Raw genomic sequence first — 1,153,356 nt, 5'->3', positions numbered from 1 at the left:
AGAATCTGGTGTGAGCTGCAGTGTTGGTCACAGATGTGGCTGGGATCCCCTGATGCTGTGGCTGTGGTGTAGGCCTGCAGCTGCAGTGCTGATTAGACCTCTAGCCTGGAACTTCCATATGCTGAGATTGCAGCCCTAAAAGGCAAAAAAAAAAAAAAAGAGGAACTCATTGAGGAAAAGATTAATCCCAGAAGCAAGAATAAACAGGGGCCATTTTAGTTAACGGAAACATTTGATTCTTATTTTTTTCCTTTTTTTTCTTTCTTAAGGTCACACCCGAGGCATATGGAGGTTTCCAGGCTAGGGGTCAAATCCGAGCTACAGCTGCCGAACTACGCCACAGCTCACAGCAACGCTGGGTCCTTAACCCACTGAGCAAGGCCAAGGATGGAAACTGCGTCCTCATGGATCCTAGTCAGATTCGTTTCCACTGCACCGCTATGTCACTGAAACATTTGATTCTTATGCTGAATTTGCTTTGGCATCATTTTGTGACTTTTGGCATATTCTCTAATGCCCTGCAAATAATAGTAGAATAAAGCATAGAGGTTATACCTTTGAAACTATTAGATGTGCCTTCTTGCTGGCAATTTATATAGCATGTTGGCCACCGACAAATACCTGTATGGCTTGCAAATCTGAGTTTATCCAGTACTGTTTATTTGAACTTGGAAAAGTCACTTTATCTCTGTGTTTCACTTTCTCCAGTCTGGGCAGGTAATAGTTTAAGCTATATTAAATTGCTGATAATTGACTGTTTTTTCTTGAGTCGATAACTAAGTGTGGTACTGCTGTCCTGAAGGGTGTGCGTGTTTTCTACTTCAATAGATAGAATTTAAAATTGAAATTGCGGAGTTCCCGTCGTGGCGCAGTGGTTAACGAATCCAACTAGGAACCATGAGGTTGTGGGTTCGGTCCCTGCCCCTGCTCAGTGGGTTAACGATCCGGCGTTGCCGTGAGCTGTAGTGTAGGTTGCAGACGCAGCTCGGATCCCGCATTGCTGTGGCTCTGGTGTAGGCCAGTGGCTACAGCTCCGATTCGACCCCTAGCCTGGGAACCTCCATATGCCGCGGGAGCGGCCCAAAGAAATAGCAAAAAAAGACAAAAAAAAAAAAATTGAAATTGCATTAAGCCCACTCCTTTCCCTCCACAATTCCCGACACTGAATATGGTCAATCCTTTCAGTTTTTGTCTGGCTGATGGGTAATACATGGTATCTCAATAGTCCTTGATTACTAGTCAGATTTTTATTGTTTTATGATACATTATGACCATACTCTGTATAATTTTGCATCCTTTTAAAGTTAATATTGTATGGTAACCAGTTTCCCCATGTTATTATACTGAATTATTTTCTAGTCTCTGTTAACAGACAAGAATATTGCTAATTCTTGAGGCGTGGGTTGGTTTCTGTTTTTTGGGGGTTTTTTTTTTTTTTTGGTCTTAGAACATATTTAATCAAGGCAGCTCTCACACATCTATTGATAGTATGTAACTTTTTGAGACAGACAAAGTTTTAGTAAGAGGTGATGTAGACCTTTAAAAAAAAAAAATCCACAAGGGAAGTTTCTTCTCTCTTGGGTCCTGCTTCTGTAGCAATTTTATGGAGCATGTTAGATAACATTGCATCCCTACCTTTTCATAAAGCACTGGAGGCTGTTATAAAGTTATCTGAGTTAGTGGTCTGCCAATGAGACACAGACTAGAGGGCCTCACAACTCTAGAAATTCAATGCTATGTTATTTGATGACGTCCTCTGGGGTGGGACTCTTAAATTGCCACTCAATCGACAGATTCCTCCTAGCATGCCTTCCTGTAGAACATAGCCTGGAAGCTCAACCCTGTCATTCATTCTCAGAATCCCCTGCAAGCTGTTATTCTAGGTACACCTTAGATCACGTAAATTCCATGTACTTGTTTTGGATTTCAAAGGTAGGAGTGCAGTGGAGGGCATCTTCCTGCAATCTCGGCTTCCCAGTGTGCCAGCCTAAAAAGGCGTCACAGGAACATTCAGCACAAAGAAGTTTGTAACAGCCAAAAAACTAAAAACAGTCCTAAGCTCACTAAGAAGGGTTGTTCACAGGACATAGAATTACATGACAGGAGTTCCCGTCGTGGCGCAGTGGTTAATGAATCCGACTAGGAACCATGAGGTTGCGGGTTCGGTCCCTGCCCCTGCTCAGTGGGTTAACCATCCGGCGTTGCTGTGAGCTGTGGTGTAGGTCGCAGACGCGGCTCGGATCCCGCATTGCTGTGGCTCTGGTGTAGGCTGGTGGCTACAGCTCCGATTGGACCCCTAGCCTGGGAACCTCCACATGCTGCAGGTGCAGCCCGAAATGGAAAAATAAAGAAATCAATAAAAATTTAAAAGTAATATATATGAATATCTCAACTCGGCATCTTCTAACATGGACAAATTTCTCATTATCTCTCTGAGATTGTATATCTCATTATACCCCTATTTTAGCTCTGAATTTCAGCCCTCATGATAATAAACACTGGAAACTTTGCCTTCGCAGTTGCCACTCAGAGTTCTTTTCTGGCCAGGGAGCCAGCCGTGGGAAAAGAGCATCATCCAGTTCAAGTCCCTTCACTTCACCGACGAGGTTCTGACTGCAGAGAAAGTGCACAGCTTGCCTAAGGCCCCTTCGCTGCTGACCGTCTGAGCCCCGGCCCTGTTGCCCTGCTCCCTGGACCCCTGATTCCCCAGCAGCAGGGGTTTCTCCAACCCCTTCAGTTTTCTCAAAGGCAGTTTGTCCCTTAATGGCAAGCACGTTGCTGCGACTTTAGTCGGTGCCTGTCGAGATGGAGGCATCGTTGGAAACGGTTAAGACAGGGTCTGGGTTTCCACCTCCCACTGCACACTGCTGCTCAGACTGGCTGCTCACCGTCCACCAGTCCCCAGAACAAGCAGCCACGGTTTCATGAAAGCCCGAGGTCGGCTCAACACTAGCTCAGATTTTAAATATAACCTGTACAGAATTAGCAAGTATCAGCAAGTTTCAAATGCATTTAAAGGTAATTTCTTTCATCCTCGAGAATTTCTTCAGGGATTTTAGGTGAAACTTTGAAGAAAGCAACCAACATACCAGAGACTATATGAAACGACGTTTAGAAATAACTAGAACTAAAAGCCAGCAAGTACAGTTTTCTTGCCAGAAACTTTTAGAATCCTTGTGCCAATAGTCTTGTTGTTTTTTTCCAAGTAAATCATGCAAAATAAAAAGGGGATTTATCTACTTTTATGACAGTATTTATTGAGCTATATATGCCATACATTGTGCTAAGAATTGTATACGCATCTTCTCATTTACATAATGACTATATGACTTGGGTGCTAGAATTACTTCCATTTCATAGAAGAAAAACTGGGGCTTCAAGAGAATAAAGAACTTACGTCAGAGTCACAGCAACGCGGGATCTGAGCCACATCTGCAACTGACACCACAGCTCACTGCAATGCCAGATCCTTAACCCACTGAGTGAGGCCAGGGATCAAACCCGACACCTCATGGTTCCTATTTGGATTTGTTTCTGCTGCGCCACGACGGGAACTCTGTATACATATTATATTTGGGATTGTCAAATACAACTGTCTAGTAGGAATTAAAAACTGGCAGCTGTGGACAGCCAGGCAGGTTATCTTGGTGTGGGAGTGGGGACTGGAAATCTACCTTTTAAACAAGTCTTCCAAGGGTGTCCTAGACTCACTATAGCTTGAGAACCACTGGTCTTGGATGTGTATTTTCTCTGACATTTGATCGCAGGACAAGTCACTTTGTGAAGGGGTCCTAAGTTATTTTGCCCAGCATTTCTTTTTTAAGAAATATTTAATTATAAAAAGAATGAAATTTTGTCACAGAACATTTGTAATATGCAGAAGAGTAGAAAGAAGAAAAATCATTTATACTACTCAAAGATACCTACTTTTCTTTTTTAAATACATATTTTTTACATGACTCCTTCATACTCAACAACTGTCTTCCTTTTCTCTCTCTCTTTTTTTTTTTTTTTTTTTTTTGTGCTATTTCTTGGGCCGCTCCCACGGCATATGGAGGTTCCCAGGCTAGGGGTCCAATCAGAGCTGTAGCCACCGGCCTACGCCAGAGCCACAGCAACTCTGGATCCGAACCTCATCTGCAACCTACACCACAGCCCACGGCAACGCCGGATCGTTAACCCGCTGAGCAAGGGCAGGGACCGAACCCGCAACCTCATGGTTCCTAGCCAGATTCGTTAACCACTGCCCCACGACGGGAACTCCCCTGTCTTCCTTTTTTCAACTTAACATGATAGCACACATTCCCTCATGTTATTAAAACTATTTTAAAGCATCATTAACATTTTAAAATCAGCATTCTTCTTATGACGAAGTTAATATGTTTATTATAGAAAGAGATAAAAAAGAGGGCAAAGTGCATAATCCTACCATCCAAATGTCACCATGGCAACTATGCTGTATCACTGTCTAGAATTTTTTTGCATTTAAATGATGCATATTTATTTTTAAAACGAAACATGAACATATTGAGTCGTTTTCTAATCTGTTTCTATTTACTATATTGTGACTATTTGTATCTTAAACACGCATAACACAGAATTTTCTATGTATTCCTGACAACGCTGATTAGTAGCATTTCTTTTATTCTCGGGGACTTAAAAATGGTCTTTGAATCCTTCTTTTGTCATGTAATTCTATGTCCTGTGAACAACCCTTCTTAGTGAGCTTAGGACTATTTTGCGTTTTTTGGCTGTCACAAACTTCTTTGTGTTGAATGTTCCTGTGACGCCGTGTTAGGCTGGCACACTGGGAAGCCGGAGAATCGTTTCTTAAGAGTGAGTTCACCGGAATACCCACCGTCAGTGTTGCCCACTCACCCTGTAAAGCTTGTTACCAGTTTACATTCTCACCGACCCGGGACTGAGAGGGGGCTTCTGATCGCCGTCACCCACACCAGATGTCCATCTGTAACTGCCAGTCTGATGGGCCACGAATATCTCCCTTGTGTCTTCATTTGCATTTTCCATATGAATAATGCTGCACTTCGCTTCACGGGCTAACTGGTCACGTGTCCATGGTTTCTGAGGAGCCTGTTGACACCTGCTGCCGTAGACCTTCGGGGCTGCTCTCATGAATTACCACAGACTGGGGGGCCGATCAACAACAATCTCACAGTTCTGGAAGCTGGGCAGTCCAGGAGCAGGGTGCTGGCAGTCAGGGCCTGGGAGAAGCAGCATCTCACTTATAGGTACCCTCTTCGTCCGTGTTCTCACGCGGCAGTGGGGCAAGAGAGCTCGCTGGGGACTTTGATGAAGGCAGAGACCTAATCACTGCCTGAGATCCCACCTCCTTTTTCTTTTTCCTTTTCTTTCTTTTTCCTTCTTTTAGGGCTGCGATGGAAGTTCCCAGGCTAGGGGTCCAATAGGAGCTGTAGCTGCCGGCCTACGCCACAGCCATAGCCACAGCCACAGCCGCGCCAGATCTGAGCTGGGCCTTCAACCTACACCACAGCTCAGGGCAACACCAGATCCCCAACCCACTGAGCAAGGCCAGGGTTCAAACCTGCCTCCCCATGGATGCTAGTCAGATTCGTTTCCGCTGAGCCACAATGGGAACTCCAGGCCCCACCTCCTAATACCATCACATTGGGGATTAGATTTGGACCAGCAGGGTGGGGGGCAGACACAGCATTCTGTCAATGGCACTTGCCATCATCATATATTGATGACCCTCCCACTGGCAGGGGAGTCTATTTACACAACCGATTAAGGTGACTTGATAATAAACTGTCAGCAGAAGAGCAGAAAATATGACTGAAGTCTAACAAGTGCTTGGGTGGGGGGAGTGTTTGTTGGTCTCCAGCCATCGCTGCAAAAAGAATATGCCCTGGCCAGCCTGTGGCTGGCAGCATGAGAAACACACGGAATGGACCTGGTCCCCACCTGCCACTTAGTGCAACGCCTACACGACTTTGTCAACTTGCATGACGTAAGTGAGAAGAAATGAGAATAAACGTTATTTTACACCATTGAATTCTGAGCCTCTTTTTTTTTAAATTTAATTTTTATTTTTTTATTTTTAGGGCCACACCTGTGGCATGTGGAAGTTCCCAGGCCAGGGGTTGAATAAGAGCTGCAGTTTCCGACCTATGCCACAGCCACAGCAATGCAGGATCTTTAACCCACTGAGTGAGGCCAGGAATTAAACCCACGTCCTCATGGATACTAGTCAGGTTCGTAACCCGCTGAACCACGATGGGAACTCTGGGACTTTTTATTATTTTTATTTTTATTTATTTTATTTTTTCCGCTGTACAGCATGGGGACCCAGTTACACATACATGTATACATACTTTCTCCTCTCATTGTTGTGTTGCGATGCAAATATCTAGACATAGTTCTCAATGCTACACAGCAGGATCTCATTGTAAATCCATTCCAAGAGCGATGGTTTGCATCTGTTAACCCCAAGCTCCCGATCCTTCCCACTCCCTGCCTCTCCCCCCGGGCAGCCACAAGTCTATTCTCCAAGTCTATTATTTTCTTTTCTGTGGAAATATTCATTTGTGCTGTATATTAGATTCCAGTTATAAGTGATATCATATGGTATTTGTCTTTCTCTTTCTGACTTATTTCACTCAGGATGAAAGTCTCTAGTTCCATCCATGTTGCTGCAAATGGCAGTATGTCGTTCTTTTTTATGGCTGAGTCGTATTCTATTGTGTCTATATACCACATCTTCCTAATCCAGTTCATCTCTCAATGGACATTTGGGTTGTTTCCATGTCTTGGCTATTGTGAATAGAGCTGCAATAAGCATGCGGGTGCATGTGTCTTTTTTAAGGAAAGTTTTGTCTGGATATATGCCCAAGAGTGGGATTGCGGGGTCATATGGTAGTTCTATGCATAGATTTCAAAGGTACCTCCATACTGTTCTCTATAGTGGCTGTACCAGCTTACATTCCCACCAGCAGTGCAGGAGGGTTCCCTTTTCTCCACACCCCCTCCAGCACTTGTTATTTGTGGACTTAATGATGGCCATTCTGACTGGTGTGAGGTGGTATCTCATGGTAGTTTTGATTTGCATTTCCCTAATAATCAGTGATGTTGAGCATTTTTTCATGTGCTTGTTGGCCATCTGTACATCTTCCTTGGAGAATGGTCTACTCAGGTCTTTTGCCCATTTTCCATTGGGTGGTTGGCTTTTTTGCTGTTGAGTTGTATAAGTTGCTTGTATATTCTAGAGATTAAGCCCTTGTCCGTTGCATCCTTTGAAACTATTTTTTCCCATTCTGTAAATTGTCTTTTTGTTTTCCTTTTGGTTTCCTTTGCTGTGCAAAAGCTTGTCAGTTTGATTAGATTCCATCAGTTTATTTTTGCTCTTATTTCTGTTGCCTTGGGAGAATGACCTGAGAAAATATTCACAAGGTTGATGTCAGAGAATGTTTTGCCTATGTTCTCTTCTAGGAGTTTGATGGTGTCTTGTCTTATATTTAAGTCTTTCAGCCATTTTGAGTTTATTTTTGTGCATGGTGTGAGGGTGTGTTCTAGTTTCATTGCTTTGCATGCAGCTGTCCAGGTTTCTCAGCAATGCTTGCTGAACAGACTTTCTTTTTTCCCATTTTATGCTCTTGCCTCCCTTGTCAAAATTAATTGACCATAGGTGTCAGGGTTTATTTCTGGGTTCTCTATTCTGTTCCATTGGTCTGTCTGTCTGTTTTGATACCACTGCCACACTGTTTTGATGAATGTGGCTTTGTAATATTGCTTAAAGTCTGGGGAGTTATGCCTCCTGCTTGGTTTTTGTTTCTCAGGATTGCTTTGGCGATTCTGGGTCTTTTGTGGTTCCATATAAATATTTGGATTGTTTGTTCTAGTCCTGTGAAAAATGTCATGGGTAATTCTGATAGGGATTGCATTGAATCTGTAGATTGCTTTGGGTAGTATGGCCATTTTTACAATATTAATTTTTCCAATTCATGAACATAGAATATCTCTCCATTTCTTTACATCTTCTTTAATTTCCTTGATTAATGTTTTATAGTTCTTGGCATATAAGTCCTTTACCTCATTGGTCATGTGTATTCCCAGGTATTTTATTTTTTGGGGTGCAATTTTTAAAAGTATTATATTTTTGCATTCCTTTTCCAATATTTCATTGTTAGTATACAGAAATGTGACTGACTTCTGAATGTTAATCTTATATCCTGCTACTTTGCTGAATTTGTTATCAGTTCAAGTCGTTTTTATTATTAATCATTTTTATGGCAGTAGCTAACTGAACACTGCCATATCCACTTTTCCACTGTTTTATTTTCTTACTGATTTGTAAGTACTAAGGATATAATTGCTTTGTTAGTCTGAGGTCACATGTAATTTCCCCTTTTGGTCTTTTGCTTTTAGTTTTGGTTACTGTGTATTGATTCATTGAAGCTTCTTATTTCTTTGTAGACTAATCTGGTATTCTTTCCCTTTATGGCCTCAGCCTTGGGTATGATGCTTAGAAAGACCTTTCCACCTCAAGATAACAAATAATCTCCCTTTGTTTTCTTCTAGTACTTATATTTCTCTGGTTTTTACACTTAATATCTATTCCATTTGTAATTTTATTGATAAAAGATACAAAATAGGTATCTTCTGGTTCATACACATACTTAGGTCTAGTTTTTAAAATTGAGATATAACTGACGTTAGATTAGTTTCAGGCATACAACATAATGATTTAATACTTGTATATAATTGTGAAATGATCATTACAATAAGCCTAGTTAACATCCATCATGATACATAGTTATAATTTTTTTGTGATGAGGGCTTTTAAGATCTACCCTTCAGCAACTTTGAAATGTGCAATATAATATTATAAACTATAGTCTCCATGCTGTACATCTGTGGGACATCTTTATTCTTTAGGAAGTTTGTATTTTTTACCCCTTTCACCCATTTCTCTCACTTCCCATCTCTACCACCACACTGTTCCCTGTATCTATTAGTGTAGGTTTTGTTCTGTTTTATTATTTTTATATTCCACATATGAGATCATATGGTATTTGTCTTTATTCATCTGCCTTATTTCACTTACATAATACCCTGACGTCCATTCATGTTGTCACAGATGCCATGATTTCATTCCTTTTTTATGACTAAATAATATTCCAGTGTGTGTGTGTGTGTGTGTGTGTGTGTGTGTGTGTGTATCACATTTTGTTGGAACTGCTGGATCACACAGTAGTTCTATTTTTAATGTGTGGGGTTTTTTTTTGTTTTGTTTTTGTCTTTTTGCCTTTTCTAGGGCCCCTCCTGCAGCATAAGGAGGTTCCCAGGCCAGGGGTCTAATCAGAGCTGTAGCTGCCAGCCTACACCTCAGCCACAGCAATGCCAGATCTGAGCCATGTCTGTGACCTACACCACAGCTCACGGCAACGCCAGATCCTTAACCCACTGAGCAAGGCCAGGGATCAAACCCATAACTTCATGGTTCCTAGTTGGATTCGTTAACCACTGAGCCATGATGGGAACTCCCTATTTTTAATGTTTTAAGGAAACTTCATACTGTTTTCCATAGTGGCTGCACCAATTACATTCCCACTCTCGGTACACATGTCTTCCCTTTTCTCCACATCCTTACCAACACTTGCTACTTCTTACATTTTTGATAAGTCTAACGGGTGTGAGGTGACAGCTCATTGTAGTTTTGACTTGCATTTTCCTGCTGATTAGAGACGTTGGGCATCTATTTCTTTTTTGGTTGTGGTGTGCAATGGTTTGATACGGGCATCTGAGTTCCCAGACAAGGAATTGAACCTGGGCCACAGCAGTGAAAGCCCCAGACCCTAACCACTAGGCCACCAGGAAAGCCCCTGAGCATCTTCTCATGTGCCTGTTGACCATCTCTCTGTCTCCTCTGGAAAGAATGCCCATTCAGATCTTCTGCCCACTTTAAATTGGATTCTGTGATTTTTTTTTTTTTTTTTTTTTTTTTTTTTTGCTGTTGAGTTGATTGAGTTCTTACATATTTTGGATACTAACCCCTAATTAGATATGACTTGCAAATATTTTATTGTATTCATTAGGCTGCCTTCATTTTATTGATGATTTCCTTTGCAGTGAAGCTTTTTAGTGTGATGTAGTCCCAGTGGTTGATTTTTTTCTCTTGCTTTTGCTTTTAGAGTTAGATCCAAAAACTCAACGCTAAGACTGATATCAGTGAGCTTGATCCATATGTTTTCTTCTAGGGGTTTTATGGTTTCAGGTCTGACGTTCAAGTCTTTAATCCATTTTGAGTTAATTTCTGTGTCTGGGGTATAATAGTGCTCTGATTTCGTTCTTTTGCATGTGGTGTCCAATTTTCCCAACACAACTTATTAAAAAGACTGTCCTTTCCCTGCTATATATTCTTGGCTCCTTTGTTGTGCATTAATCGATCATTTATACGTGGGTTTATTTCTTGACTCTATTTTATGCCAGTGGCCTGTGTGTCTGTTTTTATGCCAATACTGTACCGTTTTGATGACTATAGACTGGCTCTATTTCTAGTCTTTCAATTCCCTTCCATTGACCTGTCATCTCTCCAGTAGCACATTATCCTGTTTTAAAAGTTTCTTTTAATTACCTTAATCTCATGATTTCACTTATATTGACAAAGCTACACTGTACCATCCAGTTGAGGCTGCATTTGCAGATGTTAAAAGTAGAAAGTATAGGAAGGAAATGGCAGTGACACATTTTAGGAGAGTGGGCACTTCTGAGAGCGAGTTCTGATAGTGAATCGGAAAGCGCACACATCTGGTTTCTGCGGGGCTGGCAGCATTTTATTTCCTGACCTGGAGGCGATTCCACAGGGGTTCACCTTATAATAATTCTTTAAGCTGCCCCAACGTGTTTTACTTTTTCTATAGAGGTAGGTCGCACACCTTGAGTGTCTTTAGAAGTTCCTACAGTACTCAGGCTACCTTTCAAGCACGTGTGCAGAGAGGATTTTAAAAATATCTGGGGAGTTCCCGTCGTGGCTCAGTGGTTAATGAAGCCAATGAGGAACCATGAAGTTGCGGGTTCAATCCCTGGCCCTGCTCAGTGGGTTGGTGTTGCCGTGAGCCATGATGTAGGTTGCAGATGTGGCTCGGATCTGGTATTGCTGTGGCTGTGGTGTAGGCCGGCAGCTACAGCTCCGATTGGACCCCTAGCCTGGGAACCTCCATATGCCACAAGTACGGCCCTAGAAAAGACAAAAAGACAAAATAAATAAATAAATAAACAAAAAACAAATATCTGGGTGTGCAGGTGGGTCCTGATATGTGGGAAGTTTAGATACCATTGATATAAACATTACTTTGGCAAAGTTCACAGTTCAGAGAAGCTGGGGTCTGTAAGGATGTTTGTCCCCAGTCTCCAAACCTCCTCTCCCGTAACACATTCAGTCTTTCAGGGCAGGCCCCTCATCTCAGTACCTGCACTCCTGCGGCGGCAGCACTGCCCTGTGCCTGGCTCCCTCCACCCCCTGCCTGGCCCACGCTGACTACCAGCTGAAATGCCCTGAATGTTGCCGACTAGTAAATAAGCAGCGAAGCCATCACTCTGTCACTCCCGTGTTCTCACATACAGCTGCTGATCCAGTAAGTCCCCTTATCAGCCACTCCCAGGGGCTCTCCCTGCCCTGTGGGCAAAGTCCAATTCTCCAGAAGCCCCCACCTCAGGCTCCAGCCTGCCTGTGGCTTCCTAGTCACACCCTACACAGAAGGCAGCTGGACTTTGTGCTTTTCCTCATCTGGGCCATACTCTCCAGCCTCTGTGGCTTAGCTCTTCCTTCTCAGCATCCCAAATAGCCCAATCTCTAAGGCCAACCTCACACAGAATCTTCTGCACAAAGCCACCCTCACCCCTGTTCTGCTCCACGCTCATGCCCTTCTCCCCGGGGCATGATTGGCTGGCAGTCTGTCTGCTATCCTCCCACTCCCTGATGCCCCATGTCCTTCTCTGCTCAGAGTCCCTTCTGGGATTGCCCGTGACCTCCATGGTAAAATCTAACCAGGGTTAGGGCCCTGAGACCCCTCCGGTCCTGCTTAGGTCACTTCCACGTGTGGACCCTATGCTCTGGCCGGAATCACATCTTTTCTAGTCTTGGAACACCTGGTGGTACCCATGCCACATCTCAGTCCCTTCTCTCCCTCCAGCCAGCTGTCCTGTCCTTTATCTGCTTGTCCCAACCCAGATCGTCCTTTTCCACTAGGCGAAGACGGTGCCTTTCCTCCATGAAAGGTGTCCTCATTACTCTGCTTCAACCTTCTATTTCCCCCTGAACTTTTGTGACATTTAATTTCTATTGACATTTGTCACATCTGTGCTTACATTCTCATTTTGATACTGGCTTATCCAGCCAATTAATTATCAGCTCCTAGAGCTGATATTCTACTTCTTAGACTTTTTCGATTTTTACGGTCTCCCACGGTTTTGAGTGCTGTGTCTCAGGGTAGTAAGTTATTTGGTGAAGACATATTGATTGAATGAGAACCATGTACCTAATTCATTCCTGAGTAATTGCAGGGTTCCCCAGCTTGGGAATTGTACATTTACCTGGGAACTGTACATATATATATAGTTACATATAGTTATGTATATATAGTTATATATAGTTATATGTAGTTTTACATATATATATAGTTTTTTTGCTTGCAAGATGGTGATAATTTTATTCCAGAAAAGAATGGATGGGACAAAGCTAAATTGGACATGTGCTATTTTTCAGTGTTGTGTACTTTTATTATTACTTAAAATGAATTTGCTCCCTAATTCAGATGTAATCGAGGAAGCCAGTGTCTATGGGGTGTGGCCCTATTCCCCCGGTGAACTTTGGTAAAAGCTGGTAGCGTTGGATTTTACTAGATATCTTCGGGAAAAAGGAAACCGCCAACACACAATTTCAGTCGAGTCATCCTACTAATTAGAAGCCTCAGAGGAGAAAGCTACAACAAGCTTGGTTATGCAACCAAGACGATGCCTTTTCCTTGAGAAGTTAAAGCTGAGGCACATGCCCAGCCTGTGTTGTGGGCACCGTCAGACCCTACACCCGTCTCCCCTCGTAATATCTCCACTTGGAGGACCTGCCAGCACTTGAACTCCTGGCAGCTGAGGCTGGCTCCTCATTTCTGTTCTGAAATTCTTCATCCCACGTGGTGGCACTACCTTTCAGAGTTCCCAGGGGGAGGGGGGGACCGTGGGAGTCAGGGGAGCCCTCCTGTCCTCTTTATCCATCCCACTCCTTATGCTGACTGTCCATCTGAAAACCCCCGCTGTCTTCCACTCCTGCTCTTAGTCGCCTCGGTTCAGCCAGGGCAGACGCCTCTTCACGGCGTGAGTTTCCCCGGGGCCCCTGGCCGGTCTTTCGTGCCTGCAGGGGAGCATCTTCACCTCTGCTGGAACCTGTTTCTGCTCTCTCTGAGTCAGATGCCCTTCTCTCCTGTCCGCCTGGAGGGAAACTCATCCTTGGAAAGCCCGTGTCTTTGGTCTTTTTCTTTGGTGTCTCTTCTGCTGGGCCATCTTTGATTCTCCCCGCGAGTGGAGCTGTCCCCTCCCCTCCGCTTGTGTCAGTCCCTCGTAGGCCCAGAGCTGCCGTCTCGCACTCGCTCCGCTTAGGGTTTCCAGGCTGTTTGCTGTTCTAGACCGTGAGCCCCTGGGATGACGGAGTGACTTCCTTGATTTCATAGCGCTGTGCCCGGCACCTGAGAGCGGATGCGCAGTGACTGTCTGCGGACTTCTTTACGCACGCAAATCGTCACAGGCTGGTGATCCAGCAGAAGACGGGATACGCTGTCCTCTCATTTAAATGGGGCATCTTGGAGCCCCCATCACCGCCCTCCACTCACGGCATGCCTTTGCCGGCTCTGCTGTCCGTGCATTTGACAGGCAGCTCTCCTCCTCTCTCTCCTCCTCATCAGCCACGGCCCAGCGTCAGCGAGCATGTTTCCCCGCCATCTGCTGGGAGCAGTGGAAGAGTCACTGAATTTGGAGGAAGTAGACCTGGGAACTCATCCTGGCTCTTCTATGTGACCTTGGACAAGGCAAGCATTTTTTCTCAGCCTTGTTTTCCTTCTGCACAATGGCAGGGCCAGGGCAGTTAGACTACAGTGATTTGAGGCATGCTCGGGGGTAGGGCAATAGCTGCAGGTGGGGCTGGATCCTGCCTTCAGTCAGCACAGTGGCTCCATCTTGGTGTGGTTTTTTCGTTTATACATCTTGGTGATATTTAGGTTGAACGAAGTATTCCTCAGTCAAAACCTACTTGAAAATCCCCAGCTTAAACGAATTCTGAAATCCCTTTTCTTCTTCTGTTATCTTAGGAACCACATTGGCTAAGAAGAAAAAGGCTGTGATGGGTTTCTGCACAGAATTATTATCAGCTAGGAAGAATTCTCCCCCTTTAGTTTTCTTAAAATTGAAAACTAATCATAGGTGCAGCTGGTTCTCTGAACTGACTTGACTTGTCCAATCCTGGCTGGTTTGTATCTTTGTCTTTCCCACCTTCGTTCTCAGTCCTGCGGAGATTTGCCAGTTGACTATGAAACACGGCTCTGCAGTGAGGTCATCTTGGAGATGAGCTTTCTGCTCCAGGAGATCAGAGGCAGGCCCAGACTTGACTTGTTGTGAGTTGGGTGGAGAGGGAGCCACTGGGCACTGGCAGGATTCATTCAGTGCCCACCATTTAAAAAGTTTTTTTGGAGTTCCCATCATGGCTCAGCTATAATGAACCCGACTAGTGTCCATGAGGATGTGGGTTCGATCCCTGGCCTTGTTCGGTGGGTTAAGGATCCCGCATTGCTGTGGCTGTGGCTGTGGCCAGCAGCTGCAGCTCTGATTCGACCCCTAGCCTGGGTACTTCCATGTACTGCACCTACGACCCTAAAAAAAAAAAAAAAAATTTGAGATGCAAACTTTAAAAAATTCAGTGCATTCAAGTATAAGAGATAAAAGGCATTAGCCAAATAGCTGCCACACGGAAAGTGTGCCAGGGCGACGTGGGAGGTGGAAACAAAGACTGGGCTGTGTCTTCTCTTCTCGAGCCTGCGGACCAGAAAGCGTTCAAGAAATGATTCCATCAACCTAAAAATTCCAAGTTCAAACATGTTTTTTTCTTACTGAAAATAAAAAGAGAACTTAGGAGCGACCGTGACCGTGTTGGTATAACCTTCCAAGATGCCTTGAGTTCAGACTTGCTCTTGGTGATCTGAACCTGAATTCTCCGTGGTTTGTACATTAATGGTTCAACAAGGAGAGGGCGCATTACAAATTTGTAATAACTGTTACTCAGTGACTGACTTACTGTTTGTTTTATTTTTTTTTCATGATGCAGACTCACCAGAGAAAGCATGGACTTTGGCCTCCACACCTTTCCACATGCTATGCCCGCAATCTAGAACATTCTTCCCCACGTCCTCACATCTCCTCACCACGGTTGACTGGTTCTTTAAGTCTCGGTTTAGCATGTGGCAACCCTTGGGAAGCCCTCCTAAGTCTGGGTTTACACACCCCTCTTGTGTCCTCTGAAAAGATCTCGTACTTACCCTTGTTATCGAGGGCACTTGGAGTTGATGGAAGCAGCCCGTTCCATTATCACCACAGTCTGTGATACTTGTATGCAGCACTTACTGGCCACTAACCATAAACATGCTTAGCAACATGCGAATCCACTTAATCCTCTCGTTGCTGTGAGGTGTGGACAGCTGCCATCACCATGGCAAACATGGGCCTAAGTGACTTGCCCACAGGCACAGAGCCAGCACGTGGCAGAGCTGGGCTTCTACGCCAGGCAGTCTAGCTCTAGAGTCTATACTCTTCAGCGTGATGCCAGGAGAGGCTTGCTTGCAGATATAACCCAGGGCCTAGCAATTTGCTGGGCACGTGGGAGGCAGGAAGGCATGCGTGTTGGAAGAGCGGGTGAAGCGTGAGCCTCATCTCCAGGCACGTCCTGCCTGGTGGCCTGGTTGCAGGGAGCTCTAACCTGAAGTCAGGAGCGGAGATTTCAGGAAAGGTGTAGACCCACAGCTGCGGGGGGAGAGACTCTGTGGGAGCTGGGGCCTGACCATGGGGGCCCAACATTCCCCCACGGGAGGCCGGGGGGGGGCCACCAGGCAGTGACGGCCCTTTCTGGTTGAATCAGGACAACCCAGGATGTGCCCTGTTCTGAATCTGGAACTAGTCACCCCAGATGACCGCAATTTTAAGAGAAATGTTATGTATTTGATTTGCAGAAGTCTATTAAGACAAACCCAAACATTTTCTCTCAGTGCTAAGCAGCAGAAACATTAAACCTGCAGGAATCATCTGTGCAGTGGGATTTGAAGGCACAAAGAGAAAGCAATTTTCTTCCTATAAGAATTTTGAGCTTAAAGAGCTTGCGTGGAGGAAGCTGCTGCGCGCCTCCACCGTTTGCAAAGCCCCAGGTACACGGAGGGAACAGAGGTGAGCAGAGGCTGGCGGAGGAGGAGGGGTGGGCGGACGCATCCCTGCCTGCCCTCATCCTGAGTGCTTGCTGCTAAAATTGACAAGGGTTTTAACAGTGCTCATTTATATTTTTTTCTGTTTTTGTTTTTTTAGGGCCGCACCCGCAGCATAAGGAAGTTTCCAGGCTAGGGGTTGAATCGGAGCTTTAGCTGCTGGCCTATGCCACAGCCAAGGCAAACCGGATCCGAGCTGCATTGGAGACCAGTGCCAGATCCTTAACCCAGTGAGCGAGGCCTGGGATGGAACCTGCGTCCTCACAGACATTGCTTCAGGTTCTTAACCTGCTGAGCCATAATGGGAACTCCAAGTTCGAGTAGGTTATAATTTATAATTAGATACATTACAGCAGGGATGTGAGAAAGTTTGCTGTAGCAAAGTCTGTGCTTGGTCCTGGCCCTGCTTCCCGAACATGCTGGACTCCTTCCCAGCACAGGGTCCCGGCTCTTCCCCTGCCCTGGGACCCCCTCTAATTCCTCCCTCTTCCACCGAGGCTTCCCGACTGCACTGCTCACTAATCTCTCAATCTGTGCATCTGTGCTAGAACTAGGCACTGGTGGTCAGATGGCAAAGGCAGTATGACATGAGACCCTCCCGCCTCTGGTCCTCTCTGGCCTGGTGGCGTCTCAGAAGTGACCTGGGGGTGGAGGTGGTCTTATCACCCACCACATATGCAGACACAGGCACAGGGACTGAAGCTCTACTAATGGTGTCTGTGTCCCTCCTAATGGGAAGCATCCCTTCTGGGCTACAGAATAGAATGTGCTGGAGCAGCTTCATCACTGGCTTATTTGTTAACCAACTCAGGGAGAGCTTGGCTGAGGAGTCTGACTTATGTTTGGGGCATTGGTCTTTATTAACCTTATTGCCTGTCTCATCTTGATCCTCTGGTTTTATTTTATGTTTTTAAAGGAAACAGAAGCCAACCCAAAAAGAACAAAAAGGTTTATCGCCCCAGAGCTGGCAGAGTCACCTGGGGGCCCGCCTCTCAGTTCTAGGTGCCATCCCTTACCATGTATCTGAGCCGTGTCTGCGACCTACACCACAGCTGATGGTAATGCCGGATCCTTAACCCACCGAAGCAGGCCAGGGATCGAACCTGCATCTTCATGGATCCTAGTCAGGCTCTTAATCCTCTGAGCCACAACAGGAGCTCCTGGAGTTCTACTTCCGACTCTACCCCCAGCCCCCGAGACTGAGGACAGATCCAGATCCCTTCCTGCCCAGGCCTGTCCCAGAAGGAACCTCTGCGTCATCCCGGCTCAGCCCTGAGAGCGGAGGCAGGAGAGGAGTGGACCAATGTGAAACGCACTCCACTGGGCTCCCATCAGACTTGACCTCAGCCCTGGATACAGCCCAACCTGACTCCTCCTGCGGAATCTGAGCTCTCTTCGCAGCAGACATTCAGTCTGGGGCACAGGGCAAGAATCTCACCAACGCCCTTGCAGTTGGCACTGTTTTCAAACAAGCCAGTCTGGACTGGCCTGGCACCTGTCCTGCAAGGGGAAGGACACAGGCCTCCTCTCATTCCATGTCCCCGGGTACAAGTTTTACTAAGACCTTCTTTTTCCCAAGACCAGGCAGTCACCAGCCCCAGGAACTGGGTTCTGTCACCAGCCTGGGCCTCCCTCCTGAGGAGATGCTGGAGGCAAATCCCTGGCCCCCTGCGAAGTGCTGGCATTGGGGGGCTACTGACTGTCTCACAAGGAAGAGGGGAACAGGCCTGTTCCCACTGACCACACTGAGCTGGGGGAAAGGAGAGCGTTTGTTATTTTTCCTCTATTCTGCTAAATGCACAGGCTTGGGCAGCAGTCAGACCTGGGTTCAAGTCTCAATTCTGCCACTTTCTAGTTATTTGCCTTTGGGCCAGCTGCCCGCCTCTCTGCAATTCTGTTTCGCATCTGCAGAGTGGGGACAGATGCCTACCTTGCAGGGTTGTTATGACGATTAAATGAAAAAACCTCCGGCAAACACACAGCAGAGGGCCTCACTGCTTGGCGAATGTTAGCCGCTCTCAGCCTAGAGTGTCTCTCAAGAGCAATGGGACTTGCATTTTAAGACAACGTCCCCACGAATCATGGTCAGGACCAAATCCTGACCCCACAGCCCAGAGGCAGGTCTTTCCATGCCACCCCGCTCACCGCCCTGTGGCGCCAGCTACTTTTGATTGAAAAACTGAGAACTGTAAAAATGAAAAGCCCCAGGCAAAGACTGGCCTGTCCCTGACCACAGGGGCCGACCCAAACCCCAGGAATCTCTGGGCTCAGATCTGCTCTTTCTGCCCTGGCAGCATAGCCCTGAGATCAGGATGCTCAAGTTCAAGGTACTGACTTTGAGGCTGCCATGCCTCCACCCACTGAGCACCGAGCCTTTGCTTACTCATAATGAGACCTTCAGAAGAGCTACTTCCTAATCTCCTGGAAAATCCTGCGGTCTGCTTAGCAGAGGAGTGAGTACCAGGAAGTCGGGGCTGTGATAAGAGATGGCATTTAGAACTGAGAGGCCCCCAAGTAACTCTGCCGGATCGGGGCAGTAAATGTGGGGGGTTCAGATACTGTGTTGCTGTGGCTGTGGTGTAGGCCCCTAGCCTGGGACCTTCCATATGCTGTGGGTGCGGCTCTAAAAGGAAAAAAAAAAAAAGAAGGCATTTGGTCATCGACTTCAGTGCCTCATTTTATTTATTTATTTATTTTATTTATTTATTGTTTTTGTCTTTTTGCCTTTTCTAGGGCCGCTCCAGCGGCATATGGAGGTTCCTAGGCTAGGGGTCTAATCGGAGCTATAGCCGCCAGCCTACGCCACAACTCACAGCAACGCCTGATCCTTCACCCACTGAGCAAGGCCAGGGATTGAACCTGCAACCTCATGGTTCCTAGTCAGATTCGTTAGCCACTGAGCCACGACTGGAACTGTCAGTGCCGCATTTTATAGATGCAGGAATTACCCAAAGATACTGCAGAAATGATTGGGAATCAGGTCCCCTGACATCTTAGTACTTTTCTCCATCATATTGTTCCATCCATATTATAATTTTATGCTTAGAATTTGGGGTTAACTATATTTTTATGAATAAACATAAGGAGTAACTCCTTTCTCTTTGCTAAGAACCCTGACCCTCGTAGGGGTGAGCCCTGGCAGCCGTGTCTCTTCCAGGTAAGCCTGCTCCGTAAAAGCTGGACTAGTCAGAACCATTCACTTCTCATTCTGAGACTCTGGCCTGATTACATGACATTGGGAATTGGGTCATGTAAGCTGCCTCAGCTCTAGAAGGAAGGTCTTTAAATTCCTTTGCTGAGGTTTTACAAGCTGTCTTGCCCTGGTTCATGGATTTCATCTTTCCAATCAAACCCGTATTTATTGGTACTAATTCAGGTTTCTGCTATTTGCAACCAAGAAAGTCGTTTTTTGGTTTTTGTTTTGCCATGCCTGAGGTATGTAGACCATGGCATGGGGAGATTCCTAGGCCAGGGACTGAGCTCACACCCTAGCAGCGATGCAAGCTGCTGCAGTGACAGTGCCGGATACCTAACCTGCTGCACCACGAGGGAACTCCCACAACCAAGAAAGTCTCAACCAGGAATCTTAGAGGCTAAGAACAAACCACATCTGTTACTTTCAGGTCTGAGTTTTAGATTTAGAAGCCATGATTTTTTGGATGGAGGTTATGACAGCATTGCTATTTGGGGTGATGAGGCTTATGCGAAGGCTTAGTCTACCTGGAACAATAAAGAGGCTGAACAGCACCCGGAGGGGCTTGTCCTCAAAAACACTTACTTTCTTTTGTGTTCTCTTAAGAGTCTTGACTTGTGTATGAATAATACTTACATGATACAAGGTGGGAAAATGCTTGCATTCCCGGAGGGCAAACTCATTCCAGAAGCAACCTCTGTTGCTTCACCTGTAAGGTAGCCATAATAATACCTTCGTCGTCATGTGAAGAAGGATGAGTTGTATTAAATGAAATAAAATGAGATAGCATGGGTGTGAAGAGAGGCAGATGAATTCCAGCCCTACTTTGCTTCTCAGTAACAGTCCGAGTTTGGCAGATCGCAAATCTCCCAGAGCTTGAGTTGACCTCATCTAAAAAGCGGAGGTCGGAATAAACGCGTCACATGATTATTGGGAAGCTTCTGGCTCCTAACGGGAATCTGGCAAATGTTAGGGTCCCTCTCACACCCATTGTGTCCTCTCAGCTTCTGTGTTTGCCACGGGCGGCTTACAGAGGCACGGCCTCTGCCACGAGGATATCACCGCCGGGGTTGTTGGAGTTTATGAACAGAGATGACAGTTTGAGAACAAGAGGTCTCAGCCCAGCGCATCTGAAATACAGCCTCTGAGAGGAACAGCCAGGTGCACACGAAGGCTTCTACATGGCTGTTAAGACGAAGGGCAGCCCAGCTGGGCGTGTGTGTGTGTGTGTGTGTGTGCGTGCATACAAACAGTGGTCCCCTGAAACTCACTTTTGTCATTTGGTGTCTGAAAACTCATTGTGTATTTCTGAGTAGTATCTCTGAGTTGAGGGCTCTGGGAAGGGTGGCAGCGTGGCAGTGGCCCCCCCGATATTTGATTCTGGCCTTAATGGCACTGTATACATGTGCCAGGGGGCATCCTGGGCCAATAGGCCACACCTGACTAATAGGTAGAGTTTTGTTGTGATTTTTGTTTACAGCAGATAGAAATTCTTTTTTTTTTTCTCTCTCTCTCTTTTTAGGGCCACACCTGTGGCATATGGAGGTTCCCAGGCTAGGGGTCCAATCAGAGCTGTAGATGCCAGCCTACACCAGGGCCACAGCAATGCAGGATGCAAGCTGCACCTGCAACCTACACCACAGCTCATGGCAAATGCCAGATCTTTAACCCACTGATAGAGGCCATGGGTCGAAACTGCGTCCCCATGGATGCCAGTCAGGTGTGTTAACCACTGAATCCACTTAGCCACAACGGGAACTCCCGAAATTCTTGACTGTAAGGCCAAGAAACAGCTCTGTCATCCAGAAAAGGCAGCCCCGCCAAGTGTCATAGGTATGATGCAGTGGAAAGAACACGGGATCGTGGCAGACAGATGGGGGTGGATCCCAACTCTCCTACTTACCTGTTATGTGGTCCTGACCCTCCGAGTCCTGGGGGAAGCCTCTTAAGGTTGGGAGAGTAATATCTAGAATTAAATGGCATAAAATAAATGTCACGTATGTGGCAGTGCTGGACATATATGTCCTTATTTTAATAAAATAGCCATAATATGACACAAATATCATTTTGAAGACTACTTAAAAGTCCGTTTTAATCGAAATAAACCAATTCCTAGATCTTAAACTTCTCTTAAGATTTCAGATCTCTTTATCCCAGGTCAAAAGCGGATGTTGACAGGGCACCCCAGCTGCCCCGCCCCCCCACCCCGGTCCCCAGACATCATGGGCAGGGGAGAGACCATCATTGCTGGAGTTCGTCCAGACCCCTTGGCCTCTGTACCAAGACATATGGGTCCTTGGCTGTGTTTCCCTAACGCCAGCCACTCGAGGCCTCATGCTAACGAATGACAATGACTGCGTGACTGTAGTTCTCTAGAGTAGAATACTGTCCTTGTTGGCCATCTCTTCAAGTTCTGAGCATGGTGTTCAAAGTTGATTATGGCTCTCCTGAAACTCAATTGTAAATATTTTTGATGCCTATGTTGGAACTTATTGTTCAATTAATAACATCAGGTTGGGAGTTACTGTTGTGGCTCAGCAGGTGAAGAACCTGACGTAGTGTCCATGAGGATATGGGTTCGATCCCTGGTCTTGCTCAGTGGGTCGAGGATCTGGCGTTGCTGTGAGCTGTGGTGTAGGTCGCAGATGCAGCTTGGATCTGGCACTGCTGTGGGTGTGACACAGGCCTGCAGCTGCAGCTCCAATTTGACCCTTAGCCTGGGAACTTCCATATGCTGCAGTGCATCCATTTATATACATACATACATACATACACACACATATATAAATATATATATCAGGTTGGTGTTTCTTAGATTTTTTTTTTTAAGGTGTCAACTACATACTCACAAATGTCATGAGATTACACACGCACATGCACACATGTTTAAATGTTTATGGCCTAAAAACTAACAGACAATTTGACATAGAAAAGCTAAAATGCTTGAGGTAGGCCCCCCGTAGCTGATTTAAATGGAATCATCTCCTAATGGCTGTTGAAAGCACATGACCAAGACTATTTTTCCATTTTTTTCTCTAGATCTTCAGTGGCGTCTTGCCCGATAGTCAATGAGGCTCGACCCCAGCAAATACCAGTCAGGATTTGGCAGGTAAAAGGCAATCCTGCGAAGCATAAGCCAAAGAAATTATCTGGGGAGTATGCAGGAAACAAATGTCTCAGTTCAGAGTCTGGCGATCGGGTGGTGGCAGAGCAGAGCTGTTAGCCCTTTGGCCAAGGGCTGAATGTGAGGGCCCAGCCCACCCACAGAGAGCCCCCTTGGTCATTTCAGATCGCTCATCTGAGTAGCTGCTTGGTGCGGGGAACAGAAAAAAGAAACCCGAGACATAGCTCTTGGGCTCTGGGATTGTAGACTATGAAACAAAATGTTCCAGCCCACAGCGCTGTCTACCTTCGGGAGAGATGCCACTAGCTGTGGAAAAGGCACCGAGGTGGGACAGGTCTGGGCTCTGAAGGCTCATCGGGCTTGGATCTTGGGGTGAGCATGGGTGGTGAGCTACGGGGAACAGCACCCAGCCTTCATGCCATCAGCAGCCTGGATTTCCTACCATGGTCAGAATCACGAGAGCATAAGGCGGCAGTTTCTGCAGGACTGGGCTCCATGGATGAAGCAGCTCCAGGAACCGAGTGTGCGGGCTCTTGGTTGGAATGTCACTGTTGTCGTCATCACAAAACATCTATCAATGTGTTTATCATCGTTGGCTGCAAGACGCTAGGCTGTGCGAATCAGGTCGGGCTCAGTTCTCTGAGACGATGTAATTGGCATTGCAGAGGTAGAGAGCTGACGTGGCCTGCGCCCAAGTCGCCCGGGGTCTTTAGTAACCCAACGAGCACAGGTTCTGGCCTGTCGGGAGCTCCTGGAGCCCCGACTTGACCAGACATGGATCTGCTCCAGGCTCCCATCCCCAGCAGAGCCGGGGTCCTCCGGCATCCGCAGGGCCCTCAGTGGCCTTGGGGCCCCAAGGCTTTCATGCTTACACAACCAGCACCCCTCGCTGCCCTGGGTTTGAGGGTTTGAGGCTACAGAGGGTCCAAGACCACAGCCCGGGAGCCCTCAGGCCTAACTTTCCCAGGCGCCTCTCTTCTCAGGAGACTGTGTCTTTTGGAGCCCACACTGAGCTTTGCAGCCCCGGGCGACAGAAGATTAGGAAGGATTATCAAAGGATTAGGGGGCTTTGCTGAGCGAGCACGTACGGGGTACTTTCTGCCAGAGTGATTTTTCTGAAACGGCTCTGGTCACGCCACCCTCTGTGGCCCCACGTCTCCCGAAGCTGCATTGGGAAAAGCGTTGCCAGCCGTGTCTCTGCAGCGGACTCGCCCAGCAGAGTGGCTGGTAAAGCGCAGATTCCTGGGGCCACTCCCTGACCTGCTGAATCCGAATTTCTGTGTGCAGGCTTCAGGAACCCAGTTAAAACCAGCTCCCCCGCCGATTCTTACGTACGCTGCCGTTAGGGGACCGAAGCACATCACCGGGTAAAGTCCAGGCTGCCCGGCCTGGAGGACCAGGCCCCGCCAGATGTGGCTCTGCCCGTCTCCACCCCCACTGCTAGCCACACCGGGGCACCTCACAGTGTCAGGGTCTCCCTCTCATGCCCACGATGCTCCTGCTGGGGGCGCCTTCCCACCCACCCCCCGCTGCTGCTTCCATTCCTCAAATCGGCACCTGATGGTCTCACGGACCAGACTGCCTCCCTGACACACGTCTCAGCGGCGCCCACCCTGGCTCGTTCGGCCCCTGTCCGGCTCCCCAGGGGACGATGAGCTCCGTGAGATGGGCCCTTGCCTTGTCCTGGTTTCCCCGGGTGTATGTACCATGTCGCTGGCCCTTCCTAGAGGCTCAGACACAGCCGGGAATAAATCACGTTTTCAAGTTAGAGGCCCCAAAGCCTTGGGTCGACTTGGGTTGAGTACACCTTCTTAACAAAACCCAAATACTGGCAGTGGTGCTTGTTTTTACATTCTGGTCTCTTAAAGACGACGGCAAGAATATTAAAGAAGTAACAAACCCAAGCCATGAGGTTGACACCTTACTGGAGATTGCTAGGCATGTACTATATGCAACACCCTCCAAACAGAGGTACAATCACAGTGTGGCTCTGTCCCAACTCAGCAAAGGCACACTCAGGGGGCTGCAGTTAGATGGTGGGTGTCGGATGGGTGGGCTACAGCTGGGAGTTGAGGGACCCGGGGGCTGAAACTAAGGTGAGGGTTCAGGACCTGCCAGGGGAAAGGAGTCAGGGGACTGGGTCAGCACTGGCAGGGGAGGGAGGGTTGGCACTTCCAGGGTGAAGTAACCTTCCTGGCTGCTGAAGGCAGCAAGCTGTAGAGCCAGGAACACCAGTCATTTAAGAGTCAGGAGCTGGACGAAGCTGGGCTAGGAATGGTGAAGAGTTTGGAAGAGGCAGGCTAGCCCTGCTCTCCAGGAGCCCTTGGACAGCGAGGCAGGCCTCAGGGACGGGGTTTTATATGGAAGGCCTTGTTCTGGGCAACTGAAGGTGGCTGTGGGCCCTGGGTGCGGGTCCACGGGATCATGACACCTGGGAAGGTAGGCATCTGGACCCAGACAGGAGCCCCTGATCAAATTCTTACCAGGCTCCTCTCTCTCCCTTTAAAAAGACATAGTAGCAGAGTTCCCATTGTGGCTCTCTCAGCAGGTTAAGAACCCCACAGAGTGTCCATGAAGGTGCAAGTTTGATTCCCGGCCTCGCTCAGTGGGTTAAGGATCTGGCATTGCCGTGACTTGCAGTGTAGGCCGCAGATGTGGCTGGGATCTGGTGTTTCCATGGCTGTGGTGGAGGCCTGCAGCTGCAGCTCCAATTTGACTCCTGGCCCAGAAGCATCCATATGTCACAGGTGCAGCTGTAAAAAGAAAACAACAACAACAAGAAACAGTAGAAATTTATTTCTCATACTTCTGGAGTTTGGAAGTGTGAGATTAGCATGCCAGCCCAGTAGAGCTCTGGTAAGAATCCTCTCTGGGCTCACAGTCTGTTGACTCCTCAACATACCTCCCTGTGGCCGAGAGCAGAGGAAGGCAGCCAGCTTCCTCGTTCTCTGACTCTGGCACTGACCATGGCTTTTGTGGTTTCAGAAAAGGCCGCCATTCCTCTTCCTGCTCCAACAACCGCAAATGGTGACGCCTTCGTCAGTCTGCCACCCCCAAATGAGGTCATTTGGTGAAGTGGTGAGCCTCTGAGTCTGCGTGTTTGAAACTTCTGCAACACTCTGAGAGCTGCGGTCCTTTTGCAGTAGGCGTCTCTGACAGAAGACGCGGGTCCCCAAACACTCGCTGCCTGCTTCACCTCTGCACACCCTTTTTTTCAGCCTTGCCCCGAAAGGAAGCTCATGTTTGGCCTCCCTGGATTAACCCAGTCTCTTCCCAGACCCCCAGGGGGCGTCAGCACAGGACAGTTTATTCTAAATGCCTCACCGCTTATGCTTCCTTAGCTTTCTCGAGTCCTTCTGACTCTCCATTTCCCGTTTGGCCAGTATCTGCCATTCTTTCCCCCTCATCAGGAGGCTGAATGAAGCAGTGGTGTTCACCAGACTGCCCATGGACCATGCTGCTGGGGAGCATCGCAGAGGCACATTCACTGTTTCTGTGTCCCCCAGCCTCTGTTCTGGGCCCCGGGCTCCCTGCTTGGCTGTGTCCACGACCTTGGGCGTGTGCCCACCCCCAGCTGGGGTATGGCCATCCTCCCCAGCCCTGCCGCACACAGCGTCATCATAATTTCAACTCCTTTACCATCCAACCCCGCTGTTCCAATCCCAAGGTTTGTTTCTCCTGGTGTTTTATTTATTTATTTATTTATTATTATTATTATTATTATTATTATTATTGTCTTTTTGCCTTTTCTGGGGCCGCTCCCATGGCATATGGAGGTTCCCAGGCTAGGGGTCCAATCGGAGCTGTAGCCGCCAGCATACGCCAGAGCCACAGCAATGCAGGATCCGAGCCACATGTGCAACCTGCACCACAGCTCACAGCAACGCCGGATCCTTAACCCACTGAGCAAGGCCAGCAATCGAACCCACAACCTCATGGTTCCTAGTTGGATTCATCAACCACTGAATCACAATGAGAACTTCCTCTCCTGGTGTTTTAAGCACGGCCACGCTCTTTGGTGGTGATTCTGGAAGTACTGTGCTTTTGAGAAGAGGGTCTGACAGGCATATACATGCAATTTTTGGCCTTTGCTTGATACTGGCCTGGTTCTCTGGTGCTGTTTTTAATTAAGAGGGAGGGAGGTGTGAGTGTGGGCTGAAGACAGGACTGGGGCCGTCAAGACTTGAGCCTGATCATGTCTCTGACATTGAGTCTCGTCTCCCTCTGTCCTTGGGCAAATTCCTCAACTTTTTTTTTTTTTTTTAAGATTTTTATTACTTTTTTTTTTTTTTATTATAGTTGACTTAACAATGTCCTATCCAAGTTCCTTCACTTTTAAAGAAAATTCTAATGAAGGATCCAGGACGTTTCTTGGGGATACATTAAATATTGTGGAAAATACTAATTACTAAAAATATCTTCTCAACTGCACAGCTGCCTCCTTTGGCAAATTCCAGATTTCTTTTTTGTAAGGTTTAGGGTCAGATACCCTGGTTTCCCTCTGATTGAGCCCCATCAGATGGCTGGTCCATTTTTTTCTTCCAAGTGGAACACCAGGCATGGACTTTCATTAATTGTAGCTATTTAAAACAAACTCCTGAGCAAATTCAAGTAAAATATAGCTATAAAAGCTAAGGCTTGTTGGCAAAGAAAGAGATGTGTGTGAGTCTGTGTGTTCCTGCTCTGGGCCACATGCTGAGTTATGTCACATCTGATCCTTGGTCCCTGGATGCTATCTGGTGACAGGCTGGTTGGACTGGGGGCTAGTGTGACTCGAGGGCTGTCTGTAGCCTTGCTGGGAACTTGGTGACTACGGAGTTTTGCTGCTGCCTGATCAACAATTCCTCCCCCTGGTCCAGCCGACTCAGCCCAGCTGGTTCTCAGGGCCAGCGATCTTGCCCTGTGTCTCTGCAGAAAAGGCTCTGAAGGTTGGGGAGGACCCTCTGTGGGGCTCAGGGCAGCCCACCCCAGGCTGGCAGGAAGGGTGTCGGGCCCTGGTGAGGACCTCTCTGCTGTGCAGGGGTCTCTAGGCTTTTTCTGGCAAGGAACCTTAACATCCTAAGCAGCTTGGGAGGGAGCACGTGTATTACCTCCCCCTCCAGGCCAGGCTCCTTCCCTGGGGTGGGCCCAGGGCCCGTTGCTGCCAGTACACGGGGCCTAGGAGACCGTGACAGCATTGGAATTGTCTAGAAGGCCTTATTTTTGGCTGTTGGGTGACTGAAAAATGACACTTCTATCACATCTCTTGTCAACCAAGCTAGGCTGCAGTAATGTGACCAAGATGCAGACTGATTCGAGCCACCTAATGGTCGTGGGAGTGTGCTGCACTGCTGGGCGGCTCTGCTCCACACACACACTCAGGGACCCAGAGTCCTTCCATCTGGTGGCTCTGCCGTCCTGCATCCTTGAGCTTGTTTCCATGGTGACCACAAAGCCAAGTCCCAGTCAGCAAAGCTGGGGACCAGAGCACCAAGGGAGCATCCAGTGTCACCTCCATCACTTCCACTCCATTCTGCTGAGGAGAGCTTGGGGACCAGGCCACACTTACCACAAGGCTTGAGAAATGCCATCTCCACCTGGGCAACTTTGCACTGAGTCACTACTGGTTATTGTGGAAGAGGGTCCTTAAGCCACTGAGCGAGGCCAGGGATCCAACCTGCATCCTCGTGGACATGAGTCGGATACTTCATTTCTGCTGAGCCACCATGTGAACTCCTCTAAACAATTTTTTTTTTTTGTCTTTTTGTCTTTTTGTCTTTTTTTTTTGTTATTGTTGTTGTTGCTATTTCTTGGGCCGCTCCTGCGGCATATGGAGGTTCCCAGGCTAGGGGTTGAATCGGAGCTGTAGCCACCAGCCTACACCAGAGCCACAGCAACGCGGGATCCGAGCCGCGTCTGCAACCTACACCACAGCTCACGGCAACGCCGGATCGTTAACCCACTGAGCAAGGGCAGGGACCGAACCCGCAACCTCATGGTTCCTAGTCGGATTCGTTAACCACTGCGCCACGACGGGAACTCCTAAACAATTTTAAAATAAGTCCTTGTTTTGCACAGAGCCTTCCAAAGCTATGTAGCCGGCTCTGCCTGCCATTTCCCAAAGTAGCATTTTCACGCTACCCAATTCAACATTTACTGAAAATCTGCTTTATGGTAAGACAATCATGAAAGAGCATAAGAGGGACGTGAAGGTGAGCGAAATTCAATACCTGGCAACTTAAGATCGATCCAGCTCCAGCCGGGGTGAGAGCAGTCATCGGAAGCGTCTTCCGCAGGCTGCTGTGAATATTCAGGGTGCGGGGTGGCCTCTGATGGTGGGGGCGGGGGTGGTGCTGTCAGGAGTCGCGAGTGGTGGTGTAAGATATCGGCTCTGGGAGGGTAGTTTTTAGATGAACTAGATCAAGCCTACAAAAAATAGAGAGAGAAATCATACAAATATCTACGTATCTGTAAGAATAACTTGATCCCTATGCTGTACAGCAGGGGGAAAAAAATCTATGTATCCATCACGTAGTTTTGTCAAGTCTTAATATGTTACCTTGTTATTTCAGCTATATATATACATATATATACACACACATATATACATATATATATTTATTTATTTGTTGTCTTTTTAGGGCCACACCTGTGGCACATGGAGGTTCCCAGGCTAGGGGTCAAATCAGGGCTGTAACTGCTGGCCAATGCAGAAGCCACAACAACATGGGATCTGAGCCACACCTGCAACCTACACCACAGCTCGTGGCAATGCTGGAGCCTTAACCCACTGAGTGGGGCCAGGGATCAAACCCACGTCCTCATGGATACTAGTCGGATTTGTTTCCGCTGAGCCATGGCAGAAATTCCCTCTTCAGATATTTCTAGGAAATAAGGGAGTTCCCCTTATCATACCTACAGCTGAGCCTCCTCTGCGTCTCTCCGTGAATCACATCCTGCTCCCCCGCCACCCAGAAGCAGTCAAGTCCTGAATTCAGTGCTCATCATCTCAAGCATGTTTTTTTACTGTATATACTTGTATCTATCAATCATCCTTTGTACTTTCTCGTTTTAAATTTTATAAAAATCGGAGTTCCTGTCGTGGCGCAGTGGTTAACGAATCTGACTAGGAACCACGAGGTGGCGGGTTCGGTCCCTGCCCTTGCTCAGTGGGTTAACGATCCGGCGTTGCCGTGAACTGTGGTGTAGGTTGCAGACGCGGCTCGGATTCCACGTTGCTGTGGCTCTGGCATAGGCTGGTGGCTACAGCTCCAATTCGACCCCTAGCCTGGGAACCTCCATATGCCGCAAGAGCGGCCCAAGAAATGGCAAAAAGACAAAAATAAATAAATAAATAAATTTTATAAAAACGGCAGCATGCTCTATTCCTCTGTTAACTCACATGTACTTACTGAGTAGTCACTATGGCCAGGCACCAGCTCAGCACTGGCGGGGGGTGGGGAGTATGGCTGGCTCACCCACCAAGCGGACCATCACCATTGCTGGCACGCTGCTGTCTTGTCACCGAGTGTGCCAAGCAGATTGGCCTGGTCACGCTGGAGATGCTCTCCCCGTCTCCACGATGGAGAGCCATGACCATTTTGTACCAGCCTGTGCCAGACGGCTCCTTAATCATCTGTGAGGGCGGCCACGTTCGGTGCAGCGATGCTGCGGGCGGCCCCCTTGCCGTCCATGACCTGGGTCCCCCACCTCCAGATGCCTACTCAATCCAGGGACAACACACCAGGCCTCCACCCTGTTCAGCTGAGCTGGGCCAGGTGGCAAGACCACGCCTTCCCTTTGCCGTGATGCACAGTGAAATTTGCCAGAACAAACGCCCGCTTTCCAGAGATAAAAGGCTCTTGGGCGAGACTGGATGCATTTAGTCAAACCGACCGTGAACTCGCCATTCTAAATAGCTTGACAGGCTACATGGTCAGGCACCGAGGCACCAGCATTAAGGAGATCTGCCAGAGGTCCAGGGCCCAGATCAAAACCGCCAACCCAATGCAAGGCTCTCCCGGTAGGAGAGTCCTATCCCTGGTTCTTTGCCAGTATTCACCTGGCCCAGAGTCTAACCAATGCTAGGCTTTCCTGTGAGAAGAGCGTGGGGTACAGCTAGAAAAGCATAATTTCCCTCATAACCCCTTTATGCTGTTTCTCACGATCCAGCTGTGTAATTTCTGGCCAATGATTTCCAGGTTTTAAATTTTTCCTAAGAGTTCAGTTTCTACATGACTTTATCATCCCCTAAGAATTTAAAAATTACATTCTCTGTTCAGCTATTAATTTGGGACTTCATGCTTTCGTTTTATAAACTTTTCTCTGTTTCTAGTTTAGTTTTGGTGTTTTGACTCATGAATTTTCTTTCTGTTTGTTGATAGGAACTGTGAGAGTAGAATGTTGAATTGATTTAGTTCTATAATGTCAAGAATTTAAACATTTTAAAATGGATTTGTTAACAACAACCCAAAAAAGTAAAGAAAATGAACAAAAGCTGCTGCCCTCATGGAGTCTGTAGTCTAGTTGGACAGACAGAAAATAAGCAAGAAGAGTAAGTAATGACAGCCACTATGTTAGGTGATGATAACTGCTGAGATATGAGAGGAAGCAGGAAGAGGGATGGCGCCAGGATGGGGCAGTTGATATTTTAGGTTGAGCAGCCAGGGAAGGTCTTGCTGTCTCTGTCCTGCTGCCATTAGATATTTTTGCTGTTAAGTTCTGAGATTTATCTATTTTGAAATATGTAATTTTAATGCATTCACTTCCACTGCTCCAAGACAGCCATTGCAGGAATTGGACACAATTCATTTATTGACTCTCTGGCTGATCAATATTCAGATTATTTCTTGATATTTTGCTATTAGAAATCAGGCTATGGGAGTTCCTGTCATGGCTCAGCCGTTAGCGAACCTGGCTAGCATCCATGAGGATGTAGGTTCAATCCCTGGCCTTGCTCAGTGGGTTAAGGATCTGGTGTGGCTGTGGTGTAGGCCAGCAGCTACAGCTTCAATTAGACCCCTAGCCTGGGAATCTCCATGTGCTGCAGGTGTGGCCCTAAAAAGACAAGAAGACCAAAAAAAAAAAAAAAAAAAAAAAATCAGGCTACAAAGGGCACACCTGACTGTGTCTCCGTGGGCACGTGTGCAAAGTTTCTCTACTACGGAGTAGTCCTGGGAGGACACGGTTGGGCCAGTGGACGTGCACATGTCAGCTTCGTTAGGAGTCACCAAGCCACCGTTTAAATTGACCAGAGCCACGCGCCTTCAGCAGAAAAGGGTTAACATGGCAGGCCTGAACCTGCTGCCTTGGAGAGTGGCTGGCTGCTGGGTGGGCCCTTGGCTGGCATTGGGGATCTCAAACATCTGGGGTGTTCCCACTGTTCTTCAACCGATAAGGCTGGTTTCCTCTGCCTCGACCGTGCAACCATCAACTCTGTGGTTTGCGCAGAGCACCTGCTTTCCTTCTGGGAGTCTGGAATGTGGCAGCCTGCTAGTTAGAATGTGCTTACGTGACACAAGAGAAACCGCAGGTGCCAAGTCTCTAACGGGCTTCCTGGGGCAGAAACATCACGAATGTGTTGCTGCATTTTTGCTGCTGCAAAATGACTTTTCACTCTGGATTTTCATCCTTGATTGAGCGTCTTTTCATATGTTCAATGACTATTTGAGTTTCCTGTCCTGTGATGTGCTTACATGGTCTTTGCTCACTTTTCTTTTGGGTTGTTTGTCTTATCTTATTGAATCATAATCCTTTATGGCTGGATACTAACATTCTGTTCATTATGTGCATTTAAAATAATTTCTTTCTCTGGGTCTATCTTCATTTTTTAGATTGTGTTTTATGGAAGTTTTTAATGTATTCAAATTCATCTTTCCCCCTATGGTAGTGTTTGTGTGTGTGTGTGCGCGCACACATGTGTTTGTCTTATGTGGTTTTTTTGTTTGTTTGTTTTGTTGTTGTTGTTGTTGTTGTTGCTATTTCTTGGGCCGCTCCTGCGGCATATGGAGGTTCCCAGGCTAGGGGTCAAATCGGAGCTGTAGCCACCGGCCTACGCCAGAGCCACAGCAACGCGGGATCCGAGCTGCGTCTGCAACCTACACCACAGCTCACAGCAACGCTGGATTGTTAACCCACTGAGCAAGGGCAGGGACCGAACCCGCAACCTCATGGTTCCTAGTCAGATTCGTTAACCACTGCGCCACGACGGGAACTCCTCTTATGTGGTTTTTGAGAGGTTGTTGTGGTTAAGAATACAGGCAGTGGAGCTGGACTATGTAGGTTTGAGTCCCAGCCCCTCCACTTACTGTTCTGCTTAGGTTAAGTCAACCTCTCTGGGCCTCTGTTCATTCATCTGTAAAGTGGAGATGATCACAATTCTTGCTTATCAGGTACTTGTAAGCATTAGATGATTAAAGAGGCCAAATGTTTAAAACAGTGCCTGGCACAGAGCTGGTGCTTGGAGTTAACAACCAATATTAATGTTCAAGAAAATGTTCTCATTCCAACGTGGTAAAGACGAGTGTCTTATGTTTTCTTCCTAAAATTTTCAAGTTTGGCTTTCAACAACAAGTATTGAGTTACTCTTCCTTTTCCGTTTCCTTCCTTTCCTGAACAATTCTTTTCTTTTTTTTTTTAAACGGCTGCACCTGCGGCAAGGTAGGGGTTGAGTCAGAGCTGCTGCTGCCGGCCTACACCACAGCTACAGCAATGCCAGATCCTTAACCCACTGAGCGAGGCCAGGGATTGAACCTGTGTCCTCATGGACACGATGTTGTGTTCTTAACCTGCTGAGCCACAACAGGAACTCTGCACCCAGATTTAAAAATTCATCAGCCCTACTGACTGTGCCATTATGCTTTCATAGAGCTTCTGGGTCAGCTGGGGAAAACCACGTGGAAGTTCAGAGCTGGGCCTCAAACACCAGTGGTTTAGGTCGGAACGGAGGCTACGTCTAAAGGCGTCTTGTTGCTTGAGGCGAGTGGGTGTGAGCAGGTAAATCAGGCTCAGGTACACCGTGGCTGCTGCGGTTGGAACACGAAGGATTGCCTTGTAGGCTGGGGCATCTGTCAAGACTGGAGATGGGAAATGATGGTTTCTGAGGCTGAAATCATCTCCATTCTCTGCCTTAGACTTGTCCTTGCACACCTGCTCTCCCAGCTAAACCGAGGTTACTGAAAGTCCCTGCCCTAAGGCAGAGGACAGGAGACGCGGGTCTCGAAAAAGCAGTCTGAAGCGCTCTGGCTCTTCCTCTAACTCCGCCTCCTCACTACAACAGAGGCGGGCACAGGTGCGTGGGCCCAAGCCAGCGGGCCCCTTCCATAAAGTGTCTTCTACAGCTGCTTTCAGGCTACGACAGCCAGGTTGAGGGGTTGCTACCGGAGACGTCATGACCGGCAAAGTTAAAACATCCGTACGATCAGCCCCTTCGGAGAGTGTGCCGACCCCCCTCCTGCCCCCGCCCCCCACGGCAGGAGAGTGTTAACACCACGCAAACATGGGCTTTGTCTTGTGTGCAGCTCTCCTCCCAGATCTTTCTGCCCCTCCCTCGAGCTCAGTGTCCTCCCCCCTCTTCTCCTACCCCTTTGCTTCTCTAGTAGCCACAGCAGGATCGACTCAGCTGCCAGCATCATTCAAGACCAAAGAGACTGCCGGGTTCTGGTGGAAAACCCGTAGCATCATTGCAAAGCAGGGAGGGAGCCTGGGAAGCTGTGGACCAGGTGCTGTGTGTGTGGTGCTTTGCGGGTGACACATGCCCCCCTGACTGTGGGATTTGGCTGCGAGCAGCTGTGGTCCCGTAGGAAAGCCACTAATGCCCAAAACCAAGAGGGTGACTGGATTGGCCAAAGCTTGACTCATGGCACATACATGTCCCAGCCTTGCCATCAGGCAGCTGCTCAGAAAGCCGAGCGTGTGTCATGGTGAGCTTTGGGAAAGGCTCTGAGGAGACCACGTTTTGGGGTCCTCATAGCATATATGTCTCAATTCTTAAAGTAGTAAGTTAAGCTAATTATGGCCTCCCTGATGACCCGCTCCGATTTCAACTTCTTGGCTTCCGGCTTTGGCCGACGGTACTGCAGAGCCAGCTTCCCTGTCGTTTAGGCCTCTTTTTTATCCCTTTCCTGCTTTCCCAAGGGGCTGCATGTGCCATGTGCGGCTTGGGTCTCTGTGGTCAAAGGCCCTAGAGGCAGACGCTGGGCCAGCCGGGCAGGGAATTCGGGGTTCTGGGTCTGGTGGGCATGTCCTCAGACACGGGAGTGAAGCAGCCCTCGGAGGACCAGACGGGGGCCCCAAGGAAGCCGGGATGGCCGGCCAAGTGATTTAATCCCTCTGTGACGTGGATGCCTTTTCCACTGAAACAGTCAAACTCACAATTACCGAAGGGCTTAGCTTTTGAGCACTGAGCTATTTCTCGCTCGACAAGCCCGTGGGTCTATGAGTCTCGCAGTGCCTGTGCCTCCCCAGCTTGGTGAACACCTTGGACGAAATGGGGCAGTGATTCCACCCTGGGGACACCAGGCGTCACGAACGGTTCATCTCAGAGGACCTGCTGAGGTACTGAATCTCCACATCGAGGAAACCAAACGCTCCACAGCCCAGGCCCATGGGCTGCGTCCCTTTGGTGCCTGGAGCAGCTGTCCCGGAAAGTTCCTGTGGCCACTTTTCCGGGGGGAAACCTCCCTTTCCCCACAAGCCCCCAGGCCTCGGGGCAGGCCGACCTCCTCGCTGGCCCGGCGCAGATACCTCGGCTGCTCCAGCGACCCGGACTCCCGAGCTCAGAGCTCTGCCGGGCTGTTTCCTTTCCTTAGGCGAGCCCGGCGGCAGGAACACCCGCAGCTCTCCCTGAGCTCTCCTCGCGTGTAACAGAGCGTCTCTTTTGATCGCAACTGTTCCCGAACCTCCAGTTCCCCAGAGGCAAAGGAAGGCTGGAGAATCCGGCAGCACGTCGCGCGCCTGGAACATCTCCTGAGGTTTTCTCAACTCTCCATTTTTCTCCTTCTTTGTAAACATCCCTTCTTAAATCAGATTGGGAGATTTTTCTGAACATGGATTAACAGGTTCTCAGGAGATTTGGGCCAAGTTTCCAACGTGAAGGTTCCTCAGACCCAAGCAAAGCATATGGACCTGCTGCCTCCTTCTGAGTGTTCCCTGCTTCTGTTTTGTGACTTGCATTGTTTTAAAGCACAGCATCCCTGCGGTTCTGCCTGCCCTTTGCTGCTGCCTTCAGGTCTTTGGCTCCCCGCCTGCCCCCCCACCCCCCGCTTTTGTTGAGATATTTTTCTTTTTTTTTCTTTTTTGGTCTTTTTAGGGCTGCACCTGAGGCATATGGAGGTTCTCAGACTAGGGGTCGAAATGGAGCTGCAGCTGCCGGCCTACACACAGCCACGGCAACTCCAGATCCAAGTCTTCTGTGACCTACACCAACAGCTCATGGCAACGCTGGATCCTTAACCCACTGACGGAGACCAGGGATTAAACCAGCATGGATACTAGTCAGGTTCCAAAACTGCTGAATCACAACAGGAACTCCATGCGGAGCTTTTAAAGTGTTCAGTTCAGCAAGTCTTTGTTGACTGTTTTCTCTGTGTCAGGAGCTGGGCAAAAGGATGAAAAAGACAGCCCTTTACCATGGAACAGCTCAGGTGCAGTAGAGACAGACAACTAAACTGAGCTTCCCTCCATGACCCACAGATGGGCTTCCAGACAAGCAGACTTGAAACCCAATAATACCCAGCTGACAATGGATAAGGTCTATTTACATGCGTTGCTAGTAGGGTGTTTTCTTCAAACCCTCTTGAAACTGACAGCACGAATACCCTGAACCCAGCCAAAACACAGACTGGGACTTGAACCCACGGTTTTAAATTCGAGTTACTCACCCTGTGTCTGGACTCACTAAGCTTCACGTCCTTCATGCCTCTGTATAGAAGGAATTCAGCGAGAGGTTAAGTGATAAGTAACAGAATTATTAGGACAGGACGCTTGTGAGAGATGCAAGCCGACAGGCAAGGAAGCTTTTATCCTCCAAGGGGCGTGGGGGTTGGAAAGGCCCGCCTCTTCTTTTCCGGGAGGAGTAAGTAGCTCCTCCCTAGTATCCGGTAAGTCTGTATTGAAATCAGCTGAAGGGCAGACTGCAACCCGTGGCCCTGGGTCTGAATCTGAATGCAGGCCTCATCCCATCCCCCCCGCCCCCATGACCTGAGGCAATTCTCGCACCTCCCCCAGTCAAGCAAGCCTGCCTTGTGCTGATGACAGTGGCCGCCCAGCGTCTCCAGGGGTTCCCTCTCTATCTATGATCCCCTACTGGGACTCCTACAACCACCTGTGCCTACTCCATCCCTACCCCTACGAAGCAGAGCCGACAGAAAACCAGTCCTTGCATTTTCACCACAGCTTTGCAGAATCTTGCCGACGCGCACTCCTGTGGCAAAAACTCTCACCGAAGCTCTCGCCAGGACAGGAAGCCACACAGGCACAAAGAAGGTCTAAAACGACGCCTGGCGGAGTTCCCGTCCTGGCTCAGTGGGTAACAAATCCGACTGGAGCACCACGAGGTTAGGGTTCCATCCCTGGCCTTGCTCCGTGGATTAAGGATCCCGCACTGCTGCGGCTGTGGTGTAGGCTCCCACATGCCGTGGGAGCGGCCCAAGAAATGGCAAAAAGACAAAATAAACGCATAAATAAACGACACCTGGTGGTGCGCACACGGAGATCAATGACATCGGAGAGCTGGGATCAGCAGCTTGCGTTTTATTTACACATTAAAGATAAAACACACACAGAAAAAAGTAGATCCACTCGAAATGAGGGCAGTATGAGGCCACAGCCACCAGGAGATGAACCCAGATTTCTACTTCTGTGGATGAGAAGGGTTTGTGCTTAGCTGGCTGGGTCAGTTTCACCCCAGATGTTCCAGGCCAGCGAGTCCTGGTTTCCTTCCAAAAGAGCCCATCTGGAGTTCGCTGTATACCCCGCATGCGTTTGTTTCTGATGCCGAGGGATCACTTATGTTGGCCGATCCCAGCAGATGACCACGTGGCAAAGGTGCCGGCTGTGCTAGCTGCCCTGGGCTCCTTTCCGCTGCAGCGGTCAAGCACCGTGGAAGGCGAGCAGATGAACGGTCCTCAGGTCCTCATCAACGTTTGCTGAAGGGATGGCGGGATGGCTTTGAGACTTGAGGTTCAACAGCTGTCAATCAAGCTCTGAAGGAAGCTCAGCAGAGGGCGCTGGTCACCTAAGCTTACGGGCTATGCTTGTTTCCTCGTCGGTGAAAAGGCTGGGCCAGATGATCCCACAGGTGCTCTGACTCTCCAGCCCCGAGGTTTTAAAGGGGGCATGGGTCCCTGTGTGCACACCTGCTGGCATCTTAGAGGGCATCTACGCCCTCTGTGCCGTGTCCAATGGCTGTGACTGTGCCTAAGAAAGTTATCATGCTCTGCCTTAAAAGCCCAACAGTCGTCATTTAGGTCATCTCTGAGGCGCGGGATTGCCTTTGTCCACTTCCTACGGAGGAACATTATTTTAAAGTGGGATAATGGGAACAAGAAGGCAATTATTATTTTTCAAAGCACTCATTAATGTACTGCGTTACGCAGAAGAATTTTTGCAAACCTTTATGAAGATGGTATGTGCCACAGAGTCCGAGTTAGGTTTTGAATCGCAAACTCATTATAGAAACTCATTTAGTTCTAGGAAGCACTTTTGCTACCCAATTACATATTCTGAGTTATAGCAGGGATTTATAACGGCAAGTGGCTCTCAAAGGATAATTACCTATTGGCGTAAACTGCAACTATAAGATTTATAAATGAGAAAGAAATCTCAGCAAAACTCTTTCCGTGGACAGGTGCTTTTACTTAGTTCTTTCGGGGCCAGGTCAGCCTTACCAAGTAGTTTTTAGGTCTCCACTGGTCAAGAGAAAAGGGGAGAATTCACAAGTAGCGCCTTGGAAAGAAGTGTTTCAATCATTGCCTGTACCTGGTTTTTCTGAGAACTTTATGGGAAATAAGACTTTACATATCTTTTCTTATTGGGAAAATGCTCTGGTTGTGATTTACTCTCCAGCGAGGTCAGGAGAGAATGGCTGCGTTAACGTGAGCATTTAACACCCCAGGCTTAAGCCAAGGCACCTGGGCCCTGGCCCCCCCTCAGGTACCTTCTCCAGCTCCTTCTCTTGTTCTCTTTCTGGGGAGCTGGGACGAATGTGCTCCGTACATGGGGTGCTGTGTCCGGGCGCGAACCTGGAGGCACCTATCCTAAGAGCTATCACAGGCCATGATAAATACCTTCTATTGTTTCTCCATCCATCATCTTGATATTTCTGTAAAGAACAGAGAGCCCTCTTCCTAAAACAGACAATAATCCTTGATCCAACCAAGTGAGTCCATCATTGAAATGACTGCCAGTTCACTTCCTTCCTTAGAAACCCAAACACAGGACCAGACATCTATGTCCAGTACCAACAACCGAAACGTAACATTATCTCTTATCTTCCCTGCTGATTACCAAAATCCAAGCTTTTTGTTTTTTTGTTTTTTGCTATAAGCAAGAACATGTGGGAAAGTTCTGTTCAAAAGCTCTCTTTACCATATCATCCAAAGGTTTCCTGACTATAAGAGGAACCCACACAACTACGGACTGAAGAGTCCTTCAGCACAGAGCAGGTGACACATGGCAGGAGGAGGAGGGGGCTGGAAGCGGGGGGCTTTCTGCAGGAGGCACGTCTGGGCCTTGGGGACCAGCTGGGTCCCTGAGCCAAGGATCTGCCTCAAGCAGTGTTCAGGCAGGAGCAGCAGGGGTACCTTGGCCTGTCGGCTGGCTCCAGCCGCTCGCGGGTGCAGAGGGAAGTCGTGCGTCATTTCAGTCTGCTGTTTAGCAAAGTTCACAAACACCTGGAGGCAAGAGAAGAGCAAGAGTAGGTAGATGCTTCCAGGAACAGCACCCTACACCCACCCGCCCACTTTGCTCCTGCTTTTGCACAGGTGACATCCCGCCCTGCGGGAGCAGCTGCTGTCCTGCGCAGGGCACAGGGCTTTTTCTTAGACCTGTGAGCTAAGCCCAAGAAGCACTGTGGGAGGGTAAAAGATCAACGAAGCAAGGCAGCTTCTCAGGTAGCAGCATCCTCGTAAAGCTCTAAAGGAGAAACAAAAGCCTCCAAAACCAAAAAGCAGGAGTGAGTCCCTTTTCTGTTCTCTAGTCCACGTGCAGCATGACCAACTCCTGTCTCTGCCTCCATCTGCTTATGCTGCCACGAAGATGCTGAGAGCCAGCCTCAGAGCGTGAACAGAGGCTTGCCTCTTTCCATTGCTTTACTTTAAGGAAGTCTATTTTAAAAACAAACAGACAAAAACCCAATAGGGAGTTCCCAGATGGCTCAGTGGGTTAAGGACCTGGCACCACTGCAGTGGATCAGGTCACTTATTTAAAAAACAAAACAAAGCAGGAGTTCCTGCTGTGGCACAATGGGATTGGAGGTGTCTTGGAAGGGTTGGGACACAGGTTCAATCCTTGGCCTGGCACAGTGGGTTTAAGGATCTGGCGTTGCCACAGCTGTGGCTTAGGTTGAAACTATGGCTTGGATCTGATGCTTGGCCCAGGAATTCCATACGCTGCAGGGGCAGCCAACAAACAAACAAAAACAACCAATAAGACCAGAAACAAATCTTTCTACAGATGAAGAGATACACAAAAGATGGCATATACATACAACTGAATCTTATTCAGCCTTAAAAAGGAAGGCTAGTCTGACACAGGCTAACACCTGAGCAAACCTTGAAGGCATTAGGTTAACTGAAATAAGTTAGATACCAAAGAACAAATACTCTATGAGTCCACTTACAGGGGCTTGAGGAGCAGCCAACAGAAAGTACAGCGGTGGCTGGGGGTGGTTACTGGGGAGTACTGCTTGATGGATGCAGAGTTCTACTCGGGGAAGCTGAACAGTTTCTGGAGACGGTGGTGATGGTGGCATAATGATGTGAATACACTTAATGCCACAGAGGTGTAATGCCACCTGAAATGCTCAACCGTGCGACATATATGAGTGTAGATGTCTGTGTGTGTGCGCGTTTTCCCACAGCAGAAGAGGGATCACACTAAAAAACCTGACACGTGGCACACACACTGATCAAAACTCACTGACGTGTATGCTTTCAATGGGTGCTTTTTACTGGATGGAAATTACGCATCCGTAAAGTGGCTTTGAAGAGAAAAAAAGGGGGCCGCCGCCACCAACCGGGAAGGAGAAATACCGTCCTAGGGTGGCGGGAAGGATGAGGTCAGAATGACCACCGAGGCCTGCGGATGACTAAGAGCCCTGAGGAAGGACTCTGCGACACCCCAAGCCCGGCGGCGGCGGCCGGGGGACGGAGACCCAGGGCGCGGGCCCGGGCGCGGTCCGCCCCGCCCTCCCGGTCCGCCCCGCCCACCTGCGCCCCGCGGCGGCCGCCCACTCGCCTGGTCCAGCGTGGTCTGCGTGACCGAGTACTCCTCGACGAGCAGGCTGTCCTTGTGCGAGACCAGCAGCCGGAAGATCCTGGCCAGGGAGGCGGAGGCGACCTGGAACTGGAGCATGTTGTGGTGCCGCTCCCGCAGCACGCTGCCCGGGAAGCTCCCCCGGAAGAACTGCTCCACGGCGCCCAGGTCGGGAAGCAGGTCGTCCTTCGGCGACTTGATTTTCATCGTGACGATGTAGCCGTCTCCAAACCTGGGGGACGCACACAGTGGCGTGGCCCAGGCCCGTTAGCAGCCGGGTCCCAGGCAAAAGCCCAGAGGGAGGACCAGACTCAACCAGAGCGCTGCGGGTGAAAGGCCCTGTGCATGTCTAAAACTCGGATTTAAAAAACCCCGGCGGTTCCTGCAGAAGTGGTGTGATAGCGGTTTTTAGAGGTCTGGGTGGTGAAATGGGCCTCCTGGGTCCACCTCCCGGCGACGCGGCTGTGCCCTGCTCCTTTCCCTCTAACACACTGCTGCAGGCACAGGCGGTTCCAGCCCTGTGCGGGGGAGTCACAGGCTGCCCCCCAGGGCGCGTGGGGCCGGCGCTCACTCAGTGGGGGAAAGACAGTCTGGCCCTTTAAGAAACTGGCCAGGTGGAGTAAGGGCTTAGGACCTGGAAGCCTCCAGACAAATGCAGCTGCCTAGGAGGGGCTTCCCTCCTGCCCTCCCCAGGCCACTCCCTTGTGAATAAAGACTGGTCCACAGAGAGGGAGGGCCTGGCCAGCTGGCTTGCCTTCCCCCGTGGGTCAGGGTGCACAGATCCAGCGCTCCTTCTGCGATCAAGGGGTGTTGCCTCTGCAGTAAAATGCCTTTACCTTTCAGCCCCGGAAGACTGCCCATCCTACATTCCCTCTCACCTGCTCTCCCAGGGGGCTGTTGAGGGGGGAGGAGTAGGGAGCACCCATGTCTCCAGCAGGTGGACACTGCAAGTTGCTGACACACGTCTGTGTCACACGCTGAAGTGTCCCCCCACCCCCCGAGATCTGTGCAGTGTCCAAGCCATAGCTGCTCAAGAAGCCATGGATCAAATGTCCAAATGCAGCTAATTTGCTAGCCCTTTCTCCGTCATTTGTCCCTGTGACGTCTCTGAGCGTGATGTGTACCGTGCAAGACTGCCCTGGGCACATGGAGGCAAAGCGTGAGGTAGGGCTCTTCCTTTCACCAGCTGGCTCGGTGACTTCTCTGCTCTGGGCTCTCAAAAGTGTGTTTGATAAATGAATGATAACTCTAAGTCCACCCTTCCTGTCCATAAGATAGACCATAAGACAAGGGAGCATAGCATTATTATTAAAATCATATATATATATATATATATGTAGGGCCGCACCCATGGCATATAAAGGCTCCCAGGCTAGGGGGTGGAATTGGAGCTGTTGCTGCTGGCCTATGCCAGAGCCACAGCAAGGCCAGATCCGAGCCGAGTTTGCGATCCATACCACAGCTCATGGTAACGCCGGATCCTTAACCCACTGAGCGAGGCCAAGGATCAAACCCACAACCTCATGTTCCTAGTAGGATTCGTTTCCGCTGTGCCACGATGGGAACTCCCAAAATCATATTTTAAGTCATGGTCCGCTTCGGCACACGAACTGCCGTTGACAGCACGTTATTTACAGCAGTTTACACTTTGCAGGGACAGGGTAGTCCTTACTGACCTTGCTGGTCTGTGATTTATTACATGGTTGTTCCTCAAACTCAAAAGCATGAGCTACGCCAGAAAGGAAAACCGACTGCGCAGGCTGTTGGGTCTCCAACTCCTTCCTGAGCTGGTTGAAGACTCTTATTAAATAAAACAGGTCATGGGGGCTGCATCTGGTGCCAAGAGGCGGGATGACCAAGCCCTGGCAGTGGCCTCCCTCACCCAGCCGGGCTCTGCATCTGTCCCCATCAGCATCTGCATCTGGAGACACGGGGACCCTCCAGCCACAGGCGGAGGGCCCAGGAGGGCGGGCCCGACCCCGCACTTGGGTTTTCTCCATTTGCGGTGGCAGAATGAGGGCCAGACTCCTCCGCCCGAGGGTGAGGAGCAGAAGGACTCTCCCACGGGTCAGCAGAGAGCACAGGGCCTGGCCGAGTCCCCCCTTCCCCCCGGAAGGTGACAAAGGCCACAGCTACCACGTCCTTACTTGTACTTGAGGTGCTGAGTGGTGCCCAGACACTGGAAGGCGCCCTTCACCATGATGGCCAGCCGGGTGCACAGGGCCTCGCACTCCTCCATGCTGGGGTTGGGGGACAGCACGTCAGGGCTGGGGGGACAGCAGCTCAGGGACCCCTGCTCCACCCCAGCCCCCGGGAATCTCTTGCCTGTGGGAGGTGAGGACCACAGCTCTCCCTTCTCTGATGATGCCCATGATGGTATTCCACAGCATGCGGCGAGCCTGGGGGTCCATGCCCGTGGTGGGCTCGTCCTGGGGGGCGGGGGCAGAGAGGGCAGGGGCCGCGCTGGGAGCCAGCCTCTCCTGGGTCTGGCAGCCTCCGTGGCTGACTCCCTGGGGCAGCTCTGCTCGCTGGCAGATGATGCACAAAAGTCACTCCCCGGTGGGGAAGACCGGAGGCCGGCGCAGGGCAGGGAGGGCAGGAGGTGAGTCAGGAGGGTGAAGAAGCCTCGGGCACGCTTCTGACCCGTTCGCCCACGAATGGCTTAAGGTTGGTGAGGGCCACCATGGAGTTATCTTAACGAAAGGAAAAATTCCATACATAATGTTCGCAGGGAGGCAGGAAGATAGCTCAGGTGACTTTTCAGGGTCCCTCCAATCTGGTGGCCTGTGCTCTCACAAAGCCCAGACTGCAGGGGCCTCGGGCCTGGTCCAGCTGTGCTGAGACCCCCATGAGCCTTTGCTCCAGGAGGGCTCCTGTCCAATTAGGAAATGGGCCTCCTCGGGCAGTGGTCAGTTTTGTCTGGACACCGACCTTCTGCAGAGGGGCTGACTACCCTGCTGCGCGCCTGCGGCCCCACAGGAGGTTTCCCAGGAACTGAGGGCGGGTCGTGACTCCAGCTGGGAGCCAAACACGGGGCTGACCTGCTCAAAACGAGCAGTAGAGGGAACAGAGGCGGAGCGCTGCGTTTTCTAAGTCTGCGGGTCTAATCACAGAGATGCAGCTCTTGGCTCCTGCTGGCCCTGGGGGCCCCGTGGTGGTCCCCTCACCAGCAGCAGGAGCGGCGGGCAGCCTATCAGCGCGATGGCTGTGGAGAGTTTCCGCTTATTGCCTCCGCTGTAGGTGCCGGCCAGGCAGTCTGCGTAGAGGGACAGGCCCAGGCTCTGAATACTCCAGTCTGTCACCTGGGGAGGAGGAAGAGATCCCACCTGGGAAAAGCAGACAAGCCAACACACCAGACCTCCACTAACCCACAGCCTTGAGCTCCCAGATGTCACACCTTCAGGACGACAACTCAGCAAGGCTGACACAGGACCGCCTGCTGGCTCACGGGGTGGCTGGTGGCCTTCAAGGCCAGAGTCTCCTTGGCTCTCTGAGCCTTAGATCCCAGAGTGGTTCGGTCAGCTCTGTACCCCTGGGGTGCAGCTCCCCGAAAAACGGCCTCCAGCTTCTCAGCCGGTGTCCTGGACTCCGGCCAGGAGTGGGAGAGGAAGCACCCCAGGGGCTCTTGGAGAGACGGTGGGTGCCAGACCTCATCGAGGCCGCACTAGGCGTCTTGTGGGCACATCTGGTACACCCTTCCTGAGCACCTCCTCCGAGCCAGGCACTGTACTGGGTGCTGGACTTGGGGGCTTGGGGGTGGTGACCGATGACCGGATACACAGAGGGATGGCAGATTAGAGCAGTGCTTTGAGGAGGTCACCAGAGACAAGCCCACGGTGCTTCTGCCCTCGGCACCTCTCCCGGAATGTTCCCCCCCGCCCCAGCCCCATGACTCTTCCTCTGCGAGCTGTCCCTGGGCAGCCGACCTGGACGTGCAAACCCCGCCCCAACCCCTGCTTTGTTTTTCCCCGAGGACTTTTTATTCTTGCGTATCGTACACTTTATTTGTTTGTCTTTTCGGTGTCTGCTCTTGGGCCCTTTGCTCTTTTTCACTTCACAATATCGCCTAGAAATAACTCCGTATCGGGTCACAGAGATTTTGTTTTGTTTTGTTTTTATATCTGCATAGGATCTTATTGTGTATATTTGTCATAAGTTATTCAGCCAGTTTCCTATGGCTGAACATTGAGCTAATTTCCAATGTTTTATGACTAAAACGCAGTGAATCACTTGTGCATAAACGTTGTCAACTGTGGGAGGTGTCTCCAGGGTAAAATGCCCAGAAGTGGCATTGCTAGATCAAAGGGTCAATACATATATCATTTTTTAGATATGAAGACAGGAATTTTTTGTCTGTTTTGTTCACTGCTATACCCCCGTTTTCTAGAACAGTTCTCGGCACACGGCAGACACTCAGTAAGCTTTTGTTGGATGAATACATGGGGATGGCTGGCCCCAGCTTTCCCATCTTAAATAAATACGCTCATGAAACAGGCTCACGGTTTACAGACTCCTGAGTGGGCACCACGGCCATGTTTTACCCTCTTGATTTCCTCGGCTGGCACACCCCGAAGCCGTGCGTAAAGGTGGAGATGTTCTCGCCCTGTAAGCAGGTCGTCGATGGCATCAAACTGCGGACAGTAGCCCATGCTTTGATGGACGTCAGCAATATTGGTTAAAATACTGCAAGAAGAAAAGGCAGTGAGCAGGTTTCCTTCCAAAGGGGGTGCCCAGCGCTCTGGGGCTGGAGGGGTTGCTGCCAATTAGAAAAGAAAGCTGGAGTTCCCACTGTTGTGCAGTGGAAACGAATCCGACTAGGAACCACTGTTGTGCAGTGGAAACGAATCCGACTAGGTTGCGGGTTCGATCCCTGGCCTCGCTCAGAGGATTAAGGATCTGGTGTTGCTGTGAGCTGTGGTATAGGTTGAAGATGTGGCTTGGATCTGGTGTTGCTATGGCTGTGGTTTAGGCCAGCAGCTGTAGCTCCGATTGGACCCCTAGCCTGGGAACGTGCATATTCTGTGAGTGTGGCCCTAAAAAAGCAAAATTAAAAAAAAAAAAAAAAAGCTGCCCTGCTCTTCTATTTTGCTTTAGAAACATGCATGACATTTAAGAATCAAAGCAGGGGCTCTTTAGTTAGACACTGATTAACTGATTAACTCCAGGAGTTGTGAGCTGTGAATCCAGTCAGATTCCCCCAAGTTTCCCTGTTTATGATAAACTGAGTACCTGTTACCCAAAGTCAGCTATGCTTTCGGATTGGGTCACCTCCCCTGTGGTTGAAAAACAAAGGGAAGACCAAATTTATGAAAATGACCAGTGGCCTTTGATCCCTTTCAAATATTTGGGAAGTAGCTAGAGAAGACACATGCTTCTCAGTGGAAGTATATTTCTCCATTTGTATTTCTTGGCAGAGACACAGTCAACAGAAGAAGAACTAATCAGATCACCACTCAGAGCGAGAGGCTGGCAGCAGAGATGGAGAAATGAAGTGAACTGAGGTTTGTCCACTCCCTTTGACCAATACACTCTCCCCCACTTGAAAACAGACTGCCCTGATGAGAAAATGAACTGTCCATGGGCTGGTCTGATTTCTTCTCCCTCCCCTTCTTGCTTAGGGTCTATGAATAAAGGATGGCTGCAACAGGCTGGGCCACAGAGGGGCCCTCCAGTTCCCCACTGTGCTGAAGCCACTTAGGTAGGGCGGGCCCATCAAAACCATCCAGGGGAGCAAGGAGGCTACTCCACCCAATTCACAGGAGCTGCCACTCCACCAAAGAACCTCAATCCTGTGTCTTCTTTTTTTTTTTTGCTTTTCAGGGCTGCACCTGCACCACAGCATATGGAAATTCCCAGGCTAGGGGTCGAATCGGAGCTACAGCTGCCGGCCTACACCACAGCCACAGGCAGGCTGGATCTGAGCAGTGTCTGTGACCTACACCACAGCTCACAGCGATGCCGGATGCTTAACCCACTGAGTGAGTCCAGGGATCGAACCCACATCTTCATGGATCCTAGTCAGGTTCGTTGAGCACTGAGCCACGAAGGGAACCCCCCGATCCTGTGTCCTAAAGCTATAGTTCCTTTCTAGCCTCCGTCTTGGTTTTACCTTCTGGGCATCGGACATGTCCCACGTGAACGCTGCCCTGAGGTCTCATGGTAAATCCCACCGCGTCCCCTTGCCCTCCACCCCTGCCTCTCCCCTTCGGTTTCCACCAGGAAGGCACGGGCATGGCTGCAAGCTAGGCTGGATCTGAAGGTGAGATAGACCTGGCCACGGCCTGGCTTCACCTCTGCCATTTCCTTTGCTCTAGACCCAACAGGGAAGGCTGGGGAAGCAAATCATCCCGTCCGAGCCAGCGGAGGATGCTCGGGCCTCCCCTGCGGTAGCATCGGGCCACACTGAGGATGGCTTTCTGGTGAGGCACAGAGGCCCCGGTCAGGCTGCAGCTGGTTAGATGTCAGCAGGGCCCACCTCTGCGTTACAGACCAGGGCAGAGTGTTCTCTGGGCATCTAGTGTGTGTGAGCGCTGCTGTCCAAGGAGCAGCCTGGGGAGAGGCAGACAAGTGCCAGCTTGTGTCCTCTGTCCTGCCCCGTCTATTTCCATGCTCCTTATGACAGAGCCGCAGGCGCCCTCCCGCACTCCAAGGGCACACGCCCGTCTCCCCTTTATAAAGGAACCTTGACCTGCAAGGCCGAGCATCGGTGTAGACGTAGCCAATGCAGAGCAAGGGCGCTGAGGGTCCCTGAACCAGCCCCGTGTAGAAACTCAGAGAGGATGCTTCATCACAGGAGTCTGAACCTGGGGCCCAGGGGTTCCCGTGGGGTCAGAAATGTGCTTCAGCGCTCAGTAAATTCCCAGAAACTGTTTGCAGAAATGTCTGGAGGGAGGAAACAGGAACCAATGGTGTGTTTTTATAGGAAGGAGGTGCGTGTGCGCCTCAGATGCTCAAAGGGTCGGATACTAATAACACACAAAAGACTAAGAACCACTGATTTGGTGCTTCCCAGAACTTTCTGAGAATTCAGGCTAACAGTTCAATTTTCCAGGAGTCTGCGTCTCAGACTTTTTGGACCATGTTCGCTGGGCGGTCCACCCTCGGCACAGGCCTCTCAGGCTCCCAGGGGCAGGGCGGATGCTCCTCCTTCCTACGTGGGACAGGGACCGGCCCGGGTCCTGGGGGAGAGAGCCTGAGACAGGATGAGCAGGACACTCACCTCTTGCCTGCTACGGTGGCATCTCCTGAGGTCACTGTGGTGTCCCCAGTGAGCATCTTGAACGTGGTCGTTTTGCCAGCTCCGTTCACTCCCAGGAGGCCAAAGCACTGAGGGCGGACACAGAGGACGGGCCTCACCCGAGAGCCCGGCCGGCCCGCAGTGTCAGGCCCCAGGGTGAGAGTGTGTGTGTATGTGGCGGGGGCAGGGGGAAGATGGCCTTTTAGACCTGTGCTGCCTTTTGGTCGCGAGCCATGCATGGTGCCAGGTGGCCGAATGTGCCCTTTCGGCAGAAGAAGACTTGGGGCTGAGGGCAAATGAGGAGAGGCAGATACGTGAAGAGCTCTCTGCGCCCCCCCTTTTTGCATCAAAGCAGGACATGACGTTACGAGCTGCTCCCCCTTCCTCTCCACCCAGACGGACAGAAGCTCATCACTGGAGACACCTCAGAGACCCGTGCCAGCCTGGAGGCGGCACCGGAGAGTCCGTGTGGCAGACTTTACTGACCGTCCCCTACCACTGGTCTCCCACCCGCTGGCCCTCCTGCAGCTGCCCGCCCTGGCAACTGTTCCATTGCTGCGTCTTGTGACCTCTCTCGAGCTGTCGTGGTCCTTTGCTAAGACGCTGCCCGAGCCCGCACTGTAACCACCCCCTCAGGTCCGGCAGCTCCCCGCGTGTGTGCGACGCACGGGCTGACAAGCTTCTGTCTTTCTCTTGTGCATCTGGCTTGTGTGAGGCCAGTTCACAGAGTCCCGGCCCAGCACCTAAGAGGCAGTAGGAGTGGCAAGTTTTCTTCCTCAGCAGCGGCTGCTGTGCCCTCAAATGCAGCTACGTGTGTGGTAAGGCAGGACACACACTGGATTTTGAAGACTTAGAACCACGACAAAAAGAGTGCAAAGTATCTCACGAATAACGTTTTCTATGAGTTACGTGAGGACGTGATACTATTCCAGGTATACTGGCTACAGTTAATGATTGCGATTAACTTCACCGCTTTTGTCCTACGGCTACTAGAAAGTGGACAGACCAGCTGGCCGGGGCTTTGTGTCTGCTCACTAGCTCTGTTTGAGTGGAGACGAGATGCATGCGGGAGCGGCCTCTGCGTGCAGGGGGGCCTGCGGACCACCCACCTCTCCGGGCCGGACTCCCACGCACAGCCTGTCCACCGCCGGGCTGGACGCGCCTGGGTAGATCTGCAAGAGCCAGAGAAGGTGGACTGAGTGCTGAGACGGGTGAGAGCGGCAGGGCAGAGGGTGGTTCAGGTGAAGGTGACACAGCGACACAGGTGAGCAGAGCGGTGCCGTGGGCCCCAGGAGGTGGACCCGCTGTGCGGAAACGCACAGAGGAGCCTGAGCGGTGCAGGTCGCTGGGGCCTGAGTCCGGGCCCAAGACGAGACAGGAAAGTGCATTGCATGAAGACAGGTCACAACACAGATGAAAGCCCCCATAAAACAAGAGAGGAACTGCCTGCATAAGCGTATCGCCTCTTCTCCAGAAGGCAAGTTACAACGTCGGCCTGCCATCTCTGGTCCAACTGGCACCTCCAAACGAACAAGCCTGCATCTAGCCCCTTACCTTGGTTAGTTCATTTAGCCTTAAGATATCAGTTTTAGTTCCCCCACCGATAATTCTTTGTCTTTCTTCAGCCACATCATCATCTTCATTGTCGATGGGCTCCGTGGCCGGCTCTGTCGTCCTGGAGGAAGGGAAGAGGACAGCGCAGGCGGGTGTACCTCGTCCTGGGTGCTGTCCTTCTCATCTCAATTCGAAGTCCTCTCCCTGGCTTCTGCCCCCGCCTGGCCCTCCGTCCGCTAAGGCTTGAGGCCCCAGACGACTCCCCGCAGGAGAGGCACAGGGCAGCAGGCAGAGAGCACGAGCGCTCGGCCCAGGGTCAGCCCTGGGCTCCAGTCCCGGCCTCTCCTTGGGCCAAACCTCCCTAACCTCAATTCCTTCAACGGAGGAAGGGTTCCTCGATTCCCCCCACTCGGGGGTGAGGAGAAGAGAGGACCTGCCAAACAGGACTGCGGTGGAGACGAACTTGGCACAGTGGCAGACTGGAGACTCAGAGCCTGGCAGCTGTGACTGCTATAAAGCCCTTGCTCTATGGTGAGAACTCAGCAAATGGGAGTCACTAGCACAAGCCTCCTGCTTCTCTTGGGGTCTCGGGTGGTCTCCTGGCCCCGCAGCAGTTCTCCATCGGCTGTAGGTTAAGGCCCTAACTCGCCGCTGGAAGCCAGAGCCCGGCAGTCAGGCCCCACCTGCCCTCCCCATCCGCTTGATCTACCCCCTCCACCCCGCCCTCTGACCTACCGTGGTCCCCAGCCCATGCTAGCCTCTCCCAGCTCTGAGCCCCTGTGGGCACTCCCTGCCCTGCCACGCGGAACCCTCGTCATGCTTAAAGCCACAGCCTCTCCTCTGAGCCTCCCGACCACCCCGGCCGACGTCTTCCCTCCCTCCCGCCAGTCCGTGACTAAGCCTTGTCAAACGAACGTCCCACTCCTTCTCCAAGCGGCTTACTCGACTCCGTCTGCTCCTGGCTTCGGTCCTTTCCAGGCTACCACTGTCTCTGGCCCGGGTGCCAAAGTGGCTTCCTGTCTGGCCTCTCTGCATCTAGTCCTGGCAGATCATGTCGTTCCCCGGATTAAAACACCCCAACAGGAGTTCCCATAGTGGCTCAGCGGTTAAGAACCCAACATAATGTCTGTGGGGATGCGGGTTCTATCCCTGGCCTCCCTCGGTGGGCTAAAGATCCCGAGCTGCCGTGGCTGTGGCGTAGGCCAGCAGCTGCAGCTCCTGCCACTCCTAGCCTGGAAACTTCCATGTGCTGCGGGTGTGGCCAGAAAAACAAGCAAACAAACAACAAAATGCCCCAACAGCTTTCTGCTGCCCTCAGGCTTAACTTCCAGGCCTCGCAAGGTGAGGGGTCGCTGCTGTCTGCCTTGTCTCCGGGCCACCCCCTCCCCGCAGACACATCCTCTACCGAGAGCGCCCTCTCTTCCTCCCTCCTCGTCCTCTCTTTTCCTGGTTGCCCCTCGGGACCAGCATGGCCGGGAGCGCCTTGAAGCCAGACTGTGGAACGCATCTCTGTCCTCTTTCAGGCCTAGGGCGGTGGGCAGGATGCAGTCAACTGTGTTGACACAGAGTTAGAAGCTAATGAGTCTGCCCGGGTCAACCACTCCCCCCGCCGCCTCCTGCCCAGGCTCCTTAGGGGGTCTGCAAAGGCTGAGGGTCCCCTGACCACCCTCTGCCGTCGCCCATCCCAGAACCACTTTCTGGTCATTATTCTAAGTGTGTTAAGACCCGCTATCTCATTCTGTCCTCATAACCCCTTTGTGTGGGGAGACAGCTATGATACCCACAACTCAACTCCCTGGGGATCAGACCTCAAGACAGCCCTCTGAATCCGTATTTCCGCGTGACCACCGTCAGCCGGAGAGGATGAGGGGTTAAGAGAAGACGCTGCCCAGGAAAGCTTGTTCCGAGCGCCCAGGGACTGGCAGGCCCAGCTCTGGGCTGAGCCCACTGCACGTCAGCCTGCGCTGCAGCCGGGCTGCCTTCTGGAAACCTGAGCACCCACTTAGGAAGGAGGCAGGGCTCAGGCAAGAGCCCGGGGAAGACAGGCACAACTAGAGGGGTGAGGGTCCCCTTTCCCTGCAACCGCCAAGCCCCAACCCCTGCACCTGGCTGCCTCACCTCAGCCACCACCCATACTGTCCCCTTCCTGCCCTGTCCTGACTCACACATCTCGTGAGCACAGGGCCTGCCTGGTCTGTTTTCTTACAGTGCATAAATCTCTGTGCTGGTGCTCCGGAGAACCATCAGCCATTATCCTTTGCTAGGCTGTGACCCAACTTAATATGCGTTAATGAACACGTAGGATTAAATATGAGTGACCGAACTTCAGAGCATTGTATTTTAAACACTCCAAAGTTTGTTTATTTATTTGGCTGCACCTGTGGCATGTGGAAGTTCCTGGGCCAGGGATCAAATCTGCTCCATAGCAGCCACCCAAGCCACAGCAGTGACAATGCTGGATCTTTAGCCCAATGCACCACAAGAGAACTCCTTAAACATTTTAAAGTTTAAATCCCTCACAAATTCTAATGTGCCTCTTTTTTTCTTTTTCTTTTTGCTTTTTGCAGCATATGGAAGTTCTCAGGCCAGGGTTTGAATTGGAGCTGCAGCTGCTGGCCACAGCCACAGCCACAGCCACAGCAGATTTGAGTTGCATCTGTGACCTACACCACAGCTCATGGCCACACCGGATCCTTAACCCACTGGGTGGGGCCTGGGATCCCACCCATGTCCTCGTGGATGCTAGTCGGGTTCTTAACCCACTGAGCCACAACGGGAGTTCCCTAATGTGCCCATTTTAATGTGTCTCTCCTTGTGTTATTCAGAACAAGCTCGGCTCTGAGAACGCACAGAACTTTGTGGAGCGGGGCTCATGCGTAAAGGGATGACCACCTGGATGTGAAGGCCGTCCCCTGACGGTCCCAAGGAGCTGGCCCCGGCACCCTCAGAGCAGCAGCAGGAGCTCACCATCGGCGGAAGAAGAACTGGTGCTGGATGAGGAGGGTCAGGAGGAAGTACACCACCCCTTCTGCTGCCATGGCAGCCAGGTTCTTCCCGATCAGCTCCCACTGGAAGGGACTGGAGGAGTGCTCCTCACCTGGGTTGAGTTAGACGCGAGGACAGGAATTAAATCCACTTAGCTGCCTCGGCTGTCCCTAAGGAGCTCAGCCCAAGCCTCGGCTCAGCTAGACCAGGCTTATGAAAGGGACGACGTCACAGCCATGCCCGCGTCTCATCTTGGCTCCTCAAGTCAGCGTGGGGAAGTCAGGAGCTACGCACCCCTCCTGGGCCCCCAGCCATGGAAAGGGGGCTCCCGATAGCCAGGTGCCCCAGCCCGAGGTCTGTCCTTGGAGTTCCATCACAGCCCTCCCGGCCTTGGGGGATCCAGAACCACCTGACTGCTACCCACCAAACCGGGCATAGACGTCTGTCACAGCCTGGCTCAGCGCCAGGTCAATGAGGCCCCGGCCCAGGCAGAAGTGGGGGAAGATGATGAGCAGCTTCCTCAGCATGGCATTGAACCTGAGCAGTGTCTGAAATACAGAAAAGCAGACAGGCAGCAAGGGGGACCAAGCCCACCTGCCCCCTCCTAAGTGCAGTGTTGGGGGGGTGGTCCTGGACACCCCTATGGGGCAGAACCAGAGGGGCCCTAGTAGTGCAGCAGATAGGAGGCTTTGGACTCCTCACGAGAGGTGCCTCTAGCCGGCAGCCTGCCTGGGGAGCTTTCACTGAAGCCTTTGAAATGACACAGGCCCTCCAAGGCTTATGTCACCAGGTGAGGCAGCTGCTGTGAGCCATCACTGGGGATCTATCTTAGCCCAGCTGGTGCCAAAGGGGAGTGGGGCCCTGAGCATCCTCTAGCTCTGCTTCTCAGCGCCTACAGGGCAGCTTCACCTGTCTGCACCTGTTACCAGTAGGAAAGACGGCCGGAGACCCTCCCTGGTGTCTGGGTTGAGGTGGCAGGACTTGTTTTCAGCTGGCAGACTGGGCTTGCTGCCTGAGCCTTGAGGGTCAACGTCGGACAGAGGGGACACAGAGGGTGAGGCTGACCCACTTTTCTGGCCCATCCCCTGCTCCAGCACGGCCCTCCCCTCCAGCCCGCACCCTTAGCTTGCGTTACCTCATCTTTTTCTCTGCCTCTCCCCATGCTCCCGCACACCCCTCCCGGAAGGCACTGTGCTCTTTTGCCTCTGGGTCTTTGCACCTGCGGCTTCTATTAACCATTGCTGTTAGCGGGAAAGAATGCCCTTTCCCTGCCTGCTCTCTGGCAGAGTCCTGTCCTTTTCTGGGAATCTGGCTCGAATAGCCCTTTCTTTCATGAGCCTCTCCAGTTCCCATGGTAAAATATCCAAGTCTCTTTTTCAGCACTTACCACATTGCCATTTTTTTTTTTTTTAAATGCCGCACCCATGGCATATGGAGGTTCCCAGGCTAGGGGTCGATCGGAGCTGTAGCTGCCGGCCTACACCACAGCCACAGCCACGCCAGATCCAAGCCGCATCTGCAACCTACACCATAGCTCATGACAACTCTGGATCCTTAACCCACGAGCGAGGCCAGCGATCGAACGTGCATCCCCATGGATACTAGTCAGGTTCTTAACCTGCTGAGCCACAGAGGGAACTCCTAATTATTTTTTTACCTGCCTATTTTCTCCACTAGCCAGTGGTCTCCAGAGGGTGGGAACTGGGTCCAAGTTATTTTGGCGTCCCTCCTAAACAGCTTGCACAATGACGAGTGCACAGTAGATACTTCGTTATGGATTTGATGGGCTACTAAAATTCTACTTATTCTAGGCCAGGCTCAAAGTGAACCCCTCTAGGAAGACCCTCCCGACCCCCAATCCAGCTCTTCGGCCCACTCGGGTCTGTAGTCTTTCATCTATCTGATTTCTTTGCTGTTCTGCCTCACGCTGCCTAATGGGACATTGTGTGGGGGTTTCCATCAGCTCCTAACTTGGGGCACAGGTCACTTCCTGCCTGGGAGGGGAGTTTCGGGGCAGGACACGCGGTCCCACGTGTTTATAGGTTCGTCCCTCCCAGGGTGCTGACCTGGTGGATGCCGTGTGACTGGGGAGCCTCCTGTGGGGTCCTGGGAAATTCTGCAGCATCTGTCTGTTCCACAATATGTGTGAAAGCTACTGGCTTTTATGCAGGGAAGGTGCTGGTGCTCAGTCATTGGCTGAATGAGCGCAGCCCACAGGAGGGAGGAGGCTCTGAGTTGCTTTAAGCTGACTTTTAAATTATTCTGATGTAGCACATTCTCCTAAGACTTAGTGGGCAGTAGCTGGTGACAAAAACAGCTCTGAAGAGCCGCATTTTGAGTCTGCTGGGCTGCCCCGGGCAGCGGTGGGGTCTGTGTTCCTGTCCACCTCCCTTCTGGGGTCTGACTGTGATGGGGCATGTTTTTGATCAGTCATGGGACAGACGGGTTTTGCTTCTTGCTTAGTAACCACAGAGAGCCTTCCAAGGTCTGGGAAGAAGCCACTCCCAGGAGGTGCGGCCAGGGGTCAGTGCAGGTCTGCTCTGGGTCTTCCCAGCAGGGCCCAGAGGTGGGAGTGGGGTGGGGCCACAGGGCGACGGGCAGGTGCACTGGCTGGTACCCACCTTCCGAGGGAGGGAAAGGCTGGAGAAGCGCAGGGGACACGGGCACACGGGGAGAGCCCACCGATCCCTGGGGGTGTCCCCAGGCCAGCATGGCCAGGCCTCAGACGCAGGGACTGGGAGAGGGGGTGTGGAGCAAAGACAGCCCTGGAGCCACTGCCACTTTTTAGGATTCATTCTGGCCGGTTCTTTCTGGGCAAGGATAAGTCTGGAGGGGGTGGATGGGACACCGGACTTCACGGCTCATAGAAATGAGCCATTCAGGGCTACAAATTCCTGACCTCTGGACTAAGCTTCCTGTGGAGGAGGACATGCAGTGCTCCTACAATATGGGTAAGAAATGCGGAGAAAGCGTATGTACGTGTCTGCTCATACGTCTCCAGAACACGTAGAAACTCAAATGAAAGTTGCCTCTGGAGAAGGGAACTAGGCGGGTGGGGAACAGAAACAGGATGGAGACTTTTATGGCTTCGTGCTTTTAAACTTTTGAAATCACAGGAATGCATTATCTGTGTGTGTGTGTGTAAAATCTAAACCCAAAGTCCCCAAGGAGAACTTCCTGAAGGAGTAAGAAGATCTAAAAGCCTAGGCTTATGAAAGGTCATTTATAACCTGCAGAATGAGTTCAGGAAACTATGATCCCCAGAGCACACAAATGAACAGAGAAAGAAAGAAAGACAAAGAAAGACAAAGAAAGGAAGGAAGGAAGGAAGAAAGGAAGGAAAGAGGGAGGGAGATCCATGTAGACACAGGATTGCCTCTGGCTCTGCCCGACCATCACATCCTCTTTAGAATCCTAATAATCAAACGAAGAAGCCAAGGAAGTCCTGCTTACCTGGTTATTCTCAAATAATTCCAAGACGAAGGTGATGGCACTGCTGTTGATGCCGATGAACAGATTAGCACAAGCTAAGGCCACGTAGGCTGTGCTGGGGACGTCAAAGAGGAAGGACGCTGGGTACATCATGGGAATGACCGCCCACCTGTGGGGGTGACACAGCTCAGTGGGCGGAGCCCTTCCTCCCATCCGTCTGCTGCTCCCCGGGATATAATGCGTTCTCCCCCCGCGTTTGACTGGTGAGAGTCCCGGGGGAGCCAAAGACATGGTCCTTCCCTTGATCTCTGCTCCCCTTCTCTGCGTGGATGTAACAGTGCCTCCCTGGCCACCTCATGGGGTTTTGTGACGAGCAGATGAGATGGCAGCTGTGAATGTGCGTGTCAGTTCCAGAGCCTTGCACAGGCGTCCGGGGTCCTCTACCTGCAGCGCTTCCCACTCCAGCCTGGATCAGCAAAGCTGGACTGAGGTCCCAGCAGGCTCGTCTCTACAGTTAGGTCCCTGGAGCTGAGGTGTCACGGTCACTGCTTCCTGAACTCCGTTTCCAAACAGACGAATGGAGGCCATTGCTCCAGCAAGACTACTGGCCCCAGAGGAAGGGCCAGGTGTCACCAACCCCATTTTACGGAGGAGGAAACTGAGGCCCCAAGGGGGTGGATGACTTGTTCACAGTCACATACATAGTAAGTGTGGGCTTGGACATAAGTTGCAAGCTTTGCTCTGTAATTCTACCGGATTAACCCCTGCATTATTCTCTAGCCCTGACCCAGGAGCAGCTTTTCTGCTGCAATCTTTTCCTACGTGCCAGTAACTCTTGGCCGGTCCAGATGGAGACACTGAAATGGACAGGGCAGCCACAGGTATATCAGCTTCAGAGCTGGGTGAGGAGCTGGGCAGTGATGGATTTCCAGACTTTGGTCAGGCCACAGTTTGAGTGGGACGAGATTAAGATTCAGGCCGTGTGGGGTAGCCCACTGTCCCTGCATGGACTGGGCTGTAGGAATCCTTGCATGCGTGGAGTCGAAACAGAAGGCAGGCAGGTTCCTGGCCAGCAGCTGCAGCCCCTGCTGGAAGCTGGAACCTGACTTTGCCTCTGGAAAGCCCAACGTTGTGTCAGAAGAGCAGGCCCCTCCCCGGGCTTCCCTCTGGCAGCATTAGCTCAGGCCCACAGCTCACCCGTACAGCAGGAGCAGAGCAACCAGGGCGGGAAGGTTGTCCGGGGACGTGTAGGCTTTCTTCTGAAACCCGACGAAGATGCTCACCACCAGCGCGGCGCTCACAGCGTAATTCATCTGGAGGCAAGAGAGGCGAGGGGCTCTTAACCTCCCGCACCGATGCCCTGTTTCGCAACACCTCTGGAGGAGGGCAGGGCCAGGCTCCTGCAGCGCTTTTGTTCTGAGAGTCTGTCTGTCTGAATGGGTCTTATGTGTTACTGTCCTGAGTCCTCCTACCCCCTGCATCTCCCTGCCCAGGGCACTTTCCGGGGTATCTGGTGAAAGAACGAATAGAACATTCCGCTTAGGCTCTCCTTCTCTCTTTCTCATTAGTCACAGAGTTCTGTTGATCCTACTTTCTAAGCAGGTCTCCAGAACTCAGAAAAACTTACGTCCTTGGCCTCACAGGTCAAATAGAGGAAACCCTGTCATCACTTCTTCCCTTCCCTTCACACACGACTGGGTTCTAAAGCCATCAGGATGGACAGGGACGGTGGGCAGCCAGGGCGGGGGCCAGGGAGGAGTCCCGGTGGTCCCCAAGCAGAATGAGAGCACGTGAAGGGCGAGGGGACAGATGAGGGGGCGGGGGCAGGCTGGAGTCTAAGTGGGGTCAGGAGGGTGCCTTACAGGGGGGGATGTGGTGTGGGGTATCGGAGCCAGAGCAGAACGAGGAGGACCTCCCCCTGCGGGGGCAGCAGGGGAGGAGAGGATGAGGCAGAGTCAGGGACGTACCACGTACAGGTGTGGTGCTCAGGTTGGTACATGGCTCAGGGACAAAAGAAACCAGCTTCTTGCTTGTGGAGAAGGGAGTTAAAAATATGGAAAGAAGAGTTCCTGTCGTGGCTCAGTGGTTAACAAATCTGACTAGGAACCATGAGGTTGGGGGTTCAGTCCCTGGCTTTGCTCAGTGGGTTAAGGATCTGGCGTTGCTGTGAGCTGTGGTATAGGTCGCAGACGCGGCTCGGATCCCACATTGCTGTGGCTGTCGTGTAGGCCGGTGGCTACAGCTCCAATTGGACCCCTAGCCTGGGAATCTCCATATGCCGCAGGAGCAGCCCCAGAAATGGCAAAAAAGACAAAATATAAAAAAATAAAAATAAAAAAAAAATATGGAAAGAGAGAAAACCAGAGTGAGCCTGTGGTGCTGGGTTGGAACCAGTGGTTTTGGGGAGTGTTTCGTTCGGTTGTGTTCAGGGACCAGATGGAGAGGTAGAGATGCAGGTCTAAGAACACGATTGCGTATTTCACCGCGTCCTGTCTCCTGAGAGGCCCGGGAGCCACAGATCCCCAGGGGCGGTGAACAGAGCTAAGGCCCAGATCCTGGTATGTGAGGGGCAATTGCCACTGCAGGGAACCAGAGCTCCTGGTGGGGAGGGCTGGCTCCAGGTAGGGTGGGGGAGGAGCAGGGTGAGCTGTGGCAGGAAACAAGGAGCCTGGGGCCCAAGTCAAGGGCCCTGGAGCTTGAAGGCTCCCCTGGCCAGAATGGATAATCAGAGCACCAAAATCAGCTCGAATGGCATCACGGAAACCACGACTCCAAAGGTAAATACTTGATTAAACGGAAAGTCTGATAACAAACAAGTGACCCCCCATTCTTATTAATTATAAGGAGGGAAGAGTAACTTTATAGTGAAGAAGCTTAGCAGACACCACCTTAACCAACTGACCGAAGTGACACCATCAGACCAGGACAAACTGAAATCAGAGCTACCTGGTAGGGACAGTGAGAAGGAGAGAGCACATCCCTTCCTAAGACTGCTGCACGGCCTTGATCTAATCAAGAGGGTACATCAGACAAACACAAATCAAGGCACATTCTGAAAAATACCTGGCTATCATCTTCAAAAGTGTCAAGGTCATGAGTGTTAAGGAAAGACCGAGGAACCTTTCCAGGCTGAAGGAGACTGAAGAGACAGGGCAGCGAAGTGTAACGCCTGATTCTGAGCTACGTCCTTGTCTATAAAAGGCATTATTGGGGCCACTGATGAAACTTGGGTGAGGTCTGAGGATTCGATGGGGTGAGCCTGCGGTGCTAGTTTCCTGGTGTTGGCGGGTGTGTTGTGATTGTAGGGAGTGTGTTCTCGGTGGTACGAGGCACACACCAGGGGTGCGGAGGGGTGGTGTGCGTGTGTGAAGCGTGTGTTGAAGGGGCATCTTGTAAGCAGGCTCAGGAAGAAACTGTGTGTACAGTGTTTCTGTAAGTTTGTGATTCTTTCTAAATTTAAAAGGAAAGAAAAAAAGATGATACATAAAAAAGTAAGAACTTACATCCCATGTGTGCCAAGTGAATGATGTAAGCAGTAATCGTTTGCTCATTTATTCAGCAATGACCCCTAGACCAATGTCAGTTTGTTTTTGTTTTTGTTTTTGTCTTTTTCTAGGTCTGCGCCCGTTAACCACTGCGCCACGACGGGAATCTTACATTCTTTTTTTTTTTTTTTTCAATGTCGTTTTTTATCACTGGCTAACGAGGGTGCTAAGCTGCTTGAGTTCACATTCCAGACCAGCCTTAAAGTTCTAGAGCATCAGCAAGCCTGCTGGGGCCATATTCACCATCTCCTACCTCTTCATCAGCTCGCCAAGTGACTGCCTCGCCAGCATCACCTCCCATTCAGACCCCCACTCTGTCCTTCTCACCACAAATTTCTCCTTGGGCTCAGAGATTTCTGGAGCCAGGCACAGGCAGGGGTCAGCCCCAAGGGTAAATTTTATTCCCTTTCTTTAGAAAAAAAAAAAAGGAGAATGCAAAACACAGCTTTTCAGGGCAGGGGAGCCTCGCCCCTCCTCTCACGTTTAAAGCGCAGGGCCCGAACGGGCGCCTCAAAGTCGCATTCTTGTCCCACGTGAGGCTTAGGGGCTCTGACCGCCTCCCCGTGTGTTCGTAAGAGTTTCCTCGTGTGGACAGAGAGGGAGGGACGATGAGCTGCCGCGGGTAATTTCCATGGTGGTGTCACTAAGCGATGGCAGCTTAGTTAGTTGAGTAGGATGAAAAAACCATGTCTTCGTAAACCCTAATATTTGCCGTCGTTACTAAAGCCACGGTGGAGAAGGCCGTGGGTGTTGTCTCCGTCCCGATGTGTTCACCCGGAGACGCACTGGTCTGAGACTGTCGGGACGAAAGTTACCCAGGACGCCCGGAAGAGACTGGAGTGGGTGTCCCAACGACCCCCTCCCGCCGCTGCAACCAGGCCTTTGCCATCGCCTGGTTTTGACGCTGTGGCCCGTCATCAAGTAACCCGTCCTGAGCGCCCTCTTCCCCCTGACCCTGATTGGGAGAGCGGTGGTAGGTAGTCTGCTGCTGGTTTGACACATAAGGTTTTCTTCACCTTCCCTAAAGTGTAGGTAATCCGATACAGTGAAGACCCGATTCCTTTGGGAAAGCAAAATCAGGCCACTAGGTAGGGTTGCCAGACGTAGCAAAGACACATATGGAAACGCCCAGTTAAATCTGGATGTCAGATAAACAACCAATAAATCTTTTAGCCTAAGAATGCAGTATGGGGGGTGGTAGGATTTACTTTAAAAATTGTTCCGGGAGGTTCATTTTTTCCCCTTGGAGGGTGGGACAGGATTTAAAAAGAGGACATGGGTGAAGGACTGACCTCTTGGCTCCCTCTTCAGCTCCAGGCAGGCAGGCCCAGGAAGGCCAGCCTCAGGCCTGCGGGGCAGTGATTATGCGGTGGGTCGAGGGCCCCTCCGTGCAGGGTGAGCACAGCCCCCCTCAGCAGTTGCCAAGCTGAGTGCCGCGCCTTGCCCCAGCCCCGGCCCTTGGCACAGCACCTGCCAGCAGTGCCCCTCGCCGGAAGCGTCCCCTCAGTCAGGGCAGACTCACACGCCAGCCCGTGGTGGGAGCGCGGTGCTGGGAGCTGACGCTTACCATGTCCCAGAGGAAGCTGGTCAGCCAGTAGGTGGTGGGGCTCACTCCGCTGACAAACTGGAGGTGCTTGGCTTGGCTCACCCTCTCCTGGATCAAATAGAGGACAAAGCTGGCAGGGATGAAGGACATGGCGAAAATCACGCAGATGGCCACCGCAGCGTCCACTGAAGTGGTCAGCCTGCAGAAGGACGGGGGCCACAGGGAGAGAGGAAGGGGAGGAGGAGAAAGTCAGGCTCTGAGAGGCCCCACCCAGCCCCAGGGACCCCAGCGACCCGTCTCCAGAATCCCCTTCCCCAGCCTGGAGCTCATCAGCCCGAGGCGCGGTCTAAATCAAACTGGGTCAAGGTTAAGCGGATATTCGTGGGTTTCCTGTTCGAGGTTAACATTAAATGTTCAGGTTAATAGCGAATGTTGTTCCCTGTTAGTATAAAAGTCTAGATACATTTTCTTTTTATTTAACTTTCTACTTATTTGTTGATGGTGTATAGAAATGGATTTTATGTTAATCTCCTATACTATAATGCTCTTACTAGTTCTAATAATTTGTCTAAAAAATTCAAGAGTTTGAATTTTTTTTTTTTTTTATATTAAATTTTATTTTATTTTCCCACTGTACAGCAAGGGGGTCAGGTTATCCTTACATGTATACATTACAATTACAGTTTTTCCCCCCACCATTTCTTCTGTTGCAACATGAGTATCTAGACATAGTTCTCAATGCTATTCAGCGGGATCTCCTTGTAAATCTATTCTACGTTGTGACTGATAAGCCCAAGCTCCCGATCCCTCCCACTCCCTCCCCCTCCCATCAGGCAACCACAAGTCTCTTCTCCAAGTCCATGATTGATTTTCTTTTCTGAGGAGATGTTCATTTGTGCTGGATATTAGATTCCAGTTATAAGTGATGTCATATGGTATTTGTCTTTGTCTTTCTGGCTCATTTCACTCAGTATGAGATTCTCTAGTTCCATCCATGTTGCTGCAAATGGCATGATGTCATCCTTTTTAATGGCTGAGTAGTATTCCATCGTGTATATATACCACATCTTCCGAATCCAATCCTCTGTCGATGGACATTTGGATTGTTTCCATGTCCTGGCTATTGTGAATAGTGCTGCAATGAACATGCGGGTGCATGTGTCTCTTTTAAGTAGAGCTTTGTCCGGATAGATGCCCAAGAGTGGGATTGCAGGGTCATATGGAAGTTCTATGTATAGATTTCTAAGGTATCTCCAAACTGTTCTCCATAGTGGCTGTACCAGTTTACATTCCCACCAACAGTGCAGGAGGGTTCCCTTTTCTCCACAGCCCCTCCAGCACTTGTTATTTGTGGATTTATTAATGATGGCCATTCTGACTGGTGTGAGGTGGTATCTCATGGTAGTTTTGATTTGCATTTCTCTTATAATCAGCGATGTTGAGCATTTTTTCATGTGTTTGTTGGCCATCTGTATATCTTCTTTGGAGAAATGTCTATTCAGGTCTTTTGCCCATTTTTCCATTGATTGATTGGTTTTTTTGCTGTTGAGTTGTATAAGTTGCTTGTATATTCTAGAGATTAAGCCCTTGTCAGTTGCATCATTTGAAACTATTTTCTCCCATTCTGTAAGTTGTCTTTTTGTTTTCTTTTGGGTTTCCTTTGCTGTGCAAAAGCTTTTCAGTTTGATGAGGTCCCATGGGTTTATTTTTGCTCTAGTTTCTATTGCTTTGGGAGACTGACCTGAGAAAATATTCATGATGTTGATGTCAGAGAGTGTTTTGCCTATGTTTTCTTCTAGGAGTTTGATGGTGTCCTGTCGTATATTTAAGTCTTTCAGCCATTTGGAGTTTATTTTTGTGCATGGTGTGAGGGTGTGTTCTAGTTTCATTGCTTTGCATACAGCTGTCCAGGTTTCCCAGCAATGCTTGCTGAATAGACTTTCCTTTTCCCATTTTATGTTCTTGCCTCCCTTGTCAAAGATTAATTGACCATAGGTGTCAGGGTTAATTTCCAGATTCTCTATTCTGTTCCATTGGTCTGTCTGTCTGTTTTGATACCAGTACCACACTGTTTTGATGACTGTGGCTTTGTAGTATTTCTTGAAGTCTGGGAGAGTTATGCCTCCTGCTTGGTTTTTGTTTCTCAGGATTGCTTTGGCGATTCTGGGTCTTTTGTGGTTCCATATAAATGTTTGGATTGTTTGTTCTAGTTCTGTGAAAAATGTCATGGGTAATTTGATAGGGATTGCATTGAATCTGTAGATTGCTTTGGGTAGGATGGCCATTTTCACAATATTGATTTTTCCAATCCAGGAACACGGAATATCTTTCCATTTTTTTACATCTTCTTTGATTTCTTTGATTAAGGTTTTATAGTTCTCGGCATATAGGTCCTTTACCTCTTTGGTTAGGTGTATTCCGAGGTATTTGATTTTGTGAGGTACAATTTTAAAAGGTATCGTATTTTTGTATTCCTTTTCTAATGCTTCATTGCTGGTATACAGAAATGCAACTGACTTCTGAATGTTAATCTTATATCCTGCCACTTTGCTGAATTTATTAATCAGTTCAAGGAGTTTTGGGGTTGAGTCCTTAGGGTTTTCTAGGTATAGAATCATGTCATCTGCATACAGTGACAGTTTGATCTCTTCTCTTCCTATATGGATGCCTTTGATTTCTTTTGTTTGTCTAATTGCTGTGGCTAAGACTTCCAAAACTATGTTGAAGAGCAGTGGTGAGAGTGGGCATCCCTGTCTTGTTCCAGATTTGAGTGAGAAGGCTTTCAGTTTTTCCCCATTGAGGATTATATTTGCTGTGGGTTTATCATAAATGGCTTTGATTATATTCAGGAATGTTCCCTCTATACCCACTTTGGCGAGGGTCTTGATCATGAATGGATGTTGAACTTTGTCAAATGCTTTTTCTGCATCTATTGAGATGATCATATGATTTTTGACTTTTTTTTTGTTAATGTGGTGTATGATGTTGATTGATTTGCGTATGTTGAACCATCCTTGTGAACCTGGGATGAACCCAACCTGGTCATGGTGTATAATTTTTTTGATATGTTGTTGGATTCGGTTGGCTAAGATTTTGTTGAGAAGTTTTGCATCTATATTCATCAATGATATTGGGCGATAGTTTTCTTTTTTGGTGGTATCTCTGCCTGGTTTTGGAATGAGGGTGATGGTGGCCTCATAGAATGTCTTTGGGAGTATTCCTTCTTCTTCAACCTTTTGAAAGAGTTTAAGGAGGATGGGCACCAATTCCTCTTTATATGTTTGATAGAATTCACCTGTGAAGCCATCTGGTCCTGGGCTTTTATTTGTAGGGAGTGATTTTATGACCTCTTCAATTTCATTTCTAGTGATTGGTCTGTTCAGTTGGTCTGTTTCTGCTTGATTCAGTTTTGGCAGGCTGTAAGATTCTAGAAAATTGTCCATTTCTTCCAGATTGTCAAACTTATTGCCATATAGTTGTTCATAGTATTCTCTTATGGTTTTTTGTATTTCTGCTGTATCCGTTGTGATTTCTCCTTTTTCATTTCTAATTTTGGTGATTTGGGTTCTTTCTCTCCTCTTTTTAGTGAGTCTGGCCAGGGGTTTATCAATTTTGTTCACCTTTTCAAAGAACCAGCTCTTGGTTTTATTAATTTTCTCTATTGTTTTTTGAGTCTCTATTTTATTGATTTCTTCTTTGATCTTTACAATTTCCTTCCTTCTGCTGACTTTAGGACTTCTTTGTTCTTCTTTTTCTAATTCATTTAGGTGGAGGGTTAAGTTGTCAATTTGGGATCTTTCTTCTTTTTTGAGAAAGGCCTGGATTGCTATAAATTTCCCTCTGAGCACTGCTTTCGCAGCATCCCATAGATTTTGAGAGGTTATGTCTTCATTATCATTTGTTTCAAGATAGTTTTTAATTTCCTTCTTGATTTCCTCATTGACCCATTGGTTTTTTAGTAGCATGTTGTTTAGTCTCCATGGAGTAGGTTTTTTCTCTTTCCTTTTCCCATGGTTGATTTCTAATTTCATGGCATTGTGGTCAGAGAAGATACTTGAGATAATTTCTATGCTCCTAAATTTATTGAGATTCGCTTTATGTCCCAATATGTGGTCGATTCTTGAGAATGTTCCATGAGCATTTGAGAAGAATGTGTATTCTGATTTTTTTGGATGTAGTGTCCTGAAGATATCAATTAAGTCTAACTTTTCTATTGTTTCCTTTAGGATCTCTGTTGCTTTATTGGTTTTCTGTCTAGAGGATCTGTCCATTGATGTGAGGGGGGTATTTAGGTCTCCTACTATGATTGTATTCTCATCAATATCTCCCTTTATGTCTGTTAATATTTGTTGTATGTATCTGGGTGCTCCTATGTTTGGGGCATATATGTTGATGATAGTAACATCCTCTCCTTGGATGGATCCCTTAATCATTAAATAGTGTCCTTCTTTGTCTTTCTTTATGTCTTTTGTTTTAAAGTCTATTTTGTCTGATATGAGCGTTGCAACTCCTGCTTTTCTGTCATGTCTATTGGCGTGAAATACTTTTCCCCAGCCTTTCACTTTCAATCTATATGTATCTTTTGTCCTAAGGTGAGTTTCTTGTAGGCAGCATATTGAAGGTTTTTGCCGTTTTATCCACTCAGCCATTCTGTGTCTCTTGATTGGGGCATTCAGTCCATTGACATTTAAGGTGATAATTGATAGATGATTATTTATTGCCATTTGATCCTCGTGTTCCAGTTGATTCTATGGTTCTCCATTCTTCTTTTTTTTTTTTTTTTTGGTTGGATGGTCTCCTGTTATTATCTGCTTGAGTGTATTTTTTTTTTCATTTTTTGCAAATGCAATATTTGGTTTTGGCTTGTGGTTGCCCTGTTTTTTAAGTATGCTAACCCCTTCCCATAATTGTGTGTTTTAGCCTGATGGTCCTGTAAGTTCAAACACTTCATTATTATATTAAAATTAAGAAGAGAGACATACATACAAACAAAAAGGATTATTTACCTCCTAACATCCCTTGCCCACATTTTATGGTTTTGATGACTCTTTTATTTTTTTCTTTTTAATTTTATTTTGTTTGAAGCATGTTCATGATTAAATCTGTATGCTGGCTTATTTGAGTGACTGCTCTCTGATTGTATCTTCCTCAGTCCTAGTTCTTCCTCTTCTTCTTCTTCTTCTTTTTTTTTTTTTTTCTTTTCTTTTTTCTTCCCTTTCCTTCCTTTCTTTTTGGTTTAGAGAAGCCCTTTCAATATTTCCTTTAACCTGGGTTTTGTGTTGCTGTATTCTTTAAGTTTTTGTTTGTTGGGAAAAATTTTTATTTCCCCTTCTATTTTAAATGATATTCTTGCTGGATAAAGTATTCTAGGTTGCATATTTTTTCCTTTGAGCACTTTAAATATCTCTTGCCATTCCCTCCTGGCCTGTAGTGTTTCTGTAGAGAAATCAGCTGATATTCTTATGGGGGTTCCCTTGTAGGTAACATTCTGTTTTTCTCTTGCTGCCTTTAGGATCCTCTCTTTATCACTAACTTTTGCCATTTTTATTATGATGTGTCTTGGTGTGGGTCTGTTTGGGTTCAGTTTGTTTGGGGCCCTCTGTGCTTCTTGTATCTTGAATCCAGTATCCTTTAGATTTGGGAAGTTTCCAGCGATAATTTCTTCAAATATATTTTCCATTCCTTTATCTTTTTCTACTCCTTCTGGAATTCCTATTATGCGTAGATTGGCCCGTTTTATATTATCCCATAGGTCTCTTATATTGCTTTCCAGTTTTTTTATTCGGTTTTCTGTCTGTTGACCAGATTGAGTGATTTCCATTATTCTATCTTCCATATCACTGATTCGTTCTTCTGCATTATTCATTCTGGTTTTTACTGCCCCTAGTTCAGTTTGCATCTCTGCAAATGAATGTTCTAGTTTTTCTTGGCTCCTCCTTATATTTTCTAGCTCCTTTCTGAGGGTATCTGCATTGCTGTTCATATCTTCTCTTAATTCCTTCAGTATTTTCACTATTTCTCTTTTGAACTCCAGGTCTGTCAGACTGCAGAGATCAGTTTCATTGTTGACTGTTTTAGGTGAGTTCTCCTGTTGGTTTGACTGGGGGTGGTTTCTCAGCTTCTTCATCTTGCTTGTTGTCTTCTTTCTCCTGAGGGAGTTGTACTCTCCGTTATCGGGTAGTGTTTGCCTTGTCACTGCCCTGGAATATTTCCTGAGGGCTGTCGTTGTTGGTCGATCTTTTTTTGAGGCAGTGTGGCTTTTCTGGAGTGTTGATGGGACTAACAGTGTTTCTTTGAAGCAAAGGAGGACTTCCTGAGGGCAGACAGGACTGGGAGGTCCACCCCACGATGGTAGCAGATTTCACTTGGTTCTCAGCACCCCCTGGGGTCTTGGGCGGGTAGCAGGGCCCTTGGAGACTCAAGAGGTTCCTCCCCAGGGCAGCCCGATTCAGAAAGACCGTCTGAGATCTTTTCCCGATTCCGCCAGGCTTGTTGCAGCTTTTCTGGGCTGCAGGGGGTCCTGCCTGGAGCTGGCAGTCCTATGCAGCTGGTCCACTAGGTCTCAGCACCCCTTGGGGTCTTGGGCGGGTAGCAGGGCCTTTGGAGACTCAAGAGGCTCCTCCCCAGAACAGCCCGACTCAGAAAGACCGTCTGAGATCTTTTCCCAAGTCGGCCAGGCTTGTTGCAGCTTTTCTGGGCTGCAGGGGGTCCTGCCTGGAGCTGGCAGTCCTATGCAGCTGGTCCACTAGGTCTCAGCACCCCCTGGGGTCTTGGGCGGGTAGCAGGGCCCTTGGAGGCTCAAGAGGCTCCTCCCCAGGACAGCCCGACTCAGAAAGACCGTCTGAGATCTTTTCCCGATTCGGCCAGGCTTGTTGCAGCTTTTCTGGGCTGCAGGGGGTCCTGCCTGGAGCTGGCAGTCCTATGCAGCTGGTCCACTAGGTCTCAGCACCCCCTGGGGTCTTGGGCGGGTAGCAGGGCCCTTGGAGGCTCAAGAGGCTCCTCCCCAGGACAGCCCGACTCAGAAAGACCGTCTGAGATCTTTTCCCAAGTCGGCCAGGCTTGTTGCAGCTTTTCTGGGCTGCAGGGGGTCCTGCCTGGAGCTGGCAGTCCTATGCAGCTGGTCCACTAGGTCTCAGCACCCCTTGGGGTCTTGGGCGGGTAGCAGGGCCCTTGGAGACTCAAGAGGCTCCTCCCCAGAACAGCCCGACTCCGAAAGACCGTCTGAGATCTTTTCCCGATTCGGCCAGGCTTGTTGCAGCTTTTCTGGGCTGCAGGGGGTCCTGCCTGGAGCTGGCAGTCCTATGCAGCTGGTCCACTAGGTCTTAGCACCCCCTAGGGTCTTGGGCGTGTAGCAAGGCCCTTGGAGACTCAAGAGGCTCCTCCCCGGGGGAGCCCGTCTCAGAAAAACCGTCAGAGAATTAGGTCGATCTATTCACGGCCTGGCTAGGCTTGTTCTAGCTTTTCTGGGCTGCAGGCCTTTTTTAGGGGGCTGGTGGTGTTTGGTGCTGCTCTGTGGAAGTGTAGCCCCTCCAAAGGGCAAGCAGGCCTGTGCAGGGAGAGCCCCTGCGGTGGTAGGCTTCAGGCAATTGTTGAGGCCAGCCCTCCTGGATGGCAGGCAGCCCCAGGTTCGGCGAGAGCGTAGGGGGTGGTGGGGGTGGGGGGAGGGAATGCACTGGGAAGCACAGCTTTCTGCTAGCTAGCGGGCCTGTAAGCTTGTTGTGGCGTGGGGGGTATTCTATGGGGACCCACCCCTTCTTCTCTCCCCTCCCCAGCACTGGCGCAGACCAGGCTCTTCTCCCAGGTTCCCTCTGAGGCGGCTTTCCACTTCCCCGCCCCTAGAGTATTGCTCCCTTCCTCTGCGACAGCTTTGTTTTCTAGTCTCCCAGGCAGTCTCTGCCCCGTCAAATGGTTTAGAGACCTCCCAAGCAGTTTCCGCTCTTCCCCGCCCCCCTAGCCCGGGGACTAATCTCTGGAGCCGAGGTCTCGGTGCCCAGCCCCCCCCCCAGGCGTCCCCCGGCCCTTTCTTGGGGACTAACCTTCGGAGGCGAGGTCTCGGTGCCCAGCCCCAACCCAGGCGTCCCCGGCCCCCTCTCGGGGACCAACCTTCAGAGCTGAGGTCTCGGTGCCCAGCCCCCACCCAGGCGTCCCCCGGCCCTTTCCCGGGGACTAACCTCTGGAGCCGAGGATTCGGTGCCCAGCCCCCACCCAGGCGTCTCAATTTTTGGTGACTGTGCCCGTAGTTCAGATGGTCCGTTGGGTTCTTGATCGTTTTTCCGTACTCCAACTTACTGCTACACTCTTCTCTGCATCTGGAGATTCCTCCGGTTCGTTTGATCTTTCGCCCGGTAGGAGACTTTCCAGGGTGCGGGATCCCTTTCCCCTCCGCAGTTCCCTTTCGGGAGCGCCCGTCCCGCTCGGATTCACCTTCTCTCACTCTCCTCTTTTCTCCCGTTCTGCCCAATAATGTCACGAATTTCTTGCCGTTATTGGAGATTAGGTTCCTCTGCCAGCGATTGGTTGTTGTTCTGTGCGAGTCATTTCTTCTGTAGATGTGCTTTTTTTGTTGTGTTTGTGGGAGAGGGCGAGCGTGTCCCCCTACTCCTCCGCCATCTTGTCCTCTCCCAAGAGTTTGAATTTTTTATGTCGATAGCTACATGGTCTGTGAACAGAAATACATTTCTAAAAGAAATAAATTCTCTTGTTAGATCACGTTTTCAAGAAACACATCATAACACGGGGAGACGTTAGGTTATAACCTAAGTTTAAGCGCAAAGGGAAGAGGCTGGATACACAGGAGCTTGGCTGAGTTTGCTCTCTCCTGGATCACAGCGAAAGCCCCCAGCTACGGGGCCGGCGTGCGCTGAAGTCCCAGCCGACCTCCGCACGCAAGCCGGGAGCTCTGATGAGGGCCAGTGCCCGCCTCCAGAAAGGAGCATTTTCCTAATTCCCACAAAGGCACCACACCTGCCCTGTTGCGGTCACTGCCTTGTTGAAACTCGGGAGAGCCGGATCCACACACGTAGTTAAGATCAGAACAAATAACTGGAAGGAAACACCCAGAAGTGTTTAGAGGCAAGACCCTAAACTGTGTCAGGTTATAGGTATTAAGTTCTTTTTTCCTTTTTTTTCTTTTTAGGGCTGCACTTCCGGCCTATGGAAGTTCCTGGGCCAGGGGTCCAGTAGGAGGAGCTGCAGCTGCCAGCCTACACCACAGCCACAACAATGTGGGATTTGAGCTGTGTCTGTGACCTACACCACAGCTCACGGCAATGCCAGATCCTTAACCCATGAGCGAGGCCAGGGATCGAACCCACATTCTCATGGATCCTAGTCGGGCTCTTAACCTGCTGAGCCACAGTGGGAACTCCTAGATGTTAAGTTCTAAAACCTCTATTCTATAAACTTTATTTCATGAACACATACTGTTTTATACGCTATCTCTAGAATCACAAAGGCTCCTGTTCCCTATTTAAAGGGCTTGGCAGGCGGCACAGAAACGTGGGCGGAGGGAGCACATTGGCACAATCCCTCCCCATCTAGGGCCTCTGAGGGTGCCCGAGGAAGGACCCGCCCAAGCCATGACCCTGGGCATGTTCAAGGCCAGTATTCAGGGCACTGGGAGCGTAACTCAGAGTAGACGGGGCCCCCTCACGGCCTTCCAGAAGCAGTATGCACTAACAAAGGCGTTCTCAGCAAATACAGGCCCCGAATAAAGCAAACGTGCTACGAATTGCACACGAGTGATGCTTTTACTGCCTGAAGCTGAGCCTAGGCTATAGGAAGGTAAAGACCTGTGGACATGTCCACAGCCTGGCCGTCTGGGGGAAATGACCGGAATCGAAGAGAATTTCTGCGGGGCGATGAAATGTTCCTGAACCTCCCCGATCCCGACCGGCGGTTCGCACACCGGAAAGAGCAACATCTGCGTCTGCAGCTCCGGGAGCACGTGTTATCAAGCGCCAAAAGGGAACGGACCCAAACCCATGCTTACTTTCCAAATAAACATGAGGAGGAAGAAGAGCTGGGGCGGGTGGCGCCCGAAGGCATACATTCGAGGATGCCTCCTGAGGCAGCAAGCCTGCTGTCCAGCCCGGCAGCTCCGGGGGCGACAGGCCTCTTGGGGTGCTGGGGGTGAGAAGGGGACCGATCAGGGGCCCAGGTGGCTTACACTGTGATCTCGGAGAGCTGCTCCTTGGTCAGGTTCAGGGGCTGGCTTATGACGGTGATGCCGTGCTCCTCGGGGCTGCTGGCCTCGCGCAGGCTGGCCCGCAAGACGGCGTTGTGGGCCACGTTGAGGAAGCTGACCAGGGCATGCCAGCCTTTGTTGTTAAACCACACCTACAGGGCAGAGACGCGCCGGGTCAGGTGCTGCTCCTCCACAGGAGCCTCTGCGACGGCAGCTGTTTAAAGAAGAAACGGGCCCCAGGACAGAGAGTGGGAGGAGGAGGAAGGCAGCTGGGAGACACAGGAGGAGAGGGGACCAACTAAGGTGGGAAAATAAAAATAAAACGACCAGCTCACGTGAGCTCTCAGCTCCAGGGCAGATGACGCGGGGCCCCTACCTTTATGTTGTCTTCAGTTTCCAGATGTTTAAGGAAAGCAGACATTTCTGTAGAGGCTTCTCTGGTGAAAGGGCCCTGGAAAACCATAATAAACAAGAGGGCGGGCTCCCCCCGTCCCCTCTGGCTCCTGGTCACTTCTGTTTCATGACCACTGGCGAGGTGAACGCCCTCCCAGATCTCCAGTCTGTTTACATACCGCGCTCACGTTCATTAACTGGCCAAGGTCGCTTAAAAACTCAACCAGTGCTTCCGCAGTGATGGGGGGAGGCGGCAGCTTTCCTCCGATGGAAATTCCTCCGTACCTGACGAAGGAACAAGCAGTCCTCAGATCTGTGTCGCGAACCAGTGCGTGGAGCCTCAGGCTCGCCCCAGCTCTCAGGCTCTGCATTTTTGCAGGAGTTGTCTGGACCGGCTCCACTTTGCAAACCAGCCTCCACCAGCTCCCTCACTGCCTCCAGGGGCCCGTTCTTTTTTTTTTTTTTTTTTCATCTTTTTGCCATTTCTTGGGCCGCTTCCGCGGCATATGGAGGTTCCCAGGCTAGGGGTCGAATCGGAGCTGTAGCCACTGGCCTACGCTAGAGCCACAGCAACGCAAGATCCGAGCCGCGTCTGCAACCTACACCAGAGCTCACGGCAACGCCGGATCGTTAACCCACTGAGCAAGGCGAGGGATCGAACCCGCAACCTCATGGTTCCTAGTCGGATTCGTTAACCACTGCGCCACGATGGGAACTCCCAGGGGCCCGTTCTGATGCCTGCTGAGCTCGCCGTCCTCGCACCTCTCTGAGGTGCCCTCCCCTCCACGCCCTGAGTGGTCCCCGGGGTCCACGTTGCCTGAGTCCCTCTGCCTGCACAGGGCTGCTGGCTTCCCTGAGCGCCTCTCCAGGCCCCTGCCCTGTGCTGTCTTCTCCTGACGTCTTCCTGACTCCCCCCGACCCTGGCCAGGGATTCCGGTTTTGTGCTGCTTCTGAACCTTGCAGGTACGTATCATCACCGAATCCGGCCCAGTCGGCCGAGTCGCTCCTTCAGCCCCTCACCCACCCCTGCTCAGGCAGCCCCTCGCCACCCCGGCTGTGACCCCTGCTTCCACCATGAACTGGGAGCCCAGCCTTGGGTCCCTCGCTGTGACCCATCTTCCACGCTGCTCTGGAAGGCTCAAGTGACGGGGCTCAGACACGGGTCTGGGCGTGTCACTCTCTGCCCCCAAGGCCTTCGACGGCAGCAACATGCCCACAGTCAAACTCCTCCACAAATTCGCTGATGTGGTGGGCAGGTGAGGCAGAGGGGGAGAACTTTATTTCCCGGGGATGCCACTTGTCCCCCCACCTTTCTGCTTCGGCTGAGGCCCCTCCCTTCCCTCTGGGGAGCGATTCTCAAAGCTGAATTCCACGTTATGGTCCAGAGTCTGCCCAGGAAACTGACATCAGTGCTGCGTTCCTTCTAGAGGCCCTGTTCTGGAGGGCCCAGAGGCCGGGCCACTCCAGCCTAAATCTGAAGGATTCTTAAACCCCAGGAAGCACCTGAGCCTCTGGGAAGCCTCAGGAGTGGGGTGTGTCTGGGGCTGGACCAGCCTCCTGAGGCAGAGAAGGATTGGGTCAAGGAGCCCCAGGGCTTGGGGTACATGGCCTCCTGCTCTAAACTGCTGCTTGCTCAGAGGTTCTGGAGCCGTCTTCAGGGTACCACCTCCCGTTTGCGTCCTCCAAGGAGACCTGTGGCCGAGCATCTTCTGGGCCCGGGGTGTCCACAGCCTCGTACCCTCAAGACTTTGTCTTATAAATTCCCGAGCACATTCACAAGAGCCCGACCCCTCGGATTTTGAGGTGTGGCTTATGCGCAATTATGTTCAATAGGTCATTCTGAGGTTTTAATTTCTTACAAAAATAGTCTCTTACCTCTGTTCATTGACCCAGAATTTACTCTTCAAGCTGAAAGCCAAAACACATCATACCATGAATACCACAAGTCTGGCAGTGGTGTGAACTCTCTTTCCCAAACCCTCACTGGGGTGTCCTGGTCTGCAGGGCAGTTTTGCATTTCCTGACATCTAAGCAACGCAGAAACTTCCCAGCCCAGGAGCCGCCGGGATACACCTGGCGAGAAAGGATGGGTGTTTCCCACCCCTGGCTCTCCAAGTCACATTCTGCCTGCTGGGCTTTTTGGGTGGCCATGCTGTCAGATCACCTGGACCTAGAAAATGTGGCAATGACCCTGCTCGGTGGAGTGAAGGCTGCAAGTCTCCCCTCCTCCACTCTCTACAAGCGAGACTCCTAATCAGCTGCACACTGTGGGAAGGTCGGAATTATAACCACAGCCCAAAGTTAAGAGACTGACTTCCAGCCAACTAGGGGCAAACTTACAAGACAGGAGACACACAGGCACCAGCTCTGGCCCTCAGAGGTCAGGCCTATGAACTATCAGCATCATCAAGCACAAGATCCAAAATTCCATCTGGAAGATTTGTGCTGAGAGCAAAGTCTGGGGTGGCCATTGTTCATTGCATTATTGACTAAATCCTGTGCCCCCTGCTTTTACTTTTGTGTTTGGACAGTGTTCTTCATTTTGCAAACTTCTGGCCTGGCACTGCCTTCTCAGGCGCTGCTTCGGCATCTGCAGTGCGCTATAGTTCACTGAGTTCCTGTGTCCTTCGTTCAGGGGCGGGGAGGGGAAGCAACTGACAATACTCCTAGAAGTAGACAGAATGTTTTATTTCAAAGGTCGGAGATCAGGGGGCCTGGGTCAGGGTCCCTGCTCCTCCTGTCATGCTGCTTGCGCTGATGGGGCTGCTTAGGCTGGCCCAGCCCCGGTGGGGCTTGATGAGAATAGCTGCGGTGCTGGGAGGGCTTCCCTGGCATTGGAAGGGCAGTGATACTGACGACGAGTGGCAGGCAGAGCATGGCAGGTGCCGTCAGCTGGACCACCTGCGGGCTCATGCATTAGTTAGCCCACCGCCTCTCACCTCTCTTGGCCTAGATGTTTCCTTTCTCCTTCGGCTCCATACTCGTCCCTCTCGCTTTTCTCTTTTTCCTCTACTTTCCCCCCTTATTTTCCTTCTTCCCTCAGAACTTCATCTCTCCTTCTTAATGAGTGAAAATAGGAGGCTGTACTATTGGGCAAATGCTATACTCCCTCATTTTACTTGCGGGTTAGACTTTGACTGCTTGGCCGAAACAAAACAAGAGGACGAAACTAAATCGACCCTAAATTGCACTTTACTTGTCTGCGCCTCAGTTGCCTTTTCTACTGGATCAGGCCCTCAAATTAGGAAAAAGAAAAATTTCACTGCCCTGATTGTCGATAAAGCATGAAAAGGACGTTATCTTCTGTTTGTGGTGAGCGTTTCCCACAGGATGGAGCGAGGATGAAAGGTCTAAAAGGGTCTCTTCTTACCTGCTTCGTATAAGAGCAGGATACGTTTTTACCAAGAAGTCGGAGATGTTCCTGCCGGTGAGGTCTTGCAGAATTTCGGTGCTGCGCTGGATCCTCTGGGGAACGAGACGTGTGCGTTAACTACTGCGGAATGCCAGGCGAAACGTCGAGGCCTTCTCCAAAGACTATTTACAGACTCAGCTGCAGGGAACATACTGAGTAAGCACCGACCTCTCCCTGTCCCCATAGCAGCGACGTGGGGTCACCTTCGAGCCCACTCTTTTCTTTAGTCCATTGACGAGATCGAAGGGTTCTAATTTCAGAATAAACCTCCAGTCCACCTGCATCTCTCCAGTTCTACCACTATCTCCCTAGTCCAAGCCTCCCCCCAGAGTCACCTGGGCCTCCCCAGACCCTTCTGAAGGGGTCTCCCTGACTCCCCCCTGACCCTCCACAGACCATTCTCCACTCAGCAGCCAGACTGAGCTTAGAAACGTCAATCGAATGCCCCAGTTGCCTTGCACTCCGCACTCCAAGAAACCCTGGGATCCAGTCCAAATGCATCACCCAGGCTGAGCCCCCTGCTGCTGCCCGCCTCTCCCTCCTCCTCCCCCCAGGGCCCACCTCTCACTCCCCCTGCAGCTTTGCACCTGGCGCGGCTCCCTCTGCCGGACCGTCTTCCCTGGACAGCCTCCGTGGCTAACTTTCCTCATTCAAATCTCTCCGCCAAGTTTACTCCGCAGCGGAGCAGTTTCCAGCCACATGCTGCAGAATTAGCTGCACACCTTCATCTCTCTCTGAAACTTTCTTTCCAACGAATCTGTTTGCTTGTTTTGGTCTGCCACCCCGTATGATACAATTGCTGTGAGAGCCGGGACTTTCTCTGACTTGTTAGCTGTGGCGTCCCCAGCACCCAGAGGAGCAGCTGGGGACCTAGGTGGCTGACACAGTAAATTGTGACATGAATGAGAGAATTCGAACAGGGGCTTACCATTTCCAAATCACTTTCAAAATGTGTCTAGAACTGAGTGGGTCAAAAGATTTTAGAGAATTCAAAAGTGCATGAGTTTGGCCACGAGGTGGCAACACTACTTTGAATCTGGGACGATACAGTGTTTAGTTTCCGGTCAGTCATGAACCTGGGGTGTCAAGGGTGCCACCCAGCAGCAGCCGAGGAACTTTCCGGCAGGGTTGAACCGCCGTCCTCACACCATTCCTTGCATTTTGATGAGGTTTCTGTCCTTCCCACCCCTCCCCACCTCACCCCCTTCCTCAGTGCACTTTCTCCACCTTGCTCCTAACACTAGGGGGAGCCCTAGCATCTCCTGAGCTGCTTGCTGTGAGCCAGGCTCTGGGTCAAAGGCTACATACAGCATCTCCCCTAATCCTTCCCTCCTCCGGAAAGAGGAGTTGTTCCTTAACTGACAGACAACCTGAGGTGGAGGAAGGGCGGCTAACTTCCGCCCGGGTGCGGACCTGGTGGGTGATCACCTAGGATTCGATCTGCATTTGTCCGACTGCGCAGCCGGGCTCTCTTCCCTCAGTCTCGTGCTTCTTGGCTGAGCGCGGCCCCCAGCGAACTGCCCAGCTCCCCCCGGCGGACTCTAGGCTGGATGCGAGGCTGGTGCCCGAGAATTTATGATCCATTATTTTCTAAGAGTTCTGTCCCGTGAAATAGTCCCACAACTTGATTACTGCAGAAGGCAGGCATGGAGCACACCCGCCCTCAGGACCCGACACCATTCGAAGAATGTCAGCAAGGGAAGGGGACTGGAGACCAAAGCCACCACCCCATTTCCAGATGAGGACAATTTCCTTCCTGGGAACCAAGCCCAGAACAGGCCCTCTGGCCCTATTCCAGGCTGAAGGAAGAGTGTGTCTGAGTAAGTGTGTTGCGTGGGTGTGATCACGAGTGTGTGCACGCACGAAACAGAGAGAGGCACACGGAGCACACCCAGCAGCGTCTGTGGGGACGCCTCTGCAGGTGCTCCCAGGAAAGCAGGAATGACAGCGAGGAAAGGCTGGATGACAGAAAGTCACAGGAACAGATGCGCTCTCTACCCCGGCTGTCGTGGCCTGCTCCGTGTTTTCTTCGGGGACCAAGGACCAGCCACTGAAAGTACATTCCTAAGTGAGGCGAGCAGCCTTAAAGTTAGGATTCGCTAGGGAACAAGTCCTCGTGCAGCCGTCTTGGCCTTTTCTCCCTGTTCTAACCGAGAGCTCGCTGCACTGGGTCACAGCCTCAATGCCCTGACACGGGATGTATTTGATAGAAGTAGCCACACGGCCCTCAGCAGACCTTACAGAAGCAAAGCTTCCTCAGGAGTTCCCTTATGGTGCAGCAAATTGAAGATCCGGCATTGTCGCTGCAGTGGCTCAGGTCACTGCTGTGGTGTGGGTTCAGTCCCTGGACCGGGAACTTCAACATTCTGTGGGCAAGGCCAAAAAAAAAAAAAAAAAAAAAAGCAGCAGCAGCGAAGCTTCCTCTGGGGTACAGAGAATTGGAACAAGCCCCCACCTCCCTCTTTTGAGATCCCTGTGATGCTGTAATGGACAAGTTCTGATTCAAAGGGAAAATGTATTGCTTGAGAAATAGAAAGGCAATGCCTTTAGCATAAAAAAAGAAAGAGATAAAATGTTCATAAACACGCAATCACTTACAAGCCAGCCAACTGGGACCGATGCTCTGGCAAAATTTAGCTGTCCCCCAGTGCTGCTCTGCCCTTCTGCCAGATGCCACAGGAAGAGACTTTTTTGTTGGGCACCAGGCCACCCAGAGTCAAGACCAGAGGGCCCAGTCTCCTTGGACGTTCAGCGCTGGCCTGTGACGTACACATGAAAGTGCTGTGTGGTAGCGCCTGGAAATCTTCCTTTAAAGATGGTGTATCCAGGAGTTCCCACTGTGGCACGGGAGGTTAAGAATCAGCCTGTAGTGGCTCAGGTCACTATGGAGGCAGAGGTTCGATCCCCGGCCTGGCACAGTGGGTTAAAGAATCCAGTGTTGCCACATCTGTGGCTTGGATTTAGTCCCTGGCCTGGGAACTTCCATATGCCATGGCTGCAGCCATAAAAAAAAAAGAAGGAAGAAAGAAAGAAAGAGAGAGAAAGAAGCTGTATCTCATCTTATCCACTGCTAGTGTGCAGCTGCCATCACTTGAGTTGAACCCATTTCTAAATACTAGTTTCTTTACCCACATTATTTCACTAAATTCTCATAATAATGCTAAGAAATAAGTACAGCTGTCCCCAAATTATAAGCGAGGAAATTACGGCTCAGAGAGGCCAGGTAGCCAACGCACGGCTCTCTGAGGCCAGTGCCGGCGCTCGCCCCACCCGCCATGCGGCCTCTCCAGAGCCGTTCATTTGCTCATCAGCAGATCAGGAGAGAGGACCACGTAGGTCCCAGCCCTGGGCAAGGCCCGTTACCAACCCGAGACCGGGTGAGACTCCTCTGGCCCTGATCAGTCTCCCAAACCCCCGGGAGAGGCTCACTGTGGTGAACTATGGCGCTCAGAACCCCTGAGGGAAGATCCTGCTCAGAGCCGAGACCGCTGATGTCCCTGAAAAGCATGGGTGTGTGGGTGTGTGTGGGTGTGGGTGTGTGTGTGTGTGTGTGTGTGTGTGTGTGTGTGTGTGTGAATTACACAGCACATGGCAAACCTCTTTTTTTTCCTCTTTTTTTTGGCCACCACCCCGAGGCATATGGAGTTCCCCGGCCAGGGATTGGATCTGAGCTGCAGCTGTGGCAAGGCCAGATCCTTAACCCACGGTGCCAGGCCAGGGATTGAACCTGTGTCCCAGAGCTTCCAAGACATGGGCGATCCCCTTGGCCACAGCAGGAACTCTGACAAACTTCTTGAGATTGCTAATAACTGTGTTCAAATAAGACACTACAACACCGTCTTTAACAGAGAAAAAGTGAAAGCCCGTATGTCCAGCAGCAGGGATTAAAGTAAATCCAAACAGCGGGACAGTGTGCAGGCTTAAAGACGATGCAGCCCGTGTTTACTGACATGGGCACAGGTTCCTGACATGTAATTAAGCGAAAGAGCAGGTTTCAGGACAGCATTTTGACGCAACCCTGTCTGCACGGATAAAGACCCAATGTTATTCGTGGTCATCACCAAGGGACAGAGGGACGGTTTTTGTTCTGACTTCTCTGTATTTTCTAATTTTCTGTAAAGAGCATGCATGGTGTAGCATTTTCTCAATATTCGAAGCTATTTTCTTACTAGACTGAATAGGGAGTGTTTGGCGGAAATGCAGCTTTGGGTCAGGGACCTTGTCCAGGGCAGGTGGCTGTGACTGGGCCTCAGGGAGCCTCTGGGAGAGGACCTGGATTCTCATTCAGTCCCTCACTCGAGTGTTGGAAACGCTGGCTGACTAGCAACCCAGGAGGCACAGGCAGCTCAGGGCCCCGGGGGAGGTACCTGCGGGGGCGGGAGCCCCCCTGCGCCCTCGGGGCACTCAGGGAGCATGGTGAGCTTCTCTCTGGTGCTGCACCTGCAGGCCGGCGAGGGCTGGTCTGCTGTCCACTTCTGCTTCTGGTGCAGGTGGGTGACGTCCGGGGACACAGAGGGAGTCTTCCAGGGGGTTGAATTGCCACAGGGGAACTCCCTCATGGAGACAAGAACACAGTCCACCATCAGCTCCAAAGTTGACAAGAAATCCCCCAAATGAGAAAGAGCAACAACCCTCTCCTCCTTCACCTGCCCTCCCTCTCCTCAACCCAGGCATCTCCGTCTACACTCAGTGGTTAGTAACTGCTCAAGGAAAGTCAAGACTAGAGTCTTGTTGATTGACGAGGTGTAGGTCAGTGGGATAATTGTCTTGCATGCGGATGGTTCTATCTCCCTTTATCTTCTGGCAGCTCTAGCTGTTCAGAGAACAAATACAAGAGGAATTTGAAAACAGTCTATTTGGGTCCTTATCCATAACTGAAAAGGACTGGATGAGAAAGGCAGTTAAAATGCTATTAAATGTTTTGAACTCTTGGTGGATTTCAATGGCCTTCTAGAATGCCCTTCTTTATATTTAAAGCAATAATTGAGCGTTGGCCATATTTGTAACTAAATCCACTCCGGGTCCATCACAGCGTAGCCCCCATCTCCCTTCTTCTCCTCTTCAGATTCCTTTCAAATAAGTTGAGATGCAGATATCAACTCAGTATGGAACTTTCTATGTGGAGAATGACAGAAGTACAGAGCTGGCAGTGATGCAGGGGCTCCCCGAGGGCTAGTGAACAGCCTTGGCACACAGGTGCCAAAGGAGAGGCAGGTGAGTGCTGGTCCAGGGTGTGGACCAGAGCAGGATCGTGTAATACAGAGCAGGATCGAGGTGGGCCTCTCCCAACCTTCAGGGTCTCCCAGGACAGCTGCTGGCATTGGGGCAGGGGTAGGCAGACTTACGGAAGCCACTCTCCTTTCAGGCAGCGGTTGCCAAAGCCTGGTTTGTTCACGAGGACGTCTGCCAGTGTCGCGAGCAGCTCACTGTCCGGCTGGTCCATGCTGGACAGAGTGAGAGGGGCTTTCACAGGATGCACATGTGACTGGGGCGGAGGGATGCAGCAGCCGACGTGCAACTCAACACATGTCTATGGAGTGGGCACGGTGACCAGACACGCGCACAAGCACAGGATGCGACCTTGCGGGGGCTCCTGGGAAGCGGTAATTTACCCCCGCACACGTGGTGGTCTGCACCTCAAGCAGAGCTTCCACCCCCCCCCCCACTTTCCTTTCGCCCTCCTTACTCCTGGCAGTCCTGGGTCCACTTGGGGGCACCCTTCCCAAGGGGCAGGAGCATGAACTTCCTTTCGGAGGGCAGCCCGACGACACCCAGCACACCGGTGACTGTGCCAGGGAGCAGGAGGGTCAAGGCCTCACCAAGCAGCAGTGACCCCGGAGCCCCAGAGCGCGCGGAGGAGAATGAGAACTGCTGGGGGCGCGTCCACGCACCTGAAGAAGGTGTACTGCTGCCCATACATCCAGGGGTGAAGGGTCAGAGCAGGATAGTCACCGAAAGGCGGGATGATGATGGAGAGCATGAGAGCCAAACACACAAAAGTGGCTGGAAGCACAATCTGTGGGGAGACATACGTGGCACGTGTGGTACACCACCTGCCGTCTCTGCCCCACAGTCATGCTGCAGCCTCATTACTGGGCCCTGGTGGAGAAGGTCCGTCTTCCGGGGAACATGATGGGAGGATGAGCCAAGGCAAGTTGTGGAGGAGAAAAGAGACTGTCCTGGTACCCTCTGAAGGGTGGCGGAGGGGCCAGCATTGGTCACTGAGGTAGGCCAATGCTCCGCCAGAGGGGAACCAGAGGTCCTGCTTCCGCACAAAAAGAAAAAGCAGGCAATGGGCTTGATAGGTGGGTTCATCGCAAAAATGAGTGAAAACACGATTTTACCCTTCCCTGTAAAAATAAACCCCGTATCAACACATTCACTATCACTCTAGTTTCTCTGCTAAGTGAGGTTGGATACCCACTTACAAAGAAGCTTTGTGTTGCTAAGAATCAACACAAAGTTGGCAAGGAAGAAGTCAAGCTGGCAGAACCCAAAAAGGGGGCTCCTTGCCATGTCTGATGCCACGTGCAGGAGAAAGCCTGGGAGAGGACGGGGTGGCGGGGGAGGGCCTGCAGGCCCTGGTCACCAGCAAACCGGCTCAGCCAGAGAGCGAGTGATAAATACCTGGGCCAGGAAGTCCCTGCGGCTGCGGACGGTGTGGTGGAACCGCTTGACTAGCAGCGCCTGCACGTGCTGGGCCACCAGCCGCGCTCCCGTGTTGAGCCGGCCGTGCCCCTCGCCCCCCAGGGGAGGAGCCGGCTCCGGGCAGCCGCCGTCGGTGCCCTGGGGAGTCTGTCTCGCTTTCCCAGGAGGACCCGAGCAGGGGTGTCGGAGGCTGACGTCTTCTTTGTTCTGCCGAGTGCTGCCTGGTTTGGGAGATGGAATTAATAATTCAGAAAAAGTCATAGGGTCTGGACTTCACATGTTGTATTTTTCTTACTGTGTGATTTTCCTTTCATGTAAGTCAGCAGCAAATATCAGGCTAGGAAGGTTAGTAAACTTAAAAAAATTCTATTTTCTGATATACATCATCTATAGACAGAATTGTCTACAGTTGCTTAAAAATCCTCTACAGAAGACAGAGAGGCCCAGAACATATACATTGCAGAACAGTAAGCGGATTAAGATCCTATTTATGTTAGAGGCACAAACATCCAAAGAAACACATTTTATACATACACCTCCACCCACAGTGTGCACACACGGGCAAGGCTCTGCATGAACAACGGTCGTTAAAAGAGGTTACCACTCCAGGGGTAGAGCTGGATAAGGTGCAGGAGAAGAAGTGGGAAGGGCGATTTTAGCCTTTTTTGCATTATTTGAATTTAACAACGGAATATATTCATGTATGATGTGTGTACATAAAAAAAGTAAAAGTCAGAATGGACTTAGTTCTTTCCACATTTTTAGAGGCCACTGAGTAGTGGAAAGACCAGTGAGCTAGGCGTTAGGAGACCTCGGCTTGAATCCTGACTCTTCCTAGAGGCGTAAATCTGGCTCAATGACTCAACCTGTCTGAATCTGAGTTTGCTCCTCTGTACAACGAAAGCGAGAATGTTTCAAGGGTTGTTATGAAGATGCGATGAGCTAACGCATGTGAATGTGCTAAACACCACTGGAGTCAGCGGTCACGTTGAAGCTATAGTTTGTCACCCCTGACTAGTATTCGTAGGCAGAACATGCTGCACACAGAGAACCCGGAAGACGGCGGGTTGGCCCCCGGGTGATTTCTGCTGAAGTTCCCCAGGACTAGAGCAGCTGCAGAGGGAGCTGGGTCAGCGGGGTCACCCTCCCAGTCAATGTTCATGGGCACCTGCGGTGCACCAGGCCCGCAGCTCAGAGGGAGAACTTCTGCAGGCTCAGGGGCCAGCGTCCCAGGCCTGCCTCCCTTCTTCTGATCTGGTTCAGATTTGATGTCCTCCGTGGCCGGCCCTCCCTCTGTTGGGACTTCTGCTGCCTCTGCTCATGCCTCTGCTCTGAGCTTTGCTCTCTCCCGGATGCCCCATCCAGACCAGAGTCCATGGCTCAAGCCAGGCTTGAGGGCTTCAGTCTGGCTTGGCATCAGTTTGTCCCTGGCTCTCTGCTGCCCTCTAGAGGCCACTGGCAGTGAGCCACGCATCAGAAATGGCGTGAACAGCTGCTACAGACAGGCTCCTTCAGACTCTGAAGACAAGATCAGAAAAAAGGCCGTCCTTGAAAATGGAGCCTACTCAGTCATCTCTCTGAAAAACAGGGGACCGTGGGAGTGTGTAATTGTGGGTCCTAGATTTGAGTGCTGAAACCAGGGAATAAGACCCTGAAGCCTGTGTGATTTTAAGGCAAGTCGTCCACTGATGTGAGCACACCTATTCCCCAGAGAGGGCCACTCCTTGCCACATGGCCTCATGAGGTTACAGCGACAGTCACATAAAACCATGGGTGTGGAGTGCTTTGTAAAGTGTACGCTAGGACTGAATGCGTTGGAGGAAAGAGAGATTTCCCAGTGTTGAGGTCATGGTGCTGCTGCCTCATAATCAGAAACTGCGTGTTGTGCTAAGACCTGTTCTGAATCACTTAATCCTCTCAGTAACTTTAAAAGGTAGATGCTCTTATCATCTTCATTTTGCAGATGAGGAAACTGAGGTACAAAGACGTTAAGTATTAGCAGATGCTAAGGACAGAATGTACCACATGATAAATATAACTAACACTGCTGCATGTTACCAATGAAACTTGGTAAGGGAGCAAACCTTAGGAGTTCTCATTAAAAAAAGAGGTTACGTATTTATCCAAAGCCACTCAATTAGCACATTATAGAGGTCAAGTTCACTGTTTGGTCGTTCGAGAGGCTGTGCTCTTAACCGCTGCACTTGACTGTCTCTTTGGAACACCCTGGTCTAGGTTCAGAATGACCCATCTTCTGACGGGTCATTCATTCTTCTAAGAGACCTAATTAATAAGAAGGCGCTTTCTGTGCAGATTAATGGCCCCAATTCTTGAATCCATCACAGCTTCTAGTACAAATTAGCATGTTGTCATTTTTGTCTTGGTTCACATAAGTTTTTGCCGGTGGATGAGCTGAGAGACTTCAATTCCTGTGTCTGCGAAGCTGGAAGAAGCTGGGCCCTCTGATGAGCTGCTCCCATCCCCTCAGATCACGGCCCTCTCCTCCTCTCCGCCTGGACCGCCGCTTCTCCAGGCGGCCACACAACCTACTTGGAGCATGGTGCTCATCTGGGCGGATATGTGTGATCATTGGCAGTTCTAGGTCTAGCTGGGAGCATTTATAATGTGAGATGAAAACCGTAACTTAAGGGCTGGTAGCAGAAACGAACAGAGGAAACAGTCGCTGATCAGGGCAGTGCTGTGATGGCCACACTGGGCAGAAAGAGGCAACCAATGGCAGGTGCCCAAGGCAGCAAAGGAGAGTTGCCTCAAGCTTTGCCCATGACCAGGAGAGAGGAAAGTGGCTCAGACATAGAGAAGAGAAACCCCTAGAATCCACAGCAGCTGTGGTCCCCAGAGTTTCGAAGTTCCAGAGGGCACTAAAGGAAGGCTCAGGATACTTTTCTCGCCATCACAAAGGGGTCAGGAGGCCCTAGCTGGCATCTGGGTTGTATTTAGTGTCACCAATATCTCTACGAATGCTGCGAGCTGTCACTCACGCAGGCAGGAGTGGATCGGAGGCCTGGTGGGAATGAGAGGAGACGAGGATGGTGCTGTGGCTGGAACAGGAGACCAGGAAGGGGATGAGAAGCTTGGGGTGGCGGCGCTCCCAGCCTGACCTCCTTAAGAACCCTGGTTCTTCGGGAGTTTTCCCACCCAGACCTAATTCCATCTGTCTTCCATCTGCCATGCAAAGGAACCAAGAACACAAACGATCTTGGGGCTCAGATAAATACAATGGAGGAGTGTTTGCCTGTTCTGTTGTTTCATGAGTCTTTCCGTAGGCTTTCAGGATAGAACTTGGGGTGTGATGACAGAACAAAGGACACACACGCTAGGACAGCGTACCTGCAAACAGAGGTCCTGGGCCAGAATCCTCCGTGACCTTCAGAAAAATCTGTCGAAAGGGAAAAAAGAGAGAATTTGGCTTAGGCATTCCCACTCTCAAAAAGATCTAACCCAAGCTCAGTTTGGTCGGGTACTGCTTCCTAATGGGAAGGAAATAACTACGACTCTTTATCTAAGAACATGCTCTTCTCTACGTACAGAAGTGTGTGCTCGTGGTGACCCCAATTACGGAAAGTGTGTGTGTGTGTGTGTGTGTACAAAGGCAGGCGGAAGTAAAGCCACTCATGAAGATAGTTGCTATGCTTGGGTGAGAAATTATGGCTTTTTGCCTTCATAAGACCTCCCTTCTGGACTTTGGTGTTAGACTTTGGCAAAGAACTATCTCTTCTGGTAGCTGACAGAAACCAGCTGGGGTCTCTGCCTTACCTCTTCCAGGGGAGTGTCGGAAATTCCAAAGCTGCTGAGCCCCAGGTCAGCCAGCGTCTCCTCCAGCTCCCTGAAAAGGCTGGCATAGGCTCTCTGCTTGAAATTCTTACTCGGAAGAAGGAAGATAAGCTCTTGACCAATGCACTCCACCAGCTTCGCCTCCGGAACGTGGTGGTGAACCACATCCACCAGCTCGCTCACGTCCCCTGAGACAAGAAGAAAGGCTGGCCTCAGCTCCACTTTCCGGCACCTGGGGGACTGTGAGCTCGCCTAGCGCTCCTACTCTCTTCTGCCTCCATCTGGGGAAGGGGCATTTCCTTCCTGTCTGCTTTTATTTTGGATTTGATTTGATTTTTGTCTTTTTAGGGCCGCACCCGTGGCATATGGAGATTCCCAGGCTAGGGGTTGAATCGGAGCTGCAGCTGCTGGTCTATACCACAGCCACAGCAACATGGGATCCAAGCCGTGTCTGTGACCTATACCACAGCTCACCACTGAGTGAGGCCAGGGATGGAACCCGCATCCTCATGGATACTAGTCGGGCTCATTACCCCTGAGCCATGACGGGAACTCTCCCTTCGAGTCTGTTTTTAGATGAGTTGGCCCCGTGACAGGCACTGAGATGGAGACGGAGGCCAACTCCTCCCTAACTAGCTGCGCAACCTTGGGGAGCTCAGGTACCATCTCTGTGCTGGTTTTCTCCTTTGCTGGGTGAAATGTTCTGTTCTGGACAATCAGGGTAACACCAGGCAGGTCACACCCTAGTTTTTCAGCTGCGAAAAGGGAGAAATAATGGCGCCCAACTGATTCTTATTTGTGAGGCTTGGATGAGTTAATATATGCCAAACCCTGAGAGCGATGCGCCCACGGATAAGCGTGAGCTGCTGCTGTCACCATGAAAATTATCCCGTCAGAAAGCTCCTGTCTCAGTGTCGCTCATTCTTAATCTCCACAAGCCTGAGGGCAAAGTCAAAACTGCTTTCCTTTTCCTCGTCTGGCCCCAGGTATGGGGGCTTGCCCAAGGCACACACCAGGCCCTGGTGACAAGGCTGGAGGAGAGCGCCTCTTCCTAATTCACACCCGCAGGCCTGCTCTAACTTTCCAGAGCCCTGGGCCACTTCCCTTGGGGTTGCAGCTGCCTCCTCAAATGAGCAAACAAAACATCCTTATTCCCCGGCCCACAGGAAATGCAGAAGCGGGTTGGGAAGCTGTGGAGGTGGCCCCAGGGGCGGTGTGTGGGCGCACAGCACTGGGCCCGGCAAGCATCCACCTGATACCTTCACACGGTCACAACAGAATTTTATGCAGAAGCCCGTGTTACCTTAAAATTAGAAGTCAGATTAAAAAGTTTAAAGCATGCCTGTAAAGACGGCTCCCTAGCACGTTATCTGAGACGCAGGTCCAAGGCAAGGGACTGTGGGGACTCAGACCCCAGCTCTTCTAGGGTCCTCTCGTGAGTCCTTTTCTCTCTTTGCTTTAGAAACGACTCCCGCAGAGGGATTTCATGGCTTTCAACCCAAACCCTTCTGCCCCGCTGGACTGGACATCTTGTTTTATGTCAAACATGCAAGTTAGACTCAATTGTCTTCAGCACGAGCGGACTTCAGGCAGGGGCGGGAGGCTCCTGGTGGGAGGAAGCGTCTCTGCCCTGACAGCCCTCCCGGGGCCGGGCTCATTGTTCTCGGAGGAAGGAAATCCAACCGAAGCTGCTGGATTCCCAGGAATTGTGTCTCAGGCGCGCGGTGTGTCAGCCTTTCCAGAAGCAGTCCTTCGGGCCAGCCGGGCTTTCGGCGTCTGGCAGGGAGGTCCGTGAGTGTGTGTGTGCTACGTGGGCGTGTGTGAGCAAAGGCCTGCCTTCCAGGAGCTGGCGGGGCGTGCAGGGACCTCCCTCCTCTCATTCGGGGCACAGCTGCCTACTGGGCCTCCCACCGCTCCCAGCATCCCTCTTCTAGTCAAAGAAAACAAACTGCTCTTTAGAAGTAAAGTAATATTTAAGAGATACTTGCTGTACAGTAAAATGTGACAGAACATGGTAAATCAACTATAATAATTTGAAAAAAAAAAAAAAAAAAAAGATTCACCCCAGCCATTAAGCTGTTGCCAGCTTGATTTTGGTGCACAGCCGTAATTAAAACAAGAAAAAGCTGTTTTCGGAAAGCAGGGAGGGGCCCACAGCAAAGCAGACCAGGAACAACACCCAGAAATGTCAGCGTAAAAAGACGTGGCCGTGTTCACCACAGGTTCCAGCAGCGCAAAGAGAGGGTGAGGGGGTTCCTGGGGTGCGACTCTGGCCCGTTCCCCTCAGATTTCAGGTGCGGGGCATAGACATGGTCTCGTTTCCTTGTTCCACCAGATCGGAGTCAGCAAAGCATTCGTGCTGCGGGGAGACTGTCCTTTCTTCGCTGAGCAGGACTCTCTCCCCTTCACTGGCTTGCGTCCGTACATAGGTCTGATTTTGCCCCCCTCAGGAAGAGGGGGCGTGTGCTATTCCAGCTGTGGGGACACCCCCAGGGGCTGGACGACGGGACCATTCATGGAGAGTGGAAAGAGTTGTTGGCAGGCACTCGGGGACCAGGCGGTCAGGTCCTGTGGGACAAGTGCTTCCACTGAAAGCCTCTGTTCGGCATCTTCCTGGAGGAAGAGGGGCCGCTTACGAGGTTTAATACACCCTAATCTGAGCAAGAGTCTCTGGAAAGTGGGGAGTCTGAGGGGAATCTAGGAGTGTAAAGGGATGCGTGATACTCCAGAGAGCTGCCATCCATGCCTCCGCACCCCACGACCTGACTCGGCAAAAGCTCTCGGCCAGGGCTGGGCGTTGCCAGGGCTCTACCCAAGCGCTCCGCCTGGCACATTGAGAAGCCTTCTCTCCAGACCCTGAGGAATGTGGCTTGGCACCAGGCAGGAGGACCCCAGGACCGGAGGCTTTGTATGGGCAAGGGCGAGGAGTGAGCAAAGACTGGATTCCTCATTAAGGGAGAGGGCCGGAGGGCCCCCGACTTTGACATTCCTTTGGGATGGAGGAGGAGAACGAGGCTCCAAGAAGATGAGCAACCACATGCCTGTGGGCTTGAGAAGCACTCGGAGGGCTGTCTCTGCTCCCACCAAAAGGCATGGCAGCCACACACCCACAATACCCAGAGATGACCGCCAGATAAACACCGAGGTACGGCCTGCCCCAGTCCTCACCGTCCAAGACTTGCTCTGGAGTCATCTCATTGACACAGGCTGGACACCTGCCGGAGACGCCCTTAGACGCACAGCTGCAGGTCCCCTACAACAGAGGGCATCGGTCATTTCTACAGCATCTTCTCGATGCCCATGGCTGTCACCATTTACACTTTGTTTCTCATGCTAAAAGTGGTCAATGTATTTTTTTTTTATCATCTTTTTAGGGCTGCACCTGCAGCGTATGGAAGTTCCCAGGCTAGGGGTCGAATCAGGGCTACAGCTGCCAGCCTACAGCACAGCCACAGCAATGTAGGATCCAAGCCACATCTGCAACCTACACCATAGCTCACCGCAGTGCCAGATCCTTAACCCACCAAGTGAGGCCAGGGATCAAACCAGTGTCCTCATGCGTACTGGTTGGGTTCGTTACCACTGAGCCATGGTGGGAACTGCCAATGTATTTTTCTTTACTGTTTTAATTTATGATTTCATCTGAACATTTGCAGAGTGTGGCTGTTTGATTTTATCTTGGACAGTGTGTGAATCAGGCAGAGAGAAGCTCAATGACCCCTTTGGCTTGTCATTACGTATGTGACAGCTGTAGGTCTGCCTGTGCAAGACATTCTGCTCCTCCCGCCCCAGGGATGCAGGCTGGGCTGTGGGAAGCTGCATGGGACTGGACGACCCAGAAGCAGCCAGACACTTCAACTGATGCTGCAACAAAATAAGCGTGACAAGACAACCTGAATGGGAGCAGCACCTTTCTCAAGGAGGCCAGGGGACACTTATCTTGCTTTATCTCCCTTATCTTCACCACATCCCCAAGAAGCTGAACAGCAATTATGTTTCATTTTCTATGTGGGAAAAGCCCAGCCACTGTGAGGGACTTAGCAATTTGCCTAGGACGACACAGTTTGTTTGCTTCACAGCCCAGCCTTGAACCTGGACTCCTGACAAACTGAGATGTTCTCTGCTGGTCAGTGGTTTTTTAGCTTCATGATTTTTAGGTTATAGTTTGCAGGGAAGCCTTTTCTTGGCTTTCAGTTACCAGTGAAACTTGGGTTTCATTCAGGAACATACATGTTGGAATGAAAAAGGAATCTTAACCAGCTACTGTCCTTTAAACAGTGGAACTTTGCCACATAAAAGTCCCTCCCTCCTGGTTGTACCAAACCGCGCGTGTAGTTTAGCATTCTGACCGCTAATAATCTTACTTAAAACTCGTTGTTTTAATTAGGGTAAAGGATCTCTGTAGGAGAATTCAGAGTGTCCCTTTATCAAAATCTACAGATGGTCCTGGAAACGCAGAGGTCGACGCTGTTGGCTAGAAGCTGACTTCCGTGGACGTGTGCGCCACGGTCCTTCCCACCCAGACGGGCTCCCTCCCTGGACGGACACTCACCGCGCAGCCTCTGCCATGGCTCTGGACGGTCTTCGTCTTGCGCACCAAGGTCAAGTAGAAGCCGGTGCCAAAGCAGCTCTTGAGGAAGAGCGGGGTGCCGGCGCAGAAGAGCCGCCCCTGGGCAAGGATGGCGATTCGATCCCCGAGGAGGTCGGCCTCGTCCATGTGGTGAGTGGACATGATGATGGTTCTGCCTGCAGGGGCAGCGGTCAGGGGGTCACCAGGCAGGAATGGGCCGCGTGGGGGTGGGAGGGAGTACTGCAGCCTCCCGCTGCGTGGGTTGCAAAGCCGGGAGTTGATACACAAAAACAAGTATTCTGCAATAAAGTCTAGGACATTAGAATACGAATGATGACAGCTAATATTGTATATAGCGTCCTGCATATTGTAAATCACTGTTTCACAGAGTATTTCTTCACTGGACAGAGGACCTGATGCAAGGAAATCACCATATATGAGACATGTATAACTGTCATTCAGCATCTATTGAGTTTTATACGCAATGATCTCTGGATCATTAAGTACTGTGTTTATAGTCTTTGCAAAGAACACACACAGACACACAGACACACACAGACACACACACTGTAATACTAACCGGGGATGTCATTAAAGAAAATGAGGATTCCAGGATGGCAAAGCAACCGCGGGATTAACCCCACTGTCACTTTTATGGCACTCGGCTCTGACTGCTGTCTCTCCTGGATCTGCCCCACTTTGAGACACCTGCCCCGCAGACGTCCTCTGCAGCGCTGCGTACAGGCTCATCACCCTCGCAGCTGGCTTCTGTAAGTGTCTCGGGTCCCCTTAATCAAAGGGGAATTTCACCCAGAGCTGCCCCAGTTGTTCCAGACAGAAAGGCTGCAGATTGGGAACTTTCTAGAGGATTTTTTGGAAAGTAGGCTGCTTCATCAGTAACTCCCTGCTTATATTTGCGTTAAAAAAAAAATCTCAGGAGGCTTCATGGGGAACTTAAGACTCCCTGAAGCCAGTGCTAAAGCCCCATGTGAGTGTCGCTGTGGCTGTTACTACACTGATCTGCAAACTGCCGGGGTGAGAGTGTGGAGAGCACACGGAGAGCCTTGGTGAGAGCACAGGGCCTGCGCAGCGGCCGCTACCTGGGCGATACTTCAGGAGCAGGTCCCAGATTGAGCGCCTCGAGTAGGGGTCCACCCCGGAGGTGGGCTCATCCAGAACCACCACCTTGGCATCTCCCACGAAGGCAATGGCAACCGACAGCTTCCTCTGCATGCCACCTAGAGGGGCAGGGAGGCAGGGTCAGGGGGCTGTGGAGGACACGGGGAGGGCCCAGGCTGGCTGCATGGAAAGGGTCTGAGATCCAGCAGCAGCTTGATGCCGCCTCCTTAGCTGTTCATAACACGTTCAAAACCCTAGCGGTACAGCCCTCATGATGCTGAAAAGAAAATCTCTCCTAGGATCAGACCATTTGAAAACTACTCTCTCTCTTTTTTTTTTTTTTTTTTTTTTTTTTTTTTTTTTTTTTTGCTTTTTATGGCTGCACCTGTGGCATACGGAAGTTTCCAAGCTCGGGGTCAAATCAGAGCTAGAGCTGCTGGCCTGCACCACAGCTCACAGCAATGCCAGATCCTTAACCCACTGAGCAAGCTCAGGGATCGAACCTGCATCCTCATGGATAGTAGTTGGGTTCTTAACCCACTGAACCACAATGGTGGAACTCCCTATCAACTTCTACTTCAAAGACATAAACATCGGAGCAAATACAAGCCCAGGCTGCTGTAAGACAGCGGGAAATAATCCAGAGGTGGGCTGCTCCCTGATGCCCAGAATAACTTTATAGAATGTTCCCACCCGCAGGAGCGCTCCCGTGGCAGCCTCAGCGCGCGCGCACACACACACACACACACACACACCCATGCTTTTCAGGGACATGCTTTCCCCTGAGCGTGGGAAACACCGGGTTTGCCAGCTGCAGCCCTGACTTTCTTCAGCCCCAAGCACCTGACAGATGCTGCGCTTCTTCGTTCCTCTTGTGGTGGAGGCCTGTGTCCTCCAGCATGGCTTCCGTCTCCAGCTGGGCCTCCTCCCAGGGCTTCCCTTTCAGCTGCGCGTAGAACAGGATGTGCTCGGCCACGGTGAGGCTACAGGGACGGGCGGCGAGAAAGGCAGGGTGCTCAGCACGCCCACTTCTAGCACTTTACCTTAGAGACGTGATCGAGGGCCAGCACAAAGCTTTAGCGATCACGATGTCGTAACAGAAAAAAACAAGACCAAAAAATCTGACCTTGCGAAAATATCTACGAGGGGACGGCTTAAATATCGCATCATACAACGGACTGGTCTGTATACATCAACACGTACTTTGTAGAAGAAAATGTAATAGCATGAAAAGGTGTTCATGATATCTTAGGTTAAAAAAAGCCATCACGTTTTAAAAAATAGCAGGGTACATACAGCATATACACAGAGTTTACTCGCCTTTATAATTTTAAAGATATATGTACATCTACACATGCGTAACAGAAAGGTCTGAAAAATTACACATAACAGTGGTTCTCTCTGGGGGGTGAAATTAGAGGCGACTCTGTTGTTGCTGTAATCTATATTTCCTTCCTCTCTTCCCTCCTTCCTTTTAGATAAGAAACGCATTTTGGAAAAAAGCCACTGAAAAGCTTCCTAAAAGTCAGTGCGTGATGTCTCCTCTCTGATCCCGAGAGGGACCAGACTTCTGGGCAAGACGGAGCAAGAGACCCGGGACCCGCCTCCCCGACGCAGAGATGGCAGCATCACTCTCGTGAGCAGGAAGAGCCCCGGAGGCACAGTCCCGTGTTCTAAGGGACATTTTCACCACAAGCAGGATAGGGGACCTTGAATGTGGGGGACAACAAAGAAGAGTGTCGCCTCCTGCCCCCAGAGCGGGCATCCCTAAGCTGGGCCCTGGAGCACCTGCTGCTGAGGGCAGGGTGAGGGCAGGGCATGTGGCGGGTCTCACTCCCACCCCACTTACTGGTGGAACAGGATGTTGTGCTGTGGACACAAGCCCAGGCTCTGCCGGATGGCATCCAGGCTGGTTTCGATGTCCTTTCCCCCAACGAGCACGGTCCCGGATGTCGGTGGCAACAGACCTGTCATGATGGACCTGCCACATGCAGGAGTCAGTGACGGAAAGGATGGCCTTGGGATAGCAGCCTCCACCCCAGAGTGGGTGAGGGCCCTCAGCGATGCCCGCCCGTGCCCCTCAGTGAGCCAGACCATCCCGAGCTGCAGGAACCGAACGGCCTGCGTGGGACTCGGCCCCTGTGTGCACGTCCAGGCCCTTAGGCCGTAACCACATCCACCCTCCTCTGCCTCACTTATTCCTAGTGCTCGCAGGCAGGATTCCCGGCTGCGCAAGGCTCGCTTGCCCCGGAGATCCCTCCCCCGCTCAGCCGTCACCGCTCCCAGGGCTGCAGGGGCTCCGGCAAAGGCAGTCAGACACGGGCCGTGTTTTGTCTGGTGTCACCACGTCAGGGGGCAAGGCCTTGGTGAGAAGCCCAGGCGTCCAGGGTGTATTTGTAGATTAACAGATTGAGGCCAGACCTGGGGGTTCCCACCACGTTTTTCTGGTAAAATGAGAATGTGACTCTCACCTCATGGGGTGGTTGTGAGGGTTAAACAGGGCTAATACGTACAAGGCACAGAGAACTGTGCCCGCAGGAAGAACAACTCAACACCACCATGCTACGTTTATGAAACATTGTGTTTCAGCCCCAGCAACACTGCATTTCACGGTCATGAAGCAATGTGTCTGCCTCGGGGTCCTGAATGGGGCGTCGGGCTCTCTGACCGTGTTAGGTGACAAGGAGAGAAATTAGCTGGGTGGCGGCTGCCCCTCCCAGCCTGGCCCGAGGTCAGACACCCTCGCAGGCCCTCTGAACTTGTCTGCTGATCAACCACTAGAGGGAAACAGAAGCAAGTGTAGTGGCCCAGCCCCACATTCCACTCAGAGAACATTCCAGTGCAGGGTGGACACCGCTGTTCCTTCCTGGGGCTCTGTAAGAGGCGTTCACGTGGGTTCCCTGACCCTCGAGGGGGCCCCCCCAGCTGCGGCTTGGGAAACCTTGGCTGTCACGTTTCCTTCCAGCAGATGGCGCTCGGCCCCTTCTAAAAGCAGAGGGGCTTCTGGGGCTGAGGTCTCCCCCACAGCCCCGCTGGAGACTGCATCCCTTAACCTCCTCCAGAACTACCACCGAGCCTTCTGGGTGCGAAAAGCAGCACTCTTTGAAAGTAAGGAGTGCTCTGTAGCTGGAGGCATGGGATGGTGTGGCCACGGCTTGACCACCACCACGACGGCAGGGCTGAAAAGGCTGGAGTGGGGCTGGCATCAGAGACCAGAGACAATTGCGGGAGGACCTGGCTCTTGTCCCCGCAGAACCATTCCAACTTGGTGACCTTGGGAAAGTCACTTCAGCTCTCTGGATGTCCACTCCCCTGGCACACAAAGGGGGCGATAACCCTGCGACGCCACCTCCCGCTTCAACTTCATGTGACCATCAAAGAAAAGCAAAGGTGCCTGTAAACGCTGAAAACTGCGGTGAGCCTTACACTCTCCTGGCGCCCAGACGTCGAGCGCATTTTCATCACCGAGAGGCAGTGCGAAAGAGGAGACGGCGGCGCACAGAGGAAGGATGGAGCCAGAAAACAAGAGACTCACTCACAAGGTGGTAGTTTTCCCCGCTCCGTTGTGGCCGAGGAAGGCGGTGATCTGGTTTTCGTAGAAGGTGATGTTCAGGCGGTCCACGGCCGGCCGGCCATAGGGCTCAAAAGTCTTTACCAGATTCTTCACGCACACGCCGGGGACCAAGCCCGGGAGCTCGCGTTCGAAGAAGCACTCTTGTTGGAAAAACGGACATGGTGTAAATACACCGTTTTAATGAACACATCCCCAAGGTTCTTTCTTCAACCTACTGTCTTGGGCCCCCACGGCCCTAGGTCTTTGTCAGAAAGACTGAAGAATGATGCGGATAATCACGGCTGCCATTTACTGAGCAGTTACTCAGCCAGGCATTGCTTCAAGTGCTTTGTATGGATTTCCTCATTTCACCCTTAAAACAGCCCTAGGGAACTAGATAGCCCTATGCCCAGTTCTACAGATGAGGAAACTGAAGACTGAGGCTTCAAGAGGCCAGTCAAGGTCACGTGGCTTCTGAGTGGCAGCGCTGGGATTCATGCCAACCCAGGGTGCGCCCTGTCTGTGTGGGGTCAGCCCGAAGCTCAGCCTTCAGTCCCAGGCCCTCCTGTCTGAGGCTGCTGGGCCTTTCCTGGTGGATTTCTTGTAACAGCTCAGGTTTCTCATCGTCCTCCCCAAGCAGTAGTTTCCTTCAGACTCTCCCATGCCCACTCTCAGAGCTGCCTTTCTCTGAGCCACCTTGGCCTAAACCTCTGCGTCAGCTCTGACGGTGACGGCTCGCTCCTCGGAGCTCCAGAGTTTCGCCCGTTAACTGGGGAGGACAGTCCACGCTTCCCCCTCATGTCCCTCAAACTGTCCCTCCGCTACTCTACTCCCGCAGCCCTTCCCCGAGCCCTGCCTCACCGTGCAGGCCGCTTCTCCCTGACTCCACCTCTCCCTCCTGCTCGCCCCACATGGCCCTGCTTACATTTTATACACTACAGTTCTGAGCCCTCACTCGCCCCACACAGCCCTGCTTATATTTTATATAATATAGTTCTGAGCACTTACTCCCCTGCAAAAAAAAATCCCCCCCAAAACAAAAAACAATGCTTCCTCTCTCTGTGCCTCCTGGCCTCACGGTGGGACCAGCCCCCAGCCCCCTGATTTCGGTCTTCGAGTCCCGCTCTGGGTGGAGGGTCTTCCCACAAGCTCTGCGGACTGGAAACCAGCCCCTGTGGGGCCCCAGGGCTCCGACCTCAGCTTTGTGAATGGCACCTGGGGTGGGCGAAGGGCATGGAGGCCAGACGCAGCCCAGCGGCCTACACCCAGGGTGAGGCTGGCAAGAGCATTTTAGCACCCAAGGGTCAGTTCTAGAGGAAGGCATGGCTTCAGGAAGAGAGCACATGGGAGAAGAGCAGGACTGAGAAGTGAGGACGCAAAGGCCAGGGAGCACTTGCAAACTCGGCCCTTGAGATGAGGAACCATTAGGTGACGTCCATGGCCAGGAGGGGCTTTGGATGGCTTGAATGAATGGCCTCTGGATCTGCAACCACGACTGGAGTGCGGTCAGCTCCCCTAGACCCTTCCCGCCGGGCGCAGAAGCGTTTATTTTTGTCTTTCCTTATAGCTCATATCCGCTTTGAGTCCCAGTGACCCGCGTTATTGTTCTTGCTAAATCCTCGGAAGTCAGCACGTTTGTGCAACTCCCTCGGGGTTTGCCTAACAAGGGCACAAACACACCACACACTTGGGATGTGCTTTCTCCAGGAAGCATGCGTTCACGTCTGGCTGGACCATTCAGTCCACACACGTGCAGCTGGCCCTTGAGAGGCGACCAGGCTCAACCTCCGTCAGCAGAGACGGTCCTCCGCCCGGGGCCGACTTGCCCCCAGCCACCAGGTGTTCCGCCCTGGCCTCTGCGGGGCTCTGAGCCTCCCCCGCCTCTGCTCTGCGTTCCTTACAGGGTTTTTACCGTTTACTCCCTCCGGGTGCTCCGGGTCCTCCATCTCCTCCGTCACAGGTTCTGTCTTCTCCAGCGCCCTTTCTTCTCGGGTCGAACACCCTGCCCCAACCAGAAGCCAGGGTTACTCTCCCGCTGAGAGTGGAGACTCAGGCAAGGCAGGGAGGGAGGGAGAAGAGGGGTGCGCAGAGCTTCCTGCCATAGCTGGGAGCACAGCCCCCACCCCGAGTCAGCATTCCCGGGACCAGCGGTGGACGTGGCAGCCCTTGCTGAGCCCGGAGGGAGCTTTGTAACAGGGTTTTACGCCTCGTCTTTACATGCCAAGAGGGGCCCCCAAGGTCAGAAATTGTGATTTAAAAAAAAGTTTTTTTTTTTTAAATAGGAGTGACTTGAATTAATTCTCTTTAGCGCACCAGCAGGACTTCTCACTCCAATCCCAACCTGATCAAAGTCATGGTGAATCTGAGTACATTCAAGCCGATTTGATGAGCAGCTGGCTTGAGAAACTGTTTACCTGAGAAATCGACTTTCACAGGCATTCGGGTCTTCGGGGAGTAACACCAGCATTGAGCCTGGTTAACGCGCAGGCTTGCACAAATGGTGAGTTGTGGTGTAGACACACACACATAGCCTCACACTCACACAAACTCCCCCCCCCGCCCCCACCCTCTCCCCATCTCCTGGGCACATTCTGTAAACTTGGCATTTGGTTTAAAAGGACAGCAGGACATTGTGAAAGGGGAAAAGAAGCAGCGAGGGAGCCAGCCCGAAAGGAGAGAAGGTGGCACGGGCAGGACGAGACCATGTCGTCAAGGGCACACACATGAGCAGGGCGAATTTGGGGGCGGGAGGCGGGAGGGCTGTGTTCGGGGCAGGTCAAAGTTCTCGGGCCAGGGATTGAACCTGAGCCGCAGCAGTGACAACACCAAATCCTTGCTTCACCACTAGGCCATCAGGGAAACAGGGCGAACTTTTTAATGCTGCAGTCAACCAAGGCCTCCCTCTGTCCGCACTGCCATCTGTAGGTTTGCAGGCTACACGGTGGAGTGGCCAGAAACGGGCCAGTGCTCAGGGACCCGCCACCTCCGGTACTTCTATTTCCACTGCCTGAAGGACGTTTAAACCTAGTGCCCACCATTCCTTTAGTCACTTGACTAGTTGTCTCGCTGCTCTAATGTGTAATCACAAAACAGCAAGGGGAAATATTCCAGTCACCGGAGCGAGCTCCTTGCCAGGAAGCACGTGTCCCAGTTCCAGGTTTGTGCCCAGTGAGCAAGGGGAACTGGGGAAGACCCTGGATGTCTCTCGGCTCTGTGTCTTCATCTGTGAAAGGAGGGGCTTTAGGTGGAAAGACTCAGCTCTTTTCTGATTTTAGAGAGATTTACGAATCTGCTCCAGTCTAGCCTGTGAAACAGGTAGAAAACTCTTGGCTACTCTTGGCAAAAATAAAATGGGACTCATTTTTGAAGGAGCACATTTGACTTAAGTTTCTTTCTGTTTCTTTTCTCTTTTTTTAAAGGTAGAGTATCTGCTGCGATTGTGGAGGGGAAAAAACGCCCACAAGTCCTGATACTCGTTGAAATTAGAAACATTCCAAGAAAAAAATTCTGTGCTGAAAATTCTCATTTATGAAGGGTTAGAAATTTATTGTAGCAGAAACTTAAAAGTTTACAGGTAGACAAGACAAACTAACGCGATGGAAAAACAAAACAAAACAAAATAAAACTGAGCTATAGACGTGCTATTTGTTTGAACCACTAAAAAAAAAAAAAGCAACTACCCCCACCCCTCAAGCCTTTCAAAGGCCCCAGGCTAATCCCCTAGAGAAAACAAACATCTATCTTAGTGCTTAAAGGATAAAGCCTGGCCCAGGCTCAATAAAAAAAGAGCAGGTAGCTGAGGGACAGAGAGTGGAAAGCATCCCCTTTGCTTCCAGCCTCTCTCAGCTCCAGGGAAGTCCCCAGCTCTCAGCCCTGGCGTTTCTCTGCCTCCTCCTGCCTCACCAGACTCTGGAGTTTCCCTCCACTTGGAGAACTCTCCCTCGGCCTCTTGGCCTCTTCAGGAGGAAAGGTAAACCTTATCCATGATGCATTCTGGGCAAACGGCCTTTCGGCCCTCTTTCCCAACCAGAAGAAAGGACAGTCCTAAGACAATCGGGAAGTATATGCCTCGAGGATCGCAGCTCTGCCCCAGCCTCTGGATGGGCCCTTACCTTGGGACAATAAATTCATTTATATTTGAAAAAGTGGAGAGGAATAAAAAAGCAGAAGAGGGGAGACAGCAGAAGACGAATGCAAAGGTTCCTCTATGGGTCTTTGGATCCATTTGCTTTAACTGAGACATTGCAGCACTCATTTGTACCCTGAAGTGGTCTGGCCTTCTTTTAAGTTTAATCCCTCTGGGCTCAACCAGGACACAAGGCTTTATCAATGCTCAGCCATCACCCTGGCCCAGTGACTACCAAAATGTGGGCTCCCAGAGCCTATGCTGCTGCACCAAGAAGCAGAGCCCCAGCAGAGAGCTAACTAATGAGGAATCTCACACGCCATGTCAGGGCCACCTCTACAATGCATGTATAGCCCATGCATAGCCAAAGGAGCTAATTTCAAACATTTAAATAGTTTTTCATCTTTAACTAAAATTTTTTAAAATAACTCACCTTCACCACCAAGCCAATAAGACTCTTGTAAAAGAAAGTACCAAGGAAGTGGAGTTCCATAGTCCCCTAAAAATAGAAAGGCAAATAAAGTGACAAGGCCTAGTAGTTCCATCTTCCCACAATTCTGTAAGATCTAGAATTCATCTACCTGAACCTCAGATTGTAGCTCTAGATATTTACAGTCACAAGCATTACATGTTCATCCACATGATTCCTCCAAGACTACTCAAATGTTTCAATTTAAAACGTCTTTTCTTTTTTATTTTTTGGCTGCACCCATGGCATGGAGAAGTTCCTGGGCTGGGGACTGAACCCGAGTCACAGCCATGACTCAAGCCCTTGTGGTGACAACACCTGATCCTTACCCCACTGTGCCACAAGGAAACTCCCAAAAGGTCATATTTTGGGGGTAAAACTAGAAACATGAAGACTGATGATCTTGGCTGACTTGTTTTCCAAGAAAACATTTCACTAAAGAATTCAGGCCTGCCCTTTTTAACAATTACCCAATAACAAGAAGGATGATAATCACTAACATTCGTTGAATGCTTTTTCTGTGTCAAACATTGCAGTAAGCACTTCCATGTGCTAAATAATTTAATTCTTAAAACGACACTAGGGGATAGGTAGTATTACTATTCTTGTGACTAATGAAATCAAGGCACACTGAGTTTGAAGCATCTGCCCAAGGTCACAGCTAATTTGATAAAGGTGCAGGAATTCCAACACAGGTAGGCTGGTTCTAATACTACTGATCTCAACCACCTCATTCTGCTGGATCTATCTGGATTTCAGGGAAAAACTCCCAAATTTCTAGTCCAGTTCTCTTAGCAGGCTTTGCTGCCTATAAATGTTGATTCTTCAAGAACACTCTTTTGCTTGTTGACTAGTTATCCTGTGTTTCATGGCCAATGCTAGACTGTAAGCTCCCCAAGGGCAGGCTTGTGTCAGTCTTTCCCACTTCTCTTTTCCCAGAACATGGTGCTGCTGAGCCTAGCACAGAGGTGCTACTCAGTACATAGTGGTTGAACAATTGAAGCTTTAGTTAGGTTTAAAAAAAGCTTTTGAAATATGTACAAATTTTACTTTCAATCGAATTAATTTTTACTTATTATACCTCCTTCCAATGGCCCACTGAGATGGGAAAAATGAAGGCTGAGAAAGGTCAAGTGTATTTCTCAAATTCACCATTATAGGTTGAATGGCATCTCATGGTCGCCCTATCCCACCAAAAAAGATATATTGAGGTGTGTGGTAGAATACAAAATAATACAGACCAAGTATTATTGGACACAGGTTGGATCCCTGGCCTGGGCACAGGGGGTCAAGGATCTGGTGTTACCACAGCTGCAACACAGGCTGCAACTGCAGCTCAGATATGATCCCTTGCTTGGGAACTCCATATGCCATGGGGTGGCCAAAAGAGGAAAAATAAAACCAAAAACACTTGGTCTTCATCCCCAGTTCTTGGCACAGAGCTCCTAAAACCCTTGGACTTTCCTAAGTGATAAGAGAGGCTTTTGTTATTCAAACAGTTCATGTGTGAAGAGATGCAACAGATTTTTGTGTATGTTAGTTGTATCCTGAAATTTTGCTGAATTTTTAATTAGTTCTAACAGGTTTCTTTTTTTTTTTTTTTATGGAGTCTTTAGGGTTTTCTATATATAAAATCATGTAGTCTACAAATGTGGCATTTGTACTCCCTCTTTTCCAGTTTGGATGTCTTTTATTTTTCTTGTCTGATTACTGTAGCTAGGACGTCCGATACCATGTTGAATAAAAGTGGTAACTGGGTATTCTTGTCTTGTTCTTGATCCTAGAAGAAACGTTTTCAGCTTTTAGTGTTGAGTATGATGTTACCTATGGGCTTGTCATATATGGCTTTATTATGTTGAGCTGTGTTCTCTGTTTACCCACTTTGTTGACAATTTTCATCATAAATCGATGTTGAATTTCATCAAGTGTTTTTTCTGTGTCTATTGAGGTGATCATATGATTTTTATCTCTTTTTTTAAAATGTGGTGTATCACACTGATTGATACACAGATGTTAAACCATCCTTGCATCCCTGGAATAAATCCCACTTGATCATGGGGTATGAATCTATGTATTATTGATCTAATTTGCTAGTGTTTGTTGAGGATTTTTGTACCTTTGTTCATCAAGGATTTGGCTGTTAGTTTTCTTTTTTTGTGGCATCCTGTCTGGTTTTGCTGTCAGGGTAATGCTGGTTTTGTAAAATGTGTTTGCAAGAGTCCCCTTTCTTTTTTTTCTTGGTGAGTCTAGCTAAAGCTTTGTCAGTTTTATCTGGAACCAGCTCCTAGTTTCATTGATCTTTTCTATTGTCTTTTTAGTCTCTATTTCATTTATTTCTACTCTCATCTTTGTTATTTCCTTCCTTCTACTTTGGACTTCTATTCTTCTTTTTCTAGGTTCTTGAGGTGTAAAGTTAGGTCGTCTATTTGAGACTTTTCTTATTTCTTGAGGTAGGCATTTATTGCTATAAACTTTCCTCTTAGTTTTATTGCTATGAACTTCCCTCTTAGAACTGTGTTTGCTGCTTACCATCAATTTCGATATAACATTTCTATTTTTTATTTGTTATTTTTTTATTACTGTGGTTTCTTCCTTGACTCATTGGTTATTTTAGCATGTTATATCATCTCCATATATTTGTGAATTTTCCAGTTTTCTTCATATGATTAATTTTTAGTTTTATACCATTGTGATCAGAAAAGATGCCTGATGTTATTTAAACCCTCCTAAACTTATTGAGACCTGTTAATGCTTGATATTATTTAAACCCTCCTAAACTTATTGAGACCTAATATATGACATATTTTGGAAAATGTTCCATGTGCTCCTGAGAAAAATGTGTATCATGCTGCTTTGGATGGAATGTTCTATAAATATCTTCTAAGTTCAATGGTTTAACATACCCTTTATGGCTAATGCTTCCTTACTGATTTCCCATCTGGATGGGCTATCCATTAATGTAAATAGAGTTTTAAAATTCACTGCTATTATTGCATTGCTGTCTATTTCTCCTTTCAAGTCTGTTAATATTTGCTTTATGTATTTAGGTGCTCCTATGTTGGGGACATAAATATTTACAAATTTTATATCCTCTTACCAAATTAACCCCTTTATCATAATTCCTTTATGATATATTTGCATATTTAAAATTCTTTTTTCTTTTTGCTACTCTGATTGAGTTCCACCTTGTCTTCTTCTTTTTTATTTATTTTTCTTTCAATGATTTTTATTTTTTTCCATTATAGCTGGTTTACAGTGTTCTGTCAATTTTCTACTGTACAGCAAGGTGACCCAGTCACATATACACATATACATTTTTTTTCTTACATTATCATGCTCCATCATAAATGACTAGATATAGTTGCCTGTGCTATACAGCAGGATCTCATTGCTTATCCATTCCAAAGGCAATAATTTGCACCTATTAACCCCAAATTCCCAATCCATCCCACTCCCTCCCCCACCCCACCCCCCGGGCAACCACAAGTCCATTCTCCCTGTCCATGATTTTCTTTTCTGTGGAAAGGTTCATTTGTGCCATATATTAGATTCCAGATGTAAGGGATATCATATGGTATTTGTCTTTCTCTTTCTGACTGACTTCACTTAGCATGAGAGTCTCTAGTTTCACCCAGGTTGCTGAAAATGGCATTATTTTATTCCTTTTTATGGCTGAGGAGTATTCCATTGTGTACACATACCATATCCTCTTAATCCATTCATCTGTCAATGGATATTTAGGTTGTTTCCATGTCTTGGCTATTGTGAATACTGCTGCAATGAACATACAGGTGCATATGTCTTTTTCAAGAAAAGTTCTGTCTGGATATATGCCCAAGAGTGGAATTGCTGGGTCATATGGTAGTACTACATATAGTTTTCTAATGTACTTCCAAACTGTCTTCCATAGTGGTTGTACCAATTTACATTCCCACCAACAGTGCAGGAGGGTTCCCTTTTCTCCGCACCCTCTCCAGCATTTGTTATTTGTGGACTTATTAATGATGGCCATTCTGACAGGTATGAGGTGGTACCTTGTAGTAGTCTGGATTTGCGTATCTCTAATAATCGGTGATGCTGAGCATTTTTTTCATGTGCTTGTTGGCCATCTGCAGATCTTCTTTGGAGAATGTCTATTCATGTCTTTTGCCCACTTTCCCATTGGAAGGTTGGCTTTTTTGCTGTTGAGTTGCATAAGTTGTTTGTATATTTTAGAGATCAAGCCCTTGTCAGTTGCATCGTTGAAACTATTTTCTCCCATTCTGTAAAGTGTCTTTTTGTTTTCTTTTTGGTTTCCTTTGCTGTGCAAAAGTTTGTCAGTTTGATGAGGTCCCATTGGTTTATTTTTGCTCTTATTTCTGTTGCCTTAGGAGACTGACCTGAGAAAATATTCAGGAGGTTGATGTCAGAGAGTGTTTTGCCCATGTTCTCTTCCAGGAGTTTCATGGTGTCTTGTCTTACATTTAAGGCTTTAAGCCATTTTGAGTTTATTTTTGTGCATGGTGTGAGGGTGTGTTCCAGTTTCACAGATTTACTTGGGACTCTCCAGTTTTCCCAGGACCACTTGCTGAAAAGACTGTCCACCTTGTCTTCAAGTTGACTTATCCTTTCTTCTGCTTCATCTAGTCTGTTGTTGAACTCCTCTACTGTATTTTTCCATTCAGTTACTACATTCTTTTGTTCTGTGACTCCTATTTGGAATTTTCTTGTTCTCTTCCTGTTCATTTATTCTTCTCCCCAGTTTTGGTGATCAGTATTTGACTATTACTTTGAAATTGTATCAGGTAAATTACTTATCTCCATTTCATTAAGTTTTTTTTCTGATGTTTTATCTTATTCTTTCATTTAGAACTTTTCCCTCATTTCTTCATTTTGCTCTACTCTCTGTTGGTTTCCATACAGTAGATGAAGCAATCACTACTCATAGTTTTGAAGGAGTGGCTTCATATAGGAAATGAAATTTTTGTTCAGTCTGACCCAGCTCTGGTTGTCCCTCAAAACTCTGTGTTTGTTCAAGCAACTTATAATATTTTTAATAGCTCCCAGTAGTTGAGCATGTACCAAGACCTGTCAGTGTCCCAAAAGGGAGGATCTCAATACTGAGATGCAGGGTGACTGGAAGCCAGACCCTCAGGCGACAACTTTTTTTTTTTTTTTTTTGCTTTTTAGGGCCACAATCATATGGAGGTTCCTAGGCTATGCGTCCAATTGGAGCTATGGCCCCTGGCCTGTGCTGCAGCCCCAGCAATGCGAGATCTGAGCCACATATGCGACCTACACCACAGCTCACAGCAACACCAGATCCTTAACCCACTGAGCAAGGTCAGGGATCAAACCCCCATCCTCATGGATCCTAGTCAGGTTTGTCAATCACTGAGCCATGAAGGGAACTCCCAGGCAACATCTTTTAAAAGTATGCAAATATATACAGTCCTAAGGGATCACAAGCATAAGCTTCACTGGCAACCAGAGCTAGATGATCTGAGATGTCCTCTGAGATTATCACAAAATCACAAAAATCTAGGCTCCCAACAAGTGAATAAACCCCTTTATGGGAGATACTGGTGACCTGGAGCAGGGCAGTGTGAGAGTGCCAAGTCTATGTTCCCTGAGAGCAGTTCCAAGGCCACTAAATGTGTTCCAACTTAAAGCTTCCCCCTCAGTCAGAAGCTCCAGGACAAGTGATCTCTTCACAGAAATACTCATGTGTACTTCTCAGTCCATTGTCTGTGCAGTGCCCTGGGGGTGGTAGCTTGCCAAGAATCATTCCTCTGATGGCCACAGTCCTATGGGACCTAGGAACCCAAGCCTCTCCAGCCATCAAAGCCAGGTAATCAAGAGATGCCTCCTGGATGTTAGCTGCAAAAATCAGGTACCAGATGCATGTAAATCTCTCTTCCAGAAGACACTGGTGCTCTGGAGTAAGGCAGAGAACAAAGATTGTGCACACACCCCAAGGTCTCTGGAAGGGATTACATTTAGCCCCTAGATGTCTGTTTAATTAGAAGCCTATCCTTCATGCCACAATCATGAGGATTAGCTAATAGGCCTTCTTCACAGGAAGACCTAACTCCTGAGTCTATCACCCTGGGGATGGTAGCTGTTTAAGATCTCTTTATTGATTACAGTACTGGGGGATACACCAGCATAAATCCCACTGGCCGCCAGAACAAGGAGATGCAGACATGTCCCCAGATAGCAGTCACAAAACCAGGGTGTTTCGTAGATTGCTACCATCTTGTGGGTCTCAGGATATGAACCCTAACGGTTTTTCAAATTAGATGTTTAGGGGCTCTTCACTCAAGTGTATGTCTTCAAAGTTAGGGTACCCAATGTGGGGTTTGCTCTTCATGGAGAAGCTTTGGGTTCTGAGATCCCTCCTGGTTGTAGATTACTGTGCCAAGGGTGGGGCTTATGGTGAGACTCTGTCCTAGACTCTCCTCCCTGCTTTGCTGTGTTTTCTCCTCATTTGTCTGGTGTGTAATCATAATTCAGCCAGACTTTAGGTTTTTTTTTTTTTTTTTAAAAGAGGAAATTGTTCCATATGTAGCTGTACAGTCAGTTGTCTGTGAGAAGAGGTGAGTTCAGGATCTTCTTAGATTGCCATCTTCTGAAGAATTTGAACAGAGGGTTGATACCATCTGACCCAGATTCCAAAAGACTCTCTCTGAATATAGTGTGGAGAACAGACTTGTATGAGATGATGATGGAAGAAAGAGGCTTGGACTGGGAAGATTGTGTAGAGGTGGTGACAAGGGATCAGATTCTGAATCTGTTTGTAAAATTGAACCAACATCAGTTACTGGTGGATTTTTGACTCCTGGATTTAAGTTTCAAATGCTGGTTTTGAGAATCTAAGTTGAAAGAACTTAGAAAGAATAAGATTTTTAAAAATTGAAGTATAGTTGATTTAATGTGGTAGTTTCTGGTGTACAGCAAAGTGATTCAGTTTTACACACACACACTCTTTTCCACTATGGTTTGTTAAAGGATATTGAATATAGTTCCCTGTGCTATACAGTAGGATATTTTTGCTTATTTATTTTATATATAGTAGTTTGTGTCTGCTAATCACAAACTTCCAATTCTTCCCTTCCCTACTCTTTTTCCCTTTGGTAATCATAAATTTGTTTTCTATGTCTATGAGTCTGTTTCTGTTTCATAAATAAGTTCATTTGTGTCATATTTTAGGTTCCATATAGAAGTGATATCATATGGTATTTGTCTTTCTCTGACTACTTTACTTAGTATAATAATCTCTAGGTCCATCCATGTTGCTGCAAATGGCAATATTTTATTCTTTTTATAGCTTAGTAGTATTGCATTGTATATATGTACCAAATCTTCTTTATCCATTTATCTTTTGATGGACATTTAGGTTGCTTCAGTATCTTGGCTATTGTGAATAGTGCCGCTATGAACATTGGGGTGCATGTATATTTTCAAATTACAATTTCCTTCAGATATATAACCCAGGAGTGGGATTCCTGTCATATGGCAAATCTATTTTTAGTTTTTAAAAGGAAACTCCATACTGTTTTCCACAGTGCCTGATCCAATTTACATTCCCACCATCAGTGTAGAAGGGTTTCCTTTTTTCCACACCCTCTTCAGCATTTGCTATTTGTAGACTTTTAATGATGGCCATTCTGCCCATTGTGAAATGATACCTCATTGTAGTTTTGATTTGTATTTCTCTAATAATTACTGACATTGAGCATTTTTTGGCCATCTGTATGTCTTCTCTGGAGAAATGTCTCTTTAGAACTTCTGCCCATTTTTTGAATGGGTTGTTTGGTTTTTTTTTTTTTACTGAGTTGTATGAGCTATTTGGATATTTTGGTAACTGAGCCCTTTGAGTTGTATTGTTTGTAAGTATTTTCTCCCAGTCCATAGGTTGTCTTTTCATATTGTTTATGCTTTGTTTCCTTTGCTGTGCAAAAGCTTATATATTAGATTAGGTATAATCTTGCAGGGGTTTTTTGTTTGTTTGTTTTGGGTTTTTTTTTTTGGCTGCCCCATGACATATGGAATTCCTGAGCCAGGGGTCAGATCCAAGCCACAGTTGCAACCCAAGCTAAAACTGAGGCAATGCTGGATCCTTAACTGACTGTGCTGCACTGGGCATTGAACCTGTGACCCAGGGCTCCCAAGATGCTGCCAATCCTGTTGCGCCAGTGAGAACTCCTGTTTATTTTGCTTCTATTTTCATTGCCTTAGGGGACTGACCTAAGAAAACACTGGTACAATTTATGTCAGAGAATGCTGTGCCTCTGTTCTCTTCTAGGAGTTTTATGGTGTTATGTCCTATTTAAATCTTTAAGCCACTTTTTATTTTTGTGTATGATGTGAGGGTGTCTTCTGACTTCATTGATTTATGTGTGGCTATTCAGCTTTCCCAAAACCACTTGTTGAGGAGACTGTTGTATATTTTTGCAACCTTTGTTGAAAATTAATTGACTGTAGGTGTGTGGGTTTCTTTCTGGGCTCTGTATTCTGTTCCATTGATCCATGTGTCCGTTTTTGTACCAGTACTACACTGTTTTGATTCCTGTAGCTCTGTGGTATTGTCTGAAGTCTAGCAGCATTATGCCTCCAGCTTTGTTCTTTTTCCTCAGGACTGTTTTAGCAATTCTGGGTCTTTTATGGTTCCATATAAATTTTAGGATTATTTGTTTTAGTTCTCTAAAAAATGTCATGGGTAATTTGATAGGGATTGCATTAAATCTACAGATTGCTTTAGATCACATTAAATCTATAGATCCATCTATAAATGGCCATTTTAACAATATTAATTCTTCTAACCCCAGAGCATACATAGGATATTATAAAGAATAAGATTTGAACTAGATGAAAAAGGAGGCTGGGATCTGAAGAACCTAATTACATTTACCCTATGGAGGGGGATATTTACCTGGAAAAACATGGTCAAGATACCAGGCAAGCAAGCCATACAGAGCAGCATCAAGAAGCATCATCTTCATGGACATGAGAAAACTGAATTCATCCCCTTCCATGGGACTATTCCCGATGTTGCTCCACTGCAGCCCCAGGCCTTGCTCCTCGAAGCGAACCAGGTACTCGGTGCCAAATCCAAATGCCACAGGTGATAACAGGCTCTGCAGTGGGGCAAAACGGGCATGAGAGACTAGCAGAAAATCTTTCGTTCAACCAACAGAATCCACAGGTAGCGAGAGGGCCAAAAGAGAGTCCACATTGTATCCAGGTGGAAGGCCACCCCAGAGACAGTCTCCTATAGGAAGATGTTTCTTGGGATGCCTCTCCAGCCTCAGGGATCCCCACCCAATTCCCACTGGGCCACCTCTCACCTGTCCAATGGAACACAATAGTGTACTGGGGAAGACAAACATCACTAGCATAACACAGCAAAGGACCAAAGTCCTCATGCTATCTCCATACCTTTCCCCTTTCTTCCTACCACTTCCTTAAAATCTCACAGTTCTTGGTAGAACGAAGATGCTAACTTGAGCTGCTTTGTAAGAATGCCATTACAAGTGTCCCTAAAGTCATCAGTGTCCTAGGGCAGGCTAGAGGGCCCGGCAGGGGGTGGCCTCATGACCTCCTGAACTCTATCGGGTCCAAAAGGCCTCAGGTTACACTATCACCCTTTCCCATATTCAGACGGGGGACAATAATTTTCTCAGGCTTCCTGTTGAGCGCGCCAGTCACTGAATAGGTGGCATGCAGAAGGAAGCCTGAAGAGGAAGTTTCCCAGCCATACCCCCATGGGTGGTCCCTGGCATGGCAGAAAGCACATAAATACATTCAGAGGGATGAACTATTCCCATTTCCTCTGCTGGGAGGTCTCCTTATAGTTTGCAGGACCCAGGCTGGGATTCAGAGTGTTTCTCTGCAGAAGAAAGGGGTTCTCTAGCTATATGTTCACAAAAAGCTTAAAAAAAAAAATTACTCTCAACCCAGCCCTGATCCACAGAGCTTCTAGAACTATAGCTTCTGGTAGATCTGCACACTCAAGAAATGAGTTGTGGCTTCAAAGTACCAGCCGTCTACTCAATATACCAAGACAGCCAAGCTCTGCCCACAGGCTGAGTCCTAAGGATTCTTGCCCATTGTGATCATGTTAGAAAATTGGGTGCCATGAAAGACAGCAACGAATTCTTATATAACATGGGAAATAAAAGGCAGATGCCCTGGAAGAACTAGAGCCAAGTAAGTTTTAGTTGTGAGATCAAGTTTGACTTAGATCTTCCCCAATGAGAGGCAGGTGTGGTCCTTTCTCAACTGCACATCATGCAGAAGTGTGGATGGGGAGATTCTGGAGGGCAAGAAAATCTGCACCCCATAGGGTCCAGAAGCTACCTAGCCTGGTTAATGAGAGGGTGTAAATGGTTCATTTGAAAACAATTAGAGAAAAAGACAGTGTCTCAAGCAAACAAAAGTCAATTTCTGGAGACCTCTCCTGGAAAGAAGGCCTGACGCTGGACTGGCTCATTCTGTACCCTCTCTAAGTGCACTGGCAGAACATGATAAAGAGATAGCAGAGGTGCCTTGATTCAGATCTTTGGGAAAGAAACAAAAACTTTTAATTCATGGAAACATCTTTCTGGATAGAATAGATAGAGGGCAAGCTCCCTCCCTTATGAATCTTGTCAAAAGCTAGGAAAAAACCCCAACGAAATGGGTCCCGCTAGTCCTCTCTTATGGATACACAAAGGGACCCATGGCTGAAGTGGTCTTCAGTTACTTCTCAGGGCAGACTAATCAGGCAGGTTTGGTGAGGAGGAACTGTCAGCTTGCCCATGGTGAAGACTGCTCCCACTTTTGTACATGTTTGTTTGTTTGTTTTGCATGTGGGCCAGGGATTGAACCCAAGCCATAGCAGCAACCTGGGCCACAGCAGTGACAATATCAGATCCCTTAACCCGCTAGGCCACCAGGGAACTCCTGTACGAGTTAAATCTTTGTTCCTTTAAACCTTGTGTTCTTTAAATCTTATGTTCCTTTGTGCCAAAGGGCAAATTGTGAGCCAGGCCCCTCAGACTGCACCACGCCCCTTGGGTGGAACGTATCTATGCTAGGGGTGGGCCCAGGGCCCCTCACCACAGCCATCTTCAGGTCGGCGGACATCCGGTCCTGCCAGGCGAAGCAGAGAATGTGGGGCAGGTAGAGGGTGAAGTAGATGACGCCACTACAGGCTGCTGCAAGGTTGGCCCTGGAGAAGCAGGTGCTGAGCAGGAAGCACTGCATGATCGTAGCAGTGGAGAAAGCCAACAGGAACAAGAAGAGGATGAACGGATTGCTGTAATGTAGGATCCTTCCATGCTGAAACAAAGAGGCCACTTGAGTCAGTAATTTCTCCCTGTGTCCAGGGGCGCCACCCCTCTCTGGAGCGACCTTTGTGCTTTGATGCTGGGGCCTTCAGAAGCCCTCTCTCCCACCAGCCTATTGTTAGCATCTAAATGTCCCCATTTAGAACTCAGTGTGTTGAGTTCCTTTAATTTTAAAGACGTCATTAAGCTCCCTGTCAGAACAAAGTAATTACTATGTGTTTAGTAAGAGAATCTTTGGTGGGAAGGGGACAGTGTAGAGAAAAAAGCCCAGACCAGGGGAGGAAGGTCTGAAGGGTGGGTCTTAGAAAGAACATCAATAGCTCTTGGGATATACTGAGTAGATGTGGGGGGGGGGGGAAGAGACGGAGGTGGGGGACCGCCCAGCAAGCTTTACCATTTTGCCTGGGGCCTGGCCTCCTGACTTAATCATCCCTGCTTATAGTCTAAGATCTGCCTCTCACCCAGGCGAAGACGTCAGTGATTAATGCACATCACTTGGAAGTGGGTTAATCCACACAACCCATAATATCATATATTTCATAGAACCTGGAGGCAATATTCAGTATCTTTCACGTTAACTACCGGGTCAGTCACTCTGCTGTGCAGAAAATAGGACCAAACTAGCTATTTTTCAAAAGGGAGCTGCTGCCCAATTACATGAGAGGATAAACTGAGATGTTCAAATTTATTAAGCCTTCTTGGTTCTCTTTCACTATGGGCATCCTATGAAGATTTTTACCCGTTGCACACAACTCCAAATACAGACAGGTCATCCTTTTCTCTTCTCGGGAACATAAAGCTACAAGCTGGTTTGCCTCTTGAACTGTTCTGATTAACTGGCAGTGGTGCCCGCAAGCCCTGGGTGAGTCTCTCAACAAAAAAGAGAGACTGAGGAGCGATGTGTGCGAGGGGTCAGGTGGGATGCGAGTGGGACCAACGTGCCACTTTTCTCCTGCTACCATTTCTCCGTTGCACACTCACCCATGCTTGCCGGGCTCTGACGCAACAGACCGAAACATGGAAAAAAAACGAATGGCAAAGGAAGTGGAAGAGAGACATGCTTAATTAGAAGCAAACTGAGGAAATCGAAATAAAAGTTGAGATGAAGACTCGGAGTGCCTGCACAGACACGGCGGGCAGACCTCTGGCTGCCACGGGGGAGGGAGTGGGATGGACTGGGAGTTTGGGGTTAAGAAGAACGGATAAGCAATGAGATCCTGCTGTCCAGCACGGGAAACCATATCCAATCACTTGCGACAGAACATGATAGAAGACAGCATGAGAAAAAGAGTATACACTCTTTTTTTGTTCAAATTTATTAAGCCTTCTTGGTTCTCTTTCGCTATGGGCATCCTATGAAGATTTTTACCCGTTGCACACAACTCCAAATACAGACAGGTCATCCTTTTCTCTTCTCGGGAACATAAAGCTACAAGCTGGTTTGCCTCTTGAACTGTTCTGATTAACTGGCAGTGGTGTATACTCAAAAAAGAGTATACACATATGTGTATACACATATGTATGACTGGGCCACTCTGCTGTACAGCAGAAGTTGACAGAACATTGTAAATCAACTGTAATAACATTTTTTAAAAAAAAGACTCAGAGTTCCTGATTTTGTGTGAAAGAACTCTCCACCTCACCCTGGAAAACTAAGTCCTTATCCCCAATCATACACGACTTGAGAAAAGCAAGTCCGTGACTGAGCAGATGCGGCTTTTGGCTGGAAGAACTTTAAGGTGGTTGTTGCTAGTCTCAGAAGAATGACATCCATTTATTATCCCAGCTCAGAGCAACGTTCTACAAACTTCTAGGCTATATATACAGCTCCTCCTTGACTTAAGGCAGAGATGAAAGTCATTTGGCCGACCTGGCAATTTCATTGGCCTTGGCTTCTTCTAACGGCCACTTTTCTTTTTTGTTCTTAATAACTGAAATAGCAATGGAACCTTTCCATTGTCCTAGCCTCCAGCTTCTTTCCTGCATAGTGGAGGTGGGAAGGAAGGACAGGGGAAAGATGAGAGCGTCATTCAAAGGAAAATTCTTTTTTGTTGTGGAAAGCTCTGTTTCCGCCGTCGCTGGAACAATGTCCTGGTTCCCACAAGGAGAAACTCCTTTGTGCAAGAAATTTCTCAGTAAACATTCTTTACCTCACGTCCTAAAAGCTTTGAAGTCCTGATGCTCATTTTTAGGGAGGCATATCTCAGTGCTACTCATCAGCAGAGTCTCATGGCTGTAGCCAGACGGTGTACGTGTTCATGCACTTTGCGTAAGTCAGATGCTCATGCATTTTGACTGCTTTCATTCTGAGGGCACAAAATGTCCTAGCAGCGGGGAAAGGAGCAGACTGAAGAATGGGAAGGAACAAGGGACCCCTAGAGGAAGACAAGTTTCTCAGCGCCTCCCCTCAAATCTGTGTTAACCTGGGACAACAGTGTGTGTTTGAAGCCACTTCTGGGTCCAGTTAGACTGGGCAGACAGACCTCCACATCAGCTGGTTTGGGTAGGCCTCTAGGACAGGGTCTGGCTAAGGCCACAGCTCACAGAATCTCAGCGAAACACTTACACCCAAATCCTCCAGATGTCATACATTTTACTGCAAAAAGAAGGGGCAGGATTTGGCTTAACTGGCTATGGGCTGGTTGAACAGGGTATGTAGCGGAACATTCTTGGGTCAGGTAGGCACCAGGTATGGTGCAGCATAAGGCGGGACACACTTAACCTGAATCTGTGTCAACACACAGAGCGGTTAGTGCAAGGAGCTCTGAACATGATGATGGTACAGAGGCAGAACAAGCTTGATGACACTGTCTCAGAAGCTTGCAAACCCTGAAGTCTAAGGCTTATACCAAATCCCAAAACTACCTGTGTTTATGTCCCATCATTTAACAAGCACAAAAGACCACCTACTGTGGAAGAGTTCAATATGAAGCAGAGCAGAGTATTATGGAGTAATGTTTTGTTTCCAAATCTAGCTTGTAAGAGGGCTGCAAGTTTGCAGAGGATGCTATCTGTGCCTATACAACTGTAACTGAGAAAGGATGGACTCCGAATTCCACGCTTTCAAACGGTGACGTCTTAGGTTGTAGGCAGCAGAATGTTCTCTGGTCAAGTCATGGATGGTGTGACCATGTTGGTGATGAAAGAACAGACTGGATCTCCTCTCCTAATGCACTGAAAAGGCTCTCGACGTTCCCACCCCAGCTGGTGGTTGGGACAGTAATCCCAAGAAAACACACTTGGGATTCATTTCTCCTCTGTTTGAAGAGAGAGAACCCTTTGCACGTATAATCGCCCTCTGCTGGGCTCTGCTGACACCCGCTTCTCCGGAGGGCTCATCTGATGGGGTTGGGCCATCTATGCAGATTGTGCCTCCAAAGGTAGGAAGTGGGAGCGGGGAAGATGTTATGATCCAGTGGCTCCTTGGGGAAGCCTCTGTCTCTCCCAGTGTCTTCCGCCTTGGCCGAAATGGCCAGGCAATTACACGTCATTCTCTCTTTGGTGCCAGATAACCAATCTAGGCAAGATTTCATTAACAAGAGGAAAAGTGGGAGCAACAAAACTGTTCACGATTTTCTGGGCCTTCTCCTTCCAGCTTACCATGATGAAGAGTGTCAGGAGGCAGATGCTCATCGACATGATAGAAAAGCTGTCCAGGAACCAGGTGCACCAAATCACGGCATTGGAGACACCCTGGTTTTTCAAGGTCTCCTTCAGTCGCAACTCCTTCTCCAAGACGATGCTCTTTACGGTCATGGAGACGGAGTAGATCCAGGCCAGCACCATGAAGACAGGGAAGCAGCGGTTCAGGATGATCATAAAACTAAAGCGAAAGGAGAGAAGCAGAACAGCAGATGGCCTTGCACCTGGTGGAGGTGCCGCAAGTGTTTGTTGAATGAACGTATCAAGGACAAAGCCCAGGGGGAGGGGACAGCAAAAAAATCCCCAGGGAGTATTCAGTGGACTTGAGTCTTTAAAAACATCGCACTAGGCTGCAAGGGATTACTTTTTCTTTAGAGTAAGATGGTAGCCTTTTGGTTGGCCCAGGCGAAAGCTCTATGCGGAAATGTGTGGATAAAACTGTACTCTGCATGTTACGCAGGACAGACATTCTTCCCAGATCTCAGCTAGCGTTTTGGTTAGTTCAGATGAGTGGCCTCTGAGTGTAATGCGTAAATAAAATTACACCGTGTCTGTGACTTGGCACAGACCTTCTGGGAGTATCTCCCAGAAAGGACGGCAGACTGTGCTGGGGGAGGTGACAGCAACAGGCAGATACATCAGATTGACACTGAGGCCCAAGCCCACGGACTAAGGGAATGGTGGTGGTGAGGTCAGAAACCGGGCTCCCCGGTGAAGCACTGTCTACCTTGGAGGATTGAACCCGTTACACAGGAAGAGGCACAAGATAACTAGTCAGAGTGGCACTTCCAGGAGGCGACTGACTCATCAATAAATCGATGGTGATCCAGAGTCACTGACTCCACCAGTCGCACCCCAGTGGAGTACACCCAGGGGTCTTCATTCCAGCAAGCAGGGTGCATTGGATATTCTGGAATTACTGCACTGTGAACTTTGCGCATGTTTTCCAGGTGCTTGATGTGCTAATAAAGCCCTTTAGATTATTACCTATTGAAAACTGTTGCGTGTCACAGGAAGAGCCCAATTTCAGCGTGGGAGGGTTTCACTCAAGATGGCCCCAGGGGGAGAACCATCAATTATCCAACCTGCCCTTTGGGGACCTGCCACCAGGGGGCTCTCCCACACTGAACGCCCAGAATCCCTGCTGCGGCCTTATGGTCAACCCCACTTCCCCGCCAGTCACTCCTATTCTGATCTTAAAAGTGGAAAAGGGCTTTTGCCACTGCCTCCACTTCCCATCTCTGCCTACTGTCCAAACCCAAACTGACAGCAGAACAGCTCCCATTAGCTCCTTGGCCTGCTGTAGAGCAGAGGAAGGAATTTGGGAGGTTACACCCACACTGGGCTTTATTTTACCGCCTGACCAGCCGGCAATTCGATCCGTCCTTTCCCTGGGCTGTGCTCTCTCCTCCCTGAGTGACCCCCCGCCACACACACACACACACACACACACACACACACACACACACACACACTATGGTGAGCGTCCCAGTTTGTTCCTAGAAGTTGAATCCTTAAGGCCGTCGCAAACCTCTTGCTGCTAGCTGGGATGCAGAGTGCCCATCTGCCATGGACGTGAGCCCTCCCAGCCCCTCTCCCGCTCCGTCCCCTTCTACCACCCCTCAAATGCACGTTCAGAAAGCAGCAGGCTACTTGCTTGGCCTGCTACTGGCCAGCAAAGGCACAGGCCTAGGGTGGGAGTGGGCGGGGTGGGGGGGGCTGGGGGGGGGGACCGCCCAGCTCATGCAGCACATGTCTCCACCTTCTCAGGAAGCAGACACCGTGGGAATGCCAGTTAGGGAAGGCGCAGCATTATTCCAAGCCTCCTAGGAGCCGGACCTACTTGTGATGCAGAGTCCTAATTGCCGATTTGGCAAATCCCTGGGCAAACACTCTGACCTGAACCCTTCCACATACCAAACCTGCTACGTAGTGGAAATTTTCAAAGCCTTTGTTCCCTCCCCCGACCTCACTTCCCCGGCCTTCATTTTCACCTTCCCTTTTCCACCCACCCCACCAACTCCTCTCTCCCATGTGGCCCTGCTTGGAGCCAGGGAGAGGCAGGCTCGTCCAGCAGAGCTCCGTTCTCCTCGGCTTGGCCCCAGGACCTGGGTTTTCCCCCAAAGAGACGGAGGCCTGGGGAGCAAGGCCACCCGCCCTGCCCCAGCAGCCTGGTTAGCTCGTTCTGGAGGGGTTGGGACCTCGGACTCACGCGTCATCCACGAAGCAGGGGTAAGGCATTTGCTGGAGATAGATGCCGACGGGCACCTCGGCCTGGGCCTGGCTCCTTGTGATCCCCTGTTCAACCATGTCCTGCAGGTAGGCAAACCCTCCCCAGATGTAACGGAAGTCTTCCACGGGGTCGGCTCTGGGGCCAGAATCCCAGTACCTAGGAGAGACCAGGAGACGTGAGGATGCTGACGGACATGGACAGCTCTCCTCAAGCTCAGGACTCCTCCTCGACGCCCCCCCACCCCCAACTTCAGTCCTCAACGCCCCCCTCCTTCTCCGCATGATCCAATCCTATTTCCTAGTTCATGGTCTACATCTGTTGCCAGGGTTAGCCACAGCGTGGCTTGTAATTGCTTTCATTCAAGGACTCTACCCTGAGCTTTACACATATATTATTTTCTCTTATCTAAGCTAATTTTACTGATTTATAGGCGGAGTCCTATCTCAATCCCCCACTCTGTCCCAAAAGTAGTTTCCAGTGACTGTGGGGAAACACCATTTGCAGAAGTTCCATGTTCATCACCAAATTGCACAAAGGCCATCCGGGGACACGTGCTGAGTTGAGGGGATCAAGACAGTGAGGCTGAGCCCTCCTGGTCCCACAGAAGAGCAGCCCCAACTGGCTGTCTTAGTTCTCTGATACCAAAGCGCTTCCAGGCCTTTCCGAGTAACCCTTCTGCCCCAGGAGGGGTGGGTGGCTCGAGCCCACAGGAGCCCCTTTCCTCCCCACACATTGTCGGGGATGCCCGGGGCCTTCTGCGACCTCCTGAGACATCACCTGTCTTTGATCTTGTTGGTTTTCTCCACCACATCTATGTCCATTCGGATCTTGTACCTCACGTGGGGTGGCAGGGAGCTGGTCCAAGGATACAGGTCAGGGAATACCACGCCAGCCCAGAACCTGTTTTCCTCCAGCAGAGACAGAGCTCGTTGGGTGAGCTGAAATTCATCATCGTAGCTTTCAAACTTATCCAGGATCAGGCACTGCGGAAAATCACAAACACTGAGAGAGGCTGAGGAGCACCCACTGCAAAGCAAGGTAGAGAATCGGGGCTGTGCTCCCGAGGATGGGTCAAAGGCAAGGAGGCCCTATAAACGTGATGTGTGCTTTACTCCAGAGTCTGGTGGCAAGTATTCGGTGTGTCTAGATTTGGGGTGAAAGGGGGCTTGGAAACGCTGACTCGCTCTCATCCCTGCAGATCTGGCGAGGCCCACGCTATCAGGCTGTCCGAGGCTGTGCAAACATGCACGTCGTCAAAACGACAAAAATACCCGCAGCTCTCGCTCCCCAGCATGGGGACTCAAGGGAGAGGGGTCACCTCGGATCCAGGCTGCTTTGAAGATCACAAAGCCTGCCAATAAAAGAGTTTTAAAGAGAGAGAAACGGCCCCAGCGGTGAACCTTCCTGCCTCTTCTCACACACACACACACACACACACGGATGGCCAGCTGAGGGAAGGACCAGGATGAAGGCGGAAAACAGCAGACAGCCAACAGGATCTCGCCAGAGAAATCATTGCCTACGACAAATTTATCACGGGTAACGAGGAAGGAGGAGGAATTTCTTAACATGTCTTTTTTCTCCTCATGGAAGAGAAAAAAAAATCATTATCAACAAGAGAGCACAACTCTGAATTTCATTTGATGTGAATATTGGGTTGCCGCCTGGCATGGTTTGTTCCAGGGTTACCCTGCGTCCCCCGGCTGGCATTTCCCTCAACCTCCTGCGGTGCCGGTGCTCCAGGGTGACTGCGTCCTGTTTCCTTCTTAGAGTGTAACTCACAAGAGTTCAGCTGGCTTTGTCTTGATGAATCTGTTCGGGGGGACTCAGAGCCTGCAGTGTGCCAGAGCCTGCTTGGCTCCAGGGATTTAAGGAGGAAAGATAAAAATCTCTTCCTGAAAGAAACTCCAGACCTAACGAGGAAGAGAGCGGGAGTAAACCAACCGTCAGAATGCAGAACGTTCAGGTTCTGGAGAAAGCCAGCCCAGGGTAGTCTGAGAGCCCAGCAGAGGGATCTGGCTAAGTCTACCTGGAGGGGTCCTGGAGGGCTGCGTGGAGGAAGAGACTCCTGAGTGGGACGAGGAAGAGCTGGAATTCGCCAAGGGAAGAAAGCAGGGGAAAGGTCAGCCCGGGCACAGGGAACAGCTCGCCAGGGTTTCTGGAGACCTGCGAGCAGAGAGCAGTTGGTCCCCTCCCTGGCTGTGCTTTAGAACCACCACGGAGTTTTAAAAAGACAACGGTACCCAAGCCCCACTGCAGATAACGAAATCAGAGTCTCAAGAAGCGGGGCCAAGGCACCAGCATCTTGCCAAAAGCACCCGGGTCCTTCCGGCCTGCAGGGAAGCACGTGGGTGAGCGGAGGGGAGAGATGAGAGAGGCCGACTGGGAAGTGGGGGCCCGGGTCCTCCGCTCCACCTGCTGGGTTCGCAGGTGACTGACCGTCGGAGGGCCTTCTGAGGGCGCAGGGGTCTCTGTGCTAAAACCTGTCATCCTGGCACAGCCTAAAAGCCACAAGAAACCACCGCTGGGTCTTAGGCGGGGCTGTGACATACGGGATCAGGTTGTGCTTCTGAAAGATCACAGGTGGGGGAGGTGGGGGGCAGGAAGCCTGGTTAGAAGGCTGTTGATGTAACGCAGGCGTCAAGGACATGCTAACTTTCCCACAGAGCCTGCCAGGTACCTGGAATCCTCATTTTACTGAAGAGCAGACCTGCCAGAGGTCACGCAGCTCGACAGTGGCAGAGCCTGGCTTCTCTCCCCACTTGTCAACTCCAGGCCCAGGCCTCTTCCCCACACCAGCAGCCACAGCTACAGGCTGGCCCGCAGGCTCTTCACGCGGGCACGGCTGTCCCGTCAAGTAGGAGACAACAGCTCTCACTTGGCCTCACTCTGCAGCCCGGGCAGGAAACGTGGGCTCAGAGGCTGATTCCCCAGAGTGGTGGGGCAGGTGTCCCACCGGCAGTTCATCTGATCCCACAGTGATTACCGGGGGGAAGAAAGAAGCGAGAAAGGAGGACAGAGCCTAAGGACTTGCCCAGAGACCCCTGCTCCCGCTGCACAGTGAGGAGCAGGCAGACACAACTCACTCACCAAAGCCCCTTCACCGCTGAGTCCCATCCGGGGGCATCAGAGTGTGAAGCCAAAGCCTCTTTTTTTAGTGAGGAGCTGAGCTGGAACAAAGTGCTGCAAACCCTCCCGACCAGCCTGTCCCGCCCCAGGCTCCATGTGCTGGGAGCGCATTTCGTGTAACAGCCTCAGTCTTCCCGGTAAAAAGACAGAAAACAAGGGAAACTGTTAGCTTTCCAGCTGGTGTGGGAAAGAGGAACACAGGTAATGAGAAAACCTAGAGGGCCGAGGCTTAAGTGGACACCATGCTAAGAAGACAGTTATTTTAAAAGGAAATGGAATTGGTATTGCTTTAAAAACGAGTTAAGGGAAATGGACAATTTTCTTCACAGCTCTTCTTCCTCTTCCTCTTCCGCTTTTTTTAGGGCCACACTTGCAGCACATGGAAGTTCCCAGGCTAGGGATCGAATCGCAGCTACAGCTGCCGGTCTACACCACAGCCACAGCAACATGGGATCTGAGCCACATCTGTGATCTACACCACAGCTGACGGCAACCCCAGATCCTTAACCCACTGAGCAAGGCCAGGGATCGAACCTGCATCCTCATGGATACTACTCGGGTTCTTAGCCTGCTGAGCCACAACAGGAACTCCTTCACAGCTATTCTTTTGCAAATAGGCATTGCCCAGCCTAACACTGGCCAGTCTTTTAATGAGATGAAAGACTTAAGTACCTCAGGACACAAAATATCCTCAAGTAATGTTCCTTTTTTTCTGGATGGATATATCATAGGATTTACTATTTTTTGATTTTTTTGTTTCCTTTTCTTTCTTTTTTGTGGTGAATCTAATATACAGACTTTAGACTAATACACAGACTCACCACAGTCTAAGACCAAGGGCCCGGCTCCCAGTGTTTGCCAGTACTCAACCACACTGCCATGGGGACAGAGAATTGGCAGCCTGCTGCTTGGGCAAGGAGGCATTAAAATTGAACTGCTGGAGTACATAACAAAAAAGAAACACATTTAAACTTCCCTTAGGGAGACCTCAACACTCCACAAAGATAAGCAATAAAATAACCTCTCTATTTTTTTAAAAAGTTTGTTGAGTTTAGTATTGATAAATAGAGTCAATTTGAAATGCAGTTTCTAAAATGAAAAACAAAATTATTTGGGGAGATGGGAATTTTTGCAGTTTCTTTTAGCTAACACACACACACACACACACACGATTATTCTACCAATTCCCTCATAGTGCCACAGGGCATCTGGACAGGAGTCACAGTGGTCTTGTGATCCGACATGCTTGGTTTATGAATGAGAAAACTGGCATCAGATGCGCAACGCGTCTTGCCTGAGGTCAATATAGGTTGGAAGCAGAATGTGGACCCACATCTTCAAGCATCAAGCCTGAAGGGTAGTGTTGTCCCCTCGTGTTGCTCAGAGAGCAAGCCACGCTCTAACCACAAAGTTGGAGCAGCAGGATTCCGGAGCAGGAAGACCTCTTGCTCTGTCCAGTCCACCAGCACTGTCTCGCAGCCTTCTCTGCAATGAGGGAAACGGTCCATTTCTGCCCTATCCAACCAACATGGTAGCCAGGAGCCGTATACGGCGACGGAGCCCCTGACACGTGGCTAGTGAAAGGTGGGCACTGACTTTTTAATTTAAACTTAAATGGCCGCATGTGGCTACTGGTTACTGTATAGGTTGGCACAGTCTAGAGACAGTAAATCTCCAAAGGCCAGAGCCATGTCTTGCTCATTAGGTCTCTGGAATAGTATTTCCTCATGAAAGGGACACAGTTAGTGTTTACTGAATTGAATTAGTCTAAACTTAGAAGTTCCAAATGCTGCAAGAAAGATACTTTTACGACTGTGTGTTTTGAACACAATACTGCGAACACAACACAAAAAAACACTTAGTTTTTCAGATGATAAACTAAGAGAAATCGCTGAAAAGGGAATTTTTGGTATAATGTTAAGAAGTGCCCCTCTCGTTGAAGCAAGAGGGCTAATCACAACAAATACATTTTAATAACGCGCCTTTCCGAGCACTGCGGCCTGCTCTCTTTGAACTCTCCCTTCGTGTCTTCAAGGGAAACCTATACTGGAACGAGCACTGGGGTTTTCAGCGACACTGCTGAGCCTGCAAGGACGTGGGCGCCATCCTGGCTGTTTCACCAGGCTGCTGAGTCACAGTCCTGTTTCCTGCTGGGTCCCCCAGATTGGTACCCTGATACTCTCTGGAAAAACAGAAGCGACAAGCTTCTCAAATACTCGTCTCTACCCTGAAACATCTGGGCCGCTTTCAAAGCGGAGTGGTCATCTTGGGACAGGGGTGCAGGGTGGCGTTCGAACGCCGTCCCCTCTGCTCTTTGCTCAGCGGGTGGCCTCCCTTTCCCGCTGCACGATGGAGACGCGCCTACCTCGGAGGTGTGCTCTACGGATCACACACGCGTGTGTGGGAAGGGCCAGCCGGTGCCTCCTGCTAAGAGGAAAAACGGATGCTTACAGAAGGCCCATTTGCCCAAAACTGCCCTAAGGGCCTTGCTTTTATTAACCCCTTGAATCCTCCCGAACACTTTATGATTATCCCTCCAAGCTCTTGTAAGAGGCATAATGAGGCAAACTTCCTCTGGAGAGAGTCTTTTTGTTTATTTTTTGCTTTTTAGGGCCACACCCACGGCATATGGAATTCCCGGGGTGGAATTGGAGCTGCAGCTGCCGGCCGACACCTCAGCCACAGCAACGCAGGATCGGAGCCACATCTGTGACCTACACCATGGCTCACAGCAACACCAAATCCTTAACTCACTGAGCAAGGCCAGGGGTCACACCCGTGTCCGCATGGACACTAGTCGGGTTTGTTACCGCTGAGCCACGACGCGAACTCCCGAGAGTCTGTGTTTTAACCATGCAGGGTACTGAACCATTTCACAGACGGTGAGGACTCAGTGAACATCAGTCTTGTTACTGTTTTTGCAAAGTATCTCGAAAGTCAAAAGACCTAGTGGTGTTAAGCCCCTGTCAGATTACCCTTCATGACTAAGAGCTTTGTCTGGGGAGGAAGGCAGTCATTTTTTAGAAAGTAATACGGCTAGAACACAACCCATCCGGAGCTGATCTACAGCACTTCATCTGGTTAGAACAATGCTATGAACAGAAGCCAAAGCCCCATGTCCACCTGGGCAATGGGGGCAACGGTGGGGTGAGATCATCAGCTTCCCCACGGGCCTTAGATGTCAGTCGGACAACGCCACCCACAGGAAGGTCTTACGAAGCTGTTCCAGAATGTCTTCCTCACCAAATCTCTCTGAGGTCAAGGCAGAGCAATGGCAGATGCTGCTGTGGACATGAGTCAGAAGTCCCCGGCTCATCCCGAGGTGTGATTCAGAAGGCACCCTTGTGTTGTCCTGGGGCGGCCACCTGCCTCACAGCCCATGACCTCGTTCCCTACGGCTGCTCGCTCTGGTTCCCGAAGTTAAGATCCTGGCGGCTGAGCATGGATATTCATGTGAGTCTGGGCGTGAGTGTGTCTGGGAGGCAGTGATGAATGACCAACCCCTTACCACGTCTGCTCTGGTCTGAATAGCTTGTAAGTTACACCTCTGCTCCGGTCTGAATAGCTTGTAAGTTACAACATAGCAGGTCCTAAGGAGGCTGAAGCCACAGAGTCTATTTATAAAAGCTGTTTGGTTCTCCACAGAGAGAGACAGTGCGAGCATGGCTGTTAGGGAAGAACCCTGCAGGTGGCTGAGAACTGGCTAGTGTGGAGGCTCAGCATAAAGAGAACCACCACTGGGGGGAATCTTCAAAGGGCCTCTTCAGTGATTAAGACAGTGTCTTGCGGTCTCAGAAGATTCTGGGCAAACTTTGCAACCAGAGTGCAGAATCTCAAAGAGAATCCTTAAAATGTCTCGTGAAAGTCAAGGGCAGGAAGGCCAGCAAAGAGGCTCCCTTGTTCCCTTCAGCTGGCAACTACTGTGGCTGAAAGCCAGGTGGCAGAGCGACCACCATTTAAGTCCACGCACATGCTACAATTCCTTGCTGGCCGTTTGCTGGTACCCCGCGGGAAGCGGAGTTCACCCTGGCGGAAGCGGTGTGGTCCTCTCCAGGGCAGGCAGCTGTGCTCAAGACCTCTGGAGCATGCAGTCATCTGTTTACACAGCGAAGACAAACACCACCTTGGGAGAAGCAGCTGCAGTAGCAGCAGGCTTCCTTCTTCAGCTGTGGCCTCACCAACTCTAATTCGAACACACCAAGTAACAGATAAATGGAAGGACCTCTTCCGTGGGAAATGTCCAGAGGAGGCAGAGAGAAAGACTCTCTCTTTTGCCTGAACTTGATAGTCGAGGCGACCGACACTTCATGCTGACCTGTTTGGACTGACAGCCCTGTGAGTCTTTGGGGATAAGAAAGCCTGCACCCTTAGAGATGGTGGCTCTACAGTCCTGCCTCTTAAATCTTTAGCTTCCACACTCAGAACTGAGAACACCACGGCTGATGAGTGCCAAAGGAAGCCGCAGGCGGTCCTGCTGGTGTTAATATAGACACTGGGGTTGCTTTTGAAAAATGCCGGTGGATGTGGGCAAACATCCTAGAGTGAATGTCCTGGCAAATCTAGACCTTAACACTCCAGCTGTTTCTCACCACATGGGAAAAGCCACTGGATAAAATAACTTTGGGCTGTTGGAGGTGGTTGGGATGGTGAGGCAGAGGCCAAAGACACCGCAGTAAACTTTATCTAAAGCTCTGGACACTATAAACATACATCTGAAATGTTCAACTACAAAGACTGAGGAAATGCACCCCGACTGGGAAACAAAGGCATAGGAAATGCACGGCTGCTAAAAAATGTCCGTTTCTAAAATAAATAAATACCACAATGGAGCGAATAAAAAGGTCAAGTTGAAGTACAAAGACACACGAGGGCAAAGCTACTAGGTAATGCTTCCTGAGTAGTCAGGTTCAAGGAAAGACAGAACAGCCTGGCTAACAACTGCAGGGGGCTTAAGGTCTCAAAACTTTCTTTTTCAATCGTTTCAACAATTTGGGGAGGTGAGTTTTACCATGATCAAAACATTTAATAATGAACAGAGCCAGGCATAGTCCATCGAAGGCACAACCCCGTCACAAACTCCCAGTCCAACACACTGGTGAACGTGGCCCTAGAGGTAGCTTCAGTTTCATTCTTATTTTGCAGGCAGTGGAAGAGTATTATTGCCTCAAATCACAGAGCCCATAAGGTGCTAGAGATGGTACCCTGTTGCCTTCAGGATGAAGCTGTCATAAACCAGGTCAGTACAGAACCATCTCTGGAGGCTACTGCTCCTCCTCCCTACCCACCCCCACCTCCCCTGATGCTATAGCCACACACACCTCTACCAGACTACCTGCCATTCTTGAACTCGTCTCGCAGGTTCACAGCTGCACTTGCCATGTGCTCTTGCTTCTGTCTAGAATTAACTCTCTGCCTAGCTTAGCAGGCAAATTTGATCCTGAAGGCCCAGCATAAAAGTATTTTAGTTTTAATTTGGCACACATGGGTGTCTATTTTAGGCCACTGCAGCCCCACAAAGGTAAGCAGAAAATTAAAAGATAAGATACTTGCAGCCCTAAGGGGTTCAGGTGTGTTGGGGCAGGGGGAAGTGTGTGCAAATCATCACCAAGGGCTCTGATGGAGGAACACAGAGAAAGAAGAAGGCCTGAAACCCAGAGCTGAGTCCCGAGTGGGGCAAGAGGTCAGCCTGTACAGCGTGCTGCCCCTGCAAGGCGGAAGCGTCCTAAAGGCACTAGATGGACTGGGCGTCCCCATCACAGCAGTGAGGAGTCAGGGGGCGCTCTGGGCTGGCATATCACGGTGGAACTGGGGTTTCAGAAAGATCTCACTGGAGGCAGCATGGGAGCTGAACGGAGGCAGCGTGAGATCAGAGGCCCGGAGACCAGCTAGGAGAGATGGTACAGGCCCCTGCAGACAGAGGGCGCACAGGGAGAGGCTGAGGAAGGGGGACTCCAGAGATCAGCTGGAGGACATCTGACAGTCCTTGGGATAGATATGACCAATCCCTAACCCTGGAAGCTTATATGCTGTTGGAAGAGCTAAGCTTGTCATTAAATAAGGCCTTAGTTGTCACAGCTCAAGGAACTATTAGAATTCAATCTGATGGAGGAGAAACAAGCTGCACAAATCCAAATTCAAATCAGAGTTCCTTCTGGGGCTCAGAGGAAATGAATCTGACTAGGATCCATGAGGACGCAGGCTCCATCCCTGGCCTTGCTCAGTGGGTTAAGGATCCGGCATTGCCATGAGCTGTGGTGTAGGTTGCAGACACAACTCGGATCCCTTGTTGCTGTGGCTGTGGTGTAGGCCGGCAGCTGCAGCTCTGATTTGGACCCCTAGCTTGGGAACCTCCATATGCTGCAGACGTGGCCCTAGAAAAGCAAAAACATTAAAAAAAAAAAGAGTGCTCAACACAATGGCTGCCTCCCAGGAGGCACCAAGACAAGTGCCTTCCACCCATGACTCGAGCCCCCCACTCCCACCCACACTCTCCTTCCTTGGCCTGGTTCGGTCTCTGAGAGACTGATGAGGCATAAAATAAGGTAATTGCCCAGGAGTTGCTTCTGATTCAGTTCGTGGCTCTTGAAATGACATTGCTCTCGTGGTGCAGATTGTGTACCCTCTGACGTCCCCCCCGACTTTGCCCTGCCCCTCAACGCAGTTGGAGTCGATGAATAAGAGAAGAAAACTAGAGGACAGATATTACGCAATATCTACACACCTGACTCTAAAGTATTACAAGATCAGTAGCCCTCTCTTCCTGATCCTGTTTTTAGGTAGGCTAAACTGAAACATATGCTCCCTGAGCACATTCTGGTTGGGTGGAAGTGGCATGTGGCCAGGAGCATGCCGAGTACAGAGGAAAAGTAGTCCAAAACCCCCCCTACTGATAATTAATTCATCAACCAGATAATCACCATGTAGATAATATATCGAGTTATGGGCATATATCAACTATGTTGACATGCACGTAAAAGCAGACAATGAATATCTGTTTTTGCAAGACGTAGGGCAAGGTGGCTGTACCTGGCTGAAGTACAATTTTATGCCTTCATTGGAGGTGTTTTCTTATTAAAATTTGGCTGAATTTAGCTTCCTGATGTGAAATTCAAGGCCTGAAATTCAAATACACTGTGAACTCTAAATAATATTCCATCTGTGCCAGGCCTAACCCTTCGCTAAACAAAGAAATCAAAGGGGAGGGGTGTGTATATTTGTTTTAGCTAAGTGGTAAATCAAAGGAAAAACTGATTCATTTTTCCAATTGTGCTTTTCCCCAGAAGAAAAATATACGTGAATAAGACACATAAATTACAAATGTTAAGAGTACACACATACCAGTTAAAGGTATTTAACTACATGAAGACTCGCTTGGCCTCAGTCTCCTTGGATTTGGAGAAGAGGGTGATCAGAAGGCCTGTAGAAATGAATACTCCCCCGTGTTAGAGACCTGAGACTCCCCAGATGTCACCATGACCCCTTTCCCTAGCTGACCTCTGACCAGAAGGTCTGCCTTTCATTCATGGATGCCTGATGTCTGCTGGAGGGCAGGGACCAGGGGAGGACAGAGCATGGTTATGGGATGAATGAGCGCCTCGAAGCCCCTTGTTAAGGAGGTGCTCTCAGGACACAAGGAGATCTGGAGCCACCGCATCATCGTCCACACAAGGGCTGGGAGGGCCCAAGCCTGGCCTTCCAGGGAGGGGCTGAAGATCCTGATTCCGAGCCCGTTCTCAAGGATACCATGAGCAGTAGCGCTCTCACAAGTGAGTCTACGAAAATGTACACTCTTCACGCGGTGTGTGGTTCTGACCGGATGTCCTCGTGGTTCATAGAGAGGGCTGCCAGGCAACCTAGGGCTCTGCTGTGTGCCCAGCCCCCTCACCCTTCATCCTCACAGCCCACCTAAGAGATGAGGGATCCGGGGCAGAGGCCACACACTCACTCACACACACACACACACACACGCCTGACCAACCAACAGCGCAAACCCGCTGAGCGCCCTGCACCCCTCTCTCACTTTATCCTCAACAACAACTCTCCGAGGTCTGCTGTGCTCGTATCTGGATTTGACAGATGAGCAAACTGAGCCTTAGCAGACCAAGTGGCTTCTCCAGCATGATGCTGCTCATCCACGGAGATGCAGGCCCATTGATCCTCTCTGGCCGGGCGAGGAGTTTCCTCCAGCAGTGGCCTCGCGTGGCACAGTCACCAGCAGGAAGGGGGCCCTCCCCCGGCTCCTCAGTGGAAGGTCCAGGACCTAGCGCCTCGCCCCAAGCAGAAAAAAAGAGGATTTAGCCTTTCGAGAGACGAAGACAAAACCTATGGAAACACTCTCCTTGCCTCTGAGGACAAAGGGCTTAGAGGTTTGCTCTCTGTCCCTGGAGCTTCTGTGGTTCAGCATCACATCTGAGCACCACGCTGACCCGGATCAACAAAACTTACACTCAGCGCGCTTCTGATGAATCTTCCTAAAAAATGATTTTTTTCTTTTTGGGAACAGGCAGAGAAGTGAGCACTGAGGCCGCCCAGGAGGAAGTTCTCAAAGCTCTTGAGTGAAAGTCACGTTGCTGAAAGGAGGCGCTCCGTCGAGCCTTAGCCAGTAAGGAACCCGCTTGCCGCCCTGTCCTGGAGAAGCCCTCAGAGCCGGGGTGGAGAGGGGTCCGTGCCCTGCCTGCTCTGAGGAGTTCTCAGGCTGGGAGCTGGGGGGACTCTGAGGCTCCCCCAGAGCCCCCAGAACACAAGAACAAAAGCAGAAAGTCCCAGGACTGGTTGCAAAGATGGGATTCTTCCTCACTGCCCGTGCCTCCCGCCCCTCCTCGTTTCACTTCTCTCCCGCTCACTTTCCTCCTCCCTCCACCCAAGGGCAGGAGGACCTGAGACCTCAGCTTGCTCTCCTGCTGGGCTTCTGCGCCATCAGAACCCCTCTTCGGAAGCCCTGGGGCGGGCGTGGCCACTGTGGCCTTTGCTGAGGGCGTTCGGCGGTGCTCAGAGATTGCAACGCCCCAGGGGAGGGTTGGTGGCTGACGTGAGGTCAGCAGATCTGGGTTTGTATGCAGGAATCTGTTTTGTAAAAAGCACTCATCATTCTTGCCTTCAGAGAGTTTGGAACCACTTTGTAAGGACCTGAACTTTGGTAGTGCTGCTGCCACACCCAGCCCCTTCCGAGGGGCCCCAGGGAGCGGGCTGGCCCCTCCACGGCTCTGCAGAGGGAGCTTCACGCACGGGGAAGTTCTGGCAGCACGAAGGACAGCAGGGAGTCTTCCAGAGCACTGCGTGATTGACGGAGCCAGGCTTCTTCTCAGTAGTTAGTTATCCTCAGGGCCAAGGAGGCGGGGTGGGGGCCTGCTCCTGGGGGCCACTGGCTTCCTCCCTGCCCCTATTGGCCACAGCACCTTCCACCTGCTGATGCACTTATATGATGTGACGCCCACCGGCAGGTGTGATAAGCCCGCAGACGAAGATGGTCCCTGGGAGTCTGAGGTTGAGAATTTGAGGATCCCTAGGATGAGCTCCCTGACTCCGAGCTGCAGCCTGCTGGTCAGCCAGAGATGGACACGGAACAGCTAACTTGACTCTAACTGCAACGGAGTCCAAGGAGATGTGACGAGAGGGCTGGGGAAGCACAGAGGAGTGAATGACTAAACCCACGTTGAAGCAGAAGTGGCATTTGGTTTTGGTTTTGTTTTTTTGTCTCTTTAGGACCGCACCTGCAGCATATGCAAGTTCCCAGGCTAGGGGTTGAATCAGAACTGTAGCTGTCGGACGACACCACAGCCACAGCCATAGCCACACGAGATCCCAACCGTGTCTGTGACCTACAACACGGCTCATGGCAACACCGGATCCTTAACCTGATGATGGGGGCCAGGGATCACACTCCCGTCCGCATGAATACTAGTTGGGTTTGTTACTTCCGAACCACAGTGGGAACTCCAGAAGTGACATTTGAGAGCTGAGTCTCAAAGAATAAATGAAAAGACACCGAACAGATGGGGAAGGAGACGGCCTTTCAGACGTCTCCGCCGTGCGTGTCTTTTTTTGGGGAAAAGCCTCCTCCCTTGGCAATAATCCTGCTCAGCCCACGAGATTCAGATGAAGCGAATCCGCTTTCCTTACCGGGTGGTGGTGCACAGTCCCCGAGGGACTGGGGGCAGGTGGAGGCCAGGCCAGTGGGAGACCGCTAGGAATATTGTTTTTGTGCTACGGGAAAGCCATGCCCTCTTTCTGTGGTGTTTTGGTGTCAACAGGATCACTGAAGGCTGTGAGCAGCTGACACACTACGACACGGAGAGGGCCTGGCCAAGTTCAAGGCCAGGCCACTGCAAGCGGAAAGGTTAGTTGGAGGGACACGGTATCCTTGGTCCCTTGAACTTCCAGGTTATGTCAACCAATAAATTCTTTTTTGGTTGTTTAAGCAGAAAGGCTATAATAAATAGGCAAAGAAGCAGCCGTTTGCAAAGGATGAAACCATGAGAAGCCAGGGTGGGCCTGAGGGTGGTGGAAAGGCCAATGGAACAGAGCCGGAGCTGTGTGCAGGGCAGAGGCTGGGAAGGGGCTGGAGCAGGACTGGAAGGGCCTTGTGGACCCCGAGGAGGCGTCGTTAAGGCTGTAAGCGTGAGAGTGACGTCGGCAGTGTAACTCTGGTGTTGGCATAAGCAGTGCGGACTGGACCTGGCGTCCAGGGAGGGGCGGTTAGAACAGGCTGGTGGGGAGCTAACAAGGCCTCTGGGGTTCAGAGAGCCTGGAAGGCAAGAGGAGGAGTTGAGAAATACTTAAAAGATGAGGAGACAAAGCTCAGTGAGTAGATGCGACAGGGGCAGTGGAGGAGCCAGGACGGCAGGCTCTGAGCTCAGGCACACCGGCTCTGCATCCTGTCTGCGCCACTAACGGCTGGGAGTCAGGATCTTATTTAGGCTCTTTAAGGCTCAGCTTCCGCATCCGTCAAGTGGGAACGACAGTGCACACTTGACGGAGCTGCTGGATGATCAAAGGGACTGGGGTATGTAGAGGCACCTAGCAGAGCGCTTGGCACAAACTTCCATACTAAGTGAGAGCTGCTGTGTGGAAGGCGACTCAAGGGTGACCCTGAAACCCCTAGCTTGAGAATCTGGAAGAACACAGAGGACCAGGATAGGTTTTATGGGGAGGGAGAACACAGATTTGGTTTGGGACCCGCTGAGTCTGATGAGCCTGCAGACCCTGGGGTGGAGCGTCCAGCAGGCAGGGGGACCCCGGAACTTGAGCTCTGGTGGACACTGCAGGTGACGGCAGGCAGGAGACACCTGAGGACAGCATGGACACTTTGTGGGCTACAGGGAGGAGGAGCAGCCAGGGAGGAGGCAGGAGAGGGGACGAGGGACCTCTTTCCATTGTGGACAAGCTGTTTGTGTGAATAGGACCCCGCTCTGTCTGGGGGCTGTTGGGATTCTTCTCTCTTCAGTGGGGAAATGAGAGCTGAAGCCCAAGACCACCTGACTTGCTAAGGGGTCTCTGGCTCCACCTACAGGGCTGGCCTGGGGCGGGGGGCAGCGTGGCCCTCCAGGTACCTGCGGCCCTTACCTCCAGGTACTGATTAGCCAGGCGCAGGGTGCGATCGGTGACGTTAAATACATCCCTCCAGTCGAAGCTGGCCACGTCGTCGGCCCGGCCCTCTCGAGGGCCCCTGTAGAGGAAGCTCAGAATGGCTTCAGCAGTAACACCGCCCTCGCCAAATTGCCTGTTGAAAGCGGCTTTTACCGTCGGGTTCTCCAGGGAGTCCTTGGAAAGAAGAATACAGTTCACAGCATTTAGAATGCCACGGGATCTTTAGTCAATTTTTAGGCCATTTCCAATCTTTAATGAACAGGACAGACTCTGTCTAGTGGGTTTGCTTCCATCATCATGAGGCCTATCCCATTTCTCCCCAGCATGCAGTTCCCTTTAACAGAGGGAAGATGTTTACGTGGGCGTCAGGGAGAGAGACAGGAGACGCTATTATAGGATGCTTTCTTTCTCTTAAGGATCTTTTGGGTTCCCTTTTAATTGTCCCGCCATGTAGGACACTCATCTGGTTTTGCAAAGGAAAATGAGACCGGGGGGACACACTCAACCATCTTCCCAAGATGGCTTTCTTGGGAAGAAGCCCCTTTGAATCCGAGGCCCTTGGGGGACTTCCGAACAGTAAGAAACCTCAAAGGTCACTGGTCTTCAGGCGGTTTTTACATTTCCCCAGAATTTCAGAAACATACGCCCCACCCCAGAGCAGTGACTCCACTTGAGGGCTGCTTCCTGAACTGGTGCCTGCTATGTTTTGATCTAACTCCAGGGGCCATTAACCCTCTACTAGGGAAAGGAAACCCACAGAATGTTCCGGTCCCTTCTGCCCCCTCCCTCCCTCCCCCTGCCCCCACAGTGCCAGGCATACTCTGATCATGGCCATCGGCGTGCTTTTGTCAAAGAAGTACCAGATCTGGGGCCCTACTTCTTCCCAGGCTCTGACCAATGTCCTGACCCGCTCCAGCTCTTCAAAGGTCGAATTGGCCTAAAACCAGACAGAGACGGAGACAGCCAATGACCAGAGAGGAACACAATGAGAGAGGATCTTAGGTGTTGGCTTTCCTGCTCCTGCCACAAACGCTCCACGTTTAGGAAAGGCTTTTCAAGCACGTGTCTTTATTTGCTCAGTCGACTGCTAGTTCCCAGCACAAGCAGCTATTTCCCAGCCTCCCACACTGACAGAATCTCACGTCTTAGCCTCTCAGAGGTACTCCTGCTATGGACGATGCTGTGGTCTCAGCACCTCATTCAAGCTGGATTTGGACTCCCCGTAAGCAAATGTTCTCCTCCCTTCCTCCCCGCCTCTGTCTGTTCCGGGCAGCCGGGACTCAGAGAACTGTGACCCTTCCCTTGGGGGTACAGCTCAGGCAGCGGAGAGAAAACCTCGCTGTGGGCTGTGCGGAGACGGGAGGGCGGCGGGGCACTGGGGCAGAGCATTCCAGTGATGGCTGCGGATGGGGGAGGAACAAGAGTCCACTGAGCCGCACCCAAACACGAGGCTCAGCACCAGGAGGGCACGGAAACACACGCACACACGCGCCCTCTCCTTCCACCCGGCAGCCAGCGCCGGAAGGGAGCAGCCCAGCTGGGACCTTACGTTCTTTAGGATCCTGCGCGTTGCGGGGGAATCTGGCGTAAAGAGGATTTTTCCCATCAGCAAAGGCTTTGCTGCCCTCCAGGCTATTTTGGTGAGAGGGTTTGACTCCAGGCGCTGGATCAACGCATTACAAAAGGTCGCTGTCAAGAGAGAGGGGACAGATTTTATAGAAAGTCCCCGTTTCTCCGAGCTAAGCAGAGTCAGTAGTGTGTTCCAATCCCATGTCTCGTTCAGCTGCGTGCTGCGGGGGTTGACAAATACCCTAAATTAATAGGCTGCACCCTGCCAATAACGAGCTCATCATTAGTAAGTAACGAAATGCCACAGTGCATCTCAATAAAGGCCTCAGCAGAGAAACAAAGGATGGGGCTGGCCCTGCGGTTTTTCTGCTCTGGAAGAAGGTTGAGAAGCCTGCCTGCCGTCACTGAAAGGAGCAGAGGCCATTCTCAGATGAAAGGGACCGAGAGGCCAAACAAGCCCCCCCCTTGGAATCTCGGCTTTAGTTTCAATAATTTCCTTTCAATTAGCTGCTTAACTTCTTTGTTGTGTGTGGCTATCTTAGGGGCCAACTGCTTTTGGTGGGTGCCTTGCTGCCCTTTTTTTTTTTTTTTTTTTCAATTTTTAACTAGAAGGTCCCCAGTTGCATTTTGTCCACCCCCCACGCTCCTTGACCCAACAGGAGCCAAACATAGTAGTGAAAGGTGGGAAAGCTGACTTGCCAGAAACTTGCCATTTGGAACGTAACTCGGTACCACGCACACAGATTTTCAGTGCGCTGTGTGTGTCGCAAGCTCCCTCAGCCGTGCTGACTTGGCAGGGCCCTTCTGACCCCAGTTCTCTTGGCCTCCTCATTTACCTTCCTCTTCTCCTGGAACTTGACCCTGGTTCAATCAGAGCAGTGGGAAATGTCCCCTTTGTTCCCTTTCCAAGTGGGTCTCGGTTTTTTCCGTGGCTCACTTCCAGAATTCTTTGTGAGCCCTGTCCCCTTCTTCCATAGGGAAAGGGACCTTCTGGAGGGAGAAGGCTCTGTGCCCCAGGCCCCTCATCAAGACCCAAGTCAACCCCAGGATTAATTCCACCGGGAAGTGTTAACCCATCAGCTTCACCAACATCGGAAGCCAATTTAGACGCAGGACTTAGGAAACTTACTTGTTCTTTTGTCGTAAGAATAGACTGGGTCTTTCCTTGTGGAGTCAATCCCCAGGAAGGCCTTATAGTTGTTGTCTTCGTACCAGTTGAAGGAGAACACCCGAGAGCCTCCTCCCTCTGGGTAGCCACACAGCAGGCCAGACAGGCTGTCCATCAGCTGGGTAAAGGTCTCTGGACCGCCAGCCTGCACGAGCGGCCTGGTCACCCACAGCAAGTCTTGAACGCTCGGCCGGTGGATAAACTAGGGCAATGCAAAGCTTTGGGTTATTCCAAGGCAGAGTCACGACCCACTGTGAAGCCGAAGATCCAACGTCTGGGGAGACCTCTGCATCTGTGCTTGATTTCCGCATTGCAAAGACAACATGTATTCTCAGCAATCCTTCACCCAGCTGTGAAATAAAACCTACTGCCATCCACACAGCCTAGGAGGAAACTAGGATGAGCCTTAAAGAAAATAAGAGTTACCCTCCAAAGCATTTCGGCATTACTTCTCTTTTTCAATCCATTCAGTAATGAATTCCTTGGGAATGTGTCCTTGGGAAAATATAAAGATTACTTCTCTGTAAGTCAGTTCTTAGGTTCTGATACCTTCCCTCCGGCCCCCACCCCAAGACAGGGCCACCGAGGAAAACTGGGGAATAAAATGGGGGAGTAGCTCTGCCCTAGAAAGGCAAAGTCAGAGCAAATTTCTTTGGCCAAGTGGTTTAGAATTTAGCTTCTTAAATTTGGAAAATTATCTTCTTATTAGTTTGGTTTTACCAAATGTGAATTTTTCCATTTCCCCGAAATGTGTGGTGTGTGGTTTCTTTTACTCCGTATATGGATGTATGTGTTTTAAGATCCAAGCAAATATCGAACAGATAAAGCCTCCATTCTTGGAAAAACTCTGTTTAAATTCTGCACCATGCTAAGAAGAAGCCGGTGGTCTTCTCTCCATAAGGACCCTCGTGGTGCCCCCTGGCCTCAGTCTCAGAGGCAGACGGATCACGCTGAGAATGGAGCCGAGGGATGCCAGAGTTGCCAGGGCCTCGTTCGCGTGATGCCATTTATTCTACTTTAAAGGAAAATACAAAATAAAAAGCATGCTGCTTTTATTCCCAAAATACACTTGGTTACTTATTTTCAAAGGCTCCTGGGAATTTAGAAAACCATTAGGCTTCAGTCAAGTGAGACTGAAAGCAGTCCCCCTGCGGCACTATGCGATGTGTACCTGGCATCTCCTCTCCGTCCACATGCCAACACCTGCCCTCTGAAACTGCTGAGTACCACGGAGAAGAATCCGTGTAGTGAGTCAGGCCTGTAGTCACAGTCTAGGTTTCCATATTAGAGATGAAACCTCAAATTGCTTCAGCCACAGTCAGTCTTAGGACAGTCTCGGAAGGGGTTATTACTGTCTTTATGTTGCTCATTTAATCAAAGTGGTCAGAGAGGAAGGGGCTGTTCCAGGGTCAAACGGTCTAGTGTCAGTAATATAAACTGGGCCATCTGTTCCCACCCCATTCATGGATGCCAGCCTCGCTCTCGAGACAGGCAAGGAAACTTCTGGAACTCCCACATGGAGTTAAGAGTGTGATACGCTTTGGGGAGTTAAAAAAAATTCTCCATCAACTTCATTACATGGATATGAATTTTTTAAATGCTTACGAAGAAAAGAATGTCAAACAGAGACTCCCACTGCAGCAGGGGGCCATCAGTACAACGGGCCCTTCTCTAATTTGCCCTGCGCTGCCCGGCCGAGCCGAGCTCAGTTTGATGAGGACAGATTCCAACCGTGCAATGTTCTAGGCTGGCAAAGTTCAGGTCAGCTGAGAACACTGGAGGGAAAAAAGCTTGGGAAGAATCAGGCTTCCCCTTTTGCTTCTCTTTCACAATACTCATTACACGCCAAGGTCATTGTTTATTTCATATCTCTTCCCTGCTGGAATGTGCGTTTCACGAGGCAGTGACAGTATCTGTCTCTTCGTCATGATGACCCTCGCACTTCTCGTCTACTGAGTGCAGTATCGTGTTCTATGTGGGCAAGGCTTGTGCAACGAGGCACTGATTAAAGTGTGCACATTTTTTACAAAATAACACGAAAAGGCCACTCTCTTTGTGATGAAATGAATCCATCTATGTAAGACACTTAGTGCCTGCAGGCACTCTAAAACTGTATGGCTATTACTATTAATGCTACAGGTTTATGCGAATTTTCAGAACATAATAGAATATTGGATCATATCAATACTGGACAGATTTAGAGTCCACTGTCAGTCCTCTGATAATCTGCTGTACCACGTGAGATGGCCTTTCTTTCCAGGGTGAAATTAGACGAATGCTTCCTTTCTTTCTTCCTCCTATCCAGGGACACGGTTCATTTAGGATATGAACAGATGTTATGAGATTACTAGATGGAAGGATCAAATGTATTTCTCCTTGAACAGGTCTGAGGTACAATTAAATTATCTGACATAATAAGTGTGATAAAACGGTGGACAGCTAAAATGAAATTATGTTTCTTTCATCCAACCACTTACTTCTTGAATTCTTGGTGACATATCAGATAATATTCTTCCCCAGGACCTCAGATCGACACCCTGAGAACCGCCGTCTACGAGTCTGGGAAGCTGTAATCGATAGGGAAAAAAAATTTAAATATATACATACGTACGTATGTGGTTCCACATACACGCCTAGGTGCCATCCGAGCTCATGTGTGCGTGAGAAACATTTCCTCCCTCCCTTTTGATCAGAGGCCCTCTTCTGCAGGATTACATTCGGAAACAAACTTCTTTTGTCTAATTGAGAATATCAAAGGGTCTTACTCCAAGGCACCCCGCTGAGCTAGTCAATCATAAGGAGTTTCATGGTGACATTAAATACACCAAAGTGATTCTGATTGCTGGTTTAGAGACACCAAACAAGACTCCTGGAGGAAGGAAAACAGAGCACAGCTGCTGGGGTGGAAACGAAGGCCACGTGCAGATGCCCATCTGTTCACTCAGGCTTGGTGGACACTCAGGCTTCCTTGTCATTGTTGTCCCTTTATGGCCTCTCTAGGCAGGTTGTGTCCCTTCCTCTGTGCAGTAACACTCTCTTAGGGAAGATGTGCCCAACTCCAGCACCTCTCCTTTTAAAGATGCTGCCGGCAGCCTGAAGGAGATAGAAGTTCTTTGCAGACTCTAGCTGGTGCTGGTATTCTAGTGACCCCCAGGCCATGTGGCAACACAGAGCTGTGGGTGCCTTTTCCATCATGGTGGAAAACGTGGATGGTCACAAGTTTGCAAGAACCACATCCCAGAGCTTCATATGATCGCCTTGTTTTCCAGAAATCAAGTTCAAGTGATGAATGAATGACTTCATTCTTTATAGTTTCAGAAGTAATTGAATCACCAATTTTCTGGCTGTTAGGACTGAATTCTAACTTTTAAGATGGCAATTTTCAAACTCAAGCGTGCATCCTGAGTAGGTCTGGAGGGGATCTGAATTTTTGTTTGTTTTTATGGTGGCACCTGTAGCCTGTAGAAGTTCCCGGGCAGGATGGAACTCACACCCCAGTTGTGACCAGAGCCACATCAGTGATAATGCTGAATCCTTAACCCGAAGGCCACCAGGGAACTCCAGGATCTGCATTTTCACAAGCTCGACATGTAATTCCGATTCATAAGTGTGGTCCACAAGCCACAGGCCTTGCTTTATTATTTGCCAGCATGGCTCCCCTAAATGGTGGGTGGCCCGATCCACTGGGGCAGAGCAGAGAAGCAGTGGAGTTAGGCTTTGAGCAGCCCCGCCTCCTATTTCCAGCCGTGATCCTGCCTCCCTCTCTTCTGGGTAGGGTAGGTACAGGGGCCCTCATATTCACTCTGCCCCTGAAGTGAAAAAAAAATGTATGTGCTCTTGCGGAGCAATGGCATTTCAGGGTCACTTTCTAACTGTAAAATGAAAGAGTTTGTTATGCATGAGAATTCCAAAAGAGAACGAATTTTCCAGTGGAAGGAGCAGCAAAGCCACTGTGGAAATTGTGCCACTGAGCAGTGTCTCCTCTCCTTAACCTTGACACTGAGCCTAGGCTTTGGTCTTGCCATGACTACTTTTCCATCTCCTTTTTGAAAATAGCTTCACTGTATGCTGGGTAAAGCGCTTTAATTCCTGTTTTCCCCTGGGAGGAGGGGGGCTAAGAAGAGAGGTAGGAAGCCAACAGGTAAACGTGTGTCAACGGCAAGTTAACGCTCAGTCCTGTCGATTCTCCCTCCTAACTCTACCCAGTAAGATCTATCGCAGATGAGAGGGGATCTAAGAGATACCTCAGTAAAATGCCATTATGGACCTTTTGATCCATACCTGCTGTAAACAAACCAGCTGTAACAATCAGAGGGAAAGTGAACATAGCCGGGTATTAAGTAATATTAAAGAGTTAACGCTAATTTTGTTGGATGTTATAATAACATTGTGGTTTTGTTAAAACAAGCAGGTTTTGGAGTTCTCTTGTTACCCAGTTAAAAATCCAGTATTGTCACTGTGGTGGCTTGGGTCATTGCTGTGGGGCAGGTTTCAGTCCCCCGCCCAGGAATTTGCATATTCTGTGAGTGCGGCCAAAAACAAACAAACCAACCAAAAACCCCACCCACACAAGTAAGTTTTTATCTGTTAGAGATACACAGGGAAGTATGTAAGGGTGAAACGTAACTTGTCTGTGTTGTTTTAAAAGGCTTCAGGGAAAATAAGAAACAGACAAAATAGGGAGAGCCAAATGTTGATAATAGTAGAAGCTGGGTGATGGGTACATGGGGTACACGGGGGTTTCATTATATTATTATTACAGATTATTATTATATTATTCTCTCCACTTTTATAGTTATTTCTACAATAAAAAGTTTTTTTAAAAGGAGAGGCTTTTTTGGTATGCAAAAATAAATGATTAAAAACTTCCAAAAAACAAAAGCCCAGGACCTGATGGCATCACAGGCAAATTCTATCGAACATTCAGAGAAGAGCTAACACCTATCCTTCCAAAACTCTTCCAAAAAACTGCAGAGGAAGGAACACTCCCAAGCTCATTCTATGAGGCCATCATCACCCTGATACCAAAACCAGAGAAAGACACCACAAAAAAAGAAAATCACAGGCCAACATCACTGATGAACATAGATGCAAAAATCCTCAACAGAATATTAGCAAACCAAATCTAACTATACAGTAAAAGGATCATATACCATGGTCAAGTGGGATTTATCCCAGGGATGCAAGGATTCTTCAATTTCTGCAAATCAATCAGTGTGATGTACCATATCAACAAATTGAAGAATAAAAACCATACGATTACTTCAATAGATGCAGAAGAAGCTTTTGACAAAATTTAACACCCATTTCTGATCAAAACGCTCCAGAAAGTTGGCATAGTGGGAACCCATCTCAACATAATAAACACCATATATAACCAACCCACAGCTAGCATCATTCTCAATAGTGAAAAACTGAAAGTATTTCTGTTAAGATCAAGATTGAGAAAAGGATGTCCACTTTTACCACTGTTATTCAACATGGTTTTGGAAGTCAGAGTCATGGTAATCAGAGAAGAAAAAGAAATAGAAGGACTCCAAATTGGAAAAGAAGAAGTAAAACTATCATTGTCTGCAAATGACATGATAATATACCTAGAGAATCCTAAAGACACTACTATAAAACTGTTAGAGCTCATCAATGAATTTGGTAAAGTTGCAGGATACAAAATTAATAGCAGAAACCTACTGCATTTCTATATACTAACAATGAAAAATCAGAAAGAGAAGTTAGAGAAACAATTGCATTTACCATCATGTCAAAAAATAAAATAAAATAAAATAAAATACCTAGGAATAAACCTACCTAAAGAGACAAAAGGCCTGTACTCTGAAAACTAGAAGATGCTGATGAAAGAAATCAAAGACAACACAAACAGATGGAAAGATATACCACGCTTTTGGATTATAAGAATCAATAGTGTCAAAAGGACTATACAACCCAAGGCAATCTACAGATTCAGTGCAATCATTATCAAGTTAACAAGATATTGTTCACAGAACTAGAACAAAATATTTTAAAATTTGTATGGAAAAATGAAAGACATGATAGCGAAAGCAATACTGAAAAAGAAAAACAGAACTGGAGGAATCAGGTTCCCTGACTTCAGACGATACTCCAAAGCTACAGTCCTCAAAACATTAAGGTACTGGCACAAAAACAGAAATATAGATCAATGGAACAGGGTAGAAAGCCCAGAATTAAACCCAAGCACCTGTAGTCAACTAATTATGACAAAGGAGGCAAGAACATACAGTGGAGAAAAGACAGTCTCTTCAATAAGCGGTGCTGGGAAACGTGAACAGCTACATCTAAAAGAATGAAATTGGAACATTTTCTAATACCATACAAAAAATAAACTCAAAACGGATCAAAGATGCTATAAAAACTCCTAGAGAAAAACATGGGCAGAATACTCTTTGACTAAATCACAGCAACATCTTGTTTAATCCACCTCCTGGAATAATGACAATAAAAACAAAAGTAAACCAATGGGAACTAATTAAACTCAAAAGCATTTATGTGGCAAAAGAAACCAGAAAAAAACAAAAATGAAAAGAGAGCCCACAGAATGGGAGAAAATCTTTGCAAACAATGCAGCTGAAAGGACCTAATCTCCAAAATATACAAAAAACTCATGCAACTCAACAACAACAACAAAAACAAACAACCCTGTTGAAAAATGGGCAGAAGACCTAAGTAGATATTTCTCCAAAGAAGACATAGGGATGGCCAATAGGCAAATGAGAAGATGCTCAACTTCACTAATTGTTAGAGAAATACAAATCAAGGCTACAAGGAGGTACCACCTCTCATGGGTCAGAATGGCCATCGTTAACAAGTCTACAAATAACAAATGTTGGTGGGAATGTAAGTTGGTGTAACCACTATGGAAAACAGTATGGAGGTTCCTCAGAAAACTAAATATAGGACTACCATATGATCCAACAATCCCACTCCTGGGCATATGTCCAGACAGAACTATAATTCAAAAAGATACATGTACCCTTATGTTCACTGCAGCACCATTCATAACAGCCAAGACATGGAAACAACCTAAATGTCCATCAACAGAATGGATTAAGAAGACGCGCTACACATTCACAATGGAACACTACCTAGCCATAAAAAAAGAATGAAATAATACCATTTGCAGCAACATAGATAGAACTAGAGATTCTCATACTAAGTGAAGTAAATCAGATAGAGGAAGACAAATACCATATTATATCACCTATATATGGAATCTAAAATATGGCACAAATGAACCTATCTACAAAACAGAAACAGACTCATGGACATAGAGAACAGACTTGTGGGTGCCAAGGGGACGGGGAGGGAGTGTGACAGACTGGAGTCTGGGGTTAGAAGATGCAAACCATTACATTGGAGATGGATAAGCAATGAGGTCCTGCTGTACAGCACAGGGAACTATATCCAATCACTTGTGACAGAATATAATAGAAGATAACATGAGAAAAAGAATGTATATATATATATGTAAAACCGGGTCACTGTGACGTACAGTAAAATCTGAGACCACTGTAACTAAACTCTAATTTTAAAGATTAAAATAAATAAATGAGCTGCTGAATGAATGAATGCATGAATACCTCGGCCATACGCTCTCCTCGCGTTTTCCTTCCTCCCTAGACGGCCTCTGCTCAGGCTCTCCTCGCTTCTCCCTCAGACATTTTACCCGAATGGCCTTCCTGCTGGGCCCTGGTCTCCTTCCTTCCAATGCACCTTCCACACGATCGCCTGCGTTACCTAACAGGCCAATCCCATTCTGTCGCTTCTCCTGCTCAGATCCGCCTTTGCTCCCTCCCACGTCCAGGAGAGCGGGTCCGTATCTGTGCTGGACACACATGGCCTCTGGTGAGCTGGTGCGTGGCCCCCTCTCGAGCCTTCCCTCCTGCTCCCCCTCCATCGTCCAGACTTCTTTCACCTCCCAGGGGGGCTGCTCCCTTTCTCAGGCCTTCCGGCTCTGCACACGGTTCCCCACACCCTTCTCCGCCTGGTAAGGTCTTCCCCACCCTTCAAGTCTCGTTCCTGACACCACCATCTGTGTGAAGGACAGTGTGCCCGCCATAGATTGAAAGAATGGTTCACGTTTTGGGCTTCGTTTTCTTGCCAGCAGTTCCCTGTCTTCCACCCTCATCATCCTACTCAGAATCCTGTTTTAAAGTCTAATGGACGCTTTCGTTCTTGTCTTTTCAGACCTCTCCACTCTTGACTTTGGGTCATGTCCTTTCGCTCCAAGACACCCCTCGTGCCGGGTTCCTCTGTTCCTCGCTGCTGCTCCCACCAGCTCTCTGCCTCCGCCCTCCCCTCAAGGGCCCAGGTTCCCGAGGACCTCCGCGCCCTCACCCCTCTCACTCTGCAGGCCCTTTATCGTTTCATCTGTGGCCTCTTCGAAGATGACGCCTACATCTGCATTTCCAACCCTCAGCTCTCTGGTGGACCTTTGCCCAAATCCAACTTGTCCTCCATGGATGACATCATCTTCCTCAACCAGGGTCTGCTCCTGGACACCCTTCCTCAGTTGGTGGTGCTGCCTCTTGCCCTCCCCATCAGGGCTTCTTCCCCATCTCCAACCCACCGTCAAAATCCCCAGCCTGGAGGCGCATGAGCTGGTCCTGGGTCTGCGGGTGGGGGCCGTCCGAGCCCTTAGATTGCAGAGAGGAGCCAAGAGACAGGTGAAAGTCTTTCCCGGGAGGAAGCTGGATGCAAGGAATGGAGTCTAAAGAAGCTGTGCGGAGAACAACAAGCAGGGTCCAGGTGATGGGAGGCATCTGAGAGGGACCAGAAGCCCAGAGGCACAGAAAATAAGCGGCTGCGTCCAAAGAGCAATCCATCAGTCTTCGCCTCCCAATGCTTTTTCACCTTTAACTACTTTCTCTTCTTTGTGAGTCTGTCGTCTGTTTTCCTCACTTGACTGTGGGCAAGAGATGATCTCTGCCTGAGTTTGGCCTAAGTGGACATCCCCTTTCATCCCCTCTCCGTTATTTCCTCAGGCTCTAGGCACACTCTGGCTTTTAATCTCCCTTCTGCCGCAAATTCAACACATTAAAAGACACATACTGTGTCTCTACATCTGCATGTATCTATTGACATACACACACATTTTTTAAGGCTCTTAATTTTGCTTTCGAAGTTACTTGGCCTTGACTAATTCATTTAATGATCTGGTACAATTTCTCAGCAATCATTGCACATACTTAAGAATGTGTGTAAAGGGGGAAAACTTGAAGTACAACCAGGTTTGTTTTTTTTTTAATTTAAAATTCATGAATATTAAATTTAACCATAAAGTTGAATAATACTACCTTTCTTAAACATTCCATTTAATGTTTATCAATTGTAATACTGAAGCTCTTTCTGCATATTTCAGATCTGTAATTTTTATGTGTGTGTTTTTAGGGTCACACCCATGGCATATGGAAATTCCCAGGCTCGGGGTTGAATCAGAGCTGTAGCTGCCGGCCTCCACCACAGCCACAGCCTGTGACCTACACCACAGCTGACGGTAACGCAGGACCCTTAACCCACTGAGGAGGCCAGGGGTTGAACACGAGTCCTCATGGATACTAATCAGGTTCATTACCACTGAGCTACAACAGGAACTCCTAGAGCCATATTTTTTTATTTTCAGTTCTCAAACATTTTCATAGGCCTCTGCAAATCCTCTGGCCCTGAGATATCATGACTGTCACTTTAGGGCCTAATAGATAAAACAGCCAACTGGCTCCATCCCACCCCATCCTCTCCCTCCCAGCTGCTCCTACAATCCTCAGTGCATTTACTTGTCACTCTATATTGGTTTGCTATTTTTTTTATTTCCTTCTATTACACTGCAAATTCCTTAAGCATAGAAATAGGCTTTATTTTGCTTTTTATATCTTTTGGGTCTGGGACACAGTAGATGCTCAAAAAATAGGTGTTGTATTATTGACGAGAAAATAAATGCAACCTAGTGGAAAAGAGAAGAGTCTACTAAGGTTTTAGGTTCCATGAAGATGTCTTTACAAGGTATGAGGATGACTTACGGGAAGGGAGCCATCGGTGGGGGGCACCTGGGGATGGGGAGGGTAGCACCTGAACTGCTGTTTCCAAGAAGACGCGGTGATGATCACGAGGAGGAGGACAGTGTTTGTGTGTAGAAGGGAGGGCCAGGAATTCCAGGCGGAGGGAAGAATGCAAGGAGTGACGGCAAGAGAGACTGGCCAGCCAGCCAGATAAGAACAAGACCAGAAATTTGGGGGAGAGGGAACAGGAGGAACAACAGCTTGAGATGCGTTTTTGCGTCTGGGTAACACTTTCTTTTTTGATCTTGTTAACAACGGAACAATATTCATTATTCACATATTTACTCAGTTCCAGCTGTGTGCCTAGTGCCACAGCTGCAATGCCTCTCGTCGCTTTTTCCAGTGGGGATGGCAAATAGTGAGGGTCTAGACCCACACCTTCATTTTTAGGTGCCACCTACATCCCAGTACAGTGCCTGCCCTGCACAGGACACAGTTCATATGTATCTGGTCCCCAATTATCTGACTGATGTTGCCCTAAATTATAAATAACTTTCCCAGGGCTCCCCCCACATCTATTCAAATTCACATGGGTTGTTCTTGCCAAAAGAATCGGAAGGGACTGTAAATTTATTTGAACGGAAATGTGAACACATTTCTGGAAAAAAGGTCACAGACCAAAATGGCAAGTATCACACATTCTCTCTCTTCACACACACACACACACACACACACACCACTGCTTCCTATGCCAAACAAATTATCTTAATTTTCCAAACAAGTAACCCTTCTATGTCACGAATGGCCTCAGCAGGGCCAACTCAAGTTCGAGGCCTGATTAGACGTTGTTTAAGGAAGACTAGGTATATAAACAGGGCTATGGAAATCTCTATCATCTCCCATCAGCTGTGGTTGGCCTGAGGGGTTCCCGGGCCTTGATCTAGTACTTACAAGATGGATACAAGGTCCTAGCCAGCAGCCAAGAAGATTCTGGCTACACGAGGTCTCTGTTTGGGTTCTCAAGAGACAAGATGTATGCCTGTCCTTTGGGACAAGATATACATCTGTCCTCTTTTCTTAAGGCTGAATAAAGCGTCACAGGTACAAAAAAGTCTTGTTTGCACAGTTTTTCTGATGCTTGGGATCCAGTAGGCTAATCAAACAGATGCCAGCACACAAAAAGAATACTTATGAGTTGAATTTTTTTACTTTCTCTGATTCAAACAAGGCCATCTGGAAATTATATTGATCTCTAAGTGAAGCTCTACCTAACACAAGGGTAAGTAGGGAGGCTTAGGTTCCAAGGGTCTTTACAGGGGTGATGTGGCCTCTGGGGGCCAGGGGAAGGTTCTGGCAGGAGGGATAAGCTGTGGCCTTGAAAGCGCCCAGGCAGAGGTGAAAAGCAGATGAAACAGAGGACAGGCAGTGAGGGGCCCACGGTGTTGAATTGTGGGCCTCTACAGGAAATCCAGATTTATCCGGGAGGGAAGTTGTTGCTAGGCAACCGGAAGAATGTAGATTTGAAGCATGTTTGTTGCAGCCTGACAGTTGTGAAGCATCAGATGAAAAGAGAGGAAGCTGGCTTCAGTGGTGAGGGGCAACCAGGGGGGACACCCTGAGTACCAGGAAATGCGTCAGGAGGGGAGAATTCAGACTAAATCACTCAGAGCAGGGGGAAATGCCAAAGTGTCCCCACTGGGAGAGGCCCCAGAGACACGCCGTCTCCCAGGACTAGGGGCGCCGGGAGCATCTGATGAGAGGGTGGGCTCTGAGGATGTGAACAGACAAGTTATGAGACTCTCTCTGGCTTAACAGAAACTCCGCCTTTTTCTCTCCACAGTGACTTTAGTCCCAGTACGTGTGGTTGATGAAACCGAGTTTGGAATCTAGGGGCAGTCAAAAGATCGCTCCAGGAGATGGCCTTCTTCCTAGAGTGAGGGTCTGAGGAAGGAGAATTTCCCACCTGTGTGCCTGAGGAGGACACTTCTGGGAGTGGAGCGGTGAGCAGGGCACTGCAGGGCCCTCCAAAAAGCAGTTGCATTTGTGCACTTTTTTTTTTTTTTTTTTTTAATCTTTTTGGAGCCGCACCTGCAGCATATGGAAGTTCCCAGGCTAGGGGTCAAATCAGAGCCGCAGCTGCTGGCCTACACCACAACCATAGCAACACTGGATTCAAGCCATACCTGTGACCCGCACCACAGTTTGAGGCAATGCCGGATGGATCCTTAACCCACTAAGCAAGACCAGGGATCAAACCTGAATCCTTACGGATACTAGTCAGGTTCATTACTGCTGAGCCACAATGGGAACTCCCATTCTTGCTCTTGTAAGAGCAAAGATGCTTTTTGTTTCAGTGCTTTTCCATCTCTTCTCTAATATGAATTTCACCCCTGGATCCCACAGGAGACGTGGCGTATGTCTGATTATCTCAACTTTACGGATGGGGAGGCTGAGATCCTCCAGGAAGGAAGGGGCCAGTGCAGAGCCAGGACCTGCTCCCTGACCACCAGGAGATCTCTGTGGACACTACCAGGGGCTGCACACCCTCAGTCCTCTGGCGATGGGTCCCATGATCAGGGGGAAGCTGATTACTTGGTAAGGAGAGTGAAGGAGAATCTGCGGCTATATTGAGCCGCTTTAGGAAAGGACATATATTAGTGGTACGGAGGAGAGAAATTTTAATGCAAAAGCTCTTAACTTGGGATCTGACTTCAGAGGCTCCAAGAGCCCCCATCCCTGTGAGTTTGAGCTTACAGTTTCTCTGGGGACGAGGTTTAGAGCTGTTGTCAGGTTCTCCAAGGCAGTCCTAATCCATAAAGAGAATAAGAACTACTGGAGAGATAAGAAATGTCAGAGGCCAAGACCCTTCCTTAAACCAGTTTACCTTAGAGAAACCCGATGCCTAACACGCTGATGCTGAATCTACACCTGCTGAGTAGCGGCCAGAACCCAGGACCCAAGAGCAGCCTTTGCAGGGACTTGAATTTTGACTTTTCAGTCTTTTCTTTTCTTTTAGGGCCACACCTATGGCATATGGAAGTTCCCAGGCTAGGGACGGAATCAGAGCTACAGCTGCCAGCCTACACCACGGCTCACAGCAACGCCAGATCCTTAACCCAGTAAACAGGGCCAGGCATCAAATCCGCATCCTCATGGATACTAGTCGGGTTCTTTACCGCTGAGTCACAGCAAGCACTCCCAGTCTCTTCTTTTAAAATTCATCAAACAGTATCTGAGCTGTTACCACAATAAGCCCTGGCTTATTCATGCCTGGAGCCTAAAAGAAGCCAAGGCAGGGCAAGGGCAGTCCAGACCCGGGGGCCTAAGGTACACCCACGTTCCTATCTTCTATTTCCTTGGTATTTCTTCTTTATCAAAATCAGTCTGCCAAAGATTCCTATAGACACACAGTTTTATAGATGTAGGAAGAACAAAAACTAACGCTGTAAATCAGCTCCACTGGCTGTGGCTTAATCATTTTCCCCAAACCGAGAAACCTATTTTCTGACTTGGTTTTGTTTTCACTCACAGCTCTGCTGCATCTCCCTCCAGGCTGCTGGCTCCGGGTCCCACTCCTTTCTCCTCCTCCCTCCCCAGACGCCCACACAGAAATGGGAGAAAGGTGACAGGCCGGAGATTCAGAAATTGGAAGGGAGAGGAGATCACGATGTCAGGCCATGACCGGGACCTCACTGTAAAATCCTGGGGACATGGGCTTTTCCAGAGAATGTGGACCCAGCAATCTCACTCCCAAACTGAAACACACAATGGAAATTTAACAAACGGCAAGGCATGATCCGATCCCAGGGCGCAGACACCGCGGCCAGCTCGCCCTGGGCACGGGCAGGCCACCCGCCCTTATTCCCCATGATTCAGGAATTCAGGGAGCGGAGCCAAGACCAGAGCAGGGCCCAGAAAGGCCCCCGCAGCGAGCACCCCCACGACCCGCCTTTCTTCCGCGGAACTCAGGGTTCCGCTGCCCCGGAGTCGCAAAGCCCGGGGGGAAAGGAAGTCAGGAAAGTAAAACCGGGACCGCGGAGCCGTCGAGCGAGAGGAAAGAGGGCTGAATCACGTCGTCGCGCTGGAAGTGACTGCGGAGGGGAAAACCGCGGGCCGGGTTTCCTCCCTCGCCGGCCGCGGAGGAGGGAAGGGAGGGGACGCCCATTTCCCAGCAGTGTGGCAGCTTTTGGCCCCCGCCGCGGTCCCCCTGCCGAACTTCCACAAATAAACACAGCCAGCCGAGGGGACAGATTTGCTTCTCAGCAAGATTCCAAAGCGGTGCCCCGAGTGGAGGGAAAACAGGAAGGAGCGCAGGGGAGGGGGCGGCGCGCCCGGGGGAAGGGCCCCGCCCGCCCCGAAACTGGCGCATGGCCGGTCCGGGGTGTGAAGCGTGTCGGGGGTGCGGGCGTCCCGAGCTTGGGCCCAGGTCCCTGCTGCTGGATTTCAAGCTGGGGGCGTCAGGCCCGAAAAGGCCCGGTGGAGGCAAACCCTTTCCAGCTGTTTCAACCCAGCTGAGACCAAGCGGGACTAAGTCTCCTGGGGACAGTGCAGCCAGGTGGCTGCTGGTTTGTCGTCCCCAGCCCGCCTGGGTCCCTGGGCAGCATGCGCGGGAAGCCTGGGGGGAGCCAGGCGTGGGTCCTGCATGCGGATTATTTGAGGATGACAACACTCCCTTCCCATCTCCAAGGGGCCGAGGAAAAACACAGCTGGCCCCAGTTGGTGCCGAGTCCGCACCCCCGCCCCCTGGCTCCACGGTCCTGAAGTGGAGGTTACACGCCCACCCACACGCCCAGGTCCTGACACCACCCGGCCAGGTGCTGTCGCAGAGGCTTCCTGAGCTGGCCCCTCTCTCTTGTTAAGGAGCACCAAGCTGGCATTCACTCCGTCTTCACCTAGACGCTGGGGTACGAAGCACGAGCACGAGGACCAGCCCCGGAGACCAGGAGGCGCAGCGCTCGCACCCCCCCTCCACCCCACACTGGACCTAAGTGCCGCGGCGTCTGCCCCCTGCCTCAGAGCTTCCCCGGCCTCGGAGTGTCCCCGTCCGGCTGGCCCGTGCCCCTCTGAGAGGGTCTGAGGGTCTGCCCTGAGCCTTTCTGTGCCTGCCTGAGGGCTGTTTTTCTAAAAACCCTCAGAGGGTGGGTATAGGAGCCGTAAAAGCACCCCCCCCCCCCGCTTGATGCCTGCCATTCTTTTTAGGTTTCCTTCTTAGTAATTTTTTTAAAAAAGTTTAGCCCCTTAGTCCATCTGTCAGATGGAAAAGCACTTTCCAAGAGCATCACATGGGATGTTTTTCCTCTTTGCTGGGGGCGCCGGGCGTCCTGTGTGGGTCAGTCTCCCCTACAGAGACAGCCCAACAGGCAGGAGATGCTGGGGTGGGCAGCACTGTCTCCTGCCAGGGGCGGCGTCTGGGGCTTTGTTAAGAGAACAGCAGGAGGCGAATGCCTCTGGACAGCACCCTGGTCTTAGGAGAGTAAAGGAAAGTGCTTTGAAGCCTTAGGGGCACCATCCAGGTACTATTATGCTTGGTCTACAGCAACTGAGACTAAATCAAGCTCCTACGTCATAGGGCAGAGATTCTCAACCTGGCTGGACATTAGAATGATCTGGGAAGCTTTAAAAAATGCCAAAGGCAACTGAATCAGAATCCACGGGATGAGGAGAAGGGCTTGCAGTTTTTAAAAGCACCCAGGTGACTCTGCAACCAGGCGGGGAACCGCTGCCCTAGGGGCCAAGTGTGACATGGCCTGTGGTCCGAGGCAGGGTAACTGGGAGTTCAGCAAGCACACGAAGGCCATGGTGGGGCCCTTGGCCTCAGTGCAGTGCCCAGCAGAGTTCAGGGCTGAGTCACAGACACCTGCACATGGCTGGGGAGCAAGCACAGAGCGTCCGTCTCACGTTGGGGAAGGTGACGAGCCAAACGTCTCCTCTGGTTTCAGTGCCTCAGACAAAATTGCATGTTAGAGCAGAAGGAAAGGCATTCTGGCTTTTCTTATCCGATACGTAACAGTCTGAAGCCAGCAGCCTGAGTTATGGGTCCAGAGCCTGATGAAAACTTTTGCCCCGGTCCTTGTTCTCCTTCTGTATCCAGGCTGGAGGCCGGCCCCATGCCCCGAAGGTCCACTTACTAGACCCGTAGCCAAGGTGCTTCAAAACGAGGTGCAGGTGACCAGAGACTGCGCTAGTGACCAGAGACTGCGCTGTCACTGTCCCAGCACTCAGGGAACCTGTCACTGCTCTGCAAACACAGGTCCTGGTCTCCAGCTGTGCTGCCCCCGTATAAGGATCTTTATCACCTACTCACTCATCTGTGCGATTCTAAAAACAATCCAAGAAGTGTGTCTGAAATCAAGTTCCTCTTGGAACTTTGGACAGAGAGTTTTGAGACGCGTGGATTTTTAATCTCCTTGCAGAGACCTTCTCTGGGGCCCCAGTTCTCGGGGCTGGCGGTGTGCAGAGTCCGAGCCCTTGGATGAGCTGGGGAGATTATGGAGTAACATATGCCAAGGAAAAGTCACACCCAAAGGGATGAAGTATAAACTCTGCCAGAAACGGTGGGGTCTTATTTTGTTTCGTTTTTAAAAATCTTCTCTGTGCTTTTAAAGACCAGCGGAGAGCAAGTTTTCTGGGACTTGAGAGAGCAAACTTTTTTTTTTTTTTGGTCTTTTTGCCTTTTCTAGGGCTGCTTCCCGAAGCACATGGAGGTTCCCAGGCTAGGGGTCTTATTGGAGCCGTAGCCACCAGCCTACGCCAGAGCCACAGCAACGCAGGATCCGAGCCGCGTCTGCAACCTACACCACAGCTCACAGCAACGCAGGATCCTTAACCCACTGAGCAAGGCCAGGGATTGAACCCACAACCTCATGGTTCCTAGTCGGATTCGGTAACCACTGCACCACAATGGGAACTCCGAGAGTGCAAACTTAAAAAGGCAAAATAAATTCCTCCTCCAGGTCTTCAGTGACTGACACTCCCCGCAACATAGTTCCAGAAACTCAAACACAGGCAAGAGAAAAAACATGATTCAATGCTAGAGAATTCATCTGTTACCTTCTCTGAAGGATTCTAATTTTGAGTGTTTGTTTGTTTGTTTGTTTTCTGGGCTGCACCCTTGGCATATGGAGATTCCCAGGCTAGGGGTCGAATCGGAGCTGCAGCTGCTGGCCTACACCACAGCCACAGCAACACAGGATCCAAACTGCATCTTTGACCTACACCACACACAGCTCACAGCCACACTGGATCTTTAACCCACTGAGTGAGGCCAGGGATCAAATCCGAGTCCTCATGTGCCACAACAGGAACTCCTGAGTGTGTTGCAGGCGTGACCTACAGTGACCTCCGTCAGAGTCGCCTAAGCCCCAGGGAGGCCTCCGGCTGGGCCCAGGGCTCCCGAGTCAGCCCTCGGAGCGGGGATTTGGAACTCACGCCTGTCGCCAGCGTCCCTGATGATGGTCACGCCCCCTGAAGTGTGAGAACCCAAGCTCAGCAGCCCCTTTGTGAAATTCCCTCCCCTCTCACCCTTCTGGTGAAAAACGAGATGTGGTCAGGTCCCAAGACATCCGTCCAGGATGCAGCGTGAGCACAGTGTTGAGCTGGGTCAGGCTTTGCAGATTTGGGGAGATGTTCTGTGACATTTTCTCTGCTATTTTCTATCCAGAAACGGGAACCTTTGGGGTCAAGAGCAGACCCAGAGAAGGGAGTACGAAGCACTCACTTATTGAAACTCAGGAGATACTCTGCCTGCGTGTTTAACGTGTCTTTCCTACCACTCTACAAAGTATCACCCTTGTTTCGCAGGTGAGCCCTGGGAAAGGTTAACCGTCTAGCCCACGACCTGGGAAGGTGGACTGGGGGTCACACCGGGCCTCCTCCTTCTTCCCACACTGATGAGGGCTTACCCCACTTCTGGGTGGACCCAGACCCGCCGCCAGCCCCTCTCTGATGGTGAATTTAATGAAGACTCCTGGGTGCCTGGCCCCTGCTCTGGAAATGCTATCAGCCGACTCTTGGACCTTCGGAGACTCTCTTGTCTTATCTTGAACAGGGACTGTCTCGAACACCAGGCCCACACTGATCCCTGAGCCCCGAGGGCTTTCGCCCCCAGGCCCTGCTGCCTCCAGGAAGTACCTCCGGGGAGAGCAGCCGGATGCTGCCTTACCACACGGAAGAGCTTGAAGACGTCCACGTTGGCGTACAGAGTGTCTTCCATCCACTGCAGGGCCCCCTGGGAGAGGGGGCACAAGGCCTCTCGCACTGCTGGCACCCCGCGGCGCTGCGGGAAGATCAGGAAGCGCTCCAGGAGGGCCTCGCTGCAGGCGATGTCCCTCAGCACCAGGTCTGGGACTCCGTGAGCAAACTGCAGGGAGGAGAAGCAGCGCTGGCAACTGCCGTGGCAGAGAGCACCGGCCCCCCAAAGCTGTCCACGTCCCCACCCACAGAACCCATGAAGAGGTTACGTGGCACGGCGGGGGCAGTTAGGATGGGGGTGCAATTCAGCTGGCTCATCTGCAGACTTTGAAACAGGGACATTATTCTGGATTGCCTGGGAGACTCCAATGTCATCGCAGGGGTCCTTTAAATGTGGAAGAGGGAGGCAGAGGCCCCACAGTCAGGGTAGTTCCGTGTGGCTGAGACTGGCCAGGCCACTCGGCTGGCCTCGAGGATGAAGGGAGGCTGCCAGCCAAGGAAGGCAGACAGTCTCTTAGCAGCTAGAAAGGTCAGAAAATGGATTTTCCTCTAGATCCCTCAGTACGGACTTTCAGATTCTACCTCTAGAATCATAAAATAGTAAATCTGTGTTGTCTTAAGCCATGAGGTTTGTGGTAATTTGTCACAGCGGCCATGGAAAACAAATACACTCCCAAACCTCATTTTAACAGAGAGGCTTTAAATTTGAGCCAGCCCTTCTTAGCTCATGATGCTGAGGGACCATCCGGACCAGCTCCCTGCAGCTGACGTGGAGGAGTAAGTAGAATGCATGTGGGGTGACAGCAAATGACCAACCCCGTCCTTTCTCACCAGATTTAGCAGATGAAAAGACTGGATGCCCAGTTAAAGTTGCACTCCAGATAAACAGTGAACAAATTTTGGTACAAGCATGTCCTAAATCAAGTACAAATGGGACATCCTTAAGCCGAAAAATTGTTGTTTATCCAAAATTCAGATTTAGCCAGGCCCCTGTATCTTCTCTGACGACGTGAACCCCTAGAGAGCCCACGGCCTACAGCTCCCGTGGAACATGCGGACGGTGACGCCCGAAGCACGAGCCTCAGAACGGCCTCCAGAGGCTGCGGCGGCCTCGGCCCTGGCCAGCGATCCTTGTCCACCTGGCACGGTAGCTGGCCTCCCAGAGTCCTGGACCCCCAGCAGCGGACAAAACCCTAAATGCCATGAACAGAACAGGGTCACACGCTTCCCTGGCTCCAGTCCCACAGCTTCTAACGATCCTCGGGCTGGAGAACAGAGTGAGGAGGGGCCGCCACCCCTGCGTGGCAAGTGTCCAGGCCACACCCGGAAGCCCAGTCCCTAAGAGAGGCCCGGGGCACAGCTGACGGGGGGGGGGGGGGGTTGGAGTGGACTCTGTCAATCAGGGGCCTGAAATGGGGCTCAGGCGCCCACCCAGCCTTCCTGTTCTCTTCATACCTCACTTCTTATCTCCAGGCAAAACCTCACCCCAACTCTACTCCCAGAGTCTAAGGCGCGTTGAGGTGGAGGGAATTAATAAGCTCATTTCGTCCAAACCGCTAACATCCCCGAGGAGAGGAGTGATGGGGGAGGGCTTAGGTGACTTGAGAAGGTTACACAACAGGCTTGGGGGGTGGGGGGAAGCTGGGACACCACAAAGGTGCCACTCATTCTCTCAATGCCCGGTCACCGGGTCCCCATTCTGCAGGGATTAGGACAGTTACCCGGGATACAGAGAGAATAAGATGAATTTTCTGCCCTGCGAATAGCTCACAGACTAGCTGGAAATGCAGGCACTTCAAGAGCAGTAACTGCTAGATTGAACATAGTGAAACCAGAGCACAGAAGAGGGAGTGTTGAGAATTGCTAGTAAAAATCACTGGTATTTATTGAGTGTTTACTATGTGTCAGGCACTATTCTGAGTGCTTTAACTCTTTTAAGCCCCACACTCTCGTCTGTGGTAGCCCTTCCATTATCTCCGTTTTACAAATGAGGGAGACCGCACAGAGTGGTTAAGCAGCTTGCAGTTACCTGTGGGACCCTGCTGAGGTGTGTGCTTAATCCTTACCTGTAGGGGAAGGGAGGGGCGGGGCCAAGAAGGGAAGGTACAAACCCTTGCTCGGAGGAGGGACCACGTGAGCTGGGCCTGGGGCGAAGGGGCGTGGTAAGGGATGGGCCCGGGAACTGGGCCCCTCTGCTGTCGAATAATTCCCTAAATGGGGAGCGGGTGGTGCAATTCCCTTTGGTGCTGTGCTCAGACCCACTCCAGGCAGAGGACTAGCCGCCAATCCGGAGGGTAAAGTACCAAACCCTGGGAATGATGAGGATGGTCAGTTAGAAGGCTGCAAGCCACAGGCAGCTGTTCAAGTTTAAAGTCATTGAAATTAAGTAACTTTTAAAATTCAGGGCCTCAGCTGCCCGAGCCCCATTTCAAGTGCCCACCAGCCATGTGGGGCTAGCGGCTACCCTACAGACAGCACAGAGAGAACGCTGCCATCACGGGAGGAAGTTCCAGGGGACGGTTCTGTCCAGGAGTCATGGAGCTGGATGAAGAGAGGTGGAGACCAGGAGGAAGGCACTCGGGCCATCAGGCTGAGAAGCGGGGAGGGCACGAGGCGTGGAGGGAACCGGGTCCACGTGACTGGCCTCTGGAGTGAAGAAGCTGGGCTCCCTCGTAAGCGCTGTGTTTTGCTGATCAGAGAAGCATCAGCTCATCAGAGCCAGTACCACTAAACAGAGGCACAGCCCAAGGACCCCGGCCCTGTCTTCTGAACATGAGAGGCCTCGGCCCCGGTGCCAGCCACGCAGCCACTAGAGGTCCAAATGTCACGTAGATGAGGCCCTGGAAAGAAATTTCCCCGAAATTCCTGCCCTTATCTCCATCTCCCTTTTATTACCAACTGGAAGTCATTGCAGGCATTTCCAGGACTTGAGTTTTATGAGCTCAAGACAAAGCAGAGGGGAAAGTGAGCAAGCAATGCTGCCCCCCAGGGTTGGGGCGGGAGGGGAGCCAGGTGGCCTGAGCCCAAGGGCGAGGTTGGAGTGCACTGCAGCCGGGCTGGGCACCCCTGGGGCCAGGCACCAAGGGCCTGGACGTGCTTCCTCGGGGCCGAACCTTGGCTCCCCTCATCTAGTTTCGGAGAAAACCTTTTCAGTGAAGCCAGAAAAGCAAGTATGGGCTTCTCCACTGCTGGGCAGTGAACAAGCTGGAAAACCCCCACAAGAGAGCCAAGCTTCCGCGGGCAGGCAGGTACCCTCCCTTCTCTGGGCTCGGCCAGTGTCCCATGAGGCCTGTGGCTTGGGACCATTCTGCTTCCGTCCCTGTCTCCCGAGGCGCCTGGAGGAGGTGCCTCCTGGCCAGGAGAGGCGGGTGGTGTCTGAGCTACACCCCCACTTATCATGTGTCCCCCTGGGCTCCTCACTCTGGGACCCACCCCCGGATGCTGGGCCAGGAGCCTCTGCGGCTAAGACGGGGCCTGAGGATCTGCTCTGGTCCCTGCCGATGCCACCGGAGAGCCGCCGAAGGAGGGAGGAGCACCGGGCCAGGAACGCGAAGCCCTGGGCTCCGGCTCCGACGGTCCGAGCGCTACCTCAGGGCCAGGCGCTTCGGCCTCCCCATCTCGGGATTCACGTGAGGAGCGCGGGCGCTGGCAGAGGTGAAGGGCGTATGTTGGTGGAAGAAACCTCTGGAGAGATACAGATCATGGAAACAGGTGACATCGGTGCGGTGGGGGCAGGGAGAGAAGGCGTTTGCCGAGCGAGCGATGAGAACAAGCGGCCCAGGAAGTCGGCGGTCAGGTCTCCGCACAGCCCTCACCAGGCTCTGCGACCCCGCAGCCAGCTCGGCACGTGCCGATCCCCGGCTTTGCCTGTTCCCTGGCCAGGACGCTCTCTCAGGCACGTGCTCAAACGCCATCTCCTCGGGAAGGCCTTCCCTGACCAGCACACTTAAAACGGCCCCCCAGTCCCTCCCTGACTCCCACCCCCAGACTCCCTCGCAGCCCTTCCACAACCTGCAAGCGCTCGGCACCCCCCGGGGAGTGTGAGCTCCTGGGAGGCAGGAGCACCCTCGTGTGGGTGCGTATTCTGGACGCACCACGCCCCTAGGTTTTGGGTGAATACACGAATAAACCTCAGCCTCCTCTGCTATAAAAGGAGCTTGAGCCCCGGGATCTCTAAGGTGCCTTCCAGTCCTAAACGTCGGAGCCGTGTCAAGTGGTGCCCGGATCTGTGCCGCTTCAGAATCCCGAGATGGGAGGGCTCAGTGTCGCCCCCCTGCCCCGTGACCCCAGGTCTTCTCCTGAGTGTGTGGCATGAATCACGGGCTCTAATGAGAAAGCACAAAGGGCAAAGCCCCAAGGCCGCCCTGGCTTTCTCAGGCTCCGAGCCCACCCCTCCCTCCCCCAGGGACCACTCCCCACCGACATCCCACCTGCTCTGGATGGACTTGGGAGTTGATGAGAAGGTCGATAACCGAGTCCGACAGGCCGATGTTCTTCGTGAGAAACAGTGTCAGGGTCTCCTCGTCTTTCAGGACATCCCGAATCCGTATTCCCCGTCCTACGCATGCATGGAAGAAAGAGCAGGGTGTTGAATGGGAGCCGGGGCACGAAAGGGAGACCGTCCAGATCCAATCTCTAACTTGACTCTCGCAAGAAGGCTCTGCCCTTGGGTCCCCTGGCTCAGGCCCCTCCCGTCGGCAGCCGCTCCGGAAGCAGATGGGCAGAGGCACAGGGCGAGAGAGCACAGGGCAGACCAAGCTGGCTCAGGGCAGGGGGCATCAGAGGCTTTGTGGAGTGGGATGTGGACAATGGGGGTGGGGGGAGCAGTCATTTTGTCCCCCTGGGAATATGTGGCAACGTCTGGAAACAATTTTGGTTGTCATTAACTGGGAGAAGTTCTAGAGGGGAGGGGACCAGGGACATGGCCACGCCGCCCTCAACGCACAGGGCCACCTCCCCTCCCTGACACAACAAAGAACGGCCTGGCTCAAGTGGCCAGCCGTGCTGAAGCTGAGAAACCCTGGTGCAGAACTGGAGGAGACAGGTGTCCTGCCCCGGGACTGCTGCCACGGGGTGTTCCTGTCATCTCAGCTATGGCTCTAAGCTCAGGACATGGACCTATGGGGCTGTCTGGAGCAAGAGAATCTTCAACTGGGGAAAGGGCGGTGGCTGATGCGTTGCCTGGGCTTGCAGTTTATGCCCTGATCAGCCCAGGCACGTTCTTTCCAGCTCCACTCAAAGCCCGCTGGGAGGAGACATTTCTTTATAAGGAAGCACAAAAGACCCTAACAGTGAACCTGACCGTGGGGCAAGGGCCTGGACTTCTGCCTCCCAGAACGGTGGTGGGGAGGCGGGTGACTTGGGATAAGCAAAGTTAAGTGCTTAGCTCCCAACTCAAAAAATGCATTAATATTAGTCTTACCCGTCCCAGGAGACTCACAGCCACCCCTCTGCCTGCGTCCAGGGCCAGCACAGCCTCAAGTAGGCCACTGCTACAGTCCATGAGGCACCAGCCAGAGAAAATACTTATGAAATGATTTCAACATGAAGGAGAAGCATTTGGGTTTTGTGAAAATGCTTATTTCTATACCCCAACTTCTCTGGGAGGCTGGTTGCGTGTGTGTGTGCGTGCGTGTGTGTGTGCGTGCGTGCGTGTGCGTGTGCGTGTGTGTGTGTGTGTGTCTTTTTAGGGCCGCACCTGTGGCATATGGAGGTTCCCAGGCTAGGGGTCGAACTGGAGCTGCAGCCGCTGGCCTACCCACAGCAATGCCAGTTCTGAGCCGCGTCTGTGACCTACACCACAGCTCATGGCAACACGAGATGCTTAACCCACTGAGCAAGGCCAGGGATCGAACCTGCCACCTCATGGTTCCTCGTCAGATTCGCTTCCCCTGCACCACAACAGGAACTCCTCTTAGTTCTTCTTTATAAAACGCTGATCATCAAATGCCCCCGCCCCTCCAGGTTCTGACACCACAGTGCCCATCTTTCCCTCCCCAAGTTCTCCCCTCAGCGGGCGGTCAGGAGGCCCAGCCCCCTGAGTGCTTGACAGCCTCTCCTCATGGTCAGGTTGTACATGCTCTGTCCACCTCGATGCTGCTGCTACTTTCCTCTTGAAAGGGGACGGGCTAACCAAAGGCCTGCCCGTGCCGCTGGGGAAGGGGAACCAGCCCCGGGCCTCTCCTGCCACGCTGGGTCGCCCTCAGTGTTGTTCCACCAGCTAGCCCGGTATCACTAACTTTGGCACAGGAAAAGCCCAAAGCCTTAGGGGCACCTGACAACAGAGTCCCTTTATCTTCGGAGGATGCAACATTCCAAGACACCCAGCGGAGGCCCCACACCCCAGATAGCACCAAGCCCCATATAGACTATGTTTCTTCCTATACATAAAACTTATAAATTAGGCACAGTAAGACAACATCCAAATTGCCAGCATCACTAGGCTTGCACCTTGGGGCCATGACTAAGCAAAATACGGGTGACGTGCACATAAGCACAGCAATACTGCAACAGGTCACCTGGTAACCTAGACGGCTGCCAAGTGGCTAATGGGCAGCACACCGGCCAGAGGGATGCTTCCTGTCCTGGGTGGAAGAGCGTGAGCTTCCATCGTGCTGCTCAGAACAGCGCTCAGTTTAAAATTTAGGAGTTATTTCTGGAACTTTCCATTTAATATTTTTGGACTGTGGTTGACCTCGGGTACCTGAAACCGCAGATCAGGTGGGGCAGGGGGACCACCCCACGGGAGGGGGCGTGGTTCTGGAGGGGGGCTGCTCTCTTTCCTTCTTGCCTTCCTGCCTTTTTGATAATTTAAGTCCTTTTGTCTTCCAGCCTCGGCATCCATTCTCCTTCCCCTCGGGCACCAGCTCAGTTGCTCTTCTCCAAATCACTTCTTTGTGTACAGCATTCTGCTGTATCCTCTGGCCTCCGGCAACACAACCTCCAACACATGCGCGCGCGCGCACACACGCACACAGAGCGTCTTGAGAATAGGGGGCTACTTCTTATCCTGCTTTTACCACACACCCCATCGCGCTGAGCAATTGCCTGGCAGTTTGGGGCACAGAGATGTAAGCCTCCACGTCACCTCTGTCTGACGCCCAGCATGAGGGCCTGACATGGCATCAGGGCCTTGGTGAGTGTCTGCAATGACAGGAGACACACAAGACACCTGTTGGCAGAGAGTCAGGGCCCCACCTGGCTGTTTACCCCTCCGTTGGTCTCTCACTCCCTCCCCTGACCTTACAAACACATGCCTCGCTGGGCAGAAAGCACATGAAACAGGGGAACCTGGGAGGGACTTCTCACCCAGGTGGCTGGGCTGCCTGGCCCTGGGGAGAAGGGGCTGGACGTGCTGTCCCACACACCTGGGGGTGGGGCCCCCGAAGGAAGAGCCTGCCGCCCAGGGTGTAAGCAGTGGCCGATACCAGACAGAAGCTCCCCTAGACTCCCGAGGGAGAATGTGAACTGGGGGCCTGAGGAAAGAAAAATAAACGCCGTTTAAAATGCGGTTCTTCTTGTTCTTTCCTGGGAAGATGAGAGGCTGGGGGAGCTGGGGGAGCTGGGGGAGCTGGGGGAGCTGGGGGAGCTGGCGGGAGGGGAGGGAGGGGAGCCAGGAGAGCGCGCCTGGGGCTCAGGGGAAGAAGGCGCTTGAGGATGATTGAGAGATGACTGGGAGCCGGCGGAGCTGGCTCGGGGGGAGGGGCGCGGGGCTTCGCGCTGCTCTTTTACCATTAATCCTCCTCTGCCGAGAATGCAGCACGACAGGTTTGCTCGGAGAGGAAAAGGCCCTGGGTCACTGCTGGCACACCTTCCCAGGTGACCGCGGACAACAGGCAAAGGCACGCACCAGCCACAGCTGCCCACCCCACTTTCAGGGCTTAATCCTCTGCTGCTTTTGATTTGGGGCTGAGGATTCAGTGACCCCCCCCCGCCCCCGCCCCGTGTCCCCAGGACAGACTCTGTCTCCAGTGAGCCCCCCCAGGTGACCCCAGGACAGGCTCTGTCTCCAGTGAGCCCCCCCCAGGTGACCCCAGGACAGGCTCTGTCTCCAGTGAGCCCCCCCCAGGTGACCCCAGGACAGGCTCTGTCTCCAGTGAGCCCCCCCCAGGTGACCCCAGGACAGGCTCTGTCTCCAGTGAGCCCCCCCAGGTGACCCCAGGACAGGCTCTGTCTCCAGTGAGCCCCCCCCCAGGTGACCCCAGGACAGGCTCTGTCTCCAGTGAGCCCCCCCCAGGTGACCCCAGGACAGGCTCTGTCTCCAGTGAGCCCCCCCCCCCAGGTGACCCCAGGACAGGCTCTGTCTTCAGGGAGCGCCCCCAGGTGACCCCAGGACAGGCTCTGTCTCCAGTGAGCCCCCCCCAGGTGACCCCAGGACAGGCTCTGTCTCCAGTGAGCCCCCCCCAGGTGACCCCAGGACAGACTCTGTCTCCAGGGCCTACAGGCTTCGGTGCCCGTCTGGAAGTCCCTCAGAGACTGTGTCCCTTTACTTGAGGAGGTGCCCTTTCCCCCTCACAGCCACCAGGTCAGGACTTCTGCCGTCTGTGTTCTCAGCCCTGATCCGTGCAGAGCCTGGTTGGCCTTCCTGGACCCCAGCTCCCCAGACCCCGAAGCTGCTCTCAGGAAGGAAAGGCTCCCCCCGGCCTGAGGGCGGCAGAAGGAACGTCCGTGCGACCCCTCAAAACTCGTCCTGGGTGGCGCTGGCAAGGGGGGATCTGGGCTCCCACGCGCAAGCTCCGAAGACCACAGAGAGCGTGTGGTTTGGAAGGACTTCGTCCACCCTTCCTCCCGGCCGGACTCCGCGGGACCGGCAGACGGCAGGAAGTGGCCGCGGGATGAACGGGCTAGACGTCCTCCAGGGGAGGAAGGCCCGTGTCCCCGTCGGCTTTTCCGACCTCGGAAACAAACGCTTCCCCACCTTTCTTTCTTTATGATTAAAACGCGGACCGTGTTCACACCACACAAAGCCCTTCACGCTTGAGCTGGATAAACTCGTCCAGAAACGCGAAGAAGCTAGTGTGTGCGGCCTGGGGTTGCTGCGTGAAGCACACGCATTGCTAGTTCTGAGAGAATCAGGCCGGAGGGGAGCAGTCGTAAGGCTCCCCGCTCCCGGCCTGTCTCTCATCAGTCCAGCGGGAACGGGGAGAAGGGGGCGCTCCTGTCTCTTTGACGCCTCCCTGCTTCCCTCCACTGGCCCCCGGCACGGTCACTGTTCCCTCGGTCCTTCCACTTCTGCTGGGAGCCCCGGGGGAGGGCACCGGTCTCCCCATCTCTCTGTGCCCAGGACCAGCACCCTGCCGGCTCCCTGGGCACTCACCTAACTCTGCTGCACGGTGGGTGAGGAGCCCTGGTGGCTGGTATGTACCCTTCTCCCTGAGCAGGAGCTGCTCTGTCCAGCCCCTCCCATCCCCTAGGCCATCCCCTCCCTCCTCCTCCTCCTCCAAGGTCATCCTGATGTCACCTCCCCATCTGTATCCTAGAGCAGCAGTACACCCCTGCCTTCACAGCCTCTCAGCCCCAGCACCGAACCACCTCCCCACCTGGCAGCCTTTTCCCCACGCCCAGGACGGCAGTAACCCTGGGGTCCTGGCAGGCTTGTTCCCTCCTAGCTGCACATTTGCCCCCGCAGGGGGATGGGGGGCTGCTGTCATGCCAGTCTCTCCGGCCACCTACAGAGGAGCCTGTGGTGCAGGTGAAAACCACTCGACATTACCTTTGCTCTAAAAAGAGATGCTGGAGGTGTCCTCCTGTGGCCCAGCGAGTTAAGGACCCCATGCTGTCCCTGCAGCAGCTTGGGTCACTGCTGTGGGGCAGGTTTGACCCCTGGCCAGGGAGCTTCCACATGCCATGGGTGCGGCCAAAAGATAAGAATAAAGAGAGAGGGGGGGGGGATGTTGGAGCAGTTCCTGGGCTGGGTTTTGCTTGTCTCTGGTCCTTCCCCTGGGAAGGAGGGAGCTCCCCACCTGCCCTCCTCCCCTCTGGCCTCCAAGGGGCTCTCCCCCGACCCACAGCCTCAGAGCCCATCCAGCCTGGCCTCGAGGTCACCTCCTACCCCCAAAACCTCAGCTCCACTTCAACCCCCACGGCCACACCTGGGGGCTTGTTCTCATCCGTCCTGTGTGCCTTTGAAATCCTGAGTTCGCTTCGCACATTTCACGTTCTGACCACGGCCGCCGTCAATCTTTGCCTCCAGCTCTATTCTCGGCCCTTAAACAGGGTCACGGAACCCTCCGAGAGCTCTGTGCTCTTGCCCCGCTCTTTTCCCCTGGGCAAGGGCAGTGCTTCTGGCGTCACGTCCGTCCTTATGCAGCCTGGACGTGATCTGCGTCGTCCAGTCACCACCCTCACCCCCTGGCCTCCTGGGCCCGCTGAGGCACCTCCCTGCTGTCCCCAGCCCTGCATCCCCTACTCCGCACCTGTCCTGCCTCAGGCCCTGGGATGCTGGGTATTGCCAGAAGAAATCGAACGACTGTATGTATTTATGTCATGAGGCACATGTGCTCCGACCTCCCCGGATCCTTACTGCTACTTGGCATTGTTTCCACCTGGTCCTGGGCAGCTCGCTCTCGAGGACGCTGCAAAATTGTTCTGCACCTTTCCCATGCTCCACAGCTCCACCCTGCACCCACCCCGGACCTGGCCTCATACTCCCTGGGGCATCGTCTCCTCCGCATTCTCCTTCTGTCTCTGGACTTACGTGGATGACACCTTCCCTGCCCTCCTTGCCAGCTTCCCACCTGCAAGTCCGGCAGGAAGAGGAGTTCTCGCCAAGGGAAGCCTCTCGATCCCATCCCTTCCTACATCCTCTTTTCCCACCAAATGTCCGCACGCTCTCCTGTATCTTCAGTCTCTGATGGAGCAGGCCATAGCTTAGAGCGCGGAAGCCCACCTCACCTGCAATCCTCTCAGGGTGCGTCCGGAGGGTGTTCATGAGTTGGGACAAGGTGCGGAGTTCTGTCCAAACCTGGCCGAGGTGCTGGCTCTCTGGTGCTTCTATGAGGAGTTCTTGAAGATCTCGATATACCCTTGCCAAGCTAGGAGAGAGACAGAGCCTCATCCGTAAAGACATAGCTGTCCTTCTAGTAATGATGACGATGATGACAGTAAAAACCATACTTTGTGTGATTTTTTTTTTTTTTTGGTCTTTGTCTTTTTTGCCTTTTCTAGGGCCACTCCCGCGGCATATGGAGGTTCCCAGGCTAGGGGTCGAATCGGACCTGTAGCCACCAGCCTACGCCACAGCTCACGGCAACGCTGGATCCTTAACCCACTGAGCAAGGCCAGGGATTGAACCCACAACCTTGTGGTCCCTAGTCGGATTCGTTAACCACTGTGCCACGACGGGAACTCCCTTTGCGTGATTTTTAAAGATGCCACCTGCTTGACCTAGCAACTACATTCTTATCCTCTCAATGCTGCCAAGGCAGAAGGAGGAAGACATTTTCACTTCTTTATACGTGCAAGATAACAGACGGGGGCAGTTGGCAATTTGTTGTCAAGAGTCTTCCAACTTTGCAGCGACCCCATCCTCTTGTATTTCCCATCCCAAGAAGCCTTAACCAGGATGGTACCAGGAGATATTATTGGAGGCTCTCCTCGACAGTACCCAGTTCTCTGGGACCTGCCCTTCCGGCCATTTGCGCTTGATCCACGAGGTCCTCCCTGCACCCGTGCCCACTCACATGCCCCCACACGTCCCCAAGGCTGACTGGACAAGGGAATGAAGCTGGACCAAGCAGATTTGCTGCCTGGAGTCGGAACGGTATCAGGGATGCTCTTCTGATGGCCCAAGCTGAGGCACCATGACCTGGGTAACTAGCGCCAGCCCAGGCACTGAGAAGCAGGGGGCACTGGTCCATGGAGAGAGGCAAATGGAGTAGATGCCCAGAGGAGGCAGAGAGGCTGGACCTTACAGGCTCAGGTGGGAAGGAGCAGCTCCCGAAGGCTCTGCAGTTCTTGTTCTGTTCCCTGAGACCTGCCTTGCTTCTTGTAGCTTTTTAAGAAGGGCTGGTGTCCAAATCGCCTCTTTCCTTCTGAGGCTTAAACTTGTTTAAGTGCATTTCTGTGTCATGATTGCAAATGAATCTTGAAAAAGCCAATGTTGCACTATAATGTGTGCATGAAACATGGAGCCCAGATTTCCTGGTTCAAACGCTGCGTAAGCGGGAAGCCCTCTCTCCTACCCCGCTCCTCCCTCCCAACCCACAGACACTCCAATCCAGTCCCACCACAGCTCACAGAGCCTCTGGGAGATGTCTCCAAGGCCTCCCCCGATCCCACTGAGTGACTCATGGGATTGCTCAGGATGGGCAGATGTTTCTCTGGTACCTCAAGGTGGCTCAAGCTTGAAAGTATGATTATAGGTTAAAGCTTCCAGGTGGTTGGTGTTTGCAGCCATGGGAGCCCAGCGAAAATGTCATCTGCTGACTTTCTCAGGAAGACGAGGGTTCTATCTTCCTAGAATCCAGGGGTCAGCAATCACAGACTTGTGGACAGCACTGTCTCTGCCACCACTACTCAACTCTGCCACTGCAGGGCAAAAGCAGGTGCTGTTTCTTCCCAGTGGGAGAGATGGCCTCTGAACATTGGGCTGACCTACCGAACATTCTTTTCCTTTCCGTCAAAATGCAGTTTTGTCCTGGAGGAATTATATCCAGCTCTCCTCTAAGGGAAGACCTGGAGAAACCAAGTATCTCAGTTTCCATCTGACTTGATATTTATACAAGCAGGTGAGGCCTGCTCCCTAACAAGCCCTTGTTGGTGACCTTGCGTGTAAGCTACAAGCTGTGGTTCAAGGTCATCCTAGTGAGTGAAGGACAACCCTGTCCCTATCCCTGAGACTCTGTCTATAGAACATGCTACATCAAGTCCTCCTGTCCTGCTCTGACAGGGATTCCAAAAATAGATCCACTTCTTATGGGATTTGACTTGAAATCTGACCAGAGGTTAACCTGGAGTCCACAGTCCCCTGAAATCACATGCACAGTCTAATAACATTTGGTGTGTGGGGGCGTATGTGTGTGTGTCCATTTTTCCTGGGAGAGGGGCCATCAGCATCTCAGAAGGTCTCCACCCCCCAGATTAGGAACCACTGCCCTCAAACAACATCCTAGGATTTTGCCCACCAAGAAGACTGGTAGCATGTATGACAGAGGATTTGGAAATTATCTCTTTCTTCCATGAAGCCAACTTCACCTCGTAAACCTTTCATTCCCGGACATTTTTCTCAGCCTTTAGATGTCCAAGAAGGCTTTTCAAGGCACAGAGATCTGTCAGAGTTGATCCAGGGTGGAAAGGGATAGAAGAAAACAGAGAGGGAACTGCACAAGCAGAGGCCGTGGACACACCTCCGCAGGGTGCTGACATCAGACTGCAAGTCACACCCTGGGGATACGAGGACCAAGCACCATGTGGCCTTAGTTTGAAGCTTTTTCCCCAAGTTCCCTGACAGATGATAGAATGCTGCAGAGAGGGAACACGCCCTGCTCCTTCGAGTTTAAGGTTTCAGCAAGCCACAAAAACACTCATTCGGCCTCACATGCTCTGTGTGCACACACCTGCTCTCCCACATGCCTGTTCTCCCACACACCTGCACTCCACACACCTGCTCTCCCACACACCTGCACTCCCACACACCTGCTCTCCCCAGCAAGAATAAGGGGTGTACAGCTTCCTCCCCCTGGGGTGGGAATCTCAGCACTTACATGGAGTTATTATAGTTTGACACAATTCCAGGAGATTCTCCTGGGGTGGGACTTTGAAAACAAGGATTGTTCACATTGCAGAAAATTCCTTGGAGCCATGGCAGCATTCCTGCTGAGGGCATCGCCTTGTTGGGAAAATGGCCTTTAAGACAGGAAATGAAGACCAGGAGTTAGTCACTGACACTAAGTAGGACCCAGGCCCTAGGAGCTGGAATAGCTGCAGGAAGGAGTCCCCCCACCCCCGACCCCCCAGTGCTTTCTTCATTGAAGAAGCCAGAGCATCTCATGTACGCCAGGCCCTGTGCTGGGTGCCGGAGACAAGGTCTCTTCTCTAAGCTACCAGCAGAGTGGGGAGTCGGACAAATGCTCCAGTAGAGCCACGGACAAAAGTGCGAAGGGGGCACAGAGGAGAGGCACATCATTCGGGGGGCGGGGAGGGGTGGGGGATGTTAGCTCAAGAAGCCACCATGAATTGCGGAGGCTGGAGGAGGAGAAGAGGTTTATCTCTGCCTTTGACAACTGTGTACCGAGCATCTACCCCCAAGCAGACAAGAGGGGTGCAGTTTACGGGCTCCTTGCGGGAAGGGGTAAAGAAGCGAGAATTTGATGGACAGAAGGCTGATTCAGAACTTGAGGCCCCAAACTCATGAACAAGAGGATGAGGAACAAGAATAGGGGACCAAGCAGCTATGCGTAACTCCTGGGGCCCCCACATCAGCTGCCTTGAGCCAGAAGATGTCATCCTGGCCAGAAACCAGATGAGGGTTTTCTCTGAGGGGTCTAGAGGAAGAGAAGCACTCGCAGGCTCCTCCTAAGGCCCAGGACACCTCTGGGGTCCAAGAAATATTATATTATTAACATATTATTTTGTGTCCCGCCTCGTTTTTCTTTAGCACCATGTCTAACATATCCCTAGACTGTCTCCAAAATATTTCAAAAGGCTCATCTATAATCTGCTCCCTTTAAAACTAGTAAGAGTGTAGGTACAGGAAAAAAAAAATACTCCAAAAAACAATTAAACAATTTTTCAGTGACGACATGCAAGTATTTGCATAGAATATACAGAATTTAAAAGTTAGTTTGCATAATGCCTTTGAGTCTATTTTTTCTGCATTGTAGGCATGACATGATGATGAGCAGATCCAATTCTGGCACCCCCAACCCCCCAAATCCCCAAAACCTTTCTAAACAAGCAGATAGGCCTGCCAAATCTCCTCCCACCTCCAGCCCCCGTTCTGCTTACATTCGTGTTGGCTGTAGAGCGGGTTGACATTCCTTAACCAGATCAAGACCAGAAATAAAGATAAAGGCCACACGAGTTCCACTACAAAGCGAATCTGGAAAAGCAAAACAAAGAGAAAGACCAGTGAAACCTTGAGATTAGAGGCAGTATCCCCAGAGCATATACACTTGATCTCAGTGCTTGTCTGGGCCACAGGACTTCAGTCATGGGGGGGGATTTACCTCAAGGACCTCTTTCTTTCATCCTGTCTCCCACACGGCCTCGACTCTGATACACTAGACTGACAAGACTTGGTGTCCTTCTGAGCTCCTCTCTGCCTCTAATTTAGAAAATTGCCCCAGCACAGGACCTTGGCCAAAAATCAGTCAGATACATGCTTCGGTGCTTTTCAGGTGTTGCCGTGCCCATGAACGCAGATTCCGATTCTATACGGCCCCGTCGGATCTCACGTGCCCGCCAAGCTCCCAGGTAATGCTCATGCTGCAGGTGGTAAAGGCCTCCTTATGACCTCTCCTTCTGCAGAGGAGGAAACAGAGGCCCAGGGAGGGCATGACCTGTGCAGTGTCTCCTCGGCAGTGACAGCTTTGGAAGCCAAATCCAGGCTCCTGTCTCCAGGCCCAGGGCTCTGCCCTCCCCACTGCCCTGTCTTCTTCTAGTGCATCTCTGCTGACTCTGCATATGTGGCCACTGAATGAATGAATGAAGGTGCAAATGCCTCTGTGAAATACTGTGATCCACAGCCAATTCAACAGAAATCTGGGTAAACCAATGTTTTCCTTCCACAGATTGTTGTTGCTTAAAGAAACAAGAAAACAAGGCACACTGCCAGGGGATTTCACAACACTGGAAGAGGTTGCCGATACCAACATAGGATTGAAAACCGGTATTTAAATTCAGGTTCAATTTATAGTTTACGGACTCTTGAGTCCAAAGGAAGAAGGAGTTGGTTGCTGCAGCCCACACTGAGACATGGCCCATGAGAGTTGGGGGGGTTATGGTGGGGGGGAGGGCAGATATGTGTTGGGGAGTATCACAGTTCTTCTAGTCAACCCCCATGCCAGGGACCTTAGGAGGAAACTCTTAAGATTTAAGGGAGAATTTAAGCAGATGGCTAAGAATAGAAACGTGAGTACATATAGATCAGCTAGGGGCTATTCACATGGTTTTTAATTTAATCTTTGTTCCTTTCAAAGAAATGCTCTTAAACTGTCAGCAAAATGGTGGACACCTTAGCAGGTGCTCAATAAATATTCAGGTAGGTGGCGATCATGCTGTTGTAACTTTTTACGAAGTGTTTTATTCACAAAGTGTCTAGGGAGGATGTGTTAGAGGGAAAACTCACACGAACATTATGGGAAGAAGAATAGTGGATTTTTCCCTAGGGCGCTCATTTTCAGGCCTTGCCCTACACATTCTCCCACAAAAGGGCAGAACGCCAATACTGGACAAATCCCATCTGGTGTTAGAAGGGCTGACCCCACGCATATTTGATGGCCGTTCCCCCCCACCATGCAACGCAGGCAGGAGGGCAGAGGCTGTCCCCAGCAACCCTACCTGACTGCTAACAGCCTCAGCCTGTCTCGCTGGGCACTCGGCTGCCCCCGCAGCAGCCTGCACTTCCCTGTCTCATCACTGACGTCGTTTCTCCTTCGTGAAGGTGCACCCCTCCCTGGCTGTGAGCTTCCTGAGGGCAGGGACCACGTCTAGCCTTGTCACTACACCCGACACAAGGCCAAGCTTACACAAGCTTCCAAGTGCCGGGTAAATGTCAGCGGGATGAGTGAGCCTACGTCAGGACTGGTCTGGGAGGCTTCTCTGGAAAGCCGGAGGTGACTCAGGCTCCAGTCACCTACAGTGTGCAGACTTCACAAACCGCCTCCCCCAGGGACATGTATGCTGGCTTCACCTCTTCCATCCCAGGTCCTCCCTCCAGTGGGTAAGGTCGGGGAGCAAGTTCTGCAGGAGAGCAATGTGGGGTTAGGCGCAGGTGATGAAACCCCAGGTTGTTGAAACCCCAGGTTGATGAAACCAGTCCAGATGCTAGACCCTGGATCCTTCCTAAGACAACTGCTTGCAACACTGGCTTTTCCTCTAGTAAGTCAGCCACCGGCTGCCATGGAGCCAAGTCTATTTGGGAAGAGTCGGGCATCGTTAGGTGTGGACGCTGGTTTGGGAATGGGAAGACCTGTGTTAGGAATCACTTTGGGGCTGCGTCTCGGGTTTCTCATCTGTAAATGGAACTGTTTGGTCCTACAGCTTATACTGAAGGTGAAGAGTGTGTTGGTACCAGGGGTTCTTAGCCGGCTCTGCTTCCTATTAGCTGCCGTATGGCCTTGGGGAACCCCTTCGCTGGCTCCAGGCCGCAGGGTCTCATCTGCACAGCAAGAGTGACGTCAGGACCTCTCTCTGAGTAGTCGTGGGGATGAAGTGAGTTCACTGCGTAAAACGTCTAAAGCAGCATCTATGAATATGAGCCCTTTATCACTGACCTCGTGCCTCACGAGGGTCACGGGGCAGAGCAGGTGACAGCACGTGGCAGAGGCTGAAGAGCAAGGAGTGATAAGAAAGATGATCTGCCAACTCCTGGGCCGGCCCTTCCCTCACACTCAGGTTTCCTCTCTTCCTCCCTTTCTGGAGTCGGAACGGCTCTATGGCCAGTTTGGAAACGTGGGGATTCCTGAGAAAACCAGCTACATGCTGTTTGCTCCTCCATGTGTTAGAGGAGCTTGGAGCAGGGCAGCGGCAGCCAGCCTGGCCCACCTGCCCCCTGGATACAATTTCCAGACCCCAACGGGCACACCTCCTCCCTTTGTGCAGTGCGGGTCACACGCTCTCATCCACCGGCCCACTCGCTCGCTCCTGTGGTTTGGAGGTGTCTGGCCTTCGCAGGTCCACTCGTTAAGGGGAGTCCAGACCAGCCTTTTCCTTTCCTCTTTGCCTGGCCCTAGACCGGCCCAGCTCTGCAGGCACTCCTCTTCACCACATGTCTGAGTTACGGCTGCGGTTTCCTGCCTCTGGTCCCTGCCTCTCAAATGATCTCCTTCGGTGACCTGGGTCTGCGGGTTCTCGCGGTTGCACGCAGGAATCCTGTGGGGAGGTCAGGCCATGCCTTTTATCAACTACACCAGGATGTCTGGCCTTGGGGCAGCAGTTTGGTGGGTTTTGGTTTGTTGGGCTGAGAGCCACTGGCACAGGCAGGGGTGGGTAAGCTTTGAAAAGCATTTATGGAGACGTCGGTGTCACTGCTCCAGCTCTGGAAACGTTTGTTTTGGAAGGGCCACCTTTCACGCTTCAGCCCTGCACAAAGATCACCGGCCCTTCTCTGCTGGCCTGACAAGTCCTCAGGGCCGTCCTGCCTCCCTCCCCCAGAATCCTGTGCTCGGCACCCTCACCCGGAGCGGCATCTTTGTCCGTGATGCTCAACTGTGCACAGGCATATACCCTAGGGAGAAATTCCACAGTGGAATTAAAAACATGTTTTCAGAGCAGCTCTGACTCCCCACACCCCTTCTCTTTAAACACGTCTGTAACTTTAATTAAGCCCAGCCGAAGCTCAGAGGGGCTGGTGGAAAGTTTTTTTCTCAAACTGGTATTTCCTTGTTCGCTCTCTTCTTCTTTTTTTTTTCCTCCCCTCCCCCTCTCTCCCAACTACTCAATCTACTTGGGGCAGGAGGGGTCAGAGGGAAGGGCAGGTCCTGCTGGTTGTTTTTAATCGTGGCCGGTTAGGTTTTCTTCCCTCCTACTCTGTTTTCAATTTGAAAGCGGGTAGCCAAGGCTTGGAATGAGTTGTGTGATTCTCCCTTCTCACCGAGAGCCCAGGCAAGGTTCTTAGCCTGGATGAATAGGACCTAGGTCCTGGGTCTGCTTGGAGCTGACTGCCCAGCCTCCTGATCCCTGCCAGCTTCTCCTAATTCTGGGCCCCAGGCCAAAGGTCACAGCTGTACTGGGTGCCCAGGTCTGGGGTCCAGGAAATGGCAAGCCCCCTACTCTCATGAATCCTAGGCTTCCCCAGATATCCTGCCCTGATGTGGAAGCTGGGACTGGGGAGATGACACCAAGAGACCCTAGACTGTAGCTCTAAGGGGCAAGAGACACCTAACAGTCCTGTAAACCCTCCCAACACAGTGCCTGGCCCATTGAAGATACGGGTCGACGTGGGTTTGTCCCCAGCAGTGGGAGAGCTCTCAGCTCTGGAAATGCACGCTCTGGGCAGTGAGCTCATGGGGCAGTCTCCTCTCACCCCTTCCAACCCGGCTCTCCTCTGAGCTCCCAGCCCATCCTCATCCCTAGCCCAGGCTCCCTTCCACTCAGCTGTCGTACTCATTCTTCTGCTCAGTGATTGTGTGTAGATGCCTGCTTCCACCTGAATGCCATGGGGGGCCCTGCCTAACTCACCTGGCCGTAGAGGACACAGAGCGTGACCAGACAGCCCCGTGTGCCTGGTCTGGAGCCAGTACACAGCTACTGTCCTGCTGCCAGTATTAACAGTGCCTCCTTTCACCTTTTAAATTGCCTTGGATTGGATGACAGATTAGGGGGTCACCCTATCTTTGCAGGCTTCCTGACCAGCTTACTTGACGGAGCTTGATACATGGGAGCAGTGGGGGCTAACGAGCCTGTCTGCCTGTTCTGGAGTCCTGGGTCCAGCCCCAGCAGTCACCAACCTCCTCTGGCACCTCAGTGACCTCATAGGTACCCATGGGAGATAAGAGCGGTAGTTCTCTCCCAGAGCCAAGGTGACACTTAGTGCAGAACCAGGCACCAATACTACTTGATCAACGTCAACAGAGGAAGAGAAAAAAAGAGGAAGGAAAGCAGAGAGCTGAAGACTTTCGTTTTGTGCTTTTAGGGATTAGGCGAGGAGGAATACAAGCAGTTGGTCTCTTGTTTTTGCTCTTGTTCTTGCTCTGCTCACAGTAGTAGGCACCCCGTACTATGGGAGCTAAACCTAGGAGCTGGGTCACGGCTGGGTATACTTGGAGTCACCATTTTGTGAAGGCAGAAACTTCCAGAAAAACTAACAGTTTACAGAAGGAGCCACAGACTGCTCTCAGAGCTGCTGGGGGCTGTGGGGATGTCTCCATTATACCCAGATATCCTAGAAATTCCCGGAATGTCACAGAAGTGGGGAAGCTGGCTGGAGGCAGAGACCTCAATTGCCAGGCCATCAGGATGGCTTCAAAGGAATGTCAGCCCCGACTAAGTGCATCCTAGGAGATTCCCCAGTCAAGGTCCTCAGCCTGCACAGGGGCTGACAACGTGCCCCGTCCCCCAGGACGTGCACTGTGGAGAGGTCAGGGTCCCTGGCTGAGGACACCTGCCAACGCCAGAGAAAGGAAGCAGAGATGTGAGGGCCTCAAGGCCAAACCTCGTCTTTAAAAATAGAGTTATTCCCTGTAACAGCAACAAGCTAGCCACAGGAATGGAGTCATTCCAGGCTGGCAGCGATGGTCCTTGGGTATATTTTTTGAGGACCACGAAAAGCATACTGAAAGTAAAACTGAGTGAGAATCTTAGTTTCTCAGCATTCCATAAACACCACACAGACAGGGGCCGTGACAGCCTTGTCACTGTGTACCTAGCACCCGGCACAGGGCCTGGTGATCACTAGGGATTTGTTCATTGAAGGAACAAATGAATAAGCGAATGGATTTAAGAACGAGTCTTGTTTCAGTTTTTTCTGTTTTCATTCCAGAAAGGAAGCGCTTGGAAATAAGAGATGGCGTCTCTGGTTACCGTTAGCACTCGACTCCCGGGGTAACAGACAGCTTCACTGCTCCCTGGAAGTCACACCAGCTCTGACGAAGGAGAGCAGCCTGCAGACAGCAGGGTCTCCCAGGAGCAGGGGTCCTACTTAGCTTAAGTCCTGTCCAACACACACAAGCAGGAAGGGTCCTCTGTCCCCATGCCCGGATCATGTCCCTCACTGCTCCCGTTGGGGCCAGTTATTGAGCCCCTGCCCCCCAGCTCCAACCCTCTTGCCAACCATGGTTCCCTCCCCCGGGTCGGGCTCTACACGGGGCTCAGAGACCCCCAGCTGCAGCCCCATTGCGTCCCTTCCTCAGAGGTCTGAGCTTCAGCTCTGCTGCCAGCTCTGTGCTCCTGAGACCTCGTCATTCCACCGCCTCCCCGGGGTTCTCTCCACTGCGTTTTGCAGTTGCCGCCCCCACGTCACCGGGAGTTCTTCCACCCGCTCGGTTGCCAGCTTTGCACTTAGCTAACACCTCCCCGTGTCAGACCCCCTCCCTCTGGGCTGAGACCCCCGCTGGAGGTCTTCAGACGTTCACCGGTTGGCCCGTCCTTCTCCAACCTTCTTTCCAACACCCATGAAGAACCCCGTCCATACAGACCCAGTCTGAACTGAGGCTTGAAAGAGATCCCAGCTCCTCTTCCACAGCCCCTGTCTTGTCTGTCTCCTTCCATACTCTCCTGCCTTGCCAGGTTCCCTCCAACCCCAGCCCCGCTCTTACTCCTCTCAGCACCTTCAGTCAGCTAGCATTTCCACGCCGAGCCCACAGCAAAGTGCGTTACTTCTCTATAGTTATACACTCACTCTTGACCCTTTTGCAAACAAATTTACAGAGACTGGGGGGGTTTACATGCACACCCCTGGGGTCCTTTGATCTCCTGCGGCTCCTGCCTATGCTTCTCAGGGACATCTGACCTATGCTCCTTTTTCTTGCTCTTGGTATTAAAACATACTTTGGTTTTTCCCAGCCAGACGAGAAGTGAATCCAGGCTGGGATCTGTGTCTTTTAAGTCCCTGGTCCAGCCCAGTCCCAAGTGTTCTCACTAGACGTCTCAGTGAATGCCTGTGATGGTTGAGAAGATATTTTATCTCACTGAACCTGAGACACCATCAGTTGTGAGATGCACTGTTATTTTTGGCACACTGAAAAAAATAGGTGTCCCTTGACTGTGAGCTACAGTTTGATTTCAGAAACGTGGAAAGCCAGTGTGCCTTGTAGGGCCAATGAAATTTAGTATCGCTGGACTGGGGAGACCCTGGAGAGCATGGGTTTTTTTTGAGCCTGATCTTCAGGGCTCAGGGCTCTTCCTGGCACAGAGCATGGGTGTACCAGGCATGCGGACAGCGGGCGGGTTTAAAAAGCAGGGGCAGAAGGATGGGCGGGCGAAAGCAGACTTTGTAACGTGGCCATGCTGGGCTGTGGGTGGGAGGCGGCGGCCTGGGGACAGAGAGGCCCATCTTGCTGGGAAGGACTCTTGGGAGAGAGGCTCGCGGAGCCGCCAGTTAGCCGCTGCTCCAGCGAAAGGAAGCCGCCCCGCTAACCTCCCCTGCCGGCTCCACCCACCCTGGCGGCTGTCTCTTGGCTCCGCGGCTCACTTGGAGACTACGGACTGCACCTCCTACCTTTTGCCTTTTGCGCAGGGTCCAGTTCTTCCAGAGCAGAAGCCTGATCTGCCTGGCGAAGCCCATGCTGGAGACCACGGAAGACCGGGAGGTCAGCGGCCCTCTGTCTACGGCCGGGGCTCAGGGGCCCCAACAGGCAGAAATGGCGCCCCGAGCACCTCCGGCTCAGGCTGCTGTGTCCTTCTCTGGTGATTAAAGGCTAGTTTCTTCCTTCAAAGCATAATCCCTTTTAATTACACATAAGCCCCTTGTGGAGGAAAGCAGGCTGGCATACTGTTGGCTCCTTTTTAGGGACACACGAGTGGCTGAGCACTAAGTGAACTGAGGTGGGGGCATTTCATAGGAAGCCAAGACCTTCTGTCACCCTCCCCATCAAAGGGGTTTCTGGGGGTCCTGAGGGGCTGCCTTTGGGAATCGCAGACATTTCAGTTTGGGACAAAATCGTTTTGCATAAATATAGGGTTGGCAGTGTCCTCTGCAATAGCCTGCGGTGAGCCAGCACCTGGGGATTGATGGCTACTTTGAAGTCCAGCCAGCCCACTTGCCAGATCTGGAGGCACCCCTTATTTTGTAGCCCTTTATCTTAATCTGTAGAAACTTTAGACCAGCTATGTGGAGGCATCTCTGAGCTTAGCTGATGGTAAAAGGGTTTTCCCTCTTGTACTGAAATTGATCCACCAGCCATGGCTACTTGGAGCTGTGTTGGAAAAGTGGCTGGACGCCTCCACGCTCAGCAGGTCAGAGCCTGTGATTGACAGGCCAGGTCTGACACAGGTCAGCCCCGAGGAGAGGCAGTGCAGGTCAGTCACCGTCACTGCAGCTCGCAGTGGGTGGACCGGTCATTTGGAGGTGGGTCCATGGTCCTGAGGGCATCTCAAACTGAGGACATCCTCCTGCTTCACCACTGGGAACTTTTAGTCTCCACCTCTTCAAATCTTAGAAGCTGCTTTTCTTCAAAAGACTCTAGACCCTTGAGATTTTTTTTTTTTTTTTTTTTTGGTCTTTTTGACTTTTTAGGGCTGCACCCGCGGCATATGGAGGTTCCCAGGCTAGGGGTCTAATAGGAGCTGTAGCTGCTGGCCTACGCCAAAGCTACAGCAACGTGTGATCCGAGCTGCATCTGCAACCTAAACCACAGCTCATGGCAAGGCCGGATCCTTAACCCACTGATCGAGGCCAGGAATCGAACCCGAAACCTCATGGTTCCTAGTTGGATTCATTAACCACTGAAACACGATGGGAACTCCTAGCCCCTTGAGATCTTGATGGGATGGAGGAAGAGCCATTGAGTAGGAACGGATGCTCAGTTCATGGGGCTTGTGATCCGGCTGTAGACATGAGCTAGGAACTTGGATAAATTAAGGAGTGTGATGGAATCCATGAGAACATTTGGGCTGAATACGGTGATGCTTCCAAGAGGAGGATGGTTTCTGCTTTAATCAGCCTATTTACAAGGCTTCTTGGAGGTGGTGGCATTAAAGACAGACGTTGGTGAATTTAAAAAATGATACTGTACGGCATTTTTATGGTTTACAAACCACTTTTGCATATGTTATTATATCCTCACTACAATTTTGTGAGGTAGGTATTTGCTCTACTTTACAGACAAAAAGACTATTGGGATTCAGAATTTTCCTCAGGGTCACATATGACAAAGCTGAGTTTCTGAACAAGTCATTTAAATCCAATGAGAAGGTAGGGAGGCAGAAAGAGCTTGTCCTGCCCAGGGAAACCACCAGAGGTAAAGCACAGCTGGAGTGGAGGGTATGGAGAGACGAATGCTGAAAGGGAGGGCTAGAAAGGGAACCAGAGACCAGGCTGAAGAACTGATGACTATCATGGGCTGGACTGAGATTTACTGAGTACCTGTGAAGAGATCCGAGTGGCCCCCAGGTGCAGGGCACACCCAAGCAGAAGCAGGCTCGGTGCAGAATCATTACGTCATTGCTACATACTACAGAGTATGGGTTTCATCTGTAGGAAGCTGTTGTAGATTTTAACCCAATGGCTGCTAAGAGTAGTGGTAAATTCACTCTGGCAGCAGCATGGGCCAGTGGGGGAAGCCAAGGTCTGAGCAGAGGCGGTAACAGAGGAGGGACCGGAGTGATACAAGGAAGGAGACGGCAGGGTGGCTTACTGGAAGTGGATGATGAAGAAGAGAGAGAAGTCAGCCAGAATGGCGGGGCTTTAAGCATTGCCGGCTGGATAGTGGTGGTGGGGTGATGCTCATGACTGACAGGAGAATGCTGGTGGCGGGGGGGGGGGGTGCCTGGGGAGTGGGGGGAAGTGGAAGAGAAGATGGGCTTGGGTTTGACAGACTGACTGTGAGGTCCCTGTGATGATATGAGTGGAGATATTTGGGAGGCAGCTCTGGGACAGACACAGATTTGGGAATCATTGGCATATAGGCAGAAGATGAAGCCCTAGGAGTGGTGAAGTACATTCCCTAGAGAGGACATACTTGGAGAAAGGGAGGGATTGCTGTGGGGAGATACAGCTGGGGAGGAAATGTGCCCCTTCCAAATTCCCAAAGGTTGTCGTCATCAGAGGTCAGCTATTAAACTGTGTCCTGTCATAGCATAAAAATATTCCATTTTTTCATTGTTTTACAGCAGAAAAATTAACCTGTTGAGCACTTGGCTCAATTCCATTGAGGATACTCCAATGATACTATTCCCATCTAACCAGTGTTCTGTCTTCATCAATGTTCGTTGATGTTGGCGGTCTTTTTACTGCGGCAACATCCAGATAACAGAAAATTCACTATCTTCACCATGTTACGTGCTCCGTTCTGAAGCGCCAAGTACACTGACATTGCTGTCTAACCATTACCACTATCCGTCTCCAGAAATTTTTCACCTTGCCCACTGAAATTCTACAGCCAGTAGACAATAACCCCATTCTTTCCTCCCTCGGCCTCAACTACTGATCTACTCTGTGTCTATGAATTTGACTACTATCAACATAAATCAAATATGTTATTTGTCCTTTTGTGTCTGGCTTATTTCATTTAGCATAATCTACAAGTTCATGTTGTAGCATACATTAGATTTTCTTCCATTTTCAAGGCCAAATAATATTTCATTGTACGTATGTACCACATTTTGCAAACCCATTCGATGATCCATAGTCATTTGGGCTGTTTCTACATTTTGGTGAATAATGTAGCTATGCACATAGGTCACACAAACATCTATTCAAGTCTCGCCTTTCAGTTTTTTTGGAAAGTACCCAGGGGTGGAATTGCTGGATCAAATGGTAAATCTACATCTAACTTTCCTAAGAACCACCATACTGTTTTCATTAACAGCTGCACCCTTTTTACATTCCATCTGCCATGCACAAGGGTTCCAATTTCTCAGTATTCTCACCAACACTTGATAGTTTCTGTTTTGTTTTTTATTTTATAATAGCCATCCTAATGGGTATGAAGTGATACCATAGGGTTTTGATTTTCATCTTCCCAGTGACTAGTGATAGTGAGGACACTTAGTCTTTAAATCTTATAGTTATATTCAGGTGTGATTCCCATTCCACGTAATGTCAGTTGCTTAAAAATTACCAGAATAAAAGCCTGTGTCTCAATTTTCTCAACTATTTCTGAGACTATGCCTAGTTAGTAAAGAATGGTACTGATAACTGCATATTTCATTTTAATTATCACTCGTAGCACTAACTGATTGGGGTAAGTCAGTCTAGAATTGATGTAAATGTAGGGAAAGCAATGGTTTCAGGCTAGGACCCCATGTGAGGATCAGAAATTGCCAAGTTAAGTGACAGACCATATCAACCCATATCCATCCTCATAAGTACAAAAATTCAAGACAAAGGGTGAAGGTTGAAAGATTTCCTCCCTCCTATTTCTGAGGGTTGAAATGCAGTGTAAAGGAGGAAGAGACAGGAGTTCCTGCTGTGGATCCATGAGGACGCAGGTTCCACCCCTGGCCTCACTCAGTGGGTTGGGGATCTGGTGTTGCCGTGAGCAGCGCTATAGGTCAAAAACTCGGCTTGGATCCCGGGTTGCTGTGGCCATGGCATAGGCCGGCAGCTGCAGTTCCATCTCCCAACCTGGGAACTTCCATATGCCACAAGTGCGGCCCTAAAAAAACCAAAAAAAAAAAAAAAAAAAAAAGGAAAGAATTGACATTCTGTTACTTGTACCAGTCATTCTGCAAAACTTCAGTAGAAGAGGAAAATAATTTATAATTTTTAAAAGTTTCTATTTGGAAAAAATACTCTGGAAAACATGTAAGTTAAATGAATTAGAATCACTGTGATTTGGGGGAAGAGATAAATTTATTGCTGTTGTTGTTTAGCCCCACCTACAACATGTGGAAGTTCCCCAGGCAAGGATCAAACCCGCCTCAGCATTGACCTGAACCCCTGCAGTGATGCTATGGAATCCTTAACCTGCTGCACCACATGGGAACTCCAGGAGATAAATTTGATAATGACCTGACAGCAATTCATAGCCACAGTTCATTTGAAACAAGCTGAAGAAAACAGAATGCTGTCCCCCCCCCACCCCGTCCCCCTGACACATCATTGAACACGTTCTACTTCTTTGAAAACAGTGATTACAGGTAGCGTAGGAAGCATGGTAAATCTGTGTCATAAGCCTAAAGACGGTTTTGAGACATCATAATGTATAAGATTAAGGGAAAATATCTTGATTTCTATCTTTGAACTCATTCCTACCAAATTTAAAGCTAAATCATTGGCAGTTAAATCTTGAAACTCCTTCAATCATAATGAATAACAAATATTTCCTTAGCTTATTCAATAATATTTGGTAATAGTACAATAAATGAATAAATATCAGTTTACATAATTTTCTCAGAAAGAATATCCAAGCCTGGGCAGGAGCTGCCAGCAGACTGGCTGCCTGACACACACAGATTTGCTCTCTTCTGGACACGCTCTGAAATGCCAAGGGAAGGGTCTCTAGTAGACTAGTAGGAAACGCTGCAGACCTCTGGCCATGACTGATTGGTCTCATGTGGCTTCCTGATCTTAGCTGAGCCAGTCAGGGCCTAGTCACAGAATGCTTTACTGTGGCCCTGGGAGAAGCCTGAGTTCATCATTACAGACATACAGAAGCTGCTGGGGAAATTAGAGCCATGCCCGGTCACTAGGTTCAGTGGTACTTGGTGCAAAGGTGCCCAGGCAAAGGCCATGGAAGCTAAAATCTCACTTGTTTTGCCAACAAATTCTGGGGCCCACGAGGGCTGCATCCAAGAAAAAGCAGTGCTTTTTATAGCGCACAAAGGTGCCTCTGCTCACGAACGGTGCCATAGGGTGGGTAGCAGCCCCGAGGCTGTGCACCCACGGCTGAGAGAAATCTGATCTGCAGTTAGTGGATGGAGAGAATGCATGGAAAGGCCCAGGCAGAGAGCAGGAGTCCCAGCTGCAGCTGTGTCCCTGCTTCCAGCTGTCCCCCGGGGCACAGCTGCTCCTCTGCTTTTGTTTCAGCCACTTTAGCTGTAAGACACCCCAATCCTTCCAACAAAACCCCCTTTTGCCTAACCAAGCTCAAATTTGGCTTCTACCACTTGCAACCAAAACACTCCTGACTAATGTGAGTTATTTAATCAAGGAGGGGATATGATATGAACAACCGACATTAGGGAGAAAAATTTATTTGCAGCCTATGGAATGTATCTGAATAAAGTGCCTGGGTAGGTACACAATTTGCAATATTAAAAAAGCAGAAAATTCAATAGAGCTGCAGCAAAATTTAAAGAAGAGATTTACTGACATGAGGACCTTTTAAGAAAGCAAAATAACTCCAAAATATTCAGTATTATCAATTCCTGTATCTACTAGTAAAAGACTGACAATTTTTAAAAAACACACTAACCAGTATGAAGGTATAACAAGTGGGAAGATGCATGGCAGGTTCAAAACACAGCAGTCATTGTGCATTATTAGCTAGGACTGAAGGACGTCCATAGTTCATCAAAACTGAAAATTATATCAACTGATTCTTCAAACACTGTACTTTAGTGGCCAATGAATCAAGTGGGATACTGATCATTTGTTTCCGATTTTGAATCAACTTGTTTCACATTTATTTACTATTTACTATCTGTTATGAGAATTCTTTCTAAAGGGCCTCAGAGAAACCGTAAACACGTTTTTTTCAAAAGTGGAAGCAATACCACATAGTTTATCATCAGAGAAAAATGATAAATATTTCCAAACCATCTGGCATAGAGAGATGAATTTCTTCAGAAAAAAATAATCTCTACAAGTCTTGTATTTAAAAATATCTTTGGAGGAGAAAAATGTAGCAATCATGAGAATTTTGGTAGTGCATTTTTTTTCTATTGCCTTAGGACAGAATAAAATGAATACCTATTACTATGGCTTGCTAAATATATTATTAGATTTAAATTTACATTTTTTTCTTGAGAATGATTATACCAAAATAAAAATAATTTCTGAATTATCAAGTAAAGCAGCAACCAAACATGTTTTAAAAATTCCTTTATATAGCTCAATCTAAGTGTAACCCCAGAACTTTGTTTTTCCCTAAACTATCTACTGCTCAATTTCATCTATTAATCTATCTTGACTCTTAACTGACACGGTCTTATTAGCGAGCCTTGTAGCTCGGAGCTGACACAGGGTGCTTTGACTTGACTGATCACTGCAGCAAGACTGGCACACACCCATTTTCTACTCTGCCTTGCAGGATATGTACACAGTGTCATGAAACAGGCCTAGGCCCCATCACTAATTTTTGTGGAGTAGAAACTAGCGATGAAATTCACAGACCATAGGTATTCATTCAGTAGTATAATGGAATCATTGGTAGCATATGCTGAGAAACAATATTTTACCAAATTTATCTCTTGTATGAGAATCTTGCACATTTCCTGGCTCTAATAATTAAATCTTTCCAGTGAGAATTTTGACTTCAGGTTTTTGTTATTGGGCTAGGGTGCAGATATTGAATTTTAGTTTTTTGAAAATAATAATATCTGAAAAATTATTTACATGAAACATTTATAGCCACTTCTTTCTTATTTAGTGAGAGGGGACACTGCTTTCAGGTCTAAGCCATCTGTGCCCATCTACCCCCAAATACTGCAGAGTTCCTCTGAGGGGACTATGTAGAGGCAGAGGTCTGGGATGGAAATCTAGGGACTTTATCACTTAAAAACCAGGTACGTGAGTGTTTTATCACACCACACCTTCTAAGAGCAAAACCTGAAAACTCACCAAACACCCACCACAGAAGAATGAATAGGTCAACTGTGGTATATTTTCTCAGTCAAAGCTCATACGGCAATGAGCATGAATGAACTGCAACTGGAAAATTATGGATAATTATCCCATGTACACGTGCTGAGCAAGAGAGGCCAGATGTAAAGCATTCAGTCCTCATTTATATAACGTTCAAGCACAGACAACACTCACTCCTGATTTTCAAGGTCAGGATGGTGGCTGGAAGGCACCGGGAGGCACTGGAAACTGTCTTGGTCTGGGTGCTAGTTACTTTGGTGTGTTCAATTTGTGAAGACTATCAGCCTGTAAACTTAGGATTTGTACACGTCTCTGTATGTACGTATACTTCAGTAATAATAGTTTCTTAAAAAGCAGGTAAAAGAAGAGAGCCCCGTGAAGACACCTGAACAGGATGAGCTGGAGAGGATGGGGGGACGTCTGGGAAGAGGAGTGCCTGGAAGGCAAGGAAAGAGGAGGAACTGGTCCAAAGCACCAATGGCTCAAGAAAGGTCGAGTGGGATGAAGATGCAAAGCTGTCTACTGCATCTGATGACTGACCTCTGAGAGAACAGTTTTAATGGGAGGCAGAAACCAGACCTCGAAGGAATAAAGGGTGAGATGCAGAGACTCAGAGATGCAGTGACTGCAGAAGAAAAGAGTGATGCGGGCAGCAGCCAGAAGGACATCAGGTTAAGCAGGTCTTTTTTCCCTGAAGACAGGACATCTTTGACCACAAAGAGCCCAATAAAAGGAAGATGTTAAAGTTACTTAAAAGAGACACGTGCACCCGCATGTTCATTGCAGCACTATTCACAATAGCCAGGACATGGAAACAACCCAAATGTCCATCGACAGATGATTAGATTCGGAAGATGTGGTATATATACACAATGGAATACTACTCAGCCGTAAAAAAGAATGACATAATGCCATTTGCAGCAACATGGATGGAACTAGAGAATCTCATACTGAGTGAAATGAGCCAGAAAGACAAAGACAAATACCATATGATATCACTTATAACTGGAATCTAATATCCAGCACAAATGAACATCTCCTCAGAAAAGAAAATCATGGACTTGGAGAAGAGACTTGTGGTTGCCTGATGGGAGAGGGAGGGAGTGGGAGGGATCGGGAGCTTGGGCTTATCAGACACAACTTAGAATAGATTTACAAGGAGATCCTGCTGAGTAGCATTGAGAACTTTGTCTAGATACTCATGTTGCAACAGAACAAAGGGTGGGGAAAAAAATGTAATTGTAATGTATACATGTAAGGATAACGTGACCCCCTGGCTGTACAGTGGGAAAATAAAAAAATTATAAAAAAAAAAATAAAGTTAGTGGGGATGATGGCCGGGGCCCCAAGGAAGGGGAGGAGGTGGAATTAGCCCTGGGCAGCGGCTGGGACACCTTGTATCCCAGGCTGAGGGGAAGGAGGCCAGCAAGGGGCATCGGCAGAGGCACTTAGGGAGTGCATACCAGTGGTTCCATCTTAAGGGTGGCAGAGGAAACTGAGATAAGGGAAAGTACCCTGTGCCCTCCAGAGTGGTAACAAGCATGTAAACGGATTGTCTCATCATTCCTTTGTTCTCCTTTGCTAAGCAACCTCCACCGGTTAGTCCGGCGTCTATAATGGGAGTGTAATTTATGGACAGTGTTTAGAGACCTTAGGGATCAAATTATTCATCAAAAATTCCCCTGCCCCACCCCCCCCGAAACCTACTTGCTGTTATATTCTTCTAATTAGTTGGAAATCATAGGTAGAGTCTTGTTATCAATTCAGCTTGACAGTTTAAACCAATAACCAACACCAACAAAAAATGTTTTCTGGAGATTCTTTTTTCAGTTACAATTCAGTTCTAGGAGGGCTGGACCCTTTGAAAGGTCTACTGTCTGTGGGAAAACAGGGCCTGAGTTCCTGGGTTGTACCCCCACTCCTCACCTGCACGGCTGCTCTGCCAGCGTCTGCTGGTTTCCCTCTAGCGCTCTTTTCTTTCCTGGTACCCAGCCCCAGCCATAATTTGGAGTTGGTCCAAATTTCTTCTCATTCTTCAGACTGTAATGGGACTTCTACTGGGATCCTCACTTCCATCCAAGGCAGATCAATTTGGGGCAATTACAGGGAAATTAAAGCTCTGAAAGTGTATTCATGTCGGCTACCTGGGCCTGATACCTCTGCAAAGTCTTCGTGGACTTTGGAGGTGGGGGAGGCAGGTAGCCCATCTACTCCAGTATAAACATCTCTGCTCTAGCAGAATAAGTACAACTAAATCCAGCTGTTATCAAAAGCAAGGAGGCAGGTTGCCATCCCAAGCCCATTTTATGCACTCGCTTCAAAAGCTGTTTAGAGTTTTGCTGGCTTGACATTCAGAAAACCCACAAGAGCCCAGAGATTTCACATTTTCTGGGTATTAACCGCAAATTTTTTTTGCCAGATAACAGAGTTTTAGGGGATGTCCAGGAGTGTCTCATAGCAGACAATTAGTCTGGGATGTTATCACATGAGCCTCAGTGGGGGGCTGAGCTTCTGGCTGTGCGCAGTCTGATGACACCTGGAGCAACCTCACTCCTCAGCCAGACCTGCCCCTCTGCAATCTCAGGGCATCGTGAGCGTGGCTTCCAGAACCACACACTCCCAAGGGCTCTGGCTAGAGGCAAGCGACACAACCAAGGGACATCTCAGTGCCAAGAATTAGGGACCTGGACTAATTCAGAACAAGTTCTGCCTCGTGATCCATTTAACAAGACAAATAATAGCAGTAATTTGAGTGCCTGCAAGGAAGGAATGTGCTCCTTGGGATGCTAAGGAAGACTTGGCACCATCCTCAGGAATTTTCGAGAGGATAAACGAGTGCAATCTCCAGAAACCCAGTCCTAACTCCCCAATAGGTGCCAAGCCCACCTCCTGGGCAGCCTCACAACAAACAGGCAAACGTCAGGAAGAGTTTGCTCCAGTTTACCCACTAAGTGGCAAAACCACACAACAGCCAAAAACCATGTCAGCTTTCCAGTTACTGTTTGGCCCTGAGCATAGGACAGCGGGAGGAAAATGGAAACTACTTAGGCAGCGTTCCGTGAGGTGGTGGAAGTGGCGTGGGAAAATATTTCACATGGTTCTTGCCCGCTCAGCCCGACAAAGAAGGCTTGTGGTTTGCTGTCAGATTCCTTCAGCTAAATTTGTCAAAGTGAGAAAAACTTCCCTCGGCTGAGGAAACCCTCCCTCTTCCAACAGCTCCCTGTCACCTCCTCCTTCGTGACTCACAGCACCCGGCCCTCCGTCTCCTCCTCTCCTTACATCTTCTGGGGCAGGGGGCTGGGGAGGAGGTCCACATGCTTAGCAACAGATTGTGCATCAGCCTTCATCCCTGCCTTGATGCCTTGACTCACCTCTGGCTCGACCCCAGTGGGAATGTGGCTGAGTCACGTCTGCCGGCACAGAGAGCCTGGCACCACTGGAGTCCAAGCAGATTCCAGCAATCTCCCAGGAGCCCCCGTGAGTGGTGGGGGGACTCCGTCTCCAGAGCTTACTCGCATTCTGATTCTCTTTTCTCCTGAATGAAATTAAATTATTCTAAAGGTGCTACTCCTTGATATCAATCAATACAGATTTGAACAAGGGCTGTGGTGTGGTGGAAGGTCCTGGTCTTTAGAATCAGAGAGACCTCGGGTCAGATCTGAGACGGCCCCTTAGCTGTGTGATTTCTGGTGAACCTCTGAGCCTTTCTCAATTTTAAAAACCAAGATGTGATTAAAATGATGAGAGTCAGAGTGCCCGTCGTGGCACAGTGTCAACAAACCCGACCAGCATCCATGAGAATTCAGGTTCAATCCGTGGCCTCGATCATTGGGTTAAGGATCTGGTGTTGCCGTGAACTGTGGTGTAGGCTGCAGACTCGGCCTGGATCCCACACTGCTGTGGCTGTGGCGTAGGCCAGCAGCTGCAGCTCCAGTTCAACCCAGAGCCCGGGAACTTCCATATGCTGCTGGGGGAAAAAAAAAAAATGACAGGAAATGTCTGCATTAGACCAGGAGCTTCTCAAGAAAATACCTAAAGGATTTTTTTTTTTCTTAATCTGTTGTGCTTCTTTATTTTACTCCCAATAGCTGTTTAAGCGACTAGATTATACTTGGAAGAAAATTGGACATGGACCATTGAAGTCCCTTAATACAGACGACTATGGTGCTTTCTTCTGAGGTCACATCTGATCAATCCTGGTTTCTCAACAACACCGGAAGACGCTCCCTTAAGTGAAAGCCTTGTCATCAAGGACAAAGCAAGCCTTGCAGTAGAAGTGTTGTCACTGGCTTTCAACCTTTAGCACCTACGACGCATCCAGGGGCAGGCAAAGACCCAAGCTCTGAACTGAGGAATCAATCCCTGCAGGTTGTTACAAGCCTTTCCAGAGCACTTATCCTTTCTCTCCGAAATAGATCTTAGTCACCAAGGGTAATGTCTCACTTTCCAGGCAGACCCTCACGCTCTGTGCAGAGGTGCCTCCATGGTTTGAATCTTCTGGGCAACGCAAGGGAAAACGTGTCCACCTTCGAGAAGGACTAAAACAACGCCTTGGCTCAAACTGCCTTCCCTGTGGGGTAAGCGCATTCAGCCAGAGTGGGGGAAGTGGGGGTACTGAGGTGAGCTTTGCAGAGAAGGTCAGCAGAGCTCTTCACCGTCATTACTGCTGTTGCTGAAGACAGGATGGCTCCACTGGGATCGGCGGAGATCAATCAGAGACAGTCCTGACAAGCTCCTCTGAGATAAAATTTTGTTTTCCAACAGGGCACTTTTGTCAGTGCTTCCTAAAATCATTTGCCTTCTACTTTTTACCTAGCTTGCCAGAACCATGTACTATCTGTACTTTATTAATTTATTTTTCATTTTTTGTCTTTTGTCTTTTTAGGCCTGCACTCACGGCGTATGGAGGTTCCCAGGCTAGGGGTCAAATTGGAGCTGTAGCTGGGGGCCTACACCACAGCTCACAGCAACGCCGGATCCTTAACCCACTGAGCGAGGCCAGGGATCAAACTCGAATCCTCATGGTTCCTAGTGGGATTCATTTCTGCTGCACCACGATGGAAACTCCCCTATCATATTAATTCATTTTAAATCTACTTTTTATACCTAGCTGAATTCTCAACAATAATCTGGAAAATCACAGGGGTTTTATATTTTTCTAGTACTTTCATATTTTTATATTTTTCCAGTACTTCAGAGCAACTTGTCACAGAGACAAGACTTTTATTTCAATTAAATGGAAAATACTGTGGTTTCCACGCTCTCCAAAATTTTGGTGGTATAGGACACATGATTTAGGGTCAAACACACTTGGGCTTTAAACTGTATTTCACTGCTTATTAGGTATATTACAGAAGGGCATCTTCAGAACGGTTAACTTTGCTCTGCTTCACCATCTGCAGAGTGGGAATGATACTACCTATTGGCATGGGGTGGTTGGCAGTGGCTGAGGAGGACTCTTCCATCATAGGGTTATGACGCAATGAGATGGTATGAAAGGAAGAGCTTATTAATCACTGTGCTCAGTCTAAAGGAAGCATCCAGTGATGGCTATTACTACTTTGATAGGAAATGCCTACTGTTGATCTATTTGCTTACTAACATTTCAAAATCAGTGGTGACATGATTGAATTTTTCAAAATAGAGGTCCACCTTTATACATATAAAAATATACCTGACTGGGTCACTTTGCTGTACAGCAGAAATTGACAGAACATTGTAAATCAACTATGCTTTAATAAAAAAATTAAAAAACATATACCTGTGATAATGGGTATGTCCATTCAAACATTTACCTTTTCCCCTCAAATGCAGTAATAGTACACTGACCTCTCTGTCACTTTATTTCTGTGACCCAGAAACCGCTGCCAACCCCTCCAAATACTTTCACAGCAGCAAAGATACTTTACATTTTTATAGGGCTTAAAATGTGCACTAACTCAGGTATACTAATGCATCTGTCCTTCACAACTGCCTTGTTAGGCAGATATTATTCTCATTTCACAGATCAGGAAACACTCTCAAAGGGGTTGGATGACCTGCCAAGGTCACACAGTGTGTAAATAGAGAAACTGGGACGGAAACACAGGCCTTCTCATTCTTTCCCATCGCACGAGTCTCTGACAAAGCAGGAAATAAATACATGGTTGAATCTTGATTTGACTTCTATCTCCTCTTCCTGGTACATAAAGTCATAAGCTTCTGCACATAGTTAGTTACCCAGGGCATCAAAGAGTGGGATATAGCCTTTTTTCGACTAACACCGGGGCAGGAAGCATTTGTTAACGCTCCATCCTAGATGCTTTCGGTCAGTCATTGTTTTATCCCTTTTATTTAAATAGGGGAGTCAGGCAGCTAGAACTGAACATTTTCTGAAAAGGAAAACTGAGTCATTTGTTTTGCACTGATGTCCCTCCATCGTAACCTTCTGTCCTGCTAGATGGCAAGAAGCTCCCAGAAGGTCTGGGACTCAGTCACAGACTGGCAGCTTGTCTGGGGTTCCAGGTCAGTGTCAAGATGCTAATTTCCTATTTCCTCTCTCTTTCAAAAAGTATTATAATCGTCGTTCATTACCTTTGTGGGCATGAAAAGGAAGGAGAAGATGGGCTGGCTTTACAAACTGTTGTGCCCTTTTGGTCTTGAAGATAAGACTTTTGACTGAGAGTCTGCAGGTCAATGCATCACCCAGCCATCTTTTTAAAAGGTCAAACAACCCCCTTCAAAGCGTTCTGGGGCCCAGACTTCACTCATATTCCTGAGAAAAAGCAAGGAAAACATAAACGGAGAGCAGGGGCGAGAGGAGGAAAATGGCTGGAAAAGTTAAGGGCAGAACGAAGGGGAAGATGGTAACCTCCGGTCTTCCTCGCTGTTCCTAAACCCCAAGCGGGCCAGTGGAAGCACTTGTCCTTGTTTTTGGCCTCTCCTCTCCTCTGGCAAAGGCTTCTATCCAGCCTGATCACCATTTCAGTGGAGCATCCTTGCAACATTGTTTACCAACAGCTCCCCGCTGCAGAGAATTGGAACCATTGTAACCACTCAGGTTACTTAGCTTTCCTCTTGATTAGATTATGAATTCTATCTGCAGTTGTTTCAGTAGCATCTGTATTCTATTTTTATTGGGATTAAAGAGTAGGGTTTGTCAAACATTCCCAAGAGCTTTGCTAAGACAGTTGAATTCACTGAACTTGAAAACATCCACTTCAAGACCAAGAACAAATGCCTCCAAGGGCATATAAAATTCTTTGGTATAGAGATTAAAAAATAAAAACTGCATGATGTGCACAGGAAAACTCCCATGATGGCCGAAGTTGTTAAGCCTTTGCACAAGTTACCTTCAGATACTGGAAGTAAAAACAAAACCAAAAATAAAACACAAAGCACCATCCTGCATGGTCCTTCTGTGAGTGTCACACCCTCTGCATCAGCACCAAGCTGGAATAGCTGTTACACGTACAGAGTCCCAACTTGGGGGCTAAGCCAATCAGAATGTCTAGAGGTGAGGCCCAGGGATCTGTATGTTTAATAAGCCTTCTGGGTGATTCTGATGCACTGAGCCTTTGAGGAGGACCCTGGGGATGGGACACATGGGCCAGCCTTCCACTAGGGTGCTGGGCTTGCCTTCACTCTGTCCTCTACAAAGTCCAGTTAGTTCTCATGGCTTTGGGTTGGCTACAAACCAGCTGCTGTTGTAGGAACCACCAAGAGTGGAATTGGTTTCTAGTAAGAAAATGTAACACTGACTTCCGTTATATCACCTGACAATCGTCAAGAATTTTAACTAATTGAATCATATAACTCAGCTCTGAGGTCTTCTCCGTGAAGCTGTTATTTGAACACATGTTTATTAAGCCATTTTTAATTCAAGGAAAAGGACTTCGTGAAAACTGTTTATGACAACAAAGGCATGTTCTTTCTATGCTCTTAAGATTGTTAGCAACCAGAATCTTCTCCTCCCCCCACCCCGAAATACTTTTTTTAATTACAAAAGGTTGGGCCTGTTCAGGTTAAGTCAATAATTGGGTGGGCTCAAATGACACAACTCAAACAAGTGCAGCTGTGGCTTTGTCAGCATTTTGTTTACTTAGAACCACTGGACTTGAAGTTATGACTGCCAATGACCCTCAAGTGAAGCTCCACCTCAAACCAGTTCACCCATTATGTAAATGTCACCGGCGAAGTCCACTAACAGTTCCCAGGAAATCAAGATAGAATTTACGTAGTAAAGGCTAATCTTTTTCTTTTTCCTTTGTGCTTCTTGTTGTCTCACTTGCTCATAGGTTTCTGTGTGCAGAGGCCTTGCACCTGGCACTTCAGACCAGAGTGCAAAGTGGCTGCACCTTCAGCTTGGTGGACCGTGTGCAGAAGCACTGTGCATGACTCCTCAATTCAAGGTGGCAGTGGTCAGCCGTGCGCAGAGATGCTTGTACCCCATGCTTTGCTCTGGAATGCTGCGAGCATCACAGCTACGGCTGCACCTGACAGGCAAGAATTCTGCCCCCCTCCCTGCTGATGAGAGACCCTATAAAGCAGCCTCGCCAATGGCCTTCAGGAGAGAGCATGTACTTTAGAGTGAAAGATGCATGTATACCCAAGTGCCCTACACCCCTGCTAGGGAGAGATGTCTTACATAGATTGGGGGCTATATCCACATAATGGAAGACAAACTGGAAACTGGCATCCCCTTAGACAAAGGGCACAAGACCAACATATTCATGGCTGAGGACAATTTCCCCAGAGTAGATCCCAAGGTCTGGGCCCAGGGACTGCAGGGACGAGCCACAGGGGCCAGTCTCGTGATAGTCCATCTACATCAGAACCTCCACGGCCCAACTGAAAACAGTACAGCATGCTCCCTGTTGGGAGGCCTTGTTGGGCCTCACCCCGTTATATAGGATCTTAATTGACCAGGGCCTTGTTCGATCATGTCCATCAGCCAGTAAACCTCCATTCTCCCTGAGAAGAAACCCAGTGGGGAATACTGGATGTACAGGACCTCAGGGCAGCCAATGAAGCCACCCAGGATATACATCCAGTAGTTCCTAATGCCCATACCCTGCTCTATCACCCTACTGTCCCCCAGGACCTGATATTAAATGTAGAAGATACCTTCTTCTGTATTAGCCCAAGTCACAGCCATCTGCAGCCTTGCTCCTCCTAAAACTAGAGGCCAGTTTAGGAGTTTCCTGGGGATGGCCAGGTTTTGCCCCATTGGGATCCCTAACTCTGGTCTAATAGCTAGGCCTCTAGATGAAAAGTTGAAGGATAATGATCCTTTTGAATGGAATTTAGAATGTGAATGGGCCTTTCAAGAATTGAAGAAGCAGTTCCTTTAGGCGCCTGCCCAGGTCCTCCCAGATAGAGCTAATCCTTTTGACCTTGACATTCAGGACAGAAAGAGAATCACTCTTGGGTATTAGCTCAAAAAACTGGGGCCTGTTACTCAGGTGGCGGCTTCCTTCTCCAAACCATTAGATCAAAGTGCGGAGGGACGGCCTCCTCATCAGCCGCTACAACTACAGGAGGCTGAAAAGTTAATGTTTGGTCAGCCGATCACCATGTGGACTCCACACCAGTTCAGGCTTTCCTAAGTTCTAAGGGAACAGAATGGCTGTCCCCCAGATGGTTGATTCAAGTTCAGGCTGTGCTTTTAGACAACGCGGCAGAGACCACACAAACCTGTTACACGCTACACCCTGCTACCCGGCTACCCACAGAAATGGGGCCTCTGGAGCCTGACTGCATGGAAGCCATTTACAGCAGTCGCCCTGACCAAACGCCTAAGAGGAATGGTTCACGGATGGAAGCAGTTTTATGGGAGCAGGAAAGGGGCTGGTGGGATACATAGTAACCTCCCAGACCCACGTCATAGAAGCAAGAAGCCTACCCCAGGGACTTCTGCCCCAAAGGCAGGGCTAACAGCCTCCACCTGAGCCTGAGCACTCAGGACAGAGAAGATTGGCACAGACTTCTCTGATCTGCATATGCCATCCTACACACACATGGGGCTATTGAGAGGAAACGGGGAATGCTGATTGCAGAGAACAACAGGCGAAACATGGGTTAAGCATACTGAAGCTCTTAGAAGCAGTAGAGCTTCCACAAAAGATGGCAGGGATTCATCACAGGGTCACCAAAATGAGGATGGGGAGGTAACAAAGGGAAACAGCAAGGCTGTCACCACGGCCGAAAGCGTGGCCCTAGAACCGGCAATGACAGCTATTCCTAACATCCGGGAGGCCAGATCCATCCAATTACTCCCCAGTCTACACAAAGGAAGACCCAGACAAAGGCTGAAAACGAGGCTTCAGTCGAGATCTAGGAGGCCACGGGTGACTCGTGGATAAACACAGGCAATACCTCTTCCCCACACTGCAGCTTGTCTGAGCCACCCTGAACCCATGGGGGAGGCTCATTAGGGAGCTCACTTCAGATGGGAAGCCCCGTTTAACTGGTCAGTTGAGGTCTTGGTCACTCCTGGCGTGAAAAGTATAATCAGTCGAATGGTTAAGACGTGCCCCCTCTGTGCAATGAACAACCCCAACACCAGCCTCCCCAGAACCCCAGATAAGGCCCGTTCAGACCAGAGGGACGAACCCTGGGGAAGACTGGCCGACTGACTTCAGTGTCCTGCTGAGTGTCCGGGGCACCAGGTTTCTCGTGGTGCACGGGGACTTGTTTTCTAGGTGGGTAGAAGCACTCCCCACCAGAACTGAAAAGGCAGCTCAAGTGGCTAAGGCATCACTAAAAGAAGTAACGCCCAGGTTTGGGCTCCTCGGATCCCTACAGAGCAGCAATGGTCTGGCATTTGTGTCTCAGGTGACTAAGGGGATAACAGGTGCCTTAAGCATAAAATAGACTTTGCTCTCAGCCTGGAGACCCCAGTCATCAGGGAAAGTAGATCCATTCAGACCTTGAAATGGGCCTTAGCTAAGCTATGTCAGGGAATTCAAGAAAATTGGATTAGCTTGCTTCTGATCGCTGCTCTGCATGCAGGGAGCACCAAGGAATAAGTTAAAGTCAGGTGCACTGGAACTCATGTAGGGTAGACCCACTCCCCAAGCCTGAGAGCAAGGACACCCCAAGCCCCTTGAAAAGGAGCAGCTGAGGTGTGTCCTCCAGGAAGGAGCATCGGAGAAGCCCTCACGGGATAAGGTGGGGGCTGCCCCCTCCAACTTTGCCTTCTGGCCAGGAGACGAGGTGGATCTAAAAACCTGGAAAACACACAGCCTGCGCGCGAGATCAGCTCAGTTCTAAGCTGAACAGAACCCACGTGGTGATCCTAACCCCCTGCCCCGTCCCGCAGCTGCAAGGATCGCTCGGGGTGCATCACACTGGAGTGAAGAGGACCCGCGAGCTCAATGACCAGAAAGACAACCTGGGGCAAAGGACCCCTTGACTGAGCCTCTTTCAGACCCGAAGCTTCTCTTCCGAAAAACAACGAAAGTGTGACCTGAGATATTCAGGTCACGGCAGCGAGCCTCGCCGTCGGGGTATAGACTTTGCTACACGCAAAAGACCTGGATGTCTTCATTTCTGCAAAAAAATTGACACGTGACATTCTCTTGCTAGTATCTGGGCCATGGGTTTTAAATTATCTGGCGTCCTGTGTCTCCAAAAGGCTAGTCCAAGAGTGGTCACTCAGAGATGCCAAGAGTTGGGGCTGAGGCCGGAGGTCACCAGGCGCACATCTAAAGGCGGCCGGGGAGAAGTGCTGCTCCTCGACCGGGTTACCAGGACGCCCCAAATCAGCAGGAGGGCGTTCCAGAAGCCGAGCCATCACCCCGCAACACCAGCGGGGGGATTTCTCACCGGGCATGCCATTAACAATTCCCAGGAGACAGAAAGAGAATCTGGGTAATAAAATAAATCTAACCTTTTTTTTTTTCCTTTGTGCTTTGTCTAGTTACACTTCCTCACACGACAAAGTAGGCGGAGACCAGCCTCAGACCAGCGCAGCCGCAGCTTCAGGCGGGGACGGCGGGGGCGCGGGAGGCTGGCGACGCCTCCGTCCAAGATGGCGCCGGCCACGTGCAGAGACGCTGCGCCCGGGCGAGCGCGCAACGCGCCTGCGCCTCCCCGCGATAACCCCGCCCCCTCCCCCCGCTCTCGGGAGCCTCTAACGCAGCCCCCCCGCTGGCCTATCAGAGTGTGCGCTTAAGAGCCCCAGCTCCAGCCTCTCCTTTCTTTATCCAAAGAATAAAGCTTTCCTTCGTTTCTGACCCACACTCGATCTTCTATGGACACAAGGGACGCAAGGCAGGAAATCCTTGTTGGAACTCAAAAAGGTTTGTAACGGTGTTTGAGAGTTGTCTAAGTGCCAGTTATGATGGGTGCAATGGATGGAATTAGGCATGATACTCAAAAGAGTGCCTCCCAACTTTCAGCTGTGTGTCACAGTTACCTCCAAAGGACCCCACATCCACTGAATGAGAACCATCGGGGTGGTTCCTGCATGCAATTGAATGTACAGACCTCCCCAGGTGGCCTTAATGTAGAGCCCAAGTTCAAAACCATGGTGTTAAAAATCTTACCTTTTGAGAATTTTTTTTTTTTTTTTTTTTTTGTCTTTTGTCTTTTTGTTGTTGTTGTTGTTGCTATCTCTTGGGCCGCTCCCGCGGCATATGGAGGCTCCCAGGCTAGGGGTCGAATCGGAGCTGTAGCCACCAGCCTACGCCAGAGCCACAGCAACGCGGGATCCGAGCCGCGTCTGCAACCTACACCACAGCTCACGGCAACGCCGGATCGTTAACCGACTGAGCAAGGGCAGGGATCGAACCCGCAACCTCATGGTTCCTAGTCGGATTCGTCAACCACTGCGCCACGACGGGAACTCCTGAGAATTTTTAATCCGCAAGATAATATTGATGTAAGACATCTGTCACAGGACATGTAGTAAGAACACTTATTAGATAAAACATTTCAGCAATAGATAGATTCAAATCTGACCTAGAAACAAATGTATGGATGGAAGGAGAAATGCAAAATTGGCAGAGGTTAGGAAATGTTTCTGGACAGATTCCACTGCTTCTGGTTAATAGGAGGAGTAATAGACGCTGCTGGGTGTCTTTGTTTTTAACTTCAAATGAAAGGCTTGTAGTCAGAGTTGTTCTACTTTAAAAGGTAATGTTTTAACTTTTTCAGAATTCTGATGTATTTGAAGTGCTATTAAAATTACACCAAACACTGTGAGAAAAAAGAATGTATACATGTATGTGTAACTAGGTCACCATACTGTATAGTAGAAAATATATATATATATATAAATGTAAAAAAGAAGAAAAAATTACACAAAACCCATATCTAGAGTGTATACAATTTGTATTAAAATTATATGGCCTTTATATCTTAGGGTAAAGCTGCAAATAACTAAGTTAGGCATAAGACTACATAATTTGTCCAGGAGAAACAAAAGACTAAACTAGTATGCTGTGAACACACATAAACATATACTGCATTCATGTTTCAGTGAATTTCAGGCAGTCGTATATCAAGTGATGAGAAATCAAAGGTTTGTAGTCTGGCTAATGAGAGGTTCTCTGAAGGGCACTCTACGGAATGCATTTCTCTTGGCACTCACTCTAGTGGACTCGATTCCATTCTAAGCAGATTTCTTTAATCCTTAGCTCTAACTGGGTCAGCATCCTCTGATTTTAAGTATTATTACAGGAGACACATGCACAGTGATTATCAAAATAGCTGCAACAACCTTGCCTGGAAATTTGCTTTTTCTTTGAAAATGCTCAAAGCACCCAATTTACATAAATTGAAAAGTTTCAGGTAGGACTATTCCTATTACAGGAGAGGGAACAAACCAAAGTGGCCCTCACCTGATAAAAATGTCAACAGTTCCGCTGAGGTTTGTTATTGTTATTTTTTTTTTTAAATAGGCTGCTTAGGAAAGTTGCTTAATTAGCTTTCCATATTCTCTGTATTGGTTTAGGAAGATTCTGTTGGGTAATCTGAGGACATGGACTTAATGAGAAGTTTTCAGAGTTGGGAGGATAAACATATTGTTCTTACATCAGAAAATCCACACAAAACAGTCAATTGTGTATTTACGCCTCAGCAGAGACAACTAACAGCAAGTGAATCAGTGATATTATTTCAACATAGCTGTGAGGTGCTGCTCAATTTAGGATTCGTTTCCTACCCTCTATCGTCTTCCTGAAGTTGCTTATCATTTGTAATTTGTCAGTGATTCTCCTTGAGGTTTAAGGTTTATGATCATATCTCATCTACAAATGGTGGCCCTTTTATTTTGTCCTTTCCAAGATTTTTCCCTCTAATTCTTTCTCTTGCTTAAGTGGGTTGGCCAGTATGTCTTCTGCCATGTTAATTAGTAGTTAAATGATAAAGACAGGTATTTTTGCTGTTTCCCCATATCAGGATGCCTCTGGCAGTGTTCATTCATTAAGAATGATGCAGATATTTTAGACTGACATTCCACTCAGTCCCCAGACAAAATTACATTAATACTTTTTATGTTACCGAACCATGCATTCCTGGAATAAACTCCAGAGTTTATAAACACAACAGGCATCATACCTAAGGGAACTGTGATAGCATTTCTCTAGTCAATGACCTTAAGAAGAAAGGATCTTATTCCATTCGTTTTTGAGATCTCAAGATCAAAAATGCATCATAGGAAACAATCTTTATCCATTTCTGTACCCATAAATATTCATTGCCCAAATGTGCACCCTACGAAACATTTTCAAGTGTCCTCCCATCTCTGTAACTGAGTCGCCAAGTCCTTGAGCCCAGTCACCTAGAGGGGTTCTCCCACCTGCAGACCTTTCTTCCACCCTGGCACAGTACACCAGCCAGGAGGACTCCTGGTAGTCAGGGGGCCTAGAAGCTCAGTGCTGTTATTTCTTCTCCATCCATTAGATCTTTTGTGCATTTGCAAAAAGTCACCTTCCAAACTAGTAATTTCCACAGTAGACACAGCAGCATCTTTTCTTATTGAATGGCTTTCAAAAGCTGGCAAGTGTCTGCAAGCTGAGGATTATAAGGAGAATGAGACACCCAAGACCCCGAAAGCAGGGTTTTCTGACTCATCTCGGAGGGTGCAGGTTGGTAGGTGTTGGGGAATAGGAAAGGGAGACGAGGCAGGCAGGAAGGAGTGGTGGCAGGAAACGATACTCCTCCCATTAAGGTTTGCCATCCAGGGGAAACCAAGACATCAGTTGACCAGGTAATGCCGTTACATTTCCTGATGCGGTGTCTTAACATGTTTAAAGACATGCCAAGTGTATTAAAGTGCATAAATACTAACACCTATTCTCTTTTTTGCCATGCCCCAAAATGCAGAAGTCCCCAGGCCAGGGATTGAACCCACACCACAGCAGTGACCAGAGCCACAGCGATGATAACATCAGGTACTTAACCTGCTAGGCCACCAGGCACTCCCTGACACCTATTATTTAATGATAAGATTAAGAGCCCTGATTTTGTAATTTGACAATTCTGAGTGTGAGTCCTGGCTCTGTCAGTTACTGATTGTATGATCTTGGTCTTAATTAAGCCTTAGTGTCCTCATTTGTAAAACAGGAGTGATATACCAACATATTTCTCAAGCTTGTGTGGATGAAATGAGAGGATGCAGCTAGGGTACCTAGTGGGGCCTGGCACATAATGGAGACTCAATAAATATTAGCTCCCATGATTTCTTCTTAGGTTTCCATAAATAATACAATTCTTAACAAATGCTGGAGAGGGTGTGGAGAAAGGGGGAACCCTCCTACACTGTTGGTGGAAATGTAAATTGGTACAACCACTGTGGAAAACAGTATGGAGGTACCTTAGAGAACTAAATGTGATCCAGCAAGCCCACTCCTGGGCATATGTCCAGACAAAACTATAATTCAAAAAGATACATGCACTCATATGTTCATAGCAGCACTATTCACAATAGCCAAGACATGGAAACAACTTAAGTGTCCAGCAACAGATGATGGGTTAAAAAGATGTGGTATATACACACTATGGTATACTACCCAGCCATTAAAAGAACGAAATAATGCTATTTGAAGCAATACAGATGCAACTACAGATTCTCATACTCAGTGTAGTAAGTCAGAAGGAGGAAGACAAATACCATATGATATCACTTATATGTGGAATCTAAAATATGGCAGAAGCGAACCTATCAACAAAACAGAAACAGACCCACAGACATAGAGAACAGTCTTGTGGTTGCCAAGGGGGAGGAGTGAGGGAGTGGGACGGATGGGGAGTTTGGGGTTGGTGGATGCAAACTATTACATTTAGAATGGATAAGCAATGAGGTCCTGCTGTACAGCACTGGGAACTGTATATCCAGTCTCTTGAGATAGACCACGATGGAAGATCATATGAGAAAAAGAATGTATGCAATATGTGTGACTGGGTCACTTTGCTTTACAGCAGGAATTAGCACAGCATTATAAATAAACCATACTTTAATAAAAAAGTAAAAATTAAAAAAATTTTTAAATAATACAATTCTTTCATATTTCACACAGAGAGGACTGAAACCAAAGATCCAAGGCAAAGAGAGCAGACTACGCATTTCCCTCTAGTTCTTAATGCCATTCAGAACTACAATACAACTTCCCATGAAATGTATTTCAGCTCGTAGTCAAGGGAAGTATGATTCAAAATGTTAAAAATAAAGTCTTAGAGACCACAATTTCAGAGGAACCACGAGTCCTTGAAATAGATCGCAAAAACTGAGTTTATATATATATATACACACACACATATCAGGAATAACAAGGTCACACAAAACATTTAATACAGCTAAATTAATATGCACATTCTGATAAGAACTTTTAGGCTCTCTTGGCTAGTCTTATGGTCTATTTTAGACACATTAGTCAAAACCCACAAGAGGGAATTCCTGTACGTAAAACAGACACCTATTGGAAAAACAAATGTAATATTTAGCTCACAGCCTGACTCACTCGTCAAATCCAGAGGTCAGCAAATGTTTTTCTGTAAAAGGACAGATAGTAAATATTTTAGGTTTTGCAGCCCATAGGCATCTGTTCTAATCTCTCAACTCTGACATTGTAGCTGGAATGTAGCCACAGACACTGAAAATGAATGGGCGTGACTGGGTTCCAATAAAACTTTATTAACAGCATTAGGTGGCAGAACAGATGTGATCTGAACTAAACCATGTATCATACTCTAAATGAGACTTAACCATTCAGAAACAAGCTGTGCTAGTTAACAATTTATGCACTGTTCACACATGAAAATACATAATTATATATTATATTTACATACATAATTGATATATTATAAATATATAACAGTTTTTCAAGTTTTATATAATTGCGAAAAAGCTTAAAACTGCACTGTATTTATTTTTATGCCCATATTTCAGTTGTTGACATTTTTTTTTAATTGAAGTATAGTTAATTTACAGTGTTGTGTTAGTTTCAGGTATACAGCAAAGGGATTCAGTTATGCGTATATTTTTTACGTGTATATGTATATTTTTTCAGATGCTTTTCCATGACATGTTATTAAAAGGTATTGACTATAGTTCCCTGTGCCATACAATAAGTCCTCATTGTTTATTTTGTGTATAACAGTGTATATATGTTAGCTGCTGATAGTTTCATATTGTGTATTTTTACAATGAAAAAATATAGTTAAGTTGGCCTTTGAATTAATTGTGAGGTTCAGGAAATAATGTTATTTGGAATGTGGTTTGATGGCTTTAGAACACTCATCCCTCTGCCAACATTTCTTCTTTGCTGTATGCACACTTCTTTTTTTAAATCCATAACCCAGTTCTGAACATTTTTCACCATTACATAAAATATTGCCACATTGAACTTCACTGGACATTTAAAATTTACATATGCCAAAGCCCAACTGTTGAAAGAGAAACTGTCCACGTATTTTAAAATCCAAGCAATGAGATTTAACTAAGCCACGTGATTCAGAAACAGGCTTTAGTGCATTTTCCTTGTGCCATCCAAATGATCATTGCTGGTAAAAAATAAAATCCTGGTATGCAAATATACAAATAAAGTTGCTAGCCTTTGACTATAGCAGAAAATATTAGAAAATGAAGCCGTCAATTGTCATTTGGAAAATACAAGCTTATATTAAACAGGACAACTGTTCAAAAAAGCCCTGTCATCTCTTTTTACAATTTCATAATTTATACTGGAGAGCCTTTTTGTTTTTTAACCATAATAATCAGAAACTTATTCCTATACATAGGCATTTAGATCCACTTCAGAAAGTGAAAAGTGCTTCTTACTGATTGTACCCATCAGCTGGACAACTGTACTTACTGAAGACAGATTGAAATAGGTCATTTTATAGAAGAAAAAAGCAGTGGAAATTTACAATTTAAAAACCAGCACGCTGTAGTTGTAAGTTTCAAAATACAAAAGGTGTTGATGTTCGTACTGCTCAGAAGTCACTCAGGAGATTTAAGGAATGTCATTACATGTTTGGGCTGCAACATGCTCAGATCCCTAAAAGCAGTTCAGGAATTTGCAGCTGAGCAAGATCTAGTTATTTACTGATTTTTTAAAGAAAGAATATCTTGTTTCGAGGCCAGAACTGAAGTGTTTTGAAAAAAGGAATGAATGTCAATTAATTTTTTACAAACCAGACTTGAAGGGCATTTAATGAGTAGCCAAGTTTGACTGAGTTCATAGATGTATAACTTTATAAATCAATAGAGAACTCCCCAAAGTTTGTTGAGAGATAGATACAGAGTACCTGACCTAATAAATTCTCAATACATCTAGCTATTTTATGATGATCCACCTTTCTTCTAATGTATTCTCTATCTTGATGTAGCAGAATCACAACAGGCACAGACCTCCACAAGCCTAGCTTCATACCCCACAAAACTAAATTATTTAAGCTCTCTCTGATAGTTTCACCATAAAGGGCAAGAGATGATATGCCAGATGCTGCAGAAGAACACCTGCAAAACTTAATTTACATTTTCTGTTTCTGTTTTTCTCTCATTAAGAGGACTTCCAAGAAATCTGTTGGAAGGCAGAGTTATAGGTCCAGTCAGATTTTAGAGGAAGTTGATTAGGAATGCTTCAGACATTTTTCATTTTAAGGGAGGCATGACATTTGAGCTCTTGGTCTTCAAGCAGGTATTTAATGTCATCAGCAAGAAAAGAGAAGGGTGGTCCTTTATATATCAAAATCACACTTGTGAGGTGCTTGACAAAAAATCTTGTGTTGACAGATGGACTCATTCTCCAAACAACAAGGAAATTACATAATTTTTTAAAAAACAAGTTATTCTCAGTTTGAAAGACCACATAGGAATTAGCGAATACTTCTTTCTGCTTAGCAAACAAAAACTGTTCCCTACACAACAGGAATACCCTAAAATTATGCTAAAGGATTAAAGGTACACTTGGAATGCAACTGTAAAATTATGTATGTGTGCAGATGTAAATTAACATAATAAACACCTGCAAAACCTACTGTTGAAGAAAAACCCCTTGATTCTGTGAAGTTACACTTAGGAAAATTTCAGCAAGAATTTCCGTAAGACAAATACACCCAAATGAATTATTGGGTCAAAAGTATGGCAGCAGTTCAATGGTCAGATGTTGTCCATTAACCTCAGCAAAGCTGCTCCACTTTACAGGCCCACCAAGAGTGAGTGCACCCTGAATCCCAAGCCTTTTGCCAACTCACTTAATCTGCTTGTCAGTGACACTAAACCCAGGGGGAGCCTATCATATTAAATGTCTTAGATGCCCTTCTTAATCGGATCAACTCATATATGGACTGGAACAGTCACTGTGTCTGATGAGGGTTGAAGAGTTTTAAGTAAAAATTGCCATTCTCCCCATTTGCTGTTTCCTCCCAGATGTACTTTCTTGGCTTTCCTATCAAGTCTGGATCTATGGTCCATGTTTTCTCAAACTGGGATCCTGAGCTCCTTCAAACCCCGTCCCTTTATGCTGGGTATCCTCTAAATTCCCCTTTCTGGTAAATTCTGGCCCTCAGCTCACGCTCCTTTTTACTTCTGAAAAACATGAAACAACTTCGAGCTATGGCACCGTTCTGGCTTTGAACTTCAGCTGGCCCCGAGCACAGCATGCAATCATTTTCCCTGTGGCCAGGTCCTTCTCCCTCACCTCTTGGGCAGCGGTGTGCAGACAGGAGCCCAGCAGGGTAACCTGACAGTCGTCAGCTCCTCTGACCATTCCCCCCGCGACACCATGGACCCCTCTTCCCTGGGTTTCCAGGGCAACGCTCTCTTGTCATGAGTTCCCAGGTCCTTCCCGGGCATGTACCCAACACCCTAAGGGACCCGCCACACTGCCATCAGGCTGCAGACGCCGAAGCCCAGATGCCAGGCTCAGCCCAAAGCTCCAGCCCTTGGGCTCTGGGCCGGGCAGTGTCACCTCCCTTCTTCATCTGTCAAAGAGGAATTGTCACTGTCTCCATGATGATGTGTGGCCTCATCATCTAGTCATGAAAAGTGCTTAGAAATATCTGATAAACCGTAAGCCCTCGAAAAATGACATTGCTTTCCATCACGAGAGATGGATGTATCAAGAAAACAACCATCTGGAAACCAGGAAGAAGGTTCTCACCAGACATCAAATCTGCCAACACCTTGATCCTGGACTTGCCAGCCTCTACAGCTGTGAGATATGAATGTCTGTGTTTTAAGCCCCCCAAAGAGACATTTATTATTATTCATAATTGGGAGCCCTGGATAACAGGCTAGTGAAATAAGCAGAGATGTATGAATCACACCGGGTTTTCACATCCTGACGGAAGAATGTATTGGGGCATGATATGAGGCATGTTAGCAAACTCATCTTGGACTATGTGTTTAATGGGACTAATTCTATCTTTTTATTATTACGGAGTTGTTACATGAAATAAACAGAATTAAGCACCTAGCACAAGGCCCAGCATCGAGCACGTAGAAAGTTGTTGATTTTTATTGCCATCCTCTTCAGACCTGTGATTATTGATAGTATTTCACCATCGATATTAGTGGTTTTGGGGGGATTTTTTGTTTGTTTTTTTAGGCATATGGAGGGTCCCAGGCTAGGGGTCGAATTGGAGCTGTAGCTGCCGGCCTACACCACAGCCACAACAACGTGGGATCCGAGCCACATCTTCAACCTATACCATGTTGCTCATGGCAACGCCGGATCCTTAACCCACTGAGCAAGGCCAGGGATCTGAACCCGTGTCCTCATGGATCCTAGTCGGGTTCGTCAACTGCTGGGCCACGAAGGGAACTCCTGATATCCAGTTTTTATTATTGATACCAGATTGTAGATCAAACTTAACATATAGAGCTGTAGAAATAAATTGGAATTTGTTTCTACTAGTGTGTAAAACTGCAGGTAACAGTGGAAATTTTTCCATCAGCATCTACGAACTAGGCAACTAAAAATTTTATAGAGAAAAAGAGTGAATAAAAGGCTACATTTAATGAAACAAAAATGTACACACACACATATGTGTGCATAATGGGATAAAGGCAGACCACAGCCAAAAGCATTTAGAAAAAACACCTCTGAATTTCAGAAGTTAGTCTGACCCCTTTTTTGGAGCAGTTACACCAATATACTCACCTGTGACACCTGAGGTCCTGGAGAATTCTCACTTTACACAACATATACCTTATTGGTGTTGATTCATGGTAGAATCTACCAGCTGTTATAATACATACTAGATAAATTAGTTTCACGGGTATTCTTTGTGCATTTGATTAATACATTATCAATATATATTTGTACAAACTGTCAGGATGTATTTTTCATTATGATGCTTTTTGTATATGCACAATAAATTGGCTACTTTTCAAATTATCTGGTTTCCTAATACCACATATTGCTACTGATTCAAATTATTGGTAGGAACTAAACCTGTTTAAGGACCTTCTCTTCTATTCATAGTTTGCGAAGGTTTTTTTTTTTAAATCATTGTCGAGTGTTAAATTTTATCAAATGTTTAATTTAAAAAACATCTACAATACCAGCTTCTAGATCAGCAGCAGAAGACATATCTCCACTTAGATGGAGCTCATGATGGTTTTCAGTTAAAATCTCCTAAGATAAAATTGTGGAGAAGACTATCCTAATTATACATTGTAGAATTTTAGAAGTGGTAATGACAATATTTTAGAGATAATATAAGTGGTACTGTTTTAGCTTCAATGTAAACATTTGCGTCTATTCTCAGAATGCGTGCAGAGAAATTCTGCTATCCATTCCCAGGAAAAAAAAAATAGTATTTCACAATTCTGACTTTTCCATGTGAAAACAGACTTCAGCCAGAGCCAGCTTCTGATAGCACTAGGTTTTAAGATCTGCAAGGACAGGAGTGTCTCAGCTTCTATTTTGTCTCTATGATCTGGTTTGATGGATGGACAGCATGTTAAGTTGTCATCAAATGTTTGTTAAATTAACTGATAAAGAAATGATTACAATGTCACCTAAAGCTTTCTAAAATAAACAAAACTCCACGAATACAGCAACACACTAGTGCCATCACACGTATGTTGCCAGCGAGCCAGGAGACTGGGACCCAGGAGCGACGGTCCTGGCGGGGAGCTGAGAGCACAGGACACAAGCCGACGGCCGAGGACGCTGCCCTGGGTCTCAAAGCAGGTTCAGAAGCAGCCCCCACCAGGTAGTGAGGTTTATTCGCGCCCCGCTGACATCACCAGCAGGGCGATGGGCAGGTGGAAGACTTCACGCCACTCAAGGCCTTCATGGCCTCAGGTTCAGAGTTAGAAAGGGCTTTACGAAAGATCTACCCCACACCCCCTCTCCCCAAAGACCCCCTTCAAGCCATGCTCAAAAGGTGGTCACTCGATTTTGTTGTGAATGTGTCCCCCAGTGCCTAAGAAGTCACGAGGCCACACGTCCACGTTAGAACCATCCCAACTGGAAAGCGACCTCTTTCTATCGCTGAGCAGAAACCCGCACCTGGAAAGCCCAGCGCGTGGGCCCACGTCTCCCTAAAAGAGCAAAGGAGCCCACTGACCCTCATCGCTTTAGGCGTCCAGTGTCTGAGGACAGCCGTCACCCCCAGGTCTCCTCTTTCCAGGCTGCGCATCCCCGGATCTCCACCCACTTGTCACGTGACCAGTTTCCAGATTCTGACTCTTCTCTCCCTCGTCCAGCACCAGCCTTACCTTTCCCAATTCCACATGCACAGCAGGTCACGAAATCAGTGATGGTTCCTCAACGTCCTGATAAGTCCTGAGCACTCCATCCCACGGCCGACAGGTACATGTCCACGGCCTCTGCATTTGCTTACATGTTACACTGCAACCACTGCCTGGACCAGTGAGCATCTCAGTGGGATTCCAAGGGGCTGGGTAACACCCGGCAAATCCCGCACAGGTCCGGGCACGTTACTTTAGGGGAGCCTTGCGTCAGATAATAGCTTAGCCCAAGTAAGATTATAGGCTTTAAAATATTCCCTTTGAAATTAAAACTAGCTTTAAGAGAGTAGTGAGGAGGGAAAAGATTTATTCAGTGAGTAACCAAAGGTTGTGACTAACACAACTCAGCTCCCTCATGCTAGGAAAATTTTTGTCTTTGTTATCTAAAATCTTGGGGTTCCCGCTGTGGTACAGGGGATGGGTGGTGTCTCGGGAGGGCTGGGACACAGGTTCGATCCCTGGCCTGGCACAGTGGGTTAAGGATCCAGCATTGCCGAAGCAGCAGCTTAAGTCCCACCTGCAGCTCGGATCTGATTCCTGGCCTGGAAATTCCATATGCCCTGTGGCAGCAAAAAATGAAAACAAACAAACAAACAAACAAAAAACCCTTTACAGGATCCCAAATAATTTAGGGCTTGTTCGAGATTGGATCTAAATTTCTGGGGGTCGCTAGAACCATTTTGTTTTTACAAAGCTGATTACAAATATCTGGTTAAATATTTAAGCTCACGTCTCTGCTCACATCTTAAAAGCACTAACTTTAACGTAGGACACAAAGCAATTGCTGATAATCTGCCTATAAACCCCAGTGCTGCATGGAAATTATTTCTAACTTTAAATTCGAGGGCTTTATTTACATGAATAAAATTTCTGTAATATATAGAACCCCCAGCTGCAAGAAAAGACCTTAGACTTTGGGGTCAGTTATATCCTACAACGTATTTCTGGCAGCCAAGGTCCCAGGAGGAAGAACAGGACCAGAGCAGCGTGCGCTGGAAGAGCGGAGGAGAAAGGACGTCCACGTGGGAATCTCATGGGTTCAGCACCGCTGTCTTCTGCTAGCTCTATCCCCTCTGGCAGGTTATCCTCTTCGAAGCCACTAAGGGCAAGTTCAAGACTAACTCTACCTCTCTGAGGATCACAAGACTATCAAAGTCCCTTAAAGCATATTTGTAAAAAATTAACAAGAATGAAGAAGACTGGGATGAATGTCCAGGCCACTTGGGTGAGAACACTTATCCTCATAATAGGGAGTCTTCCAATCCACAGAAAGGCCACAGCCCTCTACTTGTTTAGTTCTTCTTGAACTTAGATAGAATTTTGTGTATTTCAGGGTATAGACAGCTCTACGTAGCCCTCCTCCGATTTCCTAGCTCACTGATGTTTTGATATCATTTTAGATTCCATCTTCTATTTGGTGTTGATATATAATGAGTCATGACTTTTGAGTACTGGGCTGATACGGGGGTTGTTAAAATCACCTACCAGTTCTAGTAGTTGGTAGTCATTTGGGTTTTCTATGTATATAATTATATATCATCCAGAAACAAATGGCTATCTTATTTCTTCCTTTTCAATCCTTATGCCTTTCATTTAGCTTTTCCCCGATGAGTGTATGGCTAGAATCTCTAGAATGATGTTGAATAGAAGTAGTGATTGCGGGTATCTTACCTTGGGGCAAAACTTTCAGTAGTTTACTGCTAAATGTATCTGCTATAGACTGTATTTATAGCAGGTGAAGGAAGTTCTATTCATAGTTTTCTACGAATTTTTAATCACAAACGACCATTGAAATTCATCATGTCCTTTTTTCAGTTTGCATCTGCAATAACTATTTCACTTAATTTCAAAAAATAAGGTAGAGCATTATGTTGACTTTTCAAATGTTAAACCACATTTGTGGGAGTTCCTGTCATGGCTCAGCAGTAATGAACCCAACTAATATCCATAAGGATGTGGGTTAAGGCCTCGCTCAGTGGGTTAAGGATCCAGCATTGCCGTGAGCTGTGGTGTAGGTTGCAGATGTGGCTTGGATCTGGCGTTGCTATGACTGTGGTGTAGGCTCCCAGCTACAGCTCTGATTCAACCCCTAGCCTGGGAACCTCCATATGCAGAGAGTGTGGGCCTAAAAATACAAAAAACAAACCAAAACGCCACATTTGCCTACATGGAGCATCAACTTCATTTGGTAGTAATACATTATCCTTCTTCTTTTTTTTTTTTTTTTTTTTTTTGGTCTTTTTGCCATTTCTTGGGCCGCTCCTGTGGCATATGGAGGTTCCCAGGCTAGGGGTCCAATTGGAGCTGTAGCCGCCGGCCTATACCGGAACCACAGCAACGCGGGATCCGAGCCACGCCTACAACCCACACCACAGCTCTCGGCAATGCCGGATCCTTAACCCACTAAGCAAGGGCAGGGATCGAACCTGCAACCTCATGGTTCCTAGTCGGATTCGTTAACCACTGCGCCAAGATGGGAACTCCACATTATCCTTCTTATATATGGCACATTCCTTTTTTATGTATTTCGATGTCCAAGTCATGTTGTGGTGTTATGGTTAGACAGATGAAAGTTTGGAAGTGTTCCCTTTTTCTATTTACTGGAAGCATTTGTATAAAATTGGGGTAACTAGAGTTCCCGTCATGGCACAGTGGTTAATGAATCCGACTAGGAACCATGAGGTTGCGGGTTCGATCCCTGGCCTTGCTCAGTGGGTTAAGGATCCAGCATTGCCATGAGCTGTGGTGTAGGTTGCAGATGAGGCTGGGATCCCGCATTGCTGTGGCTCTGGTGTAGGCCGGTGGCTACGGCTCCGATTGGACCCCTAGCCTGGGAACCTCCATATGCCGCAGGTGCAGCCCTAGAAAAAGCAAGAAGACAAAAAAAAAAAAAAAAAAAAAAAAAATTAGGGCAATTTCTTCCTTAAATATTTGAAAGACTTCACCAGTAAGGTTTTATAGAAAGGCTTTTAATAACTGTTTCAATTTCCATTAATGGAGGAAGCTCCAGATTTTCTCTTTTGTCAGTTTAATTTTTGGAAGAACTTGTCCTCTTGTCCTTGTTTGAATTTTCAGATTGATGTTCAGTTGTTCATTATGCCCATTTCACCCTTTCAACATCTGTAGTGTCCTTAAAGATATTCTTCTTTTCATTCCCATAGTTCCCTTTTTTTTTTTTTTTTTTTTTTTTTACAGCTACTTCTGCAGCATATGAAGTTTTCAGGCTAGGGATCTAACTGGAGCTGGAGCTGCAGCTGCCGGCCACAGCCACAGCCACGCCAGGTCCAAGCTGCATCTGCAACGTACAATGCAGCTGGCAGCAATGCTGGGGGCTTAACCCACTGAGCAAGGCCAGGCATCAAAGCCACATTCTCATGGACACTACGTTGGGCTCTTAACCCATTTTATTATTTTTCTTTAGCTTTGTTTTCTATTTCACTTACTTCTAATTTTCATTATTTCCTTCTTTCTACATTGTTTGATCTGCTATTCTTCTTGTCTCTTGACATGAAGTTTAATTGATTTTAACCTTTTAACTTTTACGGTAAATGCAGATGAGGCTCTGAATTTCTAAGCATTGCTTTAGTTGCAGCCCACAATTTTTAATATGATACATCTTCATTATCATTCAGCTTAAAAGATTTTCTAATGTCTGTTATTTCTTCTTTGATTCATAGGTTTAGAAGTTTGTTCGGTTTAATTTCTAGATACTTGAAGAATTTCTAGCTAGCTTTTGTTACTGATTTTCTAGCATAATTTCCCTGAGGTCAGAGAGCCTATTTTGAATTATTTCAACCCTCTGAAATATTTGGGGGCTTTCTTTATGGCCTTATTATCAGTTTGAGTAAATTCTGAATCTGGGTTTAATTTCAACATGAATTCTGTCATTGTTGACAGTGTTTCCTACCCGACAATTAAGTCAAGGTTGCTAGCTGTGTTCTTCAGATCTATCTTTTCACTACTTTTTTGTATGTTCAGAGGCATAAGTCACCCTATGTTATGAATTTCTCTTTTCCTTTTAGTTATCTATTTTTGCCTTTTACATTTGCAACTATTATTAAAAATTGTAAAATCCTCCTGGTAGATTGAATTTTTTATTTTCTTTTTAGGGCTGCACCCGAGGCATATGGAAGTTCCCAGGCTAGGGGTTGAAACTGCCACAGCCACAGCAATGCGGGATCCGAGCCATGTCTGCAACCTACCCCACAGCTCATGGATCCTTAACCCACTGATTGAGACCAGGAATCGAACCCAAGTCTTCATGGATACTAGATGGATTCGTTTCCACTGCATCACAATGGGAAATTCTAGATTGAGATTTTTATCATTATCATTACAGAACATCCCTTTGTATCTCCAGTAACGCTTTTTTTTTTGGCTGTGTCTACCGCATACAGAGGTTCCCAGGCTACAGATGGAACCCGTGCCACAGCAGTAACCAGAGCCACAGCAGTGACAATGCTGAGTCCTTAACTTGCTGAGCCACCAGGAACTCCTCCAGTAACGCTTCTTGACTTAAATTGGTTTTATCTGACAGTAATGTAGTTAAATTAGTTTTTTCATTAGTAGTTGCATGGTTTATCTTTTCCATCTTTGAAAACCCTCAGATATGTCTCTTGCGAGCAGGATGTACATAGGTTTTATTTTCTTCCCTAGGCTGACGACATTAGTTTATTACTTGGAGTGCTTAGTCCACTTTCATTTAATGTCCTCACTGGTTTAGGTGCGTTTATATTTGCCACCTGTTTTCTATTTGACCCACTTTCATGAAAATGTACTTTTTTTCTTCTCTCTTGTCTTCTTTGGGATTATTCAAGTATTTCATGTTCCCCATCCATTTATTTTATCATTCTTTTTGATATTGCAACACATACGGATTAAATTTATTTATTTATTTATTTATTTGTCTTTTTTTTTTTTTTGTTATTTCTTTGGGCCGCTCCTGCGGCATATGGAGGTTCCCAGGCTAGGGGTCGAATCAGAGCTGTAGCCGCCGGCCTACGCCAGAGCCACAGCAATGCGGGATCCCAGCTGTGTCTGAGACCTACTCCACAGTTCACAGCAACGCCGGATCCTTAACCCACTGAACAAGGGCAGGGACCGAACCCGCAACCTCATGGTTCCTAGTCAGATTCATTAATCACTGCGCCATGACGGGAAGTCCTAAATTAAATTTATTAATAATTATTTTTACCGCTTCCTTGATAATGCTAGAATTTTATACTTCCATTTTTTGACTTTTTCATTATTGTCAATTTTAACTCTAAATTTTATACTCCACACTACTAGTATTTTTAAAAGTGTCGATCAATATTCATTTTTATTCCCCTTTTTTCCATTTTAAAAACATTTTATTGAAGTGTAGTTGATTTACAATGTTGTGTTAATTTCTGCTGTGCAGTGATTCGGTTACACACATATATGCGTACCCATTCTTTTTCAAAGATTCTTCTCCCATATGGGTTGTCACAGAATATTGAGCAGAGTTCCCAGTGCTGTACAGCAGCTTCCTGTTGACCCTCCATTCCACAGGCAGCAGTGTGCTTATGCCAGTCCCAAACCCTGCATCCACCCCCCCAACTCTTTCCTTTTGATAACCATAAACCTGTTTCCAAGGTCTGTGAGTCTGTTTCCTGTGCACCCTTTCTAGAGGTCTTCCTTCTTTCCTGTATTTCCTTTCCATCTGGGATCATTTTCCTTCTGCCTAGAGATCTCTCTATAGAATTTCAATTAACACAGGCCTGCTGGTGACAAATTCTTTTGATCAAAAACATGTATATTTCACCTTCATTTCTGAAAGATACTTTTAACTCTAATTAGAATTTTGGATTAATATTCCCCCCCTAGCACTTTAAAGATGTGCTTTAGAAATGAGGTCTAAATGATTCCTTGCTGACACTAAAAACAATGGAATAATGAAAATACTGAAATTGCCTAATGCCATGAGTTCAGTATTTGTGGAACCAAGGCACATCTCCTTCACTTGAAATTCAAGGTCATAGAATCATGACGAGAGCTTTGGAAAGACTGCAGATCATCTATCCCCATTTCCTCCTTATTAACAGAGGGAGGAAGTAGGGGGTTAGTTTTTGCCTTGAATCTTTCTCCGGTTTGGGGGAATTTACCAAACCACAATACATCCCATTTAAAAACAGTTCTAGGAGTTCCCGTCTTGGCGCAGTGGAAGTGAATCCAACTAGGAACCATGAGGTTGCTGGTTTGATCCCTGGCCTCACTCAGCAGCTGTAGCTCCGATTCAACCCCTAGACTGGGAGCCACCATGTGTGGCCCTAAAGAGCAAGCAAACAAACAAACAAACAAAACCCCAGTTCTAATCATAAAAGGCTCCCTTAAAGCGTCCTGAAACAAGATCTGCCTCCGTTCCACTCCCAGTCAGGGAAGTTCATTCTCCTAAAGGAGCAGGTAAGATCTTTAATTATCTGTTTTCGCTTATGATACTGAGCGGAGCTATTACATCCGGGCTCCCAGGTTAAGCGCACCTTTCTCCACCCTGCCCAAGTCCACCCTCAGCCTTCACCAACCCTGCAGTCAGGATGGTCCCTCAGCCCTGTCCGTTACGTTAAAAATAAATCAGCATTCAGGTCATCATCCCCATAGCAGTGGCTTAATTTAGGAGCTGTTTCTCACCTGGATTTTCTGCCTCTCTCCCTGATTACAAGCTGATGCTAAGAGATCTCATGCAAATCCTGTTCTCCCTGCGCATAAAATCTCCAACAGCCCTCCAACGGCATGGCTTTCAAAACTCTTCTTTTGAGACAGAGTGAGGAGGGTAGAGTCATCTGCTCTGTTCTCTCATCAGTAAAGTTTAGCCTACAAAACTCACTATAACCCACGAAAACTTTAGCAATTTTAGATGCGATGGTTTTAAGTAAATGAACAAACTCCAACACACACACACACACACACACAGTACAAATGACCTTGGAGTTGGGATGTGATAAACCTAAAATTAGTATCCTAGTAACTAGAAAAAAATATATATATAAAGCTTTATATTACACAATTTATCACAAGCTCTGGCAGAAAAAAAATGAAGTGAAATAATTTAGAAATGACAGAATTTATGATAAAGACACCTGGGTTCAAGTCCTATTATCCTTTCTTATCAGCTATAGAAACTATACTAAGTTATTTAACCTCTTTCAAGTCTGTTAGTATGAAAAAGGCAGTTAAGAATGCCAGCCTTGGTAATGATTAAATGATCAACAGCCACAAAACAGATTTTTTTTTTTAAGTGAAAGAAAAAAATAAAGATTTAAGGTTTCAATACTTAGGATTTAAGTTGTTCATAGTGATAAAAAATTAGAAGCAACCTCAATGTCTATCAACAGTGAGATGAATACTAAATTGTAGTACCTTAACCACAGGGGTACTTTACAGTAGTTTTTTAAAAAGGAAAATTATGTTTGTAGCTACAAACATCTACATGTATTAATCCCCAAAACATGTTGAATAAGCAAGCTAGCCACAAAAGAATCAAATTAAAGTTAAATAATACACAGATAGCAGATATTTTTAAAAGCCAGGGAATGATTAGCATAGAATTCAAGGTAGCAGTTGCACCTGGGAGGGGGGGGGGCAAGACAGTCACGTGATCAGGGAGGGACACTTTGCTGGCTTCTTAACATTATACTAGGAGGAATGAGGTCTAATGGGAGTTCATTTTATAATTATTCTTTACATGCTACACACATTCACATACACACTTTTGCATTTATGAGTCAATTAAAACAAAAGTCATTTAAACCCCTCATGGAATCTGAACTATTGTGTATCTACACTTGCAGATGGAGAAGTTATACAGCCACTGCTTCTTCCTCTGTTGACTCACAACATATTCTGATGTGACAAGCGATTGCCCAGATGAACCCTCACAACTTTGAAGAAAACAGCTGGATATAAAAAAGTGTTGATTTCATTGAAAGCAGATCTCGAAAAGCAAATTTCTGATGTAAAATGAAATGAGAGATAATTAGGCAGACAGCAACTATTACACACCAGGCTCTGTGCCTAAAATGTTAAGTCAGATCTTTGTGTGTGTGTGTCTTTTTAGGGTCACACCTGCAGCATTTGGAAGTTCCCAGGCTAGGGATGGAATCAGAGCTACAGCGGCTGGCCTACGCCATAGACACAGCCATGCCAGACGCAAGTCGCATCTGCAACCTACGCTACAGCTTGTGGCAACGCCGGATCCTTATAAGATCTTACCACACTTAGTCTATGTCCTAATTTTTAAATTTGAGGGCCACGTTCTCTTACCCATCAGCACTCCCTAGACAATGAAATGCTCACCGGTCTGTTCAGTGTTTGTTACACCATCTCCTTTCAAATTCTCTCAACACCACGGTGAAGACATGATATCCTCCAAAGAGGGGGCAGGACCATGAAGGCAAGTTTCCATGTGATGCCGGGCTACCATTTATTTGTTGTTTACTTAAAAGCTGACAATCCAGGAGTTCCCCTCGTGGCTCGGAAACAAATCTGATGAGGATCCATGAGGATGCAGGTTCGATCTCTGGCCTCGCTCAGTGGGTTAAGGATCCAGCACTGCCATGAGCTGTGGTGTAGGTCGCAGAACTAGCTTGGATCCTGCGCTGCTGCGGCTGTGGCTGTGGCCAGCAGGTGAAGCTCCGATTGGACCCCTAGCCTGGGAACCTTCATATGCCGCAGGTGTGGCCCTAAAAAGACCAAAAAAAAAAAAAAAAAAAAAAAAAAGAAAAAAGAAAAAAGCTAACAACCCAAATAAAACCTGTAAGAAACATGGACAATTAGTCTCTTTTAACCTATCTTCTGAAAAGTATGCTGACTTAAATGTATGCAGAGTAATGAAACTGGTGGCTTGTACAGACATGAAAAACTGCATAATATGTAAGATGGTTTAGTTATTACAGAAAACATTTTTAAATTATTTACAAGTGTCAGAGCTGAGACAAAAAAAGGATCACAAAATCGTAATTTAAAAATTTGTTTCAGGAGGTCCCGTCGTGGCGCAGTGGTTACCGAATCCGACTAGGAACCATGAGGTTGCGGGTTCGATCCTTGGCCTTGCTCAGTGGGTTAAGGACATGGTGTTGCCGTGAGCTGTGGTGTAGGTTGCAGACTCGCTCTGATCCTGCATTGCTGTGGCTGTGGTGTAGGCTGGCGGCTACAGCTCCGATTCGAACCCCTAGCCTGGGAATCTCCATATGCCGCAGGAGTGGCCCTAGAAAAAGGCAAAAAATAAATAAATAAATAAATAAAAATAAAAATTTGTTTCATAAATATATCCATGTTTAGACATTTGAGTGATAACTCATCTTTACATTTGTCCTAATCCATTCGACGAGTACTTAACAGCTGCTTTTGATCAAAACATCATGAATTTGTCCCTTCCCTCCCTTCCGTCTGGGGTCGGTTCAGCCGGATGAGCAGAATTTAGGATTAGAGTGGCCTGATCGGGTCTAGGACTCAGCCGGCCTGGTCTTCCTCGCAGCTGAGGCCAAGGCTTTGAGTGGCACGTCGGGGAGCGGCGTGATCAGGACCAGCGCAGCAACGGCTGAGGCGGACTCGACATATTTGGGGCAAGTGGGCTGATGCAGCAGCTGGCAGTGTCAGGAGGTTGAAACATAAGGGGAGAGTAAGCAAATAATATCTTCAGGATCCTAGGAGCCAGGTTTCTCCCTGTGGGAGAAAGGAATTACACACAGGGAAGGAAAAGACTAGATTAAACCCCGAAGTATTGGATTAGAAATGAAGGATCAGGAGTTCCCATCGTGGCGCAGTGGTTAACGAATCCGACTAGGAACCATGAGGTCGCGGGTTCGGTCCCTGCCCTTGCTCAGTGGGTTGACGATCCGGCGTTGCCGTGAGCTGTGGTGTAGGTCGCAGACGCGGCTCGGATCCCGCGTTGCTGTGGCTCTGGCGTAGGCCGGTGGCTACAGCTCCGATTCAACCCCTAGCCTGGGAACCTCCATATGCCGCGGGAGCGGCCCAAGAAATAGCAACAACAGCAACAACAACAACAACAGACAAAAAGACAAAAAGACAAAAAAAAAAAAAAAAAAAAGAAATGAAGGATCAGTGTGAACCTGAGGGTTTCAATTTCTCTGTATATATAGAAATACAGAGGGGGTCTTTAATCTGTCCATCAAGAGGCTTAACACCAGTGACTTGCCAAGTAGCAGTGAGAACTTAGCTCTTGAGACGTATTCCCTGCCTTCCATTGAAAGGAACCAGGCTCCTGGGACACATGACTGGGGCAGGAGGAGGTATAAGCTTCGGATACCTTGATGTGCCAAAACGTAAAAGCTCAAAAAGTCAAGAGGAGGAGTTCCCACTGTGGCTCAGTGGTAACAAATCCAATTAGGAGCCATGTGGACGCCGGTTCGATCCCTGGCCCTGCTCAGCAGGTTGAGGATCCAGTGTTGCCATGAGCTGTGGTGTAGGTGGCAGAAGTGGCTCAGATCCTGCACCGATGTGGCTGTGGTGTAGGTCAGCAGCTGAAACTCTGATTCCACCCCTAGCCTGGGAACTTACGTATGCTGCACCTGCAGCCCTAAAAAGACAAAAGAAAAAGTCAAAAGGACATAGAAGTGAGCTTGAAGAGACTCCCATGACAAAGTCTGGGAAAAGTTCTGTACCAAAGGAAGTGACAGTAATATATTATAACTTACTGAATATAGCAGAAACCTACAAGTCCCTGCTAAGAGGAATGACTAAACAAATGAAGTGACGACTTCCTTACAGCAAGCAGAAGGTCAGTCAGCATCGGAAAGGATGAATTCACCATTTGACAACCAAAACGGTAATCACGGATTCAGACAAAAGGCATTAACGACTCAAACTAATTGGTGACCATTGATGAGAAACAACATTTACGTTCCCGTGGTCTCAAAGACCCTCCCGCAAAGTGCCTTTCACTTTCAGTGGAGAAATCGGACAGATGCTATCCTGACCAAGGGATCAAAGTCTCTGTCATCAGGAATAGGACTTCACCCGGTGTCCTTCCTGATCGGATACAGGGAAAAGCATAACACCTATCACTTCTGCGGGGTTTCTGTGGGGAAAAAAAAAAAAAGTCCTGAGTCTAAGACATGCTACAAAGTACTTGCCTGTACCCTCGAAAGGGTTAAGGTCTGGGGCTCCCTGGTTGCCTAGTGGTTAAGGACCCGGTGTTGTTACTGCTGTGGTGCAGGTTTGATCCCTGGTCTGGGAACTACTGCAGGCTCTGGGTGTGGCCCCTCAAAAAAGTCTAAGGCCATGAAAAAAAGACTTAAAACTGCTCTGGAAATTTCCATTGTGGCTCAGCAGGTTAAGAACCAGACATAGTGTCTGTAAGATTATGGGTTCAATCCCTGGCCTTGCTCAGGGGCTTAAGGATCTGGTGTTGCCAGTGAGCTGTGGCGTAGGTCACAGATGAAGCTTGGCTCCCATGTGGTTGTGGCGGAGGACTATGGCTGCAGCTCCACTGTGACCCCTAGCCCAGGAACTTCCATATGCCGCAGGTGCAGCCCTAAAAAGATAGAAAGCAAACAAACCAACCACCCCCAAACCCAAAACTTTTCCAGATTGAAGAAGAAAAGATAAAGGACAACTAAATGTACCATGTGATCCGGAGCTGGGATCTGGAGCAGAGGGACTTTATGGGGCAATCAGCAAACTCTGACTGTGGTCTGTGGACCAGACATCATCCGTCAACGTCAGTCTGACTCTGATGGTCATACTCCAGTTGCGCGGGAGTACTCTTGTTTAAGGGAGTATCACTAAAGGAGGGTTAAGGAGGCTTCATGTCTGCAACTTGCAAATGATTCAAAAATTATATTGGATGTGGTCACATTAAAGCTATAAGCTTTAATACCTGTAAAATTATGAATGAATATCTTTCCAAGTTGTGGCTTCCAACCCATGCCTAACACAGAGCACTGCATTTATTTACAGTCTCCTTAAATGCCTCCTGCTACCGTCTAAAGTTTTCTCCATGAAGATCTTGTGTATGTTTCGTTAGGCTTATTCTTAGGTACTTCAAATTTTTTCATGCTATTAAGAGATCTTTCTTTTTTTTTTTTTGCCTTTTCTAGGGCTGCTTCCTGCGGCATATGGAGGTTCCCAGGCTAGGGGTCTAATCAGAGCTGTAGCCGCAGGCCTACACCACAGCCACAGCAAAAAGGGATCTGAGCCACGTCTATGACATGCAACACAGCTCACGCCAACACCAGATCCTTAACCCACTGAGCGAGGCCAGGGATGGAACCTACAACCTCATGGTTCCTAGTTGGATTCGTTAACCACTGCGCCACGACAGCAACTCCCAAGACATCTTTCTAAATCCATTCCTTTTCTATTAGTTGCTGCCATACACACATGAGTACAGCAGACTTTTGCGTACTGATTGTGAAGGCAGCAGCTTTGCTGAACTTTAGATGTTACTGAATGGTCCTCATATGTAATCATATCAACACAGAAACAATTTCCAGCCTCTAGGAAAGAAAAACTCAGAGATTTACATATGGTGACTATATTGTCAAGAATACACAATGGTTGCCACTTCAAAGATTTCTATAGTTGTACAAATACTGTGACATGATGTCAGTTGGGAACAGTGTGGCCATAGTACTATCTTTACAGTAAATCAGCTCAGGAAGTAGGTAGGATTCCATTTGCTTCTGAGATCTCTAGGCAACAAGTCCCTTATGGGCTATCTTCATCTCTGTATCAAAAGAAATACCTTGTCCAAGCGGCACTTAAAGTAATTTTAAATACTCATAAATTCTACTTAAGTCCTCAGCATGAAAAACAAGCCTATCCAGGGAAGGTATGATCAACCCTTCACAAACGGCTTCTTGGGAACTTGAACACCATGCTTTCCACACAACCTCCCGGTGCTCTGGCAGCTCGGAAAGGGCCCACCCCCCCGCTGCCCCTTCCCTTGGCCCACATTCCTTCCGTGTGACGTCAGACAACTTCCTGCTGAAGGATCGCTACTGCATTGCTGGGTAGCAAGGAACAAGGCACGTGTGGGCGCTCTGGCAACAACACCGCCTCGAGGGAGACGTAAGGGCCCAGGAAACCAGAGAGCATCTGCAGACGGAACAGCTTCCGCAGGACAAGACGCTAAGAGCCCTAAAGGCAGGAAGGAACCCAAAGTCGAACTCTTTCTCGTGAGGTTCAAAAGTGAGGGGATGGAGCTCCGGTTGTGGCTCAGTGGGTTAAGGATCTGGCACTGCCGTGGCTATGGCTCCGATTCAACTGCTGGCCCAGGAATGTCCATACACAGCAGGTGTAGCCATAAAAAGAAACAAAAAAAAAAGGGGGGGGGGAGGGGAAACCGAGAGCCTACTTGATTGTATTCTTTGGCTTATCTCAACAGATGAAAGGAAAACTAAGAATGCTTTAAAAGTACATTTTCTAAGGTTCAGCATGAAATGGTGAGAACGTTTTGGACATGGATGGTGGTCACGGTTACAGGACAATGTGAATGTACTCAAGCCACTCAACTATACACTTAAAACTTGGTAAAATGGTAAATTCTGTTACACATATTTTGCCACAATTAAAAATTTTACAGGATGCATTTTCTATTGTTAAACACTACCTAATATTCCTTAGCGATTACACAGTCTTAAGAGTATGCTTACATCAGCCCTGCGGTTGAGACAGCCCTGCGGTTGAGACTTGATTCCAACCGTGACACCTGGGGAACCTAGAATACATTACTTAACTGAGCGTCAGCTTCTTTATCCATAACACGGGGATGATAAAGTACTGACCTACCAGCTGCAGACTGCTGTAAACCTGAAATAATTTACGTGGACCTCAGCAGAGTTCACGGCATGGAGAAAGGGCTCAATAAATGTTGGCTCTTATTTTTTTTTCAGGTTTTCATACTAATACAATTCTTTTATATTTTTACAATGAGGACTAAAAACAAGGCTCCAGTGCAAAAGGGTGGGTTGTTCTTTCTCCCGAGTCCTTCATGTCATGCAGAACCACGACAACTTCCCAGAAAACGCATTCCATGTTGGAGTCAAGGGTCACAGGAGTGACACGTGCTGACGGCTAAAGCCAAGAGTCAAGAAACCTTCACGTCTCACACCCTAAGAGGCAGCAATTTCAGAAAAGCCACAAGAACTTGAAATAACTTAACTGGTTAATATATATATGTATATATATTTTATCAAGTATAACATGGTCATATAAAAGCATTTGTTACAAATATAATTCACACATACAAAAAGAGGCTATTTTACTTTTTTTGTCCCTTTTATATCCTATTTTAGGCAAAATGATAAAGCCAAGAAAATAACAGAACTGCACTAGTTCTAAAAACTGGGAATTTTATAAATGAAATATAGCCAATCATCTACACCTTCTCTCAAATTTCAGACGACACTTATTGAACTATACTCTTAGAAATGACTTAAATAAATCCTTGCATGATTCAGATGAAACATACATTGTCAATGGTTATACATCCTGGTAGAAAAAGTACATACAATTATTTATAAGTGGAAACATTTCATACAAAAGGAATGGTAAAAAAACAAAAACAAAAACAAAACATAAAGCCCAGATGACATTAAGAGGAAGTGCACTGAATTTTAAAACATTGTTTTGAACTATTATATAAAATGCCAAAATGTTCAGAACTGTTGAACAACAAAAGTTTATGCAGAACAAAGCAAAGAGGTGAAAAATTAAGTGTGTAACATCTAAAACCAAATGAGACATGACTGAATTATATAATTTAGAGACTTGTTTAAGTGCATTTTCTTTGTACGATTCAACTGACTACCAAATGTAAAATCTAGTCATTAATTAAAATGCAACTGAATACAGATCTGCAAGCCTTTTGGCCATTATGCAAATATGAAAAGGTTAAGTGAACTGCCAACTGAAAAATAAAATCTTACATATATACCATAAAAGCACAAACGGTCAAGGACATACTATAAACTTGTGTGAAGAAACAATCACACCAAACAAAGATCTTTCAGGCACGTGCATTCAGAAACATTCCTTTTATAAATAAGCATGTAGTTTCACTTCAAAACATAGAGCTGATTTCCCTCAATTGCACCTATTAGTTGAGAGCTTTGTCATATATTATGGATGCACATATTAAATGGACCGCTTTACGGGAAATCAAATGAACTTTAAAAAACATGAGTCTATTTATTCACAACTTCAAAAATACATATAATTCCAGTGAGGCACAGATGGGGCCCTATCACAACAGTCTACCGTTCAATATAACCACAGGATAACACAACACAATGACAAAAAGCAACGTATAGGATGTGGCAAACCTACACCACAGGGCCCTGTCCAAAACTTCTCTCAAAAAACAAATACCACAAAACAACGACAAAAGAAAAACCGCATTCTGACACGCCTACACAAACTGCGGGATTTCGTCTTCAAGGTCCTCAAACTGCTGCATGCGTTTCAGCCGCGGCCTCTGACACACGGGATGCAGGCCGGGCAGGTCACGCTCCTCGGCCCTCCCCTTCAGCTTACCAGCCGGCTGCCCCGGCCCAGGTGACAAGGTTTCTGGGCCTGGAGGCGATTTCGGTGCCTGCTCCGGGGTGGCAGGGGGCACGGCTGCAGGCGATGTCACAGGTCTCTCCTCCTCCCCCCTGCCACCAGCAGCAGGAGCATGTGGCTTATAAAACGTTGTCCAGTGCTGGGGCTGCAGTGTCCTGGGTGCTCTGACAGGGGCAGGAGGGCACGAGTCAGAGGACCGTCTCTCTGACACCTGTCTGGCTGCCCTGCTGGGTTCTGCGTATGGCTTGCTGGGCTGGGTGGTGCTGCCCGGGTGGTCCCCACCACTCCTGATGCTCGTTGTCACTCCTCTGTCCTGGAACACATGGGGCACCACCACTGGAGTCTTTGCAGCCAGCTCATTTTGTTCACACTGCTTCTCCCGAGTTTTCTGTAGAGGCTGCTGACCAAAGCCATCAAATTTGGAACAAACAGAAGTTGGGGTGTCTTTTCTATTAATGCCGTCAAAGGAAGGCTTCTTGCCAAACTTGTCTGAATTTACATTTCCCATATTTCTGCCATTTCTCTCGTTGGGAGGGCTCGCAAGAAGGAGGGGTCTACCTACGGGCAGACTCACGGGTCTAAGCTTGGTCCTTGCCGTATGCCTCTCAACACCGTTCATCTCCCTCTCAGATTTCAGAGCAGACAGCTTAGAGGTTTTACACACATCTTCCATCTTTCGTGATGCTGGTTGAAGCTCTTGGTCTATGAGCAAAAGCCCTTTGTTGTCTGAAAAAGGAAAAGATTCATTTAAAAAATCAAACTTGATGGCATGTAGTTAACAAGCGAGTCTGAAGGAGTTACAGATGAACACCCTCTAAAAACAAAAGTTTTTGTTTTCCAAGTTATTCTGTTAAATAACAATTAAATATAAAATAATAAAGGTACGCTTTGAATTAAAATGTTAGAATTCCATATTTATTTAAATCACTGTAATAAACAGATACAAAATTTACTACAGGTTAGGAAAAAAAACTTCTTTCACGTACTGCATATGAACAAGTATTTACTGGGTGACAGAGTTACCATGATTTCAACAGGCAGATATTGGTGTCACCCTCAGAGGAGTGACACCAATTCACAGGCCAACCAAACATAAGTAGGCCCTGAATTCCAAAGCTTCTGCCAACGCAAGGTGCTTTTCAGTTGTACGCAACTCACAGGGGGGCCTATCACATCCCATGCCTTCCGTGCCCTGGTCTGATCAACTCGTAAAATGCACCGGAACAGTCATTCTGTCTGATGAAGGTTGAACAGTCCTATTTTAAGTAAAAACTGTCATTCTCCACGTCTGCTCTTTCCTCCCAGATGTACCTTCTCTCCTATCAAGCCTGGATCCATGACCCATGTTTTCTCAAAATGGGACCCTGAGTTCCTTTAAACCCTGTCCCTTTTTGCTGCATCTCCCCTAAAAAAATTCCCATTTCTGGTAAATCCCGGCCCTCAGCTCAGGCTCTTCCAGGCAGCGGTGTGCAGATAGGAGCCCAGCAGGATGACTGGGCAGCGTCTCCTCCTCCAACCGTCCCCTACCCCGGAGACTGGGGACCTCTCTTCCCTGGGTTTCCAGGTCCTTCCCGGGCATGTACCCAACACCCTAAGGGACCCGCCGCACTGCCATCAGGCTGCAGACGCCGAAGCCCAGGTGCCAGGCTCAGCCCAGCTCCAGCCCTTGGCTCCGGGCCGGGCAGTGTCACCCCCCTCAGTGCCTTCATCTGTCAAAGAGGAATCATCTTTGTCTCTATGATGATGTGCAGCCTCTTCATCTAATCATGAGAAGTGCTTAGAAATATCTGGCAAACGGTAAGCCCTCAAAAAACGTCATTTCTTTTTATTACTATTCCTAACTGGGAGCCCTGTATCATGAGTAGTGAAATAATCACAAACAGGTTCAACTACTGAACAACGCATCAGAGACACGAACTCTGGCAGGATCTGCGCTCTCTCAGACTGCTAGGCTGAGGGCTGAATAGGGCGAATACGACCTATTTTATAGCACAGAACTTTTCTGAAGATCAAATCAGATAAACGAATCAAACAATAAGCACAGTGCCTAGCAGAGAGCAGGCAGGCACTTAATATTAGCTCCCTTACTTTTTAGACCTTGTCAGGCTGTGATCACTAATATTTCATTATACAGCAAATTGAATATATATGGCTGCACCTTAAAAGCTCAGCAGTTAGCTCTAGAGAGGTATAGATTTATAGTGACAAATGGAGGCCTTTCTACAAAGCAAAAGCTACCAATCACTACAACTAAAATTATTATTCGGCGGATAAGATAACTACAGTCAAGGAAATAAAGACATACATAGATGTGTGCTTAATGTGTAAAGGCAGGTGATAGGAAAAGGCATTTGAAAAAAAATTAGGAATTTTTGGAGCCTAAACGGTTTGAATTTTAGGAGTTTAGTTGACTCTGAGCGGTTAGTTAGATCATACAACGATCCACAGTAAGAGAAGATGCTAACAAACCATCTTGCCGCTCAATACATCTCTGCCTTGACTTAACTGACGGCAAAAATGAAAACGAAAAAAATTTTCAGAAAGACCACGAAACATACCTATAAACTCCAAGATGTCTTTTTATAAGAAGGAATATTGTAAAGAATGACACTCATACAAATACCAAAGCTACTTTCTTGTTTTGGTCTCAATGGTGGCATGCAGAAATTTCCAGGCCAGCAGCTGAACCCATACCACAGCAGGGACCTGAGCCGCAACAGTGACAATGCTGGATCCTTAACCACTGGGCCACCAGGGAGCTCCCAAAAGGCAACTTTCTTAATGGCTGGCAAAGATCCATTTACTAATGAAGCTTCTGTCTCTGACTTCCCTCAACTCCACTCGCCTTGACTTTTAATCATGCTTTATTTGGCCAGTTTTAAGTAATCGAACATGCATTTTACATGGCCACTCACCAATAAGACATGCGTCACATTTTTCTAATGCATTCTGCTTTCGTTCTGATTCCTCAAATGATGCAGCAGTTTCAAAAATTTTGTTTTCACTATCTGCAGTACAGATATCCTGTTGATGGAAGAAAACTTTTAAACATGAAGAAGCAAGATACACCTCAAAATAAACGGTTCCAAGATTTTTAACTTATTAATAACATAATCATTAAAAGTTCCAACACAAAAACGGCAAAACTCACTTCCTTTGAAGAGAAAAACAGTGACTTCATAGAATGTTCTGGATCTCTTTCTTCTGGTGATAACAGAGGCTTTGGAAGACCGCCTTGGTCAACCTGGGGGGCAACACCTGTACTCCACACAGCCACATCCTGTGGCTGCAGGGACCCGTCAAAGATCTTCTGTGAGTAGGTAATGAGGAACTCCACCAGCCGCGCTTGATTGGAATAGTCGGCGAGGGAGGAGATGGTGACAGGAGCAGCTGTGGGCCTTGGCCTAATGAGACTCGGGCCGAATATCACCCCCAGGTTTCTGGAGTTCATCTTGTTTTCTTCTGCGTGATCCACGACTCTGCGAAGCAGACACACGGAGCTGGGTTAGGTTTCCTTGATGGTAGTTTACTAGGGCGGGGATGGGTGGAGGAAGAAGGGGCTGCAGAAGTCCCGGAAAAGGATATATTGATTCAATTAGCTACTGACCACACCCCAAACTGGTTTCATAGCATTAGGATTAAATTTCAATAAGCAGAAGGAGCCAGTACAGTTTTTACCAAAAGAAATTAAAAAATACCCTGAAAAGCTGCTCCTGTCGTAGTAAAGACACAACAACCCTCCCAGGTCCCTAGGCTGGAAACCTTCTCCCATGGCCCACAGCTAGGCTTCAAGCCTGGCTGGTCCTAAGATCTCTCTGCTCTCGTGCCGCTCCCGCTGCTCCGGCCTCACTGCAAACTCCCACCACCTTCCGCTTCTCGGCTGTCAAGGAGATGGTGGGAAGTAAACGCCTTCCCGCTATAGCCCATTTTCCATGCTGCTGCAGAAAGATCTAACAGGCGAACCCAAGCCTGTTAAATTCCTGGCTCAAGAGTCTTCAGCGAGTATGGAAAGGAGCCGGGCCTGGCACGTGTAAGGCCGGCCGGGCTCCCGCTCGCTCGCTGGACGCGGCCCACTGCCTCTCCAGCCCGGCCTGCGCGAACCACGTGTGCCACCCCGAGGCAACACAACCTCCCGTGCGTCTCTGCGTCGCCCGCCCTCCGCCTGGGACGCTCTTGGGCACAGTCTCTGTCCCCACACCACCACTCGGTTCCCCGAGTCCGGCTGGGGGCCACCCTCTCTGACCGCGACCCCGTCCTTCATGCTCCTCTGCGTGCTGGGCAAACTCCGCGGCAGCGAGAAAGAGGCTGCGCTGCGCTGGGTGCAGGCCTGCCCTCAAGCTCGGGAGCCCAACAGAGGACAGAGGCCTTACATTTCATCCTCACTGCCCCAGCCAGAGCCTGGCACAGAGGAGGCGCCTGAGGGAAAGAGGGTGGCTGCATGAATGGATACTCCCGTCTCCACGCATGAGAAATGAAACATTCAGTGTAAAAACACAACAATGCGGATGGACTCAATGCCACTGAACCGCACTCTTAAAAAATGTATGTTCTGTGCCTTTTACTATAATTTTCAAAAAACCCTAAAAGCAAAACCAAAAAACTGATCTTATTCAAAGTTCTTACCGCTTAAGATGAACTATGAGGTAATGAAGGCTGTTAAAATTTGCTGCGGGTAGTTGTCTTAGAAGGTCCTTGCTTTTTAGAAGAATTCGATTTATTTCTATACATGTACTCGGCCATTTTTTGTCCTCGGGGTTATCTTTTTTGGTCTCTTGTTCTTCATTTACATGCTGGATCTCTATTGCAAGGTCTACAAATTCCTTGTACAATCGAAATAAAATAAATGGTTCTGGAAGCTAAAGAAATAAAATTACGTTAGGAATATCATTCTGTCCGTGTTTTGCCTGCTGATAGTCTATTGAATGGCGGTTTAGTACGTCCCTTCTAGAGAACAGGACTTAAGGTCAATCCACATTTAGACATGTACACACATCTCATCACAAGGACAAACACTATTTTCTATTTCTTTAGTTTGGAATCCACATGAGATGATGGATGTTCCCTAAACTTAACGTGATAATCACTTCACAAGGTATGTGAGTCACATCATTGTGTCGGAACCTTAAACTCGCACAGTGTCGTTGCCAATTATATCTCAATATTGCCAAAAAAATTACACTCCACAACAGTAAAAGTCTATGTTTGCCAGATGTGATCTATAAAATGAACCCAACATCAACATATATTACATCTAGATTAAAAATGAGTTCACTGGTAATCAACGAAATCTAAACCTAAAGCTGTGCCATGTCATTTTAAAACTCTGATACACAGTCTATGCCAATTACATTCAGGACTGCCCCAAAGTTGGCACCATCTTCAACTATTTCATTGAAGCAAATCCAGGATGACGTACAAGACTAAGTCAAATTAATTAGAAAAAGCTTATTTTCTGTTGGTGTGGGGGAGACAGAGAACAAAACGCTCTAAGGCCCTCGTGTTTTACTTGGGTCAGACTGAAAATGGGCCGAAGACAATATGGCTTACGAGAAATAAACTGTCAACATTTCGTTATCCAATTTTAAAATACCACTAGAACTGCCCTAAGCAGGTCAAAAGAGAAAGCTCCTCTCTCAAACTATGGACGAGCCAACCCGGTTGACCTGTCTGCTGGCATAACCGGTTCCAGGGATGGAAAACACAGCATCTCTCAGGCGGGCCGCTGTCCTGCACCATCCGTGCCGAGGCAGGCACCCACTGCTCCAGTTTTCTCTGCTGGTTCCGGAGTGGTGGGGTTGTGTGAGATCAATTTCTACCTTGCTCATCTTGGAGCTTCGATTTCCCACATGGTAACGAGTAAAACAAAGGCTCCTCTCTAATAAGGCGGTAAGAACTGAGCATGGTTCCCCCACACTAATGCTGTACCGGGCCCCATTTATTTCATCTCGCCGACTGGCCAGAAGAAATCAAGGAAGAGTAGAAGTCTCCCGTTCTCCCTTGAGGATCCTGTAAGATGTGAATGAAGAGCTAGCGGCAGTTTCCTTGGCTAGCATGGCACACGTCTGTACCTTATTTCTCTCCTCTGACGCCACTGAAGTACAGCTAAGCCCACAGGACTGGGAGAAAAGGAACGGAGACAAAAGTGACATTTCACAAGCGGAAAAGGAGATGAGCGAGTGCTGACACGAACTCCCAAGAAAGCTCAAGTTCCAGAACGGCAACTGACAGGATGTACCGGATCCTGGGGAGACTCAGGGACTGTCAGACTAGATCCTCTGATGGGGAGAAGGGTGAGCTATCTAAGAAGCATTAGATTTCTAGATCATGTCTCTATGCCATGCTCCTGAGTAGCCTCAGAAGGCTGGGGATTTCTTCTCCAGGTCGTGCAAAACAGAGGGTGTGCAGACAGGCAATGCCGAGCACAAGGAACAGGTGCGTCGCCACGTCAGAATAAGAATTGAGGGACTGTACGCCTGCCGAATGCAGAGATCCTGGAGTCTTCTTCCCTAGCTTGGTTCCCGGAGTCCTGGAGCCGTACTTCAGGCAGGGGAAAACTCTTCGCTGGGTGTCAGACCAGCCCAAGAGCAGAGCCGTGAAGATACAGACATCAGGTGTTTCCCAAACAGCTCTCCTAGATAACACTAGAGTAAAAATCTTCAAAGCCTTCATACGTTCAAGAGCTTCTGGAGAGATTTTAATTCCCGAAGCTTTTAAGAAAACAACTATGGAAGATAGAAATCAAAAGAAGTAGGGAAAAACCTACTCGGTGATCTACTACTGTGCTGTCAATCTTGTGGCCACAAGCCACATACGGCTACTGAGCTGTGGAGATGCAGCTCTTCCAAACTGACATGTGTGCTAAATGAAAAACACACACTGGACTTCAAGGACTCAGTACCGAAAAAAGTAGAATATTTTACTCATAATTTTAAAATACTGGTTAGATGTTCAGATAATATTTTCACTATGTTAAATACTAAAATCAACTGGACCTGTTTTTTAATGTGGCTGCTAGAAAATTTAATATATATATATAGGGCTCACATTCTATTTCTATCAGACAGGGACAGAGATTGAGAAAAGAATCGCTTTTTAGAAAGCTATGAATATTTCAGGTAGAAGAAATACTGCATTCAATAAAAGAGAAAGAATGCCGTAAAAGGAATAGAAAATCAGAATTCTTGGAAATTAAAACAATCTCAGAAATGTAAAACATGATTTCAGAAATGGTTTAAATGGAAGATAAAGCTGAGGAAATTCCTTAGAAAGCATTAAAAGAAAACAAAAACAAACAAAAGAGAAATAATAGGAAAAAGGGAAGGAAGCTAGAGAACCAGTACAAGTTGTTAAGTATCCAAACACAAGTTCCAGAAAGAAAATTTAGAGAAACAGAGGGAAAGAAATGAGCAAGAAAAATAAAGTTCCAGGCACTAAGGAAGTAAGGAGAATGACAGAGCTTGTGGAGTGCCTGGGACACTGGGTCAAAGGACGCCCACATTGAGGCACACACTGTGACATTTTAGGATAATGGGGAGAAAAAGAAGATTCCACAAGTTTTCAGAAAGAAAACATTAGGCCACACATAAAGAATCAGGAATGAGAAGGAATTCAGGCTGCAAAATTTTTGACATAAATGCCTTCAAATTTCTGAAGAAAAATAATTTCCAGCCTAGAATATTATAACTTTCCACCCTATCCACTTTTTCACTCCCATTCAAGAAAGTAAAATAAAGACATTTACAGATAAAATAGTTTCAAATATTTACTTTTTTTTTTCTTTTTTTTTAAGGCACATGGAAGTTCCCAGGCTAGGACTCTAATTGGAGCTACAGCTGCCAGTCTACGCCACAGCTCACAGCAACACCGGATCCTCAACCCAACGGGCGAGGCCAGGGATTGAACCTGCAACCTCACGGATCCTAGTCAGATTTATTTTCGCCATGCCACAATGGGAACTCTCCTCAAATATTTACTCGTAACCCATCTTGCTTGTACAACCCAAACAGGAGAATAAACAGAAAACAGGAAGACATGACACACAGAGGATGACGGCTCCTCACCATGTGGAAAAGGACCCTGATGGAGACAAGAACTCCAGAGCTGGACACAGTGAGGGCCATTGTCACTACGCTCCCTGTAACACCCTCTTCGCTTTCACCTGAGGACAGAACGCAGCTGGGGCCTGGGCCAGATCTTCTGTACGTGGCTTATCCTGACAACGTGCTGACGGCTCGGGCAACCCTTCTGTGAGCTGCTGCCTGAGCCACGAGGGCCCCTTACCTCACCCCACAGAAGCCTTCCCTTTGGATCTATTCCTGAAACACGCAGGTACAACAGTGAGGACAGAAAGAGAAAAGAGAGCAGTCCACCCCCGACCACATTCCTGCCGAACTTCCAGTGCCCAGCTCACACGACAGCCCTGCCTGCCGCCCCAGGAATGGTGAGATCCGTGCTCCCCGAGTGCACGGATGCCCTGACCACCATCCTCCCACACCAGCTCCTTAAATATTAATGAAGGCCAAGCCGAACTATGACCCAGACACTGTTCTACTTACTGGATCCATCCTGTAACAGTGTGAATAGTGGACTTAACTTTCTTTCTTCCTTTTTTACAGCTACACCTGTGACATACAGAAGTTTCTGGGCTAGGGGTCGAATCAGAGCTGCAGCAGCAGGCCTACACCACAGCCACAGCCACAGCCACACCAGATCCAAGCTGATTCTGTGACCTAAGCCATAGCTTTCGGCAATGCCAGATCCTTAACTCACCGCACAAGGCCAGAGATCAAACCCGCATCCTCAGGGACACCATGTCGGGTTCTTAACCCACAAGCCACAATGGGAACTCGTGGACTTCTCTTAAACAGATAGATTTATGCTTTCTACTCAGTTTTCTAGAACTTACGATATGTTGTTCAGGAATGCACAACACGTGTTAGAACTATAAAGAAAAGAGAGGGAGCTGCTAACATGTTAGGGCAGACCTTTGGGTAGAGCTGGGCGCGACGACCTGGGGAGGGCACACAGGCCTTCTCTTGGGTACGGTAACATTCCGTTGCCTTGGGCCGGGTGATGGAAAGTGAGTGAGTGTAGTATTATTATGGGTCTTTAAACTGAGCATTATTTCATATTCTCTTTGACCTGTACATTAGTAACTGGAAAGATAATGATACAGTCTGTCACTGAAAAAATAGGTGCAGCAAATGTTAGCAAACTGCAAACTGTATTTTTGCTCTATCTACTATTAAGTTTCAAGGGTAAAAACTTTACCTGTCGAAGGTATAATTTTAAGACATCACAGATGTCATGTGAACTGAATTCTGAAATGTCCACCAGGTGCATTCCGTTCTCCAGAGCTTGACACAGCTTCTCAGTCTTCACTTTGTTTCCACACACACGATAAATTCCCTTGAGAAGAAAAGAGAAGAATTTTGCAAAACTTTGCTTCAGTTCAAGTGTTAAATATTTAATGTCTACTTCAATTTTTACTAAAATTAAAAAAAAAAAACTAGTACCAAATTGGGTAGTATTTTCCAAATAAATAAATTCAGTTTTTTAAAAATTCCATTATTTAGTAAAAATCGAGAGCACTGTCCTTTAAAGTCTCCTTATCATTAGAACCAATCACATCTTATGTATAAAGATTAATTTTAAAAAATAAAATTATTTAAAACTTTGTTTCAAATGATGCAACTGACAAGGGCTTAATCTCTAGAATATACAAGCAACTTATACAACTCAACAGCAAAAAAGCCAACAACCCAATTGAAAAATGGGTGAAAGACCTGAATAGACATTTTTCCAAGGAAGATGTACAGAAGGCCAACAAGCACATGAAAGAATGCTCAACATCCCTGTTTATTAGAGAAATGCAAATCAAAACTACCACGAGATACAACCTCACACCAGTAAGAATGGCCATCATTAATAAGTCCATGAATAACAAATGCTGGGGAGGTTGTGGAGAAAAAGGAACCCTCCTGCACTGCTGGTACAACTACTATGGAGAACAGTATGGAGGTACCTTAGAAATCTATACACACAACTACCATATGACCCCGCAATCCCACTCTTGGGCATATATCCGGACAAAACTTTTCTTAAAAAAGACATAAGCACTCGCATGTTCCCTGAAGCACCATTCACAACAGCCAAGACATGGAAACAACCCAGATGTCTATTGAGAGATGACTGGATTAAGAAGACGTGGTATATATACACACAATGGAATACTACTCAGCCATAAAAAAGAATGAAATAATGCCATTTGCAGCAACATGGATGGAACTAGAGACTTTCATCCTGAGTGAAACAAGTCAGAAAGAAAAAGACAAATACCATATGATACTACTTATATCTGGAATCTAATTACGCACAAACGAACCTTTCCATAGAAAAGAAAGTCATGGACTTGGAGAACAGACTGTGGTTGCCAAGGGGGAGGGGGAGAGGAGGAGGGAGTGGGGTGGATGGGGAACTTGGGGTTAATAGATGCAAACTGTTGCCTTTGGAATGAATTAGCAATGAGATCCTGCTGTGTAGCACCGGGAACTATGTCCAGTCACTTATGATGGAGCATGATAATGTGTGAAAACAGAATGTGTACATGTATGTGTAACTGCGTCACCATTGCTGTAGAGTAGAAAAAAAAATTGTATTGGGGAAATAACAAAAAAAAAAAAGAATAAAAAAATAAAATAAAAATGAGCAAATAAAATAAAATAAAATAAAATTTTAATTTATAATGTACCTGTAGACACAAGGCTCTATTTTCAATCTCTGAAGCACATATTTTGAGTACAAAAGGAATGCCATCTGGTTCCTTTTTTGCAACTTGGGTGAATTCTGCTCCAAATAAGTGTATTTTCCCCGGAAGTTTCTGATGACCACAAATGATGACTAAATTTTCCAAACACTTGCGGTGACAAACAAGGAGACACTATAAGAAAATGATAGTTTTAAATGGTTAACTCACCTTAAAACTATTCACGACTGGACAAATTACAGGAAGAGTGGTATCATAACAAAAACGAGCTTAAAAGGCATTACTCGTGGTGTCTCAAATACATTTGATAGCAAAATGAAATATAAAATTATAGAAGGTATGCTGTGGTTCAATTCACTAAAAATACATTTGTGAAAGACCCTAATCAATAAAATTAACAACAAAAAAGCAGAAAGAAAAAGCCTAAAAGGGCTACTGCAAGTCCAGAAAGACCTTACCTCTTCACACTCGACACCCTGGAACACGACAATGCCTTCGCAATCCCTGCACTTTGTGGGGGATCTCAGTTTGCGCAGCTTGTGCGTGAGTGCTGCCTTTGACATCAGCGTCTTCTTATTGGGTCCTTGCAAGAGAAGCAGATTAGTACATAATAACTGTGAGATGACAGAAAAATAACACCACACGATACACTTAAGAAATCTTTAAATAAGATCACAAAAATCTATTATTTTGAGTCTGTAACATCAAAACAAGCATTCAATTTATATATCTCTCACAAGGCACACATCTATCTAACATTTCAGCTATGAGTGAGAACCACCATCGAAGCACTAAGCCACGTCTGAAACAGTGTGGAACCAGGTTTCCAGAATCAGCCAAGTCTACACTGGAATGAACATGCCCTTCATTGCACAGGTGGCATGACATTCTTAAAAAAGGACCCTATAAAAGCGTTGAAGGAAACCAGCCACATGAGGTTAGTAGGTCAGCATTATTTGTACCAAAGACAAAACTATTCTTACTTCATTATAAAAGTATAGATAACATTAACTAGTTATCTAGCAATATCCTACCAGAGGTCAGGTGTTCTATATTATTTTCAAAAGTGATGCCCAAACAGGTACCTGGAGGTCGCAAATGAGCCCTTTTCTTTCTTTTATATCCTTTAACACCCACAACTTCCCATGCCCTCGAGAAGGAAACTTGTTTACGTCTCACCTAGATTCTCACACTATTTCTTTTAAAGAGGGTTTTCTTTTGCAAAAACTCTCATGAATAGAAATAATAAATTGCAACATTTTCAACAGTTAAGTCATCATGTTAGGTTTATGAGAGAGCAAAATATCGAGCCTATTTCAGCAACATGCTTGTATATTTTGGCTCTAGTAGTTTTGCTGCTTATTCTTATATTTTTATTTGGAGCATCTGATTAATACATCATCAACCCATACTTGTCCATAATTTGTTGGGATATATACTTAAGTCACCATAATGCCTCTTGTTTAATGCAGAGTAATTCTTTAAATCATACTGTTTTTTCCCTAACAGCATGTAATACTACTGATTCCACCAGTTCAGTTAGTGGAAACTGCATTCAGGAGAGTGTAGTACCAGCTTCTGAAGGGGAAGGCGGCTCTCTTTCGTCTAGATCATCCGCAGAAGACATGGTTCCACTGGACGGAGTTCGTGGAAGCTTTCGATGAAAGTCTCCTAAAGGAAAATTTGTTGTAGAACTTCAGAAATGGGTAATGACAACATTTTTTCAATAACACAAGTCATCCTATTTTATCAACTACAATGTAAACATCTGCTTCCATAAACAGACTTTGAAAACGAGATCCTTATATTCCTGGGAACAAAAGAAAATAGAAATCTGACTTCTTCAAATAAATTTAAAACTGAGCATGACACATTTCAATGAAACTTTACTGTCAACTTCTGATAGTAAGTATTAAGAGATTATAAACTCCAAACTCTATAAAGACAGGGTGTATTTTCTATTCAAATCTTATATCTAATGTCTGACAGAAGAGCTGGCACAATGGTATAGTTGCCATTAGATGCTTGTTAAGTCATAAAGCAACACACATAAGGTCGCCTAAAGCTTTCTAAAATAAACAAAACTCCATGAATACAGCAACACACTAGTGCCATCACACGTATGTTGCCAGCGAGCCAGGAGACTGGGACCCAGGAGCGACGGTCCTGGCGGGGAGCTGAGAGCACAGGACACAAGCCGACGGCCGAGGACGCTGCCCTGGGTCTCAAAGCAGGTTCAGAAGCAGCCCCCACCAGGTAGTGAGGTTTATTCGCGCCCCGCTGACATCACCAGCAGGGTGATGGGCAGGTGGAAGACTTCACTCCACTCAAGGCCCTCATGGCCTCAGGTTCAGAGTTAGAAAGGGCTTTACGAAAGATCTACCCCACACCCCCTCTCCCCAAAGACCCCCTTCAAGCCATGCTCAAAAGGTGGTCACTCGATTTTGTTGTGAATGTGTCCCCCAGTGCCGAAGAAGTCACGAGGCCACACGTCCACGTTGGAACCATCCCAACTGGAAAGCGACCTCTTTCTATCGCTGAGCAGAAACCTGCACCTGGAAAGCCCAGCGCGTGGGCCCACGTCTCCCTAAAAGAGCAAAGGAGCCCACTGACCCTCATCGCTTTAGGCGTCCAGTGTCTGAGGACAGCCGTCACCCCCAGGTCTCCTCTTTCCAGGCTGCGCATCCCCAGATCTCCAGCCACTTGTCACGTGACCAGTTTCCAGATGAGATCAGGAACGTTCAGGGTGTTATGGTCATAGACCCAGTTTCCAAATTTTTGTCTTTATCACATGAAGTCTTACACGATCCCAAATTAATAGGTAAACTAGAGCTGGCTCAGCTTAATTCTGAGGATAGCTAGAACCTTGTTTTTACAAAGCTAATTACAAATATTCAGTTACATATTTAGGCTCACATCTCCAAAGTGTCCCTTAAAGGCATTAATTTTAAAGTAGGACTCAAAAGTAGTGGCTTAAGGAGCTCCCACTGTGGCTCAGTGGGTTAGGAACCTGACTAGTATCCATGAGGATGTGGGTTCGATCCCTGGCCTTGCTCAGTGGATTAAGGATCTGGTGTTGCTATGAGCTGTGGTATAGGTCGCAGATGCGGCTCAGATCCTGTGTGGCTGTGGCTATGGTGTAGGCTGGCAGCTGCAGGTCCAACTGGACCCCTAGCCTGGGAACTTCCATTGCCATGGGTGGGGCCCTAAAAAAGTAGAAGGGAGGAAAAAGGAAAAAAAAGTAGTTGCTTGATAATTTGCCTATGAACCCTAGTGCTGCATGGAAGTTATTTCTAATTTTAAATTCAACAGATTTATTTATATGAATCAAACTTCTGTAATATGTAGAACACCAAAAATAAATAAATAAATAAATAAAGGCCTTGGACTTTAAGGTGGGTAAAATCCTACAACCTCTCTCCCACAATGCCAAGATCCTAGGAGTCAGAAACATAGCCAGGAATAACAGAACTGGGGCAGCCTGTGGTTAAAAAGTGCAGGAGAAAGAACATCAAAAGTAATACTTTCATAGTTTGAAGAAATAATTTCAAGGGTTCAAGTGACACCCTCTTCTCCTGGTAGCTCTATTACCTCTGGCAAGTCGTTCCCTTTGAAGCCACTAAGGGAGAGTTCATTCAAAACAGCTACGCAGCTTCTCTAAGGAGCATGAGACTACCTATCAAAGTACCTTAAAGCACATACAAAAATGAGTAAGTTACCACAGGCACGAGAATTGGTGTTAACTATATGGTTCATGATAGCAATGAACTCAAAAACAATCCAAAAGCGAGATAATGACTTATGTTTGCAGAACAGAATTCTACGAGCATATAGTAGAAAATAAAGACAGCTTCTCACATCAATATGAATTCTCAAAAAAAAAGATTAATGAAAGAAGTCACAAAAGAAAGTATGATTCTATCTGAATAGTATTATGAAGAGGGCAAAGCTCAACTAGACACGAGTACGAAACATTTAACACAGCTAGGGAGTGATTAACAAAATTCAGGACGACGGTCCATTCTGGTGGGTGACAGGGCAGCTCATCAAGGAGGTGTACACAGGGGTCCCTGACATACCGATGAGGTTTTATTTCTTAGGTGAGGTGATGAATATATGGGGGCCTGTTCTATTTTAAGTATTTAATCTGTACATACCTATACAGATATAGATGCAGAAGTCTCTCTCCCTCTCTCTCTCCATATATATATGTTTATATACTCCTCTCTATGAGACAGTTCATTATATAAATCAGGGAGTTAAAGAATACTTGTTCTTTCATTGAGTTTTCACTCTAGATTTAAATACTTACATACCTGGACTTATAGATTCAGAATCCAGAGATCTGGATTCACTGCTTCCTCCAGTGCTTTCAGAGTCACTAAACATCCCAAATGTCCATGACCTTATAAAAGACGGACCTTTAAGAAAAGAATATTTAAAGTCAAACTTGGCCACAAATGGATTTCATAAGGCAAAATACTGAGGTTACTTAAAATGAGTCAGACTTCTTTACCAGTGTTAAAGAACTGACTTTAGGACAGGCGTAGGGCTCACAACTGTGAGTAAAGCCTCATAAGGTTACAATTCAAAGCCAGACTTTTAGGAGTTCCCATTGTAGCTCAGGAGAAATGAATCTGACTAGCATCCATGAGGATGCAGGTTAGACCCTGGTCTTGCTGAGTGGGTTAAGGATCCAATGTTGCTGTGAGCTGTTATCACAGGCCTGAGAGATGGTGTTAACTATACTGTGTAGATCACAGATACAGCCCAGATCCCATGTTGCTATGGCTGTGGTGTAGGCTGGCAGCTGTAGCTCCAATTATTCGACCCCTAGCCTGGGAACTTCCGTAGGCTGCAGGTGCAGCCCTAAAAAGCCCAACTTTTAAACCAAATCTGCAACTTAATAGTCACATTTAAGCAGTTTTATCTTTAATAAATGGGTGCTCCCTTTAGTGTGTAAAACCACCTGTCACATCGGCACTGTTGGAGCACCTGTCCTCGTCCATCTTGCTGGCACTGTCAGGAAGGCGCACGGCGTCCTCTGAAGAGTCAGAAGGTCCATATCCAGAAGTGTGAGAACTATTTGTTAACTGCTTATTTACATTCCTAAGAAAAACCCCAATAAAACTCATTATTCAGAAGAATGACTAATAATCAGCCTATTTTATCCTGTTAATTTAAGGAACAGAGTAGTTAAATATTAAAAACAAACCACATTATACAGTTGAACTTCTTAAAAGAGATATGAATAAAGCTTATATGACTCGTGTATTTATTACAGCTGAAACATGGAAAAGAGAATCAAAAGTCAATTGTTCATGTCATGGTTACGCTTTTCTAGTACAACCTGTGCGGAAAACGTAGGCTAAATTTGTGGACATTCAAAATCGACACAACCATGATTTGCCATTCTCAAAGGACTTCTAAAACCTCAAAGCTGAACTCTGTGTCAAAATGGAAAGCTTTACTCTTCAGCGAGTTACAGCTTAAATAGTATTTCAGAAGTTTTAAAGTCAATTCTGCCAGTGTTGGAAAAGACAACACCTGACAACAGATAGGAAACTCAGCAGCAAAGATTTTTATCTCTTGAAATAATTTCACCCATACATTAGTTCTCACCGATCAACTTTTTCTTCTTCAGTTGGATTCGTGGCCCTGACAAACTCACTGTACTCTTGGCCCGGGTCATAGAGTTTGGCACCATCACAGAGAGACTGCAAGCTGTCCGCCAGGGAGGCCACCTGCAAGTGCTGCATCTGGAAGAGGTTAACTGTTACCTACGATCACGGACAAAAACAAAAGGCAAAATCACTCATGCTATACAGGATGCCATGTAAATACACATTTATTTTACGTGACAGCACCAAGAAAAAGGCCATACAGTGAAGGATTCAATAGTGAATATCATTGTGAGTACCCTGATACAGTGGCCTGACTTTGAAAAAGGTCTAAATGAGAAAAAAAAAAAAAAAAAAAAGTAGTTTTAATCTAATATCTAGGAGCAATCATCTCCAGCAAAACTGACTTTAATCTGAAAAGTTTAAAAATACAACACTACGGAGTTCCCATCGTGGCTCAGTGGTTAACAAGTCTGACTAGGAACCATGAGGTTGTGGGTTCAATCCCGGCCTCGCTCAGTGGGTTAAGGATCCAGCGTTGCCATGAACTGTGGTGTAGGTCACAGATTCGGCTCGGATCTGGCATTGCTGTGGCTGTGGCGTAGGCCGGCAGCTACAGCTCTGACTAGACCCCTACCTAGCCTGGGAACCTCCATATGCTGTGGGTGCGGCCCTAGAAGAGACAAAAAGACAAAAAAATAAAAATAAAAAAATAGAAGTAATGCCATTTGCAGCAACATGGATGGAACTAGAGACTTTCATCCTGAGTGAAGTGAGTTAGAAAGAGAAAGACAAATACCATATGATATCATTCATATCTGGAATCTAATATACAGCACAAATGAACCTTTCCACAGAAAAGAAAATCATGGACTTGCAGAACAGGCTTGTGGTCGCTAAGGGGGAGGGGGAGGGAGTGGGGTGGGTGGGGAGCTTGGAGTTAATAGACGCAGACCATTGCCTTTGGAATGGATCAGCAATGAGATCCTGCTGTGCAGCACTGAGAACTATGTCTAGTCACTTATGATGGAGCATGACAATGTGCGAAATAGAATGTGTACATGTGTGTGTAACTGGGTCACCCATATTATACAGTAGAAAAAAAACTGTATTGGGGAAATAACTATTAAAAAATAATTAATAAAAATAAAAATACAACCCTATGTCCCTAATGGTTCACGACTTTAGGAGATAGATGTGCTTTTGAGAATTCCCAGCTCTGTACTCTGTCGTCTGACCAACATTGTTTAAACTGAAAAACATGGGGACAAGAATTCCAGAGTATTATCATTTTGACTTTTACTTTTTCAATCCTATAAGAATAGCAATGTTTTATGTTTATAATGTATCCTACAGCACTCGGTTTTTATAATTAGGTCCTATATTGAATCTACTCAAAATACCCTAGTCCATGAGTTTGTGTGGCTGCCTAAATGCACTACTGCCACTTATGGCAACAGTAACAACACCACCAACTGGAGGATGCTAACAATACGGCAGATCTGTTCTCAGAGCTGCACATGAGTCAGCCTCTCCAGTGTTCACAAAACCCAGGCTTTGGGCCTATTATGGCAAGTAAATAGATCAGATCCCAGTCCTCATCAGAATTTGCATTTTCCTGAGACTGGCGCTGGAAAAAGAGGACAAATTAAATAAATAATTTCTGGTACTAAAACTGCTATGAATAGAAGATTGCTGGGTTATGGAGTATGACCAAGTATGTGTTTGCAAAAGGGTCAAACATGGGGCAGTCTGGCGAAGGCTCTCTCAGGAGGTAACATCCAAACTGAGGTGTGACACAGTGCAACGTTTCACGGAGAAGACCGACCCAGGCACGAGGGAGACGGAGTGCAAAGTGAGGGAAACACTGAGAAAGAAAGAGCTCGTCGTGCTCAAGAAACAGATGAAAGGTCAATGTGGAGCCTGAGCTTGAAATGAGGCCAGGAAGGGCAGAAGTCACCTCAACCAAGGTAAGGCGTCTGGATTTCAGTACAGCAGGAAGCCAGTGCAAGGCTTTAAAGGGTGTTAAGAGCTACAATGTGGTCTGATTTTTTTTTTTTTTTAATGCCACCCCAGCTCCTGTGCGGGGAATGTGAATGAATGCCAAGTTTCAACAGGCTGAACGTTATTTCTTCATCTCTCTTGATTATACCCGATGACACGCTAAACTTAGGCCTAGCTTCTAAGTCCCTTCCAGGTGAGGCAGCCATTCTCCAAGGATAACTAAGAGTCAGCATAAATAGTATTTGCAAACTGCACGTAACAAAACAGCCTGTGTGTGCCCTAATTCTTTCAGGGAATATAGGAAATACAAACTGCGGATGGTAAAGTTTAATTCCAGTAGCCAGTTCTTATCAGGGAGCTCTCCAGTTAACGGTAAAGTGAACTTACTCTCTGGATTCTAAAAGTAACTACATGTTTTTAAAAAATAATTTTTACGAAACTTTATGAATCTAATTAAAAACACCAATCTTAAAAAGCCAAATGAACATATTGGCATAAATGACTCAATCTGCTGTTTGTCTCTGGGTACTTATTAATAATAAAGCCTTAAGGAATAATATACACAGGAAGCCCAATCTTAAAATCTCTTTTCCCTAGGGAGACAGCTACATGTAAATCAATGAAGTCAGAACACACCCTCACACCATAAACAAAAGTAAACTCCAAATGGCTTAAAGATTGAAATAGAAGACATGACACCATAAAACTCCCAGAAGAGAACACAGGCAAAACATTCTCTGACATAAATCATACCAACGTTTTCTTAAGTCAGTCTACCAAGGCAACAGAAATAAAACCAAAAATAAACAAATGGGACCTAATTAAACTTACATGCTTTTGCACAGCAAAGGAAACCATAAACAAGATGAAAAGACAACCTATGGACTGGGAGGAAATATTTGCTAATGATGCCGCCAACAAGGGCTTAATCTCCAAAATACACGAACAACTCATATACTTCAATAATAAAAACCCGGATCTCAAGAGACATTTTCCAAAGAATACATACAGGCGGCCGAAAGGCACATGAAAACATGTTTGATATCACTAATTATTAGAGAAATGCAAATCAAAACTACAATGAGGTACCACCTCACACCAGTCAGAATGGCCATCATTAAAAGTCTACAGATAACAAATGCTGGAAAGGGTGCAGAGAAAAGGGAACACTCCTACACTGTTGGTGGGAATGTAAGTTGGTACGGCTACCATGGAGAAGAGTGTGAAAGTTCCTCCGAGTTAGCCTATGATCCAGCAATCCCACTCCTGGGCATCTATCCAGATAAAACTACAATTCAAAAAGATACATGCACCCCTATGTTCATTACAGCACTCTTCACAACGGCCAAGACATGGAAACAACCTAAATATCCACTGACGGATGAATGGATGAAGATGTGGTACATACATACATACAATGGAATGTTACTCAGCCATAAAAAAGAATGAAATAAATAAAGCCATCTACAGCCACATGGATGGACCTAGAGAACATTACACTAAGCAGAGTCAGAATGCGAAAGACAAACCCTTTGTTATCACTTATACGTGGAATCTAAAGTATGACACAAATGAACTTACCTATGAAAGAGAGTGAGACTCACAGACAGAGAGAACATACGTTTGGTTGCCAAGGGGGCAGAGAGGGAAGGAGAGAAGGTTTGGGAGTTCTGGACTAGCAGGTGAAAACTATTACATATAGAACGGATAAATAACGGGGTCCTACTGTATAGCACAGGGAACTATATTCAATATCCTGTAATGAAAAAGAACATTTATATATATATATATATATATATATATATATATATATATATACATATAAATTTATTTATATATATATATATATACATATAAATTTATATATATATATATAACTGAATCACTTTGCTGTACACTAGAAACTAACATAACAATGTAAATCAACTATACTTCAATAGAAAGAAAAAAAAAATTCTTTTTTTAAAGGGCTGCACCCCCAGCATATGGGAGTTCCCAGGCTAGGAGTCCAACTGGAGCCGTAGCCATCGGCCTGCGCACAACCACAGCAATCAATGCCAGATCCAAGCCGCATCCGTGACGTATGCCCCGGATCCTTACCCCACTGAGTGAGGCCAGAGATGGAACCCGCATCCTCATGAATACTAGCTGTGTTCTTTACCCACTGAGCCACAATGAGAACACCCAGAAAAAAATTTTAAAAACTAACCCTCCCCCAAAACCTCTTTTCCCCAATCACTCAAGCCTTCTCCCTCACGTAACGGAACTGCTGGCCAGGCCCCCACGGAGCGGAACCTGCAGGGCGTGCTGGGCATCTTAACCAGGGTGGGTCACAGAAATGACCACGCCTCTTTTTGTCTCCTACTCTGCTCCCTGAGTCGGGGACTTGGTCCTTTTATTCTAGGTCCCCAACATGAAGCACAGCGTCCTAAGCACGTCACAGAAGGGAAATGTTCTGGCAAGTGAGTAGTAGTAGAAAGTGTTACCAACGTCAGACGGAAATGCCGCACGTTTTCGGGTGCTGCTCACCCAAGCACACAGGACTTGCAACTCCAAGCCCAGCTTTCATCATCTACATCCAATTTTTAGTTACTCCATGGGTACATGGATTAACACAAATTTTTCTGGCACCTGTTGAAATAATTTCGTAATTACTAAATAACTGCATAATTTCAAGTCAGTGGGAAAAGTTTCTCCCATCTAGATTCGCGATAATCTAAAAATTAATTCTTGTTCAGTATAATTTTCTATTCCGTATTTTTTTCAGACAAATTTTTTCCTGAATGCTCTCTAAAACAAAAGGAAAACGCTTGGACTAACTTTCCCATTCTTCAAAGCCCAATGACTTAAGTCCCTAGTGACTGGCCTCATCACGTCTCCTTCCTCTCACTTAGCAACATAATTATGATCCACAGTCCATACCCTTCAAAACTTCATAACTTATCAAGACAATTTTGAATATTCAGGAGAAATTCTTTTTTTTTTTTCTCTTCTTTGGCCACACTAGCAGCACGCAGAAGATCCTGGGCCAGGGATCAAACCCACACCACAGCTTAAATATTCAGGAGTGGTTCCTGATGCTCATGATACAACTCACAATTCTGCTGGGACATGAATCTGATTCGTCCATCTTCCTTAAGACAGTGAGTGAACCTCAGTGTCTAGCATCTTTATATCTCAAATGATTTTATTTTTTCTACAATTATATATGCAACAGTATATTCTAAAGAGAAAAAAAACAAAATTTTTAAAAAACCAACTTGAGAGATGATGTTGCAAAATAAGTCACCAAAATCCCCCAATCTTCCTGCTTTCAATGGAGAAGAAAACAAAGAAATCTGAGAAAATCACAGTTCTTTCCCAGGAAAAAAACACCTATGTTCAAGAACTGAATGTTGACTTTGGTATGTGGTTGGGTCTGCATGTGAATAACGCCATACAGAATAAGTAAAACTGATTGGTTAAACATATATATATGAATAAAACCTTTCTATAAACTGTCTTTATACACTACATACTGTTGTGATTTTCAGGAGTTTGGGGATTTATTCAATTTTGGGGAATTTTAACCTCAGAGTGTGCTTCATACATTGACATGCACTGCTCTCCAATTTTTCAGAAATATTAATTCTCTCCCTAAATAAATGCTAAACTCCTTGAGAACAGCATCTGTCTTACATTGCTTTTATATGAATAGTGTTCATCACTACATACAGTTGTTACATATAAAATTAGGTAACTTCTTGTTTATATCACTCTGAATGAAAGGAAATCAAAATTGCTGGATCACCAAATAGAATCACTTTTTTTGTTTGTTTTGTTTTTTCTGTCTTTTTTTTTAGGCCCACACCTAAGGCACATGGAAGTTCCCAGACTAGGGGTCCAATTGGAGCTGTAGCCGCTGGCCTACGCCACATCCACAGCAATGCCAGATCTGAGCTGTGTCTGCAACTTACACCACAGCTCGCAGCAACACCAGGTCCTTAACCCACTGAGTGAGGCCAGGGATCGAACCTGCGTCCTCATGGTAGTTGGGTTCACTAACCACTGAGTCACGACGGAACTCCCAAATAGCACCACTTTTTAAGAGGGAGGTACACAAACAAGATCGCAGCCCATGAGAAAATGAAAAGCCATGTAATATGAAGAAAAGTAATCAGATCTGGAGGTGGCCAGTCTGGGGCAAAAACATCCAGGGAGGGAAGGTAACAATAACCCTTAAATATTTAAAGTGCTATCTTGTGGAAGAGGGATTATATCAGTACAGTATGACTTGAAAGGTCCACAAGAAAACAGACTTTTTTAAAGCTCAGTATAAAAATTATATTAATTTTGGAGTTGTTCAAGCCCAATCATATTCCACAAGACAGGTCAGTATTTAGGAGCACAGGCTCCAAAGTCATTCAGCCGGTTCCATCCCAGCTTTACAACGTACACTCCGGGTGACCCTCATCAAATTATTTATAATTCCTCTGCACAGGTGTTTCCAAAAAAGTTCATAAACATATAAATCATGCGGGAGATCTTGCTCAAATATGCAGATTTTGATATCACAAGTCTAGGCTGAAACCCAAGATTCTGCATTTTTCACAGGCTCCCAAAGAAATAAGACTGTGATTGGTCCAAGGAGCACATTTTGAGAAAAAAAGCTTTCTAAACTTTAGTTTCCTCATCAGAGAAATAGAGCTAAAAACAATCACATTTTTGTAACAGGGCTGTGTGATAATTAAAAGAGTTAATATAGGCAAAGGCCTCATACCCCAACAAGCACACGGTCCATCCTGGCTGTCATCAGCTACTGTCTGAGGTGAAAAGGATTCGGGAAAGGTAAAAGGTTGGCTTAAGGGATTTACGTGGTATCCTCAAATCCTGGGATTTTGTAATTCTTTTAAATAATTTTACCAAAATTGACTCTGTAAGTTAACCACGAATTAATTAATCAGACTTTGGCAAATAAATGAGATACAATTTTAAACACTGAGAAAAAACTTTAAGAAGGGTTTCTGATTCAGATGGAACAGGCTCATTCCTTTCCACCTCTCACTGAATTCACCTAAAAACTCTTGACAGAACACATGGACTAGCTATGGGAGGGCTCGGGTAGCAGCAAAGTGTGGAAAAACTACAAATCAAGGGGTGACCAATTGGGTGATACACTTCCCCTTGTTCTTTTCTGCTACTTGTATTTTCCAGCCAGTACCAGCTCCTCCTCCAACACATGTGGCTGAAGGTGTGGGGGAAACTATTTGGATTCTTTGGCATGTTTGTTTTCTCTCCTGCCCTGAGCCCAAGATGAAGTCTTGGGGCTGTGAGAGTGACGGGTGGCAGCACAAGAGCCACCTAAAACGCTGATCTGAAGAGTGAGGGGTCGGACACTCCTGTTGTTTCTTTCTCTTTCTCTTCCCCCTACTCGGTTCTCCAAGCAGCAGACTAGCTGAGTGCAGTTTTCCAGCCTGAGGACCTAGAAGGGAAACCTTAGGAGCTAAAGAGTGAACCTAGCTGGATCAAATGTCTGCTAATTTTTAGAAAAACCAACATTCAATACAGGTTATCAAGAAAACCTAAGGTTACATAAGGTAATATTAAAAATGTCTAGGATATCATCCAAAATTACTTGTCACACCAAGAACCAGGAAAATCTCAATGACTCACAAGAGAAAAGACAATACACAGATATCAATGTTGAGAGGGCCCAGCTATCTGAATTATCCTATGAAGACTTAAAGCAGACATACGTTTCAAGAAGGGCCAACCATCTTGAAACATGGAAAGACTGAAGTCTCAGCAGGGAATTGGAAGATAAAAAACAAACAAAAGGAAATGTTACTACTGAAAACACAATATCCACAACAAAAAAATTTACTGAATTGATGGTGGAGAAAAACAGAGATAACAAAGGAAAGAGTGTGTGAACTTGAAGCTAGATCAGTAGAATAAAATAAATAATCATGAGAAAAAAAAAGTTTGGGGAAAAAAGGTCCTACATTCCTGTGGGACAGTAACGAAAGATCTAAAAACTTATAGGAAGAGGAGTGTTACAAAAAAAATTTGAAGAAACAACAGCCAAAAACTTTCCAAATATTCCAAGACTCCAACTTGCAGATTTAAGAATTTTAGGGGACCCAAAACAGGAGAAACTCAACGAGATCCACATCCAAATGCACTGTAATCAAACTGCTGAAACCCAAAGAAAAAATTTTGCAAGCAGCCAAAGAAAACCAACACATTCCACACAGAACAACAATGATTCAAATGACTATGGATTTCTTATTAGAAACTATGGACACCAGAAGGCAGTGCAATTACATTTTCAAAGTATTGCGAGAAAATAACTGAATTCTATATCCACTGAAAACATCCTTCAGAAATGAAGACAAAACAAAGACATTCTCAGATGAAAGACAACCAAGGTAATCCACTGCCAGCAGACCAACTATTAAAGAAATGGTAAAGGAAGTTCTTTAGACAAAAGAGAAATGATGCCAGAAAGAAGGCAGAACCTCAGCGAGAATAAGAACAGAAATGATAAATATCTGGGTAAATTTAAAAACCACTGCGCTTCTCTTCTCTAAAATATGAGACCTTTAAAAAAAAATAGTAAGTGTGTCTGGTGAGGTTTTCAATGTACCTAGATGTAACACACACATACCAACTACAACTCAAAGTGGGTAAAGGAACTTACATGGTAGTATAGTTTCCACATTCTTTTGGCACTTGGTAAAATATTAGCTCTAAGTAGAATGAAAAGTTTACATACACACACATAAGTAAATATCCCTAGTGCAACTATTTAAAGGAAGAACACTATAGAAACATATAAAACACAATAGATAAATTAAAATGTAGATGATAGATAAAATGGAGATAACCATTTTAGATAAAACTGTACTATATGAATTAAAATGGATTAAATTCAATCTTTAATGGCTAAATTAAACAGATCAATTAGAATGTAATTCTAAAAAGTTATCAATTTATCCAAAATGAGGCAAACAAAAGGGAAAAGACATGAAGGGAAACATAAAGTGCAAACAGAAAACAAATAAAAAAGAGTAGGTCTATATCTGAGCATATATTTACATTAAATACAAATGGTCTAAACATTTCACTTAAAAGAGATTTAAAAAAAAATCAACACTGAACAATATGCTATATAAGAACGCCACCTAAAATATGACGGAGAATGGGAGTTCCTGCTGTGGCACAACAGGATCACCGGCGTCTCTGCAGTGCGAAGAAGCAGATTCAAACCCCAGCGCATTAAAGGATCTGCCGCAGGCCACCACTGCAGCTCAGACTGGACCCCTGGCCCGGGAGCTCCATACACCACCAGGCAGCCAAAAGAAAAAGGAAAAAGAAAATATACTGAAGAATGGATGTGTGCACATGTGTAACTGGATCACTTTGCTGTACAGCAGAAATTAGCACTACATTGCAAATCAACTACACCTCAAGAAACCTTTTTTAAAAATGGAAAAAATATCTAATGATTAAGGATTTCCTGCTGTGGCACAATGGGTTAAGAATCTGACAACAGCAGCTTGAGTGAGTGTGGAGGTGTGGGTCTGATCCCCCGGCCTGATGATGTGGCTTCAAGGATCCAATGCTGCAGCGCAGACCTACAGCTATGGCTCAGATTTACGTGTTGGTCTGCTAACTTCCATATGCCACAAGTGTGGTCGTTAAAAAAAAAAAAAAAATATATATATATATATATATATACACACACACACATATGTATTAAGTGGTCATAAAAATATATAAATATATATATTAAATTAACAGCAAAAGAATGGAAAAAGATACACCATGCTAAAAATAACCAAAAGAAAACTGAAACAGTTCCATCAGTATTAATGTAGAATAAAATGTAAGGAAATTACTAGGATAAAAAAAGACATTTCATTAAGATAAAAGGATCAATTCACCAAGAATATGTTACAATCATTAATTTTTAAGAAACTGAGAGATTCAAAATACATAAAGCAAAAACTGATAGACCTAAAAATATACAATATGTTGAAAACTTCAAAACTCCCTTCTCAGTAACTGAAAATGAAAAGTAAATCATCAAAGACATAGAAGAAATGAATAACACCATAAATCAAGAGGAACTAATTGACACTTACAGACTACTCCAGCCAACAAAAAAAATACATATTTTTTTCAGGTGCATACACGGAACAAACCATATAAAGCAAATCATAACAAATTTAAGACAATTAAAATCATACAAAGTATTTCTTTCACTATAGAAATCAGTATCAGGAAGACAGCTAAAAAATTCTCAAATAATTAGAAATTAAACAACAAACTTCTACAATATCTGCCAGTAAAAGATGAAGATCCAGGGAGGGGAAATTAGAAAATATTCTTAACTGTTTAAAAATAAAAATACATATTCGAAATTTGTGGAATGTAGATAAGCAGTGGTGAGAGGGAAATTTAAATCATTCAATATTTGTATTAAAAAAGTAGAGGTCTTGAATAATCTCAGCTTTAAGAAGCTAACAAGAAAAGCAAAATAAAAGCAAAGCTAGCAGAAAGAATAAAAGGCAGAAATAAAATTTTAAAAAGAAAAATAGGTAAAGCCCAGTGAACTCTAAAGCTGTTTTTCTTGGAAAAGATCAATAAAATTTATAAACCTCTAGCTAAATTAACCAGAGAGAGAGGATGAGAGAAGGCACAAATCACCAGTATCAGGAATGAAAGAGGGGCTATCGCTATAGCTCACAGAGACAATGAAAGGATAAAAGTTATAAACATTCACGCATGTAAATACACCAACTCAGATGAAAGGGAGGGACCAATTCCACAAACTACCAAAATTCACCTAAAAAAATTTAACTCAAACAGGCCTATATCAAAGGAAAATGAATACAGAGAGAAAGATCTTCCAAAATGCAAACTCCAAGCCCAGACGCTTTCACCAGGGAATGCCACCACCCACATCGAGAAATAACACCAATTCTACACAATCTCTTCCAGAAAACAGAATAGGAAGGAACACTTCCCAACTAATTTTATGAGGCCAGAATTCTGATACCAAAACCAGACAAACTCAGTATAAGAAAAAACAAAACAAAAACATAATACTGTTATCTTTCATTAACAAAGGAAAATACTCAACAAAATACTAGCAAACTGAATCCAGTAATATGTAAAAGAATAATGCATCATAATCAATAGTGGCTTATCCTAAGAATGCATGGCTAGATCAAAACTCAAATATCAAATGTAATCCACCATATTAACAGACTGAAGAAAAACTACATTATCACATCAATTAAATGATGCAAAAAAAACCCCATTTGATAAAATCCAACATCTTCATAATTGAAACTCTCAGCAAACCAGAAAAAGGGGAAATTCTTTAATGTGATAAAAGATATCTTTAAAAAAAAAACCTATAGCTTTCAAATTTAATGGTGAGAGACTAAGTGCTTTCTTCTAAAAATCAAAAACAAAGCAAAGATACCTTTTCTCACCACTCCTACTCAATGATGAACTGAAAGTCCTATACAATGACATAAGGAAAAGGAAAAATGAAATATAGTTTGGAAAGAAAGAAAACTGTCCCTATTTGCAGATAACATGATTTTTTATGTAGAAAATCCCAATGATTTCACACACACACAAAAGTTCCTAGAATAAGTGAGTTTAGCAAGGTTGCAAGATAGAAGATCAACAACAAAAAAACTTGATTTCTCAACACTAACAATGAACAACTGAATCAGAAATTAAATGTGTGCATTTATGATAGATACATACACACATATACATAATGTATGTATGTATTTATACCAAGTCACAATAGATTCCCAAATAAACATATACACACATGGGTTTAAATCTAACAAAATATGGGAGAGACTTAGTTAAAAACCACAAAATACTGATTAAAAAATATCACATACCCAAATAAATGAAAAGACATACTGTGTTCACAGACAGGACAACTTTATATATAATTAAGATGCTGCAAATACAGTCAATTCTCCCTAATCTGATTAAGATTTAACACAATTCTGAACAAAATGTTGGCAGGATTATTTGTAAATACAGAGAAGCTGATTATAACATTTTTATCAATCATGGACTTGGAGAAGAGCCTTGTGGCTGCCTGATGGGAGGGGGAGGGAGTGGGAGGGATCGGGAGCTTGGGCTTATCAGACACAACTTAGAATAGATTTACAAGGAGATCCTGCTGAGTAGCATTGAGAACTATGTCTAGATACTCATGTTGCAACAGAACAAAGGGTGGGGAAAAAATGTAATTGTAATGTATACATGTAAGGATAACGTGACCCCCTTGCTGTACAGTGGGAAAATAAAAAAATTATTAAAAAAAGGGGGGGGGCATGTTTTCAAAGACAAAAAAAAAATAACATTTTTAATCAAAGTCAAAGAATCATAAATACTCAAAACAATTTTGAAAAAGAATAAAGTTGGAAGACTCACAGTACCTGATTTTAAGACCCGCTATACGACAGTAGTCAACCTAGTAGGGTTCTGCCCAAAGGACAGACATATATACATATCTATCTCCAAGGAACAAAACAGAGAATCTAGAAATAGAACTACAAAAATGTGGTCAATTGAATTTGACAAAGATGCAAAAGCAATTCAATGGTAATGGCACCATGTTTTCAACGAATGGTACTGGAACAAGTGGAGACTTGTATTAACCATGTTTTTTGTTTTCTGTATTTCAATGATGGTCTGACATCTTAAAAAGCTTGCTGGCTGAGGACAGACTGATCCTCCTACGGCCAGCCAATTCTTAGCCACGGAGAATGCACGTCTGTCACATGCAATCCTCCAACCATTTCTACCTATCACACATCAAGCCAATATTCTCCCCTGTCCTAAATCATCCCAGGGCCAGGGACGGAGCAACTGGAGGCCATCGCTACACCCCAAAGCCCACTGGGATTATTCAGACTAGCCAGTCCAGTATTGCTTATCCTCTCCTACCTTGCCTTTCCCTCACAAACCCCAATAAAGGCTTTGTACTCAGCTCTCCCCGCTCACTTCAGCTTCTGCTTTTCCAAACCTGGTACTTATATGGCCCTGTGCGGCCCAGCGTGCCCCCTTCTCTCAGGAAATCTAATTCATTTTTCAATGACACTGATCTGTCCATATCAGTCACCGCTATAAATTAAAGTCCCAGTGGTACAATTTTAACACAACATCCATATGCAAAAAATGAACCTCAACCTATACTTCACACCTTATAAAAATTAACTCAAAATGGATGATTTCTGAATGTCGAACTATAAAACCTTCAGCAGAAAAAAAACGTTGAGACCTTGGATTAAATGAAGCACCCTAGATAAAGTACCAAAAGCATGACCCATAAAAGATGAAATTGTTAAGTTAGAGTCCATCAAAATAAACTTTTTGCTCCCTGAAAGATACTACACACCACTAAAAGAACAAAGAGAGGCTTCTGACTGGAAGCCAAAAGACGCAAGCTCAATAACAAGAAAACAATTTGATTAAAAAGACCAGGCAAAATACAGATTGCAAATAAGCCCTTGAAAAGATGTTTGATGTGGTCATTCCGAAAACACAAATTAAAACCACTACCACTAACTACCACTACACACTTAAGAACAGCCAATGTATAAAAACAACAACAGACAAGTGTCATCAGGGATGCAGAACAACCGTAACTTTCACACGTTGCTAGTTAGAACGAAAAATGTTATGGGCACTCTGGAAAAGTTTGGCAATTTCTTATAAACAGACATTGGCCACACCACCCAGCAATTTCACTCCTAGGAATTTACCCCAGAAATGTGAAAACTTATATTCACACAAAAGTCTGTAAATAAATATTCACAGTAGCTCTATTCCTAATCACCCCATCCTGGGACCAAGGTAAACGTCCAACTAGTGAAAGGGTATATACAGCCAGGTACATACAAATCGTGGATGATACTACTTGACAATAAAACAAAGGAACTACTGACACATGCACAGCACTGATGAATCGCAAAAGCATTATGCTGAGTAAAAGCAGCCAGCATCCAAAAGATATATACTCTGATTCTACCGACATGACGCCGTGGAGAAGCCTGAAGAACAGAAGGAGATGGAGAACCCTTGCAGGTCTAAGGGGTGAACGGAGAGGCAGCATGAGAAAGTTTTTTCTGGAGTAATGGAACTGTTCTGAATCCTGATTGTGACAGTAGTGATTACTCGATTTTATATATGTGTTAAAATTCATGAAATGTACACCAAAAAAGGTAGTTAGCCCTCGGTACCTGAGGGGACCTTCTTCCAGGCCACGAATGGATACTAAAATCCACAGGTGCTCAAGTCCCTTATATAAAATGGTAGTGTCTGCACAGAAACTATGCACAACCTCCTGCACAGTTCACATCCTCTCTAGAGTATTTATAATACCTAATGTGATGTAAATGCTGTGCAAATAATTACCCGCGGAGGGCAAATTCAGAGTCTGCTCTCGGCAAATTTCTGGAAAAAGTTTCCCCCTAAATACTCTCAATCCATGGTTGAGTGAATCAATTGATGCAGACCCCAAGGACAGAGAAGGCTGACTGTATTTTGCACATAAATGTTTTATGAAAACCATTTTAAAGGGGCAAGTGAAAACCTTTGAGAACAGGATGCTTTGTCTTCAAATAAACCTGGGTTCAATTTCAGTACTTTGTTTACTCAGTTTTGAAGAACAAATCTCACTGCTGATGGAAGTGTCGGGGGTTAAGTCCATTTTGTCCACCAAGCGAAGAAAGACAGTGGTATAGAGGCCTTTTCGAACACTCAGGCTTCCATTTTAATTGAACAAAGTCATCAACCCATGGAGTGCAGAACCAGATAAAAAATGTAACTCAAACCCCATACCCCTATTAAAAACTGAAAGTCGCCTTTCGAACTCTAAACTTTCCATTAATCTCAAAGTTAAATCCCCTAAGAATCATGACTCATTGAGCATTCCTCTCCCTTCTGCCAGATACACTCTTTTTTTCCTCTTTAAAATACTGAAGAAATTACTTACAGCTTTAAGGGTAAGATCACACTGGAAAACAAGTTTCCGGAGCTGTGTTAAAATTTCCCTTTTGGTATTTTCTAGATCGTTCCGTCTTTCTTCAACATTTGTCACACAAACTTTGTAGAGTTCATTTGCTTCTTCTACCTTCAGGAATATCAAAGAAAAAAAGTAACACTGGCTCATTGAATCTATCTTTTAAAACAAATACTTATTAAGAAAATGAAAAGGCTTATGCACCCAAGTTCTGAAATATTCTGTTTTTTTAAAACATATTCTGTTTCAGTCAGTGATTCAAGAGCACTTGATTTTTACAGATAGTCAAGTATGATTTACAACTACCATAAAATAAATATCCACTGCTACTTAAGAACCTTTTCTATTTACCATTTTCCATATAATCTTCCTATAGAATTTGTCATATCATACCGTAGAAACAACACAGAGCCTCAGCCCAGGCTTGCTATGAGGTACTGGAAAGAATACACACATATACAGCTGCCTAAATGGCCAACTTTCCGAACAATCAGGTGAAAAATTAAACTACTACCTTCTCCAAGATACTTCATTCACAAACAAACCCCCAAATTCAAAGGACAGGCAGAAATCTCCTGGCATAGTGGCTCTCAAAGTGTGGACCCCCAGCAGCAACAGCAGCAGCAGCAGTAGCACCCGGGCACTTGTTAGCAGCAGGCTGTCTGGGTCCAACCCTAGAGCTACTGAATCAGGACCTGGGAGAGTGGCGCCCAGTGGCCTCCTGCAACAAGCCTCCCAGGTGGTCCTGATCCACGTTCCAGTCTGAGAACCAGCCTTAGCAGATGGTTGCTAATTCAACTTGCAAATAACAGAAAAGATGATTACTTTCTGAAGAGCCTCCTCTTCCAGCCTTCGCTTTTTTTCTAGCTGCTTGTTGAGATTTTTTACTAATCCACCGCTTGAGCTAAGATGCTCCTCTTCTGCACGAAACATGGACGATTTTGCTTTCTCATACTCATCTTGACGCTGCATGCACAACAATTTTGCCTTTTTAAGAGCAGTCTCTGTTTCAAGCTACACAGAAAAAAAGTATTAAACACAGAACAAGAAAGAAATACTAGTGTACAAGTACTTCCTCAGCATATTCGGCAAGAGAGTTAAGGCTGCATTTTAGAAAAACTGTAAGGTAAGGTATGCGCCTTCCTAGGGTAGGTGTTTACAGACTGCAGATGATTTCAGATGTTCACAAATAGGTGAAACTTATAATACTAACCATTTTATTTTGTTCCTGTTTCCAAAGTTCTTTTATTTCTTTCCTCTGTTTTTCCATTTCATTTTTCCTCCCAAGGAGAGGCTGCCAAAGGTATTTTTAAAAAAGAGAGAGAGAAAAGCTGTTTTCTAAAGGTATGCTGCTTTTTAAAAACAAAGTGTATTTTTTTATATAAATTTTTACCTGCACAAATTTGTTGGCTTGGAGAGCTGCAATTGTTTGTTGTAAAAGCTGACTACTCTCTATGTCATTCAGAAGAGCATTGGTAAATAAAGACTGTAGTGGCATAAACTCCTGAAATTTAAAATTGAAAAGAAAATTTTCCAATATAAATAGCAGTAGAATTCTAGCTCCCATTCCAACTATCCTTCAAAAAGAGAAATTTTTGGGTTTTTTTTTTGTTTTGTTTTTTTTTTTTGCTTTTTAGGGCCACACTTGTGGCATATGCAGGTTCCCAGGCTAGAGGTCTAATCGGAGCTACAGCTGCCAGCCTATGCTACAGCCACAGCCACGCCAGATCTGAGCTGTGTCTATGACCTACACCACAGCTCACAGCAACACCAGATCCTTAACCCAGCTGAGTAAGGCCAGGAATCGAACCTCCAATCTCATGGTTCCTAGTCGGATTCATTTCCGCTATGCCATGACGGGAACTCCCAAAAAGAGAAATTTTTAAGTTTAGATTTTTTTTCAGAAAAATGACTACTTATAAATATGATAAGAAAAATACTCAAGAAAATTATAAGTAATTTTAAAACTAGTTAGCAAAATTTATAACTAACAAGATAATCAACATTCACATAAAACTGTGAATTTCCTACTTGCTTCATAATGGCTATCCAAGTAAATTTAAAAAGATTTTACTTTGGAGTTCCCACTATGGCTCAGTGGGTTAAGCATCTGGCTGTGACACTGGCTGCAGCTGTGGCTCAGATTCAGTCCTTGGCCCAGGAACTTCCATATGCGATGGGTATGGCCAAAAAAATAAAAATAAAAATTAAAAAAAAAGGATTTTAATTTGTCAATTAAAAGGTTATTTAGCATTTAAGTTCTTTCCTATATTAACTACAAAATTTTCTGATAGTGCAAGGCATTATCAGGAGCTTATCTGAGTAATCTCTTGGCACTGAACCCTCGTAGTTCACTGACCACACACCTGTAGTCCGATGTTAGTTCTAGTTGCCTCTGCCAACTTGACAATATTTCTAGTGGACTCCAACTCTGAAAAGGTCAAAGAAGCATCAGAAGGTAAATTCAACTTATTTTTTCCCCTCCATACCCTAAAATTATTTGTAATTCCCTGATTAAAAAGTGATCACAAATACTAGTATGCACCATGCTATGAAGCTATCAGTCTTAATGGGAAGAACTGAATCAGGAGTACTCATCAACATCAACCGGGAAACTTTCAAAATACACTTGCTCAGATCTCACCTCCCTGGGAGAATGGGACCTAGACCTGAGTATTACCCTTTTCTACGGCTATTCAGGTGATACTGATGGACAGTCCCTATTAAAAGCAAATAAAGCAGTAGAAAGAGCACAGGCTTTGAGTAAATTCTATATTCTTCCAGTTACTGCTCTACGATCTTAGGCAACTCTACTATCTGACCTTGGGCAAATCTCCTGTCTTACGTGTCTCCACCGTAAAATGGGGTTAATAACCTTGTCTTGCCCACTTCCCTAGGGGTTTGGTAAGGATCACACGGGCTAAAGGATGTGAAAGCATTTTGTCAACCATAAAACACTGGGAAAATACTAGCTGTTAAGATGTTTCTTATATTTTTCCATTGCCTTCTGCTTGGACATCTAGCATTGCTCTTATCTCTTTAACCATATTATCTGATTGCATTTCTTTTCACCCACTCCAGTGTAACCTCTTCAAAGGCAAAAACTATACTGTCTTTGTGTCCTAGATCTAGTGGTTGGTCCACAGTAATGTCAATAAGTGTATTTACTGTAAAGAAGAGTCTTTCCTATTTCAAGAAAAGAAAACGAACAGTGATTTTATTCACTACAACGAAAGAGCTACTCATATGGTATCATATTATTTATAGTCTGTAGAAAATGAATCCCAAACAATTTAGCTCTTGTTACCAAAATTAATCAGATGCCCCAAAGGGCAACTCACCCAAGTTTAGCTTCTTTTCAACCCATGAAACTATGTTCTTGGTATATTTGGACCATGTCTTGGCATACGACAGAGCCAATTCTACAGAATCAGCATTCTTTAACAGCATGCTGTCTAATTCCATAGGAGAAAAACTTCCTGAAAATAAAAATATCAAGGTAAGATATATTAAATATGAGCTTAGGACCCTAAACAAAGAAACATTCAAATCCTAAGTTGTTCTTCAATGAAAACTGGTTAAAAAGACATAAGTGACAAATTCAGAATTAAAGGGTCACAGTTCAAACTAAAAATGGTTTCAAATTATATTTTTTAACCTTAATATGTACTTTTATTATTCATCAAATTACAAGCCCTATATAATTCTAGATCGGTCTCTATTATCACATTGTCTGTCTACTCTAGCAGGTTCTTTTCCTTAAGTTTTATATGTAAAACGTCACATACCATTTTACGCTAAAAATAAATACTTTAGGTTACTAAGCAAGAAAAGATTAAGTAAGATCTTACACTTATCAAAAGTAATGGCAGGAGTTCCCATCGTGGCACAGCGGAAACGAATCCGACTAGGAACCATGAGGTTGTGGGTTCGATCCCTGGCCTCACTCAGTGGGTTAAGGATCTGGTATTGCTGTGAGCTGTGGTGTAGGTCACAGATGTAGCTCGGATCAGGATCAGGCGTTGCTGTGGCTGTGGTACAAGCCAGCAACTGTAGCTTGGATTCGACCCCTAGCCTGGAAGCCTCCAAATGCTGCAAGTGGCCCTAAAAAGCAAAAAAAAAAAAAAAAAAAAAAAAAAGAGTAACGACAAAACATTTGATTAAAGTTAACCTCAAGCATTACCTTTTTCATTGGCTGAGTCCACTGATTCCACAGAAACATTTTCAAAAGACTTAAAATATGGAAGAAAACAAAATTAAGGTTAGTGCAGTAGATAACAGATCTCTGCTTCAGAAACTTTTCACTCTAATTTGTTACTCTGACATAATTCCTACGAAAGAATTTCAAGCATTTAGAACTCAAAGGGCCTGAAAAATCTGTTTAAATGCCAGAACATTTAATAGGAATTATAGAGCTTTTTACAACAGCAGTACTCATGGTGCAAGCATGAATAACCTCACTGTTTAGTAATAGCATCATTTACATAAATGAATCCATTCAAAACTTTAAATTCTGTAGATTTCAAAAATATTAGTCAGGAAGTTATGGAAGCAATCTAAATAGAACTATCTAGATAGAAAACAAAGACTCGTCTCAGCCGTCTTTTTACCAGTTTATTGCGCGATAAGAATTTCTCTGAAAGCCTACTGGACGGCCTGTACAGAACTTTCTATGACGTTGTCAATGAGCGACATCTGCACTGCCAGTAAGGTAGCTCCTAACCACAGCAGCTACGTGAGCATTTGAAAACCAGCTAAAGTAAATGAGAAGCAAACTTAATTTAAAAAGCTACATACGACACGTGGCTACTTTACTGGACAGTGCAGGAAAAGGTTATCCACCAAAACTGTGAGCGCTTTTATTTAAGTTGGGCAATATGCAGGAATTCAGTGCAAAAGGAATCAAGCAACCTGGCTTGAGGTCAAGCTCTATCACTTGTATCTCTACGACACTGAGCTGCATATGTAGACTCACTTGACTTGGGTGTGCCCTTCTGTAAAACGGGGATAAGAACACTACTTCATAAAGCTGTTTGAAGGATTAAGATGATATAGGTTATATATTAGATGCTATTAAATAAATGGCAACTATTATTTTAAAAGACATTTTTCAAAATTCTTCATCAAAATAATTTTATTAGTAGTAGCATATCACTCTGGACTTTTTAATTTCAATCTCTAGAGTAAATTAAAAACTGCGAAAAGGAAAATAAGAAAAAAAGGAAAAAGTATTACCCTATTAAGAATTGGTATACAGAAGTACACGAATAGGAGATATAATTCGCAACCTAAAATTTCAATTGTTTAGACCCGTCACACTGACATAATGGATTATTACACCTTCTAAATTAGCAGCAAGCTTGAAAAGATAAAACTGAAGTAAAATCATAAATAACTGAAAAATATTTAAGGATCTTAAAGTTCTTCTTCATTCTGATATGGTTTCTACAGTCATAACACTTCTCGAGTCAGCAAATGGATGACTTCAGAAGCAGTCACAATTTTTTTCTCAATACCATAGTACATGTAGCAAGTGCCTTACACAGTCATTCATATTTTGTATTATTTAAGAAAGACAACCCAGAAATAAACCCAGACACCCACGGTCAATTAATCTCTGACAAAGGAGGCAAGAATATAAAATGGGAAAAAGACAGTCTTTTCAGCAAGTATTGCTGGGAAAATTGGACAGCCACATGCAAATCAATGAAATGGAACACACCCTCACACCATGCACCAAAATAAACTCCCAATGGCTTCAAGACTTAAATGTAAGACAAGACACCATCAAAGTCCTGGAAGAGAACATAGGCAAACACTCTCTGACATCAACCTTACAAATGTTTTCTCAGGTCAGTCTCCCAAAGCAACAGAAATAAAAGCAAAAATAAACCAGTGGGACCTAATCAAACTGACAAGCTTTTGCACAGCAAATGAAACCAAAAAGAAAACAAAAAGACAACTTACAGAATGGGAGAAAATAAGTTCAAATGATGCAACTGACAAGGGCTTAATCTCTAAAATATAAAAACCTATACAACTCAACAACAAAAAAGCCAACAACCCAACTGAAAAATGGGCAAAAGACCTGAATAGACATTTCCCCAAAGAAGATACAGAGATGGCCAATAAACACATAAAAAAATGCTCAATATCACTGATTATTAGAGAAATGCAAATCAAAGCTACCATGAGGAGTTCCCATCATGGCACAGTGGAAACCAATCCGACGAGGAATCATGAGGTTGTGTGTTCGATCCCTGGCATGGCTCAGTGGATTAAGGATCTGGTATTGCCATGAGTTGTGCTGTAGGTTAAAGATGTGGCTCGGATCTGGCATTGCTATGGCTGTGGCATAGGCCAGTGGCTGCAGCTCCAATTCGACCCCCAGCCTAAAAACCTCCATGTGCGGTGGGTGCAGCCCTAAAAAGACATAAAGACAAAAACAAACAAACAAAAAACTAACATGAGATACACCTCATACCAGTAAGAATGGCCACCATTAATAAGTCCACAAATAACAAATGCTGGAGGGGGTGTGAAGAAAAGGGAACCTTCCTGCACTGTTGGTGGTAATATAAGCTGGTACAATCACTATGGAAAACAGCAAGGGGGTACCTTAGAAAACTATACATAGAACTACCATATGACCCAGCAATCCCACTCCTGGGCATATACCCAGACAAAACTTTCCTTAAAAAAGACACATGCACTTGCATGTTCATTGTAGCACTATTCACAATAGCCAAGACAAGGGAAACAACCTAAATGTCCACCAATAGATCACTGGATTGGATTAAGAAGATGTGGTATATATACACAATGGAATACTACTCAGCCATAAAAAAGAACAATATAATGCATTTGCAGCAACATGGATGGAACTAGAGACTCTCATACTGAGTGAAGTCAGTCAGAAAGAGAAAGACAAAAACCATATATCACGTATGTGGAATCTAATATATGGCACAAATGAACCTTTTCACAGAAAAGAAAATCATGGACTTGGAGAACAGACTTTTGATTTCCAAGGGGGAGGGGGAAGGAGTGGGAGGGACTGGGAATTTGAGGTTAATAGATGCAGACTATTGCCTTTGGAATGGAAAAGCAATGAGATCCTGCTGTGTAGCACTGGGAACTATATCTAGTCACTTATGATGGAGCATGATAATGAGAGAAAAAAGAATCTATACATGTATGTGTAACTGGGTCACCATGCTGTACAGTAGAAAATTGACAGAACACTATAAACCAGCTATAACGAAAAAAAAATTAAAAACATTATATAAAAAAAGAAAGATGTAGTTTTATATTATTTTGATATAATAACAAGTACTTGGCACATTTCCAAATATTTGTTGCAATCCTTTTGGATTTGAATTCCAATCTTTTTTTAAATCCATGACAGGAAATGGTCAACATATGTCTCTAATGCAGTTTGTTTAAATATCTTGCATTTGGTGGAAAAAAATTTCTGTCAAATGAAAATATTACTCCTACTATAAGTCTTTAAATCAATATTCTACATACGTTTCTCATGCCCTTTTATTTCATAGCAATTTTTCTCCCAATTACGCCCTGATCCTGACATATAAAGGATGTTCTTAGGGAGAATTAAGCCCTACAGTTCTATTTATAAGTGTTTCATGGTAACTAACCAACTGTAGGATGTGTGAAAAGATTTAATACCCTCTTTACTTCTTGCATTATTTTTGTAAGTTTGCATTTGTCTTTAAGATCCATGACAATGTCAGAAGGAAAAATGGCTAAGAATTACTTACTAAAATTTTGGACCATATGATATAAAGATTCATTAAGAAGACACTATAAAATTATCAGATTTTTTTTTTTAAATGATGGTTCCATTTCAAAAAGTACAATAAAAGAGTTCCCATCATGGTGCAATGGAAACAAATCTGACTAGGAACGTAAGGTTGAGGGTTCAATCCCTGGCCTCGTTCAATGGGTTAAGGATCTGGCATTGCCATGAGCTGTGGTGTAGGTCAAAGACGTGGCTTGGATCTAGCATTGCTGTGGCCATGGCGTGGGTTGGCAGGAAAAGCTCCAATTAGACCTGGGTCCCTCCATATGCCACGGTGTGGCCCTAAGAAAAAAGTCAAAAAGTACAATAAAATTTTTGGTCCAGAAACTGACCACAAATTATCATATTTAAAGTGAACTGATCTGTTTTTCTTGCTAAACTAAACAAGTATCAAAGAGTAATACTGAGATGAAGACTAGGCTATTACTGAAATATTAAGTTAAAACTATTAAAGTCTTTGCTGTCACACAAACTCGTCCTACCTTACTTTCCCGAGAAACAGGCAGTCGCAGTAATGAATCACTGCTTACATCTCCCATGAGGAAGCTTGTCAGGCTATCCAGGGAAAAACAAAGAAAGAAAGAAAGAGAGAGAAATAAAAAAACAGTCATTACACTGCTCTGTCACAGGCTTTACCATCAACATGTCATCTAGATTTTTTAAAAACCTTAGAAATAATCTCCTAGGAATTTACCCACATAAACCACACAGTTACTTGCAAATAGATGCTGCTTCTAAAGTAGCTATAAATACCTCCAAATATAGTAATAAAGCAAGAATGTAGCTTTTCCAAAGTTGTGATAATAGTTTATGTTAGTTAATACTTTACTTTGCATGTACCTATGGAATTACTGTGACATACTCTCAGTGAAATACTGAGGCCCAAATTTCTTTAAATGACAATCCTCTACTTACATATTTCCAAAGGTAAAGGCCAAGGTTTCAATAGAAGAAAACACTTCTCTGAAGAGATCATTTTTGTTCTCTTCATTTACTTCGGCGAAGTTCACAGCTATAGGGAGAGGTTGATTACAATAAATGAGGGAGAAAGTGAACCAGATTTATATAAGGTTATTGAATCCCTTAAAAATCCACTATTACGTCTAGAAGTATTAGAGGATTCAGAAACTGAAAAGCCTAATACACAAAATAAATATGCTGTTCACGTTTTTCATTAAAGACATCACACAGAAGAATCATCTTGCACAAACGTAGCTGCCATTCCCAACTGACTACTCCATGCATTACACAATTTGACATTTCTAGAAAATGACTCAATGTGAAATCAATCAATCTTGGAGGCCAAGAGTCTACCTTACACCAGCCTACTTATGACGAGTGCTCACGACAAGTGCTCTGTTCTATATTTTTTTGCTTATTGCTTTACTGCATTTTAAAAAAAACAGCTAAATGAATTGTGGCCCACTTAAGTGAACATGAAGCACATTTTCCACCATGAATTACCAATACCTGAAGTCATACATACATGTGACATAGCATAAACCTATACAAAGTACATCACATTAAAAACACCCAAAGCTTTAAAATGTTTCAATTCCTAACTATTTACAGCCATATTTCTTATAGGCTCTTGGGCTCTGAGGTCCACTTTAATAAACATATAGCTGTCTTTTGTTTATCATAGAGATATTCTAACATGTTGCATTTTGTTAAAGAAAAATATGAAACGTAACTGAAAGTTTTCTCATCAAAACTTCACCTGTGCACACCTTTGTTAAAAGCCCAGATACAATTTGTGAAGACAAAATCTGAGGGTGAATCCATAAGTTTTTAAGGTAACCCATTCTACTCAGATCCAGTGTAAGGGGCGACTGGCTGGCTGTGTCCCACCCTCCTGAAGAGCCCTGCCAGTAACTGGAAGGAGACCCAAGTGGAGCGGAAGCTGCCCTTCGTTGTAAAACAGAACTGTTCCTAAGCCTGGCTGTATGTGAGAATTACTGAGGGAGCTTTAAAGACAAAGTCTGGGTTCCACTACCAAAGATGAAGATTTCACAAGTCTGGTGAAACACAAGACATTTGTTCGAAAGCTCTCACGGGTGATTCTAAGGTGCAAGTAGAGTTGAGAATCCTGGAAAGTAAGGACTTCTAAGCCGGGATGAATTAAACCTCAAGCATGGAAACTTCACGAAATTATAACCAAGATTTTACATGTATAAGCCTGTGTAGAGATGAGGGGGCTGAGGCCCACACCTTTCATCCCTAAGTAATTTAAAAAATATTTTTGGATTTCTGCTCTGGCCAAGATGGAAAAACAGGCTTATACTTCCAAAATTACTGAAAAAAAAATCTGTACAAAATAAATGAAACAGTTTTTCATGACACTGCCAGGCAATAAAAAACAAGAATCCTAACAGACAAGAAATAGTCAAACTCTCTGTTTCAGCTTACTTCCTGATAACACACGAAGATTTCTGAGCAAAGGAAACTACCAGAGATAAAGAAGCTCCTTTTATAAGAATGGAGTCAATTCATCAAGAGAACATAACAATACTATACATTTATATACCTAATTAAAAACTTCAAAATGCATGAGGCAGGGAGTTCCCATCGTGGCTAAGTGGAAACGAACCTGACTAGCATCCATGAGGATGCAGGTTTGATCCCTGGCCTTGCTCAGTGGGTTAAGGATCTGGCGTTGCCGTGAGCTGTGGTGGGGGTCGCAGATGAGGCTGGGATCTGGCATTGCTGTGGCTGTGATGTAGGCCAGTAGCTGCAGCTCCAACTGGACCCTTAGCCTGGGAACCTTCATATGCCATGGACACGGCCCTAAAAAGACAAAAACAAAGCAAAAATGCATGAGGCAAAAACTAACAGAAATGCAATGAGAAACAGGCAAATGCATATTTATAGTCAGAGATTTCAAAAACCCTCTCTCAATAATTGACAGAACATGTAAACAGAAAATGAGTAAAGGACGTGAAAGACTTCAACACTGTTATCACTAGTCACCCTGACGAGATGGCCATTTAAAGAACACTCTACCCAAAGAGCAAAACTCATGTCTTTTCAAGCGTACACTGAATATTCACCAAGATGGACTGTATTGTGGGCCATAAAACAAGTCTTAACTGGTCTAAAAGGATTCAGGTCAAGCAAAATATGTTCTGTGCTGGAGTGAAATTAAATTAAGAGGTCTCTGGAAAAATCCCTCAAATATCAGGGTACTAACACATTTATAAAAAATAACCCATGGATCAAAGAAGAAAAAAGGAAATTACAAAGTATTTTGTAACACAATGAATATGAACACACAACACATCGATACTGGTGACGGTGGGGGCGAGTGGTGCAGAAGTGAGGGATCACCAAGGGCCACGCGTTCCCCGGATTGCGATGGCTTCTCCAGGGCGTGAAAGTCAAGATCCATCAAACTGTACCCTTCGCTTAATAAGCGCACTTCACCCCAAGTCACCTACACTGCAGGAATGCTGCTTGTAACACTGCACTGGAAAAGTAGACTTTAAATGTAACTTATAACCTAATCAGCAAAAAATGTAAAGCCTGCTCCTATTTCCCAACTTTAACCTGATAGATTTAAATTAAAAAAATACTTTATAAAACTTTGCAAAATTCTATAATTATTCTCTTTCCTATAAATATACTTTTTCAAAGCACCAAACGTAACTAGGACATTTAAAAGGTAATAACTGGGAGTTCCCGTCGTGGTGCAGTGGTTAACAAATCCGACTAGGAACCATGAGGTTGCGGGTTCGGTCCCTTCCCTTGCTCAGTGGGTTAACAATCCAGTGTTGCCGTGAGCTGTGGTGTAGGTCGCAGATGCGGCTGGGATCCCGCATTGCTGTGGCTCTGGTATAGGCCGGCGGCTATGGCTCCGATTCGACCCCTAGCCTGGGAACCTCCATATGCCGCGGGAGCGGCCCAAAAAATAGCAAAAAGACAAAAATAAATAAATAAATAAATAAAAGGTAACAACTGGAAGGAGTGAAAAGACCTCCTATCTTCGATCCTTCCCTTCATCCTGACCACCGTGAATGAAGGGACTGTCACCTGGTGAAAACGCCTGCTGCCACCCCTGCCTCCACGCAAAACAGCCCCGCATTTCTAAGATCCCCTCTCTTTTTTGCTCCTGTCCAGTGTTTCAAAGGAAAGTCTGGCTCCTTTCCAATAATAAGTCATCCCACTCGCCCCCCACTCTCTCTAGAACCCTGCACCACCACTCCTCTTCCCTCAGAGCGTCACTGTCTCCTACCTACTGCTATTTCTTCTTATGCTACTAATGACACACCCCAATCTTTCCTGTGGGGGAAAAAGTAATGTAACCGTATTTCTTCGTAAAGCTACCACCCAATCTAATTCAGCATTTCTCTACCGTCACGTCTCTATAGATAGGTAATGACTGAATTCGTCGCCAGGATCTGACTTTCATCCAGTTTAATGGTTAGCAGGGGTTGGAAAAACTTTTCTGTAAATGGCTAGATACTAAGTATTTAGACTTTTCAGGCCATACGATCTGTTGCAACTATTCAAGACGGTAAAAGGAGCCAAACATAAATGATTAAGAGTAGTTGTTTCAAATAAAACTCTAATTACAAAAACAGGCAGCAGGCCGGATTTGGCCCACGTGTAGCAGTTCGTGCGCCCCTGTTTAGAAGAGTGGGTTCCAAAGCCAGTCTGCCGGGGAGGCCAGAGCCCAACCCCTCTCTTACTAGGTTAGGGAACTCAACTGCTCTGGTTCCTTAGTTTCCTTATTCATACAATCAGGATGAGAAGAGGTATTTGGAGAACCACGGTGAAGACTGAATGAACTTAGAACAGAGCCTGTTACACAGAAAATGCTCATAATTGTTCATTCTTTTCGCCAAATACCACAAAAAGCATTGTCAACAATAACCTCCAACTGTGCTAGTTCAACCTGGAGGTCTCCTTCCTTCTCGGTTCTCGCTACACTTGTACTTCTGCCACTTGACACGTATGCAACCTTAGACAAATCTTTCTCTGTCCCAGCTGCCAATATGTAAAATGGGAGCTGATATAATAATAATCTGCCATAAAGATGAACGGGGAACCCACGGAGAGTTTGGCAGACAGTAAAGACATCGCCAACAATGTCAGCTACTATCACTGCAAATATTAACCACATTCTTCTATCCTAGGCATTCTGCTTGGAAGCAGTACCTTACAGTAGCTAGAGGAAGCAAGGCCTCCGAATTTCATGTGTGAGTTTAAATCTGACCCCGACCACCTCCTCTGTGGCTCTGTGGATACATCACCAAGCTCACAATTTCTCCAAGTGTAACGTGGCGTCTTACGGAGAGGAACAGCTGAGAAAACACACGCAAAGCACCTGGACAACAGTGCTGGAGACCGAATAAACGTGAGCACCCTCCAGCCCTCTCTCTATCTGGAGACAGCGTGTACTTCATCCAGGCGTTTCTGCTCCGTCTGCAGTTCTCATCCTGGCCGCCTTCTCTACACATGATCCCCACAGGACCTCAGCCACTTTCAATGCCTTCGAGGGAATGGATGCTTAGACGGCCTGTCCAGTGCTACCCTCTGCGCTCCAGACCAACGCTTCCGATGGTTGTTTGAAGTCCTCCTCCCTCTCCTCCCCGCCTTTGCCCACCAGCACTGCGCTCTCAACATGTCCCAAACTCAACTCGCACCTTCCCATCCACTCTGCCCCTCAAGCCAACTCCTTTTCATACATTCCTTAGGTCACTAGTTTTGCTTTCAAAATGCCTCTACATTTTTTTCCCCTTTCATTCCCACTGACACTGATTTAGTTCAAAGGCCACACTTTACTTCTTGTTTGGACTATTTAACAACCTGCCAATTGCCTCCACTCTTTCCCTTCTATTAGTCAATCTTCAGAAATCTCATCAAAATTTTGCCCAAGGTACAAACAATTGTCTCTCTTGGGTTCCCTATTAAGTCACAGCAATGCACACTAAGTCGCATGTAGTATCTCTTTAAGAAAACACATGAATAGCTTTCATGCATACGCCCTATTGGAATAGCAACTTTCAAATACTTTTACCACAAGCTTCAGCAAGAAATACTTACTACATTGTGACCAAGTATACGACACACAAGTATAGTTATCAGTTACATAACACCTATAAAGTTTCCGAAACATCCTTAAGTCTTATACAACGAGTGTTGCACTGATTTTTCTTTTCTATTCTTTCATATTTTAAAAATGCTGCCTACAATTCACTAACTTGATATCATAGATCAGAGGCCAAAATTTGAAAACAGCTGAATTAAAAGATATAATGAAAAAAAATTTTGCCGTTCGATGGGGAAAAAAGCCCCCAAAAGGTAAAAGATTTATAAAACAAAACTTCAAGTTGCTTCTGAGAAACAAAAAGACAATCTGAAGAAATGAAACGTGTATCATATTCTCAGATAGATAAGCTAAGTATATAAATTCTCCTTAATTTAACTTATACATTTAATCATAAATTACCTATAAATTAATTTATAAATTCATAAATTTACTCAAATCGCCCTCCAAATACCAACAGATGTTTTTCAGAACGAGACAAGCCACTTCGAACATCCTGATGGAACAGGCCATTTTCACACAAGGGACGTGAGCATCCAAGAGTGGACTGTGGTATCTCTGGACTTCAACTGCTGACAGGTGAGAGCTTTCAGAGGATGAGAAAAGAGCCATGAATTTGCCACAAGAACTGACCTATCCCAGGCTTCCTGGACAAGATGATGGAGTAGAAGGACCCTGAGCTCACCTCCTCTAACAAGCACACCACAATCACAACTAACTGCTGAGTGACTATCAATAAAAAAGACTGGAACCTACCAAAAATCTACATCCAAAGACATAAAGAGGAAACCACATCAAGACAAGAGGAGGGGAGTTTCTGTTGTGGCACAGTGGAAACGAATTCGACTAGGAACCACGAGGTTGCCGGTTCGATCCCCGGCCTTGCTCAATGGGTTAAGGATTCAGCATTGCCGTGAGCTGTGGTGTAGGTCGCAGATGCGGCTTGGATCTGGCATTGCTGTGGCTCTGGCATAGGCTGGCAGCTGTAGCTTCACTTGGACCCCTAGCCTGGGAACCTTCATATGCCATGGGTGCAGCCCTAGAAAAAGACAAAAGACCAAAAAAAAAAAAAAAAAAAAAGACAATAGAAGGGGCACACCTGTCATATACTCAAATCCTATATCCCCTGGGTGGGCAACCCCAAAATCTTGATGGAAGAATAAAATCCTGAACAGAAAGAGAAATGGAAAGGGGAGCTAACCCTACCAGATTCTAAAACTTACTACAAAACCACAATAAAGACAGTATGGTATTGGCACATGACTAAACAAATCAAGGAGACAGAATAAGGAAATAGACATAAAAATATGTGACAATTTAGAGTACATATGATAAAGAGGGCATCTCAAATCAATGGGGAAAATATAAATTATTCAATAAATGAGCTAGAAACACAGATACTGTAGAATGTATCAAAGACTAGTTTAATAATACTATAAAAACACTGGAAGAATAAACAATGGAGAATAATATAATTTCAGAGCAGGGAAGCTAAAAAGCATACACACAAAAAAGCATATAAGAGATTAAAATATAAATGCAAAATAAAGCAAAACACCATAAACAAATCAAAAGATAAAAAACCAACTAAAGAAAAGCTGCAACTTACATCAAAGATTAAGGGCTAATTTCACTTATACAGAGCTTCTACAAATCAATATTATAAAAAAGACCAAAAAAATATTAAGTTACATAAAAGGATGTACAAATTACTCTGCCACATATGGAAAGATACTCAACTATAGTCGAAATGAGGGAAATGCAAATCAAATCGACACTGAAATACCAGTTTTTACTATCAGATTGGAGAACAAAATTTGGTAACCAGCTCTGCTGTCAAAGGCACACATAGTCAGTTTTTCAGATCCGCTAACAGAACCTCCTATCAAGAGTGCTCAGCAATTTAAAAAATATAAATGCACATGTGCTCTGTTCCAGTAACTACATCCCTAGGAATTTACATAGCTATACTGAAGTGCTGGTTGTTAAAGAAAAAATATGGAGGAGTTCCCGTCGTGGCGCAGTGGTTAACGAATCCGACTAGGAACCATGAGGTTGCGGGTTCGGTCCCTGCCCTTGCTCAGTGGGTTAACGATCCGGCGTTGCCGTGAGCTGTGGTGTAGGTTGCAGACTCGGCTCGGATCCCGCGTTGCTGTGGCTCTGGCGTAGGCCGGTGGCTACAGCTCCGATTCAACCCCTAGCCTGGGAACCTCCATACGCCGCGGGAGCGGCCCAAGAAATAGCAACAACAACAACAACAACAACAACAAGACAAAAAGACAAAAAAAAAAAAAAAAAAAAAGAAAGAAAAAAAGAAAAAATATGGAAACCAAAGATCTATTAGTAATAAACTGGTTAAATTAATTATAGGAGCTCTGGTCATGGCTCAGTGGAAACGAATCTGACTAGTATTTCTGAGGACACAGGCTTGAACCCTGGCCTTGCTCAGTGGGTTAAGGATCAGGTGTTGCCCTGAGCTGTGGTGTAGGTCACAGGTGTGTCTTGGATCGGGCGTTGCTGTGGCTGTGGTGCAGGCCAGCGGCTACAGCTCTGATTCGACCCCTGGGCTGGGAACCTCCAAATGCTATGGGTGCGGCCCTAAAAAGACCAAAAGAAAATTAATTATAGTACACCAATACAATGGAGTACTATGCAGCTTTGAATAAACAAAACAAATAGCCACAAAAGAATAAGACGACCTTTTCTACAGAGATAACTAAGTACAATGAGCAAAGAGAACATGATGTATTTGTTTTTTTGTGTGTAATGCGTCTGTGGAAAAATAGATACACACACACACACACACACACACACACACACACACACACACACACACACACAAAACAGTAATAGTTGTTGCTTACCTAGGGAAAGGAATGGGTGACTAAGATCTGAGGTAGAATAATACTTTGTTGGTGAAAATTCTTTTTTGCCATTTGCACTATGAACCATGCGAATGAACTGCCTATTAAAAAATTAAGTTTCAAAACAGAAAGAAAACATGTTCTACAATTTTTGGTGCATAATTAAAGCTTTTTTTTCTTTTTTGTTTACTAAATTTTAAATACAGGGCAAAATACAGATCACGAAAAAGCTAAAAAACGGTCCTTTTAAGTTACAAAAAAGATTTATGAAAATACTTGTGATGAAAATACAAAGTACCCAATAAATTACTGAGTGCTAAGATGTCTTTATCTACTTCACAAATAAGCTGTATCTCTCTTAACCATATTGCAAATATTTTGTCAGACTGAACTTCCTGCTTGGAAATAAGAAGAGACACAGGAAATACAAATCACTATTAGAATGACTAGGGAAAGGCTAAGGATTCTTAAAGCTATTAAAAAGTAAATTCGATATTTAAAAAATAAAATGAGAGGAGTCAAAGATTCCAATTTTATTCCAATGTACTTACTATTATGTATAGGAAGTAGATGGAGTTCATGCAGTCAAAACTGTAGTAGCACAAACAAGATTATATCTCTTTGATTCTGAAGTCATTATTCCGTAAATGCGATTTTTTTAATAGTTTAGTATATTTGCAAAATGTATTTGACAGTTAAGATCTCCGAAGCAAGTCCGGTCATCATTGTTTTTTTTTTTTTTAATGAAATTAGGATGGTTAAGACAAAACAATCTCCACATTCCTAATCCTAACATACAATAGTTTTTAAATTTTCCTCTTTAATATAGAAATAAAGATGTACCTCTGTACGTTTTGTGAAAACATTAAAGCAGACAGCATATGTAAAACATTTAGATTATCGCAGAATAGACATTAAAACATGGTTTCAGCCTCCCCTCTGCCTCTCCACGGTTTGAAAACTAAACTACCATTACATGGAGTGGGATGGACTGGGAGTTTGGGGTTAGTAGATGCAAACTACTGCATTTGGAGTGGATAAGCGATGAGATCCTGCTGTGTAGCCCAGGGAACTATATCCAATCATCTGTGGTGGAACGTGAAGGAAGGTTTTATGGGAAAAAGGATGTATATACATCTAAAACCGGGTCACTCTGCTGTAGAGCAGTCATTGCCAGAACATGGTAAATCAACTATAATAAAAAAGCTTAAAAAAGAAACAAAGGAAAAAACCATCACATGAGAGAATTAAAGACAATGAAACAGAATAAGTTCCCCAACAACCAAGTAGTATTTTAAATTTCATACAACACAAAAGTAAAATGGTAACGGCAGTCCCAAGAGAAAAGGCAAATAAAAAAGCGGGAAATAATATTCAAAAGATTGCTTTACCTTAAAGAAAAAAAAAGATGTCTACGGCAGCTCAGAGGCCACTTTCCTCAAGTCTGTTTCTGCAGCGTGGACATGAGCCGCACACAGAACACTGCTTCCCCAGGACACCCGGACTGCACACAGCAGCGAGCGACAGCTCAGTCGACTGTGCGCGCTAGTCCCAAGCATGGAACTGCGACTATCTACAGACACAGATTTCCCTCTCTACGTGAAAAGACACATATAAACCAGCTACATAAAAACGAATTTTGTCACTAAGCGTGTTTAAAAGTCACGACAGACGCTCTCCATTTTTCCCACTTTGAAGCCACGCACCCCTGTCTCAGAGCTTGAATTAAAGGAAAAAGGAGAAGGCACAAGCACGGCAAATCTCCGTCCAAGAGCAGGGCAGGCGCTTCTCAAGGGTACGGACCGCATGCACTGACCATTGACGAGGCGGGCATCCTCTCTTCCGGCCTCTCCCCTGACGCGTGCTCGCCCTGCGTCCTCCAGTCTACACGGAGGGTGCTCATTACGCACGGGGTGCTCTTCGCACCCGGAAGCTCTCCTCCAGGCTCCCCAGAGCACAGCCCCAGCCCCCACGGCAGCCCAAGCGCCCAGCTGACCTTTGAGACTCAAGTCGGGTAACCCCTCTTCTCCAAGAAGCCTTTTCTTTCCTCACCTCATGGGCACCCACTTCTTATAGTTGAATGACTGGAATTCATGCTACCTATCGGGTTGGCATTTCACACCGACCACCCCTCTCAGGACCTGGCCCGTGAAGTTCCGTAACACCTTCTGCAGATCATCCCCCTGCGTCCTGGTGTCTCTCCAGGTCCCGCATCTTCGCTCTGTGCCCGGGAGCGCACACTCGGTCCCCTACCGCCCCTGCGCCCTCTCGAGCCCGTGCCATCCTCTCCCATGGCCACCCGGACGTCAACACTCAAGTCCACATCTTCAACTCCAAACTTCAACTCGGTCCCTGACCTTCAACCTGCCCTAAGTTTCACCAGGTCAACATCCCCCCCCTCTCCTCTAACGACCACACTCCGCCTCGCCCACAGCCTGTCGCCCTCACGCAGGCCATTACTTGCGACCTCTGCTAACTGACCTCGCCGCCACTCTCGTGCTTCTCAAATACTTCCCTCGCCCTCAGTCCTGACATAATGCAGCACAGAAGAAAGATTCCAACAATGTGGGGTGGCAAGTCATTTCATCGAAGGACAATATCCCAATTCCTAGTTCTTTTAGCACAGGTAGTATACATACACACATATACATATTTTTACACATACACACATACAGACACATGTATGATAAACTTATTTTATAATTTTAGTTTCATTTTTCTACATTTTAAAATACGGGCTCAATTCAGTCTTGTTTTTCTCCATCTGGTTCCTGCCTTTAAGTGGAGTCACTATAAATGGCCGTTTTCCAGCACCAATTGTCCTCAGATAACAAAGACTTTTTGTACATGAACAACTTAACTTCGAAAGAGCATACATTCTTTCAAAAAACTCAAAAATTTTAAACGTCAGTTGCTCAGTTTAATTCAGTTAATATTTTTATAGTGTTTCCTGCCAAATAAAGTTTTAATTTTAAAGAGAAAGAGGGTTTTAGGCGTGGCTGAGTGTGAATATTTAAATACCAAAGCATATGTAACTCCTGCTGATAAACAGTACAGAGCTGCCAGGAGAGATGGCTCTGTAGTCATTATGAACCAAACCTTATCACTTGAATCATTTTCGCCCACAGCAACTCACTGTTGGTATTTTCTTTCTTACCTTTCACTTTTGCAGTAAGCATTTCTGCAGCATTCTGAAGATCAACAGAATTAAGGTTCTGATGTTTATTCATTACAGACTTTAAAATACGAAGAAGTTCTTCCAGACGTATATGAATGACTTCTTTAAAACAGTCTTAAGGGAAAAAAAAAAAACACAAACTTATTTTAACTTGTTCGCAAGCTACGTCTCGGGAATCAAACTATGAAAGGCCATTTTGAAGCACATTTCAAGTAGAAGCAGTGGCTCCACAATTTTCACCTACTATATGGTCACTTTTACCATTGTAATTACATGCAATTTATTCAGCCTTCAAAAAGTCCATAATCATTTTAATTTATTAAGGATTTCAAAGGTACTCACAGATATGGTCAACTTAGCACTATCTTTTTTAGTTTCCTCAGCCTAAAACGGAGGCAACTTTCTAAGTTTTTCCTGTCTTACAGTTTTTACATATTTTTAATACATACAATAACAGAGGTAAAGCTCTACAATATCTGATATAGTAACTAGTACTAAATAGCACTTCCATGTTAAGTTTCCATGTAAGAGCAGACTCTGCATTAAGTTATTATCAGATACTGGAAACCAGGAACTCACAGACATATATACAAAGACTGTCATTTGATCTTTTTTTAAACGTGACATAATTTACACACAATAAAATGCATAGATCTTTATATGGTTCAATGAAATTTCGTACTTTTTAGAAAAACTGAATTAATTGCCAATGATGAAAAATTGGGGGATCATTACCAAAGCCCCAGATTTTGCCTAATCTTGGAAAAATCAAAACCTGGCTGTACCAGGCCCTCAGCCCCCTTGGCCACAAGCAGCTGAAACAGAACCACGCTACTCTCAGGTGTGTATCCTTTCCCACTCCCCACCTGTCTGCCCCTAGGCTGCTCCACCCATTCACAGCAGCGCTGGGCAAAGCTTCACAACCCCTGGAAATAAAGTGACCATATACTCTATTTTCCAAACCAAATAATCACCCCAGCACAACCCTCCAGGATTCCCGTCCCAGGAAAACCAGAAAGCAGAGTCACCCTAACCTTTAAATCCCTGAAGTGATCCTCGAAAGTCTGAAAAGACAACCACCTAGATACGCTATTCTGATGCAGTGCTCCTTTCTGTAACCTGACGCAGCATCCTGTTTAGCAACAGCACATTTCCTAAGTGCTTCCTGTGTGCTAGCACTGCTGAAAGCGCTCAGAGCATATCATCACATTTAACTTCCACATCAATTCTATTATTAGGTGGATAATTTAAAAAATCTCCATGGTACAGCTGAGAAAAATGAAGCACACCCAAGTTCACCCAGTCAGAATTTGAACCCAGGGAATATAATTCTAGACGCTAAGCTCTTAATGTTATACTGTCTACCTACTGAAACAGCTTAAGAAACAAAAACATTTTTTAAGAGCGTTATTTTAAAATTATGCAATTTGGAGACCCTGCTGTGGCTCAGCAGGTTACAAACCTGACTAGTATCCGTGAGAATGTGGGTTAGATCCCTGCCTTGCTCAGTGGGTAAAGGATCCTGTAGGCCAGCAGCTGCAGCTCTGATTTGACCCCTAGCCTGGGAGCTTCCATATGCCATGGGTATGGCCCTGAAAAGCAAATAAATAAATAAACAGAAGTATGCAATTTTTTCCAGAAATGTTGAAAGATAATCACTAGAAGGAAAACTATCCATAAGATTAAAAAAAAAACAAAAACAAAAAATTCTATCTATCAAATATTCCATTCATTAGCAGCATTTTTATCAAGAGAGATAAGCAGCGTAAGAGGAGCAGATAAAGTGAGGGCCGGGGGGAGCTGGCTATATGAGGGCAAAGAGGATTCCAGGAAGAGACAAAGAATAGTTCAGGCAGTGATGGAAGAAGAGAGAACAGAGTACCTTCAGGAAAAAATTCAATTTATCCATCCAAAAAACAGTAGAAAAAGAAACACAGACGATGAGGTGCAGGCTTAAGCAGCTCTGGAAATGAGTGGAATCTGTAAGATTAAAGGCAAAGGAAACGCACATAAGCTCTGTGCTCTAGTTGCGAAGTTTTCAGGGAGGGTTCAGGTCAACAACGGTTGCACTGCTGTACACATACACTGGGAGTGAACAACTGGGTAAATGGATGGTGGGAGCCAGGAATCTCACTGACGGAATGGAAATTTACAAACAAGCAGGGAAAGGAAGCTATAATGACCCATGGGCCGTGTGGGGGTAGATTAGAGCTGGTTACTTCAGGAAGAACGCATGTTTAGCTTAATAGACAGAGGTGGCCAGGAGTATTTACAGATGTGCGTGTGTCCACAGCTTGGTGCACAGACACGGATTTCTTTGCTCCGTCACCTGAGCGGGCCTAAAAGAAATGATCCCAGTAGCAACAAGCACACCTGGCACCATGATTCTGGTTTCTAATACCAGTCTCCAATAAAAGGAACCAGGGTCCCTTAGAGAAATGGCTGATTCCAGGACCGGGTCAGGAAATAGACAAGATGAGTTAGGAGCCTATCTTTTTATGCCAGAAAGTAAGAGCTTACAAACAAAGCCTTCACACTGAAGAGGGGGCATGCCAAGGGGGCGCAGCAAACAACTCAGGGAGCTCCCAACGGCCAAAGCGGGGAAGCTGTGAGCAACCAACAAAGCAGGACGAGCTTATAACTCAGAGTATAAAGTAATATTCATAAGTCCGCAGTGATAAAATTAAAGGACTGAATAAATTAATACTTGGAAAAGAGACAACTCTGTTTAAAGAGTTCCAGATAATGCAAACATCTTGTCCCCAAGGAAGCGAAGCATGAGCAGAGTGACTTCCTTCCAAAGAGAACAACGTGTAAAGGGACAGAAAGACTTCCCTGACAAACTTGACCACTACCCCTAAGACAGGTCCTCAAGGTCCCCACCAACAGGGATAAACCACGTTCACACGAAGTATTCCTGATGTGACGCAATAAAAACGGCACTTTACATCTGTTACCTCCCTTTCAATATCCCCAACCCCCGTCTAATCATCAGAAAAACATCGGGCAAATTCTAATCAAAATGCCTGCAAAATACCTGACCAGTACTCCTTAAAATGGTCAAGGTCATCAAAAATGAGGAAAGTCTGAGAAACTGCCATAACTAAGGAGAACACAAGGAGACATGACAATAAATGTAATACAACAGGATTCTGGAAGAGGAAAAGGACATAAGGAACAATTTATGGAAATCTGAATAAACGATGGGCTTTAATAATAAAGTATCATTATCATCGAATATTGGTTCACTAACTCTAAGAGATGTACCATACTAACGTAAGATGCTAATAAAAAGAGAAAACTGGATATAGAAGTACATGGGAACTCTGTTTACTATCTTCTCAAGGTTTCTGCAAATCTAAAACTGTTCTAAAAATAATCTATTTAAAAATGATAATGGGCAAGTACAATACAAATCGGCGAAAGATTTTATAAATTTAATTTACTATTGTACTTTTTCCCATAAACATATATTGCTTTTATAACAAAAAAAATTTTTTTTCTTAATTCCTAGGGGAAATGTAAGTATGTAATTTCAATAATTTTTTTTTTCTGTCTTTTTGCCTTTTCCAGGGACGTTTCCGTGGCATGCGGAGGTTCCCAGGCTAGGCATCTAATTGGAGCTACAGCTGCCAGCCTATGCCAGAGCCACAGCAATGCCAGACCAAGCCTTGTCTGCAACTTACACCACAGCTCACAGCAACACCGGATCCTTAACCCACTGAGCAAGGCCAGGGATGGAACTCGAAACCTCATGGTTCCTAGTAGGATTCGGTAACCACTGAGCCACGAGGGAACTCCAAGAATTATCTTAATTTTATGGCCACTATCTATTTTGTCTGTTTTATAATTGTGGCTATTACTTTGGTAGGTTAACTTAACTGAGGCAACACAGCTTAGTGGTTAGTGAAAAGCATAGTTTCTAGAACCTGAATTTGAATCCAACTCCATGGCTGATAAACCTTGGGCAAGTGACTTAACCTCTTTGTGCCTAATTTTTCTCATCTATAAAAAAGAAGTTACTAGCAGCAAGTTTATAGGGCTGTTGGACTAAATGAGTTAAAATACATAAAATCACTTGCAAGAGTGGCTGCAACACAGTAAACCCTCTATAAATGTCTGTAGCTATTTTTATTAGTTTATATAGAAGTAGAAATAGGTTAATAACATACGCTAGGCCTGAAATGGAATCTATTAGCTTTTTTCAATAAAAGAAACTTCTAGGATAATAACATAATTGATAGCTGAAAGAAATACCATAATTGTATTTTTTCACAGCTTTGCATTGCAAAGTATATTCTTTGCTATATATAAAATTAAATAAAGCTATTTTATGACAGTACTTCTGCCTACTCATCAAAACCAAGGTTGAATGATTATCCGGTATCATAAAGAGATGTACTGTACTCTTTCTTTAGCCTAACCTATGTTAGTCTTGAAGAGAAAGGAAAGCCATTTCCAGTCCCTACTCTGATGTTTCACAATAAAATTTAGAGATATTAATATACTTAGGGAATGCTTAGTAAAAATACCTTGTCTCATTTTGAGGTCTCAGAACAAAAGAGCTTGATTTTTGTACATCAGCAACAACCATCAATATTTAAAATTAGTACTGGATAATAAGCAAGAACTACAAAATACCAGTGGTTTAAATGTTTAAATAAACCAAGGTAATAAATTCTGGTCTTCTCAGATTCAAGGAACTTAACTGCAGAAATAAATATATTTCAAAATCATCATATGCATTTATTAACATACTTTAAAACTATTATATGTTTTAAAAACATACTATATTTTTCATGTTCTTAGTTTTCATTTCTAACACAGTAAATAATAACAGATACAGCCTACACAAACAAAAACTCGGCTCTTCAGTAACTATTAAAAGTGTAAGGGTCCTGAGTACCCTACTATAATTTTTCTTAAAAATCACTGCAGAACATTCCAATAACTGTCAGTATAAATGTTTTACCAATTTGAAATTCCTTTTTCCTTACAAGCAAGTTCTTACACATCAATACTGAAGTTGTTTCAAAGCAAAATAATGAAAAATAGTAACTGAGTTATTTAGTAAGAAACTTCAGAAGTACCACAAATTATAACTAATTCCAATTTTCTGTGATGAACATGTCTCTGAAGCCTATAAATAATCAGAAATGAACCAGAAAGCCAAACTTAGAAAGTGTTAATTACAAAGATTCACAAACATTCCCAAATATTTGAGAAGATGAGTGAACTACTGGCTTATCAGTATATTCTGATAACACTTCAGCTGGGACTTTACTCAAGCTCTTAATTGTTTTATAAGTGGTTAAAAAAAAAATGTTCCATTTTTACCAAATGTTCCTTTTCTTTACAGCAGAGCAAAGCTATTTCAAATTATTTTTATGAAGCAAGCCTCCTTGAACTGAAAATTTTATTCAAAAAGTTTTAAGTTTAGGCAGCTCCTTCACCAACACTAAATACCCCCACCCCACCAACAATAGCAGGAATGAGCAAAGCACAGGAGACAGAAATTGCTCTTCCCCACTACAGAAGAAAGGAAGTGGCTGACTGGGGTGGCAGAAAACAAGGGACTGAAGTCAAGAGACCTGTGTTCCAGTGCCTGATCTGCGACTTGCTTGAAATGACTATATACAAAACTCTTAGTTTCTCTGACCTCAGATTCATCATCAGTATAAGACAGAATAAGAACACCTGCTGTTCAAGCTACCTTGTAAGGTTGTTTCTGAACATCAAATAAATAGAAGTGAAACTGCTTTATAGACTTAGTAAATAAAACTAGTATTATTACTATTAAATCTGTAACCATTCAAACTACATACCTTTGAAAACAGATTTCTCTCACACAGAATCACACTCAGTAACAAATATACTTACAGCATGGCCCGACAATACTTTGGCTAACGAAAAAAAAGACATTAAATTTCAATCTCAGTTTCATTTTAAATGTAAAATCTAAATTAGTAAATTACTCGGAAATAAAATAACTAAAAATATTTTTTATAAAAATATTTCTGTACCTATCAAGTTTTAAATTACAGTATTTAATGTAGTCATATAATTGCAATATAGTTTTTAAATTTTATAGTGACCGCATTGTAAATGTAATAAAATTTAATTTAGACTACACAAAAGTATTACATATGCAAATATCATAATGTTCAACCAGTCTTAACACAAGTAATAGAGCAAAGCAAAACTCCTGCATCCCAATGTTTGCTTTTTTATCTACCATCCCTGTAATACGGTAACCTGAATTTTAATTTATTGTTTCATTCATCTGTGCCATTTATTTTCTGCTTCATTCAGCTTATCGAGTGAGAACAGATTAGCCAGTTCCACTTTTCGGTTCTCATGCGTTAACACAATACCGTAGTGTTTATCTTGCAAACACTTCATGGAAATGCTTATGTAAATAAATGAAAAAACCACAGTGTTTTCCTTGATTTAAAAAACAACTGACAATAATTTTTAAAAATCAGTTTTGTTAAAGCTGCTTAACCTCTCTGGGAAAGCAATGAAAACAAGTAGGAGGGAAAAAAGTTTCAGAACTTTTAGGAAGCTCACTAATTTTTTGTGTATTGACTTCTGAATTTACAGGATAAAAGTGAAGCTGAATAGCAGCTTTTTTTTTTTTTTTTAATTCAGTCACTCGGGGACTGTAAAAATAGTAATAGCTGACATTTTAAAACTCTTATTCTAAGAGCTTTACATATATGAACTCGTTTAATTTTCACAACTCAATGATGTAAGTGCTATTATCTCCTTTTAGCAAATGTGAAACTGAGGCAGAGAATGTAAGTAACCAGCCCAGAGCTACTTACAAACAGTGGTGGGATGAGGAGGATCCCACCTTGGGGTTCTGGCTCTGGCATCTACCCTCTTAGTCACCATGACACATCAACATGGTTAAAGGAGTTTGTTACAGTTCAATGACAGACACTCCGCAATCTGTGATTTAACAGGCTTTAACTTCCAATCGAATATGGAAATGATGTTAAAGTATGTAAACCATTCTAGGTAAATGCAGAAGAGGAAAGCAATCTCCTAAGAGCTGACACATGTGTAATAAATAAGCTACCTGTACTTCATACTTCATTCTTCACAGGTTCATTTTGTAGCTTCTAAGCACTAAGCCATACCTATACACATTCACATTAGCTTTTCCTAAATTAAAATCATTAGAAATCACTTCTAGAAAGGTTTACTTCTAAAAGAACAGAGAAGAAGGACACACCTAAGACTGGTTAACCAAATATTTCTAATATTCAACAAACTCTCTAGCATACTATAGAGGCTGAAAGTAATAGTCAAAAATGGTAAAATTAATACTCATTGGAATTTGTCTAAAATAAATTTACACATCCTCCTGTAAAACTGGGAAAATCCACAAGACAGGATTGCAATTAAGAGCTTGAAAATTTATACAGAACTTCCCTCTCACAAAGGAACATTATATTTAATGGCATTAATTTTTACTTAATCTCTTCTGTTCAATAAAATTTGCTTTAAGAAGTTAACATATCTCTTCTGACTATAGTTCTGTCAAATTTAAAATCCAGAATTTATCAAAAAGCTATTACTTATGAAATCAGTTACTTTTTTTTTTTTTTTTTTTTGTCTTTTTGCTATTTCTTGGGCCGCTCCTGCGGTATATGGAGGTTCCCAGGCTAGGGGTCGAATCGGAGCTGTAGCCACCGGCCTACACCAGAGCCACAGCAATGCGGGATCCGAGCCACTGAGCAAGGCCAGGGATGGAACCCGCAACCTCATGGTTCCCAGTCGGATTCGTTAACCACTGTGCCACGACAGGAACTCTGAAATCAGTTACATTTTTACAAAATAAAGTGATATATTCTTAAATTAGAAATCATTTTTTAATCCAATCTCTTGAGATAGACCATGATGGAAGATAATGATGGAAGAAAATGTAAGAAAGGGAATGTATACACATGTATGTGTATGACTGAGTCACTTTGCTGCGCAAGCAGAAAATGGCACAACACTGTAAATCAACTACACTTCAATAAAACTTTAAAAATGAAAAAAATCATTTTTAAATTAGAGAACTTAGGTAGTTTATCTGAAACAGATGATAAAAGTTTTACTTCCTTTCTAACCTATTTAATAAGTGAAACAGATAAAGCAGCACTGCCACAACAGTAAAATTCTATTAAAATCTAGTCTTAGGAGTTCTCGTCATGGCTCAGCGGAAATGAATCTGACTAGTATACATGAGGACGCAGGTGTGATCCCTGGCCTCACTCAGTGGGTTAAGGATCCAGCGTTGCCCTGACCTGGGGTGTAGGCTGCAGAATCAGCTTGGATCTGGTGTTGCTGTGGCTGTGGTGTAGGCCGGTGGCTACAGCTCCAATATGGCCCCTAGCCTGGGAACCTCCATATGCCACAGGTGCAGCCCTAAAAAGACAGACAGACAGACAGAAAACTTATTTTTTAAAAGTATTACATAATTAAAAAACTACAAGAAGTATTAGACTAACTGCCAACTTTTCTTCAAATATATAATGGCAATGGGCACTTCCAAGCATTGAGTACCAAATTAAGCAATTTGCACTACTTTTTCTGGACCAATTAAAAGCTTTGCACTTTTCAAATTCCCAGATTTTGAACTTCCTTGCATGGTGTTCCCCTTGAGAATGGGAAGGTATGGCACTGAGTTTAAGATGGCTGTATAAACTAGAAAACCATTTGTGAACGTGTTCTTTGGAATTTGGAACACATTCTGTCTCAAGGGGGCAACCATAAACCTGGACTGATAATCAGACGGCACATACATGAATCCACAGTGTTGTATTTAAACAAGGGGATATACACATAAGTGCATGCCTTCAGCATTTTAATATAAGATGGAAAGTTTGCTCCTGTAATAATTCCTAATGCACAGAATCACACTGGGTAGGTTATCTAAAACATCAAATTCCGCATCTGCTGCCTACGTAAGACTCCAGGGTAACCTCCTCCTGGAAATAAGTAGTGGACAGAGAATCAACAAACTCTACCACTTACCCTACAAAGAAAGTGTGCTCATAGTCCTCTGATCTCCATTTACTTGTAAATAAAAATTGCGGAGACAAAGTGCATACATATCTTAACAGTTAAGGGGCAGACGGTTCTTCGGCAGACACTAATTTTCTTTAATCAGTTCCTCAGTAACTACTGCAACAGGAGTTTCACAGTCTCACTTTGGAAAAAATTTCATAAACACCACACTTAAGATAGTTATAGAACTCACATAAAAAATCCTACAGACTAGTAGAAGGCAGATGTTCTCTTATACAGTTTGAAAACAAATAACTCAGCTGTCTTCTTCAGCTCTGAATTGTCAATATACTGAACAGTGTAGAATTTCCAACTTTAATTTTTGCATCACAGAATGCTAAAATCAACAGCATGTGCTGTAAGCACCTTTTTCTTAACAAGTTATTAAATGAGGTAAGCCACATCTCAAACGAGTCAGCAGCAGAACCCGGCCTAGAACTAGACCGTGCGACTCTCTTTCCTGAGCTCTTTCCATCTTTCCTTATCACCAATTTCACCAGCTTGTATAACATGTCTGGAACTGTGATCTTCCAGTTCAAATAAGAAAACGACATGAAAGCTACACATTCCAAAGGCAACTTAAGGAAAGGGACTCCAAAAAGGCTCTAAGAGTTCCTATGTCCAGGTAAAATGTTCTTAAATTTGTTCCAATAACAACTTTTCCTAGGCTTGCATTTCATGCTATAGAAATCAAAGCTATTGGAGTTCCCACTGTGGTGCAGTGGAAACAAATCCAACTAGTAACCATGAGGACACGGGTTTGATCCCTGGCCTTGCTCAGTGGATTAAGGATCTGGCATTGTTGTGAGCTGTGGTGTAGGTCGAAGATGCAGCCTGGATCCCACATTGCTGTGGCTGTGGTGTAGGCCGGCAGCTGTAGCTCTGATTTGACCCCTAGCCTGGGAACCTTCATGTGTTGCAGGTGTGGCCCTAAAAATCAAAAAAAAAAAAAAAAGATATTTATAGCTTAAGAATTCATCTCAATATTCTTGAAGCTGATAAAAACCAAATGTCTATAGCATCACTATCCCTCAGAAATTTCTATGATGGAAATTTTTATCATCTTCACCATCCAAAATGGTAGCCACCAACCAGAGGTGGCTAATAAACACCTGAAATGTGGCTACTGCAAGTGAGGTGCTGAGTTTTAAATTTTAATTGAATGTAAATAACCATATGCCTAGAGGCTGCTATACTGGATCGTGCAGGCTAAGAACATCCCCAAGAAAAACAGAATTGGTTAACGAAATAATGAAAGCTGAGCAGTGCTTTTAAGAGTACCTGCCGTGTGAAGTAGCTGAAGGAGCATGAGAAGAACACCCTCTTCTGCATTTGTGATCTCTGGGCTCCAAATGAAACCACTGCTTATTAGCAATAACAGGTTGATGAAATCACACAGTCCAAATTATACATACAACTCATCTGTGAAACAGGGCTGAAAGGCCCTGCCTGGGAGGTGCTGTGTGATTAAATACGGTTCGTATGTAAAAGTACTCTGAAAAATGTAAAGCACCACACACAATTATGTATCATCTCTACTATGTAACCCTGGAAGGTTCTGTAACTACTGCTATCACAAAGCTATTAATCTAAGCCTAACCTCCACAATATGGCTGAACACCTGAAGCAACAGTCAAGTGCTTCTGTACATCACTGCCTCATGACAGGTAAAGTACATATAGAAAATGGTATTCAGAATACACCAAAAGGTGATTTCTATACCCACGGTCTATATTCTTGAAAGCTAACTTTTTAGCTTTTTAAGAGCAAAGTGACATAACTGAAAGGTAATAAATACCAAAAATTCAGCATCCACCTTCTGAAGGATGCAAAAGACATGGACAAAGTCATGACAAGGGTCCCTCACTCCAAAAGAAAACCAGTGAAATAGCTCTTTGATGTCTGGCCACTGTTTACAACTGCACCGGTACTAAAGAACAGCAGGAAGTCCAGGAATATTTCTCATTGTCCGGAAGACAAAAGCATGGCCTGTCTACATCCAGAAACATATATAATAATACCACCTCAAGTTAGAGAATTTAAACTTTTACTGGCTTTTCTGAAGATTATATCTCATGTGGTTTTTGTAATAATTCTGTTAAACAAGGAATAGCATGACACTCTAAAAAGCTGAAAATCATGATCAAAATTAAACAAGTATATCATTACGTAGCATTTCTTATCATTTATAATGAAGTTAATGTATGTTTACACATACTCCCTTAAGGAAAACAAAAAAGATTCTATCGATTCAAATAAAATCTTTAGAGTATATTTCTAGATTTTTACAACGATGCTGCAAAGATAGAGAAAATAAATTCTTGTTAAATGCAAGATTTATTCTGAGATGGCATACATAAATCCTTTTAACTCTGACTGAAGAACCAAGCACTGAAATCAGTCCAAAGATAAATTAATGAAAATTCTCTGCCACTGCTTACTAATGAGAATTAGTTATCCAAAAGATGGTTTTTACATTTTTAAATTAATTTACCAGCTATTAATGGCAAGCTTTTTTATTATTAGCAATACAATCAAGTCAAATTGTGAAGACCTGTTTTTGTTATTAAAAGGATAACATCCTTACAGAATTTTAACATTACATTACCGTAAAAAATATATATATTTCTACACATATCTTTTTTAATCTCAAAAAGGTAGTCTCCTTCTGCTATCGTATAATTATTATCAATGCTCTCTTTTCTCACTTAGGATCAGCTTTCAATCCTCTTCCTTCCTGACCTATGACCCAACTACTCACAAATTAAAACTCGCATTAAAAAAAAAACTGTGGGTCACTGCAGAGGCATGGGTTGGATCCCCGGCCTGCTACAGTGGGTTAAGGATCCAGTGTTGCTGCAGCAGCTGCAGCATAGGTCACAGGTGTGGCTCCAATTCAGTCCCTGGCCTAGAAACTTCCATATGCTGCAAGTGAGGCTACTAAAAAAAGAGAAAGAAATCCTAACTAAAAATCTTACTTACAGTAATGAAAACCTATTTTAATGGATACATTAAACAAAATCAGATTTTACCCTAAATTGAAGTAAATGAACTGTCAGCTATTAGATCATTTAAATTTCAAATTCAAAAAAAAAAAAATTCAAAAAGAATACATTTTACTGGATGTAAATTAAAAAAAAAAAATTAAAACAACCCAGTTAGGACCAAGTCTTTATTACAAAGGTATGTTTCTTTAAATAAATAGCAGATGTCATTTTAGTAAGGAATTTGTTGCCAGTATAATATTTAATGCATTTTTCCACAATAACAAAACTTTATAACCACTTAATACTTCATAATTAGACTTCAAAACCAAGCTATTAAAATAAACAAGAGTGTAGGTAAATTCTTTTCTGAAAACATATATATATTCTCGAAAGAATAATTTACATGATTATCACTTTAAGGGAAAGTCAAATACTAAAATTTTGAGGTTTTAATTCAAGTCCAGGTATTTTGGACGTTTCAACTTGAAAATTAAGTTAGAAACAAACTCTTAAAAGCAGCATTTAGGACAAATATTAGATGTGGTTCTAGTTTCTGTTTTTCCGAACACATATCAGAAAATGAGTATTTAACATATATCTACATATAATATTTTCCAAAATCACGTAAGTGTCTAGGAAGCCCCAGAAGGTCTCATATAAGTAACACTAGGAATCTCCACTTTCTACTTCCGGACACACCTTTATGAACATAGACTCCACTGCCACTTAGCATAAAAGATGAGGAGCAGTACGATTACTAATTATCACTGCCATCGCATTTAGACACAAAAGAAGTATGCGAAGTTGAAAGACTTCAAGACGAAGGTCAGATCAAGGAGTACAGGAGTTCCCGTCTGGTGCATCGGAAACAATCCGACTAGGAACCATGAGGATGTGGGTTTGATCCCTGGCCTTGCTTAGTGGGTTAAGGATCCTGCACTGCTGTGGCTGTGGTGTAGGCTGGTGGCTGTAGCTCCGATTTGACCGCTAGCCTGGGAACCTCCATATGCCTCGGGAGAGGCCCGAAAAAAAGAAAAAAAAAAAAAAAAAAAAAAAAGGCAGGGAGTACAGATGCATATAGCTCTTTACTTCAGGAGAATCAAGTTTCAAGTTCCACCATCCATTTCTAACTGGACAGAATAAACTCTATGATTATCTTTTAAATGATAGGGAGAACAGCAAAACAATTAAGTTTGACTTTTGAGAAAAAAATTCACCGAAATCAGTGATTTTAGACTGTTTTAGGAACAATATAGAAAGTTGAACCCAGGCAGAAGTATTAACAATGTAAATTAAAAGCATCCGTCTGCTTATTCAAGACCAATCAATGCACTGTTACTATTAATAAGAAGGTTAAATCTCCAATTATCTAAAAATCTCCGGTGTCACCCACGTCCAACTTCCAAGAACCAAAGACTGATTCTCACTCTTTTGTATTCTTGTTCCCTCATTGACCAATGTTTCTATTATGTATTGCACTATATCTGATTATAAAATAGTTTACACTGAAAACCTCAAACAATTGGCAAACAAAACAAAACAAAACATGAACCCATAAAATACCTAAAGCAGAATACCCTACCCTACCACTGTGTACACACTCATGTGCAGCCAGACTGCCATTTAACATTTTACAAACGATCCAGTGAGGATGCCAAGAGAAAACAGATGACAAACCTGAAAGAATAGCTTCTTTCAAATACAGTAACATATGGGAGAACTTCCTGATGTCATTCACCAACTCCTTGATGTAGTCAGGATCCAAAGTGGAGCTGGAATTTATGGACTTGAGCCCCATTTCAGAAGCTGTAACATCGGTAGTCAGCTGGCCTGACGACAAAACGCGTTTTTTCTTTGTCTTTTTCTGTTTGTAAGCGATCATCCTTTCGTGCAACAGTCAAAAAACCGGAAATCCTTGGGGGAGGGGGGAGAGAAACACAAATACTTCATTAACCAGGGTACATGATACTAGGTTTTCACAAATAGCGCAAGCCCACCTCAGTATTCTACTTAAACAACAAAAACAAAACCTGTACTCTAATATAGCAACTTCCATTTATGATACACAAGCTGCTATTCTCTTCATTTCACAAATTAGGATACTGGGGTTTGGAGGTTAAATGTGTCTAAGCTCTCAGCTGATAAATGATGAACTTGTACTTAAACCCAGATCTGCCTTGTCACCAAAATCCATGCTCTTCATATTCTTCCTCTTAACTCCTAGGGTAGAGAATTGTTTACAGTGTAAAAGCTGCTCTGAAGTGTCACTTAGTGGAAGGACATATTCTCCCTCTATGGCATCGCTTTCAAAATAAAGGTGAAATAAGAGCTTAGAAAAAAAAAAAAAAGAAAGACCGTTTTCAAAATCCCCCTCCACCACTTACTACGCGTGACCTGACAATCCTCTCTTCGCTTTGGTAAAAGCATTTATAAAATGGGAGTAACAGCCTGACAACACCTACCTCGTGAGATGATTGTAAGCATTCAAAGAGACAATGGTATAGAAGAGCTCAATACATTTAAAAAAGCTCTATTAAGTGCTGTTCTCAATAATAATGCGGACTCATACACACACATATTCTGGGTTATCATCTTTCATCAAGAATATTGCTTTGTTGGCGTTCGCGTCATAGCGCAGTGGTCAACGAATCCGACTAGGAACCATGAGGTTGTGGGTTCGATCCCCGCCCTTGCTCAGTGGGTTAAGGATCTGGCGTTGCCATGAGCTGTGGTGTAGGTTGCAGACGCGGCTCGGATCCCGCACCGCTGTGGCTCTGGCGAAGGCCGGCAGCTACAGCTCCGATTAGACCCCTAGCCTGGGAACCTCCATATGCCGAGGAAGCAGCGCTGGAAAAGGTAAAAAGACAAAAAAAAAATATTGCTTTGTTGAAAACAAGTTCTAAGGATATCCACTAATTTGACACACCTGGATTAGTTGAACAAATAAATGTATGATTATTGGAGCAATATTTTCAGTTTTGGGGGATGGTATAATAAAAGCACAATCTTTGTTATGAGAAAGACTAAGATGTGAATCCTGGCTGAACACTTTCTAAACATGTGACTCATACAATTTGCTTACAGGCTGTGTGAAGATTAACAGAAAACACAAAATTAAAAGGCTTCATATGTTAAAGCACCTAAGCCCGGCAGAGTTGGAACTCAAGAAAATCTTAATTTGTTGCTGCTTCATGCTTACATTTTGCCTTTTCAGAATTAAAAGTCCTAGTTTTGTATATCTCTTGAAATCAAAAAGGAAATGACTGGAGGAATTAAATTAGCTCAGGCATTATCATTAAAAGTTTTCAAATGTTTTGTCTTCAATACTTGGATACTTTCAAAATGCGAGAATGACTAAGGACCTCTGCCAAATTTACCATAGAAAGTTTTATGTGTTATTCATTTCTGGGTTACATGTAAGATATAATATTGCATCATTTACTCTTTCCTATACATCACCCAACTCTACAGACTTTTCCCCCTAACCTACCGCTCTTTAATCTGTCCAATTCTCTAATTCCACACGAGAGGAATTACCTTCATTTCTTGACAGAGCTACGGTTACTAATTTCCTATCGATTTCTCCACATCCATTCTGTCTCATTCCAAAAGTACTGAGTACATTTTCAAAACATGAATCTCATCAGGTCATTTCTCTGCTCAAAACACTTGCAAAGGACAAGTGAGAAGCTCTCATGCACTATGAGGCTCAACATGAGATCTGGCTCCTACCTACCTCTGCAACGACGCCTGGAATTGAGGAGGGACTCAACACTCCTGCCACACACCCCTCTTTCTCATTTTTCAATAATTATTGTTTACTGTGACACTCCAGGGGGAAATAATTTTACATTACCAATCAATATATACATTAAGTATGTTGGTTTATGTGTGGTGTGTGTATGAGTGCACAGACACAAAACAGATTCTGGCTAAGCAGTCAGGTGATGTCCTCAGACGTTTCCTGTCCTAACCCATTCATTTTTTTATGTACCAAACACAACCCACCAAATTGGTCTCCGACTTATAATGGGTTCCGTTCCTAGAACCTCAAAAACACTGACTTTTGTCTACATGTAGTTCCATTTGTCTGGACTACTCCTTCCTCCCTGTTTACTCATTCTGATCTCAGCTCAGAGATCACTTCCTCAAGGAAACATTCCTGGACCCCCCTGCCCCCATAACCAAACAGAATCTCCTCTCAGATGCTTCACAGCATCTTATGCTTTGCATCACTGCACTTCTAGAAATTCACATAGATGATCTGTGTCTCCCTATCTAGACTGTAATCTCAAGGGAATCACAACCACGTCCCTTTGCTAACCACGTGTTCTCTGCCTACAACACAGCGTTTGGCACAGGCGGGATGAATAATGAGCTTATGCATTTATAAAGTTTCAATTAATTTTTATAGAAGTAAAAATGGTTAACTCTGGATTGCTGCAGTGTTTTGAATGGAAAAGATAAACGGTTTTTAAAGATCTGTCTCTAAAATAGTATCTTACAAAAAAACAAGCATATGAAGTTGAGTAAGTGCCAAAAGAGTACACAACACTGAAATCAACGTTGAAGTTCTATATTGTTTCTCTACTTCTGATTATTAAATAAGGTGTCCGAACACTTCTCTAAAGCTTTTAAAATTCCTTTACTTAATATTTGTGTTGATCTCAAATTATTTCTGGAAATGTAATTTCTGCATTTAATATAGTTTCAAACCCATCTAACATTAACCATTAAATGTGAAGTTAACTTCCAACATGAACTCAGGACAATTTGGGGCACTATCATTACACCTAAGTCTCCTCTGCAACAAAAACAAACACAGGCACTCATACGCCTTGTTTGGGCAGCTCTTTTACAAATCATTAATTGAGAGGACTACTGGCCTAAGTTACCACTTTTGTAGCTTACTTAATAAAGTCACTCTGATTAACTTTGATGGCTTTTAGTTTAGTAAGTTAGAAAATTGGTCACTGTCATTGGTTAAAAGATGGTTATAAAAATTAAAGCGTGTATCATAAGTTTGAAATAAAACAATTCACCTATCTCAGCAAAAATAATTAACTGTCAAATTAGTAACCCGAAGTTGAAAAAAAATGTTTCAAAAGTGCTTGAACATTCTTAGTCAAGACTAAAAATACCTGTAAACAAACAAAAATGACGGGGAATTGAGGAACTAAAAGAGGTTATGTTCTACCTCTAGAATATATGGTGAGTAACGTCTACTTTTGTTAAATATACTTTACTACTCTTCAGACTGCAGACTGAAAAAAAAGGAAACACTATAGTTGAAAAAATGTGAATAACATAAAGTAATCTAAGCTTTCACAAAACTGAACTATGAAAGTTTAGAGGATATACTTTCCAAGATCATCCACATCACTTTCCTGTGTCCCAAAATGAACATTCTCTGATTCGTAACATAAAACGTAGCTACTAACAGACTGCAACTGGCAATTTAATTAAATAAGATAATAATTCGGAAAGCACTTAACACAATGCTTGGTTCATCATAAAGACTCAATAACTGTTAGCCATTATCACTAGCAGTGCTCTACTGGGGGAGATTGTGGGTTTTGTGTTTTTTTTTTTTTTTAAACATACTTAAGTAACAAAATATAACTTCACTACAACATACCTGTAAATTGTGAGCAAGAAATACAGGACTGGAAACAGTTCCAGAAACTTAACTAACTTCATGGAAGCCTACTAAATGGCTTCCAAGTGAAGTTTGAACTGTGCAAACAGATTGTTGAACAAAATAATTGTGAAACTCTTCCTGAGTTCTCTTGCATCTCTTCCAATTTCAAACCATCAGCTTAACAAAACACATTTTTATCCACTTTGCAAAGAACTTTGTAACCAAAAGGAAAATTACTGTGCAAAACTACTTTCTCTGTTTGTTCTAAATTCTAATATGTGTATTACAAATGTAAACATAACTTCCTGGCACCCTGAAATGTGGCTTTTTCAAGGCTTTGGTAGCCTGTTAAATTAATCAAATGTCCCTTGCCCCATGTCCTTTCACCTCAAATGTATCACTATTGAAGCAGTTTCATTTTAGGCACTGGGCTGCCTCAGTTGAAGGTAAAACAACCCCAAATCTGAATTTAATAGTTCTCAATCCTACTATTTCTACCTCAGGAAAAATTGCCATACATTTCAGAAATCTTCTCTTTCAGCACAATTTCTGAATGGTAAGATTTACTTGGAGATTTTTTTTTTAATCTGAAAAATTTATGCTGGAGGTTTTTCATCATAAAGCACTCTCACAAAACCAGAATAAGGGCATGTTAAAAAAAAATTTATCAGCAATATGCAAATAACTAATTTCTAAAGAAAGGCGTGCAACACACATACACTTCATTCCTGTGCAGTTAGAACTCAGCACGTTTAAAAAAGATGAAGCTGCCCAACCTCCCACGCCTCCAGAATGTCTAGCATTCCTGGCAGGCAGGGCTCTCCCTTGACCAGCCAAAACTACCCAATGCCAAAAAGCACGTTCCCCATCCCAGATCTAAATACAGAGTGGAGAAGGAAGCAACCAGAGAGGGCAGCAGGCACTGATGGCGACGGACAAGAGAGATGTCAGGGAGACAGCTGGAGAAAGCGGAGGGGGCGCTCAGCTCCCGCCTTGAGCAACTAACACCCCTTCCCTCCGAAAAGCTGCGAGGCCGATTCCTCCTCCAGAAAGAGAGTCAAAGAAGATGTACAAGGAGACACGCGCCTCGTGGGTCACTAGGACTCCAGCTTGTAACATTTCAGACTTGAGCTCATCCGCCAAAGGGGGGGGGGGAAGGAGTCAAGTCTTAAATCCGTCCACACGGAATTGGGAAAAGGCTTTGAGAAGGAGGCGGCTTCGGAACGAAAACACCCCTCCCTCAGCCCCAAAGACAGAACAAGGACCACAGAAATCCCCAAATATCTGGGGAATGAGACCCAGCTGAAGTGCGGACCGCTGTCAGGGCAGATGGGCGGGACCGGACCAGAAGTCAGGCTCCCGGGAGGGAGAAGACTCTGGAGCAAAACTCTCTGGGTTTAAATTGCACTCTGCCAATTACTAGTCCGGAGGATTTTTAACCTCAGTTTCCCTGTGTGAAAAATTAAGTAGTCATGGAACTGTCGTGAGGTTAAAACGTGTTGCGCTCTTAGAAAACAACGCGCCGAACCTGGGCCGTGCAGTGTGTTTGCTTTTATTACCGTCATCATCCGCTCAGGCCACCACTCGCGCCCGCCCGGCTCCTCCGCTCCTGCCGCGCCCGGGTGCCCCTCGCCCCGTCCGACCCCTTCCCGAGGACCAGGAGTCCCAGGGACATCAGCCCGGACCGCCGCCGCCGGTCACCCGTGCAGCCCGCAGTCGCCTCCGCTCCGGGCCGCCGTCTGGCCGCCCGGACACTCGACGGCAACTCGCCGGTGGCCGCTGCGGGTGACCCCAGCCCCCGGCCCCGGCCGCCACGGCCGGACCGAGCGCCGCCGCCCCACACTCACCGCGGCGCTCCATCCCGCGTCCCGGGCGCCGACGCCCGCCCGACACTCACGGCCGCCGCCACCGCCGCCGCCGGCTGGAGCTCGTCGCCCCCATCCCCCACGGCCCGCGGACGCCCGGCCGAGCCGCAGCCGCCGCCGCCGCCCCTGCCGCCACCGCCACGACCGCGCCGGCCCCCGCCGCCCCGCCCCCGGCCTCGCACCTCCCGCCGGGCCGCGGCCCGCCCCCCGCGGCCCAGCCCATTGGCCCGCGCGCGCAGGGGGCGGGGCTCGGCGGCGGCCGCAGGTGGGGGCGGCTGCGGGCTCCCGCGCTCGGGCGGAGGGCTGTCAGCTGAGCCCCAGCCCGCAGGCTGGCCGGCGCGCGGCCGAAGGTGTTTCCGCCCCGCGCGGCGTTTGGCAGCACGGGCGGAGCGAACCTCGGCGCTAAGTCACCTGAGGACTAGAGTGGCACCTGGGAGTTTCTTGGAGGAACGATCTACATTTCTCACGAGGTACTTCTTTGACCACTTTGCTCCCCCCGCCCCAACTCCTTCCACAAAAACAAGAGCCGTAGAGGCAACGCGTAACCCCCGCCTGGCTCCTTTTCCGAAGTACAAACTTTACCTCGAAACCAGCCAACTACCCTGCCCTCGGTGCACTTAGAGCTCTGTTCACCTGCACTCGCCGTAAACTCGCTCAGAATGAGAAAAGCGTCTGAGAAAGGTGGAATAATTGAAGACAGCAGCAGGGGCCGCCGGCACGGAGACTTCCGTGGGCCACTGCTCACCGGCCGAGCCAGGTCAGGGTCTCAGGGCTAGAACGTTCGGGAAGAACCGATGGAGGAAAGGCGGGCGCGTGGGGGGAGGGGCGGGCGGAGGCGGAGAGAGAGCCGGTCCCGCGTGGGAGAGGCCAGCAGCCGAGGACCGGCGAGTGTGAGGACGCCGGGAACTGGGCTGCAGACCCGGGAGGGCGGCGAACCCAAGGCAGGCAGGAACAGGTGCAGGCGGAAGGAGGAACTGAGAAAGGCGCGACCCCCTGCCACTGAGAGAGGCAGCAAAAGCAAGCGCGATGGAGCCAGTAAGTGAGGTAGTGAGAGAGGGAGGACATACCCCTTAGCAAAGAGAAGAGGAACATCGCTCGTGTCTTCGACTCTTAGAGTAAAAACAATGTGAAGGAAATAAAGCAAACGGGGCCCTTCAGGTGCTACTTGGAAAAGATAAATAAGAAAGTGCTCAGTTTCTTGGTTACTTTAGCTCCATACTGGATTTTTCAGATTCAACTTATACCAACGGACCCCTTCAAACCCCAAACACAACACTACCAAGGACACACCACAGATACTCAGGAAATCTCAAAACCAAACTCTTCTAACCAGACTTAAAAAGAACAAGGCACCATGGACTCTCACCTTGAAAACTGATGCCCTGAACTGAAACAGACCAAGGAGAGGTCAGGGGTCCTGGGCCAAAAGGGGGCTGGAGCATCACAACCCTGATTAAATCTTAAGTTTGGTTTTGGGGGAAAAGATAAGGAAGTCACTCAATCTTAAAACCCTCTTGTATCTATTTTAAAATATATTAAGTAGGAGTTCCTTTATGGCTCAGCAGATAAAGGGTTAGGTGTTGTCACTGCTCTGGCTCTCGTGGCCGAGCTGGTGCAGGTTCAACCCTGGCCTGAGAACTTCCACATGCCACAGGCAAGGCCAAAATACATTAAATATTCATTATATTCTATTATCTTATTCCATTATCACCATTTCCTTAATAAAGAAGATTGTGCTCCTTATTAGAGCTGACTGACAATGTCTTACATGGAGAGAAAGGGTGCGTGGAGCAGAAGTGGTGTGACAGAGAGAAGGGAGCAGAGAGGAAAAAGCTGTGGAAGAGAAATGTGAGAGGGTGAGCAACAACTGTGGAGAGGAAAGAAAGAGGGAGAGGAGGCCTAGGAAGATGCAGCAATGTGGTGGAAGCCGAGAAAAGAAATTAAGATGGAGCCAGAACGGGGAAGATAAGAGAAAGGATACTCACTGACGGAGAAAGTGGAGAGGGACGCCTCTCTCACCCAAACAATTCTGGCAGGTGATCCCAATTAGGCCCTCAGGTTGTGACCTGGAGAAGATAACTATGGGAACCCCAGGCTCCCTGATTACCTGGGCTCTACTATCATTTTGCAGGCTAATTTTTTAAAACTCACCCATTAAACTTTGAACATAATTTGCCAAAATCAAAAGCACTAGAAATGCTGGGGACATCTAGCAACCAAACGTTCCATTCTTCGAATCCTCCTGGAGGAGAATGGTACAACATGGACGCTCACCATGGAAACCACTGATGACTAAACTCAAGGACACCCATGGGGGAGACAGGAGAGGATTCTGAAGGTCATGGAAGGTAGAGGCAGGGCACCCCTCCAGGAGCCCAAGGGAGGAAAGTCTGCCCCCTTGGATCTGCTCCAGGTTAATTTCAAGATCCTTCCCACCAGACCTACCTCTAAACCATCTCAAAATAACCAACTACTGTGCACAGAAGCAACAAAGAGTGGTTCTTCAGGAGTTCCTGTCATGGCGCAGTGGTTAACGAATCTGACTAGGAACCATGAGGTTGCGGGTTTGGTCCCTGGCCTTGCTCAGTGGGTTAAAGGATCTGGCGTTGCTGTGAGCTGCGGTGTGGGTCGCAGACGCGGCTTGGATCCCATGTTGCTGTGGCTCTGGCGTAGCCCGGTAGCTACAGCTCCAATTCGACCCCTAGCCTGGGAACCTCCATATGCCGCTGGAGCAGCCCTAGAAAAGGCAAAAAGACAAAAAGACAAAAAAAAAAAAAAAAAAAAAAAAAGTGGTTCTTCAATGAAGATGAGACCATTACAAGTACAGTTAACTAAAGGAAATTTTGAGAAGTCTCTCAATCCCACTCCTCTTAAATCTTTCTAAAACATATATTATTTGTCATATTTTCCATTCTTTTTCCTTAGTAAGGAGGAACATGATATGTGGAAACATTAGCAAAAATGGTCGTTCACTTTTAAATTAAAAGAGTTATTTTATTAATTTCCCCCAACTTGGATTTTGTTTAAAGAACTTTTATATCACACAAGTAAGTTTCAAGTATGAAAAGTACACTATTGCAACTTTTTGGAAGTCCAAAATTCTTGAATTAAAATGGAATTGTAAAGGATTTTTTAAAAAGAAAAATTAAAACCGTCTCTATATCTATTGTAGAAGTCCAACATCTTAAAATATTCAAGAAATTGCATGAAAAATATCTGTAGAATCAATATAATTGAAACTACTTGTGTTTTTACCATTTCACATTATTATTCTCTAGTATTTTTCCCTCCTAAAACAGAAATTCACATCCTCTGAAATGTTGCTCTTCTGTCATTCTGTGAAGCCTCAACTTGCATACTGTTAAAATCTTTTTCATGTGTTCTCTTCAGTGTTAACATAAGTCATTATTGCTATTTTTGCTAGGAAAGTATCTTCGTATTCCTGAAGTTGATTCTGTAGTTTCGGTAGCTTATGTTTCATAACGGAACCTGGTTCTAAATGTCTGAATGCATTTTTGGTTGTCACAACTGGGGAGAGAGTTGCCCCGACATCTAGTAAGTAGAGGCCAGGGATGCTGCTCAACATCCCGCTCGCATAAGAGAGCACCACCAACCCTCCAGCCTCCACCCCTAACCAAGAATCACCCAGCCCCAAAGGGTCAGCAGTGTCAGGCTGAGAAACTCTGGTCTAGATCCAATTACCACTGTATAAGCAACAGAAGACAAAGGAACATGTTAAATTACATCACAGAACGCACTCACTCACCAAACTCTAGACTGTGGGTCATTTTGAAGAGCAAACAACAGTTTCTTCAATAAATTTCAGGGAAAATGATGGAAAGAAAATCTCTGGATTAAAAAAAAAAAAAAAAAAAGCCTTAAATATAGTCAAGTGCAGGAATAAATAAGACCAGGAGTTCCCGTCGTGGCGCAGTGGTTAACGAATCCGACTAGGAACCATGAGGTTGCAGGTTCGGTCCTTGCCCTTGCTCAGTGGGTTGAGGATCCGGCGTTGCCGTGAGCTGTGGTGTAGGTTGCAGACGTGGCTCGGATCCCGCGTTGCTGTGGCTCTGGCGTAAGCCGGTGGCTGCAGCTCCGATTCGACCCCTAGCCTGGGAATCTCCACGTGCCGCGGGAGCGGCCCAAAGAAATACCAAAAAAAAAAAAAAAAAAAAAAAAGACCAGACTTGCCCTTCCACTGTATTGTTTTCAACCATTGGAGTACAAACAGCACAGGACCATGATCCTGAAGAGATGGGATCACAAATCAATGAGGTATTCCTATAGTCACCCCTGCTGTCTGCCTGGCACCACTCTAGACCATCTAGGCATCTAGGCATCAAGGCATCTAGGCATCAACAGGGGAAGCCAAAGAGAGCATGGTACTCTTGCTGAGGAAAATGGAATCAAACTTCAGGGGGGCTGGGGCAGCTGGCAGGAAGACAGCTGGACTCTGTAGGAGAAAGTACCAGAGAGGAAGAAGGTAGGCAGAGGACCGTCTCCAGAAATCTGCACAGGCAATTCCTTAACTTTCTTGCTGAATACAAAGCTGTATATGTATAAGCTGCACCCCTACAAGGATGGGCAAAGAACTTCCAGGAAGCTTTAGCTGAAAAATTCCCAGAGCTCCCACAGGGCGGGGAGGTATCTGAGTTTGCATCAGCCAGAGTAGAGAGACCTGCTGAACACTCAAGGAGAGATCCCAGAAGGGCATGTGTTAGTAGTGCATCAAACCCAGCCCTAATAAAATATATTCTAGATTCACCCCATTGAAGCTTCAAAACAAGCTTCATTTGATACATTTCTTTGTTAAAAAAATGATATTTAAAACAGAAGCAGTAACAACATGTGTGGCATTTACAACATATATGGAAGTAAAATGTATCAAAACAGCGAAAAGTAAGGGAGGAGGGAAACTAAAGTAAGGTTCTGTGAAATAGAATAATGTTATTTGAAGGTATTCTATGATAAGTTTAAAACATATGGTAAAATCTTCAGAGGTACAGTTAATAAGCCAATTGTGGACATAAATGGAATTTCAAAAATTTAATCAATCCAAAAGAAGGCAGGACAAGGAGAAAAAGAAAAGAACAGATGAGAAAAAATAAAGACAAACAGCAAGAGGAGATTTAAAACTAATCATATCAATAACTATATTAAATATAAATACTCTAAATACCCCTATAAAAAGGGGAGGGGGGTCTTAAACTGGATATAAAAGACAACTACATACTGCCTGTAAGAAGCAGACCTGAAATAGAGACACAGACCAAAAGTGAAACAACACAAAGAGATATACCACACAAATACTAATCACAAGAAAGCAAAAGTAGCTCTATTATATCAAATAAGGAGTTTTACCAAGAATAAAGAGTGGTATTTCAAAACTATAAAAGAGTCAATTCAGGTTCCCTGTGGTGCAGCAGGTTTAGGATATGGCATTTTGCACTGCAATAGTTTGGGTTGCTGTTATGGTGGGAGTTCAATCCCTTGCCTGGGAAATTTCATCATAAAGACATGATCTTAAAAGTGTATACACCTAAAAATAGAGCTGCAGAATATATGAGGTAAACCTGAAAGAAATGTAAGGAAAAATATACAAATCCCCAAAATAGTTAAGATTTCAATATTTTTTTTCTCGTTAATCAATAGAATAAATAACAAAAGATCTTGGCATCACCGCTGTGGCACAGTGGGTAAAGAATCTGACTGCAGCGGCTTGAGTTGTTGCAGGGGTTCAGGTCCAATCCCCAGCCCAGTGCAGTGGGTTAAAGATACAGCATTGCCACAGCTGTGGCATAGGTTGCAACTGTGGCTAGGATTCAATTCAAACTGTGGCCCAGGAACTTCCATATGCCACAGGTGTGCCATAAAAACAAAACAAAACAACAAGAAAACCCCCCAAAAATCTGTAAGGATGTAGAAAATTTGAACAATACTATTGACTAACTTGACCTCATAGACATTACAGAAAATTCTACTCAATGACAGACTATACATTCTTTTTAAATATTCATAAAATATTTACTAAGATAGACCATATACAGGACCATAAAACAAGTCCCAACAAATCTGAGAGAAGTGAAATCATACAGTGTCTGTTCTCTGATCCAAACAAAGTTAAATTTGGCATAAATATCAGTAAGATAATTGGGAAATCCCCAAATATTTGGAAATTATAAAATATACTTTTAAATAATCCATGGGTCAAATTTTCACAAGGCAAATTGGAAAATATTTTGAACTAAATAAAAATGAAAACAGAATATTTCAAAATGTGTAACTTATACAGTAAAAGCAGTAGTAAGAGAAATATACAGTTTTAGATGATTTACTGAAAAAGGAGGGTCTAAAATCAATAATTTAAACTGTCACTTTAAGAAGGTAGAAAGCAGAGCAAACCAAACACAAAGTAAGTAAAAGGCAGGAAATGATGATGAGAATAGAAATCAGTGATACAGAAACAGACTCACAAACTATGAAAACAAACTTATGGTTACCAAAGGGGACAGGTGGGGGGAGAGATGGACTGGGAGTTTGGCTTTGGCATATGCACACTGTGGTATATGAAATGACTGGCCAACAGAGACCTGCAGTATAGTATCTGTTGAATTTTGGGACAATTCTAACCAATATTTTGTGATAATCTATATGGGAAAAGAATCTGAAAAAAGAATGGATGTGTGTATATGCATAACTGAATCACTGTTGTACAGCAGAAATTATCACAATATTGTAAGTCAACTATACTTGAATAAAACTTTAAAAGTGAAAAAAAGAATCAGTGATATAGAAAACAGATAACGGAAAAATGAAAAGTTGGTTCTTTGAAAAGATCAATTAACTAGATAAATATCTCACTGAACTGATCAAAAAGTAAAGAGAAAAAACACAAATTACTAATATTATGTATGAAAGAAGGAACATCAGTACAGACCCTACAGACATTAAAAGGGACGCAAGGGAAGATTATAAACAACTATGCCTAAAAAATTCAACAACTCAGATGAAATGGAAAACTTTCTTGAGAGACACAAATAGCCAAATCTAAGGCAAGAAGTAGAAAATATGAATAGCCTTATATGTATTAAAGAAATTGGATTTATAGTTTAAAATGTTTCACAAAGAAAACTGCAGACCCCAATGGCCTCACTAATGAAATCTACTGAACCAAATAAAATAGTCCTACAAAAACTCTCAGAAAATAGAGGTGGCAGGAACACTTCCCAACTCATTTTATGAGGTCAATATTATCCTGATACCAAAACCAGACAAAGATATTACAAGACAACTACAGACTATATTTCTCAACACAGTATTAGGAAGTTGAACCCAACAATTTATAGAAAGAATAATATGTTAGGATGGGGAAGGTTTTGTCCCAAGAATCAAGCTTAGTTTAATATTCAATAGAGAAAAACCATGTGATCATCTTAATAAATGAAGAAAAAGCATCTGACAAAATTCTGCAAACTTTCATGATTATAGCAGTCAGCAAAGCAGGACTAGAAAAGAATTTCTTCAGCCTGATAAAAGGCATCAACAAAAAAATCTACAGCTAACATCATAGTCAATAATGATAGATAATTTTTCCCCTTAAAAGCAAGATCCATATTGTTACTGAAGACTTAGCGAGTACAGTAGAACAAAAGAAAGAAATAAAACACATTCAGATTGAAAAGGAAGAAGTGAAACACTTTATTCCATGATGACATGTTTGTATACCTCAAAAATCCTAAGGTATCTATAAATAAGCTACTACAACTAATAAATGAATATAGCAAGGCCACAGAATACAAGGTCAATATACTATAATCAATGTTATTTCTGTATACTAGCAACAAACAATTGGACAGTAGCATTTTAGAAACTAATGCCATTTATAATAACATCAAAAAGGATATTTTTAGGAATAAATTTAACAAAATATGTGCAAGATCCTGAATGTACAACTATAAAACACTAGTGCAAAAAAAATTAAAAGAACTGAATAAACTGATAAGTATACCATGTTCATGGATTGGAAGACAATACTGTTAAGATTTTAATTTACTGCAAACTGATCTACATTTTTAAGCAATCCCAAACAAAATCCCTCCAAGCTTTTCTATAGAAATTGACAGGGTGAATCTAAATGTATAAAAATATGTAAAAGGTCTGAACAGCTAGAAAGTTTGGAAAAAGAACAAAGTTGGAAGATTCACACTGCCTAATTTAAGATTTACCATAGAGCTACAGTTGTCAAGATAGTGTGACAGTGGTAGAAAAAGAGAAGCAGATCAACAGAACAGAATAGAGTCGAGAAATAGACCTACATATATAATCAGTTGATTTTTCAGGAGGTGATAAAGTAATTCAATAGGGGGAAAGGCAGTCTTTTCAATAAATGGTGCTGAAATAACTTGATATCCGTATGAGAAAAAAAAAAAAAAAAGAGATCCTTGATCCTTAATTCACAGCATACCCTAAAACTAACTCAACATATATCATAAATCTAAATATATTATCTAAAACGATCAGTCTTTTCAACTCTGAAGTGGGAGGAGGCAGCTGCTTGTTTTCATAAACGAAAATCTGGGGGGAACACAGCCATGCCCAATTGTTTACGTATTGTCAGTAACTGCTTCTGTCCTACAACAACAGAACTGCAGGGTGGAATGCTACAGCCTGTAAGCCTAAAATATTTACGATATGGTACTTTAAGAATATGTTTGAGGATTCCTATTCTGAAAGAAAACACAGGGAAAGATCTAGGAAACAATTTTTCAGACATAAAAAGCAAGAACCATTAAAAAAAAAATGGTAAACTGGACTTCACCAAAATTTAAAACTTCTGCTCTTTGAAAGAAAACTGTTAAGCCAACAAATTGGGAGAAAATATTTGACAAAGGACTTGTATTCAAATTTCTTCAAGAACTCTTACAACTCAATAATGAAACAAACACAATAAATTAATAAGTAAAAGATCTGAACAGACGGTTCAAAAAAGAAGATACACAACTGGGCAATAAGCACATGAGATAGTGCTCAGAATCACAGAAACACAAATTTAAGCCACAATGAGATAACACTAAATATCTACTAGAAATCTCAATTTTGGCTGGACTGAAATAGCAAGTTTGGGAGTAGGAAGAATGTAGAGCAACTAAAAGTCACAAGTTGCTGCTACACAAGGTACACAACCACTTTGAAAAACAGCCTGGTGATTTGTTATACAGCTGAACATATATTTACTGCACAACCAAGCAATTCTACTCTCTTATATACCTACCCCAAATGAAAAATACCTTCATCCAAAACTTGCACACAAATGTACACAGCAACTTTTTTCATGACAGTCAAAAACTGGAGACAACCCAAATGTCCACCAACAGATAAAAAGATAAACAAATTGTGATATAGCCGTACAATGGAATACTACTTAACAATAAATATCCATGAAATAGCAAAAACCGTGGGTCAATCTCAAAAACATTATGCAAAATGCAAATCAGGCACAAAAGAATATATGCTGTATGGTTCCTTTTACGTGAAATTCTAGAAAAGATGAACCTAATCTTTAGTAACAGGTTGTAGTGTGGGAGGTGGGGGGGGGGGGGTGTCCAAATGAGCATGAGAGAACTTTTTGGAGTAGTGAGAACATTCTGCATCTTGATTATGGTGATTACATGAGTGTATACAATTGTCAAAACCCACTCATAGTGTATAAAAATCTGTTATCATTTTAGTGCTCAATAATTATTAAATTAAAAGCAAAACCGTAGGAGGTTCTGTTTGAATAAACTCTCAAATTCAACTTTATTCCTCCTTTAATACTTCTTGAAATATTTTCCATCTTCTTCAGAAAGGAAGGCTATGATATTTGAAAACTTTCTCAGTGACAAATACTGAAGCATTTTCTAAGAAAAGGAAAAAATCTTATCCTAGGGAGGCAGTATCAAGTGGCTTTTTTGCTTAGAATAGTGATAAAGACAAAGGGCAAACCCTCCACAAAAATCCTCATCATATCAAAATGTGTTTCTAACCTTTCTTTGCCTTACACATGAATGTGTCTTTCTGTTTGTGGGCCATCAGAATGGAGGTACGGTGGACAATTAAAAACAAAATAGCCTTCAAAGCAGAATCATGGAAGCTGATCAGTGACATCCTTCTATGCATTAGAGATAACCAGCAATTCTGCCTAGGACCCTTCTGCCTTCTGTGCAGAATCATTCTCATCATTTAATCATTTAATCATTCTCTTAATTAACTTCAATTTCACACAAAACATTACTTCATCCAAGAAGCCTTTTTTACATTCCCTCCATTTAAAATAAATGATTCCTTTACCCTCCCTAGGACATTCAACATGTCTTAGGTAACTCAAGATATTACGCCTCAGGCACTACTTATTCAGAATGGTCAACTTCTACCCAGTAGACTGAAAGGTTCCACAAAACCTCGTCCAACATAGAGTGGGATCACACTAAATTTTCTGAGCAAATGCTGAATGAACCACCAATGGTACAGGAAAGAAAATCTCTCCAGGGTACCTTCTGGACATGAGCTTTGTTTAACATAATACTAACCACTGGAACCAACAGCAGTGGTCATAGAAATCCACATTCCTAGGTCAAGGGCTTTTACAGCTGGGAAGTGAAGGCCTGATAATTTAGGTGGATGTTCTATTTTAGGGAGGTGGGCAGAGCAGGAATAACCAGCTACTATAGATTTGCTGAACAGTGCTTTCTTCATTGCAGCCAGAGTTTTATTTCCTGCCAAATATGAGGACTGAAACATTTTCTACCCAGGCCTATCTTACCTCCCTTCAAATTCACTCTTAAAGCTTTTCTCAGAATTAAGAGGAAAAAAAAGCTAGTTGTACCGTAAAGCTACTGAAGCTTAAGCGTGCGGGTTCCCTCACTCAGTTCCTACAATCAGGAAGCGTTTCGAAGTATGCATTCCTGGCAAACTGCCTAAAGAAATCTCTGAGCAAAGGGATTTAAATCTCCAAAACTCACAATTTGTTGTGATTTCTTTACTCGGTCTAAAATATTCACTTCCATATTTAATTATGAATTCTTTTTTTTTTTTTGAACAGGAAACTGTCCCTCAAACTGGAGGAGGAGGGGGCGAAGCTAATTCCCAAAAAAAGAAGAGGAAAGAAAAAGGTAAATGTGGAACAAAAAGTTCTTTGGTAGCCTCCACCTCGGTCTTGGAACTTTCACCTCCTAAGGATAGAGGATGTCAAAGATCCAAAAAGACAAAACAAAAACAGAACCAACCAAACCAACCGGGGGGGTTGGGGGGGCGGGATGGTAAACAAACCTGACCCTCGTCTCTAAAGAGGGGAGGTGACGAAAAAGCAGTGAGACAGACCCCAGACATGTCAGCGGGCCTCAAAGACAAGGAAAGCCCCTGGCTACTTGTTCTGGCCAAAGGAAGGCCGGACCTCTCCAGCCGAGGTTGGATCGTGGGGACCTGGGACAGCCTGGGAAACAAACAGGGATATGCTACCTGCGTAGTAGCTGCAACCCCCCGCCTGCCAATTTCTATTCTGCAAAGCACAGGGCTTGCCCTGGGACCTGGCGGGAGTGTGTGTGTGTACTCTCCAAAAATTAATTAATTAATAGCCGGGCCTAGGCGAGGCGAACTGTGATAAGCTCGATAGGGAAAGCGAGATGCCTGTTATTTCACCTCGGCCCTTGGATTTGTCAGACTGAAACTTCGGAAAAAGGCACCAAACTTCCAAAGAGATCCCAAGTAAGGAAGGTGAACAGAAATACCCGGTGAAAGAAACCCCGCCGAGGGGGCGGGGGGAGGAAAGAAGCCCCTGAAGTCCCCTTGCAGGCGGGTGAGGGCGTGTGGTTAGAAAAGACACAGAGGGGCTGCGGGACGCTCGGGGGATCTGGAAAGGGAGGAAGGTCCGCCCCGCGAGCCTCTCCCGGGCGTAGGGGCGCCCAAAGGGGTCCGCGGGTCCCTGCAACGCCCGCTCCTGCACTCCCGGCTCCTCGGTTCTTGCGGCGTCCCGCGGGCGCCTTGCCGCGTTGGAGCAGGCGTCCCGGCAACATCAACCCGGACCGCCGCCGCCGGTCACCCGTGCAGCCCGCAGTCGCCTCCGCTCCGGGCCGCCGTCTGGCCGCCCGGACACTCGACGGCAACTCGCCGGTGGCCGCTGCGGGTGACCCCAGCCCCCGGCCCCGGCCGCCACGGCCGGACCGAGCGCCGCCGCCCCACACTCACCGCGGCGCTCCATCCCGCGTCCCGGGCGCCGACGCCCGCCCGACACTCACGGCCGCCGCCACCGCCGCCGCCGGCTGGAGCTCGTCGCCCCCATCCCTCACGGCCCGCGGACGCCCGGCCGAGCCGCAGCCGCCGCCGCCGCCCCTGCCGCCACCGCCACGACCGCGCCGGCCCCCGCCGCCCCGCCCCCGGCCTCGCGCCTCCCGCCGGGCCGCGGCCCGCCCCCCGCGGCCCAGCCCATTGGCCCGCGCGCGCAGGGGGCGGGGCTCGGCGGCGGCCGCAGGTGGGGGCGGCTGCGGGCTCCCGCGCTCGGGCGGAGGGCTGTCAGCTGAGCCCCAGCCCGCAGGCTGGCCGGCGCGCGGCCGGAGGTGTTTCCGCCCCGCGCGGCGTTTGGCAGCACGGGCGGAGCGAACCTCGGCGCTAAGTCACCTTTTGCACCCTCCAGTAGGAGGCAGGTCCTTGTTGTTTAAGTGGACGTTTCTCAGGTGGACACTGAATTCCTTCCAATCAGGAATTTGGTCTTCAACTTGTTTAGTCCTACCCCTTCCCGCACCTTAATTCTCCCTTTAGGGATAAAAATACATTTTCTGTGTAACTGTGAAAACTGCCACTCTTTTTTCTGTCTTCGAATGTCATTTTCAGAAAATTTAAAGTACTCAAAACAACTGTTATGGACAGATACTGGTTCGTGGGGGGATGCTCAATAAATACTAGTCGAATGCATGCTCCCCCTGACGCCGCTACTTGGTTCTTACCACTAAATGCTCCTTTACTAATAGGACTCATCAGCACTGTAGGAAAAGTGAACAACCAAAATTTAAACATTGATCTAGATTTGGATCACACATCATGATGAAAAATTGCAGTGTTTCATTGAGTAGTATATAGTAGTAACAATTAATGCTACCAAGATTACTCTTCCTGTCACCTTTGCTGAGACATACCAGGCACTCTGTGAATATTAGCTGAATAAGTAAGTAAAATTATGGAAAGGGAATCTGGAAAAGTTCTTCAGTTTCCTCCTCCTCTTAAATCTCTTAAAAAAATATATTAAATACCTGCCATATTCTCCACTACCCTTCATTAGTTGGAAATATATTTGAAAACATTCTCACAAAAAATGACTCATTTTTGTAATGAAATAAATACAAGTATTAATTGAGAAAGAATAAACATCAAAAATCTGTTATCTGGGACAGGTGGCTCAAGTATTTGGTAAAGAAAAGAAGGAATCCAAATCCTGTAGTAGGGTCCCAGCACTTGCCCTTCTAAGTCAACTTGATTTTTATCTATAAATATTTCTTTTTTTTCCTCCCCCTGTACAGCATGGGGATCAAGTTACACATACATGTATACATACTTTTCCCTCCCACTGTTCTGTTGGGATGTAAGTATCTAGACATGGTTCTCAATGCTACACAGCAGGATCTCATTGTAAATCCATTCCAAGAGCAACATCCGTTAACCCCAAGCTCCCGATCCCTCCCACTCCCGGGCAGCCACAAGTCTATTCTCCAAGTCCATGATTTTCTTTTCTGTGGAAATGTTCATTTGTGCTGTATATTAGATTCCAGTTATAAGTGATATCATATGGTATTTGTCTTTGTCTTTCTGACTTACTTCATTCAGTATGAGAGTCTCTAGTTCTATCCATGTCGCTGCAAATGGCATTATGTCATTCTTTTTTATGGCTGAGTAGTATTCCATTGTGTATACATACCACATCTTCCTAATCCAATCATCTGTCGAGGGACATTTGGGTATAAATGTTTCCTAAAGTGGCTCATGGTCACAGATTTGGAGGATGAAGAACTAGAGATAAACAAAAATAAGAAGCATAATTGGATGCTGGATTGATAATGAAACATACATGACAGATGGTATAGTATTGCTATTTTATAATTACAGCATTTATTAATAATACATAACTACTCTGCCTGTTGAAATGAGCATCATTCTTTTCATGATAGAATACAGCCTCTGCGCTAAAGCCTTCCTGTTCTTCTCTCTGAAAATCAGTCATCCTGTTTAACATTATAAGGTACATAGAACCCTATTCTTGTGGCACTTATGATTCTCGTGCTGTCTTTTATTTTATACAAATACCGGTGTTTATTTATATGAATTAGATTGTGGAGGTCTACAATGTTATGTTACCTAAGTCCATGTCCAGTACAGACAGGGCCCCTACTAAATATTTTCTGGAAGAATGTTGATGGAATAAACATCCAGGATGTACTTTTTATTCCTGGAGGCCCAGGAATAATAACTAGTGAAACTGAGTACAATGGGCATGAAAACCACATGCCTAGAGCAAAGATGGTCCCAGATACCCTGTGCCCAGAGATGAAGAGGCTGATAATGAAGGTGGATGTTCCGTGTGAGTGCTGGAGGTGGGCGCCCAGCCCTGAAGGGGAGTGCAGTGGACAGGTGCTCTCCTGGTCAGTCACGCTTCAAAGACGGCCTGTTCAGGAGAACACAACCTTATCCACCAGACCTACCCTATTTTTATTCCTTCCGCAAATATTTATTGAGTATCTCCATTGTGCCAGGCATCGTTCTAAGCACAGGGGTTATATCAATGAACTTTCAGTCTGCTCTCTGACTCTCTCCAACCATGGCTAAATGCCTGGGAGAGGGAGAGGGATCATGGAAGTGGGCAGGGTGGCCCAAAGGCAGCCAGGTTCCCAGCCACTGAGGCTGCCTTTGACCCTCCCTGCTGGAGCGCTTAAAAAGAACCATGGCGAGCCCGACGGGCCACAATGAGTACAAAGGCTCCAGATTCCGAGGTGGACAAAACTCACCAAGCAGGTTATTAATCTTGATTCCATGATGGTTGTAATTGAGAAACAAGGAATCAATTCAGACCACATGCTGGAAATGAATGTGAAAGACATTGCAAACGTCCAAGAATTCTGTGTTTTCAAGAGGAGAGGGACCTGAGTAAGACTGGCTGGAAAAAAAATAAAGAAAAACTCAAGTGAGTCCATAGATATGATATCATGCTCATTTTCTGTCTAGATTAAGGGATTAAATTTTAAGCCCCAATTTGTTTGTGTTATTTTAAGCTCTCTGTAAGACACTTGATGACACAAACCTCTGTATTTGAATCACTATGTACCATGACCCTACCTAATGTTCTAATATGTGTAAGGAAACTCCCTAGACAATTAACAGCTGGTGCAGGATTATTGGCCTAAACAACCAAATTATGGATACAGTTGTGAAGAAAGAGATGATGATGATAGTGATAATAAGTAGGCTCCCTGGTTTACTCTGTGCTAGACACTTTCTTAATATTCTTTACACTTAATTAGACATTTAGTCCTCACAACAATCCTATGAGGTGCCATTAGCATCCCCATTTTACAAATCAAAAACTGAGGCACAGAACAAAAGAAGTTGAGTACAGGAGTTCCCATCATGGTGCAGTGGAAACGAATCCGACTAGTACCCATGAGGACTAGTGTTCAATCCCTGCCTTCGCTCAGTGAGTCAGGGGTCCGGTGTTGTTGTGGGCTGTGGTGTAGGTCGAAGATGCGGCTTGGATCCCTTGTTGCTGGGGCTGTGGTGTAGGTCACAGATGCGGTTCTGATCTGGCATTGGTGTGGCTGTGGTGTAAGCTGGCAGCCGTAGCTCTGATTTGACTGCTAGCCTGGGAACTATCATATGCCTCGGGTGTGGTCTTAGAAAAAAAAAGAAGAAGAAAAAAAGAAAGATGGGAGTTCCCATTGTGGTGCAGCGAAAACGAATCCGAACTAGGAACCATGAGATTGTGGGTTTGATCCCTGGCCTCGCTCGGTGGGTTAAGGATCCAGCATTACCATGAGCTGTGGTATAGGTCACAGATGCAGCTCTGTTCTGGCATTGCTGTGGCTGTGGTGTAGCCCAGTAGCTGTAGCTCCGATTCAACCCCTAGCCCGGGAACCTCCGTATGCCATGGCTGTGGCCCTAAAAAGACAAAAAACAAAAAAGAAAAAAAAGATGAATGTAAATTTGATCATACTTTTCTTAGAAAAAGATAGTGAACAATCACTCCTCTTATTCTTCATTTGTCTCTCTAGTCTTTTTTGCTGTTCCCGGATACCCCAGGGTCCCTCCTGCCTCTGCTGTTCCCTCTGCCTGGAACGGGCTCGCCTGCCCCGTATGTGTGACGGGTCCTCTGCTCCCTTCCAGACTCCCCTCCAATGTTCTGTATCCTTGACCTGTTCCCTGCCCGCTCCGTGAGAAAGAGCGTTCCCCTCTTTGATGCTCCCTGTCTCCCTTACCTGGCTTTAAATTCCGCAAAGTGCCATAGCACTCATCCCCGTACTGACTTGGTACAGTTATTGGCTTTGTGTATGATTTTCATTTCCTCTAACTAGTCTGGAAATGGAAAGCACCACGATGAAAGAGACTCCACCCGATTTGTTCACCAGTGTAACCCCAGTCCCTGAAAAAACACTTGGAATGAATCAATAAACAAAATAGCTTGAAGAAAGGAACAGTGCAGCCCCAATACTAGATTCATCTTTCAAAAAGATTAGTTTAACATTTTGAAAGTTTTAATCAGTTAAGAGGGCCATGCTGCTTTGTTTGGCAAGGATTTTATATTAGCTGCTTGTAACCAACATACTAACACGTGCCAAGTGTGATTACATCACCCCGTCTTTACCTGAAAGAACCATAAATAACTCTAGAATCTTATTTCCTTCCTTCTCTAAAGTGGAGGGGTAAACATTTTCTGCTCTTGTTTTTCTCTCCCCTCTTCCACCAAATGCTGACTAGATAAGAAAACAAACACATCCACCCCTCACCTCCGTATTTTATTCAGTGGATCAGGCTGTGCTTCGGAGTACTTCATGTCACCTGATCCTCACAAGACCTTCAGGAGATGGGAAGATGAGATCTACTTTTCTCAAAAGAATATCATAATTTTCAGAGTCAGAGGGATGATAAAGCTCCTCACCTCCATTCTCCTTTATTTTATTAAAAAAAAACAAAAACCCAAAAAGTAAAAAAACCCAGCTCAGCTTTCCCAAAGATCACATGGTTGGTCATTGGCCTAATTAGACTAGAACCAAGACCAGGGCTCTTTCTACATTAACTGGTAAATTAAGGTTTTAAAATGTCCATACGGCTATGAAATTAGTTGGAAGCACCTACCTGAATCATTCTTAGTTTAGTGTGTAAGTATTTAAACTATATTAACATGTTTAAATATAAAACCTGTTCTACAAACTTACTATTATTTTGGAGATCTGACTTATTAAGTTAGTAAAAAAATGATGGCCCCACCAAAATGGGTGGCTTAGCATGGAACCAGTGGGGAGCTTGGTTTGCTCTTGAAGTCAAAAGCTGTCCTGAGGCATTCTGGAACCTGTGCAGGGAGAAGGCTGGCTGGCTTTAGGATGGAGTCAAGCCCAATGGAAACACTGCTAATCTTTTCTTTATCTGCTCACTGAACAAATATTGCTGAACCCTGAGAAACAATGCAACCACTAGGGACTTTAATGAGTGTTTATCTTTCTAACTTCATATTTATATAGGGGTAGCTGCCTGTGGCACACTTGCCAGAGAATTGAGAAGGGACTGCCTGTAAAAGTTGAAAAATATTTGGTTACACAAACCTGTTTCAGCAATGTCTCCCTTTAAGTTCTTTCAAGAGGACATTATATTCTTCTTACAATTAGAAGAACTGTTGTTACCCAATCATTTATAGACCTGGATTTAAATGATGTTATTTTGAAACTATCTCCATAGTCAAAAATGTAGGACTTAAATTAGAAGGAATAAAATACCGGAAAAAATAGTACTGTATGACTTAATAATCCTATAATATTTGTTTCAAAATGTCTGTAAACTTTTATGTCAAAGACCTTGAAAAGAGTGAATGATTATCATTGATGCATTGATATCCTTTGCCCCTGATGGATTTGACATACTTATGCTGCTTGATGACAGACTTAGTTTAGGATGTTCATTGGTATAGTTAAATTTTCCTGGGAGCTACATAGTATTAGACTATAATAGGTCACAAGCGTAGCATATATCCTACTAGCCAAAAAACTGATGAAATACCTGTTATGTAACATCCCCGAAACCATCAGCTTAGTATATGCAGGGTGGAGAACAGGTGGAATGGCAAACAGGTATCAAGACAGTCAGTTGCCTTGCTTAGGAATTAGCCTGGTATCAAGACAGACAGTTGCCTTGCTTAGGAATTAGCCTGAACTGGGCTGCAAGGTGAAACACACTTTAGATTTGTCCTGTGAATAGATAAAGAAAATCCTCTTAGAATGAACAATATCAAGCTGACTGCTAGTGTCTTCCTTCTGAGTAATAACTAAGAACCAAGAAAAACAGCTCCATTCTGGAAAAGTTATTAAAAGACAAAATAGGCGTTCCTGTCGTGGCTCAGTGGTTAACGAATCCGACTAGGAACCATGAGGTTGAGGGTTCGATCCCTGGCCTTGCTCAGTGAGTTAAGGATCCGGCGTTGCCATGAGCTGTGGTGTAGGTTGCAGACGTGGCTCGGATCCCGTGTTGCTGTGGCTCTGGCGTAGGCCGCTGGCTACAGCTCCGATTCGACCCCTAGCCTGGGAACCTCCATATGCCATGGGAGCGGCCCAAGAAATGGCAAAAAGACAAAATAAGCTTACAAGAAAGCAGAATCTAAGGAAATGAATGGACTAGTAGACAAGAAGTCTTGATATAAACCTTGGAGTTCCTTAGGGACTAAAACATTGGAAAAATAGCACATGGGTCAAGGGACAGGGGATTTTAGGAGAACTGGTATTTCCACAGAGACATGTTTCACAGAGGACATCAACAAGTCAGGGTAAGGGAGCTGCCAATGCCAGTGGCGATGTTGTATTTATGAAGCAGTGATTGAAGTGCAAGGAAAATGGAAGGGGCTTTTCGTAGTTCTGCAGGTAAATAGGTGGCTTTGGTGGTGGGGTGGGGCAGGACTGTGGGGAGGAGGAAAAGGTAAAGGAAATAGAGATTACGGGGAAATTTCCTTGAGAACAAAGCAGATCACTGACTTATCAAAGTGTTGGGGGCTGAATTTTGTGCCCTCAAAATTTATATGTTGAAGTCCCAACCTCCAGTACCTCAGAATGTGACTGTATTTGGAGAGAGGGTCTTTCGAGGGGTATTTAAGTCCAAATGAGGCCGTTCGTGTAGGCTCTAATCCAGTATGACCGGAATCCTTATAAGAAGAGAAGATTAGGACATAGACACTCTCAGACCATGTGAAGACAGGGAGACCAGGTCTAGACCATGCAAAGTCACAGAAAAGACAGCCGTCTACATGATGCCTAAGAAGAAACCAACCGGAGTGTCCGTCATGGCGCCGTGGAAACGAATCTGACTTGGAACCATGAGGTTTTGGGTTCGATCGCTGGCCTCGCTCAGTGGGTCCAGAATCCCGCGTTGCCATGAGTTGTGGTGTACGTCGCAGATGTGGCTTGGATCTGGTGTTGCTGTGGCTGTGATGTAGGCCGGCAGCTATAGCTCTGATTAGACCCCTAGCCTAGGAACCTCCGTATGCTACGGGTGCAGCCCTAAAAAGGACAAAAGACAAAAAACCAAAAAAGCAAAACAAAAAAAGAAGAAACCAACCATGATCTCAGACTTTTAGCTTTCAGAATTGTGAGAAAATACATTTCTATTAAGCCCCCCCAGTCTGTAGAACTTTGTGATGGCAGCCATAACAACCTAGCCCGTAAGACAATACCATTTAGGTCCTAGGAATCAAATAATAATGGATTCATTATTATTAGAACCATTAATGGGTTCTAGTTGGACCTGAGACCATTGCCTTCCCCTACCCCATAGAAATATTAAGTCCCAGTGTGGCTGAAAGTTGCCATTATCCATTTAAGTGGGCCATTTCTTCTTTATAATACTCACGAGTTACAGTGAGTCAATGTCACTCCTACTCTGGGGTGTAGGCCAGGATGCAGCATCACATCCATTGTAATATTATCATTAAAATCAGAAGGCAGGATGTTTACAAGCCTGGTGTTCTGTGAGTATTTTCAGTGGGAGGAGGCCGACTGGTTTCTGCCCAGAGTGGAAGGATGCCCTGGCGTCTTCATTTGTATCCAGTAGAGAAAGGCTTGAGAGTGGCAATTTTAAGGATACTGCTTCTTAAAATAGTAAGTCAGTCTAGTTGCCAGTAGTATTGGTGGCTAGCTAATAATAGTAATTCCATCACTGTGCGTGGTTATTCATAAGAGCTTGATAAGCATTCATTTACTTTTCTATTATTTTTGGTTCTTTAGCATTTCATAGTATACAAAACAACATTATCTCAATTTATCTTCAAAAATGCCTGTGAAAAATGAATTATTGTCATCATTCTCATTCAGATTTCTGATAAGAAAGCTGTATCTTAATGAGAGTAAGCTATTTACCCAAAATTCAACAGAGATTGAACTCAAGCGAGGTCACCTGTCTCAAGTAGGACTCTTTCCAATACACCCACCAGCTCTAAATAGTCCTATCCCACACTCATTTTCAAATAATCCACTTTGATCAACAAGCAGCATTTTCTGTATTCATCAAGTATTCTAGGTAATAAAAGACTTCAATATTTATTCCAAAAAAATTTTTAATCAAAGTATAGTTGATCTACGATGTTGTGCCAGTTTCTTCTACACAGTAGGATCTCGTTGCTTTTCCATTCTAAATGTAATAGTTTGCATCTACTAACCTCAAACTCCTCATCCATCCCACTCCCTCCCCCTCCCCCTTGGCAACCACAAGTCTCTCCTCTATGTCCATGAGTCTGCTTCTGTAAAACACTTCAATATTTATTATACAGGTTATACCTCTCCCACAAATGCTGTATGAATAAACATTTTGCCAATGCAAATGGGCAGAAGAGGAAACTGGCCTCAAAATCTCAGTAAGTTACTTCTTCCACCACTGGCCTTGCTTCAGAATTCCTAAAGAATGAGTATTTTTTAAAAAAGAATTTTTAGAAGATACTTTTCCTTACATGAATAAAGAGTTCCAACTACGAACACCCAGGATAGTAGATTCGGATCCAGTACTCATCTTTAGTTATTCTATAATATACTTATTTTATAATACATATGTTTTATTGGGGGGTATTTATGTGTGTAGGGTAGGGAGGCAACAACATTATTTCTATGGAATTTGCCTTTGGATTCTTTATGCTAGACTTTCTGGCAAACTTTTAAAATACAGTCTATTCGTGCAATGGGAACTCCTTGAAAATTAAGAATCTTCAGAGAATTTGTTTAATATTCCTCTCAAATCAATCCTTGTATGATTCAGAATGCATTTCAAGAATCTTGTAATGTCTACAGATAATTATTGTGACACATGTGGCATAGCCCAATGATAAATGCTCTACAGATGCAGAGAAGGATGAATTAACAAGACACCGAATGGTGATCAAGTGTTACTGACATTACATAGGTGTCACTATGCTATTGGCAATTCTGTCAGAATCTGTGATAGCACCTGAATGAAGTCCAGTGTATGCACTGATCCATGACTCACTCACCCCACACTCGTTCCCTCTTGGAGAAGGAAGATGATAGAAGCCCAGATCAGAGGTGTACGATGCTGGTGATGGAGGACTAATTTCTAGGTGTAATATACAAAAGTGTTAAAAGAGAAGTTGAAATCTCAAAACCCTAGAGGTAGGGGCAAACTGAGAGAGTCAGACCCTGTGCGGGAGGCATTTATTCTTACTTGGCACAGATCAGTGAGGTCATGGGCAGGTGACCAACTACGTACCCTGATTTGCCTCAGGCAGATTCTGTTAATGCCTGCTGTTCAGGCATAATTATTAATAGAGTCTCTTCTCACTGTCAAAGTGTGCCCATTTGTATGATGCAATATATGGGCACCCTAGCCATTGGAAAATTTAGGTATTATAGTGCTGGTCTTTTGATTTTTCAGGCCAGAAATTTGGGGGTTAAAGGACATCTTTGGATTTTTTTTTTTTTTAATGTAGCCAGCAAATTCCAATTTTTAAAAATTTTGTCCAGGCCAAGAAAAACTCATAGGGAGCAGGATCTGGTCTAGGTGCTGCTGGTTTTCAACCTCTAGGTCAAAACTTCCAGCTGAAATGAGAGTGCTCTTTGATTTGTCTTTTTGGAGAACTTTTCTCTTTTGTAGCTGGTGACAGAGGGTCTGAGGGTGCCTCTCACATGAGAGGGCCTTCTTGCTCTAGGAAGTTCCAGCAGAAATGAGTGTGGGGCAGGAGATATGATATGAGCTTCTTAAACCAGTTCTTCTAGCCCTTAGTAATGTTTAGAGCTAGTGCTCACTTCCCATGTGCTGCATGCATTACCTAGCTGATCTCATTTACTCCCCACAACAGCTCTGTGAGGAAGATATTTCTATCTCCATGGTTCTGATGAGGAATCTAAGACTTAAGTGACTAATAAGTTTGAACAAGATCACCCAGCTAGTCAGTGGCAAAAACCAGGATCTGAAATCATGACATACTTAACTCCAAAGCCCATGCCTTTATCCTCTATCTACTGCTTCCCAAGGTGGAGAGATCAACTTTCTCTTCCCATTTTTCATTTGCCTACGTGCTTTTGGATCTCTTGTCACTATGGAAAATTATAGTCTTGACCCTGTGTCTGCAAGAAGACATTTTCTTGCCTTTATTTGGGACTCTAGGCCAGAGGTCCAGTGGTTCGGTCTAAATCTTTAGGAATGGGGACCCCATGGGAATTTAGAGCCAAAGTCCCACTTAGTCATAAGTAGTGTTCATTTACCAGGTGTCTTGTCTACTCAGAGCCTTTGCAAAGCTATAGTGATGCTAGGTAGCTGGTCAGAGATTAAAGGTTTCATAACCCCAGGCATCTCTATAACCCATATCCATTCTAGAGATACAAGTAACAAATAGACCTCATCTAACGGGGTCAAAGAAAAGCATAGGATTTTCTTTCCATTATTAACTTGACCAAAGATTGGGGGAATGTTTAACATGTTGTATTGGGTTGAATAATGTCCCTCTCCCTCCCCCCAGCAAATTCACTTCTGCCTGGAACTTGAGAATGTGACCTTATTTGGAAATAAGGTCTTTGCAGGTGTAAATAGTTTAGATGAGATCATACTAAATAGTTTGGATGAGGATCTAGTCTGCTGACTGGAATCCTTACAAGAAGAGGAAGAACAATGGAGACCTATGCAGAGGGAAGGTGGCCACATAAAGATAAGTAGAAATCAGAGCAAAGCAGCTATAAGCCAAGGACCAGCAAGGGCTTCAGACAAAAATCATGAGAAACTGGAGGAGGCTAAGAAGGCTTATCCTCTAGAGACTTCAGAGGGAGCGTAGTCCCACCAATGCCTTGATTTTAAACTTTTGCCTCCAGAACTGTGAGAGAGTAAATTTCTATTGTTTTCAGCCATCCAAGTATATAGTAATTTGTTATAGCAGCCACAGGAAGCTAATACGCTCACATAAAGAAAAAAAATTAAATACCGTAATGCCCTTTTAGGATGCAACAAAGGAATCTGTGTTGAATATTTAAATTCTGAGTTCACAAGTCAAAAGTTCAAGAGGTATTTCCTAACCCACTATTAGTTAAAGAACAAACACTCCAGGGAGGAAAAGTTCCCTCCCTATGTAATGCGAAAGCATCTGTGGAATTTCTACAGAGGCATCCAGTATGCTGATTCAATAGGGCTCCATTCTGAGCTAATCCTGACCCAGAGAAGGAATGAGAGGGAATCCCTCCACCAGTCCACCACCGCTAGTCATACTGTCCTAAGCTGGGAATCTGATATGGCTGGGGTGAGTCATTGGTACCGGAGAACACATGAGCTCTTTTCCCATTCTCCACCACATGTACCCTGTTTATCTGACAGGTGTCTGACTCCCTTTCTCTTCTTCGTCAGCTTCTAATTCTCCAAGGGCAAATCCCTGGCTTACTCTCACCTCGGGCTGGGGACAGCCGCAGATTGAGTGGACTCTCTGCATCGGGTGGAAATCTCTTATACTCTCAATTCCTGAAATACTCATTGCCTTTTCTGAGGAAAGCCAGTCACAGCTCCTGCATCCTCACCTCAGCTGATTCAGCCAAATTTGCATGCCTCATCCAAGGCCAGCCCATCCATAGGCCTGTCAGAGTCCTGTGAAGCAGTCTGGCCAGCGAGAGCTGCTCAGTGATGAAGGAGACACGCATCCACACCAAGGAGACCTTCTATGATGGAGAGTTTAAATAGGAGGCCTTTGGAGAGCCCCTGCTGTTGGTAGAATGGCCAGAAGTTGAAAAGACACACACAGAAAAACAGACATGAGGGGGCAGATGCTATCAGTGAGCAGAAGCCAAGAGATGAAAAGAAGAAAACAAGTTGGAACTTAAGTGGCAGAAACAATAAAAGCAAAGACTTTTACTTCATCATTGTAAAAACCGCAGAGCATTGGCGTCAGGCTGATGGGTGCCTGAGGACCCCAGGATAACCCAGGCTGCAATGTCGTCTAAAGCAGCTTCTAGTTTTTAAAGGACGGTCTTTGGAGCACAACTGTGCAGCTGTTGAGAGTGTTCCCTGACTTTCTTACATCCTACATCCTTATGACGCCGTCTTTTTACCCCCTCCCCCACCATTAATTGAGGCAAATGGGTCTCTAATCTTGAAATGGGAAAAAACCAGCCGCAAGACCCCCAACAGCCGCTGCCCAACTCCACCAGGTTAGAATTCTTGATGCCAGCCCGGTGATCCTGAGCATCCAGTCCCGTGTTAGACACGGATGCATGGACCACGCATTATTCTAGCTTAGCTGGTCCTTCTTACCCCCAGCTCTGCTGCTTCTCCTTTCCCAGTTCTCTTGGTGCAAAAGCTCTGACAGGCCTTATAAATCAAGGCACATGGGTTATGACAGCACTGATCCCAATTAATAATGAGGTAATAACCCCTCGCGTGTGTTTCAACAAGGTCGGGTCTCATTTGGCTTTGCAGGGTTATGCACCTGGGCCAGCTAGACCTCCATCTCAACAGACTGTAAAACTGCAGTAACGGAAGGTGGAGGTTTGTGGTGCTGTGTGTCTGGTTTATCTGCAATCCAAAATAAGAGTGCTCTAAAGATCTAACATCTTGGACACGTATAATCTTGGGGTACAATTATGAAGTGTCATGTAGGGGAGGCAGAACCCCTCAATGCAGTGAATTTCACCCCATCCCCTAATTCCCCTTGGGTGTTATACAATATGTTTGTGTTTTCTGTTCATAACAGTACAAGCTCATTTTAGAAAATTGGTGAGGATTTTTAAATAATCTATAATATCGCTGCTCAAGGTAGTGATTACGAATCCCTTAGTATCTCTTCTTTCAGCTTTTTTTTTCCTGTGTCAATGTATTTCAATATTTTCGCAAAATTGGAATTATTCTGAATATATGCCACTTTGTACTTCTGTTTGCTTGTTTGGTTGGGTTTTGCTTCTTTCCACTTAGCTTTTTATAATGTAAGCGTTTTCCCATGCCTTTTCGGATTCTTCGAAAGCATGATTTAGTGTGGCCTCTTACTAGTTCATTTTTTGAAAAGTTTTTTACTTTTGCCAGTACCTTTGAATGTTTTGTGTTGCTTCCAGTTTTCCTTGTGTACAAATAGCACAGAGGCGAGCATCCTTGTACATAAAGCCAAGTCCACCTCAATCCTTGTCTCCTTAGATTAGATCCCTAGAAGCGGAGTTTTTGGTCAAAGGGTGGGCATGTTTTGTGGATCTTTCTACGTATTGCCACACTGGTCTCCAAAAGAATATGCCCATTCATAAACCTTTGTAGTAGCACATCGGAATTAGCATCTCATTACAGCAGCCCTTGATTTCTTTCTCCCCTGTGTCAGCTTTGGTCCCACTGAGCTTTGGGAGTTCTTGCTGGCCCCTCCCTGAGTCTTTCATTGTTGGGTCTATACTAACCCTGATCTCATCTCCACTGTTTGTCACTGGTACCTGGACATCCAAAGCTACTCCCTTATGTCAAGATTGAGAAGGCTCTATTTGGGAAGAACATCAACAGCCCTTGCTATGCTAATCCGTGGAGGTCTGGAGTGGTCTGGTTTACCAGAAACAGAAGACCCAGGGGCTTCAGGGTCTTGGAGTAACGATTCTCCCTGAATGCCCCTGCCTGCCCCTCTGTGGCTCTCTTCCTCTTGCTTCACTTGGGCTTTTAAGCTCGCTCAGGGGGTCTTGCCCTTCGCCCCACCGTTAGGCTGAAACCTGCTTCCTCTGCATCCCCCTTGCCTGCCCCGTTTCCTGGGGCTGGGCCACTCTCATTCTTCTCCACCTCCTGTTGGATGATGTCCCTAGTAATTTAGCTTTCCATCTCCCGGGCCTCCATCCCACCAACCCTCCATCCCACCCCAACTCCTAGTCTCGGCCAGAGGCCACTGAGACCACTCCCTTAAGCGGCTCCTCTGTGTTAGCTGTCCCTTGGACTTTGCCACCTGTGAAATGGGGCCATATTTTCTACGCCTTCTTGGTCTCTTAATGTCAGCTTCTCCTCTGGGCTGCCCCCTCTGCCCTAGGTTCGCCCCGGACTCTGGCAAGTTCCTCTCACTTTGGCTCCGGGCTTCTTCTCTGTTTCCAGCATGCCCTGGCCCTTGCACTGTGAGTCCAGTGAGAAACTGACACTTCAAGGCCCTGCTTCGGGACATTAAGAGGGTGTGGGTGTACTAAGTGTGTATTGAAGGGCCGGGGCATTTGCCGGTTTCATTTTAACAAACCCTGTTTCGCTCCCTAGACTCATCCCCTCCCTGCTCCACTTGCGTTTGGTCCTTCCTGCCTCCCAGGTGTTTAAGGTCCCTCTCTGGCATGAGCATCTTGGCTGAGCTTCCCTCTGGCCCCTGGGCCACCATACTATATTCTGGTTTCCTACCTGGCCCTCTCCTCCAGCCTTGGCATTGCTGGCTGGTCGGCTCCCCTGTGAGCTGTATCTATAAGCTACCCTGGCAGGTCTGACCTGGCATTCTTAAGAGCCCTTCCTCCTCCCTGGCTCTGGCCCTGCTCCAGAAGCAGTGTGGATAGGACATTTTAACCCCTCAAAGTTCAGTTTTCTCCTGAGACGCTAAGGCCTAATACTTGAACATGGGCAGCTCAGGCTCAGACCATCCCTTTCCAGCAAACTCTTTCTAGGGATGTGCCTTGGAAAGGAATGGAGAAAATAGGGGCCGCCACTCAGATCTGAAGTAATATAAGAAACAAACCATCACTGGTTTCTTAGAATGCCCCAGTCACCCCACTATGGGATATTCTTAGCCAAGTCCATAGCATCAGTTACTGGGAGCCACCCCAGAGCTTCGCCCATGCACTTGGGACCTGCTCTCCTTGCTCTTGCTGCCTGCTCCCCAAGTCCCGGGACTTTTTCCTTAGACCTGGTGCTGACTAACTGAATGCCCCTGCTTCGAGGGTGGCCACTGTGTGTGTGCAGCAGAGCCAGGGCAATTTCATCAAAGTAACGGGATGAGGGTGAGGTGTGTCTTGGTTTCTGAAGCCAAAGTCCAAACCCAGGAGGAGAGTGCAGTCCTCTCTATCCAGTCCGGCAGCTGTTACAGACTCAACACAGAGCCAGGAATGTGGATGCAGGGAGACTGGGGAGAATCACTGGTCCTGTTTCTGGCCTGTTTTCTGAGTCAAGGCGGACAACGGTGTTCTTTCGGGTCAAGCTGCTTTTGATTAAAAGAAACTGAAACCTACTCAGAGTTCAGGCAAATGGCATGAAAGGAGGGGCCGGCCCTTCTAAAGCAAAACGAGATGGGAAGTGGGGTGACAGGCAAATTGACCAGCATGTCCAGGGCAGCACATCAACCAGGCTCAAATGCCAGGCACTAAATGGACCCCTCCTGTCATTTCCCTCCTTCTGCAGCACGCTTATTCCTGGGCTCTCTCCTGTCTATACCAAGACCAGAAACTACTCTCAACCAAGTCCATATTCTCTTACCTCCAACCTACATCTGGGAATTATCAGAGCTTTGAATAGGATTCTGAGCCTCTCTCCCTTTTCTGATAGAGAGAGGCTAACTTTCCCTGAATATTGTGCTTGCTGTGCCTAAGTGCCAACAGTATCTCCTTGCCTCTCTTCTCTTTTCCCCTTGGCTTGCCTCTCCTCCCTGCTTCATGGACTGGGCCCCTCAGGGATGTGGCCTTTGCTTCTTTTCATCAGCATTATGGTGGGATTCTGGGTGCAGAAGCCAGAGAGAGGCTGAAAGAACCAACTCATTCCCATAATATAACTCTGGTTCCAAAGAGGACTCTTCAGAATCAGTAGCATATCCATTAGCCAGTACTTATTCAATTCATAACAACTTATCTCATAGTATTCCTAGCCTCTACTGCTCGAATTTCCCACTTGAGCTTTTTGAATCAAACTTTCTGGTTCCAGAGACATGTTTACAAATAAATTATTTGTGACAAGCAATCATCAACTCTTGGAGGAAGTATGCCCAGTGGTATTCTTCAGGCTTTACAGTGGCAAGCATCAAGTGTATGAGGAAGCCAAGATTCATAGAGGTGACGTGACCTACCCAAGGTCACATGAGTGGAACAGGAACTCAGATCTTCTGTCTTCAGTCCAGGAATCTTTCCATGAGCCTATCATGCCTTCCTCAGAGCTTTGTTCATCTTTGGCTTTTGCAACACTTTTTGTGAGTGGAAATTACTTTCATAGCTTAGAAATAGGCGAACTGCCTGTTTAGTATTTTCATTCTGGCTTTCTGCAATGGAGCCTTCAAATAATACAGGCTGCTAAAGTATGGAACTGGGGCATCATGGGACTATCTTAGATCCTGAACAGGTGTGTTAATAATCCCAGATCTGGAAAGTATTCGTTGGTGTGTTCTCACTTAAAATGCCATTCTGCAGCCTTGCTTTCCAAAGGCTATAGTGTCACAGAGCTTGAATGTGGATTTTGGCTAGAAATGTTCTTTTTTTTTTTTTTTTTTTTTTTTTGTCTTTTTGCTATTTCTTGGGCCGCTCCCGTGGCATATGGAGGTTCCCAGGCTAGGGGTCGAATCGGAGCTGTAGCCACCGGCCTACGCCAGAGCCACAGCAATGCAGGATCCGAGCCGCGTCTGCAACCTATACCACAGCTCACGGCAACGCCGGATCGTTAACCCACTGAGCAAGGGCAGGGACCGAACCTGCAACCTCATGGTTCCTAGTCGGATTCGTTAACCACTGTGCCACGACAGGAACTCCTAGAAATGTTCTTCAGTAACCCTTTCTTACATTTTGGGATCAGGTCAGAGTATGATGTGATTATCAAATCCTATGTACGTTTCTGCTCTGTCACCTTTCATCTTATCTCCCACAATAAATATAGTCAATTTACCCTGTAAACTTGCCTTTACATAGTGAACTGTGCTGAAGAGGCAGTACAGCGTAGAGAGTGAGCTGGTGGGTTCTGATGTCAAACAGATCTGGGCTCATGTCCTAACCTGGCCACTTGCCAGTTGCGCGACCCGAGGTCAATTACATAACCTCTCCAGAGGCTGATTTTCTCATTTATAAAATGAGTATTATTTGAAGTAATTATAAAAATAATCCATGAAAAGGGCTTAGCCCTAGGTGTGGCCAATAGCACATGCCCCTCAAATAATGATTTGTTATTATTACTTTTCTTTGAACAACCTCCGTCTTCACTACAAAATCAGAATACTCAAGCTGCTAGATGAAAGAACTGCATTCCTTTGGCATATTGGCTATGCTAATAATTATTCTGTTACCTTGTCTCTCTTTTTCTAGCTCTCTTAATTATTTTTATACTGTATAAGCTTCATTAAATGTAGGCTTCTTGAGGAGTTCCCTTGAGGTTCAGTGGGCTAAGGATCCAGCATTGTCACTGCTGAAGCTCTGGTGACAGCTGTAGTACAGTTTCAGTCCCTGGCCTGGGAACTTCTGCATGCTGGGTATAGCCAAAAAAAAAAGCAAAATAAACAAAAAATAAAAATTAACAGGCTTCTTCCGACAAATAGAAAAGAATGGTAAGTTAAGTTCACTAATTATAGTTCTGTTTAATACTTTGATTTTTTAAAAAATTATGTCTGTCAATTCAAATATTCAATTTGAATATAACCATTGAAACTCTTATTAAAATATTTGTATTAAATGACAATACCTATAAGCAATATTTGATATGTAATGTTGAAGATGTCCACTTTACTAATTCCCTCCACTTCTTTAAGGCTTTGGTCAAATGTCACCCTATTAATGGGGCTTACTCTAATCATCCCATTTAATCCTGCAAGCTTTCACCTTCCCTCCCTCCTGCCGTCACACCACCAACACACACACTGGCACCTCAGAGCCACCTGATCTTGCTCAGTTTTGTTTTCCATAGCAATTATCAGCATCTAACATACCATGTAATTTTCCTATGTTTATTGTATATTTTCACATAGACAAAGGTCTCTGTTTTTTTCTCCTTTCTCTCTTCTCTCATTAATATAGTCCAAGTGCTTAGAATAGTGCCTGGGATGTAACAGATGTTCAGTAAATACAGTAAATATCAGCTGAATGTTACATAAATACACCAGCGTATTTAATTAAATAGGTCCACTTAAATGGCCAAATGATTTATCCTCTATAGTAAAAATATAGACAAATCCCTGAGCCACTAACTTCTCCTTGTCTTTTTGTATTTTCCTGCTCAACCAAACTAGACGTTATTAACATATGAATGTGTGCATGTGTATACATATACACATACATATGCATGTGTAATACACATGTAAATGCCCATATATACACATATATAAAAAATGACTTTTGTTGCCGTAATTTTAAGTCTGTCAGCAGTGTTATTGTTTTGTTTTGTTTTCTATTTTGAGGCAATGTTTATTTCTAAAGCCCTAGCCATTTCTTCACATATCCCACAGAGCAATGAATGCCCCGGGGTGAAAGTCCAGAAAAAGTTCCTTTTCAAAACTCCCAGAGTCAAGTCTAGTTTGGGCCCAGATCCAGTTAGACAACTGAATCATGTTTACCATGTTGGTGCTTGAATATGGAGTATCATTTTAGAGTGGAGCTCAGGAGAAAGCTGTTTTTATCTAAAATAAGGTTGTCTCTTTCTGCACAGCCCTGGCTAACTGACTCGATTCATTTATTCATGAACATTCATTTAATTAACTGATTCACTTCCCGCTCTTTGTCAGGCGTCGTACTAGGTCCTGGTCATGTATGATGGTATCATGACGAAAGGACAGAGTTCATTCCGTTAAGAAATATCACGTAAGAGAAGTAATATAGAGGTAAAATGACAGCTGTCATCCAGGGTAAGTGCCTCTTTACAGCTGACAACAGAAAGGAATATAAGAAGTTGGTGTAAATTGACAAGCTTTAAGTAATCCAGACCCCTGCCAAGTTCACCTTTGGACAAGCCTTAGATTTTCAAAATTAGATCAGCCCTTTTGTCTGCTCTGAAACAGCAATTGTTTATGGCCAGGAATAGAGGGAGCAAAAATTATTATTATTATTATTACCATTACTAGTATGGTTACATTTTTAATAATAATGATGATCATAAGGACAAGGGAGTTGATAGAACAAGAAATCCAATCTTACTCATAATTAAAACAATGCAGGAGTTCCCGCTGTGGCTCAGCTAGTTAAGAACCTGACTAGGAGTTCCCATTGTGGCTCCATGGTTAACGAATCCGACTAGAAGCGTGAGGTTTAGGGTTCAATCCCTGGCCTCGCTCAGTGGGCTAAGGATCTGGCATTGCCGTGAGCTGTGGTGTAGGTTGCAGATACAACTTGGATCTGGCGTTGCTGTGGCTGTGGTGTAGGCCGGTGGCTACAGCTATGATTCCATCCCTAGCCTGGGAAGCTCCATATGCCGCAAGAGCGGCCCTAGAAAAGGCAAAAAGACAAAAAAAAAAAAAAAAAAAAAAAAAAAAGAACCTGACTAGTATGGAGTTCCCGTCATGGCTCAGTGGTTAATGAATCTGACTAGGAACCGTGGGGTTGCATGTTCCATCCCTGGCCCCGCTCAGCGGGTTAAGGATCCGGTGTTGCTGTGAGCTGTGGTGTAGGTCGTAGACACAGCTCTGATCTGGCATTGCTGTGGCTCGGGCAAAGGCCGGCAGCTACAGCTCCAATTAGACCCCTAGCCTGGGAATTTCCATATGCCACGGGTGCGGTCCTAGAAAAGACAAAAAAAAAAAGAACCTGACTAATGGCCATGAAGATATGGGTTCAATCCCTGGCCTCACTCAGTGGATTAAGGATCTGGTGTTGGCAAGACGTGGCTTGGATCTGGCATTTCTGTGGTGTGGTATAGGCTGGCAGCTACAGCTTCGATTTGACCGCTGGCCTGGGAACTTCCATAAGCTTCAGGTATGGCTCTAAAAAGATAACAAAAAAACAAACAATGCAAATTAAAATTATAATGCAATAGGTTTTTTTCAATTATTGAGCACCTGTTATGTGATAGGTACTGTTGAAGGTGCCAGAGATACAGCAGAAAGTAAGCCTGCAAAGTCATGGCTCTCAAAGAGCTTATATTCTTTTTGGAATAAACAGCAGAGACATAAAATAAACAAATGAATAAATAATAATTAGGTGCTTGTAATTAGAGTCCCAGCTGAAACCCAGTTTACAGCAGGTCCATTGGCCCCACAGATGAATACAAAGGGGGTCATTTCTTTTGTCCTCGAGTGTATAATTGCAATCAACAAACATAGAGGCTGGAGATGGAGAAAGTCAAGGAGATGAATGGCAGAGGTACAGTTTTGCTCCGGGGCTTTGTTAACTATCCTGCTTATCATAATATAGTCTGAAAAAGAGAGCTGGGCTTCCCTCAGAACATAATTACCTTGATAACATCATTCTGATCAGGCAAAAAAACAAGACGTAGTTATCATGCTGGAGACCTTGGTAAGATAACGGGCACTCCACAGGATGGGAAATAAACCCTCTGAAGATTCAGAGATCTGCCACGTCAATAAAGGTTTCAGGGTCCATTGGGCAAGAATGTGCTGGAATATGCCTCCAAAGTAACAGACGCATCACTGCAACTTACATTCTCTACTACAAAGAAGGAAGCACTGTGCCTGATAAGGCTCTTGGGTTCTGGAAACAGCATTTCTACGCCAGGCCATATACCAGTGTCCCAGAAGACTGCCAGCTTTGACTGGAGCAGAAAAGAGCTTTGCAGCAGGCCTGATACAAGCAGCTGGGCTGCTTTGGGCCGTAAGTTCCAGCAGATGTATGGTGGTCAAATTGTTAGTGGTGGGAAATGGAGTTTCTGGTAAGTCCCGGTGGGAGAATCACCATGCAAGCCCCTGGAGGTCTGGAGATGGTCATGCCACCTGCAGCTTCAACATCATGCACTTTTTGAAAAATAGTTCTTGATGTGTCACTGAGCCCTGGTATACATAGACTGCCTGGCCCTGGGACACCAAGTACCAGAACTACCCATGAGTTGGGTTATTTTGGACCCACCAAGTCATAAAGTCAGACAGATCCAGCAGTAGTCCATTAAAGAAGGAGCTGGTACATCCAGGACTGAGGCCAAGCAGTACCAGAGGGTACAAAGAAGCTTCGCAGGCGGGTAGTCCCGAGCCCAGTGTCACCCACCAGTTGTACCAGCATCTCCTCCTCAACTTGCACCTACCTCTGCCCTAAGAGGGTCCCTGTGTGACTAGTTTAAACAGAGGGGGAAAGCTTGAGTTTGAATTATGCATAGGTTGGCTTTGCTTATGGGAACAAGCCAAAACCGCACAGCAGCTGCATTACAGCCACCGTCAGGGATGGAGCTGGGAGAAGATGAAGAAAGAAGATCTTCCCAGGAGCCAGAGCTGGAAGCAGCACAGCTGGACGTCTGCTTTGTGAGAAAGGAAAAGTGGCCCAAGATCTGAATGGACTTTTTTATCTTTTGCTACATTACAAATGACCTCGAAACTTAGCAGCTTAAAACAACACACATCTCGCCGTTTCTGTGGGTTAGAAATCGGGTGTGGCTTGTGGCTGGATCCTCTGGCTGAGGGTCTCTCACAAGGCTGCAACCGATATTCAAGCCAAGCTGGAGTCTCTCCAGGCACGGCAAGGGAGCATCTGCAACCAGGCTCACGCACGTGGCTGTTCACAGGCGCCACGTCTCACAGGACATTAGATGGAGGGCTTCGGGTCCTGGTCGCCTGCTGGCCAGAAAGAAGACTCCCTCCGTCCCTTGCCACATGGGCCTCCCTGTAGGATAACTCACAACGAAGCAGCTGGCTTCCACGAGTGAGCGTATAAGAATAAGACAAGGCAAGAAGGGTGGAAGTGCGTGTTTGTGAAACTCATCTTAGAAGTGATATCCCATTACCCGTGCTGTGTTCTGTTTGTTTAAAGTAAGTCGCAGGTCCCTGCCCACACTCAAGGGAAAAGGATCACATAAGGGCCTAAATGCTGTAGGCAGAACATACCAGGAACCGTCTTAGAAACTGCTTTCCACAGTAGATTCCTGGCAATGGCCTGTAGCAACTGCCCATTAGAGCAGTAGAATGAGCTGTGAGGGTACAGCTGCAGTGCCAGCTTAGTGGCAGTACCCTACAGGATGGGGTGCCATCTTCAGGACGCAGCTGCTTTTAGAGGCCTCTTTATGAGACTGTGTCCCCTCTACCAAGAATACAACGAGTAGATGCAGGCGGGTCTCACCATTATTTCCAATGACTCATCCCAGTAATTCTGGGCTCTGCGGGATTAGACGTTCTGGTCCTCAAAGGCAGGGCCCTCTTGCCAGGGAGCAGAGGAAGGCGTCCCAGTGAATTACATGGTACGGCTCCCACCTAGCCGCTTCGGAACCCGTGTATCCAGAGACCAGCTGACAAACATTAACATCAGGACTAATTGACCCTGATCAGCAGGAGGAATGGGTTGCTTTTACGCCATGGGAGCCTGCAGGAACACATGTCAAACCCCGGCAGGAACCCATGTAAAACTCAGGCAGGAGCACGTGGAGAACTCAGATGTTCCCCCTGGACACTTCTTGGTAACCTGTTACCCAGCTGTAACTGTGAACAGTCGCCTATAGCAGCCCTGGTGCAGGAAGAATGGGGATATCCCTCAGGGATAAGAGTTTGGACTCGACCACCAGGAGAGGCGGGAACACCTGCCCAAGCGACGGCCGGGCTGAGAGAGATTTTGAGCAGGCAGCGCAGGTGGGAGAGGACAGCTGCCAGTTGTGGCTCTGAGAGTCGGGAGGGTGGCGAGTCCCACTCACCACCTCTTGTAAGTTGTTCCTCAGAGAGAGAGGACTGTGGACACCCCGGAGGAGCTGCTCTTGGACCTTGTGTGGAGAGGCAGGTCTGTGAGGCGCAGGTGGCTATGGTGACCAGGAAGGGGGCTGCTCAGATCTCCCGGGAGGAGAACCAGAGCAAGGAGTGTAGCGCAGCCGCCAGCCACTGCTTTGGATGCTCGCAGTGTTCACGCTGGTGCCACAGTCTCCCCGGCCAGTGACTGACGTGCGGGGTCCTGGCGCTGGGCTCTTCTGTCCAACACAGACTTCTCTGCTGAGCAGTCTTCGCTCTGGAGGGTCCCACTGGCCTGGATGAGTCTTGTGAGATTTGCGTTGCTGTCGGACATTCCTTCTACCCACTTCTCCCTCCTCTTTTCTCCTTTCGCGCGTATCACCCCTGCATCACAGCGTGAAGGCTCTTCCTGCGTTTTCCTGCTCTCTTGCCCCTTACATCCTTCATGGGCTTTGTCCCCAGCAGGCCTTGGGCATGTCTAATTCCCTCTCAGTGACTGTTCCTTCTATGGCCTCCCCACGCCTTGAGCTGACCCCTTGGAGTTCAGGGTCCAAGTACATTTCTAAAATCCGGAGAGGTTTTCATCCAACTTGTGAGTATCCCAAATACAAATCCATTCTGCAGTTCTGCTTTTAGAGCATAGATTTGTACATTAGCAAAGACGGTAAGTTTCCTGTTGCTATGGGCAACGAGAATCAGTGCCCAAGCAGGTCGCTCCTCAGATGGCAGATGGGAGCTGACGGGTTAGGTACGAGGCCGTGCTGCTGTCAGTTTCCGTAGGGCAGAGTCTTGGTCAGCGCCACAACTGGAAATCTTGACGGCTAAAGGGAAAACTGCAGTTCCATTCAAGCTTTATGACCAGAAAGAGAAACTAATAACTAAGAGGTTAGATGAGTCAGAGAGCTGTCCTCCTTTGCATGAGCCACAGGCCACTCTGCAGGACATTTGTCTGCGTAAAGGACTTAAGTGATTGGGTTTTAACGAGAGGAGTCCAGAGGTTTTCTAGCAATGGGGTTTACAAGTTAAATAAAAGATGCTTTGGGGGATTCTTGGCTTGGTCTTTTATTTATCATTCAGAACTTTCTTGCTGGAAAAAAAAAAGAACCCACATCCACATTTTTTTAAGCAATTCGATAGAAGTTCTGTAGCTATTTGGTTTTTGTTGTTGTTGTTGTTTTTGGTCTTTTGTCTTTTTAGGGCTGAATCTCTGGCATATGGAGGTTCCCAGGCTAGGGGTTGAATTGGAGCTGTAGCCACCAACCCACAGCCACAGCATCATGGGATCCGAGCCATGTCTGTGACCTACACCAGAGCTCACGGCAACGCCCAATCCTTAACCCACTTATCGAGGCCAGGGATCGAACCTGAGACCTCATGGTTCCTAGTCGGGTTCGTTAACCACTGAACCACGATGGGAACTCCTGTGGCTGTTTGGTTTTAGAGGCAATTGAGTAATATGTCAGACAGATCCCAAATTAGGGGATAAATACACATAAAACCAAGCCCCGCTTTGGTCTGTTTTGATCAAAAGCTTTGCAAAAAGTACCTCTCCTATCAAAATATGTTTATTAAACACCCAAAGACCTTGCCTAGGATTTTTTTTATAGAAATAGTTTGTCAAGGAGTTCCCGTCATGGCTCAGTGGTTAACAAATCCGACTAGGAACCATGATGTTGCGGGTTCGATCCCTGGCCTGTGATCAGTGGGTTAAGGATCTGGCGTTGCCATGAGCTGTGGTGTAGGTTGCAGACGTGGCTTGGATCCCGCATTGCTGTGGCTCTGGCGTAGGCCGGCGGCTACAGCTCCGATTTGACCCCTAGCCTGGGAACCTCCATATGCCATGGGAGCGGCCCTAGAAATGGCAAAGACAAAAAAAAAAAAAAAAAAAAAAAAGAGAGAGAAAAAAAAATAGTTTATCAAAATAACACTTATATTTACTGAACACCTACTATGTGCAAGTTTACAAGGCTTATCCCATCTATTCCAAACAAGAACCCTATAAAATAGAATACCGTTATTATCCCCTGTCTCCAGATGAGAAAACCAAGATTTAAAGAGACAAGCAGTGTGCCCACTGTCACACAGTCAGATCTATACAACCCTAGGGCAGAAGTTGGCAAACTCTCCTGCAAAGTGTCTGATCGCATATGTTTGGGACGTTGTGGGCGATACAGTCTCTGTCTCTGTGTTGCAACTACTCAAATCTGTGGTTGCATCATGAAAGCAGCTATAAATGATAATGTAAATGAATGGGCACGTCTGTATTTCAATAAGACTACGTACAAAAACAGGCCATCTGAGTTTGACAGGTGGGCCTAACCTGTGCTTGTCGTTTCCTCTTCTCGGGTGAAACAGTGTTTTAAATTGTGAGGAACGTAGGTTGTTTTTTTTCCAAAAATAAATATATTTGGAGAAAATTCTAACCAAGATGGAACTATCGAAAATAAAGACTCATTCATTCAGTAACTGTTGGGATATCAGCAATTCAGTGATAACAGTGGGGAAAAAAAGACAAGTTGGTAGACAATTATTGTTCTAACGCATGGTGACAAGTGCTCTATGATCCGGACAGTGATTAGGGTCCCCAGGGAACATGGAAAAAGGGCACCTAGCCTGGCCTGGGGCATCGGGGCTTCTAGCAGAATGTGCCAGTGATCCAGCGCCAACTCCATGTTCCTGCCACTCAGATCCATCCTCCAGGAGCACAGCTTATTTGAGTAAAACAGCGGGAACATGGCTTCAGCTTGCTCTAGTCTCAGGCTCTTGACAGTGTATGTGTCCCATGCATCACAACCTGGCACTGTCACCTGAAGGTAAAAGAAACTACCGGTTCATTTTTGAAGGATCTTCGTTTCTCTAATGCTGCCTTGAACCCCGCCCTGTCTAAGAAACCATCCTGCTCACTCTCAGCGGCAGATGGGTAACTGCACATTGGCCTGCCAGGGGTTCTGAAACATGACTGTCTGAGACACAGATTTGAAATAAAGTCCTAGGGCCCTTATCCTGGAGACTGGGATCAGAAGTGTCTGAAAGTCCAGTCTTTCAACAAGCGCCGCCAGTGATTCTGATGCGAGTGAACTATGTTTGGAAACTGCTGATCAGGAGGGTTTCTAAAGTTGCTTTTAACCTTTCCAGCCAGCTAGTCTGTGTCTGTTGCCATGACTACATTTACAAACATCCTACCAAGAAGGAAGGAAAAAAATCTAACTGGTTTTGGGGATGTTTACCATGGCCTCTACCTTCCCATCGCTTGCCATGTAGGGACAGTGATTGGTATGATAAGCTGCTGTGTGGGAGTCAACTTGGTTGCCCTAATATGCCGAAGAGTGGTCAGGAGCTCCTCCTTGTTAGGTAACAGAACAAAAATGTGACTCTTGGATGGGTCCGGCCTGCATGCTTACTTCAGGCGTGATCTCCATGGCAAAAGAGCAGCATCTGTGTATAAACCAAGCCTGGAAAGGCACTAGCAAGACTCTTCTTGCCTTCAGGTTTTGGACAGGCACGGGCGGGAGGTCTTCTTAGCACCTGAACTGGTTTAAACCAATGTCCTGTGGGGTCATGGAGTGCTAGCTGGCAAAAGTTATGAGCAGGGGACGGACCAGGGTAAAGGAGTAGGAACACAAAAGAGAGGGAGCGTGCGAAGGCAGTGAGAGAGAAAAGAAATGTTGGAGTGGCAGAAAGTCTCCTATTTCCTGATTCTGCTTTAAACATTAGGCCAGTTATTGAGTTTTTAGTTCTCTGGTACTCCAAAGACCTGTAGTCTCAGCTTCTATTGTAAATTAGAGCATTTGGATAGAAGCAAAACTATAAGCCCAGCAGGGAGGTTTTCAACCTCAAAAAATTTCTGGGGAGTTCCCATTGTGGCTCAGCAGGTTAAGAACCCAACTAGTATCTATGAGGATTCAGGTTTGATTCCTGGCCTTGCTCAGTAGCTTAAGGATCCAGCGTTGCTGCAAACTGTGGCGTGGATCGCAGATGCAGCTCAGATGCTGCATTGCTGTGGCTGTGGTATAGCCAGGCAGCTGTAGCTCGGATTCGACCCCTAACCTGGAAACTTCCATATGCCTCGGGTGCGGCCCTAAAGAGCCAAAAACAAAAAACAGAAAAAAAGAATCTTAGCATTAACCAGCCATGACCTCCAAATTGTTACTGAGGGCTTTTTGAATATAAAAATGAAAACAGACTTGCTTTCAACCGGTTCTGACACAGCAGGAACTTTTCCAGTCAACTCTTAATTTTCCATGCTTTGGAGCAGAGTGCAGCTTTTCATCTTGCTTTGGAATGTGTTTTTATTCTAACATATGAATAGAGATTTTTCTAGAGTTCTGGGAATTCATTGGACTTTAAATAAAATAATGTTGCCATTCTCGGAAGATTCAGCTCCGAAGAAACCGGAGAGCAGGCCAACTTCTCTTTCTTAAAGATGAGTCAAATGTGCAGGAGGCGGGACTGATGTCACAGTGAAACTGAAAGGCAGATTTGTCATGGATCCGGATCAACACTGCGCTGTGCTGAATGAAACAGTTCAGACCTTATTTTCTTCAGATAATGCTGCCCTAAATTACGGCTCGAAGGGAAATGAAACGCTCGTTTTGACGATGATTTTAAACAAATTGTAAGATAGCTTTTTTTTTAAGTACCAATTATTTTTGTCAGCACTAGGTGGATCAGATTCAGCATTTGAATCTATCGTGTGTGTGTGTGTGTGTGTGTGTGTGTGTGTGTGTGTGTGTGTGTGTGTGCTGTCTTATATCGGAGGACAGAAAAACAAGGGATTGTATTTCCCGAACCTGGGAAGAAGGACCATTCCATTGTCACAATGAAATAGTGAATATGCTCATTTTTCTCTTCCCCTTTCTCTGAGATTCTCCCCTCCTTCCCCCGTTAAGGTAAATATCCCGCAGCATGAGCTGCCTGACGTGATGATAGGAGGAAGGAAAGGAAGGACAGCCTGGCAATTTGCTTTTCCCTAAAGATCCCTAGTCAGGGAGGCAGGTTGATTAGAGCTGTTCCTCTCCATCAGTTGCTGGCGGGTCCTCCAAGATGTGCTCCTGGAGAGAAAGCAGTTCAGACCCTCAGGAGCAGAAGGGTGAAGCAGTTTGGGGAAAATGGGTACATCTTGGGAACTCGAGATTGGTTCCAAATTTTATCAGCCAGTCAGTAAAAGCTTTCAAGGAATCTTTGGTGACATACCAAATCCTAATTCTGCTACCGGCAAAAGCCATCAGATTTGTGATACTCATTTACGTGTGCATGTATACACATGTGCACACACACATGTATTCTGTATGGTTTAGGACCCTCGGCCTCTCTCAGGGGAAGTACCAAGAATAGCCATTCACTTTGGCCTAAGAAGGCACTTTGAATACCTTGTCCAAACCTTTTCCTCTGTAGATAAAGAAACAGCAGCCCAGAGAGGTTCCATGATTCTACCCAAGATTACACAGTAGCGCCTGGTACCTCAAAGCCTGAAATCCACACCTGGTATGTTGCACATGACTGTATGCGCGTGTGCGTGCACGTGTGTGTGAGTGTGTATGTGTGTGTTTCTCACCACATCCAGGGAAGATATGTCCTGAGAGGCATTCTGAAACTCATTAAAAAATTAACCTAATGGAGGTTGAAATTGAGGGTGCCTTAATTCGTTATTAAATTTATTAAACCAAACTCTTTGCTGAGGACCCTCAGGGCACAATCACATTAAAATATTTTAAGCCATATAAAAGCCTCCCTTAATTACTATGTCGGCATGCCAGCCTGGAAAGATGGGCTTAGGACCAACCTGACTGTGGATAAATGGGAGAAGATGCTTAGCCGCTCCCCAGCACGAGGCCGCTCACCTGGGAGAGTCCTGTGGCTGCTTTGGTTTCTCCCACCGAGTGAGGTGATGACAACCGTAGTCAAACTTATTGGGTAAATGCACAAAGGTGACTATTAGGACAAATACTCACTTCTGATATGTAGGAGAATAAGCTGGTAGTGATACTGATCAAGTTACACGTGTCAGGAGTCAAAGTAGACTAATTACAATGTGCATTGGTGGGAAATCAAGGTGACCGGCAACTTGGTATCAGTCAGCTGCGTTCATATGAGTGGCAGGCAATGGTGTCCTGCTTTCAAGCTTCTTTGATCGTCTTGGCCAGGCTTGCTATTTCTCATGGTTTCTTTTGGTTCTTCAGTGCAGTGGTTCTCAAAAAGCACCCGTGAGGGTCCTCCAGCTAGTTAAGCTGCCGCAGGCTTAGGAAGTCTTCACAGATTAGCAGGCAGCTGCTCATAGTATGGAGCAATGCTTTGCTTGCCATGCAATTTCATGCCCCTTTTGGTCCGTGCTGTACCCTCGGCCTGGAGCGCCGTGCCCTTCCTCTCTAACTGATGAGCCTACATGATACTTGAAGGACCAGGGTTAAATGTCAATTGTCTAGGAGGTTTTCCTGACCTCGAGGGCTGGCACAACACTTGCCTTCCACTCTCTGCCATTTCTTTTAGCACATAAGCTCTGTTATTGCACCTTTCAGATCTTATCCAAATCCTTAATTTGCCCTTAGATCTTTCAAAGTAGAATGGAGGTCACAGGGTTGGCCCATGTAGGCCTTTAGTCCATGCTTGTCAAATGCATGCTGTTCCTTCGTTGTTTCTGACGCACTGAATAGATGTGTTCACGGTATCTTTTCTCTGGTCTAAACTGCTGTCTTAATTCTTGGGTCCCGCCTCCACCCTCACTCCCACCCCTCAAGGCACTCTAACCCGCGGGGTCGACTTGGTCTTTTACCCTACCTATAAGTCTTTTCTTTGGTGTCTTTCTTTCCATTTATTCTGCTGGAAATTTCATGAGAATTTGCTCTTTGGGGCCACGGCTTCCCTAACCCCATTCTAACTTTGTCTCTAGCAAACATCCTGACACCACCCATCAAAGTTCCCTTACACTTTCACAGTTCCCAAACTTGCCTCGGATTTGGCCCTCGATTCATTTATTCATTCCCATATATGTGCATTTCATTTATTCATTCAATAAGTGCACTTCACATATGCCAAGCACTGTTCTCTGCTGCATTCTACCAAGACCGCCCTTCTCCTCCTTTGGGGATTCTGTTCTTCCCCTGATTACCCCTATTTAAACCTAATTCTCCCTTCTCCTTCCACTTGTTAGCACTTGTTTTCTGAAGGGTTTTTTTTTTTTTTTGTCTGTTTTTAATTGTATTTTGATTCTTTTTTTGGGGGGGGTCTGGAGGACAGGAGGTGGTCTACAAAGTCGTATTTCCCACTCACCCTTTTCCAGGTCTTTGCCACAGTGAAAATCTCTTGAATCAGAGCTCCCCGGAGTTCCCCTGGAGTTCTTCCACAGGCCGCAGTGAGCAGAGCCACTCGCACGACTCAGCCATTAAGTAGGGAAATTTAATACCACTGAATTTTTGTACTCATGAGTGATAAAAATGATAACGATTATGTTACTTCTATTTTATCCCAGTAAAAGCAGGAACTGTTTTGCCCTGGAGTTGGGGAGATAAAGAATAAAGGAGGACAACTTTGGGAGTTCCCGCTGTGGGGCAATGGTTAACGAATCTGACTAGGATCCATGAGGTTGAGGGTTCGATCCCTGGCCTCCCTCAGTGGGTTAAGCATCCAGCGTTGCCGCGAGCGGTGGTGTAGGTTGCAGACACAGCTCAGATCCCGCGTTGCTGTGGCTGTGGTGTAGGCTGGTGGCTACAGCTCTGATTAGACGCCTAGCCTGGGAACCTCCATATGCCATGGGAGCGGCCCAAGAAAATGGCAAAAGACAAGAAAAAAAAAAAAGGACAACTTGGGGGGCACTGGCGGGAAGGAGTGCTGTTTGGGGAAGGAGAGAAAAAAATGTCTCGAGCTTGTCCTGTCTCTTCCCCGCAAACTGCCATCCAGTCTTCAGCCGTTGCATCATCCAGTCCACTTCTCTATCTGGGAGCATGGGATGGACTTGTCAAGTTACCTAAAAGATGGACTAATGGCAGGATAAGCAGAGAAGCCTGGTGTCCTCCCTTCCATTGTCCTGGGTCACGTTCTCCATCGATCCTGGATTTCTAGGCATCATCCCAACTTTGATGAATGACTTCCAGCAACAGAGAAACATTTCAACTCCTTTCAAAGTTAATCATATTTTGACAGGTGATAACTATGCCCTGTAATATTGGATAGAGAGGTGGTTTTAATATTGCTCTGTGAGATACAAAAACCAGTAGAGGAGTTCCCGTCGTGGCTCAGTGGTTAATGAATCCGACTAGGAACCATGAGGTCGCGGGTTCGATCCCTGGCCTTGCTCAGTGGGTTGAGGATCTGGCATTGCCGTGAGCTGTAGTGTAGGTCGAAGATGCTATGTTGCTGTGGCTGTTGCATAGGCCGGTGGCTATAGCTCCAATTCAACCCCTAACCTGGCAACCTCCATATGCCGAGAGAGCGGCCCAAGAAATGGCAAAAAGACAAATAAAAAAACAAACAAACAAAAAACAGTAGAAAATTTGAGTCTTATATATTGGTGCACACATGTGCCACAAGCACACACACATGTATCCACACAGATACATTTACAAAATACTCACATAGATAAAAATGTATATACATTCAAACTTACTTTCTAAAACAAGGATTTAAAAATTTTCTAAAATCACACTAAATCCTTATGTTTGCCAAACACGACAGCGTGATAGGGAAGGAATTGGGGCCCCTGTGCTATCATATCTCTCTGGGCAAGCATGAGGCAGCAGGTATACTGTAGGCTGCTCTTTCTGGAAACAGCCCAGCACTTAAAGCTAACCCTGAGATCAAGACCGTCAGAGAAACAGGTTACAGGGCTTCATGGCAGAGCATCACAGAAATTCAGGCATGTATCAAAGCATTTGTCACTCTAGTGGCAGAAAATAAGCTGAAAGAATTTAGAGAATTGCAGTCACATGTAATAGTGTTATCATTGGGAACTGTTGTAGGATTTGAATTATGTGCACGCCAGGCTTTTCTTATTAAATGAGTTTTTCCAGCAGGCACTGCTTATAAGCACGTGAGGAAAATGGGGTTCTGTATAAAATCAACTAGCGACTAGCTACTTACAGTCAGACAAGTGCTACACAGAGCAGCTAGGATTGGTGCAAATCAATTCCAAGTTATATGTACAGCTTTGGCAGCACTGCTGGGGTTTTTTTCCCCCTGGAATGTCAAAGCTTAGGACTCTGCCATGTTGCTGGAGATGCAAATATGAAGGCCTCTGCATGGAATATTATTTGATCCATAGGGTTGCTCTCCTCACAGCTATGACAACATGGTATATATGTGGGAGGGGGCAGTGAAGAAAGGGGGTGAGGAGGGCTATAGATCTGGCCAGATCTCTACCCCCAAAATGATCCAAGCCCCAGGTACAACTGCTTTCCCAAAGGCAGAAACCAAAGTAACCCACAGCCCGGCAAGCCTCTTAACACTAACACTGACAGATCATTAATACACCAAGGAACTCTTTAAAAACACAGGTTCCAGGAGTTCCCTTATAGCACAGTGGGTTAAGGATCTGATACTGTCACTGCAGCCACTCAGATAACTGCTGTGGTGTGGGTTCGATCCCTGGCCCAGGAACTCCTACATGCTGCAGGTGCAACCCCCCCTCAAAAAAACCCCACAGATTCCTAGGCCTACCACCCCAAATGTCTGATTCAAAGATCTGTGCTGGAGCCCAGAACCCAATCCTTTTTTAAAAAAAAAAAAGTTCCATGGGTGTCTCTGTAATTCAGTAGGTTTGGGAACCATTGGTATAAACCATTTTTGCTAATTCTTGGTATAAAAAAAGAGGGAGAGAGAAGAGAAAGAGAAATAAGGTAGAATGGGATTTGAGCACTCTTCAGGGTCTTCAGTGCTCTTCTCTGCTGCATAAATGTCCGCGGCCCTGAAGGATTCGCCAGATGATGAGAAGGGAAGCCTTGCAACCTAGAGAGCAATGAACTGCTTCATGCAAAGAAAAAGAACCAAGGAGGGGCTTTTGTAAACTGACAGAAATGACTTTCCTCCCTGTGTGGTTTGTCTCCAGACAGCAATTACAACAACACCTAACTCAGGTCCAGTTCAAATCAGTGTTTGTGCTTGCATGAGCAAGGGAGCATGTCTCCATTCCCCTTTCGTGGATGTGGTCTTTCCCTTTCCTTCCTCTCCCGTGGTAGGGGAGCCCTAGTATTTAGAGCTCTACAAACACCAAGGTTAAAAAGTTTGGCAAAGACACGGTGGTCAGCAACCCTTTTTTAAATTAAGCTTAAGAAAAAAATGCATAAAGGCATTATTTTAAATCCTAATGTCAACACTGTAAGATTCTTATTAATATTGAGCATATTTTAATGAGATTACAAACATAGCAGGCTCTGGTTTTATACCAAACAGGTGACCATTTATTTTTTTATTTTTATTTTTTTTAAGTAGCTGCAAAAATATGTTTTTGTTTTTTTGTTTGTTTGTTTTTTTTATTTTCCCACTGTACAGCAAGGGGGTCAGGTTATCCTTACATGTATACATTACAATTACATTTTTCCCCCAGCCTTTCTTCTGTTGCAACATGAGTATCTAGACATAGTTCTCAATGCTATTCAGCAGGATCTCCTTGTAAATCTATTCTAAGTTGTGTCTGATAAGCCCAAGCTCCCAATACCTCCCACTCCCTCCCCCTCCCATCAGGCAGCCACAAGTCTCTTCTCCAAGTCCATGATTTTCTTTTCTAAGGAGATGTTCATTTGTGCTAGATATTAGATTCCAGTTATAAGTGATATCATATGGTATTTGTCTTTGTCTTTCTGGCTCATTTCACTCAGGATGAGATTCTCTAGTTCCATCCATGTTGCTGCAAATGGCATGATGTCATTCTTTTTTATGGCTGAGTAGTATTCCATTGTGTATATATACCACATCTTCCGAATCCAATCATCTGTCGATGGACATTTGGGTTGTTTCCATGTCCTGACTATTGTGAATAGGGCTGCAATGAACATGCGGGTGCATGTGTCTCTTTTAAGTAGAGTTTTGTCTGGATAGATGCCCAAGAGTGGGACTGCGGGGTCATGTGGAAGTTCTATGTATAGATTTCTAAGTTATCTCCAGACTGTTCTCCATAGTGGCTGTACCAGTTTACATTCCCACCAACAGTGCAGGAGGGTTCCCTTTTCTCCACAGCCCCTCCAGCACTTGTTATTTGTGGATTTATTAATGATGGCCATTCTGACTGGTGTGAGGTGATATCTCATGGTAGTTTTGATTTGCATTTCTCTTATAATCAGCGATGTTGAGCATTTTTTCATGTGTTTGTTGGCCATCTGTATATCTTCTTTGGAGAAATGTCTATTCAGGTCTTTTGCCCATTTTTCCATTGATTGATTGGCTTTTTTGCTGTTGGGTTGTATAAGTTGTTTATATATTCTAGAGATTAAGCCCTTGTCGGTTGCATCATTTGAAACTATTTTCTCCCATTCTGTAAGTTGTCTTTTTGTTTTCTTTTGGGTTTCCTTTGCTGTGCAAAAGCTTTTCAGTTTGATGAGGTCCCATGGGTTTATTTTTGCTCTAATTTCTATTGCTTTGGGAGACTGCAAATAGGTGACCATTTAAATGGCAGCTTCTGTACCACTGCTTCTGTATGGAAAACATTGCATGGCATGAAGGGGATTCTGCACAAGTGACATTGGCTGCATGGGGCTAAGTGGTTTAGAGAAGTCCACAAATGTACCACCAATGAAACTTCTGAGCATCACCCCTGTCCCTCATTTTAAATGAGATTTCTTAAGAGGTTGAAGTAGAAGATATATAATGTATCTCAATGTCTCACTTTCAAATGCCCCAATTGCACAATTTAAAAAAAAAAAATCACATTTGATTTTACTCATCTAGTTACCAAATATTTAGGAGAACTAGAATCAATTACCTCATGGGAAGAATTTTCAACTCTTCACATACATAGCATTTATTTTAGTCACTCTAGGAAGAGTAATGAAAAAGTAATAAATTGCTATCTTACTTAGTTTTTAGTGGCTATGTCCAGAAGCTATTTCACCAGGATTTATGTAACTCAACCTATATGCCAAATCAGACAACCATGCTCTTGCTTGGATATTATTTGGTAGAAAAAAGTGTGTAACATCAGCAAATCAATAGGATGCCTTAAAAAAGAAATATCTGCAAAATGTAACTATAAACTTAGAAGATCAGTGGATACTGTGCAATGACATCATAAAACCCCAATTCCACTTCCAAGCATCTTTTTTGCCACCAAGATATCATCTGGGTGGGGAACGGTGTGAGTTTCCAGTAGGCAAAAATGTATGAGACATGGCCCTGTCCCAATTGCTTACAATCCTGTTTGGAAAACAGCTCAAACATGAAAAAAATGAACAGTAGATCTTAGCCATTCTAGACAACCTCTTTCCTTGCAGATCATCTTGATTCTGGCGAGAATCACCCTGGTGGGAAAAACATCAAGCCCATGCTGGAAACATAGTTCAGATGGTTTCAGCGGGGTCTACAGAGAAAAAATTCAAAGGAAGAGTGTATTAATTTACTTCATTTTGATGTGCTTGGAGAACTTTACCTATAGTCATTTCTTAAGCTGAATATCAGGATTTTAAAACTTATAAACTGAAATAACCACTATGTCCTGACAGACCTCAGTATATCAAACACTTTACATATAAGATTTTGCATCCTCACTTCACTCTTCAATGCAGAGACGATGATTGTTATTCTACAAATGATAAGGCAAGGACTTGCACAGGTTAGGACCCTTAGTATGTGTGGAGGTGCTGTACAGGCAAATAAGCGTATGGTTCACCCTTTGTGACTCCTCTCTGTATGAATCCACGTGTGGTTGTATGACCAAGTGTGAGCAAAAATGATGTGTGTCACTGCTGGCAGATGGTTTCCTGGGTCATCATGCTTTCTCTCTCTGCCCTGAAAGCAGCAGTGTTGCAGATGGAGGCAGCATGCATGGGTCCTGGAGTGAAGACTGTGGAATAGAGCCACGCTCCTTCCACGTGGACATGTGGCATGAATGAGAAACTAAACCAGGACGTGGTACGCCACTAGTATCTTGGGATTGTTTGTTTCTGCAGCAAAGCCTAACCTGTCTTGACCCATATACACAGCAAGTCTGTTTCATTTTCAAGCCCCGGGCATAGCAGAAAAGTGCTTGGCACAAACTCAGCCCTCCATAAACATTTGTTGAAGGAAAGAATGCATATAGATTGCCCACAACTGACCATACTATTTCAGATGTGATCCCATCCACATAAGAATCGCTAGGAATACAGATACTCTTTTGACCCTGGACATGTGTTAACAAGGCCTAGAGGGCATTAGCTTTTAGAGGGTCAATCATACTTATCTTTTTTTAAGGTATTATCTACCTAACATGTACAAAATGAGATATCATGGATGATACAAAAATAAAAGGTAGGAACAATTTTCTCCTAGCTATTCATAATTTCATGAATGAGGGTCAAACATTCACAACCAACTATGTCACGAGGCCAGGAACAGAGGGTTGGAGAGACGGTGTAGTTGAATGCAGACTGAGTTTGGAACTAGAAAACCAAGATTTTCATCCATTCATTTTGCAAAAATGTGTTGAATATCAACAAGTTGGGGGCTAGGTTTGCCTCTGAAGATATGAATTTAAGAAATTCAGCTCCTGATCTCAAAGATCTCACAAGCTAATGGGAGAAACAAATTTGAGAACAGGGAATTGTAATGAGAGCTGTGATAAAGTTAAGCTCAGGAAGCTATGGTGTATAGAGGAAGAATGTGAGATCAGCCTGGAAGAATCAAGGAAGGCTTTCTGGAAGAATTGATCCTTAGGTTGATTCCAATAGATGAGTATTTGCAAGATAAAGAAGGAAGCGGCGGAGGGGGATGTGCTGGTGGAGAGAAGGAGAAATTAATTCATAACCCCATGAACAATGGATTAAAAAGCCAGGCCGATCACAAAGACGAGACAGTCCAAAAGAGCATGATTTGTTCCAGGAGACAGTAAGTAACACATTGTCTTAGCCAGGCTGCCATATCATAATAGCATATGCTAGGTGGCTTACACAACAGTGATTTATTGTCTAAATGATCACATTGGGGGTTAGGGCTTCAGCATGTGAATTCTGAAAGGACACAAACATTCAGTCCATAACACACACTGAGACTGAAAAACAAGGTATAGTTTAAGGAATAGTGGAGAAAAAATTGAGAGGTAAGACTACAGAGTGCAGCAGACACCCATCAGATATACTCAGCTCATGGTGATACTTCATACTCAGATCTTTGAGAATACCGTATACACAGGAGGGAGTCCCCAGTGGTTGCACCTGCACCATGTGCTTCTTCCAGAGTCTAGAGATTAGCTAATTTATTCAACTGAGCCAATCAGAATATTAGTCCTGGGAATGCCTTTTTGTTTGAAATATCCCCTTATTCTTTTTTAAAAATTTCTTATGAAAGTATAGCTGATTTGCAGTGTTATGTCAATTTCTGCTGTGCAGCAAAGTGACCCAGTCATACATACACACACATTCTTTTTCTCATATTATCTACCATCATGTTCTATCACAGGTGATTGGATATAGTTTGCTGTGCTATACAGTAGGACCTCATTGCTTATTCATTCTAAATATAATAGTTTGCATCTACTAACCCCAAACTCCCAGTCCATCTCACTCCCTTCCCCTCCCCCTTGGCAACCACAAATCTGTTCTCTATGTCTGTGAATCTGCTTCTTTCTGTAGACAGGTTTATTTGTGCAAATTTTAGATTCCACATATAAGTGATATCATATGGCATTTGTCTTTCTCTTTCTGACTTACTTCACGTAGTATGAGAATCTCTATTTGCATCCATGTTGCTGTCAATGGCATTATTTCATTCTTTTTTATGGCTGAGTATATACTATTGTGTGTATGTACCACATCTTCTTAATCCATGCTTCTGTCAGTGGACACTTAGGTTGTTTCCATGTCTTGGCTATTGTGAATAGTACTGCAGTGAACATAGGGTACATATATCTTTTTTTTGTCTTTTTAGGGCCACACCTGCAGCATATGGAGGTTCCCAGGCTAGAGGTTGAATCCAAGCTGCAGCTGCCAGCCTACGCCACAGCCACAGCAATGCCAGATCTGAGCTGTGTCTTTGACGCATACCACAGCTCATGGCAACACCAGATCCTTAACCCCCTGAGCGAGGCCAGGGATCGAACCTGAGTCGTCATAGATACTAGTCAGATTTGTTTCTGCTAAGTCATGACGGGAACTTCCTATGTTTTTGAATTATGGTTTTGTCTGGACATATGCCCAAGTGTAGGATTGCTGGATCATATGGTAGTTCTACATTTAGTTTTCTGAATATTCCTGGGAACCTGAGTTCTGGGTTCTAGTCAGATACACAGTCAAGTTAGAATTGAGGGAGAAAGTTCACCACAAACAGTGCACAGTTACATCAGCCCTGGCTTCTGCTGCTGATATCCTCAGAGTGGCCCTGGTTCAGGTTCTTCCTCACAGTTGGTTGTTCAATTCCTCCAATTCCATAAACTTTTCCAATATCATTTCAATAAACTAGCCTCTTTTTTTTTTCTTGACCTCACCAGAAAATTTTTTTTTTAATTCCTTGCAACCAAAGGAATTTGTCCTATTAGAGATTATTATATCATGATAGGATGTCTGGATTTTACCTTTAAGACAATGGAGAGTCACTGAAGGGTTCTGAGAAGGGAAGTAACACAATGAGACATTTGTTTTGGAATGACCATTCTTTTGGTGGTATGCAAGACAGGTAGGTTAGAATTATAGAAATTGGCTAGAATGTTGTTGTAACACTCTAGTCAGGAAATCATGAGATCAGACACAATAGAGAGGACAAATGGATTTCAGAACTATTGAAAAAGAAATGGGATCAAAGGGGCTTGGTGAGCAATTGAATGAGTAAGACTTGGTATATTAGGAGTCAAAGATGATTGCAGAAAGTTGATTTCCAGTGACTGGCAAAATGGAAAGTGGTGCCGTTCAATAGAGGAGGAGGATATGAGCAGACTGTACCATAGAGAGAAATATTGATTATTTAATTTGTAACAGATTGAGTTCTGGGTTCTAGTCAGATACACAGTCAAAAGCCTCAGCAACTAGATTTTAAATTTAGGAGCAAAATTCGACCTCTAGACTCAGGGACCATTAGTATACAGGTTGTTCATGTTTGTGACCATTGGCAGTGGATCAGAATACCTAGAGAGATAAGAGCATTGAATAAGAAGAGGGAGATGAGAAGCGGGAAAAGGAGGGAACCCCAGCAAAATGTCAACATTTAAGAAATAAGGAGTTCCCGTTGTGGCGCAGTGGTTAACGAATCTGACTAGAAACCATGAGGTTGTGGGTTCGGTCCCTGGCCTTGCTCAATGGGTTGGAGATCCAGCGTTGCTATGGCTGTGGTGTAGGCCAGCAGCTGCAGCTCCGATTCGACCCCTAGCCTGGGAACCTCCATATGCCATGGGAGCAGCCCTAGAAAAGACCAAAAAAAATAGGACGCAGGTGGTCGTATTGTCCTGGAAGACAGGACAGGAGAAATGTTCAAGAGGGAAGCAGACAACAGTATCCAATTTCCTCAAGAGGCTAAATAAGGCAAAGACTGAAAATTCAATTGTATTGAGAAGTTAGGAATTCATTGCTGACCACAGCAAAGCAGCGTCAGTGGACAGTGTGTGACTGAAAGATGCTGAAGTGAATCAAGGTGGGAAAAGGACTAAGAAAGGAAAAATGGCAAAGCCAACCCTTTCTTTCACCTTAAGAAGGTTTGAAATTGTATCATTGAGGGGGAGAAGGAGAAGGTGTTGACAAGGGATGTCGAGCAGAGGCAGAGGTGAGGCTGGAGATCTTAAAAGAAGAGGACTCTGATATGTACAAATGCATGCCGCTCTCCACCAGGCTTAGGTATAGGGGGAGAAAGGGGCTACCCGAATGGACTCAGGACTGGGAATTTTTTAGATGGGAATGTGGAAGAATGAGGAGAAATGGGAATGAGAGTATTAAGCAAGAGAAAGATTGAAAGGATGTGTCCACCTGGAAAAGGAAATAAGGACAAGATGCTACCGAGAAATTGGAGATGGGGTGGAGGAGTCAAGGGGCTTAGTGCTTTTGATACAGTTTTAAAATACGCGTTGATAATGTTAGGATATGGTGCTCAGATAACGGACTTCAAAATTTCAGAGATGGAACAATTCCAACTGATGACGAGAACTGGGGTATAAGCAAGAGTAGAGGATAGAAAAAGGAGGTAACAGGTAAAAGTTAAGTCTCCGAGGCTAGGACACTTGAACACAATGTCTTGAAGAGAAGAATTCATTAGAGAGGAAGCATGCGTCTGTGGGTAGGAAACAGTAGGTTAATTTGAGGAAGGGACCACTTACAATGGTGTGGCTATAATATAGGGAACCAACAGGGGATTGTAGAGCACCCTGGGGCAAAACCACGGTGGAACAATTACCTTAGATTTAAAGGGATCAGGGAAGGGGGCAATTACCAGGAACGGGAAGGAGGGCTGTCTTGAGAGGACAAAGACTTTGGTCAGAAGAAATAGCAAACCAAAGAAGGCTTTGAGGAGAAAACGTTAGAAAAAATAAATACTCCTATCTCCTGCTGCTCTGTCTCTGAGATCTCCTGCTGGGGCTTCCCTTTGGCCCCCCTGCCCTCCCGCCCCCACCCCAGAGAGTAAAGGGCAGAGAAACCTGCTGATACAGTTCCTATAGACTTTAGCCTCTCTTCATGCAAGCAGGCTAGAGAAGATTAAAGTGGCTCTGGAGAGGCAACAAAGCTCATCAGCCTAGTGAGATCCAACACACAGGCTAGAGAAGGGCAAACTGATAGCGGATTTCTCACAAGGCGGGAGGGGTGAGATCCCTGACTCAGGTGGAAAAATGAGACTTAAATAGGAATGATGACTCCTTTTTTATGAGAAGGGAATATAAATAGAGGATGGGCTGTCTTAGCAGATTGTTTTATGGTTTCCCTTCCATCTGTGAAGCAGAGGTCATCAAATGGAGATGATCGAGAGAAGAGGTGAGAGGGATGAAAGGTTTGATGTTATCATTGGCGAACAAAAGCGAAAACCAACCAGAGAATGGCCGCAGGATGGCTGAGCCGTGCTGCGGGTCCTTTGAGGCATGATCATGAACTTAAGGTGAGATTAGTCTGCTCTTCCTGAGATTTTTCTCTAGCGTGGCTTAATTGCTCAAGTGTGGAGAAAGCAGACAGTTAGGCTCCATGGATGGAATTTTTGCCAAGTGGAGGCAGGGAGCTTTTGAAATGATGAACCATAAATCTAAGTAGCAAAGGGAGGAAAGTAAAGGCAGGAGGTGACTAATCCACATGGGAAAGTAGAGGAGTTGATAGAGAGCTGAATAGCAGATAAGGCATTGTTGAAAAAACTGATTTTGAAGTTTTCCTTGGTCTGTACCCTCTTAGTTACAAGTTAATAGAAACTAAACTCAGACTGGCTTTATTGGCTCACTTAATTGGGAGGTCCAAGGGCACAGGTGGCCTGAGACGTCTGGATCCATGGGTTTGGAGTTCACTGTCAAGACTCTCTCTTTTCATCTCTAAGGTTTCTTAGAGGTTTCTATTCTTATCCTCTCTTGCAACAGACAGACTTTTTCCACGTGGCTCCGTATAGAAAGATGGCTACTGGCAGCTCTAAGCTCACCTGCTGGCACCTCATGGTCCTTTAGAAAGAGAGACTCTTCAATGTCCACAAACAAAAATTTCTGCAAGGACTGAGTCTGATCGTGCTCAGGTCTCAGCCCATCTTTGAGCACCTGTATGCACCAGGTACTGTGCAAACGCTCTTAGAACCACAGTATGACTTAATTTGTATGACAGCTCCTGTGAACTACTGAATTGGGTGGTTATTTGTCGCCTCTCCACTGTCCATTCCCCTCTCCCCTTTCCTGGTAGGGCCCAGATTATCTTTGAGGGGGAAAGGAGCTCCTCTACTCTTAGCAAAATTGTTCGAGGATGACAGATTCCACTCTCAGATGCAAGGATAGTCCCTGACTGGTTTAAGCTAATCACCTCCCTGGTCTTTCATGGGATTCACTAGTGCATAGCTCTTTTTAACTTATATACATACTTCAGAACGATTTATACTGCATAAGTATAAAGAAGTAAAATTACTTCAAAAATAACACGGATTTGATTTTTTCTATTATAAAGTTATATACATTGTAAAAAATATAAATAGCTTATATCATTTATGGTTGGACTGAGTGTTTATGGTCTTTTCTGTAAAGACTGAGCATCAGGTCTTAGACCAGAAGAAAAATTCTTCATTATTTGTTGTTTCATAAAAAAATCACCTTGATATTGATGATTTTCAACTTACATTACCTGAGAAGCATCAGTCATGATGAACACAAGGATTACTCGTATGAAACAATCTCTCAATCTCCTTCTATTTCTTTCTGTCATTCTCTGCTCCAATTTGTGTTCATTTAGATCTATAGCATTTTACACAAACCAAGTTCGGCATCGTCTTTCAAAAGCCTTTCTGTTTTTGTTTGTTTGTTGCCGACAATGTAGTCATAAAATTATTTACCGAAGAGCAATGAGATTGTTATCTGTCCTTGTGGTCAAGAACCTATGATGCTGCTCACCGGAAAAGTGGGGAGGTGAAGACATAGAAAAGTAAAGAAGGCTGGAATGAGTTCCTTGCTGTGATTTCACCTGCTTACTCTTGCAAATCCAACTCATGACAATCAATTTATGAAAATGAAGTATTAAAAAACTTATCAAGTAATAATAAACCATAAACAAAATGCTGCTGAAGCTCCGCTCCCCCACATCCTCAGCTCCAGTTTGGACATAACAGGAGTGTTTTAAATGGTACTAGGCGGAGGCCCTGGCAGGAAGGAAGCATCGGATATTGCTGGAACATATCTTTGTTTGAGCAACAGCTCATGAGAAAGGTCACCGTTATGCTCTGCTTTCAAACGCTCTGTTTGTTTTGAATTTAGTACTGAAGGTTTCATCACAAATGCTGGTTTATAATCATTGAGGCACAAAATCCTGCAGTACTAACCTTTTCACTCCTAAGTAGAGAATAAAATCCAAACCTTGTATGTTCACTACTGTTTTGATCAGAATATGATCTTTTACTATAGATCAAAAGACTTCCTATTTATGGGCTCGGCGGTCCTACTTATTTACAACATCCCAATAGTGGGTTTAAAGGAAATTTACCCTTATAAAATTTCCCCTTCAGTTTTAGTGTTATTTGTGCCCTAGTCAAACTCATGGTCAGGGTTTGAGATGCAAGGCTTTCTGGACTTTGCTTCCTAACATTGTGTCGCATTTGTTTATTGGACCAAGTCAGTGGCCCTGAGATCCTAAGAAAGACCTGAACTTTTTCTGTGCAAAATGTTTGCTGACAAATGCAATAAACATCAGATGGCTTCCTTCCTGGAAGGGCTGACATATCAAGAATAGTAAAAGCAGTAATAGGAGAAATGTCTGCTAAAACTTTGAGGGGGAGAGAGAAAGGAATCTATTAAACCTCTCCGTTTATAGTTTTGTTTTCCCTGTTGGCTGGGCCGCTGTATTCCCATGTCCGCTGCACGTTCCACTGCGGGAGCCTGGAGCTCTCAGAATAAACTTTGGGAAAGGCTGGGCCCACCCTCTGGGGATAAGGGAGCCAGAGGGAGGAAGGGGAGGGGTAAAGGACAAGGGAAGGGGACGTGGCCTTCCTGTGTTTGGATGACCTTCTTATGTTTATCTGGAGGGCCCGGCAGCCCCGCTGCGGGGTGTCATTCTGCCCTGTTTCCCCACGTGATCTCCTTCTCAGCGCTCTGCGGATAAAGGAGCTTCACTCCTGCTCCAAGGAGGAGATTCACGTCTCTGTGGAGAAATGAAAGTGTACATGTCTGCTGGGGGTGAGTGCCGCGAGAAGGAAGGCTTAGCACCACGCCCAGAAGCCTGGGTCCAACGGCTCCCTGGAGGAAAGAACTGGGTGTCTCTGGGAGACGTTTGAGGAAGAGCCCCCCCCTTCCCCAGGCTTCTGCCTTCCTGCTGAGAACCAGACCAGAGCAGAGCGTGTCTTCCTTCTCATGAACCCGCATCATTTAGAATAATGCCCCCCATCAGAGGGCATCCCATAAATATTTCCTGAAAGAGTGAAGCACTGAATGAATGAATGAGCAGAGTCACTGAAAGGGAACTGGACAGCAGGCAACGGGGAGGGAGGGGGAGCCCTGCAATGGCTAATGTACGTTCCAGGGCCTCTCTATGGCCTGGGTAGCTCCACTTCAAAGACCGTTTCAAGCCTTCCTGCCACACATTCCTGGTGGGTGAATCACTTGTTTCCTCTGGTAGGTGAGACTAACTGCTCCGGGCCCCACCTCTCCTTTTCATTTCAGGATTGACCTCTCTCCCCCAGCCAGGCCTTAGCCTAAACGTTATTTCCCGAGAGAAGCTGTTCCCTGCTGTCCTCACTCTGCTCCATCGAAATTGATGCTCCCAACATACCTCTTAGGAAATTCCATTTTCTTTGTAACACAATTTCTAATTATACTCATCTGTGTGGGAATCCACTCGATGCCTCTTTTCTTCACTAGATTATAAAGAGAGGGGACCATGTTTTATCTTTAGCACCTAGCGCAGTACCTGACATATAGTAAGCGCTCAGCAAGTTTGAGTTACATAAATGAATGAGCAGATTAATGAGTGGATTCCTAAGTAGGAATGGAGGATAAAGGTCAGTGTCCAGAAGTCCTATCCCAATCAGACCCTGAGCGCTTCATGAGTTTAAGGTTCTGGAAGGGGATGAAGTATTCAGTAATCATAAATAATGTGCATTTTACCTTTGGAAGCTAACTAGCAATCAAGACTCCTGGGAGTTCTGTAATTTCCTCTTCCATACCCAAAATAGCAACTTCTTTAGTATCCAAACTTCAGAAGGACCCTTTTCCTCGCCCCACACACCTTGGCAATGTTCTTGTTAGTTTCTTCCTTCCCATTCCCACGGGGACCATTGGATCCAGCGAATTAGGTTTCTTCCCCTTACAAGTTAGAGAAATTCAATTCTGCTTAGCTAAAAGCAAAACTAGGAGTAAATTGGATCATGTGTCTGGGAAGTTGATGGGGCTGGTTGGCTTTGCACATGCTTAAATCCAGGGGTCGCATGAATGCTCAGGATGCCACCTCTCGCACCACCTTCTTGCTTAAGCTTAAGATGGACAGGCAGGACCCCTGCCTCACCACCAGGGTGGACTCTGATGGCACCCATCTAACCATCCCTGGATAATCCTTGTTGGGGGAAGAGGGGAAGACTCTGATTGGCCCGGCCTGAGTAACATGCTCAACCTGTAGCCCTTGTATGCAGGAGAGTGGGTGCAATCACAGAGAGAGTTCCCCAAGGAAAAGAGGGACTGCATTACCGAGATGAGCCGAAGTGGTGCTAGATCATCAAGAACAATCGGCTCTCTTCCTGGCAGCCACCCTGGGCCAGGCGGAGTGGCAGGGCCTTTCCCTACATGAGGCAGGATGTCAGGGGAAAGGAGGATGAACTATGGAATCAGATCGCTTTTGTCCAAACCCCACCTCTCTCTTTGACCAGCTACGTTATTTTGGACAAGTTAACCTCTTTAGGTCCAAATTTCTTTCTATGAAACAGTGATGTAAGACACTCAGTGGGGGCGTTCCCATGGTGACTCAGCTGGTTAAGAACCCTGCTAGTATCCACGAGGATGTGGGTTTGATCCCTGGCCTAGGTCAGTGGGTTAAGGATCCGGGGTTGCCATGAGCTCAGATCCTACGTTGCTCTGGCTGTGGTGTAGGCCGGCAGCTGTAGCTACGATTAGACTCCTAACTTGGGAACTTCCATATGCAGCAGGTGCAGCCCTCCCCCCAAAAAATGAAAACAAAACAAAACAAACAAACAAAAAAAAACACTCAGTGCAATAGTGTTCATCCTTAAAAGGGAAGAAAATTCTGGCAAATGCTAAAACATGGGTGAGCCTTGAAGATGCTGTGCCAAGTAAAATAAACCAGACACACTTATATGAAACATCTAGAAGAGTCAAATTCACAGAGACAAAAAGTAGAAGGGCCTGGAACCTGGGAATGGGAGTTATTTTTTAATGTATGTGGAGTTTTGCTTTGAGAAGCCAAGAAAAGCTCTGGAGCTGGAGAGATGGATGGTGGGAATGGTTGCACAACACGGTGAATGTACTGAATGGTACTGAACTGTATACTTAAAAATGGTTAAAACAGGAGTTCTCGTCGTGGCGCACTGGAAATGAATCCGACTAGGAACCATGAGGTTGTGGGTTCGATCCCTGGCCTCGCTCAGTGGGTTAAGGATCCAGCATTACCATGAGCTGTGGCGTAGGTCACAGATGTGGCTCGGATCCCATGTTGCTGTGGCTGTGGCATAGACTGGTGGCTACAGCTCTGATTAGACCCCTAGCCTGGGAACCTCCATATGCCAATAGGTGCTGCCATTAAAAAAAAAAAAAAAAAAAAGAAGACAAAAAAAGAAAAGTTTAAAACAGTAAATTTTATGTTATATATGTTATTTTACCACAATAAAATAGTGATGTAGGGATTAAATGAGGACACAGGCATAAATGTGAAATGTTATTTTCATAATAACTTTTAGCGTGATGTATATCCTCTATTTTTATTACTGATTATATGGAGCAATGTGGAGGTTATAGAGTGGTCCGAGCCCACCTAGTTAGAGAGTGTCAGAGCCGGACTCAAACCCCATACTTGATCCCAGGGGCCATTATTCCACGTTTCTTCCCAGCACAGTGCTCTGTAGCTGCTATCGCCCGATTCACATTTTTAAATGCTGCTTTATGTCAGGTTCCTGTTTAACAAAACTTTAAGAGGTTTACTCCTGATTTAAAGCCGAAATGCCTCCTCCCGGCACAATTTTCTCTGCCCTCTGACAACAGTGACTTTTCCAGCCTCATCGCAAGGTCTAGGCCCTGTTTTCCCTGCCCCTGTGTCACCTGTGTCCATAGCACACACTGGTTCTCCTGGTGGAACAGTATTGAAACTCTACCCACCATTCAGTGCTCAGCTCAAAACCCAACTCCTCCAGAAAGCCTCTCCTACCTGAAACAGAGACAGAGTCACTTCTTCCCCTTAACTGCTACCGTGTTTATTATTTGAAAGCAACATACAGTGTACTGCTTCCCTAAGAATTATTATTTCAGCCGTTCATGTCTTATCTCCACAGCAGACTATCAGCTCAATAGAAAGCATGGCTTGTGTTGATTACTACTTTTTTTTTTTTTGTCTTTTTAGGGCTGCACCTATGGCATATGGAGTTTCCCAGACTAGAGGTTCAATTTGAGCTGTAGCCGCCCGCCACAGCCAAAGCCACAGCAACACGGGATCCGAGCTGCATCTGCGACCTACACCACAGCTCACGGGAACGCCAGATCCTTAACCCACTGAGGGAGGCCAGGGGTCGAACCCGAAACCTCATGGATGCTAGTTGGGTTCGTTAACTGCTGAGCAACGATGGGAACTCCTTTGGTTACTACTTTAAATTCATCTCAATGCTAGTTTGGTGTTTTGTATTAAACAGTGACTTGATAATTTCTAAGCAATGCTGATATAGGAAATATGATTAATGACAGCTAGTTTGCACAGCCATTATTTGGATTGAAGAAAAACATGTCTTATTTTCTTTCTTGTTAGAAAAGATCCTGGAACTCTTCCTTGTCCTTTTAGGTCAGTTCAGGACGTAATGTTTCCTCGTCAGCATGGAATTAAAAAGATTAAGCCTGGTGCAAGCAAACAATTGATCTGCTGGTGGGCCTGTGTGAGAGGTAGATGTCTCTTTCTGATTAAATTCTGAAAAACAGAAGCAGGCAGAACTATTTACAAAGCAACCAGAGATGAGGCAGTGGGTTTTTTGAGCACATTTCAAAAAATTAAAAAGTTCATTTCAGGTGCTGCAAAGAGTGTGTGCTGTGCAGACACTTCATTTTCTACATAGGTACTGGAAAGGTTCATCGTGGTATCTTCAGGTCCATAAACCTTCTAAAAGACGCTGTCCCTTACCTCTAGCCTCTGCTTAATGGCTAGTCTTCTGTGGACCGTGTGAAGGATCTGCAGAAGTTCTCCGGGAACGGATCATGGCCAAGGTGTTGGAAAGAGCAGCCACATTCAGCAGAATGCCCTAATGAGTCGTTTCGAGTGGTCACGGGGTTTGTTCTGATTGACTGGTTCTTTAAATATTTTGAAGTTCACCCCTGGGCAAGGGGAACAGCACTGGAAGGCAGCTATGCCCGCCACCAAACAACCCTGGGAGAGCAGGCAGTTCTATATGGTAGGAGCTCAGAACACCAAGGAGAGAATGCCAGAAGACGAGGCAGGCAAGGACCAGAACTTGAAGGACTTCAGGCCAACAGTTTGGGCAGACAAGCCACAGAAAATTGTTAGCAGTACTGTGAGTAGATGTACATTTTCAAAAGATAAGAGACATTGGCTTTATAGTGGATCAGATGAACAATGATGAAGACTTGAACCAAGAGCTTTGGCAGTGCCAGTGGATGGGGGCATAGATGTAAGAGATATATTCTTTGGTTAAAATTGACCGGAGAGGAGTGAGAATCTGAAACGTGAAATGTGAATTTTCTTTTCTTTTTTTTCTTTTTCTTTTTTTTTTTTTTAGGGCTGCACCCACAGCATATGGAGGTTCCCAAGATAGGGGTCTAATCAGAGCTATAGCTGCCGGCCTACACCACAGCCACAGCAACGCCGGATCAGAGCCACATCTATGACCTACACCACAGCTCATGGGAACACGGGATCCTTAACCCACTGATTGAGGCCGGGGATTGAACCCGCAACCTCATGTTCCTAGTCGGACTCGTTTCTGCTGCACCACGACAGAACTCTTAAAACATGAATTTTCCAATTGGTGTTACATGCCAAGAACACATTGATGTTTCATGTTTATTTTCACTGTCTTCACTCAAAGTTCAGGGAATAAATTGTGGTTGATCAGACATAGGATACACGAGTTGAACAGTTGAATGTGAGGTTTCTGGCACCTCTTGAAAAATGCGGTCACCCCGTCTGACCACATTTTGGTTCAGTGAGAGGCTAGACTGGAACAACCACTCATTTAAACTTGCATGAGTCCAGGAGTTCCCTGCTGGTACAGTGGGTTAAGGATCCTGCATTGTCACTGCTGTGGTTCAGGCCACTGCTGTGGCATGGGTTTGGTCTCTGGCCTGGGAAATTCTGCATGTCTCTGGCGTACCGCCCTCCCACCCGCCCCCCCAAAATTGCATGCGTTCAGGCTACCGTGGCTGAAGGAGATTCGGAGAGTGTGCTGAAAGCTGATGGAAACTATGAAAACAGCAGTCAGATGCCTTCAGATGAGGCCATTTCCCGAGGTCCTAACATCATGCTCTCCTCTTTGCAGTAGTTGAGCCCTGGGTACGAGTGGGATTGCTAGAGACCTACAGAGCAGTCAGGCCGAAAGAGCTATGCTAGGAATGGAGGGCATTGCAAGAGTTTGGGAAGCCCCAAAGGAGAAGCTCTGAGTTAGTTCCCCAGCGTGGAACAGAGAATCACCCTGCGGAAGCCTGGGTTCACAGAGAGGGAACGTGTAAATGGCTAGTGGCTAAAATCCACGATGATGGGAACCCATCACACCCACGTTCGTATCCCATATGACTCCCTTCTTCAGTGTGCTTTCACTCTGCTTGTCCAAGTAAAGGAAAATATAACAAACCAATAAGCCATGTGAAATATTAGGAGATTTTTATGTTTCTTCTGGATTTTAGGTCTTCAATTTTCTAACTCCAGATTTTCTTTGGAATGATAGTTCTTCAAAGATAGCAGCAATTTCTCCTCTCAGTGAGGACCAAGACGAAGGTATCCTTACAGTTTTAAAAACAAACTCTTCTTTGGACCTGCAAAGAAGTATTCAGATATCATAACCTGAAAATAACCTCGGAATTTTCCCACGCTCTAACAAATCCCTAAACTGCCAAATGGCTATGTACCAACATTTCCAGATCCCCCTGGGAACGCATTTGAGAATGCTTAGTACCAAAGAAAATGTTAGGGAAATTATACACACTCGAAATAGGAGTTTACACCAAAAGTGCTCTCCTGTTACAAGGACAGTATCTCAAGTATAACATATTATCATTTCATATACATAATAGATTGTTTATACAATACAAAGATCAGTTGTAATATAGCTTGCTTGCCCACAAGTTCATATTTTTATTTGACTAAGATGTTTCGAGCAACAACCAAACGAAGAAGTTGCACCTCTCTTGATTTATTCACATGTATTCCTATTTGATGACTAGAAAACAAAATTATTTCTATTCTGTCTTTACTGAAAAGATGACAAAAAGATAAAAATACCTTCATTTCTCTCATCCCTCTCTCCCTCTGTTATGCTTGTCTTAGCCGTACCCAGTTCCAGCATGAACCCAACCAAATCGTGCTCAGGAGCAGCTGCGCATGGATGGAAAACATCACCCAAACTGCAGAGAGATGCTAGTGTAAATTCTGGGCTGCCTCCGCCTCTGCAGGACAATCTGATAAGCCAGTTCTTCCACTTTCCAGAACAGTTATTTCAAACCCTCACTCTTTTCAAACATCTGACCCTTCTCCTCCATGCCTTACTCTAAGTGGATGACTCGGGATAACATTTCAGACAGAAAACATAAGCAAATCACAACCAGCACCTTAAAAAGATTTTATAATGGAACAGAAAGTGATTGTAAAAGTTGTCCCTGAAAGTAAGTACACAAGCATACCCAAGAAAATGAGAAAAACAAAACAACAGGGGCAGTATCACTCTCCCACTTATCAAATAAACCATAAAGTTACTATCATTAAATCATGTGGAATTTTTTCTGGAATAGATAATACATCAATGGCACAGACCAGAGACCACAGATAAGAACTGAGATAAGATAAAGAAAGCATTTCAAAAGATTGATAAAGATTAGAATATTTAACAGATGGTATTGGAGAAATTGGCTCTCCGTATGGAAAAAAATTTTCTTCCACTTCTCACCAATTTAAAAAAATTGGATAGATTTCAAAAGCTGTACATGAAATACAAAATAAGATTGTAAAATTTCTAAATAGAAATATGCGAGAAGTTTTATGATTTTCAAAATGAGAACATCCTCACAAAGCAAGACAAAATCAAGGAACAGACAAAAACATTTGACAGATTGACTATAGACTGTTACTGACAGTAGACGCCTGCCTTTCATTATCACGTGGCGTTGTACACACCGAGCTTAGCCTTTAAAGAGGTGCACATGGTGATATTTATCAAAGTGTTCCTATTTACCTATTTCCAAGATTCTCTTCCTTAAAAATATTCACACCTGTACATGGATATTCATTTTAGCACTGCGTGGAATTAGAAGCAATTTCACTGTCCCTCAATACAGGGATGATTTAAAATAAATCACAGTACATTTATATGATAGAAAGCTACAAATCTTTCTGGAGAATGAGGTGGATAATAAGTTACTGACATAAAAATATTTTCAACAGAGAAGGAGAGAAAAATTAAGCTTCAGAACAATAGAGTATGTATGATCACATTTACCAAAACCGGAACAGCTGTCTGTGTGCGTCCGTGTGCATTACTTAGGTAAATGCATGGAAAGTGCTTTCAAAGGACTCACATCAGATTGTTCATTCCCAGTCTTCTGAGCTGGGAAATGGGATTTAGAAGGATAGTAGGTATTGAGGAGGAATGTCAGCTTTTACTGTACTACTTCTGTCTTGTTTGAATTTATTACCTTGAGCATTTGAATTTACTACTTTGAATTTTTAAACACTGAATCAAGTATACTTTTATAATTTAATTAAAAATGAAATAGAAGAAAATAGAGATTATCCATTTATCACGCATAATAAAGGCAAACATTGTTTGCTTAAACTTTTGCTTTCTGAAACATATGTCTCAATAGCATGTGTGTAGAGGACATACTGAGTGATGAAAGATACATTTCCTACTGGGAGATACATTTTAAAAGATGATTTAAGGAATATTGCTTTCACAAGTTCTTTTTATCAGCTTCCAAATTTGCTAGTTATCTCCCATCTCTGAAAATTCTCCCTGAGCTTCTCGCGTGCATCCAGCTACTGTCTTCTCGCTCGGGTTTGTTAACGGGTGGTCTGCATTTGAACATTCCACTTACACACATCCCAGCCACTTCTGTTTTTTTTTTTTTTTTAATTATTTTCCCACTGTACAGCAAGGGGGTCAGGTCATCCTTAGATGTATACATTGGAGTTACAGTTTTTTCCCCCACCCTTTCTTCTGTTGCGACATGAGTATCTAGACATAGTTCTCAATGCTATTCAGCAGGATCTCCTTATAAATCTATTCTAGGTTGTGTCTGATAAGCCCAAGCTCCCGATCCCTCCCACTCCCTCCCCCTCCCATCAGGCAACCACAAGTCTCTTCTCCAAGTCCATGATTTTCTTTTCTGAGGAGATGTTCATTTGTGCTGGATATTAGATTCCAGTTATAAGTGATATCATATGGTATTTGTCTTTGTCTTTCTGGCTCATTTCACTCAGTATGAGATTCTCTAGTTCCATCCATGTTGCTGCAAATGGCATGATGTCATCCTTTTTTATGGCTGAGTAGTATTCCATTGTGTATATATACCACATCTTCCGAATCCAATCCTCTGTCGATGGACATTTGGATTGTTTCCATGTCCTGGCTATTGTGAATAGTGCTGCAATGAACATGCGGGTGCATGTGTCTCTTTTAAGTAGAGCTTTGTCCGGATAGATGCCCAAGAGTGGGATTGCAGGGTCATATGGAAGTTCTATGTATAGATTTCTAAGGTATCTCCAAACTGTTCTCCATAGTGGCTGTACCAGTTTACATTCCCACCAGCAGTGCAGGAGGGTTCCCTCAGCCACTTCTCAACACACCCAGTCCGGTTCTGGCCCAGGCTCCTCCGTCAGCTCTTCTGACGTCATCAGTAACCTTCCTGTGGAGAGAGGGGTCATGGCCTCACCTTATTTCATGTCTCAACAGTAGTCTACACTGAAGATGGGCTACTCCCTCCTTCTCACACTCTCTTCTCCTGGCTTCAGTGACAATGCGCTTTCTCCTGCTGTCCCTTCTGCCTCTTTGCTTACTTCCTCTCAGTCTCCCTGGGCGGCTGCTCACTTGTGGGCCACTTGACTCTGAAATGCTAGCATCCTCTGAGGCGGGTCCTGTGCCCTCTTCCCCCTTCACTCTCTACTCCCCCACACCCACCCTCGTGGGGAAGTCACCATCTGTGTCGTTCCCTACTCTGCACACGCAGTGGCTGGCATACAGTGGGTGCTCCATAAATAAATAAATAGCCTGAATGTATAAATGACCAAGGGTCTCCTCACTCCTGATCATATTCAGTAGTTCTTGCTGCCGGGAGTCTTGTCAGTATCTATTTAATTGTTTTAAAATCATTTTGAAAGGAGAAGTGCTCCAGAATTTAGGAGTGTCATTGCCAGCCTTTACCCCCTATTAAACAAACTGGATTTGGTAAATTAGAGAATGGCATAAGAGGTTGTCTATTTCAATTGGTTTGACCCCTGGATTTCAATATTTCAATATTTGTAACACACTTGTTTCTGAAAATGTCCCTCTGGCAAAGCGTTGATGCCACCATTTTTTCTTGCTATGACAGTAGTACCATGAGTGATCCTTCAGAGTAAATGTAACTCCTTGTGCCTTTCCCCTTTGTGCATCTTTGAATCCATCATGCATTGCACAGGGCGTGGCGCAAAGTTTATGCTCTAGGTCTGGTGATTTGACTTGACTGAACTATTTTGATTATGATAGAGTATTTTAGAAAAGTAGACTTTAGTAATAATGCCCAAGTGATAATAATCCTTCCTAGTTTACAAAATATTTTTTACATGGGTTATTTGAGAAATTTCCCTTCCCCTCCAAGAAAAAAAAAAAAAAAAAACCCACTAGAAACGAGTAAGAAAAGATACTTGTGGTCATAGGTAGTAGTAGAAGCAGGAATTTACCCCACACCTCCTTCCCCTGCTTCCCCAGGGAAACTAAGCTATTTATCCAAGGTCTTGGCTGGGTCTCTTTCAGTTAGGTCATGCTGTCTCTAATTGTAATTTGGTACAACAAGCTAGGTGGGCGTTTGGGGACCGTATTTCTTAATTCTACAGAAATACATAGTTCCTCAAAAAGTAGGAAGGATAATTGACGTCCAAGATCTACCCTCTTCTTCTACAAAGAGATGTTATGTAATACCTGCTGTCAACACTAAAGCCAAGTCATGCCATCCTCTTCTTTGTTTTCACTCCTGACGGATGGGGTTGTATCTTCTGCACCATTTCAAGTCTTCCTGCTCCCATCTCTTACTCCAGCCACTGCTGCAAGAACTCATTTTGGGTAAATGTCAAAGGTACTACCTGACATGGCCTTTCCCCCTCCTGCACCTTCTGCTCTCGCTTCCTCTGGGGGCCGGGGAACAGGGGAGGTGTCCACTTGGCACTCACATGTGTGCAGCCCTGAAGAGATGGGGAGTCTATGCCAGTGGGCCACCCTTGATCAACAGAGATGGGAATCTTTGGATGGATGCCCCCCCTTATTTCTAAGGCTCCTCAGAAGGTTGTGAGATTGAGGTCCAGTGACCCACCGCCCTGACCCACTGAGCCCTGACCAGCCCACACTTGTGCCAGCCTTCTGGCCCCGCCTCCCTCTTCCACTTTGCCTCTTCCCAGCCCGGCTCCCCAGGATCACATTCCCAAGTGCACAGCAGAGGTGTCACGCATGCAAGCCTGTGGGTCAGGCTCCGATTTGGAAAGGCCCCAGACTCAGACTGGGACGAACCCCATCCTTTCAAATGGAGGGGAGATGTCTTCCTGTATGGCAACACTTCCTGGCCTCTGTCTCACACTTTCGGGTGTTCTATTTCAAGATCCCGACACACTCAGGAGAGCAGCATCTCTGTTTCCACTGGCTGGGTGAGGAAACGAGGCTCAAAGAAGTTAAGTGACTTGATTAGGGTCACATCAGCTAGAGAATGGTAAAACCAGGACTCAGCACAGGTCATCCGAGGGGAGATCAGTTCCCGCTTTGCTAGGGCACAGCCACCTGCCAGCAAAATCTTTGCCAGGGCACAGCCACCTGCCAGCAAAATCTTTGCCGAGGGCTTGGATCGCGGTGCCTCCCCCTCTGGAAAGTGTTCTTCCTCGCTTATCGGCTCTCTGCTGTGACACCCACCACTGTTGCAAACACATCCATGCTGTTTCCAGCTGCGGCTACCTCATGGGGAGAGGGTTTTTCTTTTCAAGAAGTTTTGCTATGAAGGAGCCCAAAGGAATAGAGCAGTAGCTGGAGAGGGGAATGGGAGTCAATGAAAGGGTTTCTGAAGGTGAGAAATTCTTGAGCAGATGCCTGTGCTGAATGGAATCATGGGGTAGAGGGAGAGAGAGATGAGTGATGCAGGAGGGAGAGGGAGTCGCTAAGAAGGGATGAATCCCAAACTGGAAGAGAAGGGGTTTTGAAGGGATAAGGCTCAGTTCCTCTGTTACAACTGGGAGGAAAAAGAAGAGACTCTGATGGAAAGTTCAGTCTCTAGGTAAGCTGAGGTCTGCCTCATTAAAAACACAAACCAAACGAAAGGACCTTCTTCTGCTCCCACACTGCACCCTCCACGAAGGCAAGGCCACGTCGCGTTTGTCTGCTGCTGGCTCGTAGTACTGACCTTTTAGAAGAAATGTTTTTGTTGCTAAATAAATAGATATCAATAAATTATACACTTCCCTTCACCACCCAAAACTTCTAAGACTAATACTAAACCATCAAGAAATGGGTAAAGGAATTCCCGTTGTGGCTCAGAGGGTTAAGAATCCGACTAATATCAATGAGCATGTGGGTTCCATCCCTGGTCTCACGCAGTGGGTTAAGGATCTGGTGTTGCCGGGAGCTCTGGTGTAGGTCGCAGATGTGGCTCAGATCTGGCGTTGCTATGGCTGTGGTGTAGGCCAGCGGCGATAGCTCTAATTGGACCCCTAGCCTGGGAACCTCCATATGCCGCTGGTGCAGCCCTAAAAGGACCAAAAAAAAAAAAAAAAAAAAAAAAGTGTGCAGGCTGCTTGGAGAGCTGCTCATCAGTATCTCTGCAGTGGGGTGGGCAAGAGCCATCTCCGGGGGTTGGTTGAGGTGAAGGTGAATATTTGGGGTAACTGAACCCAGGACTCTGGCTCCATGAAATTGAGCTCCCTGAGGTCAACAGTACTCCCCAAACACCACACCCAGGGTCGCTATCACTTATTAACCTTACAGACAAAGTTACCTCTCTCCTTCCATGGCTTAGGAGGCAGCACTGAGCCGGCGGGGTCCCCCGCCCCTTCTCAGGTCACGCCACCCACCCGTTTGCTGGCTTCTCTTCCTCCTGCTGGTCCTTTAAGTGGAGGTATCACCCAACTTTGCTTTTGACCTTCTTCTCTTTAACACTCTAAACTCCTGTTAATCATTATCTTTATATGATATTGATAGCATGAGAAAGATTAGCAAAAATGCTAGAAGGATTTTTTTTTTTTTGTCTTTTCTAGGGCCACACCTGTGGCATATGGAGTTCCCAGGCTAGGGGTCTATTGGAACTGTAGCCACCGACCCATGCCAGAGCCATAGCACCTCAGGATCCGAGCCGCGTCTGCAAACTACACCACAGCACACGGCAACAACGGATCCTTAACCCTCTGAGCAAGGCCAGGGTTCGAACCCACAACCTCTGCAACCTCATGGTTCCTAGTCGGATTCTCTAACCACTGTGCCACGACGGGAACTCCATAGAAGGACTATTTTTAAAAAGCAAAACACACTTTGCTTTGCCTTTTAATGCGTCTGGATTTTGACTGAGAAGACCAAGGTTTGAGCCCAGCTCTGTCACTTACAGGTTTTGTATCTGTGGGCACAACTCCTAACTTCTCTGGGCTTCTATTTCTGCATTTGTACGTTGGGGATAGTGACGTCTGACCTTTTACATTATCTTAATGCGTGACTTGTTTTATGAAACATAGCTTTTAAAAAAATCGTAATGTTTTATAAAATATAACCTGAACTAAAAACATAGATTCGATCTTGACAAACCAAAAGAAAAGTGTCATAACCCATTTTCAGTGGAGAATAAGAGCTGATGTGGGGGACAGTCTCTTCATTTCTATATACTTGGAGCGAAAAGGTTGCCTTTTTGGCCCTGTGTCAATCAAATGAAAAATGCACTGTAACTGTTTGTGGATGTAGGGTTGACACCACAAATAATCTAAAGATATGCAACCCACAGATTGAGCTGAAACGCTGCTTTTGCCCAAATCAACCGGGAATCCCTTTCACGCCTCGAAGTTAATAACCCTCCAGTCTTTGCCGACTTCATTCACACCAGCCCTGCCCGGTTGCTGACGGCAGGAGGTCGGCATCGGGCTGAATCATCCTCCCAGTAGAGGGGGCTCACTTGGGATTTGAGGCGGGACACCCGCACATTCCTGATGTAAGGCAGCGGGACTTTCAGCGCATTCCAGGCTGAGCTTTCCTTCTAGTTGCATGTCAGACGAGAAGTATGTCTTAGTTTAGTTTTGTGCCTCTGCTGTTATTGTTTTGTTTTTGTTTTTCCTCCATGACAAGAACGTGTGCTCTTTGAGGGGGGAAAAAATTCTACCTGCTAAAATTTACAGTTGGTTCCAGGAGAAGCCAAGCTATTTATTAAAAGGAGAAAATACTTTAAGCTGCTCAGCTCTTGTCTAATCGTTAACATTCAAACCTCCCTAACCAGAACATTTGTGAGGGATGCCTTCTTAACAGGATCTGAAATCAAACCTTCCCCAAAAGGCCTGTTAAAAATTACACATTTGGAATTTTGTCCTAACCTGACTCAGCTGCTGCATCCCCTAGATATTTCCTGGAGGGTGGGGGAGAGGAAAAGAGGCCTGTTCCATTTAATCTAGCATGTTTTTTCTAAAATTCTGGTGTCATATTTGAGGAGTTGCTGAAGGGAGGGTATGCAACCAGCCTCGTTTGCCTGAGAATGAGGAATTTCCCAAGACACAGACTGAGCTGATCACCCTGGAAAGGAATTCTTGGTCCAAAATCACTCACAGGGCAGGGGAGGAAATTGAGGCCCAGCAAAATGTAAGAATTTTCCCTAACATGACGTAAGTAACTAACACTCACTGTGTTTGCAGCACCGGGACCCAGATCTCTTAAGTCCTAGATTAGGGCTCCGCTCACCCACTCTCCTTGTCTTGGCTATGAGATATGGGGTCAACTCTGAGGAAGAAATTAAGTTTGGAAGTTCCCCTTGTGGCTCAGCAGTAACAAGTCTGACTAGTATCTATGAGGATGCAGGTTTGACCCCTGGCCTTTCTCAGTGGTTTAAGGATCCGGTGTTGCCGTGTGCTGTGGTGTAGGTCACAGACGTGGCTCAGACCCCACCTTGTTGTGGCTGTGGTAGACCGGCAGCTGTAGCTCCAGTTTGACCCCTAGCCAGGGAACTTCCATAGGCTGCCGGTGCAGCCCTGAAAAGAAAAAAGAAAGAGAGAAAGAGAGAAAGAGAGAAAGAGAGAAAGAGAGAAAGAGAGAAAGAAAGAAAGAGAGAAAGAAAGAAAGAAAGAAAGAAAGAAAGAAAGAAAGAAAGAAAGAAAGAAATTAAGTTTGAGTACTAGCTCTTGGGCATTTGACTGCTTTATTTAATTCATGTGAAAGCAAAGAGAGCAATGATCCAAGTACTTTCTATTCAGTAATCACGGGAATGCAAATTTTCTGAAGCAAAGTAAGAATAATGACCACCTCTTACGCACCTATGTTTATAGCACCATTATTTGCAATAGCTGAATCATGGAATCAACGCAACCAGGTTTCCATTGATGGACAAATGAATAAGCAAAATGTGAATTTCCCATCATGGCACAGCAGAAACGAATCCCACTAGGAACCATGAGTTTGTGGTTCGATCCCTGGCCTCGCTTGGTGGGTTAAGGATCTGGTGTTTCCGTGAGCTGTGGTGTAGGTCACAGATGCAGCTCGGATCCTGCATTGCTGTAGCTGTGGTATAAGCCAGCAGCTACAGCTCCGATTAGACCCCTAGCCTGGGAACTTCCATGTGCCGAAGGTGTGGCCCTAAAAATACAAAAAAAAAAAAAAAAAAGAATAAGCAAAATGTGGTATAAACATACAATAGAATATTACTCAGCCTCAAAAAAGGAAGGAAATTCTAACACATGCTACAACATAGATGAACCTTGAGGACATCATGCTAAGTGAAATAAGCCTGTCACTAAAAGACAAATACTCTCTGATTCCACTTACACGAAATACTCTGCAAGTGAATTCTTATAGATCTAAGATACAAAGACTCATGGAGTACTTGACCACTCTAGCAGTCAAAATCACCGACAAAAAATGGAACGGTGGTTGCCAGGGGCTCTGGGGAAGGGGAAATGGAGAGTTAGGGTTTGATAGGCACAGAGTTTCAGTTTTGCAAGATAAAAATTGTTCTGGAGATGAATGGTGGTGATGGTTGCACAGCAATATGAATGTATGTAATACCCTTGAACTGTATAGGTAAAAATGGTTAAGGTAGCACATTTTATGTTATGTGTATTTTAATGTAATTTTTTAAAATGAAAAACATTTGAAGAATGATTACGAAGGGCTCATCGACTCCACTGGTGCCCTGTTTCCGTGAAGGAGGTTTGCAAAGTGCTTTGCAGTCATTTATTAGCTTAGGATGTTTTGTCAAATCAAGCCACATTCTTTAGATAAGGAGTTTGGTTTACTTTGATATTTAATGACCTTCCGTTTACCCAGGGCGTAGGATTTCCAGATGTGTAACCCCCTAACACCTAGCAGTACCTCAGAGCCTGGCACATAGTAGGTGTTCCATAAATATTTTTTAAATAAGGAAAAGCACAGGCTAACACTGATTTTGAACATTCCTGCAGAAGTTGGTTCCCCTTGAGTCTGATAAAGCCGAAGCTCCAGGTCCTCCCCCTTTAACCAGCCCTTCCCAGGCCCTGGCAGGGGCTTTAGTGATGTGTCCATAGACACCTTGTGCAAAAGTAAGATTTCCCTTCTTTTCATTAAAGAGGCCCCAAAGCCATGTAATCTTCAGGCCCCACACAATCTGGACCTGCCGGTGTACTTCCTGCCTGCCTAAGAGATCTGCTAATTGCTTTCCCTGGTCACCTCTTGTAACCTTCACTTCTCAGATGAGGAAGCAGGATCACTCGAGCACAGTCACCCTCCTGGGGCCTGAGGCGCAAGGGTTTGCACCCTGGCATTTGAGGCCAGCACTCCTGTTTCACGGAGCAGAGGGGAGGCCGCACCCGACTCCGGTCCCTGAATTAGGGTGCACTTGGCAAATCCCATAGTTTCACCTGATGCAACTATTACGACAAGGAGGAGGGCTGGGCTTTTACAGTAACCTATGATGTGGGGACACCATTTGTTAGACAGGCTTGTCCTGCCCCCACCTCCACCTCGTATTCTTGTTTAGTCGATGGAAGGATGAAAAGAGCCGGACGGAGGAGAGGAGTGACAGGGACACAGGGGCGATCCTAAGCTTCTCCCCCCGCCCCCACCCCAGCTCGTTTCCCTTCTTTCTGAGGGATGTGCACGGGGGCTTGGTGACGTGGGAAATTCCACTTCTGTTTTATCTATTATTTGTGTCTGCTCTGTGCCCCTAGGCTTTCTACTCTGGGGCCTTATTTCTAGTCTAAAAGCTCTAGAAGTCAAAGGGCAGAAAGGAATCTTTCCTGTAAACATCCTCTGGGCCACTCCCGGAAAAGGTGACCAGCACCCACTGCTTCCTGACTTTATTCTGATTCCTGGAGCCAAGAATACAATTTTCTCGGCCTCTGAGATGCCTTGGGGCCAATGGGAAAACAGAATTGAAATGTGACAGGATCGAACATTTCCTCCCATTGAGGACGCTGCTCTCTTCAGATTCAGACTCTCTGGCTTAGAAATCTCTCACGCCCGGGGCCAGCACTGCGCCTGGCACTTAGGAAAGGCCGCCCACGGACCGCCACCTCCTCCAACCCAAAGGCAACACCCCCCGGTTTTCTGCCCTGACTTCCCCACTCCGGACCTGCGCCAACCTTAGGTTCGCCTCTGCCAAACCCTCCTCCCCTGAGAGCCCATTCATCACACGAGGTTTCCTCCCCCGTTAATGCCCAGACTCATCCTCTGCTTTCCGTTTTCTCTGCAGATGCTTTGTTCTCTGCCCTTCCCTTCCCGGGTCGGGGAGAGTACACTTGCTTCCTGACTGGGGTCTCTGCCTTTACAGTTACCCTCTCCTGGAAGGGGATTCATCATTGAGCTAAGAGATCCGACGCCCCAGAGTGCTTTGCTTGCATAGACGAACCCCTTTCTAGGGCTTCTACCTAATTTTGTACTGGTGACTTCATGCTCCCTTTCTTAAAGCAGATTCCCTAAACCATATAAGCTTCAGGTCTCTCAAAACAGCATCTTCCCCGCCCCTGTTCATTTTGCACTCAGGTGCCAGGTTAACCCTTTTTCTGGTGAAGAGACTTTATTTTTCAGAGCACTTAGGTTCACAGAAAAATTGAGCGGCAAGTACGGCGAGCTCCTTACTTGGCATCCAAGAGTCTCTGTACTCAGCCCCAATTTTACTCTTCACACGGGTTCCCCATGGTCCCTCCCACACACTCCCCGCAGCGGGGACTCTGAGCTGGCCGTCCCCAGCGTCAGCTCCGCGTGGTGCACAGCCCCTCTGCACAGAGGATGGGCGGATTCAATTCAACAAAGAATAGGATGTCCCTGTGCCTCCAGTCTGACCATCAGAATCCCGCCGGCTTACCCCACGCAGGCAATGAACGCCTCCCGTCCTCCCGCTGCCCCCAGCAGCAGCAGCAGCAGCAGTTTCTAGTTCAGGAGATTTAACAGACCAGTAAGACTTTTCAAAATAATAGCAAAGCCCAATACAGGACTGTCCATTTTTCACGCTGCCAAAATAAAGACTCAAAACAAAATGCCACTGTCATAATTCTCTTATAAAAGACATTCGAACACTCCAGAAGCACAACAGGCATAATCTCTGATAACGGTCAGTTCTTTGAAGGTGGTACTTCGAAGTCACTGCATTACTGTGTGACTGAGGCAGAGGAAACAACTGGCCTGGCCTCTGCACCAGTTTAGCTCTTACTCACAAGCTGCCTGGGGGCGCCGTTGGCATCAGTGACTCTATTTAACTTCTTGTGCACCTATGTCATTTCCTCAACTAGAAGATGTGCTTTATAAGGAACGTGCATACGAACTGCTCCCTTAATTCCCCAGCAAGGCCATTCACATAGAAGATGGTCTATAAATACTTGTTGAATGAGTGAATCAGCCCCGAGGAGGCTGCCTGAGCCTGTGTAACTAATACACAGCTCTTAATGGCGTATGAGTGCCCCTTCCCGAGGCCATCTCTTTCAACAGACTGCCTTAAAAAGAGTTAACTGGGACAAATTGCTTTGCTTTTGAGTGAAACCTGAACATTAAAAAAAAATCTGATAGGAAAAATAAACAGTTTCTTCCTCAAGGCAGTAGCAAAGCCCCAGCAAAGAGAAGCAAGGCACAAACACAACTTTCTGACCTATCGTTGGGCGATCCCAGGTATTTGGGGCTTTGTTGGTAGGCACGCACACAGAGTGCACTCCCAGCTTGACCTGACCCGACAGGGCTTCCTTCTGTGCCTCTCGCCAGGGAGCCTGAAGCCTCCGTAACGCCCATGTTGTCTCTTTCTCTACCCGGGTGATTTTAAAAGGACAGAAGCTCCACATCTTCCTGGCCAAGCCTTGGTTTTAGATTCTAGGGTTGATGTGGCCCAATGCAGAAAAGTGTCTTTCTGATTTAAAATATCCTTTTCACTCAGCATCTGGAGCTATTTAATGGGATAAGGTCACATCCATGCTTAAAACATTCACTGCCTTTCAATTTAATTCCATTCAACAGCTGTTGACTGAGTACCTGCCGAGGGCTGTTGTGAATGCTGAGAATATGTCAGTAAACGAAGCAGATAAAGATTCCTACTTTCTTCCTCTTCCTGCCTTACAGGAGAGGGTAAGGGGAGGCAAACAAGAAACCTAATACATAAATAAGTAATGTATTATACTATATTAGAAGGGGCTGTTACAATTTAGGTGAGATGGTCAGGGCAGATCTAACTGAGAAAGTGGCTGGAGCAAAGGTTTGAAGCAGGTGAAGGGCATGGGCCAGAGGCTACCAGGGGGAAGAAGAAGTGTCATCCCACAGTGTGGCCTCCTCAGGTACCCTCTCACCTCCTCTCACGCACCCTGGCCCTCCCTCTCTGCTCTCCAGCCACCCCGCCACCCCTTTCCTACCGCAGGGCTTCGCACATGCTATTCCATCAGCTCAGCCTCCTCCCTTCCCATCCTGGCTCCTGGGCCAGCTCCTTATCCTCCAGGTCGCATCTCAATGCCACCTCCTCAGGTAGGCTTTCTCGGTCCTCCAACCCATTGTAATTTAGGTGCCCTCTCATAATTCTTCTTACAGCTTTGTCTTCTGATGCTCACTATTGCCTGAATACATGAACAAACATAGCGGCTAAAGGGGCTGAGCTCATTGAGGACAGGGCCTCTGACTCCTTCGCTTATGCTCAGTGCCAGGCACACTGTTGAATGCATTTGACAGACTTTATCTGCATCAATAAGCATCTTTACTAAGCGTGAATACAAGGATCAAGTTATAGCTTGCTCAAATGTAAGCATCGTCTTAATAACATAAACAATATGAAAAAGGGGGTGTGAAGCATTAAATTGTGTTGTGGAGAATGAAGTTTCCCCCTGCTTCACTCTTTCAGCAGAGCAGCCTTCCCTCTAGATGAAGGAGGCCTCCAGATGGAACCTGCCAGGACCGTTTTCCATCCCGGGAAGGGCCGGATGGGATCCTGCTCGCTTCTTGTGAGTCCCGGTTTTCTCAGCAAGAGCATCCTACCCGACAGAGAGTTTTTGATTCTTCCTCGTCTTTGAGTCTGAGATCAACGTGCCCTTCAGTTTCCTCTGTGCCTCAGTCGAATTAATTTAAAAGAGCTGTCCTATCTCCAAGTCTTAATTATAGGGGCAATTAAAACATTTTAAAATGTTCTCCCATAATCATTCATACTTTTGGATGTATCTCCAAGGGTGTTTTCTTGTGGATGTTTGCTCCGGAAATGCCATAAGAATGATGACGGTATCTGTTGAATCCCTGCCTCATTTTGAAATACATTTGAGGTGACTTATATAAACCTTGCAAAAGAGATAAATCAGTGCAAAGAGAAAAAGCTAGTAAAGTGAAGCAAGAAATAAAGCCACTGCACAGAAATTCCAACCACAGGGATTCAAGCAGTTACTGTAGAGGGTCACAGATTCGGCTCTGAGCAATGAAGGAGCCGAACCGGTCAAGGATTCGAGAAGATGTTTTGTAAGATGGAGCTTGGACTGGAGCCCCGAAGTTCCCCCGTGCATCTTTGAAAGGGACACTGATGTCATAAATAACGTTTACAGGGAGTGTCTAATAACTCTTTCTTACGGTGTCGCTCAAGGAGCCTTCACTTAGGGCCTAACAGCAAAGTTCAAGATCATACTTGAACTGAGGGAACAGAGTAATGTCGCCCAAATATGAAGTTCTTTATCTGATTTGATCCAAAGAGAAAATTTTAAATATCTAGGAAAAAAAAAAAAAGAGTGCTTCCTCCCATCTGTATAATTTTCTCCAATGAAACGTCAGTAAGAATCAAGCATCAGGGAAGTCAAGGATAAATTGTTTGGCAGAGACCTAACATGTATAATCTCTGTATTTCATTTTTTCTTTTTTTAGGGCTGCACCTGCGACATTTAGAGGTTCCCAGGCTAGGGGTCCAGTCAGAGCTACAGCTGCCGGCCTACACCACAGCCACAGCTACGGCAATGGAAGCTGAGCCTTGTCTGCCTCCTATACCACAGCTCATGGGCAACACTGGATCCTTAACCCATTGAGCGAGGCCAGGGATCAAACCTGCATCCTCACAGATACTAGCCAGGCTCAGTACCACAGAGCCACAATGGGAACACCTAAACTCTGTATTTCTGGTAAGATGCAAGTGTGTAACCAGGAGTGTGGTGAATGCTTATGAAAAGGCAGATCCCTAACCAGGCCAGGTGCCTGCATCGACCTATCTCTGTCAAGAGGCCAGCTAAGGCGCACCCCTGGGCGCGAGCCAGGTCTCCTTCAGAAAACAGCTCACGTTTGCTCTGACACGAAAGCAAAAGCACAGCCGGAGCCCCGTGGGACATGACCACCAAGTGACATAAATAACAACCCTCCCACAACTCGATCATATGTTCCACAGTTTAGTTTTCTATAACCCTGTTTTGCTTTATTCGTCCTCTGCCTCTCCACCCATTACAGCAGAGAGTGGAGAAGCGACTGTTAAAAACAAAATCAACCTGCAGAGAAAAAGTCATTTTGGATGAATGACTGCGGCCTGAGGCTGCTGGCTTAGTGTTTAATTTGGCTCCTTCTCCATCCAGTCCTGGGCAGGAGATGGGTCACCCCATATAGCTTCCGCCACCAGCAGGATGATTTTGTTTTTTAGAAAATATGTTCCCTCGGTAAGCTGTCCAAGTGAGTTGTGCTTAAGGTATGCGTTATTCAGAGGGAGAAAATATTTCCAGCACGGCTTGAAGTCTTTATTCCTGACAACGCACTAAGAATTCAACACAGTAATCTTATTGTTTTAGCTGTTGCTTTTACCATTACTCATGCAACACGACTGGGAAAAAAACTAGTGATGACTTTCCCCTCCTCCCCATGTTTTGTGTGTGTGCATTTTTTTTTTTTTTTAACTTTTGGTTTGGGATGAATGCACCTAACAACCCACCATCTGGTGTCCAAATATTTTTACAGACATGAGTCCAAATACCACAGAATCGTGGCCACAGCTCAGGCTATGTGGGTCTTTTTCTCAGGCAGACAGACTTTTTATTAAATGTGATTATACTTGAACCAGGAGAATCTCAGCCAGCAGATTCAGCCTTGAGATGAGAACTCACTATGTTGCCCAATATTTAAAAAAAAAAAAAAAAAAAGGCAGATGGGAGAACTCCCCCTGGAGCAAATTTCGATTTTAAAAAATGAACTTTTATTTTTGTTATCATCGTCAGCAGTAGACAAATGGAATCAAAGTGACAATGCCTGCTGCATTCCTGCCCTCACCGTCACTGGGGGAAGAAGATAAGGTGCAGCCTGCTCTGTGGGAATCAAGTTTCAGTCGTCAGGTGTAATCAGAACCGTGGTCTTAAAACAAAGGCCTACACTCCGCCTCCTCCCTCAGTCAGTCCGAGGACTGATCACTCCCCTCCCGCCCCAGCCCCAACCCTGGGCACCCCGAGGAGAAAGAAGGATCAGATCTGCAAGAGCAAAAACACCCAAACCGGACAGCAGTGCCTGTACCCCATCTGTATGCCCAGGATCAGTGACCCCCCATGTGCTGCTGGGCGCCCCACTGCTCCGATGGAATCCTGGCAGGAGGCTTTTAGAAAACAGGGCTTGTAGTTTTCCAAAATTAAGATTTCCCTCTTAACCCTCTGCAGAGAAACTTGGTTACTGGGTCTGTGCAGCGCGATGGAGTTCCTAGAACACCACCACGTCATGATGGGGGAAAGGATTCTTTTTTCCCCGAAAGAAAAGAGAGGGTGCATTTGCTCAAAAGGCCACCCAGAGTTTTCAAGCCCAGAGAAAATTAATCTGGTCAGGGACTGCGCCCCATCATTAAAATCTGTTATCGCTGGATTGCCTCACAAAACTAAAAATAAGGACAAACAACAACAATAACAACCACAAATGACTTAGGCTTGCTTGCAGCTTCCAGCTTTGCCAGTGAAACTAATTGGAAGGGTCATTAAACTGTCCCGGACCTCGGCCTGTCCCCGGTGTGTTCGGGGTAGGCCTGTCCCAGAAGGGCTGGATCTCAGTGCAGCTGCCCTGGAGGGACAGGGAGGGGTGATGCTCCCATTTCGGCGATGGGCAAACCAAGGAACAGCCAGGCCGCGGTGCCGGGGTCCCTCAAAGTCACTGGTGAGCGGCGGCAGGTCCGAAGAAGTGGAGGAAGTGTAGACGTGGGTGATAAGGCGATAACCCAAGGAAATTAAAACCTCGTCGTGTGGGAAAAGAACAATTAGCCAGGACAGAGGAGCAGGAAGGAATACAGAATGAATTACAATCGGAGGAAACGAGCCAGCAACAAAAGAGGCCTGGCGGGGTGGGGGCCTGAGGAGGCCAGCGAGGCCTTAGGAATGCTGGCTTTCCTTCGGGTTCTGTCAGGGCCTTATTGTTTGGTTGCTGTGGCTCCTAACTTAACCCCTTTTCTACCTCGAAGTGTCAAACTTGCCGGCAGCTCTCTCTTCACGCGGTTCTTTGAGATTGCTTCATGAACACTGCAAATTCCAGATGGGAAACTCTTCATGACTAGCTCAGAGAAAGGGCAACAATTGAAGCTTGGATGGGTGAGCAAAGTAGTCCCACCAGAAGCCACCGGAAACATCTAGAGCACAAGTATCAGCGAGCGTAGACGGTTTAAGACCAAGAAAAAAGTGTGTGTTCATGAGATCCCCTTTTCAAAGAAAACATGTGAAAGGGTTTGCAACTAACATCAGGATGATATCAGTGTTTAAAACTAATGGGATGGAAGATTCTTTAACTAGTGGGAGGCGGTGGGGAGAAAGTACAATTGTTTTATGACAACAAGAATTTGCTTATTCTTTAAATTGGTATGTTTGCCACACATGATTATTGCCCCCCCCAAAAAAAAGACCATGGGCCCAAAATAAAACTGTTTTTTGCGTCATTTCTAAAAGTTGATTGGCAGAAAGCTAAGAGAAAGGGCGACCCCAGTCAACCAAGATGTTAAAATCCTGGGAGAAAGGCACATAGGGATGAACGCAGCAGCTGGAGTTCTTGAGACGAGGGCAGGGAGTTGGTTAGGAAGAAGACGCGGATGCTAAATAGAATTAGAAGAACCAGCTACTATTACAAAGGGTTGATTGAGGGGGCAGAGTGGACAATAAGGCAAATTAAGGATTCTTGAAAATCCTCTGTGTCCAGGAAATGAATTAACTGCTCAAACTAATAAATAAGGAAGGATCACATGAGAATAGCCAAAAGTTACCATGGAAAAGAACAGAAGCCTCTTGCTTTATAAAACCAGCACACTTAAAAAGAAGATTAAAAAAAATACCAGGGAGAGGCGCTTTGAAACAATACAAAGAGGATGTAAAAGTGAACGGAGAAAATCTAAAGTAGCTGGTGATGGAAGGGCAGCCTCAGAAAGAGCCACAAGAATAAAAGATTGTTTAACTGCCTTGCAGTGGTCCTGGGCGAGGGGAACATCCAGGAACTGGGGAACATTGACCTAGGTTTTACTTTAGTTTGTTTCAGTTTAGTTTTTTGTCCTGCCTTCATGAGGCCAGCAAAAATGTATCAGAAATGGAAACAGTGTCAGAAGAGTGATAAATTAAGGGCAATTAGGAATTCCCGCCAATAAATTACGATGACTCAAGAAGAGACAACCCCTGGGTGGGAGGAAAAGCTGCAGAGATTAGTGCTGCCTTAATGCAGTGTTTGGATGGCTTCTTGGAAAGACAGAACACTTGGGGAAATCAAAGCCAAGTAAGTCTAACACGTTTCTGGAAATGGAGCAGGGAGGAAGCAGAGAATTGCTAGCGTTTACCTCTCAACTCAAGAGCAGCTGAAGAATTTAAAGTGTGAAGTTATCAGGGTAAAGTTACCAAATGCCGAAATGTATCTGAGTTCAGAAAGCTAGAAAATGATCTAGTTTTAAGAAAACTTACCTCAATGAACATTCTTAGGGTTTTTTGAGACATTTATAAGAAGGCTGGTAGCTGAAGCTTGATTGGCATCTCCATCATTTTCTACAAATGTTACTTGTTAACTCACGTCATGCTAGAGACTGGTAAGAAGGTTAACAGCAGATGAAGGATCCCCCTCTCCCTCAATTCTAACATCTGTGTTAGAAGGAGCTGACATCAGTGTAGACATGAAGCTTCCTGCAAGCGTGGGCGTCGAACAATAGGAAAAAGCACATGCATGGTTCAGCGCATGCGTGAATGCATCTCAGATTCACTTAAAAAGAGAAGGCTTCACGGAAGAGTCGTACGTGAGGAAATCCTCAATGAGAGATGGGGGGACAGCAGTTTGCTTGGCAGACAGGGTATTTCTGATACAGAAAGAACCTCCTCAAAGGCCCAGGGCCAAGAGTGGGAAATCCCCCTGAGGACTGCTGAGCAGGGCTTGGTACGAGCACAGTTTGGGAGGGAGTGGTGGGGAAGAGTAGGTATTCTGGAAGGGAAGGCAGTGTTGAGCATGGGCTCAAGACAAGGGGTGTTTGAAGTTCAGCTGCATAGTTGTAAACCTCTGTGCCTTAGTTTGCTCATCTCGAAAACGAGATTTTGGAGTTCCCGTTGTGGCACAGTGGAAATGAATCCAACTAGGAACCATGAGGTTGCGGGTTCAATCCCTGGCCTCGCTCAGTGGGTTAAGGATCCAGTGTTGCCATGAGCTGTGGTGTATAGTCGCAGACATGGCTGGGATCCCTGTTCTTGTGGCTGTGACGTAGGCCACTGACTACAGCTCCCATTCGACCCCTAGCCTGGGAACCTCCATATGCCTCGGGTGTGGCCCTACAAAAGCGGGAAAAAAAAAAAAAAAAAAGAGAGAGAGAGAGATTTTAATAGAACCGAACTTAAGGATCATTCTAAGAGTTAAGAGAGATGATGTGTGGGGAAAAAAAAAAAAAAAAAAAAGGACTCCAAGAATAGCTATCGTGAATGAATGGCGGTCAGTCCGAGAATGAGAATCCACACCTTCCCAAGCTCCTGCTCCGTCATCTCTGGCTGACTTCCCGCTGCCTTCGCAAGTCTTTTATACTCTCCGGAGGCCACAGCTCCCCTTGGCTCTCTGGCTCCAGGAAAGGATGGGAGGCTTTCCCTCACCCTCCGGACCTCTTTCTCCACTCAAAACAGAGTCCATTTCTTTGGCACCTGACCCCTCCTTCTTTTTCGAGGACACAGCCCAACTCCTTTCCAAATCCACCCTCTCTCCTGCCTGAGGGTTTCCGTAATTGCAGGTTTTCCCGTCCTCTTCTACGCCAGCTTCCCAGGAGGCTGGGCCTCCCTCCTCCGTCTGCCGGGGAGGCAGGAGTGCTCACAGCTCCCGCCACGCCGAGAGCAGCGTCTTCTCTTCTCTCACTGCGGCTTCTCTGTCGTCTTTTCTTTACTCCGGCTGTCACCTCCAAGCACCCTCAGCTTAGCTTGTTCAGTTTCCCACCCGGGATGTTCTTCCTCTGGCAGCCTCGACGGAGCCCGTGAGGTTTTCTGCAGGTCGTTCCTTCGCTACGCTCCTGAAGCTGCAGTTTCCAACTGCCTTTTGAAAATCTCACGTCATTGCCTTTTCACTCATTTATTCATCCTCTCCACACACGTTTATTGAGCGCCTCTGAAAAATGTCTAGAGAAAAATGTCTAAAGCCATCGAATTGCCTCTCTTCGTTGCCACCCCATCTGCATTGTGTCCTGTCCTTTCTCTGGATAGGTGACATCTTGATCACCACACCTGAATGAGGATCTTAGAAGTTTTTTTTTTTCCCCTTTGCTTTTTTAGGGGCCCCTCGGGGCATATGGAGGGTCGCAGGCTAGGGGTCGAATGAGAGCTGTAGCCACCAGCCTACACCACAGCCACCGCAACACGGGATCTGTGACCTACACTGCAGCTCACGGCAATGACCGATCCTTAACCTGCTGAGGGAGGCCAGGGATTGAACCCTCGTCCTCATGGGTACTAGTGGAATTCGTTTCCACTGCACCACGACGGGAACTGCTTAGAAGTCACCTTGAGCCTCCTCATCCAGACATCTAATCAGCCACTGAGTTGGGATGGCAGGACACAGGGACTCCTTTACCGCATGTGTCTGCCTTTAAGAAACTAGCAGCTAGCTTATTTCTTAGGGGCAGGAGCTAATTCCAATTCTCTTTGCTCTCTCCAAAAGCAGCTAAGTATAGTTTCTAGGACTGAATGGAACTCCATAAATATTGTTGAATTATACTGAATTGAAATCCTTCATGAAGTGATAGGTATGGCAAGGATGTTAAAGACATATCCAATTCTTTGGCACAAATACAATTGCACTCAGCTATCAACTGATACCTACAATTAACATTCTAAAATTCTAGAGAAGGTGCAGAAAAATCATGTCATGGGCCTAAAAACATTAATTTTGAAGACGGAGGTGGAATTAGTCAGGGAGAAGACTAGTGTTTGTTTAGCAAATGCCCTTGCATATGAAAGATGGATAAATCAAATGCTCAACATCACTGATTATTAGAGAAATGCAAGTCAAAACTACCATGAGGTACCACCTCACACCAGTCAGAATGTCCATCATTAACAAGTCCACAAATAACAAATGCTGGAGGCGGGGGGAAGGGAACCCTCCTGCACTGTTGGTGGGAATGTAAGCTGGTACAGCCACTATGGAGAACAGTATGGAGGTACCTTAGAAAACTAAACATAGTACTACCATATGACCCAGCAATTCCACTCTTGGACATATATCTGGACAAAACTTTACTTGAAAAGGATACACGCACCCTTATGTTCATTGCAGCACTATTCACATTGCAAGACATGGAAACAACCTGAATGTCCATTGACAGATGAATGGATTAAGAAGATGTGGTATATGTATACAATGGAGTACTCCTCAGCCATAAAAAAGAACAAAAGAATGCCATTTGCAGCAACATGGGTGGAACTAGAGACTCTCATGCTGAGTGAAATAAGTCAGAAAGACAAAGACAAATGCCATATGATACCACTCATATCTGGAATCTAATATAGGGCACAAACGAACCTTTCCACAGAAAAGAAAGTCATGGACTTGGAGAACAGGCTTGTGGTTGCCAAGGGGGAGGGAGAGTGGGTGGGGTGGATGGGGAACTTGGGGTTAATAGATGCAAACTATTGCATTTGGAATGGATAAGCAATGAGATTCTGCTGTACAGAATCTAATCACTTAGGATGGGACATGATAATGTGAGAAAAAGGATGTATAAGTGTGTGTGTGACTGGGTCACTTTGCTGTGCAGTAGAAATTGACAGAACACTGTAAACCAACTACAATGGAAAAAATAAAAATCAATTTAAAAAAGAGGAAGAATTGAAGCTTGGCAGCCAAAGGGAGGAGAAGAGAGGAAAAGGAATGGGAGCCAAGGGAGGAGGAGTGAGGGATGCTTTTGCCAGGGACCATCACGCGGAGAGCCAGCAGCTAAAGAAGGATGGCTGGGTGAGTTTTGAACACAGAGGTGCCCAGTATTCAGCTTGACATTATTGGCTGTGCTGTAACTTCGTATACAAGATTATTTCATTTCATTTCATTTCATTTCATTTCATTTTTGGCCATACCCACAGCGTGTGGAAGTTCCCAGGCCAGGGATTAAACCTACGGCGTAGCAGCAACCCGTGCCACAGCAGTGACAACACTGGTTCCTTAACCACTAGGCCACCAGGGAATCCCTCTCTCCTCTATTTTAGAACCTCAAAAAAGTCTGCTGTGTGATGCTCTGAGGTCGTGGGTGCGGCGGTTGTGGAACATGCTGCTCAGGGCTTCTTGGAGAGAATCTGCTGTAGGGAGTAGAGTTACATCAGCCTCTGGCTGCTGCACCCCTGGAACACATTAGTGTTCATGCCAAGGCCACTGCCCCTGGGCTGCCACAGCCAGTGACAGCACACAGCAGGGACTCTAAGCCGGCCACTCCTGGCCTCTGCAGGACTCCTGCAGTGGTGACCTTGGCTTGCAATCTCCCCATCTGTCTGCTCAGGACTTTCTCAGGGCTGCTCTGTGGCCTGAGGCTCTTCCTACCAATCCTCTCCCCACCTCCTTTTCTCTCTTCATGGGTGTCAGATCCGCATCCGGCCCAAGGTTCCCCCTAACTACTCCTGCGCCCCCTTTTTCCTTCGGAAGCACATTCCTCTAGAAATCGCTTGCGTTTCTAATTCTGTCTTGGTGAGTGACCTCAGAGGACCTGAACGGACTCAGGGGGATGTTTTTCTTGGGGATGGGGCGTGGAGAGTGTGGGATTTGGAGCAGTTTCCGTGGTGGGGTGATGTGGTGTGGAAAAGGACAGTGCGTACGGGAGGCGAGGGGCCGAGTGGGCTCGGAGGATGTGGCAGAAGCAGAAAGCCAGAGCCTAGACGTGGCTAGAAGATTAAGCCTCTGGGAACATCTCAAGATTTGGGGTGAGAGGCCGGGGTTCCCATTTCATTTTTACCTTAGAGGATAAGAGAGCCTCAGCAGCTGGAGGACTTTATAACCAGGCGTCTTGCTGTGCACGAGCAGGTGCAAAGCCAGAAAGTTCACACTGTGCTTTGTGGAGGGGACCTGCAGCCTGGGGGGGCACGGAGGGTGGTCAGAGAGCTGGCCATTGTTCCCGCGCCACCTAACCTGGGGCTCCGCAGAGGAAGCTGGTGAGGCTGCTGAATGCAAAGAAACCTTCTGTTCTCAGGGAGCGCTGTTTCCTGGTCCGGATGGATTACATCAGCTACCCAGTGAACCTGGGAATGATGTCACCGAGTCCCAGTTAGTGACCATTAAGAAGTTGGGAAGAAGGAAAGCCCTATGAGCTGGGAATGGAACTATGTCAGTGGGGTATCCAAATGAAACCAGGTCCTCCTGGTTTGATGAGTATGATTTTTTTTTCCAAGGGGAGTTAAGGACATTTATTTCACATGTACATTCTGTACATTTTCTCTAAATCATGCAGAGCTGAAATATTTACGGTCATCTCTTGCCTGCTCCCAGGCTCTGGCTCGCTTCTGGCACCCAGTGATACAGATGTGGACACTGAACTTGGCCTCCCGGCCCCCAGGTTCCTGGGCCTGGCAGCCGGCAGCTCCTAGGACCCTCCTCCTCCCAACTACTCTGTTCCCTCCTGCCAGAGGCCCAGCAGACCATAGGAACACGGCCGCTCAGCTAGCAGCAGTCTGAGGGGCCCTGCTGCAGAGGCTGCGGCAGGCAGCAGTCAGGCTTGCACTGTGGGCGGTAGCTGTCAGCTTGGGAGATGCACAGGCAAGCAGGGAGCTCGCCACACTGCTGTCACCTTAGCATTTTCATGAAATCGCTCGAGTCTGCAATACGGTCTGTATCTCTCCGGAAGGCCACCTCTGCCTCACTTACCTCCATTGTCCAAGAACCCTGAGACCCACTTGGTCTAAAGTGGGGAGGTGATGCGTGCTAATATTATTGGCTACGCTAAGTGCTTTCCGCGTACTTTATCAAGCTATGTTTATATAACTAAGAGGGTCCGCTAACGGGACTTTTCCTGAGCAAAGAAAAGTCTGCTCCATGCTCTGGTATACATTTTAAATGCTCTCAGACACAGTTAGCCAAAAGTGTCAGGTGGATTCTATCAGCTCACCATCAGTTATTTGATGAGATGCTCAACAAGATTCTGGAATAGGTTATGATGGCAGTTTCAACAGCAGTCGTCTGATGAAAAATGGAAGAATTAGCCTTGTTAACTGAGGGTATCTGGCTCTGCATGGCCTTGGGAGATGTAAAAATCACTGTGTAAGAAAAAGGCAGCTCCTGCAAAAAGTTACTTCCCGTGGTTTTATCTCTGAACTGCCTTTTCTGTTCCCGTACCTCTGACGGCTTCTCCTCTGCTCCTGACCCTCTGAGCTAACAAATGTACCGTTCCACATCTTTCTTCTGTTCCCTGTTCTACCTTCTGACTCGATGTTCCATTTCCCCTCAGATATGACCATTGCTTTTCCTGGCAAAGACGCTGGTCCTCGTCGCCTCTGCAGGTAAATGCCCCTCCCGGGGGACCTTTCAACCAGGGCTCCACTCCTGGGGTGGATCACCCAGCAGGGCTGGGGTTGGAACTCCATACGGGGAAGGTGTGAGCTGACATGGTTCTGCCTTCAAAGAGGCATTTTTCTTATTCTCTGTGGCCTCGAGGGGTGGAATGAGGAATGGTGGGACGTTAGAGGGGCAGAGTATAGCTTGAGACAAAAAAAAAAAGGTATTTGACAGCAGCCCAAGCAGCCAGAGCTGCCAGAGCTGCCATTTCCTCGCCTCTCAAAGATGCTCAAGCAGAGTGGCCAGCCATCACGTAGGGATGTTGGCAGAGGGACCCATGCAGCCCGCAGAAGATTTACTGCACGTCTACACGTCTTCAGCGCAGAGGTTCTCAGATTCTAAACTTTCCTGATTCTCCGAGTTAAAAAGAAAAAAGCCAGACATTTGACGATAAGGAACAATTTGGAGTTAGGACCATTGAAGGGTCCCTCACAAATGACTACTGTCAGAAAGGAAATCAGGAGTTCCCTCCCATCCATGAGGACTCAGGTTCGACCCCTGGCCTCACTCCGTGGGTTAAGGATCTGGTGTTGCCATGAGCTGTGGTGTAGGTCGCAGATGAGGCTCAGATCTGGCGTGGCTGTGGCTGTGGCCGTGGTGTAGGCCGTCAGCTACAGCTCTGATTAGACCCCTAGCCTGGGAACCTCTACATGCCTCAGGTGCGGCCGTAAAAAACAAAAAAAGAAGAAGGAAATGAGACACTGAGATGAGAGGCAGTAGAGTTTGAATCCAGGTTGGGAGGAACCGTATCCTCAGAAGGGACCTGGTAAACTGTCCGTGTTTTTCTAGGCCAAGTGGAGCAGCAATTTTTGCCTTCCCACACGGCTACTCTGTAATAATTAGTTTTACTAGTTTTTTCACGAGCTATTACTTTAGTTATTTTAATTAGGCTCTTCACGCACTCGCGTTGTTTACAGCAGCTTTTCTTTTTACAGCACGTCGGTAAACAGTGGAGGGAAACGACCCCCTTGGAGAAAGCCGGGGCGTTTTTACTGGGTGGGCCATGGCCCGTGGAGGGGGCTCCATGGACTCTGAACCGGAGACCACCCAGCACCCTGGGGCCTCCTCAGAGAGAGCTGGAGCTCCTTCCTCTGGGCAGCACCTGGGTCCAAGCTGCAGCCTCTGTGGTCTCTGCCCCTGCGGTCAAAGAAAGAGAGCAAATAACCTATTTTCCGTAGGTCCCTCTGCCAACAACCACCACCGAGGAAACACCCAAGGTTATGGAGGGTTAGTTGTCCACCTTATTAAAACTTCACACACTGGGTAGCTCTTAGCTCTCTGGTTCGATTCCTGGCTCCACCCCTGACCAGCTGTGTGACCTGGGAAAAAGCAACGTCTCAAATTCTCAGTTTGCTTATCTGTCAAAGGAAGGGCCAAGCACCAAACTGGTAGAGTCAGCCTTGAGTGGGCGCTAAGACTGTGCCAACAAAGACGGGTCAGCCATCGTCACCGGCCCCTCCTCCCTCTTCTGCTCTTCTGTCTCAGCCTTTTGGTTCCAGCCTTCAGGGCTCTGTCTGACTTCATTATTTGTTCTTAAGTCTGTTCTCTCCATAAGTATGAAAGAGAGAAAGTGAAATGAGTCGAGAAACCATCTCTAAGGAATGATGACTCTTTGAACAGTCACTGGGAACCTGGAAGACCCCCACATTCCTTTTCTCTGGGCTGTCATGCTGTCCTCCTAAAAGCGAGGCACGTACGCTGGTTCGAATGCGTCCCTCAGCTCTCCGCCCATCCTGGGGCTGACCGGCCTGTGGGACTGTGTGTGGCAGGTGGCAGGTTTGCGTGGCTTCTCAGACCCTGCCCAGGCTCGGAGGACTGGCCCCAGGGAGGGAGACAGGGGCAGGGATGTGAGTTTTTGCAGGTCCAAGGCCCTCGTGTCTGTCGAAAACCCTATTTGGGGTTTACTTTGAACAAAGCCCAGAACTCCAAAAATCCCTGCCGCTGTGCTTCCAGAGCTGCCTCTCCTTTGCTCGGGTGTAAGCTTGTAACGGAAAAGAAACCAAGAGTCACCAACATATCTTTCTTCCTGGAGTCCTTTGGATTTGGGAGGTGGGGCTCCGTATAGCAGATCCCAAGGAGCCGTCCTTTCTTCGTTTCCTTTCACGAACACATGGGCAGCATACGGAGGCTCTTGGGCCAGGGGTCCGGTCGGAGCTGCAGCTGCGGCCTACACCATGGCAACACTGGATCCTTAACCCACTGAACCAGGCCAGGGATCGAACCTGTGTCCTCACAGAGACAATGTCAGGTCTTTAACCCATTAAGCCACAATGGGAACTCCAAACCCCCATCCTTTCTAGGCAATGGGGTTGCTAAATCACCACCAGTGACGTGTGATTTAAATTTTTTAATTAAAACTTTAACAGATTAATAGGAAAAGGAATTTTTTCTGTAGGAGTTTCCCTATGACAAGGATCTAGAACAGAGAAAAACACTTGTCTATGTTGAATTGAGACGTTGCTCTTGGACTGATGCACTGCGTTGTTCCAATTAAATGTGATAATCAGTTATTATTTTTGCTATAAACATCAAATGAGTATCTGGCCACTTAGGTTTTCAAAAGGAATCTTTGGACACCATCTAGTGACTGTTTGGGGTACAATTTAAACAAAACCCCAAATCTGTATGTTTTTCGAAAGAAGTCTCTGGCGCCCTCTAGTGGCCTGTCACACAAGGGCTTGGGGATAATGCTCCTTGTTCCAGGAGTCCTGCAGGTAGGTGTTTACCCTCCTGCCGTCATAACCATCAGGGTTTCCCTGAAGAATCACAGTGTAGCCACACTTTTTAATTCATGTGAATTTGAACAGCAATCTGAGCTATATAAGTAAAGTTTTGTTTTAACTTAAAAATGGAAATAAGGGGACTCTCTCCAACATTTTAACATTTATTAAGAATCACATAATTGGGGGAGTTCCCGCTGTGGCTCAGTGGAAACGAACCTGACTAGTATCCATGAGGATGTGGGTTCGATCCCTGGCCTCATCAGTGGGTTAAGCTGTGAGCCGTGATGCAGGTGGCAGATGTGGCTTGGATCTGGTGTTCCCGTGGCCGTGGCGTAGGCCTGCAGCTGCAGCTCTGATTGGACCCCTAGCCTGATCAGACCTTAAAACAGATTGGAAAAAAAACAAAAAATCTGTCCAGCTGGAGAAAATGAAGAGTATCTTCATGACAGTGTCAGGGGGCAGCATGACTCTGACTAAATAGAAATGCCCAGCATCCTGGCAGCCGTGCTGAGTGCCGTCCAATATCGTCGCACGTGTCAACAGTTAATTTTCACAACAGCTCTAAGAGGTGGGACTCTGCTATAATCCTCATATCCAAAGAGAAAACTGAAGCACAGTGAGGCAACTGCCAAGGGCCAATGACTAGTACGTGCCAGGGTTGCGACATGAGACGTGGGACATATCCCCTCCTCCACGCACTCCTACTTCGTGCCACCTCTAACTCTGCTAAGACTGGGCATGATTTTAGTGACTGCTGTTGTCCTGCTTCGACCTTCAGAGCCCTTTAGCAAGGTCATCTAAGCACTTAATAAATGGTCGGGTTAGTGTTAGCGCAGAAGGCACACGAAGAGTGCTCCCTTTGCCATGGACCTTCGATGCGATAAAGTTTGAAGTACAACATGAGATATAATGATAACGACTCATTTTAACCCACAAAATGGAAGTAAATAAACTCCCTCCACATTTTCCACATCTGTTAAGAACCACAAAAATTTTGAAGCTGGCCCCAGCCAAGCAGTTGGTATAATATCTGAGCTGTTAGTGTGGGATAGACTTTATAGGGCTTTCCAACTTCGGCACTACCGACATTTGAGGCCGGCTAATTCTTGGTGGTTGGGGGCTTTCCTGCGAGCTAACATATTTAGCAGCAGCCCTGATGTCTACCCAACATCACTTGTTGCAAAAGTTAAAATGTCTCCATTCTGGGCAGAGGGCAGTGGAAAGGCTCACATTTTCCTGAGTTGAGAACCATTGAGACGGTACATTCTGAAATCATTGATACAAAAATGGAGAAAATAAAAGCAGCATTATCACCAGTGTCACTTGAATCTTCCCAAATTGTCCTAAGACAGGGAAGAGGGACGGAAACAATGGGAAAATGCCATTGGCCCAACCGCGAGTTCAGCCCCCAGAAAAGTGCCACAAAATCTCTCATGTTTACGTGTTCTGCAGCCTGAGACTGCACCAGCACCCCTTACGTTGCATGCTGCGGAAAGTCATGTACACATGATCATGCTGTGTGACTGCATTGTAAAATGTCACTGGTATGTCTCCAGAAATTCTGGAAAAAACTTATTCTCACGATTTCCTAACCTTCCGGTTCCCTATGTGCTCTGGCTTTCAACTTCAACTAATATTTCATCTATTCTCTGCACATTTCCTCTTGAGGTATTCTTAGGTAATGATTGCAATTCTTTCTCATATTTGGTATTAGCTCAAATATTTAGATCTCCTCCTTCCATATATAGAACCTTCTAAGAGCTTCCAAGGATAACCTCATTGGGCCTACCATTCTCTATGAATGTCTCAATATCTTAAATATTTCAACATTCCACCCCTTTCTCCTATCACTTTTTAACCTTTACTTTTTCTCCAGTGTCAATATTTTGTTCATTCATCCATCGCTCATTTGATGATTATATTCAAGTTGCTGTTAAGTGCCAGGGATACAAAAGCATTAAGTTGGCCTCTAGGAGCCCACTTGCAACCTAGTACTAAGGAGGAGACACATAAATGGCAATGCATTGTGCAGAGCAAGTGATAGGATGCGTGTGTCAGTGAACAGCTCCAGAAGCCTTGAAAAAGAAATAATTCTGCCTCAAAGTTGCCAAGGTTTCATGGAGGAGGCAGCAATTAATCTGGGTATAGAAGGATGAATAGGAGTTTGCCAGACAAAGAGCACCCCAGGCAGAATGGATAAATAACATAGGCAAAGACCAGATCTATGAATGAGTCAGATCAGTTTCCTTTTTTTTTTTATGTAAACATTTGCATGTACTAACCCCAAACCCCGAGTCTATCCCACTCCCTCCCCCCTCCCCCTTGGCAACCGCAAGTCTGTTCTCCATGCCTGTGAGTCTGTTTCTGTTTTGTATAAAGGTTCATTTGAGCCATATTTTAGATTCCACATATAAGTGGTATCACATTTGTCTTTCTCTTTCTGACTTACTTCACTTAGTGTGAGAATCTCTAGTTGCAATGAGTCAGATCAGTTTCTATTTTGTTTTCTAGATACTCTTCCCCAAAGATGGGAGTCTAAGAGTTCCCACTGTGGCTCAGTGGGTTGAGAATCCAACTAGTATCCATAAGGATGCAGATTCCATCCCTGGCCTCACTCAGTGGGTTCAGGATCCAGAGTTGCCACGAGCTGTGGGTGTAGGTCACAGGCCCAGCTCAGACCTGGCGTTGCTATGGCTGTAGCATAGGCCGGCAGCTGCAGCTCCAATTCCCCCCCTAGCCTGGGAACCTCTATATGCTGTGGGCGAGGCCCTAAGAAGACAAACAGAAAGACAAAGACAGGCGTCCTTTGGCTTCCCCGACATGTGACATGTCAAATGGACAGCCACCACGTCCCTGATTCATTCTCTAACTGCACCTGGGCTCTTGCTCCCGGCTCTGCCCCACTCCTGCCCCCTGCCCCCTGTCCCCTTGTCTGACCTGTCTCCCTTTTTGCTCACATCCAGTTGCCAGAACACGTCACTTCCCCCCCGTCATCTCGGTCCCACCCAGCCCTCATCTCTTGTCCTGCGACCATGACCACTATTCGAGCGCAGCTCACCTCTGTCCTCGAATCTGCCAGAAGCCTCCCGATTGGCTCTTGGCTTGAAGCCTTGCTCTTTTCCAGTCTGTCTAATCCTAAGCTATGATCTAGAGAAACATGGTCTATTTGGGATCACTGGCTCGCACCTCAGCAGCAGGCCTGGAAGGGAAAAGGGGTGCCTGGTATTTGCAGACTTTTGTGGCAGGTGAGCCCGGCAGCGGGAACAGGTGGAGGGGGCATTGACATAGCAACTGACGGTGTGGCAACCACTGCTTAAAAATCAGGCCCTGCCCTTGAGGATGTGGTGGTCTCCCCCTCACCGCCCAACCTCAGTCCTTGCCCGGCCCACCAGGCCCCTCACGTCGGCCCTCAGTCCTTGTCTCTCAGAAATGACCAGTGCTCTTCCACCCAGGCCCTCTGTGCTTGCCTCCTTCTCCCAAATCACACCTCCGATGTCACCTTTCCAGGGAGGTCTCCCCGGCACCCCCTGCGTTCCTCCCCAGAGTTCTCTCCCTACTTATGTATGTGTTTGTTTATTTTCTGTTTCTCCTCTCTGACAAATGGACAAATGGACTCTGTCCATTTTGTTCTTGGCTGTATTCCCAGGGCCTAAAAGAGGGTCTGGTGCACAGTTACCTAATAAACACCAGCTGCACACCTGATAGCAGCGTCCCATTCCCTTTGCTCGCTCCCTAGCGGGATCTGCACGTTCCAGCCAGGGCTGCAAGAGGAAGTTTCCTACTTCTGGGTGCTGGGGTGGAGGACAGGGAGGGTTCGACTGGCTTAGAAGCCCCGTTCTCTTGGCAGCATTCATTGGCTCCGAGGTGGACACCTCCTCGAGTCCAAGTCCAACAGGACAGGCAGTGGGTGGGCCGGGGCGGGCATGGGGTGGGGTGGGGGGAGGTGGCCCAGGTCAGTCTGGTCCAGCCGAAGTCCCTTGGGCTTTGTGCTTAGGGGGTGTGGGAAGCACTCTGTCCTCTGCCGGGGCTTCGCCCACCCTGGTCACTGTGGAACGGCTGCAGGGACTCTGCTAACAGGAGGAACCCTGGCCAGAGGACTAGGTCCAGAGCTGAGCCAAGAGCACAGACCAGCAAAGACGAGCAGACCCAGAGCCCCTGCCACGGTGCAAACCTCTCCTTCTAATCCTGCCGGATCTTCACCATTTCTGGACTCTTTGTATCGTGAACTAGTGAATTCCATTGTTTAAGTTAGCTCAAGGTCAGGTTTTTTTTTAATGTGTGTGTCATTTAAGCATCCTCGGTAATTCACGGTCCCTAAAACAGTATCACACCATGGTGATGTTTTAAGAAGGACATTGACTAATTAGAGTATTTATTACTGAATGAATGAATTCATCCAAAAAATATTTATGGAGTACCGTACAACTCCTTCAGGGAGTGAGCTAAATGGTAAAAGATATAAAACCTACCTCATGAGAGGGAAAATAAGAAACGGGGAGTGTTTAGCCTCAAGACAGAAGACTGAGAAGGGCCATCTGGGGCGTCTTCATGATAGACGTAGGGCAGTGCGTGTGAAGGTGTGGACACATCAAAACGTGGAACTAGATGCGACCTGGTGGAATACAAGATATCTGATTTCTGTTTTAGATGCCAAGCGCCTCATCTAAGATACCAGGAGGAAATACAGTCCCAGAGAACAAAGCAAGGGAAGGCAAAATCTTGCCCTTAGCTTGGCCTTTGACTCTAGACCCCCGTGTTTCCTCTCAAAAGAGGACTGGCCTGGAGGGGCTAGGATCGAGGGAGGTGGAAGGCTTCCTCCGGTTCCTTCCACCTGAAAGCCCAGACCCTTGCTGTGGGGCTTATTGCTTCACTGGGAAGAGGGTAGAGTCCGAGCCAGATGGAGCACCCACCGCAGAAATAGCAACTCATCTCTTTGTCTGTATCTGACCCTCCCCCGTCCCTTTGTTGAGCCTTCAGATGAGATCACAGCCTTGATCAGTAGTGGAACAGCAACCTCCTGCGGGACCTTGAGCCATGGATTTCTGACATTTGAGAAGATAATTTGTTACACAGCAGACAACCAGCATAAATGGGTACATAAAATTCCCGTAAGTAAATGCAGGTTTTATTTCTACCTTTTCCCAATTGTATTGAATATCTTTGTGCATACAGTCTTGAGAATTCCTAAAAGTCATGGTGTGGGATAAATTCTAGGACATGGAATCATTTGCTCCTATTTTGAGTTACAATACTGTCAAGTCATCCCCCTAAAAGGTTATATACAGCTCATACTCCCAATGAAATGTGTCTAAGAGTGTCTTGCCCCTTAACCTTGCCCATACCAAGCATTATAAATCTTTAGCATTTACTAATTTAAAAGGGAAAAAGTAGGTATCATGTATTGACTGCTTTCTCCACGCCGATCCCTGGCCTAGGGCTTTACCTGCTCAGGCCCTTCAGCAACGCTATGGGTTAGGTATTATTGTTACTCCCTTTAGTTCCCCAGTGGAGGAAACAAGACCTGATCCAGGTCCCGTAATGAAATAGTAGACCAGGTGGTCTCAGGAAGCCTGATTTCAGCACCTGAGCCTTGACTGGCTGGTGAGATTGAGCCTGGTCTCGTCCAGCACCATCTCTGTGAGCCGCATTTTCATATTCTCTCCCGCTGTGCTGGGCATCTTCTCTTTGCCACTCTTCCCCTTCACCTCTCTGCTCTCACCCTAGACATCTGGCCCCGTGGGTTTCATCAGCCTGGCCCCAGTGCCCTCTGGCTCCCCGCGGGTGGTTGATTGGAGGCGAAAGGGAATAAACTCAAAGTGTTTACTCCCCTGGCTCCTCTTGCGGGGCTGCCTCGGCCTGGTTGTGTCTTTCAAAACAAAGTTCATTGCTCTTCTAACCTGACCCTCTCTGACACTGGGCTCCTGTAACCTTTCCCCCTTTGACCTTTTGCACATAGAGGGGTAGCTGGTTGGCCACACCGAACCTCCGGTCACCGTACTCGCTGTGCCTTTCACTCACCGCTGCTCAGGTAGTTCCTTGCAGATGGACCCTCCTCGCTCCATCCTATTTTGTCTGAGTGCCTTCACTTCCAGTTCTCCATTCGGTTGCCTTTTCTCCCTGAGCTGGAGGCCTTCTCTCTGTATTGAGGTCCACCCCTTGCTTATCACTCCACGGGGAACCTCTGTCCCTGCTTGTTGCTTCTTCATTTTGTTTAATGTGGTTTTTGCATGAATTTGTTCATAACCTCACCCAAAGCGCCACTCTAGAAAATGTGGTCTTGACCTTGACAAGTCCATTGCATCTTGCTTCCACCTTTCGGGGGGAGTGAAAAGTCTAGAACCTGATCCACCTGTGGCCCAAATATCTTCTTTCCCTCCTTAAAAAGTTTCTCTCTTCCAGAAGTATTTGGACAGGTTTCGACTTGTGCTGCATTGTCCATCAGGAGCTGTTCTTCTATGTCACCTGCGTCTCTTGGCTCCCAGCCCTGCTGGGCTTCCTACATCTGGTTATGACTCTAGTTCCACAGACAGGTTCCTTGTGTTTCTTGTGACAGCTTACCATCTTGAACCATGGCCTGCAGATAACCTCCAATGTCAGATTTTCCAGTCCCCAATGCCAAGATTTTATTCTGTGAGTCATGCTCCACATGGGGACCTCTGGCTGGGGTTCTGCGTCCACAGGTTCTGAGGACTCTGTGCAGCAGCGAAAACCTTCTTCTATGGCCACTTTCTGCATTACTTCCCCAGTAACTGCGTGGCGATCCAGGGAGAAGTGAGCCTACAAAAGCTGTGCATCGTATGTGAATAATGTGACATAATGAAACGTACTTTATTCAATGTGACAGATAGTTATGTCACTTACCTCCAGACCGGATGCTCTTGTTCATACATAAGAAAAAAACTTCACTATATTTCCACAAAATTATCATTTGTTCAAAATTACCCTCTTTTTTCCTTTTCCTTCCCACTCGCAGAGCCCATAAATGACTCCCTCCCCTGGCTTTGGTGCCTCAAGAAATATCTTCAGGAGTTCCCTGGTGGCCTAGTGGGTTAAAGATCCAGTGTTGTCACTGCTGTGGTTCCCATGACTGTACAGTATTCCATTGTGTACAGTATCCCACAGTGTATGTATAGTGCAATTCTTGATTCATGATGGAACATAGGGTTGTTCTGGAGATTGAGCAGTATGTGCCCTGGGAACTTCCCCATGCTGCAGGCACCCACCCTCCAAAAAGGGAGGAAATGGCTTCAGGCGTTACCTGCAGGTACCTGGCCTGGAGGGGTTCTTGGCTGACATCTGGTTTTATAGGTTGGCTGTGACACCTCACCCTAATTCCCACCTCTGACCGCTCCTATGAGCTCGACATTTTAGACTGGGCTTTTTTTGCAGAGTGGTCTGGGATGAGAGCAAGTCCAGGAAGCTCCTTGTCTCCTCTGGCTCTTGAGCCCCAGGTGGCAAACAGCAAACCTGGCTCCCTGACCCTGTCCACCTGGTAGATTTTCTTCAGCTTTCTGATGGGAATCATGTGGCATTTAATGGAAGACTTCTCAGACTTGGCCTCCACCTTCCAGTGGCCCCACCAATGTCCACGATGCCACAGCTATTTTCTGTGCCACACCCTGCCTCCTGCCATCACCCTCTAGTGCCCAGAAGGAGACCCCAGCCACCCTGAGCCGGGCTGCTTCTCCAGGGAAAATTCACCGGCAACACACCCTTAGTTTTCTTTCTCCTCCAGATATGCTCAGACCCAAACTCACAAAAGTCCAGGCTGGAAGGAAGGCTAGTGCAGAGCTGGAGACCATGATGGGAATGTGTTGTTTTTCTCTGCCCAGTATCACTCTTGCCCCCTTTTTGGATAATGGCACTGCCATTCTTTAGGGAACTGTTCCTTTCCTGTTTCGCCCTGTGGTTCTGGTATAGGCACCAGTCCCACTATGCTACCCTACTCCCAAGCCTCACGTGCAGAGCTGTGACCCAACCTGGCCAATCAGAGAGCTTTCCCGTGATCCCTCCTCTTCTCTCGCTGGTAATGGAGATGTTAGATGTGATCCCAGCATTCCTAGCGACTGTGTCCCCCACAGTTTGGAGAAGGTTGAGAAAATGAATCTAGAAGATTCAGGGAACTATCTTGAATTTTCTTTGGGGACTCCTCCTTCACAGTGAAGGCAGTTCTGGCTCAATTATCTGTTAGGATCCTTACCCTCAGTGTTTCCATTGTGGCTCAGCAGGTTAAGAACCTGACTAGTGGAGTTCCCGTTGTGGCGCAGTGGTTAACGAATCCGACTAGGAACCATGAGGTTGCGGGTTCGATCCCTGGCCTTGCTCAGTGGGTTAAAGATCCGGCGTTGCTGTGAGCTGTGGTGTAGGTTGCAGACACGGCTCGGATCCTGCGTTGCTGTGGCTCTGGCGTAGGCCGGTGGCTACAGCTCCGATTAGACCCCTAGCCTGGGAACCTCCGTGTGCCATGGGAGCAGCCCTAGAAAAGGCAAAAAGACAAAAAAAAAAAAAAAAAAAAAAAAAAAAAAAAGAACCTGACTAGTATCCATGAGGATTTGGGTTTGATCCCTGGCCATGCTCAGTGGGTTAAGAATCTGGCATTGCCATGAGCTGTGGCATAGGTCACAGATGCAGCTCTTATCCCACATTGCTGTGGCTGTGGTGTGGGCTGACAGCTGTAGTTCTGATTCGATCCCTAGTCCAGGAACCCCATACACCAAAGCTGCAGCCCCCCCCCCAAAAAAAGAAATCTTCACCCTCACCTGCCCCAGGCAAGGGCATATGATCCAATATGATCAGACTTTCTCCCATGAAACTTTGGATCTTGAGCTGTGATACAAGAATTTCAGTGTTGGAACTGGGTCATCCTAACAGGGATGCCCTGGAGAGACTGTCCAATCGATCTAGAGCTAGCTCCAGATCCATCTAGATCCAATCCATCCTAGATCCAGATCCAACCTAGATCCAGATCCATCCTAGATCTAGATCCATCTAGATCCAGATCCATCTAGATCCAGATCCAACCTAGATCCAGATCCACCCCAGCTCCAGATCCATCCTAGATCTAGATCCATCCTAGCTCCAGATCCATCCTAGATCTAGATCCACCCTAGCTCCAGATCCATCCTAGATCCGATCCATCCTAGCTCCAGATCCATCCTAGATCCATCCACCCTAGCTCCAGATCCATCTAGATCTGATCCACCCTAGCTCCAGATCCATCTAGATCCGATCCACCCTAGCTCCAGATCCATCCTAGATCTAGATCCCTGCTTTCTGGCCAAAGACCAGCAGGTTTGCCCTGCTTTCTGGCCAAAGACCCAGCTCTTCAACTCTTTCTTTATTTCTCTGAGCTATTCCATCGTTCTATAATAAATTTCCTCTTATGCTAACCAAAGTTGTCATTTGCAACCAAAACACCTTGAGCTGATAAATCTTCAGTTACCTGTTGCCTCCCTCCTTTAAGGTCTCCCTGTCATGGAATTCCCATTACGGCTCATCCTCCATGAGAATGCAGGTTCGATACCTGGCCTCACTCGGTGGGTTAAGCATCTGGTGTTGCCGTGAGCTGTGGTGTAGGTCACAGACATGGCTCGGATCTGGCATGGCTGTGGCTGTGGTGTAGGCCAGCAGCTGCAGCCCTGATTCAACCCCTGGTCTAGGAACTTCCATAGGCCATGGGTGCATTTCTGGCTCCATTTCATCTGCCATCCCCTTGCTAATCTGTGATAAACTGGGACGGAAAATAAGCGATGTCTCACGAGAGAATTTTAGGAATGGTGTGACTCAGAGAAGTCGTTGCTAAAACTCATTGTTGGGAAGCAATTCTCTGTGGGTCTCCAGTGACTCTGCATGCCTTGCAAGCACAAGGACTGACTGCTGTTGTTATGAACCGTCTTTTTAAGCATGCTTGTGCAACAGCTTTGGAAGACAGAGATAGTGCGTGTTTGTTCTTGTCCGTAAGAGGTCTGGGTTCCTAAAACTCAGGGTTTCTCTCTTGTAACGCCATTCACCTCATGTGCAGGTGTCATCTTTGAATTGGCCTTTGGACACCGGCACAAATGCTGAGATCATGTTGACCAAAGTTTATGATTAATCAGGCATCAGATAACTCTCCAATTATAAGGAAGACTCAAAGGGTTGTGGGCTGAGTACTGGAAAGTAGGTTGAAGGTCAGCTGCGTGAAACTGTGCCTGCGGCGCTGTTGACTCCTCTGTGCGGGGGCTTTCTCACCAGCCTACCAGTCAGTTTCAGACCTGCCCCACTGAGACAAGCCGTTCTCATAGTCACCCTGGAGAAGCAGAGGTTTCGCTCCTTTTCAGGAGAATGGCAACAGCTGGGCAGTTTCATGGCTCAATCACTCCTACCATCTCTCCTGCCAACCTGAGAGCCATTCAGACAAGAACAGAATGTCTCCGTGTTTTGCAGCTGGTGCTGGCTGCTACAATGGCGCTGTGGCTCTTTGATAGAAAATTTCCTTGAGATAAATAAACTCACATGGGAAGCCACAGGTGAGGCATTAACTAATATTTGAGCTCTTCCTGCATGGGATTGGGTTTCTAATGTTGTTGCAGGTGATCTTTTGGAAAATAAGAAACCTACCCAAAGAATTCTATAGATATTCTCAGCCCTGGAAAACTTACATGGAACTAGGTGAAGCCAAGGAGATGTTATTTTGATAATGAGGCAGCAAATACCCCAGGTTGAGGTGGATTCCTTTAAAAAAAACAAACAAACAATCAAACAAACAAAACCACTGTATGAGCCAAGCCCAAGAGAGCAGAAGGAAGCCAGAAAAGAACATGTCCATGGCTGCTGAGCCAGAGGGTTCCCAAGACCAGAGTAGGAGGTATCAGCCATGAGGATCTTTACCCAGCTGAAATTGTTGAACCAGCCAAAAGCATCACAGGTTCATTTGATGCAGCCATGAGCAGCTACCACCCTGTTTGAAACTAACACTCAATGTAAAGCTTTACTGTCCGGGGTGGCTCTTTCTCTCTGAATACCACCTCTCGCCTCTACCCTCATCTGAGCTGCCGACCGTACAGCTATTTGATGGGCCCTTCATGCTCCCTGCCAACCACAGTCATCTAGCGCTGGAGCAGCCGCCTCAAAAATTGACTTAAAAAGTCTCTTGTTCTGCTTCCCTCACCCTCTCCTGGTCCATGCCCTTTATAGTGGGGCAGTTTGGTCACTAAATGTTGCTGTCCGCAGAAATGGACCATTTCCTCTTAGCTGCTTTCGGGATAATGATCAGGACCGAAGGGATGGGAGGTGCTATAGACGTATCGTGACAATCTGAGATTTCTTCCTGATCATTCCTAGGCATGGCATGTCTTTTTCTCCCCTTATATTATGCCCAGGTCACCTTGGTTGGTGCAGATGGCAGCCTGGCCAAAAATGGGGCCTGGGAGACCCAAACTTAATTCAGATTCAGCCACCTGGATTCTCTAATTAGGCTGGTCCTAGATCATAAGGATAATTGCCACCCGGCTGAGCACACTGTCACCAAATCCCCATGCAGAGGCCCACACAGGCCGATGTGGGGGCCATAATGGGCCTGTATAAGTTGATCAAAATCTCCAAATATTGCACCTTTTTTTCTGAATAAAATGTCTGGATGTGATTAAGGGACAACTGCAAAAAAAGTGAAATTATCAGTAAGGGAATTGGACCTGCTGAATTTTGAATCAATGGAGCACAGACAACAACAGTGGCTGATATGGGAGAACTTTAGACCCTAAGACACACAGAGGAGAGATGGATTTGAGTGACGTTTGGTTTTCAGAATCACCCCTGGAGCCTTCTTCACGAAGGAACGCCTCCTGGCGATGTTCATGTGCCTTCGATTTTAGTGACGGCTCCATCTGTCATCCTCTGCCCAATGCCTCTGGCCATGATTTGACCATCGTCCCCCAGAGCCTTACTGAGAAGCCAATCAGAAGCGGGGGCAGGGGTGGTGGTGTCCCCATCTCCTGCACCTTCATTAAAATACCTAACACCTCCAGATATTTTTCCTACCCCCAGTTTCATAACTAAGTCATTTCCTCTGATGGACAAGGGCCATCCAGTTGGTCATGGGGACCACAGGACCACAGGACCACAGGACATGTTGAGGGCTGACTGCCTTTAGGTGGTCCTAAAAAGAATGGCTAAACTCAAGTTTTAAAACTGTACTGGGACTGTTAAGGTTTAGCGGCTGGCCAAGAGCTTATGCTGGAGGCACCCCCGACAATTACAGACAACACTTTCTTTCCGTGAGCGTGATGTACTTCTTTTGTGGCATCCAGGCATTTGCCTCCCTGCCTTCTGAACACAAGTGACTTGCAGTTTGGCAGTGGTCATAAGAAATGTTCCAGAGTTTAAGGAAGAATCCTCAGTAGATCTTGTGGCCCTTAGAACGGCAGAGGTAGCTCCACAAAGAGGGCTACACTTGGTTACTCAGGAGAGGGTCCCAGAGAGACACCTGACTTGTCATTTACATAGTCTCTGTGTACTTATCTTTATGTCAGGAGGCATCCAGTTAGAAAAGGGTTCAAAACCAGCCCCTGACTTCAGGTGACGTCATCCACGGTGCTGCCCCAGCCTTGGAAGGCACTCAGGTTGACCTCCTCTCACTGATCAGGGTGGTTACAAACGAGAGAATTGCCCTGGATTTCCTCTTTGAGGCCCGAGACAGAGCCTCTGCCATCACCTACCATGTCATTCTGTCTCAGGCCAAGGGGAAAAATCAGTGTAAGAACTTGAGCAAAGTCACCTGACTTTCTAAGGTCGAACCTTGTGATATATGGAAATTTGTTCAGCTGCCTGGGTCTGGAATCCTGGGGGGCATGGTTGAGGTCAATACTACAGATTAGCCTCATTCTGCTCATTGGAATCCTTTTTTTTTTTTTAAATTTGTTTTTTGTGCTTTTAGGGCCACAGGTGCGGCATATGGAAGTTCCCAAGTGAGGGGCCGAATCAGAAATGTAGCTACTGGCCCACACCACAACCACAGCAATTCAGGATCTGAGGATCTGAGCCACTTCTGTGACCTACACCACGGCTCACAGCCATGCCCGATCCTTAACCCACTGAGTGAGGCAATGGATCGAACCTGCATCCTCATGGATTAGTCGGTTTCTTAACCTGCTGAGCCACACCAGAAACTCCTGGAGTCCTATTGATACCAGCTTAATTGAATGCCATACAAGACAAATTGGACTGATTTACTCTCAGCCTCTACTGGTCAGACTAATCTGAGAGGCCAATTGAGTAGAAGACTAATGGGAATTTTTTCAGAATCCAACATTATAGTCATGCTCATTGCCCAATGTGATAAATAGGCTATTTACTTCTGAGACAAAGAGCAGGTAGTTTTAGAATTCCCACTGTGGCTCAGCAGTAACAAACCCGACTAGTAATCATGAGGACACAGGTTCGATCCTTGGCCTTGCTCAATGGGTTAAGGATCCAGCATTGCCGTGAGCTGTGGTGTAGGTCACAGACTCAGCTCAGATCCCAAGTGGCTGTGGTGTAGGCTGGCAGCTGCAGCTCCGATTCTACCCCTAGTCTGGGAACCTCCATATGTTGCTGTGGGTGCGGCCCTAAAAAGCAAAAAATAAATAAATAAATAAAAGCAAGTAGTTTACTTTCCATTATAATATTTGGGTTTTTCTAAGTTCAGTGTTCCTCTCTTGTGATGAAACCCATTACATGTACAAGTGTCACCTGGCTGTTTCTGCATCATTCCATGGAAATTGGGGTCTGGGCAAGCAGCACAAATGCTCACACTTTGACAACTGCTATTGCTTTGAGTAATAAAGTCCTTTGTCTTTGACTCAGGAATCTCAAGTCTTCTGCCAACATCCATGAAATTGTGGGAGGTTGACTTAGCTTGCAAGTTGGGTAAAATATTTACAGTTCTCGACATCAATCTATCTTATTTATAATGCTTCTAATGGGTTAAATGCCTCCACCAAGTGAACTGGGAAAATTCTGTTCCTCTCCACATAGGAAAGAACAAATGAGGAATTAGGGGGACATTTGGTGTCCTTTGCAGCTTTCTCTGCACTTGTAGGCTTTGCCCATGCTCTTTAAACAGCCCCCTTGTAGAGGGCAAAATGACTTCAGTTGGCCTCTCCTCGCTCTGCCTCTTTCACCTTCTTGTGCCATCCTATTTCACCGCCGTGGCCTGTTCTTGCTCTCTGTCCACACGAGCTGTAGGCACTGCTGTTGGCGATCTGGTGCTTGTTCTCTACCATCGCTAACCTCCACAGCCGCATGATTTTCGGAGGGACTTCAAACACCAGGTAGACATTCACTTCCTTCCCAGCCCCAGCTTCAAAAGCGGAATTGATTGGCCCAAGAGTAACCCATTCACTTCCTTTGCCAATAGATCAATTCTGCTCAATGAGATGTCAGAGGAAGTCCAAGGAAGAATTTCTCCAAAATGTTACCTTTCCCTCTTAAAAGAAAGCCACAGAAAGAAACACATCCTCTTTCTAGATGTGCTGCTTGGAGATGCTGTACCCAGGTGCCACCAGCGAGAAGAGAAAGTCATTGCTGAGGGTGGCAGAACAGAGGTGATGACCGTATCGTGCTGCTCACGCCGTCACCTGTGACGCGCACTCTCCCTCTGGGCCTCTGGTTACGTGTGGTCTCACACACTTCTTAAATGTTTAACTCTGTTGCAGGAGGGGACTCTATTACTTGTTACCATATGCTAAGTTCCTTAAGAAATGCTTGTAGTTAAGGCTTATTACAAAGCTATAGGTTCGTTGCTTCTCTCACTTTGAAGATATGAAAACAGAGGTACAGAGATTAAATACTTGCCCCGGTCACACAGCTGGTTAGGTTACAAAGCTAGGATTTGAACTCAGATCTTAGAGTTCCCAGACAGAGTCTCTATCACTTCTCTCTAGGCTGTTTCTTACAGCCTAAAGCAACGGGTCCAGCTGATGCTAACGACACTTGGCTTCTCAAGGCTACTTCAACGGACACTTCAGCTTTGGAACCCTTTGTCCCCCAAGTGTGTGGCTGCAGGCCAGCTTCGCCTCCCATGCCCATCTTAAGGGCCCACTGCTTGCCTGAGAGAGGAGGTCAGATGTTAATATCTAACCTCATTTCCTGTTCGAACATTGGGAAAGGCCGCCAGAAGTTAACATGTGAGCTCTCCTTTCGTATTTTGTTTATTCTAAGCTGCTATTATGTAGAGCAAATACCACATTTTAAGAGAGACCCTTTGCTCTTAAAATCTGGTTGGCAGCGATTGGGGCTTTTATATTTGTCTTGTTGCCATTGAGGAAATTGATAGGTAGCTCCTCAAATTTTTCAGGAATATATATATATATATATATATATATATAGAGAGAGAGAGAGAGAGAGAGAGAGAGTATATATGTAAGTATATATGTATATATTTTTTGCTGTTTTAAAAAAGTTTTTTTTTAACCAAAGTGTATATGGTCCTAAGAAACTCTTGCCTCTAGCAAAGCCTTATATATTCTTCTCCTAATTGAATCATTTGACAAACAGCGTGGTTTCCCCCACATTATATTATTATTATTATAGCAAGAGGGACATAATCAATAGGGAGGATCGATCAATTTCCCCCTCCTTTCCCTGCCCTTCACCCCGAGAAGTCCCTTCCCCTCTTCTCCTTGACAAACAGCACAGTTACCCCCACTTTCTCTCCCACCCATGATCAGGGGAAAATCTGACTTTTCATCAAGACACATCTGCAGCTCATTTTCTCCACCCAGCACTACTATCAATAATCTGTCAAATAAAGTTCCAGGTAAAATTATTATTTTTTTAATCATCAGAGAAACTGGGGGAGGAGTGGCCGCTGTGGTGCAGCAGTTTGAGGATCTCACATTGTCTCTGCAGCTGATGCATTGCAGCTGCAGCTTGGATCCAACCCCTGCCCTGGGAACTTCCATATGCGGCTGGTGCAGGAAAAAAAAAAAGAGAGAGAGAGAGAGAGAAGATAAAGCAGCGGGGGAAAGGTGAAAGGGGTTTTAGGTCTGGGACAGAGGATGTCAATCGGTGGCTCTGTCTGATGAAGTCAGGAGTACTGTTGCTTAATCCTGGGGCAGTGCCCCTCCATGCTGGTGAGTTTGAAGTCATCTAGTGAGAGTCTATGGTAGAAATACTGAGCAGCTGATTTTGAGATTTTTCTGAACCGGAGGTGTGTTACTGAATGAAATGGAGGTAGGAAGACTTCACATCTGAGAAATGCTAAAATGTTCAAAGATCTGCTCCTATCTAAACACAAGGACATGGTTTTTTCCCCCTAAAATCTGTTGTGTTATAAACATCTGAAGCTTCTTTTTCATAAGATACTAAATGAAGCAGATGGTTCATACTGATCTGAATTTAGAGTTCAAAAAACTATAAAATCTTTTCTCTAACTCACACTGAGCTTTGAAGATAAAGATCAGAGCCTTTTGAGGTTTCATTTTTATATGGCTAGCTAAATAAGGCAATGCTCAAAGAGGGTTAGGATTTTTCTTCATATACACAGTGGAAGAAATTATCTGTTTTACATTTTAAAAATTCAAGTGTTCTTTCCTCTAGACAAAAGGGCAAGAGAGAGAGAAATAATAGGTATCAGAAAAAAGATGAAAAAACTACAATCTTGAGAGGCTTATGCATTCTGATTTAGTGCTTTGCTGTCTGAGAGCCCTCAATTTCTGAACAGAAGGGTTCAATGCCAAGGAAATGATCAGGGTGATGTGTTTATCTTTTCAGATAAGCTACTAATCCTCATTTTAGATAAGTATTTATTTAGTTAATCCTATAATAATATCATTTTTAGGAGTTCCTGCTGTGGCTCAGAGGTAATGAACCTGACTAGTATCCATGAGGATGCAGGTTCAACCCCTGGGCTCGCCCTGTGGGTTAAGGATCCGACATTGCCTGAGCTGTAGTATGGATCGCAGACATGGCTTATATCCTGTGTTGCTGTGGCTGTGGTGTAGGCTGGCAGCTGTTACAGCTCTGATTCAACCCCTAGCCTGGGAATTTCCAGATGCCAAATGTGCAGCCATAAAAAGCAAAAAAAAAAAAAAAAAAAAAAAGTATATATATATAATTTTTAGTATGATTTTAAAAGCAACATATGTGACCATATATGGCAAAGCCACAGCCAACATCATAGTCATCAGTGAAAAGCTGGAAAGCATTTTCTCTAAGATCAGGAACACACAAGGATGCCCACTCTCACAACTTTCATTCCATATAGTATTGGAAGTCCTAGCCACAGCAATCAAACAAGGAAAAGAAATAAAAGGAATCCAAACTGAAAAGGAAGAAGTGAAACTGTCACTGTTTGTAAATGACCTAATACTCTATATAGAAAATCCTAAAAATGTTACCAAAAAAACCTACTAGAACTAATAAATGAATCTGGTAAAGTTGCAGGATATAAAATTAATATACAAAAATCTGTTGCATTCCTATACACTAATAACAAACTATCAAAAAGAGAAATTAAGAAAACAATCCCATTTACAATTGTATCAAAAAGAATAAAATACTAGGAATAAATCTAACCAAAGAGGTAAAAGATTTATACTCAGAAAACTAAAACACATTGATGAAAGAAACTGAAAACAACACAAACAAATGGAAAGATATACTGTACTCATATACTGAAATAACTAATAATTGTACTACCTAAGTCTATCTACAGATTCAATGCAATTCCTATCAAAATGTAAACTGCATTTTCCACAGAACTAGAACAAATAATTCTAAAATTCGTGTGGAAACACAGAAGACCTCAAATAGTCGAAGCAATCTTGAGAAAACGAAGCTGAAGGTATCATAGTCCCTGACTTCAGACTATATTACAAAGCTGCAGTAATTGACACAGTATGGTATGGGCACAAAAACAGACACACAGATCAATGAAACGGAATAGAGAGCCCAGAAATAAACCCACACTTGATGATCAACTAATCTATAGCAGGAGTTCCTACCATGGCTCAGTGGAAATAAATCTGACTATTATCCAGGAGGACACAGGTTCCACCCCTGGCCTCCCTCAGTGGGTTAAGGATCCAGCACTGCTGTGAGTTGTAGTGTAGTTTGCAGATGTGGCTCGGATCTGGCATTGCAGTGGCTGTGGTAGAGGCCAGCAGCTACAGCTTCAATTTGACCCCTAGCCTGGGGTATGGTCCTAAAAAGACAACAAACAAACAAACAAATAAAAACAACTAATCTACAACAAAGGAGGCAAGAATATGCAATGGGAAAAAGACAGTCTCCTCAATAACTATGCTAAGAAAATTGGATATCTACATGCAAAAGAATAAAACTGAACTACTTTCTCACTTCATATTTTTAAAAAAATAAATTCGAGGAGTTCCCGTCATGGTGCAGTAGAAGAGAATCCAACTAGGAACCATGAGGTTGTGGGTTCAATCCCTGGCCTCGCTCAGTGGGTTGAGGATCCAGCATTGCTGTGAGCTGTGGTGTAGGTCACAGATGCAGCCTGGAACCCGGGTTGCTGTGGCTGTGGTGTAGGCAGGCAGCTACAGCTCCAACTGGACCCCTGGCCTGGGAACCTCCATATGCCACCTAAAAGGCAAAGGCAAAGACAAAATAATAATAATAATAATAATAATAATAATAATAATAAATGAACTCAAAATGGATAAAAACTTTAAGACCTGAAATCATAAAACTTTTAGAAGAAAACAACGGCAGTATGTTCTTTGACATTGGTCTTAGTAACATTTTTTTGGACTTGCCTCCTCAGGCTAGGGAAGCAAAAGCAAGGATAAACAAATAAGACAAAATCAAACAAAAAGCTTTTGTACAGCAAAGGAAACTGTCAACAAAGTGAAAAGGCAACCTACTAAATGGAAGAAGCTATCCAATAAGGGGTTAATTTCCAACATAAACAAAAAACTCATTCAACTCAACATCAAAAACAAACAACCTGATTATGGTATGAGCAAAGCACCTGAATAAATATTTTTCCAATGGAAGTACACCAGAGTTCCTGTGGTAGCGCGGTGGAAATGAATCAGACTGATATCCGTGAGGATTCAGATTTGATCCCTGGTCTTGCTTTTGCTGTGAGCTGTGGTGTAGGTCACAGATGCAGCTCGGATCCTGCATTGCTATGACTGTGTGTAGGCTGGCAGCTGCAGCTCCAATTTGACTCCTAGCCTGGGAACTTCCATATGTCATGGGTGCCGCCCTAAAAGACAGGAAGAAAAAAGAGGATATACAGATTGCCAACAGACACATGAAGAGATGTCAGTGTTACTAGTCATCAGGGAAATGAAAATTAAATCCCCATTGAGATGCCATCACACACCTGTCAGAATGACTCTCATCAAAAAGACAACAAATAGCAAGTGTTGGTGAGGATGTGGAGAAAAGGGAACGCTCACGAACTGTGAGTGAAGTTGTAAATTCCATAGCAGCCACTATGGAAAACAGTACAGAAGCTCCTCAAAAAATTAAACATAAACTACCCTATGATCCAACAATGTCATTTCTGGACATTTACCCAAAGAAAGCAAAAATACTAATTCAAGAAGATACACATACCCCAATGTTCGTAGCAGCATTATTTACAAATCTGTATGCCAATGTCAAGTCAATATGGAGCACACCTGGAACGAATATAACATTGTATGTTGACTATATTTCAATTTTTAAAAAGCAACTCATGTTTAATATAAAGAAAAAACATTCTTCATTGAAACAATAAACATTTTAAAGATCCTATTGTATTTGTATACTAGGAATGCAATACTCAACAAAAACAGACAAAGTCTCTGTTCTCATGGAGTTTAGAATGAATGGAAAGTACATTTATTCATTCAACAAATATATATTGAGCATCTGCTTTTATAGCATCTGCTTTTTGTAGAAATTTGCCTGTATTTATACTTCACTGTTAGCTTTTGATAAGTAAGTAGGTGGAGAGCAAGTAGGAAGTTGATAGATCGATGGATCAATGAAAGATCGATCAATGATAGATAGATAGACAGATAGAATGATCCCACTTTCAGATCTCATGGACAGCCATGTTCGGGGCCACCAGCTAGCCCTAGAAGCACTTCAGATCTGACCCCTGAACCTCCGGCCTCCCCCTGGACCCATTGACTCAACTCGCTACATGTGATCACACAAACCCACATTCAGCACACGCTTATATAGGTGAATATGAAACAAAAGCTTCACAGAAGTTAACCTTAGTACATAGGATCCATATTTTTCCTCTACTCTATTTTGCCATTTTATTAAAAAGCACTGGTTGTGATGCCTTAGTGATTAACACCTGTAGTTTGAAAGCCACCGCTCTAAACTTTGGCCAGTTTTTCTATTTAGGCCTCCAAGTCACAGGCAGTCTGAATATGCCCCATTTCCTTGGGCAGCAGGGATAAAGATTACTCCTTTTAAAGTGCTGGCCACCTTTTGAGGCCCAGGGGCCTCAGGCCCACACTCAGAAAGTTACTCTCCGAGGTTTAAAGTGATGGACGCTTCAGCAAGGCCCTAGCCTCACCCTTGCACGAGGGGTTTCAAGGCTCTAACGCCCTCTCTCAGAGTGAGAACCTGCCTGCACCGATCTCAAGCGATTTCCTGACACAACTCTTGCTAAAGAGAAAAAATAACTTCTGATCTCTTCTGACCTCAACAATAACAATCAGGTACTGCTTTTAAAAATTATGTAATATTTGAGATTAAAATAGCAGTGTCCTTTGGGGGCATGGTGACTTGTGGTTACATGGGTGTGTTCATTTCGTCCAGTTCAGTGCCTACCGTTCGATCCCCAGAACGACACTCTGATCCTATATGCCCATCAAGAACTAAGCTATAATTACATCGCGGAATGTTCACACAACAGAATACTATACAGTAATAGGAGCAAAGAAATGATCATTTGTTATTACATGCAGGCGATGAATCTCAGAACATGATGGTAAGGCAAGATGTCAAATACGTAATAGCATGCGCGGCAGCCTTCCATTGGCACGAGGTACCAAGCAGGCACAGCTCATCTGTGCCCTTGGACGTCAGGATGGTTGGTCGTTTGGCACATAATGACAAGAAGGGAGCACAAAGATGTCCAAAGTCTGGGAAAAGTTCTGTTTCATGATCAAGGGGCTGGTTACATGCATGTGCTGCTTGTGAAAACACACAGTAGCTTGAGAACTGCAACAGCTGTAAGGATGGAGAGTTTGCATTTCTGCGAGGCTGATGACTGGGACGAGGTCACATATTCCTGAAGTGGCAGAGGCAGGTTTCAATCCAGGTCGCCTGCCTCCAGCGCCCAGGTGTACAGCCTTCTGGGGAACTCCTGTTACTCAGTAGCATTCGGTGTTGTCAGTTTTTGGATTGGGGCCATTTTAACGGGCGTGCAGTGCCCTTACCACTCTAGGCACCCTCTTTCGTGGTGTATGTTCCTCGCGTACCTAAGGAGAATCTGTATTCTACTACAGTTGAGTGGAGGGTTCTGTAAATATCCATCAGATCTTGTTGGTTGACCCTCTGGTGGAGTTCTGCATCTTACCTAGTTTTCTGGCTAGTTATTCGATCCATTGTTGAGAGAGGGGTGTCAAAGTCTCCAACTGTACTTGTGAACTTGTCTAATTCTTTTCCAGGCCTATCGGTTTTTGCTTCACATATTTTGTAGCTCTGATCTTTGTGCCTGCATTTGTTTCAATACACAGGCTGTGGAGAGAGACTTAGTTAAAATAAGGACATGAACTTTGCTCTATGGGGTAATAAGCTGACACGATTCTTAAGCATAGCAAGTTCCAAAGGGCTTTCTTCACTGGATAAATCACCACTTCCCAGACCTCTCTCAATATTGCTGTTTTCTGTTGAAATCTCTGAAATGAATCTCTTATGACACAAGTCTCCAATTCTATAATGTCATTTATTTATTTATTTATTTTTGTCTTTTTGCCATTTCTTGGGCCATTCCCGCGGCATATGGTGGCTTCCAGGGTAGGGGTCTAATCAGAGCTGTAGCTGCCAGCCTATGCCAGAGCCACAGCAACACGGGATCTGAGCCCTGTCTGCAACCTACACCACAGCTCACGGCAATGCCGGATCATTAACCCACTGAGCAAGGGCAGGGATTGAACCCACAATCTCATGGTTCCTACTCGGATTCGTTAACCACTGTGCCACGATGGGAACTCCTGTAATATCATTTATTATATTATCTTGAAGTGGAGTTAGCCCCAAGTTTCTTAGTTAGAGTTCTTAAAAATGAGTTTCTAAATGAGAACTGATGAACTCCTAATTTAAACAAACAAAAAACCAGTAAAAGAAATATCACTGTCATATGTTATCTCTAACTTTTCCTAGACTACGTCTCCTACTTCCACATAAGTAAATTGTCACTTACACTGAAAAAGGTATAATGCTAAAGTTGTAAATATCTTTCAGAAGGATGGATTTCCTTTCTTGTCATGCCTGGGGAGGAAGAAATTTTCCTCTCCCCTTCTAGGTTCTTCTGACTGGTCTAAGGATTAAATTGACATGAGACAGATTAAGAGAAGGAAATCACACAGAAGTTTAATAACTTGTGCACATGGGAGTGACTCAGGAAAACTGAGTAATAGCACTGGGAGCTGTATCTGGTCACTTATGATTGAGTATGATCATGTGAGCACAAATAATGTATACATGTGTGTACAGGAGAAAATTGACAAAACACTGTAAACCAGCTATAATGGAAAAAATAAAAATCATTATTTAAAAAAAAGAGAAGAAAAGAAAACTGAGCCAATTAAACTCCTACCTTAAACACCATCCTCAGCTAAAGACAAAGAGCATGTCGGGGTAGAGGTTTAGGACTTCACGGGGGAGGGAGGCGATTCACATGGAGATGGAAAAGCAGATGTTTGGGAAACAAATATTGGCTGGGCCCCGTGGAGACCACAGGACACAGAGTGGACTCTGATCTCTGGGTCCTGCCTGGTTACCTCACCACACTTAGCCGGTTTCTTTTTAGATATCTTTGGTCATAACTCTATTCCAAAAGCAGGCCTTTACTTAAATTCTTTAGGCAGGTAACGGGGAGGCAAAAGAAAGACTTCCCTTTCTTTTTTTTTTTTTTGGCCATGCCCAAGGCATGCAACCAAACCAGAGCCCCAGCAGTGACAATGCTGAATCCTTAACCACTAGGCCAACAGGGACTCCAGGAAAAAACCTCCTGAGTCTTCTATTTCCTGACTGTCTTCGGCTCAAAATAACCAGCATGCCAAAGAGACATTTTAGGGAGGCAAATTTTGCTCCCCTATATGTGACAATGACACAATAAGTGTTTTTAATATAAATATATATGTGCGATGTGCCATCCTTGCGACTTTTTTGCTTTCTCGTTTACTATAATATTCTTTAGGAAATGAGTTTAAACTGTGGACAGAGTATTTGTATTGAATTTGAAGTCAGAAGAAAGTTCTGGATAGCAGGGGTGGGAGGCCTTAGTGAGATCTCTTTCCCTAGCTTCCCTTTAAAAACACACCTCAAGTTCCAGTTGTATCTCAGCAGAAACAACTCCAACTAGTATCTATGAGGATGCAGGTTCGATCCCTGGCCTCACTCAGTGGGTTAAGGATCCTGCATTGTTGTGGATATGGTGTAGGCTGGTGGATACAGCTCTGATTAGACCCCTATCTTGGGAACTTCCCTATGCTGCCGGTGTGGCCCTCAAAAGCAACATAATAATAATACTAAAATAAAACCCTACCTGTCTGGGCTTAATGTGGTCAGGGGGCCTGACTGTATCAGGCCCCTCTTGTAAACAGCCGTGCTGCCATGACCAGAGCCTCTCAAGCTTCAACCAGCTTTGTCAGATCTTCTCTCCTGCTAACACAAGGGAGACCCCTGGGGACCAGTCCTCCGAAGAGTAGTTAACTCTCCAAGTATCGAACCGTGTCCAAGAGAGGTCAGGAAGCTATGGATAAATGCTTCCCTCTTCCTCCCCAAGTGAATAGTTTTGAGGCATATAGAGCATAATTCTCAAAAGATTCTCAAAAGTAACTGGTTGCCCTTGAGAATAACCCACCCATGGGGATAATGCATTCCCATGTTGGTTTTCTCTTCTTCTCTTTTAACTCTCTTCTCATTCCATGCTCCCAAGCCTCATGTCTCCACATCAACTAACTGCACCCATGCCTTTGTCTCAGGCTCAATTAGTGGCCAAGACAGCAACCTTCAGGCACTTCTCTTTGGCCCTGTTACTGAGTGGCTATCAGTGTGATTAATGTCAGTGATGATTGTTACAGGTCTTTGTTGATCTCCTAATGTAATCTCAGCTCTTTTTTCCTTCAAATTAAAGTATCCTATTCTCAGCAAAATTCTCAGTAGACAACGGCAGGTGTCTACTGATTAGGATACTGGTTTCTCAGTGGGTGGGTGGACATCTAAGCCAAGGGGCCACGGGCTAAAAAAGAAAAGGGGAACAAACCGGTATCTTTATTCTCAATAATAGGCATGATAATTTCCATTTTTCAACTAACAATATACTGATGCCCAGAACATTTAAGGAATTTGCTGGTGGTTACACAGGGACTGAGTCTAAACCTGGGCTTGTTTCCTCTTTACTCCAAACACAGCCTTTTGGTCCCATGTCATCCAGGACGCCATATTTTCAAATTTTGGATGACTGTTTTGTGCTGAGCTCCAAAGGATGCAGAGGTAAGGAAGCCAGAGGTTTTGCTTTTAAGACATTCACAGCCTTAAAAATCTCAAAATGCTTCCATTTAAACATGAGTGGCGCCAGGCCAATTCTTAACTCTCAGCTGAAAGAATCACAGGAGGAGGAAAACCAGTGAAAAGCTGGATTGTCTTCAGACTGTGTTGATGAATGATTCCATGAAATATTAAGTTAGGAAATGGTCTGTAATTTATGCTACATTAAAAAGAAATGACATGTTTCTTTAAATAGCCAGTCTTTCTAACGCATTTAAAATGTCATTTGATTTAAAAAGTTAGATGTTCTGTAGGTTTGGGGGGAAATGCATACTTCGTTTTCAAAGCCCTTTAATCCTCTGGACCCAATGGCTGTGTTTAAGGAAGCACAGTCCTGACAAGGCTGCCTAATAGGCTGCCTGGTCACTGCTTGCCTTGCCTTTTCAGCAGGTGTTTTCCTTGGCATAAGGCCTCCCTTGTGGAAAATGCCTCATTCTGCCTGTCCTTGTATAACCCTTTCCCTCAAAGAAAACCCTGTCCCCACCCCTTCATACTTTGGCTCTTAAAGCCCAGGGTATATTTGAATCTTTCACTTCCTCTATAAGGTTCAGAGCCAGAGTCACAGCTGCCATAAAGCGCTCCTCCCTCAGTCCAAACTATGGCGATTCCCTCATCCTGAATGTAGCCACCTTTCATTTAAAACAGCAGAGCATAATGGCTAAGGCTTCAGGCTCTCGACTCAGCCTTCTAGATTCAGGCAAGATCTTTCATCTGTCTCAGCTTTAGTTTTTTCATCTGAAAATGGGGATTAAAAACAAACAAACAAACAAAAAAACCAACCAAAAAACCCTCAAAGGGTAATACTTATAAAAGGGCTTGGAACAACCCAAATATCCACTAACAAACAAATGGACAAACAAAATGTCAGACAAGTATATAATGGAATATTTATTATTCAGCCTTACAAAGAAATGCAATTCTGATGCATGCTACGGAACAGATCAATTCTTGAGCCATTGCACTAAGTGAAATAAGCCAGGCACAAAAGGATAAATAGTGTATAATTCCACTCATCTGAGGTCCCCAGAATAGGAGACTACTAGAGACAGAAAGTACAACAGGAGTTACCAGGGGCCAGAGGAAGGAAAGAATGAGAAATTACTGTTTATCGGATACAGAGTTACGATTTGGGATGAGGAGGAAGTTCTGGAGATGAAAAGTGGTGCTGGTTGCACAGCAGTGTGAATGCGTGTCCTGCCACTGAACTGTACACTTAAAACTGGTTACATGGGGAGCTCCCATTGCGGCGCAGCGGAACAAATCTGACCAGTATCCTTGAGGTTGTAGCTTCGATCCCTGGCGTCGCTCAGTGGTTGGGGATCCAGCATGGCCGTGAGCTGTGGTGTAGGTTGCAGATGCAGCTCAGATCCCGCACTGCTGTAGCTGTGGCATAGGCTGGCTTCGACCCCTAGCCTGGGAACTTCCATATGTGGTGAACGAGGTCCTAAAAAGCAAAAGTAAAACACAATCAATAAAATAGTTAACTTATGGAGTTCCCTGGTGGCTCAGCAGGTTAAGTATCCGGCTTTGTCACTGTGGTGGCGCAAGTTCAATCCTTGGCCTAGGAACTTCCACATGCCACCAATGTGGCCCAAAAGGGGGGGGGGATGAATACTGAGTTTTGTTATATTTATTATGCCACAAAATGATTGTTAAAAAGTATATTATACTACAATAAAAAATGTTTTTAAAGGAACAGGGTCTGAGGCACAGTACATTCTCTGTGTTATTTGCCGTATCTCTTTTGTTGCCTGACGTTGTTCTTAATGTTGGCACTTTCATGCCACATTCAGTTGGATGTCGTCTCTCCAGCTTCAGAGCAAGGACCATGTTACACTTTGGCTTGTACCTGCTGTACCTGCTGATGTCCTTGCATGTAGTTGGACCCTGTAAATCATTGACTGATTAGTACAGATTGCAATAACCTGTGTTAAAATAACACGACCCATGCTTTCATGCTTATGGAGGGGACCTTAGTGTTTTCTCTGTGGAGGGCAGTTAGCATAGTGACCAAGAGCCAGCATTTGGAGCCAGTCTGACCTAGATTTGAGTGTCAGTTTTGCCATTTCTTAGGCGTGTGCCTTTGCGACAGTTAATGGTCTTCTCAGCTTCTGCTCACCTGCAATGGGACAAGTAATAGCTACTTTCCCATATTTTCTGTGTTGATAAAACTGAGATAACATACGTCGAGAACATGGCCAACCCAGAAACCCAATGAATAGCAGTTAATACAAATATTTCTTATCCCAAGTCATTCTGCTCTTTCAACGTCATCACCCTGAGAGTCAGTTTCTGAAACCGACCTTTCAATTAAAGCGAAACAACCACTTTTAGGAACGAAGGGTGGCTCAGAGCCCTTAGCGGAAGCAATGCTGGGTAAAATTAAAGACAAAAGCCTGGATCTCTCTCCAGAGTCCACAACAAAGACAGGAGCAAAGGAGCTATTGGCTCGCCCAGCCTTAAAGGCCAGTGAGCCCATAAAGACCAGGCATGCTGCTCAGAGGCTGAGCTCGGTGTGAATAAATGGTGGCCACTGCGGATGACTTTGCAGGCACACAGAACAGCAAACAGTGGAAGCCAGGAAGATGAAAGCCTGAAAATTGAGTTTTTCCTGTAGCAGATCTGTACCAGCTCTGAGCAGATTGAATTTTGTTCGCTCTGCAATATCTCATGGGTTTATTACAGAGTGAACGTGGGGGCATTCTCTCAGCCCAGGGGAAGGCAAGCGGTCCTACTTCAACATGAGTGTTGACGGGCAAAAGGAACTCTCTTGGAATTGACCTTCCAGGAAATCTAGAAGTGGAAAATGTGATCCTGGACTGGAATGAGACCTTGAAGTGACACAACCCTTGAAGTGACTCCGGAATATAAAGCAGAGAGAAAGAGAGCGAGCGAGGGAAGGCGAATGGAGAAGAAAGGAGGGGAGCAAACATGTCAAGAGAGCCCACTAGAGGGGAACCGTTACGGAAGAAAAAGAGGACCAGAGAACTGCGCTATGCCCTGACACAAGCACATCCCACCTGCTGGGCGGCCCTGTCACCAGCCCCGGCCACCTGTCGACATTCCTCTGACTGCCATGCACCCCGTGGTAGAAAGGCACCTGTATGTATCAGTCGCAGACTCAAACATGCCCAAATTCTATTTTCCTGCCCATGGAAAATATTTGTAGCCAATTTTCCAAATAACTTTGCATTTCAGAGCCTCTATGTCTGAGTTATGAGTCTTCTATCAGTCATGACCCACAGCTGGAGAAACGTTGCCCTAATCCACCTATCTGCAGGGGATGTTTATTGATGTCGCTAAGGACGTGTCTTGAATTTTTCATAAAATGTGAGGAAATACATACACACAGCTGCCAACAGACTTTATACTATATAACCGTAACTGTGAAAAACGACTGCAAAGATATTCAATAAAATGTGACAATGGTTAAATTCATGTTCTTCTTCACATTGAGTACATGTTTGTATCTCCCTCCCCTCTCTCCCTCCCTCTGTCTTTCTTTCTCTGTCTCTGTCTCTCTCCCTTTCTTGCTACGGGAGCCACTTCTCCCTTTTAAGCAAAACTCTCAGAGTCGGGGTGGCTGGGGGTCTTTGTGGGCTTAGCAGCGGTTAAGCTTCCTAAACGGTGGCCTCGAAGGCCATGATGAGCAATGAGCTCCTTAGAAGAAAGGTGTGATAACAATTTGGGTGATCCTGAATTACATTTTAATTTCATCATAGAAACAAGAAAAGTCTAAGAGTTTCATGAACACATTCTTACCTCAAAGCAAATGTTAAATTGCTAAGATAACTTAGGTTTGATTCTCTTCTATTACATGTGATCAGCCCTGGGAAGATGGTCTATTGAATTCAGCACATATTCGTCTCTTACTACGTCCGAGGTAGTTTGAAGGAGGGCAAAGCTGGATTTTAACTTAGTGAAAGAGAAAACACAAGTACATAAATAACAATATCACAGATCAGAGTACAATCAATTAAGCAAAGGTAGTCAGAATGGTAAAAGATGCTCATAAGAACATTTGATACTTTCTGGAGTTCCTGTCGTGGCGCAGTGGTTAACGAATCCGACTAGGAACCATGGGGTTGTGGGTTCGATCCCTGGCCTTGCTCAGTGGGTTGAGGATCTGGCATTGCTGTGAGCTGTGGTGTAGTTTTCAGTCATGGCTCGGATCTCCCGCTGCTGTGGCTGTGGCATAGGCCGGTGGCTACAGCTCCTATTAGACCCCTAGCCTGGGAACCTCCATATGCCGCAGGAGCGGCCCTAGAAAAGGCAAAAAGACAAAAAAAAAAAAAAAAAAATTGATACTTTCTGAATCTTTCAGGGTCATTACGAGGACTACCCATTTAACTATTTGGATTTTCTTTTGCCTTTGTTTTTCTTTTTGCAGCTGCACCTGATGCATATGGAAGTTCTCAGGCTAGAGGTGGAATCAGAACTGCTTCTGAGGCCTCTGCCACAGCCACAGCCACACCAGATTGGAGTCACATCTGTGACCTACACCACAGCTTGCGGCAAGGCCAGATCCTTAATCCACTGAATGAAGCCAGGGATTGAACCTGTATCCTCACAGAGACAATATCAGGTCCTTAACTTACTGAGCCACAATGGAAACTCCACTATTTGGATTTTCTAAGCAGTCTAATATTTTATTACTACAGTAAAAGAATTCACTGAAAAACATTCACTGGAACAATTAAGGTTTTCTACTGGCAACACTTCTTTTATCCAATTTCATTTTCAGAGCTCAGTGTCTCAGAAAGTCTACAATGATTATTTTCACTGCTACAAGAAGCTTAGCTAGTTCTTTGATTTGCTATCATTTTCTTTTCTGTAGAAGTGCTCAGATACATTATGTGCCTTTGGTTCTCTACCTGCAAACATATCTTCTATGTGAAATTTATCCTATTAAAATATGCTTGAACCTCTACTTCACAATTTAGGGGAGACCTAATGCCTTCCCCAGTGTTTCTGTCAAGTCCTGGACGTACTACTGGCACCAACTGTATTTCTCATTGTCCCCTAAGGGAAGCACCTGCTGGCCACCTGCTGAATATCTCTCCTTCGTGTTCCATATGCATCTCAAAACCAAATTGTTCAAAACAAATGTCATCATTTGCCCCAAGACTTTCCCACCTAGATTCCTGTTCTATCCTTCCTCTTGTGTTCATTACCTTGAATCATTACCATCTTCCCAGTAATTCAGCCTTGAAATCTCTATAATCTCCACGTTCCTCCTACTTTTGGCTCCACACTCAAAAATCTCTTGAGAAATCTTGTTGATTTCATCTCCAAAATACTTTTGGAATTTATTCCCTACTCTCTGCTCTTACAGCTTCCACCCTCATTCAGGCTTCATGCCTTACTCTCTCTGGCAACCTTTCTGCCTCGGGTCTTCTCCTTCAGAGTCTCCAACACATGGCTGCTGAGGACAATATTTCCACACATTCAGTGATGTAACTGTTCTTTTTGCAGTTCTCAGATGACTTCCTATCGTGCATGGAGTAAAGTGCAAATCCAGCCTGGCATTCAAACTTTGACATCCTGACCTTAGTCACATTTCCAGACTTTTCTTCAGTCAGTTTATTCAACAGATATTTACTAGGTCTGCTCTGTGCCAGGTGCTGTGCTTGACTCTGAGGATACAGACATGAGCAACACCAGGTCCAGTCACTGGCCTCACGGAGCTTCATCGGAGACATGCTTTCTGGACCCAACAAGTCACTCATCACTCTCCAGATATGCTTCATGCTTTTCCTCTCTAGGCTTGTCCTCTACCTGGATTGTATTTCTTCCCCATGGTCTTTTGTTTTGTTTTGTTTTATTCTGAACACTTTCTTTTTTTGTTGTTACTTAATAAATTTTATTACATTTATAGGCGTACAACAATCATCACAACCAAATTTTATAGCATGTCCATCATTTGTTGAATTATTCAAAAGGCATACGGGAGCTCTGAGGTGGCCTAGCAGGTTGACAATCAGGTGCTGTCACTGCTGTGGCTCAGGTCACTGCTGTAGTGCAGGTTTGATCCCTGATCCAGGAATTTTGGCATTCCATGGGCATGTCCTAAAGAGAGAGAGAGAGAGAGAGAGAGAGAGAGAGAGAGAGAGAGAGAGAGAAAGAAAAGAAAAGAAAAGAAAAGAAACCGGCTCAATAAATTCTTAAAAAAAAAAAAAAAAAAAAAGAAAGGCCAGACATAAGTCTTGCTTCCTCCAAAACGCTTCCAGATTCCCCAAACTGGGATTAATTCATTTATACTCCAAAGGCCATTTGTAGTTCTGTTATAATTCATCATGGTACAAGAAAAAGACCATGAACTTTGATGCTAAAAAACACTGGGTTCAAATCCTGTTTCTTTCACTTACTGACCACATAATTTGGAGCAAAATACATAGGTCTTAAAAGTCAGATTCTCCATTATGAAACAGAAATAATAATGTCTATCTCACAGGTTGTTATATAGAGCAAATAATACAGATGGAAACAATATCATGGCACAAAAGATGGTCCAACTTTTATGCTGTGTTTGTGGAAATGGCTGGTTAGTCTACCTCTGCAGAAGTGTTAAAGGGAAATAGTCCATAATAGATACAGTCTTTCACCATGGCAACATCACTTTACCTGCTCTTTGAGTTGAATATGCTCTCACATATTCAATTCCTACTCTGAACCAGCCATTCTATATAGTCTTATTTAGTTATTGCCAACCCTATGAAATATACACTATCTCTCATGTTTGATATTATTTATTAGCCATCAGCTTTTATGTCCACCCTTTTCTATGCTTCTCCTTGTGTTCAAAGGGCTAGAAGCTCAAGAACTATATTTCTGGATGCAATTTAAATGCCTCAATGAGCTACACTCAAAATATTTGGAAAGGGAGAGGTAGTCAAATGCATTCTTCCAAAAGAGGTGGAGGCAGACATGGCAGCCTTGGCAGATAGGAGTTTTGCAGGTCTGGCCAGACTTCATGTTCTGTTAGTAGTGCCCAGGCTTGAGGCTGTTTTTCCCAATAGCCATAGATAGAGAAAATTTGGAGAAGCACTCTACTTGGCCCATCTTGTGTCCCATGTCCATCTCTGGACCAACTACTATGGCCAGGAAAACGAAGTTCCCTAAGAATATGGCAGCTCCCGTTCTGAAAATGTTTCCACAGAAGTCCCCCAAATTAAGTGGAGTAACACAGACAAGGCCACAGAGGAATCAGCTTATCCTGAGTCTCCCCCAAAGCAGTCTTGCTTACAGGTAGTTTATTTTAGAAGTAATCCCAAGGAGCAAGACTGAAGGTCAGAGGAGTAAAACAGGGAAGAAGAAAAAAATAACCCCCAAATTTCATGATGTCTTATTGATTTAGTGACCGTTCTGGGTAGCTGGTACACAATACTGCCAGCATGTGTTATTATTTTGGCTTGTTTACTTGGCTGAAAGAAGGGTCACTTTTAAGTTTCTTACCGTAATGGCTCTTCATAGGTTGGGGAACAAAGTGAGTGTTCTCCCAGCTACTAACTGTATACATCCCAACTGCAGACTCAGAAACCAGAGAAATAACCATAGAGTAGACCAATAGATCCGCTGAACCCCTCTGAGACTTACTTGAGCTAGAATTCCATTCTTAACCTGGCCTCCCTATGACCTCATTTCAACTGGAGGATAATTTCAGGACCCTTGAGTTAGTATGAACACAGAGCAGAGTCCCTATATTCAACTGTTCTTTAAAAGTCCAAGGATTCCCATTTTGTCAGTTTCTACTAACCAGATAAACAGTTTTAGATTAACCTATGGGAAGGATCCTGGGACTGTTTATCATACATGCTTGTGGCAGCCCTGCGTTGTCTTTGTTCAAGGGGATCCACCTCTCCTTCGATGAGAGGGCTTTGGGTCTGTGAAATAATGTATTTGGAAACTGAGTAGGGACGCTTTTCCTCTGAAGGGAAAGCTGGTGAAGGTTCTTCCATTCATCAGCTCTTGATTTTTTTCTTTTTTACAAGTCGAGTAACATTCTGATTGGCTCTCCATCTCTCTCCCCCAAGGGAATACCATGATTTATTAAGTACTGCTACCAATTCCGAGGGGTCAAGGTGTATTGAGTCCTTCTACAGATAGCCTATCATGACCTGTGTTCCCTTTATTCTAATAGTCAGGTGCTGCCACTGGCCTCTGCAATTCCGCAATCCTATCGTCTCCCGATATTAGCAATTCCCTTCCCCTTGCAACACCTTCTTTCTGCCAACCCAGCCTACACAGCCTACGTGGGATAGTTATCACAGAGCTTCCTAACTTAACCGGTGCCCCTGAGCCATGCATTCCTCTTGCTTTAGTGAAAAAAAGTGTCCTCTGGGTCCTTCCAGGGAACATTGTTGAGTGCCAGTTTCTCTGATCACACAAAATAAATTTATCCTAATATTTTTACCTCCTTGAATCTTTGTCTTCCTTCTTCAATATTATGCAGTTCCACCTCATTTATACTAGGCTGTTATCATGCACAAGCTGCAGAGAGCCATCTTTCTGGCATGTAGACAGGCTCCTGGTGTCCTCGGCAGAGCACTGAGCTGCAAGTCATGGAAGAGGACTCGTGTGTCAATAAACTATCCTCCACCCAGCTTTACATCCCCACTTGCCACCACCACCCCTGATCCAGAATCCCCAAGCTCCCCTTCCATATATATTCTCCTGAAATAGTCATATTCATCAAGTCCTGAAATTTTTTTGGCTGGTAGGCTACCTCTTGCCACAATAGAAGCTATATTTCTGCTCTGGGACTATGCTTATATATCAACTATGCTTCGTTACCAACCAGAAGGTAATGAGGGAAGGCAGGTCAGATCTTGAGGAAGATACTCATAACCTTGAGAGGAACTTGCCTCAGGTGTGGTTTTTCAAATGTCTCCAAAATATTGCTCTCTTCCGCAAAGGTCAAGAGCTAGTGAAGAGAGGGCTGGTTCCAGCTGCCACTTGGGAAGAAGTCTGTCATCCCATCCACAGATCTGCGAGAAGCTGGTTCTGCTCAGCAGAACATGGGCATGCACGTCCTACACGCCGGGTAAGGTTTGTGCCATGTGGGAAGTTAATAAAAGCATATAAAATCCTACCATAACACTAAATATGTGTGTGTGTATACATATACATATACATATACACGTGTGTGTGCGCGTGTATTCGGAGTAAGAAGGGGTGAAATGAGATTTTAAGTATGGAATTTGGAACAAAGAGGGAGCCAAGAAGTGTCTTTGACAGTGATGGATATAGAGACCAAAGGAAAGACCTAAATATTAACAGATACTAAAGAAACAATCTTGCAGTGGGAAAGGAGGGTGCTTGTAAGGGCAGTCTGATTGAAACAAAATGTGAGAAATGCTTAAATTTTTTTTTTTTTTTTTTTTGGTCTCTTTAGGCCACCACTGCAGCATATGGAAGTTCCCAGTCTAGGGGTCGAATTAGAGCTGCCTACACCACAGCCACAGCAACGCCACATCCAAGCCATGTCTACAATCTACACCACAGCTCATGGCAACATGGGATCCTTAACCCATTGATTGAGGCCAGGGATAGAAACTGCATCCTCATGGATTCTAGTCAGATTCATTTCCACTGAGTCATGATGGGAACTCCTGGTTTTTGTTTGTTTGGTTTTTGTCTTTTTGTCTTTTCTGAGGCCGAACCCATGGCATATGGTGGTTCCCAGGCTAGGGGTCTAGCCACCAGCCTATGCCACAGCCACAGCAACTTGGGATCTGAGCCGCATCTGCAACCTACACCACAGCTCACGGCAACGCCGGATCCTTAACCCACCAGGCAAGGCCAGGGATCGAACCCACAACCTCATGGTTCCTAGTCGGATTCATTAACCACTGCGCCATGATGGGAACTCCGAGAATTCCTGGTTTTTAATACAATGTAAATATTGACTTTTCTTTTAGTGAAAGCAGTTTAATAGGAGACCCGTCAAGGTATATAATCACTGACATTTGCAGAGGGTAAAGAATTCAGGGGGAATCAGCATTTGTCCTGTAATCTTGCAAACTTTTGTCACACATTTTATATGTGTTACTCATTGTTACATGTGTACAACTTGTTTTAAGCTGTAAGTCTCTGAAAGGGAAGGGTCAAAGTACTAATTTTTCAATAAACAACCTATTACTGTGTTTTACAAAATAGTCAAGAGTAAACATTTTTCCGTAATTCAGCATAGGGCAAAAAAGTTCTAGTTTTGCTTTTAGATTGAAATTGATCCTGTTGCTAAAATTTGTAACAGACCTTCTGCACTGAAATTAATTTGTCTGCATATCAGAAAGTGTACCTTGACTTTGGAGCAGAGAGACCATGGGATTCTCTTGCTTATTAAGCATATAAATTCAGCCTCCAGAAGATCATCTTAAATGTACAGCGAGAAGAATACTTTTTACCCTGGAGGATTATTATGACTACTCAATGTGGTAAACTCTGATTAACTAACACTCATTAAAGGCACTTATTATGTGTCAAGATTATCACGCAGTGCAGCGGGGTTGGAAGGAAGGGAACATTCTGCCAGATGGTTCCTATTTCGTGGTTCAGAGGTTTAGGACCCTTGCACCTCACATGGTCTAAAGAACTTCAGCACTCGGAGGGAATGAAAAGATCGTCTTGGTTAGTGTCTTTACTTCTCAGATGAGTAAACAAGGCCAAGGAAGTTCAAGTGAAGTAAACAAAATCACAAACGGGTTAGTTTTAGGGTTGGAATAATAACCCGTGTCTCCTTGCTCCTGGTCCCCTGTTCGTTCTGCTATACCCTGCCAACTTTGATAATATAACGACCAGTTCTTTTACCAGCAAAAGCAAGTTTATTTGGGAACTGAAAGAGGAATGGCAATGTGGAACATGAGAGTGATGGCAGGCCAGAGGCAGGCCCAGACAGCAAGGGAGGGAAGATGGCTTTCATAGGGAAAAGGGAGAGACTGAGATGGGCTGTATAACCAAAAAGTCCATTGGAGGAAGCCGGGAGTCCAAAGTTAGAAGCTTCTCATTGGTTGGGCTGCTATCGTCTCTGATGGACTGGGCTATTGTTGAGCAGGGAGAAGGTTTCTCCTTCCTGCTGGCTGGTAAAGTAGGCAACATTTTCCTGTTAGAGATGTAGACAGACATCTCTTCCTATTTGGAGTAATTTATGATTCATGCTTCAGCATGACAGCTCACCCTACAGGCCTATCCTAACTCCAATTTTCGTTGCACTTTCTTTAATTAATTCTACATTTTCACATTTTGGTCAAAGTCCTTCCTGTAAGGGCTGACCAAGAGTCCCTTGGTGCTAGGAAGGATTTTCCCTCATTGTCATGTCCCATATGGAAGGGGAAAGCACACAAATCAGAAACCTCACGGGGCTGCATTTGAGTAGCAAGAAAAGTGGTAGGGAGAACCCTCAGGTGTTTCCTGGTAAAAGTCCTTTTTGGGAGTTCCTGTTGTGGTGCAGGGGAAACGAATCCGACTAGTATCCAAGAAGATGCAGGTTCAATCCCTGGCTTCACTCAGTGGGTCAGGGATTAGGGGTTGCCCTGAGCTGTGATGAAGGTCACAGACGTGGCTCTGATCTGGCGTTGCTGTGGCTGTGGCATAGGCCGCAGCTATATAGTTCAAAGGGTCATTGCTACCTTGGATGGACTGAAGTTTCCAATGGCAGATCCAGCAATCAGAGAGGCTTCCCTCTTTCTCAAGAGAGTGGGGAATATGGACCAGGGCCTTGTCCTTCCACGGAAGGGTAAGAGACCGTATTGAAAGATGGGTGTATAAGCCTGGTATGGACATCTTGGGACAACTGTCAGCCTCAGATGTCTCTGCTTCATCTCCTAATGAGCTTTATCTTCAGGTCCTCATGCAGTGTGCAGTCCTTTGGGGTTTGGTGCTTTCTTTTTTTTTTTTTTTTGTCTTTTTGTCTTTTGTCTTTTTGTTGTTGTTGCTATCTCTTGGGCCGCTTCCGCGGCATATGGAGGTTCCCAGGCTAGGGGTTGAATCAGAGCTGTAGCCACCGGCCTACGCCAGAGCCACAGCAACGCGGGATCCGAGCCGCGTCTGCAACCTACACCACAGCTCACGGCAACGCCGGATCGTTAACCCACTGAGCAAGGGCAGGGACCGAACCTGCGACCTCATGGTTCCTAGTCGGATTCGTTAACCACTGCGCCACGACGGGAACTCCTGGTGCCTTCTTTAGGTGCAACATGCAGATCCAGAAGTTTACTCCCTAAGCCCTTCCAGGTTGTAGGGTGTGATGTTTGGGGCCTTTGTCTTCTGGCAGCAAGTTGCAAAAAAGAGCGCTCTACCAAAGCAAGGTGGGTTTCAGTCGAAGCAAATAGGCCTTGGCAATGTAGAAGTCTGTCTTCCTTTATCAGTCGTGGACCATAAGAAGCAGGAGCTGGGTGTATTAAGTATCCCATTACAAGGGGAACAGCCTCCCAATGAACCTGTGCAAATACACACATTGTCATGAGAAACAAGAATGTTTACAAAGTGTCTCAGAGCTCTTGAAGGATCAGGTAGGAGAAAAAAGAAGAACTGCTTCAACATTTGTTGTGAAGATACAGTCTCCCAAGTTGCTGTAAGTTCTAAATTGCTTACAGGAGAAGAGAGAGGGGGATCCCTGTACATCTGGAACATAAAACACTAAGGCAACGAGTTTTCTATTAGAGTTTTAGAAATTCTCATCCAGTTCAGTGCTATCATCTTGAAGTTATCAAAAACCCTCTAATCCAGAATTCCCGTCAGAATCCTTCCCATGATTTTTTTCGGAAGATGAAACACATTTGCAAAAGCATCAGAGTAAAGCAATACCTGTCTATAAATGACAAAAAAGACTTGAAAATGACCATTATAATGAGATTGACAAAGGCATCTGCTTATTTCTGTGGCATACATTTTAAAATTACGACCAATATCATTATATTAGGACATCCTAGAATTTCAGGAATTTCACACAATTTTAGAATACTCATAGGCATGTACCTATACAAATATGAGGTTAAAAGTTTTTGTTTGCCTTCTTGACAAGCTTCCCATGTAATTTAAGCATATACCAGGTGAAAGACAAATTCTTTAAAAATTTTCAGGGACCCTGGATGAACCCAAAGTTAGTTCAAGGTCAAGAAGACTTTATTTAGAACCTGACTTTTGGAAATTTGTCAAAGGTTTGGGACACTTCACTGAACAGGACCACAGATCCTTTTGAAATGTTACTTAAGTTATCTATTTGACCAATGCAACCATAAAAGTTTTCAAAGACAAATACAAATAGGCTACACAGTCGTAGCAAAACTAAGCTCTTTCAATATTGAGAAGATTGTTCTCTTTTGTAATGAAAGGCCTGATTAAGACCCCATGAAGGCAAGAAATTATTTTCAGAAAACACAAATCTTTGTTTTCTAAGCAGATTACTTAGCAGGCAAAGAAAAATCCTTCACAATCTGTCTTCAGAAGCAGACCACTGTAAAAGCCTATTTTTCTTATAGTAAATTTTCTAATGTGACACAAAAAATGTTCACCAATAAACCCAAATATCTTTAGTTCCTTTATAAAAAAGCCGAACCTGGATGAACCTATTTTTAGTAATGTTTCTGTCAACTTAAAGAATGTGCACAACTTAAAAGTTGCGAGTTCAGTTTTATCTGGGGCGAAATGAGGGCTATAGCCCAGGAGGTAGAACTTCAGATGGCTTTGACTATCACTCCAAAGACGTAGGGGGAAACATCAGTATACATGCGATTTTGGTGAAGGGAGAGGTACATGCAGCCATATACGCATTTGACAGAAGTCTGCCGCTAGTCTCGGAAGGTCACTGCCAGTCACAGGAACAGTTATCACCGTGAAGGATTTTAGTGCTTTTCTAGATACAAGGAGATGCAAGAATTGGCTCATAAATTCTTCGCCTAAAAATATCTAACTCTCCGAAGACCTGTTCTGCCAGTTTTCCCAAAGAGTTCTTCACATGATCTCTGCCCTGAGCTCTTTCAGGGCATGTTGAGAGTTGGCAGCTGCCTTGGCTCATGATTCAGTGCACACTGAGGCAGATGGCAAGTGCCAGTCTCCAGTTCATAGGATTTCCTACTCTGGTGCAATGGGATTAGCAGTGTCTCTGGAGCACTGGGACACAGGTTTGCTTCCTGGCCCAGCAAGGTGGGTTAAAGATCTGGCTTTGCCACAGTTGTGGCATAGGTTGCAAATGTGGCTTAGATCTGATCCCAGCCCAGGCACTCCATGTGCCACAGGTCGGCACAGAAAGAAAGGACGGAAGGAAGGTAGGAAGGAAGAAAAATTTGACCCTAGTTTTGGGAGGTGTTTCATGACCACTTCATCCCATGGTGCTAGGAATGCTCATTCCCAGGTCTGGCAAATATTTCATTGACAGGCCACTCAAAGTGCTATTACTGGACTGGCCTTATTATAGTAGCCAAAAGTCTCTGGAACACCTGTCTTACTAGTCTGTTATGGTCCAGGAAAATATTCCCTCTTGTTGCATCTTTCCATATGTAGAGTTATACTATTACAATCATTGATCTGGTAAAGAAATATATTTGATCAATTGCTTCATCTAGTCATTATTTTTTGAAAGCTCAGTCACATATTTGGCAATATAAGAAACAATAATCTTGTAAAACAGTCAAAATAGAAATACCATAGCTAATAACTTTCACAGAGTTACAAGTAAATATTTCAGCCAAGAGCTTCCTATGTCAAACCAGTTTTTGAAGGTGTTGTCAAGACTGGGGAGTGGGTCACTTAGAGCAGCTTAGAGGTCTCAGAATTCAGTGGGTTAATAGCCTGGTTACTGTCATTTAAAATCTGTTGAGTGAATTTCCTTAACCCTTCGATATGGCTGATTACACACGCTAATCCTATTGAAGGTACAAAATAGCTGCTAAATTGTTGTACTAGTAGACTACAGATTTCTTGTACCAATGGAAGAGTGCTTAGGGTCATTTTTAAATTGTTCTGTCTATGGCCTTGAGTCCAAGAGAATCCTAGAGTACATCTTCCTATCCATCCTGGTGGAAGCCAAGGCCATGAGTTAGTACCATAAACCCACTGTATTCCATGAGGTGAGACGCAGTGAGTTTCCGCTAGTCTGACCCAGTCTGCTCCATACCAGCCACTATCTCTAAGGGTAATAATATGTAGGCATTGTTCATAAGGCGCCCAGCCTAATTTTCTAATGTTACTAGGCTAGGCTTATCAGTGTTAATGTGATTTATTGTTCCCAACTAGAGGAGTCTTTAAATGTAAATGGCCATGCCTGGTGTTAACCACATAAACCCATCCCATAATTGTGGAAGCTGCCCTTCTAATAAATAGGAGATTACAGTTTCTGATTAAGACTTAGCTTGTTGTTCTTGAGTTTGAGTGGCCCTAAAAGAAAATTCGTATTTATGGTCAGGGTCAGAGCAAGTATTATTAATTGGCCAGGTGGGAAAATCTCATCTAGTAATAAAGTAAATTTTCTAAGGGCTATCCAATCAGAGCCTTGGTTGGGAGAAATCCACCAAGGTAACCCAGAAGTACTAGGCATAGGGAATTAGCCACAATTGGACCCAACAATTGGTTTGGTTTTTTGTTTTTGTTTTTGTTTGTCTTTTTTTTTTTTTTTAATTGGCATAGGACAATGCCCATGATAGAAAAACATTTGATTCGTATGCAAAAGTCCAGGAAGTCAAGAAAACACTAAAAATCCATGTAAGAGTTGGGTCCAGCTGTCTACTTCTGGTGTTGTCTTCTCATCCTGGTGTAGTTTCCCCTCTATGTGAGCGTTAAGATGATTTCGAGCTCAGCAGTCCTCTTTACAGACCAGCCCAGTACAGGGGGCCTTTTTTAAGTGGGAGATATGAGTCCAAGAGTTGATTCCCTTTAGTTTTGCTGCCCATGAGCTGTTAAGAGTACCTAGTAAGCACCTTTCCATCTGCCTTGGAAATGTCCTTTAAATTATGTCTTTTCCAATATGTATAATCTGCTGGTTGCAGGTCCTGGGGCATCTGATCTTCACCCAAAACTAGATTACTGAGGAGTCCCCATCGTGGCTCAGTGGTTAACGAATCCGACTAGGAACCATGAGGTTGCATGTTCGATCCCTGGCCTTGCTCAGTGGGTTAAGGATCTGACGTTGCCGTGAGCTGTGGTGTAGGTCTCAGATGCAGCTTGGATCCTGTGTTGCTGTGGCTCTGGTGTAGGCCGGTGGCTTCAGCTCTGATTACACCTCTAGCCTGGGAACCTCCATATGCCATGGGTGTGGCCCTAGGAAAGACAAAAAGACAAAAAACAAAAAACAAAACTAGGTTACTGAGATGGCTTTAGAAACAAGCTTAGAAAGTCCTTTTAGAAGCTCAGTTAAACCTTGCAACAATATAACATAACAGCAAAGAACTATCTGGGAAGTAAGTCTTGGTGAATACAGACCTTAATTAACAAAATTAGATGAACAGATATCCATTCCTTTATAAAGAAAACAAAAAGTGGATGAACCTATTTTTAGTAATGTTTCGGTATTTCATCCTATTTGGAGATTACCTAGGTATTTCCGTATGGGTAGACCCAGGATGTCCATCATTTAATTTAATCTTTGCAAAACTCTTATTAAAGTTAACAAAAAGTTTTGAGGAATTTGCTTTCCAAGCACACATACCATATTTATTGTATTTATTATACAAAACATATTTACTGTACAAAAAACTCTCATCCAATTTTCCTCTACTTAAGTCATTTGTTGCCAACAGTTATATTTAGATTAGTCACAAAAACTTCAATATGACCCTAAAACCATTAGCCATCTGAAGTTATTTCTCTTGCTGACAAATTTTGTAAAGAGGATAACATAAAACTTATCTGGTCAATCTATCCCTGCGGAATTAAAATTGTATGACTGCATTTCTTTCAGTGTGTTTGCTTATGTTTTGTTTCAAGAATTGCGGTTTTCTTTTTGTTTTTGCTTTTTTTTGGCTCCCGCTGCAGTGGTGAAAGTGCAGAATCCTCACCACTGGACCACCAGGAGACTCCCTACTTTTTTGGTGTTGATAATTCCAAAGGTATGCTTGTTTTAATTAAACCAACTACCTTAAAGTAATGGTGGTTAACTTCTATAACAATTCTTTAATTCATGTAAGAGCTTCTTTGTTTTTTGAGTCAATTAAATAGAGCTCCTTACCAATAAATTTTAGCAATACCATCCAGAGATTAAAAAACACCACACATCTACAACACATATGTATGTATATATGCAGACAAACACGAACATACAGACAGATGGAGACAAGGGCCTTACTGCTGCTTTTTAAATTTGGTCCAGGTCTCACATACAAACTCAAAAGATAGTTGGATCCAAATTGTGTCTACTTGCCCAGGTGGTCAAAGTTTTTTTGTGTGTGTTTTTAATTTTGTTTTGTTTTGGTTTTGCATGCGGTAAGTATCTTTTTGGAGTTGTTTTTTTGAGTCAATTTGTCTCAGATTGTCTCAATTTTTAAGCTTCAGCATAAAAATTAAGGAATGCATTCCATTGCCTCCTTTCTCTTAAGGCCATCCCTTAAGGTGGCCTTATTTAAAATAAAGCTCCCACTTTTGAACAGAATGGGGGACTTAGCAAAAAGCTTCAACAAACAGACTGACAGAAAGAGAAAGCAAGATTTCTCCTATGAGTTTTGGAATATATTTGTCTATTATGAAAAATCAAGGGCAATTGCTATTTCAATTTTTCCTTCTAGTTGTTTATTTGCTCTGGCTAACTTGGAACAGAATTAGGGATTTCATGCTTGGATTCTCAGAGAGTCTGATTTTAAAGCATCAGGTTTCACAGAGATGGAGAGAGGAAGATGGCCCTGGGAGCAGTGTTTGAACACAGGATGGCTTCTGGGGAAGACCCCAATGTCACCTGAGACAAAGAGGTAGGGGAAGCCGAACCCAAGGAACGCAAGGCCTTGAAAGCGGCTGTATTCTTCTTTAGTTTTGTAGTTTTTTTGGCCGATGTGGAAATAGTAGCTTTCTGGCAGGTGTGAGAGCAGCAAACCACTTCTAGTTCCCACGCTGTGTGGGAAAGAGTGTCCAGTCACTATCCAACCTGCCTGGGCTCTGCCAGGCTCAAGGCGTTCACAGCCGAGCCGGGGAGCAGGTTGGCCCTGGAGGAGACAACACGCTGCTTCTGAAAGTGTGATGTAGGCTCCAGTTCTTTCTCTGTGAGCCTGTTTCTGTGTGTGTGAGTGTGGGAGAGAGAGAGAGATGGAGAGAAAACTTTTACTGTATCCATTGCCATTTCCTTGTTTGCACCAACGCTGGGTCTTTAAACCCAGAAACCCCAGCAGCCATTACAAGTGAATCTCAGGTATTTAAGGCAAATGCTAAACTCCCTCCCATTATTCCTGCCTGGCTTTTCTCTCTGTTTTTGCTTCCTGTGTCTGCTCAGCTATTGACTCCTTTTGTGTTATGGTTAACTGCTCAAACTCTGAAGTCACATCAACCTAGCTTCCAATTCTGGTTTCCCCAGTTACTGACTGTGTGACCTTGGGTAATTTTCTTAATGTCCATTCACTTTAGTTACCCTAAAAATAAATAAAATGAGATCTTCCCCTTTGAAGTGGAAGCTCTAGTAATTACTCAGTCTTTCCCCTTTCACCCCTCAGAGCGGACAACAAATTCTCTGAACACGAACAGCCATCCTTGACCAGGACACCCACTGCAGTTCCTCTCAGGGGCTGCTTCACACAAACACCCCATCCAGCCTCATTTTCTAGGGCCCCCTGGGAAGTCCAGGCCCCAAATCAGTGCCTCCCTAGGGGTGTCCGGCAGCTCCTCATCCCACTTTCTCTCTCCTTGCCTTCTCATTCCACATTCTGTGCCTCCTGGGGGTAGACAGGGTTTTTTTGGTTGTTTTCCCCACATTTATGGAAGAATTTTATGTAAACTCTTCTTAATTTTATATGCACATGAGTATAATGTTACACATTTCTATCTCTGGGGGAAAAAACCCAGCGATTGCAATGGCATTCAATTGCTTTGGTTTTCTACGGGGCCATGGGCCTGGATGAGAATGAAACGGTTCCCAGCCTGGGACTCGATCTCCGGAGGTTCTTTTAGAGAGATGAAAAGCAAGCTAAGGACAAAATAACGAGTTCCATCTAGCCTTACATGATGCACAAGGTATGTGCCCAGGCTTTGTTGTTAAGCCCGAGATGTTTTTGGCTGGTCTCCAAGAAACAAGAGTGTAATGGCCTATACTTCTTTACATGTAACCTTTTTTAGGATTCCTTTTATTTATGCCAGTTTCTTACTTGATTTCTGGCTTCTGATTAGACAGATGTTTTTTATATCAACATATATTTTGTATACCAACTCGGAATGCCTTTTATCATGACATTTTCCTGCACCTTTTGTTTTGAAACAACGTAGATTTATAGGTGATGACAAAGATAAGTTATATTGTGCAGAGGTAAGTTACAAAGATGGTACAGAGAATTCAGCCATCTTCCTCTAACGTGACTACATTGTATAACACCTTTCGCAATGCCTAAGAACGTTTTGGTTACAGCATTATTAACTAAATTGCAGACTAATCTGAATCTCACCCTTGTCCCCATTTTCGCTTGATCTGCTCCAGGATCCAGGGGGATTCCACGTTGCGATTAGTCACATATCTCCTTCGTCTCCAATCCATGGTGCTTTTTTTCAGTCTTTCCTTGTTTTTCATGAACTTGAACTGCTAAAGAGCCCTGGCCAGATATTTTGGAGAATGTCCCTCAGTGTGAGTTTGTCTAATGTTTTCTCATGATTAGACCAGGGTCGTGGGTTTTTTTTTTAAGAGCATCACAGTTTTGAAATGCCCTTCTCATTGCATCATATCAGGGATACATTATATCCACATGTTCTAATTAACTTGTTACTGGTGATATTAACCTTGATCACTTGGTTAAGGCGGTATCTGCCAGATGTTTGTAAAATTACTAGTTTTCCCATTTCCATACTGTATTCATCAGAAGTAAGTTTCTAAGTCTAGTTAACATTCAAGATTTGGGGAAATAAATGACACCTCCTTTTGATACACCTAGAGGCGTATCAAAGAATTTGTGGACATATATTAAAACCATGAGGGAGTTCCTGTCGTGGCTCAGTGGTTAACAAATCCGACTAGGAACCATGAGGTTGTGGGTTCGATCCCTGGCCTCACTCAGTGGGTTAAGGATCTGGCATTGCCATGAGCTGTGGTGTAGGTTGCAAATGCGGCTCAGATCCCGAGTTGCTGTGGCTGTCGCGTAGGCTGGAGGCTACAGCTCCAATTAGACCCCTAGCCTGGGAACTTCCATATGCCGCAGGAAGCATCCCTAGAAAAAGGCAAAAAGACAAAAAATAAAATAAAATAAAATAAAGTAAATAAAACCATGAGAACGTACAATAACTATTTAGGGGGAGAACTTTGAGGCTATGCAACTATTCTGTTTTTCCTTAAAGTTTCACCCACTAATCTTAGCATGTATCCTTGAATCTTGCCCACAATAATTATTACTGTGGTTTTCAAATGGTGGTTTTTCTATTGCCCTCACTCCTTCTACATTTATTATTTGGAATATTGGAATTTTTCTGTAAGGAAGCGTTTTCTCTTCTCCTCCATTTATTTATTCAATCTTTTATTTATATCAGTAATGGACTAATAGATACTTATTTTCAAATTACTCAACTTCTTTGCGTTATAATCCAATACTATTGTTGTTAATTTTATCCCTCAAATTGTTCCAAGTTTGGCCAAGGAAGCTCTTTTTATTTCTGCGTCATCCCTCTCTCTCCCTCCCTGCCTCCCTCTCTCTCTCTCCCTCTCTCACCCCTCCTAGAGTTTATGCTGATGGCTCTGACTCATCCAGCTCCACAGGGCTATTCTAGCCTTCCCCCTTTGCCTATTTGTCATTTATTTTCTTTGACAATGAGAAACATGATTTCTATTATCTACAGTACACTTACTTTTGTTCAGCCCTAGTATACTTATAAAGTAATATCAGACTTGCTAAACTGAACTCTGTGTGACACACAGTTACCAAGTAGAATACAGTGTTTTTGTCAGTTCCTTTTTGTCTTTAGCCTTACAGTTTCCAGTAAAAACATAGTGTCCTCAAATTACATAGGTCAGGTCTTCTCCCATCCCCAGTATGCAGTTAGGTCATACATTCTTTATACATTCTCTCCCCTGCTCTAACAGCTTCTGGTAACATTTTCAACAATACTCACTGTTGAGCAATAAAGAATATTAGGAATTAACGTGTCTAAAACTTTTTTACTTTATAGTTTTAAAGTTTATGAAAGTCATGCATACGCATTTTTGTTTAATGGTAGAGAAAGGTAGAATGTGAACAAATAATTCTCTCTCAGTTGTCTGCGTGTGTGACTGTGTAAGGACTTGTCTACTCCTGTGGCTCTTTTGATCTCCATTGGGATGTCTTGTCTGGCCCAGTAGCTAATGGTTCTGAGCTCCATTCTCAGAGTTGACCAGCATTGATGCTTTTAGTTCACATCTGAGAAAGTTGAGAATTAGTGGTTAAGGTTCCCGTAGTTATTTATGGCAAAATCGAGGTGGAACTTAGACTCAAGACTCCCAGCTCATTTTTCTTTCAACTTCCTGGTGGTTTTGTTCAAACACAGGTACTCAGATCAATCTGCAACCCTGATATGGGTGAGTGTGAAATGAATAACTTGCAAAATCCTCATAAGGTGGTAAGTAGACCGATCTGATTTCAGCCGCTGCAGATAAAGGGGCAGTATAAAAAACTTTTCCATTCTGGCTGCAGCCAGAGTTTAGTAGGGATTCACAGAGAAGCTCACAGACAGAAGGCATCAGCCAAGATTTTCTCATGGAAGTCCCTGTTTTGTAAAGATTGGTCCAGTAGCAATTAGAAGCATAATATTCTAGAACAATGAAAGAATTATTGACGTAATCTGTGCCTCTGAACTAAAAAGATGGTGAAATTACAGAAGTTGTGTCTTAGCTGTGGTGACAGTAAACCATGCTCTAACTGGACCAGTGTGGCACTCTGGAATAAAAGAGGTTGAGGAGAGAACTTGCAGAGCCAGCCTGACTGAACCCACAGAACTGCCACAGGACCAGAATAGAGCATCACCGCTGTGTGTCTTAAACAAAAGCCTCAGCAGCCTCTAGCAGAGGAGCTGCTGCAACTCTAAAACTATGTCATGATTATGCCTGTGGGTGCCTGAACTAAACACAGATCCTTAAACTAGCATTATTTCCATTGCACAATTGAGTTTTTGTGAACTAATTCTTTTACCACTTGGAGAAAATGCACTCCTTCCTGTATTGCTAAAGATATTAGAGGCCTGAACTGGGTGGAACTCGCTTAACACGTGTAGTTTGCAGCCCTGGTTGTTGCTCGGCGTGGGCAAACCAGGAAGGCATGCTCAGTACTGAATGGTGCCCAAACAGGCACCAATTCTATGCATGCATGCCACTCCTTATATGTATGACCAGGAAAAGTCCCAAGCAGCAAAATCTGGACATCCTTCCAAGTGCAGCAATTTATGCATCTTCTTGGGTAACAAACTGGTTAGTTATGTTTTGAAATTAAGCATACATCCCACAGGACATTCTTAAATATTGTAAAGGTTGTTTGAGAGAAGGTTAAGATATTTCCCTTATATATTTTCAGATATCCTAGGTCTTCTTAAGATAAATTATTTCCCTTTTATGTTTTTAGAAACCCCGGGTCTTTCTTGGGACATAATGGTCTTAACACTGGAACAAATTCCAGGGATGTTGAACTTCTCTTTCGATGTGAATTTACCTTAAAATATCTCCCATTTAAAAAAAAAAAAAAAAGCTTGTTTGTTTGTTCATTCAATTAGTTGGAGGTATAATCTATAGACCACAAAAGGCACAGCTCTTAAGAGTTCAGATTGATGAGTTTTGACATTTGTAAATACATATGAAATCACCACCCCCAACAAAATATAGAGCATTTTCATCAGCCCCCGAAAGTTCCCTCGTGTTACCTTCTAGCTGATTTTACTCCACTTCCAAATGCCACAATTTTCTGACTTCCATCATACATTTATTCTACCTTTTCTTACACTTCATATTTATTGAGTCAAGCAGTGTGTGTGCGTGCGTGTGCGTGTGCGCGTACACACATGCATACATATATCTTCCCTCACAGAATGTTTCTGATGTTCATCCATATTGCCATACTTATCAGTAGTTCTTTTTGTTGTTAAATGCCCTTCCATTATATCCATCCATGGATATACCATAGTCTGTTTTCTCATTCCCTTGTTGATGGACAGCTTTAGGCTGTTATGAAAAAGGCTGGTGAGGCTCTTCTTCAATTGGTCTTTAAATTTTCTCTTTTTAAAAACTTTGTGGGGGGAGTTCCCATTGTGGCTCAGTGGTTAATGAATGCGACTAGCATCCAAGAGGACGTGGGTTGGATCCCTGGCCCCGCTCAGTGGGTTAAGGATCCAGCGTTGCCGTGAACTGTGGTGTAGGTCGCAGATGCAGCTCGGATCCCGTGTTGCTGTGGCTGTGGAGTAGGCTGGCGGCTACAGCTCCAATTGGACTCCTGGCCTGGAGACCTCCATATGCCGCGAATGAGGTCCCCCCCAAAAGACCAACAAACAAAAAAAACCTTTTTTTTAAAATATAATACCAAAGGTAGCAAAAATTAAAGTTGCAAAGAAACACTCATATACCTATTACCCAGATTTATCTATTGTAAATATTTAAACTTTGCTTTCTCATTTATGTGTGTGTGTGTTTGTATTTTCCCTGAACCATTTGCAGCTCTTTTGCTCCAAATTTATGGTCCTTTACTCCAAAAAATTCAGTATATATGTCCTTAGAATGTGCATAATCTCTAATATAACCACAGAATAGTTACCAATTTCAGGAAATTTAATGGCAGTGTAGTACACTCATCTATCAGATATATTCCAGTTTTGTCAATTATAGACCCAGTAGTGTCCTTAATAAAGTCCCCTATTCCTCTGATAAAAAAATCCAGTTTAGAATTATCAATTGCTTTTAATTTTCACCTCTTTTAACCTCCTTTAATTTGGACTATTTCTAAAGCCTTTGTCTTTATGACATTACATTTTTGACAAATTGATACCTTCTCTCTTTTTAAAAAAGTGTTCCTGGAGTTCCTGTCATGGCTCAGCAGAAACGAATCTAACTAGAATCCATGAGGTTCGATCCCTGGCCTCGCTCAATGGGTTAAGGTTCAGGTGTTGCCATGAGCTGTGGTGTAGGTTGCAGACGTGGCTCAGATCCTTCACTGCTGTGGCTGTGGCGTAGGCCAGCAGCTATAGCTCTGATTTGACCCCTAGCCTGGGAACCTCTGTATGTTATATATATATATATATATATATATATATATATATATATATAATAAATAAGCATTCCTCATTTCAGATTGTTCTGATGTTTCCTCACAATTAGATTCCCATTTTGCTTTCTAGACCAGACTATTGCACAGGAGATGCTATATCCTTCTCAGGGTAGCATAGTTGGAGGCATGAACTGTCCCTCTGTCCCACACAGGTGATTAATGCGTGTTCTTGCAACATTCCGCCATTATTTTTTAAAATGACTTGCTTATTTTTCAGCATAACTAGATTTTCAAGGTTCTTCTTATATCTCCCTTGCTCCATCCCTGAGAATGGTCATTTTGTGAGGCGCTCTTGTGAAGACCAAAATCTGGGTACTAGGTCTGATCATTGCTACCAGTATCTCTGCTTCTTGGCCCTTCAATGGACAAAATTAAATACATATGCACAGGAGTTCCCGTCGTGGCACAGTGGTTAACGAATCCGACTAGGAACCATGAGGTTGCGGGTTCGGTCCCTGCCCTGGCTCAGTGGGTTAACGATCCGGCGTTGCCGTGAGCTGTGGTGTAGGTTGCAGACGCGGCTCGGATCCCGCGTTGCTGTGGCTCTGGCGTAGGCCGGTGGCTACAGCTCCGATTCGACCCCTAGCCTGGGAACCTCCATATGCCGCGGGAGCGGCGCAAGAAATAGCAACAACAATAACAACAGCAACAACAAAAAGACAAAAAAAAAATACATATGCACAGACTTATACACATGCACTTACATATGCACACACCCCCCGAATACCTATTTTAGAAATCATAAATTCACATCTGAGATCTCCAGTTCCGACCTGTCCCCTCAGGTTTCTCTCTTGTCTTCTTCCATTCTGTACTGATATGTCCTTTCTTCCCCTGTGAGATCTCTAGCTCCTAAGAATGTCAGTACATTTGTTCAATACTATAATATATGCTAAAAATAGCTTCAGTAAGTACCAGTAAAATAAATCTCTAAAATGAGCTTAGGGTTCACTCGTAATTCTTTCCCAGGTCCTGTCCTGCCTAAGACTCAGGTTGTGTCGTCAAATATTTGTTCCTAAGTTACAAGGCTTTCTTCTTTCCTTGTCTTTTTCCTCCCTCACCTCTCAGTCCCCCCAGTGTAGTTATGGTATTCATGTGACGTATGATTGGGTTTATTCCTAGTGGTTGAATTTAATTTTTGAATGTGCAGCAAGCACATAGACGTCCTTTCCAGAGTCAAAGTTATGCAAAAATGTATCCTCCGAGAAGTGATTCTCCTCACACTCCTTCCACCCTATTTCCTCCCACTTGTCTCCGTGGGACCACCCTGAACGTGCCTGATCTGGTCTGTTTTCCTCCCACCTTTTTTATTTGGTTTCTCCTTCCGTGTTACTTTCGTAAAGATAAGCAAATATATGTATCCTTATTTTCTCTTCTTTTGTAGGTAAAAGGTAATAAATGTATGTAAAAACTATGTAAGCGTTCCTGCTTTTTAAAAACTTAATCATACCTCCTGAAATGACCTCATTTCAGTTCACAGAGGTCTCTCTTACTTTTTTATTTTTTTTACAGTTGCACAGAATTCATTGCATGCCTATACCAAATATTCTTCAATGTCCTATGCTTCAATCTTTGGTTAGTTTCCATGATTTTGCAAAAATTTCAAAATAATGCAAGAAAGAATTATTGCATATATACTTTTGTATTTCTAAAAGTGGATCTCCTTTCTTTGGCATCTAAATTCCTGCAAGTAGGATTTCTGGGCAAGGGGTAAATACATGTATAATTTTGTGTTTGTATTGGTGCAGAAACCGTGGCAGCAGAAAGAGACAAGTGGCAGTCAGGGATGCGGAATAGCCAGGTTTATTCAGCACCAGTGCGGGCTCAGAGGCATCACCTCCAGGGTCTGAGTAATAGGTTTTGGCTCTGGGTAGCTTTTATGCAATTTTAGACTTCCAGGTCCTGTTTTTCCCACTCCAGCGGCCCGCCCTCCCCCCTCCCAGCAGACAGTGTTCCTGCCTAAGAAGCTGAGTAAACAAGATTATAGAAACAAAACTGGTAAGCAAGGCTTGAAGCACAGCTAGCAGAGCTGCTAGCAAGGACATAAGTCAAGTAGTTGCCACAAGATTATGGGAAGGGTGGTATGGGGGCAAGCAAAGCTGCTGTCAGGCACGAAGCTGCCTCCTAACCAGGTGGTGGGGGGTCCTCTAGTTAAAACTCTCACTTCAGTATCTGTATTGCCAAGCTTCCCTCAATTTTTTCCCATTCCCACAGTGAGGTATGAGGGTGTCTGTTTTCCCTATAGCATTGCTGCCAAGTAACATGGCTAAGCTTTGAATTCTTGCCAATGTTATGAGTAAGAAATATACTTTAGCAAGGCTAATTCGGGATTTCTCTTATTGGGAGTGAAGTTGAACACCTGTCAATATGTTTAAAGGCCATTTTTATGATCTCTTTTTATAAGTTGTCTGGTTTTTGTCATTTGCCCAATATTCTACAGGCTTTATTTCCCCCCAAGTTTTATGTTATTTATAAATAAGGAATATTATCCCATTATCTGGAATGTAGGTTGCAAATACTTTCTTCTAGTTTATCATTTGCCTTTGACTTTGCTTATGCTGTTTTTGGACATATCAAAGTTTTTAAATTTTTATTGCTTATATGTATCCATTTTTTTCTTTTACTACATCTGAATGGTAGTCATAGTTAGAAAGCCTTTCCTGATACCTGGGTTATACAGAAATTCACCCATGTTTTCTTGCAATACTTGTATAATTTATTTTTTACATTTAGATACCTGAACTATTTGGAGTTTATTCTGGTGTATGGTGTGAGAAATGGATTTAAATGTGTCTTTTTCCAAATGGTTATCCAGTTGTCCCAACACCATTTCATAAAAAGATTATATTTGCTCAGTGATGAGATACAGCTTTTATCATATGCTAGATTGTTTTGTGTAGTTGGCTCCATTTGGGGATTTTCTATTCTATTCCACTGGCCTGTCTATTCATGTGCCAACACCACACTTTTAATTATGGAGGCTTCACGGTATGTTTTAATGTCTGAAAGAGTTAAACCCTTTCTTTTCAGCTGTTCTTGCATGTTTATTTTCCTGTATGAACTTTAGGATTAACTTACCTACTTCAAATACAAAGCCCGCTGGAATTTTTCTTGAAGTTGCACTGTTTACTAGTTCACTTAGGGAGAACTGACATACTGATAATGTTGAACCATCTAAACCAAGAACAGGGTTGTCTTTCTACCTGTTCAAATCTATTTTTGTGTCTTTTGGGGATGTTATATCATTTTCTTCATATAGATTTTGAACATTTCTTACTAAGTTTATTCTTAAATATTTTTTCCTTTTTGTTGTAAATGGGATTTTCTCATCCACTACATCTTCTAACTGGTTGTTATTTGTGTATATGAATGTTATTGATTCTTACATGATAATTTTATATCTTGCTACCTTTTATAATTCTTATACTGTTTGAAATAATTTTATCATTGATTCCCTAGGGCAGAAGTTGGCAAATATTTTATTTAAAGGACCAGAGAGTAACTATGTCAGACCTAAGGGTGTAAAAGTCTCTTATGCAACTTCTCAACCCTGCCATTGTAGTGCAAAAGCAGCCATAGACAAGTCACAAATGAGTAGACGTACATGTCTTGCATTAAAATTTTGTTTAAAAAAACAGGTGGGGAGTTCCTTTCGTGACTCAGCAGTAACAAATCAGACTAGTATCCGACTAGTATCCATGAGAACATGGGTTCGATCCTTGGCCTTGCTCAGTGGGTTAAGAATCCAGCGTTGCCATGAGTTGTGCTGTGGTTTGCAGACACGGCTTGGATCCTCCGTTGATGTGGCTGTGGCTTAAGCCAGCAGCTGCAGCTCTGCTTCGACCTCCTAGCCAGGGAACTTGCGTTGTGGTGTCGCCCTAAAAAAAAAAAAAAAAAAAAAAAAAAAAAAAAAAAAAAAGTAAATAAAGTAAACAAACAAATTAGTCAATAAATAAAATAACAAGAAAAATGAGAAATTGCCTTTAGGAGTAAGATTCATATACTTATCATGGTGAAAAAATATCCACCCATTTTTGTAGCACAAATGAAACTGTGGACAAAGCTGCTCCAAGATGCTATCAGGACCATTAAGAAACAATTAATTAATACCGAGAGAATAGAATAAATAGAACAAAAGATGAACTTAACCCTCCAAACAAAAAATAAACAAAAATTTTAAACAAAACCATCAAAACCTTCTTACTGATAACGGGTTGGTAATCAAGTCAATTTTCCAAGGTATAGCTTTCTTTAAAAAAGTATATTTAATTAGCAATTACTTAAATTGTTTAATGAATCTCATTATTTATCTTTCCAATAACCTTGTTTTGGTGATTAAAGCCTCAAGTTAACAATTTTAAACAGAAATATCTGAATTCAAGTGGTTACAAACATTGACACCCTGCTCTGAATGGATCTGTCTTTCTGCAACTACATTAAAGAGGAAGGAAGCGGGGAAAGTAAAGAAACAAATGATGGAACAGGGAAAATGATACTGAATCTGTCACTAATGAGTCACAGAACATTGGCCAAGTCACTTCACCTCTCCCATGGGTCTACCGTAAAGGTTCATGGTAGATTTAGAATCTCCTGCTCAGACTTGCTTTTTTATAGCTCTCCCTCCCATAGTTACCATTGCAACTTAAATAATCCTCTTCTTGTACCTGTTTCACAAAGTAAAACCCAAGTAAATGTAAGAATAGATACCAAGGAATAAAGTGAATAAACTCAGTCAATTGACTAAAGTATAACACCTAGATGCTGGTGTTTTTTTGTTGTTGTTGTTTTGTTTTTGTTTTTGTTTTAAATCAGTGCTAATTGGAGGCTTTGAAAATTGTTCCACACAGTCAAGGATCATGAGCACGCAATCAAGGATTAACAAATTTCCATGAAAAGCTCTTATATGGAAGATAAAATCATGATAGAAATAACAGCATGGAGGAAACAAAGTATGCAAAGAGAAGACAAAAATAAGGAGATTTTATTCATAATCTCAGAGAGATAAAGGATATTGCAGCTATTATGTAAGTATGAGATTCTATAAAAGAAATATTCAGAGAACAAAGAACTTTTCACCATACTAATTCCATTCATATTATTGTGCTCCTTTTTATAACTTCTAAGCCATTTTTGCCTGCGGTCTTTTCTACATTAACTCATGTCACCTTATATTTTTAACTGTTTTATGTTTCAGTCTTTTCTCTCTAAAGATCACTTGCTGACAGATCTTTGATACATTTTATGACAGACAATTGGGACAAACAGGATGAATTAGTTTAGTCCACATTTTTATTATAAGCCATTTTCATTTTTCTTATCTTAGAGTTTATCACAGCATACACAGTTGACCCTTGAGCAATGTGGGGGTTAGGGGCCCAATTGAAAATCCAAGTACTGCTATCTCTGCCTCAAACAAAGGAATTGAGGGAGTTCCCGTCATAGCTCAGTGGTTAGTGAACCCAACCAGCATCCATGAGGATGTGAGTTCAATCCCTGGCCTCACTCAGTGGGTTAAGGATCTGGCTTTGCTGTGAGCTCTGGTGTAGGTCGCACATGCCGCTAGGATCCCCCATTGCTGTGGCTGTGATGTAGGCCGGTGGCTTCAGCTCCGATTTGACCCCTAGCCTGGGAAGCTCCATATTCCGCAGGTGCGGCGCTAAAAAGAGGAAAGACAAAAAAAAAAAAAAAAAAAAAAAAAAGGAATTGATAAATGACTCACCCAAGATGAAAGGTGAAACAGTTTAGATAGATAGAATCAGAATGCAAACCCTGGTTCTTTTCACTCTACATTTTGTGATCCCTTATTGAAGACAAATTTCCCCCACACTGAGTTAATTTAAAGATCTATAAAATGTAGATCGGGTACTATATTTACCAAAAAAAAAACTGCCTGGAAGTGGATCTACTCAGTTCAAACCCATGATGTTTCGGGGTCAAGTGTACTGGTAAAACAGTACTCATTAAGTTTTTTAAAAAATTATATAAATGAAAATAGTAAAGACTTCAAGACTTGCTTTTTTTATGGCTTGTTTATTTCAAAACTGTCTGGCTTTATCATGGTTTTTCTGACACACCAAATTTTAGCAGCCTTTTAAGTTTCCAGTCTGATGGGTAGCACACACCGGCAGAGAATCTGAGAGTCAGACAATGGCCAACTCTGATCCACAGGGGCTGGGGAGCAGGATACTAGGGTGGCCAAGTTCTTGTGCAAAGTTCTCTTTCTGAGAAGGAGGCCTGAGAAGGCTCAGCACAGAGTCCAGTCCTTGCTGTGGTCAGGGCAGCTCTTTAGTCCTAGGAGCGAGATGATGGCATTTGAATGAGTCTAACTTAGCTTTCCTGAATCCCACGAGGTCTGGTTGAACATGGCTCGTTCTAACTCTCCAGTCTGCATTTGTCCTCACACTGTTAATTTCAAGAGCGTGGGGACTATCTTATTTGTTTTTGAATCTCTTATGACTTGGTTCCCAATATGTGTGTGGCAGGATCAGTTTATGTTTTCTCCCTATCATTTCCCCTTTCCTGTTCCCATTCAGGGAGCAAGTTCTGTGCTTCATTGCCTCGATTGGGTTTGGTAGGATGGCTTCATGACTTTTGATTTTCCAAGCTTAAACTGAGACTGGGGTTTGAAGAAAATAAAAAGATTCTGCCTGTGACTGGAGGAAAGAAGGGCTCTTTAGCTGCACAGTGTACCAGCTCAGCTGGATGGTAGGTCAGAAGAACCCAGCCTCATCCAAAGTCGCCTGACATGGAAGGAACTCTGCTGGCTGAAACTAACACAGCATTATAAATCAACTATATTTCAATAAAATTTTTTAAAAAAGACCTAGTATCTAGAAAAGGTAAGGAACTCTTACAACTCAACAACAAAAAGACAACCCAGCTTTTACAAGGGCAAAGTACTAAAGTTCCCGTAGTAGATTAGCAGAAATGAATCTGACTATTATCCATGAGGATGCAGGTTCAATCCCTGGCCTCCCTCAGTGGGTTAAGGATCCGGCATTGCCATGAGCTGTGATGTAGGTCAAAGATGTGGCTCAGATCTGGTGTTGCTGTGGCTCCCATTCTACCCCTAGGCTGGGAACCTCCATATGCCATGGGTGTGGCCCTAAAAAGTCAAAAAACAAACCAAAAGAAAGGCAAAGTACTTGAACAGACTTCTTCCAAAGAACATGCACAAATGGCCAAGTACATGAGAAGCTACTCACCATCATTCATCACTGAGAAAATGTAAAACATTGCAATAAGTATTCATACTCACTAGGATGGCTATAATCAAGAAAAAAAAAAGTAACAGGTATTGGTGAGAATGTTGAGAAATTGGAACCCTCATTCATTGCTGGTAGAAATATAAAGTGGTTCAGTTGCTTTGAAAAAGTTTGGTGGCTCTGCAAAAAGCTTAAACACAGAATTACCATATATCCAATAATTCTACTCCTAGGTATATACCCAAAGGAATTGAAAACAGGTACTCAGGCAAATATTTGCACATATTCATAGCAGCATTTTTCACCATAGTCAAAAGGTAGAAACAAACTAAATGTCTATGAGCCAATGAGTGGTAAATAAAACGTGGTCTCTCCTTACAATGTAACATTATTCAGTTATAAAAGGGCCGCTATGATGGAGATGAACCTGGAAAACATTATGCTGAATGAAAGAAGCTAGATACAAAGTGTCAAATGTGGTGTGATTCTATTTATGTGAAATATCCAGGATAGGTAAAACCATAGAGACAGAAGGCCGACTGGTGGTTGCAAGGGGCTGAGGGGAGGGAAGAGTGGGGTGGAAGGGCTTAATGGATATGGGGATTTTTGGGGATTTTTGGGAGCTCTAGTTAGAGGTGGTGCTTGCATAACGCTGTGAATGTACTAAGTGCCACTGAGTTGTTGACTTTAAAACAGTTAATTTTATGTGAATTTTACTTCATTAAATTTTTTTCTTAAATATAATAGATGATACGTTCACATAGTTAAAAATATAAAAGGTACACATTTATTCAGTCCAAATATTTTTTCCTGCCTCTCTAACCCATTTTACATACTATTCTGCCCCTGGCCCTTTTTTGTTTCTGCTTAATATTATATTTCAATATCATTTCATATTAGTATGTACAGAATTGCTTCATTCTTTTAAAGAGTGAACAATATTCCATTACATTCATTTAACCAGTCCTCCACTGATAGGAGTTTCAAGAATATTCCCAATTCTTTTTTTTTTTTTTTTTTTTCCCCTTGTCTTTTTTTTTTTTTTTTAATTTTATTTTCCCACTGTACAGCAAGGGGGTCAGGTTATCCTTACATGTATACATTACAATTACAGTTTTTCCCCCACCATTTCTTCTGTTGCAACATGAGTATCTAGACATAGTTCTCAATGCTATTCAGCAGGATCTCCTTGTAAATCTATTCTAGGTTGTGTCTGATAAGCCCAAGCTCCCGATCCCTCCCACTCCCTCCCCCTCCCATCAGGCAACCACAAGTCTCTTCTCCAAGTCCATGATTTTCTCTTCTGAGGAGATGTTCATTTGTGCTGGATATTAGATTCCAGTTATAAGTGATATCATATGGTATTTGTCTTTGTCTTTCTGGCTCATTTCACTCAGTATGAGATTCTCTAGTTCCATCCATGTTGCTGCAAATGGCATGATGTCATCCTTTTTTATGGCTGAGTAGTATTCCATTGTGTATATATACCACTTCTTCCGAATCCAATCATCTGTCGATGGACATTTGGATTGTTTCCATGTCCTGGCTATTGTGAATAGTGCTGCAGTGAACATGCGGGTGCATGTGTCTCTTTTAAGTAGAGCTTTGTCGGGATATATGCCCAAGAGTGGGATTGCAGGGTCATATGGAAGTTCTATGTATAGATTTCTAAGGTATCTCCAAACTGTTCTCCATAGTGGCTGTACCAGTTTACATTCCCACCAGCAGTGCAGGAGGGTTCCCTTTTCTCCACGGCCCCTCCAGCACTTGTTATTTGTGGATTTATTAATGATGGCCATTCTGACTGGTGTGAGGTGGTATCTCATGGTAGTTTTGATTTGCATTTCTCTTATAATCAGCGATGTTGAGCATTTTTTCATGTGTTTGCTGGCCGTCTGTGTATCTTCTTTGGAGAAATGTCTATTCAGGTCTTTTGCCCATTTTTCCATTGATTGATTGGTTTTTTTTGCTGTTGAGTTGTATAAGTTGCTTATATATTCTAGAGATTAAGCTCTTGTCCGTTGCATCATTTGAAACTATTTTCTCCCATTCTGTAAGTTGTCTTTTTGTTTTCTTTTTGGTTTCCCTTGCTGTGCAAAAGCTTTTCAGTTTGATGAGGTCCCATGGGTTTATTTGTGCTCTAATTTCTATTGCTTTGGGAGACGGACCTGAGAAAATATTCATGATGTTGATGTCAGAGAGTGCTTTGCCTATGTTTTCTTCTAGGAGTTTGATGGTGTCCTGTCGTATATTTAAGTCTTTCAGCCATTTGGAGTTTATTTTTGTGCATGGTGTGAGGGTGTGTTCTAGTTTCATTGCTTTGCATGCAGCTGTCCAGGTTTCCCAGCAATGCTTGCTGAATAGACTTTCTTTTTCCCATTTTATGTTCTTGCCTCCCTTGTCAAAGATTAATTGACCATAGGTGTCAGGGTTTATTTCCGGATTCTCTATTCTGTTCCATTGGTCTGTCTGTCTGTTTTGGTACCAGTACCACACTGTTTTGATGACTGTGGCTTTGTAGTATTTCTTGAAGTCTTGGAGAGTTATGCCTCCTGCTTGGTTTTTGTTTCTCAGGATTGCTTTGGCAATTCTGGGTCTTTTGTTGTTCCATATAAATGTTTGGATTGTTTGTTCTAGTTCTGTGAACAATGTCATGGGTAATTTGATAGGGATTGCATTGAATCTGTAGATTGCTTTGGGAAGTATGGCCATTTTTACAATATTGATTTTCCCAATCCAGGAACATGGAATATCTTTCCATTTCTTTACATCTTCTTTGATTTCTTTGATTAAAGTTTTATAGTTCTCGGCGTATAGGTCCTTTACCTCTTTGGTCAGGTGTATTCCGAGGTATTTGATTTTGTGTGGTACAATTTTAAAAGGTATCGTATTTTTGTATTCCTTTTCTAATGTTTCATTGCTGGTATACAGAAATGCAACTGACTTCTGAATGTTAATCTTATATCCTGCCACTTTGCTGAATTTATTAATCAGTTCAAGGAGTTTTGGGGTTGAGTCCTTAGGGTTTTCTAGGTATAGAATCATGTCATCTGCATACAGTGACAGTTTGATCTCTTCTCTTCCTATATGTATGCCTTTGATTTCTTTTGTTTGTCTAATTGCTGTGGCTAAGACTTCCAAAACGATGTTGAAGAGCAGTGGTGAGAGTGGGCATCCCTGTCTTGTTCCAGATTTGAGTGAGAAGGCTTTCAGTTTTTCCCCATTGAGGATTATATTTGCTGTGGGTTTATCATAAATGGCTTTGATTTCAAGAATATTCCCAATTCTTTGCTTTTAAAAACAAAGATGCATTATATCTAGAACATTTCACTTATGTAAGAGTACATCTATAGAATCAACTTCCTGAAGTGAATTGCTGCATCATAAGGTATGTGCCTTTGTGACTCTGCTAAAACTTTTGATCAGTTATCTGACAGTTTGCACTCATTTACCAGCCTCTCAAAAATATTGATCAAAGATTACATAGCGTGTTCAAATTTCAAAAAAATTTGAATTCTTGGCCAATCTGGTAGGTGAAATTTATATTTTAGTGTAGTTTTATTTTGTACCACTTACCATGTGTGATGAAAGCATTTTTTCATATTAATTTTAATTTTTTCATTCAAAGACCTATAGTTCACATTTTCACTCAGTTTTATATTTAGCTATGGCCTTTTTCTTACTGATTTGATGTACTTTTAGGTAAATGAACCACTAATCCACGAAATAAAGTGCAATTTTTTCCTACAGTTGTCTTTCTGCTCTATTTATGGTGCATTTTTTTGGTCTTGAAGAGATTACATTTAGTAGCTAAACATCAGTGATTTTCTTCTATTTCATTTCTGGATTTTAATACTTGTAAAGGTCTTCCTTGTGCCAAGATCTTAGGATAATTGTTTCACGAGGAGTTCTTTTACGTTTTCACCCAATAGTTTTACGGTTTCTTGACGTTTATTTTTTCTTATTCATTTTTTGAGCAATTTGGAAGTTATTCTCTTTATTTTGTTTGGAGCATGAGGTATGAATCCAGTTCTTTTTATTGAGATGATACAGGATTAAAGAAAAATAAGACTTGGAGTTCCTGTCATGGCTCAGTGGTTAATAAACCCAATTAGTATCCATGAGGACATGGGTTTGATCCCTGGCCTTGCTCACTGGGTTAAGGATCGGTGTTGCAGTGAGCTGTGGTGTAGGTTGCAGACACAGCTCAGATTCTGAGTTGCTGTGGCTGTGGTGTAGGCTGGCAGCTGCAGCTCTGATTCGACCCCTAAACTGGGAGCCTCCTATGTGGCCCTAAAAAGACAAAGAAAGGAAAAAAAAAAGAAAGAAAGAAAAATAAGACTTGGATCCTCTCCTTATAATGGTTACTGCCATTTAAATAAATAGGCTGTTGGCAGAAATCAGAATAGGGTGCACTGGGAACACCAAAGAGGAAAAGAGAGTCCAGAAAAAGCTTCACAAAGGAATACATCTCCAATACTTAGTGATAATCTCAATCAGCATTCCGATATCCTTCTGGAACTTTCTTTTATCTTCACTTCTGCGAGTCTTATTCGGCTAGCTTCCCATACTACCTTTTAAATTATTCTCATTGTCCTGGCTCCTTTTCTTTTCTTTATTCGTAAAATGTACGTGTTCCATAGGATTATAGTCCACTCCTTAACTGCCCATTCTTTTTAAAATTCTTACTCAGTTCCAAGGATTCATCAGTTTTGAATACGGAAGATCTATGAACCCATATTTTTTTCTAAATGTATATTTGAAACTCGTGTTATATTTGGAATTATATATATATTTATATATGATTATTTACTTAATAACTGTTCACCCACTAGACTGTTCTGGGTGAGGACTATTTTGTTTTTCTCACCACTGGCCCCAGTGCCAGGCACATCATAAACCATTAATAAGGACTGTCCCTGAATTAAGTATTTAGCATTGATCATTTTTTCCTAAAAACTAGATCTTAATTTTCTGATTTTCGACTGGGCATTTCCTGGGGCCATTCTCTTAACAGCCCAGAATATTTGTTCAGTTTAATGTGCCTCCCATGTGCAGACAGTGGGTAGGGCCTGAGGACAGACCTACTCTAAAGAAACAAGAGCACAACTGTGCGTGTGTATGCTTTTAATCATTGCGACCTGCTTCTATCCGTTTGGGGTAAAAGTATAAAAGTCACATATTTCCTACTGTTTATTTTTCAAATTAATTGCCCAATTTAATCACTTATTAGGAAATCCAGTATCTTCCTTTTGAGGCTGCCTTTCTCACCTAATTCACCCAAACCCACAGGCACTAATTCAGCCCAGAGAAGTTAGAAGTTAGCTGTCTCCAGATAAGAGAGGAAAGTGAGGCTTCCAAATAATCGACTGGATTTTTATCTGCCAAAAATCTTTGGCTACTAGCTAGTGTTGCCATGGCGAGTTGGCTATCCTCCGAATCCTTCCTCCCCTCTCCTGATGTCCCAGGTGCACAGGTTGTAGAGTGGCTGAGACACGGCCTCCCACGGTTTTTCTCTGCTTGGATATTTCCCCCAAAGACCATGGATGACTATTCCTGAATGACTGACCTGGGAGGGCCTCCATGGCTTAGACAAACACAGTGCTAGAACCAGGTCTCCTTGGGGCCATGAGGCTCCATTGTTGAACCAGTCCACCAGCCCAGGCTATTTCCCTGGGGAGTTTCTCTTTAGGATCCTGAACCTGTTAGACAGGACTCTGTCAGTGTATCAGAAAGTTTTGATAATATAGAACCTCAAAAGGAAGGAGGTTGAGATCTCAGCCTTTCTTCTCAGGGGGGGGCACCCCGAGGCAAACTCTCCCCTTACCGATTTGGGCTAATGAGGGCGACGAGGAGAAATGGGGTTGTTGGGATGTCCTGTTACACACTTTCCCCCCGGGGAATTGGGTACCTAATTCTCCCTCTATTTGTGTCAGCAAGAGGGGGCTTCTCAAGTGACTCTTTTCTAAGCAAAGATGAAATGTTCCTTGTGACTTGAGGTGCTTACCTTGTCAGAGAAACGACGGACAGTTTCTCTTAAAAATTTTTTCTTTTAAGATTTGCCTCCCCAGATACCCTATTATACAGTAATAGAATGACATGGGAAACAGAAGCAGGACAAAGGAGGGAGTGATTGACTTTGCAGGAGGTGGGGCGAAGTGGTCAGAAAAGACAGTTTGGGGTAGGAGATCATCAAAGCTTCATTTCAAAGGATGTTAGGGCCAGAAGGGATTGGTATTTCAGGTAGAAAGAATGGCATCTGCAAGGGAAAACCACAGAGGGGAGTAGCAATGTGCTGGGGCAGAGGGAGAACGCACGTGCTAGAGGGGAAGAGTGCCAGGACAGAGGAGTTCAGAGAGCTCAGAGCTTAGATCATAACTGCCTTTGTGTGAGATGCTAAAGATCTTGGCCTTTATCTTGGTGATGAGACACTAGTGAGGAATTTATCTGTCTACTTCTCCTGGCCTTCCTAACAAGCAGGTGCCTATTTCTGTGCCCCTGCCCTCTGGTCACTATTATCATCCTTTCAGGTGCTCAATTAGGAAGTTTCAGACTTAGTGAAAACTTTTTCTTCCTACCAAATAATGATCTCACCCATCTCCATCCAAAAAGGCCAGAGTCCTTTCCTTTCTGCCCTCCATCCAAAGTCCTTTCCTCCCTGTTTGCTCTGTGCTGCCCTGACTCAGATGCTCACGACTTTTCACCTAGATTATTTCAAGAGTGTTCAAACTGGTTTCTACTTGATGCTTCCACCTTCCATCCATTCCACACCCTGCTGCTAGCATAATCTTCCTTAAGTGATGGGTGAGGTCCTGACCTTTCGCACACCCGCAATATTCCCTTTTACACGCAGAATAAAATACCCGCTGGTTAACCTGGGGTTTTAGATCTTCCACGAGTTGACTTCTATTAAACATTCTATCCCTTTCTCTCATTTCACAGCTTGTCTTGAATCTTCATCCACACCCCTTAATCATGTTCCTGAATCTGCTTTGTACCTCTTGTATCTGTATCTTTGCTCCTATCATATCTTTTCCTAAAGCCCGTTTCTTCTATTTTTCAAGGTCGGGCCCAAATCACATCAGCCGTGTAGCAAATTACCCCAAAGTTCAGCAGCTTAAAACAGTGACCAGCATTTGTCACCTCCTCCAGTCTGTGTGGGTCAGGAATTACGGAGCATCTTGGCTGAGTGTTCTGGTTCAGAACTGTTCATGAGGCTGCAGTCATCTGAGGCTTGACTGCGGATGGAAGATCTACTTCCACGGCTGGCAACCCGGTGTTGGCTTTTGATGGGAGTCCTTGATTCTTCTCTAGGGCTGTTTGGCTGTTCTCTGTGGCAGCTGACTTCCCCAGCAGCAGGCAGGTCAAGGGACCAAGGCAGGAACCACAAGGCCTTCTATGATCTGGTCTTGGAAGTCACACACCATCACCTTCGCCATACTCTTGTTCACACAGACCAGCCCTAATGTGAGGAAGATTACACAGTGGCTGAATATACCAAGAAGCAAGTATCATCTGGGACAGTGTTGGAGGCTGGCGGACACACATCTCTTCAAGAAGCTAGATTCCTTAACTCCAATGTTCCTCTCCTCCCTGTTCTCAGGAGTTCAAATTCTTTAAAAAATCAGAGCTCCTGGAGATCTCCTGATAAAGTCACTTTTTTCAGGAGTTCCCATGGTGGCGCAGTGGTTAATGAATCCGACTAGGAACCATGAGGTTGCGGGTTCGATCCCTGGCCTTGCTCAGTGGGTTGGGGATCCAGCGTTGCCATGAGCTGTAGGGTAGGTCACAGACGTGGCTTGGATCCTGCATTGCTGTGGCTGTGGTGTAGGCCAGCGGCTACAGCTCTGATTAGACCCCTAGCCTGGGAACTCCCATATGCCTCTGGAGTGGCCCTAGAAAAGGCAAAAAAAAAAAAAAAAAAAAACCAAAAAAACCAAACACTTTCCCCCTTAATTATTATTATTATAAAGTGTAAATCTGAAAAATTGCTTGCGTTAATTATAAATGGATACAGTGCTAAGGAACTTTCTCTAAAATCCTAGGTTGGCAGAAACTTCATTCTTTGGAACACATATTAGTGCGAACAGATTATTCCTTTCCTGCCTGGGGAAATGGGTGCCATGTAAGTCACTTTGACCTGGAGAAGTAGCCTCAATTTTAGTGCAGAGGTTCCGATAAAAGGTTGTTCAGATATTCTACATTAATCTTAAATTTTTCTTTCAACGAAATGGAATCCCTGGCCTGCGTCCCAACCCAGGTCTGATAGGAATCCTTTTACATGTAGGTCTGAACTGCCCTGAGCCTGTTAAGCACTATGTCATTTAGAGTCGACCTAACTCTTCCCTACTCCAAACACCATAATGATCCCAGTTTCTTTCCTTTTTTGGAGACATGCCCACCATTCCTCTGCTATGCAGTTTCTTTTGCTGCAGCAAGTTAATAAACCCAACTTTGCTGGGTTACAATTTTTGTCCCTAGGGCTTTATGACCATTTGGTGTTATCTGAGCTCATATCACGAGTTGCAGTGTGGCTCAGCAGGTTAAGGATCCCACATAGTAACTGCAGTGGCTTGGGTTGCTGCTATGGTGTGGGTTTGATAGCTGGCCCAGGAACTTCCCAAATGGCCTAAAACAAAAAAGAAAACAAAACAAATTACCCATGCTTCTTGAGCCAAGGGTGGGTTTTTCAGAACACCTTGCCCAATGAGTAACATTCTTACCTTACCTTTCCTTTGAACTATAGTCTACTTCCTAAATATATCTCTCCTTTGAAATATATTTACTAAATGGATATATTTTGGACTAACCTTACACACCCTACCTTCACTGCTACTAACTCCAAGGTGATACACTTTCTCCCAGGGTTTCTAACGCTTTTACAGTGCTATGCAATTTATGAGTGAATTAGTAATTTTCCCTCTTCCTGAATAATTCTTGTAATCTCTATTAGGTGAGAAAACTCCTAAGGAACCATTGTTTTGTGTTTTATTTTAATGTGGAGTACTTTAATACGCCTATTGTGCAGATTTTATATACTTATTTTCTGACTGACACACTTGCTTTTCTCTGGTTTCCTCAACTGAAGACAAGAACTCATGAGTCACCGTACATTTCCCCAGTCCAAATGCTAAGGAGAGGGATTTCTGTATCACAGGGCCTAGCAGAAGAATGCTGTAATCTGTAATGCCTTTCTGATTCTGGGAGTCAGGCCAGCGTGAATACAACGCATGCTTGTTATTTCTGAATGCCCCTTCGCCAACAGCGTTTCTCAAACTTTCTGTTTGACCAGATCCACAGTAAGAAATACATTTTGTATTACTCCTCAGGACACATAGATACGAAAAACTGGCAAAACATTTTCTCAAAACAATTCTTTTACACAAAATGCACCCCGAGATTTTTTCTATTATGTTCTGTTCGACCAGAATTCATTAAAAAAAAAAAAGTGGCGGAAAACCGATAGCACCATCCCCTACAGCCACCGCTGGCTTGGAAAAAGGTGTTTGATTTGCAGTCACTCCTTCCCCATTTCCACACGTTGTCCCGACAGGTGTTTTCATCTAAAGGATTACTGTGCGCTCAGTTTTGAGTAAATGATCTGTGACGGGCTGTTCCTCTCCTCCAGGCGCCTTTAAGAGGGTGGTGACAGCCCATCCAGGCGAGTGGCGTGGCTGGTCCCACCAAAGCCCCGGCGCAGGCCAGGCCCGCTTTTCCAGTTCTTGAGAAAGCCTGGGTGTGCGCGCGCGCGGAAGTGGGGGTAGGGGCGAGGCGGGGGCCACCCCGAGGCCTCGGAGCACCGAGGAGCTGCCGAGGGAGGCTCGGCGGCCGTCTCTGCGCCCGCGTTCCCGGTGACCCTGCGACGGTCCGCGCGTGCGCAGAGCGCATCCCGGGAACTGTCCGGCCTCCGCGGCGCCCGCGCGCGCTCCCGCCGAGCCGAGGTCGGGGGCGGGGGTTCCGGCGCGCGGCCGCGCCAGGGGGCGGCCCTGCGCGGCCGGCCCCGCCCTCCCTCGGCGCGCTCCTCTCCTCCCAGTCTCCCCCGCGCTTCCTGCATTAAGGTAGCCGCCGCCGCGCCCGGGTCCCCGTCCCCGAGTCGCTCGCACAGGCTGTGCCATGGCGGCCTTCAGCAAGCACCTGACCGTGCGAAACTCCTCGCTGGCGGGGGCCGCCTTCCTGCTGCTTTGCCTGCTCCACAAACGGCGCCGCGCCCTCGGCCTGCACGGGTAAGAAGGCCCGTGGCCGCGCCGCGTTCCCGGGCCCGAGCGGGAGCTCCCCGCGCGCTCTCAATCTTTGCCCGGCGGGGTCAAGCGTAGAGGGGCCGGCCGCCGCTGCCAGGCTCCAATGTCAGGGTGTCCCGGTGTCCCAGAGGCGCGGGCGGCCCCAGAGCTGCCTGCGCTCCGCCCGCCTTTCCGGCTGCTCACTCTGCCCCCGGGGGTGTGAAGGAATCGTTTCTCTGCGCCCGTGGGCAAACCTGTGCCTCTGTCCCGACGTGGCTTCCCCGTGTCCTCCCCAAACCACCTCCTTCCTGCATTAACTTTCTGGGTGTGTTTTAGTTTTGCCACCTCATCCCCTGCCAGACCGTGGGTTTGCTTTGTGGACGTGTATGTATGATGGGAGGATGGAGACTGGACTCACCAGGCTAGAGGCTGTGGTCTAGAGCATTGGATGAGCTTTGGCACGATTCCTTAGTAGTTGCTGTTGAGAGTCGCGAGGATGGTTCACACAAACTATCTTGGGTCCGCTTGGCAAAGTTGCCTTGTAAAGTGGTGTCCCCTTGGAGTTGGTCATTGAACTCCCAGGCATTTCATCTGGAAAGGCTGATCGGTTCCGAGGTATTAGGAGGGCCAGGTTCCCTTCCCTGACTCGCAGGTGGAAGGTGAAAGTGTTTTAGGTAAGGGTTAGGATTCTCTTTGATTATACTCCCCTGCTTGCCTCCTCGAGAATTTTAATGTTTAGATTTAATTTGGGGAGATTATAACATTAGAGAAGGGAGAGAGAGAATTGAGTTACTGTTCTGGGGTTACTGACATAATTTTTTATTTGCCAAGAGTCACTTTCCTTCAGCAAATGAATGAGAAAAGGCTACTTCCTAAGCATTCCTGCCACTCTTGTATATTTCATATTAAATTTTGGCATAGTGCTTTCATGCATTTTATTTATTTATTTATTTGGGCAGGTACTGTTTGCCTTCTGTTTTGATTTGCCCGTTATATCTAATTAGTAGACTTTTGACCAAACCACTGACAAGTGGCTTTAATTCCCATGAAGTTCTTAACTAACCATCTCCTGACTTCCTTATCTTATTAAAGTCTGAATCGGTGACCTTTCTTTTCCTTCCTAAATCTGTTTAACAGAGTTGAAAATGATTTGCATCTTTGTCCAGACAATACTGTACCTATTCATGTTTCTCCTATTCAGATTGCTTTTAAAATGAGTAATTCTGGAAAATATAAACCAAATTTTCTATTAAATTGTATGCTTGCTGAGCTCCCAGTTGCAGATGGAAGTTGTTTGTTACCTGGGAATACGCCAATAGAAAATGTAAAATACCTTTGAATTACATTTTTGCAGAGACGTGTTTCAGCGCATAGAACTGAAACACGTATTTTAGTATGAGCTGCCCTAGCAGCTCTAGCTTGTTTTTATGATTAAAAATTTTTTTTTTGTTTTATTGGAGTGTTGCATACTTGTGGAAAAATACTCATTAAGTGTTGAGCTTGAAAGAGTTTCACAAATGGAGCTCATTCATTTAATCACCACCCAGAGCTGCACCAAGGTAACATTATCAGCAGTGCAGAAACTCTTCAGGTCTTTTCCAATCACAGCTAAAGGAGTTACTAATTAATAAGGCCATTGATTAGTGAGTAAGGGAAATTTTAAACATAATCTAATGGGAATAGTAAGAACAAAATAGTATAATAGAATCTGTCTTAGCAAATAATTTTAGGTGTTTATTCATTATTACATAAAATGCTTGAAAAATCTCTTTTTGAGAAACTTTGTAAACTTTTTGGGAGATTAGATTATGCAACACTTAATTTACCGAGCAAAAGTTTGTTAATCTTTTGCATTGGCAGGAGTGAGGAAAATCTTTATTTTACATATTAAATAGTTTGTGGGAGGAGAATGCAAATTCTGAGCAGATAAGAAGTTTAAATTACTGAGATAAAATGGTTGAATTATTTTTAAATCATTAAGAATGGTATTGAGTCTATGTAGATAATATCCTTCCTGAATCTTGGATGTCTTTCAGTCACTATCTTTGGCATCATAGCTTGAAGATTAGAAAATTCTAACTTTATATTTCACTGGCTTTTTGGATATCTTTGGTAATAGGGCTAATTAATTTTACTATCTAGTGCCTAATTAAGGAACCTGCGACTGCTTGGCCTTTTTTGGCCTCTATTATGAATAGTAGATTTGTCTTTGAAGACATTCCTTAGAATCAGATAGATAATAGAGCTAGTAAAGTCACTTTAAAAGTTAAAGTGTCATATTATTCCAGACATTAGGAGAATGAGTAATTTTATGTTCTGAGTAAAATTTAGTTTTGTTAATGCAGATATTTCACCCAGTCAAATCATATGTATCTCCGTCTATCTCTATATATGACTTTTTATTATGGAAAATTTCACACATATTCAAAGTAAACAGAATAATATAATGGACCCCCTAAACACTTTACAGGAGAAGTACCATCAATAGTCTACCATTCCTGTTCCACCTAAGCTCCTTGCTCCCACCTCTATTTTTAAAGGTTTTTAGGTAAAATTTATATGTGTTGAACTGTAGAACTATTTTACATTTTTAAAATAAATGGATACAACAGCATAACACATCCGGCTCATAAATTAGAACATCTTCATCTCCCTGGAAAGTTCCCTTGCATTCATGCCACGTGACCATGGTATTACCCTTTTCACCCTAGGTTTGATTATTTTATGTATTTGGTTCAAAGGAAGTATCTATTTCATAATGTTGTATTAGGCGCTAGGTGCTGTGGGATAGAGAGAGGGGTGTGTGTGTTTCACACATACAGAAAATATATGATAGCTTTAAATGTGAATTCGTTAAAACGATGAGTAAGATGATGACAATGCAGTGTACAGACAGTTATGCCTTAGAAATGCTGAGAAAGACGAGATTGATGAGTTTGGGAAGAGTTAAGAAAGGTTTTATGAAGGATGTGAACGAAACCTGTAAAGGGGGTAGTTGGAGATGAATTGATTGTTAATAGCAGCCTTTATCCGATTTTTGTTGCATTTTATGGGAGGAAGAAGCTTGGTGGTGGTTTTTCAGTCCTCCTGCTGCCACCAGAGCTCTTTTGAAGAAACACAAACATGATCATGATTCATGTTTATCTCTTCATTAAAATCTTTCAGCTCTTCTAAAATTCACAGTTCTTAGTCTGCGAGAATGGTCCACTTCTCCTCCTCAGCCAGCTCTGTGGAGCTGCAGTCTCTGAGTAGGACAGGCTCGTTGCAGTCGGATTGTAATCACTTCCAGCCCCGTGTGTGTTCTCCCTCAGGACAGTCAGCACTTTGTCGTGAATCTTTTCTGTCTTGTCCTGGTCTCCAGACTGATGTTGTTGTCCGCTGCTCTCATGCTGCTCTAAGCATCCTTCTACGCTGGTTACTGCTCTGTGTTGTACGAGTTGATGCTCTTGGCTTCTGCCTACATCCACCTGAGTTTCTAGAGGGCGTGAACTGAGTTGTCTCTAAGTTCCTCGTTTACACGTGTCACGGGATAGACATTCAGGAAGTATTGAGGAGTGGACGAATGAAGTAGGATAGCTGAAACCCTTTGAAGGGTAATTGTGTGACCAGCAGCTGGAGATGGGCTATCAGTACAAGCACGAGTAGAGACATTATCTTCAGAGCAGCCAGCGGTCGTCGTGTATCTGAGATTATGTAATGTGAGCTGAGGGGTAGGAAATCAGTGGGTCAGTTTTAGAAGGCAGGGCAAGGGCCAGTCGACACTGACAAACTGTTTATGATCTTAAAAACCCAAGAACAAAAGCAGAACAAAGCAGTTTTCTTTCCCTTCTGATGAATGCTTGTCAAGGTTCAGATTTCTCATCCTGGATTTCAGACCTTCGTCTATCTGGTCTCATCTTACCTGGCTAATCTCTTGTGCCATTGCCTGCCAGTGACCGTGCTCTGTTCCAAACAGGCCAGTTTCTGGGACTTCCCGTGTGGCCCGCACCAAACAGACCAGTTTCTGTACTGTTCTCTGAACAGGCCACACTCATTCCTGGCTCGGGAGCCTTGTTCGTGATATTAGCCACACCTGGAATATCTCTTCCTGTTTCCTCTGTTCTTCAACTCTTAACTTTTAAGGGTTAGGTCCAGGTCCCCTTTCCATGAAGGGTTTTTAGACTGTGAATTTAGATACTCTTCTTGGTTCATGGATTAATTGCTTTACTGGGTGTGATCTAGCTGTTGGCCATCAGGATGTAGCCTTGTTCACCAGCTTCAAAGTCCCAGGCTGTGTAGATGGTGGGAACACAGTTTCCTCCCCAGCTATTTCTGAGGAGTTTCCTGGAGCTGGTCTTTCTCTGGGTCATGGCTTACTTCACATCTGTGCTTCTGCCCTATTCTCGATCCCACTTCTGTCTTGTCTCTTGAGCTTGTCATTTGGTACCTGCCTTGATTCCTCTAAAGTATCCATCACAAAGCAGGTGTTTGTAGTGGAGTTTTATTGAAAATTTGGGAGTAGTGGCAAGGATTCTATCACAACATAGTGAACAGCTTCACACGGAGACATCCTTTGATTTGTAGGTTTCTTGGACCTTCCCACTGTTGGAAATTTGCCGGCTCTTTTTCCCTGCACCTCGGCGCTGTGGCCTGTCGCTGGGTCTTTCCTGTCGCTGGCTCCTACCCCCTGTCCTCTCTCCCCACTAACCTTGCTACCACTCTCCTGCATGCTGACGTCAGCTTTCCTTCATGTGATCGGGCTGCGCTTTTCTCAGTTTCATGGGCTCACTGAGTGTTCTGCGAAGTGCACGAGTGCGTCAGGTGAGGGGCTGGCCTTGCGTGAGACCCTCAGGATGAACCCCGAGTGCATGGCCCGGGGGCTGGGCCCATACAGATCCCCCGAACGAAAAGGAGATGCGTAAGCGACTATAGATACAGAAGGCCTTAAAGGATTTGCGGGGAAAAGCAGCTGAGAACCAAAACCAACAGATGCAAGTCGTGTTCTCAGAACTGTAGGGCTGTCTGGGGTCTGCTGGGGGTAACTGGGTGCAGACCGTTTAATTAATTACACTTCTCACTTCGGGGCACGTTAGCATCATTGACTAGACATTCTGGTTTAGGGCTTTGCAGTTGCTGTTCCGCTGCCTGGATTTCCCCATATTTCCCCACTGTTTCTCCTCTCGTTTTTTAGTCTTTTACCAGATGTCTTATCTGTGAGACCTTCCATTGCTACTCACCTTATCTTTTTTTTTTTTTTTTTTTTTGGTCTTTTTAGGGCCACACCCATGGCATATGGAGGTTCCCAGGCCAGGGGTTGAATCGGAGCAGTAGCTTCCAGCCTAAACCACAGCAACAGCAACGCAGGATCCGAGCCCCGTCTTCGACCTACACCACAGTTTACGGCAACGAGGATCCTTAACCCACTGAGTGAGGCCAGGGATCGAACCCACATCCTCATGGATACTAGTGGGATTCGTTTCCGATGAGTCACTGTGGGAACTCCTCATTGCTATTCACTTGAAAATAGAGTCCTACGCATGCACACTGCCCCTTTCTTGGCTTTCGATTTCTCCTTAGCACTTATCACCGTCAATTGCACTATTTAGTTCACACATTAACTTCTTATTTTGTCTCTTGCTTAGATATAAGTTCTGCGGGGGCAGGAATTTCTCATGTGTTTTGTTCTTGTTTTAACTCCAGTGGCTAGAGCTGTGGTTGGCTTATAGCAGGCACTCAAAAAATGTTTGTTGAATGACTATTTGAGATGCTCATTTCTAAGGGCTATGATTACTGTTTTAAATAACAATTTTTTTTCTTGCTACAGATGTAAATGTTGTCTCTTTAAGTATATTTTAAGCTCTTTAGGAGTTGGGCCCCTTGTATATGCATGGGTAAAAGCAAGCAGTAGAAATTTATTAAAATAGTATCATTATTATTTTATAACCTGCTTTTTTTTTTTTCTTAATGGCCGCACCCTCGGCATATGGAAGTTCCCAGACTTGGGGTCGAATTGGAGCTACAGCTGCCAGCCTACACCACAGCAACGTGGGATCTGAGCTGAGTCTGTGAACTACACCACATCTCACTGCAATGCCAGATCCTTAACCCACTGAGTGAGGTCAGGGATCAAAAGAACCGCATCCTCATGGATCCTAGTCGTGTTTGTTAACTGCTGAACCACAAAGAGAATTTCCTATAACCTGCTTTTGACAGTTAACAATTAGAGTGGAAACGTTCAAGGCAATTAAAAAAATTAAAAATCATCCATAATGTCATCATAACACACCTATTATTTTTATTACCTTTTATTATTTATATGCATATATTTTCACAAAGTTGTATACATCTTTTGTCATTTTCATTTAAAACTTAGGCATCTTTCCTGTGTTTCCTTACTGTGTGTGTGTGTGTGTGTATACATATATATATATATATATTTTTTTTTTTTCCCATTTTTGGCCACCCTCGAGGTATATGGAATTCCTGGGCCAGGGATCAGATCCAAGCCACAGCTGTGGCAATGCCAGATCCTTTACCCAGTGTGCTGGGCTGGGGAATCGAACCTGTGTCCCTGTGCTCCCAAGATGCCACCCATACCCTTGTGCCATGGGCAGAAACTCCCACTACTGTATTTTAAAAGAAATGCATAAATATTCCTTTGTGGAGTTGCTGCCATGGTGCAGTAAGTTAAAAATCTGACTGCAGTGGCTCAGGTCTCTTCAGAGGTGCAGGTTTGATCCCCAGACTGGTGCAGTGGGTTAAGGGGTTGGACTTTGGCTTGGGTGGCAGCTGGTGGCTTGGATTCAGTCCCTGGCCCAGGAACTTACATATGCTGCAGCTGTGGCCATAAAAAGAAAAGAAAGAAGAAGAAGAAAAAAAAACAAAACTTCCTTATGTGGAGTTCCCGTGGTGGCACAGCTGAAACGGATCCGGCTAGGTACCATGAGGTTTCAGGTTCAATCCCTGGCCTTGCTTAGTGGGTTAAGGATCCAGCGTTGTGGTGAGCTGTGGTGTAGGTCGAAGATGGGGCTCGGATCTGGCGTTGCTGTGGCTGTGGTGTAGGCTGGCAGCTGTAGCTCCAATTCAACCCCTAGCCTGGGAACCTCCCTATGCTGCAGGTGGGGCCCTAAAAAGCAAAACAAACCTTGTGTGACTATTTCAGGATTTATTTTACCCTTAGGTACTGGGTGTTTAGATTGCTTCTGTAATTTTTGTAGATAATACTATATGTTTTTCTGAGTGAACATTTCTGTCTCTGCTGAATTATTTCCTTGGAATGAATGACCAGAAATAGGATGAATGAAGGGTGTAATGTTATGAGCTTTCCTTTAGTGTTTATGGAAAAGGTGTGAACATTCTGGAGCCACACACATGCCGCATATTACTTAACAAAGAGTTGTGCTAGAGAGCACTATGAGCGGGAGCAGATTTAGTTCTGTAACCGTCAGGGGTGGTTGAATTTGGAGGGGACAGCTTTAGAGGTGTAGAGTAATATTGCAGAATTATTTAAATTTGTAGGATTGCACATTTCTACATATGGCAACATCGCTTTATCAGGGAGGCACGATCTTTGGAGTTGGATATGGGTTCAGATTTTTATTCGGCTGTTTGTAGGCTTGTGACCTTGGTCAGTATGCTCAGTCTCTTTGAGCCTCGGTTTCCTCATCTGTAGAACAGGGATAATAGTGTTTACTTATCTCAGTAGTTGTGAGGACTAACTGAGAAAATACCTTAATTCAGTAGCTGGAACACAGCTCCGTAAATAAAAGATAACTTTAGCGCTCCCCATGCTTGCTAAAGAAACAGCAAAACGTCGCATTGTTAGGGTCTCAAAAACCATTTATCCTTCTTAAAAATTTCCTCAGATATGCCCATGAAAATCTCCCTAAGGAAACCTTTTGAACTGACAGAATCCTTCAGAGTTGGAAAGTATTTTTTGTTTGTTTGCTTTGTTGCTGTTGATTTTGTCTTTTTGCCATTTCTTGGGCTGCTCCCGAAGCATATGGAGGTTTCCAGGCTAGGAGTTGAATTGGAGCTGTAGCTGCTGGCCTACCCCACAGCCACCGCAGCGCTGGATCCGAGATGAGTCTGCGACCTACACCACAGCTCACGGTGACACCGGATCCTTAACCCTCTGAGCGAGGCCAGGGATCGAACCCGCAACCTCGGGGTTCCTAGTTGGATTCGTTAACCACTGAGCCACAATGGGAACTCCGAGAGTTGGAAAGTATTTGAATTACTTTTATGTGATATGGTTTCAGGCCTCTGCAGTTTTTCGGTTGCTTCTTCCTGAATATGATAATCTTTATTTCTCCACCCTTTATTAAGGAGGAGGTGTGAAACTGAATTCCTTCTTCTAAGTGTGGTCTGCCTTGACAGCATGGAAAGGACTGTAAATTCAAAGCTTTTGTTAAAATAGTTCAGGTCTTATTCATTTTTAAAATAGTATTTTTCACTCGTATTTTAGCTTACACAGTTGTTTTCCCTTCCTTTCCTCTTCTCAACTTGTGTTTGATTTTTTTTTTTTTTAACTTGGCTGTGGGTATTTACAGCTTATCTTGATGAGCACATTGCTTTCTAAATTTTTTTTTTCATCCTGTACATTTCATTAGTATTCCTCCTGTGTATTTTGTCAATAAATAAAGTTATTGGACAGGACTAAGCATAGAACAGTATATTTATATCACTGTAACCTTTGTTTTAAACGATTCCTTTTGGATGTTGTATTGGTTCTCACCTTTAACTTATCAGTTCCTTTCCACACCTGGTAATTACATGCCTTCTGGTGATGACGTGGCACTCCGCCACAGGGCTAGGCATTTGATCCGTGCTGGATGGGTCAGAGTCCTCCTCCCCGTGATGTTTTTGCTGGAGCCAGGGGGGGAGGGTCTCTCTTTCAGTCCCTTCAGCTGTGAGGATGAGACCTTTGAGCTCTATGTGGCATCTTCCCTTTGTACATGGAAAAGATGGAGAACCCCTGATTGGATTTGTAACAAATGCTTTGGAGCATAATAAACCAAGTTTACAGAATTTTCATGGTCCCTTCAGAGACAAGAAGTAGCTTGGTCTGACATGACTTTTTTTTTTTTTTTTGGCCATACCTGCAGCATGTGAAAATTCCCTGGCTAGGGGTCGAACCCACGCCACAGCAGCAACCTGAGCCACAGCTGTGGTAATGCTGGATCCCTAATCCACTGAGCCACAAGGAAACTCCTGCCAGGACTTTTTGGTGAACTCATGTTTGCTCCAGGAATTTACTGTTTTCTTCTAAGTACCTATACCATACTAGCCATTTAGAAAAATAAGTTGTTATTTTTTCCCCAGGATCAACGTCAGACTTAGCCAAGACCTGGTGAGTATCATCACCTTCTAATCTATTGTAATAAAAATGTAAACTAGAATTATGAAGAAGAAAGATAGGTGCTCCTTGTAATTTTCTTTAGAGTTGCATATGCCAGATTGAATTTTATGTGAAAGAAATACTGTATTTCCCTATTGTTATTTTTTTGGAATGATTTTTTTTGCAATGATTTTTATGGAATGTTGGGGTTTTTTAAAAATGTCATTTGTAGTCATTTCTACAGCAAAGTAGATGTAAGGCCCTTGCTTAAGAGGTTTTCCTTTTTTTTTTTTTTTTTTTTTTTTTTTAATTTTATGGCCCCAACTAGAGCATATGGAAGTTCCCAGACCAGGGATTCGGTCCAAGCCACAGCTGTCACCTACGCTGCAGCTAAGCAACACCGGATCCTTTAATGCACTGTGCTGGGCTGGGCATCTAACCTGCACCTCTGCAGCAAACAGAGCTGCTGCAGTCGGATTCTTAACTCGCTTTGCTACAACGGAACTCCTATCATGACTTTCTTTTTATGAGGCGATCACTTTTGTTTTAGGCATCTCTGTCAAGAAGATAGCCTTCCGTAAGCATAAGAGTAAAATGCTCTGGATAATGCTCTTCAGTGGGAACCATTAGGCATTTTGAGATAGTTTGAAGCCTTGTTAGGTGAAACCAATGAGTGTGCTAATGGTGCTTTGTTTTGTTTTTTTTGTCAAACATGCATTTGTTGTCCTTTGGCCAGATTAGCAGTCCTGAATGAATGCAATTAAATTAATAAAGTATAAAATTGAAAGATCATCAAAGCATTCAGCTAATGTGATATCTGTGAATAGATTAGCAATCTCACATACTGCTATAATGGTGCCATAATAATAGACGTAAATGTGGCTTATATGATTTACTGATATACTCTATGCTTACGAAGTTATCTATTGGCATTAAAAATAGGAGTTCCTATCATGGCTCAGTGTTAAGGAACCCAACCCAACTGGTATCCATGAGGATGCGAGTTCAATCCCTGGCCTCCATCAGTGGGTTAAGGATCTGGCATTGCTGTAGCTGTGGTGTAGGTTGCAGATGCAGCTTGGATCCTGTATTGCTGTGGCTGTGGCGCAGGCCGGTGGCTACAGCTCCAATTGGACCCCTAGCCTGGGAACTTCCATATGCCATGGGTGCGGCCCTAAAATAAAAATAATAAAAAGACAAAAAAAAAAAATGTTCTTTGTGGAATGAGGCACCTTCTCTAGATAATTTATAATGTAGTCATTTAATCAGCATGCTGTTTCTGTGTGTCACTGCCTGTCACGTGTAAAATATTTGTACACTTTTGTAAACCTGTGCAGTAAGCTGCACGAGACATGGTGTGTCCTCAGAAGGGAAAAGTATTGTCCTTTAAATTTGTCTTACTTTAGTGAGTGGGACTTTTTTCACATTTCAGCTTCTCTGAAATTTGGATACAATTTACAGCCGGTGCATCTTAGCTTTGATTAATATAGTATTAGCATATTGTTGCATTTCCTTGTCACTATGCATGTTTTTAACCTGCTTATAAAAATGCTTTGTGGTCATTTTCATCAAACTCAATGTTCTGACTTCAAATTCAGTGTTATTGTCGTTCTTTCTTCATTAAATCTTAGAGGTGGACTTAAGTTATAGCAAAAGAAGACATTGAGGTAGAATCAGATCTTTTTCTCCTTCCGGAACAAGTGCTGGAGTAAGTAGGCTGGCTTGGGAATCAGCGAACCACTCCAAGAAGGGAACGCAAAGAACATGCGCGCGGTCAAACGCCGCGGCAGGCATGCCGGCTGGGTCAGATGCTCGGTTTGGGGACAGGCTTGAAAGGTCCTGTTCTCAAGAGTTGGGGTTTGATACAGGTCTCTACCTTCCCTCAGCATCGAGTGCTCTGTGCTGAGGACTTGTGCTAGTGGATGAGAAAGTCTGTTTCCTGGGCGGATCCTGGGCTGGGAAAAGGTAGAACCTATTTCACCGTACTTTTGAATTGGGCGCTTGGGAAGATTAAACATGAAATCAGACAAGACTTTTGCAGTTAAGAAACTCACAGACTATGAAAAGAGAGAATCCTGTGTCTTAAAATATCACATCAAGTTTCCAGTTTGAAAAAACTCCTGATACAACTACAGGTGTGATAAATTCATTTGAGTAATAAAAAAAATAAAAAATAAAAATAAAAAAACAACTCCTGGTATATTTTACATAAAATGTTATTCTCCATTTACCTGTGAATATAATTTTATTGAATCAGGAAGTTAGATTTAAGACATTTTCATCTATAGCATTCATATGCTCTCCCTGCCCCAAACTAATGCCCAAGATACGTTGTTTAAAGGAGTGAGGCCAGGGAGGAAGCAAATATACGACAGAATCAGCATATAGGTATCAGATAATTTCCGGTTTAACTATTGATGGGTGAATACATTTCTCCATATATTTTATCCCTGGCTCAACAACACACAAAATAGCTTTCTTCATTGGAGAAAATGCCAAAATGGGAGGAAACGCAGCATTGATCCGGCACATTCTCTTGACTGCTTGCTGTATGTCACTAGGCTAGGCAGGGAGAGATCAAATTGATGAACCTTGCTTCTAACCTTAGCCTGTGGAAATACAAATACCTAGGAAATTGTTCAGTCAGGAAGCCTAGACCTGTGATCTAGTAATAATTCTGTGGGAGGGAGCACCAAGCTGGCAGTGTTTGATTGTTCTGGTTGTTACCTGGGCATGTTTCACATTTGTGCCTAATCCTGAGAGATTTAAGGGCTAAAGGCGTTCTAGGTAGCTAAACCAGCATGAGTAGAGCCCGATGTTAATGGATTTATGATCTGAGAAGGCGGCATTGCAAAGACACGAAGCTGGTAATGTTACTATTAATTATTTATTGAGTACTTGCCGTGTTATAGGCATTGTTGTAAATATTTTGCATTTATTCTTTACTATATTCTTTTGAGATAGTTGTTTTATTATCATTATTTTTACCAGGAAGGTAAAAATGGTACCTGATTATAACAGTTCTTAAATTTGAATTAGCCATGTGGAAGGTAAAAGACAGAATAAAGAATTTTTATTGAAGCCTTCTGACGGACTTAGGTTTGTAACCAAGCGAGGTGTCATGCCCATGGCACAGAGAGCTAACTCTTGACAAGTGTTTTCAGCAAAGTAAGGCTTTATTGCAGGGCACCAAACAGGGGAGTGGGAGACAAGCCTCAGATCCACTCCATCTTGTTTCTTTGAGTTAGGTTTTTTGTTTTTTTTTTTTTGTTTTTTTTTCTTTTTAGGGCCACACACACTGCATGTGGAGGTTCCCAGGCTAGGGGTTGAATTGGAGCTACAGCTGCTGGCCTACATCACAGCCACAGCAATGACAAATCCTTAACCCACTGAGCAAGGCCAGGGATCAAACCTGCACCCACATCCTCATGGATACTAGTTGTGTTGGTTTAACCACTGAGCCGCGTCAGGAACTCTTTTTATTTTTTTTAAGGGAAGAACAAAGAGGCTGGGACTAATCATCATCTTGTGACAGTTTCGGGAGTCAGGATGTTCTGGTTTATGAATCTCAGGCCAGGTGGTCCATGGCCCAGGGGTCTGTCGGCTCGTCCTGCCCTGGAGAAACACCTGAGTTTGGACGTTAATGAGGACAAATGTATATACTCGTGGTTTCAGCACATGAACGGTGTTATCAACAACAGGAACTCGAGTCATCTGACTCTGGTGGATTAGTGTTCAGGCAGCTCAGGATTGAGGTCAGAAGGGACAAAAAAGGGAATAAAGATTTGGAGAGAGAGATTGATCAAACTCAGGAAGGCAGCTCAGTTTCAGATTCAAAAGACCGGTCAAGAACCATTCAGGGGTTAAAAGAAGTCTTCTGTTAAATTCAAAGTGAAGTTAATTGTTAAATTAACAGTTTTAGTGTAGTATATTAATATTAAAATGTTATAGTCATGGTGAAATACTCTTAAGATTTTTTAAAAATACTTAATGAATTCTCTTATAGGTGTACAGCAATCATCACAACCAAATTTTACAGCATGTCCCAAACCTTTTAATTATATATTATACAGCAAATATAGAAAATTGCATAAAACGCATATATAAATTAATGAATTTTTTGGTGACTGCCACTCGGGTTGGGAAGTCTCGGCCAGCCGCCTGGCAGCCTTGCCACGCCCCTTCCCAATCTCAGCTCCTGCCCTGTTCGGCCCTAAGCAGTTGCGTCCTCTTGTTTCTTTGTAGTTTTATCACCTAAAGGTACACTCCTGAATAATTTAATTGTATTTGTGGGGTTTGTTGTTATTGTTTAATTCTCTCTTAATCTGCTTGTCCCCACGCCTTTTCTCTTTCCCTTTTCTGTGTTAGGGTTAATTTGTTGAAGCTGCACAGTCTCTGTCATCAAGATTATACCAGTTGTACACATATTCCTTATTCCTGGTTTTGCCTGTAAGTTGGTGGATGAATCTAAAAACTTGATCAAATTTAGATTTTGGTTTTGGTTTTGGACAAGTATACTTCCTAGGTGTTGATGTGGTATCTACCCTCTGTCACAAGGTGTGTGGTGTATAATGTCTGGTTGTTTTTCTTTTTGTGATTTGGGCAGCCGCTGATACTTGACGCCTACAACAGTGGGATTATTAGGGCTTGTAAAATGGTGATATTGGACATCTGTTATCACTTCACTTACCAGGTGAAACGCTTCTATAACATGAAACTTAATCTACTGTTTGGTTACCCCGTGGCACAGTTCGGTTAGGAAAGGCAGGCTAGATCTTTGTTTCTTTAGGATTTAAGATAACACACTTGTTCCTTGTTATTCCCTGAAGCTGCCTGATGAGTTCTTCTTAAGCGTCATTATGAACCTCTTGATTTACTCCTTGGAAATAAGTATTTACTGCTCTCCTAAAGGTGCCTTGCAGGAATCTTTATGAAGGCAGCCAATCTCATGAGAACATGAAATGAGCCTCAGTTACCACCTCTTGCGTTGGTGTTATTTCTGTTTAATTTTAGAATTAGCATGTTGGAATTTTGATGAGGATTTCGTCTAATTTATAGGTTAATTTCAAAATTGGTTATATTGACTTTTTTGGATCAGTCTTGCTGTGCGTTTGTAAGATATGTTATTTTTTTCCAAAAATCTGACTTCGTTTTGCTTTACTAAACTCTGAGTATCTGTTTATTTCATTTTTTTTGCTTTTATTTGAATTCTTTTATTCCTCATACTTTGTTCACCTAATTGTTCTCTTTCTAAGAACAAAAAAATACAGGTGATGAATTTTCAGCCTTCTTTTCTAATGTATGCATTTAAGGTTATGAAGCTCTCTAAGCATTGTTGAGCTGCATCCTACAGGTTTGTTTGATACGTAAGCTATCATTCTGTAAACATATCACTTGATATGTATGTTATTTGTTTAAATATTTTTAAATTTCTTTGACCCATGGATCTCTTTATGTCAGTTACCTGTTGGTTTATAACAGACCACCTCAATGGTTATTTCCCCCCCTTATTTCTTTGGGTGGCTGGGTAGTTCCTTGGCTGGTTTTGTCTGGGTTCCCTTATGAGGCTGTATTCAGAAGAGGATTGGCTGCTCTGGAAGGTTGATATCTGGTAGTCGGTGCTGGCTGGTGGCTGGGATGCCTCTGTTCTCGTCTACGTGACGTTATATCCCTTGGTCGGCTGTACCGCTTCCTCGCATGGTCGTCTCAGGTGTTCATTCCGAGAAGCCAGGGTGAAAGCAGAAGGGCTTCCGCCCATCCTGTGGGCTGGCGCAAGTCACAGGCCTGGCCCAGATTCAAGGATGGGGAAGATTCCTCCTTGTAGGAGTTTGTCTCACTGAATAGTCTACTGCAGTTTCCAAACTTTGGGAATTTTTCTTGTATTTTTCTTTTCGCTGTTAATTACCAGCATACTTGCTTTGTGGTTAGAGTATTGCCTTCTTTTATTCATCATTTTGTCTTTATCTCTCTTAGTAGTTTGGAAGTTATCTCTCTATTGAACTTTTTTTTTTTTAATTTTACATATATTCAATGGAAGGTGTAGATAAAAAATCTTAAAAAAGAATGAAATAATGCCAGTTGCAGCAATATTGATGAAACTAGAGATTATCATACAAAGTGCAGTTAGAAAGAGTACCATTTGATACCACTTATATGTGGAATCTAAAATATGGCACAAATGAACCTGTCTATAAAGCCGAAACAGACTCACAGACATGGAGGACAGACTCGTGGTTGCCCAGGAGAGGGGAGGGAGTGGGATGGATGGGGAGTTTGGGGTTAGTAGGTGCGAGCTATTAGAATGGCTAAGCAACGAGGTCCTCTTGTATAGCACAGAAACCACATTCAGTCTCTTGGGATAGACCATGATGGAAGATAATATAAGAAAGGGCATGTGTATATATGACAACTGGGCCACTTTGCTGTACAGCAGAAATTGAAATTGGGACAACATTGTAAATAAGCTATACTTTAATAATTTTTTTTGTGGGTTACCCTAGAAATCTTACATCCAGTACTTTGTCATCCCCCAGGCAGTAAAAGAACTTCAGAGATCCCGTTGACTTCACTCCTGATTTACATGCCTTTGTAGAAGTTTTTTTTTTCCTAGTAGTACATTATTATTATTGTTTTATATAATATTCATGTAGAGTTAATTTTATATTTAGCACAGTCTTTGTTTTTCATTCCTTCTTGCAATCTACACCTTCCAACTGGGATCAACCCTCCCCTCCCCTGAAATGTGTCCTTTAGAAATTCCTTTAGTACAAATCTGCTCATGATGAACCCTATCCATGTTGTCAGGTAATATCTGTATTTGCCCGAGTTCATGTAAGTGTCTTGTTCCCCTGAATATTCATTTCTGGATTAGCAGTAATTTTCTTTCTGTACACTGAAGATTTGAGTCCACCATCTTCTGGTTTCCATTATCGATGTTGAGAAGTCAGCTATCAGTTCATAACTTGCTCCTTTGAAGGTAGTCATTCTTTTTGTCTTCTGTAGTTGCTTTTAAGGATTTATGTTTGTCTTTGGTTTTCTGAAGCTCATTTTGATTTGGTTGGGTGTGGATTTATTTTTTATCTATCTTACTTAGGATTCCCTGGGCCTTTTGATTTTTGTGGATTGGTATCTTTCTTCCATTTTGGAATGTTTTCAGCCATTATCTATGCCTTATTTTCTGTCTTTATTCTTCCTGGATACCAACTGAGATAGTCTTATTGTAACCACTTTCTAGTTTCTTTGCCATCTTTTTGTTTTCTCCTTGCTATACTCTGAGAGTCGATTTCTGATTTAGCATCCAGATTATTTCCTCTTCAGCTGTGTGAAATCTGTTAAGCCTATTGATTAAGTACTTAATTTTAATTGTTGTATTTTGTATTTTTCAGAATTCCATTTGGTATTCTTAAGTCTGTGTTGCTTTCCTTGTCTTGGTAGCTATCTTTATTTTGTCAATTTATTTCTTTAGATATGGTCTGCATTGTTTTGTAGGGTATGTTTGGAAATTCCAACATCTGAAATCTTTTTGGGTCTTCCTTTTTTCTGTAATTCCTGCTGATTCTTGCTTATAGAGTCTAGTTTCTCATGTGCTTCGTTATTTTTGATTATGGTTTGGACATTTTATTTCAGATTACTTGTAGGAATAATTTGGAGGCTTACAGTAAACAGACTTTCATTTTAAGAGGAAAGTTTGCTTCTTAAAGGGCCTGGGAGCAGTATCAGTCAGGGAACAACCTAAACCTAGTTTTTTAAGAGCACATTCTAAAACTTTGAGTGCAGTGTCTTAATAAACAGATACAAGAATCACTTTTCACATTTCTAATGTTTGTTTCCCAAAGGAGTTGTATCCTTATATAGTCACGTTATTGTCATGTTAATTTCTTTCAAATCAACATCGCTACTCTTGAACTTCAAATCTATTGACTTCTGGATAATTCCGTATGGTCATCTTATTGGAACTTGAAATTTCACACATGTACAAAGAGTCCAAGTATTCTTTCCCTGAATGCTTCTACTGTTACTCTTTATTATAGTAAGGGGATCCCTGTCCTCTGGTCACTCAGGGTGCAAGCTGTGAGACCTGAGGAAAAATGATTTTTGCCTTTTAGGGCAGAAGTTTGGAGCTGAAGGCTTCTAATACCTCCTCTATCTTTACGTAGTTCTTTAAGTCTCTGCTCTTCTCTCATTTCCATATTCAGTTAGGCCTTAGCTCTTATCTATCCCTCACCCTGACATTTCTCAGAGCTTTCTTGCATCTTTCTTTCCATTCCCATAGCCACCAGTTTTGTTCAGGGCTTCCTCATTTCTGGGCCCTGATTGGCCTCGGTTCGTTTGGTATGGCTGTGCCTGATATGGCTGTGGATGGACGTGAATTCGAAGAGAATAGAAATGATAAGGAAACTACGCAGAAAGCAGGTGAGAAAATTGTTCACTTCTGTGACAGATTTTGATAGCCTGGATTGAAATCATGGCCGTAGAGGAACAGGAGAGTGTGGAGAGAAGGGTATGAGAAAGGGAGAATATCTAAGAACAATTCCCAAGTTTGTGGCTCGGGTAGTTGGGTAGAAGAAGGTACATTCACTGAGTCGGGCCCAGTTCAGTATGAGAAGATGGAAGTGTAGATTTGGGGTGGAAAGTAAGAGTTTAAAACAGTTTCAGTAGATCCAGGTACAGATAGCTTTTTTTTTTTTGTCTTTTTTAGGGCCGCACCCACGGCATATGGAGGTTCCCAGGCTAGGGGTCCAACCCGAGCTGTAGCTGCCGGCCTACACCACAACCACAGCAACGGGGGATCCAAGCCATGTCTGTGACCTACACCACAGCTCACGGCAATGCCAGATCCTTAATCTTCTGAGCAAGGCCAGGGATTGAACCCCCGTCCTCATGGATACTAGTCAGGTTTGTTAACTGCTGAGCCACGTCGGGGACTCCAGGTTACAGATACTTTATTCAAAAATGAATATTCAGGTCAGGTGCTCAGGAAAGAGGAGAGAACTAGAGATGTGGGGAGTCATTAGAGACCAGGTGATAGTCAGTATCATGTTTTGATCGGTGTCCCAGAGCAGTATCTGCAGTGCCTAGAGATAGCGGATCTAAAGATTCATTCTTCAGGGCCGTAGAGTTCTATGAGAAGTTTCTAACTTGTGTTTTCATCTTGGTCATAAATTACAAATACATTAGGATAAACACATTCTGGGTCATGCGAATGGCTACCATACTATCGCAGACTTTTGCTCCTGGATTTGTGTTTAATCGTTGTGTTCGAATTGTTGCTTAAGTGAGCATCCAAAGAAACCACCTGTATGGCAAACTAATCTGCTGCATTAGAACCCACATTGGGTTGAAGCGTAGGAATGTAAAATTAAGAAAATCTTCTTCAACTTTTGTATTCATACTGAATTATTTTGCTATTAAAATTTTCTTTTGTAGTGATAATTACAAGTGAAAGGTGTTTTCATAGAATTTCTAGGAAATGGAAATCCTTTTTTTAATAGCTTTTTAAATTAACCTATTACATTCATAGTTGTACAACGATCATCACAGTCAAATTTTATGAAGCTTTGTTTGAAATCATGGAAAAGAGCAATTGAGTAGAGTGTTACTTTAACTGTCGCACACCGATAAAAGACCTTCGGGCTCGTGTGTGGATTAGTTTGGGCCAAGCGAAGGCCTTTTAAGATGCCCTTGTACACTCTGAACTAGGTATTTTGTGGAAGCTTCAAGAGAAAAAAGCTGACTGAGCATGTGGCCGGCCCATCGTGGGGTGTGTATGTGTGGGCAGGTAGGATACACATACGTCTATGCCAGATTGCATTTTTGTGAGCAGGTACATTGCACGGATCGTCATTCATCTCTGTACATTCCAGTTTGTAACAGTTATTAGTAGTGAGTCCTGTGATAGTTTCACTGAATATTTTAATTTTTAGCCTTTTGTTTTGGAATATACCAATAAATGGATTATCTCATCAGCATTAATGGAACAGTGATTTAAAGCCAGCTCATTGTTTACAAAAGAAAAATAATGAAGATTATTTTTTAAAAAATCGTGGCTGTCAGCAGGAACATATAATATGCAAATAATTCCTTTTACTCTTTTACCCCAGTGCTGGTGATTGGTTGGTAGGGATGTTATCTCACCTGTCACTCTATCTCATCTGTCTATTTATCTATTTATTTATTTATAATTTAGGGCCTTGCCCGCAGCATATGGAGATTCCCAGGTCAGGGATTGAAGCTGAGCCACAGCTGTGACCTGTGCCACAGCCATGGTAATACCAGATCCTTAACCCACTGCGCCACAGTGAGAACTTATCACCTGTCACTTTAAATGAATATTGATTCTGTTTTTATTGGCTTTAAATTTTTTTCCTTGTTTTTAAATGATAAACTTTATTTTGTTGTTTTTGGAAGACCTATAAACAAAAGGAGTGTATACAGTTGACCCAAATGGTTTTGAGCTTGGGGGTCCACTTCTGGGTGGATTATTTTCACTGAATATGTAGGACGATATGCAGTCCATGGTTGGTTGAATGAAGGATGTGGAAACTCAGAGCTGGAGGGCCTCCTGCTTGGTTGTAGGTGAATTTTCCACTGTGTGAAGGATGGACTCCACACCTGAGTTTTTAAGGGTCAATTGTGCTTAATTTTATACTCGTACTTTTTTATGGAAGCACTAACTTCATGCAAAGCTGGGCTCTGTAAGAATTTGTTTTCCTTCAGGAAAGGTCCATACATGTACATTACATGAAGTCTAGGAGACACTGACCTAGAAAAATGAACTAAATTTTAGGGTCAGTGTTACTTTTCTGGGTAGCTAAATTTTGCTTCAAGTTTTCAGGATTGTGCTTTTTTTTTTTTTTTTTTTTTTTTACTTAGTCTGAAAGTTATCTGCAAAATTCTATTTTAACTTTCGTCAATTTCTTTTTCCTAGTCTCACAGTTTGTCTCCTTCTGTCTTTGAGGGAAGTTTCTGCTTATTAATTTTACATGTTTTGTGGCATTATTAAGGAACAGTTAATTTCATCTCCCTCTCCCTCACCCCTCCAGCAATAAAGAGCAAACAAAATGTACTTTTCTGTTGTGTTCTTAGGAAAAAGCCTTTCCTAGATTTTGGTTGTTTTTTTCTTTGCAGCTTTATTGAGGCATGGATGTACTGAAGCATCACTGATGTACAATAAAGTGCTTATATTTAAAGTACACAACTTAATGGGTTTTGACACACAAACACCTGTGAAACCATCCCCACAATCAAGATAACATGTCCATCACTTGGAAGATGCCTCACGCACCTTTGTAGTTGGTCCTCTCCCTCCACTAGCCTGGCATGCTTTCGTATTAGAGATTAGACTGCTCTAGAATTTCATGTGAGTGGAATCTACTCTATGTAGGTTTTTGTCTCGCTGCTTTCAGCCAGCATAATGATTTCGAGCTTCATCCATGTTGCATGCGTCAATAGTTTGGTTTTTTAATTGTTGAGTACATTTTATGGAAATACTACAGTTTTTTTCCTTTTACTCGTATGTAGAAATACGGTTGATATTTATGTATAGATACAGTGTCCTAGAAACTGGTTGAACTCAGCTTTTTTTGTAGAATTCTTTGCCTTTTTTATATGGAAGTTTATGGAATCTGCCATAAAGATAGCTTCACTTCTTTGTCTTCATTCTCCATGCCTTTTGTTTCTTTTCCTTACCTTACTGCACTGTCTGTGCCTTCCAGTAACAGTAGTGAATAAAAGAAGTGCGAGTTGGCATCTCTGCCACGTTCCAGATCTTAAGAGACTTGGTTTGTCGATATGATGACAGTTATAGGTTTTTGTGGATGCCCATTATCAGACTGAGGAAGTTCCTATTATTTCCACTTTGATGACAGTTTTTTTTTTAAGATGAGTAGGTGTTGGATTTTTGTCAATGGCCTTTATCTATTGTAATCAGATGTTTATTCTTTTTTAGACTGTTACTATGATGAGTTACATTGGTTTTTGAAATACTAATCTGACCTTACTTTTTTTTTTTTTTTTTGGCTTTTTTGTCATTTTAGGGCCGCACCCACAGCATATAGAGGTTCCCAGGCCAGGGGTCTAATCAGACCTGTAGCTGCCAGCCTATGCCAGAGCCATAGCAACACCAGATCTGAGCCACGTCTGCGACCTACACCACAGCTCATGGCAACGCTGGATCCTCAACTGACTGAGCGAGGCCAGGGATCAAACCCACAACCTCATGGTTCCTAGTCGGATTTGTTTCCTCTGCGCCATGATGGGAACTCCTGACCTTATATTTCTTGAATAAAACTCTCCTATACTTTTTATAAGTAGTTGGTTTCTGGTATTTTCTTTTTTTGCAATGTCTTTGCCAAAGAAAAATGAAAAGTTGGCAAAAGCCCTTCTTACTGAAGTGCCGAAGTACCAAGGTCTTGAAGGAAAGCACCGTGCGGTGGTTTGAGTCGTGCACTGAGCCAGCCTTTTCCTTCTTCCTCTTTCTTTCTCTCCTTTCCTCTCTCTCTTCCTTCCTCTTTCTCTCCCCCCCTTTTTTCTTCCTCTCTCTCCTTTCCTCCCTTCCTTCCTTCCCTTTCCTTTCTTTCCTTTTCCTCCCTTCCTTCCTTTCTTTTTGTCAATCATCATTTTTTACTTGAAAGAAAGACTGAGTAACTGTGATTATTTGGCTTTGAACATTGCAGACATTTTCTTGCCAAGCCTTCAGGGAAGAACAGCTGGCAGTGATTGTTGCTAAAGTTACAATTTTAGCTTTCAAGTGAAAATAAGAATTTGGAAAACCTATCTGCTCCTGTGAGCTTGCTATCCTTTTAATGCTTAAGACTTTTCTGATGAGATTGTGGCAATGTTAACAAATATAATTTTTAAAACTGTATAATAAAATATATTACATTTGGAAGGCATACTCTATAACTCAGTGAACCAGCATTTTCCAAATGACAAATGCATGACTTTAGAAAATTTTGAATGGGTAAAAAGAGCCAATGGAAGTATAACATAGATGGGTGAATTTTATTGTTTCAGAGTACCAGTTCATTGAGATCGTTTCAAACTGCATTGCAACAATACAGTATCACAGAAGAATATCCACAATTACTAGAATACTCCTGTTTTACAATTATCTGTATGGCAGTAGCTGGAAAGAATGCAGACTCCGCTATGAGAATCCATTTGTCTTCTATTAAGCCAGACATTAAGGAGATTTGCGAGAATATAAAACAGTGCCACTATTTTTAACTAAATTGTTTTGTTTGGGAAAATATAGATATTTTTATAAAATTTTTTTTATAATATATTATCTTTAAATTAGTAAATATTTTAAACGTTTCTGAGGTTGACATTCCACATGACAGATATCCACTTAACACAAATAAATAAAAGTTTTTGGGGATCCTGAGACCCCAAGATTTGAGAAATGCTGATCTAGGATAGTGCCTAGCATATAGTAAGCAATTAGTATGCATTTGAATGATTCTTGACCATGTCACTTTTATAATTTATCTGTCTTTTCAGTAGCATGCATTTGACAGCGTATCTTTTCTGTGTGCCCTTCTTTCATACTCTAGCAACCAGGTTGTTTTTCTAGATCAAATCCTGGTACTTTGATTCTTTTTTCCTTGCCTTGTCCAGGCAGGACTATTGGACAAGGCAACGAAAAGGACTGATGCAAGATTGTTGTCATATTTGGGACGTGTGCTGATGTACTGAGTAAGAAGAAAGTCGATGAGGACCTCCTGATTGAACATGACATTGATATTGTTAACATTGACTGGTGTTATAAGCGATCATGATTCATAGTCACAAAATGAGATTTAAAAATAATTGCAGTTGGTTATACCCTGAAATGTAACAAGACAACTGATATTTGGTGACTGCTATAGATATTACAGATTCCTTACCATTTAGTGTGCATATCGCTAATGTATTTTGAATGTGTTGAATACTTCTATTTTAATAGATTTAGCTGATAGATAGATTTTTTTGTTAGAAGGAACACACAAGAGTAAAAGACAGGTTTGTCGTAGACTCTTTTTAGTTTCATGGGAGAAATACCAAGAAAAGGAAAATACTGAATTTTTGTTAGACTTGAATCTGCCTACTAGTAGATCTTGTTCTGGAGAAGTAAATTAACTTCTCTGCAGTCTTTAGCATACATTTCAAGTGAAAAAAGTGTAACCCACTAAATAGGGTTCTAGTAGACCGTTCTAGTGTATCCTAAGCAATTTATCTGTATTTATATAGCTCATAGCCTCAAAATTGAGGAAATATTAAAGAATTCTTTCAAAAGAGGAATTTAGAAAGCCCTATAAAAGGGACTCATAATTAACTATGCATGCTTGAACGTATATATGAAAAACATTTTCTCAAATAGTTTTACAGTCTCATGAAAATTTAAAAACAGATGAATGATCCTGTAGTACAAGTAAAACTAGAAGCACTAATAAACACTAATAAACCTAAGCACTTTAAAAATGATAGCATCTGGAGTTCCCATCATGGCTCAGCGGAAATGAACCTGACTAGTATCCCCAAGGCCTCGCTCAGTGGGTTAAGGATCTGGTGTTGCCTTGAACTGTGGTCTAGGTCACAACGTGACTCGGATCCTACATTGCTGTGGCTGTGGTGTAGGCCGGCATCTGCAGCTCCCATTCGACCCCTAGCCTGGGAACTTCTGTATGCCGCCGGTGTGACCCTAAAAAGAAAAAAAAAGATGGAAAAAAAAAAATGATAGCATCTACCGAATTGTAATTGTTTGCCTTTCTAGCCTTGTTCAGTGACCTGGTACCTGTCACTGAAAATGTTCATTCTGCAGGTGGTTGGAGCTCAGCTAGGTGTTGAATAGAGATGGCTGGGTAATGTATGGCCCCTCTAGTGGATCGGGAGATGTGCTACCCAGATTGCCTTTCACAGAAGGGCTTATTGTCCAGCTATGAGGAGTACGGATCCCCAGGTAACCCCCTCTGCACACGTTAGGGTCAGTCTTAGTTGCAGAGCTGCCTTCCCCAGGGCCGAGACCTCACTGGAGCAGCTGCTTGTGTGTATGAATTAGAGGCTTAAAGACCTGACCCTTTCCGCCCTTCACTGAACGCCGTGATGGACAGCACTCGCTTCGGGGCTCCTCCCCAGCGGGTTGGCTGAAAGTTAATGGGGCCTCCATCCCAGTCAGAGTTCTGCCCAAAGTTTCCTCCTTCGCCGTTCTTTCGGACACTGATCTCTTACAAACATTCTGTACTCTGGATACTACCTCACCTCTGTTACAGAGAAGCCAACCTGCAGTGGCTCCTGATCTCATGAAACTAATTTATTGGGAGGAAATATACATTAAGCAAGAGATGTAAAATGGGATCAATGTTACGTGGAAGCATGGGGTGCGAGGGCAGTGTGTCTAAAAAGAGCCCAGAGCTGGTTATTACATTGTTCAGGAGGGTAGCTGGACCTGGGCTTACGTACCGGATGAACTATTTTGAGTAGCGTGAACCCCGGCCTGCTACTGACTCTTCAAAGCCAGTGTTTTCATTTGTAACCTTTACACCTGGTCTCTCATCTTTTAGGCAGCTCACCTGGAATTACTTACAGGGCTGGGACAAGGATTTCCAGCAGCAAGAGAGAAGGCCCCAATGCATAGAGGTTTTTCAAGCCCATGCTTGAGTCAGCTTGCTGATGTCATGTTGGCCAAAGCAGTTCACATGGCCAAGCTCTGATTCAAGGATGGACAAATAGACTCTACCTCTCCATAGGAGCGTTTGTAAAATGTGTGTGTGTGTGTGTGTGTGTGTGTGTGTGTGTGTGAAAAAATTACAAAATAATGGCTGATAACATGATAGTAGTTAAAATTGAGGACTTTCTGTGAATTATATTTAATAAGAAGCAGCTGGACTATTGTATGGACTATATTCTATCTCAGTATGATATGTAAAAGAAGAAACTCATTTGGAAAATTTGGCATATTCTTTTGATGTCTTGCAATAATTTTTATGATGGAAACAGTTTACAAATTAAGCTCTCTTGCTCTTTTTTCTTTTTTTCTCTGCAGTAAGAAAAGTGGAAAGCCACCGTTACAGAACAATGAGGTAAAATTTTAAACCATCTACTCTTTGGGACTTCATGCATTTGTTTCATTACATATTTTTGAATTAGGATAAAATCATGGGTTTTTAGAATTAGAAGGGAACTTATCATCTCTGATCCACTGCATGTTATAGCAATTCTCTAAACTAGGAATTCTTTTTTTTTTTTTTTTTTTTTGTCTTTTTGACTTTTTGTTGTTGTTGTTGTTGTTGTTGTTGTTGTTGTTGTTGCTATCTCTTGGGCCGCTCCCGCGGCATATGGAGGTTCCCAGGCTAGGGGTTGAATCGGAGCTGTAGCCACCAGCCTACGCCAGAGACACAGCAACGCGGGATCCGAGCCGCGTCTGCGACCTACACCACAGCTCACGGCAATGCCGGATCGTTAACCCACTGAGCCAGGGCAGGGACCGAACCCGCAACCTCATGGTTCCCAGTCGGATTCGTTAACTACTGCGCCACGACGGGAACTCCTAAACTAGGAATTCTTGATAGGTGACTTCTCGTATTTGAATCTGGTCGTTTGGTGGAAAGTCCTACCTAAAAGATAGCCATAAATATATCAGTTCTAGCCCATGATTAATCTTCCCTCTCTACCTCTATTTTGTGTTTTGTAGAAACACAGGACAGCTTGACTCTGTTTTCTCTGATAGATCCTCATATTGTTTGAAGATAGTTGTATTTTTTGACTCTTTTTTTTTTTTTTTTCCCCATGCTAAGCCATCCTCATTCCTTCCAGTGCTTCTCAGGTAACGGGGTTCTGATTGTTCTTCAGCGTATGCCTTCCTTTGGCTCTGTACTCGTCATTTCCTCTAGACATTATGGTTGGAATAGAACCTGGCTGCCCAGATGTGGCCTGACCAGCTTGGAATATATCAACACTATTACATCTCTTGATATGAACACCATATTGCTAAAATTCAGCTTAAAATTGCCTTTACCTCTTTCGCTGTAACTTTGTTCACATTAAGTGGAGCTTATGGTCCCTTATAACCCTCAGGTAGATTTCTGATGAACACCTTTTTTGACAGATCTCCTGCATCCACATTCATCCATTGATTCCTTTTTTCTTTTTTAATAACAGCTTTATTGAGATGTAATTCATATACCATCAAATCCATCCATTTAAGTGTACAATTCGGTGGTTTTAGTATGTTCACGGAGTTGTACAGCCATCACCACGGTCTAATTTTAGGAAATTTTCATTTCCCTGGAAAGAAATACCATGCCCATTAACAGTCATTTCCTCATTACCCTCTTCTCCTTGCCCTTGGTAACCACTGATCTGTTTTCCGTTGCTGATGATTTTCCTATTTTGGACACTTCATATAAATAGAATCATGTAATATGTAGCCTTTTATGACTGGCTTCTTTCACTTAACATGACATTTTCAAGGTTCATATGTGTTGTTGCATATATCAACATTTCATTAATTTTTATTGCCGTATAGTATTTCATTGTATAGATATACCACTTCTATTTGTCCATCAGTCGAGGGAAATTTAGGTGGTTTGCCATTTTTGGCATTATGAATAATGCTGCTATGAACATTGATGTACAGGTTTTTGTATGGACATGTTTTCACTTCTCTTGGGTTTATATGTCGGGGTAGAATTGCTAGGTCATGTGGTAACTTAGTCGTTTTAAATAAACATTAATTTATCTCTGTAAATGTCAGCCTCCAGGGTCTATACTATTAGTCGCTTGATTAGTATGTCTATTCTATTAGTGTAATTTTGAATGTAATTCTACCATCTGATATGTTAGGTAGAGGGTATTATCTACAAATTTAATTTGCCTTCTCTGTCTTCCTCACAATTGCTGATAATATTGACTAGGTTAGGATAAAAAAATTCCTCTGTGGCATCTCTTAATCTTTCTTTTTTTGGTTATGGCTTATTTGGCTGTAACTGTATCAGCTGCATCAAATTAAGGCCACAGTAGTTTTATAAGGAACATCAAATTCCTTGATTAATTTATTCATTTATTAAGTCAGCCTTTCAACACATATTGATTGAGCCTCTCATATAGCCTGGTGTTGTTCTTGGTTCTGCGTGTACAGCAGTTATAAAAGTAAGTTCCCACCTCCATGGAGCTTCCTTTGTATATGTTAGCTCCTATACTCATACAATATCCTTAACCAAGAAGGAAATTGGAAGAGTTTGACATGACTTATTCGTCGTAAACTCATGCTGGCTTCTAGGGATTAGTATTGCTTAGGTCTTCCTAAACAGTCAATATTAAGACCTATTCTCTGAATATCCTAGAGATTGACATTAAAATTGCTGTTCTTTAGTTTCCATCTTTGAAAAATGGGACAGGATGTGCTTATCTTCAGTCTTCTGGAAAATTCCCATTTTCATAAGCTCATATTTAAGTGGTACCTGAGCTATCAAACCTTATTTATCTTGTTATATCTCCTAGTTGTATTACCATCACCCGTGGCAAGTTCTAGGACATTGTTGAAACTGTTCAGTACAGCAGTTTTCATTCATTCATTTCGTAGTTCCTTTTATTTTTTTGTCTTTTTGCCATTTCTCGGGCTGCTCCCACGGCATATGGAGGTTCCCAGGCTAGGGGTTGAATCGGAGCTGCAGCCACCGGCCTACACCAGAGCCACAGCAACGCGGAATCTCAGCTGTGTCTGCGACCTACACCGCAGCTCACGGCAACACCGGATCCTTAACCCACTGAACAAGACCAGGGTTCGAACCTGCAACCTCATGGTTCCTAGTCGGATTCGTTAACCACTGAGCCACGACGGGAACTCTCTTAATTCTTGTTTATATACTTGTTTGTTAGTTGTATAGTGTAAGCAAGATAAATTTAGTTTACATCCAGGAGTTGGCAAAGAGGTTTAAGACAGTGTGCACACTGATGACATTTGTAAAATTTATAGGAAGTGCATTCACCGATGTGCTAAAATGAAGTTTGGTAAGATATGTGCCAAATGTTAACAGTTGACATCTCTGAATGGTAGGTATAGGCTCCTTATTTTTGCTCATCAGAATTTTCTAATTTTTCAGTAGCAAATGTATTCCTTATAAGGGGAAGCTATTAAAAAGGGAATCTTTTTAATTGAAATTTTTTATCGTCTTTCATGGAATGTGCTAGGGTGAGAATTTTTGTAAGACATGAGATTTAAGGAGAAAAAATTTAGATAGAGCATAGTATAAAGAGATAGTTGATTCGATTTTTATAATGTTCTTTTAATTGTGATGTAATACATGGGATATGAAGTTCAAAATATATAAAGGTGACCCTGTGCTGGGTTTGGTGTTCAGCATCCCCATGCGTATTTTATACTTTTGGGGTGTGCGTATGGTATACTTATCTCCGGAAACAATATGAGTAGAATTATTTTGCATATTAAAAGATTTTATAAATCAAATCATTGTGTGTTATCATTCTGTGTTTTTTTCAGCATCATGTTTTTTTTTCTGATCCATCAACGCTGATAACTATGGATCTAGTTAGTTCAACCACTTTATAGTATTCTATTGTAGCAGTATGAGGTGCTTCCTTTTCTACAGTTGTGTAGAATTTTCCCTGCACAAATTTGCCATCATTTATGTGGCATGTATGTACATTTAGGTTTTTAATCTTACAGTGTTATAAAACAATGTGCACGTTTTTTACATTTATGTGTTCAAGCATATGTGTAGGAATATCTCTAGGATACGTTTCTAAAAGTAAATGTGCTAGATATTTTTTACATTTTAGGGAGAATGTACATTTTACATTTTGATAAATGGGACATAATAGTTATGTTGATTTACACTTTCTATAAAAGTATACAGAAATGCTTGCACTTTTGTCAGCACCATATGGCCTTTCATTTTTATTTGTTAGTTCAAACATCTGTCTAAGTTCATGTCACCTTTCTAAGTTGATTGACACATCATTCAGAACTTCTCATTGCCCTTTAACCTTATTGCCTCCTGAATGTTAGGTACTTTTTTTTTTTTCCTGGTTGAATTATTACTCTTGCTTCCTAAATGATCTTTATCTAATGGGTGCTTTGCTTCTTCTGTGATTTGCATGTTAGATCTTTATCATTAAAGCTTTTTTTTTTTTTTTTGTATTTTTAAAAACATTACTAGGAAGTTTTTAAAGGTGGATAAAGTCAGTTGTGAATTTAAAATGATTTCTTAGGAGAGGCAGGAGTGCTTTTGAATTGTACTGTCTCTGTAGGTATTTGCATTTAGATTGATTTTGGGTATGAACTTTATTATGCTTCAAGAGTGGTAGAGCATCTTGGTAGTTCTTCGGCCCTTCTGAGTCAACCCTCTGGTCCATGTGTTGGTGTTGCCTAACTTTAGGAAGCATATAGTTCTCTTGGTGGAGTCCAATGTAACGAAAACAAGAAAGTCACCTTTCAGACAGCTTAAGAAATAGGAGCAGTGACAACAGGAACAGAAGAAAAAGAGGAAGGATTATATACCAGGTAAACTGCTAATTGTATGCCAGGTGGCTTCACTGTTACTTTCTTATAAATTTTTTTTTAAACCCTCCTCATCCTTTGCCCTAGATCATTTCTTGAGGGCAGCTAGAAGTAGTAGTCCTCTGTTGAAGTCAGAAGATGGCCGTTTCACCTTGGAATTATTCCAGCTAAGGCTCAGCCCAGGAATGGAGAAGGTGTGGACCACAGGTGGGGTGAGGAGAGGTGGGGAGGCAGTGGCAGGAGGAAAAACTTGAGGCTACAAGTTTAACTTGTTTTTTTTTAATGAATTTGATATATATTGCCCTCTATCCTTTTTTCTTCTTTTTTTTCTGTACCTTCTCAGTTTGGGGAAAGGGAATGGAAGATTTAGGCTGAAGTTGTAAGGTGTGGCTTGAGGAGTCTAGACTTGCTAGAGTAACTAGACTGTGAAGAGGGTTTCCTCTGGTGTGTCTTGTGGATTATGGACAGTGCCTTGGGCCAAGTTAATATTGATTGAATGAATGAATGCACACATGTGTGAATGAAGCAGCCCGAGCCCACGTCTCAGTGGGATGAGGTTTAGAACCTTTATAAGGCTTGGAAGATGTGAACTCTTACGAGGTAGGCTGGTTCTCGTCCGATTCTTCCTATTTAATCTCCCTGATCTAACTGTACACTCAGCACCTTCGTTTCTCGGTCTACTCTTCCGTACTGTATACAGTGACTATTTATTTGGATTATATATATAAAGCTTTTAGCACAGTGTCTGACATATGAATGGTAGCTTATTATTATTCTAATTCAGTACACAAACCATCCACTTAAGGCTTACCAAGTTAAGTATTAGTTTAATTAAAGCATATTTACACCAGCGCTTGTCTCACTGACAGAACTGACTCTCCCGTGGCTATTTGTTTATCAAGAGCACAGCAGTTCATAAATAAGTGAGCTGCGGTTGTGGGAGTTGCGGGAAGGGACGAAGTTGGGAATGGGGCTCGTGTGGAGAGCCCGCCCATCCCAAGACGTTTCTGCCGCCTGTTCTTGCAGCCAGCCCCAGAGTAATAAATAACCTCCACCAGACCCACTTCATGGCACGCTTTCCTTAGCCCTGCCAGTCGTTCCCTGCCTCTGTGCGCAGGGACTGGCGAAAACGAGGAGATGTCTGAGGGAGTCGCTGCCTTGGCTCATCGGTGGTGGGTTCCCTGCGTGCTGGAGTAGACCCTCAGTCCTTCACCGGCCTCGGGCCTCTGCTCTCTCTGGGCTCTGCCCACCCCGGCTCTCCCGGCGTCCCTCTGCTCTGCAGTGCTGTCCTCCTGCTCTTCGCCGGGCACCCCAGTTTGTTCCTGAGCTGGGTTTTGTGCTTGGTGTTCCCTGGGCTTTACCACCCTCCTCCCCCACAGTGACCATGTGACTTCACTTTATTTACACCTCAGCTTAAATGTCACCTCCCCAAAGGGACTTTCTCTTGTCAGACTTTTCTGAATCATTCTTTTCCTCATGTTCCTGCCTAGTCTGTCTGTAACAATTGATGGTTTTCTTTTTATCTGTGTTTCCCCTGTTAGAACGTGAACCATAGGAGCGAGGACACCTGGGCTTCTTTTGAATTTACAAGGAAGATGGAGTGATTTGGTGGATGGCATATTGGAAATGATACGTGATAAATCTAGGAATTCGAAAGTTTCCTGTAATTGGTAGCAGGAAAATTCCTGTTCAAGATTTTTAAAAACTTCTGCTGTCAGTCAGGAAGTGGGTAATGAATAGTCAGTAAGAACTGGACCATTTCTTACCTGTCCCTCTGACCTCGTCCTCTGCTCCCACCTCTTGCTCACAGCCCCAGTCAGCTTGTCCAGTTTGTTGTTCTTCCAGCACATTAAAGAGGCTTTCACCTTGGTGTTTGGCACTTGCTGATTCTTCTTTTCGCAGTGATCTTCTCCCAGATAGCTCTGCAGCTTCAGAACTTCTCAAGTCCTTATTCAGGCTTTGCTAACATCTTTTTTTCTTGAAAGCGTGTTTGAAGATGAAGAGCAGTACAGATCTGTGCTCTTTGAAGGCAGTATCTATCTTTTTTTTTTTTTTTTTTTTTTTTTTTTTTGCCTTTTCTAGGGCCACACCCGTGGCATATGGAGGTTCCCAGGCTAGGGGTCTAATCGGAGCTGCAGCTGCTGGCCTACACCAGAGCCACAGCAACACCAGATCTGAGCCGTGTCTGTGACCTGCACCACAGCTCACAGCAATGCCGGATCCTTAACCCACTGAGCGAGGCCAGGGGTCAAACCCGCAACGTCATGGTTCCTAGTTGGATTCGTTAACCACTGTGCCACGATGGTAATTCTGAATGCAGTATCTATCTTAATAGCTGTTTATATTGACTTAAACAGGTCTTTAATTTTATCTGTTATAGCTATTTTAAAAGCCTTTTTTTTTTTTTTTTTTAATGTAGAAAGAAGGTAAAAAAGAGCGAGCTGTGGTGGACAAGGTGTTTTTTTTAAGGCTCACACGGATTCTGAAAATCATGATTCCTAGAACATTTTGTAAAGAGGTAAGTCCTATGAAATTAAAATGTTCAACTGAACCTCTATAATTTTGCATAAAGTTATTGAATAAAATTATAAAGCCTTTGTTCTACTTCAGGTCAAATGTCTTCTCTGTTAGGAAAGAAGACAGTATACTGAGTTTTTGTCTTTAAATCATTGCCTGTCGTGCAGGTATTCCGGTTGTTCATTGTTAGTTTTTAAATAATTTTCTCTCGTTTATAAAATATTATTTTATTTTCTGTGAAAACTGGAGTACTTCAGTACAACTGCTCTAAATGTGTATTGCTTCATTATAATGAAGACAAGGTTAAATTTAGAAAGATGTTTTTATTACATTAAGATGTTAACAAGTCACATTGATATGAAATATGCTTGAGGGTTGCTTTGTATTTGATAAAATGTATTTTTAAGATACTTGAATTCTTCAAGTATTTTTAGGAAGTGAGCTAGTTGTAAGAATAACATTTTCTTATCTCTTCCTTTGTCCTTTTATCAAGATTTTCTTTGTCATTTTTATTAAGTATTTTATTGATTAAAAGAATACCCTGTTCTTCGTCTTAATCACCTGTGTGTCCTCTTTTTGTACAACTAGAAACATCGTCATGTTTGACTCTCCCCTTTACCTACCTTCTCCTTCCACTGATAATCTACTAATTCTTCCTTCTAAATATTCTGTCCTAGGTATTATAGCGTCCTGTAATTAGTCTCATTTCAAAGAAACTCCCCATTTAAAATCTTTGCTGCCAAATCTGTCCCCTTAAAACGTAATGGGCGTTCCCTTTTGGCACAGTAGGTAAGGATCTGGCATCGTCACTGTAGCAGTTTGGGTCACTGCTGTGGCACAGGTTCAGTCCCTGGCTCGAGAACTTCCACAAGCTGCAGGCACAGCCACAAAACCCCTAAAAAACAAAAACAAAAGACCTCCAAACATAATTGTTTCCATTGTTCAAATTTTAAAAGGCATTAGGCTACTAGTCTGTTGATAGCAAGGAGGGGTGAGTCATTCCCAAGCACTGTGGTTCTCAAGGTGGGGCGTGTTCCTCCATCGCTCTGGGCCCCTCCTTCTCACTTCAGCTGCCTGGCTGGTGGATTCTGTCCTTAGGAAACTCCAGAAAATAATAGCATGGGGGTTTTTTCCCCAATTAGATAGAGATAATGTGTGTTTCTTGAAAAAGAATTAGAAAATGCAGTTAGGTGTTTTATTTTTTCCCTTGGTACCTAATAGCCTCCCACTCAGAACTTCTATCATTATTTCAGTGTATATAGTCTTCTTGTGTGTGAGCACCTGTTTTTAATGCAAATGAGATCACACTGACACTTTTTAAATCTGCCTCCTCTCCTATATTTTAAATGTTTTTTTCCCCCAAGCATCCTTGAGTTTCTCTTAGATCGGTCTCTTCCTTTTCATTTTTACTGTTCTTACTTACTTGGATCATTATAATCTCTTCATTGGTCTTTTTGCAGCCTTTGCTTTTCTAACTAGTTGTCTTTCTAAAACCCTAATAAAGACATTTGGCGTTCTTTTTCCTATAGGGCACGTCACAGCCTGACTTAGCCCTTTCTTTCAGGATCATCTCCTTAAAAGATTCTTTGCTGTTTTGTAGCCAGGCCCTGTGCTCTCATATTTTCCTGACATCATGTCTGTGACACCCCCTCTCCCCAACAAAAATAAATGTTTGAAAAATAGCTTAGTGCTCCTCCTCGTCTTTGGGGAGGTGCCCATGACTTTAGGCATAATTAATTGTTTTCTCATTCTACAACCTACCTGACTTTGAAGAACCTTTATTTAAAATACAGGCTCCTCTGCAGAGATTCGTGAGTTACTGCCCCTTATCAGTTAACAGCTTAACGTTCACTTAACCTTTTAGCAGGGGTTTGCTGAGTATAAGGTGAATGTGACACACTGGGTAGCCCTCTGGAAGTTAGTAAGAAGACAGACGGGCCTAACTTGGCCAACCTCCCATTCTTTATAGGGAGAACAGGTGTATCTGTGCCATAGCCATTTTATGAACCATCTTGGAGGGATATTAGAGAAAAAAAAAAAAATCCAAGCTTAGCCCCAGGTCAAGAAATTGAGATAAACTCCAATAGAAGTCACAGATGATTAATCGATTATGAAAATAAAGAAGTGAAAATGCTGCATGTGAGTCAGTGGAAGTTCATCTATATCATAAGGTGGAGGGAGGGACTGCCTAAATCAGGCTGATCTTTAGTTTCTGACCTATTCTACAAATCCAATAATGGAATTATGGTGAATCTGAGGACATCTTTTGCATAAAAAGGCATTTCAGGACTATCTGTAATCAAAATTTGGCAGATTTTGCTAAAGTGAGACAAGTAAACTTGATCCTTACTCGAGGAAAAAATGAAAGAACATCAAATAAAAGAAAACTGATTATCTTTGTCTGATGTTACCTTTATTCCTCAGATGGTTGATTAATTTAGGATTGAGACTGTGTTTAAGGTCTGAACTCAAACAGGTTTTTGTTTGTTTGGGGGCTTTTTTTGTTTGTTTTTTTGCAAGCAAGCAAAGTTTTTATCAAAGGAAAGCAGATTGCTCCCAGGGCTGCTGGGAGGGGAAAGAAGAGCCCCCTGTCTCTGTTGTCCTTTAGGGATTTTAATTCCTTAAAGTTGGGGGTGGGTACCAACGTGGGGTCCAGAGAGATGTCATCTTCTCCCATTGGCCTTGCTCAGTTACCTGTATCAGTCCTTGTCCAGTAGGGTCCTAGGGGTGGAAATGTCCCGAAAGTCCCATAGTTTCTTCGCCCTTTTCTCCCTGTTAACTGAGGCACAGGGATTAATGTCCACCTGGGCGTAGGTCCACTCCCGATAGTTAACCAGGCCTGTGGGGTGTTACTCACTCCCTGGAGCCCTTAAGCCACAGATGTGAACCAGTTAAAGTGCCATCTACAGGTAGCATTTGTTAAAATCAGTAGGCGCTTCCGTTGTCCATTTCATACCTAACTTTGAGGTGAGGGGATAAGATAGGAGGTTGGTACCTTCCTCACTAGCCCAGTCTCGCAACTTTGGGGGAGCCGCTGTCCCAGCTCAGTCACAGAGACGTTTTTTGACATTCTCTTCTTTCTTAGGGATTCATTTATTCATTGTGTTTATGACTCCCTGACTTGTCTTTCACTTAAAGGGCTATATTGGCAGTACTTTTACCTGTTTTAAAAAGATGATTTATTTTGCAAAAATTACAAAGGTCACGGATGAGTTCCCCTTCAATTCCATAACTTGGGAATCAAACACATTCTCCAGCAGACATTCCTCCTGCCACAAATGTGCTTCTCTGACTTAAGCTGCTGTGTTGCTGTCATAGTTTTCCAATTTAGAAAGTTTAAGGTCAGCTTTGAATGGGCGTGTGTTGGAGTTGGAGGTTGGAGGGTAGATTCCCATCCCACACAGGGACAGCTGACTCCTCGCCAGCCACTCAGCGTCTCATCTCTCCCCGTCCAGAATCCATCTCGCCCAGCATTGCTTGAGCAATGCCTTCTAAACAACATTTGGTTCTACCTAGAAGCTTGGAATAGTTGTAGAAGCTCTGATGGATATGCAACACCGTAACTCACATGCTTCTAGTCTGTTTTATTTTCCATTAACTCTTTCGTCTTTTTTTTTATTTGTCATCCACATTCTCTCCTCTGTTTTACTGGGCTTATTTGATGTATTTCTAATGTCATAACCCTCTTTTGCTACCTCAGACTTCCCATCCCACCACTTACTGCTTGAAGTGATGCAAGTAGACTCACCTTCACTGGTCTGTTTTCTTACTTTTTATGGGTAAATCTTGCCTTAATGACTAAATTGAGAGCCCTGCAAGGGCAGGGGCACTGTTAGAGATTTTTTTAAAAAACCGAACCAAATTTATTCTACTTAAGCAAAATTTTAGGCTTCAAAATTTGTTAACTGTATATTGGCAGTTATTGTCATTTTTCTTTATTAGAGTTTATATATTAAAAATACAGGACAATCGCAATACATTGTATTTTAGTCAGTCTAAGTGATAGTGCTAGTTTCTGTCATTGACTGCCTAGGAAGGCAAAACTGGGAGTCACTTTTGAATTCTGGATGAGAAATTTAGATTAAACGATCTGTAAGGTCTTTTCCATTTACATTATGTTTTAAATTTCTTTTACAAGAAAAATTGCCTATAGGTAAATGTCATCCAGCTATATTAAAGCCAGAATAAAGCTTTGAATTTGGAAATCAAAAATCTTTACCACAAGAGTTGTCTCTTTTAACCTTCTAACGTGCAGTTAATTAATTTACTGTCCCTGGTTTATTTCAGACGGGCTACTTGATACTCATTGCTATTATGCTGGTGTCTCGAACATACTGTGACGTTTGGATGATTCAAAATGGGACACTCATTGAAAGGTACTTTTCTCTTCACCTTCCTTCCTCTATGTGTGAAATGCCGATTTGTGTCCCATAGAAGCATTATCTTGAGCAAGAAGTGGATTCTAAATTAGGTCTACGTACGTACGGCGAGTTCTTTCTTTGTTCCTTTACTTAGTGGATACTTATCGACTGTCTCCCTTGTGCCACAGAAAGTGATGGGGGTGTACCCGCGAGTGGGTGGGAGAGACACTGTACCAAGCCCTGCAGAGCCAGTGGCTTAGCAAGGGCGACAAGTACACAGAAAATTAATGTACAGTATGATTAATGCTGCGGTGGGAACTTAGAAAAATCACCGAGTTGGGTATCTGAAATTAATGAGATAATTTGAGGACAATATGAAAGCATTTCAGGGAGTCACATTGAGAATGTTTATTAACAGAAAAAAAAATTCTTAGACATTTTCTTCTGTTTCCAATGTCAGTGTTTTATATATTTTTGCATTGTAGTCTTTGTACATATTATAGTGTTAATCACTGCAATTGATGATTTTAGTTTAAAAACAAAAATAACAGTAACAGTTGGAATTTTAACATTTATCTGTTAATAAAGGATTTATTCTTCATACCAATTTGAATGTCAGTAAATGTTTTTTTCTTGGAATTTTGTTTCCTTGGGATGCAGCATTTATCAGAAAATTTAAAAAAAATACTTAATCTAATTTTTCAAATGACAATACTGAAATTTTTTAAATGCTCCCAAATTTTGAAAGTTTTTTTCTGATATCCTTGATTTGCAGCTTAGAGCACCTGTAGGAGAGGCAGGCTGCTTTACGCGCATGTTTCCTGCCTCTCCTCTGGGAGAAGGAAGGTTATCTGCAGAGGATTAAAACCCCAGCCACATGCCTCCCACTGAGTATGTGTGTAAATTGTATAGACTCTTATATTCAACTCAGGTCTCCCTGGCGCCTGTGGTCCGTCCCATTCTGTTTTATTTTAATCATGGTATATGAAGAGCTTAAGAAGTAAAACATGAACACAGTTCAATGTCAAACAGCCTTGCAGGACTTAATCACAAAAACAGTAGCTTGTGCCCCGTTCCCCATCCCCCCACCCATAACTGTCTTTCCTGGAGCCAGTTTTCTGCTCTTTTTAGTTTTGTGTCATATTTTTAATCTCTGCATTTCATCGTAACATACTGATGTTATTGTCTCTAGGTTTTTGTCTTAGGAGAGCACGCACTATTTATTTTTCTTTTGCAACATGAAAATTAGCTCTTTTACACTCCTACCCATGCCTGTGCTCATTCTTTCAATGTTATATAGCAGTTTTTTATTAAATCAGGATTTATTGTTTATATGATTTTGACTGTTGTTTACAGCTGAGCCACACGCTCTTCTTTGGTAGTTTCTTTTTTTTTTTTTTTTTGGTCTTTCTGCCTTTTCTAGGGCCTTACCCTCGGCATATGGAGGTTCCCAGACTAGGGGTCTAATTGGAGCTATAGCCTATGCCACAGCCACAGCAACTTGGGATCCAAGCCACGCTGCGACCTACACCACAGCTCACGGCAACGCCAGATCCTTAACCCACTGAGCAAGGCCAGGGATCCAACCCACAACCTCTTGGTACCTAGTCGGATTCGTTAACTACTGAGCCATGACGGGAACTCCGGTAGTTTCTTTTATATACATCTTTTTGTTTTTCCCAGCATTATAAATTACAAGTTTTTGTGTGCTTTAATTTTTTGCCTGCCTCCTACTAATTCAGCTCAGGCTTATTGACAACACTATGAAATCTCCGTATTATAATATGTCAAACATGCAGGTAACTTATTTCTATCTTTATTACCACCCCGCCCCATACCACTTGTTGGTTTTTTGTCTTCCTGCTCTCATTAGGATTGATTGCACTTTAGCTCCACTAAATAGCAGTCATGTTTGAATTTACTTTTATCATCATCTTGGGATTTTTTTCCATCTTTCTCTCCTGCGTTACGTAACTCCTGCTTTTTGGATCTTTTGTTTTCTTCTTCCTCAGTTTACTTTTCTGTTTGGCAGGTGCAGTCTTTTTCTGAGAAAAGGGTACAAAGGAAGTAAAAATTTGAGAACTTGTACATCTGATAAAGTCCTGTACTCACTTGATTGGTAATTTAGCTGTATTTATGCACATTCCGAGTTGAACATCACTTTCTGTTAGAACTTGGGAAGCATCATCCTTGTCTTCTAAAGAGCTCAGGGGTTCTCAGCCTTGGCTGGAGGATCACTGGAACCATGTGGGGAATTTTGAGAATGCTTGGGCCCGCCCCCGAGAGAGTCTGGTTGAAGCCCCTCCCCTTGGCGATTCTAATGCTCGGCCAAGGTTAAAAACCATTGGTCTGGAGTTCCCGTCCTGGCTCAGTGGTTAATGAATCTGACTAGGAAGTACGAGGTTGCGGGTTCGATCCCTGGCCTCGATCAGTGGGATTGAGGATCCGGTGTTGCCAGGAGCTGTAGTCTAGGCCAGCAGCTACAGCTCTGATTAGACCCCTACCCTGGGAACCTCCAGGTGTTGCGGGTGAGGCCCTAGAAAAGGCAAAAATCAAACAACCCAGAAAAACCCCACTGTTCTGGCTTCTGCCTTGGGTGCTGAGGTACATTCCTGTGCTAATTGCCCTGCCTTAGCCACCATCTGTTTTTACCCACTCTGGAAGCTTTTGTTATTTCTCTATTATGTATTGATGGTGTTTAGGAATTTCATTGAATGTTGGTGTGAATTTTTTTTTTTTTTCATTTGTGGTGGTTGTACTAGGAACCAAGTTGGTTCTTTTCAATCTAGAAACTCTTCATTCTGAGAAAATTTTTTTGTGTTTTTCAAAAAGTTCTTCCTCTCTCTTTGTTTTTCCCTGCGCTTTTTCTGGAATCCTTACAGAGTGTTGGACTCTCTGGACTGATCGTCTGATTATCTTATGATTTCTCTGCCATTTTTGTCTCTGACATTTTATTCTATATTCTAGGAAAGTTCTTTTAACTTTATTATCCACGTTTTTGTTTGTTTTAATTTTATTTCCAAGAGCTGTCTTTTTTTTTTGCATGAATGTGCATTTTTGTAGCAATCACTCTTTCAAGTCTGTGACTTTCACTGTCCTTTGTTGTTCTGATCTTCGTCACTCATGTTAGAACTTCCCTTAAGCAGTCGCTTGTGGCTATGTGTTGATATTTAACTTATCAGGAGACAGGTTGTGGGATTGTGGATTGTCTGGTTTCCCTGAAGGGTGTTGTCTGTTTGTCGGGGGAGTGTGGTCAGTTGTGTGTGTGTGTGTCCTCTGACAAATTCTGAGTTAAGCCTAAGTGTAATTAAAGTGTTTGCTCATTGCTCTTAGCACATCAGCTTTAGGAGGATCAGTTTTATGGCCAAGTTCTGGTTCTCTGAGCTTTGTGCATCAAGTCATTTGCATCATTTGTATAATTAGCATAGAGAAGCCGTTTATGTCCTTTGACATGGTTATAGAAGTTTGTTTTTTCCTTTGATGACTTATTATTTAAATGTCATATCTATTAATAGATATATGGGCTCCATACCTATAGCATTATTAATTATCTGTGACAAAAATAACAGGTTACATCTATTATGTAACATTATGTAACATTATATTAGATAACTGTATAGAATTAGTCACATAATACATACAAAGAACCCTGCACAGTCATGCTATAGGATAGAAGATTATTTTTTTTAAAGTTTCCACCTTTTATTCAGATTTTGCGATTTCATATTTTTGTAACCTAAAAGATTAGTTTTCTAAACTGGGATTTCCAATTTTAATTAAATAAAATGCTTATTTTAATTTTCTCAGACTGAATGCCCTGGAGAAAATGCATTACTTAGAGTAGGTGGTGTATTAATTTGATTAGTGATGATAGATAAGAGGAAAGTTACTACATAGCATTGAAACCAAAACACCTCTGACTCAACCCAGACTGGGCCTTGAGCCCACAGGTATTTAATTAGAATCACTCACTCAGTGTCTGGCCTTACTGAGGCTCAGGTTTTTGTGTCTCAGTGAGAGACAAAATGATGGGCAAGAAACAGATTAAGAGGACGCTTGTGAGAGATAGCAGTGGGCAGGCAAAGAAGCCCTGCCCTGAGCGGTTGGGTGGGCTGCATTTTTATAATCTAAGGAGAGTGGGGAGGGTGAAAAGCCCGCCTTCTTCCTTGTCCGTCAAGTAGAGGGCGGGCTTGCATCATTAGCTCCTCCTCCCTGTGGGCTCCGACTAGGCCCGGTGCTTATTCAGATCAGCAGAAGGTGGTCACAGGTGCTGAAGTATGTTGGATCATCTCGGGTTTCCTCCTTTGGCGTGTGTGTCCTCCATCCCTTAACTTCCTGTCCTCGGTCCTAAAGATCGTTATCTTGCCAAACTTGAATGCAGGCCACATTTACCTTTCACCTAGTGGCCTGAGGCATATCTCGTGCTTTTACCGTTAAGCAAGACCTCCCTCGTTCCATGACATTCTGATGGCTTTCTTGAGCGATTATTAACTTACAGTGGTCTCCCAAAGTTCCCTAGGTCTCCCTCTCTGTCTGTGGTCCCTCCCGGGACCTGTACACCTGCTGTGTAACTCTCCTACTCCAGCCCTATCAGCATGAGCCAACTTAGAATTCTATTAGAGTAATCAACTTGTTGGGTACTTGGTTTTTAAATTTAGTTATGAAAAAAATTGTAAAAATGTAGAAAAAAAATAAAAAACAAAAAACTGAAGCGTTTTTAAAAAACACACTATTTTGATATAATTTAAACTTGCAGAAAAGTTGTTAAGAGTAATACAAGGAACTTCCTAACACTCTTAACCCAAGTGCACTGATTATGAAAACAGGCATTTTAAAGTTAACTGTTAACTTTCTCCTAAATAAATATTTTAAAACATTAAAAGCTTCTGCTCTGAATGAGATCTTTGATATCTGGTCAAATTAAAAGTTTTAAAAAACTGTGAATTCATAATACAGAACAGTTTTATTTGAGAAATTAACACATTTTTCTAACATGCTACTAAGGTACATTGTAGATTTATTTCTCTGTCTTTTCCATTTTGCCTCTTCCAAAGTATGTTTAGATTCATATACTTCTGCTAAAAGGGAGTCTCTTAATATGCTTCATTTTAGTATCCTTCACGTCCATCAGGCTTACTTGTTGGTACTGACTTAGGGCTTTGGAGGGGGCGGACTGTTCAAGGTGGAGGCTGGCAAGTCTGTGAGGTGGAGAGCAGTCATTCATTCTTGCTGCTGCTGTTAGGGGGACGTTTTCCTCTCCCCTTCTAGGTTCTTCCGGCTGGTCTAAGAATTCAGTTGACATGAGACAGATTAACATGAGAAAATCAAACAAAATTTTAATAACATGTATACATGGGAGAGACCAGGAGAGCTTAGTAAGTCACCAAAATGGCCAAAGCCTTCACTTTAAACACCATCCTCAGCTAAAGACAAAGAGCATGTCGGGTAGAGGTTTAGGACTTCACGGGGGAGGGAGGCGATTCACATGGAGATGGAAAAGCAGATGTTTGGGAAACAAATATTGGCTGGGCCCCGTGGAGACCACAGGACACAGAGTGGACTCTGATCTCTGGGTCCTGCCTGGTTACCTCACCACACTTAGCCGGTTTCTTTTCAGATATCTTTGGTCATAACTCTATTCCAAAAGCAGGCCCTTTTCTTATTCTTTAAGCAACTGCGGGGGAGGCAGAAAGACTCCCTGGGAGTTCCCTCGTGGCTCAGTGGTTAAGGATCCAGCATCATCACTCCTGTGGCTTGAGTCACTGCTGTGGCATGGATTTGATTCCAGGCCCAGGAACTTCTGCATGCTATGGGCATGGCCCCCCTCAAAAAAACCAAAAAGACTTCCTGAATCTTCTGTTTCTTAAAAATAATCAGCCTGAAGTTTCTGTTGTGGCGCAGCAATAATGAATCTGACTAGTATGCATGAGGACGCTGGTTCGATCCCTGGCCTTGCTCAGTGGTTTAAGGATCCAGCATTGCTGTGGGCTGTGGTGTAGGTTGCAGACATGGCTCGGCTCTGGCATTGCTGTGGCTGTGGTATGGGCTGGTAGTTGTAGCTCCAGTTCGACCCCTAGCCTGGGAACTTACTTATGCCACAGGTACAATCCTAAAAAAGACCAAAAAAAAAAAAAAAATCAGCCTAAAATAATCTTTATGCCTAAAGGCACATTTTGAAGTGGCAGATTTTGTTCCCCCATATGCCATATGTAGTCATAAGTATATATTTTTGCCAACCTGGCTACAAATAGCATTTTAAAATTACTAAACTAGCTTAAAATTCCTATATGTTTTGGAAGTAATATGTTGGTACTACTGTAAAATTACTCTATTGATTATCATTTTTCTTTTGCAGTGGAATAATAAGCAGAAATAAAGTTTTGTTCAGGAAACCATTTTTTAAATTTATAGCTGCTACTCCAATGGTAAATCCTTGCTGAATGATAGCATGTGTTTTACCAGAGTGTGATAACCTTGTGTGTTTCACAGCTTGGGCAGCACTAAAGCACTTTAGTTCTATGTAACGTTTGATTCAAACAATTTTAATTGGAACCTCTAAACTTTTTGTATTGTCTTAATTGCTTCTCGTCTCTAATATTCTTATTGCTGTAAACAACATTTTTGTGGGGTTTTACCTTTTTTTTTGTGGTGGTTTACCTTTTTTCTAGTTCAGCTTCACCTTTTTTTTTTTTTTTTTTTTTTTTACTTTTTTACTTTTTAGCAGCTGTGTCAAAATTGGACTATTGATTTTTCTATCAGTCTAGAGTAACATTTCCCAAAGTGTTTCTTTGGAATCTTAGCTGTGGTGGAGGGAAGGTTACAGTGTTACCAAGCCCTCTCACAGTTTTCCAGTGCATCTTACACATTAGAGCTTTGAGAAGGTCTTTGGTAAGACATTCACTAGCTTTGTTTCACTCAGGTTTTCCTACATTTATTTGACCCTGGAACTTTTTTGCTCCAAAAGATCAGTTCCCATTGCTTGGCATTATTCCCCTGCCGCCTCATAAAACAAATTATGTCTCAATTGTATGAATGTCTTACCGCTCATTTCTCTGTATGGGGCTAGGTTTGAGTCATTTAACACACTGTTTTACAAAATATATTTAATTTACTTTGGGGAATATTAATAAATATTATTTGAAAAAAAGTAGTGATCAAATAAATTATATCTTTGTGCTAGATCACAGACATTTAGTATTCAGAGATCCTTTACTTACGATGATACAATGATTTGCTAACTTTAAAAAAAAGTAGGGGAACCCTTACTTTAAATAAGTTCTTAATGGAGCTTTTTAAAAACAGATTAAAAACAGATAAAATAGTTGAAATCCCACCACCATCTGTTTGGGTAAATTTTCTCAGGACCACAGCCAGTTGCATTCTTAGCTGGTTTTGCTCTACAGTAGCAGAACTGAGTACCAGTGGAGACCTTATAGCCCACAAAGCTTAAAATGTTCGCTCTTGGCTCGTTATACTAAGAGTTTGCTCATCTGTTGTTAGTCTCTATTTCCCTGCCAGTAGTTCATACAGATGACAATCAGGATGTTAAAATATTTAAAAACAAAGAAATACTAGTTTGTTTTATCCACAGAAATTCATTCCTGGGTCTATAAAGCTGTTAATTGTTTCACCTATAAAACAGCCTATTTCAACCTGTTATTTAATTACTGTTTTTATGAAGGAGAGAACTAGCTCTCTTCTTACTTAATTTTGCCATTTATAGAATGTTTTCCAAGCAAGCTGTTTAAAATGATAACATTTCAAAAGTTCATGTTTTTGTGAGAAAATACTTTTAGCGTCTTTTTTCTTCCTGATTCTTTTGATTCAATAAAAACTTTCAAAAATAATTTTAGAGATTTGCAGAGGTTTTATAGTGTGAAAATTGCTTTTTTTTTTTTTTGCAACTAATTCATTGCATGTGGTGGTTTGCAGTGGTATCATTGGTCGTAGCAGAAAAGATTTCAAGAAATACTTATTCAACTTCATCGCTGCCATGCCTCTCGTAAGTGTGATTCTTAAACAATTTTTACATAGGGAAAAATATGGCATCTAACTAAACTCTTTTAAGGATTTTTACTTATTAAGTTCTTTAAAGATTTATGGTACTAAGTTTTTTTTCACGTTTAGTTTTATAACTTGGAGCAGAATTTTTCAAGCCTTTACACCAGATAGAAAAATGTAACAGAATTTTTTTTAGTTTCTTTGTAACATATGTAGGTGTATACAAATGTAGATCATTTTTTTGACCTTTAGTCTGGGGGTTTCTTAAATATTAGTAACTTCCCACTAGATGGAAGTAGTACTTCTCTCCCAGCTGTGACAACAAAAAAATGTCTTCAGTGTCTCCAAATATGGCCAAATGTCCCATGGTGCTAAGACGAGGTTGTGGAGGCAGAGAGGTGACAACAGAAATCCTAGTTGTGAATCGTGGCTCTCAGCCCACAGCTCTTATGGTAACTTGAACCACTAATGTAATTTAATTTGAATTGCAATTTATTATCTGAATTTACTAAAAATAACAGTAGGTGGTCTAAATTATAATTGTTTAAAATAGAAAATTGAGATAAGCAGCATCAATCTCAATTAAGATTGAGATTCAGCAGAAAACCAGTGTTTTCTTGAGAAAATTTTTATGTAAATGTGACTTCAGAATTATGGAAGAATTAATTTCCATATAATAGTGAAAAAGAGTAGTAAAGCTAACCCCAGCAATAATTTAGCAAATGGCATTAGTTAGTATGAAACATGTATATATGTAAAATATATATATATATATATTTTTTTTACAAATGCGAGTACAGTGTGTATAGAATCCCGTTGTCTAAAGTTGTAGTGCTGGTGGCAGGAAGGAGAAGATATGTTGCACATAAATGTCAGTACTCCTAAAACAAGTTCTTTACATTGGGTAGAAAGGTACAGATTTGGCTTTTTGTTTGTTTACATACACCCCCCACCCCCTGAAAAAAAAAGAAAGGCAGCAAGATGTTTCTCATAATTAATGGTACTAATATATTCTACACTTGGTCTTAGCCAAAAGGCCGAGAAGCGATGGTACTAATATATTCTAAAATTAAGTTCCAGGTAAAGGGTAGTATAGCTAATTGCACTTGATTTAGTATGTTCTCTTTGTATCTTTGTAAATTTTGAGTAAAACAGAACTGAATTATATCAATTTGGACTGTCATTTGTCACAAATTATAGGATTTGGGGACAAAGCCAATGATAGGGAAATAAATTATGATTTAGTAAGTAGAAATGAAGCAAAACCAATGTTATGTGTTTTTTGTTCTAGATCTCCCTGGTTAATAACTTCTTGAAGTTTGGGTTAAATGAGCTCAAACTGTGCTTCCGAATAAGACTAACCAAGTACCTCTATGAGGAATACCTCCAGTAAGTGACCTATTTTTATATTAAAAATACTTAAATTGAATAACACTTAGGATGTTGAGATGTCAAAGTTTTTCTTTCCGATTGGATGTGTTTTTCATGGGACTTGCTCTTCCAGACCCGGAAGCATATAGGCAAAGACCTCAGCTCTTTGGTGTCTAATCCTGGTTCTTCTTCTTTAACTGGCAAGTCCTCCTTTTCTGGACTTGCTTCTGTGTCTCTAAAATACATTCATTTGCCGCTTCTAGCCCCCAATTTTTCTGTTTCTATGAGTTTACACTACGTAGTACAATGCGAATTTTTTTCTTGTTTTTAAAACCATTTGTTTTATAGTCATTTTCTTGCTCTTGTTCTAGAGCTTTCACATACTATAAAATGGGAAACCTGGACAACAGAATCGCTAATCCAGACCAGCTGCTTACGCAGGATGTAGAAAAGTTTTGTAACAGTGTAGTTGATCTGTATTCAAATCTTAGTAAGGTAAGTCTCTCTATTCTTTTGGTTGTTGTTAATTTGTTGAATTTTGAATCTAAGCAAATTTATATAGAATTGACTTGATGACCATAATAGCAGCGTATAAATATTTCATGCTTTTATAAGAAAATACTAGTTATTACAGTAGTTTTAACTACAGTTACTTAATTTTTTGTATTGTTGTGACATGCTTTGGCCAAGAACTGAGAATGAATGTCATTTAAAGACGTCACCAGGATTTTGCCAGCTGGCTCTATTCACTGTTCTATGATAACCTGTACGGGAAGGGAGGTGTGTTTATGTATGACCGAATCACTTTGCTGTACAGCAGAAATGAGCACAACATTGTAAATCAACTATGCTTCAATAAAATTAAATTAAAAAAAGAATTTTTCAGGCTAATTTCAGTAAAACAACAGAAATTTGGATTTTTTTTTTTGTCTCTTGACTTGTATTACTTCTGGTAGTTGTTAGAGTTTGATGGTCAGTTTATTTTTAATTCCACATCCATAACGCTAGGTTAAGATGTCTTCCTGCCCATTCCTCTCCTTCAGTGTCTCTAATTCTAATAGATCATTTAAGTCATAGTCAAAAAAAATTCACAGGATAGTAGTATATTTCAGTCTTTCTGAGTGCTTTTTATCCCGCTCCTTCCCAGGAGAGTGCAAAACTTTTGACTCTGATGACAGGCCAGACCGGTTTCCTTCCTGCTAATTACGTCAGTTCTTGCGTATCACCCTCTCCCCCTCGCCACCCTACAGCTTTCGCTATGGTCTCCTCATTAAGCCGTCTTCGTGGTGGTTGCTGCTGCACTGGCGGGACTGTGAGACTATCTGCCCACTCCCCTTCCTCTTCATCTCAGATGCCCCATTTCCCGGTCCAGTCCACATGGCTGCTGCAGTCTGTGGCCAGAGCTTTTCTCAGACTGACCACAGTGGATCCATATATCCAGTCTTTTTTTTTTTTTTTTTTGTCTTTTCTAGGGCCGCTTCCTGTGACATATTGAGATTCCCAGGTCAGGGGTATAATTGGAGCTGTAGCCACCAGCCAACGCCAGATCCGAGCCGTGTCTGTGACCCACACCACAGCTCACGGCAACGCCGGATCCTTAACCCACTGAGCAAGGCCAGGGATCGAACCTGCAACCTCATGGTTCCTAGTCGGATTCGTTAACCACTGAGCCACGACAGGAACTCCCACACATCCAGTCTTGAGACCGAAAAAAAGAAAAAAAGAAAAGCTGTGTAAAGGAGTCAGGTGGTATCTAAGAGTAAGATTGCTCGCACTCAGCCGTGTGGATGGAAGGAGGTCAGGCAGTTCTTGGAAGAGTGACAGTATCCACAGGAACTTCACCCCCGTGAAAGCTGCTACTAAGATACCTTTTCGCCTCCTGCCAAACTTTGTTCTTTATTTAGCTAAGTCTTTACTACTGATCCGAACTCTAAAAACCCCTACAACTACAAATTATTCAGTAATTCTGCTCCCCCCCCCCCCATTACCACATTTTAAAGTTGTTCTCTAGGGGTGAGGGGCCTGTACATAATATTTTTCATGTGATTCTATAGACACCATTGTATATTCTTTATCACATCCTGGCACTTGAGCAGGTCTCTAGCTCTGGACTTGTCAAATCTGCATAGAGAAAAATATTATCAAATTAATTGCAATAGTGCTATATATTACAGTACATTTACTTTTTAAAATATCATCTGAACTCTGACTTAAATTGTGAGTCATTATTTTTGTCAGTGATTTAAATGTACTTGAGTTTTATATGTCTAAGTATGTGTATAAATATGTTTAACTTCTTGATAATTTATAAGGCAAGAGAGAAAAGGTTCATCTTAGTATAAGTCAATTAATAAACTAAGCCTCCTGTCCTAGCAGTAATGCAGATTTTAGTCAGCAAGGGGTAGCTGTGGACTTAAAGTAAATGAACACAATTTGAGTTTCTTGAAAAACACTTCAAATTAGATGTAGCTTGTGGTATGTCAGTGGTTACAACTGAGGTCATTTTATTCAGTGTCTTTGTACTACATTGAGAAATTGCAAAGTGAATAATGGTTAATTATCACAGTAGAGCTGCCTTCGCTGATGGAAAATGATAAATATTTTTTTTACTGGTGATGAGTAGTTTTGGTCAGGCTGTCTCCATGCGGAGTTTCTTGAGAATAAGTACTGTGTCTTTTACGTATTCATTGAGCTGCATACTGTTCCAGTACATTACACGTAGTGGGAACTCTGCATGTTGACAATTATGTGTTAGATTTTGAGTAGCATTTTGTATTTAACATGTTGTATTAGCTATCAGTCTGGGCAGTCTAGTTCTTTTTAATTCTCTACCTTCTGATGTTTATTTTACAGCCATTTTTAGACATAGTTTTATATATCTTCAAGTTAACGAGTGCAATAGGAGCTCAGGTAAGTTTACTGTTATTCTGTCTTTTACATTTGCTGTGAGACTGTGATGCGAATGGCTGGATGGTTTATAAGAATTTTTATGTATCTCAAAGAATGTGTTTTTCCAAGATGTACCTAACAAAGTCTGGTTATAAAATAATACTGTATTCGAGATTTTCCATGTATTCTGGTTTGACTCAATTTTCCTTAAGTCAGATAATTTTTGTGGCTTTAATAACCAGAAGGACTTAAACTTTGAACATAGATGTATTTATTGTTGCAGAGTAATGTCTAAAAAGAGATTTGGAGACTGCTGTTTTAATATGAAATTTGAAAATATCAGAAATACCTTTGGAAAGGCTGTAACAGTTTCCAGAATATTTTATAATATAAATGGTAGATTCTCTTCTTGCTCCTTCTCTCTGATATTTATGTTGGTAAGAATAACCTTTAAATGTTCTGAGTATTCTCATTAAAGTCTAACTTTAGTCATTTAATATGTAATATTATTATTATATATTTATGACAAAGCCATATAATAGTGTGGTTGTTTTATATATATATGTACATGTGTGTGTGTATAGTTTTTGTAATTGATTAGTAAATTTATAGAGTGATTTTTGTTCATTCCAGAACATTGGGGAAAGCAGTTTTTAAATTTTAATTTTCTTGTCTATCTTCCTAAACTTTTGATATCAGATTTAGTCATTCTTATAACTTGTTTTTACTATAAACAAGTGACTAGGCTTAATATCTTTTTATATGTATATTATAATATTTTAATGGTGCTTATTACATGTTTTAAAATACTTAAATGTATCTCCATGTACTAGTTATCTCTTTTGCCTGTACTTCTAGTAATCATTGAAGTGCATTGGATCAATCATTGAATTTAAGCGATCTTGAATATACGCTGTATTCCATACGTATTGTGCTAGGTAGTCTGAATAAAAAGATGAGTAAGACACAGTTCCTATTGAAGAGGAATTATGATCTGGTGACAGGGTAGGTATTCAGACAATTGTAGTGCAGAGTGGTAGGTCCAGTCATGGAAGGTTGAATAATGTATTCAGCGTCCAGGAGAAATGGAGCTGATACTTGAGCGGCTTTGAGGATGGTGAGGAGGCCTCCGTTGGGAACAGCAGGCTTGCCAGACAGGAGAACACCTCTGAATGGCGTGTCAGGCAGCAGTTTTTTCACTGTGGCAGCACATGGGCTTCTGTGGGAAAGAGGGAAGAGCCTTCGATGCGCTTGGAAAGGCACGCTTGACGCTTCTCCGTGGACGGGGTCCGTGGGTGAGGAGGCACTTTACCACATTAGAAAGTATGGCAGCTGGAGGCGAGATGTGGGATGGAAAGGAGACTGAGGTCATTTGGAGGAGGTGCGCTTGAGACAGTAGGGGCTGAAGATGTAGAGTGTGTCTTTGGAGATAATACCTTGGATTCTTAAGAGCGGTGGGATTAGCGATAGGAGAAGAGAGCTAAAGAAGAAGCCTCAGGGAAGATCAGCGTGCACAGAGAAGGCAAAAAAGAGGTCTGTGAGTTTTTGTGGCATCTGAAGAGACTACCAAGAAGAGTTCCATCAGAAGAGTTTTAGATGCTATAGAAAGAGAGTGAAAACTCCAGTTAGGAGTTTCTAAGTGAGCAGTTTGGGAGAGCTGGGGGACGAATGGTGGGAGGAGGAATAGATGAGTAGCAAAAAATGTGGAGTGTGTATTTTCTCAGAAAAGAAACAAGGGAGGGAAAAAGGTTGGTCAAGAGAGTATTTTTAAAGTCCCTGGTGTTAATGGTGCCCGTTGCATTCAGTGACCTTATTATATCCTTGACCTTTGTCTGTCTTTCTCTGCCGCTGAAAACAGGGCCCCGCTAGCATGATGGCCTACTTGCTGGTCTCTGGGCTTTTCCTAACTCGACTTAGAAGGCCCATCGGTAAGATGACGATAACTGAGCAGAAGTACGAAGGGGAGTATAGATACGTTAACTCTCGGCTCATCACAAATAGGTAAGGATGATGTATTCAGCTGTCCTAAAAATTCCTTTATCATCTGGATATGGAAGGCATGTCAGTTGACTCCAAAATGTCTAGTCACAGTGTCACTAAAATTATGTGTGTTTATTTACCTCTTTTGAAAATATTCACTATGAAGGCTGTTGGTTTTACAAACTAGTAATTGTCCACATTTCTAGGCCTTTTCTTGTTAACTATAGTACTCCTGATTACCTCTTCATATCTTCTGATGACTATCTGTTATTTTCACTTTTTAAGCAAAGTCAAAATACCAAATTCAAATTTACTTCTTCAAAGAAAATTTTGTCTCAGTTTATCCACAGATATTTTTATTTGAGACTGTGTTTGAAATACTCAAAGTTAATTCAGCCTCACTGCCTGGGTCTCTATTTCCCAGGTAGTTTAAAAATCCAAAATAGGGAAAAAAAAGTATTGGGCTTTGGAGCCAGCCTGACGAGTTTCAAAATCTACCTTCAATTATATGACTTATCAATGATGTAATATATGACTTTTGGCAAGTTATTAATAGCCTCACTTTTCTTATTTATACTAGGTAGATAATACAGGGTTATTGTGAAGATTAAACATGGAGTATTAAATAATGCTTCCAATACTGTTTGGAGTATGTAGCAGGTGGTCAGTATATTTTTTTCACCTATTGATGATCTGTGGACCTGAAGCCGTTTTGAAGGTCCTAATATTTATTTACTACCCTATGGCATTTTACAAAATTATTTAGGAGATGGTTCTTTTCACAGTTCCCTCTCCCTTTATTTCCTTGGATTGCTAAAATGGTACCAGTCCTAAATAGGGTTTCGTGGTGTAGGGAGGAAGAAGAGTAGAAGTTGAGTAGCGAGGTGATTTGCCAAGTGAATGAAAGATGGTATCAGCTAGGATGCTTTCCAGTGCAAAAAGCAGAAAACCCTGACTCAGGTGGCTCCAGCAGTGAGACGTTTAGTACTTCACATCAGAACCCTTAAGGCAGAGCAGTTCCAGGCTCAGCACGATCAGGGCTCTGCCTCTTCTCTTGGTTCTGTCCTCCTCTGTGTGTCCCCCTCTTCCTCTGACTGTTTCTTTCTGTGATCACGAGTTGGCAAAAGCAGTTCTAGATCTCATCAGCCCTCCTCCTCTGCCAAAGTCTAGAAGTAAAAGCAGACCTCTTCTGCTGTCTCTTGAAGAGAACAAGGAAACTCTCCAAGAAGCCCCCAAACAGACTTTCTTTCCTTTCTCATTGGCCAGAATTATCACTAAAGCAATTACAGCAAAGTGGTTGGCTTAGACCAGTTGGGACTTTTCCCCTGTGGGGTTGGGTTGAGGCTGTTCCTGAACCATTTGGGTGCACAGAAAAGGATAGGAAACATGAAGAAAATTGGGGTTCTCTTCCTAGGAAGAGGGACGTGGACGAAAAGCGGTGTGGGATAGGTAGCTATCAGTATTTTGGGATGTTCTGTTCTTTCAGGTTTTTGGTTAGGCTGCAATGTTCAGGAGAAGTAGAGTTCTCACGTCTTTCTCCCTAGACTTAAATGTACAAAGGAGGGGAGAACAAAGCAAGAAAAGAAATTAGAGGTGCAGAATTGTGTGCAACTGGGATTCCAGTACCCTGGGGCTCTGCATCATTTCGTAAAGGAGACCATGAAATTCAGGTCAAACATGATGCATCCTTGTGGAAAGTTAATTTTACTTGAAGGGGTTGAGGTGAAGGCTACCTTTTTTTGTCTTTTGTCTTTTTAGGGCTGCACCGAAGCATATGGAGTTTCCCAGGCTAGGCGTCCAATCAGAGCTGTAGCCGCTGGCCTACGCCAGAGCCACAGCAACGCCAGATTCGAGCTGCGTCTGCGACCTATACCCACAGCTCACAGCCACGCCGGATCCTTAACTCACTCAGTGAGGCCAGGGATTGAACCTGCAACCTCACGGTTCCTAGTTGGATTTGTTTCAGCTGCGCTGCAACGGGAACTCCGCTACTTTGTTTTTATGATGGAAAAAAATACAGGTACATTTTGGACTAGAATATAAAATTCACACATTTTTAAGGGGAAAAAAAAAGAGACTTTAAAGAAATACCAGGTGTTTATTGAAGGCTGTACTCGCTGTGCCTTCTAGACTTCTATGTAATTTTACTTTCCTCTGCTATAAGAAGGTACTTTGCTGGGAAAGTTTATATCATACTGAAGAGAGTGGAAAACAATGTGAGTTAGAATCTCAGCTCTTTGACTTGCTAGCTGCATGATTTTTGCAGATTACCTTAACTGCTCTGACACTTTTTTCATCCTTAAAAATGCCCTCTTTCCCTAGCTAAGATCTTGTGGCTCCTGTGTCCCCATTCAGATCGGCTCGAGGAAAGCGGAGTTGTTGAGAGGGTCAGGTGGGGTGCCAAGGATAAGAAGAGCTGTGCAGCTAGGGCTCCCTGAAGATGGTGCCGTGGGGGTAGCAGGGCTTCGTCTGCTTTCCTCTCTTTCAAAGGCCGAATGTCGTAACATCACTACCTGTTCTTCTCTGTTGTTTTCCTCTCTCCCTTCTGGCTGGAGCTGTAATGTCTGTCTTAGCCCTGCTTCCTATAGGTCACGGCAATTTCCTTTTTATTTCTTCTTTCTTTATTCACATTTCTGAGACTTAGTCCAGCACATCTTTTTCACCCAGGCTGCATATGGCACATGCAGCATATGTTGCTGATCTGGTCTCTAAAATCCAGTCGGGTGTGTATGCCTGGACTCTGTCAGGGGAGCTGGGTAGACCGTGGCCTGAGATGACGCCAGTAAGCTTAGTCACAAAACAGCCATTTAAATACAAATAGTCACTCATCAAATACTGTGTTTCAATTATTTTTCAAGCTTAGGTACCGTTACAATTAATTTCTAAATTATTTTCTTTAATAGTGAAGAAATTGCCTTTTACAGTGGAAATAAAAGAGAAAAGCAGACAATCCACGCAGTCTTCCGCAAACTGGTAAGATGACATGTTTGAGGCTCATGTATTTATGGAGAAAGATTTTTTTTCGGCCTGTGCATATATGTGTGTATGTGTCTTTACTCTTTATTTATAATACTTACTTTCAAATAGCTATAAGTATTTTTAGACTGCATTCTCCTAAAAACTGGTAAAGCAATGTATTAAGCTGCCCAGTTATAAAACGGATGATGTATAAAATGATCACCAGTGTATTAGGCGTCGCATTTGGTGATAAGTTTAGTGACTGTTACGGGAAGGGTGTGTTTTGTAGCAGTCCTGGAAACACCGTGGAGATCGCTGTTTAGAGCACAGGCCAGGGAACAGTCTCTGTGTGGGGCAAGGTAGTCCACGTGTCGTTTAGGCTTTTCAGCCTTGATGGTCTCTACTGCAGTAATGCAACGTTGCCTCTCAAAAGTAGCCGTGTTCTGGGGATTCCCTGGTGGCCTAGTGGGTTAAGGATCTGGCACTGTCACTGCTTTGGCTCTGCTCACTGCCGTGGCTTGGGTTTCATCCTTGGCCCGGGGACTTCTGCGTGCCACGGACGTGGTCAAAAAAAGTAACCCTGTTCTACCCGTAAAGTAAATGGATGTGGCTGTGTTCTCATAAAAAGACGTGGCAGGCTGGATTTGAACTCTGGACCATAGTTGGCTCACCCTTGATTTAGAATATAAACTGTATTTCTTATGAGAACCGTACTTCAGTTTTTGTGTAGTTGCCACTTAGAAAATTTGAATTTCATTAATTTTATTATTCCGTGTCAAAAGATACCACACACCTTTTGGACTCCAAAAGATACTGCCTACTAGGAGATACTGAACACCGACATTCATTCAAAAGATACGGACCATCATCTGGCTGAGCGCCTGTGCTCATCCAAGTTGTCAGTGTGACAACAGGAGTGAGTGTGACTGAATCCTGCTTTTAAATACAAATATTTAGGGTTGCAGCTGCAGCATATGGAGGTTCCCAGGCTAGGGGTTGAATCGGAGCTATAGCCACTGGCCTACGCCACAGCCACAGCAACGCCAGATCCGAGCCGTCTCTGCGACTTACACCACAGCTCACGGCAACGCCAGATCCTTAACCCACTGAGCAAGGCCAGGGGTCGAACCTGTGTCTTCATGGATACTAGTAAGATTCATTTCCACTGAGCCATGACGAGAACTCCCTTAAAAGGTGTTATGTTAAATTATTAATAATTATTTTAGATTATTTCAGAAATTGAATTTTTGCCTCATTCATATTGACCATGACTGAGCTTCCATAGTGTTCACTGATAAGATGTAGTTAAGGTAGTTTTCTAGGCGGCTGTGTGAACGAGCTCCCTCTTCACATGGCCTGCCTAATCTCGCCCTGCAGATTTTCGTCCACATGTTAACACCTTTTTGAGGTTTTATCTTCTCTGATTAGTCCATCCAAAATAGCTTCTCCCAGTTACTGCCCATTTTCACGATCTCTTTCCTTAAAAGCATATTGCAGTTTATAATTATCCTGTTTGTTTACTAGTTGGTCTAGTTGGTCTCTTTCATTCGAATGTAAGTTCCGTGAGCTCAGGGACCTCGGCTGCGGTAGTTCAGTATCAAGCACAGCATGTAACATCTGGCACTTGCTGAATAAGGGTTCCAGCCCTTGTTCTTGTGCAGGAGGTATTAAGATCAAGCTGCCCTCTTCTCAGGAGGCCCCCATTTTTGTGGGAGAGACAGTAAACAAATAAATAACTGGATATTTTAAATGACTTCAGGTCATAATGGATTTCGTGACCAAAAATAAAATGAGATAAAGGGGCAGCGTAGGGTGGGGCTCTTGCCCAGCCCTTTTTGCTCGGGGATGGCAAGAAAGTCTTTCTTGAGGAGAAACCCATAGGAGGGATGGGGGTTAGTCACGAACTATAATTATGGAGGAAGAGCATATTCCTGGCAGAGGGAACAGCAGGAGAAAAGCCTTCAGGCAGCAGGAGCATGTTTGACGAGCCGGTATTTCTGTAGCTCAGTGAGAAGGCGAGAAGTAGAGCAGGCACGGTTTAGGTGAGAGCCCCGGGCCGCCTCATGCAGGGCCCTGAGTAATCCTACAGATGGGAGAGTCAGGAACACCAAACATGCAGACTGAAGTCGTCTTTAGACTTGTGATTTCGAGATAATGCGTGCGGAGGAGATTCAAGCTACAGACCCAGGCTTTATGGCATTGCCTTAGCACTGATTCACATGGAGTGTCATATAATTCTCGGAGAAAGCACAGACCAGGTGGCTCCCACTCAAACAAACCTTCGAGGGCCATTTCCAGGCAGCTAGTGTTTCACCTAAATTAGCTCATCTTTCTGCTCTGCTTGATGATTGATCAGTTCTGGCGTGTAGGTATCGGACAGTGTTAGGACTACCGTGTCGCCGTATACAGCACGTCATATACGTGCTTTTTGTAGTTTCTCTGGGTTCCATTCTCTGCATAAAAATGGTTCCTTAAAGTATTTGTTTAGCACCTCTTCTGTCGTCAGCACCGTGCCCGATGAAATGTGATGTATAGTGTAACCAGAAATCTTAGGTCCTCGTTGAATTTTTTTGTTTTTTGCTTTTTAGGGCTGCACCTGTGGCATATGGAAATTCCCAGGTGTAGGGGTGGAATTGGAGCTGCAGCTGCCGGCCTGAGCCACAGCTGTTGCAACGTGACGTCTGCGACCTACACCACAGCTCATGGCAATGCTAGATCCTTAACCACGGATCAAGGCCAGGGATCGAACCCACATCCTCTTGGATGCTAGTCTGGTTCATTAATGCTGAGCCCCAGTGGGAACAACAGTAAATATTTTTTGAATGCAAAAATTATACATTTTCTTTTGTCCTCATGGTAGATTCATTTTTAAAAAATACATTGAAAGTATGTGTTTTATTTTTTGTTTTTGCTTTCCTGCCAGGTGGAGCACCTCCATAATTTCATTTTGTTTCGGTTTTCTATGGGCTTCATTGATAACATAATTGCCAAATGTAAGTATGCTTTAAAAGAGATGGTGGAATGAGACTGGTGGAAAAAGTGAAGTATTGTTGATATTTTTAAACCATAACTGTTTTGTTTCAGATTTTGCCACCGTAGTTGGTTACCTCGTTGTCAGTGGTCCTTTCCTAGATTTGTCTCATCCTCGACATCTCAAAAGTTCACATTCAGAACTTCTGGAGGTAACGTGGTAGTAGCCATCATAATCATGACCCCTGGAAATTTTAACCATAAAGATAAAGAAAAGCTTGTTTTCATCCTAGAAATGTAAGTGAAAATTAATCTTTATTTCTATGTCAGGATTACTACCAAAGCGGAAGAATGCTTTTGCGAATGTCTCAAGCTTTGGGCCGAATAGTTTTGGCTGGCCGTGAGATGACTAGATTGGCCGGGTAAGTAAGAGTAATATTTATGAGCATTGCAGGGAGTAATTTTTTAAAAATATGTTATCCCTAATGATCGTGCCCAGTTGAGGTTAAGATAAGGAACCACTGAAGCCCCATGTTTCCGACTCTCGGAAGCTGGTTTTGGTGGAGAATTAAGGCAGGCTTTTCTCTCATAGTGAGCTTTTCATGTTTCCGTTACAAGGAGCTGTTGAACCTTAAACTAGGTTAGTAGTTCTCAAGCTGTCTGCTCAGTGGACATAGGTATTCAATAAGCTGGGAAACGTTGAATCATGGCAGTTGTTCTTAATTCACAGAAAAGTAAGTTAGTGAATAGAATGTTCTCATTTGAACTTTTTTGTCCCCTACCATAGTTTTTTTTTTTTTTTCCCCCTTAGATTGTTGTTACTGGCAACCCAGCAAAAGATAAAACAAAGACGAAGTTGATTTTAATGGGAAAAAATGAAGTTATCTTGTGGTAGCTTAGATCCAATTGTAAATATGGTCATGTTGTCTGTTAAAATTGTTCTTAGACCATAAAATGGAATTAAGTATTTCAGAATTTCAAGATCTAATATAAAGAGCTTGGTATGCTGTAAAAAAAAGAAAAAAGAAAACACGTAATGTATAAAAGTACCTTAAGTTTCAGGTCGTCTGAAGATGCTGGAGGACTTTGTGTCTTTTCCAGACCTGTGATTAATCTGGATTGTTTCCTCTCTTCCTTCTTCTCTGCTCCTTTGGCAGTTAAGGTATTCAAGGCAGATAGAAGTTGTTAACTCCATGAGGAGTCTCCTTTTCTTTTTTTATCTTTTTTTTGCCTTTCTCTAGGGCCTCTCCCGCGGCATATGGAAGTTCCCAGGTTAGGGGTACAATTGGAGCCGCAGCTGCCGGCCTACGCCACAGCCACAGCAATACGGGATCCGAGCCATGTCTGCAACCTACACCACAGCTTACGGCAATGCCGGATCCTTAACCCACCTAGTAAGGCCAGGGCTCGAACCCGCAACCTCATGGCTCCTAGTCGGATTCATTAACCACTGAGCCACGACCGGAACGAGGAGTCTCCTTTTCTTAAGAAAATGCAGACAGTTAGTACCTGTTAATAATGTTTAATAACGTTTCTCATGCCTTTACCGATCCTGGCATACAGAACGCTTCTGTTCCTTCAGGAAGTTGCTGTGTCTCCCAGAGAAAAATCCTGTTTGTGTCTCTGGTTAGATGCCTGCTGTCTGACCGTCGTGGCGTTGTTGTGTGCCTCGACGTCTTGTCTTAGTTTGATTGCACTTTACCATCACAGTGATTTCTCTCTAATATCGAGACTGCTTCACCTTTTCCCCTCTTGAGAGGAAGAAAGTCAGGAATCTTACCCCCTTCCTTGTTTTCAGGGAAGTAGCGTGCATTCGGCACACTTGACTGATGTTCTCAGAGAGGAGGCCGGCTGTGTCGGAGGCTTTGTAGCTCCCCCCAGCAGGAGCTCAGGCTCCGTGCTCTCCAGGTCTGAGGGACACCCTAATGCAGTCCTTTGTAGCATCTGCTAGAACATTCCTTAAAATTCTAGTGGCAAACAACTATCTTGACTTAGCTGTTAACGAAGTGAGTGTCTGTGGAGTGGGATCCTATGAGACCTCTTTTCTTAGCCCCTCATTCCTGCTCTCCTGCTGACACGTACTAATAAAACAGGTCTGCCAGCACCGGTGTTTCATGTTGAGATTTCTCTCACGTTGTTTCATTTAAACTAATAATTTTATAAACTTAGGATTGTGTAAATAAAAGATATGAACTTAATTTTATATGGCAATTATATTCAAATAAATAATAAAAGTAAAAGATATTACAGCCTTTGGAGTTTTGACTATGGCTTGCTTTCTTTTTTATTTCAGTTTTACTGCCCGGATTACGGAATTAATGCAAGTATTAAAGGATTTAAATCATGGCAAATATGAGCGCACTATGGTCTCTCAGCAGGAAAAGGGTAACTGTGAACGCACTGGATCATAGAGTATGTTTTTGCTGACATGGCATGACGCTTTGGTACTGATTTTCCGTTTAATGTGTTGAAGGTGCACAGGGCATTCCCTTGATACCTGGTGCTGGAGAAATCATCAATGCAGATAACATTATAAAGTAGGTACAGAAAAGCACTTGTTAGCGCCGCAAACATTTGTTAAACTACACAGTAGCTTTTCTCTTTCAGCTGCCTCTGCTTAATGTGTAATGTAAAATTGTTCTCTTTTTATTGATTTCCTCTGTAGATTTGATCATGTTCCTTTAGCAACGCCAAATGGAGATATCTTGATCAGAGACCTTAATTTTGAAGTAAGTTTCTACATGGTTATATAAAAGCTTAAATCATCTTCCACAAGGGGAAATGCAAAACTGTTGTCTGAATATTTAAAATAGTTTTAAGGCTTGACGTAGTCTCTGAATCCACAAAATTGCTGTAAAAAGTCAACGTTTTTAAAGGAGGCCTGCCTTGGATAAAGACAGTCGGAGGGTACTGCAAACTTCCAGTCGTAAGATTAGTAGCAGGCATGCAGTGTACAGCATGCTGACTAACTAGCTGTGCTGTACGTTGTATGTGAAAGTTTAAGAGAGTAAATCCTACGAGTTCTCGTCACACACACAACCTTTTTTCTATGTCTCTATATGTGAGATGATGGTGATTCTTATGTCCTGGGGTGTGGAAGTCAGATCACTATGCCCCCCTTAAATTACACACTGCTGCGTATCAGTGATATCTCAGTGAAGCTGGGAGAGAAAAAATAAAGTTTTTGAAACAGTTAGAAATCTGATTTTCTTATTTGTCAGGGCTTTAAGGTTTAAAATACTACTCTCAAAATTTTTTTATTTTTGCAAATAAAGTCCATGTCAAGAAAGCCTTAGAAGATGTAATTATTTGGAATCTCTAATGTAAAATGGATATTTAAACATGCCAGTATAACATTAGTCTCTTTGAGTTAAAATAATTTATGATTTGGTATTGTTTTTTTGATGGTGCAGGAGGATCTGTACCTATAAAAACAAAATACAGATTTCTGTATTCCTAATAGCACTGCAGATCACGACACGTAACCTCTCTCCTGGCCAGTGCATGGTGGTGCTGATTCAAATGAGAAGGGGGCAGCCCACATGCAAAAGAAAAAGCAAAAGGTGGAATCATTATGATTGTATAAGGCTCTCAGACCTAAAGGTTACTGTTTAGGTTATGTGTCTGTTGTGACTTTATGAAGAGTTCACATCTGAAAGTCTTGAAAATTAGTAGTGGATTTCTACCAGGGGGGCTGCCTGTCCAGGTCCAGATACTGTCACTCTAGAACGACACTGTGCAGCCGAACTTTCTGCAGTGACGGCAGTTTTCTCTGTCTTTCTCGTCCAGCAGAGTAGCCACATGTGGTTGTGTATTTGAAATGTGAATAGTACAGTTGAGGAACTGAATGTAAAATTTTTCTTCATGTTAATAACGTTGACCTTAAAGAGCCACATGTGATTAGTGGCTGTTGTGTTGGACAGCACAGCTCTAGAATTTTCTACATGCCTATGTGTATGGCCTTTTGTAATTTGGGTTGTATATGGAGATTCTTTTCAATGGCTTTCCTTGAAGAAGTGTTTTCTGATAGTTTATGAAATAAGGAGTGTAATTATCGGATTTGTTTTCTAATCTAAAAAGGTTTTAGTTTTTCTACTCTTAGTCCTGTGCGTTTCTTGCATACATTGCTACCCTCTTTTTAAGGAACTGTAAAAATGAGACGTGCTAGTTATGCAAAGTAATTGGCACTTATTCAACAATGAGTGTTCTGTATTATCAATGAGCATTATATATTATATATTGTCAGGTTTATTTTAAAGCCAGGAAACACAAGGAGACAGAGAGAGAACGTGAACATTGTTGGCAAATATTTAATGGCACCAGTGCTGCAGACGTGTTTTCTCGTTTAGCTCCGGGAGTTCCAGTCAGATGGGGCTCCCTCGGCCACACAGGTCTCTGTGAGGATAAACCAGAGCTCAAAACCCATCTTTGTTAGATTCCCAGTAGTCTCTTTGTTGCGACTCCCCGAGAAACTTCTCCACGGCAGAGTCCTGTCAGCCCTTTCCCCTGCCCTCCCTCCCTCGTGTCTCTGAGCAGACAGAGTATCCCCGCCACACAGATGTGCGCGCAGCTCAGGGGTGGGGGATCTGTCTGTACAGATGCGGGAGGAAATAGATGATGCTGCTGAGGTGTGACGGAGCTCCCTCTGGCATAAGGCTGCACCAATGCCATCACTTTCATTTTAGTCCAGAACCCTTCCAACAAAAGGCCTTATGTTTGAATTTTAACACACTTCTGGCCAGTCCCAGTATCTTCACTTTTTTTGTCTCAGAAATGCCCTTATTTTTTTGCTTTTATTTTGGATTCATTTTGGAAGGTCTTATTTTAGTGACCAGTCATATCCCTACTGGTTTAAGTGTTTTTACTTTGTGACCATGTTCTGTGTCACCTGTTGTCTGTCCTGTGATTCTCATTTTGTTTTCTCCTCCACTGGGAGCTGTTTCTTTTGACCCTGTCCTTTGGGTCCTCTGTTATAAATTCTTCTTCTGTCTCTTTCGGACTTAAAGTAGTCTAAGATAGACTTGGCTGTTTGTCATATATTTTGTCTTTCCCATCATTTTTCTTAACAGTTTTTTGTTTTTTTTTTTTTTTTTTTAGTTCAACGTCCTTCACTTCTTTGAAGCATCTGGTTGTTTTTTATCCATCTGGCTTACTTGAAAATAAAGCTTCCTTCTGCAAAGAGGCTTGGCCATCAGAAATAAATGTTTCCTACTTTATGACCAGTTTGCCTTCTGGGTTACCTAATAACCAAATAATATAAGCTTCTTTGAGAGGAGAATTTATATCTTATTCCTTTATAAACTCCTTCAGTAGTGGTATATTTATGTTGACTAAATTGACTCTAAAATATAACAACTTGTAGGTCATAATGTGGGCATTAAAATAGTACTTTGTAGAGCAGGAGCTTGGGGTTAGTAGATACATATACTATTGTATGTGGAATGGATGAATGACAGTATTCCACTGTATAGCACTGGGAACTGTCCTCGGTATCCTATGATAAACCATAATGGAAAAGAACATAATTTTTTGGAGTTCCCGTGTGGCACAGTGGCTAAGAATCTGACTGTAGTGGCTAAGGTCGCTATGGTGGTATGGTTTTGATTCCTGGCCCGGCATAGCAAGTTAAAAGATCTGGTATAAGTCACAGTTATGGCTCGGATTCAGTCCCTGGCCTGGGAACTTCCATATGCCAAGGTGTGGCCATTAAAAAAAATTTTTTTTCTTTAATTAAAAATTTTTTTGAAAAGGAGCAAGGACTATAGCTTAAGAAATACCTTGTGACTCACTAAAATTTTTACCTTTTCAGGTATACCTTTTCAGTAAGCACATTTTAATATGTAAGGAAGCCTAGATAGGAGTTCCCTTTTGGTACAGTAGGTTAAGGATCCCGTACTGTCACTGTAGCACCTTGGGTTGTAGCTGTGGTGCGGGTTTGATCCCTGAGCTGGGAACTTCCACATGCTGTGGGTGCAGCCAAAAGAAAAAAAAAAAAAGAAAAAGAAAAGCCTATATAAATCTTCATAAACAGCATACTTTCATGTATCCTCTTTTTTTTTCTTTTTTTTCCTAGGGCTACACCACGGCATATGGAGGTTCCCAGGCTAGGGGTCTAATTAAAGCTGTAGCTGCCGGCCTACACCAGAGCCACAGCGACACGGGATCTGAGCCACATCTGCAACCTACACCACTGCTCACACACCACCAGATCCTTAACCCACTAAGCGAGGCCAGGGCCAGGGATTGAACCTGCAACCTCATGGTTCCTAGTCAGATTCGTTAACCACTGAGCCACGACGAGAACTCCCATGTATCCTCTTTTATTTAAATCATTTTTATGTGTAGAATATTTTTTATTATGGTAAATTCATAGGAAGTAGGATTTATGAAGAAGTTACATTAAGGGGAATATTTTTATTGATAAAAATGTGGTGGTTCAAAGTATTTGTTGCCCCAGTAAAGCAACCTAGAACCTTCCATAATATAGTGTTATTAATAACTTAGTTTCAGTGAAAGTTACCCATGGCTTTTAGTTTTAATTCAACCCTGAAAAAGATATGTTTTTGCAAATTTTTAATATGGAAAAATTATCACTGGCTTACTAATGGCTGATGTCACAATTGGAAGTTTTGTCCAACATTATCAAAAACCACGGAGTAAAGAAAAAGTTAATGCCGAGTCTAAGACATTTGCACATAAAAGAGTACCTAAGGATTTCAGTAACTCTAGTTATTATTTATACACATCATTGCAAACTTGTTTTTTGGGTTTCCTGGCCTATTCCACCGAATATTCTGGAGAGGTGTTGGATACCAGTGCAACCCACAATAAGCAGTTGGGGCAGGAAAAAAATACGTATGGCTAACATCTACATAAAGCAGAGTGGCAGTTCAGAGTTGTCTGAACTTTAGGCAGTATGTATTTAGAAGTCCATCGGAATGACTCTTTAATTTCTTGGAAAAGAGACAGATCATTCATCTGGGAAAGTCATTCAGAGTAGCTCATTCTCTAATACTCGTGTGCATAAGTTGTGGTATTTTATTATAGGTCAACTCTGATAAAATTGTATGTAATATAAAATTTACCATTTTAACTTTTTTAACTGTACGATTCAGTGGCATTAAGTACGTTTAGTGTTTTGTGCAACCGTCACCACTATCTTTAGAACTTTTTGGTCATGGCAAACAAACTCTGTACCCGTTAAATAAGAAGTCCTCCTCCTTCCCCCGCTCCAGCCCCTCGTAACCGCTGTTCTACTTTCTCTCTCAGTGAATTTGCTATCCCGGGTACCTGGTGTGAGAGGACGCCTAATACTTGTCTTTTTGTGTCTGGCGTATTTCACTTAGTGTCATATCTTCAGGTTCATTCATGTTGTGGCCTGTACCAGAATTTCATTATTTTTAAGGCTGAATAATAATATCCCAGGGTGTGTGTATGTGTTTTCATATTTTGTTTATCCGTTCATCTGCTTAGGTTGCTTCCAGCCTTTGCCTGAGGTGAATGGTGCAGGTGGCTCTGCCGTCCATCAGGAAAGCCCGAGTTCTCTCTGCGGCTCCGAGCCCTGCAGGAGTCTCCTGCTTTCCCTGCCCCCGCCCCTCCCCTCCCTGAACTCACTTCACACTCTTCCCTCCCTGAACTCACTTCACACTGTTCCCTCCCCCCGCTCGTGCTTCTTCAGGAGCATCAGCCTCCCTCTGTTTGCTGACTGGGACGGGCACGTACCTGCAGCTACTTTGTGTGCATAGAGTTCTGGCTGATGAACAGCCTTCCTCCAGATAAACTCCTAATTTATTCCTGCTTTCAAAGTTTTGCCCAGTTGTCAAGGGTGTGAGGTGGTGCAGCCTGGCCTGACCACCTGAAACATGCAGCCTTGCCCACCCACTCCCAGTTTGTTTGTTTGTTTGTTTTGCCTTGATCTATTTTTCCCCATAGCACTTATTTTCTAAAATACTGTTTAATTTACTTATTTATTATACATATTCTTTATCATACGTATTTCTCTCCTGCTGGAATGTAACGATAAGGATTTTGATGATTTTTTTTTTGTCGTGTGGTTTTTTTGTTCACTTACGTAGCGGCATTGCCTAGAACAGAGCCTGACACTGAGTATTCAGTACATTTTCATATAATTAAATAATAGGAACCTCAGAGTCACCGGTTTAAAACAGGCAGGTTCCCCATTTATCTCTGTCACCTTCTTTCCTGCTGTGATTACATTGCTGTATAAATTGGACTCAGGACCCAGGTTTTCCGATTCTTCACAGGGTTGGTTAACCCTTTCATAAGACCATAAGTTAGAACTCAGCCACTCCTGACATGGTTTGCATTTAACTTTAGGTTATTGCAGAGCGATGGGGTGGCAGTTATAAATATTTATAAATACACATATTGTTTGATCCAACACTTCTAATTTCTAGGAATCTGGTCTATAGAAACATTTCTCATTAGTGCATCAATTTGGCCGCTGACTTGGAGCTTCATCGCGGCATCATTAAAGGAGCAAACAAAACGCAGATGACCTAGTTACTTAACGAAAGGGGAGTATTGAAATAAATCATGATACATCCTTACTGTGGAATACACTGCAGGCACTAGGAGGAGAATGCAGAGGATCTGAAAATGCTGATTTGGAAGAAAACCTGTGATACGTTCTTAAATAGTAACAAGTCCTAGAGCAGTGTTGATGGTACACGTCCTTCCTTAAACAAAAGACTGTGTACATGCATGTTTACTGTTTCCAGGAATGCAGGCTTTAGCATTGAGAATAAGTTGACATCAATCAGTAGTGATTTTTAAGCGAAAACAAGGTAACTGCATCCGATTTGAAAAAGTGCCGAAAGTTAAAGGTCTCTTCAGCCACACCCCCCTGCGTCTACCGTAGTTCATGCTTCCAGACAAAATAGAACGCTTATCCTGAGCAGAGAGCTATTTCCTGACGCCAAGGAAATGTTCACTGAGTTTATATTCTATAAAGTCATTCATAGACTCATTTTCTTTTAGGTTCGATCTGGGGCCAACGTTCTAATTTGTGGTCCAAATGGCTGTGGGAAGAGTTCCCTTTTCCGAGTTCTTGGTGAAGTAAGTAAAAATTGGCCTCGAGGTTTTGCCGTCTTATTTGCCACATGGTCTTACAACGTTGTGGACTTTACATCTGTGCCTCCCTCTTCCTTCGCTTTTATAGTTGTGGCCTCTTTTTGGGGGACGTCTGACTAAACCCGAGAGAGGAAAGTTATTTTATGTTCCTCAGGTAAGACTTTGCTTGAGTTATTTTATAATGTCTGATTTAAGGATCTTTATTTTTTAAAAATTCACTTATATGGAGTTCCCGTGGTGGCTCAGCGGAAATGAACCTGACTAGCATCCATGAGGACACAGGTTCGATCTCTGGCCAGAGAGCCAGCGTTGCCGCGAGCTGTGGTGTGGGTCGCAGACACTGTTCAGATCCCGAGTTGCTGTGGCTGTGGTGTAGGCTGGCAGCTACAGCTCCGATTGGACCCCTAGCCTGGGAACCTCCATATGCTGTGGGTGCAGCCCTAAAAAGACATTAAAAAAAAAATTCACTTCTAATGATTTTTGCGCTGTTACTCTCAGAGACCTTACATGACCCTTGGAACACTTCGAGACCAAGTGATCTACCCAGATGGAAGAGAAGAGCAGAAGAAGAAGGGGATATCCGACCTCGTAAGGAGACGTTTATGTCCTAGACCCACTGAAAACACTCCATGTCAGATTCTTTCTCTCAGTCGGTGAAGTATTTTAGATACCAGGCAGTTCATCCTTATCTTTTCAAAAGCCTCCTAAAGCCTTATCGTTAATTATAACTTTGCAGGTTGAGGGAAGGTGTTATACTTTGCTGAAATGTGACTCGTTGAAGGTGTAGCCTCATCTTTACACTGTTGTTACCGTTTGGTCATTGCCCTCGTCCTTTAATTACATACAATAGTGTCATGCTCTGTAAGCCACTAGGTAGATTTTTGTCAAAATTAATAGGACGTCAGGAGTGTCAGGAGTGTCGGTTACCTTGGTGCCGCATTCTTTTGTGAGATGTGCCTTTTTTAATGATTTCGGCAACAGAAGTACAGTGATTCTGGTTTGAAAAGTAAAGCGAGATAGAGCGTTCTGGTATTCGTTAAGCGTGATTTTATTCTTAACCATTTGCTGAAAGGTCCTGAAGGAGTACTTGGATAATGTCCAGCTGGGTCATATCCTTGAACGTGAAGGCGGCTGGGACAGTGTGCAGGACTGGATGGACGTGCTCAGTGGCGGAGAGAAGCAGAGAATGGCGGTAAGCGAACCCCGAAGTCAAAGAATTTATGATAATTATAATTAAAGAATGCAACTGTACAATTAAATAATGCAGTTCGACAATTGTATTATTAATAACCATTTCTCTCCATGGTACAATGTAAGGTCTATAATGTCTTGTTTATCACATCACCTGGAATAGTGTAATGCCTATATTGAAGAATCAATAAGATGTAACAAATTATGAGGACATATTTATATATATAGTTACACTGTTTTTTTAACCAATTTATGTATTTTATATTTTACTTATTTTCAGAGGGTATGTTATTTTTGTTATTCTTACCAGTTAAGCTATTCTTTTTATTATGCTATATAAAATACTTAGTGGTATACAAGGCTTTCTTCTTTATAAACTTTAGTTGCATAAAACACACAATTTTAATGTAATGCTAATTTTTAAAGAAAAATTGAAATGTAGTAGATAATACTAAATAGTAAAGATGAGAGCCATACAAAAAGGGATAAAGTATAGAATAAGTTTCCTATTTGTTTCAGCATATTTTCCATTCCACTTCTCCAGAGGGAGTCACTTAATCTGTTTTTTAAAATCCATGATATAATAATCTGTGTGAATGTAATTGTGTTTAAATATATGTATTTTATTCAGTAAAAATAAAATAAAATTATAAAAAAAAAAAAAACTAAAAAAAAAAGGATGCCTGCCCACTGGTAGGTGGAGCTGATTCTACTCCCTCTGGTGGGTGGGGCTTAGTCTCTGGATGGGATGAGAGGTGGCTGTGTGCCTGAGGGGTCTTTAGGCAGCCTGTTTACTGAGGGATGGGACTGTGATCCTACCTGGGTTGTTTTTTGCCCTGGGGCTTCTCAGGAGCTGGCTGACGGGTGGGGCCAGATTTTCCCCAAATGGCCACCTCCAGAGAAAGGCACTGCTGCTGAATATTCCCCAGATCTTTGCTTTCAATATCCTTCCCTCACAACAAGCCACATTCATCCCTGTTTTCCCAGAATGTCTTCCAAGAACTGCGGTCAGGTTTGACCCAGATTCCTATGGAGACCTCGCTGTGCCCTGGGACCCAGTGCACGTGAAAGTCCATGTGCGCCTTTTAAGAATGGGGGTCTGGAGTTCCCGTCGTGGTGCAGTGGTTAACGAATCCGACTAGGAACCATGAGGTTGCGGGTTCGGTCCCTGCCCTTGCTCAGTGGGTTAACAATCCGGCGTTGCCGTGAGCTGTGGTGTAGGTTGCAGACGCGGCTCGGATCCAGTGTTGCTGTGTATCTGGCGTAGGCTGGTGGCTGCAGCTCTGATTTGACCCCTAGCTTGGGAACCTCCATATGCCGCGGGAGCGGCCCAAGAAATAGCAAAAAGACAAAAAAAAAAAATAAAAAAGAATGGGGTCTCCGTTTCCCCCAGTCCCGTGGAGCTCCTGCGCACAAGCCCCACTGGCCTTCCATGCCAGATGCTCCAGGGGCTCTTTCTTCCCGTGCCAGATCCCCACACGTGAGGGTTTGACGTGGGGCTCAGAACTCTCCCTCCTGTCGGTGAGTCTCTGTGAACCAGTTAGTTTTCCGTCTGTGGAGCTTCCCACCCAGGAGGTATGGGGTTGTTTATATCGCAAAGTCACCCCTCCTACCTCTTGATGTGGCCTCCTCTTTTTCTTCTGGAGTAGGGTGTCTTTTTTAAGGTTTCTGGTCCATTTGGGTGAAGAGTGCTCAGTCTTTAGTTGTGAATTTTGTTGTTTTTAGGAGAGAAGTTGAGCTCCAGTCCTCCTACTCTTCCACCTTAATCCTGTCTCTCTGGGAGGAGGGAGAACTTTTCAAGAGTCGTTTTCTGACTAGACATACACCATAGTTTGAGCAGAGGGATCTTTGGTGGGAGATTGTTAACCTTGTGGGAAAATGTAGCCAAGGAAAGACAGCGAAAAAAATGGCGTGTTGCAGAAATGTTCACTCTTTAGCTTATAGTCTACCTTATGTTTTGGTCTTTTTTGGGGGGGGGGGCACACCCACGTCTTCTGGAAGTTCCCAGGCTAGGGGTTGGATTGGAGCTGTAGCTGTCACCCTGCGCCACAGCCACAGCATCCCCAGATCCGAGCCACGTCTGTGACCTACACCACAGCTCCCGGCAACTCTGGATCCTTAACCCACTGAGTAAGGCCAGGGATCAAACCCGCGTCCTCGTGGGTATTAGTCGGGTTCTTAACCCGCTGAGCCGCAACGGGTATAGTCTGCCTTTTGGTTCCCTCCTTTTCCTTGATGCTTTTGTGTGTTGTTTTTCCTCAGTCATACCTATTCTACATGGACTTAATCTCAACCTAATGCTGTGATTTGTTGGCTCGTGCTATTACATGAGATTAATCTAGAGTGAGCAATGAGCCGTAGACAGAAGAAAAGAGCCATTACCAGCCAAACTCAAAGCGAAAATCGGCTGAAGGAGTGAGAAGTTGAAGTGAGGCATTTGGGGAATTAATTTAGAAGGTGACTGTAGAAATAACTGCTCGTCAAGAAAATTGCTTTAAATTCCTATCCTCTGACTTCACAGAAAATGGAAGGATAAGGCAAGACTCACAGATAGACACAATAGAAACTCAGAGAAAGAAAAGTACATGTGCTAAAGCTAAGGAATCCTGTGTGTGGGGTATAAATGTACAGGGGCAGTTTTTATTAGAAGAGAAGAAATTCAAGGGGAAGCCTAGAGGAGTGACAGGAAAGGAATCCAGTACAGCCAGGCCGACCTCGATGGACCTGTTTGGGAAGTGGGGAGCGCTGTCCTGGGCCACTGTTGCATGACCAGGCCGTGGACAGGGTGTGTTCCGTGTAGGCCAGTGTTTGGAGAATTGCTGTGAAGTTTAAAAGAAAGCATATTCTTTTGCTACTTTGGAAGGTTTGGAGAGAGAAAAGGTTGATGCAACGTGCATGAACATTGAGAAGGTGCGTGGAGAGTGTATGTGGATTCATGTTACCATCCTTCCAGTTTTTTTGGTTGAATTAAAAGTTTTCAAAGTAAAAAGTTGAGAAGACAATTTTTATAAATCATAAAGACTTAAAATCTATTAGTTATAAAAACTTAGAATTTTTAGAGAGAATAAATAAACGTGAAAGGTTCAACCACAAGAGTGAAAATGGGTGTAAAACGAATGAGCCAAAGGAGCTCTCAGGTAAAGAGAGTCAGGATTTGGATTTCAGGGAATGGAATAATACTGCTGAAAAAAGGGAGACCTAGGAGTTCCTTGAAAAACAGTCAGCATCAGTGTAGGGGGAAATAAGATTGTTAGTCCGTTATCTTGACAGCGGCAAAACTTAATCGTGGCGTACTTTCCACAGAGTTCAGCATTAGCTGAGACTCTGCTCTGGCCAAGGCACTTCGCCAGGTGCCTGCCTTCATAACCTAGTCAGGGGAGCCAGATGCAGGTAACTCTGATGCAGGGCAGGCAGCCTTTAGTTATGGCTCCACGGAAAGCGCACCAGGAGCTGGAGGCGGGAAGGACTGGTGTGGAACGGCAGCCCCTGTGGAATTCTCCCAGCAGCCAGGCGAAGGCAGGTGCAGACAAGGGAACGACCTGGAGAGCTTAACTCAGCAGTAGCACAGCCGCTGAGTGGCAGAACAGAGGGCCACGGGCAGGTGGGGCTGAGCCAGAGCTCTGGCTCTGGAACTGTCCCTGACGGTCTGTGGCCCTCAGTGTGCAGGTGGTCCACCTCCCCAGTTCTCTTCCACACTGTCCTTGAAGTCTCAAGGGACCTGTCCCCAATCCCTCCCCTTGGGTCCAGCCACCATCAGCCAGGATTGCTCTACCCGATGTCCTAGGTTGACCCATGGTTGTCTTTTCACTGCACTCTTCCAGCTCTCTTCCTCTTTAGTGGGGTTTTTTTTTTTTATATTGAATTATGGAAAAGTATATATGATAGGAAAGTTGGGATATTTATAAAAGTATAAAGAAAGGCCCAGACCACCTTATTAGAGATCCCTCTGTCATAAAATTTTTCGTGTTTTTTTAAATCCATTTTTGTAGTTAATTCTTTTTCTTACCTAGCTGGCAGCGGTCTCTGTTCTTCAGACTCACTGGGCTCTCTCTAATATTGGCCCCTTCCTTTTCTCTGACTCCGCTTCACTTCCTGTCCAGCACAGACTTAATAATCCAGGGGCTGGCACATAGGAGCTACTTGGGAGATAATTTCTTAAAGGAATGAACAAATGGTCCCTTCTTCTTAATTTCCTTTCCCACTTTTTAGTTTCTTCATACTACTTAACCAACCGAAGAGCAATTGTTCACCTTGGCATTTCTGGACATAGGCTTCTGAGCACCGCTTTAAAAAAAAAAAAATCTAAGAATGAGTTGGGCTGGTGGTTTCCTGTGTGACAAGGACTCACAGCCTGGCTTGGCAATCCTTTTACTTATTTTTGTCCCTTTGTCTCATTTCTCATGATAATCGTTTGAGAACTACCAGTCTCGGGCTTTCTATCCCATTACCTGCTCCACCGCTCTCAGCAGAATAACTGGCCTCTTAGCGTCTTAAAGAAAAAGAGAAGCTGTTATTTCAGTTAAATGACAGCTAGTTTTTATTGAGTGCTTAATAGGTGATAGGCAGCGTGCCCAGCACTTTCAGGTTATCTTATTTCGTCCGGCAGCGGTCCTGTGAGATCAGAGCTATGGGTGTCCTGTTTCAGAGGAGATGGAACCGCAGAGCGGTGCAGTGGCTTTCCAGGCCGAGGCATCTAGTGCGTGTTCAAGCTGGGGCGGCGGGTGCCCGCTCGCTCAGGCGGCCCTGGGACCGCAGCGCTGCTGGACTCCCGATCCGGAGGGCGGGGCCGAGTGGCAGGTCACAGGGGGGGAGAGGACACCTTAGAACGTGGTGAGCGTGGTGACGAGGTGTGCGGAGCAGCCCACGGGAACACGGAGGAGGCACACTTGTGGCCCGCCTTCCAGGGACCACTGCTCTCGGTGACTTTGCCCGGGCCGTCCTGACCTCCCTGCTTCCAGGCTGGGCAGGGTGTGTCCTCCGTCCTCTGGAAAAAGGCCCCATGTCCCCTCTGTGTTTGGACCCTCCCTCCTCCTCCTTTCTCACATCAGTTGTGCGCCCGCAACACAGACAAACCCCTCTAGTTAATCTCATCCAGTCCTCCGCTTTCAGAAAGCTGTTTCAGGTCTTGTGATCTAAAAAGCAAACAGCCTTCCCCCCGAGGTCCCGTGGGCCCCATGACCCTTCACCCGAGGTCCCGTGGGTCCCATGGCCCTTCCTCCGAGGTCCCGTGGGTCCGCCCTTTGGTTCTTGCACAGATGCAGGTGATGGCTGGTCCTGGCTGCTTCCCCCTCCTCACCACCGGTAAATAAGGTAGAAACCCCAAGAGAGCTGTTGGTAGGTTTTAGTCATTCAGGCGTCAAATCTTGGAATGTTTCCTGCACTGTGCAGGTGTTGAGCATCCGGTAGTGATTAAAATGGGAGGCTCGGCTTTTGTGACTGTTACAGCCTGAGGGCCGGACGAGGAACCAGGTATGGTAGAGTTTCGGCTGTGTGAAGAGCCGCAGAGATGCCGCCGAAGGGCCCCTGGACTGGAGGAGGGCAGCGTAGGCTTGTCTGAGAAGGTGGAATGAAGCAGGAATTGGGAGGATGGAGGGCGCAGAGTTAGGCGTTTGAGACGTAGGGGAGTGACACCTGCTGAGCCTGTAGGCCTGTGACACTCGGCTCCTGGTGGTTGAGAGGAGGTGGTGGTGGCTGGAGTGTTGAGGTGAGAGTTGGAACAAGGTCGTGCAGGGCCTCGTAGGCCATGGCGAGGAGCCCGAGTTTCCTTCTCAGTGAACTGGGAAAGTATCAAAGCGTTTAGGCAGAAGAGTGAAATTCTCTGACTTACATTTCTGGAAGATCCTGTCTGTTTTTATGGAGGATGGGTTGGAGAGGAAGTAGGAGCCGTTTGTGGTTGTCCAGGCAGGCGGCCGTGGGCTCAGGATGCAGGGCAGGGCCGAGAGCTGGGAAAGGGGGCAGACCACACCCCCCCACGGGCCTTACTGGAAAGGACTGAAAAGCAGGTGGGGGGGGGGGACAAATTGAGGGCTCAGCTCTCCAGCCTGAGCAGCTGTGTGCTAGTGTCATTTTCTGAAATGTTCAAGGTGGGGTGAGGGGATGGATTTTAGGGAGAAACCTAGAAAATCCATTATCCATTGAGCTTTAGATTCTTAAAGTCTGCCATCTTGTAAGATTAACCTGATAGAAAGATCAAATAGGAATTTTTATGTATCAGTTTGGAAATGAGAAGAGAAACATGGGTGAGAGGTATCTATGGGGAGTTGATAAATGTAAATAATATTTGAAATCATGAGATTTGATGAGATCCTTAGAGAGATACAATATAGGAAAAGGAGACGAGGACCCAGGGATTAGCCCTCAGGGACCCCAACATTGAGCGGTCAAATGGAAGAGAAAAGGCTGGGAAAGAAACTGAGAAAGCAGCCGAAGAAATGGAAACTTAAAGCCATGGTTCACTCTGCCTTTCTCAAGACCGAGGGAATGGTCCCCTGAGCTGAATGTTGCAGGGAAGGTAAATTCGGCGAGGATGGGAAGGGCTGTTTATTGGTCTTGCAACATGGAGATTGCTGTTCGGAGCAATGAAAAATTGGGCAAGGGATCAGCATAAATAGTTCCCAGAAAATAAAATACACATGGAAAATAGACACGGGAAAACGGTCAGCACTCCTGCTAATCAACAGAACGTAAGCTCCAGTGATCTTGATGGTAATTTTCCCTTGTAAATTAATTAGCAAAGACTTTCAAATCTGAGCATCGCCGGTCCTGACCATCGGGAGTGGCTCGGGCCCTCAGACACCGTCGGGAATATCACTTGGCAGCTCGCGTTAATCAGCACACACTGTTTAAAGGAGTCAGTTTTTGCATCTCTACTCTGAACTCTAAAATTTGGTTAAAATGTGTATCTTGTAACCTTGCGTAGAGAATTTTCTTTTAGCTTAAAACTCAGCCTCACTTCATATCCATCTGAAAGGTGTTTTACTCATCACAGTATTTGCCATGTGTTTTCACGTTTTCCCCTTTGCGAAGACAATGGAAATAATCAGGCTTTTTTTACATTGTTTCTGAGAAGTAAGATTTTTTGAGCTAGAGTAATTTCATCTTCGCTTTGCAAGACTAAACACGATTAATTTGAAGTCAGTCTGTTTTAGCTTATTAATTCTAGATGTGTGATTTACAGAGGGTTTCTTTTTATCTTCAGATGGCAAGACTGTTTTATCACAAGCCGCAGTTTGCCATTTTGGATGAGTGCACCAGCGCGGTGAGTGTGGACGTGGAAGACTACATTTACAGCCACTGCCGGAAGGTAAGGCGGCGGCTTCTCAGCGCCCCTCCCAGCTTCCTCCGCGTCCAGCCAGGTCTCCATCCAGAGACGAGAGGCCCAGTTAGGAAGTGACAGAGTTAGGATCAAGGCATCATGTCTTGTTCTGGGGGGTTTTTTTAAATGATTTTTATTTTTTCCCTTATAGTTGGTTTTCAGCGTTCTGTCGGTTTTCTACTGTACAGCAAAGTGACCCAGTCTCTCTCTCTCTCTCTCTCTCTCTCTCTCTCTCACACACACACACACACACACACACACACACACATATACATTCTTTTTCTCACATCATCCTCCATCATGCTCCATCGCAAGTGACTAGACAGTTCCCTGTGCTACACAGCAGGATCTCCTTGCTTATCCACGCCAAATGCAATACTTTGCATCCATGAACCCCAGACTCCCCGTCCATCCCACTCCCTCCTCCTCCCCCTCGGCAACCACAAGTCTATGAGTTTCTTTTCTGTGGAAAGGTATATTTGTGCTGTGTGTTAGAGTCCAGATATAAGTGATTTCATATGGTGTTTATAATATCTTGTTTTAATAAAGACTTTAAACTGATAATTAACAGATATGAGTAAAAAAATGAAGTATCAATGATTTCTGTATATAATTTTTTTAGTTGTGCATTAGATATGAAATATTTACATTTATGTCCTTTTTACCTCATTTCCTATATTCAGAATTAATAAACCGATATTGCCTTAATTTGTTTCACTAATTTTACCTAAATATCATTTGGTTTTTAATTTAAAAAATTCAAAAAATTTTTTATTTGAAAAAAAATTGACAGTAAATATTTGGCAATTTTTATTTTATCAGTTTATCAGTTTTTTTTCTCTGGCCTGACCAGTATTTTACCAAGGCTTCTTTTAGTAGCCTTTTCTGAGGCTGGCTGCATTGGTTCCATTCTGTAAGGAATTATCCAGTAGTCTCAGGTTTTTTTGTTTTTCTGTGAGGAATTGTCACCATCATCTACATTCTGGCCAGATTTGAGAACAAGAGTAGTGTATCCTAACTGTTGAATAGTTTTCGCGTAAGCAAATGAAATGCAGGAGTCTTTAATGACATTTTGTTAACTGTTCTTTGGAAGCTACGAACAGCTCTCACATATGCAGTGAGAACCCCTGCTCCCAGTGTGTTCCCACTGGAAGCTCCCCGTGTGCTCCCAGCTCCACAGCATCAGCACATGGAAAATGTAGGCTCTCAGGCCACACAAAACCAGAGCCTGCATTTTAACAAAACCCCCAGACGGTCCACGTGCACATTCAAGTTTGAGCAGAACTGGCATCACGATGAAAGAACAGATTTGCTACATTCATTTTTTAGGAAGATTTTAGGTACTGATTTTATTTCTTTAGTGGTTTGTTTCCTGTTCTGAATCAGTTTTGTCCATTTGTGATTTTTTTACCTACTTCTCCATACAGAGTTTCAGATTAATAGGTATTAGAGGTATTTGTGGTATTCTTTTATACCCAAAACTGTGTATTCTCTATTTGATCTGTGATTTAGCTGCTCTTTGCTGGTAATTTTGGCCACGCAATTTCCTCTTATATCTAGCTCTAGGCTACAAGTCCCCACATAAGATGTAGTTCTCTGATGTGTAGATTACCCCCAAAAATTCTTTTAGGGCCCCCACTTGATCATTAAAATTGTATTACTATAATGGCACTTGAATATGGATAAGCATGAAGTGAGGTATGAACTTATAACTCATTTACAGCTCTAAAGCCAGTATAAATTTACAGATTAAGTACAGGGAAAACTTTAAAACACAGTTGCAAAATTGCAGCATTAAAGCCACTGTGATACTGTTTGATACTATGATACTGTTTTGCTGAAACTAAACCACTGGTTTGGGTTCGATCTGAGGTCCAAATATATTCTGAGGTCCAGATCTTATATTCTGAATTTTGTTTATGTATCTTAAGTAATTCTTTTATAAAGAATACCTTCATTAAGTCGAGATCTAATTCACTTATTTTGGAATTGTAAGAGAAATAGTATCTGAAATGAGCTTTCCAAAATCAAATAAGTGTTTCACCATCACAATATATGTTTTATTAATAACTGATAGTACACTTGGCATGCAGTTCCTGACTTGAGAACTTTTCCTATGGAAGCGAAACTTAAAACACATTAAAGATTTAAGTGATACCACTTGAAGTCATTATTTGGTACCAGCAGAAGTATCAACAAAAACTTGGGTACTTCGGAGTTCTGGTCATGGTGCAGCAGAAATGAATCCGACTAGAAACCATGAGGTTTCGGGTTCAATCCCTGGCCTCGCTCAGTGGGTTAAGGATCTGGCGTTGCTGTGAGCTGTGGTGTAGGTCCCAGATGTGGCTCGGATCTGGCGTTGCTGTGGCTCTGGCATGGGCTGGCAGCTATAGCTTCGATTAGACCCCTAGCCTGGGAACCTCCATATGCCGTGGGTGCGGCCCTAAGAAAAAGACAAAAGTCAAAAAAAAAAAAAATTTGGGTGCTTAAATCTCATGATAAAAGTGATAAGAAGAATATACTCATGCACAATTTGTTTTCATTATCAAAATGAAAATAGGAGTTCCCTTGTGGTGTCGTGGGTTAAGGATCTGGAGTTGTCACTGCAGTAGCTTGGGTTGCTGTGTGGGGCTGGTTCAGTCCCTGGCCTGGGAACTTCCATGTGCTAAGGGCGTGGCCAAAAAAAAAAAAATTGGAACTCATGATGGAGATTTCCTGGCTACCTTAGTACGTGTCCAGCCTTGAGAGATCCGTTCCAAGAAATGGTGATCTAGAGCAGGCAGCACTCTCAGCTGTGGCAATCAAAAAGACTTGCCAGATGTCCCCCAGGGAACAGAATGTTCTGCCTCCCCTCCCCAGTTGAGAATCACTGATCCAGAGCAACTGACTCTGTTAGTATTGTTTTTAAAACCTTAGGAACGATCCATAAATCCTGATTCACAGTCTAAAAGCCAGTAAGCTTTGGAGTTCCCATCATGGCTCAGTGGTTAGCGAACACGACTAGCATCCATGAGGATGCAGGTTCGATCCCTGGCCTTCCTCGGTGGTTTAAGGATCTGGCGTTGCCGTGAGCTGAGGTGTAGGTCGCAGATGCGGCTCTGGCCTAGGCCAGCGGCTACAGCTTCGATTGGACCCCTAGTCTGGGAACCTCCATATGCTGTGGGTGTGGTCCTAAAAAAAAAAAAAAAAAAAAGACAAAAAGACCAAAAAAGAAAACAAAATCCAGTAAGCTTTTACATCCAGAATTTTTTTCATTATTTTGTAGCCGGCTCACTGGGTAGCCAAACCTGGCCTGAACAAACAACAAAAATTTTAAGCTTTGTTATTTGTCTCCCTGAATGTCACCGTCCCTGTGAGTTGTTGCAGAAACATTGATGTGTTTAATGACAGAATTCTGCCTTGGACCCTCTGGGGGCCACAGAGACTACTTCTCCAAAAACGGAATGCCAGACACGTTCTGAAACAAGGGTTTCCACCAAAAAATTATGACCCTATTTTGGAAAACAAATATACTGTAGGCACCTACTACTATATTGATTAAATTTTCCTGATTGTGACCTATTGCTATTTTTACCGTCTTTATATCTTTTCCTATATTTTTCACAGTAAAATAGAAAATATGCTAGAATGTGTGTTTTTTCGCCCCAGACAAAGTAATACACTTAATTAAGCTAGTGCCTTTTGGGTTAGCCTTGTTTTTTGTCTTAAAGACTGTTGATACCTGTTGGTGTTTGTTATGTGGTTGATGGCCTGTACTTTTCCATTTCTTTAAACTGTTAGCACCGGTCATCCGTCATTGTCTCTCTTGGCGTTGCTTTTCAGCCACAGCTACTGAGGACGGTTGTTTGTCTTAACAGCCTGCATCGTAGACACTAATTGGTGACTCTGTGTTACTGCTCTAACCTAACCAATTTCCTCGTACAGGTTGGAATCACCCTCTTCACTGTGTCACACAGGAAGTCTCTTTGGAAGCACCATGAGGTTTGTATTTCTTATTCAGTTTGCACTGAGTGGTGTAGTGAAAGTTTACTTTCATAAGTGACTTCTGGTGATTTTGGTTTACATTCCCTTACAATTATATACCTTAAGAAAAGGTGATTCTAATTCAGTTTTATAGAATAAAATAGGATTTTAAAAAATATTATTGTAATCATCCATTTTGAAAGCCGCAATATATATAACAAATCCCTGGTTATGTATGAGAGATCTTAGAGAACCAGTTAATGGTCTCCAGTTTTATAAATGACTGTTGTGTGACAACTTCCTCAAATCTGCATAATCTTATCACAGCTGTGGCCAGATAAACTGTGCATTGACAGAAGGGGACAGAGTCTTAAGAAGGTTGAGGCAGCAGAAGGTTTAGGGAGAGTTTTCACAGCGGTCAGGACTAGCGGGAGCAAGCTGCTGAGTGCCGGCCGTGTTTATCATTACACTGTGTTAGCTTGGATCGTCGGGTGGTCCCGAACTGGCACAGCCATTGCAGTGAGGTCCGCACGGGCCAGGGCTCCAGCGTCCTCGGGGTGGCAGTTCTTCGCAGCTCTGAACGTAAACCGATCAAGCCCAGACGATTCCTTTTATTTTCTTACCCTCGTTCTTTTTTCCCCCACATCCCTCTTTCCTCCCTCCTACTCTTCCTTCCTCTTGCTCGTTCTTAAACGAGACAGAAATTTTGGGTTTTTAAGAAAAGGGTTTGAGAAGAACTGGACCGTGGTAAGGGTGTCTTGTCCCATCAAGTGCACCGTCTGACTGAGCGCCTTTGTCACTGTGTAGTGCCGTGAGGGGTACCAAGGACGTCTTCATCTCAAGAACCTTACAGTTTAGGGGACAGTGAACAGAGAGTAAAATGAGGAGCATGGAATTTGAAGTCAGAAAACCCGGTTCTGGCAGCCGGGGTTCCGGCGTGACTTGCTTCCGTCCTGTCGTTGGTTATTGATCCCGCTGCGCCGTCCGGCAGATGACTGCGAGGTCAGCGAGGTGCCCGCCCCGGAGCCCTGAGCGCCTCATCAGCCGCGATGACCGAACTTTAAAGACACTTCTGTTGCCTTAGTGGCATAGAGAACACGCCCATTTTCATGAATTAAGGGAGAAGTAACTAGAAATCAGAGCAGTTTACAGTATGTCCAAGCCTTTGGGTGTTCTCAGAAGTTGATAAACGTTAGCAGAGCCCAGTCGGAGGGCTTGGGGTCCCCTTTTCCTCCTCTCCTGGAGGTGTGGACAAGTAGCCAAAGAGCCATCAGGCCAGAGATCACGTGAGGGAGGAGTGTGGCGCAAAGAACGGCAGGGTTAGAGTCCAGAATCGCTTAAAATAACAGTATGGAACAGGGAAACACAAAGGTCTTTTCTGTAGATAAGAAACCGCTAAATGAAGCAGAAGACTTTGCAAACTGCTCACAGGTGGGGTACCTGTAAACCGCCGTCCCGGGCATCCTCACAGGCGGGGTACGTGGGCTCACTCTGCAGCTCTCATCCTCCTCTGCGGAGTCAGAGAATACACGAACAAAGAGCCTCAAGTTAGAGGTTCTCGCGGGTCTGGGAAACCAGCTCAAGTCAGTGTTTTAGAAGCTGTCCCAGCTGACAGGCTTGCCCTGGTGCCGTTCCCCCTCGGTAGATCAGGAGATCAGGTCCTTGGTTGGAGTGATAGAAGCATTCTCATTTGTGGGATGCTTGCAGATTTGGTTTCTTCGGCATAACGAGAAAGCCTGGTGTAGCGGTTCTCATGAAGTCCAGTACTGTACCCACTCTAAGCAGCGGTGTATCGGGCTATTTTTAAAAAGAGCGGACTTTCCTTTAGTCTTTCCTCAGGAAATGGTATGTGTTTCTGACTGTAAACTTTTGAAGATTTTAGTGGCTTGAAAGAATTATTTCCAATCATTTTCTTGTATGATAACCTCTCTGTAAATTTCTGACAAAAAGAAGATTCTTAGTTACTGATTTTTCTCTCCCCTTCTTTCCCATAGTACTATCTGCATATGGATGGCAGAGGCAATTATGAATTCAAACAGATAACCGAAGATACAGTTGAGTTTGGCTCTTAGAATCCGGAGAACTGTACTGTACCGGCTTCAGTGAAGTAATTACACAATACCATTAGACATACAAAGTACATTGTAAAATAAAGTTGAACTTGTTTTTTGTTTTTTAAACAAAGCAACAAATTAACTAGATAATCGACAAGTTGTTAAAACATTTCATATTATATAGGATATTGCTAATTGTGTATATGTTGGTTTAATTATTAATATGTACTAAGAATGTCCTTATTCTTGTGGTTAAAAACCTGCCTAAATTAAATTGGGCTTAAATCAGTGTAACCTGATTCATCCTGGGATGTAAACCATTTGAAGTCAGCTACTTTGACTTGTATGGCTCTGTGTTTTCCTTCAATGAAGAACCCTATTTAAAACTGGGGTCATCACTTGTCCTGTTTTAACAAGATCGTCTTGAGTTTCATTTTCTTGTGCCCCATGATAGTGGGAAACAAATCATAGTGTATTATCCAAATTTATATCCTCATCACATAATAGCATTTATTACACTCTGGCTGGCAGATTTCTTCAGCTGCCACACTTACGCTCATTCCTTATATATGTCTTGGGGTGCATTAGACTCCAGGAAAGCCATTTGAATTTTCCTTGGCCTAAGGATAAATGCGCCCCTCTCAGTCTTCAGTATTGAATTGCTCTGAGGGTTCTTTGTGGGGTGCCACACAAGTATACGTTCAGTCTTGCTTACAAGGGGTGGTTACTGTGCTTCCTGCCTGATCTTCTCGGTGGTTGGGGTATTCAAACACAGTCCTTACATATTGAGCTCAAGGTCTTATGAGATTTTTAGAATTTTCAAAGAGTTGGGTGGATTTCTGTATGTGAGAAACCCTTGCAGTAGAATCGCGGTGGTTACATGATGCTAAACTCCAGACGAGCCGTAGGAATGCACTGCCTGAAGTCAAGCGCTAAGGGTGCACTGTGGTCACTGTCTTTGACCGTGATTTTTATATTCAAAACATATGTTATAAAATTATGCACATGGGTGAATTATGTTCCCTAAGGCAGTGGTTTATCTCTGTGACTATTTAATAACTTTTTATTATTTGGGTTATGATGTTGAACTGTATCCTAAGAGAAATCAATTTCCTCTCACCAAACCACCATGAATGACTGTGTGTATTATTTGCACAGGGGGAGCTGAAATTGGGTATTATCAGTGAGCTAGGTATGAAATCAGTTTTATCAAACTGGGATTTAGAAAGGGCCTTTTTATATTCTCATTTCTGCATAGTTTCGTTTTTTTGCAGAATTAACTATAAGAATCACTGACTACCGAAGTAGAACTTGATGTACTGATTCCATAACACATAACATTGAGTTTTTACCACTTCTCTTTAGCAGACTTGTATACTCACTTATTTTCTGTTCAGAATAAAAAAGAATCAGATACCCTGTACAACCTTTGCTTGTTCTTTTTATTCTGCTGTCTAAATCCTAGGAAGTTCATATAATCTTAACTTCAAAAATACAAAAATGAACATTCAGAAAGCTTTTTTATGCACCCATTGTCTCTTTAAAAAAAAAAAAAAAGTTATCATGTGGTTTTAACAGAATGAATTTCTCTTTTAGAAAAACCAGAAGAAAAAAAAAAAAAAACCCATTCAGTGTACTTCACAAATACTACCAAATAGCCAAGAGACCTTCAAAGATTATGTCAGTCCTGGGAAAGATTTTATGGCATGGAGGAAGTTTCAGATTTTCAGATTTCTAGGTTATTCTAAACCTACTAATAGAAGGGTTCTCCTAGCTTCTTCCTAATTTCTCTGTAATTAATTCTTGCAGTGAAAGTTTTTTTATTTTTTCTTCCCCCCCCACCCCCCCCCTTTTTTTTTTGGCTGCATCAGGGCATGCAGATGTTCCCGGGCCAAGAATTGAACCCACACCACATCAGTGACCCAAGCTGCTGCAGTGACAATGCCAGATTCTTAACCCACTCTGCCACCAGGGAACTCCATTTCTTTTTTAATTTAAGAAGTGTTCAGGTGCCTCACCATTTGAGGTAAGAAGGAAAGTCCCTTCCCTGGAGAAGCACAGTGGACATGATGGTTCTAAGAAGGCCTGCAATAAAGGAAGCCAGTGTTTCCAAAACACGATTGACCACACAACTTCCTTTTCCGTGTGATTCCTGCCAGCCCCTTCCGAAGAGCCCTGGGAAGTGACCACTTCATCTGAAGAATAAGCTAAAGCAACCCAACTGCATGTGGCAAGTATCACTTTGGGCTCATAGCAAGCTTCTGCTTTTGTATACGGAGAAAACAGGGATGCGAACAACGGGCTTGTCTCCTGTGCACTAAGAAAGTGCATCCAGGGTTCGCCTCTGCAGGGCAGGCAAGATTTTACCACTCGCCTCTGAGGGGTTTTGACTGGACCCAAGAAGTAAGCTGACGTAAGATGCATCATGGGACAAGGGAGCCCACTTGAGGAAATGAAGCCCCAGAGATGCAGCAAAACCCAAAGCCTGTGAGGCTGAACAAGGAAGAGCAGTTGCGGAAAAGCAGCTGTGGAGAGGCTGCAGGAAGATGAGAGTTACTCGGTGATGCTGTTTCTGGAGAATCCTCTCATCTGCCGCATGCTGTCTCGGAGAGAAGTGGTGTTTTCCTTCGGGCGCAGGGAGGACACCTCCCATGTGGGAGTTTTATCTCCTGTTTCCAGGAAGAAAAGGGACAGAGCGCCCTGTCAGGACCTGCCGTTTTGCTCAAGCTTGTCCTTATGCCAAGTGGCATCTTCGGATGACAGATCTCACCACCTTCACCCTTCCGCGCTCTCTTAATGGTTAGCACTTGGCTTAAACCTGGTGAGCTCATAGATGTTTCCTTACAGAAGGTTGGTTGGTTCGTTTTTTAGGCCCACACCCAGGGCATGTGGAAGTTCACAGGCTTGGGGACAAATCAGACCTGCAGCTGCCGGCCTGCACCACAGCCACAGCAACACGGAATCCTTCACCCCCTGAGCGAGGCCAGGGAACGAACCCGCATCCTCAGGGGTTCTGGTCGGGTTCGTTATCACTGAACCACAATGGAAATCCCATTCTTTTTTTAGGGAATTTTTAAACTTTTAAATTTGGTGTTTAAAGCCATAATTTCCCTAAAAACAGTGAATTTTCTTTTCCTTTCAGATGGCCTTTAGCATTGTTAGTTGTAGGAAACGGCTTTGCATTTTGACCTGCATCCGTAATTTCTCCTTTGTAAAGAATGGACATATTCTGCCTATCAACATAACATGAGTGTCACTTTTAAAAAATATTTCTACCAGAAATTAACGAATCAGTCCCTCCTCACGCCCTAGGAGCAACCATTTTTAAGTTCTAATTGTTTTGTGGTAATTGCTGCTTGCTTTTTAAGCGGTAAGCTATATAGCTATTTCTTAATTCCTTCCTGTCCGTATGTCTGCTGTGTCCTCTTCATACAGTTAAATCATTTTTTAAAATTTGTAAATACTTTATTATAGTATAATACCGAAGCAGGAAAGCTCATAAACCTTGGGCTTATTGAATTTTTAGGAAGTGTTCCTGCTCATTGGCACTCCCCCAATCAAGACATAAGACATTGTCACACAGCAAGGCTTCGTCATGTCTTCGTCCAGTTCTTAGCCCATGAAAGCCACTATTCTGACTGATGAATTAGCTGCTCATTTCTGAACTGTGTATATATTAGCCTTCGTGTGCAGCTTCTTTCCCTCAACCTTGTGAAGAGGATTAATCCATTATGGATGTGGCAATAATTCCTTCCCTTTTATTGCTGTATGATATGTAATTATGTGACTAGACCTTACTTTAATCATCCTCCATTGATGGCACTGGGTTTTCTCTTTGGACCTGTTACAAGTAGTCCTTACAGATATTCTTAGGCATGGCGGTGCACGTGGGCGCATTTTTGGAAAGTTTTCTCTTTGGAGCTGTCACATACAGTCCTTATAGGTATTCTTAGGCACGGCTCTTGGTGCACATGGGCGCATTTTTGGAAAGTTTTCTCTTTGGAGCTGTCACATACAGTCCTTATAGGTATTCTTAGGCACGGCTCTTGGTGCACATGGGCGCATTTTTGGAAAGTTTTCTCTTTGGAGCTGTCACATACAGTCCTTGTAGGTATTCTTAGGCATGGCGCTTGGTGCACATGGGCGCATTTTCGACTTTACTAGGTAGACCGCTACCAAGTTGTTCTCCAAAGTAGTTGTGCCATTTTGACACCGTAAGTGTATGAGAAACTTGGTTCTTCTGGTCCTTGCCATACCTAGTGTTATCGGTGTTTTTATTTGTGTGTTTTTAGCCACCAACAGTAGACGATCATGACTTCATCTTGCATTTCCCTGACCAGTAACAAGGCTGGACTCATTTCATGTTTACTGACCATTTGGAGCTCCTCCTTTTCGAAGGGGCCCTTTTAAATCTTTGAACCCCCTTTTATAAGTTGTTCTATTCATATTACAGACAGTTGTATATGTTCTTAATGAGTCCTTTGTTAGATGAATGTTCTAATATCAGACAAAGTAGACTTTAAGACAATAACAAAAACAGTTTCTAAAAATTAAAAAGGACATTTCATAGTGATACAGGGTAGCTCCAACACTAACAGAAAACAAAACCCCACGTAAATATTGAACACACTTAACCACCTTGACCTGCCACGTGCACCCAGCCGCTGCAGAGCCCACCGGACATCACAGAGCCTCTTACTGATTTGACCTCTGTTTCTGTCACAGTGTTGTGTCATTTTGTGTGTAGATGTCATGCACATCTTCATTAACTTTGTGGCTAGGCCTTTGACGTTCATTCTAGTATCTGTTTTCTAACTGTTAATTTTTGTAAATTCATCTTTGGACAGATTGATTTTCCAAGGACCCCACATCTCTTTACAGTGTGGTTTCACCCTCTTGCGTGGGGAGGTCGTCTGTACTCCCTGCCCTTGAACCTGCGAACCTTTGTAACTTCTTGCGGTAAGTTTGAGGGCTTGGGAGTTGATGAAGGAAGAGACAGGTTCACGAGAGGCGGTGACACAGAAACTTGATTTGGGTGGCACTTGGACAGGATCGCATGAGAGAGGAAGCCCCTCACTACGTGAAAACTGATAGAACTAAGGAGAAAATGACCTCCAGAGGTGGAGGTATGGGACCACATAAAAGGGGACTCGGACAAGGGGACTCCCGGGGGAACGGGGCAGTCAGAGGGGCTCACATGTCGGGTGATGTCACTCAACAGCAGTTGCTCTGATGGGCAAGCAGCAGTTTGGGGTCTTGCAGCTGCAGGCTTGTCTTATTGATGGTCATTCAATTTTCTGTGGTGTGTAAAGTAGCTAGGCTCTGACTGGCTGAACTTAACGGTTTGGGACTCTATTTAAAGCAGTCAGAGGAGTTTCCGTCGTGGCGCAGCAGAGATGAACCCGACTAGGAACCGTGAGGTTGCAGGTTCTATCCCTGGCCTCGCTCAGTGGGTTAAGGATCTGGCGTTGCCGTGAGCTGTGGTGTAGGTTGCAGATGCAGCTCGGATCTGGTGTTCCTGTGACTGGGGCGTAGGCTGGTGGCTACAGCAATGATTCGACCCCTAGCCTGGGAACCTCCATATGCTACGGGTGTGGCCCTAAAAAGACAAAGAGACCAAAAAAAAAAAAAACAAAAAGGCAGCCCGATGAGTGAGGATTTGTGTTTGTCACAGGTAGGCTATTGGCTAAGGATCCTAGCCTGCCCACAGGGGTCATTACAGGCGATCACAGAGCGGGGGTCTCGGTGTATTTATAATGGACTTCTGCAGCCAGTAGAATGCAGTATTGCAATAACGCAGTAGGAGTTCTGGTGAGATTATTTTAAATTCACAGTGTTTCTAATGAATCTGTGATGATGTTCACTGCAGAGCCAAGTAGGGAACTGCGTTCTTTTCTTACTGTCTTTTCCCTCTAGGGTCTGATTGCCTTCTTGTTGTTAACCGTTGCCGTAATTGTCCGGACAGACAGTAGTCCTTACTTGTTTCCAGCTGTGCCACCCAATCAGTGTGCCCTTACTTGGTGGTGACACTTCTGGTGTCCTCTGTCCCCCTTCACTGTTCTGCAGGCCCACTGAGCTGTCAGGCTGACACCGAGGTCTCCTGCATTGGGTCCCGTGCTTTGGTCTGTTTGGGCTTTGCCCCTTTATTAGTGGAATGTGTCCTACAGCAGCGTCCCGGGAAAGGGTGCGTGGGAGGAAAATTCTCTGGAGTCTCATGTACTTGTCTGAAAACGCACTTGGTGGGAAGTTCAGCTAGAATACTGAATTGAAGGCGTAAGATCCCTGAGACGTTTCTTACCCTCATTGTCCTCTTATATCTGTTACATCCAGTTTGCTGTTCCAAAGTTCAATATTCTGATTCTTGTTCCTCTGCACATAACTGGTGATGCTTTTTCCCTTCTCCCCCTCTGTCTTTCTCAAAAATATCCTCTGCTGTGGCTGGCAAGTTGGAGCATCTGAGCCTCTTGAGAGCTCGGTGGAAGCAGATGAATTTTCCTTCTTTCTTCTCTGCACACACAGGGTCCGGCTTCCTCGAGTGTGAGCCATCCTTTCTGTTCCTCGTGCGTCAGTAACTGACATCTCGGGTCCCTTAACTTCCTGTCTCCTTTTCTCTTTGCCCCTATAGATTTTGACCTTTTGAGATTATTTATCATATTAGTGTGTTCTTGGGAAGGAGAGGAGAAACTTTGTTGTATCTTTGACTAGAAGACCATAAAGACTCTGAAATCTGTGTTTGTTGTGTTTTGTTTTTCCCACAGAAGATTGCTTATTTTAGCAATAAAAAGGATAGTATATTTAGGAAAACTTGGAGTGACTGATTGGGACATGATTCGAGGTGTTCCGTAGAGCATCGTGTTTCAAGTGCTTATGCAGAGCAGAATCAAGTTGTTTAGTTTTTTAAGAACATTCTGTTGATTCAGGCAAAGCTTGTTTTGCTAATTCTTAGAATGCAAGAGCAGCCTCTGTGATCTGGTCATTTTGGGTCTCTGAAAATGCTTTTTTAAGAAGTACTAACTGAAGTTCCTATTGTGGTTCAGCAGTAACGAAACCAACTAGTATCCATGAGGACACAGGTTCAATCCCTCTCCTCTCTAAGTGGGTTAAGTATCCGGCATTGCCATGAGCTGTGGTGTAAGTCACAGACATGGTTCAGATCTGGTGTGGCTGTGGCTCTGGTGCAGGCCAGTGTCTATAGCTTTGATTTGACCCCTAGCCTGGGAACTTGCGTATGCTGTGGTTGTGGCCCCATTTAAATAAGTAGATAGATAGATTATCCTGAATTAAAAAATAGAATAAATAGTTTCTTCCTTTTTTTTTTTTTTTTTTTTTTTTTTTTTTGCTTTTTTTTTTTTTAAAGGCCGTTTCTGTGGCATACAGAGGTTCCCAGGCTAGGGGTCGAATCGGAGCTGCAGCTGCTGGCCTACATCACGGCCATAGCAATGCCGGATCTGAGCCACATCTGTGACCTATGCCACAGCTTGTGGCAGTGCCAGATTGTTAACTCTTCAAAGCTATCTTTTTAAAGAAAAGATAAAATTTAAACGTAAATTGGCCCAATTCTTCATTTAGCCAAAGACATTTTGCCAAATAGCTTTGACTTTGGGATGCCTGAGGCAATGCAAAACTCCAGACTTTGTCAAACGCATTAATTTGGGGCATTGTCCTTGCCCAGATAGCGATGTATCATCAAGCCTTCCCTCTTCCTGGAACATTCCTTGCTCTTCCACCCTCTCTTCCCTGTGTCCTCCTGGTGAGCTCTGTCCCTCTCCTGGGATTTTAGCCTTTCCACATCCAAGTTAGATGGCCCCACTGAGTTCCCCAAGCACCTTATACTTCCACTTTCATGATATTTATGTTCCATTATCATTACTTGTTTGAAATTTTACCCTGCAAATATGTGAGCTCCGCAAGAGCTGATACCTGTTGTATTTTGTCAAATCCAAAATGCCTGGCACATAGTAGGTGCTTAGTATTAGAAAAAATGAATGAATCCAAATGCATAATATGGTTCTTGCCAAAAAAGTTACTGTCTAGAAAGGGGGCCGTGACAGGTACAGAACTATTTATTGTCTAGAATATTAGGAAAGAGCTGTGGAGTACAGCAAGGAGGTAACAAGAGGACACAGGGAACCTGGGGGAGGCAAGTTCCTGGGGGAGACCCGGGAGATATTCTCAACAGGCTGGAAGGATGGACAGGTAGAAGCAGGACTCAACAATCAGTGAAAGCGAGGCGGGAAAGCTTTTGGTCTTTAGAAAGCTGTGGATTAAGGCTGAGGTGAAATGGGTGATATTTGCTCTGTGGTCATAGCTCTTATTTTTGGCATGGATTCATAAATTGCTGCTATTTAAGTTTAGTGAGTGGCATCTTCTCGTCAAGGCTGTGCAGGTCCATCCACTGAGGAGGCGTCTCCCTTGTCCACCTCCCTCCCCTCCCTGCCTCTGTGAAATCAGAAATCTGGGCTAAGGGGTTCAGGAGAGCATGGAGCACAGAGCTGCTCAGACTTCAGCCTGCATGCAGATCACCTGAAAGATGCAGATGCTGGTTCAGTAGGTCGGAGGGGGGTCTGAGAGTTTGCACCTGTAACTGGCCCTTAAAGGGTGCTCAGACGCTGTCCCCAGACCACACTTTCAGCATCAGCATCTGGGCAGAGCTCGTGCTGTGGACTCAAGAGACCATCCCAGGTGGAGTTGCAGCAACGTGGAGAAGATTCTCCTCTCTATTGATTCTGCCCACCCATCCCCTTCGGGCCTTCGTTCTTAGTTGTGGACAGGTGTGTGGGGGCGCTTTCCTGTTCCTTTACTTTCGCAGCCCAGTTCTTGAGTGCTGGTCCGGTTGTGATCCTCCTTGGGAACGGGAGGTGGCGCCACAATTGTAGTTTTCAGACACTTTGGTTCCTGAAGGACATTATGCGAAGGAAAAGCATTTTCCTGTCCCTCTGAGTGTTTCTTATTCGCTGGCCTGATGAGAAGTTTCTTTGCAGATTGAGCACAGTTTTCCAGTGATTTTTGAAAATCAAGCTGAATTAAGATGTCAAAAACCTTTTTCTTAAAGGTTTTTTAGAACCCTGTTTTTAAAGTTTATGAAATGTTGTATATTCAGGATGAATCACAATTTCTATTACAGGATTCGTGGATTGTTTTAACGTATTTTCATTTCACCCAGAGAAAGTGTTATCTTTCAGTTGTTAATTTTTTTTTTTTTTTGTCTTTTTGCCTTTTCTAGGGTCACTCCCGCGGCATATGGAGGTTCCCAGGCTAGGGGCCAAATCAGAGCTGTAGCCACCAGCCTACACCAGAGCCACAGCAACGCGGGATCCGAGCCGTGTCTGCAACCTACACCACAGCTCATGGCAACGCCAGATCCTTAACCCACTGAGCAAGGCCAGGGATTGAACCTGCGTCCTCATAGGTACTAGTTGGGTTCATAACCCACTGAGCCACAATGGAAACTCCCTAAACCAATTTCTGCAGCCATGAGGAAGGAATGTGCTGAACGGCAAAGCAAAGCAGGGCTGTGGGAAAAGAACTGGAGTTCACTCTGAATGGGAGTCACATTGTAACAGTCACAAAGCTTCCCAGGCAACCACTGGAGAAAAATAACACATGCTAAATACGCATGTCTTATAACAGGTAAAAATTGCGTTTGGGAATGTGTTTATTTACCATTTGATAGAATTGTTCCTTTGTTTATTTGACACAGGTCCTTAGAGGCTATTATCAGCTATGACAAAGGTAAAATGACTTTAGATTTCACAAGTATTAGTCTCACATGAAAGTTAAACTTGGTTAATAATTTAAAGTAGTAAAAACCTGTCTTCAAAGCATGACTGTTGAGTTTACTAACAGCTTTAGGAGATGCTTTAAGGGCCAGGATGAATAATGCAGTGTAATTTGGCCCCCTGGAGGGCAGTAGTTTCTGGATACCAGCCCACAATGTAGACTAGTTTTCTGTGCCAACGCTAATTGTTGATTTTAGCAGCAGCTCTTTCGTCTCAGGGATAAGGATGAATGTGGAAACCCGGGTTGTGGTTAAAATGTGCAGGATCGAAGCTTCCCGATGATTGCAGTGCAGCCTCATTTGGATCTGTAATGAATTCCTTCCCTGGGAACAGCCAGACACCTCATTGCTACCCAGACCCGCTTCACTCCACCAGTGCTTTCATTGGGGGGACGATTTAAATTCCTTAGATTATGAGGCCAGGAATTGCGTAAGGCTGTTGTTATTCCTGGCAGGGAGCGAGCAGCCTGATGAAGCTGCCTGGTCAGATGCCTGCTTGAGGAGCGCGTCTGACCCTCCTGCACGAACCATTTTGTCCCTTGTAGCCCCACGTGAGCAGGAATTCAAGATAATGGCCAGAGCACACTTTTTTTCAGGCCATGCCCCCGTGGCGACCTCTCTTCTGTTGGCTCTGCTGCGAATGCCCGCTCTCTTTCTCTGGTGTGAACTCAGCAACAGCGAACCGTTCAGCCACTCCAGCACTGGCACAGGTCGGTGATGGCAAACAAACCACCACAACCAGCCGGATACACCAGCCACGGGCCTGTTTGCCTTAATTTCTCCCAAGGGTCTCTCTTTCCTTTCAGGCTGCCGACCCTATGAGGATGGGAAGGGGTCTGCCCAGCTCCGAATGTGGTTTTCCAGCTAACTTTGCGTGTTTAGAATTTTATTGACAGTGCTCGGCATTCCTTGGAGCAAAGGAACAAAATGCATGTAGAATTCAGGAGCAGCGGGACGGTGAGCTGAGTTCCCCTTTCAGTGCTTGCCCACTGGGCCTTTGGTGGGACCCCGTGCGGGTGGGGCGCCCTCTGGGAGCGCTCCCTGGACCACATCGGCCCAGCCATCCACGCTCAGGCCTCATTTTCACTCTGCTTAGAATCCTTTCCCTCCAGTTGTGGGACGGAGAGTCTTCTGCCAGATTTTGTTTGCACTGGGACAGAGGACTCCCCACCATGCCCACATTCCGACCGAGGTCGTGAAGGCAGCTGGACTCAGCCAAGCCTGGCATGGCTGCCCTGAAGGAGCTGCAAGCCGGATCGAGACCCAATTCTGCCCCCGGACAGCTCTCAGTCTAGTTTACCTTGAACTAACTCTAGAGACGACACCCCACTCTCTGTCTTACCTCGTCCTTTTGTCCAGTTTTACGAATAATCCAGAGAATTTTTCTTTTCTCCTCTCCAACCCTCACCTGCAGCTCAAAGGCCCATGGGAACGTCCTCCTGCTAAGCCTGCAGGTGCTTGTAGCATCTCCCCTCTTCCCCACAACGTGACACACCACCCATTGCTATGTGACCTGTGATGCCTCCCGGCAGGCAGGGGATTGTCAGGCTGGGTCCAGCGTCTTGCTTGGGCCAGGGGCACAGGCACTGAAGTGACAGGGAGCCACTCCGGACAGAAGTTTGAGACGGCAGCTAAACGATCTGGCTGCCCTAGTCTACCAGTTTTTTGCTTTTCCTTCTACCCTGATCCACGAGGGTCTGTCACCTCTGGTTTGGGTCCTAGCAGGAGATGACATTAAGAAGAGCTGCAACCACAGAGTCAGCCCACAGCCACCAAACTGTAAGTGTGTGGTATCTTTATATTAGTCAAAAGCCACTGAGAATTTTAGGGTCATTTGTTACTGCAGCAGAGTCAGCTAATACAAAGGCCAAACTCTATAAATAACATGTGAAAGACAGAAATAGTCACAATATCCAGTCACCTTTATTTATATAAAAGTATATTAAATAAATTATCTCAATATATACAAACAGAACAGTTTGCCTCTATAAATAGAAAACCCCATATAGAAAACCTTTTAAAAAGTATATAAATAAACACAATGTTGACTATCAACCTTGAAGTACCTTAAGCTGTGTAGGTTGTTGGCAGTCTTATAACAGAAGGGTGAGCTGTCACGTGTTTCATCAACAGCCTTCAGGTCAGTTAAAGTGCTAAACTGTAATGCAGATTAGGAATGTGCCCCCGATACAAGGCTGCCGCGTGTAACACATTCATATAAAAGTTTTGCTAAGTGTTCTGAACCTCCAAAAGTACTCAAAATGAAACAAAACCCCTCAATACCACGTCACACAAGGACAGACCTGTTAGAAAAGTCCACCAACTCCCATCTTGCTCCCTCCCCCCAGTTGGTTTGAAGTCACCTTCTCAGAAGTTCTTCCCAAGTCCACCCAGGGTTTTCCAGGGCATTTCTTTTTCCTTGGATGACCTGGCTTCACCTCAATGTAGAGAACATACAGTCTCAAGAATATTATGTGCAAAAGGTGCCGTAGTGTTAAAAGACATTTCAGAACCCTCGGAATTGGTTGTACCGCTCATTACATGCCCAAGTGTCTAATGCTAATGTTGAAACCAGAATGCTCGTCGCGAGACCAGGTCAGAAAAGAGCCTTCCTGGAGCCCAGGGGTTGTGTTTCCATGGATTCTACTCTTGTACTGTCTCAAAAGCTCTTGGTCCCCGCGCGACAGGAGCGCCGCGGAGCTGGCAGGTCTGACCGCGAGACCGTCACGCCACATTGAGGGGCGCGTTCTCCTTCCCACTGGGCCCTGCCCGCTCCTTCCTGCACTTGTACAGAGACACAGACAGGACGAGGACGAAGACGATGACCGCAAACACCACCGCTCCAACGATGAGGAACAGTTCTGAAAAAGAAGAGGGACCACGTCGAACCCCATGTTCCGTGGGTGGAAAGCAAATCACACCATCCTGCTTTTGCCTAACGGGCAGTTGCCTTCCCCCACCGCCCACTTCATCCATTAGGAAAGAACCTCTCAACCTCTAGATGTTTGGGGTAACGGACAGCAGTGAAAAGCATCTCATAAACTGGGTGATGCTCACAGCTTAGACAGACCCATGTACGTGGGAGCAAGAGCGCCTTTTAGAAACACGTGGCTAAAAATGATGCTGTGTTCAGAGGCAACGATTATAGTAGGAGATACACTCTCAGTGCAAAGAGATACAGAGCACGACCGAGATTCAGCTAAAGAGACGACAACCGGGGCACTAAGAAGGCTTCCTGGTGGAGGTGGCATCCGAAACGATTCTCAAGGACACCATTCAGCAGACAGAGGAGACAGCGGAAGCAGAGTGAGTGTGAAGACAGAGGCAGGGGAACCCCGGCCGGCTTTAGGAAGATGGGTGTGAGGGCCGATGGCCGGAAGATGCAGGACCCGAGGCGAGGTAGGGCCCCTTCCTTCTCTCCGTGTCTTAAAGGGTTTCAAATGTGTAAGTCTCATCTCGGCAAGGCCCTGCGTGGTCATGACTATCCTGGCTCCCTGCTCCCTCGCACTCACAGCACTGTCCTGATCAAGCCTGGAGGAAGACTCCCGGGCTTTGAGCCTCTGGGTGTGGCCCAGCCCCCACGGCCCCTCCAGAAGAGATCCATTCCTCCCCTGGCGTCTGGGGCCTGGTGTGGCACCTATGTGGACACACTGGTGCTGGCCGGGCGCGCACACATGCACGCAGTGTATCCGACAGACTCAATCCCTTCCCTTCATGGGGTACAGCCTCTGTGGCAACAGCCCACAGGGGGTGCTCACCAGTGTCCATCAGGTGCAGCAGCCACGGGTCCAGAAGCTGCCCCCAAACCCTCAAGAGCAGTTTAAATAGTTTTGATGCTAAATCCTAAACATGTACCATGGGCCTGGTGCTCAGCAGAGAGCTTAGTACATAACAGGCGCTCAAGAAAACATGCTAATACAAGGGAGCATCACAGAAACATCCCTGAATGCCTAAAATTATGAGTACCCCAAACACTAACGACACTAAAATACGAGGGCTGGTGTGTCCCCTGCAGGGGGGCCCTGCCTCCCAGGCCATCATGGGCAGAGCCACTCACCTCGGGACACAGCTTTCTCTTGGCTGGTGCACTCAATGTGACTTTCGGGACTCTTCTGGTTAACTCTTCGGGATGGAATCACTGCTTGAACACTGAAACAGTAGTTTTCTCCTTTATCCACGTCAATCAGAAACTCATTAGTGTTGGTCGTGGCCTTTTTCTGTTAAAAGATAGAGTTCTTCCATGAGGTTGTGGGTTCGATCCTTGGCCTTGCTCAGTGGGTTAAGGGTCTGGCATTGCTGTGAGCTGTGGTGTAGGTTGCAGACTCGGCTCGGACCCCGCGTTGCTGGGGCTGTGGCATAGGCCGGTGGCTACAGCTCTGATTAGACCCCTAGCTTGGGAACCTCCATATGCCGCAAGTGCGGCCCTCAAAAAGATAGAGTTCTTGATTCATCTGGGTCCAGAGTGAAGTCTGTCCCCTCTACTAAGACACTGTGGTAGGAAAAGCCTACGTGGACACATGTGACATAGAAAGGATGGCAAGTGACTTGGCTCATCAGTTCCACCCATAACTGCTAAGGAAGTTTTTTCCCCAAGAATGAAAATATCCAACCCAACCTGGCCCCTTCCGAAGATGTTCGCAGCAACGGAAAAAAGGAGTGAAGGAGTAACTGCTGAATGGAAAACAAGTTTGGTCTCTGGATCGTCACGTGGGAGCTGTGGGGAGCCTCGGGGATGACTGGTCCAGGCCCTGGGCTGAGGAACCTGGGCATCTGAGGGGGCCCCACCCAAGGCGGCCGACATCCCCGGGAGACCCGGACAGAAGCCGCTCCCACTGCACCCCCCTGCCCTCCACCCGCCCCGCGTCCTGGGGGTTCCGAGTTGGAGAAGAGGTGGACTGGAAAATCACGGAGCCGCAATTTAAAACAGGTCACAAAACCAAAAGAATGCTCACCTTTCCTGTACTCGAAGCTCTCCAGTAATAAAGGGTATAATTCAAGTCCTTGCCAAAAACGTCCCGCAGCCTGAGGAATGTGCCGTTCACCCTGACTAAGGTGCGAGCAGCTTCTACGGTCACATTCAGTTTTGTCCCGACTTGTTCAAAACTCTGAATCACTGGCTGTCCGAGGTTTGCTAAAACATAGAAAATGAGCTTCGTTGGAACCAAAGAATTCGCTACCAAGTAGAACCCCATTCAGTTACCGCGGTTCATAGCGAGCTCGTCAGCCCTCAAAACACTCGAGCACTCTGGCGGGGGTACACCAAGGGGCACCAGAGCCAAACCCTGCGACGTTCTGCAGCGGGCTGTCCCATGGGAAAGTAACGGGAGCCACAGCCGTCACTTCAAACCTTGTACCCATTAGAAAAGGTAAAAAGCAACGGCTGAAGTTAATTTAATAACATTTCATTTAAGATAATTTACCCGATGTGGCTACAGTATGACCTTGACAGTTCATCAGTTTGAGAACTTGGGGAGAGCATTTTCAAAGCCCATTGTCTTTCACACACTGGGCATTAGCCACATGTCAAGCGCTCAGCAGCCACATGTGGTTAACCAAACAGCTGCATGAGCTTCCATATTTGTAGATACAATTAATAAGCAGCTGTGGGAAAGCCCAGGCAATGTCCTTGGCTACCTCAAGGAACAGTTGTAACCACCAGGTCTCTGCGAGGGCTCAGTTACGGCGTGTGCTTTGGGTGAATGACAGCAAGACAAATCCCAATGATGTTGCAGGAATTACATGCAAGTGTGTGTGTGCCTGCAGGTGCATGCAGGCACACACATGCAAAGTATATAAAACATTTTCTCTTTTGCACCAAAAAAGGATTTAAAGCGGCTTACAGAAAACTAAAGACCTATAAAAGAAATCCTGAGGATGCTGCCTACGGTGGGAGAATAAATAGCACGATCCCACAGTTACCGGAGGCGAGTGGCCATGGGTGGGTCTGCACTCCCACCAGGGGGCCGGCGAGGCACCCAGGGAAAAGCCCCAGAGGTGGGAGACAGGATCTGGCCACGGGTTCTGGGCCGGCAGCCAGGCAGCTGGGGGGAGGCCACCCCCCTTTCCACCCTCCAAGCAGATACTAGTATGAAGGGCAAGCGGCCGTCTGTCCCTCTGCCCCTTCTCCATCCCTGCCTTGAGAAACGCCCCTCTGGCTGCCTGAGGGGTAAACAGAAGAGCGCCAGTGACACGCTTTCATTCTGACTCTTGATGGAGCAGCCGATTGCCCTTCTCCAAGGGCTGCACGTTCAGAAGCCGCTCAGAACCACTGCTGGGACCAAACAATGTACGTCCTCGTGGCAGGGACCCTGTGCGCGCCCTGCGTGGATGCTCAGGTCGGTTACTGGGCCACAGGCAGCGGAGAAAAGCACTCTGCTTTTCCAAACCAGCACGAAGGAAGCGGGGTGGCACTGCCACCCAGCGGGGGGCTCGTGCTGTCCTCGTCGGGGGTGGGGGGGGTGGGGGGGGTTAAAAAGATCCGCAGGCCCGATCATGAGATCCGAGGGAAACTGAACTTTCCCTGTGGATTTGTAACCATTTGAATAAAAATAAAAATAAGAATAACCTCAACTGGGACTTCTGGTCTGATGATGGGACAGAAAGCTCAGAGGAGAGTTATGCAAAAGCTCCAGAATACACATGAGGAAAGCCTGGATCCTCGGCGCTGGTGAACTTCCTGCTCCCTCCCCACCAGCACCGGTCCAGCCGGGTCCTGGTAGGCTCTGGGGACAAACCTGCTTCCAACCACCATCACCAACCCCAAAGTTCTCGGTCTGTGACACCTGCCTGCCCCCCCAAATCTGGAATGAGCGAAGAGGGCTCAGCGCTCAGCAGTCTGGGGAGTCAGAGGTGTCGCTGGATAGATGCATGGATGCGCTGACTCCCCGGGGTCCGCGCTCACGGGAGTAGGCGGAAGCTTCTGAGAACAAGGACAGGGACCGAGCTACTCACTGTCCAGGTAGGGCGTGAAGGGGGGCGAGTTGGTAAACGGAGGCTCCTGAGCGGTGAGCACGGTGTCCGCAGGATAGGACAGGACCCGCGCCACGTACGTCTCCTTCACGTTCCTCATGATCTCGTCCGTGACGTCACACTCCGTGTCTGTCGTGTGGAAGCATTTGTTTTTCCAATCTCCTAGTCTAGGGCTGACCGCAGGAGGAAGAGAAACAAGAGGAACGTCAGGACGAGTATCCAAGACAGAGCGCGTGCTGGCTTCAGGGCAGTGTTACCGCAGCAGCTTCTCTGAGAAGCTTCTTATAGAAACAATCCCTGGAGGTGTTTGCTCTGCTGAGCACTTTAGATGAGTCTCGAGTCCTCCCAGCAACCCGGGGGTGGCTCTCTGATTGTCTGTTTTTATAGATAAGGCAACTGAGGCCAAGTGCAACTGAGGCCAAGTGTGCCTGGGTGACCAGCTCAGAGTCACAAAGCTGGATTTTGAGCCAGAGAGCAATTCGACTCCTGGGTCTATGCTCTTAATTACCCGTTTAAAACACACATGATCTGGCATGATTATGCGGGATAAAGGACAACTTTCCATCAAGATTCAGTCTCTTACAGGCTACTTATTATATTCTGCTTATGGCAGTCAATATCATAATACAGTCTATGGAATACATTCTAGGGGGACCACGGCTGCTTAACACTAACTCTACAGTGAGCCAGGTTCTGTGCTGGGCCCTGAAACATGTTCTCCCACTTGGTATAGTCCTTCCAAGAAGATACTGGGTCTTTCTCACATATGAGGACCCTGACTGACGCTCAGGGCTGCGAGGCAACTTGTACAGGGTCTCACCCCCCAGGAGGTGAGAGCTGGGTCTCTGTGTGATACCACAAGCTGTGCCATTAAAGATTACAGAATAACAGTCCAGGAAATATCTAGCCAAGGCTGAGACTAAGACAATCTGAGTAGAGACAGAGCTTTCTTCTATAAAGTGTCATTGAGAGGAAATGATTTAAAGAATGACTAAAAATGAAACAATTCTGAAATGCTATAAAGAACTACTAAAAATGACATTTTCCTCCAGGACTGAAACAATTCCTAGGTGAGAGGCACTGCAACCTGATCCACACAGAGCTGTCCCACAGAAGCTGGCAGCCACCCTGCTCTTCCTCCCTCCCTGTCAACCACCAGAGCCCCCCAACTCATCATTCAAAGCCACGTCCAATCCCACCTTCCACGGGAACCTCCAGATCTCCCGCTTCCCCGTCCCCAGCACTGACATCTCAGAAGAGCACTGAGCGTGGAGGTGGGACCAGGGCCCCGCGCCCCTGGGCTCCCCTATTAAGCCATGTGGCTTGAGGGCTTGCACAGGGCCAGGCCTTTGAGTATTAGACTGTTGACATTTACAGGTTGAATGGGGGACAACAAGCTGCCATGTGGATTCCATTTGTCTAAATCCAGGCGCAAGACCATAAATAAGTATTTCTTAAAAGTCTGAACTGGCTAACTGGGCTAAGAGGGTGTGGGTAACCCACTCTTGGTCCTTAAATCCATAAACTAAGATGGATGCAGAAACATCAGTTCAGACACTCTTAGATTTCTCTAGTTTTCTGTGATAAAAGTAGAGATCCAGTCTTCATTCCAGAATGGCTGAAATGCACTGTAAAAAGTCACATCATTTCTATTTTAAAAAGTGAAGGCGAACATGAGGATTCTTCTCCATCCATAGCCAACCAGTCGTTTAGATAACAGGAGAAACACGGCTGGGCTGGGCACTCTGGCTACATTCCACCCGAGAGATAGCATTTGGTTCCTCCCAGCTCCCAGGAGGAACCACAGCCCCCTGGCACAATTGAACACAAGCAAATTAAAGCCATAATGCGCTGTGGACAGGTTGGGAAGGGGCAATTCTGCAGGAAGTTCCTCTGAATGCTGTTAGCAGCACTGGACACTTCAAACGCGCCTCCGGAGGTTCTTCTGGGTATTATTGCAAAATCTCCCGATTTAGAAATAATAGAAGTTCTGCCTTAACTACTAAAAAATCCCAACAGAATCTGGACTCAGCAACTGAGGAGCAGGCTGTTTTCTAAAAACTTTAGAAGTTCAATTTTAGAATATAGAACATTCCACGGGGTCAGTACTGCAGGGCATGGTTCGGTGCTAAGCCTGAGCCAGAAACACTTGCAACACCACTGAAAAGAGCTTCCAAAAGGGAAAAACGCAGCTGGCGCTCCAAGAAGGGCTACAGGCACAGCATCGGCACCCTGGGTTTGGGGGCAGGCTGATGGGTGAGGAGCAGCAGGTCAAGGTGCTTTCTCCAGGGCAGGACACCAGGAGGGGAAAGTCGCTCCCAGTGGGAACGGCTTGCTTTCCCCATCTGGCTTTGGGGCCGCTCATCAGACGGACAGACCCACGGAGGAGGCCGTGGCCTCAGGGCTGGGTAGACCTTGGTTCCAGACCCGGATGGGCACGCACCATGGGCAACCAGTCTCTCACCTCACCGGGGCCAGTTTCCTCTTCTATAAAATGACTGCTAGGGTCCTTTCGCCCGGGAACCCCACATCACCCATGGGGAGGTCTTGGGAGAGGGCGGGGTCCCTGGGAGGCTGCTCCCAGGTCCTCTGGCACATGGGAAGATGGCTCGGCTGGAACACCCCCACCCATGTCTAAGGGCGCCCCCAGGCACATCGGGGGCCACATCCACTTAAGTACCAGCAGCCACGCAAAGCCCAAGAACTTCATGTTAACAAAGGCTTATGTTTAAAAACCTGGCCAATCCATGGGAGTTCCCGTCGTGGCGCAGTGGTAAACGAATCCAACTAGGAACCAGGAGGCTGCAGGTTTGATCCCTGACCTTGCTCAGTGGGTTAAGGATCCAGCGTTGCCGTGAGCTGTGGTGTAGGTCACAGATGCAGCTTGGATCCTGCATTGCTGTGGCTCTGGCGTACGCCAGCAGCTGTAGCTCCAATCTGACCCCTAGCCTGGGAACCTCCATATGCTGTGGGAGTGGCCCGAGAAATGGCAAAAAAGAAAAAAACAAAAAACAAAAACCTGGCCAATCCTAAGTTCAGCAAACATGAGGAAACATATTTAAGACTGAATCTATTTAGGAGATAAGCATTCCTCCTAAAATCTTGTTTTCACCACCCAGCAGGAAAGTGTCTACCAAGGTCAACCTCAGCTCTCTCTGAGCGAAATTCCTGACTCTCAACCAGTGGAATCTGAGTCGACAAGTCTGACCGTCACTGTAATTATTACCTCCAGTTATGAAATTCCTTTAAATCTGTGTATCTATATATGCATGCACGCACACACGCACGCGCACAAATTCCCTTCCCTGTTGACTTGGCAACAGTTATCATCAAGTTGATTTTGGAAAAAAAAAAAAAAAGAATATCTGCCTAAAAGACCCACTCGATAACTTGGCTGCATTCAGAATGCTGCAAAAGGTTTGGCACAAGCTAAACAAACAGCAAAGCACCTTTCATTTTAGGAAGAGATACTTCTGTGCTTTTCTACAAGTAGGGTCAAAATAACTTCCACACCTGTTCCCCTCTACTTAATAAGATCGCTACCAAGCCTCAGAACATTTCAGACACCCAAAACTTGCCAAGAATATGGTGCCACCCATCAAGGAAAGACACGAGCACCCTGGGGGTGAATATGCTGAATGAGGAGCTCTTGGGGCCAGCTGCCCATCAGGGAGGCGGCCGGATGAGCAGAGCAGCCCTGGCGCAGGGGGCAGACAGGGGCGTTTTCCTCCCCAGGTTACTGAGTCACGACTTTGACCGCCTCCAAGATCATGTATGCAACCCAATTTTGAATCACGAGTCCGAAAATTAATGAATCAAACACTGCTTGAGGGCAATGTATACATCCGAATTCCTCCCTGTCTCTTCTCCAACATGTTAGATCCGGCTCGCAGTCTAGACAGCAGAGAAAAAGACGGGTGGGCTTAGAGGAGATGAGTTCCCAGCGATCCAGAGCCACATCTATCGGTGCCACTGGGACCTGCTCAAGAAGGTTCATTCTCCACAGCTTACGTGCTGCTTAGGAAGTGCCCCACAATCTCCAGAAACTGACAAAGTTCTATGAGTTTAAGGTCTGGAAATGTCACAGGCTTGACAGAGTATGGCTCTGGACAGCAAATTTCCATGAATGCCTTCATCATCATGGCTAAATCATCCATTAATCAGCTTTAAAGACAACCGTATTGAGCACAGCAAAGTGGAAACAGTTTTTTTTGGGTTTTTTTTTTTTTTTTTTTTTTTTTTGTACCTAGCTTACCTTATCTGAACAGTGTAGACATAATTAATGGGTTTGGGTTCCCACTCCAAAATGGTCTTGAAATTAGTTGACTTCCAAGTTAAGTTATATGCTACAATTACATCTGTAGTGCCTTTAAACAACAGAGAAACAGCTATTCAGTTTACATGAATGTCTCAGCACACGATTTTGGGTCGATAGCAGAAAACATCGTCCTACACCCGACATCACAAACCTCCTTAATTATTTCCCAACCACAAAAGCTTTAACTGAATTACCGTGAGACAAATCTGCATTTTTTTCCGAAACCCAGAATTTCCCCTCAGCAAGAATGACCTGGTAATCTCAGGAAACACACAAGGATCTTGAAATCCTTGTTTGAAATTATTCACAGGGAAAATGCCCTGTGACAGTGACCTGGAAGCACAGCCCAGCAGTCCTCATTGGCCCAGGCTGCCCATGGCCCAGCTAGGGAAGGGCAACAGGGAAGGGCAGGTCTCCAGGATGAACTCATTAGGTTTTCGGTAAATTATGGTAACAGGCAAAGCCCATGTGTGTGAGGGAAATTAAGAATGCATACACTAAAGAAGCCAAAGCTTGACTTTTTTCACTTTTATCTAAAATGTGTCCATACTGAAACTTCCACGGACACCCAGGCAGAGTTGCTATGCCTGTCCCATGAAATCGGTTAGGATGCTTTATTACTAAGGCCTGCTTGGCCAGTTCTCAGCGGGTCAGTCTCTGCCCTGCGCCCCAGCCCCTGCCCCCCCCAGACCAGGCTTAGAGGGCATGCATGATGTGGTGCCTGCTCCAATCCAAGCGACATTTTGCAACAGGATTGCCTCGAACCCCATGTAATACAGACGAACAAGCCCGAGGGCCGCTTTTTAGTACGGGCAGTGCATAGGTAATGAAGGATAATACTGAAACACTGCAGGTGCGGACCCCACGGCCCACAACCTTCACGGCGGCGGCTCCCTGGGAAGCTCCTTCCCTAAACTTAAAGCGAGAGCCTCAAACCCACTAGCAGAAGTGCCAGCGGGTCCTCGGGGGTCCTGGGGCAGCGGAGTGAGCCACTGCCAGGCAGGACTGTTCCCCCTCCTCCCAGTAGAGCGCCCCAGGGCTTCAAGGGGCGGGTGCCACTCACCTGTGGCTCCAGCCACCTGGACGAGGACCCAGCCAAGCAGGAGCGCGCGAGCAACGGCGGCCTTGGGACAGGACACCGGGGGTCCGGTGGGGGTCGCCATGTCCAAGAGTTGGCCGCGAGGTCGGGAGGATTCCACGGCGCCCGGGAGGCTGGGGTGGTGGGCTGGCGGCGCCTGGGGTCTCCGGTTGGAGCGGGAGGGGCGCGGTGAGCCCTGCGTCTGCGGGAGCCCGGGCCCCGCGCGCTTTAAAGAGCCGCGCGCACGCCCCCGCCGCTCCTCCCGCCGCCCCGCCCCCAGCCCGGCTCCCGACGCCCGGTGGGCGGGCCCCGGCGAGGCCCCGCCCTGGTCCCGCCCCCTCCCGTAGGAAACTCCAAGAGCCTGCAAGGGCTGATTCACCCGTGATTCAACCCGCCGCCGAGCGCTGGTTCCCTTCGGCGGCTCCAGGTGCTGAGCGGAACCGGGCCCCCAGCCGTCCAGCCCCCGGGGCACCCAGGCCTGGGTGGGCGGCAGGTCTGTGGGGAAGAAGGGGGCGGTGGAAAAGAGTCCTCGAGGTGGAGGGAAGCCGTCCCCGCTTCGGTTTGGCGGTGCGGTGTCTGGGCGGGCGGGGGCGCAGCACTTACCGACTTTAGTAAGAAAGTACCCGCTCCGGGCTGGGTTCGGGCAACGCGGAACAGTTCCCGGCGCTTTGCCTACGTGGGGCTCAGCCTTGGAATCGACAGCCAAGTAAGAGCGTGCAGAGAAGCAGAGCCTTCTCCCAGCTGCGGGTTCATCTTCTACCCCGAAGGCGACAATACCCGGGCTGCCTACCTCCCGGGGCCCTTAGCGTAGGTCTCTGCAGGTGTTTTACAGGTTCCAAGGTCACCCAACCCAGGCCCGGCCCAGCCCATCTTGGGTTAGTGATCGAAGAAGAGCTGCCCCCAGATCTGGCAGTGTGCCTCTGGGAGAATCCCAGCGTGACATCTGCCGCCCTGTGGTTTCAGAAAGGATTGTTCTCACGTTGAAGACGTTTTGGGGGGTTGAGTTAGTTCCGCTCAAATATAAAGAAACCAAAAATGAAATTAAAAAATAAAATCAGACTTCAGCGTTGGTTCTTCGGAATTTTCTGGCTTCCTCTTCTGGGCTTTGCTGTAAAGTTGTCGGGAGAATAAAAGAATAAAGCTCTTTTGTTTTACTGAATAGCGTAGTACCTGGTTTTGTCAAAGTCCTTCCCATTATTCTTTACTCTGTAGTTGTCTCCAAGGCAGACTGGGGAGTTTTTAGGGAGGAGTGGAGTCTCCTATTTTTTCCCCTTGGGAAATGAGCCTTGCATTTTAGTGCCTGCTCTCTGCATGTTTCCATATAGCCTCCTGAGCCATAGCATTACACTCATTTTAAAAGAAATAATACTTTTTGAAATTTAATTTCCCCCCTTTGCTTGAACTGAAATAGCACATCCAGGTTTAGCTCTGGGAGTCTTTCTTTCCTGGAAGCTGAAAGCTGTGCTTGCTGGTTTCCTCTTTGAGCCCTCTTCCGATTCTAAACCCCACAAAGTTTATATTTGCAAAACTACGCCATGCAATCCTCTTTTTTTGCAGTCTCTGGCCCGAGTCATTTTCCTTAACAGATCTCAGCCCTGTCTGGGTGGTGATTGTAATCAGGAGTTGAAGATAGCTGGGAGAAAATGTTACACCTGGATCAAGTGCCTTGCAAGACCCAAGGAAGTGTTGCTCTGTCTGCGGACTACATTTTTCCATCTGCAGCCACTGACCTGAAATTATTAAGGGCTTTAAGCAATGTCAGAATCACCAACTTGATACAAATACATTTAACATTTAACATTATATTGTGACAAAAAGGTGTTGCTAAAGTACACAAACATTCATTTTGCGTATTCACTAAAGTTACCAGGCAGGGAAGACAGGAGTTTGTTGGGTGGTGGCATAGGCTGGAGTAAATATAGAATGACATTCTTCAAGATTTGAAAAATGCTAAAACATGTTACCATTTTCAAAAAGAAGAGGAAGAAAACCAGCTGTGGTAAATAACACGGTAAGGTTTTTTTCTGCTTGAGCAGACTGTAGCCAGCTGATTTCAAGTGATAATTGGCACAACTTAAGTATATTCCTAAAATTTCACCGTTGATTTTTTTTTTTTTTTTTTGCCCAGAAAACAAATGGATTGTTAAAACAATTTTTCGACCCCTTTCAGTAAAGCTCAGCAGTTACCAGAGCTCCCTCCTGTTATGATGCATCTCGGAGACATTGCGAAGTTGCCGAAGTTCCTAAGCTGTAGCGCTGATCAAGCTTCTCTGACCAATCCGCTTTTCATGAGATCTTATGAAATATCAGAGGACTTGGGGGGACCTGGCGGCCATGCCTTCACAGAGGCTCCTGCCCTCAGCTGGCCCCAGTGGGATCTCATGATGCAGATGTCATTTTTTGCCCCAGAGCTGTCCTTCCAAGAGGGTGCTTTCTCTCCCTATGCGAGGCAGTAAGACTGACGCCGCAGCCCAGGCTCACCGGATTAACGTGTTCATCCGCAGGTGCTCCATCATGCTCGGCAGCTGCGGTAGAAAATATTTGCAGTTTGTTCTCCGGCAGAAATATCCTCATGTTTTCTCCTTCAAACACGCGTGCACGGAGACGTGCAGAGGAGGTCGCCTTGCGTTTGCATAACCAGTGATGAAATGTGGTTGACGAGGAGCCTGAAAGGGACGGGGGCCCTGCTTCGGGGCTTCCTCTGTGATTTATAGTAACCCCCCCCCACCCCGATCGCACAGACCTGCTCTCATTGACTACTTGATTTCACCTGCGTGTCGTTTTCTGTCTTTCCCACTCGAACTCCTTAAAGGAGGAAGGACTGGGTTTTCTGCTTTTTTAAAAAACACTTCTCACACAATTACAAGCACCTGATGGGCTTTTAATACATTTTGAATCAATGAATACTTTTTAAAACCATCATGCAGCCAGATATTTTCATTGGCATTCAAGAGACGAAACTTGTCATTGAAATGTCTCTGTCTAGTGGCTGGCAGTGAATGTTCCATAAGGCTCAACCGGGAAGAAAATTCAAATCCAGCATTTATTGCGAGGCATCGCTTGAGCGTAAGCTCCAGACGTTTCATGATTAGCGATCCTTCTTGCTACAGCCCCGCAATCTCATCAGGAAATGTGGCTGAAGAGAAAAAACAAATGCGGGAGCTTGGGAACTTGTTAGCGTTTTCCTGAAAGACTTGATAGTAAAGTGATTCAGAAGATTTTCAGTCATCTCATGAGCTGTTAATAGCTTTCCTTGCATAAAAAGGCTGAATAACTTTTCAGGATAAATTGCACAAAATCTATCCAGGAAAGGGATAAAGTCAGCTGTATGATAGAATATGAGATTGAGAGCAATTCAAATTCATATAAAAATGTTATGTTCATATGACATAGTAAAGAGAGCAAGAAAACCATTTTACTCAAAATTCAGGTAAAAGGCAAAATATGAAAAAAGGCCAGAGGAAATTGGAGTGGGAACACAGAGTTCTAGGAGAAAAATGTGACTTAGCAGAACCTAAAAAACATCTGGCAGGGTATAATTAGTCATGGAAAAATTGACAGTCATGACTATGCATTTTGAGAAAATAATTATATACTAGTCCAGCAGCTAACATTTCAACCAAAATGAAGTAGTTAAGAGCCCATATAATGAAATCTGTTATCTTGGTCACTCAAAATACTTCTATTAGCTTTCTAGAATAGTTTACAAGAAACTTTACCAAATAAGTTATCCCATAGCAGCAGTATCCTGAAAAGTATAATTTTAGAGAAAAAGCTTGCAGTTTCAACCTTACTAATACGGGATTGGTATTTTCAGTACATCACTCTCTTTATAATGTTAAGGCTTATGAAACTACCTGCCAGATTTCAGTTTGAAAAAGAGTAAATATTCATCATACATCCTCTACATATGATGTATTTATGATTAAATGAATCATAAGCTGTGGATATTGTTTTAGTAACAAAAAGGTATTTAAAATTTCAGTCCTTAACATATATTTTTAAATATATGTTCTTATTAATATAACATGATTTTAAAAGTTTTTACGTGGTATCATTTTATGTAAGCATCCCTTAACTCCCTATTTCTATAACTCTTTATACTTGACTGTTGGGCTACACCAGTTGGGTTGCTCAACCTCGAGACCAAAGAAAGAGCCTGGAGACAGAGACATCAAGGGTTTAACAGATGGGGGGGGGGGGCTCTTACACAAAGGGTCCTGGATTGACACCTCCCCTTGTGCGTGTGTGACGGGCAGGACCAGGCAACAGTCTTCGTTACTGGGGGATGGGGGAGAAGCCGGCCACCATTTATAGGGGGAATTGATGTCAGGTGGGCTCACCAATTGTAAGGGACGAATTAAGCCCTATAATTAAGAGGATTGGCTGGTCATGTGAGTGAAGCAGGGCCTGGTGAAACAGGAGACACACAGACAGCAAGACAATAGCCATCTTGAGCGGCCTGCCCACACACTGACCTATGTGCTAGGTGGATGAACATACTTCCATTCATTCAATAAGTGCTTGCATAGCTTACCTGATGCTGAGTTCTCTGCTTGACTTTGGATATAAAACCCAAAGAGTCCTTTCCAAATATGTATATATATATGAATCATATGATGTATGACTATAACACCTACTTACTGGTTTGAATGATATTCTGTCAGCATTTTGGATTGGATATGAAAAATCTTAACAATGGTTTTTATTAATAAATTTTGTTCCATGCAAATTGTTTTTTAATGTAAAATGTAGGTATGTCACAGTCAGTCCATCAAACAGGTATCTTTCAGAAAATTATGTGGGCTTGAAGTGTATGTACTTTATTGAGTTGAATTGATGAACTCTCTAAATTTTGTACATGGAAAAAAATTCCATTATAGAAAGACAGCTCTATTAAAAAGGCAAGTCTAATAGAAAAGATAATTAAGGTGGAATTCCTCAGATGAAGAATAAAAAAATGTGAAATAACTCGTTTAAAAGCGTTTGCACAGGAGGCTTCATTCTTTTTCAGAAAATTCATTTGCTGCCATTTTATAAAACAGTGTAGGTCACAAATGCTCCAAAATTTTAGCCCATTACCCATCCAATCACTCGCTGCCTTTAGTGAAAGATGCTCTGTCCTATTTACACCAATTCCTCTAGCAAACAGATTTTCAAGCCAGGAAATAATTTCCGAATAAGCTATTTCCACACTGGAAGCGTGTTTATGTCTGGCTAGTTGGAATTGCCATCCTGAACCATGGCCCTTGAAGTTACTCTATCGTAGCAACTCACAGTTCTAAATGAGCAACTAAGCAGGATGTGACTTCTACTCCCCGTCATGAGGGGAATAACAGCACATATGCTCTAGAGGGTGCTTGTGGTATCATGACGGTGACTGGGTTTGCAGAATTTGGTAAACTTTACACACAGCTGTTAAAATGACCAGATTGAAAAGACTGGTCTTAAGCCCGGACCTTCATTGTAAGAATAGTATTTGTTTCACACCTTCTATCCTTTATGGGTTTGCTAACCAAGACCCAGCCTTATACAAGCTAATAAATATTTATTGAGGAATTACTACATATAGGAGAAGGTACCAGGAACTGTCTTATGAGCCCTGTTCCTGAAATGCCAAGCAGGCGGCCAAGGGGCCAAGACTAACATGCTCCCACAAGAAGGCGGTATAAATGCATCGGGACCTGGTCTCTTGTGAGTGGATTGAGATCTCCGTGCCAGCAGAGGCCACTTTCCTTAGCAAAGTCCCCAGAGTCTGGCACACAGCCGTTCCTCCATATCCACAAAGCTTCGTTTAAAGTAATTTGATTGGCTAAAAGGTATCTGGGACCTTAGAGGAGAGAGTTCACTTTTGCCGAGGGGGAGAGCGAAGGCTCCCTGGAGGAAAGCAGTGTCTGAGCTGGACCGCAGAGGAGCAGCGGTGGGAGCAGGGGCTGTGCGCGTGGGGTTAGGGAGCAGGGGTCTTGCAGGTGAGAAGCGTGGCCAGAAGCTGGCTCGATGGCCTGAGGGCAGCTTTGTGGGCCCCGCTAAGAAGCCTGGACGCAATTCAGCAGACAGAATCTCAGGCTTACCCCTCTGGTCACGGCTGGTCAGAAGGATTGAGTCTGGGGGCCACATCGGGAAGCTACGCCCCTAACTGATGTGGTGGCCGAAAGAAGGGCAGCTTAGGAAACGGAGTGAAGGCAGGAGCTGCAGCAACTCCTCACCCTGGTGGCAGGTGGGGGCGGGAAGGAGAGAGGGGAGGCAGGTGTTGGGGGAGAGAGATGAGACCCTGCAGGTCAAGACAGAGCCTGGAGGAGAAGGTTCTCAGCTTGGCAATGATGAGCTTTACACCTGCTGAAGCGGAGGGGGGCAGTGACATCCGGAAAAATGCCCAGCACGGAGAGTGGGCAGTGGGGTGCAGGCTTGTGAAGAGATGGAGGGTGGATAGAAACGGGGAGCCGTTTGCCTAGAGGTTTGGCTGGAGATGTAAGAGCAGGCAAGGTCTCCGAAGGAGGGCCTTTGGGGACAGCAGAGCCCTTTGCCAGCAGGAGCACCCCCTCTGCCCAGCTCACCTTAGCGGGGAGACTCAGGGTTAGAGGCCAGGGGAGCTTAGAGCCGGGGAAGGGCTGCCGGAACCAGAGCCTCTGAGACTGGGTTTCTCACCTGCTCTCTCTCCCACCTCTCATTTCAGCCGGTCTCCATTTTTTTTCTGCAGGTAGACTCCCCGTCGTAGGGCCTGCTTGCTGCCAACAGCCCCAGGGCGACATCCTCTCAGCTTTCTCACACCAGGGTCCAGCCATCCCGCCCGAGAATGACTTTGACTTGTCCATGCTTGAAGCACATGCCCATTCTTGGGCCAATCTGACCTGGCCACCTGTCCACTTCTGGGGTCAGGGGTGGTTTTGCTCCTGGAGGGAGCAGGTTGCTAAACTTAGTGGTCTAACAGCAACCATGTCTACAACAGGGCTTGGAACTGAGGCTGGGAGGTGACCATGCTATGTTGCTGGAGGAGGAAGATGACGTGGGGGAAAAAACAGAGAAAAAAATAGGCAAAAGATCTAAACTGACTTTTCTCCAAAGAAGACAGACATGGAAAAAAAAATCCCCATGAAAAGTGCTCACATCACTATTCATTAGAGAAATGAAGATCAGAACTACAATGAGGCATCACATACCAGTCAGGCTGGCCTTGATCACAAAACCTACAAACAGTAAGTGCTGGAGAGGGTGTGGAGAAAAGGGAGCCCTCCTACACTGTGGGTGGGAATGTAAGCTGGTGCAACCACTGTGGAGGACAGTAAGGAGGTTTCTTTAAAAACTAATTAGAGAATTACCCCATGAATCAGCAACCCCACTCCTGGGCGTATATCCCAAGAAAACCACAACTCGAAAAAATACAAAGGGCACCCCACTGTTCATAGCAGCACTGTTTACAGTGGCCAAGACATGGAAACAACCTAAACGTCCATTCACAGAGGATTGGATAAAGACGATGGGAAATACATATATATACACACATATAATAGAATATTATTCAGGAGTTCCCGTCGTGGCGCAGTGGTTAACGAATCCGACTAGGAACCATGAGGTTGCGGGTTCGGTCCCTGCCCTTGCTCAGTGGGTTAACGATCCAGCGTTGCCGTGAGCTGTGGTGTAGGTTGCAGACGCGGCTCGGATCCCGCGTTGCTGTGGCTCTGGCGTAGGCCGGTGGCTGCAGCTCCGATTCAACCCCTAGCCTGGGAACCTCCATATGCCACGGGAGCGGCCCAAGAAATAGCAACAACAACAACAACAAAGACAAAAGACAAAAAAAAAAAAAAAAAAAAAAAAAAAAAAAGAATATTATTCAGACATAAAAAGAATGAAATAATGCCATTCGCAGTAGCATGGATGGACCTAGAGATAATCATACTGAATGAAGTAAGTCAGACAAAGACAAATGTCATATACTATAGCTTACATTGCTTACGTGTGGAATCTAATAAAAATGATACAAAAGGACTTATTTAAAAAATAGAAACAAATTCACAGATTTCAAAACCAATCTTATGGTTACATAGGTGAAACCACTGGGGGGGGGAGGGAAGAAGTGGGAGGATGGGAATAACATATACACACGACCGTGTAAAATAGGTAATTAACAAGACCTACTGTAGAGCACAGGAAAATCTACTCAACAGTGTGTAATGACCGATATGGGAAAAAAGAATGAATACATTCACATGCATAACTGATTCACTTTGCTGCATACCAAAAAGACAACATTGTAAATGAACTATAATCCAATAAAATTAAATTTAAAAAAAGAAGTGTACATAGATGCAATGGAATATTACTAAGTCATAAAAAAGAATGACATAATCCCATCCACGGCAACATGGATGCAACTAGAGATTATCACAGTAAATGAAGTCAGAAAAGAGAAAGACAAATACCATATGATATCGCTTATATGTGGAATCTAAAATATGACACCAGTGAACCTATCCACAAAACAGAAACAGATGCAGAGACATAGAGAACAGACTTGTGGTTGCCAAGGGGGATGGACTGGGGATTTGGGGTTAGGAGATGCAAACTATTCCATTTAGAATGGAGAAGCAACGAGGTCCTACTGCACAGCACAGGGAACTCTATCCAATCACTTGTGATAGAACATGATGGAAGATAATATGAGAAAAAGAATGTGTATATATATATATATATACAATATAAATCAACTATACTTAAGGAAAAAAAAATTTTTAAACAAAGTCCCAGAGGGATGTGGGAGGACCGAGGGGATCCTGGTCCTAAAGAAGAAGAGTTTTAAGAAGAAAGAAGCGGACCTGGCAGCTGAGAGCGCACGGAAAACCAGGGACGCATGTCATTTCAATGGGTATGAAAAGATCCAACCCCTAAGAATAACGTGGCTACCAAGCTTGTCAAGTTTCCTACTTCTTTGGGTTGAAGCAAGAAAGGCCCCCACAGTTGAACAGGGCGAGACACACTAGGCTTTAGCAGCCATTCGCACCAATTCAACGAACATTCATCCGCCTCCCACCCCACGTGCAGGCATGACGTTGGGTGCTGGGTCACCCAAATGATGGACAAGCGTCCTTGCTCTGAAGAGTAGGAGGGAAAGGACAACACGAGACACATGGGCCCGTGCCGTCTCTGCTAGTTCCTTGGATGTTTGTTGAGCACCTACTATATGTCTGGTCTGTGCTGGGCACCTAGCGGGGCTGGGGCTGTGCGAGACCCAGCCTCCTACCTGGTCAGTGGCCAGGATACTGTATGAACCCTCTCACCACCTGCATTGCCCGGTATTGAGGTTACTTAGGACATTACTCTCCTCTGCCCTGGTCTAAGCATCACGCAGGTGGGAACATGTCTGCTTTGCTCCTTCACTGCTTCACTGAAGGTCAGGACCTCTACCGCCTAGATGCTTCCATCAAATATTTAGCAAAGAATGGACAATAGAGTCAACAGAGTTCTGACATGATGTCACTATCTAAGAATCCAGGAAACCTGCAGACTGACTTAGTTCCTTCTACAATCAGCCTTTTATTTCTTCCGAGCTGATGTCATGATGCCCGTGGGATAGCAAAGGGTCATTTGGAAATATTCAGGGGTCCTCATCAGCAATTTATTTCTATTATTTGCAGCTAGTAAAAATGGCCAGAAAATACGATTTTAGCATCCTCTAGAGATTAGCTTATTTAATCCTCAGGACAACCCCGTGAAAGATAGAGTTCTTGAACCTGAGTTAACCCAAAGCCCAGAGAGGTTGAGGAACGTCTCCATGGTTACACAGCTGCGACGCAGCAGAGCTGAGATTCAAACATCAGCAGCTGAGCTCCGGGGTGTGGCTCCATCACCACCGCGTGTGCTGTCCTCCTGGGGACAGCACAGCGGGCGTATGTCCCAGGAAAGCTCTGTGGAGGCCACCGCTTGCATTCCAGTCTTGTTTCATACCTTGTGAAGCTGGCCCTCTCTGAAATTCCAGGCTTCAAAAAAGGGGTGGGGGGGGTGGAATTTCCAAAACAAAGGCCAGGCCAAAATCTGACCTAATTAGAGAATAAAGGGCTCCTTTCTCGCTTTGTTTTCAACTCATTTAGTCCTTGACCGTTTTTTTCAACATTCAAATTTTTTTCCTCTCCAGAGCAGAATAAAAAGAGACTCTACCTGCCAATGGTGTGTGTGTGTGTGTGTGTGTGTGGGCCCTGACAGCATGAAATAAATGTTCCTCAGCATTTCTGTGCCTCGTTAAGAAACATGGGCCATGATTACCATGCATAAACTAGAGTCTGGGTCAGGAGCTGAGGCGTTCGCTTCACCCATAATCCCCTTCGCTTACCTGACCCGCACTTGCATTTTCTCCCTTATGAACTCGTGTCCTCGTGATGCACATGCCAGGCTCCAGGTGGAACTTGCGGAGCCTCTTGCATGTCCACTCGTCTGCGAACAATGGTTCCTCCTTCCTGACAGCCCAGGAGGGAGGCTCCTGCAGTCCCCCTTCCCCAACACCTGGGGCTCAGGAACCGCCCTCAGCGCCGCCCTGCTTCCTCCCAAACCCAGTCCGGGTCGCCACACTGACCTCCGAGCCTGGCCGTGGGAGCCGGGCAGATGGCATCAGTGCCTGAGTGCCCGGGTCTTGCTTACTAAACCGTCACCACCTTTGCGCCCGGCCTGATTCATCCCATCACCTTCAAAGCCACTTAGAAGAATGCAAGTGGTGTCTGAGAACCCAGCCTGAGGCTGAGCCCGGGCAAAGTCACCTTGGGCCCTCTTCCTCCCTCTCATCAGATGCATGATTATCTTTGGGCAATGCCAGTCATCCCTAAGGGCAGCCGGGGGAGGACAAGCCCATGGGGCCGCAGCAGCCGACGGAGGCCGTGTGCGAGACGTCAGGGAGCCGTGCGGTCAGAGGGAGACAATTTCCTTTCTATGCTGGAGAGGACTTTGCAGCTGACTTCATGGATGCGAACCTCAAGTTCTCAGCAGCTGCCTCCCAATACCGCGAGAGAGGGCGGGAAAGAGTGCCCCGTCCCCACACCTGAGAATGTCACTTTGCCTCCGTCTCCACTAGGGCAGAAAGGTCACGTTTAAGCGGAGGTATTACTCCAGTTCTGGAAGCCACTGCACATGGGGTCTGCTTCCCAGCTGGTTCTTGGCCAGGCGGGCGGGGAAGGTTTCGAAGCCTCATCAGGGATGGATAATGACAACAGGCGTGTGTTCTCTGTCGCGGAGACACCCACCCCCTCTGAATTATCCTTCCTTATCGTTATCTGCTGCCTCCCCAGAGAAGCTGCACTATCTCTGTCTCTGCTTTGATCTGTAAGGCTGCTATGTGGCCCCGACACAGGCGCCATGAAAATCTGGTCCCCAGATCTTCGACCCAGGCGCTTTCTGCTGCTAATGCTGCGTGCATGTTGGCTCTGGGCTTCATCCGTGCCTGGAACCTGATGGGCAGGGCACTGAAGCTCGAAGTCAGCATTTCAAAGGGAAGATTAAGAACAAGCTAAGCCTTTCGTTCAAATAGCACAGTTAATCCCAGAGCAAATCACGCTGGGTTGTGAGGCCATGTGAAATAGCCAAGGCTTCAAATCAAACGTGGTCCCGGAAAAGTGGCACACGCTCCTTCCGAGAGGGAGAGCTCTCTGCGCTGTGTGCGCGTGTGTGCAGATGTGTGAGGCATCCGTTTCTCAGGGTTGGGGGCTTCCTCTCATGAAGCGGGCACAACAGAACAGTGGTTCAGACCTCATGCTCTATGTTATGTTATCTCAGAGACGTGGGAATGTGGGCCAGAGCTTGTAATCATGGCTGATACATGCTAGTGGTATCAGAGTTTCTCTTGCCACATTTCTCTTTAAAGTCTGTAACTAACATTCATCTTCTAAGGATGTCAGTTCATAGCTGCTGCGAACACACCTTCTGAACTGCCTTGGTTCAAGGCATCCAGTGTTGCCGATAGAAACTGGTCAGGAGGGTTTGAGACCGAATTCAGACCCGCCGTTTCTTTGTTACCAGAAATAACTCAGATGTTAGGAGCCATTTGCTTGCGGGGCTATCTTATTTCTGCATTGGCGGAATGGTAGGATATTGTAGGCTTAGCAATGCCCATCATTACTGAGATCCAGCCGTGCAGTTGGCACACAGGGAAGCTTCCGGAGCAGGGCACACCTGCGGGGCACACACACACACCTAGGAGTTAGGGTGGGCAAGGCTGGGCGGCAGATGAATGCGTGGCGGGCCCTGAAATGGCTCCTCAGTGTCCCATCTCTCTCCGAGTTCAGCAGTGACGTGGGGAGCGAGAACGGGAGAGGGGCAGCTCAGGGAGCAAGGCACAAGGCAATTTCTGGGGTTCTCCAGCTCCCCCCCAAGACTCTCCTGGGCAAATCCCCTCCCACTAAGAGCTCCTGAGACCTCAATTCCTCCAAGCCTTCTGATCCCACTGGACAAGGAATGGGGCTTTTCCTAAGACCCGCCTCCTAACACTCCCGTCTCTCTGGAGCATCAGTCCCAGTGAGTCGGTTTCCCTTTGCTGAACGCTGCATATATTCATTCCGACGGTTTTTCCAGCATGGATGAACTTTCTGGCCTAGAGCATCGTGATTGAGCCGCAGGAGGTTCTGAGTGCCTACCATGCCCTGGGATTTTCTGATTTACTTCTCATGAAAATCCTGAGAAGCAAGGACGGTTGTCTCACCGCTTCGCCTTTAGCAAGGCTAAAGAAACGTGCTTAAGATCACACACTGGGATGCGTCAGAGCTGGGGCTCAGAGCAGGTTGTTTGAGTCCAAAGTGTATACACTTGACCCTGACCCAGCCTGTTAGCACCCCACCCTAAGCACCCACTACAGGCCAGCACAGGGCGAGGTGCAGCCGGGGCACCAGGAAGACCAAGATGTTCCCCGCCCCCGCCTTCGGGAGGCCTGGGGAGGTGAAGGCAGAACTAGGCCAATGCCATGGAAGACGCTGCCCTCGACGGGGACAGAATGCAGAGTGTGCAGGCGCTGAGAGGGGCGAGGTCCGCTCTGGGCGGGGAGCTATTTTATCTTTTCAAACTCACCGGCGTACTTGAATCAAGGTCTATAAAAATGACTATGCCAACTTTGAAAACTAGGAAAAAGTGCCTTTCCAAAAAAAAAAAAAAAAAAGTTGTATGGCTTTAAATAAAATTCCAGAGGTTGCTTTCTCATTTGTATCCCTGGTAAGCGCTAGGCTGGGATGTTTGGGTGTCCTTCTGTTCACTCATTTTTTCTTGTATCGTCTCTTCTCTCCAAGGGTGGATTCAGCTTCCTTAACAGATACCTTGCCAAGGCATTAATGCTGATATAAGATCTTTTAATTCAAGCCGAGGAGGAAGAGGAGAAGGCCCTGAAACAGCCCCTGGCCTCCCATTCCTGTTCGACCACTCCAGATGCTTTAACCAACAGGCTGAAGAAGCAAACAACACCCCAGTCCACCCAACCCTCAAGTTCATCCCCAACCAGTTGCTGGACCCACGTGTAATGCTTTGACTTGGCTGTTCCAGCCAACGACAATAGTGACCCTGTTTTAGACAAAGGTTGAATCTTCACTGATGTCTTCAGGTGTTGAGAGTGACGAAAACCCTTAGATTAGTGTCCTGATCAAGATGCTACTTAGGGGGAGTTCCTGTTGTGGCTCAGTGGGTTAAGAATCTGACTAGTATCCACGAGGATGTGGGTTCCACCCTTGGCCTTACTCAGTGGGTTCAGGATCCAGTGTCACCATGAGCTGTGGCTGTGGCTGTGGTGTCGGCAGGCAACGGCAGCTCCGATTCGACCCTAGCCCGGCAACGTCCATATGCTGCAAGTGAGGGCCTAAAAAGTAAAAAAAATTAAAATGAAATAAAATAAAAAGGCTACTTAGGAACAGATCCAGCTTAGTAACTTTTTTTCTAGACAAATGCACTCGAAACGAGGCAGCAGGAAGCCAGCGGGTGAGGCGGGTGAGAAGGTCTGCCCTGAGCCCCGGGCTGCAGGCCTGGTGGGTGTGGAGGATGGGGGGGCTGGCAGGGCTCCAGCAGCCCTTCTCCTGTCTGGCAAACAGAGAGTGCAAGCTCTGCACAAATTGCTACACGATACCCGGCATCCTGGGACTGAGTCAACCGTGCCCTTAGCTAGCCATGGCCTTGGTTAAAAATGTAACTTTCCAAGGCAAACAGAGACCCCGGGAAGCAGCGCTTCTACACCAAGGATGTCCAAGTTTGGACGCCGCCTCTTCTCTCTTATGAAACAGAAGCGCATCTGTACTTTCAAGTCACGGCCCACAGTACCGTCCCGGGAGTGCCGTTCTGAGCGGAACACCAGGAGCAAGATATCTGGACTACTCGACAGTCTTCTTTTTCCTTATCAGCCCAGAGGAAGGCTTAAAAAAAAAAAAAGAAAAGAAAAGAAAGGGTTTACAATGTAAGAAATTTGTTCATATGTATTTTCCCCTAATTATGAGTACAATGAAGAGTAAATTATAATATTTGACCACGTTAAATTACTTAGGTGTTTTTTGCAAAGCATTCGTATAAGACGAGAAAGTTAGACTGCAGTGTACGGGCCTCCGCTCCCCGCCGCCTTCCAGATGGGGAGGGAGAGATGGACTGTGAGCCCCCCCCCCCACCCCCTCCTCCTCTCCCCCTCCCCGGTGGAACTATTCCAGCTTCCTCAGGCCCCTGCAGGATGGCCTGTCTCGTCTGTCTGGCTGTTCCGGGGAGTTTATTCAGCTGCCTGAACTTCTTTTTTTTCTTAAATCATTTTTTTTTAAATTAAGACTTTTTCTAAAGAGTGCTTTTAGGTTCACAGCAAGATTGAGCGGAAGGCACAGAACTTTCCCACCCCTCTCCCTTCCCCACCCCTCCCCCACTCCTCCCCCACCCCCACCCCTCCCCCCTCCACGGTGATCACCCCCCCCAGAGTGTACACTTGTTACATGTCAAAGTCCACAGTTGACATGCGGTCCTCTCCTGGGAGTGCACATGAGTTGGGACACAACTATAACGACGTGTCTACAATTACACCAGGAAATACCGCACAGAGCATTTCGCTGCCCTGAAAATCCTCTGGGCTCCACCCAGTCACAAAAACACGAAACACTTCGTTTGCATTTGCAGGGCCTGCTTGCGCAGGAGCCCTGTTAGTCTCTGTTCTGGCTCTAATTTTACTGTAGGTGCCGCTGAAGAGAGAGCAGAGCCTGTTTTTATGAGGCAAAGGCCGAAAGGCTTTCCCTATGGAAAACCAGCCCTCAGCCACAGCCACGGGAGCACTGCAGCTCCGGTCACCTTTGAGCTGCCCTGACCCGCGTCACCTCCCACCCTCTGCCTGAGCCTGTGGAGTCCTCCAGTCGCTGGCAGCAACTTCTGGATTAAAATGGTAGGGATCTGCCATGCCTCCTGTGCTGAGGGCAGGAGCGATGCTTTTTTATCTTTTAGGGCTGCACCTGCAGCATCTGGAAGTTCCCAGGCTAGGGGTCAAATCAGAACTACAGCTGTCTACACCACAGCCACAGCAACGTGGGATCCGAGCTGCGTCTGTGACCTACACCAGTCTGTGACCTACACCACAGCTCGCGGCCAGGCAGGATCCTTAACCCACTGAGCAAGGCCAGGGTTTGAACCTGCATCCTCTTGGATACTAGTTGAGTTCATTACCACTGAGCCACAGTGGGAACTCCCAGGAGTGATGCTTTTTATCGAAAATTTTTGTCTCAGCAGCTCCATTTCCAGGCGTAGAATTAGCACACAATAAATGTTTGTGGAATTAAACTGAATAAACTAGAACCTGGGGGAAATATTGTTTTTTATAGGAGTATCTCTATTAGGGACACAGGCATGTCCCTATCGCATGTTTAACTGCCACAAATGTGTCCCCCAGAGCCAGGAGTGAGACGGGAGTAGGGACCGAGGGCTCACCCGCCCCCTCCTCCCGGTGGGTGGACTGGACTACCTCTGCCTCCCCTGAGGGTGGGGTGTTCCTACTACTTGTCTTCTTTCTTCTCTGCAGTGCTTAGAATAATTACCTATCAGTAGGTTAAGAATCTGACAAGTATCTAGAGGTTGCAGGTTCGATCCCTGGCCTTGCTCAGTGGGTTAAGGATCCAGCGTTGCCGTGAGCTGTGGTGTAGGTGGCAGACGCAGCTCAGATCCAGCCTTGCTGTGGCTGTGGCGTAGGCCAGCAGCTAGGATTCCACCCCTAGCCTGGGAACTTCCATATGCTGCTAGGGCGGCCCTGAAAAAAAGAAAAAAAAAAAATTAAAAAAATTAAATTAGAAGAGTGCCTGTACATTGCAGGGGGTTAGTGAATTTCTGTGGAATGAATAACTAAATGACGGTTACTCACCCCGGGGAAGGTCTTGCTTAAAGGCAGCCTGGGAAGGGCCTCTGCAGTCCTGGGGTGCAATGCGTGAGGTCCTCACAACAGCCTCCCGCCTGCTGCGGGAGCTGGGCTGACCCTGTCCTGGTGTCCCCGCTCTTCTTCAGTCAGCCAGGGCTTTCAATCGCCACCCTCTAGACCAGCTTTGTTACCATGAGTCGAAGCCACAAAATGTTAGTTCTGTGCTGCTTCTAGCTCTTCCGTTTTGCAAACCAAGCATGCATTATTCATACTTCCTTGGCGTTCCTGCCTCCCGGATTTTAACCCATTCTTGTGACCCTCTTCCTCACTTTCCTAAAAATGCTTTAAAGTATTTGTGATTGGGAGTTCCCGTCATGGCACTGCAGAAACGAATCTGACTAGGAACCTTGGGGTTGCAGGTTCGATCCCTGGCCTCGCTGTTCAGTGGGTTAAGGATCCGGCATTGCCATGAGCTAAGGTGTAGGTCACAGACGCAGCTCGGATCCCACATTGCTGTGGCTGTGGTGTAGACAGCTGTAGTTCTGATTTGACCCCTAGCCTGGGAACTTCCAGATGCTGCAGGTACAGCCCTAAAAAGACAGACAAAAGACAAAAAAAAAAAAAAAAAGTGTTTGTGATCACTTTTGCTAGGGACGAGAAGAGAGTCTGTGCATGCTACCCACGCCTCCATACCAGTGGCTGCAGTAATTAATACCTTCAGCCTCGCCCCCGACCCCCCCATTACCATATTTGCTGCCTACTCACTGCTGAGTTTTGCAGAGTGCGTATTTGCCCTTAGCTTCTCATTGGTCCTGCTCTGTCCAGACCTTTAAGGTACGGAGGTATATTTCCCAGGCTCCTTTGCCTCCTCGCTTCTAAATTCAGTCGTTGGGAGCAACTGGTAGAAGCCCAGCAGGTAAGAGGAAGGGGGAAGCCGAGGTGCCTCTTCTCCTCCCCAGCCCCCACTTTGGATAGGGTGCCCACTGCTGGCTGCACCCCCTCCCAGGACCCAGTCCCACCCCCAGGATCTAGTAGCACCGCCTGTCGCCCCTCCATCGCGGGAGACAGGAGAGGATTCTGCTCTTGTTCCTCTTGAGATCGTGTCCCCGTGTCCTCTTTGGCTTCTCAGCTCTTCCATGACCTTTGTAACCAGTGCCCTGTATCACACCCCCTCTGTTTGAGAGGCCAGGGCAGCTTCTGGATTCCACCCAGACTTCAATAGATACAGCACACGCAGTCAGCTGAACGTTCACCCTCTATTCCTTTTGGGTCAATCACTTGGAGCCTCCCCTTGATAATAGCTCTGCTTGCCTTCCACGCCTGGAGGCAGCTGTGGTCCCTGACTCGCCCCTCGCTCAAGGGAGGGCCACCTCGCACCTGTGCCGAAGCCCTCGTCCCCTCGGCTCTGGATGCCAGCATGCACCCTGAGCTAGGTTTGGGGCAGAAAGGCCAAGGCACCGGCCGATGACTCGGGGCTGCGGGTTTGGGTTGATGAGGCTCGATGCAAAGAGCATTGAGAGGCTTTGGGACCAGATACACCTGGGTTTGAATCCGGCTTTGCAGCTCCTGAGCTGTGTAAGTTTGGGGAAGTTACTTAACTTCCTTAAACAGCACTTTTCCCCCAACATCAAGTAGAGAGAAGCAAGTTTCCACAGGGCTTTACATTAGGTCGTCGCCTCAGAGAAAAACACCTGCCTTAAGGCCTCAACCGGCACTTACAAATCCAAGACCTGTCCCCTGAGAGCTGCCTCTTCGCCCTTCTCATCAGTAGGTTAAGAGGCAAGTGACTCGTGTTTTGTAAGGTCTGCCGAGAACCCACAGCCTGCTCCCATCCCTTTCCTGCTCAGAGGTAAGTCAGAACCTAAGCCCTTTCAAGGAACACAATAAGTGTTTCCACTAAAATGTCAGCCTCCTTAATTTATTTCTTTTCTGTGTTTATTCCTCTTGCCCGTTTATCAAACACATATTCCCTGGCTTAGGCTTTGCGAGTTAGATATCAAGAGGAAGCAATCAGGAGTGTTTAACTTTGCACAGCTCTGGGCTCAGGCCTGATCAACACTGAATCGTGCTCTTGGGCCGCAGGTCCCGAGGGTCTGACCAAGGGACTAGACGGGTGTTTTCCATTATGAGTGGGCGCATAAGCCTGGTCACGCTTGACCCGAGCTCCACGCTGGAGGCATCGTGTGAGGTTATGCTTTTCTTCTGAGCGCCCTTGAAAGGGACGGATTGCTACTCTTTGGGGCAATGGAAAAACTATACCATTCACTTAATTTTACTGAACAGCTCGGGTAAATAAATAGCGATGGTGTCACCCCTCCCGAGGGAAAACATAAGCCAGTCAATTCATATCATGCTCTCCTAAAACGTAAACCCACGGAGATGAAAGGGAACCGTCGGGGGAGAGGGCTGCCTCATCTCAAACCACCCTAGCAAGGGCTGATTTGCGTAGACGCAAAAAGCATGGTCAGGAAAGAATCTGGAACAGGGCCACATCAACGAGCTCCCTCGGATCTGAGGACCCCAAAGTCCTGGGATTAAGAGGCGCAGAACCTCAACCCTCATCAGCGTGGGGCTCCCTCCAGGGGTAGGGGGCGTGGGGGGGGTCAAGGGACTGGTTGAAAAAAGCTTTTCTCTTTCTAGCCCTTTGAGAAGGGAAGGGAGGGTGGGAGTCGCTGGTTTGTCAGAAGGCAGATTGATAAATAGTAGCAGAGACAGAATAGTAGCTCTTCTGACCCCACTCAAGAGAACAGAGTGAGGGAAATAGCCCTTATTTGAGACAGAGGTTATCAATATACTCAGCTTTCTTCCCTGTACATCTGTTGATTTTTGCAAATGAGCCTTAAAGAACATGTGAGGTCACCCACTTACTCCCACAGACGGGGCTCGAATGGCAACAAACTGGACAGCTCTCCGTGCAGCCTTTTAGCTCTGCCATCTGCCCATCAAGCACCTCAGTTCTCCTTGCCCTACTTGGTTGTCATCTAAAAATTTAAACTAACGCTTATCTCCTTCTAAAATACTACCTAATAAAAAAAACATCTATTAAGAGGCCTCTCCAAAGACAACTGTCTCTTTCTTACCCCCTCCTGGACAGTGATTTCCTTGAGAATAGATATTCACTGACATTAAAACGGGGCTTGAGGAGTTCCCGTCGTGGCGCAGTGGTTAACGAATCCGACTAGGAACCATGAGGTTGCGGGTTCGGTCCCTGCCCTTGCTCAGTGGGTTAACGATCCGGCGTTGCCGTGAGCTGTGGTGTAGGTTGCAGACGCGGCTCGGATCCTGCGTTGCTGTGGCTCTGGCGTAGGCTGGCGGCCACAGCTCCGATTGGACCCCTAGCCTGGGAACCTCCATATGCTGCAGGAGCGGCACAAAGAAATAGCAAAAAGACAAAAAATAATAAAAAAAAATAAAATAATTAAAAATAAATAAAAAATAAAAAAATTTAAAAAACAGGGCTTGAAACATAACTGATATTCAATAAATACTTGTGAAATGCATGTGTTGGGCTGCACCCCACAGGCCTGCAAGGCTCGTAGGTGCCCAACTTCAAGACCAAAGAAAGAGCCGGGAGTCAGTGAGAGAGACATCAGTGGTTTAGGGGAGCTTACAGGTCTGAAGCAAAGTCCTGGAGCAGCACCCCACCATGCACCTTGGACGGTGGGCAGGACGTGGCAGCAGTCTCTGGGGAGAGGGAGGTGCCAGTTATAGCGGGCGCTGACATCAGGTTGGCTCATCAGTTACCAGGGAGACGAGCAGAGGGGCACACCCCTCACCGTCCCTTCGACAAGCACAGGGGAGAGTTCTGATACAGAGCATGCTGTGCACCTGAAAGGGATGCAACATTGCAAATCAACTATACTTCAGTTGAAACACAATAAGATAACATTAAAAAGTTATATGAACTACTGATTGCAAAAAATAAAAATAATAAAGCTAGAATAGTCAGCTGGGGCAGGGACAAGTATGTAGGGAGCTCAGTCCTATGAGTAGGGTGAAGGGTGCAGGTGAAGCAGGCACTGGTCTGGCAGGGGTTGCTGCACAGAGAGCCAGAGAGCAGCCATCCTGAGTGGCCTGACCACACAGCATGCATGAATAAACCACAATCCTGGTTTTATATGTTTACACATTAAAAATCCCAATGATAGAGACTTCCGTTTAAAAAACATTCAAGAAGTGCCCATCTTGGCTCAATGGAAAGGAATCCGACTAGGAACCATGAGGGTTTGGGTTCGATCCCTGGCCTTGCTCAGTGGGTTAAGGATTCAGCGTTGCCATGACCTGTGGTGTAGGTCGCAGACTCGGCTGGGATTCCGCGTTGCTGTGGCTGTGGCACAGTCCGGCAGCTGTAGCTCTGATGCAACCCCTAGCCTGGGAACTCCATATGCCCCCAAAATTAAAAAATAAAAAGCATTCAAGAGCTGTCTTGGGCTGAGTAACATTCAGCTCAGTGCCTTTCCCTTCTTTCCATCCCAGGCCACACAGCTTCCAAAGTGTGGGGCTGTGGTCAGCCAAGTGGACTTGCAGATTCCACATTGGCCGTCATAGCCAGACGGGAACGTGGTTCTTCGTAGTCACTGCTGGAGACTGTAGCGCAAGGCAGTGGAATTCAGTGTCACATGGGGGGGGGGTCTCAACAGGAGGAATGCACTGGCTGGACTTACGGCTTCTGCTCCTGGAGTAAGTCTTGTGGACATGGAGACACAATTCGTTGAAGCGCTTCATTACAAGAATGGATTCTATGCTTAAAAACGCTATCGCCAGGGATTTCCCATCGTGGCTCAGCGGAAACGAATCAGACTAGGAACCATGAGGTTATGGGTTTGATCCCTGGCCTCGATCACTGGGTTAAGGATCTGGCGTTGCCGTGAGCTGTGGTGTAGGTTGCAGACATGGCTCAGATCTGGCGTTGCTGTGGCTCTGGCCTAGGCTGGCAGCTACAGCTCCGATTAGACCCCAGCCTGGGAATCTCCATCTGCTGCAGGTGCATCCCTAAAAAGACAAAAGACAAAAAATAATTTTAAAAATGCTATCTCGCAACATAAATCCAAGGACCTTACCAGGACAGAAGAATATAGCTCTTGGGCAGACTGAGCTCACTGGCGGGGTCTCTCCCAGGGAAAAGCTGCACAGGAAGCCAGATGATCCGCTTGGTGATGATCCTGGATTCAGAGCCTGGAACCCAATTCCAGGACTCAGATGCTGGAAGGTCTGGGCTCTGACAGCTGGGTGTGTCCTCCCCCACAGCTGGGACCTCTATGTCCTCACTGGCCTCCAGTCCGGCTCCCGTTAGCCCACCCTCCGGTCAAAGCTTGTTTCTGAAACTCTCTCTTTTCTGGGCTTCCGTGGGTGATGAACTCATTCCTCCATGAGGTCTGTTAATACTCAGTCAAGTCCTGGTCTGACCTAGAAATCATTCTGTCTCACTAACGCTTAGATTAGACGGGCAGGCAGACCATAAATATTTCTGGAATATTCCCTCTAAGCTGAGCTATAGAAATGGATCTGCTCTGAACACTGGGCAACTTGGTTTTATGACTTAACACTCCGCAGGGTCCCCATTGCTCCCTTTTCCAAGAGAGACCCCACTATCTCTCCTCTTCATATAGTCATTGTGTTACCTAGCAAACAAACTCTAAATACTGATAGGTTTGCTCTTGTGCACTGCCCCTCCCACTAAGAGCAGAGCTAAGTGATTCTGATTCTTTTTTTTTTTTAAATGGGGCCACACATGTGGCAGGCACATGGAAGTTCCCAGGTGAGGGGTCAAATCAGAGCTATAGCTGTTGGCCTACACCACAGCCACAGCAACGTGGGATCCGAACCATACCTGTGACCTACACCACAGCTCACGGCAATGCAAGATCCGGATCCTTAACCCACTGAGCGAGGCCTGGGATTGAATCCGCATCCTCATGGATACTAGTCAGGTTCATTACCGCTGAGCCACAATGGGAACTCCGTGATGCTGATGCTTGACTATGTTTCTTCTTATAAACTGGTAAGCTGCTTTCCGAGCGCATGTGTGAACCTGAACAGTTCAATCTGTTCCTCCAGCACTTGGTCACTGCTGGGATGGGACGTGTTGGAAGTGCCCAGTACGATTGGGAGGGGTGAACCCCGGGGAGAACGCACATTCGTAGCCATCTCTGTGAGGTCTCCGCACCTCGTTCCCAGGCCTCAGCCCCGCCCATGTAAATCTACCCTCGGGAGAACCTCTCAGCCCCTGCACAGTGGGCCTGCCCTGTGCCTTGCATGGCCCCACCTGGGTTTGGAGCCCAACCCATGACATAGATACCTTTGGGAGATGAAGAGACAAGTTAGCATGACACCAGACAGAATGACCCAGAAAAGCCTGTCCTTCTGGAAAGTCACTGTTCTCATACCAGCTCTTGAGAAATGTGTCCCCAGGGTCTCATCCAGGAACTGGGACAGACTCAAGTTCTGAACGTGTGACGCTGAGGACTGCAGGCCAGGGTCCCTCCGGGGGCAGAGCCTATGGGGAAGAGCTACTTTACCAGTAATCTTCACTAAAACAGGGCCACTGAGAGGTGTTGAGAACAAAGCTGGAGTGAGGCAGACGCTCCAACACTCCCCCAACTAATTAAATTCAATTATATCAGCTATGCTTTGCATAACTTTATAACAATCAGAAAATGGACAGCAAGTCTTGAAATAACGAGGCATATGTTTGTGTAATTTCATTTATAAAGCCAGTGCTGTCCAATAGAAATTTAATGTAAGCCACAAATATGAGTCATATAGTCTAATTTTCAGTCTCCCAGGAGCTCCATCTGAAAAGTAAAAAGAAACAGGCAAAGTTCATTTCGAGAGTATGTGTCTCCAAGTCTGAGGACTTGCCTCCTCCCTGTTGAGGAGATAAATCTCGGTCCTCATGTCTAGATTGCATGAGCCCTGAGGCAAGTCATATTTACACCCATCAACAACACAGCAGGTATTAAAATTCTGAGAGCAACTTGCCAACACCCTGACACTCACAACCATCCTTTCAATTCAAGATCAAGCCTGAAGTTAGGCTTTTGCTCGAAAACAAGACAATCTCTAATAAAAGGTTAACATATACGACATACATGTCATATGTACTAAAAGTTCTGAGGCAAGAAAAAGAAAAAATAGTATGTTTAACTTAATATATTCAAAACGTCATTTCAATTAGTACAAAAATTATTAATGAGCTATTTCACATTCTCAAAGACTTTCTGCTAAAATCTGGAACAAGACAAGGATGCCCGCTCTCACCACTTTTATTCAACATAGTACTGGAAGTCCTAGCCACAGCAATCAGACAAGAAAAAGAAATAAAAGGAATCCAAATTGGAAGAGAAGAGGCAAAATTGTCACTATATGCAAATGACATAATACTACATATAGAAAACCCCAAGGACTCCAAACAAAAAGTACTCAAACTAATTAACTAATTCAGCAAAGTAGCAGGACACAAGGTTAACATTCGGAAATTGGTTGCATTTCTGTACAATATTTCTAACGACATATTAGGAAAGGAAAATTAAAAATACATTTTAAAAGCACACCTCAAAAAATGAAATACCTAGGAATACACCTGACTAAGGAGGTGAACGACTCATATGCTGAGCACTATACATTCATCAAGGAAATTGAAGAGGATTCCAAGAAATGGAAAGCTATCCCATGCTCCTGGATTGGAAGAATTAATATCATTAAAATGGCCATAGTACCCAAAGCAATCTGCAGATTCAATGCAATCCCTATGAAGTTACCCACGACATTTTTCACAGAACTAGAACAAACAATCCAGGAATTTATATGGAACCACAAAAGACCCAGAATTGCCAAAGCAATCCTGAAGGGGGAAGAAAAACCAAGCAGGACGGACACCTAGCTCTCCCAGACTTTAGACAATGTTACAAAGCTGCACTAATCAAGACAGTGTTACCTGCAAACCAATGGAACAGAATAGAAAGCCCAGAAGTAAACCCAGACACCTATGGTCATTAATCTTTGACAAAGGAGGCAAGAATATAAAATGGGAAAAAGCCTCTTCAGCAAGCGGTGCTGGGAAAAGTGGACAGCTACATGTAAGTCAATGGAACGAGAACACCCCCTCACGCCATGCACAAAAAAAAGCTCAAAATGGCTTAAAGACATGCGCATAAGACAAGACATCATCAAACTCCTAGACAAGAGCATGGGCAGAACATTCTCCGACATCAGCCATGCAGATGTTTTCTTAGGTCCGTCTCCCAAGGCAATAGAAATAAAAACAAAAGTAAACAGCTATTTTAATATGAAAAGTACTTAAACTATTATCATCAATCTAAGGATCCATCAATGAATTCATGACAGATAAATACTATATGATCTCAAACTCATAGAATCACGGAACAAGAGCTCAGACTCTCGTGGTTACTAGAGGTGGAGGGTGGAGGGAGGGGAACTAGAGGCAGGTGGTCACTAGCTATAACTAAATACTAGGGATGTAACGAACTAACTAGTTAACACTGCTGTATGTTATCTATGAAAGTGAAAAGAGTAAATCCTAAGAGTTCTCATTGCAAAGAGAACTTTTTCCCCCTTTTTTCTTTTCTTTTTTTAGTTGTATCTATATGAGAGGATAATGTTAGCTGAATCTGTTGAGGAAATCATTTCCTGCTACATGTAAGTCTGGCCATCATGCTGGATGCCTTAAACTTATACAGTGAGGGAAGTCAATTATTTCTCAAGAAAGCTGGAAAAAATTGTTATCATCCTGTTTTTGTACTTTTAGCTTGTCTGTGAACTTTACAGAAGACTGACAGTCCTGAACTCAAGCACAAATACTTGTTTTTGAGACGCCTTTTTAGAAACCACTGTCTCATAGCATCGGCGTGTTATAAAGTTTATAAGGAACCAAGTAAAAAGACCTATGCGGTAAAGAGAGGTAGGAAAAAGAGGAAAATAGAATTCAAAGCCTCACTTCTTTAAAAATATGCTCACAGTCATCTCAAACATTTTTGTGTTTATAAATAGTAGCATATTCTTTGTGAAATACTGTTTAAAATCCTTGAGGATATACATATAATTTCTTCAAAGCCTTGCCAAGAAATGAAACATCAATAAGTTCTCGATACTAATATAAATATTTTCAAGTCTTCGTAATGAATCTAAACACTACACTTCCGTGTATTTTCCCAGTCTCCCTCCTTCAAATGAGCACTTGTTTTTTTTAGGTCCCAAAGGCACTTTGAATTTATCTGCTAGTGATCAGAGAATAAAATGTCAAGAGTTTCCTCTCTCCAGTGTTTAGGACTATATTAAACTATTGCACCCAAATAAACAGAAACTGTGTGGAAATAAGCTGGCTTTCCTCAAGTTATTGGAAATGTAGTGAGCAGGGAACAGCGAGTTCCCAAAAGAGTCCTTTAGTGGTGTAACTGTTGCGTTCTCCAAGAAGGGAGAAAAATACGAGCTCTAGGCGAGGGAAGGTTTGGGCCATGGTTGTATTGAAAACGGAGAGGTAAACCTCTCTCATTAAGCCTCGCTGCTGGTTGAATCAAATACTTTTTTTTCTTTTTTTTTTTTTTTTTTTTTTTGTCTTTTTAGGTCTGCACCTGTGGGTATATGGAAGTGCCCAGCCTAGGGGTTGAATCAGAGCTGCAGCTGCCGGCCTACACCACAGCCACAGCAACGCGGGATCCAAGCCTCATCTGTGACCTACACCACAGCTCATGGCGACACCAGATCCTTAACCCCCTGAGTGAGGCCAGGGATCGAACCCAAGTCCTCACGGATACCGGTCAGTTTCATTACCACTGAGCCACAATGGGAACTCCCAGATGCTCCTCTCCTGATGCCACCTTCTCTTGAGAATTTCTGGGATTGGGTAGTGGTTGGATAGCTACTCTTGTTGAGATTCTAGAGACTGAAGCCCCATTACCCTGGGGTGGAGGGAGGCACCCCAGTTGCTCTGAGAAGATTACGGAGGATTTTCCGGTGACCAGAGGGTCTCGCTGAAGTTTACACCCAGGGGTGACTTCCTGCGTCCGCTCCTGCAGCCCCAAGAGTCCCCCTCGTTTTCTGGGATTCCAAACCTCCCCCTCCTTGCAGCAATCACCTTCTCAGGAGCATGACTCACTTTTTCCTCCCGAGTCTAGGGGTTGGGGTGGGATGCAGAACAGAGGCTAGAGCACCAAGCAAGTGACGTGGCCCCTCTATTTTCTTGGTCGATGTTGGCGTCAAAATCTCCAGACTTGTCTGCCTCAGATACGGGATTCTTTTAAGAAGACTCTCCCAAACCAGACAATACCCTTTGGCCCAAAGGACACCTGCCATGGGGGGAATGATCCGGGATGTGTTTGCCAGAGTGGAGCGTGCAGGGGCTGGCAAGGAATAGCCCTTGCTGGTGCCACACGACGGTGACTCAAACATGCGGGTGAGTGAAGGCCCACAGGTACTAACGGGGGAGCTCTCTGTGCTTCCCTGACCACACAGCACAGAAACAGGCGAACTCATGAGTGGGGAACGGCCCTTTGGGGGAGGAGGGGGAAGCGGGTCTTAGGGATGCTGGCGATCCCTTGGTTTTCTTTGTGCTGAGTGCCGACTGCAGAGCTGCGTTCTTTGTAAAGATGCATCTACCTGTACACTAATAATAGGCACCCTTCCCACAAGGTGCACTGAATTAAGCTTTTGTTTTTAAATGTTATATGGAAAAAGCAAGTGAATCTCAACTCCTTGGCCAATGCTTCTCTGCATTCAGTCCAAGAGCCCCACCTACGCTCTCGCCCTTTCTGCAGTTACCATTTAGATGGGGAGAAAGCCCTGTAAGACCTTGCAAGCTTTTCCGTGATGGCCTCTCTGGCAAAACACAATCAAGCGTTTGTGATTCTTGGAGGCCTAAGGGTTTAGAGCTTTAGTATCAGGGACTTTGGACACTGTCGACAGACGAGTTATTAGGAGCTTTTTCAAGTACTCCTGCTGGGGTCATGTGGGCTGTTGGCCAAACTATTTCTTCTGTACTCAGACTTCAGGAAGACGCGGTTTCTTTTTCCGTGAGAGGACTGTGGCGATTATAAGCTGGCATGGGTTTGGGGTACAGTTGCCTAATCTTAGAGGGTGACTGGAAAAACCCAGATGTGAGGGACGCGGGCCACAAAAAGGCCTCCTGAGGGAGTTCCCTGGTGGTCCAGTGGTGAAGGATTTGGTGGCGTCACTGCTGTGGCTCAGGTTTGATCCCTCACCACGGATAAATAAGTTAATTCTCTATAAGTAAGTTAATTGGTTCACCTTGATGTTTTCCAGGAAATGAAGAAATTGGTTTTAAAAGTTGTCTTATGCTAATATCTGATGAGGGAATCTGGACATATCTTGAGGTAGGTTATGTGTTTTGTTTTGTTTTTTCCATTTGAGGGCTGTGGCAGCGGCATACGGAAGTTGCTGGGCTAGGGGTCAAATCGGAGCTGCAGCTGCTGGCCTACGCCAGCCACAGCAACACTGGATCCAAGCCACATCCAAGACTTAGACTTCAGCTTGCGGCAACGCCAGATCCTTAACCCACTGAGTGAGGCCAGAGATCGAACCCACATCCTCACACACACTAGTCAGGTTTTTAACCCACTGAGCCACAATGGCAACGCCATTGAGGCAGTTTTTAAATGTTTGAGGTTTTTTTAAACATCAAAATGAAGTCAGCTGTCTATTTTTTTCTCTTGATTTGATTAAAAAACTACATTTAAAGGAAAATTGAATGTATATGTTTTTGTTTATGAATATTAAAAGTTACTAAAATATAATTTGAGACACTACTAGACATCCAAGAAACTTAATAAAGCTTTAAAGAATGCCTTCTCGGAGTTCCCGTCATGGCGCAGTGGTTAACAAATCTGACTAGGAACCATGAGGTTGCGGGTTCGGTCCCTGCCCTTGGTCAGTGGGTTAACGATCCGGCGTTGCCGTGAGCTGTGGTGTAGGTTGCAGACGCGGCTCGGATCCCGCTTTGCTGTGGCTCTGGCGTAGGCCGGCAGCTACAGCTCCGATTCGACCCTGAGCCTGGGAATCTCCATATGCCACGGGAGTGGCCCAAATAAACAGTAAAAAGACAATAAATAAATAAATAAATAAAGAATGCCTTCTCAAAATTCCTTCAAATAAGAATCTATATTTTCCATCTCTGCAGGACGTTCACTGCGGTGTCAGGCCCTCTCCATCCCCTGACAGCGATGCTCCATAACCATTTACTGATTTCTCTAAGAAGCAGGTGATATTGTGATTTATACTAAGAAATATACACTTGGGTGTTCATCCACAGTTCCTGGCTCACAGTTCCCAAATCCCTTACAATTTCCTAATTGATGAAAGCGATAAAGGCATCTTTTGTTCAAATATTTGGTTTTGTCCTCAGGTTCTGAAATAGCTTCAGAGGGGTAAACATGACGTCATACGACAGAAATGATTATAATGTTGTAAATTAACTACACTTCAATGAAATTTTTTTAAAAAACCCTATGAAATCAGCATCTTTTGTTATTCACAACAAATCCTTCCGACCGTATCTGCATTTCTGTTCATGGGAGGAATTTTGGAAAGCCCCTAGATAATCACAGGGTGGGAGCTGGTTGCCAAGGAAACAAACCACAGGACTGGAAAGTTTATTTCCTCCCCTCCTACTTCTGGGGAAGGGAAAGGGGCTGAAGGTTGAATACTCACCAGTGGCTAATAATTTAATCAACTTGCCTCGGCATGAAGTCTCCGTGACAACCCAAGAGGGTGTAGTTTGGAGGGCTTCCTGTTGGTGAAGGCGTGAAGGTGCTGGGGGGCTGTGCTCCTGGGGAGGGCACAGAAGCTCTGCATACCCTCCCCTAAGCCTTGCCCTACGCATCGCTTCCATCTGGTTGTTCCTGAGTTATAACCCTTTATGAAAAATTGTTAATAGAGCGAGCCAACTGTTTTCCTGAGTCCTGTGAACACCTCTAGCAAAGGACTGAACCAAAGATGGGGGGCGTGGGAACCTCCAATTTCTAGCCAGTGGTCAGAATCACAATGGGAGAAAATAGAAAAAATTTATCTATTGGTTTCTGCCCCAGGTTCCTAGCACAGAGCTTCTAAAACCCTTTTAATTTCCTAAGCGATAAAAGCATTAGGGGCATCTTTTGATCTAATACTTGGTCTCTGATCCCAGTTCCTGACACAGGGCTCCGAAGTCCCTTGGAATTTCCTGGGTGACTGGAGCATCCTTTTTCTAAGGAGATGACTCTGGTTGGGCTCCTGGGTGGCGGCTGCTCACCAGAAAGACCAAGCCTCATTAGAAGCTTGGAATTTTCGGCTCCACTCCCCATTCTCCAGAGAGGGGAGAGAGATTGGAAACTGAATAAGCAAACATGCCTATGTGAAATCCCAAACGTACGGGGGCTCAGAGAGCTTCTGGGACGAACACATGGAGGTGCCAGGAGAGTGGCCCAGGCTGGGAGGGCACGGGAGAGCCACACGCTTGCTCCATGCATTTCTTCTACCTGGGTGTTGATCTGTTCCCTCTATGATGCCTACAGGAACGGGTAAACAGAAAGGAAACTGTTTTCCTGAGTTCTCTGGGCCACTCTAGCAAATTAATTGAACCCAAGGAGGGGGTCATGGGAACCTCTGATTAGGAGCCTATTGGTCACAAGCCCAGGTAACAACCTGGGCCTGCGGCTGGCATCTGAAATGTGGGACTGAGCCCTTAACCCGAGGGATCTGACGCTCTCTCCAGGTGGACGGTGTCAGAATGAGTTAACTTGTAGGGCGCTCAGCTGGTGTCTGAGAATTTCTCAGTGTGACCAGAAAGAAGTGTTCTGAGCATCAGAAGTGAAGCCCTGAGCGTGTTGAGAAACAGGACGTTTTTCTTCCTTTAAAAAAAGCACAAAGATCCTTTTTTGGGGGTCGGGCTGAGGAGTGTGAGGGCATAACTCTCCCAGGGAGGCTAGGGCTTCAAGCCCCCAACTGTGGTTTTTCTAAGGGAACAAATTGTCATAGTCAAACCTCCTCCTCCAGGAACAGATGAAGTCATCTGCCAAGGGTGGGGGGGGGGGGGAAGAGCACAGCACATGACAGGGGACAGGGGTGCTCTCCTCCAGCTGGACCCTTAGCTTTGACAGTTTCTCTCCCTTAACCCTGGCCCAGAGGTCTTCTTGGTTCTCTAAAGTTCCCTGGTTTCAAAAAGGCACTGCTAGAAAGTTCCTTCCCTTCGGACCAGGACTTCCTACATCAAAAGCTTGAGCCACTCTAGACACTCTAAGCCTTTTAGTTCTGTGTGAATGACCAAACCAGCACCTCACTTAGATTTGGTCCTTCCCAAAGACATGCAATTCACTCAACACTGAAAGCACTTGACAGTTTGTTCATGTCTGTCGTCTTGAGTGTGAAACAGATTTCAGGCAAAATGAACTCATTTCTCAGGATGCTTGTCTTTCTAATACAGAGTGCCCCAAACTGGCACTGTCTTGTTCGGCCAGAGCCAAGGGGTTGGGTGCCTTAAACACCTGACAACTGGGGGCTTCTGCTGAAGGGTCCGCCTTAGTAGACCTGATATGCTGGATCCTCTTCTCTTTCCCTCCCCCACGGCCTCTCCTCCAGCCACAGGAAGTGGCCCAGGGCAGGCTGTTGACCCAGGATCATGTATAGTCTGTCCAGCAAACTGTCACGACCCAGTTCACCAGGAGTTTCAACTAAAAATATCGAGAGGATGACTTTCCGGGAGCAGAACCCAGAAGGGGCACATTCAGAAGCAGATGAAGCTGGGGCCACACAGGGTCCGTGGCCTTGGGATCTGAAGTTAAGGGTAGGCTGGAGGTAAAGACCAAAGCACTACCAGGAGGCAAAAATAAGACTGAACAGAGGGAGGGAACATGGCAGAACGTAGACGAGCAGAGAAAGAATAGCTGAGAATACGCCCTAAATACTTTTTCCGGGGTTAGGGTGCACTTGTAATAAATCTCTCTTTACTTGACTGAATAAATATCGATTTCTTCCACCCAAACTGGAAAAGTCAGAGCAGATGCTGTCCTCCTCCCTTCCTTCCTCGCGGTGATTCAGGGTGGGGGGGGCGGGGTGGAGCAGAGCTCAGATGATTCTTGCTAATGGACTCTCCGTGCTGAGAGGGCTTGTTGACTCGAGTGGGGGCAGATCCCAGGTTGCTCTTGTGGCAGATTCTCCGCGTTCACTCATCAGTGACCTTCCAAGTGCCAGGCCTGCGATCAATTCGTCTCTAAATTGCTGGACAGAGTCATCACTCCTCTCCTCATCTCTGGTTCCTTTCGCAGTTTGTACCCAGGGTTTGCCTTCTGGCTAAGAAATGGCCAAGGGCACAGAGGTCGGTGACCTTTCCTGTTTTGTTTTGTTTTTTTCTCCCGGAGAATTTTGAAGAAGGGGAGGAGGGAATTCCTCAAGCAGGCGTTTTGGATTTCTAGACGGTAGGAGAAGGAACCTGAAAAGGCTCATCACCCTGTGACACAGACTAGTCTTTGATTTTCATATATCAGGCTGTTAGACATTTTTTAAAAAGTTCAGGTCCAGCTGTGAACTTTAAGGCAGTTTCAGCTCACCTGGTGCTGATCGGACTAATCAGATTGATACCTGCTAGGGACCTTCCCCAGCCAATGGGGTGTAAATGCGGCCTCTGCACAGGAGGCGCAGAGGCGCCCGGCGTGCAGAGGGCAGCACTGCCGGGAACAGCGCCACCGGAACTCGTCCCAGTGGGCTTGGCATCCTTCTATCTTCAAGGCGGAATTTGACGGAACAATCGGATACTCTATGGTTTTCTCACCTAAACGTTCACTGAAAGTTGATTTTTTTGGTTAGTCGCCCTTAAAAGGGGCATTATAAACTTGCATTGTGAGGTGAATTTAAAATGCAACCCAGGCTGCTCTGGATAGTTCTGCTTTTTTCATTGTTTTTTCCCTTGAAAGGCAGTTGCGGCTAGTGACCGAGGGAATGTCTTTTCTTAAAACGTTGCAGCTCATTCTTTTTAATCTTATGGAAAATCTCACTGTTATGGCCTCACTGCTTCGTGCTTTCAACCTGCAAAGGCAATTGCAACCCAGGCTCGGGGCTGAAGGAATGAACGTGTGTCCCCTCCCCAGAGTAGGGGGGACCTGACAGCTCTGGGAGTCCAGCTCAAAGGGAAGAGTCCAGAAACTCCTAACTCACGGCCGAGGCAGGTGCCTGCAGGCGCTCTGACTCATCTCGCTCAGCCCCACCTCTGAGCCGCTTTGGAGCCCTCGTGTTTGCCGGCAGCACAATGGCTGAGAATTAGACTTAAGAGAAAAAGGACTCCCTCACGCTCCCTGCCAAGCATGAAACAGAGGCCCACTTGTGCAGCTTCTCTTTAGTCATCTTGCCTCTGTTCCGGAATAATTTGCTCCCTGAAAAGGGTGGGCAGGAGCCCCAAGTTGCGGCTCTGATCCCCCCTCCCCCATAGCTCCTCTTTCATCCCAGGGGTAATTCCCATCAGAGGAATGTTCCCGGTTTACCTCAAAATAACCCCCCCCTCAGGAAAAAGTGTCCACACAATCCGCCCAAATGAACACTCTGGCCGGTGCCGTGGCATTCCTTCCTTGGTGGGAACCGGGAGTCTGGGCTGGTGGCCCCCAAGGCTGAGTTAGTGCTGTTGCTAAGCAACCATCTCTAACCCGGATCAGGACCAGCAAAAGAAGAAAAGACAAGGCCTCTTATGTCCTGGCCTCTGCTCATTACCAATCCCGGACTTGAGCAGTGGCTTACATAACACAACGAGGGCCTCTGGCCATAGTGTCCTCTTTCTTGACATAGTGGATGGGACCTGCGGTGGCCCTAAAGCACATGGGTGGGGGTGGGAGGTGGGGGAGCACTTCCTGCAGCCCTAGAGAATTGTCCAGGGCGGCAGAGCCGTACTGGGGCCACCCCAGCAGTGCCCAACGCAACAATCCATACATTGCTGCCTTTAAGCCACCCAACCCCAGGAAGAAGGTGTTAGCTCTGCTTTGCAGGTGATGCCCCACAAGCCCAGAGGAAGTGACTGGGCTCAGGTTACAAAGAGAAAGTTGCTCAGTCAGGGATGTGGGTGTTCCCCTCTCATCTCATCACTGCGGCTACCAGACTTGGGCCACCCTGTGGGGAGGGAAGCTGGCAGCCATCATGCAGGTAGTGGTATTTATTAACAGACTAAATATTTGCCCATTAAAATATTTTGTTGAGCTGCTCACCAGCTGATCATAATTTGATTTCTTTCTGGCCACAGGAGTTTAGAGTTTGTCTGCATAGTTAGGCTCTTCTAGTGTTTATGGCACAAGCTGAGGCTCTCTGGCTTCACAGAGGAGATGAAATCAGGTCTTGGCAACAGGCGGGAAGAGAATGACCCTCTCACCTCCCCTCAACACACCCTCCCCAGCCCACCAGGCGACAATAGTTCCTGTGCACCGTAACTCAGAGTTACACTCCTCTTTGTTGGCTCTTATCATCCAGGACTCTTCTCAGTGAAGCCGTCATGATGCTTGCCAGCGGGTCTGTTCCTCCCCTCGGCTGTCTCTGCTCGCTGGGTGCTGTGGCAGGCACTGCGATCCCCGTCCCCTACCCCCAATCCCAGGGCTTGTGGCTCCAGCTGCTGGAAGTGCTGTCAGTTGACAGCCTTAGGCCGTCTAGCTACCCAAGGGTGGCCCCCGCTGCCCCAGTCAGGCCCCTTTCTGGTGGCCGACACCCAGTGGTGGATCAGTGCAGAGTGTGAAGTGATCTCGGCCTAACCTGAAGGCCTATCTAGCACCAGAGTCCCCTGTGGGTCACTGACACCACCTCCAAGCGTGCACTCTAGCTGGACCCCTCCCTCTGCCCCTGCCTCGCTTCCTCCCACAGATGTTGATTCCAAGGGCACCTTTCAGGCTCAACTCTGCTTCAGACTCTGCTTTGAGGGGGAATGGGGGGGCACTGCCACATTCACCCTTAGGTCTGCTCTGTCTTGCCCTTTATTTTTGCAAATTTTTATCTTTTATGTTTTCATTCATATTATAATGGACTAGAAGACAAACAATGAGATAAAACTATGTAGTATATTAGACTATGATGAATGCTACAAATAAAATTAAGGAACACAGTTAGGAGGTGATACAGAAATCAAAATAAGAAACAGGGTAGGAGAATAATTAATTAGCTCAGGAGGCCGTAACGCAATACCAGAGAATGGGTGCCTTAAACAACGAAAACGTATTTTCTCACAGTTCTGGAGCTCCAAGTCTGAGATCCTGGTGCCAGCACGTCCAGGGTCGGGAGAGGCTCTCTTCATGCCTTGCAGACGGCTGCCTCCTCTCTGTGCCCTCACGCGGAGGGGAAAGCGCCGAGGGCTCCACCTCTACTGAGAAGGGCGCCAGGTCTGTCGAATCAGGGCTCTGCACGTATGATCTCATTTAACCATAATCACCTCCTTAAAGGGCCTCCCTCCAGTACAGTCATGGAAGCATTTAGGGCCTCAATATAGGAATTTTGAGAGGGTGCGATCCAGTCCACAGCAGGGCTTCAGGGAAGCCCTCCCTAAAAGGGCAGCCTTTAAGAGCATATGTGGAGTATGCAGAGTGGTCCAGGGGATTCATTAAAGGATAATTCAAGGAGGAAGCCAGGGCAAGAGCAGAGGTCCTGAGGCAGGAGCCTGCTGGGCAGCTGCAGTGCAGGAGTGGGAGAGCAGCAGAGATGAGGTGAGAGGCGACAGGAAGGGCCGATTGTATTCAGCTCTTAGGCTGCTACAAAGATGCTGGTTGCTATCATGAGTGAGATGGGAAGCCATGGTAGCAACTACGTAACAAGACCTGCCTAAGTTTTAATACGTTTGGTTTAGATTTGGACGCATGTGACAGAAAACCCCAAAGCACGAATGACTTAAATAGGACAGACGTCCATTTCTCTCTCATCCGAAAGAAGTTTGGAGACAGACAATCCAGAACTTGTAAGGTATCACACAGCGTTAGGACCCCAGCTCTTTCTATCTTGTTGCTCTGCCATCCTCAGCGTTAGTTTCCAATTCATGGTCCAAGAAAGCTGCTTTAGCTTCTGCCAACCTGTCCATATTCCAGCCAGGAGGAAGGAGAACAGGGCAAAGAAGGGTACAGCCTCTTCTTTTAAGGATACTTCCTGGGCACGTACAACTCATTGGCCAAAACTCAGTCACATGGCTGGATCTGGCTGCAAGGGAGTTTGGGAAATGTAGTCTTTACTCTGGGTGACTAAAAATTAGAGCTTCTGTTACCAAGGGAGTAAAGAATGGACCATGGGCTAAACCATGAGTAATTTCTGCCATGGGTGTTAAATAACTTGCCCAGAGTTTTCCAGCTGAGCCCAGTCTGCCGACAATACTGGTGATCCCAGAGGGGAGAAGCAGTGAGGATGTGGGGGTGCCAGGGGAGGGAAGCTTAGGTCATGTCTACCCTGAGGTCTGGGAGATGACTCCCGCATCTCCCACTTGCTCTACTGAAATGCCAGTTGCCTTGCTGGTTGTCTGGTGGACCTACCTAGTCACCTGAATCCTCGCTGCTGCTGGGCTTCAGCCAGGGGACACAGGTTGGTGCTGAAGCCTGCACGGCAGATCGGAGGATAAGTGTCAAGGCCAGTAAGCAGAGCAATTTTCATTTCCTTCCAGCTTCCTGCCCCCCGCCCCCCGACTTCTCTTTGAGGATGGTGGTCTTGCGGTTCCATTCTACTTCAGCGCCCGTGTAGTGAGCTTCTACTCCATGGAAGACCCCAGGCTAGCCCTGGGGGACACAGAGGAGAGTGGACAAGGCCCCATCCTTCGGGAGCATGCGCGAACACACACACACACACACACACACACAGAGGCAACGCTAAGGCACCCTCGTGGAGAGGGAAAGTGAGATAAGGGGTTGGAGCGGGGGTGGGGCATGTTCAGGGAAAAAAGCGTTTGAATTTGGCTTTAAGGAACAAGGCTCAAGGCTTTGAGGATATTGATCAGGGTAACTGGGGAGCTGGTCAAAAGTGCCCCAAAGAGGGGACACAGTGTGAGCAAGAAAGAGCGGAGAGAAAGATGAAGTAATTAATGCAGACCCACTGGGGCTGAGGGAGATTGCAGGAGGCAGGGGGGCTCAGGGATAGATGTGGTGGGTGTGTAAGGTGAGCGTGGAAACTGAACAGGAGGGCTTGACCTCACTCACGGCAGATTACATGCTGGAGTGAGGACCTCAGCCTTCATTACGAGGAAGCAGGGAGTCCTCAAAAGGTTTTGAAGGAGGGTGACACAGTGGGTTTCCTTTTCTGCCCTTTTTTTTTTTTTTGTCTTTTTAGGGCTGCACCCACAGCATATGGAGGTTCCCATGCTAGGGGGTCTAATCAGCTATAGCCGCCAGCCTACACCACAGCCACAGCAACGCCAGATCCGAGCCGTGATGGCGACCTACCCCACAGCTCACGGCAACGCCAGATCCTTAACCCACTGAGCGGGGTCAGGGATCGAACCCGCAACCTCATGGTTCCTAGTCGGATATGTTTCCGCTGTACCATCGTGATGGGCACTCCTGCCCTGTTTTCTTTTCATGGTATTCAACAGCAGACATTCCCTGAGCGAGGGAAGCCATCCACAGAGAGGGCTTACCGGCATTTTCAGTTTTCCGTGTGATAACCTTTTATGGTTTAGTGATGACAAGTTCCCACGGAGAAAAAAAGTCAAAGTAGAGAATGAGTTCTGTTCTCTTCCAAATAGGTTGGCAATAGCCAAGGTCACAGGGCTTGCGGGGTCCAGCGGGGAGGGAGGAGGGAGGTTTTGGTGATGTGTCCAGATCCAGCCTCTCGAGATAGACCTGGCCTGGCCACCCAGGAGTGGGGCAACCTCGGCGAACAGTGGCTGAACAGGGGACTGGCCGGGAGGAGGCCAGGGCTTCCTCGGCCAGGCTCAGAACATCAGGAGGGCAGCCTCCTCTCCTGGGGAGCTCGGGCAGGTAGGGCGACCTTGGTGGCAGACACCCTACTCACCCCTTGTCTCCACCTTTCATGATCCAGGATCGGACAGAGGGCTTGTCACTAGAATGGCTCCTGTCATTTAAAACACATCGAATCCTCTGAAGAGCCCTAAGAATTGGAAACACATTTTAAACATATTTATTCCATAAAATACGTTTAATCTCTTTGGCACTTGCCAAAAATATGATGTATAGACATGGAAAAGGGGGAAATGACACATTGAGCACAGGAAAACAATGTCACAGCACTATTTAATTTATTGCTAACGACTTGAGAATTTTGGGGGCTCACTGGGTAAAAGAAGACTTTACCTTCATTTTATTTATTTATTTTTTTTTATTATTTTCCCACTGTACAGCAAGGGGGTCAGGTTATCCTTAGATGTATACATTGCAGTTACAGTTTTTTCCCCCACCCTTTCTTCTGTTGCGACATGAGTATCTAGACATAGTTCTCAATGCTATTCAGCAGGATCTCCTTATAAATCTATTCTAGGTTGTGTCTGATAAGCCTAAGCTCCCGATCCCTCCCACTCCCTCCCCCTCCCATCAGGCAACCACAAGTCTCTTCTCCAAGTCCATGATTTTCTTTTCTGAGGAGATGTTCATTTGTGCTGGATATTAGATTCCAGTTATAAGTGATATCATATGGTATTTGTCTTTGTCTTTCTGGCTCATTTCACTCAGTATGAGATTCTCTAGTTCCATCCATGTTGCTGCAAATGGCATGATGTCATCCTTTTTTATGGCTGAGTAGTATTCCATTGTGTATATATACCACATCTTCCGAATCCAATCATCTGTCGATGGACATTTGGGTTGTTTCCATGTCCTGGCTATTGTGAATAGGGCTGCAATGAACATGCGGGTGCATGTGTCTCTTTTAAGTAGAGCTTTGTCCGGATAGATGCCCAAGAGTGGGATTGCACAGCAATTAGACAAACAAAAGAAATAAAAGGCATCCATATAGGAAGAGAAGAGATCAAACTGTCACTGTATGCAGATGATATGATACTATACCTAGAAAACCCTAAGGACTCAACCCCAAAACTCCTTGAACTGATTAATAAATTCAGCAAAGTAGCAGGATATAAGATTAACATTCAGAAGTCAGTTGCATTTCTGTATACCAGCAATGAAACATTAGAAAAGGAATACAAAAAAATGATACCTTTTAAAATTGTACCTCACAAAATCAAATACCTCGGAATACACCTGACCAAAGAGGTAAAGGACCTATATGCCGAGAACTATAAAACCTTAATCAAAGAAATCAAAGAAGATGTAAAGAAATGGAAAGATATTCCATGTTCCTGGATTGGAAAAATCAATATTGTGAAAATGGCCATCCTACCCAAAGCAATCTACAGATTCAATGCAATCCCTATCAAATTACCCACGACATTGTTCACAGAATTAGAACAAACAATCCAAACATTTATATGGAACCACAAAAGACCCAGAATCGCCAAAGCAATCCTGAGAAACAAAAACCAAGCAGGAGGCATAACTCTCCCAGACTTCAAGAAATACTACCTTCATTTTAATATGTAGGCTTTCGGGAAGTGTAAATTTTGTCATTGTTTAGTGGCAACTTTGAACAAATTAGAAAATATTATGCTGGAACTTAGGTTTGGAAGATTAGTAGGTATATATGGTAACATTTCATTTCTCTGGGCCCATTAGGGAAGGAGACATTTCAGAGAGATTAAATATTGAAGCATTTAAGTCCTATCCTTTGAGACACTCAACGCCTGGGTGAAATATTTTTATTGGAAGATTTTCCCCGGTCCCTTGTGTACCCACTGCTCTCTGAAACTCGAGTGCAATGGAAATTGGGTCCCATTTGCCTTGCTCACTCAAGGGCATCACTATGAAAACCAGCTACGGGGTCATTCTGAATTTGCCCCCCAGGAGCGTGCTGGTGTTTGCCCCTGCCCGCAACGAGCCAGAGGGCTGTGATCCAGTGATGCTTCTGTTCGCCACTAGTGTCCCTGTGTCATTGCCGGGACAAGAGCCTAAGCGTGTTTCGTAAACTCGAACGTGTGGTACCCTGCCTGGCGCTGGCCGTGGGTTCTTCACCCACTGAGAGCCGGGTTTGCCCAGGCTTGCTTTCAGTGGTCCTGCTTGCTCGTCACGGGACATCAAAAGCATCAGGAATTCCAGCCGCAATCTTCATCCTTGCTCTATGGCCCCGGATGAGTTATCAGCTCCTCTGCGCCTTGGTTTTCCCAATAACAAAGACGGTAGTGAGAACACCCGGGGGCAGGACTGAACCACAGCCTGAGCTATGATGGGCTACGTCATGTTAGGTTGTTTGGCTAAAAACCCCTGCCCAGGCTGTGCTCCCACCCTAGGCAGATATTTAATCAGAAGAAAGTGGAGAGGAGTCATTTACAGGAAGGAATAAGTGGCGGATGCAGCAAGAGGGTTCTCAGGAGAAGGGGTCTCCCCACACTTTCCTCCTGTGAACTTAATGCCCAGGACACTGTGGTGGATGAGAATTGGGGCTCGGCGCATGCACATTTCCTCTCTTTTCATCAGGAAGCAAATGGGGGAATGAGCACCCGAAGCAGCTCTCTGAAGTGATGCTGGTTCACCATTTCGTTTGGGGGTGACGTGTCTCTGCTCAGGGATATGTTATTATTTCAGCGTCACGAGCCCTTTAAGAGCTCCCGGCGCCTCTGAAGAGCAGTCTGTGGGCCACTTTGGCACTGAGTGGGTCTGAGCTGCCACAGGGTGACCGCTGACCCTAATCCTAACCACCCCCTGGATTTGGGGGCGCCCACTGGTGCACAGCGGGAGGGATGGAGGGACCCATCAGGCTCACCAGTGGGCCTAGGGAGCTGGCAGCCTGGGGCTGGTTACGTAAACGAGGATCCTGCTCAAAGCCCAGACCTCATCAGAGCCCCGGTTTTGCACAGCCCTGCAACAGTAGCCACATCCTCTTTGTGTCAGTTCAGGTTTAACCGCAGACCCACCAACCAGCCTGGCCTTGCTAGGCAGGGAGAGGCCCAAGCCACTGATGAGGGTTTCTTCTAATAAGGAGGGAGGGGCGGGGGGGGGGGCAGGGAGGGGAAGGGGTGTCAGGGACCCCCAGGATTTCAGATTAGGACCCTGGAGGATTTCGTTGGCTCATTGTTCCAGTAAGTGAGTGGAACAATGCTAAGTGGTTCAAATGCTGTTTTATTGCTGTTTGTTATAAAATGATATTTTAGTTTGGACACATCTTTAGAAAAACTCAGGCTCCTCCTCCATAAAAACTGACAAAACGATTTATAGAGGAAATACACAGGTAGCCAAAGAATTGAGTCAATACACACAAACCAGAGGGGGTGGGATTCTACAAGCTGAGTTGAGAGCAGCTTAGAAGGTAGAAATCAACTTTTTATCTTGCAGTTATAGTAAAAGTAAATACAATAAACACCCTGCGGGGTTCATGAAACTGAATCATAAAAAAATAAACACAAAGTCTTGTGGTTTATGCTACATAAAGATAAGCAATTGGCAATGTGCTTCTTTAATAAGACTCTTTCCTGTTGTAAAGAGTTAACCAAGGAGTTGATGCAAATGTGTTTCTGCCCAATATTCTCATATTTCTCCTTCTTCACTGAAATTACTTCCTTCACAAGACGTGAGACTTAAACGAGGAACTATGGGGTCATTAAGGTTGATGCACAAGAAAAACTCAACAAACGTAATTGTGTTGGAATCTGCAAAGGGCTTTTCTGCTCCCTCCTTCTTCTTCCTTCTTTCCCATGCCCCTCTGCTCTGTTGGTTCTTACTGAGAACTGTGTGCCCGGGGTGGGCGCTGGCCTTACCATCCAGAGATTTTGCTTATTCATTTGCCCAACCAGTATTTTTTGAGCTCCCACCATGTGCCAGGCTCTCTTCAAGGTCCTGGAGGTTCAGTGTTCAGTATGATGAAGTCCCTGTTTCCATCCACTAACAGATAAATCAATCTATGGTTTAATTCCCAGTACTGTTAAATGCTGCGAAGAACGAGGAAGGAGGCTAATGAGACAGAGAATAATGGGTGGGAGTTGGGGACTGTTTTATGTGGAATCAGGGACCCTCTCTGGAGAAGGGGGCCTTTGGAGCAGAGTCCTGAATGAGGTAAGGAGAAACCCACAAGGGGGTCTGGGTGAAGTATGTGGCAGAGGCAGAAAAAACAGCACGTGCAAAGGCCCTAAGGTTGGAAATAAGCTTGGCGTGATCCTAGGAAAACAAAGGCCAGTGTGGTTCAAGCAGAGGGAGCTGCTTTTCAGCTCTTGCCCACAGTATGTTTCCCACCTAAACTGATGTAGTAGACATCTTACAGACTGATTGCAAAGACGAAACATGGTAGGACATTGAAATCCCCCAGCTCAGTGCCTAGTACACTTTAAATTTTAATAAATAGATGCCATCAGCATCATCATTTGAGCGGCTCAGTGTTCCTGCATAACTGGTGCTGGTCCACCCCTATGATTCCACAGGGGTGAGAACTCAGTGGCTTTTCCCTTCGGTGAGGCTACAGAGCACGGGGGCCTTTGGGAGTTACCGTCTGAGGCTGTGATGCCCTTGAGATCTTTAGGGGGTAGTTCTTGAGAGAGTTCTGTGTTCGTCCCATCGGACCCCCTCCATGCTCCCCAAAGGGCTTAGAAAAGAAACACCAGGCGTGTGCTTCAAAAGGCACGATTCATCTCTATGTTGTTGACCTTGCCAATCTTGGAACCCAAGCCAACCATTTAGGATTAAGAAATTTGTGTAGATTCTGTTTCTCACCCACTTGGCCCTAGAGAATTGCAAACACGAGTGTTGGAGGTGGAGGGGCACCAGCAGACCCCAGACCCGCAGACACCTGCCTCCTCCCCCATCCTGGTCCTTCTCGTCCCCAGCATGGTGGCCTCGGGGCAGGAGACTGGGTGGCTGTGGGAAGCTGCTCCTCTGCCCCCTCAGGCCTTATGCCCCAGTCACATCTGCTGTCTGGTTCCTCATGTGCCATGAGATCACCTCCCATGTTCTTTGTCCCCGGATATGTAAACTCTATAATCCCCTCTTCAGAAGCTGTCAAGGTGGAGACTCCGGCCAGTAACGCAACATGAGAAGAGGCCGCCATTGTCTCATTCTCAGCCTTGGTGATGATTCCTGCCGTGAGCTAGTCACTGTGGAAGTGACTCAGCCTTTCTCTCCTGTGTTAATAAGATTTTACAGTCTTGGGTCCTGACTCAAAGTGACTGGGAGCGATGTGGGGGGTTGCAGAAGCTATACAGCGTGTCTCCAGTTATTTACTTGATGCCCAGATATGGTGCCAATGTGGGCCATTCCAGCCACTAGCCCAGCTCACACAGTGGGCGCCTGTTCCTCTGTCTGCCTCTGCCAGGAAGCTGAGGGCACTGTTTGCTTGTCTTTCTCAGGGCTCATCAGGCTGTCAAAGAGAGTTAGGGGCTGAACTCAGAATAAGGCATCAGGGCTCTCTTTGCATCGGGAGCATCAGCCATGCTTGGGGGCCCCACTGTGAGAATGGATCCCAGCCCAGGTCTCAAATGATACCTTATATTAGGATTGCGAGGGCCCCCTCTGGTCTTCTTTTGGTTGAAATTATCCTGGCAGCGTAGAAGCAAACCAGAGTCCCTCCGTCTTCCTCCCCACGTGTCCCTGTGGCTCTGTCTCCTCTGCTCCAGACATTAGTGCCCGGCAGTGCTGGGCATCCAGGGCCAGGAGACCAAAGGCAGCCTCTGAGGTGGGGTCTCAAGGTCTAGTGCAGGAGACTGATGAGAAAGTAAGCAATGGCAGATGAGCGTGGTTTGTACCATGACGGATCTTTGGGTGCTGCAGAGGCCTTCGGGGGGTACTTGACCCACACTGGTGGTCAAGAAAGACTTCCTAGAGGAAGACATGCTTAAAGGACTCTGGAAGGTGCACAGGTGCCTCATAGTCAGAGAAGGGCCAGAAAGGAGGCAGCGGATGTTCCTAGAAACAGAGGGAACGGCGTGCAAGGCGCAGGTGGCAAAGCGGCTCTGGCAATGGCCACTAACACCCATTCGCTCCTTATTTCTGGGCACACAGCTGGATTACACTTCTCAGCAGGCAAGTGTGACCACAGTGTGTGCGGAGGTGATGGGTGAGCCTCCCGTGTGCCCTTCCCTGGGCTTTATGCTTCAGCTAATTGGGAGCGGGAAGGAGCCAAATCCCGAAGGGCCCGGTGTGCCACCCGCAGAAACTCCAAAGTTAAGGGGCACGTAACAAGCAGAGAGAAACAGGCACATTCAGTTTTTCGAATAATGGAGGCGGGGCCATATTAGTGACAAGGTTGAATTTACCTGAGCCCCTGTGCTTCTGGAAAACAGCAGTGCTTAAGAAATCCCCTAGCCTTGGTTTTTCAAAGTCCCCCATCCTTTTGCGTTCCAAGGCTAAACCCAAAGGACCAGCCGTCTTCACATAGTTCAAGATAAGACCCATCTCCATCCTCCCTCAAGGCTCCTGTGAGACTCAGGGTGACGCCCTTGTTTACCTGCTTGTATAAAACCCAGGCCCCTTCCTTTGCTTTGAGACATTTCTCCTTCATGAACACTCTCTTGGCATTCCCGTCGTGGCTCAGTGGTTAACGAACCCGACCGGGAACCATGAGGTTGCGGGTTCGATCCCTGGCCTCGCTCAGTGGGTTAAGGATCCGGCGTTGCTGTGGCTGTGGTGTAGGCTGGCATCTGTAGCTCTGATTAGACCCCTAGCCTGGGAACGTCCATATGCCGCGGGTGCGGCCGTAGAACAGACAATAAATAAATAAATAAGAAAAACACTCTCCCTGTCACTGCAGCCTCAGGAAAAGCATCTCCTTCACTGTCTGGTGTATTCGCCTTTCATGTTAACGTGATAACACTTGACTAGGAGTCAGAAACTTCTGGGTGAAACTCGCTTCTACCTGAGACTAGACTGTCACCTGCTTTATTTTTAACAATTAAAAGACTTTTTTTCTTTAGGGCAGCACCTGCGGCTTATGGAGGTTCCCAGGCTAGGGGTTGAATTGGAGCTGTAGCTGCCAGCCTACACCACAGCCATAGCAATGCCAGATCTGAGTCGCCTCTTCGACCTGCATCACAGCTCACAGCAACACTGGATCCTGAACCCACTGAGCGGGGCCAGGGATTGAACCCAAGTCCTCACTGATGCTAGTCAGATTCGTTCACTGCTGAGCATGATGGGAACTCCCAACAACTTTTATTTTAAATGAATATACTTGTCATCAGTCATCCATGAGAACATAGCATGTCTTCTTAAGCACTGTAGCCCTGAGGGCCTACCACAGACCCAGGCACACAGTAGATCCTCGGTCATTAGGACAAATCACGGCACCCCTGCCCCTCAGCTGTCTGCCACACTCCCTGTCCCCTGCCTCCCTCCCCCTCTGTCTTCCTCCCCACTTCTCTGTGGCTCTGTCTCCTCTGCTCCGGCCCCGTTCCTCTCCTGGGATCCCTTTCCCAATCTCTCCATCCTCTTGCTTCCCTCTCTCCTCCATGGGCCTTGGTGCTGGCAGGTCCCCGTATCCTTTCAGCTCCTACCTTCCACCTGGGTATTTCCTGGAGGATCCAGGGCTGGGGGGCAGGGGGCTCCAGCTGTGCAAGGAGGGGTGAGCCAACCCTAACTTCCCACGTGCCCTTGGCCAAGGGCTGGCTCCTCGAAAGTTTAAGATTCTCTTGGAATTGGTCACGAAGCCTTGTTCCAAGCAGGGAGCTGACAGCTGGGGAGGAAGAGAGAAGCCAGACCAGAGCCCTGCCTTCTGGGGGCTCCTGGTCTCATTAGCCAAGGAGGCAAGGCCCCCCAATGGCCTTCCAGGGGACAGTGGGGAACAAAGGCAGGCAGAATGAGGGGTGCAGGCAGAGCCAGCCAGCAAGCTCTGGAAGGGATCAGCTGCTAGTAATTCTGGGCCGTGTGGTCTGGGTGTGAGTGGCAGCAGCCAGACAGGCAAGGCAGGCAGGCTTCAGCTGCAGAAGAGGACACAGCCGTTCATCCTCGACTCCCAGGCTCCTGGGGCGACCTGGGCCCTCGCCCCAGGCTGAGGAGGCTCTTCTCCAGTCAAGCGTCTGCCCTGGCTCCCTCCCTGCCACCAAGACCCAGGAAAGAGCCCAAATCAGTGCCTGCAGATCTCCCCAGAGCACAGCGCTAGAGCCGACCAGCTGGGCAGCAGGATGTGGTTACAGAGGGCATCATCAAGATGTGGCGTCTGGCGCTGCCCTAAGTCTCTTAATGGGGAGAAAGCCCCTCAGCAGAGGCTGGCACAGCCCTCCTGCTAGTTTCAGAATAAATGTCAGCTGAATTGATCCAGATCTGGGAAGTGGTCTGGACATCTTGACGAAGGAAACCTGCGGGGGCCGCCCCTTCCTCTGCAGGCTCGGGTGCCACACACGCTGCTCCGGCGGCTGAGTGGGAGGCTCAGAAGTGAGGTGGTTCATCTGTGCCGGTGTGGACACCCCGGGCGGATGGAGCCATCCAGCAGGAAGACTGTTTCTACTCAGCACGACCTGGGATTCCTTTTGTGATGGCCTTTTACAGACAGGAAGGCAGAAGCTTTCTGGGAAATGCCTGGGGGATTCGCGGGGGCCCCCTGAGATGGGTCCCGTAGATCTGGGTTCTGGGGAAGCAAAGAAGGGGGAGGCTCTTCCCCTGAGTCCTGGCATTTACGAGTGTGGTTTGGGGAAGAAATAAAGGAGAACAAAGTGAGTAAATGTTTCCCCGCATGGATGGTTCTTGGAACAGAAAGGGACTTGAGGCGGAGGGGGCGGGGCGGGGGGGGGGCAGAAAGGGACGCGTGGGTGTTTGCGGGCGCACCTGCCCAGGCCCTCCAGCAAGAAAGCTCCCCTTTCGTAATCTCGATGACTTCTGGCTCCTCTCCCCGCCAACTTGGCACAAAGCACCCACCCAGGCGGTGTGAGCATCAGGCAGTGGTACCCACACAAAGCACAGGGCCTTGAGTCATCCCTTCCTTATCAGTGATAGTCGCCCTACTCACATCTCACTGCTGCTGCTGACTCACAGGCCGTCTCGAAAGCTGCAGCCTTTGCACCTTGGGAAGGTAACTCTAACACCACGGCCACCCCGGCCTGCGTGCCAGGGTCCTTTACAGCATTGAAACCAAAATGCAAGGCCGGGTCAATGAAGAATCAGGGCGAAGCTCCCAGTTCCTTTGCCAGGTCTCCCTCCCCCGTCAATCAGGGTATTTAGGAAACGTCCACTCCGGCGTCAGCCAGCAGCAATGGCTCTCATTAGACCCCTCGCCTGGGAACCTCCACATGCCGCAGGTGCGGCCCTAAAAGGACAGAAAAAAAAAAAAAAAAAAAAAAGTCCCAAGAGCCACGTGAAAAAGATTGAGTCACTTCTGCCTATTAAAAAATAGCATTTTCCAGATTTCACCTTTCAATGTTAAGACATCCGAAGCTCTTGATATCTCAGCAGCAATAAAACAACACCATGGGTCCAGGTGACAGGGAGAGAGAGGGAGTCAGCGTTTCTCACATGGGTTGGCTCTCTGCACCCTGCCCGGCATCTCGGGGTTCGGCACACACTTTAACCCTCCCGGGAACAAGGCGTTAAGAAGGATGATCAGCCTCATTTCACAGCTGAAGAAAGCGGGGCCCAGAAAGCCTGGGTGCCATGGGCAGGTTCCCGCTTTTCTTCTGAAGCCTCCTCTGGTCTCTCAGCCTCCATCAGACGGGAGGGAGTTAGGCCCTTGCTCTGGGTTAGGCTTTGGCTTAATGGATGTGGGGGCTGGTGTGGTCGTCTATCCAGACCACAGAAACTTTCTCCGTGTCAGGAATCAGGCTTTCCTTTCTTCCACTTCTGTGTTCGCTGCAGTTGTGCTTTCATTTCCCTAAAGAACTTCTCCTTTGCGCTCACAGCTTAGCTACCTGTTTGGCACAAGAGGCTTAACTTTCTGCTTATCTCAGCTTTCAACATGCCTTCCTTGCGAAGCTTAATTATTTCCAGCTTTTGATTTAACATGAGATGTGAGGAGGTCCCGTCGTGGCTCAGCTGTAATGAACCTGACTAGTATCCATGAGGCTGTGGGTTCGATCCCTGGTTTGCTCAGAGGGTTAAGGATCCAGTGTTGCCCTGAGCCATGGTGTAGGTTTCAGACACGGCTGGGATCTGGCGTGGCTGTGGCTGTGGTGTAGGCCGGTGGCTACAGCTCCGATTCAACCCCTAGCCTGGGAACCTCCATATGCCTCGGGTGCAGCCCTAAAAAAAAAAAAAAAATAAAGTGAGAGATGTGAGACTCTTCTTTTCACCTGAACACTTAGAGGCCTGATTTCAACATTGCTGTGTCTCGGGGAACGGGGAGGCCCAAGGAGAGGAAGCGAGGGCACGGCCAGTCACCGGGGCGGTCAGAACACACACGACGTGAATGGATTCAGTTTCTATGGGCATTTTATACTATGACGACAGTAACATCACAGATCCCTGAGCACAGATCACCAAAATAAATATCATAATAATTTAAAAGTTTTTGACATATTGAGAGAATTACCAAAATGTGACACAGAGACACGAAGTGAGCAAAACTGCTGTTGGACAAAAGGCACCAGTGGACTTGCTCGAAGCAGAGTTGCCACAAACCTTCCGTTTGTAAAAAGGCACAGTATCTAGGAAGTGCCATAAAGCAAAGTGCCACGACCGGCGTCCTGTCTGTGAAGCTTCCATGAGAGAGAGGAGGGAGAGAAGAGAGGTGAGGCCAAGGACAGAAAAATCTTTTTTACAGTTGCTTATTAACCCCACAAATACACGGTTTCAGGGAAAAACAGAGCCCTGGAAAAAAGTGAAAAAAGAAGGAAAACAGGCGATGATACGTAGGAAGTAATTAATGGACCAGCTTTAAGAAGCAGGAACGGGAAAGCCTTTGAATTTAGATGCTAGAATCTGCAGCAGGTTTCCTTGTCCACCAAGGAGGCCTGTTAATCCAGATTCTTTGGGGATCAAGGGGATTCCTTGCATTCCTCTGGGGGCAGTGGCCCTGGCCTGCCTCAGCCCCACTTAAGGGCAGAGCCTCCAAAGCCCCTGGATTGAACTGTGGATAACCAAGCGGCCGTCTGCATCAGCACACGGATTACGGTTTGCCTTTTTCAAAGAGCAGGAGGGGATTGGCTCGTGAGGCAGTGTGGTTTGTGGCAACTGCCTGAAGACATGGGTGAGCACCGAACTTGATTTTTTTTGGCCGCCCCGAGGCATAGGGAGCTCCCAGATCAGGGATCAGATCTGAGTCACAGCCGCGAACTAAGCTGCAGCTGTGGCAATGCTGGAGCCTTCACCCACTGTGCCTGGCAGGGGACTGAACCCACGTCCCAGTGCTCCCAAGACACTGCTGATCCCATTGCGCCATAGCAGGAGCCCCTGAACTTGATTTTAATTTCTAAAAAAATCTGCTGACAGCTACGCATCCTTTCAGAAAACCTTGGGCAGGGTGGGTCTAAGAGTTCCTGGGAACCAATGACAAACACATGAGTAGCTTTGTGGGGACAGAGTATGATGCACATTGTGGAAGCAACTCTTGCAGGAAACTCAACTGCCTTTCACGGAGCTTCTCCCCTCTTTTGGGGCCTCTTAGGTCCCCTCCCTTCCAAAAGCATCGTTCACACTGGCCTATGCTGGCAATGATGACAGAGAGTATTAACAGTAATTACTGCCCTGTCCCTTCTCCCCTTCTCGTTCTTTGGCTGGTCGACTCATGAAACTGACATGAGATAGACGAATAGGGGAAAAACCACAGTTTACAGGCATGTACACCTTCCACATACGTGGGAGAGACCCAAGAAAACGGACTAGTTCCCAGAAATCCTCATTTTTTTTTTTTTTTTTGTCTTTTTGCTATTTCTTGGGCCGCTCCCACAGCATATGGAGATTCCCAGGCTAGGGGTCCAATTGGAGCTGTAGCCACCGGCCTATGCCAGAGCCACAGCAAAGCGGGATCCGAGCCGCGTCTGCGACCTACACCACAGCTCACGGCAACGCCAGATCGTTAACCCACTGAGCAAGGCCAGGGATCGAACCCACCACCTCATGGTTCCTAGTTGGATTCGTTAACCACTGTGCCACGACGGGAACGCCCCGAAATCCTCATCTTAAATCCCATCTTCAGCTAACGACAAGAGAAAATGTTGGAGGTGGGGCAGTTACGGAAGGATCCTCGGAAAACCACAGTCCGGAAGAGTCAGGTTATGGGGTAGATTAAGTCTATGGCTTCTCTGCTGATAAGAGTTTCCAGAGACTGAGACACCCCACCTTCCTGGTACGTAGGGAGACACGTTGCAAAACAGAGACCCCCCCTTATGCACAGGAATGTCTTTTACAAGGCATAACTTCTGCTTGGTTTTCCGTGCTTTTCTTCTTTCTTTTTAAATAACCAGCTTAAAATAATCCTTATGCCAGCGTCCTATTTTGGAGTGGCCAGTCCTGCACCCCTGCATTACCAGTTATTTAATGCCTGCCAAGAGCTAGGCACCCGGCTGAGAACTTGACATATAATATCTATTTCTCAACAACGATCCAATCCCAGAAACAGTCCAGCCAAGCTACGTATATTATCTCCAGTTCCTTTCTTTTTTTTTTTTCCTTGTCTTTTCTAGGCCCACACCCGAGGCATATGGGGATTCCCAGATTAGGGGTCTAATCAGAGCTGTAGCTGCCGGCCTACACCAGAGCCACAGCAACGCCAGACCCGAGCCACATCTGTGACCTAGACCACAGCTCACAGCAATGCAGGATCCTAAACCCACTGAGCGAGGCCAGGGGTCAAACCCGCAACCTCATGGTTCCTAGTCAGATTTGTTTCCGCTGCACCATGATGGGAACACCCCTCAAACATTTACTCTTCATCCATCTTGCTCCCCCAGGTGTCTTTGGAGAGCCTCTCGCAAGCTTCCCCCGGAGCGAGTGTGGCTGAGTCAACGTTTACTGAGAACTGCGCCTGTGCCAGGCACCTGGGAAGAAGGATGACTGCCTGGTTCGTGGTCTCAGTGACCTCTAAGAACACGCAGCTCTGCAGCTGCTGAGACAGAAGTAAGTACCAGTCCAAGAAGGGCAGTGAGAGCCCACTGCTTCAACCGAGTGCTCACCCACCGGAGTCCACTCTTCTCTTGGCTTTGGGCTTGCCGAGGTCCTCGGGGAGGCATTTTCTCTCTTTTCTTCCTTCCCTCTCTCTTTCTAACACTTCCTACCCACCACAGGTTTAAGTGGCTGATGAGGAAAGGAAGCAGAGGAGTTCCTATCATAGCTCAGTGGTTAATGAATCCAGCTAGGAACCATGAGGCTGCAGGTTCAATCCCTGGCCTCGCTCAGTGGGTTAAGGACCTGGTGTTGCCGTGAGCTGTGGTGTAGGTTGCAGATGTGGCTCGGATCCCGCGTTGCTGTGGCTCTGGTGTAGGCCGGCAGCTACAGCTCTGATTAGACCCCTAATCTGGGAATCCCCATATGCCTCGGGTGTGGGCCTAGAAAAGACAAGGAAAAAAAAAAAGAAAGGAAAGGAAGCAAAGTCAAAATGCACCAAACGAGCAGGTTGCCATGTAGATGATGCTCTGGGTGCAGACCTTCCAACCCGGGGCAAGGAAGCTGAGGGACCAATTCCCTCTGCCACTGGTGGAAGACACCAACCCTGTCAAGCCGGCCTGCCTGAGGGCTGGCAAGTTCCTGCAGACAGAATCCCTGGGGCAGAGGCGCAGAAAGTGCAGGCCTGCGGGCTGGAGCCGGGGTGAAGGAGGCCAAGGCCTCACTGGCAGGGCCCATGCCGGGAGGAGTGGCACAGGGGCCAGGGGAAAGCCAGCAGGCTGGATGGAGTTGGGAGCAGAAGTGTCTCATCCTCTTCTCTGGAGAAAAGGTTCCTTGTGAAAACACATGGGAGCTCAGGGAAGTGGGTTCATGTTCACCTTACACGTGGGTCCTTCACGGCCGGGCACATTTCTCCCGCCACCTCCCGCACAGCTCAGCAGGTGCCAGGGGTGGATGCTGGACAGGAAGCCCCCGTGGTCCCCACTTTCCATCCTCACCTAAATGTTCTCCAAGCCCAGGGTCCCCGCTTGGGCCCTCCCGAAGCTGCCCCACATCCCGAGTATCAGGGAGGGTTCTGTGATCACGCCTACCTGGCAGGCGGAAGTTTCCGTGACCTAGAAACACGTCTGGGGGAGGCCCTCTCTGGCAGTAATGAGCGCGCTTTCTGGGAACGGTGATGAGCCTTTCTGCCCGCATCACGTCGCCCTAACTGGAGTGGGAAGGGCTAGGAAACCCTGACACCACCCTGGGGCCGATGCTTTTGGCCCAAATTCACGTTGGAAGTGACGTTGCCTGGCTTCCAGGTGCCAAAGAGTTTGTTGGTATTTATAAGCTGCCCCTTAGCCCTGGGGGAACCAGCCCAAACCCCCTGAGGGAAGGGGGACCCCTCGTCTGTCCAAAGAGCTGCCTGCGTGGTCAGCTGCCTCCAGCTGGCGGGGTCTGCGATGCTGGTCGGCGGCCTGGGGCTGCCCGGTGAAGGGGGCCTGGCCGAGCTGGCAGCCATCCCCTCTCCACCCTCGTTCTGAACGCAGCAAAGGGCACTTTCCTGTGCAAACCCCCTTGGTCCTCACATTAGAGCAGATTGAAGCCCACGAGGCATCCCGGCAACCCTCAGGTCTCAACTGCATCACAGCTGAACCGCTTCATCAGGAGCGAGCGGCGTGTAGGGGAAGCCGCTTTCCTTCTCCACCAGGGGCGCGCTCCCCAGCCAGGCCTCCCCGGCCCCGGACCTCCCCGGCCCCGGCCCCCGAGCACGCAGAGCCCAGGGGCCTCCCAGAGGCGGGTCCTCTCCAGCTCAGCGCTTCCAGCCTGGCCTGCCGAGCCCTCCCCTAGTGTCCTCTTCAAGTCCAGGCAGCCTCCCAGGTTGAGAGGGAGCAGCAGGTGGCCAGGACAAAGGGCGGTTCTCCAAAGACCCTGCCTGAGAAGGAAGCAGCCCTAGGAGACCCCAAAGTCTGTTTCAGATCACGGGGACCAAGCTCGGCCCCGTCCCCAGTGCACCTGCAGCCTGGGGAGCTCGGCCTCCCTGACGCTGCCTGACGGTGGCTGATTTTTTGAGGGCTCACTTCTAGGATAGGGCCAGGCAGAGTGGGCCATGCCTGGAGCAGAGCACAAGGGTTGGAGGCTGGGCGTGATGAAACTTCAGGCCGGTCAAGTCCACCCTTGGCCTGGCCCCTCAGACACACCATCTGGGCCTCAGCGAGAGAGGTTTTAACAACTACCCTAACTAGTCAGACAGGATCTGAAAGAAAGTGGGCTGCCATTATCTAGACAGGGACGTGGTAAGGGAAACGCTCAAGAGATATTTAGGAGATAAAGTCAGCAGGACTTTGGTGGTTGATTAAAGTGTGTCAGCGATAGGGAAGAGGCTTCTCCAAGTGGTTATTTATAAAGTTTGCTGTTGAGGCCGTGATCCTGACTCTTTGGCAACTTGGACCCCATTTGGTTCCTGGAAAACACAGGACAGAAAGAGACTAGAAGAATCCACTATATATAAATATATATATATATGCACACACATTTTTCTTTTTTTCCAGCTTTGTCCCACTAGGGCTCCTGGTGCTGGGCTCCTCGTCTGTCAAATGGTCACGTGTGGTTCTGGTCTCAGAGGGAGACGTGAGTGAACGTGTGTAAACAGCCCGGAGCACTCCACATGCCAAGTGTTTGCTCACACATCCGTGAGACCTGAGGGTACAAGAGCACTGCCCGGGGGCCCTCTGCCTCCATGCCGGCCGAGAGGAAAGAAGCACGTCCCACCCCTTGCCACAGACCACCCGAGGCCCCCGCGCAGCAGAGAGCAGTGCCCCGCGCAGTTACGGCACATCCAGGGGTCTCCGTGAGCAGGGGATCCCCTGGGGACACAGAGACACCTGAGACGGGGCCGGGGGGGGAGGCACTAGGAGAGAGCCTTGTATGAGCTGCTAAGACCAGGCACAGAGGGTACATTTTCCTGTTAATGTGGCTCCATATACACCCGCTAACAGGTGGGTCATAGGTAGAAGGCTTGGCTTCTCTCCATCTGAGCCATTATTTTATGGCGTTTAAAAAACTCTTCAATTCTTTCCTATTTCTACTTTGATGGGGCCGGGCTTTTCCCATCTTGGCATCCCTGACACCTGATGCTTACAGACCTTGCTCACAAAGAACTTGATCTCAAATCCCGTCTTACTGGTGAGGGTGGTTGTTAAAACCGACCAGGATTTCTAGAAAAACCATCACCAAAAGATGGCAGCTGGAGGGGAAAGGTGAACGGGAAAGGAGGCCCACGGCCTGTTTGACAACACGAGTCTTTTCCTCTAAAACACACCTTCTGGAGAAACTTAGCAAATGGAGCCAGAGTGGTTTCCTTGTTTGAGGCAGAGATCCGAGAGCTCTGAATCACTCACCAGCGCCTGGAAAGCCGTTTCTCAAAGACTTGTCACTACGCGGTGTTCTGGTTCCTACAGCTGCTGTGAAAACTCCCGCAGGCTTGGAGGCCCCTACATCACAACTTTATCATTTTAGGGTTCTGTGGATTACAGGTGCAATCCGGGTCTCCCTGGGCTAGAATCGGGGTGTTGGCGGGGGTACGGCCAGCGCGCCATCCACCTCTTCCATCTCCTCTCCTGCCGCCCTCCCCCACTTTCAGGGCCCTCGTTATCACATGGGGCTCACCTGGATAACCCAGGCGTCTCTCCTGACCGTGAAGTCATCTCATCAGCAAGCTTACTTTCACCTGTAATCAACGCCCCTTTGCCACCCAACCTAACACAGCCACAGGTTCTGGGGTCAGGACGTGGACCACTTCATTTTTTGCTTTTTAGGGCCACACCCGTGGCATATGGAGGTTCCCAGGCTAGGGGTCCAATTGGAGCTACAGCTGCTGGCCTACATCACAGCCACAGCAACACAGGATCCAAGCCACATCTGAGACTTACACCACTGCTCATAGCAAGGCCAGATCCTTAACCCACTGAGCAAGGCCAGGAATCGAACCCGCAACCTCATGGTTCCTAGTTGGATTTGTTTCCACTGCGCCATGACAGGAACTCCACGTGGACCACTTTAGAAGCCGCTATTCCCCTCCCACATGTGGCTTCCGTAGTATTGAATTCAATTTAATTAAACAAAAATGCAGGTGAGCCTCACAATACACAAGCCAGGAGTCAATCACATGCCATCATCAGCCTCACAGTGGTTCTGTAAAAAAGAAATGGCTGTACTTGCATCATGTCTAGAGGGTGACACCAAAGCTGGTCCATCCCACTGAGACCCCAAGCAGGGGCAACAGCGGGAGCATGAGCCCTGCACCCGCCGCAGAGGGAAGGGGGGCTGGGAACCCCTTACTGCACTCGCCGCTCTACTGACACCCAGACTCACCCTCTCCCCGATAAGCGTCTGCTCCTGCAAGGATCTAGATTGCAAAATCCCGAGGGGCCCTAACCAGTTTCAGGTGCTGCAAGATGCTGCTGACTTAGGGAAGAGGCACGGCGGTGAAGGGCTGCGTCACCAGCGCTCCTGAGCGTTGAGGCTCACCTTTCTCCTAGGATGGACTATTCTGCGAAGAGCTGCATTCGCTGCAGCCATCGTGTGAGAAAGAGTTGGAGCCAGTGCCCTGATCTGCAGGGAGGGCCGAGGGCCAAAGGCTCTCTGGAGCCGGGACCCCAGCACTGAGCAGCACTGAGTGCATTTGCTGGAACGGGGAAGCGTGTGGAATTCGTGCAACTTTCTGTTTCAGCACTGGTGTCTAGTCCTCTCCCCTCCTGGCCCAGGGTGCTCTGTCGTTCTTGTCTGACCTCCAAATACAGAAGTGGGTGTCCCTCCCACCCCAAGGTTCCTGGGCCTTACAGACGCCCTGGGGGCTGGGGGAGGTGCGGAGGGCAAGGCTCGTGTGAAGCTTTGTCCCTTTATGCCTCCATCAGTCAGGCCCTCTGGTCTGGGGTGGGGGGTGGGGGGCTTCTCACCCTTGCCGATGCGCCCAGCATCCTAGGTGGCCCTCCAGGTCTGGCACAGCCCCTGGACATCAGAACACTTCCCCTGGTGCTCTCTTCTCCGTCCTGTCCTTGGGCACCTTAGGACCACGAGCCTGGCTGCAGCCCAGCCTCAGGGATGGCATCTGCCCCCTGCGCAGCCATCCGCTAGTGACCCCAGCACCCCCAGCTCTCTTACACAAAGGCTCTCACCCTCTCTCTTCTCTTAAGCTTGTTAAGCCCTTAGGAACAGAAGGTCTTATTCACTCTCCTGGAGAGTAAGAAGGGCTCAGGCTCCCCTCAAAACGCACAACCACTGGTGGACACCCAGCCCGCCCCCAGGAGCTTGGCTCCTTTAAGAGGAGGTCATTGTCCCCGAGAATGGACCAGAGGTTTTCCTCCTGAAGCACAGAAGTCCTCTCTTTCAGCGAGGTTTCTGTAGTGAGCCTTCTCACTGTCGTCGTGGAAAAAATAAGCACCTATATTTGCAGATGTTTGGCTAGGAAGGCTGTGCAGATCACGGCCAAGTGCAACCTGTTTCCAGTTAGAAAGAGCAGTGTCTCTCCTTCAGGTGTGGAACTGTAGCCTCAACATGATTTTGTCACAATTACGTTAGGGACAAGTGTAAGGGGACGTTTCCCACCCCAGAAACAGCTCTGCACTAAGTCGGAAGATCTGGTTGCTGACCTGGCCCCTCTGCTGACTTGACCTTGAGTCTCAGTCCCTTCTTTTGTCAGGACCCCGCCTACATGCTGGGGGTGCAGGGAGCCTCTGATGAGGCTGGTGGCATGAGCACCCTGGAGGCTGCCCAGTGCCCGGCGTCGCATCAGTGTTAGTGGCCCCAGAGAAAAGTGGTGAGCAGCCCTGTGGTTTTGGTGCTCCCACCAGGCTAGGGGAGCAGGGCACTTCCTGCCCAGGGCACTGGCTGTGCCAGGTTCGCCCTCAGCAGAGAACAGGACAGCAACGCCAGGACAAGTCAGAGAGAAGCAGGGGCTGGGGTGGGGGGGGGGCGCTGAGTGAGCAGGAGGCCAGACTTGCTGTGACTTCCTTTCGGGCGACAGTGAGAAAGCTGCCCAGCTCTGCAGCCAGGCAGGCTGGCTTCACTGCATGGGGCGCTTTTCCAGCAGAGGAGTCCCTTGAAACGTCACTGCAGGGACTCCCGGGCTCAGCCTGTCCCGTGGGTCCCAGCGGGGGCTCAGGGCCACGCGCTCCGCGACAGCCACAGAAGCTGTCACACCTCTGCAGGCCAGGACCTCCCCTCTAATCTCGCTCCTCCTCAAAGAGGGTGTGCGTGTAGGTTTTCTCCCTATTCTGCAAGAATGGCCAGTACCTGGGCTGCACGTTGCCAACTTCCTAGAGAAGAACTTTCACTACAGGTCGTTTTGAGGTTTTAACGGGTGAGGTCATAGGCTTTCGCAGAAGGTGTGAACGGAAACCGTCCCCACCCACACGGCTCACCGCCGCATCATCCCGCAAAACACCTGCTCAGGAGGATAAAAGCTGCAAATCGCTCTGCTCGCCTCAGGAACCGCGCCCTCAAAACCATTTAAACGAAGGCCTGGCTGTTCAGCTTTTTAGTAATTAACACCCAACAAGACGCGGGACCCCTCCCCTCCAGACTCTCCCCTTTCTGTGTTCGCCAGTCTCAACTATATTGTGATCCGCGCTCCTGCACAGAAAGACCTGCTTTCCCCAGACATCAGACACACTGTTGTACAACGATGATCCCGATTCAGTTCCAGAATCTTCAACACCGCCCCCCCAAAACATGGACACTCACAGCCACCCCCATTTCTCACACCCCCTCGCCTCGGACAAACACTCTTTTCTGTGTATGTGGGTTTGCCTCTTCTGTACATTATGTATCAGTGAAGTCATACAACCTTGGCCTTTTGTGACTGCACTCTGTCACTTGGCGTAATGTGCTCAAAGTTCATCTATGATCTAACATGAATCAGTACTTCATCAATTTTATTCCCAGATAATATTCCATTGCAAGGATATACCGTATATTGTTTATCCATTCAGCAGTTGATTGAAATCTGGGCTATTTCCGTTTCCTGGCTATAATATGGCCCTGAAAATCCATGTATAAGCATTTGTGGGGACAAATATTTTCATATGTATATATGCGGGAGTGGAATTGCTGGGTCATAGAGTAACTCTATGTTGAAATTTCTGAGGAATTGCTAAGCTGTTTCCCAAAGGAAACTGCACTACTGCACCTTCCCATCTTCAGAGAAGGAGGCTTCGCATTTCTCTCATCCTCCCTATTTTTGTTATTGTCTTTTTTTCAACTATTGCCATCCTAGTGTATATAAAAGTGACATCTTCTTAGAGTTTGGATTTTTAGTTCCCTAATGACTAATGATGTTGAACATCTTTTCATGTGCTTATATGAGAACTATTTATTCGAATCCTTGGCCTAGTTTTAAACTGTGGTTTTATACCTTCTGGACACTAGGCCCTTATGGGATATATAATTTGCAGCTGTTTTCTCCCCTTCTGTGGTTTGTCTTTTTACTTTCTTCACTGTGTCCTTTGATGCATAAAAGTATCCAGTGATGAAGGCCAACCAGTCCATTTTTTGCCTTTGGTTGGTTGTGCTCTTGTTGAAATCATTACTCAACCAAGGTCACGGCAATATACACCCATGTTCCTTCTAAGAGTTTGACAGAGTTAGTGCTCCTGTTTAGGTCTCTGGTTCATTTTGGGTTCATTTTTGTACATGGTGTGAGCTAAGAGTCCCACTTCATCTTTTGCACGTGGATTTCACTCAGGGCAGCACCATTTGTTAAAAATGCTCTTCTTTCCCCCATTGAGTTGTCTTGGCATCCTTGTCAAAAATCAATTGAACAGTTGCCCAGAAGTGTTAGAGTTTATTTCTATATCCTCAACTCTATTCCATGGATCTATACGTCTACCTTTATTCTAGTGCCACACTTTTTCTTTTTATGGCCACCCCTGTAGCACATGGAAGTTTTCAAGCTAGGGGTTAAACTGGAGCTGCAGTGGAGGCGGTGCCACAGCCACAGCAATGCCGGATCTGAGCTGCATCTGCAACCTATGCCACAGCCTGTGGAAACACCGGATCCTTAACCCACGGAGCGAGGCCAGGGATGGAATATGCATCCTCATGGAGCTTACGTCAAGTCCTTAACCCACTGAACCACAATGGGAACTCTCTAGTGCCACACTGTCTTGATTAGTGTAGCTTTGCAGTTTTGAAATCAGGAAGTGCATGTCATAACTTGGCTCTTCTTGTTTAAGATTGTTTTGGTTGTTCTGGGTCGCATTTCCCTGTGAATTTTAGTAGCGGTTTGTCAATTTCTGTAAAAAAGCCAGCTGGGATGTGGATAGGGATTGTGCTGCGTCTATAAATCAGCTTGGGCACTGTGGTCACCTAAACAATATTAATCCAGTCCACAAACGTTAAGACGTCTTTCCATGTATTTAGAGCTTCAATTTTCTTCAACAACATTGCAACATTTCCCGTCTTGTCCTGCTTTTGCTAATTTGTTCCAAAGTATTTTATTCTTTTTGATGCTGTTGTTAATAAACTTGTTTCTTAACCTCATTTTTGATTTTTCATTGTCAGTGTATAGAAATATGTGATTATTTTTAGGATCCCACAAAATTTTAAAGTCTGTGTTTTTCCCTTCAAAATCAGGAATCATCATGTTCAATAAATATTTTCTCCATCCTTAGGCATGAGATTCTTTGAGGGCTGTCATGGAATATTCAAAGTTTGTTGCTATCTTTGAGAGAAACCAGGCAAAATAATCTGGTGTTGGGAAGTAAAGAATATAGTTTACTTAGCATAGACAGGGCAGTTTTGCAGGGAGCCATGAACTTTAAAAAATGAGAAGTCTTTGAGCAAAGAACACAGGATTGAGGGTGCTGCAAACGGGTTATAACAGGAAATATTAAGACCTAAAAGCTGGTAGTGGGTTAAGGATCTGACATTATTACCATTGTGGCTCTGGTGACTGCTGTGGTGTGAGTTTAATCCCTGGCCTGGGAATTTCCACCCGCCACAGATGTGGCCAAAAATTTTTTTTTTTTTACAAGAGCTAGTAGTCTAATGACAGCAAAAGAAATGCATGTTAAAAAACAATAACTCATAAAACCCTCCCAGGAAAAATGGGTATATGCCTTCTAGCGCCAACTTTGGATACTGGCTATGAAATTTAGATCTTGAAGGGATCGTAGAATCCTCCAGTCTGCTCCTCTGAATTTATAGACGAGAAAACCCGCTCTAGAAAGGGGAAGTAGGGAGGGGTGCCATCAGGGAGGGAAAAGCAAAGGGTCCCCAAACAAATGACCCAAGTCATCGCTACCAGGAGACCCTAGGAAGGCTGCTTAGTCTCGGGCAACCTCGGTTCCTCATCTGTAACAGGGGAAATGCTTACCTTTTATGGTGGTTTTAGGAATCAGTTACTCAGTGAGTCACAGTCTTTCCCAGCACCACGTGCCAGGCACTGTGCTTGGTGCTAAGGACGGAGTGGAGAACAAGAGACAGTGCCTGTGACCGACAGAAGAGCAGGTTTAGGGAGAAGAGTGAATGAGCCAACAGGGCCCAAGGCTCAGCGTTGTTTCCCGGCTCATTGTAGGTGCCAGTTAAGTTCCCAAAGGGCAGGGGGCTTGGTGCATTCTTTTTTTTTTTTGGTCTTTTGTCTTTTTAGGGTTGCACCCTTGGCATGTGGAGGTTCCCAGGCTAGGAGTCTAATCGGAGCCGTAGCAGCCGGTCTACACCACAGCCACAGCAATGCCAGATCTGAGCCCCATCTGCAACTTACACCATAGCTCACGGCAACGCCAGATCCTTAACCCACTGAGCAGGGCCAGGGATCGAACTCACATCCTCATGGTTCCTAGTTGGATTCGTTTCTGCTCCACCATGACGGGAACTCCTTCTTGGTGCATTCTTTTTGCTTGTTTTGTTTTAATTTTTGTTTTTGTTTTTGTTTTACATTTTAGGGCCATAAGTACAGAATATGGAAGTTTCCAGGCTAGGGGGTCAAATCGGAGCTGCCACTGCCAGCCTTCACCACAGCCACAGCAACTTGGGATCCAAGCTGTGTCTGTGACCTATACTGCAGCTCATGGCAATGATGGATCCTTAACCCACTGAGCGAGGCGAGGGATCGAACCTGGAACCTAAGTGCCGAGCAAAGTGACGGACACACTGAAGGTGCTCAGTAAGTGTTTTTTGCTGAACAAAATCAACGCTCTTCTTCTTACCCCAAAGGCAGAGGACACCTCTAGACACAAAAGGAAAGAAAAGCATTTGCCGGGTGAGGGAGCAGGCATTTCAGGAGGAGGTAATGGTCAGCCTGGAGCTTGGCACTAGACCAGGTCCCAGGCCAAAAGAAAAGGCAAATATCACCAGCTGAGCCGGGGCTTATTTTACTTTATTTTGTTTTTTAAAATATAGCTTATCTCTTGATAAATTAAAACAAAACCAAAAAACTTCTCTGGTCCTTTTTCCCTTCTACTGACACCCAATATGAATGTCTTTTCTCATCAAATAAATCCATTATTCTTAGCCAGGAAGGCCAAGTTTAAAATAGACGTAAACGACATCCCCAAAATAATCTATAAACAATAAATGCTGGAGAGGGAGTGGGGAAAAGGGAACCCTCCCACACTGCTGGTGAGGATGTAAGTTGGTCCAATCACTATGGAGAACAGAATGGAGGTTCCTTAAATAAACTAAATATAGAACTACCATATGATCCAGCAATCCCACTCTTGGGCAGCTGTCCAGAGAAAATCATAGTTCAAAAAGATACATGCACCACCACGTACATCACAGCAGTGTTCACAATAGCCAAGACAAGGAAGCAACCTAAATGTCCATCAACAGAGAAATGGATAAAGAAGATGTGGTACACATGTCCAAGGGAATACTACTCAGTCACGAAAAAGAAATAATAATGCCATCTGCAGCAACACGGATGGACCTAGAAATTATCATACTAAGTAAAGTCAGTCAGACCGAGAAAGACAAATATCACGTGAGATCACCAATATGTGGAATCTAATAAAAGTAATGCAAAAGAACTTACAAAACAGAAACAGACTCAAAGATTTTGAAATCAAACTCATGGTTACCAAAGGGGAGACGTGGGGCAGGAGGGATAAATTGGGGGGTTGGGATGGACCTATGCAGACTACTGTGTATAAAATAGACAGGTAACAAGGACCTACTGGGAAATCTACTCAGCACTGTGCAATGACCTATATGGGAAAAGAATCTGAAAAGGAACAGATACATGTAAATGCAAAACTGATTTACTCTACTGTACGCCTGAAACGAACACAATTTTCTAAGTCAACTCTACTCCAATACAATTTATTTAAAAAAATAAAATAGAAGTAAACACAACTTATGTCAACAAAACCGAGAGAAAATAAAAAGCATTTCTGTGCACACCATCCCCAGTTTGAGGCCATCGAAACTGGGATGGTAAGAATGGTGAGGGCAATATAGTTACAGGGAGGAGGGGACACTTCAGGCTCTGGGTCAGGAATTTAGGGCCCTGAACGTCACTACAGATTTCTGTGCGGAGAGGAGCCCCACCCTTCCTGCTGGGGTTCCTAGGTCTCTTGGTCAGGCATTAGGTAGAGCCAGCTCCCTAACTGCGCCTTGCCTCATGAAATCTGCCCCGTCCAGACTTTCTGAAGGAAAGCAAAAGAATTGGTGTTGAAAATAATCCCCGGCGGAAAGCTAGAGGGCGGGGTCCGGGTCCAGCTCTGGGGGTACAATCTTCATGGAGGCACCTCGGCTCTCTGAATTTCCGTTCCCTTGTTTGCAAAGTGAGAAGTTGGACCTCGACAAGGCGTGGAACACACCCAAGAGGCCTGCCCCTCTGCCGCATCTCATCCACGGCAGACATGGCTGATCTATCACCTGCCACGTCCCTTCCCAACCCGAGACTTCAGGGACAGGGCTACGTGGAGCCAGCACCAAGCCTTGCAAAAGGCCAGGATCCAACCTACTCTCCAGCCTTCACCAGACAGTTTGGTAAGGCCTTGTTACTCTGACATCATGCGATTCTAACTCTTTTTTCTGTAGGCTTGCCCAGGCTTCCTACTAAACTCGTCATGAGGCAGAAACTGATGATTCCATAACGTCAAGAAATAGCCAATGGTGGTAGCTCTATGCGAGCGTCGTGATACAATTCTTTATTCGAGTCCTCTCGACAAATCTATCACACAGTCAGGGCTTTCAAGGTGCTGGAGGAAGGGAACCCCTGCTGAGCTTGCTCCAGGATGGGCCTTGTGGGTGGAGGTTGAGTAGTAGGGCAGACAGGGAGAAGGAACTGTGAAAAAATTTGTTTTCTTCTGGAGTGCCTGTTGTGGCTCAGTGGTTAACGAACCTGACTAGTCACCATGGGAACGCAGGTTCGATCTCTGGTCTCCCTCAGCGGGTTAAGGATCCGGAGTTGCCATGAGCTGTGGTGTGGGTCACAGATGCTGCTCCGATCCTGCGTTGCTGTGGCTGTGGTGTAGACTGGCAGCTGTAGCTCCAATTCGCCTCCTACCCTGGGAACCTTCATATGCCACAGGTGCGGCCCTAAAAAGTAAAGAAAAAAATTTTTTTTCTTCTGAAATATAAACTTCTCTTTCTGTGCCAGGATTAATTCCATTCCATACAAGAATGGCTAGAGCAGTGTTGCTAGGAAATGAGCAGCTGTTTGTCTGGATGACTCTGGACAGTAATGTATCAGGCAGGCAACGCAAACACGGAAGGGCTTTCAAGTGTGTGACACCGTGTCTGTCCAGTGCTGTTCAAGGAAACAGTGCGAGGCTTTTTAGCCAGAGCCAAGGCGGAGACTTTCCCCAAGGTGGTCTCATTCCCAGGGTGGCGTGTCCTGGAGCACTGCCCAGGGTCTCTCCCTCTGCCGGCCTCATCAGCGCTCGTCCTCACAACTGCCGCCTGGCTTTTGACCCTGAGCCTGTCTGCTGGGCGCCTGGGGCCAGAGGGACGCTGAGCTGGAAGATGAGCTGGCTTGAAAGAGCTGGCTCTTTAGAAATGAGCCCAGGAAGACGAACTCACCCCTAAGGAATCCAGCCTTTGGAATGCTAAAGTGGCGTCCCGCTGCTGATGCCACTATGTAAATTTTGAAGACAGGCCAAGCGCCTCTCTTTTCTTAGAGATCAGAAAAGTAGGGACCTTTAGGCAAGAAGAAAGGGGTTAGGGGCTGCGGAGGATCTCCCGGGAGCTTTCTGAGGTTCTGATTACGTTGTATGCATTGGCTACACGGATGCTTTCACTTTGCAGGACACCATGGAACGGTACACTCTTGACATGCATGCTTTTCTTTTCTTTTCTCTTTTTTCGTCTTTTTGCCTTTTTCTAGGGCCGCACCAGAGGCATATGGAGATTCCCAGGCTAGGGGTCGAGTCGGAGTTGTAGCCACTGGCCTACACCATAGCCACAGCAAGGCAGGATCCGAGCCGCGTCTGCAACCTACACCAGAGCTCACGGCAATGCCGGATCATCAACCCACTGAGCAAGGCCAGGGATCGAACCCACAACCTCATGGTTCCTAGTCGGATTTGTTAACCGCTGAGCCACGACGGGAACTCTGACACGCATACTTTTCTGTGTGTACGTTACGCTTCAATAAATGTTAAGAATCTTTAAAAAAGAAGACGACCTCCCTGACTCATCTCTGGCCTCCCTGTCCCCTTCCACTGGCCTTCTCCTTCCTCGATTTATTTTTGGCATAGCCCTTCCTCCAGTTACCGTCCATTTCCGCGATTTCTTTATTTAGAGTCTCTCTCTCCTTTCTAGCAGAGAAGCTCCATGAGGGCATGGATTCTTGTCTGTTTCATTCACAGCTGTTTCTTCTGTGCCTAGAACAGTCTGGAACATTAACAGGGTCTCTGTACATATCTGTTTCATGACCAAATCCACTCATCTATTGTCTCTTTTATTCAACTGGAAACCTGAATTTGTTTCACCTAAGAACAGTGTTCTGGAACACCTTCTGGATGCCCGGAGTTCTCCCCTGGGTTTGGGGTGGGGGGTCTGGGAGGAGGCAGATGAGACAAGGAGAGGCGCATTCCACTCGCTGCTGGAGGGAAGAGCAAAAACAACCATAGCCTCTTCGGTATCGCTGAGCACAAGTGCTCTCTTGGTGGTTTATATATGCCTCATATCAGCCTTTTGTGGTGAGTAAGCAGCCTTACCTTGGTTTTTCAGAGGAGGAAATGGAGGTTCTTAGAAAGTCATTTGCCCCAGACCACATGGGCTGTAGGTGATAGAGGCCAGACTGTTTACAAAATGTACAAAGCCTGCCTTTAGCTGCTGCTTCTCCTCTCTCTTCTTTAACTGTCTCTCCAGCTGGCTGCTCCCAGAGCACAAAACTGGTCTACAATCGGATCCTGACCCAAGTTCCCCAGAGAACAGGGTATGTGTAAACAACTGCAAACTTCTTTTTTAAAAATCTGCCGTGGTGGGAGATGTCTCCTGCTATAAGCTCTAAAAAGCAGAGTCAGGCATCATGATACAGGATGAAAGAATGACCCTGGGAAGGAGGCATTCAAGATTGGAATCCCATTTCCCAAACAATGATGAAAGTTCTGGAACCTCCCCGAACATGTTGGTAGGATTCCCACTAGACTCGCAATGTCATTTTTAGGGAATTCCTGGTTTGCACACTAAGTGAACATCAAACCCATTTCCCATCAAGTTTAGGCTTTAGAGAATCCTAGTGCTAGATTTTCCTTCCAGGGCCCCAGGAACTTAGCCCTCTAATCCCAGAACTGCACCCTCTAATCCCAGAACTGCAGGCTGGGAACACTGAAATTCTTGTGATTGTGCAACAGAGGGCTCCCAATAAAACCCCCAGCAGGCAGGAAACAGTCCGTGCGTGAGGTAGTTGCCATGAGATGTCTCTGAAGGAAGTTTAACTCCCAGATCTAAGAAAGTGCCTGTTTCTCTCGGATAGTACAGGACCAGTGGATGTCCTGGGTGTCGACGGAAAAGAAAAAATGCCCAACCTCAGAGTTGAGAACTGTGTTTTATCTGGGGAATCTCTGAGGACTAGAGCCTGGGATACAGCCTCATGGAAACATCGAAGGGACTCTTGCAACAAGCTAAGGCTTATATGAGCTTTTGCTGAAAAACAAAACAAAATGAAAAAATGTTGTCAAACCTCAAAAGATTATCACTAATTAAAAGAAATCAGACGTCTGACGTTAATGATTTTAGTGCTTTTCTATGCTTGGGGCGATGCAAGAGTCTGGGCTCCTTGAAACTAAGCCTTCGATATGCATCCTAATATTTAGGGCCAGTGTCCTGCTTTTCTCCATCCTAAATTCCCCTCAGGGTGTCCCGTCTGGGTCGGCTGCTGTGGCTGATGGCTCGATGGCCATGGCATGTTTTGTTTTCTGAAATGGCAGGTGATAGGCAGTCTTTGTCCACGGCAGTGGTGCCATTCGCCCAGCGCAGGAGGTGAGTTGGGGGAGTGGGTTTCCCTGCAAATAAATATCATCCTAGAAAGTATTTAAATAATAAAATCTCTTCCGGTAGAGTTTCTCTTTTATCCACATTAGTTTATTTTTTCTTCAGCTACTTGTTTAGTGTGTGAAAATAATTTTTAAACTGTTTTTGGGGGGAGGTGTTCACTTCCACTGCCAGGCTCTCAGGCAAAAACCACACGTGTTGCGGAAAGAGCCTACCTGTTGGCTCCTACTCTGATAAAACCTGCACCTCTTTAGGCTTGAAGGGAAGGCGTCGACAGCACTATTCTAATTACCATCATGTCCTGGTCTGGGGACCCCACATCCTTCAGAGGCTGAAACTGACAGAAGCAAAACCTCATTAGTCACTAAGACAACACAAATCAAAACTGCCATGAGATACCACTTCACATACACTGGGATGGCTAAAATTAAAAAGACAGATAGGAGTTCCTGCTGTGGTGCAGCGGAAACAAATCCACATGGACTGGTACTCACGAGGACTTGGGTTCAATCCCGGCCTGGGCACATGGGTCCTGCCGTCTCTCCTCCACGCAGACCCTTTGCCTACAGCAGAGAGATCTTCGTTCCCAGCCCAGCTCCTCTGCCAATGGCTGAAACGACCGGTGACAGTAACAGGGGTGGGACAGCTTCCCCTGGGGTCGTGTTAGCATCATCACTCTGAATTGCCATCTTTGACTCCCAGTCTGGCCTCCCTCATCCAGAAGGGCTGGCACCCACTTACTCATTCGACAAATAGTAATTGAATGAATGTGTGACTTCCTTTGTAGATTACACACAGAAGCGCCAAGTGACTAATAGGCATCTCCCATTTAACATCGTCTTATGTCATGGTCGTAGTGGAACCCCTTGTTTCTCCCCCAAACCTGGCTGGTTCTCTTCCAGTTTTCCGCTTCTCATGACCAGAACCAACATCCATTCCGTTGCTCAAGCCACAACCCAGGAGTCCGCCTTGACTTTCCTCTTGCTTCCTTCAGTCTGTCAGCAAGGCCTTCAGAGCACAACCGAGCAAATCTCCCACTTGCACCATTTCTGTCCTGGTCCAGCCTCCCAGCATCTTGTTCCCCATGCCCGGGACACCCCTCATGCCAGTAGCCCTGCTGCACTTGGCAGTCAGGATAAATCTCAGCCCCCCTGCTGGGAAATCAAACCCAATGTTCCTGCAACGTGGAGGCAAGACTCAACCTGGACTGCCCTGCCCCTGCCCACCTCCCTAACCTTGACCCCACCACCAAGCTGGCTCCCACCACCAAGCTGGCTCAGGGCACCGTCACCTCGGAATCCCCCCAGTTGCTCCTAATTAGTCTCCTGCTTCCTCCTCTGTATCCGTTGTCTGATCTCAACTTGTTGGTCAGGGTGATTTTTTTGAAATTTTGCCACTCCCCTACTCAAAACCCTTGGACGGCTTCTCATCTGATGCAGAGTAAGCTCCAAGTACATCACAGCCTCCAAAGCCTGAAGTGGCCCTGCTTCGGGATCCATCTGACCACGTCACTATCCCTCTGCCCCCATTGTAGCCACACCAGCCTCCCTGCCGCTTCTTCAGCACTGGTCACACTCCTGCCTCAGGGCCTTTGCACGTGCTGTTCCTTCTGTGTGGAGTGTCCTTCCCCCTGGGAACACAGCACATTCCTCACTCTTCAGGCTTCGCACAAATGGCATCTTCTCAGAAAGTCCTTCCCAGATCTCTGCTCTCTAAAATTCACCTCCGCCACTCTCTTCCCCTTCCCTGATTTATTTTCTACTTCTTTATCACCATTAATATATTATACATAATTACATATACATGTAATATTACATATGCACATATGTAGTGCTGTATGTACATATGTAATATTATATGTGTGACATAATATTACACATAGGCATCTGTAATTTGTTTATTATGTATTTCCCCCCACTAGAATGTAAGCTTCCTGGGGGTAGGAATTTTGTCTGTTTTGTCAGGGTGGTATTTAGAAGAGAGCCCTTGGCATGTAGAGAAATTTATGAGATGGGGCTTTACTGGAGTATTGTGCAGGTCGTTCTAATACAGCTCTGGAGGTTCCATTGTGGTCCATGTAAATGGCATTCCTTGGAGTTGTGCAGTGTGCAACCTGCACAACGGTACGAGGCCTCCCTATTTATGAGGTTGGTTAGGTGTAGAGTCATAGGATTTAGTCAGCAGCCAAAGCAGAGGAAGGCTTGCTACATTTATAAATGTTCCAGTGCCAGGAAAGGACACACAATACCCCACTCACTGCAGAAGTAGACTAAAGGAGCAGCAGTGGACAGGACCAAGATGCTCCAGAAGAAAGAGCTTGAAATTGGATCTAACACAGAGAATGGCCACAAGGTTATTGGTCTGAAAACATTTTAAGCAGGTGAAACAAAATATGTCCTCCCCCACCTACTCATACCCGCTGTGAAATATCTCAGGAGGGCTCCCAAGGGCCAGCCCACCTGAACAGTGTGCTTTTGCCCTTTAATGCACAAATTGTGCCTTCCACACCATCGTAGATAACTGAATTATACTGCTCTTTGGGATTGGGATTAGCCATAAACCAGTTAAACAGGGGCAGTTACCACAAACTAACAACCGCAGCAAGTTTCTCCACTAAGAAATTAGATTCTATCAACTTTACAGAGATGAGAAATACTTCCCTCGGTACGCCTGGCAGCCCTTCCATCCTGGGGTCCTGCACATGAAAGGAGAATCCCAATTGCCACATCTGTGTGTATGAAGCACATTTCTTGAATTTTTTTGGTAAGTCAAGGATTTTTATGAGTTAATTTTCACACCCCCCCCATATACATTTTTTTCCTTTCATTCATTGGAAGATACAAAGAAACCGTATGGTATTTAAGCTGAAAATATGTAAGTGATGACAAGCAAACACCTCAGCTTTCACGATGGTGGCTGATGGCAGTTCCCAGGCATGCTGGGGGAAAAACTCTCCCGGGGAGCCTCCCCTGTGCTGACATCATGGGGATAAAAGCCAAGAAGACATGACCCTTAACCTCCAGGAGCCCCCACTCGGGTGGAGGAGGCAGAGCTTTCTCACCTGCCAGGTCACCCAGCCCTGCATGGCCGTGTGTGCTGTGTCCTCTGAAGGGAGCTCACCCTGTGGACCAGAGGGGCCCAGGGTCCCCGAGGGTGCTGGGCCCAGAGCTGGCCTTGAAGAGGAGCAGGATGTGGAAAGTTGAGGTTTCATACAGCAGGGCTGCTCGCCCACCTCCTATCTTTACCTTATGACCTCTGTTAATGAGAGAGGAATTAAGTTTTACACATTTGGGCCACGGCGTTTTGGGGTCTCTTTGTTACAGCAGCTTAGCCCACAGTCTAGCCGATACATTTGTGGAGCAGTTCGTGAGCTTACCTCCTCTGAGCACATCCAGCCCCAAACGACTCCGTCAGCAAGAGGAAGGATGGGAGCCAACTCTCTTGTGATGGGGCAGGCATTATTCTGAAAAAGAGAAATACATTGACTCTAACCTCCCTCTGCCTTGGCCAGGCTGGAGCTTTCACTTTCTTTTAGCCATAAAGCAGCAGAAGTGCAAAGGTTTTCTAAGGTCACCCACAGCCAGGAAGTAGCAAAGCCTGAGAACTCAGCTCTGACGCTTTCTAGGACTCAGGAGTGGTCAGGTGTAGGCAGGAAGAGCCTCAGAGGACCGTCTCAGGTGTGCCCAGACTCTTCCCTGGAGACAGAGGATAGCGACTCCCCGATGTTCTGGTGAATCTGAACAGGGCCAGGTGACGTGGGGAGTTTAGCAGTCTTTTAGAAACAACGGCATTCGCAACAACATGGGTAGACCCAGAAATTATCATGCTAAGAGAATTCAGTCAGTGAGACACCAACATCGTGTGCTCTCACTTACATGCGGAATCTAAAAGAAGGACACAATGCTTTGCAGAACAGATACTGACTCACAGACTGAAAAACTTTCCGAATGAGACAGGTTGGGGGAAGGGGGGATAGGCTGGGGGGGGGTGGGTGGGATGGAAATGCTATAAAATTGGGTTGTGATGATCGTTGTACAACCATAAATGTAATAAAATTCACTGAGTGATTTTTTTTATTACTTAATGGATTTTATTACATTTATAGCTGGACTACAACCATCACAACCCAATTTTACAGCATTTCCATCCCAAACCCTCAGTGCCTCCCCCACCCCTCAACCTGTCTCATTTGGAAACCATAAGTTTTGCAAAGTCTGTGAGTCAGTATCTCTTCTGCAAAGAAGTTCATTCTGTCCTTTTTTTAGATTCCACATGGGAGTGATAGCATTTGATGTTGGTGTCTCACTGTCTGACTTCATTGGCATGATAAATTCTATGTCCATCCATGTTGCTAAAAATGCCATTATTTCATTCCTTTTAATGGCTGAGTAATGTTCCATTGTGTATACATACTACTTCTTCTTGATCCACGCCTCTGTCAACGGACATTTAGGTTGTTTCCATGTCTTGGCTATTGCAAATAGTGCTGCAATGAACATTAGAATACATGTGTCTTTTCGAGTCATGATTTTCTCTGGATAGATGCCCAGGAGTGGGATTGCTGGATCAAATGGTAATTCTACTTTTAGTTTTCTGAGGAATCTCCATACTGTTTTCCACAGTGGTTGCACCAATTTACATTCCTGCCAACAGCATAATAGGGTTCCTTTTTCTCCACACCCTCTCCAGCACTTATTGTTTGTAGACTTTCTGATGATGGCCATTCTGGCTGGTATAAGATGGTACCTCATAGTGGTTTTGATTTGCATTTCTCTAATAATGAGTGATGTTGAATATCTTTTCATGTGTTTTTTGGCCATCCGTATGTCTTCTTTGGAGAATTGTCTGTTTAGATCTTCTGCCCATTTTTTGATGGGTTGTTTGTTTTTTTGGTATTAACGGTAGGAGGTGTTTATAAATTTTAGAGATTAATCCCTTGTCAGTCGATTCATTTGCAAAGCTTCTCTCCCATTCTGTGGGTTGTCTTTTTGTTTTGTTTAGGGTTTCCTTTGCTGTGCAGAAACTTTTAAGTTTAATTAAGTCCGATTTGTTGATTTTTGTTTTTACTGTCATTACTCTAAGAGGTGGATCCGAGCAGATGTTGCTGTCATTTATGTCGGAGAGTGTTTGGCCTGTTTTCCTCTAAGTGTTTTATAGTATCTGGTCTTATATCTAGGTCTTTAATCCACCATTTTGAGTTTACTTTTGTGGATGGTGTTAGGGAGTGTTCTAATTTCATCCTTTTACATGTGACTGTCCAGTTTTCCCAGCACCACTTATTGAACAGGCTATCTTTTCTCCATTGTATAGTCTTGCCTCCACTGAATGATTGCCAAAAAAAAGAACTAGAAAAGAACTCAGAAACTTCCTCATTTTACCGATGAGGAACCTGAGGCCAGGAGAGGACAGGGGGTTGGCTCAAAGTTCAATGTACCTACATAGTTGGTGGCTCCACCCAGCCCAGCATACTGAGAACCTGGTGTCCACGGCTTCACGGCAAAGGGAAAATCAGGGCATGTATTTCCTTGCAGATGTTCTTTGAGTCTCTTTGGGCTCATGATGGAAGGCAAAGAAGCAGATGATGACAGAAGGCGCTCTGTGTGGAGGGGAGGATGCGGCCAAAATGTGCTTCGGTTCCTGGGGTTCGGCACTGATGCTTGACCAAGTTCTAAAGAAGGTCAGCCTTGTCCTTGTCCCCGAGTTTCCCTTTCTGGGTCCTCTGCTCTCTTCCAGATGCTGATAGCGGACAGCCTGGGAGGAGTGTAAACTGTGTCTTGAGGTACGTGTACTCATCTAGGCTGTCTCTTCATCCATCAGTGAAAAACCTTGTGTTCGTCAAAGAAACATCAGGCCTGGCCAGCAAGCAGGGGTAGGGGGGTCATTGGGAAAATCTCATATGCATTCTAGGGAGGCAATCTCTGCAAGCAGCCTTGACCCCTAAGGATTGTGTCCAAGCCAGCCTGCGTGTTGGGGCTCAGCACTGCCTTTCAGAAAAGACATTTTGGTGATGAAATCAGAATTCTTGTATCTGTTTAGGGAGCTCCCTGTAGTCCCAAAGAGCAGGCTGACCTGAGCAGGCTGAGTCAGGAACAGGCTTGTTTGTTAGATGAACCGTGGAGTTATTGGTTTCTTAAGATTTGTAAACTGATCCTGTGAGGGAGTACTTCCCTTTCCTTATATGGATCATTAGGAAAGACTGGACGCAGATCAGGAATTCAATTTCTAACCAAATTTCCATCCACACAATCGACTAATAAATAAAAGATGTTTTTCATCTTGAAGACTGACTTGCCATTGGAACGCAGATGAGGGTCTGCGGGGTCCTTTAAGGGTCACCGTCGGGTGGCTGTAGCCCAACACGGTCCAGTTAAAAAGCACCACATACACAGAGAGCTGTAAAACCTAGGTAATTCGCATTTGCCGTTCACACTATTCCTGAGATGAAGATTCTGGATCACATTATTATTATCATTTTTGCTTTTTAGGGCTGCGCCTGCAGCATAGGGAGGTCCCAAGGCTAGGGGCTGAATCAGAGCTGTAGCCACTGGCTTACACCACAGCCATAGCCACTCCAGATCCGAGCGGCATCTGTGACCTACACCACAGCTCCCACGGCAACGCTGGATCCTTAACCCACTGTGCGAGGTCAGGGATACTAGTCGGTTTTGTGTCCGCTGAGCCACAATGGGAACTCCTGGATCACACTATTATTCCCACTTGCTAGATGTGGAAACTGAGGCCCAGAGTGATGAAGAACGGGCCCAAATTCACACAGGAAGAAACAAGCCATTGCCTCTTCCCCGTCACACAGCACCTGCTGTCTTGGGAGATGAGTCTGAAATGCTATGGATGAAAAGAGAGCATGGAGAAACTGCCAAAGACCTGCCGACAGTGCATATTCATTTGTTCTTTCATTAAAAAATGTTTACGGAGGGCCGGCTGTGTGTCCAGCCAGCTGTGCTCCCGGTGCTGGGGATTCAGCAGCAAGGAGAGCCGACAAGAACTCCTGGCTCAGAATGTCTAGACGTCTAGACGTGCTCCTTGGCCCCTGCTCCTTTCTGGGCTCTAACGCCTGGCACTTACTTAGTGCCTAACAGGTGACAGAGCTCTTTCCTGTACCCTGGCTCTGAGGGACCTCCCAGCGGCCTCGGACAGGCCAGGTGTGCTGCCTGCAAGTCCAGCTCCTCTGATGGCAGTACTAGCAGCGCCCCTGAGGCTCATTTGCACTTTCTTCTTAAACAACCAAGAGTCCCAGCTGCAGGAGGGGGCACTGGGGGCCCTCCGAGCTGCCCTGCCCCCTCCCCTGCTCGTCTGGTGGGGGAGAGAGTCTCCCAGCAGTTCGTCAGTTCACAGCTTGCAAGGCCAAGGCACCTGCCATGACGGGATTGGGGAAGGGCCGGGGAGGATGGACCGGGAGGCGGGGGCACAGCAGACGGTGATGAGGGGGGGCTTGGCCCTATCGCGAGGGGCGTGGCACGTCCACAGTGATATCATTTGCCCTAAAAGCAGCACCGGGCCTCCTGTTAGTGGGGGGCTTTCAGGGAGGAGGGGACCCTCTGGACCAGGTGGCTCAGCCTGAAGGAGGAAGGAAGTGGGGAGTTATTTTTGAGGAGGCTCTTTAATATTTCCATCAGACTGCACCAACTTACATCCCACTAAAAGTGCATACGAGTTCCCTTTTTTCAGCAGCCTTTCCAACAGCTTGTTATGGCTTGCTTTTTTGTTTGTTTGTTTGTCTTTTGTCTTTTTAGGGCCGCACCCGCCGCACATGGAGGTTCCCAGGCTATGGGTCGAATTGGAGCTGTAGCTGCCAGCCTACGCCACAGCAACACCAGATGCAAGCTGCGTCTGCGACCTACACCACAGCTCACGGCAACATCGGATCCTTGACCCACTGAGTGAGGCCAGGGATCGAACCCGCAACTTCATGGTTCCTAGTCGGATTCGTTTCCTCTGCGCCACGACAGGAACTCCTACCACTTGTTTTTTTTGGTGATGGACATTCGACAGGTGTGAGGGGATATTTGATTCGAGTTTGGATTTCCCTGATGATTAGTGATATTGAGCATCTTTCCTGTGTCTGCTGGCCGTCTGTAGTCTTCTTTGGAAAAATGTCTATTCAGGTCCACTGCCCATTTTTAAAATCGGGTTGCTTAGTTTTTTGATTTTGAGCTGCTTGAGTTCTTTGTATATTTAGAACATCAACCCCATTTCAGATGTGTCATTTGCAAATACCTTCTCCCATTCAGTGGGCTGCCTTTTTGTTTTGTTAATAGTTTCCTTCACTGTGCAAACGTTTTTGAGTTTGATGCAGTCCCGTTTGTTCATATTTGCTTTTTATTTCCCTTGACTGGGGAGACATATCCAAAAAAATATTGCTGAGACTGACGTCAAAGAGCTTACTGCCTCTGTTCTCTTCTAGGCGTTTTATGGTTTTAGGTCTTGCATTTAAGTCTTTAATCCATTTTGAGTTTATTTTTACATATGGTGGTACACAAACTTTTAAAGGCAACAGTGCCCAGGAAAATTGCACCAAATTTACTTTCCATAAGCAGTGGCTCAAGTGAAAGATTTGGGGAGTTCCCCTTGTGGCTCAGCAGTAATGAACCTGACTAGTATCCAAGAGGACGTAGGTTCAATCCCTGGTCCTGCTCCGTGGGTTAAGGATCCAGGGTTGCCGTGAGCTGTGATGTAGGTCGCAGACAGCTCGGATCTGTCGTTGCTGTGGCTGTGGTGTAGGCCAGCAGCTGTAGCTCTGATTCATCTCCTCACCTGGAAACTTCCATATGCTGCAAGTGCAGCCCTGAAAAAGAGAGAGAGAAAAAAAAAAAAAAAAAAAAGGTAAAGATTTGGGGGCCTTTGTAACTTCCCCATGCCTGGTATTCTTATTTGCTTCTGTGATGATTAACAGTGAAACTTTTCAAAAAAAGACCAGGAGGTCCGTGAAGGATGTCAGGGAAGCGCAGAGAGGACGTTAAGAAGTTGTCCATGTTCCCGGCTGTGGGAAGGAAATGGAATAGATGGGAAAAGCCTCACCGACGTCCTGAGGGGTGGGAGGAAGGCTGTGGTGGGGGGCACGGAGGTACCGGCCAGGGTGCTTTCACCCCCGAGCTACACAGAAGGCTCTCGGGCAGGCGGTAGTTCTGCTTCCTTTGCACTGATGTCCCAGCACAGGTCTGGGCACGCAGTGGGGCTCACTTGCACGGGACGGGAGCGCCTCTGGAAAGTGGATTTTAACGATGGACACCTGTAAGAGGAAGGGAGGGGGCTGCGCGGGGACCGGTCAGCTGGCAGGGACAGCCAGGAGATGCGTCAGGTGGCGGAGGCCCGGGTGCCTTCAGGTGACCAACTCTGAACCCCAGGCTCATTCTCAGCACAGCCTGGAGAGGGGACCAGGCTTTATGGAGCACGGAGCCGAATCCGCTTTGCACTGAGCCAGCGCCCGGCTCTCAGCGAGCACCTGTTTAACCCCCAGCACTAGTGTAGGGTCTCAGACAAGTGTAAGCTGCCCCCCTGCCTCTGAGGAACTTGCGGTCTTGGCGGGGAGGTGAGACCAGCGTGACCAGCAAAGCACCATAGTCCACATAAAAGACCAGGGGAAGCAAGTGTCGGGTTGGCCACTGGCGTTCGAGGGGGTGCGGTGGGAGTCCCCAGGACAGGGAGGGGTCCCCAGGACAGGGGAGGTGGGCTTTGATCCCAGGGTGGCCGCCTCACGTCCCTGCTGCTGTGACGTGTGAAGAGCTGATCCTCCTGAGAGGAGGAGAGCCTCACTTAGCAGCTTCTGGGTCCCCTGCTCCTGCCAGCAGCCACCTGCTCCTGCATCAATGCTCCAGGGCTGCTGTGAGGGAGAGGGGGGAGGGACCAGGGACTGTGGGAGGGTAACAGCACGTTCCAGCTCCTTCTGCAGGCCAACTGTTGTGCCTGGGCCCCCGGCTGCAAAACAAGTTTGTTTTTTTGTTTTTGTCTTTTAGAGCTGTTCCTGTGGCCTATGGAGGTTCCCAGGCTAGGGGATGAATCTGAGCTGCAGCTGCCCGCCTACACCACAGCCACAGCAACGTGGGATCCCAGCCACATCTACAACCTACACCGCAGACACAGCAACGTGGGATCCTTAACCCACTGAGCAAGGCCAGGGATCGAACCCATGTCCTCATGGATACTTGGGTTCATTACTGCTGAGCCATGGTGGGAACGCCCCCCTCCCCATAGGCTCTTTAGGCTGACTTGCCTTTAGGGGAAGGAAAGGCTGGCTTTTTGAGTCCCTAGGATCAGGCCAAAATCTCATACCACTGCGGGGGGAGAAAAAAGGGTCCAGGGGTCTGTCGCCAGGCCACGCTTACATATCCTGAGGCTGTCATAGTTACCCTGTTTAATCACCACCCCACCCCTCCGAGGAAAGAAGCTGATTTTCTAGCCACTTGAAGAGGAAGAAAGAAATGCCAGTGACCTTTCTGCTTGATGAGGGGAGCCTGCTCCTTATAAGGAGTGAACAAACAAAAAGCCCAGCTCATGGCTCAGGAATGTGGGCCTCGCTGTGTATTCTTGCTCAGATTACCTGGCCACGGGGCTGCACACCTGAGCCCAGCAGTTCCAGGACGTGGAACAGGATGCGGTCGTTCCTGGCACGCAGAGAGCGCATTCACGGCTGGCAGTGACCTCATCATAACGCTTCTCAATCAGCGCCCCCGACTTCATGGGGCCAATGAGCTGTTAAAAGAAAAACGATTTGTTTCATTATTTGAGAAACAAACTTCCCAACGGCTCTATAAACACCTGCCTCACTATGGGTTACTATTTAACCCCTAGGAAAAGAAGGGTCAAAATCCGCAGGGATCAAAGCCCACATCCCTCCGGGGGCTGACAGTGATCGAACCCCCAGAATGGTAGCTATTCTTTGCTTATAGTGTCTCCTCTGTCATTATGACGTTAGTTCCTACAGGAACCGGGAATCAGGCTCGCTCTGACAGAAGAAGGATGCCGACGCTGGAGGAGAGGTTAAAGTCACTTGTCTGAGTTCACACCGCGAGCAGGTGGAAACATGGAGATTTGAACCGAGTCTTTCTAACACCGGAGCCCACAGATTGCAAGGGGAACCACAAACACCCGGTGCCCACGGAAGACCTGGGCCCTCTGGGTTTGGCAGGGCCAAGGAGTTTGGTCACTCCAGCTTGTCCCGAGGATTTCCCGGAACTTCAAATAATTCAGGAACGGTGTTTTTCCTTCCAATCCCGTCTTGCCTGGGAAAACAAGGAACCGGAAGCCCATCCCTAGGCGCTGTCTGTCTGCTCCACACTGGAGCGGCCAGGCCAGCAGGGCAGGGCAGGCCTTTCTGCCAGATGCTCCAAGGCTGGGCCTCCCTCCCCTAAGCCTCTGGCTGCCCTCCCCACCCACCCAGACCGTGTCCCTCTGGCTCCCAGAGCTAATCGGCTCGGCCAAACCCACCTCCATGTGCAGCCCAGACATTCTGACGCATCATTCATTCAAAAAGATCTTTTAGAGCCATTATATAAACAAGCACAGTCCTAGGGTCTTGGGGGCTAAAACAGAGACGACCCTGCCCTCTGGGAGCTGGCGGGCAGAAATGCGCAGTAAATAACCAGCTAGTTAACCAATGACTCGCTTAACTACAGTCGTATACATTCTGCACATTGCAGAGTTGCTAAGACAGTGCAACTGTCCTGGGATGGGGTCCTGACTGAAAAGGAGGGTGAGAAAAAGCCTCCCCCAGGAAGAAGACAGGATGGCTGGAGCACAGAAAGGGCCGGGCGGCAAGCGGGGCCCCATCCCGAGGGCCCGTCACAGATCAGGACTGTCTCTGGCACAATGAGACCCCTTTGCAGGGTGAGGTGGTGAATTACTGGTGAGTGTAAGTCAGGGGAGAAGCGATGACATAGATGCCACCAAATTCCATGAGTCGCGTGGAATTGGGGTCTCGGTCCCTCTAAAGCGGTAATTTGTCCCAACTTAAAGGCTGTCCCTTAAAGTGCTTGTGGCAAATATCCTTGGCCATGATGCCCTAAGCCAGGCAATCCTCTCGAGAGGAAGTGTTTGCCCACCTCCCCCCAGCAGTCTGGGTCCCGAAGGTCTGCCCGCAGGGCCGGACGTGGAGGTGGGCCCTTTACTGCCCACCAGAGAGGTGGGTGTGGGGGCAGGAGTGGGGGCCAGACAAGTGGTGCCTGAATCTCAAGGAGACTCTGATGGCGAGAGTGTCCCTGGGTTCTGGGAAAGACCGAGGGACCCCTGAACAGCATTGTCAGAGTCCACCCTGCTGTCCCCACCGGAGACGGAGGCTTCGGGTCCTCAAGCCTCTCTCCATGTGCACCATAAGGCCATGTCCCAGAGGGTTCCCGGAGGTCTCTGCTCACCCTGACAGTCTGGGACCTGATCCTTGGAAGATATGATACATGCCACCCCCAGCTGCCTCCCCAGGACAGTGTTTCACGGGGGACAACGCTGAGAGCTAGCTGGGGCCGGAGAGGAGACGGGGTGCGACGTGGGATGACAACCAGGACTTTGGGGTCAGTGACGGATGGGAAGGCAAGACAGGAAGCAGCCCGTGGCCACAGCCTGACTCCACCCGGAGACAGTTCTGCCTCTGCCAGCGTGTCCCGAAGGGAGGACAATTTCGACACACGCGCTGAGCACGCCTGTATGTCCCACACCCCCTAGTTAGGGAAAGTTAAGTGTTCTTAAAATTATGTTCGGAATATAATTCATTTCACATTTATTTCAATAAGGGAGACTATATCTCCAACATCTTAAGAAAATGTGATTTAAAAAAAAAAATTCCTCTTACCATAACTAAAGGTACTGTCAGTGATCAAAACACACACCAGCTCGCAGCATTAGCGACCCCGCTGTGCTGCCTGTTGTGGCAAAGCCCTCTTCCCAGCATCGCGTACACGGCCACCTGCCTGCAGACTTCCCACCCAGCTCGTCCCCTCCGAGGAGAGGTGACTTCCCGGAGGGGCTCTTTGCACAAGTGCATTGTTGGCCCCGTGGTAGCGCTGCTATCACGTGTTGAAAAGAATATGAGACTCCAAGAGATAAGGTCTGACATGAAAAGAAAGTAGGAATTTCTAAACCAAATAATCGAAAGTTGCCAATTCTGTTTCCCAGCTCTCCTGACTGATAACTTATTATCCAAAGGCCGAGTGTACTTGTGTGGTATTGCTCTGGGCAGTGGCCACATCCAAGAAAAACCCAGCCCCAGACATCTGCGGCTCTGCGGCTTAACATCCCAAAGCTGCATAGAACCTCTGCCTCATGAGGAGGCCCTGTTCCCAGAGGAGTCGGAGGCAACAATTCCTTGCACTTGAGCTTGGGAGAGTGACTGGCGCCCTGGCTGGGACATTAAGAAATTGTTCTAGAACCAGACAGCTCTGCTCCTTAATAGCTGTGTGCTTTGGCGAAGTCTCCTACCCCTCTGGAACCGCTATATCTTATCTCTAAAATGACAGCAACAACTCAACAGCCTTTGACTGAGGACAGGCTGTATGCTGGGCTGGACGGTATGTGTTAGGATGTAGTTATTACGCCAGTGAGCGCAAAGCAGTGGACACACAACACGAAGGACCGAAGGGTGAGATAACTCCAGGTCCGAGAGCATCACCGTTTCCCCCGGAGCACGGAAGAAAAGATTTTGTCGCCGTGAATACAAAAAAAAAAAAAAAAGTGTCAGGATATAAATGAAATAGACACCTCTGTGTATAATAGGTAATGTGTGGTTTTAATTACACACACATATGTAAAAACGCATATGGGTGTTCCCATCGTGGCTCAGTGGGTTAAGAACCCAACACAGTGTTCGTGAAGATGCGGGTTCCATGCCTGGCCTCGCCCTGTGGGTTAAGGATCCAGCGTTGCTGCAAACTGGGATGTAGGTCACAGATGTGGCTCATATCTGGCTGTTGTGGCTGTGGTGCAGGCCGGCAGCTGCAGCTCCAATTCTCCTCCGAGCCCGGAAACTTCCATATGCCGAAGTTGTGGCTATTAAAGTTAACAGCAACAACAATCTTAAAAAAAAAAAAAAAAAAAGAACACATATGATATGGATAATTTGTAAATAGTGATTGAGGTTAATAGTTGAAATCATATATTAAAAAGACAAAATATTGCTTTTACTGACCCACGATGCAGTATCTGTCATCAAAGCCTTCTAACACACCGCTGACATCCGTGTCTTGGTCTTCGCTCGTCGCAGAGGGGGTTGGAGAGAGAAGGGACACAGCGAGCCACAATCCTGAGAGGCCCACAAACCCTCTGAACAGGGAAGTCTACTTGGAATCCGGAAATGACCTCTCTGCTCGGGAGTCCCCCCTCCCCAACCCCCGCCACCTCCTCCTGCCTTCAGAAGAGGCCGTTTCACGGGCATTCACACAGGTTGATGGGAGCAGCTTTTTTAGTGGGAACCAAGGGGAGGGGCTGCATTTCGCAAGGGGCGCCGAGGTGTGAAACCAGGACAGCAGCTGCAGAGCAGGGAGCGGAGTCAGAAATAACTAATTCAGGGGAAGCCAGAACTCTGAGCCAAGGCTGACCATGAACAAGCCTCCTGAGAGTGAGCAGGTATCTTCAGGGGTGATGTATACTTTCCACAGCTCCCAAATGGGTATTTGAGCCAAGTTTGAGGCGTCTTACAGGATACAGGGGGATTCTTGGGGTGTCCTGCTCATTGCACATCCTGGAAGAACTCAATCAGTTTGTCCAGCATCTTCGAGGCCACCTGGCTGAAATCTCAGTGGTGTCTGCCCCTTGTACCCTGTAAGTCTGGAGATAAGGTCACCTTCCCCGTGAACCGGGCCCTCCCAGAGCAGCAGGCGGAATTCTTCAGTGACCTCCCTCTCCTTTGCCTGGGGTCTCTGGTCTTTGTCAGGCTTCACATGTATCCTGTCCCTCTGAGTGAAGGCAGCCAGAAGTGGGCCTCACTGCCCTCTGCAGGGGGTGTCCAGATGCCTACCCTCAACCTTCAAGATACACAGAAAGAGTCCCAGAGAAGGTGAAGTGCAGGTCCCAGGATCAGAGGGAGCCTTTTCCTCCCAAACACAGCATCCTCCCCCGACCCAGTCCTGACTCCCACTTTCCAGGGACCAGCTGGTCAAAAGAAGCCTGTGGGGCTTCTTTAGGGTGTTCACATCTCTCCTCCCCCCAAGACAGTATCGGCTGCTCAGTGTCACCCAGATATGTGATTCTCAACCAGCATTTGTGCTGCCTCCAGACGTGCAGGTGGGATTACAGAAGTCGCCACAATCATGACCAGAGGACTCTTTGGCCTTAGGCATGGCCTCTGTCCCTCCTCCAACTTCTGCCCCTTCTCCCTGCTTCCTTGGGGAAGCTGCCAGAGAGGAGCCAGGACTACTCGGGCCCCTCAGATGGGCCTCATCTCCCGAAGCCTCTGCAGGCTCTCTGGCTCTCAGTTTGCCCTTTTTGGGATCCTACAAGATTTCTGCCACCTGGGTCATCTGATTTACCCCCTCTATTCCTCTGGGCACATTCCTCATGCCCCGAGAACTAGTGACCTGAGCTGGTGCTGGGGCTCTGGGAACGTGAAGACAAACACGGTGAGAAAACCCTAGGTTTCAACACCCCACCCCCCACCACGGACATATTCTCTCCATGCCCAGTGGCTGGGGCATTTGTCAAGTGTCCCCAGAGTCTGGTCTTGGCCTCTGACACACTTTCACCCCTTCTGGGAAACTCCCCTTTCTCACTACCTCTTTAGACTCTGCAGAATTCACTGTGGTTGCACTCAGATTCCTACTCTGAATATCACCAGCTACTCTGCATTGAGCACATTAGATGTACGAGGCTCTGGGTGAAGCACATCCCATGCACGGTCTCATCTAATTCTTACAACAGTCCTGTAGGGTAGGAACAGCCGTTATCCCCCCACTTCACAGAGGTGGAAACAGGCACTGAGTGAGAGGTTAGGCAACTTTCCTACATGACTAGAAAGGGGCAGAATCATGATTAAAACAGAGCTAATGCCACAGCTTGTGCTCTTTGTGGCTATGCTCTACTGCATCTTTCCACGCCATAGGATGTCTGCCACCTATTTCCTTTACCAAAGGAAAGAATCACCTACTTCCTGGCCACCCAGTGAGTAGATGCGTTTATGTAGCTGACTGTCCTTAGTCTGACACGTGTAATGGGTAGCAAGTCATGTTGGATGGATGGATGGTTGGATGATAGGATGGGCACGCAGGTGAATGAATGGATAACAGATGGGTGGGCAAGCGCACGGTGGGTGGATGATGGGTAGATAGGTGGATGGATGGGTGGGTGGATGGTTGGAGGGGCAGGCAGGTGGATAGGTGGATAACAGATGAGTGGGTAAGTGCATGATGGGTGGATGAAGGATGGATGGATGGATGGATGGATGGATGAATGAGTGGATGGATGAGTGGATAGTTGGATGGGCAGGCGGGTGGGTGGATGGATGGATAACAGATAGGTGGGCAAGCGCACGATGGGTGGATGATGAGTATATAGATGGATGGATGACGGGTGGACTGCCATGGGATTTAGCATCTTTCTTGCAGAATACTTTGGAACACAAGGAACCTCCCTAACCCAGAGCTATACACTCTGGCTGTTTTGCTGCCTCTTTTCTCTGAATCTTGCTGTCTGCTGTTCTGTTTGCAAGAGGAGGGTTTTCTGTAGCGATCTAATCCCACCGAACAAACAGAGCCGCTGTCCTCTGCTAATAGTTATTTGTGCTGCATTTATTTTCTTAGATGCTTCCTGATAACTTTGGAATTCAAAACAGATTTGTTCAGGGAAGCTCAGTTTCTTATATGTCTGTTCCCTGATCCTGGTGGGGTCCTGTGGCCCAAACCTGACTCAGGCTGTGGGATTTGTTGTTTATGTCTAGCAGCTTGAGGCACCCCTGCTGTGCGGAAATGAGGAAATCCACATCTCCCAACCCACTGCGGCAAAACAGAGGCTAAGACTGGACATCACCGCCCTTTTAACTCAGAACAAGCTCTTGGAACGGTGAGCTTGCGGGAGGGGACACACTTACCCATCTGCCTTCACCTCCTCTTCCCCGTCATCACTCTACCGCTCATTCAACTCCTAGGTCTCTCTCCTTGTTCCCTTGGTTCCAGATGCCAAACTCACTCTTGCTAAAGTATTAGTGACTTACTACTTTCCTTTCCCACTAGAAAGACGTTTCTCTGTAAAAGCAATGTTAAACCCAAAGGCAGGCTTGCTCAAATTGCACCAAGCAAGTGATGCCTCCCGGGACCCATCAATCAGGCAGGTTTGTTCATTTGTGATGTTAGTTTGACGTATTTGTTTATGCACATTTAATGTAACTTACCAGAAGTGGCTGGTCCTGCCCCTTCACAGGGTCTGTCTGCCCCTTCAGAGTGGGCAGAGGTCCCAGCCTTGAGGCCTGGGTTGCAGGGTGCCTCTGCAGGACCTCACCTTTACCTGCAGGTACGTGCAGAGCAGGCAGGAAGACCTACCTCCAAGAGAAGTTTTCAAGATGTTGACTAATGTGCATATTTTGGCATCAGCATTAAAAAAAAAAAAAAGCAAAGAAAAACTATGTTTGCTTTTCTCACTCTAAGCTTTTCAACAAACTCTGTGCCCAGTCCTTATCTTTTTGTCTGACTGTGTGAACTTCCTGCATGAAAAAACAAAAAGCAAGTTCTGTCTCTAGTGCTCCAAATCCTTTCTGACATCCAGAGAAGAATGAGAAATTTAATTGTCATATCCAATCAGCTTATATAATATGAAAACAAATTAAATCTTTATGCCTCATGGGCTGTGAGCAAACCTGTCTGGTACAGGTGTGTCCCAGGCCCTGGCGATTGTCCAGGCTGGCGTTGCTGGCTCCTTTTGAATTCACATGGCAAAATGATTAGAGGGCGGGCAGGTGAGTTCCTGGCAGGAGAAACAGGTGAGTGTGGAGGCAGGTGAAGACTGGAGAAAGGCAGCCTGTCCCCCAGGAGGGCAGCGTCTCCTGAGCACGTGGCTCAGCAAGCAGTGCAGGCTCATTTCAGGCCCCTCTTGGCCCCTCAGTGAGCGGTGTGGGAGGCAGCCCCAGACCCTGACCACAGAGCTTGGCTGAGAGGGTCTCTTTCCTGCTCTGGGGAGGGTTATTAGTGTCTTAGATCTTAGAACGCCTGCTTCCGATTTGCCCACCATAGACCAAGTGCAGCAACCATGACAGAGATAGAGTGGTGGGGTGGCTGAGGCTTATAGGCTGGCTGATGGCTGCATCGCCCCGTTTGTTCAGAGGCACTCACCATCCATGCCCACTCAGCCAATACGACACTGACTCGCAACCCATGCAAAGTGCAAATTTCTCTGAAAGCGCCCATTCGAAACAGCTCTTATGAGATGGGTAAAACATAATGACATAATGACAGACACCCAAAGCTGGTAGCATCCTTGTGAGGCTATCGGGGTCAAACCACCTCCAAACTACCCTGGCCCTCTTGGCAGCTGATGGAGAGGGTGTGGGTTTAAGGCTTCCCTGGATAAAGATTTGGGATGGACTCTGAGGGCTTCGTGAAGGCTTGTGTCTTTATTTTTCGTCATATTATGCAACAGAAGGAAAACTCTGTAAAGTCAGACATTCGCACACCACCCCGCCACTACCATCACCCTCCTCCTCCTCCTCTTTGGTCTGTTTCCTGGGAGACGCTCGGAGAAAGTGGCTAACAGGCGAGACGGTATTAGAGGTGTGTGCTCAGGCCCCACACCTGAGAGAGTAAAGGAAGCAGGACTGAGCAGAGGTAGAGAGGCCAGAGGGCAGTGCCGTCGTCACAGGGGGCACCATCATCTCAGCTTCGCCCAGCTTCTCTCTCCCAACATCAGTTTCAGGAAAGGTCTGCGATGGGTGCAGCCTGGGTCCTATGCCACTCCTTGGTCCAATCGCTGTGGCCAGAGGATGGATGACTATGATTGGCCAGCCCCCCATCACGTGGCCAATAGGAGAGTGATGGAGAAGCTTGCTGGGAGGACAAAAATCAATAGTCCCACACACCTCTAAAGCCATCTCCCCTTCAAAAGGGCCGAAAGAAGAGTGAAACTCTATGTAAGTGCCTAAGAGGAGCCACGAAGTGCTTCTTCCATCGGTATTATCAGTACTAATTCAAACCACCTTTTTCCTAAAGTCTCAGGTACTGATAAAAATCAACATTGGCTCCAAACTCAGCCCCAATTTTGAACTGATCCTGAACTTTTCAGAAGAACTGAGAATGTTTAGCAAATATTTTCCTCCGGCGTAGCTTATCTTTGTGCCTCCTTGTACTTCCTGAGCCAGAACGGTCCTGGATCACCAGAACCACCGCAAGGATGCTTATCTCTCCCTTGACAGCTTGAGTGGTCTGAAAGTATTTCGTAAGGAAGACAGTGACTGGTGTTTTTCTGACCTTTTCGTAGAGCCAGAGCCTTTGGATGAAGCGGGCAAATTCCTGTCCTGAACTGAGTGTCAGCTTCTTGCAGGGTCTCGTGGCTAATGATGGACACTGTATGTCCCTCCCTGCCCTCCAGACCGTAAGCCTCTCCAGAGCCTCGTGATGAGTTCTGGGCCCTTGGTGGCGCGCCCACCAGCCCGACTCCCCTGTTCCAGAGCCACAGTACAGCCAGCTGGATGTCTGGACGCTTCCCAAACCCCAGGCGCTCTGCCCACTGTGTGGCCTGAGCATGCTCTCCCTCTGCAGAGAAGATGCCTTTCCCACTTCCCACCCCGACACCCCGCCCTCACAATTCTGCCTTTCTTCCAGGCCCACCTCAATGCCTCCTCCTCTAAGAAGCATTTCTTACCCCTTAAACCATCTGTGGTCATGCCTACATTTTGATCTTTGTAGGGGCTAAATATTGTACCTTATGCTATGTTAAATGATAAGCTTCGTAATTCAGTGAAAGGACATTTATCAAGAACCTACTCTGTGCTGTGCCAGATCCTGGCGAGAGAGATGCCTGAGATAAAACTAACCCAGGCAACACAGGGCTCTCCGTATGCCCAGGTCATAGCGACGTCAATGGATGCATTTCCAGGATTTTAAAATGTATTTGCTTCTCGGAGTTCATTCTTCGGCTCATCCTGTCACTACCTGCTCAGGGCTTGGGTGTCGTACCCCGATTACAAAGCAAAGGCTTTGGGCTGCCTGGTCCCTGGAGATCTTCTCTCACTTAGCAATGAGTGGCTCCTGTGCTGCAGTCGCCTCCGAGCACCTGAGCGGTCCCCTGTGCCCCTCTAGTCCCACCCGGCAGTCCAGCTCCTCTGAATGTATACTGAGCTTGTCGCTATTAGCTGAAGATGGTCAGCACGGGGTAAGTGGTGACATTGGTGACAAGTGGCGCCCTCCATGGAGAATTTAAGCTCATCTGTAGAATGGGATGGCTGGAGCGAGCGCCTTCCAATTCCGATGCTGTGCGATTCAGCTTCTCTTTCTCTTGCTCCCAAAGGAGCCCAGCATGATCTACAAGGGCACGGCCGCCAAGCCACCTGGCGGTGAGAAACAGACCCTCAGCCTCACCCGGGACGAGCTGAATTTTGCAGAGGAGGCTGGACTGAGTCCACAGGCTTGGGTTTTTGTCACTGGCCCCTGTTCTCAGCCTAAGTTGTGGGAACCAGTTGAATACATTTCATCTCTGGAGAGAAAAGGGGAACAGCCAACTCTGCTTGCTGGAAAAGCCCACGCTCCTCACCTCCTGGTTCAGCTCCCTTGCCCCACGGGGCCGCCTCCATCCGGACTACGTGCCCGTGTGCAGAACGAACAGTGGTTTGCACCATCACCCACACTTGTTCCCAGACTTGTTGGCCAGGAACCCACCACTCAAAGAATTTGAGGTAAGATGAAAAATGCCGCCCGTTAATTCACATTTTTCCAAATAGAGAAGACACTTTTTTAACCCCCCCTCTCCAAGTCCACTATACGGGTCACGCCTTCCACCTTCCTGCAAAATACGCTGGGGACCCACACTCAAGGCTGGACCATGCACTCCCCCCCACCAGCTGAGCTCCAGGCTTGCAAGAATCAGCTGTGCTTGTCTGTCAGGCTGGTTATAGTAGCAGTCCTTGTGGTTGTAGTGAGGCAATTTACTTAAATACTACACAAATCAATTAAATACAAGAGTAAACAGCTGTTGGTTACATTTAGCTTCTGAGGCATAAACAAAGCCAGATTCCCAAAGATACTTGCAGTCAATTCTGGGCTGGGTGGAATAAATGCTGATGTTGGTAAAAAAGAAAAAATCAATACATAGAAAGATTCAGCATTCAGATTGCTCTGTAGTGTCTGTATCTCCTTGTTCCGCTTTGAAGAAGCCAGAAGCAAAAACTGTAGAGGAGACACTTTGGCTGGAGTCTGCATAAGATAAACCATGCAAATGCCAATCAAAAGGCTCCATATTTAAGGGGAAAAGAGCCTTAGCCCAATATAAAAACATTGGCTAATCTTGTAGATTTTAAGTGAAAATATACTGTGTAAGATATATTCAAATCCCTTACTTTTCAAGTACCAAACCTAATAAGATGTCAACTGAATGTAGATATCAGTGTTCACTCTGGGACCCAAATGTTTGATGGAATTTTACAATTTACATCCAGATCTTAGGATGTCTCCATTGTTATTCTTATTATAAAAAAATTTCAAGCATATATAAAAGTAGAGATAAAAAGAAAAGGAACTTCCATATCCCATCATCTAAATTTCGTTGTCCATGCTTCATCTATTTCTTGTTTTAGTCTCTGATGTATTTTAAAGCAAATTTTAGACCTTGTGTCGTTTTATCCCTACGTACTTTAGTAAGATATCTCTAAAAATATGGTCATTTTCTCATCTACCCACAGTACCATGGTCATGCCTCACAGTTAGCAACGATTCTTTGCTGTCATCCCAGTTTTCTCATAATGCCCCCCAGATGTCTTTTTACTGTCAATGGATTTAAATCCAGATACAAATACAATGCCCATGTTACATTTGTTTCTTCTGTCTCCTGTGTTTTTAAATTTAGAATTATGTCCCCCCCCTTTTTTTTTTCATGCTATTAACTTGTTGAAGAATCCAGCTTTTATAAAGAGGGATGTGAAAATTCAAAGAAGAGCAATTGACACGGGGTCGGTGGTGAGGAATCTCAAAAAATGCCAGAATGACTCTCCAGTTTTTCAGGATGGTCAGGGAGCCGATGCTGCCATGGTCCAGAGAAAAGTTTCCACTCCTCTGGGACTGACAAAAACAAGCCAAGAGCAGGAGACTGGGTTGAAAAATGCAAGGTTTAAAGTTCCAAACAGATTTAATCTCTCAAAAACAAAGGTCAAGCCATCAAGGAAAGGTCCATCAAACCCACAGTGAAATACCATTTCATACCCACTAGAATGGCAATAATCAGCAAAAAGACAATAAACCGTGGTGGCTGAGGATGTAAGGAAGTGAAAACCTTCATAAATTGCAGGAAAGGATGCAAAATGGTTCACTGCAATGGCGCATTGGAAAACAGTCTAGCAGGTCCTCAAAGATGCAACAGAATGACCCCCAGACCTAGCAATTCTACTCCTAAGGGCACACCCACGAGAACTGAAAACCTATGTCCACACAAACTTGCGCATGAATGTCCATAGCAGATTATTCGAAAAACTCAAAGGTGGAAACAACCCAAACGTCCACGATGAACGGCTTTATCAAGGGCTACATCCCCATGATGGCATCTTTTCTTCTACACTTTTCTTTTCTTTCTTTCTTTTTTCTTTTTTAGGGCTGCACCCGAGGCATATGGAGGTTCCCAGGCTAGGGGTGGAATTGGAGCTACAGCTGCTGGCGTACACCACAGCCACAGCAACATGGGATCCGAGGAATTTTTCATCATGAAAACAAGTGAAATACTGACACATGCTACGACATGGATGAACCTTAGAGCCCATTATGCAAAGGGAAAGAAGCCAGCCAGAAAAAACACATATTAAATGATGCCATTTATAGGAAATGTTGAGAATCAACAGGTCTGCAGAGACAGAAAGCGGATCGGTGGTTGCCCAGGTCTAGGGGTTGGGAGAGAGCAGAGAGGGTGATGGCTGTGGGGGGCAGGATTTGATGAAAATGTTTGGAATTAGTGGTGGTGAGTGCACAACCCCGTGAATACATGAAAAGCCATTGCATCGTACACCTTACAGAGTGAATTATGTGGTGGTGAATTATGTCTCAGTAACGCTGGTAAAACACACAGACCCAAAGGTCCAGGGGTTTGCTCTCAGCCCGCTCTGCATTTCACAAGGACTCTTCCCCGGGAGGGACCCACGTCCACAGAGGGCAGGTGGCTGTCCTGCTGTTGGAAGGTGTGACTCAGCGCCACTGCGGCCACCAGGGAGTCCCCGCCGGCCCCGGCTCGGTCCAGGGTTATGAACTAGACAACCTCTTGGCCCTGCTTGCAGTAATTCCGTGAACGGAAACCCAAGAGGAACGTCGAGGAGATTCATTTTTATTTTCGACCACCTGATTTCCCTCCAGGCTGTTTCCCCGCAGTCCGCGCTGGCCCCTGGAAGACCAGACCCAGAGGCTAAGCTCTCGGGGGAGACGGGGAGGCGGGTCAGCCTCACCACCGCAGCCTCCCTGCCCCCAAGAAAGCGGGACAGACCCAGGCGGGTGGCCGGAGGCAGAAGAGGGAAGATGAGGTTTCTGAGATTCTGTTTCCACGTGGTTTCGGGACAGGGCTCCATGTGGCTGGCGGGGCTGTTGAGCAACACCCAGCACGGGGTCCTGGCCGGGAACAGAAGACTCCCTGCCTGACTCTGAACTTTGCTCCAGGCTCTTCTAACTGCTGCTCTTGTCCGAAATGGACATCTGCCCGGCCCACGAGTCTCCAACCCTCCCTCCCCACCCCCCGGCCACAGGATGCTGTGCCCACTTTGGCAAAGGCACAGGCCTCAGGAGGAGCATGTGGTCCCATGGAAATTGCAGGGGACCTGGGTCTGCCGTGAACGGGGGAAGCTCCACCGACAGAAGGGCGCCGCGGGGGGCCGGGTTCCCACGAGGCCCCGAGCCCGCTCCTGGCCACCCGCAGGTCTTGCGGGCCCCCTCCCTTCCTGCCCCGATTGCTCCCGACTCCTCGTCCCACTCAGAGGAGAAGAGGCCACAGGCCACAGCACTTCTTCATGGCTCCAAGGGAACAGGTAAATAAACAGAGAGAAGACAGACACCAACAAGAAAGAGAACAGCTTACAAGGCACATGTTTCCAGGGAGAAGAATCCAGAGAAAACATGAAATGGTTGTCTGGAGCCCTCACCCTGGATGCTAAAGAAGTGTCCTCTTTAACCCTGGGGGAGTTGACATGCCATCCCCTCGTTTCTCATTTCCAGGCCTGTGACCCAGGAAGTGCCCTGTGCCTGGCACCCAGGAGCTGCTCTCTGTATATCTCGCCCCCAGCATCTGTCCTCTGTCCCTTCCAGCTCGGCTTCTTCCTTCCCACGCAGCGCTGGGCCCTGCAGGCAGGTGGGAGCTAGAATCCTGGCTGGGCGGCCACTTTGCTCCCCATTTCTGTCCTGCATGTTCTGGGAGTGATAGCAGCGTCCCCCCCACCCCGCCCCGCCCCGCCCCCCGCGGCACCGTGGTGAGGGTTAGCGAGCAAGCGTGGGCACCCAGCCCACAGCAAGGGCTGGACATTTTTTAAAGAGTCTTTGGTGTCTTCCTCTTCTCTTTTCATTCTTTTCACACTCTTTCCTTCCTTCTCCTGAAGTTAACTTTCCCAGGCTCAAACCCCCCCATCTCGGCTTCAGCGGTAAGCTGGGTGCGCCCCACTCCCAGCTGGCTTGCAGGCTGTCCCAGTGAGAGATCTGCTCCTCACCCAGTTCCCAGCTCAGCGCATCGCTGGAGCACCTGTCCTGCTCCCTCCCTCTCTCTGTCTCGGTCTGTCTGTCTGTCTGTCTCTCTCTGGCTGCCACACAGGAAAGGGGTCCTGGCAGGGTTTAGCCCGTGGTCACTGGCAGCCTCATGGTGTGACCTGCAGTCACTTCTGAGTTAGATGACATTTCCTCCATAAGGAAACAAGGGTTTCCTTTAGCTGCCACCTTTCCGGGTCAGAAGCATCGTCCTCCAGAGCAGGGAGGTTCCTGGGAGGGAGGCAGCTCCAGTTTGCTTCCTTTTTGATCTATCTGAGCCTTTAGAGCAACAGCACTGTGCACCTGTGATGTGTCCTATGGCTGCCACCTGGGGCTATTTTGGTCCCTCTGGCGCACATGTGCAAGCAGGAAGGGACTGGGGAGGAGAGGGGTCCTTTGGTCAATTCTAGAACTCCATCAAGAATCTGATTCCTCACGTTGGAGCCCACACATCACAGGGTAAGAGCCAGGCCTTGTAACTCCCTCCCAGTAGGAAGCAGTGTCCTGGGGGAGCGGGTAGTCACACACCACCCTTGCCCCCCCTACCTGGGGTGGGGTGGGCGCTAGGAAAGCCTTGGCCCTGTAAGAAAGTACCCACCAGGCAGGTGTTCTGCACCAAGGCTGCGGCCTGTTGCCACGATGGCTCCTGGCTACATGGCAATCTCTGGCCACCTGCTGGGGGGCAGCCTGCCCAACCTGGGCACCACTCCTACAGAGGTTGACCGAGGTCACCAGCATTATTCAGGGTTCTCAAGAGAACCAGAACCAGAAGGATGGGTGGATGGATAGATAGAGTAGGAGAGGAAAAATAATTATTTTCCTCCTACCCTTCTAAAATTCTCAGCTGAGGTCTCTAAAACCAAACAGATTAACAAGAGACAAGTGGATGTTTATTCGCATGTGTAGCTGCCACAGACATGGGAGACACCCAGGCAAAAAATGACCGAGTCTCCAAGAGAGGCATCATCTTAGAGTTCAGGCTTAAATACCATCTCCAGGTAAACCAAAGAAAGAGGGGTGTAGGGAGGCCAGTTATGGGGGAGACCAAGAAAAGCATGATAAACGAAAGAGAAGTTTATTACACAGATTTAAGCCAGAGCCGTATCCATTGCTAAGTCTCTAATGATCAGTCACCCTTCTCTTTCATGTTCAGAGAAAGAAACACCCTTACAAATAGAGATTTTTTTTAAAATAAATGCATATTTCCCTTACAGAAGAGTAATGTCTGCTCTGTTTTTATAGCTTCTCCTGCGTCTACTATTTCTCAAGAAAATCAGCTCGAAATAATCTCTATGCCAAGAGCATACTTGGTGGGCAAGGGGCGGGGTGGGGGGGCTACTCTGATTTCCTACAATAGGTAGATGGAAAGAAATTTATTGATAAGGAATTGACTCATATGAGATATGGAGGCTGACAAGTCCCGCGAGCTGCAGGATGAGTCAGCAGTCTGAGGACTCAGGAGAGCTGATGGTGCAATTACAGTCCGAAGGCTCAAGACCCAGGAAGAGCTGATGTCTCCGTTCAAGTCAAAAGGTACATATACACAATGGAATATTACTCAGCCATTAAAAAGAACGAAATATCGGCATTTTTAGCAACATGGATGGACCTAGAAACTATCATGCTAAGTGAAGTCAGCTGTACAATGAGACACCAACATCCAATGCTTTCACTGACATGTGGAATCTGAAAAAAGGACAGTCTGAACTTCTTTGCAGAACAGATGCTGACTTACAGACATTGAAAAACTTATGGTCTCCAGAGGAGACAGTTTGGGGGGTGGGGGGATGTGCCTGGGCTGTGGGATGGAAATCCTGTGAAATCAGATTGTTATGATCATTATACAACTACTGATGGGATAAATTCATTTGAGTTAAAAAAAAAAAAAAAAAAAAAGGCAGGGGAAAAGCTACTTTCCCAATGTGAACGCTGTCAGGCAGGGAAGAACTTTCTCTTACCTGGAGGAGGAGGAGCCATCCAGGCCTTCATCTGATGGGCTAGCGCCCACCCACGTTAACAAGGGAGCCAATCCACTTTCCTAGGCTACTGACCCAGACGTTAACCACATCCAGAGACGCCTTCTGAGAAACACCCAGCCTAACGTTTGACCACTATCTATGTGGTGCGGTCAAGGTGACCCATAAAATTGACCATCACACCCCATTCTCCTGAGCTCCTAGAGCGGCTTTGCTCAAAATATGTGCTACATGGAACCCAGTTTTAAGAAACACTCTACCTGAAGAGAGAGAGAGAGGGACAGGGACAGGAGAGAGAAACAGTCTATGGTCAAATACACTGAGGAACTACGTTAGATTTCTTCCCATGCTCAGCCCACCTCCACGTGGGGACCCTTAGCGGATAAAGAGAAGAGAGGGCTCCTGTAATGAAGACAGTGGGTGAAGGTGTTTGACCCAGCAGCTCCCAGAACAATGGAACGGAGTTGAGGAAACGCTGCTCCGAGGATGCTTTTGAGACCTGGCTGGGCATCCACAGCACACGGGGGCTTTGTAAACGCCAGTGCCCACACCCTGCCCGGAGTGGGAGCCGGCAGCCCACACTCCTAGACGCTCCCCAGACTCTTCTGTGTGCGCGTGCGGATCGGCTGGGGCTGCAGGTGGGCTGCGGGCGGCTCCACTTGGCTGTGATCCCATCCGCGTAGGGGTGTCTGAGAAGGGGCCACTGCCAAGTAGACAGAACTCCCTCTCCTTGGCCTGACCCCTGCTTTGGGGTCACCCCCCTTGCCCCGTTTTCCTCCTAAAGCAAACTGGGAAGGCCCTCTGCTCACTTTTGGAACCTGTTCTAAGCCCCAGGGAAGCAGCAGGATTAAGGAGAGTAACACAGCGGGTGGGGTGGGTGCATGGCCGAGGCGCTGCACACACGGCGGCTGAAGGCCTCGCCTGGCCCTCTGGGTCCTGCCCGGCCCCGAGCCTCCTTCTGTCCTGGGCACAGGATGGCAGTGAGCCGGTGGCCACCGCGATGGCTCCACGCCTCGGCTCCTTGCTGCTCCCTCTTCCCCTGATGTGGTACCCAGCTTTCTTCATCGGATAACCCTCTCTCAAAGTGCCGCCCAGGCCTTGTCTCCTGGAAGTGTTCTTACACCAGCTGGGGCCTAGGGCTCCTTCTCGGTGGCCCCACAATGCTGCACAGGATCCCTTTGGGCACTCAGTGCATGTGAGCTGACAGGAGGCGTCTGAGCCCAGGCCTTCCCAGACCCCAGCCCTACGCGCCTCTACTTTAAAACTGAGGGTGGGAGCTCCCGTTGTGGCTCAGTAGATTAAGAACCCAACTGGTATGCATGAGGATGCAGGTTTGATCCCTGGCCTCGCTCAGTGGATTAAGGACCCGGTGCTGCCGTGAGCTGTGGTGTAGGTCGCAGACAGGGCTCAGAGCCAGCATTGCTGTGACCATGGTGTGGGCTGGCAGCTGCAGCTTGGATTAGACTCCTAGCCTGGAACTTCCATATGCCACAAGTGCAGACTTAAAAAAATAAATCAATAAATAAAACAAAATGAATTAAAGTTGTATGTGTGAGGTTTCATTTCATCAACATTTTGGCTAAAAACTGGTATTCTTCTTTTTTTTTTTTTTTTTTTGTCTTTTTGTCTTTTTGCCTTTTCTAGGGCTGCTCCTGCAGCATATGGAGGTTCCCAGGCTAGGGGTCTAATCAGAGCTGTAGCCACCAGCCACAGCCACAGCCACGCAGGATCCGAGCCGCGTCTGCAACCTATACCACAGCTCACGGCAACGCCAGATCCCCAACCCACTGAGCAAGGCCAGGGACTGAACCCGCAACCTCATGGTTCCTAGTCAGATTTGTTAACCACTGCGCCACGACGGAAACTCCTAAAAACTGGTATTCTTAACCTAAGCTGCAGGAGGATTAGAACACCTCCTCCAGGCCTTAACTTCTTTAAAGTCAGACCCTGTGTTTTAAATGTCTTTGAACCCACAGAGTCTATATGACATAGGCTTCCTATAAACATTGGTAGAATTAACTGAACTGCTGATAACATCTTAGGAAACAGATTCATTTCTGTGATTCATTATCTTCATGATTTCATATCTAGAAATCTAAGCCAACAATTTTGCTTCCTTGCCAGACTTCCCTATCAAGGACACAGAGACTTCTAACCCTTCACCTCGTTGAGGAGAAGAAGCAAGTTGTCTGGGAGTCATGGATTTGTAAGAACTCAGAAAATGCCTGCAAGTAATTAGGAAGAGGCGGGGCTTAAGAAACAACACCAATTTATAGCCAAAATAGTTGTGAAGAGAGGTCTCATATTTTGCCAAAATAAATACATTAAAAAATCTTTTCGAATTCAAAGAAGACAACTTTTCTCCAAGTTAAATCCATTTTCTTTGCTTGCTCAGGGCTCTCATTTTCACTTGGAGCTGGACATCTGGACAACAGCACGAGTCAGGGCCCAGTAGGAGGCCAATAGCACCTGTTAGGTAACTGTAATTGAGATAGGAATTGAGCAGAGGTCAATGAAGGGGCCATTTGCAAAGGTGAGATGGGGTTAATTCTTGTCCAGGGAAACCAGTAAGGGAGGATGACACTGGGAAGCTGCTACTGCCCCAGGCCCGAAGGACTTACCAGCATCTAGAAGGAACTGACTGGATGGGAACGTTGTCCACAGGAGCTGTGCCTTAGGTGGAAGGATGCAGCCAAGCGGCTCAGAGGGAGCTATGGGGATAAGGACCCAACCTCACTCTCCATCAGCCTTCTAGTCTCCTGTGGGGATGCCTCTGCAAACCCAACCAGAGTCAGGGGACAAAGGAGCCTGTGGATGCAGAGCTTCAGCCTCCTGGGGCACAGAGCATGGCGGAAAGGAGGAAAACCCATCGGAAGAGGCAAGTGAGATAATCTAGTGCATTGCCCTTGATTATGAGATAAAGTCACATTCCTTAAAGTCCAAATCCTAGCAACTCTGAGCCCCTACCTCCCCCAAATTTGTCTCTTCCCCTCAACTCCAGAAGAGGGTATGGGTACCCAGCTTCTGGGAACTTCTTGGCCACTGACCTAGAGAAGTCACAGATCTAGAAGTTCCTATTGTGGCTCAGCGGTAACAAACCCAGCTAGTATCCACGAGGATGTGGGTGCCATCCCTGGCCTTGCTCAGTGGGTTAAGGATCCGGTGTTGCCGTGAGCTGTGGTGTAGGTCACAGACATGGCTCGGATCCCATGCTGCCGTGGCTACAGCTCTGATTCAACCCCTAGCCTGGGAGCCTCCATATGCCACAGGTGCGGCCCTTAAAAGAAAAAAGAAGTCACAAATCTAGCTGTCTACTAAAGTCAAACTCTCTCCCATTATCTTCCCAGGCCATGAGTATAATATACTAGATTTCCAGAGTCCTCTACGAAGAAGAGCTGCTTCTGGGTCATTCGACTAGACATTAAGAAATGTCTTTATCTTACAGTCAGAGGATAGTGATATTAGACGTCTAGGTTGTATATGGGGGTTTCGGAGAATTTTTTACTTTCAAAATTTCAGGACCATTTTGGATCAAGCTTAGGTCATTTCTTAATCCAAATGGCACTGCCTGTCCTTAAATGGAAGAGACCTTGTGGTTTTAGGAGCTTTAGAGCCAGATCATCCACTTATCTATTACGAATCTTGCCTTGAACTGAAATACTACATCCTATTGTCATGAACTTGTGCAACTTATTAGCACCAGGCACTTCCAGAGTGGGAAGAATGGGCGTGTGAAACAGTTGCCCTGCCAAACCTTATAATTTTTGAGGGCTTATCACCAACATTTCAAGGCGAGAGCCCAGAATCCTGGCTTTAAGAACTCTGGTTATACAGTCGCTGGCGACAATTCTCAGCAATTATTTGGTTGGTTGACGTGGGAGAGTGTGTATCAGTCAACATTCCCTTCTTTCTACCTCCAACAGGGTGTGGTGAAATTCTGTTTAATTTGCATTCATAGCCAAGATGCCTTTTTTTTTTTTTTTTTTTAAATCTTTTCCTTTTACAGCCACATCCATGGCACATGGAAGTTCCCGGGCTAGGGGCTGAATCAGAGCTGCAGCTGCCAGCCTGCGCCACAGCCACAATGGATCCTTAACCCACTGTGTGGGGCCAGCGATTGAACCCCCATCCTCACGGACACTACGTCAGGTCCTTAACCCACTGAGCCATAATGGGAACTCCCAAGATACTTTCTAGAATGTTCTCCCCGGGAGAGAGGGCAGGTGGACAGGAGATGCCAGGTGCTTCTAACATCACGGAATGCTGCTTAGAAACTCTTTGGGTAGGAAAATACTGAGGGCTTATATTGGAATATTGTTAGCTGCAAGTGAAAATTTTGGCTCCAGATGAAAATTTCAAGTCAAAAGGCTTAAAACAACAAGGAACTTTTCTTATGTTTGGTAGCAAAAAGCCCTGTGACAGAATGGTTCCCAAGTTTGTGCCATCACCAGGAACCAAGTTTCTCTCTTCTTCCCTGCTTTACCACCCTTAGTGCCAATCTACTGGCTTGTCCTTTGGTGATCAGCTTGTGGGTATAAAATGACAGCCGCTGCTAGAAGCAGCACGAAACACACAAGAATGTCAAAATAAAAGAAATAGCTTTGTCTCCCTTTTAAGAAGGAATGAATCTTCTCAGAGCCCCCAGCAGATGCCCCTCATTTCTTACTGGTCAGAACAGCATCGCATGTTCAGGCCTGTGCTGTCCCTGGCAGACGGGGCAGGGTCACCTGACGTGGCTTAACTTCATCAAGACCCAGCCTCTGGGAACTGGGATGGTCGCAGCCCACCTGGACGCACAGGGGCCTCACCAAGGAGGGGAGACTGAATGGAAGTGGGGTTCAGTTAAGTAGGGGGGTGGGGCTGTGGGGGGAGGCAACCTCACAGTGCCTGCTGCATACACTCCTGAGAAAGAGCAGCAGGTTGAAGGACCCCGGTAGGATGGAAGGTGACAGACAAATCAGCAAACCAGGGCAGGGTGTTTTCTCAGGGATGCTGCCATCTGGTCCTCACTCTTCACACAGGTAAGGGGAGCTCGGTTCTAGGAAAGAGGATAGAAGAGAGACAAAGGCGAACCTAGGGAAAGTCCCTTCAGCATGCGCTTGCATCCCAAAATAATTTCTATTTGTACCTGTATAAATACCTTAAAGGATGGATCTAAGAGATGTGTTTTGATCCGTATAAATGTCTAAGCAGTATGGAGATGCAAAGACGGAGAAGGTGGAAATCTCAGCATCAAGGCCTCGGTGCCCTCAAGCCGTGCTGTGTGCTCTCCTGGTTTCCCGGGCATCGGCCTTCTACCGACTCTAACTCATGAGATGACTGTGTGTCAGGTCACTTGTACGGAGTCTCAGCTGGAATGTGTGGGCCCTGCACCTTGGAGGAGCCTCAGAGCTTTCAGGCAAAGTTTCCGCATAACTCTCTCCAGGTGAAAAGATATGTTGGCTTTTCTGGGTCACACCCAGTCCTGCTGCCGCTGACGGCTGGAGGACTGTTATTTCATGAGGTCTAGACTTGTCCTCCCGCCCCAGGCACGCACCTGCTCACTGTGTGACTCACCCACCAGAAAGCCACCCACAGCCACCTGGCCTTCACCCCAGCCTGCTCTTTAAGAGGCCCTCCCAGCCCCTTTTCACCCATTCCTGTCCTTTCTGTCACCCTGAGGTTGGACTTATCAACCTTATGCTGAATTTTTTTTTTACGGCCTTGCCCATGGCATATGGAAGTTCCCAAGATAGGGTTGAATCAGAGCTGCAGCTGCCAGCCTACATCACAGCCACTGCAACATGGGATCCAAGCAACATCTGTGACCTACACCACAGGTCATGGCAACACCAGGTCCTTAACCCACTGAGTGAAGCCAGTGATCGAACACACATCCTCATGGATACTAGTTGGGTTAGTCACCTGCTGAGCCACAATGGGAACTCCAAGATTTTTAAGCATGGGTTCTTAATATTAGGTATAGGCTAGTAATTTTCCAGAGACACAAGTTATTTAGAGAAATGAGCGATCTTACCCGCCAAACTGCCAGCCCTTTCATGAGTAAAGGCAACATTTTCTCAACTAAGGGCTATCAGCTGGGCTCAGGACAGCAGCAAACAAACTCTACCCTGAAAGGGGCAAAATGAAAGGGGCAGCCGTAGCCGCGGGTTGCTAAGGAGAACATTGTTGGGTCCCTGGAGGCCCTCATGATGTCATTTGTTGAATAAATGAACGTGCCTACCAGTAGAAGGTGGCCTGTCCCCTGGTAGCACATGGCCTGTTGGGTTAAAACCCTGCTTGTAGCAGGTTGCCCTTCCTTTCAAGGCCCCGACTGGGCCTCTCCTCTAGGAAAAGGTCCTGCTCTCTCAGGAAGGTGTACCCTTTAGAAGTTAAGGGTCTACGCTAGAGTTTCTCTGCTTTCAAATCCTGGTTCTGCCACTTAGCTGCTGTGGGATCTTAGGGAAGTTATTTCATGTCTCTGTGACGTGTCCCCATCTGCGGGATGGCATGATAAGGTGTCTACTTTAGATGCCTGGAGTGAGAGTGACATGCAAAGTGACTGCGACATAGCAAGGGACTCAGTGAGTGTCAGCTACTATTTTTTTCTCAATGTTCATGCCTTTGCGCCCAGAAATTCTGCTTCCTAGAAATTCATTCTAAGAAAGCAATTATGGATGTATATGAAAAATTATTCCTTCAGCATTATTTATACAATCAAAATCTAGGTGCCATTGACGTATCTAAAGACAGGGAACTGGGTGAAACAGTTCTAACAGGTCCATAAAATGAAACACTATTCAATAATTAAATACCAATATATCTCTGGATAGGACATGGAATGATGTTCATGAAATATGATTAATAAGTGATAAAACACAAAATAACATTTTATAAAAAGGATGTTTATAAAAATGAGCATATACGTAGTTAGGATTTCAGGCTATTTTTTTCTTATCTGCGTTTCAATCATTTGTCTATAATTACAAGTAATCCGTGGTAAACATACAAAGAATTCCAAACTATCTTGTGTTATCCCTGCCCTGAGCTTGGCTGACTGACCCGAACCTGGGTCCCTGCTCAGGAAATGAGAGTGGGGCTGTCCTAAGGGTAGCTACCTGGTCGGGGCAGCTCATCCTGGGCGGGTCTGGTGACCCACGGGGTGTGGGGGCCTCTGCCCAACAGGGGGACCATGAACCTCAGGCAGAGCGGCTCTCGTAGCATCTGGACAAGAGAGTGGGGAGTGGGGAGAGCAGCCTGGCAGGTGAGGAGAACAAACCAGGGCCAGAGGGTCAACAGGAGAAGGAAACCGCGGGAGGAAAGAGGGGGTTCCCAGTGCTGCTTTGGCTCCTAATGGCTTCCTGGTTCTTGGGCCACTGTTCGTCTACAGAGGCCCTCAAAGTCAACTCCAATTTTTGAGAGTGTTTTTGAGCAAGTCTCTGTCTCACAGCAAACACACTTGAGCGGCCAGTCTTCCCCAAATAGATCATGGGTTTCTCTCGAGCAGGCAGCGTTCCCTCCAACACCACGCACATGCAGCTCAAGGCCCGGCAGGTTTCAGCTGTTCATTCAGGGCTTCCTTCAGTCACTTCCACCCTCCACAAGCAGGTAATTGTGTTTGTGATGTGCTAGGTATGCTTCTCAGCGCTGGGGATGCAACAATAAACAAAACACATCCCCCAAATCCCTGCCCCATGGATTGGTAAAGTATAGTAAATAAAATACCTGGTATGTCAGGTCATGACAAGTGCTGATGAGGAAAATAAATCAAAAGAGGGAGCCCTGGGGGAGAGAGGGTCGGCAGGAGGGGTTACAGCTGTAAGCAGCACAGCTCGGGAAGAAAGAAACGTTGGGACAGGGCCCTAAAGGAGACGCAGAGGCACGTGGTGCGATTATTTGAAGGAAGAGCATTCCAGGCAGCGAGCGCAGCAAGGGCAAATGCCCGGAGGCAGAGAGAGCCTGGTGTGTTTGCGAAGGAGCAAGGACACGAATGTGCCTGGGGTAGAGGGAGCAACGGGGAGAGCAGGCTCACGGAAATGGGCCCACTAGACCGGAGGGCAAGGGAGATGCAAGAAAGGCTGAGGCTGTTCCCGGGGGTGGGGTGGGGGGAGTGTTGAGGTGAAGCCTTGACCTGCAGCCTAAGCCTGGAAAGTGAAGCAAGTCTTTGCTTTGAGTCCTTTCTTTGGGTGGGAGGAGAAGTCAGCGAGGGAACAGAGGGGCTGGATCACTCGGTCTGATCACAGAAGGCACAGAAGCACTCCTCTCAGTTGTTGGGGGACGTGGGAAGCCTCTGAGCAGAGCAGAGGCGCTGCTACTCCGGGTTGTAACAGATCACCCGGCTGGTGTGTGGAAATGCCGGGAAGCAGGCTTTGCAGCCACATATGGGGAGAGAGGATGGGCGTGCAGGCGAGGGTGGGAGTAAACGCAGTGCTGAGAAGAGGGGGGGGCAGTAATTCTAGTGCTGGGGGGGGGGTGGTAGTAACCGCAGTGCTGAGAAGAGGCAGACGTGCTTTGAAGGTGGGATGCTGCAGGGGACCTGATACCCTGGACAGATATGGCTTAAAACAAAGACTCCGGCTTCAGTTCCAGGTTGAGGCTGGAGGGCAGTTAGGTCCCTCCCAGGAACAACCACCAGCCTTGCTTGCAGAGCAGGACTCATTTTGGTTTTAGACAAGAGGGCATTTCCATGGACGTCTGTCTGCCTGGACAAACTTGCTTTCTTAAACAGATGCCAACTTTCCTCCCTTCCGACTGTTCACCACCAATTTTCTGAAATAATTGAAAGAACCACACTGTCCTTTTGAGAGCTCCTTATCAAGTCTTTGGCAAAATTCTTCTTTAAATTGAATCTATGCACATTCTTTGAAGCTGAAGGACAGATTCCCTCCAGCCGTGGAAGGGAGCAGGGCTGGGGGCAGTTAGGAATGAATGTTCAAGGCCAATGTTCCTGGAATGAAGTTGCCCTTGAGCTGAAGTTGGGGACAACCTTGAGAGCGTGATTAAGGTATTTTTTAGGTCATGAATCACCGCTGAGGAATATCAAACAGTGCCTGGGGCCGCCAAGACTCAACGTGCTTCCAAATATAGCTAAGAAGTTGCTAGGAAGAATCTTAGCTTTTGATAAACAGCTCACAGAGGCCCAACGACGTAACTTCTGCGACTTTAATGACAAGCCCTCCTCCCTTGCCCTCACCCCCCACCAAGCCAACACGGTTTGTCAAGGAGAGACCAGGCTGCTTTGAAATATACATTGTCCCTCTCGTTAGCTCTTACCAGAACATTCCAAGGATGAATTAATAACAGGGAGAAAATGATGCCAAGATTGGCACTGTTGAGTTTCTGAGTCAACCAGGGCCAGAGCTAGTGTCTGCCAAAGTATGTGTGTTTTAATTGCTCAGGGGGCAGTACCAGAGGCTGACGGGCTTTGTTGGAATCATTGGAACTTTTATCAGGCCCGGTCCTGTCGGCCTACCTCATGCAGGAGTCAGACGAAGTATCAGAGGTCCGACGGCCTAAACGTCACGTCATCCATCTCCTCCCCCGCCTGGGCTCACTGGTGTCTCCTAAAGTCCACGGACTTTGGGGTCCCATGACCTGGTGTTGGAATTTCACTTCACCCCTTTCCAGTTGTATGGCCTTTAAGAAGAGGCTTAATTAACATCATTCAGCAAATATTTCTGGAACCCTGGCTGGGTTCCAGGGACTGTAAACATGGATGAATGCAAAATTTGTTGAGCCTTGGTTTTCTCCTATGCAGATGTCGCTAGGCCCCTCTCCTTTGAGCATAAGCTTAGTAGGGAGCAGGCTTAGTGAGAGGACGGACGAAGTGAGACGCTGGCTAAGCAGGCAGCACATAGTAGGAATATGGTGAATGATAATAATTGTAATTTTCAGAAAGTATTCAGATTTTAAAAGGAGGTAAGGAACATTCTCTCAACTGGCAGATAAGAAAACCCGAGCCTCTTTGAGAAGGTGTTTCAGAGGCTGCTCCAGAACTCCGCACTCTGGAAATGGTCTTTTTCCTGGTCCATGCTTACGTTTCCATGATGGTTGATTTTTTTTTTTTTTTCTTTGTATGGCCACACCCGAGGCATATGGGAGGTTTCCTGGCTAGGGGTCAAATCAGGGCTGCAGCTGCAGGTCTACACCAGAGCCACAGCAGCGCCAGATCTGAGCCACATTTGCGACCTACACCACAGCTCACGGCAATGCCAGATCCTTAACCACTGAGCGAGACCAGGGATAGAACCTGCATCCTCATGGATACTAGTCGGGTTCTTAACCGGCCGAGCTACAACAGGAACTCCCAAGATAGCCTTAGCCTTCTTTTAAAAAAAAAACAAAAAACAAAAAACGTGTATTTTCATCTCTTGCTTTCCAGTAGATAAACTATCTTTAATCTTATTCTAGGTTAAATAAATCTTTCCATAGCCAAGCACGTATCAGAGAATTGCTTTCCCTTTGTTTCAGCCTCTTTAAACATACCCACCGTTAACAAATGAACACGGCACTCGGAATAATATTTCAGCATATTCCAGCCACAGATGACCCAACACTTCATCAGAAAAGGCAACAGTACAGGGATTGAATAATGCCAAGCGATCTGGGGAAGCAGAGGCTTCGTGGTACAGGGCCCCTTTGCTCACACAGCATTGCTTGCACATCATGATCGATGCCAGGGCCTGCAGGTCCAGGCCTGGCTTCGGTCTCCTGCTCTGAAGGACACAGTTCTGGTAGGGCCCGACGCCTTTCCCCCCAGGAAGAAGGGCATTGTCTTGTTTCTCTTCTCTCCAGTCGCGCCTAAGCCCATGTCCTGGAGGACCCCGCAGCTGTGTCTCAGCTCAGAGGCAAAGGACAGTGATGTTCTCCCCACACCCACTGAAAACCCATCGGGACTGAGAGGAGGGGAGGCGCCCCTCAACCTCTCCAAGGTCCCCCCGTCACCCCGCCTCCGAGCCTGCGGTCAGTCCCTGTTCCCAGCCTGCCTTCAGGAGGCCTGACCCCTGACCTGGGAGAAGGGTTGCTTTTCCCCGGCGGGGGTGTGGGTGTTGAAGGCTCGCCCAGGCCTGGGTGGCCCTCACCCAAGAGAACACCCAGTTCCCAGAGTCATCCTCCTACGACCTCATCAGGGAGGAGGCGGGATGTGAAAAGTCCCCCAGCCCTCCTTTGGCGTTACACTGTGTTGTCTTATGATTTCCAGATGTCTTTTGCCTAATAACAATTGTTTGATCTAATGTAAAAGTGAGTCTTCATTCCCTGTGCACACAGAGGACGTGGGGAAACATCCAGGAGAGGGAAAATAGAAGCCTTGGCACCACCTGCTTTTTTTGGGCCTCGATGATTCTCACGGTTGGTGATCTACCCATGATGACATATATATTGGAAAGGAACAAAGAAAACTGTATGTTCAAATGACGCATGGCCTATGTAGAAAATCCCCAAGAATCTTTTTTTTTTTCTTTTAAAGTCCCAAACAAGCAAACAAAATCCACCTAGAACGGGAGTTCCCGTCGTAGCGCAGTGGTTAACGAATCTGACTAGGAACCATGAGGTTGCGGGTTCGGTCCCTGCCCTTGCTCAGTGGGTTAAGGATCCGACGTTGCTGTGAGCTGTAGTGTAGGTTGCAGACGCGGCTCAGATCCCACGTTGCTGTGGCTCTGGCGTAGGCCAGTGGCTACAGCTCCGATTTGACCCCTAGCCTGGGAACCTCCATATGCCATGGGAGCGGCCCAAAGAAATAGCAAAAAGACAAAAAAAAAAAAAAAAAAAAAAAAAAAAAAAAAAAATCCACCTAGAACGAATAGCTTAGCTAGGTTGTAGGATACAAGGTCAATATTTAAAAATCAATTTTACTTCTGTATATTGTCAAAGATCAGGTAGAAGCCAAAATTAAAAATATGATACTGTTTATACTGCCCACACCCCAAATAAAACTTGTGGGCATAATTCTAACAGAACATGTACAGGACTTGGCTGCTGAAAACTACAAAATGCTGATGAAAAAAAATTAAGGAAGATGTAAATAAATGGAAAAACATACCATGTTCACTGCTTGGAAAACTAGTAAAGATGTCACTTCTTCCCAAATTTATCTATAGGTTTGATAATTTCTATCAAAACCCCAGCCGAAATGTTTGTAGGTTTAGACAAGATAACTATAAAATTTATGCAGCAAGGCAAAAGAATTAGAATAGCTGAAACGATTTTAGAAAATAAGAATGAAGTGGGAGGAATGACTCTACCCAATTCTAAGATTTACTATAGAGCTACAGTAATCAAAACAAAGTAAATTCCAAAAGGATGGATACATAGACCAATGAAACAACACAGAGAAGCCAAAAATAAATCCATACAAGTACAGCCAACTGATTTTTGACAGAGGAGCAAAAGATGTGAAATGGAGGAAGAATAGTTTTTGTTTGTTTTTTGTCTTTATTTTTGGGGATGCACCTATGGCATATGGAGGTTCCCAGGCTAGAAGCTGAATCAGAGTTGCAGCTGCCGACCTACACCACAGCCATAGCAATGCGGTATCCAAGCCACGTCTGCGACCTACACCACAGCTCACGGCAATGCTGGATCCTTAACCCACTGAGGGAGGCCAGGGATCGAACCTGCATCCTCATGGATACTAGTCAGATTCGTTTCCACTGCACCACGACAGAAACTCCAAGAACAGTTTTTTTAAAAGCAGCTAATGCTAGAACAATTGAACATCTGTAAGCCAAAAAACAAACCACAACAACAACAACAACAAAAAAAAACCCCCAAAAAACCAAACAAAACCTTTGAACTAAACCTCACCGCTTATACAAAATTAACTCAAAAATGATCATAGACTTAAAACAGAAAAGCATAAAACTTTTAGAAGAAAATAGAACCCTTCAGGACCTAGCGAAAAGGGAAGACGTTTTTAACATGATACTAAAAGCACAACCCATTAAGGAAAAAATCAAGTCGCACTTCATCGAAATTAAAATCTTGTTTCTGCAAAAGACCCTGTGAAGAGGATGACAAAGACATGCCACAGACAAGTAGAACACCTCTGCAAAGCACACACGCGGCTGAAGACTCGTGTCTACAAGGTCGAGAACTTTGAAAACACCAGCAGCAGCCGGGGGCAGTGGCTCGGAGGATGGAGCGCCAGGAATATCTCTGTGGTAAAGAACTGCTCTGTAACTTGATTGCGGACGTGGTTCCATGAACTCACAGATGTGAAAAGCCTTCTAGACTCACATGTAAAGCAAATGACATCTGAGTAAGATCTGCGCCCTTTACTGTCAGTCTCCCGGCCGTGGTGCTGCTCAGCAGTGACGGAAGTACTACCACTGGGCGAGTTGGGTGAAGATACACAGACCCTCTCTGTATCATTTTTTGCATCTTTCTTCATCTATAATTATTTCCAAATAAAATGTCTTTTTCTTTTTTTCTTTTCAGGGCCGCACCTGCGGCATATGGAAGTTCCCAGGGTAGGGGTCAAATCGGAGCTGCAGCTGCTGGTCTACACCACAGCTGCAGCAATACGGGATCTGACCCTGTCTTCGACTGACACCAAAGCTCAAGGCAACACCAGATCCTTAACCCACTGGCAAGGCCAGGGATCGAACCTGTGTCCTCGTGTATACTAGCGGGGTTCATGACCCCTGAGCCACGACAGGAACTCCCTCCAAATAAAATGTCCTTTAAGAGGGTTGCCTGGATTGGTCCTTTTGGGTTGATCATCCTCAGAATAACCTTACTTGCCACTCCAGACAGCAGATCTTCATGGGGGTGGGATGGGGGGACCTGAGGCTTCCGGCTCTGGGACTTCCACGGGCTGCCTGCCGACACAGCCCAGGAGGTTTCTGTGTGGCAACTGCCCTTGACCCCCTGTGGCTCCCTCCTCCTAGTGGGATGTCTGCCCCTGTGCCTTTAACTTACAACCCCTGGAGTGTCCACCAGCCAGGCCCCAAGCACCACGTGTTCCAGATTCTTCAGATCCCGCCAACAGCAAGAGCAGGCTGGGCCCGTGAATATTCCATCCTCCCCCATTCTATGCCTCCCAAGGCAGGGTAAGTTCTTAGAGATGGGGTCTCCTATGTCCTGTGTACTCCTGTCTCTCCACCCCCTGGAATAATGCTGGCACCTGGTAGGGACCCAGAAAATATTTACGGACTGAGTGACGGATGGGTCATTAAATCTCAAAAGGAAAGAGCAGAAACCATCTTGCCTGGACGTGAAGGAACAGGCCTGCAGGCCTCTCCTCAGGAAGGAGGCAGCAGCCATCACGTGTGTCCAACGTGAGGCCACCTAACACACATTCATGGGCCACCCCGTCTACACAAGTTCTCCTTAGAATTCCTGCAAACACTGCACAGACGGGTCATTGTGCAGGGCCCTCGGCTGAGTTCTATTCAAAAGCATTTACTGGGCCATCTTGGGCACCTGGTCCTGTGCCCAGTATCGGGGGTTCAGGGGTGAGCAAAGCCTACCTCCTGCCCTCAAGAAGCTCCCCTTCAGTTGGGGGAGACAGACAGGCATGCAGATCATTCCGCTAGGTGGGCCCAGGGTGCTAGGACAGCGAGCAGAGTGGGGCCCCCGTCCAGCCGGAGGAGATGGGGACCATTCCCCAAGCCACCAGGCAGCCAAGGAGACAGGCAGAGAATCCCTCCTCAGAGCCTGGACCCTGTCAAACTCGGGGCTACACCCCTCATGAGCCTGCTACTACCCGAAAGGAAACTTGGTCCTTGCCACTTAACTGAGGCAGGTAGGAGGAAGGGACGGGAGCCCCAGGCCAGGAGAGCATCACGGGAAAAGGCCGGGAGCTGTGCGCTGCAGGATGTCCCGGGGCCATCGGCACAGATCACTTATATTAATGGGTGAAAACCTGACCGCGATTAAGACGGGAGAGGAACCAGAAGTCAGTGACAGGAGCCAGGCCCTGGAAGGCTTCGTCCGCTGTTCCCATGAATGCCAGTGGCCCTCAGCCTGGGCTCTAGGGAAGCCTGGCATCCCTGGGGCTGGGCTACAGTTGCTGCGAATGTTTGGTTCAAATTTCTTTCAGAATGTTTTTAGGAGAAAGGGGTAGCAGGTGCGGTTGGTATCCTGCCCACACCTCCCAGCCCTCCCGTGTCAGGGCCCACCTGCACGCACTGCAGCGCCAGCTCCTGCCTGGCTTTGGCTGAGAGCTTTCTCTGACCACCAGGGTCCACTGGGCCGGGCCACACCCCGCGGCGCTCAAACACTGCAGCTGGTTCTAAGACACCAGCCTCATTTCCTCTCGGGAGAGATAATACTGAGCCACGCAGCCCGTGCTGGCCCCAGGGCTCCCCAGCGGAATCAAGCTCTATTTGTCCTGGTGGAATTTACGTGATGATTGTGCCTATTGGCGCCGTCCCTGCCCAGTCTCATGCTCCCAGGCCCCGCAGCTGTTTCCTGGGAGCGTGTCCCAGATAAAGAGCCACAAGTAAATCCTTGCGTCAAGGTCTGTTACTGGGGTGGCCCCAACCAAGACACACTCACACACACGCACACACAGAGAATGTCTGGTAGGACTTGAAGAAGATGGTAGGAAAAATGCTGGGGAGAAAAACACTGGTTGAGGATGAGGTGGGGGGAGACTCATTTATCACTAAATATTCTCTTTACCTTTTGGCCTCTGTCCACAGATTTTTTTCTATTAAAAAAGAAAATATGTATTTTAAAAGCTCCCCAAAATACGTGCTTTAAACCATGACAACAGCGACTGTAAGTTTATATCAGCACAGTCGCATGTGCTTTATAGCCAGTGCTTTCTACTAGGACACCTTCCTTAGTTCCTGCCACTGGGCATGCGCTCTTTGATGGAGTCACAGTTGCTCTTTTCTGCTGATCTGGCCCATGATTTTGAATATTTAATTAAAGGTGTCACTGACTCGGAAGACTGTCGCTCTGCACGGATGATTTATCAGAATCCGGATCTGCTCAGGTTCTGTGGCATCGATTTGTACGGATGCACGACTGCAGTGCACTGAGGAACCAAGAGCCAGGGTGACAGAACCTAGGTGATCACGTGCATGGCTAACGGTGAGCTGCGCAGTCAGTAACACTGCCTGAGCCGGGATGACTTCTGATGTGACAGTTACATTTCACACGAGCAATGAAAGCAGTTAGACAGGGCTCGTGATTCAACATTCAACTCAAAATTTCCTTCCACTTTGCATTCAAGATCTTGGATGTGTGTCATTAAAGGCACCCTGAGATGGCAAAGCAAGCTGTATAAAAATAAAACGTAAAGATGTGGCTCCCTTACTTATATCTTGAACCAGACTTTCTCAACATTGGGCAGTAGAAACAAATACGGGGTCAATTGGACGCTGAAGCTGAGCTCAAACTGCAAGTGCCTCCAAGACCACGGAGGTCAAAGGTTTCGCTTTGGAAAACAGCCTCCTTATTCCGAGGGGCTGGTTTTGCAACAAGCAAATGTTATAAAAGCATGCCGGTAAATTACACACCTACCTACCAATAATAACTTTCCACCCATTCTACTGCTGTTCAATGCAATATTTTATTTGGAAAATGAGTTACATTTCCAAATGTTTGGACCTCTGCTATGAATGAAGGTGGCCTGTGCCGGCTTCTGCATAGACCAGGGCTGTGCTCGATGTGTGTGTGCATGTTAGGCAGGCCACCCTGAGAGCCATGTGGGGAGGGGGCTGCAGGGAGGGAGCCCACAGCCCTCTGCATCCTGGAAAACCAACTGCAAGGGAGCTGCAAGTCAGCCTGGAGATTTGGCATTGAAAGCTGAACCGAGGGTGGTTCTTGTCTTTGGTGTGGATCCAAGTCCAGGGCAAACGTGGTGAATGAGAAGAGAGAGTCAAGTGCTGGGCCTAAGAAGCGATGCCCCATGGCACCGTCAACTCCGCCCCACAGGCAGGAGCACTGACCTCACAGCTAGACCCCCAAACACCTCCAGGGTTCAGACCGTGGATTCAACCCCCTTGGACTCCCCCTGGGCCTAAAATAAAACTGCTTAGAGAGCAGCTGCAGCATAAATGCTTCTTGGTTGCCCTATTCCAAAAGGCAAATAATTGTGTTACAACAAGAGTCCCATTTAGACAAATCTATCAAAAGTTCTGTATCATATCCAAACTTGCTTAAATGTCTCCATCTGGGCAGAGTAGCAACTGGCACTTCGAAACAAAATTACTATGACTTTTTTTAATTGGGAGCAGTCTACATGCAGTGGCTACTTTTAAATGACGTCTTTTTTTAACAAATGAAAGAGAGAAAGAAGGGAAGGAGGAAGGGAAGGAGGGAGAGGAGGCGCAGTTTGTATTTTTGGGTTTTTTTGGTCTTTTTAGGGCCACACTGGTGGCATATGGAGGTTCCCAGGCTAGGAGTCGATTCAGAGCTGCAGCTGCCAGCCTACCCCACAGCCACAGCAACACGGGATCCGAGCTGCTTCTGCAGCCTACACCACAGCTCATGGCAACGCCGGATCCTTAACCCACTGAGCGAGGCCAGGGATCGAACCCACAACCTCATGGATCCTAGTCGGATTTGGTTCCGCTGCGCCACAGTGGGCCCTCCCACAGTTTGGATTTAATCAGGCCCTGAAAAGCCACATCACGTCGAAGAACATATGGCTGCTCCCCGTGTCGTGCCTTCCTTCGGCACCGCTCACAGCCAGTAACTGGACTCTGAATCACTGCTCTCCTCCCTCCCTGCCAGCTCCACTCCCGGCCCGATCCCTTCCTGGTTCCGAAGCAGAGCCTGGGCCTCCCAGGTGGGGCTTACCGGCAGCTCTGGAGGGTCCCAGGGCTCACCTTCCAGACCCGGCCCCTTGCAGCCTCCTTTCACCGGCGAGTGAGTGTTTGCCCACCTGGTTTCTTTCCCTGACTGGGGACAGAACCGCAAAATCAGAGAAAGGTCCTCTGCAGAGAAGGGATTCCTGTCCCTCCCCTCCTCCGGGGGACCTTCCTATCCACCCACATTGTCCATGTCGTCCCTGCTGGCGGACTCTGACCCACGTGGCCAGGCTGCGACTCTCTGTGGTCTTCTCTCGGTCCCCATTCTATCTGTGCCAACACTGGTTGAGATGGATGTCACAGAAGTTCGGATGGAAAGGAGTCACAGAAGGGGGGGCTGCCCCCGCTGAGCAGACCCCTGGGGCCATCCCAGTGTCCCAGGCACAGGCCCCAGTCCACTGCTCCAGGTCCCCCTGGAGGGTAAGCAGCCTAATTACCCTCGACTGCATTTCCAAAACCCTGTGCTCAACGGCAGATCTGTAACTTCGTGTTTCTTCTTAAGGGAGGCATCCCCCTACTATGAAGACTTCAAGGCCCCCAAGCCGGAGCTGCCCTCGCCACCAGCTAATTGTGAGCCAGTTTTCTGCAATCCACCTGCAGGATTGCTCTCCACGCCCGGCGGCCTGCTCATCTCCCAAATTGCTCCTTCCCCACTGGCCGGGCTCCAGCGGCCCCGCCTTACCCCTGAGCACACCAGGCGGGGCCAGGGCATCAGGGCCTCTGCAGTGGAGGCTGCCCTCCAGGTGCTCGCCTCCCTGGGGTCACATCAGGCGGGACTTTCTCCGTGGGCCTCCCCAGCTTCCTGATTAAGGGGAGCCCTCTGTCCCCTCCTTCTGCCCTCTGCCCCACCGCCCCGTCCCCTGCTGACTTCTGCATCATTTGTCATCTGCCAGCACACTTCGTGACCTGATTCTTTATGTTTTCTTTTCTGTTCCTGCTACTCTCCCCAACCAGAATGGAAGGTCCATGAAGAAAAGGAAACAAAATCAGTTTTGTTGGAGTTCCCGTTGTGGCTCAGTGGTTAACGAATCTGACGAGAAACCATGAGGTTGCGGGTTCAATCCCTGGCTTCGCTCAGAGGGTTAAGGATCCAGCGTTGCCGTGAGCTGTGGTGTAGGTCGCAGACGCGGCTCAGATCTGGGGTTGCTGTGGATGTGGTGTAGGCCGGTGGCTCCAGCTCCGATTGGACCCCTAGCCTGGAAACCTCCATGGCTGTGGGTGCAGCCCTAGAAAAGACAAAAAAAAAAAAAAAAAAAATCGGTTTTGTTGAGTAGTGAGTTCCTGGCGCCCAGCACATAGTTCACAAGAGTCACTTGGTTAATGTTTCGTAAAGGCACAAGGTGGCAGGACCTGAGACAGGGACAGCCCAACCTCCCCGCCCGCCTGGTGCAGCTGGGGGACAGCGCTGGTCCAATGGAGAAAGGAAAGTTGCTTCTCAGAGGTGACTTGGCTCCACAGGTCCCAGTACATCCGGTCCCTGCCCATCTGCCTCAGGAGGTGTCATCGGGCCCCAGACAGAGCCACCACCTATGAAGTCCCCAGAAATGCTGAGGCTGGGATAGGGGAGGGGCTGGGGCCCGTGGGACTTCCATGAGTGCGTCCAGTCCCACAGCAGGGCAGCCAATTTCCAAAAGAGCAAAGTACACAGATGTTGACTCAGAGCCGGCGCTAACTTCCTGCCTTTGCACATCTGGCCAATCCTGGCTGGCCCGACGGGGGGGCGGAAGGGGTGCAGCGGTGGAGCTCCGGGGGGATGGGAGCCTTGTGACTTTAACCCCCACGGGGACACGGCTCTGAGTGGTACTGGATCCTGGCGCCAGGAAGAGGGCGTGTGTCTCTGAGGAACAGGGCGCGGATGACACCAAGATGTCCATGGGCCCCTCCCTGGAGCGTGATCCCCACTCAGCTAGTCGGGACCCCCTCCCCCGCAGCCAATGCTGATGACATCATGACAATCCGAGCTTTCTATAGTAGTTTAGGGTAGCCAAAGCTCTTTGTCACAGCCTCTTTCATGTCGCGGCCAACCAAACCTGGAAGAAAGACCAGGAATCGTCATCCCGTTTTCCACAGGGAGCGCTTGAGGGCTGTGGGGGTCACGAGCCAGCACACGTCAAGGCGGGACAGGCTGCACCCTGTCCTGTGTCCTCAGAGACAGGACCGTGACACCCAGGGTTTAATGCTTAGGGCAACTATTTCCCTGAACCGCCAAGCTGCCTGAGTGCAGACACTTATCCGAGCACTGCGGGAGGGGCGAGTCACTTCTCGGGCTGAAGAGGGACACCGCCTCTCAGCGCCCACCACACACCTGCTGGCCATTCTCTAATCTCTCTCAGACTGTGCTGATTACCACAAAAGGACAAAAACAAAACCACTTGTTTCTTTTTGAAAAATGGTCATCAATAGGGAGTCAGTAAAAATCTAAGAGGCAGTCACAGAGGGAGCCTGGCAATCGGGAGGAGGGTGGCTGTGATGGCAGGAGCATTGGCAGCTGTTCTCTGCCACACCTGCCAGTGGTCAGACTCTGTGCTACGTACTTGACGTGTGTATCTCATTTACGCTTCCCAGTGGCTCCATGACTTGGTAATATTGCTGTCCCATTTAACAGATAGGGAAACTGAGGCCTAGAGGTGAATTCCTTACTTAAAGTCTTACAGCTGGGAAGTGGTAGAGCCCAGACTTAATTTCGAGCCTATGGCAAAGCCCATGCTCTGAAAGCCTACATTGCACACCTTATGTGGCCTCTCCGTGCAAGTGCCTTCCCGTAGCCCGCGTGGGCTCCCATACTTCTGAAGTCACCAGCAGGCGAGAGCAGTGCCAGACTATATCCTGTCCCTTTTCCCAATTCATTCTCCGTCTGTCTCTCTGCCTCACTCTCTGTCTGTCTGTCTCTCTGTTCCCTCCTCTCCCCACACTTCCTCCTTATCTCAGGGCCTTCCTCTCTCCTCTTTCTTGAGCTGAGCAGGAAAATCAAAATTCTTCTCTCCAGACCCTGCAGAAACAATCCATTCATTTAACAAATGGTTTGGGGTGAATGTTCTGTGCCAGGCCCTGTTCTAGACCCTGGGCACACGGCAGCAAACAAAACTGACGTGAATCCCTGACTTGATGACTCAGTCCTGCTTGTGGAGAGATGGACAGAAAACAAACCTGGGAGGTCAAGCCAGAGGCAGGCAGGGCTGAGCGGGAACGGAGGCAAAAGCAGAGGTGAGACAGGGTGGGGCCAGGCGAGGCCTCGAAGAGGAAAAGCCTTTTGGGCAGAGACCTGAGAGCAGGAAGGAGGAAGTCGTGTGACAAAGGACAGCCTCAGTGTGATGGGAATGAGCTCAGCATTGTCACCAGACTTCGCAAAGGATGAGGAAGGAGGCTGGGAAGAAGAGAAGGAAGGAAACAGAAAAGAAGGAAAGAAAAAATTGGACATCGTTAAATTTAAATTTCTGATAAACAAAAAACAATTGGATGGGGGACATGCTTATACGAAAACGATAGTTGCTATTTACCTGAAACGTCACTGTGCCTGGGAATCCCAAGCTTTATGGGGCAGCCCTCGCCCTGGAGACGGGGCAGCGGGTCAGGGTGAAGGGAGGGAAGGGGGGGACACGGGCACCAGGAGCGGGGCTGACACATCCTGCCCAGAGAAGCCATCTAGATACCCCGCCAGATTTTCCAGGGCAGTTGTCTCCCCACTGTCTATGAGAAACGTGTGCTAAGCGCTCCGAAAGAGCAGGTGGGAGAGAGGACGTCGCGGGGGTCCATCTAGTGTGGTGCAGGGAGGCGTCCGTGTCTGCGGCACCTCTGCTCCCAAGAGGGTGCAGCCCAGGAGACCCCCGGCATCAGCGGCTGCATCCAAACAGGCTCTACTGAGGGGGCGCCATGGGCTGAGAATCGGAGGCCCACAGATGAAGCTGTAGAAGGGGCTGGGCCTCCTCTCTGGCTCAGGATGGGGCCCAGAGGGGAGTCAAAGGTCAGCAAGGTCCCCCTGGGTAGCCGGGGGTCAAGCATTTGCCACTGGCGGGAGTGGTTGATGTGCATATCTGAGCTGGGAGGGAGCTTCTGGGACACATCTGAGCCATGAAGATGGCCACACCTACAGCGTATGGACGTTCCCAGGCTAGGGGTTGAATCGGAGCTGCAGTCGCTGGCCTACACCACAGCCACAGCAATGCCGGATCCAAGCCTCGTCTGTGACCTACACCACAGCTCTCAGCAAGGCCAGATCCTTAACCCACTGAGCAAGGCCAGGGATCAAACCTGTGTCCTCATGGATACTAGTAGGGTTCTTAACCCGCTGAGCCACAGTGGGAACTCCTCCCGAGCCATAAATATTAAGGTTGAAAATAGTGAGATCAGTCAGACAATGAGACACCAACATCAAATGCTCTCTATCACCGACATGTAGAGTCTGAAGAAAGGACACAATGAACCTCTTTGCAGAACAGATACTGACTCACAGACTTCGAAAAACTTATGGCTTCCAAAGGACACAGTTCGGGGGTCGGGGGGGGGGTACACTGGGGGTGTGGGATGGAAATCCTATAAAATTGGATTGTGAGGATCTTTGTACAACTATGAATGCAATAAATTCATTGAGTAATTAAAAAAAGAAGAAAAAGAAAAAAGAAAAAGAAGACACCTGAGGTTAAAATGTAAACGACCAAGGGGCTTCCTTCATCCTGGCTGAGCTGGGGGTAGGGAGAGAAGCCAGGAGATCAAAGCAGACATTTCAGCGAAATTCCCTATACCAGCAAGTATCCACTTCACAGTCACCTCGAGAATTAAATGGGGCAACGCCTGTAACCGATGACATTAAACAGCCAATGTCCCTTCTCCTTTCTAACTGAAGGCGTTAGCTCCCGTGCCAAGGTCTGGGACCTGCGTGGGCCTTGAGGGCCAAAATCAAACCTCATGAACCTGTCGTGTTGGTTGCTGGGCGACCCTGAGGCTCAGCGCATCTGGATCGAATCCCTTTCCTGGAAACAGTGACCTCATGAGGTTAAAGGGCAGGGCCCAGGGCAGCTGCCCAGCTGCGTTGCTCAATGAACAGCATGGAAATACACAGCCTCCTTCCTAGGGTTCCCCTGTCGTTGGATTTCTTACATTCATACCAAAAAAAAAAAAAAAAAAAAAAAGGAAATAGGGCCGCCTGAGTGAGGCCACAAAACTTTGAGAGCAAGCTGCCCGCCCTTCCCAGCTCAGGAACGTTGCTTCATCGCCTGACTAAAAGGCAGGCTGGGGAGGCAGCCGGCGGCCTGGGAGCTGCCTTATAAGGACATTCGCCAAGCCTGCCAGGTGTGTCATCCCCAAGTCCAAGAGGAGCGGCGACGGTCCCAGTGAGTCAGGGCCTGGTGGGGTGCAGCGGCCTCGGCAAAGCCACACGGGGGGCAAGTGAGAGTTTTCTCACTTCCCTCCCTCCCGACATGTTTCCATATGCTTTGGATTATTTTCTCATTTCCTTTGGCAATTGGGAAAACAGAGGAAAGGATTTTTTTTTTTTTAAGGCCACACCCAAAACATATGGAAGTTCCCAGGCTAGGGGTCAAGTTGGAGCTGCAGCTGCCAGTCTGCACCACAGCCACAGCAATGCAGGGTCCAAGCTGCGTGTTGAGCGAGGCCAGGGATCAAACCCACAGCCTCATGGATACTAGTCAGGTTCATTACCGCTGAGCCACAATGGGAACGCCAGGAAAAGATTTTTGAGTTAACAAAAAAGAAGACAGCACTCATATGCTCTGATTTTATTTTATTTTATTTTTTGTCTTTTCTAGGGCTGCACCTGTGGCACATGGAGGTTCCCAGGCTAGGGGTCTAATCGGAGTTGTAGCCACCGACCTACACCACAGCTCACAGCAACGCCAGATCCTAACCCACTGAGCAAGGCCAGGGATCGAACCTACAACCTCATAGTTCCTAGTCGGATTCGTTAACCACTGAGCCACGACGGGAAATCCAGCTCTGATTTTAGTAGCAAGGAGAAGCCTCCCTGCTTTTGTGGGAGGTACAGGAGGCGGCCCAGGTAGGGGGGCCGCTGAAACAGAGAAAACGCAGGGCTGCAGAGAAAGGCCTTTGAGAACTAGCACATGGCAGCTCCTGCAGGACAAGACAGTGTCCCCCGTGATGCAGAGCTGGCCTCACAGCCACTCCGGTTCCCGCCCAGAAAGACCTGCCGGGGAGGCGCAGCCTGGCAGCAGGTGAGCCCTTTGAAATGAATGAGGGCAAAGAAGTGGCGGTAGGACTGACCCGAGGTGGCCTAGGGTCACAGTTAGGAGACAAGCTTTGCCGCTTCAGCTGGGTGACCTTGAACAAGTTAATTCATCTTTCTGAGTTGCGACGGCCCCTCATGTGACACGTTGTCGGTGTAATGCCCTCTACAAGCAGCGCTCCCGTGCTTTACACTAATGCAGCGGGTTTTCACAACCGGCCTGTGAGGCAGATGCTGTCATTCCCCGCCTTGTGCAGGTGGGGAAAGTAACCTTGCCAAGGTCCCACAGCGGGTCATTGGCAGAAAAGCAACTGGACCCCAGACATTCAGGCGCCAGGGCGTGTGCCCGGGTGGGGGTGGGGGTGTTGGTGGTTGGAGAGGATTCAGAGGACCAGGCATGGGAGAGCCCTCACCACGGTGCTGGGTGCCAGGTTGATGCCCAAGGAATGTGACCTGTTACGACCAACCCTCCCCCGGTTTATCCACCTGAAGGCTGGGTGACGCCAGCGGCCCCTGCAAGAAAGAATCCAGGACACGTGACCGAAGACAGGCCCCAGGAGAGAGGGGAGCAGCCCGGAGAAAGGGCTCGAAACGAGGGGAGATTCATGAGGGAGGGACGTGTGAGTGTGTCCCCGTCGAGGCAGGGAGCTGGACTCTGTGCCAACAAACTCAGTCAGCCCCTGGCTACAAGGGGTGGGGGGCGAGGAAGTGGGAACTCCCCAGGCATTTCTGGGCTCGGCGCTGGGGGACAAAGCAGGGTGGTTACCAGGTGGCAGTCTTCCGAAGAAAGTCACTGGCATGGGGACGTTAGAAGCAAAACACCAGAGGGAAGCCCCCCTCCTCCCCACTGTCTTAGCTCCCCGCACTCGCCACCAGCACTTCCACTGCTCGATGTGGCTTGCTTGCTGAAATGACACAGGCTTTATCCCTGAGAGGTCTGAACCCGGGTTTCCATGTTTTATCTGGTTGTAGTGGCTATGACCCCCGACCACAGCTAAAACTGGACTCCAAGATACGCCCCCCAATACATTCCTTAGTTTCCAAACCTATTCTTCTTGCCCCCATAATACAGAAGCAACCCTACCTCCTATGACGACCAGGGCCATTGGCTCTGCCAGGCGGGGTGCATAGCTTGTCCCCATTTCTGCCCCCTGGTGACTTCCTGCAGAGGCCCCAGGTGCTGGCACTGGGAAGGTGGCAGCAGGTTGGGTTATACGCTCAGTCATCCTGTCCCCTGATTCTGGAGGGATTCTCTTTCGTGGGCATTCGTGTTATGGGGTGACAATCCCTACATCCTGGGCCCCCTCTATGCTCTTCTCCCACGTCGCCTCATCCCCAGGCTTCCTCCCATCTTGCTCCATCCAAACCCTTGACCCAGCAGCCAACCACCTGCCACAGCTTAGGACCCACAGTACAGCTGTGGCCAGAGCCATTCCTCTCTCCTCACAAACTGGCTGACCAGTATGCTGCCTGGAGCCCTGCCTGTGGGGAGGATTTTCTCCGCCCCCCCACCCACTCTTTTCAGAGTCCCCTGGGTAGAGCTGAAATGCAGCACAGTCTGTTTGCAGCTCGTGCCAACAGACCCACTCAATCCCTCCAGGAGCCAGGCCTGGATTTTCTTTTCCTCCTCTGCCAGCTGGAAACAGGAAACCCCTGGCCATGCATGCGAGTTTAGAGAGACACATCAATGCGACATAAGTAGGCGACATGGGAGTCTGTTCAACTTGCTCAGTTAGCATGCTCATGCCTCTGGACCTGCTCAGGCCAGGTCCTGGCTGTGCCGTGATCACCGTAAGATGAATCAGGCTGGGCCTTTCCAAACTTAGGTCTGGGTGGGAATGACAGCCCTCGGGAACTCTGGAGGCACAGGTATTTGATGCCTTCTGGCAAGATGCTCAGTCTCTTGCCAGGTTCAGTAGCCTGCCAAGAGCTGCCGTTCAAAACGTGCATAACTTCTTGCAGCAGAGAGCACGCCCTTGCTCCAGAACCTAGGGATCTGTGCTGCAGGTCCCCTAGTGAGACTTATCAGAGACACCCCACAGTGCCCCTGTTTATCACGGGTACCTCCAGTGCCTCGAGATTTCCCAGTTAGCGCAGCCCAAATGCCAGAATAGCTCCTACCACAGCCTGGCTCTGGGTCCAAATCTAAACTGCTAGCCATGTGAGTCCTCCGATAAATGGGATAGAGCAGCTGCCCCAAGTTCAGTCCCTCCAGGACCTGAAGGACTTCCTAGGAGCTGTGCTTCTTTCTCGGTTGTGAGAGGGGCAGATGCTTTCACTGGTCCTTTGCCTTGGAGAGAAGGTTCAGCAAAGGCCAGAACACTGGAGCCTAAAAACTTCGCCAATGTGGCTGGGCCCTGGCATCTCTCTAGGGTTTATCGCCAACCCTCTAGAACACAGGTATCCTACTAGGGCATCCAGAGTTTTTGCCACTTTCAGCTTATCAGGTCCCACCGACATAAAGGCATTGATATGGTGAGTCAGAGGGCAAAGCGATTAGTTTCCTAAGAAGGGAAAAGGATGACGTTCCAGGAACCAGAGTTCCATGAGCCTGCCATCAATGCCAAACCAAACCAAACCAAACCAAACCCTGTAGACTTGTCTTAGTTAACCTTTTGTGATCAGGTAGAAAAGAAATTAGTGATCAATAGGAACCAGCAAGCGTTCTCTAAGAACAGGTCAGGCCAGGAACACATGGGCAAAAGAGAAACAGAAATCCGATCACTTTGTTTTGGTCATGAGTAAAAAGAATGACTGAAGGGAGTGTAGGTAGAAGAGCTAAAATGAATGAGTAAAAACTTCTATTATTTGCAGATTTCATTGACCCACACAATTCTGATCCACTACAAGTTGGAAATTAAGTGTAATTTGTTCCCCTTTGCTGGTGCCGGACTGGACTGTGAAAATGCTGTATTTTGTTTCTTGGGAGTTAGGAAAGCTTGGGGTCAAAAATGCAGGACAAATTCCACGTGATGGGAGGCTCTGCCACCAGGGGCAAATCCTCCAATAAGACGCCTCACAATGAAAAATTACCCCATGTGACACCAGGTTCCCCCAATGCCAGCAGAGAGAGAGAGGTGAATCTCGCATATTGCTCTTTTAATCCACGAGAAGAACAACTTTCCCCCAAATTGGCAATGGCTCTTGTTTTTGCTGTTTTAACAATGATACACTGTAAGATGTTCTACATGTGAAACAGAACGTGGAAGTCACTGAACAGCCTAACTTGATCCGTGATAATTACTGTTCATGATTTGATAATACGCTTACGGTTTTCTTGTTTGATGAAAGCATGAAAGGAGGGATGCGTAGATGGATAATATGCTTTATAACCTGCCTTTTTCCCTTGATATAGCGCAGGCATTTTTCCTTGTAGAAATACAGAGATTTAGAGATTTGCTTCTCTTCTGACAACAGCATAATATTCCATGACCGGGCTGTACCATGACTTATTTAACCAAAGCACTGTGATTAAAGCTTGACTTATTTGCATTTTTAACTGTTTTATTATTAATGGTGCAATTGATAGTCTTTCTCATAAACTTGGTACCCTTATCTGATATATTCCCATAGGGCAAACTCCTAGAATTACTGGGTAAAAGATCATGCAAATTCTAAATTTTGAACTCTTATTGCTTAATTGCCCTCAAGAAGGATTCTTCAGACTTACAATCCCACCAATAATGCAAGAGAGTTTCTCTTTTCCCCACCTTCTGGAAACAGTAGCTTTCATTGTTTACATGGAGAATGGGGCCTCTGCCATATGATGCATGGTCTTTGGTACTGTTTCTTTTTTGTAAATCTTCTATCTACATCTTTGTTCAACTTTAAAGGGATTTGTCTTTTTTTTTTTTTTTTTTTTTTTTTGTTGTGGCTGTTGTTGTTGTTGTTGCTATTTCTGCGGCGGCTCCCACGGCATATGGAGGTTCCCAGGCTAGGGGTCTAATCGGAGCTGTAGCCACCGGCCTACGCCAGAGCCACAGCAATGCGGGATCCGAGCCGCGTCTGCAACCTACACCACAGCTCACGGCAACGCCGGATCATTAACCCACTGAGCAAGGGCAGGGACCGAACCCGCAACCTCATGGTTCCTAGTTGGATTCGTTAACCACTGCGCCACGACGGGAACTCCGGGATTTGTCTTTTGATCATTGATTTGTAAGTTACTTATGAAGGACAGAACCCTTTGTAACACAGGAAGATATTTTTAGAAAGCCATATTCTGAAATCAATGCTCCTGACATGATACTGCGACTTCATAATTGGCCCTCCTCAGCCCGGTGCCGGAGGGTAGGAACTGCGCAGAAAATACAGATGCAGACAGATGTAACCTCCCTGAACTCAGGCTGCTGACAGTTTAAATTAAGAGATAAGCCAAGTAATAAACAAACAGATGCCACATCATTTGAAAGGTCATAGGAGAGTTACAGGCAAGGCTTGGGGAGGGCCCAGCTGGGGAGGGTTGGCTCTGGGCAGGGAGGGCAGGAAGGGCTCCGCTTTCTTCCCTGGTGATCCTGGTTTTCTGCTGTGGTTGTCCTGGGCTCTTTGGCATTTTCTCATCACTGTATAAGTAGGTTCTGAGGTACCGTCTTTAGAAAGAGCATGGTGGACTCTGCCGAGATGTCCTGGAGTTAGGAATATAGCAGAGCAGGGGGGTGGGAGAGATGTTTATTTTCATTTACCAGCCGCACGCATTCCATCCCGCCCTGGCAGACCACGGGGGCGGGACCCCGGGCCCCACTCGGGAGGGCGCTTTACAGTAACTGGGTTTAGGCTAAAGCCCCAAAGCAACTGGCAGGCTTTGAGGGGCTGTAAGTGGGGAAGCTACACTTCCTATTTGTGCTGTGGAAGTGCTTCGGCGGCCGTGTGGAGGGTGGACTAAAGGCGAGCAAAATGGGGAGGGGGAAACCCGTGTGGGGGCTACCGGGGAAGGAGATGCCAGGTGGGCCTGAACTGAGGTCCACGTGTGGCATGAAGAGGGTCACAGAGGACGGAACCGGTGACAATTTGCACGTGGAGGATGGTGAGGGAGCGTGAGTTACAAGTGGGGAGAAGCAAATTTGGGAAGAGTTTAGTGGAGAAGAGGCAGCTGTGGGACTCAGAACGGAGACCCAGAAAAGAGCCACAAACGTGAGTCCAGAGCCTATGGGCAGCTCTCAGCTGGACCTCTAAGGCTGTGCCCATCCCACTGTTGTTCAGCTGGAGCCCTGGAAACGGATGGCCTTGTCCTTGCAGTGGTGGAATGAGCAGCAGAACTGGCCCAGAACCCCAGGAAAACCAGCAGAGGAAGAGGCACGGTGGCAGAGCAAGAATCCTGGGCCAGGTGCCTCCGCCCACAGGCTCTGAAACGCTGCAATAATGTGTCAAAACGGACCTGAGACTCCTTCTTCAGCTCACTTGGCCAACCTGAGCTCAATGTTTTCAAAGACTGTCTCCGCTGTTTCTCTTCCTGGTGTCACAGCCCCCACCCAGTCAGACTGTGTTTCTCACGACTCGTTCTTTACGGCTGCAGAAACCAGCCGCAGTGTGTGGCATCTCTGTCACCAGGTTCGTTTGGTGACTTTGCACAATCCCAACCAGCCCTCTATTTCTCTGCATACATCCTCTTTGTGCCACCCATGGCCCCATGGCGAAAATATTTCAACATAAGGGAGTATATTCACCCACACCCTCTAAGTGTTTGTGCTTTCGTTGAATGAGGCACGTCCACCAGCTGCCCCGGACTCCCAGCTGGGGGTGGGGCAGGTTGGGCCGACGGGGCGCCAGATGGCAATGACTGGTCTGCCAGACAAGTGTGTCTGACCCTGCCTGACGGAGAGGGCATTTTCAGCGACTGTTCGGGGGGACTTGCTCTTCCTTTATGATGATCCGTTTTTCCACTTGGCAGGACTGCCTTCCCAGAGCGCTTACTTACACTCGGGGCTGAGTCACACTTTGGAAAATTAATTATTCACCATCCTGTATCATCGGTGGGATCCCCAAATGTATTATAAGTTCCCTGAGGCGGCCAGAGGCCACCGCACACTTCTCGAGGAGTCCCCAGGGGCCTGGGGCTGGCCTGCACCTGTGGGAGGCCTCGGTGAAGGGCAGTGAATCAGGGAATGTGAGCACTGGGGCCACGGGCAGGCCTCACAAGCAGGGAAACTGGCCACAGAGGCTCAGCACTGTGTCCACACAGCCACAGAAAAGAACGGAGGTAGGAGGTAGATGGGGCCCTGGCCTAACAAGAGCTGGGACCATCAGGCTGAGTCAATGGGCCAGGCTTCCCTCTGACACATCAAGGAGAAAGTGAAGGGCAGGAGCTGGGCTCTGCTGGAGCAGAAAGATAAGACGACCACTTCAACCACTCCTGGGGTCAAGGAGAGCTCCCCAGCCACGCATGCGCAGTAAGGCACCTAGGGGTCAAAAGGGAGGGGGTGCCAGGCCATAAGAAGTCCTGATACCATCCCAGAACCCTTTGCTCTGGAATCCATTTTTGGCAAAAGATGCTTACGCCTTCCGGGGAGGGCCCTGGGTAAGCATGGACCCTCCCCAGGAAAGTAAAACAAGATGATTGGCCAAAGAAAACAAAGACCCGGAAGACCCGCGCCATGTAAGCGATTTAGCTCAGCTCCCTGGTGCGCTCCGCTCTCAGGGCGACTAGGACACCTGCCCTCCTCCTCCTTCCGGTGTGGATTACTGCTCTGCTTCTGATCTCAGTAAATAAACCACTCCCCTGTGCTCATCCGTATGTTGCACTGTGACTCTAACAATAGACTTTGTACCCTTTTTACAGCCTTTGCCTCCTTGAAACATTCTTGCTTTTTCAACAGGGGGTAGAATCAGGGCCGTTCTGCTTTAGCCTGTAGCTGGTCTAGTGGCTAGGACTCCTGGTTTTCACCCAGGCTGCCCAGGTTCCATTCCTGAGCAGAGAATTAGGATCTTGGTCCAAACCATCACGCACTGCTGCCTCTCCCAGGTCAGAACCAGGACTACTGAGCAAGGAAGGGAGCGAAGCAGGGCCGTGACTCATCGAGAGCTCCATCCCGGCCAGGCTGCCCGCACTCAGCCGTGTGAGCTTGAGGGAGTGATCCCCTGTCTCCTCTTCTATAAAACAGAGACGGCAGGAGAAGCCCAGCTCAGGGCCAGGGCGAAGACGAAATGGGCGGATCCAGGGAAAGTGAAAAAGCCATATCAACTCCATGAAATCTTTGGTACTTCGGAGTATTTAGTACAAATTTGCTGAATAACGTTTTCACTTTAACTCTACCCACAGTGCAATTGGGAATAGGGGCTTCTTGTTCTCCAAGTGCAGGATTGTTCCTTCCAGAGACAGAGGCCCCCAAGGATTTGACCACCGTCCAGGCTGCGCTGAAACCGAAACATCTGTGGTCAGGGCAGTGACCAGCAGCCAAGCCCAGATGCCAGGAATGGGTGTCAAGTCATGCATCCAGGGGCAGACGGAGACGGGGTCTCCGCCACACTGTGAAGGAAGCGGGGTGAGGTCCATGCTGGGTGCAGGTGTGGGAGAAGAGGGACAGGGAGCCTTGCTCCCCAGAGCCCCTCTCACTCCTTGGACCCAGGCTGTGTTCTCTTGTAATAGGGAAGAACAAATCTGACTCCATATTGGATCTCTTCTACTCCCATGTTTGTATTCTATTGCTTTTGCTACAAGTAAAGAATGTTGCCTCTAGCCTGAAATATACAGGAGAGCCCACGAAGTTTTTAACACTTTCCCATTCCTACAGAGATTAGTTACATTTGTTTTGTTGGAGTTTCACAGGAACACTGTGACCTGACCCACACGGGTCCTTTGCAAGCACAAAGGATTCCAGCACCAAGAAGGTGGCAGCAACCCTCAGGCCTCTTCCTCCATCACTGCTCTCACTTATTCTTTACTGGCTGGTGACAAAGCCACCATCCACTGCTGCCCGGAATGAGGCTTCAGCGCTTTCATGGGATTTCCAAGCAGTGAGACACAGGACTCAGGACTCCAACCCTAAATGCATATGAAGTAGGTGGGACCCCGCCAAGTATAATGTTCTTCTCATGGCCCCTTGCTCCTCACAGGAGGCCCCACGGTGTCATTCTTCCCAGGAGAGTCTGTGGCTTTGGGGAGAGTCTGTGTCTGCAATTCTGGATTCTGGCACCGGTATGCTGATGATGCCACCAGAATTCCCCTTCCACTCCCTAGCCACCCTTGAAAGTCCAGCTGGCTTCCGGGCTCCCCCTCACAGGTTCATCCCTGTGAAATCCGCAAGGTCAGCAGAGGGCCCTTGCCTCGCCCTGCACTCTGCTCCCTCCCCCTGGGTCAGGACACTCACTCCCAGCTCAGCATCTCATACCGCCCTGTCTCCTGACTGCCCGCTGCTCCTTCTCCTGCTGATACTCAGTAAAGGCTAACATTTACAGAGGGTTTGCCGTATGCAGACGCAGTGTCAAACTCTCCTACATATTCTCATCGCATCCCCATTTAAACAGCTCCTGGCACATGGGGGCGGGGGTGGGGGTGTGTGTCTATAAATACTTCTTGACCAGATGCATCCTCTGGACAGTCTTTTGTGGGAGGTGCTATTAATCTCTCCATTGCATAGATGAGAAAATTAGGGCTCAGAGATGTGAAATAATCAGCTCAAAGTCACAATGACAAGTGTCAGAGCTAAGACAAATCTAAGATAATTCTGTTTCTAGGCCTTATATACTCCTTGTTGTTATTCTGAAGTTTATTCATTCACTTAACAAATATAATTTCAGAATCTACTGTTTCAGGAACCATTCCAGATTCAGGGATGTGGCAGAAAATAAAAGAGAGAAGAGTTCCTGCTGTGGCTCAGTGGGTTACAAACCTGACTAGGATCCATGGGGATGCGGGTTGGATCCCCAGCCTCGCTCACTGGGTTAAGGATCCAGCTCAGTTGCAGGGAGCTGTGGTGTAGGTTACAGATGTGGCTCAGATCCTCTGTTGCTGTGGCTGTGAGGTAGGTCAGAAGCTGAAGCTCCCACTCAACCCTAGCCTGGGAACTTCCATATGCCGTAGGTTCGGCCCTGAAAAGCCACAAAAAAAAAAAAAAAAAAAAAAAAAAGAAAAGAAAGAAAGAAAGGGGGAAAAAAGAAAAGAAAAATAAGAAAAGAGATAATTTCTGCTGTATAGCGCTTACTTTCTAATGAGGAACAGAGACATGAAAGATGATAAGTAAGTAATGGTTATAGCATGAGTCACAGTGGTAAGAGCTGATGAAAAGTGATGAAGACTCAAGAAAGTGGGGGTGTCACTTTAGATGGGGTGAGCAGGAAGGCTTCACAGAGAAGGGGTGGTGAGTCGAGTCCTGAAGGGGGTGAGGGAGACAGCTCCTCAGAGTCCGCGGGAGGGGTAGCAGGTGTGAGGGCTTCAAGGCAAGGAGGACTGCCTGCGAGTCTGAGGAACAGCGAGGAGCCCAGCAGAGCCACCAGGGGAGAGGGCGGCGGGAGCTCAGGGTAGCAGGGCCAGGTCGCACAGGGCCTTTGGGCATTGCACAGAGTGATGTGAACCCTGACTGTCACGGAACTTACTGGAAGACTGTGAAGGGAGGCACGCCGTGTTCTTTAACGAGATATTCTGGCTGTTGACTGAGCCTTGAGAAAAAGCAAGGCAAATGCATCTGAGCAGCTAGGAGGCTGCAGTGAGAGTCCACACAGGATGTTATGGTGGTTGGATTGGGTGGTGGTCACGGAGGGGGAAGGAGAGGCTGATTCGGACACATTTTGTAGGTGGTGCCAACAGGATTCCAGACCCCTGTCCCCACCTGCCTGCTGGACACCTGCACGTTCCCTGGCCCCTCAGATTCATCGTGTCTGAGATGGAACTCCTTATCTTGCCCCAAGAAATCTTCATCCCTCTGGCACTTTCGTCTCCGTTAATATCGTTCCCATCTAGACAGTGGCCCCTGCCAGAAACCTAGGCATCACCCTCAAGTCCTCCCTCTGTCCACCTCCCACATCCAACCAGCCACCCTGTGGCATCCAGTCAGCGCCCCCCCCCCCACGTCCTCATTCCCTGACTCAGTGCCCCCTCCTTTGGGCCCGGATCTCGCAGGTTTCCTTCCAGCCTGGCCCCAGCACGCTTCACAGGTACCACATGCATCTTTAAGGGAAGCAGACCACATCTGTTTAAAACTAAGACTACTGCCTGTTGAATAAGATCCACACATCCCCTGGCCCAAAGCTGTCTGCAAGAATAGAATGTGAGACACATGCGTAGCTTGGCTTTTCTAATAGCCGCATTTTAAAAAGTAAAAAGAAAGAGGTGAAATTAATTATACATACACGATTAACAAAACATATCCAAGATATTATTTCAGCATGGAATCAATGCAAAAATATCAATAAGATATTATATATATATGATATTATGCATGTCAGATATATATATATTATACATATGTACATATAAGATATTATATATATATATATATATATGTACATTTTTTAACTAAGCCACCGAAATCCAGGGTATAGTTTACACTTCACAGCATGCCTCATTGGAATGAGACACATTTCAAGCACTCACTAGCAATGTGTGGGTACCACCCTGCCTTTCAGCCAAAGCCCTCTCCCTTGGCCCTTTCCACCTCCTCTCCAGCTCATCCTGGTTCCCATTCCACCTTCCCCGGTCACTTGTTCCTATGCTCTAGAAGATCTTACAAACCTAGAGCACCCCAAGCACAATGGGCTGTTTCCTGACCCCCCCCCCCACCTTTCCCATCAATTCAGTGGTGCCTAGCAGCAGGTTTATACCCTATTCAATGGGCCACATTGGTAACCTTGACTTTGGCCATGGTGGGAGTGTTTACACCACAGAGATTGGCAAACACTGTACATCAGGCTTTGGCAGAGGATGGGAACCTCTTGCCAAACATATCACTGCAGCTGATACTCACCCCTCCCGCCCCTAAATCACCTGATAAACTTTTCAGCCAGTTAGTCGTCTGTGTAGGTTTGCCCTCCTTCCGGTCTTCAAGTTTAAAAAACAGCCTAGTTTTCCATTTCCAGTTTTTAGCACAGGAGTCCTTCCCTCCTCCCCTGTTTTTGATTTCCCTGAACACCCCATCAGAGCTCTCACTGTATATTGGACCATAAAGAGAAGTTAAATTATAAGTTTAAAATGAAACCTGTCTAGGTATGAATCCTGCCTCCTCTACTTCTTAGTGATGTCACCTCAAAGTACTGAATTACAACGAACACTGGTTTCCAGGCCTGAAAAGAGACTGAAAAACACATCACCGCAATATTATGATGAGGATTACATTATATAAACTGTTTAGTCCATTAGCTGGCACATACCAGACATTCAGAAATATTTAGATAGTATTAAGTCCTTTAGCATTTATCATTTGTATAAAGGAGTTGCTCAAAACTCTTTTGTTAAAATAAATGTTGAATGAAATTTCAGAAATTCCTCCAGTCCAATTCAGAGAGTGTATGAGTCAGAATTCCAGCTGGAGATGGATGGTACTTACCCCCAAAGGCTGACTAAGGAAGGTCATTAAAGAACCCTTCACAAAGGTTTGAGCAGGCTTCAGGGAAGCCCAGGCTTGGCAAGAGTCTGTTAACCCCCGGGGCTTGAAGGTGTGAAGGGGAAGCCCTTCCCTGAGCCCAGTGAGAGCTGTAGCTGAAGGAAAGTCCATCCCAGGGGAGTCACAGCCTCTGAGAAGGAACCAGCAGGTGTCAGACCATCAGGGTGGGGCTTGGAAAGATGCCCCATCTCGCTTCTCTCCAGCCCATCTGGAGACCTCCTGCCACTGGCCAAACACAAGTCAAGCCAAGAGCAAGGAGCCTTCCCACAGTCCCCAAAGGCCAGTCTACTGGGTGATGAGCTGATGGAAAAGGCAGAGGATGCCCTGGAGGCCCCCAAAGGAGCCGAGTCCTTGAGTGGGATTGACCCTCCAAAGCCTACCGGTGTCCAGTCTTGCTCACACACTGGAGATAAAAGTCATTGAGAATGGGCTTTGAAAGATAGAATCAGGTAACAAGCATGCATCTGGGCCAAGTTTAGTTACTTTATCTACAAGTTTATTCTCTCAAATATAAGAAAGCTGATGTCATTTTATAACACTCTCTACGTGGTTGGCACCTAACCATTCTTAGAGTCAGAAAGTCCTTTGCTCTGTCTTACCTAAGAACCCCACAACAACTGAAATATCTTGTATTTTAAGCAGCTCTCCACAGAGTGGGGAAAGAACATGTTTATATAGAAGTAACCTTAATTAAACCACCACTCTAGTTTTTTTTTTTTTTTTCTTTCTTTCTTTTTGGCCACACCCACGGCATGCAGAAGTTCCTGGGCTAAGGACTGAACCTGCGCCACAGCAGCAACCCAGGCCACTGCGGTGACAATGCCAGCTCCTTAACCCCCTGTGCCAGAAGGGAACTTCACCACTAAAGCAGTTTTACCTTTACAAATGATCATCACAGTTCTTTTAATTTTTCTCCAACGGTCTTCTTTGCCAAGCTTCTAGGCAGGCTCTAGAAATGGCCTGTCAAATATCCTGCTGATGTCGGAAGAATGGTTAAAATGCTGGTGTGACTAGCTTTGCTGTTGCAGGCCTGGAAAAAGACTTACGGTTTATTTGGAAAGGTCTGAGAGGAGGCTGTAATCCTTTCATGGCTTTATTGTGGGACCTCTTTAGCTTTCCCACAAATCCCTCAGGCTGGCAAAGACGGCCACGGCCAGGTCGGTTTTACTATCCTGTCTGTCCTCACATGTGGCATTCTCACTCTGCCTTTTTCTGCTCACAGTGTTTACAAGTACTGGCTAGAGCCCATTCCACGGGAAAGAGGTCCCGCGAGTAAGGGGCAGGCAGTGAAAGTTGCAGATCTAACAACATTTGGCATCTTCCGGGAGAATGCAGGCCCCCTGAGGACAGAGACCACACCTACCTGCTCACCTGTGTCCCCAGCGCCTGGCATGCTGCCTGGCACACGGCAAGTGCCCAATATCTTTATAGAATGAATAAATGAATGAATGTACCCTAGGTGTCAAACACGTCCACGCGCAAAATACTGGAGATCTTTTTTTTTTTCCTCCGTGTGAAAACGGAGAGCCCGCAGCCCTTATCAGTCAGCAAGGCCTCAGCCCCAGACCTCTGCACCCCACTGCAGTCCCTTGCAACCCACTGCTTCCCATAAGACACCTCCCTTCCTCAAGCCACCTTGCTTTACCGTTGCTATTCTCTCGCCCAAGTTCAACTTGTCTGGACCGAGTCTGGACCACAGTGCTGCCATGATCAGGAACTCTCCTTCCCACAGTTAAGTAACCCACATGCATTGCTATCGCTCTAAAGTTTGCTGCACCCAGGATCTTCCCTTCTGCTCTTAAGGTCTGCAGCCACTTCAGGGAGATTCTGCGTGTCTCCCAGAAGCTTTTCTTTGAGTAAATTATTGTTGAGATATTAGAAACGCTGGCTGCCGCCGAGCCACCACCTGCCAGCAGTGGGCTTCACAACCCAGGGGTCTGGCATAGCAGCTCGTGGGAGACCCCTGGTTGGGGTGGAAGCCCATCTAGTTTCAGGCTCCCCAGCATACCCACATCAAGCTGCACTCTGGTTTCAAATTCAGTGCACCCTGAGTTTCTCCCTCCAGCCCACAGCCATGGGCTCCTGGACATTGCTGGCCTAAGGGCCCCAGGGAACGGGAGGACAGGGCTCTGTTTGGGTCACCCTCCAGCCCCAGCCCCAGGATGCAGCGCCTCAAGGTGCAGGCTCTCCCCCTGCCTGCAGCCAGAGCCAGAAAGACAAAGACAAATACCAGAAGAAACATTTTAAAGGGAAGATTCAAGGGCAGGAGGAGGCTTGGAATCCAGAAGCAGTAGGCTGTCCTGGGTTCAGATCACCACCTATACTTTCCAGATCCAGCGAGGGTCTCTCATTCCAAATCCAACTCCACCCGGAAGGTCACGGCCTCCTCCTGGGTGACCGCGGGTCCCCGTACGGCCCCTCCTGGCTGCACTAGGGGGCGCTACAGAGCAGGCGCTAACACAGATCGGATGCGCGTGCCTTTGTGTTTTCAAAACCCCGGGGCAATTTCAATACGGAGCAAAGGTGACCAGCCAGCAGTGGGACTTGTTCTGCGCGTCTCTGGGCCGCTCTTTCCAAACTCCCAGGGGAAGATGTGACTGGCCCAGTCAGGCCGGGGATTCGCTCCGGTTCAATGAGCTTCGGCCACGGTGGAGCCGGGGGTAACTCAGCCCCGGGGACAAAGACGTGGAGGAGGAGGCAGTAGCGGCCCAGGACATCAAGATTCTGTGGTCACAGGGCACAGGCAAAGCCCTGGCCTGAGTGGACAGAGTACTTTGTGTCACTGGCACGGGTCCCATCACGCTGTCTCTGCCTTTCAGGACAAAGGGAGGGGACTTGGTCCCCAGGCTTCGAGGCCGGCTAAGCAAGGCCAGGTGGCAGCAGGCACGAATCCGGGGAGGTGGAGGTGGAAGCGAACAGCTGCGAAATGAGGTTTCACGGAGGCAGCTTCTTGTTTGTCCATCAGAATGAGTAACTGCGAGCCAACTGGGGCGTCACATTTTTCCATCCAGATTTGGGGGAGGGATGGAGGTGGGGGGCGCTGACCAGGGGAAGTCCATCCTCCAGGAGCCCCTGCGCCTGCCTGCCTTCCTCCAGGCCGCTCCTCCCACTCCCCAGCCTCGCCGAGGCCTCCTACTCCTGCTTCCAGGGGGGCGAGCGGGAACTCGGCACCTCGTGACCGTGACTGGCCTTGGCCCAACCGCAAGAGGTTTCTATTTCCTGCTCCTCCAACTCAAAGTCAGATCCTCCTGGGCCGTGGGTCCTAAAATAATTAGGAACTTCAGGAACAGCCCAGGGCGGGGGTGGAAGCCAGCGGCCTCTTTGTTTTTCGGTTCTGCTAGGACTTGTCTTCCCTTTGAACAGTCTTCTCCTGGCCGCCCTGGCAACCATGTCTCTATACTTCTGCCCACTGGGTAATGTAAGGATGGGCTTTGAGTGAGGTTCCTCGGTTTGGTTTTTACATCTCTGGAAGAGCGAAGGGGGTTATTTTGCTATGCCAAGAAAGAGGACTTACTTGAGACTTCGGAGGCCTTAAGACAAGTCCCAGAACTGCCAATTACTGGTTTTGTAACCTCAGGCAAATGACTTTAGTCACTTCCCTCCCCCGTTCTCCCGTGGCTATGTTTATATTTCTGTTATTACATGCATCATGTTTCCCTGTTCCCTAGGAGATTGTGAGCTTCTCAAGACTAAGCTTTTATCTGTCTGGGTAACAACCACAGCGCTGGACACAGTGCCTGATATAGCAGATGTCCAGAAAATATTACAGTTTACCCTCTCGAAGTCTATAACGTTGAGATAATTATACCAAATTATAAACATTAAATGAGGCAAGTCATGTGATTTAAAAACCATAAAGAATAATAGCACGTATGTCCAAACGTTGTAACAATGTCATTATAAAAATTTGTATAGCTTTCTAAAAATATGGTTTTATTAAATTATTCTCTTTTATTGAAGTACAGTTGATTTACAACTATTAAGTTGTTCTTACTTCAACATAAAGAACAGACTTGTGGTTGCCAAGGGGGAGGGGGTGAGGAGTGGGATGGACTGGGAGTTTGGGGTGCGTTGTTTGGGGTCAGTAGATCACATTTCAAATGGATGGGCAGAGTTCCCCTCGTGGTGCAGCAGAAACGAATCCAACTAGTAACCATGAGCTTGCAGTTTCAATCCCTGGCCTTGCTCAGTGGGTTAAGGATCTGGCGTTGCTGCGGCTGTGGTGTAGACCAGCAGCTACAGCTCCCTTTCGACTCCTAGCCTGAGAACCTCCACATGCCACAGGTGCAGCCCTAAAAAGCAAAATAATAATAATAATAATAATAAAGTGGATGGGCAAGGAGGTCCTACTGTTCCTGGGATAGAATGTGATGGGGGGATGTCCAGTCTCCTAGGATAGAACATGATGGGGGATGATATGAGAAAAAGAATGTGTATTTACGTATGGCTGGGTCACTTTGCTGTACAGCAGAAAATGGCACAACGTTGTAAATCAACTCTAATAAGAACATTATTCTCACTTCATCTTTGAAAATATGGTTAAGAGATTTGTGAAGAAAAGCTAAGACTTGATTCGCACTGATTTTCTTAATCACATGACTTATTCTGTTTCTAGCATAAGCCTCTGTTCTCACCTGTGGGTTTTTTTTTATTATTATTATTCAAGTAGTTAACATTGTTTAATGGTTGATATACCTTGTATAAAGGAGGATAACTCTAAACCAGAGTTTCTCAACATCCGCACGACTGACATTTGGGGCCAAATAATTCTTTGTTGGGTGAAGAGCTGTCTTGTCCCTTGTAGGATATTTAACAGCATCTCTGCCTACCTCTACCTGGGAGATTCGGGTCTCACCCTCCCCCCACCAAGCTGTGACAACCTCCAACGGCAAAGGCCCCCTGGAAGGAGGTCAGGTGCAAAGACGCCTCCCTCCCTTCCCTGCTGAGCACCACTGCTCTGACGTCTTGACTTATCTTTTTTTCTCTTGCATCTTTAATGATTAACTTTCTCCATATTTGAGATGTATGAACTCAGGTCTCTTAAGTGCTGCAGAAAAAAGACCAGACCCAAAGCATTTTTCACTGACGCGGATTTGAAGGTACTCATATCCTTCAACCTGCTTGACTGGTCCAAGAGAAATTCCCAGCTTGCCAGAGAAAGTCCCTCTTCTTCCTTCCTTCTCTTCCATACTCAGGGCTGGTACAGCCTCATTGTCAATCCCTTACATCCAGTCCCTGAAGATCAAGCCAACAGTTCTATCACCGTTTCTAGTAGGCTTCTTACCCCTAGGACCAGGGTGGCCTGGCTTCTTAGAGTTCCCCGAGTCAACATAATCAAGACCCCTCGGAGACACTCACTGCACTAGAGGGACCCCAGGTCTAGAGCATGTGTACCTTTGGGGGGGTCACTTTATGTTACCACCAAGAACAAGCGTCTCCTAGGTGAACCATACCTCTATTCCTTTTTCCACAGGTGACTTTGTATCTCACCTCCCCCCCTTCCACTGGATCTATGTCTTCGTGGACTTACCCCCCATTCACAGGCAACGACTTAGCTTTTCCATCCCCCCGACGGCTGGGGGTGGGGGGGACAGTGTCACAGTCCTGTCGCTGCACACAAGATGCCTCCTGTCCTCCCATCTCCGGTCTACCCTCCTTTGAAGAGCACAGCCCGTGGTTTGGCCTGACATTCATTTTCTCCAAAGTGCAAAAGCTGCTATGAATAGTCTCCACTTGGGTGTTCCCTTCATGGCTCAGCAGTTAGCACACCTGATTAGGATCCAGGAGGATGCGGATTCAATCCTTGGCCTTGCTCAGTGGGTTAAGGATCTGGCTTTGCTGTAGCTGTGGTGTAGGCCGGCAGCAATAGCTCCAATTTGACCCCTAGCCTGGGAACTTCCACATGTCTCAGGTGCGGCCCTAAAAAGAAAGAAAAAAAAGTCTCCACTTGTCCTATGAACCTGGTCAGCATGCATGCATGAATTTACCAAGTACAAATTCTCTGAACACCTGTGCTCAGGCACTCACTCAACAAATGTCTCTCTTCCAGAGAGAAAGAATGCTGTGCCATCAACTGAAAATGACCCCAACCCTGTGCACACGGTTTCTAGTCCTCCTCGAAAAACCATGCTCTTGTGGACAAGAGTGAGACTCTGTCATCTGACTGCATGTTGCCTGCGTCGGATGTTTCGTATCTGGCACATGACAGCCCTTCTATGGCTGCTTTAGACAAGGGAGTTTACCAACTCAGAAGCATCTTTACAAAACAGTACAACCAGCTACTTTTCAAGTTAATTTGGGGAAGATGAGCTGACGTCTTAGAAGAGAGGAGAGCAGTGAATTAGGAACTCATCTGAAGAGGAGATTTTGAAAAGCTGTTTATTGTGTCCAACCTGTTTCGGAATAAGTCTCTTTGCACTGACAGCCACCATCACCACGACCGCTCTGGGCTCCTAATTACCTCACGTCACTCAGACCTCACAGCGGATGGGCGAGCTCTTCTCGGAGGTGACTGTCTCCATCTCACATTCAAGGAACCTAAACTCAGCGATGTTGTGCGAACGCGACCCAGGACGCACAGTCCTTGGGTAGCAAACTGAGGATCCGACCCAAAGCCCAACAAAGCGAGATGCCGGATATCACTGTTCAGAACAGGGATTTCTGCAAAACCCAGAAGCAGAGTAAAAAGCATCTTGTCTAATCCTGACAATTATCACACTAAGTCCTAAAAAATACATCTCACAGAGTAGTACAAAAAAGTATTAGGACTCAGAAGGTACGGAGCTTAATCCGTACTTGACTGCTCTCGAGCGGAATGATCTTGGGCAATCGCCTTACCATCGCCGAGCCTCAGTTTCCTCATGGAAAACAGAGATTAAGGGTGGCTGTGAGTAATTCTGTGTAAACGGTGATGCCCTACCAAAATGTAGTTGGACCAGAGCATTTCCCAGGAGCCTCCTCACCCAATCACGGGAAGAACCTGGCTCCCCTGCCGAGTCCAGTTGGACAGCCATGGCCAAGGCCGTCCAAAGGCAACGGTGTTCCCTCTCCCACATCAGCACTGATACAGGGCGAGTGAGCGGCTCGGGCCCCCGGGAGCGCCTCTCCCATAGGCCGACCACATTTGGACTGCAGACAGAGCCTCTTCTGAGGAACCACAGGGAGAGGACAAACAGACTCAAGGGCGCGCCTCCAAATGGCTGGCCGGCACCCATGGGCTTGGAAACTGCGGTTAGCCTCCGACTCTGTCAGGAGGGCTGAGTCCCCGCTCCCAAGTTAGTTGCTTCCACAAAAGTAAACCAAGCTGAGTCATGCGAGGATGGAGAAACCTCTGGAGACAGCCTCCCATGCAGGGATTGCTATGAAGGATGCAAGCTGGACATGGGAGGACTCTACGAACCTGGGCGGCGGAGGTTTCCATCCCAGTGAGTCAATATGAGATGTGCAGCAGGACATGAGTGTGTGTGTGTGCATCTGTGCTCACACTCGTGTGCAACGAGTGGGAACCTCTGTGCATCTTTCTGCCTCCTCTTGATTTGCCAGCTGCCGCTCAGCCTCAGCCTCGTGGATCGGAAACTTATACAATTTTACTACTTGAGGGAGAGCCTCGTTCTTTTTAACACTTCGGAATTGCCCTTTCGAAAGTTTGGACCAATTCAGTTTTTACTCTTGCAACCAGCGTAAGAGGGTCTGAAATGAACTGGCATTTTCACCAAGGCCAATGCGTGGTAATAGTATTATTTCCACTCTCATTTTTAAAGTCACACCAACACGTGATGAAAATTAGAATGAGATAGCACATACCACTCTGAAGAATCTCCTCGCCCTGGTCCACTCCCTATGGTAATGACTTTTAGCCAGTCCCATTTTAGTTCTTTTAGTGGTTGCGGCAAAATACTGCATAATATGCTTATACCTCAATTTCTTGATTTATCAGCTCTGCAATATTTAATAACTCTTGCACAGAGATTCGTGCTAAGTTATCCTCTCACTGTCTTGGTCTCTTCTCACCTTCATAATTTTAGACAGGGTCCCCTTGATTCGTCACCATGGAAACGAGGAAATGGTGCCTCTACTCTTTTCCCCACCCTTTCTCCCCACGTCCTGCACCTCCTGCAACTGCCACCCCTGTTCCATTCCTTATTGGGTTTGCAGTAGTTATATTTCTATTCTGAAACCCGATTTAAACCTCTTGTACTTGGTCTAAAAATTTATTCTAAAAATTGAAAATCAATAGGCAGGGTTTATAATTCTACAAATATATAAAAATTAGTTACTACAGAATCAAGGAAGAAAAATAATCCTGAGCCAGTCAAGACAGTATTTAAAAGTCAAAATCAAATAAATCCTCCTTTCTTATTCTAATCAGTTTCTCACAATGATGCCTTGATTTAGGCTATTTCTTATTTGGATGAGGATTTTAACTCTGATTTTTGCTTTTTTTTTTTCCTGAAGTTTCTATTTGTTCTTCTTTATTAAAAACTCATTGACAATAGAAATATATATCCTCATTACCATATTATTATCATGTAATTTTTTTTTGTCTTTTTTTTTTTTTTTTTGGTCTTTTTTTCGTCTTTTGAGGGCTACATCCGAGGCATATGGAGGTTCCCAGGCTAGGGGTCTAATCAGAGCTGTAGCCGCCGGCCTACGCCAGAGCCACAGCAATGTAGGATCCGAGCCGCATCTGTGACCTACACCCCAGCTCATGGCAACGCCAGATCCTTAACCCACTGAGCAAGGCCAGGAATCGAACCCACAATCTCATGGTTCCTAGTCGGATTCATTTCTGCTGCACCACAACGGGAACTCCAATCATGTAGTTTCTTAAATGTCTTTTTTGAATGGTCCGATGTTGCCCCACGGTCTTCCAGGCATGTGAGGAAGTTGCCACAACGTTTTTTCACGTTAGTTACACCCGTCTTTAGTTCTAATATTTTTGAATCCCATGACTTTCTCTTTGTTGGATTCCTCTTTCATCCTACTGGAGTGCACACACGAGTAATCTTTCAATGCTATGGTCTGAATGTGTGCCCACTCAGATCCCCACGTGGAAATCTTAATTCCCAACGTAATGGTCCTGGGAAGTGGTGCCTTCGGTGCTGAGTCAGAGCAGTGCCCTTATTTAGTAAGAGGCCCCTGGCAGCTTGCTGGCCCTTCTCCCCTGTGAGGAAGACTGCGACCCAGAAGAGGGCCTTCGAGGACATCCAAGTAGGCTGGCCCCGTGATCTTAGACGTCCCACCTCCAGAACTGTGAGAAAGAAATTTCTGCTGTTTACGAGGTGAACAGTTTGTGATATTTTGTTAGAACATCCTGAATGAACTAAGACCGTGGATACAAGTTTAAGTCATTGCTTGGTCCATAAACAAAACTAGTTCGGAAAATTGAAAATCAATTCTCAGGTTTTATAATATTATAATTTCATAAAAGATGTTACGGATCAACGGGTTGAGTTTGGAAAAGCTCTTTCTTTGCCCCAATGCTTGGTGAATAGGTTGGTTAGGTTGATAATTCTAGATGGAAAATCACGTTCCCTTGATGTTACACAGGCATTGCTCTACGGGCGTCCAGAGTTACTGAGAAGAAGGCCACAGCCTTAGTCTTACTCTGTCGTGGTGCCCCATCTTCACTCCTTGGAAGCCTTGAGAAGCATCTCTTTACATTTCATGCTCAAAATTTTAACGTGGTGTTTAAGGGTCCTTCATCCCCCACCCCCCAATCTTCAGTGGCTCCTTCTAATTTGATCGTTTCAGACTAGAAACTATCAAGACTTTCCTTTGATAGTTTTTCTCCTTCGCGGTCTCTATTCTTTCTGGAATTCCTGCCAGACAGATGCTGGACGTCCTGAATGGATCCTCCATGTCTTTTAATGTCTCCCTCATATTTCCTTTCCTTTCTTTCTTTCTTTTTTTTTTTAGGGTTGCACCTGCGACATAAGGAAGTTCCCGGACTAGGGGTCGAATCAGAGCTACAGCTGCCAGCCTACACCACAGCCACAGCAAGGAGGGATGCAAGCCGCCTCTGTGACTCACACCAGAGCCTGCAGCTACACCAGATACTTAACCCACTAAGCAAGGCCGGGGATGGAACCTGCATCCTCACGGATACTCGTTAGGTTTTTAACCCACTGAACCACAATGAGCACTCCTGTTTCTCTCATATTTTCCATCTGTGTCTTTCTGCTTTAATTTCCAGGACATTTCCTCAAGTTTTCTTCCAGCCCTTCTATTGAAATGTTTAATGTTCAAGAACTCTGGCTGTCCTGGCTTATCCACATTCACGAATACGTGTCAATAGGCAGAGCATACGGACTTGCACTGCTCACTTCAGGTTCTGGCGTAGAAACCAGGCGGATGGGATGCTCCCCACACCCCCCATGTGCCCCCTTCTCAGGCCCGAAACAAGGAAACCCTCCCTCTGGAGGACCAACCCTCACGCTAGGAGCCCTAGACCTCCCCAGGCAAACTGGAGAATTTCCCTAAAGAGCATCCCTGAAGGCCACCAGCACAGGGCCAGCTGCTCCGCGCCTGGGTCGGGAGGTGGGGGTGAGGGGGGGCACCCGGGCCCAGCTGCTCCGCAGACCAGGCACCCCCATGCTCTGGGCATCTCCAGCCCAAGCACACCTTTCAAATCTTTCAACTACACAATACCTGGCCGAACTTGTGGGTTCTTCCTACAGACAAAGAAGCAGGAATGGAGAACAAGTCTTTAACGGAGGAGCAGACCTTTCCCCTGGCTTCCCCTTCAGTAATCTTGAGAACAGTCGGTGTGAGCAAACTGTGTGAAGGAGATCACGCCTAGAGGAGAACCCCGAGCAGCCCCCCAGCCTGCACACAGCGGGGGATGGCGACGACTGTGACCCCATCTCAGGGCGGAACGGAGGCTCCGCCCCTCCTGCCTTTAAAAGCTCCATGCAGAGCAGAATCTTTAGAGGTGGTTTTGGGGGAGGCTGAGTCCACCGTCCCCCCCGATCACCGGCTTTCGCATTAAGGGCCCCTTTCCTTTCTACCACCATTGGAGACTGGGTGATTTGACTTTGCAAGCGGCAAGCAGCGGGACCCCCAGTCGCTAACAGGCTGTAAGAAAGACGCCTTCCTCCTCGTCCACATCCTTCTTGGCCTTCGTCAAGGCCAATGCCATCACTAATAAGGTGGCACGAGCAAGGTCACAAGGGTGTGGTCTTTACGATGTCCCTCTGAAGTGACGGGGACTTGGTCATCCACCGGTCTGTGACCAGCCTCCCCCACCCCCACGCTGTCCCCACACCCCGGCTTCTGGCTCCTTCTCTGTGCCTCTGACACTCTTTCTCCTCCAGGACCTGTGAGAGCCTGAGGCCTGTGTTCACTCTTAGGGGGAAAGAGGGGCCCCCTTCAGTTTCGAGCCTTGGGTGTGTGCTTTCATTCAGCTTTGTCTGGCCTCTGCTCTGGGGCGGGGGTGGGATGGGCAGAGAAGTGGAGTGAATATTGTGTGCAGCCCACAAGGAATAGCAGCACTTTGCTTCCCATGTGCTGGCATGTCCCCCCCGGCTCCAAGAAAGGCATCACTGACAAGGGCAACGTGGACATTCCTGGGGCCTCTGCCAAAATGCCATCAAGATATAGGCTACATCTTTTTTTTTTTTTTTTTTTTTTTTTTGTCTTTTTGCCTTTTCTAGGGCCGCTTCCCATGGCATATGGAGGTTCCCAGGCTAGGGGTCCTATCGGAGCTGCTGCCGCTGGCCTATGCCAGAGCCACAGCAGCGTGGGATCTGAGCCACGTCTGCAACCTACACCACAGCTCACGGCAATGCCGGATCGTTAACCCACTGAGCAAGGCCAGGGATGGAACCCGAAACCTCATGGTTCCTAGTCGGATTCGTTAACCACTGTGCCACGACGGGAACTCCTAGGCTACATCTTTGATGAGATCTGTGAGTTTATTGTTCCAAAAGTCTGCCCTGCCTGTTCCATCTCATACAGTCATGGAAACACAAGGAAGCTCTGGTTTCAAGCTCTAAATGTGTCTGTTCACTGCCCGAGCACCTGATGGAATGATTGATGGTGTGACGGGAAGAAGCAGAACTGGACAGGAACGACCCTCCCTGAGCCCATGAGACCCAGAGCGAAGTTTCTCCAGGTCATTTCCTGTCACTAGCAGTCCGGGGTCCTAGGCGTGTACTCAGAGCTGCCCTGCACTCTCCTGGCTCCTTAGGGCATCGCGGCTCAGCATCTTTCTTGTTTCACTGTCCAGGGGGCCCACCTAGCTTGTTCATTTCCTCTCGAAATCTTGTGATTCTCCAAAGCATCCCTAACATGTTCACAATTTGCCAAGTCTTTTCACATGTCATCATTTAATTCTCACAAGTGCTCCAGGGGGTGACAGAGACTCAGTCCCTCACTCACTCAGCAAGTGCCAGGCACTGGGAGGACGGGGGGACAGGGGTGGCTGAGGCATATGGAGGGGAAGAGGGGACGGCCATCACCGGTACGCTAGATGTCACGGGAGGAGGTGGCACATTCTAGCTCAGATGGACCGGGAGGCTCCCTGCGGAAGAACCTGGATCTCAGGCCTGAGGCGGGGCTGGGGCTGGGCAGGGAGAGAAGGGGCTAAAGGAATGCCAAGCAGGGAGCAGAGCGCTCAAGGGATCCAAGAGAAAGCCTGGCCCTTCTGCAGCACTCTGAGTACTGGAACGTGGTCTGAGGTGGAGCATAACGTGGGGCAGGGAAGCTGGGCAGGGAATGAATCAAGAGAGGAACCCAGGGGCAGGTCACGGGCCAGTGTATTTCAGGACGTGCTCAGGAGTTTGGATTTTTACCCGAAGAGGAATAAAGAGGTAATCACTAAGGCTGGTGAGGAAGAGAAGCACATGATGAAATATGCAGTTTAGAAAAAGTCAGTGGGCAGTGGCCACACTGCGGGCGAGACAGAAGGAAACGGAAGCTACAAAAAAAAAAAAAAACCCAGATGGCGATAAATTTACATGAAACTGAAGTCAGTCCGACAATGAGACACCAACATCAAATGCTCTCACTGACATGTGGAATCTGAAAAAAGACACAATGAACTTCTTTGCAGAACAGATACTGACTCACAGGCTTTGAGAAACTTATGGTTTCCAAAGCAGAGAGCTTGCGGGGTGGGGGATGCGCTGGAGGTGTGGGATGGAAACACTATAAAACTGGATTGCGATGATCATTGTACAACTATAAATGTAATAAATTCATTGAGTAATAAAAAATAAATGAAACTGAGTCTCATTATACAATATGCCGATTTCCTCCATTAGCATAGTAAGTGACACACCTGCTGGTGGCCAAGACCAGATGTTAGGACAAGGATTAAGAGGGGTGGCACGGGACTCCCTGGGCCGGAAGGGGAAAGCCCGGGCCCTTCCTGGGAGACTAGTGCACCTGCTCCCCCCACCATTAGCCTCAGGGCTCCCCTCTTTGCCTTTACTCTGTAAGATTAAGTCCCTCTGGCCACCTGGGCAAGAAGTTGATCTGTGAACTTTGCTCCCGCTTCTCCATTCTCTGGCCACTGAATAAAGCCTGTACTTTTATATCTCAGCTTCAGTTACATCATTTGGCTGCTTGAACCTGAAAGGAAAAACAGCCCTCCCCCCCGCCCAGGGGCAGAGAGCCTCGGTTGGGCCAGGGGTCAGGGCACAAGCAGAGTCCACATAACTTAATTCCGTAACAGTCTGACAGAGGAGGAAACTGAGGTAGGTCCGAGATCTCTCAGTTGGGGGCATGGTATTGCTGGGCCTGGAGCTGAGTGTCTTGACTACGAGCCCCAGTACACGTCCTGCCATTCCATGGGGATGCCTTGCAATGAGCCCAGGCTGCCCCTGGGGCCAGGAGGTTTTACTTCCACGGTTTTGTGCTTTATCAACAGGCAGCAGCCCTTGGGCAGCGGCCCCAGGTGGGAGAAGCCTTCTCCGCGCTGCTCTCGGGAGACTGGGAGGGCAGCCCAAATACCCCATCCCAGAAATACCCTTGCATGGCAGGGCAGAAAAGGCACACATCCGCCCTCAGGTTCTCACTCTCCCTTGGTTCCTACGGCTGCCTGCAGGGCCACTCTGCCCTGCCCCCTTCCCTAGACTCCGTGCCATCGGGTCCTTGGCTTCTCCTGCCTTTTCCACTGAAACTTGCTTCTCTGAGATCCCACTCTATCTCCACTCGAGACTCCAGGCTCTCAGCGAGGCCATGTGATGCAGCAATTCTTGCTAAGATGGGCACTAAGAGGTTAATGAGAACCCGGTCCCACGGTACTTACTCCTTTTAACCAGAATTTCTAGAGACCTGTGCATAGTATATTTAAAGGTAAGAATTTCAAGCAACTTGGCTGATTATTAAGGACAGGAGTGTGAGCAGGAGAGGAAGTAGAGAGGGAGCTGGGAGCTGGATCACCACGGCTATGTTTCATAGCACATCAAGGGGTTTGGGTTTGCGTTCAATGAACATGGTGAGGCAGGGGTCTGCTGGTCTTTAATCAATTTTTTTTATGGCCACACCCACAGCATATGGAAATTCCTGGGCTAGGGACTGAATCTGAGCCACAGCTGTGACCTACGCTGCAGCTGTGGCCATGCCAGATCCTTTAACCCAAGGCACTGGGCCAGGGATGGAACCCAGGCCTCTGCAATGAGCCAGGCCACTGCAGTCAGATTCTTAATCCACTGAGCCACAGTGGGAACTCCCACAAGCCCCTTTTAATCATGACAGTTGCCATTCTATTTCACCACCTGACAAAACAATAGATGTGCCCTTGGCTAGACACACACACACACACACACACACACACACACACACAGGCACCACCACTATATACCACCACCACCACACACACCCATCACAAGCATCTCTCACCTTCTGCTCCAAAATACAACAGAAGCAGAGACAGGGTGGTTTCCAAATCAAGGCTACAAGTTCCAAATCTTCTTTCTCAAGGGCTGTGAGTGCTCTCAAGCATTGGAGCAGATCCAGTCTGGGCCAGCCGAGAAACCCACTCAGAACTGTGCTTACTAAGAGATGAGTTGAGAAGAGATCCATGGGGTGGGGGATTTTTGTCACTCTTGGCAAAATACAGATCGCTATTTTCAAGTTAATGAAAAGAGGAGGGGAGCAAAAACAACTGAAAGGTCTTTTAAAAGAAGCATGAACTTGGACAGACTAAGAAACACTTACAAAACAGCCTGCCCTGCTGTCCTGTTCCAGCCTTGCAAGACTCCAGCCACAGTGACCCCAGGGTTATCGAAAGAAGAAGTCACGGCTTGGGTTTGGGGAGGAGGGGTGTAGATACCTGGCTTGAAGCCTCAGCTTATCTCCAGGGTCTTGGATCCTACAGCAGCCCCAGCAAAGGGGGAGGAGCCTGGGCAGCAGGTGGCGGGGCCGCCCAGCCAGCCTCCCCGCTGTAGACAGGAAACGCCGGCGCCCTGGGAATCAAGGGCAGCGGAGTTCAAGAAATCCCATGCTCTCTAGCTGGGATGGAATTGTAAGACTGTCCAGTCCTATGCTCACCAGTGGGCGTCTGAGTTTCCTCTACAACATTCCCACCAAGTGCTCATGAAGCCAGAGCCTGAATAGCCCCCGTGACAGACACTCATCTTTGAAGGAAGCTCATTTTATCTTGGGCCGGTTTCGACTGGAGGGGCAGTTTTGCAGACACTGATTCTAAACGCCTCCCTAAGTTTAGCTAACAAGTGTGAAATGGTCTCACGGAGAATTTTTCTGCCTGTTCTAAGTGGCAGATATTTGACTGTCTGAACACCTGAGTCTGCCATGATGCAGATCAGACTGGTAAAAAATTAAAGAAATCTGAATAGAAACTGGAGCAAATATACTTTTTTTTTTTTTTGTAATTAATGGAACAAAAAGAAAAGCAATGGGGGAAAAAACTACGGAAACCCAAAGCTGGTTCATTGAGAAGATCAATAAAATTGAAAACACTCTAAAGAGACTGATAAAGACAGAAATTGTCAACCACCCCCAAGACAGTGTGGTGTAAAGGTAAACAATGGGAGAGGACAGAAAGTTCAGACCTAGACTCACATGAAATGGCCAGTTGATTTTTAACAAGTGTTATAAAGACAATTCGGTGGAGAAAAGATAGTTTTTCTACCATTGGTGCCAGAACCAACTGGTTATTCATATACACACACACATCTGAACTTCAAAACATAACTTTTGCAACTAAGAAAAATTATCTGAAAATGGATCCTAAGCCTAAATGCAAAACCTGAAACCATAAAACTTTAAGAGAAACACTTAGGGGAGAAATCCTTGGTTACCTTTGGTTGGGCAGAGGTTTCTTGTGACACCAAAAATGTGATCCATAAGAGAAAAAACAAGTAGTTGAAAGTTGTGAAAACTTAGAACTCTTCCAAAGACAAAAACTAAGAACTCTACAAAAGACATGGCTAAGAAAATGGAATGATAAACCACATGCTGGGAGAAAATATTTGCCAATCACATATCTGATAAAGGACTTGAAGCTCCACTATACAAGGAATTCTCAAAATTCAATTAAAGGAAAACAACACAATTTTTAAAAATCGGCAAAAGATTTTAACAGGAACTTCATCAAAGAAAATATGCAGATGACAAACATATGAAAAAACATGCAGCACTGTTAACTGGTTAGGAAAGTACAAGATAAAAGCACAATGAGATGTCACTATACACCTACTAGCAGGTTTACAAATAAAAGGACTGACCATACTAAGTGCTGGCGAGAGCTAGACCCCTCAGACACTGCTGGTGGAATGTAAGATGGGGCAATCGTTTCGGAAAACAGTTTGGAAGTCTCTTATGAAGTTAACTGTAGAACTACCATATTCTCTAGTCGTTCCCTTCCTAGATGTTTACTCAAGATAAATGAAAGCATTCATGCCCATGAAAGACTGGTGCGCAAACATACGTAGCAGTTTCATTTGTAATAGTCACAACCTGGGAACAACCCAAACCCATCAGCAGGTGAATGGCTACACGTATTGTGATATATCCGTACAACTAAATACCGCTCAGGAATAAAACGGAGTGAACCCTGGATCAAAGCAATGACATGGATGAAGCTCAAAATCATTATGAAAAAAGAAAGCAAAAGAAGCTGGCTCAAAAAAAGGGAGCTGGAATTTGTATTAAACTCTTAAAAATACAACTAATCTATAATACCTGAAAACGGATTGGTGGTTTCCTAGGGACAGATCAATGAGAGGGGAAGGGCAGGAGGGAGGGGTGACAAAGGGGCACCTTAGGGAAGTCTGGGGTGTGACAGATATGTTCATTGTCTTCATTCTGGTGACTGACAGCTTCACACTTCATCAAACTGCACATGATACGTATACAGCCTACTGTATGCCAATTCTATTTTTAAAAAGCTTAAAAAAAAATACAGACTCCCAAGACACAGAATCGGAATCTTTTTTAAATTTCTCAATGAGTTTTTATTACATTTAGAGGTTTAAAATAATTATCACGACCCAGTTTTATAGCATTTCCATCCCAAACCCCCAGCTCATCCCCTCACTGCCCAGCCTGTCTCATTTGGAAACCATAAGTTTTTCAAAGTCTGTGAATCAGTATCTCTTCTGCAAAGAAGTTCATTCTGTCCTTTTTTTAGATTCCACATGGGAGTGATAGCATTTGATGTTGGTGTCTCACTCTCTGACTTCATTAGCATGATAAATTCTATGTCCATCCATGTTGCTAAAAATGCCATCATTTCATTCCTTTTAATGGCTGAGTAATATTCCGTTGTGTATAGGTAGCACATCTTCTTGATCCACTCCTCTGTCCGTGGACATTTAGGTGGTTTCCATGTCTTGGCTATTGGAAATAGTGCTGCAGTGAACATTGGAGTCCATGTATCTTTTCGAGTCATGGTTTTCTCTGGATAGATGCCCAGGAGTGGGACTGCTGGATCGAATGGTAGTTCAGTTTTTAGTTTTCTGAGGAATCTCCATACTGTTTTCCACTGTGTTTGCACCAATTTACACCCCCACCACCAGTGTAATAGGGTTCCCTTTGCACCACACTGTCTCCAGCATTTACTGTTGGTAGACTTTCTGATGATGGCCACTCTGGCAGAATCAGAATCTTCAGGGGTAAGTCACGGGAGGGAATCTAATACGCAACATGGATTTGAAACCATTGAGACTGGCTATAACAGGAGGTCAGCAAACAATCAAGGTAAACTGGAAGGAATGGGTATAGGGAGGTGGAATGGTACGGGCCTTGCTGTTCTTGCTAAAGAGTTTTAAGGTGACTGGCAACACAAATACATATGAGTTTTGAGAAGGGAAATGACATAAACCAAAACTGCCATAAACTTGAAGCTTGAAGGAGGCTCGGAAGTGGTGGTTCTTCTGGGTCCACAGAATGGTGATGACCGGTTGACCCTTCATGAGTTTCAGGAACACCCAAGACTGGTCAGTGTTTTCTTTGCTGGCCACCTTAATACATCATGTCTTTGCATCATGTGATTCTCTAACTCGGAAGAGTGACTTGTCTAGATGTCTATGCTTATTAATATATTCCTGGCCTCTACATTTCAGATTCTCTGCCACATACTCAGAGAAGCTTAAAATTTTTATCCTGTCATGATTTTTTTTTTAGTTGTATGGCCGTACCCACAGCATATGGAAGTTCCGGAGCCAGGGACTGAATCTGAGCCACAGCTCTGCCCTACGCCACAGCTGCAGCAACCCCGGATCCTTTAACCCACTGCACCGGCCGGCCGGGGATCCAACCTGCACCTTCAAAGTGACCCAAGCCACTGCAGTCAGATTCTTTACCCCCTGTCCCACAGAGGGCACGCCTGCTGTGATTTTTAAAGCCATGTTAGGATTGGCCAGCCCACGACCCTTTCCCTGAGAACTGCCACCGCCCTGTCCACAGCAAGGCACATCTTTCTGCAGCCAGGCCTGTGCTGTAGGACCTTGCTCACCAGGCTGGGGAGAGACCACGGGCAGCTGGAAGGGGGACAGAAAGACAAGATAGGTGGTCTATGGCACCCTGAGCGGCACACAGACCGTTCGAGTGCTGTGGGGTGGCTGAAGCGCGAAGGTCAGCCTACAGAGAGAGAAGGCAGCTCATTCAGGGAGAGGCAGAAGCAGGGAACAAACAGGGGTTAAAGGACTCACTGGGTCTCAGTCACTTTCAGTCTTGGGTCACCTGAGATGCCCCCATATCCCACCAACACATCCTTTCTTCTGCCAAAGTTGTTTTTTTGTTTTTTTTTTTTCCTTCTTTTTTCTTTTTAAGGCTGCACCTACGGCATATGGAGGTTCCCAGCTAGGTATCGAATAGGAGCTACAGCTGCCGGCCCACCCCACAGCTCAAGGCAACACTGGATCCCCGACCCACAGAGTGAGGCCCGGGATCAAGCCTACATCCTCATGGATACTCATCGGATTCGTTTCCGCTGTGCCAGGACGAGCACTCCCCCGCCAAAGCTGTTTTGAAGTGGCAGTCTATTACCAGCCACCTCTAGGGATTTGATTTTGAGACTTCCCCAACAACCACAAACCCACTTATTCCTGCTATATTCAGTGTGTTTGCTTTAAATTAACGACGGAATTTGACATAGCTATTTCCAGTGGTGAATCCACATCCATTGCCTTGTGCAAGAGCGATGCTGCCTTTTCTGTGAAGGAGGAATCAAGGGACCCAGGAGGGGCTGAGCTGGGCTTCAAGCAGGGGGCTGGAGGGGGCCATCTCTTTCCGTGTCCAGGCTGTGATGCCGAGATTGGAGCTCATAGGAAAACGCCACCTGCACTCGGGTCCCCCTTTGGGACTTCTTTCTTCCGTCTCCTCCACATTCCTCAGACCTCAGCCTGAGCTTCGTCCTGAGGAGACAGGACACCGCTGTCATTGGCCGCTTTCACAGTCTCATTAAGGTGCAGGGCAACCTTTCTTCCAGGCGGCACTAAGCCCACTTCCCCATCTTCATTCACCACCATCAGCTCTGGGGCTCTCCCCAGATGGCTTTCCTATTCATTCTTCCTTTCCTGGCTGTCACCCGCCTGCCCAGTTCCACCCTGGCACTGGGTGTGATGGATGCAGATAAGTCTTCTCTTTCTGCCCAAGTGTCTCCCTAGTCCCCTCTCTTCCCTCCCTGCCGTCCTCTCTGGCACATCCACAGTTGAGGCACGTCAAAGTGACCTGCACTGGGTACCTAATACGGCCGCTCTCTCCTGACCTCCTGCATCCCACACAGAACCGCCCGCAGACTCCCTCCTGCACCAGGTCACTTGGCTAAGACCTAGCGGTGGTCACAGGCTCCCTCGCTTGAACACCTTCCCTTCCTTCTTGCACAGGAAAGAAAGTGCAAACGCTGGAGTCGGGCATCCATTCCACACCTCCGTGTAGCTGGCCCCCTGATCTCTCGGGAGACCAACGTTGGGCTTCCTGTGGTCCAGTCAAGCCTGCTGGTTGCCCGGCACGATGCTCGGACCCTGCATACATCTTATAGCTTCCTCATGCCCTCTGCCCATGCTTGCTTTCCCTTTCTCAGCTTTTCAAAATCCTTATTCTACTTTCCTTCCCAGGCCTAGCTCCATGTGCTTTCCTTTGCAGTTCTCCCCAGTCGGAAGGATTATTCTGTGCTTCCTGGTCACATGGTTTGTATTTCTGTTTATAGTTTATAAAATGCTTTTTTAAGATTCGACTTGTGCTCCTTGAACATGGACGCGTCCTCTCCACTAGAAAGCAAGCTCTTTGCGGACAAAGCTGGACACCCCCCCGCCCCCCGCAGTGAGCTCCAGGTCCCCACCTCAGTGCAGCGTATGTGGGAATACTGATTCCTGTGAAGGAACATTGGTTGAATCAAGTTTGCAAAAATATGTGCCCACAGGCAAGCGGTGGGACCACAGCAGTGTCTCCTGGTCCACGTGACTCCACTCTCAGAAGATGCATGAGCTCAAATGACTCAGCAAAAATTTACTGACAGGAAATAAGAGCTTCAGACGGAGACTCTATTACCACTGATCTAAAACACATGTGTCTGGAGCCCCAGCTCAGGTTTTCCGCAGCACACGCCAAGGATCTGCAGCCGGGTACTGTGTCCCGAAGGACTAATGAGCCACAGGCTCCCCCCCCCCCTGCCACCCCCTTGAGGCTGCAGAGCCTCGAGCGCGCAGGGTTGTGGTTCTCTTAGTTAAAAAAAAAATCCATCCGCCTGGATTTCCCAGATAATTGAAATGTGTCCCCACAGGCACCCAAACTTTTCAAAGTCAAATTGGTTTTGAGAAACAGTTTCCAAAAGGAAGAACACAAGTCTACCTTCGCACCTTCTGAAGGTGTCAGGAATGCTGATGTCTTGATTGTTCTGGGCGGCCCTCGAGTATTTCAGTTGCTATGTCTCTCGCGGGATCACGCCCCCCCCCCACTACTGCGCTATCCCATCAAGTCCTTAAGGTAAGGGAACAGCTACGGCTTAGGGGCACCTGCTCTGTGCACAGCACACTGAGAGGCATTCTATGTGCATGACTGCATCCTGGCCTCAGACAGCCCTAGGAGGTAGATGTTATTTCTAGGCGTGAGGTTAAGTCACCGGCCCGCGGTTACCTGGCAAGTTAAGTGATGGAGACGGGCCCTGATCCACGCAGTCCGCTCCAACGCCCACATTGGCAAACCCCTTACCCTGCTGTCTCCTTAGGCTCAAGCTGGCCTGAAGTAAGGTGACCGCCTGGAAGGGACTTTCCTCATGTTAGCGCTGGAAATCCTCCGGCCGGAAAATCCACAATAGTTGGTCACCCGCACTTGAGAGCCCAAGAACGCTCCCCTAACACTTGGCTCTCGCAGAGCAGATGTGCTGCTGTTAAGTGGTCCATCCCCAAGCCGTTGGGGACAGGGAAGGAACAATTCACCAGGCAAGGCAAACCAGCAGGGCCAGACACAGTGGCTCCCAAGAGAGAAATGATGTTGCAGGTTTGTTTCACACAGTGTGGGTGAGAAACGTCTATGAATAAAAATCATATACTCCTTTCTTCATATTCAAAACAGGAGACTGGCAACTTCTGCTGATTGTGGGCAATTTTCTAAGTTAGAGTGTTTGTATGTTAAAGAGCTTCTCATTCAGACAAGGAAAGAGTTTTTTAAAAGCATTCATTCCGCTGTAAATCAACTATATTTAAAAAAAAAAAGAGAGATTCTTCCCAGGAAACAGCATCTTAGGAGCCACGCATTGTTCAGCTCACAGGTCAGCTGACAGAAACAGGACTCCAGGGTCCACCTGGGGGCACACGTGTGTGGGGGGGAGGCTGAGGCTGGGCTTCTGCTGTGCCCACTGCCCACCTGGAGGTCTCACAAAAAGGAATGCTTGGTTAAGCAGATCCACATGGGGAAGCTTGCAGCAAGGAATAACTCACTTCCACAGAAGACCTGCAAGCGAAAGCCTAAGTTAACTGATATGGCATTTCTGGTTCATTCCAGTAGAATTTTAATGTGCATTGAATACCAGTGTCCTGGGCAGGGTCCACCCCACTCCGGGGCCCCCTCCTTAATCTGCCTGGCCCTCTGGCCTGAGAAAAATTGAGGGGCTTTCTGACTGCCCTTTCCTCAAGGACCTTTTCCAAAACCTTTCGTGGCTGGAAAGGCTGAGGTCAATGGCAGGCTGGCCTCCAGAATGGCGGGGTTGCTGTATTTGGAGGGTGTTGTTTCATAGAAGACTAAGTGCTCCTTTGAGAGTTCAAGGTTAACTTCCAGGCAAAACAAAGTGGAGTGGCTTTCTGTGCTGCTTCTTGCATCTGCACAAGCCTGGACATTATCTTGGCAGGAAGACAAATTTTAGGGAAAGAGAAGAGGGAGGGAGGCTGAGCAGCCTAATGGCTGGATTGGCACTGCTCTCTCTCCTGGAGGCCCGTGGCTTGTCTTGGATTTGCTATGCAGTGGTGTCCAACAGGGACTGGACACAGAGCCATGGCCTGGCGGGGCAGGGGCTTGAGCTTCCCCAGAGGGATTCCTTAGCTGCAAGCAAGCAGTGGGTGTTTGATGGGGGAGCTGAGTTTTAATCTTCAATGAGCAAAAGGACTCCTTTAGGAATTAGAAACCAAATAGGTTGAGGCTGTCAGAAGAGATGACAAATTTGCTTTTCCTTAACTATACAAAAAATTGTTCCATGGAAAGTTATAAAGGCATTTTTAAAGGATAGGGTTTACATTTCTGTTCATGTTTCATTTTCCTCTTACATTTAATTTAGCTATTTAGGAAATTGCTTATTAAAACCAAAAGATCAAGCTATTGTTCTCCCTTAAAGGCAAATCTGGGCTGTTCTAAGTCATAGGACGTTCATGGCATCTTCAGGAGGGAGGTGGTCACCTCTCCTCGGTGACCCAGGTCTGCTCTGGCTCAATCTCCATAAATACTATGACGTTGTTGGCTGTTCCCAGCTTTCACCTACCTGGCAATTTATGGGCTTTTAAATCTTCCAGAGAATTTCTGCAAATTGCCACTGGCACCATACTGAGAGCCTGGACAAACACCTTTGTGCTATGGGGGGATTCTAGGTGGACCCAGCTATGGACCCTGGAACACACTGCAGGAGCCTCTCTTCCCCAAGAGTGTTAAGGGGGTACCCCAATTTCTAGTCTGTTCAATGACCTCAGTGTCCTAATAAAAACACCTGCTCAGAGCATCTAACTTAGGAAACTATGGGAAGAACAAACTAACCGGAGAGGATAGACTCAGAAACGGTAAGCCGTTTTTTCATAAAATCTGATGTCCAACTGAGGAGATCAAGACAAACTATAATTTCAGTGTTACTTGTGCAAGGTGTTATGCCCCAAAGTATTGATGCCATCCTGAAAGTTAAAAAATACTGAAGTTCCGACCCCTTCCCTGAGGGATGTACGGAGAAAAAGCTACGATACCCTTCTTAGGGCCCTTCCATTCAGCTCAGCTACAGTCATGCTGATGATTCAGGTTCCGTACTTGCAAATCTGCCTGCTTGCTCAAGCATTTGTAATCGCAAAGGAACATGCTCCGTCCTTTGGTCATTAGCAGACATGCGCGAGCCGCTTTTAAAGCTGAGTCACCCGAAGCGTGAGTTTCTGGCTGAGGGGCAGCTCAACCTCCTGGTTCAGCTCCCTTACGGTAAGCAGACATCCTTCTTATGGCCTGTCTAAGGTCATCCTCGCCACGTTTTCATGCATTTTGTTGGCGATGTCATGAAGACGGCTCCCCAGCACGTGCTAAAGGGCTGTCCGAGGCTCCCGATCACGGGAGAGGCTGTGATGGAGAAGATGTGTGTTCGGTAAGCATCCTTCGGGCGCGCCTCACAGTGTTGTTGACTGTGAGCTTAATGCCAAGGAATTAACAGCACACGACAGGTGTCTTTACACAGAAACACGGATGATAGAAGGTCATGTCTTGATCCACAGTCGAAACTTGTGAGGCTCCCTGGAATCTAACCGTGTCTTTCCACCAGTGATGGAGGGATGGTTCAGTGCTCACTGTTTCAGCGCTCACGTTACAGAACGTAACGACCACAGATGATGGGAATCACCCTTCTCCTCACGCTTCCAACTGCTCTTCACAGGGAATTTAACTTGTACGGCATTTCTCTGGTGGTAAGGTCTGTTCACTCTGACTTGTCAGGTACCTATTGTGTGGGGAACCTCATGATAGGATCTCAAAGGGCATACAGATGACCAAAGCTAACATCCTTGCCCTCCAGAAGCTTCTGATCCATCGGAGGAGAGACGAACTTGAATGGATGGAGCCTGACATCCCGCGTTAGGACTACAAATAGTTGTTCAGGTGTTTCCCATCACATAATCACAAACTACGAGGCTTTGAAAAATCTTGTCCATTGCCTCCTCCTGCAGCATTTTTCTCACCTGGCTTCCGGGATGCCGCACCGCATCCCTGGCCTCCCCTCGTCAGTCTCCTTTGCCCCATGTTTCCTTTACTGCTGAACGTCGGGGGGCCCCAGAACTCGATTCTTGGATCACATTCTTTTCAATTTACACTCACGTCTCTGGTCATGTTATCTGGCTTTCTGATTTTAAACGTGAACTATGCAGTGGTGACATCCCTGACCTCTAAATTCACAAATACACCTGCCTGCCTGGCTCTCCGTTTGAAAGTCCAAGGGGCACGTCACACAAAATCATCTCAAACTCCTGATATCAGCTCCTGAACTCAGCCGCCCCAGCCTTCTCCCTTTCTAGTTCTCTTCATGTCCGTAAGTAGCCACTCCATCTGTGGCAGAATTTATTTTCCCCAACCAAATCCCACAATAATATATGGATTCCTTGGTACTCATCCTACTCCCCTATCAAGAGCAGGTGTCTACTCCCCTCTCTCTGACTCTCGGCAGGATTTTGTAACTGCCCTGGTGCATTGAATGTGGCAAAAGTGGCAAGACTTCCATGGCGAGGTCATAAACACTGATAGAATTTGTACCTGACTCTCTCTCTTTTGGGTGCCACTCACCATTGGACCCTTGCAGCCCAGCCACCATGCTGTGAGGAAGCCACGCGGCCACACGGAAAGGCCACATGCAAGTGACCCAACCTCAGCCAGCAGTCAGCAGCAACCACTACACATGTGAGCACGCACACTTTCAGAAGATTTCAACCCCAGCCTCAAAGCCGCCTCAGCTGGCTCAAGTCAGCAACAACTCGCTGTACCCTCAGAGTTCATATTGCAGATTTGGGAGCAACGTACATGTCGCTATTGTTTACACCATTAAGGGTGGGTTGTGGAGTTCCTACTGTGGCTCAGTGGGTTAAGAATCCAACTAGCATCCATGAGGACAAGGCTTCAATCCCTGGCCCCACTCAATGGGTTAAGGATCCAGCATTGCCATGAACTGTGGTGTAGGTCACAGACACAGCTCACATCTAGCGTTGCTGTGGCTGTGGTGTTGGCCAGCAGCTGCAGCTCTGATTTGACCCCTAGCTTGGAAACGTCCATATGCAGCAGGTGCGGCCCTAAAGAGAAAAAAAAAAAAAAAAAAAAAGTGCCTTGTTATGCAGCATTAGAAACCTGGAACATTGTTCTTGGAGCTGCTTAGTCCCCAAACCTTGGAGGCACCTTTGCCACTTCTCTTTCTCTGTAGCCCACTTCCAATCAGAAAATTCTAACAAAATATATGCAGAATCTGGCCTCTTTTTAGCCCCTCATTGCTACAAATGTTTCACCATTGTTCCGCATGTGGGTTATTTCAACAGCTTCCCAACCAGCCACCCGCCCGGCCTCCCCCTTGCCCCCTTCAACCTAACTCTCAGCACTGCAGCCAAAGTGATCCTAAGTAGAATGTTAGTAAAATGTAAGTCAGATCAGACGACTCTCTAATCCAAAGCTCAATGGCTTCTGGTACCACCAGGCAACTTGCTCCCACCTCCATAGCCTTCCCATCCTTGCTTCCTGCTGCCCTCGGCCCCTTGGGTCCCCCTGACTCCTGAGTCCTCCTCATACACACAGGTCTGTTCCCACCTGGGCCTTTGCACCGGCTTTACTCCCTCGCCTCCTTCAAGTCTTAACTCAAAATCCCTTTTTGTGTGAGGACATCCCCCACCGCTCTATCCACCTGCTTCCTTTTTGTCCCTAGTGCTCCTCAGTGCTCCCAGCATTTTAATGATTTACCTGGTGTCTCCTTGCCACCACACACCACCACCCGCACATGCACAGAGACACACAGAACACAGAGTGGACCTCTGGCTCTGTGACGGCAGATTTCTGACTATTTCCCTCACTGCTGCATCCCTAGTGTCTTCAACCTGGCAATGGGTTGGCACATTTAAGGGCACTGATAAACATCTGTTGAATAAATGAATGGGATTAGATGTTTTGGCTGAAGTCATATCATCTAAGCAGTTTTGGAAGAATCTGAACCCAGCTCTGTTATACTAAGTAATATACTTTCAGGTACAACAATAGAATACATCAAATAAAGAAAGAAAATGTACTGTCTTATGAAACAAGGCATCCTGAAGTGTTTCCAAGGCTTATTATTTCAGCAGCACAATTATGGTATCAAGGACCCAGGTTTCTTCTATCTTTTCTCTTTATACTCTTTAATGTATGTTATGGACTGAACGTTTGTCTTCCCTGGAAAGTCATAACTTGAAACCCTAACTCCCAATGTGTGGCTCTCACGATGGATTAATGCCTTCACAGAAAGAGGGGGATACATGGGATCTTTCTCTCTTTGTGCACAGACCAGGGAAAGGCCGTTTGAGGGTATACCCGGGAACAGGGCCATGCTATCACCCTGATCTTGGACTTCCAGCCTCCAGCGCTATGAGAAATAAAGATGTGCTGTTGCAGGCACCCAGCCTATGGTAATTGTCATGGCAGCCCCAGGAGACCAAGCCAGGGCAGCAGGCTGTATTTCCCAAAGATGGCCACACCTATGTATTTCTTCCATGGCACATGCTCTTCATACAACGTGACTGATGCTTCTCCCACCAAGAGGTAGGGTCTCTGTTCTCTCCTCTCAGATCTAGGCAGGACACTGTGACCATCCCAACCAACAGAGTAAGGCAGAAGTCATGCTCTATGAGGCTAGGTCACAGAAAGGATTCAACTCCTCCTTGGCTCTCTCTCTTTCTGAATGCTCCCTGGGGATCCTGACACCACATTGTGAGGAAGCACACGCCACATGGAGAAGCTGACATGGGGAGGAACTGAGCCCTCCTTCCAGAAGGCAGCACCAACTTGCCGACAATGTGTGTGAGGCATCTCGAACGTGGGTCCTCCAGGCACAATCAAGCCTCAGGATAACTACAGCTTTCACCACCATGTAATTGCAATACCCAAGCCAGAACCCTCCCCAAATTCCTAGTTCACAGACTAGATAATAATTGAATGCTGTTGTTTTAAGTCACTGAGTTTGGGGGGGGGGTAATTTGTTAGGGAGCATTGCATAACTAATACACTCAACATAATGGCTTTTTGTCCTTCGTAGTTAAGGCATGGCTGCTATAGTTCCTGATAGCACATCAGAAAATGTGACAATATTCTAGAAGTTAATTAATCTTACAATAAGCCTTGAGCAACAACAATCTCCTGAATTCACATCCAGACTTGGGATTGCATCACTAAGACCTATGGGACTATCTAGTCTTTCAGATTCTTTTCAAGCAAGGACAGGGAGTTATTCTAAAATATTGTATAAGTAAATGGGACCTAATCAAACTTAGAAAGTTTTGCACAGCAAAGGAAACTGTAAACAAACAAACAAAAAAACCTACAGACTGGGAGAAAATATCTGCAAATGATGCAAAACCAACAAGGGCTTAATTTCCACAATACACAAACAGCTCAATAACAAAAACCAAACAACCCAATCAAAAAAAGGACAGAAGACCTAAATAGACATTTCTCCAAAGAAGACATTCAGATGGCCAATAGGCACGTGAAAAGATACACATCATCACTAATTATCAGAGAAATGCAAATCAAAACCAAAATGAGTTACCATTCTCACACCAGTCAGAATGACCATCATTGAAAAACCTACAAATAATAAATGCTGGAGAGGGTGTGGAAAAAGGGAACCCTCCTACCCTGTTGATAGGAATGCACACCAGTGCAGCCACTGTGGAAAACAGTATGGAGGTTCCTCAGAAAACTAAAAATAGAGTTGCCACATGATCCGGCAATCCTACTCCTCGGCATATATCCAGAAAAAATGAAAACTCTAATTCAAAAAGATACATGCACCCCCCCCCCCGCCATGTTCAAAGCAGCACTCTTTACAGTAGCCAAGACATGGAAAATACCTAAATGTCCATCGACAGATGAATGGATACAGAGATGTGGTAGATATACATACAATGGAATACAACTCAGCCATAAAAAAGAATGAAATAATACAATTTGCAGCAACATGGATGCAACTAGAGATTCTCATACTAAGCAAAGTAAGTCAGAAAGAGAAAGACAAACACCGTATGATATCACTTATATGTGGAATCTGAAATATGACACCAATGAACTTACCTACAAAATAGAAACTGACTCACAGATACAGAAAACAGACTTGGGTTGCCAAGGGGGAGGGGATGGGGGGGTGATAGATTGGGAGTTGGGCATTAGCAGATGCAAACTGGTATATATAAGCTGGATAAACAAGGTCCTACTGTATAGCACAAGGAACTATATTCAATATCCTGCAATAAACCATGAGAGAAAAGACATGAAAACATAAATACATATGTGTATGTATAACTGAATCACTTTGCTGGACAGTGGAAATTAACACAACACTGCCAATCAACTATACTTCAATAAAACAAGGAGGGGGAGGGAGTAGGGTGGATGGGGAGCTTGGGGTTAATTGATGCAAACTATTACCTTTGGAATGGATTAGCAATGAGATCCTGCTGTGTAGCACTGGGAACTATGTCTAGTCACTTATGATGGAGCATGATGATGTGGGAAATAGAATGTGTACATGTATGTGTAACTGGGTCACCATGCTGTACAGTAGAAAACAAAATTTGCATTGGGGAAATAAAATAAATAAAACAAAAAAAAAGTTTTTAAAAAATAAAATATTTTAGACAACCTACATATCTTTACAACTAGCAATCTCGCTATTGAAACCCCCCTGGTAGCACACATTATACTAATTAAAAAACCACTGCTGGAGTTCCCGTCGTGGCGCAGTGGTTAACGAATCCGACTAGGAACCATGAGGTTGCGGGTTCGGTCCCTGCCCTTGCTCAGTGGGTTAACGATCCGGCGTTGCCGTGAGCTGTGGTGTAGGTTGCAGACGCGGCTCGGATCCCACGTTGCTGTGGCTCTGGCGTAGGCCGGTGGCTACAGCTCCGATTCAACCCCTAGCCTGGGAACCTCCATATGCTGCGGGAGCGGCCCAAGAAATAGCAACAACAACAACAACAAAGACAAAAAAAAAAAAAAAAAAAAAAAAAAAAACCACTGCTTTCACCTATGGAAAGCTATTTCTATGCCAAGTGGCAAAGCCTTTGCTGTCCATCAGGGATAAAGAATATGGAAGCTCTTATAGTGGCTGGTTCTGAAATACAGGTTTCCTCATTGGAATGCTGACTTTCTACCCTAGGGTGTGAATTTCTAATTAGGGCAAAGGACTATACCTAGAGTGTGATGTCACCCACATGCATGAGGGCACACTGCCTGTGGGGGAAGATGTTAAAGAATCCTGCAGGCATTACAACACCCCAGGTGGCTCTTTTTTCTCAAGTTCATGCCTACATCCCCTCCCCGCAAGTCTCTTAGTTTTCATTCATTTCGGAGGAACCAAATCCACCCAAACGCAGAGATGGGTTTCTTTTCTGTTTCTCCCTCCAGAAAGAGCAGCAGGTACCCTGTTTGGGCTCTTAGGTCAGCTAAAGGCAAGCCCATTTCCCAAGGAAGGCCAGGGACCCTTGAAGGCAGTTCGGTCCAAACCTATACTCAAGAAGGACACACACTGTATTTCTTTACTGCCTCATTACTTGCAATTAAAGTCAGTGATGCTCATTTTGGGGGCAAACAGGATGGATCCTTGGGAGCCAACCAGATTAAGGCCGGGGCTGTGTTCCTCCTTAGCAGCTGTCTTCTGGTTTTCACAGGAGACACTGAAAAATTCCCACCAAGTATCTAGGATTTCCTCACTCTCCATCTGGGGCGGGTAGGAAATGTCCAGTGTTCCCAGGGGCATGGATCAGCTGAGGCTCCTCGAGCCATATGGCTGCATGACATGACGAGTTGTAAAAATATGTGGACGGTCCACAATATTTTAGAACAGCTCCCTGCGCTTGCTGGAACAGCGTATTAAAAAAGGAGCCAGTCTCATAGCTCTTAGAACTTTGCTAAGGAAAATGCAGAAGACAAAAATCTGCCCTGGGCAACGGCAGGGGCTGTGAGGAGTAACCCCGAGAGAGAGCCTCAACTCCAGCTCTATTTCGTGGTCTTGGACCTGCTCCTTACCTTCTCCTGGCCCCTTCATCTCATCTATAAAACAAAGGTCCTCAAGCTCCTTCCTGGCTGGATATGCCAATTCTGGCCATGTGGGCTGTTACTTCTGGACACACCTGGCAGTGCCCCCTTCCTAAGTGCTCCCATTATTACTCCCTCCTTCTTTACCCTCCATCTCCTTCTCTCTTCCCTTATCCCTCCACCCCTTTCTTTTTTTCTTTCCACATATGAAGGGTACCCACTCTGACCTCAGAATAGCTGCTGTCCTCCAGGAGCTCACCAGCTGGTGGAGGACACATCAATAATAATTCCTATTATGTTAATGAGAATAAACAGTAACGGGCACTGGCATTTGCCGAGCTTGCACCATCTGCCAGACATCGTGCTAAGTGCCGGCCCAGGCATCAGGGCCTTTCATTGCATTCTCACAGCACCCCTCTGTGGAAGGAACTGTTATCTTCCTCTGCATTTCAGAGGAGTCAAAGGAAGTCAGGTCTCACAGCTTGCGCTGGACTGGGCTTCTTTTTTTTTTTTTTTTTTTTTTAATAATGATTTTTATTTTTTCCATTATAGCTCATTTACTGTGTTCTGTCAATTTTCCACTGTACAGCATGGTGACCCATTCACACATATATGTATACATTCTTTTTTCTTACATTTTCATGCTCCATCATAAGTGACTAGATATAGTTCCCAGGGCTGCACAGCAGGATCTCACTGCTCATCCATTCCAAAGGCAAGAGTTTGCATCCATTAACCCCTAATTCCCAATCCATCCCAGTCCCTCCCCCTCCCCCTTGGTAACCCCAAGTCTGTTCTCCAAGTCCATGATTTTCTTTTCTGTGGAAAGGTTCATTTGTGCCATATATTAGATTCCAGATATAAGTGATATCATATGGTATTTGTCTTTCTCTTTCTGCCTTACTTCACTTAGTGGAATTGGAGACCTTCATACTAAGTGACTGGGCTTTTTGAACAAATGAAAAAAATCACAGTGCAACACGCCAAGTACTCTCTGAGTGGGCCATACAAAAGCAGAAAATCTGACGAGAAAGAGAGGAAAAAGTTCTCTCCCTACATGAATCTGGAAAGATGGTACCTGAATGGTACCTGTGAAGAGGTGGCCTTGAAGAATGAGAGGGACTTGACCTGATGGAGGAGAATTTGATTGCCGGGTTAGGTGAACTCATCTCTTAAAAAATGATCAGGAAGAAATAAAAAAAATGTCACTGTCATCTAATAATATCACAATAATGGAAATTACTGGGGTTTTCTTTAGGCTATATATTAATGCAAATGTTGCATCATTTCCCCCCCAAAAAAAATAATCACTTCCCAATTTCAATTCTTGCTTCATTTCCTCCTTTATTCTAAGTAATGCTACCTATTTGTTGATAGGATGTGAGCCTTCTCTCTTAGCTTCCTGTCTGCCCTTCCCTCAGTTTCTAGTCCATATATTTGTTAATCACGGGGTTATTTTCCAGAGCTGCATGCCTGAGTGTACTTAGTTCTTAAGAAACGTTCTAGAACAGGTCAGGGAAAACCCCTTCACTTTCTAGGAACGTTATAGCTACGCTGGCTACATGAAGGCCTTACACGATCCATTCTTTTTCTTTTTCTTCTAGGGCCACACCTACAGCACATAGAGGTTCCCAGGCTAGGGGTTGAATTGGAGCTGCAGATACCGGCCTACATCACAGCAACAGCAATGCAGGATCCAAGCCGCATCTGCAACCTATGCCACAGCTCATGGCAACACTGGATCCTTTTACCCACTGAACGAGGCCAGGGATCAAACTGGCATCCTCATGGATCCCTGTCAGGCTTGTTACCACTGAGCCACAATGGGAACTTCCAGGAGGCCCATTCTTCATTTAAGTTCTGGCTTTGACTTCACACCCAGTCTTGTATCTCAAGTCAGAAAGTGTGGACATGTGAGGTTTTGCAGCGCAGCACTCATGACCTCTTCTTGGAAGAAGAGAGAACTCAGTTTTCCTCAGAGAATCACTTCTGCCCCAATCTCAGTCCAAGGGCTTGAGAGTGGTTACCTGCCCAGGCCTAGCGGATCCAGGTCACGGCCATGCTATGTGACCCATGCTGGGCCAATGAGCATCAGCCCTGGAACTTTCACCAGTCTTCCTGGGAAAGAGGAAATCTCTTTCCACTTTGGTAACAGACTGGTGGGATATGACCTGGGCTACAGGTGCCCATCTTTGCCACCACTTGAGCAGAGGCGACCTAAAAATCAAGCCAGTATCATGTGTCTGCTCAGGCTGGCCAGTGCCCTTCATGAGGCTACGAGTGTCACTGCGCTGGACACTAGCAGAGGAGCCCCAGATGTGGGACGCAGTGACTACGGGCACTGCCTTTACTCAGGAGGTCCGTGCTGTCACCCCCCCCACCTTGATTCCCCACATCCTGGCTGACATCCCATAACCTCTCCTACCACTCAAATACCTCTCGCTTCCGTAGCCTGTCCCAACACTGTCCTTGTGCCCTGCCAAGACCCACCAGCCCCTTCTTCATGTTCCAGGAAATAACAACTGGGTAGTCAGTGTGGAACTCTCTCCTCCTCCATCAGCAGGGTGACACCATCTTATGGCCAGAAAGCCTTAGACTCTCCATCTTCCCCTGAGACCTGAGAGTATTTGTACAGAAGAACAGGGCACCAGGCTTCTGTCCGGAAATCTATGGCCTCAGCACAGGTGCCATGGGAGACTACCTGTTTCACACAAACCCCAGTCTCCAGGAGAGCAAGTTGGGGTGCGACTGTGACTACATGGAAAACATTCCTTCAAACATACACCATTACGCAGCAATGCTGTGTAAGAGCCCAGCCATCTCCCGGAGCTGATTAAACAGCCTCGTGCCCAACCTTCTGATCTTCTGTAATGGTACCTTGATTTTCTCTGGTTCATCAGCATCTCACTGAATGTTGTGGTGGCTGGGGGTCCACTGTGATGTTTCTGGGTCCCATTCTGGAAAGACCCTGCCCGAGTCCATTTAAGATCCTCTGGTCTTCTTGGGCCACTTGGGAAAATATCACAGCTGCAGAGTGGTCTACAAAGTTCAAGTCTACATTCCTGACACTAGACCAACGCTTCCTGCTAGGAACCAACCACAAGAACAAAGGCGGTCGGGTTTCATTCCAATGCCTTATTTGTGGACAGACTGCTAAACAGCCACAGCTGAACCAGAGTTTCAGGCATCTCAAGACTGATCTGTATTTCCCAAGGTCACTTATAAGCCAATTCTTGGGACTCAGATGCTTTTTCCATGGAAAAAGTGTGAAGACTATACAAGGGCCTCGGGTCAAGCCTTAAGTGCCTACAATAAGCGTGGTGCCAAGAGTGCTATTTAAATACCTCCCAGTCACTCTGATGACATTGTTCCTATTTTTTTTAAACAATGCATGTCAAACCCACGCAGGGTTCTCAGAACGTTTCCCGGCCCTCACTTTCACCTTGGCAGAGCAAGAGAACTACCTCCCTTGATCAAGCATTCATTCATTTCTACAAATATTTATCTCTTTTGCACCAGGCACAGTTCTAGGTGCTCTGGATACAGCAATGAACAAAACTCACTCCCTAGATATTCCAAAATGAGAAAACAAGGTCAGCGGCTGCCATATTGGTCAGCATAAAGGAGCCGGCCAGTATAGCAGCTATACAGCAGCTATTATCTGACGATTTCTTCCAAAAGGACTAGGGTACCCCAGAGGTAAACTTCCATTGCTAGCCCTGAATGTAGAAATGCAGACTCTCAAAGTATCAGTTTTCTACCTTAACAAGGTTTAGATCTAGTCTTGACTTTGCATGCCTTTTTTCACCTTTGGCTGCTGGTCCTTAAATGGGCTAGAAGCTAATCATCAAGCTAGGAAATACTCCCTCTTCTATGGCTGAGAAGATCCCCGGAGGGCAGGGAGGATGGCCATGTCCCTCACGCCACTGGAACCACCAGACCAGTGGAGTTCCAGCTGGTCCAGATGCTAAGAAGAGCCATTCTTCTACTTCCCAACTGCTCTGGGGGAACCTTCTGGGTAAAATCACCAGGACTCTGTTTCTCTCTCTCACCTTTGCTTACGTGTTTTTCGAACTGAGCATCCCACTACAAAACCAACTGCGGACGAGGTTACATATTCACCTCGCTCTTTGCTTTTCATTTATTCACGCGGGGCACTCTGAGCCTTCCTAAATTTAAAGGAATATTGATAATTTTCAAGGGCTCATTTCTCCTACTACAGTGGGGCTATGGGTTTAATGGTCTTTTTGGGATTGATTTTAAAAACAAAATAAAACAAAACCCTTTTCCTTATGGAGAGAACAAACTCCAAGAGCAACCTATTTTTCCATGACACTCTGTAGCGTCTCCTTTCTCCTTCTTAATTAAATAGGCTTGTTTCTATGGATTACACCTTGCATTCACATGTTTTTGGATTTGCGAAATATCCACAATAACAACCAGTGACTTCTCAATGGCATCATTAGATCATGAGCTTCCTTAGCACAGGGCGTGTCTTTAGTTCTGTTGAGGGGTGTATGATGAAAGATAAAGTAACGGTAAAATAAAATCCACCACTTATACAGATATTGCTCAAAAACTGGCCCAGGCTTTCACTACCAGGGGGTCCCATTTTGCAGTTGATCTGACACCATAAAAAGCAAAGCAATCTTCTAAAGTCCTGGACAAAATGTTTCTGAAATCTGTCTAAGATTATGGGAGGGGAGGTTATACTTGTTTTACTTGGCAATAAGAAAGTCGACCTAGACATGTGTGGAAGATTAAAAAAAATTCCTTCTGCATTAACTTTTATTCCCATGGAGAGTGACTTCTCAAAGGTCACTAAATGAGTTCAGAGACTCAGTGCTGGTAAACAGCATCTCTCTTCCTTCCTGGAGCAAGTGAGGCTGTGTTCCCAATCCTGCACCAGAAACTTGAGACCGTGGGCCAGCCCATCACGCCAGAGTCCAGCCCATCCTCACTGCCATGGATGCTGGTGCCCAACATGGGCGGGAGGGGGGGGCGCAGATGGAGGTGGCTGGACCTCCTTTCCTTCTTTGCTACCCTTCCAGGCAGATAGGAGGTGGGGGGGGCGGGCAGAAGTGGGGAGACAGGAACAAGGATGCTCCCGTCCCTGTTCAGAGTCTGAGCGTGGAGAACAGACGCCCAGCATCTGACTGGAAGCAGCAGCTCAGTGGCCTCCTTTCCTGAGAGCCCTCCTGCCACATCCTCAGACATCTCTGGATGGGGGGGCCCTGCAGTCAGCCAGTTCGACTCGATGCTCTGCCACATTCTCCTGTGTGACGTTGTGCAAGCAACTGAGTCTCACTCTTCTCATTCATAGCGTTGGGCATAACACGAATTCTCCCACTTTGGGCTGAGCACTGAACGAGGTGCCACGTGTACAGCGTAACAGGAGCACCACATCTGGAGCGTAGAAAGCAGGCTTCAGTGGGAGCTAGTCCTCCAGGGGTTACTGCTCGGATTTACTTCTGTGAATCTGCAAAGCCTACACTGTCTCCCCCACCTTAAAGATAAGGCTTTTCTATTTAAGCCCGAAAGATCTGGAGACGTGACCGCGCTGGGGATGACTGTACACAGCACGATGATAAGGAGGGGAATTCTAGCCTCTGTGTGAACTGCTGTGCTAGATCCTGAAAACGCCTTCGTTTGGGCCTTCTGTTCAAGAATGAATGATCACGGCCCCATTCCTCGAAAACCAAATGTGGAAGTCACGGAGGATGCCTTCTGGTGTTTCCCCACATATTTTAGTGCATTTCCTGCAAGCTGACATCACAACCCCCAGCAGATCGTAAGTCAGGCAACACTTCTCTGAAGACTCGTTTACGTAAAGAACACTGCACTCGGGTTGCAAAGCTGCAAAGGCTTGGAGGAAGGAATGCAATCAAATACTCAGAGCTGAACCAGAGGATGGAGGCAGCCTGGGCCTGTGGTCTGAGCACTGGGCTGGGTGTCAGGAAAGCCTGGGTTCTGGGTCTGCCCGCTCCAGTGATAACTGTGATTTTTAGGCATAACATTCAACGGCCTTTGTGCTCCAGTGTGCGCTGCTGGGAAGGGCTAAGGCATCCTGAAGACCCCTGCGGGCCTGCGGGTCTGCGGTTCCAGTGAAGGAGGCGCCCGCAGACAAGAAAAGAGGTGAGCTCAAGAACAGAGACTTTCTCACTGCTCCCCGGATCCTGCGGAGGCCAGACCAGAGCTAAAGGATCGTGGATCCAGTAGGAAAAGTGGCCACTCTCCCCAATTAGATTTCTTTAAATGTCTTCCATCCTTGAGCCCTGTTTCCCTCCGTGTATCAGAAGAAACTAGTGGTGAGACCATTAATTCATCAGGGACAGAAACCTGAGCTGCTGGTGAGCATGGGACACTCTGGACATTCCAGAAATGTCTGTCACAACTCAAAACTTGCAGGAGCCTCAGCAAGAACATGGGCTATCAGTTGATTGTGACAAAAGTGTGACAAAACCCCACATTGCCTGAGGTACAACAAGGCTTTACCTCCCAGGTAGGAGCAAAATGATCCCAGAGAAATCCAGGCCTATTTGTTTTTCACCTGTGAGTAAAACCCGGCCCACACATCTCTTTATTGAAAGCATCCGTGTTGAGAGAAGCAGACCGGCCTCGGGGAAACGAAGCAGCCCCCTGTGCGGACCCGAGGGTGTGGCTCTCCCGGGCCCGCTGCCTGCTCGTCCACCCTGGAGGTAAACCGGCCCAAACTGGCCAAGGCCGTGGTCCTCCTGAGCCAGCGCGGGCCCAGCGTGCAGCACCCCGACTTCACGGGTTCCCACACATCAGCGTCTCGGGGAGGCTGGGCAACATCCAGGTCTGAGATTCTGGGGAACCCTAAGCTTCAGCCCACCCACCGCTCCCAACCCCAGTTCCCACCTCTGCTGACAGGGATTTGGCAAGAGGCCTTTCCGTTTCCAAAAAAAAAAAAAAAAAGAATCATAAATATAGCAAGGCAGTGCTCTCTGGGGATCCCTTTTAAGGAAGCAGCTGGAAGGTCCTGCTGGCCTCAAGGTTTCCCAGAAGCAGACTGGGGGACCACCACTCTTGCAGACACTCCAAAGTGAGAAAGCGCTGTCACCTGGCACAAGCCACCAAACACCACTCACAGGAGGGGTGACACAGCCTGAGAAAACCCGCAGAGGTGGATTCCAGACCCGCGGGACTTCCCACGCCTGAGTGGCTTTCAGCATCTGTCCTCCCGCCCAGAACACCTGCTTTTGCTGGCTAATTTCCTCTGGTCCTTCAAGACTTCCTGAAGAGCCAAAGGCCTCTCCCCGAGCCCCTGGCTGCTTCCCATGGCACACACAGTGTCCTTGTCCCCACGCGCGCCAGCGTCTGCAAGCAGGCAGCTTCTCAAAGGTGGAGTGCAACAGATTTTACACAAATGGTCGATGACCAGGGCTGGCCTTGAAAAGGCCTCTGCTTCGGGGTTCCCTTAAGACAGCGGATGATCTCATTGTGCTTCAAAACACAGCAACGTCCACACTTCTGTTTGGGGTATAAATTCATACTTCTATTGGGTCTCGTGGAAGGTTAACATCTCCTTCCAGGGAACTCAGGGTTAGAGAAGGAGAAGTTGGCCAGGGCATGGAGGAGAGTGCCCCCCAGGACACAGCAGCCTGGGGTCTCCACGGGACAGCAGCGTTTCCCAAGCCATGGCATTTCCCAACTTTCAGAGGGACAACTGACCCTTGAGAAAGGAAACATTATGACTCTGCCATTTAACTAATCAGCAGTTAAGGCAGAAAGTGGCCCAGTGTCTCCAGTGTGCAGAATTGCGGTGAGAAGGCAAAATTTCATTCCTTAAAGTAGAACCTCCTTGGCGAGGGCCTCCCCTGTGCCAGGCACGTTGCTGGCACACAGGTGCCATGCAAACCAGACCTGAGGTCTGTCATCGAGAAGTGGGTGCGGGAGGACTGGCATTGGACAAATAAGCACATACATGGACCTTAAACAACACAAGGCTTGGGATGCCGAGCCTCCACGGAGTCAAAAACCTGTGTATAACTTACAACCGGCCCTCCACACACACGATTCCTTCTTGTCCACCCCCTCAGACTCACCCACCTGCAGAAAGGGGGATGCTACAGAATTTACTATTGGAAAATGGACTCGCGCAATTCCAACCATGCCGTTCAAAGCCCGACTATAATTCAAGGGTGTGATGAATGCCATAGGGCATCAGAGAGGGCACATGAGGGGCAGGGTCTGAGCGTGGCATTCACGAAGAACTCACTGTGTGTCAGGATGCCGCGATGCAAGACTTGGGCTCCTTTGACCACGGTCCTCAAGAGCCCGCGCAGGGCAGAGAAGAGAGGTTCTCCCGGGGGGGCCTACAGCTCCTGCAGCCCAGGGTTCCCACCTGTCAGGACAGAGATAATAACACCTTTACCACGCGCTTGGCATCTGAACGTGAAGATCAATGGTCGAGCACTTGGTCTTTTAAAAAGACTGGGTGAGGGGTTCCCATTGTGGCTCAGCAGTTATGAACCCGACTAGTATCCATGAGGACATAGGTTCGATCCCTGGCCTCAGTCAGTGGGTTAAGGATCTGGCATTGCCATGAGCTGTGGTGTAGGTCGCAGACACAGCTTGGATCCCGCGTTGCTGTGGCTGTGGTGTAGGCCGGCAGCTGTAGTTACGATTTGCCCCCTAGCCTGGGAACTTCCATATGCCATGGGTGCAGCGCCCCCAAAATTAAAATAAATAAAAATAAACATTCCAGGTGAAATTAATATTTGAATAAACTCTCTTCAGAAACGGTTATTTTCTTGTGTTCAGATTTATATTCAACAAACAGAACTCATCTCCTCAACCAACCCAGCACTAATTTTCACACTGAAATTTTTTTTTTTTTGGTCTCTTTTCAGGGCCACACCCATGGCATATGGAGGTTCCCAGGCTAGGGGTCTAATCGGAGCTACAGCTGCCGGCCTACACCACAGCCACAGCAACACCAGATCCTTAACCCATTGAGCGAGGCCAGGGATGGAACCCACAACCTCATAGTTCCTAGTCGGATTCGTTAACCACTGAGCCACGACAGGAATGCCCCTCACACTGCAATTTTTGAAAACTCCGGCACTGGGGACAGGTGAAACCCCGCAGACGGAGAAGCGTGTGCTTTCCTCAGGAACGCAGCCTGGGGGCCACCTCCCCTCTCCCCTGGCCTGGCCGTCCCTGAGGTCTGCGACCCGCCAAGGGGGCCCCCGGCCTCACCTTTATCAGAGTTTTCCTCCACTCCAGGCAACCTCGAGAGGAGAGGAGACGGGGTGAGAACTACACGGAGGATGAGCTGGAAACGGCTCCTAGCTGAGGGAGGGGCAAAGCCGAGAGGCCTCTGCCGAAGCCCCTCTGCACCTGCGCCTGCACCTGCACCTCCGTGGGAGGCAGGGAAGGGGGTGGAGTCGCCTTATCCTTGTGCCCTCGTGACTAAGATGAGGTCCTGCAGGACAGGACAGAGCATGGCAGGCCTCCGTGGGCCGCCTCCCAGAGTGCCCAAGGGCCAGGACTTCCAGGCCCCAGGAGGGCTGCCTGTGGGGGTGGGGAGTTTGGTTCAAGCCCTGCCTCTGCCCCAGGTCTGACTCTTCTCCAGCACAGCCTGCGTCCTGCCTGGGGCAGCTGGGAATTCAGCTCCAGCCTCTGCCCACAAGACAGAGGTCGAAGGAGACCCAGCTAGAGCTCCCGTGGCCCTGGGGCAGGGGGCGGGAAGGGCTTTCTCTAGAGAAGACGACCGGGAGCAGGAGAGGCATCTGCAGACAGCGGGTCTGAGAGGCTGGCCTCTTCCCTGACAGGGTGGAGGCTGGGGGTGAGTGGGGCCGGGTAGCTTCCAGGGCCCCAGTACCTATAGCCCATTAGGGCAGGCAGGGCACCTGAGCTGCCTGTCACCACACCCTTGGGTGGTGACTGGCTCGGCTGGTTGGGCATGTTTGCTGTTACACTGCTGCCTCCCCATGGCCTGGGGCCTCCTGCTACAGAGAAGGGAGAAAATGATTCCCCTAGTGGCCCTTGTACAGCTGTATGAGCTGCCTTCTTCCTCTCCCCTCCAACACTTGAGAGACTAATTCTTGAAAATCCTAAGTTGTGAAGGACTGACAAACCCACCTCGCAGCATATTCGTGATTTAAAGGAACAAGGAGAGCCTCCCACAGTGCACCATCAGGCAGGAGAGCCACGGAAGGGGTGCTTGAGGCCCATGGCGAGGTCTTCACTCCTTGTCCACCAGAGAGCAAGACCCTCTCCGGGGATGGGCTGCCACCTGTGTCTGTGTCTGTCTCCCCCCCCCCTCCGGTGTCTGCGGTCTCGGCACAGGGCCTGGCACATGGAAGGCTCTCCATAGGGTGTTTGATGATGGATGAATGAATGGTGGGGTGAATGCATGGCTGCCCCCAAACCTCCCAGTAAATGAACCACTCACTGACTTATTCAAGTTATTCTAAGAACCAAGCCTGTATCAGGCAATAAGCAGGCACTGAGATGCTGCTATGGATACTGCTGTGCACTAGACAGACATACCCCTGGCTTCACAGAGCTCAGAGTCAAACAGATGAAACAGTCATGAGGCAAACAGCAAGCAAATAATTTACGGTTGAGACTCTGTGCACTATTAAGGCTAATGGCCACAATGGTCACTTCTGACCATTCAGGTATCCAGCTACTAATTACTATTTTATAATCTAATTTTGCCATCTGGCCATGAAATTTACAAAAATTCTAGTTTTTTAGATCCGCTGTGTGTTGTTTAAACCCAAACCTGGTATGTCATAATTTTTTTCAGTTCAAAAGATTTATATTTAAGGTCCACAGAGGAAAAGCCAAAGTGCATGAATTAAAGCTCTCGGGAACTAGGTTTAAGTTCAACAAACTAAGAAACGTCCGCTAGCCTATCCAAAGAGTAGTATTTTAAAGATCAGAATAACTCCTACAGTGCTATTACAACTTTATAAAAGTTAAATGAATAAAATACTCAGAGGAAATAAAAGTATTAAGAGTAGTTATTTGTTAAATAATACTATGGGCAATCTTCAACTTTTTCCATTTAAAAAAATTTATTTAATAAATGATTATGACTTCATTATAAAATGAACTTTTAAAAAATGCAGATAAAATATATCATAGATTATCTCATTTTTCCTTTTGGAAGTATTCCTATTGCTCAGTTTTCCATGTTATTATGTCTTTTTTCCCCAGCTATGTATTTCTTGAATGAAGGAATAAACAAATTTTGAACCCCAAGTATATAAGACCAACATATTGAAATTTGTGTCTTAAAGTATTGAGGGCAGATTTCCCAGTGACCACATCCAGACCCTTAGGCTTTCTCAAAAAAGATTTATCCATGAATGAGTTCCCTTATTCTTGTTTAAATCGCCTTATTCAGTTCTTGGCTATTTTGTTTACAAAGATGGGTTTTGAGTATGGTAAATGGATTAAAGAACAATTGTTTAAACACATTCTGAAATGTAATACTCCTCTAAATGCCATTATTTCACAAATGAACTCTCTTATCAAGAGTAACATGCTGCTGACTTCTCAAGAAATCTTATTTATTATCAAAAACATTTAGATCCCATCAGAATATCCGCTTTGCATTTGCAAATAAACCTCCTTTGGAGCCCTTCTGTGATCCATTTGGTTGTTAAGATTCTTAAGTTAGGAGCTTCCAGTGGTTAATGAACCTGACTCGTATCCATGAGGACTCGGTTCTATCCCTGGCCTTGCTCAGTGGGTTAAGGATCCAGCGTTGCCATGAGCTGTGGTGTAGGTCACAGAGAAGGCTTGGATCCCGTGTTTCTGTGGCTAGGGTGTAGGCTGTTGGCTACAGCTCTGGATTAGACCCCTAGCCTGGAAACCTCCATATGTGGCAGGTGCAGCCCAAAAAAGACAACAACAACAACAACAAAAAGATTCAGAAGTTAGAAATTATCACTTAAAATTTATTCAATCATAGAATTTTATATGTGGAAGAGTCAGTAGTCTTCTTGAATACCTCCTATGCTGGGGAACTCACTGTCTCCCACAGAAGCCTCGTTCGTTTTTAAAAGTTGCTTATCTTTAAATTGTATCCATCATAGATGAAAGCTTTATTCCCCAGCACAGAATCCCTTGCACCAAAAGTGTTCAATAAATGTTCACTGTATGAACGAGTAGACGTGTGAATTCATTCATTCATTCAGTGTGTTTATTGAACATTGTTAGGTGGTGGGTGTTATCTGAAGCACTGCGGCTGTAGCAGTCGACAAGAAAGACATGGTTCCTGGCCCGAGAAGTGGAACTATTCATTCTGGGTGGAATGAATAGTCTACCCGTACTTTTTTTTCCTACTTCAACCAGACATATGTCAGGGAGCAGCACTATTAAGACAGGTTGAGGAATATTTAGGGGCTTTTTGAATATTCCTAAAACTACTCGAGAACCCCAGAGGACCACACCTACTTGTCAGGCTGGGCTGGTGAGCATTCTAAGTCACTAGTGTTCCAACATGAAAGAAATCACGTTTTAGGAGTCCCCATCGTGGCGCAGAGGAAACAAATCCGACTAGGAACCATGAGGTTGCGGGTTCGATCCCTGACCTTGCTCAGTGGGTTATGGATCCGGTGTTGCCGTGAGCTGTGGTGTAAGTCGCAGACAAGGCTTGGTCTGGCATTGCTGTGGCTGTGGTGTAGGCCAGCAGCAACAGCTCCGACTGGACCCCTAGCCTGGGAACCTCCATGTGCCATGGGTTCGGCCCTAAAAAGAAAAAAGACAAAACAAGCAAACAAACAAAATCATGTTTTTTATACCAAAAGCTGGTGAAACAGATATTCAGTACAGACAGACATAAGATGGAAGCATATAAGTACATCCATTCATACTTTATTTATTGAAACATTTATATATGTGTGTGTATATATATACAGAACGCATAGGCACATTTATTCTTTTTTACTGCAGTATAGTTGATTTACAACGTTGTGTTCATTTGTGCTGTACAGCAAAGTGACTCAGTTACACATATTTATTCTTTTTCAGCTTCAGTAATATATACATAGTCTTTTTCAGCTTCTTTTCCGGTATGATTTATCTCCGGATATTGAATAGAGTCCCTGGGCTATACAGTAGGACCTTGGTGTTTATCCATTCTATATGTAATAATTCACATCTGCTAACCCCAAACTCCTCGTCCATCCCTCCACCTTGACAACCACAAGTCTGTTCTCTACGTCTGTGAGTCTGCTTCTGTTGCATAGATAGGTTCACTTGAATCATATTTTAGTTTCCACTTATAAGTGACATCACATGGCGTTTGTCTTTTTCTTTCTGACTTACTTCACTTAGTATGATCATCTTTGGTTTCATCCATGTTGCTGCAAATGGCATCATTTCACTCTTTTTAATGGCTGAGTAGTATTCCATTGTATATGTGTACCACATCTTCTTTATCCTCTGTTGATGGACATTTAGGGTGTTTCCATGTCTTGGCTATGGTAGATACTGCTGATTTGAACACAGGGGTGCCTTTCTCTTTTTGAATTACAGTTTTGTCTAGATATCTGCCCAGGAGTGGGATTGCTGGATCATGTGGTAACTCTATTGCCAGTTTTTTGAGGACCCTCTGTACTGTTTTCCACAGTAGCTGCACCAACTTACATCCCTACCAACAGTGTAGGAGGGTTCCCTTTTCTCCACACCCTCTCCAGCATTTGTTATCTGTAGACTTTTTAATGACGGCCATTCTGACCAGCGTGAGGTGGTGCCTCACTGCGGTTTTGATTTGCATTTCTCTGGGAATTAGCGATGTTGAGCATCTTTTCACGGCCTGCCGGCCCCTGTATATCTTCTCTGGAGAAGCCTGCTCAGGTCTTCCTCCCACGTTTTGCTTGGGTTGGGCTTTTCTGTGCACATTTATTCTTGTCAAAGACCATGCACACGCACATAAAGTGGCAGGATAAACACCAAGTTTTTAAATATTTATCTTGAGGTTGTGGGATTATAGATGTATTCTTTTGTTTTTCCTTATTTGACACATTTTCTATAATAAATACGCATTACTTAAGGAAGCAAAAGAAGGTTTATAAAACAAAACTGAATAATGAACAAAACCCCAGCCGACCCCATTAACGGCTGATGCTGCCGGTTCCTCCGTGCTTTCTTCTTGCTCATGCCTCCCTCCCTTGCCTCTCCCACCCCCACCTTCGTGGCAGGTAAATAGAGTCTCAGCTCAAGCATCATCTCCACTGCAAGCTTTCCTGGTGCCCACCCTTCCCCCCCGCCTTCCCCAGCAGCAGGGCCCCTCACCCTCCTTTCTGTGGGCCCATCACATTTGGGGCCTACGACACGGCACTGCCTGCTTGCCTGATTGTGAGCACCCTGCAGGCCTGGACTCCGGACTCCAGCCCCCAGCCTGCTCCCCAGGAGAGGTGTGCGAAGCACCTAGGCCTCACCGAGGTCTCCGCCGCAGCTTGCCCCTGGTTTGTAGCTTCCAACTCAGGTCACAGTGGCCCTTCCTTGATGGCTCCCTATTGCCTATCAAGAAAGTACAACGCCTTGGGACATCCAAGAGCCTCTATGATATGGTACCCGCTCCCCTTTCCAGCCTCATTGTCCTCCTCTGTATCCTCTCCCCCGGGTCACTTTCCTGCCCTCAGCAGGCCGTGCTTCCCCCACCTTTGCTCCTGCTGGTCTTTTAAACTGAATGTCTCTTCTCCATCTCCATCCAAGGAATTTCTAAAAAATTCCCCAAACAAGAATAACACCAATAGTTACCCGTAGACGTGTGCTGGGGACCCAGGGACAGCGTGTGTGGAGCTCTGAGCAGTGGGCCTTGCAACTGCTAAGCATGTAATGAATGATTGCTGTTGTTATCCTAAACACCATCAGCACAGGTGTACATCAGACATCACCTTAGACCCTAAGGATAAAGTTTTAAAAAAAACTTCCTGCACCCAGGCAGGTAAATACTCACAATAATACAATATGGTAATTACAATGATAGCGCTGGGAAAAAAAAAAAAAAAAAAAAAAAAAAGCTCTGGGAGCAAAGGGTAGGGGACAGAAGGAGTGGCTTCCCAGAAGAAAGGGTGTTTTCACTGAGCCTTAAAGAATAAGGAGGAACTTCAGAGTTCCCGTTGTGGCTCAGTGGGTTAAGAATCTGACTAGTATCCACGAGGATGTGTGTTCCATCCCTGGCCTCACTCGGTGGGTTAAGGATCCGGTGTTGCCGGGAGCTGCAGTTTAGGCTGCGATGTACCTCAGATCCTGTGTTGCTGTGGCTGTGGCGCAGGCCAGCAGCAGTAGCTCTGATCTGACACCTAGCCTAGGAACTTCCATATGTCACAAGTGCGGCCCTAAAAAAGAAAAAGAAAAAAAAAAAAAAAGATTAAGAATAAGTAGGAATTTCACCAGCAGGAAAGGAGAGAGTAAGAGAGGGGAGATGTCAAAAGCAAAAGTCTGCAGAAGGAAGGAGCAAGGTGAGTTTGGGCAGCTGCATGCAGCAGAGACCTTCCCCTGTCTGGCACATAGCTCAAGGTCACCTTCGACAGCCCAGGAAACAGTCTGCAGTGCTGGGCAGAGAGGGGGAATCCAGAGGAAAGTATGTGTGGAACCCTGACTCTCTCTTTGCCGTCACCCTGATGTGGGGAGAGGAGGCCCAAACCCCAGAGGGAAGGGCAGAGCTGCTAAAGTCCCAGCTGAGAGAGGTGAGGGGCCCAAGGGCTCCCCAGAGACCCAGGCCAGCCTTGCAGCAGAGCCTCGGGGAACCTGCAATCAGCACGACTTCGAGCAGGCCGTCCAAGAGCTGAAATGCAGCCAGGATGCTGCCCAGGCAGCCTTCCAACAACAATCACTGTTGACTTTGGATGCCGGCCGGCCCCACAATTCACACACAAGATTTATCACCAGCAGCTAGTCACACAGACTTTTAACACTACAAAAGTCCCAAACACAACCCTCTATGGCTGGCATGGAGGCTGTAAAGGGAGGAAGAGGGGCCAGTTCTTGGGAAAGTCTATCACGCCTTCTGTATGTAGAGAAATTAAGTTCTCTAGAAGGTCAGGAAGTCTTTCTGTCCAGCTTCAACAACGTTGCTATTTCACCCAAAGTGGCAAAAATATAATAAATGGTAAATTCTGTTCCTGATCCCTGATTTGCCCACCCGCGTTTCCATCAGGAAGCCAAGCACTGTAAATCTCTTGAAAGGGCATTGCAGCAAAGCAGAAAGCAGGTGTTAATTCTAGAGCAATGGAAGTCTCTCCTCTAGACCCTGAGGCAGGAGACGTGTCTTCGAGGGGGAGTGAGGAAGGAAACAGACATTCCCAGAACTGGACGGGAGGTGACAAGACTTTGGAGAGGGATGGATAGGTGGTTACAGACTCACCAAAGATTCCGGGAGCCCAGGCTCGGCCCAGAGGGGAAAAGAGAGAACGGACTAACAGGTGGAAATTGGAGAAGACCCAGAAGGGGAGAGACTCCTGCCTTCATACACAAAACCCGGGACAAAGCTGCGTCCTCAGAATGGCTGGGTTGGCGTGCCCTCCTAGTCAAGTAGAATGGGGACTCACATGAGTCTTCTTTGCCAGCAGAAGCAGCCCTTCCACCCCCAGCTGACGAGACGAGCCCTGCATGGCCCGAGGAACCTATAATGACCTCCCCTGAGGTAGTTGCCTTGCAAGACACTGTGAAAAACATGAAGCTAGTTGTGTCCCATGTCCATGCTCGCCAAAGGGTAGCCTCAGTGGGAGAAGATTTTAATAATCAGATGGATAGGATGACCTACTTTGCAGATACACGTCAGCCCCTTTCTTCAGCCCCTCAATAGGCTCCTGGCGGCCCTGGTGGCAGGATGGAGGTTATACATGAGGTTATACATGAGTTGAGCAACCGGGCTTCTGTTCGCCAAGGGCAAACAGCTGGCCGCAGCCACTGCTGAGGGTCCGATCTGCCAGTGGCAGAGACCAATGCAGAGTCCCAGGTATGGTACCATTCCCCAGGGGACCACCCAGCTCCCTGGTGGCAGGCTGATTACACGGGACCCACGTTATGGAAGGGATTTTGTTCTTTTGAAATAGACCCTGTAGATAGGGATTTGCAATCCCTGCCCACAACGCTTCTGCCCAAACTACCACGAGTGGTCTTACAGAGGACCTTAGGCACTGTATGGCATTCCACAGCTATGTTCTGACCAGTAAATCGAGCGCAGCAATGGGCACAGGCTCATGGAATTAATGGGTCTCACCATGTCCCCCACCACCTTGAAGCAGCTGGCTCGACTTTTAAAGACTCGGTCACAGCACTAACTAGGTGGCTGGGGCAACGTTTCCAGAAGGCTGGGTATGCTCTGAGTCAGCATCCAATATGTGGTGCCATTTCTCGCACATCCAGGAGTCAAGGTCCAGGAATCAAAAGGCGGAATGAGGAGTGACACCATGTACTATTACTCCTAGCGACCTACCGGCACAATGTTTGCTTCCTGACCCCACAATCTCATTCTCTCCCGGTCTAGAGGTCTTAGTTCCAATGGAGAAAATGTGTCTACCAGGAGACTCAGCAAGATTCCACTGAACTGGACGTTAAGACTGACACCCAGCCACTTTGGTCTCCTCCTAACTCTGAACCAACAGGCAAAGAAGGGTGGATAAGGTTGTCTATAAGTTCACCGGTGGTGACAGTGATTACTCCTGATTACCAGTGGGAAACTGGGCTGCTACTACACGGTGGAAGTGAGAAAGAACATTCCTGGAATACAGGAGATTCCTTATGGCCTCTCCTAGTACTAACATATCCTTGCGATGAAAGTCAGTGGAAAACTATAAAAACCCAATACAAGCAGGACTACCCTATGGAAGTTTAAAGGATTGTTATGAACAACTTATTCTTTATTTTTATTTTTTGTTTTTTTTTAGGGCTGCACCTGTGGCATGTGGAGGTTCCCAGGCTAGGAGTTGAATTGGAGCTATAGCTGCCAACCTACACCACAGCCACAGCAATGCCAGATCGGAGCCATAGCAACACCAGATGTGAGTTCCATCTTCAACCTACACCACAGCTCATGGCAACGCCTGATCCTTAACTCACTGAGCAAGGCCAGGGATCCAACCTGCATCCTCATGGTTACTAGTCAGAATCGTTTCTGCTGAGTCACGACAGGAACTCCTGAAGAACTTATCCTAACAGAACAGACAATCTAGATGAAACGAACAAATTTCTAAAATACACACACAGGCACAAATTATCAAAACTGACTCAAGAAAAAACAGAAAAGCTGAGTATACCTATAACAAGTAAGAACATTGAATTAATAATTTAAATTCAGAGTTCCCGCCGTGGTGCAGTGGAAACGAATCTGACTAGGAACCAGGAGGTTGTGGGTTTGATCCGTGGCCTTGCTGCTCAGTGGGTTAAGGATCTGGTGTTGCCGTGAGCTGTGGTGTAGGTCGCAGACATGGCTTGGATCTGGCATTGCAGTGGCTCTGGCATAGGCCGGTGGCTACAGCTCTGATTCATCCCCTAGCCTGGGAACCTCCATATGCTGTGGGTGCAGCCCTAAAAAGACAAAAGACAAAAATAATAATAATAATAATAATAATAATTTAAATTCTTCCCACAAAGAAGAGCCCGGGTGTTGATGCTGACTTCTACGAAACATTTAATGAAGAAAAATACCAACCCCATGCAACATCTTTCAGAAAACAGAAGATGAGAGAAGACTCTCAAATTCATTTTAGTAGCTCAGTATTAGCCTGATAGTAAAGTCAGACAAAGAATTTCCATGAAAAGGAAACCATATATCAATATCCCTCATGAATATAGATGCAAAACTCTTTACAGAAAACAGAAAACAAAATCTAGCAACCTTGAAAAAAATCACCACGACCAGGAATACAAGGCTGGCTTAATATCCAAAAGTCAGTAAATACAATACCGTATCAAAAGAATAAAAGACAAACCTACATGATCATCTCAACAGATGCAGAAAAACATGTGGCAAAATTTAATATTTATTCGTGAAATTTTACAAAGTCAATAAGCTAGAAATAAAAGTAAACTTTCTCCACCTGATAAAGGGCATATATGAAAAAATCTATAGCTAACATCATATTTAATGGTGAAAGATTGAATGCTTTCCCCCAAGACTGAATACGCCAAGGATGTCTGTTCTGACCATTTCTATTCAACATTTTACCAGCAGTTCTAACTAGTGTAATAGGCAGTTGAAAAAAGTTAAGGGCATATAACTTAAAAGGAAGAAGCAAAATTGTCTTTATGTGAAGATTATAATCCTATAGATAGAAAATTTTACAGAATCTATTTAAAAATGTACTAGACCTAATAAGCAAGTTTGGTAAAGTCACGGGATAAAAGATTCTGTTCTGTAGAAACTGATGAGCTGATTCTAAATTTTATAAAATTTACATGAAAATTCAGAAGATGTAAGAGAACAATTTTAAACACAGCACAAGAATTATTAGAGAAATGCAAATGAAAACTCCAGTGAGGTACCACCTCACACTGGTCAGAATGGCCATCATCAAAAAGTCTGGAATAAATTTCAATAAATCCTGGAAAGGGTGTGGAGAAAAGCAAACCCTCCTATACTGTTGGTGGGAATGTAAATTGGTAACAACTGCTATGGGAAACAGTTTGGAGATACCTTAGAAAACTATACACAGAACTACCATATGACCCAGCAAGCCCACTCCTGGGCATATACCCATACAAAACTCATTCAAAAAGGTACATGCACCCCTATGTAACTGCGGCACTATTCACAATAGCCAAGGCACAGAAACAACTTCAATGTCCGTCAACAGAAGACGTGGTACATACATACGATGGAATACTACTCAGCCATAAAATAATGCCATTCGCAGCAACGTGGATGCAACTAGAGATTCTCATAGTAAGTGAAAGACATCAGAAAGAGAAAGACAAATACCATATGATATCACTTATAAGTGGAATCTAAAATATGGCACAAATGAACATATTGGCAAAACAGAAACAAGCTCACAAACATAAAGAACAGACTTGGACTGGGAGTTTGGGGTTTGCAGAGGCAAACCCCATATCCAACAGATAACTAACGAGGTCCTGCCGTATAATGCAGGGAACTACATCCAATCGCTGTGACAGAATATGACGGAAGATATATGAGAAAAAGAATATGTATATATGCATGACTGGATTACTTTGCTATATGGCAGAAATTGACAGAACACTGAAAATCAACTATAATTTTAAAAAATACTAGAGGTGTGGAGAAAAGGGAACCCTTCTACACTGTTGGTGGAAATGTAAATTTATACAGTCACTGTGGAGGTTCCCTTAAAAACTAAAAACAGGAGTTCCCTGGTGGCCTAGTGGTTAAGGATCCATCATTGTCACTGCTGGATCCCCAGCCCAGGAACTTTTGCATGCATGGATGTGGCCAAAAAAGAAAGAAATGTTAACTGGACTTCATCAAAATTAAAAGCTTTTACTCTTAAAAAGATACCATTGAGAAAATTAAAAGTCAAGTCACAAATTTGGAGGAATTAATTGCAACTCATATGTCATTTATGCAGAACACATGAAGAACTCTTATAATTCAATAAGACAACCCAGTTGAAATGGGTGAATAATTAGAATAGATATTTTACCAAAAATATATACACATGGACAATATGCACAGAAAGAAAAATTCTTAAAATTAGTAGTCATTAGGGAAATGCAAATGAATACCACAACAAGACACCTAACCCACTACGATGGGTTGACTAGAATAAAAAAGACCGACTATACCAAGTCATGTGGTGTTGGCAGGAAAATAAAATGGTGCAGCAAATTTGGAAAACATTTTCCGTTTTTCAAAATGTTAAATATACACTTCCCACACGCCCCAGCCATTCCACACTTAAAGGTCTACCTATGAGAAATGCAAACATGCCCACACACGTGTAAGCGAATAATCACAGCACCATTACTCATCACAGCCCCCAACTGGAAACAACCTAAATGTCCATCAGGATGAATGAGCAGACATCCGGCGGTTTGTCCATACACTGGCGTCCTGCTCAGCAATGGAGAGGAGCAAAGTACTGAGACAGCAACGACACGGGGAAAACTCGAACCATCATGTGAGCGTGTGACGCCAGATGCCAAAGATTACATGTCGCCCAATTCTATTTACATGAAATTCCTAGAAAAGGCAAAACTTTGGAGACTGGACGTAGGTCAGTGGTTGCCTTGGGCTGAGAGTGGGAGTGGGGATTGGCTGCCAACGACAAAGAGGAACTTTTGGAAGTGTTGGAAGTGCTCTAAAACTGAATTGCAGCAATGGTGGCAAATTTACATACATTTACTAAATTTCATCAAGCAATACAGTTACAATTAAATGATATATAAGCTATACCTCATTACAGCTGTTTTTGAAAACTGGACTAATTCTTGTACACTTGAGTTTGTAGATTTATTTTTCTTTTTTGTTTTTTGTCTTTTTAGGGCTGCACTTGTGGCACATGGAGGTTCCCAGGCTAAGGGTCTAATTGGAACCGTAGCTGCCAGCCTACACCTGAGCCACAGCAATGCCGGATCTGAGCCGCGTCTGCAACCTACACCACAGCTCACGGCAATGCTGGATCCCCAACCCACTAAGCAAGGGCAGGGACCGAACCCGCAACCTCATGGTTCCTAGTCGGATTCGTTAACCACTGCGCCACAATGGGAACTCAGAGTTTGTAGATTTAAATTCATACTTATTTCATCAGCTTTAGCTCCCCCCGAGAAACCATCCTTTTTACTATGAGAATCAGTTTGGACAAAACCTGCCTTCATCATCCTTAATTTACTTTGAAAATGCAAATTTTCTGTTACACGCCTTCGATTCCTTCTCCTTCAAAACCTTTGCTGCTTTGCAATGATTCCACTTGGGAAAGGCTCAGTCATTGGGTCAGAACACAAGGAATCCACAGCAATCATGAGGTCCAGGTAAGTTTCTGTCCCCTTATGGGCCACCTGTCTTTCGAATCTAGAGCAATGACTAGCTGGAGCCAAGATTACTGTATTTTAAAGACTGAAAAAAACAATATGAATTTTTTTTGAAAAAAATTGAAGTATAGTTGATTTACAAATGTGACGTTCATTTCTGCTCTCTGGCAAAGATGCAGAGCTATACATACACAGAGTCTTCATTACATTCTCTTCCATCGTGGTTTATCACAGGATATTGAATATGGTTCCTTGTGCTTGTAGGACCTTGTTGTGTATTCCTTCCATATGTAATAGTCGGCATCTCCAACCCCAAACTGCCAGTCCATTCCGCCCCCACTCCCCTCCAGGTTGCCAACCACCACAAGTCTGTTTGAGACTTTTACTTTCCAATTGTATTAAATCCTCCCCCCATTAACATAAGAGATGAAATTAAGTCAGTTAGGAAGCCCCTCTCTGGAGCTTGTTCTGTAAGCTTTCCAGATCCAGTGCCACCCAGGATCTGAGTCCTGGGATCTTGGAAACTCTAAGGAAGCTCCCCCGGCCCCTTTGGGTACACTTTGCCAATCTTTCATATTTGGAAACTTCTGTGAGTGACTTAAAAGATTTTTAAAATTTTTACAAAACATAAAACCCAAATCATGTTTAGACTCTCTTTCTAAATCTATACATTTCAACTTAATTGAACTACCGATGAAATGATCATTCCAAAAAAATCCGCTGGCAGAAAACTGAACAAAACTATACCTACCAGTGCAACCAATGCCTAGCAAAAGACACACACACACGATTCTGGGGAAAGTTGCCCATATCTAGTAGGAGAAAAGCCATGGCTCCATTTATAAATGGTGGGTTTTAGAGAACAGTTATTTCTCCCACGGGAATAATGACAGCTATATCGTTAAACGTGTCTTTCCTTCAGAGGTCACCAGTTCTTCCCAGCTACTGTCAGCACCGTTTTCCCGAAAGGGGAGTGTGTGTCATGGGGTTTTTATCCAGATTATTTTAGTCAAATCTTCCTGGGATTCTGGGAAGCTGAAAATTGGTCTCCCAGAAGACCAGACCTAGCAAAGTAAAACATTATAGATGGATACAATCTCGGAGGTGAAAGAGACCAGCCATCTAACTCAGGGCTCATCTCTCAAATTTCCCCGGTGTTCACCCTATAATTTTAGGGACTCCAAAAATTTGGAAATCCATATTCTAGCCAATTTTTGTGTTGTTGTTTAGCCATTTTTATCCTTTATGAATCAGTGCTGGCTGTGTCTGAGTCGATAACCAGACTTCTAAAACTGGGGAGAATTACACCAAAAAAGAAAAATAAGTGTCACCAGAGTTCCCTGGTGGCTCAGCAGGTTAAGGATCCTGCATTGTCACTGCAGTGGCTCAGGTCGCCACTGTGATGTAGGTTCAATCCCTGGCCTGGTAATTCCACATACTGTGGGTGTGGCCAAAAATAAATAAATAAACTTCAGGAGCTCCCGTTGTGGCACAGCGGAAACGAACCTGACTAGTATCCATGAGGACGCGGGTTTGATCCTTGGCCTTTCTCAGTGGGTTAAGGATCCGGCCTTGCCATGAGCTGTCATGTAGGTCGCAGACATGGCTCAGATCCCACGTTGCTGTGGCTGTGGCATAGGCTGGCGGCTACAGCTCTGATTTGACCCCTAGCCTAGGAACCTCCATGCGCCATGGGTAAGGCCCTAAAAAATTTTTTTAAATAAATACATAAGTAGACTTCATGAAATGGTTCCCTCCCTCTTCCCTGGGCCGTCTATTCATGGTGTCCCAGTTGCTTCACTGTACGGGCCTCAAATAGCCTCTCTGGATGCCACCTCCCACCTGAGGGCGGGCAGGGGAGCCCGCAGAGCCCTGCCATGCCTGTTCCTAGTTCACACTTTGTGTTTTCATGAGACAATAATAGAGAGATGCTTCCTCTCCCCAGCTTGGTACATCTAAGCAATGAGTCACTCTACAGAAAATAGAAGGAATTCCCAAAACCATGTATGTGTATCCTCTGGGTTTTTTTTTTTTTTAAATTCAATGAGGTGTCACATATCACAGGATAATGTGTACAAATTGTGTAAAAAACAATTTGTAAGCCTTCCAAAGAAGGACCTGGAGTGACTATCTGCCATAGGCGTCATCTTTCCAGTTATTACTCATGGCGCTGAGCGTGCCTTGCATCCTTTCTAAAAATAGATCTTTCCATGAAAAAGCACACCGAGTTGCTGCTGTAGGAGGAGAAATTACAAAAGAAATTATCTTTGTCCTCCAGGAGGTTAAATTACATTCTGAATGGAATCCACCCAACAGACAACAAAACAAGGGGGGGGGGATGGAAACTCTCAGGATTTTTTTTTTCCTTTTCCTCCAGTTTACATTTCTGAAATACCTCTTCCTATTACATAAAACCATATTCTCAAAACAATTATGTCTATTGTTGAATGTCCCCAGCTTGTAGAAGGCGGTGACAGTAAATTCAAGCTGCGGGAATGAAAAGAAAGCCGAGAGAGAGAGAGAGAGAGAGAGCATATAATTCAAAGAATAAGCAGCCAATTCTAAAACTTCTTTTTTTTGCTATCATTTCTGCCCCAGGTTCTGCATTGAGGCAGTGTGGTGTTGCAAAAGAGCCTCGTCTATAATTAGCAAGATCCACAGAATTGCAAAGATCTGTGTGGGAACAGGCGCTCCATCACTTACCAACGGATCTTGCGCAAGATACTTCCTCCCTAGTGTCTCAATCCCTGCATCTGCAAAGTGGAGAAGAGTACCTCCCGTACCAGGACCTTTGCACCTGGCACACAACAAGCACCGTGGAAAACCATCCAGTCGGATCCCTTCTCCTAGGTTTCCACGGGCTTTTGAGGAAGGAGTGGTGGGGAACAGTAAGAAGAAAAATGAAGAGTAGGAAATGAAAGGGCACCAACAGGAGGAAGTTTTGCCTGGTGACCTGCCTGACACGGAGGCCCTTCAAGTGCCGCCGCATTGGATGCCACATCTTTCCATCTTTGTGACACTGAGATCAGGCACCAGTCGTTTTTTCCACTCAATATGTTTCATGAGTCACAGGCTCTCATTTTTCACAGGTGAGCTGCAATACCAAAATGATGAGGGTGCTGTGGGCAATGGCAAAAGGAAACCCACAACTCACTGTGTTGTGTAACTTAGGACTGCTGCTCTGTCTAGGAGCACCAAAAGTGCATCTGTCATTTCTTTTTTTAAAAAATCTCTTATACATGAATTTAGGTGAAAACATAAAATATTTATGATGGGGAGTTCCCTTCGTGGCTCAGTGATTAACTATCCCCACTAGGAACCATGAGGTTGCAGGTTCAATCCCTGGCTTTGCTCAGTGGGTTAAGGATCCAGCATTGCAGGAGCTGTGGTGTAGGCTGCAGACGTGGCTTGGATCCTGCATTGCTCTGGCTATGGCATAGGCCACCAGATGCAGCTCCAATTCAACCGCTAGCTTGGGAACTTCCATATGCCATGGGTGTGGCCCTAAAAGGCAAAAAAAAAAAAATTATAAATATATATATATACACATACATACACACACACATATATATTTGATGCATAAGTAGGTTAAAATTGCATATCACAGGAATTAGAAGAGCATATGGACAAATAAAAACACATTTTTATTTTGGGCTAAAATGATATGCAATATTTGTGTTGGATTTCCATTATTGAAAGTTTCTGGAATAAAAACGACATTACCCATGCATATCTCTTAGCACTGTCAATCTCATTCTTTTCCTTTGCTTTCTTTCTTTCTCTCTCTCTCTAAATGCCAAAACCTGAAATCACCAGGTGACAGGTAAAGCCTTCAGCAGCCCTACCTACCTGGAATGTTCCCTCACAACTAGTGCAGTGCTGCATGGTTATCCTTAAGAGATCATTTCTGGAGCTCCCGTTGTGGCTCAGCAGTAATGAACCCAACTAGTATCCATGAGAATGTAGGTTCGATCCCTGGCCTCGCTCAGTGGGTTAAAGATCTGGCGTTGCTGTGAGCTGTGGCATAGGCCACAGTTGTGGCTTGGATCCAGGGGTGCTGTGGCTGTGGTGTAGACTGGTAGCTACAGCTCCCATTTGACCCCTAGCCTGGGAACTTCCTATGCCCAGGGTACTGCCCTGAAAAAAAAAAAAAAGCTAGAGACAATTTCCTAGGAATTGTGGCTCGCTTCCAGCACAATTACTTAACCAGAGACTCGAGGAAATTCAAGAGGGAAATTCAGCAAAGCACATGGTTTTTCAATCTTAAAGGCAGATTTTTAGGAATAGCAGTCCAGTGGTTGAAAGCACCCCTGTCTTAAATGTTTGATTTATCTTAGAAGCTCTTCAGCCTTGAGTTGCTGGATAACCCAGAGCTGGACGAGGCCTCCTCCTTCCTGAAGGACAGCAATCATCAGCATAAACCCCCAACTGCTTTCTCCCTGACCCCGCTCCCACGCAAAGCAGCCTGGAAACATTGCTTGATGATCATCCTGAGTGAAGCACAGGGAGGAGGAGAGGAGCAGGAAGGGAAGAAGGTCGCTGAGAGCAGAGAAGAGAGAGAAAGGACCAGAAGGGACTTGTGCCCTTCCTGAGTCCAGGAAGCTCTTCTGGCAGCTGAGGCAGCTGAATCAAGGAGAGACAGGCTGTGCCTTGAAGCCCGGAGCGCGGGGCACCCGCAATTCCGCACGAGCCTGATGCCTCCCAGGCAATGTACTAAGGGCTTCCCAGGGCTGGGAAAACCCATCCTTCCCTTCGAGAAAGACGACGACACTCCTATTTCTGGACAAGATCCACAGTCTCCTGCTCCCAAGAACTGCCGTTGAGAATTCCCAACATTGCATTCCTATTCCTGCGGGAAACACCCAGAGCCCTAGTGACCAGTTCGGAGAAGGCAAATCGGATGTTCTTCTACTTCCTACGGTTATAGATGGAGCACAGTCATCTGATAAAAAAAGTTGGCTTTTCGGTAGCGTTATTTCACAAGAAGCTTGAGGTCTTTCAAAGTCATGATACATGGGCTTTGATTCACAGCGCCTTAAAAGAATTACACACCAAGACACACGTAGCATGCAAATGCCTTGTAAGCATCATGTTTTTCTAACCATCTTGGTCTGCTGCCCCACTTCCTGCCTTCGTGAACAGGATGTGACCCAACAGGATGTAGCTCTCCCGTTGTTTTTCACTCTCCAGCTCTGAAAACCTCTTGTCTGAGTTTGATGACCTGACCATTGACCTCTAGTGACGATGGCCACAAAGGGGAAAACCCACCCTCCAATAATCTGAGCCTTGAGGACTATGAAACGTGCTGTTCTTTCCCTAGGTGACTCGTAGTCCCCGCTCCCCAGACAGGTGAGGAGCAGGTAAAAACTGAACAGCTGATGCGCCATCTGCCTGGATCCCTGACTGTCCTGCTACGTCTCTGCCCAGGCCTTTTTGGCCTAAAGGCTGATCATTTTCCGCTGCAGGAGAAGATGGTAGGGATCGTACATGAACTTGCAGCCCACTCCCCATCCCCCGGCCCCCTTCCCGGACACTCCATTTGATCGTCTGAGATCAGCTGCATGTGTGCTCTGATCCTGGTCCTCAGAGCGGGCCCCTTCCAAAGGGCTGTGGTTCATCCAGTTTCAGGTGGGTTAACTGAGGCCCGGAAAGGCTGAGGAACCTGCTCAAAGACACAGCTTTTCCTGCTGCAGCACAGTAGAAAGGGAGCCAGAGTACAGGAACCCCGAAAGCTGGGAACTGCCAAGAATGGCCAATAGCAGACTAAAGACGGCCACCATGGGAGCGCACGAATGACCCTTCTCGACGTCAACCCCCCAGCTCCCCTGAGACACCGACTTGTGGAACACGAGGGAGTCGTCTGTATCTCTCACCCGTGCAGCCCTCAGACGTGCCCCTCTGCTGGCTTCCCTGCCCCAGGACAGTCCTGATGGCCCTCCGAGAGCCTCCTGTGGGTGTCCGTCCTCTCCTGCAGCCTCTCCACATATGACAGAGAAGCAAAGACATGAAGATGGAGGAGGCAGAGGTGGGGGAAGGCCCCCCAGGCTGGCCTTCTTGGGGTTTCAGAGCTAGAATCTCAGTAGCCAGCCCTCCAGCCAGGGCTCAGGTCTGCAGACCACGCACGAGGCCCCAGCCTGCTTTGGGTCAGAGGGTGGGCCCTTTCTTTAACTGAGCAGATAGCATCAGCATCGTAAAGTAACCTCCGTCCTACTGCAGAGCACACCACTATCCCCTGTGCCACAGGAAGAGGAGAGAAGATGGGTTTGGGAAGAGGCAGGAAGAAGTCTATTGCGCTTATCTATGGGGAGATGCCCTGAATTGGGGGTTTCAGAGGGCCAGCTAGGTGGACTGTCCAGCAGGCAATGGGAACTCTCCGTGGAACTCTGAAAAACTAAATGGCACTCTGGTTCTCCTACAGCATGATTTGATTCATGAGAATCTAAACTATCTCGCATGAGTTTCCTTACCATAAAGCCACCACTAAATTAGACTTTAAAAAGCATAACTGTGATTTGTGCAGCTAACAGCTCCTAAGCCAAAATTAGAATCCTTGTATAACTCCACACTTCAGATGCAGTGAAATCATACCTTCGGGTGACTATGAAATTTGAAAAACATGAACTGTTTAAAGGGCAAGCAGACTGAAATCCAGCTAAAAGAATTACTGAATTTTCCTGTTGCTTTTGATATATATAATGAAACTGTCATACATGAGCTAGGCTATGAGGATAGTAGAAACACAGGGTTTTAATGGTCTTATTTCTCACTTCATATGATTGTGAAATTACCACTCTCTTCCTGGCACTATAGTCATTTGTACGTTGAGGTTAGGGTACCTATTACACAGGGAGCTGCTGGCTCACCTTCTAACCCCACAGGTCTGATGCTATGCTCTGTACATAACAGGCTTGCAAAAAATATAGAGAACCTAAATAAAAGAGTGACCCTTGAAAGCGACATGTGCTTAATTGCCAGAACTCTTACAATTGAACAAAACATTTAAAAAGTTAATCATATTTCTTTGTTTAAATGCCTGTCGAGTAAAATTTGAAATCAATATCAAATTCAGGAGTTTCTGTTGTAGCTCAGTGGTTAGTGAACCCGACGAGCATCCAAGAGGACACGAGTTCGATCCCTGGCCTCACTCAGTGGGTTAAGGATCTGGCATCGCCGTGAGCTGTGGTGTAGGTCACAGGCACGGCTTGGATCCCACGTTGCTGTGGCTGTGGTGTAGGCCAGGAGTTACAGCCCCAATTGGACCCTGGGCCTGGGGAACTTCCATGTGCCATGGGTGCAGCCCTAAAAAGACAAAAGAAAAAAAAAAAAGTCGAATTGAAAAGGGAAATTCAAAACCCAAATGCAGTTTTATAAAGTAACAATCCAGGTATGTCAAGAACAACATCATCATGCAAATGTTTCTCTAATTTACTAGAAACATCTACAGCATTTATTCTCAGCTGCGGCCACAAGTTTTGATACCTGGCCAATCTCTAGAGATTATTGGGTCCAGCAATTAATTCAGGGATGTGATTTTTTTTTTTTTTTGTCTTTTTGCCTTTTCTAGGGCCGCTTCCCGTGGCATATGGAGGTTCCCTGGCAAGGGGTCCAACCAGAGCTGTAGCTGCCGGCCTACGCCAGAGCCACAGCAACAGCAACTCGGGATCCGAGCCACGTCTGCGACCTACACCACAGCTCATGGCAACGCCAGATCCTTAATCCACTGAGCAAGGCCAGAGATCAAACCCGCAACCTCATGGTTCCTCATCAGATTCATTAACCACTGAGCCATGACGGGAACTCCCAGGGATGTGATTTTTTTTAAAAATTCTAACACGCCCTGGAAGTTGAGAAACAATGAACTATAGTTTACTCTCTTCAAAAACAAGATTTTCCAAAATGCTCAGCCTCTTGAGTAACTGAAGAAGACAGAAACAATAGCTTGCCATTATCTCAGATTATCAGATAGGCAAACTAAAAAAAATAACGCTCATAGGCAGGCATTGTTTTTTCAAACTGTGCATTACTACTACCCATTCATGGATCATGTAATCAAGGCAGTGAATCATATCTGGTATTCAAGAAATTTTTGAAAAGGAAAGGAAAGAGAGGAGAGAAAAAGAAGTCACTGCATCTAGTCTAGAAAAAATGTTAATGTGTGTACTGAATCACTACAGAAAATGTACATCTTATAGGAAGTCAAGGTGCACAAGTTCAAAAAACACTCTAGAGTGTAGACAAAAACACACTCTCCTGTGCTGTCAAGGGGGAATGCAAATGAGCACAGTTGTTTTGGCAACAGGTATTTAAAGCCTTGAAAACCTTCGCTTTGACCCAGATATGTCTGATCTGAGAATTTATCCTAAGGAAACACTCTCTCAAAGGCATGCTTGCATGTGGGAATGTATATTCCTTTGCTGTTTACAATAGTAAAAAGTTTTAAATAGCCAACCAGATGGATTATAGTCAAATACATTATGAGATGCAATAAAATACAATGCAGCTATTAAAAATACTGACACAGATGAGTTCCCTTGTGGCACGGTGGGTTAAGGATCTGGCATTGTCACTGCAGTGGCCCTAGTTGCTGCTGTAGCACAGGTTTGATCCCTGAACTGGGAACTTCCACATGCTGTGGGCACAGCCAAAAACAAAAACAAAAAAACCCTGACACCGATTTATCTCTACTGACTAGGAATGACGCTTAGATACTTTAAAAAGAAAAAGCAGGTTAGAAGGTTAGGTGCTATAATCCCACTGCAGTAAATGTGGATTTATCAAGATGGTGAAGCCATGAGACAGATGTTAATTGCATAGACTCAGAGCAGAATGCCTGGTTTCCACACCCTGGTTCCACTACTTCCAAGCTGCGTGGTCTTGGCCAAGAAGCTGAACTTCACCAGTGCAGGATACATAATTATTGTACCTGCCTCAGAAGATCGCTGAGAAGGAACTTAAGTTAACACATGTAAAATTCTCAAAGCACTTGCTAATTGCTCAAAAACAAACAAACAAAACAAACCAACAAAAACGGTAGCTCTCTCTAGACTAGAGAATGAGAAATTTCACGTGGTAAAACCTAACATTCTCTGGGTACTGGGATTGCCAATGAACTTCAGTCTTTAGTTTACACATTTCATACATTTAAAATTTATAATCCCAAATGACAAGGCACCACATAAAAATGAAAAGTGTATAATTCTGTGTTCAGATTCTAAAACATCTTTATTTTTTTATTTATTTTTTGTCTTTTTGCCTTTTCTAGGGCCGCTCCCACAGCATATGGAGGTTCCCAGGCTAGGGGTCTAATCAGAGCTGTAGCCACCGGCCTACGCCAGAGCCACAGCAACGTGGGATCCAAGCCGTATCTGCGACCTACACCACAGCTCACGGCAACGCCAGATCCTTAATCCACTGAGCAAGGCCAGAGATCGAACCCACAACCTCATGGTTCCTCAGCGGATTCGTTAACCACTGAGCCACGACAGGAACTCCTTTTTTCTTTTTCTTTTTTTTTTTAAATGTCTTTAATTTGATGACTTTAGGCTAAATAAATGTTACTAGAACAGGAATGACAAGAACAACATGTTTCAATTCGATTTTGCTTACTTTTTTAAAGAGAAAATGTTTGACAACCCCCCCCCCCCCAAATCAGGCAAAGAATTCTGCTCTGGAATTCCATTTTCCTGATTTTCAATTTCTGTAACTTCTGTGACTGGTACAAAAAGTCTGCTTCCTCACTCTCTTATCTAAAGGTGCTCTGCTTTCTCTCATTCCATCCGTCTAAGAAAAGCCAACGGACAGAAATCCACATCAAGTTGCCCCCTGATACGGTCCCCCAGCCACTCCTCCGTTCAACAGTCTACCTTAGGCAACTGCCTTTCTAATGAGATAAAGATGCCATCATGCCCAAAGAAAACAGTTCAAACTGAGCTGTCCTTTGCAATGATTGATCCATGAGTTATGAACAGGGGCCTTACATGGCATTGTGTGTGGGTAGGGGAGTCATTATTAGAGAAAACCGGTAATTACAGAAATGCATAGAAAAAAAGGATTTAAAAATCACCCATTGTTTTTCCACTCAAAATCCATTATGAACAAGCTGGTATATTTCCTTCCCATCTTTTTTTTTTTTTTTAACAAAATTTCACAGGTTGCTGTCATCATCTTGGAGACACAATTCAGTAAACTGCTTTTCCCCCTGGGTTGTACATCATAAGCATTTATCATACTATCATACCATTTTCAAAAACATTACTTTCACGACTGCATAAGGTTTGCTTGAGTGAATAATTTAACCATTTCTCTTTTAAAGGACATTCAGATTATTTTCAAGCTTTAGCTATTATTAGGACTGTGGGGAAAAAAAAAGACTATGAGCTTCACATATATATAAAATTGTTTTAACTTTTTTCCACATGTAGAGTCAAAAAATAAAATTATTATGTCAAAGGTTATGAACATTTTCAGTCTTAGGATAGATGCTGGCATATTGCAATTGACCCTGTGTCTAATTACTCTCTTACACTGGAGTTGTCACCAAGAAGTACACAACTATTTAAGAAGCCCCTGGCAATACAGATTACTAATTTATAGGCAGCTTTGATCCAAAAAGGATTTGAAACTGTTTACAAAAGCAAACAGCTAAACATCTTTTAAAGGTGGGAGAGTTAGGGTGAAGGACGAAAATAAGTAACAACTAAGATTTTTGGAATACATACTGTGTATCAGGCACTGTTTAAGTCCATCATATGTAATCTTATTTAATTCCCACAGCAAAGAGGTAGTTATTAATATGCCCATTGTACAGATAGGAAAACCGAGGCATGGAAAGTTAGCAACTTGCCCAATTTTGCCAAACCAGTCATAGGGTAATATTCAAACACCAGAGTTTGAGCTTTTATGCTATATTTGAGGCCACACAGAGGTACCTTTATTAGGGGTGAGCCAAAAGAAGAGTCTGCCTTCCAGTGGTCTATGCAAGGAGGGAGACAGGAGATATTAGGCATGAGAAGATTCCTAGTGTTCAAAAGATAAACACAGAGAAATTTCTTCTAAGTGTAAACATACCTGTCCCATCACACTCTCTCTAGCAAAGGATCATTTTATTTTTTATTTTATTACTCAATGAATTTTATTACATTTAGAGGTGTACAACAATCATCACAACCCAATTTTATAGCATTTCCATCCCAAACCCCAGCCCATCCCCTCAGCCCTCCACAACCTATCTCATTTGGAAAACATAAGTTTTGCAAAGTCTATGAGTCAGCATCTGTTCTGCAAAGTTCACTATGACCTTTTTTTAGATTCCACATGTAAATGATCACATATGATGTTGGTGTCTCACTGTCTGACTGACTTCACTTAGCATGATAATTCCTAGGTCCATCCATGTTGCTAAAAATGCCATTCTTTCTTTCCTTTTAATGGCTGAGTAATATTCCATTGTGTATAGGTAGAACATCTTCTTGATCCACTCCTCTGTCCGTGGACATTTAGGTGGTTTCCATGTCTTGGCTATTGGAAATAGTGCTGCAATGAACATTGGAGTACACGTATCTTTTCAAGTCATGGTTTTCTCTGGATAGATGCCCAGGAATGGGGTTGCTGGATCAAATGGTAATTCTATTTTTAGTTTTCTGAGGAATCTCCATACTGTTTTCCACAGTGGTTGCGCCAATTTATATTCCCGAAGGATCATTTTATTTTTAAATGCATACGTTTTAAATGTTTACTTCAGTGACTGCTCTGTCTTTGTTGCTTTATTTCAATATCAGGGCTTGGCATTTTCCCATATGCAAGTTTATTCTTGCATCTGTGTGTCTTCAAGTGACTTGGCCACTTCTTTGCTTTGTCCATTTTCCTCTACAGTCTCTATAATCATACTTTGGAATTAAGATATCAAGGTTTTTAGAAACCCTTTGCAGGAGTTCTCATTGTAGTTCAGGGGGTTATGGATCTGACTAGTATCCATGAGGATGCAGGTTCGATCCCTGGCCTCACTCAGTGGGTTAAGGATTCAGGGTTGCTGTGAGCTGTGGTGTAGGTCGCAGACATGGCTTGGATCCTGCATTGCTGCGGCTGTGGTGTAGGCCGGCAGGTGTAGCTCTGATTTGACCCCTAGCCTGGGAACCTCCATATGCCGTGGGTGCAGCTATTAAAAGAAAAGAAAACAAAAAAAGAAACACTTTGCAGCAAATATGACAATCTCTAATTTTGAAATCAGAAAAATCTGACATTCATTTATGTTCTGCAGTCAAGTTAACTTCCATTATGATTTTCTTTCTACCTCTTGGACATTTAGTTTTTTGTCTTCTAGGAGTTTGAGGAATATTAAAATTTATACCCACGAAGTTGTTCTGTGATGTATTATCTGTTTAATTCATCAGGAAAGTACTTAGGGCCATGGTGTGAGATGAGAATTTATACTGATTATTTTATTTTATTATTTATGTGCATCCTTGTTGCAACAAGGATTAATTTTATTTATTGCTGTTTATTTACTCTTTCTCTGTATAACCACATTGAACTCAAGTATGTGCAGCACGCACAGCATCAGCCCATAGATTGTGCCCAGGGGACAGTGGGATCTTCTATCCCCTTGCTACTTCCGTGCTCCCTCCGACAACGCCAGTGCTCCCTAAATGGCACAGTCTCACCCTGCTCTTCTTCAGAATCCCACGTGGTCTTCTCTGAATATACCCTGAGAAAAACTTTGAGACTTACATTTGTCAAGACTCCTCCCTCACAAATAATCCTACTGGATTCCGTCTGAAATTGCGTCAAGCCTGTGAATGAATCTTGAAGACAGTCTCACCTTCACGTGGGGGCCTCCTCTTTCTTCCAGCCTCCCTTGCGTTGCTGGGTAAAACTGAGGCTGTGATTTCTGTGCGTCATATTTGGGCCCCTTTCTGCCCCATCTCAGCATCACTCTGTGTGCTCCAGTTTCCTTGGGCACATCCATGCATAACACGAAAGGGTTTTGTTTTCCCCCGGATCAGTTCTCATTTACTGCAACAATCAGCCAACAAAGTGTTGCCTGAGAAGCCGACTGTAAGGAGAAGGGTGGCATTCTTGAAGCCGGCGTTCTAGCTGGTTAATAACCACTTAGACCGTGAGAGCGGTAGGTTCTTTTTTAAGTTACTTGGCTCCACCTTTAGAACGGGAATGGGGACAGCTGGGAGTCCCCAAAGCCGTGACAGGTGTGAGGCAGGTGAAGTGCAAACTTTCAGGAGGCGCTGGCTCCTGCACCCTAGTGCCTCCCTCTCCTCACCCTTGACCTGGCTCCACCCCGGTGGACTGGCTGTGGGTGCCAGGTAGTGACGGCACGCAGGTGGGAGGGGAGCCGCCCCCTACAGCATGGGGCCTGCAGGGGTGGAGCCATCTGTCACCATCTGCCTTAGCTCTGCCTGCCAGATGGGCCCCGTCTGTGCTTATCCAGGTCACGGCTGCATTTTGCCAGCCAGCACTGCGGGGGAGCCTGACACCTACTGGCGGGCTGACAGCCTCCCCGAGGCCATCGACTGCAGTTGCACAAACACTGTCTAAACTGGTCGATGGAGTCGTGACCTGCACTCTGGCCTCTGCCACCTCAACTGTCCAGAACAGCCAATGACCCCGAAGCACCCAGAAAAGCCTTGAACATAAGAACAAGAGCCAGTTAAAAATCCAGGAAGAGCTGGAGATAAGCTGATGAAATCAGCTATAATAAAATACATTGTAAAATCGACATCTGGAACCCCAGATGTGTGAGGCCTGATTCTGTAGCCTTTGTAGGCTCTGCAAACGCAAACGGCAAAATAGCTATGATTTGGGGCAAGGAAAATGTATTTAACTGTCTTAGCAATACAGGACACTTTCTCATTGATTAGAAAAGGCTCCAAAAGCAAAGAATCTGTGGTAATAAGATTCAGAATGAGAGGAGTTCTCATTGCGGCTCAGTGGAAATGAAGCTGACTAATATCCATGAGGACACGAGTTCAATCCCTGGCCTCGCTCAGTGGGTTAAAGATCCGGCGTTGCTGTGAGCTGTGGTATAGGTCGCAGATACAGCTCGGATCCCGTGTTGCTGTGGCTGTGGTGTAGGCCGGCAGCTGTAGCTCTGATTCCACCCCTAGCCTGGGAACTTCCATATGCTGCAGGTACAGCTCTAAAAAGCAAAAAACAAACAAACAAACAAAAAATCAGAATGAGAGAGGAAAGGAAAGAGGAGAGCAGAAGGAAGAGGATGTCAGAGGGCAGTAAGGGGCCAGGCGGGGCAGGAGGCTCCCACAGCAACAAGCAGGCCCCAGAATGGGAGCGGCACACAGCAGGCCGCAGCGCCAGGCCAGTGAGGGCTGCACCACTCGGTGTGGGGCAAAGGGGCTGGCCCCCAGCAGGCCCCCCTCACCCCCGCCCCCAGGCTGCTCCCTGTAAGTCCCAGGACCATCTCACAGTAGAACCACCCGTGTTCCTCACAGCAATCCTGTCATTAAGGAAGCTGAGCCACACGCCTCCATGCGAAGAGCCACCCACTCTGGTTCATGACGGTGCCATTTGCCTCTGCACTCATAAGCTACCAAAATAAATAGAGATGCCCACCCCTAGAGGGGATGGCAGTGTAGATTCTCCCACGCTCCCAGGGCCGCCGTGAGCTCTGGGACTGCGGCAGGGGTGCGGGCTCACGTCTGCAAATGCTCTCAGCCAGGAGCCCCCCCCGCCCTCGGGCCCACTGGCATCAGCAGTGTGTGTGGCCTGCTCACCGTGGCCTCGTCTCCTGTCTGTTACCGTGTCTTAGAAAACAATTCTGACACGGGCTAGTAGATCAGGTGTGCACAAGTGGGCGTGTGCTGGACCAGCCACCCACGTGCACAGACACAGGCACGTGTGTGTACATACATACGTACATATATGTTGACAGATATGCATGTGGCTGCATCCCCAAGCTTTTTGGCACCTTAAATTGCCTCCAGTGAAAACATGCGAGGAGGAAGAAGATCAGTGGGCAACTTGATGCTTTGGGGGGCATCAGAATGTCACTGGAGCCACGGAAGGCTGCCCGACAACTGCCTGAAGGGCAGCAGGAAGAGCACACGTCCAGACACGGGCCGTGGGAGGGGCCGGAGGCTGGGAGGCCCTCTTCACCACAATGTCTCTGGAGAGCTGGCCCAGCCGGCTCTCCCAGCTCCAAATACCATGTGCTCTACACCTGTGTTCAGTGTAATGACAAAGAGAACCTCAGCCCGGGACCTAAGAAGCCATCCGCAAGTGTTTGCTGAAGAAATCATTTCCCTGCGAAATGTTAAGACGGGGTAGACATTTACGAAGCGAAACCTCAGTTATCTAGAACTGACACTCACCCATCTAGATTTACCCTTTCCTATTTCACACAACAGACGATGGCTTATTGCTGTCATGCGAGACCCATGTTTTCTTTGTTTAACATAGGCTGCAGGTCTTTATTGAGAAATACTTGACATGTACCACATGATCCAGCATTCTCAATCCCAACTGGACAAAACCATAATTTGAAAAGATACGTGCACCCCTATGTTCACTGCAGCACTATTTACAACAGCCAAGACCTGGAAACCACCAAAATGTCCATTGATAGAGAACTGGATAAAGAAGAAGTGGTATATGTACATAACGGAATATTAGCCATAAAAAAATGAAATAATGCCACTTACAGCAACATGGATGGACATGGAGATTCTCATACCAAGTGAAGCAAGTCAGACAGAGAAAGACAAATACCATATGATATCACCTATATGTGGAATCTAAAATAGGATACAGGAAGTTCTCGTCGTGGCTCAGCAGAAAAGGAACTGACTGGTACCCATGAGGTCACAGGTTTGATCCCTGCCCTTGATCACTGGGTTAAGGATCCAGCGTTGCTATGGTGTAGACTGCAGACACGGCTTGAATCTAGCATTGCTGTGGCTCTGGTGTAGGCCAGTGGCTACAGCTCCCATTCGACTCCTAGCCTGGGAAGCTCCATATGCCACAGGTGCAGCCCTAAAAAAATAAAAATAAAATAGGATACAAGTGAACTTATTTACAAAACAGAAACAGATTCATAGACTTAGAAAACAAACCTATGGTTACCACAGGGGAAAGATGGAGCGGAGGGATATATTAGGAGGCTGGGATTAAGATATAGGCATCACCATATATAAAATAGATACTCAACAAGGACCTACTGTTTGGCACAGGGAACTCTACTCAATATTCTGTAATAATCTACATGGGAAAAGAATCTGGAAAAGAATAGATACATGCATATGTATAACTGAATCACTTTTCTGTACACTTGAACCTAACACAACATTGTAAATCAATTCTACTCTAATATAAAATAGTATTTTTAAGTGTTCCCATCATGGCTCAGCAGTAACGTGACCCCAACTAGCATCCATGAGGATGCAGGTTCGATCTCTGACCTCGCTCAGTGGGTTGAGGATCTGGTGTGGTGTAGGTTGCAGACATAGCTCAGATCCCATGTTGCTGTGACCGTGGCTGTGCTGTAGGCCGGCAGCTATGGCTCTGATTTGACCCCTAGCCTGGAAACTTCCATATGCCGAGAGTGCGGCCCTAAAAATTAGCAAAAAAATAGTATTTTTAAAAAGACATAATTGACATCTAGCACTGTGTGAGTTAAGGTGTACCACATGCCGATCTGATACCTTTATACACTGCAATGTGGTTGTGATTGCGTGAGCTGTCCCCTCTATCCAGCCACACAATTATTTTTGTGGTAAGAACATTTAAGGTCTAGTCTCTCAGCAACTTGGAAATACATAATCCATTATTGTTGGCTATAATCATACACCGTGCACTATTAGATCTCCAGAATGTATTCATCTTCTGGTTGCAAGTTCAAGACCCACTCAAGTGCAACTGATTTGTGAAAGATGAGTGACACGTGGAGAAAGAGAACAGAAGGAAGCAGAGCTGTCCTTTAGTTTTCCCAGCACCCAACAAACAAATTAAAATCGCCGTATCACTGAAGTACTACAGAAATTAAGCTGCATTAATATGATCCCAATGCCAGTCTGCAGGAAATCACACACTAGGTCAGAGTTTCCATATTTTTGTGTCCCTAAAATAGTACACAGAAAACACATTTTAAAGACCCATTCTGGGCCCCACCTCCAGAGATTTTAAGTTAGTAGGTCTGGGTGGGCCCAGGAATCTGTGTGTTTAACAAACATCTCAGAAGACTCTGTTCTGGGACCCACTGGAGATGACAAAGCAATACCACCTGGGCTGAGAGCTCAACAGGGACCCAATATCCACAGGCCCTGAGTCAATTAGCTGATTCCTGGATTAGCACAGGTGCACTCTCCCTATCTGCTGTAAATTAACAGGGGTCTGTTTCACATTTCATTATTAACCTCAGCTTTTTAAAATTACCTAACACTCGCTGAGGCTACTGAAACTATCTCGAGCCCAGGTATAGGGGAGGCTTATAATAACAATTTTTCAAATTAACCATTGTTATCACCATCTTAAAGATGAGCAAGTAAGATTAGAGAGGATAAGAAATTTGCCCAAGATCACGTAGCAAGGAAAGGTCGGAACTGGATTTCAAACTCCAGAGTCTGCCCAACCCCAAATCGAAAGTGAGCTCCAGACACTAAAGAATGCATCACTTTCAATTCTCAGTCAAAACCACGTTCAGTGATTGTGAAGAGTCTCTAGAGGTAATCAGTTCATTCCAGATTCACAGATTCATAACATACGGAATGTCCTCCATTCTAAGACAATATTAAGATTTAATAAGAAGCAACATCATTTGAGTGACAGATTTCACAGGCCATAAAACTCTACAGTAAATCCATATATTGAGTAAAAGATGCCTCACCATCTTGTAAATGTGAAAATGCAAATTAAATAAAGAAATAAGTACAAGCGAAGAAATCTTCGAATCAGTAGGGATAAAAAGATCTTACAATTTACGGCTGGTTTCCTACGCAGCCACCAGCTGACAGCGCCACCTCCTGTCAGAAAGTGGCAACTGCATCAGCCCTCAACGCCAGGGCTTTGCCAGGAGAAAGGGTCATAATCTCTTTATTACCCAAGTTTCTAACCGAGCGAGCGCCGGTACCAGATATAATATGTGGATATGGAATAAAGGAGAAAATCTGAATAAAATTTAAAAATAAAGGAGGCAAACTAAAGAGAATGGAAGGAAAAAAGCGAAGCAGAGTCAGGAGGTGGTGTCGCATCCCCAATCACTGTGTCATTAGCATCTACCACTTGTTAGGTGTTGCGTAGTTGGTGTATCTTATCTGCAACCTTTTATGATTTGTTTTCTACAAGATTACCCGTTTTTTTTTCTTTTTTCAGTGTTTTCAAAGACTAAGCTTATGTTTGCATTGATCTCTATTATATTTTCATTTCTACCTCACCTATTTCTGCTCATCTCTGCTACGTGGCTCCTTGTGCTTGCTTTGGCTTCTTACTTTCCATACCTCTGCCATGAAATTTTAAATCACAGACTTTCAGAGCTGGAAGGAAACAGACCCGCTCTCCCGCCTCGTTTTACAAAGAAGCCCAGAGGGGAAGGGCATGTGCCTGAAATCCTGCAGCTGGTAAGAGAGCATCCACATTCTCGATTCCGGCTTCTCCCCTTGCTCACCACCCTCCTCCACTCGTCACTCTCTCTCCTGCCCTGTTCCTCCTTCCCCTGACCCACAAGACAGCAAGATTGTCAGGCTGACACAATTCAGAAGAAATAGGCAAACATCTCCCTCAAAAGACACATAAGAACTTAGGAGGAGGGGGGCAAGAATCCGACTGCAGCTGCTCAGGTGGCTGCAGAAGCCCAGGTTCAATGCTGGCCCCGCGCAGTGGGTTAAGGATCTGGTGTTGCTGCAGCTGGGGCTTGGATACAATCACTGGTCCAGGAACTTCTATATGCCGTGGGTGCAGCTATTAAAAAAAAATAAATCAAAAGATGTATAAGAACTTAAAAATTAGAGCACATTTGTGCTGGAGGTTAATGATTTTCCTGTTTTTACCACAATATAGCATGTTTAATCCAAAGGGATTAAACAAACATGTTGTTGAGGGAGCAGAGGGAGATGTCACAGGTAATCAAATACAGGACAATTTTATAAAACAAAACTCAGGCTGCCTTCTAGAAGGTTGTGGTTGGATCTATTAAAAATTCTGATATTCACAGCAGTTATTTGGCAAGAAGCAAAAATAGATGGTATCGTAATGAACTGGGTATCGGTGTCAGAATGCAAAGGTCGCCTTACATTTTAGGTTAAACAGATGAGCACGCCCAGCCGTAAAATGTACTGAATTGTGTGTAAAAAGCACTGGCCCTGAGAGGGTGAAAGAGGAGCTGAGGTCTGACTTCTGGGCTCCCGTCCTGCCCTGTCTGGCCACCCCTGGGATGTCAGGACTCTAGTGGCCTTGAGATCCAGGGCTCTTCCTTTTCTAAAGACTGTGGCTAAGGAAGACTCTGATGTTGGTCACATCTAGTAAGCAGACATTGCTCAGGTGCCCTCTCCAGGGCATTTCTACTCAAAGTTTTCCTTCAGCGGGAGCTCAAAGGCTTTCTTTCGTGTCTTAAGAAATTTGAAGCAGAGTTGATAAGGTCGGTAGGTATGGGCAGGGGCTCCCCGGGTGCCCGGAAATCATTCCATCCGCACTAAGACCTGAACATTTCGGCACAAACTTACCATGTCCTTCAAAAAAAAGTCTAGTCCCTAAGAGTGTGTGCACATGTGCGCACGCGCGCACACACACACACACACACTGGTCCAGTGTCTGAGATACTGATGCAGTGTGATGCGCTGAGAGAGGTCAAGAGAACAGTATTTCCAAGATGTATCCAACCACAAGACATTTTCTTCAAGTAGCATCCACAGGTCTGGGTTAAATAACGCCACCCCCCGAAGAAAAGAAAGACGCCTTTACCTGGAACCTCAGAATGTGACTTAGCTTGGAATGAAGGAAATTAAGAATCTTGAGATGAGACGATCCCGGATCGCTTAGGGTGGCCCTAAATCCCACAATGGGCATCCTTACAAGAGACAGAAAAGGAGAAGCCACTCGACAATCCAGAAAACAAGGCCATGTGAAGATGCAGGCAGGGACTGGAGCGACACAGCCACAAGCCAAAGGATGCCAGAGCCACTGGAAGCTGACAGGAAGGGTTATCCCCTCTGAGAGCCTTGGGCAGAGTGTGCCCCCGCCTGCCAACACCTCGACTGCAGGCTGCTAGCCTCCAGCACTGATGGAAAATGAATTTCTGTGGTTTGAAGCTACCAAGCGTGAGGTACTTGACTGCAGCAGCCGGGGAAACCACTACAAGGCTGATGTTCCTCGGAAGACCAGTCAGGTCATAAACTTCCTCCTCCACCAGCCCCATCAAAGAGCTGACCTAAAGGCTTTCCTAGGGCTTTGCTGTTAGAACGCTCATTATTTATGAAAAGACAAAAAAGAAGAAAATGGTTTCTGAAGACGGGTTGGTGTGGACATAAGAGGGTTTGGTAAGAGGTGCCCAAGAGATGGGTGCAAACGCTTGGTGACAGGAAGCAAGAGTGTCTTCAAGTCACTCACAGGAGGGCTCTGAACAAGTGCAGAACCTGGGAGGGAGGGAGTCTCATGAATACACAAATAACAGTGCAGTCCGAGGAAATGCAAGCGGTAGGAGAAAGGAATGCCAACAAAGGAGACGGAGCAGCCAGCCCCTAGCAACACAGGCATTTTGTCTTTAGAAGGATCTGAGAACTGGGGAGTCTGACTATTCAGTGCTTCCACATTAGTCAGAAAATCTGGGCTCAAACTGGCTGTCTGTGAAAACCAGCCTCAATTTTAAAACCAAGCATGAAAACAAAACAAACAAAAAAACCACCCAAAAAAACAATGGGTGAAAAAAGTTCTAAACCAGTCTATACCACATACCACCATTTGCTAAAAAGCAAACTAAATTATACCCCCTAAAGTATTAAATTATATTCCCTAAAAAGCAAATTAAATTATATTAAGGAAGAAGATACTATGAGGTAAGCATGCTTAAGCAAGAAACGTCTCAGTAAAATTCGGAAGAGTGGTTACCTGAGCTAGAAGGGTTGGCAGGGGATGCGTCCCCAGAGGAACATCATGGAAATATTCCAGCTCTTAGACTGAGAGGTGGGTTCAGAGGGTTCCGCTTAACCTGCCTTTTAACTCATCCATGTGACAGGTATAATAACACACGTTAGGTACAATTTCACTATGCCGCACTTGATATATACAAAAGAATATATATTAACACAAATCTTGACATTTAACACAGATAACCTCTCTTAAGGAAAAAAAATCAAGCTGAAAGCCCCTTGGGGCCTGAGGAGAGCTGTGGTCCAAGGATCACAGGCAGGAGCCTGGTGGCGGCACTGAGCCCGTGTCTTGCTTCACGTTACTCTTGCTGCCCCTACCAGGCCCAGCCTCGAGACTGTCTCGTGGCTCTCCTGGCTCTCCCGCGCTGGAAGGACCCGAGCCCCTCCCCTTCCGGCCCACAAGCCCCTCCCCTTCCGGCCCACAAGCCCCTCCTCTTCCAGTTCCCTCGGCGTAGGCAGGGCCAAGGACCGTTCTGTGCAAGTTTTCCTACAGAGTGACACTGAGCAGGAACCACAGAACCACGGGCCAGGCGGCTCCTGAGTGCGGCCTGCCCCACTCCACGCCCACTCCCTCCCCGGCTCACCCTCCTCCAACCACCTATACTGCTCAGGGGTGTCCGACGGGTCCATGCATCTGGGCCTTCCGGCCGTGGCCTCTGGCTGAAATGCCCTCCCCACCCTTCTCTGCTTCGACACCTCTTAGTCATGCTTCACCCCTCAACTCGGACAGCCCTTCCCAGGAAGGTTTCGGGGACATCACACTGGCCAAAGAACCTTCACCACGTGTCTCATCACCAGCCCCCAAGTAAGCGTGACCTTGAAGGGGCAAATCTCGGTATTTGTGCCCCTAGAGTTGGCCAAGTCCTGGCACAAGGCAAATGCCCCATCAATCTTTGGTGAATGGAGATAAGCTAAAAATAATCAAGGTCCCAGAGGCCAGATTTCCATCCAAAGATTTCAAGGAAAAAAGACTTTTCTGAGCCTCCAACTGCCTCATCCTGAATTACTTCAATCCAGCTCCAAAGGGCTGGGATTCCTTTGCATACATACCTTCCTCGGCTCCCAACCCCCACTCCCTTCCCTGTCTTAATGGCAAAGGGCCCCTTGCAGGCCGTCTGCCTGTCAAGTGCTTCTTGGGCCATTCCTGGACCAACTACCAAGACCAAATTTCAAACCCCTTTGTATCCGTCTTATTTTGGGCTGCCAATTTAAGGGAGAAACTCCGTAACTGACAGGAAAGGCAAGATGATGAAAGATCTGGACCCACAGACCTGAGGTGATGTTCCTGACCCCTCCAGAGCCTATATTACCTGCCTCTCTAAGGTGAGCCCTAATTCCTGGAAGATAATTGCTTTATCACAGTTCAGCATCACAGTATTTTAACCACAGGCTGTCGGGCTATGGTTCAAGGTATGCTGGGAGCTCAGCTGTAGGAGGTGAGGAGGGCATGGAAGACTTCGGGAAGTGGAATGAAGGGTGGAAAACCTGACTCAGGTGCTGGCCCCAAAGCACAGCATCAGTGAGACACACCAGCTGAAGCTTAGCTCCAGCCTTAGTCTGTACCTGAGAGCACTGACCCACAAGTTAAGGGTCAGTCCCTTGAAAGCAAAGCAGGTAACTTGAGTGGTTCTAGGTACATCTCTGGCTGGACTGGGACAGAAGCAAGAGTCCAGCACCTGTGGAGAGCAGCTGGAAGTTAAGGAAGGTACCGCTGGGCTTTGGAAATGAAAGAGATTAAAATATCAAAAAAAAGTCAAGTGTGAGAATCATGAGAAACCTAAGGATAGACGACAGAAGATGCCGTGTGAGGGAGGGATGAAGAGATTCACAGAGGAGAGGAGACACTGTTACGGTCCAACTGCCAGGGAAGCGTTGGTGCCCAGGTGGGGTCTGAGAGGAGGATGGGGGCAGGGGAGCCGTGAGGGCTGGCACTTGGGCTGTGCCAGTGTGCTGGGGACACAACCACCCTGCAGCCCAGCCGGGACTGTTGCTCCTGAGGAATGGAGGGCGTCAGGCTGAGCCTCAGGTTGAGGGCGAGGGGGGTGAAAAAGGAGAGAAGCCAAGTGGGTTCCATACAAGTACATGCAGGCAATAGGTGTTGGACCTTCCAAAGTGGAGGCTAGGGAGTCTTCTCGGTGTGAGTGGGTAACGTGTACAAGTAGAGAATATAGCTCAATGGACTCAACGTATACCTCCCCCAACTTCAGCAACTATCAATTGGTCATCAATATTTCCTCCACATCTCCAGCCACTGCTCTCTGCCTTGGATTTTTTTTTTTTTTTTTTTTTTTTTTGTCTTTTTAGGGCCACACCTGCAGCATATGAAGGTTCCCAGGCTTAGGGGTCTAGTCAGAGCTATAGCTACCAGCCTACACCATAGCCACAGCAACACCAGATCTGAACCGAGTCTGCAACCTACACGACAGCTCACAGCAATGCCAGATCCTTAACCCACTGAATGAGGCCAAGGATTGAACCCACAACCTTATGGCTCCTGGTCAGATTCATTTCTGCTGTGACATGATGGGAACTCCCTGCCTTGGATTTTTTTAAAGGCAAATCCCAGACAGCATGTAATTTTATAGAAGTTTGAGTATGTGAATCTAAAAGTTAAGGACCCTCCCTTTTAAACCTAACCCCAATGACCTCATCAGATCTCCAGATTCCGTAATAAAAGTTACTTAAAGGTATTAAATATCCAGTCAGGATTCACAGTTCCTAGATGGTCCTCTTGAAAGATTTTCTTTCCCTTTGCCTTTCCAGTTGGTTTCATCTAGATCTAAATAATGTCCACACATTGCCGTTAGTTAAAACCCCCCAAAACTCTTGTAATGTTTCACTTCTCTGTTTTTCTTATAATCTTTTTGCTGCTGGTGATGAAATTGTTGACGATGTAAAACACTAGGTCATGTGTCTAAAGATGTTCCCAGTCTTGGTTTTGCAGATGGCATCCCTGTGGTACCGTTTGACTTGTTCCTCTATTCCCTAGTATGTATCTTATCAACTGATAGATTCATGTGGACTTTCATGGCACAACTCTTCCATAGGTGGCAGTGTGTTCTTCCCTGAGAGGAAGCCGATGTCTAATTGTCCCTTTTCTGTGATGTTTGGAAAACTGTGAGATCCTAATTTCTATCATTCCTTCTGCCCTTAGAAGGCAAAATACTTTTAGAAACAGAAAGATCCTTCACCAATTACATGATTACCCTGAAGGACCATTGAGGTGGGAAAGACAGGCTATGTGCTTGATTATTTCCCTTTATTTACCAGGTTTTGAAATAATGAGTTTGGCCCCTAGAAGTTTCTAAAGGCAATGAATGAGGTTTTATTTTTATTTAGTATTAAATTTATGGATATAAGTATATTTGATGTGTTTCAAGGATGGGATATTTATAAGATTTTTTTAAGGTCCGATGCAAGATGGGTCTTTCAATGCAGGGAGGCTCATTAGATTGGGCGGGTTTGTCATTAAATAGTTGAGGACTGGTGGGCACAGCCAGGTTTGAAGTGAGTCCTGAAAGATACAGTCATGTGACAACCCAACTGACGGACCTGTGGTTCTGACGAGGAGCCATTATTCTGATGAGAATTAGTTGGGTAGTCAGTCTATTGTTCTAATAAGTGGGTTTTTAGGAAATTCCCAAACAATAGATATTTGAAAAAAAATAGATATATATTTGAAATATGTATATGGCTTGAGACCTGCCCTTTCAATCTGAAGTTTATTTCCCTCTTTCAACCTTGAATTTTATCTCCATTATGCCTTCAAATATTTCCTCCTCTCCGTTTTTATATCATGCTCTTTCTGTTCTAGTTCTTTTCTCGATATTAATTAGGAAATGTTAAAAATAAGCCACCTTGTTTTAACTTTTCCTGCTGCCTCTGGAGAGTTGCTGAAACTACTCTTTCCAATCACTGATTCCTCTTCAGCTGCATCTATTCTACTCTATATCCCATGTTATTAATAACTGGCATGGATACATATTCATCCCACTACCAAAATTTTCACGTTAATCATTTCTATTCATTATAGTTTCATGATATTTTTCCTGATTCACATTGCTATTGTCAGTCCTCACCTTCTTAAATGTATTATTTCTCATGCTTACTTAAAAATCTTGCTTCATCCGTCCTAGTAATGCAGTTTCGGATGGTATATACATTGTTCAGTTGTTGTTTTATAGTAGCTGTACACGGAGGTCTAGTTATTTGGACTGTGAATTCATGTTCCCTTGGAATTTCAGCTACTCTGATAAATAGGCAAGCAAAAGGCGGCGTGAGTTAGGGTGGGAGGGGACAATGAGGCCAGAATTGAAGTCTCAGGCACCAGAGAACCACTATCCGTCTCTCCCATCCTCTGACACTAAACCAGATCACTCCTCAGCCAGGTTCCTACCCTCAGGGCCAAGCAGGGCTGAAAACGGTAACGCAGCAGCCCTGGGACTGTGGATGCGGAGGAATAGCGACTGAAACGGGCCCAGCTTCAGATGTTTTCTCACCCAAACAGTACTTTTGTGCTGGTCGGCTATTACCCGGAGGATCCCCCCTCCATAAGTGGCTTCGTTGGTTGCTACCATTTCAGTAGCGAAAGGTGGCACGATTGTCCCAGGCCAACGTGGGAGAGAGGCGAGAGCAGAACCTGAAATTCTTTCATCTCCTCTACCTCGTCTTCTGCCGCCACCCCCCGCCTACACGCCCACAGATTTAGGCAGTCCTCAGCCTCCCCGGGGTTTTTTACTCTCGTTTTACCGCCTGGAACCCGCGGTTCCTCCAGCTGCTCTAGTTTCTCCAGGCCAGGCGTGGTGGGAGAGCCCCAGCCCCAGGCCCGCCCTCCTGGTGGAAAGAAAGCTTGCGGAGAACCACCTTGACAGCACCTCGAGTGTCGGGGTTCAATCCCTAGCTCTACACTTTGCTGGCTGCGTGTCCCCGAGCAAGTTACATCGCTGCTTCCATGCCTCAGTTTCCCTCGTCTGTAGACCGGGGATAATGGTAGTTTCTTGCCTTTTGGATTGGTTAAGACTGCTTGTAAAGCAGCTCGAACAGAATCCGGCGGGGTAAGGGCACTCACCTGTTGGCCATATGGGTATAATTCAGCACTCCACCGTCGTCCGCCCTCTGGAAGGGTTTGCAGAGACTTTCTGCTTCCTGCTCCCTGCGGGGGCCGCCTCCTAATAAGGCCGCAGCGAGGAGCGCCCCGGGGGTCGTGGCAGGACCAGCGGGAACCCAGGTATCCCGGGAGCGGCACCGCGCGCTGTTTTGAGGCTGGCGGACGGGCAGGTGCCTCTCGTTCCGAGCCGGTTGAGACTTGCGCCGACTGCCCGAGAACCGCGCGGCAGGGGTGCGCGCGGAAGCCGGGGCCCGCCGGGGACGGCGCCCGGGGCGAAGTCCGTGGCGCTCGGAGGCGGCCGCGGGGCGGCGCTGCGCCCCTTCCCGCCGCTCGGCCGCGGGGCCCGGGGCTGGCCTGCCGCAGGCGGTGCGTGGGCTCCCAGTGCGCGGCCCCCGCCGCCGGGCGCAGGATGCAGTGTCTCGGCGCCGAGCACCTGGTAAGGCCCGCACCTGGCCGGGGAGGCGGGGGGAGGGCAGGGAGGCTCGGGCCCTGCACGCACCTGCCCCGCGGGGACGCTTCCGCCTCCTGGATCTCCGAGACCCAAGACCCCCCCCCCCCGGCCCGCGTGCCGGAGGCACCTGGCGGGGAGAACCTCGGACCCCCATTCGGGTGCTGGGACGGAGGCGCGGGAGAGACTGGCCGCCCAGCACCAACCGGGGGGCCGCCTCCAGGTGCACCTCCAGGTAAGGACCTGGCGCCTGGGGACTTCCCCTCGCTCTGCACACAAGGCAGGTGTCCAAAGGCTCCATGAAAACTTGTGGCCACTTTACAAAAAAAAAAAAAAAAAAAGGTTACTTTGAGCAGCCTTCGAGGAAGTTTGGGTTCATTTTCCAGGGTGGGATTCATTGGCTATTCATCCTCTTTCAACGCTCTTGTTTTTTCTGGAAGGTTTCCTCTGAGAGGAGCCCCAGGCCAAGAGCATGGCGACCTCAGATTTACAGGAAATGCACAGATACGGCCTGGTTGTTCCTGTTCTTTCTCTTTTGGACTGGTTTGGTAAGTGTGGGTGCCTGGCAGGGAAGAGGTCAGAGTGTGTGTGTCCGGATATAACTGTCCCCAAATGTAAATCGTGTCCCCAGGGCCCTTCCTGGGGAGGGGGCTCCGGGTGGTACCAGGTTAAAGTTTGTGCTGCAGTGAGAGACCTCTGCCAGGGCTGAAGAGTAAACAGCAGTTCTGGGAAATTCCTGTTAGGTCTCTCTGAACCTTCTAGACTCTAAATCGGATCGGCTGGCTTCTTGCCGCAGGCCGCGTTCGAAGGCAAGACTCCCTTAGGAAATGAGAATCACTGCTTGCGATGGAATTGTTCCCCACTAGGCCAATGTGTGGTCTCTCATCCCAGCTCACCGAGGGGGGCAGTTCTTTCACCATCTCATCTCAGCCCCTTCAAACAAACAAATAAAAACAACAAAACTCCTCTAACAGGGAAATCCAGGATAACCCTGGAAATAAATTCCTCTTCCTTTAACTGAGTGTAACATGTTCTTGGTATGTTGTGTTTAGCTGCTAAGAGGTAAACCCGCCTTTGCCGTAAACCCTGTAGCTTGGTAGGTAGTGAGATCCCCACCCACTCTAGTGTCCCGGTGTGTCTGATGGCCATTTTGGTCCTGGGAGAGTCTCTTTTATACTTACTTTAGAGTTGGGGGAAGCAGCAGAAAAAGGCTCACTCATCTTCAAAGATCCTGTTCATGAAATCATTCTAGATTGAGGCATACTATTTGCTGGGGGGTAAATGATTAATCTCTACAGCCTGACAAGATCGACAACATAATTACCTTTGTTGAAAAGAATTAAATTTGAATAAATCCTAAATGAGGCAAGTAAGAAGGGCACTTCCTGTTGACTTACCCACCGGTTTCACACAGACAGATGCATAACAGGCACAGTGGAAGGTTGGGCCTTAACAGCATAACTAAATATTCTGGGTTGCCTCTATTTTGACCCTTAGAGCTCTTCTCTAGGAGCTGGGAGAAATGGTACCTGCCGTACCTCCTCCTAAACTTCTCCGCAGATGCTGGCATTTCTTTTTGAGTCTGCATATTAATGGAACCGTCATTCGAGGTGAAATTTCAAATAATCTACATTGATTATGGAGTTGGACAAAAATGACGATATGACGGCAAGATACTCTTGTCCAGCAGAATTCCTGAGATTCTTTTTCTGGTTGTTGTTGCCATGGTATAGCTTTATATTTGACCCATACAGTGAATGATGCCACAAGTACATGGCAGACGTATCTTCAGTTTTACCAGATACTTTCAGGTTCCTTTCTGACCCCAGCCCCCTTCTCCACCGAGATTCTTTCCTTTGTGTATTTTAAGCCCTTCTTCTAAAACGCCGTTTTCTCACTTGCTGTGAACAGAATTTCAGTACATATCAGCTCTGTTGCCTGTACCACTGAGGGTCAGACTCCCCTAAATATAACACGGAAAGAGAGGTGGGGGAAGAAGGAGTAGGGATAGAGGGAAGGAAGAATGGAAACCTCAGGAAAAGAAGTGGCATCGTCTTGGTGCCCTTTGATCAAATAAGAACCTAAAGGGGGGGAGTTCCCATCGTGGCGCAGTGGTTAACGAATCCAACTAGCAGACTAGAAACCATGAGGTTGCAAGTTCAATCCCTGGCCTTGCTCAGTGGGTTAAGGATCCGATGTTGCCATGAGCTGTGGTGTAGGTCGCAGACATGGCTCGGATCCCATGTTCCTATGGCTGTAGTGTAGGCTGGCGGCTACAGCTCCAATTAGACCCCTTGCCTGGGAACCTCCATATGCCGCAGGTGCGGCCCTAGAAAAGACAAAAAAACAAACAAAAAAAGAACCTAAAGGGGGGAAATATGAGTTATCCTGGGGAGCTTATGCCAAGGAGAAGAGGAAAAAAAAACAGTATACATATATATCTATAAATACATAAATATAAATGTATATATATATAAAATACGTTTTTGGAGAAGGTGAGACGTACAGAGAGAGGTGAGAAAACAGAGAGGAATCTGTTTCAGCATCTTAGACTGTTTTCCCCACCTAACCTATTACAGAGACTACTAGAGAAGCAGCCCCCTGACTGATCAGAATTGCCCCCTGGCTGAAGGAGGGAAGCTCAGTGATGCCAGGGAGATGGCGTTTTTACCTGGTGCTGTTTTATGTCAGCATTTCAGGATGTGGGCACGGTTTTCTGCCCTCTGGCCCCGCTCTCACGCGCCTCTGGGTTTTGCCAGGTGTTCATCATGGGCTACTCGGTGGCAGCTGGAGCCACAGGCCGACTCCTCTTCGGCTACGACAGCTTCGGCAACGTGTGTGGCAGGAAGAACTCCCCCGTGGAAGGGGCCCCTCTTTCAGGGCAGGACATGACCCTAAAAAAGTAAGTGTTCCAATAAGTCCCCAACCGACAGAGGGCTGGGTTTCAAGACTTTGTATGAGTTAGTCATTTTGAGCCTGAAAACTGTTTTCCCACTCAAAACTCTCTCAGCCCATCTCATTAAAAGGGAGGCGTTGTGTGTGTGGTAGTAGGGACATAGGTTTTAGAATTGGCCAGTCCTAAGTTTATTTATTTTGCTTTTGAGGGCCATGCCCACGGCATATGGAAGTTCCCAGGCTAGGGGTCAAATCGGAGCCGCAGCTGCCGGCCTACACCAGAGCCACAGCAACGCGGGATCCGAGTTCGGTCTGCAACCTACACCACAGCTCGCAGCAACACCAGATCCTTAACCCACTGAGCGAGGCCAGGGATCCTAGTTGGGTTTGTAACTGCTAAGCCACAATGGGAGCTCCCACTCCTAAATTTTAATTCAGCCTCGCTACTTTTCAGCTGTGTGACCTTGGGCAGAGTACTTAATCTCTCTGAGCTTTCATCTTTTAACGCTGGTTCTGAAACATCACAAGAGTGTTTGAAGAATCCACGGAGATGCTGCTTGAGCTAAGCCCTAAAAATGTTAGTTATTGCTGTTCTCACCCGCAGTGTATCAGCAGCACATGAGCAAATCGTACACCGTTCGTAGTGCTGTTTCCATGTGGAAATACCTGAATCCCACCTGGGAATGCTGCAGGCCGGTGTCCCAGTCCCTCGCCGGCCTGCACGCTCACCTATGGCACTGTGGTGACATACTTTTCTCCCTCCAGTCCCAAGGCAGAAACAAAACGGGATGAGAAGAGACAGGAATCCCTTGAGGGGAGGGAACTCCCTGGCCATGATTTTCTCAGATGGAGTTTCTTGTCGTATTTTTGAGACCTGATGATTAAAAACAGCTTCTAGGAAAAAAGGCTTAAGGGTCTATATAGGTCCTGGGAGCGGCGTTGGGGGATGGGGCTGTCCGGATGCAGCTGTGCTCCTGGGTGGGCAGTGCAGGGCTGGGAAATGTCCTCCGGTTGAAGTGAAGAGTATGTATTTTACGGTTCTCAGTGGCCAAAAGGTAGAAGCACCCAAGGAGATGAGTGGATACACTGCGTGTATGTGTGTGTATATGTGTGTATATATATATGTATGTATATGTATATATGTGTGTGTACGTATGTATAAAACGGGATATAGTTCAGCATTAAAAAGGAAGGAAGTACTGGAGTTCCCAAGTGGCCCAGCAGTTAAAGGATTTGGCATTGTCACTGCTGTGGCTCGGGTCACTGCTATGGTGTGGATTTGATCCCTGGCCCACAAACTTCCCCAAGCTATGGGCTCAGCCAAAAGAAAAAAAGGAAGTTCTGAGAGTTCCCATCGTGGCTCAGTGGAAACGAATCTGACTAGTATCCATGAGGACACAGGTTCGATTCCTGGCCTTGCTCACTGGGTTAAGATCTAGTATGACCATCAGCTGTGGTGTAGGTCACAGACGCGGCTTGGATCTGGCATGGCCATGGCTGTGGTGTAGGCCAGTGGCTACAGCTCCAATTCAGCCCCTAGCCTGGGAACCTCCATGTGCCGTGGGTGCGGCTCTAAAAAGCAAAAAAAAAAAAAGTCCTGATAAGGAAGTCCTAATACCTGCCACAACATAGATTAATCTTGAGGATCTTACAAGTGAGGATTTTTTTTTTCTTTTGCCATTTTTTGGGCCGCTCCTGCGGCATATGGAGGTTCCCAGGCTAGGGGTCGAATCGGAGCTGTAGCCACCGGCCTACACCAGAGCCACAGCAACTCGGGATCCGAGCCACATCTGCAACCTACACCACAGCTCACGGCAACGCCGGATCATTAACCCACTGAGCAAGGCCAGGGATCGAACCCGCAACCTCATGGTTCCTAGTCGGATTCGTTAACCACTGTGCCACGATGGGAATTCCATAAGTGAGGATTTATTTAGTGAAAAAAAAGCCAGTCACAAAAAGAAAAATGTTTTGTGACCCCACTGACATGGGGCATCTGGAGTGTGGTCAGATTCATGCAGGCAGACAGCTGAGATTCAGCTGCCAGGGCAGGGTGCCGAGTTACTATTACCTGGGCCCAGAGGTGAGAAGTTCCGGGGCGGATGCTGGTGACGGCAGCGCAACAATGTCAGTGTCCTACCTAAGGCCACTTCACATCAACACCCCAGAAAATGCTAAATCTGGAACAGGGAAGTTTTGTTAAGATTCGAGTATGGCTCCCAAACTGCACAACCCCGCCGATGACCCCAGGTAGCCATAGTGCATGTTAAATTATGCTGAGGATTTGATTATGAAAGTTTGCCTTAATTATTTTCACATTTGGTGGCATGTGGATATTGTTTAAGGCCCCCGATTAAACGCAAGGACAGACGTTCCCTGTGGCCCAGTGGGTTAAGGATCCAGCGTGGTCACTGCAGCAGCTCAGGTTGCTGCTGTGGCAGGGGTTCAATTCCTGGCCCAGGAACTTCCACATGCCATGGGTGAGGCCAAAGAAAAAAAAGTACAAGAAATGTGCTACCACCTTCTTCCGTTTCGTCTGTCTGCTAGACACGTGTTTTTTATGAATTCCTGCAACCTGGAGGTCAGAGACATGAGGCTCGGATCCATTGTCCTCTGCGTGTCCAGCTGTCCTGAAGAGCAGCTCAACACCCTGGAAGAGGTCCAGCTCTTTGCGAACACCAGTGGTGGGTACCGAGGGCCAGGCACCCCAGCGGGGCACCTGTGCTCACCTGGATGGGCTAACGTGCCCTGACCTTGCTTCTTCTGCAAGGCGGGAGATCGTCCTTCCTCCTGGCTGCCTTGGCTCGTGTGGAAAAGGCCGTGCACAGTTTCCCCTGAGCTCGTTCAGTTTCATTCAGGTTTATCTGGAATTCATCAGAAACCCTAGCTGTTCTCTGCTCACTGCCAGGGCCTGCAAGGGAGAGGGGGGAGCAGACCGCAGACGTTTCGGCCCGAAGGCGGGGTCAGGTGGAGGGCAGAGAGCTGGGCGCACGGGGTCTGTCCAGCCCCCGAGAGGCGCCCACAGGCTTCGGGTCGAATTGCCAGCAGGTCTGTTCTTTCGTTAAATGTTTGGGCCGTGGATGCTTTCTGTGACCAGTGGGAGAGGCTTAAGTTCCAAAAGCATTTGGTAACTGAAGTACCGTGCTCCGAGCCCGCTTTTCAGATTGATGTTATAAAGATTAAGCAAGCAAAGGAAGGTAAAAGAGATTTGAGGCACCCCTCTGCAAATTTCATCTGCCTATGAAATGGGGTGCTGGATTTTTAAAAAATTATTTAAAAGACTGGGTTAAAAATATCCAACCTGTATAATAAATCATCTTCAAATAACCTTCAAATCCTTTTAGAGCCAATCATATAACATTCAGTTTGGGATTTGGGGTTTGGGAGAGAGAGTGAAAGAGAAAGACCTAAATCTCAGATTGAGATGCTTATTCTTTTTGTCTTTAAGTCACCCCGTTAGAGACCTGTTTTCTAAATCAGTGATTGATTCTGGTTTTTTTCCCAGTTTGGTTAAATGATGATGGTTTTCTTTTTTCTTTCTCTCTCTCTTTTTTTTTTCCTGTCTTTTTAATGCCACACCCTTGGCATATGGAAGTTCCTAGGCTAGGGGTCAAATCAGAGTTGCAGCCCCCAGCCTACACCACAGCCGCAGAAACGCGGGATCCAAGCCTTCTCTGTGACCTACACCACAGCTCACGATAATGCCAGATCCTTAACCCACTGAGCAAGGCCAGGGATCGAACCTGTGTCCTGATGGATACTAGTCAGATTTGTTTCCACTGAGCCACGACAGGAACTCCCATGATTATGGTTTCTTATTGGCTCTGCTAGAAAGATAAATACAACATAGGAAGATGGTACAGTACAGCCTGTGTGTCTTCTGCTTCCAGGGTCTTTCCTGTGTGTTTATAGCTTGAATTCCTTCAACTACACCCAGAATCCAAATGCAGACTCCCTGTGCCCCAAGCTGCCAGTTCCTCCAAGGTAAAATCTTCCGTACATTTTTATCCATTGACAAATGTTACCGGGTACTCGGCGGGAAGGTGCTACTCTTCTGGGTATCGTGGGAAGTGGCACAGAGGAGATCTCCAGTAGAGCCCCTGCCTGCGGGGGGCTTACAGTTTGCAGCAGGCCAGGGATAAGCAAGGAGGGACTACTTGTGAATATCCATACCGGCTTAGGATGAGGGATTAGGAACCAGGCTAATAAGAGAAAACACAATCATCAGTAAAGATACACATAGTCTTCCAACGACAGCCCCTGAAATGGCAAAAGGTCATATGGGAATTATTACCAAATGAATGATTTTGTTTTGGGAGGGTTGCGTTTTTTGGCCACACCTGCAGCGTGTGGACGTTCCCAGGCCAGGGATCGAACCCGTGCTGCAGCAGCGACCCAGGCTGCTGCAGTGACAGCGCTGGATCTTGAACCCTCTGCGCCATGAGAGAACCCTCTGAATTGTTTTATAAAATAGTTGGAGTGTGTTTTTTCTATTCCAACGCTCTATGACGCAGTAAGAATCACATTTTCTTGCAACCAGACACTGTGAGTTTTTAGAGCTCTACGTTTCTCCGTAAGAAACTGGCCTTGGTGGGCAAGGCCAAGGGGCCACCACTGCTTTCTTCTCAATGAGAATAGAAAACAAGTCTTTTCTCAAGAAAGCCATGCAGCGAACTGCTCTCAGGGTCTCATTCATCCCCATCAAGCAGGGCAGTACCTGGCACCGAGGAGGCCCCTAATAATCAAAGCTGTAATAGTCAGTAGTTGCACTGTCGTGGTAAATGGCTTTTGTGGGAGCCACTGAGAAGGCAAAAGGGGGAAATATAATTAATAACCATGGCCACCATTAGGATGCTGAGGTGTCCTCAAGAAGAACCTGGGTTTTTTGTTTGTTTGTTTGCATTACCACTCTTTTGGAAAGTTTAGGTATGTTTACAGTGAATGAGACCGCTATGCAAAATCCCTCTGAGATCATGACAATGTAAGTAGAACCAAGGCATCATGCCAGCTCCCTAGTAAATGTTCATCACACTTGAAGAAAGTGAGAAAGGTGTCACGTCACAGCCCCAGGACACACATACCTTCGTACATGCTTATTTGTATCGAACAGAAATAAAAGTCTCGAAAACAAGACTTCTCCTTACTGCGTATGATTCACAGTAATAGTTCCTATTCTATTTCACTTTCTTAAAGAGTATTTCATAATCTTCTAACGGGTTGCAAATGCAACTTGAAAAATGCTGAGATAGCAGGTGCTAAAAAAAAAAGGGTAGATTTTAACAGAATAGAAGGAAGAATAGGAGTTCCTGTTGTGGCTCAGTGGTAATGAACCTAATATCCATGAGGATGCGGGTTCGATCCCTGACCTTACTCAGTGGGTTAAAGATCCGGCATTACCATGAGCTGTGGTGTAGGCCACAGACGCGGCTTGGATCTGGCGTAACTGTGGCTGTGTTATAGGCCAGCAGCCACAGCTCTGATTAGACCCCTAGCCTAGGAACTTCCATATGCTGCAGGTGCAGCCCTAAAAAAACAAACAAACAAACAAACAAAAAAAAAACCACAAAAAAAACCAAAAAAGGAAAGACTATAACCATCCTCCTATACTTCTTTTCTGAAATAAATACTTTGTGTTGTAAGTAATTGAAGAGAGAATTCTGTCCAAAGGAGAATACCATACCATTTTTCTTTATCTTATTTTTAAATTTTTGATTTTTGTTAGATGTTATAAACATGTCTCAGTGAAACATAACTAATTCCAGGAAAAAAAAAAAAAACCTAAAATGAGTTAGAAACTTGAAAATTATTCGACATGTGGAGAAGAGATTTTTTTTTTTTTTTAACGTTTTTGCTCTTTGAGCAGCATCTCCCCATTTCCCTCTTCCCCCGAATCCACGACCACTCTGTTCTCTGCTTCTGTGAGATGGACTCTGGTAGACTCCACATATAAGTGAGGTCATGCTGCCTTTGTCTTCTGAGCAGCATTTTTAAAAAGAACACTGTTTGCGACTGGGCCTGCAGAAGCAATTGAAAGAGAATAGAATTTGTAAGGCCGCGGTAATTTAACCAGAGTTGGATCAACTCTCCTCTTGCCATAAAGGGCACGGTAACTGTAGTTCAGGGGAAGCTGGTGTCTGCATGTCGATGACGATACTGGCAGACATCTCTTGAGCTCTGATCCTTGCCAGGTACTTTTCTAAGCTCTTGACACCTCTTAATTTATTCCGACCTTATAAAATCTCTGTGTGGTAGATACCGTCTTATCCCTACTTTACTGCTGCGAGAGCTGATGCGGGAGCAGGTTAAGGGTGCACCAGCAGCAGAGCTGGCATTCAGACCCAAGCAGTGCCTCTATTTGTTTGTAACCCCAGACAAAGAGTCAAGGCTTTGATGGTTTTGTCCTGCCCGGCAGACGGCCTCTTTAGGCTCCCACCAGGCCGCAGGCACAGTCCTTTCCCGTGTGTCACCATCTTTTCTCCTCTCCCGCCAACCCCAGTCCTTTCATCCCTCAACGCAGGCCTTTCCAACACCAACTTTTCAAGTGAAGACAAAACTGCGGATTGACTGGTTTTTCTTGGATGCAGTCAGGGAGATAGAAATAGCCTCAAGGGCTCTGTTTCCTTTCCCTACACAAGCAAGCATTTGTTTTAAGATGGAAATTATATTTATCATGGAAGAGCAGTGCCAAGAGTGAAAAGCTTGAAAACATGAGAAGTGTGGCTATACAGCCAAAGGACATTTTCTAAATACCTCTTTTTGACTAAAGCAGTTGTTTCTTCTTTGGGGGTTGACCACGTGGGGTATAACATACCCTTTTAAAGCAACGACTGAATATCAAGATGGTTTGTGTACCTAGGAATGGGCTTCTAAATGCAGTGAAAAAACACTGCAGAAGATAACAAGCAAGCATATCTTTTTCCTTTCCTTGTTCAATGTAATATTGTGTTTTGAGTCCTCCATGTATTTAAAATCTGAAAAGCTTGAGTTTTCTCCCCCCAGTGAATTCTAGTTCTAGCTGCCCCGTGCATGTCACTGCATCGTTTGAATATATTTAGTATGTAGGGTCATCCAGATATATAGTCAGCTCTCCAAATTACTTCCTGTAAAGTTGAATGGCTTTGCTGGGGGAGACGAAAGCAGAAGTGGGGGAGAAACCGCAATCTGTGGCCAGTAGAAGCACACGCAGCCCGTGGGTGGCTAGCTGGTCGCCTCCTCTCTCCACCACACTCTGGGCTAAGATGGGTCATGCTTTAATTCCCAGCTCAGGGAAATTAAATGCCTAAAAATCGCTGTATCTAACAAACTATGTTGGCAAAATCACAGTCTTAACAGAGAATTGTGTTTGGGCAGAAGAAACAAATAAAATGACACTAAGTCTATATCTGACTCTGTTTCACAGAAACACTAAATGAAAGTCCAGAAAACATTTTCTTTGAAAACAATTTAGATTCTTCAGTGTTAAGACCATTTCATGGTAAAAACGAACAAGAAATGCGATGTTTAAAAATTGGAAGGCGACAGGGAGTTCGTGGCGCAGTGGTTAACAAATCCAACTAGGAACCATGAGGTTGTGGGTTCCATCCCTGTCCTTGCTCAGTGGGTTAAGGTTACAGACGTGGCTCAGATCCCGCGTTGCCGTGGCTCTGGTGTAGGCTGGCAGCTGTAGCTCTGATTAGACCTGTAGCCTGCGAATGTCCATATGCAACGGGAGCAGCCCTAGAAAAGGGAAAAAAAAAAATTGGAATGCAACAGGTAAAATTACTACTCTGTAGGTGATAAGAAAATTAACTGAAAAACTACAAATGTTAAGAAAACTTAGGTGTCAGGGAACAAGATTAATATACTGAAATCTGTAGCATTTGTGTGTTTTTTAAAAGACTCCTTTACCATGGCAAGAAAAAGTACATACAAAACTACAAAAGTGCCTAACAATAAATTAAAAGAAATGTACAAGAACCACAGGAAGAAAACTTTAATACATTTCTGAAGTATGAAGAAAGCTTGAACACAGACTGTTCTTGACATACAATGTATGACTCAACATTATAAAGGCGTCACTTCTCCCTGCATTATTAAGATGTTATTTCTGTCTAAATTGAGCCATAGGTTTATCATGATTACAATAAAAATAACAACAGCATTTTTTTAGTAACTCGACAAGCTGATTTAAAAATTTTTAAGTGGAGTTCCCATTGTGGCTCAGCACCAGTGAACCTGACTGGTATGCATGAGGACGAGGGTTCGATCCCTGGCCTCGCTCAGTGGCTGAAGGATCCAGTGTTGCTGTGAGCTGTGACATAGGTCGCACACGTGCTCAGATCCTTCGTTGCTCTGGCTTTAGCGCAGACCAGCAGCTGCAGCTCCAATTCAACTGCTAGCCTGGGAACTTCCACATGCCGCCGGTATGGCCCTAAAAATAAAAAAAAATTATAAGAAAAAAAAATGTTAAGGGCCAAGAAAAAATTGAAACAATGAGGAAAACCAGCCCTTCCAGTTTTTAAAATATAACATTTAATAATTAAAATACTGTAGTACTAGTTCATATATAGAAAAATCTGTAGAAGATAAGTAGATAATCCAGGAACAGGCCCAAATTCTGATTTTGGTATATAATTTAAAAATTGGCTCCTCAAATCAGTGACAAAAAGACTATTCAACAGGTGGTGTTGGAAGAGCTAGGTGGTGCTTCAGGGGGAAAAGCTGGATCCATACCTTGTGACCTATATGGATAAATTCCAAATGGATTAGGTTTTAATTTATAAAGTGAAACCAGGAAGTACTAGAAGCTGTGGGAGAATTCTTTTATAACCTGGATGTGAGAAAGGCTTCTAGCCATGACTTAAACCTCAGGAGAGATATAATGATTAAGTTATTTTTCTGTCTTCCATTATAGGTTATTACAAAATACTGAACATAATTCCCTATGCTATACAGTGAGTCCTTCTTGCGTATTTATTTTATGTACAGTAGCTTGTCTCTGTTAATCCTAAACTCCAAATTTGCCTCCCCACCTTGGTAACCATAAATTGGTTTCCTATGTCTGTGAGTTTGTTTCTGTTTTGTGTATAGATACATATGTATTATTTTTTAGATTCCACATATAAGTGATACCAGGTAGTATTTGTCTTTCTCTGACTGACTTCACCAAGTATGATGTTGTCTGGGCTCCTCCATGTTGACAATATTTCATTGTTTTTTATGGCTGAATAGTATTCTTGTGTGTGTGTACGTGTGTACACACCACATCTTAATAAGCCAGTCATCTGTTGATGGGCATTTGGGTTGTTACTGTGTTTTGGCAATGGTAAATAGTGCTGCTATTAACATTGGGGTGCAAGTATCTGTTTGAATTAGAGTTTTCATTTTTTATGGATGTATGCTCAGGAACGGAATTGCTGGATCTTATGGTAGCTCTGTTTTTAACTTTTTAAGGAACCTCCATAGTGTTCTCTGTAGTGGCTACACCCGTTTACATTCCCACCAACAGTGTTCACTGAATATAATTTCCTATGCTTCACAGGGTTCCCTTTTCTCCACACCCTCTGCAACGTTGATTATTTACAGACTTTTTGATTATGGCCATTCTGACTGGTGTGAAGTGCTACCTAATTGTGGTTTTCATTTGCATTTTTATAATAATTAGCAATGTTGGGCATCTTTTCATGTGTCTATTGGCATCTATGTGACCTCTTTTGAAAAATGTCTTTGAGGTCTTCCTACGTTTTGATTGGGTTGTTTGATTTTTCAGTATTGAGTTCTATAAGCTGTTTGTATAATTTGGATATTAACGCCTTGTCAGTTGCATCATTTGCAAATATTTTCTCCCATTTCATAGGCTGTTTGTTTTTGGTTATGTGCAAAAGCTTTTAAGTTTGATTAGGTCCAGTTTGTTTCTTTGTGCTTTCATTTCTTTTGCCTTGGGAAATTGATCTTAAAAAAAAATATTGCTATAATTAATGTCCAAGAATGTTTTGCCTATATTTTCTTCTAGGAGTTTTATGGTATCATGTCTTATTTTTAGGTCTTTCAACCATTTTGCATTTATTTTTGCGTATGGTGTGGGTGTTCTAATTTCATTGATTTTCATGTAGCTGTCCAACTTTTCCAACACAGCTTGGTGAAGAAATTGTCATTTCTCCTTTGTATACTCTTACAATGAGTTTATTTTTGGATTCTATTCTGCTCCGTTGACCTATGGAATAGGTCTGTTTTTATATCAGTACCATGCTGTTTTTATTACTGTAGCTTTGTAATATAACATGAAGTCTAAAAGGGTCGTACCTTCAGCTTTTCTTTTTTCTAAGGATTGCATTGTCAATTCAGGGTCTTCTGTGGTTTTGGATAAAACCCATAAATTTTAGGATTGTTTGTTCTGGTTCTGTGAAAAATGTCATAGACATTTTGATAAGGATTGAAATAAATATGTAGATTGCTTGGGGTAGTATGGCCATTTTAATGATATTAATTCTTCTAATCCAAGAGCATGGAATATCTTTCTATTTCTTTGAATCATCTTCAGTTTCTTTTATCAATGTTTTATTCTTTTTAATATATAGGTCTTTCATCTCTTTGGCTAAGTTTATCCCTAGGGTTTTTTGGGGTTTGTTTGTTTGTTTGTCTTTTGCTTTTTTACAGCTGCACCTGTGGCATATGGAGGTTCCCAGGCTAGGGGTCTAATCGCTACAGCCACAGCAAGGCAGGATCCAAGCTATGTCTTTGACCTACACCACAGCTCATGGCAACGCCAGATGCTTAACCCACTGAGTGAGGCCAGGGGTCGAACCTGCAACCTCATGGTTCCTAGTCTGATTTTTTTCTGGTGTGCCAAGAAGGGAACTCCATATTCCTAGGGGCTTTTTTTAATGCAATTTTTAAATGTGATTTTTTAACTTCCTCCTTCTTATAGTTCATTATTATTGCAAAGAAATACAACAGATTACTGTATATTAATCTTGTATCTTGCTACCCTGCTGGATTCATTTATTATTTCTAGCAATTTTTGTGTGAAGACTTTAGAATTTGCTATATAGGGTAGCATGTCATCTGCAAATAGTGAATTTTACCTCTTTCCTTCTAATTTGGGTGCCTTTAATTTTTTTTTCTTGTCTGATTGCTATAGCTCAGACTCCCAATAGTATGTTGAATAGAAGTGTTGAGAGTGGGCAACATGTCTTGTTCCTGAATTTAGCAGGAAGTCTTTCAGTATTTTACTGTTAAGTATTATGTTGGCTGTGAGTTTGTTGTAAATGTTTTTTTATTATGTTGAGATACCTTCCCTCTACACCCACTTTGGTTAGTGTTTTTATCATGAATGAATGTCAAATTTTGTCAAATGCTTTTTCTACATCTGTTGAGGCGAGCATGTGGTTTTTGCTTTCCTTTTGTTAACGTGATGTATCACATTGATTGATTTGCACCTGTTGAACCATCCTTGCAACCCTGGGATCAATCCTGCTTGGTTGTGGTGTTACAATTCTTTTTATGTATTGTTGGATTTGGGTTGCTAATGTTTCGTTGAGGATTTTTATGTCTATATTCATCAAAGATATTGGCCTATAATTTTCTTTTCTTGTAGTATCTTTGGTTTTGGTATCAAGGTGATGGTACCCTCATAAAATAAATTTGTGAGTGTCCCCCTCCTTCAGTTGTTTGGGAATTTTTTAAGAAGGATAAGTTATTCTTTATGAATAACATATTGTATGCCTGGTAGAATTTCCCAGTGAAGCTGTCCAATCTTGGACTTTTGTTTTTAGGGAGTTTTTTTTTAATTATTATTATTACAGATTCCATTTCACTTCTACTGATCAGTCTGTTCAAATTATCTATTTCTTTTTGACTTGGTTTTGGCAGGCTGTATGTTTCTAGAAACATATTCATTTCTTCTAGGTTGTCCAATTTGTAGGCACATGACTGTTCATAGTATTCTCTTATTATTTTTTGTATTTCTGTGGTGTTAATTGTTATTGTATTTCTCCTCTTTCATTTCCTGTTTTATTTGGGTCCTCTCAATTTTCTTGTTGATGAGCCTGACTAAAGGTTTATTGATTTTTTTTAACCTTTTCCAAAATCCAGTTTTATTTTTCTTTCCTATTTTTTTAAAACTCTTATTTCATTTATTTCCTTATTATTGCCTTATTTCTGCTGACTTGGGGTTTCATTTGTTTTGTTTTGTTTTGTTTTGGCTGCACCTATAGCATGCAGAAGTTTCTGGACCAGGGAGTAAACCCAAGCAACAGCAGTGACAACAAGCTACAGCAGTGACAATGTCAAATCCTTAACTGCTAGGCCACCAGGGAACTCCTCTTTTCCTAATTCCTTTAGGAGTTAGGTTATTTATTTGAGATTCTTCTTGTTTCTTGAGGAAGGCCTGTATCAGACTCAACAAGAAAGCAGGGGACTTTCTATGAACTTCCTTCTCAGAACTGCTTTTCCTACGTTTCATAGATTTCAAAAGGTTGTGTTTTCATTTCGATTTGTCTTGAAGTATTTTCTGATTTCTTCTTTGATTTCATCATTGACCTATTGGTTTTTTAGTAGCATGTTGTTTAGTCCTTTCCTATTTTTCTTTCTGTGGTTGATTTCTAGTTTCATACCATTGTGGTCAGAAAAGATGCTTAAAATAATTTCTATCCTCTTACATTTGTTGAAGCTTGTATTGTGACCTAGTACATGATCTATCCTAGACAACATCCCACGTAGGCTTGAAAAGAATGTGTATTCTGAGGTTTTTGTTTTGTTTTGTTTTTAATGTAGTGTCCTATACATATCACTTAGGCCCAGGTGGTTTGTTGTGTCATTTAGGACCTCTGTTGCCTTATTGATTTTCTATCTGGATGTCCATTGATGTTAGTGGGGTGTTAAAGTCTCCTACTATTATTGTATCATTGTTAACCTCTCCTTTTATGTCTATTAGTATTTGTTTTCTGTATTTAGGTGCTCCTATATTGGATGTGTATTTATTAACAAGTGTAATATTGTCTTATATGGATCCCTTTATCATTATTTAATATTTTTCTCTATGGCCTTTGTTTAAAGACTATTTTGTCTGATATGAGTATTGCTACTTCTGCTTTCTCATTGTTTCCATTTGCATGAAATAGCTTTTTCCATCCCCTTATGTTCAGTCTGTGTGTCTTTTGCCCTGAAGTGAGTCTCTTGTAGGCAGCATATAGTAGGTTCTTGTTTTTTTATCCAATCTACCACTCTGTGTCCTTTGACCAAAGCATTTGGTCCATTGACATTTAAAGTAATAATCAATAGGTAGGTACTTATTGCTGTTTTATCCTTGTTTTGCAATTGTTTTTATAGTTCTTCTTTGTTCATTTCTTCTTTTTGTTTTTCCTTTTGGGGCGTGATGATTTTCTTTTGTAGTATGCTTGAGTTCCTTTCTTTTTGGTTTTTGTGAGTCTATTGTATGTTTTTGATTTGTGGTTACCATGGAGTTCAAGTATGTTTACCTATAACTATATCTACTTGCTTTAAACTGATAGTCATTTGAGTTTAAAAGCATTCTAAAAGATCTACATTTTATACTCTCCTCCCCCATACTTTGTGTTTTTGATGCCCTCTCATACATTTTCATGCCTATCCTTTTAGTATGTTTTTTTCTGTCTTTTTGCCTTTTCGAGAGCTGCTCTCATGGCATGTGGAGGTTCCCAGGCTAGGGGTCCAATTGGAGCTGTAGCTGCCAGCCTACGCCAGAGCCACAGCAACTCCAGATCCAAGCCGCGTCTGTGACCCACACCACAGCCCATGGCAATGCCAGATCCTTAACCCACTGAACAAGGTCAGGGATCAAACCCACAACCCCATTGTTCCTAGTCAGATTCGTTAACCACTAAGTCACAATGGGAACTCCTCCTTTTAGTATTTATTGTAGTTATAATTGCTCTTAAAATTTTTCTGACTGTTTTTTAATCTATGTGCTGGCTTATTTAAGTGATCTTAAATACTTCTTTATAATTGCCTTTCCTACTATGATTTTCCCTTTCCTGGATTCTTGCTTCTTTTCTATTTATAGAAGACCATTCAATATTTTCTTTAGGGTACCCTTGGTATTGCTGGATTCTTTTTGTTTTTGTTTGTCTGAGAAATTCCTTATCTCTCTTTCTATTCTAAATGATGTTCTTGTGGATAGAGTATTCTCGGTTGCAGATTTTTCCCTTTCAGGACTTTGACTATATCTTGATACTTCTTTCTGACCTGTAAAGTTTCTGTAGAAAAATCAATTCATAGCCTTATGGGGGTTTTCTTGTAACTGAGGCTTTGTTTTTCTCTGGCTGCCTTTAGAATGCTCTGTTTCTTTAATTTTTGCCATCTTAATTATGATTTGTCATGGTGTGGGTCTTTTTGAATTCATACTATTTGGGACCCTTTGTGATTCTTGTACCCAGATATCTGCTTCCTTCGAGGTTTGGGAAATTTTTAGTCATGATTTCTTTAAATATTTTTTCGCACACACGCTTTTTCCTTCTGGAACCCCCATTATGTATAGGTTGGCACATTTTATATTATCCCATAGATCTCGTAGGTTGCTTTCATTTTTTTTTTTTCATTTGTCTTTGGTGTCTTGTTCTGATGGGGTAGTTTCTGCTATTCTATCTTACAGATCACATTCATTCTTCTGTGTCAGTCTGCTATTCATTGCTTCTAGATTGGTTTTTGTCTTGGCAATTGAATTGTCTATTTTTGATTGATTCATCTTTATGGTTTCTAGTTCCTTTTTATAGCAATCTTTATTTCAATAATCTTTCTTAATAGAATTAGTGCGGTTTTTTTAACCACTTTTTTTTTTTTTTTTGTCTTTTTGCCATTTCTTGGGCATATGGAGATTCCCAGGCTACGGGTCAAATTGGAGCTGTAGCCACCAGCCTACGCCAGAGCCATAGCAACACGGGATCCGAGCCGCATCTGCAGCCTACACCACAGCTCACGGCAACGCCGGATCCTTAACCTGCTGAGCGGGGCCAGGGATTGAACCCACAACCTCATGGTTCCTAGTCGGATTCGTTAACCACTGAGCCATGACGGGAACTCCTAACTACCTTTCTAAACTTGTAGTATAGTAGACTGAGGAGGTCTATTTCATTATTTTCTCTTTCAAGGGATTTCTCTTGTTCATTTAATTGGAAGTCATTCCTCTGCCTTTTCATTTTACTTAACTCTCTATGAATTTAGGAGAAGTAGTTATCTACTGTGATTTTGACAGAGTGTTTTTATGTGGAAGCATGTCTCTGTGAATTGTGCGTGTCCAGTATTTTTGGTGCAAGGGCTGGTTTAGGTAAGGACACTAGCCAGTTCTTTCCACAGAGTTTGCTGGACATTATCCTCTTGATAGGGGGTGTGGTTGGTATTGTAATTTCTGGAGCCCATGCAGGATGTGAGATGGGGCTTCCTTTATGTTCCATGGCTGTCACTGCACTGTCAGGGCAGGGTCTGCTCCCCAGTTGTTGGGTTAGAAGCCCTGAGGGTCAGGTTCAGTAGGGCGTCATTTCCCTTGAGTGCATTCCTTGCCCCAAAGGAAGTGATTGCTGAAGCAAATGAGGTCTGTGCAATTACAGAGGACTTACATGTTGCCTGTGCAGGCTTTGCTCAGAAGCAGTCCAAGGTCTTATCTTTTTCTCCCTTGTGTTTACCCTAGATCTTGTGCAAGGCTATGGTGCGAAGTAGGCTAGGGCTGGGCCACCAGATGTGGCCGCATGAATTGAGGTGGCTGTATTCCCACCTGAGACCTGTCCTGCCTCTGTGGTGGTCTTCTTCCAGGACCATTTTGCCCAAGATCTAGGGCTAAACTGTAGTATGAAATGGGAAGAGTCAGGGCACTCTTGCCAGGAGACAAACCACTATTCCTGAGTTCACTGACAATGACCATGACTGCCCCTGCCCAGCCTACATTCTAAGACTTCGGGGCTGTTTCTGTGTAGCTAGATAAGTCCCAGGGCCTCTCTGCCCAAGATTCAGTGCTTTGCCACCCTGTGCTCCTGTTGCCCCAGCCCAAGTGCACGTGCTGACAGTGACCCCTCTGGCCCCATCCACCCCATGTATGCATGGACAGTGGCCTCCATGGATCGCTTGGATCACATCCGAGATGCCCTGCTCTGTCTCTGCATAGCTGGACTGAACCTTTGCCCAGTTCCTTCACCAGGCTGTGGTGTGGAGTGAACAAGCCAGAGCCTTTCCCACTTTGGACTGAGAAGTGTGGCAAGGCGGTGGCTTCCTGTGCTCAGCTCTCTGCCTTGACTGTCAGCAAGCCAGCAGACACGTGCTCCTTGCGAGTAGACATCTCCAGCCCTCCTGTCTATCTCAGCAGATTTCCCAGCAGGCAGAAGGGCCTGTCTCCTCCACACAGGACCCCGGGACTGGGATGGCCAGATCGTGGCTCACGAGCTCACTCCCTCGGGTGAGGGTTTGCCTGTGCACATCTTCTGTTCCTTGCAGATCCCTCTCAGGGGCCAAGTCCCAACCTCATGCATTTTTTTTCATCCCACCCCACTTACATGGAGATCTTTCTTGCAGCTTTGGTGGCACAGGAGTTCTGCCAGTTTCCTTAGTTTTCCATGAGAATTGTTCCACATGTAAATGTGCTTTTGAGGTGTTTTTCAGGGGAGGTTAGCCCCACATTCTCCTGCTCTGCTGTCTTGAACCCTCTCCCTACAGTCACCACATTTTTTAAGTTTTATGCCCACATCCATGTCATATGGAAGTTCCCAGGCCAGGGATTGCATCCGAGCTGCAGCTATGACCTACAGCACAGCTGCAGCAATGCTGGCCCTTTAAACCCACTGCACCAGGCCAGGAATCTAATCTGTGCCTCCAGCAGCAACCCAAGCTGCTGCAGTCAGATTCTTAGGAATTCCCATTCATCACTTTCTTTTTAGAGCCGCATGTGCAGCATATGGAGTTTCCCAGGCTAGGGGTCGAATCAGAGCTGCAGCTGCCAGCCTCCGCCACAGCAACACCAGATCTCAGCCACATCTGCAACCTGCACCACAGCTCATGGCAATGCCAGATCCTTAACCCACTGAGCAGGGTGCAGGATCGAACCCACATCCTCACGGGTAGTAGTTGAGTTTGTTACCACTGAGCCGCAATGGGAATGCCCTTATCACTTTTTTCAATCTTTTAATAATTTTTGTTTTTTCCATTACAGTTGGTTTACCTCATCACTTTTTAGTCAGAAATTTGATGTGTAGGTATACCTGTACTGGTATGAAATGACATTTTTGCAGAGCTATTCACTGCAGCATTTATAACAGCAGAATAATTAAAACAATGTAAATGGCCGTCAATACCAAAAAAAATTTAAATGGATCTCAATAGAGGGCTACTTAAGTAAATTATGATGTATCACTTAATATAACACTATTGTACTCTTCTTTAAATAAAAGACTATCAAAATAGCAATAGCGGGAAATGTTCTCAGTCTAATAAAGGGCATCTCTGAGAAATCTATAGTTGATATTCTACTTAATGGTGAACTATTGAATGCTTTCCACCTCAGATTAGAAACCAGGGAAGGACATATGCTCCTACCACGTCTGCCCAACGTTGTAGTAGAGGTCCTAGGGATTGCAATAAAGTAAAGAACAGAAATAGAAAAGAAGAAGCAGAACTATCTTTATTATCAGATGACCTAATTGTTCACATAGAAAATCCAAAGGAGTCTACAGAATGATTACTAGGTGAATTTAGAAAATTTGCAAAATACAAAGTCACACTGCCTCTCTGTATATTAGCAGCAAACAATTAGGAAATAATTTTAAGTCCATGGTCAGCACTATCAAAAAGTATGCAATAACTAGGAATAAATTTAGCAGAAGGCAGGTAAGACTTCACCTGAAACCTTCAAGACATTGCTGAGGGAAATTAGAACACACCCAAATTAGTAGAGAAATATACCTTATTAGCAAATTGGGAGTTTTAATGTTGTTAAGATGTTACTTCTCCCCCGATTATTTTATAGATTCAACCCCAATATAATTTTTGCAGAAAATATAGAAAATCTAAAGACCTAGGTTCACAAAAAAAATTTTTTTATAAGAAGAACAAAGTCAGAGAGCTCATACCACCTGTTTCCAAAATTATTATGAAGTTACATTGATGAATACAGTGTGTATTGGAATGATAAACAAATAGACAAATGGATCAGAATAGAGAGCCCAGAAGTGAAGCAACATATGGTCAGTTGATTTTTTTTTTTTTTCTTTTTAGGGCTGCACCTGCAGCATGTGGAAGTTCCCAGGCTAGGGGTCAAATTGGAGCTACAACTGCCAGCCTACACCACAGCCTCGGCAATGCAGGATCCAAGCAGCATCTGTGAGCTACACCATAGCTCAGGGCAACACTGGATCCTTAACCCACTGGGCGAGGCCAGGGATCAAACACACATCCTCATGGATACTAGTCGGGTTTATAACCTGCCGAGCTGCAGCAGGAACTCTTGTCAAGTGATTTTTTTAATGAAAGTGGCAAGGCAATTGTATAGGGAAAAGAAGTCTTTTCAACAAATGGTGCTAAAATAAGTGGAAAGACATGGGCGGGGGGGGGGGGGGAATGACTTGGTCATTTTGTAGAAGGACTCTTATACCACACACAAAAACTAACATGAGATAGATCTTAGACATAAACATAAGAAGCTAAAATTGTAAAGTTTCTAGAAGAAAAATGGAAGGCTATCTTTACCACCTTGAAGTAGGCGAAGATTTCTTTGAGAGGACACCCAAAGCACTATGCATAAAAGAAAAAATGATACATTGGATTTTCTCAAAATTAAAAACATCTATTCATGCAAAGACACTATTTAGGAGTTCCCGTCATGGCTCAACAAACCCGACTAGTATCCATGAGGGCGCAGGTTCAATCCCTGTCCTTGCTCCATGGGTTAAGGATCCCACATTGCTGTGCGCTATGGTGTAGGTCACAGATGCTGCTCAGATCCTGCGTTCCTGTGGCTGTGGTGAAGCCTGGCAGCTGCAGCTCTGATTTGACCCCGAGCCTGGGAACTTAACATATGTTGCAGGTGCAGCCCTAAAAACAAACAATTTTTTTCAAAAGACACTATTTTAAAATGCCCCAAAAGCGCAATAGATTTGGAGAAGATATTCATAGTACGCATATATGACACATGCTTAAATCCAGAACATGTGAAGAATTTCTTTAAATGAAGGTCTGCAGTCTTCTTCTTTAAAAGGACACCTAGTAGATGCTTTAGGCTTTGTGGACATTATCATCTCAGATAATGTGTGTAAATATTTCTCCTCCGGAAGGTAGAGCTTCATTTCCCTCCGGACTGAGAGTGGGCTGGACTGAGGGACTCACTTCTAAAAAGGAATGTAGAGAGAGAAGACTAGCAGCCTCCCAGGGGAGAAACGGGGCAATTACCAACCACCTTCGCCCAGCGATGGAGGTCGGAGGTCCGCGTGGGCCGTGGTGTCATGGCTGCCCTCCTGTCCGCTGATGGGATCAGCCGGGAACAGCGATTCCTTCTGAGTTGTTCTTCCTCGGATCCCATCACGGGTCATGAGAAAATGTGAGGGTCGTTCTACAACTCGAGAGACGTTTTATAAAATACCTGCCCATGAACCTTCAAAAGCGTCAGTGGTATTTGAACCGAGGAAAAACTCGGCCACCATGACAGACCAAGAGAGACCCAACACATAAACGCAGCATGGGATCCTGGAACACAAAAAGGAATTAGTGGGAAATGGTGACTTCCCAGGGAAGACGCTCGTTCAGCTCCTAGTCTAGCATCAATGTCGATTGCTTAATTTTCACAAATGCACCGTGGTTCTGGCAGAGGTTAACATCAGGCAGAGGTGCATGGAAGTTCATGGGAACTCTCTGTACCATCTTTGGAATTTTCTTTTAATTTTATGGCTGCACCCATGGCGTATGAAGTTCCCGGGCCAGGGGCTGAATGCCAGCCACAGCTATAACCTACGCCACAGCCATGGCAATGCTGGATCCTTTAACCTACTGACTGGGCCACGGATGGAACCACACCTCTGCAGGGACCCGCGTCAGGTTCAGTCGAATTTTTAACCCATTGCACCATGGCAGGAACTCCCTTTCTTTGCATTTTTTGAGTAACACTAAAGTTATTCTAAAATTAAAAGTTTATTTCTCGAAACGCTCTCCTCATCTCCATCTTCCCACACTCTTACATTCATGTGGGTGAGGGGCTTAAGTTTCTCTTACCTCTTTTTTGATGAGCCCTGCATGGTGGGGCCTGGCCCTGCACCATAAATCTCTTTTGAGAATATAATTTTTTATTGTCTTTGAGCCTTAGCCACAGACTCCCGTTTAAATTCTGTATTATATTCATATATGCTAAAAATATCTCTCGAATGATATACAAGAAACTGAAATAATTGCTTATGGGAAAATGTAATTTGGTGCCTCAAGAAGAAGAAAAGGCCCTTTCTCACAGTTTATGCTATTGTACCTTTTGGAATCTGAGCCACGTGAATGTATCCGAACTTCAGTTTTCTTAATTTATAAAAACAAGGGTTCAATTGTACTTGAATCAGTCTTGAGCGACTCAGGGACCACTGCTGTACCACGGGGACTCCCGAGAAAGATTCTCCTCTGTTCTGGGTTGAGCTGCTCCCCGGGTTCCGGAAGCCATGTTTCCTTCCTGGCAGCGTAGTTTGGGGACGGCCTGATGTTTCAGCAAGTCGTCAGATAATTGGGCACGTCTCGGGTCAGGATTATTTCCACGGTTTGGGGCCCGCAGAAGGAAAGAACAGGACCCCGTGAAAGCGCTGGTGGCTTCACTTATTACGATGAACCTTCCTGAGCTGTTCTACATTTCAGGAAGGGACCTGGCTGGCAAAGGTCCGCTGTCCCAGCGACCCAAGGTCATTATCAACCCCAGCCTCCTTCATCCACTTATCACCCATTTCTCAAGCCCTCACTCTGTCCATAGCACAACCTCAAGCCTTATCTGTCCTCCAGAGGAGAGAATAAAGCTGGTGGTTTCCTTAGGACGGCTTCCGATTGAGCCAGGCTATGGCTCTGACAGTTCTTAGAGAAATGCGTTCCTTGTGTTGCACTTGGTCGTTTGTATCTAAGAAGGGCCAAGACGCGAGCGTCAGAAATGTGACTCGTCAGCTTGGGGATTCTGGTCGCCATGGGTCCCCATCATCAGTTTCCCGCCCAGGCGTCCGCTGAACACTGCGGCAGCGCGATGCCTGGCTTTCGGAGGTGCGCTCTGCATGCAGGATGCTAAAGCTGTTTTTATTACGGCAGATCCGATGCTGTTTTGGTCACTGAGAATTTTAAATGAGCCTTTTTTAAGATAAGTAATTAAACATCTCTGTCACTTATTCTTTTATTTTTAGCAAGTCTTTTCCCTTGTTTAACCGATGCGTCCCTCAAACGCCTGAGTGCTATTCCCTGTTTGCATCTGTTTTGATCAATGATGCTGACACCCTCCACCGAATCCTAAGTGGAATAATGTCAGGAAGAGACACCATCCTCGGCCTCTGTATCCTCGCATTCGGTAATTTTCAATTAATTTTATTTCAGTGATTTTCCCAAAGTTTCCGTCACTTACGAATGTTGTGCAATGAAAACTAGCCTCTTGACCTAAATATAAAAATCCCCTTTTATGTTTACCTTATAGGTATTCTTGAGTTTTAGGTTCGAGTAGGGGTGGGGGCACAAGACTTGGGGGGGACCAGCTGGCTCTCTGCCAAGAGGCCTCATAGGCAGGGGTCCCCCTGGTGTAGTGACCATGTCATTCCAAGTCCTGCTTCCAGCTCTGCACAAGGCTGCATGTGCAAAGCAGATTTCCAGCTTGTGGCCTGGCCATGAAACCTCTGTCGGAGGGACCAGACACACAGGTCCTCTGGCCAGTGTGCCCTCTTCCCAGAGGCAAGCCACATCAGAAGGCTGCTCAGTGAGCAGGGGAGGAGGGGTGTGCATCCATGTGAAACAGATTCAGACAGCAGTGGCCTGATGCATCCAGCTCCTCCTGGAAACAGGCCTGCTGGGTTGTAAGCGGGTCAAGGCCTTGAGCTGGATAGTGCCTCTTTCAGGCCTTTCTGGAAGCAGCCCCCCACCTGCTCAGGACCATTTGACTTCCCATTTGCTGCTTCAGCCCAGTGAGCCTCTTGAAGAGTCAACCTCCCCTTTGAACAAGTTAGTGCTCTCCGCTGCTGTCGGCAAGAGTCGTTGCCTGCCGTTTACCACCGGTGTTTACAGGGGCTGCCTCCCAACCTCTTGGTTGGAACTCTTTGAATAGCCGTTAACACAATTTTGCCAGTTTACAAACTGAGTTTTCCATAATTTCCTTACCCAAAGGTCACCAATCCTTGAGTGCTTGGGATGCTTAACTAGCCATCGTCATGTAACTTCTGGACTTCTCATGACCCAAATGTGCCAGGCACTGTGCTTGCGCTTAACTCATTAAACCTCAACAGAATCCTATCGTCATTTGTAGGAGAGGAAACTGAAGCTTAGAGAGGCCTGAGGCTTGGCCAAGGTCACACGCCTAGTGCAGGTGACAGAGCGAAGACACAGCCCAGACCTGTCTGATTCCAAACCCATGTTCTTAACCACTGCACTGAAATATCTCTATGTAACCCTGGATTCTTATTTAGAAGAAAATAAAATAGTATTCATAAATTCACTGAAATCCTTAGCATAAACTCATAAGTTCAACTGCCCCCCCAACTGGAAAATAATATGCACATTTTTATGTATACAGTTTATCATATAGTTAGAATCTTAATGTTTTCTTTTCTTTCTTTCTTTTTTTTTTTTTTTTTTTTTTCTGTCTTTTTAGGGCTGCACCCGCAGCATATGGAGGCTTCCAGGCTAGGGGTCAAATCAGAGCTGTAGCTGCTGGCCTACACCACAGCCACAACAATGCCAGATCTGAGCTGCGTCTGCAACCTATATACCACAGCTCACAACAAGCACAGATCCTTAACCCACTGAGAAAGGCCGGGATCAAACCTGCCTTGTCATGGATGCTAGTCAGATTCATTTCTGCCGAGCCACAACGGTTACGCCAATGTTTTCGTTTTTAGAAAGCATTCATCTTTCATATTTAATAAGACTATCTAGGACACAAAGAGCGTTACATAAGCTTGGTATGAAATCAAAAGAGTTTGATTTTTTAAAAAAAGGAACTTTAAAAGGTTCGTTTGAAATTAAAAGAAAAAAGTTTAGGGTATTAGGGAATAATACCTGCTTTCGTTTTTTTTCTTTTTTTTTGGTCTTTTTGCTATTTCTTGGGCCGCTCCCGCGGCATATGGAGGTTCCCAGGCTAGGGGTCGAATCGGAGCTGTAGCCACCGGCCTACGCCAGAGCCACAGCAACGCGGGATCCGAGCCGCGTCTGCAACCTACACCACAGCTCACGGCAACGCCGGATCGTTAACCCACTGAGCAAGGGCAGGGACCGAACCCGCAACCTCATGGTTCCTAGTCGGATTCGTTAACCACTGCGCCACGACGGGAACTCCCTCGTTTTTTTTTCTAATTCAAGAAGAATTCTAGCACTTCCAGAAAGAGGCTTCCTCTAGCCGACTGAACTTGTATCTGCTTCAGAGAGTGGCCTGGGACGTCTTGTTATTTCGTGTGGTGGACGTGCAGGATATTTAGGATCCAAGAAAATCCTCAGCCCGCCCCCTTTTGGACGGTTTAGTCATTACAGCCCCGTCATCGCTACCCTCACGCCTTGGCGGTTGTTAGAATGTATATGTTTTGCTTACGTTTCCAGCCTTGTCTTTGGCCCTCGTGTTCACCTTCCGACTCGTCAGCACCCTCCTGGTTCACATTTTCATCGCCCTGGTTGTTTCGGGATTGCTGTGTAAGTCTTTCCATTTGATTGCTTTCTTCTCGATTAAAGGAGAAGCCTTTCCACTCAGTGTAGAACTTAAGAGTTGGCCTTTTTGAGCTCCGTGAGGTCTTGGGGAGCCTCTCGTCCACCTCCTTCATTTCATAGATGAGACGACTCGGGCCCAGAGGACATGGGCTTGCTTCTGCCTCACAGGTAAGGGCAAAGCGCACGCCCAGCCTCTTGTCTCTTCTGCACTAGGCTGCCTCAGATGCACCCGCCTGGTTGAGTGGTGCTGGTTTCCATACCATTAAAAGTCAGTTCCAGTGCCTGCTGGAAGCCCTGTAAAGGATTTCTTCTGAATTTTCTCGTCACCCGTTGGGTACCCACATTGTCACACAAAGGCTCCGGCCAGTCTGAAGAGACGGGGCCCTAAGCTGGGGCAGGAACCCAGAGACCCTGCCCTGTACCCACCATTTCCCCTTCAGTGCTGGATGCCAGGTCCCTCCCAGAGCTGGTGGGGAGAGGGTCCGAGGGGCACCAGCTATTTTCCATCCTGCAGAGGCTGTTTCAGCTTAACCATTGGCATATGACCAAAGAAATCAACCCTCCACCAGCCACAGTGTTTCTCCCTGGATGATCCGCTCTGCCCTCGGCAGCTTGGAGCCCTGCAGCTGACAGGCGCCCCTCCCGTCCTCCAGCTAGTAAAGGCTGTGACTGCCCGCAGTCACCGTGGATGTGGTGCAGGTGGCATTTAGTACCTGAGTGCTGAGCATTTGCAATGTCAGGGCATCTGACCAGCTTTGCAGGTGCCAAGCCAATACCCAGGCTCCAGCTGGAGTTGTCACCCGCAGAGCTCCCTGGGAAATGGGAGACTCTGGACTCTAATGTTCTTCTCACCATCCTGCCGGTTCCTCCCTGCTTGCACCCAGCCTGTGGGCCAGGCCGACGGGACGCACCTGTGTTCCGGAGTCACCTCCCTGTGTCTCCCACAGACACGTGGCCACCCCAGATCTGGCAGGTCCACAGGGGACCGCCCTGACCCTGCCCCGCTCCTCCAGAGGGCGGGTCACTGCCTGGAAAGCCTAGGGACTTGGGACTCACTGCCTGAGCAGGGCCGCCAGAGTGTGGGGAGGGGCGGCCGCTTCATGGCTTCTGGGCTGAGTTCCGCTGGTGTCTGCTTTCCAGTTGTCTGCGGCGTCTTGTGGTGGCTGTATCACGACTACACCAATGACCTCAGCGTAGAATTGGACAACGAAAGGGAAAACATGCAGTGTGTGCTGGGGTTTGCTCTCGTGTCTACAGTTATCACGGTAAGAAACGCCCCTTCCAGCAGCAGCAGCAGCAGCAGCAGCAGCAGTGGCCGCTGTTAACTCTGCAGTCCAAGGCGTTGGATTTTACCCCCAAACAACAAGCACTTGTTTTCCTCTCCCCACAGAATGTGCATGCGTGTTAGCATCATGAGTGCACACACACTTGTGGTGTGTTTCTGGCTTGGCTGAGATGCCCACATAGGGATGCAGTGATGTGATCAACAAATATGAAAAAGGTCTCACTTCTTTCTAAGTCATTTCTGCCACCTCTGAGGCTGGCTCATCACACTGGCTGATTTGTCGTCTTTGAATACAGTCAAACCACTTCCCCACCACCAGGTGGCTGACGGTGGACACTCTAGAGCAGAGAGGGAGGCAGACCTACAACTGTTCCTATTTTACTGTTTGGAGGAGAGGCCCCCAGCCTCCCGCCAGTGGGTGCCCGGCCCTCTCGAGGGTGTAACAGCTCCACTGCCCTGGAACTCACAGAGCCCCTGGTGCCCAGAGCTGCTGGCCGCTGGACTCATTCAGTTTGCTGAGAAGCTGCCGCCGCCTCAGTGAGCTCCCTTGTTGAGAGCAGGTGAACATAGGATGTGGAGCCTGGAGAAACTGGTTGTTGGGGTGGGGGGGGCACCGAAAATCATCCAGGTCCCCTCCTGGGTGCTGGTAGCAGGGCTGGAATCTCATGCCCTGGAGGGGACTGGAGCTGCCCTCAGGCGACCTGTGGGCATCTGTTAGTGTGTTGCTCACTAACCCCTTTACAGAGGAGCCACAGCCGGGACGTCCCACAAGCCCACGGGATCTTTGAGCAAATGCAGATCCACTCGCCAGCTCAATTCTCTCCTCTCAGGAAACCCCAGGTTCTCACATTTGACCCAGGCCTTGTATTTTCTCCTTCCACGTGAGACGTCACATAAGCTGCATCCCAGGGAGAAGTACACGCTAAAGCTGTTGGGTGTGAGGGGCAGAGGGGCACAGGGCAGGAGGCTGGGAGAGCTGGCCTCCCCCGAGCCGCCCACCTCCACAGCCCCCCACGAATGGCCTCGCGATGCCAGGGTTGGGGGTGCTCTTCCCTGAGGGTTAGGCTGGCAAAGGAGAGAATGTGGGAGCCGAGGGGGGCTGTTCTCACCTGTGTCCAGGGGGAGCGGGAGGGCTGGTACAGAGGGTAGGACCGCACCGCAGCTCACATACCATTTATCCAGCCAGTGTGCCACTGCTCCTTACTGAGTTCCTACCAAGTAGCGGTTGCTGATGAGCTTATTCTCAGAAGAGACCTGGCTTCTCTGTGGCCATCACCATGGACTGAGCACCTGTTAAGGGGGGGCCGCGCACCAGGGGATGGAGCTGGCGAGTCCTAATGCACAGACCGCACAGGCCCCGCGGTGAGGTGGGTTACAAGGCCAGCAGTGCTGTGACACGGAGCACAGGGAAAGACTGCCTTTGCAATCTCGAGCCTAGACCTGTGCCACCCCACCCATTGTGTGACCTGGGAGAAAGGACTTGACCTCGTAGCCCATCTGTCACTGGGAATTCTGCTGCAAGGTTGCCCTCGGGGTGTGGATCCCAGGGGGGCATCCACCACCCAGGCTCAGCATCCCCAGCAGAGAGCCCGCCCTGTTGCTCCCTGGTGGGAGCCCCCAGTGGGGAGGAGGGCCCTGCTGGGACCACTGCCCACCCTGCCTCTCCCTTCTCCCCACCCCAGTCTCAGCCGCCACAGCCGCCCTTGAGCTGAGCAGGGCCAGGGACAGAAAGCACCCCACCCGCCCCCAGCACTGGAGCCCCTTCCCCTCCCCCCTTTGTCACTCCTGCTTTCCCAGGGGAGGGAAAGGGGGTGGGTGTTAGCAGGAGAGAACGGAAGCAGAAGGAGAGTCGCATCCCTCCACCCTCGCCCCTTCTTCCTCCCCATCTCACCTGCCTTCCCCCCGTCACATGTTGGAGCCCAGGAGACCCCAAGCATCCCCCCCAGGGGCCCAAGTCCCAGGGAGACCCTTGTCTGCCACCAGGACCACTTGGGTGAGGACGTGTTCTGTCCTGGGTGCCCAGCAGCTGCCTTATGAATCAACTCGAAAACATTGCTCTGGGCTGCCCGCAAGTGTTATTTAAATGGTTTCCGTGTCACCACTAGCAGCCGTGAACAAGTGGAAAGGTGACGAAATGCTCAGCTCAGGGTGTCAGCCGGGGGCCTCAGCTGAAAGGCAGCACCTGGCATCTCAGAGGCCAGAAAGGTGAGGTCGGGCTTGAGCCCTGCAGTGAGTGGGCTCTGCTGCCCACCCCGCTCGGCTGCACCCGGCACCGTCCCCAGGAGGTCACGCTGATCTCCCTTGAGGCCCGGGAAGTGGCGGTTTCTGATCAGTGTCCTCCTGGTGGACCTTGAACAGGAGGGGACGTTTTATATGCATGCTCCTGCACACACACACATTGCAAGACACACATGCGTTTATTTTATTTTTTAATGATTTTTATTTTTTCCGTTATAGCTGGCTGACAGTGTTCTGTCAATTTTCTACTATATAGCAAGGTGACCCAGTCACACACACACACATATATATATATGTATATATATACATTCTTTTTTCTCCCATTTTCATGCTCCATCACAAGTGACTGGATATAGTTTCCAGTGCCACCCAGCAGGATCTCATTGCTTATCCATTCCAAAGGCAATAGTTTGCATCTATTAACCCCGGATTCCCAAATCGTCCCACTCTCTCCCCCACCCCCTTGGCAACCACAAGTCTGTTCTCCAAGTCCATGAGTTTCTTTTCTGTGGAAAGGTTCATTTGTGCCGAATATTAGATTCCAGATATATGGTATTTGTCTTTCTCTTTCTGACTAGACTGCACTCAGGATGAGAGTCTCTAGTTCCCTCCATGTTGCTGCAGCTGGCATTCGTTTGTTCTTTTTTATGGCTGAGTAGTATTTAATTGCACACACACGTTTGAATACACTCGTATTTTAGCATTCCACTCAGGAGCTAGAAACCAGCTTTATTTGCCTAAGGATTATATCATTTTACTTCATTAAAATTTGTAGTAAAAAACGAAAGTCCCCCTTCCCTGTCGATTGGGCTGGGCACTGAGGACAGGAGATGGAAGTCCCTACAGACTTGCCAACTCCTGTGTTTCCTCTGGCACCTCGCCTGGCTCCTGGGGACGGTCCCCACAGCTGAGGCAGGAGGCTCCGCCCCCGCTGTCCTCTGAACCAGCCGACCATGAGGTCCTTGAGGGCAGCAGTGCCCGAGCCCAGCTGGAAGAGGAAGGGCCTCTTGGGTCAAGGGAGCCGCATGTGTGGGGACGTGAGAGGAGCAGCAGGAAGGGCCGTGCCAGGAGGGTCCTGACTGGCAGTGATGATGGTTTCCATCTTGGTCCAGGAGCTTTGGGGACATGTCAAAGGACTGGGGGCAGGGAAATGACGTCCTTGACCACTTTTCACGAAGATCCCCTTAGCGATGGGTTGGAGGAGGGATTGGGGCGGGGTGGGGGGTCAGAAGGATTAAAAGCAGAAGGTCGTGAGGAAGTTATTGGGGTCTAGATGAGAGAGGATAGGACTTCAGCTATGGCGCCAACAGTGGGAAGAGAGGGGAGAGGGAGACTGAGAGATCCACTGGGTGACTGGGCTTGTGCTGTGTGCACCAGGCACTCTGCCAGCCCTGGACAATGAGGGACGGCCCTGCCCTCAAGGAGCTTGAGGGGATGTGACAGTCAGACAATAAACTTCTACCGTAGAGCCTGTTGAGCGAGACGGTAGGGTAAGTATGGACAAAATGAAGCACGCAAGGAAGGAACTTAATTTGTTTTTGAAGAGTCCAGAAAAAATGGGGCCCCTGGCGTAGGGAATACAAGGGCAATCAATAGATTTGTACGTGAAGGTAACGAATCTGGTTCAGGACAACTTGAGTTTGACACACTGCGTGACACCCACGGCCTGGTCCGTCACTGATGTGCTTACTCATCCAGCACCTAGAGACAGGTGAGGCTGGAGATTTTCATTTGATGGTTATCAGCATCTAGGAAGGATGCTAAAACCACAACGGTGAGAGAGACCCCCTTAAAAAAATCCCAAGAAACCGCAACGGAAGAAGTAGTAGGAGAGTCGGACGCAAGAGCGAGCACAAGAGTCAAAGGGGAAAGTTTTCAGAAAGAGGAGCGGACGGGAGACCCACACACCATGCTGAGGTCAAGCAAGGCCTGGCATGTTTCATGGGGTTTCATGTTTGGAAGGCCAGTTGAGGTGACCTCGGCAAGACCAGTTGCAGGAGAGTAGGGGGGTCTGGAGGCTTACAGGTAGCTGAGGACGCGTGGGGGTACCGCCGTGTGGACTGGTCCTCAAAGAAGCTCGCCTGTGAAGGGAGTGACAGGTGGCAGTGGCTGGGCTGGGATGGGGTGGAGGGAGCTTTGTTTCTTCATGTGACATTTTTATGCAAGGAGGCCAAAGCCAGTAGAGGAGGCAGCAGAGATTCCTTTGAAGCAACTCGTCCCTCATGTCCCCTTGCCCTTCTGCATCTGTCCAGGATGCACTGAGTGTCTTGGGTGCTGAGGAGGGAAAACGAAATAGAACACAGTCCCTGACCCCAGAGGACCTCATTCTCATTTCCTCCTGCTCTCTGACCACACTGGAAGCTCCTTCAGGGCAGGTGCCATGTCTTGTCCACTGCTACAGCTGCAGGAACAAGGAGTTCTGTCGTGGCGCAGTGGTTAACGAATCCGACTAGGAACCATGAGGTTGCTGGTTCGATCCTTGGCCTCGCTCAGTGGGTTAAGGATCCGATATTGCCACGAGCTGTGGTGTAGGTTGAAAATGCAGCTCAGATCTGGCGTTGCTGTGGCTCTCGCCTAGGCCAGCGGCTACAGCTCCAATTAGACCCCTAGCCTGGGAACCTCCGTATGCTGCAGGTGTGGCCCTAGAAAAGACTAAAAAATTTAAAAAAATAAATAGCTGCAGGAACTAGCACAGCAGTCAGCATACATAGTAGATGCTCAATTAGTATTTGAGACTGTACCTATTCCATTATAGTAAAAGTAGCTGTCTTAAAAGAGCTGTTTGTGAAGATGTCAGTAAAATGGTAGGATTTGCTTTAAACTCAACTCAGTTCTTCATTATTTTGAATATTCTAACCCCTTTCTCCCCAGGTAGTTCTGCTCGTCTTGATTTTTATCCTCAGAAAGAGAATCAAATTGACAGTTGAACTTCTCCAAGTCACAAATAAAGCCATCAGCACCTCCCCTTTGCTGCTGTTCCAGCCGCTGTGGACACTGGCCATCCTCATTGTCTTCTGGGTCCTCTGGGTGGCGGTGCTCCTGAGCCTGGGGACGGCAGGTAAGGACGGCTGGGGACGGCAGGTAAGGGGACACCCGTCCCCTTGGAGTCATGCACAGAAGCCTCACCTTTTGGGAACCATTGGCCTGTTTTTGTAGGGGCCAACTTCCCAGATGCAGCTAGAGGCACCTGATGGCAGCAGTGACAGTGCTGGGGACTCTGTCATGGGGCAAAGCAGGAAATTCTTCCTCTTTTTTTATTGGTTTTAAAGAAGCTGAGTTAATGTGTCATGAGAAAGTAAATTCAGTAAGAATTGAAAGAGCTGGGATATGAACCAAAGTCTATAGAAAGAATATTATCAAATATCTCTGGATTTAAATGTGCCAACTCCTACCAACTCGGTAGGTGATGGAATGAACTCAGAAAGAGCGTCTTAAATGTTCTTGTGGGCGTTCCCGTCGTGGCTCAGCAGTAACGAACCCAACTAGTAATGAGGATGCAGGTTTGGTCCCTGGCCTCACTCAGTGGGTTAAGGATCCAGCGTTGCTGTGGCTGTGGTGTAGGCCAGCAGTTGCACCTCTGATTCGACCCCTAGCCTGGGGGCTTCCATAGGCTGTAGGCACGGCCATCAAAAAAGGAAAAAGTTCCTGTGCTCAGAAGCAGCAGCTTAAGTTTAAAGCAAGTGCACACGATTCCTGTTGCTCTGCTCCTCTGTCGTAGCTCCGCTGTGCCTCTGTCGTAGCTCCGTTCCGCCTTTCTTGCCAGAAAGAGTCCTCAGCATCAGCTATGGCACGTCATCAAATACAGGTGCCTGGGCCCCATCCTCAGGTTCTGACCCACTTGGTTTCTGGTGGGGCTAAGTATCTGCATTTTTTGTTTGTTTGCTTTGAATCCCCATAAGAGAACAACCACAGTCCAGAGCAATGCTGTGCAAAGGGCTCTGAAACCGGATAAGGTGCTTGAGCCAGAACCTATCATCCGCCATTGCTTCCTCCATCTGGAAAGTCTTGCTGTGAAAAAAAAAAGAATGTCAGCGGAAAGAAGCAGGGGGCCTAGGGATGCAGTTGCCCCCTGCTTCTGACACAAGCTCCTTATCTCCTCACGGACCAGTCGCAAAGAGGGTGAGCCAGCCCGCTGGTCCGTGGACCCCACTTTGAGTGAGACTATTCGAGACCTTCTCTCATCCACTCCTCTCTTGCTTTGGTTCCAACCCAAACTCCCATTCTGATGCGGGTACGAAAGAGTGAGTTCCTTTCTGAGACTGTCACCGGGCAGATCAGGACGACAGCAGATGTCAGAGCAGCAAGGCGAACGTGCTTCCTTAACGGTGTATCAAGTTTATTTGGCTCCAGTCGTATCCTCGGGAACATCTGCTGTGTCGTAGATTCTTAGCCCACTGGGTTCCCCTCCACCTCGCCGTCTCCCCGGAGTAAACCCGCCCCTTGGAAATTATTTCAAGATGAGCAGCCAGGGCCGGGCGGGGTCTCTGAAAGCTTGCTGCGGGCCCCACAGTGCACTTGCACTGGTTATCCACAGGGAACCTCGCTCGGACAGGTCCAGCACGGTCCTCATTCAGGACGCGTGTATGTGACAGTGACTGAACGCTCAAAAACAGTGGCTGAAATAAGATGAAAGGTAATGTCTCTGCAAGGGGGCGACCTCGTGCCCACGTGACGGGGTCACAGCCCACGCCCCTTCTTTCTCCTTCCACAGCCTCACGTGCCTGCTTCCGCCTCGCAGCTGAAGTAGATACTCGTGATCCGGCCACCGTGTCTTATTCCGGCCTTAGGAAGGAGCAGGGAGGACGGGGAGCCCCTCACTCACCCCCCCCCGCCCCCCAGAGTCATGACTCTACTTCCACCTGCACCCACTGGCCAAAGCCTGGCTACAGGCCACCCCTACCTGCAGGGAGGGCAGGAAGTGTCATCTGGGCAGCCAGGCACCGTTTAAAACTTACAGGTGCTGTTACCAAGAAAAGATGAAGATGGAAGAGCAGAAATTGCAGGGCAGGTGGAAGTCTCAGCCAGGGTAGCACCGGGGAGTTGTCTTCTCGCTCATTCTCTGAATGTGGTCTCTGGCCTGGTCCGCAAGGAAGGCAGTGGCATTTGCTGAAAATTTCCTAACATCTGAGGTCTGTGCTGGGTGCTGTCTGATGTTCTCTCCTCTAAGCATTGCAGCCCCCTTTTGAGCCCGTGTTACGTTCAAGTTATGGGCCGAAACACTGAGTTCCCGAGAGAGCCGTTTGCTGGAGGTCATTCAGCCGGGACGTGAGCCCTGGACCAGAGCCTGTGCTCTGCCCCTTCCTCCTGTGTCCCCGTCCCTTCCTTGTGTGTCCCTTGAGTCTGGAGTTCAAAGCCCTGACATCAGCTGAGGCCTTCTGAGGTGTGTAGGTCCAAGTTGAAGCAGTACTGTGACCTCAGCAGCTGGCTGGTGGGCGCAGAATGGGTCTGTGTGAGGTGCTGTCTGGGGGCCCAGAGGCAGCGCGCTAGGGCCAGGGGCTGGGGTCAGAGCAGCTAGGGAGGATGGGTGGCGGGAGGCACGTGCTCTGGGCCGCGGACTGCGGCTGAGCCCTGGCACTGAGCAATCACAGAGGCCGGGTGAGGCCTCAGGAGGCATGGCCAGGACCAGGGAGGGACCTTCCGCCAGCCTCCAGGGCGCCGCCACAGCCCACGGTCATTGTGGACCCTGGGTCTGGATGAAGGGAATGGGCTCTGTGGTTAAACCTCCACGCTTTGGAGCGGGACATCCTTTGATTCTTCAGTGCACGGATGTTGGGTGCGCGCCGTGGGGAGAGGCCCTGGGCCGGGCACTGGGACGAGTGGGGTGCTCTCTGCAAAGGATGGCAAAGGCCGAGGACCGAGCATCGCAGTAGCAGGACTTTGGGAGCTATGAGAGGGCTGAAACGAGCCCACCCCGCCCCTGCCCCATAAGTCAGGGAATGCCTCTCAGGATGGGCTAGAAACTACCAGAAGATCGGAAAGTATAGAAAGAAGCAAAGGGGATTTAGTGGGGTCAGAGCCAAGCACAGAAGAGGGCCTGGCCACAGAGGACAAGGCTGAGAGCTGCAGGCACAGTCCGAGAGGAACGCGCCCTAAGGCCAGCTCAGCGGGGGCAGGGGGGTGGGGAAGCTGCTAGCAGGGCCTCTTCAGGTCCTGCTCTTAGGCCCCACTGGGGCCATCAGATGGTTGAATGCGTTAATATTTTCATGTGTAAAAAAGAAAACAAGCAGAAAAAGCGAACCGAGGTTGGTCGGGTTTTGCCCAGATGAGCTCTTTGGTGATTGTTAACCAGTCTCTTCTGACTTGTCGGGGGATTGTCTCAATATCAAGGCCCCCCACTGATGACAGTAATTAGTCAGTTGGGACTTGTCTGCTATCAGCAATTATGACAGTGACTACTCAGGTCCCAGGAGAAAACATCAGTACAGGAAAACGGTGCCTGGGGAACCCAGTAGGTGCCCTTGGCAGGTTGGCAAGAGCCCAGCTGGTGGGATGGCCCCCAGTTACAGCAGGTGGGCGGGAAGCCCCGGGGCCTCAACAGTGGAGGAGGCCCATTGGTGGGGGGGTTCCTGTCCTGGCGGTACTGCCCTTAGAAGAGGCCAGCACTGGGGTGTGCTCAGCGCTCTAAGCCAAAGGACTGTGTTGGCAAGGAGGCAGCAGCCTCAGTTTCCCACCCAGGGACCCGGGACCCGGCTGGCTCTCAGCTTCCGTGTGTGTTCCCCCTCCAGGCTTCCTGTCTCCCGTCTCTGCAGTGGAAAAACGGTGCTTCATCTAGGCTGCCTCTAGGAGATGTGAGAGGGCTGCCCTGAGACCAGAGCTTCCGTTTGCAGATAGGGGACCATACGTGTTCCTTATATCAGGACCTAATGTAACTAAGGGGTTGTTAGCACCAGCATTGCTTTGGTGGTTTATCCTCTGCTCCGCGTGGCTTATTTGAGAACAGAGTCTAAAAGAAAATTGTCTTTTTTTCTTTTTAAGTTATCAGCCGTCTAGAAGATAACTGAATTATTTTACAAAAGCCTGCTAGTGGGAGTTCCCGTTGAGGCTCAGCGGAAATGAATCTGACTCGCATCCATGAGAATGCAGGTTCAATCCCTGACCTCGCTCAGTGGGTTAAGGATCCAGCGTTGCCGGGAGCTGTGGTGTGGGTTATAGATGTGGCTTGGATCCCACATTGCAATGGCTGTGGCATAGGCCCGAGGCTACAGCTCCGATTCGACCCCTAGCCTGGGAACCTCCATATGCTGCAGGTGGACCCTAAAAAAAAAAAGAAAAAAAAAAAAAAAGACCAGAAAAAGACTGCTAGTGCCCAGCCCTGTTCTAGGAATGACTGTGGAGGGAGATTGCATAAGAGAGATTTGAAACAGCCCCCGCTTTTCAAATTTATGGCTCCTGTGGGAAAGTCAAAGGAAAACCGTCTCCATGAACATCTCAGTGCCTTTGCACCTGCTGTGACCTTTGGAATTGGCTCTCCTTTCTAACTCTCAGCCCAACTTTCTACCCCAAACTGCTTGGAAAACTAGGCATTATTCAAGATTGGTGTTGAATGTTACACTTCTTTGACAATCTCCTGTAAATTCCCCAGGCATACTTACATATTTCTTCTTTATTTTTCCATGCATTTTTAACATGATTTGGTCTTGCAGCAAATATTCATCGAATGCCTGCTGTGTGGCTTGGGTACTGGAGATACAGCATTGAACAGCTAAAGGCACTAGTGAGTCGGGAAAGAGGACATAAACAGCAAATATATTATGTCAGGTGGTGGTAAGGCCTGGAAAGAACAGCGGTGCAGTGTATCGGCTTGTGTGTTGTCATCCCTCAGAGAAGGAACATTTGGAGGACAGGGACCGTGTCTTTTCGTTTCTAAGCTCAGTGCACAGCCCTCGAGTGCGTTCAGTGTGCGCTGAGTCAGTGAGTGTATTCACTTTGGTGTTGTATTAAATGAGATGTATACCAGGAGTTCCCCTCAAGGCTTAGCGGAAACGAATCTGACTAGCATCCGTGAGGACGCAGGTTCGACCCCTGGCCTCGCTCAGTAGGTTAAGGATCCGGTGTTGCCGTGAGCTGTGGCGTAGGTCGCAGACTCAGCTTGGATCTGGCATTGCTGTGACTGTGGTGTAGGCTGGCGGCTACAGCTCCAATTAGACCTCCAGCCTGGGAATCTCCATATGCCTTGGGTGCAGCCCTAAAAAAAAGACACACACACACACACAAAAAAAAAAAAAAAAAAAAGAGAGAGAAGAAAAGAAAAGAAATGAGATGTATACACAGAAAGAATTGGGTAAATTGCAGCTTCAATGCCAATGAGATTTTCTTCTCTTTTTCCCTAATCCTTGTGCTGTCAGAGCAGGAGCTGAGCCAGTGGGAGGCAGAGGCAGGATGGGTGTCAGCAGAACATTGAGCCAGTTCGCTGTAAGAGCCCAAGGCCACAGAATGTGCTAGAACATAGAACCTTTTGAAGTCGAGCCTGCATCCTTGTAGAAATTATCCCAACCAGCTGGACTACCTTTTGCATTGATCGTTAGCATCATTTCAAAAATGCTTTAAAGCTTGCGTGTAATACCCGTATTTACAGCTGGCTGCGTGATGCGTTTCCTCCGGGTCACAATGATGTCTAGGAAGACTTCTGGAAAACTGGCCTCGTGCCTTGATTTTTAAAATCGCATTATTATTTTCATTATTTCTCTCTTTTTTATTAAAGTATAGTCGATTTGCAATGTGTCTTCAATTTCTGTTGTACAGAAGAGTGACCCAGTCATACATATATGTACATTCTTTTTTTTTTTTCATACTTCCATCATATTCCAACCCAAAAGACTGGACCTAGTTCCCTGTGCTGTACAGCAGGACCCCATTGCTTACCCATTCCAAACATAACAGTTTGCATCTACGAACCCCAAACTCCCCATCCATCCCACTCCCTGCTCTCCCCGGCAACCACATGGCTGCTCTCCATGAGCATAATCTGTTTCTGTTTTGTAGACAGGATCATTCGTGCCACGTTTTAGATTCCACATGTAAGTGATAGCATGGGGTATTTGTCTTTCTTTCTGACTTACTCCACTTAGTATGAGAATCTCTAGTTGCTTCCATGTTGCTGCAAATGGCATTATTTTGTTCTTTTTTATGGTTGAGTAATATTCCATTGTGTATATATACCACATCGTCTTAGTCCATTCATCTGTTGATGGACATTTAAGTTGTTTCTGTGTCTTGGCTAATGTGAATAGTGCTGCAGTGAACATAGGGGTGCATGTGTCTCTTTGAATTGTAGCTTTGTCTGGATATTTGTCCAGCAGTGGGGTTGCTGGGTCATACGGTTGTTCTGTATTTAGTTTTCTGGGGTACCACCCTACTGTTTTCTACAGTGTTGTTCCAATTTGCATTCCTCTCTTTATGACAGGACATATCACTTGAGGAAGGTTGGTTCATTCTCTCATGCAGTCATTCATTCAACAAATATTTATTGAATATTTACTGTCTCAGACCCTATTATGGATGCTAGAGATACAGCTTTCCTTCCAATTTGAAAGCCAGAGGAAGGCTTTAAATACAATAAGTAAGTGAATTTTATAGTATATTAGAAGTCACTAAGTGGTATGGAGAAAAATGGAGCAGAGGAGAGTAATAGGAAATGCTTAGGAAGGGATGTGATTTTATTTTATTTTATTAAATTTTTTTTTTTTTCCTTTTCTAGGGCCGCTCCCACTGCACATGGAGGTAACCAGGCCAGGGGTCCAATCGGAGCTGTAGCCGCTGGCCTACACCAGAGCCACAGCAACACGGGATCCGAGCTGCATCTGCAACCCACACCACAGCTCACGGCAATGCCGGATCCTCAACCCACTGAGCAAGGCCGGGGATCTAACCCACAACCCCACGGTTCTTAGTAGGATTCACTAACCACTGCGCCATGATGGGAACTCCATGATTTTAAACTTAGTGACTGGGGAGGCCTCACTGAGCAGATCATTTGTGAGCAAAGATTAGAAGGAGGTGAGGGCAGAGCCCTGGGGTTCTATAAAGGAAGGGAAAATGCTCTAAGCCAAGGGGACCGCACAGAGCAGAGGTGCTGGGGATACAGCACGGAGGCCCGTTCAGCCCGAGGGGGCGAGAACGGTGTGGGCAGGGGTCAGAGAGAGCACGAGGTTGGATCCTAGGGCCTTGGAGGCCGTTGTGGGAACTTTGTTCCTGAGATGGGAAGTCCTTACAGCACTTGAAGCAGCGTAGTGATGTGTCTGACTTCCAGTGTAGTGGCGGTGGTCCCGAGAGGAGCGGATGGGGGCTTAGAAGGGGGTTTGATGGTGGGCGTGGTGTGGCACGTCGGATTCCGCGTCTGTGCTGAAGGACTTCCCGAGGGATGGGGGCCGTGAAAGAAAGGAGAAGGGCCTGACACTGGGGTTTTTTAGCTTCAGCAAATGGGAGATGGGACGGCCATCGGCTGAGAGGGGACAAGACTTTGGAGTGTTTTAGGGGGAGATAAGAAGTTCGATTTTAGTGGTGTCGACTGAGATGTCTTGGGCAGCGGCTGGAGAGGTCAAGTGGGCAGTTAGCTGTTTGAGTCCAAAGTTTCTGGAGAAGGCCCAGCTGGAAATCTACATTCGGGAATTGGAAGCATATAAATAGTACTTTAAAACATTAGATTCGAATGCGTGTAGAGAGAAAAGAAATCCGAGGACTGTGCTTTGGGGCGTGTCCCTGTCGTGAGGTCCTGGAGACGCGGCACAGTGAGGAAAGGAAGCGGAAGGGAGCGGCCAGTGGTGCCGTCCTGGGATGGGGTGAAGAGTCCAGCACATCAGAGGAGACCTAAGCGTTGACCATTGAAGTTGGCAGCATGGATGTGAGACAAGGTTTCAGAGACGTGTGGGGAGTGGATCATGGTAAGAGAAAGGCAGAGGGGAAGACGTGGAGAGAATAAGACACGATCTTGAGAAATGTGGCTGAAAAGGAACAGGGAAGCAGGAAGTGGAGGCAGAAAGGCAGTCAGGCATCGTGAGCTGATGAGCCATGGTTCAGCAGAGGGGAATATTTTGATGGAGCAAGAAAGGGAGAACTTCTAAGTGGTGTCTTCACGTAGGTGAGGAAGGGGATCTAGCAGGTTGGCTCACGGACAGTTTCTCACATTAAGGGGGTTCAACTGTGGACTCCTGTTCATGGGCAGAGGTGTCAGCAGAGGTTTTCTGATTGCTTCACTTTCTCAAAGAAACGGGAAGCGAGGTCATGACCCAGTGAGGAAGGGGAAAAGCTCCTTCCTAGAGGCTGGAGGAGAAGTTGTAAACAGCCCAGAAGCCAAGAGGAATAGAGGAACGTAGGGACATGTAAGTTCCTGGTGTTCACACTGATGGTTTCTTTGTTCTTTTTCCTTTCTTTTTTTTTTCTTTTTGCTTTTTGGGGCTGCCCCTGCGGCATATGGAAGTTCCCAGCTAGGGGCTGAATCGGAGCTGCAGCTACTGGCCCACGCCACAGCGACAGCAATGCCAGATCCGAGCCGCATCTGCAGCCTACACCACAGCTCGCGGCAACGCTGGATCCTTACCCCACTGAGCAAGGCCAGGGATCGAACCCACAACCTCATGGTTCCTAGTCGGATTTGTTCCCACTGCACTGCAACAGGAGCGCCCACTCTGATGGTTTCTTGATGATTTTTTTATTTGTCTTTTTCACCCCCTCCCCCCAGTAATTACTGTCCAGCATGACCCTAGCATGCAGTATATGCTAAATAAATATTTGTTGATTTCAGAATCAGAGTCATATCCACCTATATCTCAGTTACAGCTAACTCTCTACTGACCTTATAGTTCCTCAGCACCTACCTGTTTAACCCCCATAGCAGCTCCATGTACGGCATTTAGAACCATGAGAGCTCATGGAATCAACAAGGAGTGAGAATTAGGTAAGCCTTCAGATCTCAGATGATGACACAGAGGTTTTCAAAGGTCCCATAACCTCACAACCTGCCCAAGGCCGGTCTGCCATAGGGGACAGTGCAGAGATTTGAATCTCAGTCCCCAAGCCTGTAAGCTCTGTTCCTGGGCTCAGCTTGTCTTCCCTCCTCATCTTTGCAGGGAGAGAACTCAGGCCCAGGTCGCTTAGCACGTGTGTCAAAGCTGAGATGGGAACCAAGCCCTCTCCCAGTTCAGTGCCCTTTCCACCCCCATGCCCCGGGCACCCTGGTGGTGGGAGCTGTGTTGTGAAGGTCCTCGGTAACAAAGCAGCTGCTCTTTGGACGCGAGGGGCTCTTGCCTGCACCGGCCCGGCCGTCCAGGAGAGGGCAGCCGTGCGCACCAACACCCCCGACACACCACCCCCCCCAAAGGCTGCTGCTTCCTAAGCCTTCACCCGGAAGCCAGAGCAACCGATTCCTCCCAGAATGTTTGCTTAAAGCAGTGGTTCTCAAGCAGCGGTTTTGTCCCCCAGGTGGCATTTGGCAATGTTTGGAGACATTTGGGGTTGTCAAAACTGGAGGATGGGAGGGAGGAAGCTCCTGGCATCTAGTGGGTAGAGGCCAGGGAAGCTGCTAAACATGCTACAAATGCACAGCACAGCCCCCACGCCCACCCCCCCAGCAATGCCAGCTGCCGTGTGGGGAGGATGAAAAACCCTGACCTAAAGGAAGGTCTGTAAATAGCCTGGTATCTCTGCACCGGAAGAATAGGGAGGCGATGCTTTCGCCAAGGATGTTCAGAAGCAAGAACAGCTTGTGGGTTCAGCGTCTGTGGGGAGGGCCACGGGTCCAAGGGTGCACGGACCGTGAGTTATCCCTTTAGCCCAGCTCTGCTGGCTGACTGTCACCATCAGCGTGCCAGGCTGGGATGTGGGCCAATGTGCCGTTGGCTGCAGAGGTCAGACTCGACGCAGGATGCGCCCCCCCTTAGCACTCTCTGTTTTTACCTGCCTTTCATCTGTCGAGGAAGTCAGCCGTCCTCCACCCCCACCAACCCAAGTCGGATGCCGTAGACCTGTTCCTGCAAAGTGCAGTCTGTCCCGGGCACTGTGGCCACCTGGGGGCAGCAGTGTGCGTGTTGGTTCTTCCACTCACCTCATTTACCTTTGCATGAGAGGTCACCTCCTTTGGGGCTGGGAATGCTTTTCTGAAACACACCCATTTTGGAAAAGCATCAGGATTGGTCAGTGCCTTACCTGACACCGAGATTGCCTCCAAGCCAGAATGAGCCCAGTGTTGAATAAAATATTAACTTCTCTCTGCACACCAGGCTGCTGCACCGCTTCTCACAATGTGACTCTTGTTCAGAGGACACAGAGTGTAAGTTACTGAGACCGGCCTCTGTCTATGGTATCAGCTTGCCCTGCAGCCTGATTAGCTTCTCCCACTTCCTTTGCCCAGGCCCTTACTGTGCATGTCACAGACACAGGAGTTAGGAGCCTAAATGAACTGTATAGTTATGAAAGGAAATATGAAACTGTGTTTAACTGGTCTTCAAGTGGTAGGTCTTGTCATGTTTTTTTTTTTTTTTTTTTTTTTTTGGCTGCAACTGCAGCATATAGAAATTCTAGGCCAGGGATTGAACCCATGCCACAGCAGTGACAATGCCAGGTCCTTCACCTACTGAGCCACGAGGGAACTCCTAAGTATCATCTTCTTTCTTATAGTAGTTTATTTAAAATATACAGTAGAAGACATCTAGAAATCAAATGCAGTCACAGAGCATTTGGGATTTGGTTTATATCAGACCCAGATGGAAGGGAATTGAATTGCAGAGCTAATTCAAGGGCTTTTTTTTTTTTTTTTTTTGCTTTTTAGGCCACACCTGTAGCGTATGGAATGGAAGTTCCCAGGCTAGGGATTGAATCAGAACTGTTGCTGCCGGCCTACACCACAGCCACAGCAACACCAGATCCTTAACCCACTGATCAAGGCCTAGGATCAAACCCACGTCCTCATGGATACTAGTTGGTTTGTTACCACTGAGCCACGTTGGGAACTCCCCGGTAGGCATTATAAATGCACTGGAAGAGTTTTCTCTTGAAGTGGAATCTGAGATGGACCCCTTTGAAATCAGTGAAGATCTTTGTCTCTTACAAATTTTTGGTGAGGTAGGGGTCTCTCATGCAGTCCTGATGGCTTTGTGTGCCTTCGTCAACATAAGTTTTGTTGGAATCACAAGGTGGTGTGGTGGAATGACCATGGGTTTTAGAGTCCATTGTGCCCAGTCGTACATTCTCCCTCCATGGATCGTGAGCAGTGAGACTTTGCAACAGTCGCTTGACTCTTCCAAACCTCAGTTTTCACATCTGTAAAGTGGGGTGAGTATTAGAGTGAGGATCAGATGTCTTGCAGATTGCCTACCACTCAGTCATCGTAAGTATCCCTGTTGACATTATCCATAAGCTAAATACAACGTAGGTTCTCAAGTTTTACTTTTGCTGTGAGGGTCTTAAATTATGGTGGGTGCTTCAAGCTTGACTTTGGCATCTGTGTTTCATGTAATGCCCAGGCACGAGGCAGCATGGCCCGTTGAATCTTCTTCCAGGTTTAGGAAAGCAGGTGTAAAATATGTTTGTGTTTTAAATTTTAGGAGCTGCACAAGTTGTCGAAGGCGGCCAAGTGGAATACAAGCCTCTTTCGGGCATTCGGTATATGTGGTGGTACCATTTAATTGGCCTCATCTGGACTAGCGAATTCATCCTGGTGTGCCAGCAGATGACCATAGCTGGGGCAGTGGTTACGTGTTATTTCAACAGGTAGGTCTAGCGGGCTGCTCTTATTGGTTTGTCTGTGTGCTTCATGTTGTGTATCTCAAAGACGATTTAGAGCTTTGGCGTGACCCCTCCAAACGGGATTGGCCAAGAGACTGTGCTCCAATAGGCAGGGTACTCATTCGGCAGTAAAGTGAAGTGTTATGTCTAAAATCTATCACATTTCCAGCCTCTTCTGTGTTAAGTTAGAAAATCCAGGGAGTTCCTATCCCAGCTCAGCGAAAATGAACCTCACTAGTATCCATGAGGACGTAGGTTCAATCCCTGGCCTCACTCAGTGGGTTAAGGATCTGGTGTTGCCGTGAGCTGTGGTGTAGGTCACAGACACGGCTTGGATCCTGCATTGCTGTGGCTGTGGTGTAGGCTGGCAGCTGTGGCTCCGATTTGACCCCTAGCCTGGGAACCTCCATATGCTGCGGGTGTGGCCCTAGAAAAACACACACAAAAAAAAGAGAGAGGGAGAAAGAAAGAAAAAGAAGGAAGAGAGGGAGGAAAGGAAAGGAAAGGAAAGGAAAGGAAAGGAAGGAAGGAAGGAAGAAAAGAAAGAAAGAAAGAAAGAAAGAAAGAAAGAAAGAAAGAAAGAAAGAAAAGGAGGGAGGGAAGGAAGAAACAAAGAAAGGAAAGGAAAGAAAGAAAGAAAAAGAAAATCCAGAAGGAAGCCAAACAGGGAAGTAATCATCCTGCTTAGAATTGAAAGACATGGGAAGGGCTGACTCCTCTGTCAATATCCGTTCTTACTGACTTCAGTCTTTGTAAACTTACTCATCTGTTTGGAACACACTTCAGTAAATTCTATGAGCATCATTTTATCCCATATGAAATGAGGAGAATATTTGCTTAGAAAATAATTTGAAATCCGAAGGGAATTGTATGTGACTATAAAATATCGTTTGTGTTCATATAGTTAAGTATGAGTGAATTAATTACTTGCTTCTCCGTTCAGTATAGTACTTATTTAAGTGTTTACCCTCCATTGTCTTGATGAGATAGGGGAGGACAGAAGTGTAAACACACACACACACACACACACACACACACACACACAACCTCAACCCTTTACCCCTTGTGTGTGTATGACTCTCCATGGGGCAAAGATAAAACCACAGACAAGACGAGCACAGCCAGTACAATGACAGGGTCAGACTTAGAACAGGAAGTTTACTCCCGATGGGGCTGTTCCTCCTCTAATCTCTCAGACTAAATGAGTAGAAAAACAAGAGGGTTTGTGGGGGCAACAAAGTCAACCAGGGATGATTCACGCCCTAGAGCAATTATCTCCCAAAGATAAGGAGCACTGTGGGTTTTATTAAGAGGGGCTTTTGGGGCACCTCCATCATTAGAGACCCTGTAGGATGCCCAGAGGCCTGGAGCCCTTGGCACTGAGAACCTTCAAGCCGCTGGAGGGGGTGGTGTGTGTGCTTGCTCCTGGGTAGAGGAGCAAAAATTATTCTAACAGCAGGTCACATCCCTCTGACAGCAGTGATTTTGGACAATTTTAGAACCACAAAATCAAAGCATTTTCAATGAGGGCTTTTGACTTAACTTCCAGTGAAGTGTATCTATGTACCACCTAACCCTCCTCCCATTCCAATGCCTCTTCCCAAATCATGAAAGAACAAAAAAAGCATAAACATGCAACGGCAGCAGGAAACAGAGGCCATGATAGCAGATAAGTAACATCATCCAAGCCTTGAAAGCTGAAGAGAGGATGGGTGAGTAATGACTCTGAGAAGACTGGAGAAACCTAGAATCGTTTATCTCTGTGTGTTCGGGGGGAGAGGAGGCTGGTTTGAGCCACAGAAACCTAGAGAGGCTCAGGAATTTGAGTGTAAAATGTGCTTCCAGAGATGAGTTAAGGATCTTCCCAGGGCCCTCCTCTGCACCAGCAGGAGATGGGAGCTTTGCTCTCTGGAGAGGTCATCAGAGAGTGTCTGGATGTGTGGCACCTGGCACAGCTGAGGCTGGAGCAAGGCTCTGTGCTGAAAGAAGGGGAAGCGAGTAAAAGTCTAAATACTGAATAGTATTCTACCTACTACCAAGCTGCACTCCACACCTCAGCCCCTAGGATGTGGACAGCCAGGCAGGAGATCATTGGATTCTTCTTTGAATAAATTGTCTAATCCGAGGAAAAGACCTACAGGTGGTGCCATGTGGGGGTCTCCCAATGAAATGACCTGGTTCCCTGACTCTGAACCAGCTAGTAAAACCAGTCAACAGTCACCAGTCAATAGTCACCCTTGCATAGAAACTCCAACTCACTCTTCAGTGTCTCACTCTTAAATATGAACTGGTAATCAGTAATTATTAAATATTTGAAGAAGCCTTTAGTGAAAGAAAAAGGTCAAAATGAACAAAACAAACAAAAATAGTTTAGGGAAATAGGTACAATGCAGGTGGCAGAAAGAAACTGCAAACAAACAAGCAAACAAACAAAACACCACCAACAACAGTTATAATATACTCAGAGAACCAAGAAATTCTTAAATTCCATAAAGAACCAAAAAAAAAAATTGTGAAAGAACAAGAAGTACCTCTTTGTAATTAAAAATATGATTGCAAAGGTGAAGATTTTCTATTAGAGGATTAAAATATAAAGTTGAAGAACTCTTCTAGAAGGTAATACAAAAAGAGATGGAAAATAGGAGAGATTTACAAGTTAAAGGATAATATAGGACACTCAGCAGCTGACTAGTAGGAGTTCCAGAAATAGAGAACAAAGGAGAAAGAAGGGAAGAAATTAACAAACTTTCCCAGAGCTAGAGGACATGAGTAAAGAAAAGATCCCAAAAACTTTAGAGAGAAAAACAGATCACAGGCTAGAAGAAGAACTAGAATGGGTAAAAGACCTATATTCTGAAACTATAAAACACTGAAGGAAATTAAAACTGATACAAAGAAATGGAAAGATATCCTGTGTTCATGGGTTGGAAGAATTAATACTGTTAAAATGTCCATACTGCCCGAAGCAATCTACAGCTTTAATGCAATTCCTATCAAAATATCCATGACATTTTTCATAGAAATAGAAGAAATAACCCTAAAATTTATATGGAACCACCAAAAATCCAAAATAGCCAGAGTACTCTTGGAAAAAAAGAACAAAGCTGGAGGTATCACACTCCTGACTTCAGATTATACTACAAAACTACAGTAGTTAAAACTACAAAGCTACGATGGCACAAAAATGGATATATAGTTCAATGGAACAAAATAGAAAGCCTAGAAATAAACCCATGCACTTATAGTCAATTCATCTATGACAAAGGGGGCAATATACAATGGGGAAAAGAGAGTCTCTGATAATTGGTGCTGGGAAAACTGGACAAGAAGATGTCAGAGAATGAAATTAGAACATTTTTTTCATACCATAGCAAAAATAAACTCAAAATGGATTAAAAATCCAAATGTAAGACTGGAAACCATAAAACTTCTAGAAGAAACCATAGGCATAACACTCTGACATAGGTTGTAATAATATGTATTTTTTTGGATCTGTCTCCTCAGAAGAAGGAGACAAAAGCAAAAATAAACAAAGGGGACCTAATTAGACTTAAAAGCTTCTGCACAGCAAAGGAAATAAAATAAAAAGACAACCTACTGAACAGGAGAAAATATTTGCAGATCCTATGACTGATAAAAAGTTAATATCCAAAATATATCAAGAACTCATACAATTCAATATAAAAAAAAAGTTAAAAATGGGCAAATGACCTAAATAAACATTCTTCCAAAGAAGACATACAGATGGTCATCAGGCACATGAAACGATGCTCAACATCTCTAGTCATCAGAGAAATGCAAATCAAAACCACAGTGAGATATCATCTCACAACATTCAGAATGGCTGTTGTCAAAAAGACCACAAATGATAAATGTTGGTAAGGATATGGAGAAAAGAGAACCCAAGTACACTGTTGGTGGGAATGTAAATTGATGCAGCCACTATGGAAAAAAAGTATGGAGGCTCTTTAAAAAACTAAAAATAGAACTACCATATGACTCACAATTCCACTGTGGGGTATATATCCAAAGAAAATGAAAACACTAATTTGAGAAGATATATGCATCCCAATGTTCAAGCAGCATTATTTACAACAGCCAAGATATGGAAGCAACCTAAGTGTCCAGAAACATATGAATAAGTAAAGAATATATGTAAACACGTGCACACACACACACAATGGAATATTACCCATAATAAAACACAGATTTTGCCATTTGCAACAATATGGTGGACCTGGAGGGCATTATGCTTAGTGAAATAATTTAGAGAAAGGCAAATATTGTACGTTATCACATATCTATAATATGAAAAATAAAATAATGAATATAACTATTAGAAACAGACTTACAGATACAGAGAACAAATTAGTGGCTATCAGGAAAGGGAAGGGGAGAGGAGTAAGATGGGTTATGGGATTAAGTACAAACTATTATGTATAAAATAAGTAGGCTACAAGGATATATCCTACAGCACAGGAAATATAGCCAATGTTTCATAATAACATAAATGGAGTATAATCAATAAAATATTGAATCACTATGTTGTATGCTTAAAACTAATATAATATTGTAAATCATATGTATTTCAATTAAAATTTTTATAATGGTTTTTATTTTTTCCATTATAGCATGTTTACAGTGTTCTGTCAGTTTTCCACTATACAACATAGTGACCCAGTTACACATACATATATACATTCTTTTTTCTCACATTATCATGCTCTGTCATAAGTGACTAAACATAGTTCCCAGTGTGACACAGCAGGATCTCATTGCTTATCCATTCCAAAGGCAATAGTTTGCATCTATTAACCCCAAATTCCCAGTCCATCCCACTCCCTCCCCCTTCACCTTGGCAACCACAAGTCTGTTCTCCATGTCCATGATTTTCTTTTCTGTGGAAAGGTTCATTTGTGCTATATATTAGATTCCAGATATGTGATATCATATGGTATTTGTCTTTCTCTTTCACTTAGTATGAGAGTCTCTAATTCCATCCATGTTTCTGCAAATGGCATTATTTTGTTCTTTTTTATGGCTGAGTAGTAGTCCATTGTGTATGCATATACCACTTCTTCCCAATCCATTCATCTGTCAATGAACATTTAGGTTGTTTCCATCTCTTGGCTCTTGTGAATGGTGCTACAATGAACATGTGGGTGCATGTGTCTTTTTCAGGGAAAGTTTTGTCTGGATATGTGCCCAAGAGTGGGATTGCTAGGTCATATGGTAGTTCTATGCATAGATTTCTAAGGTACCTCCATACCGTTCTCCATAGTGGTTGTACCAGCTTACATTCCAACCAAGAGTGCAGGAGGGTTCCCTTTTCTCCACACCCCCAACAGCATTTGTTATTTGTGGGCTTATTAATGATGGCCATTCTGACGGGTGTGAGGTGGTACCTCATAGCAGTTTTGATTTTCATTTCTCTAATAATCAGTGATGTTGAACATTTTTTCATGTGCTTGTTGGCTATCTGTATATCTCCTTGGGAGAAATGTCTATTCAGGTCTTGTGCGCATTTTTCCGTTGGCTTGTTGGCTTTTTTGCTGTTGAGTTGTATAAATTGTTTGTATATTTTAGAGGTTAAGCCCTTGTCCGTTGCATCATTCGAAGCTATTTTCTCCCATTCCATAAGTTGTCTTTTTTGTTTTTTTATGGTTTCCTTTGCTGTGCAAAAGCTTGTCAGTTTGATGAGGTCCCATTTCTTTTTATTTCTGTTTATTTTTGCTTTTATTTCTGCTTTTATTTTTGCTTTTATTTCTGTTGCCTTGGGAGAGTGACCTGAGGAAACACTTGAAAGGTTGATGTCAGAGGATGTTTTGCTGATGTTCTCTTCTAGGAGTTTGATGGTGTCCTGTCTTACGTTTAAGTCTTAAAGCCATTTTGTGTTTATTTTTGTGCATGGTGTGTGGGTGCGTTCTAGTTTCATTGATTTACATGCAGCTGTCCATTTTCCCAGCACCACTTGCTGAAAAGGCTGTCTTTTTCCTATTTTATATTTTTGCCTCCTTTGTCAAAGATTAATTGACTATAGGTGTCTACTTCAATTAAAATGCAATTCAATTTAAAAAGAACCAGAATGGGGTCTGATGTTCAACAGCAACTCTAAACCGGGAGGACAGCAGGACAAGGCTGTCAAAAGTCTAAGGAAGAATTATTTCCAACCTAGAATTCTATATCTATTCATACTGTCAGCCAAGGGTAAAGAGGAATAAAGTCCTGTTCATGTTAACATCCCAACAGATTTTCTCCCCACATCCTTTTTTCCACTAAAACTAAGTAAGCCAAGGAGGAAGATATGAGTTTAAGGAAAAGTGCTCTAGCACAGTGAAGAAGAAAAGGATATTCCCAGGAGGGTACATACTGATCAAGTGTAGAAAACATCCAGTCCATGGAGGAGCAGAAGAACAGTGGGCTCCAGCAGGAATGTCTCCAAGGAGGAAAAAAAGGAAACTGAGAAAATATCAGATGTGTTCAAACATGTAGAGAAAAGATTTTATACTTCTGTGAAGCATTTGGTGAAGCCCATGGAAAACCAAGCAAAGAAAAACCATGAAACAATTAATTATTAACCTCAGGAAAAACCAGAAGTTGCATAGAAAAGGAAGTATAATCAGAATACACTCCTTGGATCAGTTGTGAATATTATTTATGTACTGATTATGTAAACGCTAAGCATTAAAACATACTCAATGGTGAAAGAGTAAAAGTTTTTTCTTTAAGATTAGGAACAAGACAGGAGTGCCCATTCTTACCATTCCTGTTCAACATAGTATTGGGAGGTCCTAGCCAGAATAACCAAGTGAGCAGAAGAAAAAAATGCATCTAAATCAGAAGGGAAGAAGTAGAATTGTTTTTGTTTGCAGATGACATGATCTTAAATATAGAAAACCCTAAAGACTCCCCCGCCCCAAAATTGTTAGACTAATCAATGAATTCAGTAAAGTTGCAGGATACAACTTTATGAAGAAAACAGTTGCATTTCTATACTCCAACAACAAAAAATCTGAAAATAAAGAAAACCATCCCATTCACAATAGCATTGACAACAAAATACTGAGGATTAAAGTTAACCAAGGAGATGAAAGATCTGTGTACCGAAAACTGTAAGACTCTGATGAAAGAAATGAAATTCACAAACAAATGGAAAGATATCCTGTGTTCATGGATTAGAAGAATTAATATTGTTAAAGTATCCGTATTACCCAAATCCACCTATAGATTCAATGCATTCCCTATCAAAATTCCAATTACATTTTCCACAGAAATAGAAAAAAAATCCTAAAATTTGTATGGAATCACAAAAGATCCCAAATAGCCAAAGCAATCTTGAGAAAGAAGAGCCCACGTGGAAGCATCACACTTCCTGATTTCAAACTATACCACAAAGCTAAAATAATCCCAACAGTATGATGCTGGCATAAAAATTGACCCATAGCTCAATGGAAGAGAATTGAGATCCTGGAAGGGGAAAGGAGATAATCTCTTTAATAAACAGTTCTGGAGAAACTGGATAACCACATGAAGAAGAATGAAATTAGACCCCTATGTTACACCACTCACAAAAATTTTTTCAAAGTGGTTTAAAGACTTAAACATAAGACCTGAAACCATAAAACTCCTAGAAGAAAACATAAAGGAAAATCTCCTTGACATCAGTTCTTAGAAACAATTTTTTGAATATGATACCAAAAGTATAAGCAACAAAAGCAAACATTAATGAGACTACATCAAGCATAAAGCTCTACACAGTTAAAGAAAAATCAACAAAATGAGAAAGCAACCTATGGAATGGGAGAAAATATTTACAAATCATATCTGAGAAGCATTAATATCCATAATATATAAAGAACCCATACAACTCAATAGCAAAAAAAAGAAAAAAATCCAGTTAAAAGTTTGGCAGAGGAACTGAATAGACATTTTTTGAAGAGACATACAAATGGCCAACAGGTACGCAAAAAGGTGGTCAGCATCACTGACCATCAGGGAAACGCTGACCAGAACTGCAGTGTGATAACACCTCATGCCTGGTAGAATGGCTGTCATCCAAAACACCAGAGAGGAGTTCCTGCTGTGGCTCAGCAGTAATGAACCTGACTAGGAACCATGAGGATGAGGTTCGCTCCTTGGCCTCGCTCAGGGGGCTAAGTATCTGGCACTGCTGGGAGCTGTGGTGAGGGGGCAGAAGCAGCTCAGATATGGCGTTGCTGTGGCTGTGGTGTGGGCCAGCAACTGTAGCTCCAATTCAGCCCCTAGCCTAGGAACTTTCATGTGCCGCACATTCAGCGCCAACAAGCAAAAACAAACAAACAAAAACAAAAACCCACAAGAGATATAAATTATCACAACATTATAAATCAACTAGGCTTCAGGAATCACTGAAGAAGAAATATATCTCATAGTAAATAAGCGCATAATCCACCATGAAGGGGGTTATTTGACATCATCCTTGGAATGCTGAAGTCTTCTTAGAACTGATTCTGATTTCCTCTCCATCAAAGAATTTATGATAATTATAATTAAATGATGCAACTGTACAATTAAATAATACAGTTCTACAATTGTATTATTAATAACCATTTCTCTCCATGGTACAATGTAAAGTCTATAATGTCTTGTTTATCACATCACCTGGAATAGTGTAATGCCTATATTGAAGAAACAATAAGATGTAACAAATTGTGAGGACCTGTTTATATCGTTACACTGTTTTTTAACCAATTTATGCGTTTTATATTTTACTTATTTTCAGAGAGTGTATTATTTTTGTCATTCTTACCAGTTAAGTTATTCTTTTTATTATGCTATATAAAATATTTAATGGTAAAAATAAATAAATAAATAAATAAATCAACGATGCTTCAATAACACTTTAAACACAGACAGCAAGTGAGGACTAGGATGGAGAGAGACAGCAATTATGGAAAACGGTGTAACCATATGGAAGTCCCTGTAAAAGTTAAAAGTAGAACTGCCATACTGTCCGGGAATCCCACTTCTGGGTATATATCCAAAGGAAATGAAGAAAGGATCGGAAAAAATATCTTCACCCCCGTGTTCCTTGAAGCATTGTTCACAATAGCCAAGATATGGGAACAACCTAGGTGTCCACTGACAGGGGGTGTATATATAATGGAGTATTTTTCCGCCATGAGAAAGAAGGGAATCTTGCCATTTGCAACAACACGGATGGGCCTTGAGGGCATTCTGCAGAGCGGTATGTCTTAAAAAAAATCAAATACTGGATGATATCACGTCTGTGTGGAATCTAAAAAAGCTGGCCTTATAGGAGCAGAGTCGAATGATATTTACCAGGGCTGAGGGATCATAGAAAGGGGAGGTATTGGGTCAAAGGTACAGACCTCCAGTTTAAAGCTGAGTAAGTTCAGGGGATCTAATGTACAGCGTGATGATTATGGTTCTGAGACTGCATCATATACTTGAAAGTTACCAAAAGATCTGAAATGTTCTCACCGCAAAAAAGAAACGGTAATGATAAGGGATGGAGGTGTTAGCTCAGGCTATGGCAGTAAGCACCTTGCCAACACAGAAGTGTGTCAAATCCGTCCATCATACACCTCGGACTTACATAATGTTCTGTGTCAATTATGTCTCGGTAAAGCTCGGAGGAAAACATTTACAATTTCAGTGTCATCATGAGAAGGGGGAGGGTTGGAAATTGAGTGTGCTGGGGTGTTTGGGCTGGGTAGGAGAAAGACACCAGCAGCGTCCTTAGTGGGAAGTCGGCAGACCGTCTCTGAGGCAGAAAGAGCAAGAGATACCAGTAAAATCGTGTAATTTACAAGCGTAAGGGTGGAGTTCACGCTGCGGCGCAGTGGGTCAAGAACCCGACTGCAGCAGCTGGGGTCGATGTGGAGACACGGATTTGATCCAGGCCCTGAACAATGGGTTAAGGATCTGGTGTTGTCACAGCTGCAGCTGGGGTTCAGTCCCTGGCCCAGGAACTTCCAGGTGTCATGGGTGAGACCATTAAAAAAAAAAAAAAAAAAAAAAAAAGAGGTAAGAATGAGTTCCAGAAGAAACAGCTAAAATATTACCTCTAGGGAGTGAAAATTAGCAGTGGGGAAAGGAAACTGCTGTTTTTCCTGTTACTCCTAGCAGTAGTCCTTGACTTTTTAAGATATTTCACATAGTTGATAAAAATAAACTAAACTAAAATGCAAGATGATTTATTTTTAGCACTTCTTCATGTAAGACCATTAAAGAGCTGCGCATGTTTTCTGTGTGCCTGATTTTGAAACCTCCAAGATTTTCCTTATCTCAGGGTTCACAATTCTTTAATCGCTCGTTCAGGCCTGCTCCCGGGGTGAGAATTAAATATAGCCGGAGCGCATTCATCTCTGTCATTCGTTTAAGCCGTAAGAGGGCTGAAGAGTTCACCCAAAGACCATCGAGGGCCGGGACATGGGCAACCTGTATAATTTCCCCTTTGCAACCATTTGCCGGAAGCCCGGTAACTAAGAGCCGTAAGGACGTGGCTGCGGTGTTACAGGAAAGAGCCAGGGGTGCTCCGTTTGGAGAAGGGACCCACGGAGGCAGGACTTCACAGTCTGCAAATACGCAGAAGATGGTTTCCAGCTGCTGCGGATTCGCCGAGGAAGAAGTCAGGGAGCGGATCACAGCTGAGCCGACGGCGTTCCGGTGGGAGACAGATGTGTTTCCTAACCTCGGCAGGAGCTGCCCAGGACCTGTTCTCCAGAACAAAGACTGCCGGTTTTCTGTGGGATTGGAAGGCTGAACCTCACGGCTTCCCCACAGACCTCCCCCAACCCCATCTTGCAGGGATTTTTCTGGAAGACTCATCAGGAAAAGACAGGGTCTCTGCAGGGACCCGATCGTGCGCCTTTGCTCAGGACTGGATTTTCACTGGAGAACATCCATTCTGTGCCGCTGGTCCTTGTCCAGGAGCCTCAGAACAAAAGTCACTTTCCATACTGTTAGAGTGCTTCCTGAGCCCTAGGCTGGATCTAACCAGAGCTACAACCCGCCCCTGGGCCCCTGAAGTTGCTGGCTTTGACTTACGCCCATTGTCCAAGCAAGTTACATATTCTGACCGCAAAGGTGTTACAGATGCAGACTTGATGGACGGGACCATTAAACCCTTGGCCCAGCGACTTGAGCTGGCCTGGTGTCCTGGGGCCCTGGCTCCATCACACAGGGCCCCGGCACTCAGGACAGCCACTTGTTTAAAAGTGGGGGAGCTGGGCAAGTTGGGTGCATCCTGAAGTCTCCTGCCATCTCACACGACCCAAAGTCTTCCTACTGCCACAGAAGCCAGGGCAAGGTGCTCAGCACACGGCACTCCCTGGAGAGACCTGGCCTGACGGGAGGCCCCAGCGTCCTTCTAAGCCCATCACCGAGCTGCCCTACATGCCCCTCGCTGCCCTGCGGTCCTGAATGCCAATTCTCAAAATATGGTGAAGCATTGGTTTAAGCCTCACCAGGTGTGATCAGATCCCCTTCCTGAAGGCAGGCTTTGCTGGTTGTGGCGGAAGCAGAGATGAAGGCCCAGCCACACTCACAGCAGAGGAGGGGTGACGAGGCGATGTTACCTTTGACCATAAAGGGGTCTAGGAAGAGGAGGTGGGGGCTCAAAGACCCTGCACTGTGGGCAGTGTTGAGTTCTCAGGGAGGGTATGGAGTAATCCTAGCTCTGCAAACTGGCTTGCTTTGGGAGCTGGCCTTCTTTTCAGGCTTTCTCCCATCACGTGGAAACTCAGCTTCTGGAACCTCTGCCTCTTCTTCTAGCCAAGCCCTAGACTCGTCATCAGGATGCAGCATGGACAAAGGCAGCCGAGACAGTGCAGGCACTCCCCTGCCTGAAATGATGAATCCCATCCCGGCCAACCTCAGAAGGCTGATGCCCAACCCCAGTCTTCAGGACCTGGAGGACCAGCGGGGCCCCCAAGGCCCCATTCACAGTGGCCCGTGAATCCTTTGTCTACGATGGCAGGCAGGCCCCGCCCCCTTCTCCCTGCATCCCTGCCTGAGCACCATAGTATGTCCAAAGGCCCATAAATCTCATGAAGGGGAAAGTGAATATTCTTCCTTTTAAAAAATTTGAGGAAAAGGAAAAAACGTGTCAGATTTTCCTGGCTCTGCCGCTCTTGTAGTTTATCAGATCTAAATGAATTCGTATCAGGAACAGACTCCCTGGCATTTCCTATTTTCAACAATATTGAGTGGAGACACACGTCGCCCTCACTGTGGGACAACTGGATTGCAGTTATTCTGCTCCCGATATTACTTTAGGGTTCTCTCTCCCTTCCTGCATGATTTAAGTCACAGCAAAACACAGCGCTTGCCAACACTTGAAACATTTCTGGCCGCATTCCTTCTCCTCCCTCAAAACTGGGCTCTTGTCAAAGCCTTAACTCGCGGTGACTTAGCAACCCAAGCAAGCCGTAGAATAATCCATTATGAAGAAAGCAAGCTTCACTTGGAATCAGTGAAGGAGCTTCTCGGAAAGGGCCTGATTTTCTGGAACGGGCCGCCGAGGGCCGAGGGCCGGGGCCGAGGTTGCCCTTGTTTTATCTCTAAGGTTTGGGGGGGGCTGAAGCCTGTACCCGTTCTCTTGTTTTCCCCTTTTTTTCCTGCCTGTGAAACGGACTCTTGCATTCTTGGGAGCTGTGTCATGACAGTCCCATAAGTGATTCACAGTGAAGTGACCTTTAAAGAGCAGAGGAGGCATCCGCTGGATTTCAGGAGCCAGAACCGCGCCCCCTTCCCGGCAAGCCCACAGCTCTCTGGTGGCCAGCCCCAGTCACGTGATTCGGTGGCGCTCTTACTGGCAGTGTTTACATATGCACGTGTGTGGCTTAAACCTTGGGGCATGTTACGTAATTAAGCTTCTGAAAATGAACATGGGATCTAGGTGCAATTGAAAGGTTTGGTAGATGTGGTAAAGAGGAAAACGTGTTCATTTTAATTCATCGTTTTTTGTTTTTTGTCTTTGTAATTCTCTTTTCCATGTCATAACACTTGAGTGCCACCAAAAGCAGTGAACTTAGTCCAAGAAATCATTGAACCTTAGCTACCAAGGAGTAAAAAGATTTTGCCAAATGCAAATGGCATCACTGCTTTCTAAACTGTTAGTACCAGAGACGATTTGAACCAGAGAGAAGTTTTGTATTTCTTTGTAAATAGTGGGGGGTTTTTTTGGCCAGGCCCAGGGTATGCACAAGTTCCCGGGCCAGCGGTTAGTTCTGTGCTTTGTCCCCTTCGTGTACCTACAAAATGCCTTTCCCCTGGGCATTTGTTCATTGGCATTCACCAGCACTGAGCTTAATGGTCCAAGGAGCAAATGCTGACTAGAAGCCTGGGAAGTTACCCTCTTTTATACCATCTAAAAGTCTCAAAGAATCAGAGTTCCCATTGTGGCACAGCAGAAACAAATCCGACTAGGAACCATGAGGTTGTGGGTTTGATCCCTGGCCTCGCTCAGTGGGTTAAGGATCCGGCATTGCCCTGAGCTGTGGTGTAGGTCACAGACACGGCTCAGATCTGGCGTTGCTGTGGCTGTGGTGTAGGCCAGTGGCTACAGCTCCAATTGGACCCCTAGCCTGGGAAGTTCCATATGCTGGGGTACAGCCCTAAAAAGACAAAAAGACAAAAAAAAAAAAAAGGTATCAAAGACTCTTACTCAAGCAACTTGGTCTGAGTGAGTACATGTACATGTCAGCAGCATCACATTATTGTAAAGCCAGACTTGTTTTTTTTCTTTTTCTGTTATTGGAAAAAAAATTGTTTTATATATAATGATTTTTATTTTTTTCCATTATAGCTGCTTTACAGTGTTCTGTCAATTTTCTACTGTACAGCAAGGTGACCCAGTTACACATACACATATACATTTTTTTCCTCACATTATCATGCTCCATCATAAGTGACTAAACATAGTTCCCAGTGTGACACAGCAGGATCTCATTGCTTATCCATTCCAAAGGCAATAGTTTGCATCTATTAACCCCAAATTCCCAGTCCATCCCACTCTCTCCCCCTCAGCAACCACAAGTCTATTCTCCATGTCCATGATTTTCTTTTCTGTGGAAAGGTTCATTTGTGCTATATATTAGATTCCAGATATAAGTGATGTCATATGGTATTTGTCTTTCTCTTCCTGACTTACTTCACTCAGTAGGAGAGTCTCTAGTTCCACCTATGTTGCTCAAATGGCATTATTTTGTTCTTTTTTATGGCTGAGTAGTAGTCCATTGTGTATGCATATACCATTTCTTCCCAATCCATTCATCTGTCAATGAACATTTAGGTTGTTTCCATCTCTTGGCTCTTGTGAATGGTGCTACAATGAACATGAGGGTGCATGTGTCTTTTTCAGGGAAAGTTTTGTCTGGATATGTGCCCAAGAGTGGGATTGCTAGGTCATATGGTAGTTCTATGCATAGATTTCTAAGGTACCTCCATACTGTTCTCCATAGTGGTTGTACCAGCTTACATTCCGACCAACAGTGCAGGAGGGTTCCCTTTTCTCCACACCCCCAACAGCATTTGCTATTTGTGGACTTGTTAATGATGGCCATTCTGACGGGTGTGAGGTGGTACCTCATAGCAGTTTTGATTTTCATTTCTCTAATAATCAGTGATGTTGAACATTTTTTCCTGTGCTTGTTGGCCATCTGTATATCCCCTTGGGAGAAATGTCTATTCAGGTCTTGTGCGCATTTTTCCGTTGGCTTGTTGACTTTTTTGCTGTTGAGTTGTATAAATTGTTTGTATATTTTAGAGGTTAAGCCCTTGTCCGTTGCATCATTCGAAGCTATTTTCTCCCATTCCATAAGTTGTCTTTTTTTTTTTTTTATGGTTTCCTTTGCTGTGCAAAAGCTTGTCAGTTTGATGAGGTCCCATTGGTTTATTTTTGCTTTTATTTCTGTTGCCTTGGGAGAGTGACCTGAGGAAACACTTGAAAGGTTGATGTCAGAGGATGTTTTGCTGATGTTCTCTTCTAGGAGTTGGATGGTGTCTTGTCTTACATTTAAGTCTTTAATCCATTTTGTGTTTATTTTTGTGCATGGTGTGAGGGTGTGTTCCAGTTTCATGATTTGCATGCAGCTGTCCATTTTCCCAGCATCACTTGCTGAAAAGGCTGTCTTTTTCCTATTTTATATTTTTGCCTCCTTTGTCAGAGATTAATTGAACATAGGTGTCTGGGTTTATTTCTGGGTCCTCTATTCTGTTGCATTGGTCTGTTTGTTTTGGTACCAGTACCACACTGTCTTGATGACTGTGGCTCTGTAATATTGCCTGAAATCTGGGAGAGTTATGCCTCCTGCTTGGCGTTTGTTCCTCAGGATTGTTTCTGGGTCTTTTGTGGTTGCATATAAATTTTTGGATTGTTTGTTCTAGTTCTGTGAAAAATGTCATGGGTAATTTGGTAGGGATTGCATTGAATCTGTAGATTGCTTTGGGTAGTATGGCCATTTTTGCAATATTAATTTTTCCAACCCAGGAGCATGGAATCTCATTCCATTTCTTTGAATCCTCTTTAATTTCCTTGATGAATGTTTTATAGTTCTCAGCATATAAATCTTTCACTTCCTTGGTCAGGTGTATTCCCAATATTTGATTTTTGGGGTGCAATTTTAAAAGGTATTGTATTGTTGTATTCCCTTTCTAATATTTCATTGTTAGTATGCAGAAATGCGACTGATTTCTGAATGTTAATCTTATATCCAAACTTGTTATTTTGTACTCTCATCCTCAGGGTTTTGGATTTTTTTTTTTTCTTTTGAGAAAATCTTTCTGATAAAGTTAATGGAATAAATCAGAAGCTATATCCATGTTGGCAAGGTAGTGTGGCACCTGGCACTCTCCCGTATGACTAGCTAAAGTTCATACTGGTGTTTAAAAAAAAAACGTTCCCAGGGGAGTTCCTGTCATGGCGCAACAGAAACAAATCCAACTAGGAACCATGAGGTTGCGGGTGCAATCCCTGGCCTCCCTGGGTTAAGGATCCACCATTGCTGTGAGCTGTGGTGTAGGTCACAGACTCGGCTCGGATCCCACATTGCTGTGGCTCTGGTGTAGGCCAGCAGCAGCTCCGATTGGACCCCTAGCCTGGGAACCTCCATATGACGAAGGTGCAGCTGTAAAAAGACAAAAAAAAAAGTTCCCAGGGATCAAACCCTACCCGTAGCAGCAACAGCACTGACTCCTTAACACACTAGGCCACCAGGGAACTCCCTAAGCAGTGTTTTCTTAAATGCTCTCTCTTTTGTTTCTCTTTGTCTCAGAAATAAAAATGACCCTCCTGATCACCCGATCCTGTCATCGCTCTCCACTCTTTTCTGCTACCATCAGGGAACAGTGGTCAAGGGGTCCTTGCTGATCCCTGTGGTGAGCATTCCGAGAGCCGTTCTGAGGTCCCTCTCGCACGCTCTGCAGGAGAAGGTAAGGCAGCACCTTAAAACATGTGCGCCCCCGCGTCCAATTTGCAGAAAAGTTAATCCCTGGCAAACTACTCTGAGTCCCAGGAGAGGAATGTGACCTGTGACAGTGGCCTTTCAGAAAGCCCCAGTGTTCTTCAGGTCCCATCCCCCACCCCCAGCAGACTTTTTGTCCCAGTCCCTGTTTTGTTTAGAGTTCAGTTTGTTGGGTTTTCTCCAACGTGGTGGCAGCATTGGGGTAGGGAGAGTTAGTTCTGAGTTAGCTGGTTTTCCTTCTTATTTAAATGCTGGAGAAATAGGAGGAATTCTTAAGATGAAATTGAGACAGGTTTTTTTTAAGACATTTATCATGCATGCTTTTTTTTTAAAAAAAAAGAAAAATACACTAAAAGATAAGAATAGCATGTGTTTGTTTCTGTTTTAATACTAAAATATTCCCTGCCTTGTGTGTTTCCTGGAGGGTGCCATGGGAAGTTGCTGGTGTGTGTGTGTGTGCATGCACGTGCACACATGCTTACCAGTGAGAAATGGGCAAGCTGACCTGCGTCTCAGCTCAAAAGACGGAAAACTGTGGGGCTTTTGTGCCTGGGGGTTTCTCTCCTCGCTGCTTTTTATTTCCATGCACATTTGGTTATGAATGCCAGTGGAAACCAAAACACCAGGAAGACAGCTGTTCTCATGGTGTTCCCGGCCTCCAAACAAGGGAAGGTTGGATTTTCCCCAGCTTTTCTGTTCTCACCCAGTGCTAATCTCCCACACTCCGACCTCCGCACGGGTGACTGGGTCGCAGTTTCACAGACATAAATACGTCCGGTCTTTTGGGTCTAGGTATGTGCTCTGAGTGAATTGGGAAGGTTTTACATATGTTATGCTTTTTACATAATTAGGTAATTATGCTTTAGAAGTGTTTTTGTTTGCTCTTTTAAGTAGAAACCTGAACCGTTGATAATTAAGTCCGTAATCAAGATTTAAGATTAGTTTATCAATTAGCAATTGATTGCATTTCATCTAAAATTATCTAGCTCCCTTATCCTGAAATGCAGGCTAAGGAGTTCCCTGGTCATAGAATATATTCTTGTGTTTCTGTTGAAATTTTGCTGAGCTCCAGGCTGGTGACTTGGGCATTTCCACATGCAGCACAAACCTAGCTATTCTGGTTCCTGCATTTTGAAGTTGATCCTTCAATCTTAGGAAACTTGCAGAAGGATGACTTGAAGAACAGATTCATAGAGTTAACATATGGTAAATGTATTTATGCATGTGCATGTATGTCACATATGCCTTAGTGATAGATAATCATAAATTAACGAGCAGTGGGGAACTAGCTATCCCCCCCAGAGCTAGGTACCTTAAACTCTCTGGTCAAACAGCCTCCATAAATCTAAAAGCACCCAGTGGTTCAGCCTCTCTGGCAGAGCTCTAAAAGGTCATTTATCACTCCCGGGATCCCCTGAGGACCGGGAGCCCAACTCCCTTCTCGTGATGTCTCTGTTGGAGAAATGTGTCCTTTCTTAGGTGAAAAAAGGGGTCTTCCTCCACAGCCTTTCGGGCCTGTGCTGTGTCTACAATTAAACATTTCTCGCGGCCACTGTGAGGTCCTTCTTACATTAAAGGGCTCATTCACCCACCGCAGCGAGGCTGAAAAGCATCCAGATCAAGTTTCATCCCATTGAATTAACACTGGGACAAGAAAATGTCCGTATAAGGCTGAGTTATTCCTGGGGTCCTCCTGGAGAACTATTTCAGGATTGTTTGCAGGGATTTTTTTTTTTTTTTTTTTTTTTGAGAGGGGTGTCTGGGCAGTGGGTAAGATGCATTCAGTCACCCCTCCCCCCCCCAAGTTTGTTCAGTTATTCATTCTTGAGTTATACACAGGCTCAAGTTATATTTCAAAAGACTACTTTATCCCTGGAAATTTAGCCCTGAGAGTCTCACTGTAGGATTTATTTCCAAAATAAATACGTAAATAAACTTGAATCTTTTTTTTTCTTGTGGGCACATAATCAGTATTTACAATGCATTCATTTTGTTGTCTCTGGGATATGAATTTTTCATGAATATAAACTTTGGTTTGAAAGAGCACGTTTATAATTTCGGACACTGGGGAAAATGAAAGAGAAGAGAGATTTTTTTGTTTGTTTGTTCCCTTACCTAGAACGAGAAGGTCTGGTTCACCTTTACTAGTAAACATGGACTAACCCACTTCCCTTTCTGCTGAAAACAACAGCAGTTCTAACAGGTGAGCCCGCAGGAGAGAAAGCCTGCTGGTGACCAGTAGTGATGATAGAATGTAGCAGAAGGAGTAGCAGGTGCAAAACGAGACCTTCCGCAGAAAGAGTAGCAGGTGCAAAACGAGACCTTCCGCAGAACGGAGTGGGCGTTGCCCTGCTTCTCTGGGCACACAGGTCTCCAAGTAGAAACAGCGTGTGTTCACAGAAACCGCCAACTTTCCATTTTCCTGGCACTTCTGACTCTGTTCCCTTGGTTCTCAACCTGATCCCAGCAGCGTGGTCGAGCTGGTGCCTGGTCGAGCTTCGTGCTCCGGTGCTGCTCCTGCTGTCTCCAGCGTCTTGACGGATGCCTGCGCCATCTCAACCAGGTACCTCTCTCCCACCACGTGCCCAGGGACTCCGAGGGGCCTGCGTGGGGGCACTGTCTCTTAAGTCAGGGCCAATAGTTCTGTAAAAGGCCGGCTTGTGTAAATACGTTCAGCTTTGGGGCCATTCCGTCTCGGTCTGGCCCATGCAGCTCTGCTGAGATAGCAGGAAAGGCAGCCGTAGACCGTGGGTGAACATGACCATGGATGAACGTGACCGTGTTCCAGGAAAAGTTTCCTTACCGGCACTGACGTTTGAACGTTATATTTTTCATGTCTCAAGAGAGAGTCTTCTTATTTTGATTTTTTTTTCAAATATTTTAGAAATGCGAACATTATTCGTAGCTCTGGCCAGAGGGAAACGGGCTATCTCATAGACCTGGTTCCGGCCTGTAAATCTCATAGACCTGGTTCCGGCCTGTAGTCTGCAGACCCTTGACTACCTTCCAGGGGTCATTAAGGCCATGCTTCAACGTCACCTGAAAGAGATGCGTGTCTCTTCTCAGACGTGAAAAGGGGAGGAGGCCTTAGAAGCCCTGACACAATGCTCGTATGTCATCAGAGAGCTCATTTTCAATGTCTTCTCCAAGAACTGTAATTTTCCTGAAATAGGAAAAGAATCGACTCCCTAATTTTCATGAGTTTCACCAGCCTTTCCCTTTCAAGCTATAAATATTCCTTTAAAAATCAGAAAAATTATATACTTGTGATTGTTTGCATTTCAGATTTTTTTTTCTCCTGAGTCTTTCAAATTGATGGTAATTTGGGTGTGTGTTTTATTTTCCTGTAGATAATTTAAGAAATTTTAATAACCCTTAGTCAGATTTACACAAAGCAGTATTTTTATAAGTCGGCGGGCTGTTTTATAATTTAAATGTTCCCAGAAGCCTCACTTAGAAAAGTACTTATTATTGCTCCTCTTCCTAATAAATGTACCAGCAGAAGTAAAGGGACTAATGAGACCGTCTATGTTTCATGTCTTGGAAGTGGGATTAAGAATACCTTTCATTGTTCAGGGGAGATGGTACCCTTCTTATAGGAACCCTCTCTTTAAGGCTCTTCTCAAGAATCTTGGAATACATTTCAGAGTGTATCTAGTTCTCACTTGGATTGCTTCAAACCTGCGTTCATAAAACACAGTAAAATACCATAGCACCTCTCAGAATGCTGGGTCCTGTAGCGAGTCAAGCCGGACCCCATGGATGTCCTGTGACGGTATAACATGCCAGCCTTTCTCTCCTAGAACTGTGTGCACATGTCTAGACACCAGTTTATTCCACAAAGATTTTGAGATGTGTTACAGAAATGTACTAACTGATGAACACGTATACGTGAAAATCAAGCTAAGAACTCAGACTAGAAAGACAAAGCAGTGGGACTGTTGATATACGAATGTATTGGCCACATAGTCTTTAAGGTCCTAAAGTTGAGTTGCTGTCCTCTCTTTGCATTTTCTTTTTTTCACGTTTTAAAGCGTTTTTATTTGCGGAGTTCCCATGGTGGCTTAGTGGTAATGAACCCAACCAGTGTACATGAGGACTCGGGTTCAATCCCTGGCCTTGCTCAGTGGGTTAAGGATCCAGCATTGCCATGAGCTGTGATGTAGGTCACAGATGCAGCTCGGATCCCGTGTTGCTGTGGCTGAGGTGTAGGCTGGTAGCTGCAGCTCCAATTCCACCCCTAGCCTGGGAACTTCCATGTGCAGCAGGTGCAGCCCTGAAAAGACGAAAAACCAAAACCTTTTTATTTGCATATTTTTAAAAATGTACATTCCAATAATTAAAATCATTTTAACAACAAAAAAAATGGCACTCTGATTAAACTGCGTTTTACAGGCCCCGGAACACCTTGGACCAGCTTGCTTTTCACTCTAGATTCCACCCCGCTCCCACCCTCACCAACATGCGGGTTCTTTTTCCTTCCCTGCCGACCGCACCGGCACGTGGCAGAGGCAGGCTCAGGCTTCGTGTCGGTGGTCCTGATTCTTTGATGTGAAAGGGGGCAGCAGAGTCATTTAAACTTGATCCACCCTCTTTGCATCTTACACAGCTCAGCAGCTAGAAGTAAAATAAAAAGGCAAGGCTCGTGGCAGGTACAGTGCGTGTTGGCCGCACACGCCTCCTTACAACTCACCTGCTCACTGCTCCTGTCCCGTCGTTCCTTTTGAAGGCGGTAGATTCTTCTCCCCTTGCGTTTCTGTCTTCAGTTCTGACTTAAGGACTGTCTCGGACTCAGCCCCATCGGGCTTGTCAGATATGGTTGCAGAGGGAGCGGAGCGAGGCGCGCCAGGGAGCAGACCCTGGTCTCTGCGGTGGCCAACACCGCGCGCCCCCTCGTTGTATCACGTCAATTCAGCTTCTTTGCGTGCCCCTCTTTCACTGCCCCACCAAAGCCCAGGGGCTCCTGTGGGTCGTGCAGGGACCACTGCCTCCTCCTGCCGTGCAGGGGAGAGAAATGGGGGGAAGGAGGAGGAGGGCGGGGGCCCACCCCGCCTTCCAACCAGAGCAGCCCACATTCATCTGGTTCAGGAGAGATATTCCACTGACGCTTTCGTTTGGAGAGAAGACTCTGCTGCTCAAACGTCTTGGAAAGGCACTGTCCGCACCATGGTTGTTTGCTTTCTCTGCCCTCTTATCCTAAGGGACGTACTTCTGCATTCTGAAGGCTCAGCACCTTTATTAACCCAGTAGCTTTTCCTTTAGGGGCTTTCCGTGTCTCCACGATAAGTATGTATGAATTGCGCTGTGATTGCCATTATAAAGGAAGGGTCCTCGTGACAGGTGTCCAGTGGGAGTGACCGTCCCTGATCACAGGAAGGCTCAGCTAACCTCCTCGGGGAGCCAGCTCCTAGTGAATCGGTGTTGCACACAGGGCTGGGTCCTTTGGATTCTGATCATGGGGCAGGTGCACTAGGCCCTGGCCTAAACCAGCTGTCAGAGCAGCTTTATTGTGCGGTGACTCCTGCAGGGCTGGGTGATGCCAGCTGGTGTGGGCCCTGCTGGGAGGCCTGAAGTTTAGGAGATGGAGAAAGAGGAGGAGGAAGAATGGGGAAGGAGGAGAAAGAATGGTTGGTTGGTTGTCTTTTTAGGACCACATTTGCGGCATATGGAGGTTCCCAGGCTAGGGGTCAAATTAGAGCCAGCCTACACCACAGCCACAGCAACGAGGGGTCAAGCCGATTCTGCAACCTACACCACAGCTCATGACAACGCCGGATCATTAAGCCACTGAGCGAGGCCAGGGATCGAACCCGAATCCTCATGGATCCTAGTCAGGTTCATTACTGCTGAGCCATGGCAGGAACTCCAGAAGCGATGTGAATATCGATGGGGAGGGAAAGGTCCCCTCTCGTCGAAATCAACTGCTGAAGAACAGAGTGAAATAAAGCCTTGTAAGAATAAAGATAATTAGGAGTTCCCGTCCTGGCGCAGCGGTTAACGAATCCGACTAGGAACTATGAGGTGCGGGTTCGATCCCTGCCCTTGCTCAGTGGGTTAACGATCCGGCGTTGCCGTGAGCTGTGGTGTAGGCTGCAGACACGGCTCGGATCCCGCGTTGCTGTGGCTCTGGCGTAGGCCAGCGGCTGTGGCTCCGATTAGACCCCTAGCCTGGGAACCTCCATATGCCACAGAAGTGGCCCCCAAAAATAGCAAAAAGACAACAAAAAAAAAGAATAAAGATAATTATCGTTTAAGGGTGGTCGGAGCTATTGTGGTTCTCATTAGGCAGTGGACAAAGGAAAGTGAGCTTAAAGGGAGAGTAGGAATTTGGATTCGGCTTTTGAAAAATGTCCTGGCCCTGGAATGTGTTGCTAGGGGGAGAGTCTCTCTGGAAATCAGATTTAAAGGAGTTGAGGCTTATTTTTTATTTTGCTAGTTTTGTGCAAAAGGAGCTGGGAAATGGCCAGAAGAGAAGGCGATCCACTTGCTACCATCCGAACCCACATCTCCTCCTTACCTAACACGGAGGAGCTGGTGGTGTTTCACCACTGCTGCTGAAAAGCTTAACCCGTCTTCCCTGGTCCCGGGGGAGGCAGGTGGCAGTTGCGGCATTCTGTGACACCCCGCCTAAGGCTGTGCGGTGATTTACTTGCAGGGCAGAGGGTGAGACCCCACCCCTCCTCATTTCTCATTGCCTGTCTGTCTGCATCGTAAATACCAAATGTGTGTGTAGCTGAAAAGATTATGTGTGTACACCTCCCACGTTTATTTATCCAACAAGTGTTTCTATTGCATTCGAACCGTGTGACCCAGGCATAACGGGGGAGGGGACTGTGGGGCAACAGCATCAATATCAAGCAAGCCAGGCCTGCAGAGAGCTGACAGGCTAGTGCGGGGAGTGCGGGGAGCGTGAGGCAGGTGCACAAGACGGCCGTGTAATAGTCTTCGTCACACACTGCATCCAGGACTGCGGAGTTCGGAAAGGAGCCTTAGGGATCCGGGAGGCAGGCTGACCTGATGACTGGAGAGCGGTCGCAGAGGAGGTTGGGTTTGCCAGGCGAGAGCAGGGCGCCATGGAGGTCGCCAGCCAATAGCAGCGACAGCAGCTGGGCCCTCGAGACACTCACTGTACGGCTAGTCGTGTGCCAGGCACACCACTTGCATTCGGTCCGTTGTGGGTGTTCACTGCAGCCCGTTGAGATCATTCTCTCCAGTTTACAGATGAGGAAGCTGAGGCTTAGCGAGGGTGCGTGGGTCGTGGCAGAACCAGGATTGGAGGCTGTATCTGTTTGTTCCCTGGAACCCAAGCCCTGAACCACTGTGTGTTTTGAAAGAGCCAGGAAGGGTGCCACAAGCTTTGGCAGGGGTTGGTGGTCGGGGGGAGGTTCTCTTCAGCGCCTGCCCAGGCGAGGGTCCAGACAAGGCAGGTTTTTGTGGAGGACAGGAAAGGCATGGGCAGAGTGAAGGGGTGAAGGCTGAATCATGCAGTTGTAAAGCCAGAGAAGCCCAGGTGGGGCTCAGGGCCCACTTCCTCCCCTCTAGCAGGTAGGTGTCAGAGCTTCTAGGAGGCCGGCTGGCCATGCTCAGCGGTCTCCAGGGGAGGCGATCCTGCGGCCACCCCCTCCCGCCCCTGCCAGCACTTTGCAGGCCTGACCGAGAGCCCAGTGGGCCCTGGGCACACCCCTCAGCAGGTACAGCCTGCCCCTTGTTTCTGTGGTCACACACAGCTCCTCGAGGAAGTGTCTCCTGGGTGTGCTTGTCTCATCCGTGGAGGACACTAACGTCTGTCCCGGCGCCGACGTGACGTTAGATCAAGTTGAAACCCACAAATGAGCCACAGGACTCTTCCTGATGGTTCCAAACTGGTTGAACATTCCAGAAGGCTCTTTCTTCAATTCTTAGAAGCCAATGACAGAGCTTCCATGGATTTTCATTTTCCCGTACAACCAAAGGCTTTTTACCAATCAACAGAGGGCATCAAGTGTCACTCGAGCTCACTGAAGTGTGTCATTTATGCGCCAAACTGGTGTTTGACTCAGTTCCCTAAGGACTCAAATTCATAATTCTCGGAAGCTGTCTGACCACCACAGTGATGCCTGGTGACCCTCCAAGTCCTGTGACTGGACCCGGGCAGAGCTGGAGTTTGTGGACCAGGGGAGAACCCTTCACGACAGATGCTGCTCCAGCATCTCCTTGGGCCGGCTGTTCAGTGTTGTTCAGTGCAGTTTTTTTTTTGTTTTTTTGTTTGTTTGTTTGTCTTTTTGCCATTTCTAGGGCCGCTCCCGCGGCATATGGAGGTTCCCAGGCTAGGGGTTGAATCGGAGCTGTAGCCTCCGGCCTATGCCAGAGCCACAGCAATGTGGGATCCGAGCCCCGTCTGCAACCTACACAGCTCACGGCAACACCAGATCGTCAACCCACTGAGCAGGGGCAGGGACCGAACCCGCCACCTCATGGTTCCTAGTCGGGTTCGTTAACCTCTGCGCCATGACAGGAACTCTTCTGTTATTCTTATTTACCATTTTTCTTCTGTTGAGTATTTGGTTCTTGTTTAACACATTATATTTTCATCGTATTGAGCACTGCGTTCCTTTTCAATCCTCTTTCCTTCCAGCCGAAGGTGAACTCTGGGCTGAGGTTGAACACCTCTGAGAAGGAGAACAGGCTTCTGGCTTCTTTGTGGGACTTGGGTGACTCCCTCCACCTGCCTGGGCCTCCGCAGAGGCAGAGGGTCCGCTTAAATGACCCGTGTCCTCACGGGGCATGTGCAGCCTTGCTGTGGTGCCCGCCGAGAGCTGGGGCACACAGGGGCCACAGTGCCATGTCGCAGCTGCGACTCGCTTTGTGTGGGAAGCGGGCAGGATGAAAACCGTGAACTTCGTGTCCTCCCATCGCGTTCCAAGTGGCAGGATCATTTTTTTGCGGTGTTCTTCTCATCGAAGGCGAGGAGTTGCCCCGGATCACAGGGTCAGTGATGCTCTCTGTTGCCCTGATCTCAGGCCTCCACGGTGTCGTCAAGGAGACCGAGAAGGTGAGCGGACCTCCATCTGCGTCCGCATCCAGCGGTTCTCCCCCCGCCGCTGCTGCAGTGCCCGCACGCTGCGCGTTCACCTGGGGACGAGAGGCTGGCAACATGACCGTCGTCTCGGTCACTCTCAGCCGTGGAGAATGATGTCCAGCAGCGCTCCCCTCCCTCTGCTGCTGCGGGCCGTGATGCAGGGTGGCTGGGCGCCCCGGGGACTCTGGGCTGTGTCTCCTAGTCGGCCCTTGAGGAGAGGCAGGCTGGCTCAGATCTGCCCTCGTGCCGCCTGCCACGTGCGGCCATCTAGAGACGAGATAGCAATGAACGCAGAGATGGTGGCCTCTGGGCATTCGGCTGGAAGTGCCCATGGCTTCCGGCTTCCTAACAAATATACTGTAAGAAAGGCTCCAGATAACCTTGTCAGAGCATCCACTGCAGAGAAAACTCTGCTGCTCCTCAGCAAATATACCCCTCTCTCCCCCGCCTACTTCAGAGTCCAGCCCCCTGCCTCACCCGCAGTCCACACTGCCTGCCAAGACTGGTTTCTCAGGGCACGTGATGCTGATCTCTGTCTCCTAAGCCTCTGCGGCAGACTTGCCTCATAATACCCCTGAGCCTTCTCTCCCCTCCGTGCTCTGTGCCGTGAACTTGATTTCAGGGGTTCTTGTTCTCACGGTCCATCAAGAGCAAAGGGACTCAGTGACTTGGCCGCGTCTGATTTTGGTTCGTCCTCAGCCAGCTGGCAGCCCGCCGGGGACCCCTCTTCTCCCCTCTCCCGGAGCACCATGTGCAGCTCAGAAGAGAAAAGAACACGGAGCAGTTTCTCCCTCTAGATTATGAATAGGGGTCAGGGTTCTTAAGGGGACACAGTTCTTGGGGTGGTTGACTTTGCCTCATCCCAGAGCATCCAGACAGCTGTCCTGTCCTTGACAGCCGCGGGTCTGAATCCCGCCACCCTGCTGACTGGTCTAGAGCTATTCTGGGGCAGCCGGCCGAGGGCGAGGGCCGGGGAGAGGCCTCTGCGTGTGCGGGTTGTAGCGGGAAACTCACACGTGTGTCAACAGGATAGTTTACTTGAAGGCCCATTTATAGATGACGGTAATCCTACGGCCCAGCTGTTTTGTGGCAGATGCTACTGTCCTGACTTTAGATAGAAAGGAATTGAGACACCTATTTGTCAGGGGCCCCAGACTGTCTGGGAGAAAACTGACTGTATCCTCACGTTTCCTGGCGCATGGCTGGGAACCTGCTGAGCTGGGACGGGGCTTTACGTGGCTTCCTGGGGACAGCCTCCCCGGGGCCCAGCTTCCACCTGCTGTGGGCCTGTCGGCTCAGAAGGGTGTGGCTCTAACGCCCTACCCCCAAGGGGCCCCTGCAGCCTCTCCTCCTTCTGGGGAAAGGCCCAGGGAGCAGCTGGCATCTTAGGTTGGACTCTGAAGTCCTTCCTGACTTGAAATTCTTCTCCCTTCTCAGAGAAGCAGTTAATGTTTGTTGACTGAATAATTGCCTCTCTATAGGGAAGGGAGGGTGTTATGCAAGGGCCCTCAGCTAATCTGAAAATCCTCTTGGGAGGCAACTGTTACGCTCCCTCCAAGATGTGCGGGTCCTGAAGACAGGAACACCTGCCACTTCTCTGGTACGCACGTGTGCCAAGCGCCATGCTCACTGCTTTACATGTATTTACTTCCTTTAGTCTCACAAAAAATCCTGTAAGGAGGCATGATTCTCACCCTTTTTCTTTCTCTTTTTTCTTTTTCTTTTTTTCCTTTCTTTTTCTTTTTTTCTTTTTTTGCTTGTTAGGGCTGCACTTGCAGCCTATGGAAGTTCCCAGACTAGGGGTCGAATCGGAGCTGGAGCTGCTGGCCTACACCACAGCCACAGCAATGCCGGATCCTTAACCCACTGAACAAGGCCAGGGATCGAACCTGCATCCTCATGGATACTAGTCAGGTTCTTAACCACTGAGCTGCAATGGGAACTCCTTTTTTCTTTTTTTAATAGAAGAGGACACTTGGGTTCAGGGAGGTTAATAGCAACCTGCCCTGGGTTAGACAGCAGGAAGGCAGCAGGGCTGAGCGCTAAGATGTGGGGCACACAGTAAGTCACCCCCTCTTCCTTGCCCACATTCTGAACACCTAAGAGACCCAAGAGACAGCAGAGGAAGATTAAAATTATCTCCTCGAACAACCAGTCGCCGGGTTGGAAAACACACATAGGGAGAGCTCGTTAATGTTTCGCCCTGGAAACTGGAGAGGGGCCAGTTCACGGTCTCCCAGGCCCAGCCAGCAGTGTAGACCTGCCCTGGGGTCTCCCCTGGCAACTTAGCCGACAGCAGAGAAGGTGTGTTTCCGGTGGCAGGTGGATCCCAAGAGAACCGCGAGGGGCCAGCCAGCCTGTGCGCTGCTCCTGCCTCCAGACTCACCCAGGCCCTCGAGTCGGCCGCCTCTGCTGGGAAGGAGTGCCGAGGTATTAGCTGAAGGAGGTCCCTGGTCACGGAAATACGCACATGGGGTTACCCCACTGGGACTTGAACACAGGGCTTCCCCAGCCCACAGGCACCTCTTGTACAAGAGGAGCTCAGACCCAGAGCTTTAGAGACCATGGGGCGCCTGCCCTTCAGGCCAGAAGAATCTGGGGTCCGGAGGGCTCGGGTGCTTCCAGCAGGGTCCCAGTGGGCAGGGCTTCCTGACTCTCCTCTTCTCTCCCCGTGTCCTCTCTCCAGCATCACTGAGCCTCGGGCCAGACGAGTCCATCCCATTACACAGAAGGCCGCTGTGAGCCGCCCAGGCCCGCCTTGCAAGCCGAACTATGTGCAGATCCCCCATCCTTTGGGCGACATGCAGGTCGGGCCCAGTCTCATGAGGCAGAGGTGGGCACCCCGGAACCTAGGAAGGGCGGGATCTCGCCTCTTACCAACGGTACCGAGGCCCCAGCTTTCTTCTCCAGGCGTCCGCTCTTCTCCTTACACCTCAGCCCTTGCCTTTCTTCTGGAAGAGATTTGCCTGCTTCCTAAGAGGGCTCCTTCTTCCTCTCCCCCCCGCCCCCCGCCCCTCCCCGGACCTGGACCACATGTCCATCCCCCCTCGCAGAGCGATGGCGTGGGAAGGAGGCAGCAGGTCTGGGTTGGGATCGTAGCTCCTGCATGTACTGTGCCCGGTTGGACAGGTGACTTCATCTTCCTGCTCAGCTCGGTGTCCCCACATATAAAGCAAAGTCCTTCACACCTACGTCATGGGCAGCTGCCAGGGCTCCTTGAACTAATATACGGAAGCAGAGCGTGGGGTCGGGCTCTTAGCACTTGCTCCACAAATGGCAGTTTCTTCTGTGAGGGGAAGGAGGGCGAGTAGCCGCTTGGGTTCATCCTCATGTTCTCCAGATATTGCAGGTCTGCCATTTGCCAGACAGGCTGGGTGTGACGATGCCCGTCTCCCAGGATGATTCTAAACCACGAAGGAGATAATGTTATAGCCAAGATCTGGGTGTTGTGCCCAGCACGTCGAGGTACGTGCTGAATGAGGGGAGTCACTGTCGTTATTATCAACCCGCGAAGCGAACGAGCTCTGAGTCTGTCCTGGTCGCTGGGAGCGGTGCTGGGTTCCTGGGCTGTTGGGGGCGTATCAGCCTCCACGGAGACGTGCTCCTCCCGCTACGCCTTCCTCTTCCACACCCACCCTCAGCCAGAAGCACTGCGCTAGTGACTTGCTGGGGGGCGCTGAATTGCTCAGAGTGGCCCTTCTGGTCCTTGCAGTCCAGAATGATGCTCAGGTCTCCCCTCGAGAAGGGTGATGGTGAGGGAAGGCCAGCACTCAGATCCAAGCCCCGGACCAGGAGACAGAAGTGACCGTGGCCCGAGGTTAAGGAAACAGGCCCCGCACAGCGCATCCGTCCGGCCCCGGCTTTTCTGCACCTGGCACTTGTATTCTTCCCCTTTGCTCTGTTTTCAGCAGTCAAGGGTGGTCGTGTCACTGCCTGGGGAGGTCAACCCGGGCTCTTTCCAACACCCCCGTTTCAGAACGGGGTCATCCGATCCAAGGAAACACCCGTTGCTTCTCTGTCAGGCTCCTTTCACAGGTCTGAGCTTCATGCAGGACATGAAGCAAACCCCTGATGTCCTTTGTCCCTTCTCGTCATAATGTGGTCTGCGTACGCTGCAAATGTGCTAAGGGAGCTGGCCTGTGTTTTTAGCTTTGACCTGTGAAAACTTAGATGGAGGCAGCAAAACCCAATTTCCCTGTGAATAAGGAAGCAGGTGACACGGGCGCACACTGTGCTCTGATGAGCAGTGGTCGATGTGGGGCTGAAGCAGCTGCCCACCGACTCCTCCCGTGTTCTCCTCATCCGCAGGCTGGTGTCTGCTGTGGACGCCTTGCTGCCCACGGAGCCTGGACTGTCATCCGTGATGTTGAGGGGGAGGGTGGCAGGACGGTTCAAATGGAGGCTAGACCTCTCAGAGTCCAAGTTCTCAGCTTTATCCTACGTGCTCAAGAAATGCGAAGATGATCACAGATTACGTGCGACATGGCCCAGGTTCATCTAGTGTGTGGGCAATGAAACGAAACCATTAAGTAGCTCTGACTCCAAGTCGAATCTTCTTCCTGCGGCAGCGCAGGTTTCTTCATGCCATTTCTCTTCTTCTGCATCTGCTTCTGGAACAGGGTCATGGTCCGAGGCTCAGCGGGGCCACCTCTGAAGCTCAGGGCCTCCCTCCTCCCTTCGGAGCCTCTGAGCCCCACGGCAGTGCAGTCCTCAGCGGCCGCTCCCCCACTGTCTTCGTCTTCGACATTAGACGCTGTGGGAGAAGGAAGTGATTTTGGCCAGGGACTAGAGGATGCATAAAAGGTGAAAAAGAGAGAGAGAGGAGGTGTGAGTCACAGTGGTTGAGGGAATAAAAGCGACTCTGCCATGGCAGCTGCTGGCTCCGTGTTCTGCCCCAAGCTAGAGGCCGGCGGCGCTCTGGGCTGCACTCCTCAAGCGTTGGCTTTGACTGTGAGGCCTTTGCCTTGCACAGGGTGTGAATCAGCCACAGTCTTAGATGCGCAAGAAATGCGGTATCGGAGTTGCCTCCGTGATGCAGCGGGTTACGAATCCTACTGCAGTGGCTTGGGTCACTGGGGAAATGGGAGTTCGATCCCTGGCTGGGCTCAGTGGGCTAAAGGATCCGGCATTGCTACAGTTGCAACTCACAGTCAGTCCCTGGCCCAGGAACATCTGTATGCTGCAGATGCACCTGTTAAAATTACATCTATGTACTGTACGATGTTCCTCAACCTAATTTCTGGCTCTGGGCCCCCATTCCATGGGACCAGGAGGACGTGCAGTCTGTTATTCGTGCCCCGCCCCCACCGCCCCATGGAGGTACAGGAGTCGGGTAGCCCAGACACGAGGGCACTCAGGCCGCCCTTGAGAGATCCATCTTCGCATCTGCATGGCTCCTTCAGGCCCTGCTTGGGAAGCTGGAGTCTTCTGAAGGCATCTGTGGTCCTGGTAACCACAGGGGTCAGGTAACCAGCCCTCCTGCTTTGTCTGAGGCTGTTCTGGTTTCAGCAGGAACACCCCACGTCTCTGGAACCCCCTCACTCCTGGCAAACCCAGACCCTGGGAGCCAGCCCGTCCCCTTGGAGACTTGCCCCTCCTCTGTGCACTGCTAAAAAAAAAAAAAAAAAAGGAAGAAGCAGAAGTTCCCATAGTGGCTCATCAGGTTAAGAACCCAACTCCAGCTAGTATCCATGAGGATGCAGGTTCGATCCCTGGCCTCGCTCAGGTTAAGGGTCCGGCGCTGCCGCAAGCTGCTGCCTAGGTCACAGACATGGCACAGATCTGGTACTGCTGTCACTGTGGTGTAGGCTGGCAGCTCTAGCTCCAATGGACGCCTGGCCCTGGAACTTCCATATGCTGCAGGCGCAGTCTTAAAAAGAAGAAAAAAAAAAAGCAGAGGCCTAGTCAGGACCCCCAGCTCTGTAGAGACTCACGCTCTCATCGGGGGAGGGGAGACCTTCATGCCCACCTGCTACTCCCAGACCCCTGGGTCAACGGCAGGAACCCCCTTCCCGCACCTTCTCCTCAGGTAGGAAGGGGCCTGAGAGCCTACAGTTTCAGAAATCACAAAGCCAGGGAGACGTGCGGACTGGGTGTCCTCTTGCCTGCACCCCCCATCTGCTCCGTCCCCTCACTGGGGGATCAGCACACAGCCCCTGTCCTGCTGGAATGAGGCCTCTGGAGATGAAAGAAGGAGCAGACACAGAAACAAAGAGACACAGAGGTCAGGGGAGCAAAGCGAGCCACCCACACTCTCAGCAGAGAGGGACAGGCCTGCTTCCACTGGGAGTCTCATCTCTGCGACACGGGAGGAAGGCGGTCGGGAAAAACAGGAGAGGACTGAGAACTGTGGCTCGTGGCATTCCTGTCTGGGCGGGGCCAGAAAGTTCCTAAACGTTTCAGCGGGTGGATGCGGAATCCGAAGTCCTTCGAGCTCTCCCCTCCTTTGGCCTTTTTATGGGGGCCCAGCTGGCGCAGGGCTGGGGCAGGTAGAAGCATTTGCTAGACTTGGGTTCACCTGCGAGCGAGACAGCTGAGGCCAGATGACTTCATCAGGAGGCATCTCAGTCGGGGTGCAGAGCCCTCCGGGCCTGGTCGCCGTGCCTGTGTCTTCCTCCATCGAGGTGGCCACAAGGAAACTCAGCGAGATCCAAGAACCCAAGCCTGTTGGCCTGACTCAGTGCACCCCCCCCCAACTTCTGTGGATGGAGGCCCCCCTCCCCTACTGCTGCGGATGGAAGGGTGACTGAGTACAAGCCCCTCCTTTCTCAGCACCTGCCCTGGTTCCTGCCACCTCCCCACAGCCTGGAGCATCTGCTAAGAGGAGCAAGGCAGCAGGACAAAAAAGAAATACAAGCTCAGAAGAGCTGCCCTTTCTTGTTGGGGCGGCCCTGACGGTAGCACCGAGGACTGACGACATTCTCCTAAGGAGCAAATGCACCAATGAACTGAAGTGGGCTTTGTCGGAAGAAATACCATGTGGAGGTCGTTCTTGGTTTGCCAAGAGCATCTTCCTTTCTCCATTCAAAGGGCATGAGCCGCACAGGGTGAGTGTCAGTGTGGCCGGCCCAGAGCAGGGGCAGCTGTGCTGGGGACTCTCCGTTAAGGACCCAGCACTGTCATCACTAAAGAGGCTGGAAATGTTCAAAGTCCCAACAAAGTTGGAGTAATAATGAAACGCACAAACTGAGGAGGCAGGAGGAAGTGTGAGAGGACTCATCCTTCACTGTCCATGCTGCCAAAACTTAAGCCACAGTGTTAAAAAAAAATAAGCACTCTGAGTTCCCATCGTGGTGCAGTGGTTAATGAATCTGACTAGGAACCATGAGGTTGCGGGTTCGGTCCCTGCCCTTGCTCAGTGGGTTGACGATCCGGCATTGTCGTGAGCTGTGGTGTAGGTTGCAGACGCGGCTTGGATCCAGCGTTGCTGTGGCTCTGGCATAGGCCAGTGGCTACAGCTCCGATTAGACCCCTAGCCTGGGAATCTCCATATGCCGTGGGAGCGGCCCAAGAAATAGCAAAAAAAAAAAAAGACAAAAAAATAAATAAATAAATAAGCACTCTAACCTCTGAACGTTTCTCATGGTAATTTTAGAAAGTTTTTTTTAGAACCCTAAGTGTGTAAAGGTACGTTTATCAGACATTCTGGTGTTTCTCCAGTTTCATTTGTTGAAGTCGAATTCATGTTCATGCTTTAATTTATCTATTTATTTTGTCTTTTTAGGGCTGCACCCATGGCATATGGAGGTTCCCGAGCTACGGGTCGAATCAGAGCTGCAGCTGCTGGCCTTATACCACAGCCACAGCCGCTCCTGCGACCTACACCACAGCTCACGGCAATGCCGGATCATTAACCCACTGAGCGAGGCCAGGGATGGAACCTGCGTCCTCATGGATACTAGTCAGATTTGTTTCCACTGTGCCACGGCAGGAACTCCTCATGCTTTAATTTGAGCAGTTCTTTTAAGTTCCATTTTTACAGCTGACGTGTCCCCATCCCTCTTCCCCCGCCTCCCTTCTGTGTATCTTTGCAGGAAACATCTGGGTGAGGTCCGTGTGATGTGAGCAATGCTTACTTCTGAGAGGTGGGATCAGAGTGGTTTTCCAGCTTTCTTCTTAGTCTCTGTCGATATTGTTTGACTTTCTTTAATGATGAGCATGAAAATGATAAAGTCATTATTTAAAAAAAAAAAAAAAAGGCAAAAAAGTCAAGACATTTTAACAGAGCAAACGGGATGTCACGGCCAAGTGCCTGGCTTTCACTGGCAGCATCAGGCCTTAGCCCAGGGCGAGTTCCTGCCTCCAGCCCACCTCCTTGCCTGCTCCCAACCCCAGAGGCGCCTGGCTGGTTTCCCCACTCGCCCTCGCACCGGACTTTTGCAGCTGGGGAGCCGTGAACACTGGGATGGATCCGAGCGGCAAGCAGGTCCGGAGGTCGGGTGTGTGATCAAAATCCGATCCAAGATGAAACTAGCTTGTGGGTCCCCGCAGGTGTTAACTAGAAAAGACTCTCGGCTGCCTGGGGATGGGTCTGGGCTCGGCTTTGCCTGTATTTTCCTTCGGTTCCGAGCAAAGTATGAATGGCGGTGTTATTTATTCATCATCCGGTTTCTCGGGTTTGTTTTCATGGTTCTTGTTTTATTTTGAGTTCACAAATATCAGAACTTTGTTAGGAAGGCCTTCCAGAAATAAAGCTGGCTATTCACGGCCTGGCTGCTGGCAAATGCCTTTCCTCCGGCGCCGCCGAGGGAAGCTGTTTACCTTTTGGAAGAGTCAACAGAAGCTCGGGTTCACAGCTCCGCCACCAGAAGAAGGGCCGCCTCAGTTTAGTGGGTGGAGGAGCAGCCGGCCCTGCTGGTGGAGGCCCCGCTGCTGGAGGAGCAAAGCTGGTCTTTCTGTGTGAGATGCAACGAACATTCTTGGACCACTCTCAAAGTAAATTAAAGAGGTAATCCGGCGTTTCTGCTACCTAGAAAGTACACTTAAATCTTTTCTTTCTCTCCAAAAATTGGAATTTTCTGTAGAATGGGAATAATGTAGCCACGGTGACTATTTCACTGGGTGGTGGCCAACAGACGAGACCAGATAATTCGGTAACAGCCAGGTCCCCTCCCACGTACTGCGCAGACGCGATGCGTCTTTCCAGGGACCCGAGGGCTGGCGTGGGGGTGCCGTCACTCAGCGGTGGTGGCGGCGGCGGCGGTTCAGCCCCGTCTAAGTAACGGATTGGAAACCCGCCTCTTCCTACCCAACCGTCATCCTGCCACCTCCTTGGCTCTTTTCAATGACGTGGCTCCTGAAAGCACCGCTTTCTTACTTTGAGCCTTTAGGAAGGAAAAACACAGACTGTGGCTCAAAGTAAATCTTTTCCTGCAGAAGGGCCCGAGTGAGTCAGAGGTCCCCTTCGTGTAAGGGGTGCCGCGCCGGGCGCAGGTGTGTGACGGGGGTGCCCCCCTGACCTCCCTGTGCTCTCGTTTCCACACCCCCTCATCATCCAGGTGTGGTCGTTAAGAGGATTCAGTGCACTCGGGGGAACGCGGAATAGCGCCTGGCAGAGAGTACGTACCCGGCGAGTGCGTGCCATCATTCGTGGTGGTTGATATTTACTTACACATGGAAGTGGCACACCTGCCTATGGACAGCAAAAGCGAAACCAAAAAAAAAAAGCCACAGGAACAAATTAGGAAGCTACCGCCAGGCCTGTGGCAGGCCACTCGGGACCATCACTAAGGCCTCTCTTGGAATGGGGTGGAGGGGAGCAGAGCACCCGGAAAGAGTTCTAGTTCCTCATCTTTTTACTTTCTCCCCAGAGGAGAGCTCCTTCTCTTCGGGCCTGACGCCCCGCTTATGGCTGCTGATGGCACCCAGGTGCTCCATGGACGGGTGGTCACAGGGCCTTCCGCACGACTCAGCAGAGCCCAGGAGGCCCGGTCAGGGTGCCTGGGGGCTCCGCAAAGGCTTTGGTGACAATTAGCCCTGGGATGTGTAGGGCTATGATGAAGCTGGAGCTGAGAGAGCTGCCCTGAACCTTCCTGGGTGGAGGTGGGCATCGGGAAGCACAGGCTGGACCTTCCCGTCAGTCCCTCTGTTCCGCAGCCCAGCGTTTGAGCCCCGCCAAAGTCAGGGCTGGGGGAATCTCATCCCACTCCTGTGCTTGAGCTCCGAGTCCACCTCAGCGCCTCACCCATCCTCGTGCCCTGCGGGGGACCAGCTGAATGCCACTCTCTGAAGGCTTCTACCCACCCCGCCCCGTGCCCCATCCTCCGCTCCGGCTGGGCTCCCTCCGGCGGCTCTCTCTCCTGTGCTGGCGTTGAGTTGCAGCTCATGCTTTCGCTGTCAAGTGGAGAATCCTTCCTCGTATCCATCTGGTGTTTTCAGAGATTCACGTTCAAGACACAGACGTGTCTCCTTGTTTGGTGATGCTAAAGAAACACGCACACTGAGTTTTGTCTGGTCATAAATTAAAAGCCTGGTGCCACTGGCTCCTTTTTCCTTGCTTCAGGATCTCCCGATTAACCCCCACAACCAATGTCTTTGCTGTTCCTCATCATGTCCAGTCCTTCCCAGGAACCGGTGGCACCTGCAGGTGGCCTTAGCATCTTCGCCCGCCTTCCGTCAGCCAGGCAAGCTGGGACGCCCAGCACTGAGCACTCAGCACCGCACTCAGGCTGAAAGGGCGCCAGTGCTCCATGCATCCCTGTACTCCGTGCATGCCCTGTGCCCCGTGCATGCCCTGTGCCCCAAGCCAGCCTCCCCTCCTCCGGCTCTTCATTCAGACATTAATGCTAGGCCTCTCCAGGTGCTCGGCGTGGACCCTGTGGTAAAATATCAGTGTCCGGTAGCTACAGGAAGGATCTAGAGCATTTCTGTGTCGGGGCAGTTATAATGTCCTCTTTCTGAGCACAATTCATGAACAAAGATGAACGGCTGCGGCCCGGAGATCTGTGGCATCAACACATGTGGGAGGAAGTGCCATCTTTTTTTTTTTTTTTTTTTGTCTTTTTTTTTTTAGGGCCACACCTGCGGCATATGGAGGTTCCCAGGCTAGGGGTCGAATCAGAGCTGTAGCCGCCAGCCTACATCAGAGCCACAGCAACGCGGGATCTGAGCTGCGTCTGCGACTCACACCACAGCTCATGGCAACTCTGGATCCTTAACCCACTGAGCAAGGCCAGGGATCGAACCTGCAACCTCATGGTTCCTAGTCAGATTTGTTAACCACTGTGCCACGACGGGAACTCCGGGAAGTGCCATCTTAACCTCTCCTCGTTTGAGCCAAGGGGCACAATCTTCTTGTCTTGCTTAGGATCCGGCGTGTTCAGCTGACTGGGAGGCCGGGCTCGGTAGGAAAGGCCGGCCCGCAGGAGCTGTATATCCAGTAGGAGGCAGGAGCCCCAGCCCAGGGGCAGAGGGGCAGGGGCGGGGGCTGGCGACCGGACCCAAAGCAGAGGCGGAGGCCGAGTGGCCTGTGGGGTGAAATACCAGCGGTGCGGAGGGGTGGAGTGGCCTCTGCGAGGCGGGCCCGGTAGGGCCCGGGCTGCGCTCTGGAAAGCGGGCCCTGCCCCTCCTGGGTCCCCGTGAGCACGAGGGAGTGGCGCCTGTGGATGGAGAAACGGAGGGCCCGGCTGCCCCTCCTGGCCGGTCTCTGCTGCTTAGAGAGTGGCCCGGTTTCCCGGGTGTAAATGAGATCATCGCTGGCGAGGGGCTGCAGGAAAAGGCCACCCTTTATTATGTGCTTGCTGGGCCTGCGCTCTGCTCCGTGCTTCATAGGGAACCTGTTCTTTTTTTTTTGTGTGTGTGTGTGTGTGTCTTTTCTAGGGCCTCTCCCGAGGCATATGAAGGTTCCCAAGCTAGGGGTCGAATCAGAGCTGTAGCCTCCCGCCTACGCCAGAGCCACAGCAACGCAGGATCCAAGCCGCGTCTGTGACCTACACCACAGCAACGCCAGATCTTAACCCGCTGAGTGAGGCCAGGGATCAAACCTGCAACCTCATGGTTCCTAGTTGGATTCATTAACCACTGCGCCACAATGGGAACTCCGGCAACCTAGTCTTTAATCCTCCCAACATCCCTTTGCAGTAGGTGCTATAACTCACATTACAGGTGAGGACATTAAAGTCTGAGAGGAGTTAAATCATCTGCCCACAACTGCTCAGCCAGTTGGTGGTAAGAATTAGGATTGGAGCCTAACACTAAGAAGGGCCTGTGCTTATTACCTGAACCACTGTGACTTTTTTTTTTTTGGATTTTATAGGGCCACGCCTGTGGCACATGGATGTTCCATATGGCTAGGACGTGTCATCGGGACTAAAGCTGCCGGTGTACACCACAGCTATGGCAACGCCGAGTACTTAACCTGCTGAGCAAGGCCAGGGATCAAACCCGCATCTTCGTGGATACTAGCCAGGTTTGTTACCGCTGAGCCATGAGGGGAAGTCCTTGACCACTGCGCCTTTAAACAGCTTTTAAATAATAATTGATAGTGTCATGTCCAGAAAGTTAGAATGAAGAACAAAAAGGAGCTCCCTGATGTTCCAGAGCATGTGGGCAATGCCCTTGACCTTGGATTCCAGTCTGTAAAGAAAGATTACGTCATCCTCTGCCTGCCCGCCCTGCACGTGTGTCGTCAGGGGGAGACTCGGAGGCCCGGCTCTGAGAGCCTTAGGTGATCAGAGATGCTTAATCATTAATGAGCAGTGAGTTTCCCCATCCCTCCTCCAGACTTAAGTCCTGACACTGGGGGACCTAAGTCCACCAACAGCCAGTTTGGGGGCTTTTCTTTTTTTTTTTTTTTTGTCTTTTTGCCATTTCTTGGGCCGCTCCCATGGCATATGGAGGTTCCCAGGCTAGGGGTTGAATCGGAGCTGTAGCCGCTGGCCTACACCAGAGCCACAGTGACGCGGGATCCGAGCCACCTCTGTGACCTACACCACAGCTCACAGCAACGCCGGATCTTCAACCCACTGAGCAAGGCCAGGGACCGAACCCGAGACCTCATGGTTCCTAGTCGGATTCATTGACCACTGAGCCACGACAGGAACTCCCCAGTTTGGGGTTTTAAAAGCAAATTGTCAGAAACCAAGAGCTCCTGTGGAATATCATTAAGGTACTTCGGCAAGGACCTCATCTGGCTCAGAATATCCCCTCTGAGGGAGGCAAGCAGGGAGCCCCGTGGGGGAGGGGGTACCCAGCTTTTCATCTTTGAGAACCAAATATTTGCCTCTCGTGGGCCGTGGGGAGGAGGGAGTTAAGAAGGAGGATTCTGTCATTGTGTGACTCACACCCCGCACTCCTCCTACCCCCACCCCGTTCCCTCTGCCTCACACCCCGATTCAGACCTGCTCACGGGGGGGCTGGATCGCTGCAATGGGCTCCACACGGGTCTCTTTACAATGGTTGTGAATGGGTGTATCAAAGGATTAGTTTTATACCATGAGATTTAAAAAAAAAACCTTTCATCCTTTAAGCCAAAAGGAAAGGCAAAACCCAAGCAGGTAGCATTCCAGTGTATTTTCCCAGGGAAGGCATACATTCTTTGTTAGAAACTGCAGTGCAAGTAGCAGTTTAAGGATTTCAAGGGAAATATAAGACATAGGTGGTTTTGAAATTATAGAGTTAGAAGGTGTTTTGAAAAGAATGACCCAAGAAATCTCACATGTATACACACAACCACTCGTCCTCTTAGAGTTAGTAATCTCATTTCTGGAAATTTATCCTTAAAAATTATCCCAAATCAGGAAATTAAGATTTTAATTGCATCGTTATTTATAACAGCAAAATATTTGAAGTAGTCTAAACATGCCCTAGCTACACATGTGCACACACACACTCCCGATAAAACATGTATTTATTAAAAATTAGAATTATAGGAGTTCCCATTGTGTCTCAGCGGTTAACGAACCCGACTAGTAACCATGAGGGTTCGATCCCTGGCCTCGCTGCTCAGTGGGTTGAGGATCTGGCATTGTTGTGAGCTATGGTGTAGGTCGCAGTCGAGGCTTGGATCCCGAATTGCTGTGGCTGTGGTGTAGGCTGGCAGCTACAGCTCCAATTCGACCCTTAGCCCGGGAACCTCCATGTGTCGTGGTTAGGGCCCTAAAAAGACCAAAAAAAAAAAAGTAGAATTAGAAAAAATAGAGAGCAACATGAGAATGCTTATTATTTCCTATTTAAAGGAAAATAACTCATATATAGCAATGACACTGCACCATTTAAGTTGTATATCTGTTCATTCCTAGAATTTCTATTCTGTGTTCTACTCTGCTTCATTTTTCATACAAGCTGTTCTTTTTTTTTTTTGGCTTTTTAGGGCCTCACCTACAGCATATGGAGGCTCCCAGGCTAGGGGTCACATTGGAGCTACAGCTGCCGACCTACACCACAGCCACAACAACATGGGATCCAAGCCACATCTGTGACCTATACCACAGCTTGTGACAACGCCGGATCTTTAACCCACTGAGCAAGGCCAGGGATCAAACTCTCATCCTCTTGGATACTAGTCGGGTTTGTAACGCGCTGAGCCACGACGGGAACTCCCATTGTTCATTCCTCGTAGTCACTGTTTCTTCCCATCTTATTTATTTATTTCTAATTAAAGTATAGTTAATTTACAGTGCTGTGCCAACTTCTCCTGTGTAGCAGAGTGACCCAGTCATACGTATATATGTACATTCTTTTGCTCATACTGTCTTCCAGCATGTTCTATCCAAGGGATTGTGTATAGTTCTATACAGCAGGACCTCATTGCTTATCCTTTTTTATGGCTGCATCTGTGGCGTATAGAAGTTCTCAGGCCAGGGGTGGAATTGGAGCTGCAGCTGCAGGCCTACACCACAACCACAGCAACACTGGATCTGAGCCCAACTGCAACCTACACCGCAGCTTGCAGCAACAACAGATCCTTAACCCACTGAGTGAGGCCAGGGATCGAACCCGCATCCTCATGGAGACTACGTTGGGTTCTTAACCACTGAGCCACAATGGGAGCTCATTTATCCATTCTAAATGTAGTAGTTTGCATCTACCAACACCAAACTCCCCATCCATCCCACTCCTCCTTGGCAACCACAAGTCTGTTCTCCATGTCTGTGAGTCTGTTTCTGCTTTGTACGTAAGTTCATTTGTGCCGTATTTTAGATTCCACATGTAAGTGATATCATATGGTATTTGTCTCTCTTGCTGACTTACTTCACTTAGCATAAGATCTAGTTGCATCTGTGTTGCTGCAAATGCCATTATTTTGTTCTTCTAGTGGCTGAGTAGTATTCCATTGTGTATATGTACCACATCTTCTTAAATCCGTTCGTCTGTCAGTGGACATTTCGGTTGTTTCCATGTCTTGGCTAACGTGAGCAGTGCTGCGGTGAACCTGGGGGTGCATGTGTCTTTTTGAAACATAATTTTGTCTGGATATGTGCCCAGCAGTGGGATGGCCGGATCATATGGTCGTTCTGCAGTTTCCTGAACCTCCATACTGCCTTCCACGGTGGTTGTACCAATTCGCTTTCCCACCAACAGGGCAGGAGGGCTCCCTTTTCTCCACACCCTCTCCAGCCTCTGTCATTTATAGACTCTGATGACGGCCATTCTGACCAGTTCCTTTACACCTTCCACATACGTCCTTGAAGGCTTTGTTTGAGACTGTTTTCAGGGTACAGTTCCTCCTGTTTGATGTGCTGTTCATTTCCATGAGCCATCTGTAAATTTTTCCTGTGGCCCCTTCTCCGTCTTCTTCAAGGGCTGTTGTCTGGGCTTCCACCTTCCTTCACTTGGAGGGATGTGGATTTGCTTTGCCTCCACGCAGACCTCGTAATTGCGGTTTTTCCGGGACATTTCTTTACCACTTTCCTGGGATGGCTGGTTGAGTTTGACGGTAGAGTCTGAATTTGTGCAGACAGCTCATTTTCCTGGGCGTTGTTTCTTCCCCTCATGGGGTTAAATCCCTAGTCCCTCACCCCTGAGGCTTTTATTGAGCCTGTGGGTTCAGCTCTTGCCACTACCTAGGGTCCCACTTTGTTTCTAGCACCTAAACCTCCTGTCCCGCCCTTAAACCCTGCTGTGCCTTAAATTAGTTTATGCTTTACTCATCATTTCCATGTTTGTAAAGAGGTGTTCAACCCATATTGGCCAGAAATACTTACTTATCTTTTCCACATACTACAATCACGTGACAGCACATGTGCATATACTCCAGAGCCTGGAAGCGACTTTGAAAATGACGTGACTTGTTATGGGTGTAGATAGTGGTTTATAGTAACTCTTTTCCTCTATGTTGATACTACTCTGTATTGGCCTTATATTGTCCTTGAAGAGTAAGACTCATCATCTTTTTAACGATTGTCTTTTGTTTCAGAATGCGTACACTGCAACTGCCATTAATGGGACAGATTTTTGTACATCAGCACAAGATGCTCTCAAACTCTTCTCCAAGAATTCAAGTCACTTTACATCTGTTAACTGCTTTGGAGACTTCATCATTTTCCTTGGAAAGGTGAGATGTCTTCCCTAAAACAATAAAGGAACTTGGGATCCAAAAGTGAAGCCACCTGACAAGACTCTGAAAGAGGGCGGCTGTTTCCTGATTGCTTCTGGCAGATGTCTCGTTCTCTCATTTAAATCCTCAGTCCTATAAAGTATCCTTATTTCGCGGATGAGGAAACAAAGGTTTAATAACTTGTCCAGGAGCCCACAACAGGCAGAGCCATGATTCAAAGCCTGGTCTTATCTTAGCTGTGCTCCATTCTTTCTTCCATTCTGAACCCCACTTTCTCATATCTTCTAGGGGTTGTTTGTCATAAACATATACGAAATAGTACTGACACCTGATGGAATGTCTACGTTATTTAAGGGCATTAAATCCATAAAGACAGCATTGTTCATGTCCCAGGTGGAGCCAGTTACATTTCTGCTGTCTTTTTCCAAGGAGTTGTATGAAATCTTATGAAAACCTCATTTTTCATTCTATGAACTAAATAGAACATGCCTCCTTTCTGGGTTGCAGGGAAGCGACCGGAAATATTAGTCAAAGAAGTGCTCCAGCCCCTCACTTGACCCTGCCTCAAGCTGAGGTTTCTTTACACTCTGCTAGTGTGTGTGTCTCGTGGGGTTGTCACCCACTGGGTTTGCCTGGTCCTGCTTCGACTTGTCTGCCCTTCCAGTTCTTGGCCACAGACATCCTGACCCTCCCTCTACCCCTTGCCTCTTCCAGCCATTCCTCCACGTAGGACTTGCGTGCTGGGGACTTCGGTGGTGCCCCAAAGTGAACAAGATCTCGGCCTCCAGTTGTGGCCTGGCCATTGCCAAAGATAGGGACTCTTAGCTCCTCATTTAGCATTTTGTGCTTCTGTGGCATTTGATGTATGTCCCTGGTGCATTACTATCAGAGCTAGCTGTCAGTAACAAGTTAGAACAGGCTTGGATTTCACGGGTGTGTGCTAATTGCACGTGTATTTTAGGGCTCAGCTGGGCCCGAGACTTTTCCTGTGACAGAAACTCTAGAAGAACCATCTGATTCCGCCTCTCAAGGCAGCCTAAATAATCTAAGTCGTGGCTGTATTTAAACCCGTAATGTTGCCTGCGTGAGCTCGGTAGGATTGTGGATCATGTATTTTCTAATAACTACTTGCAGAAATTTTTGGAATGAGGTTTCATTTTTATAACACACTTGCATTTTATTTTAGGCAGCAATTCCTTTTCCTCTGTTTCCCAAGAGGAACACAGTTGCTAATGAGCTTCTAATGAACACGCGACACCCAGGGCTGGCTGGCTGCCTTTTGAGTGAAGTAGCAGGCAGACCTTCATGTCCATTGTCATGGATACTGTGGTGCAATGGACGCTCCAGATGGGCTCCATTGTGTCTATTAAAGAATTAGGTACCTCCTGGCTGGTAATCATATTCCTGGAAGTATAATAATTACTATAGCCAAAGACTATTATCCTATTATCTCCCTAGACCAGCACAGGAAAACCCACCCACTTTAATCCCCTGGGTGAAAGTAATCAATATTAAACTACAGTGTCTCCACTCAATGGACTGTTGCACTGTTGTTTTTAAAAATGGCCTTTATTAAAAAAAATCTTTAAGGAGTTCCCATCGTGGCTCAGTGGTTAATGGATCCGACTAGGAACCACGAGGTTGTGGGTTCGATCCCTGGCCTCGCTCAGTGAGTTGGGGATCTGGTGTTGCCGTGAGCTGTGGTGTAGGTCACAGATGCGGCTCAGATCCCGTGTTGCTGTGGCTCTGGGTAGGCCAGAGGCTACAGTTCCGATTTGACCCCTAGCCTGGGAACCTCCTTATGCTGCGGGAGTGGCCCAAGAAATGGCAGAAAATAAAAAAATTGTAAAAAATTTTTAAATGATGATTCTAGTATTCAGCAGGGGAAAAAAAAAGACCAAGATTTTTATGAGGTATCATTACACCTACGTAAATACAAAAATTAGGCACAGTTAAAATGAGAATGTATATACGCTTCCCATCCTCCAAATTAACTGGGCTTTCTTTTGGTATCATAGCTTTTCATTTTTTTCCTTCCTATTTCATTTTACCAAAATTTCTGCCAAGAGTGCTCCATGAGGCACATGCACACTCACACCGACGCGTGTATGTGTGCCTTTTACTGCAAAGAACTATTGCTCATTACCGAAAAAATCGTTTCTAAAATAACCCAACCAACCGACTGATGATTTGCAACCACCTCTTGTTTTGAACAGGTCTTGGTGGTGTGTTTCACTGTTTTCGGAGGCCTGATGGCATTTAACTACAACCGTGTGCTCCAGGTGTGGGCAATCCCACTGCTTTTGGTTGCTTTTTTTGCCTACTTAGTAGCCCATAGTTTTTTATCTGTGTTTGAAACTGTGCTGGATGCACTTTTCCTGTGTTTTGCTGCGGACCTGGAAACAAACGATGGATCAGCGGAAAAGCCCTATTTTATGGACCAAGAGTTTCTGGTAAGTAAACATTTCATTTCCTGTTTCAACCTCCATCTTCACAGCCGCCACTGTGGAAGGCTCACAGCAGGAGGAGGCTTGCACCCAGCCCTGGAGGGCTCGGGGAGCGTCTGCCCCCTGCCCCACATGTCCTGAGGGTGAGGCGTGGGCTGCATTTCCCAAAGGTGAGATCCCGTCTCCCTGAGGGAAACCTTCTCCCTGCAGAGACATGAAGCTCAACAGTTAACACTAACCCAGCGACCCGAGGTAGACGCGGTTCTGGCCCTTTGACCGTGTGGAGATTTCACAGTTGCTCTTTTTCTAAGACATTTTTGCATCCCGAGCATCATTTTAGGGAACACCTACCTGATCACCTCCTGTGCCCGTATGGACAGCACTGCGATTCTTCGGCCCTTTGTTAACCAGGGCACAACAGTGCTGAGCCGCACCTGCTGTCTGGAAATAGCAGGCAGCTGTTTCCAGCAGCTTTGGCAACACAGTTGTTGCTCGTTTGCCTTATCCTTTGCAGACAGGGATATTTTAACAGCTGAACGACGTCTCTCATCTCTTTCCATGGTCTGGGTCAAATGCCATTTTAACAATTTTCTCTCATTCTGCTGCCACAGAACCTAGGAATTAAAGCCTTTTTGCCTTTAAACAGAGCATGCAAAGCACCCCTTGGTCCAGCCAGGCACTGAAGTTTAACAAGCATTTCTATAGTTTTATAATTAAATGTATCCCCATTCTTCCCCACATAAAACATAAAAATACCAAAGAAAATATTTCTGACGGCGGTAGGAAGTTAAACTAGGTCTTCTTTCCCCGATTCACACTATTCTGATTTTTAATTTACAAACTCACTTTGAGGAGTTCCCGTCGTGGCTCAATGGGTAACGAATCCAACTAGGAACCGTGAGGTTGCGGGTTTGATCTCTGACCTTGCTCAGTGGGTTAAGGATCCCGGGTTGCCGTGAGCTGTGGTGTAGGTTGCAGACGCGACTTCGGATCCCATGTTGCTTGTGGCTCTGGTGTAGGCCGGCGGCTACAGCTCCAATGAGACCCCTAGCCTGGGAACCTCCATATGCTGCGGGTGTAGGCCTAGAAAAGACAAAAAGACAAAAAACAAAACAAACAAACCTCACTTTGAAATCTACCCCCTGGGATATTTTAATTCAACAGGGAAACTTTAAATTCCCCAAAATGATGTGGCCAAACTAAGGATTACCAGTCGGTGCAGATACAGAACACTGGTCTCTCTTTTTTTTTTTCTCCAGAGTTTTGTAAAAAGGATCAATACCTTGAACAACACAAGGACACAGAGAGGCCCGAACTCAGTAACGAACGAAGAGGGAACAGAACTCCGGCCGCTGTGAGATAAGCGCCCCTTAGGTATTTGTACCTGGAGAAAGTTTCCTTCTCCTAAAAGCCAGGCACAGAATGAATGATAAGGCCTGATATGGACCCTGTTCGCTGGGTTTGCCCCCGTTGTTTGATCAGGTTACAATATTAGAACCATCAGCGGATACCACTTTTTTTTTTTCCCGTACCAACTGGTGCAAAAACTCTTTTAAATCGTGTTTATAAGGTCATTTAAAAAGCCTGCTCTGTAAAACCTCAGGTAAGGGCACCAATGAAAAGGACATTCCCCAGGACTGATAAGTAAACCTTAGCAGACATCTCTGGAATGTGGCCCTCAGCACAGAGGACGTGCCTTCCTGGAAACATGCTAAATAGATGAGAGCTTTTCCTTAGATTTGGTGACAGTTAAGGCTGAAACTACTACCTGAAGGGTGAGGTATAAAACAGAGGCAGCAATTTAAACAGATGTGAAAAGTTAAATTGTGTTCACAGTATAAGGCTGCCTCTTAGGACTGAGCGGACATCCTGCCCAAGTGGTTTCCAGCCACAGCCTCCGGAGGAAGATTCTGCCTGGACCCCATCCCCAGATTGGGAGTCAGTGATGGGTGGGAGGAGTTTGTGGGGGCTCTTCCTCCTTTTAAAGCTTTAAACAAATAGAACAGCTATCATGCTGATTGGCAGCCTCAGAGCAACTAAATGAGCAGGTGAACAGAATTACCCGCTGTCTTAACAGGACACTCAGTCTGGCTTATTTGGCCGCGGGCTGCGCACTATGAGGTTCCCCTCAACGCTTCTTCTTCTTCGAGGAGGAGGGCATGTCAGCTCAGGTCTCCTTTAACAAACGCAGATTACGACTTTTTTCTTAAATGGCATCACTGAACTAGTCGAGCCCCCCAGTCTCCTTGAGGAGAGGGACTGACCAGCACTTTCTCCGAAGCCTTAAGCTCAGGCACCGAGGCTTGATGAGCGAGTTGAGTGCACTTTGATGGGTGCATCCAAGCCCCCTATGTCCATTATCAGCCCCAGCAAAAAACGACCAGCCACACTGCACCCCCAAGGCCTAAGAGGGCCAAGTCCTATCAGGGGCAATCACTTGGCTGAAAAAAATGTCAGAAAGTGGATCTTTTAGTGATGAGACTCTTTCATCATTACAGCACCCAGCTGTTTGACCTTCTCTGTCCTAACTGAAGGTTAGGCTCTGCTCACTCTTCAAGCTGTAAATCCTAGCTGATCATCAAGCAGCATGTCCTAGTCCTGATCCAGTAGGTTACTCTTTATTCACCCTAGAACATGAATATGAAATCCCCCCACTCGTTTCCCGAGGATGATTTTAAGAGTATTCCAGATTGGATTTAGGCTGCATTGGGGGCCGCTGAGTCACAATGGAATAAGCAAGGGTCAAATGAATAGTTTGAATCCTGGCTGGCATTTACTGGGTGCAAAGGCCAGGTCCCTTCATTTTTCTGAGCCTCCGCCTCAAGCGCTAGGTCTCAGCGCATGCTGTGTAGACTCGGTAAAGAACTGTTAAAGTACCTTACCACAGTACCTGGGAAAGAGTACTTTAACCAAAAAAAAAAAAAAAATCTGACTCTACCCAGCTGGAAGTAAGCCAGAAAATAATCAGCCTGTGGCTCATGTGAATGTTCAAAAAAAATATTTATTTATAAAAAATACAATGGGATAAGTTTATGCTGAGAAATGCAGCAATAAATACAGTGGAAGAAAACAGAGCAACTCTACAGCGATACATTGGCACAAACAGGAAGAGCACACGCACCCCTAGACCTCGACGTCTGCGGGCTGGTTTTGTACACGCTCCTTCGAAACACCCCTCAGAAAGGGTCTTGTCGGCTTAGGTAAGAGAATGAGTACACGTGTAATCACAAATGCACGCTGATCAGGACTTTATTTAAAAATTAGCAAACAATACTGTAGAAACATTGATACGTAAATTTCTAAAAATGCTGCATCTTAAATTTAGCTGGCAAAGACCACATTTAACTCTAAGCATGAGTTTAGTCTTCCATGTAGAAACCAGATACGAAACTGTAAGAAAAAAAAAAAAAAACGAACAAACCAGGACGCTTCCTATTGTTTGAAAATACCAGTTTTAAGTAGAGGACTGTAAAAATGCATAGATTTTTTTTTTAATAAAAGAATTGACTGTACAAGAGTCCTCCCTTTCACAGTCTTCCTTTTTACTTCATATGCGAGTTATCGGTTATGCTGTAGGATTTAACTGTTACAGCACTAGAAGGCAACTATTTAGGGAAGAGGCTGAAAAAGGAAAAAGGAATGTATGTAAGGCAATATTTCCTTTAGGTAGAATAAGCATAATAGTGTTTTAGGAAGACGAGATTAAAAACTTACTCAAGGCTAGCTTGGTTCTCACTGAATAAGACAACGGGCTACACGCTGAGCTCCCCCGTGAACCTAATAATCAATGCCCTGGTCGCCGTATTGATAATCTCTGGGGTAGTCATCCGGGTACTCGCCATGATACTCATCGGGGTACTCTGCCTGATAATCGCTATCGCTGATTTCCGACCCATTCGTTCCCGTTCCTTGGCTTCCGTTGTGAATGACCGGTTCGGTGGGAGCAGCGCAGTATTTGGGGTCGTACACTTGCCGCCCAAGCCCGTACACGCTCATGCCTTTCTGGGAAGCGACTTTGTTGGTGCCCATCTGGAGCGAAATCGTCGAGTTGTCCACGGGTTGTAGTGTTAGCTTCTGATCGTAGATGTCTCTCCGGGTGCCTGGTGCCAACATGCCCGCCTGGTGGGGGGACACCGGAGAGAAGTTACAAGAGCGGCTGGCAGCGATTGCATCTTATGAATGATGAGCCTCACGTGGACCGGGAGCGCTCCTGTAATAACTGCCCTTCAGTGCCAGGGGGAGGCCAGCCCGCCTGAGTGCGCTGAGGCTGAATCCCTTTCTGAGCAGTAGGCCCTGGCTTTCCAGCGCGGTCGGCCCTTCCTCTGCTGTCAGACTGCTCCGTGGCCTCACACCAGGTAACTTACCCTCACTCTGAGGTTTCTCGTGGGCAAAACGGAGACAGCATCCGCTGCTCTGGATTAAGGAGAAGACTGGCCATAAAGAACAGCACAGCAAAGCATGATGCTGGCTCCCCTGAAAGCACGCCTGAAGGCCTCTTTACCACCAGACGTGCCACCTAGTTACCAGTTTCCAAGTCCATGAGACATTCAACAAAAACCTAAGCAGTCCTGATTAAAAGGCTCCGGGGCACCCAAAAGCCGGCCGTCTCTGAACTCCCCGCCCCTTCAGAGGCATCACTGTGCCTCGTCGCCTGGGGCCCAAAGGAGCTACAGAATCCGCAGACTTTTCAATCTAAGGAAGACGATGTCCACCAGGAGGTACGAGAACGCCCCGAAACAGAGACAGTGAGAAACCAAAGCCCCCGAGACCCGGCGTCTTGTTACCCCACATGTCCTGCGACACAGCGGACGGCGCGTTGCTCTGAACAAACAGTGTCCCCTCCTCCCTCCACCGACGCCACGCACCCGCGTCCTGACGGAACGGGTCAAAAAGCAAACCCGAGGAGCAGCTAGGAGCCAGTGCCCGGTGTGGCAGGACGCGGTCCTCACGGGCGACAACCACGCGGCTCGTGAGGCCCTGGAGAGAGAGCCGCTTCCAGCCGCAGCCCCACTCTCGCTGCGACGGGAGACCCGACCTGCCCGCACGTGGTCCTGGCACCTCCTTGTGCAGCGCTGCCTTTCACAGGAGACGCTCCCCTTGTGGGGGCTGCATTCTCACCTGTGCCCCCCAGCGACGTGGAGCCACGTACTTCCTAGGATGCTGGCTAGTGTTCTCAGGGAAACGCCAGGTAATCAATTCTACCCACCAAGCTAGTTGAGGGCTCCTTTAAAAAGTCAGCGTTAGACGCATGAGGATGAGCAATCCGCTCGGATTTGGAGCAAGAGCCCGGCACTAACTACATCCTTTTCTCCTGGTTAGGTGGCAAGGCCAGCTGTTCTGCCAGGAAAAGCCGTGGGCCACACCTTACTTGTGTGGCTACAGAAAAGCCCCTTTGATTCTTTTGCTTTCTCAGCAGATCTGACTTTCCTGAGGGAATAGTCTCTCTCTATACATAGCATCCAAAATTAACCACTTGACACTCAGTTAATGAGAAGAAGGTTAAGTGTGAACTTACACAGCCCTTGTGTGCTCTTTGAACACGTATAAAAAGCGGCTGCTTACCTGGCTGGCTCCTTTGTTGGTGCCCATCTGCAGACTAATCGTGGTCTGATCAAAAGGTTTGTCGGTTTGCATTTTGGGATCATAAAGATGCCTCCGCGTCCCGTAGGCTGTCATACCTGCTTGGCTGGCGCATTTGTTGGTTCCCATCTTGGGTGTTCAAAATAAAATCAGCACTGATTAGCAGACACAAACAAAACTTTCTGTTCTACTAAAAACAAATCTTAGAAAGGGCACACTTGACAAATCCCTTCCAGTGCTGACTAGGGTCGACTGGATCGAAAATCCCTGTGCTTTTTACAAAAAAAAAGCTTCAGGTGCTCACTTTAAAAGGAAAAGAAATTCACTGGATCTAAAACCCCACAACATAGTTAGATAAAAACACGTACATAAGAGAAGGATAGGAGTTCCCGCTGTGGCTCAGTGGGCTAAGAATCCAGCTACGATCCATGAGGATACAGGTTCGATCCCTGGCCTCGCTCAGTGGGTTAAGGATCTGGCGTTGCCATGAGCTGTGGTGTAGGTCGCAGATGTGGCTTGGATCTGGTGTGGCTGTGAACTTCCATATGCTTCAGGAGCAGCACTAAAAAGTAAGGAGAAAAAAAAAAAAAAAAAAAAAAGGACAGACACAGTGTGTATGGCTACTCTTTCCCCTGTTCTCTGCAGCACTGATCACCAAATGAAGGCGGGCAGACCTGCTGCAGCCATTCGAAGGGACAGAGCGTAATCTCTGGCGAAACAATGTGCTTTTTTCTACTCCAGACCTGCTTTGCATAAAACATGACAGTAAATGCCAGGTGTCTTCCCTGGCAATGTAGCAAAAAGCAGGGGCTTACATTTCACTAAAATTAACATTTTCATGGGAAAAGAACCATGTGTTATTCCTCCAATTCTCATGTCACCAGACAGAGTCAGGGAGAGACAGAAGGCAGAATCTGGCCTCCACCACGGTCAGGGGTAAGAGTCAACTTTCTTCCCACTGCAAATATCATGGCTTCAGAACCAGCCAGTATACCTTGTTCTACTGGTTGGGGACACATTTCCACTGCTGGTCTTTTTTCCTTAAAAACAAGACTTATCAAAGGAAAACTTTACTACTAAAAGCCAAACCTGTTCATTAGAGAAGATAAAAAAATATATAAGCAATAAGGGAGCAAAAAAATCATTGTAATCGTACCCTTTAGACATTCATTGTAAACTCTGGTGTACAACCATCTAGCCTTTTACCTTATGTTTCTGTGTCCACGTCTAGATCACATATGTATAAATACACAGACATACAAAAACATGCATGTGCACTTTAAAAATAAAATTGGGGAGTTCCCGTCGTGGCGCAGTGGTTAACGAATCCGACTAGGAACCATGAGGTTGCGGGTTCGGTCCCTGCCCTTGCTCAGTGGGTTAACGATCCGGCGTTGCCGTGAGCTGTGGTGTAGGTTGCAGACGCGGCTCGGATCCCGCGTTGCTGTGGCTCTGGCGTAGGCCAGTGGCTACAGCTCCGATTCAGCCCCTAGCCTGGGAACCTCCATATGCCGAGGGAGCAGCCCAAGAAATAATGACAAAAAGACAAAAAAAATAAAAAATAAATAAAAATAAAATTGGGATCACAGTGGCCATAGTATTTTATAGCCTGATTTGTTTTCCTTCATCTTTGAACTCTTATAAACCATTTTTTCATTACTAGTTCTGTTTATGGAGTTATAATTTAAACAACTGACTACTGTTTGGAAATTCAGTTTCCAGTGTCTCACCACTGATACAATTTTGTACTGCATACAAATAAATCCGCATGTCAATCATATTCCATAAAGCAGAAATCAGCAAATAAATCCACCTCACACAGACTCAGGCAACAGAGAGGCCCTGTACCGAGCAGGTGTCAGAGAGTAAAGCCCTTAGCAGGCCGGGCCTTTGGCAGTGCTGTTTCCATGATGCTCTGCAAAGGGAACAACATGAAGGGGAAAAACAAATACCTGAACTAAGTATTCCCTCGGACTGGCAAATCGTGCTTTACTGAGGTAAGTAAATAAGTTACCCTGGCACCGATGCTTTAGAAAATGGCTTCACTGAGTCGGTGACATTTAGGAAATTATAAAGCACATTTTCTTTAAAAAAAAAAAAAAAAAAAAAAACAAAGAACAGTATAATTAGGAAGGGGAAAAAAGTCGTTTCCTAGAGAAATAATTACCATGTCAGATGGCACGCCTGAGGCTTCTTCTAAACCATCATCCCTGTGTCGTGGGCTTTAGATGGACGAAAACTGTAAAACCGCAAATCCATCCCATTGCGCATTCCAGCGTCTCTCTTGCTTACTTACGAGAGAGGCCTCGCGTAATGACACTGAATAAGCAACTGATCAGCAACCCCACATCACCTACCTGCAAGCCAATTACACTCTGGCCGGCTTTTAATTTTCCTTCATCGAAACGTCTTGTTTGTTTTTCTGCGTACTTCACGCCAATGTCAATGGTGGTGTGGAATCCTTTTGTTTTAGCCTAGACAGGAATAGGCACACCAACTGAAAAGAAACACCTCCACAGACGTTTTACAGAGAAACAGCCAAGAAATGATACCGTCCCCAGACGAATGGTACCACGGGTTCTGTCAAGACCCAAGCGAGGGGTGAAAAACATATCTAAGGCCACTCAAAAAATACTGTGTACCTGGTGCAACGTATTCTAAGGAAGCTCTCCAGCACGAGGCAGCTGATGTGTCAGCAGCCTCTCGGCAAAGCTAATAATTACTGGAGAGACAGGCTCCTCCCTGCCTCGTCTGAACTCCCACAAGAGAGCAAAGATGCAATTAATCACCAACATAGTGGGGATTTGTTTTTAACCAGCCATGAGCGACATATACGTACCAGGCCTGCCAGGGCCACCAGCGTCGTCTGAACCTGGGTCATGTTCCCATTCTCAAAAAGATCATTGGCTTCAAATATGTCATGTGGCTTCATACCATAAGCCTGAATAGCTTTAATAAAATTACCAATATTCTCCAGCTGTAAAGAAAAGGAAAAAAAAAGCATATAACTTTTGGAGCTAAAGATGGACATTCACGTTATCTAAGAATTCCAAGTCTTCACGAGTGGTACAAAATGCCAGGCAGAAAGCTCCTTGGCAAGGACTCCTGACCAGACACACACTGCGTGCAGCTCTTTCTGGAAGAGAGTCGAAAGAAACGGTGTTTTACAGTGGGTCACATAATCCTCTTTTTCATATTTTAAGGAGTCAGGGTTTTTTTTTGTTTGTTTGTTTTTTGTCTTTTTGCTATTTCTTTGGGCCACTCCCGCGGCATATGGAGGTTCCCAGGCTAGGGGTCTAATCAGAGCTGTAGCCACCAGCCTACACCAGAGCCACAGCAACGTGGGATCTGAGCGTCTGCAACCTACACCACAGCTCACAGCAACGCACTGAGCAAGGGCAGGGACCGAACCCGCAACCTCATGGTTCCTAGTCAGATTCGTTAACCACTGCGCCACAACGGGGACTCCTGGAGTCAGGGTTTTTTTCAGGTTCTTTAAAGGCAAGATCTTCCTTACATGTTTTTTAAGAATTCTGTGTCAGAGGCATCTATGGTTGGAATTTGCTTTGTCAAAAGCTACAAAGTTAGTACACGATTTATGTGTTAATTTTAAACTAAGTTTGTGGTTATAAATAAGCATTGTCTTATATCCCTCTTATACCTCAAAACAGACACTCAAGAGAAAATACCCAATTTACCTAACCAGACACACTGAGGAAGTAAGACCATGCCTCACCCAGTGTTCTGCAGTCAACCCACAGTTGACTTTTTCCCCTTGTTTAGCCCATGGTCTGGGTTGTATTTCTCTGTGTGAGTTCTGTCCGATCCTCTCAGAATACTCAGACTAAATACAGGATATTTAGTAAAACTAAGAATACTAAGCTAAATGCCTAATAATCACAGAACTAATTCTAAGTATTTATGGAAACGTTACAAATAAAACCATAAAAAACAAAATACAGTCATGTGCACGAATTTCTGCTGCAATGTCCGTTTCAGAACGGCAGTCAGGTGCCTGCTGCATCAAGAGGAACCAGCTGGAGTCGGGTGATGCCGGTCTGGCTGTTACCTGAGGCCAGTTTAATGAGGACTCGTTCACCTTCTTCACGGAGCCAGGCTGCAGCTTGTTTATGAGCCTGAAAAAGAAACGCACAAGTGACCCTGTAGGTGTCGGTCGGTCACACAAGCAAGGACTGGGCTGTGGACTTGGCTCCCCGAACACGGGTAAAGGGAGGGCATGACAAGCATTTGCAGAAGGTCAAGGTGTGGCGCCCTGGACCGGGCAGGAGGGCAGGACGGAGGCCCGCGGAACGGCCCGGAGGGGCGGCCCCTTCGGGACCCAGACTTACTCGCAGAGGATTATGCCATCTTTCAGGCCCAGCTGAAAGCTGGTGCCAATGCTCATGCCTGTCACCTCCTCTATCCAGTTGCGAAGATCTTCTTCCGCCTGGTGGTCATACTTGGAGGCGATCTGAAATACAAGGGAACGACCCTCGCACGGTTCACTCAGGCACCCAAACTGCTGGCTTCCGACAGGCTCTGCTCCAATTATCCCGAAGGCCCCGGCTGGCCCCCCAGTACATGAGCCTCCCTGGGGTTCCCGGACGACCCTAACCAACGACTGCAGCTCCAGAAACCAATGAACATTCTTGCTTAAGGAGGTGTCGCACAAAAGTTTGAGCCACACATGGAGAGAAGCTGGGACTGAGGAGGAGACACTGGATCGAGGTCCAACAGATGCCCATTCCTGACCCACAGAAGAGTCCAGAGCTAACGGTCTGTGAGGGCACAGCCCCAGCCATAGCAAAGCGTTAAAGATGAAGGCACCGGTTACCAGATTTCAAACAAGAGAGCAAGTGAGAGTGGCAGGATTCTTATACGGGCAACTATTTTACACCGTATTGCAACCGCCCAAGACCCATCCGTCTATAGCTGTGTCGCCTGGAAAGTTCTGGCGTCTCTCCGCCTTCTGTTCAGCCAAATACACAGTGTGCCTGACACATACACACGCTTTCCTCAGTAACACCTGCTGTACTGACACGAGACTACTGAGACTGTTTATGAATGGTCTGTATCAGACTCCTCCCTGGAAGGAAAGGCATTTAATTCACTTTTGGACCCTAGAACCCAGCACTGCATCTAACACCCAAACATTTAATAAAACTGAGAACATTGGTGGCGCTTTCTTCCAGAGCCCTTCCATAAAGGCAGCACGCTCAACACAGATGCTTTACTCGCGTATATGCAAAAAAAATGGCAGTTCCACACAGGGTTTTGAAAGATGTCCTTCGTCCTAAGACCATAAACCCCAATTTAAAAAAAAAATAATAAAATTGCAATATTGTTACAGATCACACGCTCAAGTTCTTAAGTTATCCCTTGTCCCCAGGCCAGTCCTTCAAGATGCTGGTCAGAGTTATTGCTGAGGAGAACTCAGCGGGGAAGAAGGAAAGATGACGTGTCATTTCCTTCTCATCGGCACAGGTGGAAATGCCAGCAGCACGCAGACAACGCCCAGGGGGTGGCGGTCACGTGAGCGCGGGCGTCCGCTGCAGCCCCGCCGGAGATGGACATGAAAGCAAGAGTATTTGCTTCTACAACACCCGATTAGGTTTAATTACTGAAAGGAATGAAGGGCACGACCACAGTTGTGTCACGTTCCCGTCGGCTCAGGTCAAAGCGGACGCTCCCCTCCCCCGCCACCAAGGGGGCGGCGTCTGCGTCACCCAAGGGCCAGCGACTTCACTAATTGCGGCATCGTTTCAGGGGCCAGCGGTCCTGATCTTCTGCACTGCTTCCCAACTTAGAGGAACGGCTGCCACACTTGGACAGAATAAGGGATCATGTGTTTAAGCAGTAGATTTGCTTAATCAGGATCAAAAATGGAAATGCAGTGAGTTATGTTTTCATGTTAAGATAATGAACGCTGGGCGTTCACTTGTGGCGCGGCAGGTCAGGGGTCCGGCGTTGTCACTGCAGTGGCTCAGGTTCCATCCCTGGCCTGGGAACTTCCACATGCCATGCCTGTGTTGCGTCCAAAGTAAGATAAGTAACAAGCTGTGGCTTGGAGGTTTATTTGAGATGGTTTAGGGACAATGCTGTAGGTTAACTGCCTGCCCCCGGCACCCCTGTCCCCTGAAAAGCACGCATCTATCCTGACTTCCTGCCAGTCTGCGTTACAGGGGCAATGATGTGGGAACAGGGAAGGAGGGGTGCTGATCCCGGACGTTTCTGCCACAGGAACCCAGGCCTCTGGCGGAGCCGTCACCCCTTCACACCTCAGACCCGAGTTCTCGGAGAGGGGTCTCCGCCAGCATGTCAGCAAACCAGAGCCATTTACACGCGGCGCCTTCAGAAGATGGAATCATAAATTAGAAGATGTTAGGGCTTGCTGTCTTTTCCCACTGGCGGCGTGTTCTAGGTGGCTAGAAAAAGAAACCCTCTCTAAGTTTGGGCGAGGTGGTGGGGAGGGACCAGACAAAAGGGAACATGCAAAGCAGCAGCAAGTGGAAAGCATCGGCTAAGAGTGAGCTGCATTTTTATCACAAGCAAAGCATCCTGGTGAGAAGGCGCATTTCAATAAATCCAAAGAAGCCCGATTGTAAAGGAACCCTCTCTCTCCATTTCTTCAAATGCAGAGATGGAACTGAGGTGCTGGAGGAGTTTTGAATTTCTTGAGGCATGGTGCTGGTGGTGCTTCTTAACCAAATGGGACCAATTTCTGTCCAACCCAAAGAATACAAAGCGTATTTATATTTCCTTTGTTCCAAAGGGGTCTGACAGGTCCAGTGCCGTGCCCCACACCACAGAGGGATCCCAGATCTGACGTGAACAGCCGAGGAGGAAGGCCAGAGAGACTTTGCCATCTCCGCTGTCGCCTGTTCTAATCAAGGGGAGTGAGGAGAGGAGGACCAAGGCCTGGAGTCAGATGGGCCCGGGGTTCAAACCCTGATGGGCCCGGGGTTCAAACCCTGTATCTCCCAGAGTGGGCTCGGGAGGGCTGCTCCTGTCTCGGAGACTTAATGTAATAGCACAGACATGCAAGGCTCAAGACCCCAAGTGATAAACTAAAAATGGAAACTAAGTATGCACCCACATTATGTAACTATTGGTTTGGGGGAGGTTTTTTGGGGGCCTGGCTTGTGAAACTGCTCAGGTCAGGGATCGAACCCATGCCACGGCAAAGACACAAACAAGCTGCTGCAGTGACAATGCCAGATCCTTAACCTGCTGCACCACAAGGGAACTTCGCAACTATTAGTTTTGACTTAGCTTTCCTTTAAGTGAAGCAAGGATTTTTCTACCCAAATACTATTTTTTTTTTTAAATATATAAGTAAGCTCTCTGTAGTCAAGCCAGCTAAAGAGAATTCAAGATTTAGGAATGTGTATTTTTTTAAGTTTAAAAAAAAATTTTTTTTTTTTTGATCTTTTGTCTTTTTAGGGCCACACTCACAGCACATGGAGGTTCCCAGGCTAGGGGTCTAATTAGAACTGTGGCTGCCTGCCTACACCACAGTCACAGCAACGCCGGATCCCTAACCCACTGAGTGAGGCCATGGATCCAACCCACATACTCATGGATGCTAGTGGGGTTTGTTAACCACTCAGCCACGACAGGAACTCCAAAAAAATTTTTAAATTTCTTATGAAATCATCTAGGGGAAAAAAATCTATTTCAACTTGGTGCTTAGCTTCTGGCCTGTAGCACTGTTCCACAGTATGTAGAACTTAAGCTTCCTTTGAAAGTGTTAACAGAATACAAACCGAGCAAATATAATTATATTCTTTAACTACACAGGTTATTTTTAAACTGTTACACACATCTTTTAAAAACAAGGGACTGAGAGTAATTAAAAGTAAAAAGTGAGCTTTGGCCAACAAAATTTCTTTACTCCTTTCATCTAAAAAGCTTTAGTTTCTGAATATCGGGCACTAAGCAAATGCTGACATTTTCGCCCTTGCAACAAGAAAAGTTGGCTTAAAAAATTAATTGTATCTCAGTAATACCTCATGGAAATTTCACTCCAGTGGGTTTAAAAATCGCTCTTCCAAGACGCTGATAAACATCATTCCTTTGCTCTTGTTTAGGATGTGTTTTATTTGCCCTTCCTACGTGGCTTTCAGAATTCCTGCCTGCTCCTTTCAAGTCCACAGCAGCCCTGGTTCCTCAGACGGTCCTGCCTCCTTCCCTAAACCCCACAGCGGGGCCTCCCAGCGCTTCTCATCAAGACACACTGGCAACCAACTTCTATACTAGAAGCTTCTCACTAAAGCTCATCCAACAGCCCCCTAGGCAATCGCCATCAAAAAAGGAACCAAACGAAGGCTAAGAAAAAAGCCTGTGGGGCCTTCGGTGGGGCTGACGTCCTCCTGCCCCTGGGGGCTTCCTGAGCCCAGGGCCAGCCAGAGAGACTTTGGCCTCCGCTCCTTCCTGTCCGGCCTCAGAGTAGCTAGAGCGCCAGTGCGGTGTCACCCTCCAGTTCAAGGCAGCTCAGTCCTTTCTAGCCGTGTGGCCTTTCTTGCAGATTCTAAAATAACACTTGCAAAATAAAAAAAAATAAAAAAAAAAAAAGAAAAAGAAAATCATGGACTTGGAGAGAATAGACGTGTGGCTGCCGCCCGCCCCCACCCCCAGGGGAGGGGGGGGAGGGGGAGGGATCAGGAGCTTGGGGTTAAGGGATGCAAACTATTGCTCTTGGAATGGATTTACAATGAGATCCTGCTGAGTAGCATTGAGAACGATGTCTAGATACTTACATCCCAACACGACATTGGGAGGAAAAAGTATGTATACATGTATGTGTAACTGGGTCCCCATGCTGTACAGCGGAAAAAATAAAAATTAAAAATAAAATAACACTTGCATGTTTCAAAGCAATTAAATGGTGTAAATATGCAGAACGAGCATTCTCCCCCAGAGCCATGCCCCCCCCAAGGGTGAAAACAGCCTCAGACACTACAGTCATGTGACCTTCAACACACACAGCAGAGAACACCTCAAATAAACCTGGGCAGGACCAGAGGCAATTACGAAAAAGGCCTAAAAAGACACTTTGGGAAACTGATGAAAACAAAGCTGAGAAATGCCAGACAGAGCAGCTAAAAGTATAGGGGTCTTCAGGCCCCGCCCAAATCCTGCTCCCTGGCACCTGCCCAGAGGTGGGCTCCGTGCAGCCAGGTCTCCTGGACCGTGGGCATATCACTACCAAACAGCACCGGAAAAAGATCCTCTACAAAACACAGGCCCCAAGGGCCTGAAATTCCTCGCAGCAAAGGGAGACACTCACCAGATGAGAAGCCTGCGCCTGCCGCTGTTCGGCAGCCCGGCCCTTCCTGGCCCTGAGATGGGAGCAGCTTCCATCTCAGAATCCAGAATCGCTCAGAGGGGTTACTGCTAAGGAGGGCCAGTCAGTGCAGCAACGGGGCTGGACCTGGCAGGAGCAAGAGCCTGGATGTCCCACAGCCTGCTCACACCTGGGATGTTTCAGAATCTTCTAAAGAGAGAGTCTTTCCCCCATAGTCCATCTCACAAGACTGTTCTAGCACAGCACCTGCTAAAACCTAGGCAGACAGGTCAATGTCTGCAGGGGTCACGACAGGGTCCCCCAATTTCAGTCCTGCCTGGAGCCCCCGGGATAATCCAGCACTACCCCCAAACTCTCTAAGTCAAATCTTAGCCAGAGTCAGCTCCCCTCTTCCAAAGGATGCTTGTGGGCCCTGGATTCTTCAGCCTCTTTCTCCTCCTCCCTCCTGTCCCTCCTTCCAAGAGCTGCCATCCAACAGGCGTGGCTCAGAGGGGAAGGCTCTGCCCCGAGAAGCTCACATGGAAGCGAGAGAGACAAAAACAAAGGTGGGTGAAGACATTTGCCCAAAAAAGAATAAAGCAGGGCGCTGAGATTCAAGGGAGAATAAAAGCCTGCGGCCACCACAGTTTCGAAAGCAGAAACACAAGGTAAATTTCCATGGGGAATCTCAAGTAGCCTCTGCCCTGCCTTTATCACGTGTCCTTGTGGATACCACACGCCAGGCAATGAACACGCTTTAACAGGATTTACCCACCACAAATCCCTCCCACAAAGGAGCCACCACGCCAGGGTACTCACACTGGGGACACAACAGCCCAAAGGTCACATGCTTGCAAGTCAAACTTCAGAAACTTCCAGAATCCGTGTTCCCAACTCCACAGTGACCTAAGCGAGTAACCTAACTCAGGGGACCTCGTTTCTTGCAAGCAGTCCCCTTCCTTCCAGGGCCACTGCGAGGAGGAAGCCCACCTCCGTGCAGGGCATGTGCTGGAATTAACTCTGCACTTCTGGCAGCAGGAGCATAGAATCGCTAGGACTCGAACCCACCTGCCAGCTGTTGCCTGCATGGCAGACAATTCCAAGAGGACGTTCCCCTGAGCTGGGCTCATCCGACACAGCCCATCACCGCAGACCGCTCCTGTCTCTCACATCTCCTCCCTCCTGCCTGCCTGTCTCTGCACCCCAAATTCTCCTTCTAGGGCATCAACTTGCTACATATTTAACAGCAAACGACGGCATGTTCCAAAGCTATGGAGAATCATCACAGTGCCTGGGGTAAAGGGAGTGACATCTAAGGGCATTTTAAATTCAGGCTCTTCTCTGAGATCTTGCTCTGGATCTTGAGATCAAGGTAGCAGCACGGGGCACCAGGACACATTTCCCCCTCCAAATACGAACTGTTAAAAAAATACACAGATAGGACGATTCCGTGTAGGACTACTGTGAAACTGATAAGAAATTTAAGATTTTGAAATAACTTAAGAAGAGTTGGTCCAATGTCGAAAGCAAACGTGGAGGCGTAGCTAACAAATGGCAGGAAAAAATGCAGAAACAGGATTTAACGGTGTCTTCTCTACCTAGAAAATGACCTTCAGAGGAGGCAGTTTGGAACTTAGAGTGGTGAAAGTGGATTTTGAAAGTTGAAGTTTAAACAAGGAGGAAGTGGCCACATCCCAGAAAAATCTAGACTCAGAAACAATGATCAAATAGCTCGGCAGTACTGCTTCCTGTTGTCCTTCCTTCAAAGAGCTACCCCCCAACAGGTCTTGATCAATGTACTAATTCAGAAAAACGCACACTGAATAGCTCACCACGTGAGCACACTGGCAGGCCAGAGGAAGAGGAGCCCACTCCCACCAACAGCCCAGGGCCTCTCCATCCCAGGCCGCAGAGCCTGGCTGGCGTGCGGGAGTGGACTCGAGAGGCTGGCCGGGCACCGGGGGGTCAGGGCCATCATAGCAGGGGCCAGGGTGGGTGGGTGAGGCGTATCCACACCTGCCTGTGTTCTTGAGGGCAGGAGAGGCTCTGCTGTCTTTGTGCCACTAGAGTGCCTGCCTGGCCGGGAGTGGGTACTTGAGAAATTACTTCCATCCACCGACAGTGCGGCCAGCGGAGGGAGAAGCCAAGCTGTGGGGAATCTATCTCACTCCGGTAACTCATCTGTATCTGAATGCCCACTTTTCTTGGGCGTCACATCCACCGTCTGGCAATCTTAGATGCGTCACCAGGGACAGAGTTGTTTTACTTTCTGATAAGAGTGCTCTGTGTCTGTGGCACGCCCCAAGTCCAGTGTCGTAACCCTGAAGCAGGGCCTGGCCAGAAGGAACCCCCGTGCCCGCCACTGATCCCCGGCAAGGCGGGAGGAGCTCCCTCGGATGGGGACCCAGAGACTTCGTTCACCTCTCTGCCCTTCGCTTTTGGTAATGACGGATTTGAAACTACTGGGCAAACCTATCAAACTTACAGAAGATAAACTGGGAATAGCTAAAAAGAAACAAAACCCAGATTCAGAAAGAGCCTAGCTGAAAAAACAAATTCTTCGAGATATATGTAAAATCCTGCCCCACAGTTCTAGAACTAACTAGTAGTGCTTTTTCAGTGAGCCTTAAAAAAGCTCATGCTGGAGTTCCCTTGTGGCTCAGCGGGTTAAGGACCTGGCGCTGTCCCTGCTGTGGCTCTGGGGACAGCAGTGGTGTGGGTATATCAATCCCTGGTCCAGGAACTTTTGCATGGCATGCATGCAGCCAGGGGAAAAAAAAAAAGCTAATGCTGTCTTGGTCTGCAGAGGTCTACAGTTATTTACAAAATACTATGGTTTGTCTTATTTGATGGAAAGTGTCTTATGACATAACCAAGGAAAGGATCATTTAAATGAACCAGGTGTGAGGGGGGCATGTGAACTGTAAAACCTCAGGCAATTATCCTCACCCCTCCCTCAGAGACAAGGACAGTCAGCTTGCCAGAGCAAGGACTGGAGTCCCCCTTGGACCCACGTCACCAGCTGAGGACACTGATCAACACAGTGGTTGGTGCTTTGCAGTCCAACAAAGGAGCTGGTTACCAAGCCCACTGCACCCTGGTAGTCCATTCGGAGGGCTACGCTCTGCAAGCGGACACTGACAAACTGGCGTCAGCTTCCAGAAGGAGCAAACTGGGCAGAGACAAGATGAGGAAAATCATACACGAGCCTCCTGCGAGGGTCTGGTCAGCCAGGAGTCGCTACACAGGACCCGAAGGGACTCTGGGGCGGGAGAAGCAAACCAGCACCTCCAGACTCTTTAGAGGGAAGACGGAGAGAAGAGGGAGGGACTTATTCTCAAGGCCACCCGGAGGGCAGACCCCGGAGGGCAGGGGGAAATCCTAGGGAGCTCCTGGCAGCAGGAGGGGGTGAACAGGCAGCAGGTGTGACGCAGGGAAGCCCCGGCGGGAAGGGGACCACGAGAAGCTCGTGGGAAGAGGCCGGCCGGGTCCTGGAGGTTATGTGGCTGCAGAGATGGTGCTGAAAGGGGGTGTTACGGACGCCCCACAGGTCAAATAAATGAAAACAGAGACGCTCCTCCAGTTTTGTTTGCTTTGCCTCGCCTCTGGACGGCTGAGGGTCGATGCCTCGGCCCTCCCAGCATTTGCAGTATCCAGATTTTTGCTGCCATCCAGATTTTGAGGCACCTGTCTCCTCAGCAGGGCTCCAGATGCTCCTAAAGAACCTGAGTCCTCCTCCTCACTCTGAACGATGCCATGTGAACAAAACGGAAAAATTGTCCTATTTCCACAATTACAAGGACTATCCCGACAGGAACTTTTCAGGAGCCTGGGGACGCAGGCTCATTCCCCAGGGCTCCTCTGCTTCAGGGGATGCGGGTTGGAATCCAGAGGGGACCCGAGGAAGAGGCATGATCCAGCCCCACCGCCAGAAGTGTCAGCTGTGACTCACCTCCCCCAACCGGGAAACGCTCTGCGCCCAGACCACCGGCCACCTTCATCCAAGCTCCCAGCTGCCTCCCCCAGAACGGAGTCAAAACAGAGCCCCCTTGCTATGAGCTACCGATGGGACGGGGGAGGAAAGAAAGAAGGCCGAGGGGCAACGGCTGGCAGCAGCCTGGTCAGCCTTGGGTGAATCTGGAGCTCCTCCTGGGGACCAGTCTTCCAGGACCAGGGACGCCTTTTCCGCTTAGGACGGTGGATCCTGCCCTTCGGGGAGGTAGCTTTATACAACCAGCCAAGAACAGAGTTGAAATCCCTTGTTTTACGTGTGGGGTGGATGCTGGCTAGAGAGACTGCACAGGATGTATGCCTGTGCCTCTTCTCCCCAGTGCAAATGAGAGGGTGGGACATTTCATGGGTCACCCCCCCGCCCCCCGGCTCAACAGGGAAAACTAACCCCGCATTTCACCCACAATCCGAGAGCGCAGACAGGCAGGCAGGCGTCGAGGTCCTGTGGAGGCCCCCCATCCCCCATCAGCACGCTGCTCCCCTGCGCCAAGGTCTCTTAGACACGGTGGCACGAAGGTCGGCGTGCTATGGACACCTGGGCCCAAAGGACAAAATAAGCCCAACTTCACATCCTTTCCGGATCAACGGCCAGAGGAATGAGGAAAGCGCGGGCCCCAGCGGGCAGAGGGGCCCCGGCAGGACGCGGCAGAGAGAAGCAGCTGAATCGACAGGGTATCCCGCAGGCAGGCACCCCCTTCCTACCCTTGCTGCAAACGCCACCAGCCACCCCTGGCTCCATGAGAAGAGGAACACGGCACGCAACAGAAAAGGAGGGGTCCTACCCGCCTGGTTCTGTTTGCCTGGTCCTCGCCCCTCTGCCTTCCGGGCTCTTCCTTCTGCAGCTCTGCCCCCGCTACCAGGTGTCCCGAGCCCTCCCTTGTGTGGTCCATCAGGGAGCACAGACCACCCCATCGTGTCTGAAACAAGCGCATCTTCGACTGAACCCGCTGCCAGCCTCACCCTCTGTTTCTCTTTTACTTCAAGACAAACCTCTCCATGCCCTCACTTAGTTACCCCTCCCCCCGCCCCCAGAAATGTGCTCTACTGAAAATGATCTTTTTAAGGGCCACACCCGTGGCATACGACGTTCCTGGGCCAGAGACAGAACCGGAGCTGGAGCCGAGCCCCACGCTGGGTCCATTCACTCACTGCTCCCAGCTGGGGATCAAACCTGTGTCTCTGCTGCGACTTGAGCTGCTGCGGTTGGATTCTTAACCCACTGCACCACAGTGGGAACTCCTGAAAATGATCTCTTACAAGGCCACCAGTGCCCTCTGGGGCCAGATCCAGTGGCCCGGTCCTCCTCCTGGCCCCTCACTGCCGGGGCCCCTCCCAGCTCTCTTCCTCCAGCCTCCTGTTAAAGGACCTGGCGCTTCCCTCTCTGCTCTGTCTTCTCCCTCTGAATGATACCAATTCCCCCTCAGTCCTGGCCTCAAATTTAAAAGGTTAGGAGTGGAGCTCCCTTTGTGGCTCAGCAGGTTAAGAACCCCACCCAGTGTCCGTGAGGATGCCTGGCCTCGCTCAGTGGGTTAAGGATCCAGCACTGCCGCAAGCACAGCGTGTTGTTGCTGCTGTGGCTCTGGTTACAGTTGTGACTCGAGTTTGATCCCTGGCCCGGGAGCTTCCCCATGCCTCAGGTACGGCCAAAAAAAAAGCAAACAAAGCAAATGGCCTGAATTTGGACAAGGCTGCTCTGATCATTTTACTTTGAACACCAAGAGGAGATCTCCCTTCTCTTTTGAACCACTGGTGGAACCAGACAGGTGTTTCTAGAAAGCAAGTTGGTGATACCTATAGACACAGCCCAACATTAGGTCAGAAGTTACACACTCTTCCGCACAAGTACTTCTTAAGGAAGGATTCACTGGTAGGGAAATAATGAAGAGATAACGGAAATCCATACAACTGGCAATAATTCCGTTTCTAAGATGTTCAGACAACATTCAAAACTGTACAGGCAGCTGTGTGGGGTTAAGGGTACAGGACACTTTCTCTCCTTTACTTGCCTGTTTGGGGACTTGTTTGCATTCTTGCTGACAACTATCTCGTCCTCAAAACAAAGACCGACAAAGCGACGGGGTGTTCCTGGGCAAGGGAGACAGCATCCCAACGTAGATGCACTGTCTTCTCACAGAGATGACTTGTCCAAAGGTCACAGGCTCAGCAGGAGTTCGGGCCCAGGTCTGGCTCCAAAGTCTACGTCTCTTCCAGCACCGGACGCCCTCCCACCCCCAGCCTCTAAGCGAGCTGAGACAGGAAGGCAGCTCCGCACCGCACACACAGGCTCCAGCACGGGCACCGAGGCTGCCGAGGACCCAGGATGAAGAAGAGCAGAGGGCAGGGCGGCGGCTTAGACGGCGGCTTAACGTCACCCTCCCAAGTCACTGAGAAGGCGCATCCAAAAGCGATCACGCATCCAAAAGCGATCACAGCCGCGGCGGCGGCACTGATTCCAGCCCGCCCCGGAATCTGCAGTCTCAAAGGGTGTCGCCAGCATGGTTCAAAAGTTCACAGGAAGGGATCTGGCAGAGATGTCCCAGACTAAAAACACTCTCACTCCGCCACTGGTCCCTATAAAAAGGAGTCTCCCATCACATGTATGTTTTAGAAAATGTTGGGAGATGGACTGCAGGAAAGGATGTTAATAGCAGGCTTGTCACTGAAAGGAGAGAAAGAAGAAAATGAAAACACAGAGCCCAGGGAAGAGGAAACAGAAACAAAAGAAACTTGGAAACAAAGCCCACGCCTCTGTGTGTGTGTGTGAGTGTGTGTGTGTGTGTGAGTGTGTGTGTGTGTGAGTGTGTGTGTGTGGCCAAGGTGAGGCCGGGGGAGGTGTTTTCTTCGACCTCCAGGCCTCCAAAGGGGAAAGGGTGCAGGGCCGCCTTCAGGGGCGGGGCAGGGATTCTGAAGAGCAGCCCCAAGGTTCCAGCTCAACTGCTCAGGGCCAAGGACTCTGATAAAGCTCAAAACACGCTATATACTCCACGTATAATTCCTATACGCGACTGGAAGTCTGACGGCTGCTGCTCATTTTGCATCCAAAGTAGAATCACGTGTGGGACTCTGGAGAGACTGCCTACACCCGGTATCCATTACTTCCGCCCTTTCCGCCCACGTGAAACAAAGGGAGGGGAGGGCGGCGGCAGGAATAAAGCCCTCTCTCCAGCCATCTGTGGAGCCTCTGGAGCATGAGCAGGCGGGGAAGCTTAGGACAACGAAGAAGGATTCGTGTGCAAACATTTGAGAAGGGGCGCGAAGAAACGACAATGATATCATAGCCCGAGTGCCTAGCCCCCCATGAACCGCTGGCCGGGGGCGGGGAGGAGGAAAAGGGCCAGAAATGCTTCGGGAATGACTCGCCCAGAGGCCTCCTCTTTCCTCCGCCCTCCATCCCTGCCTCCTGCCTTCCCTGCGAGGCACTCAAACCCCGCAGCTTCCTGGTCCTGGGACAAGGGACCATGTGGAGGGTCCCTTCCTCCTGCCTGGGGCAAAGCCTGGAATCAGTCTCCTCCGCTGGAGGACTGGCTGCGCACAGGTCCAGGCAGAGTCCTCCTAAGACCACGCAAGACTGAAGGCCTCCAGCGACAACCTGCTGAGGTAAATATGATTATCGGTCTGCTGGGGAGGAGGACAAGCCCTGTCTGAAATCGAGAAATGAAAGACGCCTCTTGTTTAACCGAAATTGATCACTCAGGAAGGAAAAGCCAAACAATGCCATGCCCAGCAAGCAAGGCCTCCAGCAGCTGTGCCCAGGAGTCCGGGGCCCTGGGGGCGAGGGGGCCAGGCGGCACGGGGGGGGGGGGGGGGGGCAGTCCTAACGCAGAAGCCCAACAGAGAGGGATCACCTGGCTCGGGGGCGCCCCCTCCACCAGAAGCCCCACTCAGATACAAACGGATGCGCGCCTGAAGGTCCAAGACCTGGAGGGCCTCTCACATCTGGGATATGAAGCAACTGGGGAGAGCATAGCCCTGCACGACCGGCAGAGCAGCGTGGAACAGCGGCTGACATTTACACAATGTGCATTATCTGAAACACGGCACTTGGACTGTCTGTCTTGCTTATTTCCCCCCAAAACCCTACACAGAGGTAGGTACTAGCACATCCTCACTTTACACACGAGGCACAGGTTATTTGCTCAAGGTCAGAGGGTGAAAGGACAACCCAGCCAGTCTCCATGGCCAGCAGGTTCCACCTTCTCACCTACAGGAACCTGGACGGGGGGCCCTACCAAACATCTTCCAGTTCACAAGGATTCCCACGGTCACGGTTTAGGAAACAGGCAAGATATGTTTGCACGCTTCGTAATGACGAGCCCTAAACTGAAGAAGCTTCAGGTCCCACGAAGCTGCGGGTCAACCGCAGGCTCAAAGAGCCAGAAGGCCCTTAACAAAAACTTGAGCACAAATACATAGGAATAACAGCTAATGCTTCACTGCATCCTGGGCTTTACAAGAACCTACCCCGACTCCACCGTCTCGTTCCCAGCCAAGTGTCAGGAAATGCTGTGCTTCCTTTTGGGACCCGTCCCGTTTCCTCGGGGCTTATAAAGCACAGGCGTGTTTGCCTTTGGTCCTCGAGATGAAGTCAAGGGCATGGCTCAAGCTGTGTGATGCATGTAAGATCTGACGACCTCACTTTGCAGCCTTCCCTGATCTACATGGGCTGCTGGACGTCCCTTGACCTTCTACTGCAGCATACATTCTGTAGGGTGAAAGTTACGGACCTCTTCCTCGTTATTAGAGAGACCTGTTTATGCGGCGGGCTGAAACAGCCTACCTTTCAAGGCTGTTTGCAAACATTTTCCCGCCTGTTTTTTTTTTTTTTAAAAAGTAAGTTCCTATGTTCTGTGATGTACTATCTTGTCAAACAAGTATCTTAAGTTTACTGATTTTCTCCCCCCGCCCCGAAATTTTACTAATTAAAAGTATCCAAGATTAAAGACTTCCTCAATTGATTGATGAACTGCTTTCACAGCTCAAATATAAAAAAAGACCAAAGGCTTTTTAAATAGAAATAGCATACTGAAAGAGGCAGGGATACTACCATTAACTAATTTTCCACTACTAAGAACAGCTGGAGTTCTCTTTGGTGCAGCGGGGTTAAGGATTTGGTGTTGTCAATGCAGCCGCTCTGGTTACTACTGTGGCATGGGTTCGATCCTTGGCCCAGGAATGTCCACATGTTGTGGGCAGGGCCCCCCAAAAAATAAAAGAAAAAAAAGACTAGCTACAACACAGTCATTGAATACCTGCTGCAAGCCAGACACATCTCAGAGTTTAGAGGTGGTCACTCTCAGTTCCCCCAGTCTACTGATTAGGAAACTAGGACAGAAATATCAAATAACTTGCCCGACAATAGTCAAGGCATTATGTGCCTGACTCCAAGGTCCATTCCACACTACCTCCCCAGGAAGTTTGTACTTTTACCACTTTGTTAAATGAGGTTTTAAGAAAAAAGAAAAAAAAAATCGTATTTAGGCAACAGATCGGTTGTGCAATGCACAAAGAAAAGCAGGAAGGGATCAAAGGTGTTCAAACCAAGCACTGCTGAAGTTCATGTTTCATAGCCCCACGCATCAAGTGGGTCTGATGAGTCTTCAGTGGAAATGCAGTGTCTCACACAAAGGACGATCAAACATGGACATTTGATTTCCAAGCCCAGGGGAGCTTAAAACAGCATTAAATGAATAATCACAATGCTAAGAAGTGACAGGTGGGCAGCAAAAATAGCAGGGTGGGGCGGGAGATAACAGCGACTTGTAGCAGAACACCCTTAAGTATTCCACTAAGCTAAGGCATCGCTCTTGGAGTTCAAATTCTTGGAATATTCCAACTCCTTCTGTGATCTTGAGCAAATCGCAGCTTTCTGAGCTCCAGCGTCCTGAGCTGTAAATGCTGTTGGGTAATCCCAGGCATCTTCTCCAGCTCACAGGGCTGCTCTGCTCTCGAGATCAAAAGATTTCCTATGAAAGGATACTGTATGAAGGGACCATATAAACGAAAGGGGTTATTAGAGGATGGTTCGATGCTTAACGGGATAAACCCAGTCACATAAACACAAAGTTAAAACTAACTCTCCAAAGGTTCTGAAAAGCTGGGGTTTTACTATTTTAAAAACCACAATAATTACAGCGATCTAGGCTCAGTCTATGCATTTCCTTCAGTGTGCTGCAATAATGAGCAGGAAAAGGGCAGAAGCTGCTTCATTCGTCAGCAGACAGAAATTAACAGGGATATTAACATCCAAGAGAAGTCAGTCATCTGAAGGACTGCCAAAGTTATCTGAACCTCATTTACAATGCAAAAGGTAGAGGCTCAACAGCTGCCAGCCAAGAATCACAAGCTTGAATTTAAATGAATGCGCACACGCCAGGCCAGGGTATCGCTTCCAGCAGTTTGGATGTTGTGTGTCTTCTGAAAGGATTCCTAAAGCTCTGCTTGTAAACCTTGGAAAGAACAGAGCAGTATTTTGCACGTTTTCAAATCGTGGGCTTGGTAATCCATCATACACAAACCACTCACTTTTCTGCTCTTTAAAGAAAACCGTTTTCTCACATGGGTGAGGAACACACTTGACAAGGTAAAAGACCGAAACTTTTCGCTTTTAGAGACAGAGACTAAAATCAGCTCCTTGGCTTCAAAGATGTTTAGAATTTATGAACAGCGGGATTACAATCTGATGGAAAACTATGCAGCAGGGGCGATATGCAGGGCATATGTACAGTCTCTACACATAAGCCATAATTCCTCCATTCCCTAGGGTGTGACAGTGGTGCCCTCCCTGGCTTTTATCTAACCCACTCCGCACCGCGAACACTGGGATGGCACAGCTCTGACAATGCCAGTGCATTCTACCAGCGGTAGGACGGTGCGGTGGCCATCCTGACATGCTTCGGCTCCCGGATGGTTAATGGGAATGAAACCACAGCAGCCCTCCTTTGTGGCGCTTTGGCCAGAACAGCAGAAAGGAGACAATGAGCGTTCTGTGCGCAGTGCCGCGCCGATTGGCCGGTCTCTCCCCCCAGAAACCCCTGATGTCATGGGCTTGGAATGCAGGGAGGGAGGAAGGAAAGAGAGGATTTGGGGAGGGGGACGCCTCTCATCTCTTTCCCAGACCAAAAGTCCCAAGGATAAACCCAACGGTGGGCAAAGGGGCAAAACCAAGCGTTACCAAAGCCCAGTCACTCCAAACTACAGCCCGCCTCAGCAAGGAACCCGAAACAAAAGCAGCCCACGAAGCTTTCCCTGACGTCGTTAGAGGCTAAAGTACTACAAACTTCTCGGCGTTTTATTAAAACAAAACCCCTCAAGTCTACAGCAGATATGCCCAAAGCGGCGCGCTCAGGCTTTGTCTCCGCAGCCCGCAGAAGCAGCAGGGCAGCAACAAGCGCCTTAGGGATTCGAAAACCGCCCAGGGTCCTGGACGGCTTCCGTTGCCCCGGTGGCCCCTGAAGTCCGTGGGACGCTCGGCGATCTCCCACCCCGGGAAGACGCGAGGAACAATGGGAGACCCAGCTCCGCCACGTAACCGCCTAACTTGACTCAAGGCTTTGAATTCCGCCCGGAGGCTGCAGTGGGAGAAGGTGCAGGGTCGGCCAGGGGCCCGGGCCGAGGTGGATGGCGGAGGCTGCTCGCTGGGTCCCCAGCCGCGCCGACCGGCCCCACCTAAGGGCGAATGGCCACGCAGGAGCGCCCTCTTCCCGGAGGGGTGCGTCCTGCAGCCGCGATCCGCTCCTGGAGCCGAGGGCCGGCGTTGCGGGATTCCAGGAGCCCGGGAACCCACCGCCCGCCGCCAGTCGTGGCCCGCGGCGCTGGAACAAAGCCAGGAGAGCGCCTGGGAGCCGGCGCTTCGAGCGAGGGCACAGGACCGGGACGCGCAGCAACTCTCACGCCGCCCCGACATCTCCTCTCCACGAAGCCCGCCAGCCAAGGCGCGCGGGGCGAAGCGCGGCCCAGCGGCGCCCCGGTCCCATGGTCCCTCGGGCGGTGCCTTGCATCCCACCTCTCGCCCCAGGATCCCGCCCCACGCTAGCCCAGGCGTACCTTGTTCTTGACCTCGGCCGAGAGCCCGTAGGAAGGGCCCTTGTTGAAGTGGGTCATGATGATTCGGGGGCCGGGAAGAGGCTGAGCTCGGGTCCGGAGGTTCCTAGCACTTGGCTTCCACGCTCCTGGCCCCGAGGAGTGGCCGCACCCCGAGATGCTCGGAGCTCGTTCCCCTGGGCGGTGCAGGAGTCGTCCGGACGCGACGGCGGGCGCGGGGCGGTGCCTCGGCTGCTCGGTCGGAGGAGGTCCCGCAGAGGCTCCCAGTCGGCGCCGGAGTCCCGCACGAACTGCCCCCCGCCGCCTCCCCCGGCCCTTCAGGGATTGGCCGGCGAGCCCGACCAATGGAGGGCCGCCCCCTCCCGCCTCTCCCGCGAGGGGGCGGCGCGGCCAATTGAAGGGCGGAGGGCGCCGCGCTCCCTCCTCGCGCGGGTCCCGGGCCCCCGTCCCCGCCCTCACGCCACCGAGGCCCGAGGCGAGGCGGCCCCTCCTCCGGGCCTGGCCCGCCGAGGCCCGCCCGACCGTGGGAGCCGGCCCTCCCCTGCGCCCGGTGGCTTCCCGGCGGCGCAGCGTTCAGGTCCTCTTCCAGGCATCCGCTCCGGGCCGGCGGAGAGGAGGGAAGCCCACCAGGGCCGGCCCGCCGCGGACCCCCCCGCCTGCTTCGGCCGGCTTCCCGGCTGCAGGCCCGGCGCGCGCAGGTGGCAGGCAGGGTCCCTCCACCCGCAGCGGGAAACACCGGGAGCAGGCTTAGAGGCCCTGTGCCCGAGAAAAGGGGTTGTGGGGGGGGGGGGGTCGCTCCCGTGGCACCTGCTTCTGTCCCTAACCTCGCAGCTTCTCACACCTGTTGGTCTGACCTCTGCCCTGCTGCCGCCATGGGAACAGTCAAGGCTTTTAGCCAAATTCGAGCTCACTCTGGGTATGCTGCGCGGAAAAAAAAAACCTGGCAAAGCCTGGGCATTTCAAGACCTTTTCTGGATCCGCACCAGCTCGTTTTTACAAGCATCTTTATCCGGGGTTCAGCTAATCCAAAAACCCAGGTGGCTGTTCTACTTTTTTTTTTTTTTTTTTTTTTTTTTTTTTTTTTTAATCTGGAGGCTTCTTTGAACCAGATCTTTGTATACCAGTATCCTTGTATCCTTTAGGCCGGAAGCGACCTCCATTCTTTCATGGTCGGGCTTCCTACTTTCTTCCCCTCTCATTTTAAAGAAATTTGATAGAAGGGAACAGAACTTCCCTCACTTACTTGCCTGGGCGCGGGGCACTGTACTAGATGCCTTCCCAACCTTATCACATTTACTCCCCTCAAACAACCGGTGGCTGGACATCATACCCCTTGCGAGAAAGCGGCAAGTCAGAGACCTAAGTATCCTGCCTGAGGTCAGCCCGCTCCCAAAGCTTTGCCTCTTTCCATCACTTTCTCAGGCATGCTTTTCCACCCCTGAGATCCTCCTAGGAGAGTTCTGTTTAGCTCTCAGAACAGATCCTGGAACCAGGTGTGGCGACGTGCTGAAGAAGAGAGCCAAATATCTTACCGAAGCTGAGCCATCCTGGAACGGAAATGAATAAGGCAACTTTAAAGGAAAAAGTCCCAAACTGCTATTAGCTTTTCAGACTTTTGAATGGAGGGAGGAATGGAGCGGAGAGGGCTAACTGGTAGGAAAATGAATGACTTACAAGTGATATGCTACTTTAGTCAGCAGGTAGGAATGATAATTAGGTCACTCTTCCCACACAAAGATGACACAATTGACCTGCGATTAGTGAAGCAAGGAGTTTGGGCTGTTTTTCCGGTAGTGTGATAGTGGCCCGGGTGTCATGGATAAGACCTCACCTACTTTTCTTTGTGTGTAAGGAGTGTGGGAAATGGCAGCCAGATTTGAGGTACAAATCACAGCTCTATCATATGCCATGCCCGCTATGATGTAAGCCTGACCATTTCATCACAGTGGAGACGGAGAACTTAGGGTCAGAATCATTTTCATCTAAAGTTCATTCCTTGTAGAATATATAAGAATCATATTTGAGTTTAGCATGAAAACTTTTGGACAAAAATGTGAGTTTTGTTTAATAGGAGTTGTTTAATGGGTACAAAGGTTTGGTTTGGGCTGATGGAAAAAGTTCTGGAAATGGACAGTGGCGAGAGTCACAAAACAAAGCAAATTTGCTTAATGCCACTATAGACTTAAAAATGAGTCTTTTTTTTAACCCCTGCCTCATTTTCCTCCTTGCTACCCAACCTGACCAGGCAACCACTGATACATATTCTGTCTCTCCATAACAGTTTGTTTCCTAGAATTTTATATAAATGGAACCACACAATGTGTCCATTTTAAATGGCTTCTTTCACTCGGCAAAATTATTTTGAGGTTCCTTAACATTGTAACATACATAATAGTTCATTCCTTTTTATGACTGAGTAGTATTCCATTACAAAGATATATTTATATACATATATCACAGTATTGATACACATTTCCTTGTGGATGAACATCTGTGCTGTTTCCAGTTTTCCATTGCAAATAAAGTGGTATGAACATTCATGGCCAAGTCTTTTGATGGACATATGCTTTCACTTTTCTTGGATAAATACCTGTGAGTGGAATGGCCGGATCACATGAAAGATATAAGTTTTTTTAGGAAATTGCCAGGGTTCCCGTTGTGGATCAGCAGTAATGAACCCAACTGGTATCCATGAGGATGCAGGTTCGATCCCTGGCGCTGTTCAGTGGGTTGAGGATCTGGCATTACTGTGGCTGTGGCCAGCACCTGCAGCTCCATTTCAACCTCTAGCCTGAGAACCTCCGTATGCCTCAGGTGCGGCCCTTAAAAAAAAAAAAAAAAAATTGTCAACTTTTCCCAAAGTCATTGCACCATTTTACATTCCACCAGCAGTGTATAAGAGTTCCAGCTTTTCTACATGCTCAGCCACACTTGGTAGGGTCAGTCTTTTTAGGTTTAGCCATTCTAATAGCTAAGGTGAGGTGGTATTTCACTGGTTTAAATTTTTGTTTCCAAAATAGGTAATGATGTTGGGCATCTTTTCCTGTGCGTATTTTGTCATGAGTTTATCTCTTCATGGAGTATTTGTTCCATCTTTTGCCCATCTTTTGTGATTTCTTATCATATGGTATGCATCATTAACTGATCGTTGCCAGGACAGATTTAGAAAAACCTGATCCAAGTCTAACAATAGAATGTGTCAGCAAATGCTGGAATTGAAGTCAAATTTCCCATTACAAAATCACTACCAGGGTGTGTCCCAGCCATCTCAAGTATTTTAACTGGAGCTGCCTTTAATATGCAGAACACTTTGACACGAAATAAATGCTCTTAAAAAAGTCAGTGCTACCTTTCCAAATTTCTAGTCATTAAAAGCCCTTGGTGGGGAACTGGAAGAAAATATTCTTTCACAAATATAAATCTGCGGATCATACTGTCATGTGTCTTCCCACCAGGACAACAGTAAAAATGTTTTGGAGGATAATATGTCCCCTAAATACACAACGATGGAGGGAGTCCCTGTTGGGCTCAGTGGTTAACAAATCTGACTAGGAACCATGAGGTTTCGGGTTCGCTCCCTGGCCTTGCTCAGTGGGTTAATGATCCGGCGTTGCTGTGAGCTGCGGTGTGAGCTGTGGTGTAAGTCAAAGACATGGCTCGGATCCCGTATTGCTGTGGCTCTGGCGTAGGCCAGCAGCTACAGCTCTGATTGGACCCCTAGCCTGGGAACCTCCATATGCCGTGGGAGCGGCCCTAGAAAAAGGCAAAAAAAAAATAAATAAAAATAAAAAATAAAAAATACACAAAGATGTAGAATTTCAAAGAAATTGTAAGGCATCAGTCAGTTCTATTAGAAGATGCAGGGGAGTCAAAGCGACTTTTAAGCACTTATGTGTTATGCAATATTACAGGTACATTACAGGCAGCAAGATCAATAACCTATCACCTAAATAGGGATACGTGTAGGGGGGAAAGGGGTGCTGCTAATATTCTTGGTCTCGGGCAGTCCTGATAAGGCTTCTTGGCAGGGTTCCTTCTCACTCTCAAAAGCGTCCCAGTTTTAGATGATGAATTAAATGGTCACTTCCTTTATAGGCATCACTCACGACAACCCTGAAATGGTAAATATTACCTATTCCCACTTTAAATCAGAAAGTAAGACCCAGTAAGAAAGGATACGTAGCCATCGCCAAAGTCACATGGTTGAGAGCAAAATGAGGATTTGAAACCACACTCGCTTTAGGATGATTTCTCAAAAACCAGCATCATAGGCCCCTCAAGAATCTGAAGTCAAAAGTTCCCGTTGTGGCTCAGCAGTAACATACCCGACTAGTTTCCATGAGCATGCTGGTTTGATCCCTGGCCTTGTTCAGTGGGTAAAAGGATCCAGCTGTGAGCTGTGGTGTAGGTCACAGACGCAGCTCGGATCCTGTGTTGCTGTGGCTGTGGTGTAGGCTGGCAGCTGCAGCTCCGATTCGATCCCTACCTAGCCTGGGAACTTCCATGTGCTGCCCTAAAAAGACAAAAAAAAAAAAGAATCTGAAATCACTCTTGCAAGGCCCATCTGCTCCTTTTTTCTTTTTTTCCATTTCAGCTTCATCTCCTTCTGGGAAGCACCCACCACTCACTCCTCCCAGTCACTTGGCCTCCTCCTGCCCCACCACCATTCATGTTCACGGGGCTAACCTGCCCCCTAGGCACAGAGATTGGGTCCCACAAGGCCTGTGACCCAAGCAGGACCTGCCAGAGTTCTTTCTGGTGAACAGATACGGAAGCTGAATATTTTGGTTACAGCAGACAGAAAACTCACTCAAAGTGACATGGACAAACAATGAGCTTCATTGGTTCATGTGACAGAAAAGTCTGACAAGTTCTAGCTGCAGGCATGACTGGACCCAGGGACTCAATCAAAGAGCATCAGAAGCCAGTGTATCTCCATGTACCTTTCTCTTCCACTGACTCTTCCCTTTGGGGGTTTAAATTTACCACCAGAAGGTCCAGGCTTGCATCCAAACCTCTCGGCAGCCACCAAAGGGGGCAGGGGGAATGAGGCATAAGAGAGAAATGAACCCTTTCCCAACAGTTCCAGTAAGAGTCCCAGAACTGAGTCTCGATGGCCTGGTTTGGGCCACCTACCTCCCCCCACTGATCCCTTCGCCGTAGGGAGAAAAGCTCTGCCTCGCAAATCTGGGCTGAGGTGGGGTAGGAGGTGAGCAGGGAGTTCCCCCATCACCATAGGAGCTGAGAAAGGGCAGACACACAGCCCCAAAGGAAAAGAATGCCTTCTGTGTGAGCTCTTCTCCCTCAGGGTACAGCCCCGACTCCATGGACCCCTTTCAGAGCCCTGCACTTCATTTAAAAAAAAAAAAAAAAATTTAATTGTGGTAGATTTACAGTGTCATGTTTTAATTTTTAATTCCTTCTTAAAATGCTTTTTCTCAAAGAGGGCCCCTAAACTTATGTAAGCTTCAGGCAAAAGTCCGGAGATGCCCTGTAAGGGAGTCACCTGGAATCTGCCCACCTCACCATCGTCTTTCCAGCAGTCAGGCACCAAGTTCCTGTCTACACTTACTACTCTCCCTTCCTGTCATTCCCAACAGCCTGGGGCTGAGGTTCTTATCATCTCCAGTCAGGAAACAGCATCCTGCCCCCAGCCTTCCTCTTCCAGGTTCTTCTTCAAAACTGATGCCTTTCACCATGGGTTTCCTCAAAAATAAAATAAAAATAGAACACCATATGATCCAGCAACCCAGACCTGAGAGCAGGATCTTGAAGAGACATTTACACGCCTACGGTCACAGCAGCACTATTCACAACAGTCACGAGCTAAAAGCAACTTGTGTCTATTGATGGATGAATGGATGGACCAGCAAAAGATGGAATCTACATACAACAGAATAACTCAGCTTTAAAAACAAAAATTCCGACACATGCTACAACACGGATAAGCCTTGAGGAATTACGCTAAATGAAATAAGCCTGTTACAAAAGGGAAAGCACTGGGCGTTTCTGTTGTGGCTCAGCTGATTAAGAACTTGACGCTGCCTCTGTGAGGACTCAGGTTTGATCCCTGGCCTCTCTCAGTGGATTAAGGATCTGGCGTTGCCTCAAGTTTCAGCTCAGGTCCAGTCCAGCTGCAGCTCCGAGTCAACCCTTGCCCTGGGAACGTCCGTATGCTGCAGGTGTGGCCATGAAGAGGAAAAAGTAAAAGAGGGGGCGTGGATATTGTGCAATTCCATTTATATCGGGTACCTGAAGCAGCCGGATTCATAGAGACACAAAGTAGGATGGTGGTTACCAGGGACTGGGGGGAGGGAGAAATGAGTTCTGGTTTGATGGGTACGGAGTTTCGGTTTCAGAAGATGAAGAGTGAATGGTGGGTGATGGTGTGATGTAGCGCCACGGGAATGTGCTCAATGCAACGGAACAGTACACTCAAAAATGGACAAAGTGTGTGTCATGGGAATTTCACTGCGATTAAACACAAACACACACTGATGCCTTAATCACTCTCCTAAGCACTCTTATGATCATGGTACCCACCCTCCTTCAGAGTCTTGAGGCTCTTCCTTTCGCCACAGGGCCAAGCCCAAGCTCTTCTGCTCACAGGGCTGCTGTAATGAGGATTTCAAGAAATCGTGCAAAGTGCTTAATTATGTGGCAGAACCTGGCACAGAGCAGTCGCTCAATAGCTGGGTGTTATCGCCATTAGCATCACCATGGTATTACCTCGTCTCTCAGTATCGCTCTAGCCCGAGCCATCCATGCTATTTCACACGTAGGCGCCTCTACAAAACCCATTTTCTCTGCTTCTATTCTTTAACATTTATCCTTCAAAATCCAACTCAAATATCACCTTTCCCCAGAAGCCTTCCTTGTCTCACCAACCTCCAGTAGATCTATTTACTCCCTTTCCTGTGTGTCCTTCTATGTCGTATTTATTCTAATTGTTGTTCCCGACATAGTGTATTTATTTGTTTACATGCCAATCGTCTTCCTAGATTGTGAGTAGATTTAGGGCAGCAAACTGTATCAATGATGGCTTCATTCCTCAGCATCTTATATTGAGTTGATAGGCAAAATGCTTACACAGGAGTTCCCTGGTAGCATAATGCTTAAGGATCTGGTGTTGTCACCGCTGTGGCTCAGGTCACTGCTGTGGCACAGCTTCCTGTGCCATGGGTGCTCAATAAAAGAGTATAACAAGCAGTTTCTTACAAATCTTATCCTCGCAAGAATTTTAGGGATATGCTAGTGTCCTCAAATTTTTTCAGATGGAAGAAGCAGAGGCTCAGAGAGGTTAATAACTTGTTCATTGTTGCACAGCAGTGATATTAGAATCAGAATTTGGGGGGGGTTGTTTGTTTTTTTGGGTTTTTTTTTTTTTTCTGTTTCTGAAACCCATGTGTTTCTTACCACACTCCACTATGTCATTATCCTCCACAGTTTCCTCTTGGAGGCAGTGTAAAGAAAACAGAAAAGTGCCAGCTACACTCGGGGACTGTTCAGATTTGGAGGGAAAAAAAGGAAATGGAGAGCAAGTAAAAAAAGAAGCACCCACAGAAAAAAAAATCACTAAAACGAACCCAGAAAACAAGGTAGAAGAGAGTTTTAAGGGAAACGGTGAGTAACTGTACGAAAGAAATGAAGATGGGAAAAAATATTTTATCTTTCACCGTGGTCCTTCTTGATGAGAAACCCCAAGACCTGGTAGAAATCCAATTCCTGGGTAAGAAAGGGATGGCTTCGTGAAGAAATGGAGGCAGCAGGAGCAGAAAACCATCTGTTGTGTGCAGAAGCAGAGAAGTGCCACGCTCCTTAGCAGGAGGCAGCTGGACTGAGAGCAGAGCGAGGAGAATCTGCAGGTGTAGGATGGAAAGGCCGGGAGAGCCGGACAGGTGACCTTTCGGGGAGCCAGAGGGGCAGCAAGAGCCGAGGGAGTAAAGTGGTCCTTCTGGCCTGGGAAGGGAGGGCTCCCCACGCCCCCCTGCCTGCTTCTGACTCTCTCTCTGCTTCCTCTCCACTCCCACATTCGCTCTCACCTCTCCTGTTCTCCCAGAGTCTCCTCTGCTCTTCTCTCCTTTTATCTTGGCTTCTTCCTGCTTGAAGCGATTGGTCATTGCTGCGGTCATTTTATCTGCTGTCATTCAGGATGAAAGAAACTGCTGACGGTGTGGCGTTCAAAATCAAACCAATCCTTCACCAGTTGCTAGAACTTGGCTGACGGGGGAAAGAGTTTAGGAAGAGAGAAGTCCCAGGTAGGGACTCATATCCTTCCCAAGACTGTCATGCAAAGATTTTTGTGTGTATGTGCTCAGGTACATTTTTCTGGGAGAGGATCCTGCTGCTTTCGTTGATTCTCGAGGGGAAGGGGGGGGGGTCTCATTGCCTTTCTCCTCTATCAAATGCAGTGGCTTCATTTTTGCTTCTGTATAATAATTACGTCCTTGATTTTGATAAAGATATGATTAAAAGCATCTGTTTGTAAAGAACGGGGTTAACATCTAGAATCTCAGCAAAGCGATCATTCAGAGGTGCAAAAGGACTCGCGTTCCCATCTTGTTGCTTATCAAAAGCTTAGATAATTTAGGGTGGTATCAAAATTCTGATGCACTTGAATGCCTTTGTAAACTTGTTTACTCAGAAATGCCAAGGCCAGAGTTCCCTACTGAAATGCAATTCCTTTTCACTCTGACGCAGCCGGAATCCTTTTCTCAATGGTCTAAATTTCAGCACACAGCACAAGTCTGACAAAGGAGCGTATTTCCACATTATATTGAATACTGCCTGGCACCTGTTTCTTGAAATAAAAGCGTTTCCTTTTTGGCAAGTGAGGACATTTGGAAAAGAGGCCTTTTGTTCAATAGTATTAAACACATTTACATAGTTGACTAAACCAGTTGGATTTTTCTTTGTCTTCTCATTAGATTATAAACTCTAGGAGGGCAGGAATCATTCTGTTCAATATCACATCTCCTGCGCCTGATACACAGCAACTGCTCAATAAATATTTATCGAATGAATGAATGAAAAACGACAAGCTGACAACAGAATGCATTTTATAGGAAGCATTTTTGAAGGTGTGTCGTTTGAACGACCTGTCCTTCACTCAATTCATCCCTTTGCGATCTGCTGCACGCCCACTCTGCACCGGGGACTCCTCTAGGCCCTGGGAAAACATGATAAGTGAGGCCGTTAAGATCCTTCAATCTGGTGGGGGTGGGGCAGACTATAATCGAGCAAGTACAATCAGGAAGATAATTTCCTGTAGTCAGGAAGACAGCAAATTGATCTTTTGCTGGAGAGTCTGTGTGTGGACAGTGGTCAGAGGGGATCTGAATGTTAAGACGATGAGCTGGAGGCTTCCGGAAACAAAGAAGTGGCTGGCGGTCTTCAGCAATAGGGAGAAGGATGACATGGGTCAGGAAGGCAGGGGCAGGTGGGGAAGCTGCAAGACGTGTGGTCTTTAAAGAGGAAAAAGGAAGATCTCAGATCCTGGAAAACCCTTTTGGGCTTGTTTTTTGAGTCAAAGATCAAGATAAGCCCAGAGAAGTGAAGTACTGGGAAGACATCAAAACAAAAATTCTTGGAGCTCCCTTGTGGCTCAGTGGGTTAAGGATCCGGTGTTGTCACTGCTGCAGCTCTGATTATTGGTGTAGCATGAGTTTGATCCCTGGCCTGGGAACTTCTGCATGTCTCAGGTACAGCCAAAAAGAAAAAAAAAAGAAAAACAAACAAACAGAAATTCTTTTTTTTTTTTTTTTTTTTTTGTCTTTTGTCTTTTGTCCTTTTAGGGCTGCACCAGTGGCATATGGAGGTTCCCAGGCTAGGGGTCTAATCGGAGCTGTAGCTGCCAGCCTACGCCAGAGCCACAGCAATGCCAGATCCGAGCCGAGTCCGAGACCTATACCACGACTCACTGCAACACTGGATCCTTGACCCACTGAGTGAGGCCAGGGATCGAACTCTCAACCTCATGGTTCCTCGTCGGATTTGTTTCCGCTGCGCCACAACGGGAACTCCAACAAACAGAAATTCTTGAGTGAGTTATCTGACAACACATCCAAAAAAAATGAAATTAAGTAGGTGGGCCCATTTTCCATCCCTTCTAGATAAATAAACACCTATTATATTATAACGCATGTTCAAGTAAAATCCTTATTACTTAGGGGAGGAATGTGGTCAACATAACAGGAAAACATTTTTCCACTCTTTTCGGTGTGTTTAGAATTGGCCACTCTACTACTTTCCATTTCTTTCTCCAACTTTGCATTTTAAAATGCTTGGATCATGATCACAGATTGAAAAAATATTTTGGCCGCACCTCGTCTTTTTTTCCCCGAAAGTTTCAACGAAACTGCTTTGTAAAGTGATGTAAGCACCCTTTACTTTCAGCCTGAAGCAGGTATAGGTATGATTTATAGGCATTACAAGGCATACCTGGAAGATTTTGTGGGTTCCGTTCCAGACCGCTGCCACACTGAAGCAAATGTTGCAATAAAGCAAGGCACACAAGGTTTTCGGTTTCCCGGTGCATATATAAAAGTTATGTTTCCGCTACACTGTAGTCGATTAAGAGTGCAAAAGCACTATGTCTAAAAACACAATGTACATGCCTTAATTAAAAGACACTTTATTGTGGAAAAATGCTGACCCTCATCTCAGTCTTTGGTGAATGGTGGTCTTTTTGCTGCCGGAGGGTCTTGCCTCGATGTGGATGGCTGCGGACTGACCACGGTGGTAGCTGCTGAAGCTTGGGGTGGCTGGGGCAGTTTCTTAAAACAAGACAATGAAACAGGCCACACCGATGGACTCCTCCTTTCGGAAACTATTTCTAATACACAAATAGTATTTTACCCACCACAGAACGTCCTTCAAAATTGGAGTCAATCCTCTCAAACTCTGTCTCCGCTTCATCAACCAAGTTTAGGCACTAGTCTAAATCTTTCGTGGTCATTTCAATAATCTTCACCAGGAGTAGATTCCATCTCAAGAAACCACTTTCTTTGCTCACCCTAAGAAGCACCTCCTAAGACATTCAAGTTTTATATGAGATTATAGCAATTTAGTCACATCTTCAGGCTCCACTTCTGGTTCTCTTGCTGGATCCACCACACCTGCAGTTACTTTCTCCAAGGAAGTCTTGAACCTCTCAAAGTCATCTATGCGGGTTGGAATCAACTTCTTCCAAATGCCTGTGAATGTTGATATTTTTACCTCTTCCCATGAATCACGACGTCCTTGATGGCATCTGGGATGGTGAGCCACTCATCACGGTTTTCAATGTACTCTGCCCTCATCCATCAGAAGATTCTCCATCTATGGCGGCTACAGACTTACGAAATGTTATCTCTTAAATAGTAAAACCTGAAAGTGAACATTACTCCTTGGGCTGCAGACTGGATTAGCAGGGGGTGAAATTGTCCGTCTCCATCAGAGCCCTTGGGTGACCAGGTGCATCGTCAATGAGCAGTCATATTTTGAAGGGCATATTTTTTTCCGGGCAGTAGCTCTCAACAGTGGTTTTACAATATTCAGTAAGCCATGTTGTCACCAGATGTGCTGTCATCCAGGCCTTCTTGTTCCGTTTATAGAGCACAGGCAGAGTGGATTTAGCCTCATTCTTCAGGGTCCCAGGATTTTCGGATTGGGAAATGAGCACTGGTTTCAACTTCGAGTCCACCGGCTGCATTAGCCCCTTAAAGGAGGGTCAGCCTTTTCCTTTGAAGCTTTGAAGCCAGGCATTGAAAATCTGTTTCGAGTAAGCACCTTCATTAGCGATCTTAGCTGGATCTCCTGGATACCTTGCAGCAGCTTCTACATCAGCATGTGCGGCTTCATCTTTGACTTTTATGTTAACAGAGATGGCTTCTTTCCTTAAGCTTCATGTAAAAACCTCTGCTAGCTTCAAACTTCCTTGTGTAGCTTCCGCATCTCTCTTAGCCTCCATAGAACTAAAGAGTTAGGGCCTTGCTCTAGCTCACGTTTTAGGTTCAGGAGGGTTGTGGCTGGTTCGATCTGTCCAGACCACCCAAACTTTCTCTCCATCAGCAAGAAGGCAGTTTCGCTTTCGTATCATGCTCATGGTCATTGGAGCAGCACTTTTAATTCCCTTGGAGAACTTTTCCCCTGCATTCATAACTTGGCTGATGGGCGTAAGAAGCCTAGCCTTCAGCCTTTCTCTGCTTTCAACATGCCTTCCTCATTAAGTGGAACTATTTCCAGCTCTTGGCGTAAAATGAGAGATGCGAGTTACTAAGTGTTCACCTGAACACTTAGAGGCCATGGAAGGGTTATTAACTGGCCTAATTTCAATAGTGTTGTGATTCAAGGAAGAGCCAGGCCTGAGGAGAGAGAGGGGGCAGGGAGGCAGGTGGTCACAGGGCAGTCAGAACACACACAACGTTCATCAATGAAGTTCACTGTCGATGTGGGCGTCTTCTCTTATACAATCACAGCAGTAACATCAAGGATCACTATAACGCATAAAATAATAATGAAAAAGTTTGAAGTATTGTGAGAATCACCCAAATGGGACACAGAGACAGGAAGCGAGTAAATAAATGCACTTGGGAAAATGGTGCCCGTAGACTCGCTCAGTTGCCACAAAGCGTCAATTTATCTAAAATGCAATCTCTTCGAAGCACAATCAAGTGAGATGCAGTAAAAGAAAGGATGCGTGTATTCCAAATGCAATAGTAAAAATCCATTTCAGCTGTTAAAATTTGCCTTTCGGATTGTTTGGTTTCACCACTATCTTGCCAGAAGCTACACAGGAACAAAAGATACCTTCCTCCTATGACTGGATGAGATTTAAATGATGATATATTATTATTTTCTAAGCATATGTTCCCAAGGTGAAAGTGCACTCAATCTTTATTAAAAACTACCCCTCGGTTATTTATCTTACACTCCATTTATTCACATATTCTTATCTCGGACTCCATGAGTCAGACCACCGTTAGTCATTTTCACGCACTTCACCTGGAGAATTATCATCTTTCTTTCACGCAAGTGGAGGGAGGAAAAAAGTTGTCCTCTGCCCTCTTAGGTTTGGTCACCAATGACTGCAAGTTAAACTGACATTAAGAGGAGAAAAGATTTACTGTGTGTGCACAGGGGAGCTTCACAGAAAAGAAGTAAAAACCCAAGACGGTTAGGCTTGAGAGCTTATATACCATTTTAACATAGGATAATAAATTTCGGAGTGAGAAGATGAAAGTAAAGGGGGTTCCTTCTGGCTTTTATCGGCATAAAATCGTGGGAAGGGGCAAATACGTGGGGGGGCGGTGAATGGAGATGAGTGTTATTTTAATAAGGTTTGTTATGCAAATCCAGTGGTCAGAGTCTCCAGTGATGAAGAGTCATTCTCCTCTGGCTATTGGGCGGGGGGGGGGGGGGGGGGGGGGGGGGGGAGAAGAACACCTTCACAAAGGAAAACACAAGCCCTGATTTTAGGCAGAAAAGGGAAGGCAGGGGTCTCCTCCTGTGTCTGCTGCTTCTTAACTGCGTTCACGTCCATATAACCTTTATGTCAAAGCAACATATTTGAGGGGGCATATTCTGATCACACGTGGTCTTCATCTTTCCACAGCATCGTACTGCAGTGGGATGGGGTCATGTTTTTCTGTCCATCCCTTACTGGTTCCCTGTTGAGTTCTGAGTACAAAGCAGGGACCCACTTCTTCTTTCTGAGTTAAAATTGGAGTACAGCCAATTATAGTGCATATACCTCATTTTTTTAAAAAAAATTGCAGTGTTATTTCTGGAGGACTACAGACTAATTTATACAACCATCCAAAACAGTGATTAATATATAACTTGTCAGCTCCTTCAGATGTAAGCCAAAAATACTTTTCTAATCAGCATCAGTCCACAAGAGATAGTGGAAGGTTGGCACATGGTGCTCTTAAAAGACACACATCTTTTCATCCAATGCATGTATTCACTCAACGAATAAGTGGAGTGGTTGCTGTGTGCCAGGTTCTGTTTTGGATTCTAGAAAGATGGCAGTGAGCAAGACAAAGGACACGTCTTCAAAGGCATGGCTTCCCCTGTGTGGGCTTTACTATCTGAACTGATGCATGAAACATCAAGATGTTTGTTTTGATACCTTCGATTTAGCCAAAAACACACGTGCCCAAAGGGAGCCACACACTCAGTCTTGTCCCACATGTGTGGGACTCGCCTGTGCTTCCAGGATGAACCCCACACATCTCTGAGTTCACCAAGCCCTCCTCACATGCAATGTCTCGCTGACAACGAGCAGGGGTGGCAGTGCTCTCCTCATATATGTCACCTTCGCACTCTATGATCTAGGCAATGACCTGCTTTCAGTAATTTAGAAAAACAGCTGCGTCCAGAAAGTCTTTTTCTGTATGTTCTCTTCAGCTCATTAGACACCTTCTCCAGGAAGCCTTCCCAGCTCCCCGCAAGCTGGGTAAGCACCCCCTCTGGGCTCCCATGACTTTGTTTTTAACCTGTCATAGAAACGCCTTTTCACCAGACTGTGCACTCCTTTAATTTAGAAATTAATTCTTTTATAGCTATAATGGAAAAAAAAAGAAGAAAGAAGAAAGGGAATGTGTGTGGTGCAATTTAAAAGAATTCCCTTCAGAGCCCATTTTTTTTTGGAGTCAGACCCACTTGGTCCAGACCCAGCACTAATAATTCTTAGTTGTGAAACTCTGGGAAGTTACTTAGCTGAGTCTCTTACTCTCGGCTTAATAGGCATCTGCTTAATGAAGGGATAATAATGATTATTAGCGGCTTAGTAGTGACAGCTCACGTACACGGCCCTGACTCCAGGTCATTCTGAGCAGGCTCACATAGACCTCTCCTAAGGCTCACATAACCCTGGGGGGGGGGGCGCTGTGCCCCTCCCGCCCATGAAAGTGAAGAATGTGGGGTTCAGAGGTTTACTCCGGGGGCCTCAGAGTCCAGCCTCTTAACCAGCACACTCGGCTGCTGGCTGCGAGGAAGGAGGGAGAATGGGGGAGAAGGTGATGAACACAACGACCCCCCCCCAGCATTACTGTTATCTCCTTTCCTGGGGAGGACCCACCTGTGTCCCCACAGTGCTGCTCCTCCTTCTCTTTTTTCCTTTCTTTTTATAGCTGCACCTGCGGCACATGGGCGTCCCTGGGCCAGGGGTTGCATCTGAGCTGCAGCTGCGACCTACACCACAGCTTGTAGCAATTCAGGATCCTTAACCCACTGAGTGAGGCCGAGGATCGAACCAGCGTCCCCACAGAGAGAACACTGGGTTCTTAATCTGCTGATCACAACAGGAAGGCTGATGCTCTTCATTCTGACATCTTTTTTTTTTTTTTTTTGGTCTTTTTGTCTTTTCTAGGGCCGCTCCCATGGCATATGGAGGTTCCCAGGCTAGGGGTCGAATCGGAGCTGTAGCCGCCGGCCTACACCAGAGCCACAGCAACGCGGGATCCGAGCCGCGTCTGCAACCTACACCACAGCTCACGGCAACGCCAGATCCTTAACCCACTGAGCAAGGCCCGGGATGGAACCTGCAACCTCATGGTTACTAGTCGAGTTCGTTAACCACTGAGCCACGACGGGAACTCCCGACATCCCTTCCTTTCACCCCCAACTCTCCCCTACCTACCAAAATCACCTCAGCATTGCTATGCCTGGTTTGAGGGTCTAGAAGGGAACACAGCTCCTCAAATACTCGACTGAAGAGCCTTCTTCTCTGCATGGGGCTGTCATCCCCCTCAGCAGAACAAGCAGCTTTGGAGGATCTGTGTCGGCGCACAGGTCCACCTCCCACAAGAGGCCTGACTAATGGGGAGGGTGTGCTGGGTTCCCTTCCATTTTCTGAGCTTCCCTCTGACTCACTAATCGGCTTAATGCAGATGCCTTCTGTTTACAGGTGATACATTATAAAATGAGACACACACACGCCTCTAGGAAGGGTTAGCCTCAGCACCGAAGCCCGGGTCAATAAAGCAGGTGGCCCTCTCTGAGGACACCCTGCCCTTCGCCCTGCCCCCGGGGTGGGCCCGGCAGCTGGGCCTGTATCCTAGAACTCTCCCCGCTCAGTTTTGCTGATGAGAAGACCCTAAGAGGCAGTCGAGTCTTTTGCTTGGGTTATGGGACCCTTGGTTGGTCATTTCAACTTAGGTCTTATAAACTTAGAAGCTGTAAGGTGGTCATTTTCCAATTCAGAAAAGCAGAGAAAGCGGGTTCATTTGTTAGGCTCCAGGCTCCTCAAAGATCCAACAGAACACCAGCTAAACAGATGAAAGCATGTTTCTCTTTCCTAAAAAGGTCTGAACCCAAGCAGTCAAGGCTCATCTGATGGCTCCACAGAGTGACTGGACACCGCAGCCCCCTCTACCCAGCATCTCTGCCATGTCCTACTGGCAGCTTCCACCTCCAGGTCGAAGACATGGCTGCAGCTCTGCCCTCCTCAGCCACACCTCGGCAGCAAGGACGGAAAAGGAAGAGAGGCGCTCACTCCCTTCTGTGTAAGAGCACTACCTGGCAGCTGTCCACTATGTCACTTCTGTCCGCATCGCCTCGGCCAGAGCCTCGTCGGCAGTTGCAATGAAAAGCAAGGGAGGCATATGGAAGCACAGCCTTCCCCTAGACAGCCTTGTGCCCAGTGAAAACTCTGTTCCCCTGGAAGGGAAGAGGTGATCTCACAGGCATGATGAGCAGTTTCAGCTGGTCTTAAGCTCGCACAGTGTCAGCAGGGAGGGAGCATGAAGTAGAAACTCCGAGGAAAAGCAGCAGCAAGAGACGGGACCCACAAGGAGAACCACACTGCTATCTGCTGACCTCAGTTCTTGGTTTCAGTTTCTTGCTGAGACCCAGCAGCTTTCCTTTTCCTGCTTATAATGAAGCCTTGGTTTTGCATAAGCCAGTCCAAGGGGCCTTCTGTTCCCTGACACCAAAAAGCCTCGTCCAAGACAGTCAGCCTGATGATACACTCCTCGAGGGCAATGCTTTACTTGCTTGTTCCCGACTGAAGGTGTCCTTAGCCCGGGTGCTCAGTAGACAAACACTGATTTGACTTAAGCTACTGCTTCCTCTTGCAGCTGGATGCATCGACTATCTGTCTCCATCGCTCTCGCCACGTACAGACAGGAGGCATCCAAATCGCTGCAAAGAACAGAAAGGCTGGGTTGCAAGGGGATCAGGGAATGTTTCAGTCTGCGACTTGAAGAGCAAAATGCTAAGAGTTTCCGCACACGACCTTCTCTGAAATCTGTCATCATTCAGAGGGAGAGGTCGTCAGTAGCAGCAATGATGCCACGACAATCTTCACCCACTGTTAAACTGGGAGGTCAAGGAGGGTTTGCCCGCCTCGCGGGACCAGACAAACCCTGTGGATGTGTGAGTTAAATACCCACACATCCAGCTCACCGTCAAATGAAGATGCTCCAGCCCAGACGTGGAGAAGCGTCTTCATGAAACTTCTTTTTCAGTGTTCGAAATTTAACCAGCTGGAAAGAATACCATTCTGAAACATTTTTGAAATGAAGGATTTGCTTTTTTAATGGGAAAGCTGCCTTTCATCAAAGGGACGGAAAACAATACTCTTGACTAATTCATTTGATGCAAAGCCCAGCACAACAACATTCTCAAATACATGGTTGGGTGAACATTCTTCAAGAGAAAATAAAGCAAGGGGTTTTGAGAGGCTTACCTAACCTGGGCCAGTAATGCATTCTGTGGCATCATCATGAAAACAGTAGGATTCACTTTAAACCAAAAATTTTACATGTCTGCCTGGAACACGGAAGGTATTCAATCAACTCCGGCTGAATGAGTACATTTCAAAATGGACGCAGAAGCAATTAGTCTAGAAAAACCTGTAACATGATGCATTTACATTTAACTCTTACAGCACAGGATTTGTGAGTGAATATCAAAATTAATTTATACTGGCCATGAAATCCAGTCCATTGAGGGGTAAATGGTGTGAAGGGAGCGGGAGGACTTTTAAAGTATGATCATCTAAAAGTTGTAAGTTACAGCGCTGCTGTTTCCCGCCTTCCTCTTAACATTGCAGTTCACTGTCACGGTGCTAAAAGAGTCCTGCTACCTTTACAATTTCACAGAGGGGTCATGAAGGCAGAATGCTGCTTGGAAGCTTTTTTTTTTTTTTTTTTTTTTTTTGTCTTTTTAGGGCTGCGCCAGCATCATATGGAAGTTCCCAGGCTAGGGGTTGAACTGGAGCTACAACTGCCAGCCTACACCACAGCCACAGCCATGCGGGATCTGAGCCATGCCCGTGACCTATACCACGGCTCATGGCAACACTGGATCCTTAACCCACTGAGTGAGGCCAGGGATCAAACCCGAGTCCTCATGGATACTAGTGGGGTTCGTTACCGCTGAGCCACGAAAGGAACTCCTGCTTGGCAGCATTTTTATCCTTTGCTCTTTGAAGAATATTTTTTTTAGATCCTGTGTTTCTGAGTCTTCTTATGAAAATGCTATGTTCATTTATTGATGTTAAATTAGATAATGCTGTGGTACCAGTATTTTCCCAAAAAAAAGTTTTGCTTTCATAGTCCGTTAGTTAAGTGCTGTGTCCAGAGGTCTCCATAACCCCCCCTCAAGTTTGATGATTCATGGGAAGGGCTCACAGGACTCAGTGTCCCCTGGTACTCATGGTTCTGATGTATTATAGCGAAAGGATGCTGAGTACCAGCAGCCAAGGAGGAGCAGGGGGCAAAGTCTGGGGAAAGCCAGGCACAAGCATCCAAGGGCCTTCTCCCCGTGGAATCCCAAAGGACACACTTGATTCTGTGATGAAGCAAGGAATTCTGCATGTGAGAGTGACGCCAACCAGAGCTCCTTGGAGACTCAGGGCCCAAGGTTTCTACTGGAGGCTGGTCACGCGGGCAGCCTCTGACTGGCACAAACCCAAATTCCAGGCTCTCAGAAGGAAGCGGGTATTGAACATAAACCATGTTGTTTGGATAAACAGTTTGGGCAGAGTGAGCCTGTCTTATCCATTAAGGGTGGGAACCTTCTAAAAATCCACGTTCCCAGACACCAGCCAAGGGCCAGCCTTGCAAACAGGCCTCTTTTTGGATAGAAGTTCAGGCCTGTGTATGGGTTTCACATGATTTCAAACCCACTTTTTTTTTGATTGAAGAATGAAGTTGTTTAGATCTAAGGATGAGGTTGTTTACACGGAGGAAGCCGTGCTCTGATGCTGTTCTCCATATCTGTTGTAGTTGAAATGTGCTCACAGGCACTGCTGGGGGCCTAGCAATAAGGATTCGAGAGAAGCCACTACGGCTCGGGGACATTCAGCCTTAAACACCAAGAGTTGGCGTGGACTTACCAACAGCATTCGGTCTGGGCGAGGCTGGCCTTGCTGATCAAAATAGCTCTCCGAAGACCTCGGGGCATTAGCTCCTGCCTGGGCAAGGTGACTCTCTGCAGGCAGTGGCAAAAAACTGCAGCAGCCTCATGAAGGAATGCATCATGCCCCGGATACCAGCACATTCATCCCTAGCAACAAGTGACTCCACTTTTCCCAGGCAGCTGGAAGTCAGCTCCTGATTGGCTAAGCTGACTCGGCCAAACCACTCGTGCAAAGGCACCCTTCAGCTAAATTTGGGCTTTATTCTGTTCATCTCCCCCTCGCCTGGGACAATAGTGTAATTAATCTATCGTTGGTCTGGACTCTGCTACTTCTTCACTGGCTTTTTAAGAGACATTACTCTGCATGCTATTGAAATCAGAATGCAGAATGTGTTACCTTTTTTTTTTTTTTTTTTGCTTTTTTTGTTTTTGCGGGCCACACCCATGGCATATGGAGGTTCCCAGGCTGGGGGTCCAATCGGAACTACAGCTGCTGGCCTACACCACAGCCACAGCAACGCTAGATCCGAGCCGCGTCTGCGACCTACACCACAGCTCATGACAATGCCAGATCCTTAACCCACTGAGTGAGGCCAGGGATCGAACCTGCGACCTCATGGTTCCTAGTCAGATTCCTTTCCGCTGCATCACAACGGGAACTCCCAGAATGTGTTACTTTTAAAATGATTATTTTTTCTTATTCTGAAATAAATCATACATTCACAAACAACATACAAAAGAGTATAAAAAATTACATGCGGAATGGAAGAAAATATTTGCAAACAATGCAATCGACAAGGGCTTAATTTCCAAAATATATGAACAGCTCATACAACTCAGTATCTAAAACACGAACAACCCAAACAAAAAAATGGGCAGAAGACTTGAATAGACAGTTCTCCAAAGAAGACATACAGATGGCCAACAGACACATGAAAAGATGTTCAACATCGCTAATTATAAGAGAAATGCAAATCAAAACTACAATGAGGTTATCACCTCACACTGGTCAGAATGGCCACCATCAAAAAGTCTACCACTGACAAATGCTGGAGAGGGTGTGGAGAAGAGACCCCTCCTGCACGGTTGGTGGAAATGTAAATCAATGCAGCCACTATGGAAAGCCATATGGCGATTCCTTAAAAAAAAGGAAAAATAAGATTTAGCAAACCCACTCCTAGGCATTTATTTGGAGAGAACTCTAATTTGAAAAGACACATGGGCCCCAACATTCATAGCAGCGTATTTACAACAGCTACGACATGGAAGCAACCTAAATGTCCATCCACAGAGGAACGGATAAAGAAGATGTGGTATGTATATACAATGGAATACTATTCAGCAGTAAGGAAGAATGAAATGATGCCATTTGCAACAACATGGATGGACTTAGAGATTATCATACTAAGTGAAGTAAGTCAGACAAAAACAAATATAGGATAACATGTATCTGTGAAATCTAAAAAATGATGCAAATGAACTTAATTACAAGGCAGAAACAGACCCATAGACATAGAAAACAAACTTCTGGTTACCAAAGGAAGAAGGGGGGATGGATAAAGTAGAAGTCTAGGATTAACAGATACACACTATCATATATGAAATAGACAGACAACAAGGACCTACTGTATAGCACTGAGAACTATATTCAACATCTTATAATAACCCATAATGGAAAAGAATCTGAAAAGAATGCACAACATACACACATATTGTATATAACTGAGTCACTTTGCTATAAGCCTGACACTAAGAACACTGTAAATATACTTCAATTTAAAAAATTATGTGACTACTTCAAAAAATTGTTTGAAGCAAATGCCATGTGACTCAAGCGCCCAGGTAAGAAAGTGAGCATTACCCGAAGCCTTCTCTCTGTCCCTCCGAGTTAACCCTCTCTCTCCTCCTGGGAGGAAAACCTATCTTGACTTCGTGATCATCATTTTCTTGCTTTTCTTTAGGAAACTGAATCAAATGAATTTTATCGAAGTGTAGTTGACTTACAATGCTGCGTTAATTTCTGCTGTCCAGCAAAGTGACCCAGTTAGTTACACATAGACACATATCCATTCCCACATAGGTTGTCATAGAATACTGGGTAGAGCTCCCTGTGCTATACACTAGATCCCATCCATATGGGATCCATTCCATATGCAGTAGTGTGTATATGCCAATCCCCAAGCTCCCAATCCTTCCTTCCTCCCACCTTCCCCCCTTGGTAGCCATACGTTTGTTTGCAAAGTCTATGAGTCCGTTTCTGCTTTGTAAATAAGTTCATTTGTATCATTTTTTAAGATTCCACATATAAGTCATATCATATGATATTTTGACTTACCTCCCTTAGTATTCTTTGGATTTCATCAGTAATGCTGCAAATGGCATCTTCTAATGCTTTTTTTTTTTTTGCTATTTCTTGGGCCGCTCCCACGGCATATGGAGGTTCCGAGGCTAGAGGTCTAATCGGAGCCGTAGCCACCAGCCTATGCCAGAGCCACAGCAATGCAGGATCCGAGCCGTGACTGCAACCTACACCACAGCTCACGGCAACGCCGGATCGTTAACCCACTGAGCAAGGGCAGGGACCGAACCTGCAACCTCATGGTTCCTAGTCAGATTCGTTAACCACTGCGCCACGACGGGAACTCCTTCTCATGCTCTTTTAGGCTGAGTAATATTCCATTGCATATATGTATCACACATTTTCGTTGTCCATTCCTCTGTCGATGGGCATGTCTTGACTTCCATCTCTTGACTGTTGTAAATAGTGCTGCAATGAACAATGGGGTGCGTGGATCTTTTAGATTTATGGTTTTCTCTGGATATATGCCCTGGAGTGGGATTACTGGATCCCATGGTAACTCTATTTTTAGTTTTTTCAGGAACCTCCATACGGTCTTCCATAGTGGTTGCACAAATTTACATGTCCACCAACCATGTAGGAGAGTTCCCTTTTCTCCGCATCCTCTCCAGCATTTAAGAAAACTGAACTTTTGAAGTGATGCTTTTTCATTGTCCTGATTCCTGACACTTTTGAGTCACCAGTGTTTCAGATAGGAGGATGGCACACAGGCCAAAGCAGCAGAACTTACCTTTGGAAATCTTTAGTAGGGGAAAGTCCCTTAGAGGAGCCCATCTGCAAAAGTGGACAGAAAAAGAGCCCTCCTCACCCCCCACCCTCCCCACTAATACGCACTTTAAGAACGGAGTGCCCAATAAAGTCCAAATGGCTTAAAGACTTAAATGTAAGATAAGACCCCACCAAACTCCTGGAAGAGAACATAGGCAAAACATTCTCTGTCATCAACCTTACAAGTGTTTCCTCAGGTCAGTCTCCCAAGGCAACAGAAATAAAAGCAAAAATAAACCAATGGAACGTAATCAAACTGACAAGCTTTTGCACAGCAAAGGAAACCAAAAAGAAAAGAAAAAGACAACTTGCAGAATGGGAGAAAATCATTTCAAATGATGCAACCGACAAGGGCTCAACCTCTAAAATATACAAACAACTTATACAACTCAACAGCAAAAAAGCCAACAACCCAACGGAAAAATGGGCAAAAGACCTGAATAGACATTTCTCCAAAGGAGATATACAGATGGCCAACAAGCACATGAAAAAATGCTCAACATCACTGACTATTAGAGAAATGCAAATCAAAACTACCGTGAGAAACCACCTCACACTAGTCAGAATGGCCATCATTAGTAAGTCCACAAATAACAAATGCTGGATGTGGTGTGGAGAAAAGGGAACCCTCCTGCACTGTTGGTGGGAATGTAAATTGGTACAACCACTATAGAAAACAGTATGGATGTACATTAGAAAACTACATATAGAACTACCATATGACCCAGCAGCCCCACTCTTGGGCATATATCCAGACAAAACATTCCTTGAAAAATACACATGCACCTGCATGTTCATTGCAGCACCATTCGAAATAGCCAAGACATGGAAACAACCTAAATGTCCTTGGCAGATGATTGGATTGGGAAGAAGAGGTATTTATACACAATGGAATACTACTCAGCCATAAAAAAGAACAAAATAATGCCATTTGCAGCAACATGGATGGAACTAGAGACTCTCATACTAAGTGAAACTAAGTCAGAAAAAGAAAGACACATACCATATGATATCACTTATATCTGGAATCTAATATATGGCACAAATGAACCTTTCCACAGAAAAGAAAATCATGGACTTGGAGAACAGACCCCTGGTTGCCAAGGGGGAGGGGGAGGGAGCAGGATGGATTGAGAACTTGGGGTTAATAGATGCAAACTATTGCCTTTGAAATGGACAAGCAATGAGATCCTGCTGTGTAGCACTGGGAACTGTATCTAGTCACTTATGATGGAGCATGATAATATGAGAAAAAAGAATCTATACATGTTGTGTAACTGGGTCACCATGCTGTACAGTAGAAAATTGACAGAACACTGTAAACCACCTATAATGGGAGAAAATAAAAATCATTACATATTAAAAAGAGAAAAGAATGAAGTGCCCTGAAAGAAATGGATCCTGGATCCTTGCAACTGAGCCAAGTCAATATTTAAACAGCAGTTACAGGTGGCCAAAGTCTGTTACTTGATGGTGGGACAGATAAGAAAGGAAAAATACAATAGAGGAGGAGGGTATTATTACCCGTTTCGCTTGCCTTTGGGTGGTCTGGCTCCCGGTGGTTCCCTCACTTCAGGGAATCATCAGTCCTGATTTTCAGGCAAACACATTTTCCTAAGACCACTGACTGTAAATATGAATCTTGGTTTTGATTAAATATTGGACTGGTGGCGTATTCAATGGGCAAGAACATTAGAGCTGCCAGAGCTTACGTTCAGCACCAAGTGTCCAGAAAGTCTTGATGTAGCAGAGAGAGAGATTGAAACTTTCCAGAGAGCTTGTATATAGGGCTGGGAATGCAAAAAAAAAAAAAAAAAAAAGGCTAAAAACAGCTCTTGCTTTTCTGCAGACCAACCCTTCCCATGCAATCTGTACTTTATTGGGTAGCTATCACTGTAGAACAAAGCTTCCTGAAACTTCATGGCTTAAAACAACAGCTTCTAATTTCTCACGATTCTTTGGTTTGGCTGGGAGGTCCCTGAGCTGGTCTCACCCGGGCCCACTTTGGCTGCAGTCGGCTGGGCTGGGAGGACCAACGCAATTTCAGGCACATAGCTCACAGCTGCAACTGGCTGTCATTTAGGGCACCTCAGATTTCCTCCAGGTGGCAATTCATTCTTAAATATTTCTCCCAGGGCAGCTAAATATTTGGGATTTTTGTGAGCCAGTTTTTTAAACCTCTGGTGGCTTGAAATCAGCCATGGTGGGAGTGTTTACACTGCAATATTGGCAAATGCTGTACGTTAGGTCTTTTCTGGAGTGCTGGTTTACCGGGGTGCCACTGCCGACAGCCGTGTGCGCCCTGCGGCACCTCACAGCGTGGATGCTCAGTGTGTGTGTAGTCAGGTGAGTCTTGGATTAAGAGGCAGAGAGCTGCAAATAGTGCTGCAGTCTTATTGATCACAATGTCCAAAATACTGTAAAAGGAGGGGAGTGAATCCACAACAGCCGAGTTTGAGGGATGTAATGTGATTACTAAACACACACACACACACACACACACACACATTTAAAGAGTATCAGCAGCTCTGTTAAACTGTTAGGGTTGGTTGGTTTGGGGACGGGGAGTTTCTGACCCTGCCATAAACATGTAATTATGTGCTTACATATCCTGAAACATACATGGAATACTCGAGGTTCCCACAGGACAGTATCCATAAAGCTACACTGATGTTACACCTGAGTGAGATACGAAGTTGAGGAAGAGATGGGACAGGTCAAGAAACACGCCTCTTTGCTTTGAACACGCGTCTTTGTCTCTTCCTCGCTGTGTTGTCCATGTTCTGTGGATTTTGTTGTGTGTCCCTCTGTGGCTGCCGCTGCATCTATCTCTGCCTCACCTGGTGCCAACTAAGTGGCTGGTTTGTCTAGAAATCTGTGTGTGTGTTTGGGTTTCCTCAGGTCTCTGTCTGGGTGAAAGAGGAGCATGGGCAGCGAGGTTGGGCATGGCTTTTTCTCACAGTTTGTCCTGCCACTGAGCCGAGCCTCCCTTGGGCCAAGCCTCCCCTGGGCTGAGCTTCCCCCGGGCCCTGAAATGAATGGAGAGCATCGCCACTGAGCTGCAGTGTTTCCTGGGGGAGTTTGCATCCTGAGAATGGTGATCAATATCGACTCGGTCTTGGGACATCCCGCCATTCCCATCCCAGGTAGTGTCCTGATTTCTTTTACTGCTTCTCTTGTTCTCCATTAAAGTTTTTCTAAAAATTTTTGTCTTCTATTTATTTATTTAATTTAGGGCTGCACCTGTGACATATGGAGGTTCGCAGGCCAGGGGTTCAATCGGAGTTGTAGCTGCCGCCCTGCGCCAGAGCCACAGCAATGCAGGATCTGAGCCATGTCTGTGACACCACAGCTCATAGCAATGCCGGACCGTTAACCCAACGAGCAAGGCCAGGGATCAAATCCGCATCCTCATGGATACCAGTTGGGTTACTGCTGAGCCACAACAGGAACTTCTATTTTTATTATTTTATTTTATTTTTTTTACTGGGGCCGCATCCGCAGCTGCAGTTTAAGTTCCCAGTCTATGGGTCGAATCAGAGCTGCAGCCACCAGCCTACACCACAGCCATAGCAACGCCAGATCTGAGCTGCCTCTTTGACCTATGCCACAGCTCATGGCAACACCGGATCCTTAACCCACCGGGGTGGGGTGGGGGGCGTTCGGGGGCAGGGATCGAACCCATGTCCTCATGGATACCGGTCGGGTTTGTTACCGCTGAGCCACAACAGGAACCCTTCTTTTTTTCCCTTTTTGATCAACCAGAACAAAAGGAAGAATAAAAGCAAAGTACATAAACATATTCTAGCCCTTTTTCACTGTGTTAAAAAATTCCATCTCCTCCTCTGGCTTTCTTTCCTCTGCCCAGCCTTAAAACTTAGTGTTCCCCAGGGGTTTCTCTTCTGACCTTTGGCTTCTGCCCCCTGCACTCACTGGGCAGTCCTGGATGACTTAATCTGCTCCCAGATGCCCAAGATGATGACTCAGGCCGGGCAGCCCCAGGCCATGTATTCTGCTGCCTACTGGACATCTGGACATTCTAGAATATCCCAAAATGCTCACCCTCTCCTCATCTGCCCTCATTATTTCTTTAGGCCAAAATTAAGGGGAATCCTTTCATTCCTCACCTTCACACAAATGCCGGTGGTTCTAGTGTTTCGGGGATCTGCTGTGCACACCCCTACGCCCCCAATCTCAGTGGCCTAAAACAACAAGGATGCATTCTTTCTCCGTTGTTTCTCTCGGGCTTATTACACTGCCTGCGTACAGCTAGAGAACCAGTCGGCTAGGGGGTCAAGGCGGCCTCACTCACCAGTCTGGCAGCTGGTGCCCGGCGCTGGCTGTTGGCTAGAGAGCCTCAGCTCTTCCCCAGGCGGCCTCTCTTGTTCCAACAGGCTAGACCGGCTCCTCCGCATCAGAGGCTCAGGGCAATGCCCCACATAGGCAGCAGCTGCCATGCAAGGTGGGCTGAAACTTCCCAACTCTCACATCCCATTTGCCGCGTTTTATTGGTCAACCCAAATCACAAGCCAACCCGGATTCAAGGAGGCAGGAAAATGGACTCTGCTTCTCAGCGGGAGATGCAGCAAAGTCACACTGCAAAGGCACGTGCAGTACGTACTGGGACGGGAGGAATCCGTGGGCATTCTACAAACCACCACATCAGCATAGGAAGGATTATGGAATGTGTCCTCCGTCAAGGTCTAGCGAAATCTGAGCTGTGTTTTAGGAAGATAACTCGGGCAGACGGTACATAATGAATTAGCAAGGCAGAGGTTAGAGGCAGAAAGCAAGGCAGGACCTCTGTTTCACGGGCAGGCAAGAAGCAGGAGGGCACTTGTTTGTAGGATAAGGATGGAACGTGTAAACAGGTAGCTGAGTGTGAGATATTTCTGGACTAGAATTCAGAGAGCTGAGTGTTTACTCTCTGCTCAGTGCTGTAGCATAAGTAATACAGGAGGTGAGATGGAACGTCTCAGTAAAACAGAATCCGGCCTATGAAGAGGTATGTTTGTTTGTTTGAGGAGCTTAAAATATATTTAGGAAAAGGGAAAACCTAATGCAAAAGATTAGAGGTGGCAGCAAAGTGTACCCCTCTTTTCTTATTTTTTTTTCTTTTTAGGGCCACATCTGCAGCATATGGAGGTTCCTGGGCTAGGGGTCAAATTGGAGCTGCAGCTGCCGGCCTACACCGCAGCCACAGCAATGCTGGATCCTAACCCAATAAGCAAGGCCAGGGACCGAATGCACATCCTCACAGACACTACGTCAGGGTTCTTAACCCTGAGCTGCTCCTCCACAGTGGGAACTCCCCCTTTTTTCTTCTTCTGATAACAGAATCCTTCTCCTGGTAGACCCATTCTGATGTTCCAGGTGGGACTGGTTAGCCTGTCCACACCCTCCCCAAATCTACATATCTTCCCAGGGGGGCACATGGTCCAGCCCTGGCCATAGTATGGGTTCAGGGATGCGTGTATGACCCAAACCTGGACAAGAAGCATCTGCCCCAGGAATGAGCCCCACCCCTTGCCTCCCCAGCACCGTCTCTGCCTGCCGGGCTCCCTAGGCTGTGAGAATGTGAGGTTGGAGCTGCCAAGGCCACGTTGCTCATCATGTAGGAACGGACTGCAAGCAGAGTCAGGCAGGGTGGAGAGACAGAAAGACTGAACTCAAATGACAGATGTTTTGCTCCTGGCCTTCGGCCACGCTTCAGGCAGATGGAGCCAACATCTCTCTTTTACCCAAACCAAGTTCTCTTTTTACTTAATAAGCTAAAGGTGTCCTTCTTTCACAGACAACTGACAATGTCCTGACTGAAGTTCACGCTTTAGCACTATGGGATCAGCACTGTCTCTGGAATGCTGGGACGCAGGTTCAATCCCCAGCCTGGACAGTGGGTTCACCATCCAGCATTGCTGCAGCTGTGGCATAGGTTGCAACTGTTGGCTCGGATCTGATCCCTAGGCTGGGAACTCCAATGCCACAGGGCAGCCAAAAAAAAAAACAAAAACAAAACCAAAAACAACCCCCCCCAACCAATACAAAGATAACCACAGATTGTATAAGGAGGGGTTGTGAAGATTCTGGCTCTTGTTCCCAGGTGCTCTCCTCCAAACCAGCCCCACGCTTCCGCGGCATCCTTCTTCTGAAATATTAATTTCTTCATGCAGAAATCATCTCAGGATCATCATTATTTACATACCACTTCAATTCAATTCAAACACAATCCAGATTTAATTTGCCTTAAAAAAGAAACCAAGAGTCTTCCCAGTACTCTCTCCAGCCAGGCTGTTTTTCTGACTATTCCTCAAAAATTACTGTCTCATCCCCCCTCTGTTTGCCTGCTTCAGCCTCCTATTCATCCTCCTTGGAATGTTCTCCTCATTCCCTCTGCCCATTGAAATCCCACTCATACCTAAGGCCTCCGTCAAGCACTCTTCTTCCAGAAATGCTTTCTCTGGACGTAACAGCTCAAGTCTTTCCTTCTTCTGAACACCCACTGCGCCGACCTCGCCTCCTGCTCCTTGCACACGCAGTAATGTGTTCCGCCTCTGTGGGATCCAGCCTTGCTTTTCTTGTTCGATTTTCAATCTGTGCAAAGTCTAATGATGTGAAGTCAACCACTCAGGAAAATGACAGAAGAGGCTCTGTGTCATCTCAGAAGGAAACAAATGCACCCAAGAAAACACAGAAAAGGAATTACAGCTTGAGGTGGAGTAGATCTTCCTAAAAATACACATAAGAAAGTGAGTGTTCACGAAAAAGACGGGTAGCTATCAGTCTTGTTTCCTTTTCTGAAGATGAGAGTTTTTGTTTGGAAGTGGCTTTCCTGTCCAGGACCACGTTTCCCAGCCCCCTCATCCTTCTTGATGGAGTCATGTGACTGGTTTCCAGCAGAGAAAAGTGAGTGGATATGATGCGTGTCTCATCAGGCCAAAGTGGGTAAGAAGAGGTGCCTTCTCTACTCTCACTCTCCTTTCTGCAGGCTGGACATCAAGGACTCAGAGGCCTGGAGGAAAGTGGACCATAGGATGAGAGAAGCCTGGGTCTTTGAATCACCACATAGGGAAAAACTGGCCCCTGGCAAGGAACCCTGGAGCTGGGCTGCTCCCTGGGCAAGACATCAACTCTGCTGTGTTCACTCACTGAAATCCACAGGATTGTCTGTTCCAGCAGCACATCTGTCAGGGTTCTGCAAAAAAACAGAGTCAATAGAATGTGTGTATCCAGCTATCCAGCTCTGTAGTGAGAGATTTATCTTAAGGAACTGGCTCACATAATTACAATAGATGGCAAGTGCAAAATCTGCTGGGTGGCCAGCAGGCTGAGACAAAGGTTGCAGTTCAAGTCCAAAGGCTGTCTGCTCAGGGATTCCCTCTTGCTTGGGGGAAGGTCAGATTTTTGTTCTCTTCAGATCTTCCAGGCTTGTCTATATCACAGATGGCAATCTGCTCTACACAGAATCTACTAATTTAAATGTTAATCTCATCCAAAAATGCCCTTGCAGAAACATCCAGACTAATGTTTGAGCCCATATCTAGGCACCATGGCCCAGCTGAGTTGATCCATAAAATTAACCATCACAAGCAGTCAGTATTTCCTTAATTTGCTCCAGGGTGTACTGAGAAGAGCAAGCTCCCTAGGCAGAAGTGGCAGAGTTCTCATTCCCTGGCCATCACTCAGAACTAAGTGCTGTGTTATTCTTCTGACGAGTGGTTTTTTTGAGTAAGAACCCTCACCAGTCGAATCCAAAGTCAGGATGTATAAGTTATAAAATACAGCATTTCTGACCTAACCCAGTTCCTTCTGCAGATGAATGTGATTTCAATTCAGGACCAATCCAAATTAGGAAGCTTTTTTTGGTCTTTTCAGGGCCACACCCATGGCATACGGAAGTTCCCAGGCTAGGGGTCAAATTGGAGCTGTAGCTGCTGGCCTACACCACAGCCACAGCAACACGGGATCCAAGCCACGTCTGTGACCTACACCACAGCTTATGGCAACACTGGATCCTTTTTTTTTTAAATTTATTTATTTATTTTTCCCCTGTACAGCATGGGGGCCAAGATACACTTACACGTATACATTTTTTTCCATCCTTTGTTCTGTTGCAATATAAGTATCTAAACATAGTTCTCAATGCTACTCAGCAGGATCTCATTGTAAATCCATTCCAAGTTGTAAACACTGGATCCTTAACCTACTGATCGAGGCCAGGAATTGAACACACATCCTCATGGATACTAGTTAGGTTCATTACCACCGAGCCATGACAGAAACTCCCCAAACCAGGAATTTTTAAATGTTTGGAGTTTTCATGGTGTAATGATTATAGTGTAACCCCTGTATTCACCACTGCAGCTTTCACGACTTAGTTCTTACAAAGAAGCTTGTAATCAGTGTTAAAAAAAAAAAAAGCAGGACTGAAAAGAGGATCCCTGTACAACTGTATCTCAGGAAAAACTTGCCTATCTTCAACAGCAAAGGATCACTCAAAAGCTAAGTGTTGTCTCCAAAATACATGAACAGCTCATGCAGCTTTATATTACAAAAACAAACAGCCCCAAATGGTCAGAAGATCTAAATAGACATTTCTCCAAAGAAGACATACAGATGGCCAAAGAGCACATGAAAAGATGTTCAATACCACCAATTATTAGGGAAATGAAAATCAAAGCCATAACGAAGTATCACCTCACACCCCAGTCTGAAAGGCCATCATCAAAAAGTCTACAAACAATAAATGCTGGAGAGGGTGTGGAGAAATGGGAGCCCTCCTATATGGTCAGTGAGAATTGGTACAACCGCTATGGAGAACAGTATGGAGGGTCCTTAAAAAGCTAAATATGGAACTACCATATGACCCAGCAATCCCACTTCTGGGCATATAGCCAGAGAAAACCATACTTTGAAAAGATACATGCACCCTTATGTTCACTGCAGCACTATCTATAATAGCCAACACATGGATGTCTACTGCTAGAGGAATGGATAAAGACAATGTGGTATGTATATACAATGGAATATTACTCAGCCATAAAAAGAACAAAATAATGCCATTTGCAGCAACATAGATGCAACTAGAGATTATTACACCAAGGGATGTAAGTAAAAAACAAATGTCACATGATATCACTTGTATGTGGAATCTAACAAAAATGATACAAAAGAACTTATTCATAAAACAGAAATAAACTCGTAGAGTTCTATATCAAACTTAGGGTTACACAAGGGGACACTGTGTGTGTGTGTGGGGGGGATTGGGGAACTGGGATTAACACACACCACACTACTGCATATAACATAGATAATGACAAGGCCCTCCTGTGTAGCACAGGGAGGTGGGCTCAATGCTCTGTAACAACCTACTGGGGGAAAAAGAATGGATACATGTATACGCAGGACCGATTCACTCTGCTATAATCCCGAAGCTAATACAACACTGCAAATCAACCACACCCCAGTAAAAAATAAATAAATAAGTAAAAGGTTCAGATAACCTTTGGGGAAAAAACACTCAGTATCTCCCTGCCCTTCTTTATATCTTAAAAGAAAGAGAAGAGAATTGACGTTGCTTCTTAACATACATACACAATACTGCAGGTTGTGCAGTTCTGACCACAACATCGGAAAGTTTACTAAGCCTAACATTCTGGCCAGGGGCTCAGAATAATCTAGGGAACTTACTGCCTCCTCAGTGAAACCCATTCTCGCTACTCTAGGGCTCTTTATTTCTTTTTTCTTTTTTTTGTCTTTTTTTTTTTTTTCCATTTCTAGGGCTGCTTCCGAGGCATATGGAGGTTCCCAGGCTAGGGAACCAATTGGGGCTGTAGCCGCTGGCCTACACCACAACCACAGCAGAGCGGGATCCGAGCCCCGTCTGCAACCTACACCACAGCTCACGGCAATGCCAGATCCTTAACCCACTGAGCAAGGCCAGGGATTGAACTGGCAACCTCGTGGTTCCTAGTCAGATTCGTTAACCACTGAGCCACGACGGGAACTCTGAGGGCTCTTTATTTCTGCAGAGAAATATATACTCATTTCTGTAACAAATAGCGATTGAGCATCTACCATGGAAATAGTCCTGTATCCGGAGTTGCAAAGGATTCAAAGCACAAGTCACAGTCTCACACATCTCAGTAAACTCTTACTATATAATCTCCACGTATGTGAAATTAAAGTGTGTGTGTGTGTGTGTGCGCGCGCGCACGTGTGCATGTAACGCATACGGCTGTCCTACTTGAAGCCTGTGTTTTTTCTGTACTTGCCTGTCTAGAGTATCTGAATACTCTGTCTGCTACCGGGGCAGGGGGGCTGTTTTCTGGGGCGCCCCCCTTGAAAGCTGTTCTGTCTGACCTTCGCACTGTAATGAAGTTACGCACTCACAACATGGCCAAGAGGGCACATGGAGACCCATTCATCGGTGCATGAGGTGGGAGCAGCCTGCGGCCCCTTATCTACTTCCCAAGGGTCCCTCGGGATTCTAGAAGGACATCATGGGAGGTGTGGCAGGAGGAGGAAGTCTGTTCACTTGCTGACTTGTTAAAGAACCGGAGCTCCTGTACCTCCAGGCCACAGGGAAGCTCACCCTGCAGACTCAGCGTGGTTGGCTCATGGACAGCCCGGACTGGGTTAGAGACCAGATTTTGGAGCCAGAGGCCACCTGTCTGACGCCTTCCTCCCCTCCTCCTCCTTTCATTCTCCTGTCACCGGTTCTGGAAGCTCAGTGGGTCTCCGAAGCCTGAAGCTGAGGCAATCCTCCATGTTCGGCAGTGGTGCAGGGACAGCAGGCCTTCCCCCCGCAGGCCTGTCAGTCCCTCAGGCGCCTCTCATGCCTCAGGGAGGAGGGGGCCCGTCAGGAGGAGACTTCCTACCTCACCATGGGGTGCAGCTCTTGGTTTATTTATCAGACCGAAAAGTTTATACTGACGTTTAGGTCTTTCTGTTGAATTGACCCTTTAATGATTCCTCTGGCTGGGCTCCAGTCACAGCATCCCAGCTTACTGGTCCTTGCTTCCGAATTTACTTGCGGCTCCCTGCCCATCCTGCACCCCTGCCCCTGCTGAGCCTCAAGAGGGCAGGGCAGCCGGAGGGGCTGCAGGGTGGCGGGGTCTCCCCCCTCTGGCCACATAAACAGGGACGTGAGGAAGCTTCTGTACACCAAGCTCTCAGAACACCAAGCATGAGCCGCTGTGGGTCTAAGCATTTGTATTGCTCGGCTGGGATTCAGCATGAAAAGCGTTCCCTTTGGAGACCAGTTAAGCATGAGCCTCCATGACACGTTCTGGAGCTCGTGATTGTCACTGTGATGTCACCTCCGTGCATGAGCTGGCTGTCCCCAAGCGCTTTGATCCACAACCGTAAGAGCGTTCGATCTATGTTCCTGGCAGGGCACCAGGTGCTTTCGTGGGTACCTTTAACTTTTCCAGTTATTCTCATTTCACAGTAGGGATGCCTGAGGCGCACAGGGAAAGCCAACAAAGCCAAACTTGCCCCAAAGCCACACGACAGGGAGAGGCAGGGTTCCCAAGCGGGGCTTCTGTTTCACCCAAGCCCTTTTCATCTACGCCACCAGCTCACGGGAAAATGAGGGAAATCTGAGGATACCTTCGGCTTCCTGAGGAGATTTGCCATCTATAGGGCTCTGGTAGATCCTTTCACCAGGAAAATAAGACTTTGGGTGTTATTATGTTACGTTATATACGTATTTATCTAATGCATACGTTTTGACGTCTTTAAGATGAGAGACAATGGGAAACACAGAGGTGGGAGGAGCAGAGGGTCCCTGCACAGTCTGGCCTCCCGGATGCCCTGCTCCTTCCTTCTGGGCTGCTTGGACAGAGAATGCCCGTTTTTATGTGTGGCAGCAAGTCGACAGTTTAAAAAACTTTCTTATTATCACATGGATGCGTCTCTGGGAAAAAAGGAAAAAAGCAAACATTACAAGAATATATCATATACCAAGTGGGTTTCTAGTACTGCGAGCCCCCAAGAAACCACCAGAATTATCGGTAAACACATTTAAGTCTCTTCCTCCAAAGGGGAGGAGGGGATACAGGCTGGTCGCCCCTTCTCTGGAGCAAGCAGCCCTGTGGAGACCTCTCTTTTCTAGATGGCTCGTGAGTTCGGGGCTGAGCAGAAACTCAGCTGAAAGTGAATATGAAAGAAAGCTCTGGCCGGAGAGTCTGACAACAGCTTTCCCCCACCTGCCTTGTTCATGTATTTCCATGAAAAGATGCCAAAGGCATTTACAGTTGGGATTGTTCTAGAAAATCCAGGGTGGATGGCCGCCAGATGTATACGGGGAATCAGCGCACAGCACAGGCAGCCCTCCGCTGAGGTCTGCGGAATGAAGGGCCAAAAACTCTGTCCTGATATCTAGAAACTAAAACCCGAACGACCCTGAAATACCACGCGCAGGACGTCCCAGGATTTCTAGGTTTTCCACCCCCCTCCCCCACCTCCGTTTTTATGCTTGTGCACAGAGGGAAAAACAGCCAAGCGTCTCTTGGCTGCATTTTAAAATTTCGCTTTCAGTTTCTGCCTTTGCAGTTCCCGTTATCAGGCTCCCAGCAGCGCCGCAAAGGCTGGGGGATCCCGGGCCACGTGGAAAACGCCGACAGGCAGCCCAGGCGGCAGGAGAGGTGACTGATGAGAGGGCAGCACAATCCACACCCCGGAACCTCCAGGAGAAGAACCCAGGGACGACCCTGGGCCTGGGTCCAGAGCGCTGTTTGGAAATGCCTCACCACCAAAAGGTGGTACGGGTTTTACAAGGGCCATGAAGAAACGCATTTGAGTTAATAAGCCCTTTATTGGGTGTTTACTGCGCTCCGCTGTGCTCTACAGCTATGACCCCACTTCCGCTTCCCAACAACCCTGTAGAGAAATCACCACTAGAATCCCCACCTTACCAAGGAGGCGCAGGGCTCTGTCACTCGCCCACCATGAGGGGAAAAGGCAGAGACAGGAGGAGGTAATCGCCTGGCCCCAGGCCCCAGGGTTAAGCCACTCTGCTGCAGGGAGCTATGTGAATAGCTTGGAATAATCTATAATGGAAAAGAATCTGAAAAAGGGGGAGCTCCCGCCATGGCCTAGTGGGTTAAGAACCTGACTGCTGTGGCTCAGAACGCTGCCGAGGCAAGGATCGATCCCCCGCCCAGCAAAGAGGGTTAAATGATCTGGCGATGCCACAGCTGCGGCTCAGATTCAATCCCTGGCCTGCGACTCTCTCTAGGCCATGGGTGTGGCCATAAAAAAAAAAAAAAAAAAGAATCTGGAAAAGAATCTATGTCTGAATCACTTTACTGTACACCCGAAATGAATACAATATTGTCAATCAATTATACTTCAATTGAAAAACCCACAAATAAGTAAAGAAGTTAGAGTGACAATTAAAACAGCAACGACCACCCATATGACAGACTGCCTGTCAGATGACAGAGAGACTTGATTGACTACAGGGTGCTCCGTTTTAGGTCATTTCCCGGCCCCCCCAAACATGAACAAAACATCCCTGAAACATAGACAATAACATTTTTAAAAGTTCTTATGCTTTGTTCTTACTAAATCTATATCGTTTGTTCAGCCTTTGCAATAGCATTTATGGAGCACCCAGTGTTTACAGGGCAACGCGCTGGCACCTGTCGGGAAAGAAAAGACGGAAAAAGCCAAACGCCACCCAGGGGGCCTCTGAGATTGCACCTGCATGGGTCTGAATCTCAGTCCTGACACCTGTCAGCTGTGGGACTTCTTGCAAGTTTGCCAACCTGAGTTCGGTTTCCTTCCGTGTAGAAAAGGGACCGAAGCCGCTCTTACAGGGCTCCCCTGCAGAGGAAAGGCCCTGAGACACTGTGGGCAGGACAGCCCTCAGCCAGGCTCCGGCTCAGACCTTCCACCCCGAGGGAGGTGGGACCCACAGACACAATGAATGAAGCCTTGCCTACGGAAGACCCTGGGGCAAGCGGCGGCAAACCACAGGGAAGCAAAATTGTGTGCCTTGGGCCCAGGATGGCTGAGGGCGATGGGAGATCCCTGGGAGAACAAAGGCCTGCTTAAGCCCTGGCACCTTATTTACTAGCTGTGTTAACCCCCCAGAGCTCTGCTCCTTGCGGTCTGGGGTCTGGTAAGTTGCAGGTAGAGGTCAAGGCTGCCAAAGTTTCTTCCAGTTATCAAGTTTCTTTTAAACAACATTTTTCGTCTGTACTCTTCCTGTAAGGCCAAATGAAAGGAGCCATAACTGAACTGCTCCACAGATGGAGTCTTTTAGCTTTTCTTTGGAATTCCACTGCCAGGCCAAGCCTTGAAACCGGCAGGCAACTAACCTTGGAGCAGGAGCACATCAGTTAAAAACCTCAGGGTAGAGGATCCTTTTTTTTTTTTGGACTTAAATTATGCAAGTTACAGATACATATCTGATCAGGGAGAAAATTCCAATACACCAAAATCTTCACCCTAAAAAGTGAATGTCCTTCCCTTCCCAAATGTGGCCTCCTCCACAGGATGAGCTTAACTTGAAATGAAGAAACTGATTTTAATGTTCACTTTAAAAACTGGCTTCTGGCTAAGGACCAGATTGACAAAGCTCCCGCTCAGCCCCATGCTGAGTTCTTATCATCAGTTATTCAGTGATAGGCAGTAACTTTTTAGCTTTCATGGGGGTTCCTTATCTGAGTTCCAGGTATGTGATTGTGTTTTCACTGCAAAGTCTTTAATGGTATTGCATGATAAGCCACGCCAATTGTTTTCACTTTAGTTTTTTAGTGTTTTAGTTTTTGTCTTTTTAGGGCTGCACCTATGGCATATGGAGGTTCCCAGGCTAGGGGTTGAATGGGAGCGTTGCCACCGGCCTACACCACAGCCACAACTCAGGATCCAAGCTTCGTCTGTGACCCACACCACAGCTTACAGCAACGCCGGATCCTTAACCCACTGAGCAAGGCCAGGGATCGAACCTGCAACCTCATGGTTCCTAGTTGGATTCGTTTCCACTGCGTCACGATGGGAACTCCCTCACTTTAGTCTTTGGATGAGATGCAATGAATGAAAAGTAGGCCTGGGAGGTAGAAGCCTTGAGTTTTAGTTAGAGCTTTTGTACTCAGCTGCTTCTGTGTCTTGGAGTGTTTTTGGTCCTATGTCCTCACCTGTTTGTTTGTTTGTTTGTTTTAAAGTAACCTATCTCCAAATTCCATGTTTTCACATTCTTCTCTGTTTGGTATTCACAGAAGAAGATGAATAAAATATCCAACTGAAATGATTTTTCTTTTGCTGACTGCAAGCAGAATTAGCATATTTGTGCTTTGGCACACGGCTAGCCCTACGGTCTTTTGTTTTGACCCCAAAATGGTTTATTTTATATCTCCGACTTATAGTCAAATGATCATATCTGATTTATGTTGCATGTCAGTCTAACCACTAAGCATATGTCATCACATCACTTAATTTATAACAGAACATAAATTTGCTGTGTCGGCTCCTTTCGCTAAAATAGAAGCTAGTAATTTACAGTCATCCACAAAAGAATTCACAGCGACTACTAAATAACATTAACAATAGCCAAGAGACGTGGGAGAGAAATTTAAAAATTCAAGGCAGATTTCTGAAAAAATTCAAGGCAGATTATATTCTTTAAAAAAAATTTCCATTACTCTTTTAAAAAAAAAATCTTCTTTCTTGCATCCTGCTGCTCTCAGAGAAGGCTTTGCACACCCCCCCCCCCACACCCACACCATTCATTTTTGGAGGAGTGGGATGACTGAATAGACACACAAGGAAAGGAGATAGGTTGTTTGTTTTTCCATTAAATTTCAAGCCTCACACTGAAGAAAAGATTTTAAAATAAATAAATATGTCCTTAAAAAGCCTTAAAATCTTAAGTATAAGTTTTGTTGACTTTTGGGTGGGTGGGGGGAAGGGTTAATAGAAAATCTGAAGTTATAGCCTCTCTTTCCAGAAAAGGCATTGATAACTTTCAAAATTTGCAACACTTCTATGGATCCCAGTTTAAGGATCCCTGGCTTAGTCACTGAGGAAAAAATATTCTAAAATATCGGGATGTATGGTTACCAGGTATATTACATTACATGGGTAATAGCGGTAAGCCAGGTGAAAAAAATTTTCACAATATTTAATTTAATACCTATTTGTGTATAGTGTAGATCAATTCCCATTCATAATCCAGTAAATGTAAGGAAAAAATAATGTTGACAAATCTAGGTTTTAGATCATCGTACCCCTCTTTGAAACAGTAGGGGAAAAAGTAAGGAAATCCTTCCATTGTATAACTGCTTTGTTTCCTTCTCATAACTTGAGTATGCCTTTTAACACATGTTGCCTTAAACCTATATATCCAGCATCCCATGTAAGCCAGGACTCACGTGGTGACACTTAGACACCTTAATTATGTGGACATTATCCTCTAAGATGTTGTTGGACAATAAATCAGCCACCAAGCCATAAAAACCCTGACACCACACCGAATGGAAATTACCTTGATTAATATCAAGTTAGAACCTCCACAAAAACCACTGATGCTTGTAAGAATTCAATGACTTCTATTGCTCTCATCAGATCACAGGAGCTGAGGTTGATATGAAGAATGTGTTGGCAGCTCACCACCAAAGACGTGTTGCCACTTACCCCATTGTTTTTAGGACCAAGATAAAAACCTGTCTTGGTTCCCTAGGAATCCCTTCAGGGGTTGTCATTGATCTCCTGAGAAAGGCAGTCTTCTAAGAAGACTTTGTCTTAACAAAATTGCAACAGATGAGAAGTTGCAGTAATACTTTTATTACTTTTTAGGGCTGCACCCTCTGTGTATGAAGGTTCCCAGGCTATGGGTCAAATCAGAGCTGTAGCTGCTGGCCTACACCTCAGCCACAGCAACGCCAGATCCAAGCTTTGTCTGCAGCCTACACCACAGCTCATGGAAATACCAGATCCTTAACCCACTGAGTGAGGCCAGGGATCGAACCTGCAACCTCATGGATACTAGGTCAGATTTGTTTCTGCTGTGCCACTACAGGAACTCCCTAGTAGTAATAAATTGAAACAGGGGTACATAAAGAGAAAACCAAAGAGAAATAGAAAAGAGACTCCACATTAGGAGCTTGGAGTGGCTTTACTAAGCTCATGACTTGAAAGCATGTTGCGAGGCAGACAAGTTACTTCCATAACCAGCATCCTCAATAAAGCTTTTTCCAACAAAGAAAGGCCTTTGAGAGGTGACTAGGTCGTGAGGCTGGAGCCCCATGAATGGGATTTGTGCCCTTATAAAGAGATCTCAGAGAGCACCCTTGGCCCTTCTATTTTGTGAGGTTATACCCAGAACCCAGCCATCTATGAACCAAGAAGTAGTTCATGCCAGACACCAAATCTGCAGGCGCTTCAACCTTGGACTTCCCAGCACCCCCGAAATTTGAGAAGTAAACTTATGTTGTTTATAAGCCACCCAGGCTACGGTATTTTTTCACAGCTGCTTGAATGGACTAGGACAGAAAACATGGCAAAAATGGACACAGGAAAGTAGATTCTAATACTTGTCAGTATTTCCACCAATGTCACACTTTAGCTAAGAGAAGACGAGAAGGGGGCAGATGGCGGGGCGGGCACAGCATCTGAGTCAGGCACGTCTGGGTCTGAATCCTCGAGCTGCTGTCCAGCGGCTGTTTGACTTCAGCTCAGTCACCGAAGTTGACTTCAAGTCAACCGAAGTGACTTCGGGTAAGTCGCTAAACCTTAGTTTCTTCATCAAGGAAAGGGGACTAATAGAGGTACTGACAGCTCATGGGTTTCGAGGGCTCAAGTGTTAGGTAATCAGTGTAAGGGGGCACCCTGAGTACCTGACACAGGCTTGTTATAATCATCGGTGTCTTTGAGGGAGACACTATTATGAATTGAATTTCATAGAACCACTGAATTCTTAAAAAAAAAAAAAAGTAGAGCTGGGAGTCTTTTGAGAGCAAGAAGTCCTAACCTCTTATTTTTTGTTAACAGTAAAAAATGATTAGTAATTAAATATTCCCTATTCCCTCACCGGCTGCCTTTGGCTGGATGCAAAGGTAAGAAGCTGAGGCCAGGTTAGATTACTCCCACTAACAGGGACAGAGAGAGAAGTCTGTCGCTGTAACCTCCAGCCCCACCAAAGTCCTGGGGAGTGGGAGGCACAGAATAAATATTAGTTGAACCAAAGGAGACTTGGAATAGGGAGAAATCTTGAAGACCGTGGCTTGAAAAAGGAAGAGGCAAAAAAAGGGGTGAGTGTGTGTGTTGAAAGGAAGAAGGAAACAGCAAAAGAGAATTTGGGCAGCTGGTGGAGGAAGGGGAAATTTGGGGGGAAAAAGAAGCGCTGAAAGGAAAGCATGAGGATGTTTTTCGGGTGACGTGTGGTGCGAGCCTCCTCCCGCTCCTCTTCAGCAGACAAGTCACCACTGCCATTCGAAGCCTTTGGAGTCATACTTGGGGTGTGTTGGCAGGTGGCAATGCAGTCACTGACTTCCAAGACACTCTCTGGGCCCAGAATGTTTGATTACATTTGTGTTGTACCTAGAGGAACCAATAGGGGCCCGGAAAGGTCCAAGGATTTGCCCACAGACCTAATTAATGGCAGAGCCAACACCGGAACTCAGATCTCCCAATTCCAAGTTCATGGCCTTCCCATGATCTGGCACGGGGCGCTCTTCCTCGGCTGCTATGCTTCTTCAACTTCCTATTGAAGGAGTTAGAATGTAGTCAGGGCAACCTATTTCTGGCTCCGCCCGTACGCCGTGCCTGCGCTCACAGATGCTGTACTGAGATTGAGCGTCTGGAAGATTTCGGCCCTGGCTTGACCACGTACCATCTGGGGCGCCTTGGACACGTCACAACCTTTCTGAGCTTTATTTTCATCATCTGAAAAATAGGAGCCAAGACTGCTTACCTCTCAGTGTCTTTGTGGGGTTCAAGTGAGATGTGAAAGCTGCATCTACAACAGTACATATTAGACACCTATTTATTAAGCGCTTCCTTAATTCGGAGATAGCCATTTTAAGCCTTTTAAATGCTTTTAACCCTTTTTAAATTTTGCATAGCTTTACATCGATTTTCAAATTGTGCTCGCAATATACACTTATTTGCATCAATTACAAATTTACTTAATATAAGAGTGTAAATATGTTTCTATGTCATTAAATATTCTTCAAGAATATGATTTTTAATGATGGCACAGTCCGTTTTCTGGACATAGTATAATTTACTAAACATTTTCCAATTTAGATTGTTTCCAATTTTTTTCTATTGTAAATTTTACCTTGATAACCCCCTTTGTGTATAACCTCAGTTCTGAGCGTATCGATTTCTCCATATCGCATCTGTGAACACGTGATCATGACATTAGCTGCTTCCTGCGGTGGTTGTGAGGATGGGGGAGAGAATATGTGTAAAAGATGAAGGATTGTGCCTGGCCCATAACGCACACTCAGTTCTGTTAGCCACTGTTATTATTACTAACGTTAGGTATTTGTGGTTAGTATCCAACACATAACTAAATTGAGTCCTCGGGATGAAATACGTCAAATTACGCCTTCTAAAAATACTGTTGAGAATATTTTTCTAGCTTTGTTCAGAGATCTGCTTTTTCAAATTACCTATAATTTACTGGATGTTCCATGACGAAGAGTGAGTGGACATGTGTTTGGCTAGGTTTTATTTCAGTGCCTCAGGATGTCCTTGGAGGGAAGGTGGGGAATCTTAACATAGAAGTAATTTCCTGGTTTTAGAGTTTAGAGGAAATCAACAAAGACCTACTTATTTGATTGGCCAAACCCTTGTTGAACAGGGTTAAACTCGAGTCCAGGTACCTTCTTGATATTCCGTGGATGGTCTAGCAGCTGTGGGTCAGAAGTTGAGAACAAAAAGTGAAATCCTGGGATTAACTGTCACGCTCTTGTATCAAATAGTTTTCCATTGAATCAACTTCCCATGGTAATTTTTTCTGGACGAGGCTTGGCCACCATGGCTGCCTGCCACATTCTCCGTGGGCACCCGTGGTGTGCTGGGGGAGAAAAGCAACTCAGCTGGTGGAAGACAGCTTTTCGGGACCCTCCCTGTGCCTCCTGGGTCTGAGGATTAAATAAGTCCCCGCGTGGACTGTGCTTAGCGCAGACGCTGGCCTGTCACGCGCGGGTGAAAAATGCTGGAAGCGACTGTGACGACGGTGGTGGTGGCAGGACCGTCGTGTGGAGGGATCTCAAAAACGACCTCGTCCAAATGCTTCCTGTTACGAACGTGGTGAGGAAGCAGATAAATACTACGTTCGCCGTGATTCAAGGCACGCACGGTGGCAAAGCTGGAGCCTGGCCCAGGGCTCTTAGCATCCACCTGACCAGCTCCGCACAGCACCAGACCCGGGGCAGCATCGCCTGTAATACTCAGTCCACAGAGGTGACTTGTTATCGCCAGTTTCTGGACAAGGGCAGGGAGGGTGTCCTTGGAGAAAGGGGACACCTTCGGCGGGAGGCGGCGCCCAGGAGCTGATGTGGGAACAACCTCAAATATTTACCCAACAACGAGAAGCACAGTCCTCTCATGCATAAAGGAGACGGGGACACTTTGTACTTGACAGCAGTGTAGGGAAAGGTCCAGGACCGAATATTTTAAGTCAGAAAAACCTCTGTAGGTTCAGGAATCAGATCTGCAGACTGACTTAATTTCTTTTCCTGCGTTAAACACAAAATAAAAGTAATTTGTAAATTTCCTTCCTTGTTCTCACTTTAAAACATAATTTGTTTCACTTTCCCTATAATCAATACGTTCCTTGACTTTTTAGCATTTGATTTATATTTTTCAAATTTTTAATCATGGAAATGTTCAAATACCCCTGAAAGTAAAGGGAAAAGACTATGATGAGGGTTGGGGCAAATCAGCTTGAAAACGGAGCCTCTTTTTATGCAGAAACAAAAAACAAACAACCTTTTGCTGGTAAGACGTCATTTCTTTCACATTTTTCAAGGTATGTGAAAGACAAGCACAAAATGAATAACCCCACCTTTCTTGGCATCAAGGAAAAGTGACAGGAAAATATAAATTTATTGTAGTAATATCTAGATATAAAGAGTGATGCTTATAAAATTATTGAGGAGTTCCCGCTGTAGCACAGCGGGTTATGAACCTGACTGCAGAGGCTCGGGTTGCTGCAGAAGCGTGGGTTCCATCCTCGGCCCTGTGCAGCAGGTTAAAGGATCCGGCATTGCCGCAGCTGCAGCTCAGATTCAATCCCTGGCCTGTGAACTTCCATATCATGTATGTGGCCATTAAAAAAAAAAGATTATTTCACAAAAACCATCAAAAATCACATTACAGATGATAACATATATATATTAAAAAATTCCTCCTGACTGTATGTTCTGCTTTCCGTCATCTAGTGTGACATTGTAAAGGTTTCTGCTGTCAGCAGTTTGATGTCTACTCTTCCACAAATTTTCCTAAACATAAAACATAGAAAAAAAAAAGGAAAGAAAAGGAAATGGAGCCTCTTTTAATTTAGCTGCCAGGCTGGAACTGAACGAGGAAACATTTGGATACTTTTTATTCCTTGTTGAAGTTCTGCCAACTCTGTATATGGTGTTTCCATAAAAGTCTTGTTTTCCTTCCCTTTCCTTTGAAGAATGAAATGTCTCTTCCTTTTTTTCCAGAGCAAAGACTGTCCTCCAGACTCCCTCCCTCCTGCTGCCGTCGCCTTCTCTTCCCTGTGATGTCTGTGCTGGTCTCAGTTTGCATACTTTGGGGTCTGGGGGTTCACAGGACTCTGCAGGCATGGGGAGAGTGGCCCTGCTCAAAGTCACGGAAAGATTACCGAATGTCAGCTACTGAAACGCAACCAAAAACTTTACAAAGTTCTCTTTTTAATCAGTAAATTTTATTTTATTTTTAAAAACCAAGTTCTTAGTTTTATTCCAGTGAATCCAATAACTGTATTTGGAAACAAAAGTGACAGTGAAAACACAAGTGTCCAGACTCACTTTGAGCACTGAGTAGATTTTAACAAATCTACTAGATTTAACAAATCTACTAGAAATGAACATTCTCCTTTGTGTCTGAAAACCAATGACCGTTGGGGGTGAAGGGTAAGGACACGGGGCATGCATCTAGGGCAAATAAAAAATACACATTAATATGAATTCTTATTAAAATTCTTAAAAAAAATTTTATTATAGTTGATTTACAATGTTCTGTCCATTTCTGCTGTACAGCCAAGTGACCCCGTTATATATACATACATTCTTTTTCTCCGATTATCTTTCATCAGGTCCCATCACAAGTCACTGGACATAATTCCCTGTGTTATTACACAACAGGACCTCACGGCTTATCCATTCAAAATGTAATAGTTTGCATCTATTAACCCCAAACTCCCTGTCCATCCCACTTCCGCCCCCTCAGCAACCACGAGTCTGTTCTTCAAGCCCATGAGTTTGTTTCTTTCCTGCAGATAGCTTCATCTGTGCCATATGAGATTCCAGATATAAGTGATATCATATGGTATTTGTCTTTCTCTTTCTGACGTACTTCACTCAGTATGAGACGCTCTAGTTCCATCCATGTTGCTACAAATGGCATGATAATCAGCAAACTTTAAGCAATTAATCCTAAAAAGACTGAGGAAGGGTAGGGGGAAAGGACTCCAGGTCAGACAGAAAAAAAGATGTCACCTTTCCCTGCCAGAAACACTGTTCTTATTTTTCAGCTGAAGGGCTTGGCTATGAATTAAGGCATCGTGCTCAGGAGCCACCTCCTCTTCTACATTCTTGCTGCTAATCGTCACACATGTGACACATGACTTCTGTTTAAAAGCTAAAAGTTTATTAGAGTGGAAAAAATAAAACAATAAAACACGCCGTCAGTTATGCAGGAAAGGAAAAGAGATTAGGAATCAGGTCCAGCCGTTTGCTTATTCATCTGCATATGGTTAAAAGAGTTAAAGGAAGCCATTGGTTTCTGTTTCATTGCTACATGCAGGCCAAACAGCAAGGAGGAAAAAAAAGCCTTTTCCTATCCACGGTGTCGAAATGTGCTTTCTTCCCTCTGCCTTGGAGGGAGAAATTGTTTCCTCTCCTAATATTTAGCCAAAAATAATCACACTTCGGAGGGACTGGCTCCTCCTGAAAGGGTGTTGTTCGCATCACCTATTGCTTTGATACAGATTCCCTCACGACTTAGTGGCAGAAAACACCAACCATTTAATCCCTGTCACAGGCTCTGTGGCGTGGAAATTCGCAGGGCACAGGAGGGAGGTTTGCCGGAGGCTCTTCTCTGCTCCGTGGGGTTTGCGGCTCAGCAGGGAGACGAGAAAGCCTGGGGGTGACCCAAGTGGCTGGCATCATCCCGGGGCCTCCCCCCTCACATTTCTAGCACCTGGATGGAGAAGGTTCAAACCCTTGGCCCTCTGTGGGCCTTCTGTGGACATCCCTGAGGGGGCAAGAGGGGGTGTCCAGAGGGTGAGCATCTCAGGAGACAGTCAGAAGTCCCCTCCCACCCTCCCTGCTCCAAGGGAGAGCGACCAGACTGCACCTCTGCGCCACGAGGCCGCCAGGTCACACTGCATGTGGCTGCCAACTTTGGAAAGCACGGTTCCCCTCCCTCGTCTGGGTGAGGCCCTTTGGGGGGCTGAGGGGGAGGCAGCCCGAAGCCCTCTTCCCCTCCAGGGGGCCCTCACTGGCTCCTTTCATGCAGTCCTTACTCAGCTCTTCCCAATAGCCGGGCTTTGTCCCAGCACCTTCAGGCTTTGTTTAGTCTCTGGCCGTGGGCAGAGATGGAACCACAGGAACAAAAACACTCCCCAGAGTGGCTTCCTGGCTGCTGCGCTTCGTTTTTTTTTTTTTTTTTTTTTTTGTCTTCCTTCATCTATATACACTCCCGCAAATGTATATGGACAGATTCCTTCACTACTGATGGTATTTTTTTTTTCACTGAGAAATAAATTCAAATGCCATAAGGTATGCCCACTGAAAGGGTACGACAGAGTGGGTTTTAGTCTATTCAGAGGTTATACGACCATCACCACTAATTCCAGACCATTTTCATCTCATCCAAAAGGCATTCCATACCCGCCCGAAGGGGCCCTCGTTGCCCCCTCCCATAGCGCCTGACAACAGTGAATCTGCTTTCAATGGATTTGCCTATTCTGGACATTTCACGTAAATGGAATCACACGATATGCAGGTTTTAGCGACTGGCTTATTTCCCTTAGCGTGTTTTCAAGGTGCATTCACAAACTGCAGCATGTCATGAATTAGTGGTTCATACCTTTTGGTGACTGAGCAATGTATGGATACTCCACTTTGGTTAATCCATCCAGCTGGTGGATATCTGGGTTGTTTCCACTGTTGACTGTTATGGATACTGCTGGCCTGAGGTTTGCGGGCAGGTTTTTGAGTGAATGTGATTTTAGTTCTCCGAGGTATACATCTAGCCGGGGAACTGCTGGGTCACATGGTAACGTTACTGCTTTGAGGTTCAGCTGCTGAGCCATTCTCCTCAATCCCACCAATGATGTCTGCTGTTTCATTTTCTCCACCTTCTTGGCAACACTTGTTATTTTCTGCTTTGTCTAAGGCCATCCTAGAGGGTGGGAAGTGGTTGCTGAGCTTTGTCCAAGGAGAGCCTTCCTTGAGGCCACTACGCGCCAAGGAGCCCTTCTTGATGCCTGGAGATACATGGTCACTGAGTTCTTATTTTGTGTTGGGCTCTGTGCTAAAGGCAGCACACGTATCCTCTGGCTGGGAGATCACAACCACTCCAAAAGCAGGTGCCCCTATTGGGCCTAGTTGACAAGTCAACAAAATGAGACACAGGAGAAGGTTTGGAAGACATGAATGAAAAAAGAGTTAGAGAACTTGGATATGAATGCAGGACTGAAAGGTGGATATGAAAGATGGTCTAAGGGAAAGTTAGAAAAAATTTTTTTTGTTTTTCCAAAACAAAACCAAAAACACCAGGCAGACTGTAGTTGGCAGAATTTTAGCCTGGCCTCCAATACTCTGCCCTGCAATGCCTGTGTTTAATCCCCTGTCCTGAAGTAGGAGTGGGACCTGTGAATACCATGGCTATCACCCTCCCAATTATGTTATATCAATATGGCAGAAGGGATTCTGAGGGTGTAATTAAGATGCCTAATCAGCTGACTCCGAGTTAATCAGAAGGGAGATTACCCACGCATGTCAGTCCTTGAAAGAGTTAAGGGGCAGCAGAGACTCTCCTGGCGGCCTTTAAGAAACAGGTCACCGTGAGCCTACAACTGCAAGGAACTGAACTTGGCCAACAAGCACCTGAACCAGCTTGGAAGATGCAGAGTTCCAGATCAGGACCTGGCTGACACTTTGATGACGGCCTCACGAGACCCTGAGGAGAGAGCCAGCTAAGCCCTGCGTGGATTTCTAACCCACCGAGCTGTGAGATGATAAGCGTTATTTCAAGCCACTAAGTTTGCAGCACCTTGTTACATAGCAGTAGAAAACGAGTACAGAGCACTGACTGCCTAGAGGCTGCGAGAGGAGATGAACTCACTGGTGCACCGTCAGGATGATCAGCAGTTCTCAAGATGTGGTCCAGGACCTCTGGGGGCCTCGAGACCTCTTCAGGGGTCCATGAGGTCAAAACCGTCCTGTGATTAAGACATACTGAGAAGTTATGCTGCCTCTTCCCATCTCAGCCTCTTGTTTTACTGTTTTCTAGATGCTACATGATGTGTGACAATGTCACTACTCTGATGGCTCATGGACTGTGTCCTGGTGTATTCCTAGGTTTTAAAAATGTCTGGCTTAATTTCTAATGTGGTAAATGTTGACAAACCCAGCTCCCATCAACAAAAATTCATCGGGGTCTCTCAATAATTTTTAATGAGGACTTTTCTCTTTTATTGGCTATGCCCATGGCATGTGGAAGTTCTTGGGTCTGAGCCAAGCTGTGACCCAAGCTGGGTCCTGAACCCACTGTGTCACAAGGGAACTCCTTTGATGAGGTCTTGAGACCAAAAAGTTTGAGAACCACTGTTCCAGATGAAGTGGAACTAAGTAGGCCTAGCCAACACCTAAAGGTATAAGAATTTCTAAATTTACTTAATGGCTAGATTCTGTCCTGGGCTGTGGTAGGTCTGGCGAAGAGTGGAGCAAGAATACAAAAGTAGTATGAGGTATAGACCCTGAAGGAAGAAAGCGATAAAGAAATAATTGGCAAAGCCATTCTTGTCTTCCCTTTACAGGTGCTTCTAAGTACAAGGTATTGCAATAAGATGATGTAACCCGTGCTACCTTAGGTGTGGGTGGCTAGGATACAGAAGTGGGTAGAGAAGAAGCTGCTGAAACCTGGCTATGAGACGACAGGGGAGGGCTCATGGGAGGGGTGAGAAGTAAGCTGTGAGGGGCAGTGGGCAGAGGATAAATAATCCAGACACTCTGCTCAGACCTCAGCTCTGCTGTCCCTTTCTCAGCAAGGCCTTTCCTGCTCCCTATCTAGAGCACCCAGCCTGTATTCCCATCACAGCACCTGGTTAATTTCCCTTCCAGCACTTTTTTCTTTTAAATCTAATGTAGTTGTTGGTAAGTGTGGCTGGAGGTGGAGTGCCTTGGTTCAAATCCCAGCTCTACTTTCTAGTTGTGAAGTCTTGGATAAGCTACTTCATCTCCCTATGCCTCAGGTCCTCCAAAAATGTGCGAAGAAAACTAGGAATTTCTGTTGAAGAGTTAGCTTAGTGGTGACTGTGGGACTAAAACGGCTGGATATGAACTAGTTCAAAGGCAGAACCAAGGGGTGAAATCAGATGACGAGAATAGCAGAGGATGAAGAGACAAGGGGAAAATGCTGGGGATTTTTTTTTTTTTTTAAAAGGCAATTACATGGGGAGTAAGGAAAAAGTCAAAAACAAAAATTATTCCACAGTGTGTTGTTTGAGAGACAGGACAGAGCCTAGCATCACGTAAGGACTCTGGAGGGAAGAGAAAGAGCTGTGACAACTCCAAGTTTCACCTTGAGTGGCAGTCAGAGCACAGCTGGAGACACCTGGACTTAGAATGCTGGGGTGCTGGGCCTTAGAGAGGCAAAAGCTCAGGGCGGACGAGGAGGTCTGGGTGCAGACACTCCGCAAGGCCCCAAACACTGAGCCGGACGGAGGGTGACCTGTAACACTCTCGAGGACAGGACTGCGGACAAAAGATGCTTCCTCTCGCTATCAAACTCCTTTGGGCAAGACGGGGCTTTGCAGACCATACGAAGCACCGACTCAGCACGAGGGGCTGCATTTCCCCACGTTAACCTGACATGGTAAAGCCAAGTGAACAGAGTGTTTCAAGCTGCTTTTATAAGGGGAAGCTCAGGCCACCGCCCTTCAAGCCAGGACTTCTCGCTCTTCCGTCTAAGACTGCCTGACATTCCTCTTGTTGTTGTGGTTTCATAGCGCTCTTCATTCCAGGCGAGGGCTTCCTGTGATGACTTAGGGATGTCCTCTCTGAAACAGTGAGGCTCTGACCTGGCAAGCGGCTCAAACCCTTAGGACAGCCGGACTGCCGATAAAAATCTCCCGGGGAAGTCGGTGTGGGCGGGGTGCGTGATCTCCCTGCCTCTCGTTTTAAGACTGGTGCGACTGACTCATTTTTCACCAAGTCTCTTGCAGTAAAAGGTGCACTCCAGGGTGCTTCAAGCGACATTAGAAAGGACAAGCTAGCTCCTGACCTTCTTCAGCAGGAGCTGAAATCAGAACACTTTCTTTCCATTTTTATTTTTTTTAAAAGTATGGTTGATTTGCAATGTTCTGTCCATTTCTGCTGTACAGCAAAGTGACCCGGTCACGCAGAGATACACATTCTTTTCTCATGTTATCTTCCATCGTGTTCTATCACAAGAGGTTGGATATAGTTCCCTGTGCTATACAGAGGACCTCATGGCTTAGCCAGTCGAAATGTCATAGTTTGCATCTACCAACCCCAACGCCCCATCCCTCCCTCTCCCTTCCCCGCTCCCCCTGGGCAACCACAAGTCTGTTCTCCATGTCTGTGAGCTGCTTCTGTTCTGTAGACAGGTTCATTTGCTGAGCACCACAGTTCTTCGTGCCACAGAAATGCACAGCGGGGCAGCTGGCCCTTCTATCGTCTCAAACCAGCCCCTTTTGCCAGGGTGACCTCTTGGACTTGAAGTAGCCATAACAAGAAGACACAGCGGAGCGTGTGTTTATTTACCAAATAATCTGGAACCAAGCAAGAAGCCATGATAACATGTGCCTCCATCTGGCTCTGAGTGTGTGCACAGCAGTCCAACCCAGGAAGATATTTCTGAACTTTCAGCGATAGAACACACACAGATTCTTTCTCTGACATTCCAGGCTAACCACTGTCTAAGTCAAGGCTCTGCAAAATGTCTGGGGCATGTGTTTCTGGAAAAAATCATGGCCTCTTTTCTCCAGTTCTGCGTGGCCTAAGCATCCTAAGCTCTGGCCCGAGAGGAGCCCACGCAGCAGGCTGAGCTGTGGGGGCCCCGGGGGCAGCTGCCCTGAAGCACAGACAGGCATTAACTAGTCCCATCTCACTCACCAAGGACGCGCAGAGTGCCATGTGGGAACAGAGACAGAGACAAACTTAAAGATGGGCTGCTGCCCCTAAAAAAAATCACTGTCCCTAGACAAGTAGAGGCTTCCTTCATCTCTGCCCCTTCCTTCGTCTCAGACCTTTACGTCAGGTGACAGATTTGAAATCAAAGTCCCAGGGCGATGAACCAGGGCCTGGCTACCCACAGCCAAGTGCTCTCACTCTTTCTCGAGCGTCTGCTGCCACGTGTTCCTCCTGCCAAAAACCTGGGAAAAAACGTCCTGATGACAGATGTGCCTACTTTATTCAGAGGAGGAGATTGAGAAAGGCTGAGGCAGCCTCAGCATTCTGATTTGACGTCATCTTGGGTGGCCACGCCTCTTTTCACCCAAAGTCACTTTCTTTGTTCATTTCTAACCCTTTCTTTATCAGATTTATATCATACTCATAAGAAAGACTTAAAAAGAAAAAACAAGCAACTTAAATACCACGAGCCGCCTTCTCATTGTTTGCTGCCTGGTTAAAGCAGCACGGAGGGAATGGAATTCCTGTTTAGTGCAGAGCTGCCGGTGGGCCGGCCCTGCATTAGGGGTTAGACGCCTGTTGCAGTGGACATGGCTCTTTAGGAGCTCAGGTTCTCAAGCCCGACGGGCTAAATCATCTGAAAGATCCAGTGCAAAACACATGTGAGCCCCTTGTTCAAAATATGGTAAGAAATTCAAGAGAGAGAGAGTAGTCTATCAAACCAAGCACGGGCCCCTCCTAACTATGGGTCCCTGTGTGGCCGCATTAGGTCACAAGCCCATGAAACCAGCTCTGCTGTCAGGCCGGGCAGCTGGGGCTCAACCCCTGGCTTGGGCACTTACTAGTCATGTGATCTTAGAAAGTGGGGGTCATAACAGTCCCCCCCTCACTGAGTTATCATAGCTACATGAATTAATATTTGAAAGTACTTAGAATAGCCAGCAAACAATAAGCACTTAGGTAATGTTACATATATATTACATTACTCTCTGAGCCTACCTATCTTGCAATGCTGCAGACAACTAAAGCTACCATGCTGTGAATTTACTATAACATTTAAAAAAAAAAGGTTTTGAGAGTTTGGCCCTAATAAACAGAAGTCATGTTTTTATGTCTATGACAGTGGCCATCTTATAATTTAACGAACAAAAGATTTTAAAAGATATTCTGGATTGAGGCGAACGACTCAGAAAGCAACACTAAAGAACAAAAAAAGATACTGGTTTATGTGTTCAGTTCTGGAAGCCCGTGGAGTGCAAATTGTCATGAAGCCAATTTAATGTAACTGCTTCCTTTAGCCTGAAAGGGTTCACGAGGGATTTCTCTGCCTCCATACAGGAAATAAAGCCTCCTGTGTCTGAACAAAAACTAAGAAATAGCTTTCTTTTTCTTTCTACAATGCAGAATAACGTAAAGAAAAAAAAAAAAAAAGCTGTAGAACAGGAAATGCGGCTAATCTAAAAACTCTATATTTAGAATATTAGAAAAAAATATGATTAAAACAAGTCAGAAGATAACTTGCAGGTAGTGATTCAGAGCCCAGGGGCATACTCAAGCGGTTTATTCATGTTTGTTTTACAAGAACCAGCTCAGTTCCCTCACGGGATTATTCACCCGAGTTTTTAACTCTTGGCCACTCTTCTCAGGATTTTCAAAACCTTTGACGATAAACACGTAGTTTTTGGGTTCCCTGTTTCTCAACAATGCTGTCGATGACAAAACTCTAAAGAAGTACCTTGTCATTCGTCAAACAATTCGCCCGAGGTACACAGATTTGGGATATTTCTTCTTAAGGGCCGGCCACTGGACAATGAAGTAATCGGAGAGGTGGAACAGAATCTTTCCGGAGAGGGATAAATGCTCCACTCGGCAGATGCTTTCCACGTAGACAATGATCACTTTCTTTATTCCTAGTATCCCGAGGAGAAGGGCAGATATACAGATAGGAACACATGTTCCTGGCCCGTTACACAACACCTTGGGGGAACAAAAAGTTGAAGGTCAAATAAAAACACAGAAGACCAACTAAGGCGTTTAAAATGAAAAACAGTCGAATCTTGGAAGGGATTTGTTATTATTCTAAGTCTTGAATGGCTCCTTGTCAAGATGCAGCCCGTAGCAAGCTCGTGCCCTGAGGAGCCAGGCGGGGCGGGGCAGTGGGCTCTCCTGCAGACCAACTGTGTGGCCCAGGGCACGGCACTGCCCTCGTCTGCTCCTGGGTGGCCTGCCCTGGGCCGCGGCAGGTGGGAGAACGGTGCCCGGTGCTCAGCCTGCACCCATGGGCTGGGTGTGTGTGGCTCCACTCCAACTGTGTCGTGGATCTTGAATGTCACACAAATGCACGGAAAACGGATCAAATCAGCTGTGATTTACTGTTTTCTCATGTACCAACTTGTTCCCGTGGATTTTTAAGGGTAATCTTCATAATGGGTGGAGAACAGACACGTAAAATGTAGGAGAAATATCTCTAAATGACTAATTCTGCAGAATACTTTTGTGGGAGGTAGAATCACCTTACGAGTGCAAGTCAACAAACAGGATATTCGAGAGACAGCTACTAAGTGAATGAGGTTTTCCCTCAAGAGAATTTAGTCCGTGGTTATAATCCAGAGAGTTAATGCTTTTGAATTCTGCTAATTTTTTTTTGTCTTTTGTCTTTTTTTGTTGTTGTTGTTGTTGCTATTTTTTGGGCCGCTCCCGCGGCATATGGAGGTTCCCAGGCTAGGGGTCCAATCAGAGCTGTAGCCACCGGCCTACACCAGAGCCACAGCAACGTGAGATCCGAGCCGTGTCTGCAACCTACACCACAGCTCACGGCAACGCCGGATCGTGAACCCACTGAGCAAGGGCAGGGATCGAACCCGCAACCTCATGGTTCCTAGTCGGATTCGTTAACCACTGCGCCACGACGGGAACTCCTGAATTCTGCTAATTTTTATAGAAAGCCCCTGGTTAACAACAATTTAGGTGGTGAACATAACAAGAGAAATAAAAACTTTTTTCTTATTGAGCACTCTTTAAAAATTGAAGTATAGTTGATTTACAATATTAATTTCTGCTGTAGAGCAAAGTGATTCAGTTATACCTATATATACATTCGTTTTAAATATTCCTTTCTGTTATGGTTTATCACTGGATATTGAATATAGTTCCCATGCTATACAGAAGCACCTTGTTGCTCATCCATTCTGTATATAAATATATCGTTTGCATCTACTAACCCCAAACCCCAGTCTATCCCACTCCCTCGTCCTTCCCCCTTGGCAACCATAAGTCTGTTCTCTATATCTGTGAGTCTGTTTCTATTTGGTAGATAGGTTCATTTGCGCCTTACTTTAGATTTCACACATAAGTGATATCATATAGCATTTGTCTTTCTCTTTCTGACTTACTTCATTTAGTATGAGAATCTCTAGTTGCATCCATGTTGCTGGAAATGGCATTATTTCATTCTTTTTTATGGCCAAATAGTGTTCCATTGTATATATGTGCCACGTCTTCTTTATCCATTCAACCATCCATGGACATTTAGGTTGTTTCCATGCCTTGGCTATTGTGAAGAGTGCTGCTATGAACATGGGGGTGCATGTATCTTTTCAAATTAGACTTTTCTCTAGATACATGCCCAGGAGTTGGACTGATAGATCATATGGCAAGACTTATTCGTTTTTTGAGGACCCTTCATGCTGCTTTCCATAGTGGTTGCACCAATTACACTCCCACCAACAGTGTAAGAGGGTTTCCTTTTCTCTGCACCCTCTCCAGCATTTGCTATTTGTAGACTTTTTAATGGTAGCAATTCTGACCAGTGTGAGGTGGTACCTCTTTGTAGTTTTGATTTGCACGAGAAACTAAAATTTGGAGTTCCCTGGTGGCCTAGAGGTTAAGAACCCGGTGTTGGCACTGCTGTGGCTCACGTCACTGCTATGGTGCAGGTTTGATGCCTGCCCTGGAAACTTCCACAAGCTTTAGGAATGGCCAAAAACCGTGTGTCTGTACATACAGGTAGACACACACATTTCTATATGTCTTTTAAGAAAATGAGAGGAAACCTATTTCACAGAATTTTTGCTAAGATAGTTTATTATTATTTTCAGAGAGAAAAAGTGTTTTGCACAACATCTCAATCATATGCTCACATCGACTGAGTGAGTAAAACCCAATAAAGCCATTTTTCTTCCACAAATCATAAAACAGGAGACCTGTGGTTGTCCACACATGCCTACCAGGCATTAGTTAAAATGTCACGTGATGGCTCCAGCATCAGGTCCACAAAGCTTATCAGACATCAGAGAATCTTAGAGCGGAAAGTGTCCCCAGAAATACTGAGCATGTCAGGGACCCTGCCTGGCACATGCGTGCTGGGGCCACCGGACTGGGGAGGGATCCAAGGGTCTGATGAAGGTTATGTGATCTAAGCTCTGCCCTTGCTGGAGGCGGGACCACCTGGAGCACCATTCACAGGGCTTTGGGATCAGAGAGGGGGGCCTGTTTCAGGCAGAAACCAATCCTTTTTAGTCTTCCTTAGCTCCTACCTACAATTTAAGCCCCTGCCTGTCTTGCATGAAGAAATTTTGTTTAGACTTTCTCCTCAATTGCGGGCTCCTGAGCTGCTCTCCAGGCCAGTGCTCTTTAATCCCTACTGAGCTGCCCCTTACACCCTGTCTTCACAGACCCTCGAGGAAGCGTAAAAGGAAGAGAATGGGACAGGGAGGCAGGGGAGCAGGGCTGAACAAGCTGTGAACTGGCTCTGAGGCCCGGGACCACAGCAGCGACCTCCATGACCACCTCGGTCCTCGCCACCACTGTTTAGTGACAACACACCGTGGCCAGCTACCCAGCTATGGCACGAAACAGGGCACACGCGCTGTTTTCGTCAGTCCCCGGACCAAGCGTGGGAGGCAAGTTTCTGCAGAGGAGGAAACGGAGGTGCGGGGAATGGGGCAGGCTGCCTGCTCACACGCTGAGGAGTGGCCTTCTGCTGCGTCCGGTCACTTTTCCCCATGCGACTCAGTTCCTGAACGGGCGAAGCCAAGACACGGGTCCTGATGGCCTTCCCTGCTGCCTCCAGGAGTCTACGTTTCCCTGAGGCGCCTTTGTTTCTAGTGTGCTCTGAAGCCTAAGTTGCAAGACTGTTCTGAATCCTTTCAGGGTTTAGAATTCTAAAAATCCTATTCATGCGAGGGTTCTCAATAGCGGCACTATGGACCTTCTGGACTGGATTCTTTTTCCTTGCGGGGCCAGTCCTGCGCATCGTAGGCTGTTTAGCAGCATCCGTGGCCTCCACCCACCAGACTCCAGTCGCCAAGACGCTCAAGAATGTCTCCAGGCATCGCCAACTCTCCAGCCGAGAGCCACTGCGTTAACCTATTCCAGAATCCTTGCATTATTTGTCCTGCTTTTCTCAATCCCCCCCCCCTCCCCCCACAGGACAGAACGAAATAAAACCTACAGCCAAAAAATAATGTAAAGGTTGCATGTTGGATCTGGAATGTCACAACAAACATTTTCACGTTTGTTGCCTTTTTAAAAAAATGTGCGTATCTACACGTGTTCCTTTCAGTGTCGGGTCGACCCACGATACACAAGCTGTGAATACACTGAGAGCGGGTCTGGATGCAGGAGGGGAAAGGACTGGGCGAGGGTAGGAGATGCTGCATCAGAAGCCAAGATGGTTGGGCCGAAGTGAAAATGAAATATCTTACTACAAGAAGCATCTTATTACAAAAGCCCCAGGTACACTAAAATCACCAAACCTTCAATCAAGTTTTTTTGTTTGTTTGTTTTGTTTTTTTAAAGCAAAGTAATCTGAAGGGAAACTCAGACTAAGGAAAAGTTTCCCTTCAGATTACTTTGTCTTTTAATTAAGCACAGGTTTTAACGCTGAGTTTTACAGCAGCCTAGTCAAAAATTTAAAAATTGTGGATTATGGAGTTTCCGTTATTTAATGAAGCATACCAGGCAGACTTATTCTGAACACTAAACAAAACAGAAATTTATGGAGACGGCCTGGCTAGAGAAGGTTTTAAACACTGTAATGCTTAAAGTTATCTTTTCAATGTTATAAAAAGCACGGAAATACTCTTCGTATTTCTATTTCTTAAAATACAAATCCCCAGTAAACGTGGGTGGTGCATCGCTCCTACGGCCTCGTCCCTGCTGTTTTGGGTGGCCCTTAGGAGCAGGGCCCACTCCTAGGACAACCTATGCTCTAGGACAACTCGCTAAATTCTGCGGAAAGGAAGGAAGGAAAAGAAGGACCGAGGGGTGAGGGAGGCGGGAACTCTCTGCCCGTCAGAGAGGAAGGCAAATGCTCCCTCTGCCAGACTCGAGCCTGCGTGTAGCTCTATCATGCACATGTGTCATGAACACAATGGCTGCAACAGAGCATTTTTTTTTTTTTTTTTTTTTGCTATTTCGTACCCATTGTCTTTTCTTCAGGGGAACCACTCACTGTATCCCCTGCTCTCAACCTCAGTGCCTGTACAGAGTTGACTCCACACCCAACGACAAGGAAAGCACATATGACTGCAGTCTGATCAGTGAAGGCATTGAATTTCCTCGGCCAAAGGCACTTCCTCAGGGAAGAGCCCATAAGCCAGGGAGAGACCAGAAGTAGTGGGACAGTTGTTGGGGCCGCTGAGAGAGTGGCGCCCTTTCTGCTGTGCTGGAACCTAGAAGGGTGTGGGCCTGGCACCGCTAATTTCTACCTTGCCACCACGTGGAGAGCTGGAGAATGAAGGCGTCACAGGGCAGAACAGAGCTGAGAGATGAAGACAGGCCAGGTCCCAAAGGTAGCATTTAAGATCCGCGAATCCAGCTGTGCCTGAAGGAAACCAGATCTGCCGCTAGACTTGGCAGGTATGGGAGGAGGACATTCCACTTTCGCTTAAGGCAGTTTGAATCAGGACGTCTGTCACCAGCAATAAGAAGCATCCTAACTGACACGGCTATTTTGTCTAACTCCCTAACTAGCCCGTCCGCGGAGCCAACTGGTAGGTGTGCATACGTGCCTGCTGGATGAATGAACACATCAATAAATAAACTTCTCTGAGAGCAGGAAATTCAAGAGATGTCCTAAAGATAAGTTATGGGTCTAGAAAACAGAAAAAGGTCAGGGCTCATATAAATATGAAGTCACGAGGGTAGATGAGCCGGATCAAGGATCAAGAACAGTGACAAGAGGATGGCTGTTCTGCAGCTCCGGGTCACCACAGGTCGGGTCCTGTTGGCTGAGACGTGACGTCGGCATGCAGGAAAAGACACGTTCAACTCGGCTCGTCTCGACTCAGCTGCTAGCCTCGTGGGAGCCCCATACACACAACAAGGGCCAAGACCTGCGGAGTCCTGGGCCGGTTTGAAGATCAGAGACCACGAAGTTGACGGTGGCCCAAGAGAGACCACGTGACGCTGAGACGGCAAGTCCGATGGAGAGTTCACGTAGGGCTGCAATTGGAACTGGGACAGAGAGGCAGGGGCCAACTCCGAGGCGCTGGCCTGAAAACGAGTCTCTTGGACAGCCTCCTGCCTGTGGACGGCAGGCTGCAGAGAGCTCCAGGAGTGCAGCTCCAGGCAAGGCTTCGAGGAGCTCCTGGGGTGGGTGAAGCTGGGAACTCAAGCCCCCTGGCAAAGTGGAGCTGGCTTGGGCAGGGAGTCCCCAGGGAGGTCACAGGTTCTGTCAAAACCAACACTTCCAGGGGTAGCACACGGGTTCCACTAGACAGTCAGGTAAATGGGGAGATGCGGACGGAAGGCACAGAGGGGAGGCCCCGTCGGGAGACCCAGGAAAAGGAGCTCAGTTGTGGGGCCTAATAGGAAGCCTTTCAGGTGAGATGCTTCAGAAGGCACCCTTCTTATTTCAGACCATAAAGAAACCACAAGGTCACTGGGCTTTGCCGACAGAGATGAGATGTCCAGATGCGGCTGAGAGTAATGGAAACCCCAGAGACGGCTACTTCAGTGACTCACTGAGCTCAAATACGTGCGGGGAAGATGAGCACATGAGAGAGGGGAGCTCAGGTAGGAGCTGGGTGAGCAAGGCAGGGCTGGGAAAAGGCTTACAGAACGGAACGAATGAGCCGCATGTGAACTGAAAGATCTGTGGGAACAAACTGGTGGTGAGGCAGGAACTCACTACATAGGAAAAAGCGGGTGAAAATTCAGAGCATTTGGTCTGAGATTGGTTTGGGAAAAACTATACTTTCTGAGAACATGACAAAGGAAAAAAATGTCGGCCCAGGAAGTGGACCCCTCAACAGGTGTTCTTTTTTTTTCTTTTTTTCTTTTTTTTTTTTTTTTGTCTTCTGTCCTTTTTGTTGTTGTTGTTGCTATTTCTTGGGCCGCTCCCGCAGCATATGGAGGTTCCCAGGCTAGGGGTTGAATCGGAGCTGTAGCCACCAGCCTACACCAGAGCCACAGCAACACGGGATCCGAGCCGCGTCTGCAACCTACACCACAGCTCACGGCAACACCGGATCGTTAACCCACTGAGCAAGGGCAGGGACCGAACCCGCAACCTCATGGTTCCTAGTCGGATTCATTAACCATTGCACCACGACGGGAACTCCAGATGTTCTTTTAAATGTTTATAACTTTCCAGCCCAGTGTGAAAAGTACAGGAAGGCACAGGAAGAAGGAAATCCTTCTCACCAATCTGTTAACATTTTGGTGTATTGTCTTCCAATGTATATCTTCATAAGCATGTTTATATTTTACTATAAAATATGTTCATACATGTACAGATACAATTCTGAGAGCTTACATATGAGTACTGTTAAAGAGCTTTTTAGTTTTAGCAATTTTTTTGTACTGCAAAAAGTTTTTTAAAAATCCATGATTTTTAATGACTATGTATATTTAATCCTATGGAGCTCTCATAATTCATCTATGCCTTTATTGTTCGAAATCCAGGCTGACTTCTTTTTTTTCCTTCTGCTCTTCTAAACCATGCTGTTATGAACATAGTTGTATATAAATCTCGTGACCCCTGAGGCTTTAGTTTTGCACTGAACTGTGTTCCAGAGTTCTTGCTGAGTGAGAAGTTAGAAGAAACAGCTTCAAGAACATAAGGAAGTTGTAGAAAGTTTAATAAAACAACCATCCTGAATTGGGGATGGGCCATGGGGCCTTCTGTTTAGTTTTTCTCTTTCTGTCTGGATACCGAGTGACTTCCCACTGCATGAGAGCTGTGGCAGCAGGCAGAGCCCGTCTCTTATGGCACAGGTGAGGCACGCCTTTCTGGGGCCCCTCTGCTGCTAGCGGGTGGGCTGTGACCTGGCCAGATGTTCCTGCCTCGGTCTGACCAGGAGCTGGTGATGCTGAGACGCCAGGCTGGGGGACAGTCTGTTCTGGTGGCATAGATGGCTTTGGCAGAGTCTAGCGTCCAGTACCGGGGGTGCCATCTGCACAGTGTGCTATCCAGTAGTGGTGGCAGCAGGGTCCCCCAAAGCACCTGAGGCCAAGGGGTTTGGCCATGGTTCCAGCTGCTCAGCTCCCAGCTGGTCCCTCGCTGTTTATCAATCCTACATCATTAGCCTTCCCAGTAACTCGGAGAGCTCCCCACGGCCTTTCACTAAATTCCTTTGCTGTGCCAGTCAGCTGGAGTGACTCTGCATGGTTCGTTACCAAAAACCTGACTGGTATGGAAAGAAGACTTTGGAAGCAGCAAATGCGGAGGCAGAGGAGGAACAGGTGGAGTCAGAACAGTCACAGGATTTCCTCAGGCAGGCAGGGCTCAGAGTGCTGGACCATGAGCACAGGAAGAGGCCAAGTGACCCGCGGATGAGGACCCAGCAGCACAAAGGGCCTGGGGCGGGGGGAGCGCACTGATGTATGGGCAGAAGATGCCGAAGTCCTCCTTCAAGGGAAGGGGAGGGTGGGATGGAAGCCTCCAAAAACTGGAGGGAGAGGCATGCGGGCGGAGTCGAGAGTGAGGAGGAACCTGCCGTCGGAGGGCAGGTGCTCTGCAGCATGGAGAGCATTGCCAGAGGACCGGAAGGCTGGGGTGCAGCCCGAGGAAAGGCAGTGCCGAATGTCAGCGCCCCCGGGGGGCGGGATGGACCGCAGGAAGGAGCAGGATGCTGAGCAGATGGGATGACGCAGCCGCTTGGCTCACCTCACAGTACACTGCGTTTCTTCTTTTTTATGTATGTTTAATCATCTGAGTAGTAACAGTTATAAGGGAACATCTAGACCGACATGAAATAACCAAATAAAGCTGAAACACTAGAATCACTGACTATTTATAAACCTCAAGGTCTCTCACCATTCTACCGCTAACCCGCAGAATTTTCAGAGTTGTCATCATTGTGTATAGAGCATTCTGAGGTCCACCTTTCTAATGGTATCACCACGTAATTCCATGCTGCTACACAGGCATCAGTTGCTTCACTGCTTGAACATGTCACAGTCCACTGGGCCACTTCCCTACTTCTCTTTACCCAGGTATAGCTTTCATCCTCTTGTAAACCATACCAAAAAGGTACGTAACTTATAAACTGTTTTTATCTAGGCTGATGGCTTATGTTACAAAGACAGAATTTATTGATGGCTCCTCAAATGTAAGGTACTTGCCTTTTGCTTAATAACAACTCAAAAAACTGTTCCCAATGTAAATTAGGTTCTTGAATGCAGTCCCAACATGAGTGTATGAGAGAGAGAGAGAGAGAGTGTGTGTGTGTGTGTGTGTGTAGGCTTCTTTCCAACAAACACTAGCTGGTTGTCCTACAATTTAACTCAATTCTGACACTATCTACCTGGATATAGACCCAGATTCCACAGATTAATGGCTCAGTCCCAAAGACTGCCCTCCAGTTCAGATGCCTGTCACAAGGTCAGGTTGTTACCTGTCCTTCTGACTGACTGGCTATACATCAGAGGTTCCCATGACCCACTCCTTGAGTTCAAGTCATTGGCTAGAATGGCTCATGGAACTCAGGAAAAAAGTTTGCTCACTAGCTTGTGGATTGATTACAAAGGATATTAAAGAATATGAATCGATAGCCAGATGAGGAAAAACACAGGGTAAGGTAGGGGGCAAGGGTGTGGTGTTTCCATGCCCTCTCAGGGTGTGCCACGTGTTCACCAACCCAGAAGCCCTCCCAACACTGTGCTCTGGGTTCTTATGGTGGCTTCTTTTCATAGTCACAAGTGATTACATTACTGGCCATGGGTGACTGATTCAACCTCCAGGCCCTCTCCCCTTCCCAGAGACAGAGATGGGAGTGAGTCAGGGTGGGACTGAAGTTCCAACACTCTAATCACGTGGTTGGCTCCACTGGCAACCAGCCCCCATTCCTGGGTGCTTTCCAAAAGTCATCTCGTGAACGTTAACAAGGCACCTTTACGGCTCTCATCACTCAGCAAATTCTAAAGGTTTTAGGAGCTGTGAGTCAGGAACCATGGATGAAGACCAAGTATATATGAAAAATATATCCTGGTCATTTGAATGACTATATATATATATATATTCTTATAAATCACATAATCACATATATAATTAAATAAAGAACAGTAAATGTTGGTCCTGCAGCATCTCGTCCAATCAATACGTTCCTGACACTAACACCTCAACACTGATTACTACTGTTCAGCCAGAATATTCTTGCCCATGTTGCATTCACATAATCCATTAAGAAGCTAAACAACATGGTCTATGGGCCAGGGCTTTGCAATCACATGTATCCAAGTTGTCTGCTTAACAGCAATGTGAGCAGGGTCAAGCTACTTAACCATTCTCTGTCTTCCTCATTCACAGATTCATTTGTTCAAGAAATATTTACCAAGCAAAGATAGTATGTCAGATACTGTTGAGTATAGATGATATGCCAGGGTATTATATTATATACGTTTGTCCTCAAAGTTTACATTCCAGTGTGAAGACAGAAAATAATAGATACACACTTATTTTTTATTTTTTTGGCCGTGCTTGCAGCATATGGACGTTCCCAGGGCCAGGGACTGAACTCACACCAAAACAGTGACCCGAGCCACAGCACTGACAAATGCCAGATCTTTAACCCCTGAGCCGCCAGGGAGCTCCTAGATACACACTTATATAATATAAAGCAAGAGAAGGGAACAGGGAGGCATGGAGGTCAAAGAAGATCTGGGAGCAAGTGACTTGTGAGTCAATAACTGATGAGGCGGTATGGTATTCGAGGTAAATCAGACAGCAACTAAAACAAGAGGCAGGAGAGAAGATGATGTAGATTTTTGTGGACTGACAAAGTCAGGACCAGTAAAAGGGTTTGGAGGTTGGAGAGGGACAGGGACTTGAGACATTATAATTTAACAGAATTGTTAGGTCCAGGTGAAACTCTATCTCAGGGGCTTGTGGTGAATAAGGTAAATAAAGACACAGGGAGGTTAAAAGGCAAAAAAGTAATAAAAGCACCTGTATCCAATATAAGCAGTTAAGGGATACTCCACATAGACGTAAAATATAACATCAAAAACAGTAATCATGAGGGAAGGAGAATGCAGGGTATCTAAAATGCTCTTGAAATTAAGAGACCAGCAACTGAAAGCAAGTGCACACACACATACACTACTATACAAAAACCTCATGGTAACCGAAAAACAAAAATCTTTAATAGATATACACATAAAAAAGAAAATGAAATCCAAACACAACACTAAAGATAGTCATCGAACCACAAGAGAAGACAATGAAAGAAAAAGAGGAAAAAAAGATTTGCAAAACCAAATATGAAACAATCAATAAAATGACAATAGGAGCATACATACAGATAATTACCCTACCTATAAATGGACTAAATGCTTCAACAAAAAGATAATAGACTGGTTGAATGAATTAAAAAAAAAATGACCTGTATATATGCTGTTTAAAAGAGACTTACTTCAGATCTAGAGAGACATACAGACTGAAAGTAAGGGGATGGAAAAAGGTATTCCAGGCAAATAGAAATCAAAAGAAAGCCAGAGTAGCAATACTTAATAGAAGACAAAACAGACTTTAAAATGAAGAATGTTACAAGACAGAAAGAACACTACATAATGATCAAAGAATTAAGCTAAAAAGAAGATAAACAATTGTAAACATATATGCACCCAATATAGAAGCACCTCAATATACAAGGCAAATATTAACAGAAATAAAAGGGGAAATTGCTGGTAACACAATAATCGTGGGGGATTTTAACACCCCACTTCATCAATGTAAAGATTATCCAAACTAAAAATCAGTAAGGAAACAGGCCTTAAATGACACATGAGACCAGACGGACTTATTTGATATTTATAGAGCAGTTCATCTGAAAGCAGCAGAATACACATTCTTTTCAAGAGCACAAGGAACATTCTGCAGGATAGATCACAACCTGGGCCACAAAGCAAGCCCCAGTAAATTTAACAAAACTGAAATCATATCAAATATCTTTTCTGATCAGAAGGCTATGAGGCAAGAAATCAACTATAAGAATAAAATTGCAAAAAACACAAACACAGAGGCTAAACAATATGCTACTAAATAATCAATGGATCAGTGAAAAAAAATTAAAGAGGAAATTAAAAATACCTAGAGACAAATGAAAACAAAAACACAATGATCCAAAACCTATGGGATTTAGCAAAAGCAGTTCTAAGAGGGAAGTTTAATAGTGATATAAGCTTACCGCAGGGAACCAAAAAACCTCAAGAAAGACAACATAAACTTATGCCTACAGCAACTAGAAAAAAAAACAAAAACAAAACTCGAAGTTAGTAGAAGGAAATAAATCATAAAGATATGAGCAGAAATACTTAAAAATATAAAAGATCAATGAAAGTAAAACCTGGTTCTTTGAAAAGATAAACAAAATTGATAAACTTTAGCTGCACTTCAAGAAAAAAAAGGAGGGCCTAAATCAATAAAATTAAAAATGCAAAAGGAAAAGCTACACCCAATACCACAGAAATGCAAATTATCATAAGAGACCGCTATGAGCAACTACATGCCAAAAAAATGGATGACCTAGAAGAAATGGACAAATTCTTAGAAAGGTACCATTTCCCAAGACTGAACCAAGAAAAAATAGAAAATACGAACAACCAGTTACCAGTAATGAAACTGAATCAGTAATTTTAAAAACTCCCAAGAAAAAAAGGTTCAGGGCCAGGAGGTTTCACAGGTGAATTCTATCAAACATTAAGCATTAATAACTATCCTTATAAAACTATTCCAAAAAAATTGCAAAGGGAGGAACACTTCCAAACTCATTCTGAGTCCACCACCACCCTGATACTGAAACCAAACAAAGATATCACCAAAAAACAACAGGCCAATATCAGTGATGAACACAGAAGCAAAAACCCTTAACAAAATGCTAGCAAACTGACTCCAATAATACATTAAAAGGCTCATGCACTATGATCAAGTGTGATTTATCCCAGGGATGCAAGAATTTTTCAATACCTGTAAATTAATCAATGTGATATACCACGTTAACAAATTAAATAAAACCCATATGATCATCTCAATAGTTTGAGAAAAGCTTTTGATAAAATTCAACATCCATTTATGATTAAAAACTCTTCAGAAAAGGAGCAGAGAGGGAACATATCTCAACATAATAAAGGCCACATATGACAAACTCACGACTGACATCATACTCAAAGGTGAAAAGATGAAAGCATTTCCTCTACGATCAGGAACAAGAAAAAGATGCCCTCTCTCACCACTTTTATTCAACAGAGTTTTGGAAGTCCTAGCCACAGCAATCAGAGAAGAAAAAGAAATAAAAGGAAAAGAAGCATATATATATGGCAAGATGAAACTAGTCCTGGTGGTCTTTTGGGGGAGGTGGAGAGTAAGTTCTAATGTCTTCTCTTTCTTGGGAGTTGGTAATGGTGAGATAGAAAATGTTAGGGGTAGGGAATGGTAATTCAATCAAAAATAAATATAAACTGAGGGAAAACAGTATCTACGTTTCAGTATTGCTGTGGAGCGCAATCAAGATAACACATGCAGAGCATTTAACATAGTGCTCAGTCTATGGCAAAATTCAGTGAATGGTGATTATTATAATCCACCCAAAAGTAAACTAGAATGCTGGCGGCATTTTTCAAACTCTTAGGAGTACTGTGTAGCAGAAGGCTTGTTCCTCACTCTGTCGTAAGCATGGCACTCACCTGGCATGATTTATCCTACCTGTCAGAAGGTACCACATAAAAGTAACCCAACCATCCATTTTTGGTCTCTATCTTCTAGTCACATATTTTGCTCTGTGATGCTTACGTAAAAAAAAATGAGAGAAGGCGCCTGATAACCAGGAGTGGTGCTCTCTCTGTTTCCACAGACAGTGGATGACTGAAGCATTCTTGAGCTTCCTTGCTCTGGATCTGGGGAGCTGCTCTGTGTACTTCTCAGCCTGCGGCCAAATGGCCTCGAAAGCTGGTGGCCATGACATGGTGAACAACCCTGCTGACCTGACAAGTAAGCCGGATCTTGCTGATTTCAAAACTAGAATCCATTACTTTGCCCTCACAAGGGAAACTAGACTTCCCAACCTTCCGTGATCATCCTAATTTGCTAGGTTTGGGCTGAGCTACGGGGGTGGAAGCTAAAATAGGTGACAGCCGTACAGACAACAGGCTCCAGTATCCGATCCACAACTCAGGGATGCCCACCTGTAGTTTCAATGCATGTGTTAGTAAGACCCTGCAGACCCAAGGCTCCATTCACTCCATGTATGTCTATGGCTCCTCTGATGGCAAGAGAGCTCAGAGGCTGGCAGTGCCTACACTGGGCTAGCATTTTATTTCCTTGCCTGGAGGGGCCATCATTAAAAATAAATACACGAATAAAACAAAAACTTAAATATGTTTTTTGACTGGTGAAAGCTGTGCCTACTTTGCATTATCGTTAAAGATCACTGTGAAGCTAATCAAATATTGTTTTCCTAATCTTTCTGGCTGATTCTACTTTCAGTTGAGGAAACAGAATCTTTTAGTTTTCCTGTTCTCTGGGCCAAATGGTCAAGGTGACAACTCCCTGGCTTCTTGGCTCTTTTTTTTTTTTTTTTTTTTTTTTTTTTTTTGCATTGCTCAAACAAGCTTTATTTCAATTTGGGTGGAGAAATCCCATTAAATAAACATCTAAATAATAGTATATTTACACCTCTACCCAACAGGATTTGTCTTCTGTTTTTTATCACTCTTATATTTGTGGTAGGCTATGGACAAGGCTGCCTTAGGCCAGAAGACAGCATTAAGAAACAGAATACAGAACTCGATAACACTGGCAAAGCAGGAGTGATAGAATGATCTTACTTTTAACAGGGAAGACCCTTAATTATAATCTGTTGGCTCTTTTTTTTTTTTTTTTTTGGTTTTCATTGCATTTTCAACTCTCTGAAACGTTTCCATGGAGATCTCTTAGTAATGCAGTAGTTTTTCCTTTTGTTTTCCCCACACTGTATATTCAGTGGCTCTCCCAGGGGCTTCGATCACTAGAGCTAGGTGCAGTCTCAGGAGTCACTTAGTTCAGCCCTTGCCCTTTAGCTTGAGAAGGAAGGGAAAGACCTTGACATTCACAAGGACACCTACCACTTACCAGTGCCAGAGCCTGAGTGTGGTGTCTGCACAATTTCCCTACTTACACTTTATGATAGCTCTTTGAGGTGCATGTCTTTATCCTCATTTTTGAGACAAGGAGATGGAGGCCCAGAGAACTTGAGTGACCTGGGAAAGATCGCACAGCTGAGACTTGAACCAGCTTTAGAAAGCCAGCCTGGGGCTCTCCTGTCCCCACCCCATCCTGGTCCCACACTTGCCAATCAGGTCCAGCATTAGCTAGAAGTGGGCTGAAGGCAAGGCAGCCTCCAGGGCAGATGTGACACAGGGAGTTTAACTGAAGGCAAAATCCTGGAGATTGTTATTAATATTTTATAGCTTTAATAGAGAAATCAGTGGCAGACTATAATATGTCATTGGACTACAATGGATTATGAAAGCTTTCTGGCAGATAAAATGGTGGGAAATGGTTAACATTTTCAAAAGAAAAGGGAGTATCCTTTCTAAACAGGAAGAACTGGCTCGAATTCAAAGCAATTATGTAACTCCTGACTTCTGTCAAGGCCCCCTCTTAAGCAGATAAGGGATATTTTCTTTGTGATCCTCCCCTAAAATTGTTTTACACATACCTATGTATAAAATTTCAATCTTGCTGAATGGAAAACTAGTCAGCAGTTTTCCTTAGATAATTTATACAGAGATTATTCTTGCAGTATTTAAAAAGGCTTACCATTTTTTATAGAGGATTTTTAAAAATCTAATTCCTTAATTCTAAGTCAAAAGGCTACATAAAAACACTTGTTTGTGCATTGCTGGCTATGTATATGTAAAAGAGAGACAGACACTTCATATTCAAAGCCCGACGACGAAACAGAGGAAGAAGACATGCAGGGGGCCGTGCATGGAGGAGCTGCGCCTTGTTGTGGGAACACGGTCCCCTGCAGCCGAGCCTGCAGCACCACACCTGGAATAAGGGCGCAAGGTCCTCCACAGAACACACGCTTCGTTTTGTGCATCCAGGCGTTCAAAAGGGGTTTCCTTTCGTTGCCCACTGGACATTTATCAAGACCCTAGCACCACCGCATCTGACTCCACAGTAACTTGCAGAAGCAGAACGACACTGCTCGTCCAAATCAGGGTCTTCCCTGGAGGTGTGTACTGCCTTCGAGCTCAGCTGTGCTTGGTGGGGTATGTTCGGCTACACTGGTGATGCTCTGATTACAGACTCAGAAGACAGGCACTGCGGGAGCAACTGGGAGAAGCAGTGGGTCTGCCCCAGTTCTGTGCCGTGGAGACCCCTTTAAACCAGAAAGTAGAAGGGTGACTCCCTGTTAGTATTTCGCAGGCCTCCACATCATTCGCCCAGGGGTACTTGTCAGCATGCAGCCTCTTTCCAAATCAGAATCTTGGGGCCCAGGAACACGCATCTGAAACAGGCTTCCAGGTGCTTCTGGCTCATAGAGCTTGGACAGGAAGGGGGCTGGCAACCCTCCTAGGAGGCCCCTCATCTACACTGTGCAAACGGGGTCTGTGAGCTAAGCGGGGAGGGGAGTCATGGGGACTGGTGAGCCATCAAAGGCCATTTTCTCCCTTGTCCTGGTTGAAGTCACTCAGGGAACAAGCAGCCCGGCTGAGCTCACGTGGAAGAGCTTCTCAGGGGCCTGAGGAATGCAGTGAGAACTGCCAGAAACAGAGAGCCCCGCCGGGATGCGCTTCCTCCTCCGCTGGGGGTCTGGGGCTCAGCTCCGGAGCACGAGCATCCCTGGGCAGGGTCCTGTCATAGGGACAAGTTAGCTTCTTACCTGTCTCTTAATGCTTTAAAAGCGGTGCCTGACGACATTCTGAAAGTAAGGACAGGTTACAGAGAAGCCACCTAAGGGTGGGAGGACAGAAGGGGACATCAGGGAGGCGGCGTGTCCTCTGCCTCTCAAAGTCCACTTAGCTGCCACGGTGCCCCATGCCACCCATGCTGAAGGAGCATCTCAGCAGACGTGGGGGACGCACCACAACCTGGTCCTTGGGGAGGGGAGGGCCGGGCAAGCGGGGCCTCCGGGGTGGGTCTGTCGGTAGCACTAGAGCGAGTCCTCTGCCGGAGTCACCTTAAGGGCAAGGCGGCCGGTTTTAATCCAGCAGGTAACCCGGGAAATACAGTTTTACCAAAAGCCCAATTTTGTTAAGAAGAGATTCTTAGCCACTCTGGAGAGAACACCAAATCTCTAGGTTTTCTGATTCACATATGGCGCCCCTGCTTCTTGAAGCTAATTTCTAAAGTAAACGGGGTGGAGTATTTGAGGCACTGACCCCCCCAGGGGAAGGGCAGCGGTGAGACCCCCCGGGGGTGAATCCTGGCCTCGCTGCTTCCTACCTGTGTGACCCTGGGCTACTTCTTTCACCTGTCTGTGCCTCGATTTCCTAGTCTGTCAAATGGGGATTCAGGTCGTGTTCCCTATAATCCCTAGAGTGAGGATCAGGTGAGGGAGAGTCTGCAAAGCACTAGGATCCAGCAGGCCCCTTATGCACATCTGCTGCTATTATTTTTCTCAGTCTCTGCCTAAGGCTGCCTCCCAACAAAGACCAAATGAGGGGCCTTAGAGCCGAAGGGGGAACAGAGTGCTTGTGTCATCTGTGCGGCTGGAGTTCTTTGAAGATCAACAGTGGCTCTTTTGACGGAACCGCAGTTGTCCCTCCTCCGGCCAGCCCCGCTGAGGGCACTGCTGGGCCACGGTCCAGGCTCGTTGGGTTGTGGCGGCAGGCTCTCAGGTCCTCTTTCAAGAGCCTTTTAAGGGGACAGGAGGGGGGATGGCAGCAGAATCAACCCCTATTTTGTACAGTTCAGCTAACACCAAACTACTGACTTCCCAGGGCAAGACTGAAAATGAAGGTCTGTTTGCGAGGCCGTCCATTCGAGGGTGTAAAACGGAATTCGCTTCACCAGGATTAAATCACACTTCCTGAGTGTGACGGAGCATTTCCAGGGAGAGTAAGTGCCACGCAGCCTCTAACGCCACTCGTTCACTGTCGCGCACGACTCCTACCCCCTGGACAGCCAGGGCCCCCGTGTTTGAGTCTTTGAACCAGAGAGCTGGGTGTGAAAACAAAACCAGGCTTCCCGTGGTCCAGGGAAGTGCCGGCAACAGGACTTCCGGAGGGAACTGGAGCAAGGTGGGAGACCTTCACTTTAAATCTGATTTTCATTATAATCGAGGAGGGTTAAAATCCACGGTGTCACTCTAACAGCTACCACCAGCCCATCACTCTGGGTTGACTCATCTGTGCGACTCTATGAGGAAATTTATTCACAAATTCAACAGTTCTGTCCTGCGCAGAGAGTGGCACCTATAAGCATTAGAGTATAGATGCCCATACCACAGTCTCAGGCTAGCTGGGTTTGGATCCTGTTTCTGCCACTTAGTGGCCATCGGACTTTGTACAAGTCAGCTTTCGCCTTATGCCTCAGTTTTCTTATCTGTCAAATGAGGATAAAAATGGCACAGGGTCGTTGTATGGATTAAACCAGTTAATAAGCATAGGGTACATAAAAAGGAATGAAATGGCACAGGGTCGCTGTAAGGACTGAATGAGTTAACAGCTGTAAGGTACAGAAGAGTTAATAAAGAGAAAGCTCAATGAACACTGAGTTGGGGGCCAGAAGGCTCTCACGCCCTCTGACAGCAGAGCCCCAGAGGAAGAAGGCAGACTCCGCTTCTTGCCTGGTGAGCTCACATCTCAGCCAAGGAAAAGCCACTGTTCCTGGAACCCTCAATTCTCCCGTGTGCTGTTTACGGCAGCCCTCCCAGCTTCCTTCTTCCCGCTTTTAAAGGAGCTTCCTTTTCCTTCTCTCCCTGTGGCCTGGTGGCAGGAACTTGCACATGGCTCTCCATGGCTGCGGACCCTCCAGCTGCAATGCTCTGCTGACAGTTCAGCTGGAGAACTAACTGGCAGTCCATCTGTTTGCGGTCAACAGGTGTTATAATGACCTTGGCAGTTGGGCCCGGGAACTTGAGTGAGCCATCAGGGAACCTGCCATCTAGAAACAGGCGGGGCACTGCATTCAACCCCTCTCAAGTGCTTTGCATGAAGATGGGTGCACCACCAAAGCCTTAGGGGAGCTGGTGGAAATTGCTGATTCACTGCTGGGTCTCTCGTGCTGGTCAGTTTAACAGCACACAATACCTCAGAAAAAACAGCGGTTCTATACATTGTCTCTACAAGTATGGAAACCCGCCTAGCGTACGCCGTTAGTTCAAAACTCCCTGCTCTGAGTCTTTAAAAACTGTGAAATGGAAGGGAATGTCTTCGTCTTTAAACAGAGAAAAAATGTTTCACTATTTCATGCAATCAGTTATAAAACTCAAAGTCTCTGTTCGGCATGGATCTGTTAGGAGGGACACAAAGTGCTATGTCCAATTAATACAATCTATGGATATAAAAGATGAGAGAAGAACACCACAGACTGTTCTAAAGCCATCAAATCACCCCCCTTCCCTTCCCCCTCCACCTTGCCAAAGTATTCACGAATCGTTCCTTGTTTACTGTTTTCAGATCCTTGTTTTAAGACTGAAAAGTTCTGTAACATCCTATAAAAACAGGCTACAAGGAGACAGTTTGTCCCAGGGATTGAATTCCCTCCATCCCAGGCAATAAAAGAAGGAAATTTAAAAAACCCAAAGAGGAGTTCCCATTGTGGCTCAGTGGTAACGAATCCAACTAGTATCCATGAGGACCCAGGTTCGATCCCTGGCTTAGTGGGCTGGGGATCTGGCATTGCTGTGAGCTGCGGTGTAGGCTGCAGATGCGGCTCAGATTCCACATTGCTGTGGCTGTGGTGTAGGTTGGCAGCTGCAGCTCCAATTTGACCCCTAGCTTGGGAACCTCCATATGCTGCAGGGGCTGCCCAACATTTAAAAACAAAAACAAAAAAACCCAAAGAAAATAGATAGTTTACAATACACAAAACCATCTAGCTTAGTATCTACTTAAAGTAGTTTTGTTAGATCTGGTTTTTTGGGAAAACTGAAGTAAGGCTCCATGCACCTGTTACGTGAATGGTTAGACATGACGATTCCCAAGGCGGGAGAATCTACAACAGCACAGCTTTCTTGACGGCGACCCCCACAAGCCCCCGACACACTGACTCATTTCTTTTTCTGCCTTCCCTTCTCCTCTCTCTTTCCCGTCAGCGGAAGGCAAATCTCTGTTCCACCACTCCCTGCAGTTTTAACCTGCCAGAGGGCTTCCTCTCTGGCTCCCTCCTGGGGGACTGGTCCAGCCCCTCTCACTGGCCAAGTCCATCTGCTTGCGCTGTCTCTCTCAGGCTGGATCCCCATGGCAATCCTCTGGTCCTGCAGGGGGAAGGGCCTCTGGTGGCACCGCGATTTGAAATCTTACCATTTTAACTTGGGACAACAGCCCTCTTCCCAGATACATCTCTCTCTCTTCCCCTCCTACCCAAAGCCTGCCAATTCTACCTACCGCCTCTCAAGTCTGGATGCTGCTCTTGACCTCCAGTCAGTGGTGTGGGCCGTCTCTGTCTCCCCTGCGTCCCCAGGCCTCCTCCCTGCGTCCCTCTCCACAGGGCTGCTGCTTGACTTGCCCTCAAATACGGATCCGTCACGTTAACATTTATCAGCTGTGGCTTTCTGCTGTCCTCGAAATAAAGTCCAAACACCCTGGGCTAAAAGTTCTTTCCGGAGTTCCCGTCATGGTGCAGTGGTTAACGAATCCGACTAGGAACCATGGGCTTGCGGGTTCGATCCCTGCCCTTGCTCAGTGGGTTAACGATCTGGCATTGCCTTGAGCTGTGGTGTAGGTTGCAGACGGCTTGGATCCCATGTTGCTGTGGCTCTGGCGTAGGCTGGCAGCTACAGCTCCTATTCGACCCCTAGCTTGGGAACCTCCAAGTGCCATGGGAGCAGCCCAAGAAATGGCAAAAAGACAAAAAAAAAAAACAAAAAGAAGTTCTTTCCTAAAACTCCCTCTCGGTACTGTTTTTCTCCATCATTGTGATTTCAAGGCTCACCTGCATTATTTTCTGTAACAGAGCACGCATGAGTATGGCCCAGGTTATTATAACAACAAGCCATGTGCGGGATCAAGACATCTATTCCTCATGGAATAATAGCTGTTTGTAGCCTGTACTGTACTTGGGTGACCCTCCAGGTACAACCAGTTTTGTGGTTCTAAAGTAGACCTCCTGGTCCCCACAGGGCTTTCTTTGTCTGGATTAATGAGCTATGTAACACACACGCCAGGATTAGAAAAGATATGGCCAGTGCGCTTACTGGAAATCAAGAGCTTTGGGACCGGTCTTCCCACTTAAAAAACAACACAAAACAAAACACAGGAGTGAGGAGGGGAAAGATGACCAACCTGGGGCTCAGAAAGAGAAAAGAAAGAAGGGGCCACCAAGACACATCAAGCCACTGAATGCGGCACTTAATAGGCACTCAATTAGTATTTGTCAAATGATGAATGAATCTGTCCAAGGCCACAAAGCTCACAGGCCACAAAGCAGAGACTTGAATCCGTGTCTGACCGAAAAGCCCCTGCTTTTCTAAAATTCCCACTTCCGTGCTTCTTGCGGAGCGTGTTCTGTTTCCAGGCTTCAATTCACGCTCAGCTCGGCTGCCAGGAAACTGGAAACAAAGGTTGCCGTAGACACCAGCTACCTGAACAACGCTCTGCCCGAGAACCTAGCTGACCATCTGTCCCAACAGTGACCAGGGATGAGCTGGGCTTGTCTGCCTGCGGTCGGCTTGCTGTGGGCCAGTGCTCCTGAGCCCTCGCTCGGGTCCGGGGGGACCTGAGGATGTGAGGAGCGGGGGAGGTGGCCCCGGCGGTGCCTCTGACAGCCGGGGGAGAGGCAGGGCAGGCAGCCCAGCACAGAGCAGGACGCACACAAAGGGCAGGGCAAGGGCCTGGGGACCTGGAGGGGGGTGAAGGCTCGCGGGGAGCTAGGGGGATGGAAGGGGTAGGGGAGGGAAGAATGAACAGAAAAATCCCAGGAGAACAAAAGGCTGCAGAGACAGGAAGTAAAAATAGGTGCCAAACAAAGAGTATAAAGCGGCGGAGACAGATAAAAGAACGGGAGTAAATCACTTGCTGTGAAAATAGCCACAAACTGATTTTCCAATTTTGTGTCAAGATGATGAAAAGTGAGGGCTGACCTGTGTGCCAGCAGCCTTCAGGAACCAAGAAATAAAACGCCCAGGGTGAAAATAGTTTGGGGAGCCCGAAGATGACAAGATTGCTCCGGCAGGAAAAAGTGAAATGAAAGGAAGGACAGCGCCTTCTACCCCTTCGCCCCACTGATCCCCGCACCCGCCCCAGTCTCAAAAGAGAGGGGAGCTGCTTCGCGGGCTCAGTGGGGACCTTGTTCTGCCTGAGCTGATAGACTTGCTTTTTCAGAGTATCTGGTAGACTCAGGATTGTGCGTTCACAAACACCATATAAAAACAGGGTCATCGCTGCCCTGCAAGTGGGTTTTTTTTTTTTTTTTTTTCAGTGTGTTGAAAGGCCGGGCTCAGTCTTTTTTCCCCCCTCACCAGAGCAGCACACAAAGAATTCTCTGACACAAGGCACCCACCGCAGAGGAAAGTGCTTGAGTGTGAGTGAAAGCAACAATGTTCCGAGTGACATTTACTAGCTGCAAACAGTGAAATCAGAGCGCTCCAGTTCACGGAGATTAAATGTCAGGCTTTAAACATGCAGCAGAGTATTAGCTATGGAAGTTTCCAAAATTTAGGATTTAGTTTTATACTGCAAACAGCACTTAAGACTTTTTAAAGCAAACAACTGTGTCATAAGCTGAAGGAGAATATTATTTTGTACCGAAGATGAGACAAGTGCACGACAGTCAGGGAGTTTGGCTCAAGGGCATCAGAGCCAAACTGGTCCTCACCATTCAGATGCTTAAGAGAAAGGGGAGATTCCCCACACTTCGCATTTTGGAAAATACAAGTCAAAATCCAAAACACAGGAGTCTAGGCACCTAAGTTTCCATAGTGGGCATGGGCTTTACAAACCCAAGTGGTTTTGCATTATTGCTTCAGAACGAATGCTTTTTAATGCACCTAAAAAAAAAAGTGAGAGGGGAGGAGTTCCTGCTGTGGTGCAGCAGAAGTGAATCCAACTAGGAACCATGAGGTTGTGGGTTTGATCCCTGGCCTCGCTCAGTGGGTTAAGGATCCGGCATTGCCGTGAGCTGTGGTGTAGGTTGCAGATATGGCTTGGATCATGCATTGCTGTAGTTGTGGTGTAGGCCAGCAGCTGTAGCTCTGATTCGACCTCTAGCCTGGGAACTTCCATATACCATGGGTGTGGCCCTAAAAAAAAAAAAAAAAAAAAAAAAAGAGGGGAAACAGATTCCCCTTTTCTTTTAGGAATATTTTCCATGGATAAATTTATATGTGACAAAATTGGCTGTAACTGCCAAATATAATATGCATTAGAACATGACTAAAGAATAAAATCTCTGGATCTGACAACGTCAGCAGTCTGTCCTTCCTTCATTCAAAATAGCTGGTAAGTACCTTTTCTGTTATGCTTCCTATGAGGTGCTGGACAGATACAAAGCCACTGAAAATGGTTAACATTTCAAGCTTTGTTTGTTTGTTTGTTTTTTTGGCCTTGCTTGGCGTGTGGAAGTTCCCAGTACAATGCCAGATCCTTAACCCACTAGGCCACCAGGGAACTCCCTCCAACTTTATTTCAGACATTTATAATCAGTATATTATCCCCATTTTACAGAGAAGAAAATGGGGCTTCCAGAGAAGTTAAGCCCTTTGCCTAAGACCACAGGACTCCTAAGTCATGCAGGATTCAAACCCTAGCCACTGAGTCCAAAGCCTGAGCAATTCACTTCTTTTTTTTTTTTTTTGTCTTTTTGCTATTTCTTTGGGCCGCTCCCGCAGCATATGGAGGTTCCCAGGCTAGGGGTCGAATCAGAGCTGTAGCCACTGGCCTACGCCAGAGCCACAGCAACGCTGGATCCGAGCCGAGTCTGCAACCTACACCACAGCTCATGGCAACGCCGGATCGTTAACCCACTGAGCAAGGGCAGGGACTGAACCCGCAACCTCATGGTTCCTAGTCGGATTCGTTAACCACTGCGCCACGACGGGAACTCCAGCAATTCACTTCTGTTCAAGGAACTCTGGCAGAGACCACAGGCATGTGAAGAAATAAAGTTTAATGTCAGAAATGAAACAACAAAGATATGAACAGATACAGAGTGAGTAATTCTGACCCAGGTCTGGGACCCGAGGAGGAGACAGTTAAACTGGATCTTGATTCGTGAGGAGGAGCTTTTCAAGGTGAGAAAGGCACCCGTCACTCTAGGCATAGGGAGCTACACTGCTCAAATACGCAGGGCTTGGCATGTCCGTGCGATGCTCAGAGTTCACTGCGTGTCTGAAGGGGGTGACCGTGGAGGCCGGGAAACAGCCCAGATGAAGATATAAGGGGAGGTCGGGGCTGGGAAATAGAGGATGCAGAGTTGAGGAAGGCAGAAATGATGGTCTGTGACCCACGGCGGGTCCGCAGTGGGGACAACGGACCCACCGCCGCTGGCTTTTCAGACCGCTGTAAAAGCTGAGCCTGAAGGAGGTGTAGGACAGACTGAGGAGCAAGGTGAGAGAAGAGGAGGCTGATACCTCAGTGCGGCTTCAGCAAAGCTGAGTTTCAGATACTTGACGGGTATCTGGGCATCCTCCCCGCAACATTCTCTACTTAATAAACGCGGAGTGCAACCTGCGCCAGGTGCTAAGGCAGTTAGAAGAGAACAAAAGTGGGTCTTGCCTTCTCTGAGTTCCCATACTGGAGTCTGGCTTTCGGGGTGGCAGTGCACCAGGGAACTAACAGGCTCATCTCTGGTTATAGTGATGGATGGTGGTGCTACCTGCAATATTTGGGACCTTTTCCTATAAAAAAGCACTATTCCATATCCCACCGGTCACCCAGACTATAACCAACCGAGTGTAGACCCTAGCTCTGTTTTATATATGAAGACTCACATTTTTTGGCCTGTTTCATGTATACATTAAATTTTCCTAAATAGAACTACCACAGAAATTAAAGGAAGACTGTGCTTTGTTTTGTTTGGACCTTTCACCAAGGGCTGTTGGCTCCTTAGGAAAATTACATCACGAGTTGCGGGAGGTGAAAAGGTCCAGAGGATGACGGAGGTGACAGCTGCACAACAACGTTGACGGACCGAGTGCCGCAGGACTGTACACGTAAAAATGATTACAATGACACATTTTATGCGATACATTTTTAAATAAAATAGGTTCTAAATTGAAAAAAAAATTTAAAAAGAAAAGGAAAAGAATATCACATCATGGGCGGCAACCCCATTCACAGTTTCCAAGTTACCAAAGCAATGCACCCACGCCCGTCCGCGGAGCAGTGGGCTAATCACGCTGCACCCATGTTCCAAATCCTTCTCCTTCGCTGTGTCTCCTGGTGCAGTCATACCTGGAGATATGGTCAAACATGCGACATGACGGCGAATTTCTATTTCTTTCTCTCTTTAAATGCAACTTCCTCCCTTTAAATGCAATTATATTATAGCGCTTTAATGGAATTTCGTGCACACAGGTGAGTTATATTAACTATGAATGGCATTTCGGGATAGCAGAAGGCGTGGTATATTTGTTATAAGAAGGATACACTAGGTTCTAAGGATTGAGCATCATTAGTGAGAGACAGACATATAAATGGACCTGAAATACAAGGGAACCCATGGCAGCACCTCAGGGAGGACAAAGCGCAAGGGGAGAACCAGGCAAAGAGATGCAGTTGCCCACAGGGGGGCTGGGAAGGCCGAGCCCCTGGAGACGGTGTGATGTGAGAAGGGGCTGATGACGTCCCCTGTTAGGACAATTCCAGAGATGGGGGCCTCGGTGTCAGCCTCCAGTGACGTCCATTCCTTAGGCGCAGCTTTGACTGTTATCAGGTCCTTCTGGATGTTCTACCCATATCTCCCCCACAACGGCCTGGTTCTGGGAGGCTCCAGTGGGCAGGGCTCGATGAATAACCAGCCCACGTAGCGTCTCTTCCAGAATCTGAAAACTGTGGTTTCTGTAAAACTTTCTGGTTAATCTTCTCTTCTTCAGGCTAAATCTCCCTACTTCCTCCAACTGTTTCTCATATAACTGGGTTTCATGTTCCCGTACCATCTGGGTCATTTTTCTCTGAACATGCTCCAATTTGTCCGTGGCCCTTTAAAAGTGCGGTGCCTTAGAGCTGAATGCGGTTTCCAGCACTGAAATTATAACTACATTTCCTAATATCCCCCTGAAAGGGGAAAAGGTTATTGCTGCACACAGTGAGATCGGGGTGGGGGAGGGCGTGGGGGGAGAGCTGTCTTAACCATCTTGGTATTGCCAGTTTTGATAAATTTTCCCTTTTTGTTTAAGCAAGTTAAATCTGAACTTTTTTTTTTTTTTTGCAAGTTAAATCTGGATTTTTAATAGTTGTAACTAGAGTTCTTACTGCAAACAGCTTTTTTTTTTTTTTTTTCTAGTTTGCTTTTGCTGTGAGGATGAGCTGAAAATGTGGGTCTGGATAATAAACACTAGCAATTATTTTCATTTGCTGATAGCATCTGTTTACAACCATCCTATAGTCATTTCTTGCCTGTCCATGTCCCACGTATATCTAACCAAGACTGGCGGGTCTACCACCCTTTCCAAGGGCCTGGCCTGTAGACTGGAAGCAGTATTTCTGCATTAAGCATGGATCTGGTGTGGGTGTGGAAAGCCCCTGCATTCCTCTGTGTCTACTGAATCTCAGCTTGAGCCCCACCATGTGTAATTCCACCCACTTTTCATCCCATTTTGGTCTGAGACTGAAACCCTGCAATAACTTCACTGGCTCTTGCCAACATGCTGTTCCCTGGGACCGAAGCAGTACCGTTTCATCTCCTTATTGGAGATGCTAAGGACTCTCGAACCGCAGTGATACCATCCACTGGTCTGAATCTGTGGAAGCCATGGCAGAACCCCACAGAAAAATATCACTCTGACATCAATACTAGCTTGCACCCACCTTGAATGCAAAGACTTCAACTAATTAACCAAGAAATAGGGGACGGGTTAAGCTCAGAAGTTTAAGCACTTTATGTCACATCTCCTGGCTGCCCAAGTTCCGACATGCTTTTGCAGCTGAACAGACCAGCTCCAAGGTAAACTATGTGAGAGCAGCGTTATTTCTTCCGTTAGTTGATGTCTCCCAAGCTCTCAGAACAGTGTTTAGCCTGTAACAGCCACTCGACAAACATTTGTTGAATGAATGAATGAAATGACCTGGTATGGCAGACAGACAGCTACCTGTTTTGCCCAGTATTTTCTTTTGAGAATTGCTTTATGATGGTTCTGCCAATCATGGGAGACCGAATGAGCTGGCAAATGGTGTCATGAGGCTGGAGTTCCTTGATCTGAAGGTCTCTAGCCCCTGGATTCCCTACAGCAAAGCAGGTATCTGCACGCCTTACTTCTGGAGAAGCTGAGGCAAGACATCAGGAGTTTGATGGACGTGAGTGGTCCATTCTGCAGGTAGATTATTCAGCGGCCACTTTTATGTGCATGTCCATCACAAAACCCAAGCCAGCGGGGTGAAATGAATCTCTAGTGAGAATAATCTTATGTTTCTAATATTATCCATCTTCATAACTCATCAAAATATTAGTATCAGAATTTATCTTATTCACATTACATTTGAGATGAAAACTTTTTCAAACTTCTAATGAGAGATGAAATACAGTTTTTATAATATCAGCTTTACCATGATAATGCTATCGAGGGTTTCTCAGAAAAAAATTAATCCACAAAATATAGAAAAAAACGATACACTGGATTAATATGATCCAATAAATGGAGGGTGGGAAGGAGAGCTCTAAGTCTTTTAAACATTTTTGGTAAAATATACATAACATAAAATTTACCCTTTCAACCATTAAAAAAAAAAAAAAAAAGGCTGCACCTGCGGCATATGGAGGTTCCTGGGCTAGGGGTCAAATTGGAGCTGCAGCTGCAGGCCTGCACCACAGCCATAGCAACACCAGATCCTTAACCCACTGAGGGAGGCCAAGGATTGAACCTGTGTCCTCATGGATATTAGTCAGGTTCTTAAACTGCTGAGCCACAACAGGAATTCCCCCCTTTAACCATTTTTAAGTGTATGATTCAATGCCGTTAAGTCTATTTACAAGGTTGTGCAACCATTAACCACTAACCCAGCCTTAGAACCTTTACATGATACGAAACAGAAATTCTGTTTCTAATTCATTAAAGAGTTAACTCCCTGTTAACCCCTCCTCCCAGCCCCTGGTAATCTCTATTCCACGCTCTATGAATTTGCCTATTCCAGGTATCTCATATAACTAAAATTAAATAATATTTGCTTTTTTTTGGACTGGCTTCTTTCACTTGGTGTAATGTTTTCAAGTATAGGTTTTAGAGCATGTATCAGAATTTCATTCCTTTTTCTGTGGCCAAATAATACTACACTGTATGTATATACCACAGAGTGTTATGCATTCATCTGCTGATGGACACTTGGGTTGTTTTCACCTTTGGGACAGTGTGTTATGAGCACTGGTGGACAAGTAGCTGTTGGAGTCTCTGCTTTCGATCATTTTGGTAAACCTAGGAGTGAACTTGGTGGACCACAGGGTAATTCTATATTTAACTTTTTGAGGAAACTATATAAGGCTTTCAAAGATAATTTATAAAATAAAAATGATGAATTCAGGAATTATATTCTGCAATAAGTAAGTTATGCCTCGCATGCTACTTCACATATTACGGAAGACACAGCGACTGCCATGGTCAATAGACTAGAGGAGACATCATTGCCTTGTAGTGAAGAAGGAATTTCTAAATAACTGTAGATCCCCAAGACGGTAAGAAATAATAATTACAACTTGCTTAAAGTAAACACCAAGATCTTCACAAACACAAAACCTAGTCTTTAGAAAACTCAAAACTTTCACTCAGAAATAATGAATGCCACTACTTGATCAGACAATTGTAGTCTCTGAGTACAAAATAATTGATCAGTTTGCTTCTAAAGTGTAAAGGTCATGCAAGACAAGGAAATACTGGGGAAGCGTCACAGAGCAGAAGAGACTTAGGGACCTGGTAAGTAACTGCACTGTGGATCCCAGATTGGATTTTTTTTTGTTTGTTTTGTTTTTTTTTTGTATTTTGTTGTTGTTGTTGTTGTTGTTGCTATTTCTTGGGCCGCTCCCACGGCATATGGAGGTTCCCAGGCTAGGGGTTGAATCAGAGCTGTAGCCGCCGGCCTACGCCAGAGCCACAGCAACGCAGGATCCGAGCCACGTCTGCAACCTACACCACAGCTCACGGCAACGCCGGATCGTTAACCCACTGAGCAAGGGCAGGGACCGAACCCGCAACCTCATGGTTCCTAGTCGGATTCGTTAACCACTGCGCCACAACGGGAACTCCTCTTTTTGCCTTTTCTAGAGCCGCTCCCGAGGCATATGGAGGTTCCCAGGCTAGGGGTCGAATCGGAGCTGTTGCTGCCGGCCTATGCCAGAGCCACAGCAACATGGGATCTGAGCCACATCTGCAACCTATACCACCGTATCCTTAACCCACTGAGTGAGGCCAGGGATCGAACCCACAACCTTATGGTTCCTAGTCGGATTCGTTAACCACTGCGCCATGATGGGAACTCCCCAGGTTGGATCTTGAACCAAAAATGTACAACAATGGAAATACGGGCAAAATCCAAATAAAGGCTATAATTTGGTTAATAGTTAACATACCAGGGTTAATATCTTGGTTTTGACGATGGTACTATAGTTATATAAGGTATTAACACTAGTGAAAACTGAATGAATGATAAACAGGAATTGTCTACCATTTTTGAAACTTATGCATAAGCTTAAAATGACTAAAAGATAGGAAATTGAGTGTGGCTGCTCAGCAGTTAATGAAGCCAACTAGGATCCATGGGGATGAGGGTTCAACCCTTGGCCTCAGTCAGTGGGTTAAGGATCTGGCGTTGCCGTGAGCTGTGGTGTAGGTTGCAGATGCGGCTCGACCCCATGTTGCTGTGGCTGTAGTGCAGGCTGGCAGCTATAGCTCTGATTTGACCTCTAGCCTGGGAACCTCACAGGCTGCCTTGTGTGGCCTTAAAAAAAAAAAAAAGACAAAACAAAACAAAAATAGCTACAAGATAAAAAGCATTTTATATTTTAAATAATTTATACCAATTTTCTACAATTTCTTTCAGAGGATAGAACTGGAGGGAATACTTCCTAACTCATTCTATGATGCCAGAACTACTTTAATTCCAAAACCAAAGATATTACTAGAAAACTACAGACCAATATCCTTCATGAACACAGATGTAAAAATTCTCAACAAAAACTCAAATCGAATCCAACAAAGTTTGAAAATAATTATACACACAATCAAGTGGGGTTTACTCCATGCATACAGACCTGGTTCAGTATTTGAAAATCAATCCATGTAATCCATCACAGCAGCAGACTAAAGAAAAAAAGTCACATGGGCATATCAATAGATAGCAGGAAAAAACATGTGATAAAATCCAACATCCATTCTTGATTAAAAAACTCCTAGTAAACATGGAGAACAGTTTGGAGATACCTTAGAAAATTATACATAGAACTTTCACATGACCCCGCAATCCCACTCTTGGGCATATATCTGGACAAAACTCTACTTAAACGAGATACATGCACCCGCATGTTCATTGCAGCACTATTCACAATGGCCAAGACATGGAAACAACCTAAATGTCCATCGACAGATGATTGGATTCGGAAGATGTGGTATTATGTACACAATGGAATACTACTCAGCCATAAAAAAGAACGACATCATGCCATTTATAGCAACATGGATGGAACTAGAGACTCTCATACTGAGTGAAATAAGTCAGAAAGACAAAGACAAATACCATGTGATATCACTAATAACTGGAATCTAATATATAGCACAAATGAACATTTCCACAGAAAAGAAAATCATGGACTTGGAGAATAGACTTGTGGCCGCCTGGGGGGAGAGGGAGGGAGTGGGAGGGATTGGGAGCTTGGGGTTATCGGATACAACTTGGAATGGATTTACAATGAGATCTTGATGTAGCATTGAGAAATATGTCTAGATACTTATATTGTAACAGAACAAAGGGTGGAAAAAAAATGTATACATGTAAATGTATCTTGGCCCCATGCTGCACAGAGGAAAAATAAATAAATTAATAATAATAAAAAAACTAGTAAACTAGGAATAGAGTGGAACTTCCTCAGTTTGATAAAGAATATCAATAAAAATCCTACAGCTAGTATCATCTTTTTTAAATTTATTTTTATTTTTATTAATAGCTGCAGCATATGGAAGTTTCCAGGCCAGGGGCTGAATCAGAGCTGCAGCTGAGGTCTACATCACAATTACAGCAACACTGGATCTGAGCCCCATCTGCAACCTATGCCATAGCTTGCAGCAATGCTGGATCTTAGGTGGGATCCTTAACCCACTGCACTGGGCTGGGGATCAAACTAGTGCCTCCAAAGAGACAAGCTGGATCATTAACCCACCGTGCCACAGTGGGACCTCCCAGTTTTTCCCAATTTGATCTGTAGATTCAATAAATACAGTCTCATTCAAAATCCTAGGAAGTTATTTTGTGGATATCAACAAACTGATTTTAAAGCTTATATAGAGACAAAAGACACAGAAGATACAACACAATATCGAATAAGAACAAGTTAGAGGATACTACTTGACTTCAGTAAGTATGTACTGACTTTGTACTTACTATAAAAACAATCTCTTTTAAATTCACATTAAAAAAATACTTAGGGGAGTTCCTGTCGTGGCGCAGTGGTTAACGAATCCGACTAGGAACCATGAGGTTGCGGGTTCAGTCCCTGGCCTTCTCAGTGGGTTAATGATCTGGCGTTGTCATGAGCTATGGCGTAGGTTGCAGATGCGGCTCGGGTCCCGCATTGCTGTGGCTCTGGCGTAGACCAGCGGCTACAGCTCCAATTAGACCCCTAGCCTGGGAACCTCCATTTGCCGCAGGAGCAGCCCAAGAAATAGCAAAAAGACAAAAAAAAAAAAAAAAAAAAAAAAAAACCACTTAGGTTGGGTTGTGGGATGGAAATCCTATGAAATTGGGTTGTGATGATCATTATACAACTACAGATGTGATAAATTCATTTGAGTAATAAAAAACAATAAAAATAAAATAAAAAAATACTTAGGAATAAACCTGATGAAGGAGGTTAAAGACTTATATGCTGAGAAGTACAAAACACTAATAAAGGAAATTGAAGATGATTCAAAGAAATGGAAAGATATCCCATGCTCTTGGATTGGAAGAATTAATATTATTAAAATTGCCATAATATCTAATGCAATCTACAGATTTAATGTGATCCCTATCAAATTACCTATGACGGTTTTTTAAAGAACAAGAGGAAATAATCCTTAAAAGAGCCCAAATTGCCAAAGCAATCCTGAGAACAAAGACCAAAGCAGGAGACTCTCAGAGTTGAGACAATACTGCAAAGCTACAATAATCAAAACAGTCAGGCATTGGCACAAAAGCACACATGTGGATCAGGGGAATGGAACAGAGAGCCCAGAAATAAACCTTGGTCAATTAATCTTTGACAAAAGAGGCAAGAATATACAATGGAGAAAAGACAGTCTCTTCAGCAAGTGGTGTTGGGAAAGGTGGACAGCTGCATGTAACAAATGAAGTTAGAATACACTGTCACACCATGCACAAAAATAAACTTGAAGTGGCATAGAAACTTAAATATAAGACTGACATCATAAAATTTCTAGAAGAGAACATAGGCAAGACATTCTCTGACATAAATTGTACAAATGTTTTCTCAGGTCAGTCCCCCAAGGCAATAGAAATAAGAGAAAAATAAACAAATGGGACCTAATCAAACTTATCAGCTTTTGCACAGCAAAGGAAACCATAAGCAAAACAAAAAGATAACCTATGGATTGGGAGAAAATATTTGCAAATGATGTTATAGTCAAGGGCTTAATTTCCAAAATATACAAACAGCTCATACAACAACAAAAACCCAATTAAAAATGGGCTAAATACCTAAGCAGACGTTTCCCCAAAGACGTCCAGATGGCCAATAGACATATGAAAAGATGCTCGACATTGCTAATAATCAGAGAACTGAAAATCAAAACTACAATGAGGTACCACCTCACACTAGCCAGACTAGCCATCATCAAGTCTACAAACAATATATGCTGAAGAGATTATGGAGAAAAGAAAACCCTCCTACACTGTTGGTGGAAATGTAAATCGGTACAGCTTCTATGGAAAACAGTATGGAGGCTCCTCAGAAAACTAAATACAGAGTTGCTATAAGATCCATCAGTCCCAGTCCTGAGCATATACCTGGAGAAAACTTTAACTTGAAAAGATACCCGTACTCCTATGTTCATAGCAGCACTATTCACAATAGCTAAGACATGGAAAGAACCTAAATGTCCATCAACAGATGAATGTATAAAGATGTGGTACACACACACACACACACACACACACACACACCAGAATACTACTCAGCCATTAAAAAAGAATAAAATAATGCCATTTGCAGCAACATGGATACAACTAGAGACTGTCATACTAAGTGAAGTAAATCAGACAGAGAAAGACAAACACCATATCAGTTATATGTGGAATCTAAAATTCATGACACAAACGAACTTATTTACAAGAGAGAAACAGACTCACAGACAGAGAGAGCAGACTTGTGGTTGTCAAGGTGGAGGGATGGACTAGGAGTTTGGGGTTAGCAGATGCAAACTATTACATTTCAAATGGATAAACAACAAGGTCCTACTATACAGCAGAGGGAACTCTATTCAATATCTTGTAATAAGCCATAAAGGAAAAGAAAAAGTAAGACAGTGTCTACTGGTGAAATAATAGACAAGTATATCAAAAGAACACAATAGGGAGCCAGAAAGAGCACCAAATAAATACAGTCAACTGATACTTGACAAAAGAGTAAAGGCAACACAATGGAACAAAGACCATCTTTTCAGCAAATGATACTGGAACTACTGGACATTCACATGCAAAAAAAAAGAATTTAGACACAGATCTTACACTCTTCACAAAAACTAACTCAAAATAAATCTCCGATCTAGATATAAAACGCAAAACTATGAAATTCCAAGAAGATAACAGAAAAGCTAGATGACCTTGAGTTTGGTGATGACTTTTTAGGTGTAACACCAAAGGCACAACCCATAAAAGAAATAACTGATAAACTGGATTTCATTAAAATAAAAAAAAATTATAATTCTTCAAAAGACATCATCAAGAAAATGAAGACAGGCCACAGACTGGGAGAAAATATTGACAAAGGGAAGATCTGATAAAGGACTGTTATCCAAAATATACAAAGGACTTTAAAAACTCAACAATAAGAAAATGAACAAACTGACTAAGAAACAGGCCAAAGATCTTTACAGATACTTCATCAAAGAAGGTATACAGATAGCGAGTAAGCATGTGAAAAAGACTATAATATGTCATTAGGGAAAGGCAAATTAAAACAATGCGATGCCAGTATATGCCCACAAGAAAGGCCAAAATCCGCAACATGACAACATCAAATGTGGATGAAGGTGTGGAGCAAAAGGAACTCTCATTCACTGCCGATGGAAATGCAAAATGCTATAGCCACTCTGGAAGACCGTTTGGCAGTTTCTCACATAATTAAACTTACTTTTACTATACGACCCAGTAATTGTGTTCTTGGTGTTTGCCCAAGGAATTGAAAACTCACCTACATGAAAAAACCTGCACACAAACGTTTATAGCAGTTTTCTAAATGTCAAAACTTGGATGTGGCAACCAAGATATCCTTCAGTGGGCGAATGGATAGCTCAACTGTGGTACATCCAGGCAATGGAATATTATTCAGCGCTAAAAAGAAATGAGTTATTAAGCCATGGAAAAACATGGAAGAATCTGGAAGAAGCCAATCTGAAAAGGCTACATACCGTATGACTGCAACTATATGACATTCTGGAAAAGGCAAAACCATAAAGATAGTAACAGCAACAACAACAAATCAGTGATCTTCAGGGGTTGGGGGAAGGAGGGATGAATAAGCAAAGCACAGAGCATGTTCAAGGCCATGAAACTCCTCTGCATGGTAATATAATGGCAGATACACGCTATTACACATTTGCCAAAAGCTATTCAATGTATAACATCAAGAATGAATAACACCGTAAACACCTGGGCTTTGGGTGATGATGATGTGTCGGTGCAACAAATGTACCGCTCAGGTGAGGGGTGTTAACAAGGGGGAGGCTATACCTGTGTCGGGGCAGAGGATACGTGGGAAATCTCTGTGCCTTCTGCTGAATGTTGCTGAAAACGCCAGTCTGCTCTAAAAATAAAGTCTACTTTTAAAAAAGTGAGAGAAAGAAACAACAAGCTACTGTATACCAATATTTCCATCAGCCCTGTGACTACTCATTTGTGTATTGTGGATTTAGAAAATACCACCAAGAATGAGTGAGCTCTTTTTGCCATTCCTAAGTTCTACAAAGAAAAGAAAGTTCTTACGGACTCAAAGGGAAAAAAATACCAGAATATTGTTCCATATTTAGGGAAAAGTTCTACAAATCTGGAAGAAAAAATTCCAACAGGACCTAGCATAAATATAAACAAAGGACATTTAAATAAAGCCAGAGGAACCGTTCTTATATATTCTGAATACTGTGCACTGATTTGGCCATACTGTGATCAGAAAGCCAACTTGAGAGAAGAAAGAGGAATGGGGGGGTGGGCATCTCAATTCATCTAGAAACCTGAAGATTCCAATTACTTCCGTTCATTCAAAACAGGATTAAGATCCTATAGTATTCTTTATTACTGAAATTCCAAAACTGAATTGGGTAATTATTTTATTCTTCACTTTTAATGAGTAACAGTGATTAAAAAATGAATTAAAACATTTACCCAAATTTATTACTGTTTCATCATATGAACTTCCATGTAAGCATGGTTTGGATCTTCTGGTGAATGTCACTGTAGTCCAAAATCTCTAGTTTAGGGAAATACCATCCAACTCAGAGAGGAGTGGAGTTGAAACTAAACTTATATGAACTATTTTACGATTGTTTTGTCTTCTTAGAGAAAGTTATCAAGTCATTATAATAGAGCCCAGCAAGATTTTGCTGCTCCTTAAAAATCAGTTCTCCACATTTGTTACAAAGAAATACAAATGCCAGATTCGGTGGTCGCCAAGGCTATGCTGGCAGAGGTGAGGAAAGTCCTCAGGCACCTCCAATCAGGCACTGTTCTGCAGGTGACACTACCATATACTGGGTTTCCCCTGGCGAACAACACTCCAGGGCCAACAGGGCCTGTTCCAGGCAGGTCCACGCTGGTGCAATTTCCTAGTACATCACATATTTAGAATTAATGAATCAAAGACTCTTAAAGCTGGAAGGAAACTTAACGATCAAAAGTGATATCACAGGAAAAAGTATAATCTAGTAAGCTGTTGTTCAACTCTGTCTTGTTTGCCCTGTTGATTCAACAATAAAATAAAATGAAAAACAATCCAGAAGAATCTTTCCCTCTTGTCAAAAATACGAGTTGCTATGTATTTGTAATCATAGAATTGTCTCATTTTTTTCCAGCGCAGGATAAGCAAAAGGTCACATTTGAACATGACCAAAAACTACCGTTTATTCACAATTTATCCTAACCCTCCATGGCTTCTGATGGAAATAAGTTTCCTGTGCTTTATAATGAAAATACAGCAACCAGAACCTGGATGCTTAACGCTATTCTGCCAACAACTAAAACAAACAACCCTCCAGATCTGCACTGGCTTCGTAGGCAAAGAAATCAATTATTTCAGAGTTCCAAAACTAATTCACTGATCTAATGAGGACTAGACTCCATGTTGCATATTTTACTGTTTTCAGGTCCCCAGTGAGATAAAATGATTCGGCATATATTTTTAGCACTGAGCTATTTTTAATAGCACTGTCTTTAAATCTTTTTCCTTAAAAAACAAACAAAACAAAAGCCCTCCGGTATTTTTAACTTCAGGATTCTCTAATTGAGCTATGAAATTCGATTATGAAGCAACAGTTTAGTTTACTTTAGCCAGCTTTTATCATTTTGTGTTTAGAATCATTCTCAGAAATCCAAAGTGGCTGATTACTGGACAAGTCCTAATTGCTCCCCAGAGACTGTGGGAGCTCGGGCTTTTAGCATCGTTCACTGCTTGGCTGGGAAACAGGCTTCCCCTTGTAGTGCCCGATCTGTTATTGATTTAAAAAATGACCTAAAGGGCGATTTGTTCTGGGTTCTTTGAAGTATCTTCGCTGCTCCTGCCTTCTGCAACTGTTCTGTCAGACATCCTGAAGCCTTCCATCATATTTCTCACTATGCAGCTGTGTAGCCGGGAGTGCTGGGGTAACGGCTCATGAACCTGCTCTCACCTCCAGAAGAGGGCCTGGGATTTCAAACACCTCCAAATAATCACTCTGGTGTTTCTGCCTCGAATCTGGAGGCCAGTCAGCTCAGTTCCCAGTTCACACGATCCTTCCTTCCTAACCTTGGACTCAGGGCAGTGCCTGCCTCCTGGATCACATACTCTTCTGAGCATAAAGGCTGCCTGTGTCCCATGGTCACCTCCATCTTCCACGGTGCCCAGCTCCGGTCTCAGCTCACAGGAGTTATTCAGTGCAAACAAAAAAAAAAAACACAATTGTAAATAGCTCGTTTATTTACAATTGTCTACAAATAAACTACAATTATTTGGAAACTGATTTACAGATTATATTTTATTTGTCAATAAGAACAAGTTTACGAAATACTAACACATTTAGGAATAATTGTTCTAAGAATAGAGATTCAGATTATAGCCAGTAAAATCTTGCTCTGCAATCTAGGTGTTATGATGCTGGTAAGTGGCATTAGAAAGCAACTCTATTTCGATAGTTGAAGGCCCTCATAGAAAGTACAATTCAGTGAATAACATTTTCCTTAAGAATCAAGCCGGTATTTTGGCAGAATGGCAGCAGAGGAAGAACCTCAGTTCCACAGGCTTGGTTATGATTCCCAACCCTTTTCAATCTGAAGAGAGCTTTGCACAGTTTTAGACCTGCCACAGCGCACTAAGAAGAGGGGAGGCCCACGTTGCCACGCGCTCAAGTAAGAGGACAGGTCACATTTGGCGGGAGGGGGGAGTCAGTCACATACAGAGTGACTCAGGAGGCAGGTGAAGGGACCCCTGGGTGCCATTCCTCTCTGAGCAGGATCTAGAAGGAAACGAAGGGGAAGCTGAGGAGGAGGTATTAACGGGCCGAGAAGGAAGCCCGTGCTCTCGGGGTGCAGGGGTGGGATCCAGAGCTGCTCACTTCTGTATATGGTGTCTTCCAATTCATTACAATCCAGTTATGAATCAAAGAGCTAAGCACCCAACACACTGCTAAGCTCCCTGGGATTTGGCCCTTCAAGTCTTCATGGTCTGATCTGAGGAAGGAGAAAATGAATGGAAGTGAGCTGACCAGAGACAATGAAAGGCTGGCCTGTAAGTTCAAGGGGAGGTCACCGGCAGGGAAGACTTGGATGGAGTGGCAGTACAAGACAAAGCTCAGAAGAAGCTTCCAGAAAACTGAGGAAATGAACTGTGTCACAGAAACAGGCCCATGCCTACGCGCTCCCCCTTGCGAGAGGCAGATTCAGAAGGATGTCCTTGAAAGGTGGCCCAGTAGGAGAGAGAACCGTGACAGATTGCTTTTGGAAGGGCTGGAGTCTGAGATGAAAACATAAGGGGGCCAAAGAAGGAAAAACAGAGAAGCAAATAATCCCCGGTTGTTTTCATGCCTGAAGAGGCTCACTGTGGCATGAAAATTAACATGAAAACAGTTAGACATACCACATCATCCAAGCCAGGCACCATGCTGACATTCCTTGGCCTAAGTTTAAAAATATTTATTAACTCCTTATTAGCCTCTCGATTTTTGGAAGGGGCTATTTAACCTGGTGACAAAGGGGCAGGAGAGGACCTAGGAACCTACCATGAAGGCCCCTCAGGCACATACTAGTTACAGTCACACGAGACTATGAAGTAAGTATCCTGGTCTCTGTTCTACATATGAGGAAAGAGAAGTTTGCGGAGATTAAATAGCTCACTTAAGCTGGTCCACATATCAGAATGGCAGACCTACATTCAGAACCCTAGTATGCTGACATCAGCCCATTTCCTCTGTTTCATTGGTAGTGTGGTCTAGAGCTGAACTAGAGCCAGAAGCGACACTGGGTTTTTCATCCATGTTTGGCTATTAGTCCTGAGACTCAGGACAAGGGATGCCCCCTCTTGGCTTTGTTATCTAAATTTTAAAAGAGAGGAAGAGGGGGAGTTCCCTGGGGCCTAGCAGTTAAGGATCTGGAGTTGTCACTGCTGTGGCATGGGTTTAATCCCTGGATGTTCTGCAGGCTGTGGTTCTGAGCAAAAAGCAGAGGAAGAGGGATTTAACTACTGCTAAGGTATTATCCGTGTGGTTTATGATTCTAAATGTACAAGTGGATTCCTCAACTGGGACTGTTCTAAGAAAAAGAGGCAGGAAGGTAATACCTTATTACACTTTTGATTTTCATGTCTCTAATAATTAGCCACGTTGAGCTACTTTTCATGTGTTTTGTGGCCATTTGTTTGTCGTCTTTGGAGAAATGTCTGTTTAGATCTTCTGCCCATTTTGTGATTAGGTTGTTTTTTTGATGCTGAGCTTCATGAAGTGTTTGTATATTTTGGAGATTAACCCCTTGTCCTATTTTTTCCCATTCTGCGGATTGCTTTTTAGTTTTGTTTATCATTTCCTTTGCTGTGCAAAAGCTTTTAAGTTTAATTAGGTCCCATTTGTTTATTTTTGTTTTTATTTTCATTAAGAGGTGGATCAAAAAACGACAGTGCTGTGGCTTATGTCAGAGTGTTTTATGCTTGCTCTAAGAATTTTATAGTTTCTGATCTTATATTTAGATCTTTAATCCATTTTGAATTTATTTTTATATATGGTATTAGAGGGTGTTCTAATTTCATTCTCTTACATATTGCTGTCCAGTTTTCTCAGCACCACTTATTAAAGAGACTGTCTTTTCTCCATTGTGCAATTCTTGCCTCCTTTGTCATAGATTAGTTGGCCATATGTACGTGGGTTTATTTCTGGGCTATCTTCCATTGATCTATATTTCTGTTTTTGTGCCAACACCATGCTGTTTTGATGACTGTAGCTTTGTTGTATAGTTGGAGCTCAGGGATCCTGATTTCTTCAGCTCCATTTTTCCTTCTCAGGATTGCTTTGCCTATTTGGGGTCTTTTGTGTTTCCATACAAATTTTAAGATTATTTGTTCTAGTTCTGTGAAAACTGCCATTGGTAATTTGATAGGGATTGTACTGAATCTGTGGATTGCCTTGGGGAGTACAGTCATTTTGACAATATTGATTTTTCCCATCCAAGAACATGGCATACCTTTCCATCTGTTTTTATCATCTTTGATGATTTCTTTTTTTCTTTTTTTTTAAATTAAAAAAAATGTTTTTTTAGGGCCTCACCCATGGCATATAGAAGTTCTTAGGCTAGGGGTCTAATTGGAGCTGCAGCTGCCGGCCTATTCCACAGCCACAGCAACACCAGATCTGAGCTGCATCTGCAACCTACACCACAGCTTCTGGCAATGCCAGATCCTTAAGCCACTGAGTGGGGCCAGGGATCAAACCCACATCCTCAATGGATACTAGTCAGGTTTGCTACCACAGAGCTACAAGGGGAACTCCCATCTTTGATTTCTTACAAGAGCATCTTACTGATTTCAGAGTATAGGTCTTTTGCCTCCTTAGGTAGGTTTATTCCTCAGTATTTTATTCTTTTTGTTGTGATAGTAAATGGATCATTTCCTTAATTTCTCTTTCTGATCTTTCATTGTTAGTGTATAGAACTATGAGAGATTTCTGCATATTAATTTTGTATCCTGAAACTACCAAATTCATCAATGAGATCTAGTAGTTTCCTGATAGCATCTTTAGGATTTTCTACGTATAGTATCATCTGCAAACAGTGACAGTTTTACTTCTTTTCCAATTTGGATTCTTTTTATTTCTTTTTTTCTCTTACTGCTGTGGCTGGGACTTTCAAAACTATGTTGAACAAAAGTGGCAAGAGTGAATATCCTTGTTTTGTTCTTGATCTTAGCAGAAATTCTTTCAGCTTTTCACCACTGAGAATGTTGTTAGCTGTGGGTTTGTCATCTATGGCCTTTATTATGTTGAGGTAGGTTCCCTCTATGCCCACTTTCTGGAGCATTTTTAATTCACCTTATACCAGTCAGAACATACATCATCAGGAGTTCCCGTTGTGGCTCAGTGGTAACAAACCCGACTAATACCCATAAGTATGTGGGCTCGATTTCTGGCCCTGCTCAGTGGATAAGGATTCAGTGTTGCCATGAGCTGTGGTGTAGGTCACAGATGTGGCTTGAATCCCGCATTGTTGTGGCTGTGGCATAAGCTGGCAGCTGCAGCTCGGATTGGACCCCTAGCCTGGGAACTTCCATGTGCCACAAGGATGACCCTTAAAAGAAAATAATGTCCATCAACAAAAAGTCCACAAACAAGACATTGTTTGTGGGGATGTAAACTGACACAACCACTATGGAAAACGGAATGGAGCTTCCTTCGAAAACAAAAAGTAGAATTACCATTTGATCCAGCAATCTCATTCCTGGGCATCTATCTGGAGAAAAACATGATTCAAAAAGATACATGCACCCCAATGTTCACTGCAGCACTATTTACAATAGCCAAGATATGGAAGCAAACTAAATATCCATCAACAGAGGAATGGATAAAGAAGATACACACACACACACACACACACACACACACACTAGAATATTACTCAGCCATAAAAAAGAATGAAATAATGCCATTTACAGCAATACGGATGGACCTAGAGATTATCATACTAAGTGAAGTTAGTTAGACAGTAAAAGACAAACATCATATGATAACACTTCTATGTGGAATCTAAAAAAAGGATACAAATGAACTTATTTGCAGTACAGAAACAGACTCACAGACTTTGAAAACAAATGTATAGTTACCAAAGGGGACGGGTCGGGGGAGAGATGGACTGAGGGACTGGGATTGGCAAATGCACCCGGTAGTATATGGAATGGTTGGCCAATGAGGACCTGCTGTATAACACAGGGAACTCTACCCAGTATCCTGTGATAGTCCATATGGGAAAGGAATCTGAAAAAGAATGGGTGCTTGTATATGTATAACTGAATCACTCCAATGTAAGGCAAAAATTATCACAACATTGTAAATCGACTATACTTCAATAAAACTTTAAAATAAAATTTAAAATAAATAAGTAAATAAATAGGCAGGGGAGTATGCGGATACACACTGATCTCTGTACATAAAAATCCACCAAGATATAAATAATTTAGTGAATGGTAACTATTCTGTCACAAGAGCCCTGGCAGCTTAAGGAGTATGGGTTCGGGGTGCACAGTAAGCCCAATCCCTTCACTCGCATGGCCTGCATTTACTCTCCAGGTGTAGGAGGCCTATTGACCACCCCTTTGCACTGCTACTGCCCGTTATGGTGGTCAAAGGCGTGAAAGCTGGACACAAACATACTCCACTCAGGGAACCTGTGCAAATGAAACAGCCAGAGGTAAGAGGCTACGGGGAGCATGTACCCCAGAAGGGGCCGTCACTGCTCAGCTCTGGCCTGGAGTCACCCACCCTTGTCATTTTTCACAAAGAGCCAGATATATGGTCTCTTGTGCAAAGTGAGATATCTGAAATAAGCATGTGGTACAAATGCCAGTGAATCAGACAAAATATGTTTGCATCCACGTGTGACCCAAGGGTCATCAGTGTGCTTCAGAAATCGCTGATAAAAAGAGAAGGCAGGAGGCCTAGTCTCTTTAAAAAAAAAAAAAAGGAAGAAAGAAAGAAAGAAAAAAGAAAAAGAAAAAAGACAGGGCTCATTTAAAAAAAAAGAAAAGAAAGAAAAAGAAAGAGCTCATTGAAGTAGACAAAGAAAAGGCGCTGAGAAAGATCTTATCGGTTTATTTGAATAAAGTCTATCAGCACTGCATAAGCTCTTACGCACCTAATTCCAATAATGCTTATGATTTTTGTTAATAGCTACCTCCTTCCTATAGTCCATAGCAAGAGAACCCTTAAAACAAAGGTAAGTATGCTAGTTTAGGGACAAAAAACTGGGAGAAGTGTGGAAAATTAACATGAAGTCCTATTTCCCAACAGACCTAAGGGAAGAATTTCTGCAGCAGAAATTGATCAAGGCAGCTGGGAAAAAAGGAGGTTAACAGGCCAAAGCCCAGGGGCTTTCAGCATGAATCCCAATGGGAGGACAGAGGTGTGAGTGAGAAAGAGGAAGAAAAACAAAGACTGGTCACAGTTTGTAGAGACAGGAGAGGGAAGATCAGTGAACTGAGCAGGGCAGCAGAGGGTGTGTGTATGGGTGACAGGTGCTCCTTAAATAAGCTCCAAGGAACCCCAGAAGGACTCTCAGAGCTAAGTCCTCATCATAATTTTAAAAATACTTTTTGGGCATCACTCTGTCTAAGCTACTATAAGGTGCAGGCACTCCAGGGAGCATCGGTCACTCAGATAGGAGTTAGAGGCAGGGAACCAATCGCCTTCCCGCAGAGGGAGTGGCCAGTTCAAAAGCAAGTGCATCTGACAGGTCTACTGTGGCCTCTTACGTCCATTTGATCGGGAGGAGAGACTAAGCTCAGACAGGCTAACTGATGATTCACAAAGCTGAGAGAAAAACCCAAACCTCCTGATTCCCAGTATGGCATATTTCCTCCTGTACCACGGCCAAGGCATAGTGGACACAAACCAAAGAGAATAATGTGGAGACATTAAGAAAAAATGTAAGGCAAATACTCAGGGTGAACTCTTGATGAAACCTACATAATAAATATAAGGAACTCTTCTGTGCCCTAAGACTGGAAGTCTGCTGTATACAAGCCTCAGCCCATTCCCACAGAACGGATGGAAACCCAGAGCCCCGCCCCACCCCTAGCCCCCGTCCCACCCCAATTCTCTTCTCCATTCGTCTGAAGCAGTGAGGGACATTTTTCTTCCCCGTGGGACTTCACAGAGATGAACCAGGGCTCCCTGAAAAGCTGAAACAGGAAAGTTGGCCTGGGAATAATAAAATAGCAACCAACTAAGTCCCCTGAGCTCTGGGCACTGCTTCCACTAATAAGACTTATCTACAAATGCTGTATTGTATAAGCAAATCTTTTGAAAAATAGCATCTGGAGCTTTGAAGATGTGGACACAACTGATTAGAGCATGAGACACCTGTCTTTAGAGAAAAGTAATTATTTACCCCTTAAAAGCAAACCTGTTTTTTTTTTTTTTAACAAATTGTCAGCTATAAACATTTTTTTAAAAAGTGCTTTGTCGAAGATTTGTATAATGGCTTAAATGTGATTTCAGGAAGACCAAGAATGCAAAATGGTATTCTGCTAACATGGAATTTGCTGCCCTTTGCAATTCTACAGCTGATCCCACTGCAGATTTCATTCTTTATGGCAGAATATGGAAATTCTGACATAATAGGCATATGAAACTTATAAATCTGGTATTCACATTTCTTAAAAGGAATGATCAATCATGACATGTTCTTTCTGTAATTCAAAGGTCTTTCCAGCAGGGAACGTCTTGCTATTTTTGAAAGAGCTCTTCAGCTCTCTAACCTGCTTCTAATTGGACCCTTTCTACTCCTCTAAACAACACTACAAAAGCTCTTTCCCTGTTAAGCCACAACAACGTTCAAAATTTGTAAGGTGTTTACTCATTCCTCTTGGTAAATCTAGGATAATCATAGTTTCCTCATCCCTGATTATAAGGTCCTTCCGAAGAATATTTTTATAATTATTTGCCCATGCGTCTTAGAGAAAATCAGAGTTTTCCCTTTTGAGCTTGTGGCAAGGATCCATGCAGACGAGAGGCACTTGGCTTACGTCCCCTATAAAATGCTGTCCTGGTAAAAGTGAAACCTCAACTCTCATGTTCCAGGTAGAGAATGATAAGCTTTCTGCTGCTGATTGAACTTCCAAAACATCTAACAGCAGAAAAAGAAATCCTCGACCAGGAGGCCTCACTGCTTTCATGCGACAAAAAAAAAAAAAAAAAAAAAAAAAAAAAAGAATTTTACCAGGAGCACAGGAGAAAAAGAAATCACCAAAAACCAAACTACCAAACAGGAAATGCCAGCCTAAAAAGGTATGTTTTTACTCAATGACTTGTGGGGAGGAAAACGAGAAATTCAAAAAACAGACTCTGAAGAAGACGGCATTGAGAACTCTCCAGAGGCTGTTAGAAACACTATCCAGGTTTCAATCTCCTTCTTCTTTTTTTTTTAAAGTAAAAAACTCTACGTTGTTTCATTATACACAGGCATTAAAGTAAAGCTACGGTTGATGAAAATATTTTGGAACCTAATACAGGTGAGAGCCAACACTGTGAATGCACTAAACACTACTGAATCGTACACTTTAAAATGGTTCATTTTATCTCAGTAAAAAGACAGAAAGCAAAGCAATTGTATTCTGCTTAAGATGCATGAGCAATTTCTGCCACTTCCTTTTGATTGCTCTGACAAAGACACTCTGGAACGCTTCAGAAATATGCTACCAAGAAAATCCTGAAGTGGGGTGTGGGGGTGGTGGGAGTGCATATGGATAACTCAGGAGGATGGGATTAACGTATACTGCTATACATGAAACAGATACCCAGCAAGGACATACAGTATGGCACAGGGAACGATACTGCATGTTTTATAATCTCCTATACGGGAAAATAATACATCTGTAACTGCATCTATAGCTATCATCCATCCACCCATCCAGATCACTGTGTTGTACACCTGAAACTGAGATGACATTATAAATCAACTACTCTTCAATTGAAAACAAAAAAGGAAAGAAAATCCTTAGATGAATTCCAGCGATTAATTCAGTGGGTGCAAAAGTTAGCCAAGGAGCAGTTATGCAACTTTTTTTCCCCCTGTTCTCTTTTTTCCACCCCACTGAAAAGCTCTATGCCGTCATCACTAGGTTATAACAGCTTCTCTGACTCCATCTTTCCTACAGCCCTCCAACCCAACTTCTCTCCTTTGGTATTGGCGGAACTCCTGCACGCCCCGAGCCCTTTAACAGGACTGGGACTGCCAGGATGAGTAATACATCTTACCTTTCCTCAAGGAGTTCACCGTCGGAATTCAGATTTCAAAAAGTCCCCAAGCTACTTCCAAACCAACTCGAGTTCCAGACATCTCCAAGACCTTTAATGACCCCACCTGACCTGGACCGCAGCAGCCCTTCCTAAGCGCTCCCAGTCCACGCTCAATGCCTTGTGCATCTTCTCTTTTCACCTTGGGACCAAAGGGAGATTTTTAACAATTCTAAACAAGAATGGCACTTTAGTGATTGTCAGACGCTACAAAAATAGAGCTATACTGATGCACGTGCAACTTTAAAATAGGCGCTGGAAGGCGGTGAGCCTGGCTGGCTCTGGGACTCATTTACGCATTAAAATGGAAGATCCTTTCAAAGATTTCCTTCCTCTGGACCCCACCCTCTATTCTCACTGAGCCACCGGGGCCTCCCACCAGCCCTCTGCACAAGGCCAGGTCTCCCTAAGTTCACTGCCTGTGACTACACATCAGTCCTTTCTTGGAAAAGGTTTTGTTTCCATCACGTTTCTCTTATTCTTACCCTCTCTCAACTGCATTTTCCCTTCAACTTTTATTTGTCTTCACTGTAGCCACATTGTTATCCTTAGGAAAACACGCTAGCTTTCACCTCGAAAGGAAGAGGCCCCACCGGGCCCCGATCTCATGTGTGCCTGTGATGGGCTGGAAAGAGGACAACTCCGAGGCGGACGCAGACAAAATGAAAGGAGAGAAAAACAGTAGGCAAAGCCACACGGGCTTCTGCAGAGAGGAAAAACGTAATGTTTGCCAAGTGGAAAAAAGATCAACTTAGAAAAGAAAGAAAAATCATTCTCAAGCAGCAGAGAATCCCTTCTTCACGTGGAAAAAAAAAAAAAAACAATTCAAAGCAATCTCTCACTGATAATATAGAGCCTAATTTTGACACCGGTTTTGTTCTGAGGTCGCTCAAAATGTGAAACAGAAACCACAACATTTAAATTAAATACCTCATTTGTGGATGGAAGCAGCTACAGGTTGTCACCCAGCCAATGTGTCAGTGGCACAGCTGGTATTTTCACCACGCAGCTGGGAAAAGCCATTTGTCAGTCATAAGAAATCAGATACGTGGGAGGATTTTCACATAAAGTCACTCCTCACGGTAGACTCTGACCATCATCAGACTTGCTAAATGCACGTACAATACAGAGCTGGGTTTTTCTGTATCGTTATGAAAGGTGCTAAATTTACAGCGCACGTTGGGAAGGGAAATACAAGCTGGGAAAAAAAGCAACAGTGGCATTATTTTAACGTGTTACCGAGGAACGGTCAACAGAGGGACAGGAAGTGAACATACTTAAACCAGTGGCTCCCAAGTATGATGTCATTAATCTTGGAAAACAAGAAGCAGTCGACAATTGCGGTCTCATTGTTTCTTTCTTGACGTGGCTTGAAAAATCTTATTCTCACTTTAACTCCATGTATAGACAGGCATCTTGGACCAGCTGACCTTTTCTTTGTCCGGTGAAGTTTCCTTTGAACACGCTATAAAGGTTTTTGATCACCAAAAAATATAATACCAGATGAAAGTCATTATATAAAGAGCATCAAACCAAAAGCAATTAAGGGGAAAAACAAAGTTCCTGTGAGAGTTCTGGCAAACCAACAAGTTAATTGACTCCTCTTAATGTTTCAAACACATGTCAATCAATAGGCCAATAAAAATTTTATATACTATGCAAACAATGGGAATCCCAGGACGACCCAGTTTGTGGCTCACCACAGAAAATACCTAATTTAAAAAAAAAAAAATCCTAGTACCCCATTAATGGACAATAACCTATTACCCATGTCATCAACTTGCTACTGCTATGCACTTAAGACATTTTCACAGCTCAAACTGGATATGGAACATGGGAAAAAATGACTAAGTAAAATAATGGCTTTCTTTCACACAAAGCATGAGTTACATGTACATGTAATAAATACATCTGCATTTGTCACGGTGAATTAAATCAGCTTCAGCTTCAGGCAGAGAGGCTGAGTATTAGGTTGAAATGGTCCATTTCTTTCCAATTTGTTAGACATGTAGAATCTGAAATTTATTTTTTACTTGATTAAAAATTAAATTAGGTTTCATTTTTGTCCACAGAGCTCTTTCTTTTGAGTATTTCATTTAACAACAGCCAGGCGGGAATGAAGCCAGTAATCAAACACTGCAGACTTGGGAAACACTTCGAGCTTTTCAGATTCTTAATCGAGTCTGAGAAGAACACCAGTTTAGGGAGCAGGCGTCTTTGTTTTTGTGATGACTCACACTATCCAGAATTCATTCACTTATTTTTAAGTCACTCCACAAATATGTGGAAGGCACTTTTCTAGGAAGGGACCATGAGAAACACAAAAATACATGGCCTTTACCCTCAAGAACTTTATAGGTCTTTCCCCCTCAACACAAGCAGTCCTCTTCCTTTAGTTTAATGGTCAGTGGCCTCCCAAATGCAATGTTCTCTTCTTCCCCTTGAAACAAACAAAGTTCTCCTCAGGAGTATATCTTTCAGAGAGTATGAGATCAGCCCACTCACTCAAAGAAGGATTCAAAGACTCCCACTTTTAGGAGAAACTAAAAAGACACAAGAGTGAACAAATCTTTGCGTTTCCAGGGACAAAACAGTGAACTACAAGGACTATTTAAAATTCATTCCACCGAGGGATCAAAGCGCACATTTACACTGGAGGGAAAAGGGCATAGGATGGATTATGAAGGGCCGAGATCAAAGAGACCAAAGTTAGACAGGGTTTTGGAAGGGCTAATGAAATGATCCATGTCTCTCACAGCTCTCTGGAGACCTATTAGATGAAAATCAGCGAAGACAGAGAAGAGCCCAGTAACACCATCCACCCACAAGATCTCGTGGGCAGTTACAGAACACACCACACACCACAGCAAAACATACATGCTTTTCAAGCATCCATGGAATATTCCTCCGGATAGATCATATTCTGGAACATGAAACATAACATATTTAAAAACAGGGTGTGTTCCCTGACCATAAGGGAATCAAACTGGAAATCAATAACAGAAAGATAATAGGGAAAAATCTCCAAAAACTTCGAAATTAAAATAGTCTAAATAACTTACGGGTCGGAGAAGAAGCATCAAAGGACATAAAAAATACTTAGAACCAAATGAAAACAAATCTACATTTACAGGATGACACTAAAGGAGTGAAAAAGAAATTTATAGCACTAATTGCTTACAATAGGAAAGAAGAAAGGTCTTAAACCAATGATCTAAGCTCCTGGAGTTTTCCTTGTGCCTCATCAGGTTAAGAACCGGACATAGTGTGTGTGAAGATGTAGGTTCAATCCCTGGCCTCACTCAGTGGGTTAAGATCTGGTGTTGCTGCAAGCTGTAGCACGGGTCAAAGAGGCAGCTCGGATCTGGTATTGCTGTGGCTGTGGTGCAGACCTCAGCTACAGCTCCAACTCGACCCCTAGCCTGGAAACTTCCATATGCTGCAGGTGCAGCCCTAAAAAGAAAAAAAAAAAAAAAAAAACAATAATCTAAGCTCCTGTCTTAAAAAAAATCTAGAAAAAGAAGAGTAAAATGAGCCCAAAGCAACCACAAGAAAGGAGATAACAAAGAAAAGAAAAGAAAATAAACGAAACAAAAAGCTGATTCTCTGAAAAGATCAATAATATTGACAAATCTCCATCAAGACTGACAAATACAAAAAGAGAAAACAGCACTTGTCGATATCAGGAATGAAACCAAGGCTATAACCACAGATCCTAAAGCAATAAAAAAAAGGACAATTAGGGAACACTACTGCTCTCTGCACATCTAAATTTGACAATTTAGATGAAATGGGACAATTCCTTGATAATCACTAGCTACCAAAATTCACCCAATATGAGACAGAGTCTGAATAATCTTGTGTCTATTAAGGAAGTGCAATCTGTAGAAAATATGCTTCTGAAAAAGAAATCTCCAGTACTAAGCAGTTTCACTAGAGAATTTTACCAAATACTTAAAGGAGAATCAATATAAATTCTAAACAATCTCTTCAAGAAAACAAAGAGGGTGAAACATCTCCCAATCGTTTTTCAAGGCTTAATTTAACCTCAAAACCAAAACCAAAGATGTCCAAAACAGAAAGCTAGAGACAAATATCCCTCATAAATACTATCATAAAAATTCTCACAAAAATAATTACTAGCAAATCAATTTATCTATAAAAATGACTATGTATCTATGTATAAAAAATGACAAAAATGATTATACATAAAAAATGATGCTCAGGTGGGATTCATTCTAAGAATGCAAGTCTGTTTCAGTATTTGAAAATCACTCAATGTAATATACTGTATCAACAGCTAATAAAAAATTATGATTGTGTCAATTGGTTCCAAAAAAAGGGGGTGTGTGACAAAATTCATTTTGGCAGTGATACATTAACTTTTCATTAATGTCATCAATAAAAACTTTCTCAGCAAACTAGGAATTGAGGTTGTGTCAACTTGACGAGGCCATGAGATGTCCAGATAGTTAGTCAAACTTATTTCCGTGAAGGTGTTTTGGGCTAAGATTAACACTGGAATCAGTAGATTGAGTAAAGCACATTGCCCTCCCTACTGTAGATGGTCTCCATCCCATGAATTGAACACATGAATGGAATAAAAAGGGTGAGTAAAATCCTATCCGATTGGTTCTGGTTCAGTTTTTCTAGAGAATCTTGGCTAATATAGAAGGGAAACTTCTACAATTTGACAAAAAACATCTATAAAAACCTTCAGTTGACATTATGCTAAGTAATGAAAGAATGAAAGCTTTTCCCCTAAAACTGAAAAAGAGACAAAGCTGTCTGCTCTAATCACTCTTATTATACAAAATATTAGAAGTCCTAGCCAGTGCAATAAGGTAAGAAAAGGAAACAAATTATACACTGGTTGGAAGGGAAGAAATAAGGCTTTTCCTATTTGAAAAAGACATGACTGTCTAGAAAATCCCAGGAAAACTATTTTAAAAATTCTTAGATTTAATATGTGACTTTAGCAAGATCACAGGATATGAGATAAACAAAGATGAACTGTATTTTGATATGTTAGCATCAAACATGTAGAGACCAGCATTAAAACACAATATCATTTAAAACTTATAATTATTCCCAAAGAGTGAAATGTCAAGATACTAATTTTAAAAATGGACTTGATTTAGGTGCTGAAAATGACAAAACATGGATGAAAGAAATAAAAGAAGATCTAAATAAATGAAGAGATACACCATGTCCATGGACTGACTGGAAGACTCAATATAGTAAAAATGTCAGCATTTGTATGCTGCATAGATAATTTTAAAATTTGTACGGAAACACAAAAGATCTCAAATAGCCAAAGCAATCCTCAGAAAGAAAAACGGAACTGGAGGACTCAGGCTCCTTGACTTCAGACTATACAACAAAGCCAGAGTTATCAAAATAGTATGGTATTGACACAAAACAGAAATAGGGATTAAGGACCTAAATGTAAGACTGGAAACTATAAAACCTTTAGAGGAAAACACAGGCAAAACACTCTTTAACATAAACCATAGCAGTATCTTTTCAGATCTACCTAGTGAGAGTAATGAAAACAAAAATAAATAGGACTTAATTAAACTTAAAAGTTTTTGCACAGCAAAGGAAATCATAAACAAAATGAAAAGACAACTCATAAGATGGAAGAAAATATCTGCCATCAAAGTGACTGACAAGGGATTAATATCCAAAATACAGAAACTGCTCATGAAGCTATATGTCCAAAAAAACAATTTAAAAAATAGGCAGAAAAATCCAAATAGACATTTCTCCAAAGACATACAGATGGCTAAAAAGAAAAAAAAACCATGAAAACATGCTCAGCATGGCTAATTATTAGAATGCAAATCAAAACTATAATGAGATATCACCTCACATGGGTCAGAATGGCTATCATCAAAAAGTCTACAAACAATAAATGCTGGAGAGTGTGTGGAGAAAAAGGAACCCTCCTACACTGTTGGTGGGAATGTAAATTGGCATAACGCCCTAGGAAAACAATATGGAGGTTCCTCAAAAACCTAAAAATAGAATTATCATATGATTCAGCAATCCCACTCCTGGGCATATACACCAACAAACAATGATTCAAAGGGATACATGCACCTCAACGATGAATGCAGCACTATTCACAAATAGCTAAGACATGGAATCAATCCAGCGTCCATCGACAGATGAATGGATTAAGAAGATGTGTTACGTGTATACAATGGAATATTACTTTGCCATAAAAAAGAACAAACGAATGGCATTTGCAGCAACATGGATGAATCTAGAGATTATCAAACTAAGACAAAATCTTATTATATCACTTATATGTGCAATCAAAAAAAATGATACAAATGAACATATTTGCAAAACAGAACAGACTCACAGACATAGAAAACAAACCCATGGTTACCAAAGGGGACATGTGGGTGGCAGTGGCGGGAATAAATTAGGAGTTTGGGATTAACAGATACACACTACTGTATACAAAATAACCAGCCAGGACCTACTGTGTAGCACAGGGAACTCTACTTAATACTCTGCAGTAACCTATACAGAAACAGAATCTGAAAAAGAATGGATATATGTATATGTGTAACTGAATCACTCTGCTGTACACCTGAAACTAATACAACAATGTAAATCAACTATACTCCAATAAAAAATAAAAATTACCAAAAAAAGCAATCTAAAGAAACATAGCATCTAAATGCAATATGTGGTCCTCACTGGATCCTGGACCAGAAAAAAGGGCATTAGCAGGACAATTAACGAAACTGCCATGAAGTCGCTAGGTTTGACTACTATTGTTATTTAACAATGTTATTATTTAGAGAAGATGGGTAGAAGATATAACATTTTCGTATTAATTTTAAGATGTTTTCATAAATCTAGAATTATTTCAAAATTGAAAAAAAGATAATTTTTTTTAAAAATTAAGATTTCAATTTCCCCCAAACTGATCTATACATATAATGTAAATCCTATCAAATTTCCAGCAAAATTCTCCTGTATATATAGACAAGCTTATTTTAAAATTTATATGTTAAGGCAAAGGAAGTAGAGCAGCTAGGATGGTTCTGAACAAGAAGAATGGAGTGGGAGAAATCACTGCCTGAAGTTACGACTTACTATACTCAGCCACAGCAATCACAACAGCCTGGAACTTAGCTGGCCGAGGAAAAGACAGAGATCAATGCAGCAGGGATGCCAGGAAGAGATAAACACAAATACACCCAATTAACTTTTTAAAAATTTTTCAACTAATTTTTAACAAAAGGGAAAAGCAATTCAGTGGAGGAAGGAAACTTGTTTTTGCTTGTGTTTTTAAACAAACTGCACTGGGCATGCAGAAGCAAAATGAGCCTTCATCAAAACCAAATACCTTATACAAAAAATTGATTCAAAATCATCTGGAGATTAGACGAAAAGCATAAAACTATAAAACTTATGGAGGAAAACATGAGGAAATCTTTGGGATCTAGGGTTACACGAAGAGTTGTTAGATGTGACAACAAAAATATGATCCATGAAAGAAAAATTGGATAAATTAGACTTCATCGAAAGTAAAAACATTCGCTTTGTGAAAGATCCTGTTAGGAAGATGAAAAGACAAGGTGTGGATTTAGAGAAAATGTTTGTAAATCACATACTGGATAAATACATCTAGAATATACAAAGAACTCTCAAACCTCAGAAGTAAAACAAATAATTCAATTAGAAAATGGGCAAAAGGCATAAACAGACATTTCAGTAAATAATAGATATTAATGACAAATAAACACACGAAAAAATGTTCAACATCATTAGCTATTAGGGAACTATGAATTTAAAATACAATGATATATATCACTACACACCTAAGAAAGAGTCATAACAGCAAATGTCAGAGAGAATGCAGAGAAACGGAAAGGCTGATATATTGCTGCTGAGATGTAAAATGGTACAGCCACTGTGGGACTTAGTATGGCCTTTTCCTGTAAAGCCAAACTTGAACTTTCTATCCGACCCAGCAATCTCATTCTTGGGCATTTATAAGAGAAATGAAATCTTAACGTCTATACAAAAACCTATACATGAATGTTCATAGCAGCTATAGTCATAGCAGCAAAAAACCTGAAAACAATTCAAATGTTCCTCAGTGTGTGAATGGTTAAAGAAACAGTAGTATATTCAGACAATGAAATTCTATTTAGCAATAAAAAGGAATTAATGATACAAGCAAAAGACCTGAATGGAGCCCAAGAGCATTATTAGTCAGTTTAAAAAGTCAGTCTCAAAAAGTTCCATACCATGTGATTCCATTTACAGAACATTCTTTTTTTTTTAATAGTTATTTCCCCAATACAATTTTTTTTTCCTACTCTACAGCATGGTGACCCAGTTACACATATATGTACACATTCTATTTTTGCACATTATTATGCTCCGTCATAAGTGACTAGACATAGTTCCCAGTGCTACACAGCAGGATCTCATTGCCAATCCATTCCAAAGGCAATAGTTTGTATCTATGAACCCCAAGCCGCCCAACCACCCAGTCCCTCCCCCTCCCCCTTGGCAACCACAAGTCTGTTCTCCAAGTCCATGATTTTCTTTTCTGTGGAAAGGTTCATTTGTGCCACATATTAGATTCCAGATATAAGTGATATCATATGGTATTTGTTTTTCTTTTTCTGACTTAGTTTCACTTAGTATGAGAGTCTCTAGTTCCATCCATGTTGCTGAAAATGGCATTATTTCGTTTTTAGGGCTGAGTAGTATTCCATTGCATGTATATACCACATATTCTAATCCAATCATCTGTCAATAGACATTTGGTTTGTTTCCATGTCTTGGCTATTGTGAAAAGAGCTGCAATGAACATGTGGGTGCATGTGTCTTTTTTAAGGAAAGTTTTGTCCAGATATATGCCCAAGAGTGGGATTGCTGGGTCATATGGTAGTTCTATGTTTAGTTTTCTAAGGTACCTCCATACTGATCTCCATAGTGGCTGTACCAGCTTACATTCCCACCAACAGTGCAGGAGGGTTCCCTTTTCTCTACACGCCCCCCTCCAGCATTTGTTATTTGTGGACTTATTAATGATGGCCATTCTGATTGGAGTGAGGTGTTACCTCATAGTAGTTTTGATTTGCATTTCTCTAATTATCAGGGATGTTGAGCATTTTTTCATGTGCTTGTTGGCATCTGTATATCTTCCTTGGAGAATGGTCTATTCAGGTCTTTTGCCCATTTTTCTGTTGGGTTGTTGGCTTTTTTGCTGTTGAGTTGTAGAAGTTGTTTGTATATTCTAGAGATTAAGCCCTTGTCCGTTGCACTGTTTGAAACTATTTTCTCCCTTTCTGTAAGTTGTCTTTATGTTTTCTTTTTGGTTTCCTTTGCTGTGCAAAAGCTTGTCAGTTTGATTAGGTCCCACTGGCTTATTTTTGCTCTTATTTCATTTACAGAACATTCTTGAGATGACAAACTACACTGGCGGGAAGTGGCTGGTAGAATAAAGACTGGGGACAGCACAGGGGCATTCCTCCACGGTGATGAAGAGTGAGGTGTCTTGATTTTGAAACATGCTTAGAACAGCAGAGAGGTGCGTGCGCCCGCACACAAGCACACTTGAATGTATGAAACACGGTGAGACTGAACAAGGTTTCTAATTAACAGTCGTATACTAACATCAATTTTGATTTTGATACTGCTCTTCAGTTACGTAGGGCCACCCCCAGGGGAAGCCAGGTGGAGGGGACATGAATGCTACCAGGCACTATTTCTGTGACTTCTTGGGATCTACAATTATTTCAAAATTAAAAAGGCAAAATAATCTATAATTATTTCAAAGTTGTGTTCAAATGCTTTTCAAAATAATCTCAAGTACTAACTTAAGCTGTAGGCTGAAAAGACAGAAGAACTCTTTCTTTCTTTCTTTCTTTCTTTCTTTTGGTCTTTTTAGAGCCACTCCCTCGGCATATGGAGGTTCCCAGGCTAGGGGTCTAATTGGAGCTGTAGCCGTCGGCCTACGCCACAGCCACAGCAACACGGGATCTGAGCCATTTCTGCAACCTACACCACAGCTCATGGCAACGCCAGATCCTTAACTCACTGAGCAAGGCCAGGGATCAAACCCCTGTCCTCATGGATGCTAGTCGGGTTCACTAACCACTGAGCCACCATGGGAACTCCCAGAAGAACTATTTCTGATTCAAGGAACTTCCCCCAATGGAATTACTCTCTATTTCATGCCTGCTTGTTGTTTCATGACTCCATTTTTTTAAAGCTAACTAAATATAAGCTTCTTGAGGACACAGGCCATGTTTAAGTCATCACTTTCAGTGTCTGCTCTAATACAGACATTTAGACAAGTACTAGCTAAGTTTTTCATTGAGCAAGTTGTCCATTTGCAAAGAGAACTGGAATTAGGCTGCTGTTGACCATTTCTGTGACTTCAGGTACTTAGATCTCTCTGGATTTGGATCCTTCTGGAGCTCCAGAAGGAGGTAAAGAGGGAGGAACACTTCGTCAGGGACTGTTAGGAGAATGAGATGAGTTAATATGTACATACATAAGGTGCCTAGAACAGCACCTGATACGTAGGGAGAGTTCAGTAAGTGCTATTTTTCTAAAAATTTTAAAAACTATGACTTCAATTCACATGAATCAAAAGATAAACCATTTCCTCCAACTTCTATTATATGTCAATGAAAAGAAATCTGTATATGGGAATTATAGAGGAAAAAAGCCCAATCTGCCATAAGACTGAACCTTACAAAAAACGACTACCTTGCTACTACATTCAGGCCTTAAGTTCCAGATTCCATTAATTTCTAATAGCAATAAATATTAAATTGAAATTGCTAGTTAATAAAGGTATAGCCTAGGAGTTCCCTTCGTGGCCCAGTGGTTAATGAACCTGACTAGGATCCATAAAGACATGGGTTCAATTCCTGACCTTGTTCAGTGGGTTAAATACCTGGCGTTGCTGTGAGCTGTGGTGTAGGTCGCAGATGTGGCTTGGATCCTGCATTGCTGTGTCAGTGGTGTAGGCCAGCAGCTATAGCTCTGATTTGACCCCTAGCGTGGGAACTTCCATATGCCGTAGATGCAGCCGTGTAAAAAGGAAAAGGAAAAAAAAAAAAAAAAGGGATAGCCTAAAGATTTTAACTTTATGTACATTATGTGTCTGTCACTCAACTGACTTATCTTTCACTTTTCTTAAAATGACCTTCTCCATCTTCGATTAAATGGCATCTCCATTCTCAAGGCTCATCCAGCTCCCCAGAGAGGACCTGTCACTCTACCACCACTCAGCTGCGGGCAAGACTGCTGTCTACTGAGCTCACCTTCAAACTTCTTCACAAAGGACAAATCCTGTCATAGAGGAGAGTCCTTGACAGATATCTGTGAATGAACAAACCACTGAGTTCCTGCGATACTCACTTGGCACCAGATGGCACTTGGCATAAGCATTAGAAGTACCTTCCCGTTTGGCTCCTCGACTAGACTGTAAGCCCCCTGGGGGCAGGGCCCAGGTCCACTCCTGTTTGCACTCTCAGTGACCAGCACAGCGACTGGACTTTCATCAGAGAGGTGCGCCGAGAGGCTACCAAGCGCCAGGCACTGCTGCATAAGCACAATGAACAAGGCGGCTGCAGTTTCGTATGGAGTAACAGATAAAAAAGATAGTTTTTTAATGGAATTAGTACTACAAAGAAAATTAAGCAGGGCAGTGTGACATGAAGACATGAGCTGGAGGAAGGACTACTCGTCAGGGTGAGCCTTTGTGAGGAGGTAACAGTTGAGCTCAGAAAACAGAAAGGAGCCAGTCAAGTTCAGAGCAGGGGTGAAGAGGCCCAGGCACAGGGGGCAGCAAGAACAGCGGTTCTGAGACATCAGTCGGCTGGGTCTGCTGGCGGGGGAGGCGGGCAGGCAGCTCTGGCTGACACGCAGTAAATTAGGGGACAAGAGGAGAGAAGAGGTCAGAGAGGAATGTGCAGGCTGCACTGAGAGGTCTGGACTTCATTCTGAAAATGCAGAAAGCTGCTGGATGATTTTAAGTGTGGAGTTAACAGAATCTCATATACCAAAAAAAAAAAAAAAAAAAAAAAAAATCACATTGGTTGTTACGTGGTGAAATTGTCACAGTGGTTGTTAACTGGCAGGGGTTGTGAACTCCCTTCCAGAGGCAGGTAAGTTAGGGGACCATGCAATGGGCGGGGAGGTGGGGGTGGATGGCCCGGGGGCAGAGATGATGGACAGAAACGGATGGATGGGTGATGAAGTCAGAAGACATGGTTGGCAGAGCTTGTTAGTGAAGACGAGAAGCAGGGTGTGGCAGAGAGGAATCAAAGACGTCTCCTAAGGACTGGACTTGAGATCACCAGGATGGATCTGCATCTCAAATCTACCCAGACGGAGAAGAGGGGGAAAGATCTACCATCGTGGCCCAAGAAAGTGTCCGATGTCTATGAGATACAGAAACGGAAAAGCAACGCAGGTTAGGCACTGAACAGAACACTTGGAGGACGAGAGACTCACTTAAAATCAGACATGCAGTCTTCCAAACTTGACTGACTCTATTTACTGCTTCCAAGGTTACAGAGACAAACAAAATAAGAGATTGAAATGACGAGAAATCTCAGTTCATTTGATGAACTGTGTCATTTTTGGCTGCTGTAGATGTTCTCTGACCCAGATTCTTAATACAAAGCGGCTGAATGTTATGGCAGAAACTTTAGACAAATGCTGTAACTCGATCCAGTATTTGTGCCACTTAGAGCAGGTCTTAGAAACCCTGACGTCCTGAGGTGTCGAGAGGAGCAGGCAGTGACTCACCAAATCACTTTGACTCGAAGACTATTACAAGCCATATGTGAAGCTACTGGGAGCCAAAGGTTTTGATGCTTTTGGCAATAATTCACATTTTAAAATTCATATTTATTGAGGTATAATTTTACACAGAGTCAAATTCACCCTTTGTAGGGCACAAGTCTCAGTTATGACAAACATAAAATTAAGTAAAACCACCACCAGCACCATCACAATCAAAAATCAAGATACAGAACAGCGTCTCACCCAAAAAAGTTCCTTTAAGTCTTTTTTTCTTACTTTTCTTTTTTTTTTTGGGGGGGGGGGTGGCACAGGTAGGGCTGCACCTGCAGCATAAAGAAGTTCCTGGCTAGGGGTCAAATTGGAGCTGCAGCTGCCAGCCTACACCACAGCCATGGCAACACTGAATGAGAGCTGCATCTGAGACCCACGCTGCAGCTCGCGGCCACACTGGATCCTTAACCCACTGAGCGAGGCCAGGGATCAAACTCACATGCTCACGGAGACTACACTGGGTCCGTAACCCACTGAGCCACAACGGTGACTCCTCATTATCTTTTTAAATTTAAGAATAGTCGTATGACCTTATGACTCTCATTCACGGATACCTGGCAAAGCCATATTTCTTGAAAAATATGATACATGAAATAGCAGAACAACCTAAAAAGTATTTAATGACCTTGTAAAAGAAGAAACCAGCCATCCATTCCAATTAGCAAGGGTTAGATTCCGGCCTCTAAAACAGACTTTAATAACTTTTCTCTAAGATGCTTTTCATCTGACAATTGGCCTGGAAGAAACAAGCATGACTTTTAACATACACGCAACAAGATTTGCACACTTTTCCCCCAAAGCAACCTGAGGTTTTGAATTACTATCTCGTCCAAAAAGTTAATTAACATTATATAGTCTCACAATGCTTTTACATGTGATTTTTTTTTTTAATTTTTCTTCCGCATCCATGGAAGTTCCTGGGCCAGAGATCAAATCTGCACCACCGCAGAGACAATGTCAGGTCCTTAACCCACTGTACCACAGGGGGAACTCCTACATGTGATTTTTCTGTAACAGGAAACTGGTAAATATAAATTTGATTAATTTTCCAAGTCAATCTCATTTGTGAAATTTTGTAATAATACCATTCCTGTTATTTTCATTATCCATTTTGAATTTTAAAAAGATTCTATTTTGACAAATACACATAACATTTAATTTTGAAATGTATATGATTATTACTATTATTCAATTAGATCAGTCTGTTAAATCCACTATGAAAGCAGGTACTTAACTTGAGCAGCTGTAATATATTTAAATTTTATACTCTCAATTAGAGCACGTGATGTTTAATGTAATTTTTTTTTAAATTTTATTGTATTTTTGCTTTTTTAAGGACTGCACCTGTGGCATGTGGACGTTCTCAGGCGGGTGGAATTGGAGCTGCAGCTGCCGGCTTAAACCACAGCCACGGCAAAGTGGGATCCAAGCCGTGTCTGCAACCTACACCATAGCTTGTGGCAATGGCAGATCCTTAATCCACTGAGTGAGGCCAGGGATCCCACCCACATCCTCATGGATACTAGCTGGGTTTGCTTTTGCTGTGCCACGACAGGAACTCCCTATAATTTATTTTAAAGTAATTAATTAATTGATTCTTAATTGGTCTGAATGAATGAACACATCTTCCATGGTGAACCAGAAATGGTGGCATACTTTGGGTTCTGGAATCAGAAAGCATGGATTCCAGACCTAGCTCTGTTTTTTACTGGTTGTGCATATTCCGGGCAAATAACTTCCTGCCTCACAGAGTCCCAGTTTCCTCCTCCATTAAACGTGAACAGCAGCACCACCCGCCTCAAACAGCAGGAATGCAAGGGCTTAGGACCAGGCCTGGCACACCGTGGTGTGCTCAATAAACGCTAGATAGGATATACCGGACAGAATTTTTATTTTAAAAACACTGACATGTTCCATTATTATTCAGCATTCACTCTAAAACAACAAGGAAAATGACTTTATTTACATTTTATAGATGACAAAGTGAGGGAGAGAGAAAGGGGAATGGAAAGCAGACTTACCAGTTCAGGGGCACACAGTTAAGTGAAGCAGAAAAGCACCTGGCTGTTCAGCCAATTGGGTAACTGAAGGTCTGATGCTATCCTTTCTAAAAGTGGGTCTTTCTTCCTTTCTTTCTTTTTTAAAGCGGTAAAGAAGGAATTTTGATAAAAGTCATAAGAAAGCCAAAGACGCACAAAAACAGACATATGGATCAATGAAACAAAACAGAGAACCCAGGAACAAACCCACACACCTGTATAAACCTTAACCTTTGACAAAAGAGGCAAAATTTTACAATGGAGAAAAGACAGTCTCTTCAATACGTGGTGCTGGGAAAGCTGAACAGCTGCATGCACATCGATGAAGCTAGAACACATCCTCATACTATATACAAAAATAAACTCAAAATGGCTTAAAGACTCAAATAAAAGACATGATGACATAAAACGCCTAGAAGAGAACATTTTCTGACATAGATTGTAGCAGTGTTTCCTAATGTCTGTCTCCCGAGGCAAAAGAAATGAAGGCAAAGATACACAAATGAGACTTAATCAAACTTCTAAGCTTTTGCACAGCAAAGAAAACCATAAACAAAATGAAAAGATAACCTACAAACTGGGAGGAAAATATTAAAAACTGATGCAACTGTCAAGGGCTTAGTTTTCAAAACATACAAACAGCTCATACAACTCTGTAACAAAAAAGCAAACCCAATCAAAAAATGGGCAGAAGACCTAAACGGACATTTCGTAAGGAAGACAAACAACTGGCCCACAGGCACATAAAAAAGCTGCCCAACATCATCAATTACTAGAGAAATGCAAAGCAAAACCACAGTGAGGTACCACCTCATACGAATCAGAATGGCCATCATCAATAAGTCTACAAATAGAAAATGCTGGAGAGGGTTTGGAGAAAAGGGAGCCCTCCTGCACTGTTGGTGGGAATGTAAATTAGTACAATCACTGTGGAAAACATTACGGAGGTACCTCAGAAAACTAAAAACAGAACTACTGTATGATCCAACAATCCCACTCCTGGGTATATATACAGATAAAACTGCAATTAAAAAAATACTAGCACCCCTATGTTCATAGTAGCACTATTCACAACAGCCAAGACATGGAAACAACCTAAATATCCACTGACAGAGGAGTGGATAAAAATGATGTGCTACATTTATTCAATGGAATATTACTCGGCCATAAAAAAGAATGAACTAATGGCATCTGTAGCAACATGGATGCAACTAGAGATTGTCATACTAAGTCAGAAAGACAAATACCATATGACCTTACGTGGAATGTAAGAAATGATGCAAATGAACCTATCTGCAAAACAGAAACAGACTCACAGACATAGAGAATAGACTTGTGGTTGGCAAGGGGGATGGGGAGGGATGACTGGGAGTCTGAGGTTAGTAAATGCAAACTATTACATTTAGAATGGATAAACAACAAGGTCCTGCTGTATAGCACAGGGAACCCCCTCCACCCTCCTGGGATAGACCATGATAGAAAATAACGTAAAAAGAGAATGTACACATATGTATAACTGAATCACTTTGCTGCACAGCAGAAATTGCCCCAACACTGTATATCAATTATACTTTAATTAAACAACTACAATGAGGTATCTTTCACACTGGTCAGAATGGCCATCATCAAAAAAATCTACAAATAATAAATGCAGGAGAAGGTGTGAAAAAAAGGGAACCCTTGTACACTGTTAGTGGAAATGGAAATTGGTGCAACCACCATGGAAAATAATATGAAGTTTCCTTTAAAAAACTAAAAATAGAGTTGCCATATGACCTAGCAATCCCACTTTTGGGCATATATCTGGAAAAGACAAAAACTCTAATTCAGAAAGATACATGCACCCCAATGTTCACTGCAATACTATTTATAACAGCCAAGACATGGAAGCAACCTAAACGTCCATCAAGAGACAAACAGATAAAGACGGTGTGGTACATAGACGCAATGGAATATTATTCAGCCATAAAAAGAATGAAATAATGCTCTTTGCAGCAACATGGATGGAGCTAGAGATTCTCATCCTAAGTGCAGTAAGTCAGAAAAAGACAAACATCATATGCTATCACCTATATGTGGAATCAAAACAAATGTTATAAATGAATTTTTTTACAAAACAGAAACAGATTCGCAGACACAGAAAACAACCTTATGGTTACCAAAGGGGAAGGGAAGAAGGGATATATTAGGAGTTTAGAATTAACAGATACACGCTACTATATATAAAATAGCTAGACAAGGACCAACTCTGTAGCACAGGGAGCTCTAGTCAATATCTTATAGTAACTAAATATCTTATAGTAAACTTAAATGGAAAAAAATCTGAAAACTAAGTATATAAAGAGTGTATATATATAAATATATATATAACTGAATCACTTTGCTGTACTGAAACTAACACATTGTAAATCAACCGTACTTCAGTTTTTAAAAAGGCAAAAATATTAACAAAAATAAAATAAAATTGGTGGCATCACAATAATAATAATAATAATAAAAACCCTAGGATGAATACGGAAGAGATCTGCATGTTGTAGCTCTTTTGTGTGAGAAAGAAGGCCTCTTACCCACTAACTTTTTGTGTAAAAGGGAATTTCATGGAGTGGGAGTTCATTCTGCGAGTAACCGACCGGATCATGTTCAGGTTTGAAATAATTTTGGAAATTCGGTTTAACACAGAAATAAGCATTTCACATTTCTTCCCCCTTTCCCCTCTTATTCCTTTAAAAACATCACAATAGTTGTTTTTTTTTTTTTTCCCTTCCACTCTTTATGAGCAAAGTCACAATATGCAGAAAATTTTAGACTAAGTGAGAAGGAAACTGAGAGGACATCCAGTCCGATCCTTTTGTTTCAACGTAGAGAGTGATGCCCAGAAGGGAACTAAAATAAAATAAGTCAAAGTGGGGCCCGGGACCGAGTGTCCTAATGCCTCGTTGTTCCTCTTTGCACAACGAGGGTAGCAAATCCCTAGGCCGGGCAGTCACCTGGGCTCTGGGCAGACGTCGTCCACCAGGTCACCGCCCCCTTCCCACCTTCCCACCTCAGGGTCCTAAAGTCACCGCACTCAACCTGGCTGCTGCTGGGGCAATGGCCATGACGCTGGTGATTTGGTAAATGTGACCCCTAAATTTCTAGGTTAAAATGTGAAGACCTTTTTCCTTCCATTTTCTCTCTTATGCTTTAGAAAGAATTAAACCTTTAAGAGCAATAATGATCTTTGAGGAAACATCTGAATTCTACACACTAAAAACATGGTTGGATACCGTGAGATAAACTTATTTCATCAAAGATTTAAAAATAATTCTAAGCAGGAGTTCCATCATGGCTCAGAGGAAGCGAATCTGACTAGCATCCATGAGGACCTAGGTTCGATCCCTGGCCTCGCTCACTGGGTTAAAGATCCAGCATTGCCGTGAGCTGTGGGTGTAGGATGCAGACACAGCTTGGATCTGGAGTTGCTGTGGCTGTGGCGTAGGCCAGTGCTACAGCTCCGATTGGACCCCTAGCCTGGGAATCTCCATATGCCGCAGGTACGGCCCTAAAAAGATAAAAATAAATAAATAAAATAAATATAAGCAAAATTAATCTATGGTGACAGAAATCTGAAAGTGGCTGCTTGGGGCTAGAGGCTGACAAGAAAGGGACAGGCGGGGTGAAGGAAGTGTTATATAGCTTGAAAGAGATACAGTCAAAAGTATACACTTAAGATTTGTGCCTTCCACTGTTTGTAGGTTAGAGCTTTCATTTTTATTTTATTTATTTATTTATTTATTTTGTCTTTTTGTTATTTCTTTGGGCCGCTCCCGTGGCATATGGAGGTTCCCAGGCTAGGGGTCCAATTGGGGCTGTAGCCGCTGGCCTACACCACAACCACAGCAGAGCGGGATCCGAGCCCTGTCTGCAACCTACACCACAGCTCACGGCAACGCCGGATCGTTAACCCACTGAGCAAGGGCAGGGACTGAACCTGCAACCTCATGGTTCCTAGACGGATTCGTTAACCACTGCGCCATGATGAGAACTCCTATTTTTTATTTTTTTAATATTTTTTTTCTTTTTAGGGCCACACCCGTGGCATATGGAGGTACCCAGGCTAGGGGTCCAATCAGAGCTGTAGCTGCCAGCCTACACCACAGCCACAGCAAAGCAGGATCTGAGCCATGTCTGCAATCTACCCCACAGCTCATAGCAGCGCTGGATCCTTAACCCACTGAGCGAGGCCAGGGATCAAACCCGCAACCTCATGGTTCCTAGCTGGATTCGTTAACCACTGAGGGGAACTCCTGTAAGTCAGATCTTTTAAAAACAATCTAAACTGAACTGCAATCCAGCTGGTGAAAGGCAATGACCAAGCTGATAGAGATCTTTCAAAATCATCGCAGCTGAACACATTTCTGTTCAACTACTGGAGAGAATGGCATCCACTGAGCCAGAACTCATGTGTATGGAAAGCAGATTAATTTTCTTCAGGCTATGCGGATTAATGGATTCTGCCTTAAAGAGGAATGAGGTATTATTTACGAACTGTGCACACTACTGCGATAATATATCTCTGATCTGCATTTTGCCTTCTGAAGTCCACTCAGAATCTAGCACTTCATCCCAAAGAGCACAGAGAACTTGAGACCTGCACAGCGAAGGAAGGTAAGGCGCAATGTCGGGCACCAATGAAGCGTTCACATTTCTACTCTCTATATTATTTTCCTATAAAAACTTGAGTGGGTATGACATCCTGCCCACTGCATGTCATGTTTGGTAACAGAGTTTTGACAAAACAAGAAGGATACTGAAAAGGAATTTTTTTAAAAAGGCCTTTCTCTGGCTGACAAGCCAGCACACGACCTTGGCTCGGGAACCAGAGGTGGATCGGAGCACAATTAGGTAACCACACTGCTCCGTTGGTCGTTATTGCCAAGAGACGGGGAAGAGAAAGGGGAAATTCTGAGTTCTTGTTACAGCTAGAAAGGGAAGACAAATGTCTCACCTCTTTCAGCAAAGTGCATGGAAATGATAGACTTCAGCAGATGTTCGTAAAAGGTCTGGTACGGGATCTGGCGAAGTTACAAACGGCGGCCCTTTACGAAAACAGTGTGTCCTGTCACCAAGGAGGGCTCCACGGGACAGGGACCTTCCCTCTCCTCCGAGGGTCATACCTACCAAATCTGGCTTCACTCGGTGAGTCAGGGGGAAGGAGAACCACAGGGAGTAGAGGGTGCTGAGCGCCGAGGACGGCCAGGACTGCTGAACCTCCCGGCTCCTGGGGATGCGGTGGATGTGGTACTCGGGAAACTGGAAGGAAACAGTGAAAACCGAAATCAACCAGGCTGCTGGTGCCGAAGCTCAGCCCAGTAGCGGCTGATGTCTGCGCACACAGGACGTGCCTTCCTGATCACTTGTCATGTTCATGGGAACTCCTATACAATTAAGATAGAAAGCCTTTTTCAGGCTTTATACAACACATATTTGGGTTATGACAAAAGGTTCCTAAATTTGATTCAAAAATATTCAAATCTGTATTGACAGTAAGTGGGAGGAATTTTTTTTTTTTTCTTTCTTTTTAGGGCCACACCTGCTGCCTGCGGAAGTTCCCAGGCTAGGGGTCGAAGTGGAGCTGAAGCCGACAGCCTACACCACAACCGCAGCAACGCCAGGTCCGAGCCACATCTGCGACCAACACTGCAGCTCACAGCAATATCGGATCCTTAACACACTGAGTGGGGCCGAGGATCAAACCCAAATCCTCATGGATTCTAGCCGGATTCATTACCACTGAACCACAACGAGAACTCTTGGGAAACTTTTTATAAAATATGTTTTAAGCAAAGGCCTTATGAGACATACTAAGAGTCCTTATAAATAAATATGTAACACCAGTAACCTAGTATCAAGATGGGCAAAGGAGATGAACGGACAATTCCAAACAGAGGAAACACAAAGGGCCAAAAAAGATATGAACAGATGGTAAACAAGGGAACACAAAGAAAGCCATGAGTTACTTCTCACCTATCTGATTGGCAGGAGACTGGCTGCTCAGTGTTGATAGGGTGTAGGGAAATAGACATTTATATATCCTGGGCAAAGACAATGGTACTTTTGGGGAGGGCAACTTGGAAATATCTATCAGAATTGTAAGTGTGTCTACTTTTTTTTTTTTTTTTTTTTTTTTTTTTTTAGGACCAAACTCCTGGCATATGGAAGTTCCCAGGCTAGGGGTTGTATTGGAGCTGTAGCCAATAGCCTACACCACAGCTGCAGCAACACCAGATCCATGCCATGTCTGCAACCTATGCCACAGCTCATGGCAATGCTCAGCTTAACCCATTGATTGAGGCCAGAGATTGAAGCTGCATCCTCATGGATGCTAGTCAGATTTGTTTCTGCTGAGCCACAACAGGAACTCACAGTGCGTCTACTTTTTTTTTTTTTTTTTTTTTTTTTATCTTTTTGCCATTTCTTGGGCCGCTCCCTCGGCACGTGGAGGTTCCCGGGCTAGGGGTTGAATCAGAGCTGCAGCCACCGGCCTACGCCAGAGCCACAGCAACACGGGATCCGAGCTGCGTCTGCAACCTACACCACAGCTCATAGCAATGCCAGATCCTTAATCCACTGAGCAAAGCCAGGGATCGAACCTGCCACCTCATGTTTCCTAGTGGGATTCATTAACCACTGAGCCACGACGGGAACTCCACAGTGTGTCTACTTTTGATCTGGCATTTCTACCTCTAGAAATATACCCCACAGATTGACCCACATGCTATCCACTTTATCACTGACGTCCATCCATGTAGGAAAATATATGCAGACACACGAACAAATTACATAGATTTATAAGAACAGGTGAGGAAGATGTGCCTAGATGAGCTATTAACGTGGATACGCAAGTTGCAGGACAGTGTGTGTAACACGGTCCAGTGTGTATTGACAAATCACACAGCTGTGTGTGTTTGTATACACGTACATACACACATTAGTATGTGCATGAAGAAAATCTGGAACCGTTGGCCACAGATTGTATTTGATGAGGAAGGGATTACACAGGGGATTGAAAGCCAGAAGCTGAGTGCCCCTGGGGGTTCCTTGGAGCCTGACTTAACCACAAACGTTGTCAGAGAACAGAGGACAAAATACGTAATCCCTTCTCCTCCCATCCCCCACCTTTGGCCTAGAGGGACAATATGCTCCTGGAGAAACGACAAACGAAAAACTTTTCCTACACAACTGGAAGACACAAAACTACTGGTCCTAAGTTTTCTTGCATTTAGGAAAAGGTGTGAAACTGAGAAGAGGCTTCTGTTATGCTTCAGGAGGTCATGAGTGTAGGTCCTTTAATTCAGCACAGAAGGAAAACGGGCATTTCCATTATGGCTCAGCAGGTTAAGAACCCGACCAGGATCCATGAGGTTGTGGGTTCGATTCCTGGCCTTACTCAGTGGGTTAAGAATCCGGCGTTGCCGTGAGCTGTGGTGTAGGTCGCTAATGCAGCTCGGATCCCAAGTTGCTGTGGCTGTGGTGTAGGCCGGCAGCTGCAGCTCTGATTCAATTCCCTAGCCTGGGAACCTCCATGTGCCACAGGCTCGGCCCTAAAATGAAAACAAAAACAAAAGAAAGAAAGAAAGAAAGCAAGAAAGAAAGAAAGAAAAGAAAAGTAAAAAGGGAGGGGTGAGGGGTGGAATGGGCTGCACATGTGACCGCTCCATTTTTATGATGATAAAGGACCTTCCCTCTTCTTTGCATGTGACACCAGCAGAGAAGGAACGATCTGGGCTCAATAGGTTATTTACTATTTTTGTTACTTATTTACTTACTAATCATTTATTAAATCAATGTCTTTTTTTTTTCCCTTCCACAGGATTAAGGTACTCAACGTTTAACTAGAAAATAATGCTGAATAGTAACCTCACTGTAGATCATCCAGGGAACAGCAGCCAAGAGAGGGCAAACTTTCTGTGAGATCAGTAATTGAAAACTATGAATAGGTAAAAGGAGCTGAAACCAGGTCTCCCTAAAACCGAATTCTTTTGGTGGTTTGATTAACCACTCTCTCCAAACTCTCTTCCCCATCTTCCCTCGGACCTGCATCCTGAGCCGCCTGAACACTAATCCTGCAGTCAGAGGACACCCCTTGCTGACGCCGATGTGCTGTTCACGTGCTGAAACCGCGAGTATATACACCTGTCCTCGTGAATGTCCAAACTCAGGTGTTTCTCCAGGGCAGGATGAGCCAACAGACCCCTGGGCCATGGACCACCTGGCCTGAGATTTATAAACTGAACATCCGACTCCCGAAACTATGATTAAGAAACGTCATAGAAATGTCACAAGTCAATTAATCCCAGACTTGGTTTTTCCCCTTAAAAAAAAAAAAATCCCTAATGCAAAGACCAAGCGGGAGTGGACCTGAGGCTTGACTCCCGCTCCCTTGCACGGCACCCAGCAAGAAACCCCTACTCTCCTGCAAACTCTGGCCGTCAGAGTTTGACTCTGCGCTGCGGGCACAGGAGGCCTTGGTTTCAGCATGATAGAGTCAGAATCCCTGATCTGAAACCTTTTGGGCCGGAAGTGCTTTGAAAAGGTAATACAGTACCCAGATCATATATTACATACTATCCGCCTCTGAATTTTGGAGAAGCAACCAAACACGTCTGCAGCAAAACATGAATCTTCATACTCAGTGGGATAAAAGCTCTTAGCGTCACACCGATTCAAACCGGGTTTTGCTGTTGAATAAACTGGTGACAAACTTGGAACTTTCTCCCCCCTCAGTTTTCTGAGCTTTCTAGGATTTCAGATCAGGGAGTACCACCTGTACTACCGAATACGTTTGAACCCAGTGAGATGTCATCACTATTAGAGTAAAAACAGCCCAACAGGATCTTATTTTAAGAGTATGATGTTACTTCCAAAATTCGAGGCCTGATCTTTTTCCGCTTTTTTTTAGGGCCGCACTCGCAGCATCTGGAGGTTTCCAGGCTAGGGGTCGAATCAGAGCTGTAGCTGCTGGCCTACAGCACGGGCACATCAGTGCAGGATCCGAGCATGTCTGCAACCTACACCACAGCTCACAGCAATGCCGGATCCTTAACCCACTGGGCGAGAGGCCTGATCTTAACATCTAGGATATTTCCTTTAAAAAGGCACGACTGCGTATCATGCCCCTTAAATTTTTCAAAGCGATGAGTATATAACTCTGTAAGGAAGCAATGGGCAATATTTCTGGATATTTTTAGGGTATCGAGGGGCTTGGCTTTGGCTCTGGAAGCCCAGCTCCTTTGACTCCACATGAGCTCCAGCTAAGAGGCAAACACACAGGGCTGGGCAGGCCTCTGCAGGGCCCTGGAGAGGGAAGAACGCCTACACCTCACTCCATGCGGCGGCCTGAAGCAGCAGAGGAAATGGGTTTAGGAAGCCTCCAGGCCATTCCCAGAAGAAGAACGGAAACTAGTGGAGGCACATTCTGGGGGTGGGGCGGGGGGACTGAGGGACCCCCACAAGGAAACTATAAAAGTAGGCCTGAGGGTGAGCAAACAGGGCAGTGATGGAAGAGTGATGACCTCTCTTTTGACCTCTGGACGCACGTGTAAGGAGCCCAGCCTCGGCCTTCAAGTCAGATGCCAGGCTGGGGCCACGCAGGCCAATGACCACATGCTGCAGTGTCCACCAGGCACAGGACGGCCTCAGTTTACACCTGTGGCTCCAGCATCATCATCGGCAGCAGCCGGACTTAAAGGATATGGCCTATGGTCACCCCCAGAGTGGGGCAATGAGCCGGTTCTCCCCAGTGATGGGGGGGGACTTATTAGCTGAGGCAATGCGATGCAACAATCTACTTAACCGTCAAGGATGACAATTAAGTGGTAGCTGGGCCGAGAGCCAAGCTGGAAGTCCTACCAGCGAATAAACAGGAAAACAGGGAGGTGGTGACCAGCGTTTGGGGGGGTGGGGGGTGAGCTAACCCCCAGGTGAGGGGTCGGAACCATGACCTGGCTGGTGGGGGGGTGGGGGGGTGCCCTCTCAGGCTTGGGCTCTACGCCAGAGAGGCTTGTACTGCCAAGTCCCATCTAAGTCTTCCCCGCATTATAATGTTCTATAACAAGTCAGGTAAGCTGGAAACCCTACCGCCAAATCTAAGTCTCTTCCCACCCTCCCCCACCAGATCAGTTCTCAGAGGCGCCTGTGCCGACTCATCTTTCTAAATAACCCTTCAGCTCCCATCTGTACGCACGCGCCTCCCTCCTCCATCACTAGGCCTGCTTTATGTTTTAAAATTACTTCCCCTGCTGGCTTATTATATATGTTTATTTACTCTCTGTTTCCTGCACTGGGATATAACTTACCTGAGGAGGCCAGGAACCTTCTTTTTCCCCTTTTCTGTTTTGGCCACGCGATGGCCCTATGGCATGTGGAGTTCCCGGGCCAGGGATCCCATCCAAGCCGCAGCTGTAACCTATCGGCAACACTGGATCCTTTCATCCACTGGGCTGGGCCTGGGATTGAACTTGTGTCCTGGCCCTGCAGAGAACCGCTGATCCTGTTGCTCCACACTGGGAACTCCAGGAGGCCAAGAGCTTTAATCATCGCAACCTCAGTGCTTGTAAGAGCATGTGGCTTGCAGTTGGTGCTCAATATTTACTGAAGAAATGATTCAGTATGTTACTGCATATTAATTTAAGACAATTCCGTTTTCCTGTCACCTCGCTGAGATGTACTTGGACTGAGAACACAGAAAGGATGCAGGGAGGTAATTTCCGTGGGTTTACTGAGGGCCTTGTGTGTAAGGTGCGCTCAATGAATGGGCTGAACTGAATGGAATTTCTGGGCCCAGAGGGAAAATGCCCCGGGCAAAGCAGAGAGGGGAGAGTTTACAAACAGCCAGAGTCAAGAAGCAGCAAATCCTATGGGGGATGAGAGGGAAGCAGAGACACAGGCTCTCGCCCCATCCACGTGTTCTAGGTACATAGCCGAGCCCCTCGCTGTGAAACCACCATTCACAGGGCCTCCTGGACCCTCCCAGCTCTTGGGGATCCTCTCCCCAGAAAACAGGTCATGAGAGAGACAGTCCTGAGGCCCTGCAGTCTGAGCACAAAGGGAAAGGGAGCTGCCAGGTTAAAGGAGCAGTCTCCCAATCCGCACATGCAAATGCTTGAAAAATTCTCTGTCCCCGGGTTCTACATGAAACCTGCTATGCCGATGTGGTCCAGGGGGTGGAACCTGGGGCAGAGGGATGTCCGATACACAGATGAGCTATGCCTGGTGCTGCAGGGTCTGATGTCCTGGTCACTCAGAAGAAACACTGCGAGCCAGGCCATGATGAAATCCTATGAGAGTTTAAATTACTTTACGTAGCTCTAGACAATGATCAAAATATATATTAAAAAAAATAAGGGAAAAGGATCAATAGGAGGCTTGTAGTCTGGTCTTCACAACAGTGCCTTTGAAGACAAAGGGATGGGACAGAGTTTCGGGGAGCTGCGATGCAGGCTTGGCCTTGACCAGGCATTCCTGGGGGTTGTGGCATCTGGAGAAATCCCAGTGAAGGAAGCTTTAGAGACTTGCTGGGTTTTTTTTTTTTTTTTTTTTTTTTTTTGAGTCTGTACCTCTGCCTTAGGGAATGGTCTGTGACTCTCTTTTATGTCCTATTAATAGGATGCAGGACACAAAGGATGCTTCATCCATTGTTCCGTCCCTGACCCCCATCCCCAGACCCAACATGTTAAGGGGTGGCCACAGGACCAAGCAGGGTCAGCCTAGCCCCGCATTCGTATAGAGGCCCAGGGCAAGTTCTTCCTCTGAGAAACACGGTGGGCTGCTAAACTGTCCCTCAACCCCTTCTGCTGGGGAAGAAACACATATCTGCTTTGGTGTTCCTCTCTTCACTACGCTTTTCTGTAACAACTCAGAACTGAACTTTCCGACGTGCCGCCAAAACACACTATTCCTGCATTCCCACGCCAGAAACTGACAGATGGACGGTAGCTCCATCATAAACAGATTTCCTGCACAGCCATGAAGATCACGAAGATCTTTGTGGAGTCTGGCAGCGCTGGGGGCTGCGGGAGGACGGCCCATGTTTCCTTCCTCCAAAGCCTCTACGCACTTTCCAAATCCACCCACCTCTTCCCAACATCGCTGCTCCCCCCAGGGTCCAAGCCATCGCCACCCCTCACCCTGACTATGGAACCGCCTCTTCGTCTCGTTTGCTCCACATTCACTTTATCCTCTACAGACTCTCCGCAGCGATCTTTGCACAATGTGTAGCAGCTCTTCCCTTTCATCCTCTGGCTTGAAACCCCTCAAAGGCTCCCCGGTGCACCTGGGATACGATCCACGTTTACGACAGGTGCCTCCACGGTCCCACGGGACCTGGCACTGGCTACCTCTCTGACCACTCCCCGTGCGCTCTGTCCCACCCCACGGGTCTCCCTTCCATTTTCTGAATGTGTCAGGCTCACGTCTTCCTGAAGGCCTTTTCTGCTCATTCTGAGCAGCCTGCTCTGCCCCCAGACTGTCTCACAGCAGGACCCTTCCTGCAAATCAGGCCTCGCCAGCACACTGTCTCCTCAGAGAGGACTCCGTTCTCGTCCACCGCCCCCCTCCCCACGGCTGCCCCCCTCCGCACCGTCTTATCTTACCCTCTTCACAGCACTGACGGGTACCTCAGACCACCTCGCTCGTTCCTGGTGTGCCTGACTGCCGGCTGCCTCTCTCCCAGCGCGTGAGCTCCCTGAGAGGGAGGATTTCGTCTGCTCCCGCTTTATTCCAAAGTGCAGGATGGGGTTTCCACGCCACTACTCGCTGAACCGATAAACGACGGTCGTGACACTTTCCAGAAGTCCAGCCTGTGGTCTACGCTGGGGAAGATGCTGACTCTATCTCACGACTTCTCAGGAATATAAGAAGCCAATGAATCCTCCTCACTGCACAGATGAGGAATCTGAACTTTCCCGGGGGACAGAGCCAGCAAGCAGCAGCCAGGCCTTCCCTGTGTCCTGAAATATGTGGCTGACTTCCCCTTCCACAGGCTGTTCTTGGGTCCCTGTGCCTCGCCACTGAGAGGCCTGCCTTCCCCAACACATAGTGAGCTGAACCAGCCTCCTGTTGTTGCTACGGGAGGCCGGGAGTGTGTGGATCCCTGACCCATTTCTTCTTCCTTCTCTGCTTTGCAACTCACCTGCCCTGGACACCTACAGCTTTCAACCCCCAGAGTAGGCTGCATCTTTCTGGCTTGGGGAGAACTGAACTCCCGGCCCCCTCCCCTCTCTCTGGGCTTTGTGCCCTGTTCTGCACTGCAGCTCTGCCCTCCTCCCCACCTACTGCTGTTATCACGGACTCCCTGCCCTGCCCCGAGCCTTTGCGGGGGAAAACCAGGACAAAAAGACATAGGGCCTCAGACTTTCCTGTTAAACCTTAGGCCCCAAATCCCTTCTGGCAAGTTCTGCTGTTTTGCTATTGCTCCTACCTTGCAGCCAACTGGGTCACACACTCCCAGACAGTAAGCTCTAGTGGAGCCCTTTCTGGGCGGGTCAGTATGTGTATCCTGCAACGTCTGCCTGTCTTCCAATGTGATCTGGTCTCTGTCACACAACTGGCAGTAACAGAAAAGACAGAGAAAGAGACCTTTCTCTCTCGCCACATGGTGAATGAAACATCCTTTCTAGCTGCATGAGCTCCCCAGTTAAGAGGCAGGGACGACGCCCTACGCTACTCAGCCGCCCAATGTCCCCCCCCACACACACACTTGATCGATCCATAACTAAACCCACAGTGGCAAGAGACACAGCAAAGGGAGAATGTCTAAGAGTAAAAAAATAAAGTGGAGAAATGGATTTTGTTCAAGGTTCTCGTGTGTCTGAAATTATGTGAAACACGGAGTTATATGCTAATTGTATACGACAACGGGTAACTTTCAAAGTATCTTTGAGAATTACATCACTGCTAAAAACCACAAACATATCTGGCTTTAGATTTGTGACAAACTAAATAGAAGTTTATAGTGATTTAGATGGAAATAATTCCACCAAGGATTCCAGATGGCATCATAAACCACAACAGAGCCGGTCAAGTGGTCTATGAGGTCATTCTTTGCTGTTACCACACATTGAAACGTACAATACATGTATTATTTAATGAATGCCACACTACTGCAGAATCTTGGAAATAAGACAAAGTGAAAATGGTAAAATTTCATTCAACCAAAAGTGGTTTCAGCTTTCTCTTGTAACTTTTTTTTTTAATAATGAAAAGTATAATATGCAGTAAAAATATGTTGGATGATGTACCCAGCAATTCTGAAATCCAGAGAACCATAATTTACCAGCAAGGAAAAGCTTTTATATGCATGAGTACCTGGCAGTTGCTCACTTCATGGTAGCTGATGGAGATGTGCCAGGAAGGGACCTCTGATGAAGGGGCCGTGGGCGCCAGGCCGGGTCCTGCTCAGGGCCAGCTCTGTCGCTCTGGGGAGTTGGCTTCTCTGGACCTCGCTCTCTCAACTGTGAAGCAGGGAGGCCTGGCTGAGACCAGGGATCCTCAACCAGCCTCTGGGATCCCACACGCATCTGACTTGTCAAAGACAGGCAAGGCTGCGCTCCAGTCCTGCCCCTCGCCTTGCAGCTACTCCTCACTGTGCCTGGGGCAGCTCTTCCTGGCCTGGAGGCCTCAGGCTTCGGGGAAATGAAAAAGAAATTTGTTCTCGAAACAGCGATGGGACTCTGGCCCCAAAGATTTCTAAAGTCCTTCCTAGTGAACAAGCGTTGCCCTCGTCCCAGTCTTTCACTGCCCCTTCTTTTGTCAGCAATAATCCAATGTTCCTTTGGGTCCCTCGTTCTGCTCACATTCTCAGCCAGAGGGTGTCGGTGGGACTCAGCCCCCGTCTCCAACCTCAACAGGCAGCTCCAGGAGGCCCGGAATGGCTTCGGCACCGTGGAATAACACTCCTCCTGGCCGAAAAATGGAGATATAACCTAGCTGGAGACCGCCGGCCAGGAGACGTTTGCTGGACCTCTGGGAGAAAGCAGCTTTACCTCCCTCTCCTGCGTGCTCTAAGAGCTCTTCATAGGTCAATGCAAAGATGTGAAGCCAGGGGGTGCTGGTGCTTTGCACGACCCTGAGGGAGGAATCGGGAGCTGCAGGAGGCAGCACGGAGGGGAGCCAGTGGCAAGGACCCCAACCGGGGTTGGAGGTGGGGGGGAGGGGGCAGGGACCTCCCAGGCAGCTGGACCGAGCTTGCCAGAAACGAGACTGCATTTTTTTCCATTTTGTAAGTCAACAAACTCTATTGTTCAGGCCAGTTTGGAGTTTAGTTTTATGTCACTTGCAGTTGAAACACCTTTCCTTTCAGCTTTAAAATGGTATGAATTTAAGACTGTTTTCCTCTTTTTAAAAAGGAAAAGACATTAAAATCAGAGATGAAACAGTTGTTCACAGCAGTAGATATGAGAGTCCTATTCGTCGTGAGCACAGATCCACCGGGTGACAGGAATGGGGCTGGGGACACAGGAGTGAGGACGTTTATAAGGAACGCACCAGTCTCCTGGGGCAACATGGGCAGCTAATCACGGCAATCAGATGAACACAACAGGAGACACAACTACCACGTACGATGTCAGTGCCAAGTAAGAAACGATGAATTACAAACCAGGTCAGGCTTTACGGAAGAGACATTTGCTCTAACTTGGAAGATTAACATGAGATTGACAAGATACGGCGGGGGGGGGGGGGTTCTTCCAACGCGTGCCCAGCAGACGGGATGGAAGGGCATGGGCTACCCGGGGACTGGCCTCTGGTCTGTAAACAGCACAACAGAGAGCAGCAGACAACGAGGCTGGAGCGGCAGGGCCTTCAGAGCCCTGCTGAAGAGCGTGTCCTCAAATGTGAAGGCAAAGCACAGACACTGACCAGGTCCCAAAAGCCGAGTCATGTGACCGGATGCGCTTTCAAGAGCGATCACTCTGGCGGTTACGAAGAGACTGGACCGAGGGCTGGGGGCTCACCCACAGAAGGGAAGCATCTGGAAGATGACCGAATAAGTCAGGAGAAGATGCTGCAGGCCTCAAACATACCTGCAAGGCTAAGGCGAAGGAATGGAGAGGACAATCGGTGGGGCCGGGGTGGGGGGTGCTTAAGGAGCCCGCAGGGCTTGGGGTGACTCTCAGGTTTTTAGGGGAAGTGAACACCCAGAGCATATCATTATTCATTACGGTTTGGTTTTGAGCATGATTTTGTGAGTCGGTAAAACACTTTCTAAGTACAAATAGTATCTGTGTCAGAGAATGCACACAGGTACTCTTCAGGTGGAAGTGGGGACACTGGACACTGGGGCAATGCCTTGACCTGGCAGGAAGGTAATGGAGCAAGACAACTGGGTGTGCAGGACAAGGCAGTGTTCAGAAGCCTAGATTCCAGGCAGGCACTGACGGGTCCCAGGGTGGCCTGGCCTGGAGCGGTAGCCTCGCCCGTCTCTGATAAATCAGACTCAGGGCCAACTGTGGGATCAGAGAGGCTAGACGGGGATCCCTGGTCTCAGCCAGGCCTCCCTGCTTCACAGTCAGAGGGCGAGGTCCAGAGATGCCAACTCCCCCAGGGTGACAGGGCTGGTTCTGAGCAGGACCTGGCCTGGGGCCTACGGCCCCTTGACCAGAGGTTACTCCGTGGCCGCTTCCCTCTATCATGATCGCCCTTCACCAGAGGTCACTCGGTGGCCCGTCTCCCTCTACCATGATCGAGCATCTCTGCCGTCCTGGAAAGACACGTGAACGCCCTCTGCACCACTGGTCCACTTGCATCCCCATCTCGGGCTCAGCTCTGTGACCAATCCTGACCCAAACCGGAAGTACGCCACCAAGCAGCCTCACTCCTCGCAGGGCTCTGAATTATCGTGTCCCTGGCATGACTCTAACTACAGGCTCCAGAATGAATGGCTTAATGGCTAAAAGGGACCAAAGAATCTCCATCTGAGCAAAGGGAAGGATAAAAGGAACCAGCTACATCCTGATTTGGTGACGGCCACAACAAAAGAGAACTTACTGTATGCTTGGGCCCATAACATAAGCATGAATTTTTAAAATATACCCTTGGAGTTCCCATCGTGGCACAGTGGTTAACGAATCCGACTAGGAACCATGAGGTTGCAGGTTCGATCCCTGGCCTTGCTCAGTGGGTTAAGGATCCGGCGTTGCCATGAGCTGTGGTGTAGGTCGCAGACGCGGCTCAGATCCCACGTTGCTCTGGCTTGACCCCTAGCCTGGGAACCTCCATATGCCGTGAGAGTGGCCCAAGAAATGGCAAAAATACAAAATAAAATAAAATAAAATATATCCTTAATGTAAATGTTTAAAACATTGGTTATCAGAATTCTCTAACTTGCTTTAAAATGGAGAAACAGCAGCATCATATTGTAAATTGTTACTAGGTCTGCATGTTTTTTCGTTTTTTATGGCTACACCCACAGCATATGGAAGTTCCTGGGCCAGGGATTGAAGCTGGGCCAAGTTGCAACTCATGCCACAGTTGCAGCAATGCCAACCCACACCTCAGCAGTGACTGGTAGTCGGATTCTTAACCCAATGTGCCATGGCAAGAATTCCACTAGGTCAGCATGCTGTAAGAATCCCACACAAATTTTACCGGTAAAGGAAAAATGGCTAAATTACTATAAGGTTGAAATAACTGCAATATGGTATTCACAATTATGTCAATTGCATCAATTCAGAATCTGATTCAAAGAAAGTTTAACCTAATTTGCCTTTATTGCAGAGAGGGAGGATAGGACAAGTAAGATTTAGGAAGGAATTTACGAGATGAAGCTACATTTAGAATTCTTCAGAACCACGTATATATCCATCTGATGTCCTGTTCTGAAAATAATCACTTATTCCCTGAGGTAGCCATATAGGATCTCTGTGCGCCATACATTTCAAATACTTTCTAAGATATTTCACTCATCTAGAAGGATCTTCTTCCAATAGAGATATTTTTTGCCTTTACTTATAGGAGAATATAGTTAAGGTCCATTAAAAAGAGGAAAGGTGCATTTATACGTTAGTCATACTCTAAAACGGTAAATGACTTCAACCATGAGTTGCAATATATAATTTAGAAACCAAAACAAAACCCCACAACTGCAACGACAGAGTTTACCAACTTATTTTAGCATTGCTTGAGAATTACAGATAAGAAAGATAGTGAATGAATTAGCATTAGATTTAGAAATCTCAGCAAGTTTTATAGCCGGTCTTTGTCCACTGGTGAAGTTAGCGCCCCACCTGGTGGAAAACCGTAGGTGTTGTTACAGGCAAGCGGCACATCATGTTAATTTCAGAAGTGTTGACAGGCAAATCCTAGCATACACACAAACGGGCTAAGAGATGCAAACTCAATGCATCCCTGTTTATTAAAGTAACATGAATACTAACGCGCTTCCAAAATGCAATTACACTTGTTCCAAAATATGAGTGCTGATGATACACGGGTCATTTAGAAAATTATTACTTCCACTGGGGCTTTAATCTCTTCTCAGCTTGGTTTCTTACAACAAAACAAGACAAAACAAAACAATAACAACCAACCCCCCCCCCAACTTTCATCATTTTATCTTAGAAGACACAGAAAATGTTCAAACAACAACAAAAATCAACCATCACTCAGAATTCAAAGATGATTCCTCCACCCACTTTGCACAACCTTCAAAAAAATAGCAGCTCACTTATATCTTTTCTGCACCAGGAAACATTCTAAAAGGGTCTCAGGATTATAAAACAGAAATAATTTCTTGTCGCATAGTTTGATTGATTGATTTCCCATCTCCTGTGGTGATTCTTATCAAAACACACGGTCCATTTGTCTGAACAAGTCCTGCACGTCTAACCTCCTGACTTTCCCCCACGCTGGTTCATTACCCTTTAGGAGAAGCCCCCGCACCCACCCAACACTCTGGCCCCAGACCTCTCCCTCCTCTGCATTCAAAGCTCCTGTCCGGTTCTCTCTCCAGGCCTGCAGCTGTGGGCCTCTTCCCTCTCAGGAGTTCCCCTGCTGCTCGTAGCTGGCACCCAGGTTCCAGGACCTTGTCCTTGAGGTCCCTGTGTCCTGGTGAAGCACACCCTCCACGAAAGGGGCTAGGGTGGGGACAATTTGAGGACATTTCTCCACCGTGACTCTGAAGGCCATCAAGATCCACTGCGACATCTTTTCTTTTTCTTTCCAGGCGTTTTGGGAAGTTCTCTCTTTGTCACTGGTTCTGAAATAGTCTGACGATTTATCTTGTTTTGACTACAGTTTAACAGGGCTGGGGATGGTCCTTTAATTTGAAGGTCATGTCCTTCCGGTTCTGGGAATTTTTCTTGAGTCTTCACTTTTTTTTTTTTTAATTTCTCCTGTGTCCCTGTTCCTTGTGAATAGTATATCACCAACATCTAGTTAATTAATTTTCCTACCTTTTCCCTATTGCTTTTATTTTCTGTTCTGAATTGCAGCAGAGCTCTTGAATATGGTCTTCCAGTATTTTGACTTTTCTATTTCTACAAGCAAAATGTCACTGGCCAAAAGTCCTTCTTATTCTATGAGGGTTTTCCGAAAACAGGTTTCCTGCTTTTTTTAAAGACACAGCGTCCTCTCGTTTCTCTGAAGGTGGTGTTTTCCCTTCATCCCCACCCCCATTCCTTTTCTCAAAGTTCCTTTCCCTGTTACTTTTGCTTTCCATGTTAAGGACTTTCCTCCCACGTCTGGTGGTCTGTGGGTGCCGGTGCAAACCAGCGGCTCTCAAGAGAGAGGGGAGATTTCTCCCCCAAGGACATCGGCAAGGTCGGGAGACATTTTGGTCCCCAGACTGGGGGTGGGGGGCAGAGGAGAAAAGTGGGTGCTGCCGACCTCTAGTGGTGGAGGCTGGAAATGCAGCTAAACATCCCCCACTGCAGAGGACAGCCTCCCCAGAAGCATCTGCCCCAAATGTCAACAATACCCAGGCTGGGAAAGCCTGGTTCCTACTAAAGGACGAGGCACTAAAAGGAAGAGGAAGCTCTGTGTGCTGGCTTCGAGAGGATGAACACAGCCAGGACTTGACAACTCCCCTGGAGGGAATCCCGGGGGTAGGAAACTACAGTTCTATTCTCCTGAGGAAATCCGTTTCCTCAAAGCCAATCTTTACTCTCCTGCCTGGGGGAAACGTATGAGCAAACTGGAAAGGAAAGCGTGTGTGTGTTGGGGGACAGGGGTTGTTATTCACATTCCGTAAGCCCTCTGCTTTCTAGGCAATGTCCTACTCCATCTGCAGTTTGGCCTGTTTGTTTCCAAAGCCGAAACCTCTTTATTCAACTTTTCCAGTGGGTTAAGTCTTGGGTTTTCTACCAGAGTAAGGTCGAGAGGTGGGAGCCTAACTTGTCTACAGGTGGACTTCACCCAAGAGGCTTCTTTTCAGCCCCACCCCACACTCCAGGCTCCAGAGGTACCTGGTGCCTCTTGCATGCGTCATTCACTAGCACTGCTTGGTAAGACCTTTATTAATTCCTAAGGTGTCCAGTATTTATTCTTTTGCCTCTCCAAATGCACCAAAAAACTTCAGACAAATGGGTACTTTTTTTTTTTTGACTTGTACTCTATAAAACATAGTCCTAATTTTATGTACAGAAACTACTCAATACTAACCTTTGATTTTCATGAAGGATTTTACTTTTAGGAAGCCTTCTAGGGAGCTGTTCTACCTGTCTTGAACCAAGAAGAACATATAAAACAAATACACCAGTACTGCAACCTCGGCAAGGTGTTTGGTAAATAAGGTCTTTAAATAAAAACACCACATGGAAAGACTGCTAAAAGCCTTTTCAAATTCTTACAAATCACCCCTAGCAAGGATACATGATGTTTCTAAAAAAAGAACTGGAGACAATCTCTCTTCATCTTTCCCAAACCAGATCAGTCTGTGATATATATTAGAAAGCATTCCATCAGCCCGGTTCTAAAGCTCAACCCTCCCTCCCAGGCCTCCCTTGAGAAGTAATGCAGGTCCCAACAGCACAGTGTGCAGCAGTGCACTGCCACCTGGTGGCAGCATGAGGGTACGGCAGAGAAGACTACAGTAACAGCAATCCTACAACACCAGGGCGGACTTTCCAGGACTGTTTCTGAAGCCTGAAGAGTTGGAAGGTGGAGAGAGAGAGGGAAAGCGAGCAGGACTTAGGAAATGGTTTTAAACCAGTGCAGGGAGGGCCTAGGCAGCCCTTTCGAACCCCAGATAATGTCCAGGTTCCTCCACCCAAGGCAGAGGCTGTTGATTTGTCCGGATGGTATGAAGTACTATTTATAAAGACGCTGGAAAGAGGATGCTCCACTGACAGATGCCCCAGGGTCATTCTGTTTACAACCGCTCAGACCAAGGGCTTCAAAGTTCTGCTTGACTTCTGCCTTTTCTTCGCATCTCAAAGCCAATCTGTCAGGAAATGCTATTAACTTTACTTTCAAAACACACCCAGACTCCAGCCATGCCCCCGCCCCCTTCCTACCTGTGCAAGCTACACTATCTCTTGCTTGGGTGGCTTCAACTGCCTCCTAACTGCTCTGGCCACCGGAACACCCTGCTGTCCCCCGACATCCAGGGACGCCCCACCCTGCAGTTCCAGGGACTGCTCCCTGCGCTGGAGGCGTCCCCTCCTTCGGCAAAACCCTAGGAAGCAACTTTCCCCTCTCCCTCTAAATTCCCACCCCAGTCGGCGCAGTCCTCCTGCTGCCTTCTAAGGAGCCGTGCGGTTTTCTGGTTCACTATGTCCGGTAGGACGTCTTTCTGAGCCATTGCGAGTAGAGACCGGCTCGTGATGGCGCGAATTTTTTTTGTCTGTTGTGTTCACTGGTGTATTGCCACTACCTGTAATAATGCCGGGCACGTGGGAAGCGAACACTTGTCCCTGAACAACAAAAGTTAAAGGAATCAGTGTTCTGATTGCTACTGCAGCCCAAATTGGGGAAACTTGGCAATCGCTCAGTTTTTATACGGCAGAAATAGGTTTCTGGATGTATTCACATCATGTTTAATATCTCTCGATAAGAGTTCACTCTCGGGTCCATACTGGTCGTTTCCCAGGGTTTGATATTTCAGGGGCCTTTTCTCCTTCTCTCTCCTTGGAGTTAAAGCTTGCACGTAAGAAAGGTGCTGAGCTGTGCGTATTCAGCTTACACATCGTACTTCCCTGAACTTCTCCTATTTGATGGTCTTTAAACTGTGTTGTTGTTGTTGTTTCTCAGATATACTTATTTATAGAATATATGACTATTTCTTCTTTTTCAATATTTATACCTCTTTTTCATCTTAGGCGGTGGGTCGGTTAAATAAAAAAAAAAATCTATGACTAATGGCAGATATTCTTATTTTGGTTCTGACTTTAGGGAGAAAGAATGCCTCTAATGAAGACTGGCTTTTGGCTCCAGATATACTTTTTCATACCAAGGAACTCATTCAAATGTTAGACTAACAGGTTATTTGTACAATACACTGTTTGAGGACAATAAATGCGGCATCCATGACTATGAACAAGATGCTGACAAGAAGACTAGCGTTCAAAGCACCTGTGGGACACGTGGGGTCTGCCCCAAAAGGCATCCAGGATCGCCGGCCTGAGCAAATCTCTGCACAGTACGGTCGGGGGGCATAGAAGGCTGCACTGAGGGACAGGACAACCAGCATCCAGGTGTCTATTACATGTGGCTCCACCCCACAGGACACGCTTTCATGCGTGTACTCCTTTCACCCGCAAACAGGAATCCAATCGACAGGCTAGAAGAACCCTCTAATGCCGACAGGGTGACGTGCTCCCTCATGTCAGCAAGGTACTTACTTTGGGCTTTCTGTCTTTTCATTTTTTTCCCAGGTCACACCCACACGTGTAGAAGGTGTGGAATGTCCTAAGAACACCTGCAGACTGTATATAACACAGGCACCAACAGGTTTACTGCCCCTTTTGGTGAAAAACTGCAAACAGCAATAGGGAAATGATACATCAATACTACAGACAACTATCCAATCATTAAAAAGTACAAGGCAGACCTACGAGTACCAGCGTGGACATCTATCAAGGTAAGGAGGTAAATGAAAACAAAGCTGAAGGCAATATATAAGGTGTGATTTATAAATGAGCCATCCTGTGCTCCCCGACTCGTGTTTATATGAGTCTGTATATATACCTACATGTAATCCTAATATTTTGTGAGGTTTCTTCTTTTTCTTTTATTTTTTAGGGCTGCACCCATGGCACATGGAGGTTCCCTGGCTAGGGGTCTAATTGGAGCTGTTGCTGCCGGTCTACACCACAGCCACAGCAACACCAGATCCAAGCCACGTCTGCGACCTACACCACAGCCCACGGCAATGCCAGATCCTTAACCCACTGAGTGAGGCCAGGGATCGAACCTGCAACCTCATGGCTCCTAGTCAGATTTGCTTCCGCCACGCCACGATGGGAACTCCCAAATCTTAACGTTTTGTGCTAAGTACACGTATCACGGGGGGGAACAAGCGATACCAACAGAGCGAGACTCCAGAGAGTGCGACTGCAGTTGTCGCAGGACGATCCCAGGTTTCCCCTTTCTATACTTCCTTACTGTCTGCAGATGTTCCATTAAGGAACAAGCAAAAATTCGGAAAGAAAAGAGTAAAGAAACAGGAAAACAGCCACTTACAGTCCCGCTGCAGATAATTTGGGGGCATATTCAATCCAGATCTACTGAAATACATCCACATAAGCAGAGTGTCTTGTACAGAACCAGAACTCACTATTTTTTGACTTACGAACAAATAAATAATCTTTCCTGGCAAAACATCATGAGCTTAATTACAGAGTAGGAGAAATCTAGTGAAGTGACCCAAAAGTAAAGCACGATGGCTCTGATTTTTAACCCTTCAGATCAGCTTTTGGCAAAGTCTGTTATTATTTTATATATGACAAGTTCCTACTCTTTAATTTTTACGTACATTTAAAAAAAATGTTTCCAGTGAGGAGTCGGGGGCCTAGTGGGTTAAGGATCCAGTGTGGTCACTACAACAGCTTGGGTCACTGCTGTGGTGTGGTTTCAACCCCCAGCCCAGGAACCTCTGCAGGCCATGGGTGTGGCCAAAAACCAAAAAGTTTTATTCACGTGTCACTAAACTTTCTTCCTTCGTGATGTGATCTGAAGGCGCCAACTCATATGCTAACAGAAGTACAAGGAGGAAGGCTTGTCAGGCAAGGAGGTTACAAATAAGGTGTAAAAGGATGAGCCAGAATCTTCAGTGCGATGCACTGAGCCGCACTGCCTCCCTTGTCTCCGAGGGCTGGATGTTCCTGCTGAAACACAGGCCTGCAAGCAGACAACTGCCTTCCAGGAGGAGAGCTCTGCTGTGAGGTCTCTCCGGCCTTCATGCGACACAGCTCCAGTAAATGGTCCCATTTGGAAAGGTGAGTAGCCAATTTTTCTGAAAGATGGGACTTCAGCTCCTCTTTACGTTAGAACTAATCCTAGTGGAAATTACATTTTCTTTAGAAGGCTTTTCAGGATTTTTTTTTTTCATTCAAGTTAATTTCACAGCTAAACACGCGTTTGTTTTTTGCCTTGCTTAGCTTTCTGCTCCTCACCTTTCTGAGCTCAGCTGTTTTATTTGAGTGGGATTCACAGGTTTCTCCCAAGGGAAGCCTGGTTTTTTTGTTTTTTTGTTTGTTTGTTTCAAAAAGCTAGTAAAGCTACTTAGAGAAAAACAGACTGCAGTGGATTTAAAAAGGACACCAGGAATGACCATGTCTCTTCACTCTTGTGTGACAGTAAATAGGCTGAATTATGTACCCAAAGATTTTAAGCAGCATTAAATCAAGTACCATTTAAAAAAATATACTGAATAAAAGGAATTGGGCAAAATGTGAATGAGGTCATTTCTACATTTAATTAACACGATTGCATTATTCATTTAAATTTGAGCTGTAAAATCTGCAGTGTATTTATATCCAGTATAAATAGGTAAATATCAATATTTAATTTTGTTTTATAAACTAGCAAAACCATTTAGAAATGTACTGAATAATTTCACATCAGAATAAGCTACAAACCAAACCACAGACAATTCCTCTGCTACTTAGGTAACTCTAAGGGATTCACAATGGCTCATTTGTATCTTCTGATTTCTGGGAAGATCTTTATGTGTTTGGAAGAGCAGGCTTATGCTGAAGATGTGGGTTTTGGCTTCTCACCAGAACCAAGTGGGAATCAATGCACTTTTACTCCCAAAATGCTCTGAGTGATACCGACCAGATACCTTGCCCAGGCACAGAGTTCACTTACTGCTAATGCTTTCAAGTGGTACAGCTTTTCTGGCTTACTTAGGAAGTCCGAAAAAATTAGATTATAAAGAGATAGTCAAGGCCTTTGACCACAGAAGTATCATCTACAGCTAGGAAACTGCAGTTGGTACAGTTACAGGAGGTTTAAAAAAAAAAAAAAAAGCGAGGAAATTGGGTTGCTATTTATACAAACAGTGCAGAAGTATCTATGCAGCGGATACATTAAAACTCTGACTTACACCAACCTCCAAATTCTCCTTATATAAACAATTTAAAATGCTCTAAGATATACGATGAAATATTATTTTATCTGAACTGGAAAGAAAGGAAATCCCTTCTTGCCAGAAACAAGAAGAAAATGAAACGGGAGCAGACAGCCTGTGATACAGTCGTGTGGGGAGGAAGACATATTTATACCAGGAACCTAGAGTTGGGGTTTGAGCACCCCTACAGGCTCTGAACAGGAGGCCTACAACTAATTGACAGCTGCCATTTCCAGAACAACAACAGCTCCCCCACCTTTGAAAGCTAGAGGGCCTTGGGTTCCGTCCTTAGCTGTCTCCGCCTTCCGAACTACTCCCAATCCCTGGTTCATCGCACACTGTTACTTGTTTTAGGTACTACCATGTAGACACAGATGACTCCAAAATTCATATTCCCGATGGGGTTTCCCCCTAAACTGCAGACACCTCTACCCAACTGCATGGCCAACATTCTCACGTCCATATTTACAGACACTCCACACTTAGCCTTCCTGCTTCCTCAGGCACATGACACACAACTCCATTTTCCTGGTAGCTCAGGCCGAAAATCTGGATGTCATCCTCCACTGCTCGTTTTGCCCACATTCCACTCCGGATCTGCCAGGAAATGCTACTAACTCTCCTCTCAAAGTATGTCCAGTCTCTACTTCCCATCACATCCCATGTCGCCATCCTGGTCCAAGCCACATTCGTCTCGCACCTGGATTACTGCAACTGCCTCCAGACTCATTTCCTGGCCTCTGTCCTCCTCCCTTTTAGCTCATTCAGCAGCCAAAAGGATCCTATTAAAGCATCAGCGAGATGACATCACTCCCCTGCCTAAAACCTCCCAATGGTCCCCATGTCACTCGTGGGAAAGATAAAAAACCTCTAGGACTAAAAATGGACCAACAGGACTTAAAAAATACGACCCCACTCTCCCCCCCGCCCCCCCAGTTGACCTTCGTGGCCTGTAACCTTCTCAGCTTCCTCTCGCTTACTCTTGGCTGTGGCCGCACGGACCCCCTTGCTATTTCACACACCTGCCGGGCGCAGGCCCACTCAGGGCCCTTCTTGGCACTTATTATTTCCTCTCCACGAATTCTGTTTCCCCAGATGGCTCTACACCTCACCTTCCTCAAGTCTTTGTTTAAATGTCACCTTTCCCTAACCCAAAGAGGAACACACCAAGGCACACTGTAATTAAAATGGCAAAAATTAGGAGTTCCCGTCGTGGCGCAGTGGTTAACGAATCCGACTAGGAACCATGAGGTTGCGGGTTCGGTCCCTGCCCTTGCTCAGTGGGTTAACGATCCGGCGTTGCCGTGAGCTGTGGTGTAGGTTGCAGACGCGGCTCAGATCCCGCGTTGCTGTGGCTCTGGCGTAGGCCGGTGGCTACAGCTCCGATTCGACCCCTAGCCTGGGAACCTCCATATGCCACGGGAGCGGCCCAAGAAATAGCAACAACAACAACAACAGCAATAACAACAACAACAACAACAAAAAAAAAAGACAAAAAAAAAAAGGCAAAAATTAAAGCTAAAGAGAGAATATTAAAAGCAGAAAGGGAGGAGCAAAAAGGTATGTATAAGGCGACTCCCAGGAGATCAGAAGACTTTGCACTGGAAACTCAGGCAGCCAGTAGGGAGTGGCACAATATATTCAAATTAACAGAAGGGAAGACCGTACAACCAAGGGTGCCCTACCAGGCAAATCATTCAGATGTGATGGAGAGTTCAAAACCTTTACAGACAAGCAAAAACGAAAAGGGTCCAGCACCACCAAAGAGCTTTACAAGAAATGTTAAAGGAACTTCTCCAGGCACACAAGAAAAGGCCACAACTGGAAACATAAAAATTATGAAAGGAAAAAGCTCATCAGTAAAGGCAAACATATAGTAAAGGTAGGAAATTATTTATGCACAAAACTAGCAGGATGATTAAAAGATAAAAGTAGTAAAATAATCTATATACACAGTAAACACTTAAGGGATACACAAAACAGTTATTCATAAAATATGGTATTGCGGGGAGCCGAGAAGATACAAGAACCGAGGAAGGGAGCTTGCCTGAACAGTGCAATTCCGAGGGCAGTCTCCTAATACAAAAAAGAGGCCTGCAGTTCCGAGGACAAGCTCCTAATCAGGAAAAGGGGCCTGTCTGAACGGTACCATTCCGAGGGCAGGTTCCTAAACAAGGGGATGCCTGCCTGTAGGGCACAATTCCGAGGACAGGCCCCAGAAGACAATAAGGCTCGCCTGCTGACATAGGTGGAAAACTAAATTTCCCAGGAAATAATTCCCATTTTGTGTTGCTGAGTGGGGCTTGTCCCATGGATAACTTAGTCTTTTCTGTTATTCACTTGCTATTCAGTTTTCCTCAGTCTTTCCTGATTATTTACTGATTATTCTTATTTCCCATTCTTATTTCCCTGTGGTGATTTGTGACTTAACAAAATTACAACAATAGTGTAATAAAAACTTCATCCTGAAGGACTTTCCCCTGTTTAAATCCAACTTAGTTAAACCATAGTGTTTATCTATTAACTAGTTACATAGTGAACTTTAGAGTTAGGATTTTAATGGGTCCATAGAAGTTAGCCATATCTTATCCAAAAAACCTAGCTGTGAGTTTTGTCTTTGATTTTAAAAGCTTTTTAGTGATAGCTAGTTTAAGTTGGTTTATATTTACTTACACTGTCTCCCTGCCATAACGCTTTGAAGATAAGTACCAGTCTAAAACAAAGTTTGTAAATGCCAAATTTTTGTGTTTTATGGCCTCTTCAAAGTACTCACTAAGCTTAAAGATAGAGATCTTAAAACAGGATGCATGGCTGCTATACCATGTAATAGTTAACCAATGTACTTTTAACACTGTAATGTAATCTGTAGTGAAAAACTGTCTATATAATCAACTTCTATTGCCAATAAAGTTTGAGCAGCCCAGCGCCCTGAAAGGGACAAAGAGGCTGTCTCCGTAATTGTGCATTTGCCGACGCCGCACCCCTGTCCGATCGGGAAGTGCACGCTCCCTGGCCGTTGGAGCTGGCCTCCGGCATGATATCAGAAGTAGTAATCATGAGGGGAGGAGAGTATAAATGCCGGGTTGTTAAAATGCCCTTAGAATTAAGAGATCAGCAACTTAAAGCAAAAATTCATATATGTAAATATATGTAGATATATACACATTATATAAATATGTACACGTAAACATGTATCATATACATATATATTTATATAGATGAACCTTGTAGTATCCACAAACCAGAAACCTATAACATACGCACATACACACAAAAGAAAAAGGAATCAAAATATAACACAAGAGAACCAAAGAAGAAAAAAGGAATAAAAAACCTACAGAACAATTAACAAAATGGCAATAAAAAAATACATATCAATAATTACTTGGATGTAAATGAACTAAAGGCTCCAATCAAAAGACACAGAGTGGCTAAGGGATACAAAAACAGGATTCATATATATGTTGCCTATAGAGACCCACTTCAGATCTAAAGACAGACACAGACCAAAAGCGAGGGGATGGAAAAGGTATTCCACATAAATGGAAATCAAAGGAAAGTCAGGGTGGTAATACAGCAAACAAGAGACTTTAAAATAAAGACCGTTACAAGAGACAAAGAGGATGTTACATAACGATCAAGAGATCAATCCAAGAAAAAGACAGAACAATTATGAACACATAGGCACCCAAAACTAAGGCACCTAATACATAACACAGATATTAACAGACATAAAGGTAAAATCAACAGTAACAATAATAGCAGGGAATTTTAACACCCCGCTTACATCAATGACAGATAATCCAGACACAAAATCAATAAGGAAACACTAAACTTAAATGACACTTTAGGAGTGCCTATCATGGTGCAGAGGAAATGAATCTGACTAGGAACCATGAGGTTGAGGGTTCAATCCCTGGTCTTGCTCAGTGGGCTAAAGATCCAGTGTTGCCCTGAGCTCTGGTGTAGCTTGCAGACGTGGCTCGGATCCCGTGTTGCTGTGGCTGTGGTGTAGGCCTGCAGCTATAGCTCTGATTAGAACCCTAGCCTGGGAACCTCCATATGCTGTGGGTGCAGCCCTAAAAAGACAAAAAAAAAAAAAAAAAAAGACACTTTAGACCTGAAGTACTTAATAGGTATACATAGAACATTCCATCCAAAAGTAGCAGAATACACATTCTTCTCAAGTGCATGTAAAACACTCTCCAGGATAGATCCTAGGCTAAAAAACAAGCCTTGGTAAAGTTAAGAAAACCAAAACTATATCAAGCATCTTTTCTGACCACAACGCTATAAGACCAGAAATTAACTACAAGATGAAAGCTGTACACACACACACACACACACACACAAAACCCCAAACATGTGGAGGTTAAATAATATGCCACTAACAATTAACAGATTACTGAAGAAATCAAAGAGGAAATAAAAAAATACTTAGAGACAAATGAAAATGAGAACACAGATCCAAAAATCTATGGGATACAGTAAAAGTAATTTTAAGAGGGAAGTTTATGGCAATACAAGTTTACCTCAGGAAATAAGAAAAATCCCAAATAAACAACCTAAATCCCAAATAAACGACCTAACCTTACACCTAAAGCAACTAGAGAAAGAAAAAGAACAAATAAAACTCAGAGTTAGTAAAAGAAATCATAAAGATCAAAAAAGAAATAAATGGAAGAGATTAAAATACAGTAGAAAAGATAAAACTAATATCTGCACCCCCAAAAAAATCAAACACCTGGGAATACACCTGACAAAGGAGGTGAAAGACTTATATGCTGAGAACTATAAAACATTCATCAAGGAAGTTAAAGAGGATTCAAAGAAATGGAAAGATATTCCATGCTCCTCAGTTGGAAAAATTAATGTTGCAAAAATGGCCATGCTACCCAAAGCAATCTACAGATTCAATGCAATCCCTACCAAATTACCCATGACATTTTCCACAGAACTAGAACAAACAATCCAAAAATTTATGTGGAAACACAAAAGACCCAGAATTGCCAAAGCGATCCTGAGGAACAAACACCAAGCAGGAGACCTAACTCTCTCGGACTTCGGGCAATATTACAGAGCCACAGTCATCAAGACAGTGTGGTACTGGTACCAAAACAGACATACAGACCAATGGAACAGAATAGAGGACCCAGAAATAAATCCAGACACCTATGGTCAATTAATCTTTGACAAAGGAGGCAAGAATATAAAATGGGAAAGAGTCTTTTCAGCAAGTGGTGCTGGGAAAATTGGACGGCTTCATGCAAATCAATGAAAATGGAACGCACCCTCACACCATGCACAAACATAAACTCAAAATGGATTAAAGACTTAAATGTAAGACAAGACACCACCAAAGTCCTAGAAGAGAACATAGGCAAAAGATTCCCTAATATCAACCTTACCAATGTTTTCTCAGGTCAATCTCCCAAGGCAAAAGAAATAAAAGCAAAAATAAACCAATGGGACCTAATCAAGCTTTTGCACAGCAAACGAAACCATTAAAAAAGAAAAGAAAAAGAAAGAAAAGAAAAGAAAAAAGACAACTTACGGAATGAGAGAAAATAGTTTCAAACAGTGCAACTGACAAGGGCTTAATCTCTAAAATATACAAACTTACACAATTCAACAGCAAAAAAGCCAACAACTCAATGGAAAAATGGGCAAAAGACCTGAATAGACATTTCTCCAAGGAAGATATCAGATGACCAACAAGCACATGAAAAAATGCTCAACATCACTGACTATTAGAGAAATGCAAATCAAAACTACTATGAGGTACCACCTCACACCCGTCAGAATGGCCATCATTCATAAGTCCATAAATAACAAATGCCGGAGGGGATGTGGAGAAAAGGGAACCCTCCTGCACTGTTGGTGGGAATGTAAATTGGTACAACCACTATGGAAAACAGTATGGAGGTACCTTAGAAAACTACACACAGAACTACCATATGATCCAGCAATCCCACTGTTGGGCATGTATCTGGACAAACTTTCCTTGAAAAAGATACATGCACCCACATGATCACTGCAGCACTGTTCACATAGCAAGACATGAAAACAAGCTAAATGTCCATTGACAGATGAATGGATTAAGAAGATGTGGTATATATACACAATGGCATACTACTCAGCCATAAAAAAAGCACTATATAATGCCATTTGCAGCAACATAAATGGAACTAGAGACCCTCATAGTAAGTGAAGTCAGAAAAAGACAGACAAATACCGTATGATATCACTTATATCTGGAATCTAATGTATGACACAAATGAACCATTTCACAGAAAAGAAACTCATATTCTTGGAGAACAGACTTGTGGTTGCCAAGGGCGTGGGGGAGGAAGTGGGATGGACAGGGAATTTGGGGTTAATAGATGCAGACTACTGCCTTTGGAATGGATAAGCAGTGAGATCCTGCTGTATAGCACTAGGAACTAGATCTAGTCACTTATGATGGAGCATGATAATGTAAAAAAAAAGAAAAAATATATTTATGTGTGACTGGGTCACCTTGCTGTATAATAGAAAATCAACAGAACACTGTAAACCAGGTATAATGGAAAAAAATAAAAATCATTATAAAACAAAAAAAAGAAAGAAAATAAATAAAATCCATATTAGATAAAAATTAAATAAAACTAAGAACTAAAAGATAAAAGAAACTAAAAACCAGTTCTCAGTTTCAAAGTTTACCTTTGAAAAGATAAACAAGATTGATAAACTTTTAGCCAGGTTCCAAGAAAAAAGGAGAACAGAGGACCTAAATCAATAACATCAGAAATAAAAAAGAAGTTACAGCTGACATCATAGAAATAAAAGGGATCATAAGAGACTACTACGAACAACTATATGTCAATAAAATGGACAATCTAGAAGAAATGGCAAATTCCTAAAAATATACAATCTCTCAAGACTGAATAAGGAAGAAATAAAAATATGAAGAGACCAATCATCAACAATGAAATTGAATCAGTAATTTAAAAAATTCCCAACAAAAAAAAAGTCCAGGGCCAGAAGGCTTCACAGATGAATGCCACCAAACATTCAGAGTTAACACCTAACCTTCTGAAGCTATTCTAAAAGACTGCTAAGGAAGCAGTGCTTCCAAACTCATTCTACGAGGTCAGCATCACTCTGACACAAAGAGAGCACAAAAAAGAAAATTTAGAGGCCAATATCACTGACGAACATAAATGAAAAAAATCCTCAAAATACTAGCAAACCAAAGTCAACAATACATTAAAAGGACCATACAACATGATCAAGTGGGATTTATCCCAGAGTTGGAAGGATTTTTCAATATCTGTAAATCAATCAGAGATACACTACATTAATAAACTAAAGAATAAATATAATACAGTCATAATAAAAACCATACAATCATCTCAAGAGATGCAGAAAAAACTGCTGACAAGATTAAGCATCCATTTATGACAAAAACTCTACAGAAAGTGGGCACAGAGGAAACATACCTCAACATAATAAAGGCCATATATGACAAGCCCACAGCTAACATCATACTCAATACTGAAAAGCTGAAATTATTTTTTTCTAAGATCAGGAACAACAATATCCACTCTCACTACTTTTATTCATCATAGTATTAGAAGTCTAAGCTATAGCAATCAGACAAGAAAGAGAAATAAAAGGAATCCAAATTGGAAAAGAAGAGGTAAAACAGCCATTGTTTGCAGACTACATGCTACTGTACACAGAAAATCCTAAAGATGCCACCAAAACACTACCATAGCTCATCAACAAATCTGATAAAGTTGGAGGATTAATATACAGAATCTACCTTATTTCCATATAATAACAAACTATCAGAAAGAGAAATTAAGCAAACAATCCCACTTACAATCATATCAAAAAGAATAAAATATCTATGAGTAAACCTACCTAAGGAGGTAAAAGACCTAAACTTAGAAAATTCTAAGAGACAGATGAAAGAAATTGAAGATGACATAAATTCATAGAAAGATATACTATGATAACAAATTGGAGGAAATAATAATCTTAAAATGACCATACTACCCAAGGAAATCTATAGATTCAATGCAATTTCTATCAAAATACTAACAGTGTTACTCACAGAACTATAAAAAATAATTTTAATATTTGTATGGAAACAAAAGACCCCAAACAGACAAACAATCTTGAGAAAGAGGAACAGAGCAGCAGGAATCATGCTCCTTGACCTCAGACTATACAACAAAGCTACAATAATCAAAACGGTATGGTACTGGCACAAAAACAGACACACAGATGAATGGAACAGAATAGAAAGCCAAGAAATAAACAAACACACAGTGGTCAATTAATCTAGGACAAAAGTGGAAAGAATACACAATTGAGAAAAGACAGTGTCTTCAATAGGTGGTGCTGGGAAAACTGCACAGCTACATGTAAAAGAATGAAATTAGAACATTCTCAAATACCGTGTAGAAAAATAATCTCAAAATGGATTAAAGATCTAAACATAAGACAGGAAAGCATAAAACGTTTAGAAGAAAACATAAGTGGAACACACTTTGACATAAATTAGAGCAGTATTTTTTTGGATCTGTTTCCTAAAGCAAAGGAAATAAAAGCAAAAATAAACAAATGAGACCTAATTAAACTTAAAAGTTCTTGCACAGAAAAGGAAACCACTGACAAAATGAAAAGACAACCTACTGAATGAGGGAAAATATTTGCAAATGGCATGGCTGATAAGGGGTTAATATCCAAAATATATAAAGAGCTCATATAACTCAACATTGAAAAAAAAAAAACCCACAAAACCCCAACAACCTGATTAAGTAATGAGCAGAAGACCTGAATAGACATTTTCCCAAAGACTTACAAATGGCCAGCAGGCACATGAAAAGATTTGATATCATTAATCATCAGAGAAAGCAAATTAAAACCACAATAACACTTCACATCTGTCAGATGGCTATCATTAAAAGAACACAAATAACCAATGTCCATGAGGGACATGGAGAAAAGGGAACCCTCCTACACTGTTGGTGGGAATGTAAATTGGTGCAGCCATGGTGGAAAACAGTATGGAAGGTTCACAATAAAACCAAAGATAGAACTACTATATGACACAGCAATTCCACGTCTGGGTATATATCTGAGAACAAAAACAAAAACACTAATTTGAAACGATACATGTACCCCAGTGTTCATAGCAGCATTATTTACAATAGCCAAGACATGAAAGCAGCCTTAGTGTTTATCAACAGATGAATGGATACAGAAGATATGGGGGGGGGGTGTATAAAAGGGAATACTACTCAACCGGAAGTGTGTGTGTGTGTGTGTGTGTAAAAGGGAATACCACTCAACCGGAAAAAGAATGAAATTTTGCCATGTGCAACTACATGGATGGAACTGGAGAGTATTATGCTAAGTGAAGTGAGTCAGACAGAGAAAGACGAATACTGTATGAGGTCACTAATATGTGGGATCTAAAAAATAAAACAAACTAGTAAATATAATATGATAAGAAACAGACTCAGAGATATAAAGGACAAACTCATGGTTACCAGTGGGGAGAGGGGAGGGGGGAGGGGAGGGAGTTAAACTATGATGAGTAAAATAAATAAGCTACAAAGACATGCTGTACAGCACAGGGAATACAGCCAACATTTTATAACTATAAATGGATTATAACCTTTAACAACTGAATCACCATGACTTTTACAATATTGTACATCAACTACATCTCAATAAAAAAACTAAATAAATGGGAGTTCCCTGGTGGCCTGGAGGTTAAGGATTTGGCACTGTCCCTGCTGTGGCTCGGGTTCAACCCCTGGCCTAGGAATTTCTGCATGCTGTGAGCACGGCCAAATAAATTATTTTTAAAAGTGGGCAGAGGACCTGAATAGACCATTTTCCAAAGAAAACACATAGACGGCCAAGAGGTACTTGAGAAGATGCTCAACATTACTAATAATCAGGGAAATGCAAATCAAAACCATAATGAGGTATCACCTCATACTTGTTAGAATGGTTGTTGTCAAAAAGATAAGAAAACAGCAAGTATCAGAAAGGATATAGAGAAAGGGCCCTTGTACATTGTTGGTATGGTCACTATGGAAAACAGTATGGGAGTTCCTCGAAAAACTAAAAACAGAATGAATTTCCCTTGTGGTGCAGCAAGTTAAGGATCCAACATTGTCACTGCAGTTATTAAGGACAAAAACTTAATAATTCCATATGTATAAAAATTCCTCCTGAGAGCAAAAAGTCATGTATACTCTACAACTCGCATCATGAGGCTAGTGTATACTTGATACCCAAACCAAACAGCAGTGTGAGAAGGGACCAACACAGGACGCTCTCCTTCATGGACATAAACGAAAAAAAAAAATCCTAAATGCTATGGTTTCAGTTCAAATCCAGCAATGCATTAATACATAACCCACTGCGGAGTTCTCGACATGAGGCAGTGGGTCAAGAATCTGACTACAGTGACTTGGGTTGCCGTGGAGGTGCAGGTTTGATCCCTGGCCTGGCACAGTGGGTTAAAGGATCCGGCGTTGCCACAGCTGCAGCGTAAGTCACAGCTGTACCTCGGGTTCGATCCCTTGCCTGGGAACTTCCATATGCTGTGGGTGGGGCCATAAAATATTTTTTAAAATAAATGACACACTATGAACAAACCGGTTTATTCCAGGAATTCAAGAATAATTACCATGTAATTGTCCATATAATCAGAAAAAATTGGAAAAAACCCTGAGATCATTTCAGATGCAGAAAAGACAGGTAGTAAAAATCAAGAAGCAAATACGATTTAAAACAGAACTCCCAGCAAATTTTTCAAGGCAGACAATGCAAGGACAATCAGTACACAGCTCCTACTCAGTCTTGTTCTGGAAGTTCTAACAAAATAAGCAAAAAGAACTGAAAGATATAAGGATAACAAAGAATCATAACTGTTACTAGAATTAGACTGTAGCAAGGTGATCACTTTACAAAAATCAACTGTATTTCTACATATTGCAACACAGGAGATACCATTAAAAGATATACCCCAACAATGGTGAAAGAATACAAGGTACCTGGAAATAAACACACCAAAAGCTATGTCAGACTTTTAGGAAGAAAGTTAGAAACGTTACTGATAAACATTAAAGGAGATCTAAGCGCTGGAGGGAGAGATGTAACGAGACGGCATCATCGGAGAGATGCAAGTCCTCCCGAAACTGATGTACTGACTCCGTTCAGCCCGAAATTCCAACAGCCTTCTTTGCGAACTTTTAAAAGCTAATTCAAAAACCCGTGCAGAAAAAAAAAATTAAGATACTTCTGAAGAATGAAAGGGCTTGACGTTATCTCAAGGACAGACACATGAGCCAGTTCCAGTAGAAAGCTCCGATACAGACCTGCGCCTGCGTAGAAACTTGACCTGACTGTGGAAGCGCCGCAGAGCAGTGGGCAAGGACTGTTCAATACACGGTGCTTGGCCACCACTGGAGGCTACTGTACTGGACAGTGTGGGTCTAGAGGGTACAGTATTCTTGGATGACAGGGGCTGCAGCACATGTACTGATGGCTATTGAATTTTTTCAGGCAGACCCCTCCTCTGTCCAGTGTGGTGAGCTCCATGAAAGGTACAAGACAGGTGCCAGGGCGCTGCAGGTACAACTTCCCTACACTGCAGTGCAGAGACAAGCAAGGGGATTCCTCCCTTTACACGGCTTGGTGGGAAGGAGTCGGAGTGGTCAGCAGAAAGGACAAAGTTCACGCTACCGCCCTCAATGGCTCTCTTTTTCACCTCTGCAGAACCTCTCGCCAGCTTCAGTGTCATGCATGAGCAGACCCTTTCAGGAACGAGAGAATGTTTTTTCTTTAACAGGGGCTGCATTGCCCCAGCAGGAAATTAACTGACAGAGGAAGGAAATCAGAGATGCTTAGTCCTACACTGTGGTGTCACTCTGATAATGAGAAAAAATACTGGCACTTACAAAGTCCACAAAATCTGGCTTTCTTATTAAAGTAAATCAAACCTAACTTATTGGGCATCATTGGATCCACAGCATAAAACAATTTTCTGAATGTTTTACTAAATCATGACATAATTCAGCAAATAAACAGTACATACAGTGATGGATCTGGAGGGAAATACTCAACATGTTTGCTAAATTAAAACTGGAACCTCCAAACTGGATGCAACTTCAGAAAGAAGAACATACACACTAATAATCTGGTAAAACCAAAGATATCTGTTCCTTATGTTGAAAAACAGTACGAATTTTGTCATTATTTAACCTTTATATTTTTAAAGTAGGCTATACTACTGCTAAATTATAAGACTTTTTATATTCTTCTTGTGGGAAAATCACCATCACTTTCTCCAAATCCTCCACCACTTCTAAAACACACTTTAAGAGATTAAATGATATTTTTAGTCTCTGATGCCTTGGGTAAGAATTTCCAAGGCATTCTTTTCCCAGTGAGAAAAGAATTTTTTTTTTTTTTGAATTGTAAAGGAATAAACAAAAGAGGAGGAGTGGCCTAAAGCACAGGGTTTGGAAAAGACGTATTTAGGTAAGTCCCCCATAGGCCCTTGGCTTCGGTATTATTGTCTCCGAGCCTCATTTATCTCATTTGCAAAGTAAAGCTACTTACTATGATCTGTTTCACACATTCCTGGAAGAATCAACTACTGGCACACTCAACAGTCTCTACTATTTTCTCCTTTCGCACTTGCTAAAAGGAAAAAGTCTGTTTTGCTTCATGTCAAACAGACTTTTCCTGAACTAGTCCAGTGTGTGGACTATTGTACAGGGATGAAGTGTCCTCCAAAAACTCATGTCCATCTGGAACCTGTGAAAGTGACCTTATTTGGAAATGAGGTCTTAGCGGATATAACAGAGTTAAGATGAGGTCACACTGGAAGACAGTGCGCCCTAAGTCCAGTGACTGGTATCCTTATAAGAAGGGCAAGTGAAGACAGAGACAGGAATGGCCCTGGGACCACAGAGGGAGATGCTGGAGTTATGCTGACAGCAGCCAGCAAGTGCTAGGCACTGCTGGCCACCTCCAGAAGCTAGGAAGCGGGAGGAAGCGGTCGCAGAGCCTTCAGAGAGAACAAGGCCCTGCTGACACTTTCATTTTGGACTTGCAGCCTCCAGAACTGAGAAAGAATAAATTCCTGTTGTTTTAAGGCACCCAGTGCGTAGCACTTTACAGCGGCCCTAGGAAATTAAGACAGTCCTAATTTCTAAAAGAAACATGACGCATTTTGTCTCATCTCCCACAAAGAAAAAACACACCATGTCCTTTGCTATGGTTGAATAACAGCTGGCAGATTCCAATCTTGTCTGATGGGGGTTTTCCAAGAATACCTTTTAGGAGTATGTTAGTTAGGGCTGTTTACAAGTGACCAAAACGTAAGTAAAACAGGCTTTAACGAACTCAAAAGGTCATAGAAGGATGAGTTGTATTAGTGGATCCTGATTTCCAAGAAAGATAAGCAAGAAAGACAAGCACCCCTGAGACGGGACCCATCTGGAAGCGGCTCTGGAGTCACTGACGGCAGGGCTCACCATCTGGTTCCCCCTGTGGAGTCGCTTCATTCTTTTCTCTTTCCAGCTGCAGCCTGTTTTCAGCCAGCAGCGTCCAAGTTTTACGGTTCACAGAGTTTATCCCCAAAGAAAGACTACTTCCATGATCTAGGTCCCCAAGTCCAAAAAGCCCAGAGGAGCATTTTGAGTGGCCAGAGCTGGGTCAGCGGTCCATTCCCAAACTAGGAGCCCAGTGGCCAGGCTGCTACTGGAGAGGGGCATGGATGGAGACAACCTAACAAGGAACAGCCCTAGTTTCTTTCCCTGATAAAGTAGATAGACTCTTTTCATTTACCCCAAATTCTAACTAACATGTTAAGGTGAAGGGAGCCAGCAGGAGAGGAGACATAATATTAAAGGCAGATACAGGTACAATTTGAAGGTGAGAAGCAGTAAGAGATAAATCACATTAACAATCCATGCAATCCATTGATAAAGGACTTGAGGGAGGAGCCAGTAAGCATATGAACAGGATGCTTTGTGTATGTAAGTATAAATAAAGCAATTTTCACAGTTGGAATTACTGAAAAACAAGTTTCTCTGTTCAAAAGAACAGAAGCAGGAGCTCCCTTAGTGGGTCAGTGGTTAACGAACCCAACTGGGAACCATGAGGATGCAGGTTCGATCCCTGGCCTTGCACTGTGGGTTAAGGATCCAGCGTTACCGTGAGCTGTGGTGTAGGTCACAGACGCAGCTCAGATACTGAGTTGCTGTGGCTGTGGTGTAGGCCGGCAGCTACAGCTCCCATTCGATCCCTCGCCTGGGAACTTCCATGTGCCCACAGGTGCGGCCCTAGAAAGCAAAAACAAGCAGAAGAGATGAAGTCAAGCAACTATTTTTATTTGAAGATTTACTTTGAAGAAATTTTTATCTCTTGGTGGTAAAGGAACCATATTTCATTGGCAATAAACATCTGACTGCATTGTGTGAGCAGGACACTGAAGCGCCCAAGATTGTTTTGAGAGATAATTAGCTTCAATATACAACTTGTAACTTTCTTAGACATAATCACTTACCGTAGTACTGGGGTTCCGATCAGCTCGATTGAGTTCAAAAGAATTTATTTTATGGGCACTCATTTCATCAGTGTCGGCAATGACATAATGTCTCGGAGAGTAAGCATCAGATAAGGTCTCGAGCAGCCTCAGGATCTCAGTGGTGTGCCCACCTGGAAAAAATATTGAGAGGCCTAAGATGAAGAAACCCAATAAAATGTAGTCTATACCTGTATCATGAATATTACTGAGCCTTAAAAAGGAAGGAAATTCTGACGCATGCTACAACATGGATGAATCTTGAGGACATCACGTGAAGTGAAATAAGCCAGTCACAAAAGGACAAATACGGTATGATGCCACTTACATGAGGTACTCAAGAAGTAGTCACCTTCATAGAAACAGGAAGTAGAATGGTGGTTGCTAGGCACTGGGAAGTGGGAGAACAGGAAATTATTTGTTTAATGAATACAGAGTCTCAGTGTGGGATGATAAAATATTTCTGGAGGAGTTCCCGTCGTGGCTCAGAGGAAATGAATCTGACTAGTATTCATGAGGACACAGGTTCAAGCCCTGGCCTCACTCAGTGGGTTAAGGATCTGGCGTGGCTGTGAGCTGTGGCATGTATCTGTCTGACTACATTATAATAATGCTATGCTTTGTGTATTTCTCGAAAGACAGAATATTTGTCAACAATAATCTATGCCCCATATAAATACTACTTTTATATGGGGGAAGAGGATAATAAAAATAATAATGTATAAAAATAAAATCAGTGCGAGTAGGTTGTACAACTGTACTAGCTGCATATGGAGACATATAAGACACAAATCTTGTCATCCAGAAGCCTGATGGGGGAGTTCCTGTCATGGTGCAGTGGAAACAAATCTGACTAGGAACCATAAGGTTGTGGATTTGATCCCTGGCCTTGCTCGGTGGGTTGAGGATCCAGCGTTGCCTTGAGCTGTGGTCACAGACACGGCTTGGATCTGACGTGGCTGAGGCTGTGGTGTAGGCCGGCGGCTACAGCTCTGATTAGACCCCTAGCCTGGGAACCTCCATATGCCACGGGTGTGGCCCTAAAATAGCAAAACAAAACAAAACAAAACAAGCCTGATGGGAAAGGGGCAGGACACACACAAATAAAGAGCAAGGCATGACCACAAGAAAAATTAAAATGAGGGGTTTGGCCAAGCAGACGGTTGTGAAAAGTCAATGCCCTCAGCAGAGAGATCCCTGGGAAAGGCTGGAACGACTTGAAAGGTGAAGCTAATGGACAGTCAGGAGTCAGGAGGCTGCTGGGGTCGGGGTTATTAGGACATGAGAAGGCAAGACCTGCAATGTGTGTTCAGGAGATGGTGGGGATCCTGGGAAGAAAGATGAGGGAAGAAAGAGCAGGAAAGTAGGCTGGAAGACGGCTGCTGAGGGCTGCTGCGCCGTGAAGCAGCATCAGGGAGGCCTAAGCATCCACCCCACGGCTCAGATCCTCAGCCAACAGAGGTCTCAGCTCTCTCAGGTCAGCAAGTATTTACCGGCCTTACCCAACAAACGTATGTTCCACTTCTGAAATCATACCATCTCCAGAACTTGAATATTTTACTTTGAAAACCATGAATTTAGAAGTCAACTGTGTCCACGGCGGTTTCCTTCAGGGATTAAAAAAAACCCCAAGGAACACTGACCCATCACGTCAACTGTGCATCGATTAAGCAAAGCCGTGGAACTCCCTGAGAAAGAGCCCTATGCTACCCATTTAACCGCACAATCGCTCGGCCAGGTTGATGTCTTTGACATCCTCGGGTCCGTGCCTCTGCTCACACGGTGAAGCACCCCACCTCCTGCCTCCCACACGGCTGCAAAAACTTTCAACAGTCATGCAGTGAACAAATCAGATAATCAAATTAAGCATGTGTTTTCTTCAAATGCATTTATTTTCTCATAGTAGAAAAAGGAGGGAGTTCCCGTCATGGTGCAGCAGAAATGAATACGACTAGGAACCACGAGGTTGCGGGTTTGATCCCTGACCTCGTTCAGTGGGTTAAGGATCCAGTGTTGCCGTGAGTGAGCTGTGGTGTAGGTCGCAGACGCAGCTTGGATCTGGCGTGGCTGTGGCTGCGGTATAGGCCAGCGGCTACAGCTCCCTCCAATTAGACCCCTAGCATGGCAACCTCCATATGCTGTGGGTATGTCCCGAAAAAGACCCCCCCCAAAAAAAGAAAGAAAGAAAAAAAAAGGAAAGGTTACTCTCCAGATTCCAGAAGGAATGAGATATACACATAAAATAGGCACAGAATAAATGCAACAGGAATTAGAATCATACTTTATAACTTGTCACCCACCTTCTTATTTAGGGCAAGTAATTTACACATCTGACTTATGCCTAAGCATTTTAGTTTTTAACTCTGAAAAAGTGTGGTGCTTTGCAAAGTAGGTACTTGTTTTCACAGCTGGAACAGTGAAGGATATAACCTAATATACACAACATCTGCCACTGAAATTAAAGCTTCATTTTATCTGTTCTAAGTTTTTTTTTTTTTCCTTGAAAGGAAACCCTCGCTGAACGCATTCTTTGAACATTTAACCTGGTTTACTGAATAAAGTATTACAATGATGGGCTTTGTCTTCCATGCTGCTCTTGTATGAAGATGCTTTGTGAATGAAATCTCAGTTCTATCTTAAAATGTACCCGGAATCCAATCACTTCTGTGGCCTCCTCTGCCAGCGCCCTGTTCCTGCCCACATGGCTCTCACGTGGGTCATGACTCCGGCGTCCCAGTCTGTTCCCCTTGCGGCACCTGCGGATGCACTGTTCACTTCAGTCTGTTCTCAATACGGCCTCTAGAGCGAGTCTATGAAAAAGAGTGGATCGAATTCTTTGCCTCTGCTCAAAACCCTCCAACGGCTGTGCCCTCCGCACATGGAGAAGCATGCTGTCAGCTGAGCCCCTGCTACTGCCTCTCGGACCTCATCTGCCTCTTCCCCACTTGCTCCGTCTGCATCAGCCACTCTGGCCTCCTTGCTGTTGGGTTATCTGTCACCTCCCCAGGGAGGTTTTCGCTGACAGTTCTGTCCCAGATGCATCTCTTCTGCTCTCCTTCATAGTATTTATCACCATATAACTTCCAATGCAGTCTATCCAGTTTTGTTTTTGTCTCCCCCTTCCCTTGCCCCCCCAGAAGAGCAACATCATGATAGCAGGGATTTGGGTTCATTTTGTTGCTTCTGTACCTCCAGTGCCTAGAAATTAGTAAGCGATCTCATTATTGAATGAATGGATGGATGAGAGTTTGGTATTAGCTCTAAAAATGCCTAAGGAGACCATACAATGTTTCAAAGAAAAGCAGTAATTTTGACTGATGTTCTTTGGATATAAGCAATTGGTTAGTAATACTTTCTGGTACGATTTAATGTTTTTGGGGGGCGTTCCCATCATGACTTCAGTGGTAACCAACTCGACTAGTATCCATGAGAATGTGGGTTTGATCCCTGGCCTCGCTCAGTGTGTTAAGGATCCGGTGATGCCATGAGCTGTGGTGTAAGTCACAGATGTGGCTCGCCTCTGGTGTTGCTGTGGCTGTGGTGTAGGCCGGCAGCGGTAGCTCTGATTGGACCCCTTGCCTGGGAACTTCCATATGCCACAGTGCAGCCCTAAAAAAGACAAAAAAAAAAAAAAAAAAAAAAAAAAAAAAGATTAAATGCTTTTCGGTATTCAAGGTAAACACTGAAAATGCCTTCTTCGTCCTCCCAAGCGTTGGGCATGAACTATTAAACTATTCCTCTGACTCCAAGACTCTCTCTGACTTGGACGACTCTTTGAGGTCCCTGATCTCTCCGTATTCTGAATGGTTTGAATGGCAGAGGGCACCACTCACCAGGCAAATTCTCAATCTTAGTTTTCATTCCCAGTCCATCAAACCTAATAATGTGCAAGCAAATGGCTCTAACATCCATCCATCCATTTTTTTCAAGCCTGAAACCTGGACATCATTTTTGAGCCTGCCTTTCCCTCACCCTTCCCTTTCAATCCACAAGGCCAGTGATTTTTATATCCTAAATCTCATTTAAATGCATATATTTCTCTCCATCCCGACATTCATCATCCCCAGTCAGGCTGTCATCATCTGTCATGTGAATTAGTCAAAAGGCTCCCACTTGTCTCGCTACCTCAGTCTCTGTCAAGACATTCTCTTGGCAAAATGCAGGCTGAATGATCTTTGTGAAAGCTCAGATGGAACTGGGTCACTTTCCACTTAAAAATACTTTAAAAGATTCCTTTGCTACCAGGACTATCAGTGGTCACCATTTATTAAACGCTTTAACCATATACCAAGCAATCTGCTTCCCCCCTGGTTGGCACAGTGGGTTAAGGACCTGACATTACCACAGCTGTGGCATAGCTTGCAGCTGTGGCTGGGAATCAATCCCTGGCCTGGGAACTTCTATATGCTAAGGGTACAGCCAAAAAAGAAAAACCAAACCAAAAAAAAACCCGCTTTATTTTTACTTTTTTTCCCTTTTTACAGCTGCACTTGTGGCATACGGAAGTTCCTGGGCTAGGGGTCAAATCAGAGCTACAGCTGCTGGTCTACACCACAGCAACACCAGATCTGAGCCACATCTGTGACCTGGCAGCATCCTGTGGTAACACCAGATCCTTAACCCACTGAGTGAGGCCAGGGATCGAACCCATATCCTCACAGAGACCATGTCAGATTCCTAACCCACTGAGAAACAATGGGAACTCCAGCCACTTTAAATACTACCATACCTAGTCTCTCCTCACCTTGTCCCAGCCCACATTTTTCCAGGTGGAACCAGAACGAGGCTCAACGAGGTTAACTAATTTGCCCAAGATCACCAAATTAGTTAAGCAGCAGAAATGTGATTCAACCAACATGATGTCAATTGAGGGGCATGTGGTCCTACCCCCTGCATGGTAGGAATCAGCAGAGTAGTGCCAATAGCTTCACAGAGCAGGTTTAAAACACATTTCAGGACCTGCACTGGGCTTACGGCCCCCCATCAAACTCAGTTAAAGAGTGCTGTCCTACCTCTGGCCGTTCCTTCCACACCCTCCCAGCCCTCAAAGCCTCAGCTCTTCCCTGTCTGGCATATTCTTAGTCATCTTTCAAGTCTCTGTTTAGGCATCACTTCTTCCTGGAAGCTTCCCACTTGCGTTCAGATAAAGTGGGGTCCAGCCTGAACATCCATGGCCGTTTGCTCTTCCCAGGTTAAAGCACTTATCTCATTGTGGCAAGTATCCATCTGGTTTGTTTTCTGTTAGCTTTTCTAAACTATCAACTGCATTCACTGTGTACTTTTCACACTGCTTGGGCCAATTCAACAGGCAGTGGCAAGTAGCGTTGGTCGGTTTTATTACGTCCAGGGCTTAGCTTAGTGCCTGGCCTCTCCCATGGCTTATTAAGTGAATGAAGGCATTCATTATACTTGAACATAGGTTTAGAACATTTGCTCCTCAAAATTATTCTATCTGGATGCAATCGCCTGGCATTTCGAAATGTACTCCGTATGAGCAGGAACGGCTCGGTCAGAGCTGTCCATTAAAGGTGTAAGCCCCTACAGAGGGAGCGCACTCCTTTTGGATTCTATTACCCGATTCCACAGGTTTGTTGTTCATTCTCTGACACAAGAGCCTACGTGAGTGTTGTTCTCCTGTTAGCAGTTAATTGTTTTTAATCCTCGCGGATTGTGTATATGTACATTTATAAATGTGGCCATTTGCTTTGTCTCTTCTATCATGTAGTATTTGTGACTCCTCAACTAAATCCTAAATGCCTGGATTAATAATGCAAAACAGCAATTTTTATTCAAGGAAATTGCATGTTAGCATCAGCAAGCTTTTGCGTCCCCTGTGTTCACTAATAGTTTGTTAGAAAAATATACGCTACAGAGAAGCTTAATTACAGGCAAGTGTAAATTACTCATTTGTCATTAAAGACGCGGCCTGGGCCGCGTTGGCAGACCAGCATTTTGCCCAGGCTGGGCAGACCCGCCCCGTGCACGCAGAAAAACTACAAATCTCAGCATGCAATGCTGCACAAAGTGCTAGGGGCCCGGCGAAGAGCGCCGCGGGGCATTCTGGGGTTTGTAGTGCCAAACTCGAGCCCTCCAGTCGCCGCGCGGATACTCACCAGACCCAGCGACCACCAAGAGGCTGAGAGACCGCCGAGGCACAGCGGCGCGGGGACGCAGGACTACCCACAGCCGCACTGCCAGCAGCACGGCCAGGGCTGCCCCCGCCGCGGCGAGGATAAGGGCGCCACCCATTCAAACAAAAGACGCATGCGTGCTACCCGCAGGCGCCGGCCGCTCAGGAGCGGTCAAAGTTCGATCTACGGGCGCTGCGGAGACTCAAACTCGGAGCGTGCGCGTCCTGGTGGGCGGGGCTTGCTTGCGGTGGGAGGAGTTTAGGGCCAGATGCGGAAGCCCGCACGGGAAGGTTCCGCCCGCGGTCCTGCGGCACTCGGCGCACCTGCTCCGCGCGCGGGTGCTGGAGTTAAAGCGCTGGAGAAACTGGATTTCCGCCAGTGAGGAGGTCACCTGTGCGCCCTAAAGGCCCTGAGTTCCCAAGTTAGCAGGTGTTCCAGCTCCGCCAACTTTGTGAATTTCACCAGAGGTCAATGGCATATATGTATTTTAAATATATATATATATAATTTCACCTGGGATCAGTGGCATACATATCTATTTTGAATGCCAAGGGAAATGTTTCCATTGCACTTGCAGACGTTACTGAAAATGTTTGCCAGTAAAAGGTGCCTTGGTACAAAAAACCGAAATTAGGGTCCTCATCCAAACTGGATGTTTTCCCAACACTCATGTTTTTAACTTTTCTAGGTGTTTTCGCAGATCAGAACAGGCTAGCTGAGAGTGATCACCTCAAATTATGACAGGATCCGAAGGGGAAGGGAAGCCCAGTGGCTCAAAGAAGTGAGATAGAGAAGGTGTCATCTCATATTTATCCAGTTGACTTTATCACAAAGGAAATGCTTCCCCCAATCCCAGTTCTGCTCGTTTTTATGTTTACTCAGTCCACATTGCAGAAATATAAGACTACTGAGATTAGAGAAGCCCCTTCATCCCAAGTGTAATTTGCTTTTAGTCCCCTCTAGACCTGCAAGTTAGAGAGGACAAGTACACAGATGAGTCAACCAGTCCAGAATGGTGAAACAGCTTGCCCAAGTGAAATAGTGGCAGATCTAGGTTTAGAAACTAGAAATCCTAACTCCTGCTGCATGAGAGTGTTACATTGTGTATTCCTTTGATCAATTCAATTGCTTGGTTATCTCAGTTTAGAGCCTAGAATGTGGGGTGTTTTGTGTTGTGTTGTCTTCAATGGAGCCACTGAATCAGAATGTCCAGGTGAGAGACCTGGGATCAGCTCCTCTAACCAATGTGTTAATTTCTACCAGTAGGCAATGTTGGGAAACTGTCAGGGACTTTGTAGGGTCATTTTCTGACTAAGGGTCCTCACAGCACTTCTTATATTCAGTCTTCCATCAAATCTTCCTAACCATCCATCCTAATAATAAGGCCCCAAGGTGAATACTACTCCCCTCTTTATAAAGAATTCTTTAAAATTTCAATGATTTGCCTACAATTACTTAGCTATTAATTGTGGGCTTAGAAGCCAATGCCTCTCAAAGTTTGATGGAATCAAACAAACTCATAGTTGGAAGTCCAGAGGTAGGGCCTCTGCCACAGTATGAAAAGCATCCTTACAAAGGATGTAGTTTTCTTTCATCAGCCCCTCTGCCATTCCTAGCAATGACATACACCTGGGACTCTCTCCCCTCCTAGTTAAAGGAAGACATTCGTGGTGTTAGAAATTACATCTAGGCAGAGTAGTCTCCAGAGTTCAAGAGGGTATCTTGTCATTGGGGGTTTTTTTTGTTGTTTTTTTTTTAAGGGTGAGGAAACCTTTCCAGAACCTCTCACAGCAGACTTTTACTCCTTCTGGCCACATCGCTATCACTTGCTCACACACACGTACAAGGAAGGAGACCACAAAGCTGGCTGGGGTAGGGTGGAGATGACACACGACGCACCTGTGGTATCTGGCTCTTTGCTGGAGGATGGGTACTGAACCAATGGGCCTTGTCTTGGAAAGGAGGAAGTTAGAGGAGGGTGGAGCCCTGAGATGATTGTAGGATCAGCATAAAAGTGTTTGGCTGGCTGCGAAGATAATGTGAGACGGTGTTGTAAACAGTCACAGGCAAGGGAGCTCTTGGGTGTATTAATAATGTCCAGGCCCCAGAAGACACCCCCCCCCTCCAATACTTATCCCCTCCCTACTATCATAACCCACACGTGTATGAAAAATCAGTTTGCCCATACTTGGCGTGGGGCTGGAATGAATGAGGGTGATGGAGCATTTAGGGGCTGCCAGTCATTTGGAGAATCAGAGGGTGGAGCAGCAGACCTTGTTTGGAGTTGCTGGTTGTGTTATTTTGAGTTAAGGCTAGGGTCACACTCTTCAGTGTTCCTGACAAGGAAGTCGAGCCCTGCAGGGAGGAGCTGGGTGGCAGGCAGAGACAGGAAGAAAGTTGCAAACTCCTGAACAAAGTACATGTCTGCCAGGTGAGCTGAGTCCTGGGCTATGACAGGGGCATGGAGCTTCGATAATCAAGAGGTCAAGAAGCTGTGCTGGATTAAGCAGAAAAGGCTGGGCCTAGCGGAAGGAAGCAACAACTCAAATCTCCCTTGGGGCAGTAAGTTGCCCTGCCGATGCAGATAACAGGTGTGCCGAGGTAAATTGTAGTGCTGCGAAAAGCATAAAAATGTATTGATTGATTAGCTGAATAATAATATTGAGCCATAACCAATCGTAAAGTCTTCTTGGGATGTGATTTTTATTATCTTTTAAAATCTGTTTTTGAAAGTTTCTGTGACAACGATCTCTTATTCATGAATATTTTAAAAATTAAGATTATTTTGCACTAGTGAGTAGAACTGTACTTGTTAATTTATTTAACATGCTTAATGAGCACCAGCTATGTGCTAGATTTAGGCACAAGGGATCTCATAGGAGTAGGATAGAAGTCCGGACAAGGACCTTAGACTAGGAAGGTGACAGTGAGAGGTAGAAGAAGGAAGATTTGAGATACAGTTGATGGATAGAGTCAGTAAGACTTGTTGATGGATTAAATATTGGGAATCAAGGTGTCCCTTTGATTTTTGGCTTCAAAACTGATTGGATGGTGCCCTTTGCTAACAACAGACAGGAAGAGAGACAAACTTTTGTGATTGGAGAAAGAGGATGAAAATGAGGTTTTCTGTTTTGGATGTTAGTTGGAAGAGCCTGTTCAGCTTCCAAGTGATTATGTCAAATTGGCAGTTTATGTACAAATCTGCAGCTTAGGTCAGAGCTAGAGGATAAATTTAGAGTTCAGCCTATAGATGGAATTTAAAGCCATGGGACTGGGTGAGATCACCTAGGGAGGGAGTTTAGGTCCATCCTGTCCAAGAGAACTTTCTGCAATGATGGAAATATTTTATGTCCATGTTACCCACCAGGCACATGTGCCCATGGAGCCCTTGAAATGTGGCTGGTGTGATTGAGGAACTAAATTTTAACTTTATTTCATTTAAATTATTTTAAATTTAAATAGCTACATCGACAAGTGGCTACTGTATTAGACAGCTCAGGATAGAGAAGTCTGGTGTCATTAACATGCAGCGGTCTGGTAAAGAGACCGGGTTGGCACAGAAGATGGAGAAGGAAAAGCCGGGGTGATCGGAGGGAAATCAGGAAAGAGGGGAGTCCACAAACACCAAGGGAGGAAAATGATTCGGGACCAGGAATGCAGTTAGCTCTGTCACCTGCTTCTGATAGGGGGCATCAGGTGGCCTGGGAACAAATCAGTCCCTGGGACTCTAAACAAGAGCAGCATTTGCATGGAGTGATGGTTGTGGAAGGCAGAGAGAAATGGGCAGAGGAGAGAATGGGAGACAAAGAAAAGCAGCATCTGTGGACAGTTGTTTCAAGTTTTTCTTTGGTGGAGAATGGATAAATTGGATGGGGAAATGGAGGAGCATTTATAATCAAGGAAACATTTTTGAAGATAGGCGTTAACTGCCATAGTCATTTGATGTTAAAAATGATCCAATAGAGGAAAATTGATGCAGGAGAGAAAGAGAGTGAGAACAGAAACACATTTTGTTTTTATTTATTTATTTATTTATTTTTGTCTTTTTGCCATTTCTTGGGCCGCTCCTGCGGCATATGGAGGTTCCCAGGCTAGGGGTCAAATCGGAGCTGTAGCTGCTGGCCTACGCCACAGCCACAGCAACAGCAACACGAGATCCAAGCCATGTCTGCAACCTACACCACAGCCCATGGCTGAGCAAGGCCAGGGATCGAACCCGCAACCTCATGGTTCCTAGTCGGATTCGTTAACCACTGCGCCGCAACGGGAACGCCCACATTTTGTTTTTAAATGAAAAGGGTTGAAATCCAGAACGCAAGGAGAGTGATTGGGCTTTAAGAGAAGGGACTCTGTCCATGGCAACAGGATGGAAGGTAGGAATATGGAAACAGATATTGGGAGGTTTGTAGAGCTGGTGGTCAATACATAAGGGTGTGGAGACTAGGGGTGGAGAAGAGCATGAGAAGCTCAAGGAGAAAGAAGCTGTGAAATAATCTTCTTGAAGAATAATTGGTACACTCAGCGGGATCAGCCTAGGATTTCTGGGCAGATGGGGATGCCCCATTTGAAGCTTATGATAACAAATACAGAGAAAAACCGGTCAGCATGGTTTTATATCTTTCTCGCCCACTGGAAAAGACAGACAGTTGACTTTAACCAGAGTTAGATTTCTGAGAGGCGAATGCACTAGAGAGAGAAGGTTCTTTGCAAGGGCGTAAGGTCCATGGAATTTCCTCTGGACACAGTGGCAAATGAAGACAGGGGCGTGGAGGTGAGGCAGTGGATGAGTTGTGGAAGAGTGTAAGTAGTCAGTGGATTGGAGACTAAAAAAGCTGCAATGAGAAACTGGAGTCAGTGACCTAGACCGGTAAGGGGTGGAGGTCAGATAGGGGGATGCTTGAAGTCAATATTGTGTTATGGCTGGTGGTAGTATTTATGGAGTGACAGTAGGAATGGATGAAAAAGATCACAGGGGGTCCCCCACATGGATGCTGACGTCACTGGGGAGTGGGAGAGAAAGAAAGTGAGCTAGGAGCTCAAGTCTTCAAAGAGTAAGAGGTGGGAAGACGACAGCCACTAAAAAGGGCATCAGTTATAAGCTGGACATCTTCCTGTCCCTCCAGACCCATTTTCTCCTTCCCACTCACTGCCCCGGGAGCTCAAACCTGGATGAAATCAACAGGTTTCCTCGCTTTCATTTGCTGGTCGGGTTGGACCTATGGGGATCTTGAGCACCGAAGAGCCCCTCTTCCATGTGGCCTTTTATACACAGCTCTCTGCTTCTGGGTCCCAGCGGCCCTTTTGCTGGTTCCTTCAGGCCTAGGGGTGGTGACGGTGCCACTGTTCCTAACCCTGGGGCTCTGCACAGTCCTTGTGCCTCGCTTACCTCATTCATACCTTTGTAAGTACAGTTGACCCTTGAGCCACATGGGCTGGACCTGTGGGAATCCACTTGTAGATGAAGATTTTTCAGGGGTAAGTATTTCAGCACGAATGATCCCTGGTTGGCTGAATCTGTGGGTGCGGGAACGGTGGCTGGAACCACAGATGTGGAGGGTCCCCCCATAGGTCATACTCGGGTTTTGACTGCCTAGAGGGCTGGTACCGCCATTCCCACTTCGTTCAAGGGTCAGCGGTGTCCCTTTATTAATGCGTCCTCCAGTGAACCTAATACAGAGGTGCCTTTGGATCGTGATGGGGCACTGATATAAGGTGGTGCAGCTGCATGGTGAGAACTTCAGAGGAGCTGGAGTTTTGGAGAGAAAAAGGAGAAACGGTGAGGAAGCAGGGAAGGGGATGGGAGGGATATCACCCCCACCTCCTGTGGGCTCGTCCCTGGCCTCTGTTTGGGCGACACGTCGAGGAAAGGGGGTGAGAGCAAGGCTGCAGCTTATGCAGTGACGTGGAGAAGATGTTCAGAAAGAAGTCGAAGCCGAAGGGGAGGTTTACAGGTTACAGATCAGCTCGGAGGTGCAGTTAAAGGGGTTGAAGGCTGATAAGGAATGGGAGTTGGGTCAGATCAGGGGATTTACAGGTAACTAGACGGAGGAGATTCAGGAGGATAGTAGCTCACCTGGGTGGCTTCTGGGGCCTGAGGCCGGGGATGTTCAGCCCAACCAGCACCAATTGCATCTGCTGGCCGGGCTAGACCCAGTGGGTACAGAAGGCAGTGACAGGTAACACCCAAGCAGTGACTTAACAATGATCCTGGGAACCTCTTACCTGAGCCTCCTAGAGAGAAGCCACCTTCCCACACACTCATGGGTTGCCTGGGAATGTGGGCCACCAGGAAGCCTGGCAGCGAGGCCCTTCCCCAGCCTGCAATGTGCTTCAATCCTGATGACAGTGGTTAAGAAGATCAAAGCTTTCCTGCAAGAGCCACGGAGACCCACTCTGGTCAGCATCATGTTTGCCCAGGATGAGGTAGGATAAAGCTGGAAGGGAGTTCTTAGTCTTGGCCACAGACAGAACTGTGGCCACCAGGACTGCTGGTTGTATGCTTTACCATAAAGCTCTCTGGAAGGTTTGGATCAGTGACAGAAATTGTGCCAGTACAACCTGGATATCTGAGTTATAGCCAAGACTTTTTTTTCATTGTCAAGTATACTTAATGTATACTTAAGTCGCGACCTTTGCCCAGAGGAAGCCACTTCCTAGGACTCCTTGAATGCTGCCCCTTGAAAGCCATCGTTTAATCCTTAACTGGCATTTTACTGTGTGCTTCCTATGTGCCAAGCACTCCAAACATGACCTAACAAATTTTATGCTCACAACAACCCCATGAGGTCAGCCTTATAATGGTCCCCATTGTGCAGGTGAAGGTACAGAAAGATCCATCTTTTGCTGTAGGTCCCAAAGCAGGTGAAGGTACAGAAAGATCCATCTTTTGCTGTAGGTCCCAAACTGGCGGTCAGGATTCAAGAAAGCTCATACTCTTAGGCTCTACAATATCCTTAAGGGTATTGATTGTATATTTACACCAGCTGCTGGGCCATATGTTAAAGCAAGAGAGAAATACAATATCGCTTACTGTATCTGACTTTTCATTTATAAAATTAGAATAGGAGAAAAGGATTTTGAAAAATGGCTTTTACACATGCCAGTCAAGAGTTGCTCTTCTGTTTTCTAGCTTTTTCTCCAAGTTCATTCAAAAAGGATGCTGGATTATAGGTAGACAGACACAGCCTTTCTCCATATCCTAGGTATACATAGCTCACTCTTGACTGAAGCCTTTTTTAAGGTGAATGGACAGTGAAATTACTAGATATGCCCATTTTGTTTTCTCACTTTAATCCTTTTATCTCAGGAACACCTTTCCAGATAGGTTTATAAATCCCTTATCCCCGTCTTGAGCACTCCCAATGCCTTATATCGGTGCCAAATTTAACAAGACATTAAAATCTTATTTAAAAATATGTTTCCAAATGATCATGGCAAGTATCATAGCACCCTATAATATTTACTGCTGACAACCCCAATAAAAGTAGCTCCTTTAATTTTCAAAGTTACCATATTTTCAGTTTTAGACTTACAAAGTAAGAAACAGTTCTGTTTCTGCACGTGACACATCTTGTCTTTGAAATCTGTTCCTTTTCTCCTCATCCCAACCCGCTGTTCCACAAAAGCTCTGCCCATGGAGTTCCCGTTGTGGCGCAGTGGTTAACGCATCCGACTAGAAACCATGAGGTTGCGGGTTCCATCCCTGCCCTTGCTCAGTGGGTTAAGGATCTAGCATTGCCATGAGCTGTAGTGAAGGTTGCAGATGTGGCTCGGATCCTGTGTTGCTGTGGCTCTGGTGTAGGCTGGTAGCTACAGCCCAATTGGACCCCTAGCCTGGGAACCTCCATATGCCGAGGGAGTGGCCCAAGAAATGGCAAAAAGACAAAGCAAACAAACAAACAAACAAAAAAGCTCTGCCCCAGCACCTCCATCCAGGCCATCCTTTCTTCTTCATCGTACATCTGCCCTTTCTTCCCTATCTTTCTTAAATTCTTTTCTGCTTCCATAGAGCTTTTGGTCCTTGATAGAAACACACACATTCTGTCTTCACTCGTATCTGACTATACGTTATTCCTTAACTTTAAATGAAGGAAAAGCAATTCATACACATGAAAGTACAGGCAGTCTGCCATTTTGCAGGCAATTGTATCATTTCTCAACTTCTTCTCACAACCGTCCTATGACCTTAAGTACTGTTGTTATCCCCATTTGTAGGTGAGGAAACTGAGGCTTTGCCACGCTAGGGCAACCCTGCTGGTGCTTTGATTTGACTTCCTCTGGATGTGCTATGACCAGCTAGTGGCTTCGGGAATACAGTGATGTAACTTAGGGAAGGTAATGCAGAAAGCATGTCGCATTGAGGAGAAGGGGATGAAAAGAATGAAATTTACAGACGGAATATAACACTAAAGGTTAGTGTTATATTCTCTCTCGGACGTTTTGAGTGAATAATATGTGAATATACTTTACAACAGTGGCTGTGGTAGCTCTTGCTGTGCCCTTTATCCTGGTTTCTTCTCAGCGTCTCCATGATTTATTTACTATCCTGTTCACCTTTCATCTATATGAAGTGCCTTATTCATGGTGAATCCCTTCTCAATTTGTTATAAACAGGCTGGTTAATTTACTGACAAACTTCTTTGGCTAGAACTCTCCGATGACGTAGCTGTTTCCCAAACTAAGATGCCCTTCTCCACACTAGTACTCGGTGGGATCTTTGCTGGTTATATTTGTTTTGGAATAAGTTAAAAGATAACTTAAATGAACTGAACAAGTCTTAACACTTTGTAATACTTTATTAATGTTTCCCTAGGGAGCTATGGGATAATATGTCATAACTTAGAAATTTAAAAGAGTCTCTAAATTTCCCTTTCTGAAAAGTTGCTGTAAACTGAAAAAACAAAACAAAACAAAAAAAAAACCCTTGATGGTCAGTTTCCTTCATCAGTTATGCCCTCTCTCCTGAATCTTTAACCAGTGACTGTCATTGTGTCTTTACACTCCGCCTCTAAAGCTCAGGTCCCTCCCATTAAAAAATAAAAGCACAATCAATAAAACCCTCCCTCAGTGGCTCAGCCTAATTCCTTTAAATGACCAGTCAGGCCTGGCCCAACCCCATTAAGGTGGCACATCCGTCTTTGACCACCCCTTTATCCCTCTGCCAGAGTGTTTTCCACTCCCAGCCTGTTTTTATGCAGTTGGGCTAATTCATGGAACTGAAGCTTCGAGTGTGCACAGAGCAGTTACTTTTCACATGTTGAGAGATGGCCATCCTGCACAAGTGGCCACGCAGCCTGTTTTTGCTGGACTCCTAGCATAGGGAGGCTCCTCTCAGCATGCGGAAGAAGCGTGGCCCTCCCAACACATCTGGCTGACACAGGTCTTGCCCTGTGTCCTGTGCACACTGGTTACCTCTCTAATATCCTGACCCAAGGAGTTTCGGAGTATCTGAGAGCTTGATTGAATTAGTGCTGTTGGAAAGGCACATGAGCTATGTGCTGGGCAACGGACCCAGGACCCCCAACTCAGCTCCCAGAGGCTGGTTCTCATCTTAGTCCAAATGCAAGTGGAATTTGTCATAACTAGTTACCGTCTTAGCTCTTCTTTCCAAAAAATTCAGTGTTCTTGAAGGCTGGTTCATGCTTGTGGTCTCGTTTTTCTTTGTTTGTTTTCACCCCTTAATTCACCGAAATCTAGTTTCTGCCGTAATTATTCACTCTAGGTTTTCAAATCCAAAGAACATTTCCTTTTCTAAGTTTTCCTGTCTTTTCCCAAAAGCAGCTGAAGATGTTTCTCCCATTGATTCGCATTACTCCATTTTCTTCTTCCGACTCTCCTCGTATCACCATGGTCCTATCTTCATATTCCTCCTGGGTCCTTTTTCTCTACTTCCCCTAAAATTAAAAAAAAAATATGCAAGAAAATGTATTTCAGAAAAGTACTGGTTGCTGCATGTTTCCCACTCTTTCTCTTTTTCAACTAGAAGTTTTTATTGCAGCTCCTTCTGTTTCGGATCCACTACTGCATATTCGATGGAAAGTGGGGATCAGGTAACTGGTTTTTAGTTTATAGGTCACTGGACTGTATGTAGCCATATCTGGACAAGACAGAGAAGGCATTACCTTCCCCAGAGATGGCAGCCCTTGAGCTGGCTGTGGAAATGAATGAGCCTACAGGGGGTCTCTCTCGGGAGGGAAGGTGAGATGTGTGGGAAGAAGAGTGCGCTTAGGTATCTGGGTGGTCCGAGGGGTTGCCTGTTTACCTTGACCGTAGTTAATGCAGTCTTCCAGGAAACACAGGTTTCTTCAGAAACCTGTCTCCGGCATGTTGACAGCTTTCAAATGTTTTATATCCCACCAGGATTCTCTTGTGCTTTCTAGACATATATTATCCACCCTTTGCAGGGCTTTGTCACAGGAGAAGCCTTAATCATAACATATCCAAGACTGAAGTTCTTTCATTTCTCCTTAAACATGGGCCTCCTCTGTGACAGATTGCAACAAGTGGCCACAAACTCATGCCATCCCTCTGTACACACCCCTTCGCCTGCTGCCCTTTTCTGCTCTTCCCATCAAGACGTGGACTCTAGATCTCCACCTCCTTGAGTCTGGGCTTGCCTTGTGACTTGCTTTGATCAGTAAAATGGCAGCAGAAGTAATGGTGTGCGACTTATCAGCCTCAAGAGGCCTTGCAGGCTTTGCTCCCACTCTCTTGGAAAGCTTCCGTCATCATGTGAAGAAACCTGGGCTAGGCTCCCTGAGGATTAGAGGCTACATGGAGAAAGACTCCCAGCTGACCTCCAGCACCAGCCACCAACACGACTGGCGATACAAAGTGCGCTAGGGCCTCCTGCTCTATATTTATTAAGAATTTCAAGACAGCAATAGTAGAACAATGAACCAAGCACATGGCTCACATGCCCATGCAGCTGGCCTTGACTGCTTGAGACCTGTTTCGATCATCTAACCCTTGCCAGGCTGCCACAGCTGATTGTCACCATGTGAGGGAGCCCAGGGAAGGCCAGCAGAAGGACTTCCCAGCCATGTGCAGCCCCAATTATTCACCCAGAGAACTGTTAGCTAATAAGTGACCATTTTAAGCCATGAACTTTGGTGATAGTTTGGGCAACGATAAATAACTAAGGTATCCTTATCTGGATGATTACAGCCTGAATCAATCAAACTTACCCGTACTTTCAACCTCATCCTCAGGTCATGGAGTCAGATTACCTAGGTTTAAATTCTAGGTCCTCCGATTTCTAATTGTGTGACCTTGGACTCATTATGTAACCTCTTTGTGCCTCGGTGAAACAGAGCTAACCTTATCCTTTTTATTAGGCTCTGTAAAGGCTAAATGGATAACAAGACCAGCCCTTGGCACAGTGACTATGCTCAATAAATGTTAATTAGGATCGCTTGGGTTGAACACACTGTCCGTGAGATTTAGGATGAAACTTGCAGAAAACATCTGGGATTGTACAGGAACAGCATTCAGAGAGGTACAAAAACAAACATGGTCCAAGAGGAACTGTAAAGTAGTACAAGGTTAGAATCTCGATTTCTGGTATCAGATCTTCTTCTTGCTCATCTCAGCTCTGCCAGTTGTTGTGTTTCTTTGGCCAGTTACTTAACCTCTTTAGGTCTTAATTTCATCCACTGTGAGGTGGGAACAAGGAAAAGAAATCTCTCACAACATTATTGTGAGGCTCGAATGAGGACCAAATGATTAAGTCCTCTGGGCCTGGCACGTCCGACACCTGATATGTTAAATACGAAAGGCAAGCCAGGATCATTTTGAGAGGAGAATTACCAAATATAAAGTATGCCGTATACAAGCCTGTAAGGAGGATACGAAGTACGAGATTAGGAGCTGAAGGGAGATGAAGCGGATTAAGTTCGGAGATCAAGGAGAAGTGGAACCATTGCAGGCTTTGGTTGCTACATCGGAAAGTCTGGAAGAGGTACTGCATGTTTCCCAAATCTCTCTGCAAACCACAATGGCAAAGCAGAGAATGTTCTAGAAGCAGATTTTGGAGTTGAGGGAACAGTTCAAACTTAGCTTATTTCCCACCAATTAACCTTTGTGGGCTCCCTCCATTTTTTAGGGTGGTTCTTGTCTTTTCCTTCCTCAACAGTCAAGAACCCATTTACTCCCCAATTCAGTACCTCGAAATACAGCGATAAGTGGCAAACCAATTTCCCGTCCTCACAGAGCCTCTGACCAACAGGAGATTGAGACAATTAAACCAGTCTCAGCACTGTGAGAACTTAGGAGTCAGGGAACACCTCGCAGAGGAAGTTACATTTAATGTGAAACTTGAAAGAGAGAGGAGTAGGCATCAGCTAAGCTGGTGGGCCGGGGGAAAGGGGTGAGTGTGGCTGTGGGGAGAGAAGAATATTCCACGTCAAAAGAACTGCAGATGCAAATGCAGGGAAGGAGGAGAGAACCAAGAACTTGGGGGAATTTAAAGTAGTTCAATGGTGCTGAGTTAGAAGCTAGAAATTGCTAGAGGGGAGGCGAATGGTGAAATCTGCTCTTTTAAGGAATCTGGACTAAGGGCAATGGGAAGCCATTCCAGTGTTTAAGCAGAGGAGTGACATTTAGAAAGAGTCCCCTGATTATAATGTGGAGACTAGGAGGAGGACGTAAAGCCCGTTACCTGAGTTTGTAAATAAAGGTTTATTGGGACAAAACTGTATGCATTCATTTACCTACCATCTATCGCTGCTTCTAGGCTTTAAGTGCAGAGCTGAGTAACTGACCTTAGGGCTGACAAAGCCTGAAATATTTACCATCTGGCTCTTGAAGAAAACGTTTGCTGATCCTGGGGAGACCACCGTTGTAACCCGGGTAAGGCAATAGTCTTGTCTTCCCGGCTTTGGGGAGAACAGGGATCTTGGAAGGGCAGTCGCCGTCAATAACTTTCAAGAAATCGTGACCTAGATATCTGTTGCCATAGTCTGTTTTTTAACTAAATCAGATTGGTTCAAGCCTCTGTTTTCACAACCCAGACAAAGTATAGTATCTCCTGAAGTGTCCTGCCCATTTTCTAGACATCAGTGATTTTAGCATCACCTCAGGCCCTGCTCCTCCTGATGGGTTCAATTTTTGGACTGTCCCATTATTTTGGGTGTGTTGTCTCCATTCTGCTCCTTTTTAATCCATCAGTGGAACTTGCCCCATGATTTCTTTCTTTCTTTTTTTTCTTTTTTTTTCTTTTTGCCATTTCTTGGGCTGCTCCCGTGGCATATGGAGGTTCCCAGGCTAGGGGTCGACTAGGAGCTGTAGCTGCCAGCCGATGCCAGAGCCACAGCAATGCAGGATCCGAGCCGCGTCTGCAACCTACACCACAGCTCACGGCAACGCCGGATCGTTAACCCACTGAGCAAGGGCAGGGATCGAACCCGCAACCTCATGGTTCCTAGTCAGATTCGTTAACCACTGCGCCACGACGGGAACTCCCCCCCATGATTTCTTAATATAACCTCCCACCACCTCCACTCACAATACGTGTGCGCTGGGGGGAGGCGTGACGGTTTAGGGGTGGAAGACTTCCTGAGGTTTGGGAGACATGAGAGGAGTTCAAGAAATGTAAATAGCTTAGAATATTGTACACGAGAAAAAGTATTTTAGGTACATTGTGACAGTACCCTGCCTTCTGTCTTTTCTTTCTCTCATCTCTTTTCTCCCCAACTTTTCCCAAACCCTCAAGTGAATTTCCAATGTAGGAAATTCCTGTCTCTTGCTAACCCAAGTTTTCAAACACCCCGTATCTAACAACTAGTCAAGGTATTTTTTTCCTATGAGAAGAATTCTAGTACCAGCTATTGAGAGAATTGGTTTCATTTCACTACAGTAGCAAGGTGTCCTGGAACCAGGGTTGGGTTCTGAGGCTAGGGTTGAATCAGATGAAGTCTAATCTGACTCATCCAGGAAAGGAAAAAGTCCAAAGCCGAGGGAGGAGGGTAATGAAATAGGGAAGCCAAGGTCATTTCCAAAGAGTAGTGTAAATAGCAGACCTAAGGGGTAGGTCTGAGGTCGCAAATAAAAGAGGCCAGGGATCTGGAATTAAGGAAGTCAACCCAAAGAACTCTATCGTAGACGACTGACTCCTTTTGAAAGGAGACTGTGTCTTAACTGCTTAATACTGGACACAAGAAATGTTCGTGTCCTCAGTCTCATGCCGTTCCTGAAATCAGGTGCTCTTTGTGGTCCTGGGACTTTGCTGTTCTGACCCAGATCAATCTACTAGGTCTGTACAAGTCCAACAGCACTGGTTTTATTTCTAAACAACGTAGGCAAAAGAGCACCCGATGTGTATTTAATGTGTTCTTCCTTCAAAAAGACTTTAGACTGGGTCCCAGTGTATTTGGCTCACAGCAAAAATAGCAATGAACAACTGTTAATACAGTCACCATCATTTATCAAATGCCTTCTAGATCTGAAGGACAGTCAGGTGTTTGCGTATGATCTCTCATTTAAGCCTCACAATGACCCTATTATATTCATTTTATAGATGAGGAGGCTCTGGATCAAGGAGGTTCTCTTAAGTCATGACAAGTGGCACGTTGTCTGACTTCAAAACTCTTGATCTCCGTAGTACTACCCTTTTCTGGGTCATAATCCTTACCTTTCTTCCAGGTTCCAAACCTCTGAACTCTTCATTGCCTTGCTCAAAATCATTGTTTCCTCACTTGCTCCTGCGCAATAGTTAGTGTGATGAAATTTATTTTTAACAATCTCTGCCTACTTAGTGGTCTCATCTTCTATTGCTGTTTCTATAAATGCATACTGAGTTCCAAACACTTCTGGTTCCTGGGGACATGACAAGGTCCTCCGTGCTTCCAAGGTTTTACGGTCTCCCTCTTTCTGGAGGGGTCTTGCCCCTCAGCTACCTAGCCTTTAAAACCAGGAACCTGGAAGTTCTCTTGCGGCACAGTGGGAAAAGGATCTGGAGTTGCTTCAGCCGTGTGGCAACTGTGGCTCGGGTTCAATCCCTAGCCTGAGAATGTCCACATGCTGCAGGTGCAAAAAGAAAAACAAAACAAACAAACCCACGGGAACCTGATTTCTAACCAGTTTTTCCTGGAAGATCTCATAGTCTTTCTGGGATTTGAGTCTCCAGGTGTTAAGTTGAGGTGATCCTTCCTACATTTTGGAAAGAGGTTATCGGGGATGAATTGCGGCTTTGCCACTCACCAGCTGTACCATCTTGGGACAGTTGCTTGATTGCTCTAAGCCCCAGGTATTTTTCTTTATAAAAGAGGATAATGAAAGTTATTTAAAATAGCGCCCAACCCATATGTACTCAATTAGCGTGAGCTATTAATGTTTGGCTCTTGTGCGGATTAAATAAGGTTAACAGACATGATAATCTAGCACAGAATTGCTAGCACGCTGGGCTTCCTCAGTGCCTGCTCACACCTTAAACTTGCCTTTATAATGCTTTTCTGGGAGCATTCTGAATATTCCCCACGTGGTTAGCCAGTCTGTTAATTGTACACACGTATTTTTTTTTTAATTATTCTATTCTGTGTCATTATTTAATTTCTCTGCTAGCCTGGACTCCTTGAGGGTAGAAACTATATTATAATCCACCCAAACATAGCACGCACAGGTATTTTATGCACATTGATTGAGTGATCGGATGATGACATTCGTTAGTAAACAAGAATGAGCCTCAAGGAACTCAGAGTGAGTAGTAACACTGCTACTGGTGCTCCTGCTGCTGTGTCATGTTTATCACACTCCACATGTCCTAAGTTCGTGGAACTCCTTAGCACAATTAATTGTCATAATAACTCTGTTAGGTCATTAGGATCCTCCTTAAACCTTTTGACACATTTGAAATCATTCTCATTTTACAGATAAAGTAACAGACTCGGAGGAGTAACATACTCAAAATCCCAGAGCTGGGAAGAGGTATGGCAGGAAGTGTCCTGCTGCAGTGGAAAGCTAGAGACGCCTTCCCGGCCATCTCGCTGCTGCCTTTCGTTGTGTTTGAACCCCTGCACGTTCTTCTGGGTTATCTGCTTGGGGTTGTTTATCGTCTTTGAGTCATTTTACAACTCTATTGATGTGTCTTCCTTCAGATGCTCTTTTGCACAGTTCATAACATCTGCCTGGCTCCTTCATTGACCGAGTTAAGTAAAATCTTCAACTCTGTTTTCCTTTGCTTTCTGTATCACAGTCATGATTTTAGCTTTTTTTTTTTTTTTTTTTTTTTTGGAAAATTATCTTTTGACAGAGATACACCTAGAATACAGCTCCCCGTCCTTCGGACCTCAAGGCCTATTTCTGCACCTCAAAGGCCTCTGGCTTCTGCCGGCCCCTTCCTGAGGGGGCTTGTTTTCAAGTTGCACCTCAAGTTCCACCTCAAGAGAATATGATTCAGCAGCGGTTCTGTTCTGGTTTTTTTTGTTTGTTTTGTTTTGTTTTTTGTCTTTTTTTTGCTATTTCTTGGGCCGCTCTCGCGGCATTTGGAGGTTCCCAGGTTAGGGGTCGAATCGGAGCTGTAGCCACCGGCCTACGCCAGAGCCACAGCAACGCAGGATCGTTAACCCACTGAGCAAGGGCAGGGATCGAACCCGCAACCTCATGGTTCCTAGTCGGATTCGTTAACCACTGCGCCACGATGGGAACTCCTGTTTTTGTTTTTAACAGGACTCCAGTTACTCCGCTGCAGGTGGTTTGAAAAGCACTGCTTTTAACAACGCTGTCCTACTGCCTTTTTAGTGGGAGAAATAAAATACTGTACAAAGCAAGTAACAAACGACGTTTCAATGAAGGAGAGAAGAGGAAGAGAGAAATTCTGTCGGGAAGAAACAGTAAGTTTTACAAAGACAGTGGCATTCGATCGGAGACTTAAAACAAGGAAAGCTTTTGTCCGAAAGATGGGAAGACAGCACACCCTGCGTTTTGGAAGCAGCACGAGCGAAGGCAAGGAGGCAGGAAAATGCATGGCGTTTTGGTGGGGACCGACTAGGGGTCGGATTTGGCTTGAGTAGAGATTATGAGGGGAGGGTTTGAATGATGAGACTGGAAAGGCAGGTTTGATTAGAGTGGAGGATTTTGATGCCAAGCATTTACTTGATAGGCAGTAAAGAATAATAGATAGTTTTGACTGGCAGTAAAAGGACAAGAAGCTAATCAACAGCAAGTTAGAAGGACCCCGAAGAAGCATGAGGTTGGAGAGAGAGGGGCCTCTCTGAGTGGCCAGGCAAGGAAAGATGTGGGACCACAAGGGTGCGAGTCTGTTCTGTCTTTAATGAGTATTTGTTGAGAGTCCGTTGCATCAGAAACATGTGGTACGAAGCACTGGGAAGGAAATTATTATCCTGGTACTTTGTGTGCAAAGGCTTGAAGAGGAGGAGGCCAGAGAGACAATAGAGGTTAAAGAAGGTACAATGGGCCTGATCTTGGGAGTGAAAGAAGAAAGTGAAGGACATAAGTATATGAAAGATCTTCAGGGAGTAGAATTGACAGAATTTGGTGCCTATGTGGATACACAGGGCTACGTAAGATGGAGGCGTCCAGGAAAATTGAGTTTTCTGGGTTGAGGGATTAAGGGCATGATGAGTCTGTAAACTGAGGAAAGTGAGAGGATGAGTATGGGAAGAAGGGGGGATAAGAAGTTATATTTTGTTGCATCGGAAGAACCTGGGAACACATAGTAGGGTTTTGGGAGTCTAGGTCTGGCGCTCAAGAAAGAGTTTCAGACGGCGATTGTGTAAGTGGAGTTGCTGTCAGATACACCTCGGTGGATTGGGGAACACGGAGGCCAGGGTTAAGCCAAGCTGAGGTCAGGTCCAAGTTGGATGTGGCTGTTACCTGAAGTGGATGGCAGGGAACTGAGGGAAAGGCTGATGGCAAAATGTAGAGCTCGGAATTAAAGCAGGAAAGCCCATGTGTTAGCAGGTGCAAGAAACTGTCAAAACTTAAGAGATGAAGAGGTACAGGGCTAGGAGAACGCAAGAGTTTATTGAGGAATGAGATGAAAGAGGTGGATTAAGTCGAAGAATATTGTCCCCAGGATTTAGCTGTATCTGTATTCGTTTGGAAGAACTACTTCCCGTAAGCGATGAAACTCCAAGGAGTTTAAGGAGGGCCCATTCAATTCCCACATAGGGACAAAGAAAGGAACACAGAGCCGGTGGCAAACGGTTCAGCTCCTCAGGGGCCCACTTAATCGTCTGTAAAGTGGGGGCAAATTGTGAGATTCGTGGGCTGCATTCTGGATAACAGCGTGAAGGATAACAGGAGTGTCCGTGAGTTAACTCTTCATATTTTTGTATTGATTTCCAAATCCAAAGAATGATTCGTCTTTTGTTGGTTTGTTTTTTTTTTATGTTTTGTAGTTTATTTTTTCTTAATGATTTTTATTTTTTCATTATAATTGGTTTACAGTATTCTGTCAATTTTCTACTGTACAGCAAAGTGACCCAGTCACATACACACACACACACACACACACACATTCTTTTTCTCACATTATCCTCCATCATGTTCCATCACAAGTGACTAGATCTAGTTCCCTGTGCTATGCAGCAGGATCTCATTGCTTATCCACTCCAAATGCAATAGTTTGCATCTACTAACCCCAGACTCTCAATCCATCCCACTCCCTCCCTCTCCCCCTTGGCAACCACATGTCTGTTCTCCACGTCCATGAGTTTCTTTTCAGTGGAAAGGTTTGCATAAGCATATGTTTGACAAAGTTTGAAGCCACTTAATGGTGTGAGTCTTTCAAAAACTGTTTTTTATCTTGTATTTTCTACCAAGGAGAATTAAAAAATCTGTGACTAGCACCACACTTTTTCTTGTGAAAAATAAATTTCCAAAGGGTGATTTCTTTTTTATGAAAACTAGATTGCCATCTTTTTAAAATAAAAAACTTCTTAGTATATTTCAAAGTATAACAGAAATATTTTGAAAAGAGATGGCAATGGGTAATTTTTCAAAGCTGTTACTTGGTGGAGGGCAAAGATGTTTTGTTTGCACTAAAATGCAAAGAACGCACGCCTCGAGATTAAGTGGGAGACCTGAATGGAGCATATGCATTTTTCTGTGTAAATAATAATTATAACTGTCACTTTTGATGCTTCTAACTTCTCATACAGAATGCCTAAAACAGGAACTTAAGTTAGTAATAAACATGATTTAGATGCATTTGGGGGGTTGATTATAGTAATACTATCACATGAACAATGGAATGACATTAGGAGAGCAGTTTGATTGGGACATATAAGGGAGAAAATATGTCATATATTGAAAAAATGCTGTCATGAAAATTGCTCTTGTTTTTTTTTAATTTTTAGTTACTTTTAGGAGTTCATATAACCAGGGAAGTAGTTGAATTATATCACTACTGATTGTATGATAAAATTTGATTCTTTTGGAACTATCTTTGGCAGAGGACAGGGCTGGGGCAGGAGATGTTTACACTAAGGAATATTCCTCAATTCTAAAACTGTATTTAACTATAAGGTCTATGAAAACTACTAATGAATAGTTCTATCAACTTTTTTTTTTTTTAATTATGTTGTTCACAGGATAAGGATAGGGAAGGTGTTTGTCCTGATTTTTATCCTGTTGACATATGAGTTCTTCATATTTCAAAACAGTATGCATGACTTTTACTATGTTGATAAAAATAACACTTCAGTGTTACCTAATTAAGATCTCTCTTTCCTGTTAGCAAAATGTTTGGTATCTAGAACTTAAAGTAAGGCATAGCTTCAGAAATTTCCTCTTTTTTCTCAAAATGATGATGGGTAGAGCCAATCTGAAGAGAATGTAATGAGAGGCGAATGCTCCAAATTCAGAGAATAGTGAGAAAGTAAAATAACAATCTGTTCATGGGATCAGGTTGCTTAGTTTTAATTTGCATATCTTTAATGAATGAGGGCCATTTGTACTATGTAAGGGTCATTTATATATTTTTTTTCTGTCACTTGTCTGTCAGTGTCCTCTTGTTCTCAAGTGACAAGTCTTTTTCTTCTTAATTTCCAGAAGTTTCTTATATATTTTCTTATGTATTAATCTTATGTTAATATATTAACATATTAAGTTTCTTATATATTTTTTCTTATATATTAATCTTATATATTCAAATCACCTTTATCTGTGATTTGAATACTAGATTCCCCCCCCCCAGTTTGCAATTCGTGTTTCAATTTGGCTTATGTTATTAGTTTTTGCCTTGTAGCTTTTGATTTTTAATTAGATGTGTTTATATTTTATGTCTTCTAGATTTGAGTTAGAGAGGTCTTCCCATTCCAAGGTAAGAAGAGAATTCACCCATATTTTCTTAGAGTATATTTATGTGTGTTCAATATAGGTTTGACTTTATCTTTTCTGGACGTTATTCATTTACTAAAAAGTCCATTTTATCCCACTGATTTGAGATGCCACTTATTTGGGTCTACTTCTGGACTTTCTATTCAATTTCATTAGTCTTTCTATTCCTATGGCTTATCCCAAAGCATTTCCCTAATGAGGGCCTATAAAATTTTTTTAATATATAAGAAGCTATTCTTCCTTTTCAAAAGAGTTTTTCAGTTATTCCTACTCTTTAATTTTTCCACATTAACTTGAGAATCAGCTTGTTATATTCCAGAAAAGAGCTTTTCTATTTATTTTCATTGACATTGCAATAATTTTTTTTTTTTTTTTTTTTTTTTTTTTTTTTTTTTTTTTGTCTTTTTGCCATTTCTTGAGCCGCTCCCACGGCATATGGAGCTTCCCAGGCTAGGGGTCCAATCGGAGCTGTAGCTGCCAGCCTACACCAGAGCCACAGCAACGCGGGATCCGAGCCGCGTCTGCAACCTACACCACAGCTCACGGCAACGCCAGATCCTTAACCCACTGAGCAAGGCCAGGAATCGAACCCGCAACCTCATGGTTCCTAGTTGGATTCATTAACCACTGCGCCATGATGGGAACTCCGACATTGCAATAAATTTAAGATTAAAATTTAGGGAGAATTGGAGTTCCCGTCGTGGCGCAGAGGTTAACGAATCTGACTAGGAACCATGAGGTTGTGGTTCAATCCCTGGCCTTGCTCAATGGGTTAAGGATCCGGCATTGCTGTCAGCTGTGGTGTAGGTCGCAGACATGGTTCAGATCTGGCGTTGCTGTGGCTGTGGTGTAGGCCGGCAGCTACAGCTCTGATTGGACCCCTAGCCTGGGAACCTCCATCTGCCACGAGTGCGGCCCTGGAAAAGACAGAAAGACAAAAAAAAAAGAAAAAAATTAGGGAGACTTGATATACACTGACTTTTCCTATCTAAGAATATGGTCTAACTTTTCATTGTTCAAGTGTAATTTGGGATCCCATCAGAGTGTGTTTTAAATTTTTTCACATATGTCTTTCATATTCCTCATTAAATGTATTCCTAGGCACTTTACATTTTTTTGCTGAAACTATAAGTGCAATTACCCTCTTTTATTTTGTAAGCAGGTCTTGTGTGCATAAGTGTGTATGCAAATATATATGTGTATCTCTTTATATATATCTCACAGATTTCCATAAATTGATTTTATATCCTGCTGCCATACTTAATTTTTTATTATGTATTTTTTCAGTTGATTCACTTGGGTTTTTCAGGAATATAATCATAATCTAGAAATAAGGACAACTTTATAATCTTTTTTTCCAGTAGTTATCGTCTTTACTTTCTCTCTTTCATTATCACCCTTAATGATACTTCTAGTCCCACCCTATTAGCAGTGGGAGAATGGGCGTCCCCCTTGTCTTCTTGACCTGAGCAGGAATCCTTCAGTGACTCCCCATTAAACTTGAAACTGGACTTTTTTTATAATGATTTTTATTTTTTCCATTAGACCTGGTTTACAGTGTTCTGTTAATTTTCTACTGTACAGCAGGGTGACCCAGTCACACATACATGAGTGCATTCTTTTTTCTCTCATTATCATGTTCCATCATAAGTGACTAGATATAGTCCCCAGTGCTACAAAGCAGGATCTCACTGCTTACCCATTCCAAAGGCAATAGTTTGCATCTATTAACCCCAAATTCCCAGTCCAACCCATTCCCTCCCCCTCTCCCTTGGCAACCACAAGTCTATTCTCCATGTCCATGGTTTTCTTTTCTGTGGAATGGTTCATTTGTGTCACACATTAGATTCCAGATATGTGTGATATCATATAGTGTTTGTCTTTCTCTTTCTGACTTACTTCACTTACTTTGAGGGTCTCTAGTTCCATCCATGTTGCTGCAAATGGCATTTTTTTATGGCTGAGTAATATGCCATTGTGTATATATACCACATCTTCTTAACCCAATATCTGTTGATGGACATTTAAGTTGTTTCCAAGTCTTGGCTATTGTGTATAGTGCTGCAGAGAACATGCAGGTGCATGTGTCTTTTTCAAGGAAAGTTTGTCCAGATACATGCCCAAGAGTGGGATTGCTGGATCATATGGTAGTTCTGTGCGTAGTTTTCTAAGGTACCTCCATACTGTTTTCCATAGTGGTTGTACCAATTTACATTCCCACCAACAGTGCAGGAGAGTTCCCTTTTCTCCACACCCCTCCAGCATTTGTTATTTGCGGACTTATTAATGATGGCCATTCTGACTGGTGTGAGGTAGTACCTCATAGTAGTTTTGATTTGCATTTCTCTAATAGTCAGTGATGTTGAGCATTTTTTCATGTGCTTATTGGCCATTTGTAATCTTCTGGCCATGTGTTGGCCGTGTGTGTGTGTGTGTGTGTGTGTGTGTGTGTGTGTGTGTGTGTGAAATGTCTATTCAGGTCTTTTGCCCATTTTTCCATTGGGTTGTTGGCTTTTTTGCTGTTGAGTTGTATAAGTTGTTTGTATATTTTAGAGATTAAGGCCTTGTTGGTTGCACTGTTTGAAACTATTTTCTCCCATTCTGTAAGCTGTCTTTTTTTCTTTTCTTTTTTTTTTAAAATGGTTTCCTTTGCTGTGCAAAAGCTTGTCAGTTTGATGAGGTCCCATTAGTTTATTTTTGCTTTTATTTCTGTTGCCTTGGGAGAATGACCTGAGAAAACATTTGTAAGGTTCATGTCAGAGAATGTTTTGCCTATGTTCTCTTCCAGGAGTTTGATGGTGTCTTGTCTTACATTTAAGTCTTTAATCCATTTTGAGTTTATGTTTGTGCGTGGTATGAGGGTGTGTTCCAGTTTCATTGATTTGCATGCAGCTGTCCAATTTTCCCGGCACCACTTACTGAAAAGACTGTCTTTTTTTCCCATTTTATATTCTTGCCTCCTTTGTCAAAGATTAATTGACTGTAGGTATCTGGTTTATTTCTGCGTCTTCTATTCTTTTGCATTGGTCTGTCCATCTGTTTTGGTACCAGTACCATACTGTCTTGATGACTGTGGCTCTGTAATATTGCCTGAAGTCTGGGAGAGTTATGCCTCCTTCTTGGTGTTTGTTCCTCAGGATTGCTTTGGCAATTCTGAGTCTTTTGTGTTTCCACATAAATTTTTGGATTGTTTGTTCTAGTTCTGTGAAAAATGTCATGGGTAATTTGGTAGGGATTACATTAAATCTGTAGATTGCTTTGGGTAGTATGGCCATTTTTACACTATTAATTTTTCCAACTGAGAAGCGTGGAATATCTTTCCATTTTGAATCCTCTTTAATTTCCTTGATGAATATTTTATAGTTCTCAGCATATAAGTCTTTCATCTCCTTTGTCAGGTTTATTCCCAGGTATTTGATTTTTTTGGGGTGCAATTTTAAAAGGTATTGTCTTTCTGTATTCCTTTTCTAATATGTCATTGTTAGTATGTAGAAATGCAACTGATTTCTGAATGTTCATCTTATGTCCTGCTACTTTGCTGAATTTGTTAATCAGTTCAAGTAGTTTTTTGGGTGAGTCCTTAGGATTTTCTATATATAGTGTCATGTCATCTGCACACCATGACAATTTTACCTCTCCTCTTCCAATTTGAATAACTTTTATTTCTTGTTTGTCTGGTTTCTGTGGCTAGAACTTCCAATACTATGTTGAATAACAGTGGTGAGAGTGGGCATCCTTATCTTGCTGCAGATTTTAGTGGAAAGGCTTTCAACTTTTCTCCATTTGGTATTATATTTGCTGTGGGTTTGTCATAAATGACTTTTATTATGTTCCCTCTATATCCACCTTGGTAAGAGTTTTTATCATGAAAGGATGTTGGACTTTGTCAAATGCTTTTTCTGCATCTATTGAGATGATCATGTGGTTTTTGACATTTGTTTTGTTAATGTGGTGTATGGCATTGATTGATTTGCATATTTTGAACCATCCTTGTGAACCTGGGATGAATCCCACTTGGTCGTGGTTTATGATCTTTTTTATATGTTGTTGGATTTGGTTGGCTAAAATTTTGTTGAGAATTTTTACTTCTATATTCATCAAAGATACTGGCCTATAGTTTTCTTTTTTGGTGGTATCTTTGTCTGGTTTGGGTATTAGAGTGATGGTGGCATCATAGAATATCTTTGGAAGTGTTCCTTCTTCTTTGACCTTTTGGAAAAGTTTAAGGAGGATGGGTGTAAGTTCCTCTTTGTATATTTGGTAGAATTGGCCTGTGAAGCCATCTGGTCCTGGACTTTTATTTGTAGGGAGTGTTTTTATTACATATTCAATTTCATTTCTAGTGATTGATCTGTGCAGTTGGTCTATTTCTTCTTGATTCAGTTTTGGCAGGCTGTCAATCTCAAGAAAGTTGTCCATTTCTTCTGGGTTGTCAAATTTGTTGGCATACAATTGTTCATAGTATTCCCTTTTAGTTTTTTATATTTCTATAGTATCTGTTGTGATTTCTCCTTTTTCATTTCTTGTTTTGTTTAATTGGATTTTTTCCTCTCCTCTTCTTGGTGAGTCTGGCCAAAGGTTTTTCCATTTTGTTTACCTTTTCAAAGAACCAGCTCTTGGTTTTATTGATTTTTTCTTTTTTTTTAATCTCTAATTTATTGATTTCCTCTCTGATCTTATGATTTCCTTCCTTCTGCTAACTTTAGGTTTTGTTTGTTCTTTTTCAAATTCATTTATATGGTGGGTTAAGTTGTTGACTTGAGATTTTTCTTCCTTCTTGAGGAAGGCCTGTTTTGCTATGAATTTCCCCCTGAGCACTGCTTTTGCAGCATCCCATAGATTTTGAGTGGTTTTGTCATCATTATCATTTGTCTTGAGGTATTTTTTAATTTCCTACTTGATTTCCTCACTGACCTGTTGGTTTATTAGTAGCATGTTGTTTAGTCTCCGTATAGTCAGTTTTTTTCTCATTTCCTTTCCTGTGGTTGATTTCTACTTTCATGCCATTGTGGTCAGAGAAGATACTTGAAATAATTTCTACACTCTCAAATTTGTTGAGGGTAGCTTTGTGCCCCAGTTTGTGATCAATCCTTGAGAATGTTTCATTTGCACTTGAGAGGAATGTATATTCTGATTTTTTTGGATGTAATGTCCTGAAAATGTAAATTAAGTCTAACTTTTCTATTGCGTTCTTTAGGATCTCTGTTGCCTTACTGATTTTCTGTCTAGAGGATCTGTCCATTGATGTGAATGGGGTGTTAAAGTCTCCCACTGTGACTGTATTTCCATCAGTTTCTCCTTTTATGTCTGTCAGTATTTGTTGTAGGTATCCAGGTGCTCCTATATTAGGGGCATATTATTGAAAGTTATAATATCCTCTTCTTGAATAGATCCTTTAACCATTAAATAGTGTCCTTCCTTGTCTTTCTTTATGGCCTTCATTTTAAAGTCTATTTTGTCTGATATGAGTATTGCAACTCCTACTTTCCTGTCTTGTCCTTTGGCATGAAGTATCTTTTCCCATCCCCTCACTTTCAATCTGTAAGTGTCCTTTGCCCTAAGGTGAGTCTCTTGTAGACAGCCAATTATAGGTTTGTGCTTTTTTTATCCAGTCTGCCACTCTGTGTCTTTTAATTGGAGCATTCATTCCACTGACATTTAAGGTATTATTGATAGATAGGTATTTATTGCCATTTTAAACCTTGTTTTCTGGTTGATTCTATGTTTCTCCTTCCTTCCTTTTTTTTTTTTTTTTTTTTTTTTTTTGGTTGGATGATTTCCATTTATTTTATGCTTGAGTGCTTTTCTTTTTAGTTTTTGTGAATGTAATATTTGGTTTTGATTTGTGGTTACCCTGTTTTTTAAGTATGCGAACCCCTTCTTGTATCTCTTGCTTTAGCCCAACAGTCATATAGACATTACTAAAAAAAAAAAAAAAAAAAGAATCTATCTTTTTATTTTATTTTATTTTTTGCTTTTTAGGGCCACACCTGTAGCATATGGAGGTTCCCAGGCTAGGGGTCTAATCAGAGCTATAGCTGCCGGCCTATGCCACAGCCACAGCAATGCAGGATCTGAGCCATGTCTGTGACCTACACCACAGTTCATGGCAACACTGGATCCTTAACCCACTGAGTGAGGCCAGGGATTGAACCCACAACCTCATGTTTCCTAGTTGGAATCGTTTCCATTGTGCCACAATGGGAACTCCAGAATCTATATTTTCTTACTTTCCCTTCCCCACATTCTATGATTTTGAAGTCTTTTTTTTAACATCTTCATGTTTGACCTTTTGCTGTTCCTTGTGTTTATCACTGCAGTTACAGCAGTTTTTTTGTTTTTTGGGTTTTTCCCCCCCCTCTTTTAGATCTGTATGCTGGCTTATTTAAGTGATTGCTTTCGAATTGTGGTTTCCTCCATCCTATTTCTTCTTACTTCTTTTTTTTTATTTAAAGAAGCACTTTCAGCATTTCTTTTAGAATGGGTTTAGTATTGCTGTGCTCTTTTAGCTTTTGTTTGTTGGAGAAATTCTTTATTTCCTCTTCTATTTTAAATGATAGTCTTGCTGGATAGAGTATTCTAGGCTGCAAGTTTTTTCCTTTCAGAACTTTAAATATATCTTTCCACTCCCTTCTGGCCTATAGTGTTTCTGTAGAGAAATCAGCTGATAGCTTTATGGGGGTTCCCTTGTAATTACTGCTTTGTTTTTCTCTTGCTGCCTTTAGAATCCTCTCTTTATCTTTACCTTTTGCCATTTTTATTATGATATGTCTAGATGTGGTCCTATTTGGGTTTGACTTGTTTGGGGTCCTCTCTGCTTCCTTTATCTTGATATCAGTGTCCTTTAGATTTGGACAGTTTTCAGCCATAATTTCTTCAAATATATTTTAAATCCCCTTTTCTTTTTTCTCCTTCTGTAATTCCCATTATGCGTAGATTGCCCCCTTTATATTATCACATAGATCTACTATATTGCTTTCGTGTTTTTTCTTTTTCATTTGGTTTTCTGTCTGCTGTCCTGATTGGGTGATTTCCATTATTCTCTCTTCTAAGTCACTAATTCATTCCTCTGCATTATTCATTCTGCTCTGTAGTACCTTTAGTTCAGTTTGTGTCTCTGCAAATGAATTTTATAATTTTTCTATGTTCCTCCTTGTATTTTCTAGTTCCTTTCTAAAGGAATCTGCATTACTATTCATATCTGCTCTTAATTCCTTGATATTCAGCCTTAATCCCTTCAATATTTTCACTATCTCCCTTTTGAACTCAGTGTCTGTCAGACTGCAGAGGTCTGTTTCATTGTTTGCTGCTTCATGTGAATTCTGTTCCTTTAACTGGGAATGGTTTCTGACCTTCTTCATTTTGCTTATGTTTTTCTTTTTCTGTGAGTTTAGGGAAGCCAAACTGTAGTCTTGGAGGGCTACTTCAATGCAAGAGCACCCTTTTGTATTTTGTGGGGGGTTACTATTTATTTTTGGTATGGGAGTTTGGATATTGGCTCTCTTTCTTCGTTGTGAGCAGGCTGTTATCCCCAGGGTGATGCATGTGTTTCCAGGGAGAAGGAGGCAATGGGTAGGGCTAGTAGTCAGTACCTGGTTGCTGGGCTTTTAACAGAAGCAGGGACCTGCAGGAAGGTGGCACTGGATACTCCTAGTTGTAGGGCCCGGGGAAGTGGTAATGAGCCTTAGGCAGATTTACAGGGTGCCCAGAGCCTTTGGCAGTGGCAGCAGCAGAGTGTGCGTGTTCCCTGGGGAGTGAGAGCAACAACAGGTAGTGTTCGATTGCAATGCCCTCCTCTGAGGTGATTGGAGCTACAAGTGGTGCCTGTTCAGGGACCCCTAGTGGTAGTGGACCATGCCCGCCTCTGGAGTCAGTGATAACTGCAGTGGTTTGCCACCTCCACCTGCAGACCACGCAAGAGGCACCCTGTCTCAGCCCACACAGGAGGTGCTGCACACGCTGCTCCTAACTGTAGGTTCCTGGGAAGGGACAGTGATCAAGCCTCTGGGCACTGCCCAGAGCATTTGGCAGTGGCAGCAGCAGGGCTGGTGTGCTCCCAGGGGAGCGAGAGCAACAACTGGTGGTGCTCTGTTGCAGTGTCCTCCTCTGTGGTGCCCTCTGAGGTGGTTGGGACTACACATGATTCTTGTTCAGGGATGCCCAGTGGCAGTGGGCCATGCCCACCCTTAGAGTCAGAGATAACTGCAGTGGTTTGCCCTACCACTTGCAGACCACGCAAGAAGCACCCTGTCCTGCTTAGTCTACACAGAAGGTGCTGCACCAGCTGCTCCTAGTTGTAGGGTCTTGAGAAGGGGCAGTGATCAAGTGTCTGGGCACTGCCCAGAGCATTTGGCAGTGGCAGCTGCAGGGCGGTTGTGTTTCCAGGGTGGTGAGGGCAATAATGTGTGGTGCTTGGTTGCAGAGCCCTCCTTTTTTTTGCCGGCCCCTGAGATGACTGGGGCCACATGTGGAACCTATTCACAGGCTCCCAGTGGTGGCAGGCCATGCCTCCCTCTGGCCTCTACCTCCACGGGCCGTCCCTGCTGCCTGTAGATCACACAATAGGCACCATGTCACACTTAGCCCCCTGCTGCCCTTGGCCCACACAAGAGGTGCCTGGCACCCATAGCCTGCACAAGAAGCCCCTGGTCTCCTGTAGCACAGGCAGGTGGCTTCTTGCCACCCGTAGCCTGGGCCAGAGGCACCCCACCCTCGGGGAGCCTGCACGGGCATGCACAGGGAGTCTCCTATGGTGGTCCACCCCTCCTCCTCTCGCCCTCCCCAACGACGGCACCTTGCCTCTCCTGAGGGTCCGGACCTTCTCCTGGGTTCCCTCTGCCATGGCATTCTCCTCCTCAGCCCTTGGTGTACGGCTCCCCTGGCTGTGGCGCACTGCTCCTTAGCCCCTCAGCCTGTCCCCACACAGCCAACCCCAGTCCTCTCCCTGGGACGGACCTCCAGAGCCTGAGTCTCAGCGCCCAGCTCCCGCCCAAGCGTCTCAGGCCGTGGTGTCCTGGCCGGTGGTTCAGATGATCTGGGCAGCTCTCACTCTGCTCTACCGTTCTCAGTCCAGCTGCTGTGCTTTTCTCGGCAACTTTGAGGTCTCTCCGTCTTGGCTGATCTCCCAGTCGGTTAGGTGGCTTCCCGGGGTGTGGGTTCCTCTTCTCTTTCACAGCTCCGTCTCTGGAATGCTAGTCCCGTCCTGATTCCTCCTCTCTCTCTCTCTCTTTCTCTTTTGTTCTACCCAGTTATGTCAAGAGTTCCTTGCCCTTTTTGGAGGTTTAAGTTCTTCTGCCAGCGTTCAGTTGATGTTCTGTGCGAGTCGTTTTACACGTAGATGTGTATTTTCGATGTGTTTGTGGGAGAAGGTGAGTGCGCTGTCTTACTCCTCTGCCATCTTGATCCGCCTCTCAAAACTGGATTTGAATCTTAGAATTAGTTTCTTAATCAGACATCATTACTTTATCTGGAAAACTGAAAATCTGATCCAACAACAAGATCCATATATGTGCGGCAGTAAGAGATTGGTTACATACATTAAGGTGCATCTGTGGAATTGAATGGTCTGAGCAATTACAAAATAGTGAGTGCTGTTTCAATCCTTTTTGTTGTTTAAAAATCCTAAAATATATTCAAGTATGCATAGAAAGTATCTGGAAGGATATTCAACGAATTGATCTAAGGGTTATAACATATGTATAAACTAATGACTGGTAACATCTATTTAAACTAATTTGTAAGGGAGTTCCCGTCGTGGCGCAGTGGTTAACGAATCCGACTAGGAACCATGATGTTGCGGGTTTGATCTCTGCCCTTGCTCAGTGGGTTAACGATCCGGCGTTGCCGTGAGCTGTGGTGTAGGTTGCAGACGTGACTTGGATCCAGCTTTGCTGTGGCTCTGGTGTAGGCCTGCGGCTACAGCTCCAATTGGACCCCTAGCCTGGGAACCTCCATATGCCAGGGGAGCAGCCCAAGAAATGGCAAAAAGACAAAAAAAAAAAAAAAAAAAAAAAAAAAAAAAAAAAAAAAAAGAGAGAGAGCTGTAATTGCCATCATCCTCCAGGCTCAGCTCTGCTTCTTATCAAGAGCTATGACAGAAAATACATTTGTTAGAGTAGTGCTGTCCAATGGAAATGTAATATAAGCCATGCATATAAGCAACATATGCAACGTAAAAAAATAAAAAATAAACTAATTTGTAAAAAAAATTTTTTTAATTTATGAAAATATTTTGGCACAATTAAAAATTAAGTTAGGAGCTCCCATTGTGGCTCAGTCACCTAAGAACCTGACTAGTATCCATTAGGATGCAGGTTTGATTCCTAAACTCACTCAGTAGGTTAAGGATCTGGCATTGCCATGAACTGTGGCGCAGGTTACAGATGTGGCTGAGATCCTTTGTTGCTGTGGCTGTGGCCAGCAGCTGTAGCTCTGATTTGACCCCTAGCCTGGGAACCCCCATATTCCACAGGTGTGGTCCAAAAAAGCAAAAAAAAAAAAAAGAAATATCAGAAAAATAGATTCGTGTTCTTCCTCTTCCTCCATTTTTTATCCCTTTCTGTTATTTAATTTTTTATCACTTATTCTTTGCCAAGTAGCATTAAAATGATAGTGCACAGAGGTGTTTACAAGCTATAAGCCAGAAGAAAAAAGAGGGCCAGAGAAGAGTGCACAGCAGATGAGAGGGTTCAATAAATTGTGGAAGCCAGGAGTTGGATGGAGTAGAAATACAGTGATCTGCCTGGTGTCCTCGGGGGATTGGTTCTGGGACCTCCTTTGGATATCAAAATCCACGGATGCTCAAGTGCCTTGTGTAAAATGGTGAAGAACAGTCTGCCCTCCCTGTTTCTGGGTTCTACATCCACAGAAATAGCAGGCTACTGTAATTGACTTGGCAAAGTGGGAGAGGGGCTAAGCTAGTGTTTGGAGGAGACCGAGCACTTGCAGGTGCAGTGGACTGTGAAAGGAAGGAGTGAGGCATAAACCTGAAGAAGGGGGATTGCCCCTAAAGTTGCTTACAAAGCTTGGGGACCACTGGGTCCCTTCCCCACCTCAGCCAACCAGCCTGCACTCACTCCCTCCACCCCGACCTTACCACTAGCAACACCATCCTTCTGTGAAGGATGAAGTTACTTTTTTGAAGAAAGGAGGGTTGGTTGGTTTGTTGGTTGCTTTGTTTTGATAGAAAGTTCCCATTCGAGAAGGGCTAATCAGATAATGGGAAAGAAACATATGTTTGAAATAGAAATTTCAGAAGATTGGAAGATAAGTAATTCTCCTGGTCCAGGATTTCACAGTCTTGGCACAACTGACATTTGAGGCTGGGAATTCTTTGCTATGAGAGGCTGTCCTGGGCCCTGTAACAGGGTTAGCAGCCTGGCTTCTACTCACTAGATGCTGGTGCATGCCCCCTTTCCCTGCAGTGACAACCAAAAATATCACCAGACATTGCCAAGTGGCTGAGGTTGGGAGAGTCAATTAGCCCTCCATCCAGTTTAGAACCTCTGTCCTAGACAATAGAAGAAGAAGATCCAGAGATGAGTACTAGGATAAAAGACAATAAATCTAGAGAATAATACAGAAGTCCCCACATCCTACTCAGAGTTCACAGAGAGAGAACAGAGAAAACGGGAGGAAATTAACAAAGAAATAACAAAAGAAAAACATTGCAGATCAAAAGAACCCCTGAGTGTTCAGCACAATCAATGAAAAAAGAACCATTCTAAGGCATATCATGGTGAACTTTCAGACCCACCAGCCATAATGGGAAGATTCTAGAAGGAAAAACAGGTCTGATACAGCACAATGGGAACTAGGAAAGGTTTTAGATATTTCAATGGCAACACGGAAAGTAAAAGACAGTGAAACCAGAGTTCCCGTCGTGGCTCAGTGGAAACGAACTTGACTAGCATCTATGAAGACTCAGCTTCGATCCCTGGCCTTGCTCACTGGATTAAGGATCTAGCATTGCTGTGAGCTGTGCTGTAGATCATGGGTTCAGCTCTGATCTGGCCTTGCTGTGGCTGTGGTGTAGGCCAGCAGCTACAGTTCCAATTCAGCCCGTAGCCTGGGAACCTCCACATGCCATGGGTGCAGCCCTTAAAAAAAAAAAAAAAAAAAAAAAAAAAAAAGGCAATGAAACAATGCTTTTAAAATGCTGAGGGATACAGCAGAAATGGACAGAACATTGTAAGTCAATCATAATAAAAATTTTAAAAATGCTGAGGGAGGAGTTCCCGTCTTGGTGCAGCAGAAACAAACCCGACTAGGAACCATGAGGTTTTGGGTTCCATCCCTGGCCTTGCTCAGTGGGTTAAGGATCTGGCGCCACTGTGAGTTGTGGTGTAGGTCAAAGACTCGGCTTGGATCTGGCGTTGCTGGGGCTGTGGCGTAGGCCAGGAAGCTATAGCTCCTATTAGACCCCTAGCCTGGAAACCTCCATATGCCGCAGGTACGGCCCTAAAGAAAAGACAGAAGACAAAAAAAAAAAAAAAAAAATGCTGAGGGAAAACGATCTTCAACTTGTCCAAATTATCAATCAAGGATGAGAATAGAATAAGGATATTTTCAGACAGTCAATCCCTCTAAAAACTCATCTTCTGTGCACCCCATCTAAGTAAGCTATTGGAGTCTGCGCTTTAGCAAAATAAGAGAGTAAATGAAAAATCATCTTATGGGTATTAAAAGATATTATTGATAGGGATTTGATAGATATATTGAAGCATTTGGATAAAATTTGGGCTAGATACATTTAAAAAAATGTGAAAAAGCAAGGCGGTTTTTAACACCGGAAAGAACAGGAGATTTTCAAGAAAAACATTATCCTGGTAACTTACGTGATTCAGCAGTGCTCTGTATTTATATTGTCAAGCTGATGTAAACCCTAATGACTGACTTGAATGAAAGCTGTGATGTTGTGATGTTGCAGGGAAAAGTGTTAGCGGTGTGTGTGCAAGAGCTAAGTCCGCAAACACCATAAGAAGTCAATAAATAACGTCTGAAGCTGAAAGGCAAGAAACATTGGTAGAAGTTTTTTTTTTTTAGTTTTTTTTTTGGGGGGGGGGGCCTTTTAGGGCCACACCCATGGCATATGAAAGTTCCCAGCCTAGGAGTGGAGTCAGAGTTGCACCTGCTGGCCACAGCCACAGCACCTCGGGGATCTGAGCCACATCTGTGACCTACACTACAGCTCACGGCAGTGCTGGATCCTTAACCCACTGAGCCAGGTCAGGAATTGAACCCACATCCTCATAGATACTATTCGGGTTCATTAGTGCTGAGCCACAACGGCAACTCCTAGTATAAATTTATCATTTAGGAAATGAGGAGCACCTAGCAGGGTTATGTGGAACTGGGGTGAAGCTAGGTGGGAGAGAAGTTGATGGGATTATGTGTGTCTTTTGACTTTTCATATATATGTATAACTTTCATTAAAAGTAAAAATACAAACAAAAGCAACGCATATACATTGTAGTAAGAAAATCGCATAAAATAAGAGAAACTAAAAATACAAGACAGGATCTTACCCACCCAGAGAAAACCACTGTTAATATCCCAAAATAGTTTCTTCTTGAAAAAGTCTGAAAAACAAATGCATGTACCTTTAATTATTCAAAAAAAAATTACAGAAATTTCTTGATACACTGAAACTATCAAAAAAGGTCAAAGTAATGCCTGGGTTATTCATTTCTGACTGAGTCAACTTTCTTTCTTTTTTTTTGTTTTTTTGTTTTTCTGCCTTTTTCAGGGCTGCTCTCGCGGTATATGGAGATTCCCAGGCTAGGGGGCGAATCGGAGCTGTAGCCACTGGCCTACGCCAGAGCCACAGCAACTTGGGATCCGAGCCGCGTCTGCAACCTACACCACAGCTCACGGCAACGCCAGATCCTTAACCCACTGAGCAAGGGCAGGGATCGAACCCGCAACCTCATGGTTCCTAGTTGGATTCGTTAACCACTGCGCCATGACGGGAACTCCGTGAGTCAACTTTCTGATCAAAACGTTTGACGCTATTGCCATTATGTCTTCACTAACAGAGCCGAATGGAGAACTGAGGCAGTTTCCCCAAAATACTTTTGCCTTAATGATCTTGTTATTTCCGAAAGAAGCAGCTTTTGGTCTCAGTGTTCCAAACAATTGGCTCTAATTAGAAGTGCAGGAATTTTTGGAAACAAATTTATCAGGAAAATTGCCTCAGAAGAATTTGAGTATTTTTTTTTCTCTTTTAAGAGTAGATGGATAACTTCATTTTTCTGAACTATTTCTTTGAGCTGTTTCAGTGAACAAACATAAAAATGCCAACCTAGCTTTGAGACCTCATATTTAAAATGCAGAAAAACTTCAGATGGTAAATACAGAATTTGGGAAAACTGTTCTTGGAGAAAGAGTATTGGTAAAGCAGTTAAGAATAGTAATTAGGAGATCCTTTCGTGGCCCAATGGAAACGAATCTGACTAGCATTCATGAGGACGCAGGTTCAATCCCTGCCCCCGCTTAGTGGGGTAAGGATCCAGTGTTGCTGTGGTTGTGGTGTAGGCCGGCAGCTGTAGCTCTGAATTGACCCCTATCCTAGGAACCTCCATATGCTACCAGTTCAGCCCTGAAAAACAGAAGACCAAAAAAAAAAAAAAAGAGAATAGTAATTAAAGATTTAAATGTGAATAATAGAATGGGTATTTTTTAAGAACTTAAGCTGCATTATAAATTTGAGGAAGAATTTGCAGTTTGATATATTCTTTTACCTCCTAAGCTCACTGAATTTTACTTAGTTTAAAAGTTTCAAAATCCAACTAATCTTTACTGAATTCCTTTCATATCTTAGGCCTTGCCCTTGATGTATATTCACTTACATGCTCTCTATAATCTCAAATCAGACTCGTGGATTTGATGCTGCATTTGTAGAAGCCAAACATGAAGCAGTGGAGTGGGACAAAATATCCTAGATTCCTGTGGGTTTACTTGACCTTGGCTCCTGCTGTGGGTGTTAAGAGAAAATGCATATCAAAGATAACCAGGGTGCGTTTATCAGAAAATAGCAGACAACTGTTGGCCACTGCAGACAAACACAGGAGAGCCTGGGGGAGGCAGTCTCCAGGCAAATGCCTGACTTGACACTTGTGATCCGTTCTTGCAGGGCTGATCCCACAGATGTGCAACCGTCTTGCCCACGGAGAGTTACGAAACTGCTGTGTGAGTATGGGAAGGCCTGTGTGGGGCAAACCACCGTTGTCAGGGACTATGCACATGGTGGAGCAACTGTGATGGGACAGGCTGTGGTCAAAGGACATTGGTGCCCTGGTATGCCCTGAGAATCTTGGAGAGAAAAAAGGAATATGCACTCGGGGGGCCTCCAAGATCTTCCTCCTTGCTCCACTGCAGGGCAGGTTTCTGTCGCTGCGGGATAGAATGGGTTCTGTCTTTTCTAAGTCAGCCTGAGGTCATTTCTTTTTTTTTTTTTTTTTATAATTTTTTTTATTTTCCCACTGTACAGCAAGGGGGTCAGGTTATTCTAAGCCAAGACACTTCAGAGGTGCCTGTGAATTATTATCCTCATTTTACAGATGAAGAACTTGAGTTCGGTTAGCTAAAATGTGTGTGTGTGCGTGTGTGCCTGTATATGTTGGGTAAAATATATTAGCTCTATTGATAGACATTCCTTTCCAGTAACAGTCCTGTGTTTATTAATGGTGGTGATTACTAACTAACTTTAGAACGGCATCTCTTTTAGGAAAAAGGATTTGTGATTGTGTGGTGCAAATGACAGCAGCATAAATGTACTTCATTATTTTGTCTACTTCAAAACAATTACTTCCATCATTCTTCCAGAACACTTGGAAGTTTTTGAGGCTGTATTTCACAAGTCAGAAGAGCTGCTATTTTCAGTGGCAAACTTTGTACACTGGGCAGCTTGGAATGCTCAGCCTGCATCCCAAATTCCAGATCCTGCTTCTCCACCCTGACAGCAGGGGGGCTCCACGTGTAGGTGGTGTTTCTCAGGGATTCTGGAGGAGGCTGATGGAGAGAACTTGCCTCTTTCACAGGTTCCCCCTCCCCAGTTTGAAAGGCCCGTACAGCCCCCAAACAAAAACTGCGCGGGACTTTGGCCAAATGGAACGAGGCAGGAAAAATCAGTAATTGCCCTTTCACCTCGTTTCTGATGATCAAACCATGCGCTTCTTCTATGGGGACCTTGAGCATTTAAGGCAGACTGTAAACTCATAATTGGAAAAGAATTTTGGTTACGTGGCGAGCCCAGGTACTGACCGCCGCGGAAGCGGACTCAGACCATCCCCCCACTTGCTGGTTGTGCTCCTTGCTTGGGAAAGCCGAGAACCGCACGCTCTGTCCCTAGCGAGATGTGCTCTGCCAGGACCCCGCCGCAGCCTGCCTCGAGCGTTCCTGGTTTTGAGCCCTTTCCGGGACGGGACGCACGTTCCAGCAGCCGAAGGTCGGCCGCAGCCGAAGGTCGGCCGTGGGGCCCCGCCCACTTTGGCCGGGGGTCGGGGCCGCGGGGAGCCGGAGCCGAGCCCGCGCCCGGGCGCCGCGGCCCCTTTAAGGAGCCGCTCTGCGGTAACCCGAGCCCGCAGTCCGGGCGGGCGCGGCGGCCGCGGCGGCGGCGGCGGCGGCAGCAGCAGCAGTAGCCTCCGTGGCTGTTCCTCCCCGCGGCCCGGAGCCCGCGGCTCTCCCGGCTCCCGCCGAGCATCTCCAGGGGCGGTTCTGGCTAGCGCCAGCCCTCGGGCCGGGCCGGATGACCAGGCGCCCATAGCCGCGCGCCGCCCTCTCCCGGCCCGGCGCACAGCCGCCCGCGCGCGAGTCGCCCCGGGACCCGGCACAGGTGACGCCGTTTGGAAGGGGTTCGGGAGGAGGGCGGGCTCGTTTGCCCCGCGGCTGTGCCGCGCTGCCGAGCGCCGCACGCGGGCAGGGGCGCCGCGGCTTCCCGCCCCCGGCCTAGCGCGGCCGAGGGCTCTGGCGCCCGGAGGCTGGGTGGGCGTCCCCAGCGCGGGAGGCGGCCCGGGGCTCCCGGGAGGGCTCCAGCAGGTGTGTGCGGCCGGCGCAGCATCCTCCCGGCCCGGCGGGCTCCGGCGCCGCTCTGCGCGCAGAGGGTGCCCCGGGGCCCGCGGCCCCCAGAGCCGCCCTGCCGCCCCGCGTTCCCCTCGGGTTTCCCGGGCTGTGCGACTCCAGCTGCAGGGGCTGCCTGGCGGTGCCTCCCCGATCTCAGCTCAAAGGGATGGGTGTTTGGGGCATCCAGGGGCAGCTCTTGTTAGAGGCCCACACACGATCAGGTGCATCAAGTGGGTAAGTCTCCCCTCCCCCCCCCCCTTACTAAATAAAACAAGCTTTTATTTATCCTGGCACTTCTCAAGTGGGTCCCAATTTTAGCCATCAAGGGCTGAACGGTCTAGTGGGAGAGGGACTGGGGACGGAGTCAGAGGGAGAAATTGGTTTCTATTTCCATCTCCGCCATTGTAACCCTGAGCAAGTTTATTAAAGTGCCTCGGTTTACCCAGCCATGAAATGGGATCCATAATGCTAGCGTTTCCCTACTGCCCTCCGTGAAAGCACTTTGAGTCGTCTAAGTTCATGAAAGGGTCACTGTTGCTAGCCAGTATTTTCTTAGCTATAGCCATCTGAGTGTGAACGTGGTGCACATTTTTATATAACATTATAAAATCGTACTTAAAGAATGGTCCTTGATAATGTTTAAATGGATCTGATTCCTGCTTGGGGACAAGATGGAAGCGGCCGTGGGGATGTTAGGAGTTGATGTGTGAGGTAGGAGAAGAGCTGTCATGTTAGTAAGATCTTTCCTCAGTCATTAAATGGAGTTGAGAAAAATGGATCTCAGGGGGTGTGTTTTAAGTGAGATACTGCTGTGTGAGTTTGGAATATGCAGCTTCACCGTTGTGTAGCCAGTTAAAGTAATCCGGTGGAGAATTCAGTTCCCTTTTAAATGTGCTATGGGCGAAGTAGAGAATTTTTTTCCCTTGTTTATCTTGTTCTTACATTGTGCGGATTAAACCAACTTAGAAAAGTGGGCTCCTGCCACACTAGAAAATTCAAAAGAAGGGCTAGAGGAACCATGGGTTTTATTTGCCCTCCTTCTTCCTACGCCTTCAGATGATCCAGGGGGTGATATTATCGTGTGGGTACTTTTTTCCCTACCCTGGCAACTCCTTTTGCCACACTGCATCCCTCCAGAGTCTGAATCTGTGCTGAGTGATCTCACGAGTTGTACCTGTCTAGAGCCGATGCCTCACCCTCAGCTAGCTGCTCAGTCAGTCATGGTTGTTTACACTATGAGCTCTCTGCCCTTGTTCCTTTCACGTTAAGCCTTCGTTACCTGGTTGGAGAGAAGCATGGCTCCTTGCAGCCAAAGTTGCATCCTTGGAGGTGGGCAGGAATGGCAGGTGTCAAGGGATGAAGCTTACGGTAAAGTCCAAAGAGGCAAATATTCCACATAGACCCTAGAGTATGGATGTGAGAGCTGGTGTCTCTTCTCCTTCATATTCTGAAATCTTCATCGGAGAGAGATGTATTTGATGAGCAAGGGACACGGAGACCTTCGAAGAAGGGAGCCATCAGAAATCTAACTCGGTGCTAGATTGATGAAGCGCAGTCCCAGCTAGGAGTGAGGCAGCCTGGGAGGGGCTGGAGGGCCATCGCCCCAGAACCAGGGACCAGAGAGGCGGTAAAGGGGCCCTGGCGTCCCCACTAGGAAATGGGAAAAGGGCCGGGTTGCAGAGAGGGAGTGATGGGGCTACTGGAGAGTTCTGGAATGTGCCCGAGGTGTGACCTGCCCTTTCGCCCTTTCCCTTTGAGGGAGACTCAGAACCTGGCACAGCTGCCCCGTGGTTCTCAGACCTGTTCCCTGTCCTTGGCGCTCCGACGGTTTATGTCCCCCATCAACGCTGGCCTTGCGGGCAGGGGAGGGAACTGAGCAGTCAGCTTCAGAAGAGGCCTTCAGACCTCAGTGTGTCCCTTCACCCTTCTTCTCAAAGGAACGTCCCACCCCCCCTACAGATAAAGGATGCAGAAAGCTATCTCTTGGGAGCTTAAAAAGCGGGAAACTGACTTTGACGGAGAAAAATAAACCAGTCAGTCTCTGGGAAGATACAGAAAACGGGTTTTCTGCAGAGGAAGATAATGCCTTAATGGTCTGGGTGAGAATTGTGGGCGGTTGGGCGAGGGAGAGCAGGACTGGGGGTGGGGTTGTGCTGGGCCGCCTGTGCCCTTGGCCTGGAGAGCGGAGCGGAGGCCCCACGCTTCCGCCCACCTTGTGGTGCTCTCTCTGTGCCCTTGCCTTGTGGGAGGAGGAGGAGGAGAGCTACATGGAGGTGGAGTGGCCATCTGTTCTCAAGGATGGGAGGCCCGCTGGAATTCCACATGAGGGCCGAGCTGTACTCACCTGGCCTTGGGATCAGGCGCTGGCGGTATCACCCAGGGAATGCGTTCCATCAGGAAAGCGAGGTTAATTTTGTAAGAAAACCTAGGGTATTTCAAGAGTGACTTTGGTGGTGTTTTTTTCCTCTTTGGAGATGAAAGGTGGGACACAAAGAACTGCCGTTCTACTGCTCTGGCTTTGTTATTCATAGTGAGTCAGTTGGAGGTGCCGGAGCAGATCTCAGACCTGAAAAGAGGGCAAAGGACACAGCAAAAGGGGTTTTTTGTTTTGTTTTGCTCTGCTCAGAACGTCGTTCTGTTGGAGGAGAAGGCCAGCCTGTGGCTACATAAGAAGGAGCTTGTGAGTCACTGCAAAAGGCCAAGGTTTGTGCAAACAGCCGATGAAGAAGACAGCTGGCAGTCTCTTCAGAGCTTGAGCCGGCATGGGGAAAGGAGATGCCGAGAGTGGGCCCAGTAGCGGTGGGGTGGGGGGAAGGTGCTCAGACTAGATGGACAAAGGCTTGTTTCAAACATCTTTGTATGACAACACAGCACAAAGTACATTTTTACATTGAGACCCGGGACAGAAGTAAGTATATGTGTATGTGAAACCAATACGTACCCTTGCTGGGTATTGCTTCTATTTTCATTTCTATTTCTATTCTATTTCTGTTTCTAGTCTGTGTTCTGAAAAACTCATCAACTATTAATGGGTCGCAGTCCACTCTTTGGAAACCATTTGTCTAATGGATGGAAAAAGAGGTTTTTCCTGCAGTGGAGCAGACTGGGCTTGGGGTTGGAGGTGCTGGAAGAGGTGGGGAGGGGGCATAGAATGGATTGGGCGCTCCCTGGACCCCTGTCAGCGAGGACAGGAGCGGGTATGGGAGCTCAGCTGATGTCTTGTGGGTGCAGGACTCACATTCGTGAAAGGCAGCTGGACAGGCAGGTGCAAAAATAGGACTTCCTACCAGTTCTGTCCGCTGCAAAGCAAAACAGTAGGTTTAGCAGGAAAAAGGAAGCATGGAAGGAGTAAACTTAGATTTGACAGCAGTGTCTTGAGAGCAGTAGCTTTTTCTCTGTAGGTTAAATAAGACACATGGATTCAGGACAAATTGGCTGATGGAGAGAGACGACTTGCATCAGCTGGATGGGGAGCAGAGGGCCTAAGGGTGCAGAGTGGGGGCAGGGAGGGTCAGCGGCCACCTCTCCCCCTCCAGCTTTGAGAGATGTGTGCAGAAGGATAGGGTGGAATGTGTTGTTTCCAAACCCCCTTTGCTGACCAAACTGCTTAGGAAGCTGACGGCTTGCCTCGCCGTGAATTGGAAACGTATTCTCATGTGTTTTCTACAAGGGTCAGATGTTCGAGACTTCCTTGCACATCTATTTCAAGATCTCCAATCAAACTGGAATCATCACTCATAGTCTTTGGGGTTGCCAAAAAAGCTTCTTGGAGAAATAGTTGAGGCAGCACCCGGCATCCTTGAGCTAATTCCTCAAGCTGTGCCCCAGAGTTCGTCAAGGGCAGAGTCTTATCTGCAGGCCTTTGGCTTCCTTTTTCTAATAATTAACATCTGACTCCAAGACCTAACACCCTCACCCGTGGACAAAGACCACAAAGCCTGGAGGAAAATGCACGCGGTATCAGAGATCACCCGGGTTGCCTGGTTACTGCCTGCTTTCATCATCCACATTCTGACCTAGTTGGATCTTTGCTCGGACCCACCCCGGCCTTGTCTGATTTTCTTGGTTTTCAGTGTTTGACCTCACCTCTCCTCAGCTGCTTATCTAATGCTTTCAACCCTGGTTTCTCTGACCTCACCTCCGAGCTCAAGACTGTAGTCTCCGCCTGACTTCACCCACGGAGCCCAGGCTCGGAGCTCATCCTGGATCCCAGCCTGGGCCCTGTTAGTGTCCACTGCCCGCTGCCACGACCACCTTAGAGATAACTGTACATCGATGGGTTTATACATGGGTTTTGATTTCACTTTAAAATTTGGGGGGCATGGAGAAACTAGTATGGTCAAGTTAATTTAATTAGCTCTTTTTTTTTTTTTTTTTGCTTTTTTAGGGCTGTGCCCTTGGCATATGGAGATTACCAGGCTAGGGGTCAAATCGGAGCTGTAGCCGCCGGCCTATACCACAGCCACAGCAACGCAGGAACTGAGCCTGGTCTGTGACCTACACCACAACTCACAGCGACGCTGGATCCTTAACCCACTGAGCAAGGCCAGGGATGGAACCTACGTCCTCATGGATGCGAGTCAGATTCGTTAACCACTGAGCCACAATGGGAACTCCTTAATTAGCCTTCTTTAAATAGGCTTAAAAAAAAAACCTTTAAAAGCGTATGCTTTGAAGGCATAGAAAACTTCTAGTTTGGCATGTATTTATTTAGTGGAAGAGGAGGAAGGAGTTGTTATTTGATGAAAAATTTAGAACAAATTAAGAGCCCTCCCTTTACACAGTGGTTCATTTCGGGGGCGTAATTCCCTAAACTAGTCCTGCCCAATTAACATGTTTTGTTTTAATGCATGTAAACATATGAGACACTTACGGATCTAAATGGTTTGTAATTTGTTCCATGCTATTTTAAGGACTTATGAAGATGACTGCTGTGTTCTGATTGAGAAAGACTTTTTGCCTTTTTGCATTTTAATAACCTGTTTGAGGGTTACTGAACGGATCCGTTTCTTAGAGGTTTTGTGTAGAAGTCAGGGTAAGATGCAGTCTGCAGGCAACAAGGCCAGGTTGCTGGAAGCAGAGGCCTGGCTGCTTGGAGCAAAGGCAGCATGTTTGAAGTATCCCAGTTCTGTATCACTGAACAAACCCTGAGACAGTAGGTGTTTTGAGGATTTGAGAATGCTTTACAGCTTCACGTCGCTAAATGTCGTCTTCTTCTGCGTGTTTTATTTTTAAATTAGAAAAGTGACACGTGTACATTATAAAAAACATCAGGATTAGTATTCAAGAGAATGAAAGTTTGCTTCTTCCTCTTCTGCCAGCTCCCACCTCCCCTGGCTTCACCCCCAAACTCAATCTGTTTGGGGGTATAACTCTTCAAAGCTTTCTTCTCTACGCATGCCAGAAGGTACCCAGACATGTATTTATGAAAAAGTTAGCATTTTGCAGCCCACTTTTTTTTTTTTTTTCCCTACTTCGTAGAAGGTGATGGACAGTCTTCTATAGCCTCTTGTTCATTTCAGTGTCGGCATAACCTGGGATGGTGTGTCCGTAGCTGTGTGTTTAACCATTTCCCTATCACTGGATCTTAAGGTTGCGTCCAATCACTAATAATGCTGCAGTAAATATTCTTGTACATGCATCCTTTCACTTAGGTGAATTTGTTTTGAGGACTATAGATAAAATCACTAGTACACTATTTATTATATAATTCAGGTAACATGGGGCCATCAAAATGTACATACTCTACCATTCAATTCCCCAAATATTCTTTTGGCAGTAAAAGCACAGCACAAACATTATGGTTTGAAAGTGGGGCGATATGCAGCTCTTGCTTACAGGAGCCCACTTTTTAAAGTAGGGGGCTTAGACATTACACACTGACCCCAATACCTTCCCTTTTATTCACCCCCCCCCTTGTTCCAAAATCATTAGAGAAGGCTACAAAGATGCACGCAACCTGACACGATAAAGTAAACCTAGACCAGAAAGAAAACAAGTCAAAGGAAAATGAGACGGAGGTATGAGCGAAGTTGGTTAGTGTCCTTTGCAGCCCTCTTCCTCCTGGAAGTTCTGTCTGTCAGCTTTCCAGCAGCCAAAGACACAAGGCGAAGCATCTGGAACAAGCTTCAGGGTGTCTAGAAGGGAAGCCAAATCAGAGAAACCCATCCACTCCTGATTCTAGGAGGTGAAAGAAAAAGGATTTTTTTTTTTTTTAAATCAAGAATATGTTCATTTTTGCAATGGCCAGCATTCCCAGCAACATCCCTGGCACTCTACAGTAAAACCTAGTGACCTTGCTTTATGATGCTGTTTCATATCGTGTTCCTTGGTGCCAGTCAGGGGTGGCATGCCTTGGCACTGCCCAGCGAAAGATCATTGGGGTGAGGTGTAAGTTCCTGGGTTTAATCCAGAAATAGCTTGAAGAGGATACATGACCAGTGAAAACAGCAATCTGATATTGTTCCTGGACAATTTTTTTTTCTACTATACGGTAGTAGAGAATATCTAATTTTAGTGGAATGTCTGTGAGTAGAACCCATTTGCCCAAGAATGCTAGGCTTGCAACGTGCAAAGTGAGAAGTGAGGATGTCGTAGATGGCATTAATACATTCCGACCACAACAAAGATTAAACAGAAGGTTTTCCTTTAAAGTGAAAACGAGCAAACCTCTGCCCTTGGTCCACGCAGGGAGGATGGTGTTCGCATCAATCAGCTCCGCAAGTTTGAAAGGTCGGAGCCCCCATTCCAAGGAGCCTTGAGCACATCTCCAAACTGAACATTGGTTCGTAGGTTGTAGAACGCGAGCCTGTTACGGGGCTTAGCGATCTACTGGCTGCGGTGGCTTAACCCTGGTTCGGAAAGCGGGGTGAGTTCGGCTTTCATGAGCTGGATCTGAGCTTTCCTAACCTCATTCGCGTAAGACTTGCCTCAGAACTAGTTCCAAACTAGTTGGAATTGCTCCAAACTAGTTCTTTATTACCCAGTCTACCGCCGAGCTCGGGAAGTTTACAGGACCTGCCCTGGATTTAAACCTGTGGTCTGTACTAAATGTTAAACTCGAGGTCCCCTGAAGCCACCTCGGATTGGTTTTGCATATCATCCCCTCTCTGGCCTGTGACATGGTTCAAGGAAACATGACACTGTGTTTAGATTCCGCCCCCCGCACCCGATAGTGTCAAACCCGATACTGAGTCAGAGAAGTCCCATGTGTACTGGACAGCAGTGCAGTTGGGACCAGTTTGAGGCAATGGCACTTCTTCTGGGAAGAGGTCAGAAGAGAAACCAGCCTCCAGGGCTGTCAGGTAGGGTTTTAAGTGGCTCTTATGGTTCCCTTAGAGAATTTAGTAACCCTTTGGCTGACTTTTCATTTAAGCCGTCCAGTTCCCTAATCAGATCATAAGTGTAGACAAGCGTCAGGACCCCTCGGGCCAAGGTTTAAAAGGAAGGAGAAATGATCACTTTGCTTAAGACACAGAACATCCTGTCACCGTGTGACTTGGTGCCACTGGGGAGAAAGGTGTTGCGTTTCCCAGTAGGGAAAGTGTGGGAATAAGAAGAGACAGCCTTTATCAAGTGCTGCTTTGATCTCTTGCTGCTGAATAACGAACCACCTCAAAACCCAGTGGCTTAGAACCCAGATTTACTTCTCATGATTCTGTGGGTGGCTGGGCAGTTGCTCTGCTGGTGATAGGCTCATTCGTGGGTCTGCCTTCACATGGAAGGTCAGCTGGCTGGGCTGCACGGTCCAGGCTGGCTGGCCACATGGCCGGTGATTGGTGTTGAGTGGTGCCCATCAGCTGGGCAGCCCCGTGTGGCCTCTCATTCTCCAGGAGCCCGGACGGGTTTCTTCACATGGCAGTCTCAGGGCAATGCTCCAAGAGAGTGACAGGCAGATGTTGCCAGGTCCATTGAGGTCTACCTGGGTTCTAGAACCTTCTCCTCTACGCTATCGACCTGTCCTCAGGTGGCAGGGCCAACCCAGATTCATGGGGGCAGGGACACAGACTCCACCTCTGGGCGGTAGGATGGCTGCATCACATTACAGAGGAATTTATGGGTCATTAAATGAATCACCTCAAATGGCTGCATGTACCAAGCCTTGTGCTGGGTGAATTTAACTCACCGAAGCCATTTTTTTTTTTCTCTCATCTCCATTTATGGACTTGCAGGTCATATTCTTGGAGCCCCAAACCACTTGATAAATACTGGCCGGGCACTGGATTCGAGCTCTCTCTCTCTCTAGCTGAATGGAATTCGGCTCAAGAGCTCAACAGGTGGGAGAATTTTGCTCAGTTGTTCTTCCACGCCTGTCTCTAACCCATTTAATACCGTCTCCCGTTTCCTGTGGGGAGAAGGCCAACGAGACAACTAGAAGGCAGGCAGGTGTAGCCCCCCCTCAGCGATTTCCTTGTACCCTGAGGTCTTTCTCGGGGAACCTGAGATGGACAGTTTGGAGGTGAGAAGGACCTCCCTGTCCCCTTAGGTTCTTCCTAGATTGCTTGGCAGATGTCCCAGTGATTCCTTATAAAAGAAGAGCAAAGCGTAATTGGCAAAACCTTGCTTTGTCCGGCTTTTCCTTGATTTCACAGTTCTGGCAGCAAGCCAAGAGGCTCGGTCTGTGATCCCTTCAGGAATGGAAGTGCTGACATACGGACCTGACTATGTCAGAGGTTGGTCCAGGTCGGCTGCAGAACCTCGTTGCTCTTCTGGAATTTCCCAGGTGCCCCCGCATCCCCGCTTTGGCTTTAGGGCCCCTCACTCACGCAGGTCCCGTCCGAGGACCAGGGACTGCGGTGTTTGACATACTGAGGTTCTTAAGGATGGGCCCTCAGACTGTGTAAGCCTCCACCCCCTTGCTGTTTGTGTCAGGTACTGTGTTAGTACGGCCTTCTAATTGCTGTTGGCTTCTGGCTTAAGGCATTCTGGTTTATCCAGAATCCGGTGGCTGTGGTTGGAACTCCTTAGGATTAAAAAACAAAGACTTCCTTATGAAAGTTTGGAGTGGGGCAAGATGCTAGGAAGCAATGTTTATCGAGTAAATGACATGTGCTATCTGTGCACTGAGCCTGAAGACCCTAGAAAATAAACTCCTGAATTTCCTAAGGGGAGAATTCTTTAGTGGCTTGGGAGCTGAGAAAGGAGGCCTTTTTTCATTACAGCCACATTTCTTGTTAGGCATTATAAAAAATCCCAAGCCAGGAGTCACTGTAACATGAAATTTTTTTTTTCTTTTCTTAGGGCTGCACCCGTGGCATATGGAGATTCCCAGGCTAGGGGTCAAATCAGAGCTGTAGCTGCCGGCCTACACTACAGCCACAGCAGCATGGGATCTGAGCTGCATCTACGACCTACACCACAGCTCACGGCAATGCCAGATCCTTAACCCACTGAGCAAGGCAAGGGATCGAACCCGCAACCTCATGGATACTACTGGGGTTCGTTACCCATAAGCCCCAATGGGAACTCCCAAAAATAGAATTTTTAAATAAAAACAAAAACGTTGGCATGATGTAGAGTAACTGTATTCGATTTATTTTATTGTTAACAGCTAGAACATGTAAAAAGAATAAATATAAGCTAGGGAATAAAAATAAAAGTTTTGTTAAGACCCTAAATATATAATAAGATCCTAATACCTATAATAGAAGGGAGAATTGATTAAGTGTTGTGGGACATGAGGGGAAAAATTGTTTCTTAAAAGAGCAGGAATTCTCAAGGGAGGAGTTAAGGAGATGAGATACCCCCCCCCACCCCCACTATGTCAGAATCTCTTGGTGGGGGCTCTGGGCTACGTGAAAAATTCATGCCAAGGAAACTTATCCCTCTTTCCCCTGGAAAACAAACTATAGAAAGGAAGACTACAGAATCTTCTCTACTGGCGGAAATAAGCAGAATATATACTGAGAAAATACGGCATGGTGTGAGAGGGGGCAGGGGGAGACTCTGGTGTAGACAAATACTAAATTAGAGGGATGAGAAATTCCTAGGAGGCATTTAACATAAGATGTAAAGAGACAGATAGGGTTATGAGAGAGAGAAGGGACGTCTTGTATTCAAGAAATCTGTAGCCATATGGACTAATTGTGGTAGAAGCTGGGGCTGCCCCACAGCCCCTGAGTGCAGGTATGTCTTGCTGTAGGTGGGTGACTCTTCTTTTTTGGCCTCCCCATGACACATGGAGTTCCCTGGCCAGGGATCAGATCCAAGCCACACTTGTGACCTAAGCCACCGCTGTGGCAACGTTGGATCCTTATTTAACCCACTGTGCCGGGCCGGGGATTGAACCTGCGCCCCAGCGCTCCCAAAACACTGCCTATCCTGTTGTGCCACAGCAGGAACCCCAAGGGTGGGGGACTCTTGTAGCCAGTTTGGGGAACCGAGGTTAGCCTCCTTCCTGCTCTAACGGCCTGTGGTTGTAATTATGACATAAAATCGTGGGGAAAATAAAAGCCAGTGAGCAATGTATGAATATTTAGCCTTAACTATTTTATTCTTGGTTTTATTCAACCATCTATAGTCCAAAAAATTGTTGCAGGGAAGTGCCCATTGCTGGGATCTGTAAGAGGCAGAATCAAACCGTTTCTCTTGAACTTGAGTTCTGTGATATGCTCTTGGAAGAGAAAGGGTTAAAGTATGGGAAAAATACAAAGGATGCCTTTATTCCAAGTTTAGTATCTTCACTGACAGGGACGAACCTTAGAGAACTCTTTTCTACAGTAACTCCTGGTTAAATCCCAAGTACCGTTGAGTACCTGAGAAAGGGAGTGTGACTTCGTCCTGTAACTTTGCAATGTGACACACGTTCCTGAGTCTTCCCTGGTTGAGTCTTCATTTCTTCCCATTTGCTTCAGTTTAAAGGCAGTGCCTTGAATGCTGGAGCATCTACTTGTGCAGCTGGCTTCCCTTAGACTTTCACTCCAACGCTAATGGTCCTTGAACTTCATGCTCAGAAAAAAAGAGGTGAAATTTCCCCCCTTTGCGTGTAGCTCTCAATGCGGAATTAACCACAGCAATAAAAACCAAAAACTGTGACTGCAGTTAGACAAAAGCTTTGTACGCATTTGATTAGATGCTTAAGTTTTCACGTGGATGAAAAGTCAGACGTGGGTAGTGTGCTGTCGTTTTTCCCTCCGGGGTTTTAATGTCTCTGGTTAATTATTGACCTTTCGTGAGCACTGAGAAAGATGAGTGCAGGGTATCACCCGTATGAAAATGTGAGTAAAACCAGAATGGGTGGGGAGCAGGGTGTTTTGTTTTGTTTTGGTAGGATTTTTATTTGTTTGGTCTGGTAAGCATCTCATTTTCTCTAGCCGTGTGTTCATTTACAGATGCCTTACAGTTTGCTAATAGAAACTTTTTAAACACTTTTACGTGTTAGGGCTGCTGACTTAGTAAATAAACCAAGAAATAAGTACTTCTGTCCATAAGAATCGATAAGAAAATATGAAAATACCGTACAGATTGCAGTTAAATATACACGAAACCTTTGAGCACATATCACTTGTAGTAAGGAGTCTGGCACAGACCAACCAAATATCCTGCTAACGTGGTCTGAATGTTGTGTCCCCAGCGCGGAAATTCATTGTTGAAATCCTCACCCACGAAGTGGTGGTACTCGTAGGTGGGCCCTTTGGGGGTGCTCAGGTCATGAAGCTGGAGCCTCATGAATGGGGTGCGTGCGTTTGTAAAAGACGCCACGGAGCTTCCTCCCCTCTTCTGCCCTGCGAGGTCTGCCACCTGGAAGAGGGCCCTCGCCCAACCACGCTGGTACTCTGATCTGAAACTCCCAGCCTCCAGAAACATGGGCAATAAATTGAGGACTTTGCAGGCCACTCAGCACGTGGTGTGTTGTTACAGCAGCACGAATGGACTGAGGCACGCCCGCAGCATTGGGTCACTTGTGATACCGGTGCTCTGAGCTTTTGCACATTTACAGGGGAGAAGCCTTTTGAAGTCAGTGTGTGTTTCGGCCGTTCATACTGGGGTTGTCCATTTAGAAAGTTCACTTTTTTCAGGTAACATGAGGGAACTGAGGCTGGTGAGGTCCTAGAGGAATGGAAACCGTGGGAGATGATGCATGTCTGCTGTTGGCATGACGGTCTTTCATTGGTGTGTACTACTGGGCACATGTCCTGTGGCAGGCACTGTGGTAGGTAGGGGGACACAGAGGCAGTGTTGCCGAAATTCGGCCTCTGTCTGCCGGTGCCAAATTGAAACACAGCGTTTTGGGTAAAGGAGAAAAAGAGAGCTTTGTTGCTTTGCCAGGCAAAGGAGGGTCACGGCAGACTAATACCTTCAAGACGGTGCCCCTGCCTTGGAAAGAATGGCAAGTTTTCTAGTAAAAAGGAGAAAAACAGGTTTTCAGATAGGAATCAGGATTGAGACAAACGTGTTCTTTTTTGGGGGGAGGGGGTGGATCTTAGTCATCAAAGCTGGAGTCAGGAGATCTCGGCCTGATCATGACAGGGTCTTCTGGGCTGTTGCCTAGAATAACGGTACTTGCGAGAAGGGCATATTGATCAGAGATGAGAACAAAGGAGGAAAATTGCTGAAGAACATCATGTGCTACTAATTTTTAACCCACAGGCACTTGTGCTCAGGGTGCTCACAGGTGATTGTGTTTAGGGTGCAGTGAAGCCCGGGAGAAGGAGAAGGAAGGCGTCTAAGCTGTTCAGTTTTAATGTATTCATTTCTAAGAGAAGCATAAGGACTAGAACTTCTCTCAGGTGCCTCCGATGCCTGTATTATTGTGTGCCTCCCCGGAGAGGGAACCGGGACCCTGCCCCAAGGCTGTGCTCTTGTTGCTTGACTGTTCCTCCCTTATCTCTGCATCCCCTCCCTTCTCTGGTCTGCAACTGTCTGAACTTTTCCCTAGGAACTCAGGGAAGTCCCTGGAGGCTGAATGAGGCCCAGGTCCTAAAAACAGGCCCTGCATGGTTCGGTAGGGCGAATGGTCCTGTTGCCACCCTCAGGGGGCTCGCGTTCCACTGGCAGAGGGAGACATTCGTTTGCATTGCAGTTGTGAAGAGAGAGACTGAGGCCAGGAGAGCAGATGTGGGGGGATTGCTGCAGAGGGCTTCCCGGGGGAAGCGAGACTTGTGCTGAGAGCTGAGGAGGCAGGAGGTGGTTCACGCAGGAGAGGGGGCATGGGTTATGCGGAGGCCTTGCAGAGGGAGGGAACAGAAAGACGGCCACGCTGGCGGACGTGCAGCAAGCGAGGGCAAGTGCCACTTGAGGCCGGGGAGCTGGGGCCCTCAGAGCACCGGGCACCCTGTGACAGCTTTAAGGTGGGGGTAGGCGAGGAGGTGACGTGGCCAGAGATAGCCTCGAGAGCCGAAACCCGTGGAGTCTTCCTGTCTGTTCCCTGCACTGAGGAGACCCGTTTAGAGCCCATCCAGAAAAGCAGGGGTGGCAGCTTGTGAGAAGTGGATGTATTTGAAGCATCCTTAAGGAGGAGGAGGAGGATATGGGGGTGGGAAGGTGCAGAAAGCACGTTATCAGAGGTGACCCCTCGGTTTCTGGCTGTTGAGGGGGGATGGATGGCGGGACCACTCACAGAGGCGATGAGCCTGGGAGAGGACCGAGTCCAGAGATCGGGCCTGAATGCCTTTGCGGTGCTTTGTGGGGCCGCCAGCCGGGCCGCTGGCTACGCACGGCAGGAGCTCAGAGCGGGGACCTCGGTGGAGAGTGAAACTTGAGATTTTTCTGTATGTAACCGGAGCCACAAGTATAGATGAAATCACATAGGGAACAAGCGCAGAGGAGAGAGTCTGGGACCGAGCCTGAGGCAGTTCCACCTTAGCGTCTGGGCAGCAGACGTGTGGTGTTCTGGAAACACAGAGCAGGCGGTGTTTCAAGGAGAAAATGGTCAGTAGTGTCTGATGTGGCCGAGATGCTAAGTGACATGAAGGCCACACGTAGAAGTCGTCGTTGACCTTAGAAAGAGCTGTTTCGGGGAGCGACGAGGGTGGGGCCAAGAACGGAGTGGGCTGAAGAGCAGAAGAGACAAGAAATGACGACCGGATGGACAGACCTTCTGAGAACTTTGTCCTAAAGTAGGGGGCGGGGGGGTGGGCAGGAGCCTCTACTGGAAAAGAGACATAGGGGTGAAGAAGCGGTGGTGGGGCTCTGGAGTTTTGTTTTGACTGGGAACCTGAGCCTGTTTAAAGGCCAAGAGAAAGATCTAGTTGAGGAAGAAGAAAGAATAGTGAGGAAGCCGCCGCTGCCCGAGAAGGCCAGAGAGGAGGCTCTGGAGAGCAGCGGTGAAGGAGGTTGTCTTGAGATGGGACGACAGGTGGCTGCAAATGTGGGTAGTTTGAGAGGTTGACGGTGGGATGGTGAGAGTTGTCCCGTGTCGGCTGCTGCTTCTTTTTGGTGAGATGGGATGGGGTTATCTGTTGAGAATGGAGGTGAATGGTGGGAGGTTCGAAGAGTAGGGACAATTTGGCCAATTAATCGTGGCGCGTGAAAGGACAGATTGGCGAGGGCGATGTGGCAGGAGCGCAGGGCAGGGTTGCGAGCTGTTTGATCCCCGTAATTTCACACTCACCAGCCGCCGTCGTCTCTGGTGTGTGCGCCGTTTCCCACCAGTGCTCTGACGTCCCGGGCTTGTCGGTGAGTAGATGGCTGGGGACATCCGGGGTTGTGGTTTGGCTGGCTCTTGGCAGTGGAAGGGGATGTAGGGCTGTTAGTGAAGTGATAGGCTCTAGCATCCACGCTGGTTGAAGAGGGAAGTAAAAAGAGGAAAGGCTCGTGGATTAAAGAAAAGCTGAGCGGTCAGTGGACCTGAGGATGTTCAAATACTGAGCCCACGTGAAGGAACGGTCAACCAAGAGAGCCCTCAAAGTCCTGTTCTGGAGACAGGAAAGTGATGAGCAGGGGACAGGAAAAGTCCGCCAGTGGTTGAGGTGGCCTGGAAGAGGGGCTGGTTCTGAAGATTAGGGACGGAGCTGTTCAGGACACTGGGACCTTCTACATGGACGGGAAGTCACTCAGGATGACAGCAGGGCTTGAGGACGTGGGGGGTCCAGGGCCAGCGTCTTTGAATGGATGGGAGGGGCCGTTCAGGAGGATGGACTCTGATATCCGTGAGCAGGACCAGGCCACCCCGGGTGTTGGTGGGAGGGGAGCGGAGGGGGGAGTAAGGCCGAACGGAAACCACGAGGAGCCCGGAGGACACAGAGCCTCTCCCGACCCTGAAGGATGAGAGACCTGGCGGCTGCTACCTGAGAGGGTTGCAGAGGACGAAAGGGTGTGTCTTCAGAGCGTGCAGAGAAGCCAAGGTCAGAGCCCTGTTTGCTGGGTGCAGAGCAGCCGCTCCAGGGGGCGTAGTGGAGGTAGAGGGTGATAGGTGGCTGGGAGGGAACTTTGGAGCATGGCAGGGGTGGTCACGTGGTGGAGGGTAGATTTCCGCAGCGTGAGTGCCTGTATTTTGAGTGTTGGACGAATGTCCAGGGGGATGGGCCAGAGGCATAGGGCCTAGCGGCCAAGAATGGCCTTGTTCCCCTTGGCTGGAGTGGTGACGGACCCAGAAGTGCGTGGCCTGGGTGCTGCCGCGGATGGGTGCTGGTGGAAGCAGAAACTGTGCCATGTGTACCATCTGCCAGGTACTGTTCTCAGCACCCAGCATCATGTAGTTTGTCTCCCACGTGAGGTTAGTGCTGTCGTTACCTCCGTTTTCCAGATGAAGAAACTGAGGAGCCGGTCAGGCCAGGCAAGTCACGTGTCCCATGTCATAGCTAACAGTCGGGGGGACGGAGGTTCAGACTGAAGGCTGTGACAGAGCCCGTGCACTTCCCACCAGGCCGTGTATACGTAATATTTTCTTATAGATGTAATATTGGCTTTTTAAACCATACGTGGTAGATTGTTGAGAAGCTAAGGTAGTATTTAATGCAAAATTATCCTTTTAGAGACCAAAATCGCATCAGTCCTAGAATCCCAGAATCTTACTCTGTAGTTGCCCTGGAGGTGAGCGTAGTGCCCGCCTCCCCAGCAGACTGACCCTCGCACTGGTCACTTCATCACTTCTGTGATGGACACTTAGGCAATTCGGAATTGTTAGAAAGCTCCTCTTTAAATTAAGCTGATCTCTCCCCTTTCTATAATTTTTGCCAGAGTAAGTTCCCTTTTTTCCACATGACCGTTCTTCAGATGTTCAAAGAATGCTCTTAAGTCCTTCTGAGTGATCTTGTTCCCAAGCTGACCTCACTCAGCCCTTCAACTCTTCGTGACACGTTACAGTTTCTAAAAATCACCATTCGTTACCCTGCTCTACAGGTCCTCTGATCTGTGATTTATTCAGAGTAAGATGGGACTGATAGGTGGCTTGATCTAGACCATCTGATTATTAATGCCTCTGAAGATTGCTTTTTATTATTAAATATATTTACATGATTGTTTCTCATTGGTTTGTGTAAGTGAAGCTGCTAAGATTTCGTGTGTGTGTGTTTTTTTTCTGTAGCTATTATGCTAAGTCCTATACTTGGGTATCGCCTTTTAAAAATCTATTCCTGTTTTATCTTGCTGATTAGGATTCGTTATTGCAGCTTCTGAAGATAATTTTGAAACCTGATTTTGTTAACTGATCATATTGGCTATCTTTCCCAGCTCTGTGTTATATACAAATTGAGTAAACATATAAATATTTGTAAAAATATTACTGAAATGGACCAAAAAAAGAGAACCCTATGAGTAGTAGGAGATATTTCTCAAGTCTCCTTCAGATCATTGATCTACATGCTGGTTCTAGTTTTTGAAACCCACACTGAATTTATCTCATTTTGTCATCCAGACACGTTTCTTTCTGTTCCTCAAAAGGCTCGTAAGAAACTTTCAAAACTTTGCTGGCATCAGGCTGGCATTCCTTTGGTATTCTTCAGCCCACCAGGATTTGGCAGTCGGTTCATGGTGGGCGGGAGATGGGAAGGAGACCAGGATGGTTCTAGGCTGGAAGGTGGGGAGCTGTGGTGGATGACAGGGTGCTTCTCTGAGATGCGGACCCCTGCCTGAGGGGAGGACTGGCTTGGGGGTAAGTCCAGCTTGGGTCATGAGAGCCTGTGGGCCTCCAGGATGCCCAGAGGGAGCCATCCCTAGATAGCGGACCATCCAGGACTGGCCCATTGGAAGGTGCGGTTGGTTGCACACAACATAAGCCCTGTTGGAAGTGGGGGCCCTACCTGGGCAGAGCCTCCAACATGCGGAGAAGAGGTTCCGGGTTGGGGTGGGAGGAGCCAGTACACACTGCCGTCATCATCGCAGTTCTTGCTTGATGGCCTCTTTTTGTGGTGAAATGGGAAGAAACCTCACCTGTTGTAAGACAGCGCGAGCTGGAGACTTGAGAGCCGTGAGTATGTGGCGTCAGTGTGGGAAGCAGGAAAGGGAGCTTAGCGGGGGCGGGAAGAGGAAGGCTAGACACGTGTAGGATGTTCCCTCCCAGCATCCCCTTCCTCGCCGCCCCTGAAAACAACCACACAAGACCTTACCCCCTCTTTTTAAGGGCTCTCAGTGTTAATCCGCCCGGCCGTGGTTCTCACCTGGAAGTTGTATCAGAACGTGCAGGAGTGTGGATGTGCGTGTGTTGGTGATTGGCAGGGATGTTGATTCCAGCCGACTCCCTAAGGAATGCCTCGTGTTAACAAGGGCGTAATGCGCACCGGAAATGAGTGGTGGTGTGTTCTTCCCAGGCTGGGCGTTCTCAAGGCAGCTGGGGGCACTTGATGGACCCCAGCCCTACCGCGTCCTGTTGGGATTTTGATAGAAGACATTGCCTGGTTTACCTTGGGCACCTTCAGGCGTCTCCTCACGGCGGATACGTTTTCTCTGCTGGGTGTTTATTCCCCTTTCCACCCTGAATTTACCACTTCATGTGGCGGGGTTCAGTTTCTTGCTTCCCTGCTGGCCCGTGAGCATGTCCCCCGCTTTGTAGTCTGAGTCCCAGCACAGTGCCTGGCGCACGGTGGACCCAGGACGGTGGTGGGCGAACGGTTGCCTGAAATAAAGCCCGAGTCAGCCCAGCTCTGCTGTCTCGGGTGACCCTCCTTCTGGAAGCGCTTTCTGGGAGAAGGGCCGCCACATGCTGGTGGGTGAGAGGCATCCTTCAAACCTTTCGTGGGTTTCTCCATCAAGAAACCAACTTGAATGAACGTTTATGGAAGCTGTCTTGGGGAAAAAAGTACTAACATCTTTTGTGTTCAGGAAGCGTCTGGAAGAATGTCTTTGGCGTCCATAATTCCTGTGTGTCAAGATGGCTAATTACACTATAAAGTTTATGTCTAGACACTCCCCTTGTAAATTGCCACAGAAATATTTCCCACTCCTGTGCTGAGATAGTACCCCAGCCTTCTGCCAGCTGCTAGCTACACTAGAGGTGGATGAACCATGTCTAAAACTTTTCTACTCTTTCTGTGTATTTCTCTACTTAATCACTAAGCTCAACAATGCCGTTCCTCTGTGGCAGTAATGAGCATTATTTGGTTTTATCCATTTTTTACCATTTTCTTGCCAGATTCAGTGAATGAAGAGGTGTATTTTATTCCTACTGGAAGCCTGAGTTTTCTGGGACAGTTTTTAATCATTCCTTAGATTAGTCTTTGATTTGGCGTGATTGATGCAGCAAGCAGCCGCTTAGTAGGAAGCAAAGCTGGAAGTAGAACAATTTAATTAGCTTCTGTCTGTTGAGCCTTTAAATGGAAGCCACAACTTGACTGTGGCGCTCTTTAGTTTTAAATAAAACGTTTTTACGAAAGGAGATTCTCAGTATGTACCCCAAAGACCTCAGTAAACTGAAAGTCTGTTGAAAATATAAGCTATCCAGTATAACAAAGACTTAATAACTTTTTTTTCAGAAAAGAGGAATTTCTTTTTTTCCTTTTTTTTTTTTTTTTTTTTGTCTTTTTTCTTTTTGAGGGCTGCACCTGTGGCATATGGAGGTTCCCAGGCTTGGGGTCCAGTCGGAGCTGCAGCTGCCAGCGTACACCACAGCCACAGCCACGCCAGATCCGAGCCACGTCTGCAACCTACACCACAGCTCAGGGCAACGCCAGAGCCTTAATCCACTGAGGGAGGCCAGGGATCAAACCCGCATCCTCATGGATGCTAGTAGGGTTCCTTAACCGCTGAGCCACGACAGGAATTCCAGAAATGAAGAGTTTCGTAATGGTGAATTGTTTGAATGTGTTGGTTAAATTAGCAATTCATAAAATGGAAAGTTATGTGCTACAACTTTTACCAAACATTCATGAAATACATCCTCATTGTCTATGTTGAATTTTTACTGAAGTAAATAAATAAGCAACTCTTGCGTAAGCACCCTCCAGGACCTGCAGGGAACACACACGAGCACCCACCCTTCATTTATCTGCCCACCTGGCGTCTGGATCCCTGTTTGCTTTCATCTTAGAAAAAGTTTCCCCTCCACATCTCACTTAGCAAATCGTAACGATGTAGGATGTACGTGCAGAACTTACTTTTATGTATTATTTGGTTAGTATTAAACCTAGGCTAAAGGCCACGATAAGTTAAAATTAAAATTTTTACTACCCAACAAACACATGTTGAATTTAAAACCAGAAATTAAGTGGGCAGTGAAGTTAATGGAATCTCACGGAGAAGACTCGTAATATCAATATTTTTCCCGAGCACACACACCTGAGAAAAAGAGGAAAGAATTCATTACAGACACATGAGTTCTGTCAGAAGGGGCCCTGTGGGAGCCTGATCCTTATTATGGTGTCCTGGTTGGAGGGGAATGAAGTACGGAGATTGCCAGCGCAGTCAACTACTTGGTTTTCTCCTCCTGAATTGGCTTCCGTGGGTGACTTTATTTCTTCCCATTAGGCAGCTGGAAATATATATTGATTCATTTCCTTTTCATTTGAGGGTCAGCTCTATGAAAGAGCCAGAGAAATGCAGTGTTTGCTGGATATGAGCAAATGATTTAGTGTATTTTATTTTATTTTTTTGGTCTGAATATTCCAAACTTTTTTTTTTTTTTTTTTTTTTGGCCCGAATATTCCTAACCTTTTTGGAGCCAAACAAAGTTGAGCTCAGTGAGATAGAACACATACCGTGGATGTGTATATATGCATATGACTCTTCTTTCCCATAACTCCATCCTTAAAATCTGGAGCTCTTTTATAAAAATCTTTTGTTTTAGAGCTGAAAAGCCATGGAAGATTTTTGGTTCAGGGATATGTGTGATTGCAGGATATATATATTTTTTGAAGTTAACTCCTAATTTAAGCAGTACAGTGGTGTGATTATTTTCTAAGACAGTATTCGTCTTAAGATTTTAAGGAGTTTCTGCTGTGGCACAGTGGGTTAAGGACCTGGTACTGCTGCCACAGCTGCTTTGTAGTTTTCAGCTTCGGTTCTGAGTCCATCCCTGGCCTGGGAACTTCTATATGCATTCAGGTGTAGCAAAAAAAAAATTAAGTGTTGTTTCTCCTCCCGTGCAATTATTTTTTATTTACATAGTTTTTTTGGTTTTGCTATGGCAGATAATGTTATTCTATTATTATTTTTGGCTTAATTTCTTCTTAGAAATTAACTAACCAAATCTCTCATTTCATAGATGAGGAAATTGAGGCATAGAGAAATCAGGTGATTTGTCTTAAGTTTAATTAAAAATATTACTAAACGAACACCTTCAATTATATTACTTGAAATGACCTTTTAATGTTAAACTCTAGGCTTAGAAAATTTTGATTATCATGATGTTAAATTTGTCTCCTGACATTCATAATACTGAGATCTTTAAGATAGTAGATCTTCCCTCTTTCAAGTACAGATATGAGGTGCACGATAAATAGCTGGTAAAGGCTTAAAATCTTAGTTTCCTTGTTTCCTTTCATGTGTGCTAAATTAAAATAAATTATTAAAACTGCAACCACATGCTTTTAAAGTTAAAATTAACTTAGGTCTATTATGAGCAATTTAAAGCAATTTACAGCCATCATTTCTCTTAACAGGTTGAAGAAATATGGATACCAGCTCCACACTGGTCATCAGCATTGTTATCATCGGCTTTTTCACCTTTCAGCTTCTCTTCCACTTTGTAAGTTCTTGGTTTTCAGCAAAAGTTTCTCCAGGTTTTAATAATCTCAACTTCAAAAAGAAGATTGAATGGAACTCAAGGTAAAGCATATGAAAATGTAATTGACTAAAAAGCCTACTCTTAGGAAATAAAATTATGTATATTTAAAATATACTATATGGAAATATTTCAAATATATAGGTGTATATTTATATTTCAAATATATGGAAAAACTTCAAATTTTACAAATAAAATTATTATATATTTGATAAATAAAATTGTGTATATATCAAGTATATTACATGGAAATATTTCACATTTCCAAAATCTCTTTTTCCTTGGAGATCTAACAAAATTCACATTTCCAAAATCTCTTTTTCCTTGGAGATCTAACAAAATCTAAGGTCCAGTTTTCTGTTTGACATTGGGAATGAAAGGAAAAGCAAGTAGCTAAATCTCATACAAGAAAAACTTAAAAATTCTTATCCTGAAAGATGTTAGGAAGAATTTATTTCACTTTCTAGGAAGTATTAAGTCGACACCAGCTGACTGGAAGAGTGCTGTTTTGCATTCTCTGAAATATTTATGATAACAAACATATGTTCTTTGGAAATGATAACGAAGTAACATTAGTTGGGGCTGTGAGTAGCATATGTTTGTATATATGTGTGTAGAGGCTTGGCCCGACCTAGGGCAGTTAAGCACTATACACCAAAGGATATAATGTACAGTTAGCATATCTGTGTGTCTTTTAATGAACTTTTCATTATCAGAGCCCCGGAGATTCTGTTCTTTTTATATATATATATATATATATTTTTTTTTTCCCGTCTTTTGTCGTTTTCAGGGCTGCACCCATGGCACATGGAGGTTCCCAGGCTAGGGGTCATGAATCGGAGCTGTAGCCGCCAGCCTCCACCCACAGCCACAGCAACGTGGGTTCCAAGCTGTGTCTGCAACCTACACAGCAAAGCCAGATCCTGAACCCACTGAGCGAGACCAGGGATTGAACCTGCAACCTCATCTTTCCTGGTTGGATTCGATTCTGCTGTGCCACAATGGGAACTCCTGTTATATAAATTTCCGAAGTACAAATTCCTTTTTAGATTTTTTTTTAAACAAACAAAAAAAATGGAAAATGCTTATCCTTAGATTTCTGAGATCTAAGAATATAGAAATCTGCCAGGAGTTTTAATTTGTTGGTTTGCACATTTTCTGTGCATGCAACTCATTAACTGCTTCTCTTGCTCCAGAGCATTTCAGGTGCCCGAATATCTCTGTCCATTTGCCAACGACAGTGAATTAGAGCAGCGATGGGTGTACTTTTTGTTGTTGTTATTTAAGTGAAGTTAATGCTAACTATAAAATGAGTTCAGCAGCTCTCTAAAATTGCTGTCATTATTTTGCATTGAAATTTCCTTTTAGAATTAAACAACTTCCATCAGCATCTAAGTATTTATTTGTGAATGGTCACATGTGACCTGAAATGCCCTATCTTTGAGCTAAATTGTTTTGCAAGCACCCACTTTCATAACTTAGACTGTGAATGAGACTAGTTGTTTCCTTCTGCACCTTACACTGATGTGTCTGGTTCATACACGTTACAGCTCTTTTCTTCCAAAAAGCGAAAATGATTTCTCCACGTATTTTTGAAAAATAAGAGGTATGGTTCTTTTGTCTTAAGAATAACACAAAGATATTGTTCAAATGTGGAGTACAAAGGATGTTACCCATTGTTTTGGAGATCTCTTTCTAACATGAAGACAGCATAGTGGGAAGAGGGAAAAGCATGTGTGGGGAGAGGGAACACGCATTTTTTGCCCCTAAATTCTGAACTGTTTCCATTTTCTTTTCAACTTGGTTAGCGTAGGTAAAGTCATTTGAATCTTGGAAAGCTGCCAGCCAAAGACACATGGAGGATACAGGTAGATCAAAGCAGAGATTAAAATGAAATGAAATGATGGAATTGAAAAATTCTTTGCGTGATTCCATCTTTTCACTGCCTCTCCATGAGGCATGGAGTCTCCATTTGGGAAACTGCGTTCCCATTTGAAACAGGAGTCTGGGAATATATAGGATTCCTTATGCTATTCAAATGAAGTTCCCTTTCTCTGTCTCTCACATGTACTCCTGTTTCCCACTCCAGCTTGGTTTACGTGGGACTTAGGCTGAGCAGTGGAAGGTGCAAAGAAGGAAAAAAAACAAAGGCTGCTTTTGAGTAACATACACCTGTAGGTCTTGCAATCCAGCTTGAAACAGGCAGATCAACGCAACCCACATCATTCTTCCTAGCAGTCAGGAAACAGTCTCTGAACAATGAGTGGTCCAAGTCATTTAGCAGTAGAAGAAGAGAAAGAAGAAAAACTCTCCAGAAAATTCATACCCGAGAGATAACGGTTTATTTAATTATAAGTGAGAAATTCTTGCTCTTAATTTTTGTTTTTTTCTGCAAACATGCATAATTATAGATATTACTTATATTCCCTGATTAAATAAGCTCCCTTAAATTCTCTTGCTTCCCTATGGTATAGAAAGTCCTATTGTGTTGAAATATTCCCAGCTTTTAAATCAACTTCTTCAGAATGTAACTCTTGTCTGATTGAAAATGTAATTTCTATTAGTAATATTCATACTGCCTGCAAGTGATCACTTCAGTAACTTTAAATTGCTATTCTAAAATGGTCATTATTTCCTTAAAAAAAAAGCGCAAACATTTCTTTTAACCTTCTTTGAAAAAAAATTTAAGTATTTTTATCTTGGGTAGTATTTTTTTTTTGACACTAAGAAATTCATATTTTTGCTTTGCCAGGAATCCGATTTTAAAGAATGAAATATGAAATATGAAATATGAAGTATTTTTTATCTTGGGTAGTATTTTTTTTTGACACTAAGAAATTCATATTTTTGCTTTGCCAGGAATCCGATTTTAAAGAATGAAATATGAAATTTTTACTAACAAGTTTCTGAACATATAGACTTAATACAAAATAGTATGTAAGCACAGGGTATTTATTTTCTTCCTCTGTTCATTATAGTGGGAGCTATTTGATACAAGGAACATGTAACTTTTCTCTCATGAATTATATGCCATTTCCATCAGCAGAGAGCTTGTAATTATTTCCATTTACCATATAAAATCTCAACAGAGAAGGGAATTGGAGGCTTGAGTATTAGGAACAAAAATTTATGTTTTTCTCCAAAAGAAAACTTTTCGTTATAAGGTTACTAAGCACTACAACAGGTTAGTAAGAGGTTATGTTTTTTCCTTTTGTAGGGCTTTTGCATGGCAACAGAAAGCTGGTGTATGATTATTTAGATGGAGTATTTTATTTTATATCAATGTACTTACATTTTTATCTTGCTATGTTCAAATGGAATACAGGTGTACTTGGCATGAAAAATCTAGACTTGTAAGCCAGATTAATTATCGCACTTCAAAATGACTTTTTGATATTACAGAGTTCAGTGCCTTTAAATTAGTGAGAATCTTTGAGCATTTAAAATATGATTTAACTTGATGTATCTACTTAGGATCACGTCATATCAAGTATGTTGATCTTTCAAGTTACAATAAAATTTTTTAGGACATTCTGGGCCAGGGATTGAACCCCCGCCACAGCAACGACAACATGGGATCCTTAACATGCTGTGCCAATGAATTTCCTTTGCCTAAAGATTTGGGGTCATATTGTAAAGTGATGCATTGCACACCATTCATTTCTAAAGATAAAACTTTGCTTTTCCTGGAGTTCTTGGCATGGCTCAGTGGAAACGAACCCGACTAGTATCCACGAGCATGTGGGTTCGATCCCTGGCCTTGCTCAGTGGGTTAAGGATCCAGAGCTGTGGTGCAGGTTGCAGACGTGGCTCGGATCTGATGTTGCAGTGGCTGTGGCGGAAGCTGGCAGGTACAGGTCTGATCCAGCCTCTAGCCTGGGAACCTCCATATGCCTCCAGTGCCTCCATATAAAGACAAACAGAAAAACCAAAACTTTGCTATTCCTCTCATCCTTTATTCTAATAAAGAGAAACGACACTTCATTACTCTTAAGCTTTTTGATTATGTAAATAATTATGTAGTATCCTAATGTGAATAAATATATAGTATCCTATATATAGTTCTTTAGCGTATCATAGAGCTTGGATATTCGTTAAGTCATTAAATTTGTGGCAAATATGCTTATAGAAACTGATGTTGATCAACCAAACCTTACTCCTTTAACAAAGAAAATTCATCCAAAGTAGAGAAACATTTTGCTTTCACTTGGGCATTTCCTTTAAAAACAGATTTTCTGAATAAATTCATGGTCCTCCGTTTTTCTCTTTAGCAGTGTTTTCGTAATTATGGTAAAGAGAGACTGGTAATAGCTGCCCTTGCTTTCTCACAGATTTGTTGCAAAAATCAAGTACAATAATGCATGTTATCAAAGCTGAAATCTCTAAGGTAATACATTTCATTCCATGGTCCATTCCAGTTTTGATCCACGGATATGGAGGTGGTTAAGGCCAGTAGATGTGGAAGTCATTCCTAAGTGATTGGAGCAGGAAACCAACCCGGAAACGATGCTGCTGGGGATGGTGTGGGGTAGTAGGCTTACCAGTTGCCATCTGCTTGCACAAAACTGCCAACTGGATCTTCAAACATGCCTCTGCCTTAGGACTCTTAACCACTCCGTGATTCATCAGTTATCCCGCAGGAAATGACAGACCTGGGCATCCTTCTTGTTGTCGATTCCAAAATAAAGTTGTGCCCCTTGGGTTTCTGAGCAGCAAATTTTGTATTATACTCTCAGATGTACTCCAATCCTATATTTAAATGCTTCCAGATTTAACTTCTTTGGAGTGTTAAATGTCTTGCCAGAATTAGTTAAAATGTATTGCACAGAATCTAAAACCTTTGTGTGTATTTCATCTCATTTCAGGGTCGTATCCACATGTCATTCTTTGGTGGTTGGTGTGGTTGGCTTGTACATTTTCTGGTTTGATGAGGCTACCATTGCTGATCCACTTTGGTAAGCTCTTTCTTTCCAATATGGTCGATTTGATTTATGCTTTGATATTAATTATTAATAAGAACATCTTTACTTTGAAACAGAAAACAGAGGTGATGGTGTATGGTTTATTAAAATGCTGTGTTCAGACTTACTTCAGCAAGATGCATTAGAATGATTTATTGTAGATTCAAATGCAAATAACGAGGGCCATTTTGCTTGAGTATTGCAGTTGTTATCCAAAACAGGGAGAATATGAGGATGATGTAAACATTTATAATGTGTTAGTGAGTAAAACCAAGTTGTAACCACTGTTCTGAGCAAAAGTGAGTTATTATTGAGATAGGATAGTCAACTTGGATAACCTTAAGACTTAGTCTTCAAATTTACGTTTGACCCATCATTTGATATTAAAGATGGGAAAATGAGAATTATAGATGTCCATGTGAGAAGAATCTAGTACCATGTGAGATGATCTGAAGCACGAATAATCACTGTGTTCAGCAATAACAGGGTAATTTGTAAGAGTATTCTTTTTGAAAAATTTAAACGTATTCCACAGGCAGGAATTTTACAAACAGTACTTCCTGGCATTAAATGAGAAAGCTTCATTCAGTTTCATCTGAGAGATTGGGCCTGTTTTAAGAAAGCACTGCATAGGGATGGGGAGACTTGGGCTGTGAGGAATGGGGGCAATTAACTAGGTCTTTTGACCATCTCTTTGACTGCAGCGGTGTGTTTTTCATAAATATGAAATTATGCTGGTTAGAACTATGCCAATATTGATAAATTTTCATTGGGAAGATATTTTTCAAGGTGACTTTAGTGAGTTTAATTCCTTGAGCCAGTTTCAATGTAACCTATCAAACCATCTAAACAATTTCTACCTTTTTTCCCCCATATTTTTATTTTACCAATGTGGTTGTCAACAGAACCAGTTCTTTTGGGAAGTAAATTTTATTAAGAGATTTGATTCACTAACCAGTTTGTCCTTATCGAATTTTTATCCTATCATGATTTTTGATATTTTTACATTTTCTTTGATACCACAGTTTATTCCAGGTCCAATTTTCCTGGATCATATTTACAAATCAAAAGTGATAAAGAAGACATGACTTCTGCTAGTATTTCCAGTTGTAGTTTATGTTATTGGTTTCATTTTGTGTTCATTTTACCAGTAAGCAGTTCACACTAAGTCAGATAAAGGAATGATCATTTGTATTTGTTTCTTGGAACCAAGAGCGTGAGTGTAGGATCTCTCGCTATGTGTGAGAGTCGTAACAGCAGGATTAAATCGTCCTGTTCCAACCTTTTCTAATGTGTGATGATAGATCTCTTCACTGCTCTGTAAAGTGAGGTTAATAACAGTATATTGCCTCAAAATCAGGGGCAGGCTGGATGATTTCATGAGGCTACTTGAGTCTCTGATTCAGAATAAGGAATCGAAACAACAGCCACCAGCATCTGGAATTCCACTTGAATTGTTTCACAAACAAATCATATGAGAACACACCTATAAAAAGTTGTCTTTTGGTAAAGTTATTTTCATAAAACATTTGGCTAATAAGTATGAGAAATTATGGTTGCAGTCAGAAGCACTATCATAGCTAACACCGTACCTTGTGCAAATGACAAGTTGCCATTTGAGTATCTAGAAAGCATTTAAATTACATTTAAATCTCAAAAGAAAAAAAAACGTAGCTGTTGTCTATAACCATGTGCTAAGGTAAGGAACCTTTTTTTTTTTTTAAATATTTCTAGGGGTGATCCATCTTTTGTGAAGGTGAATATTGCTGTTTCTTCAAGCTACCTCATTTCTGGTATGTGATATATTAGTCACTGTTTCAACTACTTATGGAATTATGCAGCGAATATACAGTCAGTGCTTTGTGCTTATTTATTTGAGGACTAGCTTTTAGGACCCATAGTGAGAAAAAAATACCTGCTGTGATGGTAGAACGTGAAACATTTTTCATGCTGGCGCTCTGGTTCTTTTTCTTTCTTTCAGTCTCTCCATTTTTTCCATCATAGCTGGTCCACAAAGTTCGGCCAGGCTGTTTGGTTCTCGAAGATCAGAGCACCAAGTGGGTCTTCATACCTGGACTTTTTTTTTTCTCTTTGTTCTTTTTTTTTTTAAACTAGCGAGGGTCCCTTTTTGGGCTGAAGAGTCACTGGGGTGCAAGTACCATGGAGCGTATGAAGTTTGAGCCTCCTTTTCCTCACTTGCAGGAGGCCTTGCATGCACTCCCATGGCCATGGCTTTATGTTGTTTTGGTAAAATTTGCAGAGTAAGCAGTTTTAGCCATAAGCAGTGAAGATCACAGACTCTGTACTTCTCATTTCTCTCTGTCAGATGCCTCTCATGTGGGATGGGATTGGAGTAACGTTTTTATACAGTGAGACAGAGGGGAAGTGAAGTGAGAATATGCCCTTTAAACTGCTTTTGAAAAGACCTTTTGAACTGTCTCTTTTTTTTTTTTTTAAGGGTCGCACCTGCAGCATATGGAGGTTCCCAGGCCAGGGGTCTAATCAGAGCTCCAGCTGCTGGCCTATGCCAGAGCCCTAGCAACATGGGGTCCTTTTAGACTATCTCAATAAAACAGGCGAGAAATAACAGATCCCTGATTTGGAAATTTGTGCAGGGAACCCTGTTTGGTAATCTTCAAATTTAATGAACAAATGAAAGAAAATTCAAGTGAAAATAATGAAATAGGAAACAAAAGTGATAAAGATGAGTGAGGGACTCCGTAGAAAAATTTTTGCCATCAAGAAGTGAATCGTGGGACTTCCTGTCATGGTGCAGCAGAAACGAATCTGTCTAGTATCCATGACGATGCGGGTTCGATCCCTGGCCTTGCTCAGTGGGTTAAGGATCCAGTCAGTGGTGCCGTGGCTGTGGTGTAGGCCAGCAGGTGCAGCTCTGACAGGACTCCTAGCCTGGGAACCTCCATATGCCCGGGGGTGTAGCTCTAAAGAAAACAAACAAGCAAAAGAAGTGAATTGTAGCAAAACAATTACAGTAAAATACAGTCATTGATTTAGAAGAAAAGACTCCTTGGAGGTAGAAATAATAATAGGCTATTGGATTATTTGATGGCCCAATTAAAAGCGTGAATCATGTGGACACCTGGGAAAAGATTTGCTTATGAGGCACAAAACGCTGACCTTGGCAAGGTTAACAGAAAACGTATAATATGCCTCATGCTCTGGGGTTAATGCGTGTTGTCAATTGAGAGACTAGTTATTTCCTAGGAAATCTTGTATGAAAGAAACTTGATAAATGTTCTCTCAAATAAGGTAGGATTCCGAAGACTTAGAAAACAAGAGTAGGAACTGAAACAAACTTTTTTAAAGCAAGCGGAATGGAAAGTGAATTCTTTTATTCTCTCCGCAGAAAATGTTACAAGATCATTATCATATAAATAGGTGACCAAAAGTGTACAGCCAAAGTAGGGAAAACGTAGTTAGGGAAGCAGCTCAGGCAGTTAATTACAAACAGTGTTAAATTTTCTCGATTTCCACATTTATGGTACTCTCTTAAAATTTATGATTTGGTGACAGAGGTATGTACATAGATATTCACATCTGGTTTTGTATCAATAATTTTTAATTTTTTTGAAAGACGCTCCCCATGCTTTAACAAGCTCTGAATCCTCCTTTGGTTTTCATGCATGAGAGCCATTTGTTTCCATGTCTAAATTTCATGTTTAACCCTTTGGTATAGAAAATAGTTGGGTTAACATTTTGAGAAGCTTCTGTTTTGTTTAAAGGAAATGATTTTCTGAATCATGGTGTTAATTTAGAATTGAAAAATCGATGCCTTGACCTCTCATTTTATGTATTTTTACATAGTTATAGTTCTTGGTATTTCTTTACCATTTTGAATTAGTATGTAATGACATTCTTTGTTAATTTTTAATTTTTTTTTGCCGAGTCAGTGTTATATATGAGTTGGTCGTTTTGCACCTTTTCTGGGACCACCTGATCTGTTTGAATTATTATAGTGACAAAAATCAGTAATTTAGGCTTCTTGAAAAATTATTTTTATTCAGTCATGTTTTTATTTTATTTAACCATGGAAACGAGTCATTCATGTATACTGTCAACAAATGCATGCATCGTCTATGCCGGGCACTGTGCTGGATCCCCACCCTTGGTCCTCCGCCCAGAGGAGTCCCAGTAGCGTGAGGGAGACAGTTGCATGGAAGCACATCCTTAGTGGAAGAGGGAAGTGGGACTCCTGACATCTGAGACAAGAGCTCAGAGTGGACTCTGACGAGCTGTCAGGAGAAAGTTAAATACTCTTGAAAAACAACGATGCTTTCTTGCTGTGTAATATCTTACGTTTCCTTCTTACAGATTTGTTTATTCTCATTTTGTATTGGAAAGTGATTGGTGACAAGTATTATATAATTCATCATTGTACAGCGCTGTATGCCTACTACTTCATACTGGTGAGTGCCAGGATTTTCAGTAGCCTGACCAGCAGACAAGACTGGGAGTGATGACTCAAGGGAGAAGGCAAATCTAAACATATAATTCTTACTTTATACAGACCAACTCCACATGCACTCAGGGATCACTCTGGGGATGTTACCCTGTTTATTAACAAAAAGAAGAGCTTTACTTGTGTATTCGTATTAGTGTGTCTTTGGATTCATGAACTTTGAGAAAGGCAGGCGACCCCAATTTCCTGAATATTTACTTAAAACCTTTAGGATCATGTGGCTATTGATATTTGCTGTCTTTCTAGATGTGTTTATGTTTTGACAATCAGAGCTAGGTATAGATTCCCATATAACCAGCTAGCATATTTCTTTTCTGTTTAATTCCATGTGCAATTCCATGTACATTCATTATTATATTTAAGTAGCCTGGGGGGGGGGTGGCAGTTTTGCCCAGATTTCATCAGAATTCCGGACTGAGCTAATGGAGGATCTAGCAGATCTCAGGCACTAATGCATATTAACTTTTATATTTTTGTATCACTTTTCTACATTATGCATTTGTAAATTAACAATTTTATATCCCTAGCATCTTGGCTACCTTTCTCCTCAATCAGTTATTTTTCAACTGAGATATACTGACAAACCCAAGATAGATATTAGGAACTAATAGACTCATGTAAACTAGAACAGGATAAGTTCTATGTAATACATAGATATGCATCACATGTTTTCTCTGTTTTAAAATGTAAATGTAACCATTGGCCTTTTTTTTTATTATTATTTGGTATTAACTAAAACCTCTGTATTATTGGACATTAGTGACCACTTTGAGGGCTTTTTAAAAAACTCATATAAATGTATATGAATAATATTCTTCTATTTTTCTTTGTATTCACCCACATAAAGATAGCTGGTGAATAAGACATCAATTTGGCATTATTTTTGCAAGAATAAGATATGTCAAAACATCTCTCTAGGTGTACCCATTGTAGTTCAGTGGGTTAAGAACCTGACATAGTGTCTATGAGGCTGTGGGTTCTATCCCTGGCCTTGATCAGTGGGTTAAGGATCCAGCAACCCCAAGCAGTGGTGTAGGTCCCAGGTGTGGCTCAGATCCCACATTGCTATGGCTGTGGTGTAGGCCGGCAGCTGCAGCTCTGATTTGACCCCTAGCCTGGGAACTTACACATGCCACAGGTGCAGCTGTAAAAAGAAAAGAAAAAACAAAACAAACAAAGAAACAAAACATCTCTCTATGTCACCCATTTGAAGTCATAAGTCTAAATAATTAATGTAAATGTTTTAAAAACTATGCTGGTTTTAATGTTATCAATAAGTCCTTATATAGCCCAATAGGTATCCATAATCCCTTTATCCCTTTATTTTTCTGAAGAAATAGGTTTGTTTGTTTTGTCTTTTCTAAGGCAGCACCCAAGGCATATGGAGGTTCCCAGGTTAGGGGTCGAAATGGAGCTATGGCCGCCAGCCTACACCATAGCCACAGCAACACAGGGTCCAAGCCGTGTCTGCAACCTACACCACAGCTCACGGCAACACCGGATCCTTAACCCACTAGGTGAGGCCAGGGATTGAACCCGCAACCTCATGGTTCCTAGTCAGATTCGTTAACCACTGCACCACAATGGGAACTCTAGAAATAGGTTGTTTTTACTGTCATTTCCTAGTGTATATTTCCTTGTCTTCCTTTTTAGATTTTAATAGCTTCTAGGTGGTTGTAACATACAGACTTCTACCTGTTACGGGTGTTAGATCATTGGAATACAAGCACTTTGGTTTCTAAACATTTCTGCCAAAAAGACATGGAAACCAACCCAATAGTGGTTAACTCAGGGAAGAATGTGAGTGGGTACCCACGTGAGTGTAAAATCCTGCTTCAGGTTAGAAGAATGGTCTCTGAACATGAGTCACAAATAATCACTGTGCTAGGAAATGAATAGAAACTGGTGACAGAGAATGGGTCACTTACATGCATTTCTAAGTGTGGTGACTATGAATTGCTGTTCTCTTGGTCACTGAAATCGCAGCTTGGCAAATGGCGTGGGTTAGCAAGTTGAATATTCATCATGAGGGGTGAATACTGTTTTCTCTTTGGACCTCTTATGCCTTCATAAAAAAAAAATCAATGAAGTGCATGCTGCATTTTTAAAAAAGCAACTAACTGTGGCCTAATTTAGTAAAGCTACTCAGAAAAAATCAAAGGGAAACATTTCAAGCGATGGTTGCTTTTTTGATGTTTTCTTGTGATCTATTGTATGAAATAAATGAATGGTAAATGAATGGTACGAAATCAATGTATCTGATTTCACTGAATCCATTTGCAGGGAAACACAACAGAAAAAAAATTGATGAAATGATAAACGTTTATAGAGATCCTATATTATTTGTTGATCTTATATTTACTATTTGAATATAAGGACTTTTTTTTTCCATGTGGTGAATTCCCAGATCACTTTAGGCATTTTAAGTAAGGCTAACAAAATACCAATAGCAGGTACTCCTACTATTATTTTGTATAAACTTTTATGAAATTCTTATCCCTTATGCGGTGAGAACTGGAATTTGGAAATCACTTTGCCTTGATCGTGCTGAAGCTATTTAAGTTGTTTATAGTAAGCCTTTTTTCTGAAGAAGGGTTTCCAATTGGAACTAAATAAAATTTAAAGTGAAGAATAGAGGCTAATTACCTATAGGTTTCAAACACGTGCCCTACCGAATAGTTGAATATAAATAACAACTTTATACCTTATCTGATGTAACAGAAGTAAGATTCTTTGGAGTTTGGGGGATTGTAGGTTGTAAGTAGGTTACATAATGTCTTGAGCCTCTCTCTAATATATTTACCCAAGCTTTAAAATGATTTCATGGGTTGATGTAGAGCTGAAGAAACCTTCTCTTCTGCCTACAGAGAAGGGTGAAAATCCTGCAGCTTTCCCCCTGCTATTTAGCTTTCACCTCGTGGACAGGATATTCATTATCAGGGAAAATAGGGCCTGCTAATCTCTTATAAAAGAAGAACACATTTATGCTTTAATGTCCTGTTTTTAGGGGTAAACCTCCCTCTTCTCTCCCTTTCCCACTTCTTGGGTAGCCCTAGTTTTTTTGTGTGTGTTCCTTGTGAATCACCTCCTCTCCCCAGTCAAACACACCTTTAGGTAATGAGTTATTGTATATTTGGGAAACTTTTAAACTTGTTAAGAAAATCACTGAGCCTGTGCATACTTTGCCAACTCTTCTGCATCCATCCATTCCCCTGGGCTCTAATCATTAAACCCAGAATCTAGTTTCAGATACCTTTTGTTATATTTATTTAAGGGTGTTAGGTGTGGTGCGATACTTTGAACGTGAGGAGTTTTGTTTTTTTGTCTAATATTTTACCCAAGTATCTATATTTTAAAAACATTTTGCAAGCTTGTAAGTATGAAGTGGTATCGAAAAATGAGATTTGTTATGTAAGATAATGTGAAGTTGTAATTTACATGAGGAGACAAGAAGTAGAAAAATACTGGTCTTATGTTTAGTCTAAAGAAAAATTTCCAGGAGAGCCCGTTGTGGCTCAGGGGGTTAAGAACCTGACTAGTATCTATGAGGATGAGGGTTCGATCCCTGGCCTTGCTCAGTAGGTTAAGGATCTGGCGTTGCCACAAGCTGAGGTGTAGGTCACAGACGTGGCTCGGATCCAGCATTGCCATGGCTATGGTGTAGGCCAGCAGCTGCAGCTCTGATTCAACCCCCAGTCTCAGAACTTCCATATGCTGCAGGTGCGGCCCAAAAAGAACAATGAAAAAAATGAAGAAAAATTTCCACAATGCCGTGAAACAAATGTCGTGACTCACTAACATTTTATCATTAACAGTGTTAAAAAAGAAAAACTACCGTTTTACAATGATTTTAATCGTGTTGCCTATTCTCCGTCACACTTAAATAATGTATTTCCTTTTCTTCTCCCATTGAGATAGCCTTAAAGAAAAATTCTAGGTAACTGTAGTGACTGTTATAGCAATATTTCAAGATAATAGAATTTCAAAAATTAACCTTTCTGTTGACAAAGTAGGAATTAAAAATAGGTGCTTAGTATAGCTCACTAAAGCAAGATTCACTAGTTTAAGGTCTTTGTCATTTCTAGTTCCCGCTACGTATACATAAAATAAAACATGATAAATATTTAAATCATAGAAAAATATTTTAAAACTTGTATAGAATGTTAACATTTTTTCGCCCTACTGAAGTAAAAGATTCTCAGTTTTCTTATACAGTAATAGGCAATAGACTGGCAGAACTAGGTCTTAGAAACTGTTTTATTAGTTTTTCTATAGTTCACTTAGACAAACCTATATAAAAGCCCATTAGGAGTTCCTGCTGTGTTGCAGTGGAATTGGCAGTGTTTCTGCAGCACCAGGATGCAGGTTCTGTCCCCGGCCTGGCACAGGGGATTAAGAATCCTGCATTGCCACAGCTGTGGTGTAGCTTGCCATTGTGGCTTGGATCCGATCCCTGGCCGGGCAACTCCACATGGGCTTGGATAGCCAGAAAAGAAAAGAAAAAAGAAAAGCACATTATACAGTTAGTTTATAACTGTTCCTACTATTTGAGGGATTATCCTTGGTAAAAATGTAAAGTGGTCAGTTTTCTTAGAAACACGTGCTCTAGAGGTGTGTATGTGTATTAAAGCTCCACAACTATTACATATATATGTATGTGTTTGGGGTTTTAGAATTTGCTTCAGTGTGGCATTTTTAATATCACATCCCAGATGTGACCACTTCCCATAGGTCACCAACATGACAAAGCCCCTCCAAGCCGTTCTCAGTTTCAGTCAAGAAGGAATTCTTCTCTTTCTTTCTGGTTCTGTGTTTCCTGCTTCGTGTTCTCTTGGGGGCACAGAGCCTGGCCTCTGATTTGCATAGCGGGATTATCTTAGTGGAACTGTCTCCCTTTCTTTCTCTAAGCTGGCTTGATTTTTGAGACCTATTTTCCTTTAGTCACCAGGAAAGAAACCAGTTCATTTATTGGACTTGATGTGTGGTGATAAAGTAGATGGCGGCCAAGCGGATTACGCTGTTTACGCTGGCCAATATTTTGTTCCTAATTAGATTTTTGTAAAAAGAAATCTTATGGTACGGTTCCTTCCTACTTGAGGCACCTGTAACACAGTCAAATTCCTAGAGACAGGAAACAGGATAGGAACTGGATGGGAGGAGGTATTGGGAAGTTTCTATGTCCAAGTTGGAGCTTCCATGTGGGGTACAAAAAAGCTCTGGGGCCGGATCATGATCATAGTAGCAGAACAACAATAATGCACCTCATGCCATCGAATTGTACACTTGAAAGTGGTTAAAAGGGTAGATTGGGGGTTATGTGTGTTTCAAGTTTAAAATAAAGTTTAAATTCGGCAAGCTTATCAAATGACTGCAGCAGGGCTAGGAAGGGGGACTAATACTAGTTGGATGATTTATTACATTTTTTAAAGTTTCAGCCTGGAACAATAAGCTGGAACAAATAGGTGGAACTTAAGAGTGATGAATGTCAAGTTTTGCATTTGGGTTCGACTGTGTAGCCAAGGAGGGGGACCACCTGGAAGGGGCGGATGACCACCGTCGTAGTTGCACCCATAGCAGGTCACATCCGCCAAAAAAGATAGCTGTTTTTAAATGTGTACTCTATTAGGGGAAGTATGGTATCCTATTCAGGCAGAATCACAGTTTTCTGGTTAGATCACGCCCACAGCATCTGTAGTCTCTAAAATGGCTGGGTCCAGGGGTGAGCTGCCAGATAACTGAAGAGGGGAGATTAGATTAGGTGGCTGTTGCGCTGGGACAAACAACTGAAGGACCCGGAGAGGTCAGCGTAGGAAAGATAAGTTGAAGGACATCTGCGTGGCTTTGAAATGTCCTTGGAAATGTGAAGGGGCTGTCAAGTGGGAGAGGGACGTAGACTTATTTTGGTTTAGTTCAGACATTGGAACTGGGACCACCAGGGATGGTAAGTAAGGAGAGGTCGGGGAGACTTCGGTTTTACAGGAAAGACATCCCTGGTGAACAGAAGTTTCTCCCAACGGCCTTTTAAGTGGTGTTTCCTCCAGAAGATATCTTCAATCAGATAGATATAAAAATAGGTACCATAAGGAGAAACTCTGGGTAGGAGCTTGCACTAACTCATCTTTAGAGTTCTGTTCTGGAGTTCCCGTCGTGGCGCAGTGGTTAAATCCGACTAGGAACCATGAGGTTGCGGGTTCGGTCCCTGCCCTTGCTCAGTGGGTTAACGATCCGGCGTTGCCGTGAGCTGTGGTGTAGGTTGCAGACGCGGCTCGGATCCCGCGTTGCTGTGGCTCTGGCGTAGGCTGGTGGCTACAGCTCCGATTAGACCCCTAGCCTGGGAACCTCCATATGCCGCGGGAGCGGCCCAAGAAATAGCAACAACAACAACAACAAAAGACAAAAAAAAGACAAAAAAAAAGAACTTAGAGTTCTGTTCTAATTCTGAGCTTCTTCGATTCAATTGTTTTGATGAAATGATTTGATTTGGCTCGAATGCCAGAGAGCTGGGCAGTGAGCAAGAAAAAATAAGCCCTGTTTTGTCACCACGTTCTTTGGGAACCCTGGGAAGAAGGGGTGAAAGCAGCTGGCCTGCAAATCTGGTCACTTTTTGGGAAAAAGAGAGGGGAAGAAAAGAAGGCAGGTAACCCGATCTAATCTCCTTGTCACCAGGACCTTCGCGTAAATAGGGTATGGACTGCCTTTTATTAGGAGGGAGAGATCTTAACTCTGAAATGCCTTTAGCCTGTCCCTGGCCAAGGATTACCTACAGTAAAGAGAACCCGGGCTGTGCAAGGCCTGGCTCCTTGGAGAATGTCATGGACCCGGACACCTTCTTAGAGGTTGAGAACGGGGATGTTTTATAAGATAAAACTCTTCCCCCTGTGTGAGGAGCTTTATGAACCTCACCTAGTAGAGGAGCCTGCATCCCTTCTGGGCCAGAGCTGCGTGTTCAGCACAGGGCAGCCCTGGCTTGCTAGCTGCCCTTCCTGTCCCAAACCTGCCTCTGCTTCCTCTGGATTATTTGATAGGCTCCATCCTTGTGGCAGTTAGGAAAGCTTAGTTCCAGGTAAGGTCACTGTTTCACAAGGCTGATTTGGCAATCCAGTCCTGTGTGTTAGCGCAAACCTTCAACTCTTACCTTCTAAGTAAATAATCAAAAACCTCGAATGATTAAAGTTACACAAGGAGTAATTAAGTGTAGGGCGGACTTTATTCCCAAATCTCGTCTCTAGATTGATGGTCCTCTGAAAAGATTTCTTATGGGAACTGTGCTAAGATTCTGGGTCAGTCCCAATAGTGTAGCAAAAGGACCTCATAATTGCTGCCATAATAAGTACATGATAATTTTATTTATCTTTCTCCCTGTCTAAATTCCTGACCCAAGCCACTCTTGGCCCATAGAAATTAAATTTCCCCGTGGTGAGAAAATCCAGATTTTCATAATCACTGGCTGAAAGAATTTTCTTTTAAGCTCTGGAAGGGATCAGGCAAATCTTGTTCTATTTTCCCTCACAGAGCCATGCAGAGGCCACGGCCACTGTGAATTTTGCTCTAGGCAAAGCTCCTTAAAGGTTGGTGACAGAGGGGACGCACCACGTTGACCCGAAGTCAGTTGTGAGTTTTGCCAAAATTTACTAACAATACAGTGTTGCAATTTAGAGCGGAATTAATCCTGTCCTCTTACTGGCGTCTATCTCACTTGTAGTTTAGCAGGTTTTCTTGGTGGGGTAGGGAGACGTTCGCAAGGGACTGGACACAACCCAAAGCTTATCTAACGGCTCCCCACGCCTGTGGAAGCACATACCACACGTGGCGCTGACTCCTCATGGGTAAATCGAATTCAGAGATCAAGAGTCACGGATCTACAGGATCAGAGGGTGTGGAAGTCAGACTACTGAAGCTTAGCTCCCTGGCTCACCGTGGTTCGGAACTAAGTAGGTAAGGAGTAAGGACTAAGACTGTGAGAGCTACCTAATTGAATCCCACAGATGCTAAGATTTAAATATAGGAAGCTATTTAAAAAAAATTCACGTCACACATCACCTGGTGATAAACAATAATGCTATAGTGATTCAGGGACAGGAAAGATGAGTGTGTTAATTTCCATTTTTTTTGGTCTGAACATGGATGTTTATTTTAAAAAAATTCCGAGATTGTAGAAATACAGGACTTAGGATAAAGTTTTCTAGGTCTGATTCTCCAGAGGTAACTATTGACAATACTTACATATATTTTTGCGGTTTATATAAACTGCATAAATTTTCCTATATATATTTATGTTTTTTTGGAATTTTCCAAGAGAGCTTTTGAGATAGATGGAACTCAGTCTTCAAAAAATGGAGTTCCCAGCACAGCTCATCGGTAATGAACCTAACTAGTGTCTATGAAGACAAGGGTTTGATCCCTGGCCTTGCTCAGTGCGTTAAGGATCGGCGTTGCCGTGAGCTGTGAAGTAGGTCACGGACTTGGCTCAGACCTGGCGTTACTATGGCTGTAGCGTAGGCTGGCAGCTGCAGCTCCAACTTGAACCCTAGCCTAGGAATCTCCATATGCTGCAGGTGTGGCCCTAAAAAGACAAAAAAAGGGGGCATGTTTAGCCTCATCAGAAAAAGATAGAGAAGGCTTTCTGGGTCAGAGAACATGAGGTGAGGAGGTCCGATCTTCCTGGGTGGTGGAAGGACGCGGGTTGTCAGCCTGCGGGATTTGTGTGGGCTTGGTGGTGGCTGTAGGTTCGGATGGGTTAAGATGGGGCTGCTGGATGGGGTGAACATTCCAACTCATCAGCCTTGCATTTCACTTGTCGAAGAATCGTTGTCGGACCTGTAACCACAACCCCAAAATAACTCAGTGCAGTTGGCATGTTAATAAGATAAAAGCGGATGCTGGGATATAGGAGAATCTCTTAGGAGGTTACTGGAGTAAGGTAGGGGATAGATTAGGAAGAACTTAATTTTGGTGGTTTTATTAATGAGGAAGAAACTCAGCGGATCATGGTGACTAATGTGGATTTCAGAGAATGACGAGGGCAGGATGGAGGCGTGTGAGACCCTGAAGGAGATGGGAGAACCAGTTTGGGCAGGAGGGTGCTTGGTCGATGTTATGAGGTTTGTGATGATACTTGGTTATTCCAGGGGGAAAAGGGCCTTTAGAAATAAGGTTTGTCTTGTGGGGGGAATGTGATCGGGGTTAGAGACTAGAACAAGGCTGATCCTCTAAAAGAGGTACCCTTTCTACCCTGCAGAATATATTTGGGAAACAGTGGTTAAGTCCCTCCTGCTCTATAGCGCAGGGAACTGTATCTAATCACCTGTGATGATGGAACATGATGGAGGATAATGGAAGAAAAAGAATGTATGTATTTGTATAACTGGGTCACTTAGCTGTACAGCCGAAAGTGACAGAACATTGTAAATCAACTACAATAAAAAAATTTTTTTAAAAGGCCCCTTACAGCTACATTGTAAATTAAACAGCTGTAAGTAATGTACAAACAGAAGCTATTTGAAAAACTTAATTAGGTCATTCATTTTTATTTGAGGATTAGAAAATATTGACAAGCAAAAAGAAAACAAAATTAATGCCCAATCCCACAGCCCAGAGAGGACTATTTATATTTCCTTTATTACCATTTATACTTAGGAATGCATCCTATTTGTATATGTGCCTCAGGAAAATATAGCATGCTGTGTATGAATATATATCATGTAACGGGATCAAAACCAAAAACTTAGAATTTGTTTCACTTAGTAGCGTATTGCATAGAACGCTATAACTCTGCTAATTGTGTATCAGAAAGCAAGGAACCTATCAAAGATTAATGGAATTGAGTCAGAGGAACCAACCTGATGGCTCTTTCCCTGGCTAACAATGTGACCATTAGATCATCATTTAAAATACCAACTTTGGAGTTCCCGTCGTGGCGCAGTGGTTAACGAATCCGACTAGGAACCATGAAGTTGCGGGTTTGGTCCCTGCCCTTGCTCAGTGGGTTAAGGATCCGGCATTGCCGTGAGCTGTGGTGTAGGTTGCAGACGCGGCTCGGATCCCGTGTTGCTGTGGCTCTGGCATAGGCCGGTGGCTACGGCTCCGATTAGACCCCTAGCCTGGGAACCTCCATATGCCGCGGGAGCGACCCAAGAAATAGCAACAACAACAACAACAACAACAACAACAAAAAAACAAAAAAAACAAAAAAAACAACTTTGAAACCCTCTGACTCATGAGTTTGTGATTATATTGAAAAAAAGCAAACAAGCAAGCAAGCAAGCAAGCTGGGTGGCCCTTGTGTGAGGTCTCATGTGGATGCTGTGAGGTAGCAGTTGGGCCTGGATTCATCTAAAGGTTCAGCAGGGTGGAACGGAGCTTATTCAAGCTGGCTCTCTGCTTCCACCTTAGCCGGCTCGTTGTCTGAGGCCCGTCTGTGTGGCTTGGGCTCCTCACAGCCTGGCAGTTGTGTACCAAAAGGGAGCATCTCAAGGGCAGTTTTCCAACAGACCCAGGAGGAAGCTGCACGGCTGCTTATGCCTCAGCCACAGAACCCGAATGTTGCTTCCGCTGCGTTCTGCTGGTCCAGGGAGTCACTGAGGCAGCCCAGGTTCAAGGGGAGGAAAGTGACTCCACCTCGTGATGCAGCGAGCACCGTGCACGTGCAGGAAGGAATTGACGGTGGTCACTTAGGTGATGGTGTGTCCTTGTTCCTACCGTGTGTTATCTTCTTGCTGTGATGGGTAAGAATGGAGCTCTCACTCCTCTGTTGCCCATCCCTTCTTTCTTCCTGTGTAGTCAAAGTAATTTGAGTTTCTCTCTCAGTTCCTTTGAACGCTTTGCACACTTGTATTTCTCGTTCGTAGCACCTTTTGGTGCTTTCGGTGAAGGCTTTGTGTTTCTGTCCTTCCACTTCTCTGACTCCCACTGTGCTTCTCAGTTTCTGTCATTTGGAATTGGGCTTTTTGTATGGCCAGGTTTTTAAAATATTTGACTTTTACTCTGCAGTCGCATTGTGTTCCCTTATATCCAGTTGATCCTACACCAGAGAAAATAAAGCATTATGACTACGTCAAAATATTTGACGGCACAACTAGAATTACATTTACTGTCTATTTTTGCTTAGAGTTTCTGGTTGCCTTCCAATCTTCTTGTCGCGTTGGCCTGTATCATGTATTTGTGTCGTTCAGTATCCTGGAAGAGAGCATCCTATCTCTGCAGTCATCTTCCCCCAGTACCTGCCCTTGGAGTTGTCCACTGTCCTGCCCTCGAGGTCTGCTGCTTCATGTCCCAGGCTCCCGAGCATCTCTCTCTCGGTTCAGGGCCACTGTTTCCTGCATCCCATATCATGGTTTATTCACTTGTGCTGCAGTACATTCTCAAATCATTTTCTAAGAGAGAGGAAAAAGGAGATTCACTCTCTAAGTCTTCAGCAAGTTCTGAAAATGTTTTTGTTGTAAAGCCATCTGGTTGTGTCATTACCTCTGTTGCTGGCATATGGGTATATCCTGCTATTTCATCAATTCCCTATGGGTTTTTCTAAGTTTCACTATTGTATGTAACTGGAGTAGACATTTATTTCTACAGCATCATATTTGTGCCTATACATAATTATTTTCAAAAATAATTCTGTAGGCTCCCTGGGCAAATGAAATGTACATTTTTAAGGATAGTGACCTGTTCTACTAAAATTCTTTTTTAGAAAGTTTACCTTGTGCCCTCAAAAAGACATATGTGCTTTAACAGATTAATGTGTAGGCATTATTGTGTGTAAATGGTTCTTTTCATCAGGAGCTTGGTTGGTTTTTGTTGTTGGGTCTGTTGGTTTTGTGACTCCTGGCAGTTAATAGGGCTCAGGAGCTCCTGGAAAGGGGAGGCCAGATTTTCTGAGCAAATTAGAAATGGTATTCGGAAAACACATAGCAATGTGCTTGGACAGTCCTTCGGTATTTGCAGGGTTATCATACGGAAAAGGGGTTTTGGATAGCCAGGATCAGGAGGAGGCTGATCAATGTCCAAGAGGGTACCGGGTCATCCTGGAACTTTCTGGAAGCGGTCCCTAAGTGCAGTAAGCTGCTTTGGGAGATGCTGCCACACTCCTCGCCATAGAGTTGTCCAGGTCGAGGGGCAAACTGGGAGAGCTCTCGTAGAAGGGATTAGAAAATTGTAGGAATAGAAATAGGCCATCTTGAGAGGCCATTTTAACCCTCGCTAATAAGCATCAGGTTGTCGTGAAGGGTTAAGTGTGGGTTCGGTGAAATATAGCTGTGCCAAGTAGGGTATAAAGTCGCTCTAACCTGTTGGGTAAATGAAACAGCTGTGCCTTCCCTTAGACGTGTTTATTTTCCCTTTTCAACCTGGAGTTTTCCCTGCAACACTTAGAAAGTAGCAACTACTTTTTGAGGAATGATTTATGAATATAATTTATCTTTTATGGTAAAATAGCTGCTGTGAGCCTGTATTTAGCCCTTACTAGCTGTGATGGGAATCTGTCTGTCTCATCCTTTCATCATCATCATTTCAGGCGTGGTCCTTAGTCCTGTGTGGTCATCCAGGTATCAAAGACTAGAGGTGAAGGCTTCTACATAGGCAGGAAGGAATAGGTCCTTTTTTAGGACTTGTTCAAACTTATTTAATCTTCCTCATCGCTACGCTAAGAAAAATTACCAGGTTCAATTTCACTTCCAACTGAAAAACCGGGAGAGGTCCAGAGTGCCTTTTCCGTTTTAGTATTTTTTCTGATTGCCGTTCATACGCATCACAACTTAGTCTCATGTCGGTTCTGTCCTCAGGGTGGTACTCTGCCCGTTGTACACGTGGAGAAGCTTAGGTTTAGGTCCGCTGTGCCCAAGGTCACTCAGGAGAGCAAGGGCCTCCCCACCACAGGCCCATGATCACTTATTAACTAGCCCTGCCTCCCTAAATTTAATTGCTTAATTATCATAATGGATCGCCCCATAGAGTAAGTTTTTAAGGCTTTCTAAGCAATCAGTAAGCCTCGAAGTCTTCATGGAAATTCTACGGGAGTATTGGGATTATAGATCACTTCAAATGGTATGCGGAGGCACATCCATCTATCAGTGAACCTCAACTCTTGTCCTTCCATTGTCTTAGAAAACTTTGAGGATGTTGATGGCAGCAATGACAGCTCTGTTACAACAGTTCTTTTTTTTCCTTTTTTTTTTTTGCTATTTCTTTGGGCCACTCCCACGGCATATGGAGGTTCCCAGGCTAGGGGTCGAATCGGAGCTGTAGCCGCCGGCCTAGCCAGAGCCACAGCAGTGCAGGATCCGAGCCGTGTCTGCAACCTACACCACAGCTCACGGCAACGCCGGATCGTGAACCCACTGAGCAAGGGCAGGGACCGAACCCGCAACCTCATGGTTCCCAGTCAGATTCGCTAACCACTGCGCCAGGACGGGAACTCCTGTTACAACAGTTCTATTACGAAGTATTCCTCACATTTTAAAGAGATCCGGAAGTGGGGTTAGAGATAGTCAGTAATAGCCAGAAGGTTGTGTGGCTCAGGAGGGACTCTGCAGTTGGCTGGTTTGCTCACGGATCGCCTGCTCCTAGCTGCTCTCCTCCTGATTCATAGCTATTAGGTGAGTCTCAAGTTCTCCTGCCTCTTTTACTTGCCTACCTGCTTTTTCCTGTCTTGCCTTCACTTATCTAAATGTTTCAGTGTTTGGAAACTAAACGTCATTTTGTCTCATAACAAGTTTATGAAAACCTCTCATTCTGTCCTACTGATTCCTTTAAAAAATTGAGATCTGGGAGTTCCCATTGTGGCTCAGCGGTAATGAACCTGACTAGTATCCATGAGGATGCAGATTCGATCCCTGGCCTTGCTCAGTGGGATAAGCATCTGGTGTTGCTGTGAGCTGTGGTGTAGGTCAAAGACACAGCTCAGATCCCTCGGCTCGGATCCCACGTTGCTGTGGCTGTGGTGTAAGCCAGCAGCTGCATCTCCAATTCATCCCCTAACCTGGGAACTTATATATGTGTGGCCCTAGAAATACCCCCCCCCCCCAAAAAAATTGAAATCAGGATATCTTCCTCCTTTCATTTTGGAGTGGAATACTAATAGTGTCATCAGAATGCCCTCGCCCACTCAGAAACCCGCCTGAAGGACACTTTTAAGATTTTGGTTTTGCAGGCCATGCTCCTTTAGCTGCTGAGCAGGTGAGGTTCAACTCGGAAAACAGGGGCCGGGCGCTGCACTAAGCTGCGTGGTAGAACAGTAACTGAGACGCAGAGAAGGCAGGTGTTTGCAGGGGGCTAAGTCCTGTAACAGACAGGAAGGGTCAGGAAGAACTTTTCTAGAGGCGTGTACAGGCCCATCTGGTCATGCTGTGGATTCTGATGGGGGCCTTTGTAAATCTCCCCTAAGTGCAATTTCAGAGAAGTAGGAAGCCACTTTCCTTGGGGCCTAGAGATCCCGAGTCATCATTATGCTAGGACAAGGCTTCTCTGACTCGGTGTGTATTGGAATCACCTAGAGAACCTATGACGACTGGATTACTCGTGACACCCTCAGGGCTTCTGATCCTACCTCCATCCCAGGATGGGGCCCAGGATTATGCAAATTTAGCAAGTTCCCAGGTGATGCTGATACTGCTGGTCTGGGCACCACCCTTTGAGAACCACTGGGCTAGACCTAACTCATTTTCTTTGGAAAGAGGTAAGAAATCAGGAGAATAGCCAGGATGTTATGTTTTTTGTTTTTTGTTTTTTTTTGACACACTTGCAGCATGTGGAAGTTCCTAGGCCAGGGATCAAACATACAACTTAACTGCTAGACCACCCGGGAACTTTTGCCCATTTGTTGTGTTTCCTTTTTTTTTAAATCTGGGGGAAGTTTTCTCAAAGATGTGGAAAATTTGCATTTTGGCCAAATATAGGTGAAAACAACATATCAAATATACTATTTTTATTAGTAACTTTAAATTCTTAAAGATATCATAAAGTCAGGTTTTATCTAATATTAATTTGGTACTTTGGTTAATAGTAATTTTTTGAATTAATTTTATTTGGTTTTTTAATTTTTTTTTTTTTTTTTTAAGGCCACACCTGCAGCATATGGAAGTTCCCAGGCTAGGGGTTGAATTAGAGCTACAGCTGCTGGCCTGCACCACAGCCACAGCAATGCCAGATCTGAGCCACCTCTGTGACCCACAGCACAGCTCACAACAACACTGGATCTTTAATTCACTGAGCAGAGCCAGGGATCAAACCCAGATCCTCATGGATCCTAGTCAGGTTTGTTACCACTGAGCCATGACAGAATACTTATATTTAATTCTATACCAATTTGAAAGGATTTGGAAGAAATAATCTTTTAAACTCAAAAAAATCTTAGACATATTTCATTAACATTTTTGCATTTTTAAAGTTAACTAGAGAGATTTTTAGAATTGTTTTTTAAAGTTTAAGACCAAGACTATTGCTAGTATTATACTTTAGTGTTTTACATGACTTTAAGGTGTCTTTTAAAATATTTTGGGAGTTATATAAAGTGCAAATTTTTGTTTGTTTTATTTTTGTCTTTTTAGGGCGGCACCTGCAGCATATGGAGGTTCCGAGGCTAGGGGTCGAATCGGAGTTACAACTGCTGGCCTACACCAGAGCCACAGCAACGTGGGATCTCTGAGCCGAGTCTGCAACCTACACCACAGCTCACGGCAACTTAACCCACTGAGCAGGGCCAGGGATCAAACCTGCAACCTCATGGTTCCTAGTCGGATTCGTTTCTGCTGTGCCACAGCAGGAACTCCCCATAAAATACAAACTAAGCAAAAATAAAACACCTTTCAGTATTGGATCTCATCTTTGGAAAAATGATTTATTTGGAAGATACAGTGAGTAATTCAGCAAGAGTCTTGGCTGACCACAGGAACACATTAAGTCACAATATTTTATAGCACGCGGACTGTCATGTGATCTGAATATTGGGTGTAGTTACCTACAGTGCCATAGACCTAAAAAACCAATCAGAAGCAAACTGCTAAGAGTAATGGATTGGAGGAAGAGCTGCCTTTAACTTGAGGCGAGAAGGGCAGTGTTACGAATAAGAGAATTTATCTTTATGAAATGAGAGTGAGTGTTGATTACAACTAATCCATTGCAGTGAAAGATTATACTAATAAAAATATGTCCAAGATTTTTATGTCTGGTTCAAGTAACGATCACACTAAAATAACTTCTTTTCTTTCATTTTTTTTTTGTCCCTCTCCTCCAGTCATGCTATTTATAGTTGTTTACTCTTTTCAAAGCTCATCCCCCTTGCCCTGTTCACTGCAGAATTTAACTCTGGAAGGAGAGAAAGATCATTTTAGCTTTTAAATTTTACTTGAATAGTCTCTAATTGAACAAAATTACTTGTTCTTCTGATCTCTTCTTAATTTTTGTAAGATTTTTTTTTTATCATAGTTGATTGGCAGTGTTCTGTCACTTTCTGCTGTACAGCAAAGTGACCCAGTCATACATATGTATACATTCTTTTCCTCTCATTATCCTCCATCATCTTCCATCTCAAGTGACTAGATATAGTTCCCTGTGCTATACAGCAGAATCTCTTCTTTTTTTTTTTTATTAAGGCCACACATGTGGCATATGGAGGTTCCCAGTCTAGGGGTCCAATCGGAGCTACAGCTGCCGGCCTACACCACAGCCACAGCAACGCCAGATCCGAGCCACGTCTGCAACCTACACCACGGCTCACAGCAACATCGAATCCTTAATCCACTGAGCGAGGCCAGGGATCAAACCCGAAACCTCATGGTTCTTAGTTGGGTTTGTTTCAGCTGCGCCATGGTGGGAACTCCTGATCTCTTCTTAATTCAGCTATTCTGACTGCTTCTATTGGAAAAACCCACCTAAATTTTAAGTAATTCACCAGAACTGAAAATAAGCCCACAAAATATCCAGAAACCTGGAATATGAACAACAGTTTGTTTCCTCGGGTCTTTAAAGTAGCTCGTTGATGCTAGATGAGTTAGAGAGATCAGACACTTGCTGTTAATTCATTCCCACATCTCCTAGCTGGGAATGTGGTTTCCGTTATGTGTCAGATGAAAAAATTGACCTGCCATTTGCAATGCATTATAATTGAATTTGTAATAAAATAAGGATGGGAGTGGCTCGCCCATGTCTGTCTTGGTTTTACCATTTTACCACTGAAAATCCCACATCCCATGAAAGCCGTCCCTGTGATGCAAAAAAAAATCATGGCCACCATGATTTGCAGTTCCCAGTACTGGATCCTCTATTGTCCTATCACTCTGCATGATGCAACTTAAGGGTTTTGTAATCAGGAGCAGTCACAGCCACCTTTGACGTTGCCCATTGGATTAACTGTGGTGATTTGTATTGAGATAGTGTTCATTTAATTTATAACACTGTAAAGATTGTGATTGTGTTCATTTAATTTATAACACTGTAAAGATTGTGGCCATGTTTTCTAAGAGTTCAGATAATGAAAATGGGAACAGTTATGACCAACCCAGAATGCCTCAAACCAATAAAGAAGGTTATAGTAGTTGTTATATTTAGAAATACACATGGTACATGTCATTGTATATGTCGTCACAGATGGATGGAAATACACATGAATTAGAAAGTTAGATACCAAAGCAGAACATACTGGACAACAGGCAGAAAGGAATTTGGGGTTGAATTGTGTCTCTTCGCCCCCTCGCCCAGAATGTGACTTTCTTGAGAAATAGGGTCATTACAGGTATTATTAGTTAAGTGAAGATGAGGTCATACTTGAGTGGGATTGGTCCTTAATCCAATATGACTGGCATCCTTATAAAAAAGGGAAAGTTGGGTCACCAGACGTGCACGCAGGGGGAAGACGCCACGTGAAGATGGGAGTTTGGCTGCCGGAAACCAAGAAACTGTAGGAATCAAAGAGGGAGGCTTGGAAGAGCTCCTTCTTTAGAACATTCAGAAAGAGCATGGCCTCGTGGACACCTTGATCCCAGACTTCTAGCCTCCAGAACTGTGAGATAATAGATTTCTGCTGTTTAAGCCACCCAGTCTGTGGTATTTGCTATGGTGGCCCTACCCCGCTAACACAGGCCTGGTAGAGAAGCCAGTGTAAAAGCATCTGAGGAGACGGAGCCTCGCAGGTAGAATGAGACAGGCAGGTGCATGTCAATCAATGTGTATTTTTCACATCTTCCAAAAAGACACCAATGCTCTACTGAAAATAGCAGCCATTGAATTAGCTTGGATGTCCCATATAAATATATACATTTTATTCCTTTGATTGCTCTGTGAACCTGAGTCAAGCTACTTTTCCTGATTCAGAGGTCCTATCTAAAATAGCTGGAGGTGGGAGAAGGGGGGAAATTTTGATAATAGGTGCATGGCTTCTTCTAGGGTGTAGAGCTGATTCTGTCACATCTTACCAATGATCATTTTTTTTCCTGCGGTGTATCGAGTGGTTTATTGAATTACAGCAACAAAAAAACGTTCCTCTAGGTCTTAGGTACTATGGTTTGAAAAATGGAGTTTCAAATTGAATTGTTTACTTCTATGACAATTCTAAAGAAACCGCATAAAACAAAAATTGTTGATGTGTCCAACACCAAATTAGATTTTGCTCATCAATCTGCATTTTATGGCAGCCAGTGCTGTTGTAAACTTCGACAAATTTCACTCAGTCTATAAACCTCTCACCAAAGAAAATGAAAAGTCACTGCCGGGGCGAAGTCTGCCACATGCTTAGCATGCAGAGCTGTTAAAAGGGATGTGGTTTGCTCACCTCTGACATCGAGGCTTGTCTCCTTCCCCTGTGTTTACTCAGAACCTGAGGAAGCGCTTACTGAGATTTTTGGCTTTATGCAGGTGGTAGGAGGTGACCTCTGGGGACATGGGCCTGCAAGGCTCTGTGACTGCTGCCAGCAAATGTTGGCCGGCTGCACAGTCACATGTTCAGCGTGTGAGGCAAGAAGAAGGTCCTTAGTTTGGAAATAGCTTGAGGATAAGAATGCAGAGAAGGGTGGCAGTGAAACAGGTATCGAGGTACTCGTTCTCCAGAATTCTGTGATGGTCGTTGAGGCCGTACGGAGCTAGAAGAGAACGAACTCTCTGTGCCTGCCTTGTTTGATGTTACGTGCAGATTGTGACAGAAACTATATGATGAAATAAGGGCTCATTTTTTTTTTTTTTTTGAAATAAGTTTGCTTTAGAACTCAAAAATGGGACCAGAGAAAGAGGAGCTACATTAAATACGACTTTTTTTTTTTTCCCCCTCTAAAACTATCTTATTGGAACCATCCAGAGTGCCTTGGACTGTTTTAAAATGATGGGTATTCTAGAAATAGTGTGCACGACGGATTTATGCATACAAAGGACCTTACAGACAAACAGCTGATCGATCAGAGCAAGCCTGCAGATACAAAGTGGATGGATACTGTTAGAGAGCTGGAAACGTGATTCTTATAACTCTAAAATCCTGCTCTCGCTGTTAAGTAAAATCTTATGTATTTTATGATTAAATACTTTTGTTGAGAAAATAGTTAGCTTGAGATCATTGTACTGAAATCATATCAGGAATGTGGGCCTCTAAGAGCAGAGTTACAAGTCAAAGTAAATTTTATATTTAACTGTAGTTGCTTTACTCCTGGGAAAAAAGAAAAAAAACAGATATCCTAAAGGCCATAGGCAATTTCTGAACAGTATTATTGGAAAAGGAAGTAAGGAGAAAAAAATAGCCTCTGTCATGGAGAGAAAGATATCATTGTTTTTTAAATTAAATATAGGTAACAATTATTTAGTCCTGTTTTATTTACACGCTCCTTTTTCAAAGTCTTACATTTATACTTCTTAAAAACATAATATAACCTACTTTATTTATTTATTTATTTTAGGGCCGCACCCACGACATATGGAAGTTCCCAGGTTAGAGGTCAAATCAGACCTGCAGCTGCTGGCCTACGCCACAGCCGCAGGGGGTCCAAGCCACAGCTGTGACCTACACCACAGCTCACAGCAATGCTGGATCCTTAACCCACTGAGCGAGGCCAGGGATCGAACCTGTGTCCTCATGGATACTAGTCAGATTCGTTTCCACTGAGCCACGGTGAGAACTCCTGACCTACTAAATTTAAATATCTAACAAAGGATTAAATAAAAGGGAAGGAGAAAACATTTTTAAAAGATTGTATTTTTCCACAATTTTATTTGTTTAATTACACGTACTATTAATTACTACTGACCACCACTATTAACTATTCCTATTCTTTAAATAAAAGCATTTGTTGTAACAGAGAGGTAAATGGTACAGAATAATGTATAATTTCAAATTCACATGTTTCTATGTTAAAATAATAACATGTGTGTAATTATTTCCCTCATGTCGTCATGTGTTTTTGGACTGGTAAGGCTGTGACGTGTTGACCCTAAATTTTTTTTTTTTCGTTTTTTTGCCATTTCTTGGGCTACTCCCGAGGCATATGGAGGTTCCCAGGCTAGGAGTCGAATCAGAGCTACAGCTGCTGGCCTACACCACAGCCACAGCAACACGGGATCCGAGCGGGTGCCTACGACCCACACGACAGCTCACAGCAACGCCGGATCCTTAACCCACTGAGCAAGCCCAGGCATTGAACCCGCAACCCCATGGTTCCTAGTTGGATTTGTTAACCACTGAGCCATGGCGGGAACTCCCTGTTGACCCTAAAATGTTGATCATGAACCCAGCCCCTACCCCCCAACACATTCCTCATCTTGGCCGCTGTCTTTGTCTTCTTCCTCTTCACCCATTTCTGTTTCACTAAGGACAAGGAATTTAAGATTATAAAAAGTTTTAGATTTGTCTTGGAAAAGCTAATTCTTGCAATCCAGCTCTCAATTTTTAATCCCTAAAATAATTTACATAGAGAACTAAAAATCTTCAAATGAAAAGTCCCTTCATTATTTATTATTTTTCTCTTGTTCCCATTTGGAAGTCAGTGTGGTGTAACTGGTAGGAAAAGTGTTTCTGAAGTTCTCGTGTATCTAATGTTTTGCGGGCAGGTGGGACTATTTCCTGTGATGTGTAGCTGTCATTTTGATTTAACTGCAAGTTCTGGAATGATTCCATTTACCTAGTAACACTTTTGAGATTACATAAAATTTTTGGAATGTATATTTTTGGTTTTCTTTCTGTCGTGTATTAACTCTATTATACTTTTATTCTTAAATTAGTGGAAGGTACTATACATTTTGTTTCTAAATTCAGAAAGAACCCAAAAGTATATGTTTTAGCTATAGGATCATCTGGTTGACAAACAGATTTTTTCAGGTCAAACATGCTAAGATTTAGCATGTATGTTGCAAAGATGCTCAGCATCACGAGTTATTAGAGAAATGCAAATCAAAACTACAGTCAAAATGGCCATCATGAAAATGGCCATCGTCAAAACAGTAAATGCTGGAGAGGGTATGTATGTGGAGAAAAGGGAACCTTCCTGTGCTATTCATGGGAGTGTTAAGTTGGTGCAACTACTGTGTAAAACAGTATGGAGGTTCCTTTAAAAACTAAATATAGAACTACCATGTGATCCCACAGTCACATACTGCATAGCTCTGGGAAATCTATTAAATGCTCTATGATAATCTGTATGGGGAAAGAATCTGAAAAAGAGTGGAGAGATATATATATATATAGCTGACTCACCTTACTGTACACCTGAAACTAACACAAACTAATACAAGTTTATTGTAAGTCAACTATACGCCAGTAAAATTTATTTGTAAAAAAAGAGAAAAGATTTAGCCTGTGTTGTTATACTTGGCAAATATGTATCTGCTCACAGGCTTATATATTGTTACTTAGGACGTTAAACATACTTTTGAGCTGTTAAGGTATATCTATTAATGGACATAAAAATGTATTCGTGGAGTTCCCATCGTGGCTCAGCGGAAATGAATATGACTAGCATCCATGAGGACACAGGTTTGATCCCTGGCCTCACTCAGTGGGTTAAGGATCCAGCACTGCCGTGAGCTGTGGTGCAGGTCACAGACACGGCTCGGATCTGACACTGCTGTGGCTGTGGCGTAGGCCAGCAGCTACAGCTCCGATTCAGCCCCTAACCCAGGAACCTCCATATGCCTTGGGTGCAGTCCTAAAAAGCAAATATATATTAGGTGTTTACTATAGTCCCATTAGGTGTTTAGTTGCTATAAATCCCCCAACTTCTGAAATTCATGCTGCTTGGATCAGTATTTCTCCAGTAATTTGAGAATTCTGTTACTAATGGCTCTTTGCAGAATTCTTCAGTTCAGTGTGACACAGCTGCTTGAAATCTGTTTTTCTAAGTGGACATTCTATACATAACTGAACGTGCTGTGCAAAATGTTGTCTTTAAAAAATGCTGGTGACTTCTCATGACATTTCTGGGTTTCCATAAAGCAGAAAATCAGTAGAGCAGACTTGATTTGTATTTATATTGATCATTATTTTATCCTGAGAAGCTCTTGAATGTGTCTTTGATTTTTGGGAATTTGGCCGAGAATGTTACCCCTGACATTGCCTTTTCTGTTGATCATCCAGAGTGAAGGAGTGCTGGCCTACATTGGGAATTTTCGCCTGCTTGCAGAACTTTCTACCCCTTTTGTGAATCAGCGGTAGGTTCCTGATATCATTATTTATGTTAAGCTTGAGCTGCTGAGTTTGGGGGAAATGTTCCCCCAAGACCCTAAATATAAAAATGAGAGTTTGTGATAAGAATTTTCCCCATTGTATGAAATGAGGAACGTGAGCCTTGGAAAGGTTAGAGAACCTTATCCAAGAGTCCCCGCCAAGGGGGTCCTGGCGCTCGCACCTCGCTCTCTCTGTGGTATCAAGATGCTTTGTTGTACTTGGATGTATCTTGAGTCCAGTTATCCTCCTGACGCCAACTTCCTCCTGCTCCCAAATTCTGATACCACCATTATCTTAGTCCCTCTTTTCAGCAATTAATCTTTGGGAGGGATGGATTGGGAGGTTGGGGTTGGCTTATGCACACTACTATATGTAGGATAGATAACTAGCGAGGACCTACTGTACAGCTCAGGGAAATCTATTCAATACTCTGTGGTGGCCTATACGGGCAAAGAACCTGCAAGAGAATAGATGTATATGCATGTGTATGGCTTATTCCCTTTGCTGTACCCCTGAAGCTAACACGACCTGTAGCCAATAAAATTTATTTTTAAAAACTTAGCTTAAAAATACTCTTATAATTTTAGATTTACAGAATAGTTCAAAGGTAGCACAGAAACGTCCATGGTTATTTTGCCCTGTGGTTAACAGCTCACGTTATCATGGAACATCTGTTAAAACTACGAAACCAGTGTTAAAACCTTGTTATTAAGTAAACTCTGGACTTTGCTGGATTTCACGAGTTTTTCTGTTAGCATCTGGCTTTTCGTTCTAGGAGTCAGCCCAGGTGGCCCCATGCGTGGAGGTGTCCCATCTCCCGTGTCCCCCGGCCCGGGGCAGAGTCTTAGTTCTTGCCGTGTTTTTCATGGCCTCAGCAGTGTTAGGGACGCCGACCAGTTCCTCTGCAGGGCCTCCTCCAGTCTGGCCTTGTCTGTTTTTCTCACGACTGGACCGAGGTCATAGGTTTGTGGAAGGAATCAGAAGAGGCGAAGGGCCCTTCTCACCACGTCCTGTCTGGAGCTGCACGCTGTCCCCGTGACGTCACTGGGGGGGGGATGTGAACTTTCATCACGAGGCGAAGGTGGTATTTACAGGTTTCTCCACTGGGAAGTTTTTCCTTTTCCTTGCTCTCTTTTTTGAAAGTAAGGTGGGAAGCCCACTCTCAAGGGGGTGGGGGGTAGGCTGATTAAGCCCCAGCTCCTGGAGGGAGGGAGTTGCCCATTTTTGACAATGGACTTTTTTTTTTTTTTTTTTTTTTTTTGTCTCTTTAGGGCGGCACCTGCAGCATATGGAGGTTCCCAGGTTAGGGGTGGCGTTGGAGCTATAGCTGCCGGTCTACACCACAGCCACAGCAATACAGGATCCTAGCGGTGTCTGCAACCTACACCACCGCTCACGGCAACGCCGGATCCTTAACCCACTGAATGAGGCCAGGGATTGAACCTGCAACCTCAAGGATCCTTGTCGGGTGTGTTTCTCCTGAGGTACAATGGACTTCTTACTGGGCTTCATTACCCTTATTTAACAGCATCCGCTGACGTGTCTCCTGTGCAGTGTTCAGCTGCTCCATGTCCATGAGGTCAAGGCCTCCGGTCTGGTTGCTGCGCTGGCCTGGCTCTGGCTTCCTAACTCCAGGTTCACCGGCTCTCCTGTCCTTTCCTCCCTGCGCCGCCAAAGTCCTCCTCCTCATGTTCCACTTTCAGCCCCTTATTCTCTCCCAGAACACTGCATCCTCTTCGAGCCTCCTCTGACTTGTGAAGCTCTCTGTGACGTGCTGCACGTCTCCAGCCTTATTTCTTACTCCTCAGGAGAGTTAATTTGTACCCTTACTGTTTCATGTGCCGGTGGATTTTTCTCACGTTTCTTCTTTCATTCATCTCCTCCGTCTTTGAAAAGTTTACCAAGTTTTCAAGTCTTAGGTCAAAACCCCAACCCCGGGGAGGTTCCCACGATGACATGCAGCCTTTTGTCACTTAGGACAGAGACAACCAAAGAACTGAGAGTCCGATCAGACTGATGCGAGTTAGCTTACCCTGCATCAAACCCTGTTGGTGATCCAGGACGCAAGTGATCCCGAGACTCGGTGTTTGGCTCCTAGGCCACCCAGGCACACTCTGGCACGAGGCTACCCATGGGGCCTCTAAGTGATGCGTATGGTTCATGTTGCTGACACAGAAGGAGCTCTCTGCATATTATGAAACATCTCCACTTAATGCTCAGATCGTTACATCTTATGTAACAGCCCCCAGGGCAGTCAGACCCCGTAACTCCGTACAACATAGATTCATTTACCGTAAGTGACCCTAGACCAGGTACATCTGAAAAGCAGCACACGGATGAAGACTTTCCCGCTGCAAACACCATTAGCCTTCCTATTGGGACATCTGTCCTTCGGATGTTGCCCAAGAGTTAGCCTGATCACCTTTTTTTCTTGCTAAGGGTGGGAGGGGTGCCCCCAGACAGAAGACATTTGGTTGCAGATCTGCTGCCCAACCTTTTCTTTCCCAAGGACTTACGTCCTGTCTTATTTTGCTTGCCAGTGTTTCATATGTTATAATCTCATTTCTCGAAGAAGACGCTAAGTTCATTGGGCTTGGCCATGTAAAATTTTAACAGCAGGAATTCTTCTGTTGTTTTTCAAAGACTCTGATGACGTGAGAGTATGGAGAGCAAAGAGCACGTTCTTCAAAGACAGAAAAATCCTAGATTCAAATCCAGGCTCTCCTGCCTCACCACTGTGAGAGGGGAGGTTATTTAATCTTTCCAAGCTTCAGTTTCCTCACTTCTCTAACAGGGATAATGATCCCTATAGGCCTCACATTTCATTGTGAAGAGTCTATGAGGTTATAGGTTATGTCATCTGAACGTTTACGTACGCACACAAAGCACTTGTCCCACAGTCCCTATGCAGCAGGTGCTAAGTATAGGGTACATTCCGGATGCTACAACCTAGTCAGCACTGGAAGTGCAGCGTTTATGTTTGCTTCCTCTGCTTTGTCCCATCTTTTTCCATTCTTTAAACCATTAGAATTAGACTTCCTCTCCTGTCATTTTGCTGGAACGGTTTCGTTAGAGGTACCGTTGCCTGCCCGATGCGCAATCCAGCGACGCTGGTGCCTCTGTTTCTGTATCTCTCTGTGGCCTTGATGCTGTTGGCCACTTTCTCCTCTCCATGCCGAAACTCCCTTTGCTTTCATGACCCCGCACTCACCTGGTTCTTGTATTTCTGTGACCGTCCCCTCTCAGTCTCTCTGGAGGAGACAGTTCCTTCAACACTGGTGTCCCCAGGGCTCTCTTCCAGGCCCACCGATCTTTTCTGAGCTTCTCCCTGGGCGAGTTGGGCTTTCAAGGTTTCAGCTGTTCCCCATTTGCTCAGCGTGGTATAATGGACCATGCATGAATTTTAGCATCATAGAAACCCACATTGCAACTTAACCTTGCCACTTACCTGCCCTGACCTTGGCTGAGTTATGTAACCCTCCTGAACCACCGTGGCTTTCTCTATAAAAGGAGCATATTTAATAGTACCTCCTTCTTTGTATTACAGTCAGGTGTGTTCTCCGCCCAGGTGGCACATCAAAATCAACATGTCGAAAATAGAAGGCAACATATTTCCCTCTGAATTCGCCTCCATCCTCCGGCTCAGCATGTGGCCCAGCCATTCTCTCGGTTATTTCTGCTCAACGTGTGGGAATCATTCTTGTTTCTCCCTTGACTATATTTGGTCCATCATCAGGTCCCGCTGTATCTGTCATGAGGACATGCTTTTGAAGGGCTATTAAGGTTAAGTGCCTCATAAAAACTTGTACCTAGACTCCTTAATTTATTCATCCAGGATTAATTGAATACCTTCTCAGTACCTAAATGTCCCAGTCCCTGCCTCCGGGAGCTTTGAGTAGTCTGGTGTCATGTCTATGTTTGAGAAAAAAGGATTTAAAAACATAAAAATGTCTGGTGAAAGAAGGCCTTGTGTGGCAAAGGTCAAGAAAACAGTACTGGCATTAATGGTTTAAAACAGCCATTCTCAAACGTGTCGCTCTCATAAATTATTGGGGACCCGAATGAGCTCTTTATTTCCTATAGGCATGTATCTATTGATATTTACCAGAGTGGAAAGTAGAACTGAAACATTTAAAAATATTTATGAAGTCATTTACTGTTAACATAATACCGTAATATTTCATACTAACCTCATGTGTTTGCGTGTGTGGAAAGTAACTACCCTGCCAAAATGAAAACAAATTTTCGTGGGAATAATGTCATGGTACATTTTTGCAAATCTTTTTAACATCTAGCAGACTTCAACTGGATTCTCAAGTCTGCTGCTGTTTTTAGTCTCCTGTGAAATGTGGTTTTGAGTGAAGTGTGTCAGAAACTCCGCCTCTGAGAGGTAATAGTGTAGTGGGAAAAGCAGTATTTTAGTAGCCTTTTCAAATAGTTGTGGATGTTTTCCTTTAATACTACACCAAAATAGACCAAGTAGTTTCCTCAAGGTTAGTGAAATGTGGACTCTGAAACCAGATCAGTGGACTGTTGATGCTGTCACATTCAAACCCATCGGTCCCTGTTGTGCTTTGAATCTTTTTCCCAGGCACAACTTCCTATGGTCATGCCTTGGGCATTTGGAAAATATTGGTTCACTGAGTTATGTAGATCTTATAATAAATGCTGATACATTCATAAGATCATATTTTTAAACCCCACTCCTGGTGTCATCAGAAAATTTTTCAAGTATTGGGAAGCCATCAAACTCACAGTGGCAGATTGATTTTCCAAAACTCTGATTGTTCATTTGAAAGTTCAAATTTTGTCCTTGACAGCAAATACGGTCAAGTTTCTTTCCTTGATGTGACAAAGCGCATTTTGTTCATTTTGGAGAAAATGCCTGCCCATGCCCAAGTCTAAATAACCATTGTTTGTCGGTTATTCTTTGAAGTAAAAATGGTGTCCCATGGAAAAGCAGGTCGTTTAGCCCCCAATTCAAGTCGTCATCCAACGGTTTTTGTTCCCAACAACCACTGTGCTTTTTGCATCGGAAACACTTCATGGGCACTTCCCATTTTGTCACGCAGAATATTAAAAAGACAAGTGCTCAAAGTCATAATGTAATGCAGTTAATCATTCTAACTGCTTCATCCAGGGCATTTGTAAGTGAAGCTTCTCCACCCAACCCCCCATTTTTTTAACTGCAAATATATGACAGTAAAGATTACAATGGAAACTAGTATCATTTTGTACTCTTGCCTTGATCTGTGCTAAGATGCCATCAGTTTTGTCCATCAGGACGTTACAGCATTAGTACAGAAGTCAGCACAGTGAGCAAGGTAGGGAATTTATTTTATCATTATGAAAATAGTTTTCCCTTAAAAGTCTCAGGTGTCCACATTTTTGAGTCCTGCTATTGATAGGTATTTGTCACGCAAGGCCCCAGAGAGAAATTGGGACATTTAAATGTTGAGGATTTTTTTAGAAGTGGATGGGAAAGAGAAAAAGGAGAAAGGAATAAATATACATTTTTAAAAGTAGGATAAGTGTGCCATGTGAAGGAAGAAACTGCATCGGCTTTCTGTAGGATCAAAGAGTATGTCTTAGGAGGAAAGTGGATGGAGGGTGTTGAGTGCCAGGGAGAGTTAACTGAACTTGACTGGTGGACCATGAGAATGTAGTCTCATGGAGAAAGATATTCTGAAAATAGCATTGAGTAATTCTAGTTTTTGGTACTTGGAGGATACACTATAAGTTGGGAAGCGAACGTTTAGCTTAGAAGGTTGGCTTACGACTGACTCTTAGTTGCATGAATGAATGGGGTCATTTTATCAGCCCAGGAAATAAATAGGGGTTCATATTAGGCTGTGGGGAGACAGTGGATATGACAGGATAAAGACTTTGAGGGAAGAAAGTGAACTTGGCAATGATAAGAAATTAGAGGGGGAAAGACAAGTTTAAGATACCACCTATATTGGACTTGGAGGAATGAAAAGATGAGAATTAGGAAGAGTGGAAGGGAAGGTGATGCGTTTGCTCTGGAGATGCTGGGTAAAAGGACAACAGAGCATATGAGTGGAGATTTAGTAAGAGGTAGAGACAGGAGATCCGGAATCATCAGCTAGAGGTTCCTTCAGAAACCATGAGCAAAGCTGGTGTTCAAAAGGTGAAGTTGAGATTTCCCCGTCGTGGCTCAGTGGTTAGCGAACCCGACTAGCTTCCATGAGGACATGGGTTCGATACCTGGCCTCAGTCAGTGGGTGAAGGATCCAGCGTTGCCGTGAGCTGTGATGTAGGTCACAGACGTGGCTCAGATCCTGCATTGCTGTGTCTCTGGTGTAGGCTGGCGGCTACAGCTCCAATTGGACCCCTAGCCTGGGAACCTCCATGTGCCACAGATGCAGCCCTAAAAAGACAAATAAAATAAAAAAGTTGAGTTGAATGTCTGGAATTGAGGAATAAGAGAAGGAAGAGTAGATACAATGAAGGAAAAGTTTAGATGTAGAAAGAGAGCCAGAATAAAATTGGGGTGGAGGATAGTTTTGCTCTCATTACGTTCCTGAACTCCTCAATTTCCAGAGTTAATATTTATTAAATATAAATTTTCACATGCCTGAATAATTACATTTGCAACCAAAATAAAACCCAGAGGTCAGCTCACAGCCCAGACTCTGTGTTGCATCCCAGAAACAGTACAGCACCTAAATCCTTACTGGAGTTTTTCCAAGGATGTCAACAAAGATCCAGTTTGTAACAGCAACACTGCTTAAAGTCTCTTCATTTCTCCTGAGCTTGCGATGGCTCCTGGAGCCTGGAGCCTTCCCAAAGCTCACACACACTTCTGACCTTCAACGCCTAAAACTCACCCAGCAGTACCAGGTAGGGGAATGGATTCTTTGCTCCCATCCTCCTTTTTTCTTTCTTTCTCTGCCTGAACGTAGCCCTCTCTCCTCTTTCCAAATGGATTGACACCAGCCAATATGTCATTTTTACGGTGTATGTGCTCAGGGCCACCCTCTGCACAGTGAAGTCCCAGGAAACTTAATGGAAAGGTCCACGTCCCTTTAGAAGAGCTGGGGGTGAGGAAGTGTCAGTGACCAAAGACGGCTCTTCTGCGTGGGCTTGGGGGTGACGACAAACCCGTACATCTGCTCTCCTCTCTTCTCTGCCATCGGAGTAAGAACTGCAGGCCGTGGTGAAAGACAAGTGTCTTCCCCTCTCGTTTCTTCCCACGTGTGTGTCATCTTGCTTCCTCCTGCTCCGTTCCCTCTGAGTGTCGATACAAATGGTTAGCCTTTATGTGATGGAATGGAGGAATAGTCTAAGCAGATAAGAAGAGGTAGAGTCCGATACACTAAGTGATCCTTCTGCCATGACAGAGGAAGATAAGGACAATTTTATAAATGCTATTTCCTCTTGAGCGAATGCGGGAGTTCTTTCCTTTGAAAGAGTCTGGCTTACAGACCAGGCAGCAGTCACATGGAAGAACTGGCTGGAGATAAATGCAGTGATTGTGCAGTAAAGCCGAAGCACAAGTTCTTCAAGTCCGGATTTGTGGACAATCGCCTTGACGGACAACCAGAATACGGGAAGTGCCCAGAGTGCTGGGGAACAGGACGCCGTCTGGGCTAAATAGGATGTAGGACTTGTAGCACTGACGGGAAGAGACCAGAGACGTAGAGTTACGCGAGGCCCGTTGGGTTGAGGCCCATCTTGGTCAGAGACACTGAGACCAAACCTCACAATGGCAGCCGTGGGAATGGAATGAGTCAGGAAGGACGGAGAGGAAGTGTAGGAGATACGGTGGATAAGGCTGGAGCACAGGCTGCAGGAGCAGTCTAGGGTGGCCCCAGTGTGCTGACATGGACAAGGAGGCAGTGGTGATCCCATTGTTTTCAAAGAGAAATGGGCCGTTTTCTATGGTTGTGGTAACTGGGGGCAGGGGAGGTTAGGCATGGAGGAGCGTACTGATTTTAGGCATGTTTGAGAATTTGTGGTTTGCCAGGTGGAGAAGTTCAACAATAAATCAGAAGTGGGGAACTCCAAGTGGAACTCAAGACTTGAAATCCGAGGCTTGTGCCAGGGTGTTGAGTGTTTTGAGGAGGAATTTTTCCTTCTATCCTTCTAGGTTCTTTGGTGGGTCTCATAGTCAAATTGACAACAGGAGCAAACAGATTGAAACAATTTAAGAAGCAGATTTAATTACATATGTATGGGGGACCCACAGGACCATGCAACTCAAGGACAAGGTGGGCATTAGAGGCTTGTGTGCCGTCTTGAGCTAAGGAATGGATAGGGGCCTGGGGAGGAGAGGGAGTCACAGGACCGGCAGAAGAGCAGGTGTTTGGTAGTTAGATGTTTGTCCTGCCGTGTGGATAGGCCAATCGGATAAAAAGCTATCGCTTGTTAATAGCTCTCTTTGCGCTCCAGGCCACCCATCTAAATTCTTTTAAGTAGTTAAGGGAGAGAGAGAAGTTCTTTCCGAGTCTGCTGGATCTTAACTGCTTTCAGCTCAAAATTTCCTGCATGCCAAAGTGACATATTTGGGGGGGCTCATTCTGAACCCCTTTCAACCCCTGAGAATGGATATAGTGCCCTTGGTAGAGCCGATGGAAGGAAGTGTGCTTGGGAGGCGCAACTATTTCAGAGACAGGTGGAGGAAGAGGAGACTCTGAAAGTGTTGTTATGGAATCAAGAGGAAATAGCACCTTGGAAGCCAGGAGAGGAGGGAGGAGCGGTGATGGTTGGCAGTGGCATGTGCTGTAGAAAGCTCACCTGGGTGAAGGCTAAGACAGATCGCCCCCCATAGGTGCCACTGGTGCCTGATTTCTTTCGTCAGAGAGCGTGCTCTTATTGTACTGGGTTACGGAGTATAGTGAGAATGCCTGTGAATTCACCGTTGACTTCGCTTTTGAAGTTTGATGAGGAAGACACGCAGGGAAGAAGAGGTTTTTGGATTAGGAAGAACTGGGCATGTTTGTGAGAGAGAAGAAAGAATCGGTGTATAGATGGGGAATGAGGTGGAGCAAGGAGAAGGGGGGCTTGATGACCGAAAGCCCCAGAGCATGCGTGGAGAAGCAGGTGGCCTTGGCGAGGGCAAGAGAAACCCGTTCATCTGAAGGTAGAGGCGAGGATATCTAGAAAGAAGATTTGAGGCCTTGGGAGCAGAGTTGAGGAATCTGTGCCTGATGGACTCTAAGATGCTAGTAGTAAAAGAGGCCGTTTCCTCCTATGGGACTGAAAAGTTGGACATGCATCAGAAAGAAGTGACTTGATTGGCGAGACGAGGTTTGGAAGCGATTCCGTGGAGACTATGGGGTTACGTAAGAGGAAGATCAAGCACATTTGACAGTTCAGTTGAAGTGTGGATATCTGCAAATTGTGTTTGTGCCTTTTATCTTAATAACAATATCGGTGAGTAGTCATAGCTGCGGATGGAGCTATTAGGACAGGGGAGTTCTTACTATGGGTGGTAACAGCTTCAGAGCATAAGGGACGTGCCCTCCGTACCCCATGTGGTAGAGATAAAACTGAGGCATAAAGGCCACTAACAGGAAGTCGAGACCCCATAGCAGCTGGGTGGCAGAAGCAGGCTTAAACCCAGGCGTGCTGCCTGCAGGGTGCAGTACCCATTTTCCTCTGTCCTCTCCTGCCTAAGGACAGCTGGCCAGATGAGAAGCTAGGGATAGGCAGGGGATCGTGCCAGATGCAGTGGTAAAAGAACTAGGGGTGCTGATGTGTGTTCTGAAGTTGCGTTCAGGCAGGTAGGAAAGGAAGTGAGTCAAGGCTGCTGGTGCGGGTTTTCAGAGTGAAGCTCAAAGAAGAGATGCCGATGGAATCGGAGGAGTTCCCAGTCAGGGCTCAGCAGGTTAAGAACCTGACATGGTGTCTGTGAGGACACAGGTTCAATCGCTGGCCTCGCTCAATAGGTTAAGGATCTGGTGTTGCCGTGGCTGTGGCAGAGGCTGGCAGCTGCAGCTCTGACTCGACCCCCAGCCCACGAACTTCCATATATGCCGCAGGTGCAACCTTAAAAAGGAAAGAAAAAAAAAAGATGAAGTGGATAAAGCAAAATATGGTTGTGTTTAGAACGCGATGGGTTATTTGCAGTATAGCATTTATGATCAAACCCACGGCCGCCCTAGAGTCGAAGAAATGGATGGCTGAAGATGAGAGGGGGAATTTTTGGAGCAGAGAAGGTTCAAGATATCAAGGTATCAAGATCTGGATAGAGCAAAAGATGACTTTGCTGCTTAAGTGACATTTTTCCTATTAGCGATACTGTTTTACTGGTTTGACCATTGCTACCTAGATAGTTTCTTTTTTCACTGCCTTGAATAATCTAGCCTTTTTCTTTTCACCCTACATATTTTATAAATTGGAATATTCCTCTTATTCTACAAATTATGTCTATTCGATACTTTAATCTCTCAGTAAAATATTATAAGAGCTTTTTAAATAGTTAATTTTTGGTTTCTGAGGTGGAGCAGTTTCTAATGTGGTCATGGCTAATTCAGTCACGTTGAATATTAAGATACATGGATATAGTTTACTGCATTTACAATTTGACCTCTAAAATATAATGAGGTAGAATTAGGCAAGAGCTTTTGTTTGTTTGTTGTTTTTTAAGGAGGGAAGAGTAGAATAGAGCAAATGCTCCCTGGATTTTTTTTAAAAGTAAGTTTTTTACTGGGGAATAATTTTAGACTTCTAGAAATTTTCAGGGGTGCTAGCAGAGAGCTCCCACATACCCCACACTTAGATTCTCCTGTTGTTAACCTTGCCGTTAGTGTGGTAGTTTGTCATAATTAAGGATCAAATATTGACATTATTATTAACTAAAGGCTATACGGTTTTCAGGTTTCCTTAGTTTTTACCTAGTTTCCTTTTTCTGTCCCAGAATGCCATTTAGGATACTGCCTTACCTTTGGTTGTCGTTGTTGTCGTCATGGTGTCTGCTTAGACTCCTCCCTTCTTTTGGTTGTGACAGCCTCTCAGACTTTCAGTATTTTGGATGACCTTGTCCGTTCTGAGGAGTACTGTCAGGAGTTTTGTAGACTGTCTCTCCGTTTGGCTTTGTCTGACGTTTTTCTCAGACAGATTCCTCTAATCTCATGGTTAGACTCGTGTTACAGGGGCGTTTGGCGGAAGAGCCCAGAAGGGATGGTACATTCTCCTGACAGGGGATCAGGACTACCAGCTGCAGCTTGGCTTAGCCCTGCCGATGCTCTCACCTTGCTCGCCTGGCTGCGGGAGGGTTTGTAGATGCCTCAATTGTAAAGTTACTGTTTTCACCCCAGCTGCCTTCCGTGAAGTCCCCATGCGTAATCCCCCCTGGAAGAGTGGGGAGCTGCGCGTCACTGCGTTGAGGCTGCAGTATCTCCGTAAGGTGTCTTCCGTTATTCTGTCCAGGTTATAGATCTTTGCTCCCCTATTCATTCACTCCTTCCTTCATTGCTTTTTAGAGCCGCACCTGCAGCATATGGAAGGTCGCAGACTAGGGGTTGAATCGGAGCTGTCGCCACCGGCCTACACCACCACCACGGCCACACCAGATATGAGCCGCATCTGCAACCTACATCAAAGCTTGTGGCAACGGCTGATCCTTAACCCAGTGAGCAATCCCAGGGATCAAACCCGCATTCTCATGGATACTAGTTGGGTTCGTGACCCGCTGAGTCACAGCAGGAACTCCTTCATTCATTTATATTACTGCGGTTTCATGGATATTTATTTTATGCTTTGGATTTGAATCCAATGCTGCATTATTTATTTTGTTTAAATTGTTACAGCTCTTGCCATTGGGAGCTCTTTCAGTTGGCTTCTGTATCCCTTTGACATAACCTCATCATTTTGGTTTTTGAGCACTTCTTTACTTTCTGACACGAAAAAATGCTCTGGGAGTTCCCATCGTGGCTCAGTGGAAACAAATCTGACTAGCATCCATGAGGATACAGGTTTGATCCCTGGCCTTGCTCAGTGGGTTAAGGATCCAGTGTTGCCATGAGCTGTGGTATAGGTTGCAGATGCAGCTTGGATCTGGCGTTGCTGTGGTGTAGGCTGGAGGCTACAACTCCAATTTGACCCCTAGCCTGGGAACGTCCATATGCCACAAGTGCAGCCGTAAAAAGACCAAAAAAAAAAAAATGCTCTAGATTTATATTGTATATTCTCTGTCTCAGCCCTAGAAATTAGCCATTTCTCCAGGAACCCTTGTTCCTTTTATTGGAGAATGGTATTAAAAGCCAAACTATGGGCCTTGAATGTGCTCATTGCTACTGGGCGTCATTGTTTCAATGCCTGCCCCGTTGACAACTTGAGAAATATACCAACCTGTAATATATACGCACCCGTTGACAACTTGAGAAATATACTAACCTGTAATATATACGCACGTCTATAATTATTTCTATGTATGTCCATCTATATATATTAAACTGAGCATTAGTTTACACTGAAGTTTGTAACTCTAATCTCAGCAGTCTAGCCTTTTGCATTCAATTATCTATAACTTTCTCCTCCAGCAATGGGAAGCCTGGTTCCCACTTGACCATCAGACAAATTTACTTATTGGCTAAATCCCAGTATATATGTGTAATGATTTCAGAATTGTTAACCTGTTCCCCCATGAGATAGGATTCTATCAGCTAGAACACAGCGCCTATATGCAGTTTCTTTTTTCTTTAGTCTTAATTCATCTTCAAAGTTACTTAGGTCACCTGTTTTTACCCCATTCCCTGCAGTGAGGTTATGTCATATATTTGGAATGCAGTTCTGCCTGGCATTCCCCAACCTCCTAAATGATTTTTTTTTTAATTTGCATGTGCTTTTTGTGCGGCTCTGAGGGTTTTGACAGTTGCATTATGTCATATCATATCACTACTACAGTATCATACAGAGTTGTCTCATCACCCAAAAATATTGCCTGCAGAGTTCCCATCATGGCTCAGTGACTAATGAACCCGACTAGTATCCATGAGGACTTGGGTTTAATCTCTGGCCTCACTCAGTGGGTTAAGGATCTGGCATTGCTGTGAGCTGTGGTGTAGGTCACAGATGTGGCTCAGATGCCACGTTGCTGTGGCTGTGGTGTAGGCCAGTGGCTACAGCTCCTATTTGACCCCTAGCCTGGGAACCTCCATATGCCGTGGGTGCAACCCTAAAAAAAGACTAAAAATAAACATAAAAATAAAATATTGCCTGTGCTTCACCAGTTCTACCCTCTCTCTCTCCTCTCCCGGAACCTTTGGCACCCACTGATCTGTTTTCTGTCTTGATGGTTTTGCCTTTTCCAGAATATCTTATAAATGGAATCATATAGTGGGTAGCATTTTCAGACTGACGTCTTTGACTTATCCGTGTGCATTTAAGATTCATGCAGGATGTTGTGTGAATTGATAGGTTGCTTCCTTTCTTTTGCTGAATAGTATTTTATCGTATGTAGGTTCCACAATTTGCTTATCCATTCACCTCTCGAGTAGCATTTTGATTGCCTCTGGTGTGGGGCAGTTGTGACTATAGCTGGTGTAAAACACTTGCGTGCAGGTTCTTGCGTGGACGTATATTTTGGAATCAATTGGAAAAATACATAGAAGTGTGATTGTTGGAGTGTGTGCTGTGACTATGGTTAGCATGGTAACTGGAACGGCGTCCTCCAAAGTGGCTTTACCGTTTTGCATTCCCACCAAAAATGAATTAGTGATCCTAGTGTTGCACATCCTTGCCAGCAATTGGTATTGTCAGATTTTTGGATTTTAGTTATTCTCGTAGATCTTTAGTAGTAGTAGGCCATTGCTTTAGTTTACATTTTTCTAGTGCCAAATGCTGTTGAACAGCTTTCTGTCTTTCTTATTTTCCTTGTATATGTCTTCTCTGATGAGGCGTTTTAATTGGGTTGTTTCCTTACTGTTGAGCTTTTCGAGGTACTTTATCGTATATAATTTGTAACTGTTCTCTCCCCGTGTTTGGATAGCTTTTCATTTTCTTGTTACAGTGCCTTTCCCAGAGCACGTTTTTAATTTTAGTGACGTCCAGCTTATCAATATTTTCTTCTATGGATTGTGCTTTTGAAATTATATCGAAAATGCTATCGTCAAACCCACGATTATGTCCATCTTGCCTACGTTTTCTTGTAGAAGTTTTATAGTTTTGCATTTTACTTTTAGTCTGTGGTCCATTTCAGGTTAATTTTTGTGTAAGATGTGAGGTCTCTGTCCGCGTTAATTGTTCTGCATATGGATATCCTGTTGTTCCAACACCGTTTGTTAAAGAGTTTTTCCTCCGCTGACTTAGCTTTACACCGTTGTCAAAAGTCAGTTGAGGGAGTTCCCGTTGTGGCTCAGTGGTTAACAAATCCGACTAGGAACCATGAGGTTGCGGGTTCAATCCCTGGCCTCGCTCAGTGGGTTGAGGATCCGGCGTTGCCATGAGCTGTGGTGTAGGTCGCAGATGCAGCGTGGATCCTGCATGGCTGTGGCTGTGGTGTAGGCTGGTGGCCACAGCTCCGATTCGACCCCTAGCCAGGGAACCTCCATATGCCGATGAGGTGCAGCCCTAGAAAAGGCAAAAAGATGAAGAAGAAAAGAAAAAGACCATTGAGAATGTGTGCAGGGGTCTCTCTTCTGTTTCATTGGTCTGTTGGCCTGTTCTTTTGTCCACATCATGTTGTCCTGATGATTGATTTACGGTACGTCTCGAAAGGGAACGTGTCATCTTTGCTCTCTTCTCGGTATTCTGTTGGCTGTTGTAGGCCCTTTGCCTTGCGGCGTAGATGTTGGGCAGGCCTCCCGAATTTTATTTTATTTTATTTTTTTTTTTTTCCGAATTTTAAAGACTAAAATGAGAATAATGCATCCGCAGAGAGGCAGCACCATGTGATGTCTCTCTGATGTTTCTCCCCCAGGTGGTTCTTCGAAGCTCTGAGCTACCCCAGGGTTTCCAAGGCCTACGTCATCAACGGGGTCCTCATGACCGCCGTGTTCTTCGTCATGCGGATCGCCTCCATCCCGCCCCTGTACGCCTACATCTACTCCGTGCTGGGGACGGAAGCCTACAGGAGGCTTGGGGCTTTAATCCAGTGCTCCTGGATCTCGTCCTGTGTCGTTCTGGATGTGATGAATGTCATGTGGATGGTCAAGATTTCAAAGGGGTGCATCAAAGTCATCTCCCTCTTCAGACAAGAGAAAGCCAGAAGGAGTCTGCAGAACGGAAAGCTTGACTGAAAGGGGCTGCGATACCCACCTTCGCTCCTGCCCACGTCGTTTCTATCGATAGGATGAATTCTTGGCGTGTTCTTGTGCTTCTGTATGAATTATACCTGTTATCCATGTGTGTCAGTGTCTTTTTTGGTTTTTAATCTTTAGAAAAGAGAAACTAAAGTTTAATTTTTATCCCGAGATTGACTTCCGCATTTTCTTCTGCATTAGAAGCATGGATAACAATCTTAAAAGTTTAAATAAAAATTTACGAATATGGTGGGGAATCTTTTTCAGAAATCTGTTGGCCTGCCTCGGTGTGTTCCTCTGTGAAACGATGACTGTGCTAATTTGGTGCACTTGGGTTTGTGTCACCAATTTTGCTGAAAGAATGGGAACTGCTTTTAAATCTGTAAATAGCTCACCAATCTCTAAATGGCTGTCAGTACCTGCATTCATCTCTTATTGTGTCTGTCAGTACCTGTGTAGGGTTTCATTTGCAAATTGTTGAAATGTTCTTTTTCTTAGGCTATTAGGAGTGATGTCTTTTTCATTTGAATATGATGTCATCTACTAATAATGAAGTATTTTGCTTATTTGGGGAATTTTTAATTGGTTCAGTCATGGAAAATATTTCCTACATTTTTAGATTTTTCCGACGCTATTATTTCTATTTTTAACATTTTATCAAATTGTTCCTTTTTTCTTTTGTAGTAAAGCTTAGGACTGATCTAATAGAGCGCCTTAAGAGATGAATTCTTCCTTCTAAACATGTATGTTGTAGATGACTCTAGGTTATAGGAGGAATCGTTAAGAAAAAAAGCTTTAATACTGCTGTCTCTCTCTGCTTCCCTTACCCTTTTTCTATGAAAAATATATTATTCCTATTTGCAAAAGCTCTCGAGCTCAAAACCCAACTCATTAGCACCAAAGTCTTATTCAGTATGTATTTATCATGCTCCTACAGTAGGCCTCTTCCTGAGGAGACCAAACCAGGAAAAAAACAAAAATCAGTATTCATAGCTCACTAGCAACTTACACTCAGGCTTGCTTCCTCAGCATTTTGAGCGCTTTGAATTTCTTATCTTTCCTAAAGGACAGGAAAAAAGTAATTTGATCTAAGTATTGTGATGGTTAATATCACTGTTCTCTGTGAAGATAAATGGCTGGGAGTGTTTTTGGGTTTTTTTGGGTTTTGTTTTTCTGTTGGTGGGTGTGAGTATATGTTTGCTTTTGCTTTGGTTCTTAAAACCTACACAGAGAATTCTATAGTTATCTATTATTGCTTTTATTTATTTTTCTCAAGGACTTGATTTTAATGATGGGTCTTACCTGAGGAAAAGAATTTAATCAGTGGTGAATGTTTTAACTGAACCCAAACCAAAAGATCTAATCGATCCGTTTCTCAGTTTGAAGGAGAACTTTTGACTCTCATTGATCATGTTGTGATGATGAAGCTAGGCTAGCTGGATGTTTCAAGACCTCTGATTTGATTTGATTGATTTGATTTGGCGTCCAGTGCAGATAGAGCCTGATAAGTTGCAGAACATTTAAAGAAGGTGATTGAGATCTCAGTAACTAAATGATAAAATGAAATTGATTGGCTTATACCAGGTATACTTATTTTTGAAATTAAGTGGATTTCTGGATCCTGAAAGACTTGGTTAAAGTAATGTAAAATATAGCTATTTGTTTTTAAATCTCCCAATAGTACAATGATAATTTGTTGCTAAATTTAGTGCCTTTTTTTACCCATAGGCACTTAAACATGTATTGGTTGTTTAGAGAAGGTAGGAAAGCACGTGGTTTTTGTTTGTTTGTTTTTTTCCTTGTTCTTGCTCTTTTGCAAGGAAAATGGCTTTTTAAAAGGAAAACATTTATATTAGAAAACTATTTTGGAAATTTCATTCCTTTAGGAAGAAACGAAACATGAAATAGATATTTTTGACTCTTTGGATATTTCTATAGTTTCTGAACACAGATTTTAAACTCATCATCAAAAAGAAGATAATATAAAGCTATATAAGGTTAGTGCATTTCCATATAGTGGTTTGTTTTTACAGTTGCTATTTCATGTGTAAAACTTCATCAATAGCAGCTTTCAGTAGTAGAGCCCCTCAGTAAGTAAGTGTATTTAAAATATCAGTGTGGCAAACCAAAGTTTGTTATTCCTTTAGTCATTCAAAACTGATTTTATGCTGGCTGTGCGACAGCTAATTTAACATCCAGACTCAATATCCAAAAGTAGATTCTGCGTACCTGAAACGGAAAGGACACTACAAGCTGCCTTGCTACTTTACGTGATGTCTTTACAGGAGCTCTACTTTTGCTGCCCTGTGATTGGATCCACCTACCTGAGATACAAGTAGTTAAAGACAGAACATTTCATTTATTAAATGAAGAACTTTTGCTAGACATTTTACATATTAAATATTTTGACTATACAGATTAAATGATTCTATCAGGCATTCTGGTATTTAACAGCTGTTAAAATATTTATAGAAAATGAAAGCAAATTGGTATAAATTTTTAAACAACTATTTTTGTAGAAAAAGATTAGTGACAACGCATAAAGATGTTCTCTGAACGTGTCGGCTTCTAGAATATAAAAATTCTTACAAAATTTTGAACATGAAAATCGACTAAATAGCATGCAAGATCATGGACTCTGCCTTAGATATTTTATTTGGGAGAATTCAAAAATTAGGAGCTTGAGTTTATAGAGCTTGCATTGTGTCTAAAATCTTTTTAATGAATACTATTTGCATTTATTGAAAACTCACAATACTATTTGCATTTATTGAAAGTTATGTATGAATGCAAAGAAATGAACTCCTTAAATTGTGTGATATGGTAAGTCGAAGTGCAGTGTTTGTTCCACCTGTGCCATGTTGTTATTTCATGGACTGGCCCTACGTTAAGAGAAATAACAGTGTCTTCACCATTCCGAAGGGTGACAGAATGTGGATGACCCAAGTGCTGTTGGGAAGGTCTAGTTTTAGAAACTGCCTAATTTACGGGGGTTGGAATCAAACTCTTTTCTAAACATTAATAACCTATCTGATTCAAGTCAAATTTTTGCTGAAAGTCACAGTTTTAAAATGGGACACTTTCTCTGAGGTGCACTGGGCATTTGGAGAATGGTTCTTGCCTTGACTCTTGGTTATGCCATCTGTTATCACGTGTTTAGAAGGATTCTTCTCACGGAGATGCATGGGGAGAGTGATATGATATTCATGTTTATTCTGCTTCATTTTTAAGGAAAATAAACATGTTCCAAAAGACACCACTAAAATAAGCGTTTGAACAAATTTCAGTTTCTAGGTTGTTCTTAATGCCACCTAAGTAAACATATACATTTGAATTGACTTTAAGTGGTTTCGTCTGTTGGATGAACTTGACACGTCCGTGTCACTGTTGACATCAACCGTTATACTTCACAGAAGACCATGTATTTGTGTGTTTTGGATTCCTTAAGAAGTAAACTCGAAGAAAAAAGGAAAAAGCAAATGCATATAATTGTATCAGAAGGTGCACAGTGTGTCTCAACAGGTACCACCAGGCAGCGAGACCCTCCCGTGCTGAGACCCCGGGGTGCACACACCTGCCCAGCCTTGACCGCACCTGGTTGACGACACACGAAAGCTCCCAAAAGTGAATTGTGGCGCAGTGACTCTGATAAGTGTGAGAACAAGGAAAACTCAGCCGGACCTGGGGTTGGAGCAAATACCACCACGATGCTCCTGCTTCAATCTGGAAGTTTCCTCTCTCAATCCTTTGAGCCCATCCATGTCTTCACACCCTAAAGACTGCATCAGCACTTCCCTCCTTTATGCCAACACCTTTCTGTGTCAACTTTTGAGGCTCCCCCAACCCATAAGCTTCCTGGTCTATTGGGGCAAATTTAAAAGTTTACAAGTACGTTCTTTCATTGAGAAGAAAAGCATCGCAAGACGTTTAAGTAGCGAACAGACAGACCATAATTTATTGAGGCTTTAGGAAGCCATTTAGCATGTAGTCATACTTATTTATAACACCAAGCAAAGCTAATAATGTTACAGTTTTATTGAGAAACAGCTGTGGTCTCTTTTTCTTAAACTGGTTTAGCAACAAGAGCTTTATAACATGTTTCAGCTGGGGATTCATTGTCGGCCTGCAAATTATCCAAATGTTTTTCCTCGGGCCCTGTGACAGGTGGAAGAGGCGGCTCTGTGTTATGAAGATGTTACCAGGAGGGTGTGCTGGCCTGTGGCAGGGTTACTGAGTCTTGCTCTTTAATCCAGCAAACTTAGTTCTGGTCCTGTTTCTTCTCAAAACAAAAGCTTCCCAGCAAACGGATTGCGTGGGGTGTTTTCCAAAGTACAACCCGAGGACTTGAGCCCTCTCCCTCGTTAGCCCAGACCTCAGACTGTCTCCATTAGCTTTGATAAGGTCATACTTTTCTCGGAAGGGGTTTTGGATGGCAATGAAGCTAAAGATTGCTTTATTCGCATTGAAAATGTTTACACTGATTCCCTCTGGGTAGTAGACTGTTTTGAAATCAGCTCCTAGATTTAAGACCAAAAAAATGAAAAAATAAATATTTCTAAATCTCAAAGATATAATACCTCTGGCTGAAAACTTGTTATCATCTGTATGGTGTTTTCTTCATGTGCTTCTGTGTAATTCTTTCTGTACTGAAGTGTGCATTAAGGTGTGTCCTACTTCTTGGCTAATGAAGCCTAAAAATATACCTGTAAATAAAATACGCCATATATTTTTGTTTCTTGCTTGTTTTGCTTGTAGTAGTATTATGACTACTTTTTACTCAAGGAATTTTTGCATAGATCATATGCTCTTACTAACTTGTAATGGGGATGAGTCGTGAGATTGATAGTTATTTGATTTTGTAATAACTTTTAGGCCTAGATTTAATTAGAAAAAGTTACTTGAAAACTGCAGTAAATGTGATTGCTCTAGTGATACAGGATTTTTTTTTTTTCTGAGAATGTATCACATTAATGTTTAATTGTCAGACATTTTGGAAGTCTTTCAAAATGTATGTATTAACATTTTGAGAACACATCTTCAAATGTATTTCCGTAAGGCTGAAAAGCTTTTGTTTGATTTACAAAATGCAAGACTCGATAATTTACAAATCATCGTCATCCAGATTTATCAGCAATTAAAGTAGCGATTTAGGATTCTTTTTGGTTTCTGGTTGTGCTTTGTTTGGAAGGATTCATAGGCATCTTTAGGTATTCCCTTAAAATTTTGAAAAGTTTGTATTCTTTGTATGTGTGCCATGTTAAAGTATATGCAAGTTCTAAGCAATAATTGCATGTTATACAAGGTTGGCATTACTTTGTCATGATAGTTTTGTTATTTGAAGAATGTATAAAATCAATATCCTACATATAAATCACTCCTCCCCCCACCCGCGGGCCCACAAGGAGAATGTTGGGGTTTTCTTGTGTTAGAACACTACTATAATGTGGCGCCAAGCTTTGTATTTTGTGAAGAAAATAAAATCGCAATTCTTTAGTGCAAAAATTTGAGTCTGCAAGGTGTACGCTTTGAACAGCAATTAATGGGTGGTACAAATGTCCTTCCTCCCATCCAGTCCTCTCTCCCGGCATCTGAGTGAGTTAATATTTACTCTTCGAAATGCTTTTGTTTACCCCCTTCCCCGCCAGAGCTCCCAGCCTTGAAGCAAATCTGAAGGCTGGAGGTGCAGCAAACATTTCTGTCCTGCTTGTTCGTGGAAGGAACGCCGTTACCTAATCAATAGGCTCTTTTAGATTAAGTAAAACCTTGGCAGTTACGTTCTTAATCTCCTTCCCTTTGCCCTTTAGGCCTCTCATGTGGTCTCTAGTGTGGGTTGGTTTTTTTCTGTTTGTTTGTTTGTTTGCCAAAGGTCATGGCTGGAATTCCTAGCTTCTCAAATTGCCTGTAGTCTTAATCTGGCATCTTGGTCCAAGAATACCCAGTAGATCAGGAAGCAGAGTGCTAATTGAACAGAATACTGAAGCCGTTGGCCTTTGGAGAGTAGCGTGACTCATGCTTCAGAACATGCCTGAAGTGTTGTGTCAAGACTGGCAAAGGAACAGCTGACTTTCAGACTTAAAATAGCAGCCCCAGCTGACAGCGGAGGCAGGCCACAGGTAGACTTCCAAGGACTCAGAAGCCCTCCAAGCCAGTGTGAATGGGTGCTCTCGAGCAGACCTCAGACTGTCTCAGAGATGAGTCACCCCCTATTTTCCCATTTTCTAGTCCTCATCAAAGCTTGCTTGCTGCTCTCCCGTTTTTCTCTTTTCAGGGCTGCACCTGCAGCATAGGGAGGTTCTCAGGCTAAGGGTTGAATCAGAGCTGCATCTGCCGGCCTAAGTCACAGCCACAGCAATGGGGGCTCCAAGCCAAGTCTGCAACCTTAACCCACTGAGCGAGGCCAGGGATCGAACCTGCATCCTCATGGATAGTAATCAGGTACATTACAGTTGAGCCACAACAGGAACTCCTTTCCCTCCCTTTTGATGGTCCTTAAACATGCACAAAATAATTGATAAAGGCAGATTTTCAACTTTTGTCCATGTGACCATCTGAGAAATGTTCCTGGATGTTCCCCCAAATTGGACTCTTCACCTACCGCCTGTGCACCCCCTTTTGCCCGGGGTGCCCATTGCTGCTTATGGCACAGTGCTCCTAGGTCCTCCCCACCCTGGCCAAACTGCCCCTTCCTCTTTTCATCTATCTCCAGCTAAATTTTATTGCCACATCCAGTGTTAGCATCTCAGTAAACAATTGGTTATACCAGCTCAGAAAGTACCCGAGCAAAACCTACAAAGAAGGGAACCTGTAGAGAGAAAGGAAAAGTCAGATGATGGGCTGCATTTCTATTGAGGATGACGGCCAAGGATAGATGAGAATTTGGAAAGAGTGGCACTGAAAATGAAGGAGAAAGGACTTCTAAGTATAGGAGACATAAAGTTAGGAAGTGCCAGCTATGTTCCTGGCATTTGGGGTGACATGAACTTATCAAGAAAAGTGAACATAGTGAAATTCCTATACATGGTGTAAGACCGTCTTTTCTGTATTAAGATGCAGTATATACATTATTCATTTTAGGTGCCTCTATACACAAAGTGAACTTGATGACCACTGCACTACAGAAATGCCTGTTTTGGTACCTTTATGGGTATGTGTGTACATGTAGGGATGTTGTGTGTGTCCATGCAAGAGAGCATGTCTCAGCAGTGTTTCACTCACTGCCAACCATCAACACCTCGCTGAGGAGGCAGGAATGAGGAAGTGGCTTTAGTGGAACAGTGGTCCTTGCAGGCTGCCCGAGCCAGCAGGAGACCCTAAGTCCTGAGCCACCACCGTTACCAAAGCCAAGCTATGCCCAACGATTCAGCTTTCTGGAATGATTTGTGTTGGCAGGTAGCCTCGTCATGAGAGGTTTTCGAAGATGACGAGCAGTTTCTAAAGTCTGCTGCGGACAGAAGGGAGGTAAGAGTGGATGCAGCACAAGAGGGTAGGATTTTGTTTGCATTGTAAATTGGAAAAGAACAACTCGGAAAGAGTGGGGTGCCTGAGAGCCTAAGGTAACTGCGAAGACCTATTTTTTTTTTAATATATATATATATTTTTTTTTATTTTCCCACTGTACAGCAAGGGGGTCAGGTTATCCTTACATGTATACATTAAAATTAGATTTTTTTTCCCCCACCCTTTCTTCTGTTGCAACATGAGTATCTAGACATAGTTCTCAATGCTATCTTATTCTCTCTGAATCTTCGCTTTAGCTGTAAAATAATGTTTGAAGTATCTCTGACCTTCCTTCCAACGCTCGCATCCATTGGTAAGAGCTTTATTTATTTATTTATTTTTAATTTATTTTTAATTAATTTTTATTACTCGAATTTATCACATCTGTAGTTGTATAAATGATCATAACAATCCAATTGGTAAGAGCTTTAAATTGAACGAAGCAACTAGGGAGGAGCAAAGGGAGCTGTGAGGCTTTGGAAACACGGCTGAGATCACCTCCGCGGGGGATCCTCCGTGTCTGATGAATGGGGGGGACAGAGCTGGACTCGCGACGGAGAAGCCAGCCACCAACTGCAAAGCGGTGAGGTAAGCCCGATGTGTGCCTGAGACAAGGAATAAAAAGAGCCACGGAGTGCCCCGTTGTGGCTCAGCAGGTTAAGAACCTGATACAGTGTCCGTGAGAATGTGGGTTGGATCCCTGGCCTCGCACACTGGGTTAAGGATCCGGTGTTGCCGTGAAAAGTGGGGTAGGTCACAGACGCACCTCGGATCCTGTGTGGCTGTGGCTGTGGCTGTGGTGTAGGCCGGCAGCTGCAGCTCTGATTCGACCCCTAGCCTGGGGACCTCCATGTGCTGCAGGTGCAGCCCTAAGAAAAAAAGGCCATGGACTTGGAGGGAGGGTGGAGAGCAGGCAACTCTGAGGGGACGTGGTGAGACAGAGGAAAGAGGGGCGTCGGGTCTCTGCCGTGGAAAGAGAAGGTGCAGAAGTTGGAAGGGCAGAATGTGGCCTGTGTCACCTAGGGGCCACTTAAAAAATTCCATCTGGGGGAAGGAAACGTCCCTCTCAAAGCGCCTCCTTGTGCCGGTGGTAGTTGCTTTTCTCACTTCGGACCCACTGCTGCCCCCTGACCCCCGTGTCTGTGCGTCTCAGCTTCCTGACTGGCCCGACTCAGGCTCTCCACTCTGAATCAGGGCTCTTCATGGTGTCCGCCCAGCGCTGTCCATCCAAGAGCTTGGGAAGGGTCTAGAGGTGATGCTAAGAGGCCCAAGAAACAAGGCCGCAGGTCCCTGGAGAGGGTGCGGCCTTGCAGTGGGGTTGAACCCCCCCTCCCCCGCCCCCGCCCCCCGGGTGAGGTGGTCTTGGATGGTGAAAGAGAGGAAAGTCCTGAGGTGAGCAGAAGCCAGTGTGTCCTGGAGCAGGGCTGGGGCGGCTGCAGTGACTGTGGGGCCACCCGTCTTGGGTTGGGAGCTGCTGAGAGGGGCAATGGAGAAGCCCGCACCCTCGCCCACTGCCTCGTCTCCTGATTGGCTCTCCCACTCCACGCACGCCCTGCTCATCTGTCACACCTGCCCCTGACTGCCTTTAAAATCACACCTTCAGTTTGTGCCACAGCCCTGCTCTCCCTGCTCCCAGGTCCACCTTCCTTAAACCGACTCTAAGGTTTCCAGCGATTTTTCTCAAGCCCCGGCAGCTGGGTCCCATGCCACCACCTGCTCATCCAGCCATAAGCCTTTCTACCTGCTGTGCCTCTTTCCTCTCACAGGCCCGTCACCTACTCATCATCAAGATACCTATTAAGGGAAGTGGTTCTTTTTTCCCCTCTGAAAACAAAACAGACAAATGCATCCAGCTAGCACTGAGAGAGGAGTAAGTTCATGGACTCATTTTAATACTTGTTAAGCACTGGCTAGACTGCCAAGTGAGTTCCTGGAACATCCAGGATCAAGGAACTCATTCTTTCCTGAGCCTGGATCTCAGAACTTCCTGTCCTGGGGAAGCCGCTAAGCCATAGCCAGGCTGTTATGTTTTCTCTCAGCCTAAAGGTCAGAGAAATTAGTTCATCCACCCCCACTGACTGGGACACGTAGTGGGAGCTCAGCCTGCTTCCGGCTTTTGCACAGACTTTGATGTTTTTGAGTGACGTGGTGGAAAGGCTTATCATCTGGGAGTCTGGAAACCTAGATTCCACTTCTGGCTCTGCCACCGACCAGTAACCCTCTTAGCCAAGTGCTTTCACCGCGCTGGCATTTGCTTTTTCCTCTGTGAGTTGCGGAGTTGGATTGGGTGCATTGAAGCCCCTGTTTAGTTCACATTCCTTCATTTACGATAATGGTAATTAGAATCAGGGTTAGGGTTTAGCCCAGGGTGGGCAGCAATTCTGGTATATTGGTTTAGGTTTGCGTAAGGTCTGGGACAGGGCTTAAGTGCTGTTTGATTGCGGCTGTGTGCCCTTGAGGGCGGCCCCTTGCTCCTGCCTCCATCTTCCTCACTTGCAGGAGGAGGTGGTATCACCTGCGATCGATGAGCCAGAAAGGCTGGGAGTACCATTTGCTGAGTGTGTCAGCATTCTAAGGGCAAAGAGATGAAGTTTTAATGATGTACTTTCCCACTGTATCTGAAGCCAATTTAATTTTTTAAAGTACTCTTCCTCGTGTTAACCTTTGGACGATGTACACACATCTTGATCATGGCATCCAAACACGGGCTCTGTGTTTTTTGTTTCCCACACTAAGAAATCATCAGCAAGGAAAATAGAGGACTAATGAAAATGTGGGCCGTGACTTACTTATTCCTCTCTCTCCACGACAAAACGCCCGAATGCTCCAGTTATCTTGAGAAGCCAGTCTACCACTAATGGGTCGTTACCTTGATTGACTCCATGTTGAGTAATCAGAGTTGCCCTAAGATTTCTGTGTTCTTTTTTTGCGGGGGTGGGGGGCATGCACACCGCATGAGGAAGTTCCAGGGATGGAACCTATGCCACAGCAGTGACAACACTGGATCCTTGACCCACTAAGCCACACAGGACTCCAGATTTCTATGTTCTTAATGAGCCTAAATGTGGGCTGCCGTGGTTGTCTGTGGGCAGGTGGGCGTTGTGCCAAGTCAAGGCCAGGAATAACTCTGATGGGGAATAATTCTGACAATGTTTATTATCCGTGACTTGGTTAGGTGGTACCTTTCATTGCTTCCTGCAACTTGATTGGTCTCGCCGGACTGGCGACAGAATTATCTAGTAAAAATTCAGTCCACCTTTTTATAATCAGTAGATAGATTCTCTGATCATGAAGAAAAGCAGTGTAGGAAGTAAATCTATGTTGCTCATGAGGAAAATGTGAATGATGACAGCATTGTGATGAGTAAAAATAAACACTAATTAGGATTTATGTTCTAAAGAGTGGAGGAGAAAATGGATGTGACGGTATATTGATTTTTTTCTTTAAAAGGGACTAAGAGGAAAACTTCTATAACTTGAGACTATTCTTTTTAAAAAAGGGATGTAAGCTTTTAATTCAAAACATGATGTTAGAGGGACGATGTCTACACTCCATTGTCTCTCCTTTTCATGACTCTCCAAACATTACCTTCAACTCTTAAATATCCTTATCCTGGATCTAACCAAATATATGCATTTTCTGTGCTTACCCATGGCTCCAGAGACCTGCTGAACAATCATCCAGCCCTGGGGAATTGGAGCCACCACAAATTCATGATCTCAGCCAGTCACTTAAAAACAGATGGAGGAGTCTCTGGTCCACGCACCGCGCAAGGCAGAGGGTTTAAATGGTAAACAGCTCTGTTGGGGGCCTTGTCCACAGAGAGCTGAGAGGGAACAGAGAAGCCAGGAACAGGAGTGCACGGGGTCTGTGAGTGACTCTGCAGAGCGTGCTTCCCTGTTTGATCTCAGACCTAGCGCAGGCTTTCACAGAGAGCGAGGCACTCGATCAAAAACCATTTCATCAGCTCTTCCTATGTACCGGGCTTTAGTTGGGGTTCTGGAGGCCCATCAGAAATCAGGGCAGACAAGGAAGGCTCTGCCCTCTTAGAATTTACATTTCAGCTGTTGAAAAATGGCAGGAAGCCTGTCGAAAGAAAAGAAACAAGTCTACGGGGTAACTTCAGGTAGGAATAAGTGCTAAGAAAGAAAGAAAGGACAGTGGGGATTGGAGGGCATTTTAGAAAGGGTCATTTTGTGCAGGTGACCCGTGCACTAAGACCAGGCAGAATCTGCAAGTATTGTGAAGAGTATCCCAGGCAGAGGAAGCAGCTGGTGCAAACATGGTGAGGTGGGGACTCTGTGGTATGTTCAGGGAAAAGGAAGCTGGTGTGATGGGAGCAGGGTTAGTGACGAGGAGGAGATGAGGTAGAGAGGTAAGCAGGTGCCAAACCATGCCGGGCCTTTAGGCCACTGCAAAGTGTTTGGCTGCTCATCATGCTTAGAAGAAGTGTTCCAGGTTTTAAGCCATCCAGGTGAGAAATGATGGGGCTTAAATAGAGGCTTTCAAATTTTTTTAAGAAAAACCACAATCCACAAGAAGAAACATATTTGTGGGGTGACTCAGTGCATAAACACATATTCATAAACAAAAATTTCAGGAGACAATACTCTTACCATGAGCGATGCACGCGGAGGTTTTCTGTTCAATTTCACTATAAAAGAAGAAATACTGGTTGTCACCCATTGGCCTGATTTCACAACTCACCAGTGGGTTGTAATTCACAGTTTGCAAAATGCAGGTTCAGACTAAAGTGTTGACAGGAGAGAGGGAGAGCAACAAACCGATTCAGGGTGTATTTTCAAAGCAGAGTGGACAGCGGTTGTTGATGGGCTTGTGGGAAGGTAAGGGGAAACGCGTGGTAAATGATGATTTTCTATGACTTTGGCTTGAACAAATGGGAGAATAGTGGTCCTATATTTTAAGATGGGGAAAACCAATGTTTGAGGGGTGGAGAGGAAATGGAGAAATCTATTAAGACAAAAAATTCTGATTAGAGGAGTTCCCATTTTGGT

The 1,153,356-nt window shown here is 45.8% G+C and overlaps 10 protein-coding genes, 9 long non-coding RNA genes, 1 other non-coding gene and 1 pseudogene across 198 annotated transcripts in view; 9 read left to right on the top strand and 12 right to left on the bottom strand.

The window, feature by feature from the left end:
• Positions 1–12,657: 12,657 nt before the first annotated feature.
• LOC146404252 (uncharacterized) lies at positions 12,658–36,777 on the bottom strand. 2 transcript variants are annotated; one of them, XR_014844755.1, is made up of 4 exons: positions 36,664–36,777; positions 29,014–29,209; positions 21,584–21,646; positions 12,658–14,892 (listed from the first exon to the last, which is right to left on the bottom strand). It is a non-coding gene; the product is annotated as an uncharacterized LOC146404252 (long non-coding RNA). The 2 variants fall into 2 exon arrangements; XR_014844756.1 differs by lacking the exon at positions 12,658–14,892 and adding an exon at positions 16,563–20,571.
• LOC110260490 (poly(rC)-binding protein 1-like) lies at positions 30,249–30,905 on the top strand (annotated as a pseudogene).
• A 737-nt stretch (positions 36,778–37,514) lies between the features above and the next one.
• Positions 37,515–194,260, bottom strand: ABCA4 (ATP binding cassette subfamily A member 4). 10 transcript variants are annotated; one of them, XM_085023903.1, is made up of 51 exons: positions 194,123–194,260; positions 167,628–167,721; positions 166,385–166,526; positions 163,575–163,714; positions 157,112–157,239; positions 152,653–152,850; positions 136,941–137,030; positions 134,425–134,665; positions 133,276–133,415; positions 132,547–132,663; positions 131,703–131,900; positions 117,789–117,994; positions 116,991–117,167; positions 114,737–114,959; positions 110,907–111,128; positions 108,739–108,943; positions 99,789–99,854; positions 97,142–97,231; positions 95,216–95,390; positions 93,526–93,657; positions 92,520–92,659; positions 91,658–91,795; positions 90,540–90,733; positions 89,156–89,240; positions 85,970–86,175; positions 85,544–85,592; positions 82,175–82,416; positions 81,439–81,563; positions 80,893–80,991; positions 79,915–80,101; positions 75,506–75,600; positions 74,011–74,043; positions 72,315–72,420; positions 72,119–72,193; positions 71,725–71,894; positions 61,578–61,755; positions 57,663–57,778; positions 56,487–56,634; positions 53,458–53,581; positions 53,016–53,145; positions 50,049–50,169; positions 49,604–49,666; positions 48,477–48,583; positions 45,799–45,940; positions 44,425–44,559; positions 43,583–43,686; positions 43,405–43,497; positions 41,240–41,489; positions 39,586–39,675; positions 38,940–39,104; positions 37,515–38,287 (listed from the first exon to the last, which is right to left on the bottom strand). In XM_085023903.1, the coding sequence occupies exons 3-51, from the start codon at positions 166,504–166,506 to the stop codon at positions 38,252–38,254; spliced, it is 6,816 nt and encodes a 2,271-aa protein (XP_084880029.1). In that variant the 5' UTR covers positions 166,507–166,526; positions 167,628–167,721; positions 194,123–194,260; the 3' UTR covers positions 37,515–38,251. The 10 variants fall into 10 exon arrangements, with proteins under 10 accessions (XP_084880029.1, XP_084880026.1, XP_084880030.1 ...); XM_085023900.1 differs by lacking the exon at positions 194,123–194,260 and adding an exon at positions 175,000–175,189; XM_085023904.1 differs by lacking the exon at positions 38,940–39,104.
• A 23,233-nt stretch (positions 194,261–217,493) lies between these two features.
• Positions 217,494–221,069, top strand: LOC146404251 (uncharacterized). Its single transcript, XR_014844761.1, has 2 exons — positions 217,494–217,787; positions 217,848–221,069. It is a non-coding gene; the product is annotated as an uncharacterized LOC146404251 (long non-coding RNA).
• ARHGAP29 (Rho GTPase activating protein 29) lies at positions 219,594–304,291 on the bottom strand. Of its 5 annotated transcripts, none has more exons than XM_013997364.3 (24): positions 304,123–304,291; positions 295,667–295,749; positions 286,072–286,308; positions 272,324–272,458; positions 261,169–261,265; positions 260,736–260,808; positions 256,615–256,663; positions 255,773–255,910; positions 254,798–254,862; positions 253,825–253,935; positions 253,645–253,725; positions 253,257–253,445; positions 252,405–252,542; positions 237,375–237,532; positions 236,722–236,861; positions 236,069–236,173; positions 233,325–233,423; positions 232,211–232,335; positions 231,738–231,926; positions 230,258–230,395; positions 225,611–225,843; positions 224,139–224,466; positions 223,903–224,011; positions 219,594–221,713 (listed from the first exon to the last, which is right to left on the bottom strand). In XM_013997364.3, exons 3-24 carry the CDS (start codon positions 286,274–286,276, stop codon positions 220,836–220,838), a joined length of 3,783 nt encoding a protein of 1,260 aa, XP_013852818.2. In that variant the 5' UTR covers positions 286,277–286,308; positions 295,667–295,749; positions 304,123–304,291; the 3' UTR covers positions 219,594–220,835. The 5 variants fall into 5 exon arrangements, with proteins under 5 accessions (XP_013852818.2, XP_084880039.1, XP_084880037.1 ...); XM_085023913.1 differs by having other exon boundaries at positions 253,257–253,397; XM_085023911.1 differs by lacking the exon at positions 295,667–295,749.
• On the top strand, positions 278,973–285,390 carry LOC146404250 (uncharacterized). Its single transcript, XR_014844754.1, has 2 exons — positions 278,973–280,008; positions 280,758–285,390. It is a non-coding gene; the product is annotated as an uncharacterized LOC146404250 (long non-coding RNA).
• ABCD3 (ATP binding cassette subfamily D member 3) lies at positions 292,198–530,438 on the top strand. Of its 12 annotated transcripts, XM_085020721.1 has the most exons (30): positions 292,198–292,370; positions 302,981–303,050; positions 379,188–379,239; positions 386,988–387,125; positions 415,647–415,774; positions 423,697–423,770; positions 435,959–436,135; positions 457,837–457,864; positions 473,877–473,913; positions 480,772–480,870; positions 485,157–485,245; positions 493,163–493,232; positions 494,523–494,620; positions 494,974–495,097; positions 497,456–497,512; positions 499,350–499,492; positions 502,375–502,444; positions 505,353–505,422; positions 505,514–505,611; positions 505,730–505,821; positions 507,693–507,784; positions 507,873–507,936; positions 508,065–508,128; positions 514,400–514,477; positions 514,581–514,646; positions 514,991–515,080; positions 515,565–515,684; positions 522,882–522,986; positions 526,923–526,979; positions 528,956–530,438. In XM_085020721.1, the coding sequence occupies exons 10-30, from the start codon at positions 480,844–480,846 to the stop codon at positions 529,031–529,033; spliced, it is 1,752 nt and encodes a 583-aa protein (XP_084876847.1). In that variant the 5' UTR covers positions 292,198–292,370; positions 302,981–303,050; positions 379,188–379,239; positions 386,988–387,125; positions 415,647–415,774; positions 423,697–423,770; positions 435,959–436,135; positions 457,837–457,864; positions 473,877–473,913; positions 480,772–480,843; the 3' UTR covers positions 529,034–530,438.
• LOC146404249 (uncharacterized) lies at positions 324,646–331,441 on the bottom strand. The gene is made up of 2 exons (XR_014844757.1): positions 329,161–331,441; positions 324,646–328,536 (listed from the first exon to the last, which is right to left on the bottom strand). It is a non-coding gene; the product is annotated as an uncharacterized LOC146404249 (long non-coding RNA).
• Positions 356,564–360,790, bottom strand: LOC110260378 (uncharacterized). Its single transcript, XR_002343602.2, has 3 exons — positions 360,675–360,790; positions 358,625–360,083; positions 356,564–357,353 (listed from the first exon to the last, which is right to left on the bottom strand). It is a non-coding gene; the product is annotated as an uncharacterized LOC110260378 (long non-coding RNA).
• Positions 494,085–494,280, bottom strand: LOC146404248 (U2 spliceosomal RNA). Its single transcript, XR_014845012.1, has one exon. It is a non-coding gene; the product is annotated as a U2 spliceosomal RNA (small nuclear RNA).
• Positions 530,439–540,694: 10,256 nt separating the features above from the next.
• Positions 540,695–555,441, bottom strand: F3 (coagulation factor III, tissue factor). 7 transcript variants are annotated; one of them, XM_085020882.1, is made up of 9 exons: positions 555,369–555,441; positions 551,762–552,888; positions 551,538–551,653; positions 551,144–551,360; positions 550,018–550,129; positions 545,745–545,935; positions 543,746–543,924; positions 542,851–543,010; positions 540,695–541,654 (listed from the first exon to the last, which is right to left on the bottom strand). In XM_085020882.1, the coding sequence occupies exons 4-9, from the start codon at positions 551,241–551,243 to the stop codon at positions 541,518–541,520; spliced, it is 879 nt and encodes a 292-aa protein (XP_084877008.1). In that variant the 5' UTR covers positions 551,244–551,360; positions 551,538–551,653; positions 551,762–552,888; positions 555,369–555,441; the 3' UTR covers positions 540,695–541,517.
• On the bottom strand, positions 554,019–759,078 carry LOC146404246 (uncharacterized). Of its 37 annotated transcripts, XM_085023940.1 has the most exons (11): positions 758,138–759,078; positions 627,402–627,553; positions 620,223–620,309; positions 619,908–620,101; positions 573,857–573,966; positions 572,531–572,645; positions 571,082–571,298; positions 565,424–565,515; positions 561,720–563,305; positions 561,480–561,603; positions 554,019–554,294 (listed from the first exon to the last, which is right to left on the bottom strand). In XM_085023940.1, the coding sequence occupies exons 1-4, from the start codon at positions 759,020–759,022 to the stop codon at positions 619,963–619,965; spliced, it is 1,263 nt and encodes a 420-aa protein (XP_084880066.1). In that variant the 5' UTR covers positions 759,023–759,078; the 3' UTR covers positions 554,019–554,294; positions 561,480–561,603; positions 561,720–563,305; positions 565,424–565,515; positions 571,082–571,298; positions 572,531–572,645; positions 573,857–573,966; positions 619,908–619,962. The 37 variants fall into 37 exon arrangements, with proteins under 37 accessions (XP_084880066.1, XP_084880067.1, XP_084880081.1 ...); XM_085023941.1 differs by lacking the exon at positions 561,480–561,603; XM_085023955.1 differs by lacking the exon at positions 619,908–620,101 and adding an exon at positions 718,263–718,388 and having other exon boundaries at positions 561,480–561,580; positions 561,720–565,515; positions 573,857–573,979; positions 758,138–758,959.
• LOC106508578 (uncharacterized) lies at positions 577,757–579,759 on the top strand. Its single transcript, XR_001305526.3, has 3 exons — positions 577,757–577,881; positions 578,748–578,818; positions 579,622–579,759. It is a non-coding gene; the product is annotated as an uncharacterized LOC106508578 (long non-coding RNA).
• On the bottom strand, positions 680,175–687,174 carry LOC146404247 (uncharacterized). Its single transcript, XR_014844758.1, has 2 exons — positions 685,023–687,174; positions 680,175–683,395 (listed from the first exon to the last, which is right to left on the bottom strand). It is a non-coding gene; the product is annotated as an uncharacterized LOC146404247 (long non-coding RNA).
• Positions 758,557–862,500, top strand: SLC44A3 (solute carrier family 44 member 3). 20 transcript variants are annotated; one of them, XM_085023915.1, is made up of 16 exons: positions 758,557–758,612; positions 759,065–759,172; positions 761,384–761,526; positions 764,067–764,203; positions 765,410–765,503; positions 782,861–783,021; positions 785,250–785,339; positions 786,495–786,619; positions 791,749–791,935; positions 803,415–803,580; positions 819,876–820,032; positions 822,532–822,627; positions 845,477–845,614; positions 847,834–848,070; positions 849,324–849,438; positions 861,735–862,500. In XM_085023915.1, the coding sequence occupies exons 1-15, from the start codon at positions 758,586–758,588 to the stop codon at positions 849,420–849,422; spliced, it is 1,965 nt and encodes a 654-aa protein (XP_084880041.1). In that variant the 5' UTR covers positions 758,557–758,585; the 3' UTR covers positions 849,423–849,438; positions 861,735–862,500. The 20 variants fall into 20 exon arrangements, with proteins under 20 accessions (XP_084880041.1, XP_084880047.1, XP_084880049.1 ...); XM_085023921.1 differs by having other exon boundaries at positions 822,535–822,627; positions 861,735–862,229; XM_085023923.1 differs by having other exon boundaries at positions 822,535–822,627; positions 860,417–862,229.
• CNN3 (calponin 3) lies at positions 851,046–875,273 on the bottom strand. Its single transcript, XM_003125902.6, has 7 exons — positions 874,985–875,273; positions 857,994–858,115; positions 857,714–857,780; positions 856,484–856,621; positions 856,002–856,118; positions 853,627–853,773; positions 851,046–852,183 (listed from the first exon to the last, which is right to left on the bottom strand). Exons 1-7 carry the CDS (start codon positions 875,039–875,041, stop codon positions 851,842–851,844), a joined length of 990 nt encoding a protein of 329 aa, XP_003125950.4. The 5' UTR covers positions 875,042–875,273; the 3' UTR covers positions 851,046–851,841.
• A 5,087-nt stretch (positions 875,274–880,360) lies between these two features.
• On the bottom strand, positions 880,361–1,035,324 carry ALG14 (ALG14 UDP-N-acetylglucosaminyltransferase subunit). 50 transcript variants are annotated; one of them, XR_014844723.1, is made up of 10 exons: positions 1,035,103–1,035,324; positions 1,028,972–1,029,123; positions 993,993–994,124; positions 927,768–928,009; positions 917,998–918,154; positions 917,297–917,490; positions 916,055–916,349; positions 903,874–904,650; positions 892,656–892,821; positions 890,300–892,108 (listed from the first exon to the last, which is right to left on the bottom strand). XR_014844723.1 is itself a non-coding variant. In XM_085023977.1 (5 exons), exons 1-4 carry the CDS (start codon positions 1,035,236–1,035,238, stop codon positions 927,779–927,781), a joined length of 651 nt encoding a protein of 216 aa, XP_084880103.1. In that variant the 5' UTR covers positions 1,035,239–1,035,324; the 3' UTR covers positions 914,234–916,349; positions 927,768–927,778. The 50 variants fall into 50 exon arrangements, 10 of the variants coding, with proteins under 10 accessions (XP_084880107.1, XP_084880109.1, XP_084880103.1 ...); XR_014844716.1 differs by lacking the exons at positions 890,300–892,108; positions 892,656–892,821; positions 903,874–904,650 and adding exons at positions 880,361–884,150; positions 885,422–887,457 and having other exon boundaries at positions 917,244–918,154; XR_014844725.1 differs by lacking the exons at positions 890,300–892,108; positions 892,656–892,821; positions 916,055–916,349; positions 917,297–917,490; positions 917,998–918,154 and adding exons at positions 880,361–880,687; positions 883,024–884,150; positions 885,422–887,457.
• An 82-nt stretch (positions 1,035,325–1,035,406) lies between these two features.
• TLCD4 (TLC domain containing 4) lies at positions 1,035,407–1,146,346 on the top strand. Of its 44 annotated transcripts, XM_085020821.1 has the most exons (11): positions 1,035,407–1,035,587; positions 1,036,881–1,036,992; positions 1,037,552–1,037,682; positions 1,070,292–1,070,433; positions 1,070,552–1,070,607; positions 1,093,452–1,093,537; positions 1,098,439–1,098,528; positions 1,100,269–1,100,327; positions 1,102,867–1,102,961; positions 1,125,546–1,125,619; positions 1,140,523–1,146,346. In XM_085020821.1, exons 4-11 carry the CDS (start codon positions 1,070,412–1,070,414, stop codon positions 1,140,839–1,140,841), a joined length of 801 nt encoding a protein of 266 aa, XP_084876947.1. In that variant the 5' UTR covers positions 1,035,407–1,035,587; positions 1,036,881–1,036,992; positions 1,037,552–1,037,682; positions 1,070,292–1,070,411; the 3' UTR covers positions 1,140,842–1,146,346.
• Positions 1,083,566–1,090,087, bottom strand: LOC146404245 (uncharacterized). The gene is made up of 3 exons (XM_085023984.1): positions 1,090,017–1,090,087; positions 1,087,031–1,087,198; positions 1,083,566–1,086,470 (listed from the first exon to the last, which is right to left on the bottom strand). Exons 2-3 carry the CDS (start codon positions 1,087,115–1,087,117, stop codon positions 1,085,979–1,085,981), a joined length of 579 nt encoding a protein of 192 aa, XP_084880110.1. The 5' UTR covers positions 1,087,118–1,087,198; positions 1,090,017–1,090,087; the 3' UTR covers positions 1,083,566–1,085,978.
• On the top strand, positions 1,120,256–1,124,758 carry LOC146404244 (uncharacterized). Its single transcript, XR_014844760.1, has 2 exons — positions 1,120,256–1,122,907; positions 1,123,476–1,124,758. It is a non-coding gene; the product is annotated as an uncharacterized LOC146404244 (long non-coding RNA).
• Positions 1,146,347–1,151,510: 5,164 nt separating the features above from the next.
• LOC106507459 (uncharacterized) overlaps positions 1,151,511–1,153,356 on the top strand; it is a 9,204-nt gene continuing 7,358 nt past the window's right edge. Inside the window, exon 1 of the long non-coding RNA XR_014844713.1 lies at positions 1,151,511–1,152,131. This is a non-coding gene — a long non-coding RNA (uncharacterized LOC106507459). The remainder of the gene's footprint in view (positions 1,152,132–1,153,356) is intronic.

This window comes from Sus scrofa, chromosome 4 (assembly GCF_054392235.1).
Source record: "Sus scrofa isolate SSC_HxYL_T2T_F1_AM1 chromosome 4, Sscrofa_HxYL_maternal_Yorkshire_Landrace_v2.0, whole genome shotgun sequence".
In the NCBI taxonomy this organism is placed as follows: domain Eukaryota; kingdom Metazoa; phylum Chordata; class Mammalia; order Artiodactyla; family Suidae; genus Sus; species Sus scrofa.
The sequence above is the reverse complement of the archived record's forward strand: the minus strand, read 5'-3'. Positions and strand labels throughout refer to the sequence as shown.

Coding starts and splice junctions, on each gene's coding strand:
- LOC146404246 (XM_085023935.1), bottom strand. CDS start 759,022: ATGAATCCCACCCTGGAAAATGAACCCAAACTTCCTCGAAGGCTGCTC. Junction 627,554..758,137: donor TATACCCATATGGCCAACAG/GTGAGTGCCCTT, acceptor TTCTTTTAACAG/CTCATTGGCCCCATGAAGTC. Junction 572,646..573,856: donor GACACATTTCTCAAGAGCTG/GTATGAGAACAG, acceptor ATTGGGTTCCAG/GCTCTGAATCCAGGATCATC.
- ABCA4 (XM_085023900.1), bottom strand. CDS start 175,065: ATGGGCTTCGCCAGGCAGATCAGGCTTCTGCTCTGGAAGAACTGGACC. Junction 85,593..85,969: donor CCGACACTCCCCTGGAAGAG/GTAAGGCAGAGA, acceptor CCCTTTCGACAG/ATTTTTCTGAAGGTCACGGA. Junction 57,779..61,577: donor CCAGCTTCCTCTGGGACATG/GTAAGCGTCAGC, acceptor TCTTGCCTCCAG/ATGAATTACGCTGTGAGCGC.
- CNN3 (XM_003125902.6), bottom strand. CDS start 875,041: ATGACCCACTTCAACAAGGGCCCTTCCTACGGGCTCTCGGCCGAGGTC. Junction 856,622..857,713: donor CCTCATTAAACTGGCCTCAG/GTAACAGCCAGA, acceptor TTTTCTTTACAG/CTGGAGAATATTGGTAATTT. Junction 853,774..856,001: donor AGAGTGTAATTGGCTTGCAG/GTAGGTGATGTG, acceptor TGAACACCCAAG/ATGGGAACCAACAAATGCGC.
- LOC146404245 (XM_085023984.1), bottom strand. CDS start 1,087,117: ATGTCCCCAGCCATCTACTCACCGACAAGCCCGGGACGTCAGAGCACT. Junction 1,086,471..1,087,030: donor ACCAGAGACGACGGCGGCTG/GTGAGTGTGAAA, acceptor TCTGCTCTTCAG/CCCACTCCGTTCTTGGCCCC.
- SLC44A3 (XM_085023915.1), top strand. CDS start 758,586: ATGCAGTGTCTCGGCGCCGAGCACCTG. Junction 785,340..786,494: donor GGTTGTTTCGGGATTGCTGT/GTAAGTCTTTCC, acceptor TCTGCTTTCCAG/TTGTCTGCGGCGTCTTGTGG. Junction 822,628..845,476: donor GCCTGCGCCATCTCAACCAG/GTACCTCTCTCC, acceptor CTTTTGTTTCAG/AATGCGTACACTGCAACTGC.
- ABCD3 (XM_021088666.2), top strand. CDS start 448,430: ATGGCGGCCTTCAGCAAGCACCTGACCGTGCGAAACTCCTCGCTGGCG. Junction 497,513..499,349: donor CGAGTGCAATAGGAGCTCAG/GTAAGTTTACTG, acceptor CGCTGAAAACAG/GGCCCCGCTAGCATGATGGC. Junction 507,937..508,064: donor AATGCAGATAACATTATAAA/GTAGGTACAGAA, acceptor TTTCCTCTGTAG/ATTTGATCATGTTCCTTTAG.
- TLCD4 (XM_085020813.1), top strand. CDS start 1,037,571: ATGACAGGGGCATGGAGCTTCGATAATCAAGAGGTCAAGAAGCTGTGC. Junction 1,102,962..1,125,545: donor ATGCCTACTACTTCATACTG/GTGAGTGCCAGG, acceptor TTGATCATCCAG/AGTGAAGGAGTGCTGGCCTA. Junction 1,125,620..1,140,522: donor ACCCCTTTTGTGAATCAGCG/GTAGGTTCCTGA, acceptor TTTCTCCCCCAG/GTGGTTCTTCGAAGCTCTGA.
- ALG14 (XM_085023977.1), bottom strand. CDS start 1,035,238: ATGGGTGGCGCCCTTATCCTCGCCGCGGCGGGGGCAGCCCTGGCCGTG. Junction 1,029,124..1,035,102: donor CTTGGTGGTCGCTGGGTCTG/GTGAGTATCCGC, acceptor TATTTTTTCCAG/GTGGGCACACCACTGAGATC. Junction 928,010..993,992: donor ACCGAGTGAAGCCAGATTTG/GTAGGTATGACC, acceptor TGTTCCCCCAAG/GTGTTGTGTAACGGGCCAGG.
- ARHGAP29 (XM_013997364.3), bottom strand. CDS start 286,276: ATGATCGCTTACAAACAGAAAAAGACAAAGAAAAAACGCGTTTTGTCG. Junction 260,809..261,168: donor GCCTTTACCTTTGGAAATAT/GTAAGTAGAGGA, acceptor TTCCCTGGATAG/CCTGACAAGCTTCCTCATGG. Junction 233,424..236,068: donor TTCTGAATCTATAAGTCCAG/GTATGTAAGTAT, acceptor ATTTTCCTTTAG/GAGACTTTCATCGAAAGCTT.
- F3 (XM_085020882.1), bottom strand. CDS start 551,243: ATGGCGACCCCCACCGGACCCCCGGTGTCCTGTCCCAAGGCCGCCGTT. Junction 550,130..551,143: donor CCAGGTGGCTGGAGCCACAG/GTGAGTGGCACC, acceptor TGTTGTTTAAAG/GCACTACAGATGTAATTGTA. Junction 543,011..543,745: donor GAGCTTCGAGTACAGGAAAG/GTGAGCATTCTT, acceptor ATCTTTTAACAG/AAAAAGGCCACGACCAACAC.